The sequence below is a fragment of the Scyliorhinus canicula genome, chromosome 21, assembly GCF_902713615.1.
Source record: "Scyliorhinus canicula chromosome 21, sScyCan1.1, whole genome shotgun sequence".
Taxonomy (NCBI): domain Eukaryota; kingdom Metazoa; phylum Chordata; class Chondrichthyes; order Carcharhiniformes; family Scyliorhinidae; genus Scyliorhinus; species Scyliorhinus canicula.
In genome coordinates, this window is record NC_052166.1 from 25,819,974 (window position 1) to 26,973,406 (window position 1,153,433).

At 46.9% G+C, this 1,153,433-nt stretch overlaps 1 protein-coding gene across 1 annotated transcript; it reads left to right on the forward strand.

Moving 5' to 3' along the window:
* The first annotated feature begins 611,067 nt into the window (after nucleotides 1-611,067).
* On the forward strand, nucleotides 611,068-629,298 carry LOC119955819. Its single transcript, XM_038782411.1, has 2 exons — nucleotides 611,068-611,135; nucleotides 627,541-629,298. Exon 2 carries the CDS (start codon nucleotides 627,902-627,904, stop codon nucleotides 628,637-628,639), a length of 738 nt encoding a protein of 245 aa, XP_038638339.1. The 5' UTR covers nucleotides 611,068-611,135; nucleotides 627,541-627,901; the 3' UTR covers nucleotides 628,640-629,298.
* The last annotated feature ends 524,135 nt before the right edge of the window (nucleotides 629,299-1,153,433 follow it).

Consider the following 1,153,433-nt stretch of genomic DNA (forward strand, 5'->3'; position numbering starts at 1 on the left):
TGAGGGCTTTGCCAGGCATGCAGTATTTGGCAGGTCAGGTCCGTGCACGGCCGCACCATGTTGTACGGTATGTCCGCTGCAGTCATCGCCGTGTGGATGTGCGGCCACAGACCCGACCATTCTCCGGCCTTTTTCGGTGTGGGAGCTGGGAGTTTTACCCGGTGCGGCTGCTAGCCCTTCACCGGTCCCAATTTAGGCATCGCAAAAAGCCACTGTTCCCATGCCAGCATTGGCACTTAGCCGCAAAATCAGAGAATCCAGCCCGTCCCGCCTGATCTGAATTGCATCTGATCCGCGCACAGGCTGGGAGCGCAAATCAGGAAGCGAGTCCCAATCATTAGCCACACAAATTTATGCAAAGCGAAGATGGTGAGGGATTCCCTTGGGAATCCCACCAACTGGCTGCCATTTTGAGCTATTTTCTGCCCGGCACTTGATTCTCTGCAGCCCGCCGCTGGTAGCGAAGATCCCAATGCAGCAGAGAATCCAGCCCTTTGTTCTAATCTCTGTGACTGGGAGACAATTATCAGAGGAAGACAATTAGCTTACCAAATCTGCTTTACATTCTTTCAATGGCCTTTACTATATATTTAAACCAGAGAATAACTGAAAACTGATAAATAATTGAACGGAAAACTAATTGAATTGCCATGTATTCTGTGACCTGATGTATCCTTTTAATTAAGTCATTTTATGTTTGAATTGAACACTGTAATTAACATCCTGTTATTGCAAAGTTTTCATCTGCAATTTTGCTGAAAGTGCACATAATAATGTGTGACACAAAATGAATGGAGGCAGAGAGAAAGAAAAATAATTTGATGGTTCTGTTACTGCCTGCTGTCCAACAGGTTCAATGTTCTTGAAGCTTTGTGGGCAAGAGCAAGGACTACTGGGTAGATGAGCAAATGCATCATGGCATCAAGTTGCAAAGAACCATTCAAGTGGGGGGGGGGGGGGGGTAAATGGTGGCAGAAGTGTGTAACATATACAAGGTGTACAGCAGCAAATCGCCAAGTCCCCTTTCACAGCACCTTCCAAAACAATGATCTCTACCGCCTAGAAGGACAAGAGCAGCAGTGTGGGAACACCAGCACCAGCACTGAAATGGGCAGCACGGTAGCACAGTGGTCAGCAATGTTGCTTCACAGCTCCAGGGTACCAAGTTCGATTCCAGGCTTGGGTCACTGTCTGTGCAGAGTCTACACGTTCTCCCCGTGTCTGCGTGGGTTTCCTCTGGGTGCTCCGCTTTCCTCCCACAGAAACCAGCAGCTGGGGTGTACCAACGGCGGAATCATAAGATCCTTGAGCAGGAACAGCCAAAAAGTCCCACCCCGTATTTTAGTCATTTCGCAAAACACTTGGGGCGCGATTCTCCGCTGCCCACAACGGGTCGGAGAATAGTGGGAGGGCCTTCCTGACATTTTCCCCGACCTCCCGCAATCCTCCCCCCCCCCCCCCCCCCACGGCCGCCCCGCCAGACGAATTGCTGCTCGCCGTTTTTTACGGCGAACAGCGATTCTCCTCTGGCCGATGGGCCGAGTTCCCAGGCCTTTACGGCCGTTTTCACGAACGCAAACACACCTGCTCTCACCGTTCGTGAAAACGGCCGCAAAGTGCCGTTCCGGACAACCATGGCACCGATTGGCACGGCCGCATCACGGCCGTGCCAAGGGTGGCATGGGCCCGCAATCGGTGGGCACCGATCGCGGGCAGCGGGTCTGAAACCCGCGCACTCTTTGTTCCTCCGCCGCCCCGCAGGATCAGTCCGCGGGGTGGCTGAGAGGTATGACATCTCGCGCATGCGCGGGTTTGACGCATATGCGTGATGACGTCATCCGCGCATGCGCGGGTTGGAGCCGTCCAATCCGCGCATGCGCGGCTAACGTCGTCATGCGCGTCAGCCGCCGTGACCCTTGGCGCGCGGGCTTAGCGACGTTCGCAGGGCGGCGCTGCTAGCCCCGCCCGGGGGGGGAGAATCAGGTCCCGGGAGGGGGGAGCGGAGGCTGCCGTGAAACACGGCCAGTTTCACTGCAGCCTTTAACGACTTCCGCATTTGCGGAGATCGCGCCCTTGGATTTTTGTGTTCTGTATGATGCCGTGCTGTACAAAAGGTGCATTCACTGATCGAGGCACAGGAAGTGGGGTCCGTGGAAGCTTGTTCTGGTTCGAGGAAACAGAAACAAAGATTGGTATGGCATTTTATCATCATAATTGGTATGGTTGATCATCTGTTGGTACTGATCGCTCTAAATCTCCCTGTGATTACAGTGCAATAAATAGTCGAGGAGGCAGGTGCTTGCTTGGTGGAGGTATTATAATCTACAGAAACATATTGTGGGCCAATTCCCCTGAAATTTGAAAGTAAGAGGAGGCAGGTGTTGAGCAATTTTTGATTCGCCTGGTGAAAATTTGTTTATTGCAAAGGAATCTTGCAAGATGCTGAACTGATTGAAGACATGATATTACTAATGTTCAGGCAGTGACCCATTCACATCAGTCGAATTCAGTGAGCAATAGGCACTGAAAGCCTAAGGCAAAACAAGTACGGATAGGTTTGACAGGATATTTTTAAGTCAGACATCAGAATTGATAATCCTTTATAATGCCCCAACCTGGAGATGGCTGAACCATGACGGAGCTTGCATTGCTTATCTGGGGAACAGTGGTTCATAGCTATTTCCTCTCTGAGAACCAGCCAACTGATGATTTATTTTTATCTGTTCATGGTATGTGGGCAGCGCGAGCTGAGCCAACATTTATTACCCGCACCCTAAGGACTCAACGACATTGTTGTGAATCTGGAGTCACATGTAGGCCAGACCAGATAGGATGACAGATCTCCTGCCCTAAAGAAATTAGTGAACCACATGGGTTTTTATGACAATCGACATTTTTTCCGTGTCTGCGTTTCCTCTGGCTGCCTCCACAGTCCAAAATGTGCAGGTTAGGTTGATCGGTCATGTTAAATTGACCCTTAGGGTGGTTGTTGCAGGAGCGGGCCTGGGTAGGGTGCTCATTCAAAGGGTCGTGCAACCTTCTTCTCTGTAGGGATTCTATGATATATTTTTTTCAAATTCAAATTTCACCATGTGCCATGGTGGGATTCGAACCCAGGTTCCTAGATTATGACTCGGGATCTCTGGATTACTAGTTCAGTGACACGGGATCAGAGGTGAGGTGGTAAGATGGATACAGAACTGGCTCGGTCACAGAAGGCAAAGGGTAGCAGTAGAAGGGGTGTTTTTCTGAATGGAAGGTTGTGACTAGTGTGTTCCACAGGGATATGTGCTTGGGCCTCTGTTGTTTATAGTGTACATAAACTGATTTGGACGAAAATGTAGCCGGTCTGATTAGTAAGTTTGCGGATGACACCAAGGTTGGTGGAGGGGCAGATAGTATTGAGGATTGTCAGAAGATACAGCAGGACATAGATAAGTTGGAGACTTGGGCAGAAAATGGCAAATGGAGTTTAATCCGGACAAATGTGAGGTAATGCATTTTGACAGGTCTAACTAGAGGGGAAATATATCATAAATGACAAAACTCTTAGGATATAGAAAGTCACTGACTTCAGGGTGTGCAGGTCCACAGGTCTTGAAGGTGACAATACAAGTGACGGTAGTCCAGAAAGCATACCGAATGCTTGCTTCATTGGACGGGGACAATCGAGTATAAAAACTGGCCGCACTTGGAATATGCGCACAATTCTGGTCACCACACTACCAGAAAGATGTGGAGGCTTTGGAAAGGGCGCAGAGGAGGTTTACCAGGATGTTGCCTGGTCTGGAGGGTGTTAGCTGTGTGGGGAGGCTGAATAGAGTCGGACTGTTTTCATTAGAAAGACGGAGGTTGAGGGGTGACCTGATGAGGTCTCCAAGATAATGAGGGGCATGGGTACAGTGGATGGGCAGGCACTCTTTCCCAGGATGGAGGGGACAGGATGGAGGGTGCATTGGTTTAAGGTCCGTGGAGCAAAGTTTAGAGGTGATGCGCGAGGCAGGTTTTTTACACTGAGGGTGGTGAGTGCCTGGAACGCGTTGCCAGGGGAGGTTGTGGAAGCAGATACATTAACAGCGTTCAAAAGGCATCTTGAAAAACATGGATGCTATGGGTTTCAAGGGATACGGCACAAGAAAGTGCTGATGTTTTTGGCCGGTACAGACTTGGAGGGCCGAAGGGCCTGTTCCTGTGCTGTTTTGTCTTTGTTCTTTGTTCTTTTTTCTTTGCTCTTTGACATTTCCCCTATGCCACTGCCTCCCTATTGATAGTAGCATATCAATTCCACCAATTAGTTGCCTCAATAAAAACCAATAGATACTTAAGATACCTTACCAAAAATGTTTGGAAAACATCGGGCCAGAACTTCTGCCAAGTCACAGTTACAATCGGATTGCCAACCCTCACCCTACATAGGAATGGAACAGCACATGTCTCAGCTAATCTTCTTACTTGGGCTGGATAAGAAATTGTCAGTGTTGCTGTTCAGGAATTCTCTCAGTCTAGTGCAGCATGCAGTGAAACCATATCCCCTTTTAGCAGCACTCACTGCCATAACGCAGGAAGGTTTAAAGGTCCCAGACCCTTGTAAAATTCAGGGAGAAGGTAAGTGAGCGAAATGACAGGTGGGGATGGGGGGGGTGGGGTGGTGGTGGTTGGCTGAATCGGCAGAATTGGTTGAATGCGTCAGGGAGGTGAGTTGTTGGATTGGGATGGGCCAGCAAAGCTGGGGGTCGGGTGGTCAGCCGGGGGTGTGGGGTGGTCGGAGGGTCCGAAGGAAGGTCAGGGTGGTGATGGTAGTCAGGGGGCTGGGAAGGTGGTCTGGAGTGTGTGAGGGGAGAGGGGGGGGGGGGGCGGTGCAGGGGGCTGATAATGGGCGTACGCAGGATGGTTCGCACTATAGTTACCCAAGAGTTAGAAGTCGTTTCAAGTTATTTTGATAAGTCAGTTGGAAGCCTCCGATTCAGATCAGAGTACCAGATGTTTCCGAGTGCAGGGGAATTGGCCATCGGACGTTTGAACTTCCCGGTGAATTCTCCTGCAGTTCATGCCTCGGAACCCCCGGAGGGCCCCAGGGTACCTGGAGGTCAGAAGCTCTGTGCTGCAAATGGAATTAAGATAAAATCAAAATACTCTGGATGCTGGAAATCTGGAATAAAAAGTGAAAGTGTTGCAAATAGTCCGGATATCTGACATCATTTGCATAGTGAGAGAAAGACAGTGACTGCAGCGTAATGGTCCAACATATATCGGGTTAATGTGAGAAGAATATAGTGCGACCCACACAGTGATGAGTGATGCAAGAGATCACATCACCTGTACCTAGGATCTGTCTCGGACAGAGTCGCGTGCACAAGCAAGCTTGGAAACAACTCTTAACTTGAACCCTTTATTATGTTCACAGTTCTTGTCGCGAATAAATACATACAGTTAACCTACTTAAGACTACAAAGACTTCATTAAGAGTTACTCAACGGTGTCTCAACACTCTACAACAATAACATTTCAGGTCCTAAACCCACCATAAGAACCCTTTACTCTGTCCACAAGTGTTTCCAGACATGCCACAGGCTTAGCTTAGTGTACCGTCATGTTTTTGGCTTATGGAGATAGTTGTTGTCTGACTTTTGAGAAAGCATTTTGAGGGAAGGAGGATGTCTTGGCATTTCCGATTTTTAATCTGTGTTCATTGTTTATCTACTGACTACAAACTATGTTAACTGTAGTGTCACTTTTGACACAGAAACAACTCAAGCCAAATGACACAAAAATAGGCTCAAAATTGCTCATCATCAACACGGTGAGCTATAACCTGAACTTCCCCCCCCCTACTTACCACTCACAGGTACTATAAAAGGGTCAGTGTTTTATTTTATATAATTAAGCCTCACCGAAGTGAAACTTGACCTTGTACTTTATAAGTAATCTCAGGGTAACAGTTACGTTGAAGCAAGCACCCAAAATGATGGTGTCCACTGTGTTCTGAAGGTTTGTCCTTATCAGGGGCAAGCTCAAAGTTGACAATCTGTAATTAAAAGCAGAACATCTATTTTTTTTCTTTAAGTATTATCATACAAAAGATTCAGTCAGTAGATAAAAATAAAGCTCACACGATATTTAATTTCACACCATCTGTCCCTAAGCAGTAGAATCCTTGCAATTGCCTTCAATACCTTTTGAGCAACAATCCAAGAGATCCAGATCTTATGATGGAGCTTCTTTAGCCCTGAACTAAGAAACTAAGAAACACGGTAGCACAGTGCTTCACAACGTCTGTGCAGAGTCTGCACGTTCTCCCTGTGTCTGCGTGGGTTCCCTCCGGGTGCTCCAGTTTCCTCACACAAGTCCCGAAAGACGTGCATGTTCGGTGAATTGGACATTCTAAATTCTCCCTCAATGTACCCGAACAGGAGCCGGATTGTGGCGACGCGGGGATTTTCACAGTAACTTCATTGTGTTAAGGTAAGCCTACTTGTGACAATAATAATGATTATTATTATGAAGGGTGGGAAGGGACCAGTCTGCCTTTCATCTCTCTTATGTCCTAGCTGGAACAATGAAAGAAGAAGAGATAGTCTTGACACTTAATCAAAATGCAAATTGCTTCTTGCAGTGGCAGATCGGAAGCAAAATAAATACTGATGTAAATATCTTGAAATGACACAGGTAGGCAAAAAAGGGTTGGCCATAATTACATTGGAATTTCCTGCTGTGAATGTTATCACTGAGAATGGTTCAGACTCTCACAGAAGCCAACTTACTCACATTATGTAAAGAAAATAATTCAACCATTTTTCCCCAACAGGAGACTGTATACAAGGAAATTACATGAACAGAAGTGAATGATATCCTATTGGAGAATATACCCTGGACACGTTATTACCTCCATTTCTCATCATCTGCTGCGAACAGAAACCTGCTTGCAAATCAATTACTTAATATGAATTTCCGTGAAAAGGCAAACCTACAGGATTTCTTATGACAACCCTCAACTTTGAAGAAATATTTAGATGAGCACTTGAAATGTGATTGCCTCCAAGACTATGGACCAAGTGCTGGAAAATAGCATTAGAATAGTTAGGTGCTAATGGTCAGCATGGACGGGATGGGCCCAAGCACCTCTTTCCGTGCTGTAAACCTCCATGACTCTCTGACAGTAAGGCATTAGTCAAGGGTAGTGATATGCCAGATAACCAGAATATGTTAGCAGGGGACTGAACGTAAAAATGTAAGTGCGCACTAGTAAAAATGGTTTTAAACTAATAGAGGGGTGTGAAAGTTTGGACAAAGGGAGAATTAGAATTCCAAAGATATATGTTCAGGCAAGAGAAAAGTATACTGATATTTGCAAAAACAGGAAGTACAGAGAGCTTAATTATAACTATGCATCAGAGATTAAAACCCATGCAGGGAATAATGCTAACAAAAATGGAATCACTTTATCTGAGGTGCAGAGCATCCTCAGTAAGATAAATTAAATACTGACACAAATGTAGGTAAGCAGTTTAAATCTAATTGCCATTACAGACATGGTTACAAGGTGATCAAGGTTAGAAAATAAATATTCCAGAGTATGCAACATTACAAGGAGATTGGCAGAATGAAAACGAGGAGGGTTAACCCTGAAAATAAAGGATGACAGAAGTGGGTTGGTGAGAAAGGATCCTGGTTCAGAGGTAGATCAATATGGGTGGACATTAGGAATAGTGAGGGTCAGAAAAATAGGTAAGGTAAGGTAAAGTTTCCATAGCCCCAGATGATCATTTGAGGAGGCGAGCTGGTGGTTAAACCTGAGGATCACCACACCTTAGGCGAGGGGCAAAGTTTTTTTTAAAATTTAGGTTACCCAATTATTTTTTCCAATTGAGGGGCAATTTAGCATGGCCAATCCACCTACTCTGCACATTTTTGGGTTGTGGGGGTGAAACCCACGCAGACACAGGGAGAATGTGCAAACTCCACACGGACAGTGACCCAGAGGCGGGATCGAACCTGGGACCTCAGTGGCGTGAGGTGGCTGTGCTAACCACTAGGCCACCGTGCTGCCCTGTGAGGGGCAAAGTTGAGAAGGCAGGGCCTTCATGAATAATCTCAGCTGGTATGGGAATTGAACTCAGGTTGCTGGCCTTATTCTGCATCACAAACAGGCTGCTAGCCCACTGAGCTAAATCAACATTAACAAAGTAGTTTATAGTCCCCTAAGAGTAGCTATATCACTGGATGGTGCATTACACAATAAAGTATTGGAGCCTATTACAAAGGCAATGTAATAGTTGTGGGAGGCTTTAATCTTCATGTGGACTGGACCGATGAAGTTGGCAAAGGTAGTCTGGAAGGTGATTTTGTAGATTGCTTTTGTGACATTTTCCTGGAGCAATATGTTCTGGAACCCACTAGAAGGGAAGTTATTTTAGATCTGGTGTTGTGCAACAAAGTTGGGTTAATTACTCATGTCGCAGTAAATAGATCAACTGGGAAATATTGATCATTTCATAAATGAATTCCATAGTAAATTTGAAAATGATATATTCCAAGCACAAGCAAGAATCTCAAACTTAAATAAACCCAATTACTTTGGCATAAGGGGAGAGCTGGCTAAAGTTGTTTGGTAAATTAATTGAATAATATGGCAGTCAATAAACACTGAGACATTGAAAGAAACAATTCAAAATATGCAACTAAAATACAATAAGACCATAAGATGTAGGAGCAGAAGTAGGCCATTCGGCCCATCGAGTCTGCTCCGCTATTCAGTGAGACCATGACTGATCTGATGTGAAATCCTCAAATAAATAAAATGAGCAAATACTGCAGACGGTGGACTCTGAAACATGAACAGAAGATTCTGGAAATACCCAGCAAGTCTGGCAGCATCTATAAGGAGGGAAACAGAGTTAACATTTTGAGTCCTTTCACTCTTTGCCAAAACTGAAGGGAGGGATAATGTATTAGAATTGTGACTCCATTCCCTTTGAAATAAAGGCCATTCTATTTGCCTTGCCAATGACCTGTTGAACTTGAATGCCATCTTTTTGTGATTCATGCATGTGTTGCAGTTTTCTGCAGTCTGTCTCCATTTAAAAATATTTAGCTCCTTTATTCTTCCGACGAAAGTTTGTAACTTCACATTTTCCGACATTATATTCCATCTGCCAAGTTTTTACCGATTCCTTCTATAGACTCTATTTCATCCTCAACACTTGCCTTCCCACCTACGTTTGTGTCATGTGCATACTTTGTAATAGTACACTAACTTCCTTCATACAAGTCATCAATATATATTGTAAATAATTCTGTCTTCAGCACGGTTCCCTCTTGTTACAGATTGTCATCCTGAAAATGTCCCTCTTGTCCCAACTCTCTATATATCTTCTATCATTTAACCGATCCTCTATCCATGCTGATATACCCCCAAAACCATGGGCTCTTATCTTATCAAGTAGCCTTTTGTTCAATACCTTATTGAACATTTTTTGGAAATCCATAAATATTGCATCTACTGGTTCTCCTCATTGAGAGCAAACATTAATTGAGAAAGGTCCATCCCGATCTTGAGGTTAATAATATTAGATTAAAACAGTGCTTCCCAAATGTATTTCTGCTGTGCCCCCATTTTAGAGCTCACCTTGGGCAAAGTTGTTGAATGGGGTGGGAGTTCAAACAGCAGGGATACTAGCACAAAAAAACAACGCAGGTGCCTACCATTTTGCAGGCTCTGTTGGCGTGAATGATTGGGACGCAGAGCTCTTTGGATCAGATCACGCTCACAGGAGGAAAAGAGTGCATATGTAAAGGGTCCTCACAGCGAATCAAATGACTGCCAAATCTGAGTCTCCATCGCATAGCCACCATTGTTGCCGAGGAACCCATGACCCCAGTTGCTTGATCCATGACCCCACTCATAGGTTGTGGAACCCCTGGATTGAAAGAAGAAGCTTATCATGTTGCAAAGAATAGCAGTAAGTCTGAGATCTGAAGCAAAGAGCACCAAGAAAGTGAACAAAAAGGGAAGAAAATAGAGCATGAGAGTAACTAACCAGTAATATAAAATGGACTGTAAGAGTTTTCACAGTCTATAAAAGGGATGACGGTAGCTAAACCAACTGTTAGTCCCTTAAAAGCAGCGACAGGATAAGTATTATGAGAAATTAAGAAATGACAGAGACTTGGAACAAATATTTTGTGTCTGCCTTCAAGGTAGAAGGGGCAAATTCTAATCAGAAGTAGGGGTAGCCTAGAGGTCGATTCAAGTGAGGAAACTGGAGTAAATATCAGCAGAGAAAAAGTGCTGAAAAAACCCAAGGAGCCAAAAGCCACAAATCTCCCAGAATTGATGGCTTGTATCCCGGAGTTCCAAAAGAGAACTGCAGAAATACGGATGTGCTGGTTACGATTTTCCAAAATTTCCTGGATTCTGGAGTGATCTCAGCAGATTGGAAACTAGCGAACGTAACACCGGATTCAAGGAAAGGAAGAACGAGAAGAACGGGGAACTACTGGCCAGTTAGCCGTCAATCGTTGGGAAAATGCTGGAATGTATTATTAAGAAATTCTTCGCAATCCACACGGAAAAGCATAATATGATTAGAACAAGTCAACATGGTTTTCCCAAAGGAAAATCCTACTTCGCAAATATATTAGAATTTATCGAGGATGTAATTCATTGAAGAAAGGGCAACACTTGGCTATCCAAAAGACATTCATTAAGATGCCACACAAAAGGTTAATGCACAAAAAAGGGATGTGCAATTGGGAATGAAATATTAACATGGATAGAGCATTGGTTAACAGATAGGAAGTAGAAGCAGAGGATATTTTCATGTTGGCAGGTTGTGACCAGTGGAATGCTGCAGATATCAGTTCCAGGGCCTCAGCTATTTATAATTTATATTGATATCTTAGACAGAGAGAACAGAAAGTACTCTATCTACATTTGCTGATGATACAGCACTAGGTTGGAATGCAAGCTGTGAGGAGGACCCAAAAAGGCTGCAAAGAAATATAGATATAGACAGGTTAAGTGAAAATGAAATGAAAATCGCTTATTGTCACGAGTAGGCCTTCAATGAAATTACTGTGAAAAGCCCCTAGTCGCCACATTCCGGCGCCTGTCCGGGGAGGCTGGTACGGGAATCGACCCGTGCTGCTGGCCTGCTTTAAAAGCCAGCGATTTAGCTGAGAGAGCTAAACCCAGCCCTAGTTAAGGGGCAACATGGATACACATGGAGTGTAACATGGGGACATCTGAAGTAGTTCACTTTGGTTGTAACAAAAGAAAAGCAGTATATTTTGAACAGAGTGAAACTTGTAAATGTTGATGTTCAGAGAGGTGAACTCGTACACGGAACGCAAAGTTACCGTTTGTAAGTAGGTGGCATTTTGACTTTTATTATAAAGGGATTTGAGTACAAACATAAAAAAATCATGCTACAATCGTACAGGGTTTATAGTGTGACCACACAAGGGGCGGGATTGTCTGACCCCCCCCCCCCTCCCCCCCGCGGAAAGGGAACCCCCTGCGCATGAGCTGGGATGATGCTAGCATACATTGGCGCTCCCGCACATGCGCCAACTCACGCCGGCCGGCAGAGGCCCTTCGGCACCGGTTGGCACAGTGTCAAGCTCTTCGCTGCCGGTTGGTGCGGCGCGAACCCTGCCGGCGCCAGCCTAGACCCTGAAGGTGCAGAGGATTCCGCCCTTCCAGGCGGCCCGATGCCGGAGTGGTTCACGCCACTCCTCGGCGCCGGTACACCCCCCCCTCCCCCACCGCCGGTTAGGGGAGAATCGCGCACAAGTTTCCCGGAGGCCGGTTGTTCACATTTGGCCTGAAGCTGTCTTTGTGATGCAGAGCGACGTCAACAGCATGGGTTTAATTTCCCGTACCGGCTGAGGCTTTCATGAAGGCCCAACCTTTTCAATCTTTGCCCTTCACCTGAGATGTGGTGACCCTCAGGTTAAACCACCATTAGTCAGCTCTCTCTGTCAAAGGGGAAAGTAGCCTGTGGTCATCTGGGACATATGGTGACTTTAATTTTATTTATATAAGTCTCTAATTCTGATCTCCATATTAAGAAGTATATACTTGAGTTGGATGCAGGACAGGGAATGTTAATTAGATTGGTCCTTGTGATGCGACCAAGAGTCTAAGTAAATTGGTCTATATTCTCTGAGTTTAGAAGAATGAAGGTGATCTCATTGTAACTTTCAAGATTGTTGATGGTTTAATGTTCTTCAGAAGAGCCATATTCGACACAAAACAGCTCTGTTTCACTCACCACAGATGCTGCCAGACTTGCTGAGTATTTCCAGCACTTCCCGTTTTTATTACCAAAGAACTAATTGCTACCTGACTGATAAGTTTGAAAAAGACTGAAAAATAAAACTAACGGAGGTCTCACGTTCTGAAAGGCTTCGGATGAAGAAAGCTGAATTGGAGCTGTTTTAAAAAAAAATTGTAGTACTTTTCTATGGTGAATGTACTTTTTTAGGGGTGGCATGGTGGCACAGTGGTTAGGGCTGCTGCTTCACGGTGCCAGGGATCTGGCTTGAATTCCAACCTTGGGTGACCGCCTGTGTGGAGTTTTGCACATTCTCCCAATGTCCTGCGTGGGTGCTCCAGTTTCCTCCAACCAGTCAAAGGTGTGCAGTTAGGTGGACTGGCCATGCTAAATTGCCCTTAGTGCTCAAAAGAGGTAGCCTGATGTGGAGATGCTGGCTTAGGACTGGGATGAGCACAGTAAGAAGTCTTATAAACCCAGGTTAAAGTCCAACAGGTTGTTTCAAATCACTAGCTTTCGGAGCACCTGTTGGACTTTAACCTCTGTTATAAGACTTATTACTGGAACAGCACAGCTCCTTCCTCTGAGGAAGGAGCAGTGCTCCGAAAGCTCGTGATTTGAAACAAACCTGTTGGACTTTAAACCTGGTGTTGTGAGACTTCTTACTGTGCTCAAAAGCAGTGTGAGTTGGTCGAGTTACAGGGATGGGGTGGGATGGGTGGGGTTACAGAGATGGGGTGGAGTGCTCTTCAGAGGATTGGCGCAGACTCGATGGGAAAATTACCTCCTTCTGCACTGTAAAGATTCTATGATATTCTTTTTGAAACGTTGACCATGTAGTGAACTCTTTGCTTGCCCATAGATATGCGCTTATCGTATACCACTGTGACTTAGTAAAAAAAATAGTTTCCCGACTCTCAAAGATGTGTTTTGATGAAATGATGCTGGAGTGTGATTGCATTGTTTGGTGGATTGGTGTCAGCTCAGCTTGACATTGCTTTCAGCCGTACAGAGGTTGGGAATACTGGCACTTTGAAACGATTAGTACTACCTTGTTAAATTCCTGCTGTGAAAATAACTACATCCAGCCCAAGACCTACCCAAGTGACAGCACCAGTACAAGAGAATTGCACTTTCCCATTCCACTCACTTTGACACATTCTCTAGTGTCTGCCTGTCTATGAAATGAGAGGCTATATTGGCTGAGAGAGTCGCTGCTGTTCTCCTTTTGTGAATGAAATTACCCCTGACATGAGGTGTTTCAGTGGACAATGATTTATAATTTATAAGGAAAGCACAAAAGCAAACGTGGGAATGCGCTCCTCTGAATCCCCATTGTCTTATTCAATCACTGTAAATCTGCAGTCCCCATCAGTGAAGACCACTATATTTGAGAAGAATGGGTGACAATTGCACAACGCAGTCTTCAACTTGCTTGTAATGAAGTTCTGGGAATTCCTTCTGATAATAAGAAATATAATTTGACTGTGATGCACCACAAATGAACTATACTAATTATGAGTGTTTATTTAAAAAATATATATCATTTCTTCAATGATGACTACCTGTTTCACAGGTTTTCCAATACTCTGATATTAATGAGAAGATAGCTATTAAGCATTAAAGGTCTGCTCACCGTTTTTACCAATTTAAAAAAAAAAAATCCGATTAAGTGGCAATTTAGCGGCCAATCCACTTACCCTGCACATCTTTGGCTTGTGGGGTGAGGCCCGCGTAGATACGGGGAGAATGTGAAAACTCCACATGGACAGTAATCCAGGGCTGGGATCGAATGTGGGTCTTTGGCACTGTGAGGCAGCAGTGCTAACCACTGTGCACCCTCTGTCAACCCTTTGAAAGCAGCCCATGATAAATGGCCATTGCAGGGCATCAATTAATTCATAGTACAGACCAAATGGTCACGGTTGAGGTGAGGTGAGAGTGGCTGCCCTTGACATCAACCAGCATTTGACTAAGTATGACATACAAGAAACCCAAGCCAACTGGAGTCAATAGGAATCAGGGGCAAAGCTCTCCAATGGTTGGAGTCAGACAAAGTAAAAAGGAAGCCGGTTGTGGTTGTTGGACTGCTGGAGTTGGCCTGACCATCGTCAGCTGCTTAATCAATGACCTTCCTTCCATTATAAGGTCAGAAGTAGGGTGTGCGCTGATGATTGCACAATGTTCAGCACCATTTGTGACCAGATACTGAAGCAGTCCATGTCCTAATGCAACAATACCTGGACAATAGCCAGGAGTACTCTCCATGTGCCTGATTGATTTCAGCTCCAAACAACACTCATGATGCTTGACATCATCCAGGACAAAGCAACCAGCTTGATTGGCACCCTTTCCACAAACATTCACTCCCTCCACCACTGACGCACAGTAGCAGCAGTGTGCACCATACACAAGATGCACTGCAGGATCCCACTAAGGCTCCTTAGGCCAGCAACTTCCAAACACACGATTACTACAATATAGAAGTATAATGACAGCAGGAACATGGGCAGACCACTGCCTTGACCTCCAAGCCACTCATCATCCTGACTTGGAATAACCCCTTCACTGTTGCTGATGTCAAAATCCATGAACCTCCCTCCTGAACTGCACTGTGGGTGTACCTACGCCACATGGACTGCACGATTCAAGAAGGCAGCTCACTACCAGCTTCTCAAGAATAATTAGTGATGGGCAGTCTATCCTGACCTAGCCGATGACACCCAGATGCCATGGATGAATAACAAAACACAATTTCACTTTCTGGTCAACCTACCTTCCTCCTCCACTGCTTCTCCCCCCCCCCCCCCCCCCCCCCCCCCCGTTGTCCAGTTCAATGGTTCTTCTGCCGGCTTCGTTCCAATGTTGCATAGTCAGAGCTTCTCCAGCAGTGGCTTCGCTACCCATCCCCAAGTCACTGTTTCTAGATTCCTCGAAGGATCTATCCAGGGTCCAACTTGAATCTTCTTCATCCACATATTGAGTCACAAAGACATGTTTCTCCCAAAATAGGAGGAAGGTGAGAAGACAGCCGAACAGGATCCTGGCCAATGTTTATTCCCAATCAACATCGGCAAAACAGATTATATAGTCATTATCGCATTGCTGTCTGTAGGAGTTTGCTGTGTGCAAACTGGCTGCAACCGTTTCCTACATTACAACAGTGACTACACTTGGAAAGTATCTGCTTTGTTGTAAAATGCTTTGAGATATCTGGTGATTATGAAAAGGTTATGAAAATGCAGTATTTCCTTTGAAGCTTGAATGTTTGTGAAGCAAGAGTTTATTGACATTCAAATCCTAATTGGCAAGAGTCACATAGAAATGCTGATCATTTGGTTGTGTTAACCAAAGTGTTGAATGTATACCAGTGAGTCAAGGTTTTGCAGAGGAGAGTGAAGAAAATTGGGAGGAAAAATTATTTTGCCATTTGCGTCATTCAGTGAAGCGTTTCAGCAGCCGTAGAAATGAGGGATCTTTGCAATGGGCAGATACGGGAACATCTGTTTCAACGTGCAAAGTAGAAGTGATGGGAATTTAGTCTGACCCAAGGGATTTTTTGTCACTGTTGAATAAAATGACTTTTGACTTCAACTGGGGAAAAATCTGGCTCATCTAGATTTAGATTTATTGATAGGCATTCACAGGTCGGCGTAACATCGAGGGCCGAAGGGCCCGTACTGCGCTGTAGTGTTCTATGTTCCATGTTCTATGTTCTATGTCACGTGCAATGAGGTACAGTGAAAAGTATTGTCCTGCGTACAGTCCATCCTGATCATTCCATATATGAAAAAACACAAGACATATGATAAATACACAATGTAAATACATAGACATAGACATCGGGTGAAGCATGCAGAGTGTAGTGCTACACAATAGAGAGACATCAGTTTAGCCATAAGAGGGCCATTCAGAAGTCTGGTAAGAGTGGAGAAGAATCTGTTAGCACTTGTTCTCAGACTTTTGAATCTGCTGCCTGATGGAAGAGGTTGGAAGAGAGAATAATCGAGTGGGAGGGGACTTTGATTATGCTGCCCACTTTCCCAAGGCAGCAAGAGGTGTAGAGAGTGTCAATGGATGGGAGGTGGTTCATGCGATGGAATAGGCTGTAGTTTCTTACGGTCTTGGACCGAGCAATGGCCATGCCAACTAAACTTGATCCTGAAAACACTGAAATAGTTGTATTACGGGCCAGGGTTTAGAGAACCCCAAAGTGTATCATGGAGTTCATCTGACCCACAACATTTAATAGATTTTGGTTATGGGGAGCACAAGGGCCCACTTTACAGGTGTGATGCAACAGAGATCTAAAGTACTTTTAAAGCAAAACAATGTATTTTATATGAATCCAGTTAACATTTATAAACACACAGTAAACATCTTAGCAACTATCAACTCAAATACTTCCCTCAAAGGATACAGTGCTCCATAAGTAACCCTTAATCATTCCGAGCACATCCATATGTTAAACCATTTTCAAAGAAAGACAGCAGGTTTAAATTCTCTACAGAAACAGGAATTACTTTGAAATCCTCAAATGAGCTGAGACATTCTGTAGCTTGTAGAGAGAGAGATCAATATAAAACTGCTTGCTTTGCCTGCACTGCAGCTATCCAGCACTGAAAATGAAACACTGAATGGGCAAAAACTATAGCAGTTTTTAGGTTTCATAGAATCCTAGAATCCATTCGGTGCACATTATATCTGTTTACCAAGCAAGATCCAAGCATAATCTAATTTGTCTAATCAGTCACAGGTGCATTATCGATCCTTAAAATCCTTGCAACATCTAACTAAATTCATTATTCCAGCTTCCTCTACTACCTCTCTTGTGTGATCCATGTATTCTTGACTATTCTTAGTAATTCCATTTCTACCTGTACTGAAATAGACAATCAATGGCCTGCAAGGTCCTTGTGAGGTCACTTCATCAATTTCATCCTTTGTGGCTGCCTCTTCTTCATCTCAATGTTCTTCATCTTGACAATGTTAATCATAGGCTGGAGGGCAGCGTCCATATGTATGCTGGTGGTGCTCAGCTCAACCATCTCACTGCTACATGCAACTGTCATGTGAGAGTACCTTAAGAAAAGGTGTCTATCAAATAGCTGTCGTGGATGTACCTTTAAGAAATGGGGTTTATCAAATAGCTGCAGTGATGTCAGTGTTTGGGTGGAGCTGGACTGTCTGTCTGGTTTTACTTTCGGTTTTTAGCTCGCAGCTACAGTTTATGTTGACCAGGAATGAGCTGTAATCAAGAGGATATAAAGTTACTTCTTACATCTACTTGCACTTTGACTATGGCGTTGACAGCATCTTCTTCCTTGGTAATTGAAGGTGCAAAATATTCACTTCGTACTCAACCATACCCTCTGCCTCCATGTGAAGATCCATCTTTTGGTCCCTAATCAGGCCCACTCCTCCACTTAATGCCTATTTTGCATTTGTATGTCTACAAACGACCTTTGGATCATCTGAGAGGAACGTGGGCCGGGATTCTCCCGGAATCGGCGGGGCGGCAAAGAGTGGTGTGAAGCACTCTGGCATCGGGCCGCCGGAAGGTGTGGAGTCCTCCGTACTTCTGGGGGCGAGGCCGGCGCTGGAGAGGTTGGTGCTGCGCAAACCGACACCGAAGGGCCTCCGCCGGCTGGCGCAAGTTGGCGCATTTGCCGGAATGCCAGCGTGTTCTGGTGCATGCGCAGAACCGCAGGCGTGTTTCCTCCGCATTCTCAGGGGTTTCTTCGCCACACGGACATCGCGGAGCTTTACACAGGCCGGCGCGGGGGGAAAACATGTCCACAGCACAGGCCCACCCACAGATCGGTGGGCCCCGATTGCGGGCCAGGCCACCATGAGGGCCCCCCTCCTGGGCCGGATCTCCCCCTGTAACCCCCCCCCCCCGCTGGCCAAGGACTCTGCAAGCCGCCCTCCAAGCCAGGTCCTGCCGGTATGGACCTTCTCTAGTCCACGCCAGCGGGACTGGCTGAAAACGGGCGGCCGCTCGGCCCAGGAGAATCGCTGGGGAGTGGGGGGGGAGGGGGGGGGGCTGCTGCTAATGGCCCCCAAATGGTGCGCCCCCGCCCAAAAACTGGCACATGAGAAATCACGGGTTCGCGGGTTGCCATTCATAGGGCCCTAAATTTCACCTCGGGATGGTGGGCCAGCTGGATTGAACACCGACTCTGGTTGCACTATCTAGGTCTGCCAACCCTACTGAATCCCCAATATCTGCATGACAATGTCGATGGCCTCAGCGGTGCCACCTGCGACTGGGGCATGTCCCCACCAACCGGGACATGCTCTGCTGCGCCTTGGCTATGTCCATCTGAGATTGGGACATGCCCCGTAGCATCTCGGCTATGCACACATGGAGAGGGAGAGGTCCCCAAAATATCGGGAGATGCTCTGCAGTGCCTCAGGAATGCCTACCTGAGGCTGGGACATGCCCCGCAGCACCTCATTAGGCCCGCCTGGTACTGGGTCATGTCCCCCAGAAACTGGGACATGCTACCGAGAGGCTTAGCCATGGCCGTCACTGACTGAGCCATTGAGCTGACTGGTTTCTCACCTGGGCTTTACTGCCTCCACCTGATGTGCATCAGCAAAAGTGTGGTGCTCACCAGATTGTGCCCCAGAAGACTGCCCACTACCGTTGCCCAGCGAGGTGTGTGTCTCTGGGCTGGTGGAGTGCGATCGATGGTGGCATCCTTGGAGCTCTGCTCTGAAGTGTCCCTCGTGGGAGGTGGGGGTGCGCGTTTTGGGGAGTGGGGGCATCCTGGATGAGGGTTTGGCGGTGGGGAGCCGAAGTGGTGGGAAGGTGTGTGGGGTTTGGGGAGACAGGCTGTATGGGGGAGGGGGGTTGATGGGGAGTATGGGGGGGGGGGTGAGGGGCACTGCTGGATATGGGTCGGCCAAGGCACGGATGGATTGGTGCTGGGCGAGAGCAGTGCGAAGTGCATACTCGTGGTGGTGGTGGTGCGGGGAGAGATGGTGCGGAGTGGGGGTGGGGGGGGAGGGGAGGGTCCGGTGCCAACTCACCTCTGTAGCCCAGTGGAGGTCATTGATCTTCTTACGGCACTGGGTTTCAGTCCTCCGGGTCATGCTCCCCGAGCTGACGGTCCACTGTTCACTTCCACCCATGCGGCACTCGCTGCCTGTAGCTGACCCTCCAAGACTCCAAGAGCCTCGGTAACAGAGCATCTGATCTGGGCGTCCAGTAATCTGCACAGGTCGGCATCCCCCAATCATGGGCTGGTCTTCTCAGAGGCACTGGCTGCGAGTGAGTGGAGTTGGCTGTGAAGGAGGCAGTTTATGTGCTGCTCTCCCTCGTTAGTGGGGGGGGGGGGGGGGGGGGGGCTGGCGAGTCGGACCCGGTTAATCAGCCAGCGGGCCCATCATTTGCAGAGTGAAGCACGTGGTGGCCCCGTTAAGCTGGACCATTCACTTTTTATAGCAGTAACCAGCATCACTGGGCCAAGCATTGAGAAGTTGCGGCAGTTCCACTTGTGACCATACTTAGAAACTTTTGTTTAAATCGCGCCCATAATTTATTGTAGAGGATGTGCAATGCGATACATTTTGGAGGAAGAAGAGGAAGCTGAAATAAAGTAAAGATACAATTATGAAACTGGCATGAGAACAAAGTGACACTGTGATTTATGTACACAGAATGGTGAAGGTTACAGGGGAGGCTGAGTAAGTGCTTAAAAAGGCAAATGCACCCTTGGTTCTCGAAATAGAGGTAGAGAGCACAAAAGCAAGAATGTTACACTGAACCTTTATAAAATGCCAGTGTGGGCTCCACTGAAGATTCGTGTCCAATTCTGGACACCACATTTTTGGAAAGATGTAAAGACTTTAGAGAGGGTGCAGAGAAGATTTACATGGGTAGTTCCATAGGTGAGGTACCTCAATTGTGAGGGGAGATTGGAGCCATTGGGCTTGTTCTCCTCAGAGGAGACTGTCAGGAGCTTGATGAAGCTCAAAAATTGCTGAGGAGATCATAGAAATTTTACAGTACAGAAGGAGGCCATTCGGCCATCGACTCTGCACCGGCTCTTGGAAAGAGCACCCTACCCAAGGTCAACACCTCCACCTTATCCCAATAAACCCAGTAACCCCACCCAACACGAAGGGCAATTTTGGGACACTAAGGGCAATTTATCATGGCCAATCCACCTAACCTGCACATCTTTGGACTGTGGGAGGAAACCCCCGCACACACGGGTAGGATGTGCAGACTCCGCACAGAACAGTGACCCAAGCCGGAATCGAACCTCGGACCCTGGAGCTGTGAAGCCATTGTGCTATCCATAATGCTACCGTGCTGCTGAGAGAAACTGCTCCGATTGGCAGCCGAAGACCAGAGGACATTGATGCAAAATGATTTGCAAAAGCTTCACGGACGACATGAAGAAAATTAATTTCTGCATAAAGAGGTTGTGTCTGGAATCTACTGCTGGAGGCATCTTTGAACACAGCCGTCAAAAGGGAGTTAAATAAACACCCAGAGGTTCAAGACCTACAGGGAATGGATCAAGATAGGGGTAAGGGAGAGGGGTAGTGGGTGGGGGACGTTGGAGCTAGCTAAATTAGGCTTGCAAAAACTGGCACAGCCTCACGGAGCAGAATGGCCTCCCTCTGTTCTGGACCATTCTATGATGCTAGGATTGACAATGACACAAATTGAGTGCCCTGATAATATAATGTTAATAATCTTTATTATTTTCACAAGTAGGCTTACCTTAACACAGCAATGAAGCTACTGTGAAAATCCCCTGGCGCCTGTTCAGGTACACCGAGGGAGAATTCAGAATGCCCAATTCACCTCGCAAACACATCTTGATGACACCATCTCCTTCAGAATAAAACATGAATGAAGCAGGAAAAGTTTCTTATCGACCGGATCATTGACATTACTGCTGCATCCTGAGTCGCGAATTGCAAGAATCACTGTGTTACTCTGAGATGTTTGCACGATATCAAAATCTATGGATTTAGCATTCTTAGCAACAATTTCATTGGAGAATAATGGAAGGTGCTCTTCTGACTACTTCCAGGTGGGTTTGCAGTTGAGGCAGATTTGAAGCAGACAGATTGAAGCAGGTGGGAAGAGAAGGTCAGCTGAAACCGTTTCATTATTCTCTCTGCCCGATGTGCCACTTGATGAAGAGACGCACCATGGGGAAATAATTGTAAACGTACTGATGCCGCATTGCCACCAGCTTGGTCCTGTCAATACTTACGCCCCTTTGATTGCTGCTATTTCAGAGACTTTGTAAAGAGGGGTATTTAAGCTGATTTAAGCTGTAATTGCAGTTCATTAGGAGTCTGGACCGAATCTGAGCAAAGAATTGAGCTAACAAATGTAGACAGAAGCTCAGGGCAAAATCCTATGGGGTTTAACCAGGCTGGTTGCCCAGAAGTTGAGAACATGTTAACAGGTTTTTTTTTTACAAGTCATGCTGCCTTCAGTAAGTTAACACCTGCTGAATCCTGAATAAATGTGGTAAATAAAACTGTCTGATTCTGCTGCACTGTCTTTCACTCCATACTGATCTCGGGAAAGATTTATGTTTGAATGCAAATAGAGGCATTTACATTTTTGACGGCACAAGACAAAACAGTACAAGGATGCCGGGCCAGATATTGGTCATCGTTGCACCTATTTCTCAGATGGGAAAACAGTGGCAAGAATCTTCAATTCCACTGGGGTCGACATGGTGGGCAGGGTGGTTAGCACTGCTGCTTCGCAGCGCCAAGGACCGAGTTCGATTCCGACCTTGGGGTGACTGTCTGTGTAGAGTGTTCACGTTATCCCTGTTCTGCGTGGGTTTCCTCTGCGGCCTCTGGTTTCCTCCCACAGTCCAAAGATTTGAAAGTTAGGTGGGGTTACAAGGTTAGGGTGAGGGATTGGGCCTAGGTAGGGTACTCTTTTGGAGGATCGGTTTATACTCAATGGGCTGAATAGCTCCTTCCGCACTGTTGGGATTCTATGGATTTTATCAAAATCTATACCAGGCGTCCGAAAGATGCCAGTGCCACATTATTGTTACTGTTTAGCAATCTTTACCCATCAGTACTGTTTTTACTATTTGTGGAATAGTGGGGGAAGTAGTGTATGTATTTCCGAGCTGATATTATTAGCCATTGAACCAGTTTGAACACTCCTTTCATGACCGCATGTTGGACTCGACCCTGGAGCTCTTGTCCACGGTAGGGGTGCTACCACTCCACCACAAGTTCTCCTATTAATGTCATATTGCCTGAGACAGTCTCCCAAAACAACCATCAGATATCAGCCATGGCTCAGTTGTTGGCGCTCTCCTCTCTGAATCCAATGGTTGTGGGTTCAATTCTCACTCAAAAGACGTGAGGCCAAAGATCAACTCACTCAAGAACACAAGAAACAGGAGCGGTACAACATAGAGTCTGTCACACCTGTTTTGCCATTTAATACGATTATTGTTGATCTTGGTCTGTTATGTATCAGAATAATACCATTTGGGGGCAGCACGGTGGCGCAGTGGTTAGCATTGCGGCCTCACGGCACCGATGTCCCAGGTTCGATCCCGGCTCTGGGTCACTGTCCGTGTGGTGTTTGCAAATTCTCCCCATGTTTACGTGGGTTTCACCCCCACAACCCAAAGATGTGCAGGGTAGTGGATTGGCCATGCTAAATTGCCCCTTCATTAGAAAAAAATGAATTGGGTACACTAAATTTATTTAAAAAAAGAATAATACCATTTGTTATAACCCACATGAGACCTACGGGGTTAAAGCAATTATTCTCCCCATGAACTGTTGCTCGTTCTGGGTGAGTGTGCTTAACACTCAATTTGGCTCTGTTTCATTACTTAGCTTTGGAGTCGCCAGGTATCGTTAAGATCCGCCACACAGGGCAGCACGGTGGCCTAGTGGTTAGCACAACCACCTCACGGCGCTGAGGTCCCAGGTTCGATCCCGGCTCTGGGTCACTGTCCGTGTGGAGTTTGCATATTCTCCCCGTGTCTGCGTGGGTTTCGCCCCCACAACCCAAAAATGTGCAAAGTAGGTGGATTGGCCACTCTAAATTGCCCCTTAATTGGAAAAAAATAATTGGCTAATCTAAATTTATTTTTAAAAAAAAGATACCGCCACAAGTTTCAAGGTCAAGTTGAAAGCAATAAAACCATACACCAATTAGTAAGTTCAAACAAGACACATTTATTATATTACAGTAATCTGCTAATCATGCATATAAACTATAAGACTAGGCTAATCCTAGCACTAGTAGGCCAAATACTTATCTGGATAAGGGGACTGCCGGATCAGGGAACAACGACTCCTAGCTTTGTCCTGGGTCCGCAGGCTTCCCGTGGTTATGGTCTAAAGGGGTCAGGAGTGTCTATTCCCGTAGCGTGCGTTGTGACTTACTTGCTGGCGGCTTCTGTCCAGACCTCTCCTGCACAAGGTTCTTCTGCTGCAACGGCGTTCTGCTGGGAGGGCTAGTTGGTCAAGGAGAGGCTGACAGAGAGAGAGAGAGCTGGGGTCGAGGTCTCTGTTTTATACCTCTCTCAGAGTCTGGGCGGACCCTCTATTCACTCGCAATCGATTGGATCTCTTCCGAATCGATTGATTTGAATTCCCCAATAACGGGGAAGTATCTCGATCACTGGGGCGGTTCTTGGGACTTATTGTTTTGGGCTTCTTTGGCACTGAAAAGTCTGGCCTTCCATTGAATGTATTGATTAGTGTTAACTTGTTTCTTTTGTGCCTGGGGATCGCCCAGTATTGCCTCATTAATACGTTAACTGTTTTCTTTTCATCGTGCTGTTTGGGTTCTGCAACAGCCAAAACTGGTTTCTGCAGCAGTCCAAATATACAAGCGCTCTGCAAGCTGCTTGCTTTTTACAACATGTCCATTTTCCCTGCATTCCTTGCAATCTTCCATTTTGTGTTTGGGCAGTGGTCACCCCAGGTGGCTACAGAGTCTCGTTGAGTACGAGCTCCCAGCTGAGGAGCGGGCAGCCCATGGACAGGGTAATAGACTTTGATGTAACAGTCGGCCAGACCTGGAACCGACACCTCAGACCTGGCTGGGATGTGAAGAGTTTTGTACATCTTATTACTTTGCAATAAAACTAGTTTCTCTTAATCTATTCGCCTTGGACTCGTCTGTGGTGACTAAACTATTGGAGTTCACCGTTGTACCCTGTGTGAGCAGCACCTTGTAAATAAATCCCATGCACTGTGTTATACGAGCTCGATGTTTGCTGCCTCTGATTCTTTCTCTTTGCGGCAACAACAAAGAACATAACAAAAGAGAAACCGGTGACGAGATCTGGGCCTTGAGCAACAGGAGAGAAACAACTTGTGACGACTATTTTGTGAGACAGAGGAAGCAACATTCAAGGGGATCGAGGCTCATGTTGGGAGGGAGGTCGGGAGAAATATTGTCGATTTTCCAAGGCAAAAACAGTGCTGTGGAAGTAGAAGCAACTCTCAAATAAACATTTGGACACCGTGCAGATTGTAACGGGGCATCAGCGAGTCATCTGATCCTTTGCAACAGCTGCTCGTGCAAATAAATGTTTTTTAAAAAAAGCTATTGGACAACTGCAAATTACCGGGGGCTTACTTCAAACGGAGGGTTGAGGTTTTCAGTACACTTACAGTTGTAGCGGGTTGAGTTGTGAGAACGCGGACCTCTGGGGCTGCTACTCTACAAGATACTGCCTGGGAATCGATAGCCATGCACAGAAACAGCTGGTCTGTTTGTGAACTGTGAGTTTGTCTGCTTTAAACAAAGAGAAAATAAACAGCAGGGAAGACAGGCCAAAGGCTGAGTAGCACAGATCAGGGAGCTGCAATCCAAAAAAGGTGGCAAGAAAAGGCGTCATGGACGTGCTTGATGAGGATGCATGGAACTCTTGCAAGGAAAGTTTTCAGTCAATCCTTCAAGCCAATCAGACACCAGCAGACCTGCACACTGTTACCTTTCTCAGCTCAGTTGGGTGGAAAACATTCATGTTGCAACAGAATTCAGTACACTCAGCCAAATCTGGAGGCAGTTAATGACTGCCTTGAAAGAACATTTCTCTCCCTTTCCATTATTAATAACTGAAAGATTCCAGTTTCACCTTTGTGCACAAGAGGAAGGGGAATTTCATAATTTGTTGCATCACTGCGAATTTGGCCTGACTTTGGATGACGCACTCTGCAACCGATTAGTTTGTGGCCTCAGGTGTGAAGCCATCCAAAGTAAATTTTTTTAAAAAATGTATTTTTTTAACAATGGACAGTAATTTAAACGCTGGACATTGCTGTGGGTTACAGCAGGGTTTGAGTATGCTACAGCTATTGCAGGAACTTTCTCTGTAACACAGTTTCTTCTCCCTGTTATTAATATGAGGTGCACAAGGAATCACAACTCAATGGTCCAGTGAGTCTTTCGTGTTTCAAACTGATAAGATTTTGATGTTTCAAGTTGAGCCAATTGACTGTCCTTAACTCAATGGCCAGGAATCTCTTCCGCTGCTGCTCTTCACAGGAACTTTGCTGAAGTCCTGTTCACACACGGAAACAACAGTGCCAGCTGCACCTCCGGCAATGGTAGGACAGCAGTGGAGAAAATTCCAGGCCAGAATCTCATGATATTCCAGGTTGATATCACGAGCACCCATTCATTCTGGAGATAAAAAACCCAGAAGTTTAAATTTTTGATGGTGGCCAGAGGGTGGAACTTATCAGATGAGTTTTGCCAGGGATGGTTTCCACTGCAGCTTGCAGTCACAGCTATTATCGGCAAAACAGAGGAAGAACTCAGTAACAGCGAGGTACAGAATCCTGTAAACGTCATTGGCTCAACACTGACTATCATCCCAAAGGGAAGTTCCCAATCTCCACAGTCCCAGATCTTGACACACACTGATGGGTACAATTTTAGGCTCAGTAATTTTGTGTTGTGAATGAACAGAATCTCTGGACATGAAAGCTGTAACAATCACAATTCAGGCCACTCTGTCAGCGGGGATGTTCTCCATTTCCGATAATAATTCCACTGCTCAATATCCACAGAGTTCGAGAGAATTTATCCAATCTGGATTGGATTTAAACTCGGATACCAGAGACTATCATTACTACACTATCTAAATACCCTTTATAAGCAGTTCCAGACTGGTATTAAGATGGAATTGGCCATCACAGTATTGTAACTTCCACCATTCCAAACATTCAATGCACCTAGCTAAACTCAAAAAGCTTTGGGAACGATCCCCTTTTATTACTCTGGTGACTTGATTATTTTCTATAAACACCAAAAGTTGGGAGAAACCTAGAAATGGAAGAAGCTGGTGTTTCGTCTTTGTGCTCCACCTACATGAAGGTTATTACCGGACTCCTCCCGCCCTCTTCTCCCAGCCTTTTGGAATAAAGATTTCATTCAGCTAAATCCAGCAGTACCAAGGGATTGATAAACAACGTCACATTTCTTTACATTCAGAGAAATAACCCCTCAGTTCCAAGTTACAGTGAAAAATCCCTCCAATCTTTGGAATGTAGTGTCAGTGAGTCCAGAAATCGGACCCCACACAGTTTAGGACTGCTTCTGGCTTCCACTTCATTTTAATTTAGGTCATTGATGGAAGGTTTGATATTCACAGGTGATTTGCAACGCTGCAGAAACGACAGGCACTTGTGGACTCTACCCAACATCTCTGAGGAGGGGGTCAGATCTCTGGATGCAGAGATTTAGACCGTGGCTCTGAGGAGGGAGTCAGACCTCTGGATACAAAGGAAATTGTTAACTGAAGGCGCATTAGCCGAAAACGCCTACTGACTTCGCAATGTCTACAGAGCTTGCTGCAGGAGAAACTTCCCTGATTGGTGTTTGAGCTAAAGTCCATCACATTGAGTCTCTGACAAGCAGATCCACCAAGAACCTACCATGTCATCACTACAACCAATTGGGATATAAGGCTGGAGATTGTTAGAGCAAGGAGAACTAATGCACAAATTGTGGTAAAGTTGGTCACATTGCCAAGACATGTTAGTTACACCAACTTTCATCAGCTCAAAAGATGTGTAACCAAGAAACAAAATGCAAAGTCGACAGGGTGAGTTTACCATTTAAGCGACCCAACTAAAGACTGACTCAGTAACAAAGTGTCAAGTTAGCATAAGGAATGTAAGCTCAGTGTTCTCGCAGTACAAGGAGACCAGTGACGATTTTGGGTCAATCCAAAAATAATTGGGAAAACTATAAAGGTGGAAATGGATATGGACCGCTGCAGTATCACTTATACTCGAATCAGTATACCAACAGAAATTGAAATATTTGCCATTGCAACCATCTTATGACTCATAACTTCCATTCAGTTTTCGTGCTGACGGAGATTGTGCGTTGCATATGCAGGAGTCCTAGATCTCTGAGGCAGCTGCTTGAGCTGGAAATTTCACCATGATTTTTGAGCACAGGGAAGTGAGCACTTTTCTCTCTCTGAAACGACGGGACATGGGTCCCACCGATACTCAGAAGTTATGGGCCCATGTGGTTTGGAGGAGAAACTGAGGATATCATGTCGCTGAAGAACTTCATCATGGTGACGGTGGAAGTTAACGGGCCAGGAAGTGCAGTTATTTATTCACATTGTTCAAGGAAACTTTCCAGCATTATTTAGGATAGTAGTACGGTGGTGCAGTGATTAGCACTGCTGCCCCAGGGGGCCGGGGACCTGGGTTTGATCCCGGTCCTGGGTCACTGTCCATGTGGAGCTTGTACATTCTCCCCGTGTGTGCGTGGGTCGCACCTCCACAACCCAAAGGTGCGCAGGATAGGTGGATTGGTCACCCTAAATTGCCGCTTAATTGGAAAACAAAAAGAATTGGGCACTTCAAATTTTAAAAAAAGCATTATTTGGGATGCCTTGATTCTGGACGATTAAGCTAAACTGGGCCATCGTGAGCCAATTTGTTGATTCTACGAATAACCTTCCACCATTTCTGAGAAAGGATGCAAAAGTGTTTGAGGAGTCACTCAGATCCATGACTGGGGTCGAAGTGAAACTCAAGATGAAGGCAGACTGCACTGACCCTCCGAAAGAGCACCCCACTTAGGCTTACTCCCCTGCCCTATCCCCGTAACTCCAACTAACCAGCACATCTTTTAACTGTGGGAGGAAACCGGAACACCAAGCGGAAATCCACACAGATACGGGGAGAATGTGCAAACTCAACACAGATAGTAACCCAAGGCTGGAATCGTCGCCATCTTGTGGACCTCCAGCCACTTTCAGTGGTTATCTACCACCATGAGGGAGATCAAACCCAGGAAGGGACTAGCAAAATCAGCGTGTAAACAAGCCCAAGAGTGCCCCGGCACTCACAAGGTGTAGGGGTATCTTAGCGGAGAGCTCCTGGTGCAGTTGACAGATGGAGCATTGCTGGGCCAGTGCCACAATAACTGTGTCCAAACCCAGCCACTAGACGTAGCTTCGCTCCAGCATCTTCATTTTGGATATCCATTTGAAAGGTCCTTCAACACGATAGCCTGTCCCTTCCCTGGGACAACAACCCTCGTGCCCCATGAAAAGATACCGTCCCTCCATGGTCATCTCTGCCAATTTGGAGGAGAAAGTCTTCGACTCCCCTGGTAGCTGTCGCTGCTGCCCACTGTATAGCACCAGATGTCGCACCTTGGTAAGCACAGGGTCGGTTTGCGCCCAGTCATGAACACAAGGCAGTGACGGGCAAGGAGTCCATCAATTTCAGGACAGCAATCACTTCATCCGCCGTAGGATTCGATCTGCAGGTGAAGATGGCTCAACACATCTGCATCCGCAATCTGGGTCCTTGGGCGGTGCTCGAAAGAGTATTCATAAACATCCAATAACAAAGCCCAGCCCTGGATCCTCACAGACATGGGATCGACTTATCGTCATGGAACAGACCTAGCAATGGCCTGTGATTGGTGATGATAACAAAATGGTGGCCATAGATATGTTGATGAAACCTCTTTATATTGAAAACAACCGCCAGACCTTTTTTGATCTGGGACGGTAGCCAAATTTGGACTAAATTGGTCATAGTAATTACCTAGTCCACGAAAAGTGCAAAGTTCTGCAGGTTCCGTGTGGGATATTACAGAGGATTTCCATTTGTGTGTGGTGGGGGGGAAGAATGGGCAGTGAGGGAGGAACTTGCAGGCACCAAGGGAGTGGGCAAAGTGAGGGTGGGGGGGTGGAATGCTGATGATACTTCCTCAGTGATGGTGGGGCAGGGTGCCTCCAGATGATTGTCGGGTAGCGCCGAGGGAAGGAAGACTCCGATGATTATCTTTGGGGGGGAGGGGTCTGATGCTTTTACGGGGAGGGGAGTGTGGCAGGAGAGCTCCTGATACTCTTTGGCCTGAGGGGGGGGGGGGGGGGGGGGGGGGGGGGAGTTAAACCTCAGTGCTGATCGGGCACCCTCTAAAGATGGTTCCCCAATCTCTGTGGAGTCGGGTACCCCTCCAGAGTGACAGCAAAAACCACACTCACTCATTTCCTTTCTCAGAGAGGCTCAAGATCCAGAGAGGAAACCAGTCAGTGCAACATGAGAGCTACAGGCCAATTTTCAATCCAAAAGAGACACTTTGGAAAACATGGTAAGATCCCACCTATTGTATTTTATTGAGATGTTTCTTCTGAGTGTAGTAGTCATGCCTCAACAGACATTGTTAATAAGCTGCCGACTGAAATGTTTGCAAAGCACATTTAGGTTTGATGCCTTTTAGCTTTCAAGTCTGTGAGATCACAGCAGAGGTTCTTGTCGATTTTATCCATCGAAACGGTAGCTGTTGAATACGTGAAAACTAGCTCCCTGAAATGGCAGAAAATTGAGCTCTCACTTCATTTACATCAAGGAACACCATCAGTTTCTGAAATGTGTTTGTAAATCAATCCATTATACTCATCTAATGTCATTCCCAAAGCACCTCCTAAGAACCCAACTTGGCAGTGTAAACTACTTCCCATTTCAATTTCAATTGTTTTCAAAACTTAACAATTTTTGGCAAATGAATTCACCAGAGGTACGAATCTTTTTTTTAAAAAGTTAAAATATTCTGTAGTTATCTCTCAGCAGCTTGCCTCCAGATTGATATATCAATGTTGTTTTGTGTGATAATTACTTTCAGGAGGCTTCTCATTCTTTTCCTTTTCATGAATGTAACAATTACAAAACGGAGATGGAGCTGCTGGGCGGAAATGTTGAATATTGATTTTGAAGGGATTTTGAATTACTGGGTTAAGTTTTTGAGGCACTATTAATTACGACGAGATGAGTGTAGAGTGTAATCGAGGCTTTATTAAGCAGAGATGTGTAGCCTCCCGCAGCTGCTGCCGAAATGGCTGCAGCTCGGTGAGCACACGCATTTATACTCCGCCTACTGGGCGGAGCCAGCAGGTAGGGATCTACCCCCGTACCTGTAGTACAGGAGCCTTACCGTATTACACCTCATATGTGATATATATATACAACAGTGGTGACTAGCACAGTTTTTTTTCTTTAAAAACTGGAAAATTTGAAATACTCTGGATGGGAATTCTCCGGTCCCCGAGCTAGGTGTTTCTCGGAGGAACAGCATTCGTTGACGGCGGGATTCTCTGAAGCCGCCGCTTTTCAACGGGACTTCCCATTGAAGACACACCATACCGCCGTGAAACCCGTGGGCGGGGCTGTGCGGCCAGAGGTGAACCGAGAATTCCGACGATCTGAGGATTCTGGCCCTTGGTTCTGGATTCTCCGCCGTCGGGATGTTCCATTTTGCCGGCAGCCCGAGGGTTTCCCGATGGCCTGGGGCTGCCCCACAATGGGAAACCCCATTGACCAGCTGGTGAAACGGAGCATCCCGCCGGCGTGCTGATCCAGAAATCTGGCACTGCAGGACGAAGAGTCCAGCCCCTTGTGTCTCAAACAATATCACTTTATGTTGTAATTGATCATTTCTGCAGATCTTCGAGCAAAAATGTCATTCCAAAACCTTGCTCATTAATTTGATCCTTTTTGTGCTCCTTTCTGTCAAAAAGATAGCACTGGCAGATTTCACACTCATCTGTTGTGCCGATGTGAGGGAATGGAATGATTTGGCTCAAGACTGAGAGAGATCAGACTTGAATCTAGACAGCGGGCTGGATTCTCTGCCTCACGACCATATGAATCGGGATAAGGGCGGAGAATTGGGCATCTGGCAAAAATCCAGGTTTGCGCCCGGCGATGATTCAGGCGCCATGCTCCGGTCCCTCCCTTGTGGAGGGAACGCGGTTTGCGCCCCGTGCCTGTGACCGCATGAATAACCATCATTTACATTAATTTAAATGTACTTCATGGGTTGAACCCAGTATGCTCCGCCCCTCTCAGGTGGACGCGATTCTCTACCGGTATTTACCAGTGGGCACCATGGCTGGGGAGAGGGAGCGAGAGGCTAGAAAGGCACTGGAAAACCATTGAAAATTGTCAGGCTTGCTGGAGGGTGGCTTCCTGGCCGGGGGCAATAGCAGGGAACAACTTGGTGCTGAGTCTGTGGATTTGGGGTGTCCCCCTCGGGATCGGGGTGGCCTGGCACAGGTTACCATTGCTTCAGTCTGTCTTTTAAATGCTCCACTTTGGTACTACTTATAGACTCTTGGCTTCTCACACTGCTGAGTACTGCCTGTGTCTTTTCAATGCTCAGAAGGACTCTGGTCATCTGGGAGCCCATCCAGGTCATTCCTCTGGACACTCACACATGCCATCTGTATCATTACGGAGATGGCCATAGCCAAGCTCAATCAGGTTGAGAAGTGGATTGAGAATTGGGTAAATTGGAAAGGGAAAATAGCAAAGTCATGATATTGGGAGATTTTGTGTTTTCTATGATTTTCCACACAACAAATATTAAGTTGACAATGATCTGCTTGAACTGTACTCCCAGAGTGTGTGGAAGCAAAAGGTGTAGTGATCTGTACATCTGTACATACATCTGCACATACACCAGGAACTGCAGCACAGATGTAACAGCCACAGCATCACTAGAGGGCAGCATCAGAGACGGGTATAAATGGTCCAGCCCAAGGCAGGATCCGCCTCTTTCAGAAGCACAGGGCTAGTGAGCAGCAGCAGACAGAGACAGCTCAGCATAGGCAGTTTACCTTAGTTTCACTGGTGATACCTCTTGACTGTTTCACATCTAACTGAGCTCTGGAAGCAGAACAAACCCTTTAAATAAAGCGTCTGTGTTAACTGTAAGTCTACAAGTCTTCATTCAGACTTAGAGAATAACATAAAACGTTTGTGGACAAGTGGGAGGCATGGTAGCACAGTGGTTAGTACTGTTGCTTCACAGCACCAGGGTCCAAGATTCGATTCCCGGCTTGGGTCACTGTGTGGAGTCTGCACGCTCTCCCCGTGACTGCGTGGGTTTCCTCCAGGTGCTCCGGTTTCCTCCCACAAGTCCCAAGAGAAGTGCTGTTAGGTGAATTGGACATTCTGAATTCTCCCGCAGTGTACCCAAACAGGCGCTGGAATGTGGCGACTAAGGCTTTTTCACAGTAACTTCAATACAGTATTAATATAAGGCTACTTGTGACAATAAAAAGATTATTATTATATTATTATTATATTGTTGGCTCACATAGATCAACTAAGATTGTCCAATTGATGCCTGTTAAAGTTGCTGCCAAATTAATTTCTGATTACAATGGTCTTTATATCACAGTATTGCACAAAACATTATTTTTAGTCTGTTGATAGAGATACAAAAAGTTTCAGCGAGATTGAGCATTCCTGCAAACTTAAACATTTGGAACTGGCACATGCAGTGGGCGAAATTCTCCGACCCCCACGACGGGTCGGAGAATAGCGGGAGGGCCTTCCCGACATTTTTCCCGCCCTCCCGCTATTCTCCCCCCCCCCCCCCCCCCCCCCCGCCCAACTCCCGACACGAATCGCTGCCGCCGTTTTTTTACGGCCGGCAGCGATTCACAGCTGTTCGATGGGCCGAAGTCCCAGCTCTTTACGCTGTTTTTACGAACGGCAAACAGACCTGGTCTGGCCGTTCGTAAAAACGGCGGGAACAACTCGCTTTTTATAACCATGGCACCGATTGGCACGGCAGTACCACGGCCGTGCCAAGGGTGCCATGGGCCCGCGATCAGTGGGCACCGATCGCGGGCAGCGGGCCCGCTGCCCGCGCACTATTTGTCCTTCCGCCACCCCGCAGTATCCATTCGTGGGGCGGCTGAGGGGCATCCCGGCCCGCGCATGCGCGGGTTTCGCGCAAATACGCGATGACATCATCCGCGCATGCGCGGGTTGGAGTCTTCCAATCCGCGCATGCGCGGCTGACGTCATATGACGCGTCAGCCGGCGCTAACTCCGGCAAGCGGGCTTAACGAAATTCGTTAAGCCCGTGATGCCGGAGCTTGCGGCGTCGGGCTGCTAGCCCCGACCGGGGACCAGAATCGGTTCCCGGTCGGGAAGGGGCGCGCTGGCGTCAAACCCGCCTGGGTTTGACGCCAGCCTTACGATTTCTCCCGTTTTGGAAGAATCGCGCCCAGTGTGTTTGGATTTTTCAGAGCGCTTTTAATGAAGTCCTACATAATGAAAATCGCTTATTGTCACGAGTAGGCTTCAAATGAAGTTACTGTGAAAAGCCCCTAGTCGCCACATTCCGGCGCCTGTTCGGGGAGGCTGTTACGGGAATCGGACCGTGCTGCTGGCTTGCTTTGGTCTGCTTTCAAAGCCAGTGATTAGCCCTGTGAGCTAAACAGCCCCTAAAAAAATCACTTATTGTCACAAGTCGGCTTCAATGAAGTTACTGTGAAAAGCCCCTAGTCGCCACATTCCGGTTAAGAGGATAGTGTGCAAAATTACAGCACTTGGGATTGGGGGTAATCTTCTTCTTTTACTTCTTCTTGTTCAGTGATCACTCTCTAATGATCGTCCACCTAAGAAACTCTGTTACTGGTCATGAGTTCTGTGGGTCCTTGTATGCCTGTGAGCTTGATCCTGGAGCCACATCTTGACTGCACACTTGGCAGGTGTTCCAGGGAGATGGGATCGGTCCTTGGACTCTACATTGCTGGTATTCCTTTCTCAGGATCCTTTTCTGGGTCGCTTCTTGCCATCGGGTGTCCTCGAGGAATTGTGTCCCATCAATCAGGACGTTCCTCCAAGTGGGTCTCTTCTGAGCAAGGGTCTCTCAAGTGTTGATGTCTATGGATAGAGAATTGGTTCGGAGACAGGAAACAGAAAGTAGGTGGCACGGTCGCACAGTGGTTAGTGCTGCTGCCTCACAACGCCAGGGACGTAGGTTCAATTGCAGCCTTGGGTGACTGTATGGAGCTTGCACTGTCTCTCAATGTCTGCGTGGGTTTGCTCCAGGTGGCTCCGGTTTCCTCCCACAGTACAAAGATGTGCAGGTTCGGTTGATTGCCCCTCACTGTCCAAAGATATGTGGGTTGGATGGGGTTATGGGGTTACAGGGATAGGACAGGGAGTGGGCCTAGTTGGCTGCTCTTTCAGAGGGTCTGTGCAGACTCGATGGGCTGATAGGCCTCCTTCAGCACTGTGGGAATTCTATGATTCTAGGAATAAATGGGTCTTTTTCAGAGTGGAAAGCGGTGACTACTGGTGCACTACACGGATCAGTGATTGGGCCCCAGCTATTCATAATACCAATGATTTGGATGAGAGAACCAAAAGTAATATTTCTAAGTTGGCTGATGACAGGAAACTAGATGGAATTTTGAGTATGATGAGGATGAACAGAAGCTTCAAGGGTATTTAGACAAATTGAATGAGTGGACATGTAGTGTCATGTGGATAAGTGTGAAGTTATCCACTTCTGTATGGAAAACAGAATGGCAGAGTATTATTTAGATGGTGATAGATTGGTAAATGTTGATGTACAAAGGGACCTGTGTAACGCAGACACTGAAAGCAAACAAACAGGTGTAGCAAGTAGTTCAGGCGACAAATGGTATGTTGGTCTTCATTGCAAGAGGATTTGAGTACAGGAGCAAGGGTGTCTTACTGCAGCTCTACAAGACCTTGGTGAGACCACACCTGAAGTACTGTGTGCAGTTTTGGTCTCCTTACCCAAGAAAATATACACTTGCCAGAGAGTGAGTGTAGTAAATGTTCACCAGGCTGATTCCTGGGATAGCAGGATTGCCATATGAAGAGCAATTGGGCCGACAGGGCCTGTATTCACTGGTTTAGAAGAATGAGAGGGAATCTCATTGAAACATAAAAATCTGACAAAGCTGGTCAGAGGGTTAATCTTTTCCCTATTTTGATTGGTTTCACAGGTCGGCGCAACATCGAGGGCCGAAGGGTCTGTACTGTGGTGTAATGTTCTATGTTCTATGTTCTATTTGAGGGCATCTAGAACAGGGATCACGGACTCAGGTATTTAGGATCTGCCATTTAGGTCTGAGATGAAGAAAAATTAGATTTTTTTGAATATAATAATCAAGAATAGATTCATGCTTAATATTACTGAGATCAGGGGCGGGTTAGGGTTAGACCCCCCGCCGGGCAGGACAATCGGCAGGGGGGCAGTATAAACCCACCCTGCTGCCCCGCCGCTGGCTGCCGGGTTCTCTGGTGCCGGTTTTTCGGTGAAGACGGGAATCGCGCCGATGCTCCCCCCCCCCTCCCCCCCCGGCGATTCTCCGGCCCTTGATGCGCCGAGTGTCCACCCGTTTTCGGCATGTCCCGCCAGTGTAAAATTCACCAGGTCTGTACCGGCAGGATCTGGCTCTGCGGGCAGCCTGTCGGGTCCTCGTGGGGGCGCAGGGGGATCTGGCTTCGGGGGGCCCCCACGGTGGCCTGGCCCCGTGAATGGGGCCCACTGATCCGCGGGCGGGCCTGTGCCATGGGGGCACTCTTTCCCTCCACGCAGACCGGCCGGTGTAACAGTCCGCCATGGCCGGCGCAGAGAAGAACCCCCCTGCGCATGCGTTGGGATAATGCCAGCACACGCTGGCGCTCCCACGCATGTGCAAACTCACCCAGGCCGGCGGAGGCCTTTCGGCCCCGGTTGGCATGGTGCCAAGCCCTTCGGTGCCAGCTGGTGCGGAGCCATCCCTGCCGGCGTCAGCCTAGCCCCTGAAGATACCCGACGGCGGAGTGGTTCATGCCACTCCTCGGCGCCGGTACGGCCAGCCCTGCTGGGTAGGGGACAATCCCGTCCCAGCTTTCAATTCCAGACGTTTTTTATGTCACTCGAATTTTAATTTCACCAGCTACCATGGTGGGATGGGAACCCATTTCCCCAGATCATCAGCCTGTATTTTCACAGTAACCTCATTGCAATGCTACAGTAAGCCTACTGCCTACTTGTGACACTGATAAAGATTATATTATAATCACTGGATTACTCGTCCAGTGATATTACCACTCGGCCACCACCTCCCCTGATAACTGGACTATACTGGTGCACTTATTGATGAGTCTATGGTTTGTGTCTGAGCTGGTGACAATGTAATCCTCATACATAATAGGGGCGACACAGTGGTTAGCATTGCTGCCTCCCAGCGAAAGGGACCCGGGTTCAATTCTGGCTTTGGGTGACTGTGTGGCATTTGCGCGCTCATCCTGTGTCTGCGTTGGTTTCCTCTGGATGCTCTGAGGGTCAGTGCAGGCTTGATGGGCTGAATGGCATCCTTCTGTGGTTCTATAATCCTTTCATCCCACTTTTCCTTCAACCCATAATCTCTTTGATTCATGGCTGATGGATTAACATGCATCTCTTGTTTTCTGCCACTTCCTGCTCAGCAATATTATCCTCATGCCTTTTTCCTTTCAGGCACCCAAGAGGCACAACTTGGCCTGACAGTGGAGGAACAACAGTAAGGGACCAATGATAGAGACACAGCATCATCACTTAATTCCACACTCACAACCCCCAGCTCAGGTACTTAGATTGCGCATACCTTTGAAGAGAGATGAGAGGTGGGATCGACATTTGGTGTGACAAGCAGAGGCAGTGATTGTCAGTGACAGAGGGGAAGGTAAAGGATGGGACTGTTGCTGAGTGTAGAATTGGGGTTACGGTTACTGATATCGTACTCCGATGAGTTCTCCACAGAACGGCTGGGTTGAAAGGGCCTTGCTAAGTGATCTTCGTCTTCCTCTTTGTCCTGTTCGTCAGCTACTCACTGCTCAGTTGTTGGCAAGGGGTGGCCTCCTCTTAACGCTGAGGTTGTCCACCATGCATTAGACCACGATGACTCATGTCACCCGCTCAGCTGAGTGTCAGAGTTCCTCCAGAGTGAGTCAGGCAGCGCGCGCGTTGGTTCAGCATGCCAGTGGTTTGTTCTTTCACATTCCATGTGGCACCATGGTTTTCATTCTATTCATGCTCTGCACATCATTTGGACAAAGGTGAGATTATCCGCTTTGGCAGCAAAAAACGGGAAGACAGTTTATCATCTGAATGGTCAAAAATTAGGAGAGGGCAATGGACAACGAGACCTGGGTGTCTTCATGAACCAGTCACTGAAGTTAGGCATGGAGATCCAGCAGGCAGTAAAGAAGGGAAACGGCATGTTGGCTTCATAGTGAGAGAATTCGAGTACAGGAGCAGGGATGTCTTGCTGCAATTATACAGGGCCTTGGTGAGGCCACACCTAGAATATTGTCTGCAGTTTTGATCTCTTTATCTGAGGATGTTCTTGCAAGAGAGATAGGGAGAGAGAGTGCAGAGAAGGTTTAGCAGACTGATTCCTGGGATGGTGCAACTGACATATGAGGAGTGATTGAGTCGGTTAGGATTATATTGGCTGGAGTTTAGAATAATGTGGGGGAGGATCTCACAGAAACTTAGAATAATCTAACAGGGCAAGACAGGGTAGATGCAAGAAGGATGTTCCTGAGGTGGGGGCGTCCAGAACCAGGGGTCACCGCCTGAGGGTGGACCATTCAGGGCTGAGATGATGAGAAATTTCTTCACCCAGAGAGTGGTGGGCCTGTAGAATTCGCTACCGGGGTGTGAGGGGGGTGGGGGGGGGGGGGGGGGGGGGGGGGGGGGGAAGGGAGGGAATTTGGGTTTGGGGGGAGGGAGAAGTGTGTACATGGGTTTGTGGGATGTGGCGGGTGTTATCTCTTTCCTTTCTGCTGTTTGCTTTCTTTGTTTTCGGTTTAGTAGTTGCTTTTGTAGGGGGGTGGATGTTGTTCTTGGGTTTTTACAATGGTTATTCTGTTAATATTGTTTTGTTGTTTATATTTTGTGAAAATTTTAATGAAAATTTTTTTAAAATAAAAAGAATTCGCTACCACAGAAAGCAGTTGAGGCCAAAACATTGTATGTTTTCAAGAAACAATTCAAAATGGCACTTGGGGATAAGGGGATCAAAGGATATGGGGGAAGGCGGGATCAGGCTACTGAGTTGAATGATCAGCAATGATCACAATGAATGGCAGAGCAGGCTCAAAGGGCTGAATGGCCTCTTCCTGCTCCTTTTTTCTGTGTGTGTGGTTTGCGAGCCAGACTCATCACCCATGTCAGCAGATAGCTCTTGTCACTCAGTGGCCACCATTTTCTTTGCTATGGTGGTACTGCAGACATTGAATGAAGACATTATAACTGCTACCTGGATATTGAGTGCTGATCTGGAGGATTTTCTCTCTGTTGTCCTGCATCAACAGGACATTGACGAAATCAAACTCCTCCTGGTTCTGTCATGTATTGAAACCAATGGCTCTCTGTATTGCATGTCACATGGTTACGCGACGACGTCATCAGATGCACGGGAGATTTTCCCTAACTTCCATCCTAGACAGTGAGCAAGCAACACCTCAGCAATAAACTCTGACAACTGGTCAAGTAACCTATGGTGTGGCAACCTGGTTATCCTTTGTCGATACTGTAAGTAAAATCAAAACCCCTGAAAACATTGCAGGTTGTGTTACATGCACTGTGCCCAGAGTGATGCAACGAGCAGTCAATAGCACCTTTTGCTATGGGAAAGCCAGTGTCCCTCGCGAAGCCATGTACTCATTACTGATGTTAATTTAGCTGCTTCATAATTAAGCTCATTAGCTCCTTTAAGCAGGCATTCTCGCAAGAATGGCCATGGAGGTGTAATTTATGATCAGCAACAGGGACAAAGATTACAAACTCATTTGAACATGTGCTGTAACATCTCCGGGATTCTGTGATGTGACATGCCTTTTAACAACGTCAGTAGCACATTCAACTTTAATGAGTATCATTGAGCAACTGAAAGAGCAGATGAGCAGCAAACATATTTGTCCTATTCTTCACACCGGCTTAGTGCTATCCTTATTGTCAAACTTTCTTTCATGTGTTTTCAATTTGTTTTTCTTTTATTTCTCTCTCCTTTTAACGTGTTGACTCCAGCTGAGTTAGAGCTCCACAGATTGCAGAAGCCCTTCAATTTTTCACTGAAGTAATGGTTCTTTGATGTTCACAGGCTATTTGAGTATGTCAAAGTCAGCCCTGTCCTAACCCCAACACCAACTCCACATCCATACACCTTTCACTCGGAAAGTAATAAAGAACAGGGATGGGAACGTTGTTTACTGGTCCCTCTTTCCTAAGCCGGAGACAATGGCCAGGATTCTCCAAACCTGTGTCCAAGTTCTGACGCCGGCGTGAAAAGCCGCACGAGCCACTCCGGTGTCAATGGGCCTCACCTGGCAGATATCCACCCCTTCCTAGGGGGATAGTATGGCGCCAAAGTGATCTCTGCAGCTCCAGGGCCCATCAACCGGCACGCCACGGCCGGCGCAAGTTCATGCATGCGCGGCATGGCCGTTGTGAGTTCGCGCATGCACGTGGGTTCCCGTCTCCGTGCCGGACTCCGGACAATATGGCGGAGCCCTACAGGGGCCCGGTGCGGAGGAACATAGGCCTCCAGGGAAATAGCCCACCCACCGAACAGTAGGCCCCGATCACAGGCCATACCACCGTGTAGGCCCCCGCTCCGGGGTTGGATCCCCCCGCTGCCCCACCACGACAGGCCCGCAGACAGAGCTCCATTTAGGACCATACGCAATCCATGCCGAATGGACTCGGCCGAATTTGGCGGGCACTCGGCCTGTCGAGGCTGGGAGAATCTCCGGGGGGGCTTTTAACGGCCCCTGATTGCTGTGGCAGCAATCCTGTTGTTGCCCGAAAATCGCCGCCAAAGATTAAAGGTGAAAAATTTCACCCATAGAACCTATCCAATTTCGAGCCAATTAAGTCACTTCCAATGTTAGATTGACTGGTCTCGTTTTCCCATTTTTTGCTTCCTTCCATTGTGAAAATGGTGCGAAACCTGCAACCCTCCATCTCTCTGCACCAGTTTTAAAGGTAGTGGGCGCAATTTTCCACTGCCCAGGCCGGGTGGGAGAATCGTGGGAGGGCAGCTCTGGCACCCCCCACGATTCTCCCACCCCCCGCGACTCTCCGGCCCGAATGGGCTGATCGACCTGCCATTCTCGACCTGTTCACGCTGGCGGCAACCACACCTGGTCGCTGCCGGCGTGAATATAGCGCGAAAGGTAAGTTTGGGGCCCGTGGGGGAGCGGAGAGGGGATCGAGCACCACGGCTGTGCTCGGGAGGGGACTGGCCCGCGATCGGTGCCCACCGATCATCGACCCAGCGTCTCCAAGAGACGCACTCTTCCCCTCTGCCGCCCCGCAAGATCAAGCTGCCACGTCTTGCGGGGCAGCGGAGGGGAAGATGGCAGGTTGCCGCCGGCTAACCTGTGCATGCGTGGCTGATGTCACGTACGCGCCGCCGGCCGCGTCATTATCGGCGCGCCTCCTTGACGCCAGTGTCAAGGCCCGGCGGCCGAGTTTCACGAAACGCCGCTCCTAGGCCCCCGGGGTGTGGGGGGAGAATAGGAGGCGAGGAGCAGCCTCCGACGTCGTTGTGAAACACTCCAGGTTTCACGACGGCGTCGGCCGTTGCGGAGAATTCCGCCCAGTGAGAGGTTCAAATCATTACTCTCTGGCCTGCGTCAGCATTCTGGCATGAATGGCAGAGCCAAGTGCCTTTTCCTTCTTCAGTTCATCATCCTTTTTCAGCGTGCATTCTTTAATCGGTCTTGCTTCTTTTCATGTACTTTCATTCCACTACCAGTGTCCTCTATGAATCACAAAGCAAAATATTTGCTCTGAATGTCTGGCAATGTTCCATTCCCTATAAGTATAATCTATAATAGGCTTCGCCAAATAACTAGTATTTTTGTTTCTGTGTTTCCAGAATCCTTGACAAGTCCTTTTATGTTACTTCCCAGACTACCCTCATAAACCCTCCAGGCCTTTCTTTCTTTGTCTGTATCTTGATCTGTATTTTCTTTATCTGTATTTTCTATATTGGGCTTGCCTTTTCTGTCTCTCAGTTCCAATGCTCTTTTCAAATTTAATTTCTCTACTGATCCAGTGAGCAGCAATATTTGTTACGTCACTTTGGATTACTGTGCACAGTTCCGGCCTCTCTAAAACAAAAAGGTTATGGAAACATTGGTGAGTTACAAGCAAATTATCAGAACCTGAGAGAGAGCAACTATCAGGAAGGCTTTAGCAGGTTTGAACTCTTTTCTGTGGAAAATTGAATAATCAAAGGAGACCTGGGCCGGGATTCTCCCCTACCCGGCGGGGTGGGCGGTCCCGGCATGATGGAGTGGCGTGAACCACTCCGGCGTCGGGCCGCCCCAAAGGTGCGGACGTCTCCGCACCTTTAGGGGCCAATCCCTAACATTGAGGGGCTAGGCCTGCGCCGGAGTGGTTGGCGCTCCGCCGGCTGGCGGGAACGGCCTTTGGCGCCACGCCAGCCGGGGTCAAAGGGACTTCCCCGGCCATCGGAAGCCCGCGCATGCGCCGGAGCGCTGACGTCATTCCCGCGCATGCGCAGGGGAGGGGGTCACTTCCGCCTCCGCCATCGTGAAGACCATGGTGAAGGCGGAAGGAAAAGAGTGCCCCCACGGCACAGGCCCACCCGCCAATCGGTGGGCCCCAATCGCGGGCCAGACCACCGTGGGGGCACCCCCCGGGGCCAGATCGCCCCCCCCCCCCACACCCCCAGAACCCCGGAGCCCGTTCGTGCCGCCTGGTCCCTCCGGTAAGTTAGGTGGTTTGATCCACGCCGGCGGGAGCAGCATTCCCGCCCCCACCGAATCTCCGGTGCCGGAGACTTCGGGACACGGTGGGGGCGGGATTGATGCCAGCCCCTGGCGGGGGGGTGGCCGGAGAAGCCCGCCCCTGATTAATGTCTTTAGAACTATCCCAGACTTTGATCCGGTGCATGTGCAGAAATGGTTTCTTTCTGTAGGTGAATCCAAAACAAAGCAGCAATATTGTGGCACAGTGGCACAGATGTTGGCACTGCTGCCTCACAGTGCCAGGGACCCAGGTTCAATTCTGACCTCGGGTGACTGTTTGGAGGATGCACATTCTCCCCGTGTCGGTGTAGGTTTACTCCGAATGGACCGGTTTCCTCCCACAGTCCAAAGACGTGCAGATTAGGTGGATAGGCCATTTTAAATTTCCCCTTCGTGTCGAAAGAGTAGGTGGGGATATGGGCATAGGGCGGGGGAGTGGACCTGGGTGGGTTGCTGTTTCGGAGCATCTGTGCAGTTTCGATGGGCCAAATGGCCTCCTTCTGCACTGTAGGGATTCTATGAATATAAGATCAAGGATGCCAATGTGTTGGAATCAGTTCAGAGAAGCTTTTTCAGATTAATACCTGGAATGGGTGGGCTTTCTTATGAGGAAAGGCTGCACAGGCTAAGTTTGTATCTGCTGTAGTTTGGAAGAGTAAGGGGGCAACTTTATTGAAACACATAAGATCCTGAGGGATCTTGACAGGGTGGATGTGGAGAAAATATTTCCTCTTGTGGGGGAATCTAGAACTAGGGGTCACTTTGAAAATAAGGAGATGCCTATTTAAAACAGAAATGGGATGAAATTCTTTTCAGTCAAGAGGTTTGTGAGTCTTTGGAACTCTCTTCCTGAAAAGGCAGTGGAAGCAGAATATTTTGAGAGCAAAGGTGAATAGATTCTTGGTGAACAAGGGGGTGGTAGATTATTGGGGTGTAGCCACCTGGGTTGGCCACTTCCTGACTTTAAAATGGAGATTCGCTAAGAACGCAGGGAAAAATGGACAGGTACAAGGAAGCAAGCAGAATGCAAAACTTCCTGTATATTAAGACTCGCAGGAAGCAGACAGCACTGAAACTGACGACCATCTGCATATTGATGAGCGATCCCCCGGGAACAATAGCAACAGCTAAGATAATCGAGGCAAAGCCAAACTCCTCGGCGCCAGCGGGAGCCAAAACAAAAGAAGCCAACGGACACTTAGGAACTGCCCAGCGATCAGGGAACAGCCCCAGTATTGGGGAAATCAAACCAATCGATTGGAACATAGTCCAATCAATTGGATCCAGGTACGGGGTCCGCCCAAAAGGGTGCAAAGCCCCTGGGGCCTTTACATTAGAGTCCCCAAGTTCAATTTGCCCTCTTGGCAAATCTTCTTCGCAGCCCTCAAAGAACTCGACTGTGACTCTCAACTCGGAGAGACTTGCCTAGCAGCTGCACCAACAAGTAAGTGTCCAGTCAACGCACGCTACGAGATAGGCGCTCCTAACCTTTAGTCCATAATAGCTGGAAGCCTGCAGTCTCAGGATCGAATGAGAGGCCATTGTTCCCGGGAATGGGACAACTCATCGCCGCCGACTCATCGCCGCCGACTCATCGCCAGCCCAACTCATCGCCAGCCCAAAATAATAATAAAAACAGTATAGTCAACAGACTTCTTAACAGGGCTCTGGAGTGAATGGAATCTATTTAAACAATTTAAACCTATAGAAAACAAAGGACATTTTAACATATTTTTCAGTAAATTGACTCTATTTAAAAAGTGCCCAATATAAAAACGATTGTATTTAACCAGAGACGGACGGAAAACACAATACAAAAAACAGTAACTTATTATTAACAGCGTCTATTTCAATAGAGCCCTACAGTAAACAGTCAACTGACCAAATCTGAACCTAATCAATTTCACATTGGTCGCTCGCATGTTCCATAACCCTGGTGTTTGTCAATTTCAGCTATTCAGACAAAAAGCACAAAATTCTATGTGGCAGGTGCGAATATAAATTGAGCAACTTTGTGAGTTGCAAAGTTGACTGTTTACTGTAGGGCTCTATTGAAATAGACACTGCGAGGTGATGCATTTTGGAAGATCTAATTCAAGAGCGGACTACACGGTCATCTATTCCATACATAGATTCTCAGACAGAGACCCACAGGTATGTTTGCAGAGAAATTCGCAAATTGTCGCTTGTTTCCAATTATCAGACTTCTGCTCCCAAAGGGACTGTGTTCTACTCTCTTACACACTCCCTGATAAATAGATTCCATTCACTCCAGAGCGCTGTTAAGAAGTCTGTTGACTGTACTGTTTTTATTGGGCTGGCGATGAGTTGGGCTGGCGATGAGTCGGCGGCGATGAGCTGTCCTAGACCCATTGTTCCCTGACCCAGTGGGTTCCTTTTCCAAAGCTAAGTGTTGGCCTTTAGTGGTAGAAATAATCTAGTTCTGTAGTATTTTATGCATGAGTAGCGATTGACTGTATATAATAAATGTGTTTTGATTTGAACCTTACTAACTGGTGTATTGAGTTATTGATCAGCACTTGAAATTGAACCTCGTGGTGGTATCATAAAGGTACCTGGCGACTCCAGAGCAAGGTTATAAAACAGAGCAATTAAGTGTAAAGCACACTTAGCAAAACGAGCAACGGGGGCAGGTGGGTTGCAGATTTGACATTACTATCAGATCAGCCATGAAATTATTAAATGGTGGAGCAGGTTCAAAGGGCTGAATGGCCTACTCCTGCTCCTTGCTTGTATCACCACCAGTAGACCAAATAAAGAATCTTGTACTATTTTCTTTATGTAGAAAGTGTTGAGAATCTGGAACTCCTTGTCAGATGGAATAACTAAAATGGAGCTCACTGATACTTTTAAGGGAAGGCTTGATGCACACATGAAGGAATGGGGAATTAAGGGAGACAGGTGTTGGGTATGAATAGGGAATGGAGCGGGCAGCAGGCTTGTGTGCGGTACCAAACTAGGCATAGTTGCAGGTTAGGTGGATTGGCCATGATAAATTTCCCTTAGTGTCCAAAATTGCCCTTAGTGTTGGGTGGGGTTACTGGGTTATGGGGATGGGGTGGAGTTGTTGACCTTGGGTAGGGTGCTCTTTCCAAGAGCTGGTGCAGACTCGATGGGCTGAATGGCCTCCTTCTGCACTGTAAATTCTATGATTCTATGACTGACTACTTCCATGCTGTAAATTCAGTGAATGTTTTGTCAATTATATTGCTTACGTTAAGAGAACCAGGTGATGGGTAATACTTTGAACACATGTAAATTCTACGATTCTATGATGCTGCCTGACAGCACCAGGGACCCGGGTTTTATTCCGACCTCGGGTGACTGTCAGTGTGGAGTACGTACTTCCTCCCCATGGGGTCCCTCCAGGTGCTCTGGTTTCCTCTCACAGTCCAAAGATGCGCAGGGTTGGTGGATTGACCATGTTAAATTGATAATAATAATAGCGTATTGTCACAAGTAGGCTTCAATGAGGTTACTGTGAAAAGCCCCTAGTCGCCACATTCCGGTGCCTGTTCGCCGAGGCCAGTACGGGAATTGAACCCGCGCTGCTGGCCTTATTCTGCATTACAAGCTAACTGTTCAGCCTACTGTGCTGAACCAGCCCCTTAGTGTTGAAAGTTTAGGTGAGGTTACCGGGTTACAGGGATAGGGTGGGGGATTGGGCCTAGGGAGGGTGCTGTTTCAGAGGATCAATGCAGATTCAATGGGCTGAATGGCTCCTTCTGCACTGTAGTGATTTTATGTCCTATGCTCGGAAAAGGACTTGATGAACTAAATCTCAAAGACAGGTCCAATATCAACCAAAACTCTGGATAGCGCAAGGGAGAAAGTATTAAATATTAGATGGGGAATTATTTATATAGCAAATTGAATGTTGCCTCTTTGAGTGAATGATACTGAAGACACAAAATAGCCCACCGAGTGAGAGGATGCTGTTAGAAACTTTGAAGAAATGGCTTTACATTTTGGGTACACAGAGCCTTTGACGGGTCTGGTGGTTAAAGAGGAGAATGAAATCTCTGACCTTTGCTGGTGAGCTGATGAATGGAAATGCTCTTTTCCTTCAGTTTCTGTAGCGATTGGGACTTATATTTATTGTGAGGAAGCAGGTAGACCATGTCCCGTAAATCACCAGGCGTAACTGCTCAAGAATACTTCCTTGCTTTAGCGAGTCGATGATGAATTGTCTGAATTATTTTTTCCCCTGCATTTGGAAATAGTTCTTTTTGCTTTTTTTTTTGCCACATCAAGAGTTGGAATTAATGGCAGCCGGGCAGGATGTGTACAAGGGTAGAGATCAGCATTGACCGAGATGCTGAGCTTTGCCTCCTGTGTGTTCGGATATTGAGAAGTTAAAATGGAACCTCCTTAACTGAATCCTGAAAATAATTATTTTGTATTTGTGGGAGTTGGGGCACAAATATGTCCAGAGATAACTATTAGTGTCATGGAGAAGCAGTTAGCTAGTTCCCATAGTGCTGCTGATTGTCTGTTCTTCAAAGTTAATTGCATCAGCAATTCCCATATGTTTTCGAGATGTTATTGTGTACGAGCCGAAGCTTATGATTGCTGTCAAGCTATCTGTTCAAAAACAGCCACGCTATCTGATATTTAAGTTGGGTGCTTAAAGCAAATGCATTCCTTTTCAATACCAAGGGTCTGTGAAGAATCACGGGCGGGATTGTCTAATAATGGGGCTATGTCCCCACGCTGGCATGAAAACCGGCGCTAACGACTCCGGCATCAATGGCCCCCAAAAGGGAGGAATTCTCCCCTTTCTGGGGCGTGAGGTTGCTGCCAGAGTCGTCCCTGCAGCTACAGCCGGCGGGGAACGGGCCACGCAAGTCCGTGTAACGGCTGGCATATTTCCGCGCATGTGCGGAACGGCCGGCGTATTTCTGCGCATGCGCGGGGGTTTTTTTCTCTGCGCCGGGCCCCGGACAATATGGCGGAGCCGTACAAGGACCCGACGCGGAACCAGCCCGCCCGCCGTTCGGTAGGCCCCAATCGCGGGCCAGGCCACTGTGAGGACACACCCCAGGGCCGGATACCCCCTCCCCTTCTCCAGGATGGCCCCCACACACTCACCTTCCAGGTCCCACCGTGTGCGAGGTGAGTAACCCACGCCGGCGGGACTCGGCCAAACCCGTCGGCCACTCGGCCCATCGGGACCCGGAGAATCGCTGGGCGGGCCGCTGTCAACGGCCCTCGACCGGCGTGTTGGCGACCTTGGTGGCACCCAAAAAACAGCGCCAGAGAATGGGGAAGCCGGAATCCCAGCCCACATGTTTCTGCCTGAGAAATAACATGTACCAGTAGCATGTTTGTATGCCATAAGACTAATTGTACCTCTGATGACAAATTATCAATTGAATTGCATAAGTATTTCATTGTTCACTTATTTTCTCCTTCATTTGTTTGTTTTTGTAGTTCGGCTGTTTGTACCTTTGCATTGCACTAATAAGACGTCATCCCGTGTAAGTGAGAAACAATCTACTGTATTTATTAGATTTTCAGTTTGCAGATTCTGAAAATGAAACTGCAGCCTGTTATTAACCTAACAATCTGGTAAGAATGAGAAAGGCTTTTTGGTCGGAAATCTCCTCTGCAACTCATCTGATTTTATTGACCGAATAAGTCAGGTTACATTTCGGGCTTAAGATTGTGAAAGCTATTAGTTTCAAATTTTGCAAAACCATTTCAAACATTTTCTATACCTGACATTGTATTGCTGGGCTGGAATTCTCCAGCCGTTGCGATTCACTTTTCCCTCCAGCAGCGCACCCCTGTCCATGGGTTTCCCGGCGGTCTGTGGAGGGTTCAATTCCATTGACAAGCGGCGGGAAGATAGAATCCCGCTGCCAGCGAACGGCACGCCGCCGAGAAACACGGGGCTGGAGGACCAGAGAATTCAGCCCTTGATGTTTTCTTTGGCTTCTGTGGAATTATATACCTTCAGAATAAATTCCATTCTTTGTTTTACTTTGAAAAGTGTGGCATTTGTTGTCGCTTGCATAGTCGTAAATCTGTGTAACTCTTCATGTGCAAACTTTCACTGTAAACTAGTAATTATTTATCCTATCACATGGTACATATATTCCCGGCAGGTTTTAAATTATGTTTCCAGTTATAGGGATGTGGAAGGTTGCCTCTGAAAACTGCCTCTTACCTTGAACGTGGCTAGAGAGGGAGACCAAGTTCTAACAAACTTATCATTTTAATCATGTCATAGAATCCAATATATGGGCACTGCCTATCTTCCGATAGAAAGGAAAAAAAGACATAGGGGCAATATCTGTACTTCAACAAGGAACTTCTGGAGGGAAGGTAGGACAGCTAGATCATAATTACACTCATTTGCCCCTGAGCAGGAGCAAAAAAGGAATCAAAGAATCCTGACAATGCAGAAGGAAGCCATCCGGCCTATCGAGTCCTATTCGGCCTCTGAAAGAATACCCTCCTCAGGTCCACTCCCCCACTTTCCCTGGAACCCCATGATCTGTACCAGCCTCCCCGAACAGGCGCCGGAATGTGGCGACTAGGGGCTTTTCACAGTAACTTCACTGAAGCCTACTCGTGACAATAAGCAATTATTATTATTATTAATCGCACTTTACCATTGGACATTAAGGGACAATTTAGAATGGCCAATCCACTTAATCTTCACATCTTGGACTGTGGGAGGAAACAGGAGTCTCTGGTGGAAACACATGGAGAGAATGTGCAAACTCCATCCATGTGGTCACACAAGGTTGGATTTGAACCCGGGTGCCTGCTGCTGAGTCAGCAGTGCTAACCACTGCACCATCATGCTGCTCCAATGTTGAATGTTGAAACTTGCCTAGGCAAACAGCAGGCTGTCTGCAAGGTCAGCCTCAGAAGTACATGGACAAAGAACAGCAGATACCTTAGATCCCTGGAGAAATAACACTGGCAATGTCTTCTCAAAATCCTTCAAATTCGATGGCAGGATAGGCATTCCAATATCATTGTCGTCTCTCAGGGCAACATTCTCCGTTTCACAGCACCATTTATGGATAGTCAGAGAGGTTGGGCGGGCCACATCGTTGACATTCCTGACACAAGACTCCCAAAACAATCTCGATACTTTGAGCATCATCTCGGCATGCAGGAGGACCGAGGAAATTTTTCAGGGATATCCTTAAAGGCTCCCTGAAAACATGCAACATTACCACCAATTTGTGAGAATCTCTTGCACGAGACTGCCCAAGTGAGGGAATAAGCATCTGCAAAGCTGCCAACTATTTTGAATGTACAGGTGCAGGCCAAACAGTGGAAGGAGTGCCAAAATCCAAATATGCCACCCACCCAACTCATCGAATAGTATCTGCCGTACCTGTGCCAGAGTGAGCGGAATGCAAAATTGGATTTTTCAGTCACTTCAAGATGCACAACCCTAGAGTGAAAGAAAGTAATCCTCAGTCGCAAAATATGCCGAAGAGGAAGAAAGGGACAGGGAGACTTGGAAGAAAATGTAGCAGATTTGGTTAGCAAGTTTGCGGATGACACTAAGACTGCAGGAGTTGCAGATAGTGATGAAGGTTATCAGACTATACAGCACGTTATAGATAGGCTGCAAAATTGGGAAGAGAAATGGCAGATGGAAGTTTACCTGGACAAATGTGAGGTTATGCATTATGGTAGATCCAATTCAGGTGGGAGCTATAAAATATATGGCAGAACCATCAGGAGCAAAAAGACACACTGAGATCTGGTGGTGCAGGTTCACAGTTCTGTAAAAGTGGCAGCACAGGTGGAAAGGTTGGTAAAGAAACCATATGGAATGCTTGTCTTCATAGGATGGGGTATCGAGCATAAAAGCTCGCAAATTATGTTGCAGTTGTATAGAACGTTGGTTAGGCCACATTTCAAACACTGTCCATTTCTGGTCACCGCACTACCAGAAAGAATATGGAGGCTTTGGAGGGAGTACAGAAAAGATAGACCACGATGTTGCCTGGCATGGAGAGTATTAGCTTTGAGGAGAAATTGAATAAACTGAGAATATTGTCCCGAGAAAGACGGAGGCTGAGAGGCGACCTGATAGTAGTTAATAAAATTATGAGAGGTATAGATAGGGTGAACAGTTGGAGGCATTTTCCCAGGGCAGAAATGACAATTACAAGGCGGCACAAGTACAAGGTTAGAAGAGATAGGTTAAGTGCAGATGTGCGCAGCAGTATTTTACAAGAGAGTGGTGGTGGCCTGGAATGCACTGCCAAGTGAGGTGGTTGAGGCAGATACGTTAGCGACCTTTAAGACTTAGCCGGCTAGACACATGAACAGATGGGGTATAGATGCAGAGTGCAGAGTGAGAGAAGGTGCTTTTTCGGAGGTGCTTTTTAACCCTGGTAAGTGACAGGTCAGTAGTTTTTCTTTTCATTGTCTAATTTATTTATTTTATTTTGAAATTGTTGTTGTATAAGTTTACCTAAGGTTTAAGACATGGCAGGAGATCCCAGACCCGTGTCATGCTCCTCGTGTGCGATGTGGGAGCTCAGGGATACGTCCACTGTCCCTGGCTCTTTCACGTGCAAGAAGTGTGTTCAGTTGCAGCTCCTGTTAGACCGCTTGACGGCTCTGGAGCTGCGGATGGACTCACTTTGGAGCATCCACGATACTGAGGAGGTTGTGGATAGCACGTTTAGCGAGTTGGTCACACTGCAGGTGAAAATTAATGAGTGAGATAGAAAATGGGTGACCAAAAGAAAGAGCAAGAGTAGGAAGGCAGTGCAGGTGTCCCCTGCGGTCATCTCCCTGCAAAACAGATATACCGCTTTGGATACTGTTGAGGGAGATGGCTCACCAGGGGAAGGCAGCAGAAGCCAGGTTCATGGCACCGTGGCTGGCTCTGCTGCGCAGCAGGGCAGGAAGAAAAATGGCAGGGCTATAGTGATAGGGGACTCGATCGTAAGGGGAATAGACAGGCGGTTCTGTGGATGCAATCGAGACTCCAGGATGGTATGTTGCCTCCCTGGTGCAAGGGTCAAGGATGTCTCGGAGCGGCTGCAGGACATTCTGGGGGGGGGGGGGGGGGGGGAGGGTGAACAGCCAGCTGTCGTGGTGCACATAGGCACCAATGATATAGGTAGAAAACGGGATGAGGTCCTACAAGCTGAATTCAGGGAGTTAGGAGTTAAACTAAAAAGTAGGACCTCAAAGGTAGTAATCTCAGGATTGCTACCAGTTCCACGAGCTAGTCAGAGTAGGAATGTCAGGATAGATAGGATGAATGCGTTACTCGAGAGATGGTGCAAGAGGGAGCGATTCAAATTCCTGGGGCATTGCACCGGTTCTGGGGGAGGTGGGACCAGTACAAACCGGACGGTCTGCACCTGGGCAGGGGGATGGGAACCGATGCAGGAAGTTGGTAGTAAAACAGGGACAGAAGCAAAAGGAAGTAAGGGGGAAAGTGCAAGACAGAGAAGACATAGTCAAAAATCAAAAAGGGCGACAGTACAAGGTACAGTGACTGAGGGGAGCTCAGTGAATTGGTCCAGTAATACTAAAAGGAGTAAAACTGGAGATGTTAAGATTCAAAACAGAGGTAAAAAAACCAACATAAGTGTACTTTACCTGAATGCTCGTAGTATTTGGAATAAAGTAAATGAGTTGATGGCGCAAATCATCGTGAATGACTATGATTTAGTGGCCATTACTGAAACATGGTTAAAGGGTGGTCACGACTGGGAGTTAAATATCCGAGGGTATCAAACTATTCGGAAGGACAGACTGGATGGTAAGGGAGGTAGTGTAGCTCTGTTATTTAAGGATGACATCCGGGCAATAGTTGGGGATGATATTGGTGCGATGGAGGATAAGGTTGAATCCATTTGGGTGGAAAGGCGAAAAAGTCACTGATAGGAGTAGTCTATCGGCCACCAAATAGTAACGTTATGGTGGGGCAGGCAATAAACAGAGATAACTGATGCATGTAGAAATGGTACAGCAGTTATCATGGGGGATTTTAATCTACATGTCGATTGGTTTAACCAGGTCGGTCAAGGCAACCTTGAGGAGGAGTTTATAGAATGTATCCGCGATAGTTTCCTAGAACAGTATGTACTGGAACCTACGAGGGAACAAGCGGTCCTAGATCTTGTCCTGTGTAATGAGAATGTGATTGAGTCATGATCTCACAGTTAGGAATCCTCTTGGAAGGAGCGATCACAATATGGTGGAATTTAAAATACAGATGGAGGGTGAGAAGGTAAAATCAAATACTAGTCTTTTATGTTTAAACAAAGGAGATTACAATGGGATGAGAGAAGAACTAGCTAAGGTAGACTGGGAGCAAAGACTTTATGGTGGAACAGTTGAGGAACAGTGGAGAACCTTCCAAGCGATTTTTCACAGTGCTCAGCAAAGGTTTATACCCACAAAAAGGAAGGACGGTAGAAAGAGTGAAAATCGACCGTGGATATCTAAGGAAATAAGGGAGAGTATCAAATTGAAGGAAAGAGCACAAAGTGGCAAAGGTTGGTGGGAGACTAGAGGACTGGGAAATATTTAAGGGGCAACAGAAAGCTACTAAAAAAGCTATAAAGAAGAGTAAGATAGAGTATGAATGTAAACTTGCTCAGAATATAAAAGCAGACAGCAAAAGTTTTTACAAATATATAAAGCAAAAAAGAGTGGCTAAGGTAAATATTGGTCCTTTAGAGGATGAGAAGGGAGTTTTAATAATGGGAGATGAGGAAATGGCTGAGGAACTGAACAGGTTTTTTGGGTCGGTCTTCACAGTGGAAGACACAAATAACATGCCAGTGACTGATAGAAATGAGGCTATGACAGGTGATGACCTTGAGAGGATTGTTATCACTAAGGAGGTAGTGATGGGCAAGCTAATGGGGCTAAAGGTAGACAAGTCTGGCCCTATGGAATGCATCCCAGAGTGTTAAAAGAGATGGCTAGGGAAATTGCAGATGCACTAGTGATGATTTACCAAAATTCACTAGACTCTGGGGTGGTCCCGGTGGATTGGAAATTAGCAAACGTGACACCACTGTTTAAAAAAGGAGGTAGGCAGAGAGCAGGAAATTATAGGCCAGTGAGCTTAACGTCGGTAGTAGGGAAGATGCTGGAATGTATCATCAAGGAAGAAATAGCGAGGCATCTGGATAGAAATTGTCATATTGGGCAGACGCAGAATGGGTTCATAAAGGGCAGGTCGTGTCTAACTAATTTAGTGGAATTTTTTGAGGACATTAACAGTGCAGTGGATAACGGGGAGCCAATGAATGTGGTATATCTGGATTTCCAGAAAGCTTTTGACAAGGTGCCACACAAAAGGCTGCTGCAGAAGATAAAGATGCATGGCATTAAGGGTAAAGTAGTAGCATGGATAGAGGATTGGTTAATTAATAGAAAGCAAAAAGTGGGGATTAATGGGTGTTTCTCTGGTTGGCAATCAGTAGCTAGTGGTGTCCCTCAGGGATCCGTGTTGGGCCCACAATTGTTCACAATCTACATAGCTGATTTGTAGTTGGGGACCAAGGGCAATGTGTCCAAGTTTGCAGATGACACTAAGATGAGTGGTAAAGCAAAAAGTGCAGAGGATACTGGAAGTCTGCAGAGGAATTTGGATAGGTTAAGTGAATGGGCTAGGGTCTGGTAAATGGAATACAAATGTGAGGTTATCCATTTTGGTAGGAACAACAGCAAACGGGATTATTATTTAAACAATAAAGTATTAAAGCATGCTGCTGTGCAGAGAGACCTGGGTGTGCTAGTGCATGAATCACAGAAAGTTGGTTTACAGGTGCAACAGGTGATTAAGAAGGCAAATGGAATTTTGTCCTTCATTGCTAGAGGGACGGAGTTTAAGACTAGGGAGGTTATGCTGCAATTGTATAAGGTGTTAGTGAGGCCACACCTGGAGTATTGTGTTCAGTTTTGGTCTCCTTACTTGAGAAAGGACGTACTGGCACTGGAGGGTGTGCAGAGGAGATTCATGAGGTTAATCCCAGAGCTGAAGGGGTTGGATTACGAGGAGAGGTTGAGTAGACTGGGACTGTACTCGTTGAAATTTAGAAGGATGAGGTGGGATCCTATCGAAACATTTAAAATTATGAAGGGAATAGATAGGATAGATGCGGGCAGGTTGTTTCCACTGGCGGGTGAAAGCAGAACTAGGGGCATAGCCTCAAAATAAGGGGGAGTAGATTTAGGACTGAGTTTAGGAGGAACTTCTTCACCCAAAGGGTTGGGGCTGGTTTAGCTCACAAGGCTAAATCGCTGGCTTATAAAGCAGACCAAGCAGGCCAGCAGCACGGTTCGATTCCCGTACCAGCCTCCCCGGACAGGCGCTGGAATGTGGCGACTAGGGGCTTTTCACAGTAACTTCATTGAAGTCTACTCGTGACAATAAGCGATTTTCATTTTCATTTTCATTTCAATCTATGGAATTCCTTGCCCAGTGAAGCAGTTGAGGCTCCTTCATTAAATGTTTTTAAGGTAAAGGTAGATAGTTTTTTGTAGGATAAAGGGATTAAGGGTTATGTTGTTCGGGCCGGAAAGTGGAGCTGAGTCCACAAAAGATCAGCCATGATCTCATTGAATGAGGGAGCAGGCTCGAGGGGCCAGATGACCTACTCCTGTTCCTAGTTCTTATGTTCTTATGTTCTTAGATGTGCACAGGCGGTTGGTCTAGATAGGACACGTGATCAGTGCAGGCTTGGAGGGCCGAAGGGTCTGTTCCTGTGCTGTATTGTTGTTTGTTCTTTGAACTGGTGGGCAGCAATCAACGTATTGAAATACCAGTGTTATTGGCAATGTACCTCCTGTAGAAAATAAAATGTACACCACCCTGCTCTTCAAAAACATCAATACCAACCCTCCTAATACAGCTGAATTATAGGCAGAAATTTCTGGCCATTAGGATTTTCTAAGCGATTTTAATAGTTTATGGAATCAGCCTTTGCAATGGTCTTTATACATGTGGGCTTTGCGCATGAGCAGTGGGAGGGAGCACATCTGAAGTGAGACACAGCCAGAGTGCGTGAGGGTATATGGCATGGGGCTGTTTAGCACACTGGGCTAAATCGCTGGCTTTGAAAGCAGACCAAGCAGGCCAGCAGCACGGTTTGATTCCCGTAACAGCCTCCCCGAACAGGTGCCGGAATGTGGCGACTAGAGGCTTTTCACAGTAACTTCATTTGAAGCCTACTCGTGACAATAAGCGATTTTCATTTTCATTCACTTTGGAGCAGAGTGGGAATTCGGTGCAAAGGGGAAGGTGGTGCTTTTTGATTTTTTTTTTCCTTTGCTTTCTAAGTTTTAAATCTTCAGAGTGTGGTCTTCCCCAGCTGTAGCAATGGAGGCTACACAAGAGAGAGTTGATTGCTGAGTATTGGGTAAGGTCAAGTAAATATTTACTACTTTTATTGCTTGAGGTTGTAAGGTCTTTTTGTAGTTTATATTTTGTAACGGTTTCATTTTGTGATAATGAGGACAAGGAAAGAAGGGCCCTAGAATTATTAATATTATGTGGTATTAAACATTCTCCAATGGTTTAATTTTAACCTGTATATTGATTGTGCAAATCAAATTTGTCACAATGCTCTGGAGGAGGAATTTCTGCAGTGTAAATGAGATGTTTTCTGGACCAATATGTTGATGAAGAGGCCATGTTAGATTAGGTATTGTGTAATGAGAAAGGAATAATTGGCAATCTAATTGTGCAAGGGGTCTTGGGGATGAGCGACCATAATATGATCAAATTTTCCATAAAGATGGAGAGTGATGTAGTTGATGCTGAGACTAGGGTCCTGAATCTTAATAAAGGAAACTATGATGATGTGAGGCACAATTTGCCTATGATGAATTGGGGAACGTTACTTAAAGAGATGATGGTGAATAGGCAATGGAAAACATTCAAAGTGAGCATGGGTGAACAATTTTTCATTACTGTCTGGCACAAAAGTAAAGCAGGAACAATGGCCATGGCTTACAAGGCAAATTAGAGGCATTATGCCAAGAATGAGGCATACAAAATGGCCAGGAAAAACAACAGACTTGAGGATTGGGAGAAGTTTAATTTAAAGGAGGACCATGGGATTAATCAGTCATAATTATAATGAATGGCGAAGCAGGCTCGGAGGGTAGAATGGCTTATCACTGCTCCTATTTTTTATGTTCCTGTATCTGAGGAGTGTCTGCAAACTATTTTTTTCTTCCCCTTATGCTGCCTTAGGTAAGCCAATCTCTGCTCAGACTCAAGCTGGCACAATGGAGCAGCTTTAAGCCAATCACTTAATGCATTCAGTCCCTGTGGGTGGCATACTGTTCAATGCAGTGTTGGGAGATTAAAACATGACTGGAAACTTCATTCTTACTGTTAACATTGTCACACTGGGAATTTTTTTTTGTGTCTGCTGAGTGGCCTTGCTTCCAAACTGAAGTGAAGTTTGTCTGCAGAAATTTAAAACTCGATTTATCTTTCTTTGATTTAATCTTACAGCTGGTGCAAATCACTGTCAAAGTCAAAACTGGGTTCCAGAGCTTCATGCTCTTCAGTAATGTGCCACAAGCATAGCTGGTTAAAATTTATCATTTGAAGGCTAGCGTTTGTTGACCTTCCCTAATTGTCCTTGACCTGAGTAGCTTCTTCAGCCACTGCATTGGGGCAGATAACAGTCAACTACATTGCAGTAGGTCTGGAATTAATTGTAGGTCAGATCAGGTAAGGATGGCAGATTTCCTTCCCTGAAGGACATGAGTGAACTAGATAGGATTTATGCCAATCAATGATAGTAGTGGTGACCATGAGGCGGCATGGTAGCGCGGTAGGTAGCACTGCTACTTCAAAGCTCCAGGGTCCCAGGTTCGATTCCCAGCCTCAGTCACTGTGTGCGGAGTCTGCACTTTCTCCCTGTGTCTGCGTGGGTTTCCTCCAGGTGCTCCGGTTTCCTCCACAAGTCCCGGAAGACATGCTGTTAGGTGCATTGGCCATTCTGAATTCTCTCTCTGCGTACCCGAACAGGTGCCAGAATGTGGTGACTAGGGGCTTTTCACACTAACTTCATTGCTGTGTTAATGTGAGCCTACTTGTGACAATAAATATTATTATTACTGTTAAAGCTACGACTAGCTTTCTATTCCCAGACTAATTTAAATTCCAAACAGCCGCTGAGCTGGGATTTGAAGCCTTGACCCTGGGTATTGGCCTGGGCCTATGGATTATTCATCTAATGATATCACCACCACACCGCCACTTCCTGCTTATAATTGCTAAACCGTATCCTGTAAAGTCCTCAAGCTGTCCAGCGAGCTTGCAACTACAGGTAGTTTTAATTGTACACCGCCATTAAAGATGCCAATAGAAATATTCAAGTCTCTTTTTCCAAACGGAAGGTTGAGTGCACTGGGATACTTCACCTTTCTTACTCACTGGTTAGTTAAGTCTTCATAGTCTTAACTCCGACGGAGTCCTCACTACCATAGTGGGCAGACCTAATGGTGAAGCTGCAGAGTAAGCAGGAGGGGTTTGGCAAAGGGGACTTTTGCAAAACATGAAAAGCTTAACATGGCCTTCCTTTGGTTTTAATTTGCTCATTTGTCTCTGAGCCGCAGGCATTTGAAGAACTTCCAGCAGTGAGCAGAGCATTTAATGAATAAGAACTTGCAGCATGGAGAGTGAAGGCAATTGTGTAATACAAACCTGACATGTCCTGGAAAGGAATAAAGACTTATACCACAAACAGCTTGTATTTGTTCTCACTGCTCATAATCAACATGTTTTGGATGGAAAGAGACTGTTTTTTCTTATCCTTGGACTTGATATTCCAATTCAATAATTCAGCAGCAAACATTCATGAGTTGGAAACAGAAAATAGGAGCAAGAGTAGCCCATTCGGCCCCTCAACCTGCTCCACCATGATCATGGTTATCCCTCTGTCTCAACACCATGGGCGGAATTCTCCGCAGGGGGCCGAATTCGTGAAGGCCGTCGTGAACTCGGCCGAGGTTCACAACGGCCTCGGAGCCCGCTCCCCGCACCTAATTCACCCCCACCCGGGGGGACTAGGAGCGGGCCTCCGTCTTTCTCGGCAGCGATCTAGTCGCGCCGAGAATGACGCGCGTCCAGCGCATTTGTGAAGTCATCCGCGCATTCCCGGGTTGCCGGTTCCAACCTGCGCATGCGCGGATGACTTCATCGCGCAGGTGGCACGAACCCGCGCATGCGCGGTGGCCGTCTTTCTCCTCAGCCGCCCGGCAAGACGTGGCGGCTTGATCTTGCTGGGCGGCGGAGGAGAACGAGTGCGTCCGTTTTGGACGCTGGCCCAACGATCGGTGGGCACCGATCACGGGCCTGTCCCCTCCCGAGCACAGTCGTGGTGCTCCCGTCCCAATCGGGCCCCTAGATACCCCAAACGGGCATCTGGCACCTGTTTCACGAATGCAGTGACGAGGTGTGGTTGCTGCTGTGTTGAAACGGGGGTGAAGGGCCGGCCGCTCGGCCCATTGGGCTCGGAGAATCGCCGTTCACCGTGAGCGGCAATTATTCCGAGCCGGGGGGGGGGGGGGGGAGAATCGCGGGGGGCATAAAAAATGACGGGGGGGCCCTCCCGCGATTCTCCAGGCTGCGTAGGGAGCGGAGAATTCCGCCCCATATTCTCGAACACCCCACTATTGACACTATTAGAGTCCAGGAATCTATCTATTTCCTCCTTAAATATAGACAGTTACTTTGAGCATGATTTAGCAGCCTTGTCGTACACCACTTGATGTTGGTACAAGGCTGTTGAACCACACAAGAGGCCTCTCGCAGGATTTGCGATGCTCAAGACGTCTCGCAAGATTCAACAGAATGTCATGAGACGTCACGATTTGGGTCTCCAGATCAGCATAGTTAAATGATCCACATGGCTCATTTAAATATACGTTCCCTGGATTCATCCACTGTCCGGGACTCACCGGCCGTTCCTGGGCGACCTCACTGGGACGCTTAGTACTGGTCCACACAAATGTGGAGCAGGCGAAACAGCACCTGGGAGGGGGCAGGGTAGTTTGGCAACCTGGCTCTCCCTCTGGCACCTGGGCACCTTGACACTGCCAGGCTGCCCGGGGGCACTGCCAGGAATTGGACCGGGAGAGCCCGTACGAGGCGGGGGGGGGGGAAGGTGGTTCTCGGGGGCCTCCCCTGGGATGGCTAGTGGGGGTGGGACCGAAAACAGAGGGGACTGAAGGAGTGTGGGGGGGGGTGGAGATCAGGGCAGCCTTCCAAAATGACACCCCAATTTGCTCTCCAACAGGAATTGCAGCCACGGCGGAGACAATCTCCCCAGGCTAAAAGAAAACGGCAAAGTGCCCTCGAATAGCGATATGTTTTTCGGCGCTAAACTTGCCGTTCAGCGAACTTTAACTCGAGTCCGCTGAACTGCGCCCTTTACCTCCACAGCATTCTGTGTTAAAACTAGTCGGTAAAACTAGAACCAGATGGCACAACCTCAGACTAAAGGACCAATCCTTTAAAACAGAGATGAGGAGGAATTTCTTCAGTCAGAAGGTGATGAATCTGTGTAACTCTTGCCGCAGAAGGATGTGGAGGCCAAATCACTGCCTTTAAGACAGAGATGGAGAGGTTCATTCCTCATATCAGCTCCCTCAGACCTCTGCTTGTAAGCTGTTTTCTTTTTGTAGAGCCTAAGCCTTCCGAAAAAGCCCACAACATATGAAAAGCCAGGAAATATTCTGAGACCCTTTGAAATGCTGAGCATTCAATTTCATAGTACAGTACCTTTAACTAGCCTTTGATTGACAGCTTAATGGTTTAAACACAGAAGGCAGGAGGTTTGTTTATTTATGTTTATTTATCTGTCCCTTCACGCTTGAATAAATAACCCACCATTGATTCTAACGACAATGTTTATGAGCAACCTTGTTCTGATTGACAGCTGCTGGCCACTTCAACTCTGTTAAGTGCTTTCTGCAGTTAGAAAAGAGGAAGTGAAAGCACTTAGCAACTTCAGAGGGACACATGAGCAATGGAGGGGTCAGAGGAGTGGGGGGGGCGACTGAATGAGCGGTAGATGAGGGGGTGCTGTGGGGGGATCAAGGTCGGTTCACCCTCATACATGCATGGTAGGGGCAGGGTTGCCCTGATGAAGGTTGGGGAGCTCCCCTTGTCAGCAGGAGTGGGGAGGGAGGGGGGGAGATTGCGTTATGTGGGAGAGACTGGCCTGCCTCTATACACTGAGATGAGGGTGCCTGATCAAAATGGCAGCCCAACACCAGTAAGTGCAGGGAAACCAGTATGGTCACCGCTTTGCATCATTTAGCATACCAAAGGTATGTGAATACCAACTTGGGGATGCTTCCAGCACCAATGAGACACAGTCCCAATTATCTGCTGGCGGGAGTAGTACTTAGTCTCTGAACTAGAAAATCAGGCCCTATGTTTCAATAAGTCCACCTCTTATTCTTCTAAACTCCTATGGGTAGAGGCCCAACCGGCTTAACCTTGCCTCATAAGATAAACACGTCATCCCAGGAATCAAAGGAGTAAATCTTGCCTGCAGTGCTTCTAACGCAATTATATATTTTCTTACGTAATGAGACCAAAACTATCCATTGTATTCTAGCTGTGATCTAACTGAGGTCCAGAACAGGTACTTTAGCCCCTACTTTTGTCTTCAATTCCCCTTGCAATAAACACCAACATTCCATTTGCCTTCCTAACCACTTGCTCCATCTGCACACTTAATGTTTTGCGATTCATGTACCAGGACACACAGGTCCCTCCGTACTCAGAGTTCTGTCGTCGCTCTCCATTCAAATTATACACTGCCTTTCTATTCTTCCTGCCAAAGTGGACATGTTCACTTTTTTCCCACGTGATCCTCCACCTGCCAAAGTTTTACCCACTCACTTAACCTATCTAAATTCCTCAGAGGATACCATATCCTCTTGACAACTTACTTTCCTTTCTTTTTTATAACTTTAGAGTACTCGATAGTTCAATTAAGGGGCAATTTAGCGTGGCCAATCCATCTAACCTGCACATCGTTGGGTTGTGGGGGTGAAACCCATGCAGACACGGAGAGAATGTGTAAACTCGACACGGACAGTGATCCAGGGCCGGGATGCGAAGCCGGGTCCTCAACGCTGTAGTCCCAGTGCACCATCGTGCTGCCCTGACAACTTACTTTCCTGCCTATCTTGGTGCCATCATCAAATTAATTGAATATACATCTGGTCCCTTCAACCAAGTCATCAATATAGCTTACAAATAGTTGAGGCCCAGCACTGATCCCTGTGCCACTCCAGTTGTAACAGCTTGCCAACGTGAAAATGATCGATTTATCCCACATCTCTACTTCCTGTTAGCTAGCCAATCCTCTGTTGCCCTACGCCATGAGCTCTTAACCTGTGAAGTAAACTTTGGTGTTGCACCTTATCGCGTGCCTTGTTGTAATCCAAATGCATCACATTCTGATTTTTAAAAATGTCCAGCTATTACCTTCTTATTAGGAGACCTTGTGGTGCAATGATAACACCTCTGCCACTGGATCAGAAGTGCCAGGTTTGAGTCCAACGCAGGAATTGTTGACCATGGAAATAATCTTCGTAGCATAGTTCATTCGGCTGATAATCAGTTCGGAAATCCTTCCATCATTATTCCCCACTATTCCAGAAAGGATTAATAAACATTGTAGGTGCAAACATGCACTTAAAAAACCTTCTCAATAATGGATTCTACCATTTTCCCTGCAAAATATATTAAGCTAACTTTCCTGCTGTTTGTCGCCTTCCATTCTTGAGTGGCGGTTTTACAGTAGTGATTTTCCAATTTGATAGGATCTTTCCAGGATCTTGGGAATTTAAAAACAAATTCATGTGCTATCTGCTGAAATGTTACTCTCCTCAAGAGCCTCACAAATTTCCTTGTGAAACCATTGGTCTCCCCTTCCACCGATCTCATATGTAGCGAGCTACAAGTACTGGCAGCACTTGCTGTGTAAAACATTTGTCCTCACATCCGCCTTGCATCTGTTACTCAAAAACTTAAATCTGTGTCCATCAGCTAATGGGAATAGCTTTCCTTTGTCTTCCTTACCCAAGTCTGTCAAAATCTTGTACACCTCCATCAAAGCTCCCCTAAATCTCTTTTGTCCCGGAGGACAACCCCAGCTACTTCAACCTAACATTGTAGTTCGAATCCCTCACCACTGGAACCATTCTGGTAAATCTCCTCACCACCCTCTTAAAGACCTCACATCCTTCCCAAAATGTGAAAACCACAACTGAAAGAAATGCCCTAGTTGTATCCCAACTAGAGCATCCAAAAGGTTCAGCACAACCTTCCTTCTTTCGTACTCAGTGCCTCTATTTATGAAGCCTAAGATTCCATATGATTTGCGAACCATTATATTTCCCAATACATTCTGCAACCATCAAACATCAATGCATGTACACTCCCAGGTCCCTCTGTCCCTGGGCACTCTTTAGATCTTAGTCCTTGGCGCCTCTCCTATCACTCCCATCACCTCACATTTGCCTGAATTAAATTCCATCTGCCAACATTCTGCCCATTCTGCCCTGTAGTAGTTGGTTGGTATAATCTTCTCCATTTGTCCCTCCAAGAATTCGTAAATTCTGAAATTTTACTCTACATTTCAATCGCCAAGTATTTTATCCAAGTTGATGCTGACTCGTGCATTCCAAGAGCTTCAATTTGCGAGATAGCCTTTTATGAGCAGTATGTCAAATACCCTATGCTGTATTGCACACGGATTGCCAGCACAAAACTAAAAACACTCCACAATGGTTTACAGAGGTAAACTGGTTCACACTGAGAGACTACAATAATGGGAAGAAGACTCTTCTGAAAGTGAGGTTATGGTATACGTTTGACAGAAGAGAAAATTACATCAAAACTCAGAGATGTATTAAACTCAAACAGGGATGGACAGGCTAGATGCAGAGAGGATGGGGAATGTAGAAACAGGGCAGACAGTCTCAAGTTGCTGGTAGGCCACTTAGGATTGAGATGAGGAAAAATGTCTTCACTCAAAGAGTAGTGAGCCTGTGGAATTCTCGACCACAGAAGGCTGCGGAGACCAAGACACTGAATGAATTCAAGAAAGAGTTTTTTTTTAGATGTCAATGGCATCAAGGGACATGGGGAAGTGGAGTACAGCATTGCGATCGTGGGTCAGCCATGATCATACTGAATGGCAGACAACACTCAAATGGCCAAATGGTTTACTCCTGCTTCTAATTTCAATGTAATGCTCACACTTGGTGGAATAAGCAGAAAGGTATTCATTTGGCCTACATTGATATGTGTTGACTTCACAGCTGCACAGATGGGCGGGATTCTCTGCCCTCCCCACCGCCCCCCCACCCCAGCCAAGTCTTTCTTGGAGGCGGCGTACCTTGCTGGCATGGGATTCTCTGTTCCCACCACTGTCCATTGAAGCCATCCCATGCCGTCAGGAAACCTGCCAGCGAGGGTGCACTGTCGACGGGAAAAGAGAATCCTGCCGCCAGCAATTGGCCGGAGAATTCCGCTCCATGATCTTCTAATAAACATGACAAAATCAGAATTGTAGCATTCAGAAATAAATGTCCATTCTCAACATCAAGAACACATCATCAACGAAGCATCGACACCAGCAGTAAGCTACATTTATGTAAGATGTATCCCAAAATGCTTTGCAAGTGTGTAATCAAGCAGAACAAAAAACACAGAACTAAAGAAAGATGCACTGGGACATGTCATCAAAAGCTTGATTGAGGATGTTTATTTTAATGAGCATCCTGAAGTACAGAGTGGCAACAAGGTAGAGGGGTTTAGGGAAGGAATTTTAGAGTTTAGGGTTTAGACAATTGAAGGCACACTGATGGGCAGTAGGAAATGAGAGGGGAATGCCCAAAAGGCTAGGGTTGGAGATTTGCTGAATTCTCAGAGGGTTGTAAGGCTGGAGGAGGTAACACAGAGAGGGAGAAGGGTGACCCTGCAGGCAGGTTGAACACATGGATGAGAATGTTAAATTCAAGGCAGTGCTTGACCAGGAACACAGCGAGCACAGGAGTGATATAGAGCATGACTTGACGTGCGTTCGGTTACTAATTGCAGAGTTTTCGGATGAGCTGAAGTTGATGATGGGCGAACTGTTGGGAACGTAGTTAGGAGAGCAATGTTGCAGTTCTTTTCGGAGGTCATGAATAACAAAATGCCGCAGAAGCAATCTCTCAAAATTCTGACATTGGTGGATCACTTTGGAGGAAGCGTTGGGCAGCAAAATGTGTTGTAGAAAATCACGGCACACTTTATCCTTCAAAGTTTGATTTTGGGAATAAATTGATGAAATCATCTTCCTGACAGGGAAATTAACCTCCATGCTACACACCTGAAATTTGTGTGTGGGTGTAGATAGTTATCTATCCATTAAAATTAATCAACAGAAAATCAGCAGTCACCAGAATTTTCATATATACAGATTGAGAGCCAGACTCCCCTGAGAGAAATGACAGGTCAAAAAAAATTGACTCATAGTTATATTTTTCCTGTTGAGAAATCGTATTCTATTATTTCAAATTCTTGCCAATGAAGTGTAATATGAGCGACCTCTGGCTTGTTTCGTGAAATGAGACGACTTCAGCTGAGTGTGATGTTGAATGGAGAGACTTTGTAGATGCCAACCCAAGGGAACTTTGCTTTTCTACATCAATGACACTTTAAAAAACCAAACTTCTTTCTTCTGGAGGGAAAATCTGTCTCAAAGGCAGAGTGGAGTCACAATTTTGCGTTCATCCCCAGATCTCCAAAGATTCAGATTTGCATGTGACTGGGTTTATTTTCAAAGCAAAGACCCATCGGGGCAGAAGCAAGACAATCCCTTAAGGGAATGGTCATGTCTTCGGCTGAGTACTGCTACTGGTAACAACTGCTCCTTAGTGCAGTTTAGGGTTATTTTAGCTTCCTTTCTGCCTCTGTAATTTCATTCAGAGGGATTTTGATGTAAGGTGTTGTTTTGGAGGTGAAAGGACAATAATGGATATCTTTCAGGAAAGCCAGTGGAAATTATGAACTGATAGTATTTTTGGAACATATTCAATAAATGTCGATCCTGTTACATTAAATGTAAGTGTCTTGTGAACAGGATCGATTTTGTTTTAACTCATTCCTACGATGAGGGTGAGACTGGAGTGGAGCATCCTATTTTGCCTTGGGTTTAGAAACTAGATGGGGTTTCTTTAGAGTTTGCCTGTTACCCAAAGGGTGCTACCATGGATTGTTAGTTTTAAATCTTCCTTGCTCATTTACAGATCTCCATCTCAGTACTGTTAAGATCCCAGCTGATATTGTAGAAGTCAGATGCCAGAGTGAAACCTGGTTTGCTAGAACCTGGTTTGGAACTCTTTGCCGCAGAAGGATGTGGAGGCGGAAGAAAAAAAGTGCCCCCACAGCACTGGCCCGCCCGCCAATCGGCGGGCCCCGATCGCGGGCCAGGCCACCGTGGGGGCATCCCCCGGGGTCCGATCGCCCGCGCCCCCCCCCCCCCCAGGACCCCGGGGGCGCGCTCGCGCCGCCAATCCCGCCACCACCAGAGGTGATTGAAACCAAGTTGGCGGGATTGGCCTCTCAGCGGCAGGACTTTGGCCCATCGCGGGCCGGAGAATCGCCGGGGGGGGGCCCGCTGATCGGCGCGGCGCGATTCCCTCCCCGCCAATTCCTGGGTGGCGGAGAATTCCAGCCACGGCGGGGGCGGGAATTTTGCCGGCCCCGGGCGATTCTCCGACCCTGGAGAATTTCGCCCCATATTCCTGCGTAAAGTTATGGAATAGCTCATTAGTAAGCTGAGGACCAATGTTTGACACGGCAACACCTGGGGTGTCAGGTGTCAGAAAGGTGCTCCCTAGTGATGTAATGATAGTCCCCGCCATGGTACTGCAAAGTTTACTCACTTCAAACACTCTGGAGTAGCAATCAATGATGGTGATGGCATTTCTGCCTTTACACTCAAATAAATCACTTTCCAGGTACTCCCATGGCCTCTTAGGAAAAGTAGATGGTGTAAGTATTACACTCCTGCTGGCTATGCACTGTACACGTAAGATAATTTGTGATTAACTTAACTGGAGTGACTGATGCCCGGGCACCAAACTCACTGTTGGCATTTTGCTGAGGTCACGCGACCTTGATGGATTTTCTGAAGAATGTTGAGTTAAAGAGTGGGACTTTCTGGGCCTTCTCGCCTGTGGACTATTCCAGTCCAGCCTAAAGCGATCTTCCATGATGGGTTCCCTGGTGGCAGGGTGAGTAAGCCATGCAAAATGCCGTAGCATTTGACAGGACCGGAGGATCCTGCCGGCAGCCAATGGCAAGTCGAGTCTGCTGCTGGAAAACATGCCGTGGAGAGGCCGGAAAATCCCAATGTTCTAAAGACGACTAGTCTGTCACTGAAAACTAAGAAATCATCAGTGAGTGTGAGACATTTGCTCTGTCTGAAGTAATGGCAAAGTACTTGATTATTTGAAGTGTCCTCTGGCCATCCGTTCTGCCAATGCTTTTATTTGGATACACTTTTCGTTCTGCTGCTGTTCTTGCTTAATTTGTCAAAATCTCGTCTCAGTGGCTGGTAATTGTTTGGTGTTGGCCGAAGAATATATCTCCACTTACTGAATAAAATATAAACAGGGGCTATGGTTTAGCGGTCACGCTAGCAGCAAGCATAAATCACGCGAGAGGCGGAAAAGAGGACTGGGGCAGGCAAGAATTTAGTTTGGGATTTTTGCCCCCCCCCCCCCCCCCCCCCTCCCGCTCCCCCCTCTCTCATTGACATTCTCAGGTTCCCACCCAGTAAGGGTGTGTGCCTGATTAGCATAAATTAACATGCATTATAATATCATCAGCGGGCTTGATACCGCTACTTCAGCCCTCAACACACCTTCCCACCCAGCCGTGTGTGTCGCACCGACGTAAATCAGTTCCTGTTTTTGAAAACGAAAACCAGTTGCGATGACCATGCCAGGTGCATGCAGATACGTACAGCTTGCTGAGCCGGCTGTGAGCCTTCCACCTTTCAGATCGGTTCTGGGGGAAGCAATGTAGACTCGATGGTTATTACCCTAAGCTCTGGATTTGGTTGCTAGACTGTTAGACAGTGATCTCTGCTCACTGCTGTCTGGAGTCCAAGTCATGTGTGATTGCGTGCATCTGCAGCACCCTTTGTGCATCGTTCTCAGGTGAGTCTTTGATCTTTTTTTCCCTGTCCTCCCGCAAGGATTCAGTGGCCTCCCAGGACTGCAGTCCTCTTCAGGATTTTTCTGGGTCTTTACACTCTGTCTGCTGCCACCGTGTTTCTTTCTGGATTCGGGCTTTGGAACCATAGAACTATGGAATTCCTACAGTGCAGAAAGAGGGCCACCGAGTCTACGCTGACCCTCTTAAAGAGCACCCTACCTAACCCAATCCACTGCTGCTCTATTCCCTACCTAGGCCCACTTCCCTGCCATATTCCTGTAACCATAGCTAACCTGCCATATTTGGACACTAAGGGGCAATCTATCATGGCTAATGCTAAACACAACCTGCACATCTTTGGATTATGGGAGGAAACCGGAGCACCCAGAGAAAACCCACGCAGACAGACGAAGAACATGTAAACTCCCCACACAGTCACCCAAGGCAAGATTTGAACCCGGGCCCCTGGGGCTGTGAGGCAGCAGTGCTAACCACTGTGCCACCATGCCACTCAGGTGGGGTTTCTTTATGGTTTTCCTGTTGCAATAAGAATGTTACCATAGATTAAGATTTGCAATTGCTATGCTTGTTTATTTGCCGAGCTATATAAATCTCCACACTCCACAGAAGATTGTACTTCTGCTTCTTGCCAGGTCTCCATTGCTTAGATCAGTAGTTACATCAGCATTAGGTCCTCCTGATGTCAACTTTTACGTTCAACATCCCTGTGTAACTGAGTGTTTGTTAAGAATATTTCAGAGTTGACCACATATTTGTGAATCGCACACTCATGGGGCGGAATTCTCTGATAATGGGGCTATGTCCCCACGCCCACAAGACAACGGGCGCGAATCACTCCAGAGAAAGTCCAGAACGATTCTCCATTTTGCAGGGGGCTAGCAGGGCCCGGATTGCTCCTCGCAGCTCCGGCTGCCTATATGAGGCCCTGCACTTCCGGCCACGTCAACATTGTGGACCCACATCGTGGGCCAGCCCTGACAATACAGGCCCCCCCCCCCCAAGATCGTGCACACCCGCCAATCGGTGGTCCCTGATTGCAAGCCTGGCCGTCCTGTAGTCGCCCCTCCCCCAACAACAGTTCCCACCGCCTCCCACCAGGGCGGCCGCAGACTGAGTCCGCAGCCGCCCCTCCGATCTCCCGCCGGGTGGAACCATGAGTGAACCACGGCGGCGGGAACTCGGCCAGTTGTCGGCAGAGAATCGCCGTGGGGCCTCTTTCAATGGCCCCCCGACCGGCGTCATGTCGACCACCCGCACACAATTGGCGGCGATTCTCTGGTCCCTGAAGAATCGTGGGAGCAGCGCCGGACCCAATCGCGGGTCTGAAGCCCATTCTCCGCCCCCGCACCGAGCATGGTCGGAGAATCGCCGGGGGGCGGCGTGAATCCCACCCCTGCCGGCTGCTGTATTCTCCGCCGCTGGGGATTTGGCGGGGGCAGGAATCGTGCGCACCGTTCGGGGGCCGTTGGCAGCACCCTTCCGGCGATTCTCCAACCCGCAATGGGCCGAGTGGCTGCCCGGAGTAGGCCAGTCCCGCTGGCGTAAATTATAACAGGTACTTACCGGCGGGACCTGACTGCACTGGCGGCCTCCGGGGTCCTCGGGGGGGGGGGGGGGGGGCATGGGGGGATCTGGCCCCGGGAGATGCCCCCACGGTGGCCTGGCCCACGATCGGGGCCCACCAATCGTGGATTCCTGCAGAATCCCGCCCAAGGACAGCAGATTTTCTTCCCTGGAGGACATTGAACAAGATGTTTTTTTATGACAAAATGGTTGTTTTCTGACCATTGCTGATACCAGCATTTTATTGTAGATTTATTTAATTAAAATTAAATTCCTGAGACGCTACGGTAAGATTTAAACTGAAGCTGCTGGATCTTTATCCCCTGTCTTTGGAGAACTCCTCCACTAACAGAATGGCAACGCTGCTGTATCCTGCGCTGGTTAACTTAACTAAAATCTGGATTAACAATAGAAAGTAGAATATAATGATAATAGCTACACACTATGCCACCTTGCTGCTGCCCCATTTTGATATGCGGCAACGCTATTGGATACGAAGCATCGGCAACAAAAGCAAAACAACTCGAGCCATTGAGCGTGGAGGAAATTAATGGCAGTAACAATGCAAAAGAAAGTCTATTATTATTTTTAAAAGCTTTATAAGTGAGACCTGCAGCAAAACAGTCTGCAGGAATTGAATCATCGTGGTCCCATTAAAATGCAGGTTTTGTTTATCCTGTAAAATCTATAAAGCAGAATTTGTGATCTGCCTTACTAAATTCAAGAAGGGCATCAGCGCTTGTCAGCAAAACAAAGCTGCTCATTGTGTGCATGGACACGGGTGGAATTAAATTTAAGTTGGATACTACGGTTTTACAATTCAGCACATATCATTTAACTGGCTTCTTTTTTCACCAGCATGTTGTTCCCTACGATAACGTTCAAAACAATTGGACAACTCCCTCTAAGTGTAGCCTCCAAAAAAGTCATTCAAAATTTGCCACCTTACATTGTAAGGAATTGTTCAGCAGGTCCCGCAAAGAGGTTCAGAGTTTTGTAATGTTGAATAGCAGTGTCTCCTGGTAACTTAAAACCATATACATATGTACAAAGTCCAGCCCAGACTTGGAGCGAACTTCATGGTAACTTCCTGGCTCTTTCCAAAATCTCTGGGCGCAATTTAACCCACAAAGAACAGATTTCCATTTTGGCCAGCAGTGTCGAGAACGGCCTCATTTGGGAACGCCCGAACAAGGCCGCAGGTATCTAGGTTCCTGGATCTTTTGTCGTCCTGGATCTTTTGGATCTTTCGACCCCCATTGGACTCTCCCCATTGCCCCAATTTATCAATTAGGGGGCCCCCGAGCACCCCTACACCCTACCTCTTAAAGGCATGGTACCCCTGGGCCCGATTACTGGTACGGGCACCTGGGCACTGACCCTGCCAGTTTGGCAGTGCTACCTTGGCACCCTGGCAGTGCCAAGATGTCAGCCTGGCAATACCAAGGTGCAAAAGTGCAGCAGGAATGCCAGGGTACCACAAGGCCTAGAGCCCACCCAATGGCCCAGGAGACCCCCTCAGGTGCCATTATGTCTGGTCCACGCTTGTGTGGACCAGTGCTAAACAGCGCCATGGGGAGGTTCCCCTTATCCAGAGGGTCAGTTCCTGGGCCTCGGGAGAATCGGATGCAGACATATTTTAATGAACCTAATGGCTCACTTAAATTAGATGTGGTGAGGCATTCCAAGTGTCGCAAATCACACGGGAGGCCTATTACGAGATTTATCGGCCTCGTTGCATCACCGAGTCGGGCGCGATGAGACCATTCGATCACACCCTCTGTCTGTCACCCACTATAATGTATCTCGCTACATCACACTGTGGCAATACTGTTCTGCAGTCCCACATAAACCTTTCTGATGCCAAACACCATTATACTGAAGTTTAACGTTGTGAAAACTCTGGCAAAAACTTGCACAATTATTGATTTATGAAACCTTGGGCGGGATTCTCCCGCAATTGACGGATTAGCCCGGCGCTGGCGCCAAGAACGGCGCAAACCACTCCGGCATCGGGCCAACCAGAACTTCTGGAAACCTCCGAGCTGGAAGGGGCTAGCAGTGGCGTGGCACCAATCGCGACGGCATCACCCATCATAGACACCAGAGACTCGGCAAAATGGCCGCCTGCCGCGCAGCGCCGAGGTTCTAAGAGCGGGACATCGAGGCGCTCCTGGACACAGTGCAGCAGAGGAGGCAGGCCCTGTACCCCGGATACGGCCACAGGGTCGCACCTAACCTCAGCCGGCACCTGTGGAGGGAGGTGGCAGTGTCTGTCAACGCTGTGGCCATAACAGCTAGGACAGGCATCCAGTGCCACAAGAAGGTCAATGACCTAGTCAGGGCAGCCAGGTGAGTACCCCCCCCCCCCTCCCTCATTCGCACCCTCCCCCCCCCGTGGATGGGCGGTACAGCCCTAGCTGAAACCGACATGGGTGCACACACCCATGCAGGCTGCATTGGCAGGATGGGCTGTGAACCTATGCCAACATACACACCAACCGCTAGTCTGCAAGTATATGTCCGCCTAACACTGTTGCCCTTCCCCCATCCCCCTTCCCCCATCCCCGTCTGCATGTCTAACCATGCATGCTGTATTGTGTATTGCAGGACCAAACGCCGACCCACCCGTCCCTGCGGATGCCAACCACCCCCGGGACGTGCAAGGGTGCCCACAGGACATGGAACGACCCGGGCCATCAGGTATACTACGCCCCACCCAGTGCCTGGGCGCCCACAAGACAGGGATCGACCCAGGCCGTCAGAAATACGATGCCCCCACCCAGGTCCAGGGCGCCCATGAGCCAGGGATAGACTCGGACCGTCATCTAGTGCCAGTGCGGCGACGCCGGAGGGCCACAGCCAGTGATGGGGAGGGCAGCCACACCAACAGGCCCCCGTCCCAGTCGACCCAGGACACCAACACACAAGACACACCCACCAGGATACCCTCATCCAGGACTCACCCATCCAGGACACTGTCACACAGGACACAACCACCCAGGACACTGACACACAGGACACTGACACACAGGACACTGACACACAGGACACTGACACACAGGGCACAACCACCCAACCCACATACAGGACCTCAGGGCCTCGACATTACGCAACTGCTATCTTCTACACCTTCCACCATCACAGAGACACTCACCTCGGTTGGGCACTTTAGCGATGAGGCTTCTGGTACACTAACTAGTGCGCACAACACAGCTGTCCCGGTACAGCAGGCTGAGGTAGGAGCAGCCGAGGGGCTGGATGGTTGGAGGGCAGCCCGGCCCCAGCAACCATCTGCCGCCCAGACGGGTCCCGGGTTCCTGGAGTTACCACACCCACCCACAGACCCGATGCAGTCACTGATCCAGCGATGATGGAAGGGGGTGACGGCTGGCTTGCAGCAGCTGCAGACACAGGTGGAAGAGTCTACACGCATACAGGAGCAGGGAGCAGGTGCAGGTCATGTGTGCCACCCAGGCCGAAACCGCACGGGTGGCGACCGCGGTGGAGGCAATAGATGCGACGGTGTCAGACATGGGGAGCAGTAGGCAAGGCCTGGGGCTTTCCATGCAGGAGCGTCCATGGCCCAGGACATGGCTGCCCTCTTACAGGCAGCCGTGAACCAGAGCCAGCAGCAGAACGCAGAGCCGCTCAGTGCTATGGCCCAGTCTCAGCAGGCCGTGGTCTAGTCTCAGCAGGCCATGGCCTAGTCTCAGCAGGCCGTGGCCCAGTCTCAGCAGGCTATGGCCCAGTCTCAGCAGGCCGTGGTCTAGTCTCAGCAGGCCGTGGCCCAGTCTCAGCAGGCCATGGCTAGTCTCAGCAGGCCGTGGCCCAGTCTCAGCAGGCCGTGGTCTAGTCTCAGCAGGCCGTGGCCCAGTCTCAGCAGGCCATCGCTGAGGGCATCGACGCCATTGCCCAGGTGCTGGCCGGATTCGCCCAGACACAGACAGGGATGGCCAACTCCCTGAGCTCCATGGCTGCAAACTTGCAGACCCTTGTTGATACCAGGGCGGGCCTCCAGGACTGGCAGCACGAGGTGCTGGGTGTGCCTTGGGTGCTGGATCCATTTGCACCCCCGAACCATGGAGAGACCCGGGGGGCCATCAGGCACCCAGAGGTGAAGGGTGTTACTGTGGCCATGAGTCAGACATTGTCTAACAATGTAGAGCCCGGAGCTCATCGCGGAGCGGGTTGTCAATATCCTCCATGGCATGCAATAGGCCCGCTTCTACTGGTGACCGTGTGAGCCCTGCCCGTTGTGCCACAGGTGGATGTGCAATGAGGGGTGGTGCGCATGCGGGTGATGCAGTGGTGGGCGGGATGAGGATGGTTGATGGTGGGCGGGGTGAGGGTGGTGGGCAGAGTGAGGGTGGTTGGTGGTGGTCGGGGTGAGGGTGGTTGGTAGTGGGCAGGGTGAGGGGGTGCCGTACTGTGCCGTCCATGCCCATACTCAGCAATTCCCACAACTCCCTAGTCTGTGAACTGTGCGGCTATCAACCCGTCCCACCCTGTAACGGTGGGCAGCCTCCCGTCCATGTCCAGCCCGTCTGTCCTGTACATTACCCCCATCCTCCTCATCTGGGGAGGCCGGCCCTTCATTGTGTTGCTTGCCCTCCTCCTCTGCCTCCAGCACATCGCCCCTCTGCTGGGCTATGTTGTGCTGGATGCAGCAGACCACAACGATGCGGCCGACCCTTTCCGACGGGTACTGGAGGGCCCCTCCAGAGCAGTCCAGGCACCTGAAGCGCATCTTCAGCAGCGCAAAGCACCTCTCGACCACACCCCTGGCCGCTGCATGGGAATCAGTGTAGCAGGTCCCCGCATCAGTCTGTGGCCTCCGTATCGGCGTCATCAGCTACGACTGCAACGGGTAACCCTTGTCGCCCAGCAACCAGCCCCTCAGCTGGGGGAGGTTCCCTCGAACACGACAGGGATGAACGATTGTGTCAATAGGAAGAGTAATGCACACTGCCCGGGTACTGGATGTAGACATGTGTGATCCTCATCCGGTGGTCACAGACCACTTGCACGTTCATGGAGTAGGTCCCCTTCCTGTTCGTGAACACAGCCCTGTTATCTGCTGGTGGCTGCATGACGATGTGCATCCCATCGATCACCCCCTGGACCATGGGTATCGAGGCCATGGCAGCAAAGTCCTCTGCCCGGGCATCTTGGCGGGCGCGGTCCACAGGGAACTGAATATAGCGATCCGCCTTGTCGTACATGGCGTCAGTCACTGCACGGATGCATCCGTGCACCGATGCCTGGGAAATGCTAGACAGGTCCCCACTCAGGGACTCAAACGACTCCGTCGAGTAGTGGTTCAAGGCCACCATCACCTTGACGGCCAGCGGGAGAGGGTGTCCTCCCCCAGTGCCACGTGCGCCATGAGATGGCAGATATGGGCGACGGTTTGCCGGCTCATCCTGAGTCCCCTCCTGCATGCCCGGTCCGTGAGGTCCTGGTGCGACGAACAGCATTGGTACACATGGGGCCTCATCGGGCGCCTCCGTTGCCGTGGCACCACCACCACCTCCTCCTCCTCGTCCTGTCGGGCGAGCAGCCCTCCAGCCTAAGCTGCTGCTGCCTGGCCCTCTGCGGCACGCCTCCCTGATACGCTCCTGCTCCAGCTCCTATAGGGCAACATGTAGAAGGGCGGCTCCTGCCACGACGGCCAATATATTTGCATGATGCACAAACATAGCGGCCTGCAGGGGGTGGGGGTGGGGGTAGACAACATGTAATCATTGCCCATACCCCCCTCTGCAGCCAGGTGCCATAAGCTGAATGGTCGCTACTGTTGCCAGCTGGCACTTGGCCAGGCAAACTCCCCCCTTCCCCGGCACTCCCGAGCCACGGCACTCTCCATCCCCGGTACCCCCCATCCCCGGTACCCCCATCCCTGGCTCCCCCCATCCCCAGCTCCCCCCATCCCCGGTACCCCCATCCCCGACTCCCCCCATCCCCGCCCCCCCCCATCCCCGGCTCCCCCCATCCCCGGCACCCCCCCATCCCCGGCTCCCCCCATCCCCGGTACCCCCCATCCCCGGCTCCCCCCATCCTCGGCTCCCCCAATCCCCGGCACCTCTCCCCTATCCCCGGCTCCCCCCATCCCCGGCACCCCCCATCCTCGGCTCCCCCCATCCCCGGTATCCCCCATCCCCGGCTCCCCCCATCCCCGGCACCCCCCCATCCCCGGCACCTCTCCCCTATCCCCGGCTCCCCCAATCCCCGGCACCTCTCCCCTATCCCCGGCTCCCCCCATCCCCGGCACCCCCCATCCCCGGCTCCCCCCATCCTCGGCTCCCCCCATCCCCGGCTCCCCCCATCCCCGGCTCCCCCCATCCCCGGCTCCCCCCATCCCCGCCCCCCCCCATCCCCGGCTCCCCCCATCCCCGGCACCCCCCCATCCCCGGCTCCCCCCATCCCCGGTACCCCCCATCCCCGGCTCCCCCCATCCTCGGCTCCTCCAATCCCCGGCACCTCTCCCCTATCCCCGGCTCCCCCCATCCCCGGCACCCCCCATCCTCGGCTCCCCCCATCCCCGGTACCTCCCATCCCCGGCTCCCACCATCCCCGGCACCCCCCTATCCCCGGCACACCCCCATCCCCGGCACCTCTCCCCTATCCCCGGCTCCCCCCATCCTCAGCTCCCCCCATCCCCGGCACCCCCCCATCCCCGGCTCCCCCCATCCTCGGCTCCCCCCATCCCCGGCTCCCCCCATCCTCGGCTCCCCCAATCCCCGGCGCCTCTCCCCTATCCCCGGCTCCCCCCATCCCCGGCACCCCCCATCCTCGGCTCCCCCCACCCCCGGCACCCCCAATCGCCAGCACCCCCCCATCCCCGGCTCCCCCCATCCCCGTCTTCCGCCATCCCCGTCTCTCCCCATCCCTGGCTCCCCCAATCCCCGGCACCTCTCCCCTATCCCCGGCTCCCCCCATCCCCGGCACCCCCCATCCTCAGCTCCCCCCATCCCCGGCTCCCCCCATCCTCGGCTCCCCCCATCCCCGGCTCCCCCCATCCCCGGCTCCCCCCATCCCCGCCCCCCCCCATCCCCGGCTCCCCCCATCCCCGGCACCCCCCCATCCCCGGCTGCCCCCATCCCCGGTACCCCCCATCCCCGGCTCCCCCCATCCTCGGCTCCTCCAATCCCCGGCACCCCCCATCCCCGGCTCCCCCCCCATCCCCGGCGTCCCCCTTCCCCGGCTCCCCCCACCCCCGGCTCCCCCTATCCCCGGCTCCCCCCAATTCCCAGCTCCCCCCATCCCCGGCTCCCCCCTTCCCCGGCTCTCCCCTTCCCCAGCTCCCCCCATCCCCGGCTCCCCCCACCCCCAGCTCCCCCAATCCCCGGCTCCCCCCATCCCCGGCTCCCCCCTTCCCCGGCTCTCCCCTTCCCCAGCTCCCCCCATCCCCGGCTCCCCCCATCCCCGCCACCCCCCATCCCCGCCACCCCCCATCCCCAGCACTCCCGAGCCACGGTACCCCCCATCCCAGGCATTCCCTTCCCAGCATCCCCATCCCCGGCAGTCCCCATCCCCAGCACTCCCGATCCCCAGCACCACCCATCCCCGGGAACCCCAGCCCCGGCACTCCCGAGCCATGGGACTCCCCCATCCCCTCCCTACCCCAACCCACACCCCCCACCCCCACCCCCAGCACTGACTCTGGTCACCGGCACGCACCCTGAGCCCTGGGGAGCACCCTCCACCAGCACCCGTGACCACCAGCCCCCTCAGCTACAGCAGTGCCGTCTCCTCACCGGCGGCTGACCCACGCCGATCCCGACCTCCTCGCTCGCCGGCGTCAGCCAGCTCGACTGGTTGACACCATTAAAAAGCTTGTTTAATTGACGCCTGCGTGACCTGGGTTCATGTCAGAGGGACTTCGGCCCATCCAGACCGAAGAGTTGAAGCAGCCCCGGGGCCCATTGCGTCCCGCTGATTCTCACGATTCTGCGCGGCGCAATTCCTATCGGCGCGATTGCTCACCGGCCGGAGAATACGGCTACTGGCCTCGTAGCGGCGGGGTGGGATTCACGCCGCCCCCTCGGGTATTCTCCGACCCGACGGTTGGTCGGAGAATTCCGCCCCTTAGATTTGGGCCGGAATTCTCCAGTTGTTGGGATTTTATTTTCCTGCTGGCATTACACCCCCGCCCATGGGTTTCCTGTTGGCTTGGGGAGACTTCAATGGGAAATCCCTTTGACAAGCTGTGGGAAGAGAGAACACAGAGGAACACACGGCCTGGGAACCAGAGTATCCTGAAGTCACATGGAAAATATTTGACATGTTCCTAACACCTTTGCTGCCGATGTGTTTGACAATCACAAACGAGTCTCCTCTCTATGTTTAAGTTCTCACGTCTGTCTATCTCTGTAACCTCCTCAAGTCCCAAAACCCTTTGAGATTCGCAGCGTTCCTCCAACTTCTCTGCACTCCCTATTTTCTGAATCCCAGCATTTATGGCCATGCCCCCAACATGAAGAGCAAGGGCAGTAGACACATGGGAACACCAGCACCTGGACGTTCCCCTCAACTTCACCCACCATCTTGACTTGGAACTACATTGAACGTTCCCTCACTGCCATTGGGTCAAAATCCTGGACGTCCTCCTTAAAAGTACTGTGGGTGTACTTAGACCACAGTGACTGCCGTGGTACAAGAAGGCAGCTCACCACCACCTTCTCAAGGACAGTTAGGGTTTGGGTGATAAATGCTGGCGGCCTAGCCAGTGATGCCCACATCCCGTGTAGGAATATAAAAAACCTGCTTGGGGCCCAAATTATCTGGCATTCTTTCAGTAAAACCCTCCCGTTCTCTTCTTTCTTAAGTCACTCCTTAAAAACGGCCTCTTTGACCGATCATTTGGTTACCTGCCCTCCTCTTCTCCTTTGGTTCAGTGTCGGTTTTTATCTGATCGCACTCCTGTGAAGCACCCTGGGATATTTTATTGTGAAGAGGCCCAATGTAATTGTGAATTGTTCTTGTTGCTGGTATCTACTCTACCTTTTGTAATTGTCGCCTGAAGGAGAGGAATAGTGCTAGTGCTGTATTTTGCTGCATTGACTAAGAGTTCCACCGTCAGGGTTTCATACCCGCACCAAGCTCATCTTAAAGGGGAAACAAAGAAACAGGGAATAAAATACTGGAGATCCGAAAAAAGGAAAAGGCTGCCGACATTCAGCAGGTAAAATGGAGCCCATGGAAAAACACCGGTCAATGGTTCAAGCCATGGAACTATCTCACTTTGAGGAAAGGCCGGCGACGTGAAATGTTGACTGCTGTTTTTTTTCCCCACAGATGTCTGCTGTACCTGACCTGCTGAGCGTTTCCAGCATTTTCAGTATTCATGACCTTCGAGGGAGCCTGCGATTTAAGGCACATGTTTTTGTCTTCCACCCTCTCATTCTCGTCGCCAACCACTTTCTGTAATTGAGGCTGCAGAATCTCAACTATGGTGCCATCGTAGCCTCACCCCAACAATATTCTGAGATCAATCAGCAACCAATGTTGGGTACCCCTGTCAAGGTAGACTATACCATCGAGAGAGATGCCAAGCAGCTAATATTGAGTTGCTCATGCATCACCAAATTGGCAATAGTCTTGTCCATCTTAAAATTCCAATTCTTTTTAAAAGTTACCTCAGTTGAGATGGTGCAGAATAAAGAAATAACAAAGCTTACATTCAGCAACTGCACTGGGAAGCGGTGCCTCGATGGGAATGTGACCAGTGCTGTGGGGACAATTGCAAATCCTACCACGGAAGCTGCTGGAATTGAAATGACGCAAAAGTGATGTGTGAAAAATCTTTTTCGCACAGCGAGTGGTTGGGGGTCGAGATTGGCACTGCCTGAGAGTGTGGTGGAGGCAGGTTCAATCGAGGCATTCAAGGGGTCATTGGATGATTATTTGAATAGAAACAACATACAGGGGATGTGGGGAAAAGGCAGGAGAATGGCACTAAGTCATGATGCTCTTTTAGAGAGCCGATGCGTACACAATGGGCCAAATGGCCTCCTTTTTGCACTGTAGCGATTCTGCGATTCTGTGACATCGTGCCTTCCATGGCTTCAGGAAGCCTAAAAGCATTTCATAATCACTTAAGGGCTTTTGATATGCAGTCACTCTTTTAATGGGAAACAAGTTCTGCTCCAGCACCCCTCTTGCTTCTTTACAGTTAGTGCCACCACATGGCGATAAAGGCAAATGTCAGAAGGTGAGTCAACCACCTTCTGGGGAGACTCCGTAAGCATGCCCAAAATGTCAAGTTCACGCAACCATGGAATAATCGATCTCTCCCACTTTAAATGTGTGGCAGGCTGGGCACGGAACAGAGACAAGTCAGCCTATTTAAGGATGTAGAGATGACGCAGGGGGGAAAAGAAACTATGATGATAAAAAAGCTGAGAGGATTTATTGAGGAGGGAGATGGTGAAGAGACTTGAGGCTCTTTTCTTTAGCGCAGAGAAGATTAAAGGAGATCTAAATTATCCGTTAAAAGTGTTGCAGTTTTGCGGTTTTTGATAAGGGAACCAGGGAAAAACAATTCACACTGGTTGATAAATTGCTGTCTGAAAGCAATAAATTTAAGCTCATCGCTAAAGGAACACATTCAGATGTTAGGAGGAAGCGTGTTCTTTGTAGCAGGTGGAAACCAGATTGAAAAACAGCAGTGGAGCAGGGGCCAGAATATTTTACTTTAAAAAGAAATGGGCAAATATTTGAAACATAAATGGATAATAGGGGCAGCGAAATATGACTTCACTTTGAAAGGCATGGCACAGAATCGATGGGCTGAATAGTCTATTGTGGAGTTGTGAACACAACTCTGGAACTAACACTCTTGTACTTATTGTTGCGACCGTTCAATCCTGAAGGCACTGTTGGTTGTTTTAGAAACTGCCTGTTCTTCGAAGCACATTCGTCATCACTCTACAAACAATACAATAGCGCGCTATAATTTGATTGCTCTGAATGTGGAGTTTAACTTCAATTTCAGTAGGTCAACTGGCACTGCCTCAGAGTGACGTTTTCATGCTCTATGATCTCCAGTCTGTCTCTCCAAGTGAGTCCTTGTACAGATACATGAAAAATCCATTAATTCTGGGCACTTGAGTGGATACTGCCTCAACTTATTATGGTCCTATCTCATATATATCCTCCGTTTAGATTGAATTGCAGTTCATCATCCAGGGGTAAAAGAACACATTTTGAAGGCATTGTTCGATCAATACTCAGATTTGACTGGTGACAAACTTTGCTGCACTGTGAACATTGGAGTTCAAAGCGAGGTCATCACTACGATCTGACTCTGTATTGTATTTGTGAACTAAAGCTCCCTGCGGTACTACGCAGCGGAGAACCAGGAGAAAATGGACAAAATCCTCTTTTGGTGTGTGGCTGAGAAGTCCAACACAAAGTTGCCTTAACCCCCAATATTGCGACACCATCGTAGGAACGTCACAAATTCAGCAACATCTGCAGAGCCGTAAACCCATAGCGATGCCAATCTGAGGTGCCGGATTATCAAACTTGGGGCAGACCAAGGATGGCTCATTTCCACATCTGTAGAGCTCAGTTCCATCGTGAGCAGTTTATCAGCTGAATCACTGAAGGAGGAAACAGCTTTAGAGTTGGTGGTATTTTTAAAGAACAGGCTTGCAGACCACTAAGGTGCAAACAAACAAGAGCTTCATCGGAAAGGTGTTTACTCCACAGGCCGTTAGGATCGACTGCCCGTTCGCCCATGCAAAAGGCTGAGGACGACATTAATGCATCACATGATTGGACTCTTAAAGTGACCTTGTTTCATTTGGGAACAAACATGAATACACAATCGGATTTGACTACACCGAGTTGCAGCATGATTGATGGAGCAGCTTGAAGTGCAAATATTACAGCTCACCTTTTCTTTTGAAAAATGCTTTCAAGGAGGTCTGATCCAAGATTAACATTTCTTCGCAGACCAGATATGTACACTCATCAGGGTGGCATGAACAGATTTATTGAGATAGCCCTTGGTAATAAGCAGTTCGTGTCATTTAATGAAATACCACAGGATGAAGGTGCTGTCATTCAATAAAGACAGGAGCCATATATTTTCCTTTCACCACTTCAGCCAAATGTAAATTTGCTTCAACACTAATTCAGAAGCTTCCATTGGTTTTGAATATCATATCAGGAAAAAATGCAATCAACTAAACATGTCTTTTATCAATATTTCTTTCAAAGAACATAATTTAAAACTAGTGTCTGCTGCCTAAACGAAGCAGGGAGATAAAAAAAAACTATCAGGCTTCCTATTCTCCATTGCTAGACCAGGAATTTACACTGTATTGCATCGAAACTTCCAAAAGCATTTCCGAACTTACGGGAAATGGGAGAAGAATTGGAAGATGCAGTTGCGGGAAATATTGAAGAGGTCAATGCCATTTTAGCACCATTAGTGGAGAATAGGATGTGCGAAGGGTCATCTTTTATTGAAGTGCGCTGGAGGAGACCGATCATCTTCTGGGCCGTTGTGTTGGCTTGACTGGATCATATGCAAGGTGTGTTACTGTTATAACCCTCCAGGAGGCCCAGGAATCTGCAACCTCAGTGTCCCTGTGGCCTCACCCAAGTACGATTTACTCAGATGAGGGGGCAGGGCTAGGACTGCTGGGGCATATAAATACCCTGACCCAGGTATGGGCTGGGCGCGGGACACCACTCGGTTAGTAGGAGGTGTCAACTGTGGGGAGAATAAATCAAAACGTTTTTCCAGTCATCGCTTCCGAGTGGTTGCTTGCCTGAGACTTTATATTGGCAACAAGGATCAAGTAGAGCTGCAGGAAGCGTCATGTGTTCCAGACCAGGCCCACCTCGAATAGGCCTCAGAAGGCCTGTGCTCAGGCAACAGATATGCCACTCATCGGTAAGATGGAGGCGTTCAACACCGAGATGGGGAGGTGTAAATTGAAAGGAGAATAAACTGAAACTTTTCTACAGTCATCTCTTCCGAGAGGCCGCTTGCCAGAGACTTTACAGTTATATTCCAGACATTTGAGGTGTTTGCCTTTGTCAACTTTGAAACAACTCAGAAACCTCTGGAAGGTAGAATGCGAGAAGCTGGAACCATTTTGTCAGCTCAGCAATCGTCCATTTTGAAAAACATTTAAAAAAAAATTACTTCACATAGTAGTCCAGCTGACGAAGGTAGACATATGTATATATAATATACATATATATTTCTTCACGTCTTGACCGCGACACCCTTCTCATGGATCACCTTGAGGAAATCAATCGTACAAAGTATTTTTACTTTCCTTCAGGAATAGAAACTTGTTCCACCCAGTATGCTTCAGCCCTCCATGTGTTATGGTCTTTAGAGATGAATGAACACTTAATCAATTTTGTTCATTGAGATAAATATTGGTTGGTAAACTGGGGAAAACGTCTTTGCTCTTCTTTGAATCATGCTATGGGATTTTATTAACATCCCCCGAGAGGACAGATGGAGTTTCTATTTTGTATTGTACCCAAATAAAGGGCACCTCTGACTGTCAAGGTCTCAACAAAGGCTTGCTTTTATAGAGCCTTAAAATGTAATAAAACGCCCCAAGGTAGTTCACAAAGTGTTTTATCAAGTAAAATGTGCCATGGAGCCACATGTGGAAATATTAGAGCAGATGGCTAAATTCTTGATCAAAGAGGTAGGTTTTAATAGAGTGGATAGCCAGAAGCTTTTTCCAAGGGTGGAGAGGTCAATTACTAGGGGACATAGGATTAAGGTGCGAGGTGCAAGGTCTAGAGGAGATGTGTGAGGTAAGTTTTTTTACACAGAGGGTAGTGGGTGCCTGGAACTCGCTGCCGGAGGAGGTGGTGGAAGCAAGTGCGATAGTGACATTTAAGGGGCGTCTTGACAAATACATGAATAGGATGGGAATAGAGGGATATGGACCCCGGAAGTGTCGAAGATTTTAGTTTAGAGGGGCAGCATGTTTGGCGCAGGCTTGGAGGGCTGAAGGGCCTGTTCCTGTGGTGTACTTTTCTTTGTCCTTTCTTTGTCTTTAAAGAGCAAAGAGTTTGCGGGAGGGTATTCCAGAGCCGAGGGCCTACCCAGTTTAAATGCACGGCCACCAATGATGGAGCAATTAAAATGGTGCAGGCTCTTAGAGGCCAGAAGTAGAGGAACACCGATTTCTCGGAGGGTCCTGGGGCTGGAGGAAATTACAAAGGTGGGGAGGGCTGAGGCCAAGGATGCGAGTTTTAAAATGTGAGGGATTGCTTAATTTGGCAGGCAACGTAGGCCAGTGGGTTCACGGAACTTGGTGCGAGCAGCAGCAAAGGTTTGGATGGCCTCAAGTTTAGCAAGGATGGGTTGTGGGAGTCAACCAGGTTGAATAGCCAAGTCTACAGGTAGCAAAGACATGGATGTGGGTTTCAGCAGCAGATGGGTGGAAGTCAGGCCTCTTTCTCAGCACTTCACTGAAATATCAGGTCATATTTTGTGTGACATAATCTAGACTCAGGTGTGAGAATAGTTTCTAGTGAGACACGGGGCGGGATTCTCCGGTCACCGCCACTGAAATCGGGTTCGGCGATTGGCCGGAGAATCAAAGTTTCCAACCAAATCGGGGACTGCTGCGCTTTCGCGATGCTTCGCCCTTCCAAAGCCGCATACTCTCTGAGTGCACCGTGCGACATATCGACGGCCTCAGGACGTTGCCTGAGGACCATCCCCCGGTGATCCGTCCCTGACCGGCCGAGTTCCCGACAGCGTGGGTCTCTCATGGTCTCATCTGACGGGAACTCGGTGTGGCGGCTGTGGACTCAGTCTAGTGCCGCCACAGTCGAGGGTAGGCCGATCCGCGGGCAGGGGGGACTTTGCCAGGGGCTGGGGCACTGTGTGGGAGGGGTCCGTGGCGCTCCAGCGGCCAAATATTTTGCATGCCGGGTCCGCTAACAGCCGGCGCCATATAGCGGAAATTCTCCAGGTCGTATCAGTAGCTAGAGTCGTGTGGTCTAAGCTGCCTTGATGCTAACCCCTAGCCATTTGGGATCAGTGGCTATGTTTTGCCATTTTTTCTGTTGTAAATTGCCACCACACCATGTCGGCGTGTGGACATAGCCTCAAAATCGGAGAATCCAGCATATGGTATTTTTAAAAAATACATTTTATTTAAGGCATTTTCAAGTATATACATAACAATAAAACACAACAGCCGACCTCGGCAACAGAAAACAACAACACCATCTCTGCACACCCCGCAACAAACCTCCCACCCCCCCCCCCCCCACTCTCCCCGCGACAACCCCGGTGCCCGTACCCCCTTTTGTAGTTTTTCACCCAAACTCCCCAGCCCAAATAGAAAAATACACGAACGAACTTGATCTTCTCTAAATGCAAACATTCTTCCAAATCGCTCACCCATACCCCCGCCCTCGGCTACTCCGAGTCGCGCCAGCACAACAGAATCCGTCTCCGTGTTATCAGGGAGGCAAAGGCCAAATGGTTGGCCTCTCTCCCCACCTGTACTCCCGGATCCTCCGACTCCAAATAGCACCACCTCCAGACTCGGGGCTACCTCTTTCCTCAAAACCTTTAACATAGGGGCAGCACAGTGACGCAGCTGTTAGCATTGCTGCCTCACGGCACCAAAGTCCCAGGTTCGATCCCGGCTCTGGGTCACCATTTGTGTGGAGTTTGCACATTCTCCCCGTATTTGCGTGGGTTTTGCCCCCACAACCCAAAGATGTGCAGGATAGGTGGATTGGCCACGCTAAATTGCCCCTTAATTGGAAAAAATAAATTGGGTACTCGAAATTAAGAAAAAAAACATTTGACATTATATTCGCAAAATCCCATCCAAAACATTCGGGACGGGATTCTCCGACCCCCCCGCCGGGTCGGAGAATCACTGGGGGGCTGGGGATTTGGCGGGGGTGGGAATCGCGCCGCACCGGTCAGCGGCCGCTGGCAGCGCCCCCCCCCCCCCCCCCGGTGATTCTCCGGCCCGTGAAGGGCTGAGTGGCCGCCCGTTTTAGGCTGGTCCCAAGGGCGGCCTCCGGGCTCCTCGGGGGGTGGGGGGGGGGGGGGATCTGGCCCCGGGAGGTGCCTCCACGGTGGCCTGGCTGGTGATCGGGGCCAACCGATCCGTGGGCAGCCTGTGCTGTGGTGGCACTCTGTTCCTCCGCGTCTGCTGCTGTGGACCTCCGCGATGGCCGACGTGGAGATGAGCCCCCCCGTGAATGCGCTGGGATTATGCCAGCACACGCTAGCCCTCCTGCGCATGTGCCAGCCGCCGGCGGCCTTTCGGCGCCGGTTGGCGTGGTGCCAAGCCCCTTCCGTGCCGGCCAGTGCGGCGCAAACCACTCCAGCGCCGGCCTAGCCCCTGAAGGTGCGGAGGATTCTGCACTTTTGGGGCGGCCCGACGCTGGAGTGGTTCATGCCACGCCTTAGCTCCAGAGTTGCCTGCCCCACCGATTCCCGCAGAATGCCGCCCATGGACATCGGCCACCCCGTACACCAACCACACCTATCTACCACCCCCGAATAGAACCGACTCATCCTGGACCCCGTGCGAGCCCTGTGCCACTTTAAACTGGGTGAGGCTTTGTCTTGCACACAAGGACACATTAACCCCCCACAAAGCTTCACCACCTACTCCATCCCCAGCACCCCACTGAGCTCCTCCTCCCAATTACTCCTAACCTCCTCTGCATTATGACTCTCTCTCTTCAACAGCTCCCCATGTATATCCATCACCTTGCCCTCCCCAATTCATCCTTGGACATGAGTTTATCCTGCAGCATTGAGGACAGCAGCATCAGAAATGACGCCAACTCCTTCCTCATGAAGTCCCTAACCTGCAGAAACCTGAACCCATTCCCCTTTGACAACTGATATGTCCCCTCCAGCTCCTCCAGGTCTGCAAACTTCTCTCCAACAAACAAATCCCTAAAATATTCTATCCCCTCCTGGGGTCACCCCCGGAACCTTGCATCCAACCCCGTCGGTTATGATTATCGCAAATCAGCGGCCACAGGGTCACCCCTCCCATTCCAAAGTGCTGCCGAAACTGGTTCCACACCCTCAGTGCTGATAGCACCACCGGGTTCGTGGAGTGCCTGACCGGCGAGAACGGAAGGGGCACCAACAGCAGTGACCTCAAACTGATCCCCTCACACGAGGCTGCCTCCATCCGCTCCCAAACCGACCACTTCTCCACTGCCCATTTCCTAATCATTGCAAGTGATGTTGAGTAGTGTACATGTTACAGAGAAGGAGGTGCTGGAGGTATTACAGCGCATCTAGATCGTTAAATTCCCGGGACCTGATGAAATGTATGCCAGGATGTTGTGGGAGGCTAGGGAGGAAATTGCCGGCCCCCTCGCTGAGATATTTAAATCGACAGCCACAGGAGAGGTGCCTGAAGATTGGAGGGTAGCAAATGTTGTGCCCTTGTTTCAGAAGGGCTGGAGCGATAAGCCGGGAACTACAGACCGGTGAGCCTTACTTCTGTAGTGAGTAAATTGTTAGAAGGTATTCTGAGGGACAAGATCTACAGGCATTTAGACAGGCAAGGGCGAATTAGGGAAAGTCAGTATGGCTTTGTCGGGGGAATGTCATGTCTCATGAATTTGATTGAATTTTTTGAAGGGTTAACCAAGAAGGTAGATGAGGGCAGTGCAGTTGATGTTGTCTACTTGGACTTTAGAAAGGCTTTTGACAAGGTACTGCATGGTCGGTTGTTTCAAAAGGTTAAATCTTCCGGAATCCAGGGTGATGTGGCCAATTGGAGACAAAATTGGCTTGGCAACCGAAGTTAAATGTGAGGTGATGCATTTTGGTAGATCAAATCAGGGCAGGACCTACTCAGTTAATGGTAGGGAGTTGGGAAGAGTTACAGAACAAAGAGATCTAGGAGTACAGGTTCATAGCTTCTTGATGGTGGAGTCACAGGTTGACGGGGTGGTGAAGAAGGCATTCAGCATGCCAGGTTTTATTGGTCAGAATATTGAATACAGGAGTTGGGACATCTTGTTGAAGTTGTACAAGACATCAAACCACACATGGAATACTGTGTTCAGTTCTGGTCACCGTATTATACGAAGGATATTGTTAAACTAGACAGACTGCAGAAGAGATTTACGAGGATGCTACCAGGACTTGATGGTCTGAGTTATAAGGAGAGGCTGAAGAGGCTGGGACTTTTTTCCCGGGAGCATGGGAGGCTTAGGGGTGATCTTTTAGAGGTCTATAAAGTAACGAGGTGCATGGATCAGGTAAATAGTCAACATCTTTTCCCAAAGGTAGAGGAGTCCAGAACTAGAGGGCATAGGTTTAAGGTGAGAGTGGAGAGATACAAAAGACACACAAGAGGAATTTTTTCACACAGAGGGTGGTAAGCATCTGGAATGAGCTGCCAGAGGCAGTGGTAGAGGCAAGTACAATTTTTTTCTTTAAAATACAGTTCGACAGTTACATAGGCAGGGTGGGTATAGAGGGATATGGGCCAAATGCAGGCAAGTGGGACTAGCTTAGTGATAGAAACTGGGTGGCATGGACAAGCTGGGCCAAAGGGCCTGTTTCCATGCTCTAAACATCTATGACTCTATGACTCAATGTTTGCTGTCCAATACTACCTTAGCAGATCCGGCAACGCTACCCGCAAACCACCCCCCCCCCCCCCCTCCCCCCTCCCCCACCGCCACGTCGATCCATCTCAGGATTCATCACCCGTCACTTCACTCCTTCCGTATAGAGGGCTGCCTTGATCCGATTGAACCCGACCTGCTTGACCAACTCCGCAACCCTTGTCCTGATAGATCCGCAGCACGTTTCCTTCCCAGGTGCACTTTACCGTCTCCTTCGCCGACCATAGAATCCTCTCCTGCTCGAGAAAATGATGCAGCCGCACCACCATCGCCCTCGGCGGCTACAACCTCAAAGCTCTGTGTGCTCGATCCACCTCAGGTGGATGGTCAAAGGCCCCCTCCCGCACCAGCTTCTCAATGATATTTGCCAAGTATTTTGTGGCCCTGTGTTCCCTCAATCCCTTCAGGCAGCCTCACAATCTGAAGATTCTGCCTCCTGGACTGATTCTCCAAGTCCCCTACCTTCTCCCTCAGCCGCTTCTGGCACTCCGCCACAAGTGCCATCTCTGTCTCCAATAAAGCCAACCCATCCTCATGTTCCACCACCGACTCCTCCCCTTACAGGAGCACTGAACTCCGGCATCTTTCCCTCTGTCGCACTTCAAAAAACTCCGGCAGCGGGATTCTCCTTTCCTGGAACTAAGTCCCCATGGCTGGCGGGGAGAACCGGCGCCAACCACTCCGGCGTCAACATTCACCTGAGGAAGGAGCTGCGCTCCGAAAGCTAGTGTTTGAAACAAACCTGTTGGACTTTAACCTGGTGTCGTCAGACTTCTTACTGTCCTGGTCATCTGGGAAGAGATGAGTTCCCCCTTTTGAAAGCATCAACTGGACTAAGTGTCCATAAATTAGCAAGGTAATTTCAAACAACAGTCGTTAGCCACAAAAATAACACATACCAACAAACTATTCTCCATCTGTCTAATTTAGGGGAGGTTCATCGAAAATATTAATCCAACTGTGTTCATGCAAAAACGTACGGTGCAAAATAGAATAGTGTTCAGGCGGTTCAGTGATTGGCACTTTCATTTGATCCATTATTGGGATTGAAAGCTGGATGAATGGAATTTGTCGCGGTCTTGTGGAGCCTCTCCACTGAGGCTCCACTTGGGGCCTAGTGCTGCTGCAGTAAAGTGGGGAAATCTCACTCAGTGCCTCAGATGAAGGCTTAAAAATAAATAAAAATCACCCTCACCTGGGCAGTTACTTGTCCAAGGTGTTTGTCTTGAAATGCTGCCATTTCCACAGAGGTAGAGGCCGGATTGGGCCTCCGTGTTGCTATATTTTGGAGCAGGTGGCTACGGGCAAGAGTTTTAAATAAAGTGCCAGCCTCAGCAGGACCATCACAAAGTCCGGTGGTAAGCTGAGCAGTTCTGGACACGCTGCTTGACATGATTAATTGCTCTCCCTCTGCGTTCTGAGAAAACTTGGCAGCTGAGAGACTTCAGCATCCCCCCCCCCCCCCCCCCCCCCATTAATGACAGAGGCTGAATTGTAATAAACTAGCTACAGATGTTGTCAGATTGGGGTCAGAAACAATGAATTTAATTTTATTCGCTTTCCTTTTGCATCTTTCACACATCAGTCCGTTGGAAAGGTGACACTTGCCTCTTGCCAGAATAAAAGATACAATTATTCAGGTGTGTTTGAACATGAAAGTGGAGGCGGCATTCTCCGATAATGGGGCTAAGTGTTGACGCAGTCGTAAATGCCGGAGCGTTTTACGATGGCGTCATCCAGCCGCTAGGAGCAGCAATCCTGCGCGGCACAGGGGGCCAGCAGGGCACTGGAGCGCTTCATGCAGCTACAGCTGCCGATACAGGAGCCAGCACGGGCGGCGCGAATCCGAGCATGCGCGTAGGCCCCCGATCGCGGGCATGGTCACCGTGGAAGACCCCTCCCCCGGAGTCGGATCCTCCCCTTCCCCACCAGGACGGCCCCCGCAGCCAGAACACCGAGGTCCCGCTGGGTAGGACCACACGCGAATGACACCGGTGGGACTCGGCCTAATTCAGCGGGCATTCAGCCCGTCGAGCGTGGAGGATCGCTGGGGGTGGGGCCGCATTAGGCGGCTCCTGACCGGCGCCGCAGCGAGTATAATTTGGATAAGTGTGAGGTTATTCACTTTGGAAGCAAAAACAGAAAGGCAGATTACTAACTGAATGATTGTAAATAGCGGTCCTGAAAACCGATTCTCCGGGGGCCTCAGCGATTCAGCGCCTCGGATGGGCCTAATTCCTGCCAGCGTGTTTGGAACAGCACGGTAGCATAGTGGTTAGCACAATTGCTTCACAGCTCCAGGGTCCCAGGTTCGATTCCCGGCTGGGTCACTGTCTGTGCGGAGTTTATCATAGAATTTACAGCGCAGAAGGAGGCCATTCGGCCCATCGAGTCTGCACCGGCTCTTGGAAAGAGCACCCAAGGTCAACACCTCCCCCTATCCCAATAACACAGTAACCCCACCCAACACTAAGGGCAATTTTGGACACTAAGGGCAATTTAGCATGGCCAATCCATCTAACCTGCACATCTTTGGACTGTGGGAGGAAACCGGAGCACCCGGAAGAAACCCACGCACACACGGGGAGGATGTGCAGACTCCGCACAGACAGTGACCCAAGCCGGAATCGAACCTGGGACCCTGGAGCTGTGAAGCCATTGTGCTATACACAATGCTACCGTGGAGTCTCCACGTTCTCCCCGTGTCTGCGTGGGTTTCCTCCGGGTGCTCCAGTTTCCTCCCACAGTCCAAAGATGTGCAGGTTAGGTGGACTGGCCATGCTAAATTGCCCTTAGTGTTGGTTGAATGGGTTACTGGGTTATGGAGATAGGGTGGTGTGGGCTTGGTTAGGGTGCTCTTTCCAAGAGCCGGTGCAGACACGATGGGCTGAATGGCCTCCTTCTGCACTGTAAATTCTATGTAAATAACGTGCTACAAGAAATTGTGAATCTGGCGTGCTGGCTGAGGCAGCTGAGAGAGGAGGTAGGAGACGGTGTGGAGGGACTGCGGGATCCCTGCTCGGACACCGGGCATGCTTTCTGCGGGGGTGGGTGGCCTTGCCAGGGCCGGGTGAAGGAAGGAGAAGCGGGGGGGACAGGCCAAGCAGCCAGGGAGCCCCCAACAGGACAGGGGCGGTGAATTTTGATTTATCTTCACCATCGGCAAAGGTGAGAGAGTTGAAGATGTGGATGGCATGGTACCCAGCCGTGGAGAGGAAGTGAGAAATCTTCCTGGCGTCTGAAGCAGCTTCCAGGTCTGTGGCTTCAAGGTAGAGCTGGAAGTGTTGTTTGAAGATCATCCAGTTGGCCCCGAGGTTACCGGTGATGCGGAGCGGCGGTGGAGGGCGGACGCTGTCCATTTTGCAGGATGGCTGTGTGCTGGTGGAGGGCAGATCACTTGTAGGTAGGTCTAATATGTTCTAACATCCCTCAACTACTGGTACCATGATGTGTTGGGTGCTCTGGATCTGTGGAGACTGCGTTTACCTCAGCAGTAACACATACAGGCTACCAACAATTAAAATAGTACAACACTATTTTATTAAGCTGGGAACTGTAGAACATACTTTCACTGTGGGTCGACACGATGTTAGATTAAACTAAAGACCTATGCCTATCCTAACCAGTCTATGCACTCAGCACATGGTGAAGATCTGTGCTGTAAGCTGTAAGCTCTGTCCTTCTGAAAGGCTGCATCCCGAATGAGCGGGGAAACTGATGCCCTCTGCCTTTATAGTGAGTGTGCTCTAACTGGTGATTGGCTGTGGTGTTGTGCGTGTTGATTGGTCCTACTATGTGTCCATTAGTGTGTGTGTCTGCACCATGATATACTGGTATATATTATGACAGAAACCACTTTAAACCTAGTGTCAGGGGTCATATATGTCCCCCTCTTTGGGTGCCCTGTGGCCCCAGCTGACCCATTAGCTGTATGGGCAGGCTGTAGCACAATCAGTGCCATCTTTTTGGCTGGGCTAAGTGTGTATGTGGGGAGCGCAGTGTGTATGTGCAGTTGCAGCTTGTCAGCCTCCTGAGTGTCGATCATGGACATGGCTAATCCTGCACCATTTTTCATGGGAATCTATTGTGTTACATGCAACGCAGGTGCTAGCCCCTCAATGGTAGCAGAATCGGTCCAGGTGCAGCATCGCTTTTTCTGTCGTAAAAGTCCACAGATTCTCAGTTGGCATCAGCATTTACGGCTGGATTTGCCGATTCTGCGGCTATGTCCGGAGGATGCGTCTGGCCCTTCCGACTAAAATGTCGGCGCCATCCCTGCACCGATGCTCCACCCAGTGGGGGGTTAGCAGCGGTGCCACGTAAAGACCCTGGCTTTAACGCTGATATGGACGCAAAATGGCCAGGTCCATGGCCGCGCATGCGCACAGCAGCGGCCTGTGGCGGCCGCGCCGGACAACATGGCACCGGCCACACACAGACCCGGCCTGCCAAACCTGCCCCCCATAACCCCCCTCGCCACCCCTGGACCACACCCGACTGTGACGGCGCTGGATACAGTCCGCAGTCGCCACACCAGATTTACGACAGTTGAGAGGACACACGACCGACACCCGGGAAGTCGGCCCATTGGGGGCAAAGCATCGGTTGGGGGTGGGGCTTCAGGTGACGTCCTGAGGCCGTCCCCGCGGCATGCGGTGTACTCCTTGTTGAGGGGGTGGAGCCCTTGTTGAGGGGGTGGAGCATCCGAAAAATGGCGCCGCCCGCAATTTTAGCATAAAAAAGGATTCTCCGACCAATCGTCGAACACGATTTCGCCGTCGGCAATCGGAGAATCTTGCCCTAAGTCTCTGAAACGGAGAATCCCGCCCAGTGTTTCTGGTCGATGGCCTTTTAGCCTATTTAGAAAGCTCAGTCTTAAGATCCTAATAAGACGTAGGAACAGAAGCAGACCACTCAGCCCATTGAGTCTGCTCAACCATTCAATGAGACCATGGCTCATCTGATATAGTCGTGAACTCCACCGTATTGGAGTTTCGCAGACATCTGAGTATCAATATCAGTCAGCTTGTATTAATAGAGGCTCAAGTGATTGTAGCTTTCAGCTTTTTGCTCAGCCAAAGGAAATTAATAGATAACAGGTATGGAAGGAGTTAAAAAGACCTAAGAATAAGAAACCGCAATTTCACCCATAATTGGTCAACCCCGACTTTATTTCCGCTTTTTCATCCAATTTAATTTTACATGTTCCTCAATTTTGTATTCCTCTATCTATTAAGTCAATCCAAATATGCTTTGCTATTTGAGTAAGGAGAGCATCCCGAATTTGTGTTTCAAGATTCATTCACCAAGGAGCATTCTGTAAAGATAACAGCCAGCACATGACAGTTCCAGAAAGAAATTTCAGTTTGTGCCACTCAGGATATTTCAGATTACTTCCTCAATGGTTTTTACACTTCCTTCAAAATTGTTAGGCATCCCAAGATGGTTGAGTGACAGGAAACCGTGTAGTGGTCAACTATATTTTTGGACTGGAGGAATACAGTGATATTCCCCAAAGGGTCAGTACTAAGTGCTGCTTTCCTTGATGTATGTTAATCATTTTGGAATTGGGTGTATGAGGCACAATTTCAAAATTTGCCGAGGATACGAATCTTGGTAATATAGTGGGGGAGTGGGCAGCACGGTGGCGCAGTGGTTAGCATTGCTGCCTACGGCGCTGAGGACCCGGGTTCGAATCCCGGCCCTGGGTCACTGTCCGTGAGGAGTTTGCACATTCTCCCCGTGTCTGCGTGGGTTTCACTCCCACAACCCAAAAGATGTGCAGGGTAGGTGGATTGGCCACACTAAATTGCCCCTTAATTGGAAAAAATAATTGGGTACTCTAAATTTATAATTTAAAAAAATATAGTGGGGGAGAATTTCCAGCCACTTTGTGCCCGACTTTTTCCCCTATTTCGAGAAAATTGGGAAAGAGTCCTGAAACGGAATTTGCATCAGGCGCCCAAAGTGTTTACGATGTTCCCGGGACCTCCCAGCAGACGTAATCTGGTTCACGTCCTATGCAGATACAGAAAAGGTCGCAGTAGAATGTTTCCAGCTAGTGTTGAGGGACTTCAGGTGTGTGGGTGGATTGGAGAAGTTGGGTTTGCTGTCCTCGGAGAAGATAAGGGCCGGAATTCTCTGACTGTTGGGATTCTCTTTTCCCACTGGCAGCACACTCCCGCTCTTTGGTTTCCCGGCAACATGTGATGGCTTCAATGGGAAATTCTATTGACAAGCAGCAAGGAAGAAGATCCTGCTGCCAGCGAACGGCGTGCCGAGGAACACGCGACTGTGAGACCGGAGAACCCCGCCCAAGGTTGAGAGGAGTTAACCTGGAGCTGTGCAAAATCATGGGTTGGTGCAGAGAAACAATTCCCAATGGTGGAGGTGTCAACAACCAGACGAAACAAGTTTAAAGCATGTATGAAAGTGGGTGAAGGAAAAATGTTATATAGTAAACAGACCCCATTAAATTCATCAAGCCTCCTGTTGGCACGATTGGGCTGCTGGCCACTTGAGGCCTTCTTTGATATGTTGGGGGTGGGGTTGGGAGAACAGAAATGTTCCTCTGCTCTTTCTGGAGCATCAACTCACCACTTATCTTGAAGAAATGTTGTATAGTTCCACCAAATGCGATCATGTTATTGGTGCTGGGATTAATTGTCGATTTGTTTTAATCGAGCACGCTTGGGAGAATTCACTACCCCTCTTTACTGTTCTTCACTGTTTAAAAATAAGGGGTCGTACATTTGAGACAGAGATGAGGAAAAATGTTTTCTCCCAGAATGAGGTGAGTCTTTGGAACTCTCTTCCACAAGTGGCAGTGGAAGAAGGGCCTTTAAATGTTTTTAAGGCAGAGCCTGAAAGACTCTTGGTCAGGTTGTAAGCGGGTAGCTGGGAACATGGATTTGAGATTACAATCAGATCAGCATGATCTTATTGAATGGCGGAGCAGGCACAAGGGTCCAATTGGCCTACTCCTGCTCCAAATGCGTATGTCCACATTAATTTTGCTTTTCCTCAGCTACTGAGATAGATAATTGGGCATCTTTTGATCGTAAAATTATGAACGAATCAAAATAGATTAAAAAACTTGACGAATTACAAATATTTTGAACAATTTTAAGAAATATCTCACACTTTGATAGCCTTGTTCTTTTACAGGCACTTGCTAAGAGCGAAGGATTTTATTCACCAACATTAGGCTGGATTCTCCATTCCTGAGGCTGTGCCGGCGCCAACGGAGAATCCATGGTGGTCCATGATGGGAAAATCGGAACAAACCCTCACCAATTCCGGTACCAGTGAGGTGCTAGCACCAGCGCCGCACGGAATACCCACAGAACGTGCGGAAAATGGCCAGAGAATCGCCGGGTTCTGGACCGCACATGTGCAGAGCTGACAAACTGCAGCCACGCATGCCTACATCTGCACTGGTCGCAACGGAAAACATGGTGCCGGCCTTGCTGGACCAGGTACCCGCCCACCCTGACCCCACAGCCCACCTCCTGGCCACCCCCCACCACTCCCCCCAGCCTTAGCAGAAGCCCCCAGGGCAGTGGCACAGATCTCGGCTGAGTGAGGTGGCGTTGGACACTGTCTGCAGCTGGCACGCCAGGCTTCCAACTGCTGGGACTACACATGGCCCGTGCCTTTGGGGACTCGGCCCATCGGAGGTGGAGCATCGTGGGTGGGCCAGCGATGACACCGATTTGGAGGGGACAAAGAATCACCAACCGGCGTCAAACCAGCGCCTGCCCTGATTGCGGAGTCAGGAGCCATTCTCCGCCCGATTGCCGTTCTCGATTTTGCCGTCAGGCTACGGAGAATCCCGTCCCTTGGGCGAAATTCTCCGCCCCCCACGACGGGTGGGAGAATAGCGGGAGGGCCTTCCCGACTTTTTTGACGCCCTCCCGCTATTCTCCCCCCCCCCCGCCGAAATCCCGACACGAATCGCTGCCGCCGTTTTTTTACGGCCGGCAGCGATTCTCAGCTGTTAGAAGGGCCGAAGTCCCAGCCCTTTACGACCTTTTTACGAACGGCAAACACACCTGGTCCTGCCGTTCGTAAAAACGTCGTGACTACCTGGAAAAAAATAACCATGGCACCGATTGGCACGGCAGTACCACGGCCGTGCCAAGGGTGCCATGGGCCCGCGATCGGTGCCCACCGATCGCGGGCAGCGGGCCCGATGCCCGCGCACTATTTGTCCTTCCGCCGCCCCGCAGTATCAATACGCGGGGCGGCTGAGGGGCAACCCGGACCGCGCATGCGCGGGTTTCGCGCAAAAACGCGATGCCGTCACCCGCGCATGCGCGGGTGAAGTCTTCCCACCTGCGCATGCGCGGCTGACGTCATATGACGCGTCAGCCGGCGCTAAGTCCGACAAGCGGGCTTAACGATTTTCGTTAAGCCCGACTTGTCGGAGCCTCCGACGTCGGGCTGCTAGCCCCGACGGGGGACCAGAATCGGTCCCCCGTCGGGAAGGGGCGCGATGCCGTAAAACCCGCCCGGGTTTTACGGCAGTTTGACGATTTCTCCCGTTTTGGGAGAATTTCGCCCCTTATCTTTATTGTATTCAGGTTTTTTTTCCTTCCCCTGAAGGCAGTGAATTTCTTGCTGCGGTCCAGTTTCTGACAGTCCCCTGTCAGATCCTGCGACCTTTTGTCGATCGGACCACCTTCTGCATTGTTGGTTTAGCTCAATGGGCTAGATAGCTGGTTTGTGATGCAGAGCCAAGCAAGCAGCACAGTTTTAATTCCCGTACCGGCTGAGCTTATTCATGAAGACTCCGCCTTCTCAACCTTGCTCGCTCGCCTGAGGTGTGGCGATCCTCAGGTTAAATCAACACCAGTCAGCTCTCCCCCCTCAAAGGGAAAAGCAGTCTATGGTCATCTGTGACTGGTGATTTTACTTTAGATTGAGAGCGAGTGTAAGGGTGGCGTCGTGGCTCTCACGGCGCCGAGGTCCCTGGTTTGATCCCTGCCCCTGTCACTGTCCGCGTGGACTTTGCACATTCTGCTCATGTCTGCGTGGGTCTCACTCCCACAACCCACACTAAAATTGGTCCTGAATTAGAAAAAAAATTGGGTATTTAAAAAAATTTTTTAAAAGAGTGTTGGCAAATTTGCCTTCTGCTTCAACTTTGCTAACCAAGGTTTACTGCAAAAATGTAATGATGAGTAAGAACACCATCTCCCCCCAGTAAGCAGGAGGCACTGAGGTGGCGACTGGCCTACTTTCTCTGGCTGAATTCAGCCGAAGTAGTGCAGACTGACAGCTGGACCTGTGGGTTGAGCTTGCTCACCGCATGAACTGGCTAAAGGCCCACACTCAGAGATTAGGTGAGAGACATTTGCTGAAACGCGTGGAAAGCAAGTTGATCAGCCTCGAAGAAGGAGCAATTAAGTTAATATTTCAGATGGGGCTCTTTATCAGAACTATTAGGTTGGAAGTATGACAGATCATTGAAATGAAATGAAAATGAAAATGAAAATCGCTTATTGTCACGAGTAGTCTTCAATGAAGTTACTGTGAAAAGCCCCTAGTCGCCACATTCCGGCGCCTGTCCGGGGAGGCTGGTACGGGAATCGAACCGTGCTGCTGGCCTGCTTGGTCTGCTTTATAAGCCAGTGATTTAGCCTTGTGAGCTAAACCAGCCCCTGATCATTGAAGGTAAGGCAGGGAATACTCAGTCTAAAGTGAACGGGGGAAAATTTGATCGAACACCGATTTGAACACGTTGGCGATCACAAACAAAAAGGACAAGAATGAGTAGTAAAGGCCTGGACCAAAAAATGAGAAGCAAGTGTTATGACAAAAAGAAACACACAACATTTTTTAAGGTGGGTACTCGCAGAAGAGAAATTAAAGTGAATTAAATAGTGTTTTGAAAAAAAAAGCAACTTACTGCCAAGTCTCGGGTTAGCACACGAAAGGTAAACAACTATTTTAATTACAATAATTAAAAAATTTTGATATTACAATATTGAATTGCATGAGGTTGAAAATGCAGATTATTCTGCAATTAAACAATTTCACTGACGTGAAACGAGGGATTAGGCTCTTAATGTGATTCTATATCATAAACATTTAAAATCTCTATGTCTGGTTTGGCAACTTCCAAAAGAAATCGACAATGCACTGAAACATGAAAGGCTTTCATTTCTCAGTCCATTTTCTTTTCTAGTAGGAGAGCCAGGGAATCAGGCTGTCTCCTAGAACGTGGCCTGGCCGAACTGTTCGGAGCAGCGGGTGATTTCTCAAAGTTTAAAATATTTTTTTAACCTTTAAACTAACTTTAAAAAAAAACAAAGTTAGAGTACCCAATTCATTTTTTCCAATGAAGGGGCAATTTAGCGTGGCCAATCCACCTAGCCTGCAAATCTTTGGGTGGTGCTGGGGGCGGGGGGAAACCCACGCAAACACGGGGTGACTGTACAATCTCCACACGGACAGTGACCCAGAACCGGGATCAAACCTGGGACCTCGACGCCGTGAGGCAGCAGTGCTAACCACTGCATCACCGTGCTGCCCTTCCTTTAAACTAACTTGATGGTTAATTGCTATGGTTACTGCCAGTGGAATGAAGCCTCACTGAACTAGAACTTTCAGGCATTCAGTGTGATTTTTCATGCATTACAATTGAACTCCAGGAAGTAGTGAATTTCTCAGTGCCAATTTAACTGAAACTCCACAATCCAACAGAACAAATAGTTAGAAAATACACAAACAAATAGCCTGGGATTGCTCTGAAGGCCAAGTTAATTAAAGGAACAGTTTATAGGTGTATTAATACAGCAGGATATGTTTTATATTAGAATGAAGGGGAGATAATGTCAGATTTTGAACTCTAGAGCAATTAAAGCAATTAGGCAAACTCATTTTGGTTCAGAATAAGTTTGAATCCATCGCAAAGCTACTCGCATACTGCAAGCACTAATTGGGACTACATTGGCTTCCTTTTTCAGACAGGGCACAAGGATTTCTGTCATCGGGAATGGAAATTTCACACTGGCATTTGCTCTACTCCTATTATCGACACGACCTATTGTCAGAATGTGATTAAAAACGTTTCACTGCAACTGACCCATGCTATGTCTGACCTGATGAGTTTTTTTTTAAAGTATGTTTATTGAGGTTTTGCATTTTAACAAACTACACATCAAAACCATTACAATGAAATAGCTGAGTATATATTAATACTGGAGTACTGGGACTGGAGAACGTCAGGATAACGAGCTCGATACAATCATTAGACATAACTTGATGCCTCTATAAGCCCAACCAGAGAACAAGGGAGAAAGAGGATAAGGCCATGAAAACGTGATAAAATGGTGCCAACCTTCCCATGCAATGATTGCCCGCAAATGCCATGAGAGATCAGAATAATTTTTTTGCGCCACATTCAGGCGGGCGCACAGAGCACATTTCACACCAGGGGGCATGGTAACACAGTGGCTAGCACAGTTGCTTCACAGCTCCAGGGTCCCAGGCTTGATTCCTAGCTTGGGTCACTGTCTGTGTGGAGTTTGCAATTTCTCCCCGTGTCTGCGTGTGTTTCCTCCAGGTGCTCCGGTTTCCTCACATGGCCCAAAGATGTGCAGGTTAGGTGGATTGGACATGATAAGTTGCCTTCGGTGTCTAAAAAGGTGGGGTGGGGTTGATGTGTTACGGGGATAGGGTCGGGGTGTGGGCTTAGGTTGGGTGTTCTTTCCAAGGGCTAGTGCAGACTCGATGGGCCGAATAGCCACCTTCTGCACTGTAAATTCTATGACATTCTATGACAATCGACTCATTATGGTTTTTTGCTAAAACAGGATAACAGAAAACACTCGCCCTTGTTCTCACACCTTGCATGCCTTTGCAGGAGAAAAGAGAATAGCTAAATAATCAACAACATAACCCACACGGGAGTAATGACCAGGAATTTTGAGGAATTGCAGGATAATAACACCATCTATGTTACTCGAGTAGGGCAAAACCATGGCTGGATCATCGAGCACTCCTCAGGATTTCTCGAGGATACCAACGAACAAAGAACTCCACCATCCCTCCGCCCGACGCCCAAGCAATCCACAGCCTAGGCCATGGCCATGGCTCCTCAGGACAAGCGGAACTCTTGGGGAGAAAAGTATTTCTTTAAGAGGCGTAAAGTTCCGTGAGAAATCCCGCCAACTCTGTTTTTCTCACTGGAACTGAAACGTGGCCATTTCTTGGTAAGATTCCACAAAGTATCTCAGTTTAAAGCTTGGTTGCTGGATCCTCTATCCTTCACCCCATTACCTGTATTGTCCCACAGCTCCTCCCATTCCCCCTCACATCTCCCATGTCCCCATGTCTCTTCCATGTCTGGTTCCTAAAAGCCTGCTCACCCATTATGCACTGGATACACACCTAATGAGCCATAAAATTACACTGGAAAGTCTTCATACCTTTGAGGAAAATAACAGCCATTCCATATTCCCTTTGAAAACTATTGGCTGGAATTCTTCAGCCATTCACGCTGGCAGTGCACCCCTTCGTGTTAATTTCCCAGCAGAATGGGATGACAGCGTCAGGAGTAGAGAATGCCACCGCATACTAATGGCTTGCTACTGCCCGCTCCTGAAAAACACGTGACTGGGAGGCTGGAGAATCCTACCTATTGTCTCTCTTCCCTTTTAACAAGGCTGTCAATCAAACAGATGCAGTGAATGTCCCATTCGGGAAAACTTAAACCCTCTTAATCTTGTCCAAATAAACACACAGTCATTGAAAAAAAATTTTCAAAGAAAGATTAGGTTATTACAAAGCAATAAATAGGTCAGATACATGGGGCGGGATTCTCGGATAATGGGGCTATGTCACCACACCGGCGTGAAAACCGGCGCCAACCACTCCGGCGTCAAAGGCCCCCGACAGTGAGGAATTCTCCCCTTCCTAGGGGGCTAGGTTGGCACCAGAGTGGTCCCTGCAGCTCCAGCTGGTGCGGAACAGCCAGCGTGGGTTTGTGCATGCTCAAAATGGCCAGTGTATTTCCGCGCATGTGCAGAACAGCCGGCGTGATTCGGCACATTTGCAGGGGTTCCCTTCTCCGCGTTGGCCCCAGGGAAATATGGCGGAGACCGGCACGGAGTAACATAGGCCCCCCTGGAACCAGCCCGCCCGCCGATCGGTATGCCTCAATCGTTGGCCATGCCACAGTGGGGCCCCCCTGGGGTCATATTCCCCCCATTCCCCCTCCAGGACGGTCCCCGCAGACTCACCTTCCAGGTCCCGCCGTGTGGGACCTAAGTAATTCACGCTGATGGGACGTGGCCAAACTCGTCGGCCACTTGGCCCATCTGGGCCCGGAGAATCGCGGGGGGGGGGGAGGGGGGCGCGCTCAATGGCCCAATGGCCCCGGGCTGGCATGGTGGGAATCCCGTGGGCACCCAAGAATCGGCGAAGGAGAATTGGGAAGCCGGGGTTCGGGCGGCGGGGTGCGATTTTCGCGGGGTTGGAGAACCCCGGCCATAGAGCCAGCTGAAAGCTATGTCAACAAAACCTTGCTGAGCTGAGTCCATTAACCGCTCTTGTCACTGTTAAGCATTCATAATGAGGCCAGCTGGCAATTACGTCAACAAAAAACAAAATGAGCAGATAGCCAGAAATCTGTTTTCTCCAGGTTGTCTGAGCCATATCTCCTAACAAATCAAATCTATTCTAGAGGTGGAGCACGGTTGACTGAGCCTTTGCCAGCCTTGGAGAGGGGGGGTATCAGGCGTGATTAGGGTGGTCGGTGCTGGTGCCGGCTGGGGGGCAGGGGGCACTATGGGGGGGGGGGGGGCACTGTCGAAGTCGGTGGTCGGTGCGGGGCCGGGAGCGTCGGTAGGAGGGGGGGGGGGGGGGGGTCGGTAGGGAAAACGTCGGGGTCGGTGGGAGAGTCGGTGGGAGAGCCAGCGGGTGCCAGGTCTCGCAGGGAGACAGTATCCTGCCTGCCGTCGGAGTGCTCGACGTAGGCATATTGAGGATTTGCGTGCAGCAGGTGGACCCTCTCGACTATTGGATCCGTTTTATGGCTCCTCACGTGCCTCCGGAGTAGGACTGGACCCGGAGTCGTCAGCCAGGGTGGAAGCGAGACCCCGGAGGTGGACTTCCTGGGGAAGACAAACAAACGATTGTGAGGGGTCTCGCTCGTGGCCGTACAGAGGAGCGACCTAATGGAATGTAGGGCATCGGGTAGGACCTCCTGCCAGCGGGCGATAGGGAGACTCCTTGACCGTAGGGCTAGGAGGACAGCCTTCCAAACTGTCATGTTCTCCCTCTCCACTTGCCCGTTTCCCCGCGGGTTATAGCTCGTCGTCATGCTCGAGGCGATGCCTTTGCTGAGCAGGTACCGACGCAGCTCATCGCTCATGAACGATGTACCCCGGTCACTGTGAATATAAGCGGGGAAACCAAACAGTGTGAAGATGCTGTGCAGTGCCTTGATCGTGGAGGCCGAGGTAGTATCGGGGCAGGGGACAGCAAAAGGGAAGCGGGAGAATTCGTCGATGACGGTGAGGAAATAGATGTTGCGGTTGTTGGACAGGAGAGGCCCTTTGAAGTCCACGCTTAGTCGCTCAAAGGGCCCAGAGGCCTTTATCAGGCGGGCCTTGTCTGGTCGATAGAACTGCGGTTTGCATTCCGCACAGATCTGGCATGCCTTAGTCATGGCCTTGACCTCTCCTGTGGAGTAGGGTAGGTTGCGGGACTTGATGAAGTGGGCAAGCCGGGTGACCCCCGGGTGGCAGAGGTCATCGTGGATGGATCTCAGGCGGTCCAATTGCGCGTTGGCGCATGTGCCGCGAGACAGGGCATCTGGGGACTCATTGAGCTTCCCCGGGCGATATTTAATATCGTACGTATAGGTGGAGAGCTCTATTCTCCACCTCAGAATTTTTTTGTTCTTTATTTTGCCCCGTTGTGCGTTATCGAACATAAAGGCGACCGACCGTTGATCGGTGACGAGGGTGAACCTCATACCAGCTAGGTAGTGCCTCCAGTGTCGCACAGCCTCCACTATGGCTTGTACCTCATTCTCGACTGCAGTATCGAATTTCCGAGGCATTGAGGGTTCGGGAGAAGAACGCTACCGGTCTGCCCGCTTGGTTGAGCGTAGCAGCCAGGGCGACGTCTGAGGCGTTGCTTTCTATTTGGAAGGGAATGGCTTTGTCCACCGCGTGCATGGCGGCCTTGATGATGCCGGCCTTGATACGGTCGAAAGCCGACTGGGCCTCATCAATCAGGGGAATAACCGTGGTCTTAATGAGTGGCCGGGCTTTGTCCGCATATCTGGGGACCCACTGGGCATAATAGGAGAAAAGCCCTAAGCACCGTTTGAGTGCCTTGAGGCTACGGGGGAGGGGGAGGTCCTTAAGAGGACGCATGCGGTCGGGGTCTGGGCCTAGGACCCCGTTCTCCACGACGTAGCCGAGGATGTGTGGAACACGCATTTCTCTTTGTTGTGCGTGAGGTTGAGGGCCCGGGCAGTCTGGAGGAACTTCCTTAGGTTTGCGTCGTGGTCCTGCTGGTCATGGCCGCAGATGGTGACGTTGTCCAAGTACGGGAAGGTCGCCCGTAAGCCGTACTGGTCCACTATTTGATCCATCGCCCTCTGGAAAATGGAGACTCCGTTTGTAACACCAAAGGGTACCCTGAGGAAGTGAAACAGCCGACCGGTTGCTTCAAAAGCCGTGTAGGGGCGGTCCTCTGAGCGAACAGGGAGTTGATGGTAGGCCGATTTGAGGTCAACCGTGGAGAATACCCGATACTGGGCGATTTGAGTCACCATTTCAGCTATGCGGGGAAGTGGGTAAGCATCGAGTTGTGTGAAGCGGTTTATGGTCTGGCTATAATCCACGACCATTCGCTGCTTTTCCCCGGAGAGGACTACCAATACTTGGGCCCTCCAAGGGCTGTTGCTGGCCTCTATGACCCCCTCTTTTAGTAGCCGCTGAACCTCCGACTTGATGAAAGTCAAATCTTGGGTACTGTACTGGCGACTCTTGGTGGCGATGGGCTTACAGTCGGGAGTGAGGTTCGCGAAGAGGCGGGGTGGCGCAACTTTGAGTGTCGCCAGACTGCATACTGTGAGTGGGGGCAGGGGTCCGCCGAACTGCAGTGTCAGGCTCCGGTGGCTGCGCTGAAAGTCGAGGCCGAGCAGCAGGGGGGCACAGAGTTGAGGAAAGATGTAAAGTTTAAAACGGGAGTATTTTGCACCTTGAATTGCGAGGTCAGCGACACAATACCCCGTGATTTGAACCAACTGGGACCCTGAGGCGAGGGCGATAGTTTGGGAGGCGGGGTGGATGCGCAGGGAGCAGCGCCTTACCGTGTCTGGATGGATAAAGCTCTCTGTGCTCCCGGAGTCGAATAGGCAGGGAGTGTCGTGACCGTTGATTCGCCCCCGCATCATTGAGTTTCGCAGGTGTTTCGGCCGCGATTGATCGAGTGTGATCGCTCCTAGTTGCGGGCCGTCAGAGTCGAACTCACAAAATGGCCGCCCGGAGTCACAAGATGGCCGCCGCCGCCGGTCACACGTGTCGGGTTTCGAAGATGGCCGCCGCCAAGATGGCCGCTCCCATGACTCGCACGAGGTCGAAGACGCGTCGGAAGTGGGCGTGCCCGGCCGCAGCGCGGCCGAATGCGGGGTCTGTGAGGCCAGGAGTTTGATTTCTGGGCCTGATGAGGGTTTCGTTTGTGGCCTTTGGGCCCAGCCAGGCAGACTTTCGCGAAGTGCCCTTTCTTCCCGCAGTCGTTGCAGATCGCGGATCGGGCCGGGCAACGCTGACGTGGGTGCTGGCCTTGCCCACAGAAATAGCATGGGGAGCCCCCGGAGTGAGTGGATCGTCGCGTGGCACAGGCCTGTAGCGTGGCTGAGTCTGGGGGGATCGAGAGGGGTTCGTAAGGTCCGCGGAGTACGTACGGAGGTTACGGTGGGCCGTTTCGAGAGAAGAGGCGAGCGTTACCGTGCCTTGGAGATCCTTCGCTCCGTCTTCTAGGAGCCGCTGCCGGATGTACCAGGACCTGATACCAGACACAAGGGCATCGCGGATATGTAAGTTCCTGTGTTCTTCTGCCGTCACTGCTTTGTGGTCGCAGTTCCTCGCGAGCGCAGTGAGTCTTTCCACGAACTCGTCCAGCTTTTCCCTGGAACGCTGGCTGCAGGTTGAGAGCAAATGTCTGGCGTGTACCTCGTTAGTAGTTTTTATGAAGCGTTTCTTCAATATTTCGATCGCCGCCTCATAGGTCGTAGCGGTTTTGATCATGGTGGAGAGTCGGTGGCTCACCCGGCCATGTAGTAAGCGCAGCTTGCGAGTGCTGTCGACATCAGTCGTTGAGGAGTCCAGATAGTCCTCGAAACACCGGAGCCAATGTTTAAAAATTTCTGGGGCTTCCGGCGACCTGGCGTCCAGGTTGAGTTTCTCTGGTTTTAGACCGCTGTCCATCTTGATGTGTCTGTATATTAAATTGAGGCACTCTCAATTACGACACGAGAGCGAGGTCAGTAATCAAAGGCTTTAATATACAGAGAACAGGACAGCATCCAAGAGAAGTGTGCTCGCAAAATGGAGTCTCATCTTATATCCTGTTTCCTGGGGGTGTAGCCAGAGGCGGAGTCCCCCAGGGTTCCAAGCCTCTTAAAGGGGCATGGTATTAAAGGTAAATACCGATCATCACAGGGTTGCAACCACCTCACCAGTCGTGGGGATCGATCGACAGTAGATCAATAAAGGCAATGGCTCAGTGCATCGGCACTCGCTATCTGGGTTCCTGGTTTGTTCTCCAGAGAACACTCATAAGCAGCGAGCAACAAAGCCCAGCGCTGGATCCGTGCGGAAGCAATGGGCGGTATTGGCTTAACCTCTCTGAAAAGTCCCAGCAGAGGTTTATGATCAGTCACGATAGTGAAGTGGCGGCCATACACGTACTGGTGGAAGCGTTTCACCGCAAAGACAACCGCCTGGCCCTCCTTCTCGATCTGCGCGTACTTCTTTTCCGCTGCAGTCAATGTGCGGGCGGCGAAAGCTATCAGCCGCTCTGCCCCGTTCTCCATCTTGTGGGACAGGATGGCCCGAATACCATACGGGGATGCATCACATGGGATGAGGAAAGGCTTTCCAGGATCATGGTGGGTTTGTAACCCAGAGGACGACAATTGTTGTTTTGCCCTCCGGAAAGTGGTTTCTTGCGGCTGACCCCAAACCCAGGTGTCATTCTTCTTTAGCAGAAGGTGCAACGGGGCCAGCGTAGTTGCCAGATTGTGAAGGAACTTTCCGTAATAGTTTACGAGGCCGAGAAAAGAACGAAGATGCAAAGTGTCAGTCAGGGCGGGGGCCTGTTGAATTGCGCTCACCTTCTCTGCGACGGGGTGCAAACCTTCGCGGTTCACCCGATAACCCAGGTAGACTATTTCCTTCGCCTGAAAGATGCACTTTGTGCGACGTAAACGGCTCCAGCCTCCGAAAAGCGTCTGACAGCCTTCAAATTTTCTAAATGTTCCTACTCCGACGTCCCTGTAATCAAACCATCGTCTAAGTAGACAGCGACATGTGGTAAACCTCTCAAAATGCCCTCCATGACGGGTTGAAAAGTAGAGCATGCAGAGGATACCCCAAAGGGCACCGTGTATATTCATACAGGCCCCGGTATTAATCGTTACATATGGCCGGGAGGCAGGGTCCAGCTCCAACTGTAGGTAGGCATGACTCATATCTAATTTCGTAAACGAGAGTCCGCCTGCAGGCTTCGCGTAGAGATCCCCTATGCGAGGAAGTAAGTTTATAGTCATCGCACAAGCAAACTGTGGTGTCTGGCTTCATTACAGGTACAATTGGTGCTGCCCAACCAGCGAAACGGACGGGCCTGATAATACCCAAAGTCTCCAAATGAGTGGGCTCCCCTTCTACCGTCTCGAGCGGGCCCGGAAATAGCGCGACGTGGCTCCTGGTTCGATTTGGATACGGGCTACTGCCCCTTTTATTTTCCCCAAACCGGGCTGGAATACATCTGGGTATCGTCCTAGCACCTCAGTCAACCCTCCAGAAACTGTTTGGAGGATGTGCTCCCACTGCAGCCGCAAATGGCACAACCAGTCCCGACCCAACAGGCTGGGCCCTTGGCCGCACACCACGGTACGTGGGAAACGCCCCTCCTGACGTCCATAAACAACAAGGGTCATCGTAGTTCCTGCAATGTCCAATGGTTTCCCCCGTATAGGTGGCCAACCTGGCCTGTGTGTCAGTTAATGTAAGGGTCTGTATATCCTGCTTGATGCAGTCAACGCATCCGTTGTGCGTACTGCTTCCAACATTCCAGCGCAGCGTCAAAAACATCCAAACGTCCAGACAGAGGCATGATGTAATAGAAAACAACTTCCAACCTGTATCCAACAAAAATCCAGGGAGGTGGCTTCAGCAGTGTAGACAGCTACCCACTTTAATCCTCATCGCCAGCTTTGTGAGGGCCACGAAGAATCCAGCACGAGTTGAAGGATAGAAAGAAATAACATTTATTTACAATAACATATATACACAACGTTGCTGCTCACTCTCCTCTAGCCGGTTCCAAACTGGCCAGCTTTATTTATGCAGGGAATCTGCTAATGATTTTGCCCCCCCCGCCCCCAATTGGGGAAGCTCATACTCTCAAAGGATTGTAGGTTTGCCATTAGACCCCAGACAGTGGTAAGTAGGCAGGTTATAACACTTGTGTACAGTCCATTCTCTGGTTTTGACTTGCAAGAGACTGGTCCTACCTTCTCCACAGTGGCTCCCATTATCCACTGAGGCCATCTCCAAACTTCCGGATGGATACAGTGTCTCCTGGCGTGAACCCTCTTTTCTTCTTCCGGTGATCATGGTTGTTCCTCTGGAGATCCAATTTCTTCTTCTAAGATTGGGAAATGTCAAGCTTAAACGTGTTCAAAACTTTCAGCCCATCAGTCGCACTGCTATCCCAGTCAGCACAGTAGTGTGGTCCGATAATTAAACACTTTTGTTTAATCTGACACCGTAGTTTGTTCTTGAAAGATTTTGCTGTTCAGCCAGACCATTCGAAGAAGGGTGATATGGAGTGATCTGAACATTCTTTACCCCATTTGTCTGCATAAACCCCAAAAATTCCTCACTCGCAAAGTGGAATAACATGGATGCTGACTGATTAGAGTAGTTTCTCTGTGGTGGTTTGCGAAATGGTGGGTGGCATACAACCATCCACTTTGAGTGGGCATCAGTTAACACTTGAAGTATTGACCCCAGGAAGGGCTCAGCGAAGTTGGTGAGTAAACGTACCCAAGGGCACCCTGGGCAATCCCATGGGTGGAGCGGGGCTAATGATGGGAGCTTCTGATACTCTTGGCATGCTACACACTGTTGCACCAACCTCTCAATATCGGCATTGAACCTTGGCCACCACACGTAGCTCCTGGTACGCATCTTCATCTTGCATACCCTGGATGTCCACTGTGCAAGTCCTGCAAAATGGCTTTTGGCATTCCCTCGTGACTATCACACGAGCTCCCCACAGAAGAATACTGTCTTCAACACTAAGCTCCAGCTATTTGGTTGTGAATTCGTACAGTTCTTCAGGAAGGTTCCACTGAAGTCTTCCATGGAGATTGACATGGCACAGTCCAAGCATGAATTGGTGAGGCCATGACAGGCAACGTGCCAACACAACTTTGCCCGCTACTACTGGAGATGGAGGGGGGAGCGCATAGGCCATGGGAGACAGCTGAGGGTATCGGAGTGCACTCGTGTGATATTTGAAAGTATATACATACACTGCCAACAGTAATGCCCATCGCTCTTATTCCACGAGCCCCTCGGGAGTTCAGTCAGGTCATCCCCATGGGTCTCGTGAGGGTTAATACACCAAGAAAGAAAATGTGAGGCAATTGTGGTGAAGTAAATGAAAAATTGTAGAAACCGATAAACATTGGAGTGGGAAATGGAGTATTGGGATTTGGGAGTGTTTTAGGACAGGAATAGGATGAAAAACACTGGCCGGGATTCTCCGCCAGCGTGATTCTCCGTTATGCCGGTGCCCGGGGGGTTCAGATCAGGCGATGTGACACCCATTAACCACCCCTCCTCCAGTCTGTATGCCTGCTTTTAAAACTTTACCTTCCTCAAACATTCAGTTTTTAAATACAAAGACATTGTTTAACCAGCACTGAGATGGCAAACAGGCATTTGGTTTTATAAACTTTTTAGATAGATACTTAGATTGGCTACGGGACAGAAGGAGGCAACCTGGCTGTCGTTCATAATCTGGTTCTCTGCAGGAGTAATTCAATTTATCTCCCTCCCACTGCCTTGTCCCGGTAACCCTATAATTTTTATCTCCTCAGGGAATCACCCAGGTCCCTTTTGAAACCACAAGCTAATTTGCCACCACCAAACACACACACACAAGTAATTCGAGATTCTAACCACTTGCTGTGGAAAAGGGTTTCTCATAATCATGTGTTGCGACTGTTGCAATTGGTAATTTCCAAGCAAATGAAATCCCAGATGAAAATTTGTCTTACTGATCATAATCTATTTTTTTGTATTCTGAAAATTAGGAAGATTAGGAAATCTTCCAGGGGCAGAGGATTCCATTAACCGATTGGGGATTTTAAAAAAGATAAAAGATTTATCAACGAGAAGAAAAGAAAACTCAAGCACACACAATTAAAGTTACAAAGTTGAACCAGGATTAGCAAACATAACCCAAAAACCTTCACTGAGCCAGAACACACAGGTAAACACCTTCTGGACAACACTCCCTTATAGATCTTTAACTCTAAAACTCCAGTGATATTACACATGCCAATACTGCTATATAGTGAATATAGACCACACAATTTGTCATTCACTTGCACTCTGTTGTGGAAATCCAAGAAAATTAAGAAACAAGGCTGCTTCCTCAACAAAGATTATTTTGTTTTCCAGATGGCCACTTCAGATTTTACACCTTTTGCCAGCACAGAGATGTTCCCATGGTATCTGCCCTATTGTAGCCAACAACACTCAGCTCAACATCTTAAATATTATTTTCCCTATCACTTCAGTCCCATTGGCCTTTTTGAACTCAGCTTTTCCAAAATATAAAGATCTTTCATTTTTTCCAATTGCCTCCAATTTTGGATCAAATAAAATCCAATAACTTTTCCTTGTTTGCTTATGACATGGGCTTGGGTAGAGCGCTCTTTCCAAGGGCCGGTGCAGACTCAATGGGCCGAATGGCCTCCTTTAGCACTGTAAATTCTCTGACAAGTGGCCATTACGTTGTGCAAACAAACAACATGGAGTTTCGTAAAGTATGGGGTAACTTGATTGAAGTATATAAGATTCTCAATGGTCTTGACAAGGTGGGATGCAGAAATTTGTGAGTGAGTCCAGAACTAAGGGGCACTGTTTTAAAATTATGACTGAGATTAGGAGATTTTTTTTTCCCTTCGAGAGAGGTGTTGAATTCTCTGCCTCAGAAGATGGTAGAAGTGGGGTCATTGAATATTTTTTCAGGCAGAGCATCTTTTCATATTCGCCAAGGGAACCAATAGTTATTAGGTAGATGGGAGTTTGGAACTTGAAACACAAAGAGATCAGCCATTATCTTATTGACTAGAGGTGCAGGTTCAAGGGGCAGAATGGCCTACTTCTGCTTCTATTTTGTAGATTTGTATGTGCGCAACCATGTATTCAGAAGCTACATTGAAGGTACAGAACATAGAACATAGAACACACAGTGCAGAAGGGGGCCATTCAGCCCATCGAGTCTGCACCGACCTACTTTAGTCCTCAATTCCACTCTATGCCCGTAACCCAATAACCTCTCCTAACCTTTTTGCTCACTAAGGGCAATTTATCATGGCCAATCCACCTAACCTGCACGTCTTTGGACTGTGGGTGGAAGCCGGAGCATCCGGAGGAAACACACGCAGACACGGGGAGATGGTGCAGACACTGCACAGACAGTGACCCAGCGGGGAATCGAACCTGGGCCCCCGGCGTTGTGAAGCCACAGTGCTATCCACTTGTGTTACTGTGCTGCCCTAGTAGATAATGTTATATCGACTTTTTTAAACTGTCAATCATTCTCCTGACCCACTGTGTCAACAAGAACTGAGTAAGTAATTGGCTTCTGGAACTCAGCCAAGCATTAAGAGAGGGCACAGCTATCAACACATTAGCTTGTACCTTTAGATCCTGAAACTAAAAGACAGATGGTGTTATATTTTCATTTCAAGGCAGATAATCTGTCAACCAATGGAGTGGAGCTGGTGCTTCCTCTTCCCCACTGTGTATCTGTCTTAGGTGCATTTGGATGGAAGGTGGCACAGTGTTAGGGGAGTAATTAGATTAGCAGACCCTTGTTCTATCATCGCCATTACATGTTTAACTTTTTTAAATAAACAGTTATTTTGTGTTTTACTTACAAATTCGGTGCCTGTAAATCATTGAAGCAGTCAGTGGTCAAAGATCTTAGGAAAATATACAAATTATTGGTTAATTCACTTATGTTGGGACTCCGGGATCTATGGGGCTGGAATTGACCGTGCACTTGCCCAGGGTGTCATAACATAACAGAGTGCCGAATAGTGACATTTGAAGATGTCAAAACATTTACCATTTACCATGTTCCTAACTGCTCAGTAGATCTCCCGCAGTCGTCACAAACTCTCACGCTTGGCAGGTGTTTCTCAGAACCTGCAATAGCATGGTGAAGGAAATTCACATTTTCCGCCACCATTATAATAGTGACCCCGACCGCGGCAAAGATACGTGCAGAGTTTTCAAATTCTTCCAAAGAAAAAAGGCCAGACACAGATTGCACGTGGTCAGGAAATCACTGCCAATTCTGATTGGAATTCGCAATCAAAAATATGGTTCTTTATTACTTTCCTCACCCAGTTCCCATCTCCATTGGGAGATGAAAATCAAGCCCTGTATCATCTTCAATGCAGCCCAGGATGCAATTTGCCAAAATAGCTACTTTCTCAAATGGCCCTGCCAACTTCAACATTTTGTGCATGTATGTCGCAGGTCTATCTGCTTCCATTCCCCTTTTAAAATTCTATACGATATTTTGTATTGCCGCTGCTCACTCTGCCGAACAAAACATATCAGTACGCACCTCTGTATTCAACTTCATTTGCGATGTGTGGGCCTATTTGATCATCCTGTCTATCTCCTCTTGAAACCGTTATACATTTTCCGCACATTTTACAATACTTTAATTTACAGTGCAATGACTTTTTCAAGGTAAATGAAAAATCTGCACTCCATTTGGAAAGCGAGTACCAACAAGCCGTAGACCCAGTCTCAGGGAAACAGCCCTCATCCAGGAGTGTGATATTTTGAACCCATGCCCAAGAGGTGAGAGCCTATCCTCCTGTACCGTCCAGCTCACGGGCAACATATTACTGAACTAGAGAATGTTTATCTTTCATCAACTTAATATGCCTTACCTTATCAGCAATTGTAGTTGTCTATTTTCATCCATCCTTCCCCATAAAATTCCTATTTATTTTCTTTGCACTTTTTTCTCCCCACACAAAGCACTAGCTGTGTTCCAATTCAGTGCACTGAATAATTACCACTCCTGCTTGATAATGAAAATTTTCCAACCGGCTCTTGACATAAACTGACATAATAATTCATGCAGATTGAAATTTCACCAGAATCTGTTTTCTGCTATAATTCATAGTACTGTGAAGCAGTCTCGCATGCCACCGTAAGTTGTGATTAAAATTAGAACCCGCCCGTGACGCCAATGCATTTCACTGTGGAAGCACCACCAGCTATTGCCCTTGATGGAAAATGAAGTACAGTTGGCGTTGCATGCATCCTTTTCTATTAAGAAGCTACAGATTGTATTTATGAAGGTTATGCAATGATGTATTGTCAAGTGAGAAAAACATAATTAGTTGTTTGGTCTTCACTTGATGTGGTACAGTACAGCACAGTTGTTTAGGTCCTCTGCATTTTATTGCCAGAAAAACGGGGAGGGAGATCAGCAAGCAATTGGTTTCCATGGAGCATACAAGTTGCGCCGCCTCACACCCCCCCCCCTCCCCCCACACCAACGACCCCCCCCCCCCCCCCCCCAGTTTCTGGTTTTGCCCATAGGCTGGGCAATGGGGAACGTCACCTGTCAAGTAAAATGGAGGCATCCAACGCACCCCGCACATGAATAGATGTCAGCATGTTCCAGAAGAAATTGTTGAAAATGCACAGCTGAAAGGAGTGAAGAAAAGTTACTGGAGTCTCTTCACCAGAACTGAACATACTGCTCTCTGTATGGAAATAGGGATTCAAGGACAGCGGATCACAATCGCAGATCAAGCAAAGCTTCCATTCTGCTTTATTTCCTGACTATCCTGATTGATCAGGGCCATGAATGTTGTGAGTGAAAGAGAGCAATCCCTCGTCAGACTGCCAGGAAATACGAACAGCTTGTCCTTCAAGATCACTAAGATGCATTGCGTTTTCACGCGTGCATTAGCCATGCATTTTCGAATTACTTTACCCTCTCCAAATACTGGATTCAAGTACAAGGCGCACTACATTATAACAACAATTGTATTTGTAGAGCATCTGTGGCCTAACAAAACATCCCAAGATACTTCAGAGATGGATTATAAATTAACACGTGACGCTGAATCACATAATGGAGATATCAGTACGGTTAGCTTAAACGTTAGGTCAGAGAGATGGGTTTAAAGAAGCATCATAAAGATAGCGAGGCAGAGGGGATTAAGGGTCATACAGCTGAAGGCATGGCTACCAATAGCGGACAAATTAACATTTTGAATGCTCAAGAAGGTCGAAGTACTGGAATGCAGATATTTCACAGCTCCAGGGTCCCAGGTTCGATTCCCGGCTGGGTCACTGTCTGTGCGGAGTCGGCACATCCTCCCCGTGTGTGCGTGGGTTTCCTCCGGGTGCTCCGGTTTCCTCCCACAGTTCAAAGATGTGCAGGTTAGGTGGATTGGCCATGATAAATTGCCCTTAGTGTCCAAAATTGCCCTTAGTGTTGGGTGGGGTTACTGGGTTATGGGGATAGGGTGGAGGTGTTGACCTTGGGTCGGGTGCTCTTTCCAGGAGCCGGTGCAGACTCGATGGGCCGAATGGCCTCCTTCTGCACTGTAAATTCTATGATAATTTCTATGATCTATCTATGAATTTTGGTGAATTGGTAGGATTATGGCAGATTATAGCGAGAGGGAGCGATGAGAACAAAGACAAATTTAAAAACAAGATTAAAGTGTTGCTCAACCAAGAGCCAGTAGATCAGTGAGCACAGGTGTCATGGTTAAATTGAGAGAGGGGCAGCACAGTGGCACAGTGGTTAGCACTGCTGCCTCACGGCGCCATTGAACTTGCGAGAGGGGCAGCACGGTGGCGCAGTGGTTAGCACTGCTGCCTCACGGCGCCAAGGTCCCAAGTTGGCTCGTGGCTTTGGGTCACTGTCCGTGTGGCGTTTGCACATTCTCCCCGTGTTTGTGTAGGTTTCACCCCCACCACCCAAAGGGTAGGTAGATTGGCCACGCTAAATTGCCCCTTAATTGGATAAAATGAATTGGGTATTCCACATTTATATTTAAAAATAAATTAATTGAACTTGCCAGTAAAGGTGCAGACAGCAGAGATTATGGATAAGTTTATGGCCTAGTATGTGGGTGGGCCAATCAGGAGTGTATTGAAATAGTCAGGTCTAGAGGTAACAAGGGCATGGAAGAGGGTTTCAGCAGAAGATGAGCTGAGGCAGAGGTGAAGTTGGGTAGATGTGGAAATAGACCGTCTTAGTGACAGTGTGACTATGTGGTCTGAAGCTGAACTCAGGGTCAAAGATCACACAAATGCCTTGTTTAGTCCTGGACAGTTGCCAGGATGAAAGACTAGCAACTCATTGCTTAGGTGTTGGTTTCAGGCTCCTGTCTGTTTAAACTGTTGAATGCGGTGTTTCCTTGAAATTCCCGGAGGTCTCCTGATTACGTAGATTTCCATTTACCCCGCTCAGCTGGAAATCCTCATTTATCAGCACTCTAATCAAGAGATGGGTTTGGCCAAACTCATTCATGGACCACCAGGTGCTGGGCCACCTCATTGGAGCCAGGGTTCAGCAGCGCTTACTCCACACATAACACATGCACTGGTAGTAGCTGAAACCCTCATTAACACAGCCCCTGTCAGAGAAAAAACTTCACTCGTGAGATTATCGGCTAACCCACCCTAAGACTAACACGATTTCTCCCAGCCCCACGGTCAATGGAGCCCCGCAGTAAGGGCCGAATGGCAGTGTCAGTGATCATGCGAGATTCCAGTTGTGGCCAACCGCTCATTAACACTGCACTGGGCAGGCGGGGGAAACCATTCCGGTTTTCCCGTCGATTAAAGCACTTTGTCTTAGAACAGGAGATTCATGTGCCTGTTTGGCGGCATAGTGCCACAGTCGTTAGCACTGCTGCCTCACAGCGGTGGAGACGCAGGTTCGATTCTGACCTTGGGTGACTGTCTGTGTGGAGTGTGCAAATTCTCCCTGTATCTGCGTGGGTTTCCTCCGGGTGCTCCAGTTTCCTCCCACAGTCCAAAGCTGTGCAAGGCCGGCATGGTAGCACAGTGGGTAGCACTGTCGCTTCACAGCTCCAGGTTCCCAGGTTCGATTCCCAGCTTGGTCCACTGTCTGTGCGGAGTCTGCACATTCTCCCAGTGTCTGTGTGGGTTTCCTCCGATTGCTCCGCTTTCCTCCCCCAGTCCAAAGATGTGCAGGTTAGATTGATTGGCCATGCTCAATTGCCCTTCGTGTCCAAAAAACAAAGGTTAGGTGGGGTTACTGGGTTACGGGGATGCTCTTTCCAAAGGCTGGTGCAGACTTGATGGGCTGAATGGCTTCCTTCTGCATTGTAAACTCTATGATTCTACGAGGTAGATTAACTATGCATAATTGCCCCTTAGTGTCCAGAGGTTACAGGGATAGGGTGGAGGTGTGGGCCTAGGTAGGTGCTCTTTCAGAGGGTCGGTGCAGACTTGATGGCCTGAATGGCCTCCTTCTGCACTATCGTGATTCTATGATTCTACTCTATAAATAGACTGGAAAACAGGGGTGAAAACCACCTTCAGTGGCGGAGGTACAAATGTTGCAAATACACAGCAGGTCAGTGGAGAGGCAAGTCGGGCTTTCCTCAAAACAGACTCTCTTCATTTTGCTTTTGGTGAGAGCTTGTTATGTTAAAAATAACACCTGTGCTTTCCCAATTAACAACAGTCTCTGCACTTTCAGAAAGCCGTTAGCTGCATGGCAAGTGCCTTGGCATACTTCTGAAGGGTGTGATAAGGTAGCGATACAAATACATGGGACGGGATTCTCCGACCCTCCGCGCTGGAATCACACCCAGCAGGGACGTGCGCGCATGCGGCGGGTGCGCGGAAGTGCTGTCACGCCGTATTTCCAGCATGAATGGCTATTCTCCGTAACTGTAGGGCCCTGTCGGCAGCTGGAGCTGCGGGACGCACGCCGGAGCCCTGCTCGCCCCCATGAAAACGGAAAATCACTCCAGACCATCGAGGAAAAAGTCCAGAGTGATTCTCGCTCGTTTTCCGGCGGGCTTGGCGAATTAGTCCCCAGAAGGGAGAATCCCGTTCATATTCTTCCTTGCTGTCGCCATTGCTGTGAAATCCCCTCCAAGACAAGGCTCAGCACTAGAAATTGAAAATCTATGGTTTAAAATTGTTCCCTTAAATGCAACATAAATTACTCACCGAGAACCTAGCAAGAGAGTAGACGTTCAAAGAAATGATACTGTTATCTGGGACAGTGATGTTGTTTCACTGTTTAATTGCTGACAGTTTACATGGTTCCTTTGGCGTGCTAGATTATATTCCAAAGCGAGCGCTACAGTACTTCTGAGATTGAGGAGGCGGCCATGTATCTCCCGTCACCCGCTGAGACACAGAATCAGATCGAAGGTAAAGCAGCTACAGCACCTCACAGACTAATTAAAAACATGAAGAGGGAGTGTACTTGACAATAACTCCTATCACTTTCCACAAAAGATTCTTAGTTGAAGAAATGAGATTCCGAGGAAACGACACAGAGCCTGCAGGCATTTATAAAAGTTAATCAGAACAGAAGCGTGAAAATGGGAAGCCCACTTATTAAAGTATGCATTTAATTCTAAAGTACAGTGTTTTGCAACTGATCATATATCCTGGTGTTTTGCAACTGATCATCTCTACTGGTGTATTCCATTTTGTGTTCAAAACAATGTTCCCAATTTTACAGAAAGAGGAAAGTGGAAAAAGTTGTACAGGTTGCAATTAAACTTTAAACTATGTAATTTCTAATTGCCCCTCTTGAATACCGAGAACTCAGTGCCTTCTTTTGCAAATTATTAGAACCTGCTGCATCAATCTACCACTTCAGATCAATAGGAGAGGCGGTGGTGCAGTGGTACTCTCATTGGGCTTGTAGCCCAGAGACTCAGGTTCAAATCCCACCCAGTGCAGATGGTGACATTTGAATTCACTAAAAATCTGGAATTTCAAAAATTCTAATGATGACCATGAAATCTTTGTCGATCGTAGGGAAAAATCGATCTGGTTCACTAATGTCCTAACGGTAAGGGAAGGAAATCTGTCATCCCTACCTGGTGTGGCCTCCATGTGACTCCAGACAACAGAAATGTGATTGAGTCTTAACTGCCCCCTCAAGGGCTATTAGGGATGGGCAATGAATGCTGACACCGCCTGCGGTGCCCATGTCCCATGAACGAATAAAAGAAAACTCCAGTTGACACCGAGATGTTGTTTCATCAGGTCATGTAGATCAGATATCACCAAAGAGCAAAACAGACAACTGAGAGGTGTGTCAACCCAGCATCAATGGAGAAAGAAACAATGTTAATGCTCCAGGTTGATGCCCTTTCATCAGAACTGGCAGTTTTCAAATTGGTATGGAGCCTTTGGGCTGAACTTAATGACAGAATCATAAAAAGGTTACAGCACAGAAGGAGGTCATGTGGCCCATCTTGTCCGTGCCAGCCCAAGGACACCTTTCTAATCCCACCTTCCTGCACCCGGTCCGTAGCCCTGTTGCTCAGAACACTTATGGTGCAGATCCAGATTTTTTTTGAAAGGGTAGAGTCCCTGCCTCCACCACCAACTCGGGCATAGAATTCCAGACTTCCGTTACCCTTTGCGTTGAAAAGTTCTTCCTCATATACACTCCACACCTTCTACCTCTTCCCTTGAATCTATGTCCCCTGGTTCAAGAATTCTTCACCAATGGAAACAATTTTATCCTTTCCCCTCTATCTCTTCCCCTCATAATTCTGTACACCAATATTAATTAAATCACCCCTCAGCCTTCTTTGTTCCAAGGAAAATAACCCCAACCTATCTAATCTCTCCTCATTGCTACACTTTTCTAGCCCTGGCAACATTCTTGTAAACCTCCCCTCCAGAGCAATTACATCCTTCCTGTAAAGTGGTGACCAGAACGGTACACAATACACCAGTGTCTTATACAATTCCAACATTATATCCTTACTGTTATATTCTTTACCTCTGCCACTGAAGGAGAGCATTCCATATGCTTTCTTAACAACCCTGTCTACTTGAACTGCTGTCTTTAGGGACCTCTGTACTTGAAAGCCAAGGGTCGGGATTCTCCGGGCTGGTGCGGGCTCGGAGAATTTGCATTCACGCCGAGATGGCCCACAATGCCAGTCCGACGCTGGAAAGTGAACCTCCGGCGACCGGAGAATCACTACCGTCGCACGCGCACATGGTTGATGCGGCACCGGTTGGGGGCCATTGAAAGAAGCCCCCGCGGCGATTCTGTGCCGGCAACTGTCCGAGTTCCTGCCGGCATTTCTAACATGGTTCCACCTGGTGGGCAGGCAATGTCGCGGCTTCGGTGTCCCCGCCCTGTTGGGGGGGGGGGGGGGAAATCCGTCACCAGGTCTCCAGGATGGCCAGGATCGCGATCAGGGGCAACCGATCAGCGGGCATCAGGTCTAGGGAGGCCTATTTCTTCGACGCCGGCCCACTGTGTTGGTCCGCCATGTTACGCGGGTCTGGCGCCACAGCCAGCCGGCGAGCATATGCGCGAACCCACGGCCGGCAGTGCAGGGCCACGTATCGGCAGCCAGAGCTGCATGGAGCACTCCGGCCCCATGCTGGCCCCCTGTGGGCCACAGAATCGCTGGGTCAAGAGGCTCATTGACGCCGGCATGAAATACTCCGGAATTTATGCCGACGTCAACACTTAGCTGCCATTTTGATGAATATCGACCAAGATCTCTTACTTCATCGACCCCTCTTAGTATATTCCCATTTATTGTGTACTCCCTATAACTGTTTGACCTCACACTACTCTGTGTTGAATTCCAACTGGCACTTTTTGCCCACTCCACCAATCCATCTATATAATTCTGGGGATTGTAGCTATCCTTTACACTGTCCACTGCTCGGCCAATCTTGGTGTCATCTGCAAATTTCCCAATCATGCTTCCCACGTTCATATCCAAATTATTAGTGTCAAACATAAACAGTAAGGGTTTAAACACAGTTCAAACCACTATCCAATTGAAATGGCAGCTATCAACCATAACCCTTTGCTTCCTGTTACTGAGCCAACTTTTTAACCAGATCGCCACATTGCCCTGTATCCTGATCTTTCACTTTCTTGACCAATCTGTCATGGGGGACTTGGTCAAATGCTAAAATCTATGTATATCCACTGCACTACCTTAATACCCCCCCTAGTGGTGGGGGATCATTTCATTGGACAGGGGGATGGTGGATGGGCAGTGGATGCTACCTTCCCACCTTCAGCCCTACTGAGTCTGGGGTGGGACGATCTGCCTGTCCTGCCACCAATTGTTGCCCTTAAGCGGGTAATTAATGCCATGATTCACCCCTGAATGAATATCACTAAAAACAGATTATCTGATCATTATCTTATTATTGTGCCAAATTGCTGCATTTCTTCGATTAAAACAGTGATTGCTTTGGAAAATTACTTAATTGACTGCAAGGCCTGAAGGAAGCTACATTAGGCGCTTGCAAGTTTTCCTTTCTTCATCCCAGGAATTCATTTGAAAACAATCATTGGAAAGTTTTTAATAATATATACAGGAAACCTTAGAAATACTCAGCAATTGTGGAGAGAAAACGGTCAAAACTTTCAAGCCTGTGATCTTTCATCAGATCAGTTGTAATTCATTCCATTATTCTGAATTTTAATAGCTGCTATTCTACCACTCACCCCTCCTCGAGACACATCTATTGTTTCTTTACTTGCTCCATTACTGTTCCCTTTGCCCTTGTACTACAAAACCAATTGTCATTTAATGTCTTCTGTCCTCCATTCTACCACAGGCCCTCTGTTTCTCGCACTTCACTCCCCCACCCTCCCCACCCATCACCCCTTCCATTTACCCAAAACCAGTCCCTTTCTATTTTCTTTCCCAGTTTTGATAAATAGTGACAGACCCGAAATATTAATTGTTTTTCTCTCCACGAATGTTGCCAGATCAGCCGGGCATTTCCAGCATTTTCTGTTTTTATTTCTGACTTCGTCTGTCTCCTTTATTGCTTTTTTCAAATGTGACAAAGAAAATTGTTGTGTGCGAATAGTTTGATCCAGAATTAGTTGATACCTGGGGCTGGATTCTCCGATTGTGAAGCTATGTCTTCATGCTGGCGTGGGAACGATGTTGATTTACACCCGGAAATTCGGCACAAATGGCTACCGATCCTTCGTTTGGTTGGGGGCTAGCATGCCGGCAGCGTAGAGCGCCCGGCTCTAGCTGCCGATTTAGACCGTAGAATTTCTGGGTTCGTGGCTGCGCATGCGCATGGCGGTGGCCTTCAGCGGCCGTGCCGTTCAGCATGGTGCCGGCTGCTCGAGGACCCGGCCTGCAAAATATATTTTTTTAAAGTATTTTTATTGGAATTTTAACACAATATTAAAATTTACATAACACATAAATTTAAAAAACAGAACAAGAACAACAAGCCCAACAACACATATATCACAGGTTGTCCCCACATCTGTGACCATAGTTTTAATATTCACGTTTCCTTATTTACAATGGCGTACATAGTTACAAAGGAAACCTTTTATTTACATTCAAAGGGTACTAATGCAGGAGTTCCTACCACCAAATTCTTTTCTTTTTTTTGTATATATATTTTTATTGGAATTTCCCATATTTATAAGTTGTACATATACACATCACAGTTTTCTCACCCTCGCTAATTTCCTTTTTTATACAGAGAGGTTTAGCTTGTCCTTCGTTTAACTGACCCCATGTGCATTTCATCGTCCTCTGGATTGGTCTATGGTTCCTCCCCCTTCCCCATTGCAAACCGCCCCCCCCCCCCCCCCACCACCCCCCCGGGCTTCAGCTGTGCTTTTCTTTTCTTTTCCGGACAGAGTGGAGAAAAGAAAAAGGGGGGGAGTCTCTCGTGGTTTCCCCACCTACCTTCCTCCCGGGATGCGCAGACTTTTGGTACCTCATCTATTTTAGTGTTTTAAAAAAAATTCTTATTAGCTTACTCCTCGCTGCTGGCCTCGAACGGGTTTTGGAACAGCCCGACAAACTGCCCCCAAATATCCAGGAAGCCTTCCTCTGACCCTCGGGTGGCGTACTTAATCTTCTCCAGGTGGAGAAATTCCGAAAGGTCAGCAAGCCAGTCTGCAGCTGTGGGTGGTGCTGTCGGCCACCAGCCGAGCAGGAATCTCCGGCATGCGATTAGTGAAGAGAAAGTGAGGGTGTTGACTCCCTTCCCCATGTGTAACTCTGGCTGCTCCGATATCCCGAAGATTGCCACTAGTGGGCATGGCTTCACCCTCACCCCCACAACCTGGACATTGCCTCGGAGAAGGCTGCCCTGAACCCAGCAAGCTTGGGGCAAGCCCAAAACATGTGGGTGTGGTTGGCCCCTCTGGCACTGCTCACATTTGTCCTCCACCTCCGGGAAGGACCTGCTCATTCGGGTTCTGGTCCGGTGCGCTCTGTGCACCACTTTGAGCTGCATTAGGCTTAGCCTTGCACAGGAGGTAGGAGTTCACCCTGCTCAGTGCTTCGCTCCAGAGACCCCATCCTACCTCTGTCCCAAGTTCGTCCTCCCATTTTTGTTTAGTCTCGTCCAGTGGAGTCCGGGCTCTGTCCAGTAGCTGTCCGTATATTTTCCCAAATAGCCCCCCCTTCTCATTGCTAGTGATTATCAGGTCCTCTAGTAGTGTGGTTTCTGGGGCCCTGGGGTACCCTACCGTCTCTTTGTGGAGGAAGTGCTTTATTTGGAGGTGTCTCATTTCCTGTCCTTTTGCTAGCCTCCACTTCCTCGTCAGTTCATCTAGTGTCACCAGTCTGCGCCCTACGTAGAAGTCCCCGACCGTCAATGTGCCCCTTGTCCTGCCTCCATCTTTTGAAGGTGGTATCCCGCATGGCTGGGGGAATCTGTGATTGCCGCATATGGGAGCCATGGGGGACATTATGGCTATCCCGAAGTGTTGTCTCAGCTGGGTCCATGTTCTCAGCGTGGCCGCTACCACTTGGCTCGTTGTGTATCTTGTTGAGGAGGATGGGAGTGGTGCTGTGGCCATGGCCCGAAGGGTCGTTCCTTTACAGGATGCCTCCTCCTTTGTGCCCAATCTGTGTTGGGTTCTTGTACCCCTCCTTCACTCTTTCTGCCATTGCTGCCCAGTGGTAAGTATTGTAGGTTTGGTAAGGCCAAGCCCCCTTTGATATTCCTTCTTTGCAGTATCTGTTTGGGAATTCTCGGGTTGTTACCTCCCCAAACACCATGATTAGACTGTCTACGTTTTGGAAAAAGGCCTTGAGGATGAAGATCGGAATAGATCTAAACAGGAAGAGGAACCTTGGCACTATGTTCATCCTAATTGTCTGCACTCTCCCCGCCAGGGAGAGTGGGAGTGAGCCCCACCTTTGAAGGTCTCTTCTTACTTCCTCCGCCAGGCTGGTCAGGTTCCTCTTGTGGATCTGTGTCCAGTCTCTGGCTATCTGGATCCCCAAGTAGCGGAATCTGTTCTGGGCTGTTTTGAATGGGAGCCCCTCCACGTCTGTCCCTCCCCCTTTTGAGTTCACTGGGAATGCCTCGCTTTTGCCCAGGTAAGTTTATAGCCCGAGAAGGTTCCAAACTCTCAGTATTTGTAGTATTGTCTTCAGTCCCTCCTGTGGCTTTGAGACATAGAGGAGCAGGTCATCTGCATAGAGTGACTCTGTGCTTTCTGTCACCTTTCCGGATTCCCTTCCAGCTTTTCGCGTTCCGCAGGGCTATCGCTAGGGGTTTGATCGCTAGCGCGAACAATAGTGGGGACAGGGGGCAGCCCTGTCTTCTTCCTCTCTCTGCAGCTGGAAGTATTTGGAGCTGGTGGTGTTAGTTCGGAAGCTTGCTTTGGGAGTGTTGTACAGGAGCCTCACCCAGGCGGTGAATCCCGCTCCTAGCCCAAACCGTTCCAGTACCTTTAGGAGGTATTTCCATTCGGCGCTGTCGAAGGCCTTTTCTGCGTTCAGGGCGATGATCACCTCCTGAAGTTCGATGTGAGCTGCCTACCCTTGACAAAGCCGGTTTGGTCCTCTGACCACCTCTGGTACACAGCCCTCTAGCCTTTTGGCCAGGACCTTTGCAAGTTTTTCACATCCACGTTCAGCAGTGAAATGGGTCTGTATGATCCACATTCCGTCAGGTCTTTATCTTTTTTGCGTATCAGTGAAATTGTGGCCTGCACTAGCGTGCGGGGCAGGGTGCCCCTTTGCAGTGTGTCCGCGAACATGTCCCTTAAGTGTGGTGCCAGGACTGGTGCAAATATTTTGACAAAGTCTGCCAGGAACATGTCGGGTCCCGGTGCCTTCCCCACCTGCAGGGAGCTGATGCTCTCCATGGTTTCTCTCAGGCCTATTGGTGCTTCCAGCTCTCCAAGTCTGTCTTCCCCCACAACCAGTAGTTCCAGTCCGTCTTGGAACTGTTTCATCCCCACGCCCCTGTTGGGGGGCTCGGGGGCGTACAATCCCCGGTAGAAGGTCTCATATGCCCGATTGACCTCCTTTGGTTCTGTTACTCGTCTGCCTCTGCTATCCTTTACCTGCGCTATTTCCCTTGTGGCTGCCTGCTTTCTTAGCTGGTGAGCCAATAGGCGGTCAGCATTGTCTCCGTGTTCGTAGAAGGTTCCCCCGTGTCTGGCAGAATTTGTACACTGCTTTCCTAGCGGATAGCAGGTTAACGTCCATTAGCAGCTTTATCCTCTCTGCCAGCAGCTCTAAAGTCGGGGCCTTGGAGTATTTTCTGTCGATGGAGTCCACCAGTTGTTGCCTGGCCACCCTCTCTTCCCTATCACTACTTGCCTTGTAGGCTATGCTCTCTCCTCTAATCACGGCCTTCAGTGCCTCCCAGAACGTGGAGAGTGAGACCTCCCCGTTTTGGTTGTTACTAATGTAGTCGCCTATTGCCCGCGATATTTTTTGACAGAAGGCCTTGTCAGCCAGGAGGTCCATGTCCAGCCTCCAGGCCCAGCCTGTCTCCAATCTCATATCCATATAGTGTGGAGCGTGGTCAGAGATAACGATCGCGGAGTACTCCGTTCCAGTGATTCCTGGAAGCACCGATTTCTCCATTGCAAAGAAGTAGCTACATGTGTATACCTTGTGTTCTTTTGAGAAGTATGAAAATCCCTTCTCTCTCGGGTGCAGGAACCGCATAGAATAGATGTTTCAGTATTCATAGAATTTACAGTGCAGGAGGAAGCCATTTGGCCCATCGAGTCTGCACCAGCTCTTGTAAAGAGCACCCTACCCAAGGTCAACACCTCCACCCTATCCCCATAACCCCACAACACAGTTGTGTTGTTACTCGTGTCTTAATAAAGCTCGTAGTCTCAAGTGTGGAGAAGATGCTTTATTGTGAGTTCGTTCAGTTTCCAGAGCTCGACCTAGAACAACCTTCCAGTGCTAACTACCAGCTTTGCTTGCTGTGTGTGTGTCCTGCTTACCAGCCCGCCTGCTGTGAAGTGTGTCTTGTGTATATGTGTTGCTCCAAGTTCTGCCCTCAGTGAAGTGTCCTCACTTCCTGGCCTGATCTATTTATATGGCTCTCCCGTGCTCCCTCTAGTGGTTGCTCAGTTGTGTTGCATCTGGTTAACTTGTGATCACCACATCCCCCTTTTTCTCTTAACATATTTTCTGTACATCGTTAAAGAAAATTGTACATCCTGTCCCGGTGTATTTGTAGCTCTCCCTCTGGTGTTTGCTCAGTTGTTTTGTATCTAGTAAATCTACGATCACCACATCCCCCTTTTCCTCTTTACATATTTGCTGTACATCGTTAACGAAAATTATAGAAAACAGTTACTTATGATATGCGTATCTATACAGGTGATGGTGCTATTACATATTGTACAAAGCGAATGTAGTTATTTGTCCAATTTGAATAAAGCATTTATGAGTCCAAACTTGATGAATTTGTTCAGAGCTTTTTTTTTTTTTTCTTTTTTTTTGTTGATGACGTGGTGATATTGATATTGCAAGTCCGCTGTGAATGTTGTTGGTGTTCCTTGTTATTTTAAGTACCCAATGCATCATCCCGAGGTGTTTGCATGGTCACCTCACTGATGTTGACTGGCATGGCCTTTTTTCTGTGCTTGTGGTGTTGATTTATTGTCTCATCCGCCTTGGATGCTGGTGTGCTTGCTCGTTCTGGAGCAGACATGAGTTTGTGCGATTCGTTGTCATCCCATGACATGTTTGTGGTCTTGTCATCGTTTTGCCATGCGCTGTGGCATTGTCCGTCATGTGCCGAGTAGTACCATTGCGTACAAGTCGTTGTTTCATTGCTGTTGTTTCTGTCGTTCCTGTTTTTGTTGTTTTCGTTGCCGTACTTGTTGCTGTTTTTGTCGTTTCTGTCTTTGGTGTTGTCGCTATCTTTGTTCCTGACTTTGTTGTTTTCGTTGCCGTTCTTGTTGTTGTTTTTGTTTCTGTTGTTGCCGCTGTCTTGGTGCCTGACTTTGGTGTTTGTCTTGTCGCGCTTCATGTTGCTTTTGTTCTTGCTGTTGTCGTTCTCGTTTCTGCTGTGCTTCTTGCTATTGTTGTTGGTCTTGTCGCGCTTCATGTTGTTTCTGTTCTTGCTGTGTTTCTTTTGACTTTTGTTTTTTTTTGTTATACTCTATGAGTGTCCCGAGTGGATAATTTGAGTCATTGAGCATTTCGTCTCGAGAGTGGTGCGAATGATCTGATGTTGCATCGGTGCAGGTGACATCAATCAGTTGTGGAGAATTGGATTCCGAATCTTTGCTTTCTTGGTGCTCCTCTTCCGGAGTCAAAGTCTTCTCGATTACATTTGACGCGGTGTCTGTGGACTCTTGCCGCTCCTCTTCTGGAGTCAATACCTCCATGATTACAATTGACGTGGTGTCTGTGGACTCCTGGCGCTCCTCTTCTGGAGTCCAAATCTGCATGATTTCTGTTGATGTTATCTCACTGGACTCCAGGTGCTCCTCTTCTGGAGTCAAAATCTGCATGGTTTCTTTTTGTTTGGTGTCTTTGGACTCCAGGTGCTCCTCTTCTGGAGTCAGAATCTGCATGGCTTCTTTCGGCGTTGTCTCTCTGGACTCCAGGTGCTCCTCTTCTGGAGTCAAAATCTGCATGTTTTCTTTCGGCATCGTCTCTCTGGACTGTTGGGTGGCCCGACTCTGTGCTTCTGTACAGACAAGCTGAGAACTGTCAGTCTCACTGTGATCCTGTACGTCGAGTGCGATCACCTTGTCACTGTTTTCGCTCTGTGCTTCGGTACAGGCAAGCTGAGAACTGTCAGTCTCACTGTGATCCTGTACGTTGAGTGTGATCACCTTGTCACTGTCTTCGCATGCAGTGGGCAGAGGTGCATTGTCTTCTTCTTGTTCATGTGAGCGTGTTGGACTTTCACAGTCTGCTTGTGGTTCCTCAGATACAGCGGGTTTACCTTCATGGTCTTGTTCATGCTTGGTGTCCGCCCGGGAGTGTTTGCTTGCATCCCTGTTGGCGTCTTTCATCACTCGCACTGTGGAGCCTGTCATCGCTCGCTCCGTGGAGTCTTCCTGTGCTCTCTGTGTGGCGTCGTCTTCGTCTTGGGTATTGCTGTCATCCAACGTATCGACGAGCTGCCATGGCACCATGGTGTTGGATTCATCCACCATGAGTAGATTCGTGTTGAGCTTTGCAACGGTGTCGCTGATGCTGTGATCAGCATGTCCAAATAACTCCTCCATGTCTGAGTAGTATTCTTTGATACCCATTTCATCTTCGTTGGCTTCTACCACGAGTTGATTCGTGTTGAAGTTTGCGACCGTGTCGCTGATGCTGTGAGAAGCATATCCGACTGACTCAGCTGTGTCTGAGTAGTATTCTTCGAAAAACAAATCATCTTTTGTTGTTTCGGAATTCTTTTTGTTCTCTTCACTTTGGGTGGTGCAGACTGCTTTTTTCAGGGTGTTGTGCAAGTTGTTTTTAACTGTTGGTTTAAGTTCAGGCGTTTTTCTGTGTTCTGAGGCAAGAAAATTTGTGTTTACCACTTTAAGTGTCTTATTTTCAATTTTCGGGCATTTCCCTTTTAAGTGGGCGTGGTCGGGATGCTCAGACGTCATGACGTCACGCGCAGGAATGCATTGCGCATGCGCAAATCGGCCTTCCTCCTTCACTGTGCGGTTTTGTTTCCATTGCGCATGCGCGGCGTGCGCATGCGCATTACGATCCGCGACCAAAACTTCTTTTGACTGCGCATGCGCGGCCTGCGCATGCGCATCACGATCGGCACTGCGATCTTTTTTAAACTGCGCATGCGCGGCTTCCGGTTCCGGCGCATGCGCAGACGCCATTTGTAGTTCTTTGCTTACCGGAGACTGCAAAATGTGCTCCGACGCCATTTTTTGCCGTTTTTCGCGGATTTCAGCGATTTTACTGTCCCACCAGGACTGCAAAATTCGTAAGTGATCTTCTCTTCCCGATTTGGACAGGGTTTCAGCGTTTTGGCTTTGTGAGAAATTCTTTTTATTTCTTCTTTTTGATCTGTACTTTTCATTCGCGATTTCTTGCTCTTTTCGTGATTTTTAAAGTTTTGCATCACTCAGTCTCTGTGCAGTTTGGACTCTGAGTATGTCTTGCTGTTCAAATTTCTCACAGTACTCTTCAAATTTGTTTAGTACCGTTTGTAAGCTGTTTCTGTCTTCACCTTTTGAGTATTTAAATCCATTATAAACTTTCCAAGCTTCATGTCCTTCGATGAGAATTGCTATTTTAATTTCGTCTGAGGCTGCCGCTGCATCATATGCTATGATAGCGAAATCGAACATTTGTTTAAAATTTTCCCAGACACTTCTTACTTTTCCAGTCGTGTCCAGGTGAAGTGGGAATCCAAGGCACATCCTCTCATCAGCAATGTCTTCCCAAGTCGAATGTCCAGTAGGAGATTTCCATGCCATTTTGAGCTTTTGTTTTCTGTATCTGCAGCTGAGTTGTCCTGTCATAAGCGTCTGAAATCACTCCTGGGTACCATGTGTTGTTACTCGTGTCTTAATAAAGCTCGTAGTCTCAAGTGTGGAGAAGATGCTTTATTGTGAGTTCGTTCAGTTTCCAGAGCTCGACCTAGAACGACCTTCCAGTGCTAACTACCAGCTTTGCTTGCTGTGTGTGTGTCCTGCTTACCAGCCCGCCTGCTGTGAAGTGTGTCTTGTGTATATGTGTTGCTCCAAGTTCTGCCCTCAGTGAAGTGTCCTCACTTCCTGTCCTGATCTATTTATATGGCTCTCCCGTGCTCCCTCTAGTGGTTGCTCAGTTGTGTTGCATCTGGTTAACTTGTGATCACCACACCAGTAACCCCACCCAACACTAAGGGCAATTTTGGACACTAAGGGCAATTTATCATGGCCAATCCACCTAACTTGCACATCTTTGGACTGTGGGAGGAAACCGGAGCACCCGGAGGAAACCCACGCACACACGGGGAGGATGTGCAGACTCCGCACAGACAGTGACCCAAGCCGGAATCGAACCTGGGACCCTGGAGCTGTGAAGCGATTGTGCTATCCACAATGCTACCGTACTGCCTCCTTGGGTCTACCGCCCCCATCTAATCAATAAATGCTCCTAGTTCCCCAGCCATGCCAGTCTTTTTCCCTGCTCTAGGGTTTGATTGGTCGGTCAGTGGGTCCTGTACACAGTTGAAGTCGCCCCCCCATGATCAGTCGGTGTGTGTCAAGGTCGGGGATTGCTGCCATGGTCTTCTTTATGAATTCTGTGTCATCCCAGTTTGAAGCGAACACATTTACCAGAACGATTGGTGTCCCTTCCAGCCCCCCCTTTGGCCGGCTCGCACGCGCCAGATCACACCGCCACAATGCCCCCAGCCCCTGGCAAAGTCCCCCCTGCCCCATGAATTGGCCCTCCCCCGACTGTGGTGGCTCTGGACTGAGTCCACAGCTGCCACACCGAGTTACCGACAGATGAGACCATGAGAGACGCACGCCGTCGGGAACTCGGCCCGTCGTAGCGGAGAATCGGGGGACGGGCCTTAGGCAATGCCCTGAGGCCGTAGATACATTGCGCGGCGTAAACAGAGAGTACGCCGCTTTGGAGTGGGTGGAGGATCGCGAAAGCGGCGTCTCCCCCGATTTGGTTGTAAAGGGTGATTTTCCGACCGATCGGCGAACGCGATTTCGGCGTGAGCGACCGGAGAATCCCGCTCCAGATTCTTCCCAGTCCTTCTGACTTATGTTACTTTGTCGAAGTGGTGGGGGGGATGGATTTTAACTTTTTGATTGACTGGGAATGGGGCAGTTCACTGGCGCATGGGAAATCTGGAGATTTGGAAGCGGGGATCTGATTCGAGGAGTGAAGTTAAACGAGGTGAAAGTGGAAACTTTGGGACGGGGCTGGATTCGCCAATTCTGAGTGCTGTCCGGAGGAAGTGTCTAGTTTTATGACAAAAAAATCGGGGAGGCCCCAGCACCGATCCTCCGACCTGTGAGGGGCTAGCAGCCGTGCCACGTAAAACACACGGCTTTCACGAAATGAATGACTGGAGAATTGCCGGGTCCGTGGCCGCGCATGGCGATGACCTGCCGTAGAATATGGACGTGACCTGCCAGATAGTGCCCCCCTGGATACCCCCTCGCCACCCCGGGGTCACGCCCTACTAATTCCCCCAGCCCTCTCCAAAGCTCCTGTCAGCAGCACGGCTCCCCCCTGACTGTGGCGGCGCTGGACACAGTCCGCAGCTGCCTCGCCAGTCCACAAAAACCGAGAGCACACGTATCCCGCGCCATCGGGGCAGAGCATCAGGGAGGGCCTTCAGGTAGTGTCCTGAGGTGGTCCCAACGACTTGCAGCGTATCCTTCGATGATGCTGTTTTGGACTGGGCGGAGCCTCGGAAAATAGGCTCCGCCCCAATCCAGTTGAAACAGGAATTTTCCACCCGATCGGCGATTACGATATTGACGTCGGGCAATGGAGAATCCCGCCCAGTGTTGGGGCAGGTACGGGCAGCGCGCGGTATTGAAGACCTTGGTGGAGAAATCAGAGGCCTCTGGGTAGAACTGGAGGCCTTGAGGGTGGAGGGAGGACAATGAAGCCTCCGGAGATATCAGAGGCCAACTGAGTCAGGAGAAAGAACTGAAGACCTTGGGGAAGGATTGAATATATTGCGGTCATTTCCAAGGCCCAGACGGTGGATCAGAGACATGGGGAGGGAAGGAGAAACAAAGTTTTGAACATCCTGAATGGTAGGTCTTAGGCAGGGAGCTGGGGAGAATTCTATGGCTTCAGGGGATTGGAGGTCATTGGGACAGGTCGGGGGAGATCGAAAGAGTCAACAGCTGGTTGGAGTGTCTGATGGCAGGAAGGTGATGCTCAAACAACACAATTTTCAAATTATATTTTTTCAGATTAGCAAAAGATACATCATACATAATTTCAGCTCTGAAATTGGGTCTGAAACCAAATGAATGTGTAGGATCTGAGGACTTAATGCAATGAGCTTTGCTATAAAAACTCAACTAAATATTTAACCTTCCAAACAGATAGCATTGGGCAGCACTATTTCTCTATGCAAGTCAATTTATTTATTGAAATTTAGGGGGCTAACATTGTTGAAAGTAGTTGCATTGGGAACTTTCAGAATCTAACGACTCTTCAATGTCATAAGGATCCAAACTTGAACAATTCGTAACATCCACACTAATGGGGTTCAGACATGTCACACGCATTGTTTATCTCTCACAATAGATTACCCCTGTTGAAGATTCACAATTGTACTCTAGGTAATTGCATGATTCATGGCACAGTGCCATTGTGCTGTTGTGTGATTCTGCCTATACACAGTGCTCAAACTGTGTTGGATCAGCCCAGCCAAAAAGAGGCCATCTAATGTTATTAATTACACAGTAATTGGTAGATTTAATGATCTACCTTATTAAAAAAAAATGCACCATAAATTCGAGGTTCAATTTTTCTTCCACTAAAGAGTAAATGACAAAAATCTTAGGGCATGACTTTCAAATTTCTAATGAGCATCCTTAAGCTCTTAATTGGATTGTAAAAGCCAGAGTAATAATTCTATCATTAACATCTTTCCATTAACTGCCATCAATTTGAGTAGCTGATTCCCAGTGAATTCATCGAGAACTTGATTTAGTCAAGTATTAAGGGAAGCAAAGGATGAGATAGTTATCAATTTTGCTTAATTATATAAAATGCACTGACTTTGAACTGATTTGAATGCTCAAAAATTAAGTAAGGCGTTTCTTTTTGCTCTCCAGGTGCATAATTGTTTTGTGTGCTGTGGTCTGGGGTATTGATTGTCCCTGCTGGTACTTCACCCACATGGGCGTTATTCACCTCCATTCCCAGACAAGTAAATGCCACAGGGAGTTCAGGCACTGCCTGTGGACACAGAACGGAAAGGAGTTGTCGCTATGTTGGGAGGGAACATTGGAGAAACTTACAGCTTTCAGCTGGAAAAGTGGAAGATTGAACTTAGTTAAGGGAACAGGAACTTAGGAATGCAAGACTTAGGAACAGGAGTGTGGTATTACCATAACCATCAGTATTATGATAGCACGGTAGCACAGTGGTTAGCACATTTGCTTCACAGATTCAGGGTCCCAGGTTCGATTCCCATCTGGGTCACTGTCTGTGCGGAGTCTGCACGTTATCCCCGTGTCTGTGTGGGTTTCCTCCGGTTTCTTCCCACAGTCCAAAGATGTGCAGGTTTGGTGGATTGGCCATGATAAATTACCCTTAGAGTCCAAAAAATGGTGAGGTGGGAATCCTGGGTTGTGGGGATAGAGTGGAGGTGTGGGCTTGAGTAGGGTGCTGTTTCGAAGGGCTGGTGCAGACTCAATGGGCCAAATGGCCTCCTTCTGCACTGTAAATTCTTGTTCTATGTAATTCAATGTCTATTACAAGGGTTAATGTAGTACCATGAATAGCCACTAGAGGGAGCTGCAGAGAGTACTATATAAGGCAGTGATGCTAGACATGAGGGGAGGAGTAAGCAGGAGACAGCTAGAACGAGTTCATAAGAGCAGTTAGTCTGAGAAGGTCAGATTAAAGTTATACCACTGAGTGAGATTAGCAGTAGGTGAGTGTAGTTAGATGTTACTGATCAATTAGAGGTTGAATAAACTTGGTTTGTTCTCACTGGAACGAAGGAGGTTGAGGGGTGACCTGATAGAGGTCTACAAAATAATGAGGGGCATTGACAGAGTGGATAGTCAGAGATTTTTTCCCAGGGTAGAGAGGTCAATTACTCAGGGCCATAGGTTTAAAGTGCGAGGGGCAAGGTTTAGAGGAGATGTACGTGGCAAGTTGTTTGCACAGAGGGTAGTGGGTGCCTGGAAAGCGCTGCTGGAGGAGGTGGTGGAAGCTGGGACGATAGTGACGTTTAAGGGGCATCTTGACAAATACATGAATAGGATGGGAATAGAGGGATACGGACCCCGGAAGTGTAGAAGATTTTAGTTTAGACGGGCAGCATGGTCGGCGCAGGCTTGGAGGGCCGAAGGGCTTATTCCTGTGCTGTACTTTGTTTGTTCTTTGTAATTATGTATTCTAATAAGGACTAAGTGTTGAAACCCAATTTAGTCGTGTAGGTTAAATCATAGCTTTGTTTAAGCTATACTGTGGTCTTTGTGAAACACTGTGCAATCCATTCTGAATAGGCAACACAAAGAATACCACATGGAGTAGGCCATTCGGCCCTACAAGCCTGTTCTGCCATTCGATGAGATCATGGCTGATCTGGCTGTGATCTCAACACCAGTTTCCTGTCTTCTGACTGGAACACTTAACTCCCCATCGCTCAAAAAAATCTAATTCAGGCTTGAAGAAATCCAATGATTCAGCTTCCATTCCTTCCTGAAGTAGGGAGTTTGACAGACTAATGACCCTCTGAAGGAGAAACGTTCTCCTGTTATTCCTATCAAAAGGGAGCTTCTTATTCTTAAATTGTGTCCGCTAGCTCTAATACCCAGCACAAGATGAAACATTTTTCCTGGTATCCAAACCCTCCGGATGTTATTTTCTAATAAGATCGTGGTAGCATGGCCCCTTTAAGGGGGAGGGCCTGGAGGCTCACATGACCAGCTTGGGGCCAATTGTCTGGGAACGCATGACCCGAGCCAATAGCGAGTTAGCACGCGGCCCTTAGAGCAGGGGTCTGGGCAGTGCGGACCCCGGAGCCAGAGAGCTCAGGCCCATCCTTTTGTGTTCTGTGTATACCAGCCTTTGCCTTTTTTTACTAAACCACACTTTTACTATACAGGAACTCCAGAGTGTTGTCTTCAGCCACCATATTGGCGACGAGGTAAAAGTTTCGAGAGTGGAAGGAAGGTGCAACTGAAAAAAGGGAAGACCAGCGAGAGTTGGGAACTATCAGACGCAACACCCAAAACCGGAGTGAAAATGCCATTATTGGCAAAGTTAGACCCGATTGACCCAAGGGGTGGATGATTGGAGCCAATACATTGAATGGCTCTGCTATTTCTTCACCATGAATGAGATCACAGGGGATGACAAGCAGAACGTGATACTTCTGACAGTCTGTGGGCCCTAAACCTATAATTTGATAAGAAGTCTCATGTCTCCAGAGGCACCGACTCAAAGACCTTTGGCCAGTTGGTCAAGGAACATTTTAACCCCAGTCTCGCTGAGCACTGTGAATTTGGGACCGTGTTTAGCGACATGCTACACGCCTGTTTACTTTGTGGAATCCATGATCTCAATATCCAAAAGCAACTCTTGGCTGGAACTGCCATTGGGTGAGAAAAAGCAACCGAGATAGCTCAGACGATAGAGTGTGGCAAAAAAGGTGCCAGTGAGATCCAAAATGTGGCTGAAGGCGAAGTCAATCAGGTATGGGGTGGTATGACTGTAAGATGCATGGCAGGACCAACAGGCAGACAACCAGGCGTGGTCCTCGGGACTGGACCAGAGTCTAACCAACGGGAAAAGAATGGGCCATCAACCTAAGACAGAGGTGGACTGCTATCGATGTTGGGGGCAGGGGGGGTGGGGGAAGAACATACCCCAAGAAACCTGCCATTACTGCGAATTTATGTGTTTCCATTTTAATCATAGAGGTCACATTCAAGCACGTTGCCCGGCCAATGCAAAAAAAGACAACAGCAGCAGTCCACAATGTCACTGGCACAGAGCTCTTAGGAGGAGCATGCAGTGTACCACCTGAACCGTGGTCCCGGTAAAAAAGACAGCCCCCATTGAAATTATCCTAAGTGTGAACGGTAAACTTTTGAAAATGGAAGGCAGCACTGGGGTTCTGGTGACGGCTGTGGTGGAACAGACCGTTTTTTAAGAACCAGACTAGTTCCCTATGCCCTATCCCCTACACCAAAACGTCGAAGCTGAGCTTAAGTGATTAAAAGAGCGCGGCATAATTAGACCAGTTCAGTTTTCCAAGTGGGCAGCGCCCATAGTTCCCAACCTCAAGCCGGATCGATCCATAAGAATCTGTGGGAACGACAAATCAACCATCAATCAGGCTCCTCAGGTGGATAGGTAGCTGATTCCCAGGATCAAAGAGCTTTACGCCAAGCTGTTGGGAGGCCTTAATTTAGGCCTACGTTACCTACTCTAAGTTAGATTCCAGCCACACATGTCGACAATTGGAATTCTATGATGTGTTCCAGAGGTTTGCCACAAGAAATACACAGAAGAGTTTATTTTAGTACACGAGGCCACCATTTGGCACAACGTCAGCCTGCACTATTTCCCAGCTTACGATGGAAAACCTCCTTCAAAGGGATTCCTAAAGTGATGGTCTATCTCAACGAAGTTTTAGTACCACTGAAGAGCACATGAAGAGCACATGTCTAGCATGGAATGTTAGAAAGACTCGGGACACGAGTGTCCACCTCGAGCATGAAAAATGTACATTCCAGGCCTCAGAAATTACTTTGTTTAGGATTCAGTGTAGATGCAACAGGTCTACATCCCCTCAAGGAGAAAGTCAAGTCCATCCGTGAGGACCCAGCTCACCAGAATGTAACCAAACTCAAACCCATCCTTGGCATGGTAAATTATTGTGGCAGCATCATTCCAAATTTTGCCACAGCATTGGCACAATTACACCAGCTAAAAAACAAAGATCAATAGTGGCAAGGAGGAAGCCACAAGATAAAGCTTTTCATTTGGCAGAGCAAGCTTTGCAATCCTCGAACCTTTTAGTTCACTTCGACCCTGGTAACCCGATTGTTCTCACATGTGATACATCTCCTGACGGAAAAGGGGTAGTACTATCCCACAAGGTGGGGGATAGTTCCGAGCGGCCCATCGCCTTTGCCTCGAGGACCCTTTCGGAACCGGAGCAAAACTATGCTCAAACTGTGCTTGGGCGGCACGGTGACACAGTGGTTACCACTGCTGCCTCACAATGCCAGGGACACGGGTTCAATTCCAGCCTTGTGTGGAGTTTGCACATTCTCCCCATGTCAGCGTGGGTATTCTCCGGGTGCTCCGGTTTCTTCCCACAGTCTAAAGACATACAGGTTAGGTGGCATGACCATGCTAAATTACCCCTTCATGACTAGGGATGTGCGGGTTAAGTGAGGTTACGGGGTTGCAAGGATAGGGTGGGGGCTTGGTTAGAGTACTCTTTCGGAGGGTTGGTGCAGACTCGATGGGCTGAATGGCCTCCTTCTGCTGTAGGGATACTATGATTCTTTGAATTCCAGATTGAGAGCTTTGCAGTCATGTAAGGTGTGAAGTAATTCCACCAATATGTGTATGGACAGCAATTCGATACAGTCACCGACCATATGTCCCTATTGAGCTTCTTGGGAGAGAACAACCAAATACCACCAATAGTCGCTGCACACGTGCAACATTGGCCTTGCTGCCTGCGGCCTACAACTATTCCTTCCAGCACAGACCTGACACTCAGACTGCCAATGCAGAATCATTGAGCCGACTCCCCCTACTGAAAATTATGTCACCTCTGCCAGTGCCTCCAGGAGATCATATTGGCCTTGAACTTCTTGGACACCTTGCCAGTATTGGCTGGCCACATTCTGGAGCCAACGGGATCCAATATCGTTGCAAGTAAAGCGGATTATACAGACTCGGTGGCACATGAGATGTACGAACATTTGAGGCCCTATTTAACCTGCAAAGGTGAACTAGCCTGTGAGGATGGTGGGATGCCATGAGGATCACGAGTCTTCGTTCCACCACCTTTTTGGAGTTACACAGTGCCCACCCAGGGCAAGCAAAGATGAAGATGCTGGCAAGCAGCTATATATGGTCGCCAGAAATTGATAAAGCCATCGAAGAAATGGTACAGCAATGGCTTTCCTGTCAGACTCAACAATCACTGCCTCCATCGTCCAGTCCCTGTACACCAAGAAAACCCTGCTTGATCTGCCACAGCTGAGCTTGAGGTACTACCTGCACTTAGTGCGGGAGGCTGGTTAGGCTACAATCACTTGTGTGGATATCATCGTCTCTGAGCTCCAAGCTCAGGACTCCTCTCCTGTGATGGTTGTCCCTGGGAGTGCCCAGGTTGCCATTAATGATGTGTTCCGACATTCCTTCTTTTATCCAGGTTCTGCTCATGCTGAGTCATGATATACACACACACACAACACACACACACACACCTGGCCTGAGCTTATTGTCCCATTGAGATTTCAATCCATTCACATAATTGAACAGGAAACTGCTGTTTAACCAGGGAAATTCAATCTAGATCCATTGTCCTCTGAAACACTCTTGGCTGACCAGCTATTTTCCCATTATGGAGTCTGAGGGTCTCTTTGTTCATCATTCGTCCAACAGCAAAGTTGATCACGCAAAGCTAGTTACATATTCATAGCATAGTCTTTTGTCCTTTTGTGTAAATGTGATATCTACTGTAATGTGTAATCATAAAGTTCCGTATAGGGATAATGAGTTTCTGTGTTGACTTGAGTGCTTTGGCCAATATCGATTCCAGTCATGGCCTTATTTGGGTAGTGCCTGTTTTAGGTTTATATGTCTTTTCCGCTCTGTCAGCCTGTCATAAATACTGTCCCCAGTACAACAACTCCTGGGAGGGCAACCAAAAGAGAAAATGCTGGAAAATCTCAGCAGGTCTGGCAGCATCTGTGAGGAGAGAAAAGAGCTAACGTTTCGAGTCCAGATGACTCTTTATCAAAGCTGGGAGGGACCAGGTCGCCCATGGGCCAGAGTCCATGTTGACTATGTAGGCCCTTTCTCAGGCAGGATGTTTGGGTTTCGGTGGATGCCCACTTCAAGTGCATGTCCGTACATGAGATGGGGACCACTACCTCGGTGACTACAGAGGATGCCTTAGGCCGAGTGTTCACTCTACACAAACTGCCAGAATCCATTGAAGCGTAAAATGGCACCCTTTTACAGGGGATGACATTCAAAATTTAATTTGTGCTAACGGCATTTGCCACATCAGGACGGCCCCATAGCAGCCTGCGTCCAGTTGGTTGGCTGAGAGGACCGTACATACATCTAAGAATGCCATGCGGAAACAGTCAGCTGGACATATGCACCAGTGGCTTGCTAATTTTCTGTTATCATCCAACACGATTCCCCACACCATCACAGGGGTCGCGCCTGCCGTGTTACTGATGGGCCGTCATCTCAAAGCCCATTTGGATTTGGTATTTCCGTACTTGAGAGGGAGGGTGGAGGCACATCAGGCCTCCCAGATAAGTCAATGGGGTATGCAAAGGGGCGACAGATCATTCTGGGAGGGGGACCCGGCCTTGATCCAAAACTTAACCTCGGGGCACTATGGTTTACCAGGCCCTGTCAGGGCCTGTGTCATATGTGGTGAATGTAAATGGCAGGACTGTCAATGAGCTAACTGACCGTTTGAGGAGCCCTGGTAGGGAGGTAACCCCCGTTTCAGAGAAGATGAGTTCCACTTGTCTTGTTGACACCCCTGTGAATGTTCCTCCGCAGAGGGAGCTGAAAACCCCCTAGTCAACCCAGCCAGCTGTGTCAATGGGAGCCAGTGAGACCAATTCCCCAACCGTGGAGATGGGGTCTCCTGAACTGTCGCTGAGCACCAAAAACGTGACTATCTCGGAGGCTGTTGGGCCTGTGGTAGGATTACGGATGTCTGGGAGAACTTAAAGGTCCCTGGACTCTTTGATGAACTTAAAGGCCCCTGGACTCTTTGATGAACTCACTGCCCAGGCAGTGTGGAACCTCTCATTAATAAACACCATTGTTATAACTGGAAGCCTCCAGAGTGCTTTCTCGAGCCAACACAAAGATTCCCTCTGATTCTTCTGAACTCCAATGGGAGTTCAACATTTCTTCATAAAATAAGGCCTTCATCCCAAGGATGTGTTGAGTTAAACGTCTCCAAATTGCTGCTAATGCAATTATATTATCCTGGATATGGTCTCGCCAAAGTCCTGTGCAGCTACAGTACAACTTCTCTATTTTTACAGGAAAAGGCAGTGGTCTGGCGGTATTGTCACTGAACTGGTGATCCAGAGACCAGGGCAATACTCTGGCGAGCTGGGTTTGAATCCCGCCATGGCAGATGGCAGAAATTGAATCCAATATTCTAAAAGTCTAATAACGACATTAAAAGTCTAATGACGGCATAAAACCATTGTCGATTGAACCCAGCTGGTTCACTAATGTCCTTTTGGGAAGGAAATTTGCAGTCCTCCAGATCCACAGCAATGTGGCTTATCTCTTAAATGAAGCAAAATGGATCACCTTGTACCTGGCATTGACTGAGACACTGACAACGGCAACCCCAGCCCTTTCTACCCTGCAAAGTCCCCCTTACTAACATCTGGGGGCTTGTCCAAAATATAGGGAGGGCTGAGTCACAGACGAGTCAAGCAACAATTTGACATACATTATGGACTCCACTGTCACCATCCATGCCCCACTGGGAGTTGCCGTCAAAATACTGCTGATTATCTTCACAGCAGATGGATACCTTCATAGCAGGATACTTGAGGTACATTCAAGTATGAAGGGGATAGAAAATAAACAACCTAGACACCTGGTTGTCTGAAAGCTATTGCCCTGTCAAGTACAGTCTACTAAAAGCTATTTCTCTTTGAAAGTGAATAGAAACTTCACAGATCAAGTTATCTGAGCAGGTTTAAAGCTATGTGATGTGTTTCGGCGTATTGATCCAGAAAACCATCCCGGGTTCAAACCAGAAATTTCTCCTCTATTGTATTGTGTCTAATTTGATTCTCCCAATCTATATGCAGATTAAAGTCACCCATATCACAGATGATCCTTTTTCACGTGCATCTCTGATTTCCTGTCTAATGCTATTCCCAAAGTTACTACTATAGTTTGGTGGTCTGTATACCATCCCCTATGAATGTTTTTTGTCTCTTGGTGTTTCTTAACCTGACCCATACCGATTCCACACCGTCTGTGGAAATATCTTTCCTCAAAATTCTATCAATATATTCTTTAATCAACAGTGCAACCCCACCACCATTTCCTTTCTGTCTGTTCAGCAAAGAAAAAGTTTACTTAATTCTTCAATGAACACATGAGGCGGTATTCTCCACCGGCGGGATTCTCCGCTTTGCCGGCGCCCGGGGGTTTCGCGATGGCATGGGACTGCCCCACAATGGGAAACCCCATTGATCGGCCGGCGTAACGGAGAATCCCGCCAGCCGGTCGAGGCAGGGCGAAGAATCCAGCCCAAGAATGTTTGGTTTGGCAGTCAAACAGCATATTGTGCGATTAAAACCAAAATTGGAACAGTATCCGGCATTAAAATATTAACGTTGCCTTCTGATTTATTTAAGCTAGATATTGGTATGTTTGTCATGGTGCACTAGTGAGACAATAACTGATGTCTATTTCACATTTGTGTTCCCAAAAATGGCCTTATTCACAGTTAGTTTTAATTAATTATTTCTGCCACTCTCAGTTGTGATTGCATGATTCGTGCTCAGATAAAAAGTGGATTTTAAATGAGGAAAAATTCAGCTTTGTTTTAGTCATCGGAGAAATATGAATACGGCCCACCTAAAATCACTGAACCAATAAAATCCTAAAGTTTCCCATTTCAGCATTGTATTATTTCTTAAAAGATTACAGGGTTCTGGATTTATTAAACAATCTGATTTGACAAATTGACCATACCATCCTCTTCCAATACCTCTCTATTGACATCCAACCAGGTACAATTGCTCTCACAGAGTTCCATTCTTATCTGCCTAATCATAGCCAGAAAGTTGCTTGTCATGGCTTCTCTTCCTGCTCCTGCACCATTACTCCAAGGACTTAATCTTTGGGATCCTCCTATGCCTCATTGGTTACATCATCTGTTTTACTGCCATTGTATGGGGCATTGGTGAGGCCACACTTGAAGTATTGTGTGGTGTCCTTATTTGAGGAAGGATGTTCTTGCTATGGAGGGAGTGCAGCAAAGGTTTCCTGGGATGGTGGGACTGTCATATGAGGACAGACTAAATCTGTTAGGATTATATTCATTGGAATTTAGAAGAGGAAAAGGTGATCTCAGAGAAATGTACAGAATTCTAACAGGATTAGACAGGGTAGATTCAGAAAGAATGTTCCTGGTAGTGGGGTTGTCCCAAACTAGGGGGGGTCATAGTTTGAGGATAAATAGTAAATCTTTTATGAATGAGGTGAGGAGAAATTTCTTCACCCAGAGAGTGGTGAATCTGTGGAATTTACAGCCAGAAAAAGTAATTGAGGCCAAAACATTGTGTAATTTCAAGAACAAAGCAGATACAACTCTTGGGGCTAAAGAGATCAAAGGATGGAGGGGGAAGGTGGGATCAGGGGATTGAACTTGATGATCAGCCATAATCATAATAAATGGCGGAGCAAGCTTGAAGGGGTGAAGGGCTCCTCATGCTTCTATTTTCTGTATGTTTCTGTGTAAAGGGTACATTTTTAATGCTCAAAATGAGATTCACCAGCCATTTAATATTTTTTAACTCAGTGGAGTATCTTCACATACGCTTGGAGCTGAGTTGAGAATGCCCAAACTAACCTTGCTCACATCCATTGCAAGAGACGAGATTCATTCCAGAGCCAGGAGATGAAAAGGATCTCAAAGGCTGCGCCATCCAGTATCACTCCCTCCCACTGCCACAAATAATACTCCTTTGAAACTTAATAATAAATAAATGTCAACTGCTTGAAATCTAAAGCAGAAAATGGCAGAAATGCTACATAGGCCACCTCAGCATCCGTATACAGAGCAGGTGTGTTAGCGGAACACTTATTTATTTTCTCTGCACTGATGCCGGCTGGCCTGGTGACCACCTCCACCATTTTGCTTTTCTGTCCACGACTGTAATGTGCTATGTTGCTAATTGATTTGCACCGAATTCCTTGTGAATGTTGAAATTACACTTGTTTTATCATTAGGTTTCCCAGGCAAGCCATTCTGAAAAATGAAATGAAAATCACTTATTGTCGCGAGTAGGCTTCAAACGAAGTTACTGTGAAAAGCCCCTAGTCGCCACATTCCGGTACCTTTTCGAGGAGGCTGGGACAGGAATTGAATCCGTGCTGCTGGTCTTGTTCTGCTTTACAAGCGAGCTGTTTAGCCAACTGTGCTAAACCAGCCCCCAGTAAGTTACTGTGAAAAGCCCCTAGTCGCCACATTCCAGTGCCTGTTCGGGGAGGCCGGTATGGGATTTGAACCCACACTGGTGGCCTTGCTCTGCATTACAAGACAGTTGTTTTTCCCACTGTGCTAAATCTCTGCCAGGAGGGCAGATTCTTTAACGCGATTCTCCACTGGATAGCTTTTTCTTTAAATCGGCAGATTCTTTATGATTGTCTGATGGGTGTATCATGTTAATAAATCCTTCAGGCAGTTAATTTATACTTAGAAGAAAAAAACATCAAAATATCAAAACGCCAACTTAAGTTGGGAAGCAAAAGAGAAGTCAAATTGCCTCCGGTCAAGACAGCTTCTGCTTTTACTTATTTTCAAAATAGCCAGCAGCAAGAGAGATAGTGTTGCATCAATATAATCATGTTGGACTTAAACTGCCCTGTAATAACTCATGCGATGTGCAGTATAAGAGAATATGTCTCAGGCACAGAATATCACCTGTCAAGATTTTATTCTGATCACTGTGGATAGTTCTCGCTGGAGGTAGCTATTGGAAGTTATAGATATCACCGCTGATTAGTCAGAAGCAGGAAGCCTTATTCAACGTTTAAAAAGCACCTTATTAAATCAGCGCTACCAATGCTTGTGCAGACTGCATGTAGGCCATCACATTGCTAAGTGGGGGTCACGTGGGCTTCAGGGCAGCACAGTGGTTAGCACTGTTGCTTCACAATTCCAGGGGCCCAGGTTCGATTCCCACTTGGGTCACTGTCTGTGCGGAGTCTGCACATTCTCCCCGTGGCTTTCCTCCGGGTGCTCCGGGTTCCCCCGGCAAGTCCCAAAAGATGTGCTGCTCGGTGAATTGGACATTCTGAATTCTCCCTTAGTGTACCCTAACAGGCGCCAGAATGTGGCGACTAGGGGATTTTCACAGTAACCTCATTGCAGTGTTAATGTAAGCCTACTTGTGACAATAATAAAGATTATTATTATTAAGTTGGCACATTTAGTTCATGTACATCGGACAAAATTGATCCCAGTTTCTGCCCTGTTAATTTTAGTTCATTTTAGATTTGTGATGAGACGGAAGAGAGGCATGGCAAATGAGTCATTTGATTGAACAGTTGAAAGTCTTAAATTAACGTCATGCTCACTTTGTTTCAGTCACATATAAACAATGCAAAAGGTTCATGAGCCTTGTAAAGTGCTTAGTTTTTTACTTGGTAAAATATATAACATGTACCGTTCCATACGATTGCACCTCCCGCTCCCCACCAAATTCTATTATGCTGAGGTATGTTTTGTGCCCATGCAACCTATATATTATTTATACAATCTGTCAATGGTTGATTTGTATGGGCAGAGTCTGTTCACATTTACATGCAACAGATTCTCCTGAAAGCAGTCCCTCTAGACAGTCTGTTTCCCTTTTCTGTTTTCCAGGATCAGCCTTGCTTTGAGAAGAATTTCTCAATCGGCAGTTAGAAGAGGGAAATTTGGGATCTTGAAGCAGAAGTCCATTGTTTCCTTTTCCATTCAATATACTGGATAGAGCAGGTTTACATGAGCCATAGGGTCCACTTCTGCCCCTATTTCTTATGGCGTTCTTAGCAAATGTTTTGGCTTCAATTCTCCACACTGTTTGACACATCGCTATCACAGTATAATTTAAGAATATAATTTCTTTGAAAGATTTAATCTCAGAAGTATTTGAAATGATATGATTGCAAAATGGCAAAACACCACATCATCATGGGTTTCAGCAAGAATCAGATTGCATAAAAAAAATTCTAATTTGTTTTAATTTAGCTGGTTTGCCAACAGACACTTAATGCTGGAATGTTTTTTTTTAACCTTTTTTGAGTGAATCAATCTTATCTCTGCTGCAGGGCTAAGGAAGACACTGTGGTGACTTGTGGTGATTGTCCCTTTAAGGTTAACACAGCAGAGTAAGGGTCACCTGACTTGGGGGACCAATTGGGAGTGAGAGTGGGTAATCACCCCCGGGGGTGGACTCCTCTGTTAGGCAGAAGACATGCAGGGGTCGAGGTGTAGCCATGTGGCTGTTGTACAGATTTTCTTATTAATAAACGCTTTTTGTATTTCGAGCTAAGTCTGTGAAAGTGCAACTTTACGGACACTTGCAGGTGGTGTTGTAGTGCCATTTTCACTGGACTCGTAATCCAGGGACCCAGACCATGGCAAATGGTGAGATTTCAATTCAATAAAAATAAATATGGAATTAAAAAGTCTAATGATGACTATGAAACCGTTATCGATTGTCATAAAAACCCATCAGGTACAGAAATATCCTTTAAGGAAGGAAATCTTCTGTCCTAACCTGATCTGGCCTACATGTGACTCCAGACCCACAGCAATGTGGTTGACTCTTAAAAACCCTCTGAAATGGCCGTGCGAGCCACTCAGTTCAAGGGCAATTAGGGATAGGCAACACATACTGGCCTTGCCACGATGCCCACATCCCCTGAATTAATAAATATAAAATAACTATGTGGTCGGCTGGCCCAGTAGTAATGGAATCAGTGATATGGAAACAGGTCTGTAAATTGGCTTGTGATGGCTAATTTCCACGCCTAGGTCGGAATTCTCCAGCCGTTCACTGGCGACGGGATTCTCTGGTCTCACCGGTAGCACACTCCCACTCACGGGTTTCCCAAAGGTGTGGGGTGGCGTCAGTGAGAATTCCCATTGACAGCGGCGGGAGCAGTGAAGCCTGCCGTTGGCGAACAGCCCGTCACTGAGAAACATGCGGCTAGAAGGTAGGAGAATTCCCCCCTTTAATCAACTAAATTTTCTCTCAAGCAGACCACCAGAGCCATTCATGCCGAATCCTGTTCTCCACCCTCCATGTCAAGACCCATTCATTTTGCAATCCCACTGTTACATCAGGATCACGAGGAAGAATGCTGACGGATTTTCACTGCGTCCCGCGCCCCAAACTAATTCAGAGCTGCTAAGACCAGTTGGAACATATTGATCGTCATCTTGGCTGAGCACAGCACAAGTAAGAAGGGTAACTGGGATATTTTGGCGTGTGCAGTTTAGTGTTTCGAGCAATAGGTGCTCTTATTTACCTGGCCAGGAGGGGGAGCTACATGTTTAATCTCCAAAACATGAGCGCAACAAGCTTCGGTTGAAAATGACCTGAAAACATTGATTATTCGTGGTCGCATATTTCATTTCCATTAAGATTGTTTTTTACTGAGTTATCATCAAAAAGAAGGATGCGTTGCGTTGAAGAAAGTTAGAAATGACAGCATATAGCTTGTAGCTAAATGTAGGTTCCCAGCATACCTGAGTCTTTCTGGGTTCCTGTGGGACCCATTGCAATTTATCTGGAAATATTTAGAGGCAGTCTCTAGGATGGCAGATACTTTACTTGGAAAAATATGATTCTTCAGTTTTGGATTTGTAAACAAAATTGCAAGTTTAAATTCATAGGAGCTGTGCGAAAGTACAGGAATTTCTTTTTATATTTCAGTTACTCTGTCCCTCTCTAGAAGGTGTACTAATACTTATGGAGCTCACTGAAAGAATGTGTGTGCTTTACAGGCTTCAGATCTTTGGTGAAATTTCCTCAATCACCTCACTAACATCACTGTTCAATATGCATCACGTTGCAGACTGTGACATTTACCTGCATTCAGTAGTACCACTGTGATGTCAATGAGGTGGTGCTACTGTGCTGCCCTGGTAATGTTTCCAACAATTCCAGAGGCCAGAATTTTCTGGTTACTGAGCAGTTTGGCTAGAAATATCACTTCTGTTTCCATCCTCTTCTATTTTCCTGAGGGAGTGAGAGGGGACAGTCCCACCAATTAATAAGCTGGTTTTACACCAGCTAGGTGGGGGCAGGAAGAGTTTTAAAATGTAAGCAATTAATTAAGCCACTTTTGATTGCTTTCAAGTCTCCAGTTTCGACATCTACTGGGATTAGCAGTTCTGAGGTCAAATTGTTTATCTAAGGGTTTTGTGAGCTTTTTAATGCATCAATGCAACCAGATTTTAAAGTGTTTATAAATTCTTGTCTTTTTTATACAGCTGCTATTAACAATCAAACAATTTATTTGGGGAATTTATGGGTTCTTGGATGAAATGATGGAATTCAAATTTGATGATAGAACTTGTGAGTGCATATGGGCCAGGGTTCTCTGTTTGGGAGACTAAGTGTGGGTCGGCGAAGGCAGCTGTGGACAGGTAGATAGCGAACATTGCTATCTGAATTAATTCAATGCAGGAGGGGTGTAGAGAGAAGACATGTCAGCCAGATGAGTATTCCTTTGCCCATCCAGATCCAACAGGCTACATGGTGACGCTGAGTTGAACTTCATCTCCACCCTCCACATGTAACCCCCAAATCCACCCCCACACAGCCACTATCCCCGACATGTTGTCCTCCGCACTGCACCCCTGTTCCCATTATCATAGAATTTATAGAATTTACAGTGCAGAAGGAGGCCATTCGGCCCATCGAGTCTGCACCGGCTCCTGGAAAGAGCACTCTACCCAAGGTCAACACCTCCACCCTATCCCCATAAGCCAGTAACCCCACCCAACACTAAGGGCAATTTTGGACACTAAGGGCAATTTATCATGGCCAATCCACCTAACCTGCACATCTTTGGACTGTGGGAGGAAACCGGAGCACCTGGAGGAAACCCACGCACACACGGGGAGGATGTGCAGACTCCGCAGAGACAGCGACCCTAGCCAGAATCGAACCTGGGACCCTGGAGCTGTGAAGCAATTGTGCTATCCACAATGCTACCATGCTACCGTTAGTTAGTAGAACGGGGCCTGTGATGTGGGGAACCTCTTTCCTCACCACCAATCCCTCCAAGTAGTGGTACCGGTGGCTGCCGCCACCCGGGACAGCGATAGGCTCTGTGGCCCCTGTCCTGTTTCCCCAGTGGGGTGTACTATGGGTTTCCTCATTGAGTGAGATGTGTGACAGCAGGGTGGCACCTGGTTGCATGGTGAAGAGAGTTATGGTGCCACAAATCGCCTCCATGCTTGGAGACTTATGTGTGGACAGGTCCTGCAGATGGGGGTGAGCGAGGGGTATGCACCAGAGGGGTACGTTTAAAAGACAGATTGCAGCTATGGCAGTCTGAGCCAGGCCACCCTGATCCCGAGCGGGACATCTCAAATCCACGGATCTATCACCAAATCACTCCCCGTTACTCCCCTTAGCTTAGCCACCAGGGAGGGAGCTGAGCATGGTGCCACCCCACCCTCCATAAGGAAAGTTCTGGCACTACTGCATGTAACTCCAGCATGGTTAACATGGTTGACCCTTAACTGCCCTGTGAAGTGGTCGAGCAGGTCACTCAGTCACATTGAACCACTATAAAGAACACCATATGGCCTGCTGGGGCACAAAAAGTAAGGACCACCATCATCTCAAGGAAAACTAGGAATGGAAAATAACTGCTGGCCCTTCTAATAACGCCCACGTCCAGACAAAAACAAAATGGATATATTAGATGCCTGCCAGTGCTGTGGAATTTCTTCCACATTTCAAAATGTGGGAAATCCTAGCAAATTGTTTGCCTAGCTTCTGTTTTGCACCAGAGGCAAAACGTCACATTTTCCTGTGGAATCTTCTCCAGCTAAGGTTTCAGAAATCAGTAGTACAGTCTCGGGTGCTGCAGCACGTTGCAAGATGTTCCCCGCATGGAAACACTGCAGTGCTGCATTCTAAGAGGTGCTGTCTTTTGGGTGAAACGTTAAAGCAAGGCTCTGTCCCCTTGATCCATTGGTTCATGTGGCCTTTTTGGAAAAGAGGAATAATCAGCCCTGCTGTCCTGAAGAATAGTATAGAAGAATCCTCCCTCAACCAGTGCCACCAAAAAAATTCACCTTCATTATTTATCTAATTTCCTGTTGCAGAGCCACTGATGACACAAAATGGCCGTCAGGCTTCCCTGCAAGGCCCCTAGTTCAGCTCAAAATGAATCCATTTAGCATGAAATGCTTTGAATTGTTGTCACATGATCGGGAGCCTTGTGAATTGAAGACTTTTACATTGACTGTCAAATTGAATTTAACAGGAAAGAGGAGGACAAAAATGTTAATTTGTTTTTGTCACAAGTTCTATGGGGATTGATTTTGGACAGAGCTGATCTTGTTCCTTGCTGACTGAGACCCAAAACCCAGCCATCTCTTAATTCAACAAAAAATCTCAATCTGATACTACAGGCTGGTCAATATGAAAATTGGAAAGACAAAATGCCATCGGTGCCATAGGGGAGCAATCCTAAGGCTGGAGATAATTTTTTAGTGGGGAAGTTTTGGAGTTCAGTTTTATATCTAATTATTGCCATGCTAACTGCTGCCATTGACACAATAAACCACAAATCTTCCAACACTAATGCAACATCATAGAATCCATACAGTGCAGAAGAAGATCACTTCGACCCATTTGCATCCAATGACTGGGCTGGAAGCCCAATTCTCCAGACCTCTGTGATGCTCTGGCCCTCTGGATAGGATTTACGGGGGCGTAAATTGTTGCAAGCATTTCCAACAATGGCCTTGACCTTGACCCATCAGCGGGTCAAGGGGGTAATTATGTAATGTAGGTGCCCCCAAAGTCCATCGGCAGGCCCCCAAACTCAAATCCTGCCCACCCCCATTAGACTCCCACATCAGACCACCTCATCAGATACCCCCAATCAGATACCCCCTTATCAGAGACCCCCCCAATCAGATACCCACATAGCAGTGACCCCATATCAGAGACACCCATATCACAGACACCCATATCAGTGACCTCCCATATCAGAGACACCCATATCAGAGACCCCCATATCATAGACACCCCATCAGAGACCCCCACCAAAGAATCCCCCCAGAAGAGACCCTATTCATATCAGAGACTCACACATCAGAGACCCCATCCATATCAGAGTCATATATCAGAGATCCCCCATCAGACCCCCCATCAGACACCCCATATCAAAGGCCTTCCCAAATCAGAAACCTCCCATATCAAAGCCCTCATAACAGAGACCCCGTATATAAGAGACCCCCCAGCAGAGACAACTCATCAGAGACCCTCCCCATAAGAGTCAACCCATATTAGACACCCCCATATCAGAGGTCCCCCGTGTCAAAGGCACCCCATATCAGAGACCCCCCCCATATCAGAGAGCCATCATAGCAGAGGCGAGGAAGAGCTTTCAGGCAGGGGTGACTGATGGGGGTGGGTGTCTGATATAATAATAATCTTTATTGTCACATGAAGGCTTAATTCCAATGAAGTTACTGTGAAAAATTTGAGATGGGCCTCTCTAATACAGGGGTCTCTTATGAGAAGGTCTCTGAGACGATGGTCTCTAATCTAGGGGGGGTCTCTTTTAGGGTGGGGCTTGCTGAGATGAGGTCTCCGATATGGTGATCTCCAATATGGGTGGTCTCCGGTATGGAGGGTCTCTAATAAGAGATTCTCTGAGATGGGGGTCTCTGAGATGGGGATTCTCTGATGAGGTATCCCTGATATGGGGGGTGGGGTGGGTGGTCTCTGATATGAGATCTGATCAGGGGTTTGATGGAGGGGTCTGACTGGAGCGGTCTGATGGGTGTCTCTGCTAGGGGTGTGATGGGGGGTCGCTGAAAGGGTGTGCGGGTCAGGCCACCCTCATGAGTGTGTGCTGTGGGGAGGGGGTAACCCGTAATTCCTGTGGTGGAAGGGTGAGGATGCCTCTACTTGTCAGCGGGTGGCTGGGTGGGGGGAGGGAGGGTGGCAGGATTTTCCTTGTGGGAGCTGCCGGGTCTCGGTATCGGGCTGCCTGTTACAAATGACAGCAACCTCCAACCATGCATAGATTTGTATGGCAAAGGGAGTGGATCTCTCCTGGACACCACACCTAGTGCCAGCACAGACCAGGGGCGAAATTCTCTGACCCCCAGCAGGGTCGGAGAATCGCCTGGGGCCGCCGAAAATCCAGGCCCCGCCGTGGCAGAGATTCTCCGCCACCCAGGAAGTGGCGGCGGCAGGAATCACGCCACTCCGATCAGCTAGGCCCCTTCGGCGATTCTCCGGCCCGCGATGGGCCAAAGTCCCACCGCTGGGAGGCCTCTCCCACCACCGACGTTTGAACCACCTCTTGTGCCGGCGGGATCGGCAGCGTGAGCGGGCCCCCGGGGTCCTGGGGAGGTGGGGGGGCGATCGGACCCCGGGGGGGTGCCCCCACGGTGGCAGGCCCGCGATTGGGGCCCCCCGCTCAGACTCTGGGCCAGTGCCCTGGGTGCACTCTTTCTCTTCCGCGGCCGCCACGGCCTCCACCATGGCGGAAGCGGAAGAGAAACCCACATCACGCATGCGCCGACCGGCGAAAGCCTTTCAGCCAGCCCCGCTGCCGGGGGTGCCGGTTTTTTGCGCCAGTCTTCTGGTGCCAACCGCTCCCGCGCGGGGCTGGCCCCCAAAGGTGCGGAGAATTTCCCACCTTTGGGGAGGCCCGACCCCGGAGTGGTTGGCCCCCCCCGTCATGCCGGGTAGGGGAGAATCCCGCCCCAGGACTTTATTTATTTATTTTTAAAAATAAATTTAGAGTACCCAATTCATTTTTTCCAATTAAGGGGCAATTTAGCGTGGCCAATCCACCTATTCTGCACATCTTTGGGTTGTGGGGGCGAAATCCACGCAAACATGGGGAGAATGTGCAAACTCTCCACGGACAGTGACCCAGAGCCGGGATCGAACCTGGGGTCTCGGCGCCGTGAGGCAGCAGTGCTAGCCACTTGCGCCACGGTACTGCCCCAGCACAGACCAGGAACGATTCTCCTCCGGCAGGAGAACTTCTCCAAACAGAGAATCCTGCCCAGCAAAAGCAGCCAAAGGAAAATGAGCATCTGGGCACTTTACTCCATTCAAGAGAACGTATTGCAAACATTCGCGTAGCAAGCATAACCTTTCATTAAACTTCTTCTGACAATGCTGCCAAACACCCAGAATTAGGACGTCAATGCAGAGATTGAGCTTTTAAATAAATGGCTTCTAACCCCTGCTGATATTCAGTTTATTTTCGAGCCAAAGCATCTGCAAAAAAATGTCTTTCATTGCAATTGTATTCCTGCACTAAACTGCGACTGGTGCTGTTCTGATAGCAGTACAAAAAAATAACTATGATATACTAGGGAATGAGGTGAAAGTCTAGTTACATATGCCAGCTGTACCTGGAGAGAGAAATGAATGTGCTGCTTATCCAAGCTGAGTGCCATATGATAACAATGGTTTTTCCACGCCATTCAGGCAAGGGTCATTAAGCACAGTTTCTTTTCAAGCAAGGAATATTACATTGCTATTTAATGCGATTATCACTGTGGTTAATGGTGAATCTCGGTGACCAAAGGTTTTAATGCCAAAAGCCTGTCAATTTCAGCAAAATATTATTCGTGCGGAAAGACAGGTTCTTAAATATGGGCCTGCGATGGTTTTACCTGAAGAACATTTTTAAAAAGAAATGCCTGCTATGGAAACCAATGGGACCAGAAAGACAAAACCTTGGCACTTCTAAACAAAATAATGTGTCAATTGTGAGATCACACCTGGGGTATTTTGGGCAGTTTTGGTCTCCATTCTTAAGAAAGGACATCCTGGCCTTAGAGGGAGTGCAGCAGGACTTCACTGGGCTGAAACTGAGGTTGGTGAGTATGGTAGCATGCCGCTTTAAAGGGGCGAGTTCTCGGAGGGTCATGTGACCAGAAGGGACAATCGAACCGGATCGCAGGACGCTGGGGTTAAGCACGGATTTTACTGTTCGGAGTTTGAAGTCCTGGAGAATGGTGGCCTTTTTCTCACTCTCTGTAAATAGTTATTTGCCTTAATAAACCAATTATTCATTGATCTACTTGATGGTCGCCAGTCTTTCAAGATACTACACTTGGCAATGAGGATTAACCGGAGTGCCTTCCTGCTGCTACAGAAATCGAGAGAGCAGAACTTGTGTGGAAGTCTTTCCTTTGCAGCAAACTTATTCAGTTGTCTGTGAGTATCAAAATGCCATTTGAGCCATTTGATCTTAACACAGGGCAGTGGATGCTATCAATCAACCGCCTGCACTATTTCTTTAAGGCCAATGAAATTGGGGGAATTGGAGGAAGAGAAGCAGCAGGTAATCCTATTAACAGCCTGCAGGGCTCCGGCCTATAGTCTGATTAGGAGTCTGACTTCTCCAGATGCCCCCGACTCCAAAACATCGAGGAGCTTGCAGAATTAGTCAAGCGACATTGTCACCCGGAGCCCTGAATAATACTGCAATGATATAAATTTAATTTAACGACAAGAGACACAGGGGAGATGGTAATCGGCATTCGTGGTCTGCTTAAAACAAAGGGGAGGCAGTGGTGCAGCGGTATTTACACTGTGCTGGTGATCCAGAGACCCAGGGAAATACTCTGGGAACTCCGTTCCAAATCTCGCCACGGGATATCTAGAATTAAAAGTCGGATGATGAGCATGAAAACATTGTCATTAAAAAACCCAGCTGGTTCATTGATATACTTTAGGGAAGGAAATCTTGGCCGGGATTCTCCCCTACACGGCGGGGCGGGGGGTCCCGGCGTAGCGGAGTGGCGCCAACCACTCCGGCGTCGGGCCTCTCCAAATCCGCACCTTTAGGGGCTAGGCCCGCGCAGGAGTGGTTGGCGCCACGCCGACTGGCACCAAAACCGGTGCCAACGGCCTTTGACGCCCGCCGGCCAGCGTCGGGGCTGGCCGAAAGGCCTTCGCCGGTTCGCGCATGTGCCCATGCGTCAGCTGCCGCTGATGTCACCACCAGCACTCGCGCGGTAGGAGGGTTCTCTTCCGCCTCCGCCATGGTTGAAGCCGTGGCGGCGGCGGAAGAAAAAGAGTGCCCCTACGGCACTGGCCCGCCCGCCGATCGGTGGGCTCTGATCGCGGGTCAGGCCACCGTGGGGGCACCCCCCGGGGTCTGATTACCCCTGCGCTCCCCCCAGGACCCCGGGGGCCCGCTCACACCGCCAATCCCGCCGCCACCAGAGGTGGTTGAAACCACGTTGGCGGGTTTGGCCTCTCAACGGCGGGACTTCGGCCCATCATTGGCCAGAGAATCGCCGCAGGGTCTCGCCGATCGGCACGGAGGGCACGCCGATCGGTGCTGCGCGATTCCCGCCCCTGCCAATTACTTGCTTTCAATATGCACCTTGGTAAGTGTCTGCAACCTGGAATTCTCAACCATAGAAGGCTGTAGAGGCCAAGTCACTGAATATATTCCAGAAAAAGATAGATTTGGTTTTAGATTTTAATGACATCAAAGGGTATGGGGAGAAAGCGGGAATATGGATTTCAGATGGTGGATCAACCATGATCACATTGAAAGGTGGAACAGACTTTGAAGGGCCGAATGGCCTACTCCTGCTCTTACTTTCTAGTTTTCTATGTTGTACATACATATCAATTTTAGGAATTGACAGAAAATAATAAATTAAAGTAGTTTTTAAAAATGCAACAATTCTGTTTTTTAACTATACGTTTGTCAATAGTCAGCTTTAAGACAATCTTAAACATAAGACCCTTTGACTTAAGACAATCTTTTCAGTTATTGATTCTCAGGATTTTTGTAAAATGCTTCAAATAGTATGTTGATAATTTATCATATATATCAGAAAAATAATGGTCACAGCCATCAAACCTGTTCCTCGAATCAAAAGCGTTATCAATAACTATGATTTTCGTTAAAACATGTGCAGCAAAATGAGTTGCCGTTTATCCCCACAATTGAAACACTGCTCTCAATTTTCTCGATCTTTTTTAAGGCTTCTTTTTACACATTGATGCAATCCTGGCAGGAAAGATAACTAAGGTGATGCTTCTTGAAACTTTGTCCAGTTTACCGTCAATGACACCAGCGGCTGAATTTCTAGGCCCCACAGGAGGCAGGCATGGCAGCAAGTGGGTGCAAACAATGTGTGTGCATTGAGTACCAGAGCCATATGGTTCCACTTCAACCTGGTAAGGGAGAAATGAAAGGTATTCAGCTCTTGAATACAGAGCTCAATGGCCTCCTTTATGCAACAGTGGACAATGAACTGAGCAGCACGGCGCCATAGTGGTTAGCACTGCTGCCTCACAGCACAAGGCTCAATTCCGGCCTTGGGTGACTGTCTATGTTGGATTTACAGGTTCTCCCCGTGTCTGCGCGGGTTTCGTCTGAGCCCACAAGTTTCCTCCCACAGTACCAAATTGTGCAGGTTAGATGGATTAGCCATGCCAAATTGTCCCTTAGTGTCCAAGGGTTAGGTGGGGTTATGGGGATAGGATAGTGGCTTGGGCCTAAGTAGTGTGCTCTTTCAGAGGGTCAATGTAGATTCAATGAGCCGAAGGGCCTCCTTCTGTACAGTAAGATAAGATAAGGTCGCCATAGTCCCAGATGACCATAGGCAGCTTTCTGGTGAGCTGACTGATGTTGATTTAACCTGAGGATTGCCACAGCTCAGGCAAGGTGCAAGGTTGAGAAGGTGAGGCCTACATGAATAACCTCAGCCGGTACAGGAATTGAACCCATACTGCTAGCCTTTGCTCTGCATCACAAACCAGCTGTCAAGCAAACTAAACCGGTCCCCTGCATTGTAGGAATTCTATAATTTCATGAAAAGCAGTTCAGATGAGTAGTCTTATTTCCCAGTTTTTACTGGTGTTCAATTTTAAGGTACACAACACCAGTTCAGACGAATATTCATATTTCCCAGTTTTCACTGTGTTTTTTGTTCTGGGACACAGCAAGAAGCCACCGTACACCTCTTTCGTGAAGTGGAGGCATCGACCATACTGTTCCTCATTGAAATTCAGGCCAGAGGATTGCTCCCTGTATGATCTGGGTGGGTTTGCCCTTCATCCCCTCCTCCTCAGTCTTCCAGCAGCTTGTCCTGATTTATGTTGCCTCTACTAATCCTCCCAGTCATGCTGCAGGAATGCAACCTACTGCACCCATGTCTGGGAGCAAATGAGTTGTGCAAAATCCTCGAAGGAAAAGCATGTGTCACACCACAACCTGTAAACTGCAGCAACTTCAAACAACTGCCAAAAGCTTCTCCGATCACAGAAACCGGCAACACAAATCAATTAGCGACTAAATGTTAAAAATAAACTTATGACCCATTTCATCACACTGGTTGTGGTGTTGGAGGGGGCAGAGGGGTGAGAATCTTTCCTGCTGCTGACTATGTGTTCAGCCAAGCAAGGTGAAGAGAAGCTGGACCTGCTGTTACATCAGGGTGACACATAGATTGTCACCTCAATCTGCCTACTTCAGATAATTCCAGTGGTTACTCCCTCCGGTGAGTGCTAATGCCTTCATCGCAACGCTGTCCACTGCAACTCTCATCAGAAGTGTATGTTTGTGCACCAGATGGAGGTAGAATAACATCTGTGGCACAGAAACAAATGAGGGCTACACATCCAAATGGTGCAGCCAGAGTCTCCCTCAACAACCACCAATTGAAGACATTAACTATTGTCAGCATTCTAATGGCGGTTTGATCAATATAGTCGCACACTCCAAAGTTTGCAGTGTTAAATTATAAACAGGATGAAGCTCCCTGTTTTATTGTATTTAAATAAGATTTAATCATTACATATGTTCACGAACTGTGCAATTTGTAGTGCAGCTATTAGGAACATAACATATTAGAATGCAGTAAAGGCTTTTAAATTAAAAATGAAACTGCGCTGGTAAAATAACGAGAGCCACGTATCCTTTCTTTGCTCATGGAATTTTCATTTGTAAACTTAGAATGACCATGTGTTCCTCAATTGGGGAGAAATAATATTGACGCACTCATGTATAATCTACTTAGTAACACTGACAAGATCATTAGCATTTGCAACTGCTGAATCATGAACAATTGGGGCACCATACAATGCTCCAAAATGTGAAAAGTGAAAGGAATGTCTGAATGTAAGATCGGTCATTATCTCAATGTCAGATTTGAGTCTGAAGATCCCTCTTAAACCGAATAACTATTGAATTCAAAGTGCTGACTGAATGGTGATGGTGAAAGACTCCTTGCCAGAAGTTGTCACATTTTCCAAAATCTCTTTCTCAGCATCATTACAACTTTTAATGCATTAACGGATCAAAGATGTTTTTCAGAATTAACATCCAGTTTGAAAACATTAATTTTAAAAACACTTCTTTTATTTGCTCTCTTGAAATATTGGTCTGGTTTTTCATATGGTGTGCCTACCTCGGAAAATCTGTCCCGAATGGCAGGATGGCAGGTTCTTTGTTCCAGGGGATGGTTGGTGGTGTGTGTGGCTGGCTGTGGATTGGAGTCATGCCCGTTGCCCTTCAGATGCAGATTGGAGCTGGCCACAAAGTGCTCCGTTCAAAAGGCCTTTCTCAGTTCTCTGAGACCTTGACCCAGTTATTTTGTTAAATATTAAGCCCTCTGGCCCTCTCATGTCAGAGCCACCCCATCCATGCACCCATTCCCCATGTCCCACCCATGCCAACTCATGCAAACCCTTGACACACCCCCCTCCCCCGCCCAAGCCCAGCCCCTCATACCCTCCGTACAAACACATGCCTTCCATATATTCCCATGGCCCATTGTAGCCTTTATGCCAACTTAATGTCAAATCCTGCCAACCCATGTCCACCACACTTTTCCCCTTTAGCCTCAATGCCAACTCACTCAGTATACCACCTAGGCAGACCTCAGGAGGCATGAGGAGATAAAATAAAATAAACACCAATTATAAAGTTCACCATATTCAAAAAATAACCCCATTCACAAAAGCCTATTCAGTTCATTTATTTCCTCTCAAGTACCTAAAACTTTATAGCAGATGCAGACCAAGTGGTCACATGACGACATGATGACCCGGCTCCTGGTAAGGTCACGTGACACAAGCGGGGGAGTTCTCCCTGGAGCGTGGAAAGAGTAGAAGCATGTGAGAGTTCATCAGAGTAAATTATTGTTGTTATAAGTCCTTGGTATCCAGTCATTGGAACCCAGCGCATCTACAGTGGAGGAAAGATTTAACAATTGAAGCACATGCTGCTTATATCATAATTATATAATACAACATGATGGAGTATTAGCGATCTGGAGGTCACAGAAGTTTCAACATTGTGAAAAGGTCTGAATATGTTTATCGTAGCAGTAAATAATAACTTGTGGCTTCAACAAATTATAAGCTCTTAAGCAGCACACGTGGGTGCCTCAATGAACCCACTAGTCACTGAAGACATGACAAGACACTTACATGAACAAACAGTTGTACTCATGACCCCATATTAAAGACAGCTAATATATTAAAAACCACTTGGAGCTGTAAATCAAATTATACATTTATAGCCCCCCCACCTCCAACTTTACTTTCCACAACCTATCAGCATTAGTCATGAAGCAGTATTGCTATAATGATAGCACTTAGTGTTATGTGAAAAAAATAGTTATTGAAACTGCTAGAACAGTTATTATACTCTCTCATGCATGGCTGGTGATTTTCTTTTCAACTTTTGAAGGGCAGGGGATTTAAACAATTCGATAGGTTGAAAGTTCGACATTCCTTATTCATCCTTCAAAAGTATTTAAAACTCCACTGTCAAGCCGTGAAATACACATTGTGGTTGATTGGGGCCAATCCTGGAGTGAAAATTGGATCTGCTTGTCCGGTGCACGGTGTTTAATTCGTAATTTGTGGCAGTCTGCTTCATGTTCCATTTGCCCAACTGCTGAAAATGGAGGTGGGATTTCCAGATCCAGGTCCTCGCCGCCATTTGTACAGGTCCCTGTGCCTCCACAAATCTGCAGAAGTCTGATCCATACTTCATTAGTGATATTGCCTCTCCCTATGAGGCCCAGGATCTTACAGTGGCAATGCTGGCAAAAGGCACCAACTTATGACTCATTTACTGTGCTGTCCTATGTCTCACTGGAATAGATGGTATTTGGTGCTACTGTAAAATTTGCTGCTTTATGGCCGTTTTCATGGTATTGGATGCCCAGACTGTGTGGAGATGCAGTTATTGTGTGGACATCAATCTCTACATTACCCTCCATGGAGATCTTGCTCTCAAGATAGGAGAAGTGGTCAACATTCTTGATGCTCTGTTGCCCGATGGTGATGGGAGGGCCCCATTGCCATCCAGTCATGACTGTCTTGATCTTCTTGCACCTGATGTGTAGACCAACCTTGGCATTGCTACTCTCTGGGACTTTGCCCCAGTTGTTTTAGAAGCTGTTGGTTAGGCTGGTATCCCTCACCCCTCTCGCCTCCCATCCCACTCTCTATGCCACCTCCATTCCCCCTCAGATCCCTATGCCCCCTTAAAACCAACTCATGCTCCCATGCTACCTCCACAGCCACTCACTCAGCACCCAATATGGGCAGAGCTCAAGAGTCATGTGGAGATGAAAAAGAAAATAAACTTCTAAAATTCCAATAATGCCCATGCACAGCTGTTTTAGAAAAAAAACCTCACAATCATGAAACCCATTCAGCATTTTGAAACTCGGCCAAACATTCACATTGATTCAGGTGCAATAGAAGTCCCTTCGAAATGTCAATAATCTATTGAATCTGCAGGTACAGATGGTATATTGTAACCTACATTCGATGGCCTGTCAATAAAAGCAGTCCAACAGCCTAAGTGTCTTTTAATTCTGACAGCGTCAACCTGTTTCTTTTTTTTTATTTTTAAAAGGCTGCGGATTTGAATAACTTCACAAAGTGAAAATTAAACAGCCCCTATCTGCCCTTTGAGAGCATTTGTTTCTGTTCCATAAATCTGTGATTTATCTTTTTGATCTCAGCATTACTTTGAAATGGGGCTGTTTAGCACAGGGCTACATCGCTGGCTTTGAAAGCAGACCAAGCAGGCCAGCAGCATGGTTCGATTCCCGTAATAGCCTCCCCGAACAGGCGCCGGAATGTGGCGACTAGGGGCTTTTCACAGTAACTTTATTTGAAGCCTACTCGTGACAATAAGCGATTTTCATTTCATTTCATTTTCAAATGACCCTGCCAAGTTTGGATTTCACACCTGTGTGTGCCCCCTGTGCCCTTCCCCTTGCCAGCAAAATTGGGATTGGTCTGAAATGAGGGCAGAAATTCCGCATCTGGATCGCAATAACTGCCATTTTGAAGTTGACCAGACTCTGCTAAAATCCAGTCCTACAGTTCAAAAGTATTTCAGTAGCTGTAGAGCACGTTATGATATCCTGAAGTAGTAAAGACACAATGCATGTTGAAGACTTTATTTTTGCCAATGCATCCATTACACGATCCAGCCTGAATCAGCGGTGGACCATCGGCTAGAATATTCTGCTAAGAAAACCCGTCGTATTTTGCATTTCATTCCTAGCTTGATCAAACATATCCAATCCCTGTGATATAAGAGAGAACCCATCTTTAAGAAGGAAAGGAATAAAAGCTTTGCTGGTATCTTGAGTTCCAGTAAACAGACAGACAGCCCTGATAACAGATTTGATTTAGATTATGTTTTATAAAAAAAAGCCTCAAAATCATATTCCATTTAGCTGTCAATCATTCTACAGGCATTATGTACTGATTGATTTTCAACCTAATAACAGACCAGTTAAAGGAGAAAATTTAAAGAATGTTTGCCTCCACTTGAAAAGTAATATATTTTCTGAACCTCACTCACAAAAATATATCGATTCCTGCCTGATGCTGGAAAAATGTATTAACACAGCAGTCACACATACTTTAAAACTCAGCTCCAATAAGGCAATATTTTCAGCTGAATCACATATGCGTAGTTCCGTCCTGTAACATTTGGCTTTCAGTTTATCAAATATTCAGTAACAACACAAGAACACAAGAGATCCGAGCTGGAGTAGACCATACGGCCCATCGTGCCTGCTACCCCGTTCAATGTGACCAGGGTTGAGCTTGGGCTGCAACTCCATTTGCCCGCCAACTCCCCATATCCCTTGATTGCTTGAGGGACCAAAATGTTTTCTAACCCAGCCTTATGTGTGTTCAACAATGGAACCACTGGGGACAGAATTTCAAAGATTCACAACGTTTGAGTGGAGAAATTTATTTTCATCTCATTTTTTGACTACTGACCTCTTATCTGAGATTATGCCCCTGTGTTTCAGATTCCCCAGCCAGTGGAAACAACCTTCCAGTGTCCACTCTGCCAAGCCTTTTCAGAATTTTAGCATAGTGGTTAGCACTGCGGCCTCACAGCACCCGAGACCCGGGTGTGATTCCGGCCTTGGATGACTGCCTTTGTAACATTTGCACATTCTCCCCGTGTCTGCGTGGGTTTCCTCCGGGTGCTCCGGTTTCCTCCCACGGTCCAAATATGTGCCGGTTAGGTGAGGTTACGGGGATAGGGCGGCAGAGTGGGTGAGGTAGGGTGTTCTTTCAGAGGGATAGTACAGACTTTATGGGCTGAATGCCCGCCTTCTGCACTGTAGGGATTCTGTGATTCTATGATGCAGTGAGATCGAACCTCCAGGGAATATAGGCCAAATTTGCCCAGCGTCCTTTCATAGGACAACTATTATCCAAGGGACCAATCCAGTGACCCTTCAGTGTACTTCTCCCAATCTTACTTAAATATGGAGGACAGAAATGCACATAGCGTGGTGCTGTATAATTGAGACAAGACAACCTTATTCTTGTATTCCAACCTCCTTGCAATAGAAGGCAATTTGCCTTTTGCTTTCCTAATTGCTTGCTGTACTTACATCTAACTTTGAGTTCCTTGTACAAGCACATCCAAGTATCTCTGAACATTGATTTTACAGGTATCACGCTTTTTGAAAGTATTCTGCTTTTTTTCTCTCCTGCAACCAAAATGAATAACCTCACACTTCCACACATTATACCTTATCTGTCACCTTGTTGCTCACTCATTTAACCTGCCCATATCTCTTTGCAGACTCTTTGTGTTAATTTACAATTGATATGGATTGTAAATAAATGAAGCCCCAGCGCAAAGACTTGTGGCACTCCATGGGTCACAGGCTGCCAAATTTGAAATGCCGCCTTTATCCCTTCTCTCTGCTTCCAGTCCATTAACCAATCCTTTATCTGTGCTAATCATAGATCATAGAAAGGTTACAGCACAGAAGAAAGTAATTTGACCTATCTTCTCCATGCCAGCCCTAGGCCACCCAGATGCCCTTTCTATTGTATTATAATGCTACTCCTGTAGCATGTTATGTTACTGGTTTAAGTAATATATGTTGTTATTAACTGTAGATGATGTTGAAGAACACTCAAGTCTTCGAAGTAAACTGAACAAATTTATTAAGTAACAATAAAACTAATAAATGAGTTTGACACTCCACTGAACTAACTCTAGTAATAAAGTAAGGATAACTAACTGCAAATTGTATCTAAGCTACATGTGGTGTCTAGGCTGAGATCCTCTCTACTACACTGCTGCTGTCTGGTAACTCCTGCATTGAAAGAGAGCTGAAAGAGAGCTAGAGCTTCTGGGAACTTAGTTATATAGTGTTAATCTAGTAATGCCCTCTAGTGGTAGTGTTACAGCTAGGTGTTGTGATGAACCCTTTAGTTACATGTCTGTCTGCTTATTACACTTTTGAATCCCAGCTTCCTGCACCCGACCCACAGCCCTGTAGCTGAGAGCACTTAAGGTGCAGATCCTGGTATTTTTAAAGAAGTTTAGTGTCTCTGCCTCCGCCACCAATTCAGGCAATGAATTCCAGACACCCCCTATCCTCTGCCTAAAAAGATTTTTCCTCGTGTCCCCTCTCAACCTTCTGCCACTTACCTTGAGTCTATGTCCCCGATTTCTAGAATTCTCCACCAGGGGAAACAATTTTATCCTGTCCACCCTATCTCCCCCTCATAATTTTGTACACCTTACTGAATATATCACGCCCAACTCCATGAGCCCTTATCTAGCCTCTTGACATTTTGTGTAGTTTCTTGTCAAATTCCTTTCAAAAGTTCAGTGTACCACAACCACTGCTTCCCCTTTATGTTCTCCAGTAGTTACATCTTCAAAAAAGTCGAATGAATTTGCCAAATATGGGGCTGGATTCTCCGTCCTGCAACTCCACATTTCCGTTACGCCGGCTGGTCAATGGGGTTTCCCATTTTGGGGCAGCCCCATGCCGTCGGGAAAGCCCTGCACTGCCAGCAAAACGGAGCGTCCCGCCGGCGGAGAATCCAGTCCATGATTTCCCTTTCAGGAAACCATGCTGGCATTGTCTGAACTTTAAAACGGAATTCCATCAGATACCACACAAAATGTCAATAGGCTAGATAAGTGGGGCAGCAGGGTAGCATGGTGGTTAGCATAAATGCTTCACAGCTCCAGGGTCCCAGGTTCGATTCCCGGCTGGGTCACTGTCTGTGTGGAGTCTGCACGTCCTCCCCCTGTGTGCGTGGGTTTCCTCCGGGTGCTCCGGTTTCCTCCCACAGTCCAAAGATGTGCGGGTTAGGTGGATTGGCCATGCTAAATTGCCCGTAGTGTCCTAATTAAAGTAAGGTGGAGGGGGGGGGGGGTTGTTGGGTTATGGGTATAGGGTGGATACGTGGGTTTGAGTAGGGTGATCATGGCTCGGCACAACATTGAGGGCCGAAGGGCCTGTTCTGTGCTGTACTGTTCTATGTTCTATAAGTGCTCATGGATTTGGGAGCAAAATATTAGCATGAGTAGGATTTGAGATGGTGAACAGCTTTCAATCATTCTGTATAATGATCAAGGATGAACATTGCACAGTTTCTTTTTCAAAATAAGTTTGGATCAGGCTAGCCAACAGCACTAAAATAGACGATACTTTTGTTATTTGTGGGACTTTGCAATGTGCAATTGGCAGCTGTGTGCTCCTCTGTTATAATTCCCGTTCCCTGTATCTTTGATGGTGAATAAAAAAGTTATTTGTAGTGGTCTGAAACCAAGCCATCAGGAAGGGCACTCAGCCGCTCCAAACTGCTCACTCTGACTTTGGTTGACCTGTAACTCAACTCCACTTCTTCACATTTGATCATATCCGAGGATAAGCGTACCTTCAACAAACAGTATTTCAGATTTCTGTTGACCTAGCGTTCATGGCCTTTTGTGGAAGCCGATCCAGATTTCCAGTGCATTTTGTCTAAAAAAATGATCATAAGCAATCAATGAGCTGTAATTTTAAGGTTCAGCTCTTTTGTTCTAGATTCACCCATCATTGGAATTAGTTCCTCGCTATCTCCACAATCAAAACCCACGATCATTTCAAAGACTTATATTAGATCATCCCTCAGGCGTGAAAAATGTAAGAAATGCAAACCAAGTTTAGGCAACCTGCTCTCACGCTTCAACCCTTTATCTCCTGGTGTCCTGCTGGTGAATCTGTGCTGCAACCCTTCAATATAGCCTCCCTGACATTGTATCCAAATCTCAACATAATGGGTGGGATTTTCCAGTTCTTCCTTCCGGTGGGATCTTATGGTCCCAGCAAAGGCTACCCCCCTCCCCCCCCCCACACACACACACACACAGTGGCAGATTCCCTGGCATCGGGCGACTGTACCATACAAAACGCAATACACCTCGGCAGGACCGGAAGATCCTGCTGGCGGCCAATGACGAGTCACCTCTGCCGCTGGAAAACACGGCGGTGGGTGATGGGGCTAAGGAATGGAAATTCAAGCCAATGGGTGAGACTGTCTGGCCGTGACGTTTCTCGATGGCAGGAGGTGATCCACCCACTGGTGGATCTTCTGGTCAATGGGATTTCCCATTAAATCCATCCCAAGTCGCCAGGAAACATGCGGCGGGGAGGTGGGCGGGAGGTGGGGGGGGGGGGGGGGGCGGGGGGGGCGGGGGGGAGGGAGGTGCAGTCTCGGTGGGACTAAAGATGCCACAGAAGATTTTCTCAGTGAGTTAAGCATTTTGAGTAATTTGCCATTTGGTTACAGAGCGGGTTGCATAAAAATTAACTAGAGGCGTGAACAATCGGAAGATCTCGACTGTTGTCTGAGACCGGGTCTGAGTGAGCTTTGCAGAACAGAAGTATTGCTACCTCATGTTTATATTCCAGCCCCCTTCAAATGAGTATTTTTGATAATATTTGTTTGCTGTGCAGTACACAGCATAGAATTTACAATACTGATGTTTCTATTTGACACAACTGGCCTGTGTGCTTCCTCAGATCCTGCATTCTTTTCTTCCTTGTGTACTTTCTTGTATTCTCTGAGATCGAGTACAGGCAATCTATTTTCTGGAGAGTCACATCTGAGTTTAGAAATTGTAGAGATGATCATCATCTTTAATTCTGTCATAGGATTTGGGCATCAGTGGAAAAGCCAGTATTTATTGCCCATCCCTAATTGCCCCTGAATTGAGCGGTTTGCTCGGCCATTTCAGATGGCAGTTAAAAGGTCAGCCACATTGTGTGGATCTGGAGTTGCATATCGGTCAGATCAGGTAAGGATAGTGGATTTCTTTCCCGAAAGGGCAATGATGAACCTGATTGGTTTTTGCAAGCATTGACAATGACTTTTAATCCCAGATTAAATTTTTTTTTTTAGTGACTTGATGAAGCTAGTGGTAAGTGAATAGAGGTTTATTTAACTATATGCAATATTCTGCTCAGGGCAGTGACTCACTCCCAATATAGTCCTTGCTGGGAGAACTAACCTCGCCAGGCCATGCTTTGGGCTGGCTTTTCCATTTGTCTGTCACAAGTTCCAGTTGGGTGGCCTCCACCCCCTATCTGGGAACTGGTAAAGGTCACTAATCTCGTCTGGTGTTGCGCATGATCTGTGACAGAGTCACCAACATGTGCAATGATCCACGATGGAGATGGCAGCTCTAGTGCACATTTCCATTTTCATAGAGTGACCATTGACCTCTAACGTGACCCGGATCGGTACTACCTTTGGGACCTTGAGGCAATGCAGCTGCATTACACAATCCCCCTCATCCGGGGGAACCCACAAGGCCCTGGTTTGCGGTGATCTCGGTGGCTGTCGTGGACAGCATTCTCTGCACTGGGCTTGGCGGTTCTGAACATCACATGTTCTCTGACAACACATGGCCAGCTCTCCCCATCCATCCTCAAGGGAAGCATCCTACCGGTCAACAGTAGCTCCCGGGATCCTGACCTGACTGCAGAATTTGCTCTGGCATTTTGGAGGAGGTCTGGTCAGACAGGCACTGTCCCATGATGCAGAGGGAGCTCAAAATGAAGGGCGGCCAAGCTATGGACATCATAGTCCATGGACACCTACAGCTCCTGCATTCCTTTCTCTGTGTGTTATCAGGATAGCTATAGCTCGGTGAGCTATTTTAAGTCCAAGGTGGGCTCTGCCAACAGCTTCCTCTGAGTGGCTGTGTTGTTTATTCCAACATTTCAGAGCGGGACAGCCGAACCCGCAATGCTCAGCAGCTTTAGAAATCAGGGACCGATTCACCGGGAGAAAACACCGCTGTATTAATCTGATACAGCTGCATTAGGGAAGGCTTGGGCTCATTGCGTTCAGAAACTAAAGCGACCAGCTCATCAAAGGTTTTGGTATCATTATATATGATGTAAAACGTTAACAGAACCTGCACACATATGCAACATTTTTTTGATAGATAAGGAGCTGGATTCTCCACAGCCTGCGCCGGGGCGGAGAATCTGGTTTGATGCTGTAATCGGGCCCCGCGCATGTCCGGCGATTCTCCGGGCACCGAAAATCAGCATCACTGCGGAGTATGACACGCGGTCAGGGGCCCATTGCTAGAGGCCCGCTGAGCAAACCTCTTTTCCCGACCAGCCGAGTTCCCGATGGCGTGGAACTAACCACCTATTGTCGGTTGGGATGCTCGCATGGCTGCGGCGGACTCAGTCCGCAGCTGCCCTGATGGAGGTCAGGAGTATCAGAGATGAGGGGGGGGGCTTATCGACGGCCAGGGATTAGCTGTACGGTGTTTCAGGCTCGGGCGCGCGGCCGAACGGGGGGGTTAATTTTTTTTGTCTGTCTCCGCGGTCCGTGTCCGCCATGGAGTATGGAGCGGCCGTTGGCGTTCGCTAATGTGCGCATGTGCGGCCTCTGACCCGGAAGTGCGGGGGTCTGTATCTGCAGCAAAAGCTGCGAGATTCACTCCGGGTGCCTGCTGGCCCCCTGCAGGGCTTAAAATTCGTTTGACCTTTTTCTGGGAATTTCGGGAGTAAAGCTCCACCATTTTTATGCCAGCATGGGGACATCGTCTCATTTTGGGAGGATCCAACCCAAGCTATGTAACCATTCTAGTGGTTCAAGGCTCTCTTCAATGCATCACTACACCAATGCAGACATGAAAGTCCCTGAAGGGAGGTGTCCTGAGATGAGAGGCCTGAAAACTGGATAGCTCGGATAACACTAGAATAGTTCTACGTAAGATAGTTTGTTAAGGATTGAGGCTAATCATTGAAAGTATACCCAGTAATAATTATGAACCATTAAACATGTATTTTTAGGACATAAAAGTAATAAGCATTTAACTTTTGCTCAAAGCAGTGGCCACAATGCATGATGGGATTTAACTTGGCCATGTTTTTAAAACAAACAGGATTAAACAGAAATAGTGTGGTCATCAATAACACAGTCAGCTCAGTAAACACTTCTTATCAGTGCTTCCAACATTCTGTCTCAGACAATCCATGGTGTAAAGAGGGACCAACTTAGCATCCTGCCCCTAGATGAACAATGAGGTGGGCAGGAACTGGCTGTGATAAGTAACATGGGAATGGCAGAAAAACAACTTCATAACGGATAAAATATCCTGGTAAACAACAGGTGGCAGGATGGGGTTAAATCATGAGCTGATCACAGTCATCATGTTGCTTAAAGTAATCTTCATTAGTCACTATCAAATTTTCAGCTCCAAGGATTGGATCAAGTCCAACTGGGGTGGGCTATTGATTTTTGGAAAACTGTATAATTGGGGCGTCTGCACCAGTGTGAAGCTGAATGGTTTGGGCCTTTATTCAAATCACTCTCCCACCTACGTGGACCAAGCTTGGAAAAATAAAGCCTTCTTTCCTAGAGTTTATGTTTCTGCAGGTCTTTGTGTTCAGCTGAGCTGTGACTAAGAGGGAGGAACCCCACATAAAAGCTAGCTCAATACTTAGTCCTTGGAAAAGCTCCTACAAATTTTCCATCCTGATGTCATGTTCTGTGCTGTTAGCTGAGTTAAAGCAGATGCTGTTCTATTTCTTCAGCATCATTAGAGGGGCAGGGAAAAATGGTATGGCAATTAATACCTGCTCTTAAGTGTGCCTCGGTTCTGGGAAGGACAGGGGCTGGTTATGGTGCCAAACGACTTGCACAGCGCATGTTAGTAGACTGTTTGGTATGTAGAGTGGCTGCTCCGAAAATATGACTGTTTGCCAGCATCACCAAACTTCAGCAAGAATCAGCAACCACAGATGAACAGTTGAGAAAAATGAGGAAACAAAACTCCATTGGAGTTGAGTTCCTTTTTCATAAAGAGTATTAATTGAATAATAAGGTGAATGTTTGAAATTCCAGTATCCCACTTGGAAAACTAAAATGCAAATCGAAACTGCAGTGAAGTATGAAGTAATCCTGAATACACAATTACTCTGTGATGTTCTCCATGATCCTCCAGGTGTCCTTCCTTCCTGTAATGCAACCATATTCCCTGGGAAACACTCGTCTCCTGCCAGCACCCATTGACCAATCTCAGCTTAGCACCAAGCGCTTCCCTTGAAAACCCTGGTTGGATTACGAGTGACTCTTAAAGTTATGTCCTCTATTTTACATTCCCTCACAAATGGAAACGTGGGGGTAAATGTTCTGGTCCCACCCACTTCAAGAATCGCTGCGGGCAGGGTGGACAATTTGACGAACAGTTTAATGGCCTCAGGTAGAATATTTAGTTTCAGTACAGGCGTGACCGCCCATTTTCTCTAATCCTCATGCTATCAGCTCCAACTTCTTCAATAGATTTTGTGTGTTCCTCTCTCAGTCTTCAGATATCCAGGGGGCTCCGAAGAATATAAGGTAGGTGTCATCAATGATAGTTCAGCAAACAAAGACAGATTCATGTTTGGAAAGTTGAGATCATCACGGCACAGAAGGTGTACTTTCTGCCAAAAATTAAATTGTCCTGAGCAGGTCTGCAGTACCTTATGTTCCTGCCTACCCATTAATACTTTGCAACAGCCTGACATTTTGTGATGTAGTGTACTTAAATGCCTTTGTGGTTTTACTGCTAATTGCACTCAATTGGATAACAGTGAGTGTAGAAATTGGTGGAGTAGAATCTCTTTTAAAATTATGTAAAGGTTATGACTCTTGTAGAAAAAATGTGCCTGCCACTCGCTATGGCAAAACATTATGATCTATCTTGTTTTCATGTTGTTTTCAAGGTTATATTGCAAGAGCTGAGCATTTTGTTATCTTTTCCTCTCTGCTATCTTCTCTGTTGGGGAGGTGCAAATAAAGTTAGTTCAGTAATGTTAATCATTACTCAGTGTAATACCCAACAGAAAGCTGATGATAGGCCTGAGGTAGACTTTTCTTGTACATTTCGTTTGAGAAATGAAGACCTGCAGAATTTTATGACACATTTTTGGAATTCTTAGATTTGCTTATGAGGAAGACTGAGCAAATGAAAGGGTGATCTGTGTGTATGTCATATTCAAGTACACAGTGAGTCAGCACAGTGTTCCGACAGACTGGGTTCGGGAGCGGTCAGTTCCTCACTCTCTTCACTCGGAGTCTCACCACAATTGAATTAACCAATAATTCTCAGAAAAATGCCCAAAGCCTTTTCTCCTTGACTTGCCTAATAATTATAGACACCAGGGGCGGAATTCACCGACCCCCCACAGGGTCGAGGAATCGCCCGGGGCTGGGGAAATTCCCGCCCCCACTGTGGCCGGAATTCTCCGCCACCCGGGAATCGGCGGGAGCGGGAATCATGCCCCGCCGATCAGTGCCCCCCCTGTGGTGATTCTATGGCCCGCGATGGGCCGAAGTCCCACCGCTGACAGGCCAATCCCACCGACGTGGTTTGAACCACCTCTGTGCCGGCGGGATTGGCGGTGTGAGCGGGCCCCCGGGGTCCTGGGGGGGGCGCGGGGCGATTGGACACCGGGGGGTGCCCCCACGGTGGCCTGGCCACGAACGGGGCCCACCGATTGGCGGGCGGGCCAGTGCCGAGGGGGGGCACTCTTTTTCTTCCGCCGCCACCACGGCCTCCACCATGGCGGAGGTGGAAGAGACCCCCCCTACCACGCATGCGCCAGTGGTGACGTCAGCGGCCGCTGACGCCCCGGCGCATGCGCGGACTCACGTCGGCCGGCAAAGGCCTTTCGGCCAGCCGCGACGCCGACCAGCGGGCGCCAAAGTCCATTGGCGCCGATTTTGGCGCCAGTCGGCATAGTGGGAGTCACTCCGGCGCGGGCCTAGCCCCGAAAGGTGCGGAGAATTCCGGGACTTCCTGATCATAATCCACAAAGGGATAGAGAATCCCTAAACCAGGGCCTGGTTTAGCTCACTTGGCTAAATCGCTGGCTTTTAAAGCAGACCAAGCAGGCCAGCAGCACGGTTCGATTCCCGTACCAGCCTCCCCGGACAGGCGCCGGAATGTGGCGACTAGGGGCTTTTCACAGTAACTTCATTGAAGCCTACTCGTGACAATAAGCGATTTTCATTTTCAGAATCAATATTTTGGGGCATAATTACGGTCAACGGCAGGCACTGAACCGATCGCAATTCTCTGGCCCCCCTTGCTGGTGACAGGAACAAGGTCCACACTGCATGCTAGCGGAAGCATGTAAATAAATGCAAATGGATCTGAAAGACCCAGTTGAAATCATTTAGCGGGCATGGTTCCCTATGCTCGGGCCTTCCATGATTTTCCTATTCTTGTGGCTGGTAATTGTGTGGGTGCGGATCACTTGTGATCTCTACCAAAGTAGTCCTGGCATAGTGGACCTCATGGTGAGCTAATGTTTAGCCCTCTGTTAAGTCTACTCTACCAGGGCAATGCTGATAAAAACCATCAAAGTGCATCCGAGGGCTACCCCCCCCCCCCTCAACAATGCACTGCCTGCCCATGCCTCCTCTGCTGGAAACCACCCCCCCCCCCCCCCCCCCCACCCCCCAACCAGGGACAATCTAGTGTTCGAATGGAATATGATATAATTATTTCTTGCAATTGAGTAAGAGGAAGAGGAGTAAGAGGAACAGAGTCTCCTTGATGGTACGTAATTGGTTAAGAAATACAGTTGAATGGGTCTGAAGTATTTACAGTAAGGATCAATAACTATGCCTACCATTTAGAAAGAGTTCAGGGAGCACAAAGAGATCTTTAAGCAAGGAGGAACAAATGAACCCAGCAATATTCTTAATCAGCAGAATACGCGGACATTTTGAGATTTTGGGTGAAGACCATTCAATTTCTAGTCGCTGATTTACCTGTGAATTACTTCACATACACTAATGACATGTCAGTGTCTACCAGAGAAATGAATGAAGAAATGCGCAAGGATGTGCTGCTTAGTAAGGTGCTCAATAATGTCATCATTGGTTTGCCGAAAAGAGTATGAGGCTGAGAAATTGCTGGAGTATTTCACAAATTAGAATTGAGTGTATATCAAGGCTGTCTCCCATAGGATTTAAGAGTCATTTATTCTGCTAAGGATGAGAGAGAGGTTGTTAGAAGACCGTCATCAAGAGCACAGTGGGATAGTTTATACAAAAGCGGGTGCAAGAAGCTATTTTTGGTATCCAAAGGTAGATAGAGAATTCGAAGAGTTAGGAAATTGTTGAGAAGGGTGTCTCTCAGAATGAGAAATGATCCAACACAAGGGTTCTTTCATTCCATGGTAAAACAAGAATACTGTGGGAACTGGTACATTTTGATTTATTTGAAATGGAAGATTTACGAGCGACACAATGGCACCCTCAGATACACTTACATTTTGTTCTGAAGTATGCGTACATGTGCACAAGTCATTGAAGGTGGCAGGACAGGTTGAGAGAGTATCACTGGCATTATTAATAGGGGTGTAGAATACAAGAGTGTTGTGGGTTTTTTTCTCTTTTCCACGAAATAATCGGATGGCTCTTTGGCACAGGCCAGTCGTTTATTGACCAATGTTAGAGGAACTTCATCAAAAGCACAGTGAAATAGCCTATACAAATTCTGTGAGAGCCCAGCTCCAAAGCTAGACCTGTGGAGCTGACCCTGCCAACGTAAAGAATCAGGTGACATTTATGCAGAATGTGGTTATGTAGGTTACCAAGTGCGAATGCGTAGGTGTGAATATTGTTTACACACATCATGTCTGTTCTAAATTTTACATTGAACACGTTATGTATTCAATGGCAGAGTGAGTGTTAACTACCTTTATCTACCCTTCATTTTTCTATATATCTCTCCCTAACCTCCCTACTTGGTGTCACACCCAGTAGATGTGTCTGGTTCTAAGGTTGAGTTAGAAAAACATGTTTGTGAACCTTTATGCTGACTGATTAAATCTTAGAACAACTATTTAAGTTCACTGAAATCTGAGTTAACTGGAACACGTTGCTTGACCCTTTTGCTGATTGCTGTAGATGGTGCCATGTCAGCTTCTAGCTGTCATCTTTATGAAAATTGCTTTAACATACTGTGCTCACTATATACATTCAAAATCCTTAGAATCAGTGCTAATTATCCTAATAGATTGTTGTTAATAACTCCTAATCATCTGTCTTCCCACAACAAGAACAAGGAGTTTATGTTGAACTTAAATATCAGTTCAGTCACTGGTGGAGTATTGCATCCAGCTCTGGTGCTACACTTTCAGGAGGTTATGAAGACATCGGGAGGGTGCAGAAAAAAGATTCATGAAATGTTTCGAAGGGGGGAACTTGAGTTATGAAGGTAGATTGGAGAAGTTAGGACTGTTTTTTTCTTGGAGAACATCAGGCTAAGAGCTGTTTTCATCGCAGAATTCAACAACATGAGGACTCTGGGCAGAGTAGATAGCGAGAAACTATTTTCACTCTTAAAATCATTAATGACGATAGGGAACACATTTAAAGTAATTGGCAAAAGAAGCAAATGCAATGTGAGCAAAAAGCTTCTTCATGCAGCATGTGGTTCAGATCCGGAATCCCCTGTGTGCTGGAGACAAGTTAAATTCAGACATTCAAGAGGGAATTTGACCACTATCTGAAAAGGATGATGGGGAGAAGGAGAACAACACTAAATAAATTGCTCATTTGGACAACTGGTGCAGACACAATGGGCTGAATGGTCTCCTTCTGTTCTGTAACAATCTTGTGATGCTGTGATTTTGCATTGATCCTGAAGTTAGGGGCTGTTTAGCTCACAGGGCTAATCGCTGGCTTTGAAAGCAGACCAAGGCAAGCCAGCAGCATGGTTCGATTCCCGTAACAGCCTCCCCGAACAGGTGCCGGAATGTGGCGACTAGGGGCTTTTCACAGTAATTTCATTTGAAGCCTACTCGTGACAATAAGCGATTTTCATTTCATTTCATTCAAGTTAGGATGTAAAAAACATGTTCCATTCCCCACATGCCCACTCTTGGATTGGATTAGTTTATTGTCACGTGCACCGAGGTACAGTGAAAAGTATTTTTCTGCGAGCAGCTCAACAGATCATTAAGGACATGGGAAGAGAAGGGAAGAAAAGAAAATACATAATAGGGCAGCACAAAGTATACAATGTAACTGCATAAGCACCGGCATCGGATGAAGCATACAGGGTGGAGTGTTAATGAGGTCAGTCCACAAGAGGGTCATTTAGGAGTCTGGTAACAGCGGAGAAGAAGCTGTTTTTGAGTCTGTTCTCTTGGAGCCTTTCTGAGTGACACTACAATTGTTGCTGAACGAAAGACAATTTTGCACTGTGGAATTGTGTCTGTAGGAAACCAGATTGAAATTATCCAAACTCATTTCCTTTCAGCCCTTACGACTATCACACAGAAGACTTTCATCCAATTAGCCTGATGGCAAGACAATGCTTTTTAACATTTATCAGATGGTGTATTTTGCAGTGTATGTTGAATTGCAGGAGATTTTACAGCTATTATGGGCTGAAGTTTCTGAAGATTGGCAATCACTGTTGGAAGCCACTCTACTCCTAGTCTCTTACCTTGCAGCGGAGCTCTGCATGTCTGGCTCAGACCTCCAAACCAAGCCTCTTCAGAAATGCCTGTTCTCAGAGTTCTTCTTCATGGAGCAGGAGCATCAGGGAAAGCCTTAGTCTTCATTCACTAACACAGTGAAAAGCTTTGGGGCATTTAAATAGCGTTACAGTGGGTTAGTGAATGGGTCTGTGAGGTATGTGGGCAGAATGGGTAGGGTGCCATCTGGGTGGGCTGGCAGGGCAGGAAAGAGGTGGCAAGGGTGGGTGAGGGGTTAGGGTTGTAGATGGCAGGGTGGGTAGGGTAGCAGGGTGTTGAGTGGCAGGGAGGTGGGGTGGGTAGGACAGATAGGCTGGGTGGGATGCCAGCTGGGTAGAGTGGTGGGTAGGCTGGGTAAGGTGGCAGGATGGTCAGAGTCAAGATGGGTAGGATAGCGAGGTGGTAGGAAGTGACAGAGTGGGTAGTGTAGAGAGATCCGAAGGAGGAGTATCAGAGTATTGGGTGGGAATTAGAGGGTCGGGGATGACAGATAATTGAGGATGTGTTGCACTAAGTTGAGGTTCTGGGGGTTAGTCAGGTCAGATTGTGGGGGGTGGGGGGGGGGGGGGGGGGCGGTGTTCAGAGGGCCAAGAGGGAATCCAGTGAGTGGTGGATAGTCCAGTCAGGTTGGCAAGAGTTGGCGGTTTGTGGATTGTCAGAGGGTTAGTAGGGAAGTTGGGGGAGGGGAATCAGGGGGCAGTTGGCAGTTTAAGGGGTAGGTAAAGTGTCGGGATTGCTTTCAGGATCCGTGGAAGGAGACTTGTGTGAGTGATTAGACATAATTGCCCAGAAATTAGAATTGTTTTGCTTCCTGTCTAACATTTCCAAGGTTACTGTTCAAGTACGTTGGAAACATCCACAGCCTCCGATTCTACCTAAGAATTGGAGAATTTGTCAGAGGGTTTCAGATACTGGGAGATTGCCCGTCAGAAGTCGAAGTTTCCCAGATCAGTCCTGCACAGTCAGTTTGTCGGGACTTCTGAGGATCTTGGGGTGGATATCTTGAGTACGACGATCTGGAGACCAGGTGTTCTGGCCCGTGATTTTTCATCGAGTGTCTGCATTGCAGTATGGTGGTACGTGAGGGCAAATGTTTTGGTTGCTTCGATGGAGCAGTGACGTTCCATCTTTGTGAGATTAGTCAAAATGAGTCAAGAGGTGCTCAGTATTTTACGGGAGGCAGAAAGAGTTGGATAAATTGACCTGCATTGCACAAACACATCTCCAAGCTATGCAATGGAAATGGTGATGGTGTGCTCACCTTTTTAAGTCTCGGAATATCATCTATTGTCAGAGAGAAAAGAATAAAGAAGTTGTAGGAGAAAAAGTGTGCACTTAGTGAGTTTCACCTGGGAATATTCTGAACCCCTTTGATTTTAACCCGTCTTCGAGTTTGGATGGAATACATTTGCCACGATTACAACAAAAACAGGTTCTGTTAAACTAAGTTACTTCCCTCCGACATACTAACCCAACTATCAATGAACACGTCCTACAGATTAAGTACGTGTTATGCTAGCCTGCATTTGTCAGCAGAACAGATGGAGACGGGACAAGAAATGGTAAAGGAAGCAAACTGTTAGATAACACAAAATCGTACGGCACAACAGGAGATTCCTTAAGCCAGTGCTGACTTGTGAAGAAAAGGACAATTAGTCCCACCGCTCTTCTCCTTCCTCATGCCATTTTGATCTCTGCTGCTGGCAAATTAGAAGTAAATCCCCTCTCCATAATACATTTTTCAGGTTGGTTAGATAGCTTGGTTGGTCAGGGCTGGCTAGCACACTGGGCTAAATCGCTGGCTTTTAAAGCAGACTAAGGCAGGCCAGCAGCACGGTTCAATTCCCGTACCAGCCTCCCCGAACAGGCATGGAGTGTGGTGACTGGGGGCTTTTCACAGTAACTTCATTGAAGCTTACTTGTGACAGTAAGCAATTTTCATTTCATTTCATTTTCATTTAATTTGATGATAGCACAGCCACATGACCCATTCCTTTCGACTGATCCATGCTGACCACAGTATCGACTAACTTAGGTCTGGGGGTTAGCATTCTCCACATCTATACCCTGGCACATTTTACTTCAGTGAGGAACAGCACATTTAATTGCATCATTTCAACACATTCTTCACACTGACTGGCATCAAAGTAATTTGAGAAGAATCATTTTTATAAAATATTAAAATCTGCTGGCACAGAGAAGCCACAATGTAAATTTCAAACTCAGGTCTGCTAAATTGATCTGACCCTATTCGAAAGCCTTAACTATCACCCTGCCATCCTTGATCATCAGAACGAATTGAGGTTTGCAATCAGCGGGGGAATATTACATATGAAAATTTAAGAGTGACTGAATTCTTGATTGCTTGATCAATAAAAATGAAATTCTTCAGAGGAATGACATAAAGGTTAACTTTGAAGAAAATTGGATTCCGCTATTCCGTGTCTACACAGATAGCATAAAAAACCCCCACAAAAAGCCTTCACAGTAGTGTTCGGCATCCATCAAACACCAAAAGAGATGAACGGAGCCGAGTCACAAATTCTGAGGACAGAAACAGAAATCCGCAAAAGAAAAGGTGTGAAACAACTCTGTGGAGTTGGGTTGGTGACGGAGGTGGTGGTGGGGGGGAGGGGGGGGGGGGGGGGGGGGGGAGCGCGGGGGTGGAGGGGGGGGGCTGGTGATGGCAGAGGCGGGGTGGTGGTGGGGAAGGGGATGGTTGCTTGGGTGGGGTGGGCTGGGATGGGTGGATGCCACTTTTTATGGGTGACAGCTGGTTTGGACCATGGGTCGTACCCTATGCTCCTGTCCTGGCTGGCTCCATGGTAGGGATAGGCATGTCCTAGTCCTCTGCAATTCCTAACAGATAGGACCTGCTTTTCAGAGCATTATGGTTCAAGGCACCTCAGAGATGTCATGAACCTTGGTCTGTATGAGGGAATCATCTTACAGATAAGTTGAAAATGTCCCCCTCACATCTTCCATAGCAAGGTATGCCCCTAACCTCCCCCTTGGTCTCTCATGTCCCTATATATGCCAAGGTATTCTCCTCCCATTCACCCATTATGGCCCCTTAAGTCCTATGCCAAGTTATGCACTTCTACCAACCCATATGGCCGCTCATGCCTCCCCTTGCCAAGGTGGTACCTCCATGCCCATACATCTACTATAAACTGTACATAATCAATGAACCACACAGTGGAAATAAAATGTTTGAAACAATACATTGATAAAGTCTTCATTGTAACCTTCCATTATGAAAGATACTCCTTTTTACTACAGGGCAATAAAGGTTTCAATAATCCAAACACTTTAAAATGTCAATAGCAGAAACTACACGTACTTGAAACCTTCTTAACTTGTGTAAATTAACATTGCTCAATTGACAGAAGAGATCAGATTGCCAGACCATCAATCAAGCAATGTTTTCGCTGAGGCTCAGGTGTTCGCTGGGGCTCAGGCTGTCCAGCCAGAAATACAAACTGAGAATTCCCTCCAAGCCCAGACATCTCTTAGAATGCTGCAACACCCGAGTCTCAGGAAAAAATATTGCTTGATTGATAAGCAAGAGGATGGGTGTGGGGCATTCTTGGCATGGGAGAATGAGGGGCTATTAGGAGTGATTGAGGGCCATACCTTGGCTGCCATTCCCTTATCACAATCAAATTGCTGACCATCATTCACTGTCTAAAACTGCACACTAATATTCAAGGAAATGTAGACCAGTACAATGTAACATCTAGAGAGAAGGAGGGCAAAACGGTAGCATTGTGGATAGCACAATCGCTTCACAGCTCCAGGGTCCCAGGTTTGATTCCGGCTTGGGTCACTGTCTGTGTGGAGTCTGCACATCCTCCCCGTGTGTGCGTGGGTTTCCTCCGGGTGCTCCGGTTTCCTCCCACAGTCCAAAGATGTGCAGGTTAGGTGGATTGGCCATGATAAATTGCCCTTAGTGTCCAAAATTGCCCTTAGTGTTGGGTGGGGTTACTGGGTTATGGGGATAGGGTGGAGTTGTTGAACTTGGGTAGGGTGCTCTTTCCAAGAGCTGGTGCAGACTCGATGGGCTGAATGGCCTCCTTCTGCACTGTAAAAAAAATTCTAAAAACATTGGTTGGGCTATATTATCATTATACCCCTAATTTCTTCATTAAACACAAAAGCTCACAGAGGAATTTGAGCTCTAAATATTGAAATTATAAGCACTTCATTCATGTACTTCAATAATAATGTCTAGCCCTGAGTTGCACTTAAGTTCAAAATATATTGATCCAGAGGCCTCCGAACACCTATCACAGCAATAAAGCAGTTTTTATTGAGCCACATACTGACTCAGAAAATCTCAGTTTATTAAAATGATCAAATAATCATGAACATAAAAGGGGATAAACAAACCTTTAACATGACCAGATGTTGATTTCATGATGTGCCCCAGCAGGCTCCTGGATTAGAAAGATTTTATATTGGTTTAATTATGGTTAGGTCCATGGCCGGCACCCAGAAATTGCTACTCACATTTCCCAGGAGATATCTTCCTTAACGACATCAGCGAACCAGATGGGTTTTTATGACAATCAACAATGGTCATCCTTAGACTTTTTTTAAAATTCCAGATATTTTATTGAGTTAAAATTCCATTATCTGCTGTGGTGGGGCTTGAACCTGGATATCCAGATTATTATCTTGGGACTTTGGTTTACTAGTCCAGCGACAATACCACTACGCCACCACCTCCCCAGTAGTGGCTGCAATGTATAGTGGGATTTAAGCTAACAAACTTGACCACATTCCTGAGAAAGACAGATCGACATAGAATAACACAGAAACAATGTGATCAGCAGAAACACATCCAGAGGAAGTAGCTGTTATCAGCAGGCCGAGACATCCCATACACAGACAGACAATGGTACAGGGAAGAACCAAACTATGATAATGGGAACTGGGAATGTGGGGAGCGAAGGACAATGGATGAGGGATGAGGGATACCGGCAGGTGCTGAGCCTATCGGGAGGTGAGTTGTAAGTTTAAATTACTTACCTTTGCAGGAAACAGGAAGTTTGTCCCGCGGACTTCTGGGAAGGTTTACCCCTCCCTAGTCAATAAGTTCTGGTGGAGAGGAAACCCGAGACACTACACGTGTAGTGTCTCCCACCCGCCCTCCTCCTCTAACCTAATAATAAGACCCATTGGGGTGAGAAGGTGAGTGCCTTATTACATTATTATTTTTCTTTTTCTTATTTGTTAACCAGAACTAGGTTGGAAAAGACTATAGCAGAGGTATCCAAGTTTTTTTTTAACTGAAATTTATACAAAGTAATAAAGTAATTAACTAATCAGAGATGGCTGGGTAGGTGATGTGCTGTAGCTGTATGATGTGGGAGCTGGCTGTTCCCCTTGTGAATGGCAATGACCACATCTGCAGCAAGTGTTGGTTGCTGGAAGAACTCCGGCTCAGAGTTGATGATCTGGAATCTGAGCTTCAAACACTGCGGCACATCCGGGAGGGGGAGAGTTACCTGGACACTTTGTTTCAGGAGGCAGTCACACCTGGGAGATTAAGTAATTCACATTCAGTAAGTGATCAGGGACTTCAGAGTGTGACTGTTAGTGAGGCAGGCAGGGGGAACCTGAGTTCAGGAGTGCAGGAGCCTCAGCCCTTGACCTTGTCCAACAGGTATGAGACTCTTGCTCCCTGTATGGTTGAGGAAAATGGCTCTGGACAGGATGAGCCAGCTGACCACGGCACCATGGTGCAGAAGGCCATTCAAGAGGGGGGAGTAAAAAGACAAGTAGTTGTTATAGGGGATTCTATAATTAGGGGGACAGATAGTATCCTATGCAAGCCGGATCGGGAGTCTCGCATGGTGTGTTGCCTGCCCGGTGCCAGGGTGCGGGACATCCCTGACCGGCTTGAAAGGATATTGGAGCGGGAGGGGGAGGATCCAGTTGTTGTGGTCCACGTTGGGACTAACAACATAGGTAAAGCTAGGGTGGAGGACCTGTTCGGGGACTATCAAGCACTAGGAAGAAAATTGAAATACAGGTCCTCAAGGGTCATAATCTCCGGATTACTGCCCGAGCCACGTGCCAATTGGCATAGGGATAAGAAAATTAGGGAAGGAAACACGTGGCTAAGGGATTGGTGTGGGAAAGAGGGATTCCACTTCATGGGACATTGGCATCAGTTTTGGAACCGGGGGGATCTGTACCGTTGGGACGGTCTCCACCTGAACCGATCTGGAACCAGTGTTCTGGCGAAGAGGATAAATAGGGTGGTCAGTAGGACTTTAAACTTCTGAGTTGGGGGGAAGGGAAAGTGAAAGCGACAGGGAGCATGGAGTTAAATGGCAAGATACGCAGGAGGATAACATGCAGGCAGGTGGATTTAAGCTTGAGGCAGACTAGGAATTCAACAAAAAGGAAGGATAACTTTGGACATCTTAGGACTTCCAATATCTGTAATGATAAGAAAGTTAGCATTAAGGCACTTTACCTGAATGCTCGTAGCATTTGTAACAAAGTAGACGAACTAATAGCACAGATCATCGTGAATGATTATGATGTGGTAGGCATCACAGAGACATGGCTGCAGGGGGTTCAGGACTGGCAGTTAAACATCCAAGGATATACAACCTATCGAAAAGTCAGGGAGGTGGGCCGAGGGGGTGGGGTTGCCTTGTTAGTTAAGAACAAAATTAAATCTATGGCACTAAACGACAAAGGGTCGGATGATGTGGAGTCTGTGTTGGTAGAATTGAGGAACCACAAAGACAAAAATACCATAATGGGAGTTATGTACAGACCTCCTAACAGTGGTCAGGACCAGGGGCGCAACATGTACCGGGAAATAGAAAAGGCATGTCAGAAAGGCAAGGTCACGGTGATCATGGGGGACTTCAATATGCAGGTGGATTGGGTAAATAACGTAGCCAGGGGATCCAAAGAAAAGGAATTCATGGAATGCTTACAAGATGGCTTTTTGGAACAGCTTGTCATGGAGCCCACAAGGGAGCAGGCCATTCTGGACCTAGTGCTATGTAACGAACCAGACTTTATAAAAGATCTTAAAGTAAGGGAACACTTAGGAAGCAGCGATCATAATATGGTTGAGTTCAGTCTGCAGTTTGAAAGAGAGAAGGCAAAATCGGATGTAATGGTGTTACAGTTAAATAAAGGTAATTACGAGGGCATGGGAGAGGAACTGGCGAAAATCGACTGGAAGCAGACTCTAGTGGGGAAGACAGTAGAGCAAAAATGGCAGGAGTTTATATGCATAATTGAGGACACTGTACAGAGGTTCATCCCCAAGAAAAGAAAATTATCCGGGGAGGGATTAGACAGCCATGGCTGACAAAGGAGGTCAGGAAATGTATCAAAGAAAAAGAGAGATCCTATAAAGTGGCCAAAAGCACTGGGAAATCAGAAGATTGGGAAGGCTACAAAAACAAACAGAGGTTAACAAAGAGACAAATAAGGAAGGAGAGGATCAAATATGAAGGCAGGCTAGCCAGTAATATAAGAAATGATAGTAAAAGTTTCTTTCAATACATAAGAAACAAACAACAGGCCAAAGTAGACATTGGGCCAATTCAAACTGATTCTGGAAGGCTAGTGATGGGAGATGAGGAAATGGCTGGAGAACTTAATAAGTACTTTGCGTCTGTCTTCACAGTGGAAGACGTGAGTAATATCCCAAAAATTATAAAGGGCCAGCGGTCTGAGTTGAGTATGGTTGCCATTACAAAAGAGATGGTGCTAAAAAAGCTAAAAGGTCTTAAAATTGACAAATCTCCTGGCCCCGATGGGCTACATCCTAGAGTTCTGAGGGAGGTGGCTGAAGAAATAGCGGAAGCGTTGGTTGAGATCTTTCAAAAATCACTGGAGTCAGGGAAAGTCCCGGACAATTGGAAGATCGCTGTTGTAACCCCCTTGTTCAAGAAAGGATCAAGACAAAAGATGGAAAATTATAGGCCAATTAGCCTAAACTTGGTTGTTGGTAAAATTCTAGAATCGATCGTAAAGGATGAGATTTCTAAATTCTTGGAAGAGCAGGGTCGGATTAGAACAAGTCAACATGGATTTATTAAGGGGAGGTCGTGCCTGACGAACCTGTTAGAATTCTTTGAGGAGGTGACAAGTAGGTTAGACCAGGGAAACCCAGTGGATGTGGTCTATCTGGATTTCCAAAAGGCCTTTGATAAGGTGCCACACAGGAGGCTGCTGAGTAAGGTGAGGGCCCATGGTGTTCGAGGTGAGCTACTGGCATGGGTTGAGGATTGGCTGTCTGACAGAAGGCAGAGAGTTGGGATAAAAGGTTCTTTTTCGGAATGGCAGCCGGTGACCAGCGGTGTCCCACAGGGTTCAGTGTTGGGGCCGCAGCTGTTCACCATATATATTAATGATCTGGATGAAGGGACTGGGGGCATTCTAGTGAAGTTTGCCGATGGTACGAAGTTAGGTGGTCAGGCAGGTAGTGCTGAGGAAGTGGGGAGGCTGCAGAATGATCTAGACAGTTTGGGAGAGTGGTGCAGGAAATGGCTGATGCAATTCAACGTGAGAAAATGTCTTGCACTTTGGAAAAAAGAATCCAAGCATAGACTACTTTCTAAACGGTGAGAAAATTCATAATGCCAAAGTACAAAGGGATCTGGGAGTGCTAGTCGAGGATTCCCTAAAGGTAAACATGCAGGTTGAATCCGTGATTAAGAAAGCGAATGCAATGTTGTCATTTATCTCAAGAGAGTTGGAATATAAAAGCAGCGATGTGCTACTGAGCCTTTATAAGGCTCTGGTTCGGCCCCATTTGGAGTACTGTGTCCAGTTTTGGGCCCCACATCTCAGGAAGGACATACTGGCAATGGAGCGTGTCCAGCGGAGATTAACACGGATGATCCCTGGAATGGCGGGTCTAACATATGAGGAACGGCTGAGGATCCTGGGATTGTATTCATTGGAGTTTAGAAGGTTAAGGGGAGATCTAATAGAAACTTACAAGATAAAACATGGCTTAGAAAGGGTGGACGCAAAGAAACTGTTTCCGTTAGGCGAGGAGACGAGGACCTGTGGGCACAGCCTTAGAATTACAGGGGGTAAATTCAGAACAGAAATGCGGAGACATTTCTTCAGCTAGAGAGTGGTGGGCCTGTGGAATTCATTGCCGTGGAGTGCAGTGGAGGCCGGGACGCTAAATGGCTTCAAGGCAGAGATAGATAAATTCTTGCTGTCGCGAGGAATTAAGGGCTACAGGGAGAATGCTGGTAGGTGGAGTTGAAATGCCCATCAGCCATGATTGAATGGCGGAGTGGACTCGATGGGCCGAATGGCCTTACTTCCACTCCTATATCTTATGGTCTTATCTTATGGTCTTATGGATCTTGAAAAACAACAGATGACCAGGAGGCAGGATCCCATAAGCTGATCATCCAGTTACCATGCCACAGGAAGTAAAATTCATTGCTTAAGGTATAATCTATAACTACAAGGATTGGACCGAGTCCAGCTGAGACAGGACAACTGATTTTTGAAAAGCAATGTAAAGCACAGTTGGTTTTGGCACTGACCCAAATCACTCTCCGTCGTATTTTGACCAAGCCTCATAAATAAAGCCGTCTTAACCAGAGCTGCTGTCTCCTCAGATCTTTGCATTAGCTGAGCCATAATTAAGATGGGAAATCCCTCATGTAAAAGTCAGCTCTATACTTAGGGCGGGATTCTCCCGTGCTCGGCGGGGCGGGGGAGTCCCGGTGGGACGGAGTAGCATGAACCACTCTGGCATCGGGCCACCCCAAAGGTGCGCAATCCTCCGCACCTTCAGGAGCTAGGCCAGCCACGGAGTGGTTGGCATCCCTAGGGGCCTGGCGTCACGCCAAACGGTGCCGAAGGGACTCCGCTGGCCGGCACCAGTTGGCGCATGCGCGGGAGTGCCAACGTGTGCTGGCATCATCCCCGTGCATGTCCACAGGGATTCACTTCCGCATCGGCTATCGCAGAGGACCAGAACGGCTGATGCGGAAGGAATAGAGTGCCCCCATGGCACAGGCTCGCCTGCGGATCAGTGGGCCACGATCGCGGGCCAGGTCACCATGGGGGCACCTCCCGGGGCAAGATCACCCCATGAGCACCCAGGAACCCCGGAGCCCGCCCGCGCCACCAGGTCCCGCTGGTAAGGGACCAACTCTGATTTATGCCGGCGGGACCGGCTACAGGTGGGGGGATTTCGGCCCATCGCGGGTTGGAGAATTCGGGCAGCCCCGGCGCCCATTCAGTCTAAATGCTTGTTAAAAGTGATTGCGCACATGAATTAAAAGTTTGTTGTTGTAAAGCTTTATTTAATTGATGTATTGTAAATGTAGTAAATTATTGTTTTATTCTTTCAATATAATGAAGTCTGTAATAGGCACCTAGGGCAGGATATTAAAGCTCTTCCCGCCGGCTAGATCTTTCGGTCCTACCAAAGATGGTCCCCTGGGACAGGTTCCCCGGCAGCGGGGGGGGGGGGGGGGGGAGGGAGGGGGGGGGGCTGAGATACAAAATGCTTTAGACTTCAGCGGACTGGCAACCTCCTTCATCACAGGAAAACATGCCGTGGGGATGGGGTGGGCAGGAGGGGATGGGGGGAGGGGGCGGGGGCGAGCAGGAACTTCCCAACCCTAGAATTTTATATTTTAGAAATTTATTTTATCTCATCTCTTCATGGGCCCTGAGGTCTGCGCATGATGGATACTAGGTGGTAGGGTGGTAGGTGTAAGGGCAAAGGGTGCTGGGCCCTGCCGGTGCACGGGCACGGGGTGTTCCCAGAGGCTTTCCTGATGTTAGAGAGGAGGGGTGGGTCGAAAAGCGGGGGGGGGGGGGGGGGGGCTCGGCAGAAGGAAATTACTTGAGTGCAGCCTTGGCAGAGAGAAACTTTCTGAGGCCAACAATAATGGCAAAGTGCGGTTGTATAGGGGGCTGTTTCTCAGCACTACAGCCGAGAGACACCCCACTAAACACGCCCAAAACCGGACATGGATATTTTTCTGTTGAATTGTGCCCATTGTCTTGAGTCTCAGTGGGTGCTTGGGGCCTCTGCACTGGCATCATTAGCCACCCCTTTGTCTCCAATAGGTCATCCCTTCAGCCACTGGTCACCCTCAATAACAGCTAGGATCTAAAGGCATCCGATCATGGCGTCTGCGAGAAATGAACACACACCTGCATAATGCGCATTGGGTGGTCGCAGACGATCTGCTCATTGAAGGAGCGGTATCCCTCGTGGTTGATAAATGGTGCCCCATGCTGCACTGGGGAGCGAAGACCCACATGAGTGCAGAATATGATATCCTGCACTTGGGGAAAGTCAGCTATGTGGGTGAGGCACGTGGCCCTGGTGTTTTGGTTCATCTGGTCCCGGTTAAAGTTGATGTACAGGTGGGCCCTTGTAACAAGTAGATTGGCCTCAGTATGGATGTGTGGGGTGGGGTGATATATCCTTGCAGGCCTTTGTGGGCCTTTACTGTTGCGCTTCTCAGTTTCCCTTTTCTGGAGTTAAAGTGGTCATCCCTTGGAGGGAGTGCCCTTCTGGATTCTGGAGTGGGGGCTGGGAGCAGTAAACATCACAGAATCAGCACATGCAGTGAATGTGGGGTCCCGTGAGGCACCAAGATGCTTGGGCAATGTCGGGGACTCTCACATGGGGTGGTGACTAGCTGCACGAGGACAAATGGACCATCACACAGTGGGGACAAAGAGTGCAGTCAGGATGAACCCCAACCCTCAGGCTGCAAAGTTCAGCCTCAGGGCATGAGCTGTGTCATCGAGGCCAGGCTATTCGGAATGTGATCATGGGTGGCTGGCTGCTCAGTTTGGGAAGCTCCTTTGATCCGCAACCCGTGAAACCTGGGAGGAGGAGGTTGAAATCTAAGGATGAAGTTGATTGCGAATTGCAGTTTTGACATAATCAGGAGAGCCTCACCTGCCACAGGGGAAGCCAGTTCCCCAATCATATCCCTGACCTGTTCTTGATGAGTCAGTCATGCCACTTGAGTCAGTTTTGCAATGCATGACTGGGCCACTGATTGACGCCCAGTGGTTAAACCTTGGCTGAGCCCTAAAGCATTGAACTCCATGGCTGACACACACTACTCAATAACTGAGGGTGACACAAATGTTGCCTCCAATGCAAAGGTGCAAGGGCGACTGAGCTCAACAGTCAGCCATGACAGGGCAAGATGAGTGGCAATATTTTGTATCCCTGATCAACTGAATGTACTCATGTACCCGCAGCCCTCACCCTTGGGAGAGTTGCTGAGACTTATCAAGGTAAAACGGACCTTTTCTTACTGCCTTAACCTCCATTGCATTTGTGTTTAGATTCTAGGCAGAATTATGGTTTGTGTGTATTACAAATAAACACATAACTCAGGTGTGTTGCACGTCTTCTGGTTGAAATGAATTGAAGTGTTTGTTCTGCTTCCAGCATTTGCCTCTCAAAGTCCCAAAATAACACCCCTAATCTTTGTTCAGAGAAAAATGGAACAGCAGGATCTCATTCCTATGAAGCCACCATTGTATTTAATTTAAATCAGCCACTGCTCATCCTGCTTTCTAGCCTTATTTCCTTCGGGAGTCCTGATAGATCGGGACTCAATAGACCTTATTGAGTTCACAGAAGCAGCTACATAGGATGTGTTCGGAACTAAAGGTTTAATTACAGGGATGTGAAAAAGGACTATGTAGAAAGGACCCCGAGGACACTCGGGCCGAGGTTATATACTCTGATTTCCTCTCCCGCTGCTTAATAGGCTCCGCAAGTCATGGTAAATAGTTATTTTTCAGACTGGACAATGATAGACAGTATTGTTCCTCAATGGAGGGTGCTGGGACCACAGTTCTTTTGCATATGCACAATGTATGATGCCAAACCTGGAGCTGTGGCAAACAGTGAGGTTGATTTAAAAAATAAACTGTAAGAGGACATAGATAGGTTGGTTGACAAGTAGTGGATGAAATTGAATATGGAGAACTGTAAGGTGATTCATTTTGGTAGAAGTAGTAGTGAGAGAAGATTGGGTGCCTGAGGATACATGTGTATAGGTCTTTGATGGTGACAGGGCACATTGAGAGAGTAATTGGCAAAGTATATGAGATCCTGGGCTTCATAATTTGTGAGATTGGGTGAGATTCTCAAGTCTCCCCATGCCGTGTTTCACGGAAGCCCACCATTGGTCAGCGGTGGGCGTCTTCTGTTCATAATAAGGGGCAGCACGGTAGCATGGTGGTTAGCATAAATGCTTCACAGCTCCAGGGTCCCAGGTTTGATTCCCGGCTGGGTCACTGTCTGTGCGGAGTCTGCCCGTCCTCCCCGTGTGTGCGTGGGTTTCCTCCGGGTGCTCCAGTTTCCTCCCACAGTCCAAAGATGTGCGGGTTAGGTGGATTGGCCATGCTAAATTGCCCATAGTGTCCTAAAATGTAAGGTTAAGGGGGGGGGGGGGGGGGGGGGGGGGTTGTTGGGTTACGGGTATAGGGTGGCTACGTGGGTTTGAGTAGGGTGATCATGGCTCGGCACAACATCGAGGGCCGAAGGGCCTGTTCTGTGCTGTACTGTTCTATGTTCTATGTTCTATAATAATAATCACTTGTCACAAGTTGGCTTCAAAGAAGTTACTGTGAAAAGCCTCGAGTCGCCACATTCCGGCGCCTGTTCGGGAGGCTGGTACGGGAATTGAACCCGCGCTGCTGGCCTTGTTCTGCATTACAAGCAAGCTGTTTAACCCACTGTGCTAAACCAGTCCCCACCTGTTTCCACCACTGTCAATGGTGCTTCCCATTGAATCCACCTCACACCACGGGGAAACCTGCGGCAGGGAAGCGACGGGGCGGGACCGGAAGATCTGGCAGGCGGGAATAACGTGAAGATCTCGCCCATTGAGTATAACAGCAGGGAAGTTATGTTGAACCTTTATAAAGCCCTGGTTAGGTCACAACTGGAGCATGTGTCCAGTTTTGGTCACCACCCTTGAGGAAGGGTTTGAAGGCTCTTGTGAGGGTACTGAGGAGATTTACCAGCATTGTTCCAGGAATTAGGAAACTTCGCCACAGAGTTAGGTTGGAGAATCTATGGTTGTTTTCCTCGAAGTGATGGAGCTTGAGAGGAGATCTAAAAGAGAAAAGGCACTGACCAGTTTCGGTGAGGTAGATGAAGAAAAACCGTTTCAATTCACTAACGATACAAGGAGTAGGAGACATGAATTTATGGTTTTGAGCAGCAAATGAAGGGGAGGATGTGAGGTAAAACCTTTTAACGTGCTGATTGGGAAAGACTGGAACTCGCTGTGCACGAGGGTCATGGAAGTGGCGCCAATCGATGATTTCACAAGGAAATTGGATGAGCAGTTGCGGGAAATCAGCTTGTGATACGGGAATGGAATGGACTAATATGATTGACTGGACAGAGAAGCACGCACTCAGTGAGCTGAATCATCTACTTCTGTCCGGTAATGACTCTCTGGGATGAAGACCTGCCACCAAGACCAGCATCAAAAGCCAATCTTGAACCGGCATGTGGTGGGATCGTGTGGTGGCATTTTTGCTGCTGGAGTGAAATTAATAGGTTGCTGCTGGGATGGGATTGCCATCCAATTTTTAAAAATTGAATCCTGGGATGTGAACATCACTGGCCTTAAACTGAATTGTTGCTAGGACAATTCAGGGGACACTTCTTTTCAGAGTCAACCACCTTTCTGCAAGTCTGGATTCACATGTAGACCAGACCAAGTAACGATGGCAGATTTCCTTCTCGAAAGGACATTAATGAACCTCTTGGGTTTTTATGAGCAAGTACAACAGTTTCACGATCAGCATCAGACTTTTAATTCCAGATTTTTCTTTTATTCAGATGTCACCACACGCCCTGGTGGGATTCAAAGCCAGGTCCCCAGAGCATATCCCTCTGGATTACGAGTCCAGCGATAACACCTCCAAGCCACTGGCTGCCCTAGGCTTGTGGCCCATTTGCCAGTGCTGCTGGCACGATCAGAGGGTTAAAAATGTGGCAGAGCAGCCATTAGCAAGGGGTCACTGCTGAGGCTGCAGGACGAGGAAGAGGGCTCCGCAATGTTGAGGCTGCCTTAGAGACCTCGCATTCCAATAGCAGCACCTTAGCCTTTGGGTGGCTGTTGCCTCTAAGAGGCAACTCTGTGACCATGGAGTAGCCGTTACACAGGGGAACCTCTGGGAATCTGCTGGGACACTAATTGTCGGTTTCCCCATCCAACAGCTCAAAATGGCATTTTTAAAGGGTAGGCGTGTCGACCACGCAAGTACAAACAAACAAGAGCTCTTTTTGAAAGGTGTTTACTCTACAGATGTTAGGATAGACTGCCCATTTGCCTGCACAAACGGCCGATGACATCATCAATGAGTCACATGATCAAACTCTTGAAGTGACGTTGTGTTCCTGCAATGAAGCACAATATAACATTCACAAGCAAATTTACATAATGAAAAATTAATAAACGCACCAATCAATAAGTTAGATGTTTCGGAGGATGTCAATTTCTGTGCGGTTGTTGGCGAACCTCAGGCTTCTGCTTTTCATGTTAACAGCAACCGCTGCTATTATTGGTTTAATTTGGATGTCATCCGCTGTTGCCTCAATCGGAGTCGATGTAGTGTTCGAAGGTTGACTTGGTGTTGAAGTGTCTTCAACTGGGGTACTGACTTCCACAGTTGTTTCTGGTAGTGTCAGGTTCTCAGGAATGTCTACATCTTCAATAGGCACAGTTTGCTGCAGACTCTCAGTTGATTCTGTCTCTGACAAACTAGTTCAAGTTGCTAAAAGGTGATCAGCATGTCTTCTCCACACTATATCATCTGAGTTTGAACAGTATAGGAGACAATGTTTAGCTTTGTTCTCACGTCACAAAGCTTGACTTTGCTGTTTCCTCGCAACAATTTCTCTTGTCTTAGGCGGCTTCAGGTAATCAATGCCAGAGTAATGCCAGAGAACTTTGGCTTGTTGAATCGGTTGCATTCCTGTATGTCATCAGGAATTGGCTCAGTCGTTTAGACAATGATCCTTGCTCACAAGTACCTTCAAATTATACTTCACTGTCTGAACAAACCTCTCAGCCTGCCCATCTGTGGCAGGATGATAAGGAGCATATCAGGTGTGTTGGATTCCATTCTCCTTGAGATAATTTGTGAATTCTTGCAAAATGAACTCTGGCTCATTGTTGCCAACAAGTTGTTCAGGGAATCATTACAGAATCTTGTAAAAATCTCACACAGTTTTTCTATTGTTCTCTCCAATGATGTATGGTTGGATTCTCCACCCTACAATTCCAGGATCGCGAATTGTGATTGGCCAGAGAATCGGGTATCCAATCAAAATCGAGGTTCGCACCTGCCGCTGAACCGATTGCAATGCTCCAGCCCCCACTGGCAGCGGAATTGGAGTTCGCGCCCGTGTGCCAGTGGGAGAATATAAATGGACGCAATTGGGTCCAAATGACCCATTTGCCTTCACTTAACGGGCCGGGCACCAATGTCCAAGCCTCCATGATTCTCCAGTGCTCTGGGCCAGGAATCACTGGGTCAGGATGGTTACAAGTTTCACCAAACGTGAACCTGAATTGATGGACGTCGCGGTGGGCCAAGGAAAAATGAAATGAAAATCGCTTATTGTCACGAGTAGGCTTCAATGAAGTTACTGTGAAAAGCCCCTAGTCGCCACATTCCGGCGCCTGTTCGGGGAGGCTGGTACGGGAATCGGACCGTGCTGCTGGCCTGCTTGGTTTGCTTTAAAAGCCAGCGATTTAGCCTGGTGAGCTAAACCAGCCCCTGGGGTTAACACTTTAAGGAATCTGCCCCAATGTCCTTCTGAGGACCACCCTCTGCCCCCCACAATGAACAACCTGCTAACCCCTCCCCTACCAGACCCCCACCACCACCCCTCGAGACCCCCTAAAATGGGAGATTTCCCAGGGATTGCCGAACTAGGGAAACTCCCCCAGGGACTCCGTAACTAAAGGGGCACAATGAAGAGACCCCCCTAACTAGAGGGACTTCCCCACAGGGATGTCCTAACTAGAGGGAACCCAACAGGAACCCCTAACTAAAGGATCCCCACAGTAAACCCAAAATAGAGGGACCCCCCCACAAAGACCCCTAACTAGAGGGAACTCCTTCCCCCAGAAAAGAAACCCCTGTCTGTAAGTTAAAGGGTAATCCAGACAGGCCAGTGAAAGAAAATTACAGTTGAATCGTTCACTTAGCGCACCGCATGTCCATTCCTGGAAAGACTGTGACCTGTGTTTTAACCCCTCTGATCCATTAGCTGCAAAGCATTCATTCATTTCTCCTAGTGAGCTGTGATTGACAGCTTCCACAAAACTGTGAACCTTAATTATTCATCTTCTTCATGGATGAGTCAGTCTAAGTGTTAAAACCACAATGTTTACAAACATCAACCACACCAAAGAGAATTAAGTGTTGTTGATTTCCTCACTTCAGAATCACTCAAGCGAGAAGAGGTGTGAATGGAATGCCATGGAATGCGCACATGACACATTGAAATGCAAATGTCCATCTTCTTCTCAATTTCGCTGTTGAGCCCTGGCAAAATAGTTTCTGGCTATCTCCTTCATCCTTACTACCCATAAAGACCTTCATGTAGTTGGTTTGGGACATATTTCCTTCACAATGGGGAATGATAATCCTCATTCCCCAGAGGAGGCAATCAACATGTACAGAGTTTGAGCCTTCGGGTAACATATGCTTCAACTCTGGGTATGCTCCTGTTGTTTTTCCACAAAGTACAATTTCCATAACTTCTACCAGTCGTGGATTATTTTTGAGAAACTGCTTAATTTATCCTGTGGTTACAGAAGTGTAGTCGACTTCCTAGAAATACAATATATTGTCGCTCAAACTATTCATTGACAACTTATTAGGTAAAGATAATCTAGAGAGGCCATCAGCATTCCCATGGAGATTTGACTGACGACAATTCATCATGTATGTTCTGGCAACAGCAATGCACATCTGCATCCGGCTCGCTGCTAGAAATGGAACATCGGTGTGCAGCCGAAGTATCATTGACAGTGTTCGATGATCCATTGGTAAAGCAAATTTCCTTCCATTTAGGTATTGGTAAAATGTTTGATTGCAAAAATAATGCCCAGAGCTTCCTTCTCTATCTGTACATAGTTCATTTCTGCTTTGTTCAAAGGTCTTGATGCAAACTGTTCTTCTGTTCACCATTGCGCATTATGCGAGAAACCACTGCTCCCACCCCATAAGGTGATGCATTTCAAGCCAGTTGTAAGGGTAACTTTGGATCAAAGTGTGGCGGGACTTCTGACTTTAGTCATTCCCCCTTAGTTTGTACAAAGGCCTTCCCACACTGATTCACCCATTTCCATTTCCTGTTCTGACACAATAAGTTGTGTAAAGGCTTGAGAATGGTTGCGAGATTAGGGACAAACCTTCCATAATAGTTTGAGTCCAAAAATGATCAAAGTTGATTTACGTTTTGAGGTGCAGGTTCCTCAGTTATGACTTTTATTTGTGAAGGCTATCTCTGCAGTCCCTTTGCATCCATGGCGTACCCCAGGTATTCAATAGAATATTTGAACAATTCACATTTCTCCTTCCATAATCGTAGTCGGTAATCTTCTAGTCCTTGGAGTGTAGTATCTTAAATTTGAAGATGCTCCTCTTCATTCTATCCAGTAACTAAGACATTATCCAAGTAGCGATGGACCCCTTCTAGCCCACTGAGAATTTGATCCACGGCATGTTGGAACAACGCAAGTTTGGACGTGATGCCAAGTGAACGTCTTTTATCTATGAATAGAACTTTGTTTGTCATGATGGTCAAATTATAGTTGTGAACCTGGATCTACATTTATCAGGAGATAAACTTCACTGTGGTCAAGTCCACTAAAATGTTGGCCTCCAGTCAACCCAGTAAATTAATCACAATGAAAGGCAAATAGTTACAGATTGATAGTGACCTTAAAATCACCACATTCATCTTTGCACCAGCAATCTGCTGTTGCATGTCCAGTGGTGGCAATTGGTGGCAATTTCAAACCTGTGCCTGTGTTTGGGTCTCAGCTGACAGTTTATGCATCCTAATGTTCGAGCTTAATTGTTGGATTTTCTTAGCTTCTAATTCCATAGATATCACAGTTTCTAATGATTCTTTAGGCTTAAGTTGCTTTCTGATAATGGCCTTTTTTGGAATGCTTCCCTTAGTCCACACATTAGTCTGTTTTCAATGGTGTCTTTCATGACATCTCCAAATTCACAGTATCCACTAATTTCTTCAAAGTGGCGATGAACTGTAAGACCGATTTACCTTCTTGTTTAGGTTTATGGAGCCTGAACCCCATGCCGATGACCAAAGGTTTAGGTAAGAGGTGGCCCAGTAATATCTCCACAATCTCATCATAGGTTTTCGAGCCAGCTTTTTCTGGCTGCACCAGACTTTTCAGGAGGCTGAAGGCCCCCCCACACATTGTACTCAGGAAAGTTGACTACAACATTTGCTGCAATTTTATCCGCTTGGACAAAATAATTGAATCTTTCAGTATATGAGCTCCACTGCTCGATGGTCTCATCATAAAGTTCCCCAATGCCAATAGTTCCCCCATTTTTACTCTGGAAAAGGTTTGCTTGAACACAATTTGTAACAAAACGTTTAGCATCACCTCACTTCTATTTTCGAACAAGCTACCTGTGAGCTCAGCCTGTTTCCATCCGGGTTTTGGAACACCCGCATTTTTATACTATTGTTGTGAGGTTCTTGCTACTCACTGAGCTCACTGTAATGTTCCTGACCTTTCCAGGCAGAACATTCGGCAATTTTATTTTCAATGTTGTTTCCTCCAAAATCTATCTTTAAATTTCAGTTCCAAGGTGAGATTTTCCAGCATTTTTCGTTTTTTTTTCAGATTCCAGCATCGGCAGTAATTTGCTTTTATGCTAATGAATACACAACACTCAAAGTGGGCAGGATCCTGGGAAGCGACCCTTATTTGAGGACTTAAGTGACTTGATTGCTGCATCACTGAGGTTCCTGCTGCTGGTAATGTGCCCAGACAATTATAAAATATTTGGCTTTCCTCCCAGTGTCACCCTCCGCCATATTATCAGCCGCTCTGCTTCGGTAGCATGGTAGCACAAGTGATTAGAACTGTGGCTTCACAACGCCAGGGTCCCAGGTTCGATTCCCTGCTGGGTCACTGTCTGTGTGGAGTCTGCACGTTCTCCGCGTGTCTGAGTGGTTTTCCTCTGGGTGCTCCGGTTTTCTCCCACAGTCCAAAGACGTGCAGGTTACGTGGGTTGGCCATGATAAATTGCCTTAGTGACCAAAAGAAGGTTAGGACAGGTTATTGGGTTACGGGGATAGGATGGAAGTGAGAGCTTAAGTGGGTCGGTGCAGACTCGATGGGCCGAATAGCCTCCTTCTGCACTGTATGTTCTGTGTTCCCAACTCATCTCCAAAGGGTTGAATAAGGTCAGCCTGATGGCTCCATGGCCATTCAGTCATTCCCAAGCTGTCCAGACCCTAAACTCTGCCATTTCCCACCTAAGCCTCCCTGCCCATCTCTATCTCTATCTTCCTTTCAGACATTCTATGATTATTGAAAGGGGGACAATAGAGTAGTGGTATTGTCACTGGACTAGTAATCCAGATACTTTGGGCAATTCTCTGGGGACCCCAGTTCAAATCCCACCACAGCTGATGGTGGGATGGTGAAATGAAATGTCTAATGATGACCTTGAAACCATTGTTGAATGTTATAAATACTCAATTGGTTCACTAATGTCCTTTAGGGAAGGTAATATGCTGCCCTAATGTGTTCTGGTCTACATGTGACTCCAGGCCCTCAGCAATGTCGTTGACGCTTAAACGCCCTCATAAATGGTCCAGCAAACTACTCAGTTTCATCAACCATGACAAAGAAAACATGAAGAAAGAAACCGGACAGACAACCCAACATCGACCCAGGGAAACAACAACGACAAATCCAGCCCTGTCGACCCTGCAAAGTCCTCCTTCCTAACATTTAGAGGCTTGTGCCAAAGTTGGGAGAGCTGTCTCACAGACTAGTCAAGCAAAAATCTGATGTAGAATTGAACCATACCTTACAGATAACATCCCAGACACCACTCTTGCCATCCCTGGGTATGTCCTGTCTCATCGTCAGGACAGATCCAGAAGAGGTGGTGGCACAGTAGTATGCAGTCGGCAGGGAGTTGCCTTGGAAGTCTTCAACATCAACTCTGGACCCCATGAGGTTTCATGGCACCAGGTCAAACTAATGCAAGAAAACCTCCTGCTGATTACCACATACATTCCCTTGATGTATCAGCACTCCTTCATGTTGAATACTACTTTGAGGAAGCACTGAGGGTGTTAAGAGAACAGAATGCACTCTGGATCAGGGAACTTCAATGTCCAATACCTGGACAGGCTAGTTAGTACCCGAGCTGGCCGGGCCTCAAAGACATAGTTGCTCGTCTGGGACTGGGGCAGGTGGTGAGGGAACCAACAAAAGGGAAAAACATACTTAACGTCATACTCACCAGCCTATCTGCCACAGATGCATTTGTCTATGTCCATGACAGTATCAGTAGGAGAGACCACCGTCCAGTCCTTGTGGAAGTTCTGTCTTCACATTGGGGATACCCTCCATCATGTTGTGTGGCACTATCACCGTGCTAAATGGGACAGATTCAGAACAGATCTGGCAACTCTAGACTGGGCATCCATTGTGGGCGATCAGCAACAATATAATTGTATTCAATCATAATCTATTGCCTCATGGCTCAGCATATCCCCCACACTACCATTAACATCAAGCCAGGGGATCAACCCTGGTTCAATGAAGAGTGCAGGAGAGCATGCCCAGAACAGCATCAGGCATACTGAAAAATGAGGTGTCAACCTGGTGAAGCTACAACACAGGACGTGTGTGCCGAACAGCATAAGCAGCAAGTAATTGACAGATCTAAGCTCTGCAGTCTTGCCATGTCAAACCATGGATGGTGTTGGACAATTAACTTACTGGAGGAGGAGGAGGCTCCTCAAATATCCCCATCCTCAATGATGGAGGAGCCCAGTACATCAGTACAAAAGATAAGGCTGAAAAAGTTGCATTAATCAACAGTCATAAGTGATGGGTGATGATGCATCTCGATCTCCTCTGAAAATCCCCAGCATCACCAATAACAGTCTTCAACCAATCCGATTTGTTCCACGTGTTATTAAGAAATGGCTGAAGGCACTGGATACTGCTAAGGTTATGGGCCCTGACAATATGCCGGCAATCGTTTTGAAGACGTGCTCCAGAACTTGCTGTGCCCCTAACAAAGCTGTTCCAGTACAGCTACAGCACTGGCAACCACGCGCCAATGCGGAATGTTGCCCAGGCATGTCCTGAACAGAAAAATCAGATCAAATCTAACCCAGCCAATTATCGCCCCACCAGTCGAATCTCGATTATCAGCAAGGTGATGCAAAGGGTCATCAATAGTGCTATCAAGTGACACTTACTCAGCAGAAACTTGCTTAAAGATGCAGTTTGTTTCCACAACGTTAACTCAGCACTTGATCTCATTACAGTCTTCATTCAAACGTCGGCGAAAGAGCTGAATGCAAGAGATGAGGTGAAAGTGACTGCCCTTGACATCAAGGCAGCATTTGACAGACTATGGCATCAAGGAGTCCCAGCAAATCTGGAGTCATTGGGAATTAGGGAGAAAACTCTCCGCTGGACTAGCCATATAAATACTGTGGCTACCAGAGAGGCCAAAGGCTAGGAATCCTACGGCAAGTAACTCACCTCCTGACCCACCCAAAGCCTGTCCACCATCTACAAAGCACAAGTCAGAGGTATAATAGAGTACTCCCCACTTGCCTGGATGAGTGCAACTCCAAAATCACTCAAGAAGCTCGACACCATCCTGGGCAAAGCAGCCCGCTTGATTGCTATCCCTTCCACAAACATTCATACCTGTCACCATTGATGAGCAGTGGCAGCCATGTGTATACCATCTATACAATGCACTGCAGTAACTCGACAAGGTTCCTTTGGCCTTCCAAACGCACAACCACTATCATCTAGAAGGACAAGGGTAGTGGATACCTGGGAACACCACCATTTTGAGATCCCCTCCAAGTCACTCATCATCCTGACGGGAATATATCACCGTTTCTTCACTGTAGCTGGGTCAAAATCCTTGAATTCCCTCCCTAACAGCACTGTGGGTGTACCTACACCTCAGGGACTGCAGCGGTTCAAGAAGGCAGCTCACCACCACCGTTACAAGGAATGGGCAATTTATGCTGGCCAAGCGAGTGTAGGCCACATCCCGCAATTTTTATTTTAAATGCTCTTTGACCTAGATTTTAGTAACCTCTCCTAATAGTTCCTTATGTGTCTCTGCATCACATTTAGTTTTTTAGTGCTTCTGCAAAAATGGGGAGAGTTTGTGATATTGAAGGTGCTCTAAAATTACCAGTTCCAGTAGCACAGTGGTTAGCACTGTTGCTTCACAGCGACAGGGTCCCAGGTTTGTTTCCCGGCTTGGGTCTCTGTCTGTGGGGAGTCTGCACACTCTCCCTGTCCCTGCGTGGGTTTCCTCCGGGTGCTCTGGTTTCCTCCCCCAAGTCCCGAAAGACGGTGGGGGCTGGATTCTCCGTTTGCCGACACCGATATTGCGAAATGCGATCAGGCAGAGAATAGCTTCTGACGCCGAAATCGAGCCAGACGCCGGTTTGACGACAAATCGGGATTCTCTGGCCCACCAATCACAACAAAACCGCAGCACCCACCGCATGGCCTGAAAGTACCTGAAAGGCATATTATTAACGGGCCTGACGACCGATTCTCCAGGGCCTCTGCGATTCAGCACTTCGGATGGGCCGATTTCCCGACGGCGTGTTTCTAATGTGATTTTTTAAATCGTGAACCCGACATCCTGGCTGCTGAGCGAGGGAGAATAGGTAGGAAATGGCGTGGGGTGACTGCGGGCTGCCGGCTTGAACACCGGCAGTGCTGGCAGTGGTGGGGCGATGTGGGGGGGTGGTGTGCCACGGCCAGGGAAGGGGAGTGGATGGGGGGGTGGCGGAGACAGGCCGAGCAGCAGGGAGCCCCCCAACAAGGCAGGGGTGGTCCCACGCACAGACCGCCATCACAGCCACCCACCCCGGCCCTTGGGTGCACACAATGACAACGGCTGTATGGATTGCATCCCCCACCCCCACAGATCACCCCACCCAACGGGTAGCCACCCACCCGGGGACCACCCAGGGCCACACTGACTACAGCCCTTAGTGAGGGCAGTGCCAGCCAATAGTGCCCATGGCAGTAGGGATGGGCGGCAGGACCGGTGGCACCATTGAGGCCATGGTGCGGGGGTGGGGGACGTGTATGGTTGGGGCACGCAGAGCCAACCAGGGTCACCGTGTACCCCATGGCATCTGGTTGGGCACGGGTGTATGCGCTATGATAACATGTTTGCCTTTCACCCCCTGCAGAAAATAATGGCTTTTGGTCATCAACCTGTGATGCTGGCCACCGTGGCGATGGCCGCTGCCCTGCATGAAACCCTGTGGCAGCATGAGCGTGAACCGCTCAGAGAGGAGAGGGAGGCTGCAGAAGAGGAGCGGGCTGCAAAGGGGCAAGTGGCAGCCACTCAGGTTAGAGGGCCGGCCACCCAGCAGACCAAGGAGGGGGAGGGGGAGGAGTAGGTGCCAAGGAGGCGCCGGATGAGGCCCCGCGTGCACCGGCGACGCATGAGTTTTGAGCACCTTCCGCACCGGGCATGCAGAAGGAGACTGCGGTCGTAGCTGATGACATCTATACAGAGGCCACAGACTGACACGGAGACCCGGTACGACGCCCACACAGCGATCAGGGGTGTGGTCGATAGGTACCTCGGGGTCCTGAAGATGTGCTTCTGGTGCCTGAACCGCTATGGAGGGGCACTCTAGAATGAGGCAAGGAGGGTCACCCGCATCATGGTGGTCAGCTGCGTCCCCCACAAAATCGCGCAGCAGAGGGGCATGTGCTGGAGGAGGATGAGGAGGAAGGGCAGGCCTCGTCAGATGAGGAGGATGTGGGGAGGGGGACATGTGGCCTGGCCAGGCACGGGAGGCCGCTCAACAATACCGCCAGGGCCGACACGCACGGGACACACTCGTCGCGACACAGACTGGTGGGGGGGGGGGGGGGGGGGGGTGGTGAGGGGTCGCTGGCCAGGAGCACGGACTCCACCATACCGTGCCCTCTCACCTCCCAGACCACCAAACCGCCCGCATGCACACCCCCCCCATTACACAAACCTGCGGCCCTACGAGCTGGGGCACTGGGTTGCCAGTGACAGCGGGACTGGTCCATGGGATGTAGGATGGTGACAACCCGCCCTGTGATGAGCTCCGTGCTCCACATCGTTTGACAATGTCTGACTCATGCCCACAGTAGCACTTTCCACCTGGGTGATCTCTGCATGCGAGCTGGCCACCCCATCACACAGTCCCGTTGAATTCCTGGGGAGGGGACGGTTGGGGAGGGGAGTGGGGGGTAACGTGGTCCACCCACTGGGCCTTCACTCGTCCCCCACCCCCCCCCTACAATCACTGGCCAGCACTGACCAGCCCACCTCCACACCCATCAGACAGAGCACAGAGGCAGGTTTCAACAATGTTAACAGGTGTTTAATGTGAAGAGATATATACAGTCTGTGCCCTAGCCCCTATAACTATACTTTGCTCTGCACCTGTGCCAACTTAACTGGTGTCTAACTTTCTGGCCTTACAGGCCCTAACACTGCACCTCGGTTGTTCCTCAGACGGTACAGCTGGAGTGGAGGCAGACTGCTGTGACTCCTGCCCTGTGACGAGGGTCCTTATTGGCGCACATCTCCTGGGGCGGCCCGGCCTTGATTGGCCCGGCTGCTGCTGCAGTGGTGCTGCACTGTTCTGCCCGCTGTCCACCAGATGCACCAGGGACAGGGACGGGTTGAGGGAGAGTCCGAGGTGCTGCGTTGTTCTGGCACCTACCCTGTTGGAGTCACTGGCACCAGCCCCTGCACCTCCTCCTCCCTCGGGGTGCCCGATGGCCCGCGGGCTACTCCATGGGACGAAGGTGCAAGCAGAGACACCTGGCGCTGCCAGTCCTTGAGGCCCGCTCTGGTCTCAACAAGGGTCTGCACCAAGGGCCATGGAAAACAGGGAGTGGCCCATCATCGTGTGGGACTGCACCACATCACTATGTGACTGTGTCACCACCCTGAGGGTCTGTGTCACATCAGCCAATGAGTGGCCTCAGGATGTGGGCCGCATCCCTCAGGGTGTGGGCCACGTCGCTCAGGGTGTGGGCACATCAGCCAGTAAGTGGGCAACGTCCCTCTGGGACTGGGCCACATCCCTCTAGGGCTGGGTCACCTCTGTGTCTACGCCAAACCGGCCTGCACCTGGGTAATGCCACCGATGCTCTCAGCAATGGCCTGCTGTGACTCGGCCACGTTGAGGAGCGCGGCTGCAATCTCCAGGTAGTTCTGACACATGGTTGCCTGTGAGAGGGCAGCCCTGTCCTGGACTTCAGCCCCACCTGCACAGAATGCTCCAGGCCTTGCACATTCTGCCCCATATCCGACACCGTCGCCCCAATTGCCTCCACCGCAGATACCACCTGTGCGGTTTTGGCCTGGGTGGCACACATGACCGGCACCATCCCCAGCTCCTGCACGCAGATGCTGGATGCCAGTCGTCATCCCCTGCCGTAAAAATAGAACATAGAACATACAGCAATACAGCGCACTACAGGCCCTTCGGCACTCGATGTTGCGCCGACCTGTGAAACCAATCTAAAGCCCATCTACACTATTCCCTTATCATCCATATGTTTATCCAATGACCATTTAAATGCCCTTAATGTTGGCGAGTCCACTACTGTTGTAGGCGGGGCATTCCACGCCCTTACTACTCTGAATAAAGAACCTACCTCTGACATCTGTCCTATATCTAACTCCCCTCAATTTAAAACTATGTCCCCTCGTGCTAGCCATCACCATCCAAGAAAAAGGCTCTCACTGTCCACCCTATCTAATCCTCTGATCATCTTGTATGCCTCAATTAAGTCACCTCTTAGCCTTCTTCTCGCTAACGAAAAACCCTTGGTCCGTGCTTGCACCTGCACTGTGTGTGGGACTGGGTGTTCCAGGAGCCCAGGACCTGTCTGGTTCTTGGGACCGGGCTGTCCTTCGACTGTCTGGCCCCTCGGCTGCTCCTATCTCCACCTGCTGTACTGGACCGACTGTGTGGTCCTCACCAGGTAGTGTCCCAGGAGCCTCTTCACAAGTTTGCCCAACCAAGGTGATGGTCTCTGAGATGGTGGAGCGTGTTGGAGACAGGTGTGACGGGTCGTCAGTGTCCTCCTCTGACCCGAACTCCGGGATCTCCTGGGTCTAGGGCAGCTGGCTGGTGTCCAGGATGCTCTCCCCATTGGTGCTGTGCCATCCAGGGGCACTGGCTCTGCCACTGGCTGAGGGCAGGGGGTCCTGGATGGACCGGGCTCATCTCTGGCATGTCCTTTAAGACACAAGACGACATGTATGTTTAAGCAGCCGGACGGGGATGAGGTGTGAGTGTGATGGGGTCAGAGTGAGGGGGTGAGGGGGGGTGTTGAGGGGGTTGAGGGGGTGGGGGGAAGGGTGAGGGGGCATACATATGTCACAAGGATCCACTACTAGGCAGGGGGTCTCATTTACTCGCCGTCCGCCGACCTCTGCCTCGGCGACCACCCTCTCCTCCGTGCCGCCGACCATGTCCAGTGCTCTCTGCTCGGTCACAGTGAGGGGACGCAGGTCTGGTGGTCCCCCTCTGGTGTTCTCCTGCTCCGGGTGGTTGTCCTCCGGGGGGTGGGGGGAAACACAAATAATGACACTGTTAGACAGTCCGGCGCATGCTGCCCAGGGATTGGGTAGATTATGGCATTGGAGGCCAGAGCACCCGATCGTTGTGGCTGGCATGGGGCAGGCATGTGGGGATGTGGGGCAGGGTGGGGGTCCGGGTTACATGTGTGTGGGGGGTAGGGGGTTGGTGCCAGGGGCACAGCGCTGCCTACTCACCCTGGTTGCCCTGAGGAGTTTATGCAGTTTCTTTCTGCACTGGGTGGCAGTCCAGGCGGCTTTGTTCACAGCACTGATGGCATCTCCCACTTGCTCCTAGGGAGGGCGAACGATGGCGCCAGACGACCTTCCTCCCAGGCCGGGGTACAGGGTCAACCATTGTTCTTCCACGGCGTCCAGGAGGGTCTCTAGCTCTGCATCCCGGAACCGCGGTGCTGCTCTCCTTCCATCCATGTTGGCTGCGATGGTGTATGTGTGGGGGGGATGAATCACTTGAGTGCGGCTGCAGTTTGCGGCAATCACGGAACTGGTGACTCCAGCGCTGTTTCGCGTGCAAATAGCGGCGTTTCACCTGATGACCATGCTAGCCCCTTTGGAGTTGCTGAATCGGTGCACCTGTCACGCCGTTTTTGCCGTCGGAAAAGCCCACACTTTTCACAACAGTGTGAGCACTGAGTCTCAGTAACGGAGAATCCAGCCTGTGCTGTTAGGTAATTTGGACATTCTGATTCTCCCTTTGTATACCTGAACAGGCAACGGGGTGCGGCGACTAGGGGCTTTTCACATTAACTTCATTGAAGTGTTAATGTAAGCCTATCTGTGACAATAAAGATTATTATTAAGGGCAGCACGGTGGCCTAGTGGTTAGCACAACCGCCTCACGGCGCTGAGGTCCCAGGTGCGATCCCGGCTCTGGGTCACTGTCCGTGTGGAGTTTGCACATTCTCCCCGTGTCTGCGTGGGTTTCGCCCCCACAACCCAAAAATGTGCAGAGTAGGTGGTTTGGTCACACTAAATTGCCCCTTAATTGGAAAAAATAATTGGGTAATCTAAATTTATAAAAAAAAGATTATTATTAAGTTCTTATAATTTTCGTAGTTCAGTGATATGGTTGATATTTTTCTGGCACTTGTTATTGTCAAGCTGGTTTCCTGAGGTGAATGTATGAATCAAATGCTCATTTGTTACAGAAGTGAGCACATTTGGCCCTTTACTTTTATCTCTTCTTTATCACCCTTTGTTCTGCTCTATTACATGGTTGGCACAACGAGAGTGTTCAGGCTGCGATGAAGGGTCAGTTCCCGTCTTTTTTATTCTCAGATGCGTTTCCAACATTTTCAGTATTTCTTGAAGGATCGTGCAGTTTTTCATTGGGAAGAGTGTTGCCAACGAAAATCTTTTTATGTTCTGCCAACGAGACCAATATAAAACTCATGCTGTTACGAGGTTTCACTTCCTTTGTTCTGAATACCACAAAATATATTTGTGCATGTTGTAAGAATCCTTCCTGTTTATCGCCTTTATTCTACATTTATTTTATTTTGTGTTATTATTATTGTTCCGTTGACCCATAATCGGGATGTGCCTTTGAGGAGAAGACTCAAAAGTTGAAATAGCCTGCATGCAAGGACACTGTGTTCCCAGGTTGATTTTAGGAACCTTTTTTTTATAAGGAGTCGGTTTGATTGCTTAACCGGCAAACAGTGGGTTGGCCAGGGACAGTGTTCTTCCTGACAACAGTCAGTGATTGTTTTCTGCATATTCCTTTCTAAGAGAACTGGGCAGAAGTGTTTAGATCTTGGAAGTGAAAGGAAAGCTAACTCTCTCTCTCTCCTCCCTCTGTCTGTCTCTCGCTCTCTCTCTCCTGCTTGCTGAAGTGAAAGAACAGCTCTATTTTTCTGAAAGTAGTGAGTGTCTGGAACATCCTTTGCTGCCAACCTGAAATGATGCTGAGTCTGCAGAGAAAGTAGACAATCTTAGTCGAGAAAACCATCTCAAGCCGAGAAGGAAGAAGTACCAAAATGAAAGTATGAACCTCAGAAAGACATTAACTGGATGTCATCCTAATACATCAAAGATCCTTACCTTTTATTTTTATTAATATTTTTCTTTCCCTTCCCGCCACCCTTTCCCCTCTATGTTGTTTATCTGTGCATTCGTGTCGAGAGTGGTACAGGTTAGGAATCCGTTTTATTATAATACTGTACATAATTAAAGTGTTACTTGTATTATAAAGTTACAAACCTGGTGATTGTAGTTTATTGCGCTCAACCAAGGAACTTGGGTACTTTAAATATAATTTAATTTCACTTGTGTTGCAACTCCAGGTCAAATGGAGCTAGATTTAACCCCACACTGGCCAAGGGTGTTGTGGCAATCTCAATTTACTGAAATCTCATATTTTAATTTTCCTTGTAATTCCAGATAATGTTCAGTAGCTTCTGATTAAATTTTGTCTTTTCCTTCTTAATTTCTTTTTTTTAAATTCTTTCTTATTGCCCCTGTTCCACCATTTAGGTCTCCAAGATATAATTTATTGCACCCAACACTTCTCTAAATATTATAATATAGCGGTAACGCACTGTGGATATTGTAAGTCTGAAATATAAACAGAAAATGCTGCAAACAATCAGCAAGTCGGGTTGTATATGTGGAGAAGAAGAAAAAAAGACGAGCATTTCATGTTTGTGACCTGTCTGCTGAACTGGACATTTGATTTATGTCTATCACATCTATTTTATTTTGTTCCACCTCAATTCAATCCAAGTCTAAGACCAGCCTTCCAAAAACCTTATTAAAAATTGACTTCAGCATCTCTTTCATTTCCATTGCAGCATTAAATCTAATGAAGATAATGTATCTTGGGAAGATATACCTTAATGTATTTGTTTTTCTCATCATCAGTACTAATGGGTTCAATTCAGTGTAGCTTCATTCCTAGCCTTCATTGCAGCCTGCTTTTGAAGGAACCATTCTACACAAGGTGGCCAGCAGACTTCCATTCCAAGCACGTTCTCAACCCCCCCCCCCCCCCCCCACCATTCATAGAATCCCTCCAGTGCCATGGCCCATCACATTCTGCTCCAACGCTCCGAAAGAACACCCTACCCATGTGCACTCCCCAGCCCTATCCCCATAACCTAATCTGCACATTCCTGGACACTAAGCGGCAATTTAGCCAATCAACCTAACCCGCACGTCTTTACCACCAGACTTTTTAAATCATTTATTCATGGAATATGGCCGTTTTTGGCTGGGCCAGCATTTATTGCCCATCCCTGCAATTAAGAGTCAACCACATTGCTGTCTGGAGTCACATGTAGGGCAGACCAGATAAGGATGACAGATTTCCTTCCCGAAAGCACATTAGTGAACCGGGTTTTTATGACATTCAACAATAGTCACCTTCAGACTTTCAATTCCAGCTTTTTATTGAATTTAAATTTCACCATCTGCTATGGCGGGATTTGAACTCGGATCCCCAGTGCATTACACTGGATTACTAGTCCAGTGACAATGCCATTGCCTCCCCAGGTGGAAAGCAATCACTTGTCGCGTGCTCTTTCTTTGTTCCCATACGTCTTCCTCTCTTTTTTTCCCAGGGTGGAAAAGTGAATTACTCAGGGACATAGGTTTAGGGTGCGAGGGGAAAAGTTTAGAAGAGATGGGCGAGGCAGGTTTACACAGAGGGTGGTGAATGCCTGGAACTCGCTGCTGGGGAGGCAGGCACGATAGTGTCATTTAAGAGGCATCTTGTCAAATACACGGATAGGATGGGTATAGAGGGATACGGACCCCGGAAGTGCAGAAGGTTTTCGTTTAGACAGGCATCATGATCGCCGCTGGCTTGGAGGGCCGAAGGGTGTTCCTGTGCTGTATTGTTCTTTGTTCTTGTTTACGTGGTGAACATCAATTCTCAGTAATTATTTCTCTTCCTCTGCATCCAGGCTGGTTCCCATCACCTCTCATTAAAAACTAAAACGACTTTCAATTTGTGTGGTCATTCTCATTCATCTTTTATTTCATATTTTCCATCCTTATCATGTCAGCTCCTCGGCTAGTTTTTGCAGTTTGCCATTTGAAAAGGGCATTTGCCCTGTGAAAAATTATTCAGCAAACGATTTGTCATTTAGAAACGAGTAAAGCAATGATGTAACTTGTATTGACGTGAATCACACCTGTCACTGACAAGTGATGGGTTTGCGGTAAGCAGCCCTTCAGATTCTTCTCAAACAAACATCAGCAAATGGGGTCATGCAAGTTAAGCAGATGTGATGAAAGATTGTGTAGCCAGGTATGTGACGCTAATTCATAAGCAGTCAGCCTTCCACCTCTCTAATGGATCATGTTTCCTCGTGTTTCCTCTGCAGCGCTCTGAGATATATTTCCCATGTCGGGATCATTGTAAATTGTTGTTACTTTAATGAGATGTTCACAATGAATACCTGCCGTGCAGCAAGTATAATCCATGCAGGCTTCATCAAATATCGGACAGCATTTGATCAAATTGAAAAAGTAATTGAAACATCTCGGAACATTTCAAAAGGATAACATGTTCCTCCAAACCTTCAAAACACTTTAACTATTTTTAATTCAATTTCCATACTGCAATTGTGTGAGATAGATCAAGCTGCCTGCTCTTCAACATTCATGCTTTGTCCCAGTGATGGTGAACTGTAAAATGTTTGCAAAATAAATATTTTAATAGATGTGAAAATGCACTGTAAAGCCAGTGGAAGTGCTTTGAGCACCTGTACCAGAGGGAATTGCTTCAGTGAAGTCCATTATCTTGGGCAGCTGATCTGCTGAATGGTTGCATATAATTGTCCATGTATGGAATCTTGAGGGACCTCCAAACCCTCATTTCCACACCCTCATTTCCACATACCTAATGATTCAATTTCTTAATGTATCCATTTGACATTATTCTGCTCATGGCATTGAAATCAAACCTTTATTTTCCTTCATTCGCCCGCAATGTGAAGGTTTACCTCTCTTGTTATTACCAGAATCCTAAATCTATTTGACATTTCCTGAGTGTCTCCTCAGTCCTCTTTCCTGCAACAAATCTATTTTGTTCCCTATTTCCTTTGTCCTACTGTGATGCGTCACCATTCTCACACCCTTTTGTGAATAGCCATTGTGTCATGACGTTACATGCTGACAGTAGTTCTACAAGCCTGGGCTGTTGCCAATGTAGAGCAAAGGTTTGGGTAATGTTTGGTTCAGCTTTTGTGATCAAATGGCCCGAATATAGTAAGTGTTGGGTTTTTAATTGGTGCAGACAGAATGTAAAGCTTCCGACCAATATTGGAATGCCCTCCACCCCACAACCCCATCCTGCTGTCATCACATACAGACCACAAGACTATAAGATGTAGGGACAGAAGTAGGCCATTCAGCCCATCGAGTCTGTTCCGCCATTCAATGAGATCATGACTGATCTAGTATGATAATCCTCAATTCTACGTTCCTGCCTTATGCCCATAACCTTTGATCCCTTACTGATTAAAAATGTGTCTATCTCAGCCTTGAGTTTACTTAATGACCCAGCCTCTACAGCCTTCTGTGGTAAATAATTCCACAGATTCGCTACCCTCTGAGAGGAGAATTTCCTCTTCATCTCTACCTTAAATAGATGACCCCCTTTGAGATTACACTCCCTGGTCCCAGACCCACAAGAAGAAACAACCAGTCAGTCTTTACCCTGCCCAGTCTCCTGAGAAGGAATCCTGTATGTCTATACTGTGTGCCACGGTGGCACAGTGGTTAGCACTGCTGTGTCAAAGCACCAGGGACCCGGGTTAGATTCCAGCCTTGGGTGACTGTGTGAAGTTTGCATGTTCTCCCTGTGTCTGCGTGGAATTCCTCCGGGTGCTCCGATTTTCTCCCATAGTCCAAAGACGTGCAGTTTAGGTGGAATTGTTTTCATAGAAGTTTTTTCATAGAATTTACAGTGCAGAAGGAGGCCATTCAGCCCATCGAGTTGCACAGGCTCTTGGAAAGAGCACCCTACCCAAGCCCATACCTCCACCCTATCCCCATAACCCAGTAACCCCACCTAACACTAAGGGTAATTTGGACCCTAAAGGCAATTTATCACGGCCAATCCACCTAACCTGCGCATCTTTGAACTGTGGGAGGAAACCGGAGCACTCGGAAGAAACCCACGCACACACGAGGAGGATTTGCAGACTCCGCACAGACAGTGACCCAAGCCGGGATTCGAACCTGGGACCCTGGAGCTGTGAAGCATTTGTGCTATCCACAATGCTACCGTGCTGCCCCTGGATTGGCCCCTGGATTGGCCATGGTAAAAAAAAATTGCCCCTTCAATTTTTGAATGTGCAGGTTAGGTGGGATTACGGGGATCGGGCGGGGGAGCAGGCCTAGGAAAGGTGCTCTTTCAGAGCGTCGGTGCAGATTTGATGGGCTGAACGGCCCCTTTCCGCACTGTAGGAATTCTATGGAATAAGACCGCCTCTCACTCTTCTAAACTCCAATGGGCACAGTCTCAACCTCCTCAACCTCTCCTCATAAGAAAATTCCTCCATCCCCAGGATCAACCCAATGACCCTTATCAGGACTGCCTCCAATGCCAGTGTATCTTTCCTTCAAAAATGGGATCAAAACTGTTCAAAGATTACCAGGTATGGTCTAACAAGTCCCTTGTATGTACAGGTTATTCTTCCTTCATTACCTCGAAAACCTGATTCAAGGAACTATGTCCAGCTTTATGAAACTGTCTGTACCGAGGGAAAATATTTCCTCCACCAGGTGTAGCAACATTGTAAATACTCTTATTTTAAAGCAGCAGTTCTGTGAATTTGGTTTCCTTTGTGCTACCACTCAATTTTCACATACAACAAGTGGTTTTCCTCCAAGCCTTCACATACTTGCATGTAACCATCAGGACCAAATAGTAGACTCATCATTCAGCACAAAAAGAGGCTATTTGGCCCATTGCTGGCCTCTTGGTTGACCCATCAAGTTAATTCCACTCCACTGCTCTTTCCCCAATATCCACCAAACCTTCTTCCTTCAAGTGTTTATCCAATTCCCTCTCGAATGTTACTATTGAAACTGCTTCAATATCCTTTAATTACACATTGCTCTGTATAAAAAAGTGCTTCCTCATCTCTCTTCTGTCCCTTCCGTCAGTCGACTAAATCTATGCCCTCTGGTTACTGGCCCTCCTGCCACTTCAAATATTTTCTCCTTGTTTGCTCTATCAAAGCCAGTTAGGATTTTCAACACCTCCACTGTTTTGTCCCTTCAGCTTCTCTGCTCTCAGGCGGACAATTTGCACAGAACGAAAGTCCCTCATGTAAAAAATGAAATGAAAATTGCTTATTGTCACAAGTAGGCTTCAACTGAAGTTACTGTGAAAAGCCCCTTGTCGGCACATTTTGGCGCCTGTTCGGGGAGGATCCCAGATATCATTGTTGTGGTGAAAGGTTGAAAACACGCAGGTCTGCAAGACTTTATTCAGAAAAATACTTGAGAGGCACAGCCTTGCTCTGACAGTGTCCGCTGATAACAAGGCTTTGCAACAAATTTACATCTTTTAGTTATCGCCCCGCCCTGACAGTATTAAACCTAATAAACAGCATTAAGAACATAAGAACTCAGAGCAGGAGGAAGTACTTCAGCCCCTTCAACTCCACCATTCAAAATGGTCATCTCGGCCTCAACTCCACTTTCCTGCCCATTACTAATTAAAAATCTGTGTAGCTCCTCCTCAAATTTACTCAATGTCCCAGCATCCACCACACTCTGGGGTAGTGAATGCCACAGATTCACAACTCTTTGGGAGAAGTAATTTCCCCTCATCTCTGCTCAAATCTCTTACCCCTTGACCCTTCGTTTTAGATTGGCCCACAGGAAGAAATAGCCACTCGACGTCTACTTTGTCAACACCTTTTATGAACAAAGCTTTAGAACATAGAACATACATTCCAGAAGTAGGCCATTCGGCCCATCGAGTCTGCACCGACCCACTTAAGCCCTCACTTCCACTCTATCCCCATAACCCCTCCGAACCTTTTTTTTGGACATTAAGGGCAATTTAGCAAGGCCAATCCACCGAACACGCACGTCATTGGACTGTGGGAGGAAACCGGAGCACTCAAAGGAAACCCACGCAGATACGGGGAGAACGTGCAGACTCCGCACACACAGTGACCCAGCGGGGAATCGATTCCTGGGACCTTGGCGCTGTGAAGCTACAGTGCTAGCCACTTGTGCTACCATGCTGCCCCATCTTATCATCTTATATAACTAAATTAGACTTATATAACTCAATTAGATCTCTCAGTCTTCTAAACTCGAGAGAATATAAACCTAAACTGCTCAATCTCTCTTCAGGAGACAAACCCCTGTTAAGAGAGATTGAGTGGTTTAGGCCTATACTCTCCACAGCATGATACAGGCTTCAGCTGTAATTTAACTAACTGAAGGCTGAAGTCTGTGCTTCTTATCATACATTTGCTTACTCATCCTGTGAAGGTCATTAAGTTTGTAATTGTTACTTTCCCACACCAGCATGCTGAGAAAGGGCTCTAATAACTTATTTTAAAGCTGTTAATGCTTGTTCTTACATTTGCCTAATTCAAAGCTATTAATATTTAATGTTGAATTATTTGAATTACCCCACTTCACCATTCTGGTAAATCTCTTCTTCACCCTCTCCAAGGCTTTGTCATCCTTCCCAAAATGGTGTGGCCAGGATTGAACACAACAGTCTAACTGAGGTGTTGCCAGTGATTTTTCTTTTATATAAAGGTTTACCTTAAAGCTTCCTTACATTTGGCCTCTATTAATAAAGCCAAAGATCGCATAAGCTTCATTACGCAGTTTATCAACATGTCCTGCCACCTTTGAAGATACACTTCCAGGTTTATCTGTTCATACTTCCCATTGAAAATCACACCATTTAAATGAAAGTGGGCGCTCTTCATTCTTCCCACCTAAATCTATCACTTCAGGTTTCAATCTCACCAGTTTGTTCATGACCTCGTAAATGTTTGTTATCATCCTCATTGTTTATCATGGGCGGAATTTAATGATTTTTTTCAAAGTGTTGTCTTGGGCAGGAAAAGCAAAGGGCACGCTGCCAGCTACATTGCCAACTTTTCCCGCCAAAGTGTCAATCATTTCGAAAAACAAAATGGCCCACAATGTCATACTGGTGGGGCGGGCTCTGAATGAGCCTGACTTACCAGCAACCTCAGCCCCTGCTGGGTGTGGAAAAAAACAAAAAACAAGATCCCTCATCCACGGAAGGGGACCCCCCCGCTTCTCCCCAATGGACACAAGAGCCTGTTAATGATATTTAGATGCATGGAGGAACCCCATTTGTCATTGGCAGGAAGTGGGGCCAATGTCAATGGGAGATTTTGCCGGTGTAAAAGCCGTTTGAGGATTCCTGTTGGATTCCCTGCACCTATTGGCTTTCCCGCCTGATGAAAACGAGGGCGGAAACCTTCCCTGAGATTTCTGAGTTCCGATCATTCACAAACTTCAAAATGCTGCCCTGTCTGCCCGAGTCGAGTTCCTAAGTATATATTAAAATAAGCAATGGTCCTAATATTGACCTGTGAAGACCACATTTCAATCAGAAAAGTAACTGATTTCCACCACTCTGCTTGCGCTCTCTTAACCAATTTTGTATCCACACTGTCACTATTGCTTCAGTCTAACATGGGCTTTATTTTTGCGAACAATTTTATCAGATGCCACTTAATCAAATACCTTTTGAAAGGCCATACCCACAACGTAGGAGCATGGGACAAGAGCAGGAGTATGCCATGAGGCACTTTGAGCTTGCTCTGCCATTCAATAAAATTATAGTTGATCTGGTCAGGGTCTCAACTCTACTTTCCTGACTGCCTCCCCCGCCATAAATTCAGCCTGGAGAATGTAAGCTTGAACCCATCTGTGGTGGGCTTTGAACACATGTCCCAGCATATTAATCTCAGCCTCTGGATTACTAGTCGAGTGATGTTGACATCATCCCCACCCTTCGTCATCAACATATATCAACCATGCTATTGTCACCGACCCTTTCTGTTGCTTTGTCAAATCATTCACGCAATTAAGTCAAATTATATCAACAGAATATTTCACATTTTTGAAAAAGTATATTTGTACATGCTATAGGATTAGGGATCTCCTCATATAAAAGGTTAAAAAGATAGCACGTGGGGCTGAATTTTATGGCCCTCTGTGGCATGTTTTCCGGCAGCCATTGACGAGCTGCCATTGGCTGCTGCTGGGATCTTTTGGTCCCGCCAAAATCTACGTGTTCACACTCCGGGGGAACTTGCCATGCGGAGGGGCAGGGTGGACCGAAATATCCAGCTGGCTGGAAGATCAGACCGTGGTATATCAAAGATTGCATCATTGATTAAACAGATTCAGAAAGCAGTGTTAACATACATTTTTCTGTCAAGCCAACAGCATGCAAAATAGATTTGTTAATGATTCTTTCTGTTGCTGTTTCTGGGGTCCTTCCATCTACAAAATAGCCATTTGACTGCATAACAGAGTAACATGGCGGCACAGTGGTTAGCACTTTTGCCTCTCAGCACCAGGGACGTAGGTCCTCCGGTTACCTCCATCAAAAGAAGTGCAGGTTAGGTGGCTTGACCATGCTAAACTGCCCCTAGATGTGCAGGTTAGGTGCATTGGCCTTGCTAAACTGCCCCAAGATGTGCAGGTTAGGTGGATTGGCTATGCTGAACTGCCCCTAGATGTGCAGGTTAGGTGGCTTGGCCATGCTAAACTGCCCCTAGATGTGCAGGTTAGGTGGATTGGCCATGCTAAACTGCCCCTAGATGTGCAGGTTAGGTGGCTTGGTCATGCTAAACTGGCCCTAGATGTGCAGGTTAGGTGGGGTTACGAGGATAGGACGAGGGAGTGGGCTTCGGTAGGGTGCTCTTTCAGAGGGTTGGTGCAGACTCAATGGGCTGAATGGCCTCCTTCTGCAGTGTAGGAATTATATAGTTCTATGCTTCTAATTTTCGCTTCAGTTATAGAAAAGAACCATAATGTGATCAGGTTTAAGATATTTACAAGAAGTGATAAGATGCCAAACAAATTCAAGTCTGTCTTTCTTTCAAAATGTCATCTGAAACATTCAGCTTTCCAGTGCAACCTTGGATATTAGTTATTGCTTTCTTGTTATAGACATTCTTCCCTAGTATTTTAAAACGGAATCTGATATGTAATTTGCTGATCGGAATTTCATGACAGTTAATTGTATAAGTTTTTCAATCCCACTGCAGTCATTTATCATTTTATCAAGCAGAATTATCATTGGTGCACATGAAGTGAAGATTAATAGGTTTAGCGACATATTTTTTGGCCTCATCTTTACACGCTAAATTAACCCCATAGCTGTAAGCGAGATTCCAGACATGAACATCAACTGAACAACCTTCAACAATATCCCCAGGTGCTTAGAGGACTGGGAATGCAGAAACTGACTCGACAGGCCTGTCACCAATGGGACCTGATTTTGAATTGGCTTCAGAAGAATTGAGTTGAACGTTCCTTTTCGCTAATGCCTCAGTTACTTTGGGAATGGGTTTGGCAAACCGAAGTGCACTCCCAGCTGGGGTTATTAACTTTTATCTCACAAAACAATTTATAAACGGCACCGCCATACACGCGGCTGCACAAGAGCTGATTTGGGAATTGGAAGCTGATGGACAGGGATTTGCGACACACACTTCCATTGAGCAATGCTGTACCGAAGCGGGAACACTTTGATGATGTTAGGTGCTCAACATTTACCAATACTAACCTCCCTCACTCATGAGCAATGTAGTGGAGAAAAGTGCAGGTATTCGGCTATAGTGTACTTCACTCTACTGCTCACAAAAAAACAGAGAAAGACTAGGGGCTGGATTTTCCCAACGGGAGACTAAATGCCGACGCCAGAGTGAAAACCGGAGTGTTTCACTCCGGCATCGGAGACCGCTCCTCGCCCCCTATTCTCCCACCCCCGGGGGGCTAGGAGCGGCGCCGCATAAATTACGCAGCCAGCGCCGCGTAAAGGACGTCATCCGCGCATGCGCAGGTTGGCCGGCGCCAACCCACGCATGCGCGGTTGCCATCCTCCCCGCGGGCGCCCCGCAAGAAATGTTGGAGTGATCTTGCGGAGCGGCGGAGGAAAAGAGTGCACCTTTCAGAGCAATTGCTGGAGGCAATTGTCGTTTATTCAAAAACATTTACTTCCAAAGATTAGATAAGACAAAGACACAGCTGGAACTACTCTCTGTGAGATGCTTCATCCCTCTCAGTGACATCACTGCGATATAGCTTGTTCTGCACATGCTCAGCAGGGATGGTGCAGTGATATTGTCACTGGACTGGTAATCCAGAGACCCAGGGCAATTCTCTGGGGATCTGGGTTCAAATCCTGCCTTGGCAGAAAGCTAAATTTGAATTTGACAAAATATCTGGAATTAAAAGTCTCGTGATGACCATTAAATCATTATTGCAAAATCCCTTAACTGCCCTCTGAAATGGCCAAGCAAATCTTTCAGTTCAAGGGAACTTTGCAATGTGCAATAAATGTTGGCCCAGCCAGTGACACCACATCCCATGAAAGAATTAAAACAAATTAGAGTCAACCCTTTATTCTCCAATCAGAGCCCACGGTATATAAAGCACGTATTTATATCTGGAAACAAAAATAATGTGTTGACCTGTCAGCAAATACAGGGGCAATAGAAAGCACAATTATCATAAGAGTTTGTTCATGATATACATTGCAGTCCGTCCCCTTTGAAGAGAGTAACCCTGGCTTCATGAGCACCTGGGGTTTATTCACAAACACTGAATGTTTTATTCATTCATGGGACCCAGACATTGCTGGCTGTGCCAGCATTTACTGCCCATTCCTAATTGCCTGAAAATTGTGGGCCAGATAGGCCTTTACAACAAACAACAATAGTTTCATGGTCATCATTGCACTTTTAATTCCAAATTTGTCTGCCATGGTGGGCGCATTACCCTGGGTCCATGGAGTAATCCCATTGGTTAGTGCACGTTATGCTGTGTGAGTTAAGCACATGGCAGTGTGAAGTGCTGGGACATGCAACAATGTTCAATGGATTTTTAAAGGCGCCCAGGTCACTTATTAGAATAATTTTATTCAACACTGAATATTTCTCGGCATGTGCTTCTCAAAACAACGAAAGCGGCGTGATCGTAATGGCTTGGCATACGAGTGCCTTCCTGTCTGTCTCCATAGAATTTACAGTGCAGAAGGAGGCCATTCGAACCATCGAGTCTGCACCGGCTCTTGGAACGAGCACCCTACCCAAGGTCAACACCACCCTAGCCCCATAACCCAGTAACCCCACCCAACACTAAGGGAAATTTTGGACACTAAGGGCAATTTATCATGGCCAATCCACCTAACCAGCACACCTTTGGACTGTGGGAGGAAACCGGAGCATCCGGAGGAAATCTACGCACACACGGAGAGGCTGTGCAGACTCTGCACAGACAGTGACCTAAGCCAGAATCGAACCTGGGACCCTGGAGTTGTGAAGCAATGTTGCTATCCACAATGCTACCATGCTGTCATATTATGTTGGCCGAATAGGACATGTAAACAAAGTGCCACGTGGTCCAATTTCCAGGCTCATGGATCTCACTTTCAAGCCAATAGCACATGGGCTTGTACACAGCAACGGCAGGAGGGGACAGTATCGCGTCAGAATACAATCAGAGATGGAAATAATGCAATGAAAAGAATAGCTTAAATGCTCATGAGGGAACATCGTGTTCCGTCTTCAGGCAGTTATTTTTAATACCAGAGGAAAAGAAAGGCCCAGAAGAGTAATTAAAACTGAAGATTGAAATTGCTCGCTGTGATGTTCATCAGTGTACTATTAAACATTTAGCGTTAAGCACCCTTTGCCATGACAGATTGGGACTGACGTAGCTGCAGAATCAGATCAAGTGATTTTCACAGTTGCAATCGGGTACATAATATCCAAAGTCTTACAGTTATGTTTCCGTTGGCTTCCCAGCATGTTATCAGACGTTTAATTGTACATTAACTCATCAGCCTTGATGGTCACATTTCCAGCAACCATGTGTGCTCGCAGGCACTGCAACCTATAATAAACAACTTTCACTTCTTTCAGCAGAACTCCAGGAGAAATTGTAGTTGTGGCCGAGTGGTTAAGGCGATGGACTAAAGGCCCATTGTGGGCCTCCCCGCCCAGGTTCGAATCCTGCTGTCTACACTTCTTCATTTTCTTATCCATTTTCAAAATCTGACCAAGTTCCTTTGTTACGAATCATGCCTGACCTGGAATGATATTCCAGACCTTTCAACAATGCGAGTTCTTTTGGCGGCACAGTGGCAGAGTGGTTAGCACTGCTACCTCACAGCACCTGAGACCTGGGTTCCATTCCGACCTCGGGTGGAGGTGGATGTGGAGTTTCCATCTTCTCTCAGCATGGGATTCCTTCATGTGCTCCGGTTTCCTCCCACAGTCCAAAGAAGTGCAGGTTAGGTAGTTTGGTCATGGTAAATTTCCCCAAAGATGCGTAGGTTAGGTGGAGTTACGGGGTTAGGATAGGGGAAGGGGTCTAGGTAGGCTGCTCTTTCACATGGTGTGCAGACCTTATGGGCTGAATGGCCTCCTCCTGCACTGTCGGGATTCTATGATTCTATGAAATTATATCTTATGATAACTTGCCCAGTTTTGCCCTGGAAACAACCTTGCCAAGTCAAGAGGAGCTGAGGGTGAAATGAGAGTCAACTTTGACTGTGAAATCATATTGAAAATGCTAAGATGAAGTATTTTAATGTGGTTTTTTTTTAATTTGAGGTTGAAGAAAAGGGAGGGGGAAAGATAAGGGATATAGGAACAGAGCAGAAATGGAATTAGGTCTGATGCTCATGTGGAAGATAACTAACGCAAATGGGTCAGATCAAACAGCTCATAATTGTAGTGTAATTTTGATGCAGTTCGATATAGCAAGCGATATCAAAGAAATGCAATGTTAATTGAAGTGCTCCAGCTCTTCCTTTGCTAAAGACACATTTCTGTACATTTAGCTCCGTACTTTATTTTGAATAATTACTTTTAATGATAATTAACTGGAGTGTTAATTAATTAACATTTTAATTAGTATAATTTTGCTAGGCAGGTTGGTTCATATTTTCACTTCAAATCTTTAATTAAGTATCTATATAAGGGTGTATATAAGGGTTTATGATGCTATCAACAATAATTATCCTTCTGAAAAAACATTCACTCTTTAAAAGTGTCCAGCGGCCAATGTTTCACTATGTCTGAGCTTAGATCTCTCGGCTAAGTCGATGAGACAGCTCATACAGTGGCAATCAGCAATTTTAGTAATCAAGTACAACCAGTTATACACAGTAAGTGGATATGGTGGTCAGACTTGTGCAAAGTACAGCTGATGAAACCTCTCCAGGCAGCTCCCCGCACTAGTTTTCAAAATAAAGATCAATCGGATGCGGTTCCGTGGAACATTATTATTGGAGCTGCTCCTCCAATTATGCACTTTTTCTTCTGATAAGCTTGAATGTGTGGAGGCATGTTTGAGTCATGTCAGGAGACTGCGTTTCAGTCGGACCCAGGAGGAAATATTTGAATCAAGCCTCGGGCGGGTGATGTCAGTCAGGGCCCGAGAGAGTGAGTTTGAGTCAGGGCCCGAGAGAGTGAGTTTGAGTCAGGGCCTCGGACGGGTGAGTGTGACTCAGGGCCCGGGAGAGTGAGTTTGAGTCAGGGCCCGGGAGAGTGAGTTTGAGTCAGGGCCTCGGACGGGTGAGTGTGACTCAGGGCCCGAAGAGTGTTTGAGTCGAGGCCGGGAGAGTGAGTTTGAATCAGAGCTCGGGAGAGTGAGTTTGAGTCAGGGCCGGGAAAGTGAGTTTGAGTCAGGGCCGGGGAGAGTGAGTTTGAGTCAGGGCCCGGGAGAGAGAGTTGGAGTCAGGGCTCGGGAGAGTGCGTTTGTGTCAGGGCCCGGGCGAGTGAGTCTGAGTCCGGGCTCGGGAGAGTGAGTTCGAGTCAGGGCTCGGGAGAGTGAGTTTGAGTCAGGTCCGGGAGAAAGAGTTTGAGTCAGGGCTCGGAAGAGAGAGTTTGTGTCAGGGCCCGGGCGAGTGAGTTTGAGTCGAGGCCGGGAGAGAGAGTTTTGAATCAGAGCTCAGGAGAGTGAGTTCAAGTCAGAGCTTGGGAGAGTGAGTTTGAGTCAGGGCCGGGAAAGTGAGTTTGAGTCAGGGCTCGGGAGAGTGCGTTTGTGTCAGGGCCCGGGCGAGTGAGTCTGAGTCAGGGCTCGGGAGAGTGAGTTCGAGTCAGGGCTCGGGAGAGTGAGTTTGAGTCAGGTCCGGGAGAAAGAGTTTGAGTCAGGGCTCGGGAGAGAGAGTTTGTGTCAGTCCCCGGGCGAGTGAGTTTGAGTCGAGGCCGGGAGAGAGAGTTTGAGTCAGGGCCCGGGAGAGTGAGTTTGAGTCAGGGCTCTGGAGAGTGAGTTTGATTTAGGACCCAGGAGAGAGAGTTTGAGTGGGCTGGGGAGAGTGAGTTTGAGTCGGGCTGGGTTGAGTGAGTTTGAGTCAGGGCCTGGGAGAGTGAGTTTGAGTCAGGGCCCGGGAGAGAGTTTGAGTCAGGGCCTGGGAGAGTGAGTATGAGTCCGGGCCGCGAGAGAGAGTTTGTATCATGGCTCGGTAGAGTGCGTTTGTGTCAGGGCCCGGGAGAGTGAGTCTGAGTCAGGGCTCGGGAGAGTGAGTTTGAGTCAGGGCCCGGGAGAGTGAGTTTGAGTCAGGGCCGGGAGAGTGAGTTTGAGTTAGGACCCAGGAGAGAGAGTTTGAGTCGGGCTGGGGAGAGTGAGTTTGAGTCAGGGCCCGGGAGAGTGAGTTTGAGTCAGGGCCCGGGAGAGTGAGTTTGAGTCAGGGCCCAGGAGAGAGAGTTTGAGTCAGGGCCCGGGCGAGAGAGTTTGAGTCAGAGCCCGGGAGATGAGTTTGAGTCAGGGCCTGGGAGAGAGAGTTTGAGTCAGGTCTTGGGAGGGAGATTTTGAGTCGGGCCCGGGCGAGAGAGGCGGGCACGGGGAGAGCGAGTTTGAGTCAGTAAGTGAGTGTGTTGGAGTGAATGAGTGTGTGTGTGGGAGTGAGTGAGTGTGTGTGAATGTGTGTGGGAGTGAGTGAGTGTGTGTGGGAGTGAGTGTGTGAGGGAGTGAGTGAGATTGCATGTGTGGGAGTGACTGAGTGTGTGTGTGGAAGTGTTTGAGTGTTTGTGGGAGTGAGTGTGTGTGTGGGAGTGAGTCCGTGTGTGTGGGAGTGAGTGAGTGAGTGTGTGTGTGGGAGTGAGTTAGTGTGAGTATGTGGGAGTGATTGAGTGTGTGTGGGGGTGAGTGAGTTTGTATGTGTGTTGGAGTGAGTGTATTTGTGTGTGTGGGAGTGAATGAGTGTCTGTGTGTGGGAGTGATTGAGTGAGTGTGCATGTGGGAGTGAGTTAGTGTGAGTATGTGGGAGTGATTGAGTGTGTGTGTTGGAATGAGTGAGCCTGTGTGTTTGTGTGTGGGAGTGAGTGAATGAGTACATGTGTGTGTGGGAGTGAGTGACTGTATTTGTGTGTGTGGGAGTGAGTGAGTGTGTGTGTGTATGGGAATGAGTGAGTGTTTGTGTGCGTGGGAGTAATAGAGTCCGTGTGTGGGAGTGAGTGAGTGTGTGTGGGAGTGTGTGAGTGTGTTGGAGTGATTGAGTGTGTGTGTGTGTGTGTGAGTGAGTGAGTGCATGTGTGTGGGAGTGAGTGAGTGCATGTGTGTGTGGGAGTATGGGAGTGTATTTGTGTGTGTGGGAGTGAATGAGTGAGTGTGAGTGTGTGGGAATGAGTGAGCGTGTGTGTTTGTGTGTGGGAGTGAGTGAATGAGTGCATGTGTGTGTGGGAGTGAGTGATTGTATGTGCCTGTGTAGGGGTGAGTATTTTGTGGTGAAAGGTAGGGAGTGAGTGTCTGTGGGTGATGCAAGGCCCCTTCCTGTTCATTCCTTTTTTCCTCTTTATTTTTGCTGTCCTTATTTTGATCCATGGATGCTTAATGAACATGTATCTTTAAGTCGAGCAGGGAACAAAAGAACTCAAAAGTTTTGAAAGAGAACACTGTACTAACGTTTGAACGGCATTACTCAGACTTTCCGGCACCTGAGAGATCGATGGGACTCAGTTTGATTAGTTAGCTGGTGGCTTTTGAATTGGCTAAAAGGCTGTATTCTGCCTGGAAACAGGCGGTGATTAGATCCTGCCTGAGTGGGATGATTTTCAGAGAGCCAGGGAAGGACAGTTGGAATCCTGGATGCTCAGAGGAAAGAAACCGCTCTCTTTCTCCCTCGTGTTGACACCAGAAAAGCTGCCTGGATGCACATGGAATCTGAATGAATCAACAGTGAAAAGCTCAAACAGAAAGCCTAGATTGAAGAAAGATGTGCTAGTAACAGTCATTCAAAACAAAGACTTTTTTTACTTTCATTATTTTTTTACACCACTCTATCCTCCTCTGTGTTTCTCGTCTGTCTTGTGTGTAGAGGGCGACGGAAAGTTAAGCGGAGGGGGGGGGGGGGGGGGGGGCAGGTAAGGAATTGGATAACAGTTAACCAGTTTTATTTGCTGCATATTTAATTATAGTTTTGTTATTAATAAAATTAATTGTGGTTAAATTTGCTTAACCTAGTCAGTGTAGTTATTGGGCAGTCAAAGGCCAAGAGTTTTTTTTATAAGAGTTATTTATTAATTTCAATAGTGTTGTGACTCTGGGGCAACTGGGGCTGGAATTGACCGTGCACTAGCCCAGGGGATCGTAACAGTGTGGAAGTGACTGTGTGGGAATGAGTGTGTGTGTGCGTGCATGCGTGTGTATGGGAGTGAGGGAGTGAGCGTGGGAATGTGTCTGTGTGTGTGTAGGAGTGTGTGCGGGATAGAAGATAGTGTGTGTAGGTGGCAGTGTTTAAGTGAGTGTTTGGGTGAGAGCAGATAAATGGATAAGTGCAAGAGATGCAGTGGGTGGATAGGCGGGTGCATGGGTTGGTGCTTGCGAGGGTGGGGTAGGTGGATACAACAGGCTGAGTGTGTGGGTGTGTGTGTGAATCTGCCTTACTCGCCGTCTGGGTTTCTCAGTCACACTTCCCAACACACGTACACAAGCTCACTTGCCCTCACCCACATACATTGACCCTCTCACATGCTAGTTACTTTTATGACCTACTGTTTTTAAACTTTACAATTTATTACTATGACCTTACTGCACTTTTGATCTACAATTATTTATTTCCTTAAAGTTTTGTTTCAAATTCAATTTATTTTTGTGACAAATCTTTCCTCATCTTTCGGAAATTTGCTCATCAGCCCCTTGAGTGATGTCAATATGGCCCCCAAGCGAAAAGGTTGGATAAGCTTGCGACAGATCTTCGCCTATCCTTTGGAAAGTGGCAATACTTCCCACATATATGATTGTCTAAGACACCGGAAACGTCTATAACTTTGCACATATTACAGGGCATGCATTCTACTTGACTGAGCTGCCGTGCCATGCCTTACTTTACTGTTCTTGCGTTACTGTATTCTATTTTACATCGCTTGCACTACCAGAGGTCAGTTAGCTCAGTTGGCTGGACGGCTGGTGATGTAGAGCGATGCCAACAGCATGGGTTCAATTCCCATGCCGGCTGAGGTAATCCATAAAGGCTCCACCTTCTTAACCTTGCCACTCAGGTTAAATCTACACCAGTCAGCTCTCTCTTAAAAAGGGAGAGCAACCTATGGCCTCAGGGACAATCACGATGTCCATAGTCATTGATAGATTCTTGTGAAGATTCCAGGTGCAGCAGTGCAAGAGTAGAATTAGACTGAATCGATAAAAATGGAATTAGGCAATGGCACTCATTTTGAGGAAGATGATGATGCAGTCGTTCCGGTGGAGAGAAAGTTTGTTCCCATACAGTTGCTTGTTCCCAGGCTGTTCTATGTTTTCCAGTCAAGTCAAATCTCGATGGAAGATGATCTGGCTCCCAAAATTGAACTCAAAGATATAAAACAAGACCAGATGGTTTGATGAGGGAAAAAGTATCAATAAGAAGTATTCATGGGATTTGTAAACCTGTTCCCTGTGCAGAGTCAATTGTCATGTGACTTATTGAGTGGAATTGAGACTGTGGCAATTGTTCCGAGTTTACCTATTGATTAGATCGATGGCTGGATTTTATATTGGGTAATGATTTGGCCAGTGTCGGGAGTAACATGGTGATGACTGTGTTGCAGCAGTTCGTTGATCATACTGATCTTGGCAAACTTCCCAAAATTACTGTGACCAAACATAAAACCCTTTTTGCCGATAACAAACAATTGAAGGAAAGACTGGTCAGCATTGAGAATTCACTTCCACACAGAAAAGATGAGGTTGCGATTGAAAATCTATAACTGGTGGCGTGTCAGTCGTAGGAAGTAAAACACTTGGAACGTCAAAATGATAAACTCGGAGAAGAAAATTCAACAAAGATTTTCAATTAAGATTTGATGAACTCAAGTATCAGAGGTCTCTATTAAATACTATGGAAAATGCCTTGAACAGGAGAAGGAATTGCTGAGAAATTAGAACAGTTGGTTGAATGCAGAATTAAAAACTGAGACTGTTCAAACTTCCTCACGAAAGGAGCATTGAAATTCTTGAACTCCGATGAAACAAGGAGAATAAGAAAGATACGGGTCGGAATTCTCTGTCCGTTCATGCTGGTGGGATCCTCCTGTCCCGATGATGTGCATGAAATTGTGGCTGAGAAACAACTTCTCCTTTCCCGGTCGCAGCGATTGCGGGGTGAACTCGGATCGGAGAATCCTGGCCATGATCATAGATGTTTACAGCATGGAAACAGGCCTATTGGGCCCAGCTTCTCCATGCCGCCCAGTTTCTATCACTAAACTACTCCCACTTGCCCGCATTTGGCCCATATCCCTCTATACCTACCCAGCCCATGTAACTGTCTAAATGTTATTTAAAGGGAAAAATTGTACCCGCCTCTACCACTGGCTCTGGCAGTTCATTCCAGATGTTCAATACCCTCTGTGTGAAGAAATTTCCCACCTGGTCTCTGAAGGGGAGGGGGGTGGGTCAGCGATGATACCTCTTAAAATTGAATCGTTAGCATGCCACTAGAGTAGTTTCACATAAGTTGTTTTATTAAGGATTGAGATGAGTTAAAGGAACGAGTAATCATTATTAACCATTAAACATGTATTTTTAGGACATAGCAGTAATAAGTAATCAAATGGGATTTAGGATAGCTAACTTGACCAAAAGGACATTACTTCTGACATCTTGGGCGGGATTCTCTGACCCCCTGCCGGGTCGGAGAACCGCCGGGGAGGCGTGAATCCCGCCCCCAGCGGCCGCCGAATTCTCCAGCGCCGAAGAATTGGCGGGGGCGGGAATCACACTGTGCTGGTTGGCGGCTGCTCGCAGCGGCCCTGCTAGCGATTCTCCAACCCGCGATGGGCCGAATTCCCGCACGTTCTATGCAGGTCCTGCCGGCGTAAATTAGAATTGGTCCCTTACCGGCGGGACCCGGCAGCACGGGCGTGCTCAACATCCTGGGGGGCTGCGCAGGGCTGTCTGGCCCCGGGGGGTGCCCCCACGGTGGCTTGGCCCGCGAATGGGGCCCACTGATCCGCGCGCGGGCCTGTGCCGTGGGGGCACTCATTTCCTACACGCCGGCCATGTAAGCCGACGCAATGGCCGGCGCGAAGGTGAACCCCCCCCTGCGCATATGCGGGGATGACGTCAGCAACCGCTGAGGCTCCCGCACATATTTGGACCCGTGCCGGCCGGTGGAGTCTCTTCAGCCCGCTGGCACGGCGCCAAAGGCTTGTCGACACCAGTCGGCTGGGCGCAAATCACTCCAGTGCCGGCCTAGCCCTTGAAGGTGCAGACGATGACACCAGAGTGGTTCACGCCACTCCATCCCACCGGGTATGGGAGAATCCCACCCCATGTCTTTCTGAAACAATTCAGGGTGCTGGTTCTGTTGTTCTGATTCTCACAAATTCAGTGCAAGCAGCTGTCAGGCTGAGGATCAATCATGCGATGCTTGCGATTCTATTGGGTGAAGTTTAAACATGGCTTGCAATTCTATTGGATAAGTTTAAAAGTAGCAGCTTCAGGGATTGGATCGCATCCAACTGGGATGGGCTATTGATTTTTGAATGTTGTATAATTACTGTGTTCGGATCTTTGTTCGGCAGAACAGGTCTTGGCCGATGTCCAGTCTGTTCTCGGTGTACACGTAACAAGCTTGATTAAATAGCCATCTTGTCCAGGTTGTGGTGTTTTGTTCCTCTCTGTGCAGAGCTGAACCACAGGGAATAACCCCACGTTGAAGCTGACTCAATACACAGGTCTTGAAACTGCTCCTACAGTCTTTTTTGTATCTCTCCCCTCTCACCTTAAACCTATGCTCTCTAGTTCCAAACCCCTCTAACTTTGGGAAGAGATGTTGACTATCTGCCTCATCTATGCCCCTCATTATATTATAAACCTCTATAAGATTGCCTCGAAGCCTCCTATGCTCCAGGGAAAAAAGTCCCAGCTTATCTAACCACTCCTTATAGCTCAGACCATTACGTCCTGGTAGCATCCTCGTAAATCTCTTCTGCACTCTTTCTAGTTAACAATATCCTTCCTTGTGGGTAGCACGGTGGCGCAATGGTTAGCATTGCTGTCTCACGGCGCTGCGGTCCCAGATTCGATCCCAACTTTGGGTCACTGTCTGTGTAGAGTTTGCACATTCTCTCTGTGTTTGCGTGGATTTCGCCCCCACAACCCAAAGATGTGCAGAGTAGGTGGATTGACCACGCTAAATTGCCCCTTAATTGGAAAAAAGTTAATTGGGTAATCTAAATTTATAAATAAATACATTATCCTTCCTAGAATATGATGACCAGAACTGAACACAGTATTCCATGTGTGGTCTGATTAATGTCTTGTACAACTTCAACAAGACGTTCCAATTCCTGTATTCAATATTCTGACCAATAAAACCTAGCATGCTGAATGCCTTCTTCATCACCCTGTCCACCTGCGACCACCTTTAAGGAGCTATGAACCTGTACCCCCAGATCTCTTTGTTCGGTAACTCTCCCCAACTCCCTACCATTAACTGAGCAGGAGGTATCTGGGATGTGTGAGGCGGTGAAAAAATCCATTTCAGGTGCATATGAACTAGTGCCTGAAGCCTACAACAAAGGTTTAGAGATTTAAGGAAAGAACCTGGTCAAACATACATGGCGTTTGAAAGGATCAAACAGAACAACTTTGATAGGTGGATAAAGGCTTCGAAAATAGACCAAACGTATGAAGCTCTCAGAGAAATTCTGCTTTTGAAGGTTTAAAAATTAAATTCCTGCTGTAGTGAGAGCTCATATGGAAGAGCAGAGCGTTAAAACTGCGAGGTTAGCATCAGAAATTGCAGATGATTATGAATTGTTTCATAAATCAAAGCTTGGTTTCCGACATCAGTTTCAACCTGTGAGGGATAGAAACTGGGGAAAAGAGAAATACTCAAGTGGTAAAGGTAAAGGAAATCTGATGGGAGATAATAAGGAGAGTGTACCTCAGATTAAAAAGAAATCCAAGAGGGTGGAAGAGAAATGAAAAGTTTCAAATGTTTTCATTGTAATAAACTAGGCCATGTAAACTCACAGTGTTGGTGGTTGAAGAAAAGCACAGGAAAGGCTGATGTAGTAAAACAGGATAAGACAGTGGGCTTTGTTAAAGTGATAAAGGAAAGCCCAAGTGAGGCGAAGGAGGGGCAAAAAATGTTACAGCCATTTCATTTAAAAATAATTCATGTGTCAGGACGAGAATACATGATAGCAGATGCTTTGTCACGAATGTGATGAAAAGAAGCAGGTTCAATGCAAGAAGAAGAACTAAAATGGACTATGTTATTATAAATGTTTGCGTGTTTTGTTTTGTTAAAAAAAGTATATTCACTGTCAATAATTCTCAAAGGAAAGTGAAAAGGTGAAAAATGAAACCATCTTGAAGGTGGTGGGTTTTTTTTTCTTGGGGGGATGTGTCATGTAAGAGTACCTTTAAGAAATGTGTGTTTATAAAATAGCTATAGTGGATGTACCTTTAAGAAATGGCCGTTTATCAAATAGCTGCAGTGATGTCAGAGTATGCGTGGAGCTGGGCTGTCTGTCTGTTTTTACTTTTGTTTTTGAGCTGGCAGCTACAGTGTGTGTTTAGTTTCATTTTCAGAGTTAGAGCTGCATCCAGCCAAACAAGGCGTAATTTTGATCCCTCGCTGTATGGAAAGAATGTCTTAAGATCACTCATTAATTTACAAATGATAACTGCTTTCAGTAGAAAATTTAAACCTGCAGTCTTTGTGAAATGAAAAATCGCTTATTGTCACGAGTAGGCTTCAATGAAGTTACTGTGAAAAGCCCCTAGTCGCCACATTCCGGCGCCTGTCCGGGGAGGCTGGTACGGGGAGGCTGTTAAAGATGGTATTTGTCTTCTGGATGTTGCTAGGAAAGATTAAGGGTTACTTATAGATTACTGTATTTTTGGGGGATGTATTTGATTTGAAAGTTGCTAAGATGTTTACTGTGTTTTTATAAAATGTTAACTGGATTCATATAATAAACATTGTTTCATTTTTAAAGTACTTTTGTGTAGACTGGGCCCCTGTACTTCCCATAACCAAAATATATTAAAGGTTGTGCGTCAGGTGAACTCCATGATACACTTTGGGGTTCTCTAAACCCTAGCCTGTAATAAATTGGGGGCTCGAGGAATAAAAGTCTATCCTTCATGATTGGATTGGCTTAGTGAACTTAAAGACAGTGAGGGGTGAGCATATTTGTGGTTGCTTTTCAGGTGTGGTATATCAGTTTAAGTAGCGAGTGTGTTGTGGACAATGACTTTTACAGAGGCTCGGAAGTTTTTAGGGGTCGAGAAGGTCACCATGCAGTACGTTACGAACAGAGACTATGAGAAGGCTTTTAGATTTGGCAAAAAACATTGCAGTTAGCATTATCTGATAGAACATGAAAAGAGTTACTTACGGTGCCAGCTGAGCATTTAAAATTGCCTGAGTTACAGTCTGACTGATTAAAATTGGCAAAAATTCAGTGACAAATCAAGCGACTTGATCATGAAAACGAATTAAAGCAGCTTGAATACGAAATGAGAGGAAGAGAGAGAGAAAGAGGGATACAGATACACCTTATGACCAGCACGTATTGCTCAGAGACGTTTTTGGTGTGGTGTGAATTAGTTGCAGCTGTCCCTTCCTGGTAACTATAGCTGTTGAATCTTTATAATAGATGTGTCTGCTGGGCAATCCTATGCTACGGGCTGGATTCTCCGGTCTCCCAGCCATAATTTTCTTGGCAACAGGAGGAGGCACGCCATTCGTGGTGGGATTCTTTATTCCCGGAACTGTCAATATGAACTCCCATTGATGTCACCCCACGCCACCGGGAAACCATCGGGAAGGGGTGCGCTGCCGGCGGGACCAGATAATTCTGCCGCCAGCGAATACCCGGAGAATTCTGGCCTAAATCATGAAATAAACTGAACCTACGTTTAGTTTGCCAGTCCTGTGGGAGATTGGTAAATTTGCATTGAGCAAACATAGAAATGTAACACTGTACTCCAACAGAATGAATAATTGAATTTTTTCTCTTTTATGAAGTGATTATGAAGCATTTTTATGACTGAGACATGTGAATTAATAATACATTCTTAAATGTCTCATGGAGGCAGTACAACATGATGCAGCACTTTATGCTCACTGAACCGTTGAAATACATTCAGTTGAAATACATTCAGCTGAAAATACAGTAGCCAAACATTATAGCTGTCAGTGAACAGATCTCAGCTGATCAAGGAAACGACCACCCAAGTTCTTTCAAGGAACTCCAACAAGCCAGAACTGTCAAAAAGATTATAATTTCTCCCTCTGTTATCGTTATTGTTGCCATTTTGAAAAGTATCTGATTTAATCTCATTCGCAAACAGTGTAGTTGCTGAGATAGCGATCCTGTGCCATGCATTCATGGTCCAAGATGACTACAGGAGCCCCAGCCCCTGTCCTTGTCCAATAGGTTCAAGATCCTTTCTCGCTGTGTGGACGAGAGTTGGGACTGTCGGGACATTGAGGAAACTGACCACAACACCGTGGTACAGGGAGCCTATCACGTGGGGGTGAGAAAAGAGAAATGTAGTCATAGTCGGGGATAGTAGGCGGGATTTTCCCATTCCGGCGCGATGGCCCAGCGCCGGTGTAAAAAACGTTGCAAACCACTCCGGCGTTGGGCCGACCGGAAGTTGCGGAACTCCCAGCACATCCGGGGGCCAAGCCGGCGCTGGAGGGGTTGGCACCGCGCCAGCCAGAACTAAAGGGACTGCGCATGTTAGCGCATGCACAGACCGCTGGCATGGTTTAGCACATGCGCAGACCGGCTGGTGTATTCTGGCACATGCACAGGGGATGTCTTCTCCTTGCCGGCCATGGAGGAGCCCTATAGAGGCTGGTGTGGAAGGAAGAAATGCTCCCACGGCACAGGCCTGCCCGTAGATTGGTGGGCCCCGATCGCGGGCCAGGCCACCATGCCCCCCCCCCCCCCCTCCGGGGTCGGATCCCCCTTGAGGACTGCACCAGCCAACTACCTGCCAGGTCCCGCCGTGTGGGACCATGTCCAATCCACGCCGGCGGGGCTGGCCAGGAACCGACGGCTGCTCAGCCCCTTGGCCCCTCAGGGCCCGGAGAATTGCCGGGGGTGCCGCTGAAAACAGCCCGAACCGGCTTGGCGTGATCCACGCCACTGCCCGAAAAACTGCGCCGGAGAATAGGTCAGCCAGCGTCAGGGCGGCGGGGCGGGATTCAAGCCACCGCCCGGGGATTCTCCGACCCGTTGGGGGGTCAGAGAATCACGCCCAATATAGTTAGTGGAATGGACATTGTTCTCTGCAGCCAGTATAGAGAGTCCCGATGGCTGTGTTGCCTGACCAGTGCCAGGGTTTGGGACACTAAGTTCAACAACAGAACCTCAAAGGTTCTCATCTCTGGATTATTACCTGAACCATGTGCAAATTGACATAGGGTACGTAAAATTAGAGAGATGAATATGTAGCTCAAAGACTGTTGTGGGAGAAGTGGGTTTTTGTTCGTAGGGCACTGGCATCAGTACTGGGGAAAGTGGGGGTTGTACCGTTGGGATGGCCGACATCTGAACTGTGCTGGTCCCAGAGTTCTTGCAAACTGCATAACTAGGGAAGGAGAGACGGCTTTAAACTAAATAGAAGGGGAGTTAATTCTGTAGCGGGGATATGTAAAATCAAAAAGATATGACACAATTATAAGGCAGCTATGGAGGTAATGATACCAAGAGTGTGACAGGAACGGACAGTGTAAAACCATGAAAATTAGCTACAAATTGGGTCAAAAAGGGGGAAAAATGATAACAAGGCAAAATGAATGGCTCTTTACTTAAATGCACGTAGCATTCGGCACAAAGTAAGTGAATTAACAGCAAAAATGAGGTTAATGGGTATGACCTTATAGCTATTACAGAGAATTGGTTACAAGGAGGTCAAAACAGGCAGGAAGGAAAGGGTGGTGGGGTAATTTTGTTAGTATGAAGTGGAATAAGTACAGTAGCAAGAAATGATCTTGGATCGGAAGATGTAGAATCCATTTGAGTAGAGGGAATAAATAACAAGATGAAGAACACACTGGTGGGAGTAGTCTATAGGTCCCCCGAACAGTAGCTATACTGTAGGGCATCAATAAATCAGGAGATAAAGGCATGTAAAAACTACAGTACTTTAATATGGGTGACTTCAATCCTCATGCAGATTGGGAAGATTAAATTGGCAGAGGTAGCCATAAGGAAAAACCCATCAAGTGTATTTGGGAGTTTACTCGAACAATATGTTGTGAATACAACCAGGGATCAGGCTATTTTGGATCTGGTAATGTGTAATGAGGCAGTCTTAGTAAACAATCGCAGGGTGAAGATCCCGAGGAAGCAGTGGCCATAATCTGGTAGAATTTAGCATTCAATTTGAGAGTGAGAAACATGAGTCAGAAGCCACAGTGTTGCACTTAAATGAGGGAAAATATAAAGAAAATGAGGGTAGAGTTGGCTGGAGTAGACTGGGAAAAGGAGTTTAGCAGGAAAGACGGTTGATCAGCAACAGCAGATGTTTCTGATAATAGCTCATGATTCACAACAAAAATGTATCCCAATGAGGAAGAATGATTCGAGGAAGGGGATAAATCGACCATGGTTAAATAAGGAAGTGAAGGATAGTATTAAACTGAAAGAAAAATCATAGTGTGGCAAAGATTCGTGGTAAGCCAGAGGAAAATCTTAAAAGATAACAAAAGATGACCAAAAGAAAATGAGGGAGAAGATAAACTATGAGGGTAAACTAGCAGGTAATATCAAAATGGACAGCAAGGAAGTGAGAGGCCAAAGTGAACATAGGCCCCTTAGATAATGAGACTAGGAAATAATAATGAGGAAGCAGTAAATGGCAGAGGAGTTAAACAAATACTTTGAGTCAATCTTCACGATAGAACCCCCTCCCTAACAGCTCAGTGGATGTACCTATACATCCTGGCCTCAAAAGGCAGCTCAACACCATCTTCTGAAGGGCAACTAGGGATGGACAATTAATGCGGGCCTAACCAGCGACACCCACATCCTGCAAATTAATTTAAAAATATTAATAATATTCCAAAAATACTAAATAACCAAAGGGGGGAGGAAATAAATACAACGGCAATCATTTGGTGAAAAGTACTGGGGAAACTATGTGCTAAATACTGAGAGGCCCCTGGAGCTAATGGGTTGCAGCGCAGGATATTAAAGGAAGTAGCGATAAAGATAGCAGATGCACTGGTAGTAATCTTCCAAGAATCCTTAAATTATGGAAAAGTCCCAGAGAATTGGAAAATAACAATTTAAAACTTTATTCAAAAAAGGATGGAGACAAAAAAAAGTAACTTCGGGCATTTAGCTTAATTTCTGTCATTGGAAAAATGTTAGAGACCATTATAAAGGATATAATAGTAATGTATTTAGTAATGCATAATATCATCAAGTAGTCAGCACAGCTTCATGAAGGGAAAAATATGCTTCACCAATATATTAGAATTCTTTGAGATGGTAATAAGCAAGGTAGATGAAGGGGAATTGGTGGATCTAATATTCTTGGATTTCCAAACAGCAATTGACAAAAAGCAACTACACAAAAGGCTACTTAATAAGAAAATATCCCATCGGGCTAGGAGTAGGATGAATGGATAGAGGATTGCCTAACTGATAGAAGACATAAAGTTGGGATAAGAGGAGCATTTACAGGATAACTACCTGTAACTAGTGGAGTACCACATGGATCTGTGATGGGGCCACAATTATTCACAATATATATTAATGACTTGGAAGGGGGAAGTAAATGCAATATTGCCACATTTGTGGATGACTCAAAAATATATGGAAAGGCAAGTGGTGAGGATGTCTATGGAGAGATATAGACCAGTTTGGTGAATGTGCAAACTTGGCAGATAGGACGTAATGTAGGAAAATGTGAAGTTTTGCACTTCGGTAGGTTGAATAAAGAAGTTGAATATTATTTAAATTGAGAAAGACTAGTAAACTGCAGCACATGGATTTGGGGGGTCCGCGTGCATTCATCACAAAAAGCTAGTGTGCAGGTTCAGCAGGTCATTTTGAAGACAAATGGAATGTTGCCCTTTATTTCAAAGGGAACAGAGTATAAAAATAGAGACGTCCTGCTAGAACTACACAGGGCACGAGTTAGACCACACCTTGAATACTGTGGCCAGTTTTGATCCCATTTTCTAAGACAAGATATACAGGCATTGAATGCAGTCTAGAGTACTCGGTTGATCCAGGGGATGGAGAGATTTTCTTATGAGGAGAGGTTGAGAAGGTTGGGCCTGTGCTCATTGGAGTTTGGAAGAGTGAGAGGTGATCTTACTGTCTTACTGAGACATATAGAATTCTCAGGATGCTTGGCACTGTGGCAAGTGGTTCGCACTGCTGCCTCACAGTGCCAGGTACCCGGATGCAATGGGTGACTGTGGAGTTTGAATGTTCTCCTAGTGTCTGCTTGGGTTTCCTTCATGTATTATGGTTTCCTCCCACAGTCCAAAGATGTGCAGGTTGGGTGGAATGTCCGTACTAAATTGCACATAGTGTCCAAAGTTTAGGTAGAGTTATGGGGTTACAGGGATAGGGTGGGGGAGTGGGTCTAGGTCAGATGTTATTTTGGGGGGGAGGGGGCAGTGTCGACCCGATGGGCCAAATGCTCTCATTCTGCATTGTCGGGATTCTATGATAGGGTAGATGCTGAGAGTGTTTCCTCGTGGAGCAGAGTCCAGGACCAGAGGGCATAATCAGAGTAAGACATCACCCATTTAAGACAGAGATCAGGAGGAATTTCTTCTCTCAGAGGGTAGTGAATCCATTGAATTATTTACTGCAGAGAGCTGTAGAGGCTGGGGTCATTAATTATGTTTAAGGCTGGGAAAGACAGATTGTTAATCAGTCGGGGAATCATGGGTTATGAGGATAAGGCGGGAAAGTGGAGTTGAGGATTATATCAGATCAGCCATGATTTCATTGAATGGAGAGCAGATTCAATGGGCCGAGTGGCCTACTTCTGCACCTACATCTTATGGTCTAATCAATAAAAAAATTTAAAATAAACCATTTGAATAATAATGAAACAAAATAATAACACCTTTAATAATATGTCGCAATTCAATTATATTCAAAATTACATCGAGGAACAAATGCTTTCAATTAACTTCTGCACCTCCGCCATTATCTTAAATCCATTCGTATTCTTCAAACTACACAGCAAGGTACAGATGAGAGTTCATTTCCACACTTTCAAAATTGGATCGCTTACTTGAAATTTTATTCATTATTGACTTCGAAGTCAGCATACAAAAGTATTGTCAGCTTTGTTGTATGTGGCCAGATACACTTACTCACTCTTCATTTATCATAACTCATTGCTTCAGTTAAAGCTCACTTCACTCTCTTGTTCCAGGCAGCCTTTTAGATAATTTCTTGGTGGCAAACTGTCAAAACTGAAACAATAGAGAAATGTTTTAAGTGTTGATGTACCTGTCAAGGTTTCAGGTCTGCATTTATGGACAGCTCTAAGTTCCTATTTATAAAATGGCACCGTCAACAATTGTTGACCTTCCACAGCGAGCCGGTAGTGTTGATATTCCCACAGGAAGAATTTTGTATCCTTGTGGCTTTCTGTCACAGAAATTAGAAGAATGGTTTTGAAGTGCTCTCCTTTTGTGATTCAAGCCAATACTAAATTAGATAAAACCTGGAGTCCCTGGATAACAACAGCACATTTCTCTTCGTAAAAAAATGAGCATGGTTCCTTCACATTTTTGCGTCTACCTTTACATTCTCAAAGCCATTCATTAATTCGTTGGTGTTATCTTCTTCCTGCAAAGTTGACCACCATGGATCTCCACCTCTATTTGACCTGTGCTTCCCTTACACATTCCATATTGGTAACCTGGAGTTACTCATGAATAACCTGAGATTATTCATGAAGGCACTGCCTTCTGAACCTTGCCCCTCGCCTGACGTGTGGTGATCCTCAGGTTAAATCGCCACCAGTCAGCTCTCCCCCCTCAAAGGGGAAAAGCAGCCTATGGTCATCCGGGACTGTGGCGACTTCAACTTTATAATTGTGGTGAATTATAAACCTAGTAATTCACACTGTGTTCTTTTATATGTATTGTGTCCTTGTGGGCTCTGTATTGAGCCGTTGCGCGGCTCTGCCCATTCGGGGAGATGAAGAGTTTGTACTGGGCTCCACCCTTGGTTCTGCCCATGGCTCCTCCCACTAACCGGAAGTATAAACTCTGCAGTCGTGAGCCTGCTGCCAGTTCATCTCGTCGCAGGCAGGCTCTGTTGTAAGTTGTTCACTTCCAATCACGTGTCTTGTGAATTGACGGTTACATCAATTTAATAATCCTAGGAAACTTGAAGAAAACTACTGTAGAATCAGCCCTCAAACCTGACCGACTAGAACTCAACCCGCAGGCTGCAGAGGCGAAATAAATCTTTTCACACTGGCTCAGATGTTTCAAGGCCTACCTGGCTGAATCAAGCACTTCAGAAACTACGGAGGAGCTGAAACTCAGCCTACTGTACGCAAGGGTGAGCCTCCGTATCTCTACTCAACTTAACAGTACTACCTCATATACGGAGGCCCTGGCCATGCTCGATCGAATGTACATGAGGCCCATCAACGAGGTCTACGCGCGCCACATTTTTACGACCCCGCCGCCAGTGCCCCACTGAGTCGCTGGAAGAATTCCGACGCGATTTAAAAGCTTTAGCTTGGGACTGCAATTATCAAGCTGTATCAGCCGCCCAACATATGGAGCTCGCTGTCCAAGAAGTATACGTGGCAGGACTCAGGTCCAACTATGTGAAATGAAATGAAATGAAATGAAAATGAAATGAAAATCGCTTATTGTCACGAGTAGGCTTCAATGAAGTTACTGTGAAAAGCCCCTAGTCACCACATTCCGGCGCCTGTCCGGGGAGTGCCAGCAGTTGCTTGAAAAAGGGGCCCAGAACTTGGAGGACACTGTAGAGTTAGCTACAACTATGGAGGACTCGTTCCGCAGCCTCACCTCGTTCCCCGCAGACCAAGCGACCCCATCATGGGCCCCGACCAGCGACTGCCCCAGGCCTGCACCGCGCAGCCACCCACCCACTACGCAGCTCCAGTGTGCCATTTTTGTGGGCAGCCCCAACACCCACGGCAGCACTGCCCGGCCTGCAATGCGACCTGCAGCAACTGCGGTCGCAAAGGACACAATGCCCGGGTCTGCCTGTCGAAGAAAACCCCCTCTCCAAACTCTCCCGCAGCCCAGTGCACTCGCTTCCCAAACTCGCAGGCCCGCTGACGCCAAAATACTGCAGCCTGTACTCCGACTCCGCCCCCACCTGACACGTGCGACTCATGGGGATCGCCATCTTGGCAATCCTCCTCCACGCGGTCGGCCACGTGCTACTCATGGGGACCGCCATCTTGGCAATCCTCCTCCACGCGGTCGGCCACGTGAGACTCATGGGGGCCGCCATCTTGGACGCCATCATCCTCGCCGCCCGCCACGTGCGATCCACGGGGGCGGCCAGCTTGGGATCCATCCTCTTCAACCTCTAAAACTCACCTAGAAGACTAAGACCTCAGCGGACAGTCATCATGGGGCCACTCCAGCACAGCTGATCGAGCCGCCAACTACCCGCAACTCAGCGTGGTCACGTTGGACCAGTCGCGTCCGAAACACCTCCGCAACTCCATGATGACCATTAAAATCAACGGGTACAGTACACCATGCCTCTTGGACTCCGGGAGCACCAAGAGCTTCGTACACCCAGATCTGGTATGACGCTGTTCGCTCCCTATTTTCCCTGCACGGCAGACTATCTCCCTCGCTTCGGGCTCACACTCTGTTCACCTCCAAGGGCGCACCGTCATGACCCTTACGATTCAGGGCACCAGCTACTCGAACTTCCAGCTATACGTACTGCCCGAACTCTGCGCCCCACTCCTACTGGGACTCGACTTCCAGTGCAACCTCAAAAGCCTCACAGCTTCGGCGGGCCCCTACCTCTATTCACTATCTGCAGTTTAGCGACTCTAAAAATCAACCCCCTTCCACTCTTTGCAAACCTCACTCCGGACTGCAAACCCGTAGCCACTCGCAGCAGGCGGTACAGCCTGCAGGACAGGGTGTTTACGAGAACCGAGGTCCGGAGGCTCCTAGGTGAGGGGATTATAGAGGCCAGTAACAGCCCCTGGAAAGCTCAGGTGGTGGTCGTCAAGACCGAGGAAAAATTCCGAATGGTAGTGGACTATAGCCACTATATAGCCACCGAAGAGGAGAGGGTTCGGGAGAAAAAGGCGACTGGTCTCCCTGCCTGATTCAGTGTGGCTGTGAGAGCTACCTCTGAGGCATCACTCTCTAACTGAAAAGGGACGGATTGATCCACCGCCCGCATGGCCACTTTGGCGATGTCCTCCTTGATCCGATTGAAGGCCTGACGAGCCTCATCCGATAGAGGGAAGAGTGTGGCCTTAAATAGTGGGCGGGCTTTGTCCGCTTACTGAGGGACCCACTGGGCATAATACGAGAAGAATCCCAGGCACCTTTTGAGGGCCCTGGGACAATGAGGGAGAGGGAGTTGTAAGAGGGAGCACATACGGTCCGGGTCGGGGCCCAGGACTCTGTTTTCCACGACATAGCCGAGGATGGCTAGCCTGGTCGTGCGGAAAACGCATTTCTCCGTGTTATACGTGAGGTTAAGTTTCTGGGCAGTTTGGAGAAATCGATGGAGGTTAGCGTCGTGGTCCTGCTGATCATGGCCACAGATGGTGACGTTATCCAAGTACGGAAACGTGGCCCGCAGCCCGTACTGGTCCACCATTCGGTCCATTGCTCATTGGAACTCCGAGACCCCATTTGTGACGCCAAAGGGAACCCGGAGGAAATGGAAGAGGCGGCCATCGGCCTCGAACGCCGTATAGTGGCGGTCCTCCGGGCGGATTGGGAGCTGGTGGTATGCAGACTTCAGATCCACTGTGGAGATAATACGATACTGGGTGATCTGATTCATCATGTCTGCAATCCTGGGGAGGGGGTACGCATCGAGGAGCGTGAACCGATTAATGGTCTGACTATAGTCCACTACCATTCGGAATTTTACCCCGGTCTTGACGACCACCACCTGAGCTCTCCAGGGGCTGTTACTGGCCTCTATGATCCCCTCACGTAGGAGCCTCCCGACCTCGGTTCTGATAAACATCCTGTCCTGCAGGCTGTATTGCCTACTGCGAGTGGCTATGGGTTTACAGTCCGGAGTGATATTGGCAAAGAGTGGAGGGGGAGATTCTTAGCGTCGCTAGTCTGCAGATAGTGAGTCGGGGTAGGGGTCCGCCGAAGCTGAGTGTGAGACTTTTGAGATTATACTGGAAATCGAGTCCCAGTAAGAGTGAGGCGCAGAGTTCGGGCAGGACGTATAGCTGAAAATTCGAGGAGCTAGCGCCTTGGATCGTTAGAGTCGCGACGGTGCGCCCTTGGAGGTGAACAGAGTGGGAGCCCGAAGCGAGGGAGATAGTTTGCCATGCAGGAAAAACTGGTAGCGAACAGCGTCTTACCAGATCTGGGTGTACGAAGCTCTCGGTGCTCCCGGAGTCCAAGAGGCACGGTGTCCTGTATCCGTTGATTTTAACAGTCATCATGGAGTTGCGGAGGTGTTTCAGACGCGACTGGTCCAACGTGACCGCGCTGAGTTGTGGGTAGTCGGCGGCTCGATCAGCTGTACTGGAGTGGCCCCGTGATGAATGCCCGCTGAGGTCGCAGTCTTCGATTTGAGTTTTTGAGTTTCAAGAGGATGGAGCCCAAGATAGCCACCCCCGTGGATCGCACGTGGCGGGCGGCGAGGAAGATGGCGTCCAAGATGGCGGCCCCCATGAGTCGCACGTGGCCGGCTGCGTGGTGGGGGGTTGCCAAGATGGCAGCTCCCATGGGTCGCACGTGGCGGTTGGGGGCGGAGTCGGAGTACAGGCCACAGTGTTACGGGGCCTGCGGGCCTGCGAGTTCAGGGAGCGAGTGCTCTGGGCTGCGAGAGAGTTTTGGGGCAGGAGTTTTCTTCGCCAGGCATACCCGGGCATAGTGTCCTTTGCTACCGCAGCTGCTGCAGGTCGCGTTGCGGGCTGGGCAATGTTGCCGCGGGTGCTGGGGCTGTCCACAAAAGTGGCACATTGGTGCAGTATAGTGGCTGGGTGGCCGCGCGGCACAGGCCTGGGGCAGTCGCTGGTCGGGGGCCCATGACAGGGTCGCGGGGTCCGCAGGGAACGAGGTGAGGCTGCGGAACGAGACCTCCATAGAAGTGGCGAGTTCTACAGTGTCTTCTAAGTTTTGGACCCCCCTCTCAAGCAACCGCTGGCGCACGTAATTGGACCTGAGGCCTGCAACGAATATTTCTCGGACAGCGAGCTCCCTGTGTTCGGCAGCAGCTACAGCTTGATAATTACAGTCCCGGGATAAGGTTTTTAAATCGCGCAGGAATTCTTCTAGCGATTCTGTGGGGTGCTGGCGGCGAGTCGATCAGGTTTGAGGGCTGATTCCATAGTCGTTTTTTACTGTTTCTTGAGACGATTAAATTGATGAGACCATCAATTCACGCGACACGTGGTTAGAAGTGAACAGTGGTTTTAATCGTCTTACAACAGAGCCTGCCTGTGAGGAGATGAACTCGAGATGAACTGGCAGCAGGCTCACAGCACTGATCTTTATACTTCCGGTTGGGGGAGGATCCATGGGCGGAGCCATGGGCGGAGCCAAAGATGGAGCCCAGTACAAACACCTCATCTCCCCCTATGGGCGGGACCGCGCAATTATACACAATCCGGTACAGAGTACAGGCTCAATACATGTGGTACAATACAGTGTGAATTACTGAGGTTTATAATACACCACACCGACCAAAGATCGGTTGCCTTCATGTTTGACAACACACAAAGGGCCAAAATTAAAAATGATAAAATCCTGCGGTGGAGGATCGGACTCTCCACCTACAAGTACGATATTATGTATCGACCAGGGAAGCTCAACGAGCCCCCCCGATGCCCTGTCCCGTGGCACGTGCACCAGCAAGCAAGATGACCGCCTGAAAGCTATCCACAATTACCTCTGCCACCCGGGGGTCACCCGGCTCGCCCACTACATCAAAGCCCAAAATCTGCCTTTCTCCACCAAGGAGGTAAAAGCCATCACCAGGGATTGCCCGATCTGCGCGGAGTGCAAACCGCCCTTCTATAGACCAGACAGGTCCCACCTGGTAAAGGCATCCTGGCCCTTTGAACGCCTGAGCATTGATTTCAAAGGGCCACTCCCCTCGACCAATCAGAATGTGTACTTCCTGAACATCATCGACGAGTTCTTCCGCTTCCCCTTTGCTATCCCGTGACCCGATATGACCTCCCACACAGTCATCAGAGCTCTGCACAGTATCTTCACCCTGTTCGGGTTACTCAGCTACGTACACAGCAACAGGGGTTCATCGTTTATGAGCGACGAGCTGCGTCAGTACCTGCTCGACAAGGGCATGGTCTCGAGCAGGGCTACCAGCTACAACCCCAGGGGGAACGGGCAGGTGGAGTTGGAGAACGCGACGGTTTGGAAGACCGTCCTACTGACCCTCCGGTCCAGGAATCTCCCGACCTCCCATTGGCAGGAGGTCCTCCCCAGCGTGCTCCATGCTATTAGGCCCCTCCTATGTACAGCCACCAACCAGACCGCTCACGAATGGCTATTTGTTTTTTCTAGGGGCACTACCACGGGGGTTTCGCTCCCAGCATGGTTGAAGACACCAGGCCCGGTTCGCCTCCGGAAGCATGTCCGGGCACACAAAGCTCACACACTCGTAGAAAGAGTGCTCCTACTCCACTCCAACCCCCAATACGCTTTCATCGAATACCCTGACGGCCGTCAGGACACTGTTTCCCTCCGGGACCTGGCGCCTGCAGGATCCAACTCCACCACCACGACCGCCGAGGTACCCCTCACACTACACCCCACACAACCCTCTGCGCCCTGCGGTCCCGCATCTACAGGTTCACGGCCCGTGCTCTGCGCCCCCGCGCCAATAAGTTTCCTGCACTCCCCGTCACACGTCGAACCAGTCGGGTACGAAGCTCGGACCGAATCACCCCTGAAGTCCACTATCGTACCCTCACCGACCGTCACCACCCAGCCACCAGAAGAGGCTGCAACCCCGGTGCTTCGCCGATCCCAAAGGACGAATCGGCCGCCGGACCGGCTCAATTTGTAGACACATCACCCCCGCCGGACTTGATCTTTTTTACAAGGGGTGAATGTGGTGAATTATAAACCTAGTAATTCACACTGTGTTCTATTATATGTATCGTGTCCTTGTGGGCTCTGTATACGAGCCGTGGCGCGGCTCTGCCCATAGGGGGAGATGAGGAGTTTGTACTGGGCTCCACCCTTGGCTCCGCCCATGGCTCCGCCCATGGCTCCTCCCACTAACCGTAAATATAAAGCTCTGCAGTCGTGAGCCTGCTGCCAGTTCATCTCGTCGCAGGCAGGCTCTGTTGTAATATTATTAAAACCACTGTTCACTTCCAATCACGTGTCTTGTGAATTGATGGTCACATCAACAATATTGGTCAAATGCATCCAGTCCTTTACATCTGGTGTCCATTTTCCCCCTTGCTCATCTCTCTCCTGCGTTTTCCATCCATCCTTCCTTCCAATGATTGTCTCTATCCACCATCTGGTGACCGAAATATTGTATGTCTCTTTGTTTAATGTTATGCACTAAATTCCTCTGTTCTCCAGCCATTTCCAGCACTTCCTTGTTGGCCGTTCCATTGCGCCGGACATGCACGACATGAAAAATCACTTAATTATCTCATTTATTTTTTAACACAACACCAACATCCACATAAAGAAACAGAAAAAAAACCTTGCACTTATCTAACACATTTCATGACTTCACGATGTCCCAAAGGAATTTACAGCCAATTAAGTACTTTTGAGGAATAGTCACGATTAAAGCACAGGAAACAATGCAGTCAATAGATTTTCAGCAAAGACCCACAAACAACTGTCATGACCAAATTAGAAAGGATGAACTGACTTCTCTCTTAATCTCACTCCTGAGTTGGTTATAACAGAGTTTTAATTAAAATATATAGTGAATTGGCAATATCACCTTTTTAAGTATATATATATTTACTTAACTGTGTACAGCTTGGTGCAAGACACACGCCTGCCAAATTCCTTATGTTGACAGGTATGGAGTTAGTTTTATTGCTAAAAGACCTGCAGGTAAACTTACAGACATTAACAAAAATATATGAATATAGCCATCTCACATGAATGTAAAAAGATAGTCACACACACACACAACTGCTCCCTCTACCACCCCCTCCCCCACAAGCAGGCACCCCCTCCCCCATAAGCAGACATAGATAGCTTTACATAGAGTTTACAGTGCAGAAGGAGGCTATTCGGCCCATCGAGCCTGTACCGGCTCTTGGAAAGAGCACCTACCCAAGGTTAACACCTCCGCCCTATCCCCATAACCCAGTAACCCCACCCAACACTAAGGGCAATTTTGGACACTATGGGCAATTTATCATGGCCAATCCACCTAACCCGCACATCTTTATCAGATCAGATCTTAAAACCTGACGAAGTGAAAAGCAAAGTCAGGGGAATATTATTTCTGAGTTGTCTGGGTGCTTGTTCACAGTAGTCACTGCTGGTGGCTGAGTTTCTCAGTCATGACCGGTTGATTCTTCTTTTCTCCTGAAGAAAGTGGTGTTGATTCAGAGACCTCCTTTAAGGATTCTTGATCTGCAGCAATGAGATCCTCTGGTGGGTTTTCAGACCGCAAACAGCTCATCTTTGATGAGAGAGGTTTCGGAAAAAGAGAGATGGGATAATGCTGTTGCACTTTCTTTTGCCGTGGCAGTCTGCCCCAGAATATTAGTTCAAACCCAGTGTATATCACCCAAGGACGGGATCACGCGACCTCTCTCTGTTTCAGTTAATGGCTTATCTTAGCCACGGTCTCAGAGAATTCCGTGTTTCTCCATAAAACAGTGTCGTCACAAAAGCAACACAGCCGATTCTATAAGCCAGTGTCCTCTGTTTAGAAAAAGTGTACTTACAATAAAATCACCATGTATTTCTATATGTCTATTTGTCGACATTATAAATTAATATTCTGTATGACAGATCTCTGCAACAGAACACTTGAATATTGGTTGAGGGACACCCAAAAGAGAAGCAATGTAAATGAAAAGAATAAAAGATGATAAGTATTTGACAGCAGCATTTCTTATTTCTTACTTTGTAGTATTGAAATTAGAATATATCTCTCATGAAAAGATGAAGGAGCACCCTCTTTTCAGAAAATGAAGTCCAAGCACTACAATTCATCATTTCCATTTATTGATTTCACTAACAGCATTGAGGGATTGTCCTCCTGCTTGACACACTCCTCCTCATCTCTGCTCTACAGTTTGCATTCTGATCGTTACATAGTGATTGATACAGTTCAATGGCTGATATCTCCCCTGCAACAATTAAACTCCACACAGGTTTGAAAAAAGAACTAACATACAAAACACACACGAGACATACATTGAAGTGTGAAACAGTACAAAAACAAAGCAAGAGAAATTTCTACATGAACAGAAAATGCTGGGCAATCTCAACGGGTCTGACCGCATCTGTGGAGAGAGAGAAGTGAGCTAACGTTTTGAGGCTGTCAAAGCCAGAGAGAACTTGAAATAGGATCAGATATATACAGTTGTTTTGGGGTGGGGGGGGGGGGGGATGTGGGGAGGTGGGGGGGGGGGTCATGGAGCAGTGGGGCTGGATAGAGGGCCAGAGCTAGGTGGAGATTGACAAAGATGTTGTGAACAAAAAGACAAATTGAATGTGAATGGCAGTGATCAATAATAATAATCTTTAGTAGTGTCACAAGTAGACTTACATTGACACTGCAATGAAGTTACTGTGAAAATCCCCCAGTTGCCACATTGAGGCACCTGTTCGGGTACACCGAGGGAGAATTTAGAATCTCCAATTCACCGAACAAGCACGTCTTTCAGGACTTGCAGGAGGAAACCGGAGGAAACCCACGCAGACACGGGGATAACATGCAGACTCCGCACAGACAGTGACCCAAGCCGGGAATCGAACCTGGGATCCTGGTGCTGTGAAGCAACAGTGTTTATTACTGCTAAGCACAGTTAAGAAGGGTGCTGATGGGGCAGCACGGTGGCACAGTGGTTAGCATTGCTGTCTACGGTGCTGAGGACCCGGGTTCGAATCCCGGCCCTGGGTCACTGTCTGTGTGGAGTTTGCACATTCTCCCCGTGTTTGCGTGGGTTTCACCCCCCACAACCCAAAAGATGTGCAGGATAGGTGGATTGGCATTCTAAATTTATTTTAAAAAAAGAAGGGTGCTGATAGTGGCATATTAAGGGATTAGAATGTGTTAATGGCAGAACAAAGGTAAGCAGTTTGTCAAAGGACAAGTAGCAACAGCGAACAGATGGCTCAATCACTTGGTGAGATGGGGGAAGGCAGACACTGGTGAGGGAAAAACGGAGCTCTGGAAGGAATGAAAATAAATTGATAGAAATGAAAATGTGATTAAGGTGGAGGAGAAGATTCACAGTCTGAAGTTGTTGAATGCAATGGTAAGTCCAAAGGTTGTATTGTGCCTAATTGGCAGATGAGGTGCTGTTCCTCCAATTTGCGCTGGGCTTCACTGGAAAATTGCAGCAGGCCAGGCATGGAGATAAGAACATGAGAGCAGGACAGTGAGTTGAAATGGCAAGCGACAGGAAGGTCTGGGCCCTGCTTGCAGATAGAACTAAGGTATTCTGCAAAGTGGTCACCCATTTAGTCTCTCCAATGTAGAGTAGGGTGAATTGGGAGCAGTGAATGCAATAACCAAATTGAAGGAGGTGCACATAAAGCTCTGGCTCACCTCAAAAGAGTGCTTAGGCCCTTCTTTGGTGTGCAGGGAGGAGGTACCGGGGCAGATGTTACACCTTCTGTGATTCCATGGAAAGGTGTTGTAGGACGAGGAAGAGGTATTGGGGGTAATGGAGGAGTATTCTCGAGTGAACGGTCCCTGCAGAATGCTGACAGAGGGAGTGAGGGAAAAATGTGTTTGGTGGTGGCATCATGCTTGAGATAACAGAACTAGTGGAGGATGGGCAGCATGGTGGTGCAGTGGGTTAGCCCTACTGCCTCACGGCGCCGAGGTCCCAGGTTCGATCCTGGCTCTAGATCACTGTCCGTGTCAAGTTTGCACATTCTCCCTGTGTTTGTGTGGGTTTTGCCGCCACAACCCAAAGATGTGTAGGTTAGGTGGATTGGCCATGCTAAATTGCCCCCTTAATTGGAAAAAATGAATTGGGTATTCTAAAAAAATTTTTTAAGTAAATAAATAAAAAGAATTAGTGGAGGATGATTCTTTGAATGCTGGTGGGGAGGGAGGGGAAGGGGTGAGAGCAGAGGTGTGGGAGATGGGTCGAACAAGTTGAAAGCCTTGTCAAACATAGTGGGTTTGATGAAAGAAGAATGAAGAATTGTCAGCAGCACCCAATTGTGCCATCTGTTCCCTGCTCCAGGTTGTCCTTTGCCACACTTCTTACCTTTGTTCTGTCATTAACCCATTCTGATCTCTTACATTCTCTTTATATTTTTGTCCTCAAGATCTTTGTCAATCTCCCCCCCGATAGCTGCCCCTTTATCCAGCCCCACTGCTCCATTCGCCACCAATAAGTGTATAAATCTGATCCTATTTCCAGTTCCCTCTAGCTTTGACAAAGAGTCATCCAGATTCGAAACGTCAGCTCCGTTCTCTCTCCACAGATGCTGTCAGACCTGCTGAGATTTTCCAGCATTTTTTGTTTTTGTTTCAGATTCCAGCAACCACGGTAATTTGCTTTTCAACTTCTGCACAGTTTTTGGGATGTTTTCAATGACAGATTGAAGTCATCGTATTTGTCAGGAAATTGTGTATTTTCTTTTTTAATTGGCAAAGGATACAGAAGATCGTCACTGCTCCCAAAGAATACAGACGCTTTAGGGAGGGATGGTGGTGTAGTGGTAACGTCACTGCAGTAGTAATCCAGATATCCAGGTTAATGATCTGAAGATATCGGTTAAAATCCAACCATGGCAGTTGCTGAAACTTTAATTCCATTCACACAAAAATAGTCTGGAATTGTAAGTTCGCCTCAGTAATAGTGAGTATGAAGCTCTTAATTGTTGATAATTCTGTGATTGTTTGTCCACGTCTTGAAGCAGAAACATGCAACTTAACAATGAATTCTGGCCCAACATGGAATTTCTGCTGCCTCACAGTGCCAGGGACCCAGTTCAATTCCAGCCTTGGGTCACTGTCTGTGCGGAGTCTGCATGTTCTCGCTGTGTCTGCGTGGGTTTCCTTCGGGTGCTTTGGTTTCCTCCCACAGTCCAAGATGTGCAGGTTAGGTGGATTGGCCATGCTAAATTGTCCCTTAGTGTCGAAAAAGGTTAGGAGGCATTACTGGGTTACGGGGATAGGGTGGGGGAATGGACATAGGTAGGGGGCACTTTCAGAGGGTCAGTTCAGACTCAATGGGCTGAATGGCCTCCTTCTTCACTGTAGTAATTCTATGATAAACCTGGCCTGTGCTGGAGCATAGTGTTGCTCAGTAAAACTACCACCAATATTCAATTACAATCCAATGTTTACAATTTGTCAATCCTGAAATGATTGACTTAAAAAGCTTAAATACTCAGCAAACAACACAATATGCAAGACGTAGGAACATAAGCAATAGGCCGTCCGGCACCTTGAGCTTGCTCCGCTATTCAGTTTGTACATGGCTTATATTCTACATCATTGCTAATATCCCACACTATTCCTATGCCAGAGAAGCTTTAATTCGATTAAATGACTTAACGTTGCAAATCGCAATTGATAAATACATCTCAGCTGAACAGGCCTGGGGCGGGATTCTCCGACCCCCCGCTGGGTCAGAGAGTCGCCGGGGACCGGCGTCAATCCCGCCCCTGAAGTGACCCGAATTCGTCACCACCAGAGATTCGGCGGGGGCGGGAATCGCTCCCCCCCCCCCCCCCCCCCCCTCCCGGCGATTCTCTGGCCCACGATGGGCCAAAGTCCCGCCGCTGTCAAGCCTCTCCCGCCGGCGTGGATCAAACCACCTACCTTACCGGCAGGAGCAGGCGGCCCGAGCGGGCTCCGGGGTCCTGGGGGGGGCGGGGGGCGATCTGGCCCCGGGGGGGTGCCCCCATGGTGGCCTGGCCCGCGATCGGGGCCCACCAATCGGCGGGCGGGCCTGTGCCGTGGGGGCACTATTTTCCTTCCGCCTTCGCCATGGTCTTCACCATGGCGGAGGCAGAAGTTACCCCCTCCCCTGCGCATGCGTGGGGATGACGCCAGCAGCTGACGCTCCGGCGCATGGGCGGACTTACGCCGGCCGGCGAAGTCCCTTCGGCCCCGACTGGCATGGCGCCAAAGGCCGTCCACGCCAGCCGGCCGAGTGCCAACCACTCCGGCACGGGCCTAGCCCCTCAAGGTGAGGGCCTGGCCCCTGTCTACGCACCTTTGCGGCGGCCCGACACCAGAGTGGTTCACGCCACTCCATCACGCCGGGACCCTCCGCCCCGCCGGGTAGGGGAGAATCCGGGCCCAGAAGTCAGTATTTAGCATTTTATCCAAGGAAAAAGGCGCAAATCTGTACCTTGAGGCAGAGGAAGTCAAAATAGTGTCACAGGCAAATCAGAAAACTGTGAGGAACGGTAGATATCCTTCGCAAAAATTTTCGGATCTGGACATGCGTTCAAAAATGCGAGATGTCGAAGAAGAAGTCTGCCCATGCGTGAACGTCAGTAATGACAATGCGATGACATGTCATAGATGTGTCAACACCCACTTAAAGGGGCAATGTTCTGCTTTTGGGAAACACTGTCTTAGATGTCAGAAACTAAACCATTATGCTTCTCAGAGTCAATCATATGCAAGTTACATTTCTACTGCACAGAAAAAATATTACAAAGTGAGAACTGTGGACAAAACAGAAGAAATCAAGGTGATGATATTTTCTCGTTAGAAAATACTTTCTTCATTGGTGTGTTTGAGTATTCCATGAAGAATGATCTACAAGCAAGAATAAAGACTCTTCAAGTAACAAAGCCAGATCGTCCTGAAAATGAAAAGGATCTTCAAGCAACAAAAGATCAAATAGTCAACATCGTTAGCAACGAATGGATGACTACTGTGCATATTCATACAATTCCCATTTCTTTAAAACTGGACACAGGTGCCTCAGCGAATCTTCTGAATTCCAAGGACTTGTCCAAGATTAAAGGTCATTTTGAGCTGATACCTCCAGAGTGCTCATTGAAAGATTACAATGGCAATCCAATTTTCTCACATGGGTCGTGCTACCTGAGTGTTACAAACAGGGACATCAACAAACAAATCAGATTTGAGATAGTAAATGATGCTCGTTCTTCTTGGATTGGATTGGATTTGTTTATTGGTTTAGCTCACTCGGCTAAATCACTGGCTTTTAAAGCAGACCAAGCAGGCCAGTAGCATGGTTCGATTCCCGTACCAGCCTCCCCGGACAGGCGCCGGAATGTGGCGACTAGGGGCTTTTCACAGTAACTTCATTGAAGCCTACTCGTGACAATAAGCAATTTTCATTTCATTTCATTTCATTGTCACGTGTACCGAGGTACAGTGAAAAGTATTTTTCTGCAAGAAGCTCAACAGATTATTCAGTACATGGGAAGAAAAGGGAATTAAACAAAATTCAAGAAAATACAAGAAAATACACAATAGGGCAACACAAGATATACAATGTAACTACATAAGCATTGGCATCGGATGAAGCATACAGGGTGTAGTGTTAATGAGGTCAGTCAATAAGAGGGTTATTTAGGAGTCTGGTGACAGTGGGGAAGAAGCTGTTTTTGAGTCTGTTTGTGCGTGTTCTCAGACTTCTGAATCTCCTGCCCGATGGAAGAAGTTGGAAGAATGAGTAAGCCGGGTGGGAGGAATCCTTGATTATGCTGCCTGCTTTCGCCTGGCAGCGGGAGGTGTAGATGGAGTCCATGGATGGGAGGCAGGTTCATGTGATGGACTGGGCGGTATTCACGGCTCTCTGAAGTTCCTTGCGGTCCTGGGCCGAGCAGTTGCCATACCAGGCTGTGATGCAGCCCGATAGGATACTTTCTATGGTGCATCTGTAAAAGTTGGTAAGGGTTAATGTGGACATGCCGAATTTCCTTAGTTTCCTGAGGAAGTATAGGCGCTGTTGTGCTTTCTTGGTGATAGCGTCGACGTGAGTGGATCAGGACAGATTTTTGGTGATGTGCACCCCTAGGAATTTGAAACTGCTAACCATCTCCACCTTGGTTCTGTTGATGCTGATAGGGGTGTGTACAGTACTATGCTTCCTGAAGTCGATGACCAGCTCTTTAGTTTTTCTGGCATTGAGGGAGAGATTGTTGTCATTACACCACTCAACCAGGTTCTCTATCTCCCTCCTGTATTCTGACTTGTCGTTATTCGAGATCCGGCCCACTATGGTCGTATCGTCAGCAAACTTGTAGATGGAGTTGGAACCAAGTTTTGCCACGCAGTCATGTGTCTACAGGGAGTAGAGTAGGGGGCTAAGTACGCAGCCTTGCAGGGCACCGGTATTGAGGACTATTGTGGAGGAGGTGTTGGTGTTCATTCTTACTGATTGTGGTCTGTTGGTCTGAAAATCGGGGATCCAGTTGCAGAGTGGAGAGCCAAGTCCTAGGTTCTGGAGCTTTGATATGAGCTTGGCTGGGATTATGGTGTTGAAAGCGGAGCTGTAGTCAATAAATAGGAGTCTGATGTAGGAGTCCTTGTTTTCGAGATGCTCTAGGGATGAGTGTAGGGCCAGGGAAATGACGTCTGATGTGGATCGGTTGTGACGGTATGTGAATTGAAGTGGGTCAAGGCGTTCCGGGAGTATGGAGGTGATGCGCTTCATGATCAGCCTCTCGAAGCACTTCATTACAACTGACATCAGGGCCAAACGGGCGGTAGTCATTGATGCACGTTGCCTGGTTCTTCTTTGGTACCGGTATGATGGTGGTCTTCTTGAAGCAGGTGGGGACCTCGGAGTGGAGTAGGGACAGGTTAAAGATGTATGTGAATACCTCTGTCAGCTGGTCTGCGCAGGCTCTGAGTGCACGACCAGGGATCCCGTCCGGGCCCATCGCCTTCTGCGGGTTCACTTTCAGGAAGATCGATCTGACTTCGGAAACTGTGATGGCGGGTGTGGGTGAATTATGGGTTGCTGGGGCACTCAACAGCGGATTGTTGGTTACCTGCTTGAACCTAGCATAGAATGCATTAAGTCCATCGGGGAGGGGTGCGCTGCTGCCAGAGATACTGCTCGGCTTCGCTTTGTAGCCCGTTATGTTGTTCAGTCCTTGCCACAACCGCCGAGAGTCTGTCTGTGACTCTAGCTTAGTTTGATATTCTCTCTTGGCATCTCGGATGGCTTTGCAGAGGTCGTACCTGGATTTCTTGTATAGGACAGGGTCGTTTGCCTTGAACGCCTCAGATCTGTCCTTCAGTAGGGAGTCAATCTCGCGTTGAGCCATGGTTTCCGGTTGGGAAACGCACGTACTGCTTTCTTTGGCACGCAGTCGTCCACACATTTGCTGATGAAGTCTGTGACGGTGGTGGCATACTCATTTAAGTTAGTCGCTGAGTTCTTAAATATGGACCAGTCCACTATCTCTAAGCAGTCACGTAAGAGCTCTTCTGTCTCCTCGGACCAGCACTGCACAACCTTCTTAGCTGGATTCTCCCGCTTGAGTTTCTGCTTGTAAGCCGGGAGATGGAGCACAGTCTTATGGTTTGATTTCCCAAAATGTGGTCGGGGGATGGAACGGTAGGTGCCCTTGATTTTTGAGTAGCAGTGGTCAAGAGTGTTGTCGCCCCTGGTGGGACAGGAGATGTGCTGGTGGAATTTTGGCAGTACACTCTTGGGGTTGGCCTTGTTGAAGTCTCCGGCCACAATGAACAAGGCCTCCGGGTGTTCTGTTTTGTAGTTGTTTATGACTGTGTACAGTTCATCCAGCGCCTTCCTCACTTCTGCCTGGGGTGGGATGTAGACCGCTGTGATAGTGGCTGAAGTGAACTCACGTGGAAGAAAGTATGGGTGGCACTTTACGGTCAGGTATTCCAGGTCTGGGGAGCAGTAGGTCTCCAGGGTCGCCACATCCAAGCACCAGGAGGAGTTGATGAGGAGGCAAACCCCTCCACCCTTCGCTTTGCCTGAAGATGCCGTGCGGTCCGCCCGGTGAATAGAGAAGCCTTCAGGTTGTATGGCACAGTCCGGTGAGGCAGGGGTGAGCCATGTCTCTGTGAAACAGAGCACACAGCAGTCTCTTACTTCCCTCTGAGAGGTAAGTCTGGCGTTAAGTTCATCCAGCTTGTTTTCAATCGCTTGGACGTTTGCCAGGAGTATGCTGGGGAGAGGGGGTCTTGAACCCGCGTTGCTTCAGTCTAACCTGCAGACCGCCGCGTTTCGCTCACTTCCTCGGTCGGCGGCTGCTGCTGGATGATCTTGGGATCTGATGGGAAACGTCAGCCCTTGTGGAAGGTAGGTGGTTGCGTCTGGCGGGGTCCAGGGCACTGGCAGTGACCAGGGCGCTGGTTACGTTTCCGGGGTCGCGTCTGGCAGGGTCCCGGGCATTGGTTGAGGTAGAGGGGTTGCTGGGGGGGCGAGTTTGCGATCCGGATGGGTCCCGGCGTTCTGCGGACGCGGGAATACCTTGCAGCACGTTCGGATCCTTGCGAACGGTCTCCGCCGTTTCTGGGGTCCTGGGTCGTGGGCAGTGGCTTCCTGAGGCAGGTTGGGCTAGGTCCCATGGTCTGTTTCCTTCCTGGGCCCTCCTGGGGTCGGATCTTGAAGTCGGCACGGTCGGGCCTCCATGTGGATTTTTCTTTCTTCCATCACCGGGTAGGTCGGGTTGCTGGGCGGGCCTCTCCGTGTTGGGTCGCTGGGCGGGTCTTGCCGTCGTGGGTCGGGTCGGGAGCTCCGGGGTCTAGGCCGGGCTATCCGGGGGCTGGCGTCAGTAGTTAGGCCGGGTTTGGAGCTCCGAGGCCCGGGTCGGTTCCAAATTGAGGTTGGGGCTTCACTTCCGGTTCAGGCCCGATCTTCTTCCAGATCACGGAGGTCAGGTCGGGTCGGGTCAAACGGTCCCCAAGGGCCTCGGAGCCTGCAAGAAAAGATAAAAGAGGGAGGTTATTAATAATGTTAGCTTTAGAATTAATTTTTAAAAGATTAGAACGAGTATAAGTTAAGTAAAAAGTGGATCTGTTGGGGAGAGCTTGCAGAGAGTCTTTACTGGGTGCTCAAGCGTATAAAGAATTGAACCTCATTCAAAGAATTTTCCTTCATACTTGTAAATCAACAACACTCAAAGATGACATTCAGGAATATCCAGATGTATTTCAGAGTATGGGTACGTTACCATTTCAGTACAAAATGCAACGGAAGAAAGATGCCAAACCGGTTATCATCCACCTAGACGTGTACCTGCTCCTCTCAAAGACAGATCAAAGGCTGAATTTACAAGATTGCAAGTTCAAGGTATCATATCAAAGATTACAAAACCTAATGACTGTGTTAGCTCCTTAGTCTGCGGTAAAAAACCTACAGGAGGGCAGCTCGTTGGCACAGTGGTTAGCATTGCTGCCTATGGCGCTGAGGACCCGGGATCGAATCCCGGCCCTGGGTCACTGTCCGTGAGGAGTTTGCACATTCTCCCCGTGTCTGTGTGGGTTTCACCTCCACAACCCAAAAGATGTGCAGGATAGGTGAATTGGCCATGTTAAATTGCTTCTTAATTGGAAAAAATAATTGGGTACTCAAAATTTATTTTATAAAAACCTACAGGTCAGATAAGAATCTGTATGGATCCCAAAGTTCTCAATCGCAATATCAGAAGAGAAAATTATCCAAAGAAGGAAAACATTACTGCAGAGATGGCCAATGCCATAATTTTTACCAAATTTGATGCCTCTCAAGGTTTTTGGCAGATACAACTTTAGGAATCCAGTAAACTCCTCTGTACTTTTAACACACTTTTCAGAAGGTACTGCTTCAACAGAATGGCATTTGGTATTATCTCAGCTTTGGAAATTTTCCACAGAACAATGGAACAAATGACTGAGAACATTGAAGGTGTTTGTGTTTATGTTGATGACATAATTGTATTGTCAAAAACACCTGAAGAACACATGAAGCATCTTTGGGAAGTATTCAAAAGGATACACGAATATGGTCTGAAACTGAACCAGGCTAAATGCATGTTTGCTGCCTCCTCTTTCAAATTCTGAGGTGACAACATTAAGGCTGATGGAATCAAGCCAGATGAAGATAAAGTGCAAGCCATCAAGGCAATGCAAACTCTGAAAGACAAGAATACAATCCTACGCTTTCTAGGATTTGTCAACTTTCCCAGAAAGTTCATTTCAAATCGAGCCAACAGAACAACTATGTCAACTGCATCAACTGATTAGAAAGAATACAGATTTCATCTGGACTACAAAACCTACTGAAGAATGGACAAATTTAAAACAAAAATCGATACAAGCTCCATGCTTATCTTTTATTGATTCTATAAAACCTACTAAAATCTCAACCGATGCGAGTAAAAATGGCATAGGTGCTGTTTTACTTCAACAAGACCGTTTAAATGATTGGATTCCTATTGCTTACGCGTCAAGATCCATGACTGAGACTGTGTAGGTACGCCTAAATTGAAAAGGAGTGTCTTGGGCTAGTTACTGGGATTAGCAAATTCCACGACTATGTTCATGGTCTACCCAAGGTCACAGGAGAAACTGACCATCGCCCACTTGTAAACATCACAGATAAAAACTGAAATTAAATGACTCCCAGACTTCAACGTTTGATGATGAAACTGCGAGGCTATGATTTCACACTACAGTATACTCCAGGTAAAGAGTTATTCATAGCTGATACATTATCTCGATCAGTAAAACCCAGAAATTCTTCAAGAAGAATCAATCAATGACATTGATTTTCAAGTGCAATTATTCAGAGAGTTACTTCCAGCCTGGGATTCTAGATGGAAACACTAAAAGATGCTACTTTGATGAAAGTCACACATCATCTTCAAAATGGATGGCCAAAGGTAATTGTCTGCAATACCAAAGCATTCAGTCAGACTTGACTATTGTAGATGGTATTTTGTTGAAAAAAGATTGCATTGTTATTCCACACAGCATGCGTTCTGAAATGCTTTCCAGTCTTCATGAAGGTCATTTAGGCATTGAAAAATGTAAACGTCGTGCCAGACAATCAACATATTGGCCAGGTATCAACAATGATATCTCGGACATGATATCATTGTGTTCAACACGTCAGTCACATCAAAATCATCAATGCAAAGAACAAATGCAACCACATGATATAGTTACATCGCCATTGATTAAGGTTGGTGTTGATCTCTTTCATTCATTTGGCAAGGACTATCAGCTCGTCGTTGACTATTTTTCTAATTTTCCTAAACGAGTGAAATTGAAAGACATCACATCCAGCACTGTTATAACAGCATGCAAGGAAACATTTGCTAGGCATGGCATTCCACTTTATGTCATGTCTGTCAATGGTCCATGTTTTTTGAGTCATGAATGGTAAGAATTTTCATCGAGTTACAATTTTGAACATGTATCTTTGAGTCCTTATTTTCTACAATCCAATGGGAAAACGGAAAATGTCCACATTATGAAACAGCTGTTCAGCAAATCAAAAGATTCATAACCTGATTTCTATCTAGCTTTACTCAGTTATAGGACATCACCTTTCTCAACAGGATTATCTCCATTTCAAATGTTATACAACAAGAATTTAAGAACAAATCTACCTCAATTAAACTTTCCTGATCCTGAACAACATCGTACTGTGAAGAAAATTCAACAACAGAAAATGAAACAAAACCAATATTTTGATCTACGTTCCAAAGAATTGTCTACGCTGTCTGAGAATGATGCTGCCAGATTAAGACTGAAGGAGGTTGGTCTGACATTGTTCACATCATTAGGCAATTTTCTCCAAGGTCTTATCTGATTACAACTTCAGATGGAAATGTTCTTCGAAGAATTCGTAGAGATCTACTTCAAGTCACTGATACTACAAAGATTTTTGCTGATCTTAATTTGAATAAAACAATTTCAAAACAAATTGACAGCAACTGCATTCAAAAATGATGATTAACACATTAAAATTAACATTAAAACTTCTTCATCATCTTTGACATTTAGAAGATCGACAAGGAGAAGATCGTCTGACTTTGTGAACTTTTTCATAATTCTAGTGATTGCTGTACAATAAACACTGCATTTCACATGTAAAATGTTCTTTTAATCTTTGCAAGAAAATGTTAAAAAAGGGGGGATGTAGTGATCTCTGTATATCAATATACATAATCATTGTATGTAAACCTAGTACAGTCAATTCAACACTAGATGTCTCACTGTCAGGTGGTATAAAAATACTTTTCCCATTCTTTCTGAGAGAGTGTGCATCAGGAGATTGAACAGACAAGACATAGAAGAGCTAGAGAGAGAAGTTATAAGTTATTTCATTGTCATATTGTAATGTTAGTTCATTATCTTTACAATATTTTATTTTGTTACTAGTTGAGTACTAAGTTAAAAAAACTCACAATTATAATTTATATTTATATTACTCAGTAAATTAGTTTGTCTTTACAAGAAGACTATTGTTCACTTCATCAACTCAGCTAATTCAAAAGAGTAATATATAATATTACAATATAATCTAATCATTGCAGACCTCTGGTCAACAGTCAATAATGGCTAAGATATTGAACCAGACAGTTTTTAAGTTTTAAGACTGTGCAGAAAGATTGATCCCTTCCAGGAGTTTCTGCACTGTAAATTCTATGATAATCTGTGAGTAAGAATATATATCTTTTATAAACATCCTTCCATTGACGGGCAAATGGGTCATCAGATTATATAATGGGATAATGGCTTGTCAATCAAGGTTGTGCCGAATGACAATGGGTCTCGAGTGAATCACCTTAAGCATTCCCTAAAGAATTTAATTTTGAATGGGACCATATGACTTAGCCAGGTGTGGGTGTATCCCTCTGATTCTGCAGCTACCAATCTTATTTTTTCGACTGTTTTAACCTCTTAAATTGCCTGTTACATCTTGGACCCCATTTCTGGATCCAATTCCCTAATAGCTCCCACACCTTGGACCCCATTGCCGAATATCTCCTTATCATAGCATAATCAACACAGCAAAGCAGCAATTTAAAAGTCACACTAGTGAGATATGATGCAATATTGGGTTGTGTTTTGAAGTATAAAATTGTATTTACTCTTTGTGATTTCCTGCACTTTTGGATGAAGAAGCAAAGGGGGTGGGGGCTCTGAGTTTACTTCTTTTTCTTCTTGGAAGATTATCTGTACGTAGTTCACAAGCAAATGTAATATTGAGAACTTGCTGTTTATTGACCATGTAACATACCGGCTGTAGTATTGTAGGCTTTGTGCTTCAAAACAAGCTGTACCCCTAGCCAAGCTGTTCCAGTACAGCTACAACACTAGCATGCACCCGGAAATGTGGACAATTTCCCATGTAAGTTCTGTCCACAAAAAGCAAGACAAATCCAACCCAGCCAATTGCCGCCCTATCGGTCGACTCTCAGCCATCAGCAAAGTGCCGTCAACAGTGCTATCAAATGTCACTTACTCAGCAATATCTTGCTTACTGATGTTCCGATTGGGTTTTGCCAGATTCCCTCAGCTCCTGGCTTCATTACAGCCTCTGTACAAACACAGGCAGAAGAGCAGGATGGGGAGGAGGGAGTTTAATAAACGTGACGAGGGTTGCAGCCATTGGATGGGCTGAGCGGCCAAGCAAAAAAAACCGAGTCCCGCCGGCACCGTTCACACCTGCTCTTACCTGGCAGGACCTCGGCGTGAATGCGGCCTGGTGCGGGGGGTCCAATCCCGGGAGGGGGGGCCTCCGCTGTTGCCAGGCCCGTGATCGGAGCCTGCTGATCGGCGGGACGGCCTCTCAGGCTGGGGGCCTCATTTGTTCCGCGCCAGCCCAGTAGCTCTACGCCATATTGCATCGGGGCCGGCGCGGAGAAGGGACCCACTGAGCATGCGCGGCAATCGTGCCGGTCCCACTGTGCATGCGCAGACCCGAGCCAATCTGACGCCGGGATCGGCAGCTGGGTGGCGTGGGTCATTCCAGTGCCGTGCTGGCCCCCTGTCGGGGTCAGAATCGCTGCTCCTGAGACCATGTTGATGCCATCGAGAAATGTGACGGCGTTTACGACGGCGTCAACAGTTAGCCTCAGGATCAGGGAATCCCACCCAGGCTGTCCCGACTAAAGAGAGCTGTCAGCCTATCAGAAGATGACAGCTCTTTTGTGCAGCAGTGCCACTGAGGAGGTGGTGGTTGTTGGGCAGAATGACATCCACTGGAGGTCCAGAATCTCAGAGTGAGCCAGGCCAAATGTAAGTGATGGTCTTAGAGGTTTTGTGCATTGGGAATTTTAGTAGAGGGTATATATGGAGATTCTAAGCAAGGGCAGAGGTATGGTTCTCACAGGCACCAGCCACATTTTTCCAATGAAGGGTCCTTCAGTCGGTCACTGAGTGAGTATGAACAAGAGACATCTCTTGAAGTCTGAAGGCAAACCCATCAGGGTTTGCATGTCCTGTTCTCCACATGACAAACACTCTCTCACATGCCACTTAGAACCATTGGCAGAGAGAAGAGAGGCACTTAAGTGACCCCAGTGTCTTCCATTGAGCAGGCAGGCCTTCTTGCCTCAGACTTAATCAAGGTGGAGGCAAGAAAATACCAGGGTACCCACCTACCACCCTTTCAACTGATTAAGTGCCCTCCCCACAATCATACCCACCACAAGCGAGAGCATAAAAAAATCCAAGATGTTAAGTGGGAATGACTACCCTTCACATCAAGTCAGCATTTGACTCAGACTGGCGTCAAGGAACCCTGTCACAATTGAAGTCAATGGGAATGAAAGGGGAAACTCCATTGATTGGAGTCACACTGAGTACAAAGGAAAATGGTTGCGGTTGAGATGTGAACAGATAACTGCACAATGTTCAGCACCACTCACGACTCTCCTCAGATGCAAAAGCTGCCCATGTCGACATGCGGCAAGGCCGAGGAGCATTTATATTTGGGCTGATAAGTGGCAAGTACCATTTGTGCCACACAAGTGCCAAAAAATGACCATCTCCAACAAGAGGGAGTCAATCCAACTCCACTTAACAGCACTGTGGGTGCATCTACACCACATAAAGTGCAACAGCTCAAGAAGGTGACCTCTCACCACCATATTTTCAAGGACAATTAGGGATGGCCAACAAATGCTGGCCTAGTCAGCAATACCCGTGAAAGAATATCTCAAAACTTCCAACATCATCTTGCTTGTTTTCTTACAAAACATAATTTAAAATTTTACATCAACATGGTCAATTCTCAAATTCAGCCAAAGCTGCTGTCAGAACAAATGCCCATCATGTCAACAGCAGATGTTTGGCCTATAGCTTACTGTTGTGTAGGGGTCCATGTTTCTAACTATTGTGATGGACTGTAATGATTGTCTTCCATTGGAGGTGCAATTTTAATTCAACTATGCTGTGATTTGGGTAAAGGTAGGAAAAGACAAAGGGAGCGATCCAACGGCAACGTTGCATCGGAAAAGCAGCTCGCCATGGTCCAGCATGGCCGTTGAAAGCCAGGAGAACCCACTCACAGGATCTACCCAGATTGCCCCGCCTCGCGAGATCCCACAATGGATGGGATCACATTTTAGCAAATCTGCGCAATAGAGCGAGACAGTGAATCTCACTCCAATATGCAGAATCCAGAGGTAGCCGAGGCTTTGGGATTCAACCCCTTTGCCTCAGAGACCTCGGTTGAGTGTCATTCAACACTGGTCCACACAAACGTAGATGCAACGTCACTTGTGGGTGTCTCCCAGGGCTCCTTTGGGTAGGTTGGTGCCCTGGCACTGCCACCACCTGGGTACACTAGCAGTGCCAGCCTGGCACCCTGGAAGTGTCAGCCTTGCACCTTGGCAGCACCACTTGGGTTCCAGTCCGCCACTGACAAGGTGCCCATATGGGTGCATCTACACCACATAAGGGCACAGTACTGCCAGAGTGCCAGGTTGGCACTGCCAAGGTGCCAAGCTGGCATTTTATGCGCACATGCGATCAGACTGGTGTTGCTCGGCATGGATGTTGGAGTGGGTGGGGGGCTGGGGATCCTCCGATTGCATTCGGGCTGGAGGGGGGAGGTCAGGGATTGTTTTGGGGCCTTTGAGATCAGGCCGCCATTTTTAAATGGCATCCCGGGTCTCTTGCTACAATGGGGAGTTCCGGTGAGCGGAGCTCCCACTGTACAAAACAGCGCTATGAGCTGCCTCCCCCATTCAGGCCCCTTATTCAACGCAAGTCATGTTGAATAGCCAGGGGCTGGATTCTCCGCAGTCCCGAGCAGAGAATCAACTTTCGCACCAAAATCGAGCCCGGCGCCGCTACGGCGATTCTCCAGGACCTGAGAATCGGCAATTCCGCGATTTACTGTGCGGCTGGGGGCCATTGCCAGAGGCCAAGTTCCCGACTGCGTGGTTCTAAGCACCTATTGCCGTTCAGGAACTGCGCATGGCAGCTGCGGACTCAGTTCGCGGTCACCTTGGTTGGGGGGGGGGGGGAATCGGGCACCGGGGGTGGCCTTATGGACGGCCGGGGCACAGAACGGGCCGGTCCAATGAAAGGGAGCGCAGCCGATCGGGGGCCCTACATTTTGGTGCTGCCTCCGCGGTCCGGGTCCGCCATGGCGTTCACTGCAGCTGATGCAGGCTGCCACCATGCACATGCGAGGACTCAAATACGGAAGTGCTGGCGCCCTGCGAGTCCCCTGAAGATAAATGAATCGACTGATCTTTTTGTGAGGAAATTCCGGAGTGCAACGCCAGCATTGTTATGCCAGCGTGGTGGACATGGCCCATTTTGGGAGAATCCAGCCCCATGTGTTTCTCGGCACTGCTCGCTCGGGGACTTTGTTCCTTTTTGGAGAATCACACCCAAAGAGTTCCATTTTAATGCTGCGTCAGTGATTAAGGACAAAGGAGGAAAAATGAGTGAATATCTAAAGTTAAAATTAAAGCCACTGTATCTGAAGTCATGGAATATTGAAACAAGACAGACAAATCATTGGTATAAATAGAGATAAATGAATTTGATCTAATAGCCATTAGCAGACATGGTTGGGAATTTAATATTCCAGAGTACTTGACGTAGTGAAAAGATAGACAAAATGGAAAAGGAGGTTAGCCCTTATCATAAAAAATGATATAAGGTCAGAAATAAGGATGGATCTTGGCTCAGAGGAGCAGGAAATTAAATCAGGATAGGTGGACACTCATTGATGGATGCCTGCCTCACAGCAAGGTAAGTTGGGTCAGTGTGGTGGGGCCATGGTAAGGGTGGTGTGGTTAATGAGGGCATGGGATTGGAGTTACCATGGGGGCAGTCATTCTGACAGAGTGCCCAATTAGGAGGCCATGGCAAAATCAGGGGAGGCAGTAGTGCGTGGTATTGTCACTGGACTAATAATCGACAGACCGAGGGCTCTGGGGACCTGGGTTCGAATCCCACCATGGAACGTCAAATTTGAATTCAATAAAAATCTGGAATTAAAAGTCTAATGATGACCATGAAACCATTGTCAATTGTCGTAAATATCCATCTGGTTCACTAATTTTCTTTAGGAAAGGAAATCTATCATCCATACCTGGTCTGGCCTACAAGTGACTCCAGATCCACAACAATGTGGTTGACTCTTCAATGCCCTCAGGAATGGGCAATAAATGCTGGTCCAGCCAGGTCAAAGGGATTGATTAAGAAGGGGAAAGTACAGCATGAAAGGAAGCTTGCAGGGAACATAATGACTAACACTAAGAGTTTCTATAGATATGTGAAAAGAAAGAGATTGGTAAAGAGAAATGTAGGCCCCCTACAGACAGAAACAGGGGAATGCATAATAAGGGGCAAAGAAATGGCTGAGCAATTGAATACATACTTTGGTTCTGTCTTCACAAAAGGTGACACAAATCAGATATCAGAAATGTTGGAGAATGAAAGATTTAGTGAGAGGGAAGAACTGAGGGAGATCAACATTAGTAGAGAAATAGTGCTGGGAAAATTGATGGGATTAAAGGCGGATAAATACCCAGGGCCTGAGAATCTATATCCCAGAGTGCTTAATGAGGTGGCTCTGGAAATAGTGGATGCATTGGTGGTCTTCTGGGATTCTATAGACTCTGAAACAGTCCCAATTGGAGGGTAGCTCACGTCACTCCAATATTCAAAAAGGGAGGTAGAGAGAAAGCAGGGAATTATAGACCAATAAACCTAATATCGGTATTGTGGAAAATTCTTGAATCCATTATCAAGGACTTTATAGTGGAACATTTGGAAAGCAGTGGCCGGATCAGTCAGAGTCAGCATAGATTTATGAAGGGAAAATCATGCTTGACAAATCTGTTTGAATTCTTTGAAGATGTAACCAGTACAGTTGACAAGAGGGAGCCAGTCGCTGTGGTATATTTGGACTTTCAGAAGGCGTTTGACAAACTCCCGCAGAAGAGATTATTGTGTAAAATTAAAGCTCATGGAATTGGGGGAAATGTATTGAGGTGGATAGAAAACTGGTTGGCAGAGAGGAAACAAAGAGTAGGAATTAATGGGTCCTTTTCAAATTGGCAGGCAGTAACTAGTGGTCACAGCGATCGGTGCTGGAACCCCAGCTATTCACAATATATTCAATGAGTTGGATGAGGGAACAAAATGTAACATCTCAAAGTTTGCATATGATACCAAGTTACGTGGGAGGGGAATTCTGGCAAGGATGCAGGGATCATACAGCAAGATTTGGACAGGTTGGGCGAGTGGGCAAATCAATGGCAGATGCAGTATAATTTGGATAAGTGTGAGGTTATTCACTTTGGAAGCAAATCCAGGAAGGCAGATTACTACCTGAATGGTTGTAAATTGGGAGAGGGGAGTGTGCAGTGGGACCTGGGTGTCCTTGTGCACCAGTCGCTGAAGGTAAGCATGCAGGTGCAGTAGGCGGTAAAGAAGGCTAATGGTATGTTGGCCTTCATTGCGAGAGGTTGCGAGTATAGAAGCAGGGATGTGTTGCTGCAATTATACAGGGCCTTGGTGAGGCCACACCTACAATATTGTGTGCAGTTTTGGTCTCCTTCTCTGATAAAGGATGTTCTTGCTCTAGAGGGAGTGCAGTGAAGGTTTACCAGGCTGATTCCTGGGATGGTGGGACTGTCATATGAGGAGAGATTGACTAGATTGGGATTGTTCGCGCTGGAGTTCAGAAGAATGATGGGGGATCTCATAGAGACTTATAAAATTCTAACAGGACTAGACAGGGTAGATGCAGGGAAGATTTTACCAATGATGGGTGTGTCCAGAACCAGGGGTCACAGCCTGAGGATTCAGGGTAAGCCATTTCAGACAGAGAGGAGCTATTTCTTCACCCAAAGAGTGGTGAGCCTGTGGAATTCATTATCACAGGAAGCAGTTGAAGCTAAATCATTGAATATATTCAAGAGGCGGCTAGATATAGCACTTGGGGAGAATGGAATCAAAGGCTCTGGGAGAAAGCAGGATTAGGCAATTGAGTTGGATGATCAGCCATGATCGTGATGAATGGTTGAGCAGGCTCGAACAGCCAAAAGGCCTCCTCCTGCTCCTACCTTCTATGTATCTATGTATAAAACACACCATGGGGCGACATGGTGGCGAAGTGGTTAACAGTGCTGCCTCACCATGCCGAGGATCCGGGTTCGATCCTGGGCCCAGGTCACTTTCCGTGTGGAGTTTGCACATTCTCCACGTGTTTGCGTGGATCTCACCCCAAAAACCCAAAATGATGTGCAGGGTAGTTTGATTGGCCATGCTAAATTGCCCCTTAATTAGAATTTAATTTTAAATAAAAAGAAAAAAAGAGTATATTGATTGGCCATGCTAAATTGGAATTTGATTTTAAATGAAAAGAAAAAAAGAAAACACACCACAGGGTTGGGTTGAGGGTGAAAAATCCAACTTTTCTTCAGAACAGTACTTTCATAATTTTCCTGAGCTGAGGGGAATGTTAAGATTTATTGCCACTGTCGTTAACAGCCTCAACAAATGCGAAACCTTTGACTTCTGCCTATCTGTCAAACGAAAATATTCTCGGAAACTACAGGTTTCATGTATAATATGATAATTGTACTTTCCGAATTAACAACAAAATGCTAACCTTGTCGGATCCAGTCAGCCAGGGCAGAAAGTGTCGCTAAACCTAGAAAATCAGACATCAATCTGAGCAAAGTGTACCCGGGGACAGGAAATTAAGACATAATAAACACTATTACAAACAAATAGCCAGATATTTCAGTCAGTGTTGGGGTACATTATAGTTAAAGGAATGGCCAACTGTTTCACGGTTGCACTGTGCTTAACATTGCTGCCTCGCAGCGCCAAGGATCAGGGTTCAATTCCAACCTGGGGTGACTGTTTGGAGTTTGTACGTTCTCCCCGTGTGTGCGTGGGTTTCCTCCGGTGCTCCGGTTTCCTCCCACAGTCCAAAGATGTGCAGGTTAGGTGGATTGGCCTTGATAAATTGCCCCTTAGGGTGGGGTTACAGGGCAGGGTGGAGACCTCGGAGGATGGACTTTCGAAGGGCTGACGCAGACTCGATGGGCCGAATGGCCTCTTTCTGCACTGTCGGGATTCTCTGATTCTATGTTTCAAATTCATTAAAGCCATTTGAAAACTGCTGCTATGTTCTGTTTGTCAGTGGTCGCTGACTTGTTCATCATACCGGGAGCACATTTCTCTCTTGCTCAGTGATGTGAAATAGGTTGTTTTTGAGTTCAAACAGAAAATAAATATCGCTGTAAAAATTGCTTGCGGCAAAATTAATAAATTATGTTTGTACATCCTTTGGAGCAGTCACTTCAATAGCTGTGATGCATTCAATGATTTGACACCACAACAGGTGAGCCAGTGTGCCAAAAATGTAGGAGCCAACTCCTGTCAAAATCATCAAATGTCTTTCCATCTTACATGCCCTTGCTTTGCCCTACTTGATTTATACCAGGTTACTCATCTCTCCTGCTTTACCACTTAAATGATAAACACGTTGAGAAACCTTTGTGTCGGTGTTGTCGACTTCTCAGCTGCTGCCAGTCCCATTGGGGTCTTTGATTTGATTTGATTTATTATTGCCACATATATTAGTATACAGTGAAAAGTATTGCTGATTGCATGCTGTACATGCAATCTTCAAATGCATGCAAATTTTCTTGAATTCTGTTTAATTCCCTTTTCTTCCATGTACTGAATGATCTGTTGAGCTGCTTGCAGAAAAATACTTTTCACTGTACCTCGGTACATGTGACAATAAACAAATCCAATCCAATCCAATACAAACAATGCATACCGTACATAGGGAAGGAAGGAGAGACCGCAGAATATAATGTTACAGTTATAGCAAGGTGTAGAGAAAAGATCAACTTAATACGAGGTAGGTCCATTCAAAAGTCAGATGGCAGTATGGAAGAAGCTGTTCTTGAGTCAGTTGGTGCATGACCTCAAACTTTGGTATCTTTTTCCTGACGGAAGAAGGTGAAAGAGAGTATGTCCACGGTGTGTGGGGCCGTTAATTATGCTGGCTGCCTTTCCGAGGCAGCGGGAATTATAGATAGAGTCAATGAATGGGAGGCTGGTTTGTGTGATGGACTGGGCTACATTCACAACCTTTTGTAGTTTCCTACGACCTTGGGCAGAGCAGGCTCCATACCAAGCTGTGATACAACCAGAAAGAATGCTTTCTATGGTGCATCTGTAGACGTTGGTGTGGGTCGTAGCTGACATGCCAAATTTCCTTAGTCTTCTGAGAAAGTAGAGTCATTGGTGGGATTTCTGAACTATAGTGTCAGTATGGAGGGACCAGGACAGGCTGTTGGTGATCTGTCCACCTAAAAACTTGAAGCTCTCGACCCTTTCGACTTCATTCCCATGAATGTAGACAGGGGCATGTTCTACACTACGCTTCCTGAAGTGGATGACAATCTCCTTTGTTTTGTTGACATTGAGGGAGAGATTATTGTTGTCGCACCAGTTCACCAGATTCTCTATCTCGTTCCTGTACTCTGTCATGTAATTGTTTGAAATCCGACCCACTACGGTGGTGTCATCAGCAAATCTGAAAAGCGAGTTGGAGGGAAATTTGGCCACACAGTCACAGGTGTATAAGGAGTATAGTAGGGGGCTGAGGACACAGCCTTGTGGGGCACCGGGGTTGAGGATGATCGTGCAGGAGGTTGTGATACCTATCTTTACTGATTGTGGCCAATGGGTTGTCACAATATCCACTCATATATATCATGAGATGCACACAGGCAGTGATTGACACACAGGATCACCAATGAACACACACGACACAGAACAACCAATCACCAGACAGGACACCACCATTATTAAGCCCACGGGGCATTAAGGCTCTCCCTCTCTCACAGGACACGGCTAGGGAGATAGTCGCAGTGCACAGGCCAATGAACATCATCACCATGTGACAGAGAGCTAGTCTGGTTAATCAAGTCGAAGGTTATCAGTTAGGTTAATAGAGTGTCAACACATGGCAGATTATGTACGGCAATCAACAGGTTCAATAAAACAGTGTTGCACCATCTCTTGTGTCGGAAACCTGTTTCTCATTTTACTGCATCCAGTTGCAGTCGATGTTAGACCTGAATCTGCAACGACCAGCACGCAGCCACCCAGCGGCATGGAAAAGATCCAACCTCCTCCGCAACTCCGGATCTCCGGCAACCTCGGCGCCAACTGGAAAGTCTTCAAACAGAAGTTCCTCCTGTGTATTGAGGCCTCCGACCTCGAGGCAGCATCAGATGCCCGTAAGATCACGCTGTTCCTTTCAACTGCGGGGATCACTCCGTCCACATCTATAACTCGCTCACGTTTGCCGATGGCGAAGTCAAGACGAAGTTCAAAACGGTTCTGCTGAAATTCAACAACCACTGCGACATTGGGGTGAATGAGGGCTTTGAAGGTACATTTTCCAACAGAGGCTTCAGGGTAAGGATGAACCTTTTCTTCTTGACCCATCTACGTATCCTAGCCCAGTCATGCAATTATGACTCGACAGCTGATTCCATGATCGGGGATCAGACCGTTTTTGGGGTCCAGTCCGACTCCCTGAGGGAGCAGCTCCTGAAAATCAAACAGTTGACCCTCTCCATCTCCATCGAAACGTGCGTTGTCCGTGAGCATGCCAGGAATCATTGCTCCCGCATCATGGTGGCAGAAAATGCACCAAGGCAGAAAGGGTGCAGGCCATAGCAAAAATGCAAGGCCTGAACATCGAGGAGAGTGGCCGTTTCGCGCGAATTTTCACAGGTCCCGACGCATGCGCGCCACGACCTTATGGACGACGGGGTCAAAGACCCCGATGCGCATGTGCGAACATTGGCCGACCGCACTGCGCATCTGCAATAGCGTACGGAACGCGCTGACGTCAGCGTCATGAAGTATCCAAATTGTGGCTCCGCCCATTTAAAGCGGCAATGTCCAGCCAAAGGAAGGCGATGTCGACAGTGTGGAAAGCCTGGGCATTACGCGGCCTTATGCAGGTCCGCTTCACCGACCAATAGCCAGCGATCCCAGCTGCAGCGCAGACGTGTCCGCTGCGTACAACAAGGCATGCACGATTCGGATTCCGACAGCCCAATGTACCCCGATGCTGACTGCCTCGAGTCCCCATACCGGGTGGCCATAATTACCACGAGCGAGCTGGCCTCCACCGTGCCTGCAAACCGCCTGTCAATCCTCACTGTGGATCCTGACGACGAGTGGTGTACTGGTGTCACGGTTAGCCAGCCTCGCATCCGATTTAAATTGGATACTGGCACATCTGCAAACCTCATATCACAGTCGGACCTCGACGGCATCTGAGACCAACCCAGCATTCTTCCACCAGCCTGCCAGCTCCTTGACTACAATGGCAATGCCATAGCTGCCAGGGGATCGTGTGAGCTAGGTGTATCTCACAAGGCAATCAAAGTGACGTTACGATTCAAGATCGTCCGGCCTGACAAGGCATCCCTGCTCGATGCTCGCGCATGCAAATTCCTAAACCTGGTCCAGTGTGTCCATGCCATGTCCTCGACACCCGCGACTGCCTCGCCCAATGTAAATCTCCAGGCTGAGATAGACGGCATTCTCACGCAATACCACAACGTGTTTGATGGAATGGGCTCGCTCCCATATCGTTACAAGATATTGCTCAAACCGAATGCCATCCCAGTCATCCATGCACCGCGCCGGGTGCCAGTCCATCTCAAGGATCGTCTGAAAACACAGCTGGGAGAGCTCCAAGACCAGGGTATCATCTCACAGGTTACGGAACAAACAGACTGGGTCAGCTCCATGGTCTGAGTCAAGAAGCCCTCTGGTGAACTCCGTATTTGCATTGATCCCAGCAGAGGGCAGCAGAGCAGAGCTTCTGATTGGCTGTTCCGGGGAGATTTGCATACGTGCAGTGCGGTCAGGGGAGCAGGGTAGCATGGTGGTTAGCATAAATGCTTCACAGCTCCAGGGTCCCAGGTTCGATTCCCGGCTGGGTCACTGTTTGTGTGGAGTCTGCACGTCCTCCCCCTGTGTGCGTGGGTTTCCTCCGGGTGCTCCGGTTTCCTCCCACAGTCCAAAGATGTGCGGGTTAGGTGGATTGGCCATGCTAAATTGCCCGTAGTGTCCTAATGAAAGTAATGATAAGGGGGGGGGTTGTTGGGTTATGGGTATAGGGTGGATACGTAGGTTTGAGTAGGGTGATCATGGCTCGGCACAACATTGAGGGCCGAAGGGCCTGTTCTGTGCTGTACTGTTCTATCTATACCTGAATTGTAACATCATGCGCGAGCGCTACGCAATCCCAAAGCGTGAAGAGTTAACCTGATGGCTCATGCCAAATTCTTTACCAAGCTGGATGCCTCCCGTGGGTTCTGGCAGATAGAGCTGGATGAGTCCGGTCAGAAACTGTGCACGTTTAACACTCCGTTCGGCAGGTATTGCTACAACCGCATGCCTTTTGGTATCATATCAGCTTCCAAACTAATTCATTGCAGAATGGAGCAAATGATGGAGGGCATCGAGGGGGTGCGATTCTATCTGGACGACATGATCACCTGGTCCACGATACCCGTGGATCACATCGCTCGCCTCAAACAAGTTTTCCACAGGATACATGAAAACGGCCTCCTGCTCAACAGGCCAAATGCTCCTTTGGTAGGTCCGCTATCAAGTTTCAGGGTGACCACATTTTACAGCAGGGTGTGCAACCTGACACTGACAAGGTGCTGGCAAACAATGCCATGAAGATCCCAGAGGACAAAAAGGTGGTCCTCCGTTTCCTCAGGATGGTGAATTTTCTCGGAAAATTCATTCCCAACATGGCATCCCACAGCACAGCCGTCCGGCATCTCGTAAAAAAGTCGACAGTGTTCCAGTGGCTTCCCGCTCATCAAGCGGAGTGGCTTGAGCTGAAGGCGAAGCTCACCACAGCCCCAGTACTGGCATTCTTTGACCCAACCAAGGATACCAAAATATCCACAGATGCAAGCTAGGACGGTGCTCCTCCAGCGAGACGACTACTCGTCCTGGGATCCAGTGGCATATGCCTCCAGGGCCATGACTCCGACCAAACAACGGTATGCCCAGATTGAAAAGGAGTGCTTGGGTCTCCTGACAGGAATAGTCAAGTTTCATGACCACGTATACGGCCTGCCAAAGTTCACGGTGGATACAGACCACATCCATGTATATAATGGAGTGCAGACAGGCAGTGATTGACACACAGGATGACCAGTGAGCACACTGAACACATCAGCCAATCACCAGATAGGACACGACCACGATAAAGCCAGAGGGCACCAGTTTTCCCACTCTCTGGGGATCCAGCCTCTAAGACAGTCAGAGCTTGTGAGCATTAGCCAGTGCAAACACCATGTGGTAGTCAGTTAGTCTGGTCAGGCTAGCCTCTGGTCTCCAGGTCTCAACCCACAGTTGAACATGTAAAATTGTTAAATGTTAAATAAAATCGTGTTGCATCTCATCAAGTGTTGGAAGTCTGTCTCTCGCCACACTGCATCAAGCGCAGTCCACATAGACCCAGCCTACCCAACACATCATGGTACCAGGTTTGGATGCTGAGAATAGACGGACTCACCTTGAGGTAATCAGCGTTGACCAGAAATCAGCCATCCGGTAACATGGACAGCGTCCGCCCTCCTCCGCAGCTCCGCATCGCCGGCAACGTCGGTGCAAACTGGAAGATTTTCAAACAGAAGTTCCAACTCTATTTCGAAGCCACCGATCTCGAGCCGCATCGGATGCCAGGAAGATCGCACTATTCCTCTCCACAGCCGGGGACCACGCTGTCCACATCTATAACTCCCTTACATTCGCTGAAGGCGAAGACAAGACAAAATTTAAAACAGTCCTGCTGAAGTTCGACAGCCACTGCGACATTGAGGTGAATGAGAGCTTTGAACGGTACGTTTTCCAGCAGAGGCTTCAGGGTAAGGATGAACCTTTTCAGTCCTTTTTGACCCATCTCCGCATCCTCGCGCAGTCATGTAACTATGACTCGACAACTGATTCCATGATCCGGGATCAGATCATTTTCAGGGTCCACTCCGATTCCCTTCGCCAGCAGCTTCTGAAAGTCAAGCAGCTCACCCTCACCATCGCCATCGAAACGTGCGTTCTCCACGAGCAAGCTAACAACCGGTACTCCCACATCAGGGCTGCAGAAAAGGCAAAGCTAAACCCTCACAAGGCAGAACGGGTGCAGGCCATCACACAAATGCAGGGCCTGAGTCTTGATGAGAGTGGCTATTTTGCATGCTTTTCCCGGGCTCCAGCACATGTGCGCCACGGCCGAGGGGACGGCGAGGCCGAAGACCCGACTGCGCAGGTGCGTACGTCATTCGACCGCAGTGCGCATGCGTGTTGGCGCACGGAACGCGCTGACGTTGGCGTCATGACGTGTCCAAATTGTGGCTCCGCCCATTTCAGGCGGCAATGTCTGGCAAAATCACGACGCTGTCTACAGAGTGGCAAGCCTGGCCACTACGCAGCCCTTTGCAGATCTGGTCCACTGCCCAGTATCCAGCGATCCCAGCCACGGCGTAGAAGCGTCCGTTCGATACAGCAGGCCGTGCCAGACTCTGACCCCGACAGCCGACAAGATTCTGATGCCGAGTGCCTCAAATCCCCATTCCGGGTGGGCATCATTACTAAGCATGCGCTGCCTTTCTCAAATATGGGGAAACACCTCCCAATCCTGAGCGTTGATCCCGACGATGAGTGGTGTGCTATCCTTACAGTTAACAAGGCTCGCATCCATTTCAAGCTGGATACCGGCGCTTCAGCGAACCTCATTTCGAAATCTGATATCGACACCATCCGCGTCAGACCAAGCATTCTTCCACCGGCCTGCCAGCTCCTTGACTACAATGGCAATGCCATTGCTGCCAGTGGCTCATGCCAACTTGGAGTATCCAATAGGTCACTTAAAGCGACACTGCGATTTGAGATCGTAGAACCTGACAGAGCTTCCCTGCTCGGTGCTCGGGCCTGCAAACTCCTGAACCTGGTTCAGCGAGTCCACACCATGTCATCCTCACAGGCAACGGCCTCACCTAATGAAAACTTGCAGGTTCAAATTGATGACATCATAGTGCAATCCCATAGAGTGTTCGAAGGTATGAGCACACTCCCATACCGATACAAAGTTCTGCTCAAACCGAACGCCACCCCTGTGGTTCACGCACCACGTCAGGTTCCGGCGCCCCTCAAGGACCGCTTCAAGCAGCAGTTGCAAGACCTCCAGGACCAGGACGTCAATATCAATGGTCACGGAACCCACGGACTGGGTTAGCTCCATGGTTTGCGTCAAGAAGCCGTCAGGGGAGCTTCAAATCTGTATCGACCCCAAAGATTTAAACTGCAACATCATGAGGGAACATTACCCGATACCAAAACGAGAAGAGTTATCCAGTGAGATGGCTCATGCCAAATTCTTTATGAAGCTGGACGCCTCCAAGGGGTTCTGGCAAATACAGCTGGACGGGTCCAGTCGCACGCTGTGCACATTCAACAAACCATTCGGTCGCTACTGCTGCAACCGATGCCCTTTGGCATCATCTCTGCCTCAGAGGTGTTTCACCGCATAATGGAACAGATGATGGAGGGCATCGAGGAGGTGCGAGTGTACGTCAACGATGTTATAATCTGGTACCCAACTCCTCAAGAACACATCGATCGTCTCAAGCGGGTATTCCACAGGATCGACGAGCATGGCCTCCGACTCAACAGAGTCAAATGCTCATTCAGTCAATCATGAGAACAGAGCATGCGAGCTATGGTGCTCAGCCAAATCCACGAGGGTCACCTGGGGGTCAAGAAATGGCATCAAATTCCTTGGAGACCACATCTCTCAGCAAGGCGTGCAGCCGGATGCTGACAAGGTTTCGGCGATCAACGCCATGAAGACCTCAGAGGACAAGAAGGCGGTCCTCTGCTTTCTAGGGATGGTCAACTTCCTTAGGAAGTTCATTCTCAACATGGCGTCCCACACCACAGCCCTCCGCCATCTCGTCAGAAAGTCGACGGATTTCCAGTGGCTGCCCGCTCATGAGAAAGAATGGGATGAGTTGAGGGCAAAACTCACCAAAGCCCTGGTGCTGATGTTTCTCGACCCCGCCAAGGAGACAATTATATTCACTGACGTGAGCCAGGACGGTATTGGGGCGGTGCTCCTCCAACGGGATGACTCCTCCTGGGCCCCAGTTGCATATACCTCGAGAGCCATGATGCCCACTGAGCAACGGTACGCTCAGAATGAGAAGGAATGCTTTGGCCTCCTAACGGGAATCGACAAGTTCCACGACTATGTGTATGGCCTCCCTAAATTCACGGTCAAGACGGACCACAGGCCATTGGTTCATATCATCCAAAAAGATCTCAACGACATGACGCCACGGTTACAACGCATCCTTCTCAAGGTACGCCGCTACGATTTTGACCTGGTTTACACCCCGGGCAAAGAGCTCATCGTTGCAGAAGCACTTTCCAGGTCTATCACCACACCGTGTGAGCAGACTGACAAATCGTATGTCAAATAGACGCCCAGGTGCAATTCTGTGCCTCCAACTTTCCGGCCTCTGATGAGAGAGTAATTCAAATTCATGAGGAAACGGCCTGGGATCCTCTGCTCCAGCGGGTGATGCAGCACCTCACGAGTGGCTGGCAGAAGGGACAGTGTCCCTAGTTTTACAATGTCAAGGACAATCTAATGGTGGTAGACAGCATCTTCATGAAGCTTGACAGAATTGTGATTCCCGCAGAGCATGCGAGCTATGGTGCTCGGCCAAATCCACGAGGGTCACCTGGGGGTCGAGAAATGTCGACGCAGAGCTCGGGAGGCAGTCTACTGGCCGGGCATCAGCCAGGACGTTGCCAGCGCGACCCTCAATTGCCCTACGTGTTAAAAATTTCAGCCGGCTCAACCTAAAGCAACTCTGCAGCAACATAAGATAGTGACCTCCCCAATGGTCCAAAATCGGTGTCGACCTGTTCCATGCCAAGGGGCATCCTATGTCCTCCTGGTCGACTACTTTTCCAATTACCCCAAAGTGGTCAGACTGTCTGACCTCATGTCGGCGGCGGTGATCAAGGCATGCAAGGAAACTTTTGCCAGACATGAGATACCACTCACGGTGATGAGTGACAACGGCCCCTGTTTTTACAGCCAGGAATGGTCTGATTTTGCCCAGCTATACAACTTTCGCCACGTTACATCCAGCCCCCACTACCCGCAGTCAAATGGGAAGGCCGGAAAAGAGGTCCACATCGTCAAAAGATTATTATGTAAGGCTGCTGGTGCTGTTGGCATACAGGGCGACCCCGCTGTCCACTGGGTTGTCTCCAGCGCAGCGTCTCATTAACCGCACACTGCGAACAACGGTTCCAGCCATCCACATTCCAGACCTTGACAACTTCCCGGTCATACAGAAAAGGCAGCTGGCTCGGGCCCAACATAAATCAGCATACGACGCTCATGCCACGGATCTCCCCGAGCTGGTCCCAGCTGATCGAGTTTGTGTACAGCTGCCTGATGGCGGCTGGTCCGCCAGAGCTGTGGTGGTCAAGCAAGTGGCCCCGAGGTCTTTCATCAATCGGATGGCTGATGGCTCTTTCCTACGATGCAACAGGTGGGCACTGCGCAGACTTCCACGCCCGCCACCCGACCGTGATGTCCCACCTCACACACTACTTCCTCCGGACGCGCCCTGCCACGAGGCCACCGATCTACCAGCAATCCTGCCGACCTCTGCAACCACCGCATTGGTGGCGGCCCCGCCCATCCAAGTGCAGGCGGCCCCTGATCCACCCTTGAGGCGGTCAACTAGGATTCGTCACCCGCCACAGAGACTAAACTTATAGACTGAATGTTGCATAACTTTGTTACCTCATCATTTTGACATCTGTAAATATCGTTTTTTTAACTGCTTCATCTGCCCTATATCTGCACTAGCGACACCTTCCTATATATATAAGTCCATTTTAGCATATTCTGTATATTGTCACGTACATATACACATCTTCACGCACATGCATCTCAATATTTATTACCTGAACACTAACTTCACAATACAAAAGGGGGGGAGATGTCATAATATACATCTATGTATATAATGGAGTGCAGACAGGCAGTGATTGACACACAGGATGACCAGTGAGCACACAGAACACAGCAGCCAATCACCAGACAGGACACGACCACTATGAAGCCAGAGGCCACCAGTTTTCTCGGGATCCAGCCTCTGAGACAGTCAGAGCTCGTGAGCATTAGCCAGTGCAAACACCATGTGGTAGTCAGTTAGTCTGGTCAGGCTAGCCTCAGGTCTCAAGTCAAGTCAGCAAAGTGTCAACCCACAGTTGAACATGTAAAATAGTTAGATGTTAAATAAAATCGTGTTACATCTCATCAAGTGTTGGAAGTCTGCCTCTCGCCACACTGCATCAAACACAGTCCACATAGACCCAGCCTACCCAACACATCAAGGCCTTTAGTCCATATAATCCAAAAGGATTTAAATGGCATGACACCTCGGCTGCAACAAATTCTTCTTCGTCTCCGCCGATATGACTTCGAACTAGTCTACACACCGGGTAAGGAGCTGATCGTCGCGGATGCCCTATCCCGATCCGTCACCACACCTTGTGAACAGGGCGACTTCATTCGCCACATTGGAGCACAGGTGCAGCTGTGTGCCAGTAACCTTCCAGCCACTGACAAGTTATACAAATACACGAAGAAACTGCCAAAGATCCCCTACTGCAACGTGATGAAGCACCCTGCCCATGGCTGGCAAAAGGGGCAGTGCCCCCAGTTCTTCAATGTTAAGGATGAGCTGACGGTTTTTGAGGGGATCCTTCTTAAACAAGATAGAATCGTTATTCCCCAAAGCATGCAAAACATGGTGATCAGACAGATCCATGCGGGTCACCTGGGGGTCGAGAAATGTCGACGCAGTGCTCGTCAGGCAGTTTACTGGCCTGGCATCAGCCAGGACATTGCCAACACAGTCCTCAACTGCACAACATGCCAGAAGTTTCAACCAACTCAGCCCAAGGAAACGCTGCAACAGCATGAGATTGTGACCTCTCCGTGGTCCAAGGTGGGGATAGACCTCTTTCGCGCCAATGGGTGTGATTACGTGCTTCTGGTCGACTACTTCTGCAGCTGCCCGGAAGTGGTGAAACTGCCGTACCTCACGTCCAAGTCCACCATCAAAGCCTGCAAGAGACGTTTGCCAGGCATGGGATACCACTCACGGTAATGAATGACAATGGTCCATGTTTCTACAGCCAAGAGTGGTCCGACTTTGAACGATCCTATCATTTTAGTCACATCACATTGTAGCCACCTAAGATAGACACTGGGCTACAAAACGGAGAACTGCTAAGGCTGCAGGGAAAAACAGTCTTAGCAAGGACAAGCAGTTTGCAGGAGACTAATTAGCATTCTGCACGTACAGAAACCAGTTTGTGGCCAGGTGCAGAGTTTCAGCCAAAGGTTTAAATGGCAACAAGATCTACATAGTAATGAGGTGATCCAGATCCAGACCCCGCACAATAGAAACATTTAAGTATCAATAGATACTTTTGAGTAGACGCCCAGACAGAACGGCACCACTGTATCCAACACAAAGAACCATAGGGACAGCCCACCCATCGAGAAACGACCCTCAGATTGGGGGTTTGGAAGATATCCATTGGGAAAGGCCCAATCGATACATGGCAGGTAAAAGGCCCGCCCCGAAGGGGCACGGACTTCTAGACCTATAAAAGTAGACCCCGCACATGGTTCGGTCTGTTTTGTCGCTCCGGCTCCGCTTTGCGGATACATCGCATCCTGCCTCCAGTTCCATCACCAGACGTTGAGCCAACAGCCATCGAACTGTAAGTGCCAATACAACGATCGCTACGTGATCCAGACCTTGCTAGATCCTGACAACTTTAAGTACCTGAGAGTTGCAGACCAAGAACGGGACGAAGGCCTTGTCCCCTGACCTTGCCTGTTCCTGTCTAGATAAGTATTTTAGTTGTTTAGTATTAGAAGTAAGTTAGTCTCTTTAGCGTATGCATGTGTATTTATTATATTTGTCATAATAAATATCAATCGTTTGGACTTACTAATCGGTGTACAGATTTATTACTTTGAACCTGACCTTGATATACTTGTGAGGTGTCTAAATACGGCACCTGGCGACTCCTGAGCATAATTACATACACAGAGCCATAGTAGTGTTAAGCACACGGCCTTTAAACGGAGGCGTGTTAATACACTCCAGTAAAACGAGCAACAACATCCAGTCCCCATGACCCGCAATCAAACGGGAAGGCCAAGAAAGGGGTCCATATTGTCAAGCGGTTGCTGTGCAAGGCTGCAGACTCAGCCTCGGATTTCAACCTGCCACTATTGGCATACAGGGCAACCCCTCTGTCGACTGATTTGTCTCCGGCGCAGTTGCTCATGAACCGCAACCTGAGGACAACTGTTCCAGCCATCCATGTTCCAGTCCTTGACCACCTCACGGAGCTGCAGAAGCTGCAACGATCCAGGGACCAGCAAAAGATCATGTATGATGCTCATGCCACGGATCTGCCTGCGCTGACTCCAGACGATGTTGTTCGCGTTCAGCTGCCTGAGGGAGGTTGGTCAGCCCCAGCTGTTGTCATCAGACCGGCTGCTCCCAGGTGTTTCGTTGTCCAAATGGCTGATGGCTCCATTTTACGGCGCAACAGGAGGGCGCTGCGTAAAGTTCCCTGCCCATCTCTCAACCGCACTTCTCCGCATGTCATCATGCCTCCTCCGGATGTCTTGCTCCATGAGGCCACTGATCTGGCAGCGATCCCACCTGTCCACAAGGCCACCAAGATGGCAGCCATCCCGCCTGTCCAGGTGCCGGCGTCCCCCCCTCCACCTCTGCGGCGATTGACAAGAATTTGTCGCCCACCACAAAGACTGAATCTATAGACTTAAATCTTGTAACATTTTTTCAGTTTGCTCTGTATCTGCACGATAGACACCTTCCTATGTACATATTGTCATTCATTCCCCACTTGTACATAGTAATGCATGCATATACAGCCACGTTCCAAAATTTATTTTAAAAGGGGGCAATGTCATAATATCCACTCATGTATATCATGAGATGCAGACAGGCAGTGATTGAAGCACAGGATAACCAATGAACACACACGACACAGAACAACCAATCACCAGACAGGACACCACTATAAAGCCCACAGGGCATTAAGGCTCTCGCTCTCTCACAGGACACGGTTAGGGAGATAGTCGCAGTGCACAGGCCAATGAACATCATCACCATGTGATAGAGAGCTAGTCTGGTCAAGCCAGCAGGAGATTATCAGCTAGGTTAATAGAGTGTCAACCCACAGCAGATTACGTACAGCAATCAACAGGTTCAATAAAACAGTGTTGCACCATCTCCTGTGTCGGAAGCCTGTTTCTCGTTTTACTGCATCCATTTGCAGTCGATGTTAGACCAACATAGATAACACATTTTTTGAACAGTACAGCACAGAACAGGCCCTTCGGCCCTCGATGTTGTGCCGAGCAATGATCACCCTACTTAAACCCACGTAACCCAACAATCCCCCCATTAACCTTACACTACGGGCAATTTAGCATGGCCAATCCACCTAACCCGCACATCTTTGGACTGTGGGAGGAAACCGGAGCACCCGGAGGAAACCCACGCACACACGGGGAGGACATGCAGACTCCACACAGACAGTGACCCAGCCGGGAATCGAACCTGGGACCCTGGAGCTGTGAAGCATTGATGCTAACCACCATGCTACCGTGAGGCACATCATGGGTTAGAAAGTTCAGGATCCAGTCACAGCGGGAAGAGCCGTGGACAAGGCCACGGAGTTTGGAGATGAGTTTTGTAGGAATGATGGTGTTGAAAGCTGTGCTGTGGTTGATAAATAGGAGTCTGAAATAGGTGTCGTTGTTATCTTGGTGTTCCAGGATAGAGTGGAGGGCCATGGAGATGGTGACTGCTGTGGACCTGTTGCAGCGGTAGGCGAACTGTAGTGGATCAAGGCAATCTGGGAGGCAGGAGTTGATTTGTGCCATGACTAACCTTTCGAAGCACTTCATGATGATGGATGTCAGAGCCACTGGACCATAGTCATTCAGGCACGTTGTTTGACTGTTTTTGATACAGGGATGATGGTCGTCTTCTTGAAGCAGATAGGGACCTCAGATTGTTTTAAAGTGAGGTTGAAATTGTCTGCGAATACCCCCGCCAGCTGATCCGCGCAAGACCTGAGTGTGTGTCCGGGCACCCCATCCGGGCCAGTGTCTTTCTGTGTATTGACCTCCAAGAAGGATGCTCTGACGTCTGCAGTGGTGATCTCAGATACAAGTTCATCCATGGCTTCTGGGGTGGATGGCTTGCTCTCGCTGACCTCTTGCTCAAAGCGGGCATGGAATGCATTGAGCTCATCAGGGAGGGGTGCGTTGGAGCCGACAATTTTACATACCTCCATCTTGCAGCCCGTTTTGTCTTGCAGACGTTGCCATAGACGGTGGGGATCCGTGTTGCTAGCCTGGGTCTCAAGCTTGGTCTGGTACTGTCCTTTGGCATCTTTTTTTTAATAAATTTAGATTAGCCAATTATTTTTTAAAATTAAGGGGCAATTTAGCATGGCCAATCCACCTACTCTGCACATTTTTGGGTTGTGGGGGCGAAACCCACGCAGACACGGGGAGAACGTGCAAACTCCACACGGACAGTGACCCAGAGCCGGGATCAAACTGGGACCTCAGCGCCGTGAGGCGGTTGTGCTGACCACTAGGCCACCGTGCTGCCCTCCTTTGGCATCTTTGATGGATTTCTTTAGATCATATCTGACTTTCTTGTAGAGGCCAGGGTTGCCTGACTTGAACCCCTCAGACCTAGACTTCAGCAAGCAGTGGATATCCCTGTTCATCCAGGGTTTCCGGTTGGGAAAGACGCGGATTTGCTTCTTTGGCACACAGTCTTTTTAAAAAATAAATTTAGAGTACCCAATTCGTTTTTTTTTCCAATTAAGGGTCAATTTAGTGTCGCCAATCCACCTAGCCTGCACATCTTTGTGTTGTGGGGGCGAAACCCACACAAACACGGGGAGAATGCGCAAACTCCACACGGACAGTGACCCAAAGCGGGGATTGAACCTGAGATCTCGGAGCTGTGAGGCTGCCGGGCTAACCCACTGCGCCACCGCTCTGCCCTGGCACACAGTCTTCTACACACTTACTAATGAAGTCAGTTACTATAGTGGCGTACTTGTTCAAGTTGGTTGCAGAGTTTTTAAATACTGACCAGTCCACTGACTCTAAGCAGTCCCGTCCGATTTTTCAGACCAACAATGCACGACTTTCTTTGACGGATTCTCCTGCTTCAGTTTTTGCTTATAAGCCGGGAGCAGGAGCACAGCCTTGTGGTCAGATTTGCCAAAGAGTGGGCGGGTGATAGAACGGTAGGCATATTTGAAATTTGTGTAGCAGTGGTCCAGGATGTTTGGGCCTCTGTGGAACAGGTGACGTGTTGCTCGTAACTTGGTAGTACGCACTTAAGCTTGGCCTGATTGAAGTCCCCAGCTACAATAAATAAGGCCTCGGGATGTTTCGTTTCAAGGCTATTTGTGGTGGTGAATATTTTGTCCAGTGCGATTTTCATGTTCGCATGGGGTGGGATGTAAACTGCCGTCAGGATAACGGACTGAACTCCCGTGGGAGGTAGTAGGGGCGGCATTCTGGCGTCAGGTATTCTAGGTCCGGGGAGCAGAATCTCACCAGTGTTGCTACATCTCGGCACTAGGAGGTGTTTAATCGGAGGCAGACCTCGCCTCCCCTTGCCTTGCCTGGGGCCGCCGTACTGTCCTTTCGGTGGAGTGAGAAGCCCTGGGGTTGTAGGGCACAGTCCGGTGAAGCAGGAGTGAGCCATGTCTCCGTGAAACAGAGCACACAGCAGTCCCTTAGCTCTCTTTGAAAAGTGAGTCTGGCTTCAAGTTTGTCACTGATTGCCACCTTTGCCACCGATTCAACAAAACCTGAGGGCTTCAATTGAAGTAACTGCAGAAAATCTGTGTTGATTTGGGGATAAGGTGCCAACTTTTACTGTCTGCTCATTTGGATATCGCCACCCACAATCACGGTAACTCAGCATGGTGTGCTAAAGTGTGTATGTTGGACGGCATTATTGTTCTCAAAAAATATCGAAGGTGCTTTTTCTGCAGTGTGGAATGGTCGTGAGCTTTGGTGTGTGTTTTAGTTCCTGTAGATAATCGGAGAGTGGGCGGTAGATATTCCATGCACTCCTGCTTCAAGCTTTAACTCTTCTGGCCAAATATTCCTGGGATGAAAGGAATTGATTGCCCAGAGGAAAAAGACAGTCCGTTTCCCCCTATACTCCCCTTCACCCTGAACAGGATCACAGCAGAGCATGAATTGGTCCTTATAGTGTTTAGATCCCCAATATTCAACAGAGTATCAATGGAGAACCCATGAATTTTCCTCCATTCCACAAATTCTGGGTGCGATCTAATGGCCGTGTTGTGCCGGCGCGGATCCGTGCGAGCCGCTTACTTAATGGGAAAGGCCGGGTGCCGATCGGATTCCGCTCTAACCGGTCCTCTTCCGTTGGCAGGTTCTGGATCCCCAGCGGGAAGCCATAACTGACTGTCGATCTCACAGACTTTCCAATTCCTTACCTTATATCACATTATGGATTGTACTGAAGATGCCGCAGCTGCAGCCCTCACAGTGCTAGTGGCAGTCCAGACAGCCAGACGCTGGAGAAGACAGCAGCAGTGTCAATACAGGTTCAAGGTGCGGCCCGCCGCACACCCCAAAGACTAGGCCACCCATCAGGCCAGGGAGGGACCCAGAGAGGGAGGCCAGCGATGGCCCATGGTATACAGGTATCGTTGGTCATTTGAGGAGATGTGAGGCAGCATGTGCTGCAGGAGGCTCTGCCTCAACAAGGGGATGGTGCTGTATCTGTACCATGTCATTGCGGACTTGTCACCCTGTGGAGGTGGATCATATCCACCCCCAGTGGCCGTGAAGGTCACCGCAGCCCTGATCATCTTTGCCATCGGTTCATTCAGGGCACAAGCAGGGACTTGTGCGGTATCTTACAACCTATAGCCCACAAGTGCATCCTTGAAATCACGTTTGCCCTTTATGCCCAGGCATCAGATTTGATAAACTTTGAGCTGGACCATCAGGATGCCGGGACAGCAGGATTCTCCAACATCAGTGGGATGTCCCAGGTCCGGGAGCAATGGATACATGTTGCCTTGCGCACACTGTGGCAACAGGAAGTCCCTTCATTAACAGGTAGGGGTTCCACTCGTTGAATGTTCAACTTGTGTGTGACCACCACCTCCAGGTCATGCATGTGTCTACATGCTTCCCAGGAAATGTGCACAGCTGCTACATCCTGGTACACTCACTACTCCAGGTTGACAGCTTGGCACTTGAGGTCCTGGCTGATGACGCCAGTATGGAGGCCAGAGACCGATGCGGAGCCCCGATATAATGAAGCTCACGTTGCCACCCATGCCGTCATTGAGCAGTGCATCGGACAGCTGAAAATGCGGTTTCTGATGCAAGGACCACTCTGGTGGTACACTGTAGGACAGTCCCCCAGAGGATCATCTGCTTTGAGGTGGTCTGCTGTGCCCTCCAGTACCTGGGAGAGCAGCAGAGTGATGTGCTGAAAGAGGAGGAGGAGGGACATGCGGCCTCGTCTGAGGAGGAGGGCAAGGAGGGGGCAGACCAGAAGGGGCTGTAGGATGAGCACGGGGAGGCCCACACCCTTGCCTGCTTCTCATAGGACCAAGTTTTGTCCGTTCGGGAGGGTGTTCCACACTATTGCCCCAGCAACAGTGAAGGAACAGTGATATATTTTAAAGTCAGGCTGGTGAGTGACTTGGAGGGGAACCTCCAGGTGGTGGGGTTCCCAGGTCTGCTTTTCTTGTTTTTTTAGATGGTAGTAGTCGTGGGTTTGGAAGGTGTTGTCTAAGAAACCTTTGTGAGTTGCTGCAGTGCATCTTGTAGATGGCACGCACGGCTGCAACTGTTCATCGGTGATGGAGGGTTTGACTGTTTGTGGAAGGGGCAGCAATCAAGCGGGCTGCTTTGTCCTGGATGGTATCAAACTTTTTGAGTGTTGTTGGAGCAGCACTCATCCAGGCAAGTGGAGAATATTCCAATGCAGCCCTATGTGTGCCTTGTAGATGGTGGACAGACATTGGGGGGTCAAGAGGTGAGTTACTCATTGTAGGATTCCTCACCTTTGACTTGCTCTGGTATCCACAATATTAGTATGATTTGATTTGATTTGATTTGTTTTATTGTCACTTGTACCAAAGTACAGTGAAAAGTATTTTTCTACGGCACAGGAACATACACAGTACATAGTAGACAAAAGAATAATCAACAGAGAACATTGACAAATGGTACATCGACAAACAATGATTGGTTACAGTGCGGAACAAGGGGCCAAACAAAGCAAACAAAGTAAATACATGAGCAAGAGCAGCATAGGGCGTTGCGAATAGTGTTCTTACAGGGAACAGATCAGTCCAAGGGGGAGTCATTGAGGAGTCTTGTAGCTGTGAGGAAGAAGCTGTTCCTAGTCTGGATGTGCGAGTCTTCAGATTTCAGTACCTTCTGCCTGATAGAAGGGTCTGGAAGAAGGCAATGCCTGGGTGGGAGGGGTCTCTGATAATGCTGTCTGCCTTTCTAAGGCAGCAAATGGTGCATACAGAATGAATGTGGGGGTGGCAAGCTTGTGTGATGCATTGGGCTGCGTTCACCACACTCTTACGATCTTGGACTGAGCAGTTGCCATACCAGGCTGTGATACAGCCAGATAGGGTGCTCTCTATTGCACATCTGTAGAAGTTTGTGAGAGTCGATGCAGACATGCCAAATTTCTTTAGCTTCCGCAGGATGTAGAGACATTGTTGGGCTTTATTGACTGTTGCATCAACGTGAGTGGACCAGGACAGACTGTTGATGATGGTGACCCCCAGGAACTTAAAGCTATCGACCATCTCCACTTCGGAGCCATTGATGCAGATGGAAGTGTGTGTCATGCTGCGCTTCCTGAAGTCGATGATCAGTTCCTTGGTCTTGCCAACATTTAGAGACTGGTTGTTTTTGGTACACCATGCAACAAGTGATTTATCTCCCTCCTGTAGTCTTCAGATTTCTGTACCTTCTGCCTGATGGAAGGGTCTGGAAGAAGGCCATGCCTGGATGGGAGGGGTCTCTGATAATGCTGTCTGCTTTTCTGCACAGGGAGGGGTCAAGTCCAAGATTGCAGAGTTTGGTTATTAGTCTTGTTGGGATAATGGAGTTGAAGGCAGAGATGTAGTCTATGAACAGCAGTCTTACAAAGGTGTCCTTGTTGTCGAGGTGTTCGAGTGTTGATTGCAGGAGGGAGATAAATCACTTGGTTGCATGGTGTACCAAAAACAACCTTTCTCTAAATGTTGGCAAGACCAATTCTTGTTGTTTGAGATGCGTCCCACCACAGTCGTATCATCCGCAAACTTATAGATTGAGTTGGAGTTAAATCTTGCCACACAGTTATGGGAGTACAATACCGGATTGAGCACACATCCTTGCGGGGCTCCGGTGTTGAGGACTATTGTGGAGGAGGCGCTGGTGCCTATCCTGACAGATTTCAGTCTGTTGGTGAGGAAGACGAGGGAGGGGTCAAGTCCAAGATTGCGGAGTTTGGTTATTAGTCTGGTTGGGATAATGGTATTGAAGGCAGAGCTGTAGTCTATGAACAGCAGTCTTACATAAGTGTCCTTGTTGTCGAGATGTTCGAGTGTTTTTTTTTTTAAATTTAGAGTACCCAATTAATTTTTTCCAATTAAGGGGCAATTTAGCGTGTTCAATCCACCTAGCCTGCACATCTTTGGGTTGTGGGGGTGAAACCCACGCAAACACGGGGAGAATGTGCAAACTCCACACGGACAGTGACCCAGAGCCGGGATCGAACCTGGGACCTCAGCGCCATGAGACTGCAGTGCTAACCCACTGAGCCACCGTGCTGCCTAGATGTTCGAGTGTTGATTGCAGAGCCAGTGAGATAGCGTCTGCTATGGACCGGTTGCGTTGACAGGCAAACTGCAGTGGATTGAGACGGTCTGGGAGGCTGGCAGTGATCTGTCTCATGACTAGCCGCTCGAAGCATTTCATGATAACAGACGTTAGGGCTACCGATCGGTAGTCATTGAGACAGGCTACCTTGTTCTTCTTTGGTACTGGTATTATGGTGGCCTTCTTGAAGGAGGTGGTGACCTCCGAGCGGAGGAGTGAGGTGGTGAAGATATCTGCGAATACACTCGCCAGCTAGTCTGCGCTAGCTCTGAGCGCTCGCCCAGGGACACCATCGGGGCCCGTCACTTTCCGGAGTCCAGTTCAGGTTTCAATCAACGGAATACCCAGGATATCAAAACTTTTCATTCTGTGAGCATATCCAAACTGTCCCTGCCTTAATAAGCAGCTTACATTTTTAAAAATGTATAAACAGCCGCATAAAACATTCCAATTATTGGATTTCCCAGACATTTCCATGTCACCACTATTTTGCCTGACACCCTGTCTCGAATTTTTGAAACAGGCAGCTCATTCTGTTTTGATTTCTAACTGTTCCACCAGAGAGACCAGAGAGTCACCTTTTCAAAACTGAAACATGAATGACGGCCAAACTGAAGAAACAGAGAATAAGAAATAAAATGTAAATGAGCCTGAGCTGCCTGCGATTTTGAAGGCTGAAATGCCAGGCTGGGTGCCCATTTGTGACTTTGTCACCAGTTTGGAAAATTATTTATGAAAGCTCATGGAAATCAAAAGTATATTAAAAACTCAGTGTGCCTTTGATGGGTAATATGACCAGAGCTGTCAGTCAGTTGCAGCTGGAATCTAATGATCTCATGAGTTCAGAGTGTGAATACAAACAACTTGTCCATTTTACAGGTTCTGATGGCATCTGAACCCATAATTCACTTACCTGTGCAATAACTTTGTGATAACTCATCTATGGCAGCCATATCATGTCTGGTTGCACGTTAGTTTTAAATCATTAACCCATCTCATTGAGGTAAAGAGTGAACATATGCAAGGTGTAATATGTTAACAGAAAAATAGGATATTGGCCATGATGGGAAAGTAAAATAAAAGTATTCAGCAGCTCAGGCAGCAATGTTTAATAATTTGGTACACTGTATTCACTTCCCACAGTCCAGTCTCCTCTACACTGGGGAGGTTAAACGGGTGTTCACTTTGCCGAATACATCTGTGCCGTCCACAAGCAAGTCGCTGAGCTTTCCATTGCTTCTCTCTTATTTCCACTCTGAGTTCTGTGGTCGGGATTTTCCATTCCATCCCCCGTGTATTTTACAGCTTGGGAGGTGTCCTGCCCTTTGCCGAAGGCAGGATCTGCCGGTTATGCCAACGTCAAAAGCCACCGGGGAGCCTCCATCCACCGGAACATCTCGTCGGTGGGAAGGGCTGGAAAACTTTGGCCTGTGTCCTCGACCCCTTGAACTGTTCCAATGCAAGGCGAGGAACGGTACCTTTTCTTTTGATTAGGTATTTTACAAACTTCTCGACTCGAAATCTGTCTTGTAACCTCTGCTCCTATTTTCTAGGACCAATCCCGCTATTGCCACTTACAGCTCCTCTAGACACACAGTTGGTTTCTTTACATGACACATTGCTTCTTTTCTTTCACCATCATCCCGTTTTGTCACGCGATCTGCCACCCCATATGCAAATAGAGGCAGTGACACAGTGTTATTGTCGCTGAACAATTAGCCCCCCATGGCACATGGTGAAATTTGAATTCAATAAAAATCTGGAATTAAAAACAGAATGATGGTCATGGAACCATTGCAGATTGTCATAAAAACCCATCTGGTGCACTCTTTGTTGAAGGAAACCTGTCACCCTTCCCTGGTCTGGCCCATAGGGCAGCACGGTAGCATGGTGGTTAGCATAAATGCTTCACAGCTCCAGGGTCCCAGGTTCGATTCCCGGCTGGGTCACTGTCTGTGTGGAGTCTGCACATCCTCCCCGTGTGTACGTGGGTTTCCTCTGGGTGCTCCGGTTTCCTCACACAGTCCAAAGATGTGCGGTTTAGGTGGATTGGCCATGCTAAATTGCCCGTAGTGTCCTAAAATGTAAGGTTAAGGGGGGGTTGTTGGGTTACGGGTATAGGGTGGATACGTGGGTTTGAGTAGGGTGATCATTGCTCGGCACAACATCGAGGGCCGAAGGGCCTGTTCTGTGCTGTACTGTTCTATGTTCTATATAAGTGCCTCCAGATCCACAGCAATGTGTTTAGCAAACTGAGCTAAATCGCTGGCTTTTAAGGCAGGCCAGCAGCACAGTTCAATTCCCATACCAGCCTCCCCGAACAGGCGCCGGAATGTGGTGACTAGGGGCTTTTCACAGTAGCTTCATTGAAGCCTACTCGTGACAATGAGCATTTTTCATGTGGCTGACTCTTAAATCGTCTCAGGAATGGGGAATAAATGCTGACCCAGTCTGCGACGCCCACATCCCGTGAACAAATTAAATAAATCACAGATCGTCCCTCTCGTTTCCTCCTTTTCCTGGATTCTGCACTTGCTTAATGTCTGTAACATTTCTAAGTATTTCCAACCCTGACTAAATGTCATTAACCTGTACTGTTAACTCTGTTTCTCACTGCACAGTTGTTGCCTGACATGCTGATGAGTGATTTTTGCATTTTGGTACGTATTATTGCCTTTTTGCTCGTCTTTTGAACCTTCCTAAATCTCTTTTGCGTTAACGTTTAAATAAATGACTTCCGCTGTTCAGATTTTGACCCTTACAGAAAGTTAACCTGAACTGTATTACTTACATCACAGCAGATGTTGTGCATGCCATAGATTGACTGTAGATTTGTGAGAAGACTATTTTTGAAACTGCTTATTTCATTTCTCCTCAGTGCCAACACTATGCACCTTCAGGTTACAAACCTGTAAACATTACTTTGCTGGTAAAAGTTGAAGAATTTGTACAGCTTGGAATATTGTGCAAATTCAGACAACCAAATCTTGCAGAAGGTACAAGTTTTCTGTTTAGAATGGGTAAAGTTCTGGGGCTGGATTCCCCGCTGACGGGATTCTCCGTTGTGCCGGCAGCACACCCACGCCCAGGGATTTCCCGGCGCTATGGGGCTATCCACAATGGAAAATCCCATTGGCCGGCTGGCCAGACGGAGAATCCCGCCGCCGATGGGTCACACCACACCAGAAAACTGGTGCAGCGGGGTTGAGATGAATGTCCTCGTACATTTATTCATTGCACTCTTACTGATTTGCAAGTTGATGTACCATCAATTCGACTCAAGACACAATTAGGATCCGAACTGTGGCTTTAATCAGCTAGTTGTTAGCCCAGTGGTCGATTTTGGTTGCTTGATTTACAGCCAGTTTAAGATGGCTGTGGTAAACAAAGATTTGGAGAACTCCTGCTGACTTTGTGTCAGTTAAAGGTAAGACAGTGATTGCTACTTTAAAAAAAAGGGCACGGGGAGTCCACACTGATAAAATAAAGAAATGTAGTTTTATTTACACACGATATTTGCACTGTCTGGTAGATTCTGAATGAGTTGCTGTTCTAGTTAGTGCCTTACTGGCCGACCTATTATACAGAGGTGGATAGAGATCCCTTGCCCCTAGTGGAGGAGCTCGTACTCCACAAGAACCATGGGGAAGATAATCATGCCCACCCCATAGGCTCCGTGCAGACTATTATATTCTTCCTCCCCCCCAAAGTCCGAAAACCCCCCTTGACGACAGACGAGCTGGAGAAGGAGGAGCAGGTAGCGGACATTGAATTATTTTCATCCCCGGCAAATCGTCACTGAGCTGATGCGCCTGATCGGTCGGCATATACTTTTCTCGAGAATGGTGTCTGTGGCAAGAACAGCATGGCGGATTCGCAGTGGAAGGTGCTGATCGGCATGCAGAATTTTAGAGGTCTAAGTCTCCATTTCCCAGTCGGAAGATACAACATCAGGCATGGCGTCGAGAGAGTTTGTCGGCGTCACAACAGGTAGGTTCAGGAATGGAGCCGGAGAATTCCAGGACAAGTTTTCTTCGAGGAACCTCAAAAGGAGAAACCTCCATGTGTGAATATGATCCAAGTGCTGTCGCATCAGGCGTCCACGGACCAGAACATGGGAAGAGACTGGTCCTGTTTTGTGGACGACAATTTCCGAGAGTTAGCGAGCACCATCACTGAAGTTATGAATGAACACCGTGTCATCAGGTGCAAGTTGTCTGAGGTCAACATCAAACTGGGCAACGTCTTCATTACGATGTACCTTACTGCTGATGTCTGGGATGATCAAACTCAGTCATGACCTATTAAATCTCAGTGGGGCCACCTCAGTTACTGTGGCATTGCCCTGTGTGAGAACAAAAATCTCGCCAGCCTGGTGTCAATCGAGCCCGAAGTCTGCTTCTTTAGCCTCCCATTTAACCATTTGCATGGTCCTCTCCGCTGAGCCATTCAATGCCAGATGGTATGGGGCAGTACAGACATTGCAAATTCTGTTGCTTTTCATAAAAGCGACAAACACTTCACTCGTGAAAGAGGCCCCGTTATCCATCAGAAGCACCTCAGGGATTCGATGGGTGGAAAAAGAAATGCGCAAGCGCCCGACAGTCGCATGGGAGGTGATTGACGCCATCCTGAGAACCTCCAGCCACTTCAAGTGGGCATCTGCCAGGATGAGGGACATCGACCCGAGGAACGGACCGGCGTAATTAGTGTGCATGCACGCCCAGGGGCATCCTGACCACTCCCAAGGGTGCAGGTCTGCCGCTGCAGGGGGCTTCCGGTGCTCTTGACAGATAGACCACTGTTGGGCCAATGTTCGATATACATGTCCAAACCCGGCCATAGGCGTAGCTCCTCACCAGCATCTTCATTTTGGACACTCCGGGGTGCCTGTTGTGAAGGTTCTTCAGTACATTTGCCTGGCCCTTCATAGGAAAAACAACCTCGAGCCCCACAGGAGAATGCCATCTTCCACAGACAGCTCCGAGAAACTGGAGGGGAAAGTTTTCAACTCCCCTGGTAGCTGTCAGTGCTGCCCACTGTATTGTCCCACCTTAACAACAATGGGCTGGTCTGCGTCCAGTCATGAATACACATTGCAGTGATGGCCAAGAAGTCCATATAATTCACTATTTTGTCTGCTGGAGGGAGGTTTGCGGATTCGGTCTGCAGGGGAAGATGGCTCAATGCATAAGCGTGTGTAACCTGTGTCCCTGGGCGGTGATCGAAAGAGTATCGTAAGCAGCCAATAACAAGGCCCAGTGCTGAATCCTCTCAGATGAAATTGGTGGGATTGCCTTGTCTTCACAGAAGAGGCCCAGCAATGGCTTGTGATCCACCATGATGAAGAAATGGTGGCCGGAGATGTACTGATTAAACTATTTTACACCAAATACGACTGCCAGGCATTCTTTTTCTAGGTGGGCATATTTTCTCAGCCGCAGTCAGCACCCTGGAAGCAAAAGTGATCGGACATTCACAGCCATCACTCACCCCATAAGACAGACCTACAACAATCTCATATGCTTTTGAAGGGTCAAAATGGGTCAATACCCCTGAAGAGGACAACTACCGTTTCACCCTCTTAAATGCCTCATCTTGGCCTTGGTTCATTCCCATAGCTGGTGCTTCTTGATCTGCAAGTGAAGGCGGGCCAGGATGGTTGTGAAATTTGGAATAAATTGCCCAGAGTAATTCACTAATCCAAGAAAAGAGCGAAGCTCGGGGGCGTCTCGTAGGGCGGGGACAATTTTAATGGTTCTCACTTTTGCGGCGAGCGGATGCAGGCCTTCCCGGTCCACCCTATACCCCAAATGAACTACTTCCTTCGTGTGAAACACGCACTTTGCGCGGCGCAGGCAGACCACAAAGTAAGTTTCAACATCGCCTCAGGGTTCTGCAAATACTCTTGGTCTGTGGTTCCTGTGACCAGCATGTCAGTTACGAAAACCGCAACACACAGCAATCCGTGCAGGATGTTCTCCATGACGCACAGGAAAATTGCGCACACTGAGGATGTTCCAAACGGGAGCCAGGTGTATTTGTAGTGACCTTTGTGCATATTGATTGTGATGTAATGCCATGATGCTTCGTTGAGCATCAGCTGTAGATAAGCATTGTCCATATCCAATTTCATAAATGTACAGCCACTGGCCAATGTTGCATACAAGTCCTCGATGCCTGGTCTAACCTCAAAGCCATGTTCACTGTCAATTTATTGTTTCCGCAGAGTCAAACTGTCTTATCTGACTTCATTACGGGGACCACCGGTTCCACCCGCTCGTTTAAGCGCACAGGTCTTATGACGCCCAAACTCTCCAAAAGACAATGTTCGGTCTCACCTTTCTCCACTAAAGCATGGGGACAGGCACGATGGTATCGGAGTTGGACCTCCGGGTCCACTTTGATCTTCGGCACGGCACCTTTAGTTGTACCAAACCTCGGGTAATTTGCTGCCAGTGAGTAAGCCTAGACTGTTACCCACATATCGCACAAGGGCCAGAAGTGCCTTCAGCTGGAACCGGTGATGCTGCATGTCGAGGTACCCGGCTCTTTGCCCAGATGCCAGAGTCACCGCGGTTTCGGTCTGGGCCATGGGGATAACTTGCAAGGGGCGACACCTCAAAACGTCACCTACATCCCTTGTATCGCCTGGATACCGCGTTCCACAATTTCCTGGGACAAGGATATCTGCAGTGGTGCTGAAAGGTCAGGGATATTTCGCCCAAAAGATTTTTCAGTGTTCCCATATTAATTATACCAGAGACCAAATGACCGTGGAACAAATCGGATACAGCAGTTCCATAATCACAGAGCGTGGCTTTTTTCCATAGCTGTTATACAATTTGATGATGGACTCGCCGGGGGACCTCTCAGCCACATGAAACTTATATTGTTGAATGATTACTGATGAGGTCGGGTTGTACCAAAAGTGCCACGAGTTGCTCAAATGATTGCTTAGCTGGCGCCGCTGGGTACATGAGACTCTGGATCACCCGAACATGTGCTCTTCGGAAGCTGCCAACAGTATGACCGTCTAGCGCTCATTCTCCATAATGTTGTTGGCCTGGAAGAAGTAACGCATCCTTTCTGCATGCTGGTTCTAGTCTTTAAGACCAATGTCAAATGCATCTAACCGCCCGAACAGAGGCATGGCGAATCAAGTAAATCCAATCTTGGGTGCAGAAAATCAGGAAGGTGGCTCAGCCAAGTAGATTGCAGCATCGACAGCAAAACAGTTTAATCCTCGTTGCCAGTTTAACAAGGAGATGGGGGAGGGCACACCGAGTCAAATAAACTTGGTTTTATTTACACCCGATGTTTACACTGCCCAGTAGATTCCTACCAGGTTCCTGTTCTAGTCGGTGCCTTAATGCCTGACCTTTTATACAGAGGTTAAGAGAGATCCCCTGCCTCTAGTGGGGGAGCTCGTATTCTGCAAGGACCACGGGGAAGATAATCATTCGCACTCCAAAAGCCCCATGCGGGTTATTACAGCTACTGGCTTATGTTTCTGGGTCAAGATTTTCAAGTGAACTAGGTCATCTCTGGATCATCGGTTGTCCATAACTCTCCACTTTGTAATTGTCACAAAGCTTGTTCCTGAGATCATGCCCTTAATTTGGCCGTCCTAAAGTATGGTTGATGTGCTTTCTTTGCGTGGGTCCTATCAGTTTCTCATTGCCTTCAAACTTTAATTGTGAAGGACTTTTCTTTTCATCTTGTCTTAGCCTTGATTTCAGAGCCATGGGTACAACTGTAGGGAGCAGCAGTGAACCTTTAATGCAATTCTACTTTGCCAGATAGCCAGCAGGTTGGAACTAGTACAGTCTCAATCCGCGTCCAGTATCAGGTTCTGATTTATGACTGCAGTGTTCAATCTAAGAGCATTAATGTCAAGAACTAAGGGAACTGGAGAGGGTGATTACTTTCAACTACAACTGGAAAGTAAATCTGATTTGTTTGCTTTTTAATTTTCTGTAATAAGCTTGGTTGATAGTTGTAGCCTAGGGCATCCTGTCATTCAGAGTTTCAATGTCTATTTATCATTCAATCAAACATTTGCAGTCACCACTGGTACAATACTGAGCATATTCCTCCTCATTAAAAAGTTTGTTTATTCATCCTGTCGCCTCCTCCACACCACTCTTATGAAAAGAACAGGAATAGGTAATGCAGCTCTTGAGTCTGTTCCACCATTCAGTTAGATCACAGTTGGTCTGCTTCACCTACCCATCTTGGTTCTGCAGTTCTTAATAACCTTGTCTGAAAAAAAATCTATCAACCTCAGTTTTAACATTTTCAATTTAATCAACCCCTCCATCCCCACATCCTACACACCGCAGCATATTGGGGAGAGATTTCTAAATTTCCACTGTCTGGACTCCCCAAGATGAAATAGTTTCCCCCTATTTACCCTATCAGTTATCAGTTATGTTATATCGCAATTAGACCACCCCTTAATCTTCTATCGTCAAGGAAATTAATACAAGACTAGTCTGTGCAATGGTTCCTGTAGATTAACAGTTTTATTCAATATTCTGGTCAACCTGCACTTGCATTCCTCCAAAGCCAATATATCCTTCCTCAAAACAAAAATGGAGAAGCAGAATCTTTATGTCACAACCGGTATCCGCACGGGACTTTTGGGGTGGGAGCACTTGTACTTCCAGTGTCCCTTGTGAAATACGAGCTTCCCCACTAGGGGGCCGGGGAAAACGTAATTGTCACTGTGTATGAGGGCCGGCCATTTCGGGACCGCCCCCCTTTCAGACCCGGTTGGGTATCACTGAGCGCAGTGTGCCTAAAGCCTTGTTAATAAACCTTTGTTTCTGTTATTCGACTCGCTATGGACTCCCCATGTCGTCTTAAAACTTTGATTATTGTTAAGGCAGGGCTTGATAGATTCTTGATTAACAAGGGGGTGAAAGGTTATGGGGGTCAGGGAGGGCGGTGGGAACGTGGATTCTGGGTCACAAGTAGATCATCCATAATCTTATTGAACGGCGGTGCAGGCTCGAGGGGCTGAGTGGCCTACTCCTGATCCTAATTTGTCTGTTTGTATGTGATTCCCAAAAATAAGGGGCTGGATTCTCCGCCGGCGGGATTCTTCAATGCGCCAGCAGCACACCCACCCGTGGGTTTCCTGGCAGCATGGGGTGGCCATAATTAGAAATCCGATTGGCAGGTGGCAGGGACGGAGCATCCCGCTGCTGCCGAAGGGACGCTTCCCAGGAAAATGTGGCTGGCGGACTGGAGAATCCAGCCCGAGGTCTATATCCCTAAGTTTTATGTAACTGTAACATTATGGCCAGGATTTTTCTATCCGAGCTCGCTCTGCCACTGCTGCCAGCAAGAACAGAGAATTTACTGCTGAGCCAAAACACTGCAGCGGGTTGGAGAATCCCTATTTCCATTTTATTTTTCTAGTTTAGTCCCTGTGAGTTGCAAGCCAACAATCCATTAATCCTTTCAATTATTGTGTGGACCTTTTCCTGCCATTACAACCATGTTATGAGGAAGCTGATTTTTGCACTGTGCGTATGATATACCTGCATACATACAATTCAGAATGAATTGAATTCTAGTATCCTTAGCCTTCTTTCACTGAGGCAAAAGCAGTTTCTGTCTTTGTTGGATTGAGTTGCCGACATGAGTTTTTTTTTAATTCATTCATGGGATCCAACCCTTTTAAGAGTCTACCAAATTGTTGTGGGTCTGGAGTCACATGTAGGCCAGACCAGGTAAGGACAAAGATTTCCTTCCCTACAAGATATTTGTGGTTTTCACAGCAATCGTCAATGGTCTCATGGTCATTAATTCCAGATTTTTATTGAATTCAAATTCCACCAACTGCCCTGGTGGGATTCAAACCCGGGTCCTCAGTGAATTACCCAGGGTCTCTGGATTAGTTAAGGGACAATGTCACTACGCCACTGACTCAATGGGGCAAACAATGGGATTTCATTGTTAGACAGTAGGATAAAACCTCAGATCTTAGAGTGCGACTGGCCACCTCCAGGAACAAGCTTGGGGAATGTAGAATATCCTGTCAACTGAACAGAACTGGATTGACAATTTACACAGTCTGCTTTGCCCAGTCACATGTATGTAAATGTGTGAAATGGGTAGTATGAAGAGCAGGATCTTAATGCATGCAGTGCCTGCACATCAAAGAATGTCTTTTGTTTCAAAGGCACTCTGCTGACTTGAGCTGCTACATTGGAATAGCTACCCTCGTACCAGGATATTGGTTGAAACGTTTTGGGCCTAAGGGAAATAGCGGAATCAAATTCCCTTCGATACAATTGGATTTGTGGTGCCTAATCCTCACCAGTACCAGCACGTTTTTTTTTTGTAAAGTAAAACATATGCAAATAATCCTCAAATCTTTGCTCATGGCATGTTTTCTTTATCCTTTATCTATGCATGGAAAAATATGAAATATATAAATCTCCATCCTTCCCCCCAGTTGTATTATGTGCCTGTCTGCCGTTGTAATGAAAAGGTGCTCGGAAGCAGTTTGAGAAGTCAACTAACCAGCACCCTCTCAGGGCAATTAGGGATGGGGAATAAATGCTAGCCGAGCCAGTGATGCCCACATCACATGAGTGAATAAATGAATAAGTTATAACTGAACAAGGGTTAATGTGGGGCTGAAGAATAGCTCCATTCACTGTATGATGCATAGAGTCACATGGCAATAGTCAGAGAGAACACTCGAGAACATCACCATCCTTGAAAAAGCCAATGAATGGAAAAGAGGGAGCACTGCAAGAAAAAGTCGAACTTCCCAAGCTGCAGACAGAGAAGGAAAGGATGCATATAATATTGAAAATTGTAAATCTGTACTGAAGTCTAAGACACTAGTAGAAGAAGAGTCACTGGGCGTTTCAGACGTGATGAGAACCATTAAGCTGAATGAAAAGATTCATAAACATAAAAAAAGATGGGCAGACGGTAGCACAGTAGTTAGTGGTTGCTTCACAGCACCAGGATCCCGGGTTCGATTCCCAGCTTAGGTCACTATCTGCGGAGTTTGCACGTTCTTCCTATGCCTGCGTGGGTTTCCTCCGGATGCTCTGGTTTACTCCCAGAAGTCCTGAAAGACAGGCTTGTTAGGTGAATTGCACATTCTGAATTCTCCCTCAGTGTACCCGAACGTGGCGACGAGGGGATTTTCACAGTATCCTCATTGCAGTGTTAATGTAGGCCTACTTGTAACACTAATAAAGATTATTAAGATTATTATTAAAACCGCAAACAAAAGCTTGGCTGAGATCATGAAATGAGTAGAATTGTAGGTTTGATTTGTGAAATGTAAACATCCAACAAGAACATAGCACACAACCACAGGAAAAGAAAACTTGACTCTACTCTAGGAAGGAGCGAAGTGCACATTTCCTTTTGAAGGAACGAGACAAGCCCATAGTGTCGGGAAAAAGCAGACAACTTGTTAACAAAAAGAAACAAAATTTGAAGGAGTGTAAAAAAGTGAATTAAATGGAGATAACCAAGTATGAGAAACATAGAGTACTACCACCATTCCTACACAATTCATAACCTGAGCTGTGGAAGAAATGTCAAGGCTGAAGAGCGTCTGAATTTATAAAGTAATTGGCTTGAATTTGGGAGAAGGGATAGCAAGTAAAAATTACATAGCAATTAGTTGTACTCTGTTGGAAAGGAGACAAGTTTTCTACAGGGACGAAAAAGGGATCTTTTATTTGTGCCTGAATGCCGGTACAATAAAAATGTGCTCGGCAGACAAGAATTAATGTAGGATTAAATAATATCAGCACCCATGATATGACGTGTTGATTCACATAGTAACAGACTCAGAGAGAACAATCTATAAGCAGCTTGCTTGGATATGCAGCACCATGCATGACATTAACTGGTATCTGCAAAGAGTTAAAGATTAACAATAGATAGTTCATGTTTAAGCTTACAAGTCTCAAGCTCCTCATAACTGAGACACCATAGATGAATCAATAACACAACATGGTGCTCAGCAGCGATACCATATATTACAACACCCTTTTCAACTCTCTAGCAGAGGTCATTCTAGCCCAGGAATCCTCTGTTACCAAATGAACACTGATCTAAGAAAGATGGTCAACCTTTGCTTTTATTTCAATTTGCAGCCATCATTATTGCAAGACATGCTTTGCTTGCACCCTGTCATTTCAGGCACATTGTTCGCATTTCCCGCTGTCTCCAGGTTTTCCATGAGCTGCATTTTAATTTTCATTTTAAGTTTGGTTTGCCAGGTTTGTCTTGTGTTGTGATATCTGCTTCCATTTTCACTTCGATGAGATCAGGTTGCAGTGTGAATTTACAGCAATCCTCTCAATCTATCCTGAGTTACCTCCATGAAAACAGTTCTTGTTTTTGGGGCCTTCCAACTTACTGGACATAGTATTAGGTCCTCTGACAGCATAGTTGAGTTCAGCAGTGCAAAATCATTCTTATTGTCCTGTCTTTTAATATTCTGGTTGTCACACTTTTGGTTCTGTTAGTGGAAGTTTATTCATTGGGAGATTTGAAATATGACTATTTAGTAAGAGTACTCCACGCAGCCAGAATGCAAACCATTGGGTATTCGCAACATCATTCAGACCTGGAGACCACACTGCTTTAAGTGGCTCGGATTGTTTTATACTCATAGGCCCAAGATTTGGGCCTGGCAAAACCAGACTTTGTGGCTCACAAATTGCACCCGTCCCATTGGGACTTCACCCACCTTTTCTGTCTTTTCACACCTGGTTTCGGGTTCTCGGTGCAGGTTGGGAAACATATACCTGTGCGGATGTGGAGCCAGGCCAGTTAGAAGATCTGCCTGCCAACATTATTTAAAGGCTTACTGAACCTCATCCCCATATCATCCCCATGTCAACCTGTGTCCTCTCAGACCCCCCACGCTACACCATGCCACCTCATGCCCCAATGTATTGGCCATGCCTCTTCAGATTCTCCCATGCCATCTCAATGCCCCTCATGTATCTTTTGTGCCCTCTCAGTTCATCCATGTTAACTCTGTGCTCAAAGGGCAGCACAGTGGCCCAGTAGTTAGCACTGCTGCCTACGGCATTGAGGACCCCGGTTCGATCCCGGCCCCAGGTCACTATCCGTGTGAAGTTTGCACATTCTCTCCGTGTCTGTGTGGGTTTCATCCCCACAACCCAAAGATGTGCAGAGTAGGTGGATTGGCAGCACTCAACTGCCCCTTAATTAGAAAAAAGTAATTTGGGGGCCTCACGGTAGCATGGTGGTTAGCATCAATGCTTCACAGCTCCAGGGTCCCAGGTTCGATTCCCGGCTGGGTCACTGTCTGTGTGGAGTCTGCACGTCCTCCCTGTGTGTGCGTGGGTTTCCTCCGGGTGCTCCGGTTTCCTCCCACAGTCCAAAGATGTGCGGGTTAGGTGGATTGGCCATGCTAAATTGCCCGTAGTGTAAGGTTAATGAGGGGATTGTTGGGTTACGGGTATACGGGTTACGTGGGTTTAAGTAGGGTGAACATTGCTCGGCACAACATCGAGGGCCGAAGGGCCTGTTCTGTGCTGTACTGTTCTATGTTCTATGTAATTGGGTATTCTAAGTTTATTAAAAAAAACCTCTGTGCTCAAAGCCACTCACCCAATGTACACCAATTAGTTGTCCGCGTCCATGCACTATCCATAGAATCCATACAATGCAAAAGGAGCCATTCATCCCATTAAGTCTGCACTGACTCTCTGAAAGAGCATCCCCCCCAGGCCCAATCCCCCGCCCTAACCCCGCAATCCCATAACTACACCTAATCTGTACATCTTTGGACTGTGGAAAAAAACTGGAACACCCAGCGGAAACACACTCAGATACAGGTGAAACGTGCTGCTCCACACAGGCAGTCACCCAAAGCTGGAATTGAACCCAGATCCCTGCCACTGTGCGGGAGCAGTGCTAACCACTGTGCCACAGTGCCACCCTGTCAATGGAAAATATTTTACTTTGGGGAAAAAAAGTTAACCGCTCACAATATAATGAGGAGCTCCACATCACTGATATTCGGAAGAAAATTTGATCAGATTGGGCCTTTTTCCAAAGGATTTTAGAAGAATAAGAGATGCTCTTAATGAATCATATAAGCTCCTGAGGGGATTTTATAGGGTGGATAAAGAGAAGAAAGAGAACGCATTTCAAAATTGTAAGCCTCCCATTTACGATAAGGATGAGGAGATATCGTTTCACTCAGAGAGTCATTAGTCTGTGGAATTCCGCTCCTCAGAGAGGAGTGGGGCCTGGGTTGGATAAATGTTTGATTGACAAGGAAGTCAAAGGTTATGGCGGGGGTGGGGCGGGTGAGACAGTGCAGTTGAGATCACAACCAAATCAGCCACAATTATCAGATGATAGAACTGTGGTGATATGCATCACTAAATACACAGGGATTAACGTGGATACACTAGGACACTGTTAATACACAAGGGTTTAATGTAAATACACTAGGACTGAGTAAACACTAGAGGGAGCACCAGAGACATCATGACACACAGACATTCAACCAATAGGTCAGTAAGATAGGACACAACCAATGGGCAGTCAAGACACATCCAGAGGTGACACCACCACAAGGGGGCTACCCATATAAAAGGACAGGGCACACATCCTCTTTCTCTTTCCATCGGCGACACTCAGAGAGACAGGAGCAGATCAGGAAACCATCACACCCACCACATGGATTATAGCAGACTGGTTAGTTAGATATAGTTACTGTAGTTAGATTAGCAAGAGAGTTGAACTCAAGTAGGAGAATAGTTAACAGTTCAATAAAGGTGTTGAAGCTATCTCCAAGTCTGAACCTTCCTTTGTCAGAGTATACTTAATGGAAGCAGCCCTTGCTACATCAAGAAGTATAACACGACATGGTTCCAGGAGTGCTTGTTAATCCCTATAGTTCAACTAAACCAATCCATGACAACCAGCAACACCACCCAGGCAAGATGTTCGTGATTCCGGTTCCACAGCAGCTCAGGTACCAAGGCAATCACAGTGAAAATTGACGTGCGTTCAGGCAGAGATTCGATATCTACCTGGTAGCGTCCGACCTAGATGGCGTGGCGGATGCAGGGAAAATAAAACTGCTGCTCACGATCACGGGTGAAAAAGCAGCAGAAATCTTTGAGACCTTCAAATGCTCAAAGGGGCAAAACAGGAGCGACTTCCAGGCAGTCCTGGACAAATTCCAAGAATTCTGCGAGGAAGATACAAGAAAACACAGTAAAACGGCAGTTTTAAATTACAGCCATCTTGGAAAAGGAGCCGCACATGCGCAGTTGTACTAAGAGCGCACAGAACGGGAAGGTCTATTTGTGCATGCACAAGAAGCCGCGCATGCGCAGTTGCAAAAACGGCCTGAAGTAAAAGAACAGCGATCTGCAGATGCGCAACCTCTTCCTACGCACTACGTCACAAGCTTCGTGACGTCAGAGGCTCCGGTCCACATCCACCTAAAGGGGATATGTCCCAAAACACAAAAAAAAAATTAAAGCCGTAAAACACGATTCTTTCACCTGGAATGACAGCACAATGCCTGAAATTCGACCAGTAGCTGAAAATAACCTCTACAGAACCCTGCAACAAGCAGCTAACACCGCCCGATAGGATGATATGGCCCAGGAAGACTACGTCTTAGACAAAGATTTCATCTTGGGAGATGGCTACCCCAGTACCAAATCCGATCCGTAACTAGAGATGTTGTACCGTGAAGACCACGACGATGAGTTCTTTGGAATAGGGAATCTTCAGCCCAGCATATATGACATCCCGACTCGTGAGTGCAGGATTATGCTGCGGCCTGACGCCAACAAACAGAGAGTGGTCCACGCACCACGAAGGGTCCCAGCCTCCACACAAGAAAATGATTTGCTCATTGAACATGAAGAGAACGATCACAACTCCGAAACAAAAAGCGATGATTCGTCCATCGAACAATACGTACAATACTGCTCAGACATGGCTGAGTTATTCGGATATGCTGATCACAGCATCAGCAACACGGTTGAAAAGTTCAACATTACTTTTCTCATGGTAGATGAATCCAATACCATGGTGCCATGGCAGATCGTCGATACGTTGGATGACAACAATACCCAAGAAGAAGACGACGCCACAGCGAGACCAATGCACGATTCAAGACAGAGAACGCTGCAAGACTCCGCAGACAGAGTGCCACAAGCCTCCACAGCGAGCTCGGTGACAGACTCCACGATGGAAGCAACGCAAGACTCCAGATCGCAGTCCTCGCATGAACAAGACCATGAAGGTCTAGCAACATTAACTGCGCAACCAGCAGCAGACAATGCAAGTCTACCACGCTCACATGAACAACAAAGCAACCATGACAGTCCACCCACATTATTTGAGCCAGCAGAAGAAGACTCTGACAGTCTACCCAGCTCAAGTGAACGAGAAAAGCAAGCGGCAGATACCATCATCAAAAACATGGCCGAAGACAAACAAGTCAGAGATACGACTATGAAAGCAATTAATGAACTTGTGTTGCAGGAGTTGGATGCTCAACAGCAAGAAGCTGTGGTGCTGTATGAAAAGCTGCATGAGCAGGAAACTCACCGCAGTCAGATGTTTGCAGAGGATAAGAGTATGGGATCGCCACAGGAGGAGAGGAAGCGGTTCCTAAAACAGGTTAAGGTAGACAATCACAGTGAGACTACTGGTGACTCCGGTGACACCACGTTAATTCAAACCTCATCCGCTCGAGCCTCTCCACAAGCAAATGCATTCCTGAATGTTTTGACTCCGGACGGGGAGTATCACAAAACCTCAGAAGATTCAAGGGAACCTGAAATACCTCCGGGCGGGAGCATCAAGAAACCTCAGCTGACACAGGTGAACCAGAAAGGGCTCCAGACGGGAAGCATGGACAAGTCAAAGCTGATTCAAGTAAGCCGGACATGACTCCAGATGGGGAGCACCGCGGACTCAGTGACAAGATGCTCAAGGAAACAGCAGATGCCACAAAGGACACTGACACAAGTAACTGTGTGAAGGACTCATATTATCCACAGAGTGTGGTCCTTGAGCGTGGCAAGCACAACAAAAAACCAACCAACGCAACAACACAACCTATGGAAACCACATCAAAGACAGTAACAAGAAGCGTACCAACGGCAACAACGTCAACAACAAGCACGACAAAAATATCAACAATGGAACTACGACTGGTACGACATGGTACAACTCTGCCAATGCGGGACACTGTTACTGCTCAGCTCAGTACAATGACATAGCATGGTTGGACGACACAGATTGCATACATTGCTACCACAAGCATCGAAAGAAAAAAAGAGTCCACATCAGACAACACTTATTGTTTCCTTACTCACAGGGACAGTGATGCCGTTTACAAAGCACCACCTCACCAACCAAACAAGAAAGCCACTCGACCATTATAATGAATGAATTTTGGACTCATACATATGATTTGGACTTATTGTTTAATAATCACTGTCATCATGATTTGTACATATCATCATTTATCTATCTATTTTGTTAAATTTTCTTTAATCATGTAGAGAAAATATGTAACATGACAAAAGAGGGGAATTTGGTGATATGCATCACTGTAAATATATAGGGGGTTAATATAGATACGCTAGGACACTGTAAATGCACAAGGGGTTAATGTAAATACACGTAGACTAGATAAACACTAGAGGGAGCGCCAGAGATATCATGGCACGCAGACATTCAACCAATAGGTCAGTAAGATAGGACACAACCAACGGGCAATCAAGACACACCCAGAGGTGACACTACAACAAGGGGGCTACCCATATGAAAGGACAGGGCACACATGCTCTTTCTGTTTCCATAGGTGACACACAGAGAGACAGGAGCAGATCAGGAAACCATCACACCCACTGCATGGATTAGAGCAGACTGGTTAGTTAGACATAGTTACTATAGTTAGATTAGCAAGAGAGTCGAACTCAAGTAGGAGAACAGTTAACAGTTCAATAAAGATGTTAAAGCTATCTCCAAGTCTCAACCTTCCTTTCTCAGAGTGTACATCAAGGAAGTAGCTTATGCTACATCAAGAAGCATAACACGACAAGAACAGGAGCATAGGGCCAAATGTACTTTGCCTTTGATCTCCCAACGTCTGTCCGCGATCTACAAGTCACAATTGAAATGAAATGAAATGAAAATCACTTATTGTCACGAGTAGGCTTCAATGAAGTTACTGTGAAAAGCCCCTAGTCGCCACATTCCGGCGCCTGTCTGGGGAGGCTGATACGGGAATCGAACCGTGCTGCTGGCCTGCTTGGTCTGCTTTAAAAGCCAGCGATTTAGCCTGGTGAGCTAAATCAGCCCCTAGGAGTGTGATGGAATTAGGAGTGTGATAGAACATTCTCCACTTGCCTGGATGAATGCAGCTCCAACAACATTCAAGAAGCTCGACACCATCCAGGACAAAGCAGCCCTCTTGATTGGCACTCCTTCCACAAACATTCACAAGCTACAACACTGATGCACAGTAGCAGCAGTGTGTACCATCTACAACATGCATTGGAGGAACCCAGCAAAGCAACTTCCAAATCCACGACCACTGCCATCTAGAAGATATATAGGAACACCATCAAATGGAAGTTCCTTTCCAAGCTGCTCAACATCCTGACTTGGAAATGTATAAATGCTCCTTCAATGTCTCTGAGTCAAAATCCTGGAACTCCCTCCCAACAGCAGCATTGTGAGTGTATCTACACCATAGGGATTGCAGCAATTTAAAGACACAGTTCACCACTTCCTTGTGAAGGGCAATTAGGGATGGGCAGTAAATACTGACCTAATTAGCATTACCCACATCCCTTGAATATTATTTTATTTTTAAATACAAATAATCTTCATTCGTGTCGCAAGTAGGCTTACATTAACACTGTGAAGCGACTGTGGCAATCCCCTGGTTGCCACACAACAGCACCTGTCCAGGTTCACTGAGGGAGAATTCAGAATGTCCAATTCACCTAACAGGCAGGTATTTCAGAACTTGTGGGAGGAAACCCACGCAGACACAGGGAGAATATGCAGACTCTGCACAGGCAGTGACCCAAGCTGGGAATCGAACCTGGGTCCCTGGCGGTGTGAAGCAACAATGCTAACCGTCGTGCTACCGTGCCACCCAAATAATTCTCAGATCAATGGAATACATACTGTGTGGAAAAACATTAGTACTTGACACCTGGCGAAGCATTGATAATGACCACAGCTGTCCAAACAATAGACTGGCCTCCAGGAACGAAATAACAGAAGGCACTCATTTTAAATTCAAAGGAAAGTGCCTGTCGAATAATTTAGTGAAGCAAATGGTTCGTTTTTTTTCAAGTGTCAAAACAAGCTTTTGTTTCCATCAGCCACTGCCATTTAATTCACAGTAGTAAAGTTGGACAGCACTGGCTGACAGGGCTTTTATGTACATATTTTCAGTGTATTATGGTGCTTTTCCATTGGAAATGCAGTGGGATCATATGAACAAATACACACAGACTGGGCGATGTAAGACATAAAGTGCCTTTTAAGATAATTCACTGTATTAAATATACCTCTACATTACAATACAGCTTCCAACAATGACATTTGCAGGTCTGAAAACAATTTACACCTTTCAGAATGTGCCAGACGTTCCAGCAGGCTATCCACTTTTTCCACAAATTCTGAAACCTGACTTGCTTCTAATAGGTTTCCAAAATCCTGCGCCATCAGATGAAGATGGTGTGCAGGAGGAAATCAACCCCCTTTTCAAATGGGAACGTAACTTCAATGGGGAGCTGGCTCTCCATTTTGCACAGTAGGCAAAAAAAAAACAGATTTCCTGCAAAAAGAAACTAGGCCTGTTGCCCTGAAAAACCCAGTCCACAATATTTATTGAGCAACCATGTTCCACTCACTTCATTTTACCGGGGGAAATATCAAAGTGTATGACGTAGCTACCCACTACTCATTGTGTTTTGCTGGGGGTATACCAAATTGTATTCTGTAGCTTTCCTCCGCTCACTGCATTTTTCTGGTGGGGGGGGGGGGGGGGGGGGGGAGAGTGGGAATATGAATTTGTTTTCTGTAACTATCCTTCACTCACTGCATTGTGCTGGAGCAAAATAACCCTGCCTTTCTCAGGTGTAATTTGGAGGGATTTTTTGCTGGAAGTCCTGTTGTCAGCCCAGCCCATTGCCCAGCAGAGTGCAACTCATCAGCTAAGTCAATGGCAGTGATACTCTGTTAAACTATTCAACAAAGTCCCTGTTGTGGCAAAAGATGGTTAGAATAACATTCTGTGAAAAGCAACTCAGAGAACCGGTGCAGGCGGCACTGAGAGTGCCGGTTGTGCTTCACTTAACTCTGATTTGAAGCATCTTGAGTGGGGCTTGCTGAGCTGTTTCACAATTAATTCTTCTGTCGTCAGTCTGTTTTCTTCACATCTGTTCTACATTTCCCAGCGCCTCAATCCAACTTCGCTTCAGGCACGATCACACTTCCCCATTACGCTCCCCGTTCTTTTCAAGCCCCTTACCTGCCTTGCCTGAGGCAGTTTTGTGTAGCCCCCTTTGTTTTGATCACAGCCCTTCCCTGCAGTGACTCAGGCTCGTACTGATTTTGAACTCCAGGAACATGGAGTCTTGCCTTGGCAATTAATTCAAAAGCCGGCACTCTTGTCACTGATGGCAGTAGCTCTTGTTGCATGGTAGTTCTTAATCATTCGAGATCAGGAGGAGAGAGATGACATAGAGACAGGCATAAGATAAGAGAGGGGAAGGAAACACAAGCAAGGCAACAATTGAGAATAATGTTTTTTTTGCACTGTAGGTGACTGAATCTCTGCAACAAGCAGGTGTGAAATCCAAAGAGGGAGAGTTGCTGTTTGCTTTAGAACCCCTGTCACATTTTGTAATCCGTTTAAACATTCTTTCCTCCTTGAAGTGACAAGTTGTGTCTAAATGTTGTATGTTAAAACAAAATAAACTAGGAGCGGCAACAGCTTCTGAGGTTAAAATTAGATGAGGTGGTGGGAGCCCTGCCCACCAGTTGATTGATTGATTTGATTGATTTATTGTCACATGTACTGAAGTATTGTGAAAAGTATTTTTCTGCGGCCAATGGAATGTACGTAGTACGTATACAGCAGACAAAAAGAATCATCGACAATGTACATCGCCAAATAGGTAATTGGTTACAGTGCGGAACAAGGGGCCAAACAAAGAAAATACATAAGCAAGAGCAGCATTGGGCATCATGAATAGTGTCTTACAGGGAACTGATCAGTCCGAGGGAGAGTGGTTGAGGAGTCTAGTATCTGAAGAAGCTGTTCCTCTGAATGTGCAGGTCTTCAGACTTCTGTTTCTTCTGCCTGATGGAAGGGTCTGGAAGAGGGCAAAGCCTGGGTGTGAGGGATCACTGACAATGCTGTCTGCCTTCCTGAGGCAGCGGGAAGTGTAGATACAATCAATGGGAGGGTGGCAAGCTTGTATGATGCGTTTGGCTGAGTTTGCAGTTTCTTGTGATCTTGGGCCAAGCAGTTGCCATACCAGGCTGTGATGCAGCCAGATAGGATGCTCTCTATGGCACATCTGTAGCTGTTTGTGAGGTTGGAGGAGCAACAGGAAGCCTGCGAGACATTTCCACAGGAGACCCGACGTTCAATCAGGTGCTTACCTGGACAGCATGGGCCTAACCTTAGTCGAGGCCCCTTATAGAGTGGAAGTCCCTTCAATCACAGAATTGTTGCAGCGCAGAAGGAGGCCATTTGGCCCATCATGTCTGCATTGACTCTCCAAGCGAGCATTGTGGCTTTGTGCCATTCTCTTGCATTTGAAAATGAAAAATGCTTATTGTCACGATTAGACTTCAATGAAGTTACTGTGAAAAGCCCCTAGTTGCCACATTCCGGTGCCTGCTCGGGGAGGCTGGTACGGGAATGTGCTGCTGGCCTGCCTTGGTCTGCTTTAAAAGCCAGTGATTTAGCCCAGTGTGCTAAACCAGCCCCTCAACATAGGTACATTTTGTACCCCTCCACATAGTGTTTATTTAAGTAATCGGCGCATGTCCTATTGAATGCCTCAATTCAATCTACCTCCACCACACTTTCAGGTGGTGCAATTATTTGCTGTATGAAGAAGGTTTATCCCACATTACATTTGCTTCTTTTTGCAAATCACTTTAAATCTGTGCGCCCTCGTGCTTTACCCTTTCACAAGCGGGAACAGTTTCTCCCAATCTATTCTGTCCAGTCCCCTCATCTCTACCAAATCTCCCCTTAGCCTTCTTTTCTCCAAGGAGAACAGTCCCAACTTCTCTGATTTATCTTAACAACTGAAGTTTCTCATCCCTGGAACCATTCTTGCACAGAAGGCAGAGAGTAGCAATGGAAGGGTGCTTTTCTGATTGGAGGGCTGTGACTTGTGGTGTTCCGCAGGGATCAGTATTGGGACTTTTGCTGATCGTAGTATATATAAATGATTTGGAGGAAAATGTAACTAGTCTGATTAGATGTCTACAAAATTATGAGGGGCATAGACAGAGTGGATAGTCAGAGACTTTTTCCCAGGGTAGCGGAGTCAATTACTAGGTTTAAGATGTGAGGGGCAAGGTTTAGAGGAGAGGTACGAGGCTAGTTTTTTACACAGAGGGTAGTGGGTGCCTGGAACTCGCTGCCGGAGGAGGTGGCGGAAGCAGGGACGATAGTGATGTTTAAGGGGCATATTGACAAATACATGAATAGGATGGGAATGGAGGGATACGGACTCCGGAAGTGTAGGAGATTTTAGTTTAGACGGGCAGCATGTTCAGCGCAGGCTTAGAGGAACGAAGGGCCTGTTCCTGTGCTGTACTTTTCTTTGTTCTTTGTTAACCTCTTCTGCACTCTCTCCAGTACGTTCACATAGTATGGCCCCCAGAACGGTATATAATATTCCAGCTGAGGTCTTGTATAAGTTCAGTGTAACCTCCTTCCCCATGCACTCTATGCCTTTATTAATAAAGCTAAGAATACTAAATGCTTTACTAACTGCTTTGTCTACCTGTCCTGCCACCTTCAATGAATGACATACCAGGTCCCTCTGCTCTTGCACTCTTATAAATTTTTACCGCTTATTTTAAATTGTCTCTCCATTTTCTTCCTACCAAAGTGCATCATCTCACACTTCTCCACATTGAACTTCATCTACCACCTATCTATCTACACACTCTACCAACTTATACTTGGGCGTGATCTAATGGCCCCATCCTGCCCGACGTGGGACGTGATGAGGTCGGTAAATTTCCCAAGATGCTTCTCACATGATTTACGAAGTACAGAGCCTCGCAAGATCTCGCGAGAAATTGCGATCTGGATCCCGCCCTATTCAAATGTGCAGTTAAGCTCACTCCAATATATTCACGCCGGAGTTTCCCAAGGCACAGGATCTAACGACCTCGCCTTGGAGAACCCGAGCAGGTGCCGTTTAGCACTGGTTTCCACAAACGTGGATCAGGCATATTGGCACTTGGGGGGTCTCCCAGGCGATAGCAGGCCCCTGGGTTGTCAGGCTCTGGGCCGGGTGGCACCCTGGCACCACCGATGCCACCAGGGCACTGTGGCAATGCCAGCTCAGCAGGGAACTGCCAAGGTGCTAGTCTGTCAGTGCCAAGGTGCCCAGGTGGCACTTTTCCCGTGACAGGGATCAGGCCCAGAAGTGCCCTGCCCTTATGATGTGGGGTGAATGTGACCCCTTAATTGGTGTGTTTGGGTGTTGGGGGTATCCAGAGGCCACAGTGAGGGGGCAGGGGTCCAGAGATTGGAGCGCTGCTTAGAAATGGCACCCCGATCTCTTCCTGCACTACAAGCTGAGCTGGTTCGTAACTTTATTGCAGTCTTAATGTAACCTACTTGTGACAATAAAGATTATTTTTCTAGTGCAGAAAGTGAGCCTACGTGTGGTCTCAGCGGGGCGTTTCTCGCCAAGGTCCAGAAATAAAACAGAGTCACATTTAATAGCGAGGTCATTAGCACTGGGAAACAGCCGGCTGTTTCCAAAGCGGGACTCTGTTTCATTTCCGTTAAATTGCACCTGTATCTTTTTGAAGTTCTACACTATCCTCTTCACAATTCATAATACCTCAAAGTTTTGTTTCATCCCCTTTTTTTGAAATTGTCCCCTGCACACCAAGATCTAGATCATTAATATAAATCAAGAAAAGTCAACGTCCCTGTTGCTCGTTCTGGGTGAGCGTGCTTAACACTCAATTTGGCTCTGTTTCATTACTTAGCTTTGGAGTCGCCAGGTATCGTTAAGATACCGCCACAAGTTTAAAGGTCAGGTTCAAAGCAAGAAAACCAGACACCAATTAGTAAGTTCAAACAAATGAGTTTATTATAATTCAATTATAAACTACTCATGCACACGCTAAGATGACTAAACTATTCCTACCACTAAATAGACCAATACTTATCTGAATAAGGAACTGCCAGATCAGGGGAACAATGGCCTCTTGCTCTGCACTGGGTCCACAGACTTCAGGTTGGTACGGGTTAAAAGGGCTCAGGAGTGTCTATCTCTGGTAGCGATCATTGTGATGCACTTACTTGCTGGCGGCTGCTGTCCGAACCTCTCCTCTCTCTCGGTCAAGGTCTTCTTCGGTAAAGGCTGGTCGAGAGGGCTGGTCAAGAGAGGAGGGCTGGTCAAGAAGAACAAACTGAGTTTGGGACCTGTCTTTTATAGGTCCCAGGGCTTCATGCCCTTTTGGGCGGACCCTCTATCTGCTGGGGATCGATTGGGTCTCTTCCCAATCAATTTATTTGAATCCCCCCAATACTGAGGCTGTCCCTCGACTACTGGGCGGGCCTTCAGGTGCATTGTCTTCGAACCCCGCTGGTGCCGGGGTGTCTGGCTTCCCATACAATGTTGCAATCACTTCCCTATTTGTGTCCTTTGTCCCTGGGATCGTTCCATTACTATGCTAACTGTCCCGGAGATTGCTTAATTAGTATGCAGAATGTTCGTTTCGGTGCTGTCTGCTCTCTCAGCAGACAGAATACACAGTGGCTTGTTGCAGCCTGCTTGTGCTGCAAACTTTGTCCATTTTTCCCTGCAAGCTTTGCGTTCCTCCATTTTGTATTGAGGGAATGGCCAACTTCGGTTTCAACATCCCTGTAGACCGGGTCATCATATGATCACATGATGTGGTGGCTGGCATCATGGTGCAGAGACTTTGAACTATTAACCCATTAATCTTCGATGAAAATGTGGCCGATAACTGGGAGATGTTTAGCCAGAAGTGCCTCATTTTCTGACAAGCCGAAAAGATACAGTCGTGCACTTTGCTGAATTTAACAGGCCCTGAAGCAGCAGCAAAACTTCAACCATTTTCTTTCCAATCCGACGATGAGAAAGAAGACCCTGAATTAATCTTGAACAATTTCAAAGCTTTATGCCCTCCAGTTAAGAGCTTCATTGGTAACTGTTGCAGGCCTTTTTCTGTTAACAGCAACATGATCTCCAAGGGCTAGGTGCGTTAGAAAGATCAATGGATTATAATTCAACCCGTGGTATGGTCACAGATTCAACAGTAACAAAATTAACAACACCATTGATATTGGACTGCAAAAGTGTGGAATCTACAACGGAAAAGGGCAAGATCTCCACTACACTATTTGTACTCTCTAGTAAAGCCAGACTTAGGGTTAAGATCAATACCGGGGTGAAGTGCAATATACTATCTCATCAAAAACTATGGGAGATAGACCCAGATGCGACACCAGATCCCGACCAACAGTCTAACCTCATGGCTTATGGTGGTCAGACAATCACTGCTGAGGGTGTAACTACCCTTCGTTGTGCACAAGGAGACTTTGATTTTTCACATTGTGAATCAGAATGTAAAGCCATTGTTAGGACTTTGAGATAGCCCCACCTTGAATCAGAAGTGCTTTCCTACAACTGCAAGCCCTAGAGGTGACAATGTCCAGAAATATTTTTGACTGTTAGGCCATCGGCAACTGCCATTTGCACATCACATGTGATTAAATGACTCGGTTCGACCAACAGTTTGCCATGAGGCAAAAAGTCATTGATGAGCTGCATCGCATGACAGTGTTGGGTATAATTGCCCCAATGGAGGAGGCCACGGATTGGTCGGATCTGCGGGTCTGTAGTGTTCCTGGCGTTCTCCAAGGCGGCCTTCAGGACGCGCAACAACGCAAAATCGTCGAGCAGAAACTTATAGCCAAGTTCCGCACACATGAGTGTGGCCTCAACCGGGACCTGGGATTCATGTCGCATTACTTTCATCCCCCACTATCTGGCCTGGGCTTGCGTAATCCTACCAACTGTCCTGGCTTGAGACAATTCACACCTCTTTAACCTGGGGTTACCCCTATCTCTTGATCTGTAAAGACTTAATTACCTGCAAATGCTTGCATTCTAAGCATTGTCTGGCATCTTCGAATTTGTCTATATATATTGTTTCTGGAACCTACCTCTTCATTCAACTGAGGAAGGAGCAGTGCTCCAAAAGCTAGTGTTTGAAACAAACATGTTGGACTATAACCTGGTGTTGTAAGATGTCTTACTGTGCTCATCCCAGTCCAACACGGCATCTCCACATCATGTCCCAATCTCGGCAGATGCCTCCCAGCATGGACTCGGTGCAGCATTCATACAGAACGCCAGACCAATAATCTTTTGCTGAAGGGCACACTGACTCGAGACTCGTTGTACACAAATCGAAAAGGAACTCCTTGCCTTAGTTTTTGCAAATTAGAGATTTCACATTTTCATATATGGTCATCTCGCAACCATTGAAATAGGCCACCAACCACCATCCTGAAGAAGCCTTTCCATACTGTGTCTACACAGCTGCAACACATGATGTTAAAGTTACAATGTTATGATATCAATGTCATATACAAATGTTGAAAGGAACTTTGCCTGGCTGATGCCCTCTCCAGAGCCTTTCAACCCACTATAGACCGTGCTGATTGTGAGGCAGATATTGATATAATGGAAATAGAGGTGTTGTCCTTCTGTGGGGTGGCAGGACTGACATATTAGAAGAGACTGAATCGGTTAGGATTGTATTCACTAGAGTTCAGAAGTACGAGGGAGAATCTCATAGAAACCTATAAAATTTTAACAAGACTGGACAGGGCAGATCCAGAACCCCGGTTCACAGTCTGAGCATATGGGGTAGACCATTTAGGAAAGAAATGAGGAGAAATTTCTTCACCCAGAGAGTGGTGAGCCTGTGGAATTCGTTACCACAGGAAGTAGTTGAGGCCACAGCATCGTAAGAAGCAGTTAGATATTGCACTTGGGGCAAAGGAATCTAAGGATATGGGAGGATGGCGGAGGATAGCGGGATTAGGCTATTGAGTTGGATGATCAGCAATGATCATAATGAATGGTGGAGCAGGCTCGAACGGCCGAATGGCTTCTCCCTGCTTCTATTTTCTATGTTTCTATGTCACGCCCAGGAGCTTAAGCAGGCTGTATAAGCAAGCACTACCTATCCTTTTTCAAAATTATTAGGATGATCGAACAAAGATTTAAATTTATGGATCAGATCATAAATCACTGTTTGATTTACAACATGGGGTTTTATTTATCACAGAAAGTAGGTAATTCTTAAATTAATCTAAAAGAATGACCTCTCTCAGAGCCTCATTGATAGTTTCAACTCACAAAGCACGTATCCATCGAGTAAAATTGTCTGCTTAACCCTTTTGACTGTCCTGGCTGTCTGTTTAAATTCCAAAACATTTTCCGATATGCCTCAGGAACCAATTCATATGCACCCAGAATAGCCTTTATTACCTTCTCACAATTCTTAGACATCCCGGGTGGGATTCTCCTGAATCCCCCGATGCCGGCGTAAAGAAATGTCGCAAACCACTCTGGCGTCGCGCCAACCGGAAGTTGCAGAATCCTCCACACTTCCGGGGGCTAGGCCGGCGCCGGAGGGGTTGGCGTGAATTAGCGCATTTGCAGACTGGCCACCATATTCTTGCGCATGCGCAGTGGGTGTGTCTTCTCTGCACCGGCTATGGCGGAGCCCTCCAGAGGCCGGCGCGGAAGGAAGGAGTCCCCCCACGGCACAGACCCACCCACAGGTCATGGGCCAGGCCACCGTGCCCCCCCTCCACTGGGGCCGGATACCCTTCCGCCCCCCCCCCCCAAGGACCGCACCAGCTGGCTGACCAGCCAGGAGATCCCGCCGTGTGGGACCATGTCCATTTCACGCTGGCGGGACTAGCCAAAAACCAACGGCTGATCGGCCCATTGGGGCCTGGAGAATTGCCGTGGGGGGGGGGGGATTTGCTGCTACCAACGGCCCCGACCGGCGTGGCGTGATCCCTGCCCTCACCCTAAAACCGGCGCCGGAAAATACGGCAGCCGGCGCCGGTGCGGCAGGGCAGGACTCACGCCGCTCCCCGAGGATTCTCCGACCCGACGGATAGAGAAGCATAATCTTCCTGTGCCAGCCCCGTCTATTTACTTTGCATGGATCATGTCCACTCTTCTTTTGGCCATTCCATTTGGATTGCTATTTTCCCAAATGCCCTAAAAAATGTTCCTACTTCCTTCTCTTCAAGCTTTCAAAGTATTCAACCAATGCGTCATATATCTCTGCCTTCCGAGCTTTCGCTGGCACCTCTATTCTTTGATCCACCTGCCATTTTGATTAGCTTGTATTTTTGAAACTCTTTCAAATAAACCAAAGACAAGTCATCCACCTTAAGAAAAATCTTAGCAGTTTCCAGAGCCATCCTGCTATATTGTTACAAACCTGGTGTTTCTTTTTACTTTATATTGTAACCCAAACATTGCCGCCTACCAATTCAAAGGTTGGCTGAATGGCCTCCTCTTGTTCCTATTTTCCTAAATAGTAGACCTTATACCTTGAATTTTTAACATTAATTGCTGACCTAATGGTGGTTGGTAACCTTGAATCAGAACAGAGCAGAAATGATGTTATATCTTGGACGATACAAGAGCTGCATTGGAGATACCAATGTGGAGACTAAATGAACCCATACTGCTCCTAAGAAACATTGCCACTTTTCATAACCGAGAAAGTGCCAGCCAAAATTCTTTGGCTCATTTCTGAGTTGCTTAAAAAATCTCCTCTTGAAGAACTTTGTTAAAAAATGAACTGGCTGCCGACTGACATCGCCTGAATTGATTCAACAACTAAGTTCATCTGGAGTGTTTGCGGACCATCACCTCACACAATCATTGAATTGTTACAGTGCAGGATGGCAATAAGCCGTTCATATCTGTGCCTACCGTCCAAATGAGCATTATGGTTCAGTGCTATCCTCTTGCCTTCTTCCCATACTCCTGCATATAGTTTCTATTTGAATAATCATCTAATGCCCTCTTGAATGCCTTGGATGAACCTGCCTCCACCACACTTCTTGGCAGTGTATGCCAGACCCCAACCACTCGTTGCATGAAAAAGGTTTTTCTCACCTGATTCATAAATTGGTTCAACCTGTTATGACGTGTCTGTGGGTTATCAGTGTAATTGTCACAGTTTTGGCATATGGTGTGTGCAGCCAATTGATTTTGCTTCTTGAGCCAACACCAGCACAGGAAATAATCTCCTGCCAAACAGGAATCATCAACCATTTTGTGTTTGGTGTCAACATGCTTTATAATTGGTACTTCTCATGGAAGCATTTTCATTTAAGTCTGAATCCTAACTGCAAGAAAAGGCAAGATTAGGGTCTTACTGGAGATTCATACGTAAAATATCGGGAGCAGAAGCTGAATCTGCTCAAAACCAAGGAGTTCTGTTTTTTAACAAGGCAGGGTGAGGAAATGGGGGAACCAATTTGCTGGCAGGAAGCGGGTTAATTAGTTATTTTAGTCATTTTAACAGTGATTCTTTTTCTAATTTGCAATGGCCCGGTGTTCGGGTCTCAAGAAATCTGGCAGCCAAAACAAGACGACAATTCACGAGGTAAATTCCTTCACAGCACTGCTTGTGGGCCAAGAATAGGAAGTCCAGGACCAACAAGCTATCCGGAAAAACTCCCCTGCCCATCATCTGTCTGTTCCTCCCTAGATCACCATTGAACTCTTCCCTCATGCCTCAGGAACCCAAGACCATTACCAGATGTCACACCATCAGACCTCCCGGAACACTAAAAGACTCCTGCTTGCAATCGGAAACCACTGGACATTATCAGATGCACCCCATTATAATCAGTACAACCTTCTTTGCAATACAAACTGCACCAATGCCCCTCTTCAGCCTGCACATTCTCTCTCACTCCTATAATAAACCTTTCTGATCATGTAGGAAAGTTTCCCAACCAAAATTTGATTTGATTTGATTTATTATTGTCACATGTATTAGTATACAGTGAAAAGTATTGTTTCTAGCATGCTGTACAAACAATGCATCGCGTTCATAGGGAAGGACGGAGAGACTGCAGAATATAATGTTACAGTTACAGCAAGATATCGAGAAAAGATCAACTTAATACGAGGCAGGTCCATTCAAAAGTCTGATGGAGTAGGGAAGAAGCTGTTCTTGAGTCGGTTGGTACATGACCTCAAACTTTGGTATATTTTTCCTGACGGAAGAGAGTATGTCCGGGGTGCGTGGGGTCCTTAATTATACAGGCTGCCTTTCCGCGGCAGTGGGAATTATAGACAGAGTTAATGGATGGGGGGGCTTGTTTGCATGATGGATTGAGCAACATTCAATACCTTTTGTAGTTTCCTTGGGCAGAGCAGGCTCCATACCAAGCTGTGCTACAACCAGAAAGAATGCTTTCTATGGTGCATCTGTAGATGTTGGTGAGAGTCATAGGTGACATGCCAAATTTCCTTAGTCTTCTGAGAAAGTAGAGTCGTTTGTGGGCTTTCTTAACTATAGTGTTGGCATGGGGGAACCAGGACAGGTTGTTGGTGATCTGTACACCTAAAAACAAGAGCTTTCGACCTTTCTACTTTGTTCCCATATCCCCAAAATCAGGCTGACAGTTAGCAGAAGCCTAATTGGAAAAAAAAATAAAGGTTTGAATTCTGCATAGTATTTGGAAACCCCTTCTTCTGGCTTTCCTGGGGCAGCATTCTCCCCTACCTGGCGTGACGGAGGGTGCCGGAGTAGGGGAGTGGCGCCAACCACTCAGGGGTCGCGCCCCCCCAAAGGTGGGGAATTATCCCCACCTTTGGGCACCACACCCGGGCCGGAGCGGTTAGCACCAGAAGACTGGCGCAAAAAAACGGCGCCCCCGATGCGGGACTGGCCGAAAGGCTTTCGCCGGTCCGCGCATGCTGGCCGCTGACGTCACTGCCGGCGCATGCGCGATGCGGGGTTCTCTTCTGCTTCACCATGGCGGAGGCCGTGGCGGCGCGGAAGGAGAAAGAGTGCAGCCAGGGCACTGGCCCGCAGTCTGAGCGTGGAGCCCCGATCGCGGGCCAGGCCACAGTGGGGACACCTCCCAGGGTTCGATCGCCCCCACGCCCCCCCAGGACCCCGGGGGCCTGCTCGCGCCGCTGAGCCCGCCGTTCCAGAGGTGGTTTAAACCTCGGCGGTGGGAGAGGCCTCCCAGCGGCGGGACTTCGGCCTCCCAGCGGCGGGACTTCGGCCCATCGGGGCCGGAGATTCGCCGCAGGGGCCTCTCCGATCGGAGTGGCGAGATTCCTGCCCCGCCACTTCCCGGGTGGCGGAGAATCTCTGCCACGGCGGGGGCGGGATTTTAGGCGCCCCCAGGCGATTCTCCAACCCTGCTGGGGTCAGAGAATTTCGCCCCTGATCTCACAATAGCATCACCCCCACCCCTTGTAGGCCACAGTATCAATGAGTGGTATGCTGTGTTTAAGCTGTTTAGGCATTGCATTCAAACTGTTGGCTTCGGCTGTCACCCCCACCGTGACTGCAGCAAATTTTGAGTTGATTTCTTGAGGCTGACAATATGAAGAAGTTAGTAAATTCTAATTCAGGGCCCAAAATGACAAGGGAGTGAAGTGTGATGAGAATTCCTTTTGGGAGGGGTGGAGTGGAGCATTAGATGGTCACTTCACTGATGTGTCGGGGGTGAGGGGGGGAGATTAAAACCATACTTACATGATAGCTTGTCACTGTGAAGTGGGAACAACTGCTCAACTTGCAGTGTCAATTTAGTCACAGAGGCGATGAGTCCCTTTACCCAGAATACCTCCTCCAGAACCAGAAAAAATGGGGAGATTATCGATGTTATCAGTTGCCCTGGCCAATATTTTCCCCTCGATCAGTACCATGGAAATAGGTGACTGGCTTGTGGTTTTGTCCCCACTTGGAATAGTACTTGAAAGTCTCTTAGGGTAATTTGTGGCTTAGTCTGTATTAGGAGTTGTCTTGTTATGCTCTTGGCGTAGCATAAGCGGCTTCCTTGATGTTCACGCTGACAAAGGAAGGTTCAGACTTGGAGATAACTTCAACCCGTTTATTGAACTATTTACAATTCTCTTACTTGGGTTCGCCACTACTGTCAATCCTTCTATAGCTACTCAGACTGACTAACCGGTCTGCTACAATCCACGTGGTGGGTGTGATATTGAATCAACCCTGTGTCTGTACTCACTGAGTGTCTCCACTGGAAAGAGGAAGATCATGTGTGCTGTGTCCTTTATATATGGGTTGGTGTAATGCCCCCCTGTGGTAGTTTCACCTCTGTGTGTATCGTGAATTCCCATTGGTCGTGTCCTATCTGACTGACCTATTGGTTGAGTGTCTGTGTGTCATGTCTCTGGTGCTCCCTCTAGTGCCTAGCTAGTCTACGTGTATTTACATTAAGCCCTTGTGTATTTACAGTGATGCATATCGCCACAGGTGGGTTTCCCATTACCCGTGAGTAATTTCGATCTGTCTCGGGTAGATCTATTCCCAAAACTGCTTCATTTAGACTTTATACATAATAAGTTTCATGTTTAATACAGATAGAACATAGAACATAGAACAGTACAGCACAGAACAGGCCCTTCGGCCCTCGATGTTGTGCCGAGCAATGATCACCCTACTCAAACCCATGTATCCACCCTATACCCGTAACTCAACAACCCCCCCATTTTACCTGCCATTTCACCTATATTGTGGCAATGCTATTCTTCGAAAGTGCTTGATTGTTTCTAAAGTGTTCTGAGTGCACGAAGGGTGCTATATAAATCTGACTCTTCCTTTCACTCACCTATTGCTCTGTCATTAAGTGCAAAGCATCAGAATGCAAGCAGGCATGCCATGTTTCTTGTTAGAACCTGTAGAACCGGGAGGTAGAACCGATTAATTGCAAAACCATTTACCTAAATTGTCAATAGTACACCAAAGCATTCTGCTGAAAAAACTAAAACCTACTCAGTGTTGTTAAAGATACCAAAATATAGAGTATGTGGCATGGCCTAAAAATATCCACAGGGATGATTTAAAACAATGTTTTGGTAGGATAGTAGATCTGTCTGCTGAAATGGATTGTGCACCGTGATGATTAGGCTTGATCATTCCCAGATTCTACAAACAAGATTGTTATCAGGACTGCACAAAAGAACATTGTGATACAGTTGAAATGAGAATGTTAGCTGGTAGCTACTTCTGCCAGTCTTGAGTGAATAAAGATATCTGGAGTGTTTATAAGCAGTAACAGAACGTTTGATCACAAGCAGAAACAACTGCATCCAACACCAAGCTCATTACTTAGAGATAGGGGACTGAACTAGCCTGGAGGCCTCACGTTGAGTTTGCTGCAGAAACTAGATGGATGCGCTTATCCCTCCTCTCTGGATAGCCAAATGAACTGGATGTTCTATAAGGTTGTGCTACCTGCAAATATCCGTCAAGAGCTTGGAACTAACTAGCTAGCAACTAATTGTCATGTGTAAGTGTTCCAGGGGTCACATTGCATGGGTATGCTTGAAGATTGGTGTAATGTGCAACAGAACAAGTTCAAACTGGCCCTTCTTGTGCGCAAGGCAGAATGGCAAATTAGAGACAAAAGGGTACTGATCTTTCCAAGCTGAAAATGTGATTATTACCAACACAGGAGAACCAAAGTTATGTTGGTTACCTTATTAATAAGAACACACAACATAGTGTATTGTGGAATTAATGCAGGTAGATCAGGCGCTCCCGGGTCCAACAGCTGAACTACAGTGAATGTTGAGTTCATCATCCGGCTTCTCTGGTATTCCTGTTCCAAAGGGGTACCTTCAGCACATGAACCTGCAGCAGTCCAACACGATGGGCAATGAATGATAGCTTTGTCATTGACATCCACATCCTGAGAGCTATTTTTTTAAATTTACAGTACAATGTTACGCTTACAGATGTGAAGTTTAGAATTTGCCATCAATTTAGAATCCATATAATCCCTGCAGTGCAGAAGGAGGCCATTCAGCCCATTGAGTCTGCACCGACCCTCTGACAGTGCACCCGACCTAGGCTCACTCTCCCGCCCTATCCCCCTAACGCCACCTAGCGTACACATCTTTGGTTACTAAGTGATAATGTTATCACAACCAGTCCACATAACCTTTGGACTGTGGGAAGAAACCAGAGCACCCGGAGGAAACCCATGCAGGCACAAGGAGAATGTGCAAACTCCACACAGACAGGGGAATCGAACCCAGATTCCTGGCGCTGTGAGGCTGGGGTGGTAACCCCGCCATCGTGCCGCCTGTCTCTGGGCTGATATTCCAATCCTGACATTAGGCAAGCAGAAATGGAGGCATGTAGGTTCCGCAGATAGAGGGTCCACCCCTTATTTCCAGGCCATTTTGATTGGCATGGGGAAGGGGGCAGGTTGTGAACCCACTCCAGCACTCCTAAGTGGGGTTGGCTGCATTGGAGGAGAATGCCAAAGGTCCTTAACTACTGTCTTCAACTTAAATAAGGGCAATTATAATGGTATGAGGGAGGAGTTGTCTAAGGTAAACTGGGTAAACAAGCCAAGATACAGGTTAGTAGATGAACAGAGGCTGATATTCAAACAGCTGGTTCATAATGTTGAGCAGGAAATTATCCCAATCAAAAAGAGAGATTTCATGCGAAAGAGGCAAAATCCATGGGTAACAAAGAAGGTCAAGGATAATGTTAAAAGCAGGATATAAAAGTGTCAAAGGATAGTGGTAGACCAGAGGACTAAGTTTTTAGGATCCAGCAGCAAAAGGCTAATATGTTAATAAGAGGAGAGAAAATGTATTTTTGGACAAAACGTTCATGCAGTATAGAAACAAACAGTCGGAGTTTCTATGGATATAGAAATCAGAAGCAGGTGGCTAAGGCAAATGTGAGACCTCTACTGAATGAGGCTGGTGAATTAATTGGGGAAAACAAAGAAATGGTAGATATGCTAAAGTAATTTTTTGCGTCAGTCTTCACCATGGAAGATATTGCAAATATCCCTGAGGTATCAGATGTGCTGATTTAAAATAACATGGTAGAACTTACAAAAATCCCAATCACAAGGGGCTAAAGACAGTCAAGTCACCAGGACCCGATGAATTGCATGCTAGAGTTTGAATGGAATGTCTGCAGAGAGAGTGGACACATTTGTTGAAATTTTTCATAACTTGCTAAATTCTGGGAAGGTATAGGAAGATTGGAAAATGGCCAATGTGGCTCCCTTGTTCAAAAATGGAGAAAGGAAGAAAGCAGGGAACTCTAAGTTAGTTAGTTTAACATCTATTATTGACAAGACACTGGAGTCAACAATCAAAGAGGAAATAGCTAATCATTTAGGAAAGCTGAATATAATCAAACCATGGTTTTATGAAAGGTAAATGGTTCCTCAGATAGAGGACCCACCCCTTATTCCCTGGCCATTTTGATTGGCATGGGAAAGGGGGCAGGTTGTGAACCCACTACAGTACTCCTAAGTGGGGTTGGCTGCATAGCAGGAGAATGCCAAAGGTCACTAACTACTGTCTTCAACTTAAGTAAGGGAAATTATAATGGTATGAGGGAGGAGTTGTCTAAGGTGAACTGGGTAAACAAGCCAAGATACAGGTTAGTAGATGAACAGAGGCAGATATTCAAACAGCTGGTTCATAATGCTGAGCAGGAAATTATCCCAATTGGTTGACAAATTTGCTCAAATTCTATGAGGATGTAACAGGGAGAGCAGATAGAGGGAACCTGTAGATGTAGTGTATTTAGATTTTGCAAAAGACATTTGACAAGGTGCCGCATAAGAGGCTGGTGCAAAGACTAAAAGTCCATGGAATTGGAGGAAGTGTGATAGCATGGATTGAAAACTGGCTGTCAAATAGAAAACAGAGAGTTGGAATAAATAGATCCTTTTCAGGCGGAAAGATATAACTGATGGAGTACCGCAGGGATCAGTACTTGGCCCGCAAATTGTTCACTATTTATATTAATGACCTGGAGTAAGGAACAGAATGTAAGGTTTCCAAAATTGTGGATGATACGAAAATAGGCGGAAGAGCATGTTGTGATGAGGATATTGTGACTCTGCAACGGAATATAGATAGATTGGATGACTGGGCAAAAACCTGGCAAATGGAGTTTAATGTGGGGAAGCACTTCGGTCAGATTAATCAAAAGGCAGATTATTATCGAAATGGAGAGAGACTGTGTGTGCGTGAAGTTCAGAGGGATCTAGAAGTTCTCGTGTGTGAATCACAAAAAGCTACCAGGCAGGTCCAACATGTAATTAAGAAGGCAAACAGCATTTTGGCCTTTATTGCAAAGGCGTTGGCATTTAAAAATAGGGAGGCTTTGTTGCAATTGTACAGGGGGGTTGGTGAGGCCTCACCTGGAATAGTGCATATAGTTTTGGTCACCTTATCTGAAAAAGGATATAGTGACATTGGAGTCAGTCCACAGGAGATTCATTAAGCTAATTCCCAGGATGAGAGCGTTGTCCTATCAAAGGAGACTAAATAGTCTGGGTCTGTATTGCTTGTAGTTTAGAAGAGTGAGGGGTGACCTTACTCAAACACATCAGATCCTGAGGGGGCTTGACAGGGTAGATGGTGAGGTGAGATGTTTTCACTAGTGGGAGAGTCTTGAAGAAGGGGACATAGGTACAAGATATTTAAAACTGAGATGCACGGAAATTTCTTCTCGCAGAGGGTGGTGAATCTCTGGAATTCTCTTGTCTAGGTGGGTGGTGGAGGCGGGATCATTGGAAGTATGTAAAGTGGAGGTGGATAAATATTTGATAGGTCGAAGAATAGAAAGCTATGGGGAAATGGCATGGAAAAGGAGTTGAGGCCGGCATAAATCAGCCATGATTATAGTGAAAGGCAGGGCAGGCTTGAAGGGCCTGGTGGCCTAATTCTAATTCTAATTCCTGAATGTATTCTTGCGTGGGGAGGGCAGATAATTCTGTTTGAATGGATTTGAGAAAATCTACTGTCATCAGCAGCAAAAATTCCTATTCATTCCAGCCCACGACTGTTATTGCAAACATTTTCTTAAGAGCAACATTGAATCATTTCAGTATCTATAAACTATGTTGTGGAAATAAATCATTTGGAATGCCATGGCTTGATGGCAAGACTCTTGAAATCTTCACAGATATCAGAGGCCCCTTTGATATTATCTGAATAGGGGCTTGAATGCACTGATTCTGTTGTAGAACACATAAACTGCACTTTAAAGTAATTCATCTGCATGTAAATTATTTGGGGATATTTCTGGATAAATTCAAGAGTAAGAAGTAACTTAATATTCCTACCTTCAACCCATTGTGTGCAACTAAGAACTTGGATAAAATTGACTGTTATCATTTTTGATTCAGTAGCAATGACAATGATTAAAATGCAGTGTAGCCAATTTTGGTGACCAATAGGTTTGCAGCACAGCTGAGTAACAGTGAATGAGATCTGCTGTCCACTTTCTTTCTGTGTTGTAATAAATCAGTGAATATTAAAGAGTAGCATTTGTTGAATATCAGTAGCACTGATTTGAATCTTTAACGATGCACAAGTCTTTGAATTGCAGATCTAATGAAGTATGGAATGTTCAATTTAACAACATCACCAGACTGACACAGGGAAATTTAGAAATGAGAAAACCCATTTAGCCCATCAAAGATCGTCCAATCAGGTAATTATTCTGCCCATGGTGAATGACTGACTGTTGTGAATCTGCAGTCCATGGGGAAAACCAGCTGATCTACAGTGAAGGCTTGGCATTGGAGACCCATGAAGATTGGATCCATGAATGTGTGATGGACTTGGGAAAGTGAAAAGGGAAATCTGGTCTCACATGCTTGCACTTAACAACACAGGTGAGGGGATTCGTAAGGGACTGATGAGGAGTTTAATGAGGTGGATTAGGAAAATCATTTCCATTACTGCATAACTAGGAATTGAAAAAATAAGATAATCGGAAAGGAAAAGTTGGGAGAATGTTTTTAGTCAAAAGTTGTGAGGACGGGGAATGCCCAACTGAATACATCTCGGAGAGTTTTTAAAGAAAACTTTGAAAAGGGAAAGGGTATTGGTGAAGGAAAAAAAAATGAGAGGCAGCTATCCGGAAGCCAGCACACGCATGATGCTTCCATCTGCCCCATGTGCTCAGTATAAAACGTTGTAACGTAACAAGAAGGAGTTACCCATCAAGCCTCCTCCACCATCCAATACGATCTTGGCTGTTCTTCAACTTCCAACTCACTCTCCCGTCGGCTTCCCAAACCTCTTGATTCCCTGAAATAACAAAAATCTCTCCACCGCAGCCTTAAATGAACTCAATAATGGAGCATCCACAACCCCCTCTGGTAGAGAATTCCAAAGGTTCATAACGAAAAATGAAATGAAAATCGCTTATTGTCACGAGTAGGCTTCAATGAAGTTACTGTGAAAAGTCCCTAGTTGCCACATTCCGGCGCCTGTCCGGGGAGGCTGGTACGGGAATCAAACCGTGCTGCTGGCCTGCTTGGTCTGCTTTAAAAGCCAGCGATTTAGCTGAGTGAGCTAAACCAGCCCCTAGCTAAACCAGCCCCTAGCTAAACCAGCCCCTGACCCTCTAAGTGAAGAGATTTCTCAGTCATTAGTGATTGACCCTTTACCCTGGGACTGTGCATTGTGTTTCTATGTTCTCCAGCAAGGAGAAACAACCTCTCAGTTTCTACCCTGACAAGCCACTTCAGGATCTTAAGCATTTCAATCTGATTATCTCCCATTCGTCTAAGCTCCAGAGAGCATAGACACAGTTTACTTAACGAGATTTCATAAGACATTCCTCTTATTCCAGAAAGCAATCCAATAAACCTTTGGTGTACCACCTCCTATGCAAAGATGCCCAGAAATATGGGGGATTGACTCAGAGTGCTTCCAATGACAGGATCAGAAATATTGTCAAATGTAATGGTACCTTCACTTTACTTTGAAAAGCCTCAATGTTTCCACCAAGAGTTTCTTGGTAGTTGTTTAAAATTACAGGACATAAATTTAGCTAGGGTGCACCCTTGCCTTGCCCCCGACCGGGGTCTCCAATGGCCTCCAAATAAACGTGGACCAGGGGGTGAATGGGTGTGGGGCCTGAAAGTGAAGGGGGAGGAGGTAGTTTTGGGGCCGCCTTCCAGAATGGTGCCCCAATCTGCAAGGAGCCTTTCTCACCAGCAGAAACCCCTCCGAGTGTGGCCTTAGCTGAGAGAATCTCCCTGAGGCCCCCAGAAAATGGCAAAGTGGCATTGAATAACAAGATGGCAGCACCAAGAAACACCCCATTAAACACACCGTTCAATGAACTTTAACTCAGGTCCACTGAATCGCACCCATTGATATGAAACATTAAGGGCTGTTTAGCACAGGGCTAAATCGCTGGCTTTGAAAGCAGGCCAGCAGCACAGTTCAATTCCCGTAACAGCCTCCCCGAACAGTAACTTCATTTGAAGCCTACTCGTCACAATAAGCGATTTTCATTTCATAGACAAAATTCTCCGGCTGTTCGCTGGCGGCACGATTCTCTGGGACAGCCAGCAGTGCACCCCCGCCCACGGGTGTCCTGTGGGCGTGGGGTGGGTCCAATAGAAATTTCCATTGACAGCGGTGGGAGCAGAGAATCTCGCCACCAGAGAATGGCACACCGCCTCCCACTGCCGAGAAACGTGCAGCTGGGAGGCTGGAGACTACCACCCATTAACTTTTTTCCTATCTCCACAGATGTTGCCTCACCTGCTAAGTCTTTCCAGTATTTTCTCTTTTTCTTTTCTGGCAATCTTTTCTTCCTTTGGTTCAGCGAAACACCAGAAGGATCCTTTATAAACGTCGGTGTTGTGTAATAAGACACCTTCACCGTTTTATTGTCGGAAAGTGGCTGCCATTTAAGCACAACAGAATCTGACAAACAGCAAGGAGACGCATGACCAGCTGATCCGTGAGTGAGTACCAGCATAGAATGGTTAATTAGATTCATGGCCAAGAAGTTAACCTGTTACTTTGGAGATCAATTGGAATGTGGTAAACTGAAAAATATACCTTGACCATTAAGAAAAGATTCAGTGAACAAAGATGGCGGGTGGGATTTAATGGTCATGGTGGAGAGTTCTTTGCAACCTCAAAAAGGCCATTTCTGAGAGTCCCGTCGGGATAATGTCCAAATTTGGTCACTATCGAGTGTCCCAGCTCCACGAGCGACTATTTCCCACTGCACATCCTCCTGGTGTGCAGATGTCCCACCTTCAAGAGCTGTCAGTCATTCTGAAAAATGCAACTCACCACCACTGAGAATGATGGGGGCCTGGGGGAGGGAGGGGGAGGGGGGGGGGGGGGGGGGGGGGGGCACTGCCAGTACTTCCGAGGACTCAAGATTGAGGATCGCCGTTGATGTCCTAGAGCGCAGACAAATGGGGTGGGTTGCCAAGGCCAAACATGAAGGGAAGGAGATGGGGTAATGTGTAAAAGACAGGTGCCGTCTTGCCCTGGGTATCTTCTTCATGGGTGGGTCTCTCAGTTAGATACAGTTGCATGAAAAGAAGGGGCTCTCCCCACTTAGCAGCAGGGAAGCCTTCAAACGTTTCTCTGGCTGTTTGCCCAGAGGGCATGTCCTCTGTTGAATACTAATAACCACTTACGTCTTCAATTGGCGTCCGGGTGGGAAACCGTTCTTGACCATTCCAACCCAGATTTGTTTGGAAGGGGGTCGGGACTGCATTGTGTTCTCCACCCTGCACTTTCCAGCCTCACTTTACATTGCCCAACTTGCACTACCCTAAAGTTGTTGAACTGATATTCCTGACAATCTTAAAGCATATATTCTACGTTGTCTGTTGAACTGTAAGTCTTTTTGAGAATATGTGAGGAATAACCATTGCGAATTTGAGTTGGGCCACAGTTATATTCATTAAAAATTAAACTATGGGCTTTCTATTTCTTGTAGCGAAAAGCAAGTCTAATTTACCACTGGGAACAGAAAGAGTAATTTGTATTCTTCAATGGGAATCAATAAAGTGAAACAGTTTAAATGTTTCCTTATGACATGTGTGCATGTATATACACATTAAAAACATTCCTTGGTCATTGTTCAGCATAGGCACTGGGCTGGATGTACTATATTCTGTGGCCGATCCATAGAGTAAAAGAGTTGAGTGAGGATTGCCTCTGTAAGTATTGCATATTATTAACATTTGTTTCCTGAACAATCCCTGCCATCTGTGCTCCATCATTACAGGCTGAGTATCAGTCAATGTGGTCTGTTCTCTTGAAGAAGCGTCTCCCTGCTGTTTTCCCTCATCTTCATAAAAATTAATTGCAAAATATTCACCATTTCCACAGCTAATCATCCACAATTTCTGGATGTGGGGTACGGTATGGACCATGGAGTTAGAAGAATGTAAGTAGGCTAAAGATACTTAGCTTGTAGAAATCGTTGTCACTGAAGCCCTACAAATGTATTCTATTTTCTTCTCTTTCATTATGAAAGGCTTAACATTTAAGAGAAAATTATGTTTCTTCTATTGTTCAACTAACATGCTGTCGTGCTGTTGCTGCAGTCAATGTCACTGCTTATCGAAATATCAAACGACAGCAACATCATGTGAAAGCAATACCTTTTCTTTCAGAAATACAAGAATAAAATCCGGTTATCTTTGAAAAAAGGATTCTCAACAAAAATAGATCTCAGAATAAACCTGAATTCAATCTGCACTGCTGTGTGCATGCACAATGATATAAAATACAACAATAAGGCAAGGACACAGATGAACGGAATTAGTTCTCATATGTTTGGCAAGAGACAACTAATATGATGACAACTCGCAAGAGCCATTAAAATGTAAATTTACAAGTCTCAATCATAATGCTAAAGTCCCTCTCCTCTACATTTGAGCCTGTTTGATGGTGGCAAGCATGCATGTGTTGTCAAAACTGCTCCCTCTGGTTAAAATAGCTAAATAATTGCACTGAAATCGCACTGCTAGTATATAGAACATAGAACATAGAACAGTACAGCACAGAACAAGCCCTTCGGCCCTCGATGTTGTGCCGAGCCATGATCACCCTACTCAAACCCACGTATCCACCCTATACCCCCAACAACCCCCCCCCCCCCCAACCTTATTTTTTTAGGACACTACGGGCAATTTAGCATGGCCAATCCACCTAACCCGCACATCTTTGGACTGTGGGAGGAAACCGGAGCACCCGGAGGAAACCCACGCACACACGGGGAGGACATGCAGACTCCGCACAGACCATTTATATATGTTCATAAATGGTGTTTTGGCCAAAAACAATTGTATCACCAAATATTAAACAAAAGGTGCTGTAGCCACCTGGATTGGCCACTTCCCGATTCCAAAATGGAAGCCCGCTAAAAATGCAGGGAAATTCAGCCAGATACAGGGAAACAAGCAGGTACAAGGTTTCCTGTGTATTAAGATTCGCAGAACCCAGACAGAACCGAAACCAAAAGCCATCTACATATTAATTAGCAATCCACAGGAACAATTAGATGCATTGAAGTAATCAAGACCAAACCAGACTCCTCGGCGCCAGCAGGAGCCAAGACAAAGGAAGGTCAACGGACACATAGGAACCGCCCAGCGATCAGGGAACAGCTCCAGTATTGGAGAAATCGATCCAAGTGATCAGAACTTAGTCCAATCACTTGGAACCAGGTCTGGGGGGGCCACCCAAAAGGGCGCGAAGCCCCTGGGGACTATAACATAGAGTCCCCAAGTTCAATTCGTCCTTCTTGGCAGGGTCTCTCAGCAGCTCGAAACAACCCTTGACCGTGATCTGCCTAGCAGCTGCACCAACCAAGTAAGTGTCCAGTCAACGCACGCTACAAGATAGGCGCTCCTAACCATTAGTCCATACCAGCTGGAAGCCTGCAGACTCAGAATCGAACGAAAGGCCATTTGTTCCCCTGACCTGGTGGGCCAGTTTCCAAAGCTAAGTATTGGCCTTTTAGTGTTAGAAATAGTCTAGTGAGTAATATTTTATGCATCAGTAGCGATTGACTGTATATAATAAATGTGTTTTGATTTGAACCTTACTAACTGGTGTATTGAGTTATTGATCAGCACTTGAACTTGAACCTCGTGGTGGTATCATAAAGATACCTGGCGACTCTAGAGCAAAGGTTATAAAACAGAGCAATTAAGTGTAAAACACAATTAGCAATAGTGCTCTTTCATGAAATGTTAATTAGATTGAGTTTATAAATCTGAAACAATGCTCTTCAATTTCAATTTCAGTGGAACCGATAATGTGCTTTTTGAGGAACTTTCCTTTAATACTCTACTTGGGGACATATGAATCCTTCATGCTTTTGTACATTGGCAATAAACCAGGCGCCTGAGTTTACTTCAGGTTTGAAGTAAATTTCCCCCCTTCTATTTTTTTTCATTTTTGGGAGAAAAAAAGTCACAGAAACAGGCGCCCTTCATTAACAATATCCAAAAGTTTCTGTGAACTAGCCCCTCTTTTTGTAAAACAGTCGGACAATTGATAGCTACTGTCGACCCATTTAAATTTTGTTATTTCCCCTGTTCAACATCTGCTTCAAACCTGCGATGTCTATCCTTAATCCTTTTTCATTGACACATTTTGTAGAGTGCACAGGGATTTATTGTCAATGTGCCATTCAATAGGTATATTACCCAAATCCTTAATCCCAAAATTTCTGTCAATATCTGAGATATACAAAAGGCCATATCCACATCCTCTACAAGGCTTAACGTCTCAGCAGCCAAAGTGCTTTTGACCACTCTCCTTATTTTCTTTGTTTCCCACATAAGAGGGCAACATTTACCATTGTTCCCCAAAAAGAAAATAATACCTCCTGCGTTTGAAACCCCATCACACAAATTTGCACATGACGCATCACTATAAACTATGAGTTTCAAGTGCCTAAGGTCACCTAAAACTGGGAACCTCAATACACACTCCTGCCTTTTTAGTTTGACCAATGCTTTATTTGCTCTTATTATGTCTTCAACTTTGGGATCATTCATTTTTGTACTCAACTCTAAGACATCAAAACTCATGTTGGTCCAGTCTATCTACCTAACAAGTTCAGTTGCCCAATTAAACTTTGCAGTTGCTCTTTTTCCATCTTTGAAACCAAAGATGCGTCTTTTTGTGAAACTCTGCCACGATTAATTGCGGTTGGGCTGATGCTTTCCAAATAAGATTGCTGACGTAAAGTTGCCCATATTTTAGTCTGTCCGATTTCCAGTTCAGTATATTTAAATCCACCGGAAGCCTGACTTCCAACCCTGAATTCTTTTCTCAAACCAGAGATTACAAGAGCTTCAAAATCACTAGTCCCACCCCACAAAAAATCACCAACATGCATCATAAAGATGCCAGAAATATTTCCTTTATAGTGCCAGTAAAACATCGCCGGATCTGCTTTCAACTGGCAACAGCCTAACTTTAACAAAACTGACCTTACCAAAAAATACCAGACTCTAGACGCATCATTTAATCCATAAACACATTTGTTCAACTTCCAGAGTACCCCTTCTGTGTTAGCTGCTTCTTTAGGAGGACGGAGAAAAAGTCTCTCTGAAGCTGATGACCAAGCAAAAATGCAGCTTTTATATCTACAGATTTGCATTCCCCCTACCTTTGTGGCTAATAGAGCCAAGAAGATCTTTAAAATAATCTTTCCTGCCGGAAGTGAATCTACCTTTAAATCCTGATCTTCTAAGTTTTTCTTCAAATCCCCTTGCCACAAGTCTGGCCTTTGCCTTATATATTCTATCCAGAAGAACCTTTTCAGTGCAAATCCATCTGTGGGATAAAGCTCTTTGTCCCTATCCGGTACTCTCGTGTATACCCCAAATTCACTCCAACTATGCAGTTTTTGCTGTTTGGCAAGATAACTTTGATAACTATTTCATCTAATTTATTGGAAGCTACCAAAATCTCACGTGCATATGGGCTTCTACTCCTATTAGTGTTCGTAGTCATACTCATGTTCCGAGACTTTGATAAACTACGTCCCCTCTCCAGTCCCCTTCTGTACTGCTACTGCTTGATCTTTCCCTTCTGCCATGGGATGTCCTTTCAATAGTTCTCGACCTTTTCCTGGGGACTTGTTCACTATCCGATGTACTAACTGAACGGGCACTGCGTTTCTGTGCCCTCTATTTTTGAACTTCGCGTTCCCAATCCATTGTCTTGACTCCCTCCCCTGCATGCTGTACATTCAACCAATGTTTATACTTTCCAGTGGCCTCCCTGCTTTACTAATAATACTTGCATCCTTCCATTGACTAGGCCCTTCAGGCAAGTATGTAACTTTTGTACCAACTTGTCCTTTCAGAGAAATGGCCTGTTCTAATTCATCAGAAGTATTGTGTTCCTCTACGGAAACCCTGTCTATATCAGTTAACTGGTCCTCATAGTTCTGTAACACATGCGTATCAGATGACCCTGGTTCCTCGTCATGTCTGTCTGCTCTGTCTAGATTTGAAAGTTTGTAAACTGTATCCATTATCCTTGATAAATGTACCCTAATAGTCTGATTGCCATGTTGCAAAACAATTGTTTTGCCATCTATGCCTATGATCTTCCCTTGGCCATTCCATTCATTAAAATGGTCTCTCTTATAGTATACTATGTCTCCTGGCTGAAAAACGGTATTTGATGGCTGTACATTATGCCTTAAAGCTCTCCGAATTCTTTCAAAGACTTCTGCTTCCAAAAAGGCGTTTCTACTGCTATGTAATGCATTTAAATGCTCAGCAAAGGCAGAGCTAATTGTAGTCCCTTCCCAAGCTGGAGGCTGGTCATCCAAAATAGAGGGAATTTTAGGATTTCTATCAAACACTAATTGATAAGGACTATAGCCCCCAACCATCTGCAATGAATTCTTTGCATGTAACGCCCACTCTAAAGCTGAATTTAGCTTGCAGTTTGGTCTGTCTGCCAAAATTTTCCGCAGCATTTTCCGCATGGTTTCTTTCACACACACCATTACTAAAGGGCTTTCCGCAGCCATATTCATAACTGTGATATTCACGTTTTCACACATATCCCTAAACTCATCATTATCAAATTCTCCCCATTGTCTGTAAGGAATTTTGCCAGTGGGCCCATTCCTGTCCCTATCTATTTTTCCATGATTTGATTCAGAATTACTCTCTTTTCTTTACTTCGTACAATCGTTCAGTGACTAAACCTGGTTGCTAAATCTATAAAATGCAAAATAAATATATTGTTAGTTTTATCCCAGATCTTAAGGTCCATGGCCACAATGTCGTTAAAATCCCTGGCCAAAGGTAGGGTTACTATCGGTCGTGCTGGTGTCCTTCTGTACATCCGACAAACTGCATAGCAACCACTAACCCGTTCTTTAGTATAGTCTTCATCTCTTACCCCTGCATCTTTTAATAAATTTTTCAGCCTCCGAGGAGATGGATGTGCAAATTGCCTATACAGTTTTAATACAAGATTTTTATCAGCTAAAGTCCCATTTTCAACTGCCATTAACACATCCCTAACAACTGCACTTGAAATATTATTTGTCAATAATGGAATACAATAGTGTCCCGACTGTGTAAATTGTAAGTCCAACGTCTTTCCAAAAACCTTATCCTGTTACATATCCAGTTTCATGTGTGCTTTCTTCATCGACGGTCGGCTCAGAAGCAAAGGTATCTCACTTGATACAACATCCATGCTAATGAAATGATTCACTCCGGCAGTATTGCAAGAGATCACCACTCTTTTCAGCAACTACAGAGTATTATCATCCCCAAACCTGAAACCTGTGGAACTTTCAAATTCCTCAACCTTGTTATGATTTTCAGCATTCAAGGAGTCCAGGTAGAATAGTTAGGAATGATTGATGATCAGTTTCAACAGATATGGACAACCATATATGAAGTCAAGAAATTTCTGACAGGCGAAGACTAGAGTGATGAGTTCCTTTTAAGTCTCAGTGTCAGTCAGGGAACTGCCATTCTAGATGCAGACTGTGCCAAGTCTGTGCTGGGAGGCATTAGGTAATATGATTAAAAGCGCTGAAAATTCAAAGTAGCACCAGTCGAACTGCTAATGCCTGTTTGAGTCTGCTGAAGTCAGCTGTATAATGCCCCTGCAACACCATTCGACATCTTGGTGGAGGAGCTGGCGAAGAGATCCAGTGACCTCACTGTGACACGGGACGAACTTAGATAATTTGTCAGACTCAGGAAATTCTGAAAAGCGTGCTTATCCACATGAATGGCCAGCTGCTATATAGCCATTGTTTTTGTGTAGATCTGGCTTCGAACCATTGCCTGTGAGTAAATGACCCACGTAGGAAACGTGGTTGACCCTGAATCTGCATTTAGTAGGGTTGAGCTTCAACTGAGCTGTACTGATTCTGTCGAGGGTGAGACAAAGATGTGCATTATTTCCTTGCAGAGTACAACCCCAGCTTGAGCAGGATGTAATCAATTATATGTTTGCAGGATTGGCTGGCAAAGTATTGCTCCATGCATGGCTGGAAGACCTGTGTCAGTGGAGATCCCATAGCCCATGCTGAGAAAACATTATCTGCCTACCAGAGACATGAATATTATAGGCTTCAAAGATTCTTCTGCTAGTCTGGCTCATCATAGATATTCATAGAATCCCAGTGTAGAAGGAGGCTACTTAGTCCATTGAGTCTGCACCAACCCTCTGAAAGAGCACCCCATCTAGGCCCACTCGCCTACCCCCCCCCCCCACCCCCCTCTCCATCCCTATAACCCCACCTAACATGTACATTTTTTGACACAAAGGGAAATTTTAACATGGCCAATCCACCTAACTTGCACATATTTGGAATGTGGGAGGAAATCCACGCAGCCATGGGGAGAATGTGCAAACTCCACATAGACAGTCACCCAAGGGCTGGAATCGAACCCGGGTACCCGGCACTGTGAGGAAGCAGTTCGAACCACTGTACCATCATGCCACCCCCCAGTTATCAACAATGTTCTGTAATTTCACAGATCTGCCGCCTCAGGTCTTAAATTCTAAAATCAACTCAAGTGTGTAGACTTATTTTGAACCTTCCATCGGAATGTGTGTCAACAAGTAGCTACTCACACCTCCCAGCAGAATCCAGTTACCTATCCATCTCACACCCCAAGAGGTTTGACATTAGGGCCGGGATTCTCCCCTACCCGGCGGGGCGGGGAGTCCCGACGTGATGGAGTGGCGTGAACCACTCCGGCGTCAGTCTGCCCCAAAGGTGCGGAAGTCTCCGCACCTTTAGGGGCCAAGCCATCACATTGAGGGGCTAGGCCCGCGCCGGAGTGGTTGGCGCTCTGCCGGCTGGCGTGGACGGCTTTTGGCACTACGCCAGCCGGGGATGAAAGGACTTCGCCAGCCGGCGTAAATCCACGCATGCACCGGAGCGTCAGCGGCTGCTGACATCATCCCCACGCATGCGCAGGGGAGGGGGTCACTTCCGCCTCTGCCATGGTGAAGACCATAGTGAAGACGGAATGAAAAGAGTGCCCCCATGGCACAGGCTCACCCGCCGATTGGTGGGCCCCAATCGCGGGCCAGGCCACCGTGCGGGCACCCCCCGGGGCCAGATCGGCCCGCGCCCCCCACAGGACTCCGGAACCCACCCGTGCCACCAGTCCCACCGGTCAGGTAGGTGTTTTGATTCCCGCCGGCGGGAGTGGCTTGACAGCGGCGGGACTTCGGCCCATCGCGGGCCGGAGAATCGCAGGGGGGGGCCGCCGACCGGCTAGATTCCCGCCCCCGCCGAATCTATGGTGGCGGAGAATTCGTGACACGGCGTGGGCGGGGTTGACGCCGGCCCCGGCGATTCTCCGACCCGGCGGGGGGTCGGAGAATCCCGCCCCTGATAACTGAACGGCATTGTCTCAGTCTTTCTTCATGAATGGAATGGTGAGTAGCATTGCTCATCAAAAGATGCGCATGCATTATGTGACTACAGTATCAGCAGGAAATATAAACTAAGGGATAATTATTCCACCATTTGGATTCACAGAGTTTTAGCAACAGCTACTTGCCTCTTTGAAACCAAACCTCAGTTGGATCCCTGCAATCTCATACACCGATCCCTCGTCATGCCAAAATGATCTACGTCGGGCAGTTTTTTCATGCCAGCTATTTCAATGTTCGAGACAACCCGTCCAAAACCATGCACCAAACCTACTTATCACTATTTTCTTAATCCAAGTCCCCGTGTCAGGGGGTTTGGCAAAATATATGCATGCAGTGAGGTTGATTACCCCTCCTGGGTACTCTTTGGCAGGTTGGTGTAAGCTGACACCTTCCTTTGCTTCAGTCATGATCCTTTTTGTCACAAATTTGCCTCACAACTTGGTGAAGACCTCTTGCTTCGCAAACCTGGCTCTGCAAATCATAAATGTGACAGAGTCAGTGTGGTTGGGACACAAACAGTGACATATTTGATTTAAACAAATATGGCAAATAAGGGTGGCATAATGGCACAGTGGTTAGCAACGCTACCTCATAGCATCAAAGACTCGGGTTCAATTCTGGCCTTGAGTGACTGCCTGTGTGGAGTTTGGACATTCTCCCCGTGGCTGCGTGAGTTTCTTCTGTGTGCTCGGTTTCCTCCCACATTCCAGGTCCGGTGGATTGGCCATGACAACTTGCCCCTTAGTGTTCAAAGATGTGCAGGATAATTGGCCTTATGGGGTTACAGGAATAGAGCAGGGGAGTGGGCCACGGTAGGGTGCACTTTCAGAGGGTTGGTGCAGACATGATGGGCCAAATGGCCTCCTTCTGCACTGTAAGAATCCTATGATTGTATGAAAGTTCTGAGAAGACTTAAAACTGAACTTAAACTTTGTTTAGTTTCTCCGGCATATTTATGTCCACGTTAATCCCATGGGAGCGAAGTAAACAATTTTACTTGTGTGTCTATATATAGGTTATCACAGATTCCAGGTGCCTCTCACTAATCTACAAATGACCAAGGTAAAAAAGAAGCTAGTTTTCTTTTTAAATTTATTTTTATGGGAAGAGTGTGGAAGGGCTTTTTAATTATACATGCTGCAACTTTGAAATGCTGACACTACTTACTCTGCATTACAGTTCTGCTGTTCCACTTTCCATTTATTACAACTGTTGGGATTTCTTATGATTGAATTCAAAGATGAAATGCCGAGAGGTCTTACTGTTAACATAATTACTCCCTGTTTTGATATGTGGTGTTGGGAAAGGGGGGGGGGGGGGGGTTGCAGGTATATTCAATGCAGTTTGGATAAGAGCATTTTTGCACAGCAAAACTCCGGTAAAATTTTAAAATATTTACAGATTTTTCTGAGTGTCCACCTTACTTCTGGCATCTCAGTTCCAAGTTTCAAAAGTGCCGAAACCCTCGCAATTTCCTGTTGAGGTTAATTGCAGTTGACGGGAGTAGTTAACAGAACTGATTCAGAGGCAGATATTTATGAGGCAGTCGAAAAGCATTTCACAACCAATAAAGAATTTGATTTTTTCTTTGAGTGTTATGTAAGCATTATTTTGCAGCAAGTTTGAGCATGTGCAACTGGCAATTCGAACACTTCATTCAATCTGAACACTTTGTTCCCCGTCAGCAAATAAGTTGCAATAACTTTGGCTCACCGGCTCGATATGAGAGAACCAACGTTTATTTACAACACACTGAGCGGTGTTCTCTGGCCGTTCGCTGGAGGCGGGGTTCTTTGCCAGTGCATCAATAAACCCCATTGACAAGCGGCAGGTGTAGAGAATCCCACCAGCAGCGAACGGCGCACCAAATTCTTTGTCTTCACCAGCAGCGGTAGCGGGACAGACTCACAGCGGAGAATCCTGCCCAGTTGTTGCCGCCTGTCAGCATCCGGAATCGATCAGGGGCAAAAGCCTGCACTTGCAAGGGTGAACCCCCCGCCCCCACCCCCACCCACCCCCGCACTACTCCCCAGATTGGGTTCTCCGGGTCATGTGACCTTATAGGCCAATCGCCCCTTACAGGGGATAGACACCACTATTGTAATTCACCTCAGGGTCTATGGGCTATCGTTTTCTTCTGTCTATGCCAATCATGCTCCACCATTAAGGCTGGGGTAGACAGACATGGTCTGTAAGGGAATTAAGGCAAATGAGGAGTGGGTGGGAAAATGGAGTCTAAACCCAAGATCAGCCAGGATAATATTGAATATTGGAACCGGTTTCTTGAGCTTGTTCAGTCATCTAACGAGACCATGGCTGATCTTATACCTCAGTGCCATCTTACCTCACTATTCCCTTATCCCTTGATGTTATTGGTGTCGAGAAATCTATCGACCTCGGCTTTGAACAGACTCAGTAGCTGAGCCTTCACCACCCTCTGGGGTAGAGAATTCCAAAGATTCACCACTCCCTGAGTGAAGAAATTCATTCTCATTTTGGTCCTAAATGGCCTGCCCCTTATTCTGAGACTGTGTTCTCTGGTTCCAGACCCTCCCCCAACCTGGGGAAACATCCTCCTTGTAGGAACTATCGAACCCTGTAAGAATTTTGTATACTTCTCAGTGAAGAGAGGCTGCCTCTAATTCATCTAATCTTTTGAGAATAAAGACTCACTCTCGTCAATCTCTCCTCAGTGGACGATACCACTATCCCACGGATTTGTCTGGTGAACGTTCACTGCACTCCCTTGTTGCACGTTTTACTTGAGTGTATTATGCGTTTTATTGGAGGAGTGTATTAACACGCCTCCGTTTAAAGGCCGTGTGCTTAACACTACTACAGCTCTGTGTATGTAATTCTGCTCGGAGTCGCCAGGTGCCGTATTTAGACACCTCACAAGTATATCAAGGTCAGGTTCAAAGTAATAAATCTGTACACCGATTAGTAAGTTCAAACGATTGATATTTATTATAACCAATATAATAAATACACATGCATACGCTAAAGAGACTAAGCTACTTCTAAACTAAACGACTAAAATACTTATCTAAAACAGGAACAGGCAAGGTCAGGGAGCGAGGCCTTCGTCCCGTTCTTGGTCTACACCTCTCAAAGTGTTTAAGGTCGTCAGGGTCTAGCAAGTCTGGCTCACGTAGCGATCGTTGTGGTGAAACTTACAGTTCGATGGCTGGTGGCTCAACGGCTGGTGATGGAACTGGAGTCAGGATGCGATGTATCAGCAAAGCGATGAAGACAGCAGAGAGCCGGAGCCAAAACAACAGACCGGACCATGTGCGGGGTTTACTTTTATAGGTCCCCCCAAAGTCCATGCCTCTTCGGGGCGGTCTCTACCTGCTGTATATCGATTGGGTCTTCTCCCAATCGATATTTTCCAAACCCCCCAATCTGAGGGTCGCTTCTCGATGGGTGGGGCGGTCTCTATGGTGCTTTGTGATGGATACTTATGGTGCCGTTTCGTCTGGGCGTCCACTCAAAGTATCCATTCAAACCTAAATGTTTCTATTGTGTGGGCCCAGATCTGTATCACCTCATTACTATGTAAATCGTTGTTGCCATTTACACCTTAAGCTGAGATCCTGCACCTGGCCATAAACTGGTTTCTGTACGTGCAGAATGCTAATTAGCCTTCTGCAAACTGCTTTTCCTTGCTAAGACTGTTTTCTCCCTGCAGCCTTAGCAGTTCTCCATGTTGTAGCCCAGTGTCCATCTTGGGTGGCTACACCCTCTATGGCCAATATATCCTTCCTTAGATCCGGAGATCTAACTGCACATAATACTCCAGGTGTGGTCTCATCAAGGTTCTGTACAACTGCAATGATATTCTTACTTTATGCTCAAATTCTCTTGCAATAAAGGTCAATATACCATTTGCCTTCCTAGTTGCTTGTACCTGTATGTTAGCTTTCAGTGACATGAACAACACCCAGGTCACTTTTGACATCAACACTTCCCAATCTCTTCCCATTTAAGAAATATTACGCATTTCTATTTTTCAGACCAACATGGATAACTTCATATTTTTCCACTTTGTATTCCCTCTGCCACGTTCTTGTCTACTCACTTAATCTGCCTAAATCCCCTTGAAGCCTTTTTGCATCCGCCTCACAACACACATTCCTACCTAGTTTTGTGTGCAGCAAATTTGGAAATAGTACATTTGGTCCCCACATCCAAATCATTCATGTCGATTGTGAATAGCTGGTGTCCAAGTAGTGATCCTTGCTGTACCCCAGTGGTCGCAGCCTGCCAAGCTGAGAATGATCCATTTATCCCTATTCTAAATTTCCTGTTCATTAGCCAATCCTCAATATATGCCAGTATACGGCAGCACGGTGACATAGTGGTTAACGTGCTGTGTCACAATGCCAGGGGCCAGGGTTCGATTCCTGCCTTGGGTGACTGTCTGTGTGGAGTTTGCACGTTCTCCTCATGCCTGCGTGGGTTTCCTCCAGATGCTCCAGTTTCCTCCCACATTCCAAAGGTGTGCAAGTTAGGTGGATTGGCCATAATAAATTTCAAAGAATTGGTGCAGGCTTGATGGGCCATAAGGCCTCCTTTTGCACTGTGAGGACTCTATGGATGTTCCAAAGCATGTATTATTTTTTAAATGCTCACCATTGCCTGTCTACCAGTATATCCTTTGATGTAATTCCTCATAGACAACTTCCCCTCATACCTTTTAAGTTTCCTTTGATTAACCCCTAGTTTTGCATTGAACTGCGTTGCTTTCAATGTAAAATTCTGACATGTTATGGTCACTCTTTCCTGAAAGCCCCATTACAATGATAGTATTAATTAGCCCTTTCTCTTTGCACAATACTAGATTTAAAATAACCTGTTCTCCAACCGGTTCCTCAACATACTGTTTTAGAAAAACACTGTAGACATTCCAAGAAATTATCTTCCTCAACATCAGATTTATTTAGGTTTACTGTACATGATTACTGTATTACCCTTGTTAAGTACATATCTAATTTTCTGATTTATGCCATTTCCTACATTACTACGACTGTTTGGTTCTTACCAAAGTTTTTTGCCCTATGCTGCCTCTTAGCTCTACCCAAACTGATTCTACAACTTGATCTTCCAATCTAAGATCCTCTCTTACTAGTATACTGACGTGATCCTTCAATGGCACCATCTCCTTCTCTTTTTTGCCTATTCTTCCCAAAAGCTGAATTCCCCTGAACTTTCAGTTCCCAATCTTGGTCAGCCTACAGCCATGTCTCTGCAATGGCAATTAAGTCATACCTGTTTACTTCTATTTGTGCGGTCAATTCATTTACCTTGCTCTGCCCCTTCCTGTGACACTCTGATAACCATTTTCTAGTGGTTAGCACTGCTGCCTCACAGCTCCAGGGTTCTGGGTTCAATTCCTGCCTTGGGTGACTGTTGCTGTCTCCTCGCGTCTGCATGGGTTTCCTCCGGGTGCTTCGGTTTCCTCCCACAGTTCAAAAATGTGCAGGTTAGGTGGATTGTTCATGCTAAATTGCCCCTTTGTGAACAAAAGGTTGGATGGGGTAACTGGGTTACGGGGATGGGGTAGAGGCGTGGCTTAAACAGGGTGCTCTTTCCAAGGGCCGCTGCAGACGCGATGGGCCAAATGGCCTCCTTCTTCACGATTGCTTTTACCTATGTTGTTGGTACCCATGTGAACCTCAACCACTGGGATCCTCCTCCTCCCACTCCAAGTTGCTCTACTACTCAGAGCAAATGTCCCCGATACTGGGCAGGCAACAAAGCCTCCTGGAGTCTTGGCTGCAAATAAGTGTGTCCATCCCTGTCTCTCATACTGCCCCACACTGATACAATATACCTGTTAGCTCCTCCCTCTTGAATGGTTTCTTGTACTATGGTGCGATGGTCAATTTGCTCATCCACTCTATAGTCCTTACTCTCATCCATACACGCTACATACAGGATTGCTGTATTCAGTGGCGGAGCAGACTCAGATATGGTCTACTCCTGCTCCCATTTCTTGTGTTCTTATGCTTGGTAGACAATAATATGGATGTTAATTTGAAGATAAGACTATATGCATACAATGGTATCTGGGAGGCGATGTAGACATATCTGACCTGTAGGACCGCTGCTCAGTTCCATCCACACAATACTTGGGATTATACATCACACCCTGCCTTGTGGTACATAGTGATGGACAACTGTTTAAGATTCACCCCCTTGAAGGTACATCACAATTTTGGCCACTTTCCAAGGCCAGATGAACAACCAAAGAACATATGCCTGCTGAAGATTAGCTGCATGGTGGCTCGAGAAACATTCTGGAGGCTTTGAGTATTAACAAGGGGTTTATTAATGAAAGACAAAGTCTGGTAATAATATAGGGACAGAACACAATAGGATGTCTCCTCGGTTCCGGGGTTCACACTGCTCCCAGGGCCTGCTCAAACACTCTATTGGTCAGGGTTCGCGTGCTCCCGCATGATTGACCTCGAGCCGGTCACATGGTCCACCAAGCCCACCTCCTTAAAGGGGACACGTGACCAAGTCCCTCCTCCCTTAAATCCCTTATAACATTTCACACAAGAACTATGTGCAGGTTCTATATACACGACAAAAGACATCAGGGGGTTAAGAGCTTATCAAAGCATCATTCTGTCTGGGGACTTTCAAGTCCTTCCAGAACTCCATAATCCACCCATAGGTTCGACATCCTTCGAAGTAATTAAGCTGTAAGGGGACAGAGATGGTTCAGGAGGCACCACCTCAACAATAGAAGAACTGGCCTCACCAACCTCCAAGGATACAGCTAGCTGGGTGGATTCGAGTGGCGGTGAAAGTGCTTGTTTATATGCAATACTAGATTGAAAATTTAAACAATGACTGTGCATATGTTGAAAAGGGTATAAATAAGTCCCGGTTTTTGTAAACAACAGAGTTGGGTCAATGAGCTTGCTTGTTGAACGATCTTTCCCTGCGTATGCCTGAATAAACTATTGTAAACCTGCTCTGAGGCTCCTCATTCATCTGGAGGAGTTAAAGATAACAGTTCCAAGAATTTTCCCCAGTGTAAGCGGAATACTTGGTTGTGGTGTTGCCAAACTTTAAAGTTTGGGTTCCATCACCGATATACTTGAAGCTCTGTTCCCCACAATGGTCACCAAGGCCCCGTTATCCGTTTCCATTTTCAAAAGTTTGACATTTACCGTTAGGACAATTTAAATTAGCGTTGTCTTGCTCAACTGAACCACATTCATATGGTACATTGCATGCTCCTCCTCAGAGGTCCTCTCACAATGTTCAATGATGCTGCGGACTGCTGAAGCTGTAGTTGTTATTTTCATTTGGCAGGCTTTGTCTTATCCAGTAACGTGCTTGAATACATCGAAAGCATATAAACTCTTGACAATGGCAGGTCTTTTTGGAATGGCCCACTCCACAACCATAGCGGTCCACCTCTGTCTAAGGTTCACACTGTGTTCTATTCCCTGTCTGTTGACTCCAGTCTAGACCTAAGGACTGTGCCTGATTCTTTGTTGTGTCTGTTGCCCCGCAGGCCTGTTGTTCCACACTTGATTGACCCCTCCCTTCATCCATGCTTTGGAGCTCAGTGGCGCATTTTACAGCACACTCTGTTGCTTTAGCAATCTCGGTCGCTTTTTCCAATGTTATGGTAGCTTCAGCTTGGAGTTTCTTCTGGATATTGACGTTATGTATCCCACAAACCAGCTGATTGCAACATATTACTAAGCATGGTATCGAACTCACAGTGCTCAGCGAGCTAACGAAGCCTGGCTAAGAAGGCTGAGATAAGATCTTCAGGGTCCAGACCGTGGATTTAAATTTATAATGTTGGAGGATAATCGAGGGCCTTGGGTTAAAGTGCTCTTTGACTAACTTGACTATCTGACTATTTGAGTCGGGTACCTCCAGGGGCTTGAGGTTTCTAATTATTTTTTTTAAATTTTGAGTACCCAATTCATTTTTTTCAATTAAGGGGAAATTTAGCGTGGCCAATTCACCTAACCTGCACATCTTTGGGTTGTGGGGGCGAAACCCACGCAGACACGGGAGAATGTGCAAACTCCACACAGACTGTGACCACCGAGCCGGGATCGAACCAGGGACCTCGGCGCCGTGAGGCAAGAGGGCTCACCCACTGCGCCACCGTGGTACCCAAGGTTTCTAATTAGATTATAAGTTTGCCGCCCGCAGACTGTCAGAAGTATCACCTTCTGCTTATTTTCCCTGTGATCTTGTTCATGGTGAGGACATAGCGGAGCCGTTCAATGGACTGGCTCCAATCTCAGCCCTTTGGTGAGACGGGTTTAGTTAACTGATAAAAGGCGTTTTGACTCATGTTTTGATAGTTCCTGACTCGTGTTGGTTCTTATTCCTTTGTACAATTACTCCATTCTTTCCCCCCTCGCATCATAATGAAATGAAATGAAATGAAAATCGCTTATTGTCACAAGTAGGCTTCAAATGAAGTTACTGTGAAAAACCCCTAGTCGCCACATTCCGGCGCCTGTTCGGGGAGGCTGGTACGGGAATTGAACCGTGCTGCTGGCCTGCCTTGGTCTGCTTTCAAAGCCAGCGATTTAGCCGTGTGCTAAACCAGCCCCTGCAGGCTGTAATTGAGCCTATTACCTCAATGCCAATGTGGTGGCTCGAAGAACAGTCTGGAGGCTTCCAGTAGTAAGAAGGGGTTAATTAATGAAAGGCAAAGGCTGGTTACAAAACAGGCCCAGAACATAATAGAGTGGGCCTTGTCTCTTCGACACCGGGGTCCACATTGATCAGGCCCCTGCTCCCAGGGTCATGCAAAAAACTTGCTTTTGGCTTGGGTACGCGCGATTGACCCTGAGCTAGTCATGTGGTCTGCCAAGCCCCCACCCCTTTAAAGAGGCTGTGCAGTCACAAACTGGTAGACAAAGTTATTAACCGTAATTTTTGAATTTGTGTAATCTTCACAAAAGGCTGGCACTATTAAGGGGAGGATTATGTTATTGATGATGATGTCCTGAGTATGAAATGTTAAATCTAGGCCTCCCCTGCTTGGCCTCATTGTTGGAGTGGATTTTGAGGTTCCACAGCACTGGTCAAAGACAAATACTAGAATCATAGAATCATAGCAATTTATTGCAAGTTAGAATACGATTTGGCCCACTGTGCCTTCGCTGGATGACCCTCTTTCAGATGGGCCGAATGGCCTCCTTCGGCACTGTAGGGATTCTATGGATTCTACAGACACCCCATGTGGGATGTGGGGAGCTAACACTTGGCTATGGGATTAGTCGAAATGGAAACAAAGTAACTAATGTAAAGTTAAAACAAAGCTAAAACCGAGATGAGAAAGGGACTATGTAAATGCAAGAATATTATCCTGAAATAATCAACAATCTCCCTCACTATTGCTCTGAGAAGAGGAATTCCACTTGTACCATTAAGAACGTTCCCATTTTAGGAACCAACATTTTTTGACTGAATTTGACGGTTTGAGCTGAATTGCCAGAAGCCTGCTCATCTGGCTGACGCACTCCAGAAATCTGTTGAGGGGACGCAGATTGATTATCCACAGCAAGTTTTGCAACCTTTAAAGAGAAGAGGCTTCACTGGCCTCAGTCTAGGCTGAATTGAAACCATTATCTTCCAGGTAAAAGGTATTTTCATCCACTAACCCACAGAGCTCGAACAGTGTGGAAATGTGACAATCAAGTCGGGTAACAATCAAGTAGAAGCGCATCAGAAATAAATCTCTCTCTGTGGGAGACAGAATACTGGCACTGATTAAACCTTATGGATGCTCAACTGATTCCCTGTGGTAACATCTGTCTCCACAGATTTATGATGGTATTAAACTACTGGGTAAAATAATTGCATTTCGTGTGGTCTATTTTATGTGGTGACAACTGACTTGCATGCATGCCTGTCAGCTGTTTAGTTAACAAGTATTTAAGTTGTACACATGTTTGAACAAAGTCGTACACTGAAAGTACTGTTGATTATGTATGACCAACTAATTGACTTGGGCATGGAAAGCACATTCTTTCCCGGTTACACAGAGTTATCATTCACTGCAGTATTACAGAGTACTTGTGTGCACAGCTTTCCTCACTAACAGGTGTAGCTTGCAAAAATTTGATGAGCTGCGAAGAGACATTTGATTGCCCAGTCACTCTTAGATGCCGTTAAGTGTTGGAGTTAAGAGGTCTGTTGCCAAGGGGAGAGGGAGAAAGTCTGCTATATGCCTGCTGGCACAAGAGATTGTATCGTGACTCAGGAGCTGCAGAGTAAGACAGATGTTTTCGCACGGCAGATGTTGGATTGCAAGGTGACGCTGAAATATATTAGGATGGATAATGGTCGGTCACCATCAAAAGGTTATTCTGCAGAAAGAGGCCATTCAGCACATCATGTCTAAAAAGAGAAAATAGAAACTAGCCTCTCTATTGAATTCTATTTTCCAGCACATGACCTATTACCTTGCAGGTTTCAGCACTTCAGATGCCAGTCCAGGGACCTTTTAAACGAGTTGAGTGTTCCAGCCTCACCACCAAATTTGGCAGTGAATTCCAGACCCCCCCCCTCCTTTCCCCCCACCCTCTGGGTGAAAAGGCTTTTCCTCATGTTCCCTCCAATGCTTCCACGAAACACCTTTATGCCAGCAGTAATTGACTCATGAGAAACAATTTCCTGACTTCCCTGTCAAGACCGTCCATAGTTTTTAACACCTCAATTATGTCACCCCTTAGCTTCTGCTCCATGGTAAACAACCGCAGCCTATCCAATCTCTCCTCATTGCTGCAATTTTCAAGCCCTGTAAACAACATCCGCTATCAGTATAATCAAAACAGAAAACACTAGCACTATGAAGCAAGTCGGTGCATACAAAAGTCAAGATTACATCATATAAGAACATAAGAACATAAGAACTAGCAGCAGAAGTCGGCCATCTGGCCCCTCGAGCCTGCTCCGCCATTCAATGAGGTCATGGCTGATCTTTTGTGGACACAGCTCCACTTTCTGGCCTGAACACCATAACCCTTAATCCCTTTATTCTTCAAAAAACTATCTATCTTTATCTTAAAAACATTTAATGAAGGAGCCTCTACTGCTTCACTGGGCAAGGAATTCCATAGATTCACAACCCTTTGGGTAAAGAAGCTCCTCCTAAACTCAGTCCTAAATCTACTTCCCCTTATTTTGAGGCTATGCCCCCTAGTTCTGCTTTCACCTACCAGTGGAAACAACCTGCCTGCATCTCTCCTATCTATTCCCTTCATAATTTTACATGTTTCTATAAGATCCCCCCCCCCCCCCCCATCCTTCTAAATTCCAATGAGTACAGTCCCAGTCTACTCAACCTCTCCTTGTAATCCAACCCCTTCAGCTCTGGGATTAACCGAGTGAATCTTCTCTGCACACCCTCCAGTGCCAGTTCGTCCTTTCTCAAGTAAGGAGACCAAAACTGAACACAATACTCTAGGTGTGGCCTCACTAACACCTTATACAATTGCAGCATAACCTCCCTGGTCTTAAACTCCATCCCTCGAGCAATGAAGGATAAAATTCCATTTGCCTTCTTAATCACCTGTTGCATCTGTAAACCAACTTCTTGCGACTCATGCACTAGCACACCTAGGTCTCTGTGCACAGGAGCATGTTTTAATATTTTATCATTTAAATAATAATCCCATTTGCTGTTGTTCCTACCAAAATGGATAACCTCACATTTGTCAACATTGTATTCCATCTGCCAGACCCGAGCCCATTCACTTAACCTTTCCAAATCCCTCTGCAGACTTCCAGTATCCTCTGCACTTTTCGCTTTACCACTCATCTTAGTGTCGTCTGTAAACTTGGACACATTGTCCTTGGTCCCCAACTCCAAATCATCTATGTAAATTGTGAACAATTGTAGGCCCAACACTGATCCCTGAGGGACACCACTCGCTACTGATTGCCAACCAGAGAAACACCCATTAATTCCCAGTCTGGAATCTGGAAATTTTCACACATGAGGAAGCAAATTAAGTTAAGTGATCTCATCACTCTGTTGCTGATGGAAACCATTTGCCAGTTGGTTTCATAGGTTACCATATTTTGGCCTTTTCTCTTGTCATTCCAACACTTCTGTCCATTTTTTGTCTGTCACAGTTTTGACCATAAAATCTGTCATAGCAGGGGATGATTGCCGAAATCTGGCTCCCAATTAGTTCAGAAGTAATATATTGAGAGAAATCCTTGTTTGGGTTGTCATGGCTCTGCCCACCAACAGGTAGAAATCTGCCCAGTAACAGGGGTAAACTAAATGTAACAAGGCATGACAGGATACAATCTGTCCAGCAACAGATAGGAATCTGCCCAGTAACAGGGGTATACCAAATGTAACAAGGCATGACAGGATACAATCTGTCCAGCAACAGGTAGAAATCTGCCCAGTAACAGGGATAAACCAAATGTAACAAGGCATGACAGGATACAATCTGTCCAGCAACAGGTAGGAATCTGCCTAATACAGCAGTAGCCAGTGTGGTGATATGCATCACTGTAAATACACAAGGGGTTAATGTAGCTACACTAGGACACTGTAAATACACAAGAGGTTAATGTAAATACACTAGAACTAAATAAACACGAGAGGGAGCACCAGAGACATCATGACACACAGACGTTCAACCAATAGGTCAGTAAGATAGGACACGACCAATGGGCAGTCACGACACACCCAGAGGTGACACTACCACAAGGAGGATACCTATATTAAAGGACAGGGCACACATGCTATTCCCCTTTCCATAGGCGACACTCAGAGAGATAGGGGCAGATCAGGAAGCATCACACCCACCGCATGGATTAGAGCAGACTGGTTAGTTAAATTGAGTTACTATAGTTAGATTAGCAAGAGAGTCGAACTCAAGTAGGAGAATTGTTAACTGTTCAATAAAGGTGTTAAACCTATCTCCAAGTCTGAACCTTCTTTTGTCAGAGTATACATCAAGGCAGCAGCTTATGCTACATGAAGAAGCATAACACAACAGCCAGTGTTCAAAAGGTATAATGAGATGCAATTTTAAAAGTAAAGCGATGCAGGTGTCCAGACAAATGATATATAGTTGCCAGCACCCTCAGAAGCAGAGAAACAGTTTACACCTGACAGCCAGAGGCGAAGTTAACATCTAAGTCGTGGAGCTAAGTTTGTGCAGAAACCATCGTAAAGGTAGGTTAAATATATTCACTAGACCAGGAAACAACGTTTCCCAGACTTGACTATCCACACTGTATAGGGTGGTAATTATAAACTGGATTTGATTGATAGATTTACTTAAATTTGGATGTTATTTGGGAAAGGGAAAGTCTAAAGGGGTTCCGGGATCGTAGATAGAGTTTAAAACAATTGAAACAAGGGGTAGGTTCTACATAAACTGTTTAGTAGTTCATCTACTTAATTGTCGAAGAATATGGTGGTCCTGTTTGCACTTAATTTAATAAGTAGTCGTTAATAATTGTTACGCGGCGGCTGGGATGGTTATTCTCACTGGGGCTTCACTTGACTCCTCACACCATTGTAAAATAAAACAAAGCTTTACACGCCCACGAGCTAGTGTTCCAAGTTGGGATACCCTCACAGATGCCGTCAGTATGGTTCATAACAGGGTTGAATTGAAGTGCACTTGACCTGTTCCATTTAGGAAATGCTACATGTTAAGTCAACCATGCTCCTTAGAGGGCAGCATGCTGGCACAGTGGGTTAGCCCTGCTGCTTCACGACGCCGAGGTCCCAGGTTTGATCCTGGCTTTGGATCATTGTCTGTGTGAAGTTTGCACATTCCCCCTGTGTTTGCATGGGTTTCACCCCTGTAACCCAAAAGATGTGCAGGCTCGGTGGATTGGCCACGCTAAATTGTCCCTTAATTGGAACAAATTAAATTTATTTTAAAAAACATTCTCCTTATCGGTACGCACCTTATTGCCATTCACAATTACATTCAAACCTCATCTCATCTCTGGTGCTCAACTTCAGCTTTTTGCAAGAGTCTGTGGTTTGACATATTGATTCATTTCCTGGCCTGTCACATTGCACTCTTCCCTTTACAACCTCAAATTTGGAGAACACACGCCCATGTTCCCTGGAAGCCTTAATACCGGCAAATGTGCAGAAGTTCCTTAGAGCCTGAGTTGCTCCATCTGCAATCATCACTCCAACAACTGGCTTGGAATTGTTTAAAGTCCCTGAATATCCTTTCTTAGCAAGTTGTCAGTGAGGAAAAAGACAAGCTAGAGAAAGCTGGAGGGCTCATTCAGGAATGCATTTCCTGAGTGGATGGTAGAAGCAGATTCAATGGCCCATAATCTCATGGCTCCCCCCGCATCACAATTTAGGGGGTACTCCAATCATGCACTGGAAATTCCGCAATTTCCCAGAAGTGCTAATTTCCAGTGAAGAGGCAATTGCGCTGGGCTGGGAACGATCTGACAGAAGCGACTTGAATGGTTAACTTGGGATGGTTTCATCATTTTTTGCCTGATAGTTACTCCGAAAGAGTCAGAGGAAATAAATCACTTCTAACTACAAAGTAACTATTTAAAAAATCAAGACATAGCCTTTCATGGGACTCCCCTAAACACAAATATGACCCCCCCAGGAAACCGACAACACCATAGGCACCCCCGGCCCGACATCCCCCCACCGCCCACTCCCCCTGCCGCCCCAAATTGACCTGAGACATCACCCCACACCAGACCCAAATCCCCCTCCCATTACAACCTGGTCCGACCCCACCTCTCTGTGTGATAGGTTTAAACCATCCCCCCTCCCAGACTGGCACCCCCCCTCTCCTGGACTGATCCCCCCCTACTGGTCTGACCACTACCCCTCCCGGAGTGACCCCCTTCTGGTTTACGCCCCCTTCCACAGACTTAACCTCCATCCTGCACTGACTTTCCATAGCCCATGCTGGACTGACCACCCCCACCCTCTCCAGTCTGACCCAATCCCCTCCCACCATCGCCGACCTGACCGCCATAGTTAGGGGATGGTGGTTGCTGGTAGTGCAAGTAAGGATGCGTGTCCTTACCCTGATGGAGGAGACAGTGCTGCCAATTATTGGAATGGTTACGATTCTAGCCCCGACCAACAGTGGACTGAAACCATTGAATTTCCTGCCTAATTCAAGTTCTTCGCATCCCACTCTGCTCATCTCTTGTGAGCTACAAGCCACAAACAGTCAAAGAATGTACCTGATTTCCATCCCTTCCCTCACCTTGTACTTTATGTTTTTGCTTTTCAGATACCCAAGAGTTACCACAAGCTGAACTCCATGAAAAAAAACTAGAAAATAATAACAAGTCCAGTGGAGAACTGAATCAGGAGGATAAGAGCTTGAAGAATGGAAGCTTGACAATGGAAAATGAAGAGATAAAAACATTGAAACTGACGGCAGAATCAACAATTCAGACAGAGAAAGAAACTGAGATTGCGTGCTAGAACAAGATTGTCGAAATGCTCACGCAAATCGGAATTACAAGAACCAATATGACAACATGGTCAATGAAAAAGATGCTGAATTGAAATGTTGGAAAGAGAACAAACTTAATCACATGACCTAAGTATCAGAAACAGAGAGCCACAACCATTCCTTCTCACGTGACAGACCGAGATTGTGTAAAAACTGGTAAAGCCATAAGCTGGGTTCTCCATTGATAGGATTCTCCATTGCGCCGGCAGTGAATTCACGCCTGGGGATATCCCGACAGCGTGGGGCTGCCCACAATGGGAAACCCCATTGGCAGGCTAGTGGGACAGTGAATCTCGCTGCCGGCGGGGGAACGAAGCACCAGAACACTGGTGTGGCTGGAGGGAGAATCCTGCCCCATATTTGGAACTGTACATAGTTAAAGCTTGTCAGTAAATGTGTTTGTGTTAAAACACACAAACCTCAAAATCTTATCAATGAGCCACCGCCATTGCCGCGCGGTAGCATTGTGGATAGCACAATTGCTTCACAGCTCCAGGGTCCCAGGTTTGATTCCAGCTTGGGTCACTCTCTGTGCGGAGTCTGCACATCCTCCCCGTGTGTGCGTGGGTTTCCTCCCACAGTCCAAAGATGTGCAGGTTAGGTGGATTGGCCATGATAAATTGCCCTTAGTGTCCAAAATTGCCCTTAGTGTTGGGTGGGGTTACTGAGTTATGGGGATAGGGTGGAGGTGTTGACCTTGGGTAGGGTGCTCTTTCCAGGAGCTGATGCAGACTCGATGGGCTAAATGGCCTCCTTCTGCACTGTAAATTCTATAATAATCTAATTCTATGATTGCAACATAAAAACCCACGTTAAGTACATAATATGATGGTGGTAGGGTGGATCAAATTATATCATCGGTATTATTGTCTCTGAGACCGGACCCCATTGTGCTAAATAGACATGGAGGATGGATCATTTATAAACACGTGGGCCACTTGAGGAGAAGGGAGATGCTCCAGCAGTCTGTGTTGCCATTGCGAATTGTTTTCGAATCCATGAGGAGCTGAACATGTTATAGGCATAACTAATGTCTGCGTGGGAGCAAGTAGCAATGAACTTCCTGTGCCAGATGGGGTACTTGGTATTGCAGTTTCTGTTAATGTCAATCCTGTGCAAGCATCTCAGACTACAGAATTACGCCATTCAACAAGAAGCAGAAAAACCCCTCAAAGACTCAATTTATAATTGTCCAACTCATGAACACAATGTTTAGTTTGAATTCTGGACTGAGTAACCTTGTTATTGACGATTGTGGAAAGCAGTTAAAGGAAGAGGGATGCAGTGATTTGTGCTGATTGTCCCTTTAAGGGAAACACGGCATAGTAAGGGGGACCAATTGGGACTCAGAATGGGTAATCACCCCAGGGAGTGGAGTCTGGGTCACCGAGCTTGAGGGACCAATTGGGACTCTGAGTGGATAATCACCCCAGGGAGTGGAGTCCTCTCATGGGCAGCAGACATGTAGGGAACTAGGGCAGTCATGTTGGTGCTGTTTTCTTATGAATAAATCTTGTTTGTATTCACAATGGCATATAAAGTTACATTACAATAGCCTAAGCCTAGGCTAGCTCTAGTCTAAAGTAAATAGAATATGGCTAGAATCATAAGATGCATCACTGAATAATAAATATACGGTACCAGAAAAAATTATCTTTGACACTTTCACCACAAATCTCCAAGGTCAATAGTGCAGTCAGACAATTAACTTCCCACGCTAACAGTTGATGAGGTTCAAAAGAAATACGATATGTTCGGCTTTTGGATTTTTGGATAAAGTATACATGGCCTGTTTTACTGAAACATGTTAACACAAACAGTAATGTAATACAGCAACTTGTAATATTACTCGCCTCAGTGCTCCTTTGTTGAAGAGGTTAACGTCTGTTTAGCTGTCGCAAATAGCTTCACATTGGTCAGATATTAAATTGATTTCCTTTAGAATGAAGGGATGAGAGGAATGAGACCATTTTCTGCAAATGGCATTTGCCAATATACCTCACTAAAAATGGATCTATTAAGTCGCTCTTTGCTCTTACTCATCATGGAGTTTGATTTGTTTTCTTCCGGACCCTTGCTGCAGTGATCCTAAGGTGAGGATACCAAGGGCGGAATTCTCCGCTCTTGCGATAAATTGGGAAGGCCGTCGTGAACTCGGCTGAGGCCGCACCTCTTATCTTATTCACCCCCACCCGGGGGGCTAGGAGCGGCGCTCCGTAACTCTCGGCCACCGGGCCTTGACGCTTGTGTCAAGGAGGCGCGCCGAGAATGACGCGACGGCGGTGCCTAAGTGACGTCAGCTGCACATGTGCAGTTTGGCCGGCTCCAACCCGCGCATGCGCGGCTGACGTCACGACGGCTCAATTCCGCGCATGCGCGGTTGCCGTCTTCCCCTCCGCTGCTCCGCAAGACATAGCGGCTTGATCTTGCGTGGCGCCGGAGGTGAAAGAGTACGTCGCTTTGAGATGCCGGCCCGATGATCGGTGGGACCGATCGCGGGCCAGTCCCCTCCCGAGCACGGCCGTGGTGCTCACTCCCCTCTCCGCCCCCACAAGCCTCAAACCAGCATTTGGCGCCCATGTTCACGCCAGTAGCGACCAGGTGTGGTTGCCGCCATCGTGAACCGGTCGGGAACGGCAGGCCGCTCGGCCCATACAGGCCGGGGGGGCATGTCGTGAGTCGTCCGGCCCTCCTGCGAGTCTCCCACCCAGCGTGGGGAGCAAAGAATTCCGCCCCAAGCTTGTGGTGAATGATCAGTAAAGAATGACTTGCAAGAGGACTTAAGGGACGTACACCATGCCAACAATACAAAGTGTTGGGTGAGAATTGCAAGAGGTACGTAGGAGGCAGGAAAGGAACATTGCTTGAAAATATTATGCAATGTTCAAGGAATGCAAAAATGCTTACTGTGTAGATGATTGTGGGTTCATGCCCCATTCAAGAGGCTTCATTACATAATCTAGGCTAATGCATCAATGCAATAATTGAGTGCTACAAGCGATGCCTTTCAGACGAGTCCTTGAGACCTCATCTGTCTTTTTAGTTGGATATGAAAGATCCTATGGCTTTGCTCAAAGAGTTGAACCCTGTAGGTGTCGTCGGCAAGATTTTATGCTTCAACCAATCATAAAATCAGATAATCTCCATACAAACATACAAAATAGGAGCAGACATAGGCTATTCAGCCCCTCGAGTCGGCTCTGCCATTCAATAAAAGTATGGCTGATCTGTTTGTGTTTTGAATTCCATGGGTGGGATTCTCCATTAGCCGACGCCAAAATCGGGAAAGGCGATTGAGAGCAGAATCGGTTCCAACGCTGAAATAGTGGCAGGTGCCAAATCGCAAATGCTCCAGCATCTCAACAGCAGCGTCACAGTAGACACCATATCATTAGCCTGACCTGGTATTCTCCGGGACCTTTACGATGCTCCGCCTCCGATGGGCCGAGTTCCTGACGTCGTGGTTCACTTGTGCTTTTAAAAATGTGAAACCGGGCAACAGGGCGGTGCATTGGTTAACACTGTTGCCTCATGGAGCCGAGGTCCCAGGTTCGATCCCAACTCTGGGTCACTGTCCGTGGGGAGTTTGCACAATCTCCCCTGGTTTGCGTGGGTTTCACCCCCACAAGTCAAAGATGTGCAGGGTAGGTGGATCGGCCACGCTAAATTGCGCCTTTATTGGGAAAAATGAATGGCATTCAAATTTAAATAAAAAATCGTGAAACCAGCGTGGCGGCTGCTGAGGGGAAAAGAGGGGGTACAGAAAGTGCCCAACATCGCCATAGTTTGCTGACATTTGTGTCGCAGGCTGGGGGGCTTCTGCCAGGGCCGGAAGGAGTGGTGGGGGGTGGCCAGAATGCGGGCTGTGGGGTCGGGATGGACGGGATCGGAACACCATTGCCCAGCCGGCAAGGCAGCCATGCAGCTGCGCACATCGCTAACACCCCACTTGGAGCTTAGTGCCACAGGGCACATAGCTGTCTCCCCAGGGAATCCCCCGGGCGTACTCTGGCCCTAGCCGAACCATCAATTCCAGAGCAACCAGTGCCATCTTGTTGACTGGCGTGAGGGTGTGTGGAGATTGTAAAACTCCACTGATTCTGCGTTTGCGTCAACACACAAAGCTGGTATCTCCAATCTCCACACCGAAATCACGCGTGGCGATCGGCCAGAGAATGCGTTTTTACGCTAGAATCCGGGCCGGCGCCATTTTTCCGATGTACTGTCCCCTCTAAAACAGCGTACTCAAGGCCACCTGAGGCCCTCCCCAATGTCCAGTTGGGGGCAAGCCGTTCCACTGGCAGGAAGAGCTTCAGCAGGGGCTGGGGGGATTGGTGGGAGGTGGTCCGGAGGTGGCAAGGGGGGGTTACAGGGGAGTAGTTTTTGGTAGGCCGGGACCATACGCGGCCAGCGCCATGTTGTACGCCGGGGCCGCCGATGGCCGCCGCCGTGCGCATGTCCGGACCCGGCCATTCTGCGGCCGTATCTGCAGGTAAAGCCGGGAACTTTATGCGGCGCGGCTGCTCGCCTCCTACCGGGCAGTGGATCGGTGTGTGTGTGTGTGTGTGTGGGGGGGGGGGGGGGGGGGGGGGCACGATTTTTTGCCCGTAAGATCCGGTGGATCCTACGGACAGCCGCAGAATCGGAGAATCCAGCCCACAGTCTTAGAAACGGAGAATCCCACTCCATATTTTCGCCTACCACCAGAAATCTTCAATTCCCAAGTCTGCCAAGAATCTTTAACTCCATCTGAAACATTTACAACCACCCTGCCTCCACCTCTTTCTGAGGCAGAGAGCTCCAAAGTCACACAATTCTCTGGGAGAAACAAATTCTCCTCTTTGTCCTAAAAGGGTGAACCCCCCCCCCCCCCCCATTGAAAAACCAAGGCAACCCCTTAGTTCTGGACGCAACCACAAGAGGAAAGAGGAAATATCCTTTCAACATCCACCTCGTTAAAATAGCTCATGATCTTACGTACTTCAATCACGTGAGTCCTCGCACTTCTAAACATCAGCAAAACTAAGTCCAGACTGTCCAACGTTTCCTCATGCGACAATGGCTTATTCCAGGCATCAATCTGGCAAATCTCCTCTGAACTGTCCCAATGCATTTACATCCTTCCTTAAATATGGAGAACAAGACTGTGCACAGTACCCAAGTGGTCTCACCAATGCCCTTTGTAACTAAAGCATAACGTCCTTACTTTTATCTTCAAGTGCTCTTGTAATAAAGATTAGCATTCCATTAACTTTCGAAATTACTTGCTATACCTGCATACTCACTTTTTGTGACTCATGCACTAGAACATCTATATTTCTCTAGACCGCAGAATTCTGCAGTCATTCTCCATTTAAGTAATACGCTGCTTTTTTAAATTCTTCCTGCCAAAGGGAACAACCACACATTATCCCACATTATATTCCATCTGCCAGATTTTTTCCAGCTCGCTCAACCTATCTGCTATACCTCCACAAGACCCATGGAAATAACCTGATCGATTTCCCCATGGTGCTTGTGGAATAAGGGCTGCCCCGCTGAGGCATAGACCCAACATGGGGCTTGTTAAATCTCTGAGGTAAAAGCTGGCCAAGAAGAGAGTTAGCAACTTCGGATGTCTTGGCTGGGACTATGGGTGTTTGTTCACGCTGTATTTCCTGACTGTGAGTAGGAAATAAATTGTTTTAACTCACCTTTTCTGGACTCCTCATTGACTACAATACTACCTATAACCACCTGCAACCTTCTTATGTCTTCTTCACAACGTAATTTCCCACCTTTCATTGCGTCACCTGCACATTTAGCTACCACCTCTTTCACCCCCTTTATCTAAGGCATTGCTATAAATTGTAATAATTTGAGCCCTCAGCACAAACAACTACAGGACTCTACTCATCACAGCCTGAATATCAGACAAAAGATTCATTTAAGCATAAGCTCTGTTTTCTGCCAGCCAGCCAATCTTCTATCCATGTCAACACTATGAGGATAACTAAACTACCAACGAGGGGAGGGGAGGGGAGGGAAGGAAGGGGGTCCCTGTCATGTGAGAGTACCTTTAAGAAATGGGTGTTTATAAATGGGGTGTGTATATAAGTATCCGTAGTGAGGGTACCTTTAAGTAAGGTGTTTATTACTGCAGTGATGTCAGAGTGTGGGTGGAGCTGGGCTGTCTGTCAGCTTTTTAGTTCTGTTTTAGGCTGTTTGCTGTAGGGTGTGTTTTTGGTTTTGTTTTCAGAGCTGGATAGCTGCAGTCACAGCCAGAAGGTGTATTAGAATCTCTCTCTGTAACCTAAAGACTGTAAATCGATCCTGGTGATTTAAAACGAATAACAGTAGTGACTTTAATCTGATGTGCTTCTGGTAAAAGGTGTTTTTAGTCTTATGGATGTTAAAAAGGAAAGCTTAAAGGATTACTTTGTGTTGTATTCTTTGGGGGATGTATTTGAATTAATGGTTGCTAAGATGTTCTCTGTATGTTTTAAAAATGTTAACTTGGGTTCATAGAATAAACATTGTTTTGCTTTAAAAAATACTTTTCCATTCTGCTGTACCACACCTGTATAGTGGCCCGTGTGCTCCCCATACCACAATCTATTAAAAGTTGTGGGTCAGGTGAACTCCATGATACACTTTGGGGTTCTCTAAACCCTGGCCCATAACAGTCCCCATGTAAAAACTGTTAGAAATAAGACACAAACTTGTTTTTAACTACCAGATAAACACCTTTAAAAACTGGAAAACACCAATAAAAAATATTTCAAAAAAATATATGTTTTACCCCCTACACCTTGAGCTTTTATTTTCTGTAATACCTTTGATGCGGCACCTTATCAAATGCCTTCTGGAAATCCAAGTACAATATGTCTACGGACTCCCATTTATCCACAGTGTCTGTTACTCCTTCAAGTTGATTAAGCATGATTTTCCTTTCAAAAATCCATGCTGACTTTTGCTTATTATGTTGTGTTTTTTGAAGTACCCTGCAAAAACCTCCTTAGTGATTGATTCCAGCACCTTCCCTATGACAAATGTCACACTAACTGCTCTATAATTTCCTGCCTCCCTCTCTTCTTGATTAAAGCAGTTATATTTGCTACTTTCCAGTTTGATGGAACTTTTACCAGAGTCTAGCGAGGTATTCAAAAATAAATTTGATTGCTATCGGAAAAGGAGTATGCAAGGTTGCAGGATAAGGCAGGGGAATGGGACTAGGTTCAATAATGTTTCTGAGAACTAGTTAACCATGATGGGCTGAATGGCCTCTTTCTGCATCGCAAAATTGCTGCAATTCTGTGAATTTTGGAAAGTTCATACCAGCGCATCTATTACCTCATTACCCACCTCTTTTAATACCCCAGGATGACGTCCATTGGGACCCAGAAACATGGCAGCTTGCAACTTCATCAGTTTGCCAAGTGATTGCTTCCCTAGTGATTGCAATTCCACCAAATTCCTCTCTCATTTCCACGTCCTGAGTTACAGCAATACTGGAATGTCTCTTATATTCTCTTTAGCTGAAGACAGATCATAGAATTTACAATGCACAAGGAGGCCATTCAGCCCATCAAGTCTACATCCGGCCTTACAAAGAGCACCCTACTCAAGCCCACGTTTCTACCCTGTCCCCGTATCCCAGTAACCCCCACTTAACCTTGTTGGACACAGAGGCAATTTAGCATGGCCAATCCACATAACCCGCACATTTTTGGACTGTAGGAGGAAACCGGAGCACCCGGAGGAAACCCACGTAGACACGGGGAGAACTTGCAGACTCCGCACAGACAGCGACCCATCCGGGAATCGAACCTGGGACCCTGGAGCTGTGAAGCAACTGTGCTAACCACTATGCTACCGTGCTGCTTCTCCATTGGCTTATCCTCTAGCCTAGTATCCCTGTTCACCTCAGACAGCTCAACTTTCATGCCCACATAGCTGCCTTTATTTCAGTTTAAAGTATTTGTCTTACACACATTCTTCTCGTTTTCAAACTGGATGTAAAAATCAATCCCATTGTGGTCACTGCTACCTAGGGGTGTGTGCCTTTACTCTGAGGTTATTAATTTATCCTGTCGCATTACACAATATCGAGACTGAAATTACCTGCTTTCTGGTTGGTTCCAGAACGTGCTGCTCTGAGAAATAATTTCAAAAGCTTTGTATGAACTCCTCCTCCAGGCTTCTACTGCTAATCTGATTTTTTCTGTTTATATGTGGATTAAAAATCACCCAAGATTATTGCAATCCCATTATTACACACACCTAATATTTCTTCTTGTATACTTTATCCTGCATTGTGGTTACTGTTAGAGTATCTGTAGGCCACTCCCGCTGGTGACTACTTTCCCCTACTATTCCGCATCTCCACCCAAACTAATTCTGCATCCTGATCTCCTAAACCAAAGTTCACCTCTAACAATTGCACCAATGCCATTATTGATTAACTGTGCTTCCCCTCCACCTTTATTAAGCTTCCTTTTATTCTTCAATATCAATATTCAGGACCCAATCCTTGACATCCTGCAGTCATGTCCACGCAATGGCTATCAGATCACATTTATTTTTTTCAATGTGCGCTTTCAATCCATTTACTTTGCTGGGAATGCTGCAGGCATTCAGGTATGGAGCCTTTTTGTGGGTGGCATAGTTGCACAGTGGTTAGCAATGTTGTTTCACAGTTCCAGGGTCCCAGGTTCGATTCCCAGCTTGGGTCACTGTCTGTGTGGAGTCTGCACGTTCTTCCTGTGTCTGCGTGGATTTCCTTCGGGTGCTCCACTTTCCTCCCATAAGTCCCAAAAGATGTGCAGTTAGGTAATTTGGACAAAATACTGAATTCTCCCTCCGTGTACCTGAATGTTGGGACTCGGGGATTTTCACAGTAACTTCATTGCAGTGTTAATGTAAGCCTACTTGGGACAATAAAGATTATTATTATTTAATTTTGTCTTGTTATCTTTGTAAACCGAGCCTTGATTGTTAATTTTCTTAGCTTTTTCTCCCTGTTACGTTGTGCCATTCTCTGACTCACATTTCCCATTTTACCAACTTGCTCTCCTGCCTTGACTCTACCCCTTGACCCCCACCCACCCCCCCCCCCCACCCACCCCGCTCTATTTAATGAAAAATTTTCTCTGTACTATTCCTCATGTCTGAATAAAGCTCGTAGTCTTACAGTTGAAGTAGATGCTTTATTTATATGAGTTTGTTCTCTCTCCAGTACTTATACTATGTTACATCTGAGCTGCCTGTCTGTGTCCTGCCCACCAGCTGCTGTTCCTGTGAAGAGACAGCTGACTTCCTGTTTGTCTATGTTTATATACATCTCTGGGAGCTCCCTCTAGTGGTTACCTAGTTGTAATGTATTTACATGAACCCCTTGTGTATATACCGTAATGAATATCACTCCACTCACCACTCCCCTCACTATGTGACTCAACACAGATCCCAGAACAGTTCAGATGTAGACCGTCTCAAAGGTACACCCTCCACATTCCTCAATGCTGATGCCAATGCTCCACGAAGCAGAACCCACTTTTCCCACTAATGGTCATTAAGCTCTGCTGTGTGAGGGAACATTCTGTGCACAAATTGGTTTCTGTGCTTTCCTACATTACAACAGTGACTACACTTTAAAAGAACTTAATTGGTTGAGCAGCTCTTTGGGACATCCCATAACCACGAAAGGAACTGTATAAATGAGAGTCCATTCATGAATTCAGCAGACCAAAGATGACCTCAGCACACATAACAGTTTGAAAATAAGAAAAAGTGGCTTGTGGGAACTGGTTATGAGGGGTTAGCGACAATGACATTTACCACACAGATTGATTAAACAGAAACTAGATTTCCCCAAGGAAATGGCGTCAGAGGAGTTAATAAATCAATTGTAGTCTGGGGCTAAACTAAATTAAATCTTTTGACATGTTTATACAGTTTGACCTTTGTCTAATAATTACAACCGAATTTCTTGGTCAGAAAATGTGGCTCTGTTGATTAGTTTTCACAAGGAAGTGATGGGTTGAATGATAAAACATGTCGTTGGTCAATCAGTTACTGAAAAGGCATGTCATGTGCCCTTTATTCTTGCGTTCCATTCATTGAATCCACAATCATGTCTTTGCTGCCAGCTTTCAGACGAGTCTTGTTCAATTAATGTCAGTCATTGCAGAAATCAGACAGTGTTGATTAGACAGACCTCCCTTAAGGACCTAATTAGCTGTTTGGGCTATTGAAAATTCAAAGGTTTAATTAAAGTTTATTGAGCTAGCCGTCACCAGATCACTTTTGGGTCCTGTGAGGACATCTTGGGCGAGTGCGTGGTCAATTCCAGTCCCAATTGACCCGGAGTCTCAACACAGGTGATGTTAGATTTTATTTAAAACACCCAATGTCATTGGTTGAGCAGAATATACCAGTCAACAGGTTTTTAACTTTAAAACACAAGTAACCTTTTATTGTGTTGAGTATTATAATTAAACGGACGGATCATGCAACAGACGATCCCTTTCCCCACATCCCTTCCTACCTTGCCCCTCTCTATACACACACAGACAAACAATACATCGGGGAAAGGGTGGGGGAAAGGGGAAGATGGTCGAATAGCCGAAACGACCTTTGAAGATGAGGATAATTCTAAGTAACATAGGTTTGTTTAGTCAGCTCTCACAGAAGTTGAGGCTGAGGGACTTCCAGAATGTTATTACATTAAGAACAGTTCTGATGAGGAAGTGGAGACATCCTCATAGACCTCAGGAAGAGGAATGGATAGTTGTTCACCAGATCATGGTACCACCCAAATATAATCGGGCAGTACTCCAGGTGGCACATGAGGTAACAATGGGCAGCACAGTAGCATAGTGGTTAGCACAGTTGATTGACAGCTCCAGGGTCCCAGGTTCAATTCCCGGCATGCGTCTCTCTCTGTGTGGAGTCTGCATGTTCTCCCGGTGGGTTTCATCCGGGTGCTCCAGTTTCCTCCCACAGTCCAAAGATGTGCAGGTGTTAGGTGGATTGGCCATTCTAAATTGCCCTTCGTGTCCAAAAAAGGTCAGGTGGGGTTACTGGGTTATGGGGATAGGGTGGAGGCATGGGGCTTAAGTGGGGTGATCTTTCAAAGGGCCGATGCAGACTCGATGGGCTGAATGGCCTCCTTCTGCACTGTAAATTCTATGATTCTATGATTCTATGACGAGTGCTAAATTGTGGAAATGCAGAAATTAGGCAAGTGTGTAGTATTAATGGAGGATTTTAACTTTAACATAGATTGGGAGGGGCAGTCAAGAAACTGTCAGAAAGGCAGTGAATTTCTGGAGTGTGTCAGGGATAATTTCCTTCAGCAATATGTCCCGGATGCAACAAAGGGACGAGCAATATTGGACACAACAGACAGCTCAGTGGCACAGTGGTTAGCACTGCTGCCTCACAGCGCCAGGAACCAAGGTTCGATTCAAACCTGGGGGTTCAGGTGCATAGATCTGTAAAATGCCAAGAACAAGTGTAGAAAGTAATCAAGCAGGCTAATAGAATGCTGGCCTTGATATCTAGAGGTCTGGAGTATAAGAACACAGATGTTATTCTGCAGATCTACAAAATCCTGGTTAGACTCCACTTGGAGTACTGTGAGCAGAGCTGAGCACCACATCTTTTGGCCTTGCAGGAAATGCAACATACGTTTGGGGCAGCAGGGTAGCATGGTGGTTAGCATAAATGCTTCACAGTTCCAGGGTCCCAGGTTCGATTCCCAGCTGGGTCACTGTCTGTGTGGAGTCTGCACGTCCTCCCCCTGTGTGCGTGGGTTTCCTCCGGGTGCTCCGGTTTCCTCCCACAGTCCAAAGATGTGCGGGTTAGGTGGATTGGCCATGCTAAATTGCCCGTAGTGTCCTAATAAAAGTAAGGTTAAGGGGGGGGTTGTTGGGTTACGGGTATAGGGTGGATACGTGGGTTTGAGTAGGGTGATCGTGGCTCGGCACAACATTGAGGGCCGAAGGGCCTGTTCTGTGCTGTACTGTTCTATGTTCTATGTTCACAAGAATGATACCTGGACTTCAGGGGTTAAGTTCAGTGATTATACAAATTAGGCCTGTTTTCTTTAGAACATAGAAGGTTGAGGGGTGATCTGAACAAAGATCACCCCACTTATCCTCATCCTCAAAGATAGTTTCGGCTATTCGACCATCTTCCCCTTTCCTGTTATGAACAGGGTAGATAGAGATTCCAGAACTAGGGGGCATCGTCTAAAAATTAGGGCCAGGCTATTCAGGAGAGATGTTAGGAAGAACTTCTACACACAAAGGACGGTAGAGGTTGGAATTCTCTTCCACAAATGGAAACTGATGCTAGAACAGTTGTTGATTTTAAATTTGAGGTAGATAAATATTTGTTAAGCAAAGGCAATATGAGATATGGGCCAAAGGCAGGAATATGGAGTTAAGCCACAGATTAGCCATGATTTCAGTGAATGGGGGAGCAGGCTTGAGGAGCTAAATGGCCTAATCCTGTTCCTGTGTAGATTGTTTTGGACCATTGCCTAAAACAAGTCATGGATATGACCATCTGATTTCTGGAAGCCACACCTTTAAGAACAAATACAGTTCAGGTAGTAGTGGAAAACGTGGCACAGTTCTCCACACTCTATAACCTACCCTCAGAAGTACAATCTGACCAGGGTTCTAACTTTATGTTTCAACTTTTCCATGACATAATTTAGATATCAAGCCATTAAAGTCAACAGCCCATAACCCACAAACTCAAGGAGTTTTGTAGAAATAGCATCAGACTCTCAAAACTATAATTAGGGCCTATTGCCATGAGCTTCCAAGATATTACGACAAGGGCATTTAAAAAAATTATTTTCTTTCAAGGATTCACTGATCAAATCTACTGAGTTTAGACCATTTGAATTAGTCTATGACCATGATGTACAGGATCCGTTAAAGTTGAGGAAAGAGGGGCCCGATTCTCCGCCCCCCACGACGGGTCGGAGAATAGCGGGAGGGCCTTCCCGACATTTTTCCCGCCCTCCCGCTATTCTCCCCCCCCCCGCCCAACTCCCGACACGAATCGCTGCCGCCGTTTTTTTACGGCCGGCAGCGATTCACAGCTGTTCGATGGGCCAAGTCCCAGCCCTTTACGCTGTTTTTATGAACGGCAAACACACCTGGTCTGGCCGTTCGTAAAAACAGCGGGAACAACTCGCTTTTTATAACCATGGCACCGATTGGCACGGTGGGCACCGATCGCGGGCAGCGGGCCCAATGCCCGCGCACTATTTGTCCTTCCGCCGCCCCGCAGTATCCATTCGCGGGGCGGCTGAGGGGCATACCGGCCCGCGCATGCGCGGGTTTCGCGCAAATACGCGATGACGTCATCCGCGCATGCGCGGGTTGGAGTCTTCCAATCCGCGCATGCGCGGCTGACGTCATATGACGCGTCAGCCGGCGCTAACTCCGGCAAGCGGGCTTAACGAAATTTGTTAAGCCCGTGATGCCGGAGCTTGCGGCGTCGGGCTGCTAGCCCCGACCGGGGACCAGAATCGGTTCCCGGTCGGGAAGGGGTGCGCTGGCGTCAAACCCGCCCGGGTTTGACGCCAGCCTTACGATTTCTCCCGTTTTGGGAGAATCGCGCCCGAGATGTTTCTAAAACAAAAAGACAAATCCTTAATGTTGGATTACAAGTCCATGTTTCTGGGAAGACACAGGAACTTGTCAGATAGCACAAGAGCATTTAAGGTTTTGAGTGCAAGAATGAAAATGCAAGGTCGAGAACATTCCAAGCTAAAAGCAAAATTCAGCAGCCGCGATAAAATAGTTAGGAGGGTGAGTAAGGTGACCAACCTAAGAATATTCCAGACCATAGGAAGTCGGAATGCAAGACATGTCCATTGAAGTTTATTGTTGCAAACTTTCAATGTTATAATTGTACATATTCCTGGAAAGGACAATATTATTGCGGATGCATTGTGACAAGTTTTAGTAGCAGATGTAGGACACGTAGTGGGAAAGGAAGGAGGAATGGGTGCATGTTTTGTGGTTAGTGTCACGTTTTATCTCTCTAACGAGGGGTAAGTATGTAAGAGTCTTTCCTGTTTATTTCCTTTGTTCCCATTTCTTTTAAATTACTTTTATTATTTTTGTTCGTGGCACCGTCCATGGTAGAGCGCGCCCAAAGATTGGAAGTCACCCTAGTGCATCGAAGATTCTTTCCACCACCCTTTCACCACTGTATTGTTTGTCTGTGTGTGTGTGTGGAGAGTGGACGGAGTTAGGAAGGAGGGGCTGGGAAAAGGGTTGGAGATAGTAACATTTTCTGTCTGTTTAATTATAATACTGAACATAACAAAAAGGTTGGTTGTTTTTAAATTACAAACCTAGTGACTGGAGTTTAAATAAGATTTTGGCTGGGATTCTCCCCTACCTGGCGGGGCGGGGGATCTCGGCGTGATGGAGTGGCGTGAACCACTCTGCCGTCGGGCCGCCCCAAAGGTGCGGAAGACTCCGCCCCTTTAGGGGCCAAGCCCTAAGATTGAGGGGCTCAGCCCGCGCCGGAGTGGTTGGCACTCTGCCAGCTGCCGTGGAAGGCCTTTACCGCCATGCCAGCCGGGGCCGAAGGGACTTCGCCGGCCAGCGGAGATCCACGCATGCGCCAGAGCGTCAGCAGCTGCTGACGTCCTCCCCACACATGCGCAGGGGAGGGGGTCACTTCCACCTCCGCCGTGGTGAAGACTATGGCGAAGGCGGAAGGAAAACAGTTCCCCCACAGCACAGGCCCGCTCGCCGATCGGTGGGCCCCGATCGTGGGCCAGGTCACCGTGGGGGGACCCCTCGGGGCCAGATCGCCCCGCACCCCGCCGCAGGACCCCGGAGCCCGCCCGCGTCGCCTGCTCCTGCCGGTGAGGTAGGTGGTTTGATCCACACCGACGGGAGAAGCATGACAGCGGCGGGACTTCGGCCCATCACGGGCCAGAGAATCGCCGGGGTGGGGGGGGGGGCACGCCGACCGGCATGGAGTGATTCCCGCCCCCGCCGAATCTCCGGTGCCGAAGAATTCGGGACACGGGGGGTGGGGCAGGATTGACGCCGGCCCCCGCCGATTCTCCGACCAGGCGGGAAGTCGGAGAATCCCGCCCCTTATTTCACAATTCTGGATTGTGAGGCTGGAATTGACCGCACACTAGCCCAGGGGGTCATAACAGAATTATTAGGGAAATAAAAAACTTGGTACTTAAAATACATACCTAGATGATGCTTTATGACTCATTGGAATTTGATTTCAGTTGTTTGAATTATTTATAAATAAGTGAAAGCATGGAGATGCTGAGATTGTGTTAATAACTCAGCATCCTTTGCAAGCTTTAAATTCTAAAATTGTGCAATGGTTAGAGCTGAATTGGAGAGCAAAGTTTTTAGTATCAAGGAGTTAGTCCTGTACAAAAGAAATGTTTGTCAGCCATTTCCATTCATTAATTCAGTCCTGCAATGTAGGATCCTGACCCTCACTTTGGTTCCTCAATAATAATTGGGAGATGGAGCGTGACATCCTGAAGTGCTTTTGTGCACTTCCCAGTTGTAGAATGCTAGAGAATGAGGCTTAGGAACATTATTTCGTAGAATTTCATAGAATTTACAGCGCAGAAGAGGTCATTCAGCCCATCAAGTCTCCAACAGCCCTTGGAAAGAGCACCCCACTTAAATCCACACTTCCAACCCATTCCTGTAACCAGTAATCCCACCTAGCTTTTTGGACACTGAGGACAATGTAGCATGGCCAATCCACCTAACCTGCACATCTTTGGACTGTGGGAGGAAACCGGAGGAAACCCATGCAGACAAGGGAAGAACATGCAGACTCCGCACATACAGTGACCCAAGCCAGGAATTGAACCTGGGACCCTGGAGCTGTGAAGCAACTGTGCTAACCACTGTGCTACTGTGCTGCGCTTAGTGCCTTAGTCATGACATAGGAACCTAGGAATTAGGAGCAGAAGTAGGAAATTCAGCCCTCCGAGCCTGCTCTGCCATCCAGTCAGATGGTGGTTGATCTCTTCCTGGTCTCAAATCCACCTCCCTGCCTGTTCCCCAAATCCATTTAACCCATTTTTTAAATACTGAAATATTTCTATCTCTTTCTTGAAACCATTTAATGATTCAGACTCCACAGCACCATGGGGCAGCGAGTTCCACAAATTCACCACCCTCTGCGAGAAGTAGTTCCTCATCTACCGCCTCTCAACCTTTATCTGTGACCTCTTGTTCTAGATTGCCCTACTGATGCGACCATCAATTCATTCAGAGACACGAGTTCAAGTAAACTGTGGCTTTAATCGGCTTACAACTGAGCCTGCCTGCGACTATGCTGAACTGAAGGCGGTCTCGCGGGACTGCAGCACTTATGCTTCCTGAAGGAGGTGGAGCCAAGGGCGGAGCCCTGTACAAGCTCCTCATCTCCCCCTGTGGGCAGAGCCGCGCAACGGCTCACAGATGGAGCCCACGGGGACACAGTAATGTCCAGTGTGAATTATAGTGGTTACACATTCACCACACCTACAAGGGGAACATTTGGTCTACGTTTACTTTATCAATCCCTCATGGTATTTTATATACCTCAATCAGATCCCCTCTCACTCTTTTAAACTCCAGTGAGCTTAATCTCTCTTATGTCATCCTTTCTATCGCAGAACCAATCTGGGGAACCTACTCTAAACTGCCTCTAATGCCACCACATCTTTCCTCAAATAAGGAGGCTAAAACTGGACACAATATTCCAGATGTGGTCTCACCGACACACTATACAATTGCAACAACACTTCTCTACTTTTATACTCCAGTCTTTTTTGCAATAAATGCTAAAATTCTATTTACCTTTTTATGACATACTGTACTTGTGATTCACGAACAAAGGCACCCAGATCCCTCTGCCCAGATGCATTGCCATTTAGACCAGCCTTTCTATTTTTTCAGCCAAAATGGATAACCTCACACTTATCCACATTAAACTCTGCCAGATTTTGGCCCATTCTCCCAGCCTAACTATATCCTTCTATTCACTGCCTCCTTTCCTACTAATTTTAGTATCATTCCCACATATTGTTATGTTACATTCTGTCCCTGCTTGCAGATCATTTTTATTGGGCAAGACTTTACAGCTGTGTCGCGCTTGAGTGAGAGCACGACGTGGCCGTTCGATTGCCAAAATTGAGAATCGCGCTGGGCGGTCTATCTGGCAAATTCCCGTTGATAAAATCAGAATCCTGCCATGGTATGGCGAGAAAACAATAATCACCACTTAAAGCCAATCTCCGTACAATTAACGGGAGCCTCCCATGATCTAACTACCTCCCCAGCAAGTGGTCACGCGGGTGCCGATTAGCACACCTTTTTTAAAATATGAAGCTGGCGAAATTGTTACTGAAGGGATCCGAGGAGGTGAGTAGCCATCTTCGCTCCCGGATCATACGCCCGTGAGCACTGTGGTTGCCCAGCATCCTAATCATATCTGATGCCTGGACACTGTAGGAAACAACAACATGGACGCAGCAGCCAACCTCCAAACACACAGTTGCTGGGCCCCAGCACCGGGGACATTGCCGTGACCAGAGGATGGGTGAGTGCACCGGGGAGGGGACTTGCGCCAGGTAACGTTGCTTGCGGGTGTCCATGGTGCAGGGTCTGGGATACGGTGACCAGAAGCCCCACTGCGGCCCGGAGTGCGTGGGGTGTGTCGTATGGCAGGGGATGTGGGGGCTGGGGAGCAATGGGGGAATGGGGGATCTCGCGGTGGAAGACACCACTGATCGCCAATCTCTCATCCTCTCCAATTCCTCACAGATATCGCACGGAATGGATGATATCTTGCACCCCGGCGGAGGCTGCCATCCCGGACCAGGCCAGGCCGTCAGATGCCAGAGTAGGCAAAGGCATCAACGGAGACTCAAGGTGGCGGCCCATGTATAAGGCCCCGCCCCACACCTGAGGACCCGGTCGCCATCAGGTCTTGCGTACACCGGGCTGTCAGGGATGGTGGCGGGAGGGGGGTGTTGGAGGAGGTGGGGGGGGGGGGGGGGGGGGAGGCAGGGGGATGGGGGGGGGGGGTGGTGTTACGGTGTGAAATTCAGGATCACCATGCCTGGGGGCTGGGGAGAGGATTAGTGGTTGGCCCGAGTTGTGGAAGAAAGAGCCAGAGGCATCAGCTATCTCAGGTGCAATGTTTTTTAATGCGATATATATGTGTCCCCAACTACCCTTGGCTCCTGATGGTGCCACCCCCTCCCCCACTCCTTCTGACCCCTCCCCCCACCCCTTCCTCTCTCACCTGAACTCCCACCTTCCCCCCACTCACCCCACTCTTCCCCCTACCCCCAGTAGCCCCTCAGTGATTCTCGACCTGCTTTGCTTTTCGTGCTCCATCACTGTGTCTAGGCATGTCCCCAGGATGCACATCAGAGGTGGAACCAACCTGCTGCTTACTGCATCGTGTGGCCTTCAATGCCCTTGGCGTGCGTCCTCTGGGGACCTGGAGTCGGACACATGCTGGCAGCACATGTTTCGCCATGCTACCCCGTTCTGGGGGCTGACTCCGAGATGCAACATTGTCAAGGGGGTGGAACTCAGGGGAGCTGTTTGCTGCCATCGCTACTGCTGAGGTGACTTGGGTTGGCACAAAGTGCCCCCTCCTCCTGGGCAATATCCATGGTACCCTGGGGTTCATCTCAGGAGGGAGGGGCAGCTGTATTGAGCGCCAACTGCCCCTGCGTCATCAGGCTCTGCAAGCCCAGGCAGTTCCTCAATGTCTGCAGCATGGTGTGTTGCCCTCGGCGATGCTCGTCAGTACCTCAGAGGTCCACCTGGACTGGGACATCCCCCAGTGAGTCAGACATGCTTTCGGGGTGCTCAGCCATGCCCATCACTGACGGAACCACACCTTGGACACCACCACTCATGCCCCTGACGTCTTGCACCAGGTTCTCAACTGCGGTCGCCACCAGATCAGTGTTGGCCTCGGTGCCACTTATTGCCGCCCCTATCTTGTGTGCCCGTAACCTCTGGGACTCCTCCAATCAGCTATGGACCTGCTGGAGTGCCGCTGACATCCCCCTCTGAATATCGCGGCTGCACCCTATTGTCTGCATCAGCTCCTGGTAAACCTGGTACCTGGTCCAGACGCCCAGCATCTGACTGGGACCCAGCCGGTCCTGGGATCCAGCAGATCTCCGATTGCTGTTTCACTGCCTCTGCCTGATGTGAACTAGCAACTGTGTGGTGCTCACCAGAATGTGTCCCAGAAATCTGACCACAACTGCCGACCACCAGGTGCGCTGGAGGGTGGGGATGACAGCTGTGCCGCAAATATGGTGGTCTCCTAGGGCTGATGCACTGTCACCCCACCCATGCGGCCTGGTAGAGGTTGCTGATCTTCGTATGGCACTGGGTGCCAGTCCTCCTGGAGACGTTCTCTGAGCTGACGGCTGCTGCCACTTCCTCCCAGGTGACACTGGCTGCCCTGTGGCTGACCCACTAACCTCCTCAGGAAACAGGGCATCCCGTCTGGTCTCGACCATGTCTAACAATCTGGTCAGGTCGGCATCCCTGAATCGTGGGGCTGGTCTCCTCGCTGGCATGGCTGTGAGCTGTGTGGGGTTTGCTCAGCAGGATCTGTTTAAGTGCTACTCCCCCTTGTTGGCGGGGAGCTGGTGGGCATGGTCCCAGTGAATCAGCCGGTGGGACCATCATTAGCGGTGTGAAGCCTGTGGGGCCTCGTTAACTGGACCAATTAATGTTGAATACTGGTGATGGCTTCGCCGCGCCTACACCACACTTAGAAACCATTCCATTAAATGTCACCCATATATTGTCTAAAACATCTAAAAAATTGTCTAAAACAAAGCAGTGCCTAAAACAAGTGAGTTTGAAAAACTCGAGTTCTGACGACATCAAAATTCCTTGTGCCTTTTTAAGGGAAAACGCAATGGTGCTGCAAGCCAAAGGCTTGGCAATGTGGGTACTAGAACCTAGAAAGCCGGGCTCATTACTCACTCAAAGCTGTGCATGCAAATTCTGAAACTTGTGAGCAATTATTGTGACCCCAGTCCTGTAATTTGACAGGATTGACATGAGCACCTCATCTTTGCTTTTAAAAGTAAAGGTTTTTGATTTCTGCTTTTAGTTTAATTGATTCTTAATTTACCTCGTTTCCCCTGGCATTAGCTGGTGGAGTCACAGAGCTGCTTATTGTCAGCAGCCCTGGGAGTTTCTCTTAAGATACCCCTATTGTCTCTTTATCCCCACCCATTCTCCCACTCCCCTTCCATCGTAGAACTTGGGGGGTCGGGGATGGGAGCACATCAGCGATGGGGCCCACGTTCACAAAATGTTGCTCAGCAGCAGGAATGCAACATTACTGACGTAAACACAGATGCAAATAAAAATGTATGATCTTTTTGTTTGATGGGTGCCAACGCGGTGCACACGCAGTCACATCATTTTACCCCATGATGTAATTACGAGCAACAGAGATCAGAATCGAAACCACTTAAGCAACACTTAAATAAATTCTTGGAAGGAATGTCTCTTTTCACATGTTTCTTTTGCTCTTTTGTTCTTCTCGATAGTTTTTCCAACATGGAGCTGCACAGGAAAATGTGAATAAAATTCATCATCTTAAAGTGACACGCAAGGAACTGGTCACTCTGACTGCAATGCATTTCCTACAGCATCATCAATTCAACAGTCACACAGCAAACATTTCTGGTTACATTTACCAATCCCAGCAGGAGCAGTTTAATAAAAGAGAATAATTCATGTGAGGGATTGATTGAGAATATGAATACAGTAAGAAGTCTTACAACACCAGGTTAAAGTCCAACATGTTTGTTTCAAACAACATGTGTGTTTGAAACAAACAGTTGGACTTTAACCTGGTGTTGTAAGACTTCTTACTGTGCTCACCCCAGTCCAACGCCGGCATCTCCACATCGAGAATATGAATGACTACGTTCCCAAAACAAACCCAACTGTTAGCACTGTGGTATTTCTGGCACTGTGTCTCCGGCCAATAATGTAATTGGTTTTCTGTGCATGCGCAGACAAGTGCTCATGAGCAGATGGATAGAGGCAGCCATCTTGCATGGCCACCTTGCATTGGCAGGAGACTCTGTGTTGTTTGATACACGCCAAACATCACTCTAAATTAGCAGTTGATCGTCACCTTACTGCCAGAAGAGACAGAAATGCGGCACTAATGTCCAATGCAACAGGCGCTCATTGATCAATTGACTCACTGCGCTACATCCTTGACCCATGGCCTAACTAGCCTTGTCCAACAACCAGCCTCCAATTCTCACATGCTAAAATTTCAACAGTTTTGTGATACTCAGCACGTCCAGAACTCCACTAACAAGTTTGACATTTGAATTCAGTCCTTTTTACTTCTGAATTTGCAGGGTACAAAAGGGGGCATTTGAGACAAGCTACTGAATACAAAATTTATCCCATAAATAACAGAGACAAAAAAGACACACTTTTGCCTGCGCCATTTAGTTATTCGGTTATCCTTGTTCAAGAGGTTAATCTGAATTCAGCACCTGCATCAGGCATCCTGCACTTCTTTGAATTCATTTTCTTACCTTGTGCTGTGATTTTTGCATAGACATTTCCACATTTACAGTCTTGGTTTTGTAACATTTTGTGCGAATCTACCAGAATCCTTTGACAAACTAATTTTAATAAACTAAAAAAAAATACTGCTGCGCTATCATCGGAAAAGGGGAAGAAGTGCCTCGGAGGTTTGGCGTGAGCCTTCTGTAGCGTCTAGATCTTTGGCAAAACATTGGACTGTCATCTAGACCTTCCGCAAAACATTGCATGTTCACTGGAGAGAAATGGATTGTAAATGCCAACAGAGTTTAAAGCAGACAGTCAAACAACAGGCCTCAGTCTTTCCTACCTGAGATTAATTCCTCGTTTATGCATTAAAATGTACCCTTCCTCGATTGTTAATTGTTTGTTTCATGCTAAACCACAATTACTGAGGGCCAATGTGTGAATAGTAACAATACAGCTGGTCATTGTCTCTACCATGGAATTGGTCTGGAGTGGAGTCTTACTCTGTAACAATGCAGGAACAGCCGGATAGATTCCTCAGCTCCAGGTGGAACATTTTAAGAGTGCTGCCTGAGGGGAAACATCTGCAGTTGCAGTTACGTTTGATATTCCATGTTGCCTGTGTTAAAGGGAATAAGAAATGAAGTTGGATAACACTGAATATTTATTTTTAAGATAAACCATTGTGGTATTGTGTGAAGCAAATAATGGCATGATGGGAAAAGTAGTCAAGTTTTCTTGGTACAAGTGAATTTAAACTGATTTTCATATAACCTAAGGCCCAGAATACACATAGACAGCATGTCCTGAGAACTGGGTGACTCTGAGAGTCTAGATAAGGCTTGAACCTAGAAGCAGTCTCAATACATAACAAGCTGAACAACTGTCTCTTCCTGTATGTAAACAAGTTTGTCCAGTTCTTAAAACAAAGACAAGATAATGATATGAGACTCCAGTCCCCTAAAGGTCAGCAAGGTGACGCCATTGTAATGATTATTACTTATGTTTTACTTTCAATCAAATTCCTGACCAAGCTGTATTCATGTTATCTTGATCCTATAATGTATAAGAATCGCCTTCTTTTTCTGTAATATCGCAGACTTGGGACGGACTCAGCAGTTTGTACTGACTGCCTTCCGACTTCAAAAGTCTCAGCCATTACTGCTCGCAGTCAGTTCTAATTAGGAAATAAAATTCAGTTTTGCTTACCTAATGAATGCTGTTTGAATTTCTCTATCACAGTCAAGAAGCGGGGAAATTATTGAATACAACACCATGCCTTTGAGTGCAATAAATCACGTCTTCTTGTCAGTTGTGTTCTGCCCCGAGGGCAGGTCTTAACTCAATGTGAGATTCATGAGGCACTTTCTCGGGAAGAGCAGCTGAGGTGTCCTCCCCTTGTCTTTTCCATACTTTTTAATCATTGGTGTACCTTCTTCCAGAAGAGTTTCAACCAAGGCTAAAAACATTGGCACAGTGGTTGGCACTACTGCCTCACAGCGCTAGAGGCCCGGGTTCAGTTCAGGCCTCGGGTGACTGTGTGGAGTTTGCACTTTCTCTCCTTGTCCAAATGGGTTTCCTCCGGGTGCTTTGATTTCCTCCCACAGTCCGAAGATCTACAGGTTAGTTAGGTGGATTGGCATGCAAAATTGTCCCTCACTGTTCAATGTCTGCTTCAAAGCTAGTTGGCCAATGTGCGAAGGCCGACTTGGCGTTGTCTGCTTGAGGGTGCAGCTGCAGGCGATCAGGCTTCATGCAGAGATCCACCATTGTAAAATCTCTGCGTAATAAATTGATGCACTATCAATTACGACGAGACAAGAGTAGAGTGTAATCAAGGCTTTATTACACAGAGATGTGTAGCCTCCCACAGCTGCTGCTGAAATGGCTGCAGCTCGGAGCCCACACATTTATACTCCGCTTACTGGGCGGAGCTAGCAGGCAGGGATCTACCCCCGTACCTGTAGTACAGGAAACTTACTGTAATACACCTCATATGCGATATATACAACAGTGGTGACTCCCACAAAGGTTAGTTGGGGTTACGGGGTTATGGGGATAGGGAGGGGACCTGGGCCTAAGTAGGTGCTTTCGGAGGGTCGGTTGACTTGATGGGCCGAATGGCTTCCTTCTGCACTGTAGGGATTCTATGATGCTATCAGTTTTCCATTGAATTTGCAGAGGGCCAAATCTAGACATCAGCAACAATAACTTATGTTTGTCCAATTCCTTTCATGTAATAAACCACCTCAGTGTATTTCATGGAGACATTATCAAAGGCAAATAATTGGTACCAAGGAGACAAAAGGGCATGTGGCCAAACATTTGGAGAAAAAAACTGGAAGTGTGTCTTAAAGGAGGATAGAGGGAAAGAGAGATGGAAAGTTCAGGGAGGGAGCTGACGGCTGCCAACGGATGAGCAATTTCTATCAGGGATGATGAACATCCAGAATTGGAGGGGCATACCTATCCCAGAGACGTGTAGAAAATTTTACCACTAATTTTCTTTCACGCATTTGGCCCTTTTGACACATTACGTGATCCCTTTCAGATAGGGGTGGCATGGTGGCACAGTGGTTTGCACTACTTCCTTTCAGGGACCCGGGTTCAATTCTGGCTTCGGGTGACTGTGTGGAGTTTGCACTTTCTCCCTGTGTCCCTGTGGGTTTCCTACGGGTGCTCTGGTTTCCTCCCACAGTCCAGAGATGTGCAGGTTGGCTGGATTGGCCATGCAAAATTGCCCCTTAGTGTCCAAAAGTTGGGTGGGGTTACTGGGTTATGGGGTTAGGGCTTAGATAGGGTGCTCTTTCCAGGGGCCGGTGTGGACCCAATGGCCTTAATGGCCTCCTTCTGCACTGTCGGGATTCTATGATTCTATTCTATGATTGCTGGGTGACAATAGATGTGCATATCTTAAAGGACTGGTTGCTAAGCGGGGCTTGTGCAACAGTCTTGCAGCTAAGAGGAAATATTAGTTGTAGGGCTTGAGGAGGTTACAGTAATAGGAAGAGGTGAGTGTGGTGGCTCGAAGCATACATTGGAGGCTTCCAGAAGTAAACAAGGGGGGTTTATTGAGGAAAGGCAAAGGTGTCATCAATGTGGAAGTTGTTATATATTATATTTTATGTTCTATTGTGATGTTGTTGTTGAAGAACATGCTTTGGGATGCATGCGGTCGGAAGTCGTAAAGGGTGGGCTCATGATTGATTCTGACCACTTGGTTGGTTACAGATGGAGGGCTAATGGAATTGTACTTTGAATGCTGGAGGTTCCCTGGAGTGTGTATAATCTATGAGGAAGTGGTGTTTAGTCCTGGCTAAGCAGGTCATGGAACCTAATGGGATACAGATGATGTGGTTGATGGGAGGAGGAGCCAAGTCTGTCTGTAATTTTGCTGTCTGTTATAGGATTTTAAGTTGAACAGCATTAGTTTTGCCAAAAGCTGTTAGGTTGAGCAGAAGTGTACTGGATCTGTTCCTGAAAGGAACTCTCTCCTCAGGGTCCCTACACAGCAAAGCAAACACCTTGCTTTGTTAGCTTCATTTATAAGTGGCAATTCAACTGTATTGGGTTGCTTAATTTGAATTAGTATCAGGAATAGATAGCAAGTTCAAGTTTTTCCTTGTGTTTAAGAACTGTTTAATTGATAATTGTGAACCTATTTCTTTGATGTTATTGTGGTTAATTCTGTGTTTAAACTATAGTTTATTTTCAGATGAAAGATAGATATTGGTCAGAGTCATCACACCTGGGGTGAAGTATCCTTTCCTCATAGTTTTATAAATTATAAAAAATTGCTTGGGGTACTTGTCTGGTAGCCGAATAGATGTTGGGATCTGGCCCGGTGTCTGAGCAAAGGCAGATAGATTAAATGCTGGAAAATCTCAGCAGGTCTGGTAGCATCTGTAGGGAGAGAAGAGAGCTAACGTTCGAGTCAAATGACGCTTTGTCGAAGTTTTGACAAAGAGTCATTGGACTCGAAACGTTAGCTTGTTTCTCTTCCTACAGATGCTGCCAGACCTGCTGAGATTTTCCAGCATTTTCTCTTTTGTTTCAGATTCCAGCATCCGCAGTAATTTTCTTTTATTGAGGCAGATTGATAACAGGCACAGAACACTACACACAGATCTTTGCTCTTCAGCTCCCTGGTGCACACTGCCCAGGGTCCTGCTCATAGGGCCCTGTGCAAACTCTGCGTTGGCTGGGGTTCTCGTGCCGGCATGATTGGCCCTGAGCCCATTGCGTGGTCATGTAGCTCCCTTCCTTAAAGTGGCCACACAACCACATTTTCCCCCTCTCAAGACACTGAATTCACTTCTTATTATGTATAAAAGTCATAATTGGTAACAGGTAGAACAGGGCAAAGTTGGGTCCACCAATTGTCAATAAGTCCAGAGCCCTCAGGATCCTCCAGGACCTCCGGCACTCAGCCACAGGCTCGTCACTGATTTGGGACATTGGTGTCCCCCGTTGATACCACCTGAGACAGAATCAGTTCCACAATAGGCGAACTAGCCCAGCTGCCCTCGACAGACACAGCTGGTTGAACAGAAGTGGGAACCATTGGCTCCCCTTCGCTGTCACTAGTTGCAGGAGTATTCACAGTGCTCGTAGAACTCATTTACTCTGCGCTGGTGGGTTTCATCACTCAACTCCTCAGATGGTCGATGTGCATTTAACGGGCTTCCAATTAACATCAATCCGACGGGACGGCACAGTCGTGCAGTGGTTAGCACTATTGTCTCAGTGCCAGGGACTCTGATCGATTCCTGCCTTGAGCGACTGTCTGTGTGGAGTTTGCAAGTTCTCCACGTGTCTGCGTGGGTTTCCTCCGGGTGATCCAGTTTCCTCCCATGATACAAAGATGTGCAGGTTCAGTGGATTAGCCACGTTAAATTGCCCCTTTGTGTCCAAAGATGTACAGGTTAGATGGGGTGATGGGGATAGGGCGGGAGAGTGGGCCTAGGTACGGTGCCCTTTCAGAGGGTCAGTGCAGACTCAATAGGCCGAATGGCCTCCGAGTGCACTGTAGGGATTTCTGTGTGACCGCATAGAACACTGACCCCGACTGGGCCACAGCCGGTCCTTCTAACTATGGTGAACCTGCAGCAAAATTGCGGACCAAAACCGGGTCTCCCCTACCAGAATGACCTTTCCTCTCTCTACTCTGACCACTGACTCTTCTGGGGTACCTGACTTGCTCCCATCCTCCCCGCCAAATTTTAAAATACAGGATCCAATCAGGTTCTCAACCAACGGCTCATGAGCAACTCAGCTGGTGTGATCCCTGTGGCTGAATGAGGGGTTGAGTTGTAAAACTGCAAAAAAATCAATCAACCTTTGGTGATCTGAATTATCTGACTGCTTGTTCATAGCGTTCTTGAAAGTTTGAATGACCCAATAAGCCAGACCATTCGTCGCTGGGAGATGGGGAGGTATTCTCATGTATCGAATGCCATTTTCTCTCACAAAATACTGGGAATAATCACCAGTGAAGAGAGTGTCATTGTCTCAAATGATTGGCTCGGAGAGCCCATGAATGGCAAACACAAAGCCTCGATCGTGGCAATCAGGGTCGTGGTCTCCATCTCCTGGATCGATCGCCACTTCGAGTGGACATCTACCAGCACAAAAAAATTTTGCCAAAAAACGAGCCGACATAATCCACATTGACCCTGGCCCAAGGGAGAACTGACCATTCCCAAGGGTGAAGTGTGGCGGAAGGTGTCAAAGATCACTGCATTTGGCAAGGGTGGCACTATTAGATTGGATTGGATTTGTTTATTGGCACGTGTACCGAGGTACAGTGAAAAGTATTTTTCTACGAGCAGCTCAATCAGATCATTAAGTACATGAAATAAAAGAAAATAAAAAGAAAATACATAATAGGGCAACACAAGGTAAATACACAATGTAAATACATAGACACTTGATTTGGGTGAAACACAGGGTGTAGTATTAATCAAGTCAGTCCATAAGAGGGTCGTTTAGGAGTCTAGCAAAAGCGGGCAAGAAGCTGTTTTTGCATCTGTTCGTATAGGTTCTCAGACCTTTGTCTCTCCTGCCCGATGGAAGAAGTTGGAAGAATGAGTAAGCCAGGTGGGAAGGGTCTTTGATTATGCTGCCCACTTTCCCCAGGCAGTAGGAGGTGTAGACAGAGTTAATGGATGGGATGCGGGTTTGTGTGATGGACTGGGCTGTGTTCACGACTCTCTGAAGTTTCTTGCAGTCTTGGGCCGAGCAGTTGCCATACCAGGCCGATGCAGCCAGATAGGATGCTTTCTATGGTGCATCTGTAAAAGTTGGTAAGAGTTAATGTGGACATGCCAAATTTCCTCAGTTTCCTGAGGAAGTAGAGGCACTTTGTGCTTTCTTGGTGCTAGCGTCGACGTGGGTGGACCAGGACAGATTTTTGGTGATATGCACCTCTGGGATTTCGAAGCTGTTAACCATCTCCACCTCGGCCCCATTGATGCTGACAGGAGTGTGTACAGTACTGTTGTACGAGCTCTTCAATGGCCTTGTCTATTCCTGGTCAGAAGTAACTGTGCCAAAGTCTTCTTCCTTATCTGCCCTGGGTAGATGCTGCGTATACCTTGAAGAAGGGGCCCCCTCGCCTGAGGTGGGATAACCACCCGTGATCCCCAGAGGATAACGCCATCTTCACGTGTGAACTTGTCTTAATGAGTGAAGTAGAGCCTCAGCAGTTCAGACTTATCGTATTGCAAGCCAGACTATATCACCTATTTGACCTTTGAAAGAATAGGGGGCGCGATTCTCCCAAAACGGGAGAAATCGTAAAGCTGCCGTAAAACCCGGGCGGTTTTACGGCAGCGCGCCCCTTCCCGACCGGGGACCGATTCTGGTCCCCGGTCGGGGCTAGCAGCCCGACGCCGTAGGCTCCGGCAAGACGGGCTTAACGAAAATCGTTAAGCCCGCTTGCCGGAGTTAGCGCCGGCTGACGCGTCATATGACGTCAGCCGCGCATGCGCAGTTTGGAAGGCTCCAACCCGCGCATGCGCGGGTGACGTCATCGCGTTTTTGCGCGAAACCCGCACATGCGCGGGCCGGGTTGCCCCTCAGCCGCCCCGCGAATGGATACTGCGGGGCGGCGGAAGGACAAGTAGTGCGCGGGCATCGGGCCCGCTGCCCGCGATCGGTTGCCCACCGATCGCGGGGCCCATGGAACCCTTGGCACGGCCGTGGTACGGCCGTGCCAATCGGTGCCATGGTTATTAATAGCGAGTTAGTCACGCCGTTTTTACGAACGGCAAGACCAGGTGTGTTTGCCGTTCGTAAAAACGGCGTAAAGGGCTGGGACTTCGGCCCATCTAACAGCTGAGAATCGCTGCCGGCCGTAAAAAAACGGCGGCAGCGATTCGGGTCGGGACTTCGGCGGGGGGTGGGGGAGAATAGCGGGAGGGCGGCAAAAATGTCGGGAAGGCCCTCCCGCTATTCTCCCACCCGTCGTGGGGGGCGGAGAATTTCGCCCAGGGTCTCTGAGTCCAGCTGCATTTATGCCCCGCAGGCACAGGCATGATTTCTAGGAAGGTTAGGGGTAGAATTACCTGCTGTGGTACCTTTGGTGCCGGAATGCTCTTAGGTAGGGGCAGGTGACTGAACACATTGCATTAGCAATTTGTGTCCCTGAAAAGCATAGTTGTAAGCTGGCAACAGGTTGCACCCTCTCCAAGGCTATGGGTGATATGGGCTCGTCTTCCCTTGACAAGCCCAGCAATGTCTTCTGGTCAATCATTATGTTGAACCATGACCGTGACCATACTGGTAGCATGTCTTTCCACCGAATATAACCACTAAGCCCTGCTTCTCAATCTGAGCCTAGTTTTGTTCTGCTTCAGGAAGGGTCCTTGAGGAAAAGACAACAGGGTGTTCCACATCATTTCCAATTTTGTGGGATAAAACAGCCCCTATACCTAAGGGGACATGTCACGTGTCAGCACTATTTGTTTCCCCGGATCAAAGTGCACCAAGAGGTTTGAAGATTGCAATGCTTTCTTCATGACCCGGAAGGCTTATTTTTGAGGCTCCTTCCATTGCCACCATTAGATTTGAAATAAACCTTTCATAGCAATTGACCAAACCAAGAAAGGACTGAAGTTTGCTGACATCTTTGGGTGCAGGGTCATCTCATATGGCTGTGACATTTTCTTTCAAGGACGATAACCCTGTTGCATCATATGCAGATAAATAGCCCACACAAAATGCTGTGCATAGGTCTTTACTCTTCAGCTCCCTGGTCCACATCGCCCAGGGTCCTGCTCCCATTGACTTGCCATTGACTCGAGTTCACCTGTTCCTGTGCGATTGGCCCTGAGCCGGTCACATGATCAGTGGAGCTCACCCATCTTAAAGGGGCCAGACTACCACAGTAAAGTTATGGAAAAGAAGGATGAGAATTTTAAAATCAAAGTGTTGCTTTGACCACTGTGGGTCAGTGAGGAGAATAGTGATGGGCAAAGATGAATTGGTACAAGTTAGGATACAAGCAGCAGTGTTTTGGATGACCTCAAGTTTACCAAGGGTAAACATGGGAGAATGACCAGAAGAGCCATGGAATTGTCAAGGCTCGGAAGGGGGTTTCAGTAGCAGATGAGCTGAAGCAGATGTAGAGTTGGGCACTGCTATAACAGTGGTTACAAAATGGTCTTTGTGATTCAGTGGATGTGCAGTCCCTCAGCAATCTTTCCTTTGTCCATTCTTCTTCTCCCACATTCTGCTCCTTGTTCCCATCAGCTGAATATATGTGGTCAACTTCACCGATGACACCCAGCTCCAATGCATGATACCACTCTTCATCGATACTCTGTGCTGCTACAGTGGTTCCACATCCATTGTTGGGATAGATTTAAATTTCTCCAGTTGATAATGGTCAAATATGACCCAGAGCCTCAGATAGTTGAGGTAGGGGAGTGGAGTTGATAGCCAGTGAGCACAGATTCTGGTTGGGGCCAAAGGCAATGGTTTCAGTCATCCGAAATCCCCCTGCCGGATGTCAATCCAGTATCCAAAACTCACATTCCATTTTACACAGTTTAGGGTTCAAACTCTCTCCTTTCTGACAGGTATCGTACCTCAGACCCAATGGGCAATCTATCCTCTGCATGGTATCAACCCAGTAATTGGAGACCACATTCTAATCTCCACTCACTGAGACTGTCTGCCAAGAGGCTCAAAACCAACTTCTGACTGAGAGGCACCATTAAGCCAAATTTGACAGTACATGTATGGAATTAAAAATGGGATAATATCGTTCAATGAAAATTCTGTCATGAATGGTTAAGAACACAGATTTCCATATGCTTATTTAATCACAGTGGAGATAGAACATAGTTTTATTTTAAATGATGTATGAATTATAATTATTCAGTATTTTTTCCTTTCCTTCATGAAGGATGTGAGGGCCATTTAAGTGCTTTGATCTAACATGGGCAATATGTTGGCAACTGAAACAAAATGTTAAGTTGAATGCAATTTTAGAAGCAGTGTGCTTTAAATCAAGGTCTTTGGACACAGAGTGGAATGGTTGTAACCTTCTACATAATGGTAACCAGTTGAAAAAGATGACAGAAAACACAATGGGCGGAATTCTCCACTCTCGCGATGAATCGGGAAGGCCGTCGTGAACTTGGAGGGGTTTCACGATGTTTCTACACGGCCCGTTTCCCGAATGATTCTGGCCCTGGAAATGGGCGAGGAGTGGGGCCGCGGGAACCACGTGGGGAATGACGGCAAAAGCCCGTGACCCCCGAATGACGCCCGAGTGACGCCGCTCCGCGTCGTAAAAGGGCGCGAGCAACCCAAACCAGTGAGGGCCTGACAATGACAGAGCCACGGAGGGCCACGCCGAGGTTCGGGGAGACTGACCTCGAGACCCTCCTCGATGAGGTGGAGCAACGGAGGGGCATCATCTGCCCTAGAAGAGAGCATCGCCACCCTGCCAGCATTGTGCGACGGGCCTGGTGTGAGGTGGGCACGGCAGTCAGTGCTGTGGGGCAGACCCCTCGGTCTGGGGAGCAGTGCTGGAAGAAGCTCCACGACTTCACCAGGGCTGCCAGGGTAAGTGCCAAGTGGGTGCGCCTGGGTCACAACAATCCCCCCCCACCCCATGTCCCTCATCACCTACCTCCCCCCCCGGGCACGAGGGGGAGGGGGTGGGGGGGGTGAGTGTGAGTGGAGGGTGGTTAACCAAGTTGTCACAGACGCACATGAGGGCTGCGACCCCCTGGAGAGATGCCATGGTGTAGCTGCAACTTTCCCCCCAACCTGTGCCAATATCTGAACGCCCTGATGTTCCCTGCCGGATTGTGATGATCTATCCATGCCCACCCCCAACAGGACAAGACTACTCACAACAACCGGGAGCGGAACAGGACCGGAGGGGGTTCACCCATCATGAACCCCCTGACAGTCTTTGAAGAGAGGGCACTGGACCTTGCTGGGGGACCTGGCACCCGGGAGGTCGCGCAATGCGAGGTTGGAGGTGCCGAACCAAGTGAGACAATCTTGCATGACAACCCCCCCCCCCCAGCCCATCCTCTTTCCCTTCACACTCTACCCACTGGACCCCCCATCTGTCCCCTCACACTCTACCCACTGGACCCCCCATCCTCTGTCCGCTCACACTCTACCCACGGGACCCCCCATTCTCTGTCCCCTCACACTCTACCCACTGGACCATCCTATGCCCGGCCGAGCGTGTCTAACTAACCCCGTATTATTCTGTTCCCTGGGGCGTGCTCACGAACGTCCAAGGCCGTCTGGTGCCACACACAGGCGCCCATCTGCCACAACCACCACACCCAGGGCCGCACGCCAGAGGGTGGCAGGAGGTCAGCCAGGAGTGCCATCCTCCCAACCCCGGACCCCCGAGCAGGACGCACAAAGGTCGGCGACACACTCAACAGAGTCACCTGAGGGAGAACCAGACTTGGGTCGCGTGCAGCCTGCGCTCGAATATGACTGGGACGAGGACACAGCTGATTTTATGACGGACGATGATCTAGAGCTTGCGGCACTGCTGTCTCCCACACCATCCCAGAGCCACTCACTTCGGTTGGGCAATTAAGTGATGAGTCTCCTGGGTCACAGTCTGGTGTGCACCATACAGCTGAGCCGGTACAGCAGGTGGAGGTCGGAGCAGCCGAGGGGCTGGACGGTTGGTGGGCAGCCCAGGCCCAGCATTCAGCTGGCTCCCAGACGTTTCCCGGGTTCCTGGATTTACTCGACCCATGTGGACAGCCGATACATTTTGAAACCCAGGGACAGAATGACGGGATAAGGGCTGTCTTCCAGCAGCTGCAGACGTAGTTAGAGCAGTCAAACTGCATCCAGGAGCAGGGAGTGGTGCCGCTCATGGCAGCCACCCAGGCCGACACCGCACGGGTGGCGTCCGCGGTCGAGACAATGGGTGAAACGGTTTCGGCCATGGGTCAGGTTCTGCAAGACGTTGGGCTTCACGTGCACGCGTCATCCACGGCCCTGGAGAGGGCTGCCCTCTCACAGGCAGCAATGCGCCACAGCCAACGTGACATTGCCGGCGGGCTCTGGGCCCTGGCCGAGTCTCACCAGGTCATGGCCCAGTCCCAGCCAGCCATGGCACAGTCCCAGCAGGCCATGGCACTGTCCCAGCAGTCAGTCGCGGAGAGCATCAACCGCCTGACACACGTGCTGGATGGCGTCGCACACTCACAGGTTGAGGTCGCACAGTCCCTGCCGGGAATGTCTCACTCCCTGGACTCCGTCTCAGCGAACCTTCGGACCATGGTGGATACGGTTGCAGGCCTTAACAATATTCCTTTGGTCCCTACTTCTTCATCCACATTCTGCTCCTTGTTCACATCAGCTGAATATATGAGGTCGACTTCACTGATGACACCCAGCTCGACTGCATGATCCCGCTCACCTTCATCAATACTCTTGCGGTATTATCATAAATGTAAGAACTGCAAGGGTTAATGAAATGTCTTGATCAGCCACTAGAGGGATCTAGAGTTACAAGTATATAAGACATTGATGCTAAGCCTTGTGGGGAAAGAAGTGAAGGAGTTAGCTAGCGTACAGACTGATGGAAAGACAGTGAGTAAGAGCAGATCATTGTTTTTAATAGTGTAGAGATTAGTTGTAGGTGAGTGTAGATTATATGTTAATTATTAACTGGGTATTATTTAGGAGTGCGTGTCGAATCCAAATTAGTAGTCTTAATAAATAAATAGCTTTGTTCAAGTTGAAGGTGTTTTGTGGTCTTTGTGAACACTATTCCAATCATCCTGAATTTTACAACATAAAGAACACCACAACTCTGTGCTGCTATATTGGTTCTACATCCATTCTTGGGTTGAATTCAGATTTCTCCAGTTGATAGTGATGAAGGCAAATGTATTGACTTTGACCCAAGCAACAAATTAGTTATTCTTGCCACAAATATAATCCTGCTGATTCAATCATACATGACCTCGCCCTTCCCTATCTTTGCAACATTCTTCAGCCCCATATATTCCAGCAGAGAATTCAATCCTTTGATTCCGTCTTTCTGTGCAACTGCCCGTTCCGCTCACTGACCATGGTCGCCTGTGTGTTCAGTTGACTAGGTCCCCCATTTTTATTTTAATCTTTCATGGTATGCGGGTGTCACTGGCAAGGGAAGAATTTGTTGCCAAGCTTTAATTGCACTTGAACTGACTGGTTTTCTGGAACTTTTCAGAGAACAGTTAATAGTCAATCACATTGCTATAGATCTGGAATCACACGTCGGCCAAACCAGGCAAGGACAGCAGATTATCTTCCTGAAAGAACATTAGTGAACCAGATGGGTTTTTACAACAATTGATCATAGTTTCACAGTTACCATGACTGAGATTAGCTTTACATTCTGGATGGATTAGAACATAGAATATAGAACAGTACAGCACAGAACAGGCCCTTCGGCCCTCAATGTTGTGCCGAGCAATGATCACCCTACTTAAACCCACGTATCCACCCTATACCCGTAACCCAACAACCCCCCCCTTAACCTTACTTTTTAGGACACTACGGGCAATTTAGCATGGCCAATCCACCTAACTCGCACATCTTTGGACTGTGGGAGGAAACCAGAGCACCCGGAGGAAACCCACGCACACACGGGGAGGACGTGCAGACTCCGCACAGACAGTAACCCAGCTGGGAATCGAACCTGGGACCCTGGAGCTGTGAAGCATTTATGCTAACCACCATGCTACCGTGTTGCTACTGAGTTTACATTCCACAAGCTGCCATGGTGGACTTTGAACCAATGATCTCGGAGGATTAGCCTTGGCCTTTGAACATCACCACTATGCCACGCCTCCCCCAAATTGAATTTGAAATTCCCTACTGAACCCCACCGCCTGCCTAGCTCCATCTTTTATTTTAAGACCCTGTTTATAATTTACGGCCGGAATTCTCTGGCCATTTACTGGCATAGGGTTCCTCTGGTGCCGTTGGTTCCGCAACCCCACCCATGGATTTCCTGGTGGTGTGGAGTGGTTTCAATGGGAATGCTCACAGACAGTGGCGGGAATAGAGAATCCAGCTACCAGCAAACGGTGTGCCACCGAGAATCCCGCCACCAGCAAACATCCGTAGAATTCCGGCTGTGGATTAAGCACTTGGTCACCTCCACTTCCTATTATTATCACCTCCTTTAATTTGGCATCCATTGGTACCAGGGTTTGTGAAGCACCTTGGGATATCTTCCTGCATTAATGGCGCTATATATGTTCAAGTTATTATGCAAATAAATGGGGCAACTATTTTGCTGACAGCAAAGGAGATATTTGGCCAGACAAAACAGGAACATTCCCTATGCCTCAATGTGGCATTGTTGTCAGTCATCTCAATCTCTGCAGCAGGCAGATGGCGTGGTATAACATTTCATTTGAAGCATGGCAACTTCACCATTGCTACAACCTCACTGCTGGAAAGTATGGAATGAATGTTGGAATTGGGATATTGCCTATTGGAAAAGGGTGCCTAATGCCTGAAACAGAGGCTTAGGTCTCCTGATCTCTGAATAGTCAGAGTCCAGACATACCCCAAAGACTCTGTACGGGACCCCTCGGAAATCCCAACACAATGACTCTGTGAGAATTTCCGGGGACGTGTGAATTTCCAGTGGGCAATTCCCTTGTTTCCAACTGTGAGTTGGGGTCAGAGGCTTGGGAAGATTCTGACTTACTTATGAGAGTCATTATCCAGGAAATGTAAGACAGATTGAAAACTGGCATAACACCTTGGTAATAATACAACCCCCAATCACTCACACTGACTCCCTTTGATCTCCTCAACCCGTGATTCCCTCCTGACTCAACCTGATTTGTGCCCACTGAATCCCCTCTCCGACTCCTCTCAACCCGACTTGATTATTCCCTGACTCCTCCTCAACCATCCAACTACCTCCGGCCCTCTGACTTCACCCTCACGCCACCACAGTAGACCATAAGACAGAGGAGCACAATTCGGTCACTCGGCCCATCGAGCCTGCTCCGTCATTCAATCATGGCTGATATTTTTCTCATCTCCATTCTCCTGCCTTGTACCCAATGTCCCTTTGCATTCCCCCGACTCCCTCCCCAATTGCCCCTGACTCCCGCCCGACTTCCTCTTCCATCCTCCAACTACGCACCAGTCGGCTGCCCCCAGACCGCCTCTCCCCAACACCGACCCAATCCAACCCCACCTACCACCCAATCCCCTTACCAACTTATCTTACCCATTCTATCCCCTTACCAACTTTCCTCACCCATCCTACCCCAGAACATGAATGTCTTATCTCCTTAGCTTCTTAAAGATGTTTGGGACATTTAGGGCTGGATTCTTTGGCCGCGCCTGCTGCAAGATTGCCACCGGCTAGATGAGAACCACGTAAAGGTCAGTTGACCTCGGGCGGGAATTTCCGGTCGCCGGGTGGGCCCGGCCAAAGAATCCCGCCCGTAACCTCTTTACCAGAATATGGTGGCTAGTGCTGTAAAAAAGGAGCATGCTTTCTGCATGGAGTCTGTCCGCTGCCCCATCAAGGTTTCCTACCCTGAGTCAGATCGGAAAATTCCTCCATCGGAAGATTTATCCTGAAAAGTCAGAGGAAGGTAAGTGTATATTTCTTTTGTCAGCTCAGGGTTGGAAATAAAGGGTTTCAGTGCTGAGGGAAAGACTCGAGCCAGAAATGACGGAAGTGTTTTATGTTCAAGTCTTAAATTTCCCATAAAATAAATGGGGTCAAAATATGAGAACAAAAAGACGGACTAGATTGTCGGACAAGATTCAAGTTAGTGTGATTTTCTTAATATGATAAATGAGCTTAAGTGGAATAATTTATTTAATGAAAAACACAGCATGAAGGAAATTGTGCTGGGTACATCCTAATATTCTCAGCAAGTGCCCCCATTAAAATATAGGAGATCATCAAACTTTGTGCCAAAATCTTGCTTCATCTCTCTCTCACCAACTGTCCAAAGCACAGAGGTATAATTGTAGACAATTACAAGCGCCTGTCATAACAAGAAGTTCATTCTTCAAGTTACAGGTCTGTTGTAAAGCTACAAAGCAGGAAAATGTTTCTGATTATTGGACATAAATGTAGGCTTTATCACGGCATGTATTGGAGTTAGCTGTGAGCGGAATAATCGTTCAATTAAAAAAGACAGCGTGAAAGAAAATATGCCACAGCATTTTCGTATTCTAAAGGAGATCCATCATTAAAAAATAACATTTAGTCCCTCAAGAGTTAAACTGAAGAGAAATTTATAATTATGTGTTAACCAAAATGCCCCTTTTCTGCAAAAGCAAATATTGTGGATGCTGTAAATCTGACATAAAAGCAGTAAGTGCAGGAAATAGTCAGCACATCTGGCAGCATCGTTGGAGAGAAGCAGCGTTAATGTTTGAGCTGAATATGGCATCATACTGGACTCGAAACATAACTATGGCTGGGATTTTCCAACTCTCTCCCCCCCCCCCCCCCCCCCCCCCCCCCCCACCCCTTGGCAGGCTTTCCAGCGGCAGATGCGGCTCGCCATTGACTGCAGGCAGGATTGTCCCGTGCCATCAAAGTCAACAAACATTTGTGTTGCCTGCCGGCCACGCTGCCCGAGAATCAGCCACTGGGGGTCACCTTGAGTGGGACAGGAAGATCCCGTCAGCAGAGAGGGACGGAAAATTTAGTTCTCTGTTTCTCTTCGCAATGCCTTTTTTTCAGTGTTTGAAGTCTATTTATTGAAAACTAAGTCTGCATGGGTATCTCCCAATCTCCTACACTTTTCAGCATGCACATATCTTACCGTATTGACATGAATGAACTTTTTGAACAAACAACCAAACTATTTTATCACTTGCTTGCTATTGTGCCTGTTCATTGTGTTCAACAACTTGGTCACTTGGTGGCTGATTGCAGATGACAAGTTCAAACGTATGTAAGTTGTTTTAGGCTGCACCCTCTTTTCAGTTTTTTAAAAAACCTTTTGTTACTATTTTCTTTGCCCTTCAGCCCCATGCACCTGATCTACGAGCACCCGTTGTGGAGATAGGTGGAGAGGGAGGAGGATATTCTCGTGAACGTGCTCCTGGGCTTGGTCAAACTTACCATAAACAGGTCCCGGCAGCGGGTGGCCGAGGGTGGGGGGGGGGGGGGGGGGGGGGGGGGGGCTCTCTTCCGCAGTTTCATTCGTGCCGGGTGTCCCTGAAGAGGGAGCATGCAGTGTCCATGGACACTCTTGAGACCTTCTGGGCCTGGCGGACACTGCAGGGGTTGGATTGCCTTATCAGCCCCTCTTCTCACATTATCATTTGATGTTGATAAGGTTTGTTATTTTGGGGAAGTGTCCCTACAGGGCCCTAAGTTTGATCCTTTATTATGTTAATTTGATGAACCCAAAAAGATCCTATGGGGAATAGGCACTCCCCCACTGAGGAGTGGAGCGCCCCTTTTGATGCAGGAGTGGTTTCAAGACCTGTGTACTGATTCAGCTTCCCCGTGAGGTTATTTCCTGTGGCTCAGCTCAGTACAGTGAGGAACAACTTTTCACAGTAACTTCATTTGAAGCCTACTCGTGACAATAAGCAATTTACATTACAAAACACCAAAACCTGGACAGGATGGCTATTTAATCAAGCTTGTTACGTGTACATAGAGTACAGACTGGATATCGGCCAAGACCTGTTCTGCCGAACAATGAAATGAAAAAATGAATGAAAATTGCTTATTGTCACAAGTAGGCTTCAATGAAGTTACTGTGAAAAGCCACTAGTCGCCATATTCCGGCGCCTGTCCGGGGAGGCTGGTACGGGAATCGAACCGTGCTGCTGGCCTGCTTGGTCTGCTTTAAAAGCCAGTGATTTAGCCCAGTGAGCTAAACCAGCCCCTACAATGACCCGAACACAGTAATTATACAACGTTCAAAAATCAACAACCCACCCCAGTTGGACGTGATTCAATTCCTGAAGCTTCTACTTTTAAACTTATCCAATAGAATCGCAAGCAGTATTTAAACTTCACCCAATAGAATTGCAAGCAGCGCATGATTGATCCTCATTCTGACAACTGCTTACAATCCCAGCAATTTACTGACTGTTTGTGAGAAGCAGAACAACAGAACCAGCACCCTGAATTGTTTCACAAAGACAAGAACAGAAGTAATGTCCTTTTAGTCAAGTTAGCTATCCTAAATCCCATTTGATTACTTATTATTGCTATGTCCTAAAAATACATGTTTGATGGTTAGTAATGATTACTCAGTCCTATAATTCATCTCAATCCTTAATAAAACAATTTATGTAAAACTACTCTTGTTGCATGCTAATGATTCAGTTTTAAGAGGTATCATCACTGAACCCCCCCCTTCAATCCCCCCTTTGGCCCTTGGCTAGCCCAGGAATAGGCCATTAAAGAGACATGCTGAATTTATTGGAGTCCGGCTGATGTGTGGAATATTTAACAGGTAAGAGCTGTTACAGTTCCTCTTTAACTAGGGGGCAACAGTCTGTCTGCCATTTCCTAATGTGGGGTCTGAGGCAACAGAGCGTAATAAGAAGATGAACAATATAAACAGCCGCAAAAGTACAACAACGTGTGATATAATACAAATCCATGAATGGATATTGGCATTCAGTCCCCAATTCCATATTGTAGAGAAAAGGTTCTGTGACTCAAACAGTTCCACAGCCTTCTCAGCGTGAGTCGGGATGAGCTCCCGCTTCTTGTTCCAGAGGTGGTCAATTGACGTTGCCTCCTTCCGAAGTCCTTCCCAATCGGCCCGCAAGCACGGGATTCTTGGAAGTCCCTTCTGGACATATCGGCGAATCCGCGGTCATCATCAGTTCGCTCGTGATCATCCGAGTCCGCGATGGACACATCCCTGTATAGAGTCAATTTATGTCGGTCAATGATAGCAGACTCAGATAAATTGGTTAGAACAACAGTGTGGTGAGGCAATTCGCACACAATGCCTCGTTTGGTATAGTTGTTATGAGAGGTAACTCATTAATTGTTGCCTGATATGTCTACAACTGTTCAAGTGCCTTCCACACAAGCTGATTGGCTTACTGGCTCAGGGCTGTAGCCGTTTCGGCATCCTGGTATATATCCTGAACTGCAGCTCTTAATTGCCCTTTCATAACCCTCAATCCCTTCACTGATCTCCGCAATGCCAAGGGCATTCAGTTCCACTATGTCTCTCTCTGTTGGCTGTTACGTATTTTCCATCAACCCCCGTCCAAAATCCCCCTCTCCAAGGCTACAAACAATCCTAGACCACAGCAATAAGCTGGTAGGTGTAGATTGGCGACATCAATCATAACTCTTACATGTCCATATCCTGTAATTCATCAGCACTGATTCATCACCGTCACTGATTCATCAGTGAGGGTCAGAACTAACCCGTGTCCCACAGTGTGGCCAGTGATATGCTCATTACATTTGGGCTTGGGGGTTGTCCTTGGACACGTGGTGTAATCGAGCCAGAGATCGCCGGTGTCACAGTGGTGGTGGTAGGCTTCGGCCTGGTCCCCACCCGTATCCCATGGAGTCCTTGCTTCCTACAATATCCCACCCGATTCTCGGAGTCCTGCGCTAACTGGTTGCCTACCTCACTTCCCTGATACAAAGCTGCTAATCTATCACATATCATCTCATGATTTTCAGTACAGTTAGGTGCCTGGCAGAGATCTATTCAGTGAATTACCAGATGGTCCCCCATAACTTACTAGTTCACAATCGGATGATTTGGGCCATCGATGGCATGTAGCGTTCCCTGATCGGTCATTTTAAAAACAATGTCATCCTGCCTGGGGGCAAAGGTCCTGCACCCCAGCTTTCTGTTATCACCTGTAACTCCCTTGATCCTGGGTTCCCAACTGATATAGGGCCCAGGTATTTCGGAATTGCATGTAATTCGTATAAGCTGCCCGCAGGGACATATAAAGTCATGTTTGTGCATACATCCTGAGTGTCATCATAATAAAAACCTATACCACTCCTCCCTTTGCACCTGTCATGACATTAGCAGCATCCCAATGCACCCGTGTGACATTAGTATACATGCGATCACTGGACTTGGCTTCGGCAATGTCCAGCTCCTTCCGTGTCCCTGGCGAGGTGGTCGATGTCGATGGCTGTAACCAGAGATGAGATGGGATCCTGAGGTGTGCTGGCAATAGAATCCTGCAGGAATAAACAAACATCTTCCGGCACTCAGTTAGTATTATATCATACGCATCATCGCCACTCCTTCCTCGTATACATCCTCTCCGTACCTCGTGCCATATTCTGCGCCACTGTGGTGGCCCATCTACAAATCCAGATATGTCCCATTATGGACTGGGTTTCTCGTCTATTAAGGCACATATTTGTCCAGCAATGATTACTGCATCGGGTCCCTCCCATCAAACCCCTGGTCCCTTTTCACCTGTCATGAGTTTGACCATGACCCTATCCCCTGGTGTCGGTAGTTCTGGGGTATCCTTTCCAGTCAGTTTGGTCCAATCGCTATGCTGTTGCTGTGCAATTAACTTACCCTGAAGGGCATGCAGGCAGTTCACCAGATCGTGCATGCATTGGAGCCTTTGCTTATCTCAAGTTCCGCTTCTCCAGTTATCACCTGCTCCAGGAAGCGCATTGCTCTCCCTGTCATTAACTCAAAACGTGTTAAACCCGTTCCCCGGGCGGGGGTAGCTCTTTGTTGCACCAATTTTGCAGCCAGGGCCCGTACCCAATTATTCCTTTCCTGCATTATAGCTTTGGCTAGGCTATTCTCAAGGATTGGTTCATCCGCTCTACCATTCCTGAGCTTTGAGGATGGCGTGGGAAGTGGAATCTTTGCTGGATGCCAAAAATCCCACAAGCCTCCCTCATGAATCTCCCTGTGAAATGGGCCCATTGGTCAGAATCCAGTTGAAGTTGCACCCCCCACCTTGGTATTATTTCATTAGCCAATATCAAAGCCACGGGACTAGCAGTGGCATCATTACACGGGAATGCTTCCACCCACCGGGTGAATTGATCTACGATCACCAACAGTATGTTCTACCCTGTACCTGAGGCAAAGGCCCAGTAGAATCTAGTTGCAAATTTCCCCATGGTCCCTTGGGCCAGGGGCTGACTTCCCATTTATCTTCAGGGACGGCCTGGTTCCACCAGGGCGCACTGTATGCATCACTGGCAGAATTTGGTCACATCCCTGTCCATTCTCTTCCACCACCAAAACTCCTTTAATCGTTTGATCATATTGTCTCTCCCTGTGTGCGCTTATCCATGGTATATGTCTAACAGGGATTGTTGCATGGCCTCGGAGGCTATTATCGTTCCCTCTCTCCTCCATATTCCATCATGGCCTATCCGTCTCCTGTTATTTCTCCAATCCCCCCTTTTCCTCTATGAGTGCTTGTTCTTGCACCTGCCTTACATCAATATCAGCATTGCCTGCGGCCTCCACTGCTGCTATTCCTGGAGTCTGCATCCCCACCCGTTCCTGCTCTAATAGGTCTATCGCAGCCTGATTGGCCCAACCTTACTGCCCATAATTCTCAATTCTCCGATGGGCTTAGACCTTAATCACGGCTGCTTCTAAGGGCTGTCGGGCGGCCAGGATCAGGTCCCTGATTAAACTCTCAGCTGCATGTGTCCTCCACTGGAGGTCACAAACCCCCGCCTACTCCAAGCTGTCATATAGGCATGAACTGCGCCAGAAACGTCCCGACTGTCAGTGTACACATTGATTCGCTTTCCCTTGCCCCATTCCAAGTCCTTCGTTAAAGGTATTGATCCAGCTATTCGTGCTGAATGGTTCCCGGGGATCTGTTCTCCTGCAATCAACTCACCTTCAGTATCCACTACAGCCCAGCCGTAAGGGGCTCCCCTCCTATATACTTCCTTGCTCCATCCACATACAAATTGCTCACTCCCTCTCCCACCAGTGGCTCTTCTGCCGAGCCTCCAGTACTGTCCTCCTCTACTTCCACAGCACATTCATGCTCCGTTCCTTGTATTGTTAACCCTATCGCGGGACTTTCCCTCATATCGTTACATATTTCCATATGTCTGTCCCCAGGTAAAATATTAGCTTCCCGCTTTGAGCGTCTACTCCTTGAGACACCCTTCAGTCTTCCAGCCTCTAAGAGTTGAACAATAGTATGAGGTCTAAAGAAGATTATCTTACCCATTAGGCTGATGGGTTCTGATGCATTTATTGCCCATGAAGCGCACACCAAAGCCCGCACACATCGGTGCGTGCCTGTTGCTACCGCATCCATTCGGGCGAAGTAATATCCCACTGGTCTTAATTCATCCCCATGCCTCTGGGCTACTACATCGGCCTATATTCCACTAGCGTCCTGGCAGAAGATGTGGAATGGCTTACTGAGACCCGGCCACCCCAGGGAGGGCCCCTTCACCATTACTTGTGAAGATGTGGGCATCTCTTCCCCACACATCTCCTCCCCACACATCTCCTCCCCACACATCTCCTCCCCACACATCTCCTCCCCACACATCTCCTCCCCGCACTCTACTTTGTCTTTGCTAGCCCTTCCCCCCTTTGCTAAATCTTGTCGGGGTTTCACAAGTGTTGCTTACCCCTCCACTAGATTTTAAATCATGCACGGCTATTGCTGCACGACTGAAAGTCACTGAGAAATTTTCAAATCCTCAAAGCTACTGCAAATCTTGTTCCACTGGCAGTTACCTAGAAAGTAAAACACAAAAGATCCATTCGGACAAGTCAATATTAAAATTCTCCATTCCTGCTAAAAGAAAACCTCTTCAGCTGTCAATTCAAAGTTAAAATTCTTAATGCCTGTAAAAAAAACATCTTCAGCTGTTAACAGGCAAGGGTTAATTATCTGCTGTATGAAGCGAGGTGGGGTAAAAGCCTTCAACTGGACATCATTCCGTCACCGCCCTCCTTTATTGGCTTAACCAGAAACACGAGGAGGGATTGTCATCAATCTCTCATCTACACCCATTTTTGGTCCCTCAAACTTTGTTTCCTTTCTTGCGACCAATATCAATTGTGTCAGGAATGATTATTTTTTAACCTGACCCAAAGTTTTAACACAAAATCAATCCAATACAGGATCAGCCATAATCAATTTAGATATCTCAAACTCCAATCAATCCTATTAAATTAAAATGGTCTCTTCTTACATGTGTGAATTTATATCCGGATTAAAATTCCCACATGTGGTTCAGAATAATCCTGGAAACATATCTCTGGCCAGAAAACATGATTTCAGGTTTTTGTCAACTGTTTGGACTTGAAGCACTTAAATGATTAAACATTAAAAAAAACGCAAATTCAGGTAGCAGTGTTTTGAAACAAAAATAATCATTCCTCAGAAAGATAAGTCTTAATAATAACATTACTCCACGAATCTCCTCCAAACAAACAAAACATGATCCTGCTGCTCGTAAAGCTCACAGCAACCTTTGTTCGTGCTGCACTGCAAGCTAACACTCTTTCGGTTAAAGTAATGAACAAGGCTCACTGCCCTAGTGGCATGATAACGATTCAGTTTCAAGAGTTATCATCGATGAACCCCCCTTCATCTTTTGGATCCTGTATAAAACTGGAGGGCCATGAACAGGGAGCGGTCTCCGGTAGTAGAGTAGTTGCTCTGTAGTCTTGTTCTATTGTATGAAACCTATATTCCTTTTGATCCAAACTGTTTCACTTGGTGTTGACTCCTTTCCGGACCTTATAACTTCCTCAACCGGGGGGCCCCACAGGGTCTGGGGTACTTTATCAACTCTTTTAATTGCATTTTGGTTTGATGTTTTAAGTTTTATTTGCGATTTATTTCTGTTTAAGGGCTAAGGGGCTGCCCCTTTTATTTTGTCCCTCAGTTTACCTAATTTAGTTTAATTACTAAAACAACTAAAACAAAGCGATTTTAAGTCTCCTCTCCCCAGCACAACCTGACAACTTCTCAATACACCGGGTGGACCGCACAGCTTCATTATGCAAAACGAAGGGTGGAGGGGTTTCTCATCAACTCCTCCTGGTGTTCGGATGTGGCAACCCTGGTGAACTACTGCTCCCCAGACCTGGAATACCTAACTGTGAAGTGCTGCACATACCAGCTCCCACGGGAGTTTACTACGGCGGTTTACATTCTATCCCAGTGGAAGTGAAGAAGGCTTGATGAATTGTACACTGCTATAAATAACAGTGAAACAGAATATCTGAAGTTCTTGTTCACCTTGGCCGGGGACTTCAACAAGGCTAACCCCAAGAGTGTATTGCCAAAATCCCACCAACACATCTGTCCCACCAGGGGTGGCAACACCCTTGACCACTGCTACACAAACACAAGTGTACCGACCGATCCTTCCCCCAACCGCACTTCAGAAAATCAGACCATAAGAGGGTGCTCCTTCTCCTGGCATACATGCAGAAACTTAATTGGGAGAATCCAGTTAAGAAGGTCATGCAAATCTAGACCGAGGAACAGAACAGCTCCTATGCGACTGCTTAGAGTCAATGGTCTGGTCCATATTCAAGAACTCAGCGGCCAACCTAAACGCGTATGCCACCACCATCATAAACTTCATCAGCAAGTGTCTAGAAGATTGCGTGTCAAAGAATTTATAACGTACGTTCCACAACCGGAAACCATGGTTTAATCGGGGTATTCACTCCCTACTGAAGGCCTGTCTGAGGCGTTCAAGACAGACGACCTTGACTTATACAAGAAATCCAGGTACGACCTCCGCAAAGCCATCAGGGATGTCAATAGACAATACCAGACAAGCGAGAGTCACAGAATAATGTCATGGACTCTCGTTGATTGTGATAAGGCTTGAACAATGGGCCTTAAATAATGAGCTACAAAGCCGAGTAGAATCTCTGGCAGCTGCACACCCCTCCCCAATGAACTGAATGCATCCTATACTCATTTCGAGCAGAAAACCTAGAAACCACTGTCAACTGCCCAAGCAGCCTCAGACACTCCCATACCTACCATCACACCTTCCAAAGTCAGATTGGCCTTCTTGAAAGTGAAACTTCGGGGGATAGCATCAGAGCCGGGAGTGCAAGAGGCGAGAGAGGCCGGTATTCTGGCCTTTGCGTCTCTAGTAGCCCGGCGCAGGATTCTTTTACAGTGGAGGGACGCGAAGCCCCGAGCCCGGAATCCTGGATTAACGACATGGCCGTGTTCATTAAACTGGAGAGTATCAAGTTTGCCCTGAGGGGGTCGGTGCAAGGGTTCTTCCGGCGGTGGCAGCCTTTTCTTGATTCCCTGGCGGAGTGTTAGGGGGTGGTCAATCTCAGCAGCAACCCGGGTGGGGGGGCGAATTATGGGTCTGTTAAGGGGGTTTGTTTTTGCAACTATATGTTTGTTACTTTCTTTTTTTGTTGTGAATTTATTGCTTTGTATTGGGGGGAGGGGTTTTTCTTTCTGTTTTTTCTATGCCTTGTTTATTTTATTATTGGGAGAAAATTTGTTGTTGAAAAATTTGAATAAAAATTATTTTTAAAAAAAGAAAGTGAACCTTCGGAAAGCAACAGGTCCTGGTGGAGTCTCTGTTTGTGCGCTCAGATCCTGTGCGGTCCAGCTAGTTCACGGACATCTTCCTCTCCCTACTCCAATCTGAGGTTCCCACCTGCTTTAAGAAGACCACCAACATACCACTATTAAAGAAGAACCAGGCAATGTACCTCAGTGGCCTTGACATCCTTCATTATGAAGTGCTTCGAGAGGTTGGTCATGAGCCGCATCAACTCCATATTCCCAGAATGCCTTTATCCATTGTAATCCGCGTACCACCACAACTGATTCACAGGAGACACCATCTCCCTGGCCCTACACTCATCCCTGCAGCATCTTGACACCTATTCATTGACTACAGCTCCACATTCAAAACCATAATCCCAGCTGAGCTCATACAAATTGCAAAACCAAGGACTTGGCTCCTCCCTCTGCAACTGGATCCTTGACTTTCTGACCCACAGACCACAATCAGCAAGGATAAAAAAACAACACCTCCACAATAGTCCTCAATAACGGGGCTTTGCAAAGTTGCATACTTATACTCCTACCCCTACTATACTATCTATACACACATGACTGTGTGGCAAAATTTGGCTCGAACTCCATCTACACGTTTGCTGATGACACGACCATAGTGGGTCGGATCTCGAACAACAATGAGCCAGAGTACAGGAGAGAGATAGAGAACCTATTGGCATGGCACAACGAAAACAGTCTCTCCCTCAAAGTCAGCAAAAACGAAGGAGCTGATCATTGACTTCAGGAAGTGAAGTATCGTACACACCCCTGTCTGCATCAATGGTGCCGAGGTGGAGATGGTTGACAGCTTCAAAATCCTAGGTGTGCACATCACCACCAATCTGTCCTGGTCCACCCACGTCGATGTAACGACCAAGCAAGAACAACAGAGGTAGACTTCCTCAGGAAATGAAGAAAAATCAGCATGCCCACATTGACTTTACAGATGCACCACAGAAAGCATCCTATCTGGCTGTATCACAGCCTGGTATGGTAACTGCTCGGCCCAAGACTGTATCAAAGTATAGAGTCATGGACACAGCCCAGTCCATCACACAAAACTGCCTCCCATCCATTAACTCTGCCTACACCTCCCACTGCCTTGGAAAAGCGGAAAGAATAATCAAGGCCCCTCCCACCCGGGTTATTCTTTCTTCCAACCTCTTCCACTGGGCAGGAGATACAAAAGTCTAAGAACACACCAACAGGTTCAAAAACAGCTTCTTTCCTGCTGTGACCAGACTCCTGAATGACCCTCATATGAACTGAACTAATCTCTTCAAACATTTTGTCTACTGAGTAGTACTGCACTCCTTATGCTTCACCTGATGCCTGTGTCTATGTCATTACATGTATAGAACGATCTGTCTGGACTGTACGGTGAACAATACTTTTCACTGCGACGGTACACGTGACAATAAATAAATCAAATCAAATAATTGTTTTCCATCAAAAATAGTTGCAGGTGATGAGTCACTTTGTAACTTTCCCACTGCAGCCAGTGTAACTGTGAAATAGGCGTACATTGCTGAACCTGCTTCCCTTTCTCTCAATTTATGGAGAACTAACTAAACATGAGTCTCACACATTCAACCATAGGCATTGACAGTATTTTTAACCACCTCCATACTGTCCAGGCCACATCACAAAGTCTGGACTTCAGCCTAACTTTCTTGTCAGGTCAATGTATGACATTAATAGCAGGGCGCTGTCACGTCAAAAGATTTGGGGCGCGATTCTCCCAAAACGGGAGAAATCGTAAGGCTGGCGTCAAACCCGGGCGGGTCTAGCAGCCCGACGCCGTAAGCTCCGGCATCACGGGCTTAACGAATTTCGTTAAGCCCGCTTGCCGGAGTTAGCGCCGGCTGACGCGTCATATGATGTCAGCCGCGCATGCACGGATTGGAAGACTCCAACCCGCGCATGCGCGGATGACGTCATCGCGTATTTGCGCGAAACCCGCGCATGCGCGGGCCGGGATGCCCCTCAGCCGCCCCGCGAATGGATACTGCGGGGCGGCGGAAGGAGAAATAGTGCGCGGGCATCGGGCCCATGGCACCCTTGGCACGGCCGTGGTACTGCCGTGCCAATCGGTGCCATGGTTATAAAAAGCGAGTTGTTCCCGCCGTTTTTACGAACGGCCAGACCAGGTCTGTTTGCCGTTCATAAAAACAGCGTAAAGGGCTGGGACTTCGGCCCATCTATCAGCTGTGAATCACTGCCGGCCGTAAAAAAACGGCGGCAGCGATTCGTGTCGGGAGTTGGGCGGGGGGGGGGGGAGAATAGCGGGAGGGCGGGAAAAATGTCGGGAAGGCCCTCCCCCTATTCTCCGACCCGTCGTGGGGGGCGGAGAATCGCGCCCTTGACCTCTTATTGGGGTATTACGGGATCTTTGGCCGCATGATGCTGATTTAAAAAGAAATGGCACTCGTTCACATGATGTGGTGATTGTCCCTTTAAGGGCAATGCAGCAGAGTAAGGGTCACCTGGTCTGAGTGACCAATCAGGATCCAGAGTGGGGAATGACCCCAGACGGAGGAGTTCTCTGAGCACAGAGGTATTTTGGAAACATGCAGACGACTGGTAAATATATCTCTTTGGTTCTAATAATGAAGTCTCCAAAAGTGCACCATTACACATGGCTTCCAAGCTGCCTGACAGTGAAATTGGGCTCATTTTAAGAAGCAACTAGTATAGAGAGAAAAGGAAATTGCAAGAATACTGGATATTGGAAGGAAACCAGAAAATGGTGGAAATGACAGCAAGTGAATCAGCTTTGCACAAGTTATTAGATCTGAATGACTGACTCAATATCTTGCATTTAATCATTGGCTTGCATTACACTTCTGTAACTTTGTGCCTTAAAATGACTGACCAATTGATCATTAAGTCATGAAAGGAAAACTCTTGCGTTCTTTTTTATTGAGAAACTTAAGTGAAGGACTGATGCCTCTAATGCAGAGTCCAGTCAAATTAGAAAAACCCATTTGGCTGGACGGCTGCTTCATGATGCGGAGCGACGCCAACATCATGGGTACGATTTCCAAGAATATGCCCATCAGGTGTTTAAACTCCCCAGTGTGGTGTCCGTCAGGTTAAATCGCCACCAGTCAGCTCTTTCTTTCAAAAGGAGGGATCAACCTATTTTGGTTCAAAGAAACATTCCAAGTTCAATTGACAAAAAGGGAAAAAGACCACGGGCTGGATTCTCCACTGGCCGGATTCTGGTGCGTCGGGGCAGAGAATTCCGTCCCATGACTGACAAAATTTCAGAAATAAAGCGATGGTCACTCTAAAATATTGATCTAGATCCTCTCCTGGTCGCACTGCCGTTTTCTCCGAACCGATGGAAAGGTGTCCATTTTCAACTGTAACTTCCGATTCTGGCTGAAGCAGAAATGGGCAACGCAGGCATTTCAGGATAAATCCAGCGAGCCGGAGTCAGAGGAAGGAAAGGACAACAGTCGCTGCATATTCAGGTGGTTTTTAAAGGTTTCAATGAATGAGTGTGGGTTACTGAATGGGTGAGTGAATGAGTTTGTAGGTGGGTGAGGTGGCTGAGTGGGTAGTCACGTCCAGGGTAGTTGGGTCAGTTTGGAAAATAGTCAGGTGGTTGGTGGCGTGGTCTGGTTGGGTCAGTTGGTAGCTAGTAGTAGAGTTGTGTGGTCAGGGGGAAATGGGGTGTTCGGTGGTGTGCTCAGGCTGGGTTCAGAGAGTAGTCAGTGGGGTGGTTGTGGTCAGGGGCAATGTTTAGAGGGGCCAGTTGTGTTGCTCTGTTCAGTTACTCTGGCTAACTATTGAGTTTGACCAGGTATTAAACTGCCATTTCCAAGCTAAATATACTTGGGATTCTCAGTTTTCTAGCCCAAGTCTCTGCCCTCAGCCCTGTCAACCCTGAAAGGCCCTCCTTACTAACATCTGTGGGCTTGTGCCAAAATTGGGAGAGCTGTTTCACAGACTAGTCAAGCAAAAATATGACGTTGTCACACTGATAGAATCTTACCATACAGATAATGTCCCAGACGTCACCATTGCTATTCCCGGGTATGTCCTGTCCCACCAGCAAGACAGACCCAACAGAGGTGGTGGCGCAGTGGTATATAATCCTCAACATCGACTCCAGAAGTCTCATGGCACCAAGTCAAACAGGGAAAGGAAACCTCCTACTAAATACCACATAGCATGCCCCCCCCCCCCTCTCTCTCCCCCCCCCCCCCACCCCCCTCCCCCTGCAGATGATGAATCAGTACTCCTCCATGTTGAGCACCACTTGGAGGAAGCACTGAAGGTGGAAAGGGCACAGAATGTACTCTGGGTAGGGGTCTTAAGTGTCCGTCGTCAAGAGTGACTCAGTAGTACCATCACAGGCTGAATTGGCCGAGTCCGAAAGGACACAGTGGCTGGACTGGGACGGCAGCAGCTGGTGAGGGCACCAACAAGAGGGTATCTATGTGGCGCTGTGGGCTATCAGCAGCAGAAGAATTGTACTCAGCCACAGTCCCATGACCCAGCATATCCCCACTCTACCATTACCACCAAGACAGGGATCAACTCTCATTCAATGAAGGCTGCAGGACGGTTTACAAGGAGCACCACCAGGCATACCTAAAAATTAGGTGTCAACCTGGTGAAGCTGCAACACAGGACTACTTGTGTGCCAAACAACATAAGCAGCAATGATAGACAAAACTAAGCAATTCTGTGACCAACAAATGATCTAAGCTCTGCAATCCTGCCACATCCAGCCATGAATGGTGGTGCACAACTAAACAGCCTATGTGGTGAGGAGACTCCACAAATATCCCCATCCTCAATGATGAGGGAACCCAGCACACCAGTGTGAAAGATAAGGCTGAATATTCAAAACAATCTTCAGCCAGAAGTGCCAAGTGGATGATCTCGGCCTCCTTTGAAGGTCCCCAGCATCACAGATGTCAGTTTTCAGCCAATGTAATTCACGCCACATGATATTAGGAAACAGCTGAAGACACTGGGTACTGCTAAGGCTATGGGCCCTGAAAATATTCCATCAATAGGACTAAAGACTTGTGCTCCAGAATTATCACGCTGCTAGCTAAATTGTTTCACTACAGCTCTCACACTGGCATCGACCCAACAATGTGGAAAATTAGCCAGGTATGTCCCTGGACATTTGGAAAATTGCACAGGAAACAGGACACTCCACCTGGCGAATTACTGTCCCATCATTTTACTCTTGGTCAAGTGATGGAAAGGGTCATCAACAGCACTATCAAGAGACACACTCAGCAATAACTTGCTCAATTTAGATTCCACCAGGGTCACTCAGCTACTGACCTCATTACAGCCTTGGTTCAAACAGCAACCAAAGGGCTGGATACCAGAGGTGAGGTAAGAGTGACTCCTCTTGACATCAAGGCAACATTTCCTGGAATCATAGAATCCCTACAGTGCAGAAGAAGGCCATTCGACCAATCGAGTCTGCACCAACCCTCTGGAAGAGCACTCCCCCCCCCCCCCCCCCCCCAAGCCCTATCTCAGTAACTCCTTAACCTAACATACACATCCCTGGACACTAAGGGGAAATTTAGCACAGCCAATCCACCTAACCTGCAGACTTTTGGACCAAGTATTGCATCAAGGAGCCCTAGCAAAACTGGAGTGAATGGAGAATCAGAGGGAAAACTCTCCACTGGTTGGAATCATACAGAGCACAAAGGAAGATAGTTGTGGTGCTTGGAAGTCAATCATCTCAAATCTAACAACAGTCAAGAAGCTTGACACCATCGAGGACAACGCTGCCCACTTCATTGCTGCCCTTCTAGAAACATTCAATCCACCAATGAACGGTGGCAGGACCATTTACAAAATGGACTGCGGGAATTCACCAAAGTTCCTGAGGCAGTACCTTCCAAATCCAGGACTATTACCATCTCGAAGGACAAGAGCAGTAAATACTTTGGAAGACCACCACCTGAAGGTTCTTCTCCAAGTCACTCACTATCCTGACTCGGAAATATATTATTGTTCCTTCGCTGTCACTGGGCCAAAAACCTGGAATTCCTTCCCTAACAGCATTGGGGGTGTACTTACACCTCCAGGGACTGCAGTAGATCAATAAAGCAGCTCAGCACAACCTCCTGAAGGGAATCTAGGGGATGGGCAATAACTTCTGGTCCAACCAGCGACCAGCTACATCCCGCAAATGATAAAAATATATCAAAAATTGCCATGCCCAGTTTGAAAACAGTTTTTTTTTGTCTCAAAGAGCCAAACTGTTGTGACAAAAGCAGAAAATGTTATTTGTGTTGGATCCCAGGAATTCTACTCTAAACTAGAAGTGTTTACAAAATTAAATGACAGGCCTTGTGTGGTAATTATTTGATGGATTTGGCTCAAAATGTTCAAACCAAGGGGATGTTGTTGGGGGGAAGGTAGGAGTTTAAGAAGGTAGATGGATTAGATTGGGAAGGGTCTAATTCAAGTATACCATCTGTGTAACCATTATTGTAGTTGATTGTAATGTTATTCTTATTATTGCTTTTCTTGCGTGTTTTAAAGTTTAATAAACACTTTGTAATTTGAATAATTTACAGTAAAGCTGGCCCCTTTCTTCACTGGGTTTCACCTCTTTCTCACATTTTTTTTTTGCAAAATCACAAAAATAAATAGGAAGGAAATCACATTCCATCTTTCCCCTCTCGGCATTTGGGATGTTCTCGCATTGAACATAAGCAGGGATCCTCACACACTCAATCAGGAAATTACTTTCAAATAGCCTACATACCTCTAGTACAGGATATTATTGTCCTCAATTAATCAGCCCATCGGAAAATAAGTATGACATGAGCACGTCGCCTTTGTGACCTTCCTTCTAATGTCTTTGAAGAAAATAAAACCCAACTATGTTAAACCAGCGATTCACACTTAAGTAACGAAAGATTTAGAGATGGCTTGAAAGCGAAGTTCTTGTCATTAAGTTGGAGCTTATTCATGGGAAAAATGAATTTACAGAAGGCAAAATGAAATTACTTTATGATTCATTCCATGACTGCGATACATCAATATGTAAAAAGCACAACTGTGCTTTGAATGCAATGAATATGTGATGCAGGAAGTAATGGTTATAAATATAATGTTCAAGATTCACCGTCGGCCACCGCTGGAATCAGGAAACGCATTCAGGTGGAAAATTGCACGTCAGCAGAAAATCGAGGTCAGTGCCGGGCTCCCGAAGAAATGCCATGCTTCAGTGCCTCAGCAGTAGTGTGAATGCATTCTATGCCACACGTACAGGAAACGCCGTTGGCATATCATTAACGGGCCCGTCCCGGTATTCTCTGGGACTTCCGCGATGCTCCGCCTCCACCAGGAGGAACAGCCAACGGCGAGGTTCACATTTGGTTTTAATAATCGGAAACCAGGCGCAGTGGTTGCTGAGGGAGAGAGAGCAGAGGTGGGTCATGTACCCACAGGTGCAACCAATGGCCTCTGCTGGTCCTGCCTCTGGAATCGCTGGCTGGGTGGGCTGGGGGGTGGGGATGGGGGTGGGGGGGGGGGTGTAGTGTGGATGACCAGGGAGTAATCATGGCGTCAGGATGATCTCCGGGACCGGGAGGTCCAGGCACGGACTGCCATTGCCGCGGTCTACAAGGTATCCACCTTGCTCTTGCTTCGCATCCCACTGACTGCCCACTGTGGTCCGTGGTTGTGTAGAGACACACCGGCGATATGAATGCACCACCCAACTCCCGCACCCTACTCCCACCCCATGAACTGCTTTCCCCCCCCCCCCCCCCCGTCACACACATATACACACACACACACACAGACACACAGCCGGACATCATCCGCTGGCGGGGCATCACCCAGCCCACCAAAGGGCAATGCCCATGGTAGCCCCTGCCAGAGGGCGCTGGACGGAACCGCACAATGTACCACTGGCATGGGTAACACCAGTCACCAGGCTTAAATGCAGGCCCAGGCCACCGTGTAGCCCAGTGGACCTGGTTGGGCATGGGGCTATGCACAATGCTAACATGCTTTCTTCCCCTGCAGATAATGGATTTTGGAATGTAACCAGGAATGGTTGCCATCATCCTCGCCGCTGCTGCCCTGAGATGCCTTGAGGCTGTGCGAGCTGCTCAGGGAGGACCCTGCAGCAGCAGAGCTTACCCCAGAGGAACAGGAGTCAGCCGGTGAGAGCTGGCCTTCCAACAGGCCAGGGTGGAGGTGGGAAGGAGGTGCCCCATGAGGCTTCGTGTGTACCGGCAGCGCCTGTCATTCGAGGACCTGTTGGGCTGAGCATGTCATCAAAAATTCCGGCTGAGCAGGGAACTGTATGGCATATCTGTCAGGTTATTGCACATCTGGAACCGTGGGGGTATGGGGGGAGGACACCTGCTCTCGGTGGCCGTCAAGGTGACGGTCGTACTGAACCTTTCGCCACGGGGTCTTTCCAGGTGCTGAGTGGGGACCTGTCTAGGATCTCGCAGACCAAAACGGAGGCCCTATTTGCCTACTTACCACAATAAATCAGCTTCACGTCGACCAAGCCCGCAAGGATGCCAGGGCAGCGGGGTTTGCTGCCATCGCCGGGATGCCCCAAGTTCAGGGGATGTTGGCAGGACGCATGTCCCCTTAGGAACACTGGTGCATGAGGAGGAGGTGGTCTTCACAAACCAAAAGGGTTTCAGATCCCCGGGCAGTGTGCACGATGCCCTCATCCTGGCACACCTGATGGTTGCTGATATCTTCGAGGCACACCCCTGGGTGAGGGCTTGGCTCTTGGGCAGCAGGGGTTTTCCGCTGTGGTGATGGCAGATGGCGCCTATCCGGAGGCCACGGACAACGCGGAGACCCAGTACAACAAAGCCCAAGCTGCGACCAGGGGTGTGATAGAGTAGTGCCTGGACCACTCTGAAGAGGCCCTCCAGAATAGCGTTAGGAGAGTCTCCCACATCGGGGTGGCCTGCTGCGTCTTCCTCAACATTGCGCTGCAGAGGGTCGAGGTGCTGGCGGAGGGGGATGAGCACCAGGCCTCGTCCAGTAGAATGCGGGGGAGGGCCAGGATGAGCAGGGCATGCGGCCCACGGAGGCACAGGAAGCTGGATAACATGTGCAACATGACAGGTGCGCACGGGATGCTCTAATTGCCTCCAGGTTCGCTGACTAGGTAGCCTGGCTGACAGCAGCACAAACATCCCATCCCACTCCCACCAGCCCCATACCCCCAGCCGACCACCCCCTTCCCAAAGCCACACTAGCTTCGAACCCATTCCCCTCCACTGCATCTGCAGCCCCCTCCCTGATTCAAGGGTGTGGGCCTGGGACGGTAATAACAGCAGGTCTGGTACATGGGATGGAAGATGATGACTGCTCACTCTGCAATGAGCTCTGGTGCTCCGCATCATTTGACAACGTCTAACTCCTGCCCACGGTAGCACTTACTGCCGTTCACCTGGGTGATCCCCGCATGCAAGCTGGCCGTTCCATCACACGGTCCCACTGATCCCTTGTGGTGGTGGAGGTGGAGAAGAGGCGCTGTGGGGTAGGGGTGGGGGTTGGGGGGGAGAGGGCACTGGGGTGGTGCGAGGTGCTTGACTTGAGGGCCCTGGCCGTGCCCAGCTTCAGTCTGAGGTACTGCGGTGTTCCATCACCCCCCCCCCCCCCGACCCCCCACTCCCACCCCTGCGGGGGTACCAGCATGAGTTACACCACGTCGTCCTCCCTCGGGGTGACTGATGGCCCCAGGCTACTCCTTGGGATGGGGGTGTGGCGGGCACTGGTGACTCCCCTGTCAGTCCCGACCCAATCACCACATCCCTCACCTACCCATCATTCCTTTCACCCCCATCCCCCTCCCTCACAGCCCCATCCCCCTCTCTCAACCCCCCAACTCCCACCCTAACCCCTATCCCCCCTACCCTGCATCCTGCATCCCCCCTCCTCAATCACCCCTTCTCTCACGCTTCCAACCTCCTTTCTTTCCCCCACCTCACCATCCCATCACCTTCTTCCTCACAAACCCCCATCACCCCATCTCTCTTTCAGCCCCAGCCCCTCTCACCCTCCTCATTCCCTCCCTCGTTCAACCCAAAATCCCCTTCCTTTGCCCCAACCCCTCTCCTTCACTCATCCCCCTCGAACCCCCCCCCCCCTCCCACACTTCCTTCACCCCATCCCCCAGGAGGGGTGCTGCCTGGATTTGTGATCCAGTTGGATACCGTGTTCAAAAGGGCAGCCACCATCATATGAGAATGAAGGATACAGGCGAGCACTACCAGCTCACCAGGGGAGAGAAGAGGATTGTGCGAATAAATGCGTCGCCTGAGCACTGAGGTGGGGCCAAGTCAGTACACTTGATGCTGCATTCAGTCAGACAAAACAATGGGCGGGATCCTCCGACCCCCCTGCTGGGTCGGAGAATCGCCCGGGGCCGCCGTCAATCCCGCCCCCGCCGTGTCCTGAATTCTCTGCCCCCCCCCCCCGATATTCGGCGGGGGTGGGAATCGCGCTGCGCTGCGCCGGTCGGCCATCCCCCCGCGGCAATTCTCTGGCCCGCGATAGGCCGAAGTCCCGCCGCTGACAGGCCTCTCCCACCGGTGTGGATTAAACCACCTACCTGACCGGCGGGATTGGCGGCGCGGGCGGGCTCAGGGGTCCTTGGGGGGGGGGGGGGGGGGGTGCGTGGCAATCTGACCCCGATGGGTGCCCCAACGATCGCCTAGCCTAGCCTGCGATCGGGGCCCACCAATCGGCCGGCGGGTCTGTGCCGTGGGGGGCACTCTTTTTCTTCCGCCATCACCATGGTCTTCACTATGGCGGAGGTGGAAGAGACCCCCTCCCCTGCGCATGCAGCGGTATGATGTCAGCAGCCGCTGACACTCCGCGCATAAGCGGACTTACGCCGGCCGGCGAAGTCCTTTCGGCTCCGGCTGGTGTGGCGCCAAATGCCGTTCACGCCAGCAGCGGAGCGGGAACCACTCCTGCGTGAGCCTAGCCCCTCAATGTGAGGGCTTGGTCCCTAAAGGTGCGATTCAAGCCATTCCGACACCGGGACCCTCTGCCCCGCCGGGTAGAGGAGAATCCCGGCCAATGTGTCCTGCTTTTCAACGAATGTCCTTTGTCTTATCACAAGGAGCGAATCAAGCAATGGAATTTCCGTACCAGGGTTGTGACCTATTTAGGACTCCCAATCTAATAAATATTTTACAAGGATCAAGACTAGGGTCATATTAAGTCAAGTTCTTTCAGAATATAGATTTTTGTTCGACCCCAGGAATGTTGTCAGTCACTTCATTTCTTCTACTTGAAGCAAAATCACAATATTGAAAATTAGTCGTGTGTATTATGAAACTATGGTTATTGGTCAGAAATTAAGGTGTGAGGGGCAGAACGGTGGCACAGTGGTAGCACTGCTGCCTCACGGCGCTGAGGTCCCAGGTTCGAATCCCGGCTCTGGAGTGTGGAGTTTGCACATTCTCCCCGTGTTTGCGTGGGTTTCACCCCCACAACCCAAAGATGTGCAGGGTAGGTGGATTGGCCATGCTAAATTGCCCCTTAATGGGAAACAAATAATTGGGTACTCTAAATTTATTTAAAAAAAGAAATTAGTGTGTGCTGCCCTGTTCAATAGATAGTATGACAGGGAAAAGATAGTTCAGGGTGCAGGCAAATATGTCCTTTTCTACTCAGCGTGTTGGAAAGTATGGATTTAATCAGGAACAGGAGTCCTGAGATAATATTCGATTTCCATGTAGAAACCATTGAATTTCACAGCACAGATGGAAACTCTGGCCCATCTTTGTCACTGCCCAGCTCTCAGAAAGAACTATCCACTACCACTCTTTTTTTTTAAATTTCAGATATAATATGAAGTGTATGACTGAGTCTATTCCTACCACTGATTCCGATGTGAACATTCCTAGTCCTAATAAACCCTCAATTCCTATCAATGGACATTGTATCATCAGGTTTCATTTGGTTGAAAAGATTATTGCTGCAGACAACATGCTGAAAGAATGGGTTCAATTTTCAGGCATAAAGTAAGGTTTCAAAATGGAGATTGGGGGTGTGCTGGTTGACAAAAGTAAATTTTAGGGAAGAAAAATAATGTTTTTCCATAAATAGTCAGGAAGTAGCTTCAAAAATGAATATTTCACAAAGTGTGCAACATTAGCAAGATTGCTTGTATAGGTATCAGATAAAGCTGAAATTAACTAAGACCACAACTGAATGACAAAAATGAAGTGGGGAAAAAGAATAACCTGATCAGGTGGTGTTCCCATGGCAAAGCTTTATAAGTTCTGTCAGTGGTTGAAGAGCCACATATATCCTTTGAAAGATTTAGCGAGGAGGTGAGGATTGAGGAGTGGGATATCGCTTAAATGTAAATGTTTTGTAATAATTTTCACCAGTGCGGATTACACAACGGTACAAATGCTTTAGATATTGACTCCTTAAATGTAAAGGCATAAATGGCCTCAACATCGTTTGAGGTACTGAAGATTGATCACGTTGCTGGACCTGATAACACTTCACCTCAAATGCTGGAGAAAATCGGACAGGTACTATGCGAGCCAATAATTTAGCTATTAATTCTTTGAGATCTGGACTAGTTTGAATTGACTGAAGAAAGCTTGATGCATAACTGCTTGCAATAGGTCAAGCCCTAATTATTAATGTCTAGATGGGAACACAGGAACAAGAGTGGGCCATTCAGCTCCTTGACCTATTTATGGCATTATGGCTGATCTGTATCTTAACTCTATTTACCCAACTTTGTTCTATATTCTAAGCGTAATATTTTCTGTAAGTATGTGCAAGGGGTGGGGGTCAACAGAGGTGTGTGTGTGTAAGGGGTCTGGAGGAAGATAGTGTGTGTGAGGGGTGGAGGTAGAGGGATGTGTGCGGGGGGTGTGGAAGGGTGCGGGAAGCGAGAGCATGTTATTTGTGGGGGAGCGAAACCAATGTGCAAGGGGTGGGCCTTAAGATATCAGGGTGGAGTTGGGGGGAGGGGCGGAAAATAAAGCTGAGCTTAGGGCCCAGTGAACTAATCCACCTCTGATTAATACCTAAACTCACGGCGGTTATCAGATTTTCACCTTCCTGTGACAGGAATCTGACGTGAGGGGGAAATAAGCCTTGGATCCAAGATTTTCTGTCCATTAAAGCCAATGGCCAATCATGAGCAATCAATACCCAATTTCTCAAATCATGCTGGGAGGGAACAGATAATCCTGTTCTAAAATTGCCAGTGAATGTGAAGAAACAAGATAAAATATGGCACAATCTAATGTACCACACCAAAAAAAGTACTTGTGAAGAATTTGAATGATGAGAATTGGGAATCTGGGTTTTGGGACCAGTTTTGGGGCTGAAAAACCTATTGAAGCCAAAAGGATTACACGAGACTAAACAGGAATGAAATCAATACCCTTGCAGGGTGGTTAACTGGAGCTGTGGGCAAGAATTTAAACTAGTTTGGCAGGAGGACGGGCATGGGATGCAGCAGGAGAGAAGAGAAACAAGATGCATGGAAAACTAAAAGGAAATATAGCATCAGAATAACGAATAGTATAGAAGGAAGAGGAATTAAATGGAAGACACCTGCAAAACACTTTAACATTGATTGGGGTTTTCCGATGGTGGAGGTGTCTTGCCATTGGCCTCCAGATCATCCTGCCCCGCCAAAGCCAACCATGACCCTGGGAGTCACGCCACGGCGGTCACCTTCGGTGGGGCCAGAAAATCCCGTCAGTGGGAAGGGCCAGGAAATCCTGGCCGTTATGTTGGAATTTTATTGTGTTAATGCAAGGCATGTGAGAGGCAATATTGAGAAGCTCTGGGCTCAAGTTTCCACGAGATCGCACCTATAAGTCTTAACCAGAGGCAGAAATTTGTACTGACCATTCCCTAAACATAAACTAATTATTAACCAATAGTCTCTCAAAGGCATCAAGTGTGCTCAGTGGCATCAAATACACTCAAAAGCATCAAATGTGTTCTTTGACATCTAAAATGATCAACAACCTGCATTGATAAATACACAGAATTTATTTATTTAAATAATATCTCAATTTATTAAGTTTTTACATTTTGTCTGAAAAGATTTTCTACTAAACATACTTGAGAGCATCATAAGATCCATAGCAAGCATAAATTACATGAACAATTCAGAGATAAAGCAGTTTTTAATTCATTTTAGTAATTCGTTAATTGCCATCCTTGGAAGAAAACATGTGGGACACAGGAGGATCAACGTGTATCCTGGCGTACCTGTGTCTCCCTTCCCTCTTCTCGCCGTTATCTGCTGTTTCATCCCCCCCACTCTGATCTCTTCCCCTCTGATGATTCTTTCCTCTCCTTGCTCCAGTCTTTGGCTTACATCTTCAGCAGAACCTCAGGCCTCTAAATATAGAGTTCCGATCGCAGAATCTTCTGACTCCTGTGTCCAACAGTTTATGGAAAATTCACCTGTCAGAGGAGGCAATAGCTTCAATTCTAAATAGGTTTCCCAAGCAGCAGGAAGACCAGAACATGAGACATTTACAGCATAGCGCATTCATACTCACATTGAAATCAATAACAACTGTAAAATGAAGCTTAAAGATTGAGACAGCAGAGAGAATGGAAATGTAATTGGTATTTCAGATCTGCACTTAGTATATTCTTTGTTTGAATGAAGAATAATCAATGAAATTGTGGATAATACCTTTTCTAAACTGAATTTATATTAAGTAGAAATGTAACTTCGAGCGAGTTTAACTGAGACAAAGCATGCAGTGCGTACAAGTAATAAAGTGATTGATTGACTTTTCTCCATTTCACTATATTTGTGTCTAACTCCGATGTGTGAGAAGCCAATTTGGAGAACAAACTGTAACCATGTTCAGCTTTGAATTTGAAAGTGTAAATTAAGGAATATTTTGCTGCTGGAATCATTGTGAAACACTTGAGAACTGTTTAGTACTAAATTGTCTGAACGATAAAGGCAATTTAAAGATAATTGGGCTTTAAAACAATAATTCAACTATCGTTTTAGTTTACAGTTATTTCTTTTTGTTATCAAATCTTACCACCAACAACGCATTGTGCTATTCAATGAAATGTAGAAACATATTAAAATATGTTGGGCCAATATTTCCTTTTCCAACGAGTGCTGATTGGGATAATGTTTGGGTAGAATTCCAGAGAAGATTGTTGACCTCTGGTATGACTCCCTTATTTTAGTGTTTTTCTCTTGTTTCTGAAAACAGTGGCAATTTTCTGGCTAGTCAGCTACAGGGAGTAAGTTGATCTTATTCGCATTTGTTACATGACCAAATACCTGTCTGCGTCACTGGAGGAGGGGCTAATGTCTTTCCCCCACCCAAGCATTCGCTCTCAGCTTTGCCAGCACTTGGGTCGACTGTAGCAACTCTGAAGTTACCTGTGCTGAGAATAACTAATTCAACACAGGTCTCACATTGAGACTGGAACCTTCCTGGTTTGCGAGCATTGGACTAACTCACTATTGCGGGGGGGGGGGGGGGGGGGGGGGGGGGGGTGGTATGGATGTTGTGGTGAATGTCTGTGCCATCTCTTCATCTGTTTTCCATATCTCTGGAATAAATTATAGATTTTCAACCCCCTATCTTGCAATGAGCAAGAGATTTGAGCAATATCCTTGGCAGTAAGTCCAAACTACAAATATTGATTTCTAACACCACAGTTGATCATTAGCAACAACTGTGACCAATGCTTTAAAGCAGTGTTTTTCAAACTTTTTTTCCTGGGACCCACTTTAGCCAAATGGCTGACTTTCATGATGCATGCTGGCCAGCCTTTGCGACACACACCACTTTTGCTCATCTTTAATGCAAAAAGGCAGCCTGCTTGGTTCTCACAATCTCACTCCAATTAGATTCTCAGGAGGAGAGAGCAAAGCGCATATCAGGTACAGACTTCAGCCTTTGTGTCATCTGTGTTGTGTTATGGTGCTTCGGATAACATAGGCTGCTACTTGATCCAGTCTTAAATAAAGGATGCTCGAAACTCTGAAATGAGTTCAACATGTTTATTGAACTATTAACAGAGTTCACAAATATGTTTGACTCTCTGCTAATCTAACTGCAGTAACTCAGTCTAACTGAACCAGCTTGCTCAAAGCCACATGCTGGGGTATGATGCTGCTGATCAACCTTGTCTAACTTTCTAGATGTCTGTCTGTGGAAAGAGGCAGGGTGTGAGTGCCTCATCCCTTTTATAGTGTTTATGTTATGCCCCCTTCTGGTGATGCTGTGAATTGCACTTTCACATAGCCGTCCGTCAGTCCAGAAGTAAAACACTCGAACACGTTGGTAACGAATATTCGTTTATTCACGGCTGGGACAAATCTCTAAGTAGTCGGAGAACCACCTTCGAGAAGTGCCAAAATCCGAGAGGGCGGGCTGTCCCTATATACAATTACAACTTAGAGGTGGTCCCCTTAAATCCCTGAATACACCACTGATTTGGCAAAGATACAGAACATGTACTTATATGGAGTTGTTTTTCCTCGAGGTATGGCAGTTATTCTTACATAATCTTTAACACAGTTTGCTGCTACTCCTGCTGCTGAGGGTTCCCCTAACCCTATTCGGCCATCTGGTCCAATTTCCTTATCTCCTTCTTTCTCGTGCTCCTGAGTCAGCTCTTTCACATTCCAATGTCCATTGTCTCAGTTGACAAGGTTTTACACACTCATCTTTGCTGTCTCTGCACTAACAGATAGAGTTCTGTTCTCATTCCATTCCCTTAACCCTTTAACATCTTTTTACTTGAGGATCACAGATATATTTCAGACCCTTAATATTACATACAGACAGCAAGGTTTAAACAAGACAATAAATGAAATCCACTTCCACATTCCCCCCTTTGATCATTCCATGATCATATAACACTCAAGATATGTTAGGTGGAAATGTGAGCGAGGCGGAGGAATTCCTTCTCTACTGGGTTCTGGCAGGACGCCATCTCCTCATGTAGGTCGGGGGCAGGTTGAACCAATTTTTCCTTTTCGTCTGGGCGGATTTCTGAAGCATTTGTGGTAATGCAACAGCACTTAAGCGGTTGCACAGGCATTTCACACCGGTAGCTATGATACAGAGCAACAAACAGGGGGCAACGAAGATAATAAGCCCGTGGAACAGGTAAGTGGCCCAAGAACTGGACCACATCCAGTTCCACCAGTCATCATTACTGGTGGGTCGCAGGCGCTGCACTCCATCTCTGATATGGGTTACCAGACGCGTGATATTCTCTGAACTGTCAGGAATGTAAGTGCAGCATTCGGTCCCTATGACAGCACAGGTGCCCCCTTCCTTGGCCAGTAAGTAACCAAGGCCATGCGATTCTGTAGGGCTACCGTTCGTATGGCTACTAACTCTGCACTGAGTTCACTAAGTCCCTCCGCGGTGTCGTTTGCAACCTGTTCCAATATGTCGCGGAGGAGCTCGTACTTCTTGAGGGACCAGATGGCGCCTATCTGGGGCCAGAAGAGGGAAGTCACCACCTCCCATGGTGGTACTGACCTCTGGGCCCGATGGAGGGGATGATATCTGAGTTGCGGATAGTGCGTAATGCCCGGAACAACGAAACCCAGGTAGCAAGACCCTGCCCAATTAGTGGGGAGCCAGGGGTAGGCCTTATGGCCACAAATAAAGTAGGTGCCATTATAGGGTGTGAGGCTAGTTACCATCGAGGAGGTCCATATTTGAGTCCAGTCAGGACCCCCTGTGTGGTTAGCAATGTTATTAATGAGGGCGAAGCCTTTCCATTTGGAAAAACCAAGAGTGTAGTTACATGAACTAGATCCTAACACGTGGGTTCCGGGGGTTTTTACTTCCCGGAGTAAGCAGACTGATCCGGTCTGGGGGTTCTGAATATGAAAGAATGGGGGTGTGTGATCTGATGAGTAGGGTGGCTGTCGCCAACCAGTAAAAGCACGTAACTGGTAACCGGCGCTTTGCCAGTCCTGGGCTGCTTTCCTGTGGTTAACAGAGGAGGACTTGGAGAACCTGGTTGGTAAGGCAAAGTGATTAGATACTGTCCTGTTCTGGAATATAACCCATTCAGCCGTCTGCTCTAATGAAAAAGGAACAGGCACCAAGGGAACGCCTCCATGGGCATGGGTGGGGACATGTGTACATACCCAACAAGAGGAGACATTCACTTTCTTAGCATAAACATAAGACATAAACAAAAATGAATTTGCAGTTATATGGTGCATTGCCCGCTTCCTCCTGGAAGGCGGGTGGGTGAGAATAGTCCTTCGGTCAGGACCTTGCAGCCTGATTTTCTTGGTGCACCGGTAGTTCAACCGGCAAGTGTGGCGATCGTAGATCAGAGACATTTGCATAGTCAGGAATCGAGGCTGCTGGTCGTCGATGGTCGTGCAGGTGCGGCCAGGGGTGGTGATCCATCGGAGATCTGGCGTCGTTCCATATCGTGAGGTCTCTTCTCGGCACAGAGGTAGACGTCGGCCCCCAGGTAGATATCTCCCCCCTCTGGATGCAGTGAAAGAGAGTAGAGTGGCGAGTATTGTGGCGATGAGGAGGAACTTCATCCTGGTGTCCGTGTCCCTAAGACTTAAAGGAAAAGTTTAAAACATCATGGATGCTTAATTAACTTACAATGGTGCATATATACCCATGCGTTTCGCCCCTCCACTTTTACTGCAGTGGTGGTAGTGAGTAGAACCTGTAGGGGACCATCCCATCGAGGTTCCAAACCTTTACGTGTCCAATTTCGGATTAGGACATAATCCCCAGGGTTGATAGAGATGTCATGGGTAATGGACGGGTTCTCTTCCTGGGTGGCACGGACCCGGGAATGTAATCCTTTCAAAATTCTAGTTAGTGCTAATATATAATTAGCCATCTCGGTAGTCATGTAATGAAATTGAACATTCCGTGGAACACTGCTGTCCCAGGGCGTTCAAAAGGGTCTTCCATATAGTATTTCCGCTGAGCTTAGGCGAGTTTTTCCTGCGGGAGTGGCACGTAGTTGGAAGAGTGCTAAAGGCAGGAGTTTGAGACAAGTGGCCCCAGTGTCTGCTTGTAGTTTAGCGAGTTTAGTCTTTAGAGTCTGATTAGCCCTTTCCACCACTCCAGCGGCTTGTGGTCTGTAGGCACAATGAAACTGTTGCTTTATTCCTAGCAGAGCACAGAATTCCTTATTGATTTGACATGTGAAGTGGGGACCATTGTCAGAGCTCAGCCGGGCTGGGATTCCAAATCGCGGAACAATTTCTCGCATCAACACCTTAACTACTGTCGAGGCCTTGTTATCCGTAGTCGGGTTGGCCTCGATCCATTTGCTAAAAGTATCCACAATGACTAACACATATTTATAGCATTGACATCTTTCCAACTCAATGTAATCCATTTGTAGGGTCTCAAATGGACCCTCAGGTAAGGGGGTTGTGCCAGGATCACAGGGGACGGCCTTACCGGGGTTGTGCTGTTGACAGATTAGGCACCGACTGCTAATTTGTTGGGCCATCTCTTTCAGTCGTGGGTGCCACCAGCTTTTTAACAATATGTCCCCTGTGGCACGAGCGCCACAGTGAGTTGCAAAGTGTACACATTCGGTCACCCAGGCTGCCAATGCATCGGGCATACATGTTTGTCCTACCGGGGTGACACACAGCTTATTTTCGTTATCATATATACATCCTAAGTTCTTCCACATATTTACAGCAGTTGCAGGAGCGTCCTCCTGCATTTGGATTATGTCAGCAATGGTTGGCATTGGTTTTTCAGAGGGGGACTTTTCCGAGGGGGTTTTAGTCTGCCTCATCATTCTAGGCACCATTATTTTGCCAGATTTAGAAATTTCTTTTGCCTTCTCGTCTGCTTGCCTGTTGCCCGTTTCCACCAGTCCCGTGCCTTTTGTATGGGCTGCGCATTTTATCACCGCTATCTTGTCTGGGAGCATAAGGGCCTGCAATAACTGGGTTACTAACTGCTGGTGTGAGATGGGTGTACCAGCAGAGGTTAGAAATCCTCTGTTTTTCCATAATTGCCCGAAATCATGTACTACCCCGAAGGCGTATTGGGAATCTGTATAAATATTAACCTTCCTTCCCTTCGCCAATATGCATGCTCGTATTAATGCAAACAATTCTGCTTGTTGGGCAGAAAAGGGAACTTCAAATGCTGCTGCTTCCACTACGTCACCGTCTTGATCGATGATTGCATAGCCAGATTGTCTATCTCCCCTTTCGCCGATGGAAGAACTACCATCGGTGAAAAAGGAACAATCTGAACCCGGGATGGGTATGTCGGAGAGGTCGTCTCGGACCGAGGAGACCTCTCGCAACAGTTGTAGGCAGTCATGAGTTGGGTCAAGCATGTCCGTGGGAGGATACGTCAAAAAGTTAGCAGGGTTGATAGTGGTGCAGTGGGCAAACTGGACTTTCGGGTTATTAAGGAGAGCAATCTCATATTTATTCTGACGAGCCATCGTGAGATGTTGGGTTTGTAGCTGTCCCAAAAGAGCTGTAACAGAATGGGAACTATAGACAGTGATGTCTTGTTGGAGGGTAATATTAGCAGCCGATTGCAGGCTGTTGTAGATAGCTGCAAGAATTTGGGTACAGATAGGATAGCCAAGGGCTACCGGATCGAGTTTAGAGGAGTAGTATGCGACCGGGCGACAGCAGTCGCCGTGGCGTTGGGTCAGGACAGCTGTGGCGCAGTCGGCAAGGACTGTGCAATAGAGCTGAAAAGGGCGATCGTATAAGGGTCGACCAAGGGCAGGGGCCTGGAGGAGGGCCGCCTTGAGACGGTCAAAGGCCAGTACGGCCTCCGGGGAAAGGGTAAAAGTATCGGGTTCATTGGTGTAAGGGGTAAGGAGGCGGGAATCCAAAGTAATATTCGGGATCCACTGACGGCAATAATTGACCATGCCCAGCCACTGACGGAGCTGCTTGGCAGTCGTTGGGGGTGGGAAATCGCAAATAGGGCGGATCTGGTCTGGATCTAAGGAACGAGAGGTGGCAGATATCCTAACACCAAGGAACTTAACAGTAGGTTGAGCAATCATAACTTTCGAGGGAGAGACAATGTAACCAAGGGAGGCCAGAAAATTGAGTAAAAGTTGAGTATCGGCCCGACATCCCTCCTCAGTAGGGTTAGCGATCAAGAGATCGTCGACGTACTGAACAAGAGTGGAGCCTTGGGAGAAGGAGAGGGATTGTAGTTGGTGTTGGAGACAGCGGGAGAAAAGAGTGGGAGAGTGAATAAAACCTTGAGGCAAACGTGTCCAAGTATACTGTTGGCCATTATAAGTGAATGCAAAAAGATATTGGCATGATTGATCGAGTGGCAGAGCGAAAAAGGCATGTTGGAGGTCTACAAGGGAGAAGAATAGTGCATCTGCAGGAACCTGGGCTAGGATATGCGCAGGGTTAGGAACAAGGGCGTGGAGAGGCTGAACAATAGAATTGATAGCACGTAAATCCTGGATGAGGCGGTACTGATCCGGTTTCCCAGGTTTGGGCACCGCTAGGATGGGGGTATTGCACGGAGACTGACAAGGAACCAGGATGCCCTGGTCGAGAAATTTAGCTATGAGTGCATCGATGGAGTGGCGAGCTTGAGCCTTAATGGGATATTGTTGGATCGAGGGGAGTTGAACATAGGGGAGGAGAGGAATAGTGATAGGCTGGGTAGGGACGAGACCAACATCAAACTTATCCGCAGCCCATACGTGGGGAGATACAGTCGCATCGGTCTGGGCTCAATGGTGTAAAAGAATGGACTGGGATGTAGCTGGTTGTGACATGTATGTAATGGTAAGACCGCCAGGGAGGAGTTGGGGTTCCAGAAGAGAGGGGTCAGACTGGTCCAATGCCTGTCGGACCATAGGCCCTAGATCCTTAGCATGGTGGGGGTAATGGACATGGCGGGTGACGTGCGGGGCGATGTACCCGTCTTGGCGCCATAGCCAGGTAGGCACTTGTGCCGCATCCGCAGTCCCTTGGGGCCCGCTCACAGAAGCAAAAAGGGTGACTGAGAATTCTTGTTCAAGATGAGGGCTGTAAGAATCGACCAGGCCCTCGTCGGCTCCGGTCGAATCGTAGGCCAGCGAGACGTGGAACAACCGCTCAGGCATCAAATGAAGTGCCCACCATTGCGGGTGCACATGAGTGATTAACTGGCATGGTATGCTGGGCGAATGGACAGTGATCCCGTTATCCCCACATTCAAGATGTATTCCAAAGGCACAGAGAAGGTCTCGGGCCAGTAGATTACAATCTAGTCCGGTTGTAACAATAAATCGGTGCTGGAGGGTGTAGCCGTGGAAGGAAACGGGCACAGGGAAAGAAATGGGGTAACTAGCTACCTGTCCCTGGAAACCAGATAGTTGTAGGGTTTCTGATGAGAGGGGAAGGTTGAGGTGAGACTGTACGGAAGACATGGTAGCCCCCGTGTCTATGAGAAACGGATAGGAGTGACCATAAATGGTTAAAGAGAGAACAGGCTCAGAGTCAGGGAAGGTTAAACGAGAAGGCAACATCGACAATCAGTATTGTTGGAAGGGGTTATTTTGAGTGAACGGAGTAGTGACTGGAGCAGCCACTGCGGGCGCTCCTCTGCCCCGTCCTCCACCTCCACGACCCCCTCTGCCACGATTAGGGTTTGAGTAACAGTTACGAGCGTAATGTCCTGGCTTACCACAACTATAGCAGAGCCTTGCATGTTGTGGTGGTTGTGTGGGGGTAAGTGCTGCTTGGGGCGGCATCGGTGGATAATAGGGTGGTGGGGGATGGGAGGGGTGTTGGTAGGGTGTGGCATAAGAATATGGTGGGGGCGGTGCATAGGCCGACGCTGCTCCCGGAGGGGCATACGGAGGGCCATAGAGCAGTGCTTGGGGCCCGTTTGGATGGGAGGTGTATCCTTCCCCTTGTGGGGTCACCCAACCAGGGGTGCAGAATTGGGGTTCCATCTGGTGGCCTGTGTTATCAGGCGCCCGAGAGGGTATTGGTACCTCCTGGACGTCTTTTCTAAGGACATACTCAGTCTTAATTTTAGGGGTTGCTTTAGACGGACCCTCAGGTGAGCCGTTTTTCCAGTAGTACCTCACAGCTCGTGCCATTTGGGTGGGACTATTATCGGACCAATCCATATTGTTAGTCTTGATCGCATCCGATAAGGAGGTGGGCAAGCAGCTCAAGAGCATGGCACAATACTGTGGGCTGTTATTGTCAGCACGGTAGTTAGTGTCTCCGGCCTGGTTACGGTAGGACTCATTAAAACGCTCTAAAAAGGTGTCGGCTTCCTCATCCTTGCGGGGTTTGGTCTCAAGTATTTTGGTAATATCCACAGGCTTTTGAAGGGTAGTGTTTAATGCAGCAAAAATTGCATCTTGGCGTTGCCGGTCCGCCTGGTGGAGCACGTTAAGGGACGCTAAAGACACAGGGAGGGTAATAGTAGGATTCTGCTGTTGTAAGACATTGCAGAAGCGAACGTGTTCTTCTGGGCGCAAGACCTGCTGGACCAAGGCCCATAAGTCCCGTGCTTCGGCCTCATATACACGAATTGTACATTGGAGTTGGTCAACAAAGGCAGCGGGGACTCTTTTCGATTTGGTATTCCAGCCAGTATGGACATAATCTCATTGGGTTTCCACGGGACATAAATATTCATGGTACGTTCAGCATTAGGGTTGCCCACGGGAGCAACAGGGTCATAGGTAGGATTTGGCACCTGGCGCATTGGCATCTGTCGTGGTGGGGGTAAGGGATGGTCGAGGGCTGGTGGAGGAGGAGGAGGGAAATCCTCGTCCTCATCCAGATTTTGGAAAAGACTGTCTAATTGTCCTCCCAATTGTTCCTTTAACTGGACCAATTGCATGAATGGTCCCCCTCCTCCCCTTATTCTCGACCTTGTACTCATGGCCGGGGGTTTATATGCTGGTTGGGACGGCGGTGGTGCATAAGGTGGTGGATTCTGACTTGGGAGGGGTATAATAAATTGGATCGGTGCATTAGGGAGGGGTGGTAGAGGTGGTGGCTGTGGAGGCTTCCGACGTCCCCCACAATTGAACAGATGTTCCTCATCCCCATCGTCCCCGTCCTCCCAACCTTGCTTTGCATTGCTGACCGGCGCCAGGGTAGGAGTAGCATTCTTTCGTTCTTTACATTCCTTTTTTAAGACCTCTACTGTTTTAACAATTCCCTCTTCAGTGAGGCCAATGCCTAATTTCGAGGCATTAGCCTGTCAGCTAGCCAGTGTAGATGCATCTTTCAATGACTGACAGTATTCCCTCCATAAAGCAATTAATTTCTTTGCGGTGGAACCGCGATTGTTTTTCCAGATCACCTGTTGGGCCTCTAGGACAGGACCCAAGTCTTTAGGTCCCCCCAGAGGCCATTTATCCTTGCCTAGGTTTTTATGGAGGGCCCCCGACAATTGCCGGAGTTGCTTTGAGTGTTTGGGGTATTGTTCACAGAGAGTCCGGAGCGCACTGCCCGGGTCATCACAAGTATCTATGGTATTACCCATGGTGGAATTCTAATTCCACTCTCGTTTCCTAGTAGTCTAGAGTACACTGCCCGAGAATTACCTAATAGACTGGAGCACACAGCCCGGAATCGTCTCCTAGCAGTCCCGAGAACCCTGCCTGTAAATTCTAGAAAACACAGCCCGAGAATTACCTAATAGTCTGGAGCACACAGCCCGGAATCGTCTCCTAGCAGTCCCGAGAACCCCGCCTGTAAATTCTAGAGAACACAGCCCGGAATTACGGCGGCAGTCCCAGACCGCCCCTAGTGACGATAACTGCAGGGGTCACTTACCCTCCTTAAAATGGGTTCGCTGGACTGACCTGGATCTTGCAGAGGCTTCTCGACAAACCAACGGCAAGGCTGAGCAACGATCAAACTAGTATTAGGCGAATACCAAGGTGGAAAAGAAAATTTTACTCACGTTGGGGGCCAAATTCGTCCTCTACTTTGAACGAGCTCAGTCGATTATGCCGGTTGGGTAGCGCAGACACCTCTGGAGATCCCACCGCTGCCACCAAATGTGAATTGCGCTTTCACATAGCCGTCCGTCAGTCCAGAAGTAAAACACTCGAACATGTTGGTAACGAATATTCGTTTATTCACGGCCGGGACAAATCTCTAAGTAGTCGGGGAACCACCTTCGAGAAGTGCCAAAATCCGAGAGGGCGGGCTGTCCCTATATACAATTACAACTTAGAGGTGGTCCCCTTGAATCCCTGAATACACCAATGATTTGGCAAAGATACAGAACATGTACTTATATGAGTTGTTTTTCCTCGAGGTATGGCAGTTACTCTTACGTAATCTTTAACATAGTTTGCTGCTACCCCTGCTGCTGAGGGTTCCCCTATCCCTATTCGGCCATCTGGTCCAATTTCCTTATCTCCTTCTCTCTCGTGCTCCTGAGTCAGCTCTTTCACATTCCAATGTCCATTGTCTCAGTTGACAAGGTTTTACACACTCATCTTTGCTGTCTCTGCACTAACAGATAGAGTTCTGTTCTCATTCCATTCCCTTAACCCTTTAACATCTTTTTACTTGAGGATCACAGATATATTTCAGACCCTTAATATTACATACAGACAGCAAGGTTTAAACAAGACAATAAATGAAATCCACTTCCACAATGCCACCTCTGAGTGTCCTGACTGCCCATTGGTTGTGTCCTATTCTGAGTGTTCATTGGTTGCATGTTTGCATATCATGACAATCTTCACCTTTGTGAGAACGGAAAATCCAATCTCGCACATGTTAGTCATCGTGAAGAGCAATAGCAACAAAATGCTTGTTTTATTTAGCACTGAATACTCCAAAGAGATGCTACCCCAGAATGCTGACAGCTTCATTGGTTTTTGACATGTTTTTGATGTGCTTTCACAGGTCAGGTACCACAACCTTTTCCTTTGGAGTCAGCCGTAAGTTAATGACTGACTCTAGGTCGCACCTCAAAAGGAATTTTTCGCCGACCACTTCTCTTTCAAAATCTGAAACTTCTCCCATGTGCTAGTACTTTGCTGCATCCAACATACACGGGCGGGATTCTCCGACCCGGCGCCGGGTCGGATAATCCCCAGGGGGACACTAGAATCGCTCCCTGCTGCCTCGACGCCGGCTTCCCCATTCTCTGGCGCCGATTCTCGGGCAGCCGTGGGATTCCCGCCGCGCCAGTCGGGGGTCATTGACAGTGGCCCTCCCGGGCAATTATCCGAGTGGCCGACGAGTTCGGCCGATTCCCGCCGGCGTGGGCTACTCAGGTCCCACACGGCGGGACCTGGAAGGTGAGTCTGCGGGGGCCGTCCTGGAGGGGGAGGGGCGGGGGGATCCGACCCCGGGGGGAGGCCCCCATGGTGGCCTAGCCCCCGATCGGGGCTGACCGATCGGCGGGCGGGCTGGTTCCATGGGGGCCTATTTTACTCCGCGCCAGGCCCCTGTAGGGCTCCGCCATATTGCTCGGGGGCCGGCATGGAGAAGGGAACCCCCGCAAATGCACCAAAATATGCCTGCCATTCTACGTATTCGCTAACTTGCGCGGGCTGTTCCGCGCCGGCTGGAGCTGGGGTGACCACTCCAGCACCCATGTAGCGCCCTAGGAAGGGGAGCATTCCCCATTATCGGGGGCCGTTGACGCCGGAGTGATTGGCACCACTTTTCACACCAGTGTGGGGACATAACCCCATTATTCGAGAATCCCGCCCATTGCCTTTGCATTAGCACAATTGACAAAACCATAACTCAATAAATCATCTTTATACCGCTTTGCTCCAGAGATAATTATTTTCTTTGCAGGCTGTTAACCAGAGGCACTGGAGCTCTGTACAGAGCTAATACTGACAGTGCTCTGTCCTGCTCTGCACTCCCGTGAGAAGCTTTTTCCAGCAGATTCAGTTGTGAGATCCTGTCCAGTAGGTAATCTGCCTATTTGTGTCTCTGGCCATCTCTTATAAGAAAACAATTCATTTTCATGATCCCCTTACCTTGCCTGCCAGCAGTTTGAAAATGGAAGAAGGCCTTCACCCCGATTTGGCGTCAAAAGCACATGCATACAGGCCGCTTGACATCAAGTGTATGTACAGGGTGTGTGATTCTCATTGCTGTCGCTAATGGCCGGAAGACTGAATACTGCCTCATTTCGTTCTCATTTGAAAGGCAGCAGAGGCCACCATTCTCAATAGAAATGCAAGGGCAGCAAGGTGGCACAGTGGTTAGCACTACTGCCTACTGCGCTGAAGTCCCGGGTTCGAATCCCTGCCCTGGGTCACTGTCCATGTAGAATTTGCACATTCTCCCCATGTCTGCGTGTCTTTCACCTCCACAACACAAAGACGTGCAGGGTAGATGGATTGGCCATGCTCAAATTGCCACTTAATTGGAAAAAAAATAACTGGGTACTCTAAATTAAAAAAAAAATAAATTAAAATGCCAGTAGCGGCTGTTGGGCATTTCTTTTGCAAGTGCGTCCACTGCGAAACACCGCGATCGATCCCTCCATGACTCTCCCGACACCCTCCCGCGTCCCACCTGTGGATCATGACCCACACTTTGAAAAACACTGCTTTAAAGAATTGGAGCAATGTTTATTGAGTTTTTAAAAATAAATAATTGTATAGCACCTTTCACCACCTCAGTATGCATTATAATCATGTGAATACGTTTTGAAATGTAGTCACTGTAGGAAATGCGCTAGCTAATTTGTGCACAAGTAGATCTCACCAACAGCAATGAAATGAATGACCGGATCATGTTTCAGTGCCATTGATTGAGGAATCAACGTTGACCAAGACACAAAGAGAACGCATCTTCTCTTCTCTGAATATCACCACAGGATATTTTGCATCCATCAGTGAGAGCGTTGGTTTTATGTATGATTCAAATCATTAACTCTGACATTGCAGCACTCCCTCGGCACTTCATTGAAGTTTCAGCCCAAACTATAAGTTCAGGTCTCTGGAATGGAGCCGCAAATCCATAACTTTCTGAATCAAAGATAAGTCAGTGTCACTACTGAGCCAAGGATGGGATCAAGATCCCAAAAGGTCCACTGTGCTGCATACTGGTTGGAGCACCACACAGCTGATGAATAAAACAGTTGAAACGGTTGCCAGTAACTTCATCCTTCCACATTATAACAAATAATTGTTGTTTTATTTATGACCCACCATTTGTCGCTGGTTGACATGAACATAGAACATAGAACAGTACAGCACAGAACAGGCCCTTCGGCCCTCAATGTTGTGCCGAGCCATGATCACCCTACTCAAACCCACGTATCCACCCTATACCCGTAACCCAACAACCCCCCCTTAACCTTACATTTATTAGGACACTACGGGCAATTTAGCATGGCCAATCCACCTAACCCGCACATCTTTGGACTGTGGGAGGAAACCGGAGCACCCGGAGGAAACCCACGCACACAGGGGGAGGACGTGCAGACTCCACACAGACAGTGACCCAGCCGGGAATCGAACCTGGGACCCTGGAACTGTGAAGCATTTATGCTAACCACCATGCTACCCTGCTGCCCTAAACTACCCTGAAGTTTACTCAGAAGTAACAAATGATGTTTTACATACTTGTGTGTATGCATATTTGAAAAGCTGCAAAATTCAAAGCAAAGTTGATGTTCAAAGAGAAAAATCTTAACTTTATTTCTCTCCCATTGCTTTAGACATGCTGACGGAGAAAGATGATGCCTTTTAAAATTATTTTCTTAAACGTGGCATGATTCAGCAACTGCCTTTGTAATTTTTCAGCAGTCAAGCAGAAAGTGACATTGTTTCCTTTCAATGAATGTTAAAAGAATGGCCTGAAGCATTTTCGGGGAATCAAAGTCATTTGTAATGTTGATTTACAATTTAGGCTGTTCCTTTTCTTCAGATAAAATATGAGGCAAGGCAGTAAATAGGAAGTTGTCCTCTATTTTGCTTTCTTGTAAAGGAGTATAGCCATCTGGTAAAGTACTTTAAAAGTGATTTCATTAACATTATAAATATGGTGCAGGCAGTGATGTTCTAATGATATGCCAAACAATAGCTATCAGTTCCAATTAATTACAACTAAGGCTGAGTTTATGTTTCCTTCATGCTTGTTCTCAGGATGTGGTTGGACATGTGCATAGATCATTGAAGGTGGAACGGCAGGTGGAGAGAGCAGTTAATAAAGAATACAGTATCCTGGGATTTCTTAATGGGGCATTGAGTACAAGAGCAAGGAGGCTTTGCTAAACTTATACAAGACACTAGTTAAATCTCAGCTGGAATATTGGGTACAGTTCTGGGTGCCACAATACAGGAAGGATGTGAATGTATTGGAGAGAATGCAGAAGAAGTTTGCAAGAATGGTTCTAGGGATAAGAAACATAAGCTATTAGGATAGAGGTAGGACGGCACAGTTGCACATTGGTTAGCACTGTTGCTTCACAGCACCAGGATACCAGGTTCGATTCCTGGTTTAGGTCATTATTTGTGTAGAGTCTGCACGTTCTCCCCGTGCCTGCGTGGGTTTCCTCTGAGCGCTCCGGTTTCCTCCCACGTCCCGAACCACATGATTGTTAGGTGAATTAAACATTCTGAATTCTCCCTCTGCGTACCCGAACAGGCGCTGCAGTGTGGTGACTAGGGGATTTTCACAGTAACTTCATTGCAGTGTTAATGTAAGCCTACTTATGACACTAATAAAGATTATTATTCTGGATTGGAGAGGTTGAGACTGTTCTCCCTGCAGGGAAGAAGGCCAAGAGGAGGTTTGATGAAGTGGCTGGGCAGAGTAAGTAGGAAGAATCTGTTCCTGCTCACACACTACTAGAAGGATGTGGATGCATTGGAGATGGTATAGAAGAGGTTTTTTTTAGGATATTGCCTGGTCTGGAGGGTTTTAGCTGTGAAGAGAGGTTGGATATACTCAAATTGTTTTCACTGGAACGACGGAGGTTGAGGGGTGACCTGATCGAGGTTTACAAAATTATGAGAAGCATGAACAGAGTGGATAGTCAGATGCTTTTTTCCAGGGTGGATATGTCAATTACTTGGCGACATAGTTTTAAGGTGGGAGGGACAAAGTTTAGAGGAGATGTGCGAGGCATGTTTTTTACACAGAGGGTGCTGAGTGCCTGGAACACACTTCCAGGGGAGGTGATGGAAGCAAATATGATAGGAACGTTTAAGACGAATACATGAAATAGATGGGAATAGAGGGCTACGGACCACGGAACTGTAGAAGGCTTAGACCACCATCATGATCGGCGTAAGCTTGGAGGGCCGAAGGGCTTGTTCCTGTACTGTACTGTTCTTTGTTCTTCAACAAAAGGATTAAGAACAAGAGGGCACAGTTTGTAAGCGGTTAGAAAAAGAAGCAAATGTGATGTGAGAAAAAGCTTTTACTCACAGCAAGGGGTTCGGGTCTGGAATGCGCTGCATATAAGTGTGATGGAGGCAGTTTCAATTGAGGCATTCTCGAAGGCATTTGATTATTATTTCAATAGAAACAATGTGCATGGATATGGGGAAAAGGCAAGAGAATGGCATTAAGTCATAATGCTCATTCAGAGAGCTGGTACAGACACGATGGGCCAATTGCCCTCTTTCTGCACCGTAATAATTCTGATTCTGTGATATTAGCAATGGCCATTTTTACAGCCCATCTCTAATTACCCTAATAGGGATTGAGGGCCTTCTTAAGCAATTGCAACTGATTGGCTTGCTAAGCCACTTCGAGAGCTTTAGAATTCAGTCAAATGAGATTGAGGTTCAGGTCAGCCATGAACTAATTGAATTGAGGAACAGGCTCAAGGACTCTACTGGCCAACTCATGTTTTGAACCAAGTATTGTAGACTGGAGAAATTTCTGCCAAATCCAATGAGGGTGACTGGTTTCCTTTCCTTTCCTGAAGCGACTAACCTGGGTCCTTAATGGAAATTGTCAGTTTTCTTTTTAGCGTGAGATAGGCTTCAGATGGTTTCACAGGTCGGCACAACATCGAGGGCCGAAGGGCCCGTACTGCGCTGTTATGTTCTATGTTCATATTAATGACCAACTCATTTAATTAAATTTCAAAAATTTGCCATATTTCAACTGAACCACCTGGATTGCAAGTCCAGCCTTGTAACAATTACACAACCGTATTATAAGTTTACAAACTTTGTGCTGTAAAGTCATTCTGATGATGGGCCAGTATGAAGGTAGCAGCACAATTTGGAAGCCTGGTTGTGAAATGGCACAGGATGTCAGTGAAGCTGGGAAATTGAAGAACTCCTCGAAGAAGACGTTTGTCAATTCTTGGGGCTTGGAATTTGGTGGAATTTAACACGAGGCTATTGCAATAGAGTGAGGTATCACCGAGGAGGCTTCTTATATAACAAAGAGGTTTATTGGAAACAACAATGAGGTTTAACTATATACAGACACAGAAGCATATTATACATTTTTTTACTCCTTGACTCCCGGGTTCACACTGCTTGGGTCCCTGTTCCCAGGCCCCCGCGCTTTTTCACCCTTGGTTCGGGGTTCATGTGCACCTACACGATGGGCCCCGAGTGGGTCATGTGGCCCTCGAAAGATCACCCTTAAAGGGGCCACGCAATCGCATTAACCACATAGTCATGGCCTTTGACTAACCTGGGTACTTGATAACCTCACGATAAAACTACACTTAAGGTTATGAGAAATTTCAACACCCTCCATTTTGTTTGTAATATTTTTTTTAATATGCAGGGACAATGAAGCTCTTTGCCGTGTGCAAGAGTTAATTTTAGGCATTTTCTGCAAGTGGCCGAGAGCAATGCCATTCAAGTCTTGCTCACTGTGCTCTGCACTCTACATCTACACTTCTGGAATTAGGGAATAGGAAAAAATAGTAGCTTTACCAACCGCACAAAAGGGCAGCAGATTTCCCACTTTGGGAGAACACACCCCATTTTCATTTCCAGAAATGCAAATTAGCGGTGGGCAGGATCACTTGAGACTTTGCGAGAGGTCCTAGTCCCTGTCCTTGAACAAATCACCGCGGCCGAGGTAAGGGTCCCAATATTCAGAGTTACAAGATGTGGCGAATGGGCAGAAGTAGCACATTTTCGATGGTGGTGCTGGAAGAAAGAACCTTGAAAGATAATGGCTGCTGACCGACAGAGGATCCTTTTGGAAGAGGAATTGTGATTCTATTGAGTACACATGAGGAAGGCAATGGGGAAACCACCTCACGTATTATTTTCCCGAGTTATATTACTCATTGTCCATTGTAATTAGAACTAGGAGGCTCATATGAGTTACAGAAGATAGAAGCAAAACATTGGCGGGAAATGAACAGAGGAGCAGCCCTTAGGCAGATGAAATGAAATGAAAATCGCTTAATGTCACAAGTAGGCTTCAAATGAAGTTACTGTGAAAAGCCCCTAGTCGCCACATTCCGGCACCTGTTCGGGGAGGCTGGTACGGGAATTGAACCCGTGATCATTATATTGTGGGAAGACAAATGATTAGGATTTATTAACAACAATCTATTAGGGCAATTAGCACTTATTCTTGGGGATTTTGACTTTAAATAATGTATAATAGTGTAGTACAGTATACTCAAACAATAAAGGTCAATTTTCATATTGATGTCAGCTAAAAGTTGAAGTGGCACCACCTATAGCAGTCAGCACAAAGATTAACAAAACATGTTTTACTAACTCAACCTAAGTACCAGACACATCTCTCACGATTGGTACCAAGTAGGGAGGGACCCACAGAAAGATGATGGGTAGATAAGGGTAGATAACATTAACAATGCCTGGGCGCACCTACATAACATGTTGAAAACAAAGAGTTTGAACAGACACAATTAAATGTAAACATTATCCTTGCCTACATAACCACACTCTGTATAAATGTTACCGGATTCCTTACGTTGGCAGATTCAGCTCTGAAGATTTTTCTCTGAAGTTGTACTCTCCCAATCATTCTGTGCCTGAGACTGTTCTGGTTATTTTGTATGAAACAATGATTACAATTCAAATTACCCATTGGGAATATTAGCAACAATTTGAATTTATAAAACATGTTTATGGATGTAAAATGTCCTAATTACCGCTTCCCAAGAGTGCAATTGTGCAAAATTCGACACCGAGCTACATAAGAAGATATTAGGACTGATGACCGATCGCTTGTGAAAGAGTTAGGTATAAGGGGCGGGATTCTCTCAGCCCAATCGGCGGGCTGGCCTCTCGAGCTGGGGGCCTCTTTTGCTCCGCGCCAGCCCCTGTAGCACTACGCCATGTTGCGTCTGGGCCGGAGCGGAGAAGGGAGCCACTGTGTACAATCACGCTGGTCACACTGCACTTGCGTGCATTAGCGCTGGTCGCAGCACACATGCAGAGACCGGCAGCACCCATTTGATGCCAGTATCGGCAGCTCGAGCAGCGTGGGTCGCTCTAGTACTATGCTGGCCTTCCGAGGGTCTCGGAATTGCTGCTCTTGGTGGTATATTGATACCGTCATGAAACGTGATGGCGTTTTCGATGGTGTCAAAACTTCGCCTCAGGATCAGAGAATCCCGCCCAAGGAGTGTATTAAAGGGGGAGATAAAATAGATTGGTGGAAAGAGTTAGGGGAGGATTGCGATAGTTTAGGATCTTAGGAGCTAAAGACATGGCTGCCAGTGGTGGAACTCAAAATTGGGAATGTGAGATTTAAGATTAAAGTTTGGTGTGTATGTAATACTAGATTCTGATTCTCTCCAATTTTGAAACTTGTCCTTCCTTCATGTATTTGAATAACCAAGGAATATTTTGTAATTATTCTGTAGTGAAACCTTTTGAACACTGTCATTCTTCTGCTAAACCTACTCAGAATTAATTCGAATCCAAGCCTGAACTGTGAAGGAACTGTGGAAGTTTAATTCCAACTTTTCACACAGCAGCTTCTGTTGCTTTATAAAGTCCATGTTTCAGTCTGCCAGATTTGTGGGCCCTATACCAAAAATGTCTAATTAATACCTTTCCAGACACAATTTATGAATGCATATGCTCAAACTGATATGAATCCTTGATTTAGATTATCCAATTTGCACTATTTTAAATCAGACTTTAACCAATTTAAAATTAACTGGCTATATTGGCACTACAACCATCGAATTCTGACAATGCAGAAGGAGCCCATTCGGCCCATCGAGTCTGCACTGACCCTCCAAAATAGCAAACCACCTAGGCTCACTGCTCCATTCTATCCCTGTAAGCTGCACATCTTTGGACACTGAGGGGCAATTTAGAGTGGCCAATCCACCTCACACCTGCACAACTTTGGATTGTGGGAGAAAACCCATGCAGACATAAGAAGAATGTGGGGCGAGATTCTCCCCAAATGCGGAGAATCGTAAAGGCTGCCGTGGGATCGGGCGTGGGAATCTCACCCCCCGGGCGGGGCTAGGAGCACGACCTCGTGCGTCATGGCGGCGCGGCCTTGACGACGGTCGTCAAGGCCGAACACCAAGCATCACGCCGGCTGACGCGGCCGATGATGTCAGCCGTGCATGCGCAGGTTGGACAACGCCAACCCGCGCATGCGCAGTTGGCGTCTTTTCCCTCAGCCGCTCCGCAAGACGTGGCGGCTTGATCTTGCGGGGCGGCGGAGGGAAAATAGTGCGTCCGTTACGTGGTACTGCCGTGCCAATCGGGCCCCCAGATGACCCAAACGGGCATCTGGCGCCCGTTTCACGACGGCAGCAAGCAGGTGTGTTTGCTGCCGTGTTGAAACGGGTGCAAAGGCCCGGCCGCTCGGCCCATCGGCCTCAGAGAATCGCCACTCGCCGTAAAAAACGGCAAGCGGCGATTCGTGGTGTGGGTCGGGGGGTAGAATAGTGGGAGGGCATGAAAAGTGTCGGGAGGCCCTCCCGCTATTCTCCCACTTGGCGTGGGGGGCGGAGAATCGCGCCCGTGTAAACACCACAGACAGTTATTCAAGGCTGGAATTGAACCCGGGTCACTGGTGCTGTGGGGCAGCAATACTAACCACTGTACCATCATGCCGTTGAACACTAATTGTGAAACCTAGCCATTTGGACGGCACGATGGCACAGTCATTAACAATGCTGCCTCACAATGCCAACTACCTGGGTTCAATTCCAGCCTTGGGTGATTGTGTGGAGTTTACATGTTCTCCCCGTGTCTATGTGTTTTTTCTCCAGGTGCTCCAGTTTCCTCTCAGTCCAAAGATGTGTCATGGGAATAGGTTGGGTCTCTTTCAGAAGGGTGGTGCAGACTCGATGCGCTGAATGGCCTCTTTCTGCACAGAAGGGATTCTATGATAGTTCCTGAAGCAAAGGGAAGCCCTTAATTGTTAATATTCAATGACAAACACTCCATGTCCTCTCGGAGTTACTTGAGTACGTGCTTGTTTCTGTATCACACTGCCTTCAGCAGTGACATAGTATTGATTTTAGAAACAAGTTGGAGACTTCCTTTCAAGATGTGACTGCTTCGACACTTAAAGGGTTAAATGAAAATACTCCATTAAAGAGCCTTCAATATTGCTCAAGCAGCACATCACACATCCACGTAAACTATTATTCAACAAGTGCTGGGCGAAAGTAAATGCTGATTACTTAAATCAGGATGAGATGTTATCGTTTGCTTATCTGAGTAATGGCAATAAAACCAGACATCGGTTCCACCTTCATCGTTTATCTAGTCACTGCAAAGCTAATTGGCTGTCATGGAAAGAGCAGCAGCAATTCAGTGGCGAAGAAATGGGTTTGCTGAATAGCTTGACGAATGACCTTCCATGGTAAGAGATTGACGCCCCATTAGTAAATTGTTCAGCAGGAAGTTAAAAAAATGCTGTGAAGAATGAGGTACAATTTCTGTTTCTAAAAGTTGCAGCCAATGTCCACTCCATCCTTTTCGCATTATCTGTGTCAGAAAATAAACTTGTAGATTAACTGGGACATCTTCGATAATCTATGTTACCTTCTTGGTCTCTGGTGATTTTGTGATTTTAATGGTTGCCGAATTATTTGGATGCAATTTATTGCAAAATTTTTTAAAAGCTTTAGTTGTTTCCCTCCAGTGAATATGTGATAGTTACAATTGCAGCATTCAAGTTAATAAAGATAGATCCATCATTGCTACCTGTCTCGTCTTGGCCTTTAACTATTACTAAGACACTTTGCCTTAATGTAAATGCTAGTTAATTCAGGCAAACTGCCCTCAATAGCAAGGAGTTCAATTATCAGGGGACCAAGAAATATATGAGGAAGCGAGAAAGAATTCTTAGGGGACTGCATTCAGAGGATAACATAATGCAAGGCCATCAAAATAACTCATACGAAAAGGCTGAGGAGGCAATTGGCTGTCTTAAGATAACCATTTAGTAATACCAATTAAAGGCTTGTTAATGAGTCACAATGTCAGTCGATACTTTTTTCTTCTGTTTTGGCAGTAGGTATTCCACTGGTCCCTTGATTCATGGCCGGAGCTGAAGATTTTGTATCTCAAGGACTGTTGAGCCTAATGACTGCAGTATGATTAGTGAGGATAGCACATTAAAATTCCTGAGCGTTAGGGAGGCACGGTGACAAAATGGTTAGCATTGCTGTCTCACTGCGCCAAGGACCCAGGTTCGATCCCAACCCCAGGTCACCGTTCGTGTGGAGTTTGCACATTCTCCCCGTGTTTGCGTGGGTCTCACCCCCACAACTCAAAGATGTGCAGGGGGAGGCGGATTGGCCATGCTAAATTGCTCCTTAATTGGGGAAAAAATGTTCATGCCAGCCTATTCATGGCACTTCAAACTGAACAATAGTAGTTGAATGCATTTCTTCCTCATAAATGATTGCCTCTCCATTTGCGAAAGCATTGCCTAGAAATTTCTTCTTTCTCACGAATATAAATGGACAGGGTCAGCTGGAACAAATTTCAGTGCTGCTGCTCAATTCTCACACATGAGAAATATGAGAAAACTTTTGTGAAATATTTGTTTATGAGGTGTGGACATTTCTGACAAGGCCTGCATTTAATGCATATCCCAAATCGTCTTTGAGAAGATAGAGGTGTGCCATCTTCTTGAAACAATACAGTTTGTATGGTATCCTGCAGGACTGATAGAGAGAGTGTTAGAGTTTGAAGGAATGGCAATAGTTACCAAGTCATGGTCATATGTGACTTGTGGGGAGGTGAGGAGACTTGGTAGGGAACAGGTGTTGGTGTTCATAAGAACAGGTGAAGGCTGTTCCTTGAGTTAGATCATAACCTCTTTGTACCTTAACTCCAAAGATTTAAAACAATGCTACTGTAAAGAAGCTGAACACTTCATAAAGAAGGATTATTACTGAGGTCAGGGTTGTAACATCTGTTTGAGATGCATTCGGCTGAATTCTCCATTGGCGGGATCCTCCGTTTCGGCAGCAGCACACTCATGCCCGCGGAAGTCCCGGTGGTATGGGGGTGCCCACAATGGGAAACCGCATTGGCCGGCTACTGGGACAGAGGATCCATGGCGGAGCTGGGGGCACCAGAAAACGGGTGCAGGGGGACAAAGAATCCCACCCATTATTCTTATGATGGCAACAGACCTGGCCCTTCCTCAACTTGAAAATAAATAAATATATTTCTCGGCAGCACAGTAGCACAAGTGGATGGCACTGTGGCTTCACAGCACCAGGGTCCCAGGTTCGATTCCCTGTTGGGTCACTGTCTGTGCGGAGTCTGCACGTTCTCCCTGTGTCTGCGCGAATTTCCTTCAGGTGCTCCGGTTTCCTCCTGCAGTCCAAAGACATGCAGGTTAGGTGGATTGGACATGACAAACTGCCCGAAGTGACCAAAAAGGTTAGGAGGGGTTATTGGGTTACGGTGATAGGGTGGAAGTCAGAGCTTAAGTGGGTTGGTGCAGACTCAATGGGCTGAATGGCCTCCTTCTGCACTGTATGTTCTATGTACTATGTCTATGTACCAACTGCACAAGTCTGTAATATTTCAGTTATTCACCCTTCCAGGATAAAATCTTTGAAAATGTCACGGTGATATTTACTTGGAATAATAGTCACCTTAGAATGTTGATTTTAAAGGGTATGGTTTCCGAGTGGCTCCTGAACCAGTAATCCAGTGTGTTCAGGTTCTACCATAGCAGTTTGAGCGTTTGAATTCCATGCCAAAAATAAATTAAGAATTAGAAAATAAACCTGGCTCCAGTAAAGTGACTAAAGCAGGAAATCAGATTTCTGTAAAAAAAAATCAATTCATTATTATACTTTACCAGGTCTGGCCTATGTGTGACTTCAACCACTCACCAACATGGCTGACTGGACTTCACTCTGAAGTGGCTGTGGTGAATGTAATATATAGATGTATATATGTTAATTCACACTGTCTTTGTAAGCGCAGTAGCGCTATCCTACCACTAGGGGGAGTAGCGCTGGGAGCACTCAGGAGCGTGTACTGGGCTCCACCCTTGGCTCCGCCCATGACTCCTCCCCCTAGTGCAGCTGTATAAATACCCTTGTCCAGAGTCAGCCTTTCACTAAGAGTTCATCAACGGGTAACAGGCTGGCTCTGAAGTGAGTCGATTAAAGCCTAGATTCATATCGGAAACACGTGTCTGGTGAATTGATGGTTCCATCAGTGGCCAAGCAAGGTACTCAGTTCCACCAAACGACTAGAAAGAAGAAGAACAAAAAATAAAGATAGCCACGCATTTGCAACCCCGACAATAAATCAGTTGACTCCCAGCCCAGTCGACCATGCAGATATCTGAGGACTGGTGCAAAGCTCAGGAGAGTTGTCACACAGACCAGTCCAGTGACAGCCAAATGCAGTCAAGATCACAAAATGAAACTATTCGCAACATTTTTCAGACTCCTCCATTAGCATCCCTGTGCAGGAACACGAGCAGGACAGATGCCTCAGAGGTGGGATATCTGAGATGGTCCCTCCGCGGACCCGAGGCGTGGTACTTGGTTAGGAGACAGACTGCAGTCATACTGGTATCTTGATTAACACTTGCTCATTGATATTACTTCTAAACAGGTTATAGAGTAGGCATGTTGCACTTAGGCATGGTGTTCCCACCTCTCTCTCTCTCTCTGGAGTCTAATGCAAGACTGACTGATGTTAGTGGTACATCATCATCTATGTCATACATGAGCAGATACCATCTGTCAACCCATTACACTTCCCCGAAGTATACTACCCTATTTTCAACAACAATATATAACTGTAACAATGCCCTGGGGTCGTGTCCGGTCAATTCCTGCCCCACTAAATGTAGGTGAAATTAGATTTTATTTAAAATACCTGAGGTCCTTGGTTGAGCCCAATAAACTACTGTCACCAGCTTTGTAACTTTAACGTAATTGACCTTTTGTTATGCATAGTATTATAATTAAACGGACAGAAAATGTAACTGACTATCTAATACCTCTTTCCCAAACCCCCTTCCTAATTCACCCCACTCTATATATATATATATATACACACACACACACATAGTCAAACAAGAGCGGGAAAATGGTGATGGAAAGAGGCATAAAATACTAACACAAATAAATGGATAAAGGTATTTGAAGCGCTGGGATGACTTCTAGTTAGTGTCTTCCTTCAAGGCTCGAGATGGTTTTCTCCAGCAAGGTTGTCCATTGTCTACCTTTTCTGTAGACTCATTCCAGATTCACAGCAAAATATGTGCCAGGCACTCCCTGCTTTCAGAGCAATAGAGCAGTTCTTTCACTTCAGCGGGCAGGATAGAGAGAGAGAGAGTGTACCTTTCACTTCCAAAGTCTAAACGCTTCTGCCCAGTTCTCTCAGAAAGCATCACACAGGAACAAATCACTGACCATTGTCAGGCAGAACACTGTCCCAGGCTAAACCACCTGGTTCCTAAGGTCCACTTGGTGCCAAGGAGTCTGGCTGGAAACAAAACCTGGGAACACAGTGTCCTGACAACAAAGTGCCCTGAGCCTTCTGCTGAAACACACGTTCTGATTTTGGATCCACAGACCAAAATAATTAAACATAAAAGAAATGGGAACAAAAGAAATAATCAGGGAGAACTCTTACATAACTATGTCTTTAACGATTTATATTGCATTTCTGCAACTGTTTTTACAACTACAGACTCTACCCCACTCTAGCTCTGATCTTTCCACTCCCCAAATCAATGTCCTGGGAAAATTAATCTCTCATAGTATTCCCAGCTCCAAGGAAAGATGATTTGAAGTTATGAGGATTCTCTTTGGCATCTGGTAGGGCACAATCTGCCAAATTGGACAACAATTTAGTAGCATATCTGGTAAGCAGAAAAGCCGGGTGACTGAACGTCCAGGGCAATGAGTGCTTGTCAATGAAAGATTGGGCCAAGAGAGTATCAACCTTTGGACTCTCTGGTACATGAAGAGAAGAACTCAAGACTCCCCGAGGAACCTGTCGTTTTCTCAAAGCACACAGGAAAGGACAGCCAGTAGCGGAATGATCTTCACCTCCAGGGAAGACTATCACAGCCGCATTCTCTGAAGACTGGAAAGGCATTGGAAATCCATGATTTCAATTAACTTAAACAATGGAGGAAATGAAACAACAACATTTGTGTAAACTGCTCAGGAAAAGGTGAAGAAATTAATTTTTGGAAAGATTGTCTATTTTCTGTAGGCAGTGAGAACCACACCTCTCTCTCTGAGGTTTCTCTACTCTGGGTAATGTAAATAATTGCTGAGGATATGGAAACAAGTGTGGTAAACACCACTGGTCACACACTATGTGTATTACGGTACTGCCGCTTTACTACAGTTAATACAGTAAATCCCAGCCTGCTGGCTCCTCCCAGCAGGCGCTGTATAAAAGTGTACACTCTCCTGCGCTGCCTCCATCCTGGTTCCAGCTGCAGGAGGCTTAACATCTAGTGCAATAAAGCCTCAATAGTTTCACCATTTTGTCTCGTGGTCATTGATGGTACATCAACAGGACAGCACCATTTTCTATAATGAGACACATTTCCTGTAGACAATTAGCTCGGGGGACAGGATTGCTGTGCAGGGTTCTGCAGCATCAGAAGAACCTCTGTGCCGACCCCCATCTCTGGAGGGAAGAATATTTTCATTCGGGACACAAGTATGGGTTTCACTTGATTTTACCCCTCAGAAGGGGTAACGATCAAGCAGGCTACTTTGTCCTGGATAGTGTCGAGCTTCTTGAGTGTTGTTGGAGCTTCACTCATCCAGGCAAGTGGAGCATCATACTCCTGACTTATACCTTATAGATAGTGGATTGGCTAAGAGAAATCAGGAGGTGCGTTACTCGCCACAGGATTGCTAGCCTCTGAACTGCTCTTGTAGCCACAGTTTATATGCTTAGCCGAGTTAATTTTTGATCAATTCCCCTAAGAACTCTAAAATGTCATAGTCATAGAGGTTTGCAACAAGGAAACAGGACCTTTAGCCCAACTTGTCCATGTTGCCCAGTTTTTCCCATGAAGCTAGTCCCAATTGCTTGCATTTGGCCGGTATCCCTCTATAGCCATCTTACCCACATAACTGTCCAAATGCTTTTTAAAAGACAAAATTGTACCCATCTCTACCACTGCCTCTTGTCGCTTGTTCCAGACACACACTACCCTCTGTGTGAAAAAATTGTCCCTCTGATGCCTTTTGTATCTCTCCCCTCTCACCTTAAATCTATGCCCTTTAGTTTTAGATTCCCCGACCTTTGGGAAAACATGTTGACTATCTATCTCATCTATGCCCCTCATTATTTTATAAGATCGCCCCTAAGCCTCCTACTCTCCAGGCAAAAAAGTCCCAGGCTATCCAGCCTCTCCTTATATCTCAAACTATCAAATCCTGGCAGCATCCTAGTAAATCTTTTCTGCACAATTTCTAGTTTAATAATATCCTTTCTATAATAGGGTGACCAGAACGTAAACAATATGTCTTGTCCATCTTCAACAAGACATCCCAACTCCTGTATTCAATGTTTTGACCAATGAAACCAAGCATGGTGAATGCCTTCTTCTTCATCTTGGTTTTCCATTTCTTGGACGGAATGTTCCGTTAATTTTCTTTTGTCTTCAACTTCAATTAAAGTTATTAGATTTGCAGGTGAAGTGTTGGCTAATATAGACGTGAGAGATGAACAGACACTTCCAACACTGATGAAGGTTCAACTCAATTTTATTAACTATTTCTAACTAACTAACTCACGATGACTGTGGGTCTAAATGATGCTAACTTAAACTAGAGACCTAAGCCTTGTCCGAACCAGTTGATTCACTCAGCACGTGTTGTAAGTCTGTGCTGGGCTGAATGAGTTCCTGTTACACTCAGAGGCAGCACCCAGAATGAGCGGGAACCGTGGTGCCCTCTGCCTTTATAGTGTGTGTATTCTAACTGGTGATTGGCTGCGGTGTTTGTACATGTTGATTGGTCCCTGTGTGTGTCCATCAGTGTATGTCTGCACCATGATATACTGGTGTATATTCTGACAGCAGGAGTGGATGAAACATCCAATTTTGTCACTCTGGAAGCATTCCACACCCCCTGCTGGGCAGTCCTGGCATAAATGTTATTTTTTCATGCCACAATGTAAACATCTCAAAATGGCTGCCAGTCTGAGGTTTCCCACTTTCTGCCCAAAGGCCTAACCAGTCAATAGAGTCATGTGAGCCTTGATGTTGTGCCAAATTGTGACGTACCCAGAAGGAAAAAGCAGTAAAACAGGGAAATAGGAATATTAATCTGAATTAATAAATGGAACATCAGTAAAATTGGGAAATCTGAGTACTGATCCGAACTGTTTTTTTCCTTCTGGGCAGTGAAATTCTCAAAGTTCAGCCTGCCTCACATACTGGATCTAATGTCAGGTCATCTTTGATCTGCAGAAAATCAGAGAGTTTTTAGTCCCAGACACCTACGACAATGCAGTCACAGATTTGCTTATCTTTCAGCGCCTCATATCTGCAAGAACTAGCTAGGCGGTATAAGTTGTTTAAAAACAATGTAATTGATTCCCCAAGCCATTGTGACTTCTGCTTAAAATGTGCTCATTAAATTCCTAAGTTTCACTTCAGGCTAAAAAAGGCCGGCTTTAAGAATGGCCTCAAAGTCCATAATGAAGTCCTCCACATCCTGCCTGAGGAGAATACCATCTGCTACTGGACCTTTTGCACAAAGAAAGTAACTGACTTGATGCTTCTGCTCTTTAGGTTGAAGATCTGATGCTGTTCATTGCCAGAAAAAATTGTGTTTTTATAACTCCCATTGCTGGCTTCTCTTGTGAGCCCTCGAGGAAGTCAAATTGGTGGGGTAGGGGCAGAGACTGGTCTCCAAGAACAGTCATCATTACCTCTCTCCAGTGCGCCTCCTCCTTCTAATGAGTTGTTGCAAGTTGTTGTCAAAGTTTTCTTCAATCTTGTTCCTTTGATAATATCAATGTATTTTTTACATCAATGTCTCCATCGTTGCCACCATGTTTTGTGATGGTCTTTCTGCCTGTGGAAACTAGGCATCGTATTTGGTGGGTAGCTAGACTGTATTCATACTCTGGTATCTGCTTAACACTTGTTTATTAGTGTTCCTTCTAAACAGGTTAGAGAGTAGGCATATTGCTGGACCACCTTCCCACCCAGCCCCACCCTCCCTCATTGACAAGTAGGGGCATCCTCCCCACCCCCCACCAACTACCATCATGAGATCTCCCCTATAACATGTATGAGGGTGACCTGACCCCCCATCAAACCACCCAACAGAGATTGTGAAAAGGAGGAAGTCAAAGCACTTATCTGCCTTTGATGTGGCAAAAAGCTGTCAAACATAGCAAGTGTTTATAAACATTGTGGTTAGCATCAAAGAAGGGTCATGGAGATGCATTCAAGCATGAAAGGAAAGATCAATTAACAATCCACAAAGCAGCTGTCTTGGAGTAATAAATCTGTCAATCACTGGCTAATGCAATGTATTGCTGTATGAAATTGAATAGATGGTTTGCATTTCAAATGCTATTAAGGGAGTTCAAGCCCTTTGAAGTGTACAGGGCTTTTGAGGAAGCCCCTGACACTTGTAACAGTTGCTGATTTTAAATCATTTGTCTGAAGCAGCAAATGTTAGGAAAGGGAGAGTAAAAATGCAGTGATTTTTCAACCTACTGCCTGAACTGCTCTTTAGCTTTCAGGCAGGTGTGTCCGATGGGGGTGTGCGATGGGGGGGGGGGGGCTGATGGGGGGTCTCTGGTGGGGTCTGATTGGGGGTGTTTGTTGGGGGTCTGATGGGTTAGCTGGATGGGTAGGATTTGTGTTGTGGAGAAAGCCCTCTGATGGGCTGTGGGGTCACCTACGTTACACACTTACTGCCTTGACCAACCATGGGGTCCATCATGCCAGGGCCATGCTTGGAACTACCTTGACCAATGTATCCCCGCGTGAACCCTGGCTAAGAGGCCTGGGGCATCACGGGTGTGTGGAAATTGGCCTTCCAGCCCATTAGCCGAATGATAATAGGTGCTAATGTCCCATTTGCAACCACCTGCTGGCACGGGGCATATAGCTCACCTCTGCCGCAGGTGGTTGACCGGAGCAATGAAACCGCCAATCCCCTTCTTAGCCTCATGCTTGATTCTCAGCTGGATTGGGAACCCTGATACCGGTGGCAGAGAATCCAGCCAATTATTTTTAAAGGCAAAGAAAGACTGACAGAAGATTTGAAAGTGAAGCTTTGTAAACAGAGAACAGGTCTAAGCTGCTAAAATTGCACCTGCTTCATGTTGTTTTGATTCTCAACACAATCTCAGGACAAAGAGGTCTAACAGTAAAACGGATTATTATGTTATTCTAAAGCTAAATATTTTCTTATGCTACAAACTTCAGTAAACAAGTTGATCAGATGCTGTGGGATGATTATTGACTGTGAGACCTCAAGAAAGGTTTTCTCATAGCTGAGGCAAAGACAGCTTATACTTATAATTGTAAGTAGAAAAACTAGTTTATTATTTGTTTGGATATCTTAACTATTTTTGATATCTGAAGTGGATTCAAAGTTTTAGCACTGTTGCTTCACAGCGCCACGGTCCCAGGTTCGATTCCCGGCTTGGCTCACTGTCTGTGCCGAGTCTGCACGTTCTCCCTGTGCCTGTGTGGGTTTCCTCCTACAAGTCACGAAAGACATCCTGTTAGGTAATTTGGACATTCTGAATTCTCCCTCTGTGTACCCGAACAGGTGCCAGAATGTGGCGACTGGGGGCGTTTCACAGTAACTTCATTGCAGTGTTGATGTAAGCCTACTTGTGACAATAAAGATTATTATTAAGATGAATTAGTTTATCTTGTATTTGTACATTGTACTATTCATAACATTATGATAATGCATTCTCAGATTTAAATTTATAATAAGGTGTTATATAGTAACCATTCAAAAGGTTGCAGGCTCAGTTGGTAAATTCTTCTATCATTCTTAGTTATAGGATTCTATATATTCTGAGAGAGATTACTCTATAGGGGCTGGATGTGGGGTGGGGGGGGGGTGGGGGTAAAGATAACAGATGTCGAGCAAGATTAGTAGTAGGGCTGTTCACTCATTCTTGCGCAGGGTTCAGCTCCATTCACAATCTTCCAGAAAATGAAGCAGTATGCACAGCAAGACTTGGATAACGTCCTGGCTTGGACTGATAAATGACAAGTAACGTTCATACCGTGCAATGACCATATCAAAAATGAGAAAGCCACAGTCATCAGCATTGCTCTCACTGATTGCCCTATATAAGAATATGATACCTTATTCCTTGAACTAACCCTGATTGCTCTCTAAATATGACCCAGGGGTTTATAGTATGGTTTATGGAGCAGCAATGAATTTCACTGACAAGTTATTGCAGTATGAATTTAATAGATAGAAATTGTCCAGTCAGCTGATTCCTTTCACTGCACTGTGAGCTGTCTGCATTGCCAGTTCTAAAGTTTGAAATCTTCTGAGAGAGATGAATATACATACAAACTCATTTGAATAGATGTTACCGTAGCATAAGCTTGTTAAACATGTGATTGCAAATTAACAGTCCGTTTTACATCTCTCTCAGTTACCTTTTACACGTTGTCTTGATAATTGGTAAGTATTTCATGGCCATTACGTTGGAAGTTATCGTAGTATAAGGGTCTGGCTCAGAAAGGGATCCTGTGAAATTGAGTACAGTGCCACCCACAGTGATATAAGAGAACCCATGACCAATACTTGGGGTTCAGCGTAGTATTGGACAGTGCCCTGTGTAGAAGCAAGCATGGAAACAGCTCCTGGCTTGGGCTTTTACTTGTACCTATGTTTGGTTTTTAGTATCAATAAATACTATTGAACTACCGAAGACTATGAAGAACTTAATAAGACCTACCAAACTATATCCAACATCTTATAACAATTCTGTCATTCCTTTCCAACAGAGAGAGAGGTTGTAAGCCACCGGTTCTTGGAGATTTGTCAGATTTTCGTCCCACAAGCTTCTCCAATACTTTTTCTTTGCTGATTTTAATTACCTTAATTTCCTTACTCTTATTAGTCCCCAGATTTCCCTCTGTTTCTGGTATGTAACTTGTGTCTTTTATTGTGCAGACAGGAAATCTTTGTTCAATGGCCCATAACTTTCATTGAATCCTCTGGCGCACGGTGAACGTATGTTGCACATGTGTGTTGGGACTATTCAGAAGTCCTGACGCACGGATATGCGCGCTGAAAGTGCCCAAAGTTCAACCTTCCACTCCTGTTTTTGCAAGTTCTTCACTGCAGTAGGTGAATGTGAAATCACGGGGACAGCGCTAAATTGGACGGCTTGCCCCAATGTTTGGTCAGTTTGTAGGCTTGTTTATTTGCACTTTTGTTTCCTGTCTAGAATCATCGAGCAGAGGCAGGAGGCATCAGAGAGCATTTTATTTGGTGGATTAATCTTTTTATGGGTGTCATGTAGCACAGGCTAGCACTGTTGCTTCACTGTGGCAGAAACCCCCATTTGATTCCCGGCTTGGGTCACTGTCTATGGGGAGTCTGCACGTTCTCCCCGTGTCTGCGTGGTTTCTTCCGGGTGCTCGGTTTCCTCCCACAAGTCCAGAAAGATGTGTTTGTGAGGTGAATTAGACATTCTGAATTCTCCCACAGTGTACCCGAACAGGCACCAGAGTGGGATGACTAGGGGATTTTCACAGTAACTTTATTGCAGTGTTAATGTAAGCTGACTTGTGATACTAATAAAGATTATTATCATTATAATGTTTATAAATATGTTTAAAATACACATAAGATGAAAAAAGATATATACATTAAAACTTTGATATGTCATGAGGTTGTTAATTCCATTGAAAAGTACTTTAATGCAGAATATGAATATGGAGTCACAGAAAGTGAAAGAAAGATTTTTTTAAACTTTTTTTTGCCATGAGGATTTTAATTCCATTAATTAAACTATAATGGATAGAGTGGGCTTGGCGTGCATGTAATAACTGTCAGCTAAATTACATTTAGATTTTTCAATGTATTTTAACGTGTGTTGTTTATGAGTCTCCCAGATGTAATGTTGAGCCATGCAAGCCTCAGTGATTATTTAAATGTTTTAGAAAAGTTTGATGCCTTCGTTGACGTATGAAAGCCTCCTGTAAGTTAATGCGAACTATCTCTCTGACAGGTATTGTTGAATCCAGTGCAGATTCAAAATCTGGAGTCATGCTCCTCCAACGTTGGCACATCATACTTTGAGCTTGAAATCACTGAAGTTCTTTTGAGCCTTTGATGTAGACGCAGGGACCATGAGAGAAGAGTTAAGCTACATATCTGCCTGATGAGGAACCAAATCAATTAGCCACCCCTGAGAGTGTACACGCAAAGGGCATCAGGTGGAATTATGTCATGGAGTTGTGATCCAGGAGACTGCACTTCAGCAAGGAAGCAATGGGCGGGATGCCTTTGTGAAATGTTGAAAGAAATACTTGAAGCTAAACTCTGTCACACTGCCTTAACAGTGCAGATGAAACTCACGACAGTTGTAGTGTGTGGTATAATGCACAACTTCAGCAAGGACTGAGTACTCACCTGGAATATGACTTGCAGAGACCTGGTTAAGGGAAGGACAGGATTGGCAGCTAACCATTCCAGGATTTAGATGTTTCAGGCGGGATAGAGGGGGATGTAAAAGGCGTGGAGGTGTTGGGCTACTGGTAAGGGAGAATATCACAGCTGTACTGCGGGAGGACACCTCAGAGGGCAGCGAGGCTACATGGGTAGAGATAAGGAATAAGTTGGGTGCAGTCACAATGTTGGGGGTTTACTACAGGCCTCCCAACAGCCAGTGGGAGATAGAGGAGCAGATAGGTAGACAGATTTTGGAAAGAAGTAAAAGCAACAGGGTTGTTGTGATGGGAGACTTTAACTTCCCCAATATTGACTGGGACTCACTTAGTTCTCGGGGCTTGGACGGGGCAGAGTTTGTAAGGAGCATCCAGGAGGGCTTCTTAAAACAATATATAGATAGTCCAACAAGGCAAGGGGCTGTACTGGACCTGGTATTGGGGAATGAGCCCGGCCAGGTAGTAGAACGTTCAGTTGGGGAGCATTTCGGAACAGTGACCACAATTCAGTAAGTTTTCAAGTGCTGGTGGACAAGGATAAGAGTGGTCCTAGGATGAATGTGCTAAATTGGGGGAAGGCTAATGATAACAATATTAGGCGGGAACTGAAGAACATAGATTGGGGGCGGATGTTTGAGGGTAAATCAACATCTGACATGTAGGAAGCTTTCAAATGTCAGTTGAAAGGAATTCAGGACCGGCATGTTCCTGTGAGGAAGAAGGATAAATATGGCAAATTTCAGGAATCTTGGATAACGAGAGATATTGTAGGCCTCGTCAGAAAGAAAAAGGAAGCATTTGCCAGGGCTAGAAGGCTGGGGACAGACGAAGCCTGTGTGGAATATACGGAAAGTAGGAAGGAATTTAAGCAAGGAGTCAGGAGGGCTAAAAGGGGGTCACAAAAAGTAATCGGAAAATAGGGTTAAGGAAAATCCCAAGGTTTTTTACACGTACATAAAAAGCAAGAGGGTAGCCAGGGAAACGGTTGGCCCATTGAAGAACAGGGGAGGGAATCTATGTGTGGAGCCAGAGGAAATGGGTGAGGTACTAAATGAATACTTTTCATCAGTATTCACCAAAGAGAAGGAATTGGTGGATGTTGAGTCTGGAGAAGGGTGTGTAGATAGCCTGGGTCACATTGAGATCCAAAAAGACGAGGTGTTGGGCGTCTTGAAAAATATTAAGGTGGATAAGTCCATAGGGCCCGATGGGATCTACCCCAGAATACTGAAGAAGGCAAGAGAGGAAATTGCTGATGCCTTGACAGAAATCTTTGGATCCTCACTGTGTTCAGGTGATGTCCCGGAGGACTGGAGAATAGCCAATATTGTTCCTTTGTTTCAGAAGGGTAGCAAGGATAATCCAGGGAACTACAGGCTGGTGAGCCTTATGTCAGTGGTAGGGAAATTACTGGAGAGAATTCTTCGAGACAGGATCTACTCCCATTTGGAAGCAAGTGGTCGTATTAGTGAGAGGCAACATGGTTGTGTGAAGGGGAGTTCATGTCTCACTAACTTGATAGAGTTTTTCGAGGAGGTCACAAGGATGACTGATGCAGGTAGGGCAGTGAATGTTGTCTATATGGACTTCAGTAAGGCCTTTGACAAGGTCCCTCGTGGCACACTGGTACAAAAGGTGAAGTCACATGGGATCAGAGGTGAGCTGGCAAGATGGATACAGAACTGGCTAGGTCAAGAAGGCAGAGAGTAGCAATGGAAGGGTGCTTTTCTAATTGGAGGGCTGTGACTAGTGGTGTTTCACAGGGATCAGTGCTGCGACCTTTGCTGTTCGTCGTATATATAAATGATTTGGAGGAAAATATAACTGGTCTGATTGGTAAGTTTGCAGACAACACAAAGGTTGGTGGAATTGCAGATAGTGATGAGGACTGTCAGAGGATACAGCAGGATTTAGATCATTTGGAGACTTGGGCGGCAAGATGGCAGATAGAGTTTAATATGGACAAATGTGAGGTAATGCATTTTGGAAGGTCTAATACAGGTCGGGAATATACAGTGAATGGTAGAACCCTCAAGAGTATTGACAGTCAGAGAGATCGAGGTGTACAGGTCCACAGGTCACTGAAAGGGGCAACACAGGTGGAGAAGTTAGTCAAGAAGGCATACGGCATGCTTGCCTTCGTTGGCCGGGGCATTGAGGGTGCAAAAGAGATTTACCAGGATGTTGCCTGATATGGAGGGCATTAGCTATGAGGAGTGGTTGAATAAACTTGGTTTGTTCTCACTGGAATGAAGGAGGTTGAGGGGCGACCTGATAGATGTCGACAAAATTATGAGGGGCATTGACAGGATGAATAGTCAGAGACTTTTTCCCAGGGTAGAGGGGGCAATTACTAGGCGGCATAGGTTAAATGTGCGAGGGGCAAGGTTTAGAGGAGATGTACAAGGTAAGTTTTTTTTCACAGAGGGTAGTGGGTGCCTGCAACTCTCTGCCGGAGGAGGATGTGGAAGCAGGGATGATAGTGACGTTTAAGGGGCATCTTGACAAATACATAAATAGGATGGGAAAAGAAGGATATGGAGCCTGGAAGTGTAGAAGATTTTAGTTCAGACGGGCAGCATGGTCGGCACGGGCTTGGAGGGCCGAAGGGCCTGTTCCTGTGCTGTATTTTTCTTTGTTCTTTGTTCGCCACCAGAAATGGAGGAGCTGGAGGAGGGTAATATGGAGCCTCATGTGGATATATCTCCAGGTGATACAAGGGTAGTTTGAGATTCCCTCGCAGCTGCTCCCTTTGGACAATTAACTGTGTATCCATCGCCTATCTCTTCTCCCTCCCCTCCCATCCTTCACCTCCACCACTTCCCTCCCCTGCCACTCTTCCCACCTTCCTCCCTTTCCTTCCAACATCTCCTCCCCCTCCATTTCCCCCACCCTCCCCTCTCCATGCCCTCACCTCCCTCCCCTCCTTGTTCTGTTTACAAATATAAAATATATGTTATTGATCATTGTATTAAAAGTGAAAAAAAATATTTTATTTTAAGAAATTGGGGAAACTTTGAGGTAGTTATTAAATGAAATATCATACAGCAGATAAAATATTAACATGGTATCAATGTTTTATATTTATAAGATATTTATTAATAAATGTTTACCATTAAACTTCACAAACTTCTGCAAATGTTTTATTTAAACATCAAAACACAACATTTAAATATCAGACAATTATAACTGAACAACACATTTTGAAGTAAGCAAATCAGAAATATACTAATGATAAACACCAATAAAAAAATCAGATGTTTCAAAATGGATTTACATCAAACTGGTGGCCAACGGCACAGAACAATTAAAAAAGTGACGCGCATAAGGAAAGGGGTGGTACGTCAGCCCCCTTCAAGTCAGTGAATGCTCCTGGGCATTATGTGCCTGTTTGCCTGCAGAAAGAAATAGAAGTGTCTAACACAGAGACACAGATTGTGCCCGAGGGTACATTTTCCTTTATAACACTTATGACCAGGTAACAGCATTTTATGACATCTCAGAAAATTAGCAAGGAGACAGTTATCTATTAAGTTATATATGAAAATGAAAATCGCTTATTGTCACGAGTAGGCTTCAATGAAGTTACTGTGAAAAGCCCCTAGTCGCCACATTCCGGTGCGGCTGGTACGGGAATCGAACCGTGCTGCTGGCCTGCTTGGTCTGCTTTAATAGCCAGCGATTTAGCTGAGTGAGCTAAACCAGCCCCTTATATACACACCCTGTATCCAACTCATCAGTGTCGAAGTTCTGACTTCTCTTTTTCACAACTACATTTTGATTTGGCATATTCCAATTTAAAACATTAGAATACTTTTGAGCATGCCACATGTAACGTTCAATAATATAGTGCTACTATATATCGTAGTTTCATAGATTCAAAACAAATAACGGAATCTATGTTCATTTATAAATATTGAATAATAATCTTCTATCATACAAAATAAAATCAAAAATTACACTTTAAATGAGCCAATAATAACAGCATTGATTGTTTAAAAGAAATAACAAAGAAAAACAATAAAAAGGCTTCAAAGTACATTAATAATAGCAGGGAATCCTTTAGCCATCTCTGTCTTCGCTTTAAAACTGCACCTTCACAGCATGTCCTTAATGGGATTTCCCTCTCAGGACCTCTCATAAGGACATGTGTCTGGACTCCTGAACCATGCTGGGGCCTATGGAGACTGTCCTGCCGCATGTCGAAGGCTGCTGCTCCCGTGGGGAGCTCCTTCTGTAGTTTTCAATGGAGGTAAGTAGCAACAAATCCTTTTACTTTCGTCAATCCATGGCTTTCCGCTGCTGGATGGAAATTATAGGCCATTGTCTCTGCCATTTCTTCATTCCCCATGATAATTTCTACTTTCTCTGCTCCTAAGCAACAAACATTTACTACAGAAGCTGTATCCCTTTTTAGAGACATTAAAATGCTCTTGCAATATTTTTATATTCCGAGCTAATTTACACATTTTCTATTTTATCCCTTTATATCAACTTCTTGGTTGTTCCTTGCTGGTTCTAAAACGCTCCCAATCCTCAGAATTACCACAGCATTATTTTTTGAAACACTATATTATCCTCAGCCTTCTTCGTCAGACATGGATAGATATTTCTTGCCGATTTTTTTGTTTTTCAATTAAATGTATTTTTGTTGAACATTTTGATTTCTTGAAATGTTTTCCATTGTTTCCAAACTGCCATATCTTTTAGTCTGCTCACCTCGTTAACCTTATCCAGCTCTTCATCAGACCAATGTAATTGGCCTTGTTGAAGTTTAACACTCTTACGTGGGGCTCAAATTTGTTGTTCTACGAACATATAAAATAGGAGTAAAAAAAGGCCATTCGGCCCCTTGAGCCTGCTCTGTCATTCAATAAGATCATGGCTGATCAGTTTGTATTTTGAGTTCTGAATTTCCATCTACCCTGATAACCTTTGATTCTCTTGCCTGGCAAGAATCTATCAACCTCTGTCTTAAAAATGTTCTGTGACCCTGCTTCCACCGCCTTCTCAGACATACAATCCTCTGAGAGAAAATAAATTCTCATCATCTCCATCCTTTGAGGGTGACCCCTAATTTTAACACAGTCCCCCCCTGGTTCTGGACTCATCCAGAAGAGGAAACATCCTTTCCATATCCACCTTGTCAAGGCTATTCAGGATTTTATATACGACAATCAAGTCATCCCCTCCTTCTTCTAAATTCCACTGGAACCAAGCTCAGCCTTCCCAAGCTATCCTCATAAGACAATGGGCTCATTCCATGTTTCAAGGTTAGCACTGCCTCAGGTGAGCACTGCCTCACTGCTGCCTCACAGCGCCAGAGACCCGGGTCCAATTCTAGCCTTGGGTGACTGAGTGAAGTTTGCACGTTCTCCCCATGATTTTGTGGGTTTCCTCCGGGTGCTCCGGTTTCCTCCCACAGTCCAAAGTTGTACATGGGTTGACCATGCTAAATTTACCCCTGTGTAAATCTGTGCAAAGGTGTGCAGGTTGGGTAGGTTTATGGGCTTCCGGAAATAGGGCAGTGGAGTGGACCTAGGTAGGGTGCTCTTTCAAAGAGTCGGTACAGACTCAATGGGCTGAATGGCCTCCTTCTGTACTGTAGGGATTCTATGGATTCAAAGAGTTTAGACATTGGCCGACTGCTATCAGGGAACAATGATACCAGGGAAATACCATTGCCTGCCATTGACTAATGCAATCAATGAAGTCCAAAATCCAATGTAATCGGACAAAGAGCATAACGTCAATACAATACATGTAAGTAATAATGCAGTGAAGGGCTGCAATACGACATACATTGTAAAAACAGGAAATATGTCTTGACATGTCTGCGTTAAATTATTATAAAAGAACAGCATGTGATAGTATCTTGGGTACAATCGGATTGAGGATAAGGGCTGGTCACCTTGACTCAAAACCTATTATCAACGCCTGACAGATCAAACGTGTTGGGGTTTTGTAAGGTTTTTGGATAAGACAACTTTTGTCTGCATTTTTCATAAGTTTAAACCGAGATGTGATGACTTAGTGGGAACAGGTAGTTTTAAATTCTGAGGCCTTTTACTGTCATTTTTACATTAATCACAGAGTATCTGTATTAGGAATAAGGTGTAGGTTTAACCTCTAATGGGACAGGGTTCCAGGGAGCGTAATTGTATTTTGTGTCAGATAGATGTTCTCTATCGATCAATGACACTGAAATGTAGTATAGATATCGATAATACTATAATTTAGTTGCATCAGTTTTCATTTGCTCATTCAATGTAATGTTTTAATTTGCATTTAATTATTAATCCACCCATCATTTCTTTTGTGGCTGCAGACACAAGGGGCAGACAGTTCTGTCTGTTCGCATAGCTAGAATTTCCCGTGACAGATCACTAAGGGTTCTCCAAGGGTTGTGGGTGATTCAATAAAGCATTTGCGAATTATCTGAGGAGGCTTGTTTTGCCAGTCATTCTGTTCAAACCTTGCGTGGGTGAATTTACTGTCATAGACCTGAGTGTGGGGAGGGCCTCAGAGGGAGAAAGGGGATTCCCTACACTGGTTATCAAAGTCAGTGAGTGCACATTCTCCCCGTGTCTGCGTGGGTTTCGCCCCCACAACCCAAAAATGTGCAGAGTAGGTGGATTGGCCACGCTAAATTGCCCCTTAATTGGAAAAAATAATTGGGTAATCTAAATTTAAAAAAAAAATCAAAGTCAGTGAGAATTCAGATACATTAGTAAAGACAAAGGATTAACTCAGAGGTTTGCTTTAAATACGAGAGGTCCTCAGTATTAAAGCAGGAATTTACTTTCAGCCAAAGAACAATATAGCACAGGAAAGGGCCCTTCGGCCCTCCAAGCCTGTACCGGTCATGATCCTAACTTTAACAAAAATCCTCAGCAATTCCTTGTACCGTTTCCCTCGATACCCATCCTATCCATGTATTTTTGAGATGCCTTTTGAACGCCGTTAATGTATCTGCTTCCACAAACTCCCCTGGCAACGCGTTCCAGGCACTCACCACCCTCTGTGTAAGAACAGGGAAGGTGGCATCATTAGCACTTATTCAGTGCGAATGATGCCAAGCAAGGCCTAATGATGCAGCATTTTCACCTTTTGTTCTCACTCTTCTTTATGTCCTTCACCTATCTTCCACCCCTTTACTGCAGACACAGCAGAAAGACAGAGAATAAGTCAATATCGTGTGTAAGTGCTGAAAGCCTGCAGATAGAAGAGGAAAGCAGGCAGATGTTATCAGTTTAAATCCATGACAAAGGAGACACATGCAGAAACTGCATTCGCAGCAGTTGATGCTGGGACTTGCAGCCCGTCAACATTCACAGCAAATCTCCGTTATGTTACGCTTTGGATGAGGATTTTGTACATGCTCGACTGCTAATTCGGTTACGCTCTCAAGTAGATAACTGGCAGCACAATGTGAAACAAACTGCACAAGATGCACATTTAAAATGAACAAAATGAAAGAGTAGGGGCATTTTGGCAAAAGTCCTGGAGGGGAGTTCAGGATATTTTTTTATTCTTTTGCTCAGCAAGTTACTGTCATCTGAAATGCATTGCCTGAAAGCGTGATGGAAGCAGGTTTCACAGTAACATTCAAAGGAAACTTGGATACATCCATGAAAGGAAAGGACTTTTCAGATAATGGAGGAAGAGCAGGGAAGTAAAAGTAGCTCTTTCAAAAATGTGGCACTCGTTCTGTGTTGTAAGATTCTGTCACATCTTAAGAACTTGGAGGGAGACTCTTTCTTTTTTTTAATCTGAATCATGGATTCACCCCTGTGTGCCTTCTAATGTTTCAGTTGCTAAAAATATTCTATTATTAAGTTACGTCACCGAAGGCTATCAGAAATTTGGGACTACGGGTGGGATTTCCTGCGCAACCTGGCCCCCTTTTTTCGGTGGTGGAGGTGGCCCGCCAGCAGGACCTTCTGGTCCCGCTGCTGTCAACGGGATTTCCTGTTGAATGTACCTCTCACTGCCGGGAAACCCGAGGCAAGGGTGCGTCGTCGGTAGGACCAAAATATCCCGCTGGCGTAAACAGCCAGTACATTCCGCCGCTGTTTTCTCATGTCAGATAGACATTCTCCTCTTGTTCAATGGCACTGGAATGTATTACAGATACCCATACGATTATGATTTAATTGTAACATTTAAATTTAGGTTCAATTATTGGCCCATCCATCATCTCTTCTGTGGCTACAGGCACATGAGGTAGACAGAGCACATGTCATCGAGTCTTAGAGTCAGAGAGGTTTACAGAACAGAAAAGACCCTTCGGCCCATCCCCCCTGCACCGCCAAAGCAACCACCAAAATACTCTAATCCCAATTGGCTGTTCCCGTAGTTAGAATTTCCAGAGACAGGTTGCTAGCCTGTAACTTTCGTTTGCCATAAAGTCCTGGGGTGGGACTCGAACTCAGAGTTACCGGCACGGAGGCAGGGACACTACCCCCTGCACCACTAGACCTTCTCAGTTGTTCGAACTGCCCCTTTAAATTTGTGACCACCCCGCCGCGTGTTTTTCAGCGGCTGAGGTGGCCCACCAGCGGGATCTAATGACCCCGCCATTGTCCATGGGATTTCCCGGTGACAGCACTCCTCGTCGCTGGGAAACCCATGCGCCAGCGTGGGAACGTAAAGCGCCGATAGATCCCACCAATGGTTTTCTGTTGATACCACTGAGGCAACCCTGTGCAATTCCTATGAGTATTTCAGGAAAATGCACAGTTATATTCCTGTTCACTCTGTCTCTGCGCCAGAAGTGATGTAAATGATGCAATCTCACTGAATGCAGGAGTTACTCAGCAAGCAGAGGGCAGCAGAGCCAAGCTTCTGATTGGCTGTTCCGGGGAGATTTGCATACGTGCAGTGCGGTCAGCGTAAGTTGAAGGCGTACCTGCGCAAGTGACCCGAGGAGTTCAAGTGAAGGCAAGCATCCAGCAGAGGGCAGCAGAGCAGAGCTTCTGATTGGCTGTTCCGGGGAGATTTGCATACGTGCAGTACGGTCAGCGTAAGTTGAAGGTGGTTTGTGAAGGGGCTTTACCCGAAACACTACTTACGTGGTGTCTCCCACCCATCCTCCTCCTCTAACCAAAAAAAAAGTTCTGTCCGTCAGATTGCTAAACTAACAAGGTTTTTTTTTATAGTTTTTAGTATTCAGTAGTTGGGAAGTTAGTTCAGTGGGAATGGAGGCTAGGGCAGTTGAATGTTCCTCCTGCAGAATGTGGGAGGAAAGGGTCACCTCGAGTGTCCCTGCTGACTACATCTGCGGGAAGTGCACCCAACTCCAGCTCCTCGAGAACCGCGTTAGGGACCTGGAGCTGGAGCTGGATGAACTTCGGATCATTCGGGAGGCGGAGGGGGTTATTGAGAGGAGTTATAGGGAGGTAGTCACACCACAGGTAAAAGAAGAAGGTAGATGGGTTACCGTCAGGGGAGGGAGAGGGAACTGACAGGCAGTGCAGGGATCCCCTGTGGTCATTCCCCTCTATAACAAGTATACCGTTTGGGATACTGTTGCGGGGGATGACTTACCAGGGGTAAGCAATGGGACACAGGTCTCTGGCACAGAGTCTATCCCTGTTGCTCAGAAGGGAAGGGAGAAGAGGAACAGAGCACTTGTCATTGGGGACTCCATAATTAGAGGAACAGACAGGAGGTTCTGTGGGAACAAAAGAGATTCACAGTTGGTTTGTTGCCTCCCAGGTGCCAGGGTTCGTGATGTCTCTGATCATGTTTTTGGGATCCTTAAGGGGGAGGGGGAGCAGCCCCAAGTCGTGGTCCACATAGGTACCAATGACATAGGTAGGAAGAGAGATTGGGATTTGAGACAGAAATTCAGGGAGCAAGGGTGGAAGCTGAGAGCTAGAACAAACAGAGTTGTTATCTCTGGGTTGTTACCCATGCCACGTGCTAGCGAAGTGAGAAATAAGGAGAGAGAGGAGTTGAACACATGGCTACAGGGACGGTGCAGGAGGGAGGGTTTTGGTTTCCTGGATAATTGGGACTCATTCTGGGGTAGGTGGGACCTCTACAAACAGGATGGTCTTCACCTGAATCAGAGGGGTACCAATATCCTGGGGGGGTAGATTTGCTAGTGCTCTTCGGGGGGGGGGGGGGGGGGGGGGTTTAAACTAATTCAGCAGCGGGATGGGAACCTAAATTGTAGTCCCAGTATACAGGATGTTGAGAGTAGTGAGGTCAGGGATAGGGTTAAAAGTTCGAAAGAGGGCACCGGCAAGCAAGACGCTGGTTTGAAGTGTGTCTACTTCAACGCCAGGAGCATCTGGAATAAGGTGGGTGAGCTTGCAGCATGGGTTGGTACTTGGGATCTTGATGTTGTGGCGATTTTGGAGACATCGGTAGAGCAGGGACAGGAATGATTGTTGCAGGTTCCAGGATTTAGATGTTTCTGTAAGAACAGAGAAGATGGTAAAAGAGGGGGGAGGGGGGGGGGGGGGGGGTGGCATTGTTAATCAAGGAAAGTATTACGGCAGTAGAAAGGATGTTTGAGGACTCGTCTACTGAGGTAGTATGGGCCGAGGTTAGGAACAGGAGAGGAGAGGTCACCCTGTTGGGAGTTGTCTATAGACCTCCGAATAGTTCCAGAGATGTAGAGGAAAGGATTGCAAAGATGATTCTCGACAGGAGCGAGAGTAACAGGGTAGTTGTTATGGGGGACTTTAACTTTCCAAATATTGACTGGAAATACTATAGTTCGAGTACTATAGGTGGGTCAGTTTTTGGGCAGTGTGTGCAGGAGGGTTTTCTGACACAATATGTAGACAGGCCAACAAGGGGCGAGGCCACATTGGATTTGGTACTGGGTAATGAACCCGGCCAGGTGTTAGATTTAGATGTAGGTGAGTACTTTGGTGATAGTGATCACAATTCGGTTATGTTTACTTTAGCAATGGGCAGGGATAGGTATATACCGCAAGGCAAGAATTATAGCTGGGGAAAGGCAATTATGATGCTATTCGGCAAGATTTAGGATGTATAGGATGGGGAAGGAAACTGCAGGGGATGGGTACAATCGAAATGTGGAGCTTTTTCAAGGAACAGCTACTACGTGTCCTTGATAAGTATGTACCTGTCAGGCAGGGAGGAAGTTGTCGAGCAAGGGAACCGTGGTTTACTAAGGAAGTTGAAGCACTTGTCAAGAGGAAGAAGAAGGCTTATGTTAGGATGAGACATGAAGGCTCAGTTAGGGCACTTGAGAGCTACAAGTTAGCCAGGAAGGACCTAAAGGGAGAGTTAAGAAGAGCGAGGAGAGGACACGAAAAGTCATTGGCGGATAGGATCAAGGAAAACCCTAAGGCTTTCTACAGGTATATCAGGAACAAAAGAATGACTAGAGTAAGATTAGGGCCAATCAATGATAGTAGTGGAAAGTTGTGTGGAATCAGAGGAGATAGGGGAAGCATTAAATGGATATTTTTCATCAGTGTTTACACTGGAGAAAGACAATGTTGTCGAGGAGAATACTTAGGTTCAGTCGACCAGGCTAGATGGAATTGAAGTTCACAAGGAGGAGGTGTTAGCAATTTTGGAAAATGTAAAAATAGATAAGTCCCCTGGGCCAGATGGGATTTATCCCAGGATTCTCTGGGAAGCCAGGGAGGAGATTGCAGAGCCTTTGTCCTTGATCTTTATGTCGTCTTTGTCGACAGGAATAGTGCCGGAAGACTGGAGGATAGCAAATGTTGTCCCCTTGTTCAAGAAGGAGAGTAGAGACAACCCTGGTAATTATAGACCTGTGAGCCTTACTTTGGCTGTGGGTAAAATGTTGGAAAAGGTTATAAGAGATAGGGTTTATAATCATCTTGAAAAGAACAAGTTGATTAGCGATAGTCAACACGGTTTTGTGAAGGGTAGGTCTTGCCTCACAAACCTTATTGAGTTTTTTGAGAAGGTGACCAAACAGGTGGATGAGGGAAAAGTGGTTGATGTGGTGTATATGGATTTCAGTAAGGCGTTTGATAAGGTTCCCCACGGTAGGCTATTGCAGAAAATAAGGAAGTATGGGATTGAAGGTGATTTCGTGGTTTGGATCAGTAATTGGCTAGCTGAAAGAAAACAGAGGGTGGTGGTTGAAAGCAAATGTTCATCCTGGAGTTCAGTTACTAGTGGTGTACTGCAAGGGTCTGTTTTGGGGCCACTGAAGTTTGTCATTTTTATGAATTACCTGGAAGAGGGTGTAGAAGGATGGGTTAGTAAATTTGCAGATGACACGAAGGTCGGTGGAGTTGTGGATAGTGCTGAAGGATGTTATAGGATACAGAGGGACATAGATAAGCTGCAGAGCTGGGCTGAGAGGTGGCAGATGGAGTTTAATGCGGAAAAGTGTGAGGAGGTTCACTTTGGAAGGAGTAACAGGAATGCAGAGTACTGGGCTAATGGCAAGATTCTTGGTGGTGTAGATGAACAGAGAGATCTTGGCATTCAGGTACATAAATCCCTGAAAGTTGCCACCCAGGTTAATAGGGCTGTTAAGAAGGCATATGGTGTGCTAGCCTTTATCAGTAGGGGGATTGAGTTTCGGAACCACAAGGTCATGCTGCAGCTGTACATAACTGGTGCGGCCGCACCTGGAGTACTGTGTGCAGTTCTGGTCACCACATTATAGGAAGGATGTGGAAGCTTTGGAAAGGGTTCAGAGGAGATTTACTAGGATGTTGCCTGGAATGGAGGGAAGGTCTTACGAGGAAAGGCTCAGGGACTTGAGGTTGTTTTCGTTAGAGAGGAGAAGGCTGAGAGGTGACTTAATAGAGACATATAAGATAGTCAGAGGGTTAGATAAGGTGGACAGTGAGAGTCTCTTTCCTTGGATGGTGATGACCAACACGAGGGGACATAGCTTTAAATTGAGGGGTGGTAGATATAGGACAGATGTCAGAGGCAGTTTCTTTACTCAGAGAGTAGTAGGGGTGTGGAACGCCCTGCCTGCAACAGTAGTAGACTCGCCAACTTTAAGGGAATTTAGGTGGTCACTGGATAGACATATGGATGAAAATGGAATAGTGTAGGTCAGATAGGCTTCAGATGGTTTCACAGGTTGGCGCAACATCGAGGGCCGAAGGGGCCGTACTGCGCTGTAATGTTCTATGTTCTAAGCTATCATTGCAATCAGGCTCTGGCTGATGGGTCAGCTGTGCTCGCCCCCTCAACTACTGAACTGTGAACTGCTTAATTACTTAACCAGACAAACAATTAAAAGCTTAGTGAGGATAAGCTCCAAAATGCATTCTAAGATTAGCTGAGTTCGGATTTACTCAATTAAATGGGAACAGTGACTCAGTTAAGATGTACTTGTTCTATAATCCTTTTTCCTTCCCTGCTAAAGGTGCTAATTGTTCTGATTCTATGGCCGCACCCTCCAGTAAGACAGAAACGTTTTCTGTGACAACTTAGTTATAAATGTCAGTGGAATTATTAACTTTGTTTTCGTCAGTTGTGATTACCCTTTCCCAATACCCCTCCCTGTTTGTTCTCCAACACTGCTGGGAATGAGCAGAGAGAAAAGGGGAGCATTAAACCAGGTGAGATGGTGGGGGGGGGGGGGGGCTATGTCGGTTTCTTGCCACCACTGGAACTTTACAAGGAACGGGTTAAAATGTGTGATTTTCAGCCCATTGTGGAGTTTTATTGGAGCTGGTGTATTAGCAACTGCAGTTGTTGCTTCCGACGCGATGTGTTTGGTCAGTTCCCTGGGCAGCAGCAGGCGTATGGCAGTCTGAATCGCTCGGGAGCGGATGGTTGTAATAGGCCACTCGAAAATGTCGTTGATGAGCGAGTTCATGATACTCATGGCCTCGGAGGAGATGCCGGTTTTGGTGTGAAGCTGCTTTATTGCTTTGTTGATGCAAATGGAGTAATGTAATTGTAATGTAATGGAGTAATAAAACATGCAAATGTTTTGTTTTCTATTTCTTGCTGCTCTTGGGTGCTGCCTTTTGATGAGCTTCTAGGAACTTTACTTGGCAGCTTCTTTTGATTTTTTTTTCTCGTCAGCCATGACCATGACAGTTTAAAAAGCAGAAGGATATGTTCCTCCCACCCTTTGGTCAATTTATGTTCTTAAGTGTCAATTAAGGGCCTCTTAAGTAGCTCAATTAGCCGACGGGTGGGAAGGCCTTCCACCATCTAACCCGCTGCTGCTGGAATACCAGAGGTAACAGGAGCCTCCTCCATCCACCACTGAATGCACACCATCACAAGGGGGGACTCTTCTGATCGGGCACCCTCTGGCCCACTGTGGTGAAAGCTACCTGCACTGAAAGATCCAATCCTTCACTGTTATGGCCGAATACCCACACCTCCTGCCAATGCTTGCCTGATTAACCCCAATGAGCTCTATTCAACTTACCTTCATTCCGTGTGCTGCTCCACGTGACTGTACCAGGCTGGATGCATTGCCAAAGGTGACCACCACTCCCAGTGGAGCTGCTGGGACTGAACAGCTGTCAGTCATCTGATTGGCCAATAGTTCTGTAGGAGGGTGGTGGGACCTCATCCCTTAAAGGGGAAGAAACCCCCCAATTGCAGACATTCCAGCAGATTGATGGAACCATTGGGGCTTCTGGCCCTTTACGAGATGAGGTCTCGCGCCACTCCCCCCACCCCGCCCCAGACTGTCGACCAATCAAGTGGTCCGTAAAATCCCTGTCAAAGAAAGGGAATCTAGGCTAATTTTCACCTTGCTTAACATGGGGCTGTGAACACCAGTGCCAGAAACCTTCTAATCTTCCTGGTTGAGATCAGCTAACTGAGTGGAGGCTGCGGAATCACACCTGGGCAATTTCTGATCCATTTTGCTCTAGTATGCATTACAATTATCAGATCAGTCATCAAAGGAACTCCACAGCTATCCCTTTAATAAATAAAAGAGGAAATTTGCAATGAGATGATGTTCTGTTTTATACTTGATCCATAGGTATACACTGACTTTTTGGCAAAAGCAGAGGGAAAAGGCTTGCTGGGCCTAAATGTTTCCTTGTTTGTTCTGCCAGGAATTAAATTGCATTAATTAATAATATAAATTCATTTATGTTGGAGCTACTCATGTTGTCCTTTGACCCAGATCTAGAGCGAGAGCGCTGACACCCTGTGCTTCTGTAGACTATTTCTGAATGGTCAGTGAGACTCTTCATTTTATGGCAACCTCCTATGGACACCCATCAGTCCTTTATCTTCTTTACTGCATTTAATCCAAAAGTTTTTTAGTTTGCTTGAACTAAAAAACTATGTTTTTCTTCACTAACTCTTTCCAATGCTCGTCTCCTTTCTTTGGGTAACTCTGCTCTTTGACAACGTTTGTTATTGGTGGAGCCAAAGAACTCACTTGAGCCACATGCCATACATAGCAGGCAGGTACTTCCACCCAATGAAATGTTCACAAGTTGCCTGTTGCTGCCCCCAGGCAGTTGCTGTAATGTTGATAATCATCAACTCTTTAATGTTTTATGTCCACCATTGTGATTTGTCTCATTATGTTACTGTGCAACTAATTAGGAAGGCAAATGGCATTTATTAGAATGGGGGCTGAGCACTTGTGGCAACTATACAGGCCGTTGATAAGACCGTGAGTGGCATTTTCTAGCCCACTCCCGCCGACGGGATTTTCTGTTCTTGGTGGGTAGTAAAGTGGAGTTAAGGCCACAATCGGATCAACCATTGAATATAGGAGCTCACTTGAGGGGCCAAAGGCCTACCCCTGCTCCTACATTACATATGCAGTGTTGCTCGTTCTGGTGAGTGTGCTTTACACTCAATTGGCTCTGTTTTATAACCTTGCTCTAGAGTCACCAGGTATCTTTATGATACCACCACGAGGTTCAAGTTCAAGTGCTGATCAATGACTGAGTACACCAGTTAGTAAGGTTCAAATCAAAACACGTTTATTATATACACAGTTAATCGCTACTCATGCATAAACGCTATGAAACTTGACTACCTCTACCACTACAGGCCAATACTTATCTTCGGAAAAGAACCCACTGGGTCAGGGAACAATGGCCTCTTGTTCAATCCTGGGCTGCAGGCTTCCAACTGGTATGGACTAAGAGTCAGAAGCGCCTATCTCGTAGCGTGCGTTGACTGGACACTTACTTGTTGGTACAGCTGCAAGGCAGTTCAGGGTCAAGTGTTGTTTCGGTCTGACTTCCGGTGGCGGCGATGTTCGAGTGAGCCACACATTCGGCGGGATCTCACTCCGGCGGGGCTTTAGGGCTGATTCCCCGCGATAGCGGGACCACGGAGCGGCAAAAAGGCGGCCGCGATAGTGCTGGAGAGCGGGCTGCAATCGATGGAACCGTGGGAGTCCAGGAAGTAGAGGAGGAGAGAGAGAAAGAGACAGAGATAAGGAGCAGAGGAAGCTGACCTGGAACTTAAGATGGCGGACACACAGACCTTTCTTGCTCCAAGTGAAGAAAAACCGTTTTGGAGTCGCTGAAGCAGGACAACTTGGATGCTCAGATGCTCAAGAGGTAAAAGTTAAGGAGCTGGGAGAAGGAAAGCGGCAGCGAAAGTGCTGAGGAGCTGGCTGCGGCACATGGAACAGCGGGAGTCCAGAAGGCAGAAGAAAAAGGAGAAAAAGGGACAGACACAAGGACCTGAAGAAAATTACCTGGGACCTAAGATGGCGGACACACGGACCCTAGACTCAGCAATCCAGCAGGCGCTGGATAACACACTCCAGGTAATGAAGTCCAGTTTTGAAGCGCTGAAGTGGGACGGCTTGGACCCAATTCAGAAAGCGGTGGATCAGCTGAACCAGTGGCTGGATGCGCAAGATGTTAAAGTTAAGGAGCTGGGAGAGGTGGTGGAGGAGCAGCCGGATGCGCAGACGGTTGCGGTGCTAGAAGTTGACGGGCTGAAAGAGCGGCAGAGAAGACTGCTGGACAGAGTGGAGGAGCTGGAGAATAGAGTCCGCAGGAACAACCTGAGGATGGTCGGCCTCCCGGAGGGGGCTGAGGGAGCTGATGCCGCAGCATTTGTAGCTGACCTATTGATGCAGCTGATGGGGGCCGAAGCCTTTCCGCGACCTCCGGAGCTGGAGGGGGCACACAGAGTGCAGGCGAGGCAGGGGCGGCCGGGCGGACCCCCCCACCCGATGGTGATTAGGTTTCACAGGTTCGTGGACAAGGAGCGGGTGCTGCGGTGGGCAAAGAGCGCCAGGAGCAGCATGTGGAACAACACTGTTCTCCGCATTTACCAGGAGCTAAGCCAGGAGGTGGCTCGGCGGCGAGCAGCCTTTAAGAATGTCAAGGAGGTGCTGTTCAAGAAGCACGTGAAATTTGGTCTGCTGTTCCCGGCTCATCTATGGGTCACGCACCAGGGTCAACACCACTACTTCTCCGAGCCTGAAGAAGCGATGGATTTTGCGAGGGATCAGGGGCTGGTCCCGAAAAGAGGCCCCACGGACGCGAATTAGGGCCCGAGAATTACCGTGGGAAGGTACGCCGAATGGGCCTGGACTGCTGTTGAATGGTTTGCTGGGCCAAAGGTGCCAAGCGGAACATTTGGGACCCTTTCCTTTGTTCATGGACATTGGTTTGGGGGTTTTCTTTTTTTTCTCTTTTTTCTCATGGTTTTTTTTGTTTTTTCCTCTTTTTTTCTGTTTTTTCCTTTTTGGGCAGATTTGTACCTTTTGTGCAGCTCGCGGAGGACACTGGAGCCGGCTTGCTCCAGTGGGTTGGAGAGGGGGATGGGGCGCTGGGGTGTGGGGAGGGGGACGGGGAAACAATGGGAATGAGACAGGAAGGAGCCAGAGTGTTGAGTCACCGGGCTAGCAGATTGGCTAGTCAAGGGAGTCAGGTGGGGGGGGCGAGATCACAGCCAGTGGATGGCCACTATATCACTGATATTGAAGCGGGGTAAAGACCCGGAGACGTGCGGGTCCTACAGGCCAATCTCCCTGATTAATGTTGATGCCAAGCTCCTGGCAAAGGTACTGGCGGTTAGAATGGAGGACTGTGTACTGGAGGTGATTGGGGAGGACCAAACTGGGTTTGTGAAAGGTAGGCAGCTGGCGGCCAACCTGAGAAGATTACTTAATGTGATAATGATGCCCCCGGCGGGTAGGGAGGTGGAGGTAGTGGTGGCAATGGACGCCGAGAAGGTTTTGTCCGGGTGGAGTGGGACTATCTATGGGAGGTGCTCGGACGGTTTGGGTTCGGGGAGGGATTGGTGGATTAGATCAAATTATTATATCAGGCACCGAGGGCCAGCGTCAGGATTAACAGAGAAGTGTCGGAGTACTTTAGGTTGTTCCGAGGGACCAGACAGGGCTGCCCGCTCTCCCCGCTGCTGTTTGCGCTGGCCATAGAGCCGCTGGCGATTGCGCTGAGAGCCGCAGAGGGTTGGAAGGGGATGGTGAGGGGCGGGTAGAACATAGGGTCTCTCTTTACGCAGACGACCAGCTCCTGTACGTGTCGCACCCAGTGGCCGGGATGGGAAGTATACTGGGAATGCTGAGGAGGTTCGGCCAGTTCTCGGGATACAAATTAAATATGGCCAAGAGTGAAATATTTGTGGTACAGGCAAGGGGCCAGGAAAACAGATTGAGAAGGCTACTGTTTAGGCTGGTTGAGGAAAATTTCCGGTATTTGGGAATCCAGGTGGCACGAGACTGGGGCAGGCTGCAAAAGTTAAATTTGGCCAGGGTGGTGGAGCAAATGAAGGGAGAGTTTCAGCGATGGGATGCACTCCCGCTGTCGCTGGCAGGGAGGGTGCAGACTGTAAAGATGACAATCCTCCCTAGATTTCTGTTTATTTTTCAGTGCCTCCCGATCTTTATCCCACAGTCCTTCTTCAAAAGAGTTAACAGGATGATCATGAGCTTTGTCTGGGCGGGAAAATCCCCACGGGTGAAGAAGGTGATGTTGGAGAGGAACCGCAGCGAGGGAGGGCTGGCTTTGCCAAGTCTGATTAATTATTACTGGGCGGCCAACATCGCTATGATAAGAAGTGGATGGTGGGTACGGGGTCTATTTGGGAACGGGTGGAGGCGGCTTCGTGCAGGGGCTCCAGCTTGGCAGCCCTGGCCACGGCTCCTCTACCGCTGCCGCCGGCCAAGTACACCACCAGCCCGGTAGTGGTGGCGACCCTGCGGATATGGGGCCAGTTGAGGAGGCATGTGGGGGAGATGGGGGCGTCTGTCTGGGCGCCAATCTGCGACAACCATCGGTTTGCCCCCGGGAGTATGGATGGAGGGTTCCGAGTATGGCGGCAGGCGGGGGTGGGAAGTGTGGGCGATATGTTCCTGGAAGGGAGCTTTGCGGGTTTGAGGAGCTTGGAGGAGAAATTTGGGTTGGTAAGGGGAAATTATTTTAGGTACCTACAGTTGCGGGACTTTGTTCGTAGACAGGTCCCATCTTTACTACGCCTCCCGCCAATGGGGATCCTAGACAGAATAGTCTCTAAGGGGCAAGAAGGGGAGGCTAGAGTCTCGGGTATTTATAAGGTGCTCATGAGGGAGGAAGGGTCCCAGACAGAGGAACTGAAACTTAAATGGGAGGAGGAGCTAGGCGGGGAAATGGAGGACGGGCTGTGGGCAGAGGCCCTGAGTAGGGTAAATTCGACCGCGACATGTGCTAGGCTCGGGCTGATTCAATTTAAGGTCGTTCACCGGGCCCATATGACGGTGCCTCGGATGAGCAAATTCTTTGGGAGAGAGGACAAATGCGCTAGGTGCGCGGGAGGACCAGCGAACCACGTTCACATGTTTTGGGCATGCCCTAAGCTGAGGGGGTACTGGGAGGGATTTGTGGGGATCAGGTCCTGGTTGCTAAAAACAAGGGTGGTGATGAGTCCAGAGGTGGCAATTTTTGGGGTTTCGGAGGACCCGGGAGTCCAGGGGGAGAAAGAGGCCGATGTTTTGGCCTTTGCTTCCCTGATAGCCCGGCGACGAATACTATTGGCGTGGAGGGACTCAAAGCTCCCGAAGACTGAGTTGTGGCTTGCGGACATGTCGAGTTTCCTGGGTATGGAAAAAATTAAGTTCGCCTTGAGGGGATCTGTACAGGGGTTCGCTCGGAGGTGGCAACCATTTATTGACTTCTTTGCGGGAGAGTGAGCGTCAGCAGGGGGTGGGGGGGATGGGGGGGTAGAGTAGAGTAGAGTAGGAGGGAAAAAATAGCGGGTAGTACCGGTGGGAGAGGAGCGGGCTTGTGCAATATGTTACGATTGAAGTATTGAAAGTACATGGATGTTTGCACATTTTTGCCTTTTTTGCTTTCTTTCTGTTGATGTTTGTAACTGTTCACAAAGCCAAAAACTACCTCAATAAAATTTTATTTGAAAAAAAGTGTTGTTTCGGTCTGCTGCATGACCCTGCCGAGAGGTTTATCAAGAGAAACTGCCAAGAGAGCAAATTGAACTTGGGACCTGTCTTTTATAGGCCCCAGGGGCTTCACGCCCTTTTGGGCGGACCCCGTACCTGACTCCAATCGATTGGATCACGTACCAATCGATCGGTTTGAATTCCCCAATACTGGGGCTGTTTCCTGATCGCTGGGCGGTCCTTGGGTGCTCGTTAGCCTCTTTTGTCTTGGACTCCTGCTGGCGCCGAGAAGTCTGGTTTTACCTTGATTATCCTAACTGTTGCTATTGTGCCTGGGAATCGCTCATTAATATTCAGATTGCTGGTTTCAATGCTGTCTGCTTTCTGCAACTCGAATATGCAGAAGAACTCTGCAAACTGCTTGTTTTCTCATACTGTCCAATTTTCCCTGCGTTCTTTGCGAATCTCCATTCTAAGTCAGGACGTGGCCAACCCAGGTGGCTACAGCAGTCAGTTCACTCGTGATTTGGAGAGGATTGTCAGGCAGAGGTAAGAGTGGCCCAGACATGGAGTGAGCACAGGTTACCTCCTACAACAGAAGTGAAGAAACTGCCCAGTGACTCCTGTTGGCTTGCAGAATGAGGTGAGGACGGAATCGGCAAATCCCTAATACTCCGCCCCCCCCCCCCCCCCACCCCTCCCCTCCACAGTCAAAGAGCTTGTCAACACTTGCTGTAAATATACTGTAGTTGCTCAGCGAGTTGTATCACAAGTAAGTGAGTAACTCAGAAGGGAAAGAAGTGAGTGAAGGATTAAAATGAACGATTCTTCCTAACTGTGGCAGAGAGTTGTGACAATTCATGGCCACAGGATGAGTGCAGCGTCTGTAGACATCCCAACCAGTAACAACCTTGTGTTTTCCTGATTGTATCACACAGGCATATGAAGTTCCGATAAGAACAGTAAAAGTTAATTGCTGCTGATTCCTTTTATAACTCTGGCTTAAGACTACCAAATGTGTGTTCATGCTGTGTGTTATAAAGATGGTGTTTTATGTGGATTCTTGATTTTTTTTCAAGGAGCCATAAATAGTGGAAGGTCATGAAAGATCAAAGATTACCTTTTAAAAGAAGGATCATTGTCGTTGTCCAACAGACATTGCTGATAAGGAAATCAATAAGAGAGAGTGCTGCTGATATGTGTATTACAGTACAGCGGTCCCAACGCATCTCACTGCCAAGCTGTCCCTGACTACCTGTGCTGAATGTATTGACTTAGGCATGATTTAAAGAACTGGCTTTGAAAATGTGCAGTTCTGAAGTCTGGCAAGGTTAGCACAGAAGACAATTTAAATGCTGCAAAAAAGGAACAACAGAAGCTTACAACATAAAGCTGGAGTAATGACAGTGATGTGTACACATTTGTCGGGAGGTTTGTTATAATTATACAGCAGTGATTTCAGGGTCTAAATCGTGAGAAATGTCTCAAGTTGCTGGTACATGGACTGACAAGTGACAAGCTCTTTTGCGAGTCTTACTTCAACTGACTTAAGTAATGCCTTTCATGCAATTGAGGTAATCTGGAGATGATATAATTCATTGAATCCCGACAGTGCCAAAGGAGGCCATCTGGCCTATTGAGTCTGCAACAACCCTCTGCAAGAGCACTCTACCGAGGCCCACTCCCCTGCCCTATCCACGTAACCCCATCTAACCTGCGCATCTTTGGACACTAAAGGGAATATGGCCAATCTACCTAACCAGCACGTCTTTGGACTGTGGAAGTAATCAGAGCACACGTCGGAAACTCATGCAGTCATGGGAAGTAAGTGCAAACTCCACACATACAGTTCACCCAAAGTCAGAATTGAGTCCGGGTCCCTGGTGCTGTGAGGCAGCAGTGCTAACCATTGTGCCACCATGCCGCTGGTGATCGTGAGGTGCTTTGCAGAACAAGGGCGAGTAGAAGGTTGGAGAAAAGTTTGGGGGTGTGGCCACAAGTCACAGTTACGGTATTGGATCAAGGGCATTTTTAAATGTGATGAGACAAATGAAGAAGGGTGAAGGGGCTGAGGGAAATAATTGAAAGCTATTGTTCCTCTTGCTATTGCTGAGGAATTTAAGTGTTCAGTCATGGAAGCCTGAAGATAAATTCAGGACAAAAGAAAGAAGAAAATGAAAAAGACAGTCATCTTACATAGAGAAACAATTCTTTCTTGTGTCCTGCAGTACAGTGTTAGACCTCCCAATGCACTTGTCTAGTTTGTTGTTTAGATGTCTGAAATGTCAAGGATGGTTTATAATTTGAATCTACAGGAATAGAATCCTAATGTATATGTAAGCACTGAATGCAAAATGAAAATAGCAGCAGTTACACCTGTCAGAATATGAAGCAATGTTTTGAAAGTGGGTCTGCTTCCTCTGATAAGGCCAATGGATTCCTGATTTAAATCTTAATCATAGCTTGTCATATACTCACAATAATCTGTAACTATACGGAAAAATCTTTGAAAGCTGTGACAAGCAAAATGTGACATTTTGTGCCAAGATCACAAATTTCCCGTTACATTAATCAATATTCCAATATTTATCTTGCGAATATTCATTCAACACTATCATCATTTCACTCCTTATTGCAAAGCTAAGACAAAGAAAGCTGGCAGGCTGTTTAACGACCGTTGCTTCACAACTAAGTCCATTCTTTTGTCAACAGATGTGGGTTGACATCTGATGGAGAGGAACATTATGCAATGGATTTTGGTCCCAACCAGCATAAAGTTATTAAATATTACAGATTACATCTTATATGAATTTGAAGTGGGCCAATGCACAGGCACATAAAATTAAAACTATGGCAGCAGTCAAGGTCCAAGTGCAGCAAGACCTGGACAATATCCAGGCTTGAGCTGTCAAGTGGCAAATAACATTCACGCCATGACTGGCATTATGTAGGGGAAAGATGTGCACAAGGTGGTTCCCACTAGAGTACTGTTCTTGTATTCCTTTTCATTTAGTTTCAGGGGGTGTTTGTGTTTAAAAACCCACTTGATTAATGGAATAAATTGCCTACAGATGAGAAATGCCCAGAAAAACCAGGGGAACAAGCCTGACAGCTGAAGGTTGATGACTGAATTGGAGGCTTCCCATGGCTCATCGGTAGAGAAAATGGCGGAGGCAGCTTCTGTGTCCCCGGCCGAGATGCTTACCAGCACATTGACGGTGGAATTCTATAGGCACTGGTGGGTTGTGTCGGGGGACCGTCGCAAACCGGTGGAAGTGGCCCTGGCCCCCATTCGTATGTCGCTGGAGAGAACCAATGAAAAACAAAAGTGCATGACGACATGAGGGCATGGAGGAGGCTCTTTCAAAGCATAGCAACCATATTGTCTCTAATAGCTGTCACGAATACAGCGCTGCAGGTCAGACTGAATAATTCGGAGAATGGTTCCAGGAGGCCAAATATCCATGTTGAGAGGGTTTCCAGAAGCGATGAAATGCCCACATCCCACAGAATATTTTGCAAAGATGTTTGGGAAGATGGTGTGGGGTGGGTCAGGGGGGCAGTGGATTCGCATCCCCTCCCGAACTGCACCATTCCCACTGCACACTCCGACAGGCACCCTGTCCCAACAAAACGCCGAGGACAGTAATTGTGAAGTTGCACAGTTTCCAAGAGAAAAAGCGAATCCTGAGATGGGCAAACGAGCATCGCAATTATAAATGGGAAGGCCATGCCATCAAGTTTTGTCATCCGAGTGCGGGCAGAGCTGGAAAATAAGCCGGCGGCATTCAACAAAGCCAAAGCCACTTTGTAGAAAAGTAAAGTCCGATTTGGGGTGATGTACCCGATATAACTAAGGGGACTTCGGAAGGAAAATATTATTTTCTTGATGCGCCAGAGGAAGCAGATTCCTTTGTAAAAATGCAGGAGTTGGGTATGGGTTGATTGTTTTTTTTTTAATATTGGGGATTGGCATGTTGATATTTGGAATTGTTGATGTTCCTTGTTCAGTTTTGCATTTTTAAAATCTTATTTAGGTTGAATGTTTTGCAAGTCGGATTTGGGTAGGTGGTTTAATTTTCCTGTAGGGTTTTGCTCTACCTATATTAGTGGTTGCATAAATATACAGCTCCCTGTTCGAATACCATGTGTAAAGAGGATATTTAAACTTTGTGTCTTATTTCTGTAAGCATTTTTCTTAACTCTGGGCAGAAGCCTTTCTGCTAACCAAAGAGTTAGGTAAGAGGAGTAGTGCTGAGAGGTTAACCTGCAGCTCATTATATTAGTTTGGTTTTAGATAGTGAACTTGATTTTTATACTCTCTGGGGGTTAGGTTTATTGGTGCTATGTCTTTTCGTCCGACGTCATTTCGTCCAACGACACTTCGTCCACGTCTTTTGGTCCAACGTCTTTTTGTCCGCACGTCTTTTGGTCCAACGTCTTTTTGTCCGATGATTTTTTTCGTCAAAGACTTTTTGTGACTTGTTACGTTTTTTTGTCGGATGATTTTTTTTGTCAAAGACTTTTTGTAACTTGACTTTTTGTAACTTGCTTATTAGCACTCCACTTCACTCCCCACATTAACTTTTTGTAAATAGAAATCTTCTCTAATGCACATAGCAAGGTATAATATGCAATAAAGGATTTTTATTACCGGTCTCTTTCCTTTAACGAGCCTCGTTAAAGGATAGTTATTATCGTTCTCTTTCCTTTAACGAGTCTCGTTAAAAGATAGATATTATCGTTCTCTTTCTTAATTCGCCCATCCCGAAATGGCAAAGTTCATTGTGTCAACGAAGAGCAAAAGGAAGGTAGCTGATGGAAATAACTACATCTACGATTTTCATTCGAGCAGTCCAAACCTAGGAAAAGAATACTGGAGATGTGAGAAAAGAAGGCTGTGTTCAGTGCGGATTCACACGGTAACGGAAAACAATGAGCCGAAAATTATTTATTTCTCTAATGAGCACCTTCATCCAGCTGATGTTGATTCGTTAAATGCTAGAAAAGCAGTTGCAGAAATAAAGCATGAAGCAGTGGAAAACATAGCAGCAAGTTCGCGTAGCATACTAGCGGCCAAGTTTACGCAGCTATCAGAAAATACCTGCTCTCAACTCCCTAGGTTGCCCGTCGTCTCAAGGACTATTCAAAAGTGCCGACAAAAAAATTCTGGATTTCCCGCTAATCCAGCGGCTAGACACGGTTTTGAAATACCTGACAAATATTGTAAACTTGACAATGGCAAACAGTTTCTGAGATACTATTCGGGCGCCGAGGATCAACAGCGCTTACTAGTATTCGCATCAGAAAGTGCTCTTCAGGATTTAGCATCATATCGTCATTGGGCATGCGATGGGACATTCAAGATTGTGCCACAACAGTGGTTTCAACTGTTCTGCATTCATGTACAAGTTAAAGGAAGCAGTTTTCCACAGGTCTTTGCATTACTGCCGAATAAAAGAAAGCAGACATACGAATTATTTTTTGACCAATTGAAAATTATGCAACCTAATGCAGATCCGATTGATATCATGGCAGATTTCGAAGTTGCAGTTCACAAGGCAATTAATTCATCATTCCTTAATTCATCTGTCGTGGCATGTTTGTTTCATTTGAGCCAATCTGTGTTTCGAAAAATTACCGATTTAGGCCTCAAAGAAAAATACAATACAGACTTTGAATTCTGTCTTAAAATTCGATGTTTTTCAGCATTAGCTTTCCTCCCCTTTGAAGATGTCGAAGAGGCTTATGAACATTTGATAGACGATGAAGAAATACCTGCTGAATTCATCGTTTACTTCGACTTGACTTACATAGGCATTGTGAGAGGACGTGATGCCAGACGAAGGACAGAAACACCTACATTCCCGACAGCTGTATGGAATGTTAATCAGCGTGTTCTACAAGATCTACCGAGAACAAATAATGCTGCTGAGGGGTTTCATTCTGCGATAAAGGGTTCGGCGGGTGGAGCTCATTTGAATATCTGGAGGTTAATCAAAACTCTGAAGGCAGAGGAAGGGTTCATAATAGGCAAAAAGGCTCAAATTCTTCGGGGAGATCAGTCGACTTCATGTACGCGATATAAGAAAATAACTGAATGCCTCAAAAGATTGGTCGTTGAATATGATTCTACAACAAAAATTGATTTCTTGAGGAATGTTGCTTACAATTTACATCAATTTTAAGTAACTTCGGGAATTTTAAGTAATTAGTAAACTTTTAGATTTTTTAACTGCATTTTTAGATTTTTTAACTGCATTTTTCAACTTGCATTTTACTTGCATTTTATCAATTACTTGCATTTTAGCAATTAAATTAACTTGCTGTATTGTACTTGCATTTTATCAATTAAATGGTTTTATACGGAGTTAATTTGTAATTGGATAATTGGACAAAAAGACGTTGGACCAAAAGACGTGCGGACAAAAAGACGTTGGACCAAAAGACGTGGACGAAGTGTCGTTGGACGAAGTGACATCGGACGAAAAGACGCGACACGAGGTTTAACATAGAACATAGAACATAGAACAGGCCCTTCGGCCCTCGATGTTGTGCCGAGCCATGATCACCCTACTCAAACCCACGTATCCACCCTATACCCCCAACAACCCCCCCCTTAACCTTACTTTTTTTTAGGACACTACGGGCAATTTAGCATGGCCAATCCACCTAACCCGCACATCTTTGGACTGTGGGAGGAAACCGGAGCACCCGGAGGAAACCCACGCACACACGGGGAGGACGTGCAGACTCCGCACAGACAGCGACCCAGCCGGGAATCGAACCTGGGACCCTGGAGCTGTGAAACATTCATGCTAACCACCATGCTACCCTGCTGCCCCCAAGTAGTAGTGCATTTTAGTGGTTCATGTTCACCTTACTGTTGCAGCCATCTGGGATGGCCACTTACAATAAGAAACATGGATGGTCACAAAGCATAATGGCCAATGTAAGGTTCAGGCAGGCTCAGAGCCTGAATGTATATTTGTTAGTGAAGAATCCAGACATTATCAAAACCCCCAATCGATTAGCATTTTGAAGGCCCACCTCCGTCAGACAAAGGACTGATACTTGAGCGACCAATGCAATCCCAGACATTTTGGCACCACTCCCTGTACTCAGGAAGCATAAACAACAGGGTCAATGACCGCTTAGGACATGCCCAGCCATCAAGGCACCCGCCCCTTTATTGGTTCAAATTGAACACAGTGATCAAGAATTAGCCAATTAGTGGGGTCTAAACTGAAGGACCACACAAAAGAGTGCAAAAACCCCCAAGGATAAAGAAAGAGACCACCATGTGTTCGGCCTCTCTTGGACCTAGCGCTTCGGCAACGTCCACCTCCAATTGCAGCTCCACCAGAAGCAAGTTCAAGTTCAACGCCAGCTACCAGATGGATGAGCCCAGCTGAGCAGCGGTTACTTCTACAGACCCAATAGATCCATATCCGAACAAAGGCCACTGTTCCTCTGACCTAAGCCGGGTGCCTGGCGTTAAGTACACGTTATCATAGTCGATAGGTGTAGTTTAACTAGTAGTGTCTATGTTGCATGATTAATTGTGTGTGTAAATAAAGTACCCTTGACCTTGAACTAACTAACTGGTGTTTGGTCTTTGATCGATAGTCGGTTGAACCTTGTGGTGATATTATTTGATACCTGCTGACTCTGAGCAATATAATATCGAGATCTAAAGAAAGAAGGGCAACCTTAGAGCTTGCCATATTTATAGCAGGTAAAAAAGGCAACAGTGTTTTCCGGATGTATATTTGGATGTAGTAGAGTTTGAGGGTGGGGAAGAGGGGTACAGGGGGTGGGGTGCAGGAATAGTTTGCTGACGGTGACTGCAGATTATTCTTTGTTTAACCTTATTAATGGGTTTGGTGGCCATCTTGGATGGGCCTGATTGTTGCACTTTCTATGTAGCTGTTGGATAATCTCTCTTGGTGGAAACAGCTGACTCAGGTTCGAGGGGGAGTGGGAGGTCCACAATTCGGTTGGTCACCTGGAATGTCAGGGGCTTGAATGACCCAGTGAAAAGCTCGAGGATATTTGCTCATCTTAAAAGTTTAAAAGCCAATGGTGTGTCTGCAAGAGACTCATTTGTGGGTCAGAGACCAGGCAAGGCTGCAGAAGGGATTAATAGGACAAGTTTTACAATCAGGCTTTGATGTGAGAGCCCGGGATGCAACAATTTTAATCAATAAAATGTTTCAATTTTCTGCCGCTAAGATCTTGGCTGATCTCGATGGGAAAGATGTTATTGTCTTTGTATCTTTGGTAAGCACCTCATGGTCCTGGCCTCCATGCCTCAAACTGAGATGATACAAGTTTTATTACCATGTTGCTGGCCTCCATCCCTGATTTGGATTTGCATCAGCTTATTTTAGGAAGAGGATTTAAACTGTGTTCTGGACCCCAGGATGGATCAGTAATAATAATAATAATCTTTATTGTCACAAGTAGGCTGACATTAACACTACAATGAAGTTACTGTGGAAAGCTCCTAGTCGCCACATTCTGGCGCCTGTTTGGCGACAGAGGGAGAATTCCGAATGTCCAAATTACCTAACACCATGTCTTTTGGTTCTTGTGGGAGGAAACCGGAGCATCCAAAGAAAACCCATGCCGACACTGGGAGAACGTGCAGACTCCATACAGGCAGTGACCCAAGCCGGGAATCGAACCTGGGATCCTGGCGCTGTGAGGCAACAGTGCTAACTACTGCACCACCCCCGAAGTGGGTGGGGGAGGGCGCAGATCCATGATGATTTTTTGCATCCGTATGATAAAGATTGTTCCTTCTTTTCTCATGTCCACCAGGTATACTCATGTATCAACTTTTTTGTGGTAGGTAGGTCTCTCCCCCTTTTTGTGGAGGGGGTGGGTTACTTGCCAATTATAATTTCAGATCATACTCCACATTTTGCTGATTTAGCGCTGGAGTCAGATCCTTCCCAGTGTCCGCCATGGAGATTGGATATGGCATTATTAGCGAACAAGGGACTTTGTGAACGTATGCCCATCCATTGGGGAATATATTTAATTTAATAAAAGCAAGTCTATTTCATTTTCTACGTTGTGGGTTGCCCTGAAGGTGGTTATTAGGAGGCGGGGGGGGGGGGATAATTTCCTGCAAAGCGCACATGGATAAAACCGTGAGGGCGAAGCAGCAAAGGCTGGTGGACTCCATCTTTGAGGTGGACCATCAGTACTTACTTGCCTTGACCCCAGAGTTGCTGGCTAGTAGGAAAAAGCTGCAGACACAATTTGATCTATTATCAACAGGTAAGGCAGGGGGCCAACTGTGACAATCGAGTGGAGTATTTTATGACCATGGAGAGGCCAGTTGCCTTTTGGCTCACCAGCTGAGGTGAGATTGTGCAGATACGGGAGATTGTGCAGACATGGGACTTAAGCAGCAGCGTGGTTTCCGTACCACAGAACATAGAACATGGAACATACAGAGCAGAAGGAGGCCATTCGGCCCATCGAGTCTGCACCGACCTATTAAGCCCTCACTTCCACCCTATTCTCATAATAGAACATATCAGCTTAGGTGAGTATCAGTTTAGGTGAATGTGGCTTTTGAAACATTTTATCGGGATCTCTATAAATCGGAGCCCCTGGTGGAAAGCTCAACCATGAGGGAATTTTTGGATGGGTTATCCATCCGAGTGGTGGAGAGGGAGTGACGGGAAAAGTTGGAATTCCCATTGGGCCCAGAAGAAATTGGGAAATGTAACAGGTTGATGCAGGCAGGTAAAGCTACTGTCCCTGGTGGTTTCCCCATTGAGTTTTAGAAGTTTGCAGAACAGCTAGTCCCTCTAATCTTGGACATGTTTAACGTCACTTTTGCCGGAGTTTGTTTGCCGCTACACTTGTGCAGGCCTCTATTTCGCTGATCCTTAAGAAAGATAGGACCCTACAGAATGCGGATCGTTCCGACCTATTTAGCTTTAAAATGCAGATGCTAAGTTACTTGCAAATGTGTTGGCACAAGGGTTGGAGCCCTGCCTCCCAGAAGTGATGTTGAAAAACCAGACAGATTTTGTCAAGGGTCGGCAATTGTCAGCCAATATATGCTGGTTATTAAATGTTGTACTTTCCCCCTCTTCAGTGCCAGAACCGGAGGTGATTTTTTCCATGTATGTTGAAAAGGCATTTGGTAGGGTGGAGTGAGCGTATCTTTCTGAGAATTTGGGGAGGGTTGGATTTGAGAAAAAGGTGATATCCTGAAATTGTATATTTTATAGAGCCCCTACCACTGGTGTTCGCACAAATGCTGTGAGTCTGGATTATTTTTTGATGAATACGGGCGCCAGGCAGGGATGTCCATTGTCTCCACTCCTATTTGCCTTGGGAATAGAGCCGCTTGCCATAACGCCTCAATCTTCCTGTAAATGGAGGGGGATCAATTGGTGAGGGTGGAGCCAATGGGTGACCTTGTAGGTGGCTGACCTTCTTTGTATTATGAAGACAGTATCCATTATGGATGAAACAGTGGAGCTGCTTGGGAGCTTTGCCTCCTTCTCTGGGTATAAGTTGAATTTGGATAAGAGCAAAAACTTTCCTGTAAACCCCCTGGGACGCAGAGATCATCTGGGAATGTTGCCATTTTGCTTTGCCGAATCTAGCTTTCGTTATCTGCGAATCCAGGTGACCCACGGTTGGGCCTCGCTCTGTACATTAAACAATATAGTTTTAAAGTCTGACTTACAGAAGTGGGATAGTCTCCCCCTGTTCCCGGCGGACAGAGTCAAAGTTTTCAAGATGAACTTATTCCCGGATTTGTTTTTCCAATGTCTCCGCATTTTTTTACAAATCCTGTTTCGTCAAGATTAGTACGTTTGTGTCCTCTTTTATTTGAGCGGGTAAGACCCCAAGGATCCATAGGGCATTCCTCCAGAGAGATAGGCAATTAGGAGGTTTGGCTTTACCCGATTTATTATTTTATTATTGGACAGTCAATATTGAGAAGGTAGTTCAGTGATCCAGATTCTATCTGGGAGCAAATAGAGGCAAATTCCTGTTATATTCCTAACAAATATATTTTTAAAATATATTATCAAAGAGTAATATAACAGTTCCAATCTGTTTAGATACTATCGGATTTGTAATTTATCATATAAGGCTTTTCCCTCTTTCCCCTTGGCACCACACCCCTCCCTGTTGGAAAGGATTTTGCCTTTAGCCGGGTCTGTTGGGGAGATTATTTTGTGCGTGATCTTATCAGTGGAGTTTTCTCCGTTGAATTCAGTAAAGGTGAAATGCGAGTTTGAATTGGGACCTATTCTGGATGATGATCTCTTCACAGGATCAATTCCACGTCATCCTGTGTGTGGCTTAGTCTGATCCAGTTCAAGATGGTGCAGACGGCTCAATTGACCAAGGCGAGGATGAGCAGATTTTTCTCTGAGGTGGAAGACATTACAAGCAGCACAGTGGTTAGCACTGTTGCTTCACAGCACCAGGGACCTGGGTTTGATTCCTGGCTTGGGTCGCTGTCTGTGCGAAGTTTGCACGTTCTCCCCTTGTCTGCGTGGGTTTCTTCCAGGTGCTCCAGTTTCCTCGCACAAGTCCTGAAAGACATGCATGTTCAGTGAATTGGTCATTCTGAATTCTCCCTCAGTGTATTCAAACGGGCGTCGTAGTGGGGGATTTTTACAGCAACGTCATTATAGTGTTAATGTCAGCATATTTGTGGCGTTAATAAAGGTTATTATTATTAAGTTGTGAGCATTGTTCTCGGGAGTGGGGGACAGCTAATCACATTCATATGTTCTGGTCTTGTCCTAAGTTAGTTAGCTTTTGGGTCTCTTTCTTGAACACCACGTCAGAGATAATTAATGAAGAACTGGAGCCATGCCCGCTGGTAACCATTTTTGGGGTTTCAAACTCGCTGGTGCTGTAAATTGGGTGAACACAGATGTCCTCCCCCTTTGCCTCATTGATAGTTCAGAGACTCCTACTCCGCCCAGTGACTCGGCCTGATTGGATGACCTTGTGTCGTTCTTGCATTCAGAGAAGGTCAAGTACACCCTCAGGTTGTCGGTAGATGGGTTCTATCTAATATGGCAGCCATTCATTTCCTTTTTAAAGAGCTAGTCACCATCAGTTGTTAAGGGGTTTAGTTCAGTGTTAGGGGGTTAAATTAATTTGTGTTTGTAATTGTTTGTTGTGTTCTTTGTCATTGAATTAATTGTTTTATGTTATTTTGTTTCGAATGAAAAACTTTCAATAAACATATTTTTAAAAAAAGTAACATTTGCACCAGGCAAGTGTCAGGCAATGCACATCTCCAAAAAGAGAATCAAACCCCATCATCCCTTAAAATGTTTTGGTATCATTATCGCTGAATCTCCACCATCAACATCCTGGGGATTACTATTGGCCAGAAACTGAGCTGCACTAGCCATATAAATACTGTAATATAAGAGAAAGTCAGAGTCTAGCAATCCTGCCATAACCGCCTGAGTCACCAAGGCCTGTCCACCATCTGCAAAGCACAAGTCTGGACTCTGATGGAATACTCTCCACTTGCCTGGATAAGTGTAGCTCCGACAATGCTCAAGAAGGTCGACACCATCCAGGACAAAGCAACCCGCTGATTTGGCACCCCTTCCACAAACATTCACTCCCTTCACCACCGACAAACAGTGGCAGCACTGCAGGAACTCGTCAAGGCTTCTTAGGCAGCACCTTATAAACCCATGAGCACTACCACCTAGAAGAACAGGGGTAGCAGATATCTGAGAACACCACCACCTGGACGTTTGTTGCAATTATACAGGGCCTTGGTGAGGCCACACCTGGAATATTGTGTGCAGTTTTAATCTCCTTTTCTGAGGAAGGATGTTATTACTCTCGAAGGAGTGCAGCAAAGGTTTACCAGACTGATTTCAGGGATGGTGGGACTGTCATGTGACGGACGATTGACTAGGTTAGGATTGTTCTTGCTGGAGTTCAGAAGAATGAGGGAGGATCTCATAGAGACATAAATTTCTAACAGGACTAGACAGGGTAGATGTACTTCGGAACATGTGACAATAAATATCAATCAATCAATCAACATCCGGGCACGACAATGTTATTTCAATTTCAATAGACACAAAATTGCACCATAATTTTATTTGGTGCCTGGCCCCTTTAAGGTATGACCAGCCGATAGGGTTAGGTGACCTAGAAAAAACAATCAGCGGATTGGGATGGGAGTTCATCCCAGCAAGCGTGGGCTTCTGCATCGGATGGATTCCGGACTCTGACAGGCAGCCACAAAATAGCAAGACTCTGGCCGAGAGTATGTTGTAAATAAATGTTAGTTGTTTCATTCCTCGCTGGTGAACAAAAGTTATTGCATTTTGGGAAATTGATAGGTGTGAGAAATTTTATTGACCAAATCATACAATAGTGGTCTTTTGTTATCATAGTTTGTTTTATAGGGTGTGCTGCACTTTCAGAGATGGTGTATTCCAGATATTGTTCAACCAACACCCTCCGGGGTGAGGTTGAACTATTACTTGGCACTCATCAAAGGAAGGCAACAGATGGCACACGATGTCCTCGTCAGCATTTTTCCCAAATTTAACATAGTTGAAAAACAAATGATCTGATCGTTATCACATTGTCATTTGTGGGACTTTGCTGTTTGAAAACTAGTTGTCGCATTTCCCTTTGTAAAAATTACTCTTCCATGTCTGTGAAGTACTTTGGGATATCACATGTCGGTCCTTTATGAACGCAAGATCTTCATCTCTTCTTTTTTCTTTCTATCGCCATTGTGACACTGACCTGTGCTTAAGTTATTTATTTAACATTTCTTCTGTTGTTGCACAGTCAGTGGTGTTTTTAGTGAATCCAACCACAATGTTCACTCGGGGAGCATTAAGAATAGTCTTCGACTTAAATAAATAAATCACCTCATGATTGGCACACGTCTCTGGGTGGTGAATTAACAATCTGAATTTCCGAAGCCACTGAGCTAATTGTACTTTGGATCGTTAAAGCTCATCAAAAAGTGTGATTTTGCATTCGAATGTTGCCCCGGATTTTGGAGTCAGCGATGAACAAGTGGCTTTCACTGTTTATTCCGCTTACGGTCGCCCACAGACGCCGAGTGAGCTTTCGCACAGCAACTTCCAGTAATTAAAGAGTCGTTTAAGCATGGTGCCCTCTGCAGGAGATCTGGGGCCAAGCAGCAATGCGTCTCTTCAAGCAATCACTTTGCAGAATCCTGACTCAGACACAGAAGGGAGTGTTTTAACCTGCGGGAGTGTGTGGGTGTCAGTATAAAATCTGCAAAATTGAGTGCGCATTAGGGACCAGCTTAAATCCACTGCTTTCTACTCCAGAACATTAGGCTGCTGGTGCTCGACCTCAGGAGACATGGGTTATAAATAAACATATGAGAATCGCTCAATTATAGCAATATTTACACAGATGTTTGAGTTTGACAGTGAGTCTTCGGGTCTCCTAGGCTTCCTGAGACTCACTAGCGAAAGTAAAGTGAGAGGACAGTGGCATGTGAGGAGGGGCGTTTAGTCCACCTCATGGAAAAATGACAATGGGTCCTCAGTCCACACAACTCTGAGCTGTTATTGAGAAGGTGTTTTATTTCAGTAATTGTGTTTACAGTTCACTTTCGATACTATGGGGATTCGGTCGATCACACCAGAATAACTGTGGATTTGGCTGCCTGAGATTTGATCTAAGATAAGGAATAATGTGAACAGCAGCATTATCAGGTCCAACAGTCTGCTGGTCACGCACGGAACTGCAAAGGAGAATGGATAGTCTCAATGGGGAGCAGCAGTGGGGGGACACATTGAAGGAGATACAACTCGTCAAGAAGTATCTATAGGCTCAGGCTCCCATCTAATCATCACTGTCTACAATAGATTCAGGATGCCCTGTCATGTGGTAGCAAATATCTGCTGCCTACTGAAAGAAGACATGCTCTGTGCTGGACTTTGTGCCTGAGCCTATGCCTTACCCATGTACAATTTACCAACGTCCTCTTAACATTTTCCTTCCAGGGCTTTCCTAGAGACATTTGCAGAACCTTCAAGTCAGCAGGCTGCAAACGCATAAGGCTAATTGCTTGCTCAACGTGGCTGGCATCTCCATGTGGTTTGCACATTCTCCCTGTGTCTGCGTGGCTCTCACCCCCACAACCCTTGGGCAGCACGGTAGCATTGTGGTTAGCACAATTGCTTCACAGCTCCAGGATCCTAGGTTCGATTCCCGGCTTATGTCACTGTCTGTGCGGAGTCTGCACGTTCTCCCCTTGTGTGCGTGGGTTTCCTCCGGATGCTTCGGTTTCCTCCCACAGTCCAAAGATGTGCAGGTTAGGTGGATTGGCCATGCTAAATTGTTCTTAGTGTCCAAAATTACCCTTAGTGTTGGGTGGGGTTACCGAGTTATGGGGATAGGGTGGGGGTGTGGGCTTAGGTAGGGTGCTCTTTCCAAGAGCCAGTGCAGAACCGATGGGCCGAATGGCCTCCTTCTGCTCTGTAAATTATATGATGAACCCAAAGATGCGCAGTGTAAGTGGATTGGCCACGCTAAATTGCCCCTTAATTGGAAAAGAATTATTGGGTATTCAAAATTTATAAAAAAAAACATGGCTGGCAATTATGTCAACTTGACCAGAGAACATGCCAGCCAGAATAAGCGGTGCTCACGTTTGTGGCTCTGCCCGGCTTCTCAGAACTGCACACACATGGCAATCGCGGGCGTCTGGATCACCCACAAATACTTGTAAATCACAAGGCTTCACTCCATCCGTGTGCAGCTGGTGTGCATGCAACCGCAGAAAAATATTTATGCAGGTGTGTGTAAGATGCCTGGGCAGTTTCTTTAGTCCTGCAGCCATATTTTGACCTGTCAACAGATTTAAGGCATGGCTGCTAGGAGACAAGGGTTACTCGCTTATAGTTGCTGACACCTGTGTGAAATCCAGAGGACGGAGCTCAAGAGTTCTTGCTGTAACGATTTCCGCATCATCAGCGGAAGTGTGATTGAACAAAACATTGCCATGCCCTGAGGTAGAAAGGTTTAGGAAGGGAATTCCAAGCTTAGGGCCTTGGCAGTTTAAGGCAGCCGCTCATATCAAATTGACTGAGTATCTGATGGCAGGTGGTTAATATTTACTTAAAGTAAGGCCATTACAAGGACTTGGAAACAGAGTTGGTTTAAGTGGAATGGGAAACTAAGTAGAGAAGAGTGACAGAAATTTAAGGAGCTACTTCATGTAATAATCCGTGGGGCTTGTGGAATATAAGCTCCCCACCGATAAAAGCCGGACAGGAAGGGAGCTGGCAGCTTCAGATGGTTCCTACTGGGAATGGATGTACTCCCCGCCACTTTGTGGCTTTACACTGACATGTTGAACAAACCTTTCTGTTCTGTTCGAATCCTTCTCGGGACTCCTGTGATTGTAATACAGGTGGCGATTCTGGATGCCCAGACCACGGTGGAATCCCACTGCAGGGAAGCAAGGTCAGGATAGATTTTAAAATGCATTCCATTCTTCGGGAGGCTCAATGATTTTGATGCAGGCATAGAAGACTGAGCCCAATATGTTGGGCTAATGCATTTATTTTTTAGGGACAATGCCATTATAGGGGATGACCGCTGGAAGGTGATGCTCCTGATCGCCTGTTTGGCCCCCTACCTTCAGCATTATCAAATGCCTGACCTACCCTGCGGCCCTCGATTCCAAAACACTTGACACTCGTGGAGGACCATTCTGACTCCAAACCGCCCAAAGGTACAGATTCAATGTAGCAAGAAGAACCCAAGGGGAGTCAGTCACAGAGTTTCTGGAAAGCCTATACAAGCTGGCCCAGCAGTACAATTATGGGCCATCCTTTCCGGAGATGTGAAGGACCACCTTGTCTATAGAATCAACAATATGGCGACCCAACTGGCTGAACCATCGTTGGATCCGAAAAGGCCATAAAGATATCTCTCTTACCCAAAGACGTAGGTCCAGGAAGTCCAGGGCTCGCTAGAGATAAAAGTGAATACTGAAAAATGCCCCCTTTCAGCCAAAAAACGCCCGCTCAGAGTTGAACCTCTGGGACCCAACCACTGGGGACCAGGAAGACCAGATCCTCTAACAAACGCGCCATCCTGGTCAGGGGACATGCCCACTTAGAGCCAGGCGGGAATCATAGAATTTACACTGGAGAAGGATGCCATTTGGCCCAATGAGTCTGTACCGGCCCTTGAAAAGAGAACCCCATTTAAGCCCAGTCCTCCACCCTATCCCCGTAACCCAGTAACTCCACCTAACCTTTTTGAACACGAAGGGCAATTTAGCCAATCCACCTAACCTGCACATCTTAGGACTGTGGGAAGAAACTGGAGCACGCGGAGGAAATCCACGCAGACACGGGGAGAATGTGCAAACTTCACACACACAGCAACCCAAGCCGGCAAATGAACTTGGGCCACTGGAGGTGTGCAGCAACTATGCTAACCACTGTGATACCATGCTGTATACAGTTAAACTGCATTGCTGCAGTTTAAAAGCCACCGTCCAGGTTAATGGCCACCCACTGGAAATAGAAATTGACACTGAGGCTGCTGTCTTGATCACAGGTTGGCTGACGTACGAGAAAGCCCGGGTAGGAATCCAAAGCCTGGATCTGAGGGACACCGAGGCATGTTTGGCAGCAACATACACGGGAGAACTTTTAACCATCGAGGCCACGACAATGACTCCAGCTACCTCTGGGCAGCAGTCCATCCATTTGCCATTGATAGTCTGTTGGGCCGCCACTGACTGCAGAGGCTCCACCTGGACTGGCAGCTAATTTTCAGATGGGCACTGGGGGATTGTGCAAAGTCCGAGGGAAATACCCAGAAGTTTTCCAGGATTGGCTGGGAAAAATAAAGGTGCCATGGCCAAAATCTACGTTGACCCAGAAGTCCAACCGAGCTATTTCGGTGTCCACAAAATTCCCTATGCCGAGTTGAGGAAGGCATACAATGAGCTCAACTGGCTGGAAAGCCTGAGAATCATTTGTCCTACACAGCTTGTGGAGTGGGCAATGCCTGTAGTACTGGTGCTGAAGCCACATAGAAACGTCCGCCTGTGTGGCGATCACGAGGTATCGCCGATTAAGACCTCTCGGTGCCTGATGCCACGCATGTAGGATCTTTCTGCGAAGTTCGTTGGAGGATACTCCTTATCAAAACTGGACATCAGTTATGCATACTTCCAGTCGGAGCTAGATGCGGTGTCCAGAATGTTCTTGACCATCAATGCCCATAGGGGTCATTATGAATATATAGGACTGTCGCCATTAGGGGTATCGTTTGCCTGTGCAATTTTTCAGACGAACATGGAAAGCATCCTCCAAGGGTTTCAAGGGTGGCAGTTTAGTTGGGCAATGTTACTAAAAAGGAGCATCTGAACAATTTAGAGGTTCTCTGATGCAAGCATCACATCCTTTGGCTTGCTCCAGTCCCGAACGTTTTACCCGCTGGTTCCATATTTGCGGTGAGCAGCCATATTTCCACCATTTTCTCCTGCATATTTCACGACTTCCAACTTGCCATATACGATTGACGGAACTTGACTGGACGCATCTTGGGATGAGGCAGGGGTTGTTTGGATTTACTTATATTCACAATTTAGAAGGTGTGGGTACCTTAAATCCAGTTAGATACAAGTCTGGTCTGATTAATCAATGACTAATCAATATTTAAATCAAAGGGCATTATCAGACAGGCCTGATCTTCTGGTGAAAAGCGTCACACCTTATACTCCAAATAATATGGGGCTGGATTCTCTGATTTTGCGGCTATGCCCCCGCACCGATGCTCCATCAGTTGGGAGGATAGCAGCTGCGCCACATAAGGCCCACGGCTTTACCTGCAGATACGGACGCAGAATGGCCGGGTCTGTGGCCACGCATATGCACGGCGGTGGCCTGCGGCTGCCGCTCTGGACAACATGGCACCGACCGATCGCCGAACCGGACTGCCAGATAGTGCCCCCCTGTAACCCACCACCCCATGACCACCCCCACAATACTCCCGAGCCCCCACCGAAGCCCCCCCCCCCATGCCAGCAGAATGCCCCCCCCCCCCCAACTGTGGCGGTGTCTGCAGCCGCCACGCCAGGTTCACAAATGTTGAGAGGACTCGTGTCCCATGCCATCGGGAAGTCGGCCCACCATTGGGAGAGCATTGGGGAAGGCCTCAGGTGACGTCCTGAGGCCGGCCCAATGCCGCGTGGCGTGCTCCTTGAGTATGCCATTTTTGAGGGGGCGGAGTGTCTGAAAAACAGCGCTGCACCCAATCTCAGCATAAAAATGGATTCCTCTGGCCAATCGCCGATTTCGGCGCCTGCAAATCGGAGAATCCCGTCCATGGTACTTTCAGATTCCTTTTTTTAAAAATAAATTTAGAGTACCCAATTCATTTTTTTCCAATTAACGGGCAATTTACGTGTCCAATCCACCGAACCTGCACATTTTTGTGTTGTGGGGACAAAACCCACGCAAGTACAGGGAGAATGTGCAAACTCCACACGGACAGTGACCCAGAGTGGGGATTGAACCTGGGATCTTGGCGTTGTGAGACTGCAGTGCTAACCACTACGCCACCGTACTGCCCTCCTTGCAGATTCCTGAGGTTACCTTTAGAAGAAAGCTTGAGTCGGTTGAGCCCATGATTATTTAACTCCAGAAGAATGAGAGATGATCTTATTAAAACATCCGTCTCTGGCAGCCAGCCAATGGGGTTTCCCATTATAGGCATCCCCACACTGTCGGCAAATCACCGGATGTGAGTGCGCATCCGGCGAAATGGAGGATCCCACCGACGGAGAATCCAGCCCAAGGTTCTGAGCAAACTTAACAGGGTAGATTCTGAGAGGGTATTTCCCCTCGTGGGAGAATCTAATGCTAGGGAGCGCAATTTAAACAAAAGGGACTGTATTCTCCACTGGCGGAATTCTCCGTTGGGGCGGGACAGAGAATTCCGCCAAAGGGGATTCCCATTTAGGACTAGGATAATAGAATTTCTTCTCTCAGTGTGTTATTAGTCATTGGAATTCTTTTTCACAGAGAGTTGAGCTGAATGTATTCAGGGCAGATTTTTGATCGATGATAGAGTAAACGGCACTGGGTAGGGGTGGGGGGGGGGGGGGGGGGGCGGGGGGAAGGGGTTAGCCATGAGAGTGGAGTTGAAACCACAATCAAATCAGCTAAGATCTGATTGAATGGCTGTCAGCGTTCCACAGGGACTGTTCCTTCTGCAAAACTCTGGTCTGCTCCTCTATCACCCTCAGCATCTCATTCCCTTCCGACGGCACATTCCCATATGATCGCAGGAGGTGTAACACTTGCTAGTTTATCTCTTGTTCTCGTGTTTTTGCTTGCAGAGAGCGCTGACCCTCTGCTATTCACACCTACTCTCGAGCATTGCATTATTTTCCCCTTTGCTTTTGGATCCAAGACATCTTTGTCATTTATGGGAGGCATGATGGCACAGTGGTTAGCACTGCTGCCTCACAGTGCAAGGGACCCGGGTTCAATTACAGCTTCCTTGGGTGACTGTGTGGAGTTTGTATGTTCTCCCCGTGTCTGTGTGGGTTTTCTCTGTGTGCTTCGGTTTCATCCCACAGTTCAAAGATGTGCATGTTAGGTGGATTGGTCACGTTAAATTGCCTTAGTCATGTCCAAAGGTTGGGTGGGGTTACAGGGATGGGGCAGCGGAGGGGACTGAGATAAGGTGTTCTTTCAGATGATCGCTGCAGACTTGATGAGCCAAATTGCCTCCTGCTAAACTGTAGGGATTCTATGATTCTATGAGTTAATCTCCCCTGGCCTCTAACCTATCGGTGACCTTTTTTGCACCACTTAATAATGATAATATAATAATAATCGCTTATTGGCACAAGAAGGCATCAATGAAGTTACTGTGAAAAGTCCTTAGTCGCAAAATTCCGGTGCCTGTTCGGGGAGGCCGGTACGGGAATTGAACCCGCGCTGCTGCCTTGTTCTGCATTACATAGAACATAGAACAGTACAGCACAGAACAGGCCCTTCGGCCCTCAATGTTGTGCCGAGCCATGATCACCCTACTCAAACCCACGTATCCACCCTATACCCGTAACCCAACAACCCCTCCCCCCCCCGACCTTACTTTTATTAGGACACTACGGGCAATTTAGCATGGCCAATCCACCTAACCCGCACATCTTTGGACTGTGGGAGGAAACCGGAGCACCCGGAGGAAACCCACGCATACAGGGGGAGGACGTGCAGACTCCACACAGACAGTGACCCAGCCGGGAATCGAACCTGGGACCCTGGAGCTGTGAAGCATTTATGCTAACCACCATGCTACCCTGCTGCCCTCCACCATGCTACCCTGCTGCCCTGCTAACATGCCAGCTGTTTCCTCAATGGCATTTTAAAGAATTCATTTTACAGGATTTGTGCGTTACTGCCAAGGCAATATTTATTGCCTTTCTTTGTACTGGATGGTGTCAAGCTACTTGAGGGTTGCTGGGCTGAAGAATTCCTCGACTCTGACTTTCTCTTGTCGTCACAGTATTTGTATCTTGGTAAAACCCATCAGAATCCTACCTTTCTCCTGGTTGAAGAAGAGGTACATTGGACTTGAAATATTGGCCCAAGTTCTTTGGCCGTTCATGCCAGCGGGAGCCTCTGGTTCCTCCACCTGGTTTCCCGGTGGTGAGGGATGCATTCAACGAGAAACCGCATTGATAATGGTGGGACCACAAGAACCCGCCTCCGACCAATGGCAGGCTGCACCGCTGTGGTGAAATACTGGACAGGTGTATGGGAAATCCTGCCCGTTCACTCTGCTTCTCCCTCCACAGATGCTGCCAGATCTGCTGAGTTTTTTCAGCATGTTCTGCTTTTAATGCTTCACTCTCCTATCGCTGTCGCTTTGTTTCCTCTTTTCTACTTTTTCACCTTTGAATTTTCAGCTTTCTTTATCTAATTCATGTTCCTCTCAATTCTTAAACATTCTTTGGCCTGAAAGAGAATTAAATCTAAAATGTTGTATTTTCTTTCTTCTATTTTCATCCTGTCGCCCATTTCAAAGTTGGGACTTTAAAAAATGAATTGTCATTGACTGATACTGATCAACTTGACCAATAACTTAATTCATCATTGGGTTGCTAAACCCAATAGCATCTAATTGGGCTAATTTGACCTCAGTACCTCAATATTGCAGTGGTGCCATCCATGACCTCAAAACGGTCGGGCTTGGGTCCGAGGGCACTCATGATCTTGAGGATGCGCAGGTGTTCGGTGAACTCCCCCATCTGAGCGGGCCACTGCTCAGATGGAATGTCATATTGGCCCCAAGCCTCGAACCCTCCCTTGTGAGCTGGAGGCCCACAACCCGAGGAACATCGCGGAAATGCCCTCTGTGCCCTTCCGCTCTGCACAGAGGGATTCCCTTTTGAGCTGCTGCTGCACACCCTTCATTTCCTTGTTCTTGCCCGTTGCCTGCATATGCCTTGGTGCACCTTGTTGACTTCTGGTGGTGGGGGTTCCCTCTGGGGGTCTCTCTGTTGAGGAATCCTCCCCCTTAATCTTGGGGACTTGGGGTAGAGGATGTTGCACGCAACAGTCCCATAATTATTTGCACCGATTTATAGACTCCACAGCTGCCTGCCTCTTTTGCGGCCTTGTGGAATCCATGGACCATGTCGAAGTTAAGTTTTAGGTTTTCCAGTTTTTTGATGAACATTTTATTATAGTTTTGTTTGCACTTCAGTCAGACGCTCCTGTTCTAAAGGCACCCGGTGTGGAGAGTGGCGGGGGAGGAGGATGACCTCCTTGTGAACCTGCTCCTGGGCCTGGAAAAACTCACCATTGACAGGTTCAGGCAGCAGACGACTGACTGGGTTGTCTAGACTGACTGTCTGCCCCTCTTCTACTGCTTCATCCGTGGCTGGGCGTCCATGGAGAGGAAGCATGCAGTATCCACAGGCACCACCAAGGCCTTCCTTGCCCAGTGGGCACCGCAGGGTCATGGGTATTTTATTGATCCTTTTAATCATCTTTTGATTTGATCTTTTAAAATTTCATTTGCTTTTTATTTTTGTTTAGGCTGTGTCCCTTTAAGGAGCTGCCCCTTTGAATTTGTCCCTCAGTTTGTTTAATTTAATTCAAATGGTTGGACTTCAAACAGTTCAATTTTGCTGAGGCTAAAATGCTTATATTTGCTTGATCTTTCCTGCTTAGATGATCTATAATGTGAAATTACTCTGAATGATACAAAGCGGAATCTACCGGCCTTGTCGTGCCCGGCTTGATGACACGATGAGGCCGTTGAATCTCTCGAGAGGCCTCTCGCATGATTCTCGAGATTTGAGATGTTGTTATCTGGATCTCGCACTCACTAGGAGTGATCCATTTCAACATATTTAAAAGAGCCATTAGGCTCATTTAAATACGTCTGCACTGGATTCTCCCAGGTGAATTCTCCTGGGGCCCGAGAACTAACAGCCTTCCCAGCGAGGTCTCAACTGAGCACTGTTTAGTACCAGCACCTGGGGGAGTTTCGCATGCCATTGGAGACCCCCAGATGGTCAGGCTGTGGGTAAAGTGGTACCCTTTAATTTCTGTTGGTAACCAGGCACCTTGGCACTGCCAGCCTGGCATCTTGGCACTGCAACCAGATGGCACTGTCAGGTAGGAAGGGGCACTGCTTGGGTGCTAGGCTGGCAGTGCCAATGTGCCTGGGTTACATGGTGCCCGTGCCAGGAGTAAGGCTTGGGGTGCCTTGCCCTTAAGAGGTGTAGTGAGGAGGGGGCTTAATGACTCTGGAAGAGGTACTTTGGGTGCAGTGGGAGTGTCCAGAGGCCACGATGGAGTAGCTGAGGGAGGTTGAACGATTGAGGCTACCTTTAAAAATAGCACCCCCGATCCACGTGTAGTCTTCCTGCACTGGTGAGCTGTGCTCAACAGTGAAGGAAATTATGTAAGTGTGGCCTCGACGGGGCGTTCCTCACCGAAGCCAAAGAAACAGCAAAGTGCCATTGAACATAGATGTGTTTCACGGCGCAGCAGCTGCCGAGAAACAGCCCGCTAAACGCGCCCACAGATCCCAAAAAAGAGAAATGAAGGCCAGAATTTTACGTTGCGCAGGCGGGCATGTGAAATTGCATTGAGAAGACGTTAGGCGTGTATCCCGATGTCACTGGGCCCTCGCGCAATATTTCGGTCAGCGGGACGCGGCTGCGAGTTGGAAGTGAGCCCGCCGACAATGAAGATGCCAATTTCAATGAATTGAATAGCAATTGACTGGGCTTTTACATGGGCCGTCTGCCTCTACGTTTGGCGGGGCAGGCCGATTGGCCAGGCGACCGTTTTGCATTGACTGCAACCTCGATCCAGGGCGGGATGGAAGTCACGACTCTAATAAAATAAACAAATGTGTCGGGGGTCCAGTATCTGTGCAGGATTGTGCCACCCAGACACTCGTGGCATTGTTTTACCTCAGATATTTATTTTGTACAAGTCAGCAGCTCCTTCTGACAGCTCCTTCTGACAGCTTCACAGCGGCTATCACCCTGAGGGAGCACATTGGAAGAGCCAGCCTGTGCAGTTTATTTTCCCGGCGTCTGCCCTTCTTCCTCCCTCCTGATGTGGCTCAGCCCTTCACAGAACGTGTTTCACACTGGATGGCCATTAGTTGGGCCAGCCAGTGTAATACCGTGTTAACAACACGTGTTTCACATTTGTTCTTGCCCACGCCCCTTTGGGCATGCCCCGAATGTTAGATTTAGGCCTACAGATTTTTTTAAAATGGCTAATCTGCTGCTTCCTCCAGACTCAAAGTTGAAACATGTTGTGCACTTTCGGGACAAAAACTAAAGGGTGCGAGTTTCCCACCGGACATGACGGGTGAATCATGGGAGAGCCTCAAATCAGGCCTTGCGCTGAGTTCCACACCTTGGGCCCGTCACCAGACTTGCAGTGCCTATCGCCATCTGGATCACTTCCTTGCTGGGCATGATCGAGAAAATGATATTTAAATGAGCCATTGGCATTGGTTTCCACAATTGTGGACCAGGCAAGATGGCATCTCGGGAGTTGTCACAGGCCATTAGAGCTCTGGGTGGTCGGGGACTGGACAGTGTAGTAACTTAGTACTCCACTGGCACCTGGGCACCTTGACACTGCCAGGGACACTTCCAGGGTGCCAGACTGGCAGTGCCCCAGTGCCCAGGTGCCATGTTGGCACTGCCAAGGTTCAGAGCCTGGGAGGTCATGCCCATGAAAGCAGCAATGAGAGGGAGTTTGAGGGGCTGCAGAAGGTTGGAGGGTGTGAAGGGGAGATGCTGAAAATGGAGGTGCTGAAAGGGGTTGTGTGGAGATCAGGGCAGCCTTTCAGAAAGGCCCTCCAATCTGTGAGGGGCCCGTCCTGCTGGCGAGCTCAGCTCCACCGTGCCAGGAAATCTTTCAAAGTGTGGCCTCAATGGGAACAAATGCCCCGAGGCCCAAGTCAGTGTCGTTGAATAGTGATGTCAACCTCAGCCATTGCAAAACACCCCGCCAAATGTGCCTGAAATTGAACTTTGTAATTCTTCCAGTGAATCGCACCCAAAATATGAATTGGTGATTTTAGTCTCCCATTTGCACTGCTAACTGGCAGAGGCTTTGTGGCACAGTGGTCGCATCCTTACCACTGGACCAGAAGCTACCGGTTTGAGTCCAATAGCAGGTCCTGTTGGCCACAGAAGGAGCTTTCAACAGGTTCAACAAGCTGATAATCAGCTCAAAGGTCCTTTTGCCACGTTCCCCAAAGGGTAAGAAAACAGGATATGTGTGTGAAGATACGTTAACAGCAACTGCTAAATGGCAAGAAAACATTCTCTTGTCAAAATAACCACCTCTTTTGCAGATGGGCCTCTGCTTTTTCTTAAAGTAACTGTTGCTAACACATCATCACAGGATTCCCGTCTACCATTACCAACATAGAATCATAGAATTTACAGTGCAGAAGGAGGCCATTCGGCCCATCAGGTCTGCACCGGCCCTTGGAAAGAGCACCCCCACCCAAGCCTACATCTCCGCCCTATCCCTGTAACCCAGTATCCACCTCCCAACCTTTTGGTTGGACACTAAGGGGCAATTTATCATGGCCAATCCACCTAACCTACGTATCTTTGGACGGTGGGAGGAAACCAGAGCACCCGGAGGAAACACACACAGACAGGGGAGAACATGCAGATTCCGCACAGACAGTGACCCAAGCCGGGAATCGCACCTGGGACCCTGAAGCTGTGAAGCAACTGTGCTAACCACTGTGCTACCATGCTGCCCGAATATAATGAACTATTTATTCACTGCTAATTCCTGTTGAAAAGTAAAGGCATGCAGTTTGCAATATCTGTCATGTTGTGCCTTGAGGGCTATAATATCACATTTAACTTTGGTTGACATCATTTCAGCAATTTCCCGCGCTTAACTTGGCTAAGCAAACGATATGGGTGGGCTGGGGGGAACGGTGAGATCATTGAGTAGGTAATGCAGTTGATTGGAAACCTGCTCTTTTCCCTTAAGGTCAGAAGCTTATGGTGACTCATGGTTCAATGGTTTCCCCTAATTGTCCAATGTAACATCAATATGGTCCATTTATTCCCTGATCCCTGCTGACTACACTGAGCATTGAACTCCTGGGAGTGAGCATAACTCAATGGTGCTGTCTGAGAGTAGAGATTCATTCCAATATTTTGGGCCACAATAATGGGAGCTTTTTCCTATATCTGAATTAGCACGGATTGATGTTGACATGCACGGGTTAGCATCTGTCTTTACAACTCCAGAGGGATGTGTTGGAATATCATGTCTAGAACATTGTACACTTTTATGTCACCAGGCCAAGTTTCTTCCTATTGATTTAAATGGGGAAAACATAGGATGTGAATTGCTGCACGCCTCTGCAGTGTGTTTCATGGCAGTGGAGGCCGGTGGCCGGTGGCAGGATCTCCTGGTGCCACCGCTGTCAACAGGCGGTGGTTTGTCGCTAACGGGAATGGCTGGAAAATTCCAACCATTGAGTGGGTTGTACAACAGGCGTGAGATAATCTTATGAACTTTAAGTATTTCTCTTCTGCTGGAATCTATACCTCGATTCTGCTGGAATCTCTCGTGTCAACCAAAGTTTCTTGAGGGGTGGGATTGCGCCTGAAGTACAATAGATGCCTCAGCATTGGCATAGGTTGATAGGAAAGTAAATTGTGAAGAAGACGGAAGGAGGCTACAAAGGGATATGAAATAGAGAAGTGAGTGAGCAAAGACCTGGCAAATGGAATATAATACGGGAAAATGTAAAATTGTCCATTTTGGCAGGGTGAATAAAAAATAAGTCTAAATGGTGAGAGATTGTGGAGCTCTGAGATGCAGAGGGGTCTGGGCATCCCTGGGCATGAATCACAAAGGGTTAATATGCAGATACAGCAAGTAATTAGGGAAGCTAATGGAATGTTATCATTTATTGCACGGTGAAAAATAGGGAGGTTAGACTTCAATTATACAGGGCATTGGTAAAACTACACCTGGAGTACAGTATTGGTATCCTTTTTAAAGGAAGGGTGTGAATACATTAGAAGCAGTTAAGGAAAGATTTACTAGAATAATACCTGGAATGGGCGGGTTGCCTGATGAGGAAAGCTTGGACAGGCTAGGCTTGCATCCACTAGAGTTTAGAAGAGTAAGAGGCGACTTGATTGAAATCTTTAAGGTCCTGAGGAGTCTTGAAAAAGTGGATACCCTTCCTCAAAAGGCTGTTGAAGCCAGGTCAATGAATACTTTTAAGGTAGAGACAGATTCTTGACAAGTGAGGAGGTGAAAGGTGTAATTTTCTTTGATTGGACTGATGTGGAGTCTCGATATTGCCGTGTGAACAAAGAACATTGGACTTTGTTTTATAAACAAAGTTATTTATTACTAACACGACACGAATGAAGATTTAAAATTTCTAAGGTGAATACAGTTGGAAATAAATGTCTATCACTAATTTACAATAAGATACCACAGAGCTGCTCTAATATGCGACTGCTGTCAACTCCTTACAAACACCTTCTGAAGGAACACATGGTGGATCCGGGTCGCGGGATGTGTACTTGCCCCACCTGCTGGTCGGATGCTGGAAATACGACAGTAAAACATCAAACTTAAAATACATATGCAGATGATGATGAACTACTCAGATTATATGCAGATGGTAATCTACCTATCATCACAAAAGGTTATCGGCGATAAAAGGGAATGTGGAGCTGAGGTTACAATCAGATCAGCCACGATCTTATTAAATAACAGAGCAGGCTCCAGTCGCCGAGTGACTTACTGCTCCAAATCCATCTGCTTGTCATGTTCATATTGCTTAATTATATAAGCCAATGTAACATTGAAACAGTGGGAAGATCCCACCAATTCAGATAGATGAAATTATCAATTTCAACTTCGGCCACCCAGACATGGGCCGTTGTCAACAGGCTTTCCTGATAACTGCACCCCTCATCACCAGGAACGCTGTGCACCAGCATGGGACCAGAATATCCCGCCAGCGTGAACAACCGGTAGGTCACAGTTTCCTTTGTTTTCAGCCATTGTTAGTGGACTAGCCTTCAAAGGTAAATTAAATCATTATTGTCTGAAGACAGAATTAAGGTGAGTGGTCGAGCAGTCTCTCTCTTTCCCTCCAAATAGAGAACAATTGTGAGGCTCGGAGGTTAGAGATGTGAGCTTACATGTTTAGAGTATGGAAGTTGTACCTTCATTACCATTTAATGGAGGAAATTGCTTGGTTTCACCTAGCTGAACATTTATTAACCAGTTAACGTTGCAAGTGTTCTACTTTGGGCTGTGCAGGCATTTAACACGGTAATGGGCAGTAAATAGTGTACTCCCGATTATAGGAGATGCGAGGTCCGTTTTATGCTGGTCTCCAAAACAATGGTATCTACCCTTTAAAAATTTTCCATTTGCTGTGAAGTGCCTTGAGGATGTCCCAAAGACATGCAAGGCATTGGATAAATGCAAGGGGCGGGATTCTCCAATAATGGGGCAATGGCCCCCTGCCGGCGTGAAAACCGGCGCCAACCACTCCGACGTCAATAACCCCCGAAAATGAGGAATTCTCCCCTTTCTCGGGGGCTAGGTTGGTACCGGAGTGGTTCCCGCAGCTCTAGCCGGCACCAAACAGCCCGCGCGAGTTTGCACGTACGTGCAATGGCGGCCCCCGGGCAATAAGGCGGAGCCCTACAGGGGCCCGGCACGGAGTAAAGTAGGCCCTCACGGAACCTGCCCGCCCGCCGATCGGTTGGCCCCTATCATGGGTCAGGCCACCGTGGGCCCCTCCCCCCCCCCCCCCCGGAGGTCGGATCACCCCGCCCGTCCTCCAAGATGGCCCTCGCACACTCACCTTCCAGGTACCGCCATGTGGGAGGTGAGTAAACCATGCCAGCTGGACCCGACCAAACTCATCGGCCACTTGGTCCATCGGGGCCCAGAGAATCGCCTGGGGGGGGGGGGGGGGGGGCGGGGAGAGGCGCTGTCAATGGCCCCCGAACACCGCGGTGGAAATCCCGCCGGCGTCGAAGAATAGGGAAGCTGGCGACGGGGTGGGATTCGCGCTCCCTCCGGGGATTCTCCGACCCGGCGCAGGGTCAGAGAATCCCGGCCAAGATCTTTCTGTTGGAGAGCGGCCGGTGACATTGGACGTGAGAGAATTAAACCTGGGTAACTTATTACTTAAGATGACAGCTAGTGGTTACTTTACAGCTGTTATTAAACTTTTTCATTGTGTTGATGTTCATCGAGCATCTTTGAGCAAATAGCACAATGGGTTAATGCTATCAGAATGTTCTTGATTGAATTACTTATTTTGTAAAACAGTGCCAGTTGTCAGCTTGTCTTCTTTCAACTCTATAGCTGAGCATTCCGATTCACAGAAAACTCAATTCCTGTGGCAGTGTTAGAAAAATGTGTTCAAATTCATCTGTACTTCAGCCTATTGTTTGCACAAAAATCATATATATAATATATATATATCGTCCTGGAATGCAATAGTTCATTTGTTTGAAAGTACCACAATAATCCAATATATTGTTGGATGTGGCTGGGTTGGTAACACACTTTGTGTTGTTAAAAAGCTTGGTGCTGCAGCCGCCACTTGTAACGATGTTGCTGCACATCACAGAATCTATTTTGAACTGGACGTTCTGCTGAAATAAAACCACTGATGATTGGAAGCTTGCTCCAGTTTCAGTCGATCTGAGGCCCCCAATGTCCGACCTTAGTCAGACAAACTTGTTGCGTCCTTCCACAATTCCACGGCAAATTGAAAATTGGCGTGAATGTTGAACTGTCAATTCCAGTTTGCAGGCAAACTTGTTCAGTTTTTGCAAGGGGATATCTTTCTCTCAGCCTCATTAAACTCAGATTAACTTGGATTTGCCGGTTTGATTTGTGCTGCCACTAATTAAATATGTCACTCAGAATCTCCTTCCTGGGCAAAAACACAAAAAGCAGCAACAATCTTCAGACAACGCAAGATGCCTTACGTGCTTCAGCTTGAGTGCCCTTTCAGCCTAAAGTTTCTCTTATTTGAGAAATTCTTCAAGTTTATTTCTTTAAAGAGACCAAAAAGAAATAAACGCAGGCGTTATATTTTCTTGTACAATCCCAGGTTTAAAGGCGAGTGAACTAGTAAGAGCTGTCACTCAATCAAAAGTATTTACAAGAAGAAACCCCGACATAATTACATTTGTTTCTGACATTTCATGTGTTATAGATGTGCTGAAACTCATGGCTATTGAGTTTTAGTGTGACATTTCTCACTCTCTTCCAAAATTGTTCTCCCTTTTGCATTTCTCTCAGAAAGATAACAGTACTTACGGACGAGGTAAGCTATAAAACCCATCTGCATTTATCCACCCAGGAAGACCTCAAAGTATTTCAGAACCCAATTATTTCTGAACAGACTTGTAAAATGTTGCATTCCAATATTATTCCTGGGGAAATCCAATCCACATGTAAATAATTCTCGTGAAGAATAATTTACTTATATCCATCTTAAATTTGAGACGGGTCCTTCAAGCCTGATATTCATGACTTGACTGGACATTCCTGTTTACCTTTCTGATTCCTGTGGTGTTCATAGAATTTACAGTGCAGAAGGAGGCCATTTGGCCCATCGAGTCTGCACCGGCACTTGGAAAGAGCACCCTATCCAAGGTCCACACCTCCACCCTATCCCCATAGCCCAGTAACCCCACCCAACACTAAGGGCAATTTTGGACACTAAGGGCAATTTAGCATTCTTAGTGCTCCTTGTGGTTCTAGTCCTAGGATGGTTGGCATAGTTCACAAAGACCACAAATAGCTTTTATGTTGAACAATGCTAAACATTTATTTACAATACTTAATTGGATTCAACACTTACTCCTAGATAATCCACAGTTGATAATAAACATACAACCTACACTCATCTACTACTAATCTCTACACTAGTACAATAACTATGATCTGCTCTCACTCACACTATCTTTCCTACAGTCCGTCTTCTAGCTTTCTCCTCAACCTCTCACCCACAAGGCTTAGCATCAATGCCTTTTACAGTTCTGCATTTAGCTCCTCTAGTGGTTGATTTGGACATAACATTAACTCTTACAGTTCTGTACATTTATCATAATGTCACAATTCCCTCAAGCATTGTAGCAACCCCTATGAGATTGCCACCCAGACATTGTCTTTCTTGTCAGAGAAGTCTCAAGTTTTTTCAGTGTTTCCTCAAGATGCAAAATTTATTACATTAAGTTCAGCCTCATGGTTGTTCGCTAGCTCCACTATGTCCAATTCTGTAATCCCCATTGTCTCTCAGTGACTGGGACAGGATACAGTCATTGAGGTGAGGCCTGATCAAAGCACTCTACAGATTAGCCACAACTTCCCCTGTCATTTTTTACTGTATTGTTGATCCAATTCAACATTTGCATCTTCTTCTGCGATGGCTGGAGACGTTAAACGTGAAGTCAGTTCCCTGTCACTGAATGAGCAGATTCATGTTTTGAAATAGATAAGTCAGAGGGGCCAATATACTTAATTCTGCTTCTTGGCTGCTGGAAGGGAAATACATTTGAAAGGAGAAGAAAACACATATTTATGCAGAGCCTTTACTAGCCGTTGAGGGATGCAACAAAAGGTTCGAAAGATGATCCTGAGGAAGAGAGGGATGTGCTATATGAGAGAGGCTAATTGGAGCACAAGGTTGAAAGATTGTTTCTCTTAGAGGAACAGTTTGGAACCAAGGGTCATATTCTCAGTGTAAAGAGTTGGCCATTTGGACTGATGTGAATTGAAATTTCTTTCAAAGTATTGTGGATTTTGGGGACTCCCCAAGCTGTTGAATACATTTAAGACGGAGATTGATGGATTCTTAGGATACGAAGGAAATTGAGAGACATGTGGGTTGGATGAAAGATTTAATTTTTTTTTCCATAAATTTAGGTACCCAATAATTTTTTTCCAATTAAGGGGCAATTTAGCATGGCCAATCCACCTAAGCTGCACATAGAACATACAGTGCAGAAGGAGGCCATTAGGCCCATCAAGTCTGCACCGACACACTTAAGCCCTCACTTCCACTCTATCCCTGTAACCCAATAACACCGCCTAACCTTTTTGGTCACTAAGGGCAATTTACAATGGCCAAGCCACCTAACCTCCACGTCTTTGGACTGTGGGAGGAAACCGGAGCACCCAGATGAAACCCACGCAGACACGGGGAGAATGTGCAGACTCCGCGCAGACAGTGACCCAGGCGGGAATCAAACCTGGGACGCTGGTGCTGTGAAGCCACAGTGCTAGCTACTTGTGCTACCGTGCTGCCCCTAATCTTTGGGTCGTGGGGGTGAAACCCATGCAGACACAGGGAGAATGTGCAAACTCCACACAGACAATGACCCAGGGCCGGGATCAAACCCTCAGCGCCATGGCAGCATTGCAAACTACTGTGCCACCGTGCCTTCCGATGAAAAAGTGAAGTGGTGATAGAAGGTAGGGTATGAATGGCAGTGCATGCTCAGGGAGATGTGCAGCTTTACTCTATTCAATTTCTGAGGCTGGATTCTCCGATACCACATATTTCTCGGCGGTGCACCATTCGCTGCCGGAGGGATTCTCTCTTCCCGCCTCTTGGTAATGGGATTTCCCATTGAAGCCACCTTACACCAACGGGAAACCCACTGGCGGGTGTGTGTTGCAAGCAGGAAAAGAGAATCCCGATGATCAGAGAATTCCGGTCCTTGTGTTCTTATGTTTTTAAGTCTGCCAAGAGAGGAGGGTTTCTTTCAAATCTGAGCATAAAGGAAGATGGCTGTGAAAGGTCAATCATCTCAGACCCAGGACATTGTCTCAGGAGTTCCATAGGGAAGTGTCCTACATCCAACTATCTTCAGCAGTTTCATCAATGAGTTTCTCTCCATCAGAAAACAGAAGTGGGAATGGTGACAGATAGTAACACAATGTTAAGTTCTATTTATGACTCCTCACATACGGAAGCAGTCCCTCTCCAAATGAAGCACGATCTCAACAACATTCAGGCTTGGGATTATATGTGGCAGGCAATGGCCATCTCCAGCAAGAGAGAATGTAACCAACTCTTTGAGACCTTCAGTGGCATTACCATTGCTGAGTAACCCACTATCAACATCCTCGCGGTTACCAGTGGCCAGAAACTGAACTGGACTAGCCATTTAAATACTGTGACTACAACAGCGGTCAGAGGCTTGGAATGCTGCAGTGAGTAACTCATTTCCTGCCTCCCCACAGTCTGTCCCAGTGCCCACCTTTCACAAGTCATGAGAGTGATGGGATACTTTCTATTTGCCTGGATGAGTGCAGCTCCAACAACTCAAGAAGCTCAACAAAATCCAGGACAAGGTAACTCACTTAATTGGCACCCCATCCATCAATTTAAACTTTCACTCCTTCCACCACTGCTGAACAATGTGCACCATCTACAAGATGCACTGCAGCAACTCACCAAGGCTCTGGCAGAATCCCCAAACACCCTCTAACCCTGCCACCTAAAAGGGCAAGGGCAACAGATGCCCTGAAAGTTGCCTATCAAGGTGCGTGCCATCCTGACTTGGAGGGGAACTTATTTCTTCACTGTCCCTGGTCAAAATGACAAAGGGTCACCTGGACTCGAAACATCAGCTCTTTTCTCTCCCTGCAGATGCTGCCAGACCTGCTGAGATTTTCCAGCATTTTCTCTTTGATTTTATTTATTTCTGGCCCAGGGACATTGAGCCATGCACCATGAATTGCTGGGCAGAAACAATTCATTGTTGGCTTGCACATTTATCTCCAGCAACAGCACAATTTGGTGTAGAGGTTAAGTAACTGCGTGCCCCTTGTACCTACAATTTAATTGTCATTGTGGGAGTTGTAGATGGGACCTGTCACAGCAAATGCTCCTTGATGTGAACCGGAACTTTTATTTATATAGTATTGTTATAACCTGCCTGCTTACCATTGGCTGGGAACTAATGGCAATCCCACAATCCTGTGGGAGTATGAGCTTCCCCAATGAGGGGGGGCGGAGAAATCATTAGCAGACTCCCTGCATAAATAGAGCTGGCCAGTTTGGAACCAGAGAGAGAGGAGTTGGCAGCAAGATAAGTTGTTGCTGCTCTTGTGTATATATATATATGTTAATTTGTAAATAAATGTTATTTCTTTGTATCCTGAAAACTCGTGCTGGATTCTTCGTGGCCCTCACAAAAAGTATAATCGAACAATGAGTTTTCTTTATTGTTGAAAAAAGGTACTGTTTTTGTCTTGCACTCAGCATGACATTTTCCAAAACTACAATGTGAGAGAAATCAACAAATGTATGAGAAAAGAGTGCTGGCAAGTTAACTCTGATTGGTAGAATCATTGCCATGAGGAATTCATCAGTTAATGGTGACTGACAGTTAACTGCCAAGCATGGTTTGAAATTTAAACCAGGTAGCTTCAGTCAAGGCATTGCCCTGAGGAATGAACCAGCGAATGGCTGTCACTTATTTTGTTTAGCTGAAACAGGCACAATGTGTGTGTGTGTTATTTCTGTCTGCAAAGAACAAGACCCCCTGTATTAATATGTCCAGCTTCAATTACATGTGGATGTAGATGGTTGGTGTTGATGGAGTACAAATCATACAAAAATTGACACAAAGTTAAAGCAAGAGACATTCGAGACTGGATAAAGTTATTTTTCTTGCATTTACCACGTTTTTACAATGGACACCTGCTTACGACTCTGGCAAAATACTTGTCGAGGTAAAGTGATTATTCAGTGACAATGTTATCCTACAATTGATAGTCTCTTACTTTTATTCATTTATTTTAAGAACCTGCAAGATCATTAGTTGGGAGCGATGGTTCATTCTGAACAAAAGGATTTGATTGAGTCATTCTGTGTGTTTGAAAGAAGCAATTAACTTCAACTGAAATGCAATGAGAACAGATAGAATGAGACAAAATGCATTGTGGAGACTTCTCGCAGCTGGCATCGATAAAGGGGATAACATTCAACCAGAATTGGGGCAGAAAACTGATACTATTGCATTGGCCATCCTTTATATCACCTTCCTACTTTTCCCTCTCTCTGACTTCCAATTGCTGTCAGTTTTCCCACTGGACCAAAGTTTAAAATTATCACCATAAACTCCAAGAACAGTGTCACTTGAGTCCAAACGACATCACCTTACACTGATACAACCCTCGGGGCATTACAAAGGCAGATATCTCCTTAGCCCTGGGTGTTAATGGAATCTGCCAATATCCCTTTAACAGGTCGATCTTCGACAGGAATGATGAGGCACTGCCTATTCTATCAATGCAATCCTCTAAGCTTGGAATCGGATATGAATTCATTCAGATGATGGCATTTATTTTCCGGTAATCTACGCAGAACTGGGTTGTTCTACTTGTCTTATGCACTAACAATACCGAAGAACTCCAACCACTCCTACTCAGCTCAATTAAGTGATTCTCCAACATATATTAGATTCCTAGTTCTAACTGAGCCAGTGTTTTGTGGGTTCAGCTGATACAGATGTTGCTTTATTGGTTCAGAGTTTCCTATGTCCACTTCATGACTGATTGATGGAATGCACTCTGGTGTGTCACTACAAATCTGCCTATATTTTTTAAGTTTTAGATCTTTATTATATCTTTCCGCTGTCCTTCTTGTAAATATGCAAACTGGTTTTCTAATTGGGTTTGGATGTCAGTATTTGTTAGTTGTACCACTGGAGGGTCATTCTGTGAACTATAGGCCTCTTCTTCTATCCCACTCTTCCTGTCTATGTCCTCTTCCACTACTTGTACCACCTGACACACTGCCTGCAAAGGCAACAATACTAATACCTCATTTCCAGCCTGGAAGGTTCTGCACCTGGCATGTTTGTTTTCCCATAGTTTCATTCTTGCTCTTGAAAGCTTGAAATGCTCTTGGGCTACCCGACAAGCTCCTGTGAGTGTTTCTGGAAACGTGGACATGTAATGCAACATTGGTGTTTTAGAAACTTCTCTTTCATCAATTTAAAAAAAAAATAAATTTAGAGTACCCAATTATCTTTTTTTCCAATTAAGGGGCAATTTAGCGTGGCCAATCCACCTAACCTGCACATCTTTTGGGTTGTGGGGGTGAAACCCACGCAGACATGGGGAGAATGCTCAAACTCCACAGGGACAGTCTTTCATCAATTTTAATGGACCCTGCATTTCATGGCCATAAACTAATTCAAATGGACAAAACCCAGTAGATTCGTTCAAAGAATTTCTGGTGGCAAACAATAAAGAATCCAGTCCCTTGACCCAATCTCTTGGATATTCATGGCAATAGGCCGTAATCATGGTTTTGGGAGTCGGTGATATCTCTCCAAAGCTCCCTGGGTTTGCAGATGATAAGCGGTTGATTTTAATTATGGCCTGGATAAGTTTGGACATGAAGTTAGAACCCTGGTCAGAGAACAGTAGCACAGTGGTTAGCACTGTTGCTTCACAGCGCCAGGGTCCCAGGTTTGACTCCCAGCTTGGGTCACTGTCTGTGCGGAGACAGGTTCTGCCTGTGTCTGCATGGGTTTCATCCAGGTACTCCGGTTTCCTCCCACAAGTCCCGAAAGGCGTGCTGCTAGGTCATACTCAAAGATAGTTTCAGCTGCTCCCCCATTTGATGGCAGCATCTGGTGGTGAACATTGTTTAGCCATTTCCTCAGACATCACACATGACAGACAAATATCTGGAATTTGTTCCTACAACTGTTCTGACTCGTTATCTTCCCTTGGACTCTCTGTAATCATGAGTGAAGCTATAACCTTCACCTCTGCTAAATTATTCTCCCAAAATACGTCCAATCGATCCTCTGGTAACTTCTTAACCACTTCTTAACCACTCTGACAACTACTGGACCTGACAATAAATCACAGTCCAATTATACTTTATACAATAGAACTGTGATATAATCTCGACTGATCCCATTCACTAATATCTCAGCTTTCATTGAACTGTCTGGAGGTAAAATTAAATCTTTATCAAGTAAGAGAGCTTGTGCAGCATTTGTGTCTCTTAAAATACTTATGGGTTTGGCTACATGAACTAGTCGTGCAGATAGATATCAATGGGTACAATATAATTGGGATTACAGAGACAGAGGACACAAATCAGATACCAGCAATGTTGGAGAATGAAAGGTTTAGTGAGAGGGAAGAACTGAGGTAGCTCAATATTAGTAGAGCAATGGTGCTGGGAAAATTGCTCGACTAAGGGCCTGATAATCTGCATCCCAGAGTGCTTAAGGAGGTGGCTCTGGAAATAGTGGATGGTTTTGGTGGTCATCTTCCGGGATTCTATAGACTCTGGAACAGTCCCTGCAGATTGGAGGGTAGCTAATGTCACTTCAATATTCAAAAAGTGAGGTAGAGAGAAAATAGGGAATTATAGACCAGTAAGCCTAACATCGTTAGTGGAGAAAATTCTTGAATCCATTATCAAGGACTTTATAGTGGAACATTTTAAAAGCAGTGGCAGAATCAGTCAGAGTCAGCATATATTTATGAAGGGGAAATCATGCTTGACAAATCTGTCGGAATTCTTTGAAGGTGTAACCAGTATAATTGACAAGGGGGAGCCAGTCGATGTGGTATACTTGGACTTTCAGAAGGCGTTTGACAAAGTCCAGCGTCAGAGATTATTGTGCAAAATTAAAGCGCATGGGATTGATGCACCATCGATTGCACGTGAGGCGAGTGATTTACCAATGTCAGGCTTTAATTAACTAGAACACAGCCTGGCAATCGTCTACAGTGGAAAGGGACGATCGTCAGGCTTCTGAGCATTTATACCTCGTTGATAGAGGCGTGGTTAACTCAGCCTCTTGGCCAATCGGTCGAGAGGCACATGACCGACCAGGGCCAATGGTAAGCCGACGTTCTGGCCCAATGGCAGACGAGTATGCAGATCATATCATCACATTCACCCCTTACGGAGAAGGAAGGCGGGGGGGGGGGGTGTGAACGAGACCCGGGGTGGGGGGGGGGGGGGGGAAAGAACTGATGATATGAGTAGCCGTCGGGAGAATAATTTTCTCTCCGTACCCTTGTCGAATTTGGGGGCTTGCCACTGCCCCAGACATAACAATATTTACAAAAGGAAGTCCATGGGACCGTAGAACTCTAGAAGGATTCGATCAGTCGTTTGGTGGTCCTTGACGTCCTAGCCGAGTGCCGCAGTGGAGGAGTTGTCGTCGGATCGGCTGATGGTCCTGCTGACGTCCTGGAGTCCGGGACCGATAGACTTCGAGTAGTCTCCGTCACCTGAGCTGGCCGCGGAGACGCCATGGATGAGGGATGGGGAAGCTGAGTGGGGTGCTGGGGTGAAAAAGGGGAGGGGGGTCTGTGGTGGGGGGGGGCTGCATGCCGGCGGGTGCCAGGTCCCGGAGGGAGACCGTGTCCTGCCGACCGTCGGGGTGCTCCACATACGCGTACTGCGGGTTAGCGTGGAGTAACTGGACATGCTCCACCAACGGGTCGGACTTGTGCACCCGCACATGCTTCCGGAGCAAGATGGGTCCGGGGGTGACCAGCCACGTCAGGAGAGGGGATCCGGAGGACAACTTCCTGGGGAAAACAAGAAGACGTTCATGAGGTGTCTGATTCGTAGCAGTACAGAGCAGTGAGCGGATAGAGTGCAGCGCATCGGGGAGCACCTCTTGCCATCGGGAAATAGGGAGATCTCTGGACCGGAGGGCCAGTAGTATGGTCTTCCAGATGGTACCATTCTCCCGCTCGACCTGTCCGTTACCCCGAGGGTTATAGCTGGTCGTCCTGCTAGAGGCGATGCCCCTGTCGAGCAGGAATTGACGCAGCTCGTCGCTCATAAATGAGGACCCCCGGTCGCTGTGAATGTACTCGGGGTAGCCAAACAGGGAGAAGATGGAGAGGAGGGCCTTAATGACGGTTGATGTGGTCATGTCGGGACAGGGAATGGCAAAGGAGAAGCGGGAGTGTTCGTCGACAACCGCCAGGAAGTAAATGTTGCGGTTGTTAGAGGGAAGGGGCCCCTTGAAGTCAATGCTGAGACGTTCAAAGGGGCGGGATGCTTTAATCAGGTGTGCGCGCTCGGGGCGGTAGAAGTGCGGTTTGCACTCGGCGCAGATGTGGCAGTCACGGGTTACTGTCCTGACTTCCTCGATAGAGTAGGGCAGGTTGCGGGCCTTAATGAAGTGGTATAGGCGGGTCACCCCTGGATGGCAGAGGTCCGCGTGGAGGGAGGGGAGGCGGTCTATCTGCGCGCTGGCGCAGGTACCGCGGGACAGGGCATCGGAAGGCTCATTGAGCTTCCCAGGACGATACAAGATATCATAGTTGTACGTGGACAACTCGATCCGCCACCGTAAAATCTTGTCATTTTTGATCTTGCCCCTTTGTGCATTATCAAACATGAAGGCTACTGACCGTTGGTCTGTGAGGAGGGTAAACCTCCTGCCGGCCAAATTGTGCCTCCAATGTCGCACGGCTTCGACTATGGCCTGGGCTTCCTTTTCCACAGAGGGGTGGCGGAGTTCGGAAGCCTGGAGGGTTCTGGAGAAGAAGGCCACGGGTCTGCCCGCTTGGTTCAGGGTGGCCGCCAGAGCTACTTCAGATGCGTCGCTCTTGACCTGGAAGGGGAGGGCCTCGTCGATGGCGCGCATCGTGGCCTTTGCGATGTCCGCTTTGATGCGGCTAAAGGCCTGACAGGCCTCCGTCAACGGCGGGAAGGTCGTGGTTTGCATGAGGGGACGGGCCTTCCGCGTAGTTTAGAACCCATTGGGCGTAGTATGCGAAAAACCCCAGGCAGCGTTTGAGAGATTTGGGGGTATTGGGGAGAGGGAGTTCCATCAGGGGGCGCATGCGTTCGGGATCGGGGCCTATCACTCCGTTACGCACTACGTAGCCGACGATGGCTAGGCTGTCGGTGCTGAACACGCATTTATCCTTATTGTACGTGAGGTTAAGGAGTTTTGCGGTTTGGAGGAATTTCTGGAGGTTGGCGTCATGGTCCTGCTGGTCGTGGCCGCAGATGGTGACATTTTCAAGGTACGGGAAGGTAGCCTGTAATCCGTACTTGTCGACCATTCGGTCCATCTCCCGTTGGAAGACCGAGACCCCATTCGTGACACCAAACGGAACCCTAAGGAAGTGGTAGAGGCGCCCGTCAGCCTCGAACGCGGTGTACAGTCGGTCACTCGCGCGGATGGGGAGCTGGTGGTAAGCGGACTTTAGGTCCACAGTTGAGAAGACCTTGTATCTCGCGATCTCGTTTACCATGGTAGAGATACGGGGGAGAGGATACGCGTCCAGTTGCGTAAACCGATTGATGGTTTGGCTGTAATCGATGACCATCCGGTTTTTCTCCCCCGTCCAGACCACCAGCACTTGGGCTCACCAGGGACTGTTGCTGGCCTCGATGACCCCTTCCGTCAGCAACCTCTGGACCTCGGACCTGATGAAGGATCGGTCCTGGGCGCTGTACCGTCTGCTCCGTGTGGCGACGGGTTTGCAATCGGGGGTGAGGTTAGCAAACAGGGAGGGAGGGTCCACTTTGAGGGACGTGAGGCTGCAGACAGTGAGGGGGGTATAGGGCCGCCGAATTGAAAAGTCAAGCTCTGCAGGTTGCTCTGGAAGTCCAGTCCTAGGAGTGCCGGTGCGCAAAGGTCAGGGAGGACAAGGAATTTATAATTTTTAAAAACCTTCCCTTGGACCGTGAGGTCCGCGATGCAGCACCCGGCGATGTGGACGGAGTGCGAACCTGAGGCTAAACCGATTTTGCGTGTTACGGGATGGACAGGGAGCGCGCAGCGTCTTACCGTGTCAGGGTGAACGAAGCTTTCCGTGCTCCCGGAGTCCAGCAGGCAGTCCGTCTTGTGGCCGTTGAGGTGGATCAGCGTAGTCGTTTTGGCGAGCGTGCGTGGATGAGACTGGTCGAGCTGAACGGCCGCGAGCCGTGGAGAAAATTCGTCGACGCTGTCCGATTCCATGCTGGAGGGACCTTGCGTGGCAGATGTGGAAGTCGGTCGCCAGGATCCATATGTGGGGTGAACGGCCGCGAGCCGTGGAGAAAATCCGTCGTCGCTGTCCGATTCCATGCTGGAGGGACCTTGTGTGGCAGATGTGGAAGCCGGTGGCCAGGATCCCCAGGTGAGGTCTGTTCCCCAAGATGGCGGCGACCAGGACCCGCACGTGGGGTCGGTACCCCAAGATGGCGGCGCCCAGGAAGCCCTCGTGGCTGCTGGAGGTGGAGATAGCGTTGCCGGCGCTGTGAGCGGAGAGGCGCGCAGGCCGGCTCCAGGACGCCGGCTAGGTGCATCAGCTGTGGGACGAGGTAAGGCGCGCGGGCCGGGTGCGGGGGGCCGGGGGCGGGGGGAGCCGAGTCGCGCTGCGGGCAGGCAGGGACCGGGGGGGGCACGGAGAGGCGAGCCGGTCGGGCGCCGGGGCCCGGGGGTGGGGGGAGCCGGGGTCCGGGAGCGGGGGAAGCAGGGCCGCTGCGGGCAGGCAGGGACCAGGGGGGCCCGGAGAGGCGAGCCGGTCGGGTGCCGGGGCCCGGGGGCGGGGGGGGAGAAACGTGCGCGGCGGGCAGGCAGAGGCCTGGAGGGGCCGGGGAGGTGCGCATGTCGGCCGGCGGGGCGCGAGTCGGGAGCGGCTGGAGGGGCCCTGGAGGAGAGAGGGAGGCACACAGGCCGTTTGCAGAGGCCTGGGGGATGGGGGGAGAGTGCTGTGCAGCTTCCAGAAACGCTGCAGCCAGCGTTTTGGCCTGGCAGCTCTTCTTCCCGCAGCTCTTACAGAGGGCGGAGCGGGCTGGGCAGCGCGAGCGAGGGTGCTTAGCGTACCCACAAAAGCAGCAGCGGGGCCCTGCGGATTTATTGGGTCGCCCCGCGGCACAAGCCTGAGGGAGGCCGGGAGCGGTGGGTAGCTGGTGGGAAGCGTGCCAGGAGGCGGCCTGGCCAGGTCCATAGGTGCGAGCGCTTAGATGTGCGACCTCCAGGGAGGCGGAGAGAGTCAGCGTCTCCGTTAAATTGAGTTTGTCTCTTTCCAGCATCCACTGGTGGATCACGGGAGACAGCATCCCAGCCACGTTAGCGTCTCTGACGAGTAGCTCCATGTGCTCTGTAGCGGACACCGCTTCACAGGCGCAACCTCTCCCCAGGGCACAGAGGGTCCGGGCGTATTGGTCTAGAGACTCACCGGGGACCTGCTTTCTGGTAGCCAGCAGATGTCGAGCGAATACCCTGTTGATCGGTTTGATGAATTGTCCTTTTAGCTTTTGTATAGCGTCATCATAATCTGTTTTGTCTTCGATTATTGAGTAAGCGTGAATACCCACGCTGGAGTGGAGGACGTGCAGCTTCTGTGCCCCGGTGGGGGGGGGGTGGTTGTAGATGCCAGGAACCCTTCGAGGCAAGTCAGCCAGAGTTTGAAAAGTTCTGTAGAGTTCGGAGTTTGCGGGCTGATGCGGAGGCATTCGGGCTTGATGCGGAACTCCATCTTCAAAGTTGTAGTTAATTAAATTGATGCACCATCGATTGCACGTGAGGCGAGTGATTTACCAATGTCAGGCTTTAATTAACTAGAACACAGCCTGGCGATCGTCTACAGTGGAAAGGGACGATCGTCAGGCTTCTGAGCATTTATACCTCGTTGATAGAGGCGTGGTTAACTCAGCCTCTCGGCCAATCGGTCGAGAGGCACATGACCGACCAGGGCCAATGGTAAGCCGACGTTCTGGCCCAATGGCAGACGAGTATGCAGATCATATCATCACAGGTGTAACCAGTACAATTGACAAGGGGGAGCCAGTCGATGTGGTATACTTGGACTTTCAGAAGGCGTTTGACAAAGTCCAGCGTCAGAGATTATTGTGCAAAATTAAAGCGCATGGGATTGGGGGAAGTGTATTGAGGTAGATAGAAAACTGATTGTGTTATGGGCCAGGGTTTAGAGAACCAAAGTGTATCATGGAGTTCACAACATGACCCACAACTTTTAATAGATTGTGGTATGGGGAGCACACGGCCCACTCTACCGGTGTGGTACAGGAGAAATTGAAAAGTAGTTTTTAATGTTTATTCTATGCATTCAAGTTAACCTTTTTAAAACATAGTGAACACCTTAGCAACCATCAATTCAAATACAACCCCCAAAGAATACAACACTAAGTAATCCTTAATAACTTCCGAAACAACATCCCAAAGACAAAAGAAACACCTTTTAAAGAAGCACATTAGGTTTACATTCACTACTGAGAACATTTATAATTCTGAATTTGCCAAATGATCAAGAGGTAGTCTTGTTGTGGCAGAGAGAACAGAAGTACACCTGCTTTGTCTGGCTTCAGCTCCAACACTGAAAACAAAACTAAACCACATCCTGCAGCAAACAGCCTAAAATGAAAGTAAAAAGCTGACAGACAGCCCAGCTCCACCCACACTCTGACATCACTGATAAACATCCAGTTCTTAAAAATACTCTCACAAGACAATTGACAGAGAGGGAACATAGAGTAGGAATTAATGGGTCATTTTCAAATTGGCAGGCAGTAACAAGTGGGGTGCCATAGAGATCGATGATGGAACCCAAGCTATTCACAATATATATTAATGATTTAGATGAGTGAACAAAATGTAACATCTCGAAGTTTGCAGATGATGCCAAGTTGGGTGGGAGGGTGAACCGTGACAAGGATGCAGAGATCCTACAGAATGATCGGGACAGGTTGTTCGAGTGGGCAAATCAATGGCAGATGCAGTATAATTTGGATAAGTATGAGGTTATTCACTTTGCAAGAAAAAACAAGAAGGCAGATTACTACCTGAATGGTTCTAAATTAGGAGAGGTGAGTGTGCAGCGGGACCTGTGTGTCCTCGTACACCAGTCACTGAAGGTAAGCATGCAGGTGCAGCAGGCAGTAAAGAAGGCTAATGAAATTAAATGAAATGAAAATCATTTACTGTCACAAGCAGGCTTCAAATGAAGTTACTGTGAAAAGCCCCTAGTTGCCACATTCTGGCGCCTGTTCAGGGAGGCTGGTCTGGGAATTGAACCGTGCTGCTGGTCTGCCTTGGTCTACTTTCAAAGCCAGTGATTTAGCCCTGTGCTAAACCAGATCCAGGGGTATTGTATGTTGGCCTTCATTGCAAGAGATTTCAGGTACAGAAGCAGCAATGTTGTGGCAATTATACAAGGCCTTGATGAGGCCACACCTAGAATATTGGACGGGAGTCTCCTTTCTGGGGACCAAGTCCCCACACCGCCCGGAAAACCGGCATTCTCTGCACTTCCGGGGACTAGGTGGATGCCGGAGGGGTTGGTGCTGCGCTCGGCGGCGCCAAAGATGCTGCGCAAGTTTGCGCATGCACCAAAGGGCCGGCGTGATTTCGCGCATGCGCAGAACTGCCGGTGTGTTTTGGCGCATGCGCAGGGGGTTCTTTTCTCCCCGCCGGCCATGGCGGAGCCCTACTCCTTCCGCGGTGTGGCGCGGAAAGAATGAGTGCCCCCACAGCACCAGGCCCACCCGCAGATCGGTGGGCCCTGATCGCGGGCCAGGCCACCGTGGGGGGCCCACCGCTGTTGGATACCCCCCCCCCCCCCGAGGACCACCCCTGCCGACTTACCTGCAAGGTTCCACCGTGTGGGACCATGCGTAACCCACACCGGCGGGACTGGCCAAAACGGATGGCTGCTCGGCCCATCGGGGCCCGGAGAATTGTCGGGGGGGCCGCTGCCAATGGCCGCCGACCAGCGTGGCGTGAGACCTGCCCCCATGCAAAAAAAAGCACCAGAGAATACAGCAGCTGCCGTTGGGGTGGCATGGGGTCGGAGAATCACGCTGATTGTGTGCAGTTTTGGTCTCCTTCTCTGATGAAGGATGTTCTTGCTCTCAAGGGAGTGCAGCGAAGGTTTACCAGACTAATTCCAGGGATGACGGGACTGTCATATGAGGAGAGATTGACTAAGTTGGGATTGTTCTTGCTGGAGTTCAGAAGAATGAGGGGGGAATCTCATAGACACTTATAAAATTCTAACAGGACTAGACAGGATAGATGAAGGGAAGATGTTCCCAATGGTGGGTATGTCCAGAACCAGGGCTCACAGTCTGAGGGTTCAGGGTAAACCATTTCGGACAGAGATTAGGAGACATTTCTTCATCCAAAGAGTGGTGAGTCTGTGGAATTCATTACCGCAGGAAGTAGTTGATGCTAAAACATTGAACATATTCAAGAGGTGGCTAGATAAAGCACTTGGGGCGAATTGGGTCAAAGGCTATGGGGAGAAAGCAGGATTAGGCAATTGAGTTGGATGATCAGCCATGAATGTGATAAATGATGGAGCAGGCCCGAAAGACCAAAAGGCCTCCTTCTACTCCCATCCTCTATGTATCTATGTATCTATCTATAGATATGTATAAACATCAGTTGATGAAAATAGGGTGATCTTCCCCTTCGACAAAAACCCTGCGCATTTACCTTATTCATCACACCTGCCCTCGCAGTAGTGTTTACCTCAGGTCTCCTAAGTCCAGTTATAGCCCTGTAGTATTCTCCACTTTGTTCCCTTTTCAGAATTCTCTTTATGAACCCCAACAAGTCCCATGGGCTTTCCTCGCAACTTCCAACATGCTGAATGAACGTGTCCCGCATTATTACAATGGTAATACCTCGGCCTTTGAGTCTCAATTTCACTCTGTCTCTTCCTTCCGTTCTGAGGAGGAGATCTCGGAACATTCCCAGCTATCCATTCCTTAGCTTGACTACCTGCCTTTCTCGCACTCTCCCACCTGTCTTTTTCAAAATTATGGGGGTGACAGAACAAAGGTTTAAATTTATGGAGCAGCTCATAATCAACATGCCATTTTTGCTGCTTCTCTAGCGGTCATCGCTCTTTGATCTTTAACATGGATTCTTATCACAGAAAGTAATGAATTGTTAAATTCCTCCAAGAGAATGACCACTCTCAGAGCCTCACAGGTCATTTCAGTGCTCGTACCCATATATTAAAATTGTTCCACTTCACCCTTTCAAATTCAGCTTAAGTCTGTCCCGGCTGTCTCCTTGAACTCCAAAACTGCCTATCTGCCTCTGGAACTAATTCACATGCATCCAGAAGTGTCCTTTTCACCTCATCATGATTCTGAGAAACTCCCTCTGACAGGGCACCACCGTCAATTTACTTTGCATGGGTAATGTCCACATCTCTTTTGGCCACTCCATTTGGGTTACTATTTTCTCTCATTTTTGCATTCTGCTTGCTCATGAACTAAATCTATTTTCTCTCTTTTCCATGTACTTGCAGAGCCCAGACTCGGGTCCAGCCAGTCTGTCAGTCCCAGCCCACTTCAGATGAGGATCCATTCGATGAAGACCCATCACAGCCTTCACCTGCACCCTCCACCAGCACAGGGACATATACCTCACGGGATCATATATCTCGGTTAGGCTCAAGGTGACATTCTGGAGAACGACATACTGACATGACTTTGCAGCAGTGACATCCCAAACTTTTGGCAGTCGTAGTACTGCTGGAGTCCAAGTCAGATGATGAGTCACTGGAAGTGGTAGTGACCAACATGCTGGGGATACGAAGGCAGACTGCGGAACATCAGGCAGAGTTACAAGAGGCAGTACACAGTACACAGACCAGAGTGAAGGATGGAAGAGACCGTTTGCATTGTGAGCACTCAAAGTCACCGTGAGAAAGATGGCGGTCACCCTGGAGAGTTTGGCCCAGCAGGCTTTGCAGGATTTGTGCTGGAACCTGCATTCCTTTGCTCTAGCCATAGATAGGATACATCAGTGGTGAGGCTAGAGGGCGAGGTCCTTTCTCTTCAAGAGCATTCAGGCACCCAAAGCACCATCAGAGTGAACCTGGCTTGATGGATCCTAATTTTTATTTTTTGCTTAAATGTGTGGATTAAGCGCCAATGAACTTATAACAGAAGAATACACCAGGGGCGGAATTCTCCGACCACCCCCCCCGTGATCGGGGCCCACCAATCGGCCGGCGGGCCTGTGCCGTGGGGACACTCTTTTTCTTCCGCCGCCGCCACGGTCTGCACCATGGCAGAGGCGGAAGAAACCCCCTCCACCGCGTATGCGCCGGTGGTGACGTCAGCGGCAGTTGATGCTCGGTCGCATGCACGGACTCACGCCGACCGGCGAAGGCCTTTCGGCCAGCCCCGACACCAGCTGGCGGGGCACCAAAGGCCGTCGGCGCCAGTCGGCAGAGCCGGAGCCACTCCGGGACCCCCCTGCCCCACCGGGTAGGGGAGAATTCTGCCCCAGTTTTCTGTCTGAACTTGACACTATGCCAATGCTGGTAATATTCTGCCTCAAATTACAGATATATTATCAATTCACCGCAGATGTTTGTCACACTGAGTCAACTGGTCTTACTGGAATTCTGACTTTCACATGAGGATTTCCAATCCCCGCTCCCAAAGTGCAGAGTTTTGAATCTTCTTGCCGCAATGCTTTCTCTCGGGTGCCTTCACCAAGGATCCACCTCCAGTGTTTCCATCTCTCCTTTGGGTATTCCTCTGCCCTGGATCTCCATGGGCATTCAAGCTTCCACGCAATCTGTCAGATACCCAGCCATGCCATTGGAACACCACTGCTTCACCGGCTGTATTAAGGTGTCACCAACATTTTGATCACCTCGGATACCTGTCTTCTCCCAAGCCAACGTCCCCAGACCTGATCTTTGCAGCCTTGCCTGCAACTTGAAGCCTCTCTCTCTTCTCTTTATTTTAAATCCAGTGGACAGGACCTTGTTCAGATTCCTGTACTTTGTTCCTTTGACTTCACAGTCTTCCTGGATCTCTCTTCTGTCCCATTCTTTGGTTTCTGGGACTTTCTACTTTAGGTTTTGGGACTTGTTTTCCATCCCTCTGTATTGTCCCGGCAGGGCCTGTGGAATGCTTCTTGTTTCTGGCTTATCTGGTTCCAAACTGAACTCAAGCGTACTTGCTGTCTCAATGTGGGCCTTTGATCACTAAGCAGTGTTTTTTTTAAACTCTGTATTTGCTTTAGGGTCAGAAAACCCTTATTACAACCCTTATCTAAAACCACTTATAGAGGCACCTTTTTCGTGAAGCTAACATTTGGACAATACTTTGTCCTTTTCTGTTCATGACCATTTCGAACATAGGAGTAGAAGGAGACCGTTTTCTCTGAGTTTTATCCGCCATTCAGACCCTGGAGAAGGTGGACAGGAGATTTACCAGTATGCTTCTGGGAATGAAAGATATTAGCTGCAAGGTTGAAGAAGCTGGCGTAATGTTTCTTGGAGCAAAGGAGATTGAGAGGAGAATTGGTTGAGGCGTAAAAGATTATGACCAGTTTAAATGAAAAACGGTTCGAGCTAGTTGATGCTACAAGGAGTCACAGTTTTTAAGATTTTGGGGAAGAGCTGCAGGGAGGATATGAGGAAGTACTTGTTAAAGTGCACACATGGTAAGACCCGGAGCTTACTGTTCACAAGAGTGGTGGATGTGGAGACAATAAATCATTTCAAAAAGAAATGGGATTGACGTTTGATGGCAAAAACCTTGCAGGTTATGGAACTAGAGCGGAGTTATGGAACTGACTGGATGGAACGTTAGAGAGTTGGCATGGACTCAATGGGTCGAATGGCCTCATTCTGCACTGTAACTCCATGACTTCTGCTTACTTCCATTGAGTTACCACATTTTTGTTCGTTCTTATTGTCCCTCAGCTCCCTGGTCCTCAGAATTATTTACTACACTTTGCATTTTAGTATTGTTTACAAAGGGGAACAGTACTTCCTTGAGCCCTGCAAACAAATCATTGATATAGAAAGTAAACAAATGGTCATAAATTATGGAAGTGTGGGACACCACTATGCACTTTCAACCACTCCAAGAAACTGTCCTTAACTCATCCCTTCTGAACAGTATTAAGCCAATTTTTCACCATTCTCTGAAGTCCACATGACTTATACTTTTCTAGTAATTTGTTATCAAAGGTTTTCTGAAGCATGGTATAAACTGGATATTCCCCCATCCATCACATCTGTCACTGCCTCGAAGAACTCAGCTGAGTTTGTCAACGATAATCTTCTCTTAGGAAATTGCATAGAATTTACAGTGCAGAAGGAGGCCATTCGGTCCATCGAGTCTACACTGGCTCCCTGAAAGAGCACCCCACCCAAACCCACACCTCCACCCCATCCCCATAACCCAGTAACCCCACCCCAACACTAAGGGCAACTTTGGATACCAAGGGCAATTTAGCATGGCCAATCCACCTAACCTGCACATCTTTGGACTGTGGGAGGAAACCGGAGCACCCGGAGAAAACTCAAGCACACATGGGGAGAACGTGCAGGCTCCGCACAGACAGTGACCCAAGCCGGGAATCGAACCTGGAACCCTGGAGCTGTGAAGCAATTGTGCTAACCACTATGCTACTGTGCTGCCTCTTCTGAAATGCATACTGGTCAGTTATAATTATTTTCTGTTCATCTAGATGTTTAATTACAAATTTCAATTTAAACACTGTTTCCCAAATGATCCCTGTTGTTAATCTCTTTATTCATCCATAACAAGCTAACATTTGCAGGGGCCTCCTTTATTTTATCAAATAATTTCTTCACCAGTATTGTAAATCCTCTTATAATTCGATGCCAAGACAAGGGGCTGTTAAGCACACTGGGCTAAATTGCTGGCTTTGAAAGCAGACCAAGGCAAGCCAGCAGTATGGTTCGATTCCCGTAACAGCCTCCCCGAACAGGTGCCGGAATGTGGCAACTAGGGGCTTTTCACAGTAACTTCATTGAAGCCTACTCGTGACAATAAGCGATTTTCATTTCATTTCATTTCATCCTGGAAACTTGTACTGAAACAGTGGTGTGAGTACTGTATAAGGCTGATATCAGATTAAAGAGTTGAGGAAATTCAGCAATAAATGATGTAAACTAATTTAAAAATTAAACTGGAGCTCCTCCCTCTCTCCCTAATTCCATCAAATCTCCACCAGACCCTATGCCGCTCCTTAATGTAGCTCCCTCATACAAAAGAGCAGTTTATGCAAATTTTCTGCATCTGCACTAGTTTAATGTTAACATAGTTTTAAGATAAAATTATCGATGCAGCTAAGATTCAAATCATTTCTGGAGATTTTAAAAAATAAATTTAGAGCAGCCAATTCTTTTTTTCCAATTAAGGGACAATTTAGAGTGGCCAATTCACCTACCCTACACATCTTTTTGGGTTGTGGGGGTGAGACCCATACAGACACGGGGAGAATGTGCAAATTCCACACAGATAGTGACCCGAGGCTGGGATTGAACCTGGATCCTCAGTGCCATGAGGCAGCAGTGCTAACCACTGCGACACCATGCTGCCCTTCATGCTCGCAGTTTCACATTGATTATTTTCCCTCATGGAGACAAGAATTGTATTCTCGATATGTTTGAATAGTTGCGTTTAGCAAGTGTTTAAAAAATGCTGAAAAACAAAGGACTGAAAGACACAAATCATGATAGCGATACCTACTCGTATAATTAAAAATGTGTCAGGTTTCAACAGAATAACTTCCAGCTCAAGGAAAGAAATTATTTCTGACAGGTTGATAAATGACAGAGCAGACAGATATATGAGGTATTTACTTTGCTGTAGGTTAAAACTGTCAATAACATTTACCACCCATTTGGGGGGAAATGTTTAAGATTTCACAATTAATCCTGCCAGCTTTTGTTTTGGTTGTCAGTTTAAATCCAGTTAACATTTTGCGGTGTCGCTTTTTTGTTGATATTTGATGTGAGTTACTGAGGAAGAAGACGCACGTCACATCACCTTGGTCAAAAAATTGACTTTTATATTAAAAATGGCTTTATGCATTTACTAGATGGCAACCACCGATTAACTTATAACGGACTTGAAACGCAAGTTACCAAGGTGGATGAACGTTTTGCATCTCTGCGCCTCACAAATTCCAAAGCTGTTTAGGTGGAGTCAACATGCCTGCAAGAACCCATCAATGTTAATCACATTAGAGGAATGTGAATGAGCCACATCTCCAACTACGGGCAGGATTCTCCCCCCCGCCGGGCCGGAGAATCGCTGGGGGGCGGCACGAATGCTGCCCCGCCGCCGACAGCCAAATTCTGTGGCGCCGGTTTTTGGCGGGGGCAGGAATCGCAGCACGCCGGTCAGAGGCCGCTAGCAGCGCCCCCCCCCCCCCCCCCCCCCCGCCGATTCTCCACTCCACGATGGGCCGAGCGGCTGCCCCATTTCGGCCAGTCCCGCCGGCGTAAATTACACAAGCTTCTTACCGGCGGGACCTGGCTCTGTGGGCAGCCTGCAGAGTCCTTGGGTGGGAGGGGGGGGTCTTGCCTTGGGGGGCCCCCACGGTGGCCGGGCCCACGATAGGGGCCCTCCAATATGTCGGCGGGCCTGTGCCATGGGGGCACTCTTTCCCTCCGCGCCGGCCGCTGTAAAGCTCTGCCATGGCCGGCGCGGGGAAGAAACCCCCTGCGCATGTGCAGGATTCACGCCAACGGTTCTGGGAACACGCTGGCACTCCCACACATGCGCCAACTCGCGCCGGGTGACAGAGGCCCTTCGGTGTCGATTGGCACGGCACCAATCTCTCCAGCGCCGGCCTAGCACCTTCCGGGCGGCCTGACGCTGGAATGGTTCACGCCGCTCTTTGGCGCCGGTACGGCCTGTCTGCCGGACACCTGAGAATCCCGACCCTAATTCATGTGTTACGATCCCAGTTGATGTTATAATTAGACAGGAAGATCCCAGAATGGAACCCTCTCTCAAAAGCTGGTCAATGGGGTTTTCCATTGTGGGCACGAGTGCAGTGCCGGCGAAACGGAAGATCACGCCGATGGAAAATCCAGCCACGTAACTTGTACATTTTTTTTTAAATACATGAAAAAAATGGATCATCAAACAATACTCAGTTACTGCCCCTCAGTTTAAGAAATACACACAGTTTTAAGAATTAACATGGATTAAAATGTACATCTGAAGCTGCAATGATCTCCTGAACACAAAAAGTCCCTTTATTAAAGCACATAGATTGGCTGTGGTCAAATACACACTCCGCTCTGAACGCAAGTTAATGTCTGTGAATTTCTTGTCAGAATTCCCTCCAGATGAATATCATATGAGAGTTTCCAACTTCACATCCAAAATCATGCTTTAAAATCTTCTCTTCATTAGCAGTTTGAATTCTGAAATTTAGTGCTCATTTTCCAAAAAACAACTTGTGAATAGCTTCCGTTCCACTTTTACCAGTAAATCAAGCCAGAATTTTACACCAACTCCTTTCAAGATCTGCACAAACTCGGAGATCTAGCCACTGATTTACTAATTAATTCAAGTAATGTCTCACAAAATTTAACACCACTGCAGGGGCTGGTTTAGCTCACTGAGCGAAATCGCTGGTTTTGAAAGCAGACCAAGTAGGCCAGCAGCACGGTTCGATTCCCATACCAGCCTCCCCGGACAGGCGCCGGAATGTGGCGACTAGGGGCTTTTCACAGTAACTTCATTGAAGCCTACTCGTGACAATAAGCGATTTTCATTTTTCATTTCATATCTTGTTGGCCTCCCATGATCCATTGCCTTTCCAGCTTTCTGTGATTTTACTGAACAGTAATCCATCTTGTTCCCAGTTTCCACTACTCTGTTTTACTCCAGACTCTGTAATAAACCCTATCTGTCCCAATTCCTTGGTTATCTGGACTGTAACTTGTTCCTCAGGAAACTTGCATCATTGCGATTTCTCTCATCCTGTCCAACTTTTATTGGCAGTGTTAAGAGCAGTTCACTCCTCGGTGATTAGGCTCAAATTGCTGTGACTTCCAGTTAACAAAAAAACTAGGAATAAAGAAAAGCTTTTACAAGGCCCTCTCTAAGCACAATAGAATCCCAGTTGGTATTGAAAGCAACCCCCACATATATACACACCTTTGTCCAGCATGAATCTTAGTATAGGTCCCTTCCAGGCAAAGAAAACATTAAATCAAACCCACCTAAAACTGAATCATTAAAAAAAACTAAATCATATTGTTAATGTTTATACAAATATAAATCCCTTAACACTATGTTTGTTTTCAAAATACACAGCATACCCAGACAGCACCTGGGTAGGGAGCAAGCCATCATAATAATAATGACAAAATATGTTCAGATGATGGACTCTGGCTAAGAAAGGAACCCTTCCGTGCATAATCTAATCGCGTCAACACCATTTATTGTGAATTCAACGTCATTATCTGAAGTGACATAAATGTCCACAGAACCTTAAATTTGAAAATAAATAGGTTTTCAGCTTTCTCTTAGACAAGAAGTACAGCTGTCGGCTCCTGGACTGCTTTGTTGATAGGCCATCAGATATAGCTCAGTAAATCCTTGTCATGTGTTATTTCAGTTTCAATAGGCTTCATTGTTTGAAGCTATAATGGTTTCATTGGACAGCTAAACCCATTACGAATGTTTAGTTTACTTTCAAACTATCAAAGCTATGTATCGTAGTATTGGGTAATATATAAAGTTTGATTGACCTTTTTTAGAGGTTATGAAAGGAATTTTTGTCTTTGATTTGGTTACTGCTTATTTTTATAACTACTTAAGTACTTGAGGGGAGTATAAAATATGTTTTGGAAAGATCTCCATTAGATTGTTCAAAGTTTTTTTAGTGTCCATTTCAAAGGCATGACCCACTAATGGCCTCACACCTGAGTTCAACCCATATGAGTCAGTAGCAATGGAGGATACATGGGGAGCATGGAGGATACATTGGGGCTTGAGGAGGCATTGAGGGCACATGGGCATGAGTAGGCATGGAACGGGAAAGGGGGTTTTGAGAAAACATTGAAGAGCATGGCAGTATGAGGAAAGATGGAGAAACAGAGAGGCAGGCGTGAGTATGGAAGTGGACAGGTAATGGAGGGCGTATGGGTGGCATACTATGTGGGTGGGGGTGAATGGTAAAGACTTGTAGGCCTGCCATCATTTTCACAATTTTGCAATTGAACTGATTCAACCTGCCAGCCCCACTATCTTCCCACTGATGTGTTGGGCACTCTGGATCCGTGAAGCACACATAGGCCACCAAATTGAAGATGGTTCAACACTATTTTATTAACTCTTATAAATTGCTAGACATACTATTACTGTGGGTTTACATGATGCTAGATTAACTAAACACCTGTGCCTGTCCTAACCAGTTGAATCACTCAGCACATGGTGAGAGTCTGTACTGTAACTGATAAGTTCTTGTGCTTCTGAGAGGCAGCATCCTGAATGAGCGGGTAAAGTGATTCCCTCTGTCTTTATAGTGCGTGTGTTCTAACTGGTGATCGGCTGCGGTGTTTGTGCATGTTGATTGGTCCTAGTGTATGTCCATCAGTGAAAAATGGCCGCCTTCATCCAGGCTTCGACCCTGGAGCAATTTGATGACCTGGACCCGTTCTGCCTCGTGGGGAGCTTGCCACGCCGTTTCAGAGGCCTGGATGCGGGAATACCATGTGGAGGCATGCTCGTGGAACACGCAGGTCTCAGTGGCAGTCAACAGGGTGAGCTACTTGATCTTACGAAGCTGCTGGTGAAGGGGGTCCGACTGAATACCGAAAACGATCTGTTCGTGTATCATGGAGTCAGAGGTGGACCCGTAGTTGCAGGACTGCGCAAGGACACGGACACTATTTTATTAACTCTTATAAATTGCTAGACATACTATTACTGTGGGTTTACACAATGCTAGATTAACTGGAGACCTGTGCCTCTCCAAACCAGTTGAATCACTCAGCACGTGGTGAGAGTCTGTACTGTAACTGATAAGCTCTTGTGCTTCTGAGAGGCTACATCCTGAATGAGTGGGAAAAGTGATGCCCTCTGTCTTTATAGTGCGTGTGTTCTAACTGGTGATTGGCTGCGGTGTTTGTGCATGTTGATTGGTCCTAGTGTATGTCCATCAGTGTGTGTCTGCACCATGATATACTGGTGTATATTATGACACCCACCTCAGTTGCCACCTCGGGGGCTCAGCTCCACCTTAGCCTGCCTCTCAAAATGAAAATATGGTGGGTGGGAGCTCATTTAAAGGAGATACGTTTGCCAAGTCAGAATGTTTTGTGACTTGAAGTTTCCATTCCTCTATGAAAATTTGGGTCAACACTTCAGACCAATGACCTTTCATCAGAGCTTTAGCTTTTGTACAGAAGGGGGTGACAACCAATAATGCCTGAGGTGATTCTGAAAGAACCATGATTGCCCCCATTCCCTTAATCTTTCTGAAGTCTTGAAAATATATACATTTAACCTTGTACAAATTAGCACTGTGTTTCTAATTAATGGTATTTAATTTCCAATTAGTACCATTGACACTATCACATACCCCGATCGTGTGGATATAAGGACATGAGATATGCGATTGTAGCTGATACAGACCAGTCCCAGTTGAACATCATCAGTGTTTATCTAATTTGTCACTGTCACACTCAACATAGATCCTTCCTGACCTACTCAGTTGATTTGAAAAGGTCTTTAGCGGAAAGAAATAACTTTTATTTGGAGTGTACCTTGTGTGTCCTGAACATATCCCAAAGCAATTTAAGCCAAGGAAGTAAGGGTAGCACGGCAGCACAGTGGTTAGCACAGTTGCTTCACAGCTCCAGGGTCCGATGTTCGATTCCCAGCTTGGGTCACTGCCTGTGCGCAGTCTGCACGTTCTCCCCATGTCTGCGTGGGTTTCCTCCGGGTGCTCCTGTTTCCTCCCACAAGATGTGCAGGTTAGGTGGATTGACCATGTCAAATTGTCCTTCGTGTCAAAAAAATAGGTTAGGTGGGATCACTGGGATATGGAGATCGGGTGGAGGCATCGGCTTAAGTGGTGTGCTCTTTCCAAGGGCCGGTGCAGACTCGATGGGCCGAACGGCCTCCTTCTGCACTGTAAATTCTATGATCTATAATGTATATTATCTGTTGTAATATAAGATTCACAGAGGTTTGTGCATGGCTGTTTTGAACAAACAGCAACAGGATAAATGATCATTTAATCTGTGTAAATGACGCTGATGCAAGACTAAATTTCAGTCAGGACATGGGGAAAATCCTTGCTCTTTGTCCCGTGCATTAGGATATTGGCTGGACGGGTACGCAGTTTAATGCCTCACTTAAAAGGCAGTGCCTTCCACAATGCATAAAGTTTATTCCCTCAGTGTTACACTGAAGCATTAGCTTAGATGAGGTACTCATATCTCTGGAGTCTGTCTGAAACCCATGACTTCCTGTCTCCGAGTCAAGGGGAAGGATTTTCCATCTCTGTCCACTGCCGGGATCATCCAATCATTTGATCAGGGTGAGGCGCGGTGGGGGGTAGGTCTGTGATGGATTTAGGATTTCTGACCTGGATAATTAATCTTACTGGTCTGTTTAGGATTAATCAACTGAAAGAGGGAAAACTTATCTTCCTGGACAGAATAATGAGCGAGTGGTCTCACACTGGGGAGATGACGTTCAGAGCCCTGAGGTGTCAAACAACTTTCAGTTACTTCCTCACGGAAATTTTCCAGAAAAGTTGCTCAAACTGAATCGATACGTTTTCAGCGTAGGTTCCTGTCTCCAGGACTGCCGAATGAGCTTCTCGGAACTTAGGCTTAATCAATATAACAGATCCACAATTATATTGTAATGGGGTTATATTGTAACCTCATAAAATATAAGACAGATGTACAGAGTTTACTGAATAGAAGTCCTGTAGCAGATTGTCATTCAGAAAGGAGAAGTATAATAATCATGGATATTCAAAGCGTATCTCTACTACAAAAACTCTGACCAAGAAAGAAAGGCACACTTACAAGGCCACATGACTTGTTTGATGAACAGGCAAGGAACAGAACTTTTGACTCCTCTCCTTTATGAAGAGGTGCATGAGGAGGAATCATGGTTTGAAAAAGCTTGGACTGGATTCTTCAAAAATGAGGCTATGTCCCCACTTCAGCGTAAAAACGCTGGCGTTTCACCCTTGACTTCCCTTCAAAAAGTCAAGAGCGATTCTCTTACTTGCAGGGGGCTAGAAAGGCTCCGGGAGCTGCTCGTTGATCTGGCTGAGGAAACACGTCCGGTCGGGACCAACATCGAAAATGTGGCCCCCCCCGAGATGGCGCACGCCCGCGTATCCAAGCCGCCGATCGCTGCCCTGGCCACCCATGAGCCCCCCCCACCCCTCCCCGGAGCAGGATTTCCCCCCCACCCCCCCAACAGGGCGGCCGTGGACTGATTCCGCAGCCGCCACCCGAGGTTTCCGACAGGCAATACGTGGTTAGAACCACGCCGTCGGGAATTTGGCCAGTTTTGCCCGCAGAATCGCTGGGGGGTGGGGGGGCCTCTGTAATGGCCCCCTAGCCAAGCCACGGGGACCTGAGAATTGCGGAAGTGGCGTCGGGCACGATCCCCGCATCAACATCGATTCTCCGACCCTGCGCCAAACGCAATTTCGGCACGGGGCTGCGGAGAATCCAGCCCCTTGGCTTTTTAATACATTTTCAGGATATCTTCTGGCCCTAATGGGGCTGGCCTGCAGTGGGCTGTTTTGAAGACTGCTGTTTCCACTTGCAGGTTTATTATTTTTAAGGAGCGTCGACCTTCACTGGACTCTTTATCGGCGTTTGATTTTTTAAAAAATACTTTGGAGTACCCAATTCTATTTTTCCAATTAAGGGGCAATTTAGCATGGCCAATTCACCTACTCTGCACGTCTTTTTGGGTTGTGAGGGTGAGATCCACGCAGACACAGGGAGAATGTGCAAACTCCACACCGATAGTGACCTGCGGCCGGGATTGAACCCGGGTCGTCGGCGCCATGAAACAGCTGTGCTAACCACTGTGCCACCAAGCCACCCCGTTTATTGGTGTTTAATGATGGTTCTGATGTCAAGACATCATGAAATCTGGTCAGACTGATAACTGCTTGAGCGCCATGTTATCTCCATTTTTCTGTCGGCCTTTCGTTTTGCTTTTGCTCATTCTGTTTTTTAGTTCCAAATAATTTATGTTTATCAACCCAAGTTCCTGGGGTACAATTTCAACTATTTATGTCACATTTGTTGCCGGAGGTAGGCAAAACTATTTAAGTCTTATTCGTAATTTTATTCATTACATTTCTATCCCACTAGATATTAGGGATCTTGAATGATAATTACATGATATCGGTTTCATTTGTACTATTTTGTCAGACAAAAATTGGTGGCACAACTGTTTAAATGCATAGTTACATACACCTCCTGGTTTCTACTTCTGTCCATGGGTTTGGTTCTGATAAAGTTTTCACTTCATCTGATTCTGTGGCCAGTGTGATATTCATCACAGATCCTGCCACAAAGGGATCAGAAGGTCCCGGCCAAGGATGTTGACACTAATTGTTTTGATTCAAGTAAAAGTCATGTAAGTCCATGTCTTAAGAATCTGGAAACATATGTGCTGTAAAAGTAATTTTCTTTAGCCACCCGATAGCTGATTTTGGTTCAGCATGGAATCCAGTGTGTTATCGGAATGGATCCAATTTTGCACAAAATCTGAACCATCGGCAGCTTAACAAAAATGTTCATTTTCCACGTTCCTAAATTATCATAGAATTTACAGTGCAGAAGGAGGTCATTCGGCCCATCGAGTCGGCACCGGCTCTTGGAAAGAGCACCCTACCCAAGGTCAACTATCCCCATAACCCAGTAATCCCACCCAACACTAAGGGCAATTTTGGACACTAAGGGCAATTTATCATGGCCAATCCACCTAACCTGCACATCTTTGGACTGTGGGAGGAAACCGGAGCACCCGGAGGAAACCCACGCACACACGGGGAGGATGTGCAGACTCCGCACAGACAGTGACCCAAGCCGGAATCGAACCTGGGACCCTGGAGCTGTGAAGCAATTGTGCTATCCACAATGCTACCATGCTGCCCACGTAAATATCGTGTATGAGCAAGAACTCTACAGACATGAATTCTCCAGAATTTGAAAGCAACTCTCAGTGTTATCTTTTGGGATCTGGAGTGAGAAGAACATTTAAAAAAATCCAAGTTCTGTAATGGTGATTAGCCCCTTTTAAGGAGGGGGCATTAGTCATGGGGTGGGGGGAGTCTTCTGAGATGGGGGAGTCCTGTGGGTAGGGTATTTGGAGTACTGATGGGGGGGGGGTGGGGGTAGCCCTGTGGAAGGATGCAGCTGTGGAATTTGGGGAGTCTCTTGGGGGTTCTGGAGTGCAGGGGAAAAGACTTGGGGGTTCTGGGGTCTTGGGGAGTTCATTAGGGGTTCACGGGTGCGAGACATGCCCTTGAGGGTTCTGGGAAGGGGGCCAGTCTTGTGAGAAGATGTAGTGAGACACTTGGGAGAGTGCCCTGGGGTTTTGCGAGATGGGATAGTCCCTTTACCTTCCTCATAAGATAACCCCTTCATCCAAGCAATCAACCCAGTGAATGTTCCAAAGCAATTTCTTCCTTCCTTAAGTAAGGAGACCAAACGGGGCGGCACAATATTACAGTGGTTGACACTGCTGCTTCACAGCACCAGGGAGCCGGGTTCGATTCCCGGCATGGGCCACTGTCTGTGCATTCTCCCCATGTCTGCGCAGGTTTCTTCCGGGTGCTCCGGTTTCCTCCCACAGTCAAAAGATGTGCAGGTTAAGTGGATTGGCCATGCTAAATTTCCCTTAGTGTCCAAAAGGTTAGGCAGGGTTGCTGAGTTACGGGGATAGGGTGGAGATGTGGGCTAATATTGGGTGCTCTTTCACAGGAGCCGGTGCAGACTCGATGAGCCGAATGACCTCCTTCAGCACTGTAAATTCTATGATTCTAAGAAAACTGTATCCATGACCCAATTTGTCTTCAATATTAAAAAAATGAATTGTCTACTTCCTGTAATTGTTTTTTCATCAAATTTCTGAAAATATGTATTTTATTTTAGTTTTAGCTGGTACAAGACTCGATATCTAACCCTTGCTCCGAGCTCTGTGTCAGAGATTGGCTTGCTGAACTGCTTAGCAAACCTGCTCTCTCCGGTTAGAAACCTCTATCGAGAACATACATAATCAGTTCAGCTGTGCTCAGGCGGTCATTCTAACTTGACAACAATCTTTTTCTCTGGGTTATATTAACTCACCTCAGCGCCTCAAACCAATCGTGCCCGAGAATTACAGATAAAATCTGCATTTCCACCTGTTGTGCATATTTAAAGTTTTGTGAGGGAAATTTATCTTAATAGCAGCAACTTAGTGTAAATCGACCTGAAAAAGCTCCTCAGGCAAAAGAGTCAAAGGTCTCGCAACTTGGCAGCTTCATAATGAGATTATTTTATCTCCCAGTCAGTGTAGGGAATTATTTACACCTGACTTCACAGTATAAAATAAAACCACGTTTACTTCAGAGATTAAAGGGAATATCAGAAGTAATACTATAAATATGAAATAATAACAGAAAAGCAAATTATACACGAGTTGCTCGAAGTTTAAAAGGGCTGAAGATTTTTGTGTGTGATACTGCACTGTATAACCTGGGCCAGGATTTTCCACTCCTGCCTGTTCGAGGTGAAAATATTCACACGTAGGCCTGTTTGAGTAATTAAAGAAGCAGTTGATTATTTCGGATCTGGGAGAAAGATTTGGAGACAACGCAGTCTCGCAATACCGTTTCTCACTTGAGCTAAGGTTCGCATTGGGTTAATACTGTAATTGACCGGAATTAGTTGTATTCTCATTTACATACAATCAATTAACTATATTCGCGTCACAATTCATTACATGTAGTCAATCAATTTTCTTAGCATCCCAGTTGTCACATATATGGTTAAAGTGGGTGTTGTCTTACCTGCCCCTAACTTCATGAAAAAGTAACCCAAGACTAACATAAGGATATGTCTTGTCTGCAGCTGGGGACCTTGAGCTTAAGGATACTTTGCATTCCTTGTCCTGTGAAGCTGTTATCAGCGGCTGTTAAAATATTCCCTATACATATCCACGCATGGTTTGCATGAGGTAGTTGACACAGTTTGTAACTTATTGTACAGTAATGTGGCTAGTTCAGCCATTTTGTGTCTTTAGTATTTCTCTAATAGCTAACAGCCATTTTGTGTCCTTTCTGATATTAACAAGCATTTTGCATACACTATCTATTTCTACTAATTGCCTCTTCGAAACAGGCATCTAAGCCAATGAGTACCTTTTGTCTCATCAGAACTATTCAAAAGTAATATAGGAGCAAAAACGTAGTCACAGAGCCACCTAGAATTTATATCATAGTCCAGTATCAGAAAATGTCCCCCAACACTGCCCAAAGTAGGCTGAATGGTGGAAAGGGAAAATTTTGCGGGAGATAAACAATCAGTTTCCTGTTGGCCGACAAACTGGTTGCTTTCAATGGCCCGTCAGGAGGTAATGTGAGTCTCTATCTTAGCCAAGAGCGAATATCATTTGAACCCACAACACTTGTTAACAAGATGTCTCGCACAAGCAATTTTGACATAGAGGGTGATGCATCACTGATGCAGAGAAGAACTGAGAAGAGAGGAAGCAGTGGCATAGTGGTATTATCGCTGGAAAAGTAATCCAGTGACCGAGGATGATGCTTTGGGGACCCGGGTTCGAATCGTACCACAGCAGAAGGTGAAATTGGAATTCAACAACAATGTCGAATTAAAAGTCAAATAATGATTGTCTGAAAAATCCATCTGGTTCACATCAAGGCACCAGTTGCCCTAACCTTATATGTGCCCTACATGTGAAGGCGTGGATAGCACTGTTGCTTCACAGCTGTGTGGAGTCTGCACATTCTTCCCGTGTCTGCGTGGGTTTTCTCCGGGGGTCCGGTTTCCTCCCACAGTCCAAAGATGTGCAGGTGAGGTGGATTAATCATTCTAAATTGTCATAGTGTTCAAAAAGGTTAGGTGGAGTTACTGAGTTACAGGGATAGGGTGGAGGTGCGGGCTTAGGTATGGTGCTCTTTCCAAGGGCAGACTTGATAGGCCGAATGGCTTCCTTCTGCACTGTAAGAAAAAAATCTATGATCTTAAATCAATGATCTATGATTTCAGACTGACGCAATCTGGCTGAATTTCAAATGCTCTCTGAAATGGCCTCACTTTTCAAGGGCAATTAGAGCAATGGACAATAAATGTCAGCAATGAACATGAAAAGAAATTCAATCACTTAATCCACTGAGGAAGATCCCACCCCAGGGGCACGATTATGCTGGTCCATTAGCTTCAGGTGCAAAATATCACGAAAGGCCAAAAACAAGATTTGCGCCGGCGAGATTTTGGAACGTGATGTTCCTGGGCCCTCCCCAATGACACGCCTTCCTGGGCGTGAACCTGATTTGTATGAATGCATTTCAATATCATTGGCTAGGTTGTAGTCATATCTCCCGACCTCTTTGAATCTTCTTGTCCAGCAGCGTGACGGCATGCGGACATGAATCATTATTACTTTTTAAAAATGGGAACCAGGCACCATGATCGCTGAGAGGGAGGAAAGAGGTGGGAACTACTCTCCACCTTGTACAAGAGGATAGTATCTATTGGGCAGCTGTATAGTGGAGCTGGTTCGAGAGTGTTGGGCTGTTGGGGTGAGGGGGCATGATCGGGGTCCTCCTCCAGGGTAGGGGGTCATGGCTGGTGTGTGTTGTCCTGAAGATTTCAACTTGTCTGTTTTCAAAAGTTTTCACAGCCCTGAATGATTCTGGAGCCTGTCTGTTTTATAAAATGTGATCTGCCCTGAATGAGACTGTGTGGTCAAGAAGTGAAAATGAGCGCTTAATTTACAGCTGTTCATGGGATGGGGAGTCTGTGGTTGCAGGGCTCCTGAGTCGAGTGAAGGGAATGGTGTGACTGAAGGAGGCCGGCTGGTTCAAACTCTATCCAGACGGCCACCCAAGGCCAGAATTGAATGTGGGTCCCTGTGAAGCAATAGTGCTAACCACTGTGCCATACTGTTTGATGCCACCACACCAGACAGTATGACAGACTTCCCTCTTTAAAGGCATGAGCAAAACTACAGCAATCCAGGAATTAATTGGTTACTATTTCTGATGCTGAATTTAAACTCCCAAGCTGCGTGGAGGGCTTTAAACTCCTGCCTCTGGACCATTCGCATTGACCTCTGAAATACTAGTCTGACTATTACTACATTGCTGTTGTACCCCATCCATTTCTATAAAGATCAGAAAGGAGAGAATGCTTTCAGCTTTGCATCTTTGACTAGCATTCTCACCTCAAAGATAAGAAAGGTGCATTTTATTTCCCACGCCAGAGGTTTGAGCTCTTGATTGGTGCTATTGGAGTGCTGCACTGTTGGAGGTGTCACCTTCAGGATAAAACCTTAACCACTGACCGACCAGCTTAGGTTGACAGCTCGGGTCTCATGACACTGTTCAAAGAAAATCAGGGGAATTCTTCTCGTGCCTCGCCCAACATTTTTCCCTCAACCAATACATTTTCCAGACATTTATCACACTGCTTGGCCATTGGATAGGATGGGTATAGAGGGGTATGGCACAAGGAAGTGAAGTGTTGGCTAATGTAGGCTTGAGAGATGAACAGACACTTCCAACACTGATGAAGGTTCAACTCAATTTTATTAACTACTTCTAACTAACTAACACACGATGACTGTGGGTCTAAATGATAGAGACCTAAGTCTTGTCCGAACCAGTTGATTCTCTCAGCACGTGTTGTGAGTTCGTGCTGGGCTGAATGAGTTCCTGTTACACTCAGAGGCAGCACCCAGAATGAGCAGGAACCGTGGTGCCCTCTGCCTTTATAGTGTGTGTATTCTAACTGGTGATTGGCTGCGGTCTTTGTACATGTTGATTGGTCCCTGTGTGTGTCCATCAGTGTGTGTCTGCACCATGATATATTAGTATAAATTATGACAGGAAGTGCTGAAGGTTTTGCCAAAGGTTGGTATCATGACTGTTACAGGCTTGGAGGGCCAAAGGGCCTGTTGCTGTGCTGTATTGTTCTTTGTTCTTGCTCCCCATGGGAGTTTGCTCTGAGCAAATAGCATAAACCCAACCCTAACCATGAACTACATTGCAACATGCATACATTTTCAAACATGTGTCATTTAGTGTTGAGGAAAATTCATGGAAATGTTATTAGAGAAAGGAAATACACTGAATAAATGCTAGATCTTAACTTTCCTTACAAAGATTAGTTGCAAAACATGCTGTCCTCAAATCATAAATATCAACTTTCTGACATGTTTGGGATGCCAGTAGTTATGATGACGATGGTCAGTATAATGGGTTAACTGGGTGATCAGTATAAAGCAAAGAATGGTGTCGGTCAACAACTGTGAACAATTTTAGTTATTGCGAGACTCAAATTATGATGCATCCTCTGAGCTGCAGCAGCAATAAACATCTAACATGAAGCTGGATAGTTAGCATTGAAGGTATTTAATCAGGAGAATATCATTTTCATTTTTGCATTGCACCAATCGTAGTCTCAGCTGTGGCTCAATCAGTTGGAGGTACTCATGCATCTGAGACAGATGGCATGTGCTGCGGTGGCAGAGATAGCCACCATTGGTCAGTGGCGGGATTTGACCAGCCCCCCGCTGGCATTGGGTTTTCCCATTGTTCGTACCGTGACCCACCAGGGAACCGGTGGGTCTGGAAGATCCTGCCAGTGGCAACGGCCGAGAGATCCCACCCAAGATCTTGCATATGAAAAATGAAATGAAATGGAAATCACTTATTGTCACAAGTAGGCTTCAAATGAAGTTACTGTGAAAAGCCCCTAGTCGCCACATTCCGTCGCCTGTTCGGGGAGGCTGGTATGGGAATTGAACCGCGCTGCTGGCCTGCTTCGGTCTGCTTTAAAAGCCAGCGATTTAGCCCTGTGCTAAACCAGCCTCTTGCATATTGTCCAGCATAACCAGCATATTGCCAACCTCATCTCTATCCTGGAAAAGAACAGGTGCTAGAACAGCCTTAGCTCAAACATGGACAAAAGAGCTGAAATCCAGAGGTGAGGGGAGTGAGTGTCCTTGATGTCAAGGCAGCATTTGATTGGATATGGTATCAAGGAGCCCCAGCACAATCTGAGTCAATGAGAATCAGGAGGGAAACTCTCCACTGGTTGAAGCCATATCTAGCACAACTAAAGATAGTTGTGGTTGTTAGAGGTCAATCACCTCAGTCACGGGACATCACTGCAGGAGTTACTTAGGGTAGTGTCCTAGGCCCAACTATCTTCAGCTGCTTCATTCATAAACTTCCTTCCAAGATAGGTCAGATGTTGGGATGTTCGCAGGTGACTGTCGTCATGTGAGAATACCCTTTAAGAAATGGGTGTTTAAGAAATGCACCTTTAAGAAATTGAGCTGCTCATGTTACTGATGTCAGAGTGTGGGTGGAACTGAGCTCCACTTCTGCTTTTTTTTAAGTTACAGTTTGAGAAAGCTTGGGTGTGTCTGTGTTTTTCAGTGAGCTCAATTTGAAGTTAAAGGTGAGCTGCAGTGCTGTTGATCTCTGCCACGCAAAGACTATCTATGGATCATTTGGCAAACTCAGAATTGTAAAAAAGTCTCAGTATTAAATGTAACCTTAATGTGTTCCTGTTTGAAGGTTTGTTAAGTCTTTTGGATGATAAAAGGACAGCATACGGGTTGCTTAGTGTTGTAGTCTTTGGGGGGTGTACTTGTTTTACTGGTTTCTAAGATATTCACTGTTTGTTTTAGAAAGGTTAACTTGAGTTCCTGGAATAAACATTGTTTTGTTTCAAAAGCCACAGGTCCATTTTCTGCTGTACCGTACCTGTAGAGTAAGCCATGTGCTCCCCATACCACAATCTATTAAACGTTGTGGGTCAGGTGAATTCCATGATACACTTTGGGGTTCTCTAAACCCTGGCCCATAACAATGTACAATGATCAACACCATTCACGACTCCTCAGATAATGAAGCAGTTCATGTGCAAATGTATAAAGATACAGGCAATTGGAAATCTTGGGGAAACCAAAAGGATTGTTGTGAGTTGGATTGAGGTCTCAGCCCAGGCCATGTGCTCCCATGTTTCCAATTGACACATAGAACATAGAACATAGAACAGTACAGCACAGAACAGGCCCTTCGGCCCTCGATGTTGTGCCGAGCAATGATCACCCTACTTAAACCCACGTAACCCGTATACCCGTAACCCAACAATCCCCCCCATTAACCTTACACTATGGGCAATTTAGCATGGCCAATCCACCTAACCCGCACATCTTTGGACTGTGGGAGGAAACCGGAGCACCCGGAGGAAACCCACGCACACACGGGGAGGATGTGCAGACTCCACACAGACAGTGACCCAGCCGGGAATCGAACCTGGGACCCTGGAGCTGTGAAGCATTGATGCTAACCACCATGCTACCGTGAGGCCCCTGGACATCTGGACACTTCAATTGATCTGGACTACTTAAATGGCTTTTTCCGCAGAAGTTTCAATTAGGCACTGGATGATATAATTCTAATTACTGCAACACACTCAATCAGATGATTACTCGATCCCAAATATTAAATCTTTATTCTTTCATTGGATGCGGGTAACACTGGCAAAGCCGTAATTTGTTGCCCATCCCGAACTGAGTGTCTTGCTTAGCCATTTCTGAAGGAAATCAAGAGTCAACCACATTTTTGTGGGTTTGGAGTCACATGCAGGCCAGACAGGGTAAGGACGACACATTTCCTTAGTGATATGAGTGAACCAGATGGGTTTTTACAACAACCAGTGGTAGTTTCATTATTTCTATTACTGAGACAAGCTTTATATTCCAGATTTTGGGCAGGATTCGCCGACATCCCAGCCACGTGACTCTCGGCGGAGGAAGACGGTACGCTGCTCGCTGGTGGCGAAATTCTCCGTTCCCCCGGCTGTCAATGGGAATTCTGAGTGAAGACACCCCACACCGCAGGGTGAGGGTGCTTTGCCAGCGGGATCAGAGAATTCTGCTGTCAGCGAACGGCCGGAAAATTCCTGCCATTATTTCTATGTGAATTTAAGTTCCACCAGCTGCCATTTGAATTTCTGTCCACAGGCCATTAGCTGGGACCACTGGATTGCTAGTCCAGTGACATTACCACCATGCCAACATCTCCCCTGAGTTAACAGAGGAGGTAAAGGTGTGAAGATAATTGTTAATATCACTAGTCCAATGACAATGCAAGTTTTTGAGGTATTATTCCAGAGGTACTATTTGCTGAATTGGCAAATGACCCAACATTGGCAGGAAATGCCAGCAGACCTGCCCTCCTACTTTTACAGGCTTTATGGGGCTGCCATCCTATTCAGGAAGGCAGGTGCCCCGAGAGCTACTGACCCAATCTCGAGGGCCAGCAGCTCAGTAGCACCACCAGAAGCATTGGCCACTGTTGAGGTAGGCAAAAATATGTTTTTAAAATTCACTATGTCAAGTCTTCAAACAAATTCTTTCTTGGGGTGTGGGCATCGCCAGAACTTGTCACCCATCCCTAATTGCTCTTGCTATTAAAGGCATTTAAGAGACAACTACTTTGCTGTGGGTCTGGAGTCACACATAGGCCAGACCAGGTAAAGATAGCAGATTTCTTCTCTAAAGGTCATTGGTGATCCAGACAGATAATGGCATGCACCATTAAAACAATTGGAGATAGTTTCATGGTTACCATTACATTTATATTCTAGATTTATTAACTGATTGCAAATTCCACCAGCTGCAGAGGTGGGATTTGAACCCATGTATCTCTGGCTCTCTGGGCTACTGTTCAGTGACATTGCAATTATACCCCCGTTTCTGTTGAAGACATTTGATGAAACGGAAACTCCTCCGGGGATATCACTTGGCTTAAGGGCTGCCTATCCTTCCCCCATCCCCAGCTCCACATGGGCTGCCCCTAGGAGGTCACCTCAATCGATGGAAAATCCACCATCCACAAAATGCTAATGCCCTGGCAAAATTGTCCTTATTAGGTTCTTTTATTATATAAATTTAGAGTACACAATTATTTTTTTTACAATTAAGGGGCAATTTAGTGTGGCCAATCCACCTAATCTGCACATCTTTGGGTTGTGGGGGTGAACCCCACCCAGACACGGGGAGAATGTGAAAACTCCACACGGACAATGACCCAAAGCCGGGATTCGAACCCAGGTCCTCAGCACCGCAGTCCCAGTGTTGACCTCTGGGCCACATGCCCCACCCCCCCTGGATTTTTTAGATATTTAAATCAGCTGCCTCTGCCTGATCTGAACTGTCAGTAAAATTCCCCGATGGCTCCCAAGCATTTTACTGGGTCCCTTACTTCCATTACTGTCCGCTGGAGACCAGTAAAGTTCAGTTCTGAATGCTTAAAGGGAGTTGTCCCACCCTAATCCTACAGAGAACACTAGTGCCGCTGTACGAACAGCAAATCACATTCAGTACGAACAAATTTCTAATCAAGATAAAGGAATTGGTCTTTTCTTCAGGGTGGTACGGTGGCAGAGTGGTTAGCAGTGCCTCGCAGCGCCAAGGATCCAGGTTCAATTCCAGCCTCGGGTGACTGTGTGGAGTCTGCACGTTCTCCCCATGTCTGCGTGTGATCCCTCTGCGTGCTCCAGTTTTCTCCCACAGTACAAAGATGTGCAGGTCAGGTGCATTGGCCATGCTACATTGCCATTTAGTGTCCAAAAAAGGTTAGGTGGGGTTACTTGGTTGCAGGGATAGAGTTGGGACGTGGGCCGAAGTAGAGTGCGCCTTCCAAGGGTCGGTGCAGACTGGATGGGCCAAATGGCCTCCTTCAGCACTGTAGAGATTCTATGATTCTGTGACATCAAGCTTATCAGGATATCCTCATATTTCAATCCATCAATATCTCTCTCTATCTCTTCACCACTTAAACACATCGGCCATTTCTGCCTCAAAGGACTTTTGCTCTTCATGTTTATTTTCCTCGGGGTGACCAAGTTTAACCTAGTTCACATTCGTATTTCGATTTTTAACACTTTTTTTTTTGAACAGCTTTCAGGCAATGGGATCTTTATTTACAGACTCTCCAGTATTTGATCAATGAATAGTCAAAAAAATCTGATCTACCAACAGACACGATGAGTAAAAGCAGCAGAAATGTTTACGAATACTACCTTTGTTACTGAGTCAATCCCCTTCTTGAGTGCTGGATCAGATAACGGTTGCTGAATGTCTACGTCAAACTAAACAGAGAGCATACAAAACCTACTTTTTAATTCAAGTTGTGTTTGTGTATCTGCCCATGGGTGTATTCGTTTTCTTTCAGTCTTTCAACCATTTCTTCTCTTACTTTCCAAGTATTGCTTAACACTGGACACTGTTCCACAGACACTGATTCCCCAATCACAGCTTTTTCCTCAAGTTTATTCATGGGATGTGGGCTGGACTGGTGTTTATTACCCATCCCTAATTGCTCCTGAGACTGTGAGTCCAATCCTATCCTTACAGAGGCATGCACACCGGGAAGAAGTCGACATTGGAGAGCGATCACCATCAGTGTAACCTTTATGCAGGAATTCCCTGACTGCTCCCTCTGACATACAAACGTTTGTCGGCTTACTGTGAGCATCAGCTTTCTGAAGAGACTAATGAATATACACCATGAGGGAACTGGATATATACTTGAAGAGGAACATTTCGCAGTGCTACTGGGAAAAGAGAAGGGATTTGGAAATCATTCGGCTGCTCTTTCAAAGAGCCAGCATATCGGAACATAGGAACTGGAGTGGGCCATAGAGTCACTGGAGGATCAAGATGTGGAAAAAGTCTGGGTAGAAATAAGAAATAGCAAAGGAATGATATCCTTGGTGGGGTAATCTATAGGTCCCCAAACAGTAGTTCCGCTTTGGGGCACGGTATAAACCAGGAAATATTGGAGGCTTGTAAGAAAGGTCTGACAATAATCATGGGTGATTTTAATATGCATATAGACTGGATTAATCAAATTGGCAAGAGTAACCTCAAGGGAGAGTTAAATGAATGTATTAGAGATTGTTTCTTGGAGCAATATATTGTGGCACCAACCAGGCAGCAGGCTTTTCTGGATTTGGTGTTGTGCAATAAGGTGTAATTAATGACTTCATACTTAACGATCATAAGAGTGATCATAGCATGATAGAATTTCAAATTCAGTTTGAGGACCAGAAACTTGAGTGCCATATGGGTGTTCTAGTGTTAAACAAAGGTCATTATATAGGCATGAGCACAGATTTGGCCCTAGTCACCTGGGGAGGAAGACAAAAAGGTAGGATTGTTGGGCAGTGGCAGTTGTCTGAGGAGATACTCAATTCCTCCCAACTAAAATATATTCCAGAGATGGAAAAAGGCTGTGAGAGGGAAACAAACATCCATGGCTAAGTAAAGAAGTTAAAGATAAAATAAAGGCAATAACTAAGGCATACCATATTGCAAACACCAGTGGAAGTCTGGAAGGTTTGGAAACTTTTAAAAATCAACAAAGGGTTACTAAAAAAATAATAAACAGAGCAAAGGTAAATTATGAAAAAAAAACTAGCGCAAAGTATAAAAAGGATAGCAAAAGTTTCTAGAAGTATATAAAAGAAAAGGGAGTAGTTAAAGTGAATGTTGATCCCTTGAAAGATGAGACCAGGGAGTGGGAAACACTTTATGGAGGAGACGCTAAATCAATATTTCTGCTTCAGTTTTCATGATGGCCTATATCCTGGAGCCTTAAAGGAAGTGACATAGTGGATTCATTGATTCAAATATTCCACAATTCCTTGGGTGCAAGAAAGGGTCAAAAAATTCTCACATAGGGGAGGGAGGCGGAAAATAAGAAACTATAGGCCACTTAGTTTAATATCTGACATTGGGAATTGTTTCATTATTTGGAAAGTAATAACAGGACAATTGGAAAGTCAAAATGCAATCCATCAGAATTAGCATGGTTTTATGAAGGGTAAATGATGTTTGATTAATCTACTAGAGTTCTTTGAAGATGTAACAAGCCAAGTGGATAACGGGGATTCTGTATGTATAGTACATCTGGACTTCCAGAACGCATTTGATAAGGTGCCACACAAAAGGCTAATCCACAAGATAGGGCCACATGGGATTAGGGGTCATAAATTAGATAAAAGACAAGCTAACCAACAAAAGGCAGACTCGGGATAAATGGGTCTTTTTCTGGTTGGCAAGGTGTAACTAGTGGGATCACAGGGTTCGGTCCTTGAGCCCCAACTATTTACAATGGGCACGATTCTCTGCTCCCCACGCTGGGTGGGAGAATCGCGGGACAAACTTTAATTTAAACACAGAAGTAATCATATTAACATCAAAGAAATCGCTTTACAACTAACAATAATGAAGTTCTTAACTAAAAGGAAAAACCTTAACTCACTATCTGCACCTGTCATTATATTTTCCGAGTCTATTTGAGGAGTGACCTGCATTTTGCTAACGCTGAGGAGGCAGCTTAATGGAGCCAGCCTCCCTGCAGCAGCCTTGGGAGCCATTGGAGCTAATGGATTTATCACTCGAGAAGGGAGCCACGACCAGTAATTCCCCAGGGGCGGTCTCACCCCCCTCGCCTCCACCCTCAAAAATCTGGCAGAACCTTTGCATCCTCACACCTCACTTTACACAGTATGTGGGTATCTCAATGAGGTATCCTGATCCTAGTATTAACAAGGATGTCTTCAGCAATTGGAACATAGAACATACAGTGCAGAAGGAGGCCATTCGGCCGTTCGAGTCTGCACCAACCCACTTCATAGAATTTACAGTGCAGAAGGAGGCAATTTGGCCCATCGTGTCTGGACCGGCTCTTAGAAAGAGTACCCTACCCAAAGTCAACACCTCCACCCTATCCCCATAACCCAGTAACCCCACCCAACACTAAGGGCAATTTTGGACACTAAGAGCAATTTATCATGGCCAATCCACCTAACCTGCAGATCTTTTTGGGAGGAAACCGGAGCACCCGGAGGAAACCCACGCACACACGGGGAGGATGTGCAGACTCCACACAGACAGTGACCCAAACCGGAATCGAACCTGGGACCCTGGAGCTCTCGTGCTGCCCCTCACATTAAGCCCTCACTTCCACCCAATCCCCATAACCCAATACCCCCTCCTATCCTTTTTGGACACCAAGGGCAATTTAGCATGGCCAATCCACCTAACCTGCCCCTCTTTGGACTGTGGGAGGAAACCCACTCAGACACGGGGAGAACGTGCAGACTCCGCACAGTCAGTGACCCAGCAGGGAATCAAACCTGGGACCCTGGCGCTGTGAAGTCACAGTGCTAGCCACTTGTGCTGCAGAAATTCCAGTGACCGACTCCAAAGGTCAATGGCGAAAGTAGTTGTGTCTTTTTCTCCTTCTGCTCCAGGAAAATCTTTGGCCCTAATGTGACCAGTCATGAGTAGTATTCAATTGTTATGTGTTTGATCATGCGTGTATGGTAACTGACCTATGCTCACTGTGTCTGATTGGTTTAAGCTGGGTGATCAAGCATCATGGAAAGAGCTGGTAGTTAGCATTGGAACACAAGTGCAGGTATTTTAAACCACTGCATAAAACTATGTAAATAACATTCCTCAGAAACCTGTGTGATCTCTGCATAGCTCTAAGATACAAAATACACAACAAACTGGCAAACACAAGAATGAACATAGCTACAGACCAGAGTTTGACAGACTCCCACCTGATCCTAATGGGTTGATCTGTCATAGACTGTGCCTAATCAGGCGGGTGATGTGTTGGGTACTCTGGATCTGTGGAGACTGTGTTTACCTTAGCAGTAACATATACAAGCTACCAACACTTGAAATAGTACAACACTATTTTATTACGCTAGGAACTGTTGAACATACTTGCACTGTGGGTCGACATTATGCTAGATTAAACTGAAGACCTATGCCTATCCTGACCAGTCTAAACTGTTAGCACATGGTGAAGATCTGTGCTACAAGCTGCGAGGCTGCATCCCGAAAGAGCGGGAAATCTAGTGCCCGCTGGCTTTATAGTGAGCATGCTCCAACTGGTGATTGGCTGCTGTGTTGTGTGTGTTGATTGGTCTTGCAGTGTGTCAGTCAGTGTGTGTCTGCACCATCATATACTGATGTGTATATTATGACAACGTGTAGCCTGGATCAGGAGAATAATAAACAACGCTCCACACAGAAGACCTTGTGTACCTTTTGCAAGTTGCACCTGTTGGGTGCCCAGCATGGGGCCTGAAGAGGACAATCAGCTGTGTTTATCTTCCTTGCGAGGAAACTGGTCACACACTGTTTTACCATTTGCACATTATATGCAAGCAATGACACTGTGACGTCTTTCATGCAAGCCACTGTTTTTGTGAAACATGAGTTTGCCAAACAGTTTTGCACAAAACAATTTGCTCCTGTTGTCGAGTGGGATATGATGTACATTATTGGAAGAGCGCCCGGTACCTTGATCACTATCACATCTCATGTAACATTTTGAAAATTAAATATTGGAGCAACATCGGGGGCTGTTTTTGAGTAACACAATATGAACATAGATTGGGCGCTGAACGGAAATATCAATTTTCCTATTGGCACTAGCCCTACGTACAAACTGCAATCTGTTTGATTAGGCCAGACCCTGTGCTGATTGTCTCTACAAATATTGTGCAGAGCCAGATTAAACTACCTGGAATTGTCTGAGGAGAAGTGTTAAGACAAATTTACACAACATGGCTAACATTGATAAAAATTCTTTGAATCAACATTAATCCTGAGTTACCTCAGCCACCAATTCCATTCTTCTCACTTACAACAGTCTGTTTGTAACTTTGGTGTCACATTTGTTCCCGGCTTGAACTTGCGGCTTCATATTCAGGCAAACATTAAGCCCACCTACCTCCACCTCTGTAAGATCACCTGTGTCTACTGTGACCTTGCAACTCTGACAAATCTGCCTCATCCTTGAGCATCTCTGATTTTAATCGCCTCACTATTGGTCGCCCTGCCTTCAGGTTCATTGACCGTTGGCTCTGTAATACCACCTCTCACATCTCCCTCTCTCCAACTTGCTTTCCTCCCTTAAGATGCTCCTTAAAACCTATCGCTTTATACAAGCTTTTGATCATTGCCATAATGGACTGGATTCTCCAGTCCCGCAGCCACATGTTTCTCGGTGGAGCGTCATTCGCTGGCAGTGGGCTTCTCTGCTGCTGACCAATGGGATTTCCCATTGAAGTCACCCAATGCAGCCGGGAAACCCGCAGGCGTGGGTGCGCTGCCAGCGAGAAAAAAGAATCCCAATGGTCGGAGAATTCTGGTCAACGTCCCCTTCTGTGGTTCAGTACCATATTTTGCTTTTTAATGATCCTGTGAAGTGCCTTGGGATGTTAAAGATGCTGCATAAATGTAAGTTGTTGTTCTGTCAATGAGGCCTGCAGGCCTGAGCTAATTCCAAGCCAAGCAAGGAGACTGCCTCTCCCTCCAGTAACTCTTACTCTGTTATAGAACATAGAACAGTACAGGACAGAACAGGCCCTTCGGCCCTCAATGTTGTGCCGAGCAATGATCACCCTACTCAAACCCACGTATCCACCCTATACCCGTAACCCAACAACCCCCCCCCCCCCCCCAACCTTACTTTTTTTAGGACACTACGGGCAATTTAGCATGGCCAATCCACCTGACCCGCACATCTTTGGACTGTGGGAGGAAACCGGAGTACCCGGAGAAAACCCACGCACACACGGGGAGGACGTGCAGACTCCGCACAGACAGTGACCCAGCCGGGAACCGAATCGGGGACCCTGGAGCTGTGAAGCATTTATGCTAACCACCATGCTACCGTGCTGCCCCCATGCTACCGTGCTTATCGCACCCTTATTCCAAATTAAGACAGCATTTACATTCTAACTGATGTAAATGTATTAGTTGCTGAAATTCAAAGTGGCGTTCCCTCCAAACAGCAAATGGAATTATGTACTCGAACCCCAGCCTGTTGGCTGATACAATGTTTCCGAAGGCTCACTCCGGCTTCCTTTTCTTTCAAGGAATTCTGTGACATCTGTTCAGTTTATATTGCTGCTGTCCAGTACGTGGTTGACAGTATTCATGTAGGTCTGTCAGCACACTCAATCTGATTAAATACATCAACCTGAAAGTGTTTACTTCACCCAATCCAGTGCCGACATCCCCACCAGGTCAAGTTTTAAATGGAACTCTAAAACCCCAACATTATGAGTCATGACGCACACTCCAAGCTTTTCCATCAGTTATGCAGAAGTCCCATTCGTTGGTGTGGAAGTTAGTCCTCGGCTCCAAGGGGAATTCTGACCACGAAACAACCTCTCACGGAGATTAATTCCTGGGTGATGCCAACTTACCTCTTTCAGAACCCAAAGCCAACTTCAATATGAATAGATGGAACTGATTCATGACCTGGTGGGCACATTGCAGGCTGACCCTGTAGCAGCTTCAGATTGAAGTGGGAACACAAAATGTATAACATTATCCAGTTGAAATATTGAAGGAAATGAAAATTTACAAAAGAGGTCTAATCCTATTCTTTTTAATTTTTAAAAAACCTCCTTCTACTGATCCTGATTTAGAATTAGAAAGCAAATCGTTTCATTTATTTTGCAATGATGGATTTCACACTGGAGTTCATAAATCCCTCGGAAGCGGCTTTTGTGTTGGTGCTGTTTTATTTTGGATTTGGGATTTAAGATGCGAATTCTGGCACGGTCAATACCAAAGATTATGTCAAACCATGACAAGCTACTTTAACCATGTCTAAAGCAGTGGTTCCGACGAACTTGGCCTTCAATTAGAGCTTCTGGGAAGGAGGACAAGTCCAATCTGCTGATAGGATAGGTGGAATTTTCCCTTCAAGGATGTGGCAGTGTGGGTGGGGGTGGCACGTTTCTGTGTGTGCAGAAATTCAAACAGCTAAAAGGGTACGGACTATTAGGCTGGCCGGGTGTCTTTGTTAATTGGAATAGTTTCCATTCCCTTAATATTCAGCTTCTCTGTGGCCACCGCAAGAATATACTGCAACGCCACTTGTCCAGGGAGATCTCATAATGTCTTCATCCTTTGGCAGTCCTATATACCATCGGTGATCTCGCCACCAAAGACAATCCTGTATGACATGGGGAGACACACTCAAGAACACCCCCCACCCCCACCCACCCCCCGAAAGAAGTGGAAACCATTCCAGTTAACAAAGACGGCACTTGGCTGGTCCAATGGGCCCCAACCAGGATCTGGCTGTTGATTTTGTTCCTTTATCCATTCATGGGATGTGGGGGTCGCTGACTGGACCTCCATTTATTGTCTAATTCCCCTTGAACTGACTGGCATGTAATGCCAATTCAGAGGGCATTTTAAGAATCAACCACATTGTTATGGATCTGGAGTCACATGTCGGCCAGGCCATGTAAGGATGACAGATTCCTTCCCTAAAGGTGAATCAGAGGGGATTTTTTTGTAATTGGCCATTGACAATGGTTTCAAGGTCATTATTAGGTTTTTCAATTCCAGATTTTAATCAGATTCAAATTTCACCACCTGCAGAGGTGGGATTCGAACCCAGATCCGCAGAGCATTAACCTGGATCTGTGGATTACTGTTCCAGTGACAATGCCACTGCCCCACCACCTCCTTTTGAGAAGGAACACTGCCACAAAGGCACAGTGGAGGTATAACAGGAACAACGTCAGCTCTAGGGAAACCCTAGAACAAACTATTACCTGGCCCAAGTTGAGGTTCTGGTGTCTTGATAGATGCCCTTCAATATGGTCCAGGATGTTGTTGTCTGCTGTGTCCTTCACAACCCGGTGCCTCAGAGGGAACTGGAGCTGATGCAAGGGTAAGACAGGGAATACCTGGCATTCTTGGAGGAGGATGAGGTGAAGGAGGGACCTAATGTCCAGCTGGTGCCTTCAGCTGCACACTTGGTGAGCAGAGTAGGCATGCTTGACTTACAAACTGTGTATATAGCATTGTGCACTTTCCGTCAATACTCCGGTGCAACTCTATCTTTTCCTAACAGACCTCTTTGCAACAGCCAGCCAATAATCACAGTCAAACCCTTTCCGCTTCATCACTCCATTCCCTGGAAGGAAACTGATCAGAATGAATGAAACTGAACAGAATACCAAGGAGTTGGCATAAAGTCAAGCTTTCAATGAAATAAAGGACATTAATGAAAGAGTAGAACAGTTATAGGCACTCTCGTGAATCTCTTTGTGCAACAAAAATATACTTTTTATGACTTCCGTGTGGTGCTACCGCTATGGCTTCAACTGGACCACAGGACGCTGCTCATTACTCAGCTCTGGCACATAAGTTGCTGGCCTGCCCGAGGTCGAGACACAAACCTACTCACCTTTTGCAGGAATGGGCAAATCCCGTCAGCCTTTTCCTCTCCTTCCTCGCCTGGTCACCTCTATTTGTTCCTCCCGTGCACCCGTCTCAAGTTAATTGTTCGTAGAGCTCGGACCAGTGAATTCCCGTTCTTTCAAACTCACCAATCAGAGTCTGATTTCACACTGCGTTGCCTGCTGATAGGCTCATTTATATTTGTTGAGCCTATCAGTGATGTGAGAGTACTCAGGCTCTGATTGGATGCCCAGTGCACCAGCTGGCGTGAGGCCCTGTGCCGAGGCACGGTATGTTTCATTGCAAATCTGCCTCTGATCAGACTAATTAAGCAGATTGGGATGTCCATCTCCTTGGAGTAGCCTCACAGCACACGAGCTGTCCCAAAGCTGATCTTTGCTGCCTTACCGGCCCCACCTCTGTTCCCAACACCGTAGGGGGTGGCACTAAAATGCTGCCCATGATGACAGGTTTAGCGCTACACCTGAACTCAGCTCAAAGGAGGAGTGTGGGGGTGGGGGGGAAGGGGGAGGCATGGAGGAGGTTGTGGTGGGGCAGAAAAATTAACCAGATCTTCCACTACTCATGAAGAAATTCAGAAAAGTGTTAGAGCATCATAACACTGAGTCACATGCAGGAGATTAGGTTATTCAGCTCATCATGCGCACCCTGGCTTTAAATCCTGTTTCCATTTGCCGTGTATTCATCAGTCACTTCAGAAAGCTGATGCTCACAGTGAGCTTACAAATGTTCCTAGGTCAGTGGGAGCCGTCGAGGAAATTCCTGCATTTAGCTTTCAATTAGCAGTTAGCACTGCTACCTCACAGCGCCATGAACCCAGATTTAATTCCAACCTCGGGTGCGGGTGACTGTTGGAGTTTGCACCCTCATCACGGGTTTCCTCCGGGTGCTCCGGTTTCCTCCACAGTCCAAAGATGTGCGGGTTAGGTGGATTGGCCATGCCAAATTGCCCAAAAGTGTCCAAAAGGTTAGGTGGGGCTATGGGGTCCGGGCGAGGGATTGGGTGCTCTTTCAGAGGGTTGATGCAGACTCGATGGACTGAATGGGGAGGTGGCGGCGTAGTGGTAATATCACTGTGGACTAGTAAGCCAGAGACCCAGAGTAATGCTCTGGGGACCTAGGTTCAAGTCCCACCACTGCAGATGGTGAAATTTGAATTCAATAAAAATCTGGAATTAAAAATGTCTAATAATGACCATGAAACCATTGTCGACTGTCTTAAAAACCCATCTGGTTCACTAATGTCCTTCAGGGAAGGAAATCTGCCGTCCTCACCAGGTCTGGCCTACACGTGACTCCAGACCCACAACAATGTGGTTGACTCTTAACTGCCCCCTCAAGCCTGCGATGCCCATGTCCTATGAACAAATTTTAAAACAAGGCCTCCTTCTACACTATGATTCTATGAATTAAAAAGTCAAGCTGACAGTGATGATTGTTCCAGGTATGCATGTGCAAGCTAAAGCTGTCACTGAGGAATCAGTATCTGTGGAACATTACCCAGTGTTAGCAATTTGACAAAGAGTTGGAGTGAAAGGTATTGAATGCCCCCACTCATTCATCCCTGAATCAACACCAATAAAATTAAAATTATCTGTTCACATTCTTATGGTTGGTTGTGGGAGCTCGCTTTCCTTAGCAATATTTCCTGCACTGCAATTGTAACTTTCAGACAAAGGGAATCGTTGAGTATTAAACTCTTTGGAGTGTCCTGAGGTGCTGACAGCTGCTGTATATGTATAAGGTGTTTCTTTTTCTCATTGAAGAAGTTGGAGGGAAGATGCAAAATCATGCTTAATTCTGGGAATTAAAGGAGAAGAACTTTCTATTAAAAACGTCTCGATGGCCTACCTGAATTCTACACGACTTTGAAACTCATCTTAAGGTGGAACATGAAAAGCGTTCTGCTGGCTTAGCCTGCTGCATCACCTTCAATCTATCTAAATTAATTTTGTATCCTTAGAGTCTTCCGTGGGATTACATTACGCGTGGCGCCTAGGGAAGAAGATCACTAAATCTGTGATATGGAGCATAACGTTGTCAGAATAATGGAAAAGCGTATGAACCAACCCGCTGAATATTTTAAAATTCTCACAATGACACTGGCCTTGTATTATATGATTTTAAAATTGGTTTATTTCCCGTCTTAGTGCAGCAACTATTTAATTTGCTGATCTATTAGTAGATGGATTGTTTTTTAAGCCCCTAATGACATCCTCAATCTCAGTCTCACAGGGTTTTCAGGAAACTGGCTTTTCATTGATAATGACTCAGAGATGCGGAAGTGTTCTCTTTAGGGATTTTTCCATAGGTATTTAACTCCCTGATTTTTCTCCCTGCCTCACCAGAACAGAGGCAATGATCACATGGAAGGAACAGGGGTAAGGCACACGGTGAAAATTCCAATGTGGGGAGCACGGTGGAGGTAGCCAAATTCGCAAGATTTCTTCCCTCAAACTCACTCCCACCCTCGTCTCCAATCAATATAAAGGAGACTGCTGACCCGTGTTGAGACATGAGGCCGGATTCTCCGTTTCAGAAACTAAGTGCTGACTCCGCGACTGAAACGCGTGAGTGTAGTCGACATAGTCCCAGATGACCATAGGCTGCTTTTCCCTTTGAAGGGGAAAGCTGACTGGTGGTGATCTAACCTGAGGATCACCGCACAAGATTGAGAAGGTGGGGTCTTCATGAATAACCTCAGCTGGTACGGAAATTGAACCTGCGCTGTTGGCCTTGCTCTGCATCATAAACCAGCTGTCTAGCCAAGTGAGCTAAACTGGCTCCTTGCGCACATTCTAAAGAACCCGAACGCGGCGCCAGTCCCAGAGCGATTCAGGATACCCTAATGGGCTAGCGCAGGTACCAAGTTGAAAAAGTGAACCTCCAACAAAGAAGGCATGTGATTCTCAGGGGTCGGGATTGGCACGCAAGTGCCTGACCAAGCAGGAGCTGCATCTCGGTACACCGCTCCTGACATACTATCATCCCGGCCAAGACAAATGGCACTGGTTGCCCATCCCGTTGATGGGTCAGCTGGGGCCAGAGGGTACATACTGGGGTGGCCTGGGGAGGCACCCATATGACCTGAGGCCACCCCTCGCCTCCCCTGCCCCGGTCTTGGCAGAAGCCCCCCAGACAGCGGCACAACGGTCAGCACACTACAGCGATGTTGGACACTTTTCGTACACTCTCCCTCAGCATCTGCGACGCACTTTTTCACAATGTTAAATAGCACAAGTGAAACTCGCCTTCGGTGATCCTTCCCGGCAGAGGCGTAGCATTGCGTGAGGCCCGGAATTTGCGGGGTGGGGACCGTTAATGATATGGCAATGCTAGCAACTGTACAATATGAATACCCACGCAAGTGTGGCATCCTGTCCTTCATCCCATGCCGGCCTCAATTTTTGGCTGACGCACAATTCTCCTTCCGATCGAGTTTCCCGAGTCTGGTGTCGCTGGACGGAGAATCCAGCCCATGGTTTTTCTTCATTCTTGCCACCCTCTCGGCATGCTCAAATACCTTGTCCTAGCAGGTATTCTTCATGCTTGCAACTGAATCTCAAGTCTGCCAAAGCTATTCAACTACATGAGTCACCACGGCAGAGCAGGATCACGTTTGTACTTAGCGCCGACATGCATGTGCTTTTTGCTGTAACTATTAACTGTAAATCAGCAGTAGAACCCTCCCCCCCCCCCGACCCCCTCATCCCCCAGACACCGCTGCAACCCGCTGACTAAGGCTCTTAGCAATTTTATCTCAGGCTGTGGCTAGGTTTTTGCTCCCCTGCAGAGTATCTAGCTGGGTAATCCTGAACAGCTCATATGCTCATATTATTTCTCTTCTGTCACCTTCCCTTAAACATAGAATGGGACAGTACAGAATTTGTGAAGTTGCTGAATCGACTGAAACTAATTAAGGATAATTGGGGATTTGGATTGATGTCGGTGCTTATGACTTGTCACCTTCAGCCAATCCTTAAAACGGATAGGGTATGCAAATATGAAAGGTAAAACCACTGTCACTAAAGCACAAGACAAGCATATACATATCCTCGGCTTGAGTGATGCCAGCCATATTTGCCAAGAGGTATTAACCTAGAGGCCAGCTAACTGATGATTATACTAGGCAGGTAAGCACTTGAAATGCATGTCAATCCCAGTTGAATGGAAGCTTATTATACACAAAGCCCTGGACTGGAAAGGTTAAGTTGGAAAAATAGTGTGATTTTTCTGTGGGATCTCTGGGGAGTGATCGGAATCATAAGCTGCTTTGGGTACAGTTCATCTTGGATTATAGTCAGACCCACTTTGAGTCTGCCATATACTCATTATCATATTCATCGCCTTGCATTTAAGCTTTGTCTCCTGCAGTGGTGACAGATAAATAAAGCTTTAAACATCTATATAAAAAGGCTTTCACCCTTCTCCTCTTACTGTGCTCAGTCACAATTTCCAGTTGCTGCTAAGTTTCTTTATTGTGACAAAGACAAAGGGGGAATTCTCCATCCGCTCCGGGTAGCGGGATTCTCCCGTCCTGTTGCAGTGAATGGGAGATTTGACTGAGCGCTAAATCCTCCGTCCTCGCTAGCAGCAGTATCGAGGCGGAGAATCCCAGAATCCCAGCCACAATGTTGCTGGTGTTGGGAATCTGGGACTGGATTCTCCGCCGGCGGGATGCTCCGTTTTGGCAGCAGCCCGGGGGTTTCCCGACGGCCTGGGGCTGCCTCACAATGGGAAACCCCATTGATCGGCCGGAGTAACGGAGCATCCCTCCAGCCTGCTGAACCAGAAATCTGGCATGACAGGACGGAGAATCCAGCCCCTGAAATTTAAATAGAAAATTCTAACAAATATTCAGTGGGTCAGACAGCATCTGCGGAGAAAGAGAAACTGAGAGCACAATAGAATTTTAACATTCAAATATAGGTGAGTTTGTATGTAAACATATTGAAAACCTCAAACCTGAACCGAACCTGCCTAGGGCCTGCTTGCTTATGGCTTTAATGGAGATGGAACTGAAACAGGTAACCAACCCTCTCCCAGGAGATCACAGAATATTTTAATGAGACTGTGGGCCTCTGATTTTTTTTTCCTCCATCCTAGGTTTAGGGACGTAAGGACTGCTGCATTGAAGAGGTTTCTATCTTTCTGACATTGCTTGTGGGCGAGGAGAAAGAAGGCTTCTTTCTTACAGCAGCTCTATTAAACTTACCCACTGTCACCCCCATGATGGGAGCCTGCCCACCATCGGAACACCACTATTGATCAGAACCCCTAGCAATAACAGCTGCACCCCGGATATATTTGACCTCCTTTCTTCCTCAACTCCGCCCTAATCCGTCAGCAACTCTCCTTAATCATCCTGAGGCCCTAGAATGCACGCTGTTCCCACACCTCCCGGCTTCCTTACTGAATCCCTGCAATACCCCCTCCCACCATTTATATTCCAGCAGCTCCCGAGCGGCCTTTTCTGCCCAAAAAGAAGCCAAGCCTATCAATCAGATTGGCTTCTCGGTGAGGATTCTGACAGAAATAAGCTATGCACACTGTGGAGTAGCTATGTGGGAGTAACAATGACAGAGTGTAGTGGAGTGACAAAAAGCCTGTTTAAAAAGATGTTTCTTGGGAAGGGTGGGGCGATGGACTTCCAGCGAGGAGGAATGAGCAATTCAAAGTGTTGTCATTTGTTCAAAATCACGAAGGGCCGAGTCAGGGTGGAGAGCTGGAAACTCTTCCCATTGATGCAAGCGTCAATACCCTGGGGACACAAATTAGAAGCCATTAGCAATGGAACCAAAGGCAACATGTGGCAAGTTATTTTTTCACAAATGGTGGTTCGAATCTGGAATGCTTTGCCTGAATGGGTACTAGAGGTAGATTCAATCTTGGCTTTCTAAGGAGAATGGGATAGGAGAAAAGTGGTCGGGCTTGCAATTTCTTTCCATTCTTTAGCGTGATTACACCCAATGACAGTGAGCAAACGTTACACTGGAATTTCTGGGTGGCATCAGAGCTGGAGCGCATTGTCACATCTGTTTTCCATTTTAACCTTCACTGAGGATAAGATGTCCATTTGGACAAGAGGTTCTGAAGGGCCCATGAATGGAATAATGTAGTCCAGATATTTTATCTGACATGAACATTTGATAATGTGTGACCTTTCTGATAACGGTTTATTGTTCTACCATGTTACTTCCATGTATTTCCTGCATTATTATTTCCTGAGAGAATGTCAATTATTTATTGTATTTGGCCTGTTTTGAGGTGGAGGATGAGGGGAATGTGGAGAGCGTGAAGTGGGTGCAGAGAGAGCGTAAAAATACATGGACAGGACTCCCTCTGGGATTCCACCTGTCCTGCCTGACACAGTTTTACAGTGAGGCAGGCAGGTCACCGGACAGGTAGCCCTCCCTTGCCCCTCCTAATTCCCTTTTCCTGCCCATCCTCAATATAAAGGACTAAATCGCTGGCTTTGAAAGCAGACCAAGGCACAGCAGCGCAGGTTCAATTCCAATACCAGCCTCCCCGAACAGGAGCCGGAATGTGGCGACTAGGGCCTTTTCACAATAACTTCATTTGAAGCCTACTTGTGACAAGAAGCGTTTTTCATTTCATTTTTATTTCATTTCAGGTTGACAGATGCCTGATCAATCATCTTGGGAGATAGAAAAATGTAATATCCTCGATCTCGAGCGGAAAGGTGGGTGGGGAGGGCGTGGGGAGCACTACCATCGGAAGTCCCCTTTTGACTGTGGCACCGTCTCATCATGGAACGGATACTTCTGGGCCTCCGTCCACCTGTTCCTGCCTATCTCCCCATAACTCAATGCCCCCCCCCCTCTGGTGAACACCAAAGTATCCCCTCCCCTCCCCAGGACCCCCACCACTTACCTTTACAATGCTCCCTGCATTCACGCCGAGGCACAGTGCTGCAGTATCTCTTCTGACCACTGCAGTGCTGTGCCTCGATGGGTTGGAGAGCTGTCGGCCAATCTGATTTTGCTGATAGCTCTCCAAGGCGGGACTTTTGCGCGTGGATTCAAATTAATGCTCATTTGAGCGGAAAATGATAGCAGGCAATTGGAGTTGAGAGGGAAAAATTCACACAATTATGCTTATATATTATGCTTATATTATATTACAAAAGCAGAAATATCCGCCTGTGATGACAATGCCCACTTGTTAGCTTAATATTCATACACTTGCCTCTGTAGCAGTAGGTTCATAATCACTTCAGAGACTTGATTACATCATCCAGCATCATTACCGGGGCTGGTTTAGCACAGGGCTAAACCGCTGGCTTTTAAAGCAGACCCAGGCAGGCCAGCAGCACGGTTCAATTCCCGTACCAGCCTCCCCGAACAGGCGCTGGAATGTGGCGACTAGGGGCTTTTCACAGTAACTTCATTTGAAGCCTACTTGTGACAATAAGCGATTTTCATTTTGTTTTCAAATCACTCTGCACTTATGAAGATGCTGTCTTTCAGATGTAATGTTAAACAGAGGCGGAGAGTCTTACCTCTCCAAGTAGGTGCAAAAGGTCCCTTGACACGATTTGAAGAAGAGCAGATGAGTTGTCCCGGTGTCCTGGTCAGTATTGATCTCTTAGCCAGCAGAAAAAAAGGTTTATCTAATCATTGCCACAGTGACAACATTTCAAAGGTTTTCCATTAATTGTGAAGTACTTTGGAATGTCCCGAGATTGTGTAAGGGGCAAAGTCACTCCAAGTCTTTATTTTCATCATTTTGAACGCTCAAAGATTAGTGTTGTGTTGTGTCCCAGCCTTTCGAAGGCAGCAACGCCTACGTTCCATGAATGAATAAACAAAAACACTGAAAGCACTAATTTTATGTTGCATTTCTCCTGAATTAGCACCCCAAGACTAAAATCGGAATGTCTGGTTGTCACTTGTATTCTGTTCCCTTTGAGAGAGTTTTGTATGAACAACGCCCCACTTCCCTAGTGGCTATTATTCATGCTGGGGAAGAACAAATGATGGCATCTGCTTTGTTCTAACATTAAAAACGCTAATATTAGTTTATACAATGGGCTGATTCCCTCAACCCCCGTTCACTCCAATTCCAATTACATTGCAACCAATGCCAAAGGCATTCAATAGCTCCCTTGAGGAAGTTCTGCTGCAATTTACCTTAACGTACTCGAGATTTGTTCTGTATTTCACAGGTTTAACAATATTTTAGGTTGTTTTTGACTTGCTGTGAGTGGGAAATGGTTGGCACAGATAAATTCAAAGCAGTGTGTATTCTTTGGCTTTATGTCCTGAAAAATGTTTCTGTTTCTATTTGCTGGGACCGAATTGTGTCAAGGGGTTGACACCATGATATACTCACCACCTTCTGATGAAGTGCTAATTTATTATTTATAAAATCGGTTTAACTTGACATAATTGAATATTATATGGGTACAGTGGCATTGTGGTTATAGCACTTGACTATTACTGTGAAGGGCTGGTCTATTATTTGGATGGAGCTGGATTTTGCGGGGATGGGTGCACTGCTCGCCCTAGAAAGAAAGTTATTTCCAAAAGGACAAACCTTAAAAAAAGAGGCTGCTTTGTGGTAATAACACTGCCGGTGGCTGAACCTTGCTGAAGGCTCGACTCCCGCCTCGCAATATGAGGAAGCCCTGCCAGTGAACTGCTGACCAATCCAATTGGCCAACAACCGTAGCAGTCTCAGCAATGCTAGAACTCAGTAAAGAGAACCTGGAAAGAATAAAACATGAACATTGGAGGGAGGTAACTCTAGAGCTTTGAATGGGGAGGGATCAAGGAACCTAGAGAGGGTAGTGATGTTTTGGAGTATGTGCTTTGCAGGGAAGATGGGGAGGAACAACGGGGCACAATATCTTGGGTGGAATGCCCCAATGCATATAGGGCATTCCCCAAATGATGTGTGCCTCTTCCTTCCTGCCTTTTTAACAAAGTTGTTCAAGAAACAGCCTTCCTACACTTGCCCACCTGTCACTGCTCAGGGTTTTTTGGCAGTGCAGGTGAATTGAGGGCCTTTTCACCCAATGACTGTTACCAGCTTGAGGGACAAGGGCAGCAGGCACATGAGAACAACACCACCTCGAAGTTCCCCTCCAAGTCACTAACCATCCTGACTTGGAAATATATCTTTGTTCCTTCACTGTCACTGTGTCAAAATCCTGGAACTCCCTCCCCAACAGTACATAGAACATACAGTGCAGAAGGAGGTCATTCAGCCCATCAAGTCTGCACCGACCCACTTAAGCCCTCACATCCACCCTATCCCTGTAACCCAATAACCCTCTGAACCTTTTGTGGTCACTAAAGGCAATTTAGCATGGCCAATCCACCTAACCTGCACGTCTTTGGACTGTGGGAGGAAACCAGAGCACCCGGAGGAAACCCATGCAGACACGGGGAGAACGTGCAGACTCCGCACAGACAGTGACCCAGCGGGGAATCGAACCTGGGACCCTGGCGCTGTGAAGCCACAGTGCTAATCACTTGTGCTACCATGCTGCCAACTATGAATACTATGAGTGTACCTAACCACATGGGCAGCTCACCACTATTTCTCAAGGGCAATTAGGGATGGGTCATAAATCTTGGCATCACCAGCCCCCATCCCATGAAAGAATAAAAATAATTGGTTAATAATTGGCTGCTGAAGATCATCAATAGGCCTAAGGGCAGGAGGCTAGTGGGTGCCTCACCCACCCGTCCCCATATTATTGGGACTGGTTAGGTGGGAGGTTGGTGAGCTAACCATCAAATGTATTTCATGTACCAGCAACAAACACCAAACCCCATCAAAACATGAAAACACTATCGAGGGACGGTGGAGCCCTAAAATCAAGCCCATGAGTTCAAATTCTACCATGGCAACCAGGGGCGAAATTCTCCGACCCCCCCGCAGGGTCGGGGAATCACCCGGGCCCGGCGTAAATCCCGCACCCGCCGTGGCCGGAATTCTCCGCCACCCGGGAATCGGCGGGAGCGGGAATCGCTCCCCGCCGATCGGCGGGCCCCCCGCGGCGATTCTCTCCCCTGCGATGGGCCGAAGTCGATGGCGGCGGCCTCTCCCGCCGATGTGGTTTCAACCACCTCTGTGCCGGCAGGAGCAGGTGGCGCGAGCGGGCCCCCGGGGTCCTGGAGGGTATCCCCACGGTAGCCTGGCCCGCAATCGGGGCCCACTGATCCGCGGGCGGGCCTTTTCCGTGGGGGCACTTTTTTCTTCCGCCGCTGCCACGGCCTCCACCATGGCGGAGGCGGAAGAGCCCCCCTCCACCGCGCATGCGCCGGTGGTGACGTCAGCGGCCGCTGACGCTCCGGGGCATGTGCGGACTCACGCCGACCAGCGAAGGCCTTTCGGCCAGCCCCGACGCCGGGCGGTGTGGCACCAAAGGCAGTCGGCGGAGCGGGAGCCACTTCGGCGCAGGCTTAGCCCCTGAAGGTGCGGAGAATTCCGCACCTTTGGGGAGGCCCGAAGCCGGAGTGGTTGGCGTCACTCCGCTACGCCGGGACCCACCGCCCCGCTGAGTAGGGGAGAATTTCGCCCCTGGTTTTTAGAAACCAATATAGTACACCAAAGTTCTTTAAGGTGGCATGGCAGTACAGTGGTTAGCACTGCTGCTTCACATCTCCAGCGATCCGAGTTCGATTCCTAACTCGGGTGATTGTGTAGAGTTTGCACTTTCTCCCAGTGTCTGCGTAGGTTTCCTTCTGGTGCTCCGGTTTCCTCCCACAGTCCAAAGATGTGCAGGTTAGGTGGATTGGCCATGAATAATTGCTGCTTAATGTCCAAAAAGGTTAGAGGTTAGGTTAGATGGGGTTACTGGGTCAAGGGGATAGGGTGGGGGCCTGACCCGACGTAGCGTACACTTTTAGAGGTTGATGCAGGCTCGATGGGCTGAATGGCCTCCTTCTGCACTGTAGTGATTCGATTCTATGATTCTATGAAAGAAATCATATTTCCTTACCCAACCTGGGCAATATGCTATTCCCATGTGGTTAACTGGTAACTGAAATAACCTACTAAGCAATTTGAAGGGCAACTACAAATGGGCAATAAATAATAGCATTGCCACTAATGTCCGCATTCTGTGCATGAATTTAGAAAATGTTATGCTAAACCTTTGTAAAAAACTACAGGCGACATCCCAGCTGCAGTAATGGGCCCAATCTACCGGTTGCGTTGCACCCAACTGGGAGCAAAATGGCAGCCCGATCTCTGAGGAGTCTGTCTGGCTAGTGAGTTCAGCTCTCCAATGACGAAAATAATTCTTAGGGCGCGATTCTTCCACCCCGCCCGCCACATGATTGCCACAGGTAAGATGCAGACAATGGAGAAGTCCATTGACCTCGGGCGGAATTCTCCGGTCGCCGGGCGGGTCCGACCGGAGAATCCCGCTTGAAGTATGGTCTTTATCGGGCAGCATGGTAGCACAAGTGGATAGCACTGTTGCTTCACAGCATCAGGGTCCCAGGTTTGATTCCCCGCTGGGTCATTGTCTGTGCGGAGTCTGCACGTTCTCCCCGTGTCTGCATGGGTTTCCTCCGGGTGCTCCGGTTTCCTCCCACAGTCCAAAGATGTGCAGGTTAGATGGATTGGCCATGATAAATTGTCCTTCATGGCCAAAAAGGTTAGGAGGGGTTATTGGGTTACGGGGATAGGGTGGAAGTGAGGGCTTAAGTGGGTGGGTGCAACCTCAATGGGCCGAATGGCCTCCTTCTGCACTGTATGTTCTATGTTCTATGTTTACCTGGGAGAAACTCCCCAGGGCCCCAAAAAGTGACTAGTGTGGTTAGATAGCGGTGGGGAACTCGCCAACAGAGCCGGCGGGAATATCCCAGCTAAACCTTTCCATGAAAAATGAAAAAAATTACATGAAAATGAAATGAAAATGCAATCTCACCCAACCTGTTTGGTGGTTATTACATTGCTCTTTCGGCTCCCTCACTTTGCACAAAATGGCTGCTGTGTTTCCCAATGTTACATGTTTATATTTCAAGACACCATCTGATTGGCTGTAAAGAGAATTAGGATGTCCGAAGTTTGTGAAAGGTGCTATACAAATTTAAGTCTGTTTGTCTTTCTATCTTTCCCCTACTCATTTATTCTCTCTGGAATCTCCAATCTGTTCAGCTTGTTGCATCTTTTCTCTATTATATTGTATGTCGCTTTCTTTTACCAAAGGTGAATTGGTCCTTTGGCAAGGCTTGTTTTTTGCAGTTAAAGTAAGATGCTGTAATTAATTTTAAATGAAATTAAGCAATTCTTCTTAAGTCCTAGAACTGTGATGTACTTACCAGCTGGGTCTCAAATCTGTCCGCAGCTTGGACCTCCGATCAATTTGAGTAAATCCAGTTGTTCAGCAATAGTTTGAGGCTGTGCAGTAGGCATAGAGCAGGGGGATACAAGGATAGAAATGCTAATAGGTGAATAATGACAAGCATTTATGTTGCTTTCTATCTCTTAATAGGAACTTTGTTTGAGCCAAGTGTAACTGCAATAAATGGTGCATGTCTTGCATGTATATGGTGTTTTTCTGACATCAATACACAGCTGGTGTACAACCAAAAGACAAAATTCATGGAGAATTGAGCCAGATTTCCTGGGAGCAGTCACAATAGCTCCATACATGAGTGAGGAGGTGGCATAGTGGTATTGTCACTGGACTATTAATCCAGAGACCAAGGGTAATGGTTTGGGGACCTGGGGTTGAAGTCCACCAGGGCAGATGGTGAATTTGAATTCAATTGAAAAAATAATCTGGAATTAAAAGTCTAATGATGACCATGAAACCATTGTCAATTGTAAACAAAACCTATCTGGTTCACTAATGTCCTTGAGGGAAGGAAATCTGCTATCCTTACCTGGTCTGGCCTACAAGTGTCGATAGACCACAGTAATGCAGGTGACTCTTAAATTCCCTCAGGGATGGGCAATAAATGCTGGTTCAGCTGACAATGCCCACATCCCATGATTCTGTACAACCCAGTGGGTATTTCTAAGGATTCATTCTTTCAGTGAACAGAGTTCAATTGCACATTTACTCTTTTTATCAGAGCTGCTGCATTGCAGGAATTAAACTCAGTCAAAGCTCATCTTTATTACTTGAGATTCAGAGGGCAGAATTTGCCGGTGTTTCTCTCAAAGCGTCAACTCAGGTGGGAAGAGCAGAGGGTAGTTAGGCGGCTGCGCTGCCGGCTTTTCCCGCCATTTGACAAAAGAAAATCCAAGAGGCAGGTCCCAGAGCCTGCCCCGCCAGCAACTTCAGCTTTTAAAAGATGCTGGCGCCCCGATGGAAAAGAAATAACGATGGAAATCCTCCCCAGCGGAACTACCCACCTGGCACCATGGAACCCCCCCCCGCAACCTCCTGTCACTTCCCGCATGGAGCCACGCCACCCCCCCCCCCCCCCTCCCGCCACATTACTACCAAGGTACTGCTCGAGCATGACCCTCTCCCTACTGTGAGCTGTACACGCCTGTGCGGTTCCTGCGGGTTCTGATCGGCAGGTGCATGTCGTGGGGGACTTGCCGCGAGGACACGCTGACGTGAAGGGATAATTTAATGTGGGGGCACCACCAGGAGTAAAGTCCTGATATGCATAGTTAAATATATGCAACTGGAGATCCTGACTTTAAAGGCAGGATCTCCTGTTACATAATTGGCAGGAGGTGGGGGCGATGGAGCGGAGAAATCCTGCTATGTAAAAATGTTTTGGGACTCCCGCTCGAATCTCTGCCCCCTCTGCCATTCCCACACCCCATGAATTGGGAGCCGGAACCCCCCTTCAGAACATTTTATTGCTGTTTGGTTGTTGTGGACTGTGATTCCACTCTCTTCAGTTGTAATCAAAAACCCAGTTGCTTTGCTTACAGCTTCTTTAAATGCGCTAACCACTTTGTAAATATATACATATTTATCTTTCAACATATTACTGCAACCAAAAGAGATGTGCTGGGAGCTACAGAGGGACAGATAAAGTGAGGACTGTAAGATAATGCGAGTATAATGCCCAGGGCTTGCAGGAGTTGAAACCCATGAATTTTTGTGGTAATTTATCTTTCAAAGTGGACCCGTGGCAAACAAAATGGAAACAAAAACATTCATGACAGATTGTGGAAGACAGGAGCATGAACAGCTTGAGGGGGAGGAGTTGATGTGGTTTTGACTTTAGATGGAAGTAGCTCACAGTAAATTTAGACTGCTTCACTATGTCAAAAATGTCCATGCCTCAGTCCCCTGTAAACAACTGGAGTGGGGAGTGGGGGTTAGCATTCGACTTGGCTCGGGGAAAACAGGGAGTGGTCTTGCGCCCACTGCCCGTTTATGCCCTACCTGATATTTGCCTCTATTGCAGCTGAGTATTCAGCCCATATCAGGTAGCCAGTGGCCAATGTGATACCACCTGTGATGTAGCACGGTAGTACGGTGATTAGCACAGTTGCTTCATAGCGCCAGGGTCCCAGGTTCGGTTCCTACCTTGGGTCACTGTCTGTGTGGAGCCTTCATGTTCTCCTTGTGTCTGCGTGGTTTTCTCTGGATGCTCTGGTTTCCTCCCACAGTCCAAAGATGTGCAGGTTAGGTGGATTGGCCACGATAAATTTCCCTTTCTGTCCAAACAAAAGGTCAGGTGGTGTTACTGGGATAGGTGTGGGCCGAAGTAGGGTGCTCTTTCCAAGAGCTAGTGCAACTTGATGGGCCGAATGGCCTCCTTCTGCACTGTAAATTCTATGTTCTATGTAACCCTAGCCAAAGTTCACCTCCCTCCTAGTTTCCCAACTGGAATATAACGGCTAGATCGCAGATAGCTTTGTGAGTTAAAGGCCCATATTTCCCTTCCCCTCTGGGTCTGTGTGGTGAAGAGTAGTTTTTCTCATTACACCCTCCAGGTATACACAATGGCAAAAATGCCCCCATCTGTGTTTGGGAATCTTCCCAGCAGTTGTAATTAGCTAAACGAACAATTTAGAAATCCTTTTAAAAGCCACTCCTGCTGCCTATACAATGTTAATGTTTTTTTACGAACAAGAAAACATACCTGGGATGTGCCCTGTTCCTATTCATCCTCGACCACAAAACCGATGCAGAACCAAATCAAAGTGTGATCATTTGTTCCTGAACAAAATATCTGTGGAGGAAAGTGTAATTTTGAATCAAAGGATTTGACTATAAATAGCCATTGAATGGGTGAGACTTCCTTCTTTATGACAATAAATTTGAATCATTATTATTTTTTTGTCCTGACTGAACGATAGTCATGGAGCCAACATGATTGCCCAGCTATTACCGACAAAAATGTTTCAACATGTTAATTTTCTTTGCCTGTCCTCTTTTAATGCCCTCAATATTTCATTGAGAAGAATTCCATTAGCAATTTCAAACAGTGTAATATTTATATGCCCACATCTTCTGTTTATGGTCAGAATCCCTACTTCCGACCCTGAACATACAAAACACACCTAACCTCCTCCAGTTCTGCAGGGTAGTCTTCCGATGGAGGATCCTTTCAAACTCACTCGCTGCAGGAAGCCTCAGAGGGAGCTGCAGGGAACGTCTGAGCAGAAGACCCTCCCACCCACCCCTTTTTTAAGGCACTAGCTTTGTATTCTGGTGAGCAGAAATTTCCCAAAGTTTCTTTGACAAGCTACGGAGAGGAGCTATGTGTGAAGGGGGTAGGGTGGGTGAGAGAGTAGAGTTGATAAGGAGGTAGGGTGGGTAAGGTAAGTGGGTAAGGGGTGGGGAAGTAGATGGGTAGGGTGGCGAGATGAGGTCAGAACAATTCTGGAGAGAGTTGGGGAGCGGGGGCAGGAGTTGGAGGTGGGGCTAATCTGGTCTGGTCAGGGGGGAGCTGAAAGATTAGGGAAGAGTTGGAGGGATCAAGGGGGAGTCAAGTAGTGGGGGTAGTCGGGGGAGAAGGCAGTTGGCAGGGGGATGGGTGGTGGGGGCTTGTCAGGACAGGTAGATGGTGGGGGTGTTGGAAAGGTCAAGGTGAGGGGTCAGGGGGTCGAATGGGTAATTGATTGGGAACGGGGGGGGGGGTGGATTCTCTATTTACCCAGGTGTTAGACCAGATTTTAATCTGTCCAACTTTTCTTGGGTAAATATCCAGGTAAGTAAATTAGAACAGTGCAGTTTCAAACACTAGCTCGGAGGTGGAGTCTTTTCAGAAGGTCCCAGTGTCATAACCTCCACGAGAACCATGGGGAAGCCTTCATTGATCTTCACATGGAGTACGTGCTCCCCAAGTAGGGGGTGGAGGCCTGCCACCTGGGGTTCCTTTTGAGCAAGGTCAAAATCAGGACTAGATCAGGGCCTGGAGAGATAATAATAATCTTTATTGTCACAAGTAGGCTTACATTAACACTGCAATGAAGTTACCATGAAAAGCCCCCAGTCGCCACATTCCGGTGCCTGTTCAGGTACACGGAGGGAGAATTCAGAAGGTCCAATTCACCTGACAAGCACGTCTTTCGTGACTTGAAGGAGGAAACCGAAGCATCCGGAGGAAATCCACGTAGGCACGGGGAGAATGTGCAGACTCCACACAAACAGTGTCCCAAGCCGGGAATTGAACCTGAGACCTTTGCGCTGTGAAGCAAAAGTGCTAACCACTGTGCTAGCGTGCCACCCGATAAATCCTCCCAATTAGGATTGCACTGGAAGTGAGATGCCACGTTATGCAGACCCTTGTAAATACTTGTAAATAAATCTATATTACGTTAACATTAGCTCCTCTGCATCATTATACCCAGGGCAATTCCCACAGACATTGGGTCCCAAAGGGTATCTTGGGAGTTTGTCCCTTTTCCAACACTCTGGAATCTGGACGATGCTGGCTGGACAAAGAACAAAGTACAGCACAGGAACAGGCCCTTCGGCCATCCAAGCCTGCGCCGACCATGAAGCCCGTCTAAACTAAAATGTCGACACTTCCGGGGTCCGTATCCCTCTACTACCATCCTATTAATGTATTTGTCAAGATGCCCCTTAAACGTCACTATCGTCCCTGCTTCCACCACCTCCTCCGGCAGCGAGTTCCAGGCACCCACTACCGTCTGTGCAAAAAACTTGCCTCACACATCTCCTCTAAACCTTGCTCCTCGCACCTTAAACCTCTGCCCCATAGTAATTGACCCCTCTACCCTGGGAAAAAGTCTCTGACTATCCACTCTGTCTATGCGCCTCATAATTTTGTAGACCTCTATCAGGTCACCCCTCAACCTTCTTCGTTCCAGTGAGAACAAACCAAGTTTATTCAACCTCTCCTCATAGCTAATGGCCTCCATACCAGGCAACATCCCGGTAAATCTCTTCTGCACCCTCTCTAAAGCCTCCACATTCTTCTTGAGCAGACTTGAACATGACTCTAAGTGTGGCCTAATTAAGGTTTAATACAGCTGCAACATGACTTGCCAATTTTTATACTCAATGCCCCAGCCAATGAAGGCAAGCATGCCGTGTGCCTTCTTGACTACCTTCTCCACCTGCGCTGCCCCTTTCAGTGACCTGCGGACCAAGATCTCTGACTTTCAATAGTCTTGAGGGTTCTATCATTCACTGTATATTCCCTACCTATATTAAACCTACCAAAATGCATCACCTCACATTTGCCCGAATTAAACTCCACCTGCCATCTCGCCGCCCAAGTCTCTAAATGATCTAAATCCTGCTGTATCCCCTGACAGTCCTCATCGCTATCCACAATTCCACCAACCTTTGTGTTGTCTTCAAACATACTAATCAGACCAGTTACATTTTCCTCCAAATCATTTATATATACTACGAACAGCAAAGGTCCCAGCACTGATCCCTGCGGAACACCACTAGTCACAGCCCTCCAATCAGAAAAGCACCCTTCCATTGCTACTCTCTGCCTCCTATGACCTAGCCAGTTCTGTATCCATCTTGCCAGCTCACCTCTAATCCCATGTGACTTCACCTTTTGTACTAGTCTACCATGAGGGACCTTGTCAAAGGCCTTACAGAAGTCCATATAGACAACATCCACTGCCCGACCTGCATCAATCATCTTTGTGACCTCCTCGAAAAACTTTATCAAGTTAGTGAGACACGACCTCCCCTTCACAAAACCGTGCTGCCCCTCGCTAATACAACCCCTTGCTTCCAAATGGGAGTAGATCCTGTCTCGAAGAACTCTCTCTGGTAATTTCTCTACCACTGACATAAGGCTCACTGGCCTGTAGTTCCCTGGATTATCCTTTCTACCCTTCTTAAACAAAGGAACAACATTGGTTATTCTCCAGTCCTCCGGGACATCACCTGAAGACAGTGAGGATCCAAAGATTTCTGTTTGCTAATCATTTCCCATTCCCTTTGATAGCATCAGACGTTTGTGTACTGATCCAAATATTTGTTTTGATGGTTGTAAACAGCCATTGTTAATGAGATCTGCAATGTTTTGTCCCTGGACGAATTGACGACTACTTTGGAGTAAATGGGACCGTGTTTGACGGCTTTACCGACAAACTAGAGTGAGATTTTCTGTCACATTGAAGAGGAATGAAAATGAAACAAAATGTATTAAAATCAATGAGTTTGTAAAATCTCAAAAAACAATATGCGATTGTCTATTTGATTTAATTGCTGTAATTCTGTGACTACTCCATTGTATTTGTTGCAGTTTTGATATTGCAATTTTTGGTTTTGTTCAGGATGTAGATGATCCAGGAAATGACACATTTATTATCCATCACGAATTGCTCTTATTGGTGGCCCTTCTTCTTGAGCTATTACTATTCTCATGACAGACAATTATGGGCCGGTTTAGCTCAGTGGGCTTGACAGCTGGTTTGTCATGCAGAACAAGGCTAGCAGTGAGGGTTCAATTCCTGTCCCGGATTACCAAACAGGCGCCAGGATGTGGCGACTGGGGGCTTTTCACAGTAACTTCATACTTGTGACAATAAAAGATTATTATATTGTTATTATATGATGTTACATAAGAAATTTCACGATCTTAAACCAGGGGAAAAAAAAAGAAATGGTGACAAATAAGCAGTCAAGATGGTGCATGGTGTGCGGTCCTCTTTGAGTAGTGGAAATTTGTGGTGATTACGTTCTCATTGATATGGTTACTTTTCACTTTCTTCATCGTTTTGTTCACTGCATTACAATCAGTTAACTAAGTGAAGGTATCTCTTCCACACCCAAAGCACCCAGACCTCATCTTGCATGAGTGAGCAACCAGAACCTGATGCATAGATCAAGTCATTGACTTACTGTTACTGGGTCTTCCGGTTGATCTTTAAGCACCACACCCAGTGGGGACAAATTGGTGAGGACAAACAATGAATTTATGTACCCACAAAATCAACCATGGATGACCTCTCATTCCCATCTCTCTCTAGCTCTGAAGAAGAGTCACATGGACTCAAAACATTAACTCTGCTTTGTCTATCCACATTTACTGCCAGACCTGCTGCGTTTTTCTGGCATTTTCTGTTTTTGTTATGGTTTCATCGTGTTTCGGTGTAAGAAAACCCATAGAATAATAATTTGAAATCCCCCCCCCCACTCTCTGCCCCTGCTATTTACCATTTTACTGGAAGAGGACACTTTTTAACTCCACTTAGTCCCTGGCATTGCAATCGAGTCTCGGGCAATGCTTTTGTGTCAAGACAATGTCTCTTAAACGAATGAGTATGATAACAAATTTCTGGAGGAATAATCCATAGTTCATTACAATAGACCCTGCTTTCTTCCAATTAGACGCTAAACATTTTAAAGCAATTCCAATCCTGTTCAATATAGCCGAGTGCTAAACAGCTGGCTTGTAATGCAGAACAATGCCAGCAGCGTGGGTTCAATTCCTGTACCGGCCTCCCCGACCAGGTGCCGGAATGTGGCAACTAGGGGCTTTTCACAGTAACTTCATTGAAGCCTACTTGTGAAAATAAGCAATTATTATTATAATGGCACAGCTGTAGGTGATGTGTTATCTGTGCTGGTCAAACATCGACTGCAACTGGATGCAGTAAAACGAAAAACAGGCTTCCGACACAGGGGATGGTCCAACACTGTTTTATTGAACCTGTTGATTGCTGTACATAATCTGCTGTGGGTTGACACTCTATTAACTGATAACTTCCTACTGGCTTGACCAGACTAGCTCTCTACCACATGGTGATGATGTTCATTGGCCTGTGCACTGACTATCTACCTAGCCTGTGAGAGAGAGAGAGAGAGCCTTAATGCCCTGTGGGCTTTATAGTGGTGGTGTCCTGTCTAGTGATTGGTTGTTCTGTGTCATGTGTGTTCATTGGTTATCCTGTGTGTCAATCACTGCCTGTCTGCATCTCATGATATACGAGTGGATATTATGACAGTAGGGTTCAGAATTTAAGTTTTGCTGAAAAAGGCAGGTCTGGATCTCAGAGTTCACGAGTGTCGATGTTCACATTCTTCCAGGATTCATAGCATTATGAATGATTTAATTCTAACCGACCACTGACCTTCTGTATGCAGACATCCACATTTGCTGTGCATTTATACCCATTTATGCCCATCAAGCTTTCCACACAAGATGGACTAGGTTTTCCAGCCTGTCTGACAGCTGAAACAACATGCATCTGTCCCGGTAGCAGAGTCAATCACACAGGAGTGGAAGCAAAGTTGCTACTGGTGCTTAATACCAATGGTAATTGGTGCACACTCTGTACTGCAGCAGCCCATACCTTCGTAATATTGTGTAAAGCTGATCAAAGACAGGAAATAATTTGCATTCGAAGACTCTGAATGAGTTCAGTCAAAAATAACTCAGGTGGAACATTGCTAATGCAACATTATTTATGGGATGTGGGTGTTGCTGGCAAGTCCAGCATCTTTTGTCCATCAGCACCTGCCCTTGATAAGATAATTGTGGACTGCGTCTTTGAACCAATTGCACAAGGGAACGGTCCAGTCATTATGCTATTGGACAGGTAGTCCAGAAACCAATGATCCAGCGACATGAGATCAAATCCCACCAGCTGAGGTATTTAAATTCAGTTAATTGAACGAAAGAGCTGGTCTCAGTAACCGTGGTTGATGTAACTACTGGAATGAAGACAGAACCGATCTGTCTCATTCACGTTCTTCAAGGAAAGAAATCTGGTATCCTTACACAATCTGGCTAATATATCTCCAGGCGTGCAACGATGTGGTTAATTCTTATTTTTACATTGAAATGGTTCACCGCTGTTGTGATATAATGTGCATGGACCTTCAAAAAAATGTATTTTAAACTGGGGTTAATTGCTACCACTGAGACAGCATGTTATGTAGCTGTCACCAAGTCACTCCCAGTTACTCCCTTCAGTCCCTGGCAGTCACTCTCTCCCCCCCCCTCCCCCTCCCCCCCCACCCCCCCCACCCCAAACCCCGGGAAGCGCTACCATTTTGAAGCACTTTTTACAACCTTCTCTCTCTCTCCCCTTCAGCAGCCATGACGCACAGTCCCCATTTGTAAATATCTGTCGTAAATCATGCCCGCGTGACGCCCGCCTGAGAGGAGCAGAGCATACTGGGTCCAACCTGGTAAATACAAGTAAATTAATGCAAATGTCGGTTTTGCCTCCCGGCGTTGGTGCAGGATGCAAACTTCTTTTTTTCTGTCAGGGAGGGACCAGAGCATAGCGGCCGAATCGTGCCGGGCGCTGAACCTTGATTTTTGCCGTATGCCCGATTCTCCCACCTGATCGTGATTTCCCGTGTCGCGAGATGAGGAGTCTAGCTCAAATTCTCTGGAGAGACACAGTTAACATTTCAAGATGTGACGATCCTTCATCAGAACAATAAAGGATAAACTTTCAAGTAACCTCATATCCCATTAATGTATAAGATTATTTTGAAGTGATTCAGCGGAGTGTTTTGACAGGTCACATCAGACGGCAGCGAAGAGCCAATCAAGTTAGATGTAAAATTGGGTTCACATATAGGTCAGGGCTGGTAAGGATTGCAGATTCTTCCCGAAAGAACATTTGCAAATCAGTTTATGGCAATCTGACTGTTTGGTAATCACTTTCGCTTGAGCCAACTTTTTATTTCCAAAAGTTTTAAAATCTAAATAGCCAAACTGTGGACGGAGGGACTTGAATTAACCTGCCCTGGATTATCAGACATGCCTCTTGACTGATAGCACAGTAAGAAAGTTAACATGCTACCATATCTTCTTTGATTAAATAAGAATCATCATAAAATATTTATGATGAATCCAATTTATCTTTGGGTCTGTGAGGGGACTGTATATAATTACATTGTACCACCATCTCCACTCTAAACTATAGCAACAAGTTTGTTCCATGGTCTTTGAATGCAAACCCATTAACCTTTAACACAAAGCAAATTTATGAAGTCCATTACAGATGTGAAAAGCTGTTCAGAAAATGCTGCTTTAAAAAAGATTTGTGCTCAAAACCAGCCCCACCCTCAAAGCCCTCAGACCAAATTAATCAACGTGATGACTTTCCACTATTGCTCCCACATTCGGGTCTTAAGATAATGACCTTTTTTTAAGAAGCAAGGATACCAATAAGATATATAGAAAGTTATTGACCTTGCTTTAATTCGCTAAAACCGATGACTGCATTCCAATGTCACTGGTAAATGAATACAGAAGCAAAATACTGCGGATAAGGATATCTGAATGTAAAACAGAAAATGCTGCAAATACTCAGTTGATCTGGTGCCATCTATGGAGGATCACTCTTGTGGACTGAATGGTGGTGTTCTGCAAAGCGGTCACCCAATATGTGTTTGCTCTTCCAAATGTGTGCAGTGAATACAAGTCCGTAAGTTGAAAGACACCCACATATTTTTCTGTCTCACTTGGGAGGTGTATTTGGACTCTTGTAAAATGAGGAGAGGATGTGAAGGAAAAGGTGTCGCACCTCCTACGCGTGCATGGAAAGGTGTCTCGGGAGCGACACAGACCGTAATTCTCCGGCCGTTGAGATTCTTTGTTCCCGCCGGCAGCGGAGCCCTGCCCCTGGGTTTCCCGGCGGTGTGTGACAAGCTTGGCAAGCAGCGAGCCGAGAGAATCCCGCCGCCAGCAAACGGTGCGCTGTTGGGAAACACGCGGCTGGGGAACCGGGGAATCCCGCCCAGAGTGTTGGTGGTGTTTGTGCAGTGGCCAGAATGTTGTAAAGGGGGCGACAGATCTGTTGGAATGCTGAAAGGTGTGAAGAGGCAGCGATGGGTTTGGTGGTGGCATTACGCTGGAGGCGGAGGCAATAGCAGAGAATAATCTGTTCAGTATGGATGCTGGTGGTGGAAAGTGATAACATTTGGATCCTGTTTGTGGCTCTGGCACTGAGAGAGAGAGGAAGGAGTGAGAGCAGGAGCGTGAGAAATGGGACTGCCATGGTGGAGGACAATGGGTGACGAGAAAATGTTTCTGTGTCATCTCATTAAAGTCATTTGAATTACTTCGAAAATCTGGTTATTCACAAGTGCTGGAAAGACATTTTGATTAGTATGTTTCTTTTCTGTCATAAATGGATTTTCGGCAATAGTAATCAAAACTACACCGATTTGCCACTCTTAAATAAACCAAGAATTGTTTTAACACAAAAATACATGTTTAAAAGATTATGATGCCCAATTGTACTGATTCACGGCAGATTTTATATTCGTCGATATGCAAACTAATTTGAAGGTTTATTTGTTTTATTTGAAGGACAATTTGTGCCAGATTGCCGATTATCCCCAAAGAGGAAACTCCATGGCTATGTCGTACATTTCTATTATCTAATATAATTGAGTAAGAACTTTTCTAGCAAGTTGCATAACGGCCCATTCTATCGAACGGTAAGGTGCAGCGAAATACATTATCCAAGAACAGATGCAGCTTATTGAAATTTCCATTTTTTTGTGGAAGTTCTCATTCTTCCTGACTTGTGTTCAAATTGGCACTTTTTGTTCATGTGTTTTTGAATCGGAAATGCTATTAATTGAATTGAATCTGAAAGTATCAGGATGTAGGCCGTAATCAGGAAATAATCGCTTCCAGTTACATCAGGGACGTGCTGTAGTGTGTGATGTGAAAGGAAAGACAGCTCACACACTGATTGTGTGAAAGGTTGCTGTTTGGAAATTCTTTGTCATGCTAAAACTCGAGCTTTGCCAAAAATACCTCTGAAGTGAATTTGCATGAATTTATATGAAGCCTGCCACTTTTCATTCAGCGGCTAAAATGAACACATTAGAGCTTTCACAAGCTCCAATGTTTGTGTTTGTGTGAAAATCATTTGAATCAACGTTCTCAAGCTATGATTATAGATACAGGCTTTTGACAGGATAGCACTATAAATAACTTTCCAAACGAGACGGTGAGGAAAACCTTTTCTGCACCTCCACCCATTTCTCCAACATCTTTTTCAATTCCCCTCATGGAACTTTCACATTAAAGGGAGCAGAACGCGACAACGGGGCTAGAATTACTGCTCACGTGAAAGATAAAGAGCTTGCAGAGCTAATGTGCCCATTACCAGGGGTCCAAAGGTCAGGCGAGGAGAGGGCCTGGGGCAGAAGAGGGGGAAAGAAGGTGCCTCTTCATCCCCTCTCCCTCCCAACCCCTCCCTGCCTGGTCTTTGCACCCAATCCCACCTTCTTCAATGGAGGGATGTAGGGAGCAGCCAATCGCTGAAGAGAGGCCTTGAAAAAGGCACCTCCTCCCTTTCTCACCCAAGACAAGAGCAGCCTTCCCTCCCTGACTTCACCCACCCTCATCCCCCAACTCCTCATGCTGGCCCGGGAAGTGACGCTTAACCCTCAATTGGACTAGGCCAGGCAGACCACCTAAGGACACACCACCATCTGTAAAATCTGACTCTCATTCATTCGAGTGACTTACCTTTTTCACAGCCATGTGCATTATGTTTTCTTACCTTTCTTCTACATGTCGATATTAGTTTTAGAGTGTGAATGAGAAACTGTGGTAGCATCACATGACAAGTAATTCAGAGGCCCAGGTTAATACTCTGGTGGGGCATGGGTTTAAACACAACACTGCAGCTGGCAGAGTATGAACTTAATTAATAATTCTGGAATTGAAAGCCAGTCTCCGCAATAGTGACCATGAAAGTATTATTGCTTGTCATAAGATTCCATCCAGTTCACTAATATCCCTTATGGAACGGAATCAGCCATTTTTGCCTAGTCTGGCCTACATGTGACTCCAGGCCCAAAGAAATGTACTTGAATCCTAACTGCCCTCTGAAATGGTCCAGCAAGCCAGTCAGTTCAAGGCCAATTTGGGATTGGTAACAAAATGCCAGCGATTCCCACATCCTGTGAAAGAAAACAAATATGTTCCTCCAGTGCACCGATAGGAAATTCCACAGAATTCTTCAGTGCAGAAGGAGGCCTTTCGGCCCATTGAGTCTGCACCAACCTTCTAAAAGAGCATCTTACTTAGGTCCATTCCCCTGCCCTTTGCCTGTGACCCCACCTAACCTGTCAATCATTGGGCCACTCAGGGACAATTTAGCATGGCCAATTCGCCTAACCGCACATCTTTGAACTGTGGGAGGAAACCGGAGCACCCAGAGGGAATCCACACTCACATGGAGAGAACATGCAAACTCCTAATGTTCCAAATCTATTTTTTCTTTCTGTTGCTTAGATACAGCCAAACACTGCGCTGACCATGGACGGCATTCTCCCCTACCCGGCGTGACGGAGGGTCCCGGGGTAGGGGAGTAGCGCCAACCACTCAGGGGTAGGGCCTCCCCAAAGGTGGGGAATTCTCCCCACCTTTGGGGGCCAGCCCCGCGTCGGAGCGGTTTGCACCAGAAGACTGGCGCAAAAAACCGGCGCCCCCGGCAGCGGGGCTGGCCGAAAGGCTTTCGCCGGTCGGCGCATGGCAGTGACGGTGGGGGCACCCCCCGGGGTTCGATCGCCCCCCGCCTCCCCCAGGACCCCGGGGCCCGCTTGTACCGCTGATCCTGCCATTCCAGAGGTAGTTCAAACCTCGGCGGCGGGAGAGGCTTCCCAGCGGCGGGACTTCGGCCCATTCGGGCCGGATAATCACCGCAGGGGCCTCTCCGATCGGAGTGGCGAGATTCCCGCCACCGCCACTTCCCGGGTGGCGGAGAATCTCTGCCACGGCGGGGGCGGGATTTTCGGCGGCGCCAGGCGATTCTCCGACCCTGCTGGGGGTCGGAGAATTTCACCCCATGTCATTGAGTGGCATTTGCCATAGTAATGGATAGAAGGTTGGATAACGCATTAAATCAAAATTGTTAAAAAGCTGTGCGCCTCAGACACACTGTTGTAGCATACCTCATACTGCGATGCAACTGGCAATAATTTACCAAATTAATACTGAAGAAAAAAGTGTTCACCATTTATTTTTACCATGACTAATGTGAAGGAACGTATTTTTGCAGCGAAATGTAGGGTCATTAATGGCCACTGTTTTATTGCAGGACTCCTCTAAATTGAGTCACTTGTTCTCCGCTTGAGTCATTAATGCAGTAGGATTAACGCCATTTGTATGATACGGAAGTAAAGACTTTCCATTTATTTGCCCCCATTCGTAACCTCAGGATCATCCCAAAGTGCTTTACGGGCAATGAGGTACTTTGAGGGGGCATAGGTTTAAGGATAGGGGACATAGGTGTAATGTGCGAGGGGCAAGGTTTAGAGGCGATGTACAAGGCAAGTCTTTTACACAGTGGGTGCCTGGAACTCACTGCCGGAGGAGGTGGTGGAAGCAGGGAAGATAGTGACGTTTAAGGGGCATCTTGACAAATACATGAATAAGGTGAGCACAGTAAGAAGTCTTACAACACCAGGTTAAAGTCCAACAGGTTTGTTTCAAACACGAGCTTTCGGAACACGGCTCCTTCTTCAGGTGAATGGAAAGGCTTGTTCCAGAAATGTTTATATAGACACAGTCAGAGATGCCCCGGAATGCGAGCACCTGCAGGCAATCAAATCATCAAAGATGCAGAGAGAGAGGTAACTCCAGGTTAAAGAGGTGTGAATTGTCCCAAGCCAGTTCAGTCGGTAGGCCTCTGCAAGTCCAGGCTTGTTGGTGGGGGCCGAATGTAATGCGACATGAATCCCAGATCCCGGTTGAGTCCGCATTCATGCGTGCGGAACTTAGCTATAAGTTTTTGCTCAGCAATTTTGCGTTGTCGCGTCTCCTGAAGGCCTCCTTGTAGAATGCTGACCCGGAGATCAGAGGCTGAATGTCCTTGACTGCTGAAGTGTTCCCCAACTGGAAGGGAACAGTCCTGCCTGTTGATAGTCGCACGATGCCCGTTTATTCGTTGTCGCAGTGTCTGCATGGTCTCGCCAATGTACCACGCTTCGGGACATCCTTTCCTGCAGCGTATGAGGTAGACTACATTGGTCGAGTCGCACGAGTATGCGCCGCGTACCTGGTGGGTGGTGTTTCCACGTGTAATGGTGGTGTCCATGTCGATGATCTGGCATGTCTTGCAGAGATTACCCTGGCAGGGTTTTGTGGTGTTGTGGTTGCTGTTCTGAAGGCTGGGTAATTTGCTGCAAACAATGGTTTGTTTGAGGTTGCGCGGTTGTTTGAAGGCCAGTAGTGGGGGTGTGGGGATGACCTTGGCAAGATGTCCATCCTCGCTGATGATGTGTTGGAGGCTGCGAAGAAGATGTCGTAGTTTCTCCGCCCCAGGAAAGTACTGGACGACGAAGGGTACTCTGTCAGTGGTGTCCCGTGTTTGTCTTCTGAGGAGGTCGGTGCGGTTTTTTGCTGTGGCGCGGTGGAACTGTCGATCAATGAGTCGAGCGCCATATCCCGTTCGTACGAGGGCATCTTTCAGCATCTGTAGGTGTCTGTTGCGCTCCTCCTTGTCTGAGCAGATCCTGTGTATACGGAGGGCTTGTCCATAGGGGATGGCTTCTTTAATGTGTTTCGGGTGAAAGCTGGAGAAGTGGAGCATCGTGAGATTATCTGTGGGCTTGCGGTAAAGCGAGGTGCTGAGGTGACCGTCCTTGATGGAGACGAGTGTGTCCAAGAATGGAACTGAATTTGGAGAATAGTCCATGGTGAGTTTGATGGTGGGATGGAACTTATTGATGTCATCGTGTAGATGTCATCGTGTCATCGTCTGGAACAAGCCTTTCCATTCCATTCACCTGAAGAAGGAGCCGTGCTCCGAAAGCTCGTGTTTGAAACAAACCTGTTGGACTTTAACCTGGTGTTGTAAGACTTAAGACTTCTTACTGTGCTCACCCCAGTCCAACGCCGGCATCTCCACATCATGAATAAGGTGGGAATAGAGGGATACGGACCCCGGAAGTGGAGAAGGTTTTAGTTTAGATGGGCAGCATGTCGGCGCAGGCCTGGAGGGCCGAAGGGCCTGTTCATGTGCTGTACTTTTTGTTCTTTGTTTGTTCTTTGATGTGCAGTCAGCCTTGTAAAGGAGGAAAGAGGGCAGCCAATTTTACGCACAGCAAGCTCCCACAAGCAACAATCGCCAGATAATCTCTTTTGTGATGGCGGTTGAGGGATAAAAATTGGCCAGGACAGTGAGGAGAACTCACCTGCTCTTATTTCAGCAGTGCCGTGGAATCTTCTCCATCCATCTGATCGGGTAGACAGAACAGGGCCTTTATCATCAGAAGGAAAGCACCCCGAAGCATTCTCATGCTCACATGCTCTAAATGTGGCTTAATACAGCATTCTTGTGGACATAGCATGGTGTCTTTGAATGAGACTGGTGTTTCAAAGGCCTGAGAACGTGCAGTGGTTTGTCAGTGTTGCAACAAAAATGTTCATATTCCCTGGTTTGCAGAGAATGGGGCAATCCTAAAGTCTGTTGAATGTTTTGTCTCCTATGACGTTGAGAGATGAATCTGTATCTATGAGAGCAACTACGTGCGAGCAGCCAATGGCCACTGTCACATGGGGTGAGCTGCTGGGTCTGAAAGAGTACAAAAGGGACATTCATAGAATCCCTAAGTGCAGAAGGAAGCCCTTTGAGTCCACACCGATACTCTGAAAGAGCATCTGACCCAGGCTCCCCTGCCCTCCCCACCTTACCCTTGTAACTCCCACCTACCCATTGAACGTGAAGAAGCAATTTAGCAAGGCCAATCCACCTGACGTGCACACCTATGGCCTGTGGAATCCGAAGGAAACCCGTGCAGACAGGGGGAGAATGTGCAAACTCCACACACACAGTCACCGAAATTGGAATTGAACCTGGGTCCATAGCACTCTGAGGCAGCACTGTGCCGCCACCTCTACATTGGCTACATTCTCTCACTCTTTTGCTGTGATACAGCTATGATCCTAGGCCAGATTCTGAAGTTTTTGTGAATATCTGGTGTGGGACCAATAACATTTTGTTTAAAGCCGACAAAGTTTGAGATTCAAGACATTTGCTCAGTGAATGAAGCCAGAAGGTTTCATTGATTTTGAACAAACAAAAATGAACGTTACCACGCAAGGTCAAAAAGGTAAAAACAATTTACAATATCTATCTCATTCTCTAACATTCACGTGTAGAATGATGTACATGTAAACTGTGGTCGAAAACACCACACTGTACGATGAATAATAAATGCGATCATGCCCCACAAATTTCTCAACAACCGTCCCAGATGTCAGCAAACACTGTGGGGGCGATTTAAACCTGCATTAGCGATCCACGAGACTGCGACACAGGTGGGAAATCCTGCGAGAATCAGATAGCGCGATTTCCATCGGTGCAGTCACATTTTCCGATTTTCTACACCCCATGCCCAGAATGGGTGGGAACCTCATTTGAATCCATTTTAATGAACTTACCAAGTTCGTCCGCTACATGATCGCCCTTCACTGTTCATACCTCGCTGATGTGACACGCTTCGCCAAAGTTTACAACAGGTTCCGTAAAAGGTAAATGAGCCTATGCGATCCTCTCGGGGCGCAAAGATAATTATAACTCCCAGTGTGTGTGGGACATGTCTGGGAATGTCTTTGCACTCCTCCCTGGCACATAGTGGCACTGCTAGCCCACCTGGCAGTGCCAAACTGTGCCAGGGACAATGCCGGGGTGGACCTTCTGGGGATCTCCATTGGGGGAGAGGTTCATGCTATGTTTATTGTGGGGGTAAGAGGAGCATCTAATGCTGCTGCTTGTGGAGGCTGGGGTGGGGGTCGGTGGGGGGAGACGAGAGCCCCAAATGCTGATGGTAATGGGAATGTGGGGTGGGAGCCCCTGATGCTGATGGGGGTGGGAATGGGGGGTGGGCATGGGGGTGGGAGCTCCCAATGCTGATGATGGTGAGGGGGAGGGATCCCTGATGCTAATGGTTGTTTCCGCTGTGTCTGTGCCAGAGCTGGCCGGGGGTGGGGGGTTTCTGTCTGTGCTGATCGGGGTATCCTTTTAAAAGGGCAATCTCTGTGGAGCCATCTTTGCCGGCTCTATCAGGTCCTGCCCCATCACATTGATGGTGTAAACCATGCCTCCTGAATTTATTTTTTCAGAGAGGCTCAAAATCTGGAATAGAAAAACTTAGCTGTAGAACTACCTGCCAGGTTTCAGTCAGAGTCTGACATTCTGAAAATAAAGTATTGGAAAATTCTGCCCTGTGAGTCAACCAATCTCATCAAAACTTTATCTCCCTCTGCAAACCTTTCACTTTCAAAGATCAACCCTTTGATCTTGCTCTGACAGCTTTGTCTTTCTCGAGTTCTTTTTAGCACAGTTGACCAGAGTGCGAAACACTTGTTTGTTTGTATGTTGAGTTCCCGTTTAACATGTTCAACATCACCACAGTCACATTAATCTTTAATGCATTACACGTAGACTTACATTAACACTGCAATGAAGTTACTGTGAAAATCCCCGAGTCGCCACGCTCCAGCTCCTGTTCGGGTACACTGCCGGAGAATTCAGAATATCCAATCCACCTAACCTACACATCTTTCGGGACTTGTGGGAGCGCACGGAGAAAAACCACGCAGACACGGCGAGAACGTGCAGACTCCGCACAGACAGTGACCACTCTGCGACCGTGCCACCCTGCATTTGATTACTAGCTGCTTCAGACCCATGCAATGTTTTATTTGCTTCTTGCTTAGCGCGCCTAGGGGCAATTATTTTGTACATTTTACTTTCTTGGGTGTGAATTAGGTTGTTTATGAATGTTTTGCTTAGCCATAGTCATTTTAATCGGGTGTCAGCATCTATGTTCCAACTCTTCACCTTCATAGCGGAAAGGTAAGACCTTTTTCCTTTTGTCATCAATGATTGCAAACTTTGTCATCGCACTTATAAATGTCAGTCACTTAGCCAACAAATGCTGGCTCTAAATGTACATCAAAAGGTGGCAGATTGGGCAGAGATAACCGCCACATTGATCAGCAATGTAGTGATAAAATCTCTTCATATTGATTGCAGAATGTCTTTTATGTTTGCAAAATCCGTATGTGTGCATACACTGGGCGCGATTCTCCGACCCCCACGCAGGGTGGGAGAATCGCGAGAGTGCCGGGCGATTCATGCAACACCGCCCTGGCACCCGCACGTGATTCTCCCACCCCCGTCAAAACGGCGTGTCGCGTTTTGCGATAGGCCACTCGGAGAATCGCTGCTCCGGTCGAGCGGCGATTCTCCGGCCCAAATGGGCCGAGCGGCCTGCCTAATACGGCCGGTTCACGCCGGTGCCAACCACACCTGGTCGCTGCCGGCGTGAACAACGCGCGACCGCTGCATGTGGGGCCTGTGGGGAGCGGAGAGAGGATCAAGCACCAGGGAGGTGCTCAGGAAGGGCCTGGCCCGCGATCGGTGCCCACCGATCGTCGGGCCGGCATCTCTGAAAGACGCACTCTTTTCCCTCCGCCACCCCACAAGATCAATCCTCCATGCCTTGCGGGGCAGCGGAGGGGAGGACGGCAACCGCGCATGCGCGGGTTGGCGTCGGCCAACCTGCTCATGCGCGGGTGACGTCATTTAGGCGCCGCCGGCCGCATCATTCAGGCGCCGCCGCTTTTACGCAAGCGTCAAGGCCCGGCGCGCGAGATTGACGCGCTGCCGATCCTAGCCCCCTGGGGGTGGGAGAATAGGGGGCGAGGAGCGGCCTCCGACGCCGTAGTGAAACACTTCGGTTTTCACTCCGGCGTCGGCACTTTGTCTCCCTTTGGGAGAATCGTGGCCACTGTGCATGCTTTCCTATTGCCAATGCTGAACTGGAGGGCATCTTGTGTGTGTCTCTAAATCTTCAATTTGAAATGTTGTCTGCAGAAAGTAAACAAAAATCTCCAAACATTTCATATCCGAAAGCAGTGTTTCTTATTTTCAACAATCTATCATTATTATGTTCTTGGGGAAAAAATAGTTATATGTTCAGTGTGAAACATTTGAAATTAGATCTGCATGAGCTGCCAGATATGAATTGTTTGTTTATCTATCTATCTATCTATCTATCTATCTATCTATCTATCTATCTATCTATCTATCTATCTATCTATCTATCTATCTATCTATCTATCTATCTATCTATCTATCTATCTATCTTCTTTTTTCTTCTCTTCTCTTCCGAGAAGAGTCCCTCCTTGTACATGTGTGTACGGTAGCCACAATTGGATAATATGCACTCTGCAAGTTTCAATACACCATGCAGTTCTCCTTAAACTGCTATCTCACTTGAGCAGATCTACCACCACTCTTGATTAGGGTGAAGGACAACGCTATGTTACAATGAAAACTAAACTGAATCTGCCATTTTCTGTATTCCACTGTTATATACTGGTATGCAATGGCTCCACCAATGTCCAAGGTTCCCTGATTCGGCTTTTGTCAAAGCTTATCTTTGACACTGGGCCACTTAATGCAAAGAATGACCAAGAGATACTATGTGATGAGTTTAAGAAATGGTAATATTTTATATTTTGCATAATGTTATTAAAACCTGGGTTAGGATGCCGACAGACAGTATGACTGCCACAGCTGTGATTAAGGTGTTGTAAAAGTTATGTAATCATTGATTTGCAGATGAAGTGTTCAGCTAATAGAACTTGAGAACCATTTACTTGTTTACAGATAGCTAGCTAAAGGGGTATTGTTTAGGTTTGAACGACCCCTGGGGTATAGATAATTTATGAGGTGTATTGTGCTTGATTCTGGCTAAACAAGTCAAGGCACACTTTGTCAGTAGAGTCAAAAGAATACCTTCGACATATAGTTAATGAGAGGAGCCAGGTCTGTCTGAAAGTCCGAGAACTCTCATCATCTGAACAAAGGTTTTTAAGTTTAGTTCTGAAAGCATTTTTCCTCCAAAGTGAAAAGCAAGTAAATTTAAGCAAGTAAATTTAATTTGTTAATTTTATTCATGGGTGGTATTTCAAATATATTGGTTGGCTTAATTGTAATATAGTGGCCGGTTTAAGAACTAAGTTCAGGTTTCTTTTTTTATTTAAGCACTGCTGTAACTGTAAAGCTATTTCTTTGTTGCTAATGCGGTTAGTAACATTTGTATTACTCTGGTACAGTAACATTTCCTCACAGTTTCACAAGTTGAAAATAGTTTGGTTCTCATCCGGGATGCTAACTAGCATACTTTGCAGCAACACCAATGTAATATGGAGAAAATGATTAGAGTCCTCTGACATTACATCATTACAGGCAGTCATGTAATTATAAATATGTGCACTTATCTTTCAACTGGGAATACTGAAATCTGTGACATGTAAAATTCTAACTTATGAAGAGCATTAGATTAATAATTTATCCAGGTATTAACTGGCATCTTTCACATTGCTGCCACCTGCAGATAGATTTAATTATTGGTGTTTATTCTGATGGCATCACATATGATGATGTTAAAGCACTTAAAATTGGTCCGCAAGGACCAAGATTGTACAATGGCTGAGGTATTTGCATTTGGGACATATTACTCAAGTCCTAAGAAAATTTCTTTGGAACATTCATTGACTATCAATAATAAACTCACTATCAACAATGTAAAGGCAAATATAGGCCTGGATCTTGACATCTCTTCAAGTCAACAAATCATGAGAGTTCCAGGAAGGGCATTGACTGGGATTTTGGATTTCAGATGGATGACTGAAATAAAACAGAAATATAAGAAATATCCTTCAGTTGAACTTGAATAGCAGTCATTGCCTGATGCCCTGGGTATCTGGGAGAGTGCACATGTGCTACCAGCGCATGCTGTTGCTGGCTCAATGTCCTTCACAACTTCCACAGAAAAGTTATGTCCAGTTGCTTCATTCATTTCTAATCCGCTTACCAGCTCAATAAAGGAAGCCATCACTTGTTATGGTGAAGAGGAACAAATATAAATCACTGAAGGACATAGAGACCGGACTTCATATTGTGCTTCTGGGCTGCAAACGGATCTCTCACCTGTGTACAGGATTTTCACTGAGTTTAGCATGTCAAGCGAAGGAACCACCAGAGTATCCAATGTGACAACTTAGAGAAGCAATAGGACTTGTGGTCATTTACTGTCAGTTCACTAAGCATATGGACCTTGAAATCACTGTCAGCATTCTGTATAGTATCTCCACCACGTTACAGAGTGCATTCTGAATGGGTTGCAGTGCTGGGAAGAAGTGGTGTCAGGGTTTCCTTGCACCAGTAAGGCAGTTAAGCTTATTAGTGCTAATGTAGCAGGTAGTTAAGGGGAAAATATCCCATATTCCAAAGTTCAACAAATCTATCTGCAATGTTTTTCTGTTTTTCATACAAAGCTGTGTCACGACGAAGGCTGCAATCTGTTTGCTTGTTCTGACCGATGAGCTGCCGCATACTTGAGCTGAAGTCTGAACGTTGTGTCCAGTGACTATTACATTCACTGCTCACCAGCTGTATAATTGCCCACGGACCAAGAAGAGCAGGAAAGAGCTTTCTGTGATGGATGACATGTAAGGTAACCCCTTGGGCCACAACTACTCGGACATGATGAAAGAGGAATGTTTAAGGATGCTGAGGCTAAGAAGACAGGCTGTGTCATCTCTCTCAGGATGAGATATAGCATCAAAAAGCATCTGTACTCAGTCCAAAGATGTGCGGGTTAGGTGGATTGGCCATGCTAAATTGCCTGTAGTGTAAGGTTAATGGGGGGATTGTTGGGTTACGGGTATACGGGTTTCGTGGGTTTAAGTAGGGTGATCATTGCTCGGCACAACATCGAGGGCCGAAGGGCCTGTTCTGTGCTGTACTGTTCTATGTTCTATGTTCTATTAGTGAGCCACAATATCACCAGGGTACCAGAATTTATGCGTCAGGCTCCTTTCAACTGAGCACTGCGGAGATCTGCAGTATCCGCTGGTAGGATGTGAGCAGTCATTTCAGTTAGCGTACAACTGTACTCATCAGTCGGGGAGCACAGTGGCGTAGTGGTTAGCATTGCTGCCTCACAGCGCCGAGGTCCCAGGTTCAATCCCGACCCTGGGTCACTGTCCGTGTGGAGTTTGCACATTCTCCCCGTGTCTGTTTGGGTTTCGCCCCCACAACACAAAGATGTTCAGGTTAGGTGGATTGGCTATGCTAAATTCCCCCTTAATTGGAAAAAATGAATTGTGTACTCTAAATTTATACAAAAAAAAACTGTACTCATCAGCAGGACCAAGTGTGATCACTGGCGATAACATGATAAAGCAATACAACCAATTGAGATAGATTAAATTATGAGGGGCATGGGTGGACTAGAGAGGAAGAAACCTTTCCCCTTGGTAGAGGGAGCAATGATCAGGTGGAATAGATTTAAAGTGAGGGGCAAGAGGTTTAAAGGGGCTGTGAGGAAATACTTTCTCACACAGAGGGTGGTGGGAGTCTGGATCTCATTGCCTGAAAGAGTGCTGGAGGCAGACCCTCATTAGAGTCTACAGATGTGCACTTGCGATGCCAAGCCTATGGGCCAAGTGCTGGAAAATGAGATTAGAATAGTTAGGTGGCCTCGATAGCCCAAAGGGCCTTTTCTGTGATGGAGACCTCTATCACTCTGCCCGCTCAGTTAAACTTGCTTTTCCAGATTGATTTCCTCAGTATCATCAATCATACCCCTCTTTAAAATTCTGTATATCCAGTGTGAACCACAAAAAGTGTTCACTCATAGAATCAGACAGCAGTACAACACAGAAGGAGGCCTTTCAGCCCTTTGAATCTGTGTTGGCTCTTTTAGAGAGCAATGCAGTCTGTCTCACTTGCCTACTCTTTCCATAAACCTTAATTTTTTTTCTCTATCAATTATTTATTTATTTTATTTTTGAATAGTTTGTATCACCCAATCAGGCAGTATATTCCGAACTCGAACCATTCATAATGTAAAAATATCATACCTCATGGCACCTCTGTTCTTTTCAAAAATGTGTGCTCAACTATGCTCAGCTTTGTCTCTTGTTACAACCCCTTTAAAAGTGTACATCACTGCTTGTATTTTCTCTCCTCATTCTTCCAGAGAAAATGTATCCACTCACACTTTTCTGCACTGCCTTTCAACTGCAACATGCCTGCCCATTCCACCAGCCTATTTATATCCCCCTGAAGTTTATTATCTTTCTCACTGTTTACTACATCTCCAGGTTTTGCATCTTCTACCAATGTTGAAATTGTGCCCGACAGTCCCAAGCCTAAGTAATTGATGCATAACAATAACAGCGGTAGCCCTCATGGGGGGCTTCACTGTAACGGTATTTCCAGTCCCAAAAATATATCCATACATGTCCAGTTAGTTTACAATGGTTAGCACAGAATAGTACCTGTGATTGCCTCGGTCACTATGAGTTGTATTCCCTTCATTTGGGATCCACCTCTAATCGGAGGAGGAAGGGGGAATGGAAATAGTCCTCTTGGGAATGTCTAATTGTGATCCTCTCGCAGATTTTGCTGAGGAGCCGCTGCAGCCCTTTTGGTTCCCGGTGATAGCTTAGTGCTGCACATTGCAGAGACCCAGTTGTGTTTCGGGCATCTCATGTTGCTTCCTTACAGGCACCTCTACTGACACTCGCTCAGGCACTTTTGATGGTTCAGCTCTGCTGTCAGCGTGAGAGCCAGTTTTCTGACTGCAGCCACACTGCCAGCATGCCTACATATTTATTGTCATTCAGCCTTCTGTGTTCTGTGAATCTCAGCTGCGGATCGACTCTCTATTATTACTTCTGAAAATATTGAAGCTGCCAATAATTAAAACTTAAGGCGAAAGTCTCTCTAGCAGCAGTGTTCTTATTCATTTGTTCTGTCTGTGAACTGTGAGACTTAGGACTCTGCAGTAGATGGCAAAAGGAGTTGCTAAGCAATTGATTCAGCTAGCATGCCCCCCTTGGACGTGCAGTTTAGGTGAAATAATTGACTTCTGTCGATGATTAGCACTTACTAAGTAGAACTAAGCAGTCCAAAGATGTGCGGGTTAGGTGGATTGGCCATGCTAAATTGCCCTTAGTGTAAGGTTAATGGGGGGATTGTTGGGTTACGGGTATACGGGTTACGTGGGTTTAAGTAGGGTGATCATTGCTCGGCACAACATCGAGGGCCGAAGGGCCTGTTCTGTGCTGTACTGTTCTATGTTCTATGTTCTATTAACTATACCAGACACCATGGACAGGTTTCTCCGTCTCGCCACGCCAGATTTCTGGTGCGGCATGCTAGCGGGATGCTCCGTTTCACCAGCTGGTCAATGGGGTTTCCCATCGTGTGGCAGCCCCATGCTGTCAGGAAACCCCCGGGCTGCTGGCAAAATGGAGCATCCCGCCGACGGAGAATTCAGCCCCATGAATTTAATGTCTTCGCTCTGGTGAGTTTGGTTTGGTGGGGAGGGAATATTTAATCAGGTGGGAGGGTGCCAGTTAGGGATCATGTTGCCTTCCCACCTCCACCTGATTAAGTTCACAAGAGGAGGGCCCATGGACAACCTTCCCGTCTGCCATCAATTGAGGTACTTTAGTAGGCAATTAATGCCCAATTAAGAATCTCATCCAGCCACTGCTGATATTAACCCAGCAGTGGTAAGAGACTCGCTATGTAGGAGCAAAATTAACAAACCCTGGCAGACTTGCTTGTGTGCTCCGAAGGAGGAGTACGGGGTTTGATTCCCTCATTCAAAGGCTTTGTGCCTGATCAAGAGACCTAGCATCGTGAAAGGCAAGGGGTCCGTTATCGACTCCCCTCAGCCGGATCCAAGGATGACATTAGTCCTTGGGTGGGTGTCGCATCAACTGCAGCCACTGCCTTCGCGTGTCAACGCTGTCCAATAGAGCTGTCAGCCTCTGATTGGCTGGCAGCTCACAGGACTTATGCCTCTCGTGTCCTCGATGACTGAGTAACTCTTCCTAAAATTGGACGATACCAGGCTCTTGCCGGCTCTCCATTCAGTAGGCCGGAATCCAGCCGCCTCCATTAAACCGCACTACAAGTCTCTTCATTCAGGCAACATCTATCTGGCCCTGGTTCTATCATGAACTAGAAATTTCTCCAAGCTACCAAATAATTCCCATCATGATGTGATTAAAATGAAGCAGGAATGTTTGCTTATTTCTCGTACCACGTTCCTTTTAGCCTCTGGATGAACCATGGATCCTTTTTGGAAAACCCACCCATACAATGCACTGGCAGATATTGTCTCGTCCATCGGCAGAGAAGGTCACTTGCCCCAATACAAGGGTACCAGGAAGACATCTCAAACTTCCATGGACCTGACTTGTGGTCAATATTGATCCTTCAATAAACATCATCCAAAAAGATTATCCAATCTTTATCAATATGCTTTTTGTGAGAATTTGACTAATGCAAATTGGTGACCAATTTTCCTACATTACAACACTAATTACATGTCAAAAAGCATTCCATTGACTGTGAAGCACTGTGGGGCGTTGTGGTCATGAAAAGTACTATTTAAATATGTAAGTTTTTCTTTTGCTCTGAAAAAAAATTATATAATCATTGAATGCTTACAGCATTCAGCCCTGCATCTCTGTGCCAGCTCTTATAAGAGCGACTCACCTAGTCTCACTCCCCCTCGCTTCTCCACAGATTTGCATTTTTCTCTTTACAGATAATCATTCAATTCTCTTTTGAAAGCCAGAGTTCAACTTGCCTCCACAGCACTGTCAGGCAGTGCATTCCAAATCCTAAACACTTGCTGTTTGGAAACATTTTTCTTCATCTTACTATCCCTGCTATTGCCAATCACCTTAAATTGGTGTCTTCCAGTTTCCTGATCGTTCCACCAATGGGGACAGTGTCTCCGCCTGATCCCTGACTGGACCCCTTGTGATTTTGTACACCTCTATCAAACCAGCTTCTCCAGCCGATCAACATAACTTATTCCTCATTGGGGCGGCATGGTGGCCCAGAGGTTCACACTGCTGTCTCACTAGGACACTGCCAGTCACATCCTGCCAATATGAGTATACGCCTGTTACTCTTTTTCTCCTTCTCCAAATCATAGCCAATTTCATATTTAAGCAAACAGCTGGTTCCAATTCCATGCTCTCTCAATTTAGCCAACAGTTTCGTCGTGGAACCTTATGGAATGTCTTCTGGAAATCAATATAAATAACATCTATAGACGTTACCTGTAGACCACATTTGTTATGGCCTAAAAATATTCAGCTTAGATGTGCATTACCCACGACAAAGCTAAGCTGGTTCATATCAGCTCATCTTCCAAGTGTTCAGTTGTTGTGTCTCTCATAAGATTGGACAAGGCCTCTCATGAGTTTTTGCTTACACAATAGATTGAATTATGTAACAAACAAATAAAAAGGGGGATAATGTGGTGTAGAGGTAATGTCATTTGGCTAGTCCAACTCATCCAATTCTCTCCCCGCACCTAGTGGTGCTCTAAGGCAGACTTTAATCTGTTTTCATAGCTAGTAATTCCTAAATCAGGTCACTAATCTGTTGCTGGGGGCTTATGGCTTGAGGGGCACCATTCCACATCAAGCATGTCTGACCAGGAGACTCTCCCACTCTTACCGCCAGCCATTGGCACGTTGGGAAGGAATTTCAGGTGGGCACACTCAATCGGTTCGGCCGAGATATGAATGCAACTTCCTTGGCCATCAAGTCCTGGACTGGGATTTGAACCCTGAGCTTCAGGCTCAGAGGCAGGGACACTAGCCACTGCACCACAAGACCTACCAATTTGACTAGGAATCCCTGGCTAATGCTCAGGGGCATGGGTTCAAACCCCATAATGGCAGCTAGTGTGGTGGACCGTGAACTCAGTTGATAAATCTGAATTCGAAAGGTAGTCTCAATAATAGTGAGTGTGACAATGATCCACCTTTTTTTTTAAATTTAGAGTACCCAATTAATTTTTTGCAATTAAGGGGCAATTTAGTGTGGCCAATCCACCTACCCTGCACATATTTGGCGTGTGGAGACGAACCCCCGCAAACACGAGGAGAATGTGCAAACTCCACAAGGACAGCGACCCAGAGCCGGGATCGAACCTGGGACCTCGGCGCCGTGATGCAGCAGTGCTAACCACTGTGCTGCCATGCTGCCCGCGACAATAATCCTCGATTGTTCTAAAAAACCTATCTGGTTCAGGGAAATTAATTGGTTGTCCTTATGTTGTCTGGCCTACACGTGACTCCAGACTCACTGCAATGTGGTTGACTTTTAAATGCCCTCTGAAATGAAAGGCAATTAGGAATGAGCAACAGTTGTTGGCATCGTCAACATTGCCCACATCCCGTCAAAGAATAAAGCAGGGAAAAAGCATGTCATTCAGTGTTTTCCAGGTATGAAGACAGAAATTGGTGATCACAACGGGCACAGAAAAATAAATCCGAGAAGTTGGATTACTGGTGAGATATGTTTTATTTAAAGTGATGTCACTGCTCACACAGCCATGTTCATTCAGAATAAAAAGTCATTCCTTTAAGTCACTATGAGTTTCGATTAGTCTTTCAAACATTTAATACATTTCAGGGTTAATATTCAAAATTGTCCTTTCCAATCAAATTAATAATTAGAGCACAGTATGATCGGAAACTATTCAAAATTGAGCAGGCAGGTTTTCTTAGCTTTGCTTTTAGCATGCGACCGACCAGCCCAGTATACTTGAGATTTCATGTTCTGGGCTATGTACATAGCAAAGGGACACCATACCATAGCTCTGGCCCATTAATCGTGCCTCAAGGATCAGAATCTTCTGCATAAAGGTGGTCTCATTTAGATTTAAATTGAGGTAATCGGCTTGTATGTGTCAGAGAATCAAAGGTCTTTTGGTCTATAGCCTCCCTTCAGACATCTTGTTGATAGGGCTCTGGGATGTCCATGCCATCTTGTATTGGGGCAGCGGGTCTTCGTAGGAGTGGTTGAAGTAGGAGGATGGGCCTCGTCTTCCCCACCTTGTTTGAATAGATCATATAGGCCTGGACTTACTGTTGGTGCAGCCAAAATGACACTAAATCAAATGTCCCAAATGTCCTTCAAACCTAAAATGGGAGTGTGGGGTTCGCATCCAATAAACTGGGTCTCTTCCCAGTTTTGCTGCTCTAGACGTCAGGGGAACCATACACTTACTGCGAACTGGAAGCAGGAAAAATCATCATTGTAACATTTCTGCATCATTATCTCCTAATTCTTTTATCCCAATCTCAATTCATTTTAGAAGTTGCTGCGCTGGCGACGAAACATTGGTTGTAGATACAGATTAGGTGAGAGAAACTTTCATTGAGAAGAAAATAGTAGTTTGAATGTTGCTAAATTAAAAATGGGAGAACGATCCTTCGAATTAGTGTCAGATTTGGTCAGTACATTTAGGCAGATGTGCAATGCGCCATGAAGGATCAAATCCATAGATTCCCTGCAGTGCAGAAGCAGGCCATTCAGCCCATTGAGTTTGCGCTGACTCTCTGAAAGAGCACCCTATCTGGGCCCACCCCCGATGCCCTATCCCCCTAGCCCGGCCTACCCTGCACATCTTTGGACACTAAGGGGTGATTTAACATGGCCAATCCACCTAATGTGAGCATCTTTTGACAGTGGGAGGAAACCGGATCACCCAGAGGAAACCCACGCAGACGCGGGTAGAACATGCATATTCCACACGGACAGTCACCCAATGCTGGAATTGAACCCGGGTCCATAGCGCTGCGAGGCTGTGGTGCTAGCCAAATGCACTAGGAAATTTGATGAAGAAGGGATAAAGAATGTGATGAACTTTAGAATATTCAGAGCATTATCTGCTTTCTTGTGATGTGGACTATTTCTTCTTAATCAGCTTTTGTCTCTTATATTGGTATACTAACTGAAATCCTTTGTGCTTTAGGGAGCTTTATAAGCTTTGTTGACTTGATGTGCTATTGTGGTTCAAACTTCCTTGCAGCTAACTGTGGTTGGAAGATCAGTGTGTGCCAAGTGTCTCTCTGTTTGTTCAACTTGTTAATGAGTGTGGTTAGGACCAGTCCTTTCCAAATCAAAACATATATATTTTTAAATAAATTAATAATCTTTACTGTCACAAGTAGGCTTACCTTAACACTACAATGAAGTTACAGTGAAAAGCCCGAGTCGCCACATTCGGGTATATGGAGGAAGAATTCAGAATTCTTAGCTGGTACGGGAATTGAACCTGCGCTGTTGGCCTTATTCTGTATCACAAACCAGCTGTCTAGCCCACTGAGCTAATCCAGCCCCGGGCCCTCAGTGCCGTAGGCAGCAGTGCTAGCCACAGCACTACCATGCCACACTAAATCAAAACATATTTAACTGTGTGTGCAGTGAGCAATAAGGATCTGACCAAACAGGTTTTTCTTCAGTTATGAAATTTCTTAATCACCAAACCCAAGGGAAAAAACATAATAAAAAAAAACAACCTCTCTCACACACATGTAACAAAAATAAGGAAAATTAGCATCCAATTAAATAAGTTCAGTGTCCTTTGATATTCCTTGAGGGGTAAATTTTAAACATCACTACTCATTTAGGTCAGCGGCTTTGTTGATGTTGTCAGATGTGGAAGATGTGAGTGACACGTATGTTTTCCAAAAGAAAGAGAGAGAGGGAGACAGCGCTGATTTTCAGTCTTGGTTCCTCCACTGAACGTTTACTTGAAACTCCTGTGTCACTTGCAATCTCTGTGCAGTGGCTTAGTCTGGCCTGTTTTACTTCACCCAAGGGGTTTTGGGTGAGTCTGTCTGTGGCAGACATCGTTTCAGTATCCTGTGATTTGCATTTTAATGTCCCATCTTTAGACAGTGATAAGTTTCAATGGGTTTGAAGGTGTGTTTGTTGGCTACCTCCAGCGTGGAATTAGGTCTTGGATTTTTAATTAGTTTGCTCTCTCATTTTAATTTGCAAAATATCCGGTCAGTTGAAGGCCTGAAAATCATATTTTCAAAATTAAAGGGGCACTGCTTTGTGACAGTGTAAACAATTCAAGCTTCCAGGAGATAAAAATCTGCTTTGTACAGAAGCTTCCTTTCCCTGTCCTTCACTGGCACCAGCACATAACAATGTATTCAACAGCTAAGTTCAATGATCTCTTTCCTGGTAAATTTGAATAATTTAAAATCTAATTGGATGACACCTTGTAACTGTCATTAGGCTACATTCTGTGCGTTGGCATTTGAAGCATTCATAGCTAAACTTCTAAGTGCACTTATTGCCTCTTCAGAAGTGATTAAGGCTGCAATGACCTAAATGACGCATTGATGTTCATTGTCAGCTCACATGTTGTTGTGTTCTTCAGCTTGTCTAAGCCTGAAAGTAATTAACTTGAAGTTAGCTGTTGAATGGAATGCTGAGCCTGGCAAAGAGCTATTGCCAATAATAATGATGTAACTTGGACTATGTACAGATGCCTCCTCAATGTCCTGGAGAGGTACCATCAAGGCTATCTTGAGACAGAATCTCCTAATCAGCTGGGATGACAGGAATTTTAACATCAACGCCCTTGAAGGAACACCAGCAGCAAGGCCATGATTATCCAAAACGAACTCCACTGGACCGGTCATGTGATTAGTACGTCAAAGTCCCGACTGTCAAAGCAAATCCTCTTCGCCCAGCTCAAGGAAGGATCCCGGACAAAAGTACAAAGGAAGCACTTCAAAGACACCCTGAAGGCCTAAGGGTTCCAGAAATACAGCATTGATGCCCTGGGAGATCCTTGCACAGAAGAGATCTACTTGGTGGAATCTCCTGACTGAAGTGACACAATTCGTCGAGGGCACCCGACGACAAGAGGGAGCCTGGAAATGGAGCCTGAGAAACGAACATCATTGATCTAGAGTCCAAAGACCAATCCTACCTCCTAGAGACACCTACCAAGTGTGCGGTCGAAGATGCAGCTCTAGGTTCAGGCTCATGGGCCATGCAAGGACCTGTGGGTCCCATGACCCAGTAACACAGATTTTCTTTGGTGGATATTGTAATATCCCACAGGGAACCTATGGGGTAGAAATTCTTGTTTCCCCCATGCTCCATGTGGAATACGAGCTCCTCCATTAGAGGCGGGGTAATTAACCAATGTATAAAAGATCATCCAGTGTGGGACCGACCAGAAGAGGAACCGATAGCGAGGCCAATCCACCTACCCTGCATATCGTTGGGGCTATGGGCTGAGACCCACGCAGACCAGGCGAATGTGCAAATTTCACAGAGACAGTGACCGTGGGCCGGGATTGAACCCAGGTTCTCGGCGTCGTGAGGCAGCAGTGCTAACCACTGTGCCACCGTGCCACCGAGGTGAATGGTATTCCTATGTTACTGCTGCATTAATCCTCCTGGGTGGTGGAGGCTGTGGTTTGGGAGAAGCTATAAAAATGTCTGATCAAGTCAGAGCTTAATTGCTCTTTCGTCTGTGGTTTGACAATCCTGGTTTTCTTAGTCCAGGAGGTATGGGTTAGGACAGTTAGCAGTTATTGGTATTTTGCTTCTGTGGAAATTATTGCATTTTTAATTGGTTGGAGTTGTGCGGTATATCTTCCTTTGCTTGTTTTTACTTTTCAGGGCAAAACTTGTACTAAACACATCACTTTTTTAATAATGTAGCTTATTGCCATTCTTGAGGTACTCATAGTCCTGTTAAACTCGATTACTGTGTTTATAAACAAACGTTTATGCACCAAAAAGAAAAGTCAATCAGGATGAAATCACATCTCTGTCCTTGTTCCTACAACAGATGGTTCTGTCTTAAGATAATGAGTTGAAATTACGGGGAAAAAGCAAATCAGCTTACAGGAAAAACAACTCTGTGAATGTCTTCTAATCACAATTTAAAATTACAGTGCATTGATCTGTGTACAAAACAAATCCTCCCAAGTTGCTGTTTACGCCATACAAAAACATCTTTGGCTTTGATCCATTTCTTGACTCTCTGAGCATAGCACCCGAAAGCAGCAAAAAATTGACAAACAAAACTCGTCTTTGAAAGGCAAAAATTAAGTCGGCTCAGGAGAGATTCTGATGGATAAAAATTACAATTGGTCAGAAGATGTCTGCTGCAGCCCAAGGCAGCATGGCCCACTTATGATCTGGGTTGCATGTTCCACGTTCATCCAGGTATTCAACCATCTTCTAAACCATGCACTTCAATTGATTCACTGCTGTGATCCATATAGGTGGCCAGCTGGAAGCCTGTGCCAAATGCCAAGGGAGCTCACTCAGCTCACTGTCGCTAAGAGCCTTGCCAGGTGTAGAACTGACCCATGCAGGACAAAGGGGTGCCAGACACAACTCCCAGGTTACTAGTTTGAAGTGAGGGGTGGCTGTGGAGAAGACCACCGGGGCTTGACCTTCAAATCAGTGCTGAACCAATCGCACAAAATGGCAGTGAGCCCCTCTTCACAGGCAGCTTATAAAGACATACAGAGGAATAGTCATTGTTGGAACCAACAATTCTACGGACACATGCTTGTAGGATTAGAATAGCGGTTTTAATATACTTACAACAGAGCCAGCCTGTTAGCCGTTGAACTTTCGGTGAACTGGCCGGCTGACCCTGTGGCACTGATCTTTATACAGCAGCTCCTGGAGGAGGAGTCCTGGGCGGAGCCAAGGGAGAAGTCCCGTACAACTCTCGAGCATTCCCAGAGCTATTCCCCCTGGAGGTCAGGTAGTGCAACTGCACTTACAATATAGGCACATGTATATACAGGTTATAATCCGGTGTGAATCACATTCACCACAGTCATACACGACAGAAACAGGCCCTTCAGCCCACAATGTCTATGCCGCCTCTCAAAAACCAATCTATACTAATACCATTTACCAACACGGTCCATAACCTATTATACATTGGCAATTTAAGTGCTCGTCCAGATGTTTCTTAAATGTTGGGAGAGTTCCTGCCTCCACCACCCTCTCAGACAGCACGTTCCATATTTCCACCGCCTTCTGGGTGTTTCCTCAGACCCCCTCTAAACCACTTTTCCTGACCTTAAACCTATGCACTCTGGCTGAGTGGAAATCTGGAACTCATTTTCCACCTCTGTCCCCCAATCCCTAAAAAAAGAGATCTTTATATTTAATTATTTGAAAATATTGAAACCACGATTAATAATAGTTTTGTCAGATCAGGGTATTCTGGGATATGGAACCAAGGCAGGTAAATAGATTTAACATGAAGGTCGGTTGTGATTTAAATAATAGTAATCACTTATTGTCACTAGTAGGTTCAATGAAGTTACTGTGAAAAAAGCCCCCAGTCGCCACATTCCATCGCCTGTTTGGGGAGGCCAGTACAGGAATTGAATCCACGCTGCTGGCCTTGTTCTGCATTACAAGCCAGCTGTTTAGCCCACTGTGCTAAACCAGCACAATAAAAAAACAATTTTTTAAACAGACAATTTTATTGAGGTATTTTTGGCATTGTAAACAGTAGCAATATACATTAGTGTGCAGATACCAATTACAAAAATACATAGTGCAAATAATAGTACCACTCGCACAAATAGACCCACCTATTCTTCCACCCCTATGCTACACTATTCTACCCCCCCTCCGCTGACGATTGTCGATGAATGGTTGCCACCTCCGGGCGAACCCCGATAGTGATCCTCGTAAGGTGAACTTGATTTTTTTCCAAGCCGAGAAAGCTTGCCATGTCCGACAGCCACACTTCGGTCCTTGGGTCTTTGAGTCCCTCCAGGCCAACAGTATTCGTCGCTGGGCTATCAGGGAAGCAAAGGCCACAACGTCGGCCTCTATCCCCTCCTGGACTCCCAGGTCTTCCGACACCCCAAAAATCACCACCTCTGGACTCATCGCCACCCTTGTTTTCAGTACCCGGGATATGACGTCCGCAAATCCCTGCCAGTATCCCCTGAGTTTTGGACACGCCCAGAACATGTGGACACGGTTCGCAGGTCCTCCCCCACATCTAACACACTTGTCCTCCAGCCCAAAGAATTTGCTCATCCGGGCCACTGTCATGTGGACCCGGTGAACCAGCTTGAACCGAATCAGGCCGAGCCTGGCACGTGTTGTGGTTGCATTTACCCTCCTCAGAGCATCTGCCCATACACCTCCGTCCAACTCCCAATAAATTTAATTTATTGACTAAACAAGCTCATGGAGCTGAATGGTCTGCTCACCAAGTTTCTACATTTACAAACATCCCGAGTTCAGACGGATGCCAGGCATGAGATTTGTCCTGACCCGGTATCAGGGATGAGACCACAGCCATTAGCTTCGTTAACTGATCCCAAGATGAAGTGTGTCATATTTAACAGCTCAAACGAATGTGTCTTCATAAGACAGAATGTCAGGCTCTGCACCCTCTGCTGACTATCTTGGTTTTGATTTATTTTATAATTGACCTTTTTGGCCTTGAGCGAGTGTCATCCTTGCAGTTGTCTTGCATTTATAATATTTTTGTGACAAATAAATGGAAGTATTCAAATGAAAAGAAAATACTCTTTCTTTTTATTTGTCCCTCTGAGCTTTGTTGTCCATGTCGCTCACGTACAGCTGTATTCAGGAGGTTAATCTTTAATTCCTAGAGAATGCTGGTAAATTGACAACCCTCCTGTCATCTATGTTGTGCCCGCAAAACTCAAATTTCAATTGCAACAATTGTATCGATACCCCAACCATGTGGGGTAGATGGGGGAGGGGGGTTTGGAGTGATTGAAGCGATAGATCAATCGATTAGTGGTGAGCACTGTTGCTTCGCAGCACCGGGGACCTGTGTTCGATTCCCGGCTGGGTCACTGTCTGTGCGGAGTCTGCACGTTCTCCCCGTATCTGCGTGAGTTTCCTCCGGGTGCTCTGGTTTTGGCCCGAAAGGCATGCTTGTGAGGTGAATTGGGCATTCTGAATTCTCCCTCAGTGTACCTGAACAGTTGCTGGAATGTGGCGAATAGGGGCGTTTCACAGTAACTTCATTGCAGTGTTAATGTAAGCCTACTTGTAACATGAATAAAGATTATTATTATTATCATATTTCTGGACAACATCAAAGGATATGGAGCAGTGGGAATAATGGCTTGTGAGGTAGATTACCAGACATTATTTGTTTTACTGTCGGGGCAGGCTTAATGGGCTGAATGGCCTACTTCTGTTCCCATTCCCTATGTTATGTGAATGAAGATGTCTGATGACCATGAAGCTTAAACCAAATGGAGATTTGGTAAGTAAGCAAGAGAGTTTGAGACTCACACTGAATACGTGGAGTTTGTCTTCTGAAATAGCCAAGAAAGCTTATCAAATGTGAAACGATGGCTGTGATTCATTTGAGGATGGTTAATAAACATGCTGTGGGCAGAATCACCCATATCCTGACAACTAATAAAAATTAGCTGAAAGAACCAAAAGATGAGTTTAAATTCACCACAGATAAATATATATATCGACATTTAAAGACCTCCAATTTTATATGCATATCTAAAGACTTGCCCCCCCCCCCCCCCCCCACCCCCCCAGACCCATCCCCAGAATGTTATAACTGTTAAGAATCTCTCACTGGCTGCACATTTGAACCAGAAAACTTTACCAATAAAATGATCCCTTCTTTACCCTTTGTCTGAACACTCCCTAATCCTCCCTAATCCTTCAATGCAGATGCCAGAGATTTTCAGAAACTTTGGCCCAATTGAATAATTTGTCAGGAACATTGAGTGGCTGGTTCGCGAGCTGGACTGTTGGGGGGCAGGCTCAATGAGACCGTAGGGTTACCAGATTTCAGCAATGAGGTCAATGTGATAGTTGTATTGGCAATTGTTCCTTTTTGTGGAGCAGGAACGACTTATGCACTGTGCTGTGGAATCTTTACCTGTTGTTTGGAGGGGCTCTCCAAATTGACTTGGCATCCTTGACATTCCATCTGCAACTTTCAGATTAGTCCCTCAGCACAATAACCAATTGGAAATCCCTTTATAACACAGAAAATCTTTCAAAGGGTGATGACAGGATCCAGCCATTTAAAAAGAAACAGAACTACTGCGTGTGTTGAATCTGGGGCCGTGCGAGGAGAAAATATTCCACTTTGAAAAGCTTTACAGGCGTTACGAGATAGACAGCAATAAAATGCATCTTTTGTTCAAAGAGGTTTCTGAGGTATTCATTGCTCAGTCGGGGGGAGTTTATTTCCGTCAGGCCAATGATTCTTTCACAGTGAGTCTGGTGCTTCAACTGGGCAGAGTAAAATGAGGAAGCGCAGGCCATTCAGCCCATCAAAACTGTTCCTCTTGAAGGATTCAAGTACTGTCGCTTTATTCATACAAGATATGAGGTGACACAACTAATTCCGCCCTCCTCATGCACCCATTTTTTTCTCCTTCCTCTCGTGGAGATATTGCGGTAGAAATTCACCTTGGCCAGAAGCAGAGAATGAGTAATGGTGAATTGACAATCAATTTTACACTCCTAATGAAGGCTACTGATTCATAATCACCTATTATGTGTTGCCGCCCAAGAGAAGTTTCGATCCAAATGACTCATATGTCACGGAAAACAACAGGGTGACTGCAATTCCTCAACTAAGTGACCATTTATTTTGTGTGATACTCTGACAAGTGACTATTAGCAGGCAATTTGAGTTCTCAGAGCATTGTACCTGAACCTAATACAGTCATCAGCCACTATATCTACTTGCACCTTTCCTAACTCAGGATACTGGCAAATTAGCAGAAGGCCCAGGTCATGTCTCCCCAGTGTTAGATTTGGGGGTTAGACCGAAGAATACCTCTTGGAAGTTCTGGTTAAGGGTTTACCTGGCAATTGTTTTGGAGCGTTATCTTCTCCTCGACAATTGTGTTGCACTGGGATCAATCCGACAAAGTGACTTGCATCGCTAACTTCGGAAGGTGCTGCCAGTTTTATAGCAATAGTTACTCTGAAAGAGTTGGAAGAAATAATGGTGTTCCGAGCATCAGCGTAACTATTTAGTTACGGGCAGCAGGGTAGCATGGTGGTTAGCATAAATGCTTCACAGCTCCAGTGTCCCAGGTTCGATTCCCGGCTGGGTCACTGTCTGTGTGGAGTCTGCACGTCCTCCCCCTGTGTGCGTGGGTTTCCTCCGGTTTCCTCCCACAGTCCAAAGATGTGCGGGTTAGGTGGATTGGCCATGCTAAATTGCCCGTAGTGTCCTAATAAAAAAGTAAGGTTAAGGGGGGGTTGTTGGGTTACGGGTATAGGGTGGATACGTGGGTTTGAGTAGGGTGATCATGGCTCGGCACAACATTGAGGGCCGAAGGGCCTGTTCTGTGCTGTACTGTTCTATGTTCTATGTTCTATTTTAAGTGCCCAGTCCGAGCCCCGCATGGAACGCCCTCCCACACACCCCAGGAACTCCTCCACCCCTCCCTCACCCCACACATGGTATTCCCCACCCCCAACGTGCAAGGGATGCCCCCAACATGGCTGCCTGACCCGACCTGACCCTGATGTCCGACTAGTGCTGTTAAAGAAGGGGACGTGTCCGCCTTAACATTTTTTTGGGCTCCAAAGCTAGACCCAGGGAGCTGCTGAGCTATCTAAATCACACCCAGCCTGAGTAAGGAAGATCTGGCAAGACAGGCATTTCCAAAATATAGAGTAGGTGAGTGGGTTCGGGGTGGCAATCCGACGCTCATTGCCTCTCCCAGGCAGTTATGTTCTCAAACCCTTCTGCAACTCATCTGTGACCCTGACTAAGATTACCTAACAGGGTGGAGATCTTTTTCAAGTCTGGTGCACTTCAGCATTACAGCAGCTGAATTAATTTACCTGCTGAGTAGGGAATTTAAATTATAAATGAGTCTGTTCTAATTAAGGAGGATCACCTACTTTCCTGTATTCTAAAAGGATCTTAATGATGTGGAATGAAGCAAAGAGTTTCATTATAAAGTTTGTCTTTTTTCTAATTTTGTCTGCTTTCAGCTATGTACTGACAAACCGTATTTTACACTTGGGGTTAATTTGAGCTCTCTGTAATGCTGTAAAATGCACTGGATAGATCGTCTGCAATGCTACCCTGCCTGACTTTCTTTCCATTAACTCTCAATTTCTTCAATGGGCTCCAGATCGATCCGTGCCTCGGGCTCCGTGTCCCATAAAACATCGGAACAGTAGTACGCCATTCAGGATTCCCGTCACGCTGGTCGGGGGCCGTTGGCAGCGGACACCCCAGGCAATTCTCTGGGCCCAATGGGCCGGGTGGCCATACATTTTTGGCCCGCCCCCCGCCAATTCTCCGGGCTCCAATGGGCCGAGCGGCCGTCCGTTTTTGGCCAGTCCCGCCGGCGTGAATCATTCAACTCCTGCACCGGCGGGTCCTGGCAGGTGAGTATGCGTGGGCGGGGGGGGGGGTGGCACGAGCGATCCAACCCTGGGGGGGGCACCCACGGTGGCCTGGCCCGCGATCAGAGCCCACCGATCTGCGGACAGGCTTGTGGGGCACTTCTTTCTTCCGCGCCAGCCCCTGTAGGGCTCCATGACCGGCGCAGCGAAGAGAAAACCCCACGCATGTAGGAAAATACGCCGGCCGGCCGGTCTGCGCATGGGATGGAGCAACGCCAGCTGTGCTGCGCATGCGCAAACTTGCGCCGTCCCTTCAGCGCCGGCTGGAGTGGCGCCAACCCTTCTGGCGTCCACCTAGCTCCCGAAAATGCAGAGAATTCCTTACTTTCGGGGGCTGCTGATGCCGGAGTGGTTGGCACCGGTTTTCCCGCCGACGTGGGGACTTAATCCCCAGAAGGGAGAATCCCAGATCATATGTCTGCCCTTAATATTTATGCTGGACAAAAGTCTATCTGTCTCAGATTTAAAATTAACAGCTGTTCGCGTTTCAACTGCAGTTTGTGGGAGAGAGTTCCAAACCTGTACCACATTAGTGGGCAGCACGGTAGCATTGTGGATAGCACAATGGCTTCACAGCTCCAGGGTCCCAGGTTCGATTCCGGCTTGGGTCACTGTCTGTGCGGAGTCTGCACATCCTCCCCGTGTGTGCGTGGGTTTCCTCCGGGTGCTCCGGTTTCCTCCCACAGTCCAAAGATGTGCAGGTTAGGTGGATTGGCCATGATAAATTGCCCTTAGTGTCCAAAATTGCCCTGAGAGTTGGGTGGGGTTACTGGGTTATGGGGATAGGGTGGAGGTGTTGACCTTGGGTAGGGTGCTCTTTCCAAGAGCCGGTGCAGACTCGATGGGCCGAATGGCCTCCTTCTGCACTGTAAATTCTATCTATCTCTCCTGAACGGTCTCGCCCTAATTTTTAGACTATGCCCCTAGTTTTAGAATCTCCAACCAGTGAAAATAGTTCAGCTTTATCTACCCTGCCTTTCCCTGCTAATATCTTGAATACTACGAACAGATCACCCTTACCTTCTAAATTCCAGGAGAAACAGATCCATTTGAGTAATCTCTCCTCGTAACTCAACCCCTGTAATCCAGGTATCCAGGTAAACCTAAGTTGCACTCCCTCCAAGGCCAAAATATCCTTCCGAAGGTGTGGTGCCCAGAACTGCTCACAGTGCTCCAAGTGGTGTCGAACCAGGGTTTTGTACAGCTGCAGCGTAACCCAGTGTCTTTATACTTCAGTCCTCGAGATATAAAGGTTAGCATTCCATTGGTCTTTTTGATTATTTTCTGCACTCATTCCTGGCATTTTAAGGACCTATTTACCTGAACTCCCAAGTCTCTTTGGACATCCACTGTACCTAACCTCTTTCCATTTAGAAAGTACTCTGCTCTATCCTTTATGGTCCAAAATAGATGTCACACTTGTTTACATTAAATTCCACCTGCCACAATTTTGTGCATTCACCTAGTCTGTCAATTTCTCATTGATATTTTATGCTACCATCTTTGACAAGGCCCCACCTGGGAGACTTATAAAGAAGGTAAATGCATATGGATACAGGTTAACTTGATAACATGGATTCAAAATTGGCTTAGCTGTAGGAGACAGAGAGTGATGACGGCTGACGGTCTCAGTGACTGGAAGCCAGTGTCCAGTGAGGTACCACAGGGATCTGTGCTGGGTCCCCTATTGTTTGCCATTTATAGAAACAACATAGATAACTTTGTGGGGGGTAGGATCAGTAAGTTTGCAGATTACACAAAGATTGGCCGGGTGGTTAACAGTGAGGTTGAGTGTCTTGGGTTACAGAAAATATAGATGGGATAGTCAAATGGGCAGAAAAGTGGTAGATGAAATTTAACCTTGAAAAGTGTGAGGTGGTACACTTTGGAAGGAGTAATTTGACAAGGAAGCATTCAATCAATGGCATGATACTGGAAAGTTCCGAGGAACAAAGGGAGCTGGATTTTCCGCTGCTCGACGCCGAAATCGTGTTCGGCGAAAGGGCGGTTAATCCCCAATGACGTCAATATCGGGAGCGGCACCGGCTTTCGGATTCTCTGCCCTCTGAAAAGCAGCGTACTCCAGAAGTACTGCGTGCCATGCATCCACGGCCTGCGGCCCACCCATCGGTGCTCTGTCCCCGACCGGCTGAGTTCCTGACGGCGTGGGACACGTGTGGTCTCACCCGCTGTGAATTTAGCTTGGCGGCTGCAGACTCAGTCCGGCGCCGTCACAGTTGGGGGAGCTTCATTCTGGGCTGCTGGGAGAACTGTGGGTGGCTGGTCTGGGGTGCGTGAGCGGCCAAAAGGGGCACTGTTTTTGCCGTCTGGATCCGCGGGCTGAGTGCACCATGGAGCACGGCGCGGCCGCTGCAAGCCACCATCGTGCGCATGCGCAGCCACAGACCAGGAAATGCTCAGGGCTGTATCGGCAGCTGGAGCTGCTGCGAGCTCTACGCTGTTGCCCTGCTAGCCCCCAGCAAAGCGCTGAATTGGTGGCTCTTCTGCGCCAGATTTCCTGGCGTAAAACACCACTGTTTTCATGCCGGCGTGGAGACAGTCTCCCAAACGGAGAATCCAGCCCAGGGGCCTTGCTCTGTTTGTCCATAGATCTCTGAAGATAGAAGAGCAGGTTAATAAGGTGGTGAAAAAGGCATATGGGTCACTGGCATTTATCCATCGAGGCATAGATTACAAAATCAGGGAGGGCATGTTGGAGTTGTATTGACCTTTGGTGAGGCCACAGCTAGAGTGCTGTGTGCAATTCTGGTCGCCACATTATAGGAAGGGTGTGATTGCACTGGAGGGGGAGCAGAGGCAATTCACCAGGATGTTGCCTGGGATGGAACATTGAAGTTATGAAGAGAGGTTGGATAGGCTTGGGTTCTTTTTGCTGGAGCAAAGACTGAGGGGTCACCTGGTCGAGGTGTACAAGATTATGAGTGGCATGGACAGGGTGGATAGGGAACAGTTGTTTCCTTTAATTGAAGTGTCACAAGTTTAAAGTGAGGGGCAGGAGATTTACTGTGGATTTGAGGGAAACGTTCTTTCCCCAGAGGGTGGTGACGGTCTAGAATGCACTGCTTGGGAGGGTGGTAGAGGTAGGTCACCACAAGTCCTTTAAAAAGTGCCTGGATGAGCACTTGGCACCTTTTAGCATTCAGCTATGGGCCAAGAGCTGGGAAATGGGATAGGTAGGCAGGTCAGGTGTTTTTCACTTGTCGGTGCAGACCTGATGGCCGAAGGGCCTCTTTCGTACTGTTTTATTGTGATGCTGATCTAGGCTGTCTACAATGCCACCTAACTTTCTATCATCTGAAAATCTGGATCTATGACTTTCGATGCCATGGTCCAAGTCATTAATAAATAGTGTAAATAAGTGAGGCCCGAATGCAGATTCCTGTGGTGCACCAATAGTCACCTCCTGCCAATTAGAGGACTTACCCTTTATCGCTGTCACCTGCCAATCAACAAATTTCCGAACCATGTCAATAATTTGCCCTCATACCTTGGGCTTCCACTTTAGCTCATAGTCTCTTGTGTGGAACAGTATCAAATACCTTCTGGAAGTCCATATAAATGTGGCTTCTTCCCAACCCAGGTATATCCTATCCACAAAATAGAGGACAACCAATGAAGCCAATACCGCCCCATCAGCCTATTCTCAATCATAATCAAATAATAATAAAATAACAACGAATAACCTTCACACCGATGCTTGTTTTGAATTCCACGAGGATGTTCACCTCAAGGGGCGGGATTCTCTGTTTCAGAAACAGTGTTGATGCCGGGACTGAATTGATGGACTTCCACGACAACTAATTGGCCCCGGATCCGGAAAAATTAATGATCTGTTAATGGGCTAGCACTGGCGCCACGTGGCACTCAAACCATTCCAATGAAACACGGTGTATGATTCGCCGGGGTCGGGCCACTCAAGAGTCTGACAAGCTGCAGCTAGCATGGAGATCGCCACACACACACTCATCCCAGCCAAAAAGATGGTAGCACAGAGAGCGGCACTACGGTTTGCGGATGCAGTGAAAGAGAGGTGGGTCATCCTGTTCCCCGGGTGGGAAGGGTGCTGCCACCCACCAATTTACACCGGGCCTAGGTGTTGGTGGCACAGGCTGTGAGTTCCTAGGGCCCCAGTGCCAGGAGCGGACAGCAATGCAGGAAGAAGCTGCACAACCTCCTCAGGGTGAGTGACCAGCACCGTGCCCCTGCCCTGGCACCAACCCCCGTCCCTTACACCTGAACCTCACCCACCGGCAGTGTGCCTGTGAGCCACTCTGGACAACCTGCCGGCACCCATACCGCCCGCCTGGCCACAAAGGCCACTAGCTGCCCAGCCCCTGTGCTGCACTTAATCTGACTGCCTAACGCTGTTCAAATTCTGTCTCCTCTGGTGTCCCCTGCCCCTGACCCCAATCCCAGAGGAGTCGGCAATGGATAGTGAAAGGAGCCCCCGAAACGAAACACCCTGGAGCACGAGTCCAGAGATGGTACTGACCTTCCGTCACAGCTGTCACCAACACCCATCACCACCCCAGAGACACTCACCTCGATTATTAGTGAAGAGGCTCCTGGGGCACCATCTAAGGTGCACCACACACATGCAGCAGTACATAAGGTGGAGGTAGGAATCTCCGAGGGGTAGGACAGTCAGAGGGTAGGCCAACCCCAGAGACTAGCTGCTGGCTAGTTGGGTCTTGGACTTCTGTAAAGGGCGGTACTGTCGATAATGGAGATGCAGATACAGAGCCAGGGACTACATGAGGGGTTGTCAGCAACCATCGAGCGCCTGCAGGTGCAGTTGGAGGAGTCCAAACACCTGCAGGAGTCCGTACCGGCCATGCGTGCCACCCTGTGGAGGTCTGAGATGGCGAAGGTATCAGCCATGAGTCAGGATGTCCAATGTCTAGGGCACTCTGTGTGGGCAATGGCTGAGGCACAGGACAGGGCTGCCCTGTCACAGGCAGCTACGTACCAGGCCCACCTGGACATTGCAGCAGCGCTCCAGAGCTTGGTCCTTTCACAACGGGTGATGGCTGAGTGTGTTGACAGCATTGCTTGGACGGTGGCTGACATGAGCCAGTCCTAGAGGAGGGGTGGCACAGTCCCCGTGCTCCGCGGCCACCTGGGCATGTCGAGAGAGGAGCTACAGGACTAGCAGCGTCAGGTGGTGGGGGAGCCCCAGGAGTTTGTTCGCACCGCCATCCTAACCAGCGGCTACCAGGCACCCTGAGGGAGGATGAAGTAATGGGGCCCGTGTCACTGACTCCCGCATGGGAGGTTCTGGAACATCACAGCGCCTCGGACTCCCCCCTCACCCTCCTGTCCCTGGTGCATCCAATGGGCAGTGGGCAGAACAGCATGGCATTGCGTCCCCTGGGATACCCAAACGACTGCCGGGCCCATGATGGCCGACAAAGGGGACCCAGGTCACAGGGTGGGAATCACAGCAGGCTACCTCCACTCCTGATGTACTACCTGGAGATCCACCTAGACATAGCGTTAGGGCCCATGAGGCCAGAAAGGTAGACACCAGTTACGTTGGCACGGATACAGGACACACAATAGTGTTAGAGGCTGGGGCACAAATCGTTATAGAGATGTTCATCTGCTATGCTCAAAATAAACACCTGTGTTCAAAAGTTCCAAACTGCTTCAGTGCTCTTTCAGAGCGTTGTGAGGGAGGGGTTCGGCAAGACTGGGCTGGGCTGGGATGGCTGCAGAGGGTGCATAGGGCAGAGGGGTGGAGGGAGGAGATGGGTGGATGTTGGAGGTGGGCACAGGCCAGGGCCCCAAATACACAGGACGGTAGCACAAGTGGATAGCACTGTAGCTGCACAGCGCCAGGGTCCCAGGTTCGATTCCCCGGTGGGTCTGGCTGTGCAGAGTCTGCACATTCTCCCCGTGTGTGCGTGGGTTTCGTCTGGGTGCCTCCCACAATCCAAAGATGTGCAGGTTAGGTGGATTTGCCATGATAAATTGCCCTTAGTGACCAAAAAGGTTAGATGGGGTTGTTGGGTTACGGGGATTGGGTAGAAGTGAGGGCTTAAGTTGGTCGGTGCAGACTCGATGGGTCGAATGGCCTCCTTCTGCACTGTATGTTCTATGTGCGGACACCACGGTGGGGTGTGGAACGGGTAAGTTGGCGTGGGATATTCATGCTATCGGTCAGGCCCCTAGTCCGTGACCTATATTCTGTGCGTGCTGGCACTTATGCACCAGGGGGCCTCTGATCCCAGCACCCGTCCCTGCTGACAGGGGTACCGGTGGCTGGCACGACCCATGCCAAATGTGTGCTCTGCGGCCACCGTCTGGCACCCTCCTCTAGATGCTACTGTGGGTGTTGCCTTTGGCTGAGCCGTGTGATGCCCCGCTGGTGTGTGGTGTTGGTTATGGGGGTAGGGGATTTGTGGGATGGGGGGGGGTGGAGTGCGGAGTATGGTGGTGTGGCAGCACCTGTACGGCAGTGTCGCTCTGCACAACCATGAGTCACAGTCGTCAGTTAATGGAGTATTCGTATCAGGACACCCCAGTCCTGGGAGCGGTTCCCCCCGACACACGGCCCATCATTTGGTCGCCCCAGTACTACCCCCTCCGCCCTGGCCCTGGCAGACAACCCCTCCCCCAGCCAGTGCTGCCAGCAGCCATTGTAGTGCCTTTGCATGTCCAACCTCCTCTCTCTCCCTCAGTAGCCTCGTGCCTGTTTCCGGATTTTAAAATCACAAGTGAACTTCACAGCCAGTAATTCCATGTGAGCCCCGGAGAATTCCAGGTCCGGTCCATTAATTATCTGCCACGGCGTTTACTGTACGTGCGGAGTAGAATGCATTGACGCCGCTGTCAAGGCACCGGCACATGGCATTCAGTTATGCGCCTGGCACCGGCCACGATTTTCGGCTCACGCGCGATTTCCACCCAATAGCTTTTTGCGATTCCAGCGTCGCTGGACAGAGAATCCCGCCCAAGGTCTCTCACCTGTGACTTCTAGATGGTCGACAGTTTTCGGGCAATTAAACGGTAGATTACTTCCTGCAGAACAGCCAGCTTTTGACCTGCTCTGGCAGCCACAGTATTTATATGGCTGACCCAGTTAAGCTCCTGCTCAATTATAACCTCCAGGATGCAGAAAGTGGGGGTTTCAGCAAAGGTAATCCTTTCTAGTGATGTCATGCTGATACCCCTTAAAGGTATGTTGCAGCAAGTCTCACCTTACTCTGGAACCATTTGTTTGGGGGGGAGGGGGGCGATCATTTCAGGCGCACATTCTTTCACTACTGCTGGGAACTGAGATGCTGTCATAGGGCCCATAACCTTTGTTGTATTTAGGTGTCTTCGGATGGAGAGAATTGAATTATTTGTGGAAAGCACTGGTGATGGTGGGACCTCATGATGAGGCTGAGAAGGATCAATCACTGAGCACTCTTGGCTGAAGTTGGGTGCAAAAATGCTTCAGCCTTGTTTTTTTGCACTGACGTACTGGGCTGCCTCGAAGAGGGGAATGTATTTGGTGCTGCCTCCATGGGTGACTTAATGGCAGAAAAGGATCCATGTAAAATTGAGCTTTCCAGGTGAGACCATATGAATGTGAAATAGGATGTGCACAGTTGAGGGCCCTGTTAACCATTCGTTCAGGAGAAAGGAAGGCCTTACTACAAGCATTTGTTTGGAGAGTGGCATTGTTCAAACGGATGAAATGGAGATTGCGAAAACTCTGCCTAGTCAGCAGAGCTAAGAAATATTGCCAACTATGATTTGTATTCAGCTCAACGCCAAGCAAACTCTATTTCCTAACTGGACATGTTAGCACTGTGCAAGTGGTCGTATCTGCATTCTCATGAGATTAATAGAAATTGGAAAAAAAAGTGTCTCCAGGAGTCCCAAGAAAATGCCTGGGTAATTTTTAACATGTAGTTTTGCTTGGAGAGTGACTCGTTGATGTACCATCAATTGGACTCGAGACACGATGAAGATCCAAACTGTGGCTTTAATCAGCTAGTTGTTAGCCCGGTGGTCGACTACAGAGAAAGGCCGACCGCCGGGAACTCTGGGTACTTATACCCCACCTCGGAGGCGGGGTCTACTTGCCTCTCGACCAATTGGTGAGCAGTTACATGACTAGTCCCAGCCAATCGGACGAGAGGCACATGACCAGCCAGAGCCAATGGGAAACCAATGCTCTGCACCAATGGCCGTGCTCACATTCATACCACCACATTCGTGTTGTACCCGGTGTAAGACAGTGACCAGGGGAAAAATTAGTCAGGTCAATAGCTGGTTTCACACCTGGCCTTGCTTCCATCAGGCAAAGGCAGCTGACGAAACTGTCTCCCCTAAAAACAAAATTACCAATGAAGCAAGGCAAGTGCTCCGGATCTGAAAACTTAAACTGCGCACGCATATTGCTGACTGAGTAAACTATTGTAATATTAAACAAATTGATTACATCGGATTAAGATTTGGAAGACCTGCCCAATCATCTATGTTTCATATCTGCCAAATTGTAAATTGATACAATTTTCACATGTTTAAAATTATATTCAAAGTCGTTTTTAGTATACGTTCAATTAACCAATCTGATTGCCATTGGTGACAAAAGTACAAATGCTGTAGTCGAAATATTTCAGCCGGTTCACGCGGATGGGATCTTCTGGTCCCAACGATGGCCCATCCCCTCCGTGGGTTTCCCAGCGACGTGATGGAATGAAAGGGAAATCTTATTAACAGCAGCAGGAACAGAAGATCCTGCCGCCGGCCAATGGCGGCCAAGAAACACGCCGCAGGGAGTGTCATAATATACATCTATGTATATAATGGAGTGCAGACAGGCAGTGATTGACACACAGGATGACCAGTAAGCACGCAGAACAGAGCAGCCAATCACCAGACAGGACACTACCACTATAAAGCCAGAGGGCACTAGGTTTCCCGTTCTCTCTGGACCCAGCCACTGAGACAGTCAGAGTTTGTGAGCTAGCCAGTGCAAACATCATGCGGTAGCTAGTAAGTCTGGTCGGGCTAGTAGTAGGGGCATAATTGTCCGCTCCCCACGCTGGGTGGGAGAATCGCGGGAGGGCCACTCTGGCACCCCCCGCGATTCTCTCCCCCCCCCCCAAATGGCGTGTCGCGTTTTTCACGGCGACCGGCGATCCTCCGGCCCGCATGGGCCGAGCGGCCTGACGACCCTGACCTGTTCACGCTGGCGTCAACCACACCTGGTCGCTGCCGGCGTGAACAGTGCGTGACAAGTAAGTGTGGGGCCTGTGGGGGGCGGGGAGAGGATCGAGCACCATGGGCGTACTCGTCAGATGTCTGGCCCGCGATCGGTGCCCATCAATCATCGGGCCGGCGTCTCTAAGAGACGCACTCTTTTCCGTCCGCCGCCCCACAAGATCAAGCCGCCATGCCTTGCGGGGCAGTGGAGGGGAAGACAGCAACCGCGCATGCGCAGGTTGGCGCCGGCCAACCTGCACATGCACGGCTGACGTCACTTAGGCACCGCCGGCCACGTCATTCTCGGAGCGCCGCTTTGACGCAAGCGTCAAGGCCCGGCGGCCAAGTTTCTCGCAACGCCGCTCCTAGCCCCCCGGGGGGAAAGAATAGAGGGCGAGGAGCAGCCTCCGACGCCGGAGTGAAACACTCCGAATTTCACTCCAGCATCGGCCGTTGCGGAGAATCGCGCCCGAGGTCTCCAGTCAAGTCAGTATAGTGTCAATCCACAGTTGGACATGCATATTAGTTAAGATGTTCAATAAAATCTTGTTGCATCTTATACAGTGTTAGAGGTCTGTCTCTCGCTACACTGCATCAAGTGCCGTCCACGTTGACCCAACCTGCCGAACACACCAGGGTCAGAGAATCTCGCCCTTTGTCTACTTTTAGCACACGGGAACGATTGCAGAATAAAGCCTTTCAATCTCTGCAGTCTCACAACCACCGGGATGCACGTAATTTGGAACAGCTGAAATGAAGCCCTGGAAACTACTCGGAACGCCGGGGACCAACTGGTCCCAACATACATAGATGTATATTATGACACTCCCTGCGGCGTGTTTCTCGGCCGCCATTGGCCGGCAGCAGGATCTTCTGTTCCCGCTGCTATCAATAAGATTTCCCTTCCATTCCATCACGTCGCTGGGAAACCCACAGAGTGGATGGGCCATCATTGACCTCTGTCAGTTCCCAATACAGTGTACGGACTGGATCAGAAAACTACAGGAGCAGAACCTCCTCGGACATGATTCCCTTTGCAATGCTATCCCCCGCTCCCTTCTCAATCCCTCTCTGTTCTATTCCCGCAGTGTAAGGAGGTTAATAGTTTTACTGGGCCTCAGCCAGATAAACTCCATTTGAAAATGTAAAGCTTCCCGGAGTCAACCCTGACTTCCACGATGAATAACAATCCAAAATAACAGGTTCCAGAAAAGGCTAAATGATCTTTAACCTGTCAGTGCAGGTAAAATGGAGCATTTGCCCAGCAATGAGCGGGAGAGCAGAACAAGCAGGGCATTCCCACTATGTGATGGAATATGTTTGACGGTTGCCTTTAATTGCGATATTCATAAGCAACATCTCCAGGCCTGCAAGGTAGCCTTCAAAGCCACAAGCCCTTTTGAAATAAATTGTTTCTGCAAAGCAGCTGTACACATTTTCTTTTATTCTGCCAAGACCACTGTCCAGCAAGGTTAAAATTTGTGCAGAAACATAATCCATTCCTCAGGTTAGATTGGAGGGCAGAAACTAGTAGCATCTGAAGCCGCTAATATGTGCACAAGCATTCAGACCACAGGCAATTTTGTTAACAAGTGGCACCATCCATAGATCTGCCAATCCTCATTCTGCCAACGATGTCTTGACATGACATTATTCTATCGGCATGGTTTATTCACAGGGATACGAGGGAACAAGAGAAGACAGGAAGAAATCACTCCACTCCTTCTATTCCTGGAAAAACATGACAGTTTTTAATGCGACTGTAGTAGCAAGCCCCTTCAAAGGGGGCAAGGTTTTGGCAGGGAGTGGGGAGGGAGGGGCATGTGACTCGATCGGCCAATCGACTGGAGAGCCCGAATCCTGGAGGTGAGTTTTCCCACCTGGCCTGGGACTGGAGTCGAAGTCATCAGGAGCACAATTCTTATACTCTGAACATAATCCAGGGCATCACGGTCTCGCAGTGGTTAACACTACTACCTCAGGGACCCGGGTTCAATTCCAATCTTGGGTATCAGTGTGAAGTTTGCACGTTCTCCCCGTGGGTTTCCTCCAGGTACTCCAGTTTCTTTCTGCAGTCCAAAGATGAGCTGGTTAGGTGGGTTGGCTATGCTAAAATTCCTCTTAATGTCCAAAAGGATAAGTGGTGTTATTAGGTTACAGGGATAGGGTGAGGGCATGGGCCTGGGTAAGGTGCCCTTGCAGAGGGTCAGTGCAGACTCGATGGGCCAAATGGCATCCTTCTGCACAGTAAGGATCCTCTGATTCCTATCCTATTATAGTTTATTCCCTATAATACATAGTTTGTTTAGTTACTAAAATGGTGATCGCCCATCCATAAATTATAACAGCAACAGAGCAAAGATTTGCCTTGTTGATGCTGTGCCTGAATGGTCAGAAATCTCACCTATGTAGTCAGAAGATTTTGAAGCCCCATTGAAGAGATTTGAGCACAAAATCTAGGCTGACATACCAGCGCAGTAGTGAAATAGTGGGACACCATTTCAGGTGCTAGCCTTCAGATGCGACGTTAAACTAAGGCCCTGTCTGCACTCCTCTGTGGAAATAAACAATTCCACAAATCCTAGTTGGGAAGAAAGGCAAGGCATTTCTCCACAGCATCCTCGTCGACAATTATCCCTCAACTCACATCACCAAATAATTATCTCAATGCTGTTAGCTGTCTGTTAAGTTCACAACACGCGAATTAGCTCGTCAGAGAGAAAGACTGAGTGGAAAGAGTTGCAACTTTTTTTTTGGTTGACCACATCTGCTAGAAAGCTCAGCCTAAAGACAAATACCACAGTTCTCGGAGCAGCCTGTGAATTTATATTATCAAAGCAGGAACCTGCTTTCCCACTGCCACTGGCAGCTTGCAGTCCCCTGGATCCGCTGTCTCATTATCCGACTTTAATTTTTCACACACTGTGGGAGCAGCTCATTTTCTCCCAATTGATGTCAATCAGTTGGAGACATTTTTTTGATTCCTGTGCCCATTGAAGCATCAAATAAGACACCGTGCCTTTAAGGGAACAAATTATACTTTCAGACACTTTCACAAGAGCGCATGATAAATGCTGATGAAGAAGATCATTTGATTCATTTTAACTCATCAATCTGGAAGAAAAGTAGCCAACTTTATATTTCGATTACCCTCATTCCGCACGTCTTCTTGCGAAAGAGCATTTTCTGATATCAAAAGATGAGTTTGAGGAGTGAAAGAGTGTGGCCTGGATTCTTCCCACTCCCCGCCGTGTTTCCTAGAGGTGGGAGGCAGTGCGACATTCGCTGGCAGCAGGAATCTCTGCTCCCCGCCACCTGTCAATGGGATTGCCCATTGAAACCACCCCACGTTGCTGGGAAACCGGCAGGCGGGAATGCAATGCCGGCGGGAACACAGAATTCCATCACTAGCGAATGGCTGGAGAATTCCAGCCATAATATTTATGAAAACAAAGCCTACAAAAAACATCTGTGGGATTCTCCGTTGGCTGGATCCTCCGGTTCACCAGCAGTGCACTCAAGCCCGTGCGTTTCCCGACGGTGTGGGGTGGCCCACAATGGGAAATCCCATTGGCCGGCTGCGGGAACGGAGAATCCCGCTGCCGGTGGGGTCGCGCCACGCCATAAAACGTTGGCGGGACGGAGAATCCCATGTTTTTTTCAATTGAGCATTTCAAACTGATGAAACGTTTTGAGAAGTTGCAATCATAAAAGGAAGGCCTAGATTTTAGATTCCTGATGCATTGGATGTGATGGTGGGGCTGATGGGGTTGGTTGTCTCATCGGGTGAAGTTCATGCAGAGTCTGTATTATGACCAATAACCTTTTGTTTCAAGTAACCAAAGTTGGAGATTCACGACACTTGCTCAGTGAATAGAGCTGCAAGATTCCATTTGTTTTGAACAAACAAAAACAAGCTTTACTAACACAAGGTCAGAAAGATATAACGATTTGTAATGTCTATCTTATACTCTAACATTCACAGTTAACATGAGGTACATGTGAATCAACAGGCGCACTGTGGTCGAACACATCACACTGCACAATAAGTGGCAGAGACAACCACGATTTCTCAACAACCCACCCAGGTGTCAGTAAATACGCAAGTCAATTAATGTCACTGAAGGGCTGTCTCTCTCATGAGAGACAATGCTCGTTTTACACAGTTCCAACATAACCTCACTGCTCTTAAACTCTATTCCTCGGCTAATAAAGGCAAATATACCATATGCTTAACCAATGTATCCACCTGTTCTGCTACCTTAAGTGACCAGTGTGCATGCACACCAAGATTCCTCTGACTTTCGGTGCTTCCCAGGGTGCTGACATTTATCAAGTATTCCCTTGCCTTGTTAGTCCTGCCCAAATGCATTACCTCACACTTGCCCGCATAGAATTACATTTACCATTGAACAGCCCATCTGATCAGCCCCTCTATATCCTCCTGTAATTGAAGGTTATCCTCCTCACTATTTATCACCCCACCAATTTTCGTATCATCTGCAAACTTACTGATCAACCCTCCTACATTCATATCTAAATAGTTTGTATAAACCACAAACAGCAAGGGCCCCAACACTGCGGGACCCCACTAGACAGGCTTCCAGTCAGAGAAACACCCCTCAATCTTCACCCTCTGCTTCCTGCCACTCAGCCAGCTTTGGGTCAAATTTGCTAAATTTCCTTGAATCCCAAGGGCTCTTACCTTTGCTATCAGTCTCCCATTTGGGACCTTATCAATAGCCTTGCTGAAGTCTAAATAGAATACGTCAAATGCATTCCCCTCATCTACACACCTGCTCACGTCTCCTAAAAATTCAATCAAGTTGGTCAGGCATGACCCCCTCTTAACAAAACCATGCTGACTGTTCCTGATTAATCCCTGCCTCTCCATATGCAGATTAATTCTGTCTCTCAGAATTACTTCCAATCGATTCCCCACCACTGAGGTTAGACTGGCTGACCTGCAGTTTCCTGGTTTATCCCTCCCTCCCTTCTTGAATAATGGTACCACATTGGTGATCCTCCAGTCCCCTGGCACCTCTCCTGTGGCCAGAGAAGGATTGAAAATTATTGCCAGAGGCCCGGCTATTTCCTCCCTTCCCTCATTCAACAGCCTGAGATACATTTCATCCGGCCTTTGGGATTGCCAGACCACTCAGAACCTCCTCTTGTCTATGTTAATCGCTTTCATTTTATTACAGTCCTTCTCCCTGATTTCTATACCCACACCATCCATCTCACAAGTGAACACTGCCACAAAGTATTAATTTAGAACCCTACCTGTGCCCTCTGGCTCCTCACACTAATTACCACTGGAATTGCCGATGGGCCCTACTCTTTCCCTAGTTATCCTTTTACCCTTAATGTACTTCCATAATAACATAGGATTTTCCTTCAATTTTACCTGCCAGTATCCTTTCATGTTCCCTTTTTGCTCACCTCATTTCCTTTTTAAGTTCCCTCTTGCACTTTGTGTATGCCTCTCGTGCTTCTGTTGTTTTGATCCCTAGATACCTGCCATAAGCCTCCCTTTTTCTCCCGATCCAATGTTGTATATCCCTCAGTATCCAGGGTTTACTGCATTTGTTTTTTATTGATTGGAACATGTACTCTGAACTTTGATCTCAGGCTTGTCCTTGTCCTTTTCCATAAGAATCTTGAATCTAACGGAGTTACGATCACTGTCTGCAAAATGACCTCCCACTGATACTTCAACCACTCGTCCAACTTTGTTACCGGAAATTAAGTCCAAGACCACCCCCGTGCCCCCCTTCTACGTTCTTTCTTAAAAAGTTCTCCTGGATGCATTTTAAGAATTCCGCTCCCTCTAAACCTTTCACACTCTGGGCTATAGCACTTAATATTGGAAATGTTAAATCCTAACTATCACTACCCTATTGCTTTTGCACTTCTCTGAAATTTGCTTACATAATCCTTTCGGACTGGTAGGACGCCTGTCGAACACTCCCAGCAATGCAGTCGCTCCTTTTTGGTTTTTAAGTTCACCTATATGGTTTCAGTTGAAAGGCCTTCCTCCATGTTGTCCCTCCTTACTGCTGTAATTGATTCCCTGATCAAAATTGCAACAACCCTCCACTTTTACCTCCTTCCCTATCTCACCTGAAGATCCTCTATCCTGGAATATTGAGCTGTTAAATTCATGTCAGGAGTGAGTGAAATACTTCACAAAAATAACGGTAAGTTGAAACATTAGTAAATTGACAGTTCTAATTCACGTTTTTAATTTCCCACATCTCAAACATCTCACAGAAAATTGAACATGAGGATGACAAAAACCCCTGAGAGGCGGTCAATCCCTTTGAAAGGTCAGCATCGACCAACTGATGCAGATCATGATATTGAGGAAGTTTAAACATTGCTTTTTTAAAATATCACTGTCATGTCCTAGGAAACAAGCTTGTATGGGTGTGGCTGACTTAATTGAATTGGAGACAGTAGATTGCCAAAGGTCAAGACACCAATAAAGGAGATGCGAAGGCAAATCGTTTGAATTGGTAAGGAGCAGAGAGCCAGGAACGTTTCAATAGGAACTCACACAATGAACCGGATTAAAGTTAGCTGTTACATATCAAAAGTAACATAAACAATTGGGAGGTTGTAAATAGATGATGCAATTTACCGTAAGTTTACTTTTAAAATATAGTAGCTGGAAGGTAAAAAAAAGTGTTGATCAGAGCTGGACAACCGAACTTCTGAAGGATTGTAGAAACAGTAGAGCGAAAGATCAAAGGTGAAAACAGATTTAAGGAAACATTGAAGACTGTGTCGGTGTGGTGGTGAGATCTTGAACAAAGGCAATGTGTGTGTTGAAGCCACATCTTCAAACACCAGCTTGCTGCCACCCTCAGAGGACAGCAGGGCATTTGTGTGGTAATGTTACTTGAATTTGCTGAAGAAAAAATCTATGAGGACTGTCAACATCAAAAGGAGGCTTAGCTCTGAGTTTAAATAAGCCAAAATATTTTTGGATAAAAGCAAATTACTGCGGATTCTGGAATCTGAAACCAAAGAGAAAATGCTGGAAAATCTCAGCAGGTCTGGCAGCATCTGTAGGGAGAGAAAAGACTGAACGTTTTGAGTCCAGATTACCCTTTGTCAATGCTAGGAAATGTTTGTAAAGCCCTGTTCACTGTATAAAGCCGTACTTCTGTTTTAAGGATTATTTTCTTTCTTTTAATAAATGTTAACTTTAATACATAAAATCATCACAGTTGGTCTGAGTTACTTGTCTTGACTTCAGACAACTCCTCATAATACACACATTGCAAAATATTTGTGGCAGCTGATTTGTTCCTCTTTGGCATTTGGGCATTTACCATATACTGTGCCATGACAAGGCTCACACATCCATCAGACCAGTAAGGCAGGTGTTCTGTTTTCACCAGGTAACTCATACACAAGTGAACTGGAGAGACAGTGACAGCAATGGGACGTTCACGCTGGAGGGCACAGAATGTTCTAAACTCTGCTCATCTGGACACAGAAGTTTGACCTCAGTGGCAATCGACAACGAGGATACCTCTGGAGCAGAAGAGGAGGGCATGTGATGTGCAGACTGGTTTTCAAGCCCACTTGCAGAGAAATTGGTAGAGTCTGTCTCAAACAAAACATGATGTTACAGGTCTTTACAATGATGCTTTGGTCTATGGAAAGAGTAGGCACTTGCATGGAGCATCATATTTTCACCAAAGGCTTTCACAATTAATGCAACCTTGACTGAACCTCTAGCCCTGACCATTGAGCGTCCCACCCCCAATTTTCAGTGGGTGATCAATTTTGGATGATAACAAGCGGGTCGAATGAAAAGATGCAAATTACAAAACAAGAAAGATTCACACACCGTTCAGCTCCCAAGTGTTATGGAAAAAAAGAGGACCCTGTCAGGCAGGCTTGTGTATACCTCCCTGCTTCTGGAACCACAATACGTAAAATAAAAACTCAGCCTAGAACCAGCTCATGTTTGAAGAGCATCAAACCAAAATCCAACCAGAATGGTTTCACCATCTTGTCCTGCAACCTTCACACCAACAGTGACATAACCAGTTTCCATGGCAGTCACATGTCTCCTGGCCTGGACTGCCCTAGTCACCTGTCATTTTTAAGTAGGTAAAATGTATTGACGCTGACAGCTAAATCTAAAATGTCACACAGCTCTCAGTCATCAGTGATCAATGCAGAATCTGTCAAATTCACAATGATCTGTCACATCAGTCAGGGAATGGTGAGATTAATTGACTGCATTTTGTTTTTTTGCTGTCTATTACTGTAATTTTGCAATAAAGATTCTCAAGCACAGACACAAATTGTCTCGTGCATTGAAATTATTTAGCTAATGAGCATCTTGTGCAGTTGAAACCCTGAAGCTTATTGAGTACATTGGCATATAACATATCCTCCTCTTATCCATGTTCAGAGTTAATTGGAACATTGCATAACACATAACCAGGACTGTCTGGTGGGGCAAAAGAGCCATATTTTGGGAAAGCTGAAGATAATGTTTCCATAACTAATCACATAAAGTTTCAATTCGGATGAAATACAAGCCTGGTACATTTGCATGAAATGGAATGGTGTTATTTTTCCTGTTGATCTAATAAGGTTTCAGTTACAATAGTTCTGAAACTTCCATCCCTCCTTCTTGCCTCACATCTCCAGTCCCACGCCCTGCATACGTACAAACACACAATTAATTTTTGAGGCGTTCCATAGTCTGCATTGAAATATATAGCTGCAGAATTTGAATTCATGCTCGGGTTTCTGACATTATACAAAGTATGCAGAAAGGGATTTAATTTAAAATGCTCCTTTATATTGCTGTCTTCCTCCCACTCCTTGACTGCCTATTGTGTATTAATGGCACTTACATCTTGGCAGATCAACTCATGACAATACTTCCCTTTCAGAATTTAGTGTCGGCCACATGTTCAAAATAACCTCCCTCACCACAATGTGATTGAAGACTGTTGAGGCAGTTAGAAATCTGTGGGGTAAAACAGGCATGCAATTAAAGTAAGCCTTTGTTTTAAGAGGATTTGGATGCTCAGCAGGATGGCTTACGCACTTCTTAGTTTGGAACAAGGGGAGGTAGAAGGACGGGCGTTGTGTGAAGGTTTATACCTGAGTCAATAGGTGATGTTCAGCAGCCTTGTCGTGCCCGACTTAGTGTCAGGTCAAGGTGATTGAATCTCGCAAAGTTTGAAATGCCTTGCAGGTCGTCGCGATCTGGATCTGGCCCTCACTCGGCATGATCCAAACTGCATATTTAAATGGTCTATTAGGCTCATTTTAATATGTGTTCGCGGGATTCTCCAGGTGCCCGGGAACTAACAGCCACGCCTGGAAGACCTCTCCAGGGCGCCGTTTGGTACTGGTTTCCTCAACTCTGGAGCAGTCATAAATGCTGCTGGGGGACGTCTCCTAGGTTATGATAGGCCAGGGCAGGGTGGCACCCTGACACACTTTCTGGCACTGAGACACCAGCCTGACACCAGGTTGGCACTGCCAGGGATTGGGCCCTGGAGGGACCTTACCAGAGGGATGAAGGGTGTTCCCAGGAGCTTTCCCGAAGTTGATGGGAAAGGGGAGGGGATCGAAAACAGGGATATTCCATCCAAATTGGAGGGGTGATTACGGGTCTGTGGGGTGTGTGGGTCAGAGATTAGAATCAGGAGTACAGTGCCCTCTGCTCACCCTGGCCATCCTGAAGGGGTCATGCAGTTTCTTACGGCACTGCTGGGTCCTGGCGGTGTTGCCCATGGCGATTACAACAATTCCCACCAGCGCCCAGGCATGGTGCACGGCGGTGGGTGGCAACCTCTTCCCCACCCTGGAGTACAGAGTGGCCCATTTCTTCTCCAAGGCATCCAGCAGTGTCTCCAGATCTGCGTCGGTGAAATGCGGTGCCGCTCTTCTTGCTGCCATTTTGTTGGCTGGGGTGAGTGCGTGTGGGGAGTGGAGCACTTGTATCGGGCTACACCTTTCCAGCCTCTCAAGTGTCAATCCTGCCTCCGGCAAATTAAACACCGTTTTTAATTGGAATTAGTCGTATTCAACTTGGCGCCGGTGTTAGCCCATTAATGGTTGATGAATTCCTCTGGGAACGGCGCCAATTCTCCTGTCATAGAACACCACCAATTCAGTCCCAGCGTCAATATGATCGGCGGGATTCTCCGTTTAAGTATTTGGAACATTACGGGAAAATATTAGAGTACAGTCAACCAGAACTTACGCAGAGAAGTTATCCTGCAATGATATTGATGAAAATCCCAAACTAAGAAAGCTAAATCCCCTCGGAATATGATTAAATATTCCAAACATCCAGCGAGACTTTGATTCAAATGTTATCCAGTTAATTTGTTCTGATATAGTGGAGGTGGGGGTGGGAGGGGAAATTTATTGAAATACTCTCGATGTGTAATACTTAGAGACAGGCTCAGTACATAATCCTTCACCTTCTCGGATTTGGATTCACATGCAACATAGATTAGGTGGATGTCTGTTCATTGTCGACAAGGGCTCGATGTAATGTGAGGTTGTGAAGTCTGAACCAGTTCCCAATGGGCAGGAACAATAGCTTTTATTCAAGGAAAACCAGTGCCTTATTCAGCACAAAATTGCCAGTCTCTGCAGCGAAGGAACGGTGATTATAATTCCAGGTCTGGATGCCACATGGCTCTGAGAGGAACGTGCAGGTGGTGGTGTTCAGGTACTGTCATTGCCCTTCTTGCTAGGAGCTCAGATGCAGGTTTTCACGATGCTGTGGGAGGAGGTTTCGTGAGTTATTACACCTGAGATTGAAAGAGACCTGGGTCACTCAGTGCTTAACATCTCCAGTTTCCGCATCAGCTATATATAAACCAAAATATTGACCTATATCGCCAGAATTGTAGATTGTAAATTACGAGACACTAAGTTGAAACAATGAGGTAATAATATAATAATCTTTATTGCCACAAGTAGCCTTACATTAACACTGCAATGAAGTTATTGTGAAAAGCCCCTAATCGCCACATTCCGGCGCCTGTTCGGGTACACAGAGGGAGAATTCAAACTGACCAAATTACCTCAATTACCCAAAGGAAACTCACGCACACATGGGGAGAACCTACAGACCATCACCAAGCCGCGAATCGAAAATGGGACCCTGGCGCTGTGAAGCAACAGTGATAACCACTGTGCTACCATGCCATATTCTGCTTAGATTGAGCTTTCAGTGTCCAGCTTTGTTACTGATGCTGAGGAGTGATTTTCAAGCCTTTAGTTCAGAGATTTTTCATGAGCATTGGAGGGCAGGCGGCAGAACTTGAAGGAATTGAGCCTCGAGAGAATATGACAAATATCGAACCATAAAGTTGGCAAATGTAAAGTACTTTTAAAGAAAGAATGGAGAGAGAAAACTGTTGCTTAACATTGTTGGAAAAGTGCTTGAATCTATCATTTTTTTCTAATTTAGAATACCCAATTCTTGCTTTTCCAATTAAGGGGCAATTTAGCGTGGCCAATTCACCCACCCTGCACATATTTGGGATGTGGGAGTGTGATCCACGCAAACACGGGGAGAATGTGCAAACTGCACACAGACAGCGACCCGAGGCTGGGATCGGACCTGGGTCTTCAGCTCTGTGAGGTAACAGTGCTCACCACTGAACCACTGTGCTGACCGCAGGAATCTATGATTAATGAAGTCTTAATAATATTCTTAGAAAAGCAGAGTGTGAAGAGAACAAGTCAACATGGTTTTTACTCATAGGAAATCTTGCTTGACAAATTTCTGAGAGTTTTTGAAGGCGTTAGAAGGGTAAATAAAGGGGAACCAGGAAAGAACATTTAATGGACAATATAAGGGCTTTTGGAGAGTTGGGGATAATACTTTCTTTCATAAATTTAGAGTGCCCAATTAATTTTTTCCAATTAAGGGGCAATTTAATGTGGCCAATCCACTTACCCTGCACATCTTTTGGGCAGCACGGTAGCATTGTGGATAGCACAATCGCTTCACTGCTCCAGGGTCCCAGGTTCGATTCCGGCTTGGGTCACTGTCTGTGCGGAGTCTGCACATCCTCCCCATGTGTGCGTGGGTTTCCTCCGGGTGCTCCGGTTTCCTCCCACAGTCCAAAGATGTGCGGGTTAGGTGGATTGGCCATGATAAATTGCCCTTAGTGTCCAAAATTGCCCTTAGTGTTGGGTGGGGTTACTGGGTTATGGGGATAGGGTGGAGGTGTTGACCTTGGGTAGGGTGCTCTTTCCAAGAGCCGGTGCAGGCTTGATGGGCCGAATGGCCTCCTTCTGCACTGTAAATTCTATGTCTATGTCTATGTTGTGGGGGCGAAACCCACACAAACACGGGGAGAATGTGCAAACTCCACACAGTGACCCAGAGCCGGGAGTGAACCTGAGACCTCGATGCCATGAGGCAGCAGTGCCAACCACTGTGCCACCTTGCAGCCCTGAGTTGGGGATAATATTTAAGCATGGATAGAGAATTGGTAATTGGATAGAAAGAGAGTGGTCTTAAATAGAGTCTGTTCAAACTGACAGGCAGTGAATAGTGGAGTGCTGCAAGGACCAGTGCTGAGTTAATCGAGATTAATGACTTTGGTGAAGAGACAGAAAATAATCGCCGGACCTTTCCTGCCATTCACGTTAGCAGGATCTTCTGGTCCTGCCGACGATGTGCCCTTGGCCACGAGTTTCTTGATGGCCAAGGTTGCATTTAATCGGAAGCCCCGTTGAGAACAGCGAGACCGGGAACACGCGGTGGGTTGCAGGATATATCCCGCCCAATGTATTAAAGTCTACTGATAATATCTGTCATAATATACACCAGTATATCATGGTGCAGACACACAAACTGATTCACACACAGCAAGACCAATCAACACACACAACACCACAGCCAATCACCAGTTAGAGCACACTCACTATAAAGACAGAGGGCATCAGTTTTCCCACTCATTCGGGATGCAGCCTCTCAGAAGGACAGAGCTCACAGCTTGCAGCACAGATCCTCACCATGTGTTAAGTGCATAGACTGGTTAGGATAGGCATAGGTCTTTAGTTTAATCCAACATAGTGTCGACCCACAGTCAAAGTATGTTCAACAGTTTCTAGCTTAATAAAATAGTGTTGTACTATTTCAAGTGTTGGTAGCCTGTGTGTGTGTTACTGCTGAGGTAAACGCAGTCTCACGGATCCAGAGTACCCAACATATCATGGCACCAGTAGTTGATGTTAGAACTTCTTAGACCCACATGCAAGTGATCTGCCTTCCACCAGTATACAGCCATCCTGCAAAATGGACAACGTCCGCCCGCCGCTCCGCATCACCGGTAACCTCGGGGCCAACTGGAAGATCTTCGTACAAAGCTTCCAGCTCTACCTTGAAGCCACAGACCTGGAAGCTGCTTCAGACGCCAGAAAGATTGCTCTCTTCCTCTCCACAGCCGGGGACCACGCCATCCACATCTTCAACTCTCTCACCTTTGCTGATGGTGAAGACAAATCAAAATTCAAGATGGTCCTCCTCAAATTTGACAGTCACTGCAATATCGAGGTGAATTCAAGTTTTGAGCGCTATGTCTTCCAGCAGCGTTTGCAGGGTAAGGATGAACCTTTCCAGTCCTTTCTCATCCACCTCTGCATCCTTGCGCAGTCCTGTAATTACGGGTCCACCTCTGACTCCATGATACGCGACCAGATCGTTTTCGGTGTTCAGTTGGACCCCCTACAGCAGCAGCTCCTCAAGGTTAAACAGCTCACTCTAGCGATTGCCATCGAGACCTGCGTGCTGCATGAACACGCCACTAACCAGTTTTCAAACATCCAAGCGGCTGAAACGGTGCGGCAAGGTCCCCACGAGGCAGAACGGTTCCAAGCAATCAAGCAACTCCAGGGCCTCAGCCTGGATGAGGGCGGCCATTTCGCACGGTTTTCGCCGACTCCCGCGCATGCGCGTACTGAACGAGGGGACATCGACGTCGACGGACGCACTGCGCAGGTGCGCACCACGTATGACTGCACCGCGCATGCGCGGTGATGCAGCGAGCGTACTGACGCTACAACGTGTGGCAACTGTGGCTCTGCCCACTTAAAGCGGCAATGTCCTGCCAAATCTCGATGCTGCCTACAATGTGGCAAACATGGCCACTATGCTGCTTTATGCAGGTTTGTTCAGCCTGTCAACTCTCGTCGCTCCAACCAGCCTCGCAGGGATGTCCGGGCCATTCAACCCACGGTCACTGAACCCGATTCTGACCTGCTGCCCGATATTGACACCGAGGGCCCGAAGGCGCCTTTTCCAGTCGGTATCATTACCAAAAACAATGTGTCCCCAAAGCAAAAAGTCCAACCTCTCCCGGTATACAGCATCGATCCGGATGATGAGTGGTGTGCCACCCTTACGGTCAACCGGTCCCAAATCCGATTCCGCCTGGACACCGGTGCCTCCGCCAATCTCATTGCGCGAAAGTCTTCGTGTCAAACCAGCCATCCTGCCATCAGTCTGCCAGCTATTAGATTATAATGGCAATGCCTTTGCTGCCAGTGGCTCATGCCAACTTGAAGTGACGCACAGGTCACGCAAAGCCATCCTTCCCTTTGAAATCGTGGGATCCTCGTAAGCCTCCCTGCTTGGCGCGCAGGCATGCAAGCTGTTGAACCTAGTTCATAGGGTTCACTCTCTCTCTCCTGTTGACGCGTCTGCCTTTAAGGACACTGATTTTAGGGCGCAGCTTGACGCCATCATTAACCAATACACCTACAAAATTTTATTGAAACCGAATGCCACGCCTGTGGTGCACGCACCTCGCAGGGTCCCAGCACCCCTTAAGGACCGCCTCAAGCAGCAGCGGCAGGACCTCCAGGACCGAGGAGTGATTTCCAGAGTCACGGAACCGACCGACTGGCTCAGTTCCATGGTATGTGTAAAAAAGCCTTCCGGCGAACTGAGAATATGCATTGATCCCAAGGACCTCAACCGCAATATTATGAGAGAGCACTATCCCATTCCCAAGCGCGAAGAGCTCACATGTGAGATGGCTCGCACCAAGCTCTTTACCAAACTCAACGCCTCAAAGGGATTCTGGCAAATCCAGCTTGATGAATCCAGCAGGAAACTTTGAACTTTGAAAACCCCTTTGGAAGATATTGCTACAACAGGATGCCGTTTGGGATCATTGCTGCATCAGAAGTGTTCCATAGGATTATGGAACAGATGATGGAAGGTATTGAAGGTGTTTGCGTCTTTCTCGATGACATAATCATCTGGTCCAATTTTATTAAAACCGAATGCCACCCTGTGGTGCACGCACCTCGCAGGGTCCCAGCACCCCTTAAGGACCGCCTCAAGCAGCAGCTGCAGGACCTCCAGGACCATATGTCTACATAAATTAACCGCCTCCAGCGCGTAATCAGACGAATCCATGAGCATGGCCTCCGCCTCAACAGGGCCAAATGCTCCTTTGGTCAACTAGAATTGGTCGTCCACCTCAGAGACTAAATTTATGAACTTTTCAAATTTATGGACTCTGTGAATTGTTTCGTTGCTTTGTTTGATAATTTCCCTGGTTTGTGTATAATGTTGATCTCGTTACTCTTTTGTTGCATACTGTTTATCTTCACCAGACACCTTCCCGTGTAAATAGCTTAGTTCTTATGTACATAGTCTTGTAAATATGTCATCGCACTCCACACGTAGTTAGGAACATTCTTACCACACATTATTTATTGCTACAAACATACATTTTTTATAAAAGGGGGATGTCATAATGTACACCAGTATATCATGGTGCAGACACACACACTGCTTGACACATAGTAAGACCAATCAACACACACAACACCGCAGCCAATCATCAGTTAGAGCACACTCAGTATAAAGACAGAGGGCATCGGTTTTCCCGTTCATTCGGGATGCAGCCTCTCAGAAGGACAGAGCTCACAGCTTGCAGCACAGATCTTCACCATGTGCTGAGTGCATAGACTGGTTAGGGCACAGGTCTTTAGTTTAATCTAACATAGTGTCGACCCACAGTGAAAGTACGTTCAACAGTTTCTAGCTTAATAAACTAGTGTTGTACTATTTCCAGTGTTGGTAGCCTGTATGTGTTACTACTGAGGTAAACGCAGTGTCCACGGGTCCAGAGTACCCAACGCATCAATATCAAGCAAGGTGACAAATAAGCTGCAGGGAGCGCATAAAGCGGTGACAGATAATTATACAGCGCATTTTTAAAAAACTCTCTATATCTGGTTTTGGGTGCGTCTAGCGGGGTGGCGTTCGGCACCTGCAGTGCCAAGAACGATCCCGCTATTCAACGCCCACTTCATCCATTTACCAGTGAGAGCGAGATCCAGATCATGACGTCTCATGAAATTCCGCTGAATCTCGCAAGACATTTCGAAGTCGCAAATCTCACGAGAGGTCTCTCATGAGATTCAATGGCCTCGTCCCGAAACCAAATCCAGCACGAAGCAGCTGCTGAATCGCGTTCATAGGGCAGCATCTATCTATTTTTCTTCTAAGTGTTGTCCCCTACAGGAGACGCAGAGGATAGCCTGCCAGCTGCTGGGTTTACCTGCCGTACGTTTAATCACTGAGAAAAAACCGGGAAGGGGCGGATCCCGCAATATCATGCTGACAGGTGAGCTGCCCACCCTGCCAGCAACCTCGGCTCCTGAGAGATGCACCCGGTCAAAAAATCAATAAATAAAAAAGAACACCCACATGGACACGCACCCCACAGTGGACCCCACCCCACAAGCTCAAAACCTTCCCCCAGGTGTCCACACATTATGCTGAAACTCTCCAATGGACACTCCCCCAGCACTGCCCAAAACTGCTCCCTGGCCTTGTCAGGGGGAAGTGTCAAGGGGCACTGCCACGTGGCAGTTCGAGAAGGCACTGCCCAGTTACTGCCTGGGCATGACTCTCTCCCCCCTGGGTGCTGTACATACCTCTGCGCCTCAGGCAAGTTCTGTTCGCCAGGTCCCCATTTGTCAAAACCAATTGTAAATCCTGCCAACTTGACATCATGCCAGCGGGGTACTCCCTACGTGAAGGAATGATGCAGTGGGGAGGCCTGCTAAATGGATGCTAATATCTGTTTCCAACCTTTCATGGAGGGAACCCAATTATGTTATTGGCAGGGGGCGGGGACAGTCTCAATGGGCAACCTGCCGACGTAACATTTTGGGAGTCCTGTTGGATTCTCCGCCCCCTCCGGTCTTCCAGCGCACCAACAATGGGGGCGGAAATGTCCCCCGATAGACAGGTTAAGTGATTGGGCAACAAGATGGCAGATGGGAGTATAATGTCGGGACGCGTGGAATTATTTATTTTGGTTGCAACAATAGAAAATCAGAATATTTTTTAATAGGTGTAGAAATTAAAAGCGTTAATGTCTAAAATTATTTTCACATGCTTGCCCAAGGATCATAGTAAGATAGCATGCGAGCGCAACAAGCAATTAAGAAAGCAAATGGCATGATGCCCTTTATTGCAAGTCGCGAGGAGTACAAGAATAAAGAAGTGTTGCTGCGATTTACAATTTTAGTGAGACCACATCTGCAGCACTGAAAGGATATACTTACAATGGAGGCGGTACAGCGAAGGTTCATTAAATTTGTCCCTGGGATGAAAAGGTTGTCCTATGATGAGAGGCTGAGTACATTGGGCTTAAATTCTCTGGAGTTTAGAAGAATGAAAGGAGACCTTCTTGAAACTTACAAAATTCTGAATGGACTTGTAAGGGTCGACACTGGTTGGGGAGACTATAACATGGGGACACAGTCTCACGATCAGGGGCCGAACAGTCAGGTCTGGGATGAGGAGAGATTTCTCCACTCAAAGGGTGTGAATCTTTTGAATTCTCTACCCCAGGGGGTTGTGGATGCTCCATTCTTAAACACATTTAAGGGGCGAAAGATTCATAGGGAATTCATAGAATCCTTCTGCACTGTAGAATCCCTACAATGTAGGAGGAGGCCATTCAGCCCATCGAATTTGTACTGACCCTACCTAGGCCCATTCCCCCGCCCTATCCCCATAACCCTGTAACCCCATCTAACCTTTGGACACTAAGGGAGCAATTTATCATGACCAATCCACCTAACCTGCACATCTTTGGACCGTGGGAGAAAACTGGAGCGCACGGAGGAAACCTATGCAGATGTGAAGAGAAGTTATATTCTCCACAAAGATAGGTGTCCCAAGGTTGGAAACAAACTTGGGTCCCTGGCACTGTGAGGCAGCAGTGGTAATTAACAGATATGAGAGATGGGTGGAAAAATCTATTTGAAGCCAAGATCAGCCATGATTGGCTTGAATGGTTGTGCGGGCTTGATGGGTCACATAGTCAACTTCTGCTCGTATTTCTAGTGTTCTTGTGAGTACACTCTTCCCTTCACCTGCTCCTGACTCACCGTTCACTAACTGTTATTCCCTGCCCCTTAAGTTGACCTGTGTACCTGTGATATCTTCCAACAGGTTACCCTCCTTATTCCTTGACAGATATTAATGGTGGACAATTAGAAAATGTCAAATTGACACAATGGGAAGTGCTTGTAAAATAGAGGTCTGGATTCTCTGCTGGTGGGATTCTCCATTGCGCTGGCATTTACGCCTGAGCATTGCTCAATGGCATTGGGCTGCCTACAATGGGAGACCCCATTGGCCGGCTGGCTGGTCAGAGAATCCTGCTGCCGACGGATCCCGCCCAAAATTTTTTTTTGTTTGTGATGTGACTTCCTGTATATGTTCTTGCTATTTATGGAACATTCAAGATTACTATTAGTTTCTGTAACCTATGAGGGTATGCATTACAACTTGGGATGCTTCAGCAATTTGGTTCATTAGGAAGATTTATTGGCAACTTTTTCTTAGGTGTCCTTCCATTCAATTTAACCCAGTTTACAATTTGGCCAGCTGCATGGGGGAGGTACTTGAGCTTTACTGTATGTGATGGCTGCACTTGCTAGGGCAAACACCCCCTGCACTTGGTAACCCGTGCATGACTGTTAACCTCATACATTTGCAAGAGATGAAGTTTGAAAGAAGGAGAACACAAATACAGCTTCCTTCACATCCCAAAGTACTTCTCAGCCATTGAGCTTCATTTGACGTCCAGTCCCTTTGGTTTTGTCGGCAGTCAGGGATCACTATAGGGAAACACGGCAACCAATCTCTGCAGGGCAGCCTCCACAAACCACATGTGTGACAAATGGCTCAATATGCTACTTTACATGGTCCTTGTTGAGGGATAAATACTTTTCAGGCCATCAGAAGAATTTCCCTCCTCTCGGAATAGTGAAGTGGAATGATGTACACTCATCTGAATTGACATTTTGGCTGAGGTAATACTTCTTTAACGTTGAAAGTTTACTTATATGCTCAAATTGTGGATTTTCTTTGTGGAGGAAGTGGCTCAGTGGTATTGTCTCTAGACTAGAGACCAAGGGTAATGCTCTGCTGTCCCAGGTTCAAGTCCCAACACAGTAGATGGTGAATTTTGAATTCAGTAAAGATCTGGAATTAAAAATCTAATGCTGACCATGAAACCATTGCTGATTATTCCTGCCTGATTCACTGATTCCTTCAGGGAAGGAAATATGCCAGTCTGACTTACATATTACTCCAGAGCCACTCAACAATGCTGTTGCCCCCCCCCCCCCCCTCTGAAATGGCCTCACAAGCCACTCAATTAGGGATGGGTGACAATACTGGCCCAACCAAAGACTCCCATGTCCCAAGAATGAGTTCAAGAATACATTTTAGATGTAACCCAAGGCTGTCCAACTCAGAAGTAAGAACTTTGTTCGGCGGTAAGCACCATTGCCAAATATAAGAAGATTGAGGTGTCAATGATGTTTAGATGATTCCAAAATTGGACAGGACATGAAATGGTGACAGACAAAATAGTATTTCTGACCAATGGCCTAAAAGTGATAGATTCACAGTCACACTGATTTAAAGCAGAGCAAGTGGGCCTATGGCCTATCATGTCAGCACCAACAATCTATTCCATTCCCATTTTACAACACTTGGTCCGTAGCCTTGTGTGCTCTGGTGTTTCAAGTGCTCGTCTAAATGCTCCTTAAATGTTGTGAGGGTTCCTGCATCTACCACCCTTTCAGGCAGTGATTCACACCTCCGTATGGGTGAAAAGGCTTTTACTCAAACCCCCTGCAAATATGCTGCCCCTTACTTTATGCCCCCTTTAGTAAGGGGAAAAGTTTCTTCCTATCTCCCTATCTTTTACATCTTAGTGCCCTGAAGAAAAATAAACCTAGGTAATGATTCAGACTTCCTTTTCAGGCTTGTGCGTCCAAGGTCCGAATTACAAGAGCAAAGTGGGACAGAACTCACGCTAAGACAGCTCTTATTTCTTTGTTAAATTGAAAGCTAATTGCACAAAGAACTGAACAGCTTTCAAAATCTGCTTAATTGCTCAAAGTTTATGAGAAATTGCTCTATGAGATCTAAAGCTGACTGTGGAAGGTTTTTGGGCTGAAGTGCATTTGGTCTTTATCTCTGTACAAAGGCATTATAAAGGATGAGAAAGCATTGTGCAAAAGTAATTACAAAGCACATTCATCAAGGAAAATGCGTTGTGCCTTTGCACAGACTTTCCAAAATATTTTAATGATGACCACACAAATGACTTAATTGATAATTCCATGTTTCAATTTATATTTAAAGGGGGCTCATTTTAACATCAACTCCTGCGCCAGTGTTATTTCAGGATTGGGGTCGTGTTTTGTCACTTCTGATCATTTCTAGTGGTAATTTTGGATTGATATGACTCCTCGTTCCATTAGATTTGATGTAAAGTGGTCACAAATGGAATATTTCATTGTCTGAAGTTGGAGGTTGCAGGAAGCTGAGCTAAATTGAACACAGGCACCATGTAGGGAAACATAAGAATCTTCCCATTTCCTCCACTAAAAAAGCGTTGATCAATACAGAGCTGGAACTGACTGAGCCGGATGGTCCATGGGTCAATTCCAGGACAAATGCTGAGATAGCCATATTTCAACAGAGACAGTAGCAGGAGCAGTTGGGGGTCAGTGTCTGCAAGTAAAGGTGAAGAAATATCTGCCAGTCCTTGCTCCACGTTGATTTCCAGTAATCTGGACAAATCCCAAAGATGCATGGCAGTGTGGGTCAAGCTTCACATCAAAAAAGGGAAATGACACCTTTGGCTGTTTTCAGTCCACAGACAATGCTCATGATGTTGTAAATGAAAGGATTTTTTTTAGCTGTTTTGAAAATGATGAATTCAAGAAAATTGTGATCCTGAAGTAGGCTTCAATTTGTGAGCCAGAAGGATCTTGGGTGGGATTCTCCGGTCACCGACGCCAAAATCGCGTTCAGCGATCGGTTGAATAGCCGTTTCCGTCAAAATCGGGGACGGCGCCGTTTTCGCGATGCTCTGCCCCTCCAAAGACATATCGACCCCCTGATGCTCCGCCCCCCCCCCCCCCCTCCCCCCGGGCCAAGTCCCCGATGGTGTCGGTCACATGTGCTATCATCCGTTGGGAACTCGGCGTGGTGGCTGCGGACTCAGTCCAGTGCTGCCACAGTTGGGGGAGGGCCTATCCGTGGGCAGGGAGGACTTAGTCAGGGGCTGGGGGCACTGTTGGGGGCTGGTCCTGGGATCGCGAGATGGTCAAAGGAAGGGCACTATTTTACAGGGCGGGTCCACGCACGGCTGGCGTCATGTTGCACGTCGCGGCATCAATCTGGCCTCAGGACATGGCCTCAAAATTGGAGAATCCGGCCCCTCATGTTCGTATCAGCAATGGGAAGCAGAAAGCAATTGCAAATCCACAGAAAGCATACGGCTCCGATCAGATCAGCCAGATCAGATCTGCAGGCATAAGCCACCATTCGGCAATTCCTTTTTCCACTGCTCTTTCAGAAATCATTGGACAGGTTTCTTGCCGTTGGAATTCAGCCATCATATTCCCAGTTGCAAAGTAGTCGCATCCAGCTGAGCTGAATGATTACTGACCAGTTACTATTACGTCGGGAATCATAAAGTGTTTTGAATGGATTGTGCCAAAGTGTGTTTTAGATCCTTTTCTTCCAGATACTGATCAGTGGCAGTTCGCCTAACAACCTCAGTGGGTGATTCTGTTCTGACCTTGCGTCTATCTGATTCCACACACACATACATTAGGCTCGTGCTACACTTTGTTGACTTCTCCTTAACTTTTAATACTCTGGAACCATTCAACCTTATTGAAAAATTGGAAAGCCTTGATGTCAACTAAACTCTCCTTCTTTGGATCGAGATTTCCTTCTCTACAGGACCCCATGGGTGTTAGTTTCTGAAATTTACTCAGATACTGATGAATACTGGATCTCCTTAGGGTTGTGTGTGCTGGATTTTTCTTTCCATCCTCTATACGAATGATTGTTGATCAGAGCATGATGACATAACGATCCTGAAGTATGCCGACATTACAGTCGGTACTTGTGGGTCTCGTAAAGAATAATGAAGGAAACTATAGGAATCTGGTGGAGAATCTCGTAAAATGGTGTGATAACAATTCTCTCAAACTCAATAAAACAAGACAAAAGAACTAGTTATGGGCTTTAGAAAAACACCAGTTAATGATATTTCCTGTGACGATTATTGATGTGGACATTGAAATAGTTACGAACTACAAATAAATGTTACAGTAGATGATAAGTTGAATTGGAGGTAACTGTATAGATGTGGTGGTCAAGAAAAATGCACGATTATATTAGCGATGGATTCCTCTGGTGTCCTGCATCATATTGATAGCTTACAGTTCGTGGGCCCTAACCGCATTCTATTCACCATGGATGTACAATCTCTCTACACCTCCATCCCACACCACGATGGCCTGAGAGCTCGTCACTTCTTTCTCGAAAAGAGGCCACCACTCTCCTCCGCCTGGCTGAACTCGTTCTATCTCTCAACAACTTCTCCATTAACTCATCTCCAAATCAAAGGTGTAGCAATGGGTACCCGCATGGGTCCTCGCCACGCATGCCTTTTTATGGGGTATGTGGAACTTTCCTTGTTCCAGGCCCCCTTCCACAACTCCTTTACTGATACATTGATCACTATTTTGGTGCCGCGTCAAGCTCTTGTCCGGACCTGGAAAAATTCATCAACTTCGTTTACAGTTTCCACCCCTCCATCACTTTCACCTGGTCCATCTCAGACACTTCCCTTCCCTTCCTTGATCTTTCGGTCTCCATTTCTGGCAATAGACTACCCACTAAAATCCACTACAAGCCTATTGACTCCCACAGCTATGTGGACTACAGCTCTTCTCACTCTACACCCTGAAAGGGCTCCATCCCTTTCTCTCAACTCCTTCGCCTCCGTCGCATTTGTTCCGATGATGCCACTTTCCAAAATGGTGCTTCGAAAATGTGTTCCTTCTTCCTCAATTGTGATTTCCCACCCACAGTTGTTAACAGGGCCCTCAACAGTGTGCGGTCCATCTCCCACGCCGCTACCCTCGCCCCCTCCCCTCCCTCCCAGAACAAGGATAGAATCCCCCTCGTTCTCGCATTTCATCCCACCAGTCTCTGTATGCAAACCATAATCCTCTGCCATTTGCACCGACTCCAGCATGATGCCACCACCAAACACATCTTCCCTTCACTCCCTCTGTCAGCATTCCGCAGAGACCATCCCCTCTGAGATAATGTAGTCCACTCCTCCACCATACCCAGTACCTCTCCCATCACCCATGGCACCTTCCTATGCAATCACAGAAGGTGTAACACCTGCCCCTTTACCTCTTCCATGCTTACCATCCCAGGCCCAAAACACTCACTCTAGGTTAAACAGCGTTTCACTTGCATCTCTTCCAATTTGGTCTACTGCATTCGTTGCTCTTAATGTGGTCTCCTCTATATCGGAGAGACCAAACATAGACTGGGTGATCGCTTTGCTGAGCATCTTCGGTCTGTGTGCATTCAGGACGCTGACCGCATTGCTTGCCATTTTAACAAAAGACCTTTCTCCCATGCCCACATGTCTGTTCTTGTCTGCTGCAATGTTCCAGTGAAGTTCAACACAAACTGGAGGAACAACATCTCATCTTCCGGTTAGGCACGCTACAGACTTCCAGTCTCAACATCGAATTCAACAACTTTAGATGATCAGCTCTACCCCACCTCGACCCATTTGTTTTCACCCCATTTCATTTTAACTGTCTTTTACCATTTCTTTCTTTCTTTCTTTCTTTCTTCCTCTTTGTTTCCCCCTTCCCCTCTGCCCTCATCTACAGTTCATCCTCTGATGTTTGTTTCTCTGCTGTTTGGCCTTTCACATCTTTTGTCCTCTCTGGGGACTGCCATTAGCACTCTTTCCCCTTGGTTTTTTTAGCCATTACCACCCGGTTACCCTGGTTTCTGTGGCTGTAACTCATCTTTCATTCTCACTCCACAGTATAAATATTTCCCCCTTCCTCTGTCTGCGAGCTTTGACAAAGAGTCATCGGACTCGAAACGTTAGCTCTTTTCTTTCTCTACAGATGCTGCCAAACCTGCTGAGATTTTCCAACAATTTCTCTTTTGTTATATTCGTTATATACATGATTATATTACCTCAGAAAACTGACATCTTTTTCAGACGATCCTACAATCATGAAACACTTCTCTGTGGCTGTAGTTTAGAGTGCTATCCTTTTTGGATGCCTCACCTGCAACTGATGTCTGAGGGAATCAGTCTTTAGCTGTATGGAATCACTGAATCATGCAGGAAATATTTGATGAGCAGATTTTTCTCGACAAAATCTACTCTTGAAGAATTTTGACATGAGCAAAGAGCATCATGAACAATGAAATTGCCCCATGTTTCGGGATCACTGCTGGCTGCATTGAGGGAAATGGCTACAAAGCTCTCAGACGTCAAACAAATTGGTTCCTGAACTCATGTGTGCCCTTCTCTACAATATCTTTTAACAGGAGTTTGATTTATAGATGAAGATATAGGACGCAATTCAGCTGACAAAAGTTAGGGCAACATTCTTCGGCCGCACCCGCCCGGCAACTGGAAATTCCCGCCGAAATCAATGGACCTTCAAAAATAAAAGCCCCTGTTGAGCTTTGACAAAGGGTCATGTGGACTCGAAACGTTAGCTCTTTTCTCTCCCTACCGATGCTGCCAGACCTGCTGAGATTTTCCAGCATTTTCTTTTTGGTTGATGGACCTTTACATGGTCCTCATCCTGCCCATGGTTGGAATGATTGTTATATTACAGTCATATAACAACTTATGAACCCTGAAACGCTCCAGTATTTCATTTGATTGCATTTTGCAATGATCATCAAACTTTGAAACAATCACTCCAAGTTTGCTTTTGCCTTCGCCTTCGGCATATATAAAGGAATTATATATTTCTATAGCTTGCTGACCTGCCACTGACAGATGCAAAGCTATTCATTTAGTTTCAGAGGCTGTATTTAAATCATGAGCTTGCAAATAGACCTGGAATTGCTGTTTAAATAACTTCCAATTAAGATTTAAGTTACTGGTACTCTTCAGCTGCCTTGGTGCCTGCACGTGGCCCATCGAATCGATTTGCTGTTGAGGATCCGTTTGCTGCGAAAACTTTCACAGTCCAACAGTCGGGATCAGAACTTTTCTTTTCTTTCCTAATCTTATTACTAGTCGTTCTTAAAGCTTGGTTTACCTTGTACCATGTTATGTTACAGTATGTAATATAGATATTACTCATTTGTCTTGCGGAGTTGTATTTAACTTGATGATAAACAGTCAAAGTCTTCCAGTTCATGACAAATTATTTATTGAGTGACAAAATAAGATATTCATGAGTTCTTTCACTTCAATACTTTGACTAGGAAAAGAATAAGCGAAGATTAGATCAAACTAACAATTATGATAATGCACTATACTCTGATCTGTCACATCTTTACTCGAGCTGCACCACACACACACTAACCTACAGAAAGAGCGGGAAACTCCTCATACAGTTCCTGTTAGTGTTGCCATCTAGTGATCATCTGACTGTACTGACATCACATTAACCAATCATATATTAACACATACAGAGATCTCGACAAAGATACGTATATAGCCAGGTTAGTGAAGGGTTAAAAATGAAATTTTTGTGTAAATCAGACACTAAAGGGCGATACTACTTCTCTGTATTTAAGACAGCCTCAGGGAATTCTGCGAGAGGCCGAGAAGAATAGCATATGGAGAAGCATGGTGAACGCACAAGAAGAAGCTTAGTGTAGACAGAGAAGCATGGGGGAAAGCTGAGAAGAGCACAGAGAGAGCAGATTGAATGTTAATTAGTCATAGAGATAGCACGAGGCTTGATCATAGTGTGTTTAGTGACTAGATATAATATTGAGTACTGTAAAACAGATTCAATATCATTTCATTATTATCTACAGCTAATTAATAGAGTGTTCGAACTTCATTTAATTAGTAGTGTAATAATAAATTTGTTTTGTTTCAATCTTTTGATTGGTATATTCTTTGTCAACACTACGTCGGGTCATTCTGGAAGAAAGGACAAAGAATACAACATATTACCAATTATGGTAATAAAACATGCTGCCAGTATTAGAAACATAACATGGTACCAGATTGCCTACTGAAGCTCTATAGATAGATTAGTGAGAATCTAGCGAACAAGAAACTAGCACGCGACATAGACCTGCTACTGCGAGACACCGAAGAATCCAGGACTAATGGAGAAAGCTCACGTTCCACGACAACTCCGGATCAATGGTAAACTAAATGTTAACTGGCGAATGTTTAAACAAAAGTTTCAGCTGTATCACTCATCCTCCAACCTAGAAACTGCCAGATATAAGCGAATAACTGCCTTATTTTTACTAATGACTGGGCAACAGGCCATAGTTGTATATAACACATTCCCTTTTGAGAGTGATGTAGAAAGATTACTTTGCACTGGTAGTTAAAAAATTTGATCATTATTGTGAAAGTAATGAAAATCTCAGCAAAAGAAACAAAAAATGCTGTCTCAAGTCTCGATTAAAATGTGCAATGCGAGGAAACAATCTAAAAATAGATGTGCCAAACTGTTAAATCGTCAAAGTAAAAATGTTTTTCCCTTCGTTGAAGCTGTGGCGCAGTTGAAAATTAATCGCGCTCAAAAAGACGACTGTGCGCACCTGAGAAAACCACGCAATTCCGATTCTGCGCATGTGCGGGACTAATTCGCACATGCGCACTTTACAAGGAAAAATACCGCTCTGCGCATGCGCACATGAAAAAGGAAGACAATCCGGAAGAATCTCGATTTGCGCTTGTGGAATGCATGTTTTTCGCATGACATCAGAACATTTTCGACACGCCCACTTAAAGGGAAACAGCCAGAAAATTGAAAAAAAAAAATTTAAAGGCACAAAATACAAGTTCTTTTTAACCTCGCAAGGCAAAATCTGAATTTAAACAAACAGCTGAAGAAAACTTTTGGGGCACTATGGAACAAAATGTTAGCTGCATGCACAATGAAGAAAATATTAACAAATCCAAAACTAAAGAAGGTGAATTCTACATTGAAGAATATTACTCAGACATGGCAGAGATATTCGGATTTGATGATTATTGTGTTAGCAACACGATTGAAAAGCTAAATACTACTCTACTAAAGGTAGATGAATCCAATACCTTGAAGGAATGGCAGATCATTGCTATGTCGGATGACAGTAACCTCACAAATGAACGACCAGAAGAGAAAGACTTCATAGAGAGCACAATGAAAGACTCCACACAGAGAGCACTGAAAGATTTCACAGCGAGAGCACTGAAAGACTGCAAAGGAAGAGCACTAGCAGACTCCAGAACGGAAGCAATGAAAGACTCCAGAGAGAGAACAATGCAAGAAGAAGATTATGAAGGTCTATTGAGTTTATTTGATCAACAAAAAGACTATGACAGTCTATCTAGTTTAGTTCCTGAGAAAGAAGAAAACTATGAGGGTCTATCAAGCTTACTTGATCAACAAAAAGAAGACTATAAATATCTACCCACTGCATTTGTGAATAGTGGCAAAGTGATCACAAGTAGCATGCAAGATGTGAAAGACAAAAGTGAGACTGACAGATCTCAGCTGGACTGTACAAAAGAACATGACACTCGGCGTGAAACAATAAATGAATCAATTGAGCACACGTCAAATATAAAGAGCCTACAAGACAATGACATCTTGGAGAAGTGACTCCAGAAGAGGAGCACCAAGAGATCAAAGATGAATCAAATCATCTAGAAAGGCCTGATGTAACAAAGCTCAATGATGCATCAGATCATTCAAATGAACCTGAAATCATAAAGTGCAATGAAACATCAGATAATACAAGGGACACTGATACTAAAAAGTTTGAAAATGAACACCAGATCGACTGCTGCTGATGACTTGTTCGTCCTTCAACACACCATGAGTGGAAACTAAGGACAGACTCAATTTGTGAATCATCACTGATGAACTGTTGATCAACTTTTTTTACCTCACCTGTTAATTACATATACATATCATGTATTATGTGCCAATATTATACATTTTTCTCTTTTAATAATAGAAAAGAAATGCCTAAAAAATGGGGATGTAATGATATGTATATAGTCAGGTTAGTGAAGGATTGATAATTACATCTCTGTAGAATACAAACACCAGAGGACGTTCCTACTTTTCTGTATTTAAGACAGCCTCTCAGGGAATTCTGGGAGAAGCTGAGAAGAATAGCATAAGGAGAAGAATGGTGAAAGCACAAGAAGAAGCTTAGAGTAAATAGAGAAGCATGGGGAAAAGCTGAGAAGAGCATGGAGAGAGCAGTTTGAATGTTAACTCGAGAAAGAGATAGCACAAGTTTAGATCATAGTGTAGTTAGTGACTAGATATAATATTGAGTACTGTAAGACAGATTCAATATCATTTAATTATTATCTGTTGCTCAGTAGAGTGTTTGAACTTCATTTAATTAGTAGTGTAATAATAAATTAGTTTTGTTTCAATCTTTTGATTGGTATATTCTTTGTCAACACTACATCGGGTCATTCTGGAAGAAAGGACAAAAACCTTATCACCAATCATGGTAATATAACATGCTACCAGGATTAGAAACATAACAATGGTGATCTTGTGGCATGCAGAGCGGAAGAATCCAGCTCTTAAAGTCCTCTTTTGGGCACGTTTGGTGGGGTGTTTCTTGGTGGCTGCAGCTTTGAGGTTCACTTCACTATTCATCGGCACTTTGCCAGCATTTTGGGCTTCAGGGAGTTTCTCCTCACTGAGACCTCAGTTTAGCCAAATTCCTGCATGCAAGTTCACTCCGCTCGGAGGAAGGAGCCTCGCAGATCAAGGCTCCTTTTTGAACGGCAACCCCCATATTTCCACATCCCCCCCTCCCCACCCTTTCAGGTCCACACTACTTTATTTACCCCTCTTTGCTCCCCCAACCTTCTTGAGGCCCCAGAACTCCCCCCTCACCTCCCTCCAATGGTCAAGCCCCAACCCGCAGCCCCCATCCCCCCCCCGGCACCGTGGCAGCACCACAGTAGCCCAGGGGTCCCACCCAGGCACGTTGGAAGTGCCAGAATGGCACTGACAGGGTGCCAGCCCGGCAGTGCTGAGGTGCACAGGTGGCATGGGGAGTGCCAGGGTATGACCCTGCCCTGTCGTTGACCAGTGGGGTCTCTAATGGCCTGTGAGACCCCCCCCCCCCCCCCCGAGGTGACGTAACGCTTGGTCCGTGTTTGCAAAAACCAGTGGTTAATGGTGCCCAGTTGAGGTCTTGCAGGCACGGCTGTTGACTCCCGGAAGCCGGGTGAAAGTGTCTTCCAGGTTTTTAAGTGAGTCTACTGGTTAATTGAAATATACTGATCTTGATCTCGCCCAGCGAGGTCAAAATCCAGATCGCGCCGAGTGGAGCAAGTCGAGTGACTCACGATTGGCCCGGCGCGAAGCCTGAGTTGGAGCTCTCCCGGGATTCACCCGTCATGCACGGATCTGCTCTGGGCACAACGCGATCGCTGAATCAAGTTGGGGACTCACCGGCTGGTCATTTTGATGCATTACAATAGCTGAGAATAAATATTTAATTCAAGTCAGATCTTTGTGATGGGGAGATCTTCTTTCTTTTACTGTAATTTTTAATTTTATGTGATTTTGCTTGATGATTTTGTGATGTACCATCAATTAATTTCAGAATGAAATGCTTATGGATAGTGAAGTGAAATTAATTGCTGAGGATAGAATCATTTTGGACTATTAAGCTAGTCTACTATCAAACAGCAAGCCCGCCAATCCCCTCCGACCCCATTCAATTGTCATTCGATGACAACACCCATGAAGAATGGCCTCTCAGATGCATTAGTGCCTCCATCAGAAAATGGGTAAGAAACTGAAGGGGGAAAATGGATGTTCAATGTTGAAATCTCTCAAAAAGAATGATTATGGATTTGTGAGACACAGTCCTAGGATATTTTGAGATAAATGGATGTAATCAATCAATAGGAATAGCATTGCTCTTATCCATCTTCACCAAATGGTGAAGAAAGAAAAGTGAGGCAATGAAGGATGCTGCATAGAGGACAACTATCATCTCATGGCGAAGACCATCACTGTGAATAATAACTTGATCTTCAGGCAGATAGCAAAGGACTCTTTGTACTCAAAGTACTCGCAAACTTTCAATTTGTGAACACTGTCACAGGTGTTAAAGTGAGGTGTAATGTACCATTGCCTGATTATGAAAAAGACAATTTGAACATTGCAGAGATAATTAAAACTGAAGTTGAATTCTGTGCCTTGTTATTTCCCTGCTGCGAATACAATGGAAATGTAATGTAGAAATGTAATTTTATAAAGCAGCCATCCAGATTTAAGCAGAGGATGTTTGTAATATAAACCGATAATCTGAGTGGAAACTAACTTTTCAGAGGTTCAGAGGTTGTCAATCAAAATGTTGCATAAATTTGACCTTGTGCTGCCTTCCCACTTTCTGTCTAAATTTACAATTTAAAAAACATTTTTACATTTAAGGCGCAATTTAGCGTGGCCAATCCACCTGCCCTGCACATCTTTGGGTTTTGGGGGTGAGACCCACACAAACACGGGGAGAATGTGCAAACTCCACACGGACAGTGACCCAGGGCCGGATCGATTGGGTTGGAATTGTTTATTGTCATGTGTACCGAGGGACAGTGAAAAGTATTTTTCTGCATGCAGCTCAAACAGATCATTTAGTACATGAAAAGAAGATAAAATACGTAATAGGGCAACACATGGTACACAATGTAAATACCTATACACAGGCATTGGGTGAAGCATGCAGGAGTGCAGTATTAATCAGATCAATCCATAAAAGGGTCGTTTGGGAGTCTGGTAATCGTGGGGAAGAAGCTGTTTTTGAATCTGTTCGTGCGTGTTTTCAGATCAAACCTGGGTCCTCGGCGCCGTGAGTAACAACTGCACCCACCGTGCCACCCGCTAAATTTACATTTAAACAAATGCATTTGCCTTCTCTTCGCTGGCCAATGCTTCATTCTTGAAAAAGGACTGACCTCTCTGAACATTGCTTTTCATTGACTAAATTATCAAATCTATTTCTCAGGCAGTTAGGTGGCTAGCTTCAGGTTTGGCTTCGTTGTGTCACTGCAACAATCAGTTCAACCATTGGCTTATAATGATGAGTGGCGCAAGCACTCAATGTGTTTCCTTGTCACAGGTCAGAAGCTCCGTTGAAACATCTCCTGCTTTTGCACTTCAGTCTGGTGCTGCACAGAAATTTGTTGAATCTCAGCAACATGTTTTGCCCCATAGAAAGACAAAGCATTTGTTACTGAATCAGCAAAGCAAAATCAAATGCATGCCTAAATCAAATCGAAATGAAATGCAGCAATGGCATAGATGCATCTATTTAACTTTTTCAATAAAAGCGAAGAAGCGCAGTTGGCTCAAGTGCCTGAATCAAATTAGGTGTTGCTGCAGCAGTTGCAGTGATAAGACGAGTGCAAACTCAAGCTGGTAAGAGACTGCCTTCTCAAAGTGGCCCATTTTGTTCCCTATTTGGACCTGAAATTGCAGCAACAGTAAATTGCATAGAATTATGTGGTCCTTCAAACATTCTAGCACCAGTCAACCACTCACATTTTCACAAATGGAAGCACAAAAGCTACATTAACCCTTTTAAGGCATCCTAATGCCAATTTGCGAAAGCAACCGGGGTCTCAGTTTAACTTTCGCCCAATAGGCGACATCTCAATTAATGCAGCACTCCCTCAGCACCGTACAAGGGTGTCAATTTTGTGCTCAAGCCCCTTGAGGTTGTGCGGTGGGAGATTGGAGACAAGGTGGGGGGAGGGGAGGGAGACTTGACCCCACACCCTTTCTGACTCAATTTGAGAGTGCGACCACTGAAATTTATCTCAATGGAAAGAAATCTTTTAACTTTGAAAATCATTTCAGTGATGTGTTTCATGTTGCAAAATATGCGAACGCAGGTTACACATTGCAGGTCGCATCAGATTCACAAAATAATTACTTGCATCATGAACTATACTGATTTTCAGCAGGAACTCACGATGTGCTGATTCCATCTGTGCCTTGACATTTGTAGTTTTTTGTTGTCAAAATCTACCACTGTGTCATTTTTGAAATTGTATCCTGACCATCATTTCTACCTCAACTAATTTCTAAACAGACAATTCTGGTGATATGCATCACTGTAGACACACAAGGGGTTAATGTAAGTACACGTAGACTAGCTAGACACTAGAGAGAGCACCAGAGACATGATACATAGACACTCAACCAATAGGTCAGTAAGATAGGACATGACGAATGGGCAATCACGATACACACAGAGGTGACACTACCACAGGGGAGCATTACACTAACCCATATATAAAGGACACAGCACACATGATCTTCCTCTTTCAAGTGGAGACACTCAATAAGTACAGACACAGGGTTGATTCAACAACACACCCACCACATGAATTGTAGCAGACTGGTTCGTCAGTCTGAGTAGCTATAGAAGGATTAATAGTAGTGGCGAATCCGAGTAGGAGAATTGTAAATAGTTTAATAAACATGTTGAAGTTATCTCCACGTCTGAACCTTCCTTTGTCAGAGTGAACATCAAGGAAGCAGCTTATGCTACGCCAAAAGCATAACAAGACATGGTACCAGTTGAGTGACTGTTTCAATCTATACAGTTACAACTCAGCAAGCAGTGACAGCCAGCAACAACAGCCAGGCAAGATGACGTTCGTGATTCCGGTTCCACAACAGCCCAGGCACCAAGGCAATCTCAGTCAAAACTGGTGTTGGTTCAGGCAGAGATTCAAAATCTACCTGGTAGCGTCCGACCTAGATGGCGTGGCGGATGCAGAAAAAATAAAGCTTCTACTTACCATCGCGGGTAATCTTCCAGACCTTCAAATACTCAAAGGGGTAAAGCAAGAGCGACTTCCAGGCAGTCCTGGACAAATTCCAAGAATTCTGCGAGGGACATACAAGAAAAAACGGTAAAAGAAGGACCAAAACTTGCCACGAGGTAGGCTTGCAGCAGAAATCTGCAGTTTTGAATTGCAGCCATCTTGGTAAAGGTGCTGCACATGCGCAGTGGAGAAAAAGGCCCCAAGTAAAGGAACAGCGATCCGAGCATGCCCAATCGCTTCCTACGACCTATGTCACACGCGTCATGATATCAGAGGCCCCAGAACATGCCCACTTATAGGGGAAATGTCCCAAAACACACACAAAAAAATTTAAAGCCGTAAAACAAGAGTCTTTCACCTGGAACGACAGCACAATGCCTGAAATTCGACCAGTAGCTGAAAGTAATCACTGCAGAACCCTGCAACAAGCAGTTAGCACCGCCCAAAGAGATGATACAGTCCATCAATACTACAAGTCCAACCTTTATTTCTTCTTTGGACTTCGCGAGACCACTCCAGCTCCGACGCAAACAGTGATGACATGGTCCTTGAAGACTACGACTCAGACGAAGGTTTCACCCTTCGAGATGGCGACCTCAGTACCAAATCCGAACCACAACCAGATGTGTTCTACAGTACCAAATCAGACACAGACGGGGAAGTGTTCTTCAGATTTGAGGATCTTCAGCCCAGCACATATGACATCCCGACTCATGAGTGCAGGATTATGCTGCGGCCTGACACCAAGAGACAGAGAGCGGTACAAGCCCACAGAGAGCGGCCAGCTGCCACACAGAATGTGGTCCATGCACCGCGAAGTGTTCCCGACTCCACACAGAGCGTGGTCCACGCACCACAAAGGGTCCCAGCCTCTACACAGGAAGCGATGAAAGACTCAAAAGTGAGACAACTGCACGTCTCCACACAAGAAGTGACTCGAGTGACACAAGCCTCCACAGTGAGCTCATGGCGATAGAAGCTACGCTAGACTCCAAAGCGCAGTCCTTGCATGAACAAGACCATGAGGGTCAAGCAACCTTCTCTGAGCAACCAGCAGCAGATGCTACAAGTCTGCCTCGCTCAAGTGAACAACAGAAAGACTATGACAGTCTACCACGCTCCAGTGAACAGCAAGACGACTATGACAATCTACCACGCTCCAGTGAACAACAAAGCGTCTATGACAGTCCACCCACATTGTTTGAGCCACCAGAAGAAGACTCTGACAGTCTACCCAGCCCAAGTGAATAACAAGAAGCTACTGAGGCTCTATCCACTGTATGTGAGACAAGTGACGACAGCATCCCACTTCCCAGACAAGATGTGCAATGTGACAGACCTCAGCTAGTGTGTACAGAGGCACTCGACGATCACAGTGAGACCACTGGTGACTCCGGTGACACCACGTTACTTCCAACCTCATTCGCTCGAGCCTCTCCACAAGCAAATACATTCCTGAATCTTTTGACTCCTGACATGGAGCATCAAGAAATCTCAGCCAACTCCAGTGAACCTGCTATGACTCCAGACGGGGAGCATCGACAAACCAACACTGACTCAGGTGAAACAGACCAGACTCCAGATGGGGAGCAACCAAACGCCAAAGTTGATTCAAGTAAGCCGGACATCACTCCAGACAGGGAGCGGCGCAAACTCAGTGACGGCACGCTCAAGGTGACAGCAGATGCCTCAAAGCACGCTGATATGAGTAACTGTGTGAAGGACTCGTATTATCCACAGAGTGTGGTCCTTGAGCGCAGCGAACACAACAACAGAACCATCCAACACAACATCACAACCTATGAAAACCATACCAAAGACAACAACATGACGCATACCAAAGGCAACATTGTCGACAAAGACTACACCAATGGAACCACGACTGATACAACATGGTACGACTCTACCCATGAGGGACACTGGCTTAGTGTCCAGGGGCTGGTTTAGCTCGCTCAGCTAAATCGCTGGCTTTTAAAGCAGGCCAGCAGCACGGTTCGATTCCCGTACCAGCCTCCCCGGACAGGCGCCGGAATGTGGCGACTAGGGGCTTTTCACAGTAACTTCATTGAAGCCTACTCGTGACAATAAGCGATTTTCATTTTTCATTTCATTTCACTGTTACTGCTCAGCTCAGTACAATGACATACCATGGCAGGACGATGCCTTTTCCCAATTCACGTGTGCTGCACTACTAACAGGCAACCTAGCTTTCAGGACAGATGCCATCCAACATCGCTATCCCTAGCATCGGAAGAAAAAAAGGCTCCAAATCAGTCAACAAAGTGATTTGACTACTTCTTGGTTCCTTATGCACAGGGACACTGATGGCGTTCACAAGGACATGCCAGCATCAAAATCACCAACTCACCAACCCAACAAGAAAGACATTCGACCATGATAATTGATGGGTTTTGGACTCATACATATGAGTTGAACTTATTGTTTAATGATAACTGTTTTCATGACTTGTACATGGCATCATTATCTACCTGTTTTTGTTCAATTTTCTTTAAGTGTACAGAAAATATGTAACACGAAAAAACGGGGATGTGGTGATATGCATCACTGTAGACACACAAGGGGTTAATGTAAGTACACATAGACTAACTAGACGCTAGAGGGAGCACCAGAGAAATGGCATCCAGACACTCAACCAATAGGTCAGTAAGATAGGACACGACCAATGGGCATTCACGGTACACACAGAGGTGACACTACCACAGGGGGGCATTACACCAATCCATATATAAAGGACACAGCACACATGATCTTCCTCTTTCCAGTGGAGACACTCAGTGAGTACAGATACAGGGTTGATTCAACATCACACCCACCACGTGGATTGTAGCAGACTGGTTCGTCAGTCTGAGTAGCTATAGAAGGATTAACAGTAGAGGCAAATCCGAGTAGGAGAATCGTAAATAGTTTAATAAATGTGTTGAAGTTATCTCCACGTCTGAACCTTCGTTTGTCAGAGTGAACATCAAGGAACCAGCTTATGCTACACCAAGAGCATAACAAGACAACGATCGGATCATTTATTTCATTGCTGTTTGCGAAATCTCGATCAGTATCTTCAGGAGAGATGGAAGAGAGATTTACCAAAGAAAAGCAAATGAGATCACAAATTGCAAGCAACAGTAATACACTGAGTGTGAGATTCTGCACTAGCACCAATGGTAGACGATACACAATGGTCATCAGAAATGATACATAACTAATTATTCTGATCAAACAGAACAGCCTCAGAACTTTTCAATGTCCACAGCGGCAAAGTGATAACTGTTTGGAAATTAGCAGATGTCTAATACGTAATGATTGATTTGTGCTTCAAACTACAAGATTTAATTATTTTCTGCATCTAAAATTGCTTAGGGTTCACACAGTGCTTCCACTAATCTTTTACTTTCTATTTAAAAGCTGTTCTAATTTTCATTTTGTGAGGCATATGTTGACCGTCATGTGTACAGGTCACAATGGTTCCTGTACAGAAAGATCAGTGCACGCTTGATGTTGAATGTTTGAAGCTGATCTATAATTAGCATACAGTTTATGGGAAAGGAAATATGGCCTCTTTCCATTGAAGAATAGACTTTAAGATACACGGATGTAATGAAGTTGCAGGTTTTCAATTTGTAGTATCCGCAGAGAAATAGTCAGTTATCAGGTGTCCACTTGAGCAGAACTGGTTGTAATTCTGTTGAGTGACACAGAGACTGGGAATGACAATTGATCTTCTTGACACTCTTCACCCTGTCTGATTGATGGCGCTATTCATTGAGGGATTTAATGACAGTAAACAGAAAACTATAAAAAACTGAAAGGAATGCCATCGCTTAAAATACAGATCCTTCTTCCAGTCTTTTGGATGAGGCATTAAACCCAGGACTCACCTGTCCCTTCTGGTTGACATGAGAATCCCCCATCATTATTTTGAAGAAGAGTTGAAAGCTGTCCCTGGCTCTGACCAATATTACCTTTAACCAATGTGACTAGCACAGATCATGATCACATTGCTGAATATGGTCATTTTGTTCTATATTGCAACAGTGACTAAATTTATTTTCCATTCAGTTACTGGATGTGGGTATCACTGGCTCGGCCAGCATTTATTGCCCATCCCTGGCTTTAACTGAGTGGCTTGCTCGGCCATTTCAGAGGACATTTAAGGGACAACCACATTGCTGTGGGATGTTGACCAGATATGATGGCAGATTTACTTCCATAAAGGACATTATTTAACTATTACACCACCTGACAATGATTTGTGGTGTGGTCATCATTCGCCTTTTAAATCCAGCTTTTTTTTAATTGAGATTTTTTTTAAATTACACCATCTACCATGGTAGGATTCAAACCCAGGTCCTCAGAGAACTACCCTGGGACTCTGGATTACAAGTTCAGAGACAATACCACTGCACCACCACATCCCCACATGTTGAGTTCATTAAAAGCACAATGTAAATGCAAGTCCATTCTTTCTGTCTTCAAAATGGAGGAAGTAATGATGAATTTATAGAAAATGTAATTTTGGGTCACAGTTTCAATTTTGCTTGGAGTTCTGGGCACCTTAAATAATATTCCAGCCATGGAAAGGGTATAGTGTAGATTTGTTGGGCCAATGGCAGAATTAAGAAGCTGGAACTATGAAGAAAATCTCCTTAAAATGAAGTCCATTTTGAAACATCAATGGTTAAAGTGGACCTAATAGAAATTGTAAAGTCATAAAAAACCTTGGAGACGCTAAGTAGTGAATTGCCATTGCCACTGATTAATGAATCCATGACAGGTACTCAACACAAGGAGGATGGCATGTGGTGTAGTGGTTAGCACTGGGACTGTGGCGCTGTGGACCAGGGTTCAAATCCTGGCCCTGGGTCACTGTCTGTGTAGAGTTTGCACATTCTCCCCATGTCTGCGTGGGTTTCACCCCCATAACCCAAAGATGTGCTGGTTAGGTGGATTGGCCAAGCTAAATTGCCCCTTAATTGGAAAAAGAAAAATAATTGGCTACTCTAAATTTATTTAAAAAAAAGATCAACGCAAGGAAAATGAATAAATATTTTTGTCACAGAGATTGCATGGTGGCACAGTGGTCAGTGCTGCTGCCTCACAGCGCCAGGGACCAGGTTTGATTCTGGCCTTGGGTGATCGTCTGTGTGAAGTTTGCTCTTTCTCCCCTTGTCTGCGTAGGTTGCCTCCGATTGCTTTGGTTTCCTCCCACAGTCCAAAGATGTGCAGGTTAGGTGGATTGGCCATGCTATATTGCCTTTTAGTGTCCAAAGATGTGCAGGTTAGGTTACGGGGTACGGGGTGTAGTAACCCTCACGAAACGCACAGGGACTTCCCGATTGATATCGCCATGAGGCTCATGCAATATAAGCTTCCCTGCTAATGGGTAGAGACCCATCAGCTGGGCCTGATAGAATCAACCCTTAAAAGCTGACCCGCACTGGGGCTGGCATCATCGGTAATGCCGGCTGGGACCTATGTGCTGTACGCCATATTGCAGCCATTTTTTTTTGATGAAAATAAACTGATATTTTGATTCACCTTCTCGGGTCCTCCTGAGCTTTGATTCGGCGATAGTGCAGGAGCCTAGGTAGAGTGCTCTTTAGAAGGATCGGTGCAGACCCGATGGGCCGAATGGCCTCCCTCTGTGCTGTATGGATTCTATTGAGAACATGAATTTTATGGGGTGCAGAAGTTACCATTGTAATACAGAATATAACATTCAAAGAGATTAGATAAATACTTGAACAGTGTGGAATATAAAAGGACAGAGGGAAAAGGCATGGAAATAGAGTTGCATTAACTCTGGGTCAAACTAGCTGTGAGACAGTGAACCAAATGACCTCTTAACCTCTGGAGCTTTGCTTTGTGATTGGCAGCTGAAGGCCTGGCCTCAAAACATATTTGCCTTACAGCTTTAGCCTAGCCAATTTGCCTCTTTGTCCACAAGATTCTTTCAGGCAAATGTTTGGTTCAACCCAGACCTTCATATTACTTCAAATAATTTTTTTAAAATCCTCCAAAGGATTTTATATTAAGGAAATCTAGTTCATAAATCATGAGTGAAATTTCCACTGTGAGAAAAAGTACTTATTCCCTTTTCCTCCCCGTGTTCATTTTATTGGCAAAGTCAAACTTGCAGAGCAGCATTCAATCTGCATTCCCTGACTCTCGTCACATTTGCTCATATTTTTGACACTCATCTTGTGGTTCTCCAGGAATGTTCATGTTTATAAGCTTCTAATGGGCATTCTTCTTATGATAATTCCTCCCACATTTTATTTTGAGAGCAGCATTAGGATTTTGTGACAAATTAAAATGAGAAATCTGATGTATTTCCCAGGTTGCCTTTGTGAGTCGTGATGAAAACCATGGGATGAAATTTGATGTTCTTTCCATGTGATGATTTCTACTTTGAGAAAATTGTCATCAGGATCCAGAACCCATGTATTAAAGCTGTTCTATTTCCTTGGAGCTGACACAATAGTGAAGTTTGATTGTACCTTGTTTTATTTGCCCAGGATGCTGATGAAAAATGAAAAAAAAAATTTAATATATATGTTAATATCTTGAGTATCTGATTACTGATTGTCACATTCAAAACATATTCATCTTTTCGGTCGGAATGAAGCTTACAAGGTGGAATCATTTTGATCCTGTGAGAGTGGGTGGGCATTAAGGTAAGACAGAGGGGAATTTCAGAGATAAACTTTGAGTCAGTGGATCAATACATCCTTGCCTCTTGGTCATCTGCCTGGAGGTGTGTAGCAGAAGATATCTGCTGTGAAGTGGAGGATAGACAACCTGCACAATTAAATGTTCATATGTGGGTTGATTGGGGACACCGATGGATCTTCCCTGCAGCAAACAGCCCCTCGTTCCCGCCCCCACTGAGGACCAATCTGGTCAGGTACCTTGAGCTGACTTTCCAGCAGCTGGCCTGGAGGGGAGGGGGGTGGTGCCTGCAGGGCTTCCTGTTCTAAATCAGGCGGCAGAGTAGCACAGTAGTTAGCATGGTTGCTTCACAGCGCCAGGGTCCCAGTTTCGATTCCTGGATTGGGTCACTGTCTGTGCGGAGTCTGCATGTTCTCCCCGTGTCTGTGTGGGTTTCTTTTGGTGCTCCAGTTTCCTCCCACAAGTCCTGAAAGAAATGCTTGTTAGGGGAATTGGACATTCTGAATTCTCCATCCGTGTACCCGAATAGGTGCCAGAGTGTGGCGACTAGGGATTTTTCACAATAACTTCATTGCAGTGTTGATGTAAACCTACTTGTGGCAATAATGAAGATTATTATTAAAAATCTCACCAGGTTTTCTCTCCCATGAGGCTAGCTCTTTAGCTGTGGACATTGTTTATATTTGTCAAGTAGATACCGTTTCTAAAATGGAAGCACCATTTTCTGCCCCTTCCTACAGCAGGAGTGGCATGCTATGCATTTAAGGCTGCAAGCCAAGCCAAAAAGAGAATAATTTGGTATAAAAGTTTCAATGCCAGTGTGATGCCGGGTATATGGGCCGTACATCCCAATGACTGGCCGATCGCATCAAATAGGACATCCCTTCAGCTGCTCGTAATTGACGGACTGCTGACGGCATTCAACTAATCCATACTGGCAACGCTGAGAACATAATCTCTAAAGTTAGATGTGATTCTGCAACGGGACAGCACTTGCCGAGTAATCCCGCGTGTGTTAAAAATCACAGTAATAACCAATGTAAGAGAACCAGTCTAATTTACAGCATGGCCCACTTCAGCTGGCTGCAAGCTACATATATTCAGACACAGGGACCTGTCCTCTGCAGGAAAAAGGAGTATATCCAAGCACCGTGAATGATATAAAAATTTGGTTAATTCTCCATCGAGACACTTTGACCAACTAACCAGCATTCTTTCCTGATGCAAAATAAATTGTTGCTCCCTTTGAAATTAGGCATTCTTGTGTCTATCCTGATAAGGGAGGAGATGGTGGTGCAGTGATATGTCACTGGAATAGTATTTAAGACACCCAAGTAAATGCCCTGGGGACATGGGTTCAAACGCCACCATGGCAGCTGGAGGAATTTTACTTCAATTAATAAAATGTTGGATTGAAAGCTAGTCTCAGAAATAAAGGGCCATAAAACAATTGTTAATTGTTGTAAAAACCCATTATGGTGATGTCATTCAGGGAGGAAATCTGCTGTCCTTACCTGGTCTGGGTCTATCTGTGACACCAGATCCTCAGCAACGCAGTGGACTCCAACTGCCCGCTGCTCAAGGGCAAGTAGGGGTGGGCAATGAATGCTCAGCAACACCCATATCCCATCAAAGAATGTCACAGTGGTGCAGTAGGGATGGACTTGAAACTCCCCACTGAGCACGTAACCTGCAGCAAATCTGACTGGAGGATGTCTGCTACAATGATTGGCTCAAAAAGTACTCAAAAGCCGGTTGCATTTTTCACGAACATTGACATTGCCCATGTTGTTGACCTACAATAAGGGAATTAAAGAAGATGCCATTGTCTGTGGATTACACCATCCATGTTAATACAAAATAACCCAGACAAATTTATGGTGAACGAGCTTCCATACTTTGACATGGTGAACTTACAAACATACAAGTTTGGAGCAGTAGTAGGCCATTCGGCCCCTCGAGCCTGCTCAGCCATTCAATAGGATCACAGAGGATCTGTTTGTGCTACAAATTCCACATGACTGCAGTTGAGGAGGCGGTAATGCTGTGGTATTGTCACTGGACTAGTAATCCAAAGATCCAGGGAAATGCAGACGGGGGAATCGGAACTCAATCAAAATTAAAAGCCTGATGATGAACCTGAAACCATTGTTGATTGTTGTAAAAACTCATCTGGTGTTCTAAAATCATTTAGGGAAGGAAATCTGCAACCCCCTTTTGGTCTGGCAAATATGTGACTCCAGATTCTTAAATACCCTCTGAAATGGCCTTGTAAGCCGGTCAGTTATGTCGAATCACTACAAAAATGAATTAAACTGGAAGGACCACCCTGCAAAGTCCTCCTACTATCTGTGCCAAAATTTGGAGAGCTGTCTCACAGACCAGTCAAGCAAGAGCCTGACTTTATCATAATGACAGGACCATACCTTACAATGTCCCATTCATCACCATTCCTGCCTGTGGTACAGGATAAACCAGCAGAGGTGGCAGCGGGGTGCTAGACAGTTGCGAGGGAGTTGCCCTGGGAGTCTTCAACATTGATTCTGGAACCCATGGCGTACTATGGCATCAGGTCAAACATGGGCAAGGTAACCGCCTGCTGATTACCACATATCGTCCACCATAAGTTGGTGAATCTGTACTCCTCCATGTTGAGTACTACTTGGAAAAAGCACTGGGAGTGCAAGGGCAAGAATGCACTCTGGGTGGGGAATTTTAATGTCTAATGTAGCTCAGTAGCACCACTGCAGAGCCAGATGATAGGGTAGAGGACATAGCGACTAGACTGGGTCTGGGGCAGGTGGTGATGAAAACAACAAGAGGGAAAACATCCTCACCAATCTGCCGATGACATTATCATAAATGTAAAGAAAAGCAAGGATTAATGTAATGTCTATATCAACCACTAGAGGGAGCTAGATGTACAACTATATAAGGCATCGATGCTGGCCTTGTGGGTGAGAGGTTGAGGAGAAAGCTAGAGAACAGACCGAAGGAAAGATAGTGTGAGTGAGAGCAGATCATAGGTAATGTAATAGTGTAGAGATTAGTAGTAGATGAGTGTAGATTATATGTTTATTATCAAGTGTGTATTATATAGGAGTAAGTGTCAAATCCAATTAAGTAGTGTTAATAAATGTACAGCTTTGTTCAATTTAAAGTTAGTTGTGGTCTTTGTGAGCACTACAGCAACAATCCTAAAATTAGCAACAACAAAAAACACAACACTACCTGCTGCAAATGCAGTCACCACCGCACAGTCCTCATGGAGACAGAGTCCCATCTTCACAGCCAGGATACATTCAATCATGCACGACCACCGCGCTAAATGAATAAGGCGCTGTGGGTCGTCAGCAGCAGAATTTTATTCGACCACAATTTTGCACCTCATGGCCTGATATATCCCCCACTCTACCATTGCCAGCAAGACAGATCAACCATGTTTCAGTGGAGAGAGCAGGAGAACGTGCCAGGCACACCGTAAAATGAGGTGTCAACCTGGCTCTGCAGTGCTGCCACATCCAGTGATTGGTAGTAGATAATTAAACAACTCACTGGGGTAGGAAGCTCCATGATCATCCACATCCTCAAAGGTGTGGGAGCCCAGCACATCAGTGTGAAAGATAAGGCTGAAGTATTCACAACCGTCTTCAGCCAGAAGTGCCGAGTGGATGATCCATCTTGGCCTCCTCTGGAGATCCCCAGCATCACAGACGCCAGTCTTCAGCCAAATCGATTCACTCCACATGATATCAAGAAACTGAAGGCACTGGATACTGCACAGGCTATGGGCCCTGGCAATGTTCCAGCAATTGTACTGAAGATTGTGCTCCAGACCTTGACATGCCACTAGCCAAGCTGTTGGGCACTTGTGGAAAATTGCCGCGTTACAGAACAAAGAGAACAAAGAAAAGTACAGCACAGGAACAGGCCTTTCGGCCCTCCAAGCCTGCGCCGATCATGATGCCCTAACTAAAAAAAAGCTTCAACCCTTACTTGGTCAGTATCCCTCTATTTCCTCCCTATTCACCTACCCATCCAAGTGCTTCTTAAATGTTGCTAGTGCCTGCTTCCACCACATCCTCTGGCAGTGCGTTCCAGGCACCCACCACTCTCTGCCTGAAAAACTTACCCGCACATCTCCCTTAAACTTTCCCCCTTTCACCTTGAACCTGTGCCTCCTTGTAATTGACACTTCCACCCTAATTGACTATTCACCCTGTCTATGTCTCTCATAATTTTGTAGACCTCTAACAGTTCTCCCCTCAGCCTCTGTCTTTCTAGTTAAAACAATCCTAGTTCATTCAACCTCTCCTCAGAGACCACAAGACCAGGAAAAATGCTGGTGAATCTTCTTTGCACTCTCTCCAAAGCTTCCGCGTCTTCTGATAATGTGGTGACCAGAGGGGATATGGATGGCTTCTGGAAGTGGAGGACGATGATTCTGAGGATTCAAAACCACTCCTGGAGGAGTTGGACATTGACCTAATGGATATCGGCTGATGAAACCAAGCATGCTAATGCCTTCATAATCACCTTGGACACCTGTGTTGCCACTTTTCGGGAACTGTGGACCTGAATGCCCAGATCCCTCTGTATGTTAAAGTTCCTCAGGGTTCTGCCATTTACAATATAATTCATACCTAGATTTGATCCTACAAAATGCATCACCTTGCATTTGTCCGGATTAAACTCCATCTGCCATTTCTGTGCCCAAGTCTCCAATCATGGGCAGCACGGTAGAACAAGTAGATAGCACTGTGGTTTCACAGCACCAGGGTCCCAGGTTCAATTCATTGCTGGGTCACTGTCTGTGCGGAGTCTGCACGTTCTCCCCGTGTCTGCGTGGGTTTCCTCCGGGTGCTCCTGTTTCCTGCCACAGTCCAAAGATGTGCAGGTTAGGTGGACTGGCCATGATAAATTGCCCTTAGTGAGCAAAAAGGTTAGGAGAGGTTATTGGGTTACGGGGATAGGGTGGAAGTGAGGGCTTAAATGGGTCGGTGCAGACTCAATGGGCCGAACGGCACCTTCTGCACTGTATGTTCTATGTTCTATCTATCTATATCCTGTTGTATCCTCTGACAATCCTTTGCACGATCAGCAACTCCACCAATCTTCATGTCATCCGTAAACTTACTAATCAGACCACCCACATTTCCCTCCAGATCATTTATATATACTAGAAACAATAGAGGTCCCAGCACTGATCCCGCAGAACACCACTAGCTACAGATCTCCATTCTGAAAAACACCCTTCCGCCTCTACTCTCTGTCTTCTGTAACCAAGCCAGCTCTGTATCCATCTAGCCAGCCCACCCCGAATCCCATGTGATTTTTGTTTTTGTACCAGTCTGCCATGTGGGACCTTGTCAAAACCCTTACTAAAGTCTATATAAACTACATGCACAGCCCAACCCTCATCAATTTTCATTGTCACCTCTTCAAAAAATGCAATCTAGCTGGTGAGACATGACCTTCCCTATACAAAACCATTCTGGCTGTCACTAACGAGTCCATTTTCCTCCAAATGTGCATATATCCTGTCCCTCAGTATCTTTTACAAAAGCTTCCCCACCATTGATGTCAGGCTCATTGCTCTATCATTTGCTGGATTATCCTTGCTTCCTTTCTGAAACAAGGGAACAACATTGGCTATTCTTCAGTCCTCTGCAACCTCGCCTGTAGTCAACGAAGATGTGAAGATAGCCTTCATGGCCTCAGTTATTTCTCCCCTTGCCTCCGGCAGTAACCTGGGATAGATCCCATCAGGCCCTGTGGACTTCTGTACCTTAACGCAATTTAGGTACACCACTTACTCCCATGATATCTTGACATCCTCAAGCATGTTCACACATCTATCCCTGACCTCAACATCTGTCATGTCCTTTTCCCTGGTGAATATCGATACAAAATATTCATTAAGGATTTCACCCACTTCCTGTGGTTCCACACGTAACTTCCCTCCATTGTCCAAAAGTGGGCCTACTCTTTCTCTTGCTACCCTCTTGCTCCTAATACGTGCATAAAAAGCCTTGGGATTCTCCTTGACCGTGTTTGCTGAAGACATTTCATGGCCCATTTTAGCCCTCCTAATTCCACGTTTACGTTTCTTCCTACTTTCACTGTACTCCTCAAGCATTTCTTGGATGACTAGACCTATTGTATGTTTCATTTTTCCTTTTGACAAAGCTTACAATTTCCCTTGTTATCCATGTTTTCCGAATGCTGCCATTTTTTTCCATTATTTTTGCGGGGACATGCCTGTCTTACAATTCAATCAACTGGACTTTAAAAGCCTTCCACATGTCAGACGTGGATTTGCCCTCACATAGCCTTTCCCAATCTACATTCCCCAGTTCCTGTACACAAAAAGAGCGACAAATCCAGCCTAGTCAGGTAGTTCTTTCTGGCAAGTGCTAATGTTGTTGACCCCTTGGATAACTTTACAGATGCTCAAGAGTAGATTTATGGGATGCTAATTGCTGGATTTGTCAAGTTTTTTGTGATAGAATACTCTCCACTTGCCTGGATGAGGCAGTGGTAAGTTGAACATCATCCAGGACAAAGAATCCTGATAGATTGGTACCCCTTTCACAAAAATTCACTCCCCCACCACTGACGCATACTGTGTGTACCATCTACAAGATGCACTGCTGTAATTCAGCAAGGTTGTGTAAGCAGTGTAGCCACCTGGGGTGGCCACGTCCCGATTCCAAAATGGACACTCGCAAAGAGTGCAGGGAAAAATGGACAGTACTAGAGAAAACAAGCAGGTGCAAGGTTTCCTGTGTATTAAGACTTGCAGAACCCAGACAGAACTGAAACCAATAGCCATTAGCATATTAATGAGCTATCTCCAGGGACAAAAAGGAAACATTGAAACAATCGAGACCAGGACAGACTTCCCGGCACCAGTGGGAGCTAAAACAAAGGCAGGCCAACGGTTACATCGGGCCCGCCAACGATCAGGGAACAAACCCAGTATTGGAGAAAATCAATACGAACGATTGGGACATGGTCCAAGTCCGGGGTCCGCCCAGAAGGGCGCGAAACCCCTTGGGGTATAAAGCAGAGTCCTCAAGGTCAGTTCGCTCTCTTCTCTTACCCTTACTCCTCACCATCTTCAACTTGGCATTTGGCTCTCAGCGACGAGAGGCCGCCAAGCACCAACCAAGTAAGCCTAAGGTCAACGCACGCTACGAGATAGGCGCTCCTAGCTACTATTTGGAACTAGTTTGAAGCCAGCAGTATCAGAACCGGACAACGGCCATTGTTCCTCTGACTGAGTGGGCCACTCGAAGCTACTTTTAGTAGTAGTTGTAGTTTAGCGAGTAAAGTTTATGCATGAGTAATAATGAAATGAATGAAATGAAATGAAATGAAAATCGCTTATTGTCACGAGTAGGCTTCAATGAAGTTACTGTGAAAAGCCCCTAGTCGCCACATTCCGGCGCCTGTCCGGGGAGGCTGGTACGGGAATCGAACCGTGATGCTGGCTTGCTTGGTCTGCTTTAAAACCCAGCGATTTAGCTTGGTGAGCTAAACCAGCCCCTGACTGTGTGTGTAAATAAATGTGTATTGATTTCAAACTTACTAACTGGTGTATTGAGTTATTGATCAGTATTCGGCTTTGAACCCTGTGGTGGTATCAGAAAGATACCTGGCGACTCTTGAGCAAAGGTAATTAAAACAGAGCAAATTAAGGGAAAGCATAACGAGCAACAGCAGCACCTTCCAAACAAATGACCACGACCATTTAGAAGGACAAGGGCAGCGGACACATGGAAACACCACCACCTGGACGTTCCCCTCCAACTCACTCACTATGCTGACTTGGAAACATATCACAGTTCCTTCACAGTTCCAAAATCCTAGAACCCCCTCCCTAACAACACAGTGGGTGTTCCTCCGCCACAAACTGCAGCGGTTCAAGAAGACAGCTTACCACAGCTTCCCAAGGGATGGACAATTAGTGCTGGCCTTGCCGCCGAAGTCCAAATCACAGAATCCATCCAGTGCAGAAGGAGGCCATTTGGCCCATCGTGTCTACACCGACCCTCTGAAATAGCATGCTACCAAGGCCCACTCCCCCGCCCTAACCCTGTAACCCCATAACCCCACCTAACATTTTGGACACTATGGGCAATTTAGCATGATCAATCCACCTAACCTGCACATCTTTGGACTGTGGGAGGAAACCGAAGGACCCCGAAGAAACCCACGAAGACATGGAGAGAACATAAAACCGCCACACAGATAGTCACCCAAGGCTGGAATTGAACCCAGTCCCTGGTGCTGTGAGATAGAAGTGCTAACCACTGTGCCACCGTGCCCCCCCCCTAATCATAGGATTATAGAATCCTTACAGTACAGAAGGAGGGCATTCAGTCCATCGAGTCTGCACTGACCCCCTAAAAGAGCACCCTACGTAGGCTCACGTCCCCATCCTATCCCCGTAACCCAGTACCCCACCTAACCTTTCTGGACACTAAGGGGGCAATTTAGCATGGTAAATCCATCTGACCTGCACATCTTTGGACAGTGGGAGGAAACATGAGCAGCTGAAGTAAACCCACACAGACACGGGGAGAAAGTACAAACTCCACACAGACAGTCACCAAAGGCTGGAATTGCACCCTGCCACTGAGTCAAAGGTGCTAACCACTGTGCTACCACCCCTTGAATAATTTTGTTGAAAAATTCCGATAGACCTTAATAACCTTTAAGGCCCTTTCCCAGCAAGAAACCATCTACTTCCACCTTAAAACTATTCAGTGATCCCACTTCTACGCTTTCTGAGGAGAGAATTGCAACGTCGCCCAACCCTCTGAGGGAAAAAGAATTCTCCTCAGCTTTGCCCGAACAGGGAAACCTCTGATTTTAAGACCTGCCTGGTCTCACATCCATCAGGCTTGACATGACCGTTTGGAATCTTACATACTTCAAACAAATCACTTTTTGAAACTCCAGCGGAAGGAAACCCAGTCTGTCCAACCTTTCCTCATCAGACAATCCACTCATTCCAGGCATCAATCTAATAAGCATTAATCTATGACTCACAATCAGGAAGATCTCGCAATTTTGTGAGTAAATTTCACAACGTCACAACATCCTAGAGGCGAACACCATAAATGGAGGGAATGCCACCAGCCAGTTTGCACAGCCAGATGGAGTCAAAATTCCACAGGACCTGAGGACTGACTAAAACGCCTCCCCACCGCGGCTTGAAATAGCTGCCCTTGTCAATCTCGAGGCCATTACCTCCAACCAGGGCCACTCCCAGAGTACCAGACTGAAGTGTCTGCAAATATTATTGCAAAGTCTCTAGAGTAGGACAAAAACCTTTTGACAGGGAGCTGAGCCATGGCTGCCACTACTGAATCATTTACCACTGGAAAAAGCCACTGTTCACTGCATCTAATCTGCCAATTAACTCTGTTTCTGTTGAAAGTTGACTTTATTTTGTACAATGTAATTTGCTTTCCTTTTAAGAGTTCTGCCTGCAATTGCCACGGGTTGGATGGCATGAAAAACATTCACCATGTTGTGCTGATCGACCATGCAATTGTTTTTCAAAATGCCTCACAAAACGTGTTCTAATTTTAGTATTGACTGAACTATGCATCATGGTGTGGATTCTATTTCTAGTGGCTGTCAGTGGGGTCATTCTCCCCTGCATCTCCCTGAGAAAATCGTGATTTATGATCATGTAGCTGCGTGCATTTTGCAGTATATTAGTTTTGTGTGTATTTAATGCATAAAATGTATCATTCCCTTTGCTTTGCATATATTATTTTAAATGGAAAAATATATTCAGGGCTTTTGAGAAAGAGCAGGAGAATATAATTAATGGGTGAACTCTTTCAAAAAAATTGGTAAGAGCTTGATGGATTGAATTATCTCCGATACTGCATGATGCTAAGAACCTAATATACCTCATTTAAATCGACTAAAAACATTGATGTGGATCATGTTCATTGTGGTAATCTACTCCTGGAATAATACACTTATCTCTTTTACATAGTCGTACATTTGAAACCTAAAAATTATAGTTAACAATTTTAGCGACCTCATGTTTATTGCATAAATTTGAAATCCCCACTGTGGTTAGGATGTTAATACTTCTGTTAAAATACTCTGACAATTAAATACCACATGAAAACCGTAATCATTTGCCTCCAAATGTCATCAATAGCAATTTCAAAAGGTTTTGCAGTACAGATTATGTAATGGCCTGTGAAAATGGCATTCATTATGGTAACTGCCTTAAAACCCTCATGAGAGGATTGCCCTGAGCCTTAATGTGATTTATCATCCTACACTTTTCGAACCAGTGCATAAAGCTCAGAAAATTTTAAGTGTCCCTTCCTAGCGTTGCCGGGTTTGTTGTGCGTTGCGCCCTTGACTTGTGGGAGTCTTCAAGTGTTTTCCCTATTAAATAAAAGGGACTTCCTCTGCTGAGAACTAGCTGGTGGCTCTCAGTTAAAAAATCATTGAATGTGCTTGAGCTGACTTGACTCTGGGGAATTGAGCAATGAGCACAGAACCAAGCAAAAGTAAGTCTCAGGGGAAACAAAATTATACTGCAACTTATTGCGTGAAAACGAGCAACTAAAGAGTTGTTTAAGTTTGTTGCCCAGTCAGTCAAGAAAAAAAAGAACCCAGCAAAGTTTGGAATCTTCCAAGCAAAAAATAAATCAACACCGGTTTCCCTAGAACACAATTCAAGAATGTCTGCAATCATTGATTTGAAGACCATCTTTGTGGTTTGATTATGCTCTTTCTCCCCAGAGAAGACTCCTTTGAATATTCCTTTTACAGTTTTCTACTTGACCTTTAAACTAATTTTGATGAAAAAAAATCATCCTTGGTGCCTTTTCAAATATTTTACAGTTGTGCAAGGATATCTTAAATACGTTTCTGTTCATTATTTAGCTAACAGATGTTTTTAATCAACACTGCGTTCACGTTATAATCATTCTAGGGTGCTTGATGGTAAGTAAAACTGAACTCATAGGCACCGATCGAGGTATGTTTGCAGGTCGGTGGGTTGTTTGCAGAACCTTGTCATGTCAATGTCATTGGGGGTGGGCATGGGATTCGAGGAAGAGTGACGTACATTTTCTGGTGATATGGAGTCACTCGCGAGATCAAAATGAAACTTCTGTAAGGGGACCCTGACATCCCAGGCAACAATGTAAACAACCGGGGATGCAGTGCCCTCATTATCTTCCTCCTCTTCTGATTCCTCCCCACGTCCCAAATTGTCCGATCTCATCTCATTGTCAAGTTCATCCTGCAGATCCAAACATTGCTGTTGTGCAATACAGAGTGCAGCATATTTGTGACAATTCTGGCGACACTGGATGGTGTGTACCAGGATTCCTCCACATTCCCCACGTTTGTCCAGGCACCTATGCATCTTCAGCATGTTGAGAGCCTGTTCAGCCACATATCTTGTGATGATATGGCATACGTTGTAGCGTTGATTGATCTTTAATGTCATGTTTCTGACAGGCATCATGATGAGCGGCACGGGTGGCCGCACAGTGGCACAGTGGGTTAGCCCTGCTGCCTTGTGGCGCCGATGTCCCAGGTTCGATCCCAGCTCGAGGTCACTGTCCGTGTGGAGTTTCCACATTCTCCCTGTGTTTGCGTGGGTTTTGCCCCCACAACCCAAAAATGCGCAGGCTAGGTGGATTGTACACGCTAAATTGCCCCTTAATTATAAAAAATGAATTTGGTGGTCTAAATGTAAAAAAAAAGAATGAAATGAAATTAATGAAAATCGCTTATTGTCACGAGTAGGCTTCAATGAAGCTACTGTGAAAAGCCCCTAGTCGCCACATTCCGGCGCCTGTCCGGGGAGGCTGGTACGGGAATCAAACCGTGCTGCTGGCCTGCTTGGTCTGCTTTAAAAGCCAGCGATTTAGCCGAGTGAGCTAAACCAGCCCAGAATGATGGGAGGCATGGTTGCACAGTGGTTAGCACTGTTGCTTCACAGCTCCAGTGTCCCAGGTTCGATTCCCGGCTTGTGTCACTATCTGTGCCGAGACTGCACGTTCCCCTGTATCTGCGTGGGTTTCCTCCGGGAGCTCCGTTTTCCTCCCACAAGTCCCGAAAGACGTGCTGTCAGGTAATTTGTACATTCTAAATTCTCCCTCTGTGTACCCGAACAGGCACCGAAACGTGGCGACGAGGGGCTTTTTCACAGTAACTTCATTGCAGTGTTAATGTTAGCCTACTTGTGACAATAAAGATTATTATTATGATTGATGTTTTCAGTGGGTATCTCTTGTCTCCGAGAAACCAGCCAGTGAGTCTCCTTCAAGGCAGAAGACATCAGGGAGCTTGGGCTGCTACAGGATGGAGGCATTTTGGCAGCTGCCTGGGAATCTTGTACACACCTGCAAGAATGTCATTGTGGCTGCAAACTATTTGTACAGTGTTGGAGTGTAGTTTAAAAATATTCCTAAGTGGCTGTCCAAATTGGCACATGCGTACAGTCAATAGTGCCCTGCACCTGTGGAAAACTAGCCAGAACTGCAAAGCCATGTGCCCACCCACTGTGACTGGTATCTTCACAGCTGGAGTTGATATAATTACCAACCCATCAGAGATCTGTTCTATTCATTTTCCTGCTGCTGACTGGGAGATCCTGGATATGTCTGCGATGAAACCCAGAGGCAAAGTGATTGATGCTCGTGGTGACTTTGACAAGCATTGGTGGACACAAGATCGAACAGGCATTCAGAGGCTGCAGATGTCGGAGGCTGCTAGTCCCCTCTCTGCTGGTCCCCTTTCTGCTGGTTGCTTCACAGTACCAGGGTCCCAGGTTCGATTTCCGGCTTGGCTCACTGTCTGTGCAGAGTCGGCACGTCCTCCCTGTGTCTTGAGTGGGTTTCCTCTGGGTGCTCCCACAAGTCCCGAAAGACGTGCTGTTAGGCAATTTGGACGTTCTGTGTACCCGCACAGGCGCCAGAATGTGGCGACTAGGGGCTTTTCGCAGTAACTTCATTGCAGTGTTAATGTAAGCCTACTTGTGACAATAAAGATTATCATCATCATAATGTGAGTGCACTCATGGGCAGTTTTGTACACTTTTCTTCCGAATTCTTTTCTGAAAAGGATGAGGAATTGTCTCTGAAATCTTAGATATTTGTTTAGTGGGATTGGGTGTGCTATCAATGTTTCAGGTGGTCTGATAATGCAAGGAGCATTTTTGCCCCGGGTGCATAATGGACAGCAGGAACAATGTGAAAATCCAGGTGCAAAGCAACTAAATACGTGCCTAGGTAGTTAGATACTGCAGGGCCTTCATATATAAAGCTCAGAATCAGTAGATGAAAGCAGCCACTCCAGGACCTTCAAGGCATCAAATTTGTGGCAAAAGGTTGACTGACGTATTTCTACTCAATAGCTGGAGGGGGCTCGTTTAGCGTAGTTGGCTGAAGGGCTGATTTATGACGCAGAGCGAGGCAAACAGCGCGGATTCAATTCCCATACTAGCTGAGGTTATTCATGAAGGCCATGCCTTCTCAACCTGCCTCAAACATACCAACTATTGAGTAAAATTAAATTGCCATAGTCCCAGATGACCATAGAGTACCTTTGAACATAGAATATACAGTGCAGGAGGCCATTCGGCCCATCACGTCTGCACTGACCCACTTAAGCCCTCACTTCCACCCTATCCCCATAACCCAATAACGCCTCATAACCTTTTTGGTCACTATGGGCAATATATCATGGCCAATCCACCTAACCTGCATGTCTTTGGACTGGGGGAGGAAACCGGAGCACCCGGAGGAAACCCACGCAGACACCGGGAGAACGTGCAGACTCCGCACAGACAGTGACCCAGCGGGGAATTGAACCTGGGACCCTGGCGGTGCGAAGCCACAGTGCTATCTACTTGTGCTAACGTGCTGCCAATAATGTGTGTCATGCCCAATACATGCTGACCACAACTTAAAGTGAAGGCGGTGTGGGGGTAACCTCTTTCCATTTGGCATTAATGAACTTATAAAGGCTGAAAAATGGGAGTTGGCAGTCTTGCAACCCCCCTTAATCCCAATGCTGTATCACAGAGTGCCATCGCTGGGCAACCAAAGCCCAAACTTGTGGCGACAAGATCGAGGTCCTAATGACAAATCTGGTCTTCAGTTTAATATCTCATCTGAATGACAACGCCTCCAACAGTGCAGCACTCCACAAGCTCCCTCAAACAGATGTATGATAATGGCCAGGTGATCTGTTGTTGTGACACTGATTGAGGGATAAATATTGTCCATGGTATCAGGGATAACTCCCTCACTCTTCAACAAAATGAATCGCTGCTGGTACACCTCCCACACAATCTTTTCAAATGATGCCAAGTCCTCTAATTCAGGGCTGCCTCCTCATCATTGGTCCCAAAAGGGGTGTTATGCCACAGTGCCTCTGCTTCCACTGTTTCTTTCCCCAATTCCAATCTTCCTTCAAGTTCCATCTTTAGAGTGTCTCTTTATGTGTGGGAGTTGTTATTGCATCATGTATGTGATCATCACATCTGTTTGGATGATAAGTTGGAAAAATGAGAAATCAGATTGGAGAGGTCGAAAGTCACAGACGGAAGTGTTGAACTTTCCTCTTGGTTTTTCCAGGCAATACTGGATAACCGCTATCCACCCCAGATCTGTATCACTCCTACACATCTCCAAATAGATACCAGAGCCTTTCAACTCTGATGTGTGAACTGTTCTGTTTAAATACGTGATCTTAGCAATTGACAAGGTCAAAATCTCAGATCCAGACACATTTTGAACCTGACAAATTGGGTCAAAGATTTATGGCCTTTGAGGATGTGGTATTCTTTGTGATTCTTTTATCAGGATTGATGTTGTAGTGTTCACAAAGACCATAGAAGCTAAGTTCATTAACAAAGCTAACATTTATTTACACTACTTATTAAAGCTCGACTACTTAATCCACAATCTATGAACACGAGTCTCGACACTCTATCTATAACTGTACTCTGATCTCTCTCACTACTCCTATGCTCTCCTCTCCAGCCTTCTCACAGAAGCCTGTGAGTCAGTGCTTTATGTAGTTCGGCATCTAGCTCCATCTAGTGGTTGATTATGATGTGACATTAACCCTTTGTATTCTGAATATTTTCCAGAATGTCACAGCGGCGACTTTGTAAATTAAGCTGGCAAACTGTGGGACATGTTTTCAAAGTTTATGACTATAATTATTCTAGCTTTTCTGAAAACGCATTCCATGCCAATTTAACTTGCAAATGGTTCTTTGAATTTTATAAAAGTAATTTCAGTCATTTAAAATTGGTTTACTTTAAGATGGTGGAGTAGAAAAGTGCTCACTTATTGTGATAAACACATTTTCAGCTGTATTAATCACACTGCACCACTTCATTACTCTGAAATACATCGCGGGGTAATCTTTCAAGCAAAGCCTTTTCTTCAAATAATTATGTGTTATAATGCTACTCAATTCTGCAGGGTCATTGCAGAGCTTCCTGCTCATTGAGATGCAAATAAGTTTCAATTGAAACCTCAAAAAAAAAGCAAATTACTTTTAAAAACCCAGTAATTTTGCTCACAACTTGTTCCTGTCACGACAACAGTGTACAAAGTGGAAACTCTACCCCATTGGTCAGACCCTCTGTCAATCATTTAAACTATAGGGAATGCAGAATCACAGGAAGAGGCCATTTAGCCCATCGGTCGGAATGTTGCGCCACCGTTTGCTGCGGACTAAATGTGAACAGGAGTACAAAGTCTCAGGAAACCAAAACCAAGATTTGCGGCAACAAAGATCTTTTGATGCGATCCTTCCCACTCACCTCTATCTTTGACGTAACATAACTCATGCCCCGGAAGGTCGTGAACTTCATTTAATGCCATCATACTACTAGCGGGCAGTCCTTCTGTAACCTCCCTTCTCATTGCAACATCCTCATTTACAACAGGTTTTTGAAAATGGGAACCTGGTGACCTCGCCTCCGAGGGGGGTGCTGGAGGTGAACATGTAGGTCGCCACCATCCATCAGAGAGTCCATGGGGAGAGAGGGCATTGGAGAGTCCTAATAATTGGGTTGTGTCGGGCTTCACCATTGTGTGTGTATGGGGGACGGGGGGTGGGGGGGGGGGGGTGTTGGGAGGCGGCGGGAGATGGGGGGGGGGGGGGGCGCGCTCATTACCAGGGTGACACTGGAATGACTGCGGCCTCTCAGTCTGATGTTCACGACTCTGCCTTTGGAGTTCCCGCAGCTGAGAGGACGGCCAAATCCAGATGCAAGTCAGCTGACTGGAGCTCAGCAGTGTTGTGACCTCCAGCTGTTCTCAGGGTGCGAGATCCCTGGGACGTCTGTGCCTCCACATGAGGTAGATCACCAGAAGTGCTCACCAGTTAGTGACCCAGAAGCCTCTCTGCTACTTAATCCCATGAGGTGTGAATCGCTGTGCTAGTGAAGGTTGCGGGTGACAGATTTTAACGATTTTTCAATGGGAACATCCGAGAATTCGTCTGAGCTGCTATCATTGTCGTTGTGCAATGCCATACTTCTGGATGCACTAAGCTGCTCCAATGATTTTTCAAAAAGGGAAGGGCAGGAGAATTGAAGAGTGGGGACTCATGTAAGGCTGGTGAGATGGATGGTTGTGTTGTGGGTCGTCACATTCTTCTCTTGCATCTACCTTGCCCTCAACACAGGAACAGATCTCTTCCTCCCCAGGAAGCTGGAGAGCTCTCTCCTCGAATAGCAGAATAGTTTTAAGTTTGGGCATGTCTCTGCCTGGTTGTGCTCTCTCACGTTTATTGAGAGCCAGCTTATTCTGCAGGAACACAGATGAGGAGAGTGTAGACAGGCTCAGTGCCGGTTTCAATGGTAAGGATGCTTGGTATTTGTGGTTGGTGAGTGGGAGTGGGATGTGATAAGGAGAGGAGTTGCAGGGGAGATGAGGAAGTGTGTGGGAAAGCGGGTGGTGGGGGGGGGGGGGGGGGGGGGTCCCATGAGGTGGCAGCGAGTGAGCTCCCAGTGGCTGTATGATGGGTGTGGAGTGGGGTCAGATGAGGAGTTACTTGCCCTGGCTGAATGGAGGAGGTCATTCATCTTCTTCCTGCACTGATGCCCGTCCTCCTGTGCAGTGAGCTGGCCTTTAACAACATTGCCACATCCTCCCCTGCGAGGCTGGTCACCTTGCTGGATGGTCTTCTAGCCTAAGGGTGCGTGATGTCCCGTTTGTCCTTTGTATCCCCCACCGCCTTAGTCCACATACCTCTCACCACCCACCCTCGCACCACAGAACGCAAAGGTGGAAGCTACACAAGTACACAAATTGAAGACTGTTTTTCACTTGTAAAAACACGCCTGTATGAATAATTGCTGAATTGCTGAACTCCAAGTTGACCTCTTGTCAGTATTATGGTAAAGATGGTGTATATTGCAATATGTGAGTCATGAGGCGAACAAATATGGAACTTGCTGATGAGAAATGAGATGGAAAAATCAGCTGGTGACATCACTGTAGAATGAAGCAGTCCAATCAACAAGATGCAGTTGCTGCTATTCAGTATATTGCACAGTTTCATTTAGATTCAAAAGCAAAAGTTCACTTCCTTGCTTCCTCCCACAAAATCAAAGAAGTTATTCCTGTACATACACATGAATGGCGTTCAGTGAGTCCAAGTCCAATGTCAGGTGGTTTTGTTTGACAAGATTCCGTTTTTTGTCTTCGAGACTTTCTGAAGGCCAGTCCTGAGAGCGATGCTGGTTCAAACAATCAACATGTGACCAACTGCAGCCATTGTATCAGACCAGTAATCATCCATTTTGAAAAAACAGAATATAAGAGAAGAGAATATGGAAGAGGGGCACATTTTTGAGATTTTCTTGCTTCTCCCCTTGTTGGATTGGCAATTTAAATAGCGTTTCTTTACAAAATCATCTATTACATCATTGTAGGTGAAATCTTATAAAGACTTGCTTTCAATTTTCGATATTGCTGAATTTGCAAAATGTTCCTGACTCATCTTACTTCGCAAATCATTTTAAACTCTTTTTAATGCAGAAAAAAGTACCTTCACCAGAAACATTTCAGAATTTTTCATGTATTTGGAAAGGTGACCTGCAAACCATTGCATATAAGTCTGTACAAAGTAGCTGGTGATCTCAAACCAGTAAGCCCATTATTATCAATGAAATAAAGTTATTGTTTCACTTTGTCTTCTAATAGATTTGTGTCTATGTCCTCCTGGTAGAATTCACTTAATTTCTCACTGTAGTGGCCTTTAGCATTTTCATGCAAACCTTTGTCAAAAACTGAAAAATTAATCAAAAGTTTTCTTCATAGAATCACTTCTACTCTGCAATTGCACCATCACTCTGTCACAGATGACATTGACAGCCTCAACAATGATCTCTTTCCCTTTTACATTGATTTAATTGTCTCTAGTTGAACTGAAATATAACTTCCCACATCTTGTATGCTTCTCCTCATATATATCAGAGGGAACTATATTTTTTGTTAATGGAAATGCCTCTGCTTCCACCAAGCTGTAGTCATGAACTTCCATGACAAATCCTTTAGCTGAGGCTAACAATTATGCAGCATTCAGTAAATTTGTGTCAATATTTTTCAGAGATTTGCTGATGGCATTAATTCTTTGAAGTAACTGGTTCCACAAACAAGTCACAGCAGCAATATAGTACTTTTCAAACTTCTCATGCTCAGGATTTTTGGTTTTCACATGTGGTTTTTCTTAGTTTGATGTGGCCAAGTCTAATGATATTTCCATTATATCAGCAAAGTTAATTTTCAAAGCCAAAACAACATCTGCATGAGCAGACCACCTGGTGTCACAAATTATTTTAACTGTCAAATGCTTTTTATTTGACTGCTCCAAGCATGATTGCAACACATTCCACCGATGCGTGGAAACCAAAAAAGAGGCATAAATGTTTTGAACAAAGTCAAAACCATGCACAGCTTCCTCACAGAATCCAGCCGCAGCATTGCAGATTAAATTCAAGGAGTGACAGGAACATGGGATGAATAATGCTCAGGGGATGGGTTGTTCAGTCTTGCTTGTAAACCTGAATATTTTCCTGCCATATGTGTGGCATTATCGAAGCTCTGCTCTTGATTATTTTTGATGTCCAAAGCTAAATCTGCAATGATTTCCAAAACAGTTGTCTCCAGACACTCATAGGTATGGGGTTGTAGCTGGACAGAACAAAATAATAAAAACTTCACCATTGCTGCTATCATACAATGGTATTTGGAATTTTTTACTTCATTAGTGAGTTGGTTTCTCAGCCATTATAGTTATGAAGTCATTGCAGGTTTGGTGGGTTAAAACGTGTACTTCTTTGAGACACAATAGAATCACTACACTGCAGAAGGAGGCCATTCGGCCCTTCGAGTCTGCAAAATCTGATGGTGTTTCATGTTGGAACAGAAACTGAAATTGATTTTGGGCAGCGACTAAAGTGTTTGAAAGAGCAGGCATTTGCACAGTCAAACCAATGTTTTTATTAGGTTCAAGCTCATTTCAGACAGGCATTGTTAAAAATATTTAAAAATACTTTTTTTTGCATTGAAAAGAGTTTTAAATGATTTGCGAGGTAAAGTGAGTCAGGAACATTTGGCAAATTCAGCAATATCGAAAATTGAAAGTAAGTCTTTATGAGATTACACCTACAATGATGTAATTGATGACTTTGTGAAGAAAAGCTACCTAAATTGCAAAACCAATCAATGGAATATATCGTTTAGCTATTTTTGTTTTACGCTTTTCTTACATTTGGAGTACCCAATTATTTGTTTCCAATTAAGGGGCAATTTAGCATGGCCAATCTACCTAACCGCACATGGGTTGTGGGGGTGAAACCCACGCAGACACGGGGAGAATGTGCAAACTCCACACGGACATATCGTTTAACTATGAAGCTATGATTCTGATCATAGACTTCAAACAACACTCACTCTTCTCTCCTCCTGCCCACTCCCCCTCACAAACTCCCTCCCCGTGGACCTTGTAACCCCATCAGAAAATCTCCCTCCGTACAACCTGGCCCTCACACACTCACTCTCTCCTCATACCGTCATACTTTTGCCCCCAGACCTTCATCTCCTCATAGTCTCACCCCAACCCTCACACTCTCCTATTCTTACTCACCTTGTTTCCCTGAGGTCTTCAAGGCAGCCTGCTTCAACCACATTGTGTTTTCATCGTGGCCCCCGCACCCCTCCCTCACCTCGGGGTGTCTTTGCTCACCTGTTACAGGCCTGCGACGGCTCCACTATACTGCAGCCGCAAACCTGTGGTCTGACGCATGTGTGCCTGCTGCCAACATCCCAACCAAAGTCTGATTTTGCTCTGCATTTTCTGCTGATAAGCTCATTTGTTTGACTGAAATAGTAGGCGTTTGAGCCGATCAGCAGCAAATGCAGAGTAATCCGTCTCCAATCGGATGCTTTACTATCTGTCAACTCTGGACATGTCAATTACCAACTCCAGCGCAGGCCCACTGTTGGTTAGGGGCTTGTGACTAGGAACGGTGTGTTTCATTATAAATCCGCCCTGAAGCTATCTCTCAAATTTATCGGTGATGGACTGGTTCACTAAGTCCTGTACCGTTTAATAGCAAAGCAACACAAAGTAGATATCAAGTGACTGGATTTTCAAATGCTGGTGGGGGGCAGGAACATGATTGGTGCAATTTGAAGATTGTGTTCCTGGAGGGTGACAGTGTCTTCTGTCACGTTCACAAGGTGATGTAATTTTCAGTGGGAAGGCGGGAAGAGGGAGTAACTGAATCCTGCAGGCCTCCGATCAAGTGCTCTTTGAATTCATAAATGGCCTCATTAACAGGTCTCTGGAAGGAAGTTTGGAACTTTTATTTGTATATGGGTGGCACAGTGTTGAGCAATGCTGGCTCGCAACAATTTTTGGAGTTTGCAATTTCTCCCCGAGTCTGCGTGGGTTTCCTCTGGGTGCTCCGGTTTCCTCCCCCAGTCCGAAGGTTAGGCGGATTGGTTGTGATGTAATTGACCCTTAATGTCCAAAGGTGTGGGGTTACAAGGAGAGGGATTGAGAGTTAGCCGAGGTAGGATATCCTTTCAGAGGGTCGAATGTGACGAATGGCCTCCTTTTGCACTGGAGGGATTTTATGGATTCTATATGGTCCATGTCATGGCATGGCTGGCCTGCACACAACCAGGAGCAATGAAGAATAATGGATACACTGGTCAACTTATTTGAAAGAGGATGCATAAACCTCAACTGCTTAGCCTGTGGAGCAGAGTTTTCATTCATATGAGTCACCTACCAACAAATGATCGAGCACCGATGGCATACGGGACTGTGCTTAGGCTGTTGATATTGGACATTTGAGCCCTGGTCCACAAGAACCTCTGCCAATGCCTCAAGAAATGCATTAGAAAACCTTGATTCTGCCTGCAGATGCCTGACCACGCTAGTGCCAGCCTTGATCAACACCTTCCTGCGCATGTCCTCAGCAAATAAAGATCCCAGTCAAGGCTCCTGCTCACCTTTCAAAGGGCCCTCGATTTCTATATTCGGCTTCAGTCCACTTCTGCCATAATTAATTGGGCACCAAACTCACTCCTCGGACAATTATGTGTTTTATATTTGAAATTACCATTACAGCACAGAAGCAGTGCAGGATTGGGCCTGGGAAATTCTCTGAGTGTAAGGTTCCCGATGCAGGTTTGAAAATCAAGCCCCTTCTCTCAGTCGGGCAGCAGACTGTCAAGCATAAACATTCATTGGTTGCTTCTCTATAAACCTGATTGTGAACAACTGCAGAAGATGTTATTTGAGGACTGCTGAAAAAAAGTGAAACATGCAGTTGAAGCTTTTCACCTTGCACTCCTCAGGACATATTAGCAAGAATGCCAGTTGTAAGGGGAAGAACAATTTGTACTGCATGAAAACAGAGTGCTGACTGGTTGAAAAGTGGATGCTCATTGGTAGAGGTATTGTAGCCATCTAAGATGGCCACCTGCAAAGGACCATGGGAACTATGGCCAACCCAGGACTCAGACAGATACACAGCCTATGTGTATCTGAAACACAGGTAACTAGACCTGGCCGAAACCCCCGCTCTTTTACATTTCAATGGCCCTTTTCCCAGAACAATAGAACTCCAATTCAGCAACCGGTACAGCCACAGACTGATCGGCGCCACTCCCTTGCTCAGAAAGCACAACTGCCAAGGTCAATGACCGCGAAGGACCCACCCAGCTATTAAGGCACCCACCCCTTTATTGGCCAAAATCGAAGAGAGTGATCAGAGCCCTGTCAAACTATTGGGTCCAAAGTTAAGGACCGCACCAAACAGCGCGTAATCCCAGGGGTATAAAAGAGAGCTCAGCCATGTGTTCTGTCTCTCTTGGATCCGGCCTGTGCCTAACCCAATTGCAGCAGGAACAGCCAGCTAAGTTCAAGACCAACGATCACTACCTGACGGATGAACCCAACAGAGACAGAGCCAGCCTTTGAACCAGCCAAGTGAAATCCAGATAAAAGCCTTTATCCATTTGTACAGTGCCGGTCGCCCTGAAGTTAAGTATCGGTTATTGTAGCTGATAGAACATAGAACATTACAGCGCAGTACAGGCCCTTCGGCCCTCGATGTTGCGCCGACCTGTGAAACCACTTTAAAGCCCATCTACACTATTCCCTTATCGTCCATATGTCTATCCAATGACCATTTGAATGCCCTTAGTGTTGGCGAGTCCACTACTGTTGCAGGCAGGGCATTCCACGCCCTTACTACTCTCTGAGTAAAGAACCTACCTCTGATATCTGTCCTATACCTATCTCCCCTCAATTTAAAGCTATATCCCCTCGTGCTAGACATCACCATCCGAGGAAAAAGGCTCTCACTGTCCACCCTATCTAATCCTCTGATCATCTTGTATGCCTCAATTAAGTCACCTCTTAACCTTCTTCTCTCTAACGAAAACAGCCTCAAGTCCCTCAGCCTTCCCTCTTAAGATCTTCCCTCCATACCAGGCAACATTCTGGTAAATCTCCTCTGCGCCCTTTCCAATGCTTCCACATCCTTCCTATAATACGGTGACCAGAATTGCACGCAATACCCCAAATGCGGCCGCACCAGAGTTTTGTACAGCTGCAAATGACCTCATGGCTCCGAAACTTAATCCCTCTATCAATAAAAGCTAACACACCGTACACCTTCTTAACAACCCTCTCAACCTGGGTGGCAACTTTCAGGGATCTATGTACATGGACACCGAGATCTCTCTGCTTATCCACACTACCAAGAATCTTACCATTAGCCCAGTACTCTGTCTTCCTGTTATTCCTTTCAAAATGAATCACCTCACACTTTTCAACATTGAACTCCATTTGCCACCTCTCAGCCCAGCGCTGCAGCTTATCTATGTCCCTCTGTAACTTGTAACATCCTTCCGCACTGTCCACAACTCCACTGACCTTAGTGTCATCTGCAAATTTACTCACCCATGCTTCTACACCTTCCTCCAGGTCATTTATAAAAATGACAAACAGCAGTGGCCCCAAAACAGATCCTTGTGGTACACCACTAGTAACTGGACTCCAGTCTGAACATTTCCCATCAACCACACCCTTTGCCTTCTTCCAGCTAGCCAATTTCTGATCCAAACTGCTAAATCACCCTGAATCCCATGCCTCCGTATTTTCTGCAATAGCCTACCGTGGGGAACCTTATCAAACGCTTTACTGAAATCCATATACACCACATCAACTGCTTTACCCTCATCCAGTTTAACTCGCAGTAGATATTGTGTTTTCATGTTGAGATAACTCTTGTGTCTGTAAATCATCTTTTGAACTAACTAACTGGTTGTGTGGTCATTTGATCGATATAAGGGAAGGGTTTGTAGTTAACCGAGATAAATAAATAGAGCAACAGTATTACCATGGAGAATGTTCAAATTCAAGCCAGGCAGGTGAACTCTGATTGGTCAAGACTTTGCTCTGGGAAATAAACCAAGGAATGGCAGTCTCCCAAGCTATTGCTTCATTGAAAGAGATGTGGGGCTGGTTCCCCGTTTCTGAAGCTATGAGCGGGCGATTAGTGGCGTATAACGTAGAAAGGATTGGTGGGGCCCCTCACCGATTCTGTGATCGGTATATGGAAGAACAATTTATCCTGCATGAGAAAAGAGTGCTGACTCGTTGAAAAGCGGACTCTAATTGGTAGAGGTGTTTCCATGGAGAATGCACCAGATGAACTGTTAACCGCCAAGCTTTTGTTCAAATTCAAGCTGGGCAGGTGAACATTGATTGAACCTGTGACTGGTGAGGGGCTAGCAGCCATGCCACATATAATTCCCGGCCTCCATAAAATAAATGGCCGGAGAATGCCCTGGTCCGTGGCCACTGATGCGCGGTTGCGCCGTAAAACATGTTGCCGGCCTTGCGCGGACCCGCCCTGCCAGATGTTGCCCCTGGCCACCCTCCACAAATCTTCCCAGCCCTCCCAATGCCCTCCCCCCCCTGCTGGGAGCTCGGCTCCCACCCGACTGTGGCGGCACTGGACACAGTCCGCCACCGCCACGCCGGGTTCCCGACCGCTGAGACCACACGTCCATCGCACAGTCAGGAACTCGGCCCATCGGGGGCGGAGCATCAGGAGAAGGCCTTCAGGTGATGCGCTGAGGCCACCGCAATGGCATGCGCCACACAGCGCGATTACACCATTTCATAGGAGGCGGAGCAGACAAAAGCTGAGTCACACAGGTGCCGCCTCCGAGTTCGGCGTCAAAAGGGATTCTCCGCCCGGTCACTGATTCAAAATCGGCATCGGGGAACGGAGAATCCCACCCCGGGATGCATGCACATGACCCTTCTGTTAGGAAACAGCAGGGCACTGTGTGAGTGGCAGGAAGGAAAAGGTAGGCGGGAAAAAAATGTTAGACAAGCTCCCAAGCCTGCTGGTGTAGAAGGCACTGAGACCAGGATGATTTTGGTCGAGACTGTTTATTGCAGAGCTTGCCTCTCCATTCTCACACAATCTCAGTCAGTGCTAGCTGGCTCTTTTTTATATACATTTGAGAATAATTAATTAATCAATACCCTACACCTCTTAACCTTATTACCTAAAACTGCTAGGCATTTAACATCGATCAGCAGAACCCATTAGAATCAAGCAAAACAGTTTATATATAGATTTGTAGAGATTTTATTTTGTATGGAGACAGAGAATGCAGTTTATAAACACCTTGTTGGGCACATTGCCGCTGGTTCCTGTCACACTTTGCACCAAGTGATTCTGAACCTTTCCTCCACTGATTGTAGCAGCAGCCTGTTCGAAGGAGCAATGCTGCCATGTTTATGGCAGTGACCAAGAGTTACCCGAGTTGACCTTTAACATTCTGTCATCAGTCAGAAACATTTCGGTGATGCATTTACAACAGTCCTGCAAACCTCATTCAGAGAGACACAATTATAGAAACTCGGTTCCTTCTGTTGAGTGGTTCTTGAGTTATTCATTCTTGGAATGTCGGCAGCTCTGTCAAAGACGTATAGGTTAGGTGGATTGGCCATGAAAAATTTCCCTTAGTGACCAAAAAAAAAGTTAGGTTGGGTTACGGGGATAGGTTGAAAGTGAGGGCTTAAGTGGGTCAGTGCAGACGCGATGGGCCGAATGGCCTCCTTCTTCACTGTATGCTCTATGTTCTATTAATCGTGTAAGATCAAAAGATAATTACATTTTCCCATTGCATTCATGTTTCATGGGCCAGAATTCTCTGACTGTTGCTTGGAGGTGGGATTCCCGTACCAGCCTCCCCGGACAGGCGCCGGAATGTGGCGACTAGGGGCTTTTCACAGTAACTTCATTGAAGCCTACTCGTGACAATAAGCGATTTTCATTTTTCATTTTTCTCTGTTCCCACCGACATCAGCACCACAACCCCCCCCTCCCCCCCCCCCCCCCCCCCCCCCCCACCCAGCCGCCCCCGCCTGTGTGTTTCCCGGTGGCGTCGTGGGGTGTCCACGATGTGAAATCCCATTGACAGTGGCGGGACCAGGGAATCTCAACACCAGCAAAGGGCGTGCCGCCTCTACATGGCTGGCGGACCGAAAAATCTAGCCCATAGTGTCAGGAAAAGCAAAGACATTGTAATATTTTTCTGTTGCTAATGTTCTTGTCATATTGCTGAGTTATGTGAGTGATAATTAAAGCAAGGGACAGAGTGACCATGTGAATCTGAACTGTCGGTTTGATATGGCAATGAGCCTAGAAATACTTCCAACAGACGTTTACATCACGTAATTTAGTCAGGAAGTTTACAGAATAGGAGTACATTTGAATGACTTGTGGTTCATAGGAGAAGTCATTCAGAGTGTAAAATAAATGTGTCATAGGTAAGGTATGGATTGAGTGAGTTTATTTTTCTTTTCAATTCTAAAAGCTGAAGTGAAGAAGTGAAGTTAATCAATTCTGGGAGAGAACATTTGTCAAATGACTTGGGGAGATAATGGAGAGATCAAAGGGAAAGAACGTATTTAAGGAGATACTAAAATTTCTTAAACACGTTGTTTTAGATCTCAGCAGAGAGCAGGAATCGCTGGTCAACTTCAGGCAAGCTGTGTGAATGAAGCCATATCTGAAAAGTCAGCTGTTGTTAACCTCAGAGGGCACCCCAAGAGAAATTAAAGACACTGTGTGGTAAAAATGAATGGACGTGTAGATTTTAAAATCAATAAGGAGTTTCTGAACAGAGAAGGGGAAGGTTATCTCTGAAAGTAGTTAAACTAAGATTGTATCAAACTGCCTGAAAGTATTGGTATTGTGTGAAGCCCTTGTCTGATTGAAACATAATGCTATTTTATTTTTTTCCAATTTCTTAACAAACATTTGCTTTTCTATAAAATCATCACAAGTCATCAGGGACAACATTTCTGGATTTTGAAACCTCTCCTCACACTCTACAAATTTCACAAAAAAGAACAAGAGGAAGTTGTTTATCTTCTGGAATTTGAACAGCACGGCATTCACCGTCAGTTAGAATCAGAGGAAGGCAGGCGGTCCGATTTGTCCAGACCTAGTGGTAATTCACTGTAAAAGCCCTTTCCCACTCTGCCTCATGAGCAAAACCTTCCATCCCTATCTCCCTCATGTGCTTAACTCACTTTCCCTTTGAATGAACCTCGGCTGGTTGTATTAACTATTCCATGTCGAACTAGTTCCACAATCTACCAACGTCTTGCGTAATGTATTTCATCTTGAATTTCTTTCTGGGTTCATTTGTGAGCATTTTATATTTATGATCCTTAGTTTTGCTCTCTCCCACTCAAGTGGAAACAGCTTCTCTACGTTGACTCATTCAACACCTTTTATAATCCTAATATGTTTCTTGGACATTTATTACCTTTTCATGGATTGCAAAATGGGAAAGTATTTTATTGGTGTCTCGCAGTAGTCCTATTATTCCTTTATTATTAAAGCTGCCCCTTCTCAGATTTATTGACATTTGAGGTTAGTGTTGAAAGTGCCTTGGTCTGCTTTGTCTCAAGGTTGCATGAGTGCAGAGGGAGGTATTGTGGTGGTTTTAACATTATGCCTGCAGGCCTAAGGGGTTCAAACAAAGAGCCTCATCAGAAGATGTTAACATTACCGGCTGTCATGTTACGCTGCCTGTTCGGCTGCGCAAAGGGCCAAAGAAGTCATGTGCTCGGTCTCTTCAAGTGCCCTTGATCCACTATAATGCTACTTGTGAGGAAACACAAAGATTACCATGAATGCACAGCAATTACCAACTGGCTTTACATCACAATGCTTAGTTTAAATTAGGGAGCAGGTATACCGCACACACTTGCTCTGAGGCTGTTGTGAATAAGAACATAAGAACTAGGAGCAGGAGTAGGCCATCTGGCCCCTCGAGCCTGCTCCGCCATTCAATGAGATCATGGCTGGTCTTTTGTGGACTCAGCTCCACTTTCCGGCCCAAACACCGTAACCCTTAATCACTTTTTTCTTCAAAAAACTATCTATCTTTGCCTTAAAAACATTTAATGAAGGAGCCTTAACTGCTTCACTGGGCAAGGAATTCCATAGATTCACAACCCTTTGGGTGAAGAAGTTCCTCCCAAACTCAGTCGGAAATCTACTTCTCCTTATTTTGAGGCTATGCCCCCTAGTTCTGCTTTCACCCGCCAGTGGAAACAACCTGCCCGCATCTATCCTATCTATTCCCTTCATAATTTTAAATGTTTCGATAAGATCCCCCCTCATCCTTCTAAATTCCAACGAGTACAGTCCCAGTCTACTCAACCGCTCCTCGTAATCCAACCCCTTCAACCCTGGGATTAACCTCGTGAATCTCCTCTGCACACTCTCCAGTATGTCCTTTCTCAAGTAAGGAGACCAAAACTGAACACAATACTCCAGGTGTGGCCTCACTAACACCTTATACAATTGCAGCATAACCTCCCTAGTCTTAAACTCCATCCCTCTAGCAATGAAGGACAACATTCCATTTGCCTTCTTAATCACCTGTTGCACCTGTAAACCAACTTTCTGTGACTCATGCACTAGCACACCCAGGTCTCTCTGCACAGCAGCATGCTTTAATATTTTATTGTTTAAATAATAATCCCGTTTGCTGTTATTCCTACCAAAATGGATAATCTCACATTTGTCAACATTGTATTCCATTTGCCAGACCCTAGCCCATTCACTTAACCTATCCAAATCCCTCTGTAGACTTCCAGTATCCACTGCACTTTTCGCTTTACCATTCATCTTAGTGTCATCTGCAAACTTGGACACATTGCCCTTGGTCCCCAACTCCAAATTATCTATACAATTGTGAACAATTGTGGGCCCAACACGGATCCCTGAGGGACACCACTATCTACTGATCGCCAACCAGAGAAGCACCCATTAATCCCCACTCTTTGCTTTCTATTAATTAGCCAATCCTCTATTGATGCTACTACTTTATCCTTAATGCCATGCATCTTTATCTTATGCAGCAGCCTTTTGTGTGGCACCTTGTCAAAGCTTTCTGGAAATCCAGATATACCACATCCATTGGTACTGGTAATGTCCTCAAAAAATTCCACTAAATTAGTTAGGCATGACCTGCCCTTTATGAACCCATGCTGCGTCTGCCCAATGGAACAATTTCTATCCAGATGCCTCGCAATTTCTTCCTTGATGATAGATTCCAGCATCTTCCCTATTACCGACGTTAAGCTCACTGGCCTATAATTTCCTGCTCTCTGCCTACCTCCTTTTTTAAACAGTGGTGTCACGTTTGCTAATTTCTAATCCACCGGGACCACCCCAGAGTCTAGTGAATTTTGGTAAATCATCACTAGTGCATCTGCAATTTCCCTAGCCTTCTCATTTAGCACTCTGGGATGCATTCCATCAGGGCCAGGAGACTTGTCTACCTTTATCCCCATTAGCTTGCCCATCACTACATCCTTAGTGATAACAATCCTCTCAAGGTCAGCACCTGTCATAACCTCATTTCTATCAGTCACTGGCATGTTATTTGTGTCTTCCACTGTGAAGACCGACCCAAAAAACCTGATCATTTCCTCAGCCATTTCCTCATCTCCCATTATTAAAACTCCCTTCTCATCCTCTAAAGGACCAATATTTACCTTAGCCACTCTTTTTTGCTTTATATATTTGTAAAAACCTTTGCTGTCTGCTTTTATATTCTGAGCAAGTTTACTCTCATACTCTATCTTACTCTTTATAGCTTTTTTAGTAGCTTTCTGTTGCCCCTTAAATATTTCCCAGTCCTCTAGTCTCCCACCAATCTTTGCCACTTTGTATGCTCTTTCCTTCAATTTGATACTCTCCCTTATTTCCTTAGATACCCTTGGTCGATTTTCTCTCTTTCTGCCGTCTTTCCTTTTTGTGGGTATAAACCTTTGCTGAGCACTGTGAAAAATCGCTTGGAAGGTTCTCCACTGTTCCTCAAGTGTTCCACATAAAGTCTTTGCTCCCAGTCTACCTTAGCTAGTTCTTCTCTCATCCCATTGTAATCTCCTTTGTTTAAACACAAAACACTAGTATTTGATTTTACCTTCTCACCCTCCATATGTATTTTAATTTCCACCATACTGTGATCGCTCCTTCTGAGAGGATCCCTAACTATGAGATCATGAATCAATCCTGTCTCATTACACAGGACAAGATCTCGGACCGCTTGTTCCCTCGTAGGTTCCATTACATACTGTTCTCGGAAACTATCGCGGATACATTCTATAAACTCCTCCTCAAGGTTGCCTTGACCGACCTGGTTAAACTAATCGACATGTAGATTAAAATCCCCCATGATAACTGCTGTACTATTTCTACATGCATCAGTTATCTCTTTGTTTATTGCCTGCCCCACCATAACGTTACTATTTGGTGGCCGGTAGACTACTCCTATCAGTGACTTTTACGCCTTACTATTCCTGATTTCCACCCAAATGGATTCAACCTTATCCTCCATAGCACTGATATCATCCCTAACTATTGCCCGGATGTCATCCTTAAATAACAGAGCTACACCACCTCCCTTACCATCCACTCTGTCCTTCCGAATAGTTTGATACCCTCGGATATTTAACTCCCAGTCGTGACCATCCTTTAACCATGTTTCAGTAATGGCCACTAAATCATAGTCATTCACGATGATTTGCGCCATCAACTCATTTACTTTATTCCGAATATTGGTGTTTAAGAGATGAAGGTGTCAGATTGGTACAGGTACTCAGAGAGGGAGGTTGTTTCTGGATACGAATCTGGATACGAATACCCACATGGCGGTGCACCCATGCTTGATTTACCGCCACAATCTAACTCCAAATAATCCTGAATTTTCAGGCGGAAGATGGATTCCGTTTTCAGGAATAACTCTGGGAATTTGTGGGAAGAAACAAAACTGGTTCACACCCAAACTCCAGCTGACTGGGGTTATGTAAACGTCTGTCCACTTGGAAATGGGATCGAAACTCAAGACCAGCGGACTATGAATCCTCCTGCTTAAATGTGCTGTAGCGTCAAATGGATACAAACTATTTTCTATCCGTGTAAATGTGGCTATGATACTGCATGTCAGTTTATGAGTTTAAGTGCGCATGGACTGTAAAGATGTGTATTTGCTGGCAAAAGCTCAGTCAGTGATAGTTGACATGTTGGCGGCGACTCTATTTTTCACATTCGTAAAAGTCGTCCATAAGCTGGAGTCAGGTTGCTCTGCTGCAATAGGAATGGAATTTCATGGGACTGCATTGGGGCTGGGAGGTGGGAGAGGGGGAAGTGGTGAAAGGAGATATCCCATTCTGCCATCGTGTCCACTATCGCTGACTGAGCTTTTGCCAGGAAATACACATCTTTACAGTCAATGCACACTTAAACTCACACTCTGACATTCAGTATCATGGCTGTTATATTATTGGGTTCAGTAATATGTATCGTTACCAGTTGCAGTATACCCAGAAGGTCTGGTGGTGTGACCCTGAAGAACCACGAGTCTTCAACTTAAAACAAACTAAATTATTAAGTAACGATCAATTATAATTGAGTTCGACAGTCTGCAGAACGATCACTAATAATCAAGTAATTAAATATTAATGTATTGGGCAGCACAGTGGCACAGTAGTTAGCATTGCTGCCTCATGGCGCCGAGATCCCAGGTTTGATCCCAGCTCTGGGTCACTGTCCGTGTGGAGTTTGCACATTTTCCCCATGTTTTCCCCCACAACCCAAAGATGTGCAGGGTAGGTGGATTAACCACGCTAAATTGCCCCTAAAATTGGACAAAATAAATTGGGTACCCTAAATTTAAAATAATATATAGCAATGTATTAACTTATTCAAAACTACACATGCTAACTATGCTATGATCTATCTATCATACACAACTGCTGTCTCGTCACTCCGGGGTTGAAAGAGACCAAGGGTGCGATTCTCCAAAATGGAGATTAAGTGTTCCCGCTGTCGTGAACGCCGTTGCGTTTCACGATGGTGCGAAATGGGCGCGGGAATACCGATGGGGGCCAGCACGGCGCTGGAATGGTTCACGCCACTCCAGCCTCCCTTCCCGGTGCCAAATGGGCACCGCGCCAACCTGCTCATGCGCAGTTGAGCCGCGCCAACCACGCATGCACAGGGGACTTTTTCAACGCTCCAGCCCCGATGCAACATGGCGCGGGGGGTTTCTGGGGCCGGAAGCGGAACAAAGTAGGCCCGGGTTGAGGGGCGGGGGGGGGGGGGGGGGGGGGGGGAGACCGGCCCGCCTGAGCCCCGATCGCAGGCCAGACCCCACCGGAGGCCCCCATCACTGAAGGAGCGCTTTTACCCGCACCACAGGGTGCCCCCGACCCTTCGCGCAGAGTTCCCGCCGGCAGCGAACAGGGGTGAATGGCGCTGCGGGACTCTGCCGTTTCCACGCGGCAGCTCGGCCCATTCGGGCCGGAGAATCAGCAGCCCGACCGCGGACAGCGGCCTGTGACCAGCGCCATGCCAAACATGCCGGCACATAGGTGCCGATTTTCCGCACCTCAGAGAATCACGCGCCGGTGTCGGGGCTGGGAAAATCGCGCCCCAAGTTCCTCTGGGAGCTGAAATTTAAAGTGGGATCTAGCGGTGGCCTCCAGTGGTAGTGTTACAGCTACATGTTATATTTAACCCGTTAGTTATCTACATGTATTCATATCATTACAATGGCTGCTAACCGCACAGTCACTTCATAGCCAAAACTTCTGCCATCCGACCACAGTTAACTCCACTCATGTGTGGTTGAAACTCTCCATCATGCTTTTGTGACTTTGAGACTTGTCTTGGCTGGCCTCCTGCAGCTTGATTCATACAGAGTCCCATGCACCCAGCACCACTGTGGTCGCTGAGCTACATTGATCCTCAGCATCCCAATTTTAAAATTCTTATCCATATCTTCAACATTATCCATGGCTTTGCCTCACCCTGTCTCTGCAATCTCCTCCACACCTCCAACTCTGAGCTTTCAGAGCCTTTCCAATTCTGGGCTCTTGCGCATTTACTATAGGGCAGTCATGCCAGCAGCTGCCAGAGTCCGAAGATCTGGCTTTTGCCCCTTAAACATCTCCACATTTCTTTACCCCTTTCAAATGCTCCTCAAAGCTCACCTTTTTGATCAAGTCTGTGGCCACCTGTCGGACAGCTCCTCGTGTGAAATTTTGTTTGGAAATGCACTTGTGGAACACTTTGGTGTTTTGTACAGGTGCTTTATAAATACAAAGAAACTGTTGTTAAATTGTTGAAAATTAGAATCTTATAACACTGGGGCCAAACAGTCCATCATATAATACCATCAATGAAATGTGAGTTTTCCTATCTAAAATATATGCGTCTTTTTTTCTTCAAGAGGTGTATTCAATAGTACTTCAAATATTAGATCACAGGGGCAGCACGGTGGCATGGTGGTTAGCATTGCTGCCTACGGCGCTGAGGACCCGGGTTCGAATCACGGCTCTGGGTCACTGTCCGTGAGGAGTTTGCACATTCTCCCCGTGTCTGCGTGGGTTTCACCCCGACGGCCCAAAAGATGTGCGGGATAGGTGGATTGGCCATGCTAAATTGCCCCTTAATTGGAAAAAATAATTGGGTACTCTAAATTTAAAAAAAAATATTAGATCATCACTTAAATGTTCAATGCAGATCAAAACAGAACAAACAGAGCTTCAATCGCTGATTTTGAATGGAGCCCAAGGTTAATCTGCCTGGGTGGCATCGCCAAGGTACCCCAGGGGCACTGCCAGGGTGAATCGGGGTGGGGGTGCGATTGGGGGATCGAACTGAGAAGAGATTGGGGGGATGCAGGGGGACATCTTGAAATTGGGGGGTGGGGTTTGGAAAGAAGGGGAGGGTGTGGAAATCGGGGCTGCCATTCAAAATGGCTCCCCTGACCTGCGAGGAGCCAGTCCTTGCCAGTTTAGGAAAAGAGAAAAGTGTGGCTTTGATGGGTAGAAACTCCCCGAGGTCCAGAATACCCGGCAAAATGCCAGTGAATAGTGGAGCGAATCTTGGTGCCTCACCCCGACAAAGACACCCAAAAGCGGACTTTGACTTATTTCCATTGAATCACCCAATCTATCAAAAACATTAGAATACCAATCAGAGAAAGTCATGAAAAATCTCTATTACTCTGTGGCAAACGTTATAACCCTTTAGGCTTTGTTTCTATCTGGTCACGAACAGCCAAATATGATATGATGCAACTGCAGAGGAGAGCCAGAAGGATGGATCAGTTCACATGTTCAAAATTGAAGACAGATAACCACTTAGGAATTAAAAGTATAAATAATTTGGAAGGGAGACAGGAATTGTGGTTGCAGATAGCTTTTCTGTGGCGAACAAAATATATCAGCAGGTTCAATCGGCCGAATGACCAGCAGCAGTCTCTGTTCCCAGTGTCTCCTCTCCTGAATTGTCACCACCGTGTGATGCATATTATTTGTAAGGCACATCTCAAGCCCCTAGTCAAACAAATCAACTATGTTGTAGTCCAACCCATGGCTGCACTGTACATGAAACACATGCTTTGTTCGGATGCTGTGATTTCTTCTCTTTGAAGCTAACTCTTTTCATGTTTCTGGATAATACCTCCAACTGATTCCTTCAGAAATCTCCGTTGGCTATTCTGCCATTGGCTTTCAGATGTGCTGATATGAGAAAAAGACGGAATACTCGAGAATCTGGCTACATTCAGAGCAGCTGGAAAATCTCGCCTCGAGCTTTGAATTTCTGGCCAGTGTAACAATTCTCTTCATGTACAGTTGGAGTCTTTAAGAATGAATGAATGATAATGGCATTTGTTAAAATGGCTGTTCTCAGTGTTGCATTGAGCAGTGCCTTTACTTGATAGCCATCAAACTTCATCAGCATGGATTAGGTTTGGATACCATGGGCGGGATTCTCTTGTTCCCCCCAGTCACATGTTTCGCAGCAGCGCGCCATTGGCTGGCGGTGGGATTCTATTTTCCCACAGCTTGTCATTGGAATTTCCCACTGAAACCACCCTTTGCCACCAGGAAACCCACAGGCGGGGGTGCGCTGCCAGCGGGAAAACTAATCCCAATGGTCGGAGAATTTCGGCCCATTTGATTTGTAAACACGTCACCATTACATTTGGAATGAATTTTCTGTCATAATCGAAAAGAATTGTCGCAGTGTGCAGAATGTGAGAGCGTGCAAGATACAGCAGAGGGTTTGTAAAAAGTCACGCTCTTTAATGGGTGAGTTGAGTGATGGCTCCTTATACTGTATACTGCTAAGAAGTTCCCATTCTCATCAGAGGAGATTCATTGAGGCACCAAACGAACGCCAGGCAGTTGTATCAATTCATTCCACTCGCTTACAGTTACTAATTCCAGTCTAATTACAGTCGTGGTGGCAATTGCGCGACATTAGGCTGATTGTTCACATGCAGTGAGAAGGGAAGGTAGCAAAAGCCTGTTGTACAGCGTATGGCCCACATCTCTAATAAAGCTATATCAGTTAGGATTCGACTGAATTATTGAAGACTTGGAAAAAGAATTAAATTAGGATCCTCGCAAACTGCACATGTAAGGAAAACATTCTGAGTTGAAGAAATGATATATGAACTCACTCGTATCCAATAACTCCATAAAAATATTGCTCTTGCGCACATAGGATTAAATTAAATGATATCAAGTCTTTGAGAAGCAAAATACTATGGATGCAGGAAAACTGAACAAAAGCAGCAAATTCTGGAAAAACACAGAGTGAAACCGAGTCACACGGACTCAAAGCATTAATTTTACTTGTCTCGTCACAGGTGCAGCCAGACCTGCTGAGCTTATCCAGTAGTTTTTGTTTTATTTGACATCAATGCCAGAATTCTGCATTTGGGGGACTATATTTCCGCCCTGGAGATTAATTGCCTCTGGTTTGCGCTTGTGCTGAGAGAGCAAATCAGAGGCGATTCACTACCCTTGCCATGTAAATTTATGTATGGTGGGGATTGCAAGGGATTCCGTCGTGAATCCTGCAATTGGGATGCCATTTTGAGCGAGCGGTCCTGTGGCAAGGTCCAGGGACTGGGCCCCCTCTCCTCCAACAACACACTTCCCACCACAGGGTGTTCTGCGTTGCCCCCTCCCACCCCCACAGTCAGAGGCTGACCCGACCCCTCCCACCGACACTCTTCAACCAAAGACCCCACAATAAGAAAGAATCCTGCCCAGCATCCCTCCATTATTGAGACCCCTGCTTGGAAGCTCCCCATTACAGAGACCCCTGCATGGAAGCAGGCCGTCGACCTTCGAGACCCACGCCGGCCGACCTTCGCAACACACGCCGGCCGACATTGGCACAATGAATAAATCCATACCTTAAAAAATTGCATTTATTCTGCTTTGTGCCTGATTTCAGCTTCTTCTTTTGGACTGTTCACCATAGGCCATGGAGCTCATACCAGCCCTGCTTTGTCCTGTTGTGGACCCTCCTGAACAGTTCACACCAGCCCTGCTTTGTCCTGTTGTGGACCCTCCTGAACAGCTCACACCAGCCGTGCTTTGTCCTGTTGTGGACCCTCCTGAACAGTTCACACCAGCTCTGCTTTGTCCTGTTGTGGACCCTCCTGAACAGTTCACACCAGCCCTGCTTTGTCCTGTTGTGGACCTTCCTGAACAGCTCACACCACGACTGCTTTGTCCCGCTGTGGATTCTCCTGAGCCACCCTCTACAGCAGGTTTAGTTGTGAGATCTGGCCTGTGTGTGTCCCTGGCCCTCTCTTCCTTGTAACAAAATGATCCATTTTACATTTTACTTGTTTGCTGCTGACAAAATGGAGGAATAACAATCGCCCCCAAAGCACATGATGTCAGTGTTCGGGGCGCGTGACCTGTTCTCTGCCTCGCTTCAGGCAGGAAATTAACATTGAATTTTTAAAAAATCTTCTCCTGCGCCAATGCGCTGATGTCAGGAGGAGGCAGTGTTTTTTCGCTGGGTGCCACGCGTGCGTACTGATGAGCGGGCACGCATGCACAGTGCGGCCACATTTATTTAGCTGGTCGCAGCTGCCATTTTCAAAGCCGCTCTCAGCCGGCAGTTAAAAGCCGGCTGCTGCAGCTGATATGTGTGAATTCAGATGATCCGGAACACCATGACGGACAGCTCCGTGACCCTCCCGTAACCCGCCCGTGACTCACCAATGGGTCGCAACCCCCACTTTGAAAATCCTTGGTTTAATCTCATTTTCCTTCACACTTGAGTGGATTTCAAGTAACCAGTTTTGAAACTAACCACAATGTTTATAAACATCAAGCTATGAGTGACAGCTCTTGGACCACTTCAAAGCCAGTTAAGTGCAGAAGGCAATTAACTGCCTTTGCTGTGGTCCGAGATCCCGTTTTTTTGCTAGATTCTCCACCGAATCGGGAACTCTGCTGTTGGCAGTGGACAGCCACTGTCATGTGATAGGATCATGTTATCATTTAGTTCTTGCTTATTCACGTGCATAACAACATATTTCACGAAAATAAAATGAACTTCTGAATTGTTCAGGAAGGTTTTTAAAGCATGTATTTTTTCCCAGATAAAAAGTCTATCTTCCAAGTACTTTCCACATGAAAACTGAAAGAAAACTGATAAAAGCCACATTCTTAAGGCAGATCAGCCGAACTGCTTCCATGGTGAAGAAAAAATTAGAAATCATTCAGTGATACAGTGAGCAATAAAATAACAGTTGACAATACTGTGATAGACTGAAGGATCCCCTGTGTTCTTTCATGATAGACTATCCACTGATGATTACCATGGGCTATCTTGATGAATCCCAATGTAATATCTCTCATGCATGATCTTGCGCTGGCATAATGAACAGGAAGGAATCCATGAGGAAAACATGAATGGTTTAGTTCTAAACTGTATTTTCACTTTAAAGCCTTGCACTGTTGGGGGGAAATTAGACCTTGTGCTAGCAACTTGTCTGGTGTGTTTAAAAATTCTCGCTGACCTGAGTTAAAATGATTTGTTGTAAATCGGAGCAACATATTTAGGTCTGACTCTAATCTAAGATGATTCAAGAGAAATCAAGGGGAATTTGAGCCTGGAAGGTTGTGATAAATTCACAAAGTTTTAGGATTTTTAACATCTATTGATTTTATTCCTTCTCATTTTAAAATGAATGAGTTTGAATTTCTATCAGTGAGTGAATGTACAGTTAAGGCAGTTTGCCGCTGCTGTTCATGAGATAAAGACATTTCGGGCAGCACTTGGCGCAGTTGTTAGCCCTGCTGGCTCACGACGCCGAGGTCCCAGGTTCCATCCCGGCTCTGGGTCACTGTCTGTGTGGAGTTTTCACGTTACCCGCGTGTTTGCGTAAATTTTGCCCCCACAACCCAAAGATGTGCAGGGTAGACGGATTGGCCACACTAAATTGCCACTTAATTGGAAAATAGTGAATTGGGTACTCTAAATTTTTTTAAAAAAGAAACAGACATTTAATTGTTTTATGACTTAAGTTACCGAAGAGGTTTCCTCGGTGGTGTGCCACTCGTTGGCGACGAGATTCTTGCTTCCCACTGCTTGTCAGTGTGATTTCCCATTGATGCCACCCCACGCCACCAGGAAATCCATGGGCAGGTGTGCACAGTGAGGAAAGTGAATCGTAACGGCCGGAGAATTGCAATCTGTATGTCATTTCGGGTGGGAAAATTGGAGCGAATCGTGTCGGCTATTCCGGCACAATTACAAACGCAATTCTCCCTCTCTTAGTCCTTTATTTGGAGCTCGGAGAGAAAATCATTGAATTCCAGAATTGGAATTTATTTTGGATTTTGAACTCAAACACACCGGGCAGACCGGCTCCTCAACGATGGGGTCAGTACTTTGAAAAGGCGCCACTATCACCAGACAACTCTACAGCGCACCCCCCCCCCCCCCACCCCGCACACCACCCCACTCACTGGCCGAGGCTCCCCTTCCCCCCATTCACAGGAATCAGGTCTCCCCCCATCACTGGCACCACAACCAGCCAAGTGACAGAAACACTGCTAAGTAGGGGCGGCACAGTGGCTCAGTGCTTAGCACTGCTGCCTCACGGTGCTGAGGACCCAGGTTCAGCCCCAGCCCTGGACCACTGTCCATGTGGAGATTGATTTTTCTCCCGGGTCTGTGTGGGTTTCACCCCCACAACCCAAAGATGTGCAGGGTAGGTGCAATGGCTACACTAAATTGCCGCTTAATTGGAAAAATAATGAATTGGGTACTTCAAATTTTAAAAAAGGAACACTATCATGAAGCCCCCCCCCTTCATCCACTCTCCCCATTTCAACCCCCTTTCATGCCTCCCTTCATTGACCCCTTCATGTTCCCCCCTCTCCCCACGTCAGACCCACCTGTCCTCATGACCTCCCATAAGCTGACACCATTCAGGCCCCCTTCATACCCACCACTTCAATACACCCCCTTTCATGGCCATGTGACCCTCCTCCTCCGGCCCCACCGCTTGTCACCCTAGCAGTGCTAACAGACTGTGGCTCTTTGGACAATTGGATTTCTCAAGGCTGATAGATTCAGTAGATTTGTATCGTGCAAGGGTCACTAGGAAGAAGGATGTGTGATTGATGAGGGATTGCAGACAAGTGCTGGTCAGTTAAATGATCAAACAGACTGAACAGCCTACCCTGTGTTCCTGCCTGTGATAGAGTGCCCCTTTAAGGGGGTGGGTCCTTGGGGGGGTGGTTATGTGACCAATAATGCTAATCGACCCAGAGCATGCCAATTCTGGGGCTGAGTCCGAGTTTTACTGCCAGTTAAGAGCCTGAAGTTGGGGAGTACGATAGCCCCTTGTTAATTAATAGTTTGTTAATGCACTTGGTGGTCACCAGTCTTTCAAGATACTTTATTACACGTGACCTTTGTTGGGCATCCCTCCAGCTGCTTAGTTGGTGCTGGCTGAACGTTTTTCACCTTCTTGCTCTAAAATTGCATTGTGATGCTGCCGACTCCAATCCGACGTCAGAAGCATTGCTCTCCTCCGTGAGAGTGACTCTTTTAATGTTAACTGTCCAGTAACTACAATTCAGGTGATATCTGGACATTTAGTCTTGCTTTTTCTTTATTCAACACATACTGCTTCCTTTATTGCTATTTTACTGCTCTCACTGAAGAAAGCAAGCTGTATATCAGATATAACAACTGAATTTATAGGAATGTTTGCCCAATGGTTGTGGCACCAGACAGAGGCTTCCAGAGTTCAGTTCCCACCGTGGCAATTTCTGAAATTGAATTCAATAAACCCAGTCATTCCTGGACAGGCACAAGCAAAGCTGATGGATTATTGTAGAAGTCTGAATGCATATTAATGCCTGTCAGAGAAGGGAATCTTCTAAACCTGCCTGATACAGCTCAGATTTGACTCGCAATGTGTCTGACTTTGAATGCCAGCAGGACAATGTAGACTGGACAATAAATCATACCTTGCCACTGTCTCTGTAAGAACTCATTAAAAATATTGAAGATAATCCCTTAAGAATGCGATTCTTTCAACAAATGGATCGGAAATAGACGGTAAGCGTAAGACGCACCCCCATTTAAATGGAAGGTTAACATTAGCATTAGAGGGTTTTTGAAATATGCCCAGTTTAGTTGGAAGTGGACCTAGGTCCATGCAAAAAGATATCCTCAAACTTGACTCTATTCTCATATTTCAGCAGCCTTGCTCAGAGAAAAAAAAATGTCCTGACACTTTTCTCAGCACCTCATAAAAGGGGAAGCGAGTTCCCATAAGCGGATAGTTAAAAAGAGATGATCGCCATCAGCAGTATTAGGGAACTTAATAAGTTCCACGCAAACGGTGAAGGTTCTCAGGGAAACTCAGCTTAATAAGGAGAATGATGGGAAAGGTGAGTCTGCGAGTCCCACTGAAACATCAGGCTTGCAACCCAACGAAAATGAAGGGTACCTAGAACATAGAGAAATACAGCACAGAACAGGCCCTTCGGCCCACGATGTTGTGCCAAACTTTTGTCCTAGGTTAATCATAGATCATAGAATTTTGGACACTAAGGACAATTTATCATGGCCAATCCACCCAACCTGCACATCTTTGGACTGTGGGAGGAAACCGGATCACCCGCAGGAAACCCACGCACACACGGGGAGGATGTACAGACTCCACACAGACAGTGACCCAAGCCATAATCGAACCTGGGACCCTGGAGCTGTGAAGCAATTGTGCTATCCACAATGCTACCCTGCTGCTCTTAAGAACAAATTAATATACACTCCATTATTCTACCATACTCCATGTACCTGTCCAATAGCCGCTTGAAGGTCCCTAACGTTTCCAACTCAACTACTTCCACAGGCAGTGCATTCCATGCCCCACTTATCTTCCACCATTTACCTTAAATTTATGTCCCCTTGTAATGGTTTGTTCCACCCGGGGAAAAAGTCTCTGACTGTCTACTCTATCTATTCCCCTGATCATCTTATAAACCTCTATCAAGTCGCCCCTCATCCTTCTCCGTTCTAATGAGAAAAGGCCTAGCACCCTCAACCTTTCCTCGTAAGACCTACTCTCCATTGCAGGCAACATCCTGGTAAATCTCCTTTGCACCTTTTCCAAAGCTTCCACATCCTTCCTAAAATGAGGTGACCAGAACTGCACACAGTACTCCAAATGTGGCCTTACCAAGGTTTTGTACAGCTGCATCATCACCCCATGGCTCTCAAATTCAATCCCTCTGCTAATGAACGCTAGCACACCATAGGCCTTCTTCACAACTCTAGCCACTTGAGTGGCAACCTTCAAAGATCTATGAACATAGACCCCAAGATCTCTCTGCTCCTCTGCATTGCCAAGAACCCTACCGTTAACCCTGTACTCCGCATTCATATTTGTCCTTCCAAAACGGACAACCTCACGCTTGTCAGGGTTAAACTCCATCTGCCACTTCTCAGCCCAGCTCTGCATCCTATCTATGTCTCTTTGCAGCCGACAACAGCCCTCCTCACTATCCACAACTCCACCAATCTTCATATCATCTGCAAATTTACTGACCCACCCTTCTACTGCCTCATCCAAGTCATTAGGGCAAATCATAGCTTGAAGTTGATTCTTTACCAGGATTGTAAATGCCCTGATTTACGTGTCGTGGTTTAAGGTATTGGTTCAAAAGTGGAAGCAAATTCTTTGACAAAGACAATTGGCTGTTACATAATGTACAAACATATCAAAATTCATACCATTCTCTCAACTCTGTTTAGTCAGGTTTATGGATTTGAATATCAGCCAAAATTTAGAAAGAGAAAGATGCGTTTGATTAAGATGAAGCATGATAGTTAATATTATTTGACTCCATACATAGCAATTAAAATAAATTGGAAAGCCTCCCTAATCCTTGCCATGTTCTTCAGTTTAATAATGTCACAAGGGGCTCAGAGCAAGCAAAAGCTTGACTTGCTCATTCTTTTTTCAAGAGCAGTGTAATAAGGATGGGTCAAGTGATATTATTGTCTGTAAATTCCTCTCAATCCATATGGTGAGTCCCAGGAGAGTACAGCTTAACAGCTTCAGAAACGAAGCATGACTGTAAGAAAATCACATCGTTCCAAATATGCACTGTAGATTCTCTGCTAATAACTAATATAATTTCTTGCCAGGTAAATCAAAAAGGTAATCTTGTTGATCTTGAAAAGGAGCATTTACATTGCATCATGTACAACCCTGCATTCTTGACAGTTCTGGCTGTCACAACCATGTACAACACGCTGAGTGGGATTTTCTACCCCCCACCCCCCTCTCCTTTTCCACCATACTTCCCCCACCCTACTCCCACCCAGTGGCATGTTTTTCCAGTGGAAGGGGCAGCTCACAATTAGGCCCCGGCAGTATCATCCGGTCCGGCCAAGGTCTTTGGCTTTTTAAATAGCTTGACTGCCCGCCACTGGGGAACCCGCTGCTGGGGGGGGGGGGGGGGGGGGGGGGGGGTGCTGCCTTTGGTGTGACTGGAAAATCCCACTGGCGGGAATGGCTGGAAAATTGCACCCATTGGGTTTTTCCAGTCTTTGATCACATATGACACATGGAGGCTGTCCATGCAAATATTTGGAATGGGTATGAGTTTTACCAGAACATTTCCTTGTGAAGGCAAATTTGGTGACGGCAACATTTGCTGGTGTCACATTTGTGCTTTAACAGCTACCTGCGGGAATATCACGGTGGGTAAACTTCCAATGGGGGAAGGTCACAACATTGACTAAAGTTTACAATCGGGTAACAATTACAATTCTGCTCATCTTTTCACCCAAGCTGCTGCTAATACAAGATTGATGTCAGAGAACAGGTTTGAAATACAGCTGCATTATTTGATTGAGAACAAAAACTTACAAGTATTACCTCATCATTTTAATTCAATCCAATTTCTTACAAGAAGACCAGCAATGTAGGGCAGTCTGCAACTGAGATTGGAAGCGAAGTTTGAACTATGGCCAGCAAAGTTGTTCACAATCAGAATAATTTGACTTCTTCATCATTTATTGTATAATTCTGATAAAGTACGAAAAGGCTGAGGCCTTGTGAATCCTTGTGATTTGGATGGAACCACATTACTAATTGCTCAGAGCTGTTGGATTCAATAATGCACAGAGATTAAAGAGTTCCATTTTTCACTTTCAGCAACAAAACATGACATTTATTTTTCAATAAGGAATGTTTTTATGGTTTTGTTGCACTTAGCATGAGGTGGATAACTTCTCCCAATTTGCACTCAGCTGGCAATACAATCTATCTCTCGAGATTCACCAACCCCATTAACTATTATAAAATTAATTGCAATCCCTTTGCCAGCATTAAACTGACAGGTTGGGTTCAGCAATCATATTTACACCTCACTGACTTCACTCCAAGGTAAAATCAGGCAAGGAGTGGAATAATCCAAGCCCAAATGTGTCTGCTGGGCAGGGGCAGGTCAGATTAAAATTAGCCTCCCGTATTATAATGTATATATTAAGACAGCTTTATTTTCATAAATTTAAAGAGCAGAATTATCCTTTTAAATTGAAATGGAAAATGTTTGGTGCTACGGGTCACACAATTTTTGAACTGCGGCATTCTCAGGCCCACCAGCCCCGTTTTCTGGCACTGCGCGCTCCCGCCGGCAGCGCGATTCTCCTTCTCGCAGCCGGCCAATGGGGGTTTCTCATTGTGGTCACCCCACACCATCTGGAAACCTGTGGGCATGGATGCGCTGCAGGTGAAATGGAGCATCCCACTGACAGAGAATTCCACAGCTGGGCTTTGAAGCCATTGAGTAGCATTCGGTGAATATACCGTATGGTGTTCACATTGAGGTACAATTGAGAATAAGTAAGAGACTTTGACTTATTTTAATTGTTTATCTGGATTCTGTAAAAGTTATAGCGTTGCTCTATTTATTTAGCTCAGTGAATCACAAGCCTTTCCCTTATATCGATCAAATTACCACACAACCAGTTAGTTAGTTCAAAAGATGATTTATTTACATACACAAGAGTTATCTCAACATGCAAACACAATATCTACTACGTGTTAAACTACACCTACCAGCTATAATAACCTATACTTAACTTCAGGGCGGCCGGCACTGTGCCAATGGATAAAGGCCTTCATCTGGATTTCACTTTGCTGGTTCAAAGAAAGTGACTATCACTGCTGGGCTTATCCGTCAGATAGCGATCGTTGGTCTTGAGCTTAGCTGGCTGTTCCTGTTGCAATTGGGTTAGGCACAGGCCGGATCCAAGCGAGACAGAACACATGGCTGCGCTCTCTTTTATTCCCCTTGGATTTCACACTCTTTGGGGCCGTCCTTAACCTGGGACCCAATAGTTCGACAGGGCTCTGATCACTCTCCTCGATTTCGGCCAATAAAGGGGTGGGTGCCTTGGTAGCTGGGAGTGTCCTTAGCGGTCATTGACCTTGGCAGTTGTGCTTTCTGAGCAAGGGAGTGGCGCTGATCAGTCTGTGGCTGTACCGGTGCTTGATTAGAGTTCTATTATCCTGGGAAAATGGGCCATTGAAATGTAAACAAATGGGGGTTTCGGTCAGGTCTGGTTAACTGTGTTTTAGATACATATAGGCTGTGTATCTGTCTGGGTCCTGGGCTGGCCATAGTTCCCATGGTCCTTTGCAGGTGGCCATCTTAGATGGCTACAATAGGCTACTGTATGCTTCAAAGCACCAGGGACCCAGGTTTGATTCCGGACTTGGATGAATGTGTGTGTGGAATTTGCACTTTTTCCTTGTGTTTGTCGGGTTTTCCTCTGGGTGCTTTGGTTTCGTCCCACAGTCCAAGATGTGCAGGTTAGGTGGATTGGCCATGATAAGTTGCCCCTTAGTGTTCAAAGATGTGCAGGTTAGGTATATTGCTCATGATCAATGTGCCCCGAGGATGGGGGGATGGGGGGGGGTTGGGGCCGGGTTGGGGGGGGGGGAGGGGGTAGGAGTGGGCCTCGGTATAATGCTCTTTTGGAGGAAAAGTACAGACTCGATGGACCGAATGACCTCCTTCTGCACTGTAGGAATTCTCTGGATTCTGTGGATCAAACAATGAATATTGTTTTCCTGGTTGCTGTGTTTTGGGAATATGCTCGAAGGTGATGGTTGCCAAGCTACCAGCTTGATTATAAGAAGTGTGCAGGGTAAAAAAAAGATACAGTTGAATACCTCATCCGTATTTACATTTAATTACTTAACCGACTTAAATATGTTGTAAATTCTGGCTGCACTGCAGTTGAGTTTGAATAGCTGGTGAAGCCTTTATTTCTGTACTCAGAGAACACTGAGCAAATGGTGAAATCAATCGATGTACATGGAGTGCTGGAGGCATTCTGATTCGCAGTGAACAGAATTTTATTTTATCTGTTACTAACTTGCACTTTAAGGTCATTACCCATTAGCTTAATTTTTACACTAACAAATGCATGCAGATTCTTTCCATCCTACAGACTGTACTTGCCAAACAAACTGTTTTTTTTTCAAGTAAGTTGTTCTCTTTAACCCCTAGTATACCAATCTCTTTCAACACAAGCAGTTTTCTCAGAAAGTAATGAGAACTTGATACCACAAGAGGAGCTGTGGGGGCAGCCCCTGCTCTTTCTAGGAAGCACCTGAGAATATAGACACAGCCTCCTAATAAAAACTGTGGTTAGAAAATCACCTGCTCTCCTAAATTAATAAATTCCTGCAGAGCTGTATGAATAAATAACACACACCTCCTCCTTGAAGCTCCCTCGGCCTGTCAATCAAAAATCTTTTAGCAAACAAGAGTTGGTGAAATTAAATGTGAACAATGCAGTTCAAACTTTTTAGCCTTGTAGGTAAGCACATAGGCTTCTATATTTTAAAGGGCAATGAAATTGACTGAGAAAACCACTTCAAAGGTTTCCAGCACTTTAAAGGCATTTATTTTACCTTCATCTCACCGACCTTTGAACTTTGCATAATAACATCTGGTTTAGGGGTACAGGCGAGAACACTTTCACTTCGGTATGAGAAACTTATAATTTTTCTATACTGAGTGACTGTTGGATGTAAAGACTGCATGTGAAGAGAATAGTCAAATGTGCCCATTCCAGGAAAGATACCCGGTCCAAGACTATCAAGCCTATCTCAAGCCTTTCGGGGACATCGGGAAACATGTTATGGTCGGCGGTAGATTGCAATGTTTGACTTGGCGGACAAGGTTTGCAAAAACATAAGAGAAAACAATTTTGAGCTGCATCACTTGTATAATCCATCACCAGGAGAAAAGGAATCCATTGGATGTATCCTCAGTTCTTTCCAGACCAGGGGAACATTTTGGTATGGATATTTTCAAACTCAAGGGGAAGGCAGAGTTGAAAATCGCCAGGCAGGAATGTTCCCTTCCAAAGAACAAAGAAAACTTACAGCACAGGAACAGGCCCTTCAGCCCTTCAAGCCTGTGCCAATCCAGCTCCTCTATCTAAAACTGTCACCTATTTTCTAAGGATCTGTATCCCTCTGCTTGCTGCCAATTCATGTATCTGTCTAGATACATCTTAAATGACGCTATCGTGCCCGCCTCTACCACCTTCGCCGGCAATGAAGTATTCCCCGAGTGTCCAGTCGGGAAATACTTCAGCAGACAGGGGCATTCAGCCTCTGATCTACGCGTTAGCGTTCTCCAAGGCACCCTTCAGGATGCTCGATAACGCAGAATTGCTGAGCAGAAACTTATAGCCAAGTTCCGCACACATAAGTACGGCCTCAACCGGGACCTTGGATTCATGTCGCATTACATTCACCCCCACCATCTGGCCTGGGCTTGCGAAATCCTACCAACTGTCCTGACTTGAGACAATTGACACCTCTTTAACCTGTGATTATCCCTCTCTCCAGTTGCTCCATTTGGACTTGCAAAGACTTAATTCAAAGACTCGCATTCAAAGTATCGTCTTGCATCTTTGAATTTGTCGATTAAAAATGCTTCTGGAACCTACCTCTTCACTCACCAGAGGAAGAAGCAGTGCTCTGAAAGCTAGTGATTTGAAACAAACCTGTTGGACCTGGTGTTGTAAGACTTCTTACTGTGCTCACCCCAGTTCAACGCCGGCATCTCCACATCGAAAAAGGAGTAAGAATGAAAGGAACTTTGTTGAAGAAAAATGATGACATCATCTTAGCATTGTTGAGCTACCATTCCACACCACTTTAGAATGGTTTGACTCAGGGTGGCACGTGGCCCAGTAGTTAGCACTGGGACTACGGCGCTGAGGACCCGGGTTCGAATCCCGGCCCTGGGTCACTGTCCGTGTGGAGCTTGAACATTCTCCCCGTGTCTGCGTGGGTTTCACACCCACAACCCAGATTAGGTGGATTGGCCATGCTAAATTGCCCTTTAATTGGAAAAAAAATAATTGGGTCCTGTATAAATTTATATTAAAAAAAGAATGGTTTGACTCCATCGGAAATTCTGAGTGGCAGAAGTCTACTGTCTCAACTTTCAGCTCTTTCACACAAGCTTGAACCATGTGTCAAAGCAGCAGATTGAAAGAAATGAATGGAGAAAGAGGATGAGTGCCATGCCAATCACACCAGAGACTATAATCAACACCACAGTGTGCATGATTTTCCAGAACTTCAGCCAGGTGAATCAGTGTAGATTCATGACAAGGATCGTGAAGGCCAAGAAAAAAACCCATTAAATCTGCGATCTTGCATTGTAGTGTCTGAAATTGGAATAGTGAGAAGAAACAGGAGTGCACTTGTATCAACACAAAGAAGACCATTGATGGAATGGAGTAACTGGCGGGGTGGGGCGGTATGCTCATGACCAGTTTGTTGCCCAATACCAACCCCGATTTTGGCCCGTCGTGGGATTCAGTGGACCATCGCGAATCCCGTGACTAGTGGGCAGCCCGGGAGAATCTCAACCTTCATGTTTCTGTTGAACTCTGTAGAATGGTGTGTGGATTGTCAGAGGCTATTGGTTCTCTGTCCAGATTGTACTTCCTGATCACATGACCAGTTCCATTTTGAGTTGAAGCAAAGAGTGGAAGCAAAGCAAGGCTGAAAGATATTAATGCAGCAAAATGTTAATACAGACAGTGAGTTGAAGGAACAGAAAGTACAAATGTAGGAGTATATCAGCGGTAAGATTAACGGTTCCAAAATAAGACAAGAACAAAACTAAATGCTCTGAATCTGAACGCATGTAGCATTTGAAACTAAACAAATTAACTGATACCAATAATATAATAATCTTTTATTGTCACAAGTAGGCTTCAATGAATTTACTGTGAAAAGCCCCTATTCGCCACATTCTGGTGCCTGTTTGGGGAGGCTGGTACGGGAATTGAATCCGCGCTGCTGGCCTTGTTCTGCATTACAAGCCAGCTGTTTAGCCCACTGTGCCAAACCAGCCCCTGATAGAGCCATAGAATTCCTACAGTGCAGAACGATGCCGTTCGGCTCATTGAGTCTGCATAGACCCTCTGAAAGAGCATGCTAACCAGTTTCATTCCCCCACCATATGCCTGTAACAACATAACCCCACCTTACCTGCATATCTTTGGACACTGAGGGGCAATTTAGCATGGCCAATGGACTTAACCTGCACATCTTTGTTCTGTGGGAGGGAACCGGACTACCAGGAGGAAACTCATGCAGACATGAGGAGAAAGTTCCAACTCCACATAGAAGTTACTTAAAGACGGAATTGAGCCCATGTCCCTGGCGCTGTGATGACCACTGTGTCCCCTTGAAGCCCCAATGCATTCCAATGAGAAATAAACAAATCCAAGGGGAGGACCCGTCATCTGTGGTTAATCAGAAAAAGTTAAAGATAGTATCAAAACTTAAATTAAAAATGTATAATTGTGGAAAGATGGGTGGCATATTGGACAAAATACAAAAAATAGCGAAGAATGACTAAAAGATTGATAAGGAAGGAATAGATAGATTACAAAAAAAACTATAAAGAGAGATTGGAAGAGGTTCAATAGCTATTTTTAAAAAAGGAGTTATAAATTGAGCATCGGTCCTCGAGGAAGTGTGTCTGAGGAATAAATAATGGAAGACAAGGCGATGGCAGATGAATTGAACTGACGTATATTGCACTGGTCTTCACTATAAAGGATACAAACAACATCCCAGAAATAGCTATAAATCACGAAATGGCATGGAAGGAGAATTTAAGGAAATTTCAATCAACAAGGAAGTGGTATTGAGCAAATTGTTGGAATTGCAGGTTGATAAGTCCTCAGGTCCTGGTGGACTCCATCCTAGGGTCTTAAATGAAGCTGTTAAGGAGATAGTTACCGCAGTGGTCTCCAAATTTCGGTAGATCCAGTAAAGATTCCATTAGGTTGGAAAATAGTTAGTAAAACTCCTTCATTCAAAAAGGGAGAGCTTGGGGTGGAGTTGGGGGGGGGGGGGGGGGGGGGTTGCTGGAGACAGAAAGCAGGAAACTACAGGTCAGTTAGCTTAATATCTGTTGTAGAGAAAATGTTAGAATCTATCATTAAAGACTTTACAGCAGGGCACTTGGAAATATTCATGGCAATCAGGCAACATGAATTTGTGAAAGGAAAATCATGTTTAATCAATTTATTGGAGTTCTTTGAAGAAGTCACATGTGCTGTCGATAAAGGGGGACTAGTCGACAGTTGCGTGGGCAGGGTGGGTGTGGAGGGATGTGGGCCAGGTGATGGTGGGTGGGACTGGCTTGGTGGTGGACGCTGGGCGGCGTGGACAGGCAGGGCCAGGGGGCCTGTTTCCATAATGTGAACATCCATGACATTAGGTGCCCCATCAAAACTTATTGGGACAAATAAGAGCTCTTGGTGCAGGGGGGTAGCATATTGGCATAAATAGAAAATTGGTTAGCTAACAGGAAAAAGGGGGTAAGCATAAATGAGTCATTTTCTGGTTGGCAAGATTTAGGATAGCAAAGGGATCAGTATTGGGACCTCAACCTTTTACAATTTATAAATTGACTTGGATGAAGGGAGCAATGGTATTTCTAAATTTGTTGATGACAGAAAGATAGGTAGGAAAGTAAGTTGTGAAGAATACATGAGGCTATGAATAGATATACACAGGTTCAGTTGAATGAGCAAAGGTCTGAAAAAAGGAATATAATGTGGGAAATTGTGAAATTGTCCATTTGACAGGAAAATAAAAAAGGAGCCTATCATCTAAACAATGAGAGATTGCAGAGCTCTGAAATAGAGAGATAGATATATATATAGAACAGTACAGCACAGAACAGGCCCTTCGGCTCTCGATGTTGTGCCGAGCAATGATCACCCTACTTAAACCCACGTAACCCGTATACCCGTAACCCAACAATCCCCCCATTAACCTTACACTACGGGCAATTTAGCATGGCCAATCCACCTAACCCGCACATCTTTGGACTGTGGGAGGAAACCGGAGCACCCGGAGGAAACCCACGCACACACGGGGAGGACGTGCAGACTCCACACATATATAGAACAGTACAGCACAGAACAGGCCCTTCGGCCCTCGATGTTGTGCCGAGCAATGATCACCCTACTCAAACCCACGTATCCACCCTATACCAGTAACCCAACAACCCCCTCCCCCCTTAACCTTACTTTTAGGACACTACGGGCAATTTAGCATGGCCAATCCACCTAACCCGCACATCTTTGGACTGTGGGAGGAAACCGGAGCACCCGGAGGAAACCCACGCACACATAGGGAGGACGTGCAGACTCCGCACAGATAGTGACCCAGCCGGGAATCGAACCTGGGACCCTGGAGCTGTGAAGCATTTATGCTAACCACCATGCTACCGTGCTGCCCCAATATATATGGGTGTCCTCTTGAATGAATTACAATGGGTTAGCTTGGAGGTACAATTAAAATTAATGTTCTCATTTATTGAAAGGAGAATTAAATACAATAGCAGGGAGGTTATGCTTCAGTTGCATTGGGCATTGGTGAGACCACATCTGGAGAACTGTGTGTCGTATTGGTCTTCTTATTTGGGGAAGAGTGTAAATGCATTGGAAATAGTTTAAAGAAGGTTTACTTGACTACTCTTGGAATTGGTGGATTGTTTTATGGGGGAAAGCTGAGACAGATTAGGCTTGTACCCACTGCAGTTTAGAAGAGTAAGGGGTGATTTGATTGAAATATCTAGATTCCTGGCTGGTCTTGACAAGGTGGATGTGAGGAGGATGTTTCCTCCTGTAGGAGAATCTAGAACTCAGGCTCACTGTTTAAACATAAGTCGTCGCCTATTTAAGACAGAAATGAGAAATATTTTCCCTCAGAGGTTAGTGAGTCTTTGGAACTCCACTCCTCAAAGGGAAGTGGGAGCAGAGCCTTAGAATATTTTTAAAGCAGAGCTAGATAAATCCTTGGTAAGCAAGGGGATGGAAGTTTATAGAAGTTAGGTAAGAACTTGGAATTGATGTTACGATCAGATCATTAAATGGTGGAGCTGTCTCTAGAGGCCTACTTCCTTAATTCATACGTTCATATGAGTTATATATATGACGACATCTTCAATCAAATTTATGCCCACTTGTTCAAGCCTTTCAACAGGAGTGCGTGACAATTTGCCTGTTTCTTTTTTTTTGACATATTTGTTGTGGCATCAAATCTCTTAAGATTCAACCAAATTCTCTGGTGACACCTTTGCTTGTTCTTTGGAATTTAATCAATGGCTTGTGGTCTGTCTTAATGGTAAATTGTAAGCCTAAGACATATTGATGGCAAGCGTCTCACAGGCCCGTGTGGTTGCTAACGCTCCTTTCAATTACAGTGCATCTTTGTTCCATTTTGTCAATGAGTGAGAACGTGCTCTGCATGTTCCACCTTCCTGGACTGTTCCTGGACACGTCGCTGGTGTATCTGCAGCAACTATTTTAGCCACGGTCATAGTGTGTGCTAATATTTTGGTGAAATGAGCATGTCTTTTATCTTTTGGAATGAGATTTGTTGATGTTCTCCTCAACACCATGCTTGGCCTTGCCTCAGCAGTTGTCAAAGTCATTTATTTGCCTGTGCCAGATTAGGTAGGAACTCCCCCTATTTGACTGACTATAGCTATGAAGCGCTGCAGACCATAACACTATGAGGTCCAAAATCTTGGATTGCCTTCATCTTTTGATCATCCCTGATGCCTGATGCATGAATGCTATGTCTGAAAAATGTATTTATTTATTTTTCCAATTAAGGGGCAGTTAGCGTGGCTAATCCACCTATCCTGCTCATCTTTGATTTGTGGGAGTGAAGGCCACGCAAACCCAGGGAGAATGTGCAAACTCTACATGGACAGTGACCCAAAGCCGGGATTAAACTGGGACCTCGGCGCCGTGAGGCAGCAGTGCTAACCACCATGCTGCTGCCCTGTGTCTGAGAAATTTATGCTTGGTTTTAAGAACTCACATCTCACTGAGAGTTAGTCCTGCTTCTTCCAAGTCTGCAGCACGGCTTTCGCTCTTGCATCATGCATCCGCGTGGTAGATGAGGATGTCATCCATTTGGCAGATGGTCCCTTCTAATCCTTCTAAACTGCCTCTTATTGTCTGCTGGAAAATCTCTGGTGCTGATGTTATTCCAAAGGGTAGTTGATTGAAGCAATATCTCCCAAATGGTATGCTGAATGATGTCAGTGGTTTGGACTTCTCATCCAAAGGTAATTGCCAGAAACTGCTGTTTGCATCCAATTTTGCAATGAAAATTATGCTTGTTTCTAACTTTTCCTGACTCACATCCACAGATGCCATTGGGCGGAACTCCCTTTCCACTGAATTGTTTATTTGTGTGACGTCAACACAGATTTATATTGAGCCATTTGGTTTTTGTAATGGAACCATTGCTGAACACCACTTTGTAGCTTTGGTTACAGATGAGATGCAGCATTGACTCAATTTCTTGTTTCACTTTCTGTAAAAGTAGGTGAGAAGATTTCCTTGGGGTGCAAATCACACAGGTTTTGTACCTGGTCTCAGTGTGATATGATTCGCTGTTTCCAGCTTCCCCAGACCTCTGCATGATTTTGGATATCCTGCCCGGAATTCATTTGGTTTTGCTTGTCTGCATAGATGAGTTGCAGATCTGTGCAAGCTTTTTTGACTTCACATTGAACACGCTTGTTTGTGGATATGGGTTTCTGTGACTTCTCTTCCTTTGTACTGAAGTTTACCAGTCCTTTGACGTTCAGTCGAATGCCTTCTGGACCATGGAGTTTTGTCATCAATGGCAAAAATGCCTGATCCCAAACCGATTTGATCCAGCAATTTCTCCCAAGAATGGTACTTCACTGTCTCTTTTGTATTCTACTTCATGAATGTTGTTATGGGCCAGGGTTTAGAGATCCCCAAAGTGTATCATGGAGTTCACCTGACCCACAACTTTTACCAGATTGTGGTATGGGGAGCACATGGCCCACTCTACAGGTGTGGTAGAGCAGAAATGGAAAAGTATTTTTTAAAGCAAAACAATGTTGATTCTATGAACCCAAGTTAACCTTTTTAAATCATACAGTGAACGTCTCAGCAACCATCAATTCAAATACAACCCCCAAAGAATACAACACTAAGTAATCCTTAATAACTTCCCAAACAACATCCAGAGGATTTAAAACACCTTTCACCAGAAGCACATCCGGTTAAAGACACTATTGTTATTAGTTTTAAATCACCAGGATCGATTTACAGTCTTTAGATTACAGAGAGAGAGACTCTAATACACCTTCTGGCTGTGACTGCAGCTATCCAGCTCTCAAAATGAAACTAAAACAGACTCTGCAGCAAACATCCTAAAACGAAAGGAAAAATCTGACAGACAGCCCAGTTCCACCCACACTCTGACATCACTGATAAACACCCATTTCTTAAAGGTACATTTCTTAAACACTCATTTCTTAAAGGTACTCTCACATGACAATGTTACATGATTTTTTTTGTTGGTTTTCCTTTTTCTTTGTGCCACGAGCTTTAGCTGTGGCAAGAGGATTTAAAGTGTCCTCTCCTCTTACAGGAATGGCATTGCATATATTTTGTGGGGCTTTCTTTGTGACATTACAGCCTTTTCCTCTACAATATGAACACTGAAAATTAGCAGCTACCATACCCTCTTCCCTCTTTCTCTCTTTTGGATTAGGTGTTCTTTTACCTCTGTCTCATGCAAAGTGCAACATATCATCCGCTTGCCTCCATAACATGTCTGTCACTTCGAATAAATATCTGGTTTTGTTTACTCGCTTCTGCCTTGCACAGCCTTTTATAGAATCAACAAATGCTTCACAGCTCCAGGGTCCCAGGTTTGAATCTCAGCTTGGGTCACTGTCTGTGTGGAGTCTGCACGTTCTCCCCGTGTGTGCGTGGGTTTCCTCCGGGTGCTCCGGTTTCCTCCCACAGCCCAAAGATGTGCAGGTTAGGTGAATTGGCCAGGCTAAATTGCCCTCAGGGTCCAAATTGCCCTTAGTGTTAGGTGGGGTTCCTGGGTTATGGGGATAGGGTGGAGGTATGGGCTTGGGTAGGGTGCTCTTTCCAAGAGCTGGTGCAGACTCGATGGGCCGAATGGCACTGTAAATTCTATGAAAAAAAAATGCAGAAAATCTGATAAAGATTCTTCGAATACCCCTACAATAATGCAACCCCAAATTTATTTCAGGGGCCCATATTTGCACTTCTCATCGAGTTGATATACATAGTTAATGGAGGAATCTACACGCTCACGGTCTTTGGGTATATCAGTTGAACTTTGCCTTTTGATAATGATTTTCCTTCTGAGACTAAAATTGCTCTCAAAGGCTTTGAAAACCTCCTCATATATTGCTGTTACTTCACTTGGTCCCTGTCTGACCATTACCTCATCTGCACCGTGCCAGTGGTGTAGAGATGGATAGTGCCCTGTTCCCTGTTTGCTTTCTCTGCTAGACCTGAAGCTGTTCTGCACCTGGTAAACCTATGAAGCCAGTTTCAACAGGGTACCTGATGCCTGGGCTCTCTGACAATTATGTATAATAAGACTTGGCAGAGAGTTCATACATCCATCAGCCTGTTGAAGTGCCAAACAAGGGATACATTACTTTATTGTCAATTCTGGCTGTCTGATCTCTGTAATGTTCTTGTTGGCTGGCCTCATTTATATTACAAGAACACTTGTAGCTAAAGCTATAAATTATTTATTAGCATTGACTGTTGGTCAAATATATATGCAAACGACAGATGAATAATAGTATGACCATGCACAAGCAACCTCTCTCCCAGCTCTCTAGCCAGTCTGAGGCCGCCTGACTCTAACATTCACTCATATACTTATGAGACTCCTAGTGGTCAGTCAATGAATTACAACACAAACATGACATCACTACAATCTCGACTGTCAATTGTACAATGGTTATTTACGCAAGGTAATGAGGCTTCAAGTGTTTGCAATTTCAGCTATTAATACCTTTTTAAAAAAATTTAGTGTATCCAATTCATTTTTTCCAATTAAGGGACGATTTAGCGTGGCCAATCCACCTACCCTGCAAATCTTTGATTTGTGGGGGTGAAACCCACGCAGTCACGGGGAGAATGTGCAAGCTCCACACAGACAGTGACCCGGGATCAAACCTGGGACCTCAGTGTCGTGAGGCAGCAGTGCTAACCACTGCACCACCATCCTGCCCCAGCTATTGATACCTTCATGGGTCTTAATGATTGGCACATTTATTAGCCTGTAGTGAAATTAGGCTTCAAGAAATGGGAAGTTATGAATTAAAGACTGGGTTTAATTAAAACTTTTTAAATACATGCTATTGTCACTAGAGGATGAATTGGTTCTACATATTGGGTGAATGGGCATGAAATGCCAAAGCATGGCATGAGGATATAATTGGCCATTTGGGATTGGTGAAGGGCCACACCTTAACATGGAGAATATGAAGGACCATAGAGGGGTCGGTAGAGGGGCCTGAAATGGCAAGAATGGGGCTTGGGGAGTGTGTGGGGTGAGGGAGTGTGAACTGTGAGGCCTACAAAGCCTTACTGTTGTTATTATGGATTGGATTCTCTGGACCCCCAGCAGCCTGTTTCTCGACAGCACGCTGTTCACTGACAGTGGGCCGACAAGAGAATTCCAGCCTGTAACTTTGGAAACGTCTCAGATTATCAGGGGAGGCCATTAGTCTGCTTCCAAATCCCTCCTGTGTTTGCTTGCCCAACCACCACCCACATATGTCCACTGCTCACAACCCACCCTCGCCCACTGACCCCATCTTCCACGCGCAATAATGGTAAATCTTTGTGGCCACTTTCACCCAACTCCTGTTACCCAAATCGAAGATGAAAATCTAGCCATAGTCTAAGCTTGGGTGGTGGGAATTAGGGCAGAAGCCACAGAACGCGCCTGCGTAATACCCATATTTTCACACCACTCTGGTGGTGTTTCAAGTCCCAGGTCAAACACAATCTTGATGTGGAGATGCCGGCGTTGGACTGGGGTGAGCACAGTAAGAAGTCTTACAACAGCACGGTAGCATTGTGGATAGCACAATCGCTTCACAGCTCCAGGGTCCCAGGTTCGATTCTGGCTTGGGTCACTGTCTGTGCGGAGTCTGCACATCCTCCCCGTGTGTGCATGGGTTTCCTCCGGGTGCTCCGGTTTCCTCCCACAGTCCAAAGGTGTGCAGGTTAGGTGGATTGGCCATGATAAATTGCCCTTAGTGTCCAAAATTGCCCTTAGTGTTGGGTGGGGTTACTGGGTTATGGGGATAGGGTGAGGTGTTAACCTTGGGTAGGGTGCTCTTTCCAGGAGCCGGTGCAGACTCGATGGACCGAGTGGCCTCCTTCTGCACTGTAAATTCTATGTAAAATTCTATGTAAACCAGGTTAAAATCCAACAGGTTTGTTTAAAACACAAGCTTTTGGAGCGCAGCTCCTTCCTCAGGTGAATGACACAATCATTGGAAACACAATCAGGTTAAAAGCCTGATTTAGTGTGTGAGTGCTGCAGCCATGTTTTTAAAATAAATCATAGTTTGAAAGACGACTAATTTGTGCACCCAAAGGTGCAGTTAAAGCATTGTAAAACATTTAGGCTAACTAAATGTTGATTGGAATAAGGGGATTCCCTGTGGAATTAATGAGATTTCAGCTTGGAAGATAAAGTATTACTGCGAGGAGCCAAGCTATCAGGGCATTTTGCAGAAAAGCAGTGTCAGTTAAGTTTTAGTAGAGCAGAAATCAAGCTATATTAGCAGTTTCTTCCTAAGAAGTTCAGAAGAGTGTAATTAGAAGGTGAGCTGAAACAAACAGATGCATCTTCTGAAGAAGTACAGCCAGCATTTCTGCATAGTTCTAAGAGGATTCAGATGTTGTCTTTAAAGCAGTGTCAAAAGATCTCTTTCTCAAAGAACATCTCTGTAAAGCAGGTATTCCTAAGTGCTAACTTTATTTCAACAGTGGATTGAGAGTGGAGATGTATTTCCTTTGTTGTTTGATTGGGAATAAAGATAGCAGTTAAGGGTTACTGTATTCACTGTATTGATCTGCATTGTTTAAGGGAGAATTGTAAGCTATTTTCTGGTGTGATATTAAAGATATTTTAATTATGTGTTAGTAACAAAGTTTGCTTTAATATACCGTCTCCCCATTTTTCACAGAATCAAGACAAGAGCGGAGTATCCTTTCTCACAGTCTCACAAAACTGAAATAAAATATCGAGGTTTATCTTCAGTATCCGAGCCACAGTATGGGTTTGGTCTGAGATCGTAATAGGAGAACAGTGGCATTGTTGTCTTGTCACTCGATTAGTAATTCAGAGGCACAGAGTAATGCTCGGGGGACCCAGATTCTGTCGTGAAATTTGAATTCAAAAAGAAAATCTGGCATCAAAAGTCTAATGATGACAATGACACAATTATTGATTGTTTTAAAAACCGATCTGGTGCACTAATGTCCTTTTAGGGGAGGAAATGGTTGTCCTCGCCTGGTCTGGCCTACATGTGACTCCAGATCCAAAGCAATGTGGTTGACTCTTAGTTGCTCTTTGGAATGGGTCATAAATGCTGGCCCAGCCAGCGATGCACACATCCCATGTCATAATTGTTGCAATTGTAAATTCCCTTTGAGAGGTGCAGACTAACTTTTAGTAGTTCAACCTACCATGATATTGAGCTAGACCCTTGTGACTTTGCTCCTGCTGTTCAGCCGAGTAGCCTCTCAACCACCTATGCAACATCAGAACAAACTGGAACAAATGAGCGGGGATTACACCCATGTGACAGCACTGTTGAATTTTCCCCAGAAGCTATTGCTGAGAATAGGCTGGAGTTCAGAATCAAAGGCATGATTTAACAACTGAATAAGGCACATGAAGGACAAAGTGCAATGAGTAAAATGACAACGGAATGGAAGGCGAGTAGCTTGCCTCAGAGCAAGATTGTAGACCGTACTGAAAATAAGATAAGTATATCAGCTATAATGGTCCTGTTAATTGCATAATCTTTGCATGAAGGAATACATTATTTAAGCAAACTAATTATTTTTTTATTACCACACCTGAAATACTGCGAACAGTTTTGGTCATCTTATCTAAGGAAAGATATACTGGCATTGGAGGAAGTCCAGAGAAGGCTCACTTGATTGATCTGAGGATTTTCTTACGAGGAGAGGTTGAGGAGGTTGGGTCTGTACTCTTTGGAGTTTAGAAGAATGAGAGCCGACCTTTCTGAGCCATACAGGATTCTGAGGGGGATTGACAGGATAGATGCTGATAGGTTGTTTCCCCTTGTTTGAGAGTCGAGGACCCGAGGGCATGATCTCAGTGTACAAGGTCGTCCACTTAAGACAGAAATGAGGAGGACCCTTTTCCTTCAGACACTATTGAATCTTCGGATTTTTTTTTACCGTAGAATGCTGTGGAGGTAGGGTCATTGAATGTTAAAGGCTAAGGCAGGCAAATCATTAATCAGAAAGAGAATCAAGGGTTATGGAGATAAAGCGGCGAAGTGGAGTTGGGGATAAGAACATAAGAACATAAGAACGAGGAGCAGGAGTAGGCGATCTGGCCCCTTGAGCCTGCTCCGCCATTCAATTAGATCATGGCTGATCTTTTGTGGACTCAGCTCCACTTTCCGGCCCGAACACTGTAACCCGTAATCCCTTTATTCTTCAAAAAACTATCTATCTCTATCTTTAAAACATTTAATGAAGGAGACTCAACTGCTTCACTGGGCAAGGTATTCCATAGATTCCAACCCTTTGGGTGCAGAAGTTCCTCCTAAATTCAGTCCTAAATCTACTTCTCCTTATTTTGAGGCTATGCCCCCTAGTTCTGCTTTCACTCGCCAGTGGAAACAACCTGCCCGCATCTATCCTATCTATTCCCTTCATAATTTTATATGTTCCGATAAGATCCCCCCTCATCCTTCTAAATTCCAACGAGTACAGTCCCAGTCTACTCAATCTCTCCTCATAATCCAACCCCTTCAGATCGGGATTAACCTAGTGAATCTTCTCTGCACACCCTCCAGTGCCAGTATTTCCTTTCTCAGGTAAGGAGACCAAAACTGAACACAATACTCCAGGTGTGGCCGCACTAACACCTTATACAATTGCAGCATAACCTCCTTAGTCTTAAACTCCATCCCTCTAGCAATGAAGAACAAAATTCCATTTGCCTTCTTAATCACCTGTTGCACCTGTCAACCAACTTTTTGTGACTCATGCACTAGCACACCCAGGTCTCTCTGTACAGCAGCATGTTTTAATATTTTATCATTTAAATAATAATCCCTTTTACCGTTATTCCTACCAAAATGGATAACCTCATATTTGTCAACATTGTACAACATTTACAGCACGGTAGCATGGTAGTTAGCATAAATGCTTCACAGCTCCAGGGTCCCAGGTTCGATTCCCGGCTGGGTCACTGTCTGTGCGGAGTCTGCACGTCCTCCCCGTGTGTGCGTGGGTTTCCTCCGGGTGCTCCGGTTTCCTCCCACAGTCCAAAGATGTGCGGGTTAGGTGGATTGGCCATGCTAAATTGCCCGTAGTGTCCTTAAAAAAGTAAGGTGGAGGGGGGGGGGGGGGTTGTTGGGTTACGGGTATAGGGTGGATACGTGGGTTTGAGTAGGGTGATCATTGCTCGGCACAACATCGAGGGCCGAAGGGCCTGTTCTGTGCTGTACTGTTCTATGTTCTATGTTCTATGTATTCCATCTGCCAGACCCTAGCCCATTCACTATCCAAATCCCTCTGCAGACTTCTGGTATCCTCTGCACTTTTTGCTTTACCACTCATCTTAGTGTCGTCTGCGAACTTGGACACATTGCCCTTGGTCCCCAACTCCAAATCATCTATGTAAATTGTGAACAATTGTGGGCCGAACACTGATCCCTGAGGGGCACCACTAGCTACTGATTGCCAACCAGAGAAACACCCATTCTTTGCTTTCTATTAATTATAATCCTCTATCCATGCTACTACTTTACCCTTAATGCCATGCATCTTTGTCTTATGCAGCAACCTTTTGTGTGGCACCTTGCAAAGGCTTTCTTTGAAATCCAGATATACCACATCCATTGACTCCCCATTATCTACCGCACTGGTAATGTCCTCAAAAAATTCCACTAAATTTGTTAGGCACGACCTGCCCTTTATGAACCCGTGCTGTGTCTGCCCAATGGGACAATTTCCATCCAGATGCCTCGTTATTTCTTCCTTCATGATAGATTCCAGCATCTTCCCTACTACCGAAGTTAAGCTCACTGGCCTATAATTACCCGCTTTCTGCCTCTTTCCTTTTCTAAACAGTGGTGTCACGTTTGCCAATTTCCAATCGGCCGGGACCACCCCAGAGTCTAGTGCATTTTGGTAAATTATCACTAGAGCAGTTGCCATTTCCCGAGCCATCTCTTTTAGCACTCTGGGATGCATTCCATCAGGGCCAGGAGACTTGTCTACCTTTAGCCCCATTAGCTTGCCCATCACTACCTCCTTAGTGATCACAATCATCTCAAGGTCCACACCTGTCATAGCCTCATTTCTATCAATCAATTATTATATCAGATAAGTCATGATCCCATTGAATGGCGGAGCAGACTCGGTGGGCTGAATGTCCTGTTTCTGCTCCCACCTCTTATGGTCTATGGTCTTAAAGCAATTAAAAACATAACTGATTGTGGAGATACATCCCTTTTTAAACAGGTTATGTGAACCATATGTGCCTGCATTCTCTGATGCCCCCACCGGGTCGGACAATCCCCGGGGGTCGGCCCGAATCTCACCCGGCCGCCGGCTTCCCTATTCTCCGGTCCCGTTTTTCAGGCAGTTGCGGGATTACCGCCATGCCATTCGGGGGCCATTGACAGCACCTCCACCCTTCCCCCAGCGATTCTCCGGGTCCCGATGGGCTGAGCGGCCGTCCAATTTTCGCCAGTCACGCTGGCATGAATTACTCAACTCACGCGCTGCAGGACCTGGCAGGTAAGTGTACAGGGGCCGTCCTCGTGGGGGAGGGGGGGGGCGGGATGATCCGACCCCGAGGTAGCCCCCACGGTGGCCTGGCCCGCGATCGGGGCCCACCGATCTGCGGGTGAGCTTGTTCCGTGGGGGTACTTCTTTCCTCCGCACCGGGCCCCTGTAGGGCTCTGCTATATTGCCCGGGGGCTGGTGCAGAGAAGAGAACGCATGTACGGAAATATGAATGGCCGGCAGGTCTACGCATTCGCGGAAATATGCTGGCCGGTCCGAGCATGCACGAGATCACGCCGGCCGTTCTGCGCATGCGCAAACTCGTGCCGGCCCTTCACCGCTGGCTGGAGTGGCGCAATCCCTCCGGCGTCCAACTAGCCCCCGAAGGTTCGGAGAATTCCTCACTTTCTGGGGCTGTTGATGCCGGTGGTTGGCGCCGGTTTTCCCGCCAGAGTGGGGACTTAGTCCCCAGAATAGAGAATCCCGCCCATGGAGTCTCAATACAGTCTTGAACTATGTCCCCAGACCTACACTCCACTGCTTCAGATAGATCATAGAAGGAGGCCATTCCACCCATCAAGTCTGCACCAGTTCTTAGCCTGTGCCTCCACCCTATCCCTATAACCCAGTAACCCTGCCTAACCTTTTGGACACTAAGGGCTATATAGCATGACCAATCCACCCAACCTAAACATTTTAGTACTGTGGGAGGAAACCGACACAGACATGGGGAAAATGTGCAAACTCCATATAGACAGTTACCCAAATGGAATTGAACCGGGGTCCCTGAAGCTGTTTGACAGCAGTGCTAACTGCTGTGCCACCATGCCACCCCAGTCTTTGCACAGAGCTGTTGATCAGAAGGATTGAAAAATTGACAACTAATAGCCCCCAGTTTCAGTTTGGAAGAATAGGGCAGATCGCTAGCAATGAAGATGATGGGTGGGCTTCTCCATCCCGCCGTGCCAGATTTCTGCTTCAGCATGCCGTGGCGATGCTGGTTAATCATGTTTCCCACTGTGGAGCAGCCCCACGCCATCGGGAAACCGCTGGACTGCAGGCAAAATTGAGCATCCCAACAGTGGAGAATGCAGCTCAATGTTTAACAAAGGCCATTTCAAAGAAGGTACAGAATGGCAACTGACTGCTTGTGCATACATTGAGCTATCTGACGTCAAGCTTATTAAAATGGAGAAGAGGCAACAAATGAACAAGAGGGCACCCAATCCCAACAAAGGAACAAAGCACATCATTATCAATAAACTTGTCATATCAATGGTCTTTTTCCAAATGAAACCTTATGGTCGTAACATACTGTGAGCAGATCATTGGAATGGAATCCTTCTAAAGATCATGCCCAATTTGCCCCGTGATCGACATCACTCAAACACAATCACTCTCCTGAGAGAGGCAGTCACCCATCGCCACACTTGAAAATATCTCGCTGGCAGCACCATCTGTGCGCTATACAACGTTTGATCAATGATGTTAATCAACCCAAGCTCTGTTCTCTACTTGTCCGCCTCTTATTTTAAAGCACCAATTGCTTTTGCTGGACGATGTATCACAAACTAAATGATCTGTGTGGAATGCAAAAAAAACTTCTGTTTTTGGCTCTCTGTCGGACTCGTCAATTTGTTCTCGTGTCCCATATTTCTGCAGTGGCAGTCGAAGTTTAATAACCCACTTACCCACACATTATCTCTGCCTCACTCATCATTTTAAAGCTTGCACTGTGCCACGTTGCAGGATTGAACACAGGGCTCTCTTTCCATTATCTGAAGGTGATGGCTTTGAATTGCGAGTTTGCCTCGTGCTGCATTACAGTGAGTGAAAGGTTCAGCCAGAAAGCATCCAGACTGTAAAAATGTCACCACCCTGCAGAAAATGGGAAGTCTTCCGCGTGCGTGACCAGCGTTGTGTTACTGTTGGAACTCTGCAAGTGACACCGCTGAGGCATTTATAAAAATTCAACGGAGGCCTGAGATTATCCAACAGCTTCTAAGGCAACAAATCAGATTGGCTAATTAATCCAAAGGGACTTGAATAATTAAAGGTTTCAGTTGTTTTAGGGACATAAAAGCGATTGGAGGATGTCATAATATACACCAATATATCATGGTGCAGACACACACTGATGGGCACACACAGGGACCAATCAACATGTACAAACACCGCAGCCAATCACCAGTTAGAATACACACACTATAAAGGCAGAGGGCACCACGGTTCCCGCTCATTCTGGGTGCTGCCTCTGAGTGTAGTAGGAACTCATTCAGCCCAGCACGGACTCACAACACGTGCTGAGAGAATCAACTGGTTCGGACAAGGCTTAGGTCTCTAGTTTAAGTTAGCATTATTTAGACCCACAGTCATTGTGTGTTAGTTAGAAGTAATTAATAAAATTGAGTTGAACCTTCATCAGTGTTGGAAGTGTCTGTTCATCTCTCAAGCCTACACTAGCCAACACTTCATGATACCAGGAGTTGAGGAATGCTCGCACTTCTGAGACCTACCCTTCAGTGATCTGCCTTCCAGCCTACACGGGCCAACACTTCAGAGGACACAACGGCTTGAATAATTGGAAGTTGGGCCATCAAGAATCTCTTATACCTATGCCGCTTGCTTACAGAAAACAATGTCAAGCATCAACCTTTTATGAGAAGCGTGATTTTTCATCTTTAATGCACAGTTTTATCTTGCTCATATAAACCTCTGTTTGTTAACAATTGCTGAACAGAGACAGGTGAGAGAAAATACGCTTTGGAAAAATCATTCACCACGTACAGCCCACATCATTGATTTGCAGGAATAAATTCTGCGTCAGGTTTTGTTGAGAGCGGCTGTCCTGATCTGACTAGTCTGGCTCCAGTCTGAAACCTTTTACGATCCCAGACCAGACCCCAACAGTGGCTAGGATAGAACACTGGCTTTGACAAAGAGTCATCAGACTCGAAACGTTAACTCTTTTCTCTCCCTACAGATGCTGCCAGACCTGCTGAGATTTTCCGGCATTTTCTCTCTTCTGTGGCTAGGATACTGGACCAAAACCCCAATATTTGGGTTTATTTGAAAGACAGTGCGGAAAGAATAATTCGCTCAAGAGCGATTGCATGAAGAAATAGGGCTTGGTTATTTTTGAAACAAAACTTTATTCTAACTACAATAATAAACTTTTTAACTTCACACCCAAACTTATGACTACGACTAAAACACTACTACTCAATTTCCCATTCAACAACAAGAAAAGAAACATACAGCTGCTCTCAATCTATCTTGCTGTGGGAGAATTGTGGACTCAGCATCAGGCAGATCAGAATGCAATTCCTCTCCAAAGATTTTCCACCAACTGCTTCTCTCCACAGCTTCACAAAATGCTTCTCTTCCTTCCTTGGCTCCAGCTAGCAATGACCTGATCTCTCCAAGCTGAAAAACAAATTATCTCTGCAGTTTGCAAAGCACATTAACTCCACAGAGACTTCCCCAGTCAAGCCACAGTCCATTAGCCAAGACTGAAAAACACATTATTTGTCAATTTGATCTAATGGCTGGTAGAAAGCATCCAAGCCCTGCAGAACAGAATTATTTATTTAAAAAATGATCATTGCAGTCAAACACATTAAAATCCAGGCTTTTAACACTTAAATTGCTCAATACTTTGAATCCAATATTCCTAAAGTCTTCCAGTCATCACAAACTAACTGGAACAGTCCAAAGTTTGTGCATGTTATGTGGATTGCCCTGCTAAATTGCCCTTTAGTGTCCAAAAGGTGTGTATGTTAGGTGGGGTTATGAGGATAGGTTGAGTGAGTGGACCTAGGTGGAGTTCTCTTTCAGAGAGTTGGTGCAGACTCGATGGGATGAATGGCCTCCTTCTGCATGGTAGGGATTCTGTGGCTTCTATGGAATCCTGAGGACCCAGTTTCAAATCCCATTATGGCATTTGAGCATGTGAATTTCATTTTAAACACCACCCCTTTCAAGTTTCCTTTGTCTTGACTACTGTTATACAAACTCCGAGATCCAGTCACTGGGCAATTTTCCACATTGTTAAACCTGGTTCCATTGAGCCAGGTAAATAGAGGGAAAGTCCAAAAATGAGATTCACGCCATGCAAGATCCATTTTGAAATTTACCTGGCCCACTCCCGATGGCGAGATCCAGATCGCGCCCCAAAATGGCGAGAAGCTAATTAAGTCTAATTTGCATTCACTTCAATCTCATTAATGAGATTGATTCGAATGAAGAGGTCTCCTGAGAGCTACCAGGTGCCCCAGTGAAAAGTCATGCGGGCGACGTTTAATACTCCTCTACAAAAACGGAGACCTGGGGCAATGGTTTCCGAGGGGAAGAGAGGAGGGGAGTAGCCCTTACATTTATGGGCATTCACCTTAAGGGCACTTGAGCTTCTGCCCCAATGCTCTGGGGTCTGCTGCAGCCTGTGTGTCCTCCCAAACTCTACAGAAGAGAGCCCTGTTGCAGCTTCTCTCATGAAAGTCAATTTCAGGGCGTCATGTGGCACAGTGGCTCGCACTGGGACTGCAGTGCTGAGGACCCAGGTTCAAATCCCGGCCCTGGGTCACTGTCTGTGTGGAGTTTGCACATTCTCCCCATGTCTGTGTGGGTTTCACCTCCACAACCCAAAGATGTGCTGGATAGGTGGACTGGCCACGCTAAATTGCCCCTCAATTGGAAAAGAAAGATAATTGGCGACTATAAATTAAAAAAAATAATGAAAGTCAATTTCACCAATTTTGACTGTGAGGAGCCTCTAGCTTCACAGCTTAAGGCTATTGCAAAGGAGGGGGTGTCATGGGGGGTCTACAGCAGGTGGCATGTGTTGGCACTGTGCCCAGACATGAAGGGGTTGAAGGGTTGTGATGGTCTGTGCCAGGGGTTCGAGGAACAAGCTTGGAGATCAGATGTCGAGTGCGTGCGAGGTTTCAGACACTGGATGGGGTGGGGGAGATGAGGTGAGAGGGTTTGGGAAATTGAAGCATGAAAGGCAGGACTGATACCAGCAACGAGATGATAGCTTACCCCTTGCAGCTTGCAGGAGGTTGTTCATGTTCTTCCCACATTGGAGAGCGGTCCTCCTGGTCATGCTGCCTGCACTCACCAGCATTGCCACTGCCTCCCAGGCGACATTACTCACCATGCTGCTGGTTCTCCGACCCTGTGGGGGAACAGGATTCCCCGCTTCTCATCCGCAGCATCAATAATCCTGGCTGGGTCGCTTCCCCAAAGCGAGGCGCAGGTTCCGCATTGCCATCTTCTGTTTTGACTGGGAGTAAGTGCTGAGGGAGCAATTAAAATCAGCTTCCCCTTGTCAGCAGCGAGCAGCTGATGCACACGTTGGGTGAATCAGATGACAAGGCACCAGGCAACCTTCACGTAATGGCTCGTTTTATGCATTAGATGCAGGTGAATACAGGTCACAATCGCGCCATTACAGCCGACACAAAATACCACGCACCCCCCCCCCCCCCCCCCCCCCCCCCCCCGGGCAAACCTGCCCAAAATAACACTTTGGTTGCGATCTAATGGAAAGGTTCCTAAGTGTCATGTGCGCTGGGTTTTGCTGGGAGTTTAGTTCCCTACCGCTATCTAATCACATTTAGGCTGTGGTTTAATGGTAAGTGGCAACTGCCGCCAGCTTCCTGGCGCTCGATCCGACGAGGCCAACATTGGTATCAAACGTTAATTGGTCCACTTAACAAGGCCCCACAGGCTTCACGCTGCAAATGATGCTCCCACCGGCAGATTCGCCAGGACAGTGCCCAGCAGCTCCCTGCCAACAAGGGGGAGCAGCACTGAAACTGATCCTGCAGAGCAAACCCCACACAGCTCGCAGCCATGCCAGCGAGCATGCTTCGATTCAGGAATGCCAACATGGCCAGATTGTTGGACGCAGTCGAGTCCATATAGGCTGCTCTATTCACCCAAGGAGTCTGGAGGGTCAGCCAGGCAGCCAGTGTCACCTGGGAGGAGGTGGCAGCGAGCATCAGTTTCGGGTGAGTCATCAGGAGGACCAGCATTTAGTGCCGTAAGAAGATTAACAGCCTCCACTGGGATGCATGGGTGGGTTGGTCCAGCGGCCTGGCACTGGTCCTGGATTTTGCCCTTCCCCCACCAGGGACACCACATGCTGGTGATGGGTGTCAGTGAGCAGTCAGCAGACAGGCAGGAGTCAGACAATGGCAAAGATTGAGGAGAACCAGCGCTCAGTCAGTGGGTTATCATCATACCTGCCTTCGACAGTGATCTGCTGACAGAGATGACACAGTCCCATCGCCCTGGGTGATGTGACTCAGACTCTGGGAGGGTGGAACAGGGTGGTGGGGGAATGGGGTAGGGGAAGGGGGTTGTAGGGAGGGAGATGGGGTGAAGTGGGTAAGATGACGGACAAAGCCACATCCGATATGAAACTGACGAGGATGAGGGCCTCCCTGGCCCTCTGGAATTGCCGGTCTCTTGCCGCTGCTGCTGTCCTCCATCCTCCGGCTTGGCCTGTGCGTCCTCCCTGGGCTCATCCTTCAGTCCTTCCTGATCCGGCACCTCTTCGGAGGTGGCCACATGTTCCTCCACCTCCAGCACGTTGCCCTGTTGCTGTGCCAGGTAGTGGAGAGCACAGCAGACTACCACAAAGCGGGTGACGATCAGCGGAGTGCCCCGCTCAATACAGCCAAGGTGGGCGCATGGGCCTCGTTGTATCCAGTCTCTGCATCGGTCACCATCCCCCGTACTGGCATCATCAGCCAGGTCCTCAGCACTTATCCCACAAGAGCCAACCGGCAATCCTGGGGTGGTGTTCGAAAAGGTCAGGGATCTCCGACTGCCCCAGGATGTAGCTGTCATGCACATTCCCTGGGAAGCATGCACACACGTGTGTGATCCTCATTTGGTGATCGCTGTATGTTCAATGAGTGGAACCCTTTCGCTTTGATGTAGGGCACTCCTTGACGGCCCAGTGTGTGCAAGGCAACATGCATGCCATCTATTACTCCTTGGACCTGTGGCCTCCCATCGATGGCAGAGAATCCAGCTGCCCGTACATTTTGTTGGGCTTGGTTCATGTCAAAGTTTATAGAATTTGCTGCCCAGGCAAACAGGCCATCCGTGACCTCACGGGTGAAGTTGTGAGCTGCAGCTCGTGAACTGCTACACAAGTCCCCAATTGAGCCCTGGAATGATCTATGGGGGCATGGTGGCACAGTGATTAGCGTATTGCTTCAAAATGCCAGGGCCCCAGGTTTGATTCCCAGCTTGGGTCACTGTCTGCGTGAAGTCTGCATACTCTCCCCGTGTCTGCATGGGTTTCCTCCAGGTGCTCCAGTTTCTCCCATAAATCTTCGGTAATTTGGATATTTTGAATTCTCCCTCTGTGTACCCGAACAGGCGCCGTAGTGTGGCGACAAAGGGATTTTCACAGTAACTTCATTGCCGTGATAATGTAAACCTACTTGTGACACGAGTAAAAAAGACTTTAAAAAAAGATGAAAAGTTCAGGGCTGCGGTAACCTTGATGGCCACTGGGAGCGGTATAATGGCCACTGGGAGCGGTATAAAGCCCACAGGGCATTCAGGCTCTCTCTCTCTCACAGGACATGGCTAAAGAGATAGTCGCAGTGCACAGGCCAATGAACATCATCACCATGTGACAGAGAGCTAGTCTGGTCAAGCCAGTAGGAGGTTATCAGTTAGGTTAATAGAGTGTCAACACACGGCAGATTATGTACAGCAATCAACAGGTTCAATAAAACAGTGTTGGACCATCTCTTGTGTTGGAAGCCTGTTTCTCGTTTTACTGCATCCAGTTGCAGTCGATGTTAGACCAACACAGATAACACATCATAGTACCAGAGAGCTATTAACTCTAACGAACCTACCTCCAGTGAATCTGCAACGACCAGCACGCAGCCATCCAGTGGCATGGAAAAGATCCAACCTCTTCCGCAACTCCGGATCTCCGGCAACCTCAGCACCAACTGGAAAGTCTTCAAACAGAAGTTCCTCCTGTATATCGAGGTCTCTGACCTCGAGGCAGAATTGGATGCCCGAAAGATCGCGCTGTTCCTGTCGACTGCAGGGGACCACGCCATCCACATCTATAACTCGCTCACATTTGCCGATGGCGAAGACAAGACGAAGTTCAAGACTGTTCTGCTGAAATTCGACAACCACTGCGACATTGAGGTGAATGAGAGCTTTGAATGGTCCATCTTCCAACAGAGGCTTCAGGGTAAGGATGAACCTTTTCAGTCCTTCTTAACCCTCTCCGCATCCTAGCGCAGTCATGTAATTGTGACTCGACGGCTGATTCCATGATCCGGGATCAGATCATTTTCGGGGTCCAGTCCGACTCCCTGCGGGAGCAACTCCTCAAAATCAAACAGTTGACCATCTCCGTCGCCATCAAAACGTGCGTTGTACATGAGCATGCCAGGAATAGTTACTCCCACATCAGGGCGGCAGAAAATGCAAAACTAGTCTCCCACGAGGCAGAAAAGGTGCAGGCCATCGCAAAAATGCAAGGCCTGAGCATCGAGGAGAGTGGCCGTTTCGCGCGCTTTTCCTGGGTCTCTACGCATGCGCACCATGACTGGGTGGACGACGAGGCCGAAGACCCCAATGCGAATGTGCGAACGTCGGCCGACTGCACTGTGCATGCGCGATGGCGCACTGAACACACTGACGTCAGCGTCATGACATATCCAAATTGTGGCTCCGCCCATTTAAAGCGGCAATGTCCAGCCAAAGGAAGGCGATGCCTACAGTGTGGAAAGCCTGGGTATTACGCGGCCTTCGGCAGGTCCACTCCACCGACCAATAGCCAGCGATCCCAGCTGCAGCGCAGACGTGTGCGCTGCGTACAATAATACATGCACGATTCGGATCCCGACTGCCCAATGGACCCCGATGCTGACTGCCTCAAGTCCCCATATCGGGTGGGCATAATCATCACGCGCGAGCTGGCCTCCACCGTGCCTGCAAACTGACTTTCAATCCTCACTGTGGATCCTGACGATGAGTGGTGAGCTGTCGTCATGGTTAAAAAATCTTGCATCCAATTTAAATTGGACACTGGCGCATCTGCAAACTTCATATCACAGTCGGACCTCAACAGCATCTGGGACCAACCTACCATTCTTTCACCAGCCTGCCAGCTCCTTGACTACAATGGCAATGCCATAGCTGCCAGGGGATCGTGTCAGCTAGGTGTATCTCACAAGGCAATCAAAGTGACGTTACGATTCAAGATCGTCCGGCCTGACAAGACATCCCTGCTCGGTGCTCGCGCATGCAAATTCCTAAATCTGATCCAGCGCGTCCATGCCATGTCCTCGACACCGGCGACTGCCTCGCACAATGTAAATCTCCAGGCTGAGATAGACGACATTCTCACGCAATACCACAACGTGTTTGATGGAATGGGCACGCTCCCATATCGTTACAAGATATTGCTCAAACCGAATGCCATCCCAGTCATCCATGCACCGCGCCGGGTGCCGGATCCTCTCAAGGATCGTCTGAAAACGCAGCTACGGGAGCTCCAAGACCAGGGTATCATCTCAAAGGTCACAGAACCAACAGACTGGGTCAGCTTCATGGTCTGTGGTCAAGAAGCCCTCTGGTGAACTCTGCATTTGCATTGATCCCAAAGACCTGAATCGCAACATCATGCGCGAGCACTACCAGATCCCAAAGCGTGAAGAGTTAACCTGTGAGATGGAAATTCTTTACCAAGTTGGATGCCTCCTCTGGAAGATACAGCTGGTCGATGCCAGTCAGGAGCAGTGCACGTTTAACACTCCGTTCGGCAGGTATTGCTACAACCGCATGCCTTTTGGCATCGTATCTGCTTCCGAAGTATTTCATTGCAGAATGGAGCAAATGATGGAGGGCATCGAGGGGATGTGAGTCTATGTGGACGACGTGATCATCTGGTCCACGACACCTGAGGATCACATCGCTCGCCTCAAACAGGTTTTCCACATGATACATGAAAACGGCCTCTAGCTCAACAGGCCAAATGCTCCTTTGGTAGGTCTGCTATCAAGTTTCTGGGAGACCACATTTCACAGCAGGGTGTGCAACCTGACGCTGACAACGTGCTGGCAATCAATGCCATGAAGACCCCAGAGGACAAAAAGGCGGTCCTCCATTCCCTCGGGCTGGTGAATTTTCTCGGGAAATTCATTCCCAACATGGCATCCCACACGACAGCCCTCCGGCATCTCGTAAAAAAGGCGACGGTGTTCCAGTGGCTTCCCTCACATCAAGCGGAGTGGCTTGAGCTGAAGGCGAAGCTCACCACAGCCCCCGTACTGGCATTCTTTGACCCAACCAAGCATACCAAGATATCCACAGACGCAAGCCATGATGGCATTGGGGCGGTGCTCCTCCAGCAAGACGACTCCTCGTCCTGGGCTCCAGTGGCATACGCCTCCAGGGCCATGACTCCGACTGAACAATGTTATGCCCAGATCGAAAATGAGTGCTTGGATCTCCTGACAGGAATAGTCAAGTTTCATGACTACATATACGGCCTGCCGAAGTTCACGGTGGAACAGACCACAGGCTTTTAGTCCACATAATCCAAAAGGATTTAAATGACATGACACCTCAGCTGCAGCGAATTCTTCTTCGTCTCCGCCGATATGACTTCGAACTCATCTACACACCAGGTAAGGAGCTGATCATCGCGGATGCCCTATCCCGATCCATCACCACGCCATGTGAACAGGGCGACTTCATTCGCCACATTGAAGCACAGGTGCAGCTGTGTGCCAGTAACCTCCCAGCCACTGGTAAATGAGTTATAAAAATATGCGAAGAAACTGCCAAAGATCCCCTACTGCAGTGCGTGATGAAGCACCTTGCCCATGGCTGGCAAAAGGGGTAGTGCCCTCAGTTCTTCAACGTTAAGCATGAGCTGATGGTTGTTGAGGGGATCCTTCTTAAACTAGACAGAATTTGGGCTGCACGGTAGCATGGTGGTTAGCATAAATGCTTCACAGCTTCAGGGTCCCAGGTTCTATTCCCGGCTGGGTCACTGTCTGTGTGGAGTCTACACGTCCTCCCCGTGTGTGCGTGGGTTTCTTCCGGGTGCTCCGGTTTCCTCCCACAGTCCAAAGATGTGCGGGTTAGGTGGATTGGCCATGCTAAATTGCCCGTAGTGTCCTAAAAAGTAAGGTTAAGGGGGGGGGGGGGGGGTTGTTGGGTTACGGGTATAGGGTGGAGGGTGATACGTGGGTTTGAGTAAGGTGATCATTGCTCGGCACAACATCGAGGGCCGAAGGGCCTGTTCTGTGCTGTACTGTTCTATGTTCTATGTTCTAATCGTCATTCCCCAAAGCATGCAAAACATGGTGCTCAGACAGATCCATGAGGGTCACCTGGGGGTCGAGAAATGCCATCGCAGAGCTCGGCAGGCAGTTTACTGGCCTGGCATCAGCCAGGACGTTGCCAACACAGTCCTCAACTGCACAACATGCCAGACATTTCAACCAGCTCAGCCCAAGGAAACGCTGAAACAGCACGAGCTCGTGACCTCTCCGTGGTCCAAGGTGTGGATAGACCTCTTTCGCGCCAATGGGCGTGATTACATGCTCCTGGTCGACTACTTCTCCAGCTACCCGGAAGTGGTGAAACTGTCGGACCTCACGTCCAAGTCCGTCATCAAAGCCTGCAAAAAGACGTTTGCCAGGCATGGGATACCACTCACGGTAATGAGTGACAACAGTCCATGTTTCTGCAGCCAAGAGTGGTCCGACTTTGCACGATCCTACCACTTTAGTCACATCACATCCAGTCCCCATTACCCGCAATCAAACGGGAAGGCCGAGAAAGGGGTCCATATTGTCAAGCGGTTGCTGTGCAAGGCTGCAGACTCAGCCTCGGATTTCAACCTGCTACTATTGGCGATCAAGTGTGATGCGGCTGTAAAATAATAATGTAATAATAATAAATCGCGCCCTTAGTCACTTTTTTGGGCTCTGGGTAGTTTCTCACTGGTTTAGCCTACACTTCAAATTATTTTTATCACTGGGAAGCTGAACTTGTCAGCCATACCGGCTCCTCAGAGATTGGGATGCCATTTTGAAAAGGTTACCCAATCTCTCAATGAACCTGTGGGTCCCCCACATCCTCCATCCATATGTCTATTACCACACATCCCGAGGTGAGGACACCCTGCTATGTGGTCCCTGTGGGACCCCTTCTTCAAGCCCCTTCTTACAGGACCCGCTTCCAGGGCCCTCTCACGTCAGCCTCCCAACCTCCAAGAAGCTTCTTACCTACCCCACACCCCCTGCACCGTTCATACCTCCCTCCATCCATCCTTTCCTGGGCATGGCCCCCCTTATGCCCCCAACCGTGACAGTGCCACCCCGGCAGTCAGACACCCTTGCATTGCCACTCTGGCAGTGCTCCTGCCAACTTGGCAGTGCCACCCAAGCACCTTGCAGTGCCAGGGAGGCAGTGGCAAGGTGTCAGCCAGGCTGTGCTAAAGTGCCTGCATTCAATGGGTAGGGCCAGGGACTATTCAGCACTATCCCTGACCACCCAGGGGCTTCCGATGGCCCAGGAAATGCCCTGTGTGTGTTCCACCTCTTCCACGTTTGTGTGTACCAGTACTGAACCACGCCCAGCTGGGGACTCCTTGGGGAGGCCGTTAGATGCCAGGACACCAGCAGATCCCGGGTGAGTAGGCCTTATAAGGTTTAAGACCTTCTTAAGTGAGCACAGCTTGGTCACACACATTGTGGACGGGATCCTGATCTCGACAACTCGCGAGATATGAGTAGACCTCGCAAGTTGTGCTGGCTACAGCCAGCCCGTGGGAGGCCTATTCTGCCATTTACAGACCATGTTGTGCTCCTGGTCGAGTGCGACATAGCCGGTAGATCACACCCTTCATCATTTTTGGGGGTGAATCGCACCCACTGATTTCTATGATTATTTCACTCAAGTTCCAGAGACTATAGTCAAATCTCTCAAACCTGAAAATCACTTCAGATAACTTTCTGGCTTCTCAGTCTTCTCAGTTCTATCTGTACTGAACAGTGCTCTGTTCTGGTATCTTTAACTTCAGATATCAGGGAAACCTCTCTTTGTTTCTTTGGTTTCCTGAAGTAGCTGCTCTTCAGATATCTGCACTTATTTTCTTCCCCATTACTCCCAGGTATGTTTTTTCTTCTTGCAAAGCTGCAAGAGATGTTTCCTCTTCAGACTGCAAAACCAATTGCTTTCAGCAGAGCTATGAGAGCTGGTATCTAATGCTCGTGCTACCTATCTCCAATTGGAATCAAATTAGCTAAACTAAAAAGTAAAAACTTCTCTACTTTAAAAGGCCCAAATTGCAAAGCAACCACTGCTGGTTTGTTTCTTTATTCTTCACACTATAGCTTACTCTTAAGCACAATAGTACACTTGGAACTGAACCAACCTCCACAAGTACAAACACCTTTGTCTAGTATGTATCCAGCAGGAGGTTTCCAGGCACAGAAACATTAAATTCAACCTACTTAAAACAGCACCTTATTTCTAATGTTTTCCAATACAAATCCCTTCAAACTGCCTGTGTTTTTCTATCTGCAGTGGTTCAACATGAGATGGGCAAGAAAACAGGTCTAGCATGCCATTAGAGATGCACGCATCCTAAGAGGAAATGTCAATGTAACTAAGAATGACACATCTCACTGAATAATCCCCATAAATATGTAGTATTCAGAGGATTAAGAATCTAATACACAAATCACTGTTACTATTGAGATTTCCCTGATAATCACCACAACCCAGAGTACAGAAGACTTGTTTCCTTCTTGCTAACAATGACTGATTGCCTCTGTATCAGTATTGTCCAAGACATTAGCCATTATGTTCATCTGACTAATTGAGAATCGAAATGTGGTAAATTGCATTGCTGGTAAATCACAATGAATAATCTGTATTATTGTCAGGCTTGTGATATCAAAACCCATAATGATTCAACCTATATAGGTGAATTTTAATCTTTTATGAATTTGTTCGCAAAATTAAGGCAGAATTTTTATTGACCAACACTATTCTATATTTAAAATCTTTACCAGTTACAGGGACATATTATGGGGCCAGACTTTAATCCTGTGCAAATGGATGAGTTTCGAATGGGTTCAAATCTCTCAGATTCACTTCACTTGGCTTCTTCGAGTGACTTCCCTTTAATCTGCTTCTGAGAGTCTGGTTTTTTTCTTAACTCGTAGTTTCTATGATTCACAATTGGAAAAGACTACAATTAAACTTGCATTTATTTATTATAAGAATGTCCTTGCAGTTCCCCCAGTCCACCACCATTGATTAGAAACTCTGTTTATGGGTCAGAGTGTTATCAAGTTCTTCGAACATCCCAAAGCACCGTACCACTAATTGATAATTCCAAAGTGCAATGGCGTTGATATGAAGGTAAGTGTGTAAAGATATGTGGGCAACCAATTTTCACAGACCACTTTCCCATAAACAACAAATAAACAAACCGATTATAGATGGTATTGGTTAAGAGATAACTATGTTGGTCTTCATTGAATAGTACCATTTGATCATCTATGTGGAGCATGTGTGCCTGAACAGCCAGATAACAGTTTGGATTATCTTTTCAGCTGATATGAGATGTAGAGTTCCCTCAGTACTGCACTGAATTACTGGCCTAGTCGTGTTGCATGCAGACACGGGCTGCTCAATTATTGCAGGAGTTCATTAATGAAACTGAATACTGAACAAACATCAACCAATATACCTGGTTCTGGCAGAGGGAAGGTCAGTGTTGGAGTAGCTGATAATAGTTGGCTGATTATAGTTGGGCCTCAAACACTGTCCTGAAGGACTCCTGTAGCAATGTCCTGGGGCTGAGGTAATTGTCCTCCAACTCTTCTCCTGACTCACATTGACTTCAATTTTACTCGAGCTACATGAAATCATGCTCTGATAATGCTGCTTTGATATCAAAGACAGTCACTCGCACCTCAACTTCAGAATTCAACTCTTTTACCCATGTTTTGATTGAGACTGTAATGAGATGAGGACATGAGTGGTCCTGATGAATCCCAAACTGAGCATTGGAAAGCAGATTCTTGCTGAATAAGCCCACTGTCAACATATCTTTCATCACTTTGCTGTTGGGGCCAGGATGTTGGCTGAAGGTTATGATTTTGTGAGTTTGACTATGCCAGCTATTGTTTATCAAGCGTGGTACAGATCCCCAACTTTGGCACCAGTCCCCAAATGTTAATGAGGGTGACTTGAAGGATCAACTAGCTTGGTTGTGAATTTGTCATCTCTGCATCCAATGCCTCAGTTGAGCTGAGTGGTCAATCTGGTTTGATTCTTATCATGGTTTTTACATTGCAATTTGAAATCAAATGTCAAGCACATTGCTCTGGGCAGTGGCGTGCAGAGGTCTGGTGATGCCCGGGGCAAATCTTGATTATATGCCCCAAAGACTCAAGTATAAGGCCTAATATACTGAGAAATATTATGAGAAAGGAAAACATTTTGAATATAACTTCCCGTACCAGCCTCCTGAACAGGCGCCGGAATGTGGCGACTAGGGGCTTTTCACAGTAACTTCAGTGAAGCCTACTTGTGACAATAAGTGATTTTCATTTCAATGTAGGTGATGTTCTAAACCGTTGTGTGCAGAGAGCAATGAATGGTCTCTCCCCAGTGTGAACTCGCTGGTGTCTCAGCAGTTGGGGTGAATGACTGAATCCCTTACCACACAAAGGGCAGGTCAATGGCTTCTCACCTGTATGAACTCACTGATGTCTCAGCAGGATGGATGGCTGAGTGAATCCCCTCCCACACACACTGCAGGTGAACGGCCTCTTTCCGGAGTGAACTCTCTGGTGTGTCAGCAGGTTGGTTAATTGAGAGAATCTCTTCCCACACACAGAGCAGGTGAACAGCCTCTCCCCAGAGTGAACTCGCTGGTGTGTCAGCAGTTGGGGTGAATGACTGAATCCCTAATCACACTCAGAACTGAGGGAGTGCTGCACTGTCAGAACAGCCTTCTTTCAAATAAGTTGTTAAACTGAGGCTCTGTCTGTCCCTGTTAGGTGGATGTTGAAGATCCCACAGCCACTATTTTGAAGAAGAGCAGGGGAGTTACCCCCGTGTCCTGGTCAATACAAGGGGCTTTTCACAGTAACTTCATTTGAAGCCTACTTATGAAATGAAAATCGCTTATTGTCACATTCCGCATTCGCCACATTCCAGCGCCTGTTTGGGGAGGCTGTTACAGGAATCGAATCGTGCTGCTGGCTTGCCTTGGTCTGCTTTCAAAGCCAGCAATGTAGCCCTGTGCTAAACAGCCCCTGACAATAAGCGATTTTCATTTCATTTCATGTGTCAAACTGAGGGAGCAAAGGATGTCAATATTTTTAAGAGAGAGACCTGGGCCAAGCTTTCCAGAGCCTGAATCCTCCCTGGATTCACTTCCTTTCCCTTCAGTTGCTGCAAGTGACCAATTGATGGTCAGAATGAAAAAAGAAATGGAAAGGGGGAGAAAAGAAAGTGTTTTACTCACAGATGTTGGAGACAGGAGGAAGATTCCGTCGGTGTGAAAGCTCAATTATCACTCACACAATCACTCTGATTGGCTGGAGAACCACAGTCCCTCCGGTCCTCAATCTTTTTTCATTGGTCAACATTTCAGCATGCAGATCAGGGGGCGGGGCCTTTCCCTGCATGTGAGGAGCTCTGATTGGCTGGAGAACCACAGTCCCTCCGGTCCTCAATCTTTTTTCATTGGTCAACATCTCAGCATGCAGATCAGGGGGCGGGGCCTTTCCCTGCATGTGAGGAGCTCCCCCTCCCTTGGACATGCGCAGTCCCGGGCCGCCCGCCCGCGCGGCAGATAGAGCGGTTTCCCCACCGCGGGGGAGTCTGGGAGCGCAGTCACCTCACCCTGACACAAGGTACATGTCGGTAGTCACTGGATTTGATTGTGAAACCCCCCCCCCCCACTCCCCCCTTAGCAAAACAATTTGTTAAATTCAGGTGGAAAAATTTAGGCATCTGGGTGACATTGGGGAGAGCAATAGCCTCTGATTGATGCCCCCATCCAATGGATGCCCGGGGCCAACGCACCGTCGGCCCCCCTCTCTGCACGCCACTGGCTCTGGATCTGGGGTCACATCAGCTAGACTGATGGACACCAGGTTTCATTCCCTAAAAGACATTCAACGGGATTCTCTGGTCTTTTGGCCCTGTGCTTCTCGGCGGCGCGAGGCAATGGACCATTCGCTGGCGGCAGGACTCTCTGCTCCCACTGCTATCAATGGGAATTCCTATTGAAGCCATGCCACGCCGCCGGGAAACCCAGGGGTATGGGTGCACTGTTGGCGGGACCCAACAATCCCGCTCCTAGCCAACGTTTGGGAACTCTGGCCATTATTTGAACCAGATTTTAAAAAATCAAAAATTCAATAGCTTCATGGTCACTATTGCCTACAAAGGGAAGGCAGTGGAATTGTGGTATTGTCACTGCTCTGGTTATCCAGAGGCCCAGGGTAATGCTCTGGGGACCCGGGTTCGAATCCCACTACGGCAGATGGTGGAATGTGAATTCAATAAAAAGTCTAATGATGGCCATTGTCGATTGTCGTAAAAAAACTCATCTTAGTGAAGGAAATCTACTGTCCTCACCTAGACTGCCCCATATGTGGCTTCAGACCTACAGCAATGTGGTTGAATCTTGCATACCCTCTGAACAAGGGCAAATCAGGATAGGAAATAAATGCCAGGCGAGCCACTGATGCCCACCTCCCAGAAATGAACAGATTTTTTGCAGATTTATTTCAACGACTGAATTTAAGTTTCCCAGTTGCTATGGTGGGATTTGAACCCATGTCTGTGGAGTCCAGGCATCTGGATCAAAAGACATTTCCATGAGTTGCCGCACCTGATGGATAATTTCAGAAGCAGGATTTTCCGCGCAGCCTGCCACATGACCGGTGGCAGCAGAGATGGTCTGCCAATGCCAGCTGCAGGGAAATCAGTGGGAATGTGCCGTCGGTGGGACTGGAAGTTCCCACTGCATGAACGGCTGGAAAACTCCGGGCATTAGATTTTTCAATGTATTGTGGACAGTAGAACAGGAATCCAGTGAAGTGAAAGACTGCAAATTATTCAACAAAGCAATCAATTACAATTTGACAACTAGCTCAACAACCAAAGGATGTCATTTAAAATGAGTCAGGGGAAAAGGATGCTTTGACCTCCGTGAAATGATGGAACTTTTGTTTTCCGACCTGTGTGATCATAATGATCCAATTTTCCTGTTAATTATTGGGTTTCGATAAAATGAGTAACAGAAGATTAATTAGTTGCTTCAACACTTTCTGGTGCATTGATGTTACTTTCATCTGTTGCACATGGCTCATTGAAAACCTTCCAAGCTTACATTCATTTAGAAGCAGTTTATAGCATCTGTAATGTATTGTTTTGCTATTGAAGTTTTGCATTTACAATCTGGCTTCTTCTTCAAATCCATGATTTTAAAATGTAAATGATCCAATCAGAAGGTAATGGGTGTCCATGGCAACACCTAGGAACCGTTGACCTGAGGGCCAGAATCTCAGGGTGTGAGTGAGTCATTTTCTTAGACGTAATCAGTGTTGCCCTGTTTCGCTATTTCACTCAGAACAATTCCAAATATGAGCCAGGAAATAAATTGTCAAAGCAATTTTCTACTTTTGAATGGTAATCCCATTTCAGCGAGTAAAAATGGAGCATTTAGCACCAAACGATGATGGGTTTCTGTGCATCCTAACAATTTTGAGGGCATGACTAGAGAGGACTCTATTGCTCCTCATCCAAAATCTCAGGTAATATCAGAAAAGAAGGAAAGATGAGTATTATATCGCACCTTTCCTGCTCACAGGGCATCTCAAACCCCTTTACACCCAGCAAAGTGTTGTCACTGCTGTAATATAGGAAACACAACAGCCAACCTGGACACATCAAGCTCCCAGACGCAACACAGTGATTATCAGAACATCTTTTTTTGTGACATTGATTGTGAGATAAATATTATCCAATACACCAGTGATAACTCTCCTGCAAATAGTGCCATGTGATCCTTTACATCCACTGAGAGGACAGGTGGGGCCCCAGTTTAACAGTTTACCTGAAAGACGCATCTCTGACAGTGCAGTACTCCCTCAGTACTGCACTGGAGTGTCAGCCAAAGTAGAGACATAGGAACAGGAGTAGGCCAGTTAACCCTTGAGCCTGTTTCACCGTTCAATTAACTCATGGGCGATCTGAGATCTACCACCACCAGCAACTTTCCCCACATATCTCAATACTTTTCATTGACAGAAATCCATCAATCCTGGTTTTAAAGGTACCATTTATCCAGTGTAAATTGCCATTTGTGGAAGAGAGGTCCAAACATTGTTTTTTTCTCTCCCGAGAATCTTGGCTCTAAATTTAAGACGTGCCACTTGACTCCCCAACCAGTAGAAACTGTTTCCCCCATGCATTCTTTTTTATTCGTGAGAAGGGGGAATTGAAGGAAATTAGTATCAATAACAAAATAGCACTGGAGAAATTAATGGGAATGTTAACCAATAAATCCCCAAGGCCTGATAACCGACATCCCAGGACGTGTTTTCTTTCAATAATCTTTATTGTCACAAATAAGCTTACATTAGCACTGCAATGAAGTTACCGTAAAAATCCCGAGTGGCCACATTACGGCGCCTATTCGGGTACACAGAGGGAGAATTCAGAATGTCCAAATTACCTAACAGCACGTCTTTGGGGACTTGTGGGAGGAAACCGGAGCACCCGGAGGAAAGCCACGCAGACACTGGGAGAATGTGCAGACTCCACACAGACAGTGACCCAAGCCGGGAATCGAACCTGGGACCCAGGTACTGTGAAGCAACAGTGCCAACCACTGTGCTACCGTGGTTGTCACCTTCAAAATTCTGTTGATTCTGGAACATTCCTGGCAGGTTGGAGGGTGGTGAATGTAACCCTGCTGTTTAAAAAGGAGGGAGGAAGAAAGCAGGGAATTATCGACCGATTAGCCTAACATCAATAGTAGGGTAAATGCTAGAGTCTATTATAAAGGATGTGATAACACGACACTTAGAAAATGGAATTGGACAAAGTCAACATGGATTTATGAAACGGAAACCATTTTCGACAAGCCTGCTGGTGTTTTTTCAGGACATAACTAGTCGGGTCGATGAGGGTGAAGTAGTGCACACCAGTTTGAGATCAGAGGTTATGGGGAGAAAGCAGGAGAATGGGGATGAGAAACATATCAGCCATGATTTAATGGCGGAGCAGACTCAATGCACCAAATGGCCTAATCCTGCTCCTACGTCTTATGGTCTTACGGCCCTGCCCTACCAGAGTTACAGCGCAAACCACGTCCCCAGATTCTCTGCGCTGAATGCCAGAGAATCTGGAGAGAAAACCCAGCTGTGCAGCAGTCGAGCTGCATTCCGGTTTTCTTGCTGAAACTGACACGCTGGCAAATCATGGGAAGATTCCGCCCAATGAGTCTGTGCGGCAACTTCGAGAAAGACAGAGGGAGGTTGAGGCCATTGAAGTTGCAATTATTTTGGCAAAATGTGGATCAATAATCTCCTGCGGGTGTACATTCTGGGTCAGAAGTTCTTTTCTGAGTGAGTACATTTTGTTTATTGATGTTAATTATCAGCAGATTGTTGACCGTTTCATTGAACTCAGTTATTAATACTTACTGGGGGCGGATTCTATAAGGTCACCACTTTCCTGATGGCATCAGTTGGCATTTGACCTGATATTTGAGTTTGGGTTCCTGACTGGCATAGAGGATAAATGTTTTGTATAATTTTACATAACTCTCTAATTAGCTGTGAATTGCAATACCAATGCTTCACTTGACAAATCCTGAGGATTATGGTGACATAAGACTATTTGACTCTCATTTTGTTACTCTTGAGATTATGAATTATGCATTATCTGGTAAATTTGTTCAATCAGTCTGCCTTTGGTATTTCGCACAGGCCTTGGAGATGGGACTGTCTCATGGCACTGTGGAACTGTGGTTAGCACTGCTGCCTCACAGCGTCAGGAACCTGGGTTCGATTCCGACATTGGATAACTATCTGTGTGGAGTTTGCACATTGTAATCATAATAAGCTTTATTGTCACAAATAGGCTTACATTAACACTGCAATGAAGTTTACTGTGACAAGCCCCTAGGCGTATGTTCGGGTACACAGAGGGAGAATTCAGAATGTCCAATTCACCTAACAGCATATCTTTTTGGGACTTGTGGGAGGAAACCGGAGCACCTGGAGGAAACCCACGCAGACACAGGGAGAATGTGCAGACTCGGCACAGACAGTGACCCAAGCCGGGAATAGAGTTTGGGACCCTGGCACTATGAAGCAATAATGCTAACCACTGTGCTACCATGCCGCTGCGTGGGTTTCGTCCAGTGCTCCGATATCTTCCCACAGTCTAAATATGTGCAAGTTAGGTGGATTGCCCATGCTAAAATTGCCCCTTAGGGGCCAGGGATGTGCAATTAGGTGGTTTGGCCATGCTGGGTGGAATTATGGGGATCGGGCAGGTGATTGAGTCGAGATAGGGTGGTCTTTTGGAGGGTTGGTGCAGACCCGATGGGCCAAATGTCCACTTTCTGCACTGTAGGGATTCTATGATTCTATGTTGGACAAGCAATTAGCATGTATGTTAATATAGCAACCGTTACACTGAATATTGTGAGTTGTGGAGTAATCTGGAAATGTTAAGACATTTCACCCAAACTTTACCTGGTTAAATACTTTATTCCGATGCCCAGGGATCTGAATTTGCACATTTTCCCTTTGAAGAATGGGACTGACCAGGTTGCTCCACAGAGGACTGGAATACACCTGATTAGCTGAATGCTATCCTTTGGTGCCATAAATAACTCCTTGAGTGAAATTCTCCCCTCTCGGACTAAGTCCGGTGATGAGGAAGGAAGCGTGGCGTGTTTCCCCCTGCGGAGGCCGACAGGAAACTATGCCATACATTCCAGCCCGAAAGTCATTAATTATGCACCCGGGGTTTAGCACCATATTCCATGGTGGGTCGGGCATGATGGCCACATCTGGGTGTCATATTGACAAAGCACTAAGCATCACTGACCCGCTGTTGATAAAAGAAAATGGACCTGCTGTAAAAGAAGATACATCTCCAGGAAAACTCGGTGCTGGCTGATGGACCTCCTTGAATCTGGAAGGACCACCCCCTCATGCCCCCACCCATTGGGTGCTGTCTCATCCAGAGTCGCTGGTGGTATCCATCAAGAACTTCAGAGACAGCCCCAGGTATGATTCAGGTGAGCCCCGACTTTTGAACTCCACATTGTTTCCAACGTGTTGAAATAAGTGGACCTTTTTCTGATTGGCAGTCAGTGACTAGTGGGTACCGCAGGGATTCACAACTGTTCATATTATATATTAATGATTTGGACAAGGGAACTAAATGCATTATCTGCAAATTTGCCAGTGATACAAAGTCGGGTGGGAGGGTGAGCTGTGAGGAGGATGCAGAGATGCTTCCGCAGGATTTACACAGGCTAAGTGAGTGGGAACATGCATGACAGGTGCAGTATAATTTGGATACATGTAAGGTTATCTGTTTTGGTCACAAAAATAGGAAGGTAGATTATTATTTGAACGGATATAAATTGAGAGAGGTGGATACTCAGCGAGACCTTGGTGTTCTGGTGCATCAATCGCTGAAAGTAAGCGGGCAGTAATGAAGGTGAATGGTATGCTGACCTTCATAGCGAGAGGATATAAATATTAGAATAGAGATGTTTTACTGCACGGCATTGGTGATTATTGTGTGCAGTTTTGATGTCCTTACCTGAGGAAGGATGTTCTTGCTATGGAGGGAGTGCAGTGAATGTTTATCACGCTGGTCCTGGGATGGCGGGACTGTCATATGAGGAGCAATTAAGTCGGTTAGGATTATTTTCATTGGAATTTAGAAGAGAGAGGGGGGAATCTCATAGAAACTTACAAAATTTGAACAGGATTAGACAGGGTAGGTTCAGAAAGAATGTTCCAGATCGTTCAGAACAGGGGTAATCGTTTGAGGATAAGGGGCAAACCTTTTTGGACTGAAGTGAGGAGAAATGTCTTCACCCAGAGAGTGGTGAATCTGTAGAATTTGTTATCACAGAAGGTAATTGAGGCCAAAACGTTGTGTAATTTCAAGAAGGAATTAGATATAGCTCTTGGGGCTAAAGGGATCAAGGGATCGGGGAGAAGGCGGGTTTAGGATATTGAACTTCATGATCAGTCATGATCATAATGAATGGCGGAGCAGGCTCGAAGGGCCAAATGGCCTCCTCCTGCTTCTATTTGCTAGGTTTCTATGTCTCAGGGTCACAGCCTAGGTGCTGTCAAGTCCATTTATGGTAAAATACCCAGACTGTAGAAACAATCTTTTTAATGATACATCTTCATTCTTTCTTTCAAAATAATTTAGATTTCTCTGTCACCTATTTCAGGAATGTATGGGATAGTTTCCCGTCGGTACATTTGAACAGGGATGGTCTTGGAGGAGTTAACCTTCCAGGTCTGTGAGGGAGCACCACTAAAACGAGAAGATTATTCACACACCCTGAACTAATGATTGTATCTAATGTTTATTAATTAAACTCCTTTGCAATGTCGTGCTTCAATAGCTAAATGTTCTTTTAATGGGAAGTTGGTCAAAACTAGAATTAACGATTATGAGCAGAGTAGCCATGTGTGGCATGTGCATGCACGTGTGTGAGTGCATGTGCACGTGTGCATGACATGTGCGTGCACATGTGTGCACATGTACATTTGTGTGTGCACACGTGTGTGCGCACACGTGTGTGTGCACGTGTGCTTCTGTCTGCATGCACGCATATGTGTGTGTGTATGTGTGTGTGTGCCTTTGTGTATTTTACTCTGATTAATCCATTCTAGGAAACATTTCTTTCCCCAATTGAGATGCTGTTGTTCTGATTAAGATTGGGCGAAAACACAGAAACATCACTGTAGTAAATTGACAATTAAACTAATAATTAACAGGAAAAGCAAAACAAAGTGAGGCAGGTGACGATTCAGGATCATTATTTGCATGCTAAATATGTGTGATGCAGAACATTTCTCTCCTGCATTCAAAAGCAAATGTTGACAAGAGAATCTGAATAATCTGCCCATCCAAAGGATCCCATGTGTTCACTTCTGTGGTGACAGTGAAGTGGCATTTTGTGAAAAGGTTACCAATTTTCTTTCCATTCTCTGCAGACTGAAGCTTTTTGTCTTGCATTTGATTATTCCCCCATTTCCATATCGGCAAAAATAGAATCTGTTGGAACTAATGGAAGTAAATTGCTGGATCCAAGTTCCCAGCGCCATTTTGGGTAGGTCGATTTGAGTGGGCATAGGCTGACATTGGGACGGGTGACGGATGAGGGAGGTGAAGGATGAGATTTAGGGGAGCATTGAACATTGTTGCGAGCTGGGATACTGTGTTGGAAAACCGAGGGGAGCCTTCTAAAACGATCCTCCTCCACACCCGCACTCCTCACACTCTCCAGTGGAGATCCTTGACTGCACTGCCAAACTGATGTGAAATGACAAAAATGGAATGGGAAGTCATGGATGGGTGGGGTTTGTGCAGGCTATGATCCACGAAAGTGCACAGGTCGGGTTTAGCCAAGCCCAGCAAACAATTTGGGCCCACAGGGCGGAATTTTAACGACCAACAAAGAGCAGGACAGAGTCAAAACATGGCATTGGGTTGGAACCCTGACATAATCACATCCAATGCCAGGAGTAACCCGAGTGGGTTTGCAAGTGGGCAGGAAACCCCACGGAGCTGTCGGAAAAGTAATTGAAATATTTGAACACCCAATTTTCTCAGGATTTGATCCAACATTCTGACTTTAACAGCTAGCGCACGGTTTTCTCGAAACTCGCTGGGGTCAACGAAGTGAGAGTACTGTGCGATCTGTTTGTTCAGTGCAGCTGGGAAATCTCCAAAGAGTGAAATTAATAGCTGTAATCCTGCCGAGGCGAGAGGCTGCTGCTCCAAGCAATTTTCCTGAGTTTACAATTTCGCTGCTCACCAATTGATTTCCAGCTTCTTGGAAGTCAATTTGCCTTTCTTGGGCTTCATTCACCTTGATCTGCATTTCCCTGTTGTAAGCCTTCAAAGCAGCAGGAGTGAAGTTAATATAGCGATACCATCAACCTCAGGTGAGAGCATAAGAGATGGGATTCCACAGCCCTCCAGTCGCGTGTTCCTTGGTCGCACACCGTTCGCTGGCGGGATTCTATCTTCCCATCGATTGTCAGTGGGATTCCTCATTATAACCACCCCACGCTGCTGAGAAACCCGCTGGAGGGAAAATTAAATTGCAATGACTACAGAATTTCGGCCAAGAACATGAGGAATTGGAGCAGAAGTAAACCACATGGCCCATCAAGTTTGCTCCGTCTTGGGCTTCATATCGATTTTCCCACTCACTCCCCATAATCCTGAGAGACCAAGGGTGCGATTCTCTGACGTCACGCCGGTTGGGAGAATAGCGGGGCGCGGCAGTATTTCACGCGACGCCGGTTGGACGTGCTCCCGCGATTCTCCCAAACGGCCAAATCTGTTCCGTCGTGTTCCGCGTGCCAAAACCTGGAGAATCGCCCGATGCATCCAAAATGGCGATTCTCCGGCACACCCACTATTCTCTGGCAGTGGGGGAGGGGGAGGGAGAGGGATCGAGTAGTGGGAGGGGGGGGGAAGAGAGCGAGTAGTGGAGGGGGGAGAGCGAGTAGTGGGGGGGGAGAACGAGTAGTGGAGGGGGGGAGAGTGAGTAGTGGAGGGGGTGAGGGAATGGTGGAGGGGAGGAAAGGGAGTAGTGGAGGGGGGAGAGCGAGTAGTGGGGGGAGAGAGGGAGTAGTTGAGGGGGGAGAGGGAGTAGTGGAGGGGGAGAGGGAGTAGTGGAGGGGGGGAGAGAGGGAGTAGTGGAGGGGGGAGAGCGAGTAGTGGAGGGGGTGAGGGAGTAGTTGAGGGGGGAGAGGGAGTAGTGGAGGGGGAGAGGGAGTAGTGGAGGGGGGAGAGGGAGTAGTGGAGGGGGGGAGCGAGTAGTGGGGGGAGAGAGGGAGTAGTTGAGGGGGGGAGAGGGAGTAGTGGAGGGGAGAGGGGAGTAGTGGGAGGGGGAGAGAGAGTAGTGGGGGGAGAGGGAGCAGTGGGAGGGGGAGAGCGAGTAGTGGAGAGGGTGAGGGAGTAGTTGAGGGGGGAGAGGGAGTAGTGGAGGGGGAGGGAGTAGTGGAGGGAGAGAGGGAGTAGTGGAGGGGGAGAGCGAGTAGTGGAGGGGGTGAGGGAGTAGTGGAGGGGGGAGAGGGAGTAGTGGGGGGAGAGAGGGAGTAGTTGAGGGGCAGATGGAGTAGTGGAGGGGGGAGAGGGAGTAGTGGAGGGGGGGGATAGGGAGTAGTGGGGGGGAGGAGGGGGGAGAGGGAGTGAGTGGAGGGCGTCATCTACCCCCGGATGCAACATGTCAGCCGCCCTGCCATGGTAAGACAGTGATGAGGACATGGCCGCTAGTTGCCCTGTGGCTGATGGGCACAGGCCACTGATGCACCGGTGAGGAGGACATTGTTAACTGCCCATTGGACGCAGAAAGTGACCAGGGGTTAGGCTGGGCGCGTGTCAGCAGCTGACCAGGCCACTGGGACACACAGGTATCCCGTGGCAGGCGGCTGCCGAGGTGTCGATTAACCTCCGTCTAACATGTCCCGTTTCTCTGCCCCCACCACCCTTCTGTAGGTGACCATAATGTATTCGAACCGAACGGCGATGTTCAGCGCAGTGGTTGGGGCCGCTGCACTGCAGTTGGACATCCAGCAGCGTCCACAGCGACATCCCACAGTGGATGCAGGGGCAGCTACAGCAGCAGAGGGAATGGCCACGGAATGGCCCGTCGTCACCGTACAGGCCGCAGGTACTCATGGCCGGTATGTCCAGGGGGATGCCGAGGGGAACATTAACCCCCAAACGCTGAGGACGGCACAGGATGCGGGCACTGATGTCGAGCAGCATGGGGGGGAGGAGGAGGAGGAGACATTGATGGTGGAGCCAGGGCGCCAGAGGCGACAATCGAGGCCTAGGGTGTACCGTGCCCGGATCTCTTTTGAGACACTGCCGGACATCACCTGCAGGAGGAGACTCCGGTTCAGCAGAGAGACGGTCGCATATGCCACCTCGTAGCGCACCTCGCCCCACGTGGAACGGGAGGGGGACACGCGATACCGGTTGCCACCAAGGTAACGGTGGCACTTAACTTCTATGCTACCGGTTCCTTCCAGTCTCCGAGTGAGGACCTATCCGGGATATCGTAGGCATCGGTCCACAGGTGCATCCGGGATGTGACCGACGCCCTGTTTGCCATCGCGGACCGCTACATAACCTTTCCCGAGGAACGAGCAAATCAAGAAGCACGAGCCCGTGGATTCGCCAACGTAGCCGGGATACCGATGGTCCAGGGAGTGATTGATGGTGTTCACGTCCCCATGCACCCGCCTGCAGGCAACAGGGAAGTGTTCACTAACAGGAAGGGGACATACTCCATGAACATCCAGGTGGTATGCGACCCCCACATGAAGATCATGCACGTGTGTGCAAGGTTCCCAGGGAGTGTGCATGATGCGTACATTCTTGCACAGTCGTTCATCACTGCTATGTTTGGCCCTCCCGGCTGAGGGGCTGGTTGCTGGGCGACAGGGGTTACCCACTGAGGTCTTGGCTGATTACGCCCATACGGAGGCCTCAGACCAACGCGGAGAGCCTTTACAATGAGGCCCATGCAGCAACCAGGGGTGTGGTGGAGCGCTGCTTTGATCTGCTGAAAATGAGATTCAGGTGCCTGGACCGCTCTGGAGGGGCCCTGCAGTACCAGCCCGAGAGAGTCGCTCGCATTGTTGTGGTATGCTGTGCGCTGCACAACATCGCAATGCAGAGGAGAGATGCCCTGGTGGAGGGGTCGGAGGGAGAAGCCACTGGCAGTGGTGCCAACACAGAGGAGGAGGAGATGGAGGAGGAGGAGGAGGATGTGGAGGAGGTTGGTGGTGCATCGGGCGCAGCACACAGACACGACCCGGGTGCTAGTAATGTCCAGGAGGCTGCACGACGGCACCGGCGAGGACTGCGGGCACGCGATGTGTTGGTGGCTGCAAGATTCACACATCGCGTGCAACGGCATCGCTAAACACTACCACTACCACCTGCATCGCCAGTCGTGCAGACGGACAGCACACAACTCCCACCACCACCACCCCCCACCACCCCGCACCCCGCTCCACGTACACTGCTCCACTTCGACATCACCCTTACCACTGCGGCACAACGGTATGGCACGACATTGATGGCTGTGTCAGCGGGTGTGATCAGTGCCATGTTGAATGATGACAGCCCGCTCTGCGATGAGCTGCGAGCTCAGAATCGTTAGACAAAGTCTGACTCATGGCAGTAGCTGAACCATCCATCTCGGTGGTCGCTGAGTTCGTCAGGGACACTCCATCACGTGCCCGCGTGGGGTAGCTGGCGTCGGAGTGCTGAGGACTACGGTGTCCGACTGTGGGAGGGGGAGGGAAAGGGACTGCACACCCGGCACCAAAGTTTCACCGCTCGTCAACCCCAGCGACACTCGGTCACCATCACGATCCCTGTGTCAACGGAAGAAATCACACAGTCTTACAAGTTAGGTGCAGCAGTGAGTTTAATGGTGAATATTATGTACAGATGCCCTAGCCCCTACAACTAAACTGTGCCCTTCACCCGTGCCAACTTACTCTGTGTCCCTTTTCATTGCCTTACGGGCCCTACCACTACATCTAGGTGAATCCCCAGATGATACAGCAGGAGTGGAGACGGACTGCTGAGAATCACACCCCGCGACATGTCTCCCCGTCAGCACTCGTTTCCTGGGGCGACCCGGCCTTGATGGGCCAGGCTGCTCCGTGGGCGTTTTGGGTGACGTGGTGCCACCCTGCTCTGCCCGCTGCCCACCCGATGCACCAGGGATGGGACGGGGGGAGGCCGAGCGTTCAGGGACGTCCCGTGATAAAGTTAATGGGAGGGGCCCCAGAACCTCCTCCTCCCTAGGGGAGCCCGGTGGCCCCCGGGCCTCACTGTGGGACGGAGGTGCGAGCGGGGAGGTGCCCCGTCGCCCCACCGACACCTGGCGCTGCCTGTCCTGGAAGCCTGCAACAGTATTGACCAGGGTCCGAACGTTCACAGAGACGGAGTCCAGGGAGTGAGACATTCCCGCCAGGGACTGTGCGACCTCAACCTGTGAGTGCGCGACGCCATCCAGCACATGCGTCAGTCGGTCGATGCTCTCCGCGACTGACTGCTGGGACTGTGCCATGGCATGCTGGGACTGTGCCATGGCCTGCTGGGACTGTGCCATGGCATGCTGGGACTGGGTCATGGCCTGGTGAGAGTCGGCCAGGGCCCGTAGCGCGCCGGCAATGTCATGTTGGCTGTGGCGCATTGCTGCCTGTGAGAGGGCAGCCCTCTCCAGGGCCATGGATGATGCGTGCACTTGAAGCCCAATGCCTTGCATAACCTGACCCATGGCCGATACCATTGCACCCATTGCCTCGACCGCGACGCCACCCGTGCAGTGTCGGCCTGGGTGGCTGCCATGAGCGGCACCACTCCCTGCTCCTGGACGCGGTTTGACTGCTCTAACTGCGTCTGCAGCTGCTGGAAGACAGCCCTCATCCCGTCATTGTGTCCCTGGGTTTCAAAATGCATCGGCTGTCCAGGTGGGTCGAGTAAATCCAGGAACCCGGGAAACGTCTAGGAGCCAGCTGAATGCTGGGCCTGGGCTGCCCTCCGACTGTCCAGACCCTCGGCTGCTCCAACCTCCACCTGCTGTACCGGCTCAGCTGTGTGGTGCACACCAGACCATGACCCAGGAGCCTCATCACTTAATTGCCCAACCAAGGTGAGTGTCTCTGGGATGGTGGATGGTGTGGGAGACAGCAGTGCCGCAAGCTCTAGGTCCTCGTCCGTCAGAAATTCAGGAGTGTCCTGGTCCCAGTCATGTCCCAGCGCAGGGCGCACGCGGCCCATGTACGGTTCAGCTTCAGGTGAGTCCATTGACTGCGTCGCCGTCCTCTGTGCGTCTGGGTCCACTGACCCCATCCTGTCCTGTCTCAAGGCCCAACCTTCGGGCAACACACAGCCATGAAAGTTGCCACTGTCCGACCTCTGTATGTCCTGCTCGAGAGTCCCGGATCTGGAGGATGGCACTCCTGGCCGACCTCCTGCCACCCTCTGGCGTGCAACCCTCGATGCAGTGGTCATCGCGGATAGTCGCCTGTGTGTGGCACCAGACGGCCCTGGACATTCGTCAGCTGGCCCTGGGGAACAGAATAATACGGGGTTAGTTAGACACGCTCGGCCGGGCGTAGGATGGTCCAGTGGGCAGAGTGTGAGGGGACAGAGGATGGGTGGTCCAGTGGGCACAGTGTGAGGGGAGAGAGGATGGGTGCTCCAGTGTGCAGAGTGTGAGGGGAGAGAGGATGGGTGGTGCAGTGGGCAGTGTGAGGGGACAGAGGATGGGGGGGGTCCAGTGGGTAGAGTGTGAGGGGACAGAGGATGGTTGGTCCAGTGGGCAGAGTGTGAGGGGAGATAGGATGGGTGGTCCAGTGGGCAGGGTGTGAGGGGAGAGAGGATGGGTGGTCCAGTGGGCAGGGTGTGAGGGGAGAGAGGATGGTGGTCCAGTAGGCAGGGTGTGAGTGGAGAGAGTATGGGTGGTCCAGTGCGCAGTGTGAGTGGAGAGAGTATGGGTGGTCCAGTGTGCAGTGTGAGTGGAGAGAGTATGGGTGGCCCAGTGTGCAGTGTGAGTGGAGAGTGAGTGGAGAGCGCATGTTCACATAAACAAATGACAAAAAGGAATCAGGAATCACCCATAGTCACCATCAACTCACACTGCCCCCCTCCCCCCACCCCTCCCACACCCCCCCACTAATGTTTGATGTTATCCAGATCTTGAAAGTGCATGATGAATAATGCCCACGAATTGTAGAACCCCTCCATCCTTCCCCTCAGTTCAAACTTAACCTTATCAAGAGTCAAGAATTCCAACAAGTCCCCCCGCCACACCAGGGCACAGGGTGGAGAGGTTGTTCTCCATCCCAATTGGATCCGCCTTCGGGCGATCAACGAGGCGAAAGCTATGACATCTGCCTCCGCACCCGTTTCCAACCCTGGCTGGTCCGACACCTCAAATATGGCCACCTGGGGGCCCGGGTCCAGTTTCACGTGCACCACTTTAGAAATTACCCTAAAAACTTCCTTCCAGTAATCCTCTAGCATTTGACAGGACCAAAACATATGAACGTGATGAGCGTGATAAATTTGGCACAACCAATCCTAACTGATGTGCTGGGTGCTCTGGATCCTTGAAACACATACAGGCCACCAACACTTAAAATAGTACAACACTATTTTATTAAACTATAAACTGTTGAACACACTCTTACTGTGAGTTAACACAATGTTAGATTAACTAAAGACCTGTGCCTATCCTAACCAGTCTAATCACTCAGCACATGGTGAGGATCTATGCTGTAAGCTGTAAGCTCTGTACTTCTGAAAGGCTGCATCCCGAATGAGCGGGAAAACTGATGCCCTCTTTATAGTGAGTGTACTCTCACTGGTGATTGGCTGCGGTGTTATGCATGTTGATTGGTCCTACTGTATGTCCATCAGTGTGTGTGTCTGCACCATGATATACTGGTGTATATTATGACACGAACCATTCTTATGTGGCGAATAACGAAACAGAGTATTTCCTCTTTGACTTTAACAATCTAAGTCCCTCCAGGTTCCCTTACTCATGGTTGTCAAGCCCCCAAGATTACCGAAGAGATGGGAGGCAACTTGCCACATTGCGCTGGGCTGAGTATTCTGCAGGTTACAGATGAAACATTCACCCTGTCATGTCCTCTCTGGTCAAAGTCCCTGGAGTCGTACCCATTCCTTGGGGTATGCGACTCCCTTCGTTCCTGGTTGTAGTGGGAGTTTGAGAGAGAGAGAGCCAGTCACTGCTCTGATATACCAATCTTTTCCAGCTATATGCCTCATTTTGCCCCATGGCTTGATCCCAGTTATTCCGCTCTCTGCCTGATTTACCTAAACAGCGAAAACAAACCCAAAAAGTGTATCAATTAGTCCCCTGGACAGAAAGCTTTCTTCAAATGTGTTTCCCGCCCCTCATCTCGCTGGTATTATGGAACAAAAGGAACTCCTGATCTGGAATATATACGATGTGTGAACTGCTTTCCGATGAAGTCTATCACATCAGACCAGTGGATATCATTGCCTCTCTCTCCAATTTGAAGCTGGTGATTAGGTGGTCACAGTCTGTTGGATGGAGTTGGATTTAGTTCAGCATTTGCAAAGCTTTGTCCTTTCTGGTCTTGGCATCAACAGCCTATGTTTTAAACAGGGTGCCCTGTCCAAAAACTGGGACATTCCCTGGTGAAAACATGGGTTAAAAATGATGGCACTAGAGCCCTTTTCTTTTTCTTTTAATCAAATGCCATCATTAACTTCCTGAGCCAGCCGCAAATGGGTCCTTGGTGCTTAGTTTTTGCTCTTCAATGGAATGTATTTTTTTGAACGTTTTGAATTGTTTCTTTAATTGTCTCCCAGTATGGATTTACGTCCATATCTTTTCGTCTATTTACCTAATTAATCTTAGCTAGTTCTCCCCTCACATCTATGTAATTGGTTTTGTTTAAGTTTTTTTTGTTTGCAGTTGGTAAATCTCTCTTTCAAACCTAACATGAATTGAACGGTATTATGGTCACTATTTCCCAGGAGATATTTTACTTTGACATTGCTCATTAACTCTGCTTCATTAACAATACTAGATTTAAGATAGCTTTATCCCTAGTTGATTCCACGATGTACTGTTCCATGACACTATTTTGAAAACATTCTGCAAACTCATCTTTTGGACTATTTTTGTCATTTTAATTGTCCCAGTCTACATGAAGATTAAAGTCCCCTGCGATCATTATACTTCCTTTGTTAAAGGCTCTAATAATTTCTTGTGTAATGCTCTGCCCAATGGCACAGCTGCTGTTATAGGGACTGTAAATTACTTCCACAATTGTATTCTGACTCTTTCTGCTCCTAATTTCTACCCATATTGATTCTACCTTATAATCTTCAGAGGCCAGATCCTTTATCAGTAAGGTTCTTATGTCATCCTTTTCTATCAGGGCTACCTCTCCTCCTTTGCCATTGTGCCTGCTTTTACAAAACATTTTGTGTCTTTGAATATTTATTTCTCAACCTTGATTACCTTGTAACCAAATGGCCTCCTTCTGTATTGTAGGGATTCTAGGATTCTATGAATGATCCTATTTGCTGATGCATGTTTCTGCTAAACTCTCAGTCCCTACCTGACTTGTCTTTGCTTGTCTTTATCCACAGAACTATAACCCTCAACTTTTGTCTTTAGATTTCTAAGCCTCCCTTCACCTGAACAAACCCCCCCCCCCCCCCCCCAATCCCCATCCCCTGCCCTGCCCCTCCTCCCCAACCCCACTATTAGTTTCAAGCCCTGTGCACAGTCCTCGTTATATGACTGGTCAGTACACTGGTTCAGGCCTGGTTAAAATGAATCCCACCATGCCAATGGACTTTCTCACTCTTCCCTGAGTACCGACGCCATGGCCGTCTGCTCACTCCCTTTGCAGTCCTTCGCTTCATCCATACACGCAGCAAGCAACTCGTACCCAAGATCAGGAGCTGCAGCCCCACCATCAATACGTGCTGAGACCCAATATCTGTCTGACCTGCGGCCACACCCTCCTCTCCCTCACCAACAACCAACTGTAAACTTTTGCCTATCCTGAGGGGAGCAACCACCTCCTGAAACAAAGCAAACCCTTCCCTTCCATGATACAGCACAGTGTCTCTAGCTCAATGACGCTGAACTGAAGTTGAAGCCTATGTGCTGATCCTTGTGGCACACCACGTATCAAATCTTACCAAACAGAAAGTGACCCATATATGCCGAATATCGGCTTACTGTCCATGCCAATGTGTAACCCGCTACACCACGAGCTTTCATTTCCTGCAATAACCTTTGACATGGCAACTGCCATCTGAAAAGCAAAGTGCAGTGCATCCACCAGTTCCCCTTTACTTCTCAAAAACACTCCAATAAATTGGTTAAACATGATTTCCCTTAAAGGAACCGCTAAAGGGTCTCTTCCCACCTCCACTACAATCTCTCCAGCACGTGCTGACATGGGGCCTGCATGAATGGCAAAACTGTGCCGGTTGCATGTCAGTCAGGATGCCAGATGGGTGAAGGGTTCCCTCCATCTCCACTAACCTGACCATGATCTGAGGCATGGATATGGGGTGACGGGAGGTGTGGGGGGGGGGGGGGGGGGGTGGTGTAGGGGGGATGTGGGTGGCCAGTGACAACCTTGCTGCTGACGCCCATGGAACCCCCTCTCCCTGTGACCCCTACCCTCCCCGTGAGACCCTCCCCAACACCACTTAACTTTGTCATGGGGCCACACCATGATCCTGGGGCTCTGGGGGATGGGCGCTATGGAGTTCCAGCAGCAGCCATGGCAACCTCTGTGGGGCGGTCGATGACGGGCAAAGATAAGGCAGCAGAACCAGTGCCGGTATCTCACAGCTTTTCCAGGTAGAGGGTGAGGCACCCATCTCGAATGGTAGCTTCCACCCTTTGAAGTTCCGAACTTTGAGAAGGCCGTCAGTCTTCCCTGCTTTCATCCGGATATCATTGTTTGATTTTTCAGAATTCGCACAGAAGTATTAAAACCCCGAGGGATATGAACTGTTGGGGATGGAAGCTACAAAGCAACCACAGCTTTGAAGTAGATTTTAAGAAAGAAATCAGATAGAGCAGGAGCACTAACATAAATACATCACGTGCCAATTAAACACTGGAGGTCACATGGCAGCTGCAAAGCTTTACCTTGATAAAATTTTATTGCACCTTGAAGGCATCCTCATGGCTCTGCGGTCTTCCCTTCCAGACCCACCTCCTGTCGGGCCTCGAGATGCGATAGAGGCAAGTCTATAACTGACAGTAAAGTTGACAAAGCCGAGGAAGATAAGAATCCAAATCTGTGTACAAATATATACTTTAAGAGTGAGAGAGAGACTTTAGAGAAAAGAGACGGATTAACAATAAGATGACGAGCTTTCTCCTGCATCTGTTCAGGATTTGGGAAAAGGGTGTGAGATGGAGAAATAATGTAAGATGCTCCCAAGAGCATCTTGAGAGGCATTATCCCCTGCATGTTATTTCAGGGATATGCATTTCTACAGGAAACACACTTGAATAGGTAGATGAAGTCAAAGAAAATAATTGCAGCAATGTGGTGTCATTAATTGTCTCTTTGGGCTGCTTTGGTGAAGTAATCCATTTACGAACTCTCTGCTTTACAAACATCTCCGAGTACGAATGGGGAAATTGAACGGCACAATAATTCATGGTACCGGGTTGGTGTCAGGAAGCACTTATTAAAAAACTTACAATTCACTGCCCGTGTGGAGTTTGCACATTCTCCCCATGTCTGCATGGGTTTCACCCCCACAACCCAAAGATGTGAAGGGTAGATGGATTGGACACCCTAAATTGCCCCTTAATTGAAAAAGGAGAATTGGGTATTTTAAATTAAACAAGAATTCTTGAAAACACAGAATTTTCTCCCCCAGTAAGCTGATGAGTTTAGCCCAATTGCAAATTTCAAATCACAAGACTGCTAGATTGTTGTTATGGGCAATGGTAGTGAGGCACATGGAATGAGGTTGAGTGAATGCAGTTAAGATATAAATCAGCCATGATCTGCTTGACTGGCAGATTTGAGGGGCTGTATGGCCTTCAGTTCCTATGTAGCAGAGTGAAAACAGCCTGGCAGCCAAATAGCAAATAGCACTTATGATGGTGCAATGTGTCAATAGAATAGCTATGGTAATGAGTGACGTATTGACCAAGGTGTCTCATTGACATTAGCAGTTGTGTGATAGACATTCAGGTGAGAGGATGGAACAATCTGCATGTAAGTGATACATAGCCACTCCGTAACCTATCATACATATAGGCTGGAATTCTCTAGCTGTTGGGATTCTCTGTTCCCACCAGCAGCACGTCCCCGCCCCCAGGTTTCCTCGTGGCATTGGTTGGCTTCAATAGGAAATCCCATTGACAGTACAGAATACCGCCAACAGTGAACGGCAGGCTGCCAAGAAGCACACAGCTGGGGGATGGGTGAATCCCGCCCTCAGTCTCAGTAAACCAGTTTGAAGGAAATACCAGACTACAGCCTCTCTGGATAAGATAGATCATGCATATGCAAAGCCAGCAACAATGCCATGGTATACGAAAAATGGTAGCAGCAATGGTGATACCAGTCGAACTCAGGGTTGATGCCACGAACAGTATCACAACAAGAGAGGACAGGAAAACCTGGCAGAAAGAAGAATTAATAAACCTACCAAAGAGGCAGGCAAACTGGGGAGCCATAACAATGCCTATACCTGGTGAGCAGTCATTGCCCCCTTCAGAAGTTGCAAGGCTTGCAGAGAGGCCAAAAGTTGGAATTATGGAAGAAACACATCCTCCATTATCAAGTAGCATTGGGCTTTCAAATTAAAGAACAGAAGCACCAGATTAATTCATTTCCTTATGCTGTGAACCTCGTAGCCGATGATGCCTTCTTGAACCGTGAGTGGAATGTGACTTTGACATCCTCCTCAAAGCCTTCGACATATACTTTAGCCCAAAACTAAATCTTGTTATAGAGCACGCACACTTAAACCAAAGACCAAGGGAATCAGTCCAATTATTTCTCAGCATCCCATATCACCTCTTGCGGATACGGGGCAGTGAAAGATGATCTCATTCATGACTGCATCATTGTTGGGGTCCATGATGGAGACTTCTTGGACTTCAAACCCACCAAGGGCAATCTCACTTCAGATCAGGCAGTTCAATGTGCAAGGTAGTCCGAATGGAAAAAGACAAATTCGGCTGTATCCCATTGCAACACCAAAGACTCTGTTAACAGGGTAGGCCTGCCAAAATAGGTGAAAGGGTGTGAAATCCTAAAGCACCCATGTTGAGATGTTTATGTTGTGGTGCAAATGTTCAGCAAAGACACCAGGGCTTGAATTTTACGCTTGGCGTGTGCGTGACGTCGGTGGGCCTGGAAGTGGATATCGAATCTGCTTGTAATAAACAGCACTGACATACGGTGTGGGGATGATTGTTTTCCCCGTGCTCCTCGAGGAGGAGAATGAGGTCCCCCGCTAGAGGCAGGGTAACTTACCAATACTTGTATAAAAGTTTGGACAGTGTGGAACCGACCGACAGAGAGAGGGAGAGTACCCGGTGAGGTTTTACCAGGGCTCATTTATATATTAGTTGTTTCAATAAATGCCTTTTACTTTCACTCGCTGTGGAACCCACGTGCCCACCCCCACCCCCACCGGCAAGATTGCGTTCTCAGCCCAATTTCACACTGAGCGGCCAACAAAGCCCGTCCAGTGTGAAACATGTCTTCCGGTTGGCACTGTGGGCCGGTGGGAACGAGTTAGGTTCTGGGACCAATGGGCACCAGGCAGGGTGGGGGAGGGGGCAGGGTTAGAAGCTCTGCCTGCCACACCTTAAGGGCTGCCAGGCGTCGTGGGGAAAGGAAGAGAGATTGGAATAAAGACGCATTATTTGCGCTAATGGTCTCAGCACCTGGTGGGTGCTGGAGGCAGGCAGGAAAGTCTGATGGGCACCCGGCCCCTCAGTTTTTCCGATGAGTGCCTTGGGGGCTCTATTGAAAGGGTCAGTACCAGGAGGGATATTCCACGAAGGCTGGGCAGAGGCTGGCGGCCAGGTCAGTGGGCAGGGTGTGGTGCACCGCATGTGTCTTCAGTGCCTCACAACATTCAACCATCTTCTGCGGTCGGCAAGGGTGAGTATAGAGATCCATGCAACTGTGTGGCGAAGTGTGGCCGGGGACTCGGTCCTCATGATACTCAGGGGCAGAAGAGTGTTGGTGTCACTGGTACTGAAGTCAACACTGCCAAGCTGGGATGTCAGTACACTTGACCTGAGTAATTTGGAAAGTAAGCTGTGCTGCTCTGGCACACCCTGAAAACTGGCTCTCAGGGAAGGGGGGAAGGCGGAAGCGGAGGGGCAGGAAAGCTGGAATGATGCTTCAGCGAGAGGTAGCACTAATGATGAATTATATTCTTCCTTATCAGCAGAGAAACCATGATTCAATGGAGCGCAGAAGAACGGGTGGTGGGGCATCAATGCAAGGCCTGACCCACTATGAGATGGATGTACTAGAGGCGGAATGCCATGTCGGAGTTCGCTCCACCGGTCGTGGTGAGGCGAATGTCTTGGATGAAGGTAAGAGTCCAGTGTATAAACTCAAGTGTGGCAGAGAGTGCAAACATTATGGGGTCCTCTCATCGGAAATGGAATGTCGCAATCAGACTGCTCATTGAAGCTCCAATGGAGATGGCAGCATATTGCAGGTCTCCAGTTGTCTCATTAGCCTGCCTATAATGCACAGTGACTATGATATTTGAGCATTCTGATTTGTTGTCTTCCTCCTGTAGATGCACCATCCGCAAGAGTCTTTGGTGATCCTGACGACCCCCTTTTAAGCTCTGACCACGAGACACTGACACTGCATCCGCATCAAACCCTCTATCTGAAGAAAGTATAAGTGCCGAAATTAGCACGTCGTGGGCAGTAGGCTGTCAGTTCCTTAGGTATTGTGTGGTGGTGAAGGCACATCACACTCACATGAGTCGCTGACAGGAGAAGTGGTCTTAGGGTTCCGGCAGTTGGATGACTGCAGGAGACCAGAACCATGCTGAGCCTGAGGCAGATGATGAGCTTCTGGAGTTGCCCATTAGGCAGCAAATGCTCGATGTCCAATGGGATGTGAAAGGGAGATCTGGCGGAGACTGAGGGTTTGCATGCCATCATCTCCGTCATAGAGAGGTCCATGCGGAACATGAACACTGCATTGACCGTGAGCACAAGAACAGAGCCTCCTCCATTGAAAGAGAGGTGACCCTTATGGAAAGGCTGCACCTGGAACATGATCAGGTGTCGTGGGGTTGTGCTCAGACCTGCAAGCCTATGAAATAGCACTAACCCCAGGAGGTCACTGCCAGTGTGGGAGATGAATGAGGCACCTAGTCTCTCAGCGAGATGTCCATCTATCCTCTTCCAGTGACCGCTACTTTGGAGAATGCTGCAATGATGGAGTCCCCAGTCCTTGCGCTGGAAGAAAGCTCTCGGACAGAGCCAGAGCAGGCCCCAGTAGCCAGAGGATCACCACCAAGGACATGATCACCAAGACAGCAGAGTCCGTTGGCTGTTTCAAATGCTGCTGCCAGTGAGGGGGCGAAGGGGTGGGGCAGCAAGATGCATCACCCATAAATCTATGTTGATGGCACCTTGAGCGCAACAGGGGCTTGTCACAGGTGACATTATTTGCATTCAACATATAGAAGTTTCCGGAGGGTGCAGCCAGAATGTATTTTCTTTGCTGCTTTGAAAAGAACATAAACATTGATTGTGTTTTAATAGGCTAAGTTGGCTTGATGGTTGCAATAGGGGCCAGATGCAGCACAGGCTTGTCCTTGCATTGTATTGTCTGCAGATGGAGATTGGAGTTGGTTCAGCATATCACTATTGTTTGTAAAGGGGACAGTGCCTTTGGCATGAGGAAGGATTAGATGCCTAGCTGAACGTTTGCAAGATCAATCCATCCCTGGTGACCCTGCCTCCCTACTGATTCCCGTCATCCACCTCGACGTCCTCACCCTGTGCCTCCCCAGGTCCTCTATCAGACCCATCACTGGCTTCATCCTCCCTGGCCAGTAGAGCTGCCTTGCTTTCCTCAGCATCCCTTACCAGAGCCAGATTGTGCTGTGTGCAGCATGTTACCTCTATAAGGGAGGCACGCTCTGGAAGATACTGCAATGCTCCCCCTGATTGGTTCAAACATCTAAAGTACCTCTTGAGCAGTCCAGTGGCCATCTCCGCCACCAATCTTGTGAAGGCTCCCCTCCTGTTGTGTCTCTCCTCAGCCTCTGCTCTTGAGGATGGGAATGGGGTAATGAGCCACCTTTTCAAGGAATAGCCCTTGCCAATCAGGAGTCATCCATCCAAACAAGCTGGAGCAATGGACAGCCTTGTAACCTGCAAGTGTCACAAGATGTAAGCATCAAGTGAGGTGCCAAGATAATGGCACAGACTTGCAGACTTTGACATTGAACTGAAGACTGCCATTGGAGTTTCTGTCAACGCACTTGCCGATCAGTTGGGCACGCTTCAAAATTCCTTCATCCAGCAAATATTACATTGCAAGGTCCGGATGGCACAAACCTCCCAACAAAAGGCCGGTTAATGCCCCTCTTCTTTAAATGGGGGACCAGATTGTTGATTTGCTCTCTGACTTGTTCACAATCAGCGCACTCGATTATAGAGTGGAGATGTTGACGTACAATGAGTTTTCTGGAAAAATCATATGATGACGCACATTTCGAGAATTCAATACCTTTCATGGAAGACATTTTATGTAGAATCAGTTGAGGAGATTTATTCATTGAGCAATGATTTCATTCCCATCACAGAGACTCCTTCCACCAGAAGTGGGTGGAGACTGAGATCATGGGTCTCTCAGTTCTTTCCGAAGCTTGGCCGGATGATGCAGATACAAAAGGCACTGCGGCAGACAGTGGCCATCTGCAAGAAGACCTTTATGCACTGCGCTGGCTGCCTCCAGAAGAAGGTAGTAAGAGAGTGGCCGTTGTAGCATCAAATGCTCCGTTGAAAGATGATGGGCTGGAATTCCCTGTCAGCTGATGCCTGAATCGGGTGAAAAATTGGTTCTGACGCCGAAAACATGGCAGTTGACAGTTTCACGGCAAATCACAATTCTCTGTCGCCTCGACAATGGCATCAATGCATTCCAGAACATGCATACAGTAAATGCCACTGGCATATCATTAGCGGGCCCAAATCGGTATTCTCCGGGGTCTCCGCGATTCTCCGCCTCCACTGGAGGATGCCTCAAGAGATGGGCAAAGGGTCTGGAGGTCGGTCAGCATTGTCGAATAAAGTGACAAAGGCATTGTAATGATTGTGCAAAAAGGAGTTTAATGTGCAGTACAATAGTCCACTCCCAGTGGTGCCGCACCCCACCTCCAGCACCCAATGCCCCCCAGCACCTCCTCCGGTTCCCTCAGTGATCCTCAATGTGCTTGACCCTCCTAGCTCCACCACTATGTCCAGGTGTTTCCCCAGGATGAACTCCTGAGGTGGAGGCTGCCAGCCGCTTGCCTCGTCGTGTTGCCTTCGATGCCCCTGACAGGCGTCCTCTGGGGGCTCTGGGGCAGGAGGGCCCCGGCTCACTTGTCAACGGCATATGCACAGCCGCGCCGCCCTGTCCCATGTGCTGACCTCGAGATGCGGCCTCATCAGAGAGGCGGAACTCGGTGGAGCTGGTGCCCACCGTCACCACTCCATGGGGCAGGTCCGGGTTGGCACCCGGGGGCCTCCCTCCCGTTCGGTGCCCATAGGCCCCAGGGGTTCACCTCAGGATGAAGGGGCAGTTGGTTCAAGCCCCTGGCTGCCCCTGCATCATCTGGCTCTTCCAGCCCTGGCAGTTTCCCATGGTCCGCACCACCGTGTTCACACCTTCGGCGATGCTCCTCGGTCACTGGGACATGTTCTGCAGCACCTCAGCCATGGCCACCTGCGACGGGGAAAAGCTCCACAGCACCATGGCCATCTGAGAGCGGGACATGTCCCGTAGAACGTCATCAAGGTCAGCCTGGTGCTGGGTGACATCCCCCAGTGAGGTGGTCATTCTGCCGAGGTCCTCAGCCATGGCCGCCACCAACTGCATGACGCCTTGGACATTTTGACTCATGGTGCCGACGTTGTGCACCAGGCTCTCCACTGCAGTCGCCACCCTAGCAGTGTTGGCCTCGGTGCCACTCATTGACGGCACCATCTCCTGCGCCCGTAGCCTCTGGGACTCCTCCAAGCTGCTATGGATCTGCAGGAATGATGCTGACATCTTTCGCTGAACATCTCAGCCACTCCCTATTGTCTCCATCACTCCGGGTAACCCACTTCCACAAGCTCAGCATGAGGCTGGGTCCTAGTTTGGTCGTCCTGGGATCCAGCAGCCCTCCAACTGCTTCTCGCCTGGAGGGTTCCTGCCTCCACCTGATGTACATCATCAGTGGTGTGGTGCTCACCATATTTTGCCCCAGAAGCCTGTCCAGTAGTATGTCCCACGAAGATGTGTGTATCTGTACCGGGGGGGGTGGGGGGGGGGGGGGGGGGGGGGGGGGGTGACAGCTGCTCTTCCCAAAGTGTTCTCCTCGGAGTCCGGAAAGGGGGCTGCCTGGGATTGGCCAGCACTGTTGGTTGGAGAATCTGTAGGAGAATGGACATTAGGTCAGTGGGAGAGATGGATCAGTCAGTAAGGCAATCACTACTCATGTTTGACAGATCCCCCGAGTGGAGCCCGGTGGTTCCTCACCTCTTTGGCATCCTCCAGCCTCCACGTGGGTGACCAATCTGTCCTCGGCCACCCTCGCCACCTCCAGGTCCTCTCCTCGAAGGAGGTAAGGATTCTTATGTCCGGCACCTACCGCAAGTCTGGGTCCTGTCCTGCTGATTGTGGGAGAGCTTTTCCATCATTAGCCACTCTCGTGGTTCACAGTGGTGCGGGATGGGTTAATGGAGGGTGTGGGGAGAGGGGTCAGAGGAAGGGCTGGGGTTGCATGAAGAGTTGTGGGCAGAAGGGTCTCAGGGATTGGGGCGTTGGTATCTACTCACCCGTGCTGTCCAGTGTAGGTCATTGACCTTCTCCCTGCACTGCTGATGAGTCCTCCCAGTCATACTACCCTAGCTTACAACTGCTGCCAACTCATCCCAGGTAGCACTGGCTAACTTGTGGCTCACCCTCTGGGACCTTTCGGGGTAAGAGGACATCACCCTGCCCTCACCGTGTCCAGGAGCCTCCCCAGGACGGCATCCTCGAATCTTGGGGTGGTCTCATTGGTGCTATTGTTGCGAGCTGGCTGGGGTTGGCTGAGCAAGTGCAGTTTAAGTGCTGCTTGATATTTTAGCGGAGGGGGCTGGCGAGCACGGCCTCGGCGAATCAGCTGGTGAGCCATTATTTATGGTGAGGAGCCCAAGAGGCCTCGTTAAGTGCACTAACTAACGTTGAATTGAGTTGCCGGCCTTGCTGGGCCGAGCGCCCATAGACTCGAGGCAATTCCCGCTCGATACCACACTTCAAAATTTTTCAGGAGAATTGCGCTCATTGAGTATCTGTGTTGACTTGAGTGCTCTAACAGGTGGCCAGTATCGATTCCAGCCAGGGCCTTGTTTGGTAGTTCCTGTTTTCGGCCTATACGTTTTTTTCCCTCCTGTCAGCCTGCCCCCAGTACTACACCCAATACCACAGTATTATGTATGAGTGCATGAATTAAATATTATGCATTACCTTGAGCCTTGCTTCACCCTCTCCTCAAACAATTGGATAACAACATAATAACTAGCTGAGCAGTTTGATGCCTGCTGAAACTTGGGAGATTGATTGGCATTGCATACATTTGTAAACGTTGCCAAATATCAGCTTGTGTGTGTGTGTCATGACTGTCAGAGGAAGAATGTCTAAATGTTATTTCGAGGTCAGTTGAAATATTTGTTGCAAAGGAGTTCGCTGATCAGAATGTCATATTTGCTCCCAGTCTGAAATATTCCCCGACAGAACTGGTTTTCTGAACGTTCGAGCAATGATTAGCTGTGAAACAATCAAAAGTTCACTGAGGGAAGACCTCAAGTACCTTGTAGATGCATATCTAAAGATTCTGCAATGTGACCTCTGGGGCATAGTTTTAGACAGCCATGCTGGGGGGGAGAAAAAAGAAAGCAATGCATACTGACAGTTGTTTCACCTCAAAAGCCTTTGAAAACTGATTGATTCCCAGTGATCATAGTACCGCGAACATTCATTACTTCTCAGCAATGATGAAAGGTCATCGACCAGAAAAATTAACTCTGTTTCTCTCTCTCTACAGATGTTGCCTGACTGGCTTGAGTGTTTCCAACATTTTCTGTTTTTATTGGTGATATTTCTGGGTTCTCGTAGAGCTGCCCATTCCTGTAATCACCCGTGCAACCTGCGAGCTGCAATGGAGGCAGCAAGCAAACATCTTTGTTGCCTGGTCACGCCTGAGGATTAATGTGGTATCATTCAAAGCAGAGCGCCCTGGCCAAAATACACCCTTTGGTGAATGAGAACTGAGAAAAAGATCAGACTTAGCCGCTCATTCATCTCAGTTCATGTGAGCAATGGATGCCATATTTACCAACATAACAGCAGCCACCGCACAATGTGTGAAGTACTGGCAAATGCTGAGACAAACCAAAGAACTGTATTATGTGTGAGGTTACTTCACAAAAATAATTTTATACCAACACTGAAAATTCAAATTAACAAAACCTGCTTTCAATATGATTATGGCTGATCTTCTACTTCAGCTCCACCTTCCTCTGCTATCCCCCATATCCCTTTCCTCACTTAGTGCCCAAGAATCTAGCAACCTCTGCCTTGAATGCAATCAGAACTGAACATCTACAGTTCTCTGGGATAGAGAATTCTAAATGTTCACTATAATGAACGCTGTAGCAATGGAGTATTAAATTCATGGCAACAAAAGTTGACACCACAAGGCATATTCGGAGTAGGGTTGGCCATTTATTATGGATCCGCAGGATCCTTGCAAGGTCAATTCTTGCAGTAAGGTATAAAACTGCCTTGAAAATAAAGCCAGCTTTGCTTTTTCATATGTTCTTATTTACTCAACATGGTGGCACAGTGGTTAGCACTGCTGCTCCACAGTGCCAGGGACCCAGGTTCAATTCTGGCCTTGGGTGACTGTGTGGAAATTGCATGTTCTCCCCATGTCTGTGTGGGTTTCCTCCCACAGTCCAAGGATGTGCTGGTTAGGTGGATTTACCATGTTAAAACTGTGCCTTCGTATCCAAAGATGTGCATGTGAGGTGGGGTTACAGGGATAGGGTGGAGGAGTTGGCCGTTACGCTTTCGGAGGGTCAGTGTAGACTCGATGGACAGATTGGTCTCCTTCTGCACTGTAGGGATTCTATGGAATTAACTCTCAAGCAACTCAGCTTGCCTCGACAGCTCTGCCTCTACTGCTATGCATGAGAGGTCATGCATGATTTTAGGGCGGCACAGTGGCACAGTGGTTAGCACTGCTGCCTCACAGCTCCAGGGGCTCGGGTCCAATTCTGGCCTCGAGTGACTGTGTGGAGTTTGCACTTTCTCCCCGTGTCTGCATGGGTTTCCTCCAGATGCTCTGGTTTCCACCCACAGCCCAAAAATGTGCAGGTAGGTGGACTGGCCACGCTACATTTCCCCTTAGTGTCCAAAAGGTTAGATGGGGTTACTGGGTTGGGGGGATAGGATGGAGGCATGGGCTTAAGTAAGGTGCTCTTTCCAAGGGTCAGTGCAGACTCGATGGGCCAAATGTCCTCCTTCTGCACTGTAGATTCTATGAAGGTCATCTTATAAGCCTGGAGAACATCCAACAAAATGGGTAACCAAGGAACAGAATTTCATGTCTCCACTTCTGGATAACCCTAAAGCCGCAAGTTCCTTTTCGCAAAGGAGAGGCTGCTTCGCAGTTGCAAAATATAGTAGATACATTTTTGCCTTGGCATTTCTAATTGTTTGTCATTTTTCTTTCCATTTGGATTAAATGTTGCCTCAGCCTCTGCTTGTGGGGATTTGTAGCATTCAGTACAATACAGACAGGAGATCAATCCACCCTGGAAGCATCTAATAGGGTATCTCAGTAATAAAGCACAAACTAGTCTGAACCACTGTTGCCGTCGCCGCTGCTGGCATTTGTAGATAGATCACAGAAAATAAACGATACACTAAGGATTTCACAGAGCTAGGAGTATGTAGATGAGCATTCTTACTGATCAAATATTGTCTGTCCATTGTTATGAAGGAACAACACTGTATGACTTTGAAATAAAATTAACTTTCAGCGCATTAAAAGCAACTTTATGTGCTTACTCAGTGCTTATTTTTTTTAAGTGAACTTTCATTTTTTGAAAGCTCCTTGAATTTAATTTCTCCTGCTGTGAGATTTGTCAGGAAACCTGATCTTGGGCTTCTGTCGAGATGATCTAGCTGTAACTAGACATTTTTGGAATTCCTATCTTGCAGTTTTCAGCATTATTTTTCATCAATATTTAAAGGTGCTCCTAATAAAATGCTGCACTTGTGCATTGTGCCCACCAACATAAACTTGTACATATTCCCAGGGTATAAGCAGATTGAGGCACAAACTGATACAAAAGTCATCGATTATCTTGATGTAGACCGAGATAAACTCTTCTGTGGTGAAATCGGGGGTTAAAAGCCATTGGCCAGAAAAGTGATGTAGGATGTCTTGACATGGTGCAAGGATGTAAATGCAAATTATTTTTTTCTGGTGCCCAATGTTAAATGCGGGTAGGTCCAGTGGTGTGGTGGGTAGCATCCCTGTCTCTGAGTCAGAAGCTCTGTGTTCAAGTCCCACCCCAGACCTTGATGGCCAAAGAAGATGCGTTCACAGTGCGACCAAACAAGTGGAGAATCAACTTGTAAATCCGTGCAACATACACTAATGGAGGTAAGAGCGGTCAGCCATTGCAAGACATTGGAGCCTCGACCATCACTATCGAAAAGCTGTGGGTTAAAACATGTAAAAGTGTAGTTTACTGCAGCAATTCCCTTTTCTTTCATGTACTGAATGATCTGTTGAGCTGATTGCAGAAAAATACTTTTCACTGTATCTCGGTACACATGACAATAAACAAATCCAATCCAATCCAATCCAATCCAATTCAATGTCTGTGGAGTGTTGGTTGGCTCAGTTGGCTGGAGTGGATTTGAGTGGTGTCAAAAGCACAAAGTACGATTCCCGTCCTGGCTTGGTTGGAATCAGAACCGGCCTCCTTGCCCTGCTCATGGTGGAGGTCATGGCACTGTGGTCAGACCTGACTCGTGGCAGAGAACTCCAAAAAAAAGCAAAACTGCACAGAATTGTGTCAATGGTACAGTAGCTTCACAACACACGTGCTAATGTACTCAAATGTCTCAGCACCCCAAATTCTTCGATCTGGCCATAGCATGCAAATATATTGATGATGTGGCGTTTGCAAGCCCCGCTACCTGACGTGAGCCTGAAGACGAGTACGTTAAAGTAGGACTTGGCATTAATTCTGTTTTCTTTCATAGGGTGTTGATGTCAGTGGCTATGCCAACATTGGTTGCCCATCCCTAATTGGCTTTGATCCAGGATTTGATCTTTCTCTTCCCAATAAATCAAAGTACATTCATATGCACAATAGCTTGAGCGATTAAGATCCTGAAATACAAAAGTATTCAAATACTTACCTTAAACTAAACCAAAAAACTGCATTGAGAGCAATCAAAGAGAGAAAGAAAAGTTAACGTTTTGAACACGATTTTTCCAAGTTCCGATGTTTTACGTACAAAACCTAAACCTATCGTTCCATTATGATGCCATTTTTAAGCAACAATTTCACAAATTACTAAGTGCGACCAATTCAGCTACATACATATTGGTGGGTATTGGAGCATGTGACTCCCTGTCACTATGGTCTCCAGGAATTTGATTGTCCTCGGAGATTGAAGAGGAATTTCTCAGAGCTTTCCCTTGACTTGGCCGAAGACTTTTGATCTCTTTGTTTCCCAGGAGATTATGGAGCTGGTGGGTGGGAGCGAGGGGCAGAGAGAAACACAGAAACATGGAAAATAGAAGCAGGAGGAGGGCTTTCGGCCTTTCGAGCCTGCTCTGCCATTCATTGTTATCATGGCTGATCATCAAGTTCAATACCCTGATCCTGCCTTCCCCCCCATATACCATGAACCCTTTAACCGCAAGAGCTCTGTCTAATTCCTTCTTGAAATTGCACAACATTTTGGCCTCAACTACTTTCTGTGGTAGCGAATTTCAGATTCATCACTCTCTGGGTGAAGAAATCTCTCCTCACCAGTCCTAAAGGGTTAGCCTTTTATCCTCAAACTGTGACCCCGAGTTCTGGACTCCCCCACCATCGGGAACATTCTAACCATGTTATAATCCTGATATGAAATAGTCACAGTGTCACATATTTGGAAGGGATGGATAGACGAGTTGTTTATCTTTTGCCGTCTTTTAGTTCATTCGCTTGCAATTGTTCCGATCCATCATGTTAAACAAAACTTCAATTGTTTTCTTAGCGAAATGATCACAACACTTGACTGCACAATTTCAAAAATGCCTGCGTGATGGGAAGTTACGGGGATGTGAGTGGCCCTTTAACAGTATGATAATTGATTCCATTCCCTGAGGTGAGCACATTGCAGCTCCCGCTGGGAAAGATGGCCAGCTACCATTCTGCTTTGTCTTTTTGTTAATAATACTCCCTGCAATTCTGTCGAGCGAATGGCTCTCAGTTTGAAAGCTGACAATGATTGGATTGTGCTCAACGATTCTAAGGCTGAATTTCATCTCCAGAGAGATAGGAGATAACACACAAATCGAATAACCAGCTGCCATTACTAAACAGCAGAAGATTATTCCCAAGCCACAGCATTCACTTTCCATTTGATGAAACATTAACAGATTCAAGATGTCTCCTGTAGACATGTGCCCGGCAGCAAGAACAATATTAAAACACGCGTAAACAGAAGATAGAACTTGAATTTCTGAAGTCACAATCGCAGGCAAGGAACGCCCGAATTCTCCGGCCGTTTGGGGTTCCCTTTTTCCATTGGCAGCGCACCTCCCGCCTGTGGGTTTCCAAGAGATGTGGGGTGGCTTAAATTGGAAATCCCATTGACAAACAGTGGGAGGAGAGAATCCCACCACCGAGAAATTGGGGGTCCGGAGAATCCAGCCCCGAGTCTAGTTTTTTATGTCTTTTCTGGTCCAATAGGGTAAAGCTGACACCATTTAGTTCATAGAATCATAGAAGTTTACAACGCAGAATGAGGCAATTCGACCCAACGAGTCTGCACCGGTCCTTGGAAAGAACGCCCTACTTTTGTTTCAGAAAATATTTTATTGAAGCATTTGTGATTTTCACAATTTAACATATTGACATTTCTAAAACAACTGCGCGGGTCGACGCACAAAATACCCCCTAAAATAACAACAAACAATAAACCAAGTACCCCACTTCTCCCGCCCGATCCCCAATTATCCGTATACTAAATTCCCTGTCCTTATTTAGCATTACCATACCTCCTATTTTCCTCCCCCCCCCCCCCCCCCCACTTATTCCCTTTCCCCCCTTACTGCTGACCTTGTTTTTGTTAAAGAAATCGATGAACGGCTGCCAACTCTGGGCAAATCCCTGTGTTGATCCTCTGAGGGCGAACTTGATTTTCTCCAGACTGAGAAACTCTACCACATCGCTGACCCACTCTCCTGATTTCGGGGGCTCCGAGTCGCTCCACCTCAGCAAGATCCATCTCCGGGCCACCAGGGAGGAGAAGGCCAGAATATCGGCCTCCCTTCCCCCCCTTTGCCCCCGGATCTTCCGACACTCCAAATATTGCTAATTCTGGACACGGAGTTACCCTGCCTTCCAGAACTTCCGACATAATATTTGTAAAGCCTGTTGGCACTGGAGGGCAGGTAATTGTACTGGCGGGGGGGTCCACTTGGAGGCAGAATGTTGGAGGCACATGAAAGGATTAGTGGAACGGGGGCAAGGATTCTTTCCCAAAGAAATGGGCACGGAGACGAAGGCGACAAAAGAAGAGTTCAACATCATGTCGAGCCCAGAGTTCATTGAGGTGGGGACGTAAGGGTACAAAGCTCAGTCCTTTGCTGAGAACAGCACGCTCAGCCTCAGAGAGGGGAAGGTCAGAGGGTATGGTGAACATGCGGCATAACATCATAATATCTGTAAATCCCTGATAGAATTCCCTCAGTTTTGGACATGCTTAAAACATATGAACATGCTTAGCCGGGCTACCCCCATACCGCCCACATCTGTCCTCCACCTCCTCGAAGAACCTACTCATCCGAGCTACCATCATGTGGGCCCTGTGGACTACCCTGAACTAAAATCAAGCTAAGTCTAGCACAGGACGAGGATGCATTTACCCTTTTCAAGGCTTTTTCCCACAGTTCAGTTTCCAGCTCCCCTCCTAGCTCCTCTTTCTACTTCCTCTTCATCTCTCTGATAGTGGCCCCTTCCCACTCTAATAATTCCATGTATGTGTCCGAAACCTTCCCACCACCAACCCCTGTTTTTGACAGCACTTTATCCTGTAGTCCCCTCAGGGGGAGGCGAGGAAAGCTTGGGACCTGTCTCCGTACTAAGCCCCGCAGTTGAAGATACCGAAACCCGTTCCCACCCGGCAAATCAAAGTCCTCCTCTAATGTCTCCAAGGTCGGAAAGCCTTCCTGGAGGAATAGATCCCCAAACCTCTCAATCCCTGCCCGCTGCCATACCTTAAAGCCCCCATCCAGCCCTCCCGGGACAAACCGGAGATTGTCACAGATCGATGACCACACTGACGCCCCCTCCAGTCTCATATGCTGCCTCCATTGCCCCCACTTCAGGGCTGCCACCACCACAGGACTTTTGGAGTACCGAGCCAGCGAGAACGGCAGGGTCGCCGTTAGTAAAGCCTCCAGACTCGTACCTTTGCAGGATGCTGCTTCCATCTGCTCCCAGACCGACCCCTCCCCCACTACCCACTTCCTGACCATCGATATGTTGGCAGCCCAGTAATAGTTAATAAAGCTCGGGAGAATCAATCCCCCTTCCCCGCGGGCCCATTCCAGGAGTGTCCTCTTTACTGTCTGGATTTTATCCGCCCATATAAACCTCGATATCGCCACATTAGCACAGGGCAAAAGAGCTGGCTTTTAAAGCAGACCAAGGCAGGCCAGCAGCACGGTTCAATTCCCATACCAGCCTCCCCGAACAGGTGCCAGAACGTGGTGACTAGGGGCTTTTCACAGTAACTTCATTGAAGCCTACTTGTGACAGTAAGTAATTTTCATTTCATTTCATTTTCATTCATTCATTCTCCTGAAAAAAGCCTTTGGGACAAAAATCAGGAGACACTGAAAAAAGAAAAGCAGTCTCGGAAGGACAGTCACCTTCACCGTCTGAAGCCACCCTGCCAGCGTCAGTGGGAGCATGTCCCATCTACAAAAATCCCTCCTCATTTGATCCACAGCTTTGCCCAAATTTAAATTGTGAAGCTGCCCCCAATCCTTGGCCACTTGAATCCCCAGATACCTAAAACTCTTCCCAACCACCTTAAAAAGTAGCTCCTTCAGCCTCCTTTCCTGCCCCCGTGCCTGAATCACGAACATCTTGCTTTTTCCCATATTTAACTTATAGCTTGAAAATTGCCCAAATTCTCCTAATACCTCCATGATTTTGGTCCCCCCCCCCCCCACGAGACTCTGATATAAAGCAGCAATTTGTCCACATAGAGAGAGACCCTGTATTCCAACCCCCCCCCCCCCCCACCCCCGCCCTTCACTATACCCCCTCCGGATATTCGCTGCTCTCAGAGCCATTGCTAAGGGTCTTATGGCCATGGCAAACAGTAATGGGGAGAGCGCATCCCTGCCTTGTCCCCCAACAAAGACTAAAGTATTCTGACCAAACTCGGTTGATTCTTACATTCTGCTATTGCCAGTCAAATGTAGCGTGAGTGGCTACACCGAGTTCCATAAACCTTCAGTTGGTTTATATGAAACCATCCTGATTTTCGGTTTGGATACGTAATCTTATAAACTGAGGGGCTTATTTTGTCAGAAATTGAGTAGGGTCCTGCAAATTTGGGGGTGAGGAATGAACTCAAGGTTGTACAGGGAGACCATCACCTGCTGTCCGACTGTATATTCTACCGGGTGTACTGTTTTATCAAAGCAGGCCTTACTCTGCTTTTTCCTAGCGCTTAGTCAAACCGCTGCAGTGAGCTGTGCTGCTTTAATATTTTCCATTACTTGTTGGACCACTTTTCCGTGGGTAAGGACGGTGACTGTGGGGATGGCCAAATGAAGTCCAAATAAATACCGTTCATGGGTCATCCGGTCATGAGGGTGTGGGGGGGGGGGAGAGCCTGTTGAACCCGACACCGTGTTTCTAATAAACATCAGAGCAAATGGGAGAATTGTGTCCCATGTTCTATTGTGTTGTTGCACCATCTTCCTAAGTGTTGCCTTTCGGGTTTGGTTCATGCGTTCCACAATGCTGCTGGATTGTGGGTGATAGGCAATGTGAAACTTCTGTTTTATTCCAAAAATTGTTCGGACGTTTTTCATTACTCTTCCTGTGGAGTGCGAACCTTGGTCCAACTCAATACTACGGGGGAGTCCCCATCTGGTAAATATTTGCTGGGTTAGAATTTTTGCTGTCGCTTTAGCCGTGTTTGTCCTGGAAGGAAATGCTTCCACCCATTTTGTGAAGGTGTCGATCATGACCAACATATATTTAAATCCACTTCTGCAGGGGGAGGGGACCAATGTGAGCTAATTGTAAGTTCGTCCATGGGTCATGAACAGGGTGGGTGTGTCTTAGCTGACCTTTCTTTGCGTATCTGTCTGGGTTGTTCTGGGCGCAAATTAAACAATTTTCAATGTCGTGGGTTACATCAAATTTTAAATCGGGCCACCAGCAGAGAGGTCTGAGGTGGGCAAGGGTGGATTCTATCCCTTAGTATCCGTGTCCGTCATGAAATTGACAAATAATCTGGTTCCTGTCCTGGGTGGGGACCACATAAATACCATTCTTTAATATGATTCCGTTGTCTACCGTTAAAGTGTCTTTGAACCTATTATAGGGAGCTGGGAAGTCTCCTTTTAAAATTTCCTTAAGCGTGTCGTCTTCCTTTTGTGCCTGTGCCAAATCTTGAATATTTTTCTGTGAGACCTGGACCGTGTGTACTGGGTTGCTAAAAGTGACCATGTCGTGAGCCTGCTTTTGCTAGGGCATCTGCTTTTAGGTTACCGGGTGGGGAGGAACGATGGTGGCTTCTATCTAACCTTTGTGATTCCATATTTGTGATCTTTAGCTTCTTTGAGAATGTGCTTTAGTAATGGCGCTGAGGGTAGGGGTTTACCGTTGGAAGATATAAATCCTCTGGATTCCCACAGGGGCAGGAATTCCGTCAAGCTGTTGCAAACATATAAACTGTCCGAATATATGTCTGCTGGGGTCGGGAACGAATCTGGGTGCTGCACAATGTAGGCAATAGCTGCTAACTCGGCTGCTTGCGAACCTCAATGTCCTGGCAACTTTAATGATATCTCCACTAATGCACGTCCCTGCGCGTCTTCTACATATATGCCACATCCTGTAATCCATTTCCCATTATCAATGGTGGAGGAGCCATCTACATAAATTTTTGGAGAATTACCTGTGGGCTGGGTTCTCTGTGGTCTGATGCCTGCTTTTGTCGGTAACGATTTAGGAATAAAGGGTCCTGTGTTGTGCCTGGCTGCAACGATATCACACTCATGTTGGGTTCTGCATACTGTAAATTATCTGCCAAAAACACGTGTGTCTTTGTCCTTTTCACTGTGATGTTGCATCCTTGTAGGAAGTAGGTACCAGCACGCTGCTCTAATTTGGATAACTGTACTTAACAGCCCAATAAACTGTAAGCAAGTGCCTTTCGCAAGCTGAAAATCCTTGCTCTCCCAGATCTAAAGCTCATGAGGCATAGGCTATGGGTCCTAAACGATCATGCCTTTCCTGAAGAAGTACGGCCGAAAGGGTTCGGTCAGTGGCCGCTACCTCTATTGTGTATGGGGAGTGTGGGTCTGGTGCCTGCAAAGCGGGAGCTGTACCTAGGGCGCATTTTAGTGCATCGATGGCATCAGTGTGCTGTGGAAGCCATTTCCATGGGGCCTGTTTCTTATGGAGCTCAGAAAGTGGGGCTGCCTTTGTGACAAAACCATCGATATGGTTCCTGCAATAATCAACCAGTCCTAAAAATGACCGGAGTGCTGAAACATTATGGGGCAAGGACAATTTAATAATTAAATTAATACGCTTTTGCTCTATCTCACATTTACCATGCATTCTCACTGTTCCTAAATAAGGGATCCTTTCTTGGAGAATTTGGGCTTTTTTGGGGTTGATTTTACATCCAATTTCTTTTAGGAGACCTAGTAGTTTGGAAGGAAGCGAAGTGTGCTCTTCCTTGGTGTCAGTCTGTCTGAACAAGTTGTCCACATACTGAAAGAGGCATTTGGGTCGGGAAAATTTCGATCATCCATTCGCCAATTGTCTGTGAAAAATGGAAGGGGAGTTGTGGAAACCTTGTGGAAGGCTCGTGTACTTCTGTCCCTAGAAGGTGAACGCAAATTTATGCTGGCAATTTTTATCCAATGGAATGGTCCAAAAGCCATTGCTAATGTCCAGAACCATAAAATATTTTGACTGAAGTCCCTGCTTTATCATTGCCTCAGGACTCGTGGCACCGGTGGGGGCTGCTAATGGAATTACTTTATTGAGTTCTCTATAGTCGATGATCAGTCTCCATGAACCATCTGGTTTTCTTACATGCCAAATCTGGACATTGTTTGTTGAGGCTCCGGGCCGAATTACACCTTGATCCAATAAACTTTGAATTACCTTAGCTATTTCTCCCTCGGCTTGCTGTGGAAAACCGTATTGTTTCTGGGGCTTAGGATCGGGACCTGTAACGGTGACCATTCCTGGAATTTTACCGCAATCGTGCTTGTATTGGGCAAAAGATGTTTTGTGTTTCTTTAAGACTTCCCAATTGTTTTGTCTGTGGTAATGGTTTGTGGATCAAACCAGTAATCTCTCGCTGAGTAATCCTGTGTTCGTAGTCTCCAAATGTGAGCGTGGCGGGGACTCGTGCTACTCTAGCCATTTTCCACACACACTTATTTACGGGGTCAAAAGAAAGGTTGTGTGAGCTCATGAAATCTATTCCCGAGATATGCTCTGCTGTCTGGGATAAATCTACTAAAATGCAGAGTGCTTGGTTCTAATGTTACCGATCTGAATATCCACAGGGGCCGTAATGTGTCCCTGCTAGAGGTGCCCTGTGAAGCCACTAAGAGTGATAGTGTCTGTACTGGGCCATATATCTCGCTGGTACATCGTGAAAGAGTTTACCATGGTTCGGGACCCTCCTGTGTCTCAAAGGAACTCTATGGGATGTCCCCGGACTGTGCCTGTGACTACCGGTCTTCCGGACATGTCCCGGAGTATGTCGCAGACCCAAGTTGGAGAGTCCGAACACCGTCAATCGGTGCCATTTATGGTCAAATTATCTGAACGGGCGCTAACTGTGTGGAGTCTGCACATCCACCCCGTGTGTGCGTGGGTTTCCTCCGGGTGCTCCGGTTTCCTCCCACAGTCCAAAGATGTGCGGGTTAGGTGGATTGGCCATGCTAAATTGCCCGTAGTGTCCTAAAAAGTAAGGTTAAGTGGGGGGTTGATGGGTTACGGGTATAGGGTGGATACGTGGGTTTGAGTAAGGTAATCATTGCTCGGCACAACATCGAGGGCCGAAGGGCCTGTTCTGTGCTGTACTGTTCTATTCTATTCTAACGCTGTGGCTGGACCTGGCATTGTTCCTATGTGGGGCATTTACGTGCTGATTCCGTGTTGGGTTCGGGAGGGCATTGCATTCTCGGGCATAATGTCCCTTCTGTCTACAATTATAGCACCCCTGCACTTTATGGTGCTGTGCATTATTTCTACCTTCATTTACCCATGCAGGGTCTTAATGTGTCCTTACTGGATTCATATTTGCTTCTACCTTCTCCTGCTCTACATTTTTATGTAGGGATTATTCCCAAGCTCTAGAGAGTCTCTTCAGAACCCACACTTCATTCTGTGCAGGGTCTGAGGGGGTCATAATTTGTACATGCTTTTCGTCCTGCATCTGTGGCGTGGGAGACTAAAATACGGGTTCATTTGGCTGTATTGTCTGTAGTTAAATGGGCGCGGGCTAGGTCTCCAAATACTGCTGTGAAGTGTATCCAGTGGTGTCCAGCAAATGCTGTTGGATGCTCTCCTTTCTTCTGCCTACATTGGTTGAGTCCTTCTACGGGATCTCCTCTATTATAGCCAATTGCATCTAGGATAGCTGTCTTCATATCCTGGAGGCTACCTCCTCCTACATTTTGTGGGTTGGGAAGGGTTGAACTAACGGATGGGTCAAGTCTCATTACTATGAGTTTCACTTCATCCTGCTCGTCCAGGCCATACATTACTGCCTGTTGTCTAACTCGCTCAAACAAATGGTGTGGGTCTGATGTGGATTGAAAAGTTTCTATTTTATCACAGGCATCCCTTAACTGGGTGATGGTTAGTGGGGTGGTCTGCACAAAATCGGGTTGGTCTTCTGTCGGTACTCTGCGCTGCGTGGTGACTGGATTCATAGGGTTCTGTGCTGCCTGTGCAGTCAGTGGTGCTGATGCTTTCCTTTTCAGGGCCTGGGGGGCTCTATTCTGTTCCATTTACGTATCGATGCGCAGTTTCATTAAGTTCCTGCCAATCGGGGCCATCTTCCTGGTCTAAGTTTGGTCCAAAGGTGTCTCTGAAACCATTTTGCACTGAGAGCAGTGACTCTAATCGTGAAATTTGCTGCCTGCATTGGCGTAGTCTACCGATCTCTGCCTTTGTTCCGTTGTGGAACTGTGGAGTGCTCGTGGGGCTGCCTTTAAGTCCTCGCATTGCTTCTTCAATTGCTCTACTTGGTGTTCCGTTTCTTCCCTTACCAAAACTGCGCGTTGCGTGTCTTGGTAGGCCTTATCATATTGGGTCTGAAAGCTGCTTAGGTGAGCTAGACAAGTTTGGTGTGCCTTCTCCTTGTCCTTCACTGCTAGCTGCTCTCGGAGTTGCTCATTTACTTTTTCGTATTCACTAATGTTTCCCTCACTACTCTTCTCTTTCTCTACAAGCTGTCTGCGGAGCATCCTCATGACCTCTGTGCCTCGCAATTGTTCCAAACAGGACACAATTGCCATCGGCTTACGAACTCTACCTGAACTCTTTTCATGGATCTCAGTCAGGTTATCCCACCAAGTTTGTCCGATACTACCAGGACCTGTCTCTTCGTTTGCACAAAACCCAGATCAGAGGGCCCATCCTTTCCCCTTTAGTTGCTTCCTAATTTCCTCTTCCCATATGGGACACTGCTCAGCTCTATTGGTCACTGCGACCTCGGGTTCCTGTGGGTGCATAAGGCGTTCCATTGCCTTCATTGCCATTTCTACAATTATGTCTTTTCCTCCCGTAATCTCTGTATCTCTACCATAATCTATCTCTACTGTGAATTTGGGACAGAGGGGAATAAAGCGGTGATGCAAACAACGGGTATGGCACAAGCTATTTTCCGGTTCACACACTCCCGAAAGTTTTACGCAACAAAATCTAACGGGTTTACCTCATATCCCTGTTAGTACGCATGCAAATTACTACACACTTCCGTATCTTGGAGGTTTGATCGATACTGGTCAAACTTGCTGTTTTCTTTCACTATTCCGATTGGGTTTCTAATTCAAATGTTTGTGGTTTCTCTCAGAGTGACAAAATCACTTCTGGATCGAGTCCCGTCAGAGGTTGTCAATAATGTTGCTATATTTACTCGCTATAAATATGGCAGTCAATAAGATTGCCCTTCCTTTGTCTTGATATTGATATTATATTGCTTTCAGAGTCGCCAGATGTCAAATGATACCACCCCAAGGTTCAACCGGATATCGATCAAAGACCCAACAGCCAGTCAGTTAGTTCAAGTTCAATAATACTTTATTTACACACAAGATTAACTTATACATGCAACATAAACACTACAAGCTAAATTACACCTAACACTATGACAACCTGTACTTAACTTCAGGCACCTGGCTTAGGTCAGAGGAACAGTGGCCTTTGTTCGACTCTGGATCTGTTGGGTCTGGAGAAGTAACTGCGGTTCAGTTAGACTCATCCGCCTGGTAGCGAGCATTGAACTAGGACTTGCTTCTGGTCGTGGTGCTGCAGTTGGAGATAGACGTTGCCGGAACGCCGGGTCCAAAAGAGATCGAACACATGGCAGTGTCTCTCTTTATCCTTGGGGGGAATTTGCGCTTTTTTGGGTGGTCCTCAGGTTTGGACCCAATTAATTGGGCAGTTCTCGATCACTTCCTTCGATCTGAGCTAATAAAGGGGCGGGTGCCTTGATGGGTGGGCGTGTCCTAAGCGGTCATTGACCCTGTTGTTGATGCTTCCTGAGTAAAGGTAGTGGCGCCGATGTGTCTGGAATTGTATCGGTTACCTGAGTATCAGTCCTTTGTCTTACAGAGATGGGCCATTAAAATGCTAATCGGCTGGGGGTTTCAATGCTGTCTGGATTCTCTGCTAACAAATATACATTCAGGCTCTGAATCTTACATTGGCCATATTTCCCTTTCGGCTTTGCGAACGTCCATGTTTCTTGTTGTAAGTGGCCATGCGCTCCATGAACCCCCACAGTTACTTTGCCATTGCTGATAGCTTCCTCGACCTAGCACTCGACCGGTTCAATCCCGGGTCCGGGACCATATTAACATCACCCCCCATGATCAGCTGGTTTGGGTCAAGGTCTGGGATCCTCCCCAGCACCTTCCTAATAAATGTGGCATCATCACAGTTTGGGGTATACATATTCACCATCACCACTGCCATTCCCTCTAGCTTCCATCTAACCATAATAAATCTGCCTCCCGGGTCTACCTCTATCCTCCCCACCTCGAATGTCACCCTTTTATTAATCAGGATAGCCACCCCCCCTTGTTTCAAAGTCCAGCCCTGAATGAATCACTTGCCCGACCCATCCCTTCTTTAATCTAAATTGGTCTCCCAGCTTCAAGTGTGTCTACTGTAACATAGCCACATCCGCTTTTAACTATCTCAGGTGTGCGAGGAGCTCTCTTAACCGGTCCGTTCCATCGACAAACATTCATGTAACCAGTCTGTTTGGGGGGGGGGTGCTTGTGCCCCCTCCCCTTGTTAGTCAACCATTACCTTTCCTCGGCCAGCTCCTAGCCCGTGTTCCGCACCTCACTTGATCCGCCCCTCGGCGGCAACCGCCATCTGAGCTCCATCTCCAGTCTCCTACCTGTTCTTTACCCATCAGCAGTACCCCACTCCTCCCATACCCCCTCCCCCCCCCCTTTGTCTTTCCTCAGCCCTCCCCCCACTTTGCTCCCGTGAACCAGCAATCCAGCCAGATCAGCATATCTCACCCTCTGGCATCAAAAAACCTGCCGACTGCCAGATTCTATCACACCTAGCAATAACACAAGCACTCAACACAGTAACAACAATCCCATAAAGCAAAAAAACCATTCCCCAAAGCGCAGGCAACGAGGCAAACCCCTCCCCCTTTAACTGATTCTTATCAGTCCATCACCTTCAAACAGAATCAAACACAATAGAAGAAGCTTCAAGCAGCTGAAGCAAAATTATGCATGCAAGAATTAACCATCTTTCTTACAGAGAATAACACACCCCGTTGCAACTTTAAGTTTCTTTCCTCTGTGATCCAGTACATAAAGCAATAAATCAAAATCAAATTACACAAGAAGAGAGAAAAGAAAAGAGAGCATTTTTCTCTGATCTCCGCTACTCCATCCCTTCCCCCAAAATCCGCCCAATACAGTTAGAATTAAAAAAGTCCTTAAGCCAGATCATTGTCTGTCATAAAAGTAGCCACCTCTTCCAGAGAATTAAAGTACAGCTCCCGATTCTCAAATGTCACCCAAAGACGCGCTGGATATAACAGTCCGAATTTAATATCTTTCTCAAACAGGACCGCCATAACTTTGTTGAAACTTGCTCTCCTCTTGGCGCGTTCTGGTCCCCAGTCTTGGTACACCCGGATCTCTGTTTCTTCCCACATGTACCGTTTCGTCTGCCTGGCCCACTTCATGATACGCTCCTTGTCGAGGAATCAATGTAGCTTCACCACCATGGCATCCTATGTGCCCGGTCCACCTCCAGCGGCTTGTCAAACACATCGGCTCCGACCATCTCCTGCAACATCTTCCCCAAATACGCTCCTGCATCTGATCCCTCCTTTCCCTCTGGCAGCCCGATGATTCGGATATTTTGCCTGCGAGACCGGTTCTCCAAGTTTTCTACTTTATCTAGCAGTCGTTTCTGGCTGTCTTGTAGTATGCTAATTTCCAAAGCCATTGCAGTGGTCTCCTCCTCTCGTTCAGTTACCAGCTCCTGCAGCTTTAGAGTCTCCTGTCCCTGGGTCGTCATTTTCTTTTCCACCCGGTCAACCACCTCCTTAATCGAGGCTATCATCTGGGTTACGCCTTCTGTACACTCCTTGCGATGCCGGGCGAACGTCTCATCCAGGTACTCTACCCATTGCTCCATCAACGAGTGAGCTGGCGTGGACATCGTTACCATTGAGCTCGATGTCCTCTGACTCTTGCTTTCACTCATCTTTTGGTTTCTCCTTTTTCAACTCTTATTTGACACGATTCCATAAATTGAGGGTCACCTCATTTTCCTCTCACTTCGATCAACTTATGTTTCAGAAATTTTCTGAAAGATCCTGCTGAAACACCATTGAAAAAATCTAAGGGCGAGAGCTGCTGAATTTGCGACCATTTACTCCATTGCCGCCACCGGAAGTCAAGAGCACCCTACATAAGCCTACATCTCCACCCTATCCCCGGAACTCAGTAATGCCATCTAACCTTTTGGACACTAAGGGCAATTTAGCATGGCCAATCCACCGAACCTGCACATCTTTGGACTGTGAGAGGAAACTGGAGCACCTGGAGGAAACCCACGCAGACACAGGGAGAAAGTGTAAATTCCACACAGACAGTAACCCGAGGCCGGAATTGAACCTGGGGCCCTGGAGATGTGAGGCAGGAGTACTAACCACTATACCATCGTGCCGCCCCAGTTACAGTAATAATAAAGGTTACGATCTTGATGGAGACCATGTGAAGCTTTAAGGATAAATTCAAACTTATCGATGTTTACAGTACAGAAGGAGGCCATTTGGTCCATTATGTCCAGGCTGATCAACAAAGATCTGACTACACTAATCCCATTTTCCAGCCTTTGGCCCGTAGTCCTGGAGGCTGTAGCAGCGCAAGTGAATTTTTTAATAATTCTTAAATGTTATGAGTTACTGACTCAATCACCCTTTCAGGCAGTGGGGTCGACACCCACGACCATCTGGGTTAAAACATTTATCCTCAATTCCCAGTCATCAACTGAAAGAACTACGCCGCAAGAATTCACAATTTAAACACAATAGTTTACTGAATTAAGTAAAGCAAGTACGAACAACTTAACTCTATATTTTGTCAATCCTTATTCTTCAAGCCTGAATGTCTCAACAGGACCCCGGCTCTCCTTTCATCAAAGTAAAATACCGCAGGTGCTGAAAATCTGAAGTAAAAACAGAAAAGTGCGAGAAAAAAACGCAGCAGGTCTGACAGCATCTGTGGAGAATGAGAAACAGAGTTCACATTTTGAGTGCAATATGGCTCTTCTTTGGAACCCCATTGCCTGAGAGGTTGGTGGTGAGACATCTCGTTAAGCTACTGTCGCGTCAGGACTCTCACAGTGCTGTTCGGAAAGTGATTTCTGGATTTTCAACCTATGGCAGTGAAGAAACAGCTAGATAGTTCCAGATTGTTTGTGATTTAAGAACATAAGTAATTGGAGGAAGAAAAGACCATTTGGCCCATTGTGCCTGCTCTGCAAGTCAATATAATCATGGGTGATCTTGGGCTTGATCTCCATTTTCCCATCCAATCCCCATACCCCTTGATTCTCTGAGACCAAAAAATCTGTCTATCTCAACATTAAAGATATTCAGTCATGAAGCATCCACAACTTTCTGGGACAGAGAATTCCAAAGATATACAATGTTCCGAGTGAAGAAGTTTCTCCTCATCTCTGGACTAAATGATTGTCCTTTTTTCCTGAAACTATTGCCCCCTGTTCTACCTTCCCCAGCCGGCGGAAACAATATCCCAGTGTTTAGTTTGACAAGCCCCTTGATAATCCTGAATGTCTCGATGAGAGATCACCTCTTATTCTTCTAAATTCTAGAGAACATAGACCCAGTTCATACAACCACTCGTCATAGGTCAACCCTTTCATCTCAGGGACTAATCTAGAATGAACATTCGATGCAACATCTCCATTGCAAGAATATCCTTAAATATGGAGACCAAAATTGTGCACAGTAGTCCAAGTGTGGTTTCACCAAAGCCCTGTTCATGCTAATATTTTGCCCTCAACTCCATGAGCCCTTATTGGGTATATTAACCTTTTCCATGGCACCTCATCGAATGCGTTTTGGAAAACCAAGTATACTGCATTAACTGATTCCCCTTTATCTATCCTATTAATAACATCCTCAAAAAACTCCAAGACATATGTCGAAATAGAATTTCTCTTTCTTAAATCAAGGCTTTACAGTTAATTCAGACAATGACTCACAGGACCTGTGACAACAGCTTCAATTGTAACAAACTTTTTCATCTAATCATATGTGCTGAAGAATAAAATGAAATTCTACACTCACCAAACCTAAAAACTTAAATTTAGCAAAGTTTAATACCGGAAGTAATAAAACAGATTATATTCTTATACATGATATCCCAAAGTGCTTTCCAGCCATTGGAATGTTTTTGAAGTTTAGCTACTGTTATAATCTAGGAAATGAAGCAGGCAATTTGCACTCAACACGTGTGCTCAAACAGAAATGAGGTAATGACTAGGTGATCTGTTTTACTGAAATAAATATTAGGCAGAACCAGGGAAAATCACCCTTGAACTTTTTCGAAATGGCAGGGTAAGGTCTTTTATATCCACTTGAAAGGACAGACAGGAGGCCATCTGAAAAGCAGCACCTCCGACAGAGCAGCACTCCTTCAACTTCGCATCAAGTGTCACTCTAGTTCAGGCTTGTCCAACACCTGGTCGGCAGGCCACAACTTTGCCCCAAAGTATATGTCCGACCGACGGCCTCACTGTTCAAGCTCCGGGGGAGGTTGAATTAAAGATTTGCAAGAAGCTTCTCCTCCAATCAACGTCCAGTTCCCTCCCTGTTTGTTGCTGCCAGTGAGCCTATTAGTCGCAAATTTGGCAGGGACTTGTTACATTCTGGTGCTTGGCAGGTCGGAATAAGTGCACTAGAGAACGTCTAGTCCGCGACTTGTTAAATGTTTATTGTCCACTAATAACAGGGTTAGATAACCATAAGAAAATTACCAAAAACAACTAACTATTATAAATGATCGAAGAGCTGCTACAAATGTGACTATCCACTACAACGACTCCCTGAGGTAACAGTGCCACGTGGTTGTTCTGTACTGCCACCTGCTGGTTGGAGGTCGTATGCATTATTATCATTTACATGATTCCTTATGCACATCATCAAATCCCCTTTCCTTTGGAAATGCACAATATTTACATGCAGTATTTAAATTTAATACACAGTGCATATGATATGCATACTGCTTAGATTATTTACATGTTTACAGTCTATCTCAAGTTCAATCTGTCTGGCTTCTTTCGATGTCCTGTCGACCTTCTAAGCATTGGTTGAACTTGTGAGTTTTGCTTGATTTTCAACTGTTGCTGAAGGTGGTTCTCACTGTGTTTCTGTACTTTGTACATCTTCAGCTTGTTCTGTTTCTGTATGCTGAGGTAGCATTTGTTCAGTTGTCCTTGGATTGCTTTCAACATCATCCTGTAGTTCCGAAACAAAGGGATTTCTGAGCCTTCAGCAAGGCTCTTCTGTTTCCTCTTAGAACTTGCCCTTAATCGGTGACAATGATGATGCATGACTGAGGGCCTGATTGCTGTTTTACCTTTGCACACTTCAACCAGGATCTTCTACCCTGACGGTGTCATTTTGTGCTAATGGTTGCAGACATCTTGTGGATTTACCATAATACCTCTCCTGCCTCCTTTTTCGAAATGTGAGCTTCTTCACAAGTTGGTTCTTGCGGAATGTAAGGTAAGATTGTTCTGAGCTGTCGATTCATCAATAATTGTGACGGTGATAATCCATTAATCAATGGTGCTGCTCTATAGCTAAGAAAAGCAAGATATAGATCTTCCTCGCTGTCAATAGCTTTTTTCAATAGCTGCTTCACAATGGGAACACCTTTTTCAGCCTTCCCATAGGATTGTGGATAAGGGCAGCACTGTGGCCTAGCAGTTAGCACAGCTGCCTCATGGCGCTGAGGTCCCAGGTTCGATCCCGGCTTTGGGTCACTGTCCGTGTGGAGTTTGCACATTCTCCCCGTGTCTGCGTGGGTTTCGCCCCCACAACCCAAAAATGTCCAGAGTAAGTGGATTGGCCACACTAAATTGCCCCTTAATTGGAAAAAATAATTGGATCATCTAAATTTATTTTTAAAATTTTATAAAAAGGATTGTGGATAAAGAGTACTGGAAGTAATATGCCGAATATCATAGCTCTGTGTGAACCCTGTCCATTTGTGACTGCTAAAACATGGGCCATTGTCACTCATGACAATTTGAGTATTCCATGATGAGCAAAAATGTCTTTGGGATGTTTGATGACACACCTAACTGATGAGTTTGCTAGTTGTACAACTTCTGTAAAGTTAGAGAAATAGTCAGTCATTAACAGGTACTCTTTTCCTGCGAGATAGAACAGATCCATTTGCACTTTCTGCCATGGAGTTGTAATTATTTCACCCATTCATTATGTGTACTGAAATTTCTGACAATTTGCACAGTTTTCTATCATGATCTGAATGTCTTGATTGATACCTGGCCAGTATACCATTTCTCTGGCTCTTCGTTTGCATTTTTCTATGCCTAAGTGTCCCTCGTGAATTTTCTTTCGAATCATGGACTGTAAAGATTGTGGTATGACAATCCTGTTTTGCCTGAGCAAATAAACATTGGCTTCACATAGCTCTGCTCTAATGTTATAATATTTGGTAGAGGATCCTATTGGCCATCCCTCAGTGAGCTATTTCATTATCCTCTGTAAGGCTTCATCTTTGTTGATTTTGTGTCTGATTAGTTTTGACTTCTCATCGGACACCGGAAGGGATTCTGTCACCAGAATCACGTGTACTTTAACATCCTCATCCATACATTGTTCTTTCTTCATGTCCATGGCTTGAGACAGTGCATCAGCTACTGATAATATTATAAATGAGATGCATCAGCTACTGATAATACTATAAATGAGATTGAAGTCGTACCTCTGTAACGTCGTCACCATACGTTGTATTCTTGGTGACATCTACTTTAGATTTTTCTTTTCTTTCGCCACAAGTGGTCTATGATCAGTTTCAACTCAGAATGTCGGAAGGCCATGTATGTAATCATGGAATTTGCTTCATCCGTTTATCAAGCCCGAGCATTCTTTTTCTATCTGAGCATATCTACGCTCTGTGTCAGTCATTGACCTTGACGCATAGGCAATTGGAAGCCAAATTTCATCATTGTCTTGTTGCAATAACACTGCTCCCAACCCATCTTTCAACGCATCTGTCAATATTTCTGTCTTCTTTGTAGTGTCAAAAAATGTCAGTACTGGAGCTGTTGTCAATACTTCCTGTAACATTTGCCACTCATGCTCATGTCTGTCAGACCATTGGAAAATACAGTACTATCCTTTTTGATTAGTTCCCTCAGGCATGTTGTTTTTGCTGATAGATTAGGAATACATCTTCCGACAAAATTTATCAGACCTTGCATCCTGAAGACTCCTTTTTTGTCAGTTGGATGTGTCATGTTTAATATCGCTTTTATCTTCTCTTGGTCATGTTGTATACCTCTAGCAGAAAGTTTGTCTCCCAAGAATGTGATTCTTTTCAATGTCAAACTGGTATTTGGTTCTATTTAGTTTCAGACCATGCTTTTTGATGCTTTTCAGCATTTTGATAAGCCTTTCGACGTGCTCTTCTCTTGTTGAGCCCCAAATGATAATAAGGCCTTGAGTTCTTTCTAATATGTATTCTATTGCCCTGTAGAAAATTCCAGATGCTAAAATATAACAAATAGCATTCTGAGAAAACAGTATCGCCCGAATGGAGTGTTAAAGGTGCACAGCTTTGTGCTTGCCTTACCCAATCCGAGTTGCCAAAATCCCTGAGATGCATCTAGCTTGCTGAAGCTTGTCGCTCCTGACATCTCACACAGAGGGCGGGATTCTCCGTTGCCCGTCGTAACGCGGGTTTCCGGCGAGAAAAATCGGTGTTAATCACTCCGGCGTCGGGGCCTTCTTTTAAGCTGGCAATCTCCGTTCCCGGAGGGGCCAGCAGCTGACTGACGCGATACGCGTCAGTTTCACCAGCTGCGGAAGTGGTGAGACCCAGCGTTTTTTGGAGGAGGAGGAGGAGAGAGACAGACCCGGCATTTGGGGGGGGGGTGTGTTCCGGCATTTGGGGGGGGGGTGTTCCGGCATTTGAGGGTGGGGTGTTCCGGCATTTGGGGGGGGGGGGGTGTTCCGGCATTTGGGGGGGGGGTGTTCCGGCATTTGGGGGGGGGGTGTTCCGGCATTTGGGGGGGGGGTGTTCCGGCATTTGGGGGGGGGGTGTTCCGGCATTTGGGGGGGGGGTGTTCCGGCATTTGGGGGGGGGTGTTCCGGCATTTGGGGGGGGGGTTGGGGTAGGGGGCAGCGGCGTACAGAGGGGGGGGGGCGACGGTGCGTTGGCCCAGGGCATCCGTAGCCCCCCCTCTCTGCCCGCCGCTGCCCCCAAACCCCCCAATGCCGCAACCCCCCCGATGCCGCAACCCACCCCCCGATGCCGCAAACCCCCCGATGCCGCAACCCCCCCCGATTCCCCCCCCGTGCCGCAACCCACCCCCCACCCCGATGCCGCAACCCAACCCCCCCCGATGCCGCAACCCAACCCCCCCCCGATGCTGCAACCCACCCCCCCCAATGCCGCAACCCACCCCCCCATGCCGCAACCCAACCCCCCCATGCCGCAACCCAACCCCCCCCCCCATGCCGCAACCCAACCCCCCCCGATGCCGCAACCCCCCCCATGCCGCAACCCACCCCCCGACACTGAACGGCGTCAACCATCATCAATGGTTGACGCCGTTTTAAAGCAACTTTGATTTGCGCCAACGTGACCCGTGGCCACGTCGGCGGGACTTCGGCCCATCCGGGCCGGAGATTTGAGGTAAGTGAAAAAAAATTGAAATCCCGCCGGCGCCAGCTGTTTTCAGAGGCTGCCGGCGGGATTTGCACAACGCCGGTTTTTGGCTGGTGGGAGATTTCAAAACCCTGCGGGAGCGGAAATAACGCCGCTGTCTGCCGATTCTCCGACCCTGCGTGGGGTCGGAGAATCCCGCCCAGAATCTCTTCTCTTTTCGAAATAGGTAAAGCTCTCTCATTATGTTTAAATTGAAACCTTTGGGATCCATGCAGACTCTCAGGTCATTATTTTCTTCACGCAGACCATGGAGTTCACCCAATCTGTTGGTTCTTCAATTCATTTTTATCACCCTTCACTCCCTGAGGTAAAAGTGCCACGTGGTTGTTCTCTACTGTCAGCTGCTGGTTGGAGGCCGTATACATTACTATTTACATGATCGCTTATGCAGATCATAATAGGGCACTGTCTCTGATTGGAGCAGCAATGAGCAGTGATTGGCTGCTCTTTTGTTTTCGGAATACGTGCTCTCTCCCCCTTCTGGGCAGGCACCAGACCATGAAGGATTATAGGATCGAGTAGACAGAGAGGGCATGGGGGCCACAAAGTCAAACAGAATGGCATTTAAAAAAAAAAATTGGCATAAAGTATCGAGATCTGCAAATACACACTGGCTGAGCCCATGAGATGAAATGTTGCTCACTGATAGTGAAGATCGGCTGACCACTCCACGGTCCATCCCGAGCAAGGGAAGCAAGTAGGGGCTCGCGCTACGGCCAGTAAAAAGGGTAACAAACAATATGTTTGTGGCAATCGGGAGGAGGTCAGGAAGGTCCGTGGAGCTAGAAGCAGGATATAGTCTGCGGAATGGATGGAGATCGGAAAGGTCCGCCAAATGGGATGAAAGCAGGGGCGACACGTGGCACAACGGTTAGCATTGCTGCCTACGGCACTGAGGACCCGGTTTCGAATCCCGGCCCTGGGTCACTGTCTGTGTGGAGTTTTCACATTCTCCTCGTGTCTGCGTGGGTTTCATCCCCACAATACAAAGATGTGCTGATTAGGTGGATTGGCCACGCTAAATTACCCCTTGATTGGAAAAAAAAAATAATTGGTACGCTAAACAAAAAAAAAATGGGATGGACGCCCGGCTGAACCTCCAAATTGGTTCTTCCTGAGGTAAAGTGTCCAAAATTTGCGATGAGTAAGTGAAGCTATGTTAGTGGGTGAGTGCAAAAGCGTATCTGTGTGATTGAGAGAGTGAACCTGGGTGAGTGAGTGTGTGACAGAGAGAACCCTGAGACTAGGAGTGAGCCAAACATGCACCCTGCCTTCCTCCTCCCTCCCAAAACAACCTATCCAAGAAGCAGTCTGAGAGGAGAAAAGACCAGGCTAAAAGGCTTCTAATACCACGAGGGTCAGCAGGGAGTGTTTCCACGCAAAGAGGTTGCAAGGTCAGTATTAGTACCATCCAACACCTTAGCTCAGGCCTAGCACCCCCACCCATTTTTACCACCGCCCACTTCCCTGGTGACCAGCACTTGGGGCCTAGTCTATCTGTAACTCTGCTAAAAGACAAAAAGGCTTTCTTGGTGAGCTCTGCTACTTGTCGCATTTTAATAGCCATTATTATTATTTACCATTTTTGAAATTATCAATTTATTGCTTTGTCATTGATTTTTTAAATTCTTGTTTAATGTTGTGTGAAATCTCACCTTTCTAAAATTTGATCATTGGCCCCTTAAGTAAGAACATTTTTTAAATTTGGCGCTCTCAACTTCAAAATGTTGGTCAAACCTCCTCCACATTATGTGCCCTCATCTCCAGAGTGGGTTTTGAACTCACAACCTTCTGATTTAGAGGCAAGAGTGCTGCCGCTGAACCACAGCTGGTATCCAAGATGAGGGCTGGGATTCTCTGTTTGAGAGAGTAAGTGCCAACGTCGGGACTGAATGGGGGGTGTTCCCCAGTCCCAACAGATATGCTAGTGCCAGAGCCATTCAGGACATGCCAATGGGCCAGCACTTGCGCCATGTGGATCTAATCAATTCCAATCATCGCCGGTGCTGGATTCGCTGGGCATGGGATTGGCATTGGGGAGCCTGACAAGCTGGAGTTACATTTTAGCACTCCACACACACATGCACATGACGATGGCACCACGGTGAATTGAAGTGAATTACCACCTCTGTGCCCCTGGCACAACTCTCGTTCTCCACACTACAAGCCCACACCCCTCCCCCTCTCCCCCCACTCACATGCACCCCCCACCAAGCGAACAGATGGGCAGTGCTGCGTGAGGATGGACAACCACCCAGTCCAGCCAGGGTGAGTTCCCATCCCTGTGCTCATGGCACCACCCTTGTCCCACACCCCTGACCCCCCAGCCCCTAAGCGGCCCCCACCAGGTGGATGGGTACGCAGTGTCGCATGAGGATGGACAACCCTCCGGGCCAGCCAGGGTGAGTCACCACCTCGTGCCCCTGGCACTACCCCCATCCCACACCCCTGACCCCTCAACCCCCAGCCCCCAAGCGGCCTCCACCAGGTGGATGGGTATGCAGTGTCGCGTGAATATAGACAAACCCCCAGGCTGGCCAGGGTGCGTCAACACCTCTGTGCCCGGGCACTACCCCTGACACATATCCCTTATGTACGCCCCGCTCTCGAGTGCGATCGAACCGCATCCGCTGGCAGCCCCCTTGCAGCCCACCCTGCACCTCATGCCAACACTCATACCACCTTCAATGGCCGGGTGCCTTGCACACACAGGCTACTATCCTGCGAGTGTCTAATACTGTACATTATCTGTCCCCCAGGAGAAGGTGGCCCACAACCGCCGGGAGCTGGACAGGACTGTATACTCGAACCGGCGATCATTGAAATCAGTGAGAATTTAAACCAGCTCTGCTTCTCACATCATCATTTGCAGCCCCTTAATAATTGCACCTTGTTTAATCGGGTGCAACAGGGTTTGTAGCAAGGATATTTTTAGCTTCCATCTTCGCCCAATGGGTATGTCTCAATCTTTAATTTGCTCCAGGCAAACATTATTAGAAGTAATTTTGTTTTCCTGCTTTTTGTCCCTCGATTGGGATTCAGTGAGAATCCTTTCATTTGATATGGAACCTCATAGCATCACTCCAGTTCCGCACTGGGAATGCCCAGGACAGAACTCTGCAAATAATTTCATTATCATTGTGCGGAGATGAGGGAAAATGCTCTCCCAGAGAGATTGCTCGATCTCTGAGTGAGATTTACTTTTTAGTCAGCGGCGTACCGCCTTACTTTGTCACTGACTACAAAATCAGGCACTTTAATGGGTGAAAGATGGAGCTGTTAGAAACCTTCCATTCAGGCTATCGGATTCAGAACATTGCTCATTTCCTGAAGCAGATCTCAGGAAACGGCATCAGTGTTTGTTTCTTCGGAAAATCATTAAAAAATCCACTTTAGGGCAGCACGGTGGCCTAGCGGTTAGCACAACCGCCTCACGGCGCTGAGGTCCCAGGTTCGATCCCGGCTCTGGGTCACTGTCCGTGTGGAGTTTGCACATTCTCCCCGTGTCTGCGTGGGTTTCGCCCCCACACCCAAAAATGTGCAGAGTAGGTGGATTGGCCACGCTAAATTGCCCCTTAATTGGAAAAAATAATTGGGTAATCTAAATTTATAAAAAAAAATTTAAAAAAATAAATTTTAAAAAATCCACTTTAAAGCTGTGAACCTCATCTGAGAAGGATTCAATGTTGCCAGCAGATCTGTTGGTCTTGCGGAGTAAGCAACAGGTGCCTGGAAATGTAACTTTCTCAGGTATGTTGATCATTCCTGAAAAGTTTACTTCAGGCCCCTAGCTGTGAGGAGATCAACCACTGCTTTGCTGTCCAATGATCTATTGTTGACAGTTTTGCGATGTAGGCCAACTGACCACAAATCTTTCTGTCGCGTCCTGGAACCTGTTCATGAACTCTGCCCCAGATGTTCACGTCTGGATCCTTGAATTAAAGATGACAAATTGTCAGGTCAAAAAGAATATGTTTCTTTCCAGGAAGGTTATTTGGAGTGGCTGTCACGTTTTTTTTTTCCACCTGGAGAAATGGTTGCTCATAGCAACCGGACATTTATTTGACTTTTGCTGCTTGCACAATAGGATTAATGATTTGATTTTTCAGAGGGCACAGGAGCAGAGTTATAAAAATTCCTGTTTGTGTTAGTGAAAGAGAACTCTTCATTTTGCTATTATCTCAGTACACTCCTTCCGCCATGGTTTCCTTGCTGTCATCTGGCACTATCCTAAGTTTACAGCACGGGCAAAGTCTCAGAGGATGCAGTTTTATTGAGGAATTTATCTTGAATGGCAGAGCCAAATGCAGTTTGACAACTATTTTTTATTTGTCATTAGATAATGGTTATTTCAATTTTGGTTTTGGTTGAGTTGCATCTTACTAATCATCTCTTGGTGAGCTGCATTGTTATTTATTCTTGTGCTTGGAAACTGGCTGGCTTTGAACCCCATCCCCATTACACCATCCTCACCATCCTGCCCCGAGCTCTCCTCCTCTTTCCTCCCAGTGGGAAAACTCTACACTTGCCGCTGCTCCAGAACTTGGTCAAAGTGACCATTCTCCACGTGATGCTCGTGGAGGAGTTCCACAAGCTTTTCATCAGGGGTTTGGGAAGAAATGTTGGTGAAAAATAAAGCATCACTTTTACTTGAAAGGATTTCCGCATGAGGACTGGGGTAATAGCGCCGTAAATAAGTTTTCTGCTGTTTGAAGCAAGTTTTGCAAAATACTTTAATTAAATCCAGCTAGCTGTAGGCTAAGTGCAATCCAATTTGTCCGTCAAATCGTCCATGCCTCTGAAACAGCTCTGATAAAACCTTGGCCTGTTGTTCGCTGCAGCACCTGGAGCAGTTAGTCAATGCGGCTTTTATTCCATTGTTGTTTCTTGAGCGAGTGAAGGAAGAATTGCTCTCTGCAATGCTGTTTTATTTTTTAAAAAACACGAATTTGCTTCCTGATGGGTGAAAATCAGTTTCTAGGTGCGATTGGAAGTGTGAGACACGCCAACTTGGTAGTCATTTGGTCAAGCACACCTAATAATCACCAGCAGCTCGCACAGTGGTAATTATGATATCAATCAATGCCAACACTAAGACAGTTCTGAACGGCACTTTCCAGCCCAGGCCCTTTGTTACTCTTGTACAGCTGAACGCATGTTCGATGACAAAGAGGATCTCCTCGCCAGCACTATTTACTATCTACAGGTAAGTGGTTGGATTATTTCTTCTGGCTGCTGATGTGATTCTAAACTCCTTCTTCTTGTCTAAAATTTAAATAGCCTATGAGGAACGGATTTGGCTGGAGCAGACGTACCTTTGTTGGTTGTTCAAAGATTTGTTTTGAAACACACTAAAGACATGGGTGGCCTGTTGGGATCTCCAGTTGGAATTGAGCATGACTGAAAGACTGAACAGAGACCACGTGGAGCAGAAAAGAGGCAGGCAGTTGAGGAGGAAAGGAAGAAGGGTTTTCCACAGGAAACCATCCTGGAAAGCACTTAGAGAGATTCTCTTACCTTCACTTATACTTCAGCGATGACCATTGAGATTTAAAAAAAAAAAATTGTTTATGGGAGGTGGATGACACAGGCTGAGCCAGAATTTTTTGCCCATCCCTAATTGTCCTTGAGGGGACATTTATGAGTCAACCGTGTAATATGTAAGGAGAGTAAAGGGTTAATAAGATGATTTTCACGTATCTCAATACTAGATGGCAGCACTGAGTACACTTATAAAAGGCTGTGTCTCTGGGAGAAGCTGCTGGAGAAGTTGATGAAGAAGTGTGAGGTTGAGTTAGTGTCGATTGTATTAGTGAGAGATAATTAATTACAGTAAGATAGATTCAACACTATTATTTTGTTAGCTGTTACTCAGTAGAGTGTTCGAACCAGTTCAAATAGTGTAAAATAAACTAGCTTTCGTTTAAACATACAGATTTATGTTCTTTGGAAACTGCGACTTTGGCTGTCTTGGAGAACCATACAAGGAACATAACAAACCATAAAACTGTGGATCTGGAGTCACATAGAGGCCAGACCAGGTAAGGATGGCAGATTTCCTTCCCTAAAGGACATTAGTGAACTAGACGGGTTTTTACAACAGTATAAATTATGCGAGAATAATTTTAGCTCTTAACAATTGGTTCATTCAAGGCTGCTGCTGGAGTTATGAATAGCATTGCATTTTGCCATACATGGAGCTGAATAGGAAAGGTCACTGTAGTTTCCTATACATCCTTCCTGTGAGTGCCAGACTCCTGCAGGAGATGGAGCATCCAAAAGGAGGTCATGTTGCTTCGTCCCCATGTCATCTACATCTTGATGTTACTCACCAGGCTGTGTGGCCATGGAGTGCGGAGCCGGGTACAAATCTGGCAAGGCCAGCGGAATGGACATTCCTCATTTCCAGTGTTCTTTGCCCAGATACAATTATTTACATAGCTTTGAATTATTTTCAAATAATATCCCAAACAATCTTTCTTTCATTTTGGAGTGAAAGAGTGGACTTCAAAAGGGAGGTAATGTGACTGATGGAATCAGCACACTCAGCAGCAATTTTGATAAGTAAGGAAGAAGGTAAGATCATTGTGTCGCATCTTTCATAATCTCAGGGCATCCCAAAGAGCTTTAAAGCCGGTAAAGTACTTTTGAAGAGTAGCCACTACTGCAAACTACCTGCAGACAAATTAATAGGGGAACATGAGAGATATAGAGCTGAGCTTTACTATCCAGAGCTCAGTAGTGGACACTGCCGAGTCTGCAAGGAGGACTAAGAGGATGAGCGATGATTGCCAGAGACAGCCAAGCCCCAGGCTAATAATGTGGGAGACCAGTGAGAGGATAGAGAGCAGTGTGTGGCGCGAGGGTTTGGAGGGAGGGCAGTAAAGAATGAAGGCAGGTGGGTGAAATCTAGGAGGTGGGAGGGAGCACAATGGTGCACGAGGCACACACCGAATTGTGCGCCTGATCTCAGAAATGGGTGCTGTTTACCCCTACACATCTGCCCACCATTTTATGGTGTGGCCAATGTCGTGTCCTGGTCAACTGTCTCATTACAAGCTCAATTGACCTGTAATTATTTAAATGTGGCGGCGGTGCTGTCGATTTCGGCACCTGCCCACCTCGCATGTTGGGAAAGATAGTGTGGGAGTGGGCAGGAAGGTAGTGGGCTGGGCACCTGCGATATTTTGCTTGCCCACATGGTGGTGGGCATAAGACTGTGCCCATATATGTTGGGCAGGCAAGATGAACAATGGTGATCCTCTCCATTCCTATACATTCCTTTTCTCAGTAGAGAGAGAAAAGTTTCCTGTTAAAAGTTGTCAGTCAGATCCATTTCCATTGAGGGAATGTTTTTGAGACGCTGTTGATTTCGTAACCCAGTATTTCCAATCACGTTGCAGTTTTGTGATGCACATGAGATAGAAGACAAAACACTTGCAGCAAGGCGAGAATCGAGTTTCAGAATCGTGACTTGTTAACTATGCCTGAAAGCCGTGCTTTGAAGGAAACTAAGTACATATACACTACACTTGGAGAAATAGTGTGACATTTTGGGTTGTGAGATCTGATCACTCTGAACCTGGACTTTAATGGGAGATGGAATATCTCTCAGAATGGTACAAAAAAAAACCCAATCGCAATGTGAGCAGGTTCAGCAGTGAGAAAGAACAGAAGGCAATTGCTTTTATCCAGATTGATCAACTTTGATTAAGCAACCCCGGCGGAGACAGCATATTTTGTTTGAGCGTGGCCATTTGGTTACACTCCCTAATGTAACAATGTTTTAATGGGGAAGAATCTATCAGATTAACTACCCGAAAGGTGACACTTGTTCGCAAATGTTCTTCTGCACACAGAATGAAAAAGTGCTTCCATTTAAATAGCACTTTAAAATGATAGTCAGGATGTTCCAAGGCCTGAGAAAAATGCATTTGTGATCAAAGATTGCTTATCTGTTCATTTTGGCAGCACAGTAGCACAGTGGTTAGCACAGTTACTTTACAGCTCCAAGGTCCCAGGTTCAATTCCCGGCTTGGGTGTCTGTGTGCACTTGGGTGCACTTTCTCCTCGTGTTTGCGTGGGTTTCCTCCGGGTGCTCTGGTTTCCTCCCACAGTCTAAAGATGTGTAGGTTAGGTGGATTGGCCATGACAAATTGTCCTTGGTATTCAAAAAAAAGGATAGGTGGGGTTAGTGGGTTATGGGGATAGGGTGGAGGCGTGGGCTTAAGTAGGGTGCTCTTTCCAAGAGCCAGTGCAGACTCATGGGCCAAATGGCCTCCTTCTGCACTGTAAATTCTATGATTCTATGGTGTTACCATTTAAGAGTGGGGGTGTGGGATTGTTTTTCAGATCTTCCTTCATGGTCTTAAACGACAAGTGAACAAACGGAGAGAGGCCTTCAGTTTAACTTCACCTGCGCAGTATTGCATTGATGTGTCAACCGAGATTACGTACTATAATTGGGACCCAACCCATGAGCCGCAGATCAGAAGAGACTACTACCAACTGAATCAAGTTGCCACTAATTTATTTGTCCAATTGCTTTATTAAAGTTAGTTTGTTGACCGTTGTCATTTGATGTTATATTGTTTAGAGCCTTTTGGCAGAATTTTACGTCCGCTCCTGCCAGTGGGATTTTCCAATCCAGTGAAAGTCAGCGGACCTTCGAACGGCTCCCTGTATTTTCTGGGCCGACGCTGCAATGGGGCCGCAAAGTTCTGCCCCTTGTCACAATCCAACAAATGACCAGGATATTTGTCTGTGCCTTACTATTAACTTCCATATCGAAAAATGTCATCAACATAGTTTATTACAATAAAAGTAGAAAATGGTCAACAACCTCAGCAGGTCCGACAGCATCTGTGGAGAGAGAACGGAGCTGACGTTTTGAGCCTGCATGACTCTTTGTCAAAGCCGAGAGAACCGGAAATAGGATGAGGTTTAAACTTTGTGGGGTGGGGTGGAGGGGGAGGCTTGTGATGGAGCAGTAGGGCTGGTAAGAGGGCCAGCGATAGGTAAAGATTGCCAAAGATGTGGTGGACAAAAAAACAAAGGGAATCCAAATTACTGGTGATAATGACTAAGCAGGTTGCTGATAGTGGCACATTAAGAGATCAGAATGCGTTAATTGCAGACCAGAGGTAAGCACTGTCAAAGGACAACTTAGAACAGGGAACAGATGGCCCTGGTCGGGTGGCGTGGGAGGAGGGGAGTCAATGGTGAGGGGAAAACAGACCGAAGGAAGAAATGAAGATAAATAATTGATAGAAATTAAAATGGGTTAAGGTGGAGGAGAGAGTTCACAGTCGGAAGTTGTTGAAGCCTCCATGTGCCACTGGCCATAACATTACAAAACATTACAATATCAAGGAACATACAAAGTTTTTTAAAAAATGGTGTATAATCAAGGCTCACATCCCGTTACACTATTGAGGGAGTGCTAGAATGTCAGAGATCCTGTACTGTTGGTGAGAAGCTAAACTGAGATACCATCTGCCTGGTTAAGTGTAATGATCCCTGAAATAATACGTCGTTAAAAACAAGAATATTTGTTCTTTACCTTTCTCCTTCTTATTTTTGACATGGAGTGTGGAAAGATTTAGGGCGACATTGTTTCAGTAAGCAAATTCTGGTTTGCAAAATAGAATCACGATCATAAAGATGAAGTTCAAAAGTAATCGAGAATGTGTCTACTGAATTTAAATCATAGAACACAGCAGCCAACCCTATTTATAAAACCAATTACTGAATTGAAACACCTTTCTGAAAATACATTCCATTTGTCTTGTGATATTGTCACAACAACAACTACTTGTAGTTATATAGCAGCTTCAATGTAATAAAGCACCCCAAAGTGCTTAACAAATATTTTAAATAAAGTGTCTTCTCGATCTATCTCCTAGGTGATGTGGTATATATACAATAATGATAATAAAATAAACTTCCTGCAATAGGATTAAATAAAACAGGAACATTTGCAAAATAGAGGACTTGATATTCTTCTGTTCTCTAACCCAAATTGGATGAGATTGTGATGGAAGAAAATGGTGGAAAATCAGGTACTGAGGGCTATCAACACAGCCCCTGATTATGATCTTTTTTTTCCCATCATTGCCTCAACTAGTTGGTAACGAGTCTCCATTTGGCTGCATGTAAATGGCAGTCAGAATGTGCCATCCAATTCCCCTTCAACAACGATTCCCAGAACTGGCAGGAGAGAAGGGAAATGGTTCCTGATGTGGCGATAGTCAGACCCTCACGCTATTAATTGATGGGGCCTTATCATAGCCTTCTCTCATTCTATAATGACCTGAAATGCCCACCCAAAGACTTTGGTCCAAGTTATGTGATATACCCTTAGGTTCTTAGAACATAGAACAGTACAGCACAGAACAGGCCCTTCGGCCCTCAATGTTGTGCCGAGCCATGATCACCCTACTCAAACCCACATATCCACCCTATACCCATAACCCAACAACCCCCCCCCTTAACCTTACATTTATTAGGACACTACGGGCAATTTAGCATGGCCAATCCACCTAACCCGCACATCTTTGGACTGTGGGAGGAAACCGGAGCACCCGGAGGAAACCCACGCACACAGGGGGAGGACGTGCAGACTCCACACAGACAGTGACCCAGCCGGGAATCGAACCTGGGACCCTGGAGCTGTGAAGCATTTATGCTAACCACCATGCTACCCTGCTGCCCTTCTGTCCCTTTAATTTTGGCTGCACCTCTCCTGGATCTCTATTGAGTGTTCCATTGCATTTGTGTCTCCTTCCCAGTTTCTGTTCCCAAACAACACCTGAAGATTTCTTTTTGAGGGTGGGCATTAAAGTGGTGGCCTGCCCTCCATAACGTAATCATCTCTGATCCAGGAACGTGGGTCAGGGGCAGAGTTGAGTTGAGATATTAAAGAAAGATTCCATTTGTCTGGCTAAGTGGATGTAATGATACCTGAAACAAGGGAAGAAGTCCCAACTTGACATTCCAGTAAAAAGCAGAAGAATCCACACCAAGATCTTGCAGAGGGGCATTGATTTAGGTCAGTGTTGTGTTTATTCCAACAATAGCTCAGCAGTATAATCAGAGTCAGGAGGGAATTAGTTAAGAGGTAAAAGTCAGCGAGCAAGGGAAATGGGTTGGCACCAATGTGATTAGTGGTGTCCCTAAGAGATCGTCCCTTTTTACGATATTTCTAAATGACTTGGATGAATGAATAAATGCTTCATATTTGTTGATAGCACCCAGTTTGGTGGAAAAGTACCTAATACGCTGTTAACACCCAACTCTATCTCACCTTGGCACCCTATTGTTTCTAATTATTGGCACTGCTTTTCCAACATCCACGATTGGATGATTAAAAACTTCCATCAACTAACTGTTTGGAAGACCAAAACCATTGTCTTGTTCCTGTCGGAGTCTCTGTCCTCCAGCCTTCAACTATATCTAGCTGCAAGAAACCTGTCAGAGGCCGAGCAATGCCTTGGTGATCCCCAGACATGACTATTCCAAAATTAAGGGGTTGGCCTTCAACAACTTGGATTCATCCAAAATTGCTGCACATTATCCTAACTCATACCACCCTGCGTATCCATCATCCCTGTTTTCACTGATCTATTTTGGCTCCCGGTCTGGTGGGTGGGAGGCTTCTCACGAGATTTGCGATGTTTGGAACGCCTCATTAGATCTTGCAAGACGTCACAAACTAGATTTCGCTCTCGTTGGGAGAGATCCAGTTTTAAATATTTAAGTGAGCTGTTAGGTTCACTTAAATATGTCCGGGAACTAACATCTGTTCCTGGGAGAATTGGCCGTGAAGCCGTTTAGCACTGGTACTCACAAATGTGAACCATGCGCAATGATACCTGGCGGGGCATCCCAGACCATTGGAAGCCCCCAAGTGGTCAGGCTCTGGGCAGGGTGGTACCCTAACACTTCTTCTGCCACCTTGGCACTGCCAAGCTGGCAGGGGCACTCGGAGGGTGCCAAGCTGGAAGTGCCAACGTACCTGGGAGCCTTGTTGTCCGTGCCAGGGATCAAGCTTGAAGGTGCTCTGCCCTTATGATGTGGGATGAGGAGGCGTTCGAGGATTCCCTAACAAGTAAATTGGGTCACGGGTGGGGTCCGAAGACCGTGTTGGGGAGCTCGGGGGGGATTGAGCGATCGGGGCAGCAATTAAAAATTGTGCCCGAAAACTTCCTGCGGTCACAAGCTGCGTTCGTCAGTGCAGGAAATGAGGCAAGTGGGACCTCGGCGGGGCATTCCTCGACAGGCCAAATAAAGAATGCACGTGCCAAGAAATACCCCCCTATACATGCCCAAAATAGAACTCTGTTTTTTGGGCGTTAAATCGCGCCCGGGGGGAGTGCTTCTGTTCTGGTGGGTGTTCCGTGGTGGAAGGCAGAATGATCCCATGGTGGCAGGGGGATTCCATGGTGAGTGTGAGGCACAGTGGGTGTGCGGGTAAGTTCCATAGTGGGATGTGTTGTAATTTTAGACCAACAGGACAAAATAAATGATCTGCGCATGCACATAGGTTCATATGCCAGATCAACGATGGGTTATTTAATAGGTCTTCATTGTACTCCCCACAAGACTCTCCAAAAGCCCGCAAAGCAGCCAATCATGGCACGTGTGTCACATGATTCTGCTCGTAAGGACACAACTGCAAAAGCCCACATATATAACATACCTCCGCCTGCTAAGGTCCAACACAAATAATAACTAAGAATTTAACCAAGTCATTAACATCCATTTACAAGCGCAGACATCAATTTGTTGCATTGTAATCTGCTGGCTTTAAAGGCAGATGGTTAAGTTTCCATTCATAGATGGTCTCAGGAATAAGAGAGACAGCAGCCCCTGTATCGACCTCCATTTTGTCCATTCAGCTGTGATGCTCCCCAAAAATGGTGTGACTCACCCTGGACTGATAGCATGTTCAACTTTAATTCTTCACTGGAATGAATTGTTTTACTTTCAATGTGGTTGTCATACTTTTCTTCCACATTATGAATTTTCTTAATTGAATTTGTTTTGTTTCTTCCTTTGAATGAATTCAATGACTTTCTTTGAGTAATCTTCTTTGGAGCATTTATTTTACACCAGCAAGCTCTTGCTGCGTGGCCAGTTCTGCCTGAATTTCTGCATTGGCTGTCCTTGTTCCAGAAATCAGCCTGTGAATGGCCCATTTTTGCAAAGCGACTCTACCTCTGTTGCTGTGTAGACTTCTTCTGACCAGCAGCCAGTTTATGGATCCTCGTGCTTGCTCCTAGCTGAGAAGCCTGTTCAGCCACGAGCTCCATCGAAAAAGCAATATCTGACGCAGTCTTCAGACTTAAAATACATTTCTTTGAATGACCTCGTTTTTCAAACCACGCACTGAATAATCTCGAAAGTCCCAGGCAATGACCATCTCCTACAAGACAGGATCTAACTGTCTCCCCTTGACATTCAATGACCTTACCATCACTGAATCCCCCACAATCAACATCCTGGGGGTGACCATTGATCAGAAACTGAACTGGACTAGCCATATTAATACTGTGGCTACCAGGACAGGTCAAAGGAATCCTACGTCGAGGGTGGGCTTCTCCGACCCTCCACGCCGAAATCATGCTCGGTGCGGGGGTGGAAGATTACCAAAATAGGCTCCCACGCCGGCACGCGATTCGCCGGTGAAAAGAGAATCGCCGCCGGTCCTGCGCACGCGATCGACATGACGGCAGTCAGGGGCAGTTGAAAGTGGCCCCCGTGGCGATTCTCCTAGCTCGACGGGCCAAGTGCCTGCCGAGCTCCGCCGACTCCCGTCGGCATGGTTCACATGTGGTCCCACCCAGCGGGACCTCAGTGTTCTGGCTGCGGGGGCTGTCCTGGTGAGGGGGGGGGGGGGCGGGAAGATCCGATTCTGGGGGGGCCTCCATGGTGGCCAGGCCCACAATCGGGGTGGCTACCGATCGGTGGGCGCGCTCATTCCGGGGAGGACCTATATTCCTCCACGCCGGACCCCTGGAGTGCATGTGCGGCCGCGTGGGCGCCGCCTGCAGGGCCCCGCCAGCAGCCGGAGCAGCGGATCGCACACCGATGCCCTGCTGGCCCCCTTGAGGATGGAGAATCACCCCGCACTTTCTCAGAAAAAGCTGGAGTGATTCCCGCCCGTTTTCCGGCGGGCGTGGGGACCTAGTCCTGAGAAGGGAGAATCTCGCCCCGGGTATCTCACCTCCTGACCCCCAAAGTCTGTCCACTATCTACAAGGCCAAGTCAGGAGTATAATGGAATACTCTCCACTTGCCTAGATCAGTACAGTACCAACAACACTCAAGAAGCTTGACACCGTCCAGGACAAAGCAGTCCGCTTGATTGCTCCCCCTTCCGCAAACATTCAATCCCTCCACCACTGACGAACCCATGGCAGCCGTGTGTACCATCTACAAGATGCCCTGCAGTAACTCACCAAGATTCCCGAGAGAGCACTTTTCAAACCCACGACCACTACCATCTAGAAGAACGAGAACAGCAGTAACCTCGGAACCCCACCACCTGGAGGATCCCCTCCAAGTCACTTATCACCCAGACTTGGAAATATATCACTGTTCCTTCACTGTCACTGGGGTTAAATCCTGGAAGTCCCTCCCTAACAACACAAAGGGTGTACTTACACATCAAGGACTGTAGTGGTTCAAGAAGGCAACTTACCACCACCTTCTGAAGGGCAACTAGGGATGGAAATAAATGCTGGCCTAATCAGCGATGCCTATATTCTTAAAAAAAAAGGTGTTGTCTAACAACTCTGCAAATCTGTTTTGAGTTGCAACCAACCGTGCGATTTTTTTTCATCTGATTGATTCCTTCGATAGAAACAAATCTTTCCACTATAATCAATGGCTTAAGTGTGTTGTGATCCTCTAGTATTTTCACCAGCTCTTGCTATGCTCCAGGATGCTTTGACTGAACTCTGCCCCTTAACAAGTTAAATGTTTAGCTTCTGATTTTGCTTAAAAATGCAGTTAGCCTAAACTCTTCCGATATTTTGTTGGCTAAAAAATAACGGTGGAACCTCTCTGCACAAGACTTCCAGCTCCAATCTCATCAAAAGAGTCCATTGCGCCAAAATTTCCCACCATTTTACATGGTATAGGAAAGTTGGAGAACTTCCTCACCACTTAATTCAATAATCTCATTCATTAACAATGAAATAACTTGAAATAACTTTAAAGTATTTAAGCTATGAGAATCTTCCATTCCCATCCCTACTCGGTAGCACAGTGGTTAGCACTGTTGCTTCACACCCCAGGGTCCAAGGTTAGATTCCTAGCTTGGGTCACTGTCTATGTGGAGTCTGCATGTTCTCCCCATATCTGCGTGGATTTCCTCGGGTGCTCCAGTTTCCTCCCACAAGCCCCGAAAGATGTGCTGTTAGGCAATTTGGACATTCTGAATTCTTCTTCCATGCGCCTGAGCCAGCACCGGAGTGCGGCGACTCAGGGCTTTTCACAATAATGTCACTGCAGTGTTAATGTAAGCCTACTTGTGACAATAAAGATTATTATTATGCTCTACCTCCATGTCTTACTGTCCTGCACGTGGAAAGCCCTGTCACCTGACTTCTCAGATTGCCGGTTTAAAATCGGCATAAACCGTTTCTTTGAAGTTTTAACCCTACAACTTTACTAGTTCCGATTCAGGTGCGATTTTCTGACAGTCTGTTAATCTGCTGTTTGATTCATCTGTCGAAACTCTTCCATTCTGATGATTTTCCTGAAGAAATTATTGTTTTACTTTTGCTTCGTCTGATCCGGTCCTCATCGCTAATTTTCTTTTTGTTATCTGTTGTATATTTAGACTAACAGTACAAAAGAAGTGCTGTACTCAAGCATGTGAGTTTTTATGCAAGATAAACAGAGGTTTATTGAATAGGTCTTCACTGTACAGGGTTTGGCATGAGACTCCCCAAAAGCCTACGAAGCAACCAATGGTGTCACGTGCGTCATGTGACTTGGTTCTTAAAGAGACATTACACACAACTACAGTAACCCATACATATAACAGGATGGTTTCCTTTATTCTAATTTTATCTTTTTTACATCGGGCTACCCTGATTGTCGGACCTGCCTCCTTGATCTTTGACTAAACATAGCTGGTATTCCAGAGCTTGCTTTTCCCACCTGAGTTGATACTTAATCAAAAAATAGCAAGATCCCTCACCTTGTTTCAAACCCTCCATGCTCGCTCCCCCTGCCCCCACCCCCCCAACTCTGCAATAGCCTCCAGAAATACACCTCTCTGCACTCCTTCAATTCGTGCCTCTTGCACATCCTTGATTTCAATTCGACCATTGCTGGTTGTGCCTTGAGCTATTTTGGTCCTAAGATCTTTACTTTCCTCCCTAAAGCTCTCCACCAATATCTTTACCCCCCCTTAAAGAATCTCCTTGAAACATACCAAGTTTTTGGTCACCCATCCTGGTATTTCGTTAAAGCGGTCAATATCAAATGTTGCTTGCTAACGCTCCTATGAGGCACCTTGGGAAATCCTGACATGAAAGGTACGACACAAATGCAAGTTGTGGTCGTAGCTGGGAGTTGAAAGATGTAAAGTGACTTTGGTGGATTAAGTGAGTTGACAAAACTGTGGTGGATGAATGTGTGAAAATGGGAGGTCATACATTTTGGATTTGCTTCAAATGCGGAACAGTGTTGAGGGGCTGACTGGCCTAATCCAGTTCCTTTGTTCCTTCATGAACGTGGAAACACAGACCCTCAGTATGCAGCATACTGCCATTTGATGCTGTGGTGCCTAGGCTGAATAGTTATCTCAGCTCTACCTCAAATACTGAAACTTTCCTGTTTCTGTACAAACATTCAGCCTCCATATTCCCAACCCACTCGATGTTCGAAAAGGTTCATGGTCATGAACCTTAGTTTAAAATCAATTTTAAAACACATGAGAAAAGATATGTACCTGCAAACTGCAAAGGCTTCAGGTGGCTGCTGTGGTTGCACCTGGGTTGCAGACATCATGGAGGTAACTGGGCAACAGTATCCCTTACTCTAAAGGCCAGTGGGTTCAGTCAGAGGCAATTAAGACAAATAGCAATACCTGAGCACCACAAAAACAGTTGACAGATGAAGTGCATCAGAAATAGGAAGAGGAAGTAAGTATTGCCCTTCAAAGAAGGACCTCATTCCAGACTTCATTCCTCGCACATCTCCCGTGGCATTGTTTCAGGAAGAATAGGCTTCTGAAAAGACTTTTGAAAGTCAGGACAGAGGTGGAGAGATTGAGCAATTCAAGAAGTGGAATCCGATAGCGGGGCAAAGTGGGTAGCCGGGGGGGGGGGGGGGAATAGCTTAGATTGGAAGAATGGAGCTGTTAGAGCCCTTTCATTTCAAAATGTATGAGACGAATGTTATATATATATTCAAAAAAATATTTTTACAGTCAGGAGGTGGGGCTAATTAGACCGCTCTTTAATGACTAAATGAGTTGAATGGTCCCATTCTGTGTGGGATCATACTATGCTTCCATTTGCACATAATTGGGATGAATGGAGGGAGAGTGGTACTTCAATTTTCTGCCCACGTAAGAGCAGGGAGCTGAGAAAACTAGGAGACAGACTGCAAATGATTTCAGGAGGACAGAGATATTTTTGCAGAACGGTGAGGTAAGTGGCTGGTTCAATTTAGTAGAGATAGGGCTCACCAGTGTGAAGTAATAGGTTTTCAGAGAAAAACAAGAAATGGAACCATAGCCTCATTACAAAGATGCTGAGGTGTGTGGAAAAAAGCAGAGGGACTTGGGGTCAGATCGATAAAGCTATAAATAGCTTCAGGATTTTAGAAGCGGGGACATGGGTTACACTGAGTGAAGAGGTGATAACAATTCTGGATGCCTGATTGTGACTGGATTTTAAAACTGCGGGGAACTGTGCGATATAAATTCACTCAGACCATATCAGGGATGGTAAACCATGATTGTAAGGGAGAGATGAGCGACACTGGAATAGAGGCGGGTGAAATCTGATAGATTTTTTAAAACTATAAAGGGTTTTGATTGAGTGAATAAGGAAAGTCCATTTCCTTTGTTTGTGGAGTCAGTGATGAGTGCTCATCCACAGTAAATGGCCACTCACAGAGTCAGAACAGAGGTTAGAAAATATGCCTTTACGCTGAGGGTGGCTGGCGCATGACAATGCTTTGCCATAGGGAGTTGTCCAGGTACAGCCGATTGCATTGGTTAAGAGAGAATGCAAAGCAGAGGAACATGCAGCACTATGGGGGAAAAGCAGTGCTGTGGGACAAGTTTTGATTGCTGTCGGAAAGAATCAGTACAAATATGATGGGCCAAATTGCATCCTTCTGTAATAAAAACAGAAAATGCAGGAAAAGCTCAGCAGGTCTGGTCGCATCTGTGGTGAGAAATGAGTCTATATGACGGTAGCTCTGGAGAAGAATCATACGGACTTGAATGTTCAACTCTTTCTCTCACATACTAGCAGATCTGCTGAGTTTTTCCAGCATTTTCTGTTCTTATTTCAGATTTCCAGCATCCGCAGTATTTTGCTTTTAGTTTATTGCCTACCTTCTGGTTTTTTTTTCATATTCGCTGATGGGAAGTGGGCCTGACTCGCAAAGCCAGCATTTATTGCCCATCCCTAAATACTCTTGCTGCAGTCCTTTTTGTAGAATGTTGTGGGTTTCATAAATCACCAACGTCTTAGAACATAGAACAGTACAGCACAGAACAGGCCCTTTGGCCCTCGATGTTGTGCCGAGCAATGATCACCCTACTCAAACCCACGTATCCACCCTATACCCGTAACCCAACAACCCATCCCCCCCCCTTAACCTTACTTTTTAGGACACTACGGGCAATTTAGCATGGCCAATCCACCTAACCCGCACATCTTTGGACTGTGGGAGGAAACCGGAGCACCCGGAGGAAACCCACGCACACACGGGGAGGACGTGCAGACTCCACACAGACAGTGACCCAGCCAGGAACTGAACCTGGGACCCTGGAGCTGTGAAGCATTTATGCTAACCACTATGCTACCGTGCTGCCGAAATACCGTGCCTCCAGCAAAAATAGTTTATTCCAGAGCTCAACAGCTAGGTGCACTGCCTGAACTTCCAGGATAATTCCCTCGCTCCCGTCACATGACCTCATTCATAGCCGTGTCATCACGTTGTCATATGACCATTCAGACTACACTTGCGGCGTAGGTGCATAATACTCTTCGAGAGAGAGTTCCAAGATTTTCACACAGGGACAGTGAAGTAATGACACTACATTTACAAGTCAGGTGTTTGATGTGGAGGTGAGCCTTCATGTGAAGGTGCTTATATCAGTCTGCTGCCTCAGTTTTCTAGGTGGGAGAGATCATGGGTTATTCAAGATGAATTCAAAAGAGCCTTGGTGAGTTGCTGCAGTGTATTTTTGTACATGGTATAGATATGGCTACGTGAATGCATTCATCCAGGCAAGTGGAGCAAGTGGAGTGGAGATGGTGGAAAGTCCTTGGGTAGTCCTGAGGTGATTGTCTCACTTCTGACTTGCTATTATAACCACAGAATTTATATGGCTGGTCCAGTTAAGTTTCTGGTCAATGGTAACCCCATAGGATTTTGATGGTGGAGGATTTGGTGATTGAATGTCAGGACGAGATAGTTAGGTTCTCTCATTTTGGGGATGGTCTCTGCCTGGCATTTCTGTGACATGCATGTTACTTGCTGATTGTCAACCCCAACCTGAATGTTGCCGTGGTCTTGTTCAACGTGGTATGAACCGCTTCATTTTTTGAAGAGTTAAAAAAATAGACTGAACGTTTTGAAATCCTCAGCAAAACTCTCCATTTCTGACATTAAGTTGGAGCGTAGGTTATTGAAGAAACAATTGAAGATATTTAGGTCAGGGCGGCACAGTGGTGGGGTGGTTAGCACTGGTTCGATCCCGGCCCCGGGTAACTGTCCGTGTCGAGTTTGCACATTCTCCCCATGTCTACGTGGGTCTCACCCCCACAACTCAAAGATATGCAGGGTAAGTGGATTGGCCACACTAAACTGCCCCTCAATTGGAAAAAAAAATTAAAAGTAGCTTGGATCCAGGACAGTGCCCTGAAGAACTCCTGCAGTGATGTTCTGAACATAGAACATAAAGTGCCGAAGGAGGCCATTCGACCCATCGAGTCTGCACCGACCCAATTAAGCCCTCACTGGGGCTGAGAAAATTGGCCTCCAGCTACCCCAACAATCGTCCTGAGTTCCTATAATTTTCTGGAGTGAACAAGTATCAGAGGAGTTAAGAATTCATGTGTGGACAAGGAGGTTGAGATATGGTAAAACAAAAACAAGTCTTGCATTTATATACCTCTTTTCATGTCCTAATGATGTCCCAAAGCACTTTACAACCACAAGTGCTTATTTGGTTTAATCATCTTTGGTGTGGCACGGTGGCACAGTGGTTAGCACTGCGGCCTCACAGCTCCAGGGACCCGGGTTCAATTCCAGCCTCAGGTGACTGTCTGTGTGGAGTTTGTACTTTTTCCTCGTGTGTGCGTGAGTTTCCTCCGGATGCTCCAGTTTCCTCCCACAGTCCAAAGATGTGCAGATTAGGTGGCTTGACCATGCTAAATTGCGCCTTCGTGTCCAAAAAGGTTAAGGGGTTACTGGGTTATGGGGATAGGTGGAGGCGTGGGCTAATTGGGGTGCTCTTTTAGTGGGTCGGTGCAGACACAATGGGCCAAATGGCCTCCTTCAGCTTTAAATTCTATGATTCTATGAAAGACAGGCCTCTGACACCGCGGCACGAGGCCAAGGATATCGAGAGATTTAAAAACAGGAATAAATCTTTGCTGTCATTATTTTCTTTTTCTTATTCCTCTGCACTGGAACATGTTACACCAAGCACAGTGGCACAGTGGTTAGCATTGCTGCCTTACAGCACCAGGGACTCAGGTTCAATTCCGCCCTTGGGTGACTGTGTGGAGATTGTACATTCTCCCCGTGTCTATGGGTTTTCACTGAGTGCACTAGTTTCCTCTCACAGTCGATGTGCAGGTTATCAATACATGGGTTTACATGGATAGGGTGTGGGGGTGAGCCTAGGTAGACTGATCTTTTGAAGGATCAGTGCCGCCTCGATGTGCCAAATGGTCTCATTCTGCACTGTAGAGATTCTATGGAATCTTTGAAATTAACTCACGTTACTCAAGTGCAAAGAGCTCTGTCTCTGGGGCAATGCATGAGAGGTCAGTTTTATCAGCTTTGAATGCTGAAGGTGCTTGCAATCGGAAATGGATACAAAAAGTGATGGAATTACGCAGCAGTTGAGGTAACATCCAAAATCCTGTGAGCTAATGGGTGGGATTTCCACCTCTTCCCACTGGCGGGATCTTCTGCTGCCACCAAAGCACACCGCCTCCCCACCCTACCTTTTGCGGGGCGATACCCAGCGGTGGGTTGTGAAAGTCACGCAAAACGGGTCTTGCGGTAAATGGAGCAAGACCATAAGAGACCATAAGGTATAGGAGCAGAATTAGGCTGCTCGGCCAATCGAGTCTGCTGCGCCATTCAATTATGGCTGCTATTTTTCTCATCCCCATTCTCCTGCCTTCTCCCCATAACCCCTGATCCCCTTTTTAATCAAGAAACTATCTATCTCTGTCTTAAAGATACTCAGTGATTTGGCCTCCACAGCCTTCGGTGGCAAAGAGTTCCACAGATTCACCACCCTATGGCTGAAAAAATTCTTCCTCATCTCTGTTTTGAAGGATTGTCCCTTTAGTCTGAGATTGTGTCCTCTGCTTCTCGTTTTTCCTACAAGTGGAAACATCTTCTCCACGTCCACTCCATCAGGCCTCGCAGTATCCTGTAAGTTTCAATAAGATCCCTCCATCATCCTTCTAAACTCCAACGAGTACAGACCCACAGTCCTCAACCGTTCCTCATACGACAAGTTCATTATGCTCGGGGAATCATTCTTGTGAACCTCCTCTGGGCCCTTTCCAAGACCAGCACATCCTTCCTTAGATACAAGTGCCGCATCTGCTGCTGGATAACGCATCACGAGGGAGCCGGAAAATCCCACTCAGGCCGACGACCTTTCTTCTCCCAAAAGACGTGCTGTTGGACATTCTGAATTCACCCTCTTGTGTACCCGTACAGACGCCGGAATGTGGCGACATGGGGCTTTTCACAGTAACTTCATTGCAGAGTAATGTAAGCCTACTTGTGACAATAAAGATTGTTATTATGCTACCAGACCAGCCAAGAATTTCCAGCACTTTCTCTATTTTGATTAATGTTTCGATTTCATCCATTTCTTGTGGTAGCGTGTTTCACATTCAAAACACTCTCAGGCTAAAAAATGTTCTCCTTGAATTTCTTATTTGCTTTGTGCACTTTCTGATATTATAGAAATTAACATTGAAGTCCAATTGGGGATTTAAAACAAAACAATTTGCATCGTTCCCCAAGGTAAACGTGATGATTGCATTTGGTTAGAACGAGTTGCTGCAGTTTTAACATCGACACAAATGATTAATTAAAATGACGGCAGGAGTGTTCTACTTTCAGCTTTCACACCTCCACATTTCCTCTGGATTTTTGGCTGTTTCCTTTTCTTCTGTAATTTGTACTCTCACCAGTTTCTCAAGTTCAATTCCCTGGTGTAAAAGAAAACTCACAATGCAACATCGGCTATGCATAGATTAAAATACGCAGATGGTAATGGAGGCTGGATCAAGTGATGCTCAAAATGAAGCAAAGATTACCTGGTGAAATCAAAGGTTCGGAGCAATCAACAAACTCGACTGATATCATCCAAGGGGATTTTGAAGCAGAAAACATGATTGTTACATTAACCCTTTACGTTGTTAATACTTTCTTTTTAATCGCATTGTTAGTTGAACAAAAAATGTCCAAACTTTAGAAAGATTTTAGTCAAAGCTACTTCATTCAAAGGCTCGCATTTGAAAAATGAAATGAAAATGTTGAACTAACGGTGAGATTTTACAAAATAAAATTGTTGTGTAAGACAAGGGACCCAGAGTGCACAATAGTCCGGTCTCAAATGATGAGGTGAATTGGGGAATAGTGTGGTCGAAATTAGTCTGGATCTGTTTTTTGCACCGTGCAGGTACTTTGCCCTGAAAGGTGGGCCTTGTGCCTGTTCTAAATGTTCCGGTCCAGATACTGGCACCTTTGACATCTTCACAGGCAGCTCTCCCTTCCCCACGATTGAAAATTGAGGGTAGCAACCGTCGGGTATGTTCTGGGGTTGGAGCAGAGAGATGAGACTGTGAGGACTATCGAGGCGGATTTGGGAAGAAAAATAACTGATTGTGCCTGAAAGATCCCGGGCTGGATTCTCCGCCCCCCTGCACCATATTTCTGGTTCAGCATGCCAGCAGGATGCTCTGTTTCTGACTGGCTAGTCAATCGGGTTTCCCATTGTGAGGCAGCCCCACGCCGTCGGGATGCACGTTTTGCCGGAAGCCCGGGGTTTTCCCGACGGCGGAGAATCCACCGCTTCGTGTCTAGCGCATTTAGTGGGGTGGTTTCTGCTGCCTGCAGCGTTGAGAATGGCCCTGCAGTTAAACAGGGCTCATCTTTTTTTGGAATTCGGCCTGAAGGCCCCACCGGCTTTCATTTCCTGCACTGGGGTCATTTTTAAAAATAAATTGAGAGTACCCAATTATTTTTTTTCCCAATTAAGCAGTACTTTAGCATGGCCAATCCACCTAACCTACACATCTTTGGATCATTGGGGTGAAACCAACACCGACACAGGTAGAATGTGCAAACTTCACATGGACAGTGACCCAGGGCTGGGATTCAAACCCAGGTCCTCCACACCATAGTCCCAGTGCCAACCACTGCGCTACGTGCCACCCCACACTGAGATCTCTTGACGTTCAAATGTGACCCTCAGGCACTCCCCAATGCCCCAACGTATCAATTAGGGGGTCTTCATACCCTTTCGCCACACCTCGTAAGGGCAGGACATTCCCAAGCCCGATCCCCAGCATGGGCACTTCAGTACTCCCAGCCTGGCACCCTGGCATTGCTCCACCAACCTGGCAGTACCCCTATGATCGCCTCCATCGCCTGGAGCACTCCCAAGTGCCGTACCGCCAAGCTCACATTTGTGGCGACCAGTGCTGTCATATGTCAGAGAGCTTTATGATACAGGAAGAGGCGCTTTGGCTTGTTGTGTCTGTGCCAGCCTTCAAGCACCTATCTATTCTAAATCCCATTTTCCAGCATTTGATCAATAGCATTATATGCTGTGGCGTTTCATGTGCTCCTTCCTAAGTGCTTCTTCAATGTTGTGATGGTTCCCACTTCTACCACCTTCTCAGGCAGTGAGTTCCAAATTCCAACCACCCTTCTGGGTGAAAAACTATTTCCTCAAATCCCCGATAAATTTCCTGCCTCTTACCTTAAATCTTTGCCCCTTAGATATTGACTGCTCTACTAAGGGGAAAGGTTTCTTCCACTCGACCCTGTCTATATCCATCATAATTCTGTACACCTCAATCAGGTCCGGCCTCAGTCTCTTCTGCTCTAAGGACAACATGCCGAACCAACCTCTCCGCATAGCTGAAACCCTCCAGCCCAGACAACATTGTGGCGAATCTCCTCTGCACCCTCTCCAGTGCAATTGCATCCTCCCTATAGTTTGGCGACCTGAACGGCAGACAATGATCTAGCAGTGGCCTAACGGGCATTTTGTACAATGTTTTGCGAGACAGAAGTTGGACACTGGAAGTAAATGGTGAAAAAGAATATGAAATTCAAAACAGATACACTGCAGGAACTCACCAAGAACATAAGGCATATTGAAGATTTTCTATTTGGAGAGACAAATTCGAGAGGCCATCAATGTAAGATATATATTGAATCCAGTAGGAACTTCAGGGAGACCTTCTTTGCTCAGAGTGGATACAATGTAGCACACTCTGCAATTGAAAGGCACATTTATAACAATAATGATAATAATCTTTATTGTCACAAGTAGGCTTACATTAACATTGCAATGAAGTTACTGTGAAAATCCCCTAGTCGCCACATTCCGGTGCCTGTTCGGGTACACAGAGGGAGAATTCAGAATGTCCAAATTACCTGGCAGCACGTCTTTCGGGACTTGTGGGAGGAAACCGGAGCACCCGGAGGAGACCGAAGCAGACACAGGGAGAACGTGATGATTCCACACAGACAGTGACCCAAGCCAGGAATCAAACCTGGGACCCTGGCGCTGTGAAGCAGCAGTGCTAACCATTGTACTACCGTGTTGCCGCATGTTTAAGGGGAAGCCAGACAAACAGATGAGGAATAAAAGAATACCAGTTGTTTTTGAAAACTCACCATTATTCTTAGAATTCCCCCTACACCAAAAAGGGCTGACATTCTAAATGGTGAACAGGAATTCTCACTCCCTGACTCCGATGCAGGCTTCAGTAGGTGCTATTCAGGTCAAACTATATTTTCACGTTATCCCCCGGTATAACCCCTACCTTCACCAAAGATTTTATCTACTTACCACTTAGTAGCATCGATGTCCTGGATCCTGCATTGCTAAGTAAGTAAAGTAGACTTTAGGAATAAACCACTGTTTCAGGTTAAATTAAGTTATTTTATTATTATATTTTTTCTTTTAAAAGCTGCAAACACTTTCTTTACAGAAAGGAAAAAAGATCTTGCTTCTGGATCTGGTTGGTTAAAGGGACCTTCAGGCCCACCTTGACAATCAATCTTCTTTAAAGTCTGGTCTTCTTGCGATGTATTCGCTGGTTAGTTGGTTGCTGCGTCTTGTTGATCCATGTACTGAGCTTCGAGAGCTGCCTCTGCTAGCTATCTCTGAGCTGACTCTGCCTCCTTGTTTAAATTCTAGTCTTCCTTAGATGTATAGGTGTTTAAGCTCGGCTGCTTGTCTTGTCTTTCCCATGACCGAGCTGTGAGAGCTGAATATGCTTCTCTCCTCTCTCCTCTCTCTGAGTTCTCTGAGTTCTGATCTGCTTCTGCTCCCTGGGTTTATATTACCTTTCCAGTAGTTATTCAGATTTTATGACCTTATTGTAAATTGACTTATTTTACTTTGATTTTAAAAAGTATCTTTGATCTAAACATTCTAATACAACTAAGTATTCATTTTGGGCATGGCCTCACCTCTCAGATCTGATTACATTGTCCTTTGTGATGTTCAAAGTTACTTTGTGATATTCAAAATGCTTTGGTTTCAAGAGGTGTTACTTTTAATTCCTGTGATTTCAATAGTTTAATTTTCCAATTGTCCCCAGCTCATAACTTTGCCTTTGATTTTGACTTTAAATTATGTTTCTCATAGACAGGTTGTCTCCAATTTTCTTTTAATTTACTTGGTGTTAGTAGAATTTCACACTTAGAATTGACACCTAATTAAACTGAACCTCATCCTTTCCTTCCCAGCTGTTTACTAAGAGAGTTAATTTCAATGAAGGTGAGAAACATTTGCTTTTAGCTGTATGCTAAAATTTCACTTGGTTATGGCTTGAAAGACCTGCCTGTTTTAAACATTCGTCACTTAATTCAATTGAAACTCTCATCCATGCTTTTCCAGATGCTTCCTAAGATAGTTACTTTCAATGAAGGTGTGAGCCATTGTTTTAGCTTAATACAAGAATCCTGTGTGTTTGCCAAGCCTGCTTGTGAGAAAGAATCTGCATTTTATAATCCTGCTCTTTGCAGCTGCTGTTAACCCTTCATGGGATCTTTCCCTGTATCCTCTCAGGTTTCTCTCAGACAGATATTGCCAGACTTCCATGTTTCAAATGACACATTTTTCTGTATTTTCAACAGCACAGTGTTCAGATCGGGTGAGATAGAGAGGAGCGAGAGACAGCTAGTGTGGAACCAGCATGGATTCAAATGGCCCATATGTGTGCTCTACATCATGTAGAAAATAAGAGTCACGTGATTCATCTCAGACACATTGGGGTAGATTTTACAGTGCAAACCACTGTGAAGCAACAGTGCGAACCATCTGTTTCCAGCACCCTCCAAACTCATGACCACTATTAGTGGAAGCACATGGGAACTCCATCACCTGGAAGTTCCCCTCCAAACCTCTCACCGTACTGTGCTGGGAATGTATGATGGTTCCTTTATTACCTGTGGGTCAAAATCCTGGAATTCCCTCCCTGATGACTGCAGCAGTTCAAGAAGGTAGCTCACCACCACCTTCTCAAAGGCAAATAGGAATGGGCAGTAAATGATGGCCCAGCCAGCGAAGCCCACATCCCATGAATGAATAAAAAATACTTGCCTGTTGGTATTTGAGAAATTACAACAGGTTTCTCCAATAGTTACAGCCAATGTATAGCTTGGAAATTTCAAGCCAAAGGTTAGTTGAAGCATAAGAATAATCTGTTAAATTGTCACACATTAACACAAATTAGGATAGGTATGTTAGGACTGAGCAAAATTGATTAATCTGTCAGCTTCGCGTATTCTCTTTAACACTGGTCATGGACACTGGAACATTTCTGTGTGGTAACCTTTATAATTGGGAGCATTGGTCACGGCCCTAGCTCCCTATTAATCGTGTCCCTGGAGGAGGCTCCTCATGTAGAATGCTTGCATCCAGGTGCCCTTCAGCAGCTTGTTGAAGGCTTAAAGTAAAGGAACAAGGGAGGACTGAGACCAGCAAATTCACGAACATGTTTCACACTGAACATTGTACAGTAATTCAGAAGGAAAAGGCAATTGTCTTAAAAAGGCCTCTTTATACTCTCATTGCTCCTGGGTCAGAAATAAGTGCAAGCGAAAAAGGCACTTAGCACATCTTCCCTCAATGGTCTGGTAAACATGTATCCCTGTCACACCCTCCAACCATTTGTGACATGCTTGCAGTATTTTTACTTCCACAGCACAATCTGCAAATTCCATTCCAAATATCCTTGTCAGGAAGCATTTCCTGACATTGTGCCAAATTAGCATTTCCTCAGCATTAGTTCCTTTCACTGTTTCATTTCATGTTCTATTCCGGATTGGCTGTCTATATCACTATAACATATTCAGGAGCACCAAGAAGGTTGCACAGACAAAGGTTTATTTGGCAAACAAAAGTAAAGGCTGCAATATGGCATAGAGCACATCAGTCCCAGCCGGGACTACGGATCATGCAAGTGTCAATCCTGGCTGGCTTTTAAGCACTAGGTTCACGAGCCCACAGCTGCTAGGCCCTCAGTGGGGGAGCTTGTATACCATGAGCCCCATGGGGAGATCAATTGGGTTATCCCTGTGGGTCCCGTGAGGGTTATTAATTTCTCCCCCCTCCCTGAAGTCAGTAGGTCCCTCTGTGGTTGGAGGTTGAGGATGTGACATTATGCATAATGTCATATACAGCGCCGGCCCCGATTTCATGCAGGAAAACGCATTCTCCGCCCCGTCGTTGAACGCAATTTCGGCATCGGAGACCGGAGAATCCAGTTCTTCAGGCAGTTTTCCATGTAATACGCATTGCAGGATGATGTGGTGCAACTTCTCCAGCGTAGGATCCTTTTGCGTCCACACACAAATTTCCAAGGCTGTGACAGGCAATGTATCCATAAAATATTTGTACCAACATGACTTTGTCCATTATCGGTGGGAACATGTCGGCAATGGGAGTCAGCTCAAGGCATAATCCGTGCACCTGGGCGATACTCAAAGGTTTCCTCATATGTTGCCACCAATAAAGCCCATTGCTGGATCCTAGCTGACACTACCGGTGGTATTGCCTTGTCTTCTTTGAAGAGGCTGAGTAAGTTTGTAGTCTGTGATTATTGTCTCAGTCCATAGACTGCTGGAATTTTTTGACACGAAGATCATGGCCAGTCCTTCTTTTTCAATCTGAGTGTACCTATGCTCTGCGTCAGCCAAGATTCTTGATGCATAGGCTATTGGCCTCTCTGTCCCATCAGCCATCCGATGAGACACCACCACCCTGATGCCAAACAGGGAGGCATCAATCGTGATTATGAGCTGCTTAGAAGGTTTGTAATGTGCTATTAACTTAGAAAATGGAGCTTATCATTTTACTTTGACAAATGACTCTTCCTGTGATGCCCCCAACGCCATATTTGATGTTTTAAGAATGCATGTGTTGATGTCAGTATGGTCACCAGATTTGGAATTAACTTTGCTCATAATAACTAAGAGCCCAGGAGTGACCTTAGGTCTGTCATATTCTCTGGCATGGGGGCCTGCTTGAGAGTTCAAACCTTCTCTTTCACTGGGTGTAAACCATCCTTGTCTACCCGATACCCCAGGTCTGTGACCTCTCTCACCTGGAAGAAGTGCTTCCCCCTTTTCAGGCGGACACCTACCTCGGAAAAAAAGCTGAGGTCTTCCTCTAAGTTATCTTGGTGTCCCTTCTCGGTGGCTCCAGTAATCAGTACTTCATCCAGGTAGAATGCCACCCTTCAAAGTCCTTGCTCTCCATAATCTGCTGGAAGATTTCACAGGCTGATAACTCAAATGGGATCCTGGTGTGTCCCTGTGGGAATTGATGGTCACATATTTCCTGGATGCTACATCCAACTCCAACTAGAGGTATGCATATCTGATGTCGAACTTGGAGAAAGAATGACCCCCCCCCCCCAGCCAACTTCACATAAAGGTCCACCACATGTGGCATTGGGTTCCCATCCAACCAGGAAGCTTACTCGCTGTCATTTTATAATGGCTTCAGCATCGGAACCTCTGGTGCTGCCCATTCCATAAACTGAACTGGGCGAATAATCCCCAAGTTTTCCAGCCTGCTGAGCTCGTTGGCCACTTTCAACGGTAGGGCGTATGGAACCGGGCAGGCCCTGAAATACTTGGATGAATACTTGGATTCTGGAATCTGAAGCAAAAACAGAAAGTACTGGACAATCTCAGCTGGCCTGACGGCGTCTGTGGAGAGAGAAGGGAGCTAATGTATTAAGTCTCGATGGCTCTTTGTCAAACCTGAAGGGAACTGCCAATAGGGCCAGATTTATACTGTTGTGGGGGGTGGGTGGCATAGAGCAGTGAGGATGGGATGGATAGGGGAATAGCGATAGGTGGAGATAGACAAAGATGTAATGGTCAGAAAGACAAAAGGAATGGAAATGCGGGTGATTAGGGCTGAGAAGGTTCTGACAGTGGCACCTAAAGAGATTAGAATGTGTGAATGGCAAAACAAAGGTGAGCAGTATGTCCAAGGGAAACTAGGACAGCAGGTGGCCCAAGTGGAGTGGTAGAGGAGGGACAATGGTGCGTGAAAAACAGATCAATGGAAGGAATGAAAATAAATTGATAGAAATTGATAATTGATGGGGGTCACCATCACCAACAGTCTGTCCTGGTCCACTCACATTGATGCAACAGTCAAGAAAGCCCAACAACGTCTCTAATTCCTACGGAAGTTAAAGAAGTTTGACATGTCTGCATCGACTTTCACAAACTTCTACAGATGTGCGACAGAGAGCATCCTATCCGACTGCATCACAGCCTGGTGTGGCAACTGCTCGGTCCAAGATCGCAAGAAACTGCAGAGTGCGGTGAACTCAGCCCAATGCATCACACAAACCTGCCACCCCCACATTGATTCTGTATACACCTCCCATTGCCTCAGGAAGGCAGACAGCATTACCAGAGACCCTTCCCAACCAGGCATTGCCTTCTTCCAGACCCTTCTATCAGGCAGAAGGTACAGAAGTCTGAAGATTCGCATATCCAGACATAGGAACAGCTTCTTCCCCACAGCTACAAGACTCCTCAACGACTCCCCCTCAGACTGATCTGTTCCCTGTAAGAACACTATCCATGACGCCCTATGCTGCCTTTGCACATGTTTTTGCTTTGTTTGTTTTGTTTGGTCCCTTGTTCCACACTGTAACCAATCACTGTTTTGTTGATGTACCATTTGTCAATGTTCTCTGCTGATTATTCTTGTGTCTACTATGTACGTACTGTGTACGTTCCTCGGCTGCAGAAAAATACTTTTCACTGTACTTCGGTACGTGACAATAAATCAAATGAATTCAAATAAAATTAAAATGGGATGATCGTCGAGGAGAGAGTTCACAGTCTAAAGTTGTTGAACTCAATATTAAGTCCGGAAGGCTGTAATGTGTTTGATCGGAAGTTGAGGTGCTGTTCCTCCAGTTTGCGCTAGGCTTCACTGGAACATTGCAGCAGGCCAAGGACTGACATGTGATGTGAAAGCAGGATGGTGAGCTGAATTGGCAAGTGACAGGAAGGTCTGGGTCCTGCTTGCGGACGGACCGAAGGTGTTTTGCAAAGCAGTCACCCAGTTTGCATTGGTCTCTCCAATGTAGAGCAGACCACATTGGGAGCAGCAAATGCAATTAATCAGATTGCACGTGAAGCACTGCCTGACTTAAAAAAGAGTCATGATGTGGAGATGCCGGCGTTGGACTGAGGTGAGCACAGTAAGATGTCTTACAACACCAGGTTAAAGTCCAACAGGTTTGTTTCAAACACTAGCTTTCGGAGCACTGCTCCTTCCTCAGGTGAATCACAGCCTGGTGTGGCACTTAAACGTGGGGAAGTATGGTAGCACAATGGTGTGGAGTCTGCACGTTCTCCCCCTGTCTGTGTGGGTTTCCTCTGGGTGCTCCGGTTTCCTCCCACAGGTCCCGAAGGACATGCTGTTAGGTAATTTGGACATTCTGAATTCTCCCTCTTTGTACCCGAACAGGTGCTGGAATGTGGCGACTAGAGGCTTTTCACAGTAACTTCATTGAAGTGTTAATGTAAGCCTACTTGTGACAATAAAGATTATTATCATTATTATTATAAACATGCCTTTCAATTGCTCCTTGTTGCGGAGTGTGCTACATTTTATCTACTCTCTGAGCAAAGAAGGGCTCCCTGAAGTTCCTACTGGATTCAATGTATATCTTATATTGATGGCCTCTCGATTTTGTCTCTCCAAAATAGAAAATCTGCAATATGCCTCATGTTCTCAGTTTGTGTATATCGGAAATGCCAATGATCGATGAAATAGTCCATCTCATGTACATCCTCAGTACGTGGCCCATACAAGTATGGGTCTCAGTGACTGCAACACAAGGTTCCAAAGAGAATTTTAAACCTACATGGAGCCGCTTTAATTTGGAACACAATTCTCAAGATCTTTTCTGGTCAAAAGCAAAATCCCCAAAGTGACCGTTATGATCAGATAAATAGTGATATATTGTTCGAGCAAGCTGGTGAAACCTAATCTTAAATTGAAACACAATTGGATGGGGAAATCAGTTAAACAAAACGTGTACTAAGCTACTATAAAGCCATAGACCATAAAATATATGAGCAGAATTAGGCCATTTGGACTATCGGGTCTGCTCTGCCATTCGGTCATGGCTGATATGTTCCTCATCCCCATTCTCCTACCTTCTTCCTGTAACCCCTGATCCCTTATTGATCAAGAACCTATCGATCTCTGTCTTGAAGACACTCCATGATTTGGCCTCCACAACCTTCTGTGGCAGAGTTCCACAGATTCACCAGCTTCTGGCTAAAGAAATTCCTCCTCATCTCAGTTTTAAAGGATTCAGTCTGAAGCTGTGCCCTTGGGTTATAGTCTTGCTTACTAGTGTATAATATAATTCAATGCTTTGAATCTAAAGAAAGAACATTAATACTTTGAATATAAAGAAGGAAGGATAATTACCAAATCAAAAAGCAGTTAAGTGCTTTCATTTTACTGCGTTTGATGTGGTCATGAACTGTTGATGTGGGCATGAGCTGTCAATCATAGATGTTTATAAACATTGTGGTTAGTTTTACAGCATGATATTGAGATCCATTAAAGCATGAAGGGAAATTAAATTAAACTTTCCAGACATTTGGATGTCTGGCAGCTGTAATTCACAGCCTAGAATCAAAGAATCATAAAATCCCTACAGTGCAGAGGAGACAATTCGACCCATTTAGTCTGCACCGACCCTCTGAGAGCACACTCCACGCAAGTCCACTTCCCCGCTCTATCCCAATAACCCTAACATAACCTACACATCGCTGGGCACGGAGGGCAATTTAGCATTGGCAATCCACCAAACCTGCACATCTTTGGACTGTGTGAAGAAACCACAGTGTCCTTGGAAACCCACGCAGAGAAGGGGAGAACGTGCAAACTCCACACAGTCACCCAAGGCCAGAATTGAACTCGGGTCCCTGATGCCGTGAGGCAACAGTGCGAACCACTGTGCCACCTGTGTAATAGGAGCTATTTGATTTTGATCTGAATAAAAGCCTTGCAGATTAAAGGATCTGACGGGGTTGTTTAAACTATGGTGATGTGAGTTTCACTTTCGAGGACGGTACAGCTGCTACTTTCTCTGCCTGAGGCAGCAGCTGTAAGGCCAAGTGAGTTTTAAAGCAGTCATTCTTTTTCCCTATTTCTGTCTGGAATGCCCTTTAGCTTTCAGGCATGAGTGACTTTGTTTTGGTGGTCACTGGTGGGAATCTCTGTTATGAGCGTCTCTGATGAGAGGTCTGGTGGGAGGAGGGGGAGGGGAGCTGGTGGGGTTGAGATGGGCAGGATTTGCATTGTGGAGATGGACCCCGATGAACTAACCCCCCTTGTCCCACCATGAGGTCCACCTCGCCAGTGCCACGCTGGCAAATATCTGCAAGCAATCCACACCCATGTGAATCACGACCCAGCGGACTGGAGAATCACGCAGGCGTGGAGAATCTGGTGCCAAGCCCGTTAACAATAAGATGCAAATGGGTCATTTTAACCCAGTTGAATCCTCCCGCTGGTGTGGGGCACGAACCTTGATACCGCTGCCATAGGTGGACGGGAGCATTGGAAACGGATCGGCCGCTGATTCCATTCTCTACCCGTTGCCAGCACTGGACAATAAAGACTCCAGCCCATGGTCCCACTCGTGCCTTATACAGAACGGACTGACCATTATGCCACTGGGTCTGAGGAAATGAAAGTAATGATAGAAAAATCAGGGCTGCTGTTGGAGAAATGAAAAATACTTTGTAATTTGATACAGGTATTTAAAATTATGAAGGAATAGATCAGAATTATTAGAATTAGATTGCTTGCATAATTGAGGGATTTCAAACAAGAGAACATAGCTATGAGATTAAAAGTGTGAGTTTTAGGATTGTAAACAGAAAAGATTTGTGTGGCTGTGGACTGGGTTGACAGAACTTATGACTGAAGTAAAGACGATGTCAACAATTAGGAATATGTTAGACGGGTGGCTGAAGAATTGGGGGATGAAAAGGGATGTAAGATGACAGGCACATGAGTTCTGCTTGAGTGGAGGATAATCACCTGCATGAACTGGTCAGGTTAAGTTCATAGAATCCCGACAGTGCTGAAGGAGGCCATTCGGCCCATTGGGTCTGCACCGACCCACTAACAGAGCACTCCACTCAAGTCCACTCCCCCTCCCTGTCTAACCAACACATCTTTGGACATTGAGGGACAATTTAACCTGGCCACTCCATCTAAGCTGCGCATCTTTGGACTGTGGGAGGAAATCAGAGCACCCGGAGGAAACCCACGCAGACACATGGAGAATGCACAAACTCCCCACAGACAGTCACCCAAAGCCAGAATTGAACCCGGGTCCCTGGCGCTGTGAGGCAGCAATGCTAACCACTGTGCCACTGCGCTGCCGCATTGTTATTCTTTGGTTGTGGCTTTTGCATGATTCCCTGGAGTTACAATTTGGAATTTCCTATCCCAAACTGCTGGTTAAGCAGGGCCTTAACATTTATTGAAATGATTTTAATATCCAAAAGGTGAACTATAAGATGGGGGAGTTCTGCTGCATTTCACTGGATGGCTTATGAGGAAAGACATTAGTGTGGACTTTATGGGTTCAATGGCTTGTTGTTCAGCTGTTACAGCCAGTCAATGAATATAGCCCTTGTGTAAAACACCGTAGTTTGTTACCTTCTCACTGTGGGTTGTGACATCAGCTCAATTCTGAATTTGTTCTTCCAGCCTTGATCTCGTCCCAGATTTGTGTTATTTTCAGAATAAAATCCTTCAATAAATACCTTTCAATAATCATATTCTGCCCAATCGGTTGTATTTGAAGAACCGGTGTGTTCTTGTGCCTCACATAAAAAAACAAAATCATTCTTGAAACTTCCCAGGAAAATCTTGTCAAATGATTGTTGACTGAGATCAGAGTAGAAGATGCATCAATACCACCCACAAAGCTGTTGCACACTGTGGACGGGATTCTCCGTTTCTGAGACTGAGTGTTGACGCCTGGGGCAGGATTCGTGGACTTTCACGACAGTAAAACTGGCGCTGAACCTGGACTGATTCAGCAGCTGTGGAGGGGCTAGCACCAGCGCCACATGGAACCCAATCAATTCCAATGAAAAATGGTGCGGGATTCGCCGGGTCCATGATTGACACTCGGGAGGCTGACAACATGCAGCCGCATATCTACAATACAATCCCCACACACACTCATCTCAGCCAACAAGATGGCACTAGTTGTGCTGAAGCATGCCCATACAGCTGATGGGTCAGCTGGGGCCAGAGGGTAATTAAGGGGGTGGCCTGGGGTGACATTCATACGACCCGTGGCCCTAAGTACACAGTGGGCTGTCATCAGTGTGTGCAGCTGCAAGGCTGCCATTGCTGTGGCAATGGTGTTCTGAGCCCATCCACCCTGACCCCACAGCCCACATACTGGCCACCCACTGCCACTCCCCTGGCCATGGTAGAAGACACCCGGCTAGTGGCAGAACTGTCAGCAAACTATGGTGATGTTGGACACTTTATGTACCCCCTCTCTCTCTCTCTCTCAGCTGTCACAACACCGGTTTCACAATGTTTAAAAGGACAATTGAACCGCGCCATCGAGAACGCGGCCCATCGGAGGTGGAGGCCTTGGGGAATATCGGATCAGACCTGCTAATGATATGCAAACGGTGTTTACTGTACGTGCATTCCAGACCGCATTGACACCGCTGTCGAGGTCGAGGTGACGGAGAATTGTGATTTAGCGTCAAATTGGTGCCCGCCGAATCGGAACCTATTCTCCACCCAATCGCGTTTCCCGATTTTGCTGTCATCCAACGGAGAATCCTGCCTGTATTCCTGCTGGGCTCCCCACCCTCTCCTCACAATCAGATAAAAGAAAATTGTCCCCCAGCCCTCCACTAGAGGGCTGGGATTCTCTGGCCTCCCAGCCGCCTGTTCCCTGGCTTCAATTCTACTGCTGTGGATCTTTCTCATGTTACAATGTCCATGTGGTGAATGTCCGGTTAACCCTGTCATTGGTGGTGGTTTTAGATTAGGGCACAATGTTAGATAGGTTACCGGGAGATCTTACCGCTTCTCTTTGAACAGTTGCCGGGCATCCAGCAGTTACAACAATGAAAAAGATGCCAAGGATATAAAGGGATTGGTGAGCAGGAGAGAATGCAATGTCAAGTAATTATGGTAGAAAAATTTGAATAGTCCTGACCCACCTGTCCGAATAAAACAGAAATCACGTGGAGAGATACTCCTCAGAGTTTCTGTTCACAACGGAGAAGGTCATTGCGTTTTTATGACGAATCACTGTGTCACCAGAAATAAAAGATTATATTTGCATCACCTGTTATCTTGGGAAAAAATAAACACTAAAATTTATATATATATAAAGATATTATGTATATATGTTTAGTCACAACCTCAGGATATCCCAAAGCAACTTTGGGATCTTCAGGATGCTTCAATACGCTTCAAAGTGAATTCAGAACTTTTTGATTTGTAGAGACTGTTTTAATGTTGGAAACACAGCAGCTAATTTTCACACAGGGAGCTTCTACAAAAGCACAGCATGATAATGGCTGGATGATCTCTTTTAGTGATGTTGATTGAATGATAGACATCGACCAGGGCACGAGGAATAACTGCCTACTCTTCTTCAAAGTAGTGCCACGGGTTATTTTACGTTGATCTGAGACAGCAGACAGGGCCTCCGTTTTGGCAGTGGTTCTGTGGAGTATGAATCTATTTGTCCTCTCTCAGACAATGGGGTTGGATTCTCCGCCCTCCCAGCCGCTTGGCAGCTGTTTCTTGGCAGTGCCGTTTGCTGGCGGCGGGATTCTCTACTCCCGCTGGTTGTCAATGGCATTTCCCATTGAAGCCACTCAATGCCGCCTGGAAACCCATGGGTGAGGTGGGCAGGGTGGGCATGCTGGCAGCGGCACCTCTTTAACCTGTGATTATCCCTCTCTCCACTGGCTCCGTCTGGATCTGTAGACATAATTACCTTCAAAGACTAGCATTCAAGGTATCGTCTTGCATTTTTGACTTTGTCTATATATATGTTGCTGGAACCTACCTCTTCATTCACCTGAGGAAGGAGCAGTGCTCCGAAAGCTAGTGAATCTGAACAAACCTGTTGGAATTTAACCTGGTGTTGTAAGACTTCTTACTATGCTCACCCCGTTCCAATGCTAGCATCTCCACATTAAAACTACACGGGCATTAGTTTGACCACTTCTGGAACAGTGTTTAGGTCACCTTATGTAAGGAAAAACAATCTGGTATTGGAGGCAATCCAGAAAAGGTTTATGATGTTCATCCCAGGTATGGAAGGATTTTCTTACTCGGAGAGGTTGAATACTTTGGGACGGCACTCATTCGAGTTTAGAAGAATGAGAGGCGACCTTATTGAGACATATAGCATTCTCAGGGGGCTTTACTTGGTAGATGCTGAGAGGATGATTCTCCTTGTGGGAGAGTTTAAGACCAGAGGGCATAATCTCAGAGTATGGGGATGTCCATTTGAGACAGAGAGGAGAAGGAATTTCTTCTCTCAGAGGGTTGTCATCTGAGGAATTCTTTACCGCAGTGGGCTGTGGAGGCTGGGCCATTAAGTATATTCAAGGCTGAGAAAAACAGATTTTTAATCAGTAAGGGAATCAAAGGTTATGCAAAGAAGGTGGGAAAGAGTAGTTGAGGGTTATCATATCAGTCATGATCCCATTGAATGGTGGAGCAGACTTGATGGGCTGGATGGCCTACTTCTGCTCCTATGTCTTATGGTCGAAAGGAGAAGCAATTAGAAACATGCATTGAAGCACTCGGGCATGCAAAGAAGTATGAAAGACAAGCACAAAAAAGTTGCACCAGGGTGATTAGTTGGCATTTATCTGTAATCTGGCATGTTTTATTTTTCATCGTAGCCAAGAGGACCTGCAGTAGTCAGTGCCAGAAGAAAGGTAAGATTGTGGACTCTTGCTGAATGGAGAGTTGGGGTTGCATTTCGTGGCATGGTAGTCAGATGAATCTTTCATGGCCAACCCAGCCAGAAAGGGGCTGTGATGCTTTCCTCCTCCCACTCTCTTCCTCATTCTTGTCCTTCTTGCCTCAGCTGGTTTCAGCCTCATGATGGAGAGGTTGTATAACATCCAGCAGGTCACCGCAAATGTTGGCTCCTCCTCTGCAGAATACCACAGGAGTCCTCCAGAGGAGTCCAAGCAATGGAAGTGTTGTTTCATGTTGCCAGTGATCTGTTCCACTAAGGCCGGTATTTTCTGGCCTGTGCCCCATGGTGACTGTTTTGGCAGCGGAGGGGGCTCACAATTGGACTCCGGCAGGATTTTCCAGTCCCGCCAAAGTCAATGGCCATTTGTGTTGCTCGTGGTTGATTGCCTGCAGAGGGACCCAAAGATTCCACCAGCGGGAGGGTCTGGAAAATTCTGACCTACTTTCATGCAACAACATGGCTGCCCACATGTGCATGGGTTCTGTGCATGAGTAACAAGCCACACCGTGATCTTGCATCCTATTAGTTGTAATGTTCTTGTCGGATAGCCTGATTTATATTACAAGAACGCTTGTAGCTGAAGCTATAAATGATTTAACATTAACTGTGGGAAAACTATATCCAAAGTGACAGATGAATAATAGTAAGATCAAGCACAGGCAACCCCTCTTTTCAGCTTCCTCCAGCCAATCTGAAGGGTCACCTGACTCTAACATTCACTTTTACACTAATGGGACTCCTAGTGGGCAGACGGTGAATTACAACACAACCATGATATCATTACATTTGTCATCATCTGGTTTGCCACGTCATCTCAAATGCAGATCGCACAACAGACCATCGTCAGAAGGAAGGCATCATGACTGCTGTCAGGCCGGCATTGACCTGTGCGATTATCTGCATATGCCAGTTGACAAGAGCGTTGAACATCGAGGGATTCGAATCCCTTTCAATCGTGGCACATCCCGGAGTTGACATGCAGAGAATCCACGCAGCTATGCATGTGCAGTCGATGTTACTTCACCATCAGGCAGCTTGCAATCTTGGCGAAGCTGTATGCTTGCTCTGACTGCAGCCCTGAGAGAACAGAATGCATTCAGCTCTCTTAGAATACAGAAACTCAGTGCCCTGCAGGAGACCACAGTGGATGGCAGGCTGTACAAACATTACAAATGCCGTCTGCCGCAGCCTGAATGTGAGTACTTCACTGAAGAAGAACAGTTCAGCACCATTGTTGTACACTTCTCTATTGAAAAAAGAATATCCACTTTAACAGTGAGCATACCGTGATCCCATTAATCTTCTGCTGCAGATTGAAAGAAGCCTGAAGCAAATACGTTCTTCACTCTGACACCTTCCCTTCCAGCAACAACTTGCATTTATTTTAGCACTTTTAAGAGAGTAAAACATCCCAAAGACTGTAATCAGCCAAAAAGTTGACACCGAGTTAAAGACCTTGTGGAAGAGGTGCGAATTTGAGAGCACCTTTAAGAGGCAGGGAGATGGCGAGACCCAAGTGTGTGAGGAGGCGATTGCAGACACAGGCAGGGGTGAAGCCATGGAGGGAGTTCGGCAATAGGTTTAGAATGTTTTACATGAAAGCATTGGTAGACTGGCAGCCACTGTGTATCAGCAAGGACAGTCGTGATGGCTGAACAAGATCATATTCCCTTGAGACACGAGGCAACTGAACACATTGGTGTTTAACTGTTGCTTCCATGGAACAAAGTTTCACCAGAAGACAGCTGTCATATTTCATGTGGGTATTTCACTGAGAGAGGAAGGTTCAGCAATATTGCCTGCAGAAGAAGATTAGCCATTTTAATATAGGGAGAGCTGAGATCCCATTAATCTTGTGAGCAGCTTGTACCAATGTGTTGATAATATTTACTATGTTCTTTATTAGTTGTCACTTGCTGGAAACTGGATTTATTGTAAATTTAAGAAGATATAGACCAAGTACAGCTGCAAAGACTCTTTACGCTTACATTATTATTGAGTTCAGGGGGCACCATGGTGGCGCAATGGTTAGCCCTGTTGCCTCATGGTGGTGAGGACCCAGTTTCGATCCCGCCCCCGGGTCACTGTCTGTGTGGAGTTTGCACATTCTCTCCGTGTCTGCATGGGTCTCACCCCCACGGCCCAAAGATGTGCGGGGTAGGTGGATTGGCCACGCTAAGTTTCCCCTTAATTGGAAAAAAAATTGAGCACTTCAAATGAAAAAGAAAAATTATTGAGTTCAGAATTGATTCCAGGGGATGGAAGGGTTGACATATGTGAAGAGATTGAACAGTTTGGGCTTAACGCGCTGGAGTTTAGAATGATGAGAGGAGATCTGATCGAGGTATATAAAATCCTAAAAGGGATTGATAAAGTAAACGTCGACCAAATGTTCTACTGTATGGGGCAATCTGGAACAAGAGGTCACGGATACAGGTTGAGGCGGTAGATTTAAAATTGAGATGAGGAGGAACTACTTCTCCCAGAGGGTGGTGAATTTGTGGAACTCACTGCCCCATAGTGTGGTGGAGTCTGAATCCTTAAACTGTTTCAAGGAGCTAGATATATTTCTGATTTTAAAAACGGGCTAAAGGGATTTGGGGAACATGTAGGGAGGTGGATCTGAGATCAATCATGATTGAATGGCGGAGCAGGCTCAAAGGGTTGAATTGCCTATTTCTGCTCCTAATTCCTATGTTCCTCTGTTAACTTAGCAGAACAGCCCAAAATGCTTCGCTAGATCCTAATCATAAAAAATTCTGCACCAACCCAACAAGATTATGAGAAGCGACCAAATCCTTGGTGAAGAAAGTAAGGAGCATCTTAAATGAGAATAGGGCTGAGGGATGGAATTGCTGAGCTTGGGCAGTGGAGGATTGAAAGCAAAGCCACTGAGGAGGCCATTGAAGTGGGGAATAAAGAAGATGCCAAAGTTGGAGGAATGCAGGGTCCTCAAAAGATTGTCGGGCTGGACGCTGTCACACAAATAGGGTAGAATGAGGTCTTGGAGCAATTTGAACAGATGGATGAGAATTTTTCACTTGAGGCATTGGCGTCAGTGGGGCATGGTGTGAGAAGGGACAGGGGAGTTTTGGATGACGTGAAGTTTAGTAGATTAGGTCATTGTTTTCAAGCTTTTTTTCCCAGGACCCATTTTTGCCAACCGGTCCACCTTCAGGACCCACGCCGGCCGACTTTCGATCCACACCAGCCGACCTTTGCGACCCACGCCAGTCGACCTTCGCGACACATGCCATGTTCTCTTTCCTTTCATCAAAAGGGGAGCCTGCTTGGTCCTCACAATCTCACTTGAAACAGGCTCAAAAGAGGATAGGGAAATGCACATATCAGATGCCAGTTTCTCTGTGTTGTCTTCACCTTTGCGAAAATAGAAAATCCAACCTTGCACATGTAGATCATAGTGAAGGGCAATAGCAACAAGGTGCTTGTTGTACTTAGCACTGTAGTCAGAATATAGAACATAGAATTTACAGTGCAGAAGGAGACTATATGGCCCAACGAGTCTGCACAGACCCTTGGAAATACCAGCCCACTTAAGCCCATGCTTAAGCACCATCCCAGTAACTCAGTAACCCAGTAACCCATCCTAACCTTTTTGGACACTCAGGGCAATTTATCATGGCCAATCCACCTAACCTGCACATCTTTGGACTGTGGAAGGAAACAGGAGCATCCGTAGGAAACCCACGCAGACACGGGGAGAACGCGGAGACTCCGCACAGATAGTGACGCAAGCCGGGAATCGCACCTGGGACCCTGGAGCTGTGAAGCCATAGTGCTAACCACTGTGCTACCATGCCGCCTGGGAGATGCTACTCTAGAATGCTGACAGCCTCATGAGCTTTTGGTGAGTTTTTAATGTGGTATCACAGTGCAGGTACAGCAGTGTCATCCTTTAATTTGGAGTCAGCTCGAAGTTAATAACTGATTCGAGGAGTCTCAACTTCAAAAGGAATTTTTCACGCACCACTGCTCTTTCAAATTATGAAATTTCTTCTCTTATTTGCATATAATACACATGGGCTTTGCATCCTTACTTGCACTGGCACAATTGATAACACCATACCTCAAGAAATCATCTTTATATTGCTTACTTCCAGAGATATGTTTCTTCTTTGTCAGCTGTTAACCAGAGCTAACACTAGCACTGCTCTTGACTTGCAGCAAATGATCCGCCTTCACAGTCCTCGCTTTGCTTGCCAGCAGTTAGAAAATGGAAGCAGCTCTCCTCCATGATGCCAAAAGCAAACATAGGGTATTTGCTGTCAACTGTAAGTGCAGGGTGCGTGACCTTCTCCCTACTGTTGCTGCTGGCCGGAAGACTGCACGTAGCCTAATTTCTTTTCATTAAAAGGCGGCAGCGGCCGCCATTCTGAATCAAAAGCTGGTGGCGGCCATTGGGCGCTTATCTCGGAATCCGGACCACTGCCTGAATGGTGCTACCGATCGTTCTCACCACGAGTCACGATCCCGGACTTTGAAAAACCCTGTATTAGGTGATGCCAGGACTGAGCTTGTCAGGGTCCAAGATCCTTAAGGATAAGGCCAGGACAGCGAGGCAAATGTAACCTAAAGTGCAAATAATTTTCCTTGCAGTGTGGAGCCAATTATGGGTTGCAGGGTAGCATGGTGGTTAGCATAAATGCTTCACAGCTCCAGGGTCCCAGGTTCAATTCCTGGCTGGGTCACTGTCTGTGTGGAGTCTGCACGTCCTCCCCCTGTGTGCGTGGGTTTCCTCTGGGTGCTCCGGTTTCCTCCCACAGTCCAAAGATGTGCGGGTTAGGTGGATTGGCCATGCTAAATTGCCCGTAGTGTCCTAATAAAAGTAAAGTTAAGGGGGGGTTGTTGGGTTACGGGTATAGGGTGGATACGTGGGTTTGAGTTGGGTGATCATGGCTCGGCACAACATTGAGGGCCGAAGGGCCTGTTCTGTGCTGTACTGTTCTATGTTCTAAGTGGAGGATATAATAACTGATTTATACTTTCACCATTAACTGGACAAAACCTTGATTCAGAACCAAGAAAATTGCTTGCAGGATATGCCCTTGCATATAATGTAAGCTAAAGATTTGCTGTTAAATTCTATTGCTTTGGCTTTGGCTTTGACATTATGTTTACTGTAATTGATCCATTATTCCCAAATCGGATATAAGCGAGCTGAGTGCATATGAAAAATGACCCATGATAGACTGCAGTTTAGTAATAAAATAGAAGCTAAAAAAACTTTTTTATTAAATACAGACAAGAATGAAACTGATAAACATTATCAGTTTCAATTCCGTATTCAGTTGATTGAATGAAATACAAATCATATTCAATGAAAACTTCCACAGAGCCTCAAACATTGAGGAGTTGGTATTGCTTTAATTGTTGATTCATTGCTGATCCTTATCATCAGGCTAAGCAGCTGTTCAAACTATCACTGGCCCAGACGGAGGATAACAAAATTACGAGTGACATAGATAGGGTAGATGGAAAGATACGTTTTCCCTAAGGAGAGGGTTCACAGAATCATAGAATTTACAGTGCAGTAGGAGGCCATTCGGCACATCGAGTCTGCACCGGCCCTTGGAAAAGGCACCCTACCTAAGCCCACTCCACCCTGTCCCCGTAACGCAGTAAATCCATCTAACCTGTTTGGACACTAAGGGCAATTTAACATAGTCAATGCACCTAACCTGCACATCTTTGGACTGTGGGAGGAAACTGGAGCACCCGGAGGAAACCCACGCAGACATGGGGAGAACATTCAGACTCCGCACAGATAGTGATGCAGGCCGAGAATCATATCTGGGACCCTGTGAAGCAATTGTGCTAACCACTATGCTACCGCACTGCCCTAAGGGTCAGAGATTTAAGATCAGGGACAGGAGATTGAGAGGAGATTTGAGGTAAAGCTTTTTCACCCAGAGGGTGGTGGGAAACTGGAACTCCCGAAAGGGTGGTATAGGCAGGAACCCTCACAACATTTAAGAAGCATGTGGTTGAGCACTTGAAACACCGTAGTATGGACCAAATGCAGGAAAATAGGTTCTTGATTGCCGGCACAGGCATAATGGGCTGAAGGGTCTCATACTGTGTTGTATAAGTCTATGATTCTGTGACTCATTTGATGTTTGTCAGTACGCTATTCCTGACAGAATGTCACAGGGTCATGTGATGAGGAGTGAGAAATCAGCACTAATGCCGCTTCAGTTCGTAACAGCCAAATCGTCCTGTTTTCAACTTGCTTGGTACCACTCAACATTACAAGTCAACCACTTCCCTTATTCCCAGTTAGCATGGTTTGAAACTCAAATGATATTTTGTTTAACCGAGTTCCCAACTTCCCTATCTGGTATGTGTAAAATATCTCACAGCAATTTTCGGGGAAGAGCATCATGCTAAACGAGTTGAAGCTTGTGTTGGGAAACGGTTGCCTGGAAGATCGTTAAGCAGCTGAGTGCCACTTAAATTGCCTGCTGGCACTCGTTAAGGAAGCTGCAGGGCATATTGGTGCTGAACTTGAACAAGCATGCTCTCCTAACAGCGTCCAGCTGATCAGGAGTAAACAAGTGGTCACAGAGGATTTTGAGCATGACTCAAATGTTTATCACCATTTCCTGCTCGCTTTCTGCTGGAGATTTAAGGAGAGCCTTTGAAATACATCAGAACATTTTCTGGGAGATGTTGTCGAGGTTTCAGCAATGCTCAAACAACACTGTTTCTGGGGATTCTCTCCATCTGAAAAGAGCAAGTGATATGCTGTTCTAGATTATGTTAGGTTCCAAAGGTAACATTGCAATAAAAACTATAAAGCAAGTCTTGACTTCGTTGACTTTATGTTTGTTGCATCCAACAATCGCTTTTCCATCAACCCCACAGTGCCACCTGTATCCCCTTTATATACATGTGCAGTATAACAAACAATACATGTGGTGGTCTATTAAACTATTAAAGCTCCAATTTTAACTCAAGTAGTGGGGAACATTAACTCTTTCCTAACAATTTACTGGATACGTATTAGGAACCAAGAGGAGAAAGGGAGTGTTTGGTCTTCAGCATTGTGCCAGGAGTCATCCTTGAGCTGTAGGAAGAAGGGGAAGAGGATATAAGGCCAGGTAGAGCAGCACTAGCTGCTATGTAAGTGAGACAGGAAGGCAATATGAACTCCTTCCTCCTGTGGATACAGGAATCCCTCATCCTCTGGATCTCTTCCACCAGGTTTTCCACTGCTGCGTGCGAGTACCTGTGCATCCACTCCCTTAGTCCCTGAAACATGCTGCTGTGTTATCAGCCCACACATTCCATATCTTTTGTGGAAATGGATGAATAGAACTCACTTACCATCTTGTTGATTAGCGAAGCAGGCTCGAGGGACTATGTGGACTACTCCTGTTCAAATTTTATATGTTTTTATATTTACATTCTGTCCTGAAAATGGTAAGTAATCAGTTCCTGAGGCTTCAGGGAGCACAAACCAATATTTTCTTTCTACTCCAATAACCTTGTTCTGAAGTGAATCACACTTACAAGTTTTACAAGTGTAAATCATGTGACCTTTAACAAATCTAATTCAAGACCATTTCCAGGTGATTACAGGCATGATCAAACCCCAATAGCTTAAATAAAGACAAAATATTGATTTCATTGTTCTATTGTAATATGCCTTTAAGGGATAGCAGCATGACATCACTAGAAAGGAAGTATGTAATTCACTCCAGTCTTCATCTCACTTTTGCCTATAAGCAGAGCACATACACACAGTTCTGCTGCTGATGTCTTCAAGACTTATATTCATGTATAAATGCTTCCTTGTGCCTAGTCTAAATAAATGAACCCATAATGTATTATCATAATCCCTTAAGAGTGATTGATGCTTCTATCATTATAATGACATGACAGCCTACATAACTATGGTTTCTTGATTCAATTGTTTCTTAACCGTAAAAAACAAGCCATCAAAATTCACCTCGCAATTGGGGATGAAGGCCAACATGGACTGGAAAATGTCAGGACAGAAGACAGCAGAAGAGCTAAAGGATATTTCTGCTTCTACCACCCTTTCAGGATTCAACCTGACACCACCACACTCTCAGGCATTGCATTCTGGATCTGAACCACTCGCTGTGTGAAAATGTTTTTCTCACATTACATTTGCTTCTTTCGCAAATCACTTTAAACCTACCCACTCTCCTTCTTGATCCTTTTATAAGCAAGAACAATTTCTCCCTCTTTACTCTGTCCAACTTCCTTATGATTTTGAACATACCTATCAAATCTCCTCTTAGCCTGCTTCCATCCAGGAAAACAATCCCAATCTCTCCAATCAATCCTCATAACTGAAGTTTATCATCCCTGGAACCATTCTTGTAAACCTCTTCTACACTCTCTAATGCAATCACATCCTTCCAGTATTGTGGCACACAGAACTGTATGCAATATTCCAGCTGAGATATAAAAGAGATAATTAGTACCTTGTACAAGTTCAGCATAATCTCCTTGCTCTTGTACTCGATGCCCCGATTAATAAATCCCAGAATACTATATGCTTTATTAACTGATATCTCCACCTGTCCTTCATTTCCATTGGTCACAGGTTGCGTGTAGACAGTCCCACATAACTGGAGTGCTCAGTATTTTTAACGCTGCATTGCAATTGGGGAAAAAGTTAAAGAGACTGACAGTTGCAGAATGTTGCAGAACCCCAGGCTCATGACATGTCTCCAGCTTTGTTGACCACACAGCAAAAGCCACAGCTTGAGATAAGGGATCATCTGATGGAGCTTCCAGAGGCTATCCGCACTCAAGCTATGATAATGAAAGTGTACTCCCAGGCCTTGTGGACTGCCATTGTCTCTGACGGGCACATGCCTGTCAACATCCTTGGAGACACTGGCGACCCTCAGAAAGAACCAGGTCCTGCAGACCAGTCAATAGATGTTGGAGATATACACTGAGCATCATGCCATTGCTTAGTGTATGAGCTCAATGCAGCAGTAGCAACACTAGAGGGGACTGAGGTACCCTGTATCTTCTACTAGATCCTTGAGACAGTGGGAGAGATAAGTGAACCTTGTAAGAGTGGAGAAGTAGCTGCCTTTAGCATCCGGACACTCCTCTCAGGCCTCTCTCATTACAGGGAGTGGCTCATCAGATCCTCTGCCAATGACAACAGTGTCTCCATGACAGTAGGGGGGGGGGGTGGTTTCTTGCACCAATGCAGGACACTCTCAGCACGCTGAGATCCTCCAGGTCTCAGGCAGCCAGAGGACATCCCAGGTCACAGGGCAGCAAAGGTTATCAGGCTGCCTCTGTCGCAGTTGCTAGCGCAGGGGTAGGAACACACATGATTTCAATTTAGGAAGATTACCTACCTGCACTTGGGGTTCATAGGTGACTTGGAGATTTAAACATTAAGCATTGTGTTGTTGTGCCCCTTAATAAATGATTGATGATTTCATGCGACATCTCCTTCCATTCCTCACAGCTCTTTGAGGCTGCAGTTACATCCTAGCTCCCCCATGAGGCTGGAGGATAGGCATGTCAACTGCCATTGGTAAATTTGAAAATTACATTGGGATATTTCTGGTCCTAATTTTGCACCCTACCTTCCCACCTCCGAACCCATGCCACATGGCACGGTAAAGTTCAATGAAATCAATCATCAGGACTAGTTAGTATAAATCTGTGTTATCTGATTCCCCATCAGCAGCAACATGGGAAAACTGTTAGATATGATAAATTAAGCTTTTATTTGTATATTTTGACAACTCTGGAGCCTTATTATCATTAATCTCCATTAGTTATACTTAATTATTTTGTGTTTGACCTATTTCATTGATCATACTCCACACACAAGTTTGGGCCTCAAGGTTTATGGCATCCCGTGTGATTTGAAAAAAGTGGGAATTTGAATCCAATCAGGTATTTGACCATCATTTGACACGGTTGGACACGTGAAGTTGTGTCATTGCCTTTGGCTCAAAATTGATTGCCTGTCTGAAGACAAGCAATTTGCTGAGTATTTGAGATCTCAGTTGCAATGGGACCTCTAGAGGTACTGAAGTTCAGTTTAAAAGTTTGAGGAAAGGAAGTGCGCTCCAAGATGTGCAGACTGAAGCTCTGAGTTAAACCTCATGGGAAGCTGAGACTGAGCTTGGTTGAAGAGGTGTCTGATAGAAATGAGATTACCTCTTTACAACAGTCCATCAGTGTACCAAATGCTTCACGCCTCCTCAAAGTAAAACTAGTCAGCTTGCGCCAGTGAGTTGCGATGCAGCAAACATTCAGTGGAAACACTCTCAATTCTTGAGAATTACTGCACCCAGAAGAAAATAACACATCTTCCAAACTACACCCAAGGTAATTGGTTATGCGGTGATGTAATATCCCCAGCCTGACAGATCGCTTGTTAAAATCACACAGTTTGTTTTGGGACTAACAGGGGAAGTCTCAAATTCAGCATCGAAATATTTCATGCCTGGAGATTTGATTCACAGTGCATGCAATGTTTGAATTTTAAATGTGTTGTACAATGTGCAGATCGATATCCAAAGTGAGTGGAAATTAATTTTTTTTCATATAAATTTAAAGTACCCAAATCATTTTCTTTCCAATTAAGGGGCAATTTAGCGTGGCCAATCCACCAACCCTGCACATCTTTGGGTTGTTGGGATGAGACCCATGCAGACACGGGGAGAATGTGCAAACTACACACGGTGAGTCACCTGGGGCTGGGATCGAACCTGGATCCTCAGCGCCGTGAGGCAGCAGTGCTACCCCTCGTGGAAATTAATTTCATGGGGAAAATTTTTCAGCTTGGTTATTTGAGGAATGACTGCCCTGAATTATCCCGCCTCCCCAAACCATTGTTATAAAATCAGTTTAATTGTATTGTATTGCCATCCTTAGATTAAATAGATGAAACATTGACTGGGATCAAAAGGGAGTTATAACCCGACACTCCTTTACATGGAAAACTTAACTCCATCCCCCTTGTGCACCGAAGGATTGGGAATTCAACCAAAACAACATGAAGTCTGGCAGCAATGCAGTTCCTCTGTGGCTAATTACAATTCATAATCTCTCCTTTTCATTATTTATGTTTGTGTGCATGTGTGTGCAAATCTTTGTTCTTGAGGGTTTGTAGTTTCTTTAAATTGTTTGTGGAATATGAGAATGGGTTTAAGAATTTTTGAAAAGGACTTTTAAGAGTTTGCATCAATTGTAAAGTGATCAACTGCAACTTTCTTGAATGTTTAAGGAATACTAGTCCATATGACCTGCCCCCTCTGACCTGGAAGCAATTCCAAGAAGAAGGGAGTTAAGACAGAAACTATGTGGCCAGACACAAAGGAGAGCTTCTGATAATGAAAAGCTACATAGAACATAGAACAGTACAGCACAGAACAGGCCCTTCGGCCCTCAATGTTGCGCCAAGCCATGATCATCCTACTCAAACCCACGTATCCACCCTATACCCGTAACCCAACAACCCCCCCCCCTAACCTTACTTTTATTAGGACACTACGGGCAATTTAGCATGGCCAATCCACCTAACCCACACATCTTTGGACTGTGGGAGGAAACCGGAGCACCCGGAGGAAACCCACGCACACAGGGGGAGGACGTGCAGACTCCACACAGACAGTGACCCAGCCAGGAATCAAACCTGGGACCCTGGAGCTGTGAAGAATTTATGCTAACCACCATGCTACCCAACAGAGAGGAGAATAGCGAAGGCAAATTTAAAAGGAACTGCGTGTGACTAAAACACTTAAACAGGATAGAAAACTGAATATAGGGCCTGAGCAGAGTTGGGAATTGGATAATTTTATTGCTGGTCTTCAATTTTGCCAGAGCCAACCAGATTGTTTTAAAAAAGATGGAGGGCGGGATTCTCCATTAGCTGACGCCAAAATTGGGAAATGCAATTTGATGAGAATAGCACCAATTTGACACCAAATCACGATTCTCCGTCAACTCCAAAACGGCGTCAATGCGTTTCACTCTGCACGTACAATAGGCACTATTTAGGGCAGCACGGTGGCGCAGCGGTTAGCATTGCTGCCGCACGGCACCGAGGTCCCAGGTTCGATCCCAGCTCTGGGTCACTGTCCGTGTGGCGTTTGCACATTCTCTTCGAGTTTGCATGGGTTTCACCCCCACAACCCGAAGATATGCAGGGTAGGTGAATTGGCCATGTTTGCCCTTAATTGGGAAAAAAGAATTGGGTACTTTAAATGAAAAAAAAAACAATAGACACAATTTGCATACCATTAGTGTGCCCGACCCGTTATTCTCCAGGGCCTCTGTGTTTCTCTGCCTCCGATGGGCCGAGTTCCCGACTGTGTGGTTCACTTATGCTTTTAAAAATCGTAAAACTGGCGTGGTGGCTGCCAAGGGAGAGCGAGGGTGTATGGAAAGTGTCCAACGTAGCCATACTTTGCTGACAGTTGTGCCGCTGGCCGGGGAGCTTCTGCCAGGGCTGGGGGGAGTAGTGGGAGTGGCCAGGATGTGGGCTGTCGGGTCAGGGTGGATGGACTCGGAGCTCGATTGCTGCAGCCGGCAAGGCAGCTATGCAGCTGAGCATGCCTCTAGCAGCTTGCTTTGTACCTGGTGCCACGGGTCATATGGGTGTCCCGTCAGGGCACCCCCATGGGTGCGCTCCAACACAACCAGCGGCATCTTTTTGGCTGGGATAAGTGTGTGTGGGGAGTGTAATGTGTATGTGCAGCTGCAGCTTGTTAGCCTCCTGAGTGTCGATCACGGGCCGGTCGTCTCCCGCACCATTTTTCAGTGGAATCGAGTACATTACACACGGCACCGGTGCTAACCCCTCAACAGTGGCGGAATCGGTCCAGGTGCGGCGCCAGTTTTTCTGTCATAAAAGTCCACGGATTCTCTGTTGGTGTCAACATGTAGTCTCAGAAATGGATAATCCCACCCTATATTTACTGAGATTTTACATTTTAACAAATAACGCAACAAAACCACAGCTCCACAAGAAATAGTAAATGCTCAACATATACGAATACAGAGAGGAATAGGAGAACAGCAGTATTGCCAAATCTCAAACCCCTGGTTGTCTAGATAAAGACAGGAGAAGATAACACAGAAAGTGAAAGTGTATGATAGGCACTGCAGATAGCTTAGACGAATAAAGGAAGTGCAGGGACAAAGTAAAATAGGAAATAAGGAAATCAAAGAGAGGGCATGAAAAAAGATTAGCAAGTAACGTTAAAGATGTGCAGATGCAGAGGCTGTGGGAATGGTTTTAAATTAATATTTTGTCCCGTGTTTACAAACAAAATGGATAATGCAGATATAGTAGTCCAGGAGGAAAACTGTGAGATATTGGATAAGATAAGCAAAATAATAATCTTTATTATTAGTGTCACAGTAGGCATACATTAACAATTCAATGAAGTTACTGTGAAAATTCCCTCATGGCCACACGCCAACACCTGTTTGGGTACACTGAGGGAGAATTCGGAATGCCCAATTAACCTAACATGCACGTCTTTCGGGACTTGTGGGGCCCATGCAGACACGGAGAGAATGTGCAGACTCCGCACAGACAGTGAACCAAGCCGGGAATCGAACTGGGTCCATGGCGCTCTGAAGCAACAGTGCTAACCACTGTGCTACCATGCCACCCTTGAAGAGAGAGGACTACTCAAATGATTTGAATCCTTGATAGTTGATAAGTCGCCAGGGCCAGATGGATTATTTCTGAGGCTACTGAAGGAGGTCAGGGAGGAGATACCAGGTGCTCTGAGGATGATTTTCCAATCCTCACTAGATACAGCAGACGTACAAATGGACTGGACGTGGTCCCATTTTTAAAGGAGGGATTTAAGGAAATGCCAAACAATTATAGACAAGTTAGTCTTACGTCAGTATTGGAAAATTATCAGAATCATTCCTGAGAGATAGGATTAACTGTCACTCAGAATGGCATGGGCGAGTCAGGGTTAGTGAAAGGAAGGTCTTGCCTAACAAATTTGATTGAATTCTTTGAGGAAGTGACAAGAAGAGTTGATGAAGGTAGTGCAGTGGATGTTGTGTACATGGATTTTAGCAAAGTGTTTGACAAAGTCCCACAGGGCAGGTTGGTCAAGAAGTGAAAGCTTGGGATACAGGGCAATGTGATGAACTGGATAAAAAGTTGGCTTAGTAACAGGAAACAAAGGGTAATGGTCAATGGCTGCCCTTGCAATTGGAAAGTTGTTTTGAGTGGTGTTCCACAGGTCTCGGTGTTGGGACCCTTACTGTTTGCGTTATATATTAATGATTGATTGGCTGACTGGCAGAAGGCAGTGAGTGGCGATAAAAGGGTTTTTTACAGGATGGCAGCCGGTGACTCATGGTGTCCCTCAGGGGTCTGTGCTGGAACCACAACTTTTCACAATATACATAAATGATCTGGAAGAAAACTGAAGACAGTTGCTAAGTTTGCAGATGATGCAAAGATCTGTAGAGGAACAGGTAGTATTGAGGAAGCAAGTGGGCTGCAGAAGGATTTGGACAAGCTAGGAGAGTGGGCAAAGAAGTGGCAAATGAAATACAATGTGGACCCTGCACCCGTGGAAAATCAGAGATCTGCGCAAATCCTTTTTCTGCCTGATTGCGCTCGGAATGCACGACAATGTGTGCCCGTGCAAAGATTGCGTCTCTGACCTCCTGGATGTACTTGTGTGCAGAGGCTTGCACAATATCGCAGAGGTCATCTTTAAAGCCCCAGAAAGAGCCACTGGTGTAGAATTTGAGCGTCACAGTCACTTTCAACGACAAAGGCAGTGGATGCCCTCCAGGTCCCTATGGCGCCAAATTCTGCAGCAGGTAGCGGATGCGACCAACCAGTTCCCCGGACGTATGTCGTCTTCAGTGATGGTGGTTCTCGGACATCTGCAAATCTGTCAATCGCTATCTATAGACCCTGGGTCCAGTGAGGTGCCCACAAATGGCTTTCTGGGGTTCATCCTCTGCTTGCGGAATAGTCCCTACCACCCCTTCCACTGTCTAAAAATATATGTAGAGGGCCCAATTTTTTTTTTTTCAATTAAGGGGCAATTTAACGTGGCCAATCCACCTAACATGCACATCTTTGGGTTGTGGGAGTTAAACCCACGCAGACATGGGGAGAATATGCAAACTCCACACCGACTGTGACCCAGGACCAGGATTCGAACCCAGGTCTTCAGTGCCGCAGTCCCAGGGCTAACCACTGCATGACATGTCACTCTTTCCACCCCTTCCACTTGACAGGCCACCTGCCTTTGCCTTTGGTGAGCGAAGCACTACTGTCAATGTCATAAAATAGTTGAATACTGACAGTACAGAAAGAGGCCATTCAGCCCATTGAGTCTGCACTGACCCTTTGAAAGAACACCCTATTTAGACCCTATCACCTGCTCTGTAATTTCAGCCTAAGGGGCAATTCAGCATGTCCAATCCGCCTAACCTGCACATCTTTGGAATAGAGGAGGAAACCGGAGCACTCGGAGGAAATCCATGCAGACACTGGGAGAACGTGCAGACTCCGCACAGACAGTTATCCAAGGTGGGAATCGAACCCGGGTCCCTGGCACTCAGGCAGCAGTGTTAACCACTGCACCACCTGTTATATTATATTACTACTCCTGGTAGCATGTTATATTACGCTGTGTAATATCTTGTTACTCATTTGCTTTCTGCCAGAGTGGGCATATGCTTGATGTTCAGTGACACTGATATAGTAATAATTCAAATACTGTTTATTGAGTAACGATTATGAACTCTGAGTTTGTTCACTCTTCAATAACTATGACTGTAGAGTAGATTAATATGATTAAATATATACAAGGTTCATGACCCTGATGGTCTCCTCACTGCACAATCAAAGAGAGAGATTAGATGGTCAGCATCAGTCTGCTAAGGACCACTCTTTGTCCATTCATCATCAGCAGTTGTCTGCCAAATCCCACTGGCTTATTTCTGGCCACAACATTGATGTCGTCTTCATTCTGCTGGTTGGGCTAAAACCCCACACCTACCCCTCCCGATACCACATCACCGAGTGGTGACAATGTTGGGTAACTAGTTGCATTCTGGGCTCTGATCCTAGGTACAGGCATTGTCCGAACCTTCACTCCAAGGCCTGGCGCTGAGCTTGGCCCACGGCGACCGCTTGGCATGAGAGAATTCAGCACAGAGGATTGAATGTGCTATCTTCGGGCAGTGTGCCACAGCCATCTTTCTAAGGGCATGTCGGGCAAGGGTACAGCGACACCAAAGGGCGGCACGGTGACACATTGAAGAAGCTGCTTTGCAGACCTACCTTTGACCCCACCCACGAAGACATTGAGTTGCTCCACAGGCAATGAGCCAGCTTGAGGGCACTCATCTCCGAGCTCCCCTCAGAATTCTGGTCGACAGGTGCATGCCTTTTGAAACCAGTCGTACTTTGTGTCAATGTGGCAACACACCATTGTAAGGGCAGGCGGTGGCATAGTGGTATTGTCACTGGGCAAGCAAATCGGAAATCCTGCGCAATTCTCTGGGGTAGCGGGTTCGAATCACACCGTGGCAAATGGTGAAATTTGAATTCAATACAAATCTGGAATTAAAAGTCTAATGATGTTCATGAAACAATTGGCAATTGTCATAAAAACAAATTGGTTCACTACTATCCAGGGAAGGAAATCTGCCATCCTTACCGGGTCTGGCAGACATGTGACTCCAGACCCACATGTTGATGCAGCTGACTCTTAACTGCCCCCACTGAAATGGCGCCGCAAGGCACTTAGTTCAAGAGCAATTAGAGATGGGCAGAAAATGCTGGCCCAGTCAGCGATGCACATCCCAAGAAAGGATTAAAAAAAAGTTTAAGTTAACATGGGGGTATGATTCCCGCTGATGATATGCTGATGCATCATAATGATGTTCCTGAAGTTGGATGGTGGGAAACGTGGGCCGTACCGATGTGGGGTGCAGGGGATGACTACAACCAGCATTTGTGTCACCGGGAACTGTGTCTAGGGTCTTCTTGCGATTATTTTCACTTGCGCTGTCAAACCTGCCTGCCACGAACGGGATCTGGGAACGGCAAATCCCGGCCAATGAGTGACCTGCAAGTTCAACAAAAGAAGATCTACCTTGAGTGAAATGTTGCGCTATGAACTCGTATTTAAATTTCCAGTGACAAAATGATTTTGTTGTGTGCTGTCAGTGGCGTGCAGAGGGGGGGGCCGACGGTGCATTGGCCCCGGGCATCCATTGGATGGGGGCATCCAATCAGAGAAGGGGAAAAAAAAAAATTTTAAAAAAAAAAAAAAAAAAATTTTTTTTTTAAAATTTAGATTACCCAATTATTTTTTTCAATTAAGGGGCAATTTAGCGTGGCCAATCCACCTACTCTGCACATTTTTTGGGTTGTGGGGGCGAAACCAACGCAGACACGGGGAGAATGTGCAAACTCCACACGGACATTGACCCAGAGCCGGGATCGAACCTGGGACCTCAGTTCCGTGAGGCGGTTGTGCTAACCATTAGGCCACCGTGCTGCCCCAGAGAAGGAAATAAGATAGTAATTTTAAAATTTCAGCGGTGATAAACCAATTTTTGGAGGCTCACCACACTGCAGAGGCAGTTGTTAGCCCTTTATTCCTTTAACATGGTGTACCCTTTCTGTCTAGAGAAAATGGTCCTTCTCCCCATCCCCCCCACACGCATGCGCATGATGTACGTGGTGCAACCATCAAAAGCAACAAGCAGACGTGGCTGTTCGTTCCTGCGTTTCCTCGAGTCATAACTCGTCTTTTCTTCAGCTTTTTGTGCATCTAGATTAGTTCTTTTACCTACTCAGGTCAGTGAATAGCTCTAGAACAGGTGCAACTACGGTTTTTATAGGTTTTTTGGCGATATTTAATGAAATATTTACGTGGGATGTAGTAAGAGTGAAGCCCGGATGATCAGAGGACTGCTATGGCATTTAATCTCGGAATAGGAGACATTTATTCCTTAACATGCTAATATTCGAATACAGATACCACTAATTTGCAAGTCTATGATATAAATTGCACAAAATTATCAGTGGAGAATCAGTGTGAAATAATTTGATACGAAGGAACAAAGAAATGAAATATGGTTTATCCGTCTGCAACTGACCGATTGTTTACCATTTTCTTCCCATTTTCTCATGCGTCTTACGGTTTTTGAGATAGAAAATGAAATGTTACGAGTATTTCGTGTACAACCGAGTGGAGCACAGAACAGGAAAAAAAAGAGGGCCAGAGTCGAAGAAGAGTCCCATCAAAGAGGGGCATTAGATGCATGGATAAAAAGAAGTAAAGAAGAAGTAGGAGAACCTGGAGAAGTAAAAGATGATGTGGGTGCAGAGAAGGATTTTTCTGATACGGATTCAGCTCGGTCAGAACATAATACTCTCTCTCCTCAGTCTCGTTGTCAGGATGATGATCCATGTGAAGAAAATAAAGAAGATATTTGCATATTTTTGCAAAGAAGCGATTTTGGCTGTTTGAAGAAACCGATTCCAGATTATTTGAAGATGACAATATTACAACATGGCCCTGAAAGATATCAGAATAAAAGTGGTCCATTTGCTGAGAAGGATGGGAGATCATTTTCCAAACAATGGTTTGATAAAGTTTCCACAAACGGAGAAATTGTGGAGAGAAAATGGTTGTTATACTCTCCATATCGGAAAGCATGCTACTGTTTTGTTTGCTTTTTGTTTTCAAAGGAGCATTTGTTGTCTGTGTCAAACTTTGGAAAGGAAGACGGTTTCTCCACTTGGAGAAAATTAAATCCAACAATACCTGACCATGAGAAAAGCCCTTCTCATAGAGCTCACATGAGGGAATACCTGAACCTTGTAGTTCGACTCCATCATTCAACTACGATAGATGCTGAACTTCAACAGCAAATGTCTGCTGAAAAGAAAAGATGGAAAGCTATAACTGAACGGATTGTCGAGGTTATATCCTTTCTGGCAAAACAGAATCTGGCCTATCGTGGACATCGAGGAGAAGGAATATCTGGGTTATCAGAGCCAGGGGAGACAGTCAGTGAAAATACAGGAAACTTTCTAGCAACAATCAGACTTTTGGCCAAATATGATGACATCTTAGCAAAACACTTGCAGAGAGGGAAAGAGAAACCAAAAAGTGTCACCTACTTGTCCAACAGAATTCAAAACGAAATAATCAATCTTCTTGGTGAAACTGTCAAGAAAAATATAATTTCCGAAATTAAGGACGCAAAATATTTTAGCATAATGCTGGATTCAACTCCAGATATTGCCCATGAAGATCAGGTTTCTGAAATTCTGCGTTACGTTCATATTGATGAAAACAGAAAAGTAGAAATAAAGGAGACATTTCTGGGATTTTTTCAAGTCAACAAGAAAGATGCAGTCAGCCTGGTAAATAAAATTCAGGAAAAATTGGAAGAAGACAAAATTTCCATGAATGACTGTCGTGGTCAAGAATATGATAACGCAGCAGTTATGGCTGGAGTGAGAGGAGGTGTTCAACAAAAAATTCTTGAAGTTAACCCAAAAGCTGTGTTTGTGAACTGCGAGAACCACAGCCTCAATTTGTCCTGTGTCCATGCAAGTGAGGTGCAACCTGTTGTTGTTACATTTTTTGGCATTCTAGAAAAACTCTACTTTTTTTTCTTCATCTACTTCTCGTTGGGAAGTGTTAAAATCATTTGTCACTCGGACTGTGAAAAGACAGTGTGACACAAGATGGAGTTCCAGCCATGATGCTGTGCAAGTAATCCACGAAGAGTGTGACAACGTTATTGCAAGCCTTCAACACCTGCTGGAAGGAGAATTTTCAAGGGAAACTAAATCTGATGCAGGATCGCTACTGAACTCTATTCAACAGTTCCTGTTTATAGCTTTATTAAATTTTTGGTACTCAGTTTTATCATCAGTGGATAAAGTCTCAAAACGTTTGCAGGATCCGAAAATGGGGTTCCATGAAGCTTCTTGTGATCTGAGAGGACTTATTCATATCTTGAATTTGAAGAATGACGAAATTATCCACAATGCAATAGATTTAGCCAATGAATATTGTCAAAATTGGGGAATACCAATTGCCAGAACAAGGAGAAGAAGAATAATGCCTGGAGAATCAGCAAGAGATAGTGGACTGACGGCACAAGAAGAAATGAATAGAGTAATGGTAGAGATTGTGAACAGATTAAAAACTGAAATTGAAGACCGCAGTGTCCGTCTTCAAAGACTCAGTGACCAATTTTCTTTTCTTCTGAACTTGAATTCAGGAGTGATTGAAGATGAACAAGAAAGAGAGAAATTAAAAAAGGAATGTTCAGACTTTGCAAATTATTATGACAATGATGTGGTTGCAATTCAGTTATATGACAAAATTATTGATTTTGTGATGCTCCTTCGAGCTGGAGGGAATAGAGTTCCCCCTGATCCTAAAGATGCTCTGGAGTCTTTACTGCAGTATGGGAGGGATGTCTTTCTGATGCTGTGTGTTTCATACAGATTACTGCTTACAATCGCATTTTCAGTCGCAAGCTGTGAAAGGTCATTTTCAAAACTGAAATTAATAAAAACATATCTGAGGTCTTCTATGTCACAGGAGCGACTGACCAACCTGGCTTTAATAAGAATTGAAAAAGAATTTCTCACAGCTGATGTAAAAAGTGAAGTAGTTCAGGTGTTTTGTGACAGGAGGTATCATTTGGGGAAAAGAACTTAATAAATTTGATTGATTTATATTAAAATCGAATAAAGCGTTTATGTCATGTTTCATCTGTGTTTATATATTCAAAATGTTTTCCTTTCTCATAATATTTCTCAGTATATTAGGCCTTATACTTGAGTCCTAGGGGCATACAATCAAGATTTGCCCCGGGCATCACCAGACCTCTGCACGCCACTGTGTGCTGTTTATGAATATTCACATTATAAATGCTCCACTGCTTTGCCCTTGTTTCAAGCTGAGGTGATAAACTGGCACAGGCATGATGATTTTCTTTACGATTAACAGCAAAGTTGCAGCCTGTCACCCTTCCAGTTTCAAGCTAGATAGAGTCAGGAATGAAATGACGTTTTAAAGCCATTTCAATAAATGCAGCCAAGATCTGAGTGGAACAATGCACTGGGATGCATTGGCACACAGACTAAAAAGAGGCAATTAATTTATGCCTGTGTTGACTGGTCACATCCAGAGAGACGATGAGGTGACTTATCCCCAGATCAATTTCCGCTTTCAACAACGTTATCCATTCAGACTCTGTGTTAATTGCAAGTGAAGCAAAATTGATCAGTATGGTAATGCAAATATGTGTAGTTTCTCCATCCCTCAGTATCTCTGCCCCACTGACAGAACAGATCCACCTGAGATGGCGACACATATATTTACATATATAACATATGTATATTTTAATTCATAAGTGGGATGTGGGTGTCACGGCTGGTCCAGCATTTATTGCCCATCCCTAATTGCCATTGAGAAAGTGGTGGTGAGCTACCTTCTTGAGCTGTTTCCGTTCCGGAGGTGCAGCTACACCCACAGTGCTGTTAGGAAGGGAGTTCCAGGATTTTGACCCAGTGGGAACGAGAGTATATTTCCAAGTCAGGATAGAGAGTGGTTTGGAAGGGAACTTAGAGGTGGCGGTCTTCCCATGTGTCAGCTGCCCTAGTCCTTCAAGATGATAGCGGTCATGGGTTTGGAAGGTACTGCCTTTGTGCGTTCCTGCAGTGTATCTTGCAGATGGTACACATGGCTGCTACTGTGCACTGGTGTCGGAAGCAAATAACTCTGGGAGTTCTCAACAAGGACCCCAGACCTTATGATGTTTCCTGGAATCAAGTCAAAGAAATGAAGAAATAAATACCTGCCGATTTCTATCGACTGCTCATCCTCATCAGAACAGCATTTGAAAGAAGAAATGAGGGCATTACGGGAACTAATTGTACGTTGGTTTGAAAGACTTCAATGTCCATCACGAGTAATATTTGCAGCAGCACTAGTGATCAGGATGATCAAAGCCTTGAGGACATATCTGCAATATTGGACAGGCAGCAAGTGGCAAGAGAGCCAACAGGAAACAAAATTCTAAATGACCCCGTCCTCATCAATCTATCGGCTGCAAATGCATCTGTCCATGACAGTATTGGTAAGGCACAACCACTGCACATACATTGTCGAGACCATGTCCTGACCTCACCTTGAGGAAACAATCCATCATGGTTAGAACTACCACCATGTTAAATGGAATAGATTCTGAACAAAACTAGCAGCAAGGCGGGTATCCATGACTTCGTCACGGGGAGGTCATATCTGACAAATCTGTTAGAGTTCTTTTAGGAAGTAACAAGGAAGTTAGACAAAGAAGAACCAGTGGATGTGATTTATTTAGATTTCCAGAAGGCATTTGACAAGGTGCCGCATAGGAGACTGTCAAATAAGTTAAGAGCCCATGGTGTTCAGGGTACGATGCCGACATGGATAGAAGATTGGCAGAAGGCAGAGAGTGGGGATAAAGGGGTCTTTTTCAGGATGGCACATGATGACTAGTGGTGTACCTCAGGGGTCGGTGCTGGGGCCACAACTTTTCACAATATACATTAATGATCTGAAGGAAGGGATTGAAAGCACGGTTGCTAAGTTTACAGATGATACAAAGATCTGTAGAAAGGGCAGGTTGTATTGGGGAAGCAGGCAGGCTTCAGAAGGTCTTTGACAGGCTAGGAGAGTGGGCAAAGAAGTGGCAGATGGAATAGAATGTGGAAAAGTGTGAGGTTATGCACTGTGGAAGGAGAAATGGAGGCATAGACTATTTTCTAAATAGGAAGATGCTTAGGGAATCAGAAGCACAAAGGGACTTGGGAGTTCTTGCTCATGATTCCCTTAAGGTTAACGTGCAGGTTCAGTTGACAATTACAAAGGCAAATGCAATGTTAGCATTCATGTTGAGAGGGCTGGAATACAAGACCAAGGATGTACTTCTGAGGCTGTATAAGGCTCTAGTCAGACCTCATTTGGAGTATTGTGAGCAGTTTTGGGCCCCATATCTAAGCAAGGATGTGCTGGCCTTGGAAATGGTCCAGAGGAGGTTCACAAGAATGGTCCTCGAATGAACAGCTTGTCGTATGAGGAACTGTTGAGGACTCTGGTTCTGTACTCGTTGGAGTTTAGAAGGATGAGGGGGGATCTTCTTGAAACGTACAGAATACTGCTTGGCCTGGATAGAGTGGACGTGGAGAGAATGTTTACACTTGTAGGAAAAACTAGAAGCAGAGGATACCATCTAAGACTAAAGGGACGATCCTTTAAAACAGAGATGAGGAGGAATTTCTTCAGCAAGAGGGTGGTGAATCTGTGGAACTCTTTGCCGCAGAAGGCTGTGGAGGCCAAATCACTGAGTGTCTTTAAAACAGAGATAGATAGGTTTTTGATCAATAAGGGGATCAAGGGTTATGGGGAGAAGGCAGGAGAATGGGGATGAGAAAAATATCAGCCATGATTGAATGGCGGAGCAGACTCGATGGGAAGAGTGGCCTAATTCTGCCGCTATGTCTTATGGTCTGGTTTTATGGAAATGCTGTGGGCCATCAGCAGCAGAATTATGTTCAACACAAGTTGCAATCTCACAGATCAGAACCTGCCACTCTACTGTTGTTATCAAGTCAAGGGTTCAATCCCAGTTGACCTTGCCAGGAGCACCAGCAGGCACACCTAAAAATGAAGCCCCAACCTGTTGAAACTACAATGCAGAACTAGCTAAAGCACAAACTGGGAGGACTTACAACAAAGACATATTTTGTGATGTCAGCAGAAACTGGATGGGCACTTGAGTGAAATAATCCTGTCGGGCTATGGGAGGATAAAGTGGGGGAATGTGGTTGACTGGATTGCTCAACAGAGAGTTGACTTATTGGATTGGATTGGATTGGATTTGTTTATTGTCACGTGTACCGAGGTACAGTGAAAAGTATTTTTCTGCAAGCAGCTCAACATATCATTCAGTACATGGAAGAAAAGGGAATTAAACAAAATTCAAGAAAATACAAGAAAATACATATTAGGGCAACACAAGATATACAATGTAACTACATAAGCATTGGCATCGGATGAAGCATACAGGGTGTAGTGGTAATGAGGTCAGTCAATAAGAGGCATCGGGGAGGGGTGCGCTGTTGCCAGAGATACAGCTCGGCTTTGCTTTGTAGCCCGTTATGTTGTTTAGTCCTAACTCCCTCTGTGCCGTTATGACTCCACGTGAAGAATGTAATGACCAAAGCAATGAATCTGTCTAACAATTAGAGAGCTGGTGGAAACTCTGCCAAGGCCATTTCAAGGAGCCATGACAGGATTAAATCCCCTTCAGGCAGTCAGCTGGCTGCTTCCAGGGTTTTGAGGTCCTGTAGGGCACATGTCCCACATCTGAACACAGCTGACCAATCAGAGTCATGCAGCTTTCCAGCACTGGCAGTACCACCAGGACTACTGGCCACTGCCAGTACTGCAGCAGGCCCCAGAAGATGGATTGTCACTGGAGTTCCGGAACACAGTTTTGTGACGCAGGCTCACCAGGGCCAGTGAGGCAGGCTCAAGCGAGGCAGGATGGGTGATGTAAAGGGCAGGAGGGTGCCTTCTCATGCGGGTAGTCCTTGCAGCCAGTGGGGTCTCCATTGGGCACATGGTGCACAAGCAGAAAGGAACCCCCCCCCCAAAAAAACCAGGCTGTAGGCACACCCGCAAGGGTTTATCTGGTAGCTTGACTGCCAGGTGCGCGCTAGTTGCTGATAAAGGTATAGGAAAAGGTTGAACAGGTTGGGCTAGGGGAAGCACTGTGGTGCAGTGGTTAGCACTGCTGCCTCACGGCACCAAGGACCCTGGTTCGATCCCGGCCCCAGGTCACTGTCCATATGGTGTTTGCACATTCTCCCCGTGTCTGCGTGGGTCTCACCCCCACAACCCAAAAAGATGTGCAGGGTAGGTGAATTGGCCACACTAAATTGCTCCTTTAATTGAAGAAAAAAAAAAGAATTGGATCTGAATTGAAAAAAAGAATTGGGTACTCTAAATTTATTTTTTTTAAAAAGAACAGGTTGGGCCAGTACTCATTGGAGTTGAGGAGAGTTTGATTCGGGGCTGGATTCTCCTGTACATCAGCTGCGTGTTTCTCGGCAATGCACCATCCGCTTGCAGCAGGTTTCTTGTCAATATTTGTACTTCCCATTGAATCTACCCCACGCCACCAGGAAACCCGGGGTGGGGGGGGGGGGCAATCAGAGGCAACATGCAAAAATTCAGAGGAGGCTTGACTGGATTCTGAGAAAATGCTGACCCTCATGGAGCATCTACTACTATGGAGCACAGTTTCAAAATAACGGTTCCCTCATTTCAGATGGAGATTAGAAGGAATTTCTAAAATACATTTTCAGTCAGAAACTTCAAGATCCACTTTTCATTGTCAAAAATAAGTCTCAAATATAACTGATCACACTCTTGCCCCTGAATTATCAGTCTTGACGGGTGCAACCCCCAGTCCAGCTCAGTGCAAATCCTAGGCTGACAGTCCAGTGCAGTACTAAGGAGTGCAGACTTGCCAAAGGTACCATCTTGGGAGCTGAGGTGTTGAACAAGTGCAAAATGCAAGACTTCCTTTTTGTGATATCACATTGTGAAAGCTGTTCATTCTTAATGGCGACCCAGAGAACAATGCAAATGGCGGACTTGCACATTTTTAACTTCTTCAATTAAACGTGTAAAAAACAAAAGTCAACAACTGAGCTGAAAATGATCAGAACATGTGTAACTTGGTTTTCACAGGAGAATATTTGATAATCGGGCCCATGGTGTTGAATTCAGGGTTGAATGCTCCTGTTTTGTTTATCTTGTTTGAGATGTGTGTGGAATAATATTGAGGCATGCTGGTGTGACATTAGCCCACCAGCGTGATGCTTCCCATTAACTGAAAGTACAGTGATTACATTTTAAATGTGGCCACGAGCTGGCATTAATTACATTGCTTGATTTCATGCTTCAACAAAGAATGTGGTACTGTCACACTGCAAAGGATTAAAGTCCTGAACAGTGTGACATGCTGCTGTGAGTGAGTGAATCAGTCAGAGTGTTTGGAGGCAATCTAATGGCCTCGTCCCATCCGACTCCGGACGCATGGAAGCCAGTAAATCGCGCGAGAGGCCTCATTAAGAGATCTCGTGAGGCGTCGTGATCTGGGTCCCTCACTTACTGGGTGTGAACCATATTTGCATATTCAAGTGAGGAGTTAGGCTCATTAGAATACGCCTACGCCCGAGTTACCCAAGGCATGGTGGTGAACGTCTTGTCTCAGAGACCTCGACTGGGCGCTGTTTCGCACTGATTGCCACAAACGTGGATCAGATGTAACAGCACTTGGGGGGGAGGGGGGGATCGGGGTCTCCTGGTGTTTGAGCTCTAGACTGGGTGGTACTCTGGCAATGCCAGTCGGGCACCCTGGAAGTCCCACCCGGGTGCCACGCTCGCAATGACAGGATGTCCAGGTGGCACTGCCAGGGCACAAGGCTGGCAATGCCACGGTGCCTGGATGGAATTTTACCCACCCCAAAGATTGGGACTGAGGGTGGGGTGGGGGTTGCCAAGGAAGCCACGGTGGGGAGCTCATTTGTGCAGGAAATGGATCTAAGTGTGGCCTTGATGGGCTATTTCTCACCGAGGCCCCAAAAAAGAAACAGAGACCCGTTCAATAGCGGGGTCATTCCTGGGCGCTGTTAAGCACCAGGAAATACCCTGCTAAATGCACCCAAAAGGAATCAGTCCTGTACACTAAACCCTCTGCCAAAATCAAACTGCTTCGGATAACTACTTCAAGATTAAATTTTGTTTCATTTCAAATATGACTCACAGAAGGTTTGTGTTGAACAATTGGACGGCTTGATTCGTGTTTTGGCGTTTGTCAAGGAAACATAATACAAATATTCATTTCTCTCTCTTCAATCTCAATATTTTGAAATGAGATCTTGGTGAACTTTCTTTTACTCAAACTCATTCCTTCCTAGGTTCCTTAGGTATGTAGACTTTATATAAGAAAACCTAGGTTCTTCAAACCACCGAATCGATGCTTGTCTCAGTCTTTCTTTTCTCCAATGGTGTTTAAGTTCTTATACTCATGCTTGGTGTCATCCGATCACAACTTCCCCGACCATCTCATCTGTTATCCACTTTTCAAATGGGCTGGCGTTGACTTTGTCCCATCCTGGTCTTTGTCCCAGGTGCATTCTTATGCGCCCTACACTACCACAGTTCAACAATTCATGCTAACTCCTGGAGGAAACCAAAATCACTTCTGCCCAAAAGGTGTGGCTGTTCCTAGCGTTGTGTTCATTCCATGCTGTAGGCAATAATTACCCATGTTCAGAAAAGGTCTCATTGCTTTTGTTTCTGATCTAAAGTCTACAAACTCTTCTGGGCACAATTCAGTGGCCTCGAGGAATGCAAGACAAGGCCAGTGAATAGCGGGAGAGGCCAAACGTGAGAATCGTGTTTGATGCCAAACCATTTGCAATGCAACCGGCCCGCTCCCGGCGAAAGCAGGATCTTGGCATAGCATGGCGGGAAACGAATAATCACCACTTAAGCCCTATTTCCATACAATTAATGGAAGCCAACCCGGAATCCAGCGGCCTCCCAAGCAAGTGATCATGCTGACGCCGATTAGTACTCCTTTCTAACAATGGAAAATGAAAAAAATGAAAATCGCTTATTGTCACGAGTAGGCTTCAATGAAGTTACTGTGCAAAGCCCCTAGTCGCCACATTCCGGCGTCTGTCCGGGGAGGCTGGTACGGGAATGTTAACCAGGCGGAAGGGCAGTTATGAGGAGCCGAGGAGGTGAGTAGCCATCTTATCTCACAAGCAATGAGCCCGGGGCACTGGGCTTGCTGCCCGTGTGCTTGGAGAGGCTTGGCGGGGGCAACTAAGTGTGGGGGTTTGGGGGAGGGGAGGGAAATGGGTCCACGCTCGGCCGAGGTGGTCTGCCATGGGCCATGGGGGTGGGGTTTGATCTGGGGAGGCTGAATCTAGCCCCAGGTGGCACCTGAATCATCTGGCCCTGCCATCTTCTGAGCTCTCCTAAGAGGTGTTCTCCTGGGAGGCTTGGGGGGGACGGGGACGGGGGACGACAACCCCGGACGGACCAGCGCCATCGGCTGGAGGTCCAGCGGGAGAATGGACATGTCAGTGGAAAGGATGAGTCATTTTGTATGGCAATAAGAACGTATGTGTGGCAGTCCGCTTGGGTGGGACCCGATGGATCCTCACCTCTGCGGCATGTGCTGACCTCCGAGTTGGTAGCCGTTCTATCCTCGGTCACCCTGTAACCTCCAGGGTCCGTTTCTTGAAGGTTTGTGTTGTGAGGATTCTGGTGTCCGGCACCCCGCCGTCAGCCTGGGACCTCTGCTGATAGTTGTGGACAACTTCTCCTGCGGAGACACAGAGAGGGCATCGTTAACTGCATGGACAGTTCACTGCAGAGGAGAGGGGGATTTCTTGAGAGGGCTGGTTGGGGAGTAGGCTTGGGGTGGGGGAGGGGAAGAAGGTTTCAAGGAGGGATTTGGGGAAGGGGCGGCGTGGTCGACATAGATGGGCCAGGGCACAGCACACACTAGGTGTTCTAGTATTATCATAACTATCAGCATTACAAGGGTTAATGTAGTACCATGAATAGCCATTAGAGGGAGCTGCAGATACTATTATATAAAGCAGTGATGCTAGACCTGAGGGGAGGAGTGTATGAAGGAGGCAGCTGGTGGAGGTCATAAGAGCAGTTAATGTGAATAGGTTAGATTATAGATAAACCAGTTACTGAGATTAGCAGTAGGTGTGCAGTTAGCTATTGATCAATTCTGTATTCTAAAGGACTAAGTGCCGTAACTCAGTTTAGTTGTGGAAATAAAATCTTAGCTTTGTTTAAGTAAAAGCTAGACTGTGGTCTTTGTGGAACACTACACACTCCATCCTAAATAAGCAACACAAAGAACACCACAGGTGTGGGCGGTGCAGTCTCATGGAAGGGGGGAGGGGAAGGTGCGATGCCAAATCACCCATGCGGATCATTCACCTTCTTGCATCACTGGGTACCAGTCTTCCTAGTGATGGCCGCTGTCACTTTATCCCAGGTGGCACTGGTTGCCGTGTGCCTCACTCTCCAGGACCCTTGGGGGAAGAGGACATCCCTCCTGGCCTCGACAGGCTCTCAGAGCCTCCCCAGGTCTCCATCCCTGACTCATGGGACCAGTCACCTCAGCGCTATGTCTGCGAGCTGAGTGGGTTTGGCTGTGCAAGAGCAATTTATATGCTGCTCAACCTTGTTAGCGGGAGGGTTGGCGAGCGCAGTCCTGGAGAGTTGGTTAGTGAGCCTTCATTTGCGTTGTGAAGCACATGAGTCCTCCTTAAGTGGACCTGTTAATGTTGTATTGAGGTGACGGTCTCGCCAGGCTGAGCGCCGGGAAGCCTGTGACAGTTCCCGCTCGCTCCCCAACGGAGAAACATTTTGGAAGAATCGCGCCCTCTAACTTTTAGGCATTGTCATCATAATTCCTTCTGAACTTGTTGACATACAATACGGCTCAAATGTAGCCATGGTTCAGGGTTAACATTTGAGTCGCTTCATGATGCAGATTATAATTCAACAGATCAGGTACCAAAATGGCATTGGAGGAAATATTGTTAACGCCCAGTTTTGGGGTGTGGGTCATGATTCACAACCTGCCTACAGTTGGTAGGCAGCCTATTGACAAATAATTTTTGACCCTCAACTGTCGGTAGATTGAAAATCATTTGTCTTCGTGTGATAGTCATTTTGTAGTTTGAATTAATATGCTCTTAGCTGAAACTAATGGAAGCCATTTTAATAAAAACTAAACAGCATTATTGGAAACCAGCCGGATTAGTTAAGCAGGCCTTAATTGCGAGACAATTAAAGAATAAGTAATTCATTAATAAATATGTTGGAAAGGCTTGAAATGTAATTTGGAACACAAATGTTTCTAACTTATGTAATTATAAGCATATTGTTAACACTTAATTATTAATATCAACTTTTAAAGTCCTGTGATAGAAAGGATTAATGTGTGTGTCTTGTGAGACAGAATAAAGAGATAACGGATGTGAACCTTGCCAAAGAGGACTAGCCTTTCTCTATAGGACCCCAACTCCAGACGACAGACAGCTATGTTGACTAATTATTGGTCAGAATCAAGTCCTGCCTCAAGATAAGAGACATGGGGCGCGATCTAACCAAATTAATTCTAAGTATGGGAGAGAGCAGGAATCTCTGGGTGTTTTCTGATGGCCAACCCGGCTCGGCCGTTACCAGTATCTAACATTAATTACGCCACAAATTGCTGTTTCGCCGGGACCATGCCCGGCAGCTCCCCGCTAACGAGGGAAAGCAGCACTTAAAATCAGTCCCGCAGAGCAAACCCCAGATAACACACAGCCATGCCTCTTCAGAAACCAGCACTGCTGTGCGCAAGGCGGCCTGTCATTTATTCCCCCCTGGACCTGGGGCACCCCAACAACGGCAGACAATCCTGTTGCCCGGGCATCTTGATGGGCTTGGTCCCGTCAAATTTTATGTAGTTAGCTGCCCAGGGCACCAGTGACTTTATGGATGCACCTGTGGGCTGTTGATTGGGAAATACCACATAACTGCCTGCTCAAACACTGGAATGAACCCGAGGAGTTCCGGGCTGTGGTGATCCTGATGGCCACTGGGAGTGGGTATTCTCCTTCTCCATGTGGTACCAAGCCCACAAGGACATGGCAAAGGTTCCGTACCATCTCCTTGTTGGGCAAAGTCTCCTGTGGCATATGATATCTGACATCATTTCGAATGACTAGCAATGCCTGTACACCTTGGGCCTGATCTGATGGGCAGCCAGGTCCACAGGATGTGGGGAGAGCCGCTCTTCATCGGCTGCCGTCTAGAGCTTCTGTCAACGCGTCTGCCGCTGCCACCTCCGGCATCTGGCTGCCTAGCCTGCCAGCACCACGCTGGCACTTCCATGGGGTCCACAATATCATCCATCATGTGATATCTGTAAAGAATTAGACAGTCTGAGGAGCAGATGATCAGCAATGGCTTCCACCCCGGACCTGCGGGTAACCTAGGCGCACGCCACCCTCACATCACTGCCATCCCTCATCCAGCACGCCCTGCATAAACACCCTCAGCCGCAGCAGTGACCCTTTGGCATCGGACCCCAGACCCTGTGCCCCAAACACCTGCTGGTAACGTTACCGAGACCGGGCACTGGTTCCCCCCTTGGTCCACATGCCGACCCACAGGAATCCACTTGGGAGCAAGTGCTTACATTACTAGAATTGCCAATTCACTATTAGCAATTTCCTTCAGCTCTGCGGCCAACAGCCACCACGGTCAGTGGGAGTTAAAGTGATCTTCACCACATTGCCACAGACAGGACCCTGTCATGGCGATGTTCAGTGGGACAGACAGGCAGCAGTGGAATCTTCCCCATTGTGTGTATAAACCATCCAGGAGGTGGCATGCTGGCCCCAGACGCAGGCCCAGCACTCCCTCCAGTTCAGGAGCGACCCCCGCCAATGGTGGTCCACCCCTCCGACCGAGCCTGTCCCCCCCGAGACTCTCATACTCCCCTCCGCGCCCCCCCCCCCATGCATTGACCAGCTGCCCGGTGCCCCCGAGCTGACTGCTCGATTCCAAAGATGGCTTCACACCTCCTCAGATCTCCAAAGCAGCCATTCCGCTAACTTCACATTTTTAAATAGGTGGCCATTCGATGGGAAGCCCTTCCCGTTAATGGTATGGAGATTGGGCTTAATTGGTGATTATTGGTTTCTCCCCATGCCGTGGCGGTATCTGCATCGCACCAATGGGAGCGGGCCCCTTAGATTGGAAACCAATCTGCACCTGTCGTGGTTCCCGATTTCAGCCTCTCCCACTGTCTAACCGGCACGGTCGTTTTTCGCCCGGCGCAACAAAGCCGGTAGATCGACCCATAATTTGGGAAGAAGCATTATCTTAAAACTTAGACAATATGTGTAACTAACTAAAAACTAATGGGCAAATTCTTATTTTATCCTTGACAAGTTATAGACCAATTGGCTGTTTTTCCAACAATTGGCTCAGGTGGGCCTTCAATGTTTTAAGATACAACAAAAGGGTCCCGCAAAACCATTTTGATGAGTGGGATGGACAGAGGCAGAGAAAAGAGGAGAGTGATGTTCATAGCGGGGTGCTGAGAGCTATCTTCATTGTTTTTGGAGTTGTTACTTTATGACCTGGTGTGTGAAGGGTGGTGAGATATCTGTTCAGTTTTTAAAGTTAAGCTATCTCCTCTTACTGTTACTTACTGATAATTACTGTTGATTGATACTTCACTCTTTTTCTGAATTGGTACCTTTTGAATGGTGAATAAACTTTCTGAATTCATCATTTAAATTGCTCTTTCTTGCCTTATGGTTACATTTCCAGAATCTGATGTGATTTACGACAGGAGGGGTTATTGCAAACAAGTTAAGCCTATAAATCTTCTAAATTGGTGATCGCAGGCTCAGAAGTGACAAAGATTGAGCACGTTAGTGATCACACTTGATAATGCTACACGTTTGGAAACATCCAATGAGCAATAATAGAGTAAGATGAGACACAAATCTTCTGCATCGTCTCAGTTAAGCGAGATTGTTTATCCGAAAAAAAGTTTGAGTTGTTACACCCTGAGTGCTTATTTAAATCAGACATTGCTTGATTCAAGGAAGTGGTTGATATTATCCAATCTAAGATTAACAGTGAGGTATGGAAGTGATGCGCGATCAATAACCACAGAAACGAAGGAGTAGTCCGAATTGAAGGCTTTAATCTACAAGATGTTTCCCCAGCAGCTTGACTACAGAAAGAACAATGGCTGCTGGGAAACACGGGCTCTTATACTCTGCCTCATTGGGCGGAGCTACCTTCGTCTTGACCAATGAGAAAGCAACACTTGGGCCAATGAGCAGCGAGCCTTCTCCACCAACAGCAGCTCACACTCCAAGGTACCTCTAGTCATACTACCACAGGAAGTTATCAAAATGTATGGATCTTTTAGACTATGGCGCAGATTGTTCTGTTCACAGAAGTGATATTATTATCCAAGACAAAGAACAGAGATTCATTGAGCTCGAGAAAGAATTAGAAAAAAAGAGAACAGTCTATTCAGAACAGCAAGAGAAAGAGATGAAAGTCTGTTCAGAAGAGCTGGAGCAAGAGAGAGAACTCCACTCAGAACAGGTAGCAGAGCAGTTAGATCATGAAAGAGAACTCCACTCAAAACAATCAGTGTTGTTGGAACAACAGGCTCATGAAACAGTTGAAGCAGAAGATTATAAGCAGAGACTTTTACTAGCCGAGGAGGATATTATCTGTCTTAAACTGGAATTGCCGTGATCCACAGGCTTCATTGCAGGAGCGTCAGAAGGAAGCGAGAGCAGAGATAGACCATTCTCGTTGTGAATCAAAACTATATGAGTTTGAAGAAGAGTTGGAGAGCCGGGATAATTTAATCATTCCAATTAGTCATGGAAATCCCAATCTAGTCCACTCAGGTTTTCTGTCAAACCCTAAGGTTTATGTGCAATGTGCTCAGCCACTGTCGAATGTGTTTGATAAACAAAAAACAGATTGCAATAAACAGCACAACCATAGTTACAGATCCTGATGTGCAGACTACAAGTCAGGAAGAGAGGTCAACACCTCTTTCTCGTATCAAAATAGCCTTATGTCCAGGATCTTGGAAAGATTGGTGATGGGGATGACCCCCTAATTGTGAACAAACAGCAGTCAGATTTGAGGCAGAGTTATGCAAAGGTGGATGATGATCTTGTAAAAACTATTATTTTAACTACCTGTTCTACACGTTTGAAGGAAAATGTAGAGCCCAATATCTATTGCCTACTGACATCTGCAGAAGTTCTGGTTGCCATTTTACATTCTCTGGACATTTCTTACACAAACATATATGATAAAGTGAGAGAGACAAGACAAGGGGCGGCACGGTAGCACAGTGGTTAGCATTGTTGCTTCACAGCGCCAGCGTCCCAGGCTCGATTCCTGCTTGGGTCACTGTCTGTGTGGTGTCTGCATGCTCTCTCTGTGTCTGCATGGGTTTTCTCCGGGTGCTCCGTTTCCTCCCAGAAGTCCTGAACAATGTGCTTATTAGCTGAATTGGACACTCTGAATTCTCCCTCAGTGCACCCGAATAGGCACCAGAGTATGGCGACGAGGAGATTTTCACAGTAACTTCATTGCAGTATTAATGTAAGCCTACATGTGACAATAATAAAGATTATTACTATTATTATTATTAGGATATTAGCAAGTTACGTTGTGACTTTGCTAACCTGTGTTCTACATGAGCGTTCCCGACATGTGACCCTGAAATCCACATCAATAGTGAAGAACCAACCTATTTTCAAGATACCACACCGAAGACATTTGTACCCCAAAGTCAGAAAAGCTCTGGGATATCTGACCCGAGCCCCTGGAATCTGACTGAATCCAATGCAATTGAGGCATGGATGTCAGCTGGAGTCCTCAGGACACGGACAGCCTTGTAACACCACCATCTGCCAGAAGGGGCATTGCTGCAATTGAGGGGCCAAGCCAACCAAGATCCCATTTAAATTAACAGAGTGGTCCTTGTGCAAAATGTTTCCAAGGTGGTAGGTTTGCGCATTATGCTCAATAATCTATGAATAGAACACTCGCTGTAAAACTACAGAGATAGCAACCATGAGATTACCACAGTTGAGTGGAGAAAGAATTGAAATAAGTGGAGGAGGAAATGAAAGAAATGATTTTGAGAGAAATAAAAGGTCATATGAGAGATCTGGGGCGGGATTCTCTGACCCTGGGGCCGGGTCGGAGAATCGCCGAGCTGGGTGCGATTCACGTGACGCTGCCCGACGCCGGTCCGATGACTGGAGAATCGCCGCCATTGGCACCGGCGCAGTCACGCTGCACCAGTCAGGGGCCGTTCTACACGGCCCCCCGGCGATTCTCTGCTCGGGATGGGACGAGTGGCCACAGAGATAGCCCGAGTCCCGCTGGCAGGGTTCACTTGTGGTCTTACCCGGTGGGACCTTGCCGTCCATCCTGTGGGTGGGCAGCCTGGTGGGGAGGGGGAGAGAGGGGATCCAACCCTGGGGGGGTCTCCACCGTCGTTTGGCGCGCGATCGGGGCCTACCGGTCCATGGGCCGCCTTCTCTGGGGGCCTCTTTTACTCTGCGCTGGCCCCTGTAGCTCTCCATCATGTTGCATCGGGGCCGCCGCGGAGAAGAAAGTGAGCGCGCATGCGTGACTTCGCGCCGTTCACAGCGTGCATGCGCAAATTTGCACCGACCGCAGCGTGCATGCGCAGACACGCGGCGCTCGTTTGACGTTGGTATCGGCAGCTGGAGCTGCATGAAGCGCTCCAGTGCCATGCTGGCCCCCTGTACGGCTCAGGATTGCTGCTCCTAAAGGCCTGTTGACGCCGTCGTAAATGCGACGGCATTTACAATGGCGTCAACAGTTAGCCTCAGGATCAAACAATCCCGCCCCTGCTTTCTGTTGGACACTATAGAAATCCAGAACCTGGTTTTGCATCAGACTTCAAAACTTGTATTCAGTGTCAATTAATATAGATTTGCTGCCACTGATTGAATTAGATGGCTTGTACGGGATGTCTCTGATTCTCAACCTTCACTCCCTTTGGTAAGGGAGTCAGGAGGAAATAATTTGGAGAGAAACGGAAATGGTTCTCTTTCTGTGAAAAGACATTTTGCAGATTTTAATTCAGAGCTGGATAATGTGCAGTGTTTTATTCCCTTAGTTCCCCTTTTATTTTACCGTTATCTTTTTTGATCCATGGGTAATTATGGACATGTGTCTTTAAGCAACAGAGAGAATGAGGAATTCAGAAGTTACACGAGAGGTCATTCTGCTAATTTCTGGCAGTTTGAATAGGAGCTTCAGACTTTTGAGCACAGAGAGAGAGAGAGAGAGAGAGAGAGGAGAAATGGGCTGGGACTCAGTTTGATTGATTATTTTCCATCCACTACCACTCGCTGTCTCCTTTCGGCCAGCCAATTTTGTATCCAGACAACCACATTTCCCTGTATCCCATGCCCCTTGATTTTCTGGTTAAGTCATGAGCAGCTACTTGACAAATGGCATGAAATGGTCAATGTGGTCAATAGAGTCCTTGAGGCACTGGCACAGGCTCCAGAGAGAAACTAGTTTTTAAAACAATCAGGATGGTGTTATATACCATGATACTTGGCAGGGGAGTTAAAGTAAAATGATTTTAGAAATTAGACATTTGCCCAATCTAACTAAAATAAAACAGAGTCCATTCTGGGTGGGATTAGCGAGGTCATTTCAATGCTTGTAGTGGCACTCTGCCTTGTTTTCGTGCTCAGATGGGGAATGCCTTCCCAGGACGCACTTAGCATCATTTCCTGCACTGAGGAACACTGATGAGCGGAGCATTGCCAAGGTGCTAAGCTGGCATTGTGCCCGAACCAGGGATCATGCCCGGGAGTGCCCTGGCGGTATGTGGTGGGATGCGGAGGGGCTGGAGGACCCCCCAATGGGTGAGTTGTGTAATTGAGGGAGTCTGGGGGTTGCATCGAGGGGTCACAAGATTGTGCACCATTTAATAATGGCGTCCCAACCTCTTACTTCACTGATAAGTAGAGCAGAGGAAGGATGGGCAGGTAGTTCATTGGTGGGGGCAAGGGTTGCCCTTAGATGGACTGTGCGGACAATTCCCTTCAGAAGTTACCCCCTTAGCCCACCATGAGGTCCACCACATCAGGCTCACATTTGATGAGAGCTGTAGTGACGTGGGTCCAGGTACAAGGGATCAGAGAATCGCGGAGGGCCGGAGAATAGAATGCCAGGCCCGCTAAATGGATGCAACTGGGTCATTAAGACCCACTTGGATTTATTTACTTCCTCCCGCTGACGCGCGGGCGTGAACATCGATCTCGGCGCAGGGGGTCGGAGCATTGTGTTCGGATTGGCAACACCCGGCGCCGATCCCGCTCTTTCAATTCTCCGCTGCTTCGGTGACCCCGCTACCGGCAGAAAGAGGTGGAGAATTTAGGCCTATATATATTTCACTCTCAACCGTTGTTTTAGTGTGACTATAATTTCTTAGTGTGAATTAAAATTCTCGTAGCTGAAACTGATGGAAGCCATTTTAATAAAACTAAACAGCATTATCGGAAATCAGCCAGATTAGTTACGTAGGCAGCCTTAATTGTGAGACAATTAAAGAATAATAAATTCATTAGTAGATATGTTAGAAAGACTGGAAATATAATTTGGAATACATATGTTTATGACTTTTATATTTATAAGCATATTATTAACACTTGGTTATTAATATAAACTTTTTAAGTGCTGCAAGAGAAAATATTAACATGTGTTTCTCATGAGATAGAATAAAGAGATAGCATGGATGTGAACCTTGGCTAGGAGAAGGACTGGCTCTTCTCAGAAGGACCCAACTCCAGATGACAGACAGCTGTGTTGACGCAGTCCTGTCTCAAGGTTAGAAATATAATTTTAGAAGAAACATTGTGGGCGCGATTCTCCCAAAACGGGAGAAATCGTAAGGCTGGCGTCAAACCCGGGCGCCCCTTCCCGACCGGGAACCGATTCTGGTCCCCGGTCGGGGCTAGCAGCCCGACGCCGTAAGCTCCGGCATCACGGGCTTAATGAATTTCGTTAAGCCCGCTTGCCGGAGTTAGCGCCGGCTGACGCGTCATATGACGTCAGCCGCGCATGCGCGGATTGGAAGACTCCAACCCGCGCATGCGCGGATGACGTCATCGCGTATTTGCGCGAAACCCGCGCATGCGCGGGCCGGGATGCCCCTCAGCCGCCCCGCGAATGGATACTGCGGGGCGGCGGAAGGAGAAATAGTGCGCGGGCATCGGGCCCGCTGCCCGCGATCGGTGCCCACCGATCGCGGGCCCATGGCACCCTTGGCACGGCCGTGGTATTGCCGTGCCAATCGGTGCCATGGTTATAAAAAGCTAGTTGTTCCCGCCGTTTTTACGAACGGCCAGACCAGGTGTGTTTGCCGTTCGTAAAAACAGCGTAAAGGGCTGGGACTTCGGCCCATCTATCAGCTGTGAATCGCTGCCGGCCGTAAAAAAACGGCGGCAGCGATTCGTGTCGGGAGTTGGGCGGGGGGGGGGGGGGGGGGAGAATAGCGAGAGGGCGGGAAAAATGTCGGGAAGGCCCTCCCGCTATTCTCCGACCCGTCGTGGGGGGCGGAGAATCGCGCCCCGTGTCTTAAAACTAAGAGAATATGTGTAAATAGCGAAGAACTAATTGACTGATTCTTATTTCATCATTGACAAAATAATGGAACAGTTGGCCATTTTTACAACAATTTGCTAAGATGGGCTTTTAATATTTTAAGGTATGAAAACGGGTCCCCATTTTGAAGAGCTAGGACGGACAGAGACTGAGGCGGAGGCCGAGAGAGAGGGAAGAGAGTGATGTTTCTGGAGAGGTGCTGAGAACTGTCTTCAATGTTGTTGGAATTGTTACTTTATGACCTGGTGTGTGAAGGGTGGTGAGATATATGTTCAATTGTTGAAGTTAAGCTTTCTCCTTTCACTCTTAATTACTGATAATTGCTGTTGATTGATACTTTGCTCTTTATCTGACTTAATACATTTTTAATAGTTAATAAACTTTCTGAATTCATCATTTAAAGTGCTCTTTCTTGCCATAGTGTTAACTTGGTCCAACCTGATGTGATTTACGATAGGAGGAGTTATTGCAAATAAGTTAAACCCATAACTCATTTGTGCATGTAATCTACATCCTTGCTTCTCCGTTCTATAATTTCTGTATTCAGCCTACCACAAGGTGGCTGCTGGTTAGCTCCCTGCATAACTGGTGGTCCAACAATGTGCAAGGCGTTCACATCTTCTCGCTAGCCTCCTGCTCTTAAAGACTGTTCGTCATAAGAGAAGGCTGCATTTAATTAAAGGAGGTCCACCCATGCTGAAATTGAAGAGAAAGGAAATAGAGAACAAAAACACCTTTGTCATGGAAGTCAACAGTAGCACAGTGGTTAGCACTGTTGCTTCACAGCTCCAAGATCCCAGGTTCGATTCCCGACTCGGGTCACTGTCTGTGCGGTGTCTGTACATTCTCCCCTTGTCTGCGTGCGTTTCTTCCGGGTGCTCCGGTTTCCACTCACAAGTCCCAAAAGACGTGCTGTTAGGTGAACTGGACATTCTGAATTCTCCCCCAGTGTACCGAACAGACGCCAGAGTGTGGCAACTAGGAAATTTTCACAGTAACTTTATTGCAGTGATAATGTAAGCCTACTTGTGATACTGATAAAGATTATTATTATGAGTAAAAAGATGCCAGATTTTGCTAGGGGGGGCAGGAAGGCCAGCTCCTCTAACAGAGGTCAGCTCCCGAGGTCTGGACCCAGGGACCTGCAAGATGTGCAGGAAGATGTTTAATGACCGTGCAGGTATGGTCAAGGTCAGTGGATGCATTTGCACGTGACTTCTCCTAACCACATCACCAACTTCTCTCCCATTGATAATGCTACTTACATACTCCGCTTCACTCTCACAAGTTATCCAATATGCCGGTCTCAAAAACATGGATTAACCGGAGTCCAGAGTCCAGTATCTGAAACCTAATAGAGTATTCCTTCAAAGGGAATGGTTGCTAATTGTTGCAGGAAGATCCTGCTTTCCGGGAGCGAGACTTCCACAATGGGAGAAGGAACAGAGAGTGAGTTGGTATTGGTCGTACAGGTTCCAATGTTTCAATAATGTACAGTTTTGATGAGGGCCAGAGGTCTTTCTGCTGCCAGTGATTTGATGGTAAGATGGTGGACAGTGCAAGCTGCTTGCCTGGAACACTGTTTACTTCAGAGCTCCAATAGTGACTGCCTGAGTTTGGTGCCACACAGCAATATTACAAGTTCTCACAGTTTAGTGGAGGTCATGTGGCACCACCCACCATTCATCCTCAATGTCGAACAAAGGATGTATTTTCCCAGTGCTGATATCTTGAGGTGCTTAATTGGAGCAAGGATTCCCTTTGTTCTTGGTTTATGGTTGGCTAAACGAGTTCCCCCTTGTTGAAACCATTGTGTTACAACAATTAATGCTGGGGCTGTAAGCATGGTTATTGGCGATTAGAACTCACAAGATGCCTTTGTTCATAATTGGCTTGGCTGGAATGTTTATGTAATGCAAGGAGTATTACTTTCCAGGATGTTTGAGGTGTTACCCTTTGTTTACTTTGAAAATGCATCGTAAAGTGCATCCAGGAGAGCATTTCGATCCAGCGTGCAGAAAGCGCTACACAAGAAGGGCCCGAGTTTTATGGAATTAGGATAGGAGTCGTCAGTGGGGGAGTTTTTCAATAAGATTCAAGGTAGTTATGGAAATGGACAAAGATGGGCAGGAAACAAAGGTCCTGAATTGGAGGGGGGGGGGGGGGGGGGGGGGAAGGCTGATTTTAGTATGATAGGACAGGATCTGGCCAAACTGGAAAGGAAACAGCTAATTGTAGGAAAATCCACATCAAAACAATGGGAGCTGTCAGTGGAGTATACACGTGGAGTAGGATTCTCCCCAGCTCCGTGCCGAAATCGCGTTTGTCGTGGGGGCGGAGAATCGATCTTTATACAGTCCCAGAGAATCACTCGCGCACGGATTATGCGCTGCTTTTAGGGGGCCATTGACAGAGGCCCCCCCCCCAGTGATTCTCCGGGCAAAACTGGCTGAGTTTGCGATGGCGTGGTTCTAACCATTGTTATGGGCCAGGGTTTAGAAAACTCCAAAGTATATCATGGAGTTTGCCTGATCTCCAGCTTTTAATAGATTTTGGTTATGATGAGCACAGGGCTCTACTTTCCAGATGTTATGCAGCAGAGACCTTGGGCGGGATTCTCCAACCTCCTGCCGGGTCGGAGAATCGCCGGGGGGTGGCGTGAATCCCGCACCCGCCGGCCGCCGAATTCTCCGGCGCTGGAGAATTGGCGGGGGCGGGAATCGCACTGCGCCGGTTGGTGACCGCTCACAGCGCCCCCCCCCCTGGCGATTCTCCGACTTGCGATGGGCCGTAGTCTCGCCAGTTCTATGCAGCTCCCACTGGCGTAAATTAGACTAGGTCCCTTGCCGGCGGGACCTGACAGCGCGGGCGAGCTCCGGGGTCCTGGGGGGGGGGGGGTGTGCGGGCCGATCTGGAAAAGAGTGCCCCCATGGTGGCCTGGTCTGCGATCGGGGCCCACCGATCCGCGGGCGGGCTGTGCCGTGTGGGCACTCTTTTCCTGCGCGCTGCCCTTGTGCTCCTCTGCGATGGCAGACGCGCAGGTGAACCCCCCCCCAGCGCATGCGCAGGTATGATGTCAGCAGCCGCTGATGCTCACGCGCATGTGTGGACCCGCGCTGGCCAGCGGGGCGCAAACCACTCCGGAGCCGGCCTAGCCCCTGAAGGTGCGGAGGAATTCCGCACCTTTGCGGCAGGCTGACGCCGGACTGGTTCACGCCATTCCGTCCCTCTGGGATCCCCCACCCCGCCGGATATGGGAGAATCCCGCCCCTTAAGCATTTTTAAACAATATAAAAATTATTCTACGAATTCAGTTAACATGTTATAAACACACAGTAAACATTTTATCAACTACGAACACAATAACCACCCACAGATACAGTACTCTATATGTAACCCTTAATAACTTTCCAAACAACATTCATGAGCCAAACACCGTTTTTAACAAAGCAGTAGGTATAAATTATTTACACAAGACAGTTATCACTTTTAAATTATCAAGTGATTTGGACACCTTTTAACATAGAGAGAGACTAAATGATCCTTCCTTGCCTGAATTCAGCTTTCAACTGCCTAAAACAAAAGTAAAACACAAATCCACATACAGCTTCCAGCTCAAAACAAAAGTAAAAGCCAGAGACACAGCCCAGTTCCACCCACACAATGACATCACTGCAGCTATTTGATAAATACCCATTTCTTAAAAGTACACTCCCATGACACCACGTATTGGCCGCCGGGAACCTCGGCTGGCGGCTGTGGATTCAGTTCGCGACCGCCCTGATGGGAGGTGGGTGGATCGGGGGGGCACCTCATGGGCAGCCAGGGCAGCGATCGGACAGCTCGGATCCGTGGCGCGCGCCATCTACGGAGGGCCTACTTTCTCAGTCCGTGGTCCAAGTCCATCATCGCGCACGGTGTGGCTGTTGTAGGCTGCCTCCGTGCACATGCACGGACTCCTGACCGGAAGTGTGCGGACCCGTATCTGCAGCCAGAGCTGCGAGAAGCATTCCGGGCCGTGCCAGCCCCCTGCAGGTAAGAGGGCCGCTCTTGACTTTTTAAGGAATGTCAAGAATGAAACAACAGCGTTTTTGCACTGTCATGGGGACATAGCCCCATTTTTGGAGAATCCAGCCCACACTGTCACTTTTCAGGACACAGTATTCATACTCTGTCCGACAACTGACATTCCCCTTACTGTTGGATTTCAGCCAGCCAGCCCAGATTGCTGCTGCTCACGCTGAGGAGTTTCAGTCCCAGGACCTCGATACTCAGGGCTGCTCGAGAGCATCCTGCAGGACCATCTGCAAGTCCTCTACTGAATATCAGCAGCCATCCACCAGTTATGCATCAATCGCTGGGGTAGAAATGCAAAGGAGCACGAGGACAGGTGAAGGTGCCTGACAGACAGGGGAGCGAGAGATTAAGGCCAATAAGACTAAGAGGAAGAGCAGGCAGGGAGAAGTTGCTGAACACAACGGGACTGGTGGCCTGAAGTGCATCTGTTTCAACGTGATAAGCTTAGCAGGTAAGACAGATAAACTTGGAGTTTGGATTATTACTTGAAACTATGATGGTGCTATTCAAGAGACTTGGTTGAAGGAGGGACAGGATTGGCAGCTAAACATTCCATGAGTTTGATGCTTTAGGCGGGATAGAGGGGGGTGTAAAAGGGGTGGGGGACTGCATTACTGGTTAAGGAGAATATCACAGCTGTACTGAGGAAGGCCAGCTGCACAGAGGGCTCATGCAATGAGGCAATAGGAGTAGAGTTCAGGAATAGGAAAGGTGCAATAACAATGTTGGGGAGGGACGACAGGCGAGGCCGAGTTTTTTTTACATAGACGTTGCTGAGTTCTTGGAATGTGCTGCCAGGAAGGATGGGAGAGGGGGAAAGGGGTGGGGTGGGGATGGAAGCAGGTACGACAGCGACGTTTAAGAGACAAGTCTACAATGCCAGATGCATTCGATGGCACAGTGGCGTTATTTGTTTCGGGAATAGGGGTGGTGTGGGATGCAGCTAGGCCGAGGCAGAGGTTAGATCTGCCACAACGTCAGACATCCAGTCCAGTTACACTTTATCGTTCAGCGGTTTGAAGACGTCAGGATGAATTTGGCGGGGCTTCATTAGAAAGAAAACAGGCAGCGAAAAGAGCAATGGATCAGCTTTCATCAACTTCTGGCCTTTAGTTAACCTTGCATTAGATTTTAAGCAATCAAAAGAAAAGAATTGCGTGCAAATTATTACGTTTCCAGAACAAAAATAAAACAAATGCTTGCAGTCAGAAAAACATAGAATTTAATTGAGTTTAATCAGCAAAGCAGTTGTCAAAGGAATACAGAAAAATGCTCGAAGCAATAATTGGTTGCAGCTGCCTTCACAATGTAAACCTTTGCAAAGTGTTGTGTTATACCATCAGTTACATCCTCTGTGTCTCCTCATGACTCAGCTTGGCTCAGTTTTTTTAATATACTTCTGCTTTCAACCCAGCAGGTCGAACACAACTGCAGGATTTAAACACAAATCTAGATTGGGGGTGGGGTGGTGATATGGGGGTGTTGGGGAGCTGGTGTTGGGGGAGGGGTGCTTAGCTCGGTTGACGGAATGGCTATAGCATGTAGTTTTTCAATAACATCAATACAACAGGTTTGATTTCCATTCCAGCTGAGGTGCTTCCGTGCCCTGCCCCTCAGAACGCAAGACACTGGCAAACCACCACTTAAAAACTGCCAAGAAAACAGCTCAGGATGCAAACAATGAGTCAAGTACCTGCCTTTGGGCAGAGCAACACCCCCACATCATATTAATCTAGACTGCTAGTTCAGTCCAGCAGCAAAATAGAGCCACAATCTGTGGTTCACGCTGTCTTTTACGTGAGCCATTTAACAGAGGCTACGCCTGTTTGTTTTGCTAATATGAAGTCCCATTATACTATTGGAAGCAGAAAAAGGCATTCCCTTGGTGTACTACATAAGACCATAAGGCCTAAGAGCAGAAGTAGGCCATGTGCCCATCGAGCCAGCACCACCATTCAATGAGATCATGGCTGATCTGATATAACTCTCAACTCCACTTTCCCACCTTATCTCCTTGATTCCCTTACTGATTAAAAACCTGCCTATCTCAGTCTTGAATATACTTAATGACCCAGCCTCAACAGCTCTCTGTGGTAAATAATTCCACAAATTCACTACTTCACTACCCTCTGAGAAAGTAAATTCCTCCTCATCTCATATGGGCGGCACGGTAGCACAGTGGTTAGTATTACGGGCCAGGGTTTAGAGAACACCAAAGTGTATCATGGGGTTCACCTGACCCACAACTTTTAATAGAATTTTGGTTATGGGGAGCACACGGGCCTACTTGACAGGTGTGGTGCAGAGAACTAAGAGAATTTTAAAACAAAAACAATGGTTATTTATGATACCAGTTAACACTGTATAAACCCGCAGTAAACATCTCAACAACTATTAACACTAATTATCCCCCCAAAGAATACAGCACTCTATAAGTAACCCTTAATCTTTTCTTGCAACATCCATGAGACCCTTTTTACAGAAATACATCAGGTTTACCTTCTGTACAGAACCAGATATTATTTTTAAATCACCAACTGATCTGGAGACAGTCTTTCGAATGCAGAGAGAGACTAATACATTTCTTGCTATGACTGCAGCTATCCAGCTCTCAAAATGAAACTAAAAGGCACTAGCTGCCTGCTCAAAAACAAAAGTGAAAGCCCAGCTCCACCCATACTCTGACATCACTGAAGGCATCCGATAAACATCCATTTCTTAAAGGTACACCCACTACAGCTATGTGATAAACATCTATTTCTTAAAGGTACACCCACTACATCTATCTGATAAACACCTATTTCTTAAAGGGACTCTCACATGACATGAGCACGTTGCTCACAGTGTCAGGAACGCGGGTTCGATTCCCGGCTTGGGTCACTGTCTGTGGGGAATCTGCGTCTTTTCCCCGTGTCTACGTGGGTTTCGTCCAGGTGCTCCGATTTCCTCCCAAAAGATGTGCTTGTTAGGTGAATTGGACATTCTGAATTCTCCATCAGTGTACCCGAACAGGCACCGGAGTGTGGCGGCTAGGTGATTTTCACAGTAACTTTATTGCAATGTTAATGTAAACCTATTTGTGACACTAACAAAAATTATTATTATCTTTGTCTTAAATTGTCGACCCCGTACTCTGCGATTACGTCTTCTGGTCCTAGACTCCCCCACAATATGAAACATCCTGTCAGCATCTACCCTGTCAAGCCCCCTGAGAATTCTTTATGCCTCAAAAATAACAAGGATTGAAAGAGTATGAGAGATTTAAGGATCTTCGCTGCAGAATTTGAAGTGTCTGTATGCTGTTATCTCTTCAGAATGTGAGGTGTTGAAAACCGTGAACATTGAACATACAGTGCAGAAGGAGGCCATTCGGCCCATCGAATCTGCACTGACCCATTTAAGCCCTCACTTTCACCCTATCCCCGTAACCCAATAACCCCTCCTAACCTTTTTGGTCACAAAGTGTAATTTATCATGGCCAATCCACCTAACCTGCATGTCTTTGGACTGTGGGAGGAAACCGGAGCACCTGGAGGAAACCCCCACAGACACGGGAAGAGCGTGCAGACCCCGCACAGCCAGTGACCCAGCGGGGAATCGAACCTGGGACCCTGGCGCTGTAAAGCCACAGTGCTATCCACTTGTGCTACCGTGCTGCCCATAATTGAGTTAGGATCTTTTAAAGAGTACCATCCATTAGAACTCCCAAACTGTTGATCTTCCTCTGGAGAATCAGCTTCACACAGGAGATTCAGGTCTGTACAATTCTATCATGCAACCACCAGTCTCTCTGAGATATTACTGGAGTTTTGTACTTGAGAGTTTACAGAAGATTTTACACCCACTCTGCATTTCAACTGCTTGCCTGGTCTCTGTGCAGAGATTCTCATACTGGGCTCCTCCGACTCATTCAGACAGAGGATAAAACAGTTACAGACCTAGTGGGAGAACCTGCTTGCAGCCTTTCAAACCTTCACAAGTATGACTACTGTCTGCAGACTTTTAAATAGGAGTGCCTTCCACAGGTTTGGCTGGGAGCCTCATAAATCGCCTGGCAGAGAGAGAGCTGAGAGAGGGTGGCTTAAAGCCTGGACATTTAACACAACTGAAAAAAGGGGGCTTGCTTCTCCTATTCCCGCATGTTCAGGAAAGATCCACCAATCCCAAACGAGAATCTGTCCAAGGCCCGGATTTCAAATGAGCCGATTAGCTGCTTGCCAAGTCCATCACCATGACATCACAGCAGTCTGTGGGTCAGTTCAAAACAAAAAGTCTGTGATTTTAAAAACAGCCAGCAGGACAAGCATTAAATAAGAAATAGAAACAGACCAGGATTTAGCAAGTTCCTTGCACACATCAGAGCTGCACTCTGCCAACACTAACATTGTGGTAGAGTCTGCCTGCCACTCCACACCAGTCAAGGGCTCGAGAAATGTGTGGCGGTTGTGCTGCTGGAACATATGAAAATATTAGTTTGTTGTCATCCCGATGCTTCTAAAAGGAAAGAAGATCACAAGTAAGATTTTAAGGAGAGCGAGTGATTGCGCTCACCAATGCCTAATGTGCAGCCACCAACGCTCCAACTCCCACTACCGTTTAATGCTCAGTTGACCGTTGATTGGCAAAAAGTGAGAATTGCTTCTGTCCTTGGAAGAAAGTCCAGCCCACAGGTTTCTCAGGGTTACAGGAATAGGGTGGGGGATTGGTCCAAAGTAGCGTGCTCTTTTAATGGGTGTGTGCAGGCCCAATGGTTAATTTGGCTTCATTCTGCATGTACGGGTTCCATGATTCTATGAACCCAGCCAGGCACAGCACTGCAGTGGCCAGAAACAGTCCTGCAGTACTTTGCCTGGGGATACATCCGGGAAACTTTGCAAAGGGTCAGGAAGGGCATGACCGTGGCATCCCGGGGTAAACCAGTGGGGAGGGGATCCATAATTGCAATGTCACGGGGAGGGTGAGAACCCCCTCCCAAGTCTGAGGGGGCCATCCGAGGCAATCTCCCCGCCACTTCTTGCCTGAAGGAGAAAAGTTTAAGTGTTACTTTCCTACCCTGCCCACACCCATGTCTGTCAATGGCCGCTTAAGGGCCTTAATAGGTGAAAGGGCAGGATTCCCACCTGAGGCCCTGTGCACCCAAGTGTGAGATTGTGTCTGGCCTTGGTTGGACAAGTTCCTGGGGGATAATCCCCACCTGCCTCACAACCCACCTTGAGAAGAGCATGAATTTCTGCCCATCATTATTCATACATCATATTAATCATAAGGTAATATGAAAATGAAATGAATATCGCTTATTGTCACGAGTAGACTTCAATGAAGTTACTGTGAAAAGCCCCTAGTCGCCTGTCCGGGGAGGCTGGTACAGGAATCGAACCGTGCTGCTGGCTTGCTTGGTCTGCTTGAAAAGCCAGCGATTAGCTCTGTGAGCTAAACCAGCCCCTAATATTTGGGACCCTGTGGACAGTCCCTTTACTCATTCATTTTTGAGAGGATGATGGGAAAGGTGAGGATGTTGACTGAGATCACTTGTTCTTTTTTGATAACAATCATAGAATTTCTACAGTTCAGAAGCAGACCATTCGGCCCATCGAGTCTGCACTGACTGCCTGAATGAGCACCCTACCGAGGCCCACTTCCCCATTCTATCCCCATAACTCTGGACACCAAGAGGCAATGTTCGCATGGCCAATCTACCTAACCTACACATCTTTGGACTGTGTGAGGAAACCGGAGCACCCGGAGGAAACCCACGCAGACATGGGGAAATTGTGCAAATTCCACACAGACATTCACCCAATGCGGGAATTGAACCTGCGTCCCTGGCGCTATGAGGCAGCAGTGCTGACCCACATCCTAACCATTTCTACAATAGATGCAGGGAAATAAGACCGTGACTGTGAAGAAGAATTGGAAAGAAGATGTATAAACCATGAGGCCATTTAATATTGTTATGTATAAAACACCTCATAGATCCTACTTGACACCAATAATCTCTCCAAAGAGTTGGTATACTGAATAGGCAGATAATAAAGATGTGGGGAAATGTAGAGGAATCGATATTCATTATCTGTGAGTATTCCCTATGCTCCAATTTTGGAACAATGGTTTCAGCAAGTAATAGTCTATTCTTGGCAGCAACTGGCAAATGAGCCTGAAATAATTACATTGGATATTCTTTCCAAAATGTAAAATCAGATGGATGGGATCCATAAAAAAATATATTTACGACCGCAACAGGTATTACGTAGTTCTGTGGAGCTGGTAGCTAAATTAAGCACCAGCCCTATAAACAATTGATAAATGGAGTTGGGAGGAGAGGAAGACCATTGTACAAAATAAAAAGTTAATTGCTGGCGAATCAGACAATATGGAGCCTGATCTGGATGGAGGTTAAGTTAGATAGATTGGTTACCAAGAGGTCATATGAGGGTGAAAGACATAATATTTAGTCAGAATTGCAGGAATAGAAGTCAATGGTGGTGAGAGAGGAATGAGGAGGGGGATGATGGGGAGGGGAGGGGGCATGGATACTATAGAAAAAGGTAAAGATCTCAGGCTTAATGATGAATTAAAAATCTGGTCCCAAAGGGCAAAGGAATTCACAACAGAGTGATTGCATATCTTAACAATGTTGATTTAGGAGATTAATGCTATTGTTTAATCACAAATAGATCAACCTCCCACTTATGATTTTTTTTAAAAACTACTGGTAAACATTATATTGTCTTCCATTACACCACAAGCTTCTGAGAAGTTGGAGTGCTGCAGTGGAAGTGCAGACTGAGTTCCGGTAGATTCAACTTGCTGCTAACATGGCTGCAGATAGCAGTGCTCAAAGCGGCTTACAGCAGTCCAGCAATCTCTCCTCCAACAGACTACTTGAGTTGCTGAGGCACTGGCCCAGGGCAAGTGACAATGGCTCCACTGAGCCCAAAGTTGTCTTGTGTCAGAATGACAGCATTCCTGCTCCCACCACTCCACCAGTGACGTGGCCTGTTGCCTTGCTACTGCCAGACTCCTGCTGCCCATACGATCTTGCGGCCTGAAACTAGGGGCTGGATTCTCCGGTCCCCCTGTCCTGAAATGAAATGAAATGATAATTGCTTATTGTCTCAATTAGGCTTCAAATGAAGTTACTGTGAAAAGCCCCTAGTCGCCACATTCCGGCGCCTGTTTGGGGAGGTTGGTACGGGAATTGAACCCACGCTGCTTGCCTGCCTTGGTCTGCTTTAAAAGCCAGCTATTTGGCCCTGTGCTAAACCAGCCTGTGTTTCTCGGCGGAGCTCCATTTGCTGGTGGTGGGATTCTCTCTTCCTGCCGCTTGTCAATGGGATTTCCCATTGAAACCATCCCATGTTGCCGGTAAACCTATGGGCAGAGATGCACTGCCAGCAGGAAAAGAGAGTCCCAAGGGCCGGAGAAGTCTGGTCTAGGTCTTCTGGGCTCAGAGCTGCTCAAGATCAACTGCCAAGGCCATCTGCAGTTTTCCCATTGAAAGTGATTGCTGCCACCAGTCGTGTTGCAGCCACTGGGGTAGTACTGAGTAAAAGCAAAGGTACATGGGAGACAGACACTCTTATGAACTCAGTGAGTATAGTACTTCTTGTACTCGATCATTATTAGGACTCGTAACATGGCAGCTTCCAGTAGTGCCTCATGGCAGACGGCACCTGACTACAGCAAGCCAGGTCGGACCTTTAGTACATGATTGCATTTGAATCCAAACATTCCCTTTTCGCAACAAACAAAAGACAAATTTGCATTCACTATCGTGTGTAACTGAGTTTCCCAGGCTACCCACTATACAACAAATGTTATCAGGCATCAACAAACGATTTGTTATTGGAGTCAGACTTTGCACACGCATTGCATACATATTCATTAAATCATGCAGATCTTTAATGATACACATGTGCGTTGTCATTAGCTGTTCTTCTGGGTGGTGTTCCCTCTCTAGGGAGTGTCACTCTGGTGGCACGTGTTGCCATGGTAACAATTGTTGTCACTCCATTTTCATTTTGGGGGAACTGTGCAGTTGTGGGTCATTCTGTATTCTGCACAGCTGGTGAGATGCCATCTTCCTGATGAGCTGCCTGTAGTGAAGGAAAACCTCTCTAATTGGATGTATATGCTTGCATTTGCACGGGTAGATTTGGTTATTCACACCTACAACACATTATCATGGTGACAACTACTCTATGCGTGTCCCAGGTTGTCACATAAGCTGACCCCCTTATTGAGAGTTTGTACCCTGACTCTGGCCAATACTCAACTCTGCCACTGTTCTGGCACTTTAGTTAAAATAAAATTTGGTTTGATGCCGTTTCACCTTAATTTTTTCACTCACACCTGTTAATACTTCTGGCTTCAGTGGCTGCTTCGTGATTGGAAGAGTAGTTTGGGTGCAGCGTGAGATTCATCTTTGGGCAGGACTATTTTCCATGCCTTCAGTTGGTGTGTTTCTCCACTGGAAGATTGTCTGGTATGCATTTGCGCTAGATCTGCTCAATTTCTTGATGGGGGGGCATCTGGCGGTGGTTAGCACTGCTGCTTCACAGTGCAGGGACCCGGTTTTAATACTGTCCTCGAGTGATTGTGTGGAGTTTGCACGTTCTCCCCGCATCTGCATGGGTTTCCGCTGGGTGCTCTGTTTACCACACAGTCCAAAGGTGTGCAGGTTAGGTGGATTGGCCATATGTGAAGTTTCCCCTTAGTGTCTAGGGACGTACAGGATTATGTTACTGGGATAAGGCGGGGGTGTGGAACTAGGTACTTGGTGTTGTGAGGCAGCAGTGCTAACTGGTTTGCCATTGTGTTACTCGTGTTAAATATGTTTCTGCCTTGTGTACTTCAATTTATAATTATCTCATCATTAAATGTTGTGTTCTAATGTTTCAGTAAGACATTTGTAGAAGCTTGTAAAGTTTAATGCAAAACATTTATTCACAAAAATAATTTTATAAATACAAAACTTTGAAACCAGTTAACTTAAAGTTTCACTTTATCAGCTGAATAATTACATAAAACTATCTCAGCTTTTACAAATTTCTTGCAATAAAATATGTTTTCTCAATTAAATACAACACCATCTGTCTGTAAAGGAGAGGTGGCGAAGGGAGAGGGGGGACGGGAGGGAAGGGGGAAGAAGTGAAGAGAGGAAGGAAGAGAGTTAAGTGGAGGGGAAGGAGGAAGGGGAGGGAGAGAGAGGGAGGAAGGAAAGGAAGGAAGGAAGGCAGAAGGGGAGGGGGAGGGAGGAACGGGAGGGCTTTGACATATCAAATGTCAGTGTTACAAGCTCAAAGTCCGAAAGCAGCAGCTGCTGAAGAGCAGTATCCTGGCACACATAGGGTGAGGAATTGGTTTGCTTCCTTGCCAAGCGTACATGCAGCCTGATTTTGAATCTGCACTGGATTCTGCAATACCTGTCAGAGATGGTTCACATGAGCTTACAGGAGGCTTTCATTCATCTACTAAGGCATTAAACTTTGTTGAAGCATTTGAAGTAATCACTGAGGCTTGTGAGGATGAACATTAAATCAAAGAGATTCTTAACCAACACAGCTTATTTTACCTCTGAATCAGCTGGGAGGACAGGCATACTAACATTAGTGACTTTGAAGGAGTCAATAACACCAGTATTGAGGTCATGATCATCCCAAACCAACGTTGCTGGGCCGCCCATATGCTTAGGTTGCCAGAGTCCCAAATAACAAAACAAATCTTCTTCACCCGCTCAAGGAAGGATTCTGAACAAAAGGAGGAAAACGGAAGATTTTCAAAGACACCTTGTATGCTTACCTCAAGAAATGGATCATAGATATCAGTGTTTGGGAGACCGTAGCTCAGAAGTGACGAACTTGGACAAACCTCCTGATTGAAGTGTCACAACTCTTCAAGAACAAATGGCGGCAAGAGGAGGCCTAGAAAAGGAGCCTGAAAAAGGAATACCCACGGCGTAGCATCCAAGGACCGATCCCACCTTTTGGGAACTCCTGCCAATTGAGTGATTGAAGATTTGGCTCGAGGATCAGGCTCATCAGCCACGCAAGGACCCACAGAACCCGTAACCAGTAACACGGAGTATCTTAGGTGGACAATCATACTTGTTAGCGAGTGATCATTCTATCCATTATAATTCCTTTAATGGAGGGCAGCGCGATGGCGCAATGGATAGCACTGCTGCCTCACGGCACCGAGGTTCCAGGTTCGATCCTGGCTCTGAGTCACTGTCCGTGTAGAGTCTGCACATTCTCCCCGTGTTTGCGTGTGTTTCACCCCCACAACCCAAGGATGTGCAGGGTAGGTGGATTGGCCACGCTAAATTGCCCCTTAATTGAAAAAAAAAATGATTAGACACTAAATTTTAAAAAATAATAATAATTCCTTTAATGGAATTAACACCCTCATGATAAACCAAAGTTTTAAAAAAATAATTATTTCACCTTCTGTGACTTTATGCAGTAAAGTACCCTTTTTATGGAATAAACCAAAGTTTAAAAAAATATATATACTTTCATTTAGTTTGCATTTTAAACATATTTATAAATGCTAAACACTAATAATATAAAACATTAACCTGCCAAAAAAATGTCTCCTGATGTCTGCTGCCTGTCAGACTGAAAACATTCAGTGTAAATAAAACCTAAAATCCGGGTAAGTGGCCCTTGTTAGCGCTGTTGCTGGAATTTTCATTCAGCTGTTCCAGCGCAGCACGGGGCTACAAGCTGTCAAAAAATGGGTTGGGTCTTTGAACGCCATGCGCTTCCAACGTGCATGCCTGTTGTTTCGGGTCATCAAGACACGCATGTGCGAAGCACCAGCGACTTAAGTCGCTGGCCGGTGAGGAAGTTAGGGTCCATTGTTAATCTCTGTTGGCATGTTTAGGGTTACCAACCCAAGCTTTAAACTTGCTCTGGCTGAGGTGAATGGCTTTTGCCTAACTGTCGATGATGGAATCGTAGAATCATAGAATCCCGACAGTGCAGAAGGAGGCCATTTGGTCCATCAAGTCAGCACTGATCATTCAAACACGCTACGCATGCCCATTCCTCCACCCTATCTTCATACCCCTATAGCCCCGGTAACCTTTGCCCCGTAAACTCTACGACCCTTTGGACACTAAGGGGTAATTTAACATCGCCAATCCACCTAACCTGGAATCTGGACCTCTAAGGGCGGGATTCTCCATTTTCGGGTGCGGCGTGCCACCGATTGCAGCGGAATCCCCTGACCTGGCAACTGGCCAAGTTTCCCATTGTGGGCACCCCTACCCTGTCGGGAAATCAGTGAGTGCGATGCCGGCAAAACGGAGGATCCCGCCTACGGAGAATCCAGCCCGAGGTCTTTCATCTGAAAACCGAATGCACAGATTAATGTTTCCTCTCAACATGAGCATCATGGAGCATTCCACACAGGCCTGTGAAGGTCATGATGTTGCATAAAGCATCAATTTCTATTTGACACTTCTATGTTCACTTGATGCTCGCCTTCTGCAGTCATTATTCTAACAGTCACAAATCATTTATCACCTACATATCGACTTGATGGAGCTGACCTGTTGTATGGTGTGTTGCGATTCATCAGAATCTTTGGCTGATATCATTCAAATCGCCATTTATATACGTTTGCTTTGCTTCTTCCGAGCAGAACATGAGTCTAAAATGATAAGACTTCTTGCAGTTGTCACACTGCTGTCTCACGCTGGATAAGCCTTCTTTCTGTGTGATCTCTGCAATATTTGCATTCTGCCCTTTGTTTGTGACCTTTCTGCTCTTTTGTCCTGGAATGTCTATCAGCATAATTCAAAGTCTGGTCTGTTCTGCCAAGCATATGCTCCAGCTGATGATTTATAAGTTAATTTCTTCTGTACATTTTAATCGCTTCCTTGACAGGAAGTTTCTCTTTCTTACTCAACATACTCTCACCACAGGATCTCTCCTGTCTGAGACAATCCTGGGCTGGATCCTCCGATTATGAGGCTATGTCTCTATGTTGGTGTGGGAACGGTGGCGTTTTACACCAGAGAAAATGGCGTAAAATGGCCGCCGATCCTCCGTTTGCCTGGGGGCTAGCATGCCGGCAGCGTAGAGCACCTCGCACTAGCTACTGATATACTGGACCTATGGCCGCGCATACGCAGGGTGGCGGCCTGCAACGACTGCGCTATGCTACATGGCGGAGTCCGCTCGCAGACCCAACCCGCAAAATAGTGCCCCGCCTTTGGCCGCTCACGTGCCTTGGATCACCCCCCCCCCCACAGTGCCCCCAGCCCCTGATAAAGTCCCCCCCCCACCACCACCCGCCAGTGGATTGGCCGACCCCCGACTGTGGCAGCGCTGGACTGATGCCGCAGCCACCAAGCCGAGTTCCCGACGGATGAGGCCACACGCGACCAACTCGGTCGCGTGTGGGAGCTCGGCCAATTGGGGGCGGAGCATCGGCCGCTTCAGGCAATGACCTGAGGCGTAGTCGTGTACGCCACTTTGGAGGGGCGGAGCATCGTGAAAGTGGGGCCGCCCCCGATTTGGTCGGGACCTTTGATTCTCCTGCCGATTGCCGAACGAGATTTTGGCATCGGCGACGGGAGAATCCAGCCCCCTATCTCTAATTAAATAATTTTTTAGTTGCGCGAATTCACAGATTTCTGAGAGCTGCGTTATTACAGTCACATACTGATCAGTAGACTCTTTTCACCCTTGAGCCCCACATAGAATTCATATGTCACGTTCATGTGGACTTTAAAGTGTGCCTTCATGGTTTTCAAAATTTCTGCAGTGTGTTTTTTTTCTGTTGTTTGACGAGATTTACGGCCGAATTCCATTTGTAGCAATCCCCCCCTCCCTCCCTCCCCAACAGTGCCACAAATGTTGCTGCTCATACTTGCTCTGACTTGTTAATTAAATCTGTCACAATGTCATAGTTTGCCACCACAGGTGGGAAAACATCCAGTTTGGCTGCATTTCGCCTTTCACTTTGATCGGAGTTGGGAGGGGAGCATTCACAGCCATTGCGACCCAATGTTTCAGCTGCAGCCTGCTTCTTTAGTTTGCTTTGCCTTTAGTTGGCTTACTATTCGAGCTGCTTTCAATAGCTTCAACTTTTCTGTTCTCCATTTAATAGCATTGCTACTGTAGAGCTTTTCAAAATTCAATCTCAGCCCCACCTCTGACACCCTGTTATGGGCTCAATGAGTGTAGTGTTCTTGCACTCTATCTTCATTATGACTTCTTGTAACATGGTTGCTTCCAGTCAGTACCTCATGGCAGAGGTCACCTGACTATGAGTAGCCAGATAGGTCCCTTAGTGTGATTGGACTTCACTCCAAACAACACTAAGAGTTATTAGTTTATGTCTCCATGCAATAGGACCTGATTCCATTTCTAAATGTGTTTTGCATTCTTTATTTTGTGCTGGTTTTTCCTTTTACATTGTGGCCAAGTGGACAATTTGATCGTCAGGGATAAAGGGAGTTAGGTGTGGGAGTAATGGTGAGCGGGGAATTGGGATTATAATCACAGATATCTCACTCAATATTGTGCTTCATGTACAGCTCTTGCAGAATGGAAATTATACCTATGATGCCTTTTCTCCCTCCCTGTTCCAGGTGCATGTTCTGCTCTCTGTGCTCTCTGCTCCTTCTCCCAGTCATGCTCATTTCCAAGGGGAAGACCTACTAATCTGTCCACGTGTGGCAGCAACCGGTTTGTTCAGATGCCTTGAAGGCAGGAAGAATGTCATTCAGCGGTTTGCTATCGACTTTAAACAACAATCATGCTGGCATACAGAAAAAAAAACAGCCAGCGACACTCCTGTAAATAGTTGAGAATCCCTTTAAATAACACTGGTGGAAGAGGCCTTCTTGCAGCTTAACATTTGTTTAGCTGTGTGAGGTAATATAAGGACCAGCTGGACCAATGAGCTCTTGGATAACAACACTGTTGTCAAGGAAATTGTAGCCTGCTGACTGACATCCAAGTTAGCCTGCGCTTCATGATCCCGGCAGACATTAGCTGCCACGTCCTTGCCAATATGGCATCTTGGCTAAATTCTGGCACAAATGTGCCTTTGTACAACGCATGCCACTTTTGTCCCAAACAATGAATGTTACCAATTGTACCCCATGGGCTGGATTCGCAGCCCCTCGCCAAAATCGCGTTTGGCCCGGGGACGGTGAATAGACATTTAGGCGAGAATCAGGCCTGGCGCCGCTCCCACGATTCTCTGAAGAATCTCTCGCACGCAAATTACGTGGCGTGGCTGGGGAGCTATTGCCAGAGGCCCTCCCAGCGATACTCCGGTCCAGACTGACCGAATTCCCGACGGCGTGGCTGGGGGGCTATTGCCAGAGGCCCTCCCAGCGATACTCCGGTCCAGACTGACCAAATTCCCGCCGGCGTGGTTCTAACCGCATATGGCCGGTCGGGACTCACGTGCGGCGGCTAAGGATTCAGTCCGCGGCCGCCCTCGTATGGGGAGGTGGAGGGAATCAAGCACAAGGTGGGTGAGGGGGGGGGGGGGTGGTTATGGGCGGCCGTGGCAGTGATCGGGCGGGCCGATGGAGTGACGCAGAGCAGATCAGTGGGACCTTGTTTATTGGTCCAGGTCCGCCGGCTGTGTCTGCCATGGCGTTCGGCGCAGTCGCTGGAGGCCGCCGCCGTGCGCATACGCGGACTCGGAACCGGAGGTGCACGGGCCCGTATCGGCAGCCAAAGCTTCGTGAAGCTTCACGGGACCCTGCCACCCCCCTGCAGGTAGGTTAATAGCTGTATATTTTGTTAAGGAAAGTCTGGAGTAGAACGCCAGCATTTTCATGCCAGCGTGGGAACACAGCCCCATTTTTGAAGAATCCAGCCCTATGTCTTTACTGCTTCAAATGCGCTATGTGAATGCAAGTTGTTGTTGGTCAGATGGCAGGAAAATTAGCCATTTGTGGGGAAGGGTTTCTAATTGTGCTTTTTGCTAATCTGCCTTTCTCCCACCGGTGACACTTACTTTAATGGCTTGGAAGATCACTGTTGTTGTGCAAAGATGTGGAAAACCCCACTGACACGATGAAAGATTTCACTCCAATGAGCATTCAACAGCATCCAGAAAACCAATCTCACTGCCGGATCAATTCATTTTGAAACGATTAACGCAAATCATGGCTTAGCTTTTGGGGAGTGGGTGAAGGGTTGTGGAAAGGAAACCTTCGGAGAAAATGGAGAGAGTGCGTCAACTTCCAGTTCTTTTGAAGTTCGCTCGTTAACGGCATTTGCAAAGGTGGGTTGCCTACCTGCCAGCTCACTGTGATTTCAGCTGGAGCCTGCAAATGTTTTTCTCACTTACACTTTGCTGCAGACAAAAGCACCCTCTGCACCGTGTTGATGTTTCAGACCCTTAAAGTCAAACTTTGAAAAGAGCGCAGGCAGGGTATTGAACACCTTTCTTTTCTGGTCAACTTGTCTCCAATTATTGCAGAAGTTGGAGCTCTGCTTCTGCAAAGCAAATTAAGTGGTTCTGAAAAGCCACTTCAGCTGAAGAAAAGAAGTGAATATTTGACCTATTAATACAGAGCTTATGTAGTTTACTATGCAGAAATAGCTCTTCTGCCCAACTGCTCTGTGCTTTGTGCTCCATCCTACTTCATCTAACCCAATTACAGCACCTTTCTATTCCTTGCTCTCTCACATGCTTAACCAGCTTTACCTTGACTGCATTTACACTATTTAGCTCAACCATTCTATATGGTAGTAATTTCCACATTCTAGCCACTCGCTGGGTGAGGAAATAATCCCTGAATTTCTTTGTGGATTTATTAGCGGCTGTTTTATATTTAGGACCCCGAGTTTTGGACCCCTTAAGGGTTTCTGACTATACAATATTTTACGTTTCTCCCCATCTCCATGTTTTCTCATGCCTTCTGTTCGCTTGCTCCATGCTAGCCTGTCAGTGTATCCTGCCACCATTGCCTTTCCCAGTTTCTCTCTTATGGGTCGACTTTCAAATTTAGGTTTAGATTTAGATTTATTGTCACGTGTACCGAGGTACAGTGAAAAATATTGTTCTGCATACAGTCCAGGCAGATCGTTCCACAAATGAAAACATTAAACATACAATAAATACATGAGGATACATAATGAAAATACATAAACCATAGAAAGCGGGTGAAGTTTCCGGTTTATTGTGCTACAACTGTCGAGATGATGCACAGAGAGATTAGTTCAGTTCATAAGTTCAATTCAGACCCTAAGAGGGTCATTCGGGAACAGTTGGGAAAAATTCTGGCTTTGAATCTATTGGTGCATGCTCTCAAACCTTTGTATCTTCTGCCCGATGGAAGAGGTTGGAAGAGAGAATAGTGGGAGGCGACTTTGATTATGCTGCCCGCTTTCCCAAGGCAGCGGGAGGTGTAGACAGAGTCAAAAGATTGTGGCAGGTTGGATTGGATTTTGTTTATTATCATTTATACCGAGGGACAGTGAAAAGTATTTTTCTGTCAGCAGCTCAAACAGATCATTTAGTACATGAAAAGAAAAGAAAATACATAATAGGGCAACACGAGGTACAAAATGTAAATACATAGATACCGGCATCGGGTGAAGCATATAGGTCAGTCCATAAGAAGGTCACTTAGGAGTCTGGTAACAGCGGGGAAGGAGCTGGGTTTGAATCTTTTTGTGCGTGTTCTCAGACTGTTGTATTGCCTGTCCGATGGAAGAAGTTGGAAGAATGAGTAAGCCAGGTGGGAGGGTTCTTTGATTATGCTGCCCACTTTCCAAAGGCAGAGGGAGGTGTAGATAGAGTCAATGGATGGGAGGCAGGTTTGTGTGACGGACTGAGCAGTGTTCACGACTCCCTGAAGTTTCTTCTGGTGTTGGGCCAAACAGTTGCCATGCCAGGCTGTGATGCAGCCAGATTGGATGTTTTCTATGGTGCACCTGTAAAAATTGGTAAGAGTCAGTGTGGTCATGCTGAATTTCCTTAATTTGCTGAGGAAGTATACTGGAAGGTTTTCAGTTCCTGCACTGCCCATTGTACAAATTGCCTCGACGGACCTCAATTTCTTTATTTATTTTAATTCATTTACGGGATGTGGGCATTCCTGGTTATACCAGGATTTATTGCCTATACCTAGTATCCCTTCAGAAGCTGATGGTGAGTTGTCTTCATCCACTTTTTTAAAATATTGGATCCAGTTATTCCCTCAATAACATTCCATACAGGAAAACCTAGTCTGCAAATTAACAACTGCTCACATATCGAAATAGAGCCTTTGGGAGGGGGGGGGGGGGGGGGGGGGGGGGGTAAATAACAATCTTGCCCTCTAATTTCAGCCCTCTAACCCCCACAGTATCGCTATCACTCCATTACGGCCTTTGTTGAGGTTTTATCTTTTTTCAATATAATACCGTTACCACTGCTCTGGCCAACCCAATCTGTACAACCAAAACGTGGCACCAACTCACTCAGAATTCTCAAGCTACTCTCTCCTAAGCACGTCGATATGTTGGTATCCGACATCACGAGGGCAAACATTTTAAAGCGATCGTTCTCAGCATGCAACAGTGAACTGATACCAATGGGTTGATCAATCTTTGTTGTTGTATCGATGGGATAGAATAGATAATGGGCTGGATTCTCCGCTCCCCCGGCCGTGTATTTCTCGGTAGGGTGCCGTTCGCTAGTGGTGGGATTCTGTACTCCCCCCTCTTATCAATGGGATTTCCCATTGAAACCAACCCACCCCGCCAGGAAATCCATGGGCAGGGATGCACTGCGGCAGGAAAAGAGAACCCCAATGGCCAGAGAATTCCGATCTGTATAATTTTGTGAAGCAGCAGAGTGCAAAGAGGATAATCAGTGAACGAGAGTGATTTTGAGATTAAAGAGCTTCATTATTAGAATGTTTACAATGGAGTACTTTTGATGTTTTGAGGGTTGGCATAATGGTCAGGTTACTGGACTGGTATTCCAGAGGCCCAGGCGAGCTCTGGCGGGCATGGCTTCAAAACCCACCAGCGGAATTTAAATTCAAATGAATAAGTCTGGAATGTGGAGCTAGTCTCAGTAGTGATGACCAGGAAACTATCATCAATTATTGTCAAAACCCATTTGGTTCACTAATGCCGCTGGGGAAGGAAATCTGCCATCCTTACCTGGTCTGGCCTACATGTGACAGCAATGTGGTAGACTCTCAACTGCCCTCTGTAATGGCCCAGCAAACCACTCAGTTCAAGGCCAATCCAGGATGGGAAACAAATGTTGGCCTTGCCAGTGATGCCAACGTCCCATGAAAGAAGTTTGAAAGTTATCATATGGACCTATTTCATGGTTCAGAGCTGATACTTTCCCAGACAGATTATGAACTCTGGTAGACAGGCCCAAAATGATCAAAGAAGGAATTGCAATTTGAACTGAAATCAGTGGTCAGAAGGGAGGTGTTGTTGAAGGGTGCTTGTGTGACACTTTTGGGAGCACAATCGAAAGCTTCCTGCAATTCAAACTGTTCTGAATGACATACGTTGCCAAGCCTTTGTTCATTGCATTATTCCTCATTGAAAGTCACTTGCTTTCATTTTTCAAATGGTTTACTTCCTTTGTGCGAACTGGGGCTGTCTGTGCGGCTGAGTAAATATAGAATTTCTATCCAAAGAGAGCGTGTTCATAATTAGAATAGCAAAATAATGCAGAGTAAATTTAGCATTGTTGCCTTTCATATTGTTCTCTTGCAATGGTATTGGCACACAGGGTAAGGCCCGGGGCAATGCAGAGCAAGGATATTGTTAATTCTATATCTCTTTATGTAGGTCAGAAAAAACAGCTTAACTGAATGCGTTACTTGTGTGTTTCAGCACAATTATTGTGTCTAAATTATAGTCATTTTTTGCCAACAGAATATTACTCTGTGATCTGCCATGGCCTTTCATATAATTTATATTGTTTATAAGTTCCAGATTAATGAAGTTCCCAACATACTGTTATTATAATACACACATCACTGCAACACACTTCTCTCTACGGTTCCTAAGGGAGTAAGATAATGAAGGGTTTTACTTTACTTTCATCGTCCTTAATTGGTGAGGGTAGCAAATGGTGTGAAGCTGTGGTTTTTATTATTAGTTATAAGCACCCCTCTAAAAAATGCTTAACATTCGACAGAGATTTCCATCCAATTGTTGATAAAATTGGTGGTAAAAATGATCTGACTTGTCAACATAGAGTGAAGGATGAGCCATCTACCAACCGTTGAGCACATTAATGAAAAGCGGCCTTTTGGAAATTGTATCACCGGGAGCTGGGAATAGACGAGTCGTCCCTTTATCTGGTGAGTTTTACCAGTAAGGGACCATATAATTTTATGCACATTCATTCATTACAGGATGTGCGTGTGTCACTTGCCATCCTGAATTGCCCGTGAGAAGGAGGTGGTGAAATGCCTTTAGTAATACGGCTGAGTGGCTTCATTAGAGCATTTCAGAGGATGCCAAAACGTCAGCTATATTGCTGTGGGTCGGGAGTCAAATACGGTCTGCACCAGGTAAGAAGGCAGATCTCCACCGTTGAAGGACATTAGTGAATCAGATGGGTTTTTTAATGACAATCTGGTGGTTTCATGGCCTCGGTTACACTTAGTCATACCAAGGAGCTGGTCATTGACTTCAGGAAGCAAAGTGGCGTACATGCCACTGTCTGTATCAATGGTGCCGATGTGGAGATGTATGGCAGCTTCAAATTCCTTGGGGTAAACATCACCAACAATCTGTCCTGGCCCACCCATGTCGACGCTACGACCAAGAATGCATAATAGCGCCTTTACATCCTCAGGAAATTTAGCATGTTCACAATGACTCTTAATAATTTTTATAGATGCAGCACAGAAAACATCCTATTTGGCTGCATCACAGTTTGATATGGCAATGCTCGACCCAAGACCATAGAAAACTACAGAGAGTCGTGGACACAGCTCAGTCCATCACGCAAAACCTCCTCCCTTCCATTGACTCTGTCTACACTTCCCGCTGCGTTAAGACCATAAGACATAGAAGCAGAATTAGGCCACTCGGCCCATCGAGTCTGCTCCGGCATTCAATCATGGCTTATATTTTCTAATCCCCATTCTCCTGCCTTCTCCTCATAACCCCTGATCCCCTTATTAATCAAGAACCTATCTATCTCTGTCTTAAAGACACTCAGTGAATTGGCCCTCACAGCCTTCTGCAGCAAAGAGTTCACAGATTCGCCACCCTCTGGCTGAAGAAATTCCTCCTCACCTCTGTTTCAAAGGATCGTCCCATTAGTCTGAGATGGTGTCCTCTGGTTCTAGTTTTTCCGACAAGTGGAACCATCCTCACCACGTCCACTCTATCCAGACTGCGCAGTGTCATGTAAGTTTCAATAAGATCCCCCCTCATCCTTCTAAACTCCAACGAGTACAGACCCAGAGTCATCAACCGTTCCTCATATGCCAAGCTGTTCATTCCAGGGATCATTCTCATAAACCTCCTCTGGACCCTTTCCAAGGCCAGCACATCCTTCCTTAGATATGGGGTCCAAAACTCCTCACAATACTCCAAATGGGGTCTGACCAGAGCCTTATACTGCCTCAGAAGTACATCCCTGGTCTTGTATTCTAGCCCTCTTGACACGAATGCTAACATTGCATTTGCCTTCTTAACTGCCGACTGAACCTGCATGTTAACCTTAAGAGAATCATGAACAAGGACTTCCAAGTCCCTTTGTGTTTCTGATTTCCTTAGCATTTCCCCATTTAGAAAATAGTCTATGCCTAAATTCCTCCTTCCAAAGTGCATAAACTCACCCTCTTCCACATTGTATTTCATTGGGGCAGCACAGTAGCACAAGTGGATAGCAGAGCGGCAGGGTCCCAGGTTCGATTCCCTGCTGGGTCACTGTCTGTGCGGAGTCGGCACAATCTCCCCATGTCTGTAAGGGTTTCCTTCGGGTGCTCCGGTTTCCTGCCACAGTCCAAAGATGTGCAGGTTAGGTGGATTGGCTAAGATAAATTTCCCTTAGTGATCAAAAAAGTCAGGAGGGGTTATTGTGTTATGGGGATAGGGTGGAAATGAGGGCTTAAGTGGGTCGGTGCAGACTCGATGGGCTGAGTGGCCTCCTTCCGCACTGTATGTTCTATGTTCTATTTACCACCAGTGCCCACTCTTTTTGCTTGTCCAAATCCTTCTGCAGCCCATTACTTCCTCAATACTACCTGTCCCTCTACAGATCTTTATATCATCTGCAAACTTAGCAATGGTGCCTTCAGTTCCTTCTTCCAGATCATTAATGCACATTGTGAAAAGTTGTGGTCCCAGCACAGACCCCTGAGGCACACCACTAGTCACCGGCTGCCATCCTGAAAAAGACCCCTTTATCCCCACTCTCTGCCTTCTGCCAGTCAGCCAATCCTCTATCCATGTCAGCACCATACCCTGAACACCATGGGCTTTCAACTTGTTTAACAGTCTCCTATGCGGCACTTCTGCCTCCCTCCCTTCTTAATTAGCAGTGTTACATTAGCCACCTTCCAGTTCTCTGGGACCCTTTCTGCCTCCAGTGATTCCTGAAAGATTACCACCAATGCCTCCACAATTTCCTCAGCTATCTCTTTTAGGACCCTCGGGTGTAGTCCATCTGGTCCAGGTGACTTATCCACCTTCAGACCTTTCAGTTGCCTTGGGAAAGCAGGCAGCATAATCAAAGACCCCGCCCATTCGGGTTATTCTCTCTTCCATCCACTTCCATCAAACAGAAGATACAAAAATTTGAAAACGCTCACCAATAGTTTCAAAAACAGCTTTATTTCCTACTTTTACCAGATTCCAGAATGGCCCTCTTATGGACTGAACTTATCTTTCTATGCATCTTCTCCACAGTTGTAGCACTATACCGTATATTGCATTCGGTGTCTATGTTTATGTATTTACATCATGTATATTGTGTATTTATAATATGTGGGCAGCACGGTAACACATGTGGTAGCACTGTGGCTTCACAGCGCCAGGGTCCCAGGTTCGATTCCCTACTGTGTCACTGTCTGTGCGGAGTTTCCATGTTCTCCCCGCGTCTGCATGGGTTTCCTCCGGGTGCTCCGGTTTCCGCCCATAGTCCGTTAGACGTGCAGGTTAGGCAGATTGGCAATGATAAATTGTCCTGAGTGACCAAAAAAGGTTAGGAGGGGTTATTGAGTAATGGGGATAGGATGGAAGTGAGGACTTAAGTGGGTCGGTGCAGACTCGATGGGACGAATGGCCTCCTTCAGCACTGTATGTTCCATGTTCTACGCTTTCATGTTCATGTATGTTTTGATATATGGGGCGATATGCCTGGACTGCACGCAGAACAATACTTTTTACTGTACCTCGGTACAAGTGACAATAAATCTAAATATTTTCCGATTTATTTCAGCAACTAATTTAAATCCCACAGTTGCCATGGCGGGATTTGAGCTCCAAGGCTGAATTTTTGAACACCACTGACACTAATGAGATCCCTCACTAATGGCATCGTGGTTGTTCTTACATCATATGGACTGCAACAGTTAAAGAAGGAGACCCAATACTCAACCCAAGGAAAATTAGGGACGGACCATATATGTTGGTCTTGCTACCATTACGCGCATCCCAAGAATTAATAAATTTAAAAAAAGAACTCAAGGGCTTAAAAAGAAGTGGGTACATTTAGCATCCAAACAATTAAAGAAATGGCAATACAGGGAGAAGAAAGACTGCATTAATAATTAGGAAAAGGGATGAGAGGCGAAAGGAATTATTTAAAAAAAATAATGTTAACTTTTACATTTTTAAAATTCCCAACAACAATTCAAACCTGAAGGAATGAGACTCCAAAAATGTAACAGCTAATTTCTGTGCCGAAGAGGTCAACTAGCAATGATGATAATTTGATTCAAAGGATATTGGGCTGCATTCTCTGAAAATGAGGCCAATTGTTGATGCCGTTGTGAAAACTGGAGTTTCACGATGGCGTCAATGGGCCTTTACAATGCCCACAAGGGGCTAGCACAGGCGAAACATGCAGCGCTTGAGGAGCGGTCACCGATACGCCGGATCCGTCATTGACGCGATGCCGCAGCTGCTCAGAAGCATTCTCCTCCCTCAAACACTCAGCGCCACAGGCAAGATGGCCGCCAGAAGAGCATCCTCGTGATTTAGGGACGGCAAGTTGGAGACCCTCCTGGATGCTGTGGAGGAGAGGAGGCTGGTGTTGTACCCTGGGCTGGGATGTAGGATAGCAGGCAACCATCATTCGGCGTGCTTGGGTGGAGGTGGCCGACGACGTCGGGGTGGTGGCCAGGACCACAGATCAGTGCAGAAAGAAGCTGCACAACCTCCTTAGGTCAGCCGGGGTAAGTACCTGGCACTTTGCCCATGGCACCGACCATCCTACCCACCACACACATGTGACCCGCCCTCAGGGAGACGGTCCCACCCCACCCTGACCCACATGGCTGCACCCACCCATGCCAGCCACAATGGCTGGGTGCCCTATGCACTGATACCATCAGAGGCCCAACCCCTGGGCTGCATGCATCGGACCGTCTAACAACGTTGCTGTTTGTGTTTGCACCCCCCCCCCCCCCCCCCAGGAGAAGTCCGCACATAGCCGCCGGGAGCGGGAGAAGACTGGACGAGGGCCACCATAACTGTGTCCCCTCACCATGCCTGAGCAGAGGGCACTGGACACTGTTGGCGGGCCGGAGGAGCGGGAGACCGCCGACGCGGAGGACGAAGGCGCACCACCAAGTGAGAACCCCTTGATTGTATGCGGCCCCTCACAATGTGCCCATCTCCACCATCCTCACTTTCCGTCTCTGCTATCTCCTAAACCCTCCCCCATCGCAGAGACACTCACCTCGATTCGGCTCTTTAGTGAGGAGGCTCCTGGGACACTCACTGGTGCGCACCACACAGCCGCTCCTGTACAGCAGCTGCAGGTAGGAGCAGCCGAGGGGCTGGCAGTCGGAGGGCAGCCCGGCCCCGGAAACCAGCTGCTCGGGTCCGGGGTTCCTGGAACATCCATTCCCACCCATAGTTTAGGTGCAGGCAGAGACCCAGGGCACAGAGGAGGCGATGATGGACAGCTTCCAGCGCCTGCAGACGCAGGTGGAGGAGTCCAACTGCCTACAGGAGCAGGGAGTAATGCCGGTCATGCATGGCACTCAGGCCGAAACCGCACAGGTGGCGTCCGCGGTGGGGGCAATGGAGCGACGGTTATGCAAGGCCTGGGGCTGTCTGTGCAGGCGGGGGCCGTGGCCCAGGACAAGGCTGTTCACTCACAGGCAGCCATATGCCAGAGCCAGCTGCAGATTGCAGTAGCGCTCCTCAGTGTGGCCCAGTCTTTGCAGGCCAATGCTGAGAGCATCGGCGCCATTGCCCAGGTGCTGGCTGGCGTCGCAGACCCAGAGGGAGATGGCACAGACCCAGAGGGAGATGGCCCAGTCCCAGACAGGGATGGGCCTATGCTCCATGGCCGCTTATGCCGTGGCGGGCATCCAGGACTGGCAGCGCCAGGTGGCGGGGGGGATGCACTTGGGGTTTGGCTCTGCTTGCACCCCCGTCCCATAGAGAAGCTCGGGGGCCATCGGGCACCCTGAGGGAGGAGGAAGTGCAGGGCCCCGTGCCGGTAACTCATGTAGCGGAGGTGCCAGAACAGAGCTGCACCTCGGACTCCCCCTCCCCGCCCCCGTCTCTGGTGCATCTGGTGGGCAGCGGGTAGAACAGTGCGGCACCATGCCACCCGGGATGCCCAAGGAGCGGCCGGGTCCATCCAGGCTGGGTCGCCTCAGGAAACGTGCGCCAAAAGGGACCCTCGTCGCAGGGCAGGACTCACAGCAGCCGGTTTGGCACTGCTGCTATACCGTCTGAGGAACCATTGCGGTGCAGTGTTAGAGCCCGTAAGGCCACAAAGTTAGACACCAGTTAAGTTGGCACGGGTGCAGGGCACAGTTTAGTTATAGGGGCGAGGACACAGAATGTATATATCTCATCACATTAAACACATGTTATCACCGAAAACCTGCCTCTGTGCTCTGTCTGATGGGTGCGGGGGTGGGGCGGTAAGTAATGGCCACTGGGAATGGGGGGTGGTGGACGAGTGAGGCCCAGTGGGTGAGCAGTGCAGCCTCCCCCCTCCCCCCACCCCCCAACACCCCCCGAACACTCCCTATCACACCGTCCCCAGCAATTCAACAGGGCCATGTGATGGTCTGGCCAGCTCGCATGCAGGGATCAGCCAGGTGGGAGGTGCTGCTGTGGGCATGAGTCAGACATTCTCTAATGATGCAGAGCAGGGAGCTCATCGCAGAGCAGGTTGCCATCATCCTCCATCCCGTGCACCAGACTCGCTGTTACTGGCAACCCAGTGCCCCCAGCTCGTTGTGCCGCAAAGGAGGGGTGGTGTGCATGTGGGTGGTTCGACGAGGGAGGTGAGTGTGTTAGGTGGTGGGGGACGAGAGGGTGTTCAGCGGTGGGGCAAGTGAGTGTGTTCAGCGGTGGGGCAAGTGAGTGTGTTCAGTGGTGTGGGAGGTGAGGCTGTCAGGTGGTGAGTTGGGTGCGGTGTTGTGGTGTCCGTGCCCCTGCCCAGAAACCCCTCCCCCACTAGTTGGTGAAACATGCATCGACCAAAGCGTCCCGTTCTCACTGGCCCTGCCAATGGCGTAGTGCAACCTCCCATGCATGTCCTGTCCCCATGTTCCACCCATTGTTCCTCTCCCCCTCCTTCTCCTCATCTGACAAGGCCTGCCCTTTCTCCACATCCTCCTCCAGCACATCGCCCCTCTGCTGGGCTATGTTGTGCAGGACACAGCGGACCACAACAATGCGGCCGACTCTGCTTGACACATATTGGAGGGCTCCTCCAGAGCAGTCCAGGCACATGAAGCACATCTTCAGGACCCCAAAGCACCTCTCCACCACACCTCTGGTCGCACAATGACCCTCATTGTAGCGGTTCTCCGTGTTGCTCTGTGGCCTGTAAAATAAAAGTGGGAAAATATGTTATTTGAAACATGGAAGTCTGCCAAAACCTGACCTGAGGGTACATGAGAAAATGTAGGGAAAAATCCCACAACGGGTTAACAGCAGCCGCAAAAGAAGGTTTGAAATGCAGATAGCTTTTATCAAATAGGCATTAAGAAAACAGCTTGTAACAGCTCGAGCTGTAAAACTGATGCCTGTCTTTCAAGTTAAAGCAGATTGAACAATTAGTTACATGAAGAGAAACAATATTTTGCCTCTTCTTTGAAGTTAATTATTTTAGTGAGCAGTTATTAAAGAATTGCCAGGATCTTCAGTTGAATTGGGAGACAAATGTTTAGGTGTGAAATCCTGCTGACACCAGTTGAATATGGGAAGCCGGAGATGACGTGTCCACAAGACCACAAGTTAACCCCAAATCGGGGTCAGAGTTCTGACAAGGTAAGGGCACTATTTGGTAATAAAACAACTTTAGAAGTGACAGGAACGAGATGTAACACCCCTCTAGGATCAAAGAACTTTTGAACATTACAAGGGAAAAAATGTAATCAGAGTTCGATGAACTAAAGTCATGCTCAACATAAATACAAAGTCATGTTAGAAGTAATTAAAGGTTAAAGGTACACTGAACAGTCAAGAGCAACACAAAGTTACTTTACGATAATGTCATATAAACTTAATAACTGCTAGAAGGGCAATATAAACCCTAAATCGATAGCAGCCAGTAGAGTCAACTCTCATAGCTACCCTCGGTCATGGGAAGGCTAGAACACAGAAACCGAGCAGAACAGCGAATCCATCAGGAGAAAAACAAAAGCTAAAGAAGAAAGATTGTCAAGGCAGACCTGAAGGTCTAACAACTGACCAGGAGGATCCAAAAAAAAGATCTTTTTACCTTTCTGTAAAAACAGTGATTTCATCTTTCAAAAGAAAAAATATAATAATAAAATAACTTAAAGTTTTAACCTGAAACAGTGGTTTTTACAAAGTCTACTTTACTTACTTAGCAATGCGGAAAAGAGGATCGATGCTACTAAATGGTAAGTAGATAAAATCTTCTATGAAGATATGGGTTACACCGGGGGATAACTTTAAAATATAGATTGGTCCGAATAGCATAAGTTCGGCATAGCATAAGGTCCGAACAAGTCTGTTTAGGAGTCAGGGAGTGAGAATCAGTGTTCACCATTGAGAATGTCTTATTGGCCCTTTTTGGGAACAGTGGTGAGTTTTTTACTTCAGGCCTCCATAGGCGTCATCAGCCATGATCGCAACCAGTAGCCCCTGTCGCCAAGCAACCAGCCCCGCAGCTGGTGGGGGCGTCCCTCAAACATGCTGGGGATAAATGATTGTGGCAATATGAATTAGTCATGCACACTGCCCGGGTACCGGACTCAGACATGCAGGATCTTCATCTCGTGGTCACAGACCACCTGGATATTCATGGAGTGGTACCCCTTCCTGTTCGTAAACATTGGCCGTTGGTGGCCGCAGGCCGACATGCATCCCATCGATGACCCCTGGACCCGGGGCATCCCAGCAACGGCAGCGAACCCTGCTGCCCAGGCATTCTGGTGGGAGCAGTCCGCAGGGAACTGTATGTACCGGTCCGCAAGGGCATACAGGGCATCCATCACGGCATGGATGCACCTGTGCACCGATGCCTGTGAGATGCCGGACAGGTCCCCATTCAGCGACTGGAACGACCCGTGGCGTAGAAGTCGAGGGCGACCGTCACCTTCACGGCCACCAGTATCGGGTGTCCTCCCCCACTCCCACGCGGTGCCAGGTGTGCCAACATGTGGCAGATGTGAGCACCGGTTTCCCGGCTCATTCGCAGCCTCCTCCTGCATGCCCAGTCCGGGAGTTCCGGAAAGTACTTGCAGCGCCGGTACACGTGGGGCCTCATCAGGTGCTTTCTTGGCACCACCACCAGCTCCTCTCCCTCCTCCTCATCTTGTTCCTCCTCCTCCTGCTGCTCGTCATGTTCCTCCTCCTCCCCCTCGACACGTTCCTCCTCCTCCTTGACCTGTCGGGCAGGCGGCCCTCCAGCCTGAGCAGCTACCACCTGCCCCCTGAGGCCCGCTCCTTTGCTGCAGCCTCTCTGAGCCGTCTCTGCTGCTGCAAAGCTGCCACGGCGGCCAACATCGCTGGGTGGTTCTCAAACATTATGATCTGCAGGGAGTGAGGGGAGAGAATGTTACCATGGCGCACAGACCCATGCACAAGCAGGTGCCATGAGCTACATGATCACCCCGGTTGAAACTGCGTGCCCCAGCCACACATGGCCCCCATGGCCACACCCCGACCCCATCGGTGATCCCACTCCTGGCACCCGTCCGTGCTGCCAGGGCCACCATTTGATGCTGCTGCCCTCACAGGGGGCTGCCGAATGTGTGGCCCTGGGAGTTTCCTCGGTGGGTGTCGTTGGTTGAGTGGGGTGGCCGGAGAGGTGGGACAGCACCCACTCCTATGGCCTTTTTCTCGGCGTTCAACCAGCGTCCGGGGTGGGTGTCCAACAAGGTGGCCACCATAATTGCGTTCAATGGGTAGACACCACCCCTGTCCTGTCGGGGGCTCCCCGACTGTTTGGCCTGTCCCCCCCCCCCCCCTCTTCCGGCCCTGGCAGGGCCACCCCCTGCAAAAACACAGCTGGTGTACATTACGGGAGCTCGCAGTCCCTCCACGCCAACTCCTTCCTCCTCCTTCCATCGCATCAGCCAGCAAGCCGGCATCACGACTTTTCTAGGTGGGTGAGAACCACGCCATCGGGACTTCGGCCCATCCGGACCACAGAATCGCCCAGGCCCTGGAGAATTGGTCGACGGGGCACTTAATGCGATTCCCCGGGCCGTGTGGCGGGTGTCGCGATTCCGCCATGTTGGGTGGTCCGGAGAATCAGAAACCGGCGGCAAACTGGCGTTACAGCCGATTACGGCGTGGGAGCCGATTCTCTGGCCGATCGCGTTTCACGATTTTGGCGCGGAGCTGTGGAGAATCCTTCCCATTATAACTGAAATAAAAGAAACAGAAAATTTTGGAATTGCTCAACAGGTCTAACAGCATCTGTGGAGAAACAGAGTTAACATTGCAGGTCAATGACCTTTCATCAGAACTCAAGGACTACTACATTGATTGAAATGGGAAAAACAACTTGAAGTGCAGAGTTGAGTTTGTGTCGACAACAAAAATACAGCAACTGCACTCCACACATTGCATTTCAATGGTGCACCAGACAATGAGATGCAATTCCAAGAATCTAACAATGGGGCGACACGATTAACACAGCAACTTTGGATTTTTAATTTTACCCTCTAACCCCTTTTGATTTTGGCAATAGTCTCGCCTCATTTGCTTTGTAAAACTCTTTCATATTTTTGAACGCCAAATGGCATCATCCAACTCCAAGTTGATGCAGAAGTCTGAGCTGTTAAAGTATCATCCTTGACTCACTGACAGCACTTTTGTCCCTTAATCTGAAGAACATGGGTTCAAATCTCATGAAACTTCTCACATAATCCAGGCTGCCATCTCAGTTCAGCACCGAGGGAATGCTAAATTGTCAAAGAACTGTCTTTTTGTTCATTTTGAGATGTTAAACCATGTTGCAGGAGCACATTACTGCAGAAGCTGAAATATCTGCAAGAAAAACAGAGACTGCAAGCAGGATTCATGACAGGATACATCTGTTGAGACAAACATAGTCAACTTTTCAAGTATTTAACTTTTTATGAGAACTCTGATGAAAGAATAAGCTGCCACCAGCGGGGATTCGGGACTGTGTCCGTTGACACGAGGAGTGTTACCGAGAGGGGATTCTAACACCTTTGCTTTGCAATATTAAGCACAGTGGTTTCCCAGCACTTGTGTCGAGTTACCATTTTGAACGGGCACCTCGAACCCAGGGTTCAGAAATAGGCCCCCCCCTCCCCTCCACATGCAAATGTTGACCACTCCCACTGACAAGGGAGCACCTTCAAACACTCATCTGCTTCCCCGCCAAACCACAGGAAAACAGGGTCACCACCCCACCACACCATGCACACATGTGTGGTCCAACTCCTCCACCCGACCCCTCCAGCTACCCTCTTTCAGACCGCCCCTTCAGGCCTTGCCCCCTGGCATTGCAAATAGTGCACTGTCCCCCGGCACCATGGCACTGAGACTCTACCCTGGCATGATGGATCCTAAGGTTGTGGGTGAAGGGGATCTGCTCATTGCTCATGTGCCCTTCTGCTACCAGGAACAGCTTCTCACTATTAATCTTCCATGCCCCTCAAGATTTTGAATACCTCGGTCAATTCTCCTCTCAGCCTTCTTTCCTCCCAAGAAAACACTCCGAACCTCTCCTATCTACCTCCATGCCTATGGTTCTTTATCCCCGAAATCATTCTTTTGAATCTCCTCTATATGTTCTCCAATGCCTGCACATCCTTCCTCAGGTATGGTGCCCAGAACCGGACGCAATACTCCAGAGGAGGCCTAACTAGTGTCTTATACAAGTACACCTTAACCCCCTCACTCTTTTACTCAAATATCCCCTATAGTTGAAATGGATAGACGGTACAGAAACCAGTCAGTCTGCCTAACTAGTCCACATTGATATTTATGCTCCCATCTTTCCTCATATTAATTTACCATTGTATCTCTCCATTCACGGTAGCATGGTGGTTAGCACAGTTGCTTCACAGCTCCATGGTCCCAGGTTCGATTCCCGTCTGGATCACTGTCTGTGCGGAGTCTCCACGTTCTCCCCGTGTGTGCGCGGGTTTCCTCCGGGTGCTCCGGTTTCCTTCCACAGTCCAAATATTTGCAGGTTAGGTGGATTGACCATGCTAAATTGCCCTCGGTGTCCAAAAAATGTTAAGTGGGGGTTACTGGGTTACGGGGATAGGGTAGATATGTGGGCTTCAGTAGGGTGCTCTTTATAAGGGCCGGTGCAGACTTGATGGACCGAATGGACTCCTACACTTTAAATTCTATGAATCTATGATACCTATCTCCTCGAATTCTTCTCTAGCTCCACTTAAAGGTGTCTAGTTTCAGCATTTTCTGAGCTGTTAAGCCATCTTCCTTCTTAAGTGAATGTAAAAGTTTGCATGGCAGAATTTGAACAAGAGCAGGGGAGTTCTCTGGTGCTCCATTCAACATTTGTCCCTGAACCAACATCACTAGAAGCAGATTACCTGGTCATTATCTCATTGGTGTTCATGGTTTCTGAGCATGCTACATGACAATAGTGACTACTCTTCAAGAAGTAGGTAATTGGTTGTAAAGTGTGGTGAGGCCTTCTCAGGCTCTGGGAGGTATTTTATAACTAGACTTGTTTTCTTCCTTTTAACGAAGGATTGCTCATGCCAGTCCTTTGGAAGAATTTCTAATCACCAAGTTGGGATTTTTGCACCTCTTCGTTTGATTCTCAACGTGATTCTCCAAATCTAACACGACTAAGCGACTGACGCTTATCTTATCTCCTCATTAAAATTTAATGCATGTTTCTCCTTAGGTGCAAATTGCCACTCATTAACAACCATCAACGCTTGGTACATAAAGTTGACATCTTGCAGAGAGGCATCTGTGATTGGCAAAAACAAAGTACAGTAGATGCTGGAAATCTGGAAGTTTAAAAAACAGAAATTGCCGGAAACACTCAGCATGTCAGTCAGCAGCTGTGAAAAGCTTCCAGTGTGATTTTTGATTTGATTTGATTTGATTTGATTTATTATTGTCACATGTATTAGTATACAGTGAAAAGTATTGTTTCTTGCATGCTGTACAAACAATGCATACCGTACATAAGGAAGGAAGGAGACACTGCAGAATATAATCTTACAGTGAGAGCCAGGTGTAGAGGAAAGATCAACTTAATACGAGGTAGGTCCACTCAAAAGTCTGACGGCAGTAGGGAAGAAACTGTTCTTGAGTCGGTTGGCGCGTGACCTCAAACTTTGATATTTTTTCCTGACGGAAGGCGGTGGAAGAGAGTATGTCCGGGATGCGTGGGGTCCTTAATTATGCTGGCTGCCTTTCTGAGGCAGCGGGAATTATAGACAGAGTCAATGGATGGGAGGCTGGTTTGCGTGATGGACTGGGCTACATTCACAACCTTTTGTAGTTTCCTGCGGTATTGGGTAGAGCAGGCTCCATACCAAGCTGACCTTTCCTCAGAGTTCTGGTGTCGTACACCTGAAATGTTAATCCTGCCTTTGTTTCTCCACAACTTTGCTTGACTGCTCCAGCATTTTCATTTTTTGTCTGGCTGTAAGTCATCCAAAAGTTTAAATGAAAATGTACCAACATAGTGGGTGAAATCTTACCAGAATTTGGCAAAGTTTTAGGCTCAGGCAGAAAACTGGCGTAGAACTCGACAGTTGCACAGACCAGCAGCGGGATTCTCTGCCGGCAGGATTCTCCGTTGCGCCGGTAGTGCACCCATGCCCGTGGGTTTCCTAGCAGAATCCGCTGGGATTCTCCCGTGCACCACATGCAACACCATTGGTTGGGGGCCTCTTTCCTTCCGCGCTGGCCCCTGTAGCCCTGCACCATGTTACGTCGGGGCTGGTGCGCCGAAGGAAGCCACTGCGCATGCACGCGTCGCTCCAATGCCACTGCGCATGCATGGATCCCGCGGCATCCAGTTGACGCCGGGATCAGCAGCTGGAGCAGCGTGAACCACTCCAGTGCAGTGCTGGCCCCCTGTCGGGGCCAGAATTGCTGATCCTGAGGCCGTGCTGATGCCGTCGAGAAACACGATGGCGTTTCCTACGGCATCAACACTTAGCCTCAGGATCACAGAATCCCACCCAAGATTCCAACCGGTATTTATATTGAGGTGCATCAGAAAACACCATAGAATTTACAGCATAGAAAGAGACCATTCCACTGAAGTGCTCCACACAAGACCTCATCTTACGTCATCTTATCCAAACAGCTAGGGTAGGATTCTCCCAGCCCCACGCCGGGCCTGAGAATCCCCGCAACAGCCCCGACGCCGGCACGTAATTCTCCACGGAGCGGAGAATTAGCGTTGGCGCGGCGCCAGTCGCGAGCCACTCTACGCGGCCGGGCCAGCCAATTCCCCGGCCCAGATGGGCCGAGCAGCCGCTCTAAAGAGGCAGAGTCCCGCTGGCGCCATCCACACCTGGTTGCAGCCGGTGGGAACTCTGCGCGCAGGATCGGGGGGGCGGACTATGGGGAGGGGAGGGGGGCTCCGACCCCAGGGGGGCCTCCGATGGGGCCTGGCCCGCAATCGGGGCCCACCGATCAGCAGTCTGGCCTCTCGCTTCCCGGGCCTATTTTCTTACTCGCCGGCCCCTGAGCCCCCGCGCCATGTTGCATCAGGGCCGGCACGTTGAGGGAAAGCACCGCGCATGCGCGGGTTGGCGCGGCGCACAGTTTGCGCTGGGATGGGAGGCTGGAGCGATGTGAACCGCTCCAGCGCCATGCTGGCCCCCTGTATGGGCCAGAATCGGTACTCCCAGCGGCCCGTTCACACCGTCGTGAAACGCGATGGCGTTTCCAACGGCACGGACACTCTGCCGCCGAATGGGAGAATCCTGCCCCATACCTTTGCATTCTGGGCTGGGGGGGGGGGGGGGGGGGGGGGGGGGTAGGGGGTGGAATTCTACAATGCCAGCATTGAATGATTTTTGGAGACTAGCAGAAGTACACATTCTCTGTAACAAAATCATAAACATGTTTTTTTTTAAACTAATCCACAAACAAGAAATCGTCTCCTGCTGTGCCTCTATTCTTAACGAGAGGAATCTTGCACACACAGATTTATGTTTTAAGAAGTACCAGGAGGCAATAAAACAGACATCTGCGATGCTTACAAATCGTCAACACTTTAAGCACTCATTAGGATGATTAGTTTCCTATTGGGCTGTTCTTGCCAATGAATGCAAAGCTGCAGCCACACTTGTACTGCCCTGCCCTGATGTTTCCACTTGCTACCTTACAATGGTCATCTTCCCTCTGAATTTCATTTCTAGGATGGAGGTCTCCAGCCATTGGCATTTGCTGTTTCCGCCAGCAGCGCACACCCGCCCATGGGTTTCCCGGTGACATGCGGTGGCTTCAATGGGAAAACCCATTGACAAACAGTGGGGGCAGAGAATCACGCCGCCAGCGAATATCACGTTGTTGAAAAACATGTAGCTGGGGGATTGGAGAATCCTGCCCCCAATGGATTTGCATATGTGAGCTAATATTGGCATATGGGCTTATGTTTCCTGTTCACCAGTGCTGTAATACTTTGACATTTGAGCAGTTGTATTTATATCAGCAGGTGCCAGCAGGGACTTGGCACAGTCTGCATCCAGAATGGCAGACCAATATCCTTCACATCAAGGGCCCTCACTGACCCTGAGATTCGGTTTGCTCCGATCGAAAAGGAACTCCTCACTCTAATCTGCATTGCTGCAGCACATGATGTTAAATCTGCAACATTATATTTTCAACGTTGCCTACAAACGTGCTGAGGAGCTGTACTAGGCGATGTCCTCTTCAGAGACTTCCTACCCACTACAGGCCGGGCAGATTGTGAGGAAAACAAAGACATCATGACAATAGAAGTGCTGTCCTCTCGTAAAATTAAGGAACACAAACATTTCTTACAGACAGACATCACATGTAGACAACTTCACAACATCACCATGAGGGGCTGGTTTGAGTTTTCATGGGACCTTCACCACAGACTCTGCACAGTCATCATAGATGAACTAACCATACAGGATGGTCAGATACGTGTGGCCAGCGATTCATCATCCCTACTTCCCAGTAACTTCACCAGGGGCGTCCTGGGTTGGAGGCAACCAGATACAGGGTAAAGGAATCATTATATTGCCCCCCCTTGTACCTCATCATGGAAAGGCATGTCTCCAGATGTGCACCATACAATGCACGCAATGAACAAATGCATTGAATAAATGAACTGTTGAACCTACATGACGTCCCGGATCTCCCATGGTCATTCACAGCAGCTGACATCTTTGCACTGAAAGGTAAACAACATTTCATCCGCATCGATTCGTATTCCAGGTGGTTTGAACTTGACTACTTGCCAAACATGATGAGTAACACAGTCATCATCAAGCTCAAGAGACACTTCATCACACATGGCATCCCTTAGAGGCTCAAATCAAACAGCTCTTGCCAATTTGTCTGCACTGAATTCAGAATGTTTGCACACACATGATTAAGCCTATCATGAGCAGGCCCCAATACCCAGAGACCAATGGCTTGGTTGAACGGGTGGTCTGCTCAGATAAGCATCTTCTGTAGAAATGTGCCACAGATTACTGTGCGGCATTCCTCAGCCTGTGAAACATTCCACGACAGTTGTCTGTCGTCATCAGCACAGGGACTATTCACTGAGAACACCAGGACCACAATTCCTACTGCCAAGGCTCTTTTGCAGCCCAAATGTGAAGCCAATGTGAATGATACCCTCATGGAACACTGATTGAGAAACAAAATGCACTGTTATCGAAATGCCCACTAACGCAGCCCTCTAACCCCTGGTCAAATGGTCAAGATCTGGACCACGTTGGCAGTGGCACACAGCTACGTCCTGCAGCCAAACTACTATCTCCAGCTTCCAGAAGGTACTAATCAAATCACCCCGGGTGCCCACCACCCCTCCCCCAGAATGGATACATCCAACCAATCCTGGAAGTTTTGAAGGGTGTCCATTAAGAAAGCAACCAATGTCACCTCCGACAGGTATTGGAAACAGCACCAACAGATTCCACAGCATCCCAGACATCTGGTCTAAAACAGAGGCCAACGTAGTGAGCACTACCACTGAGTACACTGACAGAACTACCCAGTCATCCACACCAAAGACACCAGCCTGAGAGAAACTACACCATAGCCACCTGGCATAACCACACACTCACAGCGGGTGATCAAACCGAACACAAGGTTCCATGACTATGTCAACAACGCATGTGCAACTGGCCTTCACATCTCAAATATAAAGGGAGGTGGGGGGAGGAAATGAGATGGGTTGTGCACCAACTGCGATAGCTTAACCCACCATATGTCAATGGTTATGTACTCTCTGCATACATATCACTGGTTGACACAACGTAAAGGGGAAAGTGCAGAGCGAATGGTCATGTTATGATGCAGCTACTAAAAGAGTCATGTGTTAGGAGTGCAGGAGGTCTCCCGGGACTGCGGGCAAAGTCCAACCATGGAGAAGCTGCTCATCTAGTAAATAAAGTATTGTTTGCTACAAGTCCTTTGTTGTCACTTCAACAAACCTCCCCAATATCTGTAGGTTCAGACTCTCATGTTCACCAATACTGATGAAATGAAAATCGCTTATTGTCACGAGTAGGCTTCAATGAAGTTACTGTGAAAAGCCCCTAGTCGCCACATTCCGGCACCTGTTCGGGGAGGCTGTCACGGGAATCGAACCGTGCTGTTGGCCTGCCTTGGTCTGCTTTCAAAGACAGCGATTTAGCCCAGTGTGCTAAACAGCCCAAAGCCAATCCCTGTGCTTGAGGTTGAAGTTTGCTCTGTGACCTGACGATAAATATTATTGTCTGGATCCACACTCTCTATGTATCAGGCCTAAGGCCTTCAGAAGTACACAGCCACTGCTGGCATTTCATGAAAAATCATGAAATCACTTAAACGTTGACAAATTGGACATTTCTCCCACCAGGGTGCCAAGATTAACAGGTCTTAAAAAGTATGAGAAGTCTGAATAAATCCAGCAATTACCCAGATTTGCATTTAGATGCAAATTATGCAAATTTAGCTCCATTTAAAGGTTGCCCAGATTTAAAAACATGAGTTAGTACAAAAGTACACTGTTTTTTTAAAAATTCAGCTCCTGCATATGCTGTTTGCACAGATGTTGGCTGTTGTTTTTGTCTATTATTGATAAATGCAGCTCTCACAGTTTCCATAGACCCAGTGTGCGAAGAACTACAGAGCTGGCTCAGAGGGTAAATATGCCACTTAGAGTAACCCTCATTCCTGCAGACTAGGGAGGTGACAGGTTCAATTTACGGCCTGTGCTGAATGTATTGACCTTGGCCAGCAAAAAAAGCTCAGGAGGCCTGAGAAGGTAGATCCAAAAGAAGTTCAATGTGACAACAAACATAAAGGCTACACCGCGGCTTACAGTCACAACGGGAACCACTGTTCACAGCGGTCCGAGTCTCGGCCAGCTTTTCTGAGGTGGTTTTTACAAGCCCCAGCTGAGGGAGCCATTAGCTGGGGGAGCTCAGATTCCAGTATCCCATGGGGACTATTACAGCCAGCATTGCAATTGAAGATTAATGTTAGCCTTGGGACCCAGAGCAGCCAGAACACCTGCTGGCAGAGTAGGTTAACAAGCATAGGATGGCTCTTCCTTGATGCTGACATGCAACCAAATAGCCTGTTGACACCCATTTCCTGAGCTTATCCTATGAGCTAAGGGCGGCCTGGTCACACAGTGGTTAGCACTGCTATCTCACAGCACCAGGGATCCGGGTTGACACTGAATGACTCCGTGGAGTTTGCATGTTCTCCCCATGTATGCGTAGTTTCCTCTAGGTGCTCTGGTTTCCTCCCACAGCCCAAAGACGTGCGGGTTAGGTGAAATGAAAATTGCTTGTTGTCATAAGTAGGCTTCAAATGAAGTTACTGTAAAAAAAAAAAACCTAGTCGCCACATTCCGGTGTCTGTTCGGGGACGCTGGTATGGGAATTGAACCCGCGCTGTTGGCCTTGTTCTACTTTACAAGCCAGCTGCTTAGCCCACTGTGCTAAACTAGTCACTGGTGGGCTTGGGTTATGGGGGCAGGGTGATAGTGTGGGCCTAGGTAGGGTGCCCTTTTAGAGGGCTGGTGCAGACTCGATGGGCTGACTGGCCTCCTTCTCCACTGTAGGGTTTCTATGACACAATTGTTCTATGGAACAAGACCCTTATATGAATATGAAGGTAAATAAGAAGAGGATAAAACATAAAACTATTAGCCTTGCCAATGAAATAAGGGGCAGGAATGAATCAGATGCTTGGCCACGTAATAGCTTTCCACTGGTTGGCTCAGGGTGAGAAAGGCCTTGTGTTTCCATGCAACCATATTGTTCACAGAATGTCTCAAACTACTTCACAGCTAATGAAAGATGCTTACAGTAAAGAAACTTTTGCTCAGCACATGGTAAGGCCCAATAAATCAGGGTGACCAATTCTGGGTGAAATAAGGGACACTTAGCCATGAAGAGTACTGAAGAGACCATGAAGTGGGGGAGGGAGGTATTTTAAGATTTTTTTTTGGGGGGGATGCTGAAAGTGAGACCAACTGTAGGGTCGGGGAATGTTCATTCAGGATTCCACTGCTGTAGACTTGTGACCCTCCTCAAGTCTGATAATGCTGCTCAGGCCCCCATCTCTCTGAAAACCAGTGTTCAGTATCCAGGTTCATGGTGTGCGAGACACAAAGCCTGTAGAGACAGAAGAAATTTGAGACAAAGCCTGACACAAGAAGATCTGATCCGGGACGTGGACAAAGGTCAAATTATGGGACAGTCCAGAAAAATTCCTGGACGGTTCGTTTGCAATGAATAGCAAACAAAATTAATCAATTGGTTAATTTTTCTAGGTCATGTTGGTTGAAAGAGGATTGTTGGCCTGGATGCCGGAGATTTCCTTGTGGGAATTTTAAATAACAAGTTTAACACCTCATCCAAAAACATGTTATCTCAAAAGGTTTTAGCAGTGTTCCAATAATTTTCGCATTCAAATAGAGGAGTGGGACTTCAGCCCACAACTATTTGACTTAGAAGCAAAAGTCATTCAGCGCGATTGAACAGATTTGTGGCGCCCGACCTGGTGGTGCAACTAGGCCGATGAATTTCGTTGAGCGAAATCCAGATCTGCATATTCAAATGAGCCATTAGGCTCATTTAAATATGATTGCACCCTATTCACCTGGGGCCTGGCCAGCAAGGCCTCAACTGGGCACCATTTAGTCCTGGTCCACACAAATGTGGACTAGTCGTAATGGCACATGAGAGGGGGGGGGGGTCTCCTCGGCCTTTGGAGACCCTTGGGTTATCAGGAACAGGAAAGGTGGCCCTCTGGCCTTTCCTCTGGCACCCAGGTACTTTGTCACTGTCAGCCTGGCACCTTGGTACTGCCACCCTGTGTGCACAGTGTGACTTTGACTATGGGTGGGGGGTGTGAAGCACCCTCATACTCACCGAGATCGGGGAGCCATTTCAAAATGGCGGCCTAATCCCAGGGGGGCCAGTCTCACTGGCAAGTTCAGCTCCCCACTGTTGAAAACATTTCTAAATGTGGGCTTGATCAGGGAGTAACTCCCCAAGGCCCCAAAAAAGCTCAATCTAACGGCCGCCTAGCGGTCAACTCAGGATGCGATGCAACTGGTGAGTGAAATTTACCTGGCCTGCTGTGACTCAAGAGATCTAGCAATGGGCCGGACCTAAATCTGAATATTCAAGTGTGCAGTGTGCACTTGAATATGCTCTCGCTGGAGTTACCCAAGGCACGGAATCTAATCTTCGGAGATCCCAAGCAAGCGCTGGTTAGTATCGGTCTCCACAAATATGGACCGGAGGGGATGTTCTCTGGGTGATCAGGGGGCCCTAAATGGTTGTGTTCTGGGTAAGTATCATAGATTTTACAATGCAGAGAGGCCATTTGGCCCATCAAGTCTGCACCGACCCTTGGAAAGAGCACCCTACCTAAGTCCATGCCTCCACCCTATCCCTGTAACCCCGTAGCCCGCCGAGCCTTTTTTGGACACTGAGGGTAATTTAGCATGTCCAATCCCCTAACCTGCACATCTTTGCGCTAGGGGAGGAAACCGGAGAACCCGGAGGAAACCCATCAGACACGGAGAGAACGTGCAGACTCCGCAGAGACAGAGACCCAAGCGGGAATCGAACCTGAGACCCTGGCGCTGTGAAGCAACAGTGCCCTGATGCCACCCTGGCAGTGCCAAGATGCCTAGTTGGCATTTTCCCTTCACCAGGGATCAGGCCTGGAGGTATTAGGAGGTGGGGGCGGGTGGCTTGATATTTTCCTTACGGATGATTTGGGGCATTGGCGGGGTTCGGAGGCTCAGTTGGGGGTTTTGAGATTTTTAAATGATGCCCTGACCTCTTCCTGCAATGGCGAGAAAAGCTCACTTGGATTTGTGCCCAGCGCGATGCGGCTGTTAGATCGTGCCCCAGGTCACAAATTCAATTTGGGTTTATTTTTTATCTGATGAGGCCAACATTTATTGCTCATCTCTATTACCTTTGATAAAATCCCTACTGTGGCTGAACGGCCACCTAATGGCAAAGGTTGCTAGGAGAATTGACCAAGTAAAGGACAAGCAGTCTGCAGTTTAAATAAACATTGATGAGTGAGCTGCAGCCTAGACATCACAATACACAAGAAAAAGGCCATCTCCAGGCCATCCCAGGAACAATAAAATTATCCTGTCAATCACATTTGTTTACCAGACACAGTGGCACCTAAACCACATACTTGGAAGGGCCTACCTGCCCCCAACACTTGGATACTGAGTGCCCACCTCAAAATCGATGTGGCAGCCCCTGATTGGACTTGATCGATCAGGTGATCGGCCTCTGATCAATTGATTGGCAATGACCCAGAGACCACCCAAAAAAAAAACGGGGCTGGTTTAGCTCACTGGGCTAAATCGCTGGCTTTTAAAGCAGACCAAGCAGGCCAGCAGCACGGTTCGATTCCCGTACCAGCCTCCCCGGACAGGCGCCGGAATGTGGCGACTAGGGGCTTTTCACAGTAACTTCATTGAAGCCTACTCGTGACAATAAGCGATTTTCATTTCATTTCAAAAGGGCACAAAATCCAAGCAGGTTAAAAGGTGCTGCACCACCTTCGAATCGCGCTCTCTGCAGCAGCGCACAACAGCAATGAAACAACAGTGATCTTCGCTGATCAGAGCCAGAGCATCAGACCAGACCAAGGACCGAACATTGAGGACGACTGAAGTCGAATGCAGATAAAGGCCTTAATCCGTCTGGGTCCTTGCTCGTCACTCTAAAGTTAAGTTAAGGTCGAGTATGACCTTTCGTATTCTGTTGGATGGTGTGATTGATTGACTGTAACATTGTGTGAGTGTGAATAAACACTATTTGATTAAAGAAAACCAGCTCGCAGTCATTTGTCCACCGCATACGGGTTAAAGACACACTGTGGTAGCAACACTACAACATTCCGTGTGGGATAAATTGCATCTTCCATTATGCTTGCTTGTGGCCTTGACATCGCCCACAGATTTCAGGGCCTGCATGGTTCAACACTCTAGAGTTTGTTTCCAGCTTGTCATGGACTGAAGTTAATAAGAAATGTCATTAAATTTGCTGGAATATTTTCAAAGGACTGTCTCATAAATGATCACAAGCTGAGAAAGCCAACTTCCCTTAACTCCATTTACTTTTCTGCTAATCACTTTTGAACCTGCTCCAAACAGATCAAATGCTGCTTTTCTTGGCTATATCCTGCTGGGTGTGACTGTACCTTCTAAAGAGAAATGTTAAATTTGAAGTTAAATATGTGAAGCTCACTGCAAATGTAGCCATGTGGGCAGATGTGACAGTCTAACTATCCACAACGTATAATTTACAAGGAAAACAAAGCAGAAAACCCAGCCAACAATGAGAGAAGTTTGAAAGAGAACACGAGACACTCCTGAAATTGTCTCATGCCTCACATTAAAGGTTTTTGAGCTGCCATTCAAATTATCGGCCATGATGAGCCATGGTCGCAATGAATGGTGGAGCAGGCTCCAAGGGCCGAATGGCCTCCTTCTGCACCTATTTTCTATTTTCTATGTTTCTATCTGCAGTCACAGCGAATCTCTGAGATGGTTGCCTTTCAATCTGGAACAGTTACAAAGAGATATGAAGGTTGCTCTTGAGCGAGAACATAGAACATAGAACAGTACAGCACAGAACAGGCCCTTCGGCCCTCAATGTTGTGCCGAGCCATGATCACCCTACTCAAACCCACGTATCCACCCTATACCTGTAACCCAACAACCCCCCCCTTAACCTTACTTTTATTAGGACACTACGGGCAATTTAGCATGGCCAATCCACCTAACCCGCACATCTTTGGACTGTGGGAGGAAACCGGAGCACCCAGAGGAAACCCACGCACACAGGGGGAGGACGTGCAGACTCCACACAGACAGTGACCCAGCCGGGAATCGAACCTGGGACCCTGGAGCTTTGAAGCATTTATGCTAACCACCATGCTACCCTGCTGCCCCTAGAAATAAATGATTTTGGTTGAAAGTGCAAAGGAAAGCTTTAAGAAAATTTGGAATGATCCTCAAACAGACTGCAAGTGGCAAATGTTACATTAGAAAGAACCATGCTCACCAGGTTTGGGGTTGGAAGGGTGAACGGAGTCATTTCTCAGCAAAGCTCCACATGGGCTGCAGCGGTTCAAGAAGGCAGAACCTCACCACCTTCTCAAAGGTAATTAGAGATGGGCAATAAAGTGGTCATGCACCCATTGGATTGCCGTTCAAGCTGTCCGAGTTGCATTTCTTTGTTGCCGCAAAGGCAAAGGTTATGCCGGTGTCTACACACTGGATTCTTGTAAAACATGATGGATGGCACAGTGGCACAGTGGTTAACAGTGTCTCTGGATGTTTGCACTTTCTCCCCGTGTCTGCGTGGGTTTCTTCCGGATGTTCCAGTTTCCTCCCACAGTCCAAAGGTGTGCAGGTTAGGTGGATTGGTCATGCTAAACTGTCCCTTTGTGTCTAAAAAAGATTAGGTACGGTTACTGAGATAGGGTGGAGGTGTGGGCTTAAGCTGCTCTTTTCAAGGGCCGGTGCAGACTCGATGGGCTGGATGACTTCCTTCTGACTGTAGGGATTCTGTGGTTCTACGAGAGGTTTATTAAGCTCATACCAATCAAGATGGTGATCTGCCCAAAGCCCATACAAACACTCTGCTGACCTCACTACACATTGGGCAGGATTTGCCGGCCTCCCAGCCATGTATTTCTCTGCAGCAGTAGGCGATGCACCAATCGCAGGCGGCAGGATTCTCTGTTCCCTCCGCTGTCAATGGAAATTCCCTTTTGCTGCCAGAGAATTCCCGTCACCATATGTCGCAGAACCAGCAAGAATGTATTGCCAGATACATAATGATCTGGCTGCAGGAAGTAAATGCTCACAATTGCAGGCAGCATTCAAGGACTGGAGATGTCCTCCGTGTTAAAATCCTGACCCCCAGCCAGGAAGATGCCAGGGAGGACTAGGACCAAGCCTATACAGATGGAGAGACTGGAGTGCCAAAGCCATCCAGAGAGGATACCTCCAATCTGCTAATTCCTTCATGGGACCTGGGCGTCGCTGGCTGATCCAGCATTTACTATCCATCCCTGAGGGCATTTAAGAGTCAACCACATTGTTGTGGAACTGGAGTCCTTCCCTAAAGGGCATTTGTATACCAGATGGATTTTTGCAACAATCATGGTCATCAGTAGACTTTTAATACTAATTTATTGCATTCAAATTTCTCCTTCTGCCATGGCGGGATTCAAACCCAGATCCCAAGGGCATTACCCTGTCTCTGGATTTCTAGTCCAGCAACAATACCAACACCCCACTGCCTCCCCGTGCAGGAGTAACACTTGCAACATTGTTGAGAAAATACATTTTTGCCTAAACATCAGTTAGTTATTTTTCCTCCACTGCAGGTTCTCACAGCCACTTAAAATCTAAACAGAGGAGGATAACCTTCCCCCAGCTCCGTCTCCACCTTCACCAACCACTTCTGAGGATTGGCATCATGGCAACTCGTCTGCACCCTTCACCAACACAGAGACACTCACCTCAGTGGGTGCACGTTCTAGAGTAGGCTCAGGGTGACAACCGGACGAGCACATCGCAGACACTGATCAAAGTTGACAGGGGATGTGGCAGCTGACGTCCTTGAGACTTGGAACGAAGAACAAAGAACAAAGGGAACAGGCCCTTCGGCCCTCCAAGCCTGTACCAGTCATGAGTGCTGGGGACCAGGCCGGTGCTGAGCTTTGGAGAGATAACAAACCACTGGATTTGGCCATAATGAAAATCGCTTATTGTCACGAGTAGGCTTCAATGAAGTTACTGCGAAAAGCCCCTAGTCGACACATTCCGGTGCCTGTCCGGGGAGGCTGGTACGGGAATCGAACCATGCTGCTGGCCTGCTTGGTCTGCTTTATGTAGGAAGTCCCGGACCTCTAGATACCTGAATTTGTTTCCCCTTGCCAACCCAGACTTTTCCTCCAACGCCCTCACACTCGGAAAGCTCCCCTCTATGAACATATCCCCCATCCTCTCAATCCCTGCTCTCCGCCATAACCGGAACCCCCTGTTCATACTCCCCGGGGCAAACAGCTTGGTCTGCTGTAAAAGCCAGCGATTTAGCCGAGTGAGCTAAACCAGCCCCTAGGAGATGCAGAGATAAGAGGGGAACATAAAGCAGCGATGTCACAGGACATGCACGGACTTGAATGAAGGCTGGAGGAGTCCACTCACACTGTGAGCACTGCCGAGGCTCTGGCACACACCTCCATGGAGAGGCTTGCAACCCATCCAGTCTTAGACCTAAAACAGTTTTTTGATATGTGATATATGATGATTAATCAGTTCTGCCACCTATTTCTTAAATGAAGGATACAAACGTTTCAGATTGTGTTTCAGAATTTCTCAAGATCCACGTGTTTCAAATGTAACTTCATAAGGCATTTTAAAATCAGACCTTGAGGTGTAAGGACTGAAATGGGAATGGACTTAGGAGCTGCTAGAGACAATTGTTGAACATAAAAAAAGTTAGTGTGCAGGTACAGTGAGTAATCAAGAAGGCTAATGGAATGCTATTCTTTATTATGAGAGGAATTAAACATAAAAGTAACGATATTATGTTACAGTTATCCAGCGTATTGTTGAGATCACATCTTGAATACTGTGCGCAGTTTTGTTCTGTTATTTAAGGAAATGAAAATGAAAAATGAAAATCGCTTATTGAAGGTGGTGGTTCAGAGGACTGGTTTAGCTCAGTTTGCTGGATAGCTGGTCCGTGATGCAGAACAAGACCAACAGCGAGAGTTCAATTCCTGTACCAGCTGAGGTCATTCATGAAGACCCCATCTTCTCAACTGTGCTCCTTGTCTGATGTGTGGTGATCTTCAGGTTAAATCACTACCAGTCAGCTCTCCCCCTCAAAGGGTAAAAGCAGCCTATGGTCATCCGGGACTAAGGCAGCTTTACTAGATTGATATCTAGAATGAACGGGTTTTTCTTATGAGGAAAGGTTGGACTGACTGGGCTTTGCTTCCACTAGAGTTTAGAAGAGTGAGGGGCAACTTGATTGACGTGCAAAAGATTCTGACAAGGTGGGCATTGAAAGATGATTCCTCTTCTGGATAAATCCATAAATAGGGGGCACTGCTTTAAAACTTGTAAGACAGAGAGCAGGAGAAGTTTTTTTTCAGAGGGTTGTGTCACTTTAGAGTTCTCTGTCTCAGAAGACGGTGAAAGCGCATTACTGAGTATTTTTAATGCAGAGATTGATAGATTCTTTCTGGGCAAGGGGATCATTGGGTAATGTGCAACTCAACACAAATAGATTGGCCATGATCTTTTTCAATGGCGGGACATTCACGGGTGGTGGGGGGGGGGGGGGGAATAGCCTACTTCAGCTTCTATTTTGCACGAACCCCTGGCAGTCTAAGTGCATGCTTCCTCGCACAAGTGGAGCCAAGCAGCCAGCCCACGGTAAAGGAACCACAGCCCCAATAGAAAAGAAAGAGAAGTTCCCTCTAAGTCATACAACATCCTGGCAAGGAAATATATCACCGTTCCTTCGCCGTCACTTGGTAAAAAACCCCAGGGACTCTTTCCCAAACATCACTGTGTGTGTACCTACGCCACCTGGACTGCAACTCAAGAAGGCAGTTCAGCACCATCAGTTTGCTGACGATTGAGAGTGCCGCACAGCACCTTTTCTGGCAACAAAGGAGTCCGAAACGAGAGATATAAAGAAACTTATTTTTGTTTCACATTACACTACATACATAGTGCACTCCAGGTCCCAGCCTGCTGTTTGGCTCCCATGTAGGCCGGCTTTTATGCTAGAGTCCGTTACTCTGCAGATGGGCCCACGCCCCTCAGCGGGGAAGTTCGTATCCGCTCAGGGGGAGGCTAATTGGTCTTTCTTTATAGGAGTCGTGTGGGTTCTAACATCATCATGGAGTGTATCCATGGTGTGAAGGCGAGACTTTATGTTTGCAAAGATGGTTCTGGAATCATAATGTAACATAACAGAAGGGGCCTGTAAAGCTGAGACGTTGTTTCCCATGGCTGGTGTGGTGTGGTGGCTCGAGGCAATACTAGTGAGACTTCCAGTATACAGGGTGCACGGGTTTATAGGTAACAATTAAAGGTAAACAATAAACAGGCACAGAGTCACTAAACAGGTCTTCACTCTGGCTCCAGGTTCACTCTGCCTGGTTACCTGCTCCGAATGCTTTTTCTTCATTGGTTGTGGTTCACACGGTCCTGTGCGATAGGCTCCGAGCCAGTCACATGGACATTGCGAACTTGCCGCTTGATGGGGCTGCGCTACTGGTAGTTGCTAAACACAGTTGCATGGCCTCAGAATAAGGGGATTTAGTTTAAGAGAAATTTCTTTATTCAAAGAGTTGTGAATCTTTGGAATTCTTTACCGCAGAAAGTTGGAGCTCCATTATTAACCACATTTCAGTATGAAATAGAAAGGTAATTGACCTCTCATGGAACGTATGGACATGCGATGTGGAGTGGATTGGATTTGTTTATTGTCACGCGTACCGAGGTACGGTGAAAAGTATTGTTCTGCGTCCGGCTAAGAGAGATCATTCCCTACGTGAAAAGAAAATATGTAATAGGGCAAACATAAAATACACAATGTAAATAGATAGACACAGGCATCGGGTATAGTACTACTCGGTAGAGATGTGTGAAAAGATCAGATCAGTCCATAAAAGGATTGTATAGGAGTCTGGTAACAGTGGGGAAGAAGCTGTTTTTGAATCTATTATTGGGTGGGGACGGCGGGGAAAATAGTGTTGAGGCAAAAGATCAGCCCTGATAGCACTGCAGGCAAGAGGGACTGAATGGTCTACTCCTGTTTGTATTTTTTTTACCATTCTGTGTTCACTTCTACCAATGCTGCCATGGACAGATGCATCTGACAGGTAGATCGATGAGGATGCAGTCAAGTAAGTTTTTCCCTCATGTTTGTTCTCTCGCCATGCACCATGCACCCAGTCTGGCAGGTAACGTTCTTCAGTACTTGATCAACCTGACCTGTGCTACCGAGCTCCTCTTGCTGATGGACATTGAAGTCCCCCACCAAAACTGCATTGTGTCTGGGCACGTCAATATCTCACACTAAAGTCACAGCAATGTGACTGACTCTTAAGTGCCCTCTCAAACGGATTAGCAAACAATTAAGTTGCACCAATGATGAATTTTAATAAGAATAAAATCAGACTGATCACCCGATTCCACTAACTTAAGCTGCTAATTTATTATTGAACTATTGGCTGCTGGCTGTGGACTCAATTACTGAGGTGAGTCTCTGGCAGAACTTACTTCATTAAAGATGTAAATCGCCATCAGAAACAAGATTTTCAGCATCGTAGATCACGGTATATAACTCGACCCAGCATATAAGATGACACCATTTTTCCAGTGCCAAAAGCCATGCCTTTGTGTATACTCAGCATATAAGTCGCACTCTCCTATTCAGCTGCAACATGCTATACTTGCATTAGTTTTTCACCTCAGCTTTTCACCACAGAAATGTATGTTTTACTTACCTGAGATCAATAAGGCAATAGCGACGATGATGTGAAGAAGATGCATAGGAGCTTCAGGCCTTAGAGAAGGCCACGCATGAGAATAGCCAACAACATTGCACTGGTTGCGCTGGAGCGTGCCGATATGGCTGATAGGTTGGCCAGGGCCAGAGGGCACTGAGAGGGGTGTCCTGGGGAGACACCCATATGTGGCCCTAATTTCACAGTGGGCAGTCAGAGGCATGCACAGCTGCATGGCTGCCTTGCAGGCTGCGACAATGGTGTTCCATGCCCATCCACCCTGACCCCACAGCCCACCTCCTGGCCACTCCCCGCTACTCACCCTGGGCCTGACAGAGGCCCCCGGTGAGCGCCACAACTATCAGCTAACATTTATATCCACTGGAGAAGGAAGATATGCCTCAGTTTAATATCTCTTCCAAAAACAGCGGGTGGAATTCTCCATCGGCCAACGGCAGAAACGCAAAACGCGATTGGACGGAGAATCGGTTTTCATGCCGAAACCGTGGCCGCCTCCGAATTCACGGTAAATTCCAATTCTCCGGTGCCTTGATAGCGGCGTCAATGCGTCCCACTCCGCATGTACAGTAAAAGCCGTTGGAAAATCAGTAATGGGCCTGACCCAGAATTCTACGTGGCCTCCGCGGTTCTCTGCCTCCACCCGGGAGAGTTCCTGACAGCGAGGTTCACTTGAGCTTTCAAAAGTTGTTAAATAAGCGCCGTGGCTGATGAGCGGGAGAGAGGGGGTACGGAAAGTTTCCAATAGTGCCACAATGTGCTGACAGTTGTGTTGCTGGCCGGGGGGCATCTGCCTGGACCGACGGGATAGCAGGGGGTGGAGTCGGGATGAACAGGCATGGAACACCATTGCCGCAGCCATGCGGCTGTGCATGTCGCTGACTACCCTCTGTGAACCTAGCACCAGGGGCTGTATGGGTGCCTACCCTGGCCAGCCCTCCGAGGTACCCTCTGGTCCCAGGCAACCCATCAGTGGGACGGGCGCACTCCAGAACAACCAGCGCCATCTTTGGATTTGGATTTGTTCACTGTCACGTTTACCAAGGTACAGTGAAAAGTATTTTTCTGTGAGCAGCTCAAACAGATTATTTAGTAGAACAAAAGTAAATACATAATAGGGCATCACAAGGTACACAATGTAAATACATAGACACCGGCATCGGGTGAAGATCCGGGAGTGTAGTATTTATCAGATCAGTCCTTAAGAGGGTCGTTTAGGAGTCTGGTACCAACTGGGAAGAAGCTCATTTTGAATCTGTTTGTGCGTGTTCTCAGACTTTTGTATCTCCTGCTCAATGGAAGAAGTTGGAAGGGTGAGTAAACCGGGTGGGAGGGGTCTTTGATAATGCTGTCCGCTTTCCCCAGGCAACAAGAGATGTACCTAAAGTCAATGGATTGGAGGTGGGTTTGCATGATGGACTGGGCCGGTGGTCACGACTGAAGTTTCTTGTGGTCTTGAGCTGAGCAGTTGCCATGCCAGGCTGTGATACAGCCAGATAGGATACTTTCTATGGTGCACCTGCAAATATTAGTAAGAGTCAATGTGGACATGCCAAATTTCCTTAGTATAGGCGCTGTTGTGCTTTCTTGGTCTTGGCATCGACATGGGTGGAACAGAACAAATTTTTGGTGATGTGAACATCTAGGAATTTTAAGCTGTCAACCATCTCCACCTCAGCCTCGTTGTTGCAGACAGGGGTGTGTGCAGTACTTTCCTTCCTGAAGTCAATGACCAGCTCTTTAGTTTTGCTGGTATTGAGGGAGAGATTGTTTTTGCTGCACCACTCCACTAGGTTCTCTATCTCCCTCCTGTATTCTATTCTACCAGTGAATTGGTCCAGGTGCGGCACCAGTTTTGCTGTTGTAGAAGTCCACACATCCTGCCCTGACGTCAAAACTTAGTCTAAGGAATGGAGAATCTGGCCGAGCAGCTTTGAAAATACAAGTTTCTGGAAATGCACATGAGGTGCAGTCAGTCAATTTTTCCATCTAGCCTTGCATTCAGCCCTCTATGGTTTCCAACGGGGATTTGTAGGTCCTCAACCACTGGGATATTGCAGCAAACCTCAAAAAAAAAATTAATTTAATTTCTTCTTGTGATGTGGCCAGCATTTGTTACCCATCCCCAATTGCCCTTGAACCGAGTAGCTTTCTAGGCCATTTCAATGGGGGCAGTTAAGAGTCAACTGCATTGCTGTGCAGGTCTGGAGTCACGTGTAGGCCAGACCGGGTAAGGATGGCAGATTTCCTTCCCCAAAGGACATGAGTGAACCACATGGGTTTTTCACGACAATCGACAATGTTTTCTGTGGTCACCATTAGACTTTTTAAATTACAGATTTTTAAAAATTGAATTTATATTTCGCCATTCGCCATGGTGGGATTCGAACCCAGGAGAATTTCCCTGGATCTCTGGATTACTAGTCCAGTGACAATACCAGTACGCCACCGCCTCGCCAGGGTGGTTTTGTATCAGGTGGCAGGTTAACATGTGTAAAACATGGACACAAACACTCCTCCAACCTGCCTCGTTACAGTTTTAACAGAAGTGAACATTGCAGGTGGGGTGGGGGTGGGGGGGGGGGGGGGGAGGGGGGGGGGGAGGGGGGGTGGTGGGGGGGGCAGGTGGGGAGTGGGGGTTCCAACAACACACTCCAAGTAAATTTGCATTTTAAACATTCCAATGAATCAACAAGCCCCTTTGTAATTCCCTATTTAAATGTGGATGGTTGGATTTATCCAGACTCAGGGAATCCAGCAACTAAACCCAGGAAAGGATCGCCAGATCTAGGAGGTGAGTTCCTGTTCATAGGATGTGCCTGCCTAGGTAACTCCCGTGTTGGGAATATCCCCACCCTTCTAATCTCTCCATCATTTTTCCTATGAAGCCACCACCAAACCATTACCCCCCCGCTCCATAAATGGTCACTGACTTCCACCGTCAAAGCCACCAAATTCTTCATCGGGGTCTTTATTCTTCCATTTGGACTTCCAAACATACCCCACCCCACCACATCCCTGAGATCTCTGATCCCCACCACCACCAACAACCCCTCCCTGCCCCAACAAGGCTCCAATTCCTGCCCCCCCCCCACCTAGGCCTCTGATCGCCCTCTCTGATTTTCCATTACCAGGCCCCTGCCTCTGACCCCACCCTGGAATATAAGGATTTCCGCCTCCCATCCATCCCAATCTCCGCACACCCCAGGATTGCAACCCCTGATTTGCCCTGCCCCCTGGATCCACCGACTTCCCTCCCAGGAGTGTCTGTTTCCCACAGCACCGAACATGCAGACCAACCGACAGCACCCCCCCCCCCCCCCCCAACCCATCCCCACCCCCAAAATCTCTTGACTAAACTCACATCATCTGCACATCCTCAAGAGCGCAGCCATCACTTAGGGCACAGGTGAACATTGTGCTGCCCCCTGCTCAAGTCTGTAAATCTGGCTAACTTCTAGCTGGAGAACTAATGTTACCTCACATAGGCTGTGAAGTTAAAATTCCGCTTCTTGTTCATCAGCCCTGACTTTTCACCATGCCTTAACAAAGCTTCCACGCCTGTCAGTCTAGATAAACTAAACCCCAGCCCAGCGTATTTTAACTTACCACTTGCCTTGAATGTTTTGGCAGTTGCAGAGTCCCATGCTAATTTATTTTTGGCAAACATGCTGCACGCACTTAAACCACCTTAATGCTTCCTGTTGCTGAAAAAAAACAACAGTAGTTTGTTTTGCAGTATGTGTACATGGTGGAGCAGGTTCAACATTAATTTAATCTCTCACAGTCATTTACAGAGATGTTCTTCTAGCCAAGGCCAAATGTCTGCAAGGATGCAAGTCTGGTGCAATCCTCAGAAACACACAGAGCTCCAGAGGTATTATTGTTAAATGTGCAATAATTGGTGAGTTTGCACAGCTGTGGAGAGAGCACAACTTTGCCGATGGTGGCTGATGTGACCACCAATTCACACGACGCGTGGTTGGAAGTGAACAGTGGTTTTTAATAGTCTTACAACAGAGCCTGCCTGTGACACGATGAACTGGCAGGCAGGCTCACGACTGCCCAGCTTTATACTTCCGGTAAGAGGGGGCGCATACGGTCCGGCTCTGGGCCCAGGACTCCGTTTTCCACGACGTAGCCGAGGATGGCCAGTCTGTTTGTGCGGAAAACGCATTTCTCCTTGTTATAAGTGAGGTTTATTTTCTAAGCTATCTGGAGAAAACGGTAGAGGATGGCGTCGTGGTCCTGCTGGTCATAGCCGCAGATGGTGACATTGTCCAAGTACGGAAACGTGGCCCGCAGCCCGTACTGGTCCACCATTCGGTCCATTGCTCATTGGAACACCGAGACCCATTAGCGACGCCGAAGGAGACCCGGAGGAAATGGAAGATGCGGCCATCGGCCTCGAATGCCGTGTAGTGGCGGTCCTCCGGGCGGATTGGGAGCTGGTGGTATGCAGACTTCAGATCCACCGTGGAAAACAGCCGATACTGGTCAATCTGATTTACCACGTCTGCAATCCTGGGGAGGGGATACGCGTCGAGGAGCGTAAATCTATTTATGGTCTGACTATAGTCGACAATCATGTGGAATTTTTCCCCGGTCTTAACGACCACCACCTGAGCTCTCCAGGGACGATTGCTGGCCTCTATAATCCCCTCACGTAGAAGCCTATGGACCTCGGTTCTGATAAACACCCTGTCCTACAGGCTGTATTGCTACGGGTTTGCAGTCTGGCTTGAGATTGGCAAAGAGTGGAGGGGGGTCGATTTTTAGTGTGGCGAGGCTGCAAATAGTGAGTGGGGGCAAGGGCCCGCCGAAGCTGGGTGTGAGGCTTTTCAGGTTGCACTGGAAATCGAGTCCCAGTAGGAGTGGGGCGCAGAGTTCAGGGAGCACGTACAGCTGGAAGTTTAAGTAGCTAGTGCCCTGGATCGTTAGGGTCGCGACGGTGCGCCCTTGGAGGTGAACAGAGTGGGAGCCCGAAGCGAGGGAGATAGTTTACCGTGCAGGAAAAATTGGGAGCGAACAACGTCTTACCAGTTCTGGGTGTACGAAGCTCTCGGTGCTCCCGGAGTCAAAGAGGCACGGTGTCCTGTAACCGTTGATTTGAACGGTCATCATTGAATTTCGGAGGTGTTTTGGACGCGACTGGTCCAGTGTCACTGCGCTGAGTTGCGGGTAGTCGTTGGCTTGATAAGCTGTGCTGGAGTGGCTCCGTGATGTTCGTATTCTTCTAGACGAATTTCTGAGTTATAGAAGTTATAGAACAGTAAAGCACAGAACAGGCCCTTCGGCCCTCGATGTTGTGCCGAGCAATGATCACCCAACTCAAACCCACGTATCCACCCTATACCCGTAACCCAACAACCTCACCCCCCCGTAACCTTACTTTTTAGGACACTACGGGCAATTTAGCATGGCCAATCCACCTAACCCGCACATCTTTTGGACTGTGGGAGGAAACCGGAGCACCCGGAGGAAACCCACGCACACACGGGTAGGACGTGCAGACTCCGCACAGACAGTGACCCAGCCGGGAACCGAACCTGGGACCCTGGAGCTGTGAAGCATTTATGCTAACCACCATGCTACCGTGCTGCCCCCGTGGATCGCACGTGGCAGGCGGCGAGGATAATGGCACCCAAGATGGCGGCCCCCATGAGTCGCACGTGCCCGGCCGCATGGAGGGGGGTGCAAGATGGCGGCCCCCATGAGTCACACGTGTCGTTTGGGGGCAGAGTCGGAGTACAGGCCGCAGCATTTCGGGGCCTGCGGGACTGTGGATTCTGGAAACGAGTGCTCAGGGCTGCGGGGGAGTTAGGAGAGGAGGCCTGCTTTGCCAGGCAGACCCGGGCATAGTGTCCTGTGAGACAGCAGCTGCTGCAGGTTGTGTTACGGGCCAGGCAGTGCTGCCGTGGGTGCTGGGGCTGTCCGCAAAAACGGCACACTGGGGCTGCGTGATGGCTGGGTGGCTGCGCGGTGCAGGCCTGGGGCAGTCGCTGGTCGGGGCCCAGGATGGGGTCGCTTGGTCCACAGGGAATGATGTGAGGCTGCGGAATGAGACCTCCATAATGGTAGCTACTTAAACTGTGTCCTCTAAGTTCTGGGCCCCTTTTTCTAGCAACCGCTGGTGTACATAATTCGATCTGAGGCCTGCCATGTACACATCTCTAATGGCAAGTTCCATGTGCTGTTCGGCTGATACAGCTTGGTAATTACAGTCCCGAGCTAAAATCTTTAACTCCCGCAGGAATTGTTCCAACGACTCCGCAGGGCGCTGGCGGCGGGTCGTAAAAATATGTCGCGCATAGCCCTCGTTGATGGGCCACATGTACATTCGATCTAGCATGGCTAGGGCCCCCATATAGGAGTTGGTACTATTGAGTTGAGAAGGTAGACGGTGGCTCACCCTTGCGTGCAGTAGACTGAGTTTTTGCTCCTCTGTAGTTTCAGCAGTACTTGATTCAGCCAGGTATGCCTTGAAACATCTGAGCCAGTGCTGAAAGTTTTCTCTTGCCTCTGCAGCCTACGGGTCGAGTTCTAGTCGGTCAGGTTTGAGGGCTGATTCCATAATTGTTTCTTCGATTTCTTCTTGTTTCCTAAGACTATTAAATTGATGTGACCATCAATTCACACGACACGTGGTTGGAAGTGAACAGTGGTTTTAATAGTCTTACAACAGAGCCTGCCTGCGACGAGATGAACTGGCAGGCAGGCTCACAACTGCCAAGCTTTATACTTCTGGTTAGTGGGAGGAGCCATGGGCGGAGCCATGGGTGGAGCCCAGTACAAACTCCTCATCCCCCCTATGGGCAGAGCCGCGCAACTGCTCGCATACCGAACTTACATAGACACAGTACATCATTTATAATAACAGTGTGAATTACACGGACTGTGATTCATCACAGTGGCATTTGTGTTCAGTGGATCGCCAAGGTGCAGTAGGTAGAGCAAAAGAGTGGAGGGAAGGGAGGTAGCTGCAGCTGTCAGCGTGTCACAGACAGCGTTCAAATCTTCATCAATTGAGGGTTGAAAATTAGGCAGCCTTGCTGTCGTTTCTGTTGTTACCCTCGATGCTGCAATCAGATGTGTACGTATTTGTGCAGATTTCTTTGAGGCCAACAGATAACTTGTGGGTGTTTCCCAACGTTAGTCATAGTCAACATACTTGCTGTTTTATTGGAACAAGAATGCATGATAATGCTCAATTATTATTGGCGGGATTCTCCGCTCCCCAAGCCGTGTGTTTCCCGGTGGTGAGCCGTTCATTCGCAGCGGGATTCTCTCTTCCCGCCACCCCACGCTGTTGGGAAACCCATGTGCTCTGTCAATGAGAAGAGAGTATTCCAACGCCTGGAGAATTCCAGCCACTATGTTGCTCAGGGACCTGACCTTTCAAATGTCAGTTGGAGACACTCAGCGGGATTCTCCATGGCGGGATCCTCCGCTTTGCTGGCAGCGCATTCACACCCACGGGTCTCCCAATGGCGTGGGATGGCCACAATGGGAAAACCTATTGGCCAGCTGCCGGAACGGAGGATTCCGCTGCCGACAGGGGTGCACTGTGCAGGAAATCGAGGCTGGCGGGACAGAGAATCCCACCCAGTGTCGCTTGGGGACCGTAATATCCTGCACGAGACCTATGGAGTGGTATTGCTTGTCTTCCCTGTGCTCCATGTGAAGTATGAGCTGCCCCACCAGGGGTGGGGTATCTCTATTACCCAATGTACATAAGGTCGGCTAGTAAGGCACTGACCAAGCAGGAACTCAGTAGGGGTTTACTAGGAAGTGTACACATAGTTTGTAAATAAAACTTTATGCTTATTCAAACTCAATGTGGACTCCCCCTGTTCTTATTAAACAAACCTCCTGAGATGTTTATATAGATTATATAGATTATATAGATGTTTATTAGTTTGCTTTTTTTGTTGTGGGGCGGGGAAAGGGGTGTGTGTGTGGAGAAGAGGGTACCGAAGTGTGGTGCACACCTGCAAAACCCAAGACCCTGCGAGAGAGGAATTCACATTCGGCCTCGAGACCTAGGTTCCTGGTTAGCTTTCAAAATTATTGGCCAGGAAAAGAAAAATGGGCATCTGATCAATCTGCTCATCTTTAAACAATTGGCTGATTCGCTTCCACTCACCTTGCAGGCGAACAGTGCACATGTATTTCTGCAACTTTTCTAGTTCCGTGGCAAATGCCTCAGTGGCTCATTCACTCATTTAATGCACAGGGATGCTCCTGGACTCTGCCCTGACTCCTTCCTCGTGGGGCTGCCGAATTCGAAATGCATTCACAGAAACATTGGCAAATGCTACTGATTTTCAGAAAATTTATTCAAAAACATTTTCACACTAAAATGGCTTCAAATGTAATTGATCCTGACAGTTTCATTTTCTATTATTTCTGTTAAAGATTAGAACCATAGGGGCGGCAAGTGGCACAGTGGTTAGCACTGCTGCCTATGGCACTGAGGACACTGGTTTGATTCCGGCCCCGGGTCACTGTCCGTGTGGAGTTTGCACATTCTCCCCATATCTGCGTGGGTTTCACCACCACAACCCAAAGATGTGCAGGGTAGATGGATTGGCCATGCTAAATTGTCCCTTAATTGGAAAAAAAAATAATTGGTTCCTCTAAATTTAAAAAAAGATTAGAACCACAGAACCACTACGGTGCAGAAGGAGGCCATTTGGCCCATCGAGTCTGCACCAACCCTCTGAAACAGTACACTCCCCCTGCCCTAACCTTGTAACGCCACCCAGCTTGTACATCTTTGGACACTATGGAGCAATTTAGCATGGTCACTCTACCGAACCTGCTGTGGGAGGAATCCGGAGCACCCGGAAGAAACCCAGGGAGACACAGGAAGAATGTGCAAATCCACACAGCCTCCGTCAATGGCTCAGTCTCCAATGCTTTCAGTCTCCAATGCTTTGGATGTTGGTAATGACCCAAGGCTGCAATTGAACTGGGGTCCCTGGCGCTGTGAGACAACAGTGCTAACCACGGTGCCACCGTGCTGCTCCATTGGGAGGTTTGATTGCGAGGTTTTTTTTTGTCCTTCAACAGTGGCAAGGTAAATGACTGACTTGGTGCCTGCTTATGAGCAGTTTATTCCTCACGAAAAAAGAGGCTGACACATAAATTGGTTTTGTGGTGACCCATGGGAGTGAAAGGAACAAACAACATCAGAAGTCATGGAAACTCCATATCTTGGTGTAGCTAGGGAATGGACAGAGGAGCTAAACAAGGAGATATATCAAAGGGGCAAAATGTGAAAAATTTTAATAGGTATTTCCTCCCCTCTTAACTTTCTGCTTTCATGCACCGATCGTTTCTGAAAATGTGAAAAAGTGACTGGGGCCCACCTTGTCTCACCTTTTGAAGCCTTACCTCTGTGCTAGGGTCCTAGCCTTTGGGTCAGACACGTGCTGGTTCATGACATTACAACAGTGACAATGATTCAGAAGAACGGCATTGACCACAAACCGCTTTAGGGCATCCTTTGGTCACGAGATGCAATTGTGAGTCCTTTTGTTTATTAACAACGGCTTGGGGCAAACCGAGGGAGCAATAAAGATTAAGAAATAAATCGTAATTCTGGCTCTCAGAGCAGCAGCCACTGCATTCCAAAAGTAATTCAAGGGGTGAAGCACTCTGAAACTTTCTGACACTATAATGCACCATGTAAAGCACTCTGAAAGAGGACTCAGGTTAATGGGGAGAGGAGGGGGCGACGCAAGGTGCAGAGAGATGAGACAGGCAGCTGAAGAATTGTGGAATAAATGGATCAGTCAATCAGATCGTAAAGAGACATCAACTATTTTGAATGAATTTCCATTTCTCCTCAAGCAAGATATGTATAGCCTTTTCATCCAAATATGTATTCAACAACCATGAGTAGCTGTACTGTCAAATGAGGTATGGTGGTGGAGGTCCCTCTCTCTCTCTCATTCCGCTTGTGTTTAAAAGCAGTCACAATTGTAATCATTTTACTGAGAGAAGAAATGCATTTTTACAGTCAATAATGATCTGGTGACCTGCTGAGCTTGGCACACAATTTATGCGATAGATAACTGCGTGTGTTTCATCTGCTTGAATACCAGGCTTTCATACAATTTGCATAATCCCACACTTTTTGTGTTGGAGCTGACAGGAACAATGGAGGATTGCTGTTTACATCTAATTTCCTCATTAAACATTCAACCAATTTTTTAAATCCAAGATAGAGGTGTAGATTTCGAAGGGGTTTTGGGGAGGGGGTGTTGTTAAGGGTGGTGGTGACTGGAGTAGCCAGGAGACAATATATATAATTTCAGATGGGCAAATCCAAACAGGCTGTCCCCTACCACATCCACCTAGTTAAGGACAGCATTCTGAGCAAGTTGGATGGTGGGAATCAGAGAATTTATAGTGCAGAAGGAGGCCATTCGGCCCATCGGGTCTGCACTGGCTCTGGAAAAAGAGCAGCCTACTTAAGCCCACGCCTCCACCCTATCCCCGTAACCCAGTAACCCCACCTAACCTTTGGAAGCTAAGGGGAAATTTAGGATGGCCAATCCCCCTAACCGGCACATGTTTGGACTGTGGGAGGAAACCGGAGCACCCGGAGGAAACCCGCGCACACACAAAGAGAACTTGCAGACTCCTCACAGCCTTCGTCAATGGCTCAGACTCCAATGCTTTAGATGTTGGTCCTAAACCAAGCTCCACAAATATTTATATAACTTTTTTAAAATAGAGAGAGAAAGGGATTTGCATTCATACAGTGACAGATTTAGTGAAGGATTTGTTTTCTTCAATTTGTAGAGTCGGTGGAATCATGCAACAAATCACTTCAGCATTTGAACTCATTGGCACATGAGTTGATGCTGTATCCACTGCGGATTTTCTAAACTGCTTACCTGCAAGACTATCCTGACAGGTAAATGCTTCTGACACCATTGTCATTTTGGTGGCTTTGATGTAATTTAATGTTTATGGTACATTTTTGGGACATTTATTCTTGACTAAAGGTGCTACGTAAAAACAACTTGCTGTTGCACTTAGTTTTCCTCTGTTTAAGCAAACTATATTATTCATGTTTTTTGTTCATAGAGTCAAAGAGTTCATAGAGTCTCGAATAATGACGAGTCAGAATACAGGAGGGAGATTGAGAACCTAGTGGAGTGGTACAGCGAGAACAATGTTTCCGTTAATGCCAGCAAAACTAAAGAGCTGGTCATTGACATCAGGAAGCAAAGTCCTGTACACACCCCTGTCAGCATCAACGGGGCTGAGGTGGAGATGGTTAGCAGTTTCAAAATCCTAGGGGCGCATGATGCACTATCAATTACGTAAAGAGTAGGATGTAATCGAGGCTTTATTACACTGAGATGTGTGGCCTCCTACAGCAGCTGACGAAATGGCTGCTGTATGGGGAGCACACATATTTATACTCCGCCTACTGGGCGGAGCCAGCAGCAGGGATCTACCCCTGTACCTGTAGTACAGGGGCCTTACCGTAAAACAGCTATATCAACATCCTATATATACAATATATACATCAGTGGTGACTACCACAGTAGACATCTCCAAAAATCTGTCCTGGTCCACCCACGTCAACGCTACCACCAAGAAATCACAACAGAGCATATACTTCCTCAGGAAACTAAGGAAATTTGGCTTGTCCACATTAACCCTTACCAACTTTTACAGATGCCCCATAGAAAGCATCCTATCTGGCTGCATCACAGCCTGGTATGACAACTGCTCGGCCCAGGACAGCAAGAAACTTCAGAGAGTCGTGAATATCGCCCAGTCCATCACACGAACCTGCTGCCCATCCATTGACTCCATCGACACCTCCCGCTGCCTGGGGAAAGCGGGCAGCATAATCAAAGACCCCTCCCACCCAGATTATTCACTCTTCCAACTTCTTCCATCGGGCAGGAGATAAAGTCTGAGACCATGCACAAGCAGACTCAAAAATAGCTTCTTCCCTGCTGTTACCAGACTCCTAAATGACCCTCGTGGGGACTGACCTCATTAACACTACATCCTGTATGCTTCATCCGATGCAAGTGCTTACGTAGTTACATTGTATACCTTGTGTTGCCTTATGATGTATTTTCTTTTATTCCCTTTTCTTCCCATGTACTTAATGATCTGGGGTGGGGTTCTCCCCTACCCGGCGAAGCGGGGGGTCCCGGCGGGGGGGTCCCTAGACCCGCGGCGGAGCGGTTGGCACCACGCCGACTGGCGCCAAAACCAGCACCAGCGGCCTTTGAAGCCAGCCGCCCGGCACCGGGGCTGGCCGAAAGGTCTTCGCCGGTTCGTGCATGTGCCGGTGGTGACGTCAGCGGCAGCTGGCGCTGAGGTCACCACCGGTGCATGCGCGCTGGGGAATTCTCTTCCGCCTCTGCCATGGTGTAGGCCGTGGCAGTGGCGGAAGAGAAAGAGTGCCCCCACGGCACTGGCCCCCCCGCGGATCGGTGGGCCCCAATCGCGGGCCTTGGCACCGCGGGGGCACCCCCGGGGTCCGATCGCCCCGCGGCCCCCCCAGGACCCCGGGGGCCCGCTCACGCCGCCGATCCCGCCACCACCAGAGGGGGTTCAAACATTGGCGGTGGGAGAGGCCTCCCAGCGGCGGGACATCGGCCCATTGAGGGCCAGAGAATCGCCGCGGAGAGCTCGCCGCTCGACCTGCGTGGGGTCGGAGAATTTCTCCCCTGTTGAGCTGCTCACAGAAAAACACTTTTCACTGTACCTCGGTACACATGACAATAAACAAATCCAATCCAATCCATTGACCAGGATTCTCCAATCCCACGGCCAAGTTCTGGCGCCAGCGTGAAAAGCGACGCCAACCACTCCGGCGTCAATGATCCCCGATATTGAGGAATGCTCCCCTTCCTAGGGGGCTAGGTCTGAGTGGTCCCAGCAGTTCCAGCCGGCGCGGAACGGCCAGCACGAGTCCACGCATGCGCGCTACGGCCAGTGTGATTCCGCGCATGCTCGAAACAGATCGATGGGCCCCGATCGCGGGCCAGGCCACCGTGGTGGCACCCCCCCAGGGTCGGATCGCCCCACGCACCCCCCAGGACCCCGGCGCCTGCCCACGCCGCCTGCTCCCGCTGGTAAGGTAGGTGGTTTAATCCTCGCCGGCGGGAGAGGTTTGTCAGCGGTGGGACTTCGGCCCAGCGTGGGGGCCCGCCAACTGCCGCGTGGTGCACGCCGACCGGCACGCCGTGATTCCCGTCCCCGCCGAATCTCGGGGGGGTGGAGAATTTGGGACACAGCGGGGGCGGGATTGACGCCACCCCGGGCGATTCTTCGTCCCGGCGGAGGCTCGGAGAATCCCGTCCCATGTTCCTCTCCAGCCCTGAGGAGGCGTCTTTCGAATTAGCATCAGGCAGGCAACAGAACCTCATTCTCTTGGCTGCAGAGAAGAGTGAGTATCTCCGAACTACACAGGGCCGGCCCAAGGTACCGACAACTCGGGCAGTCGCCCGGGGCGCCATGTGTTAGGGGGCGCCAGAGACTCGGGTCCCGCGCATGCACAGTTGGGCCGGTGCCAACCAGCGCATGCGCGGTGGCCACCCTCCCCAAAGCGCCCCCCCCCTTCCGGCCGCCCCTCCGTCCGCCCCCCCCCTCCGGCCGCCCCTCCGTCCGCCCCCCCGCCTCAGCCCCGCCCCCCGTCTCGGCCCCGCCCCCGCCGCCTCGGCCCCGCCCCCCCCTCGCCCCCACCCCCAAGGGCACTGAAGTTCAGCCTGCCCGGGGCGCCAGCAACCCTAGGGCCGGCGCTGGAACTACAGTGCCCCTTACAACAACTATGCTTCTTTTTAATCCCCCACACCCTTTTACAAATTCCTGCACCATACAGCTGTGGTCTGCTCAGATTCCTTGCAGGCCCTGCTCTCACCCATAGAAGGTGCAAGAACCTTAAACCTGTTGGAAAATTGCAAGGATTGAGGCTCCTCCATTGCTACCTTCTGGATCCCCTAACTGCCTCATTTCTAGCCACACCACCCTGTCCCTGAGCATGGATAAAACCTGAGGAACCTAGCCTGAATTGAGTGACTGCCTCCCGGGACAGGTTTTCCATTTAACTTTCCCCTCCCTGAGGCATCATCATGTCTGTGGCTCGGAATCCAGCTCATCAACTCTGAATTAAAGTTCCTCATGCGACAGGCACTTACTGTAGACGTGATGGTCACGGACCACAATGGTATGTACCTCCCTCACATACCACAGCTGTGACACATCACCTACCTTGCCACCTTTATTGTGTTTAATTTAAGTAATTACATTTCAAATTTAGAAATATCACTAAGTGTTGTCTGCAGTTATACCAAATAGTTTAGCACATTAAGGTATACATTGAATGGGATACTTTTATCTCCCAAGAACCAGTTTAAATGATTGCTTAACCTTTCACCATAGGACAACCCTGTTATTCCAGAAATCAATCTGCTGAAATTTAGCTCCACCACATGCAAGGCATGCGTATGCTTCCTTAGATAAGGAGATCAAAACGGAGAAGAGTACTCCATGTGTAGTCTCACCAAAACCCTGGATAATTGTAGTAAGTCAGGATTACTTTTGTGTTCTAGTCCCCATGCAATGTCCGTCTTCCAATTTCCTTGCTGACCCTGCATGAAAACTTTGTCCTTTTCGTATACAATACCGCCCAAGTATTTCTGACCATCAATATTGAAAAAACTTCCATTATTTAAAATATCCTGATTTTCTGTTCCTCCTACCAAAATGAATGACCCACATTTCTCCATATTGTATGCCATCTGACAAGTTCTTGGGCGGGATTTTCCTGTCCCCCAGCCGCGTGTTTCTCAGTGACGCTGTGGTGAATGTGTAACCACTATAACTTCTCACTGTACATTACTGTGTCCCTGTGGGCTCCATCTGTGAGCCGTTGCGCGGCTCTGCCCACAGGGGCAGATGAGGAGCATGTACAGGGCTCCGCCCTTGGCTCCGCCCCCAGCAGGAAGTATAAGTGCTGCGGTCCTGCGAGTCCACCCTCAGTTCAGTATAGTTGCAGGCAGGCTCAGTTGTAAGCCGATTAAAGCCACAGTTTACTTCAACTCGTGTCTCTGAATGAATTGATGGTCACATCAGGTGCACCGTTCACTGGTGGTGGGATCCTCTACTCCTACCATTTGTCAATGGGATTTCCCATCGGAAAACCCATGGACGGGAGTGCACTGCCGGCGGAAACAGAGAATCCCAACGGCTGGGGAATTACAGCCTTTCCCACTCATTTTACCGGTCAATACCCCTGGACAACCTTTTTTATGTCCTCACTGTTTACTGACTCACTTAGTTTTGTAATGACAGCACATTTGGATATGGTACTCTCCATACCTTCACTTTAGCCCTTAATATAGATTGTACATAGTTGAGGCCCCAGCAATGAACCATGTGGCACCTCACTAGTTACATCCCACCAGCTTGAAAATACCCAATTTATTCCTATATTGCTTTCTGTCCATTTAACCAATCTGTCATCCATGCAAATAATACATTTACCTCAACTCAATGAACCCTTATCTTGTGTAATAATCCTTTTCTCGGTGGTTTGATCAATATCTTTTTAAAATCCAAATATACCTACATCTACAGGTTCCCCTTTATTACTTTGTTATTTACACACTCAAGACACTCTAATAAATGAATGCTATTGATTATGTAACAAAAAGCAAAATATATTTATTCGCTGTGAATAAAAAATACCACATTTAAACCTGATTGCTGTTCTGTTTTATTGCTTTATTATTTATTTCACACATTGACTCAACAGACATTCAGTTATTAAATTACTATTTAGACAGAACGGATTGGAGCAAACAAACAAGAAGATATTAATCTGCTTGCAATCCGATGATGTTGAAATGCCTCAATTAATTTTACAGGACAGAAATTAAAATTCAAGTAAAGGTAAATATCACAGGGTCTTTCACTGAACTTGTTTTACTTTTCAGTGGCAGATCCTTCTCAATAAATAAATTAGTATTTTGAAACATTTGCATTCTGCAGCAATTATAAATTAGAAAGTTAGCAACACAGCATACACAATGAAAAGACTGGGCTTCACATCCGATGATATTATTTCTGGCCAGAATGGAAATGACTGGGTGGTTCCACTATCAATAACCAGTGGAGACCGTACACCTGTAAGTTATGCAATTCCTTTTCTGAGGTACACATTATCCAATTATACCCCACTCACTGGATTTTGATAGAGAATCTGTCTATGCATATTGGAAGAAGCAGCCTCAATTTTGGTGATGAACTCAGTTTTCAGTGCTTCACAGGAACTCTTTACAAGTAGACTCTGTAGACTGTCTCATGCAGTGCGCTGCTTAAACAGACTCTATTTTCTGTGTTCTGCCACAACCCCAAATCTAAACCTGGCCGACACTGGACAACTCCAAGTGTGGTACAGTGGTGGCACTGCGTACTCTGCAAAGAATGGGCACAATGGGGAAAATAGCCACGGTCAGGTACTGAGCTAGAAACTCAGAGGTTAAGCTTAGCTATTATTAACACGTTTGGAAATCAAATGTTTGAAATCTAGTAACTTCTGAATGCTGCCATTCAAAAATCGGAATAAGAACAGAAAATGTTGGAAATGCTCAACAGATCAAGCAGCATGTGTGGAGCGGGAATCAAATTTAATGGTAGCTGAAGTGTGTGAGACTCTGGAGTTGAGGTAAGTGTGGGAGTTTAGGTTTTTGAAACCTGAACCAAACTGGGACCAGTGTCCTACCGGAAAGGATAAACAGGGTGGTCACAAGGACTCTAAACTAGTAAATTGGGGGGAAGCCTCAGGGGAAGTCAATACAGTTCCAAAAACAAGTAGCAGGGCAGAGTGTAAAAGAATGATCAGGAACCCAACTTCAGGAACTGCAGGTATTGGCAAAACTACAAGAAGTATGTTGATTGAACCAGAAGAGAAAAATAATGACCAAGCAAATAAAGCATCAAGGCTGAGGGACAGGTTAGCCCAAGTAAGAATTCCATATACTAATGCACCGAGTGTAAGGAATAAGCTAGAAGATTATGATGTAGTAGCTACTATGGAGAGACGACTGCAGAACGGCTGAGACAGATAAGATGGAAGACAGAGTAAAGTAGCCTTACTGATTAGAAATACTATCATCTCAATGGTGAGGGAGGACATAATGAGGGGAAAGTATCCAATGGAGACCATCTGGGTAGAACAGAGCAGTTTTTAAAACTGTGAATGGTGTTATGTATAGACACCCTGCAGTTCTGAGGTGTCAGATTGTATAAATGCAGAAATTACGGAAGTGTGTAACAAAAGCAGACTAGTATGAATGGGAAATATTAACTTAAACATAGATTGGGGGAGGTTGGCAAGCACCTGTCAGAAAGGGAGTGAATTTCTGGAATGTGTTTAGGATAGTTTCCTGCAGCAATATGATATGGATGTAATAAGCAGACAGGCAATATTACAAAATCCAGCCCAATGTTTCAGGTCAGTGACCTCTCATAGAAGGTAATAAAGTACAGAGCAAGGAAATGGAGAAAAAGGGAACATTTGTGATAAATTAGAAGGTAGAGAGATCAAATAAAATAAAGACTTGCATTTATATAGCGCCGTTCATGACCACTGGATGGCTCAAAGCACTTTCCAGCCAATGAATTACTTTTGGCAGTGTGGTCACTCTTAAAATGTAGGAAATGCTGCAGCCAATTTGTGATAGCAAGCTCCTACACACAGCAATCTGATAATGATTGAATACTCTGTTTTTTGTGATGTTGATTGAGGAATAACTATTATCTACAATATGGAGCATACAATGTATGGTGCATGCTGGTGTGTCCTGGGAGCTTTTACATTGACTAGAAAAGGCCAACTTGAAATTTAATTAGATGTCTCATCTGAAAGACGGCTATCTCCAATATTGCAGCACACCCTCAGTATTGCACTGGATTGTCAACCTTAGTTTTTGTGTTCAAATGTAGAATTTCAACTCACAAACCTTCTGGTCCAGAGTTGCTACCTACCAAGCCATGGCTGACACAAACGATAAAAGGGCTGTTTATGCAAGGCAAAAATTGATGGGACTGGGGCAAGTTAAAGATACAAAAGATGGATTTAGCAAATATGTAAGTGAAAGTATCAGAATTGTTCCCAACAACTGGTTAGCACTGCTGCCTCACGGCGCCAGGGTCCCGGGTTTGATTCCTGGCTTGGGTCACTGTGCGGAGTCTGCACGTTCTCCCCGTGTCTGCTTGGGTTTCCTTCAGGTGCTCCGGTTTCCCCCCACGGTCGAAAGATGTGCATGTTAGATGGATTGGCCATGCTAAATAGTCTCCAGGAGGGGTTACAAGGATATTGTGGGGTTTGGGCCTGGGTAGGGTACTCTTTTGGAGGGCCGGTGCAGACCCGTTGGGCCGAATGGCACTCTAGGATTCCATGATTCTATGATTTTTTAAATGGGAGCAGTGGTTAGGATCCTGCAATTATTGAACTCATTATTGAGTTCAGGAAGCTGTAATATGCCTAATGTAAACATGTGTTGAGATACATAGGAACAACATAGGAAGCCAGAAAGGTCAGAGTGGGAGTTGGGCGAAGAATTAAAATGTCAGGCAATTGGAGGCTAAGGAAAATGGCCGGAATTCTCTCACCCTGCGCCGGGTCGGAGAATCCCCGGGGGAGGTACGAATCCCGCCCCGCCGCCCCTCCGCCGGCTGCCCTATTCTACGGCATCATTTTTTGGGGGCCTGTCGGATTCCGGCCACGCTGGTCGGGAGCCGTTGACAGCGGCCCCCCAGTGATTCTCTGGGCCCCGATGGGCAGCGTGCCTGTAAAGTTTTGCCCAGTCATGCCAGCATGAATTACTCACCTCACACACAGCAGGACCTGGCAGGTAAAGTGTGCGGTGATAGTCCTGGGGGGAGGTGGGGGCGGGGGGATCCGACCCCGGGGTGGGCCCCCACGGTGGCCTGGCCTGCGATCAGGGCCTACCGATCTGCGGGTGGGATGGTTCCATGGGGAGGCCTTCTTTGCTCCGCGTCGTGCCGTGTCGGGCTTTGCCATATTGCCTGGGGGCCGCGCAGAGAAGGGAACCCATGCACATGCGCGGGCATGCGCCGCCTGTTCTGCACATGCATGGAAATACGCCGGCCGGTCTGCGCATGCACAGCCTTTCGGCGCCAGCTAGAGCAGTAGGGACGACTCCGGCGGCAACCTAGCCCCCTAGAAAGGTGAGAATTCCTCACTTTCGGGGGCCATTGACGCCGGAGTCGTTGGTGCCGGTTTTCCCGCCAGCATGGGGAGATAGTCCCATTTTTAGCAAATCCGCCCCATGTTTGTGGACTGAATGGTCATGTTCATCCAAAAGATCACCCAACTTACGTTTGGTCTCCCTAGTGCAGAGGAGACCACGCTGTGGATGGTACGGGAAGAGTCAAAGGGAATGTGAAGGTGAGGGGTGCGTTTGGAAACAAAGTTGATTCTCAATTTCCAGTTTGAGAGGAGAGCAGGAAATGACACTGATATGAGCAATACCAAAAGATGATGTGAAGAAGTGATCTTGAAGAGAACTGGAACACTGACCATTTTGCATGTCCCACAAAAAGGACGACACCTTATGAGTTCCCATAGTGACACTTTATTTTGGGAGGAATTGAGTGGAACCAAAGGAGAAGTGGTTCGACCATGTGAATAAGGTCAACCAGGTGGTGGAAGGTAGTGTTGGATAGGGACACATTGGGATTCCATTCAAGTCAGAATTGCAAGGCCCTCGGACTTAACACAGTGGGGATTGGAGGTGTCCAGGGATTGGACGACCATCGTGACATGAAAACCAACTGGTTCACTACGCCTGTCTGACTCCTGTTCACACGATGTGCCTGATTCTTAGTACCCAGTAAAATGGCCCAACAACTCACAAGACCAATACTGTAGCCATTCGGTTGTGTTCAAATCCCACTTCAGAATTAAAACACCCTTTCCCAGGTTCACACTTAAGAGCATGTTATTTTGTCAAAGGTGACATATTTCTGTTAAAATGCTACACCAAGGCCCCATCTGTCTCTTAAGATGAATGTAAAAGATTCTCTAACATTATTTGCAGAAGAACTGGGAATTTTATGCATGTCCTGTCTAACGTAGCAGTCAGTCAACATCACAAAGACCATTGCATACAGGGTAATCGCAAATTATGCGCAGCCAAAGTATTTTTGACAGCACACAGGTTAATTTTACTTTCACTGAATAGGTAAGTCTTTGCTTTGTATTAATAATTTATTTAACTAACTTAGCCAGAAGGAAATGACACTTTTGTACACATATGTCACCAACCATTAGCACAGGTGAACAATTGCAAACATGACTTCAACCATTCAAATTGCTGAAAGACCTCAATTTCGCTCCACAGTTAATTACTCATGATCAATTCGGTGTTCTTTTTCAATGTTTTTAGCTCGGGCTTGCATTCCGATGAAAGCTTTTCTTCTTCAACAGCTTCTTATTCATTTTTCGGAGTTGTATCGCATCATTGCCATTATTGTCAATTTTGTTTTATCTTTACATTATATTTTTAGACGTAAGTGCGCTTCATCATTTTCTTGTCAGAGAAATGATATGGAGGTGTGTTTAAATGGATAATATAATCAAACTCTATTGACTCGTAGGAACAATCACAGCTCCTTGCAAGCCGCTTCTTCAGTTGTTTATTCAGCTTTCCAGTTAGTAAACATCTCTCTCGCACAAATACGGTCTTTCCAATTGCTATCCTTATTTCTTTGTTGCACCTTCTATCTGCAGATATTATGCTTCCTAAATACCTACATTTCTGCACCGTACTAGAATCATAGAATCATAGAATTTACAGTGCAGAAGGAGACCATTCCTCCCATCGAGTCTGCACTGGCCCTTGGAAAGAGCACCTTACTTAAGCCTCCACCCTCACCCCGTAACCCAGTAACCCCACCTAACCTTTTTTGGACACTATGGGCAATTTTTCATGGCCAATCAACCTAACCTGCACATCTTTGGACTGTGGGAGGAAACCCACGCAGACACGGAGAGACTGTGCAGACTCAGCACAGACAGTGACCTAAGCCGGGATCGATCATAGGACCCTGGCGCTGTGAAGCAACTGTATTAACCAATGCTTTCCTGCTGCCCTAGTTCTCTTCCATCTTTGAATATTTGAATGGTAATTTGATAGTACAGAACGAGAGTATAGCTGAGAAAAAGAGGCATGCCGTCAAAGCTTCTCATCTTTCATTCATTACGACAGATGCAAGAATTCCAAATTTCAAAGGGATCTACAATTTATACTGCATGAGTTAGTTGGCAAGTCGACTCTGTTTTGTTGAGGCATTGCCATGGAGAATGCAGCAGAGAACTATTGTCCCCCATTCTTTTGTTTAATTCAAAAAAGCACAATGTCTGGACATTTTTGTTTTCTGTTTGGACAGGACATCTAAGAATCCCGACAGTGATGAAACACGGAGGAAACCCACGCAGACAGGTGGAGAACATACAAGCTCTACACAGTCAGTCGCCCGAGTTCGGAATTGAACCCAGGTTCCTAGGTTGAGACAGCCGTGCTAACCATAGGTCCTTGTGTATGAATATCTGCAGCTTCTAGCAAATATGAGTCAAATCGTGGGCTGACTGATAATCTGAAATTGGTTGTCTTCACGTGCAATATAAACTGTTCTTCCCTTTGAAATTTGGCAGTCTTGCAACCTGTCCTGATGAATCCAAGACAAAAAGCTTTGAAGGCATGTCTCTTTTATCAGCAAAATTAATGTTTCTTGGTGATTTTGAGATAGCCATCACTTTGTTTTTGTCAACGTTTGCCTTCATTCTAAAGTTCATGACTTTTGTTACCAACCTATCTATTTGTCTGCAACCCTTTTTTCTGTACTTGCGACAAATGCTTTGACAAATGCAAATCTATTAATTGAAGACCCGAATTAGGGCGCGATTCTCCGCTGCCCACGACGGGTCGGAGAATACCGGGAGGGCCTTCCTGACATTTTTCCCGACCTCCCGCTATTCCCTCCACCCCCCCCCCCACGGCCGCCCCACGACACGAATCGCTGCGCGCCGTTTTTTACGGTGAACAGCGATTCTCCCCAGGCCGATGGGCCGAGTTCCCAGGCCTTTACGGCCGTTTTCACGAACGCAAACACACTTGCTCTCACCGTTCGTGAAAACGGGTGCAAAGTGCCGTCCCGGACAACCATGGCACCGATTGGCACGGCCGCACCACGGCCATGCCAAGGGTGGCATGGGCCTGCGATCGGTGGGCCCGATCGCGGGCAGCGGGTCCGATACCCGCGCACTATTTGTTCCTCCGCCGCCCCACAGGGCAGCTGAGGGGCATGACGGCCCGCGCATGCGCGGGTTTGACGCATATGCGTGATGACGTCATCCGCGCATGCGCGGGTTGGAGCCGTCCAACCCGCGCATGCGCGGCTGATGTCATCGTGCGCGTCAGCCGCCGTGACGCTTGGCACGCGGGCTTAGCGACGGTCGCTAAGCCTGCGATGCCGTGCTTCATGGGGCCGCGCTGCTAGCCCCGCCCGGGGGGGGGGAGAATCGGGTCCCGGGAGGGGGCGCGGAGGCTGCCGTGAAACACGGCCAGTTTCACGGCAGCCTTCACGACTCTCCGCATTTGCGGAGAATCGAGCCCATGGAACTTGATTTAGAGTGTGTTTTTTTTTTAATGTTTATGTGACTTGAACTTATGGAAAGAGAGGAGACCAACTTGATAAATAGATTTGAAATGTGGCTTTGGAGGAGAATGGAATAGATCACCTGGAAAGAACAAGTCACAAGTGTTGAAATGCTGTGGAGAGTGGATGAGCAAATAGATTTGCTGAACGTAATTTGGAATAGACAGTTAGTCTGGATCAGGCTCAACATAAGAGGAAATTACGCAAAAATACTGTGGATGCTGGAATCTGAAACAAGAACAGAGGATGCCAGAAATTCTCAGCAGGTCTGCATATTAGGAGAGAATGACAGTTAACGTTTCAAGAGAGTCGTCCCATCAAAAGCGACAGAATAGTCTGGGTCTGTATTCTTGGCTTTCAGAAGATGAGTGGGGATCTTATTCAAACATATAAGATCCTGAGGGGGCCTGACAGGGTAGATGGTGACATGATTTCACTAGTGGGAGAGCCTCGAACAAGGGGACAGAGCTACAAGTTAGAGGGCTGCCCATTTAAAACTGAGGTGCATAGAAATCTTCTCACAGAGGGTTGTGAATATCTGGAATTCTCTGTCCCAGAGAGTGGTGGAGGCTGAGTCATTGGAAGTATTTAAAGTAAGGGAAGCACTGTGGGTCAGTGGTTAGCACCGCTGCCTCATGGTGCCGAGGACCCGGGTTCGATCCCGGCCCTGGGCTACTGTCCGTGTGGAGTTTGCATATTCACGCCGTGTCTGTGTGGGTATCATCCCCAAGAACCCAAAACGATGTGCACGGTAAATTGGCCACGTTACATTGCCCCTTAATTTAAAAAAAAGAATTGGTTGCTCTAAATTTATTTCAAAAAACGATTTCAAGTGCTTGTGGATAGATCAAGGAATAGGGGTTGTGGAGAAATGGCACAAAAAAGGAGTTGAGGCGGCATAGATCAGCCATGATCGTATTGGATGGTGTGACAGACTTGAAGGGTTTGGTGGCCTACTCCTGCTTCTAATTCATGACCCTTCGTCAGAACTGAAAGGAGAAAGGAGGACAGAGCAAAATAAACTGCAACGAAAAGTAGCAACGTTCAGAACAAAGGACTGATGACCTGGTGCGAGAGGGAGGAGGGGTGTTTTACATTGAGGCAATATATGTGTAGAATATTTCAATAAAGTGAAGAAAAGGGATTTAAGATGGGGGAGAAATTTTAAATCGCCAAACTCCACATTGAGTCACGAATGCTGAAACGTACCCAACCGGAAGGTGAGATGCCCCTCCTTCAGCTTGCGCCGGGCTTCATTGAACTATAGCAGCAGTCCCAGGACTGACATGTGGGCATGGGAACTAGGTGCTGAGTTCAAATGGCAAGCAACAGGAAGGTTGGGGTCATGCTTGCGGAGTGAGCGAAGGTGTTCTGCAAAGCGGGTGTCCATTTGCGTTTGGTCTCCCCAACGTATAAACTAAATTGAAGGAAGTGCGAGAGAAACGCTGCTGTGCGTGAAAGGAGTGTTTAGGGCCTTGAAAAGTGAGCTGGGAGGAGGTAAAAGGGTGGTGTGGGAAAGGGATGGGGAGTTGGGCATGATGGAGGAGTGTGACAGTGGGAGTGGTCCCTGAGGAAAGCGGATGTGAGGTGGGGTGGTGAGGGGAAGATGCTTTTAGTAGGGGTATCATGGTGAAAATGACGGAGGATGATCCTTTGGATCCGGAGGCTGGTGGGGTGAAAAAGGAGAACAAAGGTGACCCTATCATGGTTCTGGGAGGGAGGGGAAGGGGTGAGGGCAGAGGTATAGGGAATGGGTTGAACCTTGTTGAGTGTCCTGTTTATAGTTTATTTTAATTTCTTCCAATTAAGGGGTAATTTAGTGTAGCCAATCTACCTATAGGCACATCTTTAGGTTGTGGGGATAAGGTCCATGCAGACACAGGCGAATGTGCAAACTCCACACAGACAGTGTCCCGGGGCCCAGATTGAACCCAGTCCACCCACCACTGTACCACTCGGTTGAGTGCCATGTTAACTACAGTGGAAGGGAAACTTAGGTTAAGAAAAAAGGCAGACTTGTCAGACCAGAACAAAGAGCAGTACAGCAGAGAAACAGACCCTTCGGCCCTTCAAGCCTGCACCGATCATGATGCCTGTCTAAACTAAAACCTTCTGGACTTTTGGGGCTCGTATCCCTCTATTCCCATCCTATTTATGTATTCAAGATGCCTCTTAAACGTTGCCATCGTCTCTGTTTCCACCACCTCCCCCAGCAGCGTGTTCCAGGCACTCCACCCTCTGTACAAAATTTGCCTTGTACATCCCCTCTAAAATTTCCCTCTCGCATCCTAAATATATATCCCTAGTAATTGACTTTTCCACCCTGGGGAAAAAACATTTGACTATCCACTCTGTCCATGCCACTCGTAATTTTGTCAACATCTATCAGGTTGCCCCTCAACCTCCTTTGTTCCAGTGAAAGCAATCTGAGTTTATCCAACCTCTCCTCACAGCTAATGCCTTCCAGACCAGGAAACATCCTGGTAAATCTCTTCTTTACCCTCTCCAAAGCATCCACATCCTGCTGGTAGTGAGCGACCAGAATTGTACGCAATATTCCAAATGTGGCTTAATTAAGGTTTAGCACGTTTGACCATAAAACCTTTGTCGATTGTCATTAAATGTCCTTTGGGGAAGGAAAGCTGTCATCCTTACGTGGTATGGCCTACATGTGACTCCAGATCCACAGCAATGTGGTTGACCCTTAAATGCCCTCAGGGATGGGCAATAAATGCTGGCCCAGCCAGCAAAACCCACATCCCATGAACGAATAACAGAAACACTGAATTTGGTAACTTCAGATTTCGACCATTCCCCTCTATCTTAAATCCCTCTATCTTAAACACCTACCCTTTTCTTCTCTTTTTATTAAACATTCCATACATGTATTGCCTCAATACAAAACATCCCTTCCCCTCTCACACCTGGCCATCTGTCATTTTATCTTAAAGTTGCTACTTTTTGTTGAAATCCCTTTTGCTGTTTCTCCCTCCTTTCAGTTGTGACAAAGGGCCCATGACACGGAATGTTACCCCTGTTTCTCTACTGATAGACGCTGGCAGACCTGCTGAGTTTTTTCTAGCGTCCTCTATTCTTACAAATTCAGAGGAAATGGACTTGAGAGATGAGTTATTGAGGGAAGATTTGCAAGAAGAAGAGGTAGAGAAAGGAAAAGAATCTCAATGCTGGATGGCATGAAAGTTTAAGCAAGTTATTGGCAACTGAAAGGCCTGATGCCTGATGGAGAGCTATGGAAAGACCACTGTGAGCAAAGGACCTGCCTTTGAGCAGATCACACATGATGATGATGATTATTATGATGATGATGAGCAATCACAGTGAAGTGTACATGATACATCTGCTGGTGATTTTATTCCATGGTTTTTTCTGAATAGCCGGGAAATAGAAGAGGACGATCACAGCAGGAATAAATCCTCTGATACTTAGCCCCCCATTGAACTAAAAAGAAAACCACTCAGGTATCCATTATCAAAGCCATTTTGAGTTTTGTAACAACTGTGAGAATATGGTCCAATCTAGACTGCTGTGTATTTAATGTGTCCATTGCATATCAAAACCAAGAGCTGTGCCAGTCATGAGAGACATGATGAACCCAACAAGGCCTACCCCACCCCCACTCTTTCCAATGCAGATCTCTTCAGCAGCAGGGTCAAGGTCTAGTGAGGCATATTCATCTGAATGTTAAAGATTTTTCATTGCTTCCCTGGCACAGAAAGACGTCATTCAAATCAATTTTACTCCAGGTTCCTTACAGCTGATGGAGAGAAAATATTTTGTCACCTTTTTGGGTTTGATTTAAAGCCAAGTTTCAGAAATAATAGGACAAGCTTCCAACCCACTGGGCATTGCATTTCCCGACATTATCCATTCTCAATTCCGAAAAACGTCTTGTTTGTAATTTACTGCTGACTTTCTGACAGTGTCGGGGCTAAAAGTGGTAGATTAGGAGGTTAGTTTGCTCAAATTGGCTTGTAAGCTCTTGAATGTAGATGATAAAGGGATTATTTAATTTTTTCTATTTGTTTATAAATTGTGGGCATCGCTCGCAAGGCCAGCATTTATTGCCCATCCCTAAATATTGTTGAAAAGGTGGTGGTGACCCACCTTCTTGAATCGCTGCCATCCATGTAATGTAGGAATACCCATAGCGCTATTGGGAAGGGAGTTCCTGGATTTTTACCCAGCAACATGTGTATGTCAACTCGTTGGAGATAGCCATTGCCTGCTACTTGTGTGGCAAGAATATCATGGGCCACTTCTCAGCTCAAGCCTGGATACTGTCCTGGCCTTGCTATATATGGACACAGACTGCTTCAGTATATGAGGAGACATGAATGGTACTGAACATTGTGTAACCCGCAAACGTCCCCACTTCTGGCCTTACGATGGTCGAAAGTGCTTGAGGAAACAGTTGAAGATAATTGAGCCAAGGGCACTACCCTGAGGAACACCTGCAGCAATGTCCTGGGACTGAGACTTCCAACAACAACATACCTTCCTTTGTGCCAGGTATGACTGTAACCAGTGGAGATTTTTCCCCTTGTTCCCATTGACTTTAGATCTTCTCGAGTTCCTTGATGCCACACTTGGTTAAGTGCTGCCTTGATGTCAAGTGCAATTTCTATCACCTCACCTCTTGAGTTCAGCTCTTTTGCCAATGTTTGGACCAAGGCGGAAATTAGGTCAGGAGCTGAGTGGGCCCGGCAGGATCCTAGCAAAGCATCAATGACCAGATTTTCTTTCAGAGTAAGTGCCGCTTTATAGCACTGTTGACAACAGAGTACCCAATTAATTTTTTCCAATTAAGGGGCAATTTAGCGTTGCCAATCCACCTATCCTGCATATCTTTTGGGTTGTGGGGGCAAAACCCAGGCAATTGATGGGGAGAATGTGAAAACTCCACACGGACAGTGACTCATAGCCGGGACCGAACCTGGGACCTCGGCGCCGTGAGGCAACAGGGCAAACCCACTGCACCACCATGCTGCCCTCACTTTACATCAATTTTATGATGATTGAGAGTAGACTGATGGAGCACTAGTTGGCCAGATTGGACTTGTCCTGCTTTTTATGAACAGGACATAAGAGGGAAATTTTCCACATTGTCAGGTAGATGCCAGTTTTGTAGCTGTACTGGATCAACTTGTTTAAGACGCAGCTAGTTCTGGAGCACAAGTGTTAATTGCTATTGCCGGCATATTGTCACGGTCCATAGCTTTTTGCTGTATCCACTGACTTTAGTTGTTTCTTGGTATCACGTAAAGTGAATCACATTGGATCAAGACTGTCACCTGAATGGCGGCATGGTGGCTCAGTGGTTAGCATTGCTGCCACACAGCACTGAGGACCCGTTTGATCCCAGCCCCGGGTCACTGTCCGTGTGGTATTTGCACATGTCTGAGAGGAACAAACCCCCACAAACCAAAGATGTGCAAGGTAGATGAATTGGTCACGCTAAATTGCCTTGTAGTTGGAAAAATGAAAACAAAAACAAAGACTGTCACCTGTGAAACTAGGGAACGCAGGAGAGGTTGAGGTCGTGTTTTAGTGATGGCGGTTTCTGGGACACTGTCTTTTTAGGTATGTTTCAGTGAGTATGACTGTGTCAGACTGTTGCTTGACAAATTTGCGGGACAGCTCTTTTGTCACAGATGTCAGTAATAAGGGTTTTGCAAAGTCGAAGGGACTGAGTTTGCCTTTGTCAGTTTTAGTGCCTCGGTTAATGCAGGGTGGTCCATCTATTTCCTTTCCTTTGATACTTCAGAGTGGTTTGATACAACTGAATGGCTTGCTCGGCCTTTTAAGAATCAACCGCATTGCTGTGATCTGGACTCACATGTAAGCCAGACCAAGTAAGGACATCAGTTTCCTTCTGAAAGGACAGGAGTGAACCAGATCATTTTTTTAAGACAATGTGGTCACCGTTAGCTTATTAATTAATTGCAGATCTGTTAATTGAATTTAAATTCCACCTTTTCCTGTGTTGGGATTTGAATCCCTGTCTCCAGAGTCTGGGCCTCTAGATTACTGGTCCAGTGACATTAGCCCTGTCTCACCTCCTCCCCATTTGATATTGAATGTCATGGGAGGAAGGTTTGATTCTCTCTTGTTTGCCGCTTGTGTGGCGCAGATATTACTTCCACGTGTCAGCCCACGCTTGAATATTATCCTAGTCTTGCTACAAACGGACATGGTCTGCTTCAGTCTAACGAGTCATGAACCACTGAGTCATTATCCAATTATTAGCGGCCATCCCCATTTCTGACCTTATGATGAAGGAGAGGTCATTGATGAAGCAGCTGAAGATGGTTGAGCCGAGGATACTATCTTGGATAACACCGAATTAAGGTGTTGCAAATGACTAAAGGACGAAGAGATACTATTTTGCCTTCCCATTGAGCCAGTGCCATCTCCTCCGTGGTGGGTGGAACATGCAGGCAAACCCATCCCTCTCAAGTTAGCTCCTACTGCCTCATGGAAGTTACCTTCCATCTTCTCTGATAGAATCATCGAATTTAAAGTGCAGAAGGAGGTCATTTGGCCCATCAAGTCTGCACTGTGATTGGGAACCTGAATTGTAGCTCCAGTAGCTTTCGAGTGGCCAGGTTTTTTTGGAGAGTTCACATACCTTTTTTGGACTGGTCAGGGACCTTTTTTTGGAGAGGTCAAGGTGCCTTTTTGGAGAGGTTAAGGAACCTTTTTGGAGAGGTCAAGGAACCTTTTTGGAGATGTTAGGTTGCCTTTGGAAAGGTTGGGTACCTTTTTTGGAAAGGTCAAGTAACCTTTTTGGAGATGTTAGGTTGCCTTTGGAAGGTTGGGTACCTTTTTTGGAAAGGTCAAGTAACCTTTTGGAGATGTCAAGTACTTTACATTTATCAGAGTGATCAGGTACCTTTTTGGAGAGTCAGGTACCTTTTCGGAGAGGTCAGGACATATTGTTAGAAAGGTCCGGTACATTTTTGGAGAGATCAAGTACTTTTCTTGCAGAGATCAGGTACCTTGTTGGAGAGGTCAGATATCTTTTTGGAGAGGTCAAGGACCTTTTTGGGGCAGTCTGGTATTTATCTTGCATGATCAGGTATCTTCGTGGAGAGGTCAGGTACCACATGGGCTTGATGAATAAATAATCTTTTATTGTCACAAGTAGGCTTACATTTACATTGCAATGAAGTTACTGCAAAAGGCCCGAGTCGCCATATTCTGGCGCCTGTTCGGGTACACGGAGGGAGAATTCAGAATTCTCAGCTGGTACTGGAATTGAACCCACGCTGCTGGCCTTGATCTCCATCACAAACCAGCTATCTAGCCCACTGAGCTAAACAAGATGGAGCAAGACCTTGGTTCAGTGGCAGGGGGCACCGCTGTATGGGCCTCGGACATACAAACACATATACTCCAATTGTCCTCTTTTCTCCTTCCCATATGAACTCTCTCCCTGAGATACATAAAGTGCAGTCGTGACCTCATGAGCTCATGAGGATGGTGCTGGCCTGTCACTGTTATTGGCTGCATTTCTCCTCTCTCACTGTTAACATGCCCACTGTTCCTCTTTCGCTATTAATGGCCCCGTTGCTTCTCTCGCAGTAAATGGCACCGATGCTCCTCTGTTGCTGTTAACATGCCCACTGTTCCTCTTCCACTGTTAATGGCCCTGCTGCTTCTCTCTCTCGCTGTTAATGGTCCCATTGCTCCACCTTCGCTGTTAACAGGCCCACTGTTCCTCTTTCGCTGTTAATGGCACTGCTGCTCCTCTCTCGCTGTTAATGGCCCCACTGCTCCTCTGCCACTGTGACTGGCCCATTACTCCTCTCTCACTGTTAATGGCCTTGTTGCTCCTCTCTCACTATTAATGGTCCTGTTGCTCCTTTTGCTGTTAATGGTCTTATTCTGCCTCTCTCACTGTTAATGGGCCTATTACTCCTCGGTGTGCGGAGGAGGGGGTTGCATTCGGATAAAATAAAAATGAAACTTAAAAAATGTTTGAGAAGAAAGTTTGCAATATCTAAAATAGTTGAATTCAATGTTGAGTCCGATGGGCTGTGACAGACCTAATCGAACGATGAGAAGTTGTTCCTCCAGCTTACGCCAGGCACTGGAATGTTACAGCAGGCCAAGGGCAGACTTGTAGGCATGAGAGAAAGACGCTGAACTGAAATGGGAAACAACAGGAAGGTCGGGGTCCCGCTTATGATCTGAGCGAAGGTGTTCTGCAAAGTGGTCAGCTAGCTTGCGCTTAGTCTCCCCAATATAGAGGAGACCACACTGGGTGCAGCGTTGACAGTAAACCAAATTGAAGGAGCTGCCAGTGAAATGCTGCTTCACCTCAGAGAGGTTTTTGAGGACACAAAACATGTCTGCTTCCGGACATGAACCATCCACCCTATATCATCAATGCTTCATAGTGGGGTGTGAGGGGGTAGAAATTGGGCTGGAAATCAGGCACCAACTCCCCCGATCTGAGAGTGAAAATTGGGAGGTTCAGAGCAGTTTCACCCTGCGTTAGGAAATTACACAATTCTGGAGGGAAAATCCAGGCCCAAGAGGCAGGTGTATTCAACTGTGGGAGGCATCGCAGCCAAATCAGGTTATGCTATCAGGCAGCACAGGTTAGCGTTGTCTGGGAACTGTGCAGGCTGATTTATTTCACTCGCCGTGGGTCTTGCTATCATCAGTAGGAACCCAAACAAACAAACCTCTGCTAAAGCATTTAACTCTGCACAGCCCACAGTTTGAACCTGGGACTTGTTTGAGCACTGGTACTCATCATATTTGTAATATCCTGCTGTTTCTGAAAGGGATAAAGTAATGAATGCATCCACGCATGAAAGTCTTCAAGGTCTCCCTCAAAATGGCAGGAGAATAAAAGATTGATCATTAAATTCAAGGTAAACTTTCAGTTCTGCCTGAAGCATTTTAATACAGTCAAGGTCTTTCATCAAAGTCTCATTAAATCTCCAGTATCATGATTCTAATAGTCTTGCTTATTAACTCAGCCATCAGGGTTGGAGCATGATCTGAAAGCATCAATGGCTGATGTAAGATGTTAATTTGTCAGGAACAAAAAATAAATGGAGCTGGCGACAGAAATGGTCAGACAAATGCTTATGTCTATCCTGTGAACAAATAAACTTTCTGCTCCAAGTCCGGTCACCTTTAAAAAAATTGACGACGAAATCGGGGGCGGCGCCGCTTTCACGATGTTGCGCCCCATGAAAAGCGGCGTATCCACGGCCACCGAACGTTGGCTGAGGCCCCGCCCTGCGATGCTCCGTCACCGACCGGCCAAGTTCCCGATGGCGTGGGTCTCTCATGGTCTCACCCGTCGGGAACTCAACGTGGCAGCTGCGGACTCAGTCCAGTGCCGCCACAGTTGGGGGAGGGCCAATCCGATGGCAGGGGGGCATTTTTCGGGGCTGGGGGCACGCTGTGGGGTGGTCTGGGGGGCGCAAGCCAGCTGAAGGGGGGGACTATTTTTGCGGGCCGGGTCCGCGGGCTGCGTCCGCCATGACGTATGGCATGGCCGCTGCAAATCGCCGCCGTGCGCATGCTTGGACACGGACTCGGCAATTCTCTGGGCCTTATCAGCGGCAGAGCTGGGTGCTAAACGCGTCTGGCTGCTAGCCCCATTGACATGTTTGAAAGGATTTGGAGGTTGACACACTCAACCTGTTTAGCAGCTTTATGAATGCGCCCTCCTTAGCCATCAAGTCCTGGGTTGGGACTCGACGCCAGAGATTCTGGCTCAGAGGTAGGTACGTTAACCCACTGCATAACAAAACCTAACCTTGGGATATGAGTGGTACTATTTGAGAAGGTGAGGACCCAGAAGGAACAGTAAAATGTGGAAATAAGAATACTGGTCTGGTTGGGCCTTGCATACTTTAAAATGGTGCACCAGTAAAGCAAGGAATCATAGAATCCCTGATGTGCAGAACGAGGCCATTCAGCCCATTGAGTCTGCACCAGCCCATGGAAAGAGCACCCTATTTAAGCCCACGCCGCCACCCTATCCCTGTAACCCAGTAACCCCACCTAACCTTTGGAGCACTAAGGGGCAATTTAGTATGGCCAATCCGGCTAACCTGTACATCTTTGGACTATGGGAGGAAAGCCGGAGCACCCGGAGGAAACCCACGCAGGAACGGGGAGAAAGTGTAAACTCCACATAGTCACCCGTGGCCGGAATTGAACCTGTGTCCCTGGAAGCTGTGAGGCAGCAGTGCGAACCACGTTGCCACAGAGAAAGAAACTTAAGAAACTTGTCCGAGCAGTTTTATCCTTCTGGTGGGTGAGCTGCCTTTTTGAAACATTGCTGTCCACACGGCATTGGTACACCCACAGTATCTGTAAAGGTTTAATTCAACTGAGTCGCTTGCCAGACCAATCAAAGGGTATGGAGAAGCCAACCGCACCGTTGTTGGTCAGAGGTCACAGGTAGGCCAGACCAGGTAAGGATGGCATATTTCCTTCCCTGAAGGTCAACAGTGAACCATATGTTATTCTCTAAGTCTGAATGAAGATTGAAGACTTACAGGTAACACAAGTTCTTTATTCAAAGGGTTCGTTCTGCTTCCAGAGCTCAACTAAATGTAAAACAGTCAAGAGGTACGACCAGTGAGACTAAGGTCAACTGCCTATGCTGAGCTGTCTCTCTGTGCTGCTGCCCACTAGCTCTGTGCTTCTCAACGAGGTGGATCCTACCTTGGGCTCGACCCTTTATACCCGTCCCCGATGCTGCCCTCTGGTGGTGCTGTGGCTATTACATCTGTGCTGTAGTCCCTGGTGTATGTGCAGATGTAGGTACAGATGTACAGATCACTACAAACCAGATGGGCAGTAGTTTCATGATAATTGTTAATGAGACTGGAATTTTATTCCAGATTTATTTAGCAGTTTAATTCCCGCTCAGTCCTGGCTGCTGCATTGGGATTTTAATTCAGGTCTCTGCTTTATTCGTCCAGGTTTCTGGATTGCTATTCCAGTAACGTTATGCTACCTTCCCCTTAATGTGCCTGATGTCCCATTTGCCCTGCAAGCCACTCAACTGTTTGATGGCATCTTAAACAGCAGACAACCAGACTATCTTTGAAATGCTTCTTCCAATTTTCTGCTATTTTAAACAAAGTGGGGAGCAACCTGCTGGGGCATAAGTACGAGGGCACAAACCAGTGCTTGCTTCAGTAATTTGGATTCTGATAGGGATCCAGCGTCCAAGGATTGGGGCTTAAGGTTCTCAATGGGATGGTTGTGGATCCTAATTTTTTTAAAAACATATTTTCAGCTGGGATAGAATGAGAAATTTCTGGGAAAGGTCCACGCCGTATTTGGTGCAGTTAAACATGAGAAACCTGTTAATATTGATGTGTTATCTGTGTTGGTCTAACATCGACTGCAACTCGATGTAGTAAAACGGGAAACAGGCTTCCGACACAGGAGATGGTCCAACACTGTTTAATTGAACCTGTTGATTGCTGTACATTATCTGCTGTGTGTTGACACTCTATTAACCTAACTAATAACCTCCTACTGGCTTGACCAGACTAGCTCTCTATCACATGGTGATAATGTTCATTGGCCTGTGCACTGTGACTATCTCCCTGGCCGTGTCCTGTGAGAGAGGGAGAGCCTTAATGCCCTGTGGGCTTTATAGTGGTGGTGTCCTGTCTGGTAATTGGTTGTTCTGTCATGTGTGTTCATTGGTTATCCTGTGGGTCAATCACTGCCTGTCTGCATCTCATGATATACATGAGCGGATATTATCACAAATATATGGTAAGATTCCACCCAAGGGGTTGTCCATTTAAGACAGAGATTAAGGGAAAATTTTCTCTCAGAGGTGTCTTAATATACACACAAGTATATGATGGTGCACAAATGGGCTCGATGGGCTGAATGGCCTCCTTCTGCACTGTAAATTCTATGTAAAAAACAGGCATTGATTGACACACAGGATGACCAATAAACACACAGAACACAGCAGCCAATCACCAGACAGGACACGGCCACTATAAAGCCAGAGGGCACTAGCTTTTCCACTCTCTTGGGATGCAGTGTCTGAGACAGCCAGAGCCTGTGAGCAACAACTCGAACATCCAGCATGTGGTAGGAAGATAGTCTGGTCATGTTAGCCTCAGGTCTCCAGTCAACTCAGCAGAGTGTCAACCCACAGTTAAAGTATGTTTACTAGTTAAGAGTTAATAAAATAGAGCTGCATTTCTCCAAGTGTTGGAAGCCTGTGTCTCTCACTCCTATGGTAAACGCAATCCTTGCTGACCCAGCATACCCAACACATCAAGACGTTCATGAGTTTTCCTCAAAAAGGAGTGGAAGCAGAAACTTTGAATCATTTTAAGGCAGAACTGGATAGGTTCTTGATGAGCAAGGGCGTGAAAGGTGAAAACAAAAAATTCCAGATAAACTCAGCAGGTTTGGCAACATTTGTGGAGAGAGAAACAAAGTTAATGTATCCTTCTACAGAGCTAAAGAGGGACAGAAATGTCATGAATGATTTAGTCGGAGAGGGGCATGAGGCAGAATGGAAGGTCTGGGATAAGTTGGAGCTAAGGAGAGATTGACAAGGATGTCATGGACATAAGAAAAATAGGGTGTCAATAGTGCCTGTAGTTAATAGTGGCATAATGATAAGATAGCAGAATTTGTTAATATGAGAACAAAGAAGCAAAGCTCAGTGGAGGCAAAACTGAACAAGGAACAGGTGGAGAGGGATGAGGCTGTGTTGGGAGAAGCCCTCAAAAAGAGGCCCGAACAAACCCCATCCACCATTATTCTCCACCGCCTAGCTGAACTTCTTTTCTGACTAAACAGTCGGCCAATCAGAGGGAGGGTCATGCATTCTTGTCAGATGTCGGATAGTTTGGGCAGTCTGGTGAGTGTCAAATGGGGTCAGGCAGTCTGAGGGGGTGGGGATCACGTAGTCAGGTGAGGTCGGGTAGATCCTCCTGCGGAATGTTTGAGGTGAGGGACGCCGTCAGTGTCCATGCAGCTTTCACCTGTGGGAATTGCACCCATCTCCAGCTCCTCAGAAACTGCATGGGGGAACTGGAGCTGGAGCTGGATGAACTTCGGATCATTTGGGAGGCAGAGGTGGTCATAGATAGTATTTTCAGGGATGTAGTTACTCGGAAGAATCAAGATAGATGGGTGACGGTGAGAGGGGCTGGGAGGAAGCAGTCAGTGCAGGGATCCTCTGTGGTCGTTCCCTAAGTAAAAAGTATGCCATTTTGGATACTGTTGAGGGGGACGACCTACCAGGAGTAAGCCACGGTGAACGGATCTCCAGCACTGAGTCTGTCCCTGTGGCTCAGAAGAGAAGGAGGGAGAGCAGGAGAGAAATAGTTATTGGGGACTCAACAGTTAGAGGGACAGATAGACGGTTCTGTGGCAGCGAAAGAGACTCACGGATGGTATGTTGCCTCCCGGGTGCCAGGGTCCGTGACGTCTCGGACTGTGTTTTCAGAATCCTTAAGGGGGAGGGGGAACAGCCACAAGTCGTGGTACACATCGGTACCAACGACATAGGTAAGAGAAGGGACGGGGATTTAAAACAGGAATTTAAGGAGCTGAGAGCCAGGACAAACCATATTGTCATCTCTGGTTTGTTGCCGGTGCCACGTGCTAGTGAGGTGAGGAACAGGGAAGAGTGCAGATAAACATGTGGCTGCAGGGATGGTGTAGGAGGGAGGGTTGCAGGTATGTGTATAATTGGAGCACATTCTGGGCAGGTGGGACCTGTACAGACAAGACGGTTGCAACTGAACCAGAGGGGCACCGATATCCTGGGAGGGAAATTTGCTAAGGCTCTTCAGGGGGGGTTTAAACTAATTTGTCAGGGGGCTAGAAAAATGAGCCGTAGTCAGAAGCCTGTGTTGAGAGTAGTGAGGTACTGAGGAGGGTATCAAGGTCGCAGGAGTGTACTGGCAGACAGAAAGGTGGGTTGAAGTGTGTCTACTTCAATGCAAGGAGCATCCGGAATAAGGTAGGTGAACTTGGAGCGTGGATTGGTACTTGCGACTACGATGTTGTGGCTATTATGGAGACATGGTTAGAACAGGGACAGTGAGGACAGTTGTTGGAAGTTCCGGGGTATAGATGTTTCAGTAAGAGTAGGGAAGGTGGTAAAAGAGGTGGAGGAGTAGCATTGTTAATCAAGGATAGTTTAACGGCTGCAGAAAGGCAGTTCGAAGGGGATCTGCCTACTGAGGTAATATGGGCCAAAGTTAGAAATAGGAAAGGAGCAGTCACATTGTTCGGAATTTTCTATCGGCCCCCAAATAGTAATAGAGATGTGGAGGAAGAACTTTCCAAATATTGATTGGAATCTCTATAGGTTGAACAGTTCGAATGGGGCAGTTTTTGTACAGTATGTGCAGGAGGGTTTCCTGACAATATGTGGATAGGCTGACAAGAGGAGGGGCCACATTGGATTTGCTACTGGGTAATGAAATGAAATGAAAACTGCTTATTGTCACAAGTAGGCTTCAAACGAAGTTACTGTGAAAAGTCCCTAGTCGCCACATTCCCGCGCCTGTTCGGGGAGGCTGGGACGGGAATTGAATCGTGTTGCTGGCCTGCCTTGGTCTGCTTTCAAAGCCAGTGATTTAGCCGTGTGTTAAACCCGTAATGAACCGGGCCAAGTGTTAGATTTGTTTGTGGGAGAGCAATCTGGAGATAGTGACCACAATTCGGTGTCTTTCACGATTGCAATGGAGAGGGATAGGGCCATGTGGCAGGGCAAGGTTTATAATTGGGGGAGGGGTAATTATGATGTAATTAGGCAAGAATTAGGGAGCATAAGATGGGAACAGAAACTGTCAGGGAAAGGCACAAATGAAAAGTGGAGCTTGTTCAAGGAATAAATACTGCATGTCCTTGATAGGTATGTCCCTGTCAGGCAGGGAGGAAATGGCCGTGTGAGGGAACCATGGTTCACAAAAGAGGTTGAATGTCTTGTCACGAGGTAAAAGAAAGAGTATGTAAGGATGAGAAAACAAGGTTCAGTTGGGTCGCTTGAGGGTTACAAGGTAGCAAGGAATGAGCTAAAAAACGGGCTTAGAAGAGCTAGGAGGGGGCATGAGAAGTCCTTGGCAGGTCGGATCAAGGAAAACCCCAATGCTTTTTACTCTTATGTGAGAAATAAAAGAATGACCAGGGTGAGGGTAGGGCTGGTCAAGGACAGTAGTGGGAACTTGTGCATGAAGTCAGAAGAAATAGGAGAGGCGTTGAATGAATACTTTTCTTCAGTGTTCACTAAGGAGAGGGGCCATGTTTTGAGAGTGTGATACAGGCGGGTAGGCTGGAGGAGGTAGATGTTCTGAGGAAGGATGTGTTAGCAATTTTGAAAAACCTGAGGTTCGACAAGTCCCCTGGGCCAGGTGGGATATATCCATGGATTCTTTGGGAGGCACGGGATGAGATTGCAGAGCCTTTGACCTTGATCTTTGTGTCCTCACTGCCCACAGGGATAGTGCCAGAGTACTGGAGAGTGGCGAATGTTGTTCCTCTTTTCAAGAAAGGGAATAGGAATGACCCTGGTAATTATAGGCCAGTTAATTTTACTTCAGTGGTCAGTAAGTTAATGGAAAAGGTCCTGAAGGATAGGATTTATGACCATTTGGAAAGATACAGCTTAATCCGGGATAGTCAACACGGATTTGTGAAGGGTAGGTCTTGCCTCATAAATTTGACTGAATTTTTTGAGGAGGTAACTAAGTGTGTAGATGAAGGTAGAGCAGTTGATGTTGTATCCAGGGATTTTAGTAAGGAATTTGATAAGTTTCCCCATGGTCAGCTCATTAAGAAAGTAAGGGTGCCTTGGTAACGGCGCCGTTGCCACTCTCTCCTAAGAGGTATACCACGAGCCCGGTGGTGGCTGCAACCCTAAGAATCTGGGGACAGTGGAGACGGCATAGGGGGGAAACGGGGGGCTCGATGGAGGCTCCATTAGGTGGAAATTATCGGTTCATCCCGGGGAACACTGATGGGGGATTTAGGGGGTGGTATAGGGTGGGCATCAGTAAATTGAGGGACCTGTATATTGGCGGGAGGTTTGCGGGCCTGGGGAATTGGAAGGTAAATTTGGGCTCCCCCAAGGGGACATGTTCAGATACTTGCAGGTAAAGGCGTTTGCTAGGCGGCAGGTGGAGGAATTTCCTTTGCTGCCCTCGTGGGGGACGATAGACAGAGTGCTTTCTGGGGTGTGGGTCGGAGAGAGGAAGGTGTCTGACATTTATAAGGTAATGCAGGAGGTGGAGGAGTCGTCAGTGGAGGAGCTGAAGGCTAAATGGGAGGGGGAACTAGGGGAGCAGATAGAGGTTGGGACTTGGGCGGATGCCTTGGAGAGGGTTAACTTCCTCTTCATGTGTGAGGCTTAGTCTCATCCAATTTAAGGTGCTGCATCGGGCCCATATGTCTGTGACTCGGATGAGTAGGTTCTTTGGGGGTGAGGACAGGTGCACCAGGTGTTCGGGGAGTCCAGCGAATCATGCCCATATATTCTGGGCATGCCCGGCATTGGAAGAATTCTGGAAGGGGGTGGCGAGGACGGTGTTGAGGGTGGTTGGATCCAGGGTCAAACCAGGTTGGGGACTCGTGATTTTTGGAGTTGCGGCGGAGCCGGGAGTGCAGGAGGCGAAAGAGGCCGGTGTTCTGGCCTTTGCGTCCCTAGTAGCCCGGCGGAGGATCTTGCTGCAGTGGAAGGATGCGAGGCCCCCAAGTGTGGAGACCTGGATCAGTGACATGGCGGGATTTATAAAATTGAAGAGGGTCAAATTTGCCCTGAGTGGATCAGTACAAGGGTTCTATAAACGGTGGCAGTCTTTTCTGGACTTTCTGACTCAAAGATAGGTATCTTGGTCAATAGCAGCAGCAACCCGGCTGGGGGGGGGGGGGGGGGGGGGGGGAAGGAGGGTGTTCTTTAGTTTTTCTATTTTTTCTCTGGTTATTTAACTTAATATTAATTTAATGTTAATTTAATTTGTTGTTAATATGTTTTGTTGATCATTGAGGTTGGGTGAATGTTTATGACTGTTATTGTTGGTATTTTATTGCTGTTCGTTGTTGTTATATAAATACAAAATTTTTCAATAAAAATTATTTAAAACAAAAAGAAAGTAAGGAGGTGTGGGATAGAGGGAAATGTGGCCAATTGGATAAGTAACTGGTTATCACATAGAAGACAGAGGGTGGTGGTGGATGGACAATTTTCAGACTGGAGACCAGTTACCAGCGGTGTACCACAGGGATCAGTTCTGGGTCCTCTGCTGTTTGTGATTTTTATCAATGGTTTGGAGGCAGGGGCTGAAGGGTGGGTCAGTAAATTTGCTGATGACACCAAGATTGGTGGAGTAGTGGATGAGGTGGAGGGCTGTTGTAGGCTGCAAAGAGACATTGATAGAATGCAGAGCTGGGCCGAAAAATGGCAGATGGAGTTTAACGCTGATTAGTGCGAGGTGATTCATTTTGGTAGAAAAAATTTGATTGCGGATTACAGGGTCAATGGCAGGGTTCTGAGGAATGTGGAGGAACAGAGAGATCTTGGGGTTCATGTCCACAGATCTCTGAAGGTTGCCACTCAAGCGGTTAGAGCCGTGAAGAAGGCTTATAGTGTGTTGGCGTTTATTAACACAGTTTAAGAGCCGCGGGGTTATGCTGCAACTATACATGACCCTGGTGAGAACACATTTGGTGTATCATGTGCAGTTCTGGTCACCTCATTATCGGAAGGATGTGTAAGCATTGGACAGGGTGCAAAGGAGATTTACCAGGATGCTGCCTGGTTTGCAGGATAGGTCTTATGAGGAAAGGTTGAGTGAGCTCAGGCTTTTCTCTTTGGAGCGGAGGAGGCTGAGAGACGACTTAATAGAGGTTTATAAGATGATGAGGGGGATAGGTAGAGTGGACTTTCAGAGACTATTTCTTCGGCTGGATGTAGCTGTTACAAGGGGGCATAACTATAAGATTCAGGGTGGGAGATATAGGAGGGATGTCCGAGGTAGGTTCTTTACTCAGAGAGTGGTTAGGGTGTGGAATGGACTGCCTGCTGTGATAGTGGAGTCGGACACTTTTGGAACTTTCAAGTGGTTATTGGATAGGCACATGGAGCACACCAGAATGACAGGGAGTGGGATAGCTTGATCTTGGTTTCGGACAATGCTCGGCACAACATCGAGGGCCGAAGGGCATGTTCTGTGCTGTACTGTTCTATGTTCTATGTGGGAAGTTCAGGTCAGTTCGGGTATGCGGGGTTGTCAGGGGCTGGGGAGAATTCCATTGGGGTTTGGGGATGAAGAGTGGGGATGGCGATAGAGGGAGGATATATCTGGGGGGGGGAACGCAAGGAAAGAGAGACTATCTTGAGGGAGGAGAAAAACTGGGCGGGATTTTCCGGTCCCCCTTGTTTCTCACCTGCATGCCGTTCCCCGACGGTGGGATTCTATCTTCCCGCCGCTTGTCAATAGTATTTCCCATTGAAACCATCCCATGCCGCCGGGAAACCTGCTGGCACAAATGTTCTGCCAACGGGAAAAGTGAATGCCAACGACCGGAGAATTCCGGCCTGTATCTGTGGATGTCCTATGGGGGGGGGGGGGGGGGGGGGGGGAAGGGGGGGAGGGGGGGGGGGGGAAGGGGGCGGAGGATGGAGGGGGAGGGTGGTGCTGGTGTGAGTCTGTACAATAGTTACCCACACGCTAGAAGTTGTTTTAATCCTTCAAACGTTTTGGGGGCAACTATTGCTGGAAAGCAGCCAGAACTATCCGAAGTTTGCGATTTAAATTGCATTTTCAGATGGTTGCCAGTGCAGGGCCATCGGTAGTTTGCGCTTCCCAGGCAATTGCTGCGCCATTCCTTACTGGGAACGTCTAAGGTGTGTCCCCCCACCCCCCCCAACCGTGCACATCTACGGGGTAATCCCTAGTTCGACTGCCCTAAAACTCAGATGTTACAGACTATGATATCTTTTTAATACTTGAAGTGTCAGCTTGGCTGAAAGTACCTCCCCTGTCAGCAGGTTGTGGGTTGAATTTCCTCTCCGGTGCGATGTTGGTGGCATGGCATATTACATAGTCAGAGATACTAAACTTAAGATAAAGTACAAAACTGGAGATGGATGTTAAGAATCCTGTGATGGTGTTTGAAAAAGAAATACAGAGTTCCTTGTACCCACAATAACATTCTTCCTCAAGCAATGGAACCAGGAACAAATTATTGAGTCATCCATTCACTCATTCCCTGTTTGTGGGGTCCTATTGTGTATAAATTGGCTGCTGCATTAGTATAATTACACTTATAGTGATTACATTAAATTTATCAGCTCTAATGCACTTCAGAAAGCTATATAAATGCAAATTCTTTCTCACCTTGAAGTAATTTCTTATAAACATAGAGAACCCCTGCAATAACAAAAAAATGGGAAAAACACACTTGGGTTGAACTCCAATTAAATATAGATTTTTTTTTGCCAGAAGCTGCATTTACATTGTCATGTTTTAGTCAGTGAAAAATCACATAGTGGTATAAATGACAGTATAACACAGAGAGTAGTCAGGGCCTAGAGGTGGGTCACTTACTTCAGGTGACCTCCATGACCTGATTTGTACTCGCAAAACAAGCCAACGTAAAGATTCAGCTCGGAACTTAGATTTGTAAAGCTGGTCAGAGCAGAAAAGAAAATGCAAATCAATGTGTGTTTGCTAAAACCTTTCACACTGATTGCTGCAAAATTAATTTTAGATTTAGAATGACTCATAAAATGTAATTATCTGCCTTTAATTACACAAGCCTGTACAGTTGAGCACCCTTTGAGTAAGCTGCATTAAACTGCTGTCCATCAGGACAAAGATGGGAACTGTGACCCCACTAACTAGCCCCATCACGGCCGCCATTTTATCCCAGTTCTAAATCCCATTCCAGGGCCAGGATTTTCCCACCCTACCCTCCACCAGGGTCTACCAGTCCTGCTGAAAGTCAATGTTTTTTTATGGGGTGGTGATGCATCATCAATAATAGACGAAGCGAGTTATAGAACTAAATTGTGGCTTTAATACACTGAGATGTGTGTCTGCCTGCTGCTGATCCCTCACTGCGGGCAGGGCCACAGATCAGCCAACTATATACAAAGCCTGAGGGGCGGAATCACAGGTGGAGCCAACAGAAGCAACAACAACAACAACAGTAAGTAACAATGGAACAAACAATAACAGTGAATATATATATACAGCAGTGAGTAACTGTGGAACGTGGTTCACCACATTCTCCCCCTGTTCAAAAGAAAAGTCCAGCGGGGGTGAAGTGGACTCACAGATTGCGTTTGACAGGAGATTTAACCTTTCACCGTGATCGTCTCAGTCCCGGCTGTGGTGTGGGCAACTGTGTCGAGACCATCGACTCTGGGAGCGTGTCGTCATCTTTTTCTTCATCCGATGAGCCGACGAGAGGGAGACAGTGTGGGGGGTGGGGGTGGTGGTAATGGTCACTGGAGAGGCTGCCGGTGAAGTCCCGAGGCAGCTGAGTGGTGGTGATGGTGGTAGATGGTGTAGGAGTGGGCTTGTTGGTGATAGTCGCTGGGGAACCTGCGGGTGCCAAGTCCCTGAGGGAGGCTGTGTCCTACCGCCCGTCATGGTGTGCCACGTAGGCATACTGTGGGTTTGCATGGAGGAGCAGAACCTTCTCGACCAGGGGATCTGACTTATGGCTCCCCGCATGCTTCCGGAGGAGAACGGACCCTGGGACTGTCGGCCAGGATGGGAGCGAGGCCCCTGAGGTGGACTTCCTAGGGAAGACAAACAAACGTTTGTGAGGGGTCTCGTTGGTGGCAGTACACAGAAGTGACTGGATGGAGTGGAGCGCATCGGGAAGGACCTCCTGCCAGCAGGAGACTGGGAGACGTCTAGACCATAGGGCAAGAAGGATGGCCTTCCAGACCGTTGCATTCTCCCTCTCCACCTGTTCGTTTCCCCGGGGGTTGTAGCTGGTCGTCCTGCTTGAGGCGATGCTCCTGCTAAGCAGGAACTGACGCAGCTCATCACTCATAAAAGAGGAGCCCCGATCACTATGGACATAGATGGGGAAACCGAACAACGTGAAAAGACTGTGCAGAGCCTTGATGACAGTGGCAGAGCTCATGTCAGGGCATGGGATGGCAAAGGGAAAACGGGAGTAGTCGTCAACGATGTTGAGGAATACACGTTACGGTCAGTGGAGAGGAGGGGCCGTTTGAAATTGATACTGAGGCGTTCAAAGGGGCGGGCGGCCTTCACCAGGTGATCTCTGTCTGGCCGATAGAAGTGCGGTTCGCACTCTACTCAGACTTGGCAGTGCCTGGTCATGGTCCTGACCTCATCAGTGGAGCAAGGCAGGTTGCGGGCCTTGATGAAATGGAGAAGCCGGGTGACCCCCGGGTGACATAGGTCATTGTGGAGGACCCAAAGTCGGTCTACTTGTGCACTGGCGCATGTACCACGGGATAGGGCATCTGGAGGCTCATTGAGTTACCCAGGCCGATACAAGATGTCGTAGTGAGAGGTGGAGAGTTCGATCCTCCACCTCAAGATCTTGCTATTCTTGATCTTGCCCCGCTGTGTGTTATTGAACATAAAGGCAACCAACCATTGGTCAGTTAGGAGGGTGAATCCCCTGCCGGCCAGGTATTGCCTCCAATGTCGCACAGCTTCTACAATGGCTTGTGCTTCCTTTTCAACAGAGGAGTGCCGAATTTCGGAGGCACGGTGGGTACGGGAGAAGAAGGCCACGGGCCTGCCCGCCTGGTTGAGGGTAGTGGCCAGGGCAAAGTCAGACACATCGCTCTCCACCTGGAACGGGATGGACTCGTCTACTGCGTGCATCGTGGCCTTGGCAATATCTGCCTTGATACGGTTGAAGGCCAGGCGGGCCTCAGCCGTCAGGGGTAAATGGTGGATTTGATAAGTGGGCGGGCCTTGTCTGCATAATTGGGGACCCACTGGGCATAATAGGAGAAAAACCCAAGGAATCTCTTCAGGGCCTTGAGGCAGTGGGGGAGGGGTAGTTGCAGAAGGGAGCGCATGCGGCCGGGGTCGAGCCCTAGGACTCCGTTTTCCACGATGTAGCCAAGAACGGCTCAGCGAGTTGTACGGAAAACACATTTCTCCTTATTATAAGTCAAATTAAGGAGATGGGCGATGTAGAGGTTAGCGTTGTGGTCCTGCTGGTCATGGCCGCAGATGGTGACATTATCCAGATACAGGAACATGGCCCGCAGGCCATACTGGTCAACCATTCGGTCCATCACTCGCTGGAAGACCAAGACCCCATTGGTGATGCCAAGGGGACCCGGAGAAAGTGGAAGAGGTGGCCATCCGCCTCAAAGGCAGTGTATTTGCGGTCCTCCGGGCAGATAGGGAGCTGGTGGTACGCGGACTGTGGAGAAGACCTGGTACTGCGCAATCTGGTTGACCATGTTAGATATGCGGGGAAGAAGGTAAGCATCGAGCTGCGTATACCGTTTGATCCTCTGACTGTAGTCGACGACTATCCGGTGTTTCCCCCCAGCCCCTGACGACCACCATTTGGGCTCTCCAGAAGCTGTTACTGGCCTCAATGATCCCTTCCCGTAGGAGTCGCTGGACCTCCGACCTGATAAAGGCCTTGTCCCGGCACTGTATCTTCTGCTCCTGGTGGCGACGGGCTTACAGTCGGGGGTGCGGTTAGCGAAGAGCGAAGACCTTAAGGCTCGCGAGGCTGCAGACGGTGAGAGAGGGCAGGGATCTACCGAACTTCAAAATCAGGCTTTGGAGGTTACACTGGAAGTCAAGTCCTAGTAACAGGGCAGCGTAGAGATGGGGGAGGATGTAGAGTTTGAAGTTAGCGTACTCTATGCCCTGTACCGCAAGGTTTGCGACACAGTAGCCCCAGACCTGAACTGAGTGTGATCCAGAAGCTAGGGAGATAGTGGGACTCGGGCAAAATCCGAAGGGAACAGTGCTTTACCGTGTCCGGATGAATGAAGCTATCTGTGCTCCCGGAGTCGAACAGACAGGTCATCTCATGCCCATGGACCCGGACAGCCATCATGGAGTTCTTGAGGTGATGGGGCTGGGCCTGTCGAGCATGACGGAGCTGAGCTGCGGAAGATGGCTGGTCTGGTCGGTGGTAGCAGGGTGGTCCCAAGATGGCGGCCTCCATGAGTTTGCACGTGGCGGACAGTGTCGAAGTGGCAGACAAAATGTGGGCCCCCAATGGCCACACGAGGTGGATGGCGCATCAGAAGGGGGCGGTCCCGGCAGGCAAGATGCCACGCTGCGGGACCTGTGGGCTTCAGGTCAGGCCTGACAGACCTTGAAAAGTGCTCCTTCTTACCACAGTCATTGCAGGTCTCATTCAGAGCAGGACAATGCTGTCTAGGGTGCTGATCCTGACCCCAGACGTAGCAGTACGCCCCCCCCCCCCCCCCGGAGTTGGCGGGCTGCCGCGTGGCACAGGCTTGTGACGCTCCCGGGCCAGGTGATGGCTGCGCCTCCGACGCCCACGAGGGTGCCGTCTGGTTGGACGTGAAGACATCCGTGTTCTGGAACACTACTTCCAAAGAGCTAGAGAGCTGCACAGTGCCCTTCAGTTCGAGGGTAACCCCTTCGAGCAAGCGTTGTCGGATATAATTAGACTGGACTCCGGCCACAAAGGTGTCCCTGATTAGGAGCTCAGAGTGCTGAACCGCCGTAACTGCCTGGCAGTTACAATTCCGGGCGAGTACTCACAGGTCACGCAGCAATTCGGCCAGTAATTCACCAGGGCGCTGACGCCTCGTGACAAGGAGATGTCGAGTGAACATCTAATTCACTGCCCTCATGAACTGTCCTTTTAGCAGTGCGATTGCCTCTGCGTATGAGGCCGCATCTCTGATCAGCAGAAAAATCTGGGGGCTCACCCGGGCATTGAGGAGACGCAGCTTGTGCCCCTCGATGACGGCGTTGGTCGATGAGTCGAGGTAAGCCTCGAAACAGCTTAGCAGTGGTCGAAGATCGCAGTGGCGTCGGCCGCCTGCAGGTCAAGTTCATGTCGGTCAGTCTTAATAGCGGTATCCATTGTAATATCTCAGTGTATTAAATTGATGGACCGTCAATAATAGACAAAGAGAGTTATAGAACTAAATTGTGGCTTTAATGCACTGAGATGTGTGCCTGCCTGCTGCTGATCCCTCACTGGGGGAAGGGCCACAGGCGGAGCCAACAGAAGCAACAACAGTAACAATGGAACAAACAATAACAGTGAATATATATATACAGCAGTGAGTAACAGTGGAGAAAAGCAAATTACTGCGGATGCTGGAATCTGAAACGAAAGGGAAAATGCTGGAAAATCTCTGCAAGCCTGGCAGCATCTGTAGGGAGAGAAAAGAGCTAATGTTTCGAGTCTGATGACTTTTTGTCAAAGCGAACAGGCAGAGAAAGTGGGAAATATTTATACTATGGAGTGAGAATGAAAGATGAGTCATAGCCACAGAAACCCAGGGAAACCGGGTGCTAATGGCCACAAATACCAAGGGGAAAGAGTGTTAATGGCAGTCCCCAGAGAGGACAAAAGATGTGAAAGGTCAACCAGCAGGGAAACTAACATCAGAGAATAGACTGTAGGTGTGGGGGGAGGGGAAGGGGGAAGTAAAGAGGAGAAAGATGCAGGAAAGGTGGATAAGATTTGGGGGGGGGGGGAATTAAATGTATATTAAGAAAGAAAGAAATGGTAAAAGACAGTTAAAATGAAATTAAAACAAATGGGTCGAGGTGGGGCTGGTCATCTGAAGTTGTTGAATTTGATGTTCAGGCTGGAAGGCTGTAGCGTGCCTAACCGGAAGATGAGATAACATCTGCGATAACACTGAGTAACAGTGGAACTTGGTTCACCGCAGGTGGCTTGCTGCATCCCCAGTGGCAGGTCCCGCCACAATGTTACCAGAAAACCTTGGCCCAAATAATTGAGCACGAATTCTAGGCTGAAACCCCAGGGCAGTGCTGAGGGAATGTAGAGAAGGATTCTCCGGTTCCCCCCACCCAGCCGTCTGTTTCTCCGCGGTGCACCATTCGCTGGGGGCGGGATTCTCTCTTCCCGCTGCTTGTCATTGGGATGTACCATTGAAACTACCCCACGCCGCCTGGAAACCCATAGGCGGGGGTGCGCTGCTGGTGGAAACAGAGAATCCCAACGGCCGGAGAAATCCGGCCAATGTTACCACTTCATGGACGAAACATTAAACTTCAGACCTGACTGCTCTCTCAGGTAAAAAGCAAAGAATTATTTTTCTGTTGTCCTTGCAAATATTTCTTGCTCTGGGGGGTCACGGGGCGATCGGACCCCGGGGGGCGTCCCCACGGTGGGCCTGGCCTGCGATCGGGGCCCACCGATCGGCGGGCGGGTCTGTGCCGTGGGGGCACACTTTTTCTTCCACCGCCGCCACGGCCTCCACCATGGCGGAGGTGGAAGAGACCCCCTCCACCACGCATGCGCCGGTGTTGACGTCAGCGGCCGCTGACGCTCCGGCGCATGCACGGACTCACGCTGACTGGCGAAGGCCTTTCGGCCAGCCCTGATGCCGGTCGGCGGGGCACCAAAGGCCGTTGGCGCCAGTGGGCGGAGCGGGAGCCACTCCGGTGTGGGCCTAGCCCCTAAAGGTGCAGAGAATTCCGCACCTTTGGGGAGGCCCAACGCCGGAGTGGTTCTGGCCACTCCGGTACGTCGGGACACCCCGCCCCGCCGGGTAGGGGAGAATCCCGGCCCAGGTTACTTATAGCCAAGTTCCTGCAATTGCTCGCATTCTAAGCATTGTCTGGCATCTTTGAATTTGTCTATGTATATGTTTCTGGAACATACCTCTTCATTCACCTGAGGAAGGAGCACTGCTTCAAAAGCTCGTGTTTGAAACAAACATGTTGGACTTTAACCTGGTGTTGTAAGACTTCTTACTGTCCTCAGGATGTTGATAGCTCGTAGTCATGATCTGTAAAGTGTTATCATGCTCCCTTGACTGAAAATTGCTATTTTCACCTCAGGAAACATCATTTTAAACTATAAAATAAAGCGAAATGCTGTGGATGCTGGAAATCTGAAATAAAAACAGAAAAATCTGGAAAATCTCAGCAGGCCAGGCAGCATCGGTGGAGCAAGAAACAGAGAGGGTGACACGGTAGCACAATGGTTCACACTGTTGCTTCACAGCGCCAGGGAGTCGGGTTCGATTCCCTGCTTGTGCAGATTCTGCACCTTCTCCCCGTGTCTACGCAGGTTTCCTCTGGGTGCTCCGGTTTCCTCACACAAGTCCCGAAAGATGTGCTTGTTAGGTGAAGTGGACATTCTGAATTCTCCCCCAGTGTACGCGAACAGGCGCTGGAATGTGACGACTCAGGGAATTTCACAGTAACTTCATTGCAGTATTAACGTGACACTAATAAAAATTATTATTATTATAGAGTCAACTTTTAAAGTCCAAATAACTCATCTCTGAAGATGGGTCATACGGATTCAAAACATTGGCGTGATCTACCGACCAGGCTGCACCTGAAAAGCAGTGTGCCGTGGCGCAATGTGGCCAGTAAATGTTCCCGGGATCTACCCGGCTCACCATGCCTTGCGACATCTAACACGATCTCACGAGACGTCGCGATGTGAAGCTCGCCCATTGTGGGCGGGATCATTTTTTGGTATATCTGCCTATTAGAGCGAGCCAACTGGTCCCACTGTAATATGCAATTCCCTGAGGTAACCAAGATGTTCGGATCTACCCCCTCGCCTTGGAGATCCCGCGGGAGCGCAGTTCAGTGCTGATCTCCACAAACGATGAGCAGACGGAAAGGCACTTGTGGGAGTCTCCCAGGGGAACAGATGCCTCAAGGTGCTTGGCCTCTGGGTAGGGTGGCACCCTGCCACTACTGGTTCCACCCTGGCATTGCCAGCCTGCCAGCGCCACCTGGGTGCCAGGCCCCATATCTAACCAGCAGGGTGTTTTTCGCAGCTTTGAGCGCCGGGAGGTAGGCGGCTGGCACGTTCGCTATGGGACTCTGTTCCCATTTGGTTAGATTGAGCCTGTTAACCTGTTTCTCTCTCCACAGATAGTGCCAGACTTGTTGATTTTTCCAGCATTTTCTGCTTTTTATATTGTTTTCAACTGCCTCTCCGATGTATTCAAGAGGTGGTTTGAATGTTGATACTGGGTGTATAGGTTTATTGTGCTGCTCGGTCATAACTGATAAACTGCTTCTGAGCCCGGCTGTTATTCTTATGTCGGCAAACACAGCAGCCAGTCTCTACACAGCAAGGTGCAATCATGACCAGTTAATCCCTATTTGCTGCTTTCAGTTGGAAGGATGAAAGCGGAAGAAACGGAAACCTCAGCTGGCTGAGAAGAAGGCCCGGAGAAAACTGATGCTCAGAGAAAACTGATCAATTCTGCACCCTCTCAGCCCACTGCCTTCCTCTGCAGCAAGTACGGCAGAGATTGCAATGCCTGAGTGGGCCGCCTGAGCCCCACAGGCAATGATAAAGACAGAATTAACCACCAGAGCAAAATGTCTTACGCAACAGAGGCTGCCAATGAATGTTGCCATCCGTTGGCATGCCTCAGATTTACATCAGAAATAATGGAGGAAGCATTGGGACTGGAAGGTGAAACAATTATTGTGGTGAATTATAAACCTGTATTGTATCCTTGTGGGCTCTGTATACGAGCCGTCGCGCGGCTCTGCCCATAGGGGGAGATGAGGAGTTTGTACTGGGCTCCACCCTTGGCTCCGCCCATGGCTCTGCCCATGGCTCCTCCCACTAACCAGAAGTATAAAGCTTTGCAGTCATAAGCCTGCTGCCAGTTCATCTCGTCGCAGGCAGTCTCTGTTGTAATGTTATTAAAACCACTGTTCACTTCCAATCACGTGTCTTGTGAATTGATGGTCACATCAATTATTTAATTTATTGCACACTGAAAGGAAGCGTTATCATGGAGTTTGCTTCATTTGAATTTAAGATATTTCTCACAGAGACATATGTGAAATTATGTTACATTAAGTTACAACATTTGGATTCAGAGGAGAGAGTAAATTATTGGTGGGAAAAGCCAAAAAATCATTTACTAATAATTTAAAGGCTGGACTTTGGTTCCCCTGGAGGTAGGATATGGGCCTACTGACCTTCCTTTGTGAATTTGATGCATCATGAATTATTTTGGGCAAATAGAACTGGCCACATGATATTTGATGAGATGCTGTGCCGTTTAAATTATTAAAAAAATATATCAGTTGCATTTTGTTCCATTCTGAAAGGTTTGTTGAGTCGATAAATTGGAATGTTAATTTGCCCATTAAACAGTCCATGCAAGCACTGTAAGGTGAACATGATCACCTTGAAACAACAAGTAATAATTCTTCTGACTAATCTTTCCCTGATTCCCATCTGGTGCTGCACTCATCAAATTTTAATAAATCACTTCAGACAGAAACTGTAAAGAAAAATGCCTCTTTGAAGAACAATCAATTAATACTTCAACATCTTACTCAAAACTTGGCACGGCCCGCAAAGTCTACAATCGGAGATCAGAGGATTTTCCGAGGAAATTCCGTGACGGAGATAGTCCTGAACTGTGACTTTGCTGTTCACCTGTGATGAGTTGTGAAGGTGAGGGGCAACGCGTTGGCAGCTACATTGAGGTAGTACTTTCATGGGACCCCCAATCTCTCATCAGCGAGAAGTCAGCAGAGATCCAGGGCAAGTGCATTTGACCAATCAAATAATTATTGGGGGTTGTCGCCAAAATTACAGTAGAAAGTAAGAAGACCCCTCGCAGGAATTCTGCTCCAGGGATTGAGTTTTCAGGGGATCAGTTGAGCTCTGCATTCCTCAATCAGGCTGTAACTCTGATTATTGTGGGATCGCCATGCCATATTCCAAGCGAGGGCTGCAGATACTTGTCGGCACTCTGGCATTAGCCGGCATGAGATTGTATGGTTCTCTTTTATTATCCGTCCAAAGGGCAATAGGTTCTGAAATCACATCAACAACTCAGCACGGGCAGCACGGTAGAACAGGCCCTTCGGCCCTTGATGTTGTGCCGAGCAATGATCACCGTACTCAAACCCACGTATCCACCCTATACCCGTAACCCGTATGATGATGAGGATAGCAAATGTGGTCCCTTTGTTCAGAGGATAGCAAATGTGGTCCCTTTGTTCAGAGGATAGCAAATGTGGTCCCTTTGTTCAAGAAGGGGAGTAGAGATAACCCCGGTAACTATAGGCCGGTGAGCCTAACGTCTGTGGTGGGTAAAGTCTTGGAGAGGATTATAAAAGATACGATTTATAATCATCTAGATAGGAATAATATGATTAGGGACAGTCAGCATGGTTTTGTGAAGGGTAGGTCATGCCTCACAAACCTTATCGAGTTCTTTGAGAAGGTGACTGAACAGGTAGACGAGGGTAGAGCAGTTGATGTGGTGTATATGGATTTCAGTAAAGCGTTTGATAAGGTTCCCCACGGTCGGCTATTGAAGAAAATACGGAAGCTGGGGATTGAGGGTGATTTAGAGATGTGGATCAGAAATTGGCTAGTTGAAAGAAGACAGAGTGTGGTAGTTGATGGGAAATGTTCAGAATAGAGTTCAGTTACGAGTGGCGTACCACAAGGATCTGTTCTGGGGCCGTTGCTGTTTGTCATTTTTATAAATGACCTAGAGGAGGGCGCAGAAGGATGGGTGAGTAAATTTGCAGATGACACTAAAGTCGGTGGAGTTGTAGACAGTGCGGAAGGATGTTGCAGGTTACAGAGGGACATAGATAAGCTGCAGAGCTGGGCTGAGAGGTGGCAAATGGAGTTTAATGTGGAGAAGTGTGAGGTGATTCACTTTGGAAAGAATAACAGAAATGCGGAATATTTGGCTAATGGTAAAATTCTTGGTAGTGTGGATGAGCAGAGGGATGTCGGTGCCCATGTACATAGATCCCTGAAAGTTGCCACCCAGGTTGATAGGGTTGTGAAGAAGGCCTATGGTGTGTTGGCCTTTATTGGTAGAGGGATTGAGTTCCGGAGCCATGAGGTCATGTTGCAGTTGTACAAAACTCTAGTACGGCCGCATTCGGAGTATTACGTACAGTTCTGGTCGCCTCATTATAGGAAGGACGTGGAAGCTTTGGAACGGGTGCAGAGGAGATTTACCAGGATGTTGCCTGGTATGGAGGGAAAATCTTATGAGGAAAGGCTGATGGACTTGAGGTTGTTTTCGTTAGAGAGAAGAAGGTTAAGAGGTGACTTAATAGAGGCATACAAAATGATCAGAGGGTTAGATAGGGTGGACAGCGAGAGCCTTCTCCCGCGGATGGAGGTGGCTAGCACGAGGGGACATAGCCTTAAATTGAGGGGTAATAGATATAGGACAGAGGTCAGAGGTGGGTTTTTTACGCAAAGAGTGGTGAGGCCGTGGAATGCCCTACCTGCAACAGTAGTGAACACGCCAACATTGAGGGCATTTAAAAATTTATTGGATAAGCATATGGATGATAAGGGCATAGTGTAGGTTAGATGGCCTTTAGATTTTTTCCATGTCGGTGCAACATCGAGGGCCGAAGGGCCTGTACTGCGCTGTATCGTTCTATGTTCTATGTTCTAACCCAACAACCCCCCCCTTAACCTTACTTTTTAGGACACTACGGGCAATTTAGCATGGCCAATCCACCTAACCGCACATCTTTGGACTGTGGGAAGAAACCGGAGCACCCGGAGGAAACCCACGCACACACGGGGAGGACGTGCAGACTCCGCACAGACAGTGACCCAGCCGGGAATCGAACCTGGGACCCTGGAGCTGTGAAGCATTTATGCTAACCACCATGCTACCGTGCTGCCTCTTTGTAGGCATGTTTATAGGCATTTATTTACAGTTTGGTTTTGGGCCTTAGCTAGCCATCAAACCTGCATGATGAACCCATAGCCCCCCCCGGCTACCTTCCCCCGATTCCCGTCCATTTTCCCCTGATTCTTGGCCACCCGGCTATTCTTCCTCTTGTACGTTGGCCACAAACAGGTCCCGGAACAATTGCATGAATGGCTCCCACATTCTGTGGAAGCCGTCGTCTGACCCTCGCCTTAACTGAAACAAGCTCTTGAGTTTTTTTCAAGTTTCAATATGGCTCATAAGACCCATCAGCAAAACCTTTGCAAATACTCTTCTCCATTGATAAATGCCTTATAATGTGCATTCATTTTTATATCTCTGACTCCTGTGTGCTTTGCTGTGCCTTCTTCCATGCAAATTCAATTAGCTGCAAGTTTCTTTTTACCTTTGTTCCGAAGTACTTGTTGATCAGCATGGTTATTGTGCCGTAGGCTAATGTGATCCTTTCATCTGCCAATAAAAAAGGGTTTTTATTTGTGAGGATGCAGTGCATTGTGAAGGCCAGATTTATTCCTCAATACAGAAAGAAAGGTTTGCTTTTAGTCTGCGCCGTTCATGACTTTGGGATGCCTTAAGCTCACCATAACCAATTAAGCACTTTTGAAACGTAGTCACTATTGGGCGGGATTTTCCAGACTTTCCCACCAGTGGGATCTTCTGGTCCCGCTGAAGGCTACTGCTACCCCCGTGGTGGGTTCTCGTCAGTGTGGCCAGCGAGCAAAGCAGATGGCCATCGACTATGTCGGGATCAATGGCAAGCTGCCTCTGCCGCGGGAACACTAGTACCGGGAGGGGTGGAAAATCCCAGCCGCTGCTTTTAATGTCGCAAGTACAACCGCTAATTTATACAAAATAAACAGCAATGAACCATTTTCGTGATGTTCATTGGGGTGTACATTTTGGCCAGGGGGCTTGGGAGAACCTCGGTGCCCTTCTTCAAACTGTAACGTGGGAACCTTCAAGTCTAATAATAATAATTTAATAATCTTTATTAGTGTCGCAAGTAGGTTTGAATTAACACGGCAATGAAGTTACTGTGAAAATCCTCTAGTCGCTGCACTGCCGCACGTGTCCGGTACACAGTGGGAGAATTCAGAATGTCCAATTCACCGAACAAGCATGTCTTTCGGGACTTATGGGAGGAAACCGGAGATCCCGGAGGAACATGCACAAACACGGGGAGAATGTGCAGACTCTGCACAGTCACCCAAACCAGTAATTGAACCTCGGTCCCTGGCGCTGTGAAGCACCAGTGCCAACCACTGTGCTACCGTGCCACCCATAGTCTATCTGAGAGGGCACCCCCAACAGTGCAGTGCTCCTTCAGTACTGCACTGAAGTATCAGCAGAGATTTTGTGCTCATGTCTCTGGAACGTGTTTGAACTCACAATTTCCTGACTGAGAGTCAAGAGAACTACCACTGAACACTGACTATCGGTTAAAGGAAGATCAAAAACCTGGCCAAAACTCTATAGTATTGGTATGAATTTAATTTGCCTTCTAACCATTCTAGGAATACAAGGAAGAAACATGAGGAACAGGAGAAGGCCTTAAGGCTGTCAGGTTGATCAGTAAAATCGTAGCTAAACTCCACTTCCTTGTCCTCTCCTGTAGATGTTCTGAATGAGTCTGCCTGGGCATTTTTAGGGGCAGTTTTGTTTTTGCTGGACATCCATGCTGACCATATTTACAGATTGAGAAAGCTCAAGTTCTTTTCTTGGACCTGTAGCCTGAGGTCCAGGACGTTTGGCCGCAATGTGAAGGCTGAAGATATGAACCAAGATTTGAAAATGACACAGGCCGTGCAAAGAACCCACTTCAGCTTCTGATTATCTGACATAAAAGCTCCGGAGGACAGCGAAGGTAATTTAAATAGTATTTAATAAACCAACACAAAGTAAAGGCTGCGACGTGAGGTACAGTCCAAAGGACTTACCCGGGACTACCGATCGGACAAGTTTTTATAAGGAGGAATTACGCGGCACAGATGGATGGGCCTCTGCCCATTATCAGGGAAGCTCATATCCCACATTTTCCCACGGGACGGTCAATTGAGGTGTCCCCATGGTCTCGGGAGGGTTATTACTTTTGAGATGGATTAATCATAGAGTTATTTTTAGCAGTCCTGCAACAACGAGAGCTCAAGTTTAAACTGCTGTGTTGCAGAACTATTATGAATAGTTTTTAAACTATAATCATGCTGCAACGTCATGTAAGGAAAGTAATAAAAATGTAGAAGCCATTGCATTTTCATAGCATTAAAATAAAATTACCTTCCTGTCAGCTGACCTTATTATAGATCTTGAAACGTAATAAAGTGATGACATTCAACAAAGATGAACTGGACAGGCTAAGTGACATAACTGATTGCTTAAAGCAAATTACATTTAAAATGACATGAGGTCCACCATAGTGAGTTACACACTGAATTTAAAATATCTGCGCGCCTCATGAATAATTTAAAACAAATTTGGAATTCTGCTGAAGATTCCTCCAATGTTCGAAAACAAAATCCAAATTTCTGGAGGGACAGGCAGGCGTGTAATTCACTTTCTGTAACTTAACTTTCAACCCAACTTCCTGTCAAAAAAAAGTTTGGGACACAGAAAAGTACCGGATTTAGGGTTCCCAGCTGCCCAGAAATGTTCTGGAATCTCCAGGAATTAAACTTTAATCTCCTGACTGTGGGTGCAAGGCAAACCCAAGAGAAGAATAATAGCAGCAGTAAAAAAAAATTTGGAATCCTTTTATTATTTTTGAGCACTTTAGTTGGTTGATTGTCCAAGTTTTGGAGATGAGGGAGAAGAGATTTTTAACTGGGTAGGGATGGATGCAGGTGGGGGAGGCGGGGGGGGGGGGGGGGGGGGGGGGGTCATGTGATAAAACCTCTGCGAATATGTCCAATCGTTGGCGACCTTACAAGGAGAGACGCTGACAGTTCTCTACCTTACATTGTTCTAACAATTACACCTCTCCCCACTTGCTAAAGATCCCTCTTGTTCCCTGGAGATATTTATTTTTTCACTACCTACCTCCATTGACCTCTCCTGAAACAGTCTGTTCTGCAGCGCAATGTTATTTCGAATGACATACTCATCACCGGTTCAAGAGAATTTGGAAGCTACACTGAAGTGGTTATGGAGCCACAACCTGTAAATTAAAAGGGAAAAGTGTGCCTTTTTCAAGACATCTGTAAATTCCTTAAGTCATATTATCGGCAAAGGTGGTTGACACAAAGAGCCGGAGAAAATGTCAGCAAACTTTGAAACACCAGGTTCTCAAAATGTGACATCATTAAGGTTAATTTTAGGCTTGATCAATTATTTTCGTAAATTTGTGTTGAATTTAGCAACACAATTGAAGCAGTTACACCCTTTGCTCTGTGCCAAACAGGTATGGCACTGGTCAGAAGAATGTGAAAATGCATACAGAAAGAAGCTTGACTGAAGTCAGAGTTGTTGGTCCATTATAATCCCAAAATGAAGTTGCAACTTGCTTGCGATGCCTCTCCCTATGGGGTTGGTGCAGTTGTCTGGCACACTGTGCCTTCAGAAGAGGAAGGACCAATAGCATTTGCTTCATGCCCTCTCACTAACACAGAAATTAATTATCCTCAGCTAGAAAAAGAAGCTTTCAGCATCACTCTCGGTGTAAGAAAGTTCCACCATTATCTTTCTGGGCATCATTTTATTCAAAGAAGGTTCACCAGGATGTTGCCTGGTCTCGGGGGTGTTGGTTGTGAGGAGAAGTTGAATAAACTAGAATTATTTTCACTGGGAGGCTGAGAGGAGACCTGATAGAGGTCCACGGAATTACGAGAGGTATAGACAGGGTGGATAGCCAGAGACGTTTCCAAGGATGGAAGTGTCAATTACAAGGGGGCACAGGTTCAAGGTGAGAGGGAGAAAGCTTAAAGGAGATGTGCGGGGTAAGTATTTTATGCAGAGGCTGGTGAGTGCCTGGAACTCGCTATCAAAGGATGTGGTGGAAGCAGGTACATTGGCAACATTTAAGAGGCATCTGGATGGATACATGAATAGGGAGGAAATAGAGGAATATGGACCGAGTAAGGGCAGCAGGTTTTCTTTTCAGCTCGCGCTTCATAATTGGCACAGGCATGGAGGGCCGAAGGGCCTGTTCCTGTGCTGTACTTTTCTTTCTTCCTTCTTTCTTTCTTTTCAAAGATCATTGACCCTTGACAACAATCTTTGGGCCATGTAAAGGTATACCGTCTGTGGCAGTCAGTCGGTTGCAAATATGATCATTGATATTGTCGGCGCACACTTACAATATCTAATATTGCAAGGCAGAGCAGCATGAAAATACTGATGCTTTATCATGATTTTCGATGCAAGTCAAGCATGACCCTGAAGAACATTTTGTCAGTGTTTTGTATTTCTCACTTGTGTACCTGGAATTTAATCTCAAATTCAAAAATATAAAAGAACCGATCAAGTGATAAGGAAGGTGATGAACTTGGTCCAAAAAGGAACACGATCGATGGTTCATAGGAAAAGTCCGGACATCAAGCCCTACATCACATGAAGATTTAGGTTGACGGTGCAGAATGGAATTTTATTGTGAGGAATTGACATAATTATTCCTCTGCGCTTGTGCAGTAGAGTCCTTGACCAACTGAATGAGGGACATCCTGGTGTGGTGAGGATGAAGGAATGGGACACAGTTATATTTGGTGACCAGGATTAGATGCTCAAATTGAAGCAAAAGTTGGGCAATGGCAATCTTGTGCAAAATTAAGGAACACCACCATTAGAACCATTACATCTGTGGAAATGGCCAACAAAACCATGGAAGAGAATACACATTGATTATGCTGGTCCACTGGAGGGTGTGATGGAAGTATGAATTTTTTAAAATATGTATCGATATACATATATATATGTATATATAGATATATATATATATATATCTTTTGCAGTCATTTAAAAAAAATCTTGGTTTAGCATGCAGACAGGTGGTATGTCTGTGAAAGATGCAATTAAGATGTCAAAAAGTGAGATCATAATTAATTTCAACCACATATATTTGTTTACAAAGAGATGCCTAATGGAACCTTGTTATCATAAAATCATAGAATAGAATTTATAGCCATTTGGTCCATCAAGTATGCACCGACCCTGAGAAAGAGCACCCCACTTAAGTACACACCTCCTCCACCCCATCCCCTTAACCCAATAACCCCAATTAACCTTTTTGGACATGAAGGACAATTTAGCATAGCCAATCCACCTAACCCACACATCTTTGGACTGTGGGCGGAAACCAGAGCACCCGGAGGAAACCCACGCAGACATGGGGAGAACGTGTAGGCTTCACACAGACAGTGATCCAAGCCGGGAATCGAACCTGGGACCCTAGCGCTGTGAAGCCATAGTACTAACCACTATGCAACTGTGCTGCCCTTAACAACGGGCAGGATGATGGAGCTGAGGCCAGAATGGGAACAGCCAGGATCACATTGAGGGTGTTAGGCTCGAGAGGCTAAATTGCTTACTCCCACTCCTTGGTTATGTGTTAAACCGAGGAAATGCTCTGGCTGATTTCGCAATCCAGCTCTTGGCCTATAGGTAGCAGATGAGTAACATATCAGCCACCAGCGGAGAATTCAGGCCATATCAAGTCAGCTCCATAACATCCAACAATTAATGAATTGGCTAAACATTTTGTACATTCATTCAAGCATTCTATCAAAATATTAAAGGACCAGCGGACATTATCAAGAAGAGTAGACAATTCTTAATATCTTATCGGACCACTACACAGGCTAGCTTACAGAGTTCATCGGCAATGCTGTTGTTCAAAAGGAAATTTTGAACACAGTTTGACTTGTTAACTCCACCTGATGCTTCAGAGATCAACAAACGACAACAACACAAATTGCTAGGAGGGAAAAAATCACGAAAAAGTGACTATTCAAACAGGGAAGAGGGTGTGCTAACTCGGAGCTACACCACCAACGAAAAATTGGTACCAGCTATGATCCTATATCCAGATCCAATATTGTACACCACATAGATGGATGATGAAAGAGTTTGGTGACACCCTGCTCACCAGTTACTTGCTGCACAAAGTGATTTCACAGAAATGTCTCAAGAGATTCTACCCTTGGCAAATGTTGAGTAAAACATTTTGGAACAGAGACCAGAGACAGTGGCGAGGATATTATTTTTTTTTTTATAAATAATTTTTATTGAAATTTTTTACAGAAAATATAACAACAAACAATGAAAAGCAACAATAAAACACCTTAATAACTGTAACACCCCCAAGACCGTATCAACGCATGTATCACACCCCCCCACCCGCCCCCCCCAAACCCAGGAAACAACCAGAGAACTCAAAAATGAATTAAATTAAAATTAAATTAAATAAGCAAACATAGTTACGTCCCCCCCCCCCCCCCCCCCCCCCCCCCCCCCCCCCCCCACCCCCCCCACCTCTCCCCCCCCCCCCCGGGTTGCTGCTGCTGCTGACCCAGTACCCTATCGCTGAGCCAGAAAGTCGAGGAAAGGTTGCCACCGCCTAAAGAACCCTTGTACCGATCCTCTCAGGGCAAATTTGACCTTCTCCAGTTTCATAAATCCCGCCATGTCATCAATCCAGGTCTCCACACTTGGGGGTCTCGCATCCTTCCACTGTAGCAAGATCCTCCGCTGGGCTACTAGGGACGCAAAGGCCAGCACACCGGCCTCTTTCGCCTCCTGCACTCCCGGCTCCACCCCAACCCCAAAAATCGCGAGTCCCCAGCCTGGCTTGACCCTGGATCCTACCACCCTCGACACCGTCTTCGCCACCCCCTTCCACAACTCCTCCAGTGCCGGGCATGCCCAGAACATATGGGCATGGTTCGCTGGACTCCCCGAACACCTGACACACCTGTCTTCGTCCCCAAAGAACCTACTCATCCTAGGCCTGGACATGTGGGCCCGGTGCAGCACCTTGAATTGGATGAGGCTAAGCCGTGCACATGAGGAGGAAGAGTTAACCCTCTCCAGGGCATCAGTCCATGTCCCATCTTCGATCTGTTCCCCCAGTTCCCCCTCCCACTTAGCCCTTAGCTCCTCTACTGACACCTCCTCCACCTCCTGCATTACCTTGTAGATATCAGATATCTTCCCATCCCTGACCCAGACCCCCGAAAGCACCCTGTCACTCACCCCCCTCGCGGGAAGCAAAGGGAATCCCTCCACCTGCCGCCTAGCAAACGCCTTTACCTGCAGGTACCTGAACATGTTCCCCGAGGGGAGCTCAAATTTCTCCTCAAATTCCCCCAGGCTGGCAAACCTCTCATCAATGAACAGGTCCCTCAGCTGTCTGATGCCCGCTCTGTGCCAACCCTGGAACCCCCATCAATGTTCCCCAGGACGAACCGATGGTCCCCCCTTAGCGGAGCCTCTTTCAAGCCCCCCACTTCCCCCCTATGTCACCTCCACTGCCCCCAAATCTTGAGGGTAGCCACCACCACCGGACTCGTGGTATACCTCGTAGGAGGGAGCGGCCACGGCATCGTTACCAGGGCCCCCAGGCTTGTGCCACCACAAGACGCCATCTCCAACCGTTTCCATGCTGCCCCCTCCCCCTCCATCACCCACTTGCGCACCATCGACACATTGGCCGCCCAATAATACCCCGAGAGATTGGGTAACGCCAGCCCCCCACCATCTCTACCCCGCTCCAAGAAGACCCTCTTCACCCTCGGGGTCCCATGCGCCCAAACAAAGCTCATGATACTGCTAGTCACCCTCCTAAAAAAGGCCCTAGGGATAAAGATGGGCAAACACTGAAAGAGGAACAAGAACCTTGGGTGAACCGTCATTTTGACGGACTGCACTCTACCCGCCAGCGATAGCGGCACCATGTCCCACCTTTTAAATTCCTCCTCCATCTGCTCCACCAGCCTGGTAAAATTAAGCTTATGGACAGTCCCCCAACTCCTGGCCACCTGCACCCCCAGGTATCTGAAACTCTTCACTGCCCTCTTAAACGGGAGCCTCCCAATTCCCTCCTTCTGATCACCCGGGTGTACTACAAATACCTCACTCTTGCCTAGATTTAACTTATAGCCCGAGAAGCTCCCAAACTCAGCCAACAGCTCCATCACCCCCGGCATTCCCCCCTCTGGGTCCGCCACATACAACAGCAGGTTGTCCGCATACAGCGATACCCTATGTTCTTCCCCACCCCGCACCAGGCCCCTCCACCTCCCCGACTCCCTCAGCGCCAAAGCCAAAGGTTCTATCGCCGGTGCAAAAAGCAAAGGGGACAGGGGGCACCCCTGCCTGGTCCCACGGTAGAGCCTGAAGTACTCTGATCTCCTTCCATTGGTAACTACACTCACCATCGGGGCCTTGTAGAGTAACCTCACACATTTGATGAACCCCTCCCCGAATCCGAACCGCTCCAGCACCTCCCACTCAACTCTATCAAACGCCTCCCCCTCCACCGCCGGCATCATAATAACATTTAACAATCTCCGCACATTCGTGTTAAGCTGTTTTCCCTTGACAAATCATGTCTGATCCTCGTGTATCACCCCTGGCACACAGTCCTCTATCCTGATGGCCAAGATCTTCGCCAGCAACTTAGCATCCACATTGAGGAGCGAGATTGGCCTGTATGATCCATACTGCAAGGGGTCCTTATCCCGCTTCAGGATCAGAGAGAACAGCGCCCGTGACATCGTCGGGGGCAAAGCCCCCCCCTCCCATGCCTCATTGAAGGCTCGCACCAACAGGGGCCCCACCAGATCCGCATACTTTTTATAGGATTCCACCGGGAACCCATCCGGCCCCGGCGCCTTACCTGACTGCATTTGACCAATCCCCCTGACTAGCTCCTCCAACTCTATCTGCGCCCCCAGCCCCTCCACCAGCTCCTCTTGCACCTTTGGGAAACGTAGCCTGTTTATGAAGCTCTCCATCCACCCCCCCCCCCCCCCCCCCCCACCTCCCACCGGTGGTTCCGACCGGTACAGTTCCTCGTAAAAGTCCCTATAGACCCCATTCACCTCTGCCCCCTTCTGCACCACATTCCCACCCTTATCCGTCACTCCACCAATTTCCCTAGCCACATCTCGCCTGCGGAGCTGATGCGCCAACATCCTGCTCGCCTTCTCCCCATACTCATATACCGCGCCTTGCACCCTCCTCCACTGTGTCTCCGCCTTTCTGGTGGTCAACAAGTCCAACTTGGCCTGCAAACTACGCTGTTCCCCCAGCAGCCCCTCCTCCGGGGCCTCCGCGTACCTCCTAACCACGTCCAGGAGCTCCCCCACCAATCTCTCCCTCTCCCTCCTCTTCCTCCTTTCCCTATGGGCCCAGATGGAAATCAGCTCCCCCCGGATCACTGCTTTCAGAGCCTCCCAGACCATCCCCACCCAGACCTCCCCCATGCCATTGGTCTCAAGATACCCCTCAATATTTCCCCGGACCCTCCTACACACCTCCTCATCAGCCAGCATTCCCACATCCAGGCGCCACAGCGGGCGCTGGTCCCGCGCCTCCCCCATCTCCAGATCGACCCAATGCGGAGCATGGTCTGAAATTGCTATGGCCGAATACTCGGCATCCTGCACCTTCGGGATCAATCCCCTGCTCAGGACGAAAAAATCAGAGTAAACCCTATGTACATGAGAGAAAAAGGAATACTCCCGCCCCCTCGGCCTCCCAAACCTCCAGGGATCCACCCCTCCCATCTGGTCCATAAACCCCCTCAGCACTTTGGCCGCCGCGGGCCTCCTACCCGTCCTTGAACTGGACCGGTCCAGTGGGGGATCTAGCACCGTGTTAAAGTCTCCCCCCCTGATCAGGCCCCCTGCCTCCAGGTCTGGAATGCGGCCCAACATGCCCTCATAAAGTCAGCATCATCCCAATTCGGGGCATACACATTAACCAGCACCACCTTCTCTCCCTGCAGCCTACCCTTCACCATAATATATCTGCCCTCCTTGTCTGCCACCACCTCAGACGCCTCGAATGCCACCCTCTTCCCCACCAGAATCGCCACCCCCCGGTTCTTTGCTCTAACCCTGAGTGGAAAACCTGCCCCACCCACCCCTTCCTCAGATGAATCTGGTCCGCCACCTTCAAGTGGGTCTCCTGGAGCATAGCCACGTCCGCCTTCAGCTCCTTCAAATGAGAGAATACCCTAGCCCGCTTAACCGGCCCATTCAGCCCCCTCACGTTCCAGGTGATCAGCCGGATCAGAGGGCACCCCACCCCCCCTTCCCCTCCGACTAGCCATAGCTCATCAACTGCTCGCCACAGGCCAGCACACCCTGCCCGACCCGTCCCCCATGACGAAACCGCCTCCCCTCTACCCCCCCGGCCCACACCAGCTCTCTCCTGGCCCTTCCAGCAGCAAACCGGTATTCCCCCCCCCCCAAGGCTAGGACGCCTCCTCGCCGCGACGCACCCTCCATGGTACTTCCGTGAATCAGCTGACTTCTGCTGACCCCGGCAACTCCCGCCAAAACCTGGCCCCTCCCGACATGGGGTCATCCCCCCTCCTGCCACACCTCCTTGGCACTGCTTCAGCGCGGGAAAAAACCAGTAGAGGCCACGCCCCCACCGCCAGCTCCACCCCCCGCCCTGCAGCGCGGGAAACCAGAGGAAAGCCCGCGCTTTCGCACTACCCCACCCCACCCTTCTGACGCAGCTCCCCAAATTCCAGCTCCACCCCATCCCCCAGCCCCGTACAGAAGAGAAAATAAAAACCAAACCCCCAACATTCCCCACATAACCCAAGACCATACCCAACAGACCCACCCGAAAACAGAGCAAAAACCAGCATAGAAAACACGTCAAAATTACAAAAACAGTAACAGCAAAAACAGCAACGACCATTGTGCACCGGACCCCGCAGCCCCCAGACACTAGTTCAAGTCCAGCTTCTCCGCATGTACAAAGGCCCACGCCTCCTCCGGGGACTCGAAGTAGTGGTGCCGGTCCTTATATGTCACCCACAGACGCGCAGGCTGCAGCATTCCAAATTTGACCTGCTTGGTATGCAGCACCGGTTAAGCCCGGCCCGCCGCTTAGCCACCTCCGCACTCCAGTCCTGGTAGATTCGCACTACCGAATTCTCCCACTTGCTGCTCCTCTCTTTCTTGGCCCAGCGCAGCACACACACCCGGTCACTGAATCGATGGAACCGCACCAGCACCGCCCGCGGGGGTTCATTTGTCTTGGGGCTCCTGGCCAGCACTCTGTGGGCTCCCTCAAGCTCCAGGGGCAAGTGGAAGGACCCTGCTCCCATCAACGAGCTCAGCATCGTAGTCACATAAGATGGAAGATCCGACCCCTCCAGCCCCTCCGCCAGGCCCAGGATCCTCAAATTCTTTCGCCTCGTGCGAAAGTCCAGCTCCTCCAAGCGGTCTTGCCACTTTTTGTGAAGTGCCTTGTGCAACTCCACCTTCCCCACAAGGACCACGGCCTCCTCCTCCTGCTCCAGCGGCCTGCCGCTGCAACTCCTGAACGGCCACCCCCTGGGCTGTCTGGGTCTCCAGCAGCTTGTTGGTAGTCGCATTCAGGGAGTCCAGCAACTCAGCCTTCAGCTCCACAAAGCAGCGCAGAAGAGCAGCTTGCTGCTCCTGCGCCCACTTCCACCAGTCCTCGGATTGGATTGGATTTGTTTATTGTCACGTGTACCGAGGTACAGTGAAAAGTATTTTTCTGCAAGCAGCTCAACAGATCATTCAGTACATGGAAGAAAAGGGAATTAAACAGAATTCAAGAAAATATGAGAATACATAATAGGGCAACACAATATATACAATGTAACTACATAAGCATTGGCATCGGATGAAGCATACATGGGTGTAGTGTTAATGAGGTCAGTCCATAAGAGGGTCATTTAGGAGTCTGGTGACAGTGGGGAAGAAGCTTGTTTTTGAGTCTGTTCGTGCGTGTTCTCAGACTTCTGAATTTCCTGCCCGATGGAAGAAGTTGGAAAAGTGAGTAAGCCGGGTGGGAGGGATCCTTGATTATGCTGCCTGCTTTCCCCCGGCAGCGGGAGGTGTAGTTGGAATCAATGGATGGGAGGCAGGTTCGTGTGATGGACTGGGCGGTATTCACGACTCTCTGAAGTTCCTTGCGGTCCTGGGCTGAGCAGTTGCCATACCAGGCTGTGATGCAGCCCGATAGGATGCTCTCTATAGTGCATCTGTAAAAGTTGGTAAGGGTTAATGTGGACATGCCGAATTTCCTTAGTTTTCTGAGGAAGTATAGGCGCTGTTGTGCTTTCTTGGTGATAGCGTCAACGTGAGTGGACCAGGATAGATTTTTGACCAGAGAGGTTTAACGAAACCTTCAAGGCCTTCTACCAAGAGCTATACACCTCGGAGCCCCCAACGGGGAAGGCTGGGATGAACCGGTTTCTTGATGGACTGGACATACCAGTCGTGGGAGAGGGCAGAAAACGGGATCTGGAAGCACCACTAGCACTGGGAGAGATCATGGAGAGCATTAGCTCCATGCAGACGGGGAAGGCGCCGGGACCGGACGGATTCCCGGCGGACTTCTACAAAAAATTCGCGACAGCGCTGGCCCCGCACCTGCGGGAGATGTTCACAGATTCGCTAGCTAGGGGCACACTGCCACCCACGTTAGCACAGGCCTCAATCTCGCTGATACCTAAGAAAGACAAAGACCCAACGGAATGTGGGTCATACAGACCCATATCCCTGCTGAACGCAGACGCCAAAATACTGGCCAAAATCCTAGCCAAAAGGCTAGAAGACTGTGTACCTGAGGTGGTCACAGAGGACCAGACGGGCTTCGTCAAAGGTAGACAGCTTACCGCGAACATCAGGCGCCTGCTAAACGTGATAATGACCCCCTCCGGGGAGAGAACACAAGAGGTGATCGTCTCCCTGGACGCAGAAAAGGCCTTCGACAGAGTCGAATGGAAATACCTCATAGAGGTACTGGAGCGGTTCGGGCTTGGAACAGGGTTCACCGCTTGGGTAAAGCTCCTATACAACGCTCCCATGGCGAGTGTACGGACCAACAATACCAACTCCCAATACTTCCAGCTGCACAGGGGCACCAGACAAGGATGCCCACTGTCCCCGCTGCTGTTCGCACTAGCAATCGAACCGCTAGCAATCGCGCTCAGGGCAGCAAAAAATTGGAGGGGGATCCGAAGGGGAGGTAGAGAGCACAGAGTCTCACTCTATGCGGATGATCTGCTCCTCTATATCTCGGACCCACAAAGCAGCATGGACGGAATCATAGCGCTCCTGAAAGAGTTTGGAGCCTTCTCGGGTTACAAACTCAACATGAGCAAAAGTGAGATCTTCCCAGTACACCCGCAAGGGGGGGGGGGGGGGGGGGGGGGGGGGGGGGGGGTGGGCAGCGCTAAAGGGCCTGCCGTTCAAACAAGCCCGAAATAAATTCCGCTACCTGGGGATCCAAATAGCCCATGACTGGAAAGGGGTCCACAAATGGAACCTCACCAGCCTGACGGAGGAAGTTAAAAAGGACCTGCAAAGATGGAACACACTCCCGCTCTCCCTCGCGGGGAGAGTCCAGACGATCAAAATGAACGTACTGCCCAGGTTCCTTTTCCTGTTTAGATCCATTCCGATCTACATCCCCAAGGCCTTTTTCAAAGCACTGGACAAACATATCATGGCGTTCGTATGGGGGGGTAAAAATGCTAGGATCCCAAAGAAGGTCATACAAAAAACAAAATCCAGGGGGGGGCTAGCCCTCCCGAATCTACAATTCTACCACTGGGCGGCAACAGCCGAGTGAGTAAGGGGATGGATCCAGGAGCCAGAAGCCGAGTGGGTGCGTGCGGAGGAGGCCTCCTGCATGGGAACCTCCCTCCGGGCCCTCGCCACGGCAGCACTCCCATCCCCACCCAAAAAACACTCCACCAGCCCAGTGGTGACAGTCACCCTCCAATCCTGGAACCAACTGCGGCAGCAATTTGGCCTGTACAAAATGTCGGACAAGGCTCCCATCTGCAACAACCATAGGTTCAAACCAGCACTGAATGACGCCACCTTCAAAAGGTGGAGGCAGGACGGGGGGACACTGACAGTCAGAGACCTATACACGGACGACAGGATCGCAACACTGGACGAACTGACAGAGAAATTTCAGCTAGCTGGGGGGAACGAGCTACGGTACCTGCAGCTCAAAAACTTCCTACGAAAGGAGACAAGGACGTACCCACAACCGCCACGACAGACACTATTGGAAGACCTACTGGACGCAAGTATCCTAGAGAAAGGGAACTGTAGTGACATGTATGACCGACTGGTAGACAGGGACGACACCGTACTGGACGCAACAAGAAGGAAATGGGAGGACGACCTGGGGATGGAGATAGGGTGGGGACTCTGGAGCAAAGCACTGCATAGGGTCAACTCCACCTCCACGTGCGCAAGGCTCAGCCTGACGCAACTAAAAGTGGTACATAGAGCCCACTTAACGAGAAACCGTATGAGTAGGTTCTTCCCGGAGGTGGAGGACAAATGTGAGCGGTGCCAGAGAGGCCCGGCCAACCACGCCCACATGTTCTGGTCTTGCCCCAGACTTGTGGAGTACTGGACAGCCTTCTTCGAGGCTATGTCCAAAGTGGTGGGGGTGAGGGTGGAGCCATGCCCGATAGTGGCGGTCTTCGGGGTTTCAGACCAGCCAGATCTATTCCTGGGGAGGAGGGCGGACGCCCTTGCCTTTGCCTCCCTGATTGCCCGCCGTAGAATCCTGTTTGGCTGGCGGTCAGCAGCACCACCCAGAGCTGCAGACTGGCTGTCCGACCTCTCGGAATCTCTCCAAATGGAGAAAATCAAATTCGCCATCCGAGGGTCGGACGACGGCTTCCACAGAACGTGGGAGCCATTCATGCAACTGTTCCGGGACCTGTTTGTGGCCAACGTACATGAGGAAGAATAGTCGGGTGGCCAAGAACCAGGGGAAAATGGGCGGGAATCGGGGGAAGGTAGCCGGGGGGAGGAGGGAGGGGGGAGGGGGGGGGGGCTACGGGCTCGGTATGGGGGTTTGATGGCAAGCCAAGGCCCAAAACCAAACTATAAATAAATGCCTATAAACATGTGCCTCGGCCATATTGGGGAATGTAAAATATGTATGCTGGCTAAAGGGGGCGGCCACAATTATTGTTATGAAGATGCTTACCTGTAAATATTCATGTAAAAAAATTTTGTGTTTTCCTTTTTTTTTTTTTCTTTTCTCTCTCTCTAATAACTTGTAATTTGTCATATATAAAATATGAAAACTCAATAAAAAAACATTTATAAAAAAAGGATAGATTTTTGGTGATATGCACCCCTAGGAATTTGAAACTGCTCACCATCTCTACCTCGGCTCCGTTGATGCTGACAGGGGTGTGTACAGTACTTTGCTTCCTGAAGTCGATGACCAGCTCTTTAGTTTTGCTGGCATTGAGGGAGAGATTGTTGTCGTTACACCACTCCGCTAGGTTCTCTATCTCCCTCCTGTATTCAGACTCGTCGTTATTCGAGATCCGGCCCACTATGGTCGTATCGTCAGCAAACTTGTAGATGGAGTTGGAACCAAGTTTTGCCATGCAGTCGTGTGTGTACAGGGAGTAGAGGAGGGGGCTAAGTATGCAGCCTTGCGGGGCACCGATATTGAGGACTATTGTGGAGGAGGTGTTGGTGTTCATTCTTACTGACTGTGGTCTGTTGGCCAGAAAGTCAAGGATTCAGTTGCAGAGTGGAGAGCCAAGTCCTAGGTTTTGGAGCTTTGAAATGAGCTTGGCTGGGATTATGGTGTTGAAGGCGGAGCTGTAGTCAATAAATAAGAGTCTGATGTAGGAGTCCTTGTTTTCGAGATTTATGGTGCTCCACCGGCCGCCATTTTGTCCTCCTTCCCCCGCTTTTCTTGGGGAACTGCTGCCGCCGTTTCCTTTGCCCCACTCCGGGTAAGCACCATAAATTTCAGGGAATGCTCCTCCAGACACCTTCCCCCACTGGGAATCGTCGAAACAGCGCCGTTTTGGACCCTAAGATAGGCCCGAAAGTCCTTTAATAGCGGGAGCTGCCGAACGTGCAGCTTAGCTCCGCATCACCGCAACCGGAAGTCTGTGGCGAGGATATTTCAATACGTAGAGCGACAGATACTGAAATAACTAGTCAAGAATCATCATCTACAGAAAGGAATGAGGGCACTTCCGTTATCGCAAGTAGCCAAACTCAAGAACACCAAATTGTACCAAAAAGAAATGGAAGTCCAGCACAGAGACTGTCTTAGTGAATTGTATATCTGCATAAAGGAGGAGATCTGTTCTACAATTGTTAATCGTTGTTGTTACACTAATGAAGCAAAGTGGTGTTATGTATCAGAAAATGCATTCTTGCCGGTTATGTGTCAAGCAATGTCAGCAAAGTGCATTGGCTTTGGGAGGATAACCATCTTGATTGTACAAGCAACCCTTAATAAACCTCTCTTCGCTTTTTACAAGAATCTAGAGTGTGCACACCTCCATACCTTTTCTCTTTCTGGCGACAAGGAAATATAACACAAACCAATTTTAAAAGTCAAAACTTAGAAGATAACTGGAACATTTGAGATTTAAAAAAATATACACTTATATTACTTTACAATTTTCAAACGTGTGATTATTTTCAGAAAGTGCACTTCAGTATTTATGTTTGTGCCAGCTGTGGAACGAGGCGGCACTGAATGACAGAGTTTAGTTCAAGCAGCTAATACTGGCAGAGAAAAGAAATTACTTTAATTGGGATTTGAGGTGGTTGAAACTTCAAGTCAGGGTTGTGAAGGCCGAGAATCTGAGATGATAAAGGTCAGGCAGTCAGCACAATTTGTGCAAATGTTACCAGTTCAAAATCCCTGAGGAGTTGTGGTAGGTTCCGAAAGGCAAACTGCCTTCAAAGGTTACACAAAATGCAGCGTTTCTCTTTCCTCTTTTCTCCGCAGCTTATTTTCAATGTTGTTAGTAACTCTGTGCATTTACTTTTCTGGTGCTGTCATTTTGAAAGCTGGTACCTCATCAAAATCCCTGCTCTGCAGCCCCCCCCCCCCCCCCCCCCCCCCATCTTCTCTCCCTGGGAAATCAGATTGGCTCTTTCTGCTGTTTCTGTCACTTCAGATGGCTGAGATTGCAAACTATCCTCAGGGTGAATTGTGTGAGACAGAAGATATATAATCTAAAATACTGCACCTGTGTGCTAATATGCATTGCCACTGGCTGAACAAACTAAAGGAGAACAACTCCCGTATTTTCAGCAGAGCGTCTTGTGATTTAACTTTAAGTTTTTTTAAATCGTCTTATCCTCGTAAGTGTGACTGATCCTTTCCTGTTGTCTTTGCAACAATGTAGTGCGTTCATTTATGGATGGTCCTTTAACTTTAGCAAATGTCAATGTTTCAACCATTTGAGCCTGAAATTTAGAACTGTTTCTACGACATTGTCTCCAACAATATGTAACCTAAAGGAATCTAGATTGTGAGAATCTGAAAGTTAGAAGCAGAGGCCATGTATAAAGTTATTTAAGACTTGATTGAAATCATCGCATTTTCATTCTTGGATTGCAGTTACCTCTAAAACATAAGGGCCTTGATTTGAACCACATGTCTGCACAGGTGGTCGGTATATACCAGCCATGTTGATGACGAGCCAAGTTTACATTTCACAGACTGGCTGCCATCGTTTATCTGGCTGCTTATAGGTAGCCTGCTGTTTGTGAGATTCTGAGAGAGAGAAATATGGGGCTGGATTTTTCCACCCCGCAGCCTCAAGATCGCCACGGGCGAGATGCGGACACTGGAGAAGTCCATTGACCTCGGGCAGGATTCTCCGGTCACCGGGCGGGTGCAGCCGGAGAATCCTGCCATAGGAATGCAGTAGCCCATTTAGCCCAGCAAGCCTGTTCCACCTTTCAATGATGTGGAGATGCCGGCGTTGAACTGGGCTGGGCACAGTAAGAAGTCTTACAACACCAGGTTGGAACCACGAGCTTTCGGAGAGTAGCTCCTTCCTCAGGTGAGATTATGGCTTATTAAACCTATCTCCATTCACCTGCGTTTGCGCCACATTCCTTCATACCTTTTGTTGTAATATGCCTTTGAAGGATTGCAGCATGCTATCATTTTAACAGAAGTGTGCCATCTGAGCCAGACTCAGTCTCACTTTGGCCTGGAGCAGAACGTGGGCGCATAGCTTGTCAGCTCCGTTGTCCTTAAGCTTTCTGCCCATGTCTAACTGTGCCTCGAATTAACAAGTGAATACACATGTCGGCACAATCCCTTATGCATGATTGGTGCCTTTATATCATCAGTTTACACAGGACACCTTAGATTAACAAGTCTTTTAAAATTAGCAATTGATTTTGTTAGAACTGCTGTTTGCAGAAGGCAATTTCAAACTCTGCAAGCCTTTGCACGTACAAGTGATCTGAATTTCATTCCCAAATGGTTTGGCTCAAATGTTTAGGCTACATGACACAGGCCTCGAATGCCCAATCAGCTGAAATTGTTTCTCCATGGCCACCCTACATGTTCCATTTAATGTAATGAAAACATCAATCAAATCACACCTTAACCCTCTAAGCTGCAGGGAGAGTTTGTGTCATCTCTCCACATGTTATACCTCTTGGAGTCGCAGGCCGGATTTTGCACTCCCATTCGCGTCAGGCAGGTTCAGCGACAACAGCAGATAATGTCGTGAGAAGCGCAAAGCCGTGTTTTACATTGACGTAACACAATTGTTTCCTCTCCCGGTCAGTGACAGGATGCTTTTCCTGGCATTCAATGTCGGGAAGGTTATTATAACAAACTAACATATGATTTTCTGGTTCCTATGCTGGAATCATCCAACCCCTGTCAAAAAATCCATTCAGGGCGGTGTTTTGGCAGAATGACGTGAATCATGACTGATCTCCAAAGGCTTGCACCTGGTGACCAGATCTACCAGGGGAGCTCAGGTGAGTGCAGCACTCGGGGAGGGGGGGGGGGGGGATGTCATGCCCAGGTATGACCATGACAGTGCCCGGGCAAATTCAGGCATTCCTCGGGCAGTACCTGGACATTTCTTGAGCATTCCCTTGGAACTACATGGTCACCTTCATAGCTTTGCCCAGGCAGTGCCCAAGTAGTACCATAGATAGATAGACATAGAACAGTACAGCACAGAACAGGCCCTTCGGCCCTCGATGTTGTGCCGAGCAATGATCACCCTACTCAAACCCACGTATCCACCCTATACCCGTAACCCAACAACCTCCCCCCCTCTTAACCTTACTTTTTAGGACACTACGGGCAATTTAGCATGGCCAATCCACCTAACCCGCACATCTTTGGACTGTGGGAGGAAACCGGAGCACCCGGAGGAAACCCACGCACACACGGGGAGGACGTGCAGACTCCACACAGACAGTGACCCAGCCGGGAATCGAACCTGGGACCCTGGAGCTGTGAAGCATTTATGCTAACCACCATGCTACCGTGCTGCCAGGGTTGTACCCGGGAAATGCTGGGGGCAATCCTTGTCTCTGTCCATCTGCCCCAATGACCAACCATTTTCTTTTTTTTAAATAAATTTAGAGCACTCAATTCATTTTTTCCAATTAAGTGCCAATTTAGCATGTTCAATCTGTTATAATATACACCAGTATATCATGGTGTTATAGTATGTCTAGCATTTTATAAGAGTTAATAAAATAGTGTTGACCCATCTTCAGTGTTGGTGGCATATGTCTGCTTCACGAATCCACAGTGCCCAACACTTCACAACCCACGCCTTGCACATCTTTGGTTGTGGGGGCGAAACCCACGCAAACACGGGGAGAATGGGCAAACTCCACACGGACAGTGACCCAGAGCCGGGATCGAACCTGGGACCTCGGCGCCGTGAGACTGCAGTGCTACCACTGTGCCACCGTGCTGCCCTCCAATGACCAACCCCGCTGGCTGCTGAGGCCTCTAGCCATGCGGCTGAATGGTATTGCTAACAGGAAATTGGCAATTGTGGTTAAGTGAGAACTTCACACAACCCAAGTGGACTTCCGTTGGTGGCCGTGCCTTGCAGCATGTGGGAGTCATTGCCTAACATTCAATGACACCTTGATACATGGACACTGTGTCTGAACACTGCTGGAGGCAAATCCACACATGCAGCAGCCAACGTCCGAACATCAGGGGATGGGGCACAGCTCCGGGGACATGACCACGGCCAGAGGGTGGGTGGGTGCCATGGGGAGGGGGAGATGCCACGAGAGATGGGTCAAGGGTTCAGAGGTCAGCCCACATTGGGGAAGAAAGTGACAGAGGCTTCATAATGGTTGTGCACACGAGTGTTTAAGGTGTAATACAATTCCCTACTGTCCCGATGGTGCTGGCCCCCACACTACCAACTACCACAATCCCATCCCACCCTCACTTCCTACCAGAGTAAACCATGATCAGGCTTGGGCGAGCAAGAAGCCCTTTCCCTGCCTCAAAACCCTTCGGGAGAAGGGGAGCATAAAACTGTGGCCTACATTTTGTCTAACATGGGCTTTATGCAGCTGAAGCATGATGTCCACCATTTTGTATTCCACTCCTCTAGATTTAAAGGCCAGCATTCCATCACCCTTTATGATTATTTTCTTTACCTGTTCATGATATTTTAATGATCTGTGTACTTTCTTTGGACCGCTACTGTTTAACCATTTTGAAAATATTCCCAAGGTTTCATGGGAATAAAAGTTATAGCACAGGAGATGGCCATTGCATCACCCCATTCCCCTGGATCATTTTATATTCCTCCTGATCCTATTCCCTTTTAAATGATAGAACATAGAACATAGAACACTACAGCGCAGTACGGGCCCTTCGGCCCTCGATGTTGCGCCGACCTGTGAAACCATCTGAAGCCTATCTGACCTACACTATTCCATTTTCATCCATATGTCTATCCAGTGACCACTTAAATACCCTTAAAGTTGGCGAGTCTACTACTATTGCAGGCAGGGCGTTCCACACCCCTACTACTCTCTGAGTAAAGAAACTGCCTCTGACATCTGTCCTATATCTCTCACCCCTCAATTTAAAGCTATGTCCCCTCGTGTTGGTCATCACCATCCGAGGAAAAAGACTCTCACTGTCCACCCTATCTAACCCTCTGACTATCTTATATGTCTCTATTAAGTCACCTCTCAGCCTTCTCCTCTCTAACGAAAACAACCTCAATTCCCTGAGCCTTTCCTCATAAGACCTTCCCTCCATACCAGGCAACATCCTAGTAAATCTCCTCTGAACCCTTTCCAAAGCTTCCACATCCTTCCTATAATGTGGTGACCAGAACTGCACGCAGTACTCCAGGTGTGGCCGCACCAGAGTTATGTACAGCTGCAGCATGACCTTGTGGTTCCGAAACTCAATCCCCCTGCTTATAAAGGCTAGCACACCATATGCCTTCTTAACAGCCCTATTAACCTGGGTGGCAACTTTCAGGGATTTATGTACCTGGATGCCGAGATCTCTCTGTTCATCTACACTACCAAGAATCTTGCCATTAGCCCAGTACTCTGCATTCCTGTTACTCCTTCCAAAGTGAACCACCTCACACTTTTCCGCATTAAACTCCATCTGCCACCTCTCAGCCCAGCTCTGCAGCCTATCTATGTCCCTCTGTATCCGATAACATCCTTCAGCACTATCCACAACTCCACCGACCTTCGTGTCATCTGCAAATTTACTAACCCATCCTTCTACACCCTCTTCCAGGTCATTTATAAAAATGACAAACAGCAGTGGCCCCAAAACAGATCCTTGTGGTACACCACTAGTAACTGAACTCCAGGATGAACATTTGCCATCAACCACCACCCTCTGTCTTCTTTCAGCTAGCCAATTACTGATCCAAACCGCTAAATCACCTTCAATTCCATACTTCCTTATTTTCTGCAATAGCCTACCGTGGGGAACCTTATCAAACACCTTACTGAAATCCATATACACCACATCAACAGCTTTACCCTGATCCACCTGTTTGGTCACCTTCTCAAAAAACTCAATAAGGTTTGTGAGACATGACCTACCCTTCACAAAACCGTGTTGAGTATCGCTAATCAACTTGTTCTTTTCAAGATGATTATAAACCCTATCTCTTATAACCTTTTCCAACATTTTACCCACAACCGAAGTAAGGCTCACAGGTCTATAATTACCAGGGTTGTCTCTACTCCCCTTCTTGAACAAGGGGACAACATTTGCTATCCTCCAGTCTTCCGGCACTATTCCTGTCGACAAAGACGACATAAAGATCAAGGACAAAGGCTCAGCAATCTCCTCCCTGGCTTCCCAGAGAATCCTAGGATAAATCCCATCTGGCCCAGGGGACTTGTCTATTTTGACATTTTCTAAAATTGCTAACACCTCCTCCTTTTGAACCTCAATTCCATCTAGCCTGGTCGACTGAACCTGAGTGTTCTCCTCGACAACATTGTCTTTCTCCAGTGTAAACACTGACGAAAAATATCCATTTAATGCTTCCCCTATCTCCTCTGATTCCACACACAACTTTCCACTACTATCCTTGATTGGCCCTAATCTTACTCGAGTCATTCTTTTGTTCCTGATATACCTATAGAAAGCCTTAGGGTTTTCCTTGATCCTTGATCCTATCCGCCAACGACTTTTCGTGTCCTCTCCTCGCTCTTCTTAACTCTCCCTTTAGTCTGAATGGTCTGTCTCAATAGCCATTAAGGATGAAACATCATATGGTGTAATAAAGTTGCCAGAGTCCCAGGTGACCATAGGCTGCTTTCCCCTTTGAGGGAGAGAGCTGACTGGTGGTGATTTAACCTGAGGATCACCACACCTCACGTGAAGGGGAAGGTTGAGAAGACGGGGCCTTTATGAATAACCTCAGGTGGTACGGGAATTACACCCATGCTGTTGGCCTTGCTCTGCATCACAAACTAGCTGCCCAGCAAACTGAACTAAACTGGCCTTTGGTCTTATAGATGGTCTAATAAACCCTAATGCAAAGCCTTCCTTCTCCATTGATTCTGCTGGTGAAAATGCTTGGTCTTCATCTCATAATTTCTATTGCTGAAGAAATGGGGAACAATGGGCGGAATTCTCCGCCAAGCCCGACGCCATCGTGAAACCTGGAGAGGTTCACAATGGCGTCGGAGGCCGCTCTTGGCCCCCTATTCTCCCCCCGCCCGGGGGGGCTAGAAGGGCCGTGCCATGAATCTCGGCCGCTGGGCCTTGTCGCTGGTGTCAAGGCCCGGCGCGCCGAGAATAACGCAGCCGACGCGCCTAATGACGTCAGCCGCGCATGCGCAGGTTGGCCAGCTCCAACCCGCGCATGCGCGGCTGACGTCACGTCGGATGACGGCTCAAACCCACGCATGCGCGGTTGCCGTCTTCCCCTCCGCTGCCCCGCAAGACGTGGCGGCTTGATCTTGCAGGTCGCCAGGGGGGAAACAGTGCGTCCCTTGAGATGCCGGCCCGACGATCGGTGGGCACCAATAGCGGGCCAGTCCCCTCCCGAGCACGGTCGTGCTGCTCATTCCCCTCTTCGGCCCCCACAAGCCACAAAACACCTGTCGGCACCATGTTCACGCCGGCAGCGACCAGGTGTGGTTGCCGCTGGTGTGAACCGGTCGGGAACGGCAGACCGCTCGGCCCATCCGGGTCGGAGAATCACGGGCTGCCGTAAAAACTGGCGGCCCGCGATTCTCCGAGCAGCGTACCGCAAAACACAACACGCCATTTTGGGGGAGGGGTGGGAGAATTGCGGGGGGGTGGCCAGAATGGCCCTCCCCGATTCTCCCACCCTGCATGGGAGCGGAGAATCGCGCCCAATCTGTCATAATAAAGCCATAGTTTACGCACGGTAAAGCCCCCAGGTTTACATTCAATTTTTAGTGGCTCTTGCAGTGCCTGTACCAGAAAGCTGCTGCTGTTCCAGTGGCTCTATAAAAAATGCTCAGCCCCTCATCCATGCCCACCCCGCTTCTCTCTGACTCCCCCTTCTCATGTCACCCCAATGCCACAGCCTTCTCCAGCCCATAATCTCCCTTTCTCCTCCTGCCGAAGCACCAATCTTCTGACTTCCAATCCCACCCTATCTCTCACTCTCTCTCTCACCCTCTCCCTCTGCCTGGGCTCCAATTGTCTAGTCACATTCACAGGTCTCCTGAAAGACCCCATTTCTCTCTCTCTCCCTCTTTCGGAATACAGGGCTAATGGTAGGGTTCTTGGCAATGTGGAAGAGCAGAGAGATCTTGGGGTCTATGTTCATAGATCTTTGAAAGTTGCCAGTCAAGTGGATAGAGCTGAAGAAGGCCTATGGTGTGCTAGCGTTCATTAGCAGAAGGATTGAATTTAAGAGCCATGAGGTGGTGATGCAGCTGTACAAAACCTTGGTCAGGCCACATTTGGAGTACTGTGTGCAGTTCTGGTCACCACATTTTAGGAAGGATGTGGAATCTTTGGAAAAGGTGCAAAGGAGATTTCCCAGGATGTTGCCTGGAATGGAGAGTAGGTCATACGAGGAAAGGTTGAGGGTGCTAGGCCTTTTCTCATTAGAACGGAGAAGGATGAGGGGCGACTTGATAGAGGTTTATAAGATGATTAGGGGAATAGATAGAGTAGACAGTCAGAGACTTTTTCCCCAGGTGGAACACACCATTACAACGGGACATAAATTTAATATAAATGGTGGAAGATATAGAGGGGATGTCAGAGGTAGGTTCTTTACCCAGAGAGTAGTGGGGGCATGGAATGCACTGCCTGTGGAAGCAGTTGAGTCGGAAAAGTTAGGGACCTTCAAGCGGCTGTTGGATAGGTACATGGATTAGGGTAGAATAATGGAGTGTAGGTTAACTTATTAAGGGCAGCACGGTAGCATTGTGGATAGCACAATTGCCTCACAGCTCCAGGGTCCCAAGTTCGATTTCGACTTGGGTCGCTGTCTGTGTGGAGTCTGCACATCCTCCCCGTGACTGCGTGGGTTTCCTCCGGGTACTCCGGTTTCCTCCCACAGTCCAAAGATGTGCAGGTTGGGGGGATTGGCCATGAAAAATTGTCCACAATTCTATGATTAACCTAGGACAAAAGTTTGGCGCAACATCGTGGGCCAAAGTGCCTGTTCTGTGCCGTATTTCTCTATCTATCTATCTATCTATCTATCTATCTTTCCTTCTGAGGCCCCATCCACTGCTCAGTACCAGAAGAGATAGTTCATTCACCTAAGGAAAGTAAATGAATTAATGAAGAAGCTTCCAATAGTTCCCACCTTCATCAACCCAACTTTCTTAAAAGGATTGAGGCCAGAATTTTCCGTCATTTGGGATTTTCTTTTCCCACAGGGAGTGCACCCCACCCATGGGTTTCACAGCGACGTGGGGTGGCTTTTATGGAAAACTCATTGACAAGCGGAGGCATTAGAGAATCCCACCACCAGTAAATGGAGAGCCAACGAGAAACGCACAGCTGGGGGACCAGAGAATTCCCCCCCAAAAAGTCTGTGCATCATTTATTATTCAAATCAGAGAAAAGGACTTGGGCTATTGGATTCGTTTTATTGTCACGTGTATCGAGTATTATTCTGCATACAGTCCAGACAGATTGTTCCATCCATGGAAAAAAAGCATAGGTAATATATAAATACACAATGTAAATACATGGACTCAGGCATCAGGTGAAGCATACAGGAGTGTAGCACTATTCAGTAGAGAAGATGTGCGAAGAGATCCGTTGGTCCATAAGAGTACCATTCAGGAGTCTGGCCACAGCAGAGAAGAAGCTGTTTTTGAACCTGTTAGTGTGTGTTCTCAGACTTTTGTATCTCCTGCCTGCTGGAAGAAGTTGGAAGAGTGAGTAAGCTGGGTGGGAGGGGTCTTTGATTCTGCTGCTCGCTTTCCCAAGGCTTTTTCCAAGGGAGGTGTAGACAGTCAATAGATGGGAGGCTGGTTCACATGATGGACTGGGCTGTGTTCATGACTCTAAAGTTTCTGATGGTCTTGAGCTGAGCAGTTGCCATACCAGGCTGTAATGCAGCCCGATAGGATGCTTTCTATGGTGCATCTGTAAAAATTGGTAAGAGTGTAGCCACTGAAGTTGGCCACTGCCCGACACAAAATGGAGAATTGAAATTCATGCAGGGAAAACAGGACAATGTAAGGAAAACAGGCAGGCTGAAGAATCTCCCTGTGTATTCTGTCTGCAAAGAAACCAGACAGCACTGAATTAACAGTTGCGCATATTAATTGAGCGATTCCCGGTGATTCCCGGGCACAATGGACACAATCGAGAATGACAAACGTCAAGCCATGCTCTTAGGCGCCAGCAGGAGTCACGGACAATAAGTTACAAACAGCCCCAGAATTGGGGAATTCAAACCAAACGATTGGTATGAGGTCCAATCGATTGCAAGCAGGTATAGGGTCCGCCCAGATGGGCGCAAAGCCCCTGTGACCTATAAAAGTCAGATCCCAAGTCCAGCTCGCTTTCTTAGCCGGCCCTCCCAGCAGAACATCTTTGCAGCAGCTCTCTAAGAACTTGACCGTGAGAAGGAGAGGCCTGGTCAACAGCTACACCGACAAGTGTTCCCTGATCCAGTGTGTTCCCTTATCGAAGATAAGTATTGGCTTATAGTGGTAGGAATAGTTTAGTCCGTTAGTATTACTTGCACGAGTATCGATTTACTGTGTAATAATAAATGTGTTTGATTGAACCTTACTAACTGGTGTATTGAGTCATTGATCTGACTTGAACTTGAACCTCGTGGCGGTATCATAAAGATACCTGGCGACTCTAGAGCAAGGTAATAAAACAGAGCCAATTGAGTGTACAGCACACTCTCCAGAGCGAGCAACAAGAGTCAATGTGGACATGCCTAATTTCTTTCATTTCTTGAGGAAATATAGGCGCTGTTCTGCTTTTTTGGTCGTAGCGTCGACGTGAGTGGACAGATTATTGGTGATGTGCACATCTTCATTTAGTTTTGTCCAGTCTAAAATACCATTGTCCCAACTTCCTCTCTGTCATCAGACCGTGGAGCAGAACCAGCCTGTGAAATGGGATGGTTCTTCAAGTTGGACCTGTAGCCTGGTATGTCCATTCACAATCAAATTGGTTTCCTTGGTCAGCTACCAACTGTTTCCACAACTTTCCTCTACTCGCTGATCATCTTTGTTTGTCAAGAATACAACGGAAGTCAGTTTACGTTTACCTGATAATGTGAAGTTAAATCTGAGATTGCTGTGCTCCTGGAATGAGTCTCACTCGATAGGAGAATAAAAGATCTGGGCCAGTGGCATACCTCTGACTTTCTCCACACTCCAGTATCGCCTCTTCCAATGTTCTGTGAAGATAAATAGATATATTGGGAAATGATTATCGTGTAGAAATCTTGTTTAAGTCACATTAGAAACTGAGAGCGAACTGTGAGCAGCTTTGACTGTCACTTATTGTCATTACAATGTACCTGTTCATCACAGTATGGTGAAATCTGTGTGGACAATTTCATGTTGGTTGATACTTTTTTGTAAATTTGGCAGCTGATATTATTCCTTTTTAGCAAGACGAGGCACTCCATGTAGCAGAGACATAACGATCTGAAGTGAAGGATTAATGACTTTTGACGTATTTATTACAAATTTGACAGCTGGTAGCCATAAGTTGATTAGGACACACAAATATTGTCAGTCTCTATTATCATTTTGATCCATAAATGATTGGCATAATCACTATCAGCGGCTCTACTTTTATTTGTTAATTAATTCGTTTTAAGAATGTTGAAGTCAACAATGTGCTGCACGTGGCCCTCTTCTCTTCCATGTCTAATGGCGTACAATCTAAACCATTTCTTCCATTGCTTTACATCCAGCAGATGGTGCTCTGGGCTGTTTCCACAATAAAGGCCTGCAGCCTGACTCCCTGTGAGGAGAACAGGCCAGATGGTGATGGACATCATAAATGCAAGACAGTTACGAATGGATCCCATAGGGACACGAGGCAAGATGGCTTCACTCAGAGAGTGGTTAGTATGCGGAACTTACTCACACTGGAAGTAGTTGAAACAAATAATATGGATGCTTCCAGAAGGGAAAATAGACACGCATGTGAGAGAAAAGGGAATATAAATATATGTTGACATACTGAGATCAGGTGGATCAAATGGGAGGAGATTGTGATAAAATAGCAGTGCAGGCTAATTTGGTTGAATGGTCGGTTTCAGAGCTGTGTAACTGTTCTGCTCTTCTTTTAATACTGCCGTGGGATGTGCTACCTTAACCTAAGAGGCCTGGCGATTTCTCCGTTTATCACCTCATTTGCAAGAAGCACATTCAACAATGCAGCACTCCTTCAGCACTGAGCTGGAGATTCAGACTAGAATTTATGTGCATATGTCCCCGTAGTGCAACTTAAACCCACAACTTTCTGACTCCGAAATGAGAGTTTTCCCGCAAAATCCAACCTGTCTCCTTCAGTTCTTGTTTGAGTTGAATTTTATGCTATAGATGTTCTGGAAATAGAGTTGAGATGATCTGTAAACATGGTACATTAGAAGTATTTGGCTGCCAAAAAGAAAGAAGACTTCAATAATTTTTTATTTCTTTTTATAAATTTAGAGTACCCAATTCATTTTTTCCAATTAAGGTTGAATTTAGCGTGGCCAATCCGCCTACCCTGCACATCTTTTGGGTTGTGCGGGCGAAACTCACGCAAACACGGGGAGAATGTGCAAACTCTATACGGACAGTGACCCAGAGGCGGGATCGAACCTGGGACCTTGGCGCCCTAAGGCAGCAGTGGAAGACTTGAATCATGTCGCCTTGGGCTCGACTCAACCTCAAGAGTTAAAAACATCAGTGGGTCACCCGGTCCTCTGTATTCTAAATCCACAGCAAATTATTTTAATGGCATCTTATTGCAATGTATACCAGCTACTAATTACATGAAATACATTGAAAGGGTTACTCAAGGGATAGAAGACACATGGCCATATGTTTGAATATATTCCTTCTAACATCAATAACAATAACAATGTGCATTTCCACCGCATTTTTAATTCAACAAGACACCTCAGGACACTTCAAAGGAGCATTATCACAATTTGACACTGATCCACATAAGAAGATATGTGAGCATGCTACAAATTTCTCATCAACTGCCCCAGATGTTTGTCACACTGTGAGCCAACTGGCTTCACCAGAACTCTGTTTTCACAGGAGCGGTTCCAATCTCAATATTCAAAGTACTCGCTTTGGGATCTCCCACCCAACAACACTTGCTCTCAGATGCCTTCCAAAAGAATCTGCTTCCAGGGTTTCAATTTCTCCTTCCGATATTCCTTTCCCATGGATCATTCCAGTTTCACCTTCCACATACCCTCTCAGGTATTCAGCTGTACCAACAGGCCAGCACTGATTTACAGAACCATAGTAAGGAGTTACAAATCTCTGGCTGTCTCCTTGGATCTCTGGCTTCTCACAGGCACATTAAAGTTTGCTTCCTGCAGCTTTCTAACTTTAAATTTAGAACCTTCCTCTGCTTCTCACTCTTAACTTCACTGAACAGGATCCGTTCATGATCCCTGTACTTATCCCTTAACTTATGTTTCATTTTAGGATTTTTTTTTCTCTGACCCTCCCTGGTTTTTGGAACCTTCTTCAGTTTGGGACTTGCTCATTGTATCTTTTCCTGTTTTGCCTGTTCTGACACTTTCTCTGGAATGCTGCTTCCAAATGAACAAAACTGCTGCTCTATCTCTGTGTGTTCCCCACGTCTGGACCCCTGCTACACTGGAGACAGGCCAGTTTTTCTCTGCTTTGTTAATGTTGCTTCCCTAAACCACTTCAAGGGTCATAAAACGTCATGAAAATTATAAGTACCCAAACAACACCAGACCTGCCGTCTCCCCTCTAAAATGAGGTTTCACTTTTTTAACCCCAAAAATAAACAATGTAAATTGAACCTCAAGCTAGAAATTATTCCGAACAGCCATAAATTCACTTCCAAGTTACTTAAAACAATCTCTATTTCCTCACAGGCAACATAACCAAAAGCTTTGTTCTTTCACAGGCTGTAGACGTTGCAAGCAAGTTCAGCCTTTATTGTCCTCAAGAAGGTGGTGGTGAGCCATCTTCTTCAACCACTGCAGGCCATGTGATGTAGGTGCACTCAGACTGCTGTTAGGGAAGAAGTTCCAGGATTTTGACCCAGCAACAGGAATAGTAATATATGTATATTTTATTCATTCACGGGATTTGGGCTTTGCTGGCTAGGACAGCATTCATCACCCATCCTTAATTGCCCTTGAGAAGTTGGTGGTGAGCTGCGTTCTTGCATTGCTGCAGTCCACGTGTTGTCAGTACACTCACAGTGCTGTTAGGGAGGGGGTTCCAGAATTTTGACACAGTGAAGTATATTTCCAAGTCAGGATTGTGTTATGACATCCTGGGCTCATGAGTGGTCAATTCCAGCCCCACTTGACCCAGAGTCATAACACAGCTGCAATTAACTCTTAATTTTCAAAATACCCAAAGTCTTTGGTTTACGAACGCCCAATAACTACGGTCACCAAGTTTGTAAATTTAAATACAATAAACTTTTATTAATAATAATAATTATAATTAAAAATGCAGCAAATAAAACTGGTTAATTAATATCTAATTTCTAACCCCCCCCCCCTTCTAACTTGACCCACACTACACTCACACAAGACTGACAAATACAAAGGGGAAAGATGGGTGTCAACATATTGCTAAAAGTAAAAAGATATGAGTCTCTTTCAGATGGACATCTTCCAGTTAGATTTTTCATCCATTTAGGTCTCCAGATGGATGTCTTTGCATCCAGTCTGTAATGGCTTTCACTGTGGACTCATCAGGGGCTCGAAACGTCTCTGCATCCTCAGAAACAGCAGGCAGGAAGAATTTGGGAGAATGAGAGAGAGAGAGAGAGAGAGACAGTAACGCACATCCTCTCCCCTAAGCATCCAGGATCTTTCCACTGGGTTTTCTGGAAAAATAAACACCTGGCATGACCCAATCACAGTCTGTTGCTGGGCAGAATATGGTCCCTGGCCAATCCAGTGGTCACCAGCCAACGAATCAAACCAAATCCCTCCAATGTTTGGGTGCCATATTGTCTGAGTTCGTCCATTCAAAATCTAAATCTTCATAGCACCGTGCACTCTTTTGCAACGTTTGAGTTACTCACTTCCCCTGCTCGACTTAAAGGTAAGTATATGGACTGAAAATTATAAGAACAAAGTAAAAGAAATAGGAAATAAGGGAATCCATAGGAAGGCCCCTTACAATTACGGGTGGCTTGGAATTGAAATTCCAAGTGGCAGTACCATGAAATTATAGAAAATAGAACAAAAAGCACAGAAGGAAGCCATTCAGCCTATCTTGTCCATGCCGATCCAAAGACATCCTTTCTAATCTCAAATTCCTGCATACCGCCCATCGCCCTGCAGTTTACAGCATTTTAGGAGATTAAAATTGCTCCCATGTGTGAGCTGCCTTTGTTCTAGGTGGTTGTAGCCATGAGTTTGGAAGGTGCTATCTAAGGAGCCTTGGTGAATACATACAATGCATCTTGTAGATGGTGCACATTGCTGATACCATGCATCAGTGCTGAAGGAGGTGAATGTTTCTGCATGGGGTGCCAATCGAGCGGGCTGCTTTATCCTCAATGGTGTCAACCTTCTTGAGCGCTGTTGGAGCTGCATTCATCACGACAAAGACAGAGTGCAGGGTTCCCCGCTTTTCAGGCCATGTCCGGAGGACCCGTGGCGTTTTACATCAAAAACATCGGCGGCGCCCCAGCACCGAACCTTTGACTGGTGAGGGGCTAGCAGCTGCACAACATAAATGCCAGATTGCCATGACAAAAAAGGCCGGAGACTTGCCGAGTCCATGGCCACACATGCGCACGGCGATGACATGCAGCAGTCGCGCCGTACAACATGGTGCCAGCCATGCGCGGATCCGACCTGCCAGATAGTGACCCTCTGGACACCCCCTCACCTACCCCGGGCCACCCCCTACCAGTACCCCTAGCCCTCGCTAACGCACCCCCCCCCCCACCCGCCCCCAGTCAGCAACACCGCTCCCATCCGGCTGTGGCGGCCCTGGACACAGTCTGCAGCTGCCACGCCAGGTTCATGACCGTTGAGACTATGGGCCAACCGAATAGTAGGGAACCAGGCCCATCGGTGGTGGAGCATCAGGGGAGGGCCTTCAGATGTCCTGACGCTGCCCCAATGGCTTTCTGTGTAGCTGTGTAGCTGTTGATCAGAATTCGAGCAGTCTGGAGTTACTCGTTGCAGGATTCCCACTCTCTGACTTGCTCTTATAGCCACAGTAGATGACTAGTTCAGTTCAGTCTCTGGTCAATGAAGTCAAAGTATTGGTTCAAGAGGTAAGTTTTAAGGAGAGATTTAATGAGTACATTATGGAGCTCAGAGCCTTAGCAGCTGAACATGTGGGCACCAGTAGCAGAGGACAAAAACTAGGGATGTTCAACAGGCTAGAATAATAGAGTTGTGGGAAATTACAGAGGCAGGGGGGAACACGGCCATGGCGGCATTTGAAACAAAGGTGAGAATTCTAAACGGAGGTGTTGCTTAACAGGGAGCCAATGTGGGGCAGTGAGCAGGGGTCTTATATGGTGAGAGTTAGGAGACAGGCTGCACAATTTGGATGACTTAAGTTTATGAAGGGTAGCATGTGGGAGGCCAGCCTGGAAAACATTAGAATAGTCAAGTTTAGAGGTAACAGGGGTATGAATGAGTGCTTCAGCAGCAGATGAGCGAAGGTGGAGGTGGCTTTGAGCAGTGATATAATGAGGGAATAATCACTCTTAGTGATGGTCTGGGTATTTGGTCGTTTGAGAGTCAAACGTGGCACCGATGTTGTTACCTGTCTGGTTCAGACTCAGACATTCTCCAGGGAGAGGGAGGGAGTCATTAGCTAGTGAATGAAGTTTGTGGTGAGATGGGTAGGTGCGTGAGAGGGTAGTCAGTTTCGGAGGCCATTTGAGTCAAGGAGTGTAGCCAGGCCAGGTTGGGGGGTTGCTGAGTTTTCCGGGGTAGTCAGGTTGGGGTCAATGGAGTAGTTGGTTCTGGGCAGGGATGGTAGTTGGGGATTGGGTGGATAAAGGGGAGTCAGCGGATCAAGAGTATGGCTTCAGCCTTCCCGACATTTAATTGGAGGAAATCTCAATACAAACAGCCTGACAAATAAACTATGATGGAGGGATCACAGGTTCAGATGGTGAAGTAAAGCTGGGCGTGTCATCGGTTCGCATGTTGAAGTTGATGTTTTGTTTCTGTACAATGTCGCCAAGGTGGAGGGAATATATTGATGAGAAATAAAAGGGGGTCAAAGATTGACCCTTGGGGACACTCAGAGGTAACTATGGGGGATCTGGACGAGGAGCAGGTGTTTCTCTGGCTACAATTAGATAAATAAGAATGGAACCAGGAAAGCGTTGTCCCATCAGCTGGCCAATGTTAAAAAGGAACTGAAAGAGAATTCTGTGTATAAAGTTTGCAGACAGGTCGAGAAGGTTGAGGAGGGACAAATTACCTTTTTCAGAATGGCATTTATGACTTCGATTCAACCCGTTATCTAAAAATCCATCACTGAATAAAATCCCAGCATACTTAATTTTCCTCAATTGTATAACTACATGAAGTGTAAGTTTAAAAAAAAAGTGATTGGAAACCCGAATATCCCCTCATCAGAATTCTTGTCTTCTTTTAGTTAGAAGTATTTCAAAATATTCTTTCACTCCTGAACAAGTCTGTTAGCGAAAGATGCTTCACTGACTTCCAATAAGCTCAGATGAGACGTCAGGGTAGATTTTTCAGTGTCCACACACATCAGAAGATCCTGGGCAGTGCTCCACAGTGGGTGAGGTATCACACTTGGAAAATCTACTCTGAAAATGGTGCTTTAAATTGTGACTTGGGTTGTTGCAGAGAAAAATTTTAAATTCCCCAAGAGCTGCTGGTTGTCTAAGAAGTGCGATTGATTATTTTTTGTCTGTTGCCTCAGAAAACTGACTGAACATCTAGCTCCTTCTAATCCTTACCAGGGAGTGCAAGATACTGGGTGTAACATGTTTTTTGTCCTTTAACATTGATCTCCATCACTTGCTGAATGCCAAGTTTCCAGGTTTTATTATTTGAAAATGTAACATTTTGGCCTAAATCTTCTGGTTTGGCCTAAATCTTCAGGTTGCCTGGGCAACTCCCAGCAGAACTAAGAAAAAGAACAAAGAACAAAGACAATTACAGCACAGGAACAGGCCCTTCGGCCCTCCCAGCCTGCGCCGATCCAGATCCTTTATCTAAACCTGTTGCCTATTTTCCAATGTCTACTTCTCTCTGTTCCCTACCCGTTCATATATCTGTCCAGATGCATCTTAAATGATGCTATCGTACCCGCCTCTACCACCTCCGCTGGCAAAGCATTCCAGGCACCACCCTCTGCGTAAAAAACTTTCCACGCACATCCCCTTTAAACTTTCCCCCTCTCACCTTGAAATCGTGACAACTGGTAGTCAATGTTGGAATTTTTTTAATTATTTGTTCATGTGATGTGGGTATCGCCAGCATTTATTGCCCATCCCTGATTTTCCTGGAGGAGGGTGCCAGCCAAGAATTAACCACATTGCTGTGGGTTTGGAGTCACGTGTAGGCCAGACCAGGTAAGGATAGCAGATTTCCCTCCTGACACATTAGTGAACCAGATAGGTTTTTCCTACAATCGACAATGAATTCATGGTGATCGTTAGACATTTTAATTCCAGATATTTGATTGAGTTTAAATTTCATCAGCTGCCGTGATGGGATTTGAACCAGGGTCCCCAGATTGTTATTTTGGGTCTCTGGACGACTCGTCCAGGGACAATGCCACTATGCCACTGCTTCCCCAAAATTAAAACCTAGTCCACCACTTGGGTAACTACACAACTGACACAATTACACAACTGACCCCCACAATCAGCCTCTGACTCCCCTTTACCCACCCAATCCCCAACTACTATCCCTGCCCAGAACCAACTACTCCATTGACCCAACCGGACTACCCCGGAAAACGCGGCAACCCCTCAACCTGACCTGGCTACACTCCCTGACTCAAATGGCCTCCTAAACTGACTACCCTCTCATGCACCTACCCATCTCATCCACCTACCCACTTACCATTTTCACGTATGTACCCCAACCATCTAACCACTTATTCACCGCTCCACCCACTCCTACCCACTTTCCCACCCACCCATTTAACTCAATTACCAACATCACCCATTAATGCCCTACCCACCTGCTCGCATACCCACCTACCCGTTGACTCACTCAACCATTCATCCACTCGCCCATTCACTAACGATCAAACTGGATATTTCAACTTACCATATGGTAGGTAGTGCTGCAACAAAGCGGGTTTATCCTGTCTTGGCCTGACTCCACTCCGCTCTGACGGAAATCCCCGTCGAACACCGCGTTGTGCATCTCTGCGATGGCTGGGGTTGGAAGACCCCAGCAGAAACATGCAGTGACGCTGAGATGGGGAACTTTTTATCACCTGGTAATCTGGTGATTAGTGACACTCCTCAGACTCCACGATTATAGAATGCGGCAACCGATGCAGTTTGTGGAAAGAGCTTACAAATTATTCCCCCTTCCTCTCTCCTCTTTTCACAGCCCTGCATTAGCTTTTCATTTTAAAGTATGTACATCCAATTGCCTTTGGAAGGTTACAAGTGAATCTGCTTGCTGAACCCTCTGAGGCAATGAATTTCACTTCATTATGTCTCACTGAATAATGTGTTCTCCTCCTCTCCCCTCTGGTTCATTTACTCAGATAAGGCCGATTTTCCATTGTGTTTAATTTATAGTTTTAAAAAAATATTCTGGCAGTAAAATTCAATGCTCGGAATTGCTTTTTAACATCATTAACTGCATGGGCTGCACGGTAGCACAGTTGCTTCACAGCGCCAGGGTCCAAAGTTCGATTCCCGGCTTGGGTCACTGTCTGTGCGGAGTCTGCACGTTCTCCCCTTGTATGCATGGGTTTCCTCCGGGTGCTCAGGTTTCCTCCCAAATACTTTTCACTGTACCTCGGTACACGTGACAATAAACAAATCCAATCCAATCCAATCCAGTTCAAAGATGTGCGGGTTAGGTCGATTGGTCAATTGGCTAAATTGCCCTTTTGTGTCCAAAGGTCAGGTTGGGTGGCGGGGATGGGCTGGACGTGGGCTCAAATAGGGTGCTCTTTCAGGGTCCAGTGCAGATTCGATGGGCCGATTGGCCTCCTTCTGCACTCGTAAATTCTATGACTCTATCTATCAAAAGCATTGCGCAGGTCTGAATGGAAACATCCAAGGAATCAAAATAAGCATCATGGAAAGGTCAAATTTAGCTGTTTATCAGCGGGCGGCTGTCTGTCTTGTAATCCATTCCTCAGCTGTTGAGTATTAACCGAACATAAAATGTCTTTTGATAAAGGGCTTTCATCACAAAATGCATCTGGACACACTGTGTACCCTACCTTGGCTTCACACTCTTGTAGCAATTTTATTTTCTGAGGACAGAACAGCGGCTCAGTAATTGAGTCACTTGATGTTCATTACATGAACACTTTTATGCAGGAGTGCTTGACTTGCCAATATCGATCACATAAGCACTCTGTTTTCTGAAAGGTAGGATCCCACACAAGAGAGTTGCAAGCTGCCCCCCTAAAAGCAATAGTATCAAGGCGGCAAAGTTGCATTAAAATAGTTCATGAGGAGATCGCATGTGAACGGCATTTTTCAATCGATCTGCTTCAACAATGAAACCTGTTAAAAGTTGGTGGAGAGAAGCATTTTCTTCAACGGTGAGGTGAAGAGAAGTGATCACTCAGCAGAGCACCAATCCTCGCAAGGATGTTCACAATATCGTAATTAACTTTAAACACAAGTTGTACAGAATGGAAAAATACTAACGTCAGTTCAACAACTGAAGATTGTCAAATCACGAAAGAAATCAACAATGTTGATTTTGGCAAAATGTTCACTATGGTGAAGGGTTCAAAGTCCCAGGTCAAAATACGGTTGAAAACTTAGAAAGTCAGGCAGAAGTAATAATAATAATCTTTATTGTCACAAGTTGGCTTACGTTGCAATGAAGTTACTGTGAAAAGCCCCTCGTCGCCACATTCGGCTACACAGAGTGAGAATTCAGAATATCTAAATTACCTAACAGCACATCTTTGGGACTCGTGGGAGGAAACCGGAGCACCTGGAGGAAACAGCCCACAAGGGGCTGACAGGATGGTAATGATTGTTGTAATATCCCCCATGGGGTCGTACAAGGTGGGAATGTTTGTCCTCCCTGAGCTCTTTGCAGAGTACAAATTTCCCTGCTAGAGGCGGGTTATCACAATTAATCCATGTATATAATGTCATGAGACTACACTTTAAGAAATGTTTGTCTGCTCATGTTATAGCAGTGATGTCAGAGTGTGGGTGGAGCTGAGCTCTGGCTCTGCTTTTTAGTTTGACTTTGAGAAAAGATTGGCTGTGTCCGTGTTTTTTTTGTTTTGTGTTAGTGTTGGAGCTGCAGCCAACCAAAGAATGTGGAATGTTGCTCTCTCTGCCACGAGAAGACTATGGGCGGGATTCTCCGACCCGGGCCAGGCCGGAGAATCGCCAAGGGGCAGCGTGAATCCCGCCCCGACGCCAGCTGCCAGATTCTCTGATGCCGGTTTTTCGGTGAGGCGGGAATTGTGCCAGTCTGGGGCCATTGGCAGCGGCCACCCCGGCGATTCTCCGGGCCACAATGGGCCAAGTGGCCACCTGTTTTCGGTGGGTCCTGCCGGCGTGAAATGCACCAGGTCCCTACCGGCGGGACCTGGCTCTGCGGGTGGTCTGCCATGGCCGGCACGGAGAAGAACCCCCCCTGCGCATGCGCTGGGATGACGCCAGCACATGCTGGTGCTCCCGCGCATGTGTCAACTCACGTCAGGTGGCGGAGGCCCTCCGGCGCCGGTTGGCGCAGCACCAAGCCCTTCAGCACTGGCTGGCACGGCGCCAAGCCAGCGCCAGCCCAGCCCCTGAAGGTGTGGAGGCTTCCGCACTTCCGGGCGGCCCTGCGCCGGAGTAGTTCACACCACTCCTCGGCGCCGGTACTCCCCGCCCCGACGGTTCGGGGAGAATCCTGCCCTATCTCTTGATCATTTGGTGAATTCAGAGTGATAACTGTTCTCAGTAGTGAATTTAAACCTAATGTGCTTCTGTTAAAAGGTTTTTTTTGTGTCTTTTTTGTGTGGACTCCCCGTATCCTTAAGAAAATGATCTTCACCATGGTCCTTGTGCATTACGAGCTCCCCGCTAGTGTTGGGGGATCTCTATTAACGTATGTAAAAGGTCGGCCAGTGAGGCACTGACCAGAGAGGAACCTAGTAGGAATCTACTGGACCATGTACATACCGTGTTGCAAGAAGACTTTGTTTATTTCACTCGTTGTCCTTATTAAACTGGCAACGAGGATGGGAATTGAAAGCTTTTTCCTCCATGTTCTCGGACCTGACTGGGAAAGATGGTATACTCTTGTGTGGCACAAGGGTCGTTGTGCCACTGAAGGTTCCAGGCAATCGTGTTGAGGGACCTTCAGAACAGGCACTCCAGACTGTCCAAAATTAAGATGCTGGTGAGAAGCTATGTCTGGTGGCCAGGTTTGGACACAGATATCAAGATGTTGGCCAAACAGTGCTCAGCCTGACAAGAGTACCAAAGCTCCCTGCAGCGGAACGCTCCACCCTTGGCAGTGACCAAGATGCCCCTGGGTTCGCGTGCACACCAATTTCACCGATGCATTCCTGGGGTGGATGTTCCTCATTCCGGTGGACACCCACTCAAAGCAGCTGGAGGTTCACAGGCTGGTGGCGATCACCTCCCAGATGACCATTGTGCGTGACGCATTTCTTTTCCACCCACAGTATCCCGGAGATACTCATGACAGATAATGGGGCCTCTTTCACGAGTGAAGAGTTTGCCGTTTTTATTACAAGCAACAGGATTCACCATGTCCGCACTGCCCCATGCCATCAGGAATCGAATGGCTTGGCAGAGAGGGTTGTGCAGATAGTTAAATGGGGCTCAACAAATAGAGTTGGGGCTCGATGGCAGGTTTTTTGTTCTCATACAGAACCACACTGCAGCTATGGGTCATAGGCTTCGTTCATGACTGACTTTGATTATCCTGGACATTGGCGGGAAGGTGCGCCGTAACCAAAGTTTGCAAGAGCATTGCCCAGTTCGACGACGACCTCTTCGACTACTCGTACCCGACGATGCAGTGTTCATTCGTAACTTCAACGACGGTGCTCGCTGGCTCTCTGGAATTGTTGTCCGCCAAACAGGGCCAGTATCTTACCAAGTTCAGGTCCGCTGATAACTGATGCAATGGCATTCGGATCACATTCACTCATGAGGGTTGCTCCCTCCTGAAATTGCTCAAAGAGAACTTGTCTTTGATCCTCTGTTCCCATTGCTGAACCAGCCTGCTGTGCTGCCTGCAGTCTCTCTCGGCGCCAACATGCCCGACGTTGTATCTTCCAACTCTGAAATGAAGATGCGGTTTTACTCGGTGTGGACTCCCCGTGTCCTTAAAAAAACCCAGCAAAAGTTAGGTCCTGTTTGTTTCATGAGAAAGAGGCCTATTTGTGAGGTCTTAGCCCTGTTTTTTCTCTGGAAACGCTTCCTATCTCGCTCATGCACATCACAAATGATCCTTTTGCTTATCATCTGTACAGGAGACACACACAGCTGACCTGGCAAATGAACACTGAGAGCTCATTTGCACAGAGTTGAAATTAAGCTGCTCCCCTGTCTGCACTACACTTTTCACAATTTTGCAGTGCTACACCTGATTTAAGAGTGAGAGAGTGTAACAACCCTCATGAGACCCACGGTGATGACCCAATTGATCTCCTGAGGGGTAGAAGCCTCGCAGCTGGGGCTCATGAATCTAGTGCTTAAAAGACGGTCTGGATTGGGACTGACATGATCAGCAGTCCCAGCTGGGACCTATGTGCTGTACGTCGTGTTGCAGCCTTTGCTTTCAAAATAATCCTTCATTTGTGTAACCTTCTCAAGACTCCTGAAGATTTTATGGAGAGAAATAAATAAATACCGTCTTTCACAATCTCAATATGTCCCGAAGAACTTAACGGCAATGAGGTAATTTTGATGTGACGGCACCATTTATATTTCATTTTACTCTTACAAAATGTGATTGTGAAGGAGTCGACAAGGCATTGGTAACTGTATAGCAGAGCTCTGCTACGTTCAATATCTATTTGCTATTTGACAAGAGATCATAAGATATTGATAGTAATTAGGAAAGTTCACACAGTACTTCACTCAATATTACATTTCTCTCTGTGTGCCTACCTCTACAAAGGCTTCATCTGGCTTTCCAGCTTCATGTATTCATAACTGAGCCTTGTTTCTGCAACCACAGCATATCACGATGTACCAGTTAACAAAGCGACATGCTCTTAAAATTAGAACGAGGCCATTTAGGAATAGTGGGGAACTAGAATTGTCTTCATAAAAATGCTGTGGATGGTGGGTCAACTGAAACCTTCAAGGGTGAGATTGAAAGATTTTTGTTAAGGAGAGGCATCAAGGCGATGAAGCAAAGTCGAGTAAATGGAGTTTAAACCCTGGTCAGCTTTGAGACTTTTTTGAACAGCAGAGCAGGTTCGAGGGCCTACGTTCCCATAGACAGTACTAGTCTTGCCACTAGAACTTGCAGTTTATTCAACAGCTCTGTGTATTGAAGTGTCATTTTACTTCTGTTGAACGCAGTTCATATATTAGTTACCAGATGAAAAAGTAAGATTGAAGAGCTTCCAATCAATTTAGAAAGGGCTCTGGATGAAAGCAGAGGGCATTCGGGTTGAATGAGAAAGCAGTTCCAGATGAATCCAGCATATCGGAAGAATATTTAGTTGTGGTTGTGATTGGGGTTCATTCCCTGCCCATAAACGTGTTGGATCGATGCTGAGTATTGCTTAAGGAAGAGGGTTTAACAGTTGGGTTACTTTCAGTTGATTTCCAATTATCAGAATTTGTCGACAACAGCAGGAGGTGTGATTTTAATTCAATTTCAAAAAAACCTGGAATTAAAAGTTAATAATGACCACAAAGCCATTGTCGATTGTTGAAAAACCCATCTGATTCACTAATGTCCCTCGGAGAAGGAAATCTGTCGTCCATACCTACTCTGGCCTACATGTGACTCCAGACCCACAGCAATGTGGTTGACACTTAAATGCCCTCTGAAATGGAGGGCAGTTAGGGATGGGCAATAAATGCTGCCCATAAATTCTACGTTAAAGTAATGACTACACTTCAAATTGTATTTGTTGGCTGAAAAACTCATTGGGGCATGCAGTGGTTTCTTAAAAAATGAAAATGTCCTTCCTATCCTCTCTTTCTTTCTCACTCCTTTTATTTTACTGGAAGAATATTCAATTTTCTTTGTCACCAAGTATCAACAGCTAAAAGTCATGGGAAGAAGACTGTGGTAGATCGAGACAATACTCGGGCGACTTCCAGTATAACTGAACAAAGAGTTATTGGTAACAAGTAAAGATAAACTATACACAGGCACAGATCCACTAAACAGGGGCTGGATTCTCCGACCCCCCACGCTGGGTCGCAGAATCGCCGGGGATCGGCGTGAATACCGCCCCCGCCGGCCGCCGAATTCTCCGGCACCAGATATTCGGCGGGGGTGGGAATCGTGCCACGCCGGTCGGCGGACCCCCCCTGGCGATTCTCCAGCCCGCGATGGGCCGAAGTCCCGCTGCTGTAATGCCTCTCCCGCCGGCATGAATCAAACCACCTCCCTTACCGGCGGGACTGGCGGCGCGGGCGGGCTCTGGGGTTCTGCGGGGGAGGGGTGGCGATCTGGCCCCCGGCCCGCACCTTTGGGGCGGCCCGATGCCGGAGTGGTTCACGCCACTCCATCCCGCCGGGACCCCCCGCCCCGCCGGGTAGGGGAGAATCCAGCCCCAGGTCTTCACTATGGCTCCAGGTTCCGCTCTGCTCGGGACTCCGCGTGCAGGGTCCTGCATTTTTCCCTATTGGTTGGGATTTGCTAGCTCCTGCACAACTGGCCCCAAGCCGGTCACATGGACTGTGAGGGATCTTCCCTTAAAGGGGTAGCACTATCACATTCCTCCTCCCCTTAGGTCCCTCAGTTATATATTGACAAGACATGTGTGTAACTACATACAGAAGAAGGTTGCGAAACTCAAGGGCAGAAAGTCCATGACAGTTTGTCGCAATGGCAATCAGTCGGAGGAGGATTTTCTGCGTCTCATAGACTGCCTTAGTGCCCTAACCAGCTCCTCCAACTCTGAGGTTGCAAATTTGTCATCTGTGGAAGATTGTCTCTGCCATTCGACCACTACAGCCCCCTCATGGGTCATCGACGGGAACTCCTCAGAACCCTTAGATTCCCCCTGTTTTGGCTCCACCATGTGAGCACTGGTACTGCCTTCTGGCACCAGCTGTTCCGAGATTGGGGTTGATCAGAACAAAAATGGATTAGAAAGTACATCTTAATTTACATTGATCTCTTTAACATAAAGTTTGTTTCAGCATACAAGATGACTGCGGTCAAATAGACATTCCACTCTCAAACCCAAATGAATGTTTGCAATTGTTTCCTCAGAATCTGCCCCACAACAAAACCCCCAGATGATTGTCCACTCCTGAAACACATTTTAAAATCTTCTGTTATAAGAATGCTTTCTCTTAGAGGTTTACATTCCAAAATCTTTAAAACCCAAGTTTCTGCTGTACTTTAACAGCAAATTCAGCCCAGGAATTTACACCATTCACTTTTAGGTTTCCTTTGCCTGAACTGCTTTTACTCAAACTCTGAGCCCTAATCACCGATTTCAATAGTTATTTCAACTCATATTCCACAGGCTGTGGTAAAATCTTACAAACCTGAAAATTATTTCAGATATTTTTCTGGCATCTCAGCCTTCTTCTCAGTTCTGTCTGTTCTGTCTGTCTTTACTGAACAGTGTTCTATTCTAGTACCTTTAATCTTAGACCTCTTGGAAACTTCACTTCATTGCTTGAGTTTCCTTAACTAGCAGCTCTTCAGATCTCTGCCCTTGTTGTTAACCATTATTCCATGGTATGGCCTTTGTTCTAGCAAAGCTGAGAGAGATGTTCTATCTCTAGGCTCCTGAAACACCTTCGAGCAGAGCTGTAAGAGATGTGTTCTCTCTCACTACCTATCTCCAGCTGCAATGAAATTAGTTAACCTAAAACTTAAAAGCTTCTCTACCTTACAAGACCCCATTTTCTAAGCAACACCAACATGCTTATGCCTTTTATTTATTCTTCACGCCGTCGCCCATTCTAAGCACGATAGAAACACAGCTGGGATTTAACCAACCCCAACACATACAAACACCTTTGTCCAACATGCACGGTAGCATTGTGGATAGCACAATCGCTTCACAGCTCCAGGGTACCAGGTTCGAATCCCAGCTTGGGTCACTGTCTGTGTGGAGTCTGCACGTTCGCCCCGTGTGTGCGTGGGTTTCCTCCGGGTGCTCCGGTTTCCTCCCACAGTCCAAAGATGTGCAGGTTAGGTGGATTGGCCATGCTAAATTGCCCTTAGGGTCCAAATTGCCCTTAGTGTTTGGCGGGGTTACTGGGTTATGGGGATAGGGTGGAGGTATGGGCTTGGGTAGGGTGCTCTTTACAAGAGCCTGTGCAGACTCAATGGGCCGAATGGCCTCCTTCTGCACTGTAAATTCTATGAAAACTATAGGCTTTAAATTTCTAGACACAGAAACATTAAATTAAACCCACTTAAAACTATACATTTATCTATCCTTTATCAATACAAATATAAATCCCTTAAAATTTCCTTTGTTTTCCTAACACTAATATTACCTAATAATATGAGACTTGAATGAACCTGTCATAATATTATTGGTCCCACTGAGCCTAATTAGGATTTAACTTTAAAGAATATAAAATGCAGACATAGACATAGACATAGAATTTACAGTGCAGAAGGAGGCCATTCGGCCCATCGAGTCTGTACCGGCTCTTGGAAAGAGCATCCTACACAAGGTCAATACCTCCACCCTATCCCCATAACCCAGTAACCCCACCCAATACTAAGGGCAATTTTGGACACTAAGGGAAAATTAGCATGGCTAATCCACCTAACCTGCACATCTTTGGACTGTGGGAGGAAACCGGAGAACCTGGAGGAAACCCACGCACACACGGGGAGGATGTGCAGACTCCGCACAGACAGTGACCCAAGTTGGAATCGAACCTGGGACCCTGGAGCTGTAAAGCGATTGTGCTATCCACATGCTACCGTGCTGACTGTTGTCAGTGTCAGTTGATGAGAAATTCAGGGAAAGTGCCTTGCTTGTGTCCTCCATTTAATGTATAGTTTGTTCGACCACAGTTTGCCATTGCTCATGGTTACTTTAAGTTGATTCTGTATGTTAAAGTATAAGATAGATAATATTGACCATTTGCTTTGTTAACTCATGTATAGTAAAATTTCCTCCATTTGTTTAAGGCATTGGAATCTTGTGGATTTATTTTTTTCATAAGTAACTGGGATTTCCAATATTGGCCACTTTAACAATTCTGTTCTCTAACCAATGCATAACCAAATTTGGGAGTCTGCTCTGAGATCATAACAGTGCATATTGGTCTCTGATCTCTTGTTGCATTGAGGATGCAGCATAAGAGGGTAATCATCTGAGTTTGAGTTGTTGACAGGGAGCTGCATCAACTCACCCTGAAAAAAGTAACATAGTACAGGCATGATATACTGCCAAAATTATTCTATCTGTAAAATTAAAATTTCCCAAGCCTCAGGCATTGTGGAAGAGATTCTCCGCCTGAGGCTAAGTGTTGACGCCTTCAGAAATGCCGTCGCGTTTCTCGACAGCACCAACATCGCCTCAGGATAAGCAATTCTGGCCCCTACAGCGACTCACGCTGCTCCAGCTGCCGATCCTGGTGTCAACTGGGCGCCGCGGGGTCCGCGCATGCACAGTGGCACCGGCAGCAACACGCTCATGCGCAGTGGCTCCCTACTCCGCGCCAGCCCCGACGCAACATGGCATGGGGTAAAGGGACCGGCACAGAAGAAAGGAGCCCCCCAGCCTGAGAGGCTGGCCCGCCGATCGGTTGGCCACGATTACGGGCCAGGCCACAACGGAGACCCCCCCCCCCCCGGGGATGATCCCCACCTCCCCCCCCCCCCCCTCCCTCCCCCTCCACAGGCCGCCCCTGGACCCTTCCACGCCAAGGTCTCGCCGGCTAAGAGCAGATTAGAATGCTGCCGGCGGGACTCGCGTTTTCTGTTACGGCAGCTCGGCCTATCCCGGGCCGAGAATCGGCAGGGGGGCCTCGTAGAGCGGACCCCAACCGTTCTGCGGAGAATCCCGCTGTGTGTCAAGCGCACATCCCAAAATTCAGAACTTAGACATTCACATTCCTTGTGCTGATCGAGAGACGTTCGGAGGCCAAGCTCGAATTGTGAGCTCAGATAGAGATTCAGGAGATTTACTTTTGAAGTAGGAAACTTCACATGCAAATCTGAAGTCTCCAGCTGCTTGAAGGCCCCCCATTTACTATATGTATTTGACATGGAAAACCTCCTGTTCTGCAGCACTGTTGTAGCAACAGGTTATAGCATTGTACAGTGCTTTGAGACTGAGGGCAGATTGCAGATTTATATGCAAGATCCTTCTGTGATTTAAGAAGGTCCCAACACAATTTATATAGCATGATATTTTAATAACCTTTCAGTTTATTTGTCACATAGGATGCAGTACACTTGTGCAAACTTAGCATAGCTGAATTGAGAAGGACCACTTTGTCCTTGAGATGCTGTAAAGAGTTTGGCTTGAATTCAAAACAATGAGAACTCAAAATGAAAATAGTAAAAGTAACCATCTTGGGACAGATGCAGCTTTCCTGATCTTGTACGGTTTTTTTTGTTCTGTTAACGTGATTCAGCAGGGATATTTAAAAGTGATTTGCACAATACCATCAGATGGTTGCTGGCAAATGCATATTTAGGTTGTCTTCTATCACCAAACTGTTTTTGTAATTATCTCCAAGTACATTTAAGAAGCTACACCAGCACAAATCATGGATCAGCAGTGCTCATTCTTTGGGCACCACGGATGTCATTCGATGTTCGCAATGACCTGTCGAGTGCCGTATGCTTTTGAGGTGTGAGAGTCCAGATGATCTAACAGTGAGGGAGGTAGCATGTGAGCAATGAATGGCCACTGGAAATATTTAGAGAAGTCAAATCATGGTATCAACCAGTGCGTCAGCTCTGCCATTTTGGAGTCCAACCTTTCATCAACCTCCCTCTCTAAATCTCACACACTTGAACCTCCTCAAACAACAGGGAGAACTCCCATTAGTTGTTTTCCAAAGGAGTCATCAACTATCCACCGATTAGTTGCTACTTGACTTCTTCTTGCTGTTGCTTTGATCCCGTGAGTGCTTGGTACTTTCTAAAGTTAGTTCAAATTGTGAAAGTCATCAGAGAATGATATGGCAAAGAGAACTTTTGCTGATCCCAGTCATGTGTGGACTCATAAAGGATCCCTTGGAATACAGCATGGATTAGAGCATCAACAGAGGTTGCACAAAGCAGGGCAAGCTGTTTGGAGAGAAGGTGGAAGGGGAATAGGAATAATGTCTAAGGTATCATTACATCAGCAAGGAGGTTCTCATTGAAATTTTCCACAACTGCACCTTCAGAGCAGGACACGAACCATATAGTCCAGCCCATGATGTGGAATTCAAAATGCAAGCAGATCTGCCATGATTTTAATGAATGGCAAAGCAGGCTCGAGAGGCCGAATGGCCTACCTCTGCTCCCTACTTTGTATGTTTGTATGTTCATTCGCACTTCTGGCATGAACTGCCTGTGCTGCAATGGACTGTCAGATGCTGCATCTTGGTTGGGAGCACAAATGTTCCGATAATGAGGGTGCGTGGGATGTGGGAAGGAGAATTAGGTCTGAGAATATTGCCAATGTCGATGGTTTCAGCATCAATGCTGGCAATAGCATCAAAAATAAGCACAGTCTGCACCATCTTCTCAGTGGGGGTTAGGCCGGGTGGTGGGGAGAGGGAGTGGGGGGGGGGGGGGGTGTTTAGGAGACAAAGGTTTTCCTCCTGCTGCCTCTGATTGTGCAGTTCTCGTTGGAGGGAATAGGAAGCGTGTCAGTGATTGTGGGAGAAAACCGGAGCACCCGGAGGAAACCCACACAAACACAGGGAGAAAGTACAAACTCCACAGACAGTCCCAAGGCTGGAATTGAACCTGGGTCCCTGGCACTGTGAGGCAGCAGTGCAAACCGCTGTGCCACCATGCCGTGACATTTGAAAACTAATTCACTGATCTTAATCTGCCAAACAACTGCTACAGATGGATACACCTTTGTTTTAAGAGATAGTTTCAATAGAAACCATAGAATCCCTGCAATGCAGGCTATTCAGCCCATCTAGACTACACGAACCCTCTGAAGGAGCAACCTACCCCAGCCCATTCCCCCACCCTATCCATGTAACTCCATAACCCCACCTGACCTGCACATCTTTGGACACTAAAGAACAATTTTAGCACAGCCAATCCACCTAACCTGCACATCTTTGTGACTGTGGGAGGAAACCGGAGCATCCGGAGGAGGCCATGCAGTCATAGGGAGAATGTGCAAACCCCACATCATCACCCAAGACAGGAATCTATCCCGGGTCCCTGGCGCTGTGAGGCAGCAGTGCTGACCACTATGCCACCATGCAAGCCAGCTTTAAGTGCATTCAGATTTTCCTGATTGGAGATGTTTAATTTTATCGGCATATAATTACCCAGAATAGGGGAGGTGGTGACGCAGTGGTGTTGTCACTGAACTGGTAATCAGAGACCCAGAGTACTGTTCTGGGGGCGCAGGTTCAAATCCTGCTACTGCAGATGGAGAAATTTGAACTCAATAAAAATCTGGAATTAAAAGTCGATTGATGACCATGAAACCATTATCGATTGTCGTAAAAACCCATCTGGTTCACTGATGTCCTTTTGGAAAGGAAATATGCTGTCCTTACATGGTCTGGCCTACATGTGACTCCAGACCCACAGCAGTGTGGTTGATTCTTAACTGCCCCTCAAGGGCAATTAGGGATGGGCAATAAATGCTGGCACAGCCTGCGACACCCAAGTCCAATGAATGAATTTTTTAAAATAGGAGGTCTTGCAGCTCAGTCAGTAGCATGCCTTTCTCTGAGCCAGGGGTCAAGGTTCAATTCCCAGTATTGGACTTCTTAGCGACAGAAGAAGCATTCATGAGGCAATTCAAGCCAGTTGATAATCGACCTAGAACATAGAACATAGAACATAGAACGATACAGCGCAGTACAGGCCCTTCGGCCCTCGATGTTGCACCGACATGGAAAAAAAAAACTAAAGGCCATCTAACTACACTATGCCCTTATCATCCATATGCTTATCCAATAAATTTTTAAATGCCCTCAATGTTGGCGAGTTCACTACTGTTGCAGGTAGGGCATTCCACGGCCTCACCACTCTTTGCGTAAAAAACCCACCTCTGACCTCTGTCCTATATCTATTACCCCTCAATTTAAGGCTATGTCCCCTCGTGCTAGCCACCTCCATCCGCGGGAGAAGGCTCTCGCTGTCCACCCTATCTAACCCTCTGATCATTTTGTATGCCTCTATTAAGTCACCTCTTAACCTTCTTCTCTCTAACGAAAACAACCTCAAGTCCATCAGCCTTTCCTCATAAGATTTTCCCTCCATACCAGGCAACATCCTGGTAAATCTCCTCTGCACCCGTTCCAAAGCTTCCACGTCCTTCCTATAATGAGGCGACCAGAACTGTACGCAATACTCCAAATGCGGCCGTACCAGAGTTTGGTACAGCTGCATCATGACCTCATGGCTCCGGAACTCAATCCCTCTACCAATAAAGGCCAACACACCATAGGCCTTCTTCACAACCCTATCAACCTGGGTGGCAACTTTCAGGGATCTATGTACATGGACACCGAGATCCCTCTGCTCATCCACACTACCAAGAATTTTACCATTAGCCAAATATTCCGCATTCCTGTTATTCTTTCCAAAGTGAATCACCTCACACTTCTCCACATTAAACTCCATTTGCCACCTCTCAGCCCAGCTCTGCAGCTTATCTATGTCCCTCTGTAACCTGCAACATCCTTCCGCACTGTCTACAACTCCACCGACTTTAGTGTCGTCTGCAAATTTACTCACCCATCCTTCTGCACCCTCCTCTAGGTCATTTATAAAAATGACAAACAGCAACGGCCCCAGAACAGATCCTTGTGGTACGCCACTCGTAACTGAACTCCATTCTGAACATTTCCCATCAACTACCACTCTCTGTCTTCTTTCAACTAGCCAATTTCTGATCCACATCTCTAAATCACCCTCAATCCCCAGCCTCCGTATTTTCTGCAATAGCCGACCGTGGGGAACCTTATCAAACGCTTTACTGAAATCCATATACACCACATCAACTGCTCTACCCTCAGTCACCTTCTCAAAGAACTCGATAAGGTTTGTGAGGCATGACCTACCCTTCACAAAACCATGCTGACTATCCCTAATCATATTATTCCTATCTAGATGATTATAAATCGTATCTTTTATAATCCTCTCCAAGACTTTACCCACCACAGACGTTAGGCTCACCGGCCTATAGTTACCGGGGTTATCTCTACTCCCCTTCTTGAACAAAGGGACCACATTTGCTATCCTCCAGTCCTCTGGCACTATTCCTGTAGCCAATGATGACCTACAAATCAAAGCCAAAGGCTCAGCAATCTCTTCCCTGGCTTCCCAGAGAATCCTAGGATAAATCCCATCCGGCCCCGGCCTTGACCTTGTCCAGAATTGCCAACACTTCTTCCCTACGCACCTCAATGCCATCTATTCTAATAGCCTGGGTCTCAGCATTCTCCTCCACAATATTATCTTTTTCTTGAGTGAATACTGACGAAAAGTATTCATTTAGTATCTCGCTTATCTCCTCAGCCTCCACACACAACTTCCCACCACTGTTCTTGACTGGCCCTACTCTTACCCTAGTCATTCTTTTATTCCTGACATACCTATAGAAAGCTTTTGGGTTTTCCTTGATCCTACCTGCCAAAGACTTCTCATGTCCCCTCCTTGCTCGTCTCAGCTCTCTCTTTAGATCCTTCCTCGCTTCCTTGTAACTATCAAGCGCCCCAACTGAAACTTCACGCCTCATCTTCACATAGGCCTCCTTCTTCCTCTTAACAAGAGATTCCACTTCTTTGGTAAACCACGGTTCCCTCGCTCGACTCCTTCCTCCCTGCCTGACTGGTACGTACTTATCAAGAACATGCAATAGCTGTTCCTTGAACAAGCTCCACATATCCAGTGTGCCCAACCCTTGCAGCCTACTTCTCCAACCAACACATCCTAAGTCATGTCTAATGGCATCATAATTGCCCTTCCCCCAGCTATAACTCTTGCTCTGCGGGGTATACTTATCCCTTTCCATCACTAACGTAAAGGTCACCGAATTGTGGTCACTGTCTCCAAAGTGTTCACCTACCTCCAGATCTAACACCTGGCCTGGTTCATTACCCAAAACCAAATCCAAAGTGGCCTCACCTCTTGTTGGCCTGTCAACATATTGTGTCAGAAAACCCTCCTGCACACATTGTACAAAGAACGACCCATCCAATGTACTCGAACTATATCTTTTCCAGTCAATATTAGGAAAGTTAAAGTCTCCCATAACAACTACCCTGTTACTTTCGCTCTTTTCCAGAATCATCTTCGCCATCCTTTCCTCTACATCTCTAGAACTATTAGGTGGCCTATAGAAAACTCCCAACAGGGTGACCTCTCCTTTCCTGTTTCTAACCTCAGCCCATACTACCTCGGAAGAAGAGTCCCCATCTTGCATCCTTTCTACCACCGTAATACTGTCCTTGACTAGCAGCGCCACACCTCCCCCTCTTTTGCCCCCTTCTCTGACCTTACTAAAGCACCTAAACCCCGGAACCTGCAACAACCATTCCTGTCCCTGCTCTATCCATGTCTCTGAAATGGCCACAACATCGAAGTCCCAGGTACCAACCCATGCTGCCAGTTCCCCTACCTTATTTCGTATACTGCTGGCATTGAAATAGACACACTTCAAACCACAGACCTGAACACTGCCGCCCTCCTGCGAAGTCAAAACTGTGCTCCTGACCTCTCTACTCTCAATCTCTTGCACCCCAAAACTACAATCCAGGTTCCCATGCCCCTGCTGAATTAGTTTAAACCCCCCCAAAGAGTACTAACAAATCTCCCCCCCAGGATATTGGTGCCCCTCAGGTTCAGATGTAGACCATCCTGTCTATAGAGGTCCCACCTTCCCCAGAAAGAGCCCCAGTTATCCAGAAATCTGAATCCCTCCCGCCTGCACCATCCCTGTAGCCACGTGTTTAATTGCTCTCTCTCCCTATTCCTCATCTCACTATCACGTGGCACGGGCAACAACCCAGAGATAACAACTCTGTTTGTTCTCGCTCTGAGCTTCCATCCTAGCTCCCTAAAGGCCTGCCTGACATCATTGTCCCCTTTCCTACCTATGTCGTTAGTGCCAATGTGGACTACAACTTGGGGCTGCTCCCCCTCCCCCTTAAGGACCCGGAAAACACGATCCGAGACATCACGTACCCTTGCACCTGGGAGGCAACATACCAAACGTGAGTCTCTCTCGCTCCCACAAAATCTCCTATCTGTGCCCCTGACTATTGAGTCCCCAATTACTAATGTTCTACTCCTTTCCCCCCTTCCCTTCTGAGCAACAGGGACAGACTCCGTGCCAGAGGCCCGTACCCCATGGCTTACCCCTGGTAAGTCGTCCCCCCCACAAGTATCCAAAACGGTATACTTGTTACTCAGGGGAACGACCGCAGGGGGTCCCTGCACTGACTGCTTCTTCCCAGTCCCTCTTACAGTTACCCATCTATCTCCAGTCTTTGGTGTAACTACTTCCCTGAAGCTCCTATCTATGACCCCCTCTGCCTCCCGAATGATCCGAAGTTCATCCAGCTCAAGCTCCAGGTCCCTAACACGGTTTTTGAGGAGCTGGAGTTGGGTGCACTTCCCAAAGATGAAATCAGCAGGGACACTGACGGCTTCCCTCACCTCACCTGTTAAACCTTCTGATGCTCTTTCACAATTGCCCAATGGGGAAAACATTGTGCATGAAGGTATAAACGAAGAAACCAATTACTTAAGTTTGCTCTGTCTCATTTTTTGAAATGTGTACTGCATTAGGCCACAAGCCATTTATCTACACTCGGCCTTGAAATGCAGGCTGAATTTTACACTGACATCAGCACAAAAAGTGGGTCCTTAGCTACCCTTCATGGCTTCAAAATAACTCAGTACTTTATTGCAGACAACCTCCTCCCCAGCTATCCAAGTAGAGACAGGGGGTAGGCTCCTGATGGTGCTGAACCAATCGGAGAGCCGGCAGCCCTGAAATCTCAGCAATGCCACTGGGAGTGGTAGGCGTTGCTGGGCCAGGCAGAACAGCTGGAGATACCTCCAGTTCAGGAAATTAAAACCCAAAATATCAGGGAGCTGAGGTTCGGAGTGGAAACTGGGTGGGGCGATCACTGGTGTCGCCAGAGGCTATTTGATTGCCATTGTCCCGTCTGCCATGGTGTCATGGGCTCCGATGATTCCCCCCCTGTTCCCCCCCTGGCTGCCACATTGATGCCACCCCCATGCAGTTGACAACCTCCCCATTCAGGGGGTTGAGGTGGGGGTGTCCTGTCAAGGATAACATTTTCACCATCCTCAGAAAATAGCCCTTAATAGAGTCTTGAATAATAGCAGTCAGCTCATGCCTATCTCCTTGGAGTAGGCTGCACATTTGCCTCACAACCTGCCACTGGGAAACTTTCCCAGTGGTGTGACTTTATGACTGTATCAGGGGCCCATCCCGACCGGCTCTGTATCAAAATGTAATTGGAATGAAAGCTTTAACGCAGTCACATCTTTCAACAGCATCATAAATCAAATCATTTAACACAACCTACTTTGCTGTTAGATGTTTGACACATGTTCATCGTTGGACACTCAACCACTGACGAACAGTAGCAGCAGTGTTTACCATCATTACCACATGGAAGGACATGAGCAGAAGATTCATAGGAACTCCACCACATGCAAGTTCCCCTCCAAGCCACACACCATCCTGTCTTGGAAATATATTGCCATTCCTTCTCTGTCACTGGGACAATATCTTGGAATTCCCTTCCTAACAGCACTGTGGGTGTGCCTACACCACATGGACTGCAGCGGTTCAAGAAGGCAGCTCACCACCATCTTCTCAAGGGCTATTAGGAGGAATGGGCAACCAAATGCTGACCTAGGCAACGCCACCCACATCCCATAAAAATGAATTTAAAAAAAAAACATGTCCTCCTTGTAGTATTCAGTTCTGTGATTGATTATGTGAGTCTGCAAACTTGGTGTTGACTGAAAGAGCAAAGTAAACAGACACCAGAGAATTCCATCAGAGGCTCAAACTTAGATAAAGCATGAGTGGAGATATTTTGTGTTGCAGAGATGCTTTAAAGCAAATAAACTTGTCGCACACTCAGAAACTAACGTCAAGTCTACATTGCTCTGAGGCAAATCAAATATATAAAATACACAACACTCCTTTGACTTTCATTCTACTGTTCTGTTTTGATAAGGTGGCATGTGAGTGACACAGTCTCAATATGAAGTGAAGCCTCTGTGCTGAAATATAACTGTCAAAGACCCATTTCCTCAAATAGCTCTGGTGAGATCTGTAGCCTGGCAAACTTGATGTCAGTGGACCTGCCTTTGCCACTTGATGTCTAGATGGGAGTATCTTTGATGATTGCACTGTAATAACTTTTTCCAAGTCCCCTTGAGACAGAAGCAACATTCATCAAGTGTTTTTGCATGTTTTCTCACAGATATGACAACTCAACCAAGGAGCACTGTATTAATATCGGATTTGGTTGTAATTCACCTACTCTCGAGAAGATGATGGGCACTATCAGGTTAGATTCTCAAAAGAGATCAGACCACTTGTTTTCTTTATTTCAAACTGTTAAAAATCATCCACACTGCTGTTGGCCTGGAGTTACATGTCAGCCAGACCAGGTAGGGATGGCAGATTTCCTTTCTAAAAGGACATTAGTGAACCAGATGGGCTTGAATAACAATTCCTGATAATTGGGCAGCATGGTATCTCAAGTGGCTAACACTGTTGTTTCACAGCGCCAGGGACCCAAGTTCGATTTCGACTTGGGTCGCTGTCTATGTGGAGTCTGCACATCCTCCCCGTGACTGCGTGGGTTTCCTCCGGGTGCTCCGGTTTCCTCCCACTGTTCAAAGATGTGCAGGTTAGGTGGTTTGGCCATGATAAATTGCCCTTAGTGTCCAAAAAGGTTAGGTGGGATTATTGGGTTCCGGGATTGGGTGGAAGTGAGGGTTTAAGTGGGTCGGTGCAGACTTGACGGGCCGAATGGTCTCCTTCTGCACTGTATGTTCTATATTCTATGTTCTAATTACCATGGTCACTGTGGTAACTTGAGACTACAAATTAGATAGTCAAATGCAAGAAAAAACTTCTTTATATAAATAAATAATAAAATTTAATCAGAACAGTAACTTAGCAGAACAGTAGTAACAGTAATAATTATGGAAACAGAATCTGTAATAAAACAAGTCTTACTTTCAGGCCACCTCTTGCAGACTGAAAAGCCCACCCAGAGTTCGCACATGCTCAGAACCCTCAACCAATGGCAGTAAAACAATTACAGAGGAGAAAGGCTGATAAGAAGACTGTCCTCAAAACGACAATCCGAAACACCTCTCTCCACATAAATTTCAATCCTCCATCAGGACAGAAGTGTGGTAGTATGACTAGAGGTACTACAGTACCTGGGAGTATGCTACCATTGGTGGAGAAGGCTCGCTGCTCATTGGCCCAAGTGTTTGCATTTCATTGGTTGGAACGTAAGGTAGCTCCGCCCAGTAAGGCGGATTATAAGAACCCGTGTTTCCTAGCAGCCGGCCTCTTTCTGTACTCGAGCTGCTGGGGAAACATATTTTTGATTAAAGCCTTCAATTTGGACTACATCCTCATTTCAGTAGTTATTGATTGCGCATCAAGAAGTATAGCGCAAGTAATGTTTTAATCATACAAAGGCTGTTCGGGGTTCTGCGGCTGTGTTGTGACCTACACAATATCACTGGTGCATGTTGTAACGGTTGATCTGGAATTGTAGGCGAAGAGTTAAATTGAGAATCTGAAAATGAAAGTTCCTCTTCCACACCTCCTCCCTCCCCCCAACAGAGTTGATTGGCAAATCTGGAAACACAGGAACAACTTCCCAGTGAATGCCCATAGCAGCATTACCTTCCATCGTTTTACCTGTAATGGTTGATGACTCTGAAACTTTTCTTGACTCTGAGTCACAAACAAATATGGTCTTGGTGTCTGCGAACAACACTTCCGTGTTGCCGTCACTGGACCACTTTGGTCCAGACACTGGACCTCTTTGGTTTAAGATTATTCCCGGTAATCACCTCTGGTTACAACAAAATTTCATGATCATCCGGTTTGAACAGCCTCTCTTTGGCATAGTAAGGGTGTCCCTTCTTCTGCTGCTCTTGTCTCCTGCTCATTTTTGCTCTGAAATTTGGACAAAGCAAATCCAGGTGAAATTTTAGCCTTATCTACACAACAGTAAGTCCACTGGAGAGAGCCCGATTGCGGATTGTGGCATGGTGCGATGCTGGAATAAAATACTTGAGAGCTTTGTACTCAAAATGTCACCTGCCATTCTCTTCAATCCCTCCTTCAGAGTTTGAACAGCTCGCTCCACCAAACCATTTAATGCCAGATAAAATGGCGCAGTACGCACATAGTGTTCACCATCTTTTTGCAGGAATTCTGAAATAATTCACTTGCAAACACAGTGCCATTATCCAAAACAAGTGACTCTATTAGACCATTGGGTGAAAAAAAATTGACATAGATTCTTAATTGTCACAGGAGGTGTAAAATTACTCATGAAACGTGCTTCCAACCATTTTGAATGTGCATCTATGAGAACCAAAAACATGTGGGGCGGAATTCTCCAAACCCCGCAGGGTCGGGGAATTGCCCGGGGCTGGCATTAATCCCGCCCCCGCCGTGGCCGGAATTCTCTGCCACCCGGGAATCAGCGGGAGCGGGAATCACGCCCCGCCAATCGGCGTGCCCCCCACGCCGATCGCGTGCCCCCCGTGGCGATTCTCTGGCCCTCAATGGGCCGAAGTTCCGCCGCTGACAGGGCTCTCCCACTGGTGGGAATTGGAGCACGTCTGGTGCCGGCGGGATTGGCGGTGCGAGCGGGCCCCCAGGGTCCTAGGGGGGCGCGGGGCAATCGGACCCCGGGGGTTCCCCCACATTGGCCTGGCCCAGGATCGGGGCCCACTGATCGGCGGGTGGGCCAGTGCCGTAGGGGCACTCTTTTTCTTCCACCGCCGCCACAGCCTCCACCATGGTGGAGGCGGAAGAGATCCCCCTACCACGCATGCACCGGTGGTGACGTCACCGGCCGCTGACGCACCGGCACATGCGCAGACCGGCGAAGGCCTTTTGGCCAGCCCCGACGCCGGGCGGCGGGCGCCAAAGGCCGTTGGTGCCAGTTCGGGCGGCGGGCGCTAAAGGCTGTTGCCGCTGGTTTTGGCGCCAGTCCGTGTGGCGGAAACCATTCTGGCGCGGGCCTAACCCCTAAAGGTGCGGAGAATTTCGCATCTTTGGGGAGGCCCGACGCCGGAGTGGTTGGCGCCACTCCGCTACGCCGGGACCCCTCGCCTCGCTGGGTAGGAGAGAATCCCCGCAGTGGTTCATGAAAGGTTCCACAAAATTCACAAGCAGCCTGGACAACGGCCTATCAAGCTACTCCCAGGGATGAAATGGTGCTGGTGGCAGCATCATCTGACATGCTGAACAGGATTTCACCTTGTTCTCCAAGTCCAGAGCCATATTAGGCCACCAAATATACAACCTGGCTCAATATTTTATTGCAAAAGAACGTGGATGAGCCTCGTGAATATCCTCCATGATTTGCGAATGACCAGGGGGTGGAACAAAACCACTCTTGAGCGCCGCAGTATGCATCCATCCTCTGCATGTAACTCATCCCTACGCTTCACGTAAGCTTTCAGCTCATCATGTTCTGTGATAGTTGGCAATCCTTGCATCAGAAACCTTTTAACTTGGACACTTACTGGAGAGTATTCCTCTCTCTCCAGTAAGAAAATTGTCTCACGAGGGCCCAAAACCTTCAATGGAAAATCGGGTAACGGGAGATGACTCAACATGTCTGCATTTGCATTATCTTTCTCTGTTCTGTACACAATATTGCACTGATACACTGACAATATAAATGCCTGATGCTGCATTCTTGTTGATGCCATGGGAGGAAAACATTTTGATTCACTGAAAAGATTCATCAGCAGGGTATGGTCGGTGAATGGAATATTTTCATCGCACAAACGATAGCCAGATACTCTTTATCCTAATGTGAAGATCCCTTTTAAGTCCATGTCAGAGTCCCAGATACAAGACCGGTGGGTTTTTCGGACATGCCCTCTGTTCAACTACAATGTGCGGCTCCCACACTACGGCATCGCATGACAGGATATATTTTCTGGCTGTATCAAAATGGATGAGCAGATTAGCTAATTGCTGCAACACGTTCACATCTTTGAAAGCCTTCTTCTGTGTGAACCCCTACTTCCATTTGGTTTCTATGTGCAGAAGTTGATACAGTGGAGGCAACACTGTGAACAGGTCTGGAAAGAACTTTCCATAGTAGTTTACTAAGCCCCAAAATGATTGAGATCTGACACATAACTGGGTTCTGGAGCTTTCTTAAACACTCAACTCCTCAAACCTTCACTTCCACAGAAGATAACCCTCTGCAGTGATTCTGTGGTCTTAATACTCCACCCTTTGTGCCTGAAAATGTATTTGCACCACTTCAGATGCAATCCCGCCTCTGAAAACCTTTCTAAAACTTAATCCAGATTGCTGAGGTGCTCCTCTCCAGGTTTCCTCCCCATGCTCACATGGGGAGGAAACACAGATCGAGCGCCATAGTCCACAGAACCACAGAATTCCTACAATACTAAGGAGGCCATTTGGCCCATTGGGTCTGTGCCGATCTTCCAAAAGAGCACCCAACCTGGGTCCACTCACCTACCCTATTCCCGTAATCCCTTAATCCCGCCTAGCCTGCACATGTTTGGACAGTGAGGGGTAATAAAGTGTGGCCAATCCACCTAACCTGCACACCTTTGGACTGTGGGAGGAAACTGGAGCACCCGGAGGAAACCCACGCACACACGGAGAGAATGTGCAAACTCCACACAGGCAGTTACCCAAGGCCGGAATTGAACATGGGACTCTGCCGTTGTGATGCAGCAGTGCTAACCACTGTGCCACCACATCATCAGTGTAATCATAACTTGAATGAATCTAACCTGCATCAGTATTCACCAAAGAGAAGGAATTGGTGGATGTTGAGTCTGGAGAAGGGTGTGTAGATAGCCTGGGTCACATTGAGATCCAAAATTTCGAGGTGTTGGTCGTCTTGAAAAATATTAAGGTAGATAAGTCCCCAGAGCCGGATGGATCTACCCCAGAATACTGAAGTAGGCAAGAGAGGAAATTGCTGAGGCCTTTACAGAAATTTTTGGATCCTCACTGTCTTCAGGCAATGTCCCGGAGGACTGGAGAATAGCCAATGTTGTTCCTTTGTTTAAGAAGGGTAGCAAGGATAATCCAGGGAACTACAGGCCAGTGAGCCTTATGTCAGTGGTAGGGAAAATACTGGACAGAATTCTTTGAGACAAGATCTACTCCCGTTTGGAAGCAAATGGATGTATTAGTGAGAGGCAGCATGGTTTTGTGAAGGGGAGGTGGTGTCTCACTAACTTGATAGAGTTTTTCGAAGAGGTCACAAAGATGATTGATGCCGGTAGGGCTGTGGATGTTGTCTATATGGACTTCAGTAAGGCCTTTGACAAGGTCCCTCATGGCAGAGTGGTACAAAAGGTGAAGTCACATGGGATCAGGGGTGAACTGGCAAGGTGGATCCAGAACTGGCTAGGTCATAGAAGACAGACAGTAGCAATGGAAGGGTGCTTTTCTAATTGGAGGGCTGTGACTAGTGGTGTTCCACAGGGATCAGTGCTGGGACCTTTGTGGTTCGGAGTATATTTAAATGATTTGGAGGAAAATGTAAATGGATTGATTAGTAAGTTTGTAGACGATACAAAGGTATGTGGAATTGAGGATAGCGATGAGGACTGTCAGAGGATACAGCAGGATTTAGATCGTTTGGTGACTTGGGCGGAGAGATGGCAGATGGAGTTTAATCTGGACAAATGTGAGGTAATGCATTTTGGAAGGTCTAATACAGATAGAGAATATATAGTGAATGGTAGAACCCTCAAGAGTATTGACAGTCAGAGATCTAGGTGTATAGGTTCACAGTTCACTGAAAGGGGCAACACAGGTGGAGAAGGTAGTCAAGAAGGCATATGGCATGCTTGCCTTCATTGGCCGGGGCATTGAGTATATGAATTGGCAAGTCATGTTGCAGCTGTATAGAACCTTAGTTAGGCCACACTTTGGGTATAGTGTTCAATTCTGGTCGCCACACTACCAGAAGGATGTGGAGGTGTTAGAGAGAGTGCAGAAGAGATTTACCAGGATGTTGCCTGGTATGGAGGGCATTAGCTATGAGGAGTGGTTGAATAAACTTGGTTTATTCTCAGTGGAACGACAGAGGTTGAGGGGCGACCCGAGAGAGATCTACAAAATTATGAGGGGCATAGACAGATTGGATAGTCAGAGGCTTTTCCCCAGGGTAGAGGGGTCAATTACAAGGGCGCATAGGTTTAAGGTGTGAGGGGCAAGGTTTAGAGGAGATGTACGAGGCAGGTTTTTTACACAGAGGGTAGTGGGTGCCTGGAACTCGCTGTCGGAGGAGGTGGTGGAAGCAGGGACGATAGTGACATTTAAGGGGCACCTTGACAAATACATGAATAGAATGGGAATAGAGAGACACGGACCCAGGAAGTGTAAAAGATTTTAGTTTAGATGGGCAGCATGGTCGGCTCGGGCTTGGAGGGCCGAAGGGCCTGTTCCTGTGCTGTACTTTTCTTTGTTCTATTTTCTTTGTTCATAAACTGTCGCTTTTGCCCCAACACAAAATCCGGGCGACAATTCTAAAACCTGCAATTCATTTAAATTGATGCACAATCTTTTCCTTAAAAACAGTTCTCTGATTGAAGCGTCAGTTGTTAAAATCATACCATATCATGCTATTCAAATTGTGGAATAGGAAGTGACTTTACTTTTTAATAAGAAAGATTGCTGGGTTTACCAAAATCCAAAGGATTATGTTCTAGTAAGCAATGGCATCAAATTTCAAAGTGGTTGGCATCAAGCATCACAGTCACCATCAGTTTTCTTCCAGAGTGTATTCATATTCAAATTTCACCATCTGCAGTGGTGAGATTTGAACTCCTCTCCTGGAGCATAGAACCTGGCACTTTGGATTATGAGTGCAGCGATGATGCCACTACACCACCAACCCGTCTTGTTAGCAAATGTTATTCTGAGAATTTCTGGCGACAGTGATTCATTCAGCCCTCACTTGCCTTTTCAAACAAAGATTTCAATGGCCTGGTGTGGGTGTTCCCAGCAACAGAGAGCATTTTCACTTTTTAAGGCATCTATCCATTTTTGATCACTGAGAAGATGGAAAACTGTTCGGCTTAATTCAACTAAGGTGGTGCCAAGTAAACTCTCAGTTATTGCAGTCTGATGTATTATATTCTGAACAAACCATGGTCTTGTTCAGCATCTCACTAAAAATGTCACCTAGTTACGAGCATCTCAGTGAGGCTGGGATCGTGCTGATACTTCCATTGTACCCATTTGTTTTATTTTTATTATTTTGGTCCTTGGACCCTGGGGCGGGATTATCCGCCGGCGTGATTCTCCGTTATGCCCGGGGCTTTCCCGACGGCGTGGGGCTACCCCACAATGGTAAACCCATTGACCGGCTGGCGTAACGGAGAATCCCGCCAGCCAGTCGGGGCAGAAATGTGGTGCAGCAGAGTGGAGAATCCCGCCCATGATCGGATGTACCTTCAAGCAGAAGATTCCAATTTGAAACAATCTGCTTGCCAGGAGACTGTGCTCCCAGGTTTTGTATTTTAAAAAGGAGAATCCAGACTCTTCGACACCAAACGGATCATAGGAATCAGCTATGGAGGGAGTCAATTTGATTGGTTAACTGGCAACCAGTGGATTGGCCAGGGACAGTGTTCTGCCTGGCAACAGTCAGTGATTGGTACCAGTGTGATGCTTTCTGAGAGATCTTGGCAAAAGTGTTTTGACCTTGGAAGTTAAAGGAACTCTCTCACTTCCTTTTTGAAGTGAAGTAACTGCTCTAGCTTTCTGAAAGAATTGAGTGCCTGGCACATTCTTTGTTGTGAACCTGAAATGATGCTGAGCCTGCAGAGAAAGGAGATGACCTGGTCAGAAAAAAAAAAATTCAAGTCTAGAAAGAAGTACCGAAACGAAAGCCTAAACTTTAGACATTGACTGGAAGTCATCCCAGTGCATCAAAGATCCTTATTCCTTTATTTATATATTTATTTCCCTTTCCACCACCATTCCCCTCTATGTGGTTTGTCTGTGTGCATGTGTGTATTGAGAGTAGGGCAATTTCGGAAGGGGAGTTTGGGTATTACTTAGTCAGTTACAGTTTCGGTCCGTTTAATTATAATACTGTGCATAATAAAAGGTTACTTGTATTTTAAAGATACTAACCTGGTGACTGCAGTTTATTCGGTTCAACCAAAGACATCGGAGGCTGAATTCTCCGCCATCGGGATTCCCCATTCGGGGGTTTCCCAACCATGAGGGGCTGCTCCGCAATGGGAAACTCCATTGACCAGCCGGCGAAACCGAGAATCCCGACGGCTTGCCACACCAGAAATCTGGTGCAATGAGACGGAGAAACCTATCCCGGGTATTTTAAATGAAATCTTATTTTTACTTTTTCCAATGAAGGGGCAATTTATCTTGGCCAATCCACTGATCCAGCACATCTTTGGGTTGTGGGGGTGAGACCCACGCGGACATGGGGAGGACGAGCAAACTCCACACGGGCAGTGCCCTGGGGCCAGGATTGAACCCGGATCCTCGACGCCGTGAGGTACTGCTAACCACTGTGCTACCATGCCGCCCATTTTAAATGAAACCTAACTTCACCTGTTGCTTCTTTGGGTCAACTAGGGCTGGAATTGACCACTCACTAGCCCAGGGTGTTGTGATTATCATTTGTATTGGGTATGCTTGACATAACCCAGGGAAGAATCCTTTCTCAAGAGTAAGTGCCATAGTATTATAATGGCACAATATATAAATGGTCTACCTGAGCTGAGTTCAGAAAAGCAGTGGTAGGTTACATCTGTGACCCTGCTGTCGTGGCAACATGCACATTGTACTTAGGAGCTATGGATAGTACTAGTCACGACTCCAATGTACTTTCCATAACATGGCTGATCAGGAATTTCCCCCATTCTTACCACATCAGAAGGATTTACAGGTTGACACTGAACCTACCTGGCCACATACCAAACATGACTTTCTTAGGCATAAAGTCCTGGAGTGTGACTTCAACCCAGAGTTCCTATCTCAAAGACTACCATCTGCACCACAAAACCTCTTCAATTTTAAAGGGACGAAGCATCAATGTTATTAACAGGTGCCCATTCTCGAGTTCCTTCAAACTGGAACCTGGAACCTGGACCAAAATCACATCCTTTTCTAACCTTGTAGCTCTCGGAGTGGCTGCAAGCACTGTGTATCGACAATTCTTTTTTGTACTATTAAGGATGGTGCCCTTTGATTTCTGCAATTTGAGCTGGGATTCAGCGCAGGCATCTGTGTTAAAGGCTTCCTGTGTAATTGGTTGATGAGCAACTTAAGTGAAATGCATTTGGGCAGCTTTCATCCATCTCCCAGTAAACAGCAGCCTACAGCAGAAAGCGGTTATCATAATTGGCTCTAATTGGCACAAAATAACATCAGAAGAATAAAATGAATGTGATTTTTAAAGGTTATGCATGCTAGCTCACAGCAATTTAACATTTTGAGGAAGGTAACTGGGATTTTATTCATTGTTTATACAAAACACAAGGGGATAATTTTCTAAAAAGCACAAAATTTAGACTCTTGCAAGGATTTGGTAAAATTTTGAGCCCTTGACTCTGTGGATATTAATTTGGAAACCAAAGAAGAGCCAGATTAAGTTCTTGTAAACAAGAGCCTTATTATTTTGTACCAGGAGAACGAGAGTATTGATTTAGTTGCACTTTCATTTGGACTCTGAATCCCTGACACTGGGATAATTACCACATTCTTAAAGAATGTAGCCTTAATTTCAGGGTAATCATTCCATAGGACTAAGAGTGTATCCAAGCATATGGTTACATCTGGAAGTCCAGGAGCATAACCTGTCAGATAATTGAAATGATCATAGGTTATAGATAGAATCATAGAATTTATAGTGCAGACCACTCGGCCCATCAAGTGAGCCCCAGCCCCAGGAAAGAGCATCCCACTTAAACCTGCACTCCACCCTATTCCTGCAAAGCAGCAACCCCACCCAACTTCTTTTTTTTTCTGGACACTAAGGGCAATTTAGCATGGCCAATCCACCTAACCTGCACATCTTTGGACTGTGGGAGGAAACTGGAGCACCACTGGAAATCCATGCAGACACGAGGAGAATGTGCAGACTCCACACAGACAGGGACCCAAGCGAGGAATCGAATCTGGGACCCTGGAGCTTTAAAGCAACTGTGCTAACAACTGTGCTACCATGCTGGTCAACTGTGCTCCCTCTGCTACAACTAGAACTCACATGTTCTATTTTCCCTAAAGAGAAATGGGATCATTACCAGACATCTTTATTTTGTCACTTGAGCTACAACACTTAGACCATAAGACCATAAGACAGAGGAGCAGAATTAGGCCACTTGGCCCATCGAGTCTGCTCCGCCATTCAATCATGGCTGACATTTTCTCATCCCCATTGACCTGCCTTCTCCCCATAACCCCCGATCCCCTTATTAATCAAGAACTTTCAAACAATCGCAGTTGCAACAGATTGGCTGTGCACAACCACGGTGAACTTTTGAGGCAGGGAGCAAAGTGCACCTGATCGCTACAGGACTTGCATGATCAGCATAAAGGGACAATAACGGATCATGAAGAGATGCAATCAAAATGGTGGAAAATGTGATTGGACACTTGCTTTTCTTCGAAAGGCGAAGCATGTTAATCATCTGACCTTGGTCAAAATTTGAATCTATGGTGCGTGAAGCTTGTCCTTTCACTGCCACACTGTCCAGTGTGACAATGAATGTCTTGTGACTTATGTAACTTATGCACTCTGCAGGTAGGAAGTCATTTCAGGATTTGAGCACACAATCTGGGCTGACACATCAATGTTTGTGAGATGAAAGCTGGACTGTTGGACTGTCTTTCATGCTAAACCAAGCCCCCAACTGCCCCTTCAGGTGGATATAACACATCCCATAGTACTGATTCAAATAAGTTTAGGAGAGTGTTCCTCGTTGACCTGACTAATATTTATCCATCAACCAATACCACTGAACAGGTCATATGGTCATTACTGTCAGCTGTGTTGTAACCTCGTGTGCAGGGGACACAGTGGCGGAGCAGTATTGTCACTGAATGAGTAATGAAGCAATTTATACTGTTAATCTAGCAACCCTGGAGTAATGCACTGGAGTTTGAATCCCGCCAGGGCAGATGGTAAAATTTGAATTGAACAAAAAAAAGGACTTTGTTATACACCAATTGGCTGGTGTGTTTTCTAGCATTGAACAATGTCTGAACATGATAAGTATTTCATTAGTTGTGTGAAGTTTGCAAAGTCCTGAGCCGATGAAATGCAGGTTAATTCGTTCTTTGAATGCAAAGGTTCATTTGAATTTTCAGAAGATATAAAAGGAATCTGCGATAAACACAGCAATTTTTTTGCAAATACTGCAATTTTCTGTAATCAATTCACCATCAGGGAAACTCTCTGCCTATCTTTGGGAAGAATAGACGAGAACAAGTAGACATAATGCTTTGCAGGTGTCAGGCATTGTATGTGCCGTGCATGTAGTTGTCTTTGGAGTATGTTTCAAGCACCAGACACATCTTGTAGTAACAGAGCACTGCACAGTTTTATATTTCAACAAATTCCAGTTGACAGCCAAAAATCTAGCCTTTTACAATTTTATCTCCAGCGGGAAAAGCACTGGCATGTTACAAGATGGCTGCCTTGCCAGCTTTTCCAGCAGCACGGGGCAGCATGGTAGCATAGTGGTTAGCACAACTGCTTCACTGCTTGGGTCACTGTCTGTGCGGAGTCTGCACGTTCTCCCCGTGTCTGCGTGGGTTTCCTCCGGGTGCTCCGGTTTCCTCCCACAGTCCAAAAATGTGCAGGTTAGGCAGATTGGCCATGATAAATTGCCCTTAGTATCCAAAATTGCCCTTCGTGTTGGGTGGGGTTACTGGGTTATGGGGATAGGGTGGAGGTATAGGTTTGGGTAGGGTGCTCTTTCCAAGGGCTGGTGCAGACTCGATGGGCTGAATGACCTTCTTCTGCACGGTAAATTCTATGATAATATTTTTAAACTCTGAAAAAAGCTGAGAGACGGTGTTGTTGAAAACTCACCACTATTCTTAGAATTCCCCCTATACCAAAAAGGGCCGACATTCTAAATGGTGAACAGGGATTCTCACTCCCTGACTCCGATGCAGGCTTTGGTGGGTGCTATTCAGGTCAAACTATATTTTCAAGTTATCCCCCGGTATAACCCATACCTTCACCAAAGATTTCATCTACTTACCACTTAGTAGCATCGATCCTGGGTCCCGCATTGCTAAGTAACTAAAGTAGACTTAGGAATAACCACTGTTTTAGGTTAAATTGTTATTTTATTATTATATATTTTCCTTTATAAGCTGCAATCACTTTTTTTACAGAAAGATAAAAAGATCTTGCTTCTAGATCCTCCTGGTTGGTTGAAGGGACCTTCAGGCCCAACTTGACAATCAACCTTCTTTAAAGTCTTTTCTTTTTTAGATGTATTCGCTGGTTAGCTCGGTTGCTATGTCTTGTCGATCACACGTATTGAGCTATGAGAGCTGTCTCTGCTGGCTATCTCTGAGCTGACTCTGACTACTGTTTAAATTCTAGTCTTCCTTAGGTGTATTAGCTGTTTTAGCTCGGCTGCTTGCCTTGTCTTTCCCATAACCGAGCTGACTCTGCTTGCTTCTCTTGTTCCTTCTCTGCTTCTCTCTGAGTTCTGGTTCTGTTTCTGCTAGTTCCTACTCTGGTCTCTGGGTTTATATTCTCTTTCTAACAGTTATTATGTTTTTATGACCTTATTGTAAAGTAACTATTATTTCATTTTGATTGTAAAAAGTATCTTTGATCGAGACATTCTAATACAACTAAGTATTCATTTTGACATGACCTCACCTCTCAGGTCTCTGATTACATTGTTTCCTTTGTGATGTTCAAAGTTCCTTTGTAATATTCAAAAATGCTTTGGTTTCAAAAGGTGTTACTTTTAATTCCTGTCATTTCTATAGTTTTATTTTCCAATTGTGTCCCCAGCTCATAATTTTGACTTTGATTTTGGCTTTAAATTATATTTCTCGTAGACTGATATCACCTGATATCGGCAGAACTTCACACTTAGAATTGTCACCAAATTCAACTGAACCTCATCCTTTCATTTCCAGCTGTTTACTAAGATAGTTAATTTCAATGAAGGCGTGAAACATTGCTTTTAGCTATGCTAAAATCCACTTGGTTATAACTTGAAAGACCGACCTGCCTGTTTTAAACATTCGTCACCTAATTCAACTGAAACCTTCATCCATGCTTTTCCAGACGCTTACTAAGATAGTTACTTCCAATGAAGATGTGAGCCATTGTTTTTAGCTTCATACAAGAATCCTGTGTGTTTGCTAAGTTTGCTTGGGAGAAAGAATCTGCATTTTATAATCCTGCTCTTTGCAGCTGCTATTAACTCTTTGTGGGATCTTGCCCTGTACCCTCTCATGTTTCTCTCAGACCAGATATTGCCAGACCTCCATGTTTCAAATGACACATCCTTCCATATTTTAAATTACAGCGGGTTTCATGACTTCAGAGTCTGCGCCCAAAAACCTGCCCGGTCAGCAACCTTGGCTCCTCAAAGATTGGGGTGCTGTGAGCAGAGCTGAAGAATGAAAATTACGGCCATGAGAATGAAGCACAATTAATGCTGCTCTTGCACAGATGGTGTAGTGATATTCAGATATCAATATACATGATTAATGTATATAAATGTAGTACAGTAATTTCAACACTAGATGGCTCACAGTCAGATACTATAAGAACTGATTTCCCGCCTTTTCTAAGTCAGATGATGCAGATGATGATGTGATCCAGAACAGTGAACAAGCAAGACATAGAATAGCTAGAGTGAGAGAAGTTAAATCTAGTTTATTAGAATGAAGTATAGTTATATAGTTATCTGCATTGTACAATTCATTATTGTTTGTTTAGTATTGAGAAAGAAGACTCACAGTTTATTATTTTGTTACTCATTAAATCGCTCATCTTTCAACAAGAAGACTATTGGTCATTTTATCATCCTGGTGGATTCAAGAGTAATATATATATATTGTATGTCATTATTTAAAATATGACATGGTAGCTGTGGAGGTAAAACTGATCTCTAATATAGGGCATGTTTTGCATTTCACTTGGGATTCAGAATGCTGATCATTAAATTTGTACATCCTTAAAGCACAAGTCGATGTGCAGTTTGCTCTTTCTCCCTGTGTCTGCGTGGGTTTCCTCCGGGTGCTCCAGTTTTCTCCCACAGTCCAAAGATGTGCAGGTTAGGTGGATTGGCCATGATCAATTGCCCCTTAGTGTCCAGGTTAGGTGGGGTTACGAGGATAGCGTGGAGGCGTGGGCTTATAAGTGTGCTCTTTCCAAGGGCTGGTGCAGAAGTGATGGGCTGAATGGCCTCCTTCTGCACTGTAAATTCTATGATTCTAAGTTTCTACAGCTCACAGTTACAACAGACGCCGTTAAAATGAACCTGCACAACCGCAAAAAACATTAGGATTTTCTGTTTGGGAGACTATGGGCTGGAATCTCTGTCACGTGACACCAGTTTTCTGGTGCTGTGCACCCCTGGCGGCAGCAAGGTCTCCATCCCGTCAGCCAGCCAATGGGGTCTCTGGGGGGTCCCTTTAGTCAGTGAGTCCCTGTGGGGTCCCCTTTAGTTAGGGGATTTCAGGGGGACCCTTTAGTTCAGGGGTCACTGGGGATCCCTTTGTTTTGGTGGTCCCTGTGGGGGCGGTCAACCTATTTAGGAATTTCTGTGGGGAATTCCTTTAGTCAGAGGGTCCCTGGGGGTTATCCTTTTTAGGAGGTCTCTGGGAGGTAGGCTGCTGGGGGTCTGGTGGTGGAGAGTGGGCAGGTAATGCATTGTGGGGAGCGGAGCATGGACTTTGGTTCCAATTCCCTTAACGAGGTTCACTGTTGGTGATACCTGTAGTGAATCCCACCCACATGATTCCCGGCCCAGAGGACTGGAGATTCACGGAGGTCCGGAGATTCTGGTGCCGGGCTCGCTAACTGTCTGCTAAGCGGATCATTAAGACCCATTTGCACCCATTTACGTTCTCCCCCTGATGGCGAGAATCTCGATCCTGCCTCCTGTTGGGATAATCCCAATTTTTCCTGGACCCTTGATTTTCTGCTGCATTGAGATCCCGCTACCGGCAACGGGCAGTGGAGAATCCAGCCCATTTTGTTTCATAGACTGTGCTAAAAGGGAAAGAGGCAGGAGGAACATTTCCCAATTAGAGTTAAAATAGAAGATGATCTCAGCGTGTCATAATTTTGGCGATACTTAGCATGAGCTATGACTATCCATTGTAGCTTTGTGCCACATACAGTGTAGCACACCATGGAAGAATTCATAATAAATCAGGTCAGTGCTTTCCCTTTCTCAGGATTTGCTCCCGAATTGCATATTTGATTTTTTTTTTTCCTATTCGTGTCTGCCAGGAAGGCCATTTGCAAAGGCCTGCAACTCAAATGTGATGTGGAGGCTGAAGCTTGATTTTCGATGACTTATGTGTCAGTGGCGGTGATGTCATGCACATTGTTCTTCCCACACACCCTGAATGGAAGAGCTGGCAACAGACATTCAGCATCTTTGTGATTTTTAGTCATTTTCCCATTTCAAAAATGCAGCAGCTGCTGCAGTGAGAAAGGCATAGCTGAGTTATTCTCAGGATTTGCTCCCGAATTTCCTATTTGATTTTTTTTTCCTATTCGTGTGTGCCAGGAAGGCTATTTGCAAAGGCCTGCAACTCTGAAATGTCCCGCCTTTACTGTACGGTTTCGCAAAGATATATTCCAGTCACATTACAACAGCCTCAGTGTAGGCGACAACTAACGTCACCTCAGTTTACTTTACATGGATGTTTATTACAGGCAATAAGTGCCCAGATTTTAGACTCCCTGTGACAGCATCCTAATGGAGTATGTGTCTGTTATTGTTCCAGAAATCATCGTGATGATGATTTCTGCTTTGACAGTGGAGCTCAGAGCTATTGTTCCAACACAGTGGAGGGAGTAAATGTTTCAAAATACTGGGCGGCTTGAAACATGCATTGTCGAATGTCTCTGCCAAGGAGCCCAGCTAGTATTTGCAAAGTTGGGATGGTTGTCAAGACATAGCAAGCCCCACAAATGTGTCTCGGAACAAAAAGAAACCCAGGGAGCCATTCCATCCCAACATGCTGGGATTCAAAATGGCTTCTTTCTGTTAGCTGCGTTTGGCAACAAAATGGCACTGCTCAATAACATTCATTGTTGTCATTGGAATTGAAATGAAAAATGAAATGAAAATTGCTTATTGTCACGAGTATGAAATGAAGTTACTGTGAAAAGCCCCTCGTGCCTGCTCGGGGAGGCTGTTACGGGAATCGAACCGTGCTGCTGGCCTGCTTGGTCTGCTTTCAAAGCCAGCGATTTAGCCCTGTGCTAAACAGCCCCTGGGCTGTTTCGGGATACAGGATTTATTCGGATGAGTAAACAGTCATTCATATTATTATCTGGTTATAGTGAGATGTTGCTGTGTACCAATCAAAGCAGACTCCAGAGTATGACCATTTGGTAAAAACTGGTAAAGACTGGCAAAGAGCCATGCAATGTTTCTTCGAATCTCACGAAGAATTAATTTGCTGTGGAGAGAAAGACTGACTGAGTAGTTTTTTTTTGTTCCGCATTATGGTGCAGCCATGATACATTTTTTTATGAACCCCGGTCTTGGTCGTATTACCTCAATGCAAATAACATAATATAATTACTTGTTTATTGAGATAATTCTTTTGGGGCAGCATTGTCCCTTAAATGCTGACTTCAACAGGGTCATCGTGCAAACTTCGATTGTTTGAATGTTTGGTATTTGATTATGTATGTCTGTTGACTCATCCATGTTTTGTGTGATGTTAGTCAGGTCTGGGTGTGATTATCGAGCGGCTGCAATGACACTGGAATAAGAAGCTGTAAGCATGAGAGCAGACATTTAGAAAAGCAGTGAAGAAACTCCAGTTGCACACATCAGCATAGTGTGACACCTCTGAGACGTGGACAACATATGCTAGGCAGGACAAAATGGCAAAACATTTTCCACCTTCGCTGTCTCAGGCTCATCCTCTGCATCTCTTGGCAGAACAAGGTCACCCACATTAGATGGCCTGGAGGACCTATCAGCATACGCTCATTGCTGAGCCAATCACTGTCTCTTCTGGTTTGGCCATATTCATTGAATTGATGGCAGCCGGACAACCACAGACTTTCTGTGCAATGAATTGGCCATTGGGGTCACGACATGCTGGATGTCCATAATTTTTCTACAGACACATCTGCATTGGTGGACGTTGACAAATAGGAGACAGTTGATGATGACCTTGACCTCTGTAGCCTAGCTGTATGGAGGGACATTGGAAGGTGAGGCAAAACAGAAATCTCAGCTGGCCAAGAAAATAGCCCAGAGAAAACCAAGGACAGCAAATTGTCCACCTTCTCAGCCCAGTGGGTTCATGTGCAGCAAATGGGGCAGAGACTGCCAAGCCAAAGCAGGACTCCTGAGTCTCACCAAGTGATGTTTTACACAGTTGATCACCACAGCGCGCACCATTGTCTCACAGGGGGAAGGCTGCCAAAGGAAGCATTTACGTCCTCTTTTGCCAATCTCCACCATCTGGTCCTTCATAGCCCAATGGTTCAGCTCACTGCCCATGAGACGTTCCTGGAAAAATTCCTGGTCACCATTCATTGATGGCTCATTTGGTTCACCTACAAAACACTTTCTTCTTTGTATTGTCAAGCTGTTGCAGTGGCCATTGTGAATTGGAACCCCTGAGGAAAATAAGGCACCAGATCGTGCATGAGCTTTTCTGCACATATGAGTTTCCAAACTCAACCATGACTTTCTGCAGTGATCTGAGTGATGAAATACAGGACTGGAGTAAAGCGACTGCGCAAAGTGCTTTGTGATAATCTCCCTTGGCATCACCAAACCAGCTGTCCACCGCCTGCCTCCCTGTGATGATGTCAAGTCTATCTTGGGTTGATCTATTGGGGTGTTGAAGGTTTTCCTGGAAAATGTGATCAGGGATGCAATCACTTGCACTGAATATGCTAACTACAAGACTCTCACTGCCGTGGGTGTGATGTATGCTCTGAAATGGGAGGGTCTCCTCGTTTTGGATTTGGTGACTGGACAATTCGATCCTTCTGACCAAACACTGAACAAAGTCTCTTCTAAGAGCCACCTACTGCCTTACAGAGAGAGAGCAGTGACCTGGGAATGGGAGCTGGGATACATTATGATCAGGAATGCAAGTAACTGGTTTGTTCTAGGCAGAATATACTTGGAATGTCAAAATTGAATAGTTAATTATTAATCCAACTGGTAGCTTTAAGTAGTGCAAAGTAATTTATCAGCGTATAAATAGTATCAGAGGCCAATTAAAACTACAAAGGTGGAGGTGGGACCATGTCTGGGGTGTTAAATGAATACTTTGCACGTCTTTGCGAGGGAAGAGGATTCAACTCAGGCTATGGTGAAAGAGGAAGAAATGTAATGGCTAGAATGGCTTAAAATTGATCAGGAGAAAGTATTGGATAGGCTATCTGCACTTAAAGTGAACAAGGCACCAAGGTCGGATAAAATTGTGTATCCAAGGATACTGAAGGAAACTAGCGTGGAAGTTGAAGGGGCTCTGGACATAATTTTTCAGTCTATCTTAAACTCAGGGGTGCTGATGGAGGAATGGAGAACTGCAAACATTATGCCCTTGTTCAAAAAAGTGTGTTGGGGTAAGCACAGGAACTCCAGATCAGTCAGTTTAACTTGGGTGGTGGGGAAACCTCCAGAAATGACTGTGACAGATATACACAAATAATTAGGTAAAATGTAGATCTTAGGGATAGGATTTTCCGCAGTGGTAGCACAGAAGACTCGCAATGGAGAATCCCAACCGAAGTGTTTAATGACCAAACATATGCAGGTTAGATGGATTGGCCAAACTAAATTGCCCTTAGTGCCCAAAAAGGTTAGGTGAGGTGACTGGGTTATGAGGATAGGGTGGAGGAATGGGCTCAGGTAAGATGCTCTTGCCAAGATCTGGGACAGACTTTATGGGCCGAATGGCCTCCTTCTGCACTGTAAATTCTATGATTCGATGAGTCTATGACCAAGGACGCCAGCAAGAGGAAACAAAAGATTTATTTTACTTTTGGCAATAATCTGCCCACGGCAGTAAATGTCTAAAATCACAATCCCCATGGGGACAAACAACATGCCGGTCCCTGCTCGCGCCAGCTTCTATGCTCAGTTTAGATGAGCCCCAGCTGGGTGGGCCTCTGGCCCCTAACTGGGAAGCTTGTACTCCATGAGCCCCATGGGGAGATCGATAATGGTTTCCAAGTGGGCCTCGTGGGGGTTTTGACAGGATAGAATTCATATATAATTGAGACATTATACATCAGAGTAGAGAAAATGGCTACAGGCTAACATTTCGTTATTTTAAGGAATGAAACAGGTACAATACCATTCATTGATATAGCAGCTAAACCACCAACTAGTGGAAGGGATGTAGAGAAATTATAGAGAGGGGCAAGAATGATAGAGTAGTTATAATGGGGGACTTCAGTTATCCAGATCGAAGTGGGGATAGGAATAGTGCAAGAAGGGCAAGAGTTCCTGGAGGATGTTAAAGATATTTTTCTGCAGCAGGGTGTTTCTTGTTCAACGAGAGGGCGCAGGCACTGTTGGGGCCTGGTTCTGGGAAATGAGTTGGCCCAAGTGGATCAGATAATATTTGGAGATCATTTGTTTTACAAGAATCCAGAGTGTGGGGTGGTACAATTGGATTAAAGATGGTTTTACAGTACTGGAGAGAGAGACGATATTCCAGAGGGGTCAATGAACATCATAATGTTCAGGTTGGCCATAGAAAAGAACAAGGAGCTATCCAGAGCAGGAATAATTAACCGAGGGAAAGCCAACTTTTGTGGGATGAGACTACATCTGAGTTGAGCGAGTTGGAATCAAGTGTCGGCAGGAAAGATGATGACTGAACAGTGGGCTGCCTTCAAAGAGATAGCATTGTGGGCAATGTCAAGGTATGTTCCCTTGAAGGAGACAGATAGGGCAAATAAATCTATAGCACCCTGGGTGATGAGAGAAATAGAGGTGAAGATGAAGGAAGAAGTGTGCGGATGACAGATGTCAGGTAGCAGGCGCAACGGAGAATTGGGCTGAATATAAATGGACCAAGGGGGAAGTGAAAAAAACTAATAAGAAAAGTAAGTGTGAAATTAGGTGATGAAAAACATCATAATGAGGCAAATAACGTGATAAGGGGAAACCCTTTCAGCTCTTGTTTTTGAGTTCCAGATCTGCAGCCAGAAGAATGATACAAGTTATAAGCCACTCACCTGATGAAGGAGCTACACTACGCAAAAGCTAGTGATTTCAAAAAACCTGTTGGACTTAACCTGGTGTTAGAATAGAATAGAATAGAACAGTACAGCACAGAACAGGCCCTTCGGCCCTCAATGTTGTGCCGAGCAATGATCACCCTACTCAAACCCACGTATCCACCCCATACCCGTAACCCAACAACCCCCCCCCCTTAACCTTACTTTTATTAGGACACTACGGGCAATTTAGCATGGCCAATCCACCTAACCCGCACATCTTTGGACTGTGGGAGGAAACCGGAGCACCCGGAGGAAACCCACGCACACACGGGGAGGACTTGCAGACTCCGCACAGACAGTGACCCAGCCGGGAATCGAACCTGAGACCCTGGAGCTGTGAAGCATTTATGCTAACCACCATGCTACCATGCTGCCCCTCCATTCGTCCTCCATTAAAAAAAAATTGCAATTCACGTTACCAAAGCAAATCTGCCGATTCTGAATGGTCACATTATCTCATGTTAAAAACCACCTCCCGAAATGAAATGAAAATTGCTTATTGTCACAAGTAGGCTTCAAATGAAGTTACTGTCAAAAGCCCCTAGTCGCCACATTCCGGCGCCTGTTCGGGGAGACTGGTACGGGAATTGAACCATGCTGCTGGCCTGCCTTGGTCTGCTTTCAAAGCCAGCAATTTAGTCCTGTGCTAAACAGCCCCGTTGTAGGACTTCTTATTGCAAGTTACATTAGTAGGGAACATCTCATTGTTCGTAATGCAAAAAGAAATCTTCATCTATTGGGATGACTTGATCCCACATGTATCTCATATAAATGCTGCAAACCAGGTACATTTACAAGTCCAGCCAAATCTTTGACAAGCCACGGAGAATGAAAGTCTCGCAGGTTTGTGGCTAGCATTTCTTGAGAGTCATCTCAGTTGCGAAACAGTTACATTCTGTTGAGCTCAATGATTACCAACGAGTTGTGCTTACATTGATAATCATGGTGTGTTTTGAGCGGATTGTGTCAAAGTGTGTTTTAGATTCTCTTCGTCCACATGTTGATCAGTGACAGTTCACCTATCAACATCATAGGTCAATGGTAATGCTGTTCCGATTAGTCCATCTGATTACACAGCACTCGTAGATTTTGCAACTATTCTCGTGCTATACTTTGTTGATTACTCATCAACTTTGAATACCATAGAACCATTCAAACTTATTGGAAAATTGGAAAGGCTTGATATACTATTCTCCTCCTTTGGACCAGAGATTTCCTTCACAAAAGGACCCCCATGGGTGTTAATTGCTGGGATTTTCTCATAGCCCCTGTTGATCTCACCCAGCCTGATTTGAAAGATTGGGCAAGATAGGGGGGCTAGATTTTAAGATAAGTAGCTATGAACAGAGTTGCTATGTGACTCAATTGCTACTCCTCAAAGTTCTGGAATATAATCGCTTGTGACATGTGGATCTTATTTATGTCTTCGTCCTCCATTAAAAAAAAATTGCAATTCACGTTACCAAAGCAAATCTGCCGATTCTGAATGGTCACATTATCTCATGTTAAAAACCACCTCCCGAAATGAAATGAAATGAAAATCGCTTATTGTCACAAGTAGGCTTCAAATGAAGTTACTGTCAAAAGCCCCTAGTCGCCACATTCCGGCGCCTGTTCGGGGAGGCTGGTACAGGAATTGAACCGTGCTGCTGGCCTGCCTTGGTCTGCTTTCAAAGCCAGCAATTTAGTCCTGTGCTAAACAGCCCCGTCAGGCTTTATTATTTTCTGTCGATATTTAGGAAGAAGATGCGTAACGTTATGATCTGAATCCCCAATCCCAGGTCGAATCAAAGATTTGGAAGAGTCAAGAATGGAGCAAACACATTGATCCACTGTCTTCTCTCCACGAGTTTGTTTATCGACACAGTTTCTGTAGTTATTGAGCGTGCTCTTCAGAGCAGGGTCACAGTGATCGATCTCCCGAAAGGTGATCTTCATTGAAACTGGAGAAGGAACTGCCATTTCTTGAATTGTTTCATTAATAACTCCCACCACCTCATCTGCATTGGCATCCAATGGAATAAACACCAAAATAATGTGTAATTTATTGAATTTTAGCCACGGGTGGAAGGGTCGCAAAAACCATGCAGAACAATTTAACAATAGTGGAACAGATACGTTTCTTAATCTTAAAATTTTGGCAGCAACATTTATTCACATTTATATACATAGATCCTCTCCTCAGCATTTATTTGCAGAGTAGTGGATCTACTAGTGGCCTCTGAAATTAAATCCATCAGTATCAATTGCACCATCTGGAATATCGAAAGATAACCGGTTGACCCCCTACGCATTAGTTCTGATGTGGTGCATTAGAGTCTGGTTGACTCTATTCTTCCTCCGCAACATTACAAACTCTTCTAAATTGTGAGCCATTATCTGAGAAACACTTCTGGCAACCCATAAATTATAAGCCAACTTCTCATAACTTCAACAGTTGTAGAACTTATGGTATTGGGCAGAGAGTCCGCTAGCTATATAGCTGTAAACCAAAGTCATGCACTCTTTTCCTTGCACTTCAAAGAAATCTACATGTAATCATTCTTATTGTTTTCTTGAAAGACTCTGAGGTTGGATCATTTCTTATTCTGAGATACATTTCACAACTTTTCACCAATTCTCCAATATTTCTGTCTGCCCTTGGATACCAAAAATAGTTTCTTACTACCCATTTCGTATGGACTACCGCTGTATGCCGTTCCTGTAACAATGTCTCTCTCAACCTTGGTGGAATAATGACTCCTAAATCCCATAGGAGACAGCTTTGATCTATACTCAGTTCAGTTCAACATGGGAAACCATGCTGCACGTTTTTATCATCACTCTCTGGAGTCCAGCCATTTATGACATATCATAAATCGCAGTGTGTAAGTTAGCCCGAGGTATAAGACAACCCTATTTTTCCAGCCCCAATAATTATATACTTGCCGATACTCGGCATATAAATTGACTACCCTTTTCAGTCGTGGCATATTATACTCGCACTTGCAGGTGCACTCAATTTTTCACCCCACTGCATGTTCTATTTACTGGTATCTTATGACTGTGCATGGGGAGTTTAAAAAAAAATTAATTTGGCGCATACAATTATTTTCCAATTCAGTGGCAATTTAGCATGGCCCATCCATCTACCCTGCACATCTTTTGGGTTGTTGGGATGAGACCCATGCAGACACAGGGAGAATGTGCAAACTCCACACGGGCAGTGACCCAGGGCCAGGATCAAACCTGGGACCTCGGCGCCATGAGGCAGCAGTGCTACCCACTGCACCACCGTGCTGCACGGTGCATGAGGAATTAAGCAGATGATATGGTCTGTGTCGCAAGGACACATAGGAGTTTAAAATATGCCCCTCTTTTTGTCAGATTTTGCACCATTTCAAAATGGTGACTGCCCGCAAATGGTTCACTTTCATATTTATTTTGGTAATTTCTATCACTGTGGCCTCAACAGCCTCTTTCTGTGTCGGTGTATGAGCTTTGCTGAAAAGTATGACCTGGATTTTATTGTTCTTTAGGCCTCCAACGAACGAGTCTCTCAGGTTGATTTCTAAATGTGTGCCATACCCACAGTGATCATAGAAATATCTTTAATTTGAGAATGTAATCTACAACTGTCTCACTCCACATTGGCCTCCCTCATGGAATACAACTCTTAGTGTAATCCCATTGGATCCATAACTTCGAGCCAGTGAGGGGAAGCCTTAGGCCGTCGGCCGTCACATTGCCGAAGACTGACATGGCATAGATTTGCATGTTCCACCTCTCTCAAATTTTTACATGTCAATTGCATTGACTGCGATTTTCCAGCCCTGATAGCTGGCAGGATCTTCCAGTCCTGGCAAAGTCGGCCCATGCAGTCTGATCCCCGGGATCAGCAGCGGGATGGGTGAGCCACGCAAAACGGCGCAGACACCGGTGGATCCGGAAGATTCCCCCAGCGTCCAATGGTGAGCCACATCTGCCTCCAGAAAACATACCACTGAGTGGGGAGGGGAAGCGAGGCTGGAAAATCACACCCATTGTTTATTTGGAGTTTTCTCCCCTGAGAGGTGAGAGAAAATCTGTCCAAGACACTGATCAAGTTAGTAGCCAGCTCAGAGTAGTGTGGGCAGTGGTTTAAGAACGAGGTTGACACCTAATACGCAATAGCACTTCACCTGGAGTGAGAGATACAGGCGGAAAAGAGGAAAAAAATGCACCTTTGAAAAATAAGAGGATTTCTCTTCATGATGAAATTGGAAGCATAGACACGAGCATGAACTGTTGCTACGGCCTCTGGCCACATTCATTCCTTGGTTTTTTTTCAATCTTTTTGGAAATACCCGACTTTATGTTTGGATGCATTTCACGAAGAAGGAAATACTTATGTGTGGGTATTAATCACACGGTCACCCATCGTATAAAGAAGAAAGCCATTGGTGTCACTTCAAAGACAGATGTGACCTTGCAGATGTTTCTATTGCAGAGGACCACTTGGGCACAGAATGGGTAATTGGGTATTTCTTTTGTATTGAGGAAGATTTCAAAATTCTAGCAATTTGAAAAAATTCACACCATGATTTATGATCTCAGTCATCTGCACTGACTTTGTAAAGTGGCAGTTGTTTATCACACACAGCTGCATTCTTTCCAAATTGTATCCATCATATTGCCAACAGGCTGCGGGTCAATGCACAAAATGTAAAGCAAAAGCCAAGAAATGGTGATGATTAGACAATAATGTATCGCCAGTCAGATCCCATCAAGCATCAGGATCTGTATTTTATTTCTGTGTGAATAGCTAGTCTAGGATAGACTTTTTTGACACGCTGCTGTGCAATTGTTTTGAGTTTCGTATGTATTTAGCAAGGCCCTCAGGAGATTCCACTCAATAGAAATTTACATTATTATTGGTTGAAACGTTGCATTTTTAAAATCTGTTCATAGGATATGGGTGCCGTCAGCAAGACCAGCATTTATTGCCCATCCCGAATTGCTCTTGGGATGGTGGTGGTGAACCACTTTCTTAAACTGCTGCAGTTCATGTAGAGCAGGAATACCCACAGTGCTATAGGGGAGATGCTGGTCTGTTGAGAAAACGCTCCCAGATTTGGCACAAGTACCCAAATGGCAGTGAGGACAAATTTGGCTGCTGCTCAGGTCAATGGCTGGTGCTCTGACCACTTTCATTCATTATAAGACTTCCTTTCATTGATCTGATTGACGAGGGGTTTGCTCACACATCTCAGAGGGCAGTTAACAGTCAGGCACTTTGCTGTGGATCTGGAAACACATATAGGCCAGACCAGGTAAGGATGGCAGATTTCCTTCACTGAAGGACTTTGGTGAACCAGATGGTATTTTATGACAATTTGTTGTTTCATGGTTACCATGATTGACATGACTCTTTTATTCCAAATTTATTTAATTAATTGAATTAAAATTTTCCATTTGAACTGCCCGTGAAATAGTGCCCCCCCCCCCACCCTTTGGCCGGCTCACACTCACCGGGCCAACCCCCCCCCTCCCCCCACAATGCCCCCAGCCCCTGATAAAGTCCCCCACCCCTTGCCCATGGATCCCCCCGACTGTGGCGGCGTTGGACTGAGTCCGCAGCAGCCACTCCGAGTTCCCAACAGATGAGACCATGAGAGACACATGCCATCAGAAATTCGGCCGCTCGGGGGATGTCAGGCAATGTCCTGAGGCCGTCTATCGTCGCGCTGCGCACTCTCGCTTTGCAGGGGCGGTACATCGCAAAAGCGGCACCGCCCCTGATTTGGTCAGCAACTTTGATTCTCCAGACGATCGCCGAACACGATTTTGGCGTCGGCAACCAGAGAATCCAGCCCCACATAGTTCTCGGTCGCTAGCGGTGCGATTCTCCACTTCTGCCACTTGTCAGTGGCATTTCCCACTGCAGCCACCCCAGGCTGGGAGGGAAGCCGCTGCTGGCGGGAACGGCGGATAACAATGGCCTGGGAATTCTGGCCAAGGTCTTTCGATCAATAGGCAAGTGGTTGAATTCTCCGCTTGCGGGATTATCCTTTCCGCCAGCAACGTGGGTTTCCCGGCGATGTAGGGTGGCCACAATCGTAAACTCCATTGGCCGGTGTCGGGAATGGAGAACCGCTGCTGGCGACGGCGTGTCACTGAGGAACACATGGCTGGGGAGGCAGAGAATTCACCCAAAAGCCTCTGGATTACTGATGCAATAACATATCGATGATGTCATTCCAACACTTTTATAAAAAGAAATAAGTAACCACTTCCATGTATTGAGCAAAGAAGCCCAGATATGTCAAAATACTGGATTAGCTGAATTCATTTTGAAGATCAAATATGGCAACTAATTGCGTGAGGGAGCATATGTTAGCCAGATAGCTGGAGAAGTTCCTGGTCTTCTTTAAATAGTGCCATGAAACCTTTGAAGGCCCCTCAAACGGACAGAAATGCTATTTAACATTTTATCTGTTGCAGGAAGTGCACACTTATCCAAGATACTTAATGCGCTAGTCAGAGAGTTCACTCATATTTAAATTTGATTTTAAAACATATGATTGAATGTTTTATTTGTTCTTCAAGACCTCACACAATAAATCATGCACAGCAACTTCCTAGGTGTAGATTTCCGCCAGAAACGTCAAACATCGTTTAAAGGTTAAATTGAATTGTCACATTTTTTACATTGCTATTCTTCTGTTCAATGCCAATTGAAACCAATGATCTTGCATTACATTTACAAGCGGGAGTTAAAGTCAGATCATCTTTAAACTGGCGACACTTGTTTGTAATTAGGAAGCCAAAACATCTAAACTGACTAGGCTAGTCCAAAACTGTGCAATTTTGAATGTCCTCTCAAATATCAGTTCAGAGTCTGTAAGCCATAGGTTTTACTGAATAATGAGCAGAATGTCCCATAACTGGTCAATCCTCAGTCAATAGTCTGCTCTTGAACATACATTCTTGCGTAAATTCGACTTTGCTTTGTGAGGTATTACTTCATGTTTAAAGTTCATTTCTAAATGTCAGGTATGCAAGTTGAATTTTCAGAAGTGTTTTAATTTGAAGAAAAAATTATCAGGCTCCTTTTTTTAGGGGCTCACAAGGCAAAGGGTGGCAATGCTAGCACTGTTGAGTCATATTTAGGGTAAATCTCTCTTCACTGTTCCGACAAAGTGTTTTCATTCACAGAGTCATAGAGGTCCACAGCACAGAAAAAGGCCCTTCAGCCCATCGCATCTGCGCCGGTCAAAATAACCACCAAAGTATTCCAATCCAATTTTCCAGCACTTGGCCCGTAGCCTTGTATGCCTTGGCATCACGAGTGCAAATCTAAAGACTTCTTAAATGTTATGAGGGTTTCTGCCTCCACCACCCTTCCAGATTCCCACCACCCTCTGGGTGAAAATGTTTTTCCTCACATCCCCTCTAAACCTCCTGCCCCTGACCTTAAATCTATTCCCCCTGGTCATTGATCCCTCCACCAACGGGAAAAGCTTCTTCCTGTCTGCTCTATCTGTGCCCTCAATTTTATACATTTCAGTCATGTCTCCCTTCTGTCTCCTCTTCTCTAAGGAACATAGCCCCAGTCTATCCAATCTCTCTTCATAACTAAAAGTCTCCAGCCCAGACAGCATCCTGGTAAATCTCCTCTGCACCCTTTCCAGGGCTATCACATCCATCCTGTAATGAGGATTCCATTACTACACACAATACCCTAGTTGTGGCCGAACTCATGTTTTATACAGTTCCAGCATAACCTCCCTATTCTGAAACTCTATGCCTCGACTAATAAAAGGCAAGTGTTCCGTATGCTTTCTTAACCATTTTATCCCGCTGCCCCATAACGTAAGGGACTGGTGTACATGCACACCAAGGTCCCTCTGATCCTCAGTGCTTCCCAGGGTCCTGCTGTTCATCATGTATTCCCTTGCCATGTCTATCTGAAAATACTCATACTTTTCTTGGTATCCACACCAGGCAACCTTATAGCCTCTGTAAGTGCCTGTTTTCAGATCCACTTGTTCGAAGTTACTGCTGAGGTCTTTAAGCACCAAGCCCAAAATAATAACATGGTTTCACTATTTTTCTTGTATTGGATCCAGGCTCAGCTCCCTGAGGTATGAAGAAAATCCTTCACCGAAGACATCATCAGCTTTCTTATGGTACAAGATTTTGAATTACGCTGTTCACCATTTGAAGATGGTGGTATCTGACCTTGTCAAGTTTCCCCTGGCAGTACTTTATCCCTCCTACCTCAGCTCCATCTGCCAGTTGTGACCAACAGGGAGAAACAGATGCCTGCCTGTGCCTGCAAATTGTATTGTAAAGATGCGCAAGTCATTGGAAGCAAATCACGTTGACTGAACTGTCACAGGAGCCATCAACGCCAATGGGACAGTTTCACTCAATCCAGCAAGACTGATTCACACATTGTGCCTTTGTTAAGGCATGGTGACTCAGTCTAAACATGTTATCATAGCTTCCTCCCTGTAGTCAAGTTAGAATTGGAGATATTTCAGATAATTTCCCTAGTTGGAGAAAGCTATTGGGTGCACTGTGTTGCCATTCCGCTATACATGCGTTTCCTTTAATCCCTATTCATCGGCAACTGCACTGTATTGAAAATAATTCCCAGGAACTCTCAAACCATTATCCCTTCAAAGGAAAATCTTAACTGTGTGAATACATGTAGGCTTCTTATTGAATGACCTGCTGCTTGCATTCCAAGCCACACAGGGATTATCTGGCTAAAGAGAGGAAACAAGAGTAAGAGATTCCAGGCACTATGTAATTTCATGCAGATGCACATGTTTCCAATGTATATTGTGATCTGGGAATTAAACTGCCAACTAAAGGAAAATACAGTCTCAATTAAAAGTAGGTCCCTGATGTCGAGAATAAATCTGCTTTGTTTTAATTAACTCACGTCTGTCATCCATTTTCCATCTGCTGTACTTCCTTTAACACTGTGGAGCCTGTTCTGAATTCAAAGTTGCATATTACAAATGATCTGGCAATTCATTTCTTTAGCACTTTTCTCTGTGACTTACGCTGTTCGATTCAAAGATGAGGTGACTCAATTTTTCCTGGTGCTAAAAATGGCATTAAATTACTAACAATCAGCATTTTCAGGAATCAGTCTTTTTTTAAATGGCACAAACTAATGGTGAAGTTTGAGCTGACATCTCCCCCATCAATGTCTCTGCTCTCTTGACTGGTCCAACTACTAAATTTGAGATGCAGTTGAAACATGGAGGACCAGCTGATGCTGCAGCATGGTGGCATGGTGGTCACACAGCTACCTCACAGGGACCCGTGTTCGATTCCGGCCTTGGGTGACTGTCTGTCGAGAGTTTGCACATTTTCCTCATATCTGCGTGGGTTTCCTCCAGGTGCTTCGGCTTTCCCCCACAGTTTAAAGATGTGCACTTTAGGTGGGATTACAGCGATAGAGTGTAGGAGTTTGCCGAAGTAAGGTGCTCTTTTGGAGGGCCGATACAGACTTGATGGGCCAAATGGCCTCCTCCTGCACTGTACGTATTCTATGGTTCTATCCACTGTAGGTGAACCACATTAACCACTGATTAATGCCACACAGATTGCTAATGACAATGGGAGATTGGTGACAACTTGACTTAATATCTCCCATATACCTCAACGTTTGTCAGAGCCAAAACAACCTTTTTATCACGTTTGTGCTGCCTGTAGATTTTTTAACAATTAGTTCATGGGATGTGGGCATCACTGGCTGGGGTCAGCATTCATTGCCAATATCAATTGTCTTTGAACTGAGTGGCTCGCTCGGCCATTTCAGAGAAGCAGTTTGTGGTGATATGCATCACTGTAAATACACAAGGGGTTAATATAAATACACGTAGACTAGATAGACACTAGAGGGAGCACCAGAGACATGACACACAGACATTCAACCAATAGGTCAGTAAGATAGGACACGACCAATGGGCATTCACAATACACACAGAGGTGACACTACCACAGGAGGGCATTACACCAACCCATATAAAAAGGACACAGAAGACATGGGGCGAGATTCTCCGGACTCACGACGGGTCGGAGAATAGCGGGCGTCGGAAATTTTTACGGCGACGCTGTTCCGACGCCCTCCCGCTATTCTCCGAACCCCGCAAATTGTCGGAGTCGCGTTTCCCGACAAACGCCTCCTTCCCGCCCCTGACACGACCAGAATCGCCACTGAGAGCCCCCCCGCTATTCACCGGCCCGGATGGGCCGAAGTCCCGACGTCATGGCGCCCTGTTTGGACGTCGTGAAACACACCTGCTTTTTAAATTCGTCAACCAGTCGGCCTGGCTGACGACTGCTTGGAAGAGGTCAGGGCACCACTCTGCGCACCGCTCAGCGCACCGCTCGAGTCTGGCCACAACGGGAAAGGCATCCCTGGGAACGGGAGGGGGTCCAGAACGGGGGCAGTGGGGGGGAGACAGGGGAGGCAGTGGGGGAGACGGAGGGGGCAGTGGGGGAGACGGGGGAGGCAGTGGGGGAGACGGGGGAGGCAGTGGGGGAGACGGAGGGGGCAGTGGGGGAGACGGGGGAGGCAGTGGGGGAGACGGGGGAGGCAGTGGGGGAGACGGAGGGGGCAGTGGGGGAGACGGGGAGGCAGTGGGGGAGACGGGGGAGGCAGTGGGGGAGACGGGGGAGGCAGTGGGGGAGACGGGGGAGGCAGTGGGGGAGACGGAGGGGGCAGTGGGGGGCGACGGAGGGGGGGGGGGTTAGGTAGAGAGTGAGCCGTCCAACCCCGTAACAAAATGTCTGCCACCATGCCATGGTGTGCAGGTGACGAGGACACGGCCGCTGGTTCCCCTGTGGCTTCCGGCCACAGGCCACTGACGCACCCGTGAGGAGGCCATAGTTTACTGGCCGTTGGATGCAGAAAGTGACCAGGGGTTAGGCTGACCGCGTGTCAGCAGCGCGACCAGGCCACCGGGACACACTGGTATCCCATGGCTGGCGGCTGCCGAGGTGTCGACTAACGTCCGTCTAACATGTCCCGTTTCTCTGCCTCCTACCACCCTTCTGTAGGTTAGCACGATGCATGGGAACAGAACGGCTATGTTCTGCTCAGTGGTTGGGGCCGCTCTACTGGATTTGGAGATGCAGCAGCATCCACACCCACAACCCGCAGTGGCTGCAGGGCCAGCTGCAGCAGCAGAGGGAAGGGCCGAGGAGTTGCCAGTCGTCGAGCAGCATGGGGGGGGAGGAGGAGGAGGAGGAGGAGGAGGAGGAGGAGGAAGAGGAAGAGGAGAGAGTGAGGGTGCAGCCACGGCGTCAGAGGCGACGACCAAAGCCGAGGGTGTACCGTGTCCGGGTCTCTTTCCTAACAATGCCGGACATCACCTGCAGGAGAAGACTCCGGCTGAGTAGGCAGACGGTGATACATATCTGCGAACTCCTGTCGCACCTCGCCCCACGTGGAACGGGGGGAGGACACGCGATCCCGGTAGCCATCAAGGTGACGGTCGCTCTGAACGTCTATGCTACCGGCTCCTTCCAGTCTCCGAGCGGAAGAGACGTCTCTGGGATCTCCCAGTCATCGGTGCACAGGTGCATCCGGGATGTGACCGACGCCCTCTATGCCATCGCCGATCGCTACATCACCTTTCCCGAGGACCGAGCAAGTCAAGACTCACGAGCCCGTGGATTTGCCAGTGTGGCCGGGATACCGAGGGTTCAGGGGTCAATCGACTGTGTTCACGTCCCCATGCGCCCGCCTGCTGTGGACAGGGACGTGTTCACAAACAGGAGGGGGACATACTCCATTAATGTCCAGGTGGTATGCGACCCACACATGAGGTTCATGAACGTCTGTGCAAGGTTCCCAGGGAGTGTGCATGACTCCTACATACTAGCGCAGTCGTTCATCCCTGCGATGTTTGAGGGACGTCCCCCCCGGCTGAGGGGCTGGTTGCTAGGTGACAGGGGTTATCCGCTGAGGTCTTGGCTGATGACGCCTATACGGAGGCCTCAGACCAATGCGGAAACACGATACAACGAGGCCCAAGCAGCAACCAGGGGTGTGGTGGAGCGCTGCCTTGGCCTCCTGAAGATGAGATTCAGGTGCCTGGACCGCTCCGGAGGGGCCCTGCAGTACCAGGCCGACAGGGTTGCTCGCATTGTAGTGGTCTGCTGTGCGCTGCACAACATCGCGATGCAGAGGGGAGATGACCTGTTGCAGGAGGCGGAGGGAGAAGCTAGTGGCAGTGGTGCCAGCACAGAGGAGGAGGAGGAGGAGGAGGAGGAGGAGGACGCTGGCGGAGTGGCGGGCGCAGCACGCAGACACAACCCAGGTGCTGGTGATGTCCAGGAGGCGGCACGACGGACCCGGCAAGGACGGCGGGCACGCGACGCCATGGTGGCAGCACGGTTCACGCATCGCATGTGACGTCCCCGATGAACACCAAACCACCACCTGCATCGCTAGTCATGCAGAGGGTCACCACACAACTGCCACCACCACAACCCCCCCCCCCCCCCTCAGTGTACACTGCTCCACTTCGACATGACGCTTATCACTGGGTACAGACAGAATGGCACAACATTGATGGCTGTGTCAGCGGGTGTGATCAGTGCCATGTGGAATGATGACAGCCCGCTCTGCGAAGAGTTGTGAGCTCAGAATCGTTAGAGAGAGTCTGACCCATGGCAATAGCTGAACCATCCACCTTGGTGGCCGCTGAGTTCGTCACTGACACTCCATCACGTGCCCGCGTGGGCTACCTGTGGGAGGGAGGTAGGGGCAGGGACTGCACACCCGGCACCGAGGTTTCACCACCCGTCACCCCCAGCGACACTCGGTCACCATCACGATTCCTGTGGCTGTGGAACAATCACACGGTATTACAAGTAAGGTGGAACAGTGCGTTAAATATTAACAATTATTTACAGGTGCCCTAGCCCCTACAACTAAACTGTGCCCTTCACCCGTGCCAACTTACTCAGTGTCTATCTTAGTTGCCTTACGGGCCCTACCACTACGTCTAAGTGAATCCCCAGATGATACAGCAGGAGTGGAGGAGGATTGCTGCGAATCGCCCCCCTCGACTCGTTTCTCCTTGGCTATGCGTTTCCTGGGGTGACCCGGCCTTGATGGGCCAGGCTGCTCTGCGGGCGTCTCGGGTGACATTGTGCCACCCTGCTCTGCCTGCTGCCCACCCGATGCACCAGGGATGGGACGGGGGGAGGCCGAGAATTCCGGGACGTCCCGTGATGGAGTTAATGGGACGGGCCCCGAAACCTCCTCCTCCCTCGGGGAGCCCGGTGGCCCCCGGGCCTCACTTTGGGACAGAGGTGCGAGCGGGGAGGTTCCCCGTCGCACCACCGACACCTGGCGCTGCCAGTCCTGGAGGCCTGCAACGGTATCCACCAGGATCCGAAGGTTTGCAGAGACGGAATCCAGGGAGTTAGACATTCCCGCCAGGGACTGTGCGATCTCAACCTGTGTGTGCACGACGCCATCCAGCACATGTGTCAGGCAGTTGATGGTCTCCGCGACTGACAGCTGGGACTGTGCTATCGACTGCTGTGACTGTGCCATGGCGTGCTGCGACTGGCCAATGACTTGCTGAGACTCGGCCATGGCCCGCAGGGCGCCGGCAATGTCGGTTTGGCTCTGGCACATTGCTGCCTGTGAGAGGGCAACCCTGTCCAGGGCCGAGGATGACGCGTGCACATTAACCCCAACGTCTTGCATAACCTGACCCATTGCCTCCACCGCGGATGCCACCCGTGCGGTGTCGGACTGGGTCTCTGCCATGAGCGGCACCACTCCCTGCTCTTGGACGCGGTTCGACTCCTCTAACAGCGTCTGCCGAGTCTGGAAGGAAGCCCTCATCCCGTCATTGTTTCCCTGGGTTTCCTGAGGCATCGGCTGTGCGGGTGGGTTGATAAACTCCAGGAACTCAGAAAACGTCTGGGAGCCAGCTGCATCCTGGGCCTGGTTTGGCCTCCGCGAGTCCGGGCCCTCTGTTGCTCCGACCTCCACCTGCTGTACCTGCTCATCTGTGATGTGCCAACCAGACTGTGCCCCAGGAGACTCATCACTAAATAGGCCCGCCGGGGTGTGTATCTCTGGGATGATGGATGTGGTGGGAGAAAGCAGTGCCGCAAGCCCGACGCTCTCAATGCTTAGGTCCTCGTCCATGGTGTGGGGCTGCTCAGCAACAGGAGGGTTGTCCCTGGCCATTTCTGGTGGTGGTGGTGGACTTCGAACCCTCTGTGCGTCCTGGTCCGCAGATTGGGTTGGGGCGGATAGGGCTGCCCGCTGATCGGGCACCCTCTGTTGTGAGGCCCCGGGTGAGGTGGCAGCAGATTCCTGTCTCCGTCTGCAGCCAGACGGCCCTGGTCGTTCGGCATCACGTCCTAGGGAGGAGAATGAGACGGGTTATTTCGATTTGCTCGGCAGGCCGCTGGACGGTCCCAGTGGGCAGGGTGTGTGAAGGGACAGAGGATGGGGAGGTGTCCCAGTGGGCAGGGTGTGTGAAGGGACAGAGGATGGGGAGGTATCCCAGTGGGCAGGGTGTGTGAAGGGACAGAGGATGGGGGGGGGGGGGGGGGGTTTGTCAGGGAGGGTTGTCTCACTTGCTGCAGTTCCGCCAACCTCGCATTGCGCGATATCGCGGGTGGCAGACCCCCCAACAAGGTCCAGTGCCCTCTGTTCAAAGGTGCTGAGGGGGTGCATATTGGGCGAACCCCCTCCAGTCTTGTGCCGCTCACGGTGGTTATGACCGGCCTTGGCCTGTTGGGGGAGGGAACATAGGTAGATCATTACAAAACGGTAGGTATCAGCAGTCCGTTCTGATACTGGCACAGTTTGGGGGGGGCAAGTTGTCATCAGATGATTGCATCTCTCCTCGGGGCCAGAGCGCTGGGTCTGTGACAACTTTGTGAACCACCCTCAAATAACTCTGCCCCAATCCCTCTCCCCCCCCCTCCCGTGCCGGGGGGGGGGGGGGGGGGTGCTTAAGTTAAGGGGGAGGGATGGTTGTGACTAGGGGGCACCCTCATGGCACTTACCCTGGCAGACCTGGTGAGGTCGTGTAGCTTCTTTCGACATTGCTCTGCTGAGCGAGGGGTCTGCCCCACAGCACTGACGGCAGCAGCCACGTCACGCCAGGCCTGGCGCACCACGCTGGCAGGTTGGCGATGCCCTCTCCGCGGGCGGATGATGCCCCTCCTCTGCTCCACGGCATCGAGCAGCGCCTCGACGTCTGCATCAATAAAGCGAGGAGCAGCTCGCCTAGGCTCCGACATTCTGCCCGACAGATTCTGTGGTCGCCCGCGCCTTTTTACGGCGTCGGGCGGCGTCACATGGGCGGGTTCGTGTCGTCGTCGCGTTCCGTCGTCATCACGCACGTAATTGACGCGGCCGCGCTACTAGCCCATTTCCAGGAAGTGAATCCGTCGGGAAATGAAGCCTTCGCGACCGTCGTAAAACGGTCCCGATTTTTACGACGGTTTGCCGACTTTCCGGGGTGCGGAGAATTTCGCCCATGATCTTCCTCTTTCCAGTGGAGACACTCAGTGTGTACACAGAGTTGATTGGAAACATATCACACCCACCATATGGATTGTAGCAGACTGGTTAGTCAGTCTGAGTAGCAATAGTAGAATTAACGGGAGAGTAGAATCCAAGTTAGAGAATTGTTAACAGTTTAAATAAATGTGTTAAAGCTATCTCCAAGTCTGAACCTTCCTTTGTCAGAGTGCACACCAAGGAAGCAGCTTATGCTACGTCAAGAGCATAACAAAACACAGTTAAGAGTCAACGGCGTTGCGGTGAGCCTGGAGTCACATGCAGGCCACACCAAGTAAGGGCGGCAGATTTCCTTTCCTAATGGACAGATGGGTTTTTAATGACCATTGACAATGGTTTCATAGTCATCATTAGACTTTTAAGTCCAGATATTTTTATTGAATCCAAATGTTACCATCTGCTGTGGTGTGATTTGAACCCAGGCCCCCAGAGCATTACACTGAATCTCTGGATTGCTATTCCTGTGACAACACCACCACATCACCTCCCCTTTTGCCCCAAACCAGAAATGTCAGAAATTTTTGCTTGAGGTGAAAATCGACCTGCAGAGAATACCTATGGCAGCAACCTTGCCGTCACTGAGAAAGGCGACTGTTAAAATCGGGAGCAGATTAAATGTGAGTGCGCAATTTAGTTGGAACCAGACACCATAAAACTGAAATGAAATAGAGATATATTGCTGTCTGTAGATATATCAGACCTATCCAATCCGTCAATTACCTAAAGAGCACAATAACACAGTTAAACTTGTTCTGACTTCCAAGGAATCTTCAATAAACACTTGATATACAGATAATCTAACTGACTCTGATAGTGTTTAAACAGAAAATAAACTTAAGCTGACTGTAGGCTGCACACACCAATTTATTCAGTGCTGACTGGCTGGCAATGTAATTGGTTTCAAATGCAAAAATTGTAATAATTTGCCCCATCTAGACGGACATTTAGCAGGGTTACAAATGGCATGGACTTTTCCCTTCAAATAATGACTATTTCGATTAGAAATAATTGTCACCATATCAGGAGGTCAGAACCATTTTAAAAGCTGCCTATTTCATTTGCTTCCCAATTTCTACTGCACTCTGATATCAGGGTCACAAGATCGTTCTTCAAATCATGTTGGCAGGGAATTTAGGCAGGTTAATTAGGGGGGGATGGGTAGCTGCTTTGTGCTTAATAATTGCTTCATTCACCCATATCTTTTCCAGCGGAGGTGACAAGAAAATAAAACATTTTTGCTTTTCCTGCTATGTCCTCTCCGAACCCCAGATAAAAATCTCTTGAGGACAATCAAAGTGCCATCACCGTTAACTCAAGACGGAACCTTGCTGGGCATTTTACCATCAATTAATGCAAAGAGTTTGTGCATTTGTATCAACAATTGAAGTGACATTTTAACCTGGGGCCTCATGTCATTGTGTTTATGTATCAGCAAGTGCATGCTGTGACAATTACATCATTAAGCTAATTGCCTTATTAAAGAGAGGCAATGGTTATTGGTTCAACCTCCAAAAAAAGTATAAATGAACACAGCTGGAACAGTTGCTGTGGGGGTAATGATATGGAGTTTGTATCTCTGCCGAGTTGGATGCAGAATAAACTTGATGAAGGTAAAGACATGTCTTTTTCCTTAACCATGTACTAATAGTTACTATTAACATCCCAGTCTAACACAGTGCGCTAAACGTAAGTGTTGTGAAGCTGTTTGAAGATATTGGGCGGGATTCTCCGTCCCGCCGCACCAGATTTCTGCTACGGCATGCCGTCGGAATTCTCCATTTTGCCGGCTGGTCAATGCGGTTTTCCATTGTGAGGCAGGTCCATGCAGTCGAGAAACCCCGGGCTGCCGGCAAAACGGTGAATCCTGACGGCGGAGAATTCAGCGCTTTATCTCCAATCATTGCACCTCTGTACTGCTTGCAAGATAAGTTAAGTTTATAGAATCCCTACAATGCAGAAGAAGGCCATCCGGCCCATTTGGGGCAGCAGGGTAGCATGGTGGTTAGCATAAATGCTTCACAGCTCCAGGGTCCCAGGTTCGATTCCCGGCTGGGTCACTGTCTGTGTGGAGTCTGCACGTCCTCCCCCTGTGTGTGTGGGTTTCCTCCGGGTGCTCCCACAGTCCAAAGATGTGCGGGTTAGGTGGATTGGCCATGCTAAATTGCCCGTAGTGTCCTAATAAAAGTAGGGTTAAGGGGGAGGTTGTTGGGTTACGGGTATAGGGTGGATACGTGGGTTTGAGTAGGGTGATCATGGCTCGGCACAACATTGAGGGCCGAAGGGCCTGTTCTGTGCTGTACTGTTCTATGTTCTATGTTCTATGAACCCCCCCAAAATAGCATTGTACCCAGCCCCCTCCCCCCACCCTCTCCCTGTGAGCTGGCAAACCCAACTTGCCTGCATATTCTTGGACCTAAGGGGTAATTTAGCATGGCCAATCCACCCAACCTGCACATCTTTGGACTGTGGAAGGAAACCGGAGAACCCATAAGAAACCCACGCAGACACATGGGGAACCTGCAAACTCCACACAGACAGTACCCAAAGCTGGAATTGAACCTGGGTCGCTGGCACTGTGAGGCAGCAGCACGAAGCACTGTGCCACAGTCAGCATTTAAGAAGTTCCATGGCAGTGAAAAACTACAAGCTGTGCATGGATATCGCTCGTCTTGTCCCTCAGCTATTTCAGACAAATAACTTCAGAATGCAACTTGGTGCTTTCACCCTGGGCAAATCACTGGCATCTGACCCTCACAGCTAGTTGATGTGTTGGGTATACTGGGTCTGTGAGGACAGCGTTTACCAGAGCAGTGAGAGACAGGCTACCAACACTTGTAGAAGTACAACTCTATTTTATTTAACAATGAGCTGTTAAACATACTTGCACTGTGGGTTGACACTATGTTAGGTTGACTGAAGACCTATTGCTAACCTGACCAGACTATACTGCTAGCACATGGTAGATGTCCGTGCTACTGACTACGGGCTCTGGCTGTCTCAGAGGCTGCATCCCGAATGAGCGGGAAAACTAGTGCCCTCTGGCTTTATAGTGGCCATGTCCTGTCTGGTGATTAGCTGCTGTGTTCTATGTGTTGATTGGTCTTTCAGTGTGTCAGTCAGTGTGTATCTATGTACCATCATATACTTGTGTGTATATTATGACACTAATGAAGTGAAGTGGCGGCGGGCGAACGGAGTCCATTCCGTAGGATGGCGCGAGACTGGTGGAAGGCAGATCACTGGAAAGTAGGTCTCAGAAGTGCGGGCATCCCTCAACTCCTGGTATCATGAAGTGTTGGCTAGTGTAGACTTGAGAGATGAACAGACACTTCCAACACTGATGAAGGTTCAACTCAATTTTATTAACTATTTCTAACTAACTAACACACGATGACTGTGGGTCTAAATGATGCTAACTTAAACTAGAGACCTAAGCCTTGTCAGAACCAGTTGATTCTCTCAGCACGTGTTGTGAGTCTGTGCTGGGCTGGATGAGTTCTTATTACACTCGGAGGCAGCACCCAAAATTGAACCGGAACCGTGGTGCCCTCTGCCTTTATAGTGTGTGTATTCTAACTGGTGATTGGCTGCGGTGTTTGTACATGTTCATTGGTCCCTGTGTGTGTCCATCAGTGTGTGTCTGCACTATGATATACTGGTGTATATTATGACATGAAGCACTGGTCGTAGAAGGGGAACCTCAACCACGTACCCACTCCGAATTGACAAGATTACATATAAATTTGGACTTTGTCTTAGCTTGTCTTAACTGGCAGGTATACATGGCCCAGTAGCCCTTAAAATTGAGTTGCATTCTTATTTACATCACTTTTGTAGATTTGTGAGGTTTCCAAATGATTCCTGCCAGCCGGAAAAATCAAGGTAAATTTGTCAGGGTGATCCATTGATTTTAAATAAAAATCGCTGGGATTAGGGAGTTGATGCTACACCTTAGATTCGACAAGGCTTACCATATTCACTTGAAATTATAAAATCAGAGATTGGTTAAAGCACAGAAAGAGGCCATTCAGCTAGTTCTCTGCCCTTTACTGACCTGATACCTTTTTGAAAGTTAATATTGAATCTGCCTTCAGGCAAATTTCAGATCCTAACCACTTGCTCTTTTTCCTCATGTTGCCATTGGTGTTTTTGTCGACCACCTTAAATCTGTTTCCTCTGGTTCTGCACCCTTCTGCCAATGGGAACAGTATCTGTTCTACCCTGAGGATTATTCTGAACTCCTCTATCCAATCGCCTTTTAACCCTCTCTTCTCTAAGGAGCAGAACCTCATGTTTTCCAATCCATCCAAATGATTGAAGCCCTTCATCCCTGGAACCATTCATGTAAATCACTTCTGCACCCTCTCGAAAGTCTCCATATCCGTCTGAAAGTGCAATGTTTAGAATCAAACAAAATACTCCAGTTGAGGTCAATTTAGTGTTTTATAAAGGTTTGTCACAGCTTTCTTCCTTTTGTTACTTATGCATCTATCTCTCAACTCCACGATCCTATATGCCCTTTTTATAATAATCTTTATTGTCACAAGTAGGCTTACATTAACACTGCTTTGAAGTTACTGTGAAAAGCCCCTAGTCGCTACATTCCGGCTCCTGTTCGGATACACGGAGGGAGAATTCAGAATGTCCAAAACACCTAACAGCACGTCTTTCGGGATTTGTGGGAGGAAACTGGAGCACCCGGAGGAAACCCACACAGACACAGGGAGACATGCAGACTCCGCACAGACAGTGACCCAAGCCTGGAATCGAACCTGGGACCCTGGCGCTGTGTAACAACAGTGCTAACCACTGTGCTACCATGCCACCATTCTCAAAAGGCCCTGCCGTCTCCAGCGATATGTGCACACATCTCAGATCTGTCTTTCTGCAGTCCCTTTAGAGTTGCATCCTTTATATTTCCCCTCATCATTCATCCCACTAAAATGCAATACAGTACACTGCTCTGCATTAAATTTTACCCAGAAATTTAAATTGTATGTCCACCCATTCAACCAGCATGCCTGTGTTCTCTTGCGTTTGACTATTACCCTCATCAAATGCATTGCCATCATCAACCCTCTCTTGTTACCTCAGCAAAAAATTCAATCAAGTTAGTTAAACACAATTTGCCATTAACATGTTGCCATCCATGTTGACTTTCTTCAGTAACTGCACACTAAACCAAGTGGCTGTTTATTTTTTTCCTGGCTATAACATTTCATAAATGGTTTCCCACCATCGAGAATCTTTTGAAATAAAACAAAACAAAACCCAAAATGTCTCCATGGAGGGTTCCTTGGTCATCAATATTAATTCAGATGCTGTGCGATGTGGAAAACCACACCAGGTAATGAATGGGTACAGCAGCCATTTACAGTTACCTCAGATATTCACTGAATTGGTTTATTTTGTGCTGGATTGGACAAGGCTGCTGTATTCAGTTTGAGTTGGGGGGAGATCTCACTCTATTGACAAATAGAAGTCCAATCAGACATTCGGATAGGATAATTAATTCCTTCAGATATTGTTTGGTCTGATGGACCGTTGGCTTGAAAAAAAATCTGGCTTTGTTTAAATCATAAAAATCTCCTGTCCGGAGAAAATATTGCATCAGATGTAAGTGAACCAAAGTTGAAACAACAATAAAGATGTCTGATGCAGAAGCAAAATATCGCGGATGCTACGAATCTGAATTTTAAAAAAAACAAAACACTGGAAATCTCAGCATGTCTGGCAGCACGCGTGGAGTGAGAAACAGGGTCAACAGGCGGGATTCTGCCATCGCCTTTGGATGTTCTGAGCCCTCACTTGCTGGGGATGGAACTCTTGCCCAAGAGCAGCCTGTTAATTGGCCACCTCCGCACTTGCCATCCAATTAAGGATGGCAGATGGGACCCAAGGGCTGGCAACATTAGAGCCTCTATCGCCTGACAGAGTGATATGTGCTGTTGAGGCACCTCGGCATAAAGATGCCATCACTAGCTTGTGCAGCAGCAAGCAGATTGAAAGAAGATCCAGGCTGTTAGGCGCATATGAGCAAAATGGAAACCACCCTACTGGCTCGATGCCTCTGTTATTGCTGTTTTTGGTTACGTAAGTGGTCGTCATGTGTCTGGACATACACACAATGCAGAGGAAACACCATTAGCAAATTCTAATTTTTATTCAATGCTTAGTTACCAGCAAATTGCTGGTGAAGCTACAGACTTTCCCCTAATTAGTGCCTTCATTTTGTTAAATGAGATTGAGGGAGGAGAACAGCATCTCAGTACAGAAGGGGATTAACAATATCAGCTAACATGACATCCAGGAAGAGAGGTTGGGTGGTCAGCAGTTTGGTGAAAAAAGGGTTGAAGGAGTAAAGAGTGTGACACAAGGGTAAACATGAAGGCATAAGGTAACAAAGGGCCCCTGGCTAGAGAAGGGATGCCAGAGAACTGGAGGATAGTTATCATTGTGGTATAAAAGATTAACTGAGTAATTACAGTCCAGTCAGCCTCATGTCAATGGTGGGAATATTATTGGAAAACATTCTTAGAGACAGTATAAATCATCATCAAGGCCAATCAGCATTGATTTGTTCAGGTTGTGGGTGACTAACTTGATTGATATTTTGAGCAGGTAATGAAGGTTGTAATGTAAGTCTTGATGTAAGTCTCAGGAATTTTAGCAAAGCTTTTGACAAAGTCCACATGGAAGAATGGTAAATGAAGTAATAGCCAATGTATCCAAGGGAAAGTGGCAGGTTGGGTTGAAATTTGTCTTAGTTGCATTTGAAGACTGTTTCCAGGGGCTGTTTAGCACAAGGCTATATCACTGGCTTTGAAAGCAGACCAAGGCAGGCCAGCAGCACGGTTCAATTCCCATACCAGTCTCCCCGAACAGGTGCCGGAATGTGGCGACTAGGGGCTTTTCACAGTAACTTCATTGATTCCTACTTGTGACAATAAGAGATTTTCAATTTCATTTCATTTCAATGAGATCTACAGAATCCAGTCCTTGGTCCCTTTGATTATGACCCCAGTTGATGTTATAACTGGAAGGGAATATTCCAGGGTGGAACCCTGACTCAAAAAATTTTACTTGATTTTAAATAAAATGTGGAGGAACAGAGTCACAGGACTGTTCATTAGTTTTAACAGCATGAACAAAACATGGATTGAACATGAATGGCTGAATTATTATACAATATTTCCCCCCTATCTTAACAAATTCACACCGATTTTAAGATTAACACGGATTACAAAGTACGTCTTAAACTGCAGTGGTCCCATTACCACAAAGTCCCTTTTAAGCACAAGATTGACTGTGGTCAAATACGCACTTCACTCTGAACCCAAGTTAGTGCCTGTGGTTTTCTCCTCAGAATTCTCCCAATTGATTGTCACATGAGAGTTTCCAAACTGCCCTCAAAAACATGCTGTAAAATGCACTCTAACAATAATAGTACTTTCCCTTAGCGATTTGCAATCCGAAATCCAGTCCAGGTTTTTGGAATGACACTTGTCACGATCCCCTGGGCTAGTGCATGGTCAATTCCAGCCCCACTTGACCCGGCATCACAACACAAGTGAAATTAGATGTTATTCTAATCTACCTGAGGATCTTGGCTGAGCTCCAGTCAGCAGGTTGATAAAAGTTAAACACAAATTACCTTTTATTTTTTAACAGTAATATAATTAAACTGACAGAAATGTAACAGGCTACCTAATACCCCTTTTCCAACAACCCCCTTTATAATTAATCCCCCCCCCCCCACCCCCCTTGCGTACACCCTACAAACAAACATAACTAAATGACACAGGGAAAATAGTGGTTGAGAGATAAATAAAATATTGGCAAAAATAAAAGGATAAAATATATTTGATACACTAGGATGGCTTCCAGTTAATGTCTTCCTGGAGTTCAAGCTTTTGTTTCAATTCTTCTCGGCTTGAGATGGTTTTCTCTGGCTAGGTTGTCTACTTTCTCTGTGGATTCAAGATAATTTCAAGGTTATAGTAAAGATATGCCAGGCATTCACTTTCTTTATTTCAGCAACAAGAGAGTTTCTGTTCTTTCTCCTTTCAGGAACCAATCACTGACTGTTACCAGGCAGAATACTGTCCCTGTTCAACCCACAGGATGCCAGCAGCCAATTGAACAGACTTCCTCTAAAGCTGGTTCTAAAGATTCACTCTGCACCAATGAGTCTATTTCTTCCACTCCAAAATACAAAACCTGGAACACACTGTCTTGACCAGCAAGTTGCCTCAGCTTGAGTCCTCTATTTGAAGCACATTCTGATTGTGGGTCCACAGACTAAAAATAATAAAATAAAAGAAATGGGAACAAAGGAAATAATAGGAAGGACTCTTGATACACACTTTTAAACAAAGCGTTTGCTCCACTCTTAACAATGATGCCAGTCCAGAATTTCGCAACAACCCCTTTCAAAATTTCTTTGGCTTAACGGTTTTACACAAACTCTGAGGTACGGCCACCAATTTGCTCAATTGATTACAAATAGTATCTTACAAACCTTAGCACTACTGCAGATATCTTTCCGACCTCTCACGATCCAATGCCTTTTTAATCACGTTCTGACTTTTGTCATGTGAGTGTCCCTTTAAGAAAGGTTCAGCCTCTTATCATGTGACTTGTAGCATATTGGGCTGTGGCTGTGAGGTGAGGTGACTGTCAGTTTCAGGTTGACTGCTGTGGACTACAGAAAGAGAAAATAAGTATTTTCTCTATCTTCATTTTAAAGGCTGCTCCAGTAGAGGCACATCGGGTGTGGCTGACTGCCTTGGTGGTTTTGGAGGTGTAGTTGATTTCCGGAAGAAGTTTGAAACTGCTGGTTGAGACTGGATCAGCGTCTCGTGGAGGGGACCAGTCGCATTCAAGTGAGAATGCAATGTGCTGGGCCACGCCCTTGAAAAGGGTTTTTTGGTTAATTGGATTATGTTATTGAATTGGAACAGCTAAGGGGAAATTCATTAAGTGTTATATATAAGTAACTGCAGCTGTGTGGTGGCTTTATGTTTGTAATTGATAAAAATTCTTGATGTGTATATGTAATATGTTAGCTACATTCTTATAATAAACCTTGTTTGGATTTAAGTGTCCAGGAAGTCTGATAAATCAGACCGGCAGTGCAATCCCAGCCAAATCGACATAAAGGTTGTAGGTCAGGTGAACTTCATAATACTCTTTGGAGTTTCTAAGCCCTGGCCCATAACACTTTTACTGAACAACAACTGAGCAATCTGTTCTGGTTTCTAGTTTCCTCTGTTCCATTAACTTCAGTCTCCTTTGACACTTCTTTATTTCTGCAGTTTCCTTAAATTGCTGGGAGTGAATTCTCCGGTCGCGTTCGGCAATTGGCTGAAGAAAGTTCCCGACCGAATCGGGGGCGAAGTCGCTTTCGCGATGCGCTGTCCCATCCAAAGCGACGGGCTCAGGAAATTGCCTGAGGCCTGCCCCCCAAATGCTCCGCCCCTGACCAGCCAAGTTGCCGACAGCGTCGGTCGCGTGTGGTCTCATCTGTCGGGAACTCGGCGTGGCAGCTGCGGACTCCGTCTAGCGTTGCCACAGTTGAGGGGGGGCCGATCCGTGGACAGGGAGGACTTTATCAGAGGCTGGGGCACTGTGGGGGCATAGTTTGGGACATGCGAGCCAGCCAAAGAGGGTGGGGGCACTATTTTGTGGGCCGGGACCACGAGCTGCCATGTAGCATGGCATGGCCGCTGCAGGCCGCCAGCATGTGCATGAGCAGCCACGGACCCAGCAATTTTCTGGAACATAACGGCAGCTAGAGCCAGTTGCTCTATGCTGCCGGCATGCTGGGCCCCAGCCAAACGGAGAACCGGTGGTCATTTTACACCATTTTTTCTGGTGCAAAACGGCACCATTCCCATGCTGGCATGGGGACAGAGCCTCAGATTCGGAGAATCCAGCCCCTGGACTTTAGATTTCCGGCATCCGTTTTCTGAACCATTATTCTATAGCATGCCGTATCCCCGTATCCCTCTTTAAGCACAATCGAATCACAGTTGGAATTGAAATCAACCCTTACTCAAAAAACATGATTGTCCAGGATGAATCTAAACTATAGGTTTTACCCTTCCAGGTACAGGAACACTAAATTAAACCCACTTAACATATTTCTAATCTTTACCAATATAAACAAATCCCTTAAAACCACCATTATTCTCCTAACACCTTGCTGTTCATGATATGTATCAATCATTTCGACTTATTGTAGGGGGCATGAATAAGAGGTTTGCAGCGTGTACAAGGATTAGCCATGTAGTTGATCACGAGGAAAAAGCCATAGACTGAGGGAAGATATCAATGGACTTGTCAGATGGGCAGGAATTTTGCAAGTGGAATTTAATCCAGAGAAGTGCAAGATAGTGAATATGCAAAGCCAAACATGGCTAGGAAATATGCAGTGAACGGTTGGATATGAAGCAATGTAGAGGTGGGAGGTGGTTGGAGTATATGGCCACTATCCATGCAGGTTGCAGGACAGGTGATAAGGCAAAAAGGAAACTTTCAATTATTGGCTGAGGCATCAAACATAAGACCAAGGAGCTTATACTAAAACTGTATAAAATACTAGGGGGCTGATTTGCCTGGATCGCGCCCAACTGCTCGCCTCTAACAAGGGGGCCTACTCCAAGCCATTTGAAAGAGTAGATCGGGATCATCCATTTAATGGCCACGAGCCTGCAGAAACCTTGCTGCTTTGTGCTGTGTACCATGCTTATTATCCACCTCCTCCCTCCTCCCCATGCAGCAATACATACATGTACAGGCCCACCCAAGGTATTTACGAGCAGAGAATCAGGTGACATGCAACTCGGATTTTTCCTTCTGTAAATGTAATTATTGTGGTTTGCCATATGTATGATGGATTGGTGTGCAGTCAGGGTTATTTTCCGACACTCCTTCTTGGAGCATTAAGATATTTGTTTCACTGTCAAGTGTGAGGAGCTGTGAGTATATAATTCCCAAGTAATAGGAGTTGGAGGTTGGTATATGATGAGTAATTGTTCTGTCACTGGCAGTGCTTTGATCTGCAATCAACTGGGTAGTTCTTGAAGCCAATACTCGTCCTTCTGTTTGAACAGTCGAACTGTCGATTCAAAAATAATTTAGCGCAAGAGAGAAATGTTAGTCATACTTGGTTGTAGCTGGACATTATGAAAACTAAACACAAAAGAGGGAGCTTCCATGAAATGTCATGTGTAATAGTCATCGTTTGTTAATTGGGAGAACCAAGGTTACATGGGACCACAGCAAGACTGCAGGGAGATGAATGATGAATGCAAGTCTATTGGACATGGCTAAGAGTAAATCAGCTTTGTGTCCTGACTTTGACAAATATCGCCCGCTGCTCCTTCATCAAACATCTGGAACTCCGACCCGAGCAGCGCTGTGGGAGCATCTTGAGCTGCAGCATTTCACAAAGGCTGTTGTCTTTATCTTCTGGAGGCAGCTGAGGTTGGACAATGAATGGCAATGCAGCCCCTACCAGTGACATCCAAAGGCAAAGAATGAATGAAAAAAAAAATCAGCAGAGTTTGGATTTGGGTTTATTAACGTGTACCGAGGTACAATGAAAAGTATTGTTCTGCGTACAGTCCAGACAGATTGTTCCATACATGAAAAACATAGGACATACGATACATACACAATGTAAATACATAGCTATCAGGTGAAACATACAGACTGTGGTGCGACCCAGTAGAGAAGATGCATGGAGGGATCAGTTCAGTCCGTAAGAGGGTCATTCAGGAGTCTGGTAACAGTGGGGAAGAAGCTGTTTTTGAACCTGTTTGTGCGTGTTCTCGGATTTTTGTATCTCCTGTCCGATGGTTAAAATACAGTTTGACTGATCAACATGAAATTTAGATAACTTATATGGTCAGAGATGGGATTATAATTTTTGGTTGATTTCAATGTTTCAGACATTTCTTGATCATTCATATCTTCTTTTTAGGCAGGCCCACAGCATTAAAGATGATTTGCTTCCGCACTAGAAATGGATCTTTGGTTGACTGAGGTGTCCAATGCGTGACTTCCAGTCTCTGTCACAGGTCGAGCAGACGGTAGTTGGCAGAGAGGTTGTGTCGTGCCCAGATTGCTGGTGGGTGGGGTGCCTGGGTTGCCATTTGCTTCTTTTGCTTTCAGAGCTTGGCTGCAGCTTGATCTCGCCGATGAAACTCAAGGTGTTCAGCTCCTCTCCGGTTGCTCTTCCTCGAGTTTGTGCGATCTCGGGCCAGGGATTTCCAAGTGTCGGTGAGGATGCTGCACATTTTCGAGGAGGCTTTGAGGGTGTCCTTAAAGCATTTACTCTTCCCTCCTGGCACTCACTTGCCGTGTCAAAGCTCGGTTAGAGCGTATATTTTGGGAGTCTCCTGTCAGGCATACGGATGATGTGGCCCGACCAGCGGCTGATCGAATTATGTCAAAATGATTTGATGCTGGGCATGTTGGCCTGAGCAAGGATACTGGCTGTTGGTGTATCTATCCTGCCAATGGATTTTCCGGATCCTGAGGTGGCAGCGCTGGTGGTACTTCACCAGGGTTTTGAGGTGCCTGCTGTATATAGTCTACATCTCCTGAGCCATCTAGGAAGGCGGGTATCACTATTATTCTATACACATGAGCTTTGCGTTAGCTCTGAGGTTTTGGTCTTCAAACACTCTCTTGCTCAGGTGATCAAAAGCATCGCTGACAAACTGAAGCCAGTGTTGAACCTCGTCTTCGATGTCTGCCCTTATTTGCAGTCAGCTTCCAAGAGACAGAAAGTGGTGCCCATTGTCCAAGGCTTCTTCCTTAATTTTGATAACCAGCCCTAATGCTGTGTGGTAGCGCAGAATGGTAGAGAATCTTTATCATGCGGATATTTAGTGTAAGGCCTGATGTGTTAGGCAGGTTGGTTCGACATTGACTACTCTCCTCGATGCTCAGGCCTTGCATTTTTGCAATGGCCTGCACCCGTTCTGCCTCATGGGAGGCCAGTATTGCAGTTTCTGCTGCCCTGATGTGGGAGTAACGATTCTTGGCATGCTCATGGACTATGCACGTCTCGATGGCGACGGAGTGGGTCAACTGTTTGATTTTGAGCAGCTGCTGCCGCAGGGAGTTGGAGTGGACCCCGAAAATGATCTGATCCCGGATCATGGAATCAGTCGTCGAGTCATAATTACATGACTGCACTAGGATGCGGAGATGGGTCAGGAAGGACTGAAAGGGTTTATCCCTACCCTGAAGCCTCTGTTGGAAGATGTACCATTCAAAATTCTCATTCACCTCAATGTTGCAGTGGCTGTCATATTTTAGCAGAACTGTCCTGAACTTCGTCTTTCCTTCGCCATCGGCAAACGGAAGCGAGTTGTAGATATGGATGGCATGATCCCCCACAGTCGACAGGAATAGCGCCATCTTCCTCGCATCCGATGCTGCCTCGAGGTCGGAGGCCTCGATATACAGGAGGAATTTTTGCTTGAAGATTTTCCAATTGGCGGCGAGGTTGCCAGAGATGCGGAGCTGCGGAGGAGGCTGGATGTTTTCCATTTCGCTGCATGGCTGCTTGCTGGTCGTTGCAGATTCACTCAAGGTAGGTTTCTTTAGGATTAATAGCACTCTGGTACCATGATGTGTTAGGAAGGTTGGTTCGACATTGACTGCAACGGGATGCAGTGAAGCTAGAAACAGACGTCTGACACAGGAGATGATCCAACACTGTTTTATTTAACTAGTGGACTGCCGTACATGTTCAGCTGTGGGTTGACACTCTACTAATCAAACTCATGACCTCTTAATGGCTTGACCAAACTTACTAGCTACCGCATGGTGATAGTGCTCACTAGCTTGTGCACTCTGACTGTCTCAGTAGCTGGGTCCTGAGAGAGGGAGAGTCTTAATGCCCTGTGGGCTTTATAGTGGTGGTGTCCTGTCTGGTGATTGGTTGTTCTGTGTTGTGTGTTCATTGGTCATCCTGTGTGTCAATCACTGCCTGTCTGCATCTCATTATATACATGAGTGGATATTATGACAAGGCCCATGCTCTTGTACCCCTCGGTGATGGTGTCGATAATGGCTTGGAGCTTGGCCTCCGAGTGTGCGCAGAAGCAAGCAGAGTCTGCATTGTGTAATTCAGCAAAAGATGATGGGACAACCTTGAATCTGGCCAGCAGGTGGCAGATTTTGGACACATTCCCGTTTGTTCTGTAGATTAGCTCCACTCCAGCTGGCAGTTTGCAGAGGGTGAGATGAAGCATTGCAACGGGGAAGATTGAAAAAGGCTTTGGTGCGATGACGCAGGCTTTCTTGACTCTGGTCCGAACGTGAATTGGGTCTGTGGTGGATCCATTGGTTTGGTTCATGACTTGCCTGTCACCTTGGAGCAGGCAGAAGGAGGATGGTGCCAAACCTTTGGGGTCAGCTGAAATGGAGGATGACCTTCCATTATCCCTCACGGTTGACAGTAGAAGGACTTTGTGAGTTCAAAAGAGGCCATGTACAAGGGTTGGTTCTGTTCTCTGCATTTATTTTGTAGTTCCCCTTCTGAGCTTTGCATATGTACATCTCAGCCAGTTTGTTGTCGTTGTTGAATAGTTCCAATTTGAAGAGGAAATCTTGAGCTGGATTCGCCAAAAATGGGGCTATGTCCCCATGCCAGTGTCAAAACGCTGGCGTTTCACTCTGGATTTTCCTTAAGAAAGTCCTGAGTGCTTCTCCTACCTGCATGGGGTGGCAGGGCTTCTCGCAGCTCTGGCTGAGGATACGGGCCATGCATTCCGGTTGGGAGTCCGTGCATGTGCATGCAACATGGCAGACTCGCACCGCAGACCATCATGCAGAATATTGGCTGCCCCGAGATCGCGGAAGCTCGTGAATACCCCCACCCCCCAACAGGGCGGCCATGGACTGTGTCCGCAGCCCCCACCCGTGGTTCCCGATGGCCGATTAGGGGTTAGAATCATGCAATCGGGAACTCGGCTTGTTTCGCACGAAGAATACAGGGGGGGATACTGTCAATGGCCCCCTAACCACAGTGCTGTAGCCACCGAAGTTGGCCATTCCCTGAATACAAAATGGAAGAACGCAAAGCATATAGGATAAAATGGACAATGTTTGCAGCGCCAGCAGGCTGCACCGAGCAGGTGTGGATTCTGTCTGCTAAGAAAGCAGACAGCACCGAAACGAACATTCCGCATACTAATGAGGCAATCACCGGGATAATTAGCATGTTAATGGAACGATTCCAGAGACAATGGACACAATTGGGGAAGCAACTGCAACATTGTAAAGGATACCAGACACTCAGGCACCAGCAGGGTTCGAAAACAGAGAGCCTGAAAGCCCGCCCAGTAGCTAAGGAACAGCCTCAGTATTGGGGGGATTCAAACATATTGATTGGGAAGAGACCCAATCGATTCCAAGCAGGTAAGGGAGTCCGCCCAAAGGGGCGCGGATCCCTGGGACCTATAAAAGACAGGTCCCACACATGGTTCAGTCTTCTCGTCCAGCCCTCCTCTCTCTTTGACCAGCACTCCTCCGTGGGCCAGCACCTCGACCAGCTTTTGCCAAGAAGACCTTGAACGAGAGAGAGGAGAGAGTTCAGACAGCAGCCGCCAGCAAGTAAGTGTCTCACAACGATCGCTACCAGAGATAGACACTCCTGACCCCTTTTAACTTATACCAACCTGAAGTCTGCAGACCAGAGCAGAGCAAGAGGCCTTGTTCCCTGACCCGGCAGTTCCTTCGAGATAAGTATTAGTTTATTTAGCGGTAGGAATAAGTTTAATCCTTTTTAGCGTGTGCATGGATAGTTATTATAATTGTATTATAATAAACTCAATTGTTTGAACTTACTAATTGGTGTATGGTTTTCTTGCTTTGAACTTCACCTTGAACTTGTGGCGGTATCTTAACGATACCTGGCGACTCCAGAGCTAAGTAAAGAAACAGAGCCAAATTGAGTGTTAAGCACACTCACCCAGAACGACCAACAGTGCATAGATCGTGCGCGAGGAATTCCTGAGCGATTCTCCGGGGACCGGAGAATGCTTGACCCGTATCCACATCCAGAGCTGCGAGAAGCCCTGCCACCCCATGCAGGTATGAGAATCATTCAGGACTTTCTTAAGGAAAACCCAGAGTGAAACGCCTGCGTTTTGACGCTGGCATGGGGGCATAGCCCCATTTTTGGAGAATCCAGCTCAAGATTTCCTCTTCAAATTGGAACTATCCAACAACATAGTGGCTAAGATGTACATTTCCAAGCTCAGAAGGGCAACCACAAAATAAATGCGGGGAACAGCACCAACCCTTGTACGGGAACCGGAGAATCGCTTCAACGGCACCGATCCCGACTTCAGGGTAAACGGCTATTCTCTGCTCCCGTGCCAAACGCGATTTCGGCGCTGAGGCTCCGAGAATCCAGCCCGTTGTCTTTTTTATACATTTAATTGTTAAAAGTTTTAAATAAACAACTATGTGCCTATATTGGATGGAGATGAAAATGTTACATTTCACATTTTAAAAGGAAATGGGTGACTGTCAAGTCAAATTTTTATTGTTCCGTGTTGTAAAGGTGTTGCTGGGCCATCTCCTTCAATCACTGCTTCCCTTGTGTTGAATGTAGCCCCATGATGCCAATTGAAATAAAATGCAGTACGAACCTGTCACACCAGGTATTAATAGCCCAGAATTTGTTGGAGCACAGCAGCTCACAGTGAACACCTTGAGTTGTTTTTTTTTTTGAATCACCATTCAGCTTCAATTAATTTTGAGTTGTAACTTACTAAAAGTGCAAGCTAACAACGATGCAACAAGGTGAACGGGGCATCTGGGATCTTGGTGAGTGACGAGACCAACCGTGAGGAATGACAGAGAAGGGCAGGGGGTAAATTAAAATCAAATTAGGAATGGAAAGAGAAGTGAAGCGAGAACATTGAATGGAGGAGTAAAGAAAGATTGGAAAGGAAAACTAATAAACTAAGTTTTAAAAACCCCAAAGAATAATTTTACTGCCGACAGGAGTGAGGGTGCATAATTTGAGCTGTTCCCCTTGTGGGAATGACAGCAACATAAATCTCCCCGTTAAAAGATTCCTTGCTCTGTGAAATAACAGCCTTAACTTTCTGCTACATGTTGAATTCATTTGTAAGCAGATACTCGGAGAGGTTAATGGAGATCTCCTGTGTTTGCATGGTTACTAATGCAACTCACCCAATAAAGCACAGCGCGGTAACATAATGGTTAGCACTGTTCCTTCACAGCGGAGGGTCCCAGGTTCAATTCCCGGCTTGGGTCACTGTCTGTACGGAGTGTGCATGTTCTCCCGTGTCTACGTGAGTTTCGTCCAGGCGCTCCAGTTTCTTCCCACAAGTCCTGAAAGACATGCTGTTTGGTGAATTGGAAAATTCTCCCTCAGTGAACCCGAACATGTGCCGGAGTTTGGTGACTAGGGGATTTTCACACTAACTTCATTGCAGTGTTAATGCAAAGCCTACTTGTGACATAAATAAAGGTTATTAACTGGTGCTGAGTTTTACCCTATCGTCGTGCCTTTGCTCTGTTACAAGATGGTGGATTATATGCGTATGGTAATGGAGTGTGCCTTTAATATATTATTATTTAGCCTGCAAATTGTTGTGCAATGTTGCAAATGCAAAACAAGCAAAAAAAGGAGCACTAATCCAGAGCTCAAAATTTATAACCAATTGACCAACCCTAAGTGACATTAACCACAATAACTTGGGTGTCCATTGTACAATGGAGCTATCATCTTAAAGGAATGGACAGTGTTACCAGCGAGATTTGGTCCGGAGCTCAAACTATCTGTATGGGATACCACAGGGAACCTGTGGATAATATGCAATATTTAGTGGGATGATTTGAAAAAAGAAGCAGAACACTATGTTCAGATATACAAGGCAACAAAACAAGAAAGCTCAGCTTCATGATTGAAGGCCATCATTAATTCCTAACTACAAAATGAACTCCATAAAGAGGGTTTGTCTCACTGATTGTCAGTGACAAAGACACAGGGAAGCAGTTTTGTTCCACATGCCTTGTGACATGCCAACATTAAAATTACTATTATTAGACCGCTCCAACAACACTCAAGAAGCTCAACACCATCCAGGACCGCTTGATTGGCACCCATTGTTCAAAGATTCAATCCCTCCACCACCGACCATCTACAAGATGCACTGCAAGAACTCACCAAGGTTCCTTCGGCAGCACCTTCCAAACCCACGACCACTGCCATCTGGAAGGGCAAGGGCAGCAGATACCTGGGAACACCACAACGTGGAAGTTCTCCTCCAAGCCACACATCATCCTGCCTTGTAAATATATTGCCGTTCCTTCATTGTTATTGGGTCAAAATGCTGGAACTCACTCCCTAACAGCACTGTGGGTGTACCTACGCCACATGGGTTGCAGCAGTCCAAGAAGGCAGCTCACCACCACCTTCTCAAGGGCAGTTAAGGCTGGGCAACAAATGTAGGTCTAGCCAGCAAACCCCAGATCCCGTAAAAATGTATTTTCCTTTTTAATTAGGATATCTGGACACAGAATGAATCAAGAATAAGAAACATGTCATTTGCACATCCCACTGGTATCTGACACTCATTTTCTTTTATAAATTTAGAATTTATAAATTCATTTTTTCCAATTAAGGGGTAATTTAGTGTGGCCAATCCACCTACCCTGCACATCTTTGGCTTGTGGGGGTGAAACCCACACAAACACTATAAATGTGAAAACTCCACACGGACAGTGACCCAAAGCCAGGATCGAACCTGGGACCTCGGCACCGTGAGACAACAGAGCTAACACACTGCGCCACTGTGCTGCCCAAGTATCCAACACTCCTAATAGTCTGGCGTTGAGAATAGCTAGTTTGACAATTCATATGTTTTTGTTTGGGATTGGAATCTTTTGTACATATAGCTGAAAAGAAATCCTAATAAGAAACCAATAAACACAACCCTGAAGTAAATGTAAATCAAACAAAGCTGAGTTAATTACAGTTAAAAGGAAATCTGCATTTATTCAATAAGGTCAGTATCGATGGTGAAAAACCTAATTAAGAGATGACCTACTTTTGAGCTTCTGGTCAAATTAAATTTATATCTCTAATGTATATAATTTTCCTCATTGCAGGTTGTCTGGAATGAAGAAAGTGATGTAAATTAGAGATATAAATTTTACATACAGCACCGACTTCAGAATCAAAGGGGAGACTCAACGTTACTGAAATAGCATTTTAGGGCGATCACATATGTTGCTCTGGCCTCAATCAAATGACTTTAGACTTGAAACGTTAGCTCTTTTCTCTCCCTACAGATGCTGCCAGACTTGCTGAGATTTTCCAGCATTTTCCATTTCGTACTTTATTACAAAGATGGAAGTCTGCTGGAGTCAGGGATATTTAATTAACATTTCTGCTTGGAGACAGGACTGAGGTGCTTTCTATTACCATGGATAAGGGGATAGAAAAGGCCATTTGGAGATCCTAAAAGCTCAGGAATATCACAGTCAGAGGCAGTTGCAGCTTTGGGCTTTCATAGTTCACTTAGAGTTTGTGTGGGCCGAATAGACTGGAAGATTTGCCTCACTTGGAGCTAGAGGAAGAAATCTACATGGGTTCTTATGGTTTATGGGGGGGGGGGGGGGACACAGGCTGGAAGATTTGCATAGCTTGGAATTAGAGGAAAAAACTGACAGAACTTCCACAGTTAAAGACAGTTAGCCTTGTTCAGTTGCACTTTTAGAAGCAGTCAGCTTGGAACAGGCAGAGAGAAAGAATTTGCCTAGTGATGTGAGCCAGCTGTGGGACTAAGAGCTGTGAGGCCATTAGGAATTGGGTGTATTCCTGATTTTTAACAAGTCAATGACAAAAAAGACAGCGAAACCCGTTCTTGAACTGAGGAATCCATAGTCATAATTTCTGAAAGAAAGGTTGGAGGGTTGAATTGGCAAATGTTATGGGATATTCCCACGAAATCTTGTGCTTCGGAGAATAACTGAGGAATGGAGGAGAATTAAAGTGAATGCGAGAGGGCTGTGGCATACCATTTGGGCTGGTCCCAGAAGAAGCGAATAAAATTTAGTACTTGACTTCCAATTTTAACCATTGTAATTTATCATACAGGTCGCCCTGCAGAAGAAGATGAGGTTAGGTGCTTGCTGAGCAGAGACATTCGAAATAATATTTTCTATAATAAATCCACAGATTTATTTTGCCCAGTGAATCACAAAAACAAATATTTCCTCCTTTTATATTTAAGATAAAACCCTCCAAATTTATCATTATTTTCTTGATTCAAAGTCATGTCTGGAACCATGTGCAATTGAACTGATGTTAAAAGCCTGAATGCAGTGTGCTTTACATATCACACGCTGTCATTGTAATGTGTGTGTGTTTTAATCAGGAAAATAAATGAAGCCTGTACTTTTTAAAATCCTTTCATGAGATGTGGGTGTCACTTGCTGCCCATCCCTAAGTGTCCTTGACAAGGTGGCAGTGAGCCGTATCCTTGATCAGCCACAGCTCATCTGATGTGAGTGCAGGTTGGAAGGGAGTTCCATGATTTTAGTCCTACAGCAGTGAAGGAATGTCATATAGTTCCAAATTGGGATGGTGTGTGTTTTGGAGGGGATAATTTGTATCCCAGGCTGCTGTAGGGGGCAAGAAAGGAAATTGCAGGGGCCCTGACACAATTTTTTTATTCCTCTCTGGCCAGAGAGTGATCTCTGTATGTGTTAATGCATGTTTAGTTAATGTGAAATCAGTACAGACAAATCATTAGATGGCAACACTAACAAGAACTATGGAAGGGGTTTTCCGCTCTTTCTTTAGTTAGTGTGTGTGTGTGCAGGACAGCTAGAGTGAAGACATGACCAGATCGGAGTGTAGTGTATTATCCTAATTGTTAGTTTAATCTAATCTTACTTATTTGTTTTACCAGTCAAAGTATTAAAATGAAAGAACTCACTAGTATATTATTTTATTACTCAATGAATAATTTGTCATCATCTGGAAGACTTTGACTGTTTATCATTAGAATTCAATACAACTTGGCAAGATAAATGAGTAATATTTATATTACAATTCAGTATTATAACATGGTAGCAGGTAAAAACATGCTTTAAGAATAACTAGTAAAAAGATTAGAAAATAAAAAGTTCCGATACTGACTGTTCAACTGGGGAGCTCCTCGCAACAAATGGATCCTTGACAGCAAATCGATTCGATGGACCACGTGCAGGCTCAAAGACAGCTAAAGACTACCAGTAACTTAAATCTTAATTGGAAGTTATTTAAACAGCAATTTCAGCTGTATTTAGAAGCTCATGACTTAAATACAGCCTCTGAAGCTGGACGCATTGCTTTGCTTCTGTCCATGGCAGGTCAGCAAGCTATCAAAATTTATAATTCATTCATGTGTGCTGAAGGCAAAGATAAAAGTAAATTCAGGGTGACTGTCGCAAAATTTGATTATCATTGCAAAATGCAAACCAATGAAATTCTGGAGCAATTCAGATTTCACAAGCGTTTACAGAGAAACGGAGAATCTATCACTAGCTTTGTTACTGATCTTAAACTTCTCGCCCAGACTTGTAATTTTGCTGATTTACACGACTTTTTAATCAGAGATCAGATAGTTTGTGGAATAGCGGACGAAAGTTTAAGAGAAGCTCTATTACGACAGAATGATTTAACTCTCAAAATTGCTGTAGAAAAATGCATTTCACATGAGCAGAGTAAAAACCAGCACTTGGAATTTTATCCACGAGAAAAAGGCATGAAAGTCCACGATGAGATTGAGAATGTTAAAATGGTGTTGCAGGCAGCAAAGAAGAACATTTGGAACAGCAGCTATCATGTCCGGGCACATTCCAACTCGGGACATGCGCAGTTCGTTCAGAAATGCAAGACTCAACAGAAGAAATCTGCACATGCATGGATGTCACTCATGAGTCAGAGAGACAGCGCCATGGCGTGCCACAGATGTGGTAAGGCCCACTTAAAGAGGAATTGTCCTGCTCAAGGAAAATGTTGCTCAAAGTGCTTAAAATTAAACCACTTCGCTTCTCAATGTAAATCAACAACAATCCGTCCCACTACTACACAGAAAAAGCATTTTAATGTTAGATCCATCAAGATAACTGAAAATACAAATTCACAAAAGAAGTTTTCAGACAAAAATGAAAATTTTTCTCTGGAAAACACATTTTTTGTTGGAATTATTGAAACAACAACAGATCTTCAAGCAACAAAGACAGATCTTCAACCAACAAAAACAGATCTTTAAGCAACAACAAAAGATCTCCAAGCAGCAAAGAAGGTTCCTCGTAAAATAAACATCATTAGTAACGACAATTAATAACAGCCGATATTATTCAAGCTTGACACTGGTGCTTCCGCCAATTTTCTCAACTGCCAGGATTTATTGTCCATCCAAGGGGATTACAAGATTTTACCTGCGGCATGCAAACTTAAAAATTATAATGGCAATCATATTCTGTCACATGGTCCGTGCCATTTAAAAGTTGTCAACAGAGAAGTAGAAAAAACACTGCGTTTTGAGATTGTGGATGATCACAGATCTTCTTTATTAGGTGCTCAGGCATGCAAGGAGTTGCAGTTAATCCAAAGAATCTTCATGTACACAAATGTGACATCAAGAATAGGTGACATTCAACAGTTACTCAGTGAATACCTTGATGTATTTCATGGTATGGACACATTGCCATATTATTATAAAATTCTGCTAAAAAAGGATGTGAAGCATGTCATCCATCCACCCAGAAGAGTTCCAGCACCTCTAAGCGAGAGATTGAAAGCTGAACTACTGAGATTACAATCTCAAGGTATCATATCCAAGGTCACACAACCGACTGATTGGGTCAGATCCCTGGTTTGTATTAAAAAAATCGTCAGGAGTTATCAGAATTTGCATGGATCCCAAATAACCATACGTAGGGAACATTGTCCTATTCCCAAAAGAGAAGAAATTACTTCCGAAATGTCGAATGCACAAATTTTCATAAAGTTGGACACATCATAAGGTTTTTAGCAGATGCAGCTTGATTACTCCAGCAAGCTCCCCTGTACATTCAACATGCCTTTTGGAAGGTACTGTTTTAATAGAATGCCCTTTGGGATCATCTCTGCCTCAGAGATGTTTCACCGAATTATGGAGCAAATGACTGAAAACATAGATGCTATGTGGACAACATCATCATACCACTGAGGAAGAGCATATGGCTAGGCTAAGGAAAATATTCAAAGACATACATCGGTATGGTTTAAAATTAAACCAGTCAAAATGCACATTTGCTACCACGTCTTTAAAATTTCTAGGTGATACCATCTCAGCCATAGGCATCAGACTGGATGAAGGAAAGATAGAATCAATAAAGAAAATGCAGTAACCAAAAGACAAGAAAGTTGTGCTAAGGTTTCTTGGTTTCGTAAATTTCCTTGGGAAATTCATCTCCAACCTATCTTCAAGAACTGTTTCTCTACGTAACTTGATTAATAAAAACACTGATTTTGAGTGGACTCCATGTCATAAAGCAGAATGGCTGGACCTCAAACAACAACTAATACAAGCTCCAAGCTTAAATTTTTTCGATCCAACGAAGCCCACATAAATCTCGATAGATGCAAGTCAAGGTGGCATAGGTGCAGTCTTACTCCAGCAAGACGACCAGACCAATTGGATACCCATTGCATACGCATTGAGAGCCACGACAGTCACATAGTACCGATATGCGCAAATAGAAAATGAATGCTTGGGACTCATAACTGGCCTCTCTAAGTTTTATAATTATGCGTATGGTCTACCTAGATTCACAGTTGAAACTGACCATCGACCTCTAATAAATGTTATTGATAAAAATCTCAATGATATGACCAAGGTTACAGAGCATGATGATGAAGTTAAGGAGATATGATTTTACTTTAATCTATACTCCTGCTAAAGATCTAGTCATTTCAGATACACTTTCGAGATCTGTCAACACAGAAAATCTACCATTGGAATCAATCAATGATGTAGAAGCTCACTTGCAGTTACATAGAGAAACACTTCCTGCATCAGATCAAAAGCTGACGCAGATACATGAAGAAACACAGAAGGACGTAACGTTGCATAGAGTGATTAATCATTTACAGCATGGGTGGCCAAAAGGACACTGTCCTCAATATCAAGGTATTCAAGCTGAACTTACTGTATTAGATGGCATACTACTGAGAAATTATAGAATTGTCATTCCAGCAAATCTCAGGTCAGAAATGCTGAGCAAACTTCATGAAGGGCTTCTCGGCATCGAGAAGTGCAAACGAAGAGGTAGGCAAGCTGAGTACTGGCCAGGTACAAACAAAGACATTGCAGAAATGATTATATTGTGTTCAACATGTCAAAGACATCAACCATCTCAATGCAAAGAAATGTTACAACATGATGTTACTACATCACCATGGGTGAAAGTAGGTGCAGACTTATTTCATTCAAATGAAAAAGACTGTGGGCGCGATTCTCCGAAACGGAGAGAAACAGCCGACGCCGGAGTGAAACCCGGAGTGTTTCACTCCGGCGTCGGAGGCCGCTCCTCGCCCCCGATTCTGCCCCCCCCCGGGGGCTAGGAGCGGTGCCGCGCGGATCCCGGGCACAGGGCCTTGACGCTTGCGCAAGCCTAAGTGACATCAGCCGCGCATGCGCAGGTTGGCCAGCTCCAACTCACGCATGCATGGTTGCCGTCTTCCCCTCCACTGCCCCGCAAGACATGGCGGCTTGATCTTGCGTGGCGCCGGCGGAAAAAGAGTGCTTCTCTTAGAGGCGCCGGCCCGACGATCGGTGGGCACCAATCGCGGGCCAGTCACCTCATGAGCACGCCCGTGGTGCTCGATCCTCCCTCCGCCCCCCACAGGACCCACACTTACCGGTCGCGCGATGTTCACGTCGGCAGTGACCAGGTGTGGTTGGCGCCGGTGTGAACCGGTTGAGTTCGTCAGGCCGCTCGGCCCATCCGGGCCGAAGAATCGCCGGTCGCTGTGAAAAACGGCGAGCGGCGATTCTCCATGCGGCATGTCGCAAATAGCGACACACCATTTGGGGGGGAGGGGTGGGAAAATCACGGGTAGTGCCAGGGCGGTGTGTCGTGATTCGCCCGGCCCTCCCGCGATTCTCCCACCCGGCGTGGGGAGCGGAGAATCGCGCCCTGTGTTCTTGTAAGTGAGTATTCTTTCAACTTTCTGGAAATAATGAGACTACCTGACCTCACCTCTACAGCCGCGATCAAAGCATGTAAAGAAATTTTTGCGAGACATGGCATTCCGCAAACTGATATGTCAGATACTGGTCCGTGCTTTGGAGGCTGGGAGTGGACAGAACTTTCAAGAACTTATAACTTCAATCACGATACTTCAAGTTCTAATTTTCCTCAATCAAATGGAAGAGTGGAAAAAGGTGTACATATTGTGAAGCAATTGTTGAGTAAAGCAAGAGATTCACATTCGGTTTTCTCCTTGGCTTTATAATCCAATAGAGCCTCTCCATTGAATTCAGGCTTATCTCCAGCACAAATGTTGTACAATTGTGAAGTTAGAACATTACTTAAAATTCATGTTGATGATCCAGATCAAAAAGGTGTTTCGAAGAGAATTCACCAACAACGTGAAAAACAGCAAAGTTACTACGACAGACATGCAAAACGGCTAAAACCTCTCATAGCAGATGATGTTGTGAGAATCAGATTACCTGATGGAGGATGTTCTGATACTGCTGTGGTTATTAGGCAAATCTCACCAAGGTTCTATGCAATCAAAACTGCAGAAGGTGGATTGATTAGAAGAAACAGACGTGATATCTTAAAAGTTCATGTTCCTCCACCAAACTTTCCAGATCTTAACTTAAGCCAATCTTTAAATGTCATATCCAAATCAAACAATCTATTGAATCAGAACAACAGAACATCAAAGTTTCTACCTCTCCAATCAAATTGAGAAGATCTACCAGATGTAGAAGACAACTGAATCGTCTGAATTTATGAACTGTTGACTGATTAACTCATATTTACTGTACAATGCATAACAGAATATTGCACTTCTTATGTACAATTTTCTTCATAATGTACAGAGAAAAGTGTAACACCAAAAAAGGGGGATGTAGTGATCTCTGTATGTATTAATACATGTTTAGTTAATGTGAAGTCAATACAGACAGATGGTCACGAGATGACAACACTAACAGGAACTATGTAAGAGGTTTCCTGCTCTTTAGTTAGTGTGTGTGTGTGTGTGTGTGCAGGACAGCTAGAGTGAAGACGTGACCAGATCGGAGTGCAGTGTATAATCATAATTGTTAGTTTCATCTAATCTTACTTATTTGTTTTACCAGTCAAAGTATTAAAATAACTCGTGTATTATTTTATTACTCAATAAATAATTTGTCATCATTTGGAAGACTTTGACTGTTTATCATTAGAATTCAATACAACTTGGCAAGACAAATTAGTAATATTTATATTACAATTCAGTAATATAACATTTTCTGGTGTGATGTTCAAGATTTTAACATTGTCAGCAATAAAGTTTATTTTACTAACTCAACTAACAATATAAAGTTTATTTAAAAATCCCATATCCCCAATTTCTTTGTGCAATCACTCCTGGAGTGAGATATCTGTTTCTCACAGTCTTACAAAATTAGAATAAAATATTGGGCTTCATGTCCAGTATCGTAGCCACGGATGGGGCCTGGTCGGGAATCGTAATAACATTGCAAGTCAGCCCTGTTACTGCTGTTAACGAGCGAGAATTATTTGCCGCTCAGCTAAATTTCCTGTTCATTGCAGCGGGACCGGAGAATCCCGTTGCCGAATCCAGCCCCTTATGTTTCAATAAGATGGGGCTGGATTCTCTCTGCCCCCCCAGCTATGTGGTTCTCGGCAACGCACCATTCACCGGCTGGAAGATTCTTGCTTCCTGCCGCTTGTCAATGGCACACCGACGGGAATCCCGCAGGCGGGGGTGTGCTGCCAGCGGGAACAGAGAATCCAAGAGACCGGGAAAAGTCTGCCCTATCTCTCATTCTTCTAAACATCAACCTTTCTTCATAAGAAAAGTCATTTAATTCAGGAATGTGTCAAGTGAACCTTCTCTGAATTATTTTGAATGAAATTATATCGTCAGTTGAGTTAGTGTGTACCTGCACCAAGGCATGCTTCGAGGACCTGGGGGAGGGAGAAGTGGTTGTGGTCATCCATTTGGTGGGGGAGTGGTGGCCAAGGTTAGTGCTTCAATTTGAAAGCTTTACGTTTGAAAGCTTCACATCTGTATCCAAGAAGCAACCTTCCACACCAGCGTTTCTGTCCGGTCTTCTTTTTTTCTTAACTGAGGATTATCTCCCACTGTGGTTTTTGAAGCCCTCAACTGTGTCAGCCACATTTCCTGAACTTTGTCTCTCACCCCTTCCTCCCAGAAGCATGGCAGGGTTTACTTTGTCCTTATCTTCAACACCGCCAGCCTTCGTCTTCAACACATCATTTTCCACCATTTTTGTCAGGGTCTGCCTGATGTCACCATCACACCTTCCCCTCCCTTTTCAGTATCCTGAAGGCATTGTTCCCTTTCTAACACTCTGGTCCACTCCACAATTACCCCGACCCTCCTGGTCTTTCAGAAATGCAAGAGATGTAATCACCTGCCCTTTTACCTCATCTCTCCTCAGTGTTCAAGACCCCAAACTTTCCTTCCAGATAAAACAGTGATTTACAGGTGCTTCTTACAATTTAGTTTACTGTATTCGCTACTCACAGTGTGGTCTCCTCTAAGTTGGGGAAACCAAACGCAGATTGGGTGATTGCTTTGCAGAACACCTACATTCACTCCACCAGCATGACCCCTAGTTTCCGATGGTCTATACTTTGCGCCCCTGGGGAATCCCCTCGCCTGTTCATGTTTTTCACAGCCTGTTATAAACCTCACCGACATAACATGAATATTCAGTGAGGGGGGGTCATATGATGCTGGGGGGGCGGGGGCTCAGTAATTGTATTAAAATATATTCAAATGGGGGTGGGATTCTCTCACTCCGGGCCTGGGCCGCAGAATCGGCGGACCCGGCGCGAATCGTGCCACGCCGCCACGATGCAGGTCCATTGATTCTCCGGAGAGCGGAGAACCATCGGCATTCGCGCCGCATTGCCGGCGCGGCACCGGTCGGTGGCCGCTCTACGGGGCCCCACCCAGCGATTCTTGGTCCGGTATGGGCCGATCGGCTATGCTAAAAACGCCGAATCCCGCTGGTGCCGTCCGCACCTGCTCTTAGCCAGCGGAACTTTCAGCGTGGATGCATCTGGGGCGGCCTGGTGGGGGGGGTGGGGGGGGGGGGGGGGGGGGGGGGGGGGGGGGGGGGCATCCCTGGTGGAGGCCTCTGCTGCGGCCTGACCCGCGATCAGGGCTTACCGATCGGCGGACCGATCTCGCGGGCTCGAAGCCTCTTTTGTTCCGTGTCGGCCCCTGTAGCCCTGCGCCATGTTGTGTCAGGGCCAGCGGAGGGAAGGGAGCCACTGCGCATACGCGGCAATTGCGTCGGTCCCACTGCGCATGCGCGCGTTGATGCTCGTGCCACTGCGCATGCCGCCCGTTTGACGCCGGGGATCAGCACCTGGAGCGGCGTGGGTCACTCCAGTGCCGTGCTGGCCCCCTGTAGGGGTCAGAATTTCTGCTCCTGAGGGCATGTTGTTGCCATCGAGAAATGCAACGGCGTTTGCGACGGCGTCAACACTTAGCCTCAGGTTCACAGAATCCCGCCCAAGATTCCTTCCCTTTTTGAGCATTAGCCTCGTGATGTCACTCACGAGGGGCATGGAAAATCGGAAAACCAATCTCGCCGGCAAGAACGCATTTTCCGATTCTCACGAGATTTTCCGTCCCCTTCGCCATTCTCGCAGACAGCTAACGCGGTGTTGCAAAAACCAGAGCTTGTTCTAAAACTACAAAATGCTATTTTGGCCCCAGCTGGGATACAGAAAACATTTACTGGAATGTTTCCAGGAATGAGGGATTACGATTATACAAATACACTGGAGAAGCTGCCACCATTCCTCTTAGAAGAGAAAAGGATAAGAGGAGATTTGATAGAGTTGTCTAAAGTCGCGAACAGTTTAGAGGGAATAAATAACGAGGATCAGTTTCCAACGGCGAAAGGTCGAGAAAGAGAGGTCACATGCAGGTTTGAGATGTGTGGCAAAAATCACAAATTCAGAAGTAGGCTTGATTTGGGCAATACTTGAGTGAGAAAAGAAATTCAGGGCGATCGAAAAAGAACTTGAATGTTGGAACTAAACTGCTCTTGGAAAGAGCCACTGCAGACCTGATGGACTAATGGCTTCTTTCTGTGCTGTGTAATTCTATGATTCTACAGGAGACATGCAATTTGGATAAATTCTGAATCAATTATTTCCAGCATTTGTCAACCGCGGAACTGAATTATTTTCTTTTAAGCTTTTATTTAGATATTATCCAGTTAGAAATACTCATTTCAAGTTCAAATCTAATTCTGATATGAGTTATTCATAGCACAGTAATGTAGTGGAATCAATCATCCACCTATTTTGGGATTGAATGCGTGATAGAGCGTTCCAGAAATCCTTAATTAATTTGCAATAAGGAACGTCAACATGGATGGTAAATTGCAAATTGAAAATGTCCTGTTTAGTTTCACAAATTACAAATGAGGCAACACAGCTCATCATTCATTTCTTCATTATTTTTGTTACATTTCACGTTCATGAAGCAAATTAACAAAGAGGACAACACATTCCTTAGTATTTAAGAAGGAATGGGAAGAGTGGACAAGATGGTTTTCATTTCTTTTTCATTCCTTTTCTGCTGTTTTCCTTGGCTTTGGAATTCAGGTCTGCCATTTTCTGTGACTCATTTGGTTTCGGTAGAATATAATGCTGCAATCAATTCCCCTGAATCACATTTAATACCATTCTACAAATCGTGGAGCCATGCAGAAGGAGCTGAGCTTTATTTTCTAATCTCCACTGCAGCAATTAACATCTTGAGCTGAGAAGGAGAAAATAAAATTGGCCAGTTTTCCCACTCATGATTCCTATCCAGTGAACCTTACTGGAAAGCAGATGATTATGACCATTGCTCGTGGGACATGGTTAAACTCAGCTGTGAAGCCTTCATAGTTTAAGAGCATTCCCACCACATGCCTCTACTCAGGAAAGGCCTCTTTGGGTAAGAATTGCTGTCAGCTAGAGTTAATGCTGTGACATTTGTGGGTTCTGACTCAAGGTATGTTTCTGGGTTTCATCATTGTACATTGAACCCCCTCGTTCCTGTAAACGGCACTGGTCAAAATTGTAATATACTGCACGAGACACATGGAGTCAAGGTCGATTGTTTTCCCCGTGTGGCTATACTTATAAGCTCACCCGCTAACTACGGGGCTAATAACCATCTTGTATAAAAGGCCGGCAGGAGGGCGGCACGGTGGCGCAGTGGTTAGCACAGCTACCTCACAGCGCCGAGGATGTGGGTTCGATCCTGCCCCCGGGTCATTGCCCGTGTAGAGTTTGCACATTCGCCCCGTGTCTGCGTGAGTCTTGCCCCCACAAACCAAAGATGTGCATGGTAGGTGGATTGGTCAGGCCAAATTGGAAAAAAATAATTAGGTACTGTAAATTTATGACAAAAATTAAAGGTCAGTCAGTCAGGAACAGGCCGACACCGAGAGAGGACATCGTGAGGTATAATCGAGCCCTGTGCAATTTGTTGTTCTTATAAATGAATGTCTTCTTTTGTATACTCGGCGGACTCCCCTCGCCTTTATTAAACAAATCTTCCGTCCTCATGGGATTTTCCATTCTCGCTCATAATGTGTTCCACCATGGACAAGATTATAGAAACCCGCTCACTGTGTTTTAGCTGCTCACCATCTATGTAATTTGTAGTGAACTTAGCAATTGAACAAAAAATCCTGCATTTTGTCTCGCTGGTTAAATCAGGTGCCCCAGGCTAAATCCCCCTTGACTTCAGAAGGCAGTCGAATAAACACTGTTCATCGAATCATAGGATACCACCGGTGCAAAAGGAGGCCATTCGGCCCATCGAGTCTGTACCGACCCTGCGAAAGACCACCCACCTAAACCCAATCCCCCACTCCACCCCCATAACCCCACCCAACCTTTTGGACATTCAGGAGCAATTTCGCGTGGCCAATCCACCTAACCTGCATATCTTTGGTTTGTGGGAGGAAACCGGAGCACCCGGAGGAAACTCACGTCGACACGGGGAGAACGTGAAAGCTCCACACAGACAGACAGTCGCCCGACGTCAGAATCGAACCCGGGTCCCTGGCGCTGTGAGGCTGACAGACAGTCGCCCGACGTCAGAATCGAACCCAGGTCCCTGGTGCTGTGAGGCAGCAGTGCTAGCCACTGTGCCACCGTACCACCCTTAAACTATTCAACTATGTCTCTAGCTGCAGACGACCAAACAGATGGATTAAGCAATGGGTTAGTGATCAGAAGCAGTCGCACGCTGTAGAATTACACTAACTTAACAAACAGTCGCATCTATTGGGCAAATCTGCAATGTGAACTGAACTTGGCCCAAAGCTAATCCACCAGTACAAAAGCAAAATACTGCAGGTGTGGGAAATCTAAAATACAGTCAGAAAAAACTGGCTATACGCAGCAGGCCTGGCAGCATCTAGTGGAGAGGAACAGATGTTTATTTTAGGTTGATGAACATTCATCAGAACTCAGAGAAAATGGAGGTCTGATCAAAGGTCATTGACCTGAAACATTAACTCTGGGTGTTTTTCTGGTTGACCTGCAGGGGAGGGATTTTCAGCCGACATTCACGTGGGCAAAATGGCAACACTGGCAGAAGATCCTCTGAGACTGCGGGAACAGGAATCTCGATGGTCAGATGATGCAATGAGGATGCCGCCACCTATTCTTTAAATATATTTAAATAACCTTGGTACAGTAGTCATGCCATTGTGGTTGTGCCAGACCCTATGCAGGGCTTCATTGTAGGCAGACCCTATGGAGTGTTTCATTGGAGGGGTTCCCCTTGTGTGTGGGGGCATTTCCCCAATCCTTGTTTGGGGAGGGGTGGGTTGCCCCGTTATTTTCTGGGAGGGGAGGGGTGGTGTTGCCCCATTGCTTATTGGGGGTAACCCGATGCTTGTTTGATGGGTGGGGACAGCATGCCCTGGTGTTAGTGGGTGGTCCCCTACGTCTGGGGGTGGGGGGGGGGGGGGGGGGGGGAGGTTGACTCCATTTAAATATGGTGCTCTAATCTGTGAAGCCAGAGTTGCCAGCCCTACAGGCCCAGCCAGAGTGACAGCATAAACTAAGCCCCCAGATTCTCTGTGGAGACTATCAGAGAATCTGGAGAGAAAACTCGGCTGTGCAGCAGGGGAGCTACACTCCGGTTTTGTCACTGAAATTGACACTCTGACAAATTGTGGGAAGCTTCTGCCTGCTGAGTATTTCCAGCCTTTCCTGCCATTATTACAAAGTTGTTCCCTGTGTTTATCTTCGCCTTAAATGCACCTCGCATATTCATGTCAAATCCCCCTTCTGCCAACAACTTTCACAGGATCACTTGCTGGGTAAGTAAGCTTCTCTTGACTTTAGCTTTGGATTTATTAGTGGCTACTTTATGTTTATGAACAGCTGTTTTGGACTCCTTAACAAGTGGAAGCACCTTATCCATATCTACCCGATCAAAGCCTTTACCAATATGAAAGACCTCTATTTAGCCACCGCTCAACCTACCCATCTCTAGATGGTGATTCATTGCTGCCCTGCATAGAGTCTCTGTGTTTCTTTCAGAAGAACTGCTCAACTGGAACTAAAACAGACTGAGATATTACAGAATTGTTACAATGCCGAAAGATACCATTTGGCCCATTGTATGTGCACTGTCTCTATGATCGAGTGAGGCATCTAGTTCCATTTCCCCGCGTTCTCCCTGCAACCCTGCACATTCTTCTTTTTTCAGATGACAGCCTAATTCCTCTTTGAATGCTTCAAATTGAACCTGCCATCATCGCACTCTCAGGCAGTGCCTTCCAGATCCTAACCCCACCAGGCTGCTTGATAAAGCTTCCCTCGTATCGCTTATAAATGCCAACATATACTTTTTATATACCTCCAAAATTTGATCAGAGCAAAGAAAGTTTAACTGCATGTGTACCTTGGATTCATACAGAACTGACAATCAAACATACTCAATTAAAATGAGGAAATTGGTATTTAACTTAAATGATTTGGTCCCAAGTTGTAACAGATATCAGATCTGGTCCAAGTTTAATCGGGCATTTTCCATGAATCTTTGATTATTTTTAGGCAAAATGTAAAGAAGCCTATAATACCTCACTGACAAATATATTTTTATTTTCTAGAAACATCAGCTGTAGGTTTCATGTGAGTGTGGATTTAGAGAAATACAGGGGATGACCATTGAAGTGGTGATTTGACAATATCAAACAGTGGTCAGGTAAAAGTATTTTCAAATATTGAACTGCATAGAACCTTAGAAGCTCATTTGGTGATAGCACTCAACGTTGGCAGTAGCTCTGTTCCCAATTCTTCGCAATATCCATTTTCTTTAGTCACTGATTTCATAGAATTTACAGTGCAGAAGGAGGCCATTCGGCCCATCGAGTCTGCAACGGCTCTTGGAAAGATCACCCTACCCAAGGTCAACACCTCCACCCTATCCCATAACCCAGTAACCCCACCCAACACTAAGGACAATTTTGGACACTAAGGGCAATTTATCATGGCCAATCCACCTAACCTGCACATCTTTGGACTGTGGGAGGAAACTGGAGCACCTGGAGGAAACCCACGCACAAACAGGGAGAATGTGCAGACTCCGGACAGAGAGTGACCCAAGCCAGATTCGAACCTGGGACCCTGGAGCTGTGAAGCAATTGTGCTATCCACAATGCTATCGTGCTGCAATTCTTCAAAATTTGACATTCTTACTGGTAGAATTTGTACTCATAAAATGAGGCACTCCAACCACCTCATTTGGATCAAAGCAACTACAGCTTCCACACTTTCTTGTCGAAGAGTGGCATCAGTCGTACACCTCCTGTCCTGTGAACTATAGATTGAGGGCTGAAAGTAACGGCCTGAGAGCAAATATCTGATCTGCTCTCATGGCGAAGGAAGGTTGTGGAACACAGGGGAGAGGACAGGAAAGAAAAGAGAAAAGCACGAATGTGAACTATGTTAGGATCTTGAACGAGAACCCAACTATTTTCAATTTGTAAAACTTCGAGGAAATGTTTATTGCACCACATGAGCGATAACACTGACCAATAGGGTATTTTTTACATTAAAACAAACTTTAACTTAATCACAGAATTAACCACATTAACAAAGAAATAGCTTTAAAGTTAACAGTTACAAAGTTCTTAAGTAAAAGAAGAAACCTCATCTTATTTCCTAAACCTGTCACTATGTTCTAATTACTCAAACCTATATATATTAAATACCACTCATGAATAAAGTTATAAGCCAGGCTTTTCTCTGTGCAGAATATCTGGATAGAGAACCTATCAGGGTCAAATTGGAACATGTTTGTTCAGATTCGAGTTCTAGGACCTACTCACTCTTCAGGCATACCTGGCTCCTCCCATTAACTCTATCATCTGCACCCAAAGCATAACAAATTATTTTGTCTCTTCTTAAAATATGTCCGTTGACTTGTTTAGCCAGAACCAAATACAGTAAATGAGTGAATGGTTCTCAAGGTCTATCAGCAGAACACTTCACCTGCAGAGCAATGATTATCTCACTTTTATGACACTTAATCAACGCTCTGGAAGTCATACTTTCTTTATACATCTTCACCCAGGTTTTAATAACATTACTGCAAAAAAAAAAATCAAATATAACAGTTTCTTACATTCATCACAGCTGAGGATGGGAATACCAATATAAGTGATAGACAATACAAGGAGAAAGATTGCTCATCCACAGTATAAAGTATTGGGAACTCAGGCAAGATTAAAATTTGCTTCCATTGTAATTCAATCTGTAACATTTTAACAGTAGTGCATGAATATTGCATTGCTAAAATATCTCATATCTTGAATGTCAGAAGTGCATTTGTTTTTTGTCCTCTAGAGTTGTGGATTTTTTTCTTATTTCCCTTAAGATTTCTTGCACATGTCAATATCTCCTCTAAGGTTGGAATATCCAGAGATAAGACAGAAAAAGTGACTGAGATATAATAGAGTTCAGCATTCTTTTAAGTAAATGTTATGAAAAGGTTTTTATTTATTCTCATTCATTTGTAACATGGGGGACATCTATGACAATCCCCAATTGCCCTTAAGAAAGAGATGGTGAGTTGCCCTCATGAACCATTGCAATCCATGTGGTGAAAGTGCTCCGCAATGCTTTAAAGAGGGGATTACAAGATTTTGACCCCGCAACGATAAAGAAAGGCAATATATTTTCAAGTCAAGATGATGTACCCACTGCCATTGTCTTTCTAGGTGGTGAAGGTTGCATGGCCTTTGAGGTGCTGTTAAAGGAACCTTGGTGTGATGCTGCGGTGCATCTGAAATAATGACGCACACAGCAGACGCATGTGCCAGTGGTGGAGGGAGTGAATGTTTAAGGCACAGTTAAAATACTGCTTTAAATAAATTCAAACTTAACCAATTCAGATTCTCAAGTCGACACGGTTGAAGGTAACTTTTTGTCTGATAGCAAGAAGTTGTTCTTCATGTCGAGAAGGGTCAACGTTCAGGTTGAACTTTTGAGCAGTATGATGGAAGCAAAACTCCAGTCATTTTAGAAACAAAACATTGCTGCCAGTGTAACAATTTGTTCTGAGGGGGTGAATAACAAATGCCTTCCCTCATTCCTAATGATCTTGTGATTAAATGCAAGACTTTACTCATAAATCAGCATTGTACAATTAGACAAAATTGGCCAACACATAAATATATACTCAGTACAATAATCTAGGCTGATAATTTACTGCTGTATTGAGGAAATGCTGTGCTGTTGGAAGTACTGGGGCCGAATAGGGCAATCATAATAATGAGCGACATTACACTGAACGGGCATGGATTTATCGCAGATGGTGATCCTCATGCCTGTTCTTGGGGACTATCCAATTTAACCCCAACCATCTTTTACATTCGTCTTCAAAACAAGGTGGTTATGTCAAGTCCATTATCACTATTTGTAGAAGAGCACAATTTTTCCCTAGCGTCTTGGCCAACATTCTACCTCCCTCCAACCATAAAAAAAACCAGACTTGCTGATTATTTGCCTCGTTGTTGTGACAAAAGCCTTGCTGTGTACATAAAGGCTGCCACCCTACGCCTACAGAAAACTAGTCATTGCACTTCTGAGTGCTTTGTGAATACTTCATATTTTCAACTTCTCAAACATAGGTGCTCTTTGTCTATTCAAAGACATTTTATACAATAATAAATATTGGGAAGACAGGAGTTATTGTGTCCATAACATTGCGAGTAACCCTGGAGAAATTAAATAGCAGCCGTTTTTTAACTATTTCTACACTGGTTTTCAGGGACGCCATCAATCTTCCAAGATTCCAAAGGGAATTCCAAAGGGAAAGTTAGAAAGTTGCAGTTGAACGACCTGAAGTTGCATTGGTTCAAATAAGAACAGATATGAGAAAATACCAATGGATTGGGATGAGAGAGTTAAGTGTGTTCAGACCTTGGCCATTCAGCCCTATTGACCTAAATCTTTAAAGTTTTCTTGAAAGAGGAAATGGATTGTCCTATTACCCCACGTTTCCCAGTTTTTCTGACGGGAAAGTTTGGGAGACTGAAAATGTTTTTTTTTTGTCATCCAATATTTTCTTTAAGTTGCACAATTTTGATTTGGTCTGAATTAATTCAAAGTATTCACCTTTCATCGAATGTTTAGGATATGATGGGGATCAACACAAGATACAGGCCAGAATTCTCCAGCAGTGGGGGCCGATGCCTGTTTCCCACTGGCAGAGAACCCCAGCCAGTGACTATTCTGGCAGCGAAGAGTGGCTTTAAAGGGAAATCCCATTAATAAGCGATGGGAAGAGAGCCAGAAAACGGTGCCACCGGGAACACACGGCTGGGGTATTGAAGAATCCAACCCCTGGTATTCCTTGGCCTATTCTGAGCTGTTGGAAGAAAAGGCAATGTCCATTCAGTCCCACCCAAACATGGAAATTCAGTTGGTTTATTTATTGCTCGAGAAATGTTATTTATCTGCACTGTGTGCAGAGGCAAGATTTAGGTCATGTATCCGCAATTAGCCAATGGCCTTAATTAAAGTCAATTTTACACATCCCCAGTTACATCAAAATCAACCTCTCCGTGATTCATGTACAGCAACCAGGTTTCTATAGGAGTAAATTAACTGTGCGTCAGGTGTCTTACTGTTATGGGAACCCATATCACTTCAGATTAAATACACACTGACTATGCTATGTCGTAAATCCCACTGCTTATTACATTTACAGCAAGTAATTTGGTATTATGAATTTTATTACAAAGATCCTTTGGAATCTGAAAAAAAGTTTTGACAATAGAAATTCAGCTTTTGTGCACGGCAGCAAATGAGTTTCTCTCTGTTCAAATGAAAGGTCAGGAATTTGCAGATTGGCAAAAAAAAACCACACGAAAGGGAGACTTACTTTTCTAACGTGCCTTTTGTGACCACAAATCGTGCCAAAGTGCTTTTGTGAACTAAAAACAGAAAATATGCGAAATGTTCAATGAGAAAGAAACTGTAGTGATTTGTGGTGATTGCCCTTTTAAGGGCAACACAGCAGCAAAGGGTCACCTGGCTTGGGGGACCAATTGGGAATGAGAGTGAGTAATTGCCACAGTGGGTGGAGCGATCTCTTCGACTGAAGACATGTAAGGGAATACTGTGGGTGGGGGGGGTGGGGGGGCGGGGTTGTTGCTGTACAGTTATTCTTATTAATAACTACCTTTTGTGCTGCTAATGAAGTCAGTGAAAGAGAATCATTACATGTGGCGATGAGGATGGAATTATGTCAATGCCTCTGGCTCGACACCTGTGAGTATCCTGTTTTAATCGAAGTCTTGAAAAAAAAGTACTCACCCGAATTATATTCTTTGAGATTTTGCCCCATTTGAGCTATTGAGATGTTGCCAGAACCTGAGTAATGTGGAATTAGAAAGCATGGACGGCTCCAAGCTGTGTGAGCAATGGAGAAAACACAGCAAGACAGTCTGGGTCAGAGTCACACAGTGGCAGTTAGCACTACTGCCTCACAGCGCCAGTGACCTGGGTTCAATTCCAGGCTTGGGATACTGCCTGGGTTTGCACCTTCTCCCCGTGTCTGCGTGGGTTGCCTCCAGGTGCTCCAGTTTTCTCCCACAGTCAAAGTTGTGCAGGTTAGTTGGATTGGCCACACTAAATTGCCCTTTTGTGTCCAAAAATAAAGATGTGCCGGTTAGGTTAAGGGGTTACAGGGATAGGGGAGAAGACTGCGCTTGGGTGGAGTATTCTTTCTGAGGGTCGGTGTAGTCTTTATGGGCTGAATGGCCTCCTTCTGCATTGTAAGGATTCTATGAATCCACAAGAAGGGTTAGCGAAATGAAGAAACATATCTACACTTACACTGTTGACTCAGAAGCAATTGTTTCTCACGCATTGTTAAACGGCGGCTTCTGCGGCTGTTGCCCGCGAATTTGCGCAATTGGAGATGCAGAAGATTTTTTTTTAATTCTATGTAATCTTCTTGCCTGAAGGGAGGCATAAACCAGTCTCCCCCCCCCCCCCCACCCCCCCCCCCCCCCCCCCCCCCCCCCCCCCCCCCCCCCCCCCCCCCCCGCCATAATGCATTTAAAGTGGCAATGCACTTAAAGCAGCAATCACAAAAAGGAACAAACGCTATGGACAGGAAACTTGAAGACCCAGTTAGAGAGCAAAACTCAAAAAAGGTCCATAAGCAACAAAGTCCTCAAAGAATAGGCAACAGAAGACATCAAGGATGAGGCAACGCAAAACCTCCAGGAAGAGGTAATGGAAGACCTCAGAGGAGGCAGTGAACAATGGAACGAGGCAATGGATACCTCAAATAAGAGCTAATGGAAGACCTCATAGGAGGCGTCGGATACCTCAGAGGTACAATAAAGACCTCAATGAAGAAGCAACGGAAAAAAGGGCAGCACTGTTGCACAGTGGTTAGCATTGCTGCCTCACAGCTCCCAGGACATGAGTTCAAATCCGGCCTTGGGTAGAGGCAAACTGTGTAGAGTTTGCACTTTCTCCCCCGTCTGTGGGTGATCCAGTTTCCTCCCACAGTGCAAAGATATAGGTTAGGTGGGATTACGGGGATAGGATGGGGGACTGGGCAGATGGCTAAATAGGTCCCTCTTTCAGAGGGTCAGTGCAGACTCAAAAGGCCAAAGGGTCTCTTTTTGTACTGTAGGGATTCTATGGTTCTATACATTACCACATCCTGTTATCACACCTTTATGCCACTACGAGCTCCTTCGACACCGACTGCCATTAACGCTTACTCTGTTAAAAACTCTCCGAGCTCCCACATATCACTGATGTTCTACTCTTCCTGTTCCACCCCTCTTATACATTATAAAATCCATCACATCTCTCACTCTCTTTAGCTTTGATGGAGATGCATACGGACTCAAGACGTTAAATCTGCTTCTCCCTCCACGGATGCTGCGAGACCTGCTGAGCTTTTCTTGTATTTCCTGTTTTAGTTACAGATTTCCAGCAAATTCAGCATTCTGTTGTTATTGCAATGCTCTCGATTAATGACCGTTTGTCAGAACCCAGAGAACAGTTTCAACGTCAAAGCGGGAATGGAGGGAGTGGGGGTTGGGGCCAAACAGGAACAAAACTACCGGGAAGGCTTGTGACATGGTGGAAGGCAGGGGAGACTATATAAAAAAATAATGAGTGTGTAAGGCAAAGGAGATGGTCATGGGGCAAGTAGAGATGGGGCACGTGGAGAAATAAATTATATGCCTAGAAGAGGTGTAAATGGGATAACCAGAATCACCACCACAGCTGCTATCTATAAAAAGAGACAGAGGTTATGATGCACAATTGTTGAGCTGAAAGATGAGGTGTCATTTCTTCAGTTCACAAAGATTCTCAACCACCTGACCCCCACTCCACCCTGCCAACGCCCCCCAACCCCACCCCCCAACTCCTCTCGCCCAACAACTTCTACCTTTGCGGTTTACAGGATCGTGCCAGTTTAATTTCCCTCATTTCTGCTTTCATACTTGTGCCCACTTCCCAGAACCACAACAGAACCCCCCCCCCCGCCCCCCCCGAACTCCTTGTCCTCACTTTTTCATCTCACCAGCATTCAACAGATCAAGGGGCAAGATATTCTGGCTTCTCACGCCGATGGCGCCCCCTCCCCTCACCTCCCACTCCACGGCCGAGAGCTTGCCGGTGGTGAGAGGCCAATTTAATGGGAAATCTCATTGACAGCGGCGGGACTAGAAAATCCAACTGCCGACGAACGGCGGACTGTCTCCCTCTGCCGAGAATACGCTGCGGGGAGTCCAGAGAATCTCGCCCTGTGTGTTGATCACCTCAACACATCTTCCCCCTGCCCCCTTTGCAGAATTCTGAAGGGATTGTCTCCTCTGGGATATTCCAGTCCACTCCTCAGTCGATCCTTTTCTTAAGGGTCAGGAAGGAAACAAAATATTTGACTGTTCACCTTCTATCCAAGGTCCCAAACATTCCTTTCAGGTTACACTGATTTATTTGCACTTACATCCATTTGGTAGACTATGGCTGGAATTCTCTGGCCGTTTGCTGGCAGCGGAATTTTCTGGTCCCGCTGGCAACGTACCCCGCCCACAGGTTTCACGGTGGCGTGGGATGGTTTCAATGGGAGTTCCCATTCACAGCGGCAGGTGCAGACCCAGGAAGCATGCGACTGGAAGGCCGTAGAATCTCGCCCTTTCCTGACTTCCCACAATACAGTCTCCTTCACACCGGGGAGATGGTTTTGGCTGAACATTTTGATTCAATCAACAAGCATGATCCCTAGCTTCCAGATGCCTATCACTTTAATTCTCTGCTCTTTTTTTGCTGCTCATCTACACTGTTCCAATGATGCTTGGAGTCAGCTTCAGGAGCAAGATCTCACCTTTTGGCTCGGTACTTTACAGACCTCTGGAGTCCACAGCGGATTTAACTATTTCAGATTGAAATTGAAATTGCCCTTTGTTTTTCTGAGATGGTAAGTGTTGCATCTCGGAGCACTCCCGACAAGGAATCACTGACTTAAAAAGCCTGGTGCACAATGTTGGCACCATGAGGGAAGGTATTCAAGGCGTTGCGCAGTCGGTGACAGCTGGGTTGTACCCCTGTCCCACATCACCACAGATAGTCAAACACACAAGGACCCTTAGGGCCTGTCTGATTCCTTCTACTAAAACAACACCTGAAGCTGCAATAAAAGTGGCAGAGTAATTAATGGATTCTGCTGAAAAAACCCACTCTGCCCCTTCTGACATGAAAGCCTTTTGTCTCAATAATGAGTTTATTATTTGCCTCAAGGAGTATTTTCATGAGAAAATTCTTCTTCTGAAGAAGAAGCTGTTCCCTTGGCTTGTCTTCTGCCATGACATAGTGTCTATGTGAAAGAATTTGTTTAAGTGGCAATCACACCCCTCATCAAGTTTATTGCTGCAATATAAACCTTTAACCTTCTGAGATCTTGCCAGAATTCTTCACTGCGTATTTGTCAAAGCAGGTAATTTTCTTTTAAGGATCCATTATTAATTTTTATTTGAAAAGAAAATTCCCTTGAAATATTATTCTTCAAGTGCGAAACATTTACATGTGTTTATTTACATTGATTGGCCCCCCACCATTTCACCACATTTTATTTTTACTTTAATAACACAAAGTAAATAATGTAAATAGGTTCATGGTTTCTTTGACAGGCTTTCCCCCAGATTGTATAAAACGTGTGCCTATTGTTTTTACCACATCAAATTACCACATTTCCTTAGTCGTTCTTCACCTGTCAATTACCATCCATTACGTTTCTACGATCAGGGAAATCTTGGAGAAGGACTGAGGTCCATCATACTGGACATCACCAATGTTAGAGGGATAAACAAACAGACTGGGTACATTCATAGAATTTACAGCGCAGAAGGAGGTCATTCGGCCCATCGAGTCTGCACCGGCTCCTGGAAAGAGCACCCTACCCAAGGTCAAACACCTCCACCCTATCCCCATAACCCAGTAACCCCACCCAACACCAAGGGCAATTTTGGACACTAAGGGCAATTTATCATGGCCAATCCACCTAACCTGCACATCTTTGGACTGTAGGAGGAAACCGGAGCACCCGGAGGAAACCCACACACACACGGGGAGGATGTGCAGACTCCGCACATTGGAAGCAGTGACCCTGTGATAGCAAGAAAGGGTTTATATCCTTGAGGATTGGGGGAGTAATAAGATTGAGGATGGTAAGAGCTTTAATGCTTTGAGAACACTGTTTAAGGATCACATAGTTGGGGTTATTGGGAGGAGGAAGATTAAAACGGACAGAATTTATAATTTAGATGAAAAAAAGGAGAAATATTCCAATGAGCACTGACCATATTCTACAACAATGATATTTTCATAGAATTTACAGTGCAGAAGGAGGCCATTCGGCCCATCGAGTCTGGGACCCTGGAGCTGTGAAGCAATTGTGCTATCCACAATGCCACCGTGCTGCCCCCAGACCATAGAGTAATCGTTTCTCATAGAAACAGGAAATGCTGGATAAACTTGGCAGGTCTGGCAACATCTGTGGAGAGTAAAACGCAGTTAACATTTCAAGTCTGTGTGACTCTTCTTCAGAGTTAAAGAGAGAGAGAAATGTGTTAATGGCAGTGTGAAGGACTATGAGAGGTGCTGATAGTGGCGTGAAGGTAAGCAAGCAGAACTGATTAACAGGAGAACAAAGTGCAGTGCTCAGTGAAACCAAAACATAAGATCAGGTGGCAGATGAGCCAGTGACGGTGTGTGGAGGGTGGCGATGGAGGGAGGTGTCACATTGGGACAAAGAAAAACTGTTTTTGAAAATCGGGGTTCAAGATGGAGCATAAAGGTAACAGGCGAAACTTGTTGGACTCAATGTTGAGTCTCTCGGACTGTAACCTGCCCAATCAGAAGATGAGGCATTGCTCCTCCAGTTTGCGTTGGGCTTCACTGGAACACTGCAGCAGGCCAAGGATGGACATGTGGGCATGAGAGCAAGATGCTGAGTTGAAATGGGAAGTGACAGGAAGGTCGGGGTTCTGCTTGCGGACTGAGTGCGCAAAGCGGTCACACAGTCTCCCAATGTAGAGGAGACGTCGAAAACACTAAAACGAATTGAAGGTGCAACAAGTGAAATGTTGAAGGGAGTGTTTGGGGCCTTGAACGGTGAGGGGCAGGTGGTACACCTTCTGCGATTGCATTAGAAAGTGTCATGGGAAGGGGATAAAGAATTCAGGGTTATGGAGGAATGTGCAGGATGTCACTGAAGGAGTGATTTCTGTGCAATTCTGATGGGAAGATATGTTTAGTGGTGGTATCATGTAGATTTTGGGGGAATAGCAGTGGATGATCCTTTGAACATGGAGGCTGGTGGGGTGAAAAGTGAGGACACAGGGGGACTCCATCATGATTCTTGGAGGGCGGGGAATGGGTGAGGGCAGAGGTGGAGGAACTGTGTCGGACCCCTGTCAACCAAAGGGGCTAGGGAAACCTCGGTTTCGGATAAAAGTAGACATATCAGAAGCACCGTTATTGAAGGTGGCATCATCAGAATAGATGCAACAGAGGTGGAGAAACTAGGTGAATAGAATTGGGTCCTTCCAGGAAGTGGGGTGTGAAGAGCTGTAGTTGCGGTAGCTGTGAGAGTCGGTGGGCTTGTAATGAATATTGGTGGTTAGGTAGGGCAGCACAATGGCTAACACTGCTGCCTCACAGCGCCAGGGACCCGAGTTCAATTATGGCCTTGGGTGACTGTGTGGGATTTGCACATTCTCCCCGTGTCTGTGTGGATTTCCTTCGGGTGCTACGGTTTCCTCCCACGGTCCAAAGATGTGCAGGTTAGGTGGGGTTGCGGGATAGGGCAGGGGAATGAGCTCAGGCAGGGTGCTCATTCAGAGGGTTGGTGCAGTATTGATGGGTCAAATGGCCATTGACACATGGGATTCTATGTCTATGACTATCACTGGAAATGGAGACCGAGAGGTCAAGGAAGGGAAGTGTCGGAGGTGAACCGTGTGAATGTGAAGGAGGGAAGGAAATTGAAAGTGAAAAAATAAAATGACACTGATACAATCATCAATGTAATGGAACAAGAGTTGGGGGAGTAGCCTGAGAAGCATTGGATAAGGAATGTTCCACATACCCCACAAAAAGACAGGTATAACTGGGACCCATGTGGGTATTCAAAGCCACACCTTTTATTTGCAGGAAGTGAGACAAGTTAAAGGAGAAATTGTTGCGTGACAGGATAAGTTCAACCAGGTGGAGGAGGGTAGTGGTGGGCGGGCATTGTTCATGCCTCTGCTTAAGGAAGAAGCGGAGAACCCCCAAGAAGGATTGGATATCCACTGTGATGAGGAGGAGGTTAGGGCAGTGTACTGGAAATTCTTGATATGGCGTAGGGCATCAGAGGAATGGCAAATGTAGGTGGAAGTAGACTGGACAAGGGGAGAAGGAATGGAGTCACGATAGGAAGAGATGAGTTCCATGGATCAGGAGCAGGCTGAAATGATGGGTCCACCGCAGCATTCCTGTTTGTGGATTTTGAGTAGGCTGTGCGAGGTTGGGGGACAATGAGGTTGGAAGCTGTGAAGGGAAGTTCCTTAGAGGCGATGAGATCAGTGACAGTCCTGGAGACATTGGTTTGATGTTCGTTGGTGGGACCGAGGCGCAGGGATGGGTAGGAGGAAGTGTCTGAGAGTTGGGTTATCTAGATTCAAATACCGCACCTTCTGACTTGGGTACGTACTATCAGTTCGTCTCCCGAATTCAGATGCTTGTATGGGCTGGGGGATAAGTTTGCTTTTGCTGCAACCAGGCAATTTTTCTGGAGGAATAGGGTGCTGAACTGAAAGCATGATGTGGAGATGCCGGTGTTGGACTGGGGTGAGCACAGTAAGAAATCTTACAACACCAGGTTAAAGTCCAACAGGTTTGTTTCAAACACGAGCTTTCGGAGCACTGCTCTTTTATTTTGATTCATCTGAGGAAGGAGCAGTGCTCTGAAAGCTCGTGTTTGAAACAAACCTGTTGGACTTTAACCTGGTGTTGTAAGACTTCTTACTGAACTGAAAGCAGTTTCCCTTTCTCCAGTTTGTTTCACATTGCTTCATGTTTCAATAACAGTCAAAGGAATTTCTGGACTGGGGGGCTGGAGCAGTTGGAGAGAAAAGCACAGGTATTTACTTAGATATAGCTAGTTCTCATCTATTTGTGAAGTCACCCCATTAAAGTGTCTGATTCACTTGTCGGTTGTGCCTTTGGAAGTTTCATTATTAGATTGCCCCTGAGGAAACCATGTAACCGAGGTTTAAAATCAAATCTTCAGTCCCAGAACGCGAGCAATTTGCTTGTGTGAGCACAGATGATTTGGCCATATTTCTAAGCTAATGCTTTGTTCACCTTGCAGTTTAATTCTCATCATTTTGTTATTTGTTTTTAGTCTTCACAACTCCTCTTGTTTCTGTTTTTCCCTTTTTGCAATGCCATGATGTGTTCTGTGTACAATATAAATGTTGGTACTGCTCACACATGCTGTGAGAGCAATCAGGAGGTCAAGCTATTTTCAAATTGCTTTTGTATTCTTGTCATGACTGCCGTTGGGAGTCTTTAATTTTTCTCTGAAGATAACTACCATGTCTCAAAACTGAGATCTAAACTGGTCCCAAATTGCTCACTGAAACAGGCCAAGCCTATTTTATTCACTGCTCCCCTGCCATTTCTTCTGTTCCAGCCAAGGGGAGTGAGCGGTTCATGAACTTCTGGTGCTCAGCAGGGGGCCAGTGTGTTAGGTTAATGTAAGGAGATGTGTTAACAAGTAGCACTGTAAACATTAATTCAACTCAAACTTGCACAATGAATTGTAAACAGCAGAGATGTGGAGTGAGCATTTTAATTGTAAGCTTTGTGGTGGAAATGAAACACAATTTTCACAGTCACAATGACGTTTATATGGTAATAACAAGCAATGGGAAATACAGCTGCACAATACTTCTGAATTAGTCCTCACCCCCCATTGAATCCAGATAAAACATTGCATAAGACAGGCTCCACACCCTCAATTTTTGAATATGAGGGCGGCACAGTGGCACAGTGGTTACCACTGCTGCCTCACAACGTCAGGGACCCGGGTTCAATTCCGATCTTGGGTGACCGTCTGTGGGGAGTTTGCACAATCTCCCCATATCTGCGTGGGTTCCCTCTGGGTGCTCCTCCCGCAGTCCAAAGATGTGCAGGTTAGGTGGATTGGCCATGCTAAATTGCCACTCAGTGTCCAAAGTTGTGCCGGTTCAGTGGATTGGTCATGATCAATGCGCAGGGTTGTGGGGATAAGGCGGAGGAGTGGGCTGAGGTAAGATAGCTCTTTCGGAGTGTCGGTGCAGGCACGATGGGCCAAATGGCCTACTCGTGCACTATAGAGATTCTATGAAAATCCTGAGATTCCATACCATGCTAACACCAAAATAATAAATACACGCCCTAAAAAGTGACAACCGCAGAATAACAGCTGATGACATATCAAGGCAAGAAGTTACACTGAGTGCAATGGGACTCAGGCTTGTAGTAATTTTAGCAATTGATATACTGTACCCGACATTCATTCATTTTTAATTGTGCGAAAGTTTGAAAAAGAGTATAATTTTTGAAAGCACAAGATGTCCCCACAGAAATGACTTTTTTTCAAAAACTCCCTGCAGTTGGTGTTGGTATCAATATTTTAATTTTAATTTAGAAAGGGAAGGGATTGTCTGCTTGCCTTCAACCTTACTGAAAATTATGACTTTGTTTCTATATTTCTTCACATTAAGCTTTCTGTATCGCCGTAGCAGCAGGTAACCCGATACTGCCTGAAAAAAATGTCAAATAATATTGCTCGATGTAAAGTAAGGAATTCAAACATGACCATAATATAGTCTACAAATTAGAGCAAGGCATTTTAAGAATGAAAACAAGACACATTATTATACGCAAAGGGTGGTTGAAATCTGGAACCCAATTTACAAACAGCAATTGATGCTTGACCGACCTGTTGTGTTATGGAATTTGGAATAACGCAAGCTGCCACTTGATGCAGTTTTGAGTAAAAGATGCTCCAGACTTTGAAGTGAGTTCAGTGTGTTTTATTGAACTATTAGCACAGTTCTCAATGAGTTCGACTCTCTGCTAATCTAAATGTAGTAGCTCAGTCTAACTGAACCAGCCTTGCTCTGGGCCAGGTGCTGGGGTGTGATGCTGATGATACACCCTGTCTCACTCTGTCGATGTTGGTCTGTGAAAGAGGCAGGGTATGAGTGCCTCATCCCGTTTATAGTGAGACACCACCCCTGAGTGTCCTGACTGCTTATTGGTCATGTCCTATTCTATGTGTTCATTAGCTGCCTGTTTGCATATCATTTTTTTTTATCAATGTTTTTATTGTTTTTTTTTGGAGGGGGGGGCAGGGAAGCGGGGGCCGGAGGGAGGACACGGGATGCCAAAACGCCAAAAAGATGGCATGACATCTCCAGGAGCGGGGAACAAGGAAACTGGAGATGGAGGACGGGAGGAGCGGCAGAAGCGGGTGCGAGCGTGGGACGGCAGCGACACCCGTCCGGGAAGGGCGGGCGACAGCAACACACAGCACAGCAAATATCGCGCACTGTGATTTTCACCCCGGCCCCCAAAGGTGTGCTTGCCCCCCCCCCCCAGACCCCTAATTACCGTCATGTACACAGAATAAGAAACACATATATATATACACACATTTAGAGGAGAAGGGCACACCCCAACGTAAAAAAAAATACAATAACATATGAAATGGAATAACTGGTGGGGTATTGTGCACCAGCTCAACAGCGGCATCTCTGTACATCTGGCAAAATTACCCACCCCACATAAGTAGGTGACTGCCTGCGGGGGGGGGGGGCGGGGTTTGTCCCACTAACCCTTTCTTACCCGCAGTCGGTCCTGCTCCCTCAGGTGCGTCTCTTAGAGGAAGACTATGCCGGCCCTCATATTTCTGAGGTGGGTGAGGACTCTTCACTGGGCCGTTAAGTCCCCTTACGTTCCAGGTGATTATCCTGGTGGGGGGATTCTGCCCCCTCGCTCCTGTGGGATTAACCATACTTATCTGGTGGACGCGCCCCTGCCCTCCGGGGTTTCCCTTTGTTAGGGGGCCGTCCAGGATGGCCGCTGTCGCTGCTCTCCCCATGCGGTCGGGTCTCTGCGCTCCGGGTTTCCCCTTGTCCCGGGGGCACCCGCCATGGCCATCCACTGTGTCCGCCACGCGGGTAGTCCCCTGCACTCTGGGGTCTCCCTTCGCCCACAGACCGTACTGGGTGGGTGCTTGCAGCGGTTCCTTGTTTCGAGCCCTTGGCTGTGGCACTTTGTAGCCCTGTTCCTTTTCCGGCCTCTTTTTCCCTCCTTCCCTGCATCTCCCCTCCCCGGTCTCTCGCTCCCTGTGTGCCCCCCCCTCCCCCCTGGTCTCTCCCTTTTCCCTCCTCCCCCGTATACCCCTCCTTTGCCCCTCTTTCCCCTATTCCTGTCCGTTTGCTCTCCCAATTTTGACGGGTGTTCCCCCCCCATCCCCTGCCTGGCGCCTTCCCCCCTGTTGGGGGTGCGCTGCGGCCCTGTTTTGTTGCGTGCCCCCTGCGCTAGCTTTCCTGCTAGTACGGTGGCCCCCCTCTCGGGGGTTATTGTTTCGCTTCTCCCCTGCCTGGCCTCTAAGGTTTTCTGCCCGCTCTTCCCCAATCCTACCCTGCACCCCTCTCGCCTGCTCTCCCTTCTCCATTGCTCTCGTTCCCTCGTGCTGAGGCCTGGCCTCCCACCTGGAGCAGTCCCTTGGGTAGCGGTTTGTTCTTTGTTCTGGGTGTGCTTGCCGGGGGGGGGGGGCTGGAATTGCCTCGCCCCTCCCCACCCCCCTCGTCGGCATGTCGTTGCCCCTTGCCAGGGGCCCCTCGTCCCTACCCCTGCTGGCTGTTTTCCAGCCCGTGCTCCCGACGAACCTATTCACCTCAGCGGGGGCTGTAAAGAAGTATTCCCTGTTTCGGTATGTGACCCAGAGTTTCGCTGGGTACAGCATACCAAAACGCACTCTGCTCCTGTGGAGAGCTGCTTTCGCTCTCTTGAACTCAGCCCGTCTCCTAGTTATATCTGCCCCTAGATCCTCATAGATTCGAATGGCGTGCCCTTCCCATTTGCAAGCTCTATTTTCCCTGGCCCAGCGTAGGATTGTCTCCCTATGCTCGTACCGGTGCAGTTTAGCTATGACTGCTCTCGGTTGTTCCCCTGCCTTGGGCTTCGGGCGCAGCGACCGATGTGCTCTGTCCATTTCCGGTGGGTTGGGGAACGTCTTCCTCCCCGCTATGTTGCCCAGCATCTCAGCCACGTATGCTGTGGGGTTTCTACCCTCGGTCCCCTCTGGCAGGCCCACTATCCTAACATTTTGCCTCCTTGAGCGGTTTTCCTGGTCGTCTAACCTGCCCTTCGGGCTCCCCTGTGTTGTGCCCAGTCTCGCCGCCTCCTTCTCCAGGGCCGTGACCCGGTCGCTCACGTCAGTCGCTGCTTTCTCCAGCTCCTTAATGGTCGCCTCCTGGGCTTCCAGTTTCTCCCCTTGGGTATCCAATTTCTCCTCTAGTCTGGTCAGGGCCTGCTGCACCCCTGACATGACCCTGGCCACTGCTGCCTGCACTGCGGCATCTATTTCTGCCTTCACCTCTGCCTTGAGTACCTGCAGATGCTCCCTCAGCACCTTGGTAAAGGCTGCCTTCCAGTTCCCGCTCCCCCCTGGCCCCAGGGGAGAGGGCACCTGTCGGTCCAGCTCATTTCGATGCGGCGATACTTCCGTTCCACCGCTTCGCTCGCCTGAGCTGGCTCGCCCCTTGCCCCGTCTGTATCTGGTGGCCCTTCTCCCTCTGCTCTGGCTCTCTTCTGGCATTTTTTCCTCCCACTCCCTTTCTTCTTTTCTTCTCAACTTGTTTTTCTTTCCCCCCCCCCCCCCCCCTTTTCCGCACCCTATCTTTATTCTTTGTCTCTTCCCTTTTTCTTCCCTCCTCCCTCCTTTCCTTTGCAACTTTATTTTCCCCCCTTTTATACAACTCCTCTTAGATGGGCTTGTTTTGGATGGGACAAGAGAGAGAGAAAAATAAAATAAAAAATAAGAAATATATATATACGTATATATTTCCCCCTCCCCTCTCTTTAACAGTTTTCTTTTGAGTTTTGGTTTTGTAAATGTTCTTCTCTTTTTCTTCCTTTCCCCTCACTCACCCAGGGTAGAGAGAGAGGCTTCTGGTTCAGAGTCTCTTTGTTCCTGCCTCGTGGTGGTCGCTGCCGGTTGGGGGGGGTTTGGGTTGGTCCCCGCTGCTGTCCCCGCTGCTCCGTCTGGGTCGCCGCTCGTCGCACCCGGCGCTCTCCTGGTGGGGGTGGTTAGGTCGCTGCTCCTCCGTGGCCTCCTGCTGCAGGCTGGGCCCCGCTTCCGGCCGGGCCGCTGCCGCTCCGCTCCTGGCCTGCGCTCTTGTGCCGCTGGGTGGGTGGGGGGGGGAGGGTGGACCTGCCACTGAGGATCCTCCGCTGGCCGTTTCGTTGGTGGGGGGGGGGTTCCCCTTCTCTGCCCTGCTCTCCCCGCTGCTGAGATAATGGCCCCGGCCTCTTCACTCTGCGGGAGCCCCTTTTAACGCGACCGCTCCGCTCGCCGCCCTGTTTGCATATCATGACATGTCCCCTTTTTTATGTTTTGTTGGCGCATGTGAATGTATTTACATGTGAATGAGTCTGTCTAATGTGACTGACGGAGGACAACAGAACAGAGCAAACAAAACAAACGTTCACAAGTCCAAGCTTGCAATTGATCCTGGTCGACCGCCGGAGAGGTGGCGGAGGGGACGATGATGCCTTGACAGGCGGGATGGAAGCCTGACTGGTGATGCATAGTGGCCTGGCTTCCCGCAGTTTAAACAGCGCCTGCCTCTTGCAGGGCAGTGTTTCTTTAAATGGGCGGTGCCACAGTTCGAACACATCATGACGTCGGGTCTTGACGCTCCGTGTGTCGTGGCACAAGCGCAGTGCAGTTCTCAGACGTCTGCACCTGCGCAGTGCGGGTTTCGGCTGTTTCGTTATCCCGTTCGCATCGCGCATGCGTCGGGCCCCAGGAAGAGCGCATGAAATGGCCGATTTTGTCAATGTTAAGGCGCTGCATCCGGGAGGTGGCCTGCACACTCTCCGCTTTGTGGGAGGCTAGTCTGTCACTTTCTGCCGTTTTGTACTGGGAATAGCGATTTTTAGCATGCTCATGCACTGTGCATGTTTCAATCGCAACTGGCAGGGTCATATGCTTGAGCTTCAGTAACTGCTCTCTCAGAGGATCAGAATGAACTCCAAAAACGATTTGGTCTCTGATCATGGAGTCGGTGATATCACTGAAGTTGCAGGATTGCGCTAGCAGTCTAAGGTTAGTTAAATATGAGGTGAAGGATTCGTCTTTACCTTGCAATCGCTGCCTAAATATGTAGCGCTCGAAGATTTAGTTGGTGTCCACCTCACAGTGGCTGTCAAACTTGTCCAGGATGGTCTGAAATTTTGTCTTGTCCTGGTCTTCGGTGAAGGAAAAGGAGTTGAATATTTTTAAGGCGAAATCACCTGCTGTGGTGAGGAAAAGAGCTATCTTCCGTGCATCAGATACACCATTGAGGTCTGATGCTTCGACGTAAAGCTGAAATTTCTGCTTGAATGTCTGCCAGTTGGTACTGAGATTGCCGGAGGTTCTGAGCTGGTGAGGAGCCTGAATCTTTTCCATTGTGACGGTATACTTTTGCTGGTAGTCACGGATCTTGCTGAATTGAACTAAATAGATTGAACAGACACCTGGTATCATGTTGCGTTATGTAATTTGGAATAACACAAGCTGCCACTTGATGTAGTTTTGAGTAAAAGATGCTCCAGACTTTGAAGTGAGTTCCATGTGTTTTATTGAACTATTAGCACAGTTCTCAATGAGTTCGACTCTCTGCTAATCTAAATGTAGTAACTCAGTCTAACTGAACCAGCCTTGCTCTAAGATATTCACCTGAGGAAGGAGCTGTGCTCCGAAAGCTAGTGTTTAAAACAAACATGTTGGACTTTAACCTGGTGTTGTAAGACTTCTTACTGTGCATTTTTGCTATTCTTATTTGCTTCCACATTGTGAATTTTCTTAGCTGAATTTGTTTGGTTTCTTCTTTTAGAAGTGTTTTTCCTTGAACGGTTTTCTCTGGAGAGCCTGATCCACTTCAGCAAGCTCTTGCTGTGTGGCCAGTTCTTCCAAAATTTTTGCATTGGCTATCTTTGCTCCAGCAATCAACCTGTAAATGGCTTGTTTTTCGCACAGCTGTAACACGCCTGTTGCTGGTTAGACCTTTTCTGGGCGGCAGCCAGTTTATGGATTCTCATACCTGCTCCAAGCTGCGAAGCCACCTTAGCAGCACACTCCAATGAAATGGCTCTGTCTAATACTGTTTTCAGACTTAGATTATGTTCCATTAATAATCTTTTCTAAATGGCCTCAATTATTAATCCACAAACCAAGCAATCTCTAATTGTATCATTAAGCAAGTCACTAAATTTACAAAGCTCCGAGGCGCTTTAGGATTACGACGAACTGTGCTTTGGGCTTTGTTTCCCCCTTCTAGCTGATTAGTTTGGTGAAATCGAAACCCTCCATGATAATTCATGTATTTGTTGCAAAATGGTCTTATAATATGTTCATCAATTCTTGATCATAAATGTCACCGGGATTCTCGAGTTGGACCAAACTGCTAAGTAAATTCAAACTTTTGCTTCCAATAGTACTAAGAAATGCAGGGACCATAATATTTTCTGAAATTTTATTAGCGAGGATATAATAGCGGAATCTCTCCATATGATTTCCAGTTTTCTGATTCTTCCTGAAATGGACCCATGGTGCCACATTTTCCCACCATTTTTCATCGCTATTGGAATGCTCTTGCAACTTTCCTAATATTAATTTATTTTAATAATAGTGAATAAGCAGCTAGTAATGCCCGGATTTTCTTTTCTCTTTTCTCCCTCTACCTCCAGGTCTTACTCTACTGCATGTGGCAACCTTTGCAGCCTGAAATCCTTGGGATGTTAGATTAACTTTAGTGCAGCATGGTAGCACAGTGCTTAGCACAGTTGCTTCACAGCTCCAGGGTCCCAGGTTCGATTCCCGGTTTGGGTCACTATCTGTGCGGAGTCTGCATGTTCTCCCCGTGTCTGTATGGTTTGCTCTGGGTGCTCCGGCTTCTTCCCACAGTCCAAAGATGTGCGGGTTAGGTGGATCGGCCATGCTAAATTGCCCTTAGCATCAAAAAGGTTTAGGTGGAGTTGCTGGGTTACAGGGATAGGGTGGAGGTGTGGGCGTAGGTATGGTGCTCTTTCCAAGGGCTAGTACAGACTCGATGGGCCGAATGGCCTCCTTCTGCACTGTAAATTCTATGATTCTATGATTCTAACTTTAAGATATGGACCCTTTTCTTTTTAAGTTGTGCCCAACAACCTTACTTTTCTGATGCCAGGTATGTGGTGCAATCGCTGATCCACCCATTTTCTTTGTCACTTCAATTCCTTTTCCGATCTGTTCCTCCTTGCCAGTTTTCTTGTAATCCGGTTGTGTATTGTATTTGCAGAATTAAAAGAATGGGAATGCTGAAGCACGTGAGATGAATGCAATAATCATCAGATTTATTAGGTGGCTGCGAATTGTACAAAGGTTTGGTCTAGACAGACCATAAGCGCAAAGTAGCCGGTGATGTCACGGACTATCACATGACTCAACTCTTAAAGTAACCATACAACAGCACAATAATAATAGCCCACATATATAACACCAAGTTATTCCCCTCATCACCACTCCAATTCCAATAGTTGCTCTCCCCAATTCCATCACATGTCACTTTGGAACTCTTATCGTCTCTTGCTGTGATTGATGGCACTGTATATGGGCAGTAAGAATCTCCCAAGAATTCCTACCGCAGTGCACACTGTCATCAATTACAACTGGTGCTGGTATGGGAGTTGTGCCTGGTGGTGGGGTGAGCTGGGGCAGGGGAAGGTGAACAAAGATGATCTGCACGAATTCCGATCAATGCACATTTCATGACCTCTCACAACAATGAATGTCCATATCAAAGAGGGATGATGGCATGGAAACTGACATCAACTGGAGCCAAGTGGATTACTCCGAAACATCTAACCAACTGCCAAGAGTCCAGATTCGAAGAGCAGCCTCCTGCAAATGCTGAGAAACTAGGAACACCTACTATACTTCCACTGAGGACTGGAGGAGCCAGGATTTATATTTAGACAATCTCCAATTCTTTTTTGTTTTAAATTTAGAGTACCTAATTATTTTTTTCCAATTAAGGGGCAATTTAGTATGGCCTATCCACCTAACCTGCACATCTTTGGGTTGTGGGGGTGAAACCCATGTAGACACGAGGAGAATGTGCAAACTCCCCACAGACAGTGACCCAGGGCCGGGATCGAACCCGGGTCCTCAATGCCGTTGGCAGCAGTGCTAATCACTGCGCCATCGCGCCGTCTCCAAAAATCTCCATTTCTGATGTTGGAGTGATGCCATGGCCCACCAGACAGTTTTCAAGTGTATCCAGTAGTTCCTGCTAATCCAATTCTTTGACAGTAGGGACAGGATTTCCCGGCAAAAATAAATGGACTTTTGGCTGGGCCTGAATCTCCGCATCAGGTCCCGCCATCAGGGGACTCCACAATCCAGCTTATCATTATTCTTTTGTACTATCCCTGGACAAAATACTTATTTTCTCAGTGATCAGTAGGTGCAGCTGGACCAATCACTGTGGGGGTTGTGGCAGAAAGGTGCAGCACAGCTTAGAATGTGTGGAGAGATTAATTGTTGAATGTTTTCAACAAATTCATATCAGCAGCAAAGTGAGTCTTGGAACACATTGGGGGAATGGTTGGCTAACCATGAGAGGTGGGAGAGAGCTGTGATAAGATTAAATTGGAAAGAAAAATGTACAACCAACTGCGAATACACCTAATTCTGGTTTATTTACATTGGGTTTGAAGGCGACTGAGTAACCTACTCTGGTGAGGCGGACAGAGGTTATAATATGTTAATATAGTCCAATTTCCCAGGTTTCCCCAGACATTTGGATAGCCAGCCTGCTTTCCCAGTGTTCAGAAATCCACCAGTTAAAACTGAACCTGGATCAGCCTGATCTAATGGGTAACTGATTTCTATAGCGCTGCTTGTGGGCCACGAGAAGCAGGAATACTTCCCTGCCACTCCCCCTGCACTGCTCTATGAACAGATCTTGTGATGCAATTGACTAACCGAACCCCAACCAACTCTGCGATCTCTCTTGCTTCCCTCCTAATTGCTGCCAACTTGACTTCCACCACCCCCACCATCCAATGGCAGTGATCGTCAATTGTCCTTCTTGCAGGCTGCGGGTAACGTAAAGATGATGGTGGCATCCTGCTTTTAAATTTGTCATAACTACCATATTCCAAGCACTTCTTGTGTTTTTCCTTTGCAAACACATGCTCTCCCCGCGCCCCCCCTCCTTACCCCCACCATTCCCTTCTTATCTCCCTATAAATGTCAGGGTCACCATCTCAGTGCAAATTCTGGTGCACATATACCCTGTTGCACTGCATACAGTTGCGGTTCAGGCATTTTTCCAGCTCTCAAAGATTAGCTCTCGCTGACTATATCACTTTTCATGTTCAGGGCTACTCAACAGATTCTATGAACAGAACAAGTCTGAAATGAATCAAATGCTGCATCTGTATTTATGTCACGAATGTGATAGACCATCCATATTTAATCTCTAACAATGCTAAATTGTTCACTGGACAATTATCCGGCAGATATCCGTTGTATTTTTCCATTCTACCAAATAAGTAATGTACAGGCTAAAATTATTGCAGACTAATTAAAGAGATTTAAGCTAATTATCAACGGCACAACACTTTGAGAAGTATAAAACCAGAATCAGCCCAAAAAAAGGTCAATATAACCTTTTTAAACTGGTTTTACAGAATCTGGCAGATGAACATTTTGATGAGTTAGTCAAGTAGGCCACTTGAATGAACTACAAAATGAGATATTGGGCATAAATGATGCAATTCCCAGTTCAGCCATGGACTTCAGATATCTTTTCCTGAACTGAAATTTAGAGATGTGCGATTTATGCAGTGAAATTTCTTCCATGTTATTGTCATTAATTTTGAAGTAAACAAACTGAGAATCATGAAATCTGTGATGCATTTCCTGCAGTGACAATCCCTGGACACAGTTTTGCTCCTGTAATGAGTACAATTCATTATTCACAGAGACTAGAATTATGGGAAGCAAAATATGATAGCCCCACAATTGGGCATGTAGATCACGATGGGCAATTAGACCATCCATCACTTCCAATGTAGGCAGCATAATGCTGCCTGTTTGAATACTGCATATAGCTAGCTCCAAATGCCTTGTTGAGTGGCCGAATGCCTTAATAGAGAGCTCATGTTTGTGCGAGCCTCAAATGGCTTAAACCAAACCAGCACTATTTAAAGCCAGCCAGCACCACTTAGAAAGTGTATTCTCCTTGGAGAAGGAGCGAGAAACCTTTGTGGAGTCTGAGCAGGAATTATGGTGTAACATGATGAAGTATGGGCTGTAGTGTTCCTTGGCCCTGCACTGCACAACTTGGTGAAGGAGCTGGCAGAGGGTGTAATGTGAGCTCATAATGGTAGCCCAGAGGCCCTTCAAACAATCTTTACAAAGGCAGGAGGCATTAGATCGTCATGGTGGTAAATGCCAGGTGTCAAACCTCGATAAAGGCATTGCACATAATTTGAAGGATAGCATAAAGTTTGAGAGAGTGCTTTGATCTCCAGTGCCAAAAAATTAGTAATATCAGTGTTAAACTTTGATTGGTATCACAATCTGCCTACTCTGCATTCTTTTGCTCGACGATCCTGGGGGGCATGTTAATGTCTTCGTCAAAATGGTGTTTGACACGGCTTGTGCCAGTGAGCTTGCATGAACACTGTGAGCACACTTTAAGGGCCAAGGCTGTACTCATAGTGCCAAAAATATGGTGCTAATGAATCAAACGTTTGTCAACAACTCCATGCTCCATCAATCTGCATATACTAGTATTTCAAATGAGGAGTGAGTTCTGGACACCAAAACAACTATTGGCTCAATTGATTTCTGAAAAAAAATCATTGGCTGCTTCTCCATTTTCACAAAACCTATGGAGGTCCATTTTAAATCTGGGTATGGAAACTTCCATTTTAACTACTTTGAGAACTGCATGATACAAGGGCAGAATTTTTATAATTTTTACTAGTCTGGTTTTGGACTTGACAGAAAATCAAGTTCCATTGCAATTTAAAGTTTGCAAGGGATTACTGATGAAGAAAAAGTCAAACAGTAAAACGTAATTTCAAATGCCTTTAAAGAAAAACATTCTTGCAACTTAAGTCTGTTTTTCAAACTTAATATTATTTTTGATGGTACGTAGAGCAGTGGTTCAAGACAACATTCTACCTTTTCCCCATTGTTTCTTTTCCAATGTTTTCTTCCATGCGATGTGGTCGTCACTGGCTGGGCCAGTTTTTATTATTGTCTACATTTATATTGAATTTCAGTATCTGTTATGGAGAGGGGGGTGCGTTTGAACCTTGGGCCCCAGGTCATTACCCAGATCCTCTGGTTTATTAATCCAGTGACAATATCACCATGCTTCCACCTCCCCATAGGGTTTGCTGATAGGGCTTGTTTCTATGAGGTTAAGTCATCTCTTTTTCCATCCGCCTGTCCCCCACCACCACCAACCCTCCCCACCTCCCCCCTCTGCTCCCTCCCCCCCCTGCTGAAAAAGGGTCACATTCATGCTTACCCTTAACAGTAAGATTCCACAAGTTTGGGGATTAATAAGGGGCTTTGCAGCTGAATACAATGCTGTCCTCAAACAGTGAGCAGAGGAAACTGTGCCAAATAATTGACTGTGCTTCGAGCAAACAGAGATCAGAGACGGATTGATTTGAAATTACATAACAGGTCCAAAATTGACAAGTAGATTATTAGGGAAAGAACACAGCTGCATAATTGATATACTTTTGTGAATAAATGCTACAGAATCAAATATTGTCCAATGTGCCGAATGAATGCAAACTGCACAAATTATATTCGGAGAGCATTAAGACTTTTTCATCTGCAACTTGTTTACCCTGTGCCTCAACAAGGCAGTAACACATGGTGAATATTCAAAAGATTAAGCAAATGCTTTTAGTTAACTTGATTTCCCCTTGTAATGCTGGTCCCTGGACAGGACAGAAATGTGATAAGGATAGCTTGGGAAATTTGCTTAAACGTATTATTCTATTGTTTCCCGAATGGTTCAGTGAAATTATTCAGTGAGAGCACCGACTCTCAAACCTACGGTCTATCAATTCAATCCCCAATCTGCTCAGTTAATTGGCATTTGAGGGTCTACCATTCCACCATTTCCCATCAGCTGGAGAATGGGATAGCAGGATGCAACCATTTTGCAGACTTTAATGAAAACAGAAAATGCTGGTAACATTCAGCAGGTCTGGCAGCACCTGTGGAACAGAGCTAACATCCTGAGTCTGTTCAGAACACTGAAGAGTCACACGGACTCGAAAGGTCACCTCTGTTTCTCTCTCCACAGATGCTGCCTGACCTGCTGACTTTTACCAACATTTCTTGTTTACATTTCAGATTTCCAGTACCCACAGTATTTTGCTTTTCTGTTCTCGACCAATCAGTTCCAGGTAAGAGATGGCCAACTCCTCCAAGGAGGTACGGAGAATTCCACTGCAATCCACAGGAACCCCGGGCAGGATTCTGTGATCCTGAGGCTAAGTGTAGGTGCTGTTGGAAACGCCGTCGCGTTTCTCGACGGCGCCAACACGGCCTCAGGATCAGCAATTCTGGCCCCTACAGATGGCCAGTATGGCACTGGAGCTGACGACGCCGCACCAGCTACTGATCCTGGCGTGAACTGGGCGCCACGGGGTCCACACATGCGCAGTGGCACCGGCGCCAATGCGTGCATGGGCAGAGGCTCCCTTCAATGCGTCGAAACCGACGTAACATGGTGCAGGGCTACAGGGGCCGGCGTGGAAGAAAGGAGGCCCCCAGCCAGAAAGTTTGGTCCGCCGATTGGTGGGCCCTGATTGCGGGCCAGGCCTCATTGGATGCCCCCCCCGGGCTCGAACACCACCCCCCCCCCCCCCCCCCCCCCCCCCCACAGGCCAATCCCGAACCCTTCAACGACAAGGTCTAGCCAGCTGAGAGCAGGTATGAATGGCGCCAGCGGGTTTTTACGACTGCCGGTCGGCCCATCCACGGCCGGGAATCGGCAAGGGGGGGCTGCATATACGGGCTCCCGACTGGCGCAGGCCAACCACGCCGGCGCCAATGGCGCTGATTCTCTGCTCTGCAGAGATTCACGTCCCGACGTCGGGGCGGCATGGCGCGATTCGCGTCGGTCACGGGAATTCTCCGGCACGGCCCCAGGCTGAGAGAATCCCGCCCTCCATGTCATGTTGAGGCCATGTACTAGGCAGAAGAGCGCACACCATCTAGGAGGGGGCTCAACCTAAAGGGTCTGCAGAAGGAAAATCAGCACCTCAGTGTGAAGTGTACCAACGCCTAGCCACCCTCCGTAAGTGGCAGAGTCAGAATCGCAACAGAAACACTGCATCTTTTGTCCAAGAAGAAACTGGTGAGCTTGTTCTTTGCCTATGTGCTCAAGTAACCATCCAGTCAGTTCCCTCCATCTGTATGTACTTAACCTCCATTGGTACAATAAACAATATGTGCCAACTGAAATCTCAACAAAAAGCTGCGCATCCATATTTGGGGTTGACAGATTTAAGGAAGAAATAAACCTGTTCCCGACAATGCCCTCTGCTGCACCAGTATGATTGTTAGATTTCAAAACATTCACCGTCATATGGCCTAAGTTTGTTTGATTTCCAGTTCCTGACTTTCGGTGCATGCGTATCAATTTTCAGTACTTCAAGCTGTCGGAATTTGTACCTATTTGACAGTGTCCCACAAAAAGAAACAACTTTTCACTGGGATTGGAGTAGTCCATCATCCCATTAGAGAATGCGGAGGTCAGGACTGAAGGCTGTTAAAACCAGTAAGCAAGGTTGGGAGGTGGGACGAGAGTCTGACTGGAGAACAATCAATCAGACTGATGATAGAGGGTCATGTTCCTGTATCAGTGGTGTCATTTTCTAGCATATTATGGACTTTCTGACAATACTTTATCTTTTTAGGAAGGGAAAAGGCTACAAAACAAATACCATCTTTGGATCGCCTGGATTCTCTTGCGGATTGAAACCATTCCCCTGTCTCAAGACTAAACAAAAGGAACTTTTGAGATTGATGCTCACTTGTTGATTGTGTGTTTCCAGCTTTTAAAACAGCAAGAAGCCATTTTGGAGACAGGAAATCAATCACATTCCATAAAAAGCCATCAACCAGCTGCAAGACATCCAAGCAGCCAAGGTAATATACAGGAATACCTTGAAAGTGGCCGATTTCTCACAATGAGGACTTTCTTCAAATCTTTCCAACTTTGTGCGGACCCGATAGCTAGCTTCCTTGAGATTCAACGAAAAGGAACCTCACAGCTTGCTGAGAATCTTTTGCCTTACAAAACCTTCATTTCAACCAAAGCGGCAACCCATCGGAGGAACTACAGGCCTGCCACGAAAGAAACTGCGGCAATAATTAATTGGATTGTAATTTTTTTCCTCTTCAGTGTCTCATATGTGGATGGATCAAATAAATGAGGCATTGCATTCTTAAACATTTGGGGAAAGTGTGTAATAAGAAATAACATTTCAGATTTTTCATACTCACCCCTCACATGCAAAACACACTGATCATAAGCAGCAAGAAAGCCTATAAAATGTGTCTGCGACACCAGACCCAAGACCTGAAGGTTTCCTGAAATGCTGGACTGGAGTTAAGGATCAAAGAATTTTGGGATCAAATGGCATGGCCAGTTGTTTTATGTGAAAGTTTATTTAATTGAAGACTGTTTACTTCAAACGGCATGATACCTGGTGCGAACTATTTCACTGAATTTATTTGACCTTTCTTGTCACAACAGAGAATGGGGTTAGATGGTGATGAATTCAACTTACTATATTACAAAAACGTACAGCATCTGCCATTGGCTTCACTCCCTGAGACAAATCCTGCCCACCAGCTATCTACCCCATCCCTCTCCTTAGCAACTGTCTGAGGTATGAACAGTCAGTTCACCATCTTGGTGTCACATTTGACCCCAAGATGACCTCATATCCACGCCATTGTTCAGCCTTCATTACGGCGCTTGACTGGCTCAGCTTATGTGCTAATCAAACCATCAACCTTGACTTTTTTTTCACCTTGAAACCTGACAATTCCAATTACTTCTGTGCCAGTCTCCCATGTTTGTGCCTTTTTTTTTAACTTTCTGCCATCTAAATCTCTGCTGCCTGTGTCCATATCCACATCAAACCTGCTGCACCCACCAATTCTGTGCTTTCATTTCAGATTTGCAGCATCCATCATAGTTTTGCAATTGAATTTCCGTAATCATTAATTTGCACTGGCTTCCGGTTAAGCAAGGCCTCAATTTCAAAATTCTCATCTTTGGTTTCAAAGTCTTCGCTAAGAGACAGTGGCATCGTGGCATTGTCACTGGACAACTAAACCAGAGGCCCAAGGTTATTCTCTGGGAACCCATGTTTAAATCCCACTACAGCAGATGGAGAAGTTTGAATTCAATTTTTTTTTAAATCTGGAATTGAAAGTCTAATGATGGCCATGAAACCATTGGCGATTGTCGTAAAAACCCACCTGGTTCACTCATGTCCTTCAGGGAAAGAAATCTGCCATCCTTACCTGGTCATAGAATCATTATAAAATTTACAGTGTAGAAGGAGGGCATTCGGCCCATCGGGTCTGCACCGGCCCTAGGAAAGAGCACCCTATTTAAGCCTACACCTCCGCCCTATCCCGGTAACCCAATAACCCCACCTAACCTTTTTTGGAGACTAAGGGCAATTTATTGTGCCCAATTCACCTAACCTGCACAACGTTGGACTGTGGAAGGAAACCGGAGCACCCGGAGGAAACCCACGCAGGCACGGGGAGAACTTGCAGACTCCGCACAGACAGTGACCCAGCCGGGAATCAAACCTGGGACCCTGGAGCTGTGAAGCCACAGTGCTAGTCATTGTGCTACTGTGCTGCCCACATGTGACCTATATGTGGCCTGACTAACATGTGACTCCAGATCCACAGCAACATGGTTGAAACAACTTCCCTGCAAGGGCAATTAGGGATGGGCAATAAACGCTGGCACAGCCGCCAATGCCCACATCGCATGAATGAATTTTTAAAAAAAACTTCTGAATCTGTGCAATCCTCTCCGATCCCACAACCCTCTGAGATAGCCACCCTCCTTTGATTCCATCTTCTTGAGCATCTCCGATTTTAGTCGATCCGTACTTGGGAGCTGCTTCAAGCCCAGGCTATGGAATTTTCTCGCTGAAGCCGTCCACTTCTTTACCTCTTGATCTCGCTTTAAGATACTCCTTGAATCTTACCCCGTTGACTAAACTATTGGCCAAATGTCAGGAATGGACCACAGCAGTGATAGGTGGATTGGGCTTGGTGTGTGCTCGGGCACAGGCAGCAGAAGTTTGGATCACTTCAAGTTTATTGAGTGTAGAATTTGGAAGGCTAGCCAAAAGTCCTTTGAATTATTCAGGTCTTGAGGGACCGAGAAATAGATGAGCTGATTTCAGCAGCAGATAACTGAGGGAAAGGTAGAATCAAGCAGCGTTTGTTTTCCATGATTGATGTGGGTTTTTTCGGTGATTTTAGATATCGTCTTGATGGGAACTACCAGGCCTGTGGCCTAATCTTCAGAAATAAAGAACAAGTTGAGCTCGAAATAAAAAGCTAGAAAGTATTTTCTGATAGAGGTGGCTCAGCTAATAGACAGGGGCAGGATAAGTCCATGGTTCTTTTCTCTACGACCAATTGGTTACTTAAATCAGTGTCACTTGTCCCCCAGCCTAATCTTCAAGACCATGTGAAAGAAACCCACAGATTTCTTTATGACCAAGATTCTTCATTATGAAGATGAAGACCTTCTATATACCTACCTCTTCTGTAACTTTTGCTTCATACTTCTGGCACAGTAGCACAATGATAGAACAATTACTTCACAGCTCCAGGGTCCCAGGTTCGATTCCCGGCTTGGGTCACTGTCTGTGCGGAGTTTGCATGTTCTCCCTATGTCTGCATGGGTTTCCTCCGGGTGCTCCGGTTTCCTTCCACAGTCCAAAGATGTGCTGCTTAGATGCATTGACCATTTTAAGTTGCCCTTAGTATCAAAAAAAGATTAGGCAGGGATGGGGTGAAGGCTTAGGTAAGGTATTCTTTCCAAGGGCCAGTGCAGATACGATGGGCCGAATGGCACTGTAAATTTTATGATTCTCTGATTCCAGACTAAGTGCCGACTCTTTCCAAAATATCTCTCCCATCTTCTTCTGCACCCGTTTCCAATCTCATCTGATTTAGGAGTCTTTTGTTGTGTGTACATTCCTCCATCTTTGGACCCATTTATTATTTTTTTCAACTGGAGTAAAAGTATTGAGAGGCTGAAAATCTGAAGATATGGAGCTGCAAATTAAGTGGCTGCCTTCCAACTCAGCTTTTGATGAGACGTAACATGCAATCTCTGTGTGCCATGGTTCAGTACAAATCACTGTTGGCTTCAGGTTGGAAAGTTGTTTGTTTAAGTCCAAATCCAGAAACCAGCTGAGCTTAAAATCTATGCTTATGCCTCAAATGTAGAACTGAGGGAGCGCTGCACTATTGGAGGTGCTGAGGGTCTGCCCCCTCAAGTATCTGAGATTCCCACACAGGGGGTGGGATTCTCTCAGCCCAGGGCCGGGCCGGAGAATCCCTGCGACAGGCGCAAATTGTGCCACGCTGCCCCGACACCGGGATGCAATTCTCCACAGAGTGGAGAATCGGCGCCATTGGCGCCGGCGTGGTCAGGGCGGCGCCGGTAGGGGGCCGCCAATTCTCGGCCTCTTTTCTTCCGTGCCGGCCCCTTTAGCCCTACACCATGTTGCGTCGGGGCCGGCATGGAGAACGGAACCACTGCACATGCGCGTGTTGGCGCCGATGCCACTGCTCATGCGTGGACCCCCGCGGTGCCTAGTTGATGCCGGGATCAGCAGCTGGAGTGGCAAGGGTCGCTCCAGTGCCATGCTGGCCCCCTGTAGGGGCCAGAATTGCTGATCCCGAGGCCGTGTTGACGCCGTCGAGAAATGCAACAGCGTTTACGACAGCGTCAACACTTAGCCTCAGGATCAGAGAAACCCGCCCAAGATTCCCAGGAACAGATAACGGTTCGAACAGTGAAGAACTGAAAGGGTCACACAATATGTAGCCATCTAAGATGGACACTGGGCTACAAAATGGAGAACTGCTAAGGCTGCAGGGAAAAACAGCCTTAGTGAGGACAAACAGCTTGCAGAAGACTGTTTTGCATTTTGCACGTACAGAAACCAGTTTCTAGCCAGGTGCCGAGTTTCAGCCAAAGGTGCAAATGGGAAACAGATCTGCATAGTAATGAGGTGATCCAGATCCAGACCCCGGACAATGGAAACATTTAAGTATCGATGGATACTTTTCCATAGAGGCCCAGACAGAATGGCGCCAAAGCAACCAACACAAAGAGCCGTAGGGACCGTCCCACCCATCGAGGAACGTCCCTAGGATTGGGGAGTTCGAAAGATATCGATTTGGAAAGACCCAATCGATACCTAGCAGGTGAAAGAACCCGCCCCAAGGGGCACGGACTTCTAGGACCTATAAGAGTAGGTCCCGCACATGGTTCGGTCTGTTGTTTGCTCCGGCCCAGGTCTGTTGTTTTGACCGGCCGAGACCTGTTACATCGCATCCTGACTCCAGTTTCATCACCGGCCGTTGAGCACCAGCCATCGAACTGTAAGTGCCAACACAACGATCGCTATGTGATCCAGACCTTGCTAGCCCTTGACAACTTTGCGAATCAGAAAGTTACAGACCAAGAACGGGATGAAGGCCTTGCTCCCTGACCTTGCCTGTTCCTGTCTAGATAAGTATTTAGTTGTTTAGTATTAGAAGTAAGTTAGTCTCTTTAGCGTATGCATGTGTATTTATTATATTTGTTATAATAAACACCAATCGTTTGGACTTACTAATCGGTGTACGGATTTATTACTTTGAACCTGACCTTGATATACTTGTGACGGTGTCTCAATACGGCACCTGGCGACTCCGAGCATAATTACACATACAGAGCCATAGTAGTGTTAAGCACACGGCCTTTAAACGGAGGCGTGTTAATCACACTCCAGTAAAACGAGCAACAAATAGTATTTCACCTTTTAATACTATTACTGTAACACACTTAAAGCTACAGTAACTAAACACTGCCTAGGATGCAGTGGTCAGCACTGCTGTTTCACGGCACCGAGGTGCTAGGTTCACTCCTGGCCCTGGGTCACTGTCAGTGTGGAGTTTGCACATTCTCCCCTTGTCTGCATGGGTCTCACACTCACAACACAAAGATGTGCAAGATAGCTGGATGGGCCATGCTAAATTGCCCCTCGATTGGGAAAAAACAATAATTGGACACTCTAAATTTATTTTAAAAAACTAAACACTGGCTTGAATTCTCCGGCAGTTGCAATTCTCTGGTTCCACCGGGAGAACAGCCTCACCGATGGGTTTACCGACGGTCAGGGTGGCTTCAATGGGAAATCCAATTGGCAAGCAGTGGGAGGAGAGAATCCCGCTGCCGTGAATTGTGCACCGCCGCGAAACACGTGGCTGGGGGTCTGGAGAATCCCGCCCATTATTCCAGTCAGCAATGTATACTCCAAACTACAGAAGTGATCGCCCATTTAACATTTACAATGACCAAAAATCTCCATCCACTCAATTTCCTCCGTTTTCACAATCACATCACATGCATATGAATGTAGGGTGATGATGAACAATTTTATACTTTAACAAAAGCGGCATGACAGAGGAATAAACACCTCTCCCATCACTCATGGGACCTTCGCATGCAATCGCAGAAGGTGTAACACGTGCCCCTTTACTTCTTCCATACTTAACATCCCAGGCCCAAAACACTCATTCCAGGTTAAGCAGCGTTTCACTTGCACCACTTCCAATCTGGTGTACTGCATTCGCTGTTCCCAATGTAGTCTCCTCGATATCGGAGAGACCAAACGCAGACTGGTTGATCGCTTTGCTGAGCACTCAGGGCACTCAGGACCCTGACCTTCCTATTGTTTGCCATTTTGACAAAATACCCTGCTCCCATGCCCACATGTCTGTCCTTGACCTGCTGCAATGTTCCAGTGAAGCTCAACGCAAACTGGAGGAACAACATCTCATCTTCCGGTTAGGCCCACAATTCAAACTAACATCAGAGGTAGATGTGGTGGAGAGGGGGGGGGGGGGGGGGGGGAAGGGGGAAGCAAAGGGGAGAAAGGGTAAGTGGATAAGATGGGAGGGGAGGTTAATATATATAAAGAAAGACAAGAGAGAGAAATGGTAAAAGACTTCTGTGGCTGTGACTCATCTTTCATTCACACTCCACAGTATAAATATTTCCCACTTTCTCGGTCTTTAGCTTTGTCAAAGGGTCACCTGGACTCGAAACGTTCCCTCTTTTCTCTCCCTACAGATGCTGCCAGACCTGCTGAGATTTTCCAGCATTTTCTTTTTGATGACATAGGAATAATTTACCTTGTCCCCTGATGGAGTCCAAGGGTTCAGGTGGTTTTATGTGTGTCGGAGTTCTCCAGCCATTGGAATTCTCTTTACCCGCTGGCAGAGCACCCCTGTCTGTGGGTTTCCAAGTGGTATGGGCTGGCATCAATGGGAAATCCCATTGACAAGCGGCAGGAAAGAGATAATCCCGCCACGAGTGAATGGCGAGCTGCCGATAAACACGCGGCTGGGGAACCGGAGAGTCCTGCATGTGATTTCTGCACAAATAATTCATGTCTCTGAAATGTCATTAATTTGTAAGTGACCATGTGTAGAGTACAGTCCAAAGATGTGCGGGTTAGGTGGATTGGCCATGCTAAATTGCCCGTAGTGTCCTAATAAATGTAAGGTTAAGGGGGGGGTTGTTGGGTTACGGGTATAGGGTGGATATGTGGGTTTGAGTAGGGTGATCATGGCTCGGCACAACATTGAGGGCCGAAGGGCCTGTTCTGTGCTGTACTGTTCTATGTTCTCTTCTAGTACGCTCCCCTTGAAAAGTTATTCTGGGTACAAAACACTTGTGAACTTACAGCTCCTATTATCTGAATATTACAGAAACTCAAGTTTAATGGCCCTCCCCAAGCTCAGTTGCCGGGGGTTTCCACGCATCTTGTGGTGGCAGAGAAAGACCGCCACCAAGGAACCTGCATTAGGATGTCACTTTGAGTGGGACCTGAAGATACCACCTGGGGTAAGGCCAGGAACTCTACCTCGAGGAGCATTGATTCTGTGATGATATGTGTGAAACCTAGCTTGTAGTATCAAATTTTATTACTTGAATGACAGGGCACGGACAGGTCCGTCTGAGACAAATAGCAGGAACAATAGGACCCTGCCTAAGGAACAAGTTAACCCAGTGAGGCTCAGTGAGGGGACTAATTTGTTTCACCTGCAAAAATATAACTCTTTTCTACAGAAGCTTGGCCACAACTTCACCTGAAAACCAGACTTCCAACTTCTATTCACCTTCAAAGAACCATGGGTGAGGTCACATTCCAGGCGTGTAATGATTTAGTCTTAAAGGACCAATAAATACATTGTTTGTTTTTTGGTATTCCCCCGCCCGTCGTGGCGTGATCCCTGCCCCCGCCTGAAAGCCGGCGCCGGAGAATACGGCAGCCGGTGTTGGGGCGGGATTCGCACCGCCCCCCAGGGATTCTCCGGCCCAGCTCGGGGGGTCGGAGAATCCCACCCTTGGTCTCACGAGCCGAGAATCCAGCCAATAGTCTATCCACTGTCAGCACAGCTGTACTGGTCATTGTTTATATCTTGCACCTGCACCACATTAAATCAAGCTGAGCTCTCTTTTAACCTCTAACAACCAAGCCACCCATGTTGACAGGGAGAAGCCAGAACAAGTCATATGACCCCCTTCATTCCTCCATTTTTACTTTAAATTAAAGAGACATTCCAAAACATAACAATCTTACAAACAGCATGGGTCCAATCTAACCGAATGGGAACATAGTCCCGTAACAAGCGCGTTTAGCCAGGTATTTCCTGGTGCTCACAGCACCGAGAAACACAATGCTATCAACCGGAACTCTGGTTCTCTGCGGGGCCTTAGCGGGGAATGCCATGCCGAGGCCACACTTAGTCCTGTTTTCTGAGGAGCTCCACTTTCGCTACAACTTCTCAGTAGAGGAGGAGATCGGCCACTTAACATTGGTGTCCTGATCTCTCAACCAGCCTGATGGGACCTCCGACCCTCCCCCAAACCCCCGGCTCACCTACAGGGGGATCTCAGGACCCACTCAGGCACCCGACGTGTGCATGGCATCCCCAGGCCGAACGCCCATCAAGGTAAAAATACCAGCTTGGCACTTTGGTACTGCCACCCTGGAAGTGCCAGAATTGCAGCCAGGTGGCACTGCCAGGGTGCAAGGCTGGCAGTGCCAGAAACGCAATGCCAGGGTGCCAGGTTGGCCCCAGCAGTGCCAGAATGCTGCCATGCCCAGAGGGCAGGCACCTATCATAGAATTTAAAGTGCAGAAGGAGGTAATTCGGCCCATCGAGTCTGCACCGGCTCTTGGCAAGAGCACCCTACCCAAGATCAACACCTCCACCCTATCCCCAATACCCAGTAACCCCACCCAACACTAAGGGCAATTTTGGACACTAAGGGCAATTTATCATGACCAACCCACCTAACCTGCACATCTTTGGACTGTGGGAGGAAACCGGAGCACCGGGAGGAAACCCACGCACACACGGGGAGGATGTGCAGACTCCTCCGCACAGACAGTGACCCAAGCCGGAATCGAACCTGGGACCCTGGAGCTGTGAAGCAATTGTGCTATCCAATCCCCCAGGAGACCCCCATGAGTGCCGTTCCATCTGGTCCCTGTTTGTGGCGACCAGCTTGCCCGAGATCGCCATTTGAGAGACTAGCCGTCTTACTGTAATGTGCAAATTTGTAAAATAGTGTTCCCACCCATAACTGGTGGGATTCAGATTGCCACGTCTTGCGAGATCGTATTCCATCTCTCGAGGTGTGATGAGCCGGGTAGATCCCGGAAGAGGGATCACCTCCTTCAGACACAATGCAGCCAGTAGATCATGACCCATGTTTGGAGCAGATGTAAAAGATCCCATTGCACTAGTTTGAAGAATAGTGCAGCTCTCCCACCAACATTTATACCTCGACCACCTTCAGGAAATTATAAAAAGCTTGCTGGATTTGGTATCATTATTATTTGTGAGACCTGGCTGTAAATACATTTACAGACAAAGCACATCAAGGGTTACACTTCAACAAATACTAAATTGACTGTCAAGCATTTGGGACGTTTTAAGATTCTAATATGTGCTATACAAATGTAAGTTCTTTTCAATATGTGTGTGTTTTTTTATTAAGGGGAATTTAGCATTGCCAATCCACCTATCGTGTGCAGCATTAGTTGTGGCGGTAAGATGCACGCAGACAGAGAGAGAATGTGCAAACTTCACACGAACAGTGACCCAGAGCCGGGATCGAACCCTGACCTCAGCGGCATGAGGCAGCAGTGCTAACCATTGCTCCAATCTGTTGCCCACTCTCACAGTCAATGTTGCGAGTGATCAGCACTCATCTCGCCCTTGCTTTACGTGCGTATCACTTCAGTCATATCAGTGGAAAATAAAACTGCACTGATGTAAATCTGCGGAATCTGGCATCCCTGCGCGTGGACAGCGGTCAACAAAATGTCGCGTGGGCCACACTCAGAACCCGGATGGGTCGCATGTGGCCCCGGGGCTGTAGGTTGCCCGCCAATGGTATAGATGACATGAGTGATTTCTGGTCTACTATTTCATAACAAAACCCCCCAGAATTCTATTCGCAAACAAAAGCCCGTTAAAATGCCATCAAAGTTTAAGCGTTTACTGCCATGCAGTAGATTGCTCCTCACGACTTTCCTTGTCGCAAATCAGCTGACCTATCTTGAATCAGTGGCAGCACTGTGGATCTAATTTATATCGCGAAACTGGGACCTCTTTGGGTCCAATCGACCTTCTGAGCAGGTTATCTGGATAATACTCAACTTCGAAGCGATCAAGCTGAATGCTAACTATTAAGCAGCAAAGGCACCTCCAGCAAATGGACAATTAATACGCTTGCACATTGAGGAATTGAAAACACAATTTTTCCACCGCGAATCTTGTCTCACAGTTGAATCATCAGTTGCAATGAGAGAGGGTGCACTGCAGCAGATTAAATTTCAATGAAGCACAATCCGCATCACCCCCCCCCCCCCCCACCCCCACTCACTCAGACCACTCCCTCAACACATCTATTTTGAGAGATTGCCATGATCTGCATTTTGACAGTGATGAAAGTCCTCATCGCGAGGCAGCGACACTTTAGGTATTGCATTCTGTTGAATCATTCCAATTTGCCCAGGCATGTCATAAAGCTCAGCCACAGAGCTAAGCAAATGCAGGATAATTACATACAAATTGCAGAACTTCTGGCCAGCGTCGTTATCTCTGCTCTCAAACAGAAATTTGCCTGCAGGGCTGGCTTCTGATGTTGCCGAATTCAAAAGGTCAAACAGAGAGCAAAATGCAATTTATGAAGCACTCAGGGTTCTTTAAGAGGTGGAAAAATTGCAGGGACTATGAGTGCAGTAGTAAACAATTGAGCTGAAAGGGACATTTGGTTCTATTTAATTGCATATCTGATAATTACCCAGTTATTTTCCTGTATTGTGCATGGCCACCATACAATTTTTCAGCAATTTGCCTTAAGCTCTGCGTGAATTTTATTTTGCATTTGTTCAAGAATTCCACAGTATGAGTTTCATTCAGTTTTGCTGTATTGAAAGATGTGTATTGGCTAACGATGCCCAACTAAACAGCTTCCTTGGAGCCTGCTGCCAAAAGCAAGATCACAGCCAAGTCGAAACTCAGAGGGCCGTCCATCTCTCTCTCTTTCTCTCTCTCAAAGCTTAAATGCTTCTCCGGAGGTGGCCGGAGGCACAGTGGTTAGCACTGCTGCTTCACGGCGCTGAGGACCCGGGTTCGACCCTGGCCCCAGGACACGGTCCGTGTGGAGTTTGCACATTCTCCCCGTATCTGCGTGGGTCTCACCCCCAAGCCAAAAAGATGTGCAGGGTAGGTGACCTGGCCATACTAAATTGCCTCTTAAGTGGAAAAAAAAGAATTGGATACTCTAAATTTATTTTAAAAAGAGAAATGCTTGTCCGAACCAAGTTGAATTCTTAGTACGTCACACACTGGCTGACTGGATTACAACACATCTTAGAGCCTGAATTCAGTCATCTTCATTGTACTATTAAAGGACAGCAGACAGGCCCTTCAGGACAATACGGTGCATAACTGACCCCCGACTCAACCTTTTCTTTAAAATGCCTGTTAGTTCCTGCAGAGTTGCAGGTTTACTTCACAATCTATGTCAGTCAGCTCCAGAATATTGGTGTGGCATGCTTTGAGGATATTTGAGGTATAGGTCTGCTTTACATGTCATGTTTATCGGTTCAAGTGTGTTTAGAGCAAAACATAATACTCAGCTATCAGTGAGAATTATACTCTCATTATTTTTTTACATTCGGGAGGTTGAATTTTGTGAAGTGCAGAGTAAATATCAGTGCTACACAACAGAGGGAGTTTAATCAGCAGTTAATATGTCAGTGCAGCAATTTCATGAAAATTAAGTCTGAGGGAGATTAAGAGCAAGATTAAGCAAAGTGCAAGATACTATTTTCGAAAAGCTAATGGCAGAGAGGTGAAAAGCAACCAGCGACTGATGACGATTCGAAATTCCTGGACTCTCTCTTCTTAATCACAAGTTGCTGATGGATTTGTGCAGTAATAAAAATGTGAGTCGCTCAAACTGCATTATTTTTTTCTCCGACATCTGCCCCATTAGGTTCGCGAAGATGACAGCCTTCCAGTGTGAGATTGTATTGATCAATGCAATCGATACAATCAATTCTTACGTATTCTCCTACAGTGCACACGGGAGTCAAGAGTTAGCAGGGCTCCATTCTCCTAAGTGAGGATTTTCAAGGTGGACTTGGCACAGTTCTGCATGGTTTTCAGTTTTATCCGCCTTCTCCAGTTGAGTTTAGCTTAATCCTAATCAGGGCCATTGAACTTGTCAATATAGATACCTGTTGTACTTGCAGTGTCAGCCTAAGGGGAGAACAAGGTAGATAAATGACTGCCTCAGCATTTGTCAGTAATTGTGTGGCGTTATGCGCAAATATATTTTAACTATTTGCAGCCTTCAATAAATCATGGGTTATTTTTGAACTGGAATTCTAGACGAGCACATCTGCAGCATTTCTTTCTAAGTCGTCCGCAGTAGGTTTATGCTTTTCCGGCATTGAATCACTGAATCATAGAGATGTTTGGCCCACCATGTCTGCGCCAGCTCTCCAAACAAGCAACTCACTTAATTCCATTCTCCCGCCTTCTCCCCGTACATTCTCCCCTGAACACTGTTTCTTTTGTGGCCATCTAAAATGGTGTCCAGCAAGGGATGCTGGGAAAAGTGGTCAAGGGTATGGACAAGCAGGCTGCAGGCAGACCAAATGAAGCTGCAGGAAAAGGCTTCGCAGACTTCAAACAATTTCACAGCTAGATGCGAATAACATAAGTAAAGGGCTATCTCCAGGCCACCAACAGGATTAATAGAGCTGACTTGTTAATCACAATTGTTTACGAGACACAGCGGCACCTAACTTCCTTATTTGGAAGGGCCTACATGTTTCCAACACCTTCAAGTATGGCCGCTGAGTGCCCACCCCAAAATTGATGTGGCAGCCCCTGATTGGACTTTATCGATCAGGCTGATCGAGCCCTGATCAATTGATTGACAAATGACCCAGCGACCGCCCACCAAAGCCACAAAATCCAAACAGCACAAGAGTTACTGCACGGATTCATTCTTACTCTTGAACCGCAGTAACTAACAACGGTGACTTCTACCAGCCGACGAAGGAGACCATCCACACAACAACAGTAGGAAGACCAGTGCCAGAAGGGAACCAGATTGATAACCAACTAACAGAGGACTACAAGACCAGAACTACAGATAACAGGCCTGTATCTGCTCAGTATTTGTCAGTCAATACCAAGTTAAGATCTTGGAACTATTGGTGTATAGTGTAACCTATGATTGGGAATGTGTGTTTGAATAATCATAACCATTGTGTGCACATGAATAAATATTGTTCTGCTTTATAAACTGAGTCTCTTGTGCACCGTATACGGGTTAAGATACACTGTGGTTTAGAAAGGGCAACACTTCCAAGTAACCGTCGAATTACCTTTTGAATACTTCGATAAAAACCTGCATCCACCACACCGTCAGGTAGAGTATTGCAGACCCCAACCATCGCTGGGTGAAAAACGTTTTCCTCACATCGCTTTTGCTTCCTTTATGATTGCTTTAAATCTGTGCCCGTTCATTCGTGACTGTTTCACGAGTGGGAAGTGTTTCACCCTGTCCACTCTGTCCAAACTCCTCATGTTTTTGAATACCTCATAATCTCCACTCAATCCGAACTGCTCTAATCTATCTTCCTCACTGAAGATCTCCCAGCTGACGGACCATTCTCTTGGATCTTTTCCACACTCTCCCCAATGCCTTCCTGAGGTGTGGGGCCCAGAAGTGGACGCAATGTTCCAGCTCAGCTCGACTTATACATGTTCAACATAACATCATTGTTGTTGTACTGAGTGCCCCTATTAATTGGTGATAGGATAGTGTGTGCTTTATTAACCACTCCGTGCAGCCTGTCACTTTCAATGACTTTTGCACCCAAGTCCCTCTGCTCCTGCACCCCAGTCACAGTTGTATCCTCCAAATTCTTTCAATCAAAATGAATCGCATTTCTCTGCATTGAACTTCAACTGCCACCTGCCCGCCCACTTCACCAACTTACCTATATCCTTTTGAAGTTCTACCCTATCCTTCTCACACTTCACAATGTTTTTGAGTTTTGTGTCAAGCTCATCCTTTGAAATCGTGGCCGATACAATTGAGTGCGGTATGGCAGCACACAACCCAGCCAACATTGGCCTGGAGTTTTTGGTCAGCAAAGAAGTAAGAGTGTACAATGCGGATCATGTAACTCATTCCATTGAGCTATCTCGTGATCCCTGGGCAGGAGTTTCAGCTCTGTCATCATGCGGTGGTGTCACAACTGATTGCAGTGTTCCAATAGTAATGGGGATAGGAAAGTTGAAATTTTCACAGATTTCCATGATTTCTAGCTCTTTAGTGGCGGTGGTGATGGATTGGGAGTGTGGTAATTGACAGCACAGTCTGTATCGGAGTCCTGAGGACAGATCGCAACTTCAGGTTTCCGCACTAATCTCTCCATGCCCGCCATCCAGTATTTGGAGTCAGTTTTAGAGGGTAATGGCAGCAAAGGCGAATAGTTCACATTCAATCTGGGAAAATGCTTCCCACAAATCACAGGTTAAAATCGATCACTTCAAGAATTGGACATTTTCGCTGATTTCCCTGTCATCATATCCACTCATGTATATCATGAGATGCAGACAGGCAGTGATTGACACACCGGATAACCAATGAACACACACGATACAGAACAACCAATCACCAGACAGGACACCACCACTATAAAGTTCACAGGGCATTAAGGCTCTCCCTCTCTCACAGGACACGGCCAGGGAGATAGTCGCAGTGCACAGGCCAATTAACATCATCACCATGTGATAGCTAGTCTGGTCAAGCATTTCTCCTTGTTATTGGTGAGATTGAGGGCTTGGGCGGTTTGGAGAAACTTCTGAAGGTTGGCATCGTAGTTCTGCTGGTCATGGCTGCAGATGGTGACGTTGTCCAAGTACGGAAATGTGGCCCGCAGCCGTACTGGTCCACCATTTGGTCCATCGTTCTTTGGAAGACCGAGACCCCGTTGGTGATGCCGAAGGGGACCCAGAGGAAGTGGAAGAGGCGGCCATCTGCCTCAAAGGCGGATTCGAAGGTGGTGGCATGCGGACTTCAGATCTACCGTGGAGAGGGCAGCACGGTGGCCTAGTGGTTAGCACAACCGCCTCACGGCGCTGAGGTCCCAGGTTCGAATCCCGGCCCTGGGTCACTGTCTGTGTGGAGTTTGCACATTCTCCCCGTGTCTGCGTGGGTTTCGCCCCCACAACCCAAAAATGTGCAGAGTAGGTGGATTGGCCACACTAAATTGCCCCTTAATTGGAAAAAATAATTGGGTAATCTAAATTTTAAAAAAAACTAAAAAAAAAAAAAAAAAAAAGATCTACCGTGGAGAAAACCCGGTAGTGTGCAATCCGATTCACCATGTCCGCTATCCGGGGAAGAGGGTACGCATCGAGTTGCGTGTAAGGGTTTATGGTCTGGCTGTAGTCTACAACCATCCAGTTCTTTTGCCCAGTCCTGACGACCACCATTTGGGCTCTCCAGGGGCTATTACTGGCCTCGATGACCCCCTCCCTCAAGAGCCGCTGGACCTCTGACTTGATAAAAGTCCAGTCCTGGGCACTGTACCACCTGCTCCTGGTAGCGACGGGTTTACAGTCGGTGGTGAGGTTCGCGAAGAGCGGGGGAGGAGCGACCTTAAGAGTCGCGAGGCTACGTACGGTGAGAGGGGGTAGGAGCCCGCCGAACCTCAGGGTCATGCTCCTGGGGTTGCACTGGAAGTCCAGTCCCAACACGAGAGGAGCGCAGAGGTCGGGGAGGACATATAGTTTGAAATTGGCGTACGCGGCGCCCTGTATCGCGAGGTTCGCGACACAGTACCCCCAGATCTGCACCCAATGTGATCCGGAAACGAGGGAGATTGTTTGGAATGTGGGGGAAATTTGGAGAGAACAGCGCCTTACCGTGTCTGGATGTGCAAAGCTCTCCGTGCTCCCAGAGTCAAACAGGCAGAGCGTTTCGTGCCCATTGACCCGGACGGTCATCATCGAGTTCCTGAGGTGCTTGGGCTGTGACTGGTCGAGGGTGACAGCGCCGAGCTGCGGGTAGCCGGCGTGGTCGGAGGTGGTGGGGTGGTCCCAAGATGGCTGCCTCCATCGGTCGCACGTTTTGGGTAGGGTTAAAGATGGCTGCCCCCACAGACAGCACGAGGCTGATGACGCATCTGAAGGGGGTGGTACTGGCAGGCACACAGCCACGCAACGGGGTCTGCGGGCCTGTGAGTCTGAAAGTCGGGCCTGTGATTTAGGAGTTTTGGATATGGCCAGGCAACTTTGACAAAGTGTCCTTTCTTTACGCTGTCGCTACAGGTCACGTTCCGAGCCGGGCAACGCTGCCTGAGGTGCTCGTTCTGGCTGCAGAAATAGCAGGGCAGCCCCCCGGGTTGGGCGGGCAGCCGCGCAGCATAGGTCTGGGGCACCCTCTGATCGGGTGTCCACGAGGGGATCGCGTGGTCGGTGGGGAAAGCATTGATGCTCTGAAACGCTACTTCTAAGGGGATGGATAGTTTTACCGTCTCTTCTAAGTCGAGGACGCCCTTTTCGAGCACGCACTGTCTGACGTAGTTGGACCGGACTCCAGCCACATGGGTGTCCCGGATGGCGAGTTCCATGTGTTGCGAGGCCGTGATGTCCTTGTAGTTGCAGTGTCTGGCGAGTACCTTCAGGTCGCGTAGGTATTTCTCCAGCGATTCCCCGAGGCGTTGACGATGCGTGGTGAGGAGATGCAGCGCGAATACTTCGTTCGCCGGCCTCACATACTGCCTTTTCAAGATCGCGACCGCGTCTGCGTTCGTGGTCGCTTCCTCGATCTCCATGGAGATTCTGTGACTCACCCGGGCATGGAGGAGACTCAGTTTCTGTTCCTCGGTGAGGGTGGGCGAGGAGGAGGCGGCAAAGTAGGCCTCAAAACAGCGGAGCCAGTGCGAAAAAATTCCTTTGGCTTCAGCTGCCTGTGGGTCGCGTTCCAGTCGATCAGGTTTGAGGGCTGCTTCCACAGCGATAGTGTAGCTGATTAAATTGATGCGACCATCAATTCACATGAGATGGAGAGTTGAAGTGAACAGTGGTTTTCATCAGCTAGAACTGTGCCTGCATGCGACTTCTCTGCACTGTGCTGCCTAAAGGCTGCAGATCTATATACCTCCCCTGAGGGGGCGGAGCCATAGGCAGAGCCCATAAGGGCACCAACATAATACAATGAAATGTAATACAATGGTAAATGGTAGCTGTAATACATTCACCACACATCCATTACAGGATTTTTGAACAAGCAAGGCTTACCATTTTGAGATATGCTCAATGCAAATGGGAGCGAGGTGAAGCAGGGTTTTGGCTGCCAACATGTGGGAACAGATGTGCTTTTGGATGATAGCATGTGAATGAGAGATAGGAGGGGGTCCAATGATAGATCATTGGGGCAACACAAGAGTTAAAGATACAGGAGCAGGAAGAGAAGACATCAGAACGCATAGAATCCCTACAGTGCAGAAGGAGGCCATTCGGCCCATCGAGTTTTCACGACCCTCCGAAATAGCACCACATCTAGCACCACCTCCCCATCCCCATAGCCCCACCTTATCCGCACCTCTTTGGACACGAAGGGACTATTTAGCATGGCTAATCCACCCAACCTGCACATCTTTGGAAATTGGGAGGAAACCAGAGAACTCGGAAGAAACCCACGCAGACACAGGGATAATGTGCAAACTCCACACAGACTGTCACCCAAGGCTGGTATTGAACCTGGGTCCCTGGCACTGGAGGCAGCAGTGAGGTGCTATGATGCAGAGGTGCTAGTCACTGTGCCACCGTACCAGTGATGATGTTCTGGCTATGAATTAGACTGGAAACTGGGAAGACCCTTCAACTGGGCAACGGTACAAGACATGGGAAGAGAATGGTGAAATCGGCTGTGTCAAAGGCAGGAAAGGAGGAAGGGTTTGCCTTTTTTACAGTCACATTGGATACCATTTGTGATTTTGATAAGAGAAATTTCAGTATTGGAATAATAATTAGTAATAATCTTTACTAGTGTCACAAGTAGGCTTACAATAACACAAATGAAGTTACTGTAAAAATCCCCTAGTCGCAACACTCCGGCGCCTGTTCGGGTACACTGAGGGAGAATTCAAAATGTCCAATTCACCTAACAAGCACGTCTTTCGGGACTTGTGGGAGGAAACCGGAGCACCCGGATGAAACCTACGCAGACGCAACAAGAACATACAGACTCCGCACAGACAGTGACCCAAGACGGGATCGAACCCGGGTCCCTGGCGCTGTGAAGCAACAGTGCTAACCACTGTGCTACCGTGCCGTCCATGGAGTGGTGGGGGGAGCCTGATTGGAGGGACTCAAGCAGGGAGTTTCAGGAAGATAGACACACGTTTTAGGATCGATTTGTGTATCCCATGACCAATGAACAAAGCCATATAGAAATGGATATAAGGCACCACATGATAGCTTACAGTGTCCAGTCATCCAAGTAAGATGTATGGTCTAGATCTCTCCAAGATTGCACATGTGCTGCTTACTCTTCATAAATAAATAATCTACATTTGAGTTTACCAATCACATTTGTGTTCAGTAGGAAGAAAAGGAAAGGCGGGCAGCATGGTGGTGCAGTGGCTAGCACTGCTGCCTCATGGCGCCGAGGTCCCAGGTTCCATCCCGGCTCTGGGTCACTGTCCATGTGGAATTTGCATATTCTCCCCGTGTTTGAGTGGGTTTCATCAAAGATGTGCAGTGTAGGTGGATTGGCCACGCTAAGTTGCCCCTATATTTAGAAAAAATGAATTGGGTACTTTAAATTAAAAAAGAAAAGGCAAAGAAAGGCAGAAGAAACAACACGTCAAGGTCCTTGTAGAGAAAGGGAGTTTGTTGATAGGGACAGTATTTTACCAGGACGGAGGGATCAAGGGTTTTGTTTTTTTGAGGCACAGCAGATTTGGAAGAGAGGGAAAACAGAATCTAAGCAGAGGCAGTTTTAACATAATCAGTTAACAGAGGAAAGAAAAGGATGTTGTAGGATAATTCATTGGGAATAGGATCCAGAACACAGGTGGGTCTCACAGGTACGATAAGGACTGAGGGAATACAGGAGAGAAACCTGTGACAGGTACAAACTTTGGGCTGGGCAAAGGAGGAGTCTCAGAGGAAGTTCGGCCTGTTGGGCGAGGGGAAGGGAGAGAGATGGCAGAGGTGCCTGATCAGACATTCTCGATCTCAGTGTGAATGATAGCTTTCAAACCTGTTGCAGATTAAGGCTGAGAAGTTAGGAGAGAAAGGTTGAAGAAGATGGCTCGCAGCAGGGAACATCAGCCAGGATTCATCATGGGTGGGCTCACACCAAGGGTATCAGCAGGTTGCTTAAATGTGAAAGGGGCCTCATACTCAAGGTTGGTCCTATCTTCGTCGCAGTTTGTTACTGTTTTGAGGACAGGGATGGCAGGGACTGTGGCAACTTTTGCCCAGCTGCCTCTCTAACCCAAAATACTTCAGCCAAAGGCAAGCAAAGCACAACCACCACGCTCTACCCATGCCATGTCTTTCCCTGGATTGGCTGTGCATTGTTTTGACCAAGTGAGCCATTCGCGGTTAATATATTTCTCTTCACAAATCATCACGTCACTCTGTTTTCACCCTTAACTTGGTCGTTAAGAAAGCAAGCTCTCTGCCTGCTGGCTCCGAATGGATACTTGTTCTCGACTCTGAGAGAAACAGCGTTTTAAAATCATTGCTATTGCTGTATCCCCTGCAGTTCCAGTAACCTGAAACAAATTATTCTCGCGGGGTGGGAGTGATGGTGTTGAAGATGTTGCCGAGCTTGTCACTCTGAGGGAGCTGATTTTATATCAGTGCAAGAACAGTCATTAACACCACGGTGCGACAACAGTCAGGTCATTCTAACTGCTGTGTTACTGGATCTCCCGGGTGCTATGACACTGAAAATGGCCTCTGGCCCATTTCTTCCAATTATCTTAGCAGCAGGGCAGAAGGGAAAAAATGAAGTTGTTTTACATTTATTTTCAAAATTCTTTCTGGATTGTTTTTCGCAGCAAACTGTATGTCTTAACGTTGGTGGTAATTGCATCGCCGTCGTTAATATGCTGCAATTGTAATAGAACATACTACAGCGCAGAAGGAGGCCATTCAGCCCATCGAGTCTGCACCGACCCACTTAAGCCGTTCCACCCTATCCCCGTAACCCGATAACCCCTCCCAACCTTTTTGGAAACTAAGGGCAATTTGGCATGTCCAATCCACCTAACCTGCACGTCTTTGGACTGTGGGAGGAAACCGGAGCACCCGGAGGAAACCCATGGAGACCCGGGGAGAACGTGCAGACTCCGCACAGACATTGACCCAGCGGGGAATCGAACCTGGGACCCTGGCGCTGTGAAGCCACAGTGCTATCCACTTGTGTCATCATGCTGCCCATGGGTAATAGAGGACTGTATCAACAATAATTAATATTAATGGGATCCGAATATTCAAGGATACAAGGGCAGCAGGGTAGCATGGTGGTTAGCATAAATGCTTCACAGCTCCAGGGTCCCAGGTTCGATTCCCGGCTGGGTCACTGTCTGTGTGGAGTCTGCACGTCCTCCCCCTGTGTGCATGGGTTTCCTCCGGGTGCTCCGGTTTCCTCCCACAGTCCAAAGATGTGCGGGTTAGGTGGATTGGCCATGCTAAATTGCCCTTAGTGTCCTAATAAATAAGGTTAAGGGAGGAGAGGGGGGGTTGTTGGGTTACGGGTATAGGGTGGATACGTGGGGTTGAGTAGGGTGATCATTGCTCGGCACAACATTGAGGGCCGAAGGGCCTGTTCTGTGCTGTACTGTTCTATAACACATGGGGGGAATTCTCCATTTGAGAGACCAAGGCCAGGATTCGCCGACCCTGCGCCCGGTTGGAGAATCCCCGGGGGGAGGAGCGAATCCTGCCCTGACGACCTGATACCGACTGCCCTATGCTCCGGCGCCTTTTTTCAGGCGGGCAGGATTTCCGCCAAGCCGGAAGGGGACCGTTGACAGCGGCCCACCCCCGACAATTCTCCAGGCCCCGATGAGCCGAGCGGCCGTCCTTTTTTGGCCAGTCCCGCCAGCGTGAATTACTCACCTCACGCACAGCGGGACCTTGGAGGTGAGTATACGGGGGTGGTCTTCGGGGGGGGGGGGGGGGGGCGCACGGGGGGATCCGTCCCCGGGGGGGGCCACGGTGGACTGGCCTGCGATCGGAGCCCACCGACCTGCAGGCGGGTTTGTTCTGTGGGGGGCCTTCTTTACTAAGCGCCGGACCCCTGTAGCGCTCTGCCATATTGCTCGGGGGCCGGCGCAGATAAGAGAACCCCCGCACATGCGTGGAAATGCGCCAGCCGGACCGCGCATGTGCGAGATCATGCCGCCCATTCCGCGTATGCGTGAACTCGCGCCGGCCCTTCGGCGCCGGCTGGAGCAGCACCAATGACTCCGGTGTCCACCTGGTCCCCTAGAACGGTGAGAATTCCTCCCTTGAGGAGTGGGGGGGCGTTGGCGCCAGAGTCGTTGGCGCCGGTTTTCCCGCCGCCGTGGGGACATAGCCCCATTTTCACAGAATCCCGTCCTAAGTGCTGACGCTGGAACTGAATCGTGAGTGTTCTATGTTGACAAAAGTGTTGCCGGTCCCCGAGTGATTCAGGACCCATTAATGGGCTAGCAGCAGCATCACGTGGTACCAGTGCAATTGCAATGCATGATGGCCTCAGTTTCACTGGGGTCGGGTTTGTCACTCGGGAGCCTGACAAGCTATAGCTGCATACAAGTTGTCCACTCCCCATGCGCACTCATTCCAGCCAACAAGATGGCACCCCAAAGAGCGGCATCCCGTTTTGCAGATGTGGAGATTGAGATGCTGCTGGACGGTGTGGAGGAGAGCCAGGTCACTTTGATGATGACAACCATGCCTGGTTCGATTCTGAAATCCGTTGTCGGCAGGGAGTAAAATATGGACATGTTACCACGGTGAAGACCCTCGTGCTCGAGCAGGCCCGACAGGCTAATCGATGGCGGGGCCTGCATTGCAGCACCTGCCCCCCCCCCCCCCATGACTTCCCCTCTCCCCCTCCTTTCCCATCCCCACACCCACACTCAGCTGTTCCCCCGGCACTCTGCCCTCCGCAATGCACCCCTGGCACCGTCGCTGCCCAACATCGGTAGGGCCTCTGGCCCTGGCACCCATCTCTGCCGGCAGGGAAACCAGTGGCTGGTTCTACACATGCCAGCCGCATGCTCTGCACCCCAGTATGGCGCCCTCCTGTGGGGTATATTATTTGGTTGTTAGTTGTTATTTGCAGCACAGAAGGAGGCCATTCGGCCCATCGCACCCGCACCGGCTCCCAAAAGAGCTGCCTAACTAGTCCCATTCCCCAGCCTTAGCTCCATGGCTCACTAAATTAATCACTTTCAAATATACATCCAGCTCTCTTTTGAAACCTCCTCACCACTTTCCCGGGCAGCACATTCCAAATCCCACCAACTCTCTGAGTAAAGACGTTTCTCCTCATCTCGCTCCTAGCTCTCTTGCTGACCATTTTAAAATTGTGACCCCTGGTCACTGACATACTATGTGACACTGTATCAAATGCTTTCTGAAAGTCCAAATATCAAACATTCATGGCACTACCTTCATCCTCTACCTGTGTCACCTCATCAAAGAACTCAATTAAATTTGTCAGACATGATCTGCCCTTGACAAAGCCATGTTGACTGTCTCGTATCATCTTATTTTTCTGGAAGTGTATATTTATCTCATCCAGTATTATGGTCTCCATCAGTTTTCCCACTATTGATGTCAAGCTGACAGGTCTGTAGTTTCCTGGGTTATCCTTTGCTCCTTTCTTAAACAAGGGTGTCACATTTGCAATCCTCCAGTATCCTGGGATTAATTCTGTGTTCAGAGAGACCTGGAAAATGTCTGTCAACAATTCCGCAGTATGCTGCCTTACCTCTCTCAGCACTCTAGGATGCATCGCATCTGGGCCTGGAGACTTCTCTACCCAGCGTGCTGCCAGCATTTTTAGCACCTTTTAGTTATCACCATGATGCTCAGTTGCTCAATGCCCACATTTTTAACTGGGCCAATGTCACCATCTTTTAATTTGGTAAAGTCAGCAGCCAAGTACTCATTTAGTACTACTGCCATACTCTCCACTTCAGTGAGCAGTTTAACCTATTGTGGGCATCCTCCTTTGGTGGGCCACATGATGCCCTGCCAGCAGGGTGGTGCCCGGGTGTGTGGGGGGGAGGGGGTGCACCCATATGGCCGGTGTTGCTCTGCGCAACCATCAGCCATGGTGGGCGGGCAGTGGGGCGGGCAGCAAAATGGCTGGCTTGCAGGCCATGACAATGGCGGCCCATGCCTGGACACGCAGCTCCCGGGGAATGGCCCCATGGCCCATCCCCTAGTCACCCTTCGCTACTCCCCCCGGACTTGGCAGACGCCCCCCCCCCCCCCCCCACCCTCCCCCAGCCGACGGCAGCACTAGCAGAGTATAGTTTTGTCCTACCTCCTCCCTCTTCCTGAGCAGCCATGGCGCCTGCTTCCCAATTTTATATACCACAAGTGAATCTTGGCATCGGTAATGCATCCTGGCAAGGGCAGGGTATCGCTGCAGGCCTGGAGAATACCGGGGCGGGCCAGTTAAAGGTATGCCAGTGGCGTTTACTATAAAAAGTGCATGTCCACACCGGCACATTCGCACCGTTGCCGAAGGGTCGGAGCATGGCACTCCATTTGGCGCCCGGTGCCGGCCAGAACCTTTGGCTGATGCACGATTCTCCACTCAATCGTATTTCCCAATTCTGCCATTGGACGACGGACAATCCCACCCATGGTATTTAGGAAGCACAGAAAGCTAGGCATCGATGGAAGTTTACCTCAGTTAATGAAGGATGGCATTGGTGAGATAGAGAGCGATGACCTTATTTCTGGAGATGGAGATACAGAATTAGTTTTGGTCAAGATGAGAAGTTGCTTGTCGGAGTGGCTTAAAGACTCGCCGAACAGTAACTGCACTGTAGGATGGGCTACATCGGAAAGAATGATGGGGGCACATGAGAAATTAGGGTGATAGCCATTCGTGATTTAAATCTTAACATCTATTGGATGAATCAGAAGCTATTTAAGAATTTGAATTCAGTTTTATTTTGAAAATGTGAAAATAAAAAGCTGGTAGCAGTAATAAAGATCATGAGACTCTCCAGGCTGTTGGAAACAAAGCTCTACAGTTTCATAAAAGCCCTATAAGGGCAAGAAATATGATGTTACAATCAGGTGAGGCAGGTTAGAATGTCTTCCCTCTTTTTCTACTGCCGTTTAGCCACAACAGGTATTTTTAAAAGTATATTCTTGTTATTTCAGCAAGTGTTTAACTGTTTATATGTTGTGCCACACAAACAGATAGGTCTCCTCGAATTGTCTCACAAACGTAAAGAGGATAGTATTTATTGCAAGTAAACTGGTCCAAGTAAAATGATAAAAGTGCTCCAACTTCAGACAGGGGCTGGTTTAGCTCACTGAGCTAAATCGCTGGTTTTTAAAGCAGACCAAGCAGGCCAGCAGTACAGTTCAATTCCCGTACCAGCCTCCCCGGACAGGCGCCGGTATGTGGCTTTTCACAGTAACTTCATTGAAGCCTACTCATGACAATAAGCAATTTTCATTTCATTTCATTTCACTTCCATGCACTCAGATTCAAACACACAAAATAGATTTGAAAGTAGTAGGACAGATTAATTGATATTTTAAAGACCATTAAAGATTAAAACTGGATTGATCTCATTGTTTGATAACTTCGGTGCATCTAGACTGAGCTCGGTTGTCCATCAGGTTTTGGAGCAGTAAAAATAGGTTGGCTGTTGATTTATCATTTCTTCCAGAGATAAAAGCTGCTGGATTGATTTCTTGAATGAAAAAAATCTCTGTCAGCAGCACATGGATATTCAAACAACAAACGGGGCTCAAACTTGCAAATTGAATGGAGAGAGAGAGGCTCTCACAATGGTCTTGCCATCTTTTCTACTTTTGTATGTAGCCTGTAGAAAACAGTTTCTTAAAACACAAAACAGGGCCAGCTAGCTTGTCATGTGATCCTCTCTGTCCAACTGACCAATGATCCAAATATGATTGTGGCTAATGGCTTCCAGGTGCAGCTTGATTAGATTACGATTGGATGAATTTCTCTCTCAGCCAGAGTCCTTTGTCTGAAGTTATTACATCTAGTGCTTGTTTCCCACTCTGTGTGGTAATATGACTAAAGGTACTACGGTACCTGGGAGTGTGAGCTACCATTGGTGGAGAAGGCTCGCTGCTCATTGGCCCAAGTGTTTGCATTTCATTGGGCGGAATGTAAGGTAGCTCCGCCCAGTGAGGCGGGGTATAACAACCCGTGTTTCCCAGCAGCCAGCCTCTTTCTGTACTCGAGCTGCAGGGGAAACATCTTGTTGATTAAAGCCTTCAATTCGGGCTACATCCTCTTTTCAGTAGTTATTGATTGTGCATCACTCTGCTGAGGCTGCATGTCCAGAGAACAACTCAGGAGAGGCGGCTCATTCTCATTCTTCTCAGGTGATTATCTTTGCTGATTTCCTGCAGACAGGTTGGCTCCACTTAATGGCTTTTGATTTTGTAGTATGCAGTGCTGCATCTTAGTAAGTGTGGTTTAAATCACTGGAATGTTGCCTCAGCTTTTTAAAAATTCAGTCAACGGTTTTCAGCCAGTAAATATACAGAGTCACTTTGACGTACAATTTGATGGCTTCACAGCAATGTTCCTGATTGGTTTGGTCTGTAGTCCCACACTATTATGGTTGGCTCCCAATTTTCCTCTGAAGTGGCATTCAGTTGTGCAACAATTCACAGGGAAATCAGGTATTAGTAATTAATGCTAGGTGTGTAGATGATGCCATGTGACTTGACTCAAAGTATTTAGAAGTATTGAATACTATGGCCTGAGTTTGGGTTCAACTAAATAATTTCTCTACTACTACTACTAATTTTTATATAGCAACCGTAAACATCACAAGACTTTTCAATGGGAGTTACCCAAACCACAGAAAGGATTGCTTGAACAGTTCAACAAAAACGTGGGTGAAGGAGTAAATCTCAAGCAGCACCTTCGGGAAGAGGCTTAGGTGGGGAATTTTGGACCTTAGGACATGGCAGCTGAAGGCACGGCTGTCAATTGAGATTGGGGAAGGGCCTCATATGGTTGTAGGGATGGAATAGGTTACAGAAGGGGCAGCAGGGTAGCATGGTGGTTAGCATAAATGCTTCACAGCTCCAGGGTCCCAGGTTCGATTCCTGGCTGGGTCACTGTCTGTGCGGAGTCTGCACGTCCTCCCCCTGTGTGCGTGGGTTTCGTCCGGGTGCTCCGGTTTCCTCCCACAGTCCAAAGATGTGCGGGTTAGGTGGATTGGCCATGCTAAATTGCCCGTAGTGTCCTAATAAAAGTAAGGTTAAGGGGGGGTTGTTGGGTTACAGGTATAGGGTGGATACGTGGGTTTGATTAGGGTGATCATGGCTCGGCATGAGGGGCCTGTTCTGTGCTGTACTGTTCTATGTTCTAGAAGCAAAATGAACTGGGAAAATCCAACTTCATGTCCACCCCATCAGAAAACCTGCCCATTATCCGTGTGAAGTTTGCACATTCCTGCCGTGTATGTGTGGGTCTCACAACCCAAGGATGCGCAGGGTAGGTGGATTGGCCACGCTAAATTGCCCCTTAATTGGAAATACTTTTTTTGAAATGTAAATGTTAAAAAAAAGAATGATTCCTTGCACAAATAAGGATATGGTATATTAAACAAACTTTATTACTAATACAGTATTAAAATCTCTTTAATGTCACACAAGAAATCAGCTTGCAATTACTCATTAAACAAAGCTTAAGATGGAAAATGAAACACTCATTCCTAACTGCTATCCTTTATCTCCACTTAAGGAAAATCCATCTCTGGTCGCAATCCACTTTTAAATATAGTTAGCATACTCAGGAATTCTTGCTGTAAAGCAATGTATAGGATAAGCCACCGGAGAGCAAGATCTTTCAGGAAACAGCTTGCCTTTTGCCTTTTCAGAAAACTTTGTTCTGCTCACAGGCAAAAATCTTTTTTTACCTGAACTGCTGGGAGAGAAAAAGTTGCTCAGACACAGATCCAAACCTGAACTGAACCTCCAGAAACTGCTTCCACCCCTGGATCCTCCCATTAACTACATAATCTTTCAGGGCAGCACGGTAGCATAGTGATTAGCACAATTGCTTCACAGCTCCAGGGTCCCAGGTTTGATTCCTGGCTTGGGTCACTGTCTGTGCGGAGTCTGCACGTTCTCCCCGTGTCTGCGTGGGTTTCCTCCGGGTGCTCCGGTTTCCTCCCACAGTCCAAAGATGTGCAGGTTAGGTGGATTGGCCATGCTAAATTGCCCTTAGTATCCAAAATTGCCCTTAGCATTGGATGGGGTGGCTGGGTTATGGGGATAGGGTGGAGGTGTGCGGTTGTGTAGGGTGCTCTTTCCAAGAGCCAGTGCAGACTCGATGGGCCAAATGTCCTCCTTCTGCACTGTAAATTCTATGAAAATCTATTAAATCTTCCTACGCTGAACACAATGTCTCTCATCATCATCTATTCCCCAGGGAACCCTCTTAATATAAACAAAAGTCCATTAGCCGAAACTTTTATGATGCTTTAATTGCACCTCTGCCTGCAAAAAGTCGAGCACCCTTTCAAACCAGGATTTTCAAAAGCATGACTGCAGCAGTCATACACTAACCCAGGCTTTTAACCCTTACTGCACCAAATGTATACAGTACAATATGTCTGCAATTCCTTTATTCGTCACAGCTCTTGCCTTTAGACATCCTGACTACTGTGGTTGTTGAATCTCATTCAACGTGAAGTTCTTTGCAGAAGATTTTCAAAAAAGCACTTCTGTCACTCAGTTAAAGAAAGCAAGAAAGAGTTGCTTTTATGTAGCACCTTTCATGGCCATTCGACACCTCAAACTTCTTTACACCCAATAAAGTACTGTATAAACATAGTCACTATTGTAATGTAGGAAATACAGCAGGTAGACTGCAAATAGCATGCTGCCATTAATATCATTGTGATAATGACTGGATAATCTGTGTTTTTGAAATGTTGATTGTAAGTTAATTATTGGACAGGGCAGTGAAGAGAACTGCCCTGCTCTTTTTGGAAATGGTGTCATGGTGTCTTTTAGCTGCACCTGAGAGGGCAGGTGGGGCCTCGGCTTTACATCTCATCTGAAATTTGGTGTCTTTGACATCTCTGCATTGGAGGAAGAGCTTTGATTTTTGTGCTTGAGTCCTGGAGTGGAACTTTAACACACAAGCCTCTCACTCGGAGAGGAGGGTGCGGCCAACTGAGCTGCTGCTGACGCACAGCTCTTCTAATGAATTTACAGCCAAAATTCTCTGGCCGTTGGGATTCACTCTTCCTGCTGCCAACCCAACCCCGCCCACGCCGGTTTCCCGGGGCATGGGGTGGCATCAATGGAAATCCCATTGACAAGAGGCGAGAATATAGAATCCCGCGCCAGCGAATAGTGTGCTGCCGAGACACACGCAACTGGAGAATCCCTACATATAGTAAGATCCCACAAACAGTAGCGTAAAGCATCCTGTTGATCTATTCCGAATAAAAGCAAAATACTGCAGATGCTGGAAACCTGAAACAAATACAGAAGAGGCTGGATAAATCCAGCACGTCTGGCAGCATCTGTGGAGAGAGAAACAGAGGCAACGTTTCCAGTCCCTATGATTGTAGAAGGACTCGAAATATCAACTGTTTCTCTCTCCACAGATGCTGCCAGACCCGATCTGTTTTGGCGTTGTAGCTTGAAAGGGTAAATATTAGTTGGACTCCTGGATTGTTACCAATCGTCTTCAGATAGTACCATGGGAGCTTTGACACCAGCGATAGGCAAGCAAGGCTTGAGAGGGCCTCGTTGTTGACCCCTCCTTCATTTGAGTGGGCTGCAAGATTGAAATTAGGCATGTTCACTAACCGTAAGTCCATGAGTAAGATTAAATACGATGTGGAGATGCCGGCGTTGGACTGGGGTGGGCACAGTAAGAAGTCTTACAGCACCAGGTTAAAGTCCAACAGGATTGTTTCGAATCACTAGCTTTCGGAGCACTGCTCCTTCATCATTTCACCTGAGGAAGGAGCAGTGCTCAGGAAGCTAGTGATATGAAACAAACCTGATGGACTTTAAACTGGTGTTGTAAGACTTCTTACCAAGATTGAATACATTTAATACACCCTGATTATTTCACAATAAATTATAGAAAATGCTTAAACATTTGTTCATCAATAGAACTGTCAGCAACTTCAAATGCGAAAAGCAAAATAAATTTTTAAAATAATTTACTTAGAATACAAAAGTACTGTACGAAAGCACAACCTCCACATCCATCAGTGTTATTGTCAAGGTGGTTTCCCAGAATAGGGTAATTTTGCTAACTGCACTTGTGGACCCAGAATTGGCAGGGAGTGCCGACTGAACCATAGCAGCACTTTGACTGGACACAGAGGAAGCGTGAGGCTCTCACGTTCAAGGCTGTGTGCAATCAGCATGCACCTCACTTAACTTGCCCTTGCTTGATGCACACAATGCATTCGTCATAAGGGTAGGTAGAAAACTACATGGATGGAAACCAGCGGAATCTGGCAACCCTGCACGTGGTCAACAGTCAACAAAATGTTGTGTGTGCCGCAGTCGGAACTCCGATAGGCTGCACATGGCCAGCGGGCCGAAGGTTGCCCACCACTGTTTTACATCCTCATTGAACAGGCAGGAGGAACCTTGGTTTAATAGTTTAAAGATGGGACATCTAAAAGGGGTAGCTCTCCCTCAAGAGCTGTGCTGAGTCCAGATTGTGTGCTCAGATTCTTGCTTCAGCCTTTAAATTTTGATTTAGATTTATTGTCACGTGTACTGAGGTATAGTATTATTCTGCATATAGTCCAGGCTGATTGTCCCATACATGAAAACCATAGGTCATACAATAAATACACAATGTAAATACACAGACATAGACATTGAGTGAAGCAGAGAGTGTAGTGCTACACAGTAGAAAAGATGCATGGAGAGATCTGTACAGTCCATAAGAGGGTCATTCAGGAGTCTGGTAACAACTGGGAAGGAGCTGTTTTTGAATCTGTTAGTGCGCGTTCTCAGACTTTTGCATCTTCTACCCGATGCAAGAGATTGGAAGAGAGAATAATCTGGGTGGGAGGGATCTCTGATTATTCAGCCGGCTTTCCCAAGACAGTCACTGCCACCAAGGTTTGAAAGCACTGAGCCAAGCTGATATTTCATTATCTTGGACATCGGTTTTATCTTTACATCTGCCCATACTCCTTAAAGAGTGGTGAATCTTTGGAATTATTTACCACAAAAAGCTGTGGAGGGGAAGTCTGTGATTGCTAGGTTTTTAATCAGTTGGAGAATTAAAGGTGATGGAGAGAAGGTAGGAAAGTGCCTGAGTGAGTATTAAATCAGCCATGACCTTATGAAATGGCGGAGCAGGCGCACATGGCTGAGTTTTCTGCTCGTGTTCCTGTTTCTCACGGCCTTACGATCTTATGGGGTCATTCAAAGGAAGGACATTGTGTCATGACAACGCTGTTTGCCTTTAAAATGCAGAGTTAACATGAACAAGATCCCTTTTGGCTTGGCACAAAGTACTTGCCTTGAATTTGAACTACGGGACCAATATTGAAGAACAATTTGCAAGCTGCAGGAATGTGAATCCCAGCCTTTATGTTTCAGTTGTTCCCTCTCTGGGCTGGATAGATTGAGTGACGCTACAGAAATGTAAATCTTATCCTTAAAAATATCCTTACTCTTTTAAATACCAGCCCTAACTTGCTGCAGTGACCTTATTTCAAAATCAATGTGTAAAGGTGGGATTTTCTTGAAACTCCAGAAAGGTCATTGCCATTTTCACAAGGTCAGTGGAGGAGGAGCACAAATCGACCAACATTTGAGAATCACAACTCATGGAATATCCGTTCCTTCCCACTGGTTGCAGGTTGATTTGGTAATTGATAGTGGCGCATCCGTAAACTTTTTATTATTTCGGCAGCAACTTCTGGCTCACCACAATGTAAAAGTGTACTATAACTGGTATTACAGGATTATAGAATGTACAGTGCAGAAGGAGGCCATTCAGCCCATCAGGTCTGCACTGGCTCTTGGAAAGACTGAAGCACACACCTCCACCCTATCTCTGTAACCCAACAACCCCAGCTAACCTTTTTGGACACTAAGGGGCAATTTTGCATGGCCAATCCACCTAACCTGCCCATCTTTTGACTGTGGGAGGAAACCGGAGCACCCGAAGGAAACCCACACAGACACGGGGAGAACGTGCAAACTCCCCACAGTCACCCGAGACCGGAATTGAACCCGGGTCTCTGGTGCTGTGAAGCGGCAGTGCTAACCACTGTGCTGCCCTGCCGATGGTTGACGATGCTCGCTCTCTTATTATATAATGAACGGGTCTGAGAAGTGCTCCAACTGCACTCCAATCCACATCAGGTGTTTGTGGCAGTTGTGTCAGACATGCCAAAGTGCAGGAACTGACAAGCCGATTACATTAACACAGTAAAAGCTGTAATCACCAAGCCAGCACTTCAGTGGGACCAGGAAATTGCTTTAGGTTTCACACAGAAAATGTTACCAAAAACCTCTTTTTTTTTTTGCAAAACAAATTTCAAAAACCTTTTGTTAATTACATCCCAGGACAATAATGCCGTTAGCTCAGAAAACCTATGACGTTCTTGTATCATTACACATTATTCCCGATTGCCTGTTATAAGATTAGGCATTACATTTTCACAAATGTCACTTTTGCAGATTTTGGCTGACAGGAAAGCTGTTTGAGCTCCGCAACACGAGGAACATCAGTACTCAGTGCATTAAAATAACTTTAAACCCATTATGGTACCATGGCAACCATGAAACAAACAGCAGCTTGGGCACATTGTTACCCCCATTTGTGGTGCATGAGGAACAGTACAAAAGGCTCGGATCAGTTGCTTTCAGATGTCCACAAGAAAATGTGCTGGACTTAAATGAAACAAAGGTCGATGTTGAGAGTGATGAGTAGGGTTGCTGTCGCTCCACTGATATCTTTATTTACAAATGCCTTTAGTGTGCACATCTCTTTGACATAAGTGTGGCTCCCTGTAAAATTGCATCAACTTTGCTTACAATTTCCCAAAGTCTTTTACCTTCACATGGTTGATCTCCAACTCTCCATTTCTCTTCTTAAGCATCTCTGTCTCCAATCCTGAAATGGAGATGCCGGCGTTGGACTGGGTGAGCACAGTAAGAAGTCTTACAACACCAGGTTAAAGTCCAACATGTTTGTTTCAAACACTAGTTTTTGGAGCACTGCTCCTTCCTCAGGTGAGGAAGGAGCAGTGCTTCGAAAGCTAGTGTTTGAAATGAACATATCGGACTTTAACCTGGTGTTGTAAGACTTCTCACTGTCCATTTCTGAAGATAGATTGCTGTCCACTATAAACCCACTGTCTCCCACAGCTGTATGACTGAACTTTGTTCAACAACTCGATTCCATTCTCCCGGTTTCTCCATCTTCATTGCATCTGATCTGTCTTTGCCATCCTTCCGAAAAGGATTTTTTCCTCAACAGAGGATTCCTCTCCACGAAGACTGATGGGGCTATCGTCCATGCTTGCCCCATTTCCCTTGTGTCTGGTCGCACTCCTTTTCTTCAAATCCAGGACCTCAGAATGGCTGCCTTCATCCTTCCCTTTACCCTGCTCTTTATCCCACCAGCTTCTCACCCACCATCTATGCGATGCTGTCACCAATATCCTTCCCCCCTCCCTTTTTGGCATTCTAAAAGAACCATTCACTCCAGGCCATGCTGATGCCCTCTTCAAACACCCCTTCCATCAATAATAAAACAAAAAGTGCCAGGAAAACTCAGAAGGTCACAAAATCACACAGTGCAGGAGAGGCCCTTCAGCCCATCGAGTCTGCAGTGACACGTGAAAGACACCTGACCGACCTACCTAATCCCACCTCCAAGCACTTGGCCCACAGCCTTGAATCTTATAACGTGCCAAGTGCTCATCCAGGTACTTTTTTAAGGATGTGAGGCACCCCACCACTACCTGGCAGTTCATTCCAGGCCATCACCACCTTCTGGATTAAAAAGTGTTTTCCTCAAAGCTCCCCTAAATATCTTGCCCCAAACGTTAAACCTGTGTTCCTTCGTGACTGACCTTTCAACTAAGTGGAACTGCTCCCTATCCACCCTGCCCATGCCCCTCATAACCTTGTACACCTCGATCAGATCACCCCTCAGTCTTCTCTGCTCCAAAGAAAACAACACAATCCTAAGCAACCTCTCTTCATAACTTAACGTTCTGGGAGCCACTGTGGAGAGAGAAACAAAGTTAATGTTTTGAGCCAAACATGACTGTTCTTCAGAACCTCATATCCTTCCCACGATACTTTCCCAAACAATCACATAAGATGAAGCACCTGACTTTTTTGATCTCTTCCCTTTTAACCGTCCAGGCCCCAAATACATGTTGCTCATTCTGGGTGAGTGTGCTTAACACTCAATTTGGCTCTGTTTCCTTACTTAGCCCTGGAGTCACCAGGTATCATTAAGATACCGCCACAAGCTTCAAGGTCAAGTTCAAAGCAATAAAACCATACACCAATTAGTAAGTTCAAACAACTGAGTTTATTATAATACAACCCATGGACACGCTAAGAGGATTAAACTATTCCTACCGCTAAATAAACCAATACTTATCTCGAAGGAAACTGCCGGGTCAGGGGACAAGGCCTCTTGCGCTGCTCTGCAGACTTCAGGTTGGTACGGGTTAAAAGGGGTCAGGGGTGTCTCTCTCTGGTAGCGATCGTTGCGAGACTTACTTGCTGGCGGCTGCTGTCCCAAATCTCTCCTCTCTCTCTCGTTCAAGGTCGTCTTGGCAAATGCTGGTCGAAATGCTGGTCCAGAGAGGAGGGCTGGTTAAGAAGAACAAACTAAGTTTGGGACCTGTCTTTTTTAGGTCCTAGGGCTTCGCGCCCTTTTGGGCGGACCCTTTTCCTGCTGGGGATCGATTGAGTCTCTTCCCAATCGATATGTTTGAATCCCCCCAATACTGAGGCTGTTCCTTGGCTACTGGGCGGGCCTTCAGGTGCTTTGTTTTCGAACCCCGCTGGTGCCGGGGTGTCTGGTTTCCCAGACACTGTTGCAATCACTTCCCCATTTGTGTCCATTGTCCCTGGGATCATTCCATTACTATGTTAATTATCCCGGAGATTGCCTCATTAGTATGCAAAATGTTTGTTTCGGTGCTGTCTGCTCTCTCAGCAGACAGAATACACATTGGCTTGGTGCAGCCTGCTTGTGCTGTTAACATTGTCCATTTTAACCTGCAAGCTTTGCCTTCCTCCATTTTGTATTTAGGGAATGGCCAACTTCGGTGGCTACATACTCTTTCTAGGTGAAACAGTGATTTCCTTGTATTCCTTTCAAGTTAGCATAATGTAATCACTCTTTACAATTTGGGAGGCCAAATTCAGATTGAGCGATTGCTTTGCAGAACTCTATTCAGTCTGGAAGCTTCACTCCAAGCAACACTTTGACTTCCCACTGTGGGCTGGATTTTCCAGTCCCCAGGCCATTTGTTTCTCAACTGTGCGCCATTTTCTGGCAGCGCGAGTCTCTGCTCCCCCCACTTGTCAATGAGATTTCCCATTGAAGCCACCCCACGCCACCAGAAAATCAGCGATGTGCGGGGGTGAGCTGCCGGCGGGAACAGAGGGTGGGATTCTCTGATCCTGAGGCCGTGTTGACGCCATCATAAACGTCGCCACGTTTTACGATGGCCTCAACAGGCTCCCAGGATCAGCAATCATGCAGCACGGTAGCATAGTGGTTCGCACAATTGCTTCACAGCTCCAGGGTCCCAGGTTCAATTCCCGGCTGGGTCACTGTCTGTGCGGAGTCTGCACATTCTCTCCGTGGGTTTCTGCGCGGGTTTCCTCTGGGGGCTCCGGTTTCCTCCCACAGTCCAAAGATGTGCGGGTTAGGTGGATTGGCCATGCTAAATTGCCCTTGGTGTCCAAAAGAAAGGTTGGGGGGGGGGGGGGGGGGTTACGGGGATAGGGTATATAGGTGGGCTTGAGTAGGGTGCTCTTTGTAGGTGCCAGTGCAGACTCGATGGGCCGAATGGCCTCCTTCTGCACTATAAATTCTATGATTCTATGCATCCTACAGGGGGCTAGCACGGCACTGGAGCGGCTCACACAGCTCAAGCTGCCGATATCGGTGTCAAACGGGCGCTGTGGGTCTGCGCATGCGCGCTATGGCTGGTGCGTACTCATGCATGCGCACTAGATGCCTTCTCCGCGCTGGCCCCGACGCAACATGGTGGAGAGCTACAGGGGCCTAGCGTGGAGGAAGATAGCCCCCCACAGGAGAAGCAGACCCACTGATCGGTAGGCCCTGATCGGCCGCTCACCGCAGGATGAACGCTGAGGACACTCTGTTCAGGAGTGGAAGCGGGATTTCCAGATCCACATGCCAGCTAAAGACACTGGGCTAAATCACTGGCTTTTAAAGCAGGCCAGCAGCACGGTTCAATTCACGTACCAGCCTCCCCGAACAGGCACGGGAATGTGGCGACGAGGGGATTTTCACAGTAACTTCATTGAAGCCTACTCGTGACAATAAGTGATTTTCATTTCATTTTTCATTTCATTTTTGTTTCCACAGCTGCTGTGTATTGTGACCAACAAATCTCTGTATAGTATGGCACATGATTACATGGTGACATCATCAAATTTTCTCTCCACTTCCATCTTTAACTGTGAGCAAGCTACACCTCTGCAATAAACTCTGACAACTATTTAAGTAACCTATGGTGTTGCAATCTGGTTCTCCTTTGTCTATACTGTGATTAAAGGGAAACCCCCATAAACCATAACACCATCTATGTTTCATCTTGAAAGGGGCTTTGAAATTCCAGCCCATTACCTCTGTTTCTCTCTGATACACCATCAATAACACACAATGAGTGATGAACGTAACTGAAGCTTTAATACACTAAACAGCAAGCCTCCTGCCTCTGGTCCCGAACTGAGTCTGGGGGCGGAGACTTGCCACCTTTATACATCAGCCCGAGGGGAGGAGCAACAAGCCCAGGCATGCACAATTTAATACCGTGGTGTACCACATTCACCCCCTGTTTAAAAGAGTCCGGAGGGGGTGAAGTGGTCTTAAAGGTCAAGTCTGTCATGGGCCTTGACCTTCCGCCGTGATCGCCTCAGTCCCGGCTGTGGTGTGGGCCTTGGGTGTCGAGACTGCGTGTCCGGGAGCGTGTTGTCTTCTTCTTCTTCACCCAGATGTTGATTCGGCGAAGGGGTGGCGGTGTATGGGCGGAGGTGGTGGTGCTTGTCGCCGTTGGGTCTGCGGGTGTTCATTCGTGGGGAAGTGGTTGGGGGAGACTGTCTAGGGTGGGGGGGGTGGTGGTGATGGTCGCTGGGGAACCTGCAGGTGCCAAATCCTGAATGGAGACCGTGTCCTGCCGCCCGTCCTGGTGTGCCACCAGGTGTGCCACCAGGGTTTGCGTGAAGGAGCAGGACCTTTTCGATGAGTGGGTCGGTTTTATGGCTCCTCGCGTGCTGGAGGAGAAGGACGGGCCCTGGGACTGTCAGCCAGGATGGAAGCGAGACCCCGGAGGTGGATTTCCTGGGGAAGGCAAATATACGTTCATGAGGAGTTTCGTTGGTGGCAGTACACAGGAGCGACCAGATGGAGTGGAGCGCGTCGGAGAGGATCTCCTGCTAGCGGGAGACTGGGAGACTTCTAGACCGTAGGGCCAGAAGGACGGCCTTCCAGACCATAGCATTCTCACTCTCCACCTGTCCGTTTCCCCGGGGGTTATAGCTGGTCGTCCTGCCGGAGACGATGGCTTGGCTGAGCAGGGACTGACTCAACTCGTCGCTCATAAAGGAGGAACCCTGATCACTGTGGATGTAGGCGGGGAACCCGAACAGGGTGAAAAGACTGCGCAGGGCCTTGATGACGGTGGCAGATGTCATGTCAGAGCAGGGGATGGCGAAGGGAAATCTTGAGTACTTGTCAACGATGTTAAGGAAGTACATGTTACGGTCAGTGGAGGGGCGGGGCCCTTTGAAGTCAATGCTGAGGCGTTCAAAGGGGCGGGAGGCCTTTACCAAGTGTGCTCTGTCTGGCCGATAGAAGTGCGGTTTGCACTCTGCGCAGACCTGGCAATCCCTAGTCACGGACCTGATCTCGATGGAGTAAGGTAGGTTGCGAGTCTTGATGAAGTGAAAAAAAACGGGTGACCCCAGTTGACAGAGGTCATTGTGGAGGTCCCGGAGTCGGTCTATCTGTGCACTGGCACATGTAATGCGGGAGAGGGCATCTGGGGGCTCATTGAGCTTCCCGGGTCGATGCAAGATATTATAGCTGTAGGTGGAAAGCTCGATCCTCCACCTCAGAAACTTGTCATTCTTAATCTTGCCCCGCTATGTGTTATTGAACATGAAGGCAATCGCTGATCGTTGGTCAGTGAGGAGAGTGAATCGCCTGCCGGCCAGGTAATGCCTCCACTGTCGCACAGCTTCTACAATGGCTTGGGCCTCCTTCTCGACGGAGGAGTGTCGAATCTGAGGCATGGAGGGTACGGGAGAAGATAGCCACGGGCCTGCCCGCCTGATTGAGTGTAACGGCCAGAGCAAAGTCCGATGCATTGCTCTCCACTTGGAATGAGGTGGACCCCTCCACAGCATGCATTGCAGCTTTGGCAATATCTGCCTTGATGCGATTGAAGGCCAGTCGGGCCTCAGCCATTAGGGGAAAAATGGTGGATTTGATCAGTGGGTGGGCCTTGTACGCATAGTTGGGGACCCACTGGGCATAGTACGAGAAGAACCCCAAGCATCTCTTCAGGGCTTTGGGACAGTGGGGGAGGGGGAGTTCCAGGAGGGGGTGCATGCGGTTGGGGTCAGGCCCTAGGACTCCGTGTTCCACGACGTAGCCGACGATGGCTAGGCGGGTTGTGTGGAAGACACATTTTTCTCTATTGTAGGTTAGGTTCAGGAGTTTAGCAGTGAGGAGGAAGCCCTGGAGGTTGTCATCATGGTCCTGCTGGTCATGGCCGCAGATGGTGACATTGTCCAAGTATGGGAATATGGCCTGCAGCCCGTACTGGTCAACCATTCAGTCCATTTCTCTTTGGAAGTCCGAGACCCCGTTGGTGATGCTGAAGGGGACCCTGCGGAAGTGGTAGAGGCGGCCATCTGCATCGACGGCAGTGTATTAGTGGCCCTCCGGGCGGATAGGGAGTTGGTGGTACGCGGACTTCATGTCGACTGTGGAGGAGACTCGACACTGCACAATCTGATTGACCATGTCAGATATGCGGGGGCGGGAGTACGCATCGAGCTGCGTGTTCCGGTTAATGGTCTGGCTGTAACCGATGACCATCTGGTGCTTCTCCCCAGTCTTGACGACCACCACTTGGGCTCTCCAGGGGCTGTTACTAGCCTCTCGCAGGAGCCGCTGGACTTCTGACCTGATAAAGGCCCTGTCCTGCGCACTGTCGCGTCTGCCTCTAGTAGCGATGGGCTTACAGTCCAGGTGAGGTTTGCAAAGAGGAAGGGTGGGGCGACATTAAGGGTCGCGATGCTACAAACGGTGAGGTGGGGCAGGGTCCGGCTCTGGAAGTGGCACTGGAGGTCGAGCCCCAGTAATAGGGCAGTGCAGACATGGGGGAGGACATCGAGCTTAAAGTTAGAGTACTCTACGCATTGTACAGTAAGGGTCACAACACAGTACCCCCGATTTATACTGCGTAGGATCCGGAGACCAGGGAGATTTTCTGGTTTGAGGGTAAAATTGGGAGGGAGCAGCGCCTTGCCGTATCTGGGTGTATGAAGCTGTCTGTGGTCCCGGAGTCAAAGTCAGACCACGGATGGTCATCGTGGACTTCGCGAGGTGGTGCGGCCGGGACTGGTCGAGCATGATGGAGACGGGCTTTGGAAGGCGGCCGGTTGGAGGTAACTGCGGCCAGTGTACTGTCAGGTGAGCTGGACTCGCGGGAGGCTGCGGAGTGGTCCCAAGATGGTGGCCCCCGTGGGTCGCATGTGGTGGGTGAGGTACAAGATGACGTCCAAAATGGCAGCCCCCGCGGGTCGCACGTGTCAGCCGGCATTAGAGATGGCACCGAAGGTGGCGGCGCCCATGGGTCGCACATGGCAGGTGGCGCAGCAGCTGGGGGCAGCCCCGACAGGCAGCAGGAAGCGCTGCTGGGCCTAGAAGGTTTGGGGGGGATCTGGTGGCCCTTCTCCCCACAGCCGCTACAAGTTGCGCTTCGTGCCGGGCAGCGTTGTTGGGGGTGATTACTCTGGCCACAGAAGTAGCACTTCGGGCCTCCGGTGTAGGCGGGCCGCTGCACGGCACAAGCTTGTGTCGCATCCGGGTCGGTTAATGGCTGCACCCACGAGGGTGCCGCGCGGTCGGAGGTGTCGGCCCCCATGTTTTGGAGGCCACCTCCAGCGAGTTGGAGAGTTGTACTGTCTCTGGGAGGCCAAGTGTTCCCCCTTCTAGTAATCGCTGGAAGATATATTTAGAGTTCATTCCCGCGACATAGGCATCCCTGATCAGCAGCTCTGCGTGCTGGGTAGCCGTTATCGCCCAGCAGTCACAGTTCTGGCAGAGTATGTGCAAGGCACGCAGGAATTCTGCAAGTGATTCCCCAGAGCGTTGCCGTCTCGTGGCGAGGAGGTGCCTAGCATACACCTCATTAACTAATTTCACGTATTGTCCTTTTAGCAGCATTATTGCCTCTGCAAATGAGGGGGAATCCCTGATGAGGAGAAAGACTCTCTTGGGCTTAACCATGCATGGAGGTTCTGCTTCTTCTGGAGGTCTGTGAAGTTTTCGGTGAAGGATGTGGGGTACGCTTCGAAGCAGCTTAGCCAGTGTTCAAACGTTTCTGTAGCATTGACTGCCTGTGGGTCCAGCTCCAAGTGATCAGGCTTGAGTGATGAGTTAATCTTTAGGAGCTTGTGTATTAAATTGACACACCATCAATAACATACGATGAGTGATGAATGTAACTGTGGCTTTAATACATTAAACAGCAAGCCTCCTGCCTCTGGATCCGAACTGGGTCCGGGGGTGGAGACTTGCCACCTTTATACATAAGCCCAAGGGGAGGAGCCACAGGTAGAGCCAGCCTGGACAAGCCCAGGCATGCACAATACAATACAATGTCATATCATGGAATAGCTGATGATCAGACTTAATGTAGCAGAGGTTAGAAGCAAGTTTCCGACTCCACAAGCACCCAGAAAGTTGTTGGAGTTGAGGTGAACTGGAGATTCTGCCCAGAGTAACGATAACTCCAGCTTGACACAATGCGTGGGATTCGCCATCCCGTCGCACCCGTTTTCTGGTGCGGCCACCCGCGCCGGCAGTGGAATCCTCCGTCCGGCAGCCGTCCAATGGTGTTTCCCAATTTAGGCAAGCCCACGCTGTTGGTAAACCACAGGCATTAGTGCGCTGCCAGCGAAGCAGAGGATCCCGCCAATGGCGAATCCTGCCCAAGATATTTTGACTCCATACCCGCCTCCGAGCTTTCCCCTGCAACTCCCCCTACTTAAATTCTCTTCTCAATCCTATTACCCCCACGCCCTTTATTTCTCATTTTCAAAGAAAGATCCAACCTTTGACATACAAAACCCAGTCCATCCAAAACAAAAGTCCAAAGACGTGCAGGTTAGGTGAATTGGCCATGATAGATTGCCCTTAGTGTTGGGTGGGGTTACTGGGTTATGGGGATAGGGTGGAGGTGTTGACCTTGGGTAGGGTGCTCTTTCCAGGAGCCGGTGCAGACTCGATGGGCCGAGTGGCCTCCTTCTGCACTGTAAATTCTATGAAAACGTTTTCTCTACGTCAACTAGGCACTATTTCCTCTTTCTGAAAGCTATTGAAAGCTAACTTTCTGAGAAGGAAGGGGCTCAGTGCATAAATAAAGACCGCCAAAACTGATGTGAACTTGCCAGTCTCATTGGAAGAGTTCAGAAGGTGGCTGGCATGAGGCAGTAACAGGGACTGCTCTTCCAAGTTTGTGAGTCAAAGCACTTTGTTGTGCCAGAATAGAAACATCTTTATTCTCTACTTGACTAAAAGTGGCTTGATGCGGATACCAAGCAAATGGAAATAGGTCCCACTCTTCAGCTTTAATATGACCGAGCATCACAAATATAACAAAGAAAATTCTGAGTTCTGATCTGACAAATAGGTGAGCAGCACTGAAGATTCAATTGTACATACTTTCATTATATAAACAATAATGAATCTTTAATTTTCATTGGCTAATCATTTTAGGGATTTTCTGATACTATTCGTCTTTAAGCTTTGTCTTATTTTCCTCATTCTCTGGCCATTGCCCCTTCGTTGCTTAGCAGAATCCCAGCAGCAAAGGTCACCTAACATTAGGGGCTGCCAAAGATATCAACTCAGAAGAAAACCTAATTTGTTCAACCGAATGTTCTGAAAATGTTCAATAAGCAGGATTTCACTGCACTTAATGGCAGCACAGTGCTGAACATGCTCTTTGAACAGAGAAAATGGGCGGGATTCTCCATTGCGTACGCAGCACACCCATGCCCGGGGATTTCCCGACGGCGTGGGGCTCCCAACAATGGGAAACCCCAATGGCCGGCTGGCGGGACAGAGAATCCAGCCCAATATGTAGGGGTACTGAGAAAAGACAGGGGCCATGACACAAAGTCAGAATGGTCCTTTGAAGAGCCGGTCCAGACATGATGGGTCAAATAGTCTCCTGCCCTGCAACAATTCTGTGATTTGATCAACCCTTTTCACCAATTAGTAAATCATATGGCCTGACAAATCACTTTGAACTTGGATGCTGATGTGGTTGATTACCATTCAAAACAATGGTCAAGAAGGGAGTTAAAGGGTAGCATGCTGGTGTGTTTGCCTCACAATACATTTCTCAATCGAGTCCGCCTTGTTGATGGAGGCTCAGATTCCGCTTTGACAAAAGCATGCTCTTGGAGCATTATGTTGCTAAACTCAGGTCAAGGTCACATAAATGCAATCAACTCAGAAACGGTTTCCCGAGTCACATTGAACACAGATCTGTCATCAGGTCGTGAACTGATTTCTCTGTCAATGAAAGCTATATCGAGTGATAAAAGCTAAAAGAGGAGAGGTGAAGTGCGGGTGGGGGAGGTGATGGTGGACAGTAAATAAAAGAAAGATATTCTGAGGGCTGGAAAGGAGTCCGCACCGAGCCAAACAGGTTGCATCAAAAGAAAAAAGGTTTAATGCAACAGAACAGGAGTGCAGAGCAGTTACTCTACTACAGGAGGCACTCACAGTTCTTGGCACTTCAGTTTTACGCAGGATATAGAAGGTTGTGTCTCGCCCCTTAGTGCCTATTCCCATATCCAGTCTCATAAACGTGCCAATGCCTGCTAAAGGTTTCATTAGTGTCCCATGATCTGCTTAACCCCAGGCTATGACAAAAGATTTAGCATTTTGGGGGACATCAGTGAGCAATAATAAATTCTATTGTCAATTTATCCTTTTGCGCAATCACTAACTGTGCACCTTAGGTTAGAGGTTGTTTTTTTCCATTAATGCTGATATCATAAATCTAGGTCTTGGCTGGAGTGGAGGTAGATTATATAATATCAGACAATTGTGGAAATGTTACTTTCCATCACCTGCTCGCCGCATCACATACCAACAAAGGGTTGGAGTTGGATGTTGGGGTAGTATGACTTGGTATATCTCTTGAATTGAGAATGAGGGTCCATGTGGTCATTTCTGCTCTTCAATGTCCCTGCTTTTGCCCACAACATGTACCACCTGTCACCCTACCAGAGGACTTACCCGAGAAACCTGCTCACATTCTGCTGCCGATCTTCAGTTTAAAGTTAGCTGCTTGATGGTGAGTAAGATCAGCCTTAGTCTTTGATTTTCTCCTTCCTCCCCTGGGTTAAGCATTGACATGACTAATGTCAGAGACTGGCAGTTTGGTTAATTATGCACACCATCTCTTACTATTTCATGGCATTGATGCTGAAATAGGCCAAACTCCACTGAGTCAATCGCAAAAGCCAAAAACAAATCACGATCAAACTTTTTAAAAATTAGACAACGATCCTAATGCTTGTGCACCTGTTGCATTGTTTCCTTCCAACAAAATAACTGCCAACCAGCAACATCCAATTGAAATTACTGATATATTGTTCATCGACACATGGCTTACTAATATCCTGACATTTAAGATAACTAAAATCTGGCGGGGAAAAAAATGGGCGAAATTCTTGCTGTCATTACAAAATTGGTGAAATTTGTGGAGTAAGCTTCTTTGTCTTTCATGGTATTCAGCGATACCCCTTTATTCCATGTGGATCATTAGCTTTCCCTGCAGTGCAGGGAATCCCTGCAATGCAGCAGGAGGCCCATCAAGTCTGCACCATCCCTGTGAAAGAGCATCTCACGAAGGCCCACTCCCACGTCCCATCCTTGCAACCCCAATCAAACCTGCACATCTTTGGACACAAAGAAGGAATTTTATAATGGCAAATCCACCTAACCCGCACATCTTTGGATTGTGGGAGGAAACCGTATCAGCCGGAGGAAATCCGCACAGACACGTGGGAGAACGTGCAAACTCCACACAGTCACCTGAGGCAAGAATTAAAGGCGGGTCCCTGTCGCTGTGAGCCAGCAGCGCTAACCATTGCAATCAATGATTGAACGAAGATGAGGTTAGAAATACTGATTAGTGCTCTATGACCTCTGTGAACTTTCAGTCCAGTCCAGCCCTAAGGATTAGCACGTTTAGAGAACAAGGAGAAATAAATTAATTTGCAAACTCCCAACTGTACTGTTGGGCAGCACGGTAGCATGGTGGTTAGCATAAATGCTTCACAGCTCCAGGGTTCCAGGTTCGATTCCCGGCTGGGTCACTGTCTGTGCGGAGTCTGCACGTCCTCCCCGTGTGTGCGTGGGTTTCCTCTGGGTGCTCCGGTTTCCTCCCACAGTCCAAAGATGTGCGGGTTAGGTGGATTGGCCATGCTAAATTGCCCATAGTGTCCTAAAAAGTAAGGTTTAAGGGGGGGGGGGGGGGTTGTTGGGTTACGGGTATAGGGTGGATACGTGGGTTTGAGTAGGGTGATAATTGCTCGGCACAACATCAAGGGCCGAAGGGCCTGTTCTGTGCTGTACTGTTCTATGTTCTATGTATTTACCTACTAAGTGAGAACCTTAAAACTGACCAATTATGTGTTGAGGGTAAATCTATGTCTCAAATAGCAATTGAAGGTTTTTGTGCTGTTAACTCACTGAGTGGGTCATTCACATATCGGTAGACAATTTGAAAATCAAAGAGATATGGAATGCCCATTTGTTGTCACTGCCAAATATTTATCATCCCTTCTGTTTCACAAAAAGATCTGTTTGGAAGAAGCATATTGAACAAATAACGATCTAATATTCAACTAATTGCAAAAGGTGAGCCTTGTGAGTTCATCAAGGGTACACTGTCTCTGAAATATTATTTTGCCGGGACAGGTTTGCCAATGTTTTCCATTTTGGTTATTAATCCACAAAATAAGCTAAATTGACTGCATTCCCTCTATCTTTTATGGGAACAAACCAAGCACATAATTGTGCAGTGGTCTCAGAGGCAGCCTTTGTGTGGGCAGAATGTGAAAAGATACCAGAAATTGCTGTTTTGAATCAACATTCAGTGAAATTGGTTCAGTGCACGAGTGCTGTGACTATCCTTGCTAAAATTGGGATGGTTGACGAACACACTTTTATAAAGATATCAATCTGATGCTTTGTAAATGATACTCGATTTCTCTTGATGGTTTACCTGAATGGTTGCCAGTCTCACTTGCAGTAAAATAACTTAATCTAATCATTCTAGTCCAAAAGGAAACTCGCAGCACTTTGCAAAGGAGAGATTTCAAATCTAGCTTTACAAAGGAGGACATTTGTTGATGTTTCAGCTAATTATTCCACGTAATAAGCTTTTTAAATTGTACATAATGAGTACTTAGCAACACATAGTGATGCAAGAAGCAAGAAATATACATTGGATGTTTCCCAATGTTAGCCTTGAACTGGCCAATTGTTTGTGAGCTACTGCTAAGAACAACTTGGCAATATCTGTTCTGATACTGACCTGACTGGAAATTGAGCAGTTATTATTTTTCTATGTTTGAAGCCAACATCAAATATTTTTGCTGAGGCAAAAGATGGTTCTGTGAACAAGAATCCTTCCTTTGATTGAGGCAATTGTCTCATACGTCCGCAAGAAAAGGCAAGGGGGGGTTGTGAGGTGATGCCAAGATTTTACAAAGAACTCCTGAGGTTGGAAGAGGGAATGAGGGGAAGGATTCTCCAGTCCTCCAGCCATGTGTTTCTCAGCTGTGCGCCATCTGCTGGCGACAGGATTCTACCTTCCCGCCAATGGGAGTTCCCGTTAGCATGGGTGCGCTGCCAGTGGGAAAAGGGTATCCCGACGGCCAGAGAATTCCAGCCGAGTTTACGGGAAACACCTGAGCCGGGATTCTCTCTTGCGAGTCCGCCTCGCTACCGTTGCCAGCGAGTTCGGGGAATTTGGCGCTCAATCAAATCTCCCTGCAGGAAGACCGAGGAATCCTGCTGCCGTGAACAGACATTAAATCATGAATTCAAAAAGGAAATTGTGCAATGATCCTTGATTCCAACATATAGTAGGGAGATGGGGAGTAGTAAGGAAGCGTGTGTAGAGTAATATCTTTGGAGTTTACAGTTAAAAGTAACATTTGATTTGTGAGTATTGGAGAATAGAGCACAGGTTGTGACGGAGAGAAAAATAATAATTCCACCTGAGGCCAATGAGGTCATCAGGTCAAGCATATCAATAGGTTTTCATTCGTCCACTGAAGAACATGGGGAAGATCAGATTTCAAATTATGTCGCTACAACTTAGGACTACTTGTGCCAAACAGCATAAACAGCAAGTAATAGACAGAGCCAAGTGATTCCACAATGAACGTGTCAATCTGCGCTCTGCAATTCTGACACATCCAGCCATGAATGGTGATGGACAATTAAACAACTCACTGGAGGAGGATCTTCCACAAATATCCCCATTCTCAATAATGGAGGAGCCCAGCACATCTGTGCAAAAGAAAAGGCTGAGGCATTCGAAACAATCTTCAGCCAGAAGTAGCGAATGGATGATCCATCTCCCCATCCTCTGGAGGTCTCCAGCATCAAAGATGTCAGTCTTTATCCAATACGATTCACTCCACGTGATAGCAAGAAATGGCTGAAGGCACTGGATACTGCAAAGGCTATGGGCCCTGAGAATATTCCGGCAATAGTACTGAAGTACTGAAAACTTGTGCTCCAGAACTTGCCATATCCCTAGCCAAACTGTTCCATTACAGCTACAACACTAGCTCTACCCGGCAATGTTGAAAATTGCCCAAATGTGTCCGGTAAACAAGAAACAGGGAAAGCCAAATACCATCCTATCAATCTACTCTCGATCATCAAAAAAGTGATGGAAGGAGTCATCAACAATAATATCAAGCGGCACTTATTCAGCAATAAACTACTCACGTTTGGATTCCACCTGGGTCACTTAGCTCTTGCCCTCATTATAGCATTGGTTCAAACATGGACAAAAGGGCTGAATGCCTGAGGTGAGAGTGCCCTTGACATCAAGGCAGTATTTGACTGAGTATGGCATCAAGGAGCCCTAGTTAAACTGGAGTGAATGGGAATCAGGGAGAAAACACTCCGCTGGTTGGAATCACACCTGGCACAAAGGATGATGGTTATGGTGGTTGGAGGACAATCATCTCAGCTCCAGGGCATCACTACAGGAGTTCTTCAGGTTCGTGTCCTAGGCTCAATCATCTTCAGCTGCTTCATCAATGACCTCCCTTTCATCATAAGGTCAGAAGTGGGGATGTTCACAGATGACTGCCCAAGTTTAGCCCCATTCACGACTCCTCAGGTAATGAAGCAGTCCATATCCAATTGGAGCAAGACTTGGATGATATCCAGGCTTGGGCTGATACTTGGCAAGTTGCATTTATGCCGCACAAATGCCAGGCAATTACCATCTCCTACAAGAGAAAATTGAACCATTGCCCTTGACATTCAATGGCATTACCATCGCTGAATGCCCCACAATCAACATCCTGTAGATTGCCATTGATCAGAAACTGAACTGGACTAACCACATTAATGAGGTCAAAGGTTCAGAGTCCAATGGCAAGTAACTCACCTCCTGACACCCCCAAAGACACTCTGCCAACCAAAATGCATAAATGAGGACTATAATGAAATATTCTCCACTTGCCTGGATGAGTACAGCTCCAACAACACTCAAGCTCGACAGCCTTCCACAAATATTCAATCCCTCCACCACCAACAAACAGTGGCAGCAGTGTGTACCACCAACAAGATGCACCAAAGGAACTCGGCAACATTCCTTAGGCAGCACCTTCCAAGCTCACGGCCACTGCCATCTAGATGGACAAGAGCAGCAGATGGGAATACCATCACCTGCAAGCTCCTCTCCCTCCAAGCCACTCACTATCGTGACATGGAAGTATGTTATCGTTCCTTCACTGTCGTTGGGGAAAGATCCTGGAACTCCTCCCTAACAGCACAGTGGGTGTATCTACACCTCAGGGACGGCAAAGGTTCAAAAAGGCAACTCACCACCACCTTCTGAAGGGCAACTAGGGATGGGCAATAAATGCTGGCCTAACCAGCGATGCCCATATCCCGTAAATAAAGCAAATAAAAGATAGATCGAGTTTGGTATTTAACCCACGAGTAATTCACATCACACACTCGCACTACCACAACCTTAACAAAAACATGCACTAAGTCCTCTGAAGCAGAAGACATGGCTGTTACATATGCCAATCAAATTATAGCAACCAACAAACACTTGTCACCAACACCCTCCTGGTTAATTACACAGTTACCTTCATTCCTGTATTCTGTTGCAAGTGGCAAATCTCTGATCAGATTGCCACCACGGTGTAAACTCTATACAGAAGTACCAAACATCGTTTCTTAATCTGAGGCTGAGCCACGATTAGAGGGAATGATATGTCTCTGCCTTTAGAGGTTTCATAGAATCACTACAGTGCAGAAGGAGGCTATTCGTCCTATGGAGTCTGATCCGACCCACTGAAAGACCTACCTCCACCACCCTATTCCCGTAACCTCACCTAACCTGCACACCTTCAGACAATAATGGCCAATTTTAGCATGGCCAATCCGCCTAACCTGTACATCTTTGGACTGTGGGAGGAAACTGCAGCACCCGGGGGGAACCCACACAAATACAGGGAGAATATGCAAACTCCACATAGTCACTCAAAGCCGGAATTGAACCCGGGTCCCTGGAGCTGTGAAGCAGCAGTGCTAACCAATGTGCCAGCGTGCCACCTTTGATGCTGGTTGTGCATTTGTTGGTTCCCAAGAATGTGAAGTAACAGACCCGAATTGACAGCTAACTAGCACTGACTGGATAATGTTGCTGGATTAGGGCCTCGGTTAAAGGACGAACGTGAATTTGTTCTGGATAATCATTTCTTTGACCAGAGGGAGAGAAACAATGCTGCCCCACAGTGTTGACATCCCTTTCCCTGCAAAATATATAGGCCGGGATTCTCTGTTGTCTGCCGCTAATACCCAATGGAGCAGAGAATAGAGCTTCACCCAAAAAACAAGTCTGGTGCCCATCATTCTCTGCTCCTTCGCCACCGGCCGCAGCAAGTTACCCTTCCCGCGTCGGTGGGGACATGCAAACAGGGAATTTTAATCAATTTGTATCTGCTGAAAGCTCAAATCTCCACCCACACCCCTCCACCCGGCATACATCACAGCCGGGAGTCATGCGGCGTGACTTGGTGCTAACCTTTACAAACGGAGCTCAGACAGCATGGCCTTTGAGGGGGAGCAAGGAAGTAAGAAAACTTTTCTCTGGATTTCTCATGGGTATATGCCTGGAGTTCTGTGAGTAGCGGGGAGCAACATGGTGTCAAGGGTGTGAACTTGGGGTGTCTCCCCTCCACCCATCAGCCCAGGTTCGGGGTGCCCTGGCTGAACATCCCATTGCTGCTCTAACAGCATTTCAACTTCCATGCTCTTGACCGTTGAGACTGTTAACTGCTGACAGTATCCTGAAAATCCTCTGAGGTCTCCTGGTCATGTGGAGGGCCCTCCACATCTGGACACCTTCATGCCTCGGCACTAGAATCAAGGGACTGAGTCTGGCCATGATCAATTGCTGGACCACTAGTTATTGTCACTCCTCATTGTACTCCGTAGATGCTCAGCTCCATAAAAAGAGGAAGCAGAGGATAAGCAGTTATGACCCCAAGCTGAGGACCCATGCAACGGTGCTGCTGGACCCCCTTCCTGACACATTGCCACACTCTGAGTCACTGCTTCACTCATGGGACTTATCCGCTAACCCACTCCGAAAGATGACTGGATGTCTCCAGGCCCCGATAGTCTGGTGCACCCCATTGTTATCAAATGGTTTGTGCCTATCCATCTGTGACTGAACCAAGAAACCTGACCAGCTCCATGTCACAACCGCTGTGTGAAACCCTGGCTTCACATCTCACTGCAGCTAAGCTCCCAGTAAGCCCACACAGCCCACGGTCATCCCCATCTGTAGGACGTGACCGTGCACACAAACACACACACCAACCTGAATCTCCGCTTAGAACCACATGTCATCGCTGTATGAACAACTCCACCACACCGATGGCTGCCACGGTTATGAAGGGAAGGCACAAAGCTCACTGAATGAGGACACCCATCATAGATCCCACTGGGAGAAACAGGACAGGGGCTACAGACCCTATCGCTAACACCTGTTGTGGCAGCCATCAGTACCTCAAATGGTAGGGACAGGCGATGAGGAGAGAGGTTTCCTACATTAAGGGCCCAGTGTCAGTCACTGTTAGGGATATGGATGCAGTGTGGACAACATTATGGATGCAGTGTGGACAACATTATGAAGAAGGGCCCAGGGGGGGAGGGGGACGAAATGTTAAGGAGCGCACAGCAGTGCAACTCGGGGTGACCATGTAATCAGGTGACTTTGGATGGTGGAGGGCCGCTTCACCTCAGTCACAGTCTTTGCTTCTGTCCCCTCCCCCTGCACAGAAATGAATTTTGGAACTCAGCAAGACTAGCTAGCTACCTGGCCGCTGCTGCCGTCACGGATGCACAGTTGCGCGAGCATCAGGGCCAGCCCAAGCAAGACCCTGTACGACTGGAGCCTGGCCCAGAACAGCAGGGGGTAGCCGGTGAGGCGCAAGTGCCAGCGTCATCCGATCGCGAAGGTGGTGCCACATCAGGCAACGTTCAAATCGTCAACGTTTGTCCTCTGAGGAGCTGCTGGGATGCTTGTGCCACC

What these genes read in the sequence shown, in the direction of transcription:
- LOC119955819 (XM_038782411.1), top strand. Translation starts at nt 627,902, where the DNA reads ATGGAACAAAATGTTAGCTGCATGCACAATGAAGAAAATATTAACAAA.